Here is a 1,153,433-nt window from a genome sequence, read left to right as displayed (position 1 = left end):
TTGCATGTTGGAAAAAAGTTTGTGTTCTGTGGCAATGGGACAGCTAACACAGACCATGAGACAGTATGGGGTCAGTCTGCAGACCTTCCTCTGAAGGTGCATGTCATTTCTGCTCATTGAGGCCTGATTCTTTCCTTACATTTATGCTTCATTTTTTTACTGAAGATGAAAGCTCAATAGAAAAGATCAAGAGTGTCTTTAAATGATTTTGATGCTTTCCTGTCTGTTCTTTTCTCAATACTCCAGTTGATCAGAAAGGATTGTGCTAGCTAGAGTAGGGAAACCTACAGATCAAAAAGACAGTTCAGGTAATAGATCTAGAGATGCTACAGGATTTGACTTGGGCTTGACTGGTTCGAATGGGGTAGTAACATAAGAACAGATGAAGCTTTTGAAACTGAAATAAAAATTATCTTTTTCCATGTTATAAAATTGCTATCCATAATTAGCATGGGTTCATATTAGTAATACTGTTGATGTGAGCTTAGCTTCTAGTGTAAAACAGCTTGTCCAACTTGCTCTTGTACTACCTGAAATACCATAGAGATGTGCGTCTTGTAATCCCACCTCACAGACAAAGAGAATTGTTTTGGTATGCTTTGATGTTTTATTTTAATAAGTTATTTAAATATACAGTGCAAAGAGACAATGTGGAAGAATGAGTTTATAGCCTTGTAGTTAGTTATTTCAGACAGAATCTGGGCATTCCTCCAATTAATATTTGATTTATTTTCTGCAAAGCAGAAGCTTTTAGCAGAAAAGTGTGAAAGAGACCTTCTCTATAGATCAATTAGGGGTTAAAGTCAAATGAAATGACTAGATAGAAATCCTAACTCAGACAAAGGAAGAGAAATTTCAACATGAATATTTTTCATCCTGGATATCATGACTACTGAAAGACTAGCAAGGTCAGAGGGGTTCCATCAATGTCTTCATTTTTCTTCCACCAAAAATAAAATAAAATAAAATAAAATAAAATAAAATAAAATAAAATAAAATAAAATAAAATAAAATAAAATAAAATAAAATAAAATAAAATAAAATAAAAATAAAAATAAAAATAAAGGGAAGGGAAGGGAAGGGAAGGGAAGGGAAGGGAAGGGAAGGGAAGGGAAGGGAAGGGAAGGGAAGGGAAGGGAAGGGAAGGGAAGGGAAGGGAAGGGAAGGGAAGGGAAGGGAAGGGAAGGGAAGGGAAGGGAAGGGAAGGGAAGGGAAGGGAAGGGAAGGGAAGGGAAGGGAAGGGAAGGGAAGGGAAGAGGGAAGGGAAGGGAAGGGAAGGGAAGGGAAGGGAAGGGAAGGGAAGGGAAGGGAAGGGAAGGGAAGGGAAGGGAAGGGAAGGGAAGGGAAGGGAAGGGAAGGGAAGGGAAGGGAAGGGAAGGGAAGGGAAGGGAAGGGAAGGGAAGGGAAGGGAAGGGAAGGGAAGGGAAGGGAAGGGAAGGGAAGGGAAGGGAAGGGAAGGGAAGGGAAGGGAAGGGAAGGGAAGGGAAGGGAAGGGAAGGGAAGGGAAGGGAAAGGAGAAGGGAAGGGAAAGGAGAAGGGAAGGGAAAGGAGAAGGGAAGGGAAGGGAAAGGAGAAGGGAGGAGAAGAGAAGAGAAGAGAAGAGAAGAGAAGAGAAGAGAAGAGAAGAGAAGAGAAGAGAAGAGAAGAGAAGAGAAGAGAAGAGAAGAGAAGAGAAGAGAAGAGAAGAGAAGAGAAGAGAAGAGAAGAGAAGAGAAGAGAAGAGAAGAGAAGAGAAGAGAAGAGAAGAGAAGAGAAGAGAAGAGAAGAGAAGAGAAGAGAAGAGAAGAGAAGAGAAGAGAAGAGAAGGGAAGAGAAAAAAAGGAAAGGAAAGGAAAGGAAAGGAAAGGAAAAAAAGAAAAGAAAAGAAAAGAAAAGAAAAGAAAAGAAAAGAAAAGAAAAGAAAAGAAAAGAAAAGAAAAGAAAAGAAAAGAAAAGAAAAGAAAAGAAAAGAAAAGAAAAGAAAAGAAAAGAAAAGAAAAGAAAAGAAAAGAAAAGAAAGGAAAAGAAAGGAAAAGAAAGGAAAAGAAAAGAAAAGAAAAGAAAAGAAAAGAAAAGAAAAGAAAAGAAAAGAAAAGAAAAGAAAAGAAAAGAAAAGAAAAGAAAAGAAAAGAAAAGAAAAGAAAAGAAAAGAAAAGAAGGCCACACTGAATTATGCACAATTCTGGGCAAAAACAAATCTATGAATATATGAAGTTGCACTCAGTTGTAGCCCAAGTGTTCTGCATTTCCTATTGGCTACCCTAGGAAGTTGTTTCATATGTTTTAGTTGTTTCACTATGCATTTTGTGATTCAAGCTCTCAGGGGGTTTGCTTGTAACATGCTCTGTGTATCAAGGAATGTTTAATTCCACTAGGTAACAGGGCATTTAGGAATTAGTCATTTTAATATCAAAATCCTTTTGTGAGTTTAGCCCAAAGGATTATTCATATATTTAAGAGCTGCAGTCATGAAAGGCAGATTCAGCTGAATATCTTAAGAGATTTAAATAACTACTGTTTATAAAAGTGGGCAAAATGAATTCAAATTGCATCAATTTCTGCAACTTCTGAATGTGCCAAGGCAGTATATTTTTGTGATATGCAAATGTCAAAGCCAAGATCTTTTTATGGAATCTGTGTTTGCTTACAGCTTTATATAGCACACAAGAAGCAATGCTGTGATGAGGCACTTTATGGCAGGGGAAAGGGAAGATGTACATTTTTAGCAGAATACTTACAGATAGCATGATATTTCTAGTAAGGGTATACACAAAAAGGAGGTAACTGTGATGAATTTCAATCTCAGTAAGATTAATTCAGTAATCTTTTCTCTAATATTTGATAGCTTTAGACCTTATACCTACAAACAGCCTAAACTCTTTACTACCACAATTTGAGCATACTATTTACTTATTAATGTTCTCTTTCTATCTTTTTCTAGCTACCCTTTTTCAGTCCTGGAAAATATTCCTACATTCTGACTTCCTTCCAGACTGAAAGCTGTCATTTCTCTTCTTCAAAAAAACTATTTTAATATGCATGGTATCATTCACCCAGTGATACCAGTAACGTCTTTGGGAGATAACAGCACATGCTTACAATTATAGTTTAACATTACACTGTTTTAGACCTATGGAAAGTGAATATTCTCTGTTTGCAAGTTTATAACCTTCAATTTCATCTCTGTTCAATAAAATAGAACTATGTAGGCTGGAGATAGATTATATAAGCATGCATATGTATATGTATATATATGAAAAGTGTGTATACGTATATATTATGCATATTGTAACTTTTTCAGCTATTTTTGCTCTTTTCTTATCCTATAGGTAAATATTTTATTATAGGATGAACAGAAGTTGAGTTTTCTTTATTTGGCTGTAAGCGGTAGCTTCAAGTTTAAGTACACAACTGTGTAGAACAGTTCTAAACAGACTACAGGGTTCAGAACTTTTATGGTCTCTCTGGGAAATAAGTAATAATGGTGAGAGAAAAAAGGACAAATACAACTAACCATTTGATAATTTATCCAGAAAGATGGGATATCTTGAGCAATTATACAATTAGATTGCACACCATATATACATATTGGTTAATAAAAATTACTTAATAATAATCAAAGCAGATGAAAGTGACAGATATTTTATGATTACACCTCATTAGTCTTATTTTTTCTCTTGCAACTAGTAAAGTTGTAAAAACTGAATTCAGTTGTAAAACTGAATTCTGAATATAAAGTATTGATTGCCTCAATATAAGACAAACGTGGCTGACATTAAATGAATACATAACTTAAATTCAGTTTTTATAAATGATTCATCACATCTTGGTAATTCTCCATAAAATCCTTGGTGCCACTATCCTAGCACACAATGGAGAGAAAATCTGTCTTTCACTAGTAATAACTACAAACCAAAAGAGTGATGTACATCTTTGGGGGTTGGAATTAAGTGATCTTTAAGGTCCTTTCCAACACAAAACATTCTGTGTAATATGTAACAAACTAAATATGTTCTAACCTAAAATGTCTTTTTGGCACAAGTAGGAAGGTCACATTAAAGGAATCATAATGTTCTGATAGTTACTGCCAGGCCAAGTCTCACTCAGTGTGCTTGTAGATTAATCTGGATGTCTTTTAAGTCATTGAGGAAAGGCCATACCTTTCTGCCTTGACAATTGTATCTGACAGGGGACCTTTGCTTTGTTATACCTTAAAGAGCAACATGAAACACAGGGGCAGAATTCACTGCAGATGCATCAACTGAGAGTTAATCTCTATTATGACTATCTGCCTGCACAGAGAATCAGAATTCAGTCCATTCAATAAAAATGTAATATAATTTCCTGATGTGTTCTGGTCCTTGATCTTCCCACTTACTTCCTTCCTTTTCTAAAAATAAAAAAAAATAAAAATAAAAATAAAAAATAGTAATAATAATAAAAAAATAAAAATAATAAAAAAAATAAAATAGGAATAATAATAAAATAAGTGATCTGTGAAAAGAACTGTCCATTCCAGAGCTATATAGAAAGAAGGGTTTTGGATGATCTATTTTCTGTCTTCTAGTCTTCACTGTGTGAAGAACACATTCTCCCATGGTTTGATCATGAAAAGCTTGCAAAGCAGCACCTCTGTAAATACTTCAAAGAGACAGAATCTGTGTGGCCCTTTTCTACTTTTCCTCACTTTACTGGCTGTGGATTTGATGTGGATTTGATTCTTGCACTACCAGCAAGAATTTGGCCTCAAATCTAAAGCACTGCTTTAGTGTTTAACCTGTACATTGGCACAGGATTGTGAGTGTTAATGTGCCAGCAACAGGGAAGAACACTTCTAGGTCCTCAGGAGTACTTATTCAGAGACCTCTTGCTTCTGTGGATTTGAGCATGAATTAGTATATTTTCAAAATGAAAAGGAAAAAAAAATGAAAGAGCAACAAAAATTAAATCCTTCCTTATCTGAACTTAGCAGGAAACAAGGCATGAAGAAGGGCTCGAACAAAAGTATTATCATAGCTTTGTATATTTACACATGAAAAAATCATCGCACAGCAAGTCAGAAATTTTACTTGTTAATTCAGATGAAACCTGACAGCTCAGTGAAAACCTGAAGATTAATAAATACTCCAAGATCAATACCTAAATCCATTACAGAGAGTTCACAGTACTGCAGCTCAGCAGAAAGCTTTCTGTGTTCCCACTCCTGCACAGCTTCTCATCTCATGGATCATGCCAGCATCAAGATTGACTGCCTGTTCCTCTTCAGGAAACACCTTCTTTTCCACTAAAATACATTGTAGGAATACTGCAAAGTCTAACATCCAGCTGCTGCAAAAAGAAGAAGGCTGTCCTCTTAAAACAACTGCTGTCTTCACCACAAATCACAGAGTTCTTCAGATACTCTGGGTAGCACAAGAAAAAATTCTGTTTACGTGCAAGTTGTAGCAAACTTCTACAGCAAATCAAATGCAATAACTGGAGGAAGCTTATATACGGAAGGCTTTCACAAAAGTCATGAGGAGATGTCTATAGACATCTATATGGTGGAGGGAAATGCATTTATTCTGTTTGTACTTAGATGCATTTATTCTGCTTGTACCAGTCACAACAATAACTATGCTATACAGCACTGGAGAATGTGCTGCTCTGCCTTGTGGTAACGGAGGGAAAAAAAAAAAAAAAAAAAGAAATTCTTGAGAGACTCAAAGGTAAATCTGTATCTTTGCCTGGTGCTTGAAGTAACCTGACTCTCACAAGACTCATGCTCAGTGTCATCTTCGCGATCTTACAAGAACCTGCATCACAGAAAGTGAGGGGACTCCTGGTGTGCAACAGATCTGTGTCAGTTAAATTTCCTATCTGTGGAAGTATGTCCTGAACTTCCACCCAAAAACGATTCATCTTAAAAGCCCTTTCAGGTAACACTGCATCTGGCAAAAACAAACGCTTCCAGCACTTTGGGAAAGTTTTAGTTTCGATCCAGAACTTAGGTCCTGAAGCAGAACATTTGTACCATTTTTCAACAGCTTCAGGTGATCAAATCAGTGTTTCTTCTGATCCAGAAGTGTAAACCCATGTTTGTGGTTCAAATCTACTGGATGTGGAACTTGCATGAAAACAAACCCTACTTAAATATTGATTCCTCAAAAACTCAAACTTTTTGGAATTTGGAAACAAACCAGTTTCATAATACAAGGGAAAAAAAATAAATAAAGAAAGAAAGAAATAAACTAGTTAATACTTTGTTGTTCTAAAAACATAGTTTAAGCATATTAGAAAGTAAATAGCACACCTAAGTTTCACAGCCAGCACAACAGAGGAAATGTAAGCAATGACCCACATTGCAATGGGTAAATGTCACAGCTGCACAAGAAATCCAAAAGGAAACCAGTCTGTTAGTAACCTAAAAACCACAAAATATACTTCTCACAACTGAAAGTCACTTCTTTACTACAAATAAATAATAATAACAATAATAATAATAATAATAATAATAATAATAATAATAATAATAATAATAATAATAATAATAATAAAGTCCCTCTTTATGTTCTGAAGAGTTGAATAGCAAACTGAAAATTCTGCTGTTTTTTTTTTCATCAACTACATTCATAATTACAGAAAATTATTATATGATATAATGCAAGTAGGTGGTTTGAATCTTAGGATTTATATACTAAGCTATGGCTGGTATTTTGTTTTGCAGGTAGAAGCTGGACTCAGTTATTTACAAACCGTATTGCATTCCAGTGATGGAAAACAGTGTGTTAGAAATATGTAAACTTGATAATAAAAGTGGACTTTGTTCTTAGGGATGCTTACTGGATGTAGAGTTCTTATACTCCCCATAATGTTGTTCTGGACCTACCATAGCCTCAAAACAGACCTCAGACATATTGGCAAATGAACAGGAGAATGGGAAAACCCTATGCCATGATATCTGTGTATACGTTTCTAAGAACTCTAAACCATCAAATAGATACACAACAAAAAAATAGCAAATATCCACATACACATTTAGCCATATGGTGAATGTCTGAAATAATGGGAGACATAACCCTAAATCCTATCTTTTGCCATTTGGAGTCTGGTCAGCTTGCCAGGAGCACAGGAACTTCTGAGGCTGTTTCCCTTCACAGACACTTTGTGTCCTGTGGCATCAGTAGAAGTAGCCCATAAACCTTAGCATATGCATAAATTTAAGACGACTGGGTCCTGGGACCATATCTCTAGGCTTTATCTTGATATGCTGTGATAACATTGCCACCTGGCTGCTTTCCAGCTAGACTGACTGCTTTTGCAATGAATGCACCAGTTGGCAAGACATGTATGCAAGCTAATCAAAGCACATTCAGCAGCCACCTGTATGAAGGTGATTGGTTCTTTGGAATAACAAAGGTAGCAGTGTTAATTGGGGCTAGGAATAGAACATGAATAAAGAGTTTGGTAATATTATTTATACATATATTATTTATACATTTTCATTTTGTGTAAGAATTTGCTATTCTTTCATTACACTCTGAATTCAGTCTCTGGGAGAAAGGCAAGAATGTTAAAACTGCATAGATCCGCCTAACTCAGTAGTTACATTATTTTTCATATTCCTGGAACACAAAGATGCAGTTCCAATCTTTTTTCTTTTTTTTTTTTTTTTTTTCCTAACTTCTATGAGAATAGAAATAAGATCCAGGGTCATGGCTTCCTTGTTGACTTTTCCTCATTTTTTGCATTTGAACTCAATTGAGATAAACTTTGCCTTCTGGGGAAGCTATTGCAGATAAAATAAAATCAACATAAATTTAAAAATGATCATATTTACAATGTCATTCATCTGTGAATCATGCTTCCCATGTGAAATGTGGTTTGTTTGGATTTTTTTTTTCCTGCTTAGTTTTGAAAGGGCCACTGCTTTGTATTTGTTTATGTGTATAAATAGAAATACTGATACATCAAACAATCATTTTTCTTTGTAGAGTGATTTGTTTTCTTTTTGTTTGGTTGGTTGCTTTTTTAAATATCTGTACAGTCCTGGTAATGCATAACCTAAATCAGGACATAAGTTTTCTTGGCACACAATTTCCCACAGTCTTAGGATCCATTAGTGAAAAGTCATTATATGCATCTTGGGGTTGGTTGGCTTGATTGTCTGATATTTTTTTTTTTGTTTGTTTATTTGCTTGCTTGTTTTGTTTTTGTTTTTTAAAGAAAGTAGAAAGTAATTTCTATACCAGTAATTATGTTTATGCTTTGGAACAAATCTGCAATGCAAGACAAAAGGAAAAAAGCACACATTTCAAAATTATCTTTTCATGATCTGAATACATTAACCCTTGAAACAAATAAACAGATCTTTACATGGATGAAATGATTTTTCCTAAAGTGGGCAAAATATATTAATACATATGTGTGTGTGTGTGTGTGTGTGGCAGAAGCGCTTTATTTTACTTTACTTTTAAAAGATATGTTTACACATGCTTGACAAACTGGGACAGTGAACATGGGAAATCAATGAACAGTAGAAAGTAGATATAGAAGAGACCTGAAGGTCATTTTTAGCTATCCCAAATGCTCTTGCATCATTCCCAATTCACGAGTATGTTCGTAAGAGTTTGGTCCAGTCTGATTTTAAATGAGTCATCTGATACCATTTTTACACCCTCTCCAAGGACACTATTCCACTGTCAGATAAGTATGCTTCTGAGTCTCAGACACAGAAGTTATTTAGACATTATAATTAATATTAGAGTCAAAGGAAAAATAAACTGAATAAACTATTATATATAGTTTTGGTTTGCTAACCAGTTTCAATTAGAGTTAACAAAACATAATGAATGTGCAGGCAAGCTCTCAGCTGGAGGCCTGAGACCTGGTAAGACCTAATTGAGGATTCAGAGGAAAGAGTGAAGGAAAATAGTCTGTCAAAGAGTAAAGGTTTTGAAAAGATGTGGATTTATACTCAGACATTTATTTTCCTTTTCATATATTTAGATGTCTCTTGCCCCAAAAGAGAAAGAATATTTATGTCTGCAGCTCATTTCTCCTACAGAAGTCCAGAGATATTTGTGGGTTTTTTTTTTGTTTGTTTTGTTTTGTTTCACTAGAAAAATAAAGGTATGCCTTTCCCTTGGGTTCGGTAACATGTAATCATTATTACATGAAGTCAAATGATAATTAAAGTTAATTGGTTGGTAGCTTTAACATAAATTTATTGTGTACAGTAAAATTCAATCTTTCCTACTAGTTCTCAGCCATACATTTCTGTACTTATGCATGAAAGCTACAAACATTTTTTTTCTGGTGTTTTACCTAAGTTCCCACATGAGACTTTTATATTTTTTTGTAGTGATTTGAATACAGAATTTGCTGGCCTGGGAGCACAAACAGTAATAGCTGATTGCCTACTTCATTTCTTACACCAGCATGGGTCGGTACGGTGCTTCAGTGTTCCCACTTGCCCTCTACATACTTTGACTATGGAGGCACATGAATATCTTGATCACTGCAGACGTTACACTTGGAGGGAGTGAAAGAATGACACAGCCAAGAATTCACAAGCAAGATTGTGGATAAACACACCACACACCTGACTCCAAAGGAGCAGAGGTCTGGTCAGAACACCCTTGTGGAGTTGGAACTCATCAAGCTACCTACACTGACTGCTTACGTGTGTACTGGGTCTGGCTGGAATGTTAACTTTCCCGGCAGCAGCCCATACAGTGCCGTACTCTGTACTTATAGCTGGAACAGCAGTGTTATCACACCAGTGTTGTGTCTACTGCTGAGCAGCAGTGGCACAGCATTGGGCCTTTCTCTAACCCTCCTAGGGGGTGGGCAAAAAGTGAGGAGAGAAACATCACTAGGGCAGCTGACCTAAACCAATCAAAGGGATATTCCATACCATGTGATGTCACACTCAACAATAAAAGATGGAAACAGGAAGAAGAGAGGAGGGGTGGGCTCTCGTTGAGAAAACGTTGGTCCTCCTCTCGAACACTGGCCGCGTGTGTTGAGGCCTTGCTTCAAGGACGTGGTCAATCATCGCTCATTTGTGGGAAGTCGAGAGTAATTTCTTTCCTCTGCACTTCCACACAGCCTTCATTTATTTTGTTTGTTTGTTTTCCTCCCTTCTTTTTATTTTTCCTTTTCCCCTCCCTTTTCCCCTTTCCCTTTTTATTTCCCCTTAGTTAAATTGTTTAGTTCATGGTAGTCTTTATTTAATTATTATAATTATTTCCCTTTAATTAAATTATCCTTATCTCAACCCGTGAGTTGTTCTTTGCTTTACTTCTCCCCCTCCTCATCTAAAGGAGGGGGAGTGAGAGAGCGGTTGTGGGGTTTAGCTGCCCAGCACGGTAAAACCACCACAACGTGGAGAACATGCAGGAGGTTTAAGGCTTTAAGGCTTCACATAGGTTGCATGCCCTGAATACTTGTCAGCTGGAAGTCCCACACTAACAAACTGCAAAAGAAAGAGCCAAAGGAGGGAGAGGAGAGGCCAGAGGTAGTTCCCTCCACCAGGGCACAGCCTCAGCAATGCTCTCCCATAAGCATGGACAAGTGCAAATCCCTCAGCTTAGAAGAGTTCCAAAAAGAAAGATCAGGAAGCCTCTGCTAGAATTCTCCCAGCTTTTTCTCAAAACCCTCCCAGGCCATCCAGGACTTCTAATATTTCTTTTTCTTACCATGGGTTGGCCATGAGCAGCCAGCTAAAATCCCTGTTTGCTGTGATCCTCCCCTCACTACAACTTCCTCTCACACTGGTAACTAACCAAGAGGTTACAGACCAAAATATGGCATCTCAGAACTGTTTTCTCCCATTTCAGAGGAATCTTCCACCAGCTACATAGGACAATATAAAAATTGTTTGCAAGTGCAGTAGTAAGGATGAAAATCTGGCCCAAAATATCAGTTTATTTTGTCTTTAACATGTTTCTAATTTGTCAGCACAGACTGGTCTTTCTCACAAGGGGGAAAAAGCTATTTTTGTGCTGTTGCCAAGATACTACTGGCACTAGCAGACTGATCGGATAGCAGCTGTCAATAGCTGTGACAAACTAACACGATGATTCAAAGAATGGAATTTAAATGATGTCTAACTAACTGTGATACACAGCCTGCCTGACATATTTTCCCCGTGCAAAATTTCTGTTCCTGTCTAGAAAGTTGTGTTAGTCAGTCCCCTTCCGTAACAACACTCTCCATAGCACTAAACATCAGGAGAGGTGGCTGGTGCTGGGAAAAATCTAGGCTTAATGTTCACAATACCGCTCACAGAACCTGTACTTCATATCTTGCATAGTACAAAATAACTTGAAGGCTACTACATAGATGGATTTGAGGAGCAGTAGAATGCACCAATTTTGTACAATTGCCTATTTTGTAATTGTACAAAAAAGCTAGGCTTTGAGGGTGTAAATGAATGCAGAAATACAGAAGGAATAGTCATACCTAAAAACAATCTAAATGTTTTTAGGGAAAGGTTAAAAAATATTTTCTCACAAAAGCAAGATTCTTTACTTTTATTGCTAACTCTTCAACAGTAAAAACAAGTAATGCCTTATGCTTTCTTCAGAATTTATTCCAGAATAGAAGGGGAAGGAGTCTGGATTGTTTGACCTTTGCACCAAAGGAAAACAAAACAACAAAAAAAAAGTATAAGCATTAGCAAAAATTAATGCAATTTGCATTCAGTAATGAAAATGTTTTTAATAGAATGTGTACATATTTTGCATTTATATTTTTGTAGCTTGGCATATATAGCATAAAAAATAATTTACCAATTATACTAGCTGTTACATTAGGGATCCTGTTCCCACATAAAAATGTAAAATGTATCCCTGATTATGATCTGTATGCACTTAAAAAGTAAAATCTCTGTCCAATAAAAGTGTTTCAAAGTCACCTTACAAAATAGAATATAAGAAATATCACTAAATGTTACATGAATGCATTTTTAACATAAAAACTTTTAATTTAGATATAATTAATGTAGTATTTTTAAACATTACCACAAAATGTACTTTTTTTCTCTGTAAGTGTATAGACATGTCCGTGTGTGTATGATATGTACATGTATGTGTGTAGGAACTAGGAGTCTTGTTGGACACAAAGTTGAACATGGTTCAGCAATGTGTCCTTGATGCTAAGAAGGCTAACAGTATTATTGGCTTCATCAGGCAAGGTATCACCATCAGGTCAAGAGAGGTGATTCTTCCCCTCTAATCAACACTGTTGAGACTGAATCTAGAGTACTGTCTCCAGTTTGGGGCCCTTCAGTACCAGAGAGACATGGACATACTGGAAAAAAAGTCCAACAGAGGGCTACCAAGATGTTCAAAGGACTGAAGCATCTTCCTGTGAGGAGAGGTTGAGAGAACTAGGACTGCTCAGCCTGGAGAAGAAGAGGCTTGGGGTGGATCTTGTTAATATCTGCAAATATCTGAAGGGAGGGTGCTAAAAGGACAGAGCTATGATCTTTTCAGTGCCAGGACAAGAGGCAGTGGGCACAAACTGCAACACAAGACATTCCATCTTTACCTCAGGAAGCACTTCTTTACTGTGCAGGTGATGGAGCACTGGCACAGATTGCCCAGAGAAGTTGTAGAGTCTCTATCTTTGGAGATCTTCAAAAGCCACCTAGAAATGTTCCTGTGCAACTGGCTCTAGCTGTTCCTACATGAGCAGGGGGATGGATCAGATAACTTCCAATCACAGCTAGTCTGTGATTCATTGAATCTCTATGCACATATACACAGACACAGAAATATGTATTCTATATTATAATATATAGAATATATAGAATAATATAGACAACTTTTGGATCAGTATGATACTATTTCTGAAATTTGTATGTTTCCCCTTCCTGTGCAGCTATAAGACAACAGTAAACTACATATAATTCCAGTACTTTTTACCTATCAGCATCAAAGGAAACACTAAAATATAAGTAAAGAAGAACATGTAGCATTTTGCTGAGAGCATCACTGTGAAATCCTGTCACATGACTTGGATATAGTAGCACAGTAGGAAGACACTTTTCCACTAAACAGTTTCCCTTAGGTTAGGTTAGATTTAGAAGGTTTAAAAGTTACCAAGGAGTTCAAAACTTCTGCAAAATTTAATTTCTCAAAAATCATAACTTTTGCCTTTTTTCCCCCATCTGTCCTAAAGACAGGCCAGAATTCTCAGGCAATAACATTAAATGTTTAAACAGTGCAGAGTTTTCCTTAAGTATGAATTTTCAATTATATCATCCTTTCTAGCTGCTTTAACAGATAGAAAAAAAAATATATATATATATATATATTAAATTCACCAAAATTTCACAAAATCACCAAAATTTCAAAATATTAGGACAAAATTTGTACCAGTTCTAGACTTAAAGTGCAACAACAAACACCTAATGAATATATGGTTCCTGTAGAATTTTGCTTTGTTTTGTTTTGTTGCTTTACTGCTCCACATTAATGCCTAAATTAGAAAAGCCAAATGTTATAAAGGAATCCTTGTTGAAATCAACATCTAATATGATGGAAACTTATACACTTGGATTAATTCCTAAGCAAATAGGAAACTTCTGATGATGCATCCTCACCAAGTTTATCAAAGAGACAGGAAGAAAAAAAGAAAAAAAAAAAAAAAAAAAAAAAAAAAAGATAATTTAGACAACCTTTGGAACAGAAGTGACAGATTTGCTTTTCTAACACTCATCCTGCAAAACAGTTATTTTTGTGTTTATTTTTAAACATGATAAATGTCCTGTGTGATCACTTATCATCTTAAGTTAATAATAAGCCTGGTATTATAAACCTATGTAAGCACCAACCAAGAATGCACACTAGTTCTTGATAGCTCATTAGTTCTTGTTGGCAGGTATCAAGAATAAAAATTGGCAAAATAAATCTAAAGCATCATGGAACAAGAACAAGGAAAAAAAAAAAAAAAAAAGTTATTTCTTAAAATCAGAAGGCATATAAAGAAAATCAGAAATCCTTATTTGTGTTATCACAAATTGTGTTGGTTATTTTTAAGTTCATTTTCTTTTTTAAAATATACATTACTTCAGCATAGGGTGTTTGTTAAGAAATAACGACCAGCCAAAGGACTCTAAACTGGCCATTAACGTCCAAGAAGTTCTTTGTTTCATTCTTTGGTCATAACCGTGCCAGCATAGAATTTTCTTTTGGAAGAAAATTGGGAGAAAACAGAAGACATTCAGAATAAAGTCATAAAATTGAACTGATCAAAAGGCCTTCTTTTTTACGTAAAACTTTCTAACATGACATTCCAAAAATCTGTTTCAGCCTCATGTGTTTCAGGTGCAGCAGAAATCACCCTTACCTGAGGTTCCTTCTGGGGAAAGAGAAGAGTATTTACTTGTCTCACATGACTGTCACAAGAAAATGCCACGTATTAAGTGTCAAGAATTGAGACAAATGCCATGTTTTTCGACTTCTGATATTGGCCCACAGAGAGACCCATGGCTCAGATAGACCAAGAGTTTTAGAAGCTTAAGTGACATTGAAAGAAATAAGACTTTGTGTCCTAAACAACTTTGTGGAGGGAATTGAAAACAAAAGTAAAATTGTAACATAAGTATATAATGAAAGTATCTCTAGATTCATAGAAAAGTGTACTTCTGGCTAGAAGGAAGAAGCTCATTTAGGAAGCATTGTAAAGAACCAGTGCCACTCTCCAGAAAGATCAATGGCCTGTGGCTAGGTCATGAACCTGTGATGTAGGCAACTTAGAGGAAAGTAGCTTCTCTGCCTTGTCTGATGCAAGAACCTGCAGTTGGACTCCTCGTATCTGGGACTCCCCACTAGCTTGCTGTTCTGTAATCCCCTTTCCCATTGCGTAGTCTGATTTTGAGCTGACAACTTGAGACCCTCAGAGACACATCTGAACAGCTTTTGTCATGATAAACTAAACTTTTTATGATCATGGAAAAATCTTGCTAATATTGTGTATATCAGGGAACAAGGTATCTGCTCAACTAGTTATGTAATTCCCCGACCTTTCCTTTGAGATTATGTTCTTCCTATTCTGCTGTTTCCTCTGCTTGTTCTAACTCTCCATTGTGCCATATCTATCATTGGAGCTAAAATCCTCTGTACACATAATATGTCTTTCTACAAGCCCTGCATATTTTGGGTGATGGCACAATATATGCTGTACATAAATAGTGATAATATCTTTACCATATCTGTATTGTAAACTTTTGCAAGTTGATGTTTATGTGGTGACACTTGGCTGAATCACATTAGTTGAACTCCCTGCTTTCACAAGCACAGATAGTTAGTGTTCTTGCCAAAATTTCTTAGCCTTTGATGCTGCTGTAAAATTCTCTAAACTTGTTCTTGTATCACACCCTATAAAGTCATCTTGTTTTGAAGGGCAGAGGTTTATTTCCACTCAAACAAGCTATCCTCTGACATCAATACACTGAAGTTCGGGATAACAAAAAAGAAATTGACTAATGGTGGCAGGAGAAAAATAGAGAGAGAGAGAGAGATACTTATGCATGACATCTTCCTACAGAAGAGGAAAAGATAAAGACCTGAAATAATAATAACCAGATGACTATCCATTAACTGTCCTGTCAGCAGTTTAAGACTTTCCAAGTCTTTCTATCAACAGATGGACAATTACACTGGTTGTTTTCCTCCCTACATACTTTGAAGTACTGTTTAACTCCTTGTGCGTACTTTAATGCACAGCATACTAGGTGCTTTTAGCTGTTAAGCAAGAGAGCTTTTATCCCTCAGACCTTCCACTGAGGGATCAGTCATATAAACTTCTTTTCCTGAAAATAATGTGTTTGTGTTTTAACAACTTATGCCATAGCCACAGCTGGCCGATGTTATTGTACCCATTGGATGACTGTGTTCCCCCAGTAGTGGAGAGTATACATGATGGCATGGATGGAGACAGACACTCAAAGTCTAATAGTAGCTGAGAAGATGTTTGGAAGCGTTTTAGAGGAAATGTAAAAATTTTCACTATAACTTTCAAAGAAACATAATCTCTCTGACATTTCCATTGCTACATACACCTTTGCCTTTGGTACCTCATAGAGATGATCACCTACCTCTGCTCTCCCTGCTTCTTATAGAGCAAGTTTAGCAAGCTTCATATTGATACAAGCTCGATTCTTGAATTAGTAAAATAAATGTTCACAAATATATGCTCTATTCAGGAGAACAACCAGTCATATTTCCACAGATATTTAGCCATTAGCTTTTTTAATTAATGAAAATTAAACATACCATTAAAAATGACCTTCTATTGAGAAGTAAAAAGCTAAGGATACTATATTTTGAAGTGCGGATTTTTTTAACCTGAATTAATAACAATAATAAATATAATATTTTAAGATCACATATATATAATCATAATTTTAAAAACAAGCAAACCTGTAAGTGTATTTACTCACACTTACAACTTTTTCAGCTCCAGAAGAGAGCACATATTATAAATATACAAATCAGTAACCCTTGTATTCACCAGGCTATACTGTGGAATTATGTGTGAGGGATGTTGAGGGAGGAAATTGTTTTCTTGCTATCCTGAAAGAATTATCAATACAGTCAATTAGAAAATTTGTTATCATTCATAGGTTTTTAACTGATCCATGGAAAGGCAGTTATTTAATTAAGAGAGTGGTAGTTTTTAATGTTAGACCCTTAGAAAATATTACATGCTCACATGCTTACAGTCTCACCAGTTGGGGGGAAATATCTTTATTGGGTTTTAACTGTTGGGCGGGGGGTGTTTGTGTTTTTGTTTTAATTTTTATCTTCAGCTTTGATGCATATAAACCATAATATAAAGAACTACAAGGAAACTGTTTAGAGGACTTAGTCTTACTTACTTAGCAGAGAAAATCATTTATCATCTACTCTATAAACTCTTAGCTATCTCAGTTATAAGAGCTATGAAAACCATAATGGTAATCATGAACCACCCATAGGTCTGTGTAAAGACATAAAAGACACAGATAATATTCATGCTACCACAAGTCCCACTTCTAGATTCAAAGTCAAAAGAGATTATGAGCAGAGTGGAAAGTGAGGCCCAGCAGAAGATCCATCATACACATTGAATTCTTCAATTCCAAAGTATCAAAGAAATGGAAAAGGAAGAATTATTTTTCTCTAAATCCAAAAAGTCTTTAGGAAAAAAAAAAAAAAAATATATATATATATATATATATGGATAGATCTAGTCCTTGTCTTAGGCTATATGTATTGGACTTACATGACAAGGGTTTGGTAGCAGAAGGGCTGCATGGGCCGCTTCTGTGAGAAGAGTTCAGAAGCTGATCCATGTCAGATAAGAGAGAGTGTCAGCTGTCTCCAAAAGGGACACACCACACTGGCCAATGTTAAGCCACTGAACAATGCTGGTTTTGCCTCTGGAAGAGCAGATTTAAGACAGGGAAAAAATGGTGTGCTACAGCAGCTGGGAAAGAGAAATAAGGAAATGTGAGAGAAACAGACCTGCAGATACCTAGATCAGTGAAGAAAGAGGAGGATGTTGTGCTCAAGGCACTGAAGCAGTTCTCCTGCAGGCTGTGGAGAGGAGTATTTATACATATATTTATATATATAAACAGGAATTTTAGCTGTTCTAATATTTGGGGTCAATTTTCCCATTCCCAACATTTGTTTAATGTCTAACACTCCCCGCACATATTTATACGTAGAGTTGTTCCTCCCCAGGTGCAGAACAGTGCAGTACAGTACTTCCTATTGAAGAACTTCACAAAGTTCTTGTCAGTCCATTTCTCCAGCTTGTTGAGATGCTTTTGAATAGCAGCACATCTACCCACACCAAGTCCATGCAATCATTTGGGCAAAAATATGAAGTTTCCCATCTTATGATACAAAGCCACCATTTTCAAAAAGCTTCAGGAAAAGCTGTTACCAAAATTTCTAGTCAATAAGCTAAGTAGCAATCTAGTTCATCCAAGATTCTTTTTCATGTTAATGAATGGTATTTTCTCTGAACTCTTATTATCAATCAAGAAAAGCACCAATGTTTCACAGTAAGCAGATTATAATAAGAATTTATGAATGTTGGGAAGTGGAAAATTAGAGTAGATATTGCTGTGTACAGCCTGAGTAGTTACACTGCCAGATTCATATGACTATATTAATTATGGATATTTTACTTTTTTAACATATGTTTTCATGCCTTTAAGCAACATAAACATGGAGTAATGGATTAAATGCAGCCTTGAAACCACAACTGTATAGATTCACATCTTGCATTTTTACAGAATAAGGATGACATCCATGAAAAGACTTTAACTGAATGAAAAGGCCTCTCTTAACATGGGAGGTTAATTTGGAAGTTATGATTGATTTCTTGTGTAGATGACCATATTCTCAATTCTGAAGTGCGTAATTTGGAATAAAGACGTATTAGAGTAAGAGGATGTGAGTCATCTCATTTAGCTTCAGACATCTACAGCTGAGATGTTTATAATCGAACGAGTCATCTTTATAGTCAAATAGAAAGACAGAGATGCCCAGAATGTGTGATCTATATGCCCTATTTTAGATTTTTACATTTAGAATAAGATGAATCATGCTAGAAATAAATTTGATTATTAAAGGAAGCCTAAATAAGTGATTCAGGTCTGAATATCTAAAGTTTAGTGGGATTAACTTGCTGAGTATGTCAAAAGCAGTTAATTTTCAATCACTTTTTGTATCCTACTTTAGCCTGAATTAATTTTCTATGTAGATCAGACTCGAATGAATCAGTGTCATCTGCTGTGTTGCTGCTTCTACTTTCTATAACATTTGTTTCTCAGAAAATTTCCCTTATAAGTGCTGACAAAACTTAACCCTATCAAACATCCGATGAGATCATTATCTTCCGTGATACAGTTGCAAAATCTTCTCATACTATATGTAGACTTCTGCTCACAAATTATTTCAGACTATTCTGATTTCTTACATAGATCTTACTGTTGTAGCCTTTGATGACCATTTTTTTCTAAGTATAGGGTTCCTTTCCTATTTCAGCTAACCTAGAGGAAAACTGGTCATTTAAAAAATAAATTAATTAATTAATTAAAATAAAATAAAATCTTTAAAACATCTATTCTCAAAAATCATACCTTGATGCAGAACCTGATTCCATCATTTTCCATCACTTTTTATCTTATAGCTTGTCCCACTGATATTATATTGAACCCTAAAGTTGATAATATCTAGCTGCACCTCATGTTTTTTTTCTTAAGTGTAAACACAATTTTCGGTAAGGTACTTTACTGAATAGTAAAAAGGAAGCTTATCACAAAGCTCCTTGCACACAGATACCCAAGAACTGTTTTATGTAGACTGAAAGGAAGATAAAAAGTCCAGACTACTGTAAAACAGAACTACCTATTTCAGGTAATTCAGCAAGCTTGAAACTCACATCAGGAATGCAACTTTTCAGGCACCAATCAGATTTCAGTTGTGGGCACATGTTTGAAGGTTAAGAGAGATACAGCTGAACAGTGTGAATATCCAGTGTTATTTGCCTGGGGACCTTATGGAGAACTGCTCCAGAATTTGTCAGGACATGATCACATTCCAGAAGGAAGATTTTTAGATTCAGTGGTAGTTTCGGGATAGACTTACCCCAATAAATAAGTCCCTAATAAATCTGTATCTTTGGTTTGGTCGTTTGGTCGAAGGGGTAGAGGGGAGTGCGAAGGGGAGTGTTGTACTTTTGTTTGTGAAACATGAAGCCATGCACATAACTGTGAAGCATTGCCTTAGGGATGGAGGATAGAGTCCTAAGAGGTCAGGGAGCTAACACCTCACTCACAGAGCCTCCTGGTTTCTGAAGAAATCCCCATATGAAAAAGCATCACAGATCTCTAAATCACTAAAATCACTCTCTCTCTAAAATCACTATCAGCCTACCAGGTTTCATTGGTGAAATTTAACACTGAAGTTAAATTGGACAAGCCTTGGTGATGTTCTATCAGTGTTCCATTAGTTAGTACATTTGCAGTTTAAAGTACTGAGAAGATTTTTTACAGCTTTTCTCCAGTCAGCATACATAAAGGGCAGCTTTTAGCTCATTATATGCTTGTGTTCTCAGTACTGAAAACTACAGAATTATACATTTACTTACAAAAAATGAATAAGAAATCATTCTTAGCTCCACAGCTTCACTTTTCTACTGAAATCTAAACAGAAGTTTCAAAGGATTATGTTCCATTCAGGCTTCTGAAAATTTTACTTTAAGCCATTCCTAGACTCTTCTTGGCTGTTTTTCTGCTAAAGCAGCAATTATGTGTAACTACATATTACCACACATGGGAAAATAATAATAATAATAATAATAATAATAAATTTTACAGAGGCAGGTTTTACAAGGGGCTAAGCACATGAAATACTAAGTTGCTTTGAAAATCTAACTTTATTATTCTGTAAAGTTTTAGAGAATGCTGCCAAAATGTCACCAAAATTTCAATTTAGATTGAACGGTTGTGATTTTTCTCATCCTGACTTTCACAGAAAAGTTTGTTTACCCCTTGTCTTCTTCTGTATAGGACTGGTGATGAGACTATACATCTAAAACACTTGCCCATGCCTAGTGCAAGGTTTCAGGGTCTGGTTAAAATAGGTGTGGCAAATCATTCCACATGGGTGCTACCATATGTATATTAATTCTGTTAAATAGAAAGTAAGTCCAGCCTATTGCATCTTTTACCTAACAAAGATCAGGTGGAGTTCAATAGTGTTTCATTTTTGAAAAACCACTTTTTCTTCTACACAATTCAAATTTGGTCTACAAATTTTGGTCAAGATCTTGTTAATGATGGTGATGAGATGGTGGTGATGGGTGGCTGAGATAGATTTAAATGTATATATATATTCACTTTATTTAATGTGATAGATTTATAGAAATTCAGAGACAATAAAATAAATGTTTGCAATATTGCACTATAAATTTTAATGTTAAAATGGCCTTCAAGCAATTATTCTTTGTTTGAATTGGCACCCACTATCATCTAAAAATATGTCAATGTAAATTATTATTTTTTAATTTAAAAGTTTAATCTTGTATTAAATTATTGGAAATTAGAATTATATGTTTATGGAACTAGATTATAATTGATTTGTCTAGGGTATGCATCTGTTCAGCTAAATGCCTATGTATCTTCTCATATTCCCATGCATTCAGGTACTGGTTTCTGTTCTCAGTGAACCATGGGTGTCAGCCAGCACAGTAATTCCCTCCAGAAAGACCAACCCTTAACTGTACCTGTTATTTAACAGCCAGTGCTTGTGATTTCAGTATGAATCACACATCGTATACTATGGGCTTTTTTTCTTAAAACCTGGTTTCTGAAGCTCAGAAATTGCCTGAAAATCCCAGGCAGACAGCTAAGGGGTCTGTAATGTTAGAGTAAAGAGGTTTTTTAACTTGTAGGTTTTCTACCTCTGCAGTACACAAAGTAGTTTATTAAAAGTCATGGTTTGAAGACTTTACTGGTAATAAGCACCTTGGTTTTCTATTTTGTTGTTGTTGTTGTTTTGGAGAATGCAGAATTGGAGAATTTTGGAGAATATATTTTTTTATTTGTCTATTGGTCTGCCTGTTTTTGTTTGTTTGCTTGTTTGTGAGCTCTCTATTAATTCTGAAGGGTCTCTGGCTCCCCATTCAATAAACACTTAGATCTTTTGACTGCCAGAGAGTTGAGGGTGAATCTCCTTGGCTGACTGCTTTTTGGATCATTTGCTTGCTGAGCACTTCACCCTGCTTTAGTGGCAAGTCTTGAACCTAGACAGGCAGAGAAGGAGCTGATGCTATTAAAATCAAGAGAAGAAGCATTTGCACAGGTCTAGTTCTAAAATTCCCTGCCAGAGAATGGCGCCATAAGGTGACGAAAACCATCAGGCAAGTTGACCGAAAGCCACGGTACTTTTCCCCATCAGAAATCTGATGAGTTTTGTCAAATGTTTTCTTGATATCCACATGTTTCAATTCAGTAAATCTGAGCCTCTTGACTTAAAAAGAACACATCCAATCATTTCAGGAAGGAAAGTAATAATTTAACTAGTTAATAAAATTTAAGCTTTGTGGATTTAAATCTAAAACTAGTCCATTCTGCTATAAATTAAAAGTAAAAATAAAAATAAAAATAAAAATAAATTATATCTGACCTGTAACTGCTGGTTAAGTTCTCAAGGAAAGATAGCAGAACTCAGTAATGCTCTTTTAATTCACTGCTTGGCGGCACTGTGAATTCCCCTTAACAAAAAATGTCTCTTTAAAATGCATTCCCATGTAAGATTTTCTTATCCATTGGAGAACCATGAAATAGTTTCCTATATATATGTCTTTCATCATTTATCAAGGCTTCTGCTTTTCCAGTTTTTAGGTGTTGTTATTTGTTGTGTTTTTTGTTTGTTTGTTTGTATTTGTTTTGTTTTGTTTGGGGAGGGGAGGAGGTTGATTGGGAGGGAGGTTAGGGTTAGTTTTATTTTGTCTGGTTTGCTTTGTCATTGTGTAGTTTATTTGTAGAAACAATGCCTGCAGAAGTTCATTTAAATTTGTAAAAGGGATTTTTGAAGGAAAAAAAACTTTCCTAGAGAAAAAAGAGAGACCCTTTTGGAGCATCTTATATATATATATGTTATTTACTTATAAAGGAGAAGACAAAAAAGAACTTTACCAACAGCTTTCACACTGTTGCCACACATTTTTTCACACCGGGACTTAAAGTTAGTGTCCAGTTCAGGCTGTGGTATTTTCAGATCACAAAAGCTAAGTAGGATCAGCTCTACCCACTGTTAAGCTGAAAGAAGTCCCAGGAAAAACCCAGGTAGTAGAGAGTAGAACAGAGAAGGTAGCTTTCCCTCTGATTCAGAGTGGAGGTAGTCTAGCACCAGAGGCAGCATGTATTGCCAACACTGGGCCAAATCCTGTGCAATTAAGCCATGATCAATGTCAAAGCAGAATATCTATGATGGAAGCATTCCTAGATGAATCTGTATAAACAGCCTGTTCTTCCAATTGGTCTTGTTATTTCATTTATCTGCTTTTCTACCTTCTGTAAAGCTAGTCTCACATGCTTGGTCCAAATCTGCTATGATCTATGCATATCCTCTGTTTTCTATTGGGATATTTTTATAATTACATTTGCCAGTGTCTAAGGTGAGAATATTCTTTTGAATTCTTTGCACAGTCATTCCACTGTCTCCATGGTTTTCAGTTCCTTTCTCTGCTACTCAATGCAGAGAAATCTGATATGACCCCTCAGGTTTTAGTACAATCCAAATTAAGCTTGATCATATCTCACAAGCTCTTCATTATTCTTGAAGAAATCTCTCACGTACCAATACAGCAGATCTTTTAATCATGTTTTAAACCCTTCTATGGTTGTTGTTATAAATCCTGGTATTTTCTCCTGGCTATGCTGCTGACAGCCACTGACCTCTGTGCATATGAGTGGCTTGAGACACTAGTTATATTGGACATTAACTTCATTGTTTATTAGTTTTACCTACTGATCAGTCAAAACAATTGCCCTTATCAGGAACTTTTATGTTTTTTATATGGTCCAGTATGAAGTGAAACTCATTGAAATGGCAACTCAGTTACTTGAAGTTACACATAGTTCTTTATTCTGAGGATGTTATTTCAAGTTAATATGATTTTACCACAGCTTTTTTTGAGCCATGATGAAAATCAATTCTGATGTCATATTGTGATTAGGAAAAAGACAATTCCACTGTCTCAGGATCCATTTTTCTTTCTACTCACTGCCAGAAGGGTATAGAAATAGTATAGAAGAACAAAGAATAGGTATATTCCATTAATACTTCAGGAATTTTTGAGGTAAACTGGAATGAAACTAGCTCCAACTTAAACAAAACAAACATTCAAAAAAAAATGTAATGTACAAAGTCCAAATAATATATCATCAGACCTCTTGCCATTAAGTTGTATCTTTCTTCTTGTCTTTAAAGGTTGATTAAGTCACTAATATAATTCCTGCAATAAGTGTTTTTCTTCACTTTAGTACTGAGGCTTTGCCATGGATCAGATTTATTTAAAAAACTCATTCCAGCAACAGAGTAGTGTTCCAGATCCATCGTAATCATATGCTTAGTAAAAAGTACCTAGCCCATGTCTCACAAGAGCCACTTTCAACAGCTACTAATCAAGACTCTTAGTTTGTCCAGTGTAGTTTCCCTATTAATTAAATCCACCACCAGTGGCTCTTACCTTTAGGCTGAAAATATTATCTGGTCTAGGAGCTACTTAAGAGCAAGTATAATGCATCTGTCAAAGCCATCAGAAAATAAATTAAAGCATTTTTTCCAATTTTTAGCACTTTTCACAGCTGCATCAGTGGCTCAGTACTGTGAAATCATCTTTTTTTTTCTATGTTTGCAAATTCATCATAAAAATATTTTTATTGGTACCAGGATGTTTGACAATGTTCTTTTTGTGCTGTAAATTCTTTCTATTACTCCATTCTTCAAGGACATACTCTGTATTAGTTGTTCATGATACCTCAGATCATGGTACCTCAGTATCATGGACAAATTTCATTTTCACTGTCCCATGAATTAAGATATTTGAGAATATTTAGAAATCTGAATATTAAATATTTAGAATATTAAGATATTTGAGAATACTGGTCTATTTCACTCTGGAAGAATGCCTTGAATTCAAAACTTCACCAAAGTCTTCGAGAAGCCTTATCTAACTGAACTAGTCAAGTTTGAACCAGATGATGCCAGGGATCCTTTTTAGTCTCCGTTATATATTTCTAAGTATCTTTGTCTGAATTGGCAAGAACTTTTATATTTCTTGTTTCATAATGATGATAATATTAATAATTATAATTTAAAAAGTAATTGAATACACCAATAGGGTAGGTGAACATGAGCTTTTTTGCTTAAAAAGCTGAGATATTGTGCCATATTTGTTCACTTCTATGTCTAGCTTAAAAACCATAACAGGCATCCTGATATACTTGTGGTCAGGCAGCATGCCTGTGATTTATTTTTTTTTTACTGTTTTAACCTCCATTGCACCCCATAGATTAAGATTGAGATAAATATTTATTTTTTTGTTTTTTTTTTTGTTTCTGCTTTTCTTTTTTTTATGGTGTTAAATTGAAAACTAAAGAAGTTGCCTACATAACAAAGTAAAACACATTATTCCCCATCATATGTGGGCTTAATAGTCATTCGTTTTTCTTAGTTTTATCTTCTTTCATCTTACTTTCTTAGTTTTGTCTTCTTTCATCTTACTTTGTGTTGCCTTTTTTTTGAAATAAAATATTTTGTTTTGTTGTTACGTTACGTTACGTTACGTTACGTTACGTTACGTTACGTTACGTTACGTTACGTTACGTTACGTTACGTTACGTTACGTTACGTTACGTTACGTTACGTTAGTTTGGATTTGTAGTCTTTGAGATTTTAGTTCTTGTTACCTTTTCAGTCTCCTAAGCTAAAAATCTCTTTAATATCTGGCATTTTCTTGATGGAAAGATAGCAGTAGACAAGACACATAAATCATGTTCATTTTCTTCTATTCATTTATACATGTTAATTATTTTCCACTGTTTTCAGGCATATTTTTTTCCAAATTATATCTACACTCTATGCATTTTTCAAAATCATTTTAAATAGGGACATAAGAGATAAATGCAGTATCTGGTTGATCAATGATGTATTCAAACGTCTGTAGAAGTGTAATTGTTTGGTCAAATGCTACAAGGCTTATTTTTGAAGGGTACCATCACCGATGCTCTGTTTCTCAACCTCAATTTTACAGCAGTACCACTTGCCCTTCAACAGATTTACAAATTCCTGCATGTTTCTATTTTTCATCATATAAATGAGGGGTATGTCAAGTGAGATTCAAACAGATCTCTCATGAAAGGATAACTACTTAATAAGACAAGGTAAAATTAATTTTGAAAGTACATTCCTCACATACTGTAGGTTGACTGGCCTATTGAACAATTATCTTTTCAGTGGTTTCTCTTAGGACAGTAATTTCAGTCCTAAGTACTGAAAAGGATGGGCTATGCCAATAAGCTTCAATACAAGAGGGAATTTTCCCTGCCTCAGGTTCAGATCGGAATGCAAGATATATTCACAGTGACAGCTATACATTTACCAAACATGTTTCAAACTAGTTGCTGAAAGTGGAGCAACCGGTTTTGTCCACCCTTTGTAAGCCTTTTGGCTTACTGATATAGCTTCTGTTTGAAAGTAATCTTTCGTAATAAATGCATCTGTACATGTACTACAATCAACATTTCCTTAAACCTGGGAAAACTTAAAACTGTACTGGGATACTAGCCCTTTTATCTTTATCTTAATTTAATATTAATTTTTTTTTTGTGTCACTTCAGTCTTGAGTTTTCTTGCAGTTATTCATTACATCATTACTCATCGATATCATGGGTATTATTCTCCCTTGATAAATATGAGTTATTCTCCAGCCTTTTTAGACTTTCTTCATATAAATTCTCTAGTCATTTAGAAACAGGTCTGTATATAGTTCCGATAGTTTCTGTGCTCTGAAATGCTAGATTAAAAAAATAAATAAATAAAAAACTTTTACTAAAAGAGGATCTTTCAATCTAATTATTATCCATTTCATTCTTCTTGACAGTTATACACTGGACTGTCATTAAGCCAATTCTGTAACACAAAGACTTATAGGTCTTTGTAGTCTAACATCCACAAATAATTTTGGTATATGCATATGTTTTAGAACTACATTGTTGTAAGGATAATTTTTTTCATCTAAGATACTGTTTTACAATTGAATTTCATCTTTTAGGGCTTCCTCTCATAAGCAAAATTTTGCAATAGTTTCACTCGGTAAAAAGGCACAGTTCCATTAACAATATATAATATTGTTATGACAATAACAATAATTAGAAGGCCTCTGACAGAATTGGCCAGATTGGTAATATGTGGGGTTGATATGCCAAAAATTCACTGGCTAATTGGGCAGAAAATTCACTGGATCATAAGGCTCTAGAGCTTGTGATCACTGATGAAACTTCCAGCAGGTTGTTGATTACTAGTGGCAACTTTCAGAGATCAATACTAGAGACGATTCTGTCAAAGATCTTTACTAATAATCTGGACCATGGAATGGACTATACACTCAGTATGTTCTCAAAGGATGCCAAACTGGGGAAGCTGTTCTCCAGGGGTGAATTGCTCTTCCAGCTATCAGCAGTTTTAACAGGCAATGGACCAAAAGAAACTTCAACAAAGGCAAATGTAAAATCCTGCACATGGGGTGGAAAAACACCATACAACAGAAAAGGCTGGAGGCAGACTGGCTGGAGAGCAGCTTTGTAACAAAGGTCCTGGGGGTTCTGTTAAGCAATGGGTCAACAGTGCATCTCTGCAGCAAAGAAAACCAACAGCATCCTTAGCTGCATTTCATGAACGTAGCCAGGAGGTTGAGGAGAATTATTCTATCCCTCTATCTGACACTTGTAAACCCATATTGGGAGCATGCTTTTCAGTTTTCGGCTCCCCAGCAGAAGAAGGATATTATCAGATCTCAGCAAATCCAGTAGTATGCTACCAAGCTGGTTGAAGGCTGAAGCACATGGCAAACAAGGAAAGGCTGACAGGAGACTTGATCAGCCTAGAGAAGGAAACATAATGGGAATGTTATTGCTATCTACAGTTACCTAATGGGACAACAGAGAAGACAGAATCAGACTCAAAGGGGCAAGGAGGACAGGAGGTAATAGACCCAAGCTGAAGTATAGGAAATGCCAGTTAGATACCACAGAAATTTTTTTAACTATGAGAATGGTCAAACATTGGATCAATATGCCAAAAAAGATTGTGGATTTCCTGTCCTTGGACATATTCATAACTTAATTGTACAGTCTGTGAGCCATCTGTGCTGATTGGACCTGCTTCTACCAGAAGTTGGATTCAGCCTCCAGAATTCCCTTCTTGCCTAAATTATTCAATGATTTTATGATTCTATTAAATGTTCAGCTATTTCTACTTGCTAATATAAATTATTATTTCTACTTACTAGTTAGTTGTTTCTTCTTGCTAGTCTAGTGAGCAACTTCCTTTTGGAAGCATTGATTTTCTACTGACTCTTAAAGAAATATGTATAAAAGAGACCAGAGTTCTTTAAAAATATGTTCTGAACACAGTTTATGTGGAAGTCAAGTCTAGTGGAATGTCTTGAGGAATTCACAAATGATGACAAAGATGTCATTGTACCTCATTAAAGTGAAGTGTTGCATATATGTTTTCATCAATAATTGCATATATTTAAACTATCGGAACACATTTGAGAATTTCTATAGTAAACTGCTTAAATGTATGTAAAACTCTTCACATAAAATAGGTTCTTAACAATTACTTTCTTTGTCATTGCAGATATCAGAAATACTTTCCAGTTGACTTTCTTTTCCGGACACAGATAGATGTTTTACTGATAAGATTGACCTTCAGGCTCTCTTAATGCAGCTAGATGGTGAAAAACAATTTGATTCTTCACCTTGCAGGGCAAAGCTTAATCTGATAAAAATCTCTAGAATTACAGAATTCATCAGAAATAAAATCTACACAATAATTCAGCAACAGATTGTACATACATCAGTAAACTACTTGACCCCACAAAGTTATTTATTTAAAAGCCTTCTTTCTTGAATAATATTTAGCATTCTAGCCTATTTGGTTTTGAGATATATCCTGAAGTATTTGGATTTCTACTCTGCAGATATGTAATCACAGAATGGCTTGGTTTGGAAGGCACTTTAAAAATCACAGGATCACAGAATAAACTAGGTTGGAAAAGACCTCCAAGGTCACCTAGTCCAACCTCTGACCTAACACTAACCAGTCCTCCACTAAACCATATCACTAAGCTCTACATCTAAACATCTTTGAAAGACCTCCAGGGATGGTGACTCTACCACTTCCCTGGGCAGCCCATTCCAATGCCTAACAACCCTCTCAGTAAAGAAGTTTTTCCTAATATCCAACGTAAACCCCTCGTGGCACAACTTTAGCCCATTCCCCCTCCTCCTGTCACCAGGCAGGTGGGAGAATAGACCAATCCCCACCTCCCTACAGCCTCCTTTAATGTACTTATAAAGAGCGATAAGGTCGCCCCTGAGCCTCCTTTTCTCCAGGCTCAACAAACCCAGCTCCCTTAGCCACTCCTCGTAGGACTTGCTCTCCAGACCCCTCACCAGCTTCATCACCCTTTTCTGGACTCTCTCGAGCACCTCCATGTCCTGCTTGTAGTGAGGGGCCCAAAACTGAACACAGTACTCGAGGTGTAGCCTCACCAGAGCCTAGTACAGGGGGACAATCACTTCCCTAGACCTGCTGGCCACACTGCTTCTTATACAAGCCAGGATGCCGTTGGCTTTCTTGGCCACCTGAGCACACTGCTGGCTCAAAATCAGCCGACTATCAACCAATACTCCCAGGTCCTTCTCCACCAGGGGGCTTTCCAACCACTCATCTCCCAGCCTGTAACTCTTCTTGGGGTTGTTGTGCCTCGGGTGCAGGACCCGGCACTTGGCCTTGTTAAAATTCATAGAGTTGACCTCAGCCCATCGGTCCAGCCTATCCAGATCCTCCTGCAGAGCCTTCCTACCCTCAAGCAGATCGACACACGCACCTAACTTGGTGTCATCTGCAAACTTACTGAGGGTGCACTCCATCCCTTCATCCAGATCATCAATAAAGATATTAAAGAGGACTGGCCCCAGTCCTGTGCCCTGGGGGACTCCACTAGTGACCGGCCTTCAGCTGGATTTGACTCCATTCACCACAACTCTTTGGGCCCAGCTATCCAGCCAGTTTTTAACCCAACGAAGCGTACACCAGTCCAAGCCATGAGCAGCCAGTTTCTTGAGGAGAATGTTCTGGGGAACGGTGTCAAAGGCCTTACTGAAGTCAAGGTAGACCACATCCACAGCCTTTCCCTCATCCACCCAGCGGGTCACTATATCACAGAAGGAGATCAGTTTCATCAGGCGGGACCTGCCTTTCATAAACCCATGCTGACTGGGCCTGATTGCCTGGTTGCCCTGCAACTGCTGCATGATGACACTCAAGATAATCTGCTTCATGAGTTTCCCTGGTACTGAGGTCAAACTCACAGGCTTATAGTTTCCCAGATCTACCCTCCTGCCATTCCTGTAGATGGGCATCACGTTTGGTTACCATTTGAATCTAGTCAAATAACAGATCTTTCTGTTACATGGCCATGTATGGCAGATATAAATTGCAATATTGGCAGCATTTCTATTTAGCATCCTGAGGTTAAAAATTAGTTAGTAATAAATCATGATTAAACTACAATGCAAGAATTTAAGAACATTTAATAAATGTTCTCAAAAGGGTATGTTTTACAAATTTTGTTCATACTGTAATCTGCTCAGAGCTGTTAAAGTATGGATAATTTTGTTCAATTTTCCAGTAGGTTTCTGCCTTGAATAAGTAAATAGTGGGTAATGGTTTGTGTCAAAGTCCTTGTAACACTCCATTAAACATAAAGCATGACAATCTGATCAGATGTCTCTTTTATAGTAAGAAACTGACTTGTGACTTTGGGAGTTGCTCAGCTGCATCAGGTCACATCAGAAGTCTAGTCTTTTCATCTTCTAAAAATCCCTTATGGTTTTACATCTGACAAATTTTGAATCATAGCATCATGACCTCACTTTTCAAACTGCATTTGATATAGTCCAAGTACTGTTACTGAATGGAAAGTAGAACGCTCATCTGCTGGGGACTGAATTAAAAGAAACCTCTTCTTTTTTTTTTTTTTCTTTTTAACTTTTTTTCTTTTTTTCTTTTTTACTTTTTTTCTTTTTTTCTTTTTTACTTTTTTTCTTTTTTGATGCTTTAGATTTAAATCATCTTCATAAGCTTCAAGTATTTCATTTACATGAAAAGAAAGTGCACTTTAATATTGTCAAGGGTCTAGCTTAAAATACACTCAAAACCAAGGGAATCCAGAGTTAAAAGAGAGTCATTTCTCCTTTCAAACATTAGGGTTCCATGAAGATAACATTTAAAAACAAATAAAACCTCATTTAAATTACTTAAATTAGAGATTCCAGAAAAATAGAAAAACAGAGATTCTATTTGTTGTGGACTGCTCTCAGAAGAGTCTGTCCATGTAAAGTCTTTGTAATGCTGAACAGTTAATGCAATATTCAAAATGTTTACCATTGCAACACCTGAAACAGTTATATTTCAGCAACTATTAGTCTATTCCTTTCTTTCCTCTACTCATTTGTCTGAAGTCCCACAGAAAAGGAAAAGTTAAGACATGGTAAGCAAGTAAACAAGACTCAAAAGATAGAAGAAGGGAACATCAAGGAAAGGTGGAGACAATACACCTTGTTCCGACTGAGCAGGTGATAAGTGGAACTTCTTTAATAGCCATGAACCAGTCTTCAGGGAATTGTGAAAAGAACCATTGACAAAGACAGGTACAATAAAACACAAACTTTACCTTCTAATTCATGGCATTTACCTTTGGCATGATGAAGTTTAACAGCTGGTAGCCAAAGCTTTGCTTTTTCCTTGGGACAGGGAGGAACTTAAACTGTGCTATTTTTGTGGCCAATTATTATAGAACACGTGATCTATTATTCTTTTGCAGTATGTCCCAAACCTTGTTACTGTGCAGGAAAATTATGAGTTCTATAACCTTTGGAGCTGGTGTGCCTCAATAAAGATTGAAAATCTATTATTAAAATCTGATTAATGACTTCCTAATTATAAATACTGCATGGGTTTGAGAACCTAAGAATCTATTGGTTCATAAGCAGAATTTCATGCCAGCCTTGACTGACTAAAGATTCAGTCACTTGTTGAAATCAGGAATTACTTAAATTACAGTAACTGTGAATGACAATCTCCTATTAAAACACTGATTTTTAGCTGTCTGTAATCTCTGCAGAATCTTCCAAGATTCAAACTTTATCTGCGATCAATGTCATTAGGAGTACATTAAGACAATTTTTAAAAAGATCTTTTGAGATACATGGCTTTAAAAATATTTATCATTCCTGATTGCACAGGGCCACAAGTTACCACCTGTTAAATTAGTGCAATAACTTGCAATGTCTTGTGTGTTTCAGTCTACCTAGTCACATGATCTGCTATCACAGTATAAATGGAAAGCAATATCAGAGAGTCTCTCTGTTCTCTTCTGTCAGCTTAAATAAAAATGCAAATTTGAAAACATACACATGCGCTACTATTACACCTGGTTGTTTGAAATCACTTCAGCATTTGCTGATTTCAAATCAATTCAGCATTCTAGGTACTCTGTGAGGAATATTGGAACTATGATAACAATTTAATGGTATGATAAGCAGCATTTCTATAAAGTTTAGATGTTTAATTTAATACAACAATGTATGACTGCAGTTTGTCATCTCATCTAATTAAGCACATCATTGCTCACTCCAAGTCATTCCTCCTCACATTCTTAGAAACACTGTACAGCTACAAAAACAGCAAATGAAGAATGTAGAAAACAGGTGATGTCTAGGTAGTGGGATCATCTTACGGTGTATTAAATGACAGTCTGTCCATAATGAAAGATTCTGATTGTAGTATGTTTTATACAGAGGATTCCCTGTATGGACTTGCTAGTAAAATCCCACATCCTTTCTTACAACTCTAAGCGGACAGTGGATATAATTCCTAAATTAGAGTTAATAATTCCAAACTGGATATAATTCCTAAGTATTCCTTAATTCATTAAATTGACACATCATTATTGAAGCAACATTCTCAAGAGTGTTTGTTTCCATAGTAAGATCATTTTAGTCTTGCCACTGCTACCTTCTGCAATAGCAAGTACAGAGCATATTTCTTTATTGCATTTAATTTGAAACTATAATTTACAAGTGGTTTCCAAGTTAATCTCTTTTATTTCATCACAGCTCTATTTCTAGGACATTCATTTACAGGGGCATGTTTGCCTTACCTCTGATTTGTGCATCTGGGAGTGCCATGCAGAATAGAGCAACAGTGTAGACAGTGTAGATAAGAACAACATTTAATCAATGAGAAAGAATAATAATACTCCCAGATAATCCAAATCATCTTCTTAAATCCCTTCTACAGAATAAGAACCATTAATAATATTAAACTTTATTAAAGAAAACGTTAGCTTATTTTTTCTTTGTGAAGTGGGAAAATTTACTTAAAACATGGTTCATGTTCCTGAATAAAGGCTCTGATATAAACTAAAAATAAAATAAAATTAAAGGAAGTTTAGTCCAAATTAGAGCCTTTCAAAACATCCACAAGATAGTAACCTATTTTTCTCATGAGATTTCAAACTCTTATGCCAAATATCCAATAGACTGCAAAACCACGTTCTAGACCAAATATTTGGTGTAACTTGAGTTTTGTCAAATATCTTCTTGCTGACTTTAAAAAAATAATAAATAAATAAATAAATAAATAAATAATAAAAAGATTTGATGTAATTGTAGCCTTGAGAAAAACAGTTTATTGAAAAGCACAAAGACATCAAAGACAGGTGCAAAAGAGCTTCTACATGTATTACAAACAAACATCCTTAAACTGAGTCTTGTAACCTTTTTAGGACTATCCTGTCATAAAATAGATACCAAAACACTGAGCTATGTGGTATATTTAATAGTCATTGAATTGTTCTAATGAGCACAAAGAGATTTTCTATAAATCTCAACAGACTGCTTGTTAGTAAATCCATTAGGAATGTATAGAGAAACGAAACAAAATGAAAAATAAGATTCTAAAGTACAGAAATACTTATTAATCTTTTGTGACACAATTGTTATATGAAGTAGCACAATTAACTGTTAGGCAATATGTTTTCTTGTTGCCATCATACTGTGAGGGGAGTTGTCTTAGAAGGTTTATTTACATTTTGCTTAGCAGAGGAAGAAATGTGTGCATATATAAATTCCCCAGAAATCAACATACTTCTTGGATTAAATGAATGGAGAAAAAAATGTTAAAAAGGAAGATTCTAAACATTTCAGGGATTTAATACTTATTTCATACGAAGAATAATCTTTGACCCTTCTCCAGAAATGAGCACAATAGCTTCCCATAGCATAAAGTTTATTACATTCCATGATGGCTCACTTGCTCTGGAATCAATTTCATCCTTTATACCTTGAAATCAAGGAATTTCACAAGACAAGCACTCTACTTATCTTAACCTTCAGTCATCATCATGGTATGAAGACAAAATATGTGCTATTCCACAATAAACCTTGCATTAGTCAAACTGACAACGAAAATTATCAACTAAATTTCATTATTAACAACTTATTAGCAGTTAATTTTCTTTCTATTGTCAGCTTTTCTTCCTTTAAAATGAACTTACTTTTTCCGACATGGCCCTACCACTTGTTCAGAATATTCTTCTAACCCTCCTTCTTTATTTGAATGCATTTACTACAGGACATAATTATATTTAGGTTTAGAAAAACTGAAAATAAAAGATAAAAAATTTTATGGGAACTGTATTACAATCAAGCATAGAATCTGGTTCCAACTCCCCTGCCATGTGCAGGGACACCTCCCATGTAATCAGATTAATCCGGTCTCCCTCTAACCTGGCCTTGAACACTTCCAGGGAAGGAGCATCCACAACTTCTATGGGCAACATATTCCAGTGCCTCACCACACTCTGAGTAAAGAATTTTCTCTCTATATCTAATGTAAACTTACCCTTTTTCATTGTAAAACTATTACCCCTTGCCCTACCACTTCCTAACAAAGAGTCCCTTCCCAGCTTTTCTGTAGGCCCCCTTTAGGTAATGAAAAGCTGCTATAAGGTCTCCCCAGAGCGTTCTCTTTTCCAGGTTGAACAACCCTAACTGTCTCAGCCTGTCTTCATAGGAGAGGTGTTCCAGCCCTATGATCATCCTCGTGGCCCTCCTCTGGACTCACCCTAATATTTCTATGTCGTTGTGGTGGAGGCCCTAAACCTGGACGCAGCACTCCAGTTGGGGCTTCACAAGGGCAGAGTAGAGGGCGACAATCACCTCCCTTGACCTGCTGGTCATGATTCTTTTAATGCAGCCCAGGATACGTTTGGCTTTCTGGGCTGCAAGCACACATTGCTGTCTCACATCAAGCTTCTTATCAGCCAACACTCCCAGGTCTTTCTCCTTAGGGGTGATTTCAATCCATTCTCCTCCCAGCCTGTGTTTGTCCTTGGAATTGCCCTGACCTTGCACTTGGTCCTGTTGAACCTCATGAAGTTCATACAGGCCTGCCTCTCAAGCCTGTCCAGGTCCCTCTGGATGACATCCCTTCCCTCCAGTGCATTGACTGCACCACAGTTTGGTGTCTTTGGCAAATTTGTTGAGGGTTAACTCAGTTTCAAAGTCCATGTCAACAACAATGATGTTAAATAGTGCTGGCCCCAATTCAGACCCCTGAGGAACACCACTCATTATTGATCTACACTTGGACATCGGTCTGTTGACCACAATTTTTTGAGTGCAACCAGCCAGATGCCTTACCCACCAAGTGGGCCATCCATTAAATCCATGTCTTTCCAATTTAGAGATATTGTAGGGGACAGTGTCAAATGCTTTGCATAAGCTGAGGTAGATGGTATCAGATGCTCTTCCCATATCCACCAATGTTGTAACCTCAAAGTAGAAGGCAACCAGATACATCAAGTATAATCTGCCCTTAGTGAAGCCGTGTTGGCTGTCACCAATCACCTCCTTATTTTCTATGTGCCTTAGCATAAATTCCAGGACTACCTAAAATTCATTGATAACTAGTAGAAACTGAGCAATTGCTAATCACATTAGTTTTTCACGTAAGTGCTAAATACATAACTGTCATGATCAACACACAGAGCCCTAGCAAAACTCTTTTTGAATAAAATTTATGTATGCTATAGAGAAAAGGACAAAACTGAGCCAAACAGAGGTGTTTTTGTTTTTGTTTTTGTTTTTTATTATTATTATTTTTTTCCTGTGATTTAAAAATCAATTGAATAATTTCATGAAGGTCATGCTTCTCTGTAATCTACTGATTTCCAGGTTTTCAGAGCACTACTTTAAAACCCATTATTCTAGGATATCCAATTGCAGGGTTAAAGCAGATACATATTTCAACTTTTATATTTATTTGAAGACAGAATGGTATTTTTAAAATCATACCCCAGCTTAACAGCTTAATAATTCACTGAATTTGGTGTAGCAATGTGTTTCTAGGTATATAGACTTGTATAGCTGCTAAATCTGGATGATCTGTCCTTTTTTTTTTTTTTTTTTTTAATAGTAGCATTCTCTGTGTCCTTTGCTGAAGGGGAAAAGTTCTGACCTACAAGATTCAACTCTCAAGTTAATATCATTCATTAATACATGTAAGGCTGTCTCAGTCATGCTTTGCTTATAAGCTTCTTCAACTACCTTAAAATACAGAGGCAGAAGAAGTAATACTAAAGTGACCTGAAATGGTGGAGTTATAGATAGGAATAAGCCATACTCATAAGTACATGTTATGAGCATCTCAAATTTTTGGGGAAAAAAAAAAAAAAAAAACAATAATTTGTGTGCACCTCAGTCACTCATCCAGCAGAAAACGTGTTTATCAGTTGAATATCAAATCATTTATTATAGTATATTGCTGAATTTCTCTTCAGTAATTGTTTACTGAGATATATTTGGCATAGTAATTTAGTCATTAGTTAGGCTTACTGTCTATTTGCTTCAATATTTATTTCATTTAGTATAATAATCAAAAGAACAAAGCTGGTGCCTAAGACCCTGTCTCCATGTCAGTAGCATGCAAAATTGCCTACTAAATGAAAATAAGCAACAAGAACTGTCAAGATCCATAGTGTCATTTCAAATTAATCTCTGTAAGAAAAGCTAAATCTTTATATTTATAATCACAGTAGCTACAATACGTAATTTTCCTTTTCTATTTCCTTAGCAAACTGAAAAAGAGACTGCACATGATCTGAAAATCCAGTTAATATAAACAGCAGAAAATATATTTTGAGAGAAAGATAAAACAGCTTTCCGTTGCTTATTTGTGGTGCACTGTAAGAGCAATGCAGTAGTTAATGTACATACCTATCTAAGACAGAAATGTATGCTCAGTAGCAGGAAATCCCTGCCCAACTGATAAGAAAGGGGTAACTACTACACTATTCAAAAAACTCATTAGTGAGGTTAAAATTGGATTATTATTCAGCCTGCAGTAGTTTTGAAAAGTCTATTTTATTTTTAACCCTTAGAGAAGTAATTCCAAACAGCTTTTAGAATGACATGACTTTTAGAATGACAAACTTTTTCTATATTTTAAGGAACAGTGACCTGTTTAAAACTTTATTTTTGGAAGAGAAGACAGTACATTTATTTGCTTCATCTGGATCATCTATTTCTGAACTGTTAAAGATACTTCTGAACAGAGTTATTTTCAGAAAGAAAAAAAAAATTAAAAAAATATTTATATTAATACTCTGGAAACAAATAGAACAAGTCAGTAAATTTAATAAAATCAGATCAATGATAAGTTCATATTAATGGGCTTTTGGGTTTAGGGTATATTTCATTTAATGAAATTGCCACTATGATTGTCAGTAGTAAATGAATTATAAATAAAAGATATATTCCCTATGTGGCCTGGTGGTTGGAATTCAGCTCCAGGGATCAGATCAAATTAATTCAATTCTGTTATTTCAATACCAAGCAATGCTCTATATCACAAAATCACCACACACAAAGTGTGTAGAACCTGCGCTATGTGCTAAAGAATCCAGCAATTAGAAAGATAAAGGGCAGATTCATTTGCTGTCTTCAGTAAAGTTAGAGAAATGACTGAAGTCATTACAAATAAAACCTCAAAACAGTTTATGGGCTGAAAAAAAATCAAAGTTGGAGTGTGAGTGTAAATCCCACATCAAATTCTTGGTTGAATTAATGAAATAGGGCAATTGCTTTTTTTGCTTACAACTTCTAGGGTTCCCCATTTTGCAGTTTATACTGGTTTAGAATCCACAAACAATGTTAGAATGTGAGAAAGTTACTCTATAGTGTTGATTCTGAGTGCAAAATTGTCCAAGAATAGTGAAATGACATCAGGTGTACTTAATGACTTTTTGGAAAGAATGTGTCAAGAAGAGAAGAGAAGAGAAGAGAAGAGAAGAGAAGAGAAGAGAAGAGAAGAGAAGAGAAGAGAAGAGAAGAGAAGAGAAGAGAAGAGAAGAGAAGAGAAGAGAAGAGAAGAGAAGAGAAGAGAAGAGAAGAGAAGAGAAGAGAAGAGAAGAGAAGAGAAGAGAAGAGAAGAGAAGAGAAGAGAAGAGAAGAGAAGAGAAGAGAAGAGAAGAGAAGAGAAATATACAGCTTGGGTTTGTTGTGTTTTGTTTTGTTTTTGTTCTTGTTTTGGTTGTGGCTTTGGTTTTTTGTGCTTTTTATCATTATTTTTTAAGTGTACAGGTGATAAAATATATAGTTTCTCCTACTTGTAGAATGTCATCATCACAGAATTTTTATAGTGGTCTGTAATCTAATCAGACAGATAAACAGAGCAAATGTTAAATTATCAGTTTGCTCCTCACTTATACACCCACTTTTAAAATATTACTTGCTTTTGAAATCACATCTACACCTACATGTACTACTATTAATTCTTAAGCTATATGGAGCATTACGAAGGGCTCAAGCATGACTGTCATAGGAAAATCTCATGTTAATGGCCACAAGGCTGTTCATCTTAATAATTAGTAATATGAGACTCTGTGGTCAGAGACATCAGATCAGCAGCGACTTCTAAGATTAATATCATTAATCTTAGATCAGATTAATATCACTAATCTGGAATCCACCTACCCACCTATTCATCTGTCCATCCTAGACTGAAAGAATGGGAGCCTTTAGGGAAATGTTATCTATGCTTATTTCTGTGTTGCTTCTAGATCAGTTTTTTGCTTCCACTCACTAAAATACTTATCAAGTGCCTTTAATCTTATAAAAATTCTGATGTGTAACACAGGCTTAACAAGATTACTCATACCTGATCTAGTGGTCCTAACCAAGTACCAGTGCTAAATTTCAAAGTGGTTACATGAAAAGTCTTTCTCTTGTTAGTTTTGTTATTGTTTTGTTTTTGTTGGCTGTGGGTGGTTTTTTGTTTGTTTGTTTGTTTTGTTGATTTTTGTTTGGTTGGTTGGTTGGTTGTTTTTTTTGTGGGGGGTTGTTTGGAGGCGGGGGGAGCATGACTGGATTAGAAGTTCATTTCAGTGAAGGTTCCTACCTTAGCACCTTTAAAAATCCAGTGCCTATAACCCAAAATCACTGACAAAGAACAATGGATGCAAACACTATATTTAGTATGAAAAACTGCATTCATACTATGCTTCCTGTTCAGGCTTTATAAATACCAGCAGAGGTGATTTTGAGGAGAAATGCTGGACAATAATCCAATTCAATGTGCCAACTTTACCTTAGATAGACCCAAGATCCATTAAGTACTTCACTAGATTTGTGCTGTCTTCACAAAACGCTATTTAAAAAAGTCTTCTCCATGTAACAGCTTCATGGGTTTCGGGGAGTTTTGGCCTTAAGGATCACACCCAAGAGCCAGTATGTTCTGTGATCCCAGTAATGAGGAAATTTCCATAAGATTTTGGGATCTTTTTTTTTGCTCATCTATTTTTACACAGCATTTTTACATAGGACAACTAATTCTGAGTTTCCATCTTTATCTGCCAATACATTTGGAATAGTTTCTATATTTTAAACAGTGCATAAGCCTTGTGCCTTGCTCCAACTGAGAATAAAAGCAAGCACTGAAGAATTTCTTAGAACCCTGAATCAACTTGTATACATATGGACAAGTTTCCAGGACACCAGGGAACTGTGCAGTCTTCATTTGCACCTTTATACTTGAGTTACAGCAACAAGGTATAAATATAGTTTTATCATATGCAGGAACATATTCAAGAAGTTTGGCTCATGATAGCTACAACATGTAATGTTCTCCAGGTTTATTTATGAAAAGCAGAGATCTAGCAACAGTTAAATGAGAAGGAATCTGGGGGAGCTGGAAGCATAGATGAGCCACTGCTTGTTGATGAACCAACAGTGAGATTTTTGCCTCTGAAAAGTAATATAAGAAGGCAGCAAAGATATAATAGGTATGAAATATCTGAGCTCTTATGTCTGTTATCACTGATCTTGCTAGAGAATCCTGTGTACGACCTAGCTGGCACTTAAATGTGTACCTGAGTCTTGTCCTTGCCTGCCCAAACTACATTCAGTGCAGTCCAGGCTCCTTCCAATGAAGCCACGTATCACTTGACTCCCACCTCAGCTGTTCCCACCAGGGGAACTTACTCCTGTTACAGGGCAAGTTGTGTTATCCATTCTTTTGCAATTTGTCTTGCACACCATGCTCAAGTCAAAAGACTTGAATTATTTCTTATAAGAGAGAAAAAAAAATGGTTGATGATATTTGAACTAGACTTTTGCATTGTAGTTTTCCAATATCTGCTACACAGTCACAGCTCTTACAGAGGACCCTGCCAAAACTTGTCTCTGGCCCTTCATTAATTAAACTAATCCCAAAACAGGTTCTTTAAAATTAGTTCTTTTTATATTCAGCCAAATACAAACAATACGCACAGAACATGGTTAAAATAACAAGTGGTTTTCTCTAAATGTATTCTTCATTTGCAAGCATGTATAAGCTTCTCTTTGCCCAGATGAACTCACATCAGTGTAGCAGCAGACAAAAAGAGCTGTCACTGTCTCAATGTTAGACCGGGGAACTGCCAGACAACCCAGTGAGCATACTGTAGAGACCAGCAATAAAGTAGGGACAGGAATGGACTAAGATAAAATCATAGAATGGAATCACATAGTGGCTCAGGTTGGAAGGAACCTTAAAAGTCATCTGGTTCTAATCCCCCTGCAATAGGCAGGGACACCACACACTAGATCAGTTTGCCCAGGGCCTCAGCTAACCTGGTCATGAACACCTCCAGGGATTGGGCATCCACAGCTTCTCTGGCCAACCTGTTCCTGTGCCTCACCACCCTTTGAGTGAAGAATTTCCTCCTAATCTCTAGTCTAAATCTATCCATTTTTTGTTTAAAACCATTCTTCTTGTCCTGTCATTATCTGATTGAGCAGAGTCACTCTCCATCTTTTTTATGTCTCCTTCAAGTACTGAAAGGCTGCAATGTGGTCTCCCCAGAGCCTTCTCTTCTCCATGCTGAACAGTCCCAGCTTACTCAGCCTTTCTTAGTAGGAGAGGTGCTCCAGCCCTCTGCTCAGCTTTGTAGCCCTCCTCTGGACCCATTCTAACATATCAACATCCTTCTTGTGCTGGGGGCTCCAGACATACACTCAGACATGGAAGTGGGATCTCACAGTGGAAGAGTAGAGGAGGACAATCACCTTTACAATCAAGTTCCCACCCCTATCTACATGTATAAATACATGCCAACTGTTTAGCTCAGTGTCGTGGTTTAACCCGGCTGGCAGCCGTTAACGGCACCACGCAGCCGTTCGCTCACCCTCCCCCCTCCCTCTCTGGGACGGGGGAGAGAAATGGAAAGTGAAGCCCGTGAGTTGAGATAAAGACAGTTTAATAAGACAGGAAAATAATAATAATAATAATAATAATACAATGATGATAATAGTACTACTAATAATAATATGTACAAACAAGTGATGCACAATGCAATTGCTCACCACCCGCTGACCGATGCCCAGCTTAACCCCGAGCAGTCCGGCCCCCTCCCCCCGGCTAGCCACCCCTATATATTGTTTAGCATGACGTCAGATGGTATGGAATACCCCTTTGGCTAGTTCGGGTCACCTGTCCTGGGTCTGTCCCCTCCCAGCTCTTACTGCACCCCCAGCCTGCCTGTTGGCAGGACAGAGCGAAAGTCTGAGGTGTCCTTGGCTTGGTATAAGCACTGCTCTGCAACAATTAAAACATCGGGGTGTTATCAGCACTCTTCTCATCCTAAGCCAAAACACAGCATTCCACCAGCTACTAGGAAGAAAATTAATTCTGTTCTAACTGAAACCAGGACACTCAGCTTCATTTTGTTTCTACCACCTGCTCTAGAAAAAATATTAATCTGTGAGGTGCCTCTTCCATCCTAAATTCTATTCCTGGGACCACTGCTTTAGAAAATATGTAATTAACTTAATTACAGTAGATCTGATATCATTACCCAAAAGCATTTATATACATCTCTCTGAAGGATTTTTGGTATGCTTTTTGGAAAAAATAGCTGTCATTCTTCTTTCTGTGATCTTTGTTAATTGTTTCATTTCCTTTATTTTTTCCCTATGGAAGTCTCTTTTGATTCAACTCCACACCGCCTGCATAATAAATTGAAATAGATACATTAGTGAATATATTACATTTAAGGTACTGATAGTATCCCTTGTTTTTCACACCTCCTGCACCTTAGTGAAATAGCTGAGCAGATATATGTTGTAACTATCCTGGTGAAGTTTGATTACAAACATTTTTTTGGATGGTACATTTATTACATCTTGCAGTAAAATATTTCTCTTGGAGTACCTTCTTATCAACAATGCATTTGTCATAAAATGACAGATATCATCTTAAAAATGTCAGTTTCCCAGATCAAAGTTTCATATTCCATCCTGTGACCTCATTGACAAAAATGTTGTTTTCTTTTAAATGAACCCATGTTTCATTCCAAATATATCTCATTGTAACTCAATACCTCCTCGTAAAATAAGCCCACAAAATTTGTTGTCACTCTCTTTACTTCTTCATTCTTTTCCAAGAATTTTCTGTCAAGGGTCACATATTTGACAGTACTGCTTTACAAATAGGTGGATGGGTATTTAGTTTTTGAACTGCTTCTGTTTGATTCTATTTCCCCAAATTCAAGTACTTTACAATACAGAACACCTAGTCCTTAGTTTCCCACTGATAATATACAACAGGTTATCCTCCACAGTCACTTAGCACTTATTCTAAGTTAGCCAATGTACTTGACACTTTCTCTGTGGAAATGGGTGGAAGTACTGCTCACTGTGAATCATATCAGCTTATAGGCACTGTAATTGTGGCCTGAGGATAAGGGCCCTTACTTTTGTCTGTAATGGAGGGAGAGGATGTTGACCTTCCCTCCCCTTATGTTTCCCTATCACCTCATGTATTTTCACTGTTACTCTCAGCTGCATTCCTGCAGCCAGCTGTCTGTGCTTTTAGTGAGGACCGGACAGGATTTCTGGCTCACACATATAAAGTGACTTCCAAGCAAAATATCAAAAGGTATGTCCTTTGATATCTTCACTGACAGTGTTCCTGACCTTTACTGGGTGTGTGCAGAAACGTGCTCTTTAGGCAGTGAACATTGCTTCACATTTGGAACTTTCAGCAGTATTTTCTATCCTCTCAGCACCTGATACTTTATGTCCCCATATGAGATCACACCAGATTTTCAGCAGTCCCTGTGTCTACTTCCCCATAAATGTCTCTCCCATACACATAGCTTCACCATCCCCTAACTGACAAGGTGTTTCAAAACCCCCTAAGTGAAACAATAAAATAAGTATTTGTAGTTTTTTTGTTGAGAAGACTCACCTATCAGAAAATGATAGGTCTCATAAGAAATAGCAGTGGACCTTTCTGTCAGAAGATATATCACATGGTTAACTACATTAATTTGAAACCCAAAGGCTATTCTGGCAGGAAATACCATGGGTCACTTACCTGGTACTCAGAACATGCTTCTAAACATTAATTGGCAAAGGTAACCTGCTCAGTTCTTCCCAAATAAAACTTCATATGATTATTTCTGCAAGTACTCTTCCCTTTTTGTCCTTGTCCATGATTATGGAATAATTCACGAGTGTTTTCTGTCATAACCTTATTCTGTTCTCCTTCCTTGGGAACTTATGTTTCTCCTTTTCAAACTAAATCAATATCCCACCAACCAACATCCAACATGCTCTTTATGACAGGACTCTTTGAGGTGAGCTTTACAAAGAAGAATCTTATACTTTATTTTAATTGGTTTCTAAATGTTTAATTATCAGAGAGTAACCCATTAAAAAAAAAAAAATCCATCCATTAGATTCAATTCTTCTTTGTCTTCTCATATTTTTCAACCTAAATTTACTTAAGCATATGAAATTCTGCTACTGGTCCCACCATCTTACCTGACCTGAACATCTGACTCTAAATTTCTTCCCACAGAAATCTGTAACTCACAGATGAGATTTCTTTGTATCCAGAACCCCATGATATTTAGTGTAATGTGCTCTGAGTGTCCCTAACACTAAAACCAGAAAGTTGAGTACCAAATACAGAATATACATTCATTTTCTTTAAACATATTTCTTGTGATACAGCCTCAGAGTTGAAGCACTCACCCAGGAACCAGAAGTGAATTCATCAAACAGTTTCACATCCTGTATTCAGTGACCCCTACAGAGACCATAAAAATGTCTAGGTTGAGGCCAGATTCAACAGTTCCTGCAAAAGCCATAACACTTCAATTCAAGCTTGCAGAAGTCTTCCTTTCTTTCAGCTCTGCCAATGCAACACATAGTGTCAATACTAGACCTACCCATTTGACATTATTCATTCATGTAGCTTTTTGTCCTTCAGCTTTTGTACCAATTACTGTTCGTTCTGTGTCTGTTTTGCTTGGTTGACAGTCCTCAGATATTCCAGCTCTTCCTTGTCTCTAATTACTTTCTTTAAAGTTTCCAGCTCACCTGAATATGTTCTTAAAAAGGGACCCTTCTGAAGTGAATAATATTTATTCTGATATTCTTCATGGTGGTATAAACTTCATACCAAAAATAAACACATGTCCATAAGATACATATAACGTTCTCAACAGAGCTGAGGAAGTCTTGAATGTTGGTCACATGCAGGTCCTGTCATTTCCATGAAACACCATAATCCAGTAAAGAACAGAATTAGACTGGGCAAGGCCACTGATGGGTAGACTAACAGTAATACTTTTGCCTTCTTCCTGCTGGCCTTTTACCAGCCCAGTACTGCCACTGGTCATATGCAGAATCTTGGCATGGATTCACTCCTGAACTGTTCAGGAGCTTCAGGGTTTGGCTGGCTTGTAAAGTAACATCTTGATTTGTCTACCACTTGTAACTCGTGATAGGGAACTAAATTTACCCTTGTGAATCTTCTTTCAGAAGTATGACATATAGTTCTACTCCTTATCAACTGAATATAGCACAAAGGCATGAACATCTTGTTCAACATCTTTAGGATCAACCATATTTTTGGATCTTTATCAACTGGGTAATTTTAGAGATATGTTTATAATCACTTTTATTGCTTCTACTCCACTTTTCCCCAGAAACATGACAACCTTTCCCCTAGCTTTCTATTTTCTATTTCTTTATTTTTTTAATAGGCATTATTTTCACTGTTATTGTAAATCATCACAAAATATCTTTGTCAGAATCCCACTACTGCCACTAACAGCCGCAGGTGTAGTCAGCTGTATTTTAAACACATTGACATATGGATCTTAGTTGATGAATCTTCTTCATCACTCTCAAAGGTGAAATACTGCCAGAGGCACGTATAAGAAAAGGGTCAATATCAAATAACAAATCAGCATAAAAGAGGGAGGAAGAGGGGAGGGGAGGGGAGGGGAGGAGAGGTGAGGGGAGGGGAGGGGAGAACTTAATACTGAAACACATAGAACTGAGAAACCTCTCTTGTTGCCCCTTTGTTGACATATCATTTTAGGTAAAGAAAAGGAAGGCAAGATGTGTACATGAAAGTGTAGACCTTCATGGAAGGAGTTCTAAGAAGAATCAAGGGGCCATCTTTAATCTTTTGAAAACAAGACTTTCACATCCAGCAGCATAAAGACTTAATGTGAATATCAAACTTTCTTATTACATAATACACAGGAAAGGGCTAAGGCAGCATAAAGTGAAAACAATGATGCAGTGGATATCATCAGAAATTAATACAATACCATTTCGAAAAGATTTATGCCAGTTGTATACCTTTTTGGTGGATAAATAAAAGACTGTTTTGCAAAAAACTGGCTGTCACCTCTAGTAACTGGAAACACATGCATTTTCATTCCATGGCATGTAGCAGAGGTATTTTGCCCTGAAGTTTAAAAAGCACACCCAATACATCAGTAAAGAACCTGCATCAAATGCTGCATGTAGATCTGTAACAGGTGTGGAAGCTTCTTTGGAATCATATAGGTATGTGAACACATTCTATTTCAGCTGTAACCTCAAATTTTATGGAGTCACTTAACTCAAGTTATTCATGACAAACTCTCTCCTAATTTTCTCTGTCCATGACTCACAATTGTGAATATTATCTCCAAACTCTTACCCACCTCCCTATCCCCACCCCTCAGCCTCACCAGTCTCCCCCCATATGGTGCAACAGAGAGTACAAAGAAATAAAACTACTGAAAAGACCAAGATATTGAAAGGAAAAATAATTGACACTGAATATAAGGACTAACCTCTGCTTAGTACAGTAAACAGCTGTAATCAGTAGAAAGTAAACAGCTGTAAACAAGCAGTTAGTCTTGCCTTTGACTCAAGTGAGATGTTTATTAATAACACTGGGCAAGTGACAAATCTCCCAACCATCTTACTTGACAGTCTGGGTGTCTTCACTTCCTTCACTGTCCTGAGCTCCTAAAGCAGGAAGAAAGATGGACATACTCATTTCATTAGTTACCAGTAGCCCACAATGTTTTTTTGTTTTGTTTTGATTTTTTCCAAAGTTTTGATTTAGTTTTATTTTTTTTCTTAACTTTTTTTTTCTTTTTCCCCAGGGGTGGTATCTGTTTAGAATCACAAGATATATTTTGTTGCCTATTACTGCAATGGCTGTACCAGATCTATTAAGGTTTGATACAAAACCTCTTAGATAAAGAGGACAATCACTATCATTAAATTTTTTACAATCTAAAAGTTGTAAATGTTCAAGCAAAATTCCTTTAACATGAAATGCATAAAAACTGTGCTTTGATTTACTTCTTTACATATTGTTGAAGACATCTCTTTGAAAGCTTTGAAGCATGGTTATTTCACAACAGCAGGGTATACAAAGCCTAATTGAAACAATTAAGGTGACATCCAACAGCTTCAGTTACATTTTGAGGATATCAGTTTGCATTAATACATTTTCATATGCACAGCATTAAAATACATGTCAGTCTGTCACCCTTTGGATAAATTATAATCTTAAAGATAAATATTAAAATTGCCTTTCAGAATCAAAGTTCAGACATGGGTAGGAGAAAAGGGCTGCCTGTGCCTATATTCACTAAATAACTGGTGCCACATCCCTCAAATGAAACACAGTTATCTGGGACATGAAATGTGGCTTCTTGGTTGTATATCATTTCTGATGGCAACTATCTGTTATAATGGAAAAGGCATCAGTGATGCATCAGGATCTATCTGGCAAAGCTCTATGAGGTTCTCAATCACTCGATCTCTGCAAAGTGACAGCTGTTGCAGTTCATGATTTTTTCTCTGAAGAAACTTCAATGCATTGAAAATGTCAGGTTACAGAAGCGGCAAGATCTCCATCTGTTTATTCAAAACAGAATAAAAGACAAAAGTCACAGCACAGAACTTGATACATTACATGTGTTTCTCTTATTCTGAAAAGCTATCGGTGCCTTTACTTGTTTTTTAAGCAATACAGTGGCATTTCAATCAACATCAGAATTGCTCTGTGTGTGTCTCACAAACCTGTGCCAACCTGAAGAGTTTCAATCATGAATCAACCTGTATCACCTCCCTCTTTGGCTACAGCCAGTGCAGATTTTCTCCCACGTGGTGTGATTCAGTTACACCCACCTTCCAGTTCTGTCCAGCCCTTCTGTCCTCGGTGCCTGTCCCTTTCTTCCTCTGGGCTTCAGATATATGTTAAGACATGATTAGCAAAAGGATGAGGAGAACAATGGGAATAAATAAATTAAATAAATAAATAAATAAATAAATAAATAAATAAAGAGGTCTGTGGTTCTTCAGGACAGGAAACACTGATACTATGATTATTCTGGTCACTGTTATCTGATTTTAAGACATTTTATGTTTTAGAAATAGCAACATACACAGAAACTTATTTTCAATTCATCATGACAAATATAGAAACAAGAGAGTAGGCAGGGAGGACTAGCGTTCACTACATCATGCAGTGTACTTGTGCCTTCTACTTTTTTCCAGTGACACCCCCCTGATAATTATGCATTGAAAATGCGAACCTTCTATGTTTTCCTTTCAAGTGGTCCACTGTTACTTATGGAAGGCTTTTTGCTTTGCTTTTCATTAACTGGCTGGTATTGCTTTTCCTTTTTCTTCAGAAAGCAATTATAATGGCCTTTTAAAACAAGAGGTTTATCTTCTCCCCCAGATTAATAATACTTTGCAGTGCCTTCATTTAGGGGCCTGAACCATTTTTATATAACCTCAAGGAGAGGAAGGAAAAAGTAAATCAACATTAATGATTCATTAGTAGCCATCACTTGGTATATGAGCTTATATTCTATTGGTGAATTTTTTCTTTAAAATAACACATTTAAAGCCACAGACCCTATAGTGTTCATTTTATTCACATATTCTGGATTCATCTAATTCCCAGATTTGACCCTCAAAAAAGAACTACTCAGCATACTGATGTTTTGCATTGTTTGTGTTAGCTGGCCAAGAAGTATATATATATATATATATATATATATATATATATATATTAGTAATTTAAATCCAGAGCATTATATTTACAAAGAACAGCTCTTAAACATTTTCAGCTTCTTTCTTAGGTTTTCTGAGCAGAGAGGAAGAGGGTGATTGGTAGTGCCAGCATTATACAATCCTTCAGGACCTGTGCTTATCAAAACTCCAATCAAAAGAGAACAGCATGTTGCTGACAGTAAGCCACCCCAAACAGGATCAGAAAGGTGTGGGATATGTCAGAAACACACACAGTGAATTCATCCATTTCCCCCCTTTGTGTAGCCCCGATGGATCAGGCTACAACTACTGCATACCCTTAGAGGCAGCATCAATTAATTTCTTGACTGTGCCTTGATAAGGATGCTGCCTGACATGCACAGCTTCAGTCAAAATATTACACTGGCAATTATAATATCAAATGTTGCTTTCCACATTCCCTGTTATTACTACAGGATACTCCTCTTTCCAAATGGTTTAGGATGTGCTACAACATTGTATGAAATAACTGTGACTTAAATAATCCATTTTAATGAGTGCTATGCAGGAATAGGATGGGCCTAATTCAAAGTGGAGAATTCCACAAAGAATGAGTTAAAATAATTTGTTTTTAATAAAAGAACAAAATATGAATTAATTTGTAATAAAATACTGTAGAACACTTTGAAGAACATTTATTATTAACCAGAAAGAGAATTAAAGGAAGTTCCCTAACATTTTTTCTCAAATACTGCAGTTGAAAATATTTGATTCTAAAGGTTTCTATGGTGTATTGCTTCCACAAAACTTACTGCATTTGAAAACACCTAACACTTTAATATTATAGTTCAGTTTTCTTTCAGATAGGAAAATTATTTCTGAAAATTCTCTTTTAAAAACTATGTTTCCAGAGATTTTAGATGTGTTTCACTTATTTAAAACCTTATTTTTTGACAGCAAAGATTACCTGTAGTTTACTACATTGCAAATTATTTAAAAGTTGTTTACAAAGTATCTTTAAAGTCTTCCTTTCTTAAATAGAGGAAGGGGTGTCATCTGAAAAAGAAATAATAGCAGATTAAAACATAGTCCTCATATTGAAAATAAATGTAGTGTCAAAATTTATGTAATAGACATTTTCAACAATATTAAATATAATGGACTTTAACAGATAATTCCAGACTTTTACACTTTTTTTAAATCGTAGGGAGATCTTTCATATACATGTTCCTGTGTTTATAGAGAGAAAAACATCAGCAATTTTGTATTTTTAAAATACTAGCTAATAGGTTTTTCACATGAATTACTCTAGAATTTTAATCCATTTATAAAATGCCAAAAGTAGTTCTAGAGGAAGCATTAAGGATCACCGTCTAATTCTGACGCTGCATGAATTTTCATACAATTTGCAAAGGTGCGAGTCAATATAAAATGTTGTGAATGACTTCAGTGAATCGCACAGTACATCTCCTCAGAGAAAATGATGAGATGAAGTGTTTGGTACAAGGAGCAATAGGAAAATCCACTGAATATTCAGTTCTTCAGTGAGTCTTATGGTTTCTTTTGAATCTAAGTAACCAGGGATAGATTGAGCATCCTTGTAATGTTTATTTAGTAAAATACAATGCTGCAGTAATAAAAAGAATTAAAAAAAAAAATAATAAATGAGGATGTTCATTTTCAAAAACCTGAATCCACTAAATTACCCATACAATATAGAGCTGTAAGCAGGAGAAATAAGCATAATTAGACACTTGTAAGGTAGGATTTGAGCATATACCAACATATGCAAAAGGATTATGTTTTGGACACAAGCACCCAGATCTTTTTTCTGTATTGAACAGGAGCTTCTTAGACAGGTCCAGGTAGACTAGATCAGACCAGGAAAAGCTTCCAGATGGTTTTATTTTATTTACTTGTTTGGACTCCTTGGACTCTTTCCTACAGTTTGAAAGAAAAACATGCACAGTTATAGTGTTTGATTAAATATCGTGCCCCCGGTCATTCATTATAGGGCAGAACAGTTTCTCCCACTGCCAAACTCCCAGAGACAGCTCCAGTTCACAGCAGCAGACAGGTGTCTAGGTCACTTAACATTTGTGCTCCCTTTTATAAGCCCTGGACAGTTGAGAGCAGAGCTCAAGCTTTCCAGGTGAGGTACTGGTATTGCATTTTGTCTCACATGGGCATAAAAAGAAATCCTGGATGAATTGTAACCTGAGTAACCTTTTCACATACAAATCACACACAGTAGCCAAGCTTCTGTTAAAAACTGATAAAACCCCATGCCATTCCAGCATCCCATCAGCTACTTTGCTGACTGACCAAAATTTCTACCAGAGTTTTTAAAGAATTCAGATGACTCCTTGCAGTCTGTCTATTTTAGCAAAGGGAAGAACTGAAAGTGTAGAAGGAAACCTAAGCAACAATGAAATCTGGAGCCAAAGGTGTGATCCTGTTGAGCATAATGTCTAGGGAAAAGGATGGGCTACACAGTGTAAGAGCAGCGCAAGTTTTCTGCAAGCTGTTTGTAACACACCACCAGCCAGACATGGATTGGTGAGATGGTCCATACCAGCTGAACCCAGAATTGGAGTTAAGTGTCCTTAAAAAAAAAAAAAAAAAAAAAAGAGAGAGAAAAAAAAGCACTCCCCATGCTCTCCAGAAGTATTACACGTCTGTACATCTGTACCTTAGCCACTAAATTCTGTCCCATGTTTTGAAGTAACTTTTTAAAGTGTTTGGTTTTCCTAAGAAATTCTTATTTTTATGTATTTTGTGAATATTTGAACACTGTTTTAAAAGACTATTGGAAGGCCTTTGTGGATATTTACTGTCCACGGAAATTGTACTTTCTTTTCAGAGAGACAGTTAAGAAAATACATTTCTGAGGTTTTTTTTTGGTGATGGTGGTTTTGTTTGTTTTTCCTTATTAAGGAAGGCTGTTGATCTTATACAACTTATTAATTTGAGCAGTTGATTCAAAAATACTCATCACAGGACTGTGATTCCACCAGGAGATTTACTAATGCCATGAACATATGCTACATCACTTGAATAAACCACAATCTTGTTGCTAAAAAAAAAAAAAAAGGCTTTTGAAATAGGTTTTGAAAACAGATTTTAATAAAGATGAGGACTACATTCCCTTTATTTCCAGCTTTGAAGATGAAGCACATTGGAGAGCAAGGGTTCAGAGCCAAAGCTGCAGCTTCAAGACCATTCATGCAGAGAGACTTTTTTTTTCTCCTGTTAAATATGGTATAGCAAACCCAAGACTCCATGTGTTCGAGCCCTGTACACATACTCCTGTGCCATCTGTAACACCCACACACATCCTGTGCTATCTTCCTTATATTGTACATAATCCATCTCCTAGAGAAATCATACCCAGCAAGGCAGACACTCACCTTTAGGGAGACTGGGCTGATCCAGTAACAGCACTGTGAGTCATAACTTTTTCAGTACCTGAATCATTTGAAGAGCTGCAGCAATCAGAGACCAATACAGTTCCTTTAGAATAGGTGGGTTCCTGCTATTCCTGCAGCTTTGTGTTTTTCACTGTGCATATCACTTAGAAAGGCATACAGGAAAGGACAGATTGGCTCAGCACACAAATGTGTCTCAGGTATTTGTTTTTTCTCAAAGAAGCAATATCCCATGAGCGTGGAAAGGTCCAACTCTTACTCTCCTTCTTTTATTATACCAGCTGGCTGAAGCTAGGTTAAAAAAGGATGGAATTAACAACCCAAGTGGCTTTTTAAAACAATGTAGTAAGCCAGATCTGTCTTGCCAAGTAAAAGCAATGTCCCTGGTCCTGACAGAACATTGTACATTTCATACTGGAAGTACTGGCCAGTCACCATAGAAAGAGAAGCTGGAACACTGAAACAACATACAAAATTATCTTAGGTCTGATTGTCCTCCAGTTTAATGAACCAATATGTTTTGGCAACCTGTGATTATTCAAGGGACTCCCTGGCACCTTTTGTCACCTATACAACATTTCAACAGCTCCAGGGTGTCAGTAAGTAGGATGCTTTTGAAACATACCAGTTGCAAGTTACGAGGGAGCACCAAGGACATACTGTCTAGCAGTTTCGGTGGCTTAGATATGACATACTAAGGTGTCTGACAACAAGCTATCATTTTCAATGGGATGTTTTCTTCTTAGGATCATCCACTGTACAATATATACATGCATATACAAAAAGTTCACACATTTTTATGTATTATATATATACATATCCACAGATATGAAATAGATACACACACGTATATACTGAAGGACTGCTCCCTCTTTTCCAATACACAAAACAACAAATATAGGTGCAAGCCTTTTCATTTGTAAAGAGCATTAGTCAAAATCCATGTTGAAGAATCCCAAAGCAAATCCCCCTCCAAGCCAAGCTGGCATTGCTATATAGCCACCAGAGTCATCTGCACTGGGCAAGAGCAAGAGGGGAGCAGGGTCTTCTCAGTTTCTTTTCCTGAGTAAAAAAGAATCAAACATAACAGATCTCAGGAAAACGTGGAGCACAGGCAGCAGAGGAAAGGTTCATTGCATTCAAAATTTTTAGCTACTTCATAGTGGAGTATTACTCAACAACAGCATAGTAGAGTTTCCACTGCATTCTTAGAAGCAACTAGAAGCAACAGATCTTGAAGACTGTGGCATTGGCATTTACAGATATTTATACGATGTAAACACAGTTGTAACAACAGAGCTACCAAAATATGCTCGGCCCTTCAGTGAAAATAGTTTCAGGGTTCACTCAAGGTTTCTCAGCAATGTAAACAATACCAAGTGTTGTCATCCTTTATCAACAAAATAACTTATGGTAAATTTAGTTGTGAAAGTCATAGGGAAGCTCCCACAGGCACTAGCCACCACTCAGCAAGCTTCCCTGTCTGGTTCACTCACGCTGAGCAATGCTGCCCCTTTTCCCATCAAGCAAACACAGTGCTGCCATAGGATTAGTAAAAAGAGGGGGGGCTGGCTCCCTCCTTCTTGTTTGGTCCCTCAAAGATGGAACTACTGACCACTAGGGTGGAAGCATGCAGAGCAGAGGTAAAATTTCAAGTGCTGGTGTTACTTAGGTTCTGCAGCTGGGCTCATCCTGCTGGAAGAGCAGCTCAGGTGGTATTGGGCAGTCACAGTCCACTATCACCAATATGAGACTTCCCAGACATCCTTTCCAGCTGGTGATGAACTTGCAACCCCTCCTCCAACATGCTGTCCCAGGCTACCATTTGTTTTGCCTGTGCATAAAGTTGGTCCTACATAATCTTATGTAGGAATTAGTGGGATTCATTCCTTTGCTAAACTACTGCCTAATACCAGATAGCTTAGTGTGGGATCCTGCATGTGCATCCATGTTACTTCAGTGGTGATGTGTAACGCTTCTAAATTCAGCATCAAAAAATAACTGGGAGACTACTTGTGCAGTATAACAGGAATAAATCACACTGTATGCCCTGTTCTTTCAGCATGTTTTATAACTAAGCTCCACTGGCTGTAGCCAGCAGACAAAATACCAGGCTTCTCAAAAGGAGAAAAAGAACATTCTTATGCCTTCCAACTCAAGTGGTTCAATTTCCCCTAAAGTAATGAAAGATTAACTGAACCAACAAGACAACAAATTCATTAGTCTGTATCTTCGTGGCTAGAAATGAGATGGGAGTCCTGGAGTTACTTAATATACTGCAAAAGGTTCACTTTATAGAGTTTTTTGAGAGTCTTTACCAAAAGACTATTTCATACAATTGGAGATGGAAGAAAACTTTCCCTTTCCTGAGACCCCCCCTGTCTCCCTATGGTCTACTTTAAGAGATGGACAGCATCCTTTGTGGGATACCTCATTACTCTTAAGCCATACACTATGGTACCCTTTCTAGAAACTTAAAAAATGTTTGGTATAAATGAGCTTTGCATTATCCAAGTCCCCTTGTCTGGGTACATGTCATTTGCTTCTTCAAAAAGACATAGCACGATTTAGTAAAAATAAATAAATAAATAAAAAGCATTTTCTTCTTCACAATCAAAAAAAAAAAAAGTCTAAAATCCATTTCAATTAATAAGAAAGTATAAAACTGTTAACATTGTCATTGCTTAACAATTGCTACAAAGCAGAGAGCAAAGAGGTGTGTTCTTTTTTCAAACTGTGGTATGGAGCCCAGTAGCCATATAATAATACTTTAAATGTAAGATAATCGATAATCACAGTAGACTGTAACCCCAGGATAATTATGCACTTCTCTATATCTTTAAAACAAAGCCTTATCCTCACATCTAAAAAGTGGAAGTTACATGGTAATTATTCTTTGAATTACTTTGTAACTGGTAGTATAATTATCAAGTAATCTGCATGAAAATAATTAGGTATTTACATAGTCTTTGCAACATAATTACAGAGTAGTTGGCTGATTATACAGTGTATGCCTTGTTAGAGAAAGTGATACCAAAAAGACAAAAAACTCTATAAAAATACTTGTCATTTAGACTAAAATGAATTAAACCTGTAAAAGAGTTGTGTGTGTATGCAAAACTAACAAACAATAGAAAGTTAAATGGAGACAGAAGAGTATACAAATCTTGGCAGCAGTTACTCAGTTTCCTGAGTAGAAGAAACATGTAGAGGCAAGTCATAAACTTATCTTGGAAGACAATAAGAATTTCTTCAATAATTCACAGTCACATTCACCTCATCATCTCATAAGCCCATCTGCATTCAGAGATGCTTAATAAATTGGTGGAAACAATATGAGGATCAGTGATTGTTTAAAAAACAATTACTCTGGCTAACTTTTACTCTGATTAAGTGTAATCTGAAAAAACGAATTCTTGATATACTTTTCTTTTAACTTTAAAGACATTTAAAATTATTTATTTATTTTATGAAAAAAAAAATGCAATAGCAACAGTTCTCTTTTGTTGTGAGTGAGGCAGCCCAGTAATTGATTTTGATCCCTGTTACATATCCACACCTTCTTCTCTGGCTGCACAGTTGTAGTCATACTTAATTATCAAATGCAAATCCTACAACAATGGAGATTATTTCTTAAGTAGAAAATCATTATTTAGCCATCATTTGCACTAAAATAGCAATACAGAGTAAACTAGTAAATGCTCAATATATACATATATATATATATAGTCACAAAATAGATTATAAATGGAGAGAGCAAGAACATTCTCTGAATATTACAGACAACAAAGACCACCAACAGAAAAATCTGTGTATCATTTCATTTTTGTGGCTTCCTCAACAAATAATCATTATTTTTACATTCCTTCATTATAAAATTGTTTTATCTTAGGTGGATTTACCTTGTGATTTTCTAGACTTACTCCATCTATACCCATGAATATTATGAAATCAATAAGAATTTTATTTTTTTCCCCACATTTTAAGGTCACATACCACATTACAGAAACCAAATCATCCTTGAATCATGTCCAAACTGATGTGTCAGAGAGCTTTTAGCATTTGCTATCCCTCTTTTCATTTGTTTGCTTTGTCTTTTTTCAGGGATTTCCTAATTTTCTTAAAATGAAATATTAAATAGAAAATTGAATAACCATTTCTATCCTCATGTTGTGTTTGTTTGTTTGTTTTTGTTTAAAAAAAAAAAAAAAAAAAAAAACAGCTATAATATAATCTGGTGGGAACTATACAAGCTAGTTTTTATAACGAGTATAGAAACATCTCACTCATTCATTATTTTGAATGTCTGAGTTATCCCTAAAGAAATACTCCAGCAAAAAATACATGGTTAAAGGTTCACTGAACAGCAATCCCATGTTTGATACACCTCAGATGTTTGGAATGAACTTTTTTCTGCTGACACAAGTGTATATTTCAAGCTGGCTAAATCTGAGAGTTCATGTTTACCTTCAGTGTTCAGCTTAGATTCAGAGAGGTTAAAGGTAGCTAATAGGACTGACACTGAGGTCTTTTCTTATAGATTATAACACGGAATTTGAGTGTGACAGGATTCATCTATCTTTTCCAAAACTTAATTTGCATCTGAACAGTGGTCCTTACAAGAGTAAGAATCTCATCTACCAGCTTTTTTTTTTTTTAATTTATTAAAAAAAAAAAGAACAAAGGTCCAGATCTACTTACTTTTTAGTGTGCCCATTAAATTGATTAATTTAACAGGAGAAAGTCACCTAAGTAGCTTGAAACCTGTAACTCTGATCAAATGCCTTCTTTTATCAACAGAATAACTTGGATGACAAGCATAATTAGCAGGCTTTTATTTCCTGTTTCAGTTGAACAATAAAAGAAAGCAAACCTAGGCATTTTAAGAAACAAACTTTATTACAGATGTATGAAATGGATCTGAACAAGGTTACCTGTCTGTATCATTTAAAAAACTAAAGGTCACAGCAAATACTGTAGTATTATAAGTGAAAAAATAGAGGTCCCATTCAGAAAGACAGAATAAGTTAAAAAAGGAGGAGACAGAGAACATAGGTCAAATTTAGCTGAAGCACCTATAAAGGGACTAAGGGACTGAATTCTGTACTGAGTTTGAAGCATGGTAGGTGACAGCATGGGACAGACTCCTTTGCTTCTACAAAAATTCAATTTCTCGTAACTAAGTTAAGTGACTGTGATTAGAGTTTGCCCAAAAATGTAGAGAGGCTTTTTGTTTGTTTGTTGTGGTTTTTTTTTTTGACATTCCAGAGTGTCACTATAACAAAACCTCCAGAGAATAAGCACCAACATAGGATATAACTTTTTATATAAATGTTAGTCAGAAGCTGTGGAAACCTGAAAATAAACAAAACCCTGACTGTGTGAGTTAGGTTAACTATTGACACCAAAGAGTTAACAAAATCAACAAGAAAAGGAAAATCTAACGCGTAGTACAATCAGTATTTTAAGCTCCAAACAGCCCTGAAATATGTTTGTACAAGTTTGAGCCATCATGTTCCATTTCTGCTACACAAGATTTTTTTTTAAGACCTATTTCCACTTGATTCAATTGATTTACATGATAAACAGTGTCTGAGCCACTGTCTTTCTCCAGCCTACACTAGAGATCCCAAGCCCTCCATACGCATTTTTATTCTTTTGTATTCCATTTTTTTATTTACATTTCTCTGATAATTTCTGAATTACCATGGTTAGTTAGAAACCAGAGCTATCAGCGTGTAGCAGTTTACATAAAGCAAGCTCTTGCATGCTGCATGGCAGTTTAAATTGGCCTCTTACTCTCCACTACAAGCCTGAATGGAGACTCCACAGGAGCACAATTGGAGTTAAGAGCTCTGAATGCTCTTGTGTGGCAAATAGCAGCAGTGTGACCCCTCAGGTCTTGTTCTCTCTTGCAGCAAAGTGAGATAAAACAAATGCTTCCCTGATTAGAGGAATTAATGCCACCTTGTCTCCTATGTGTCTGTGCCTCAGTCTCATGAGCTAAATACTCTTGAGTCAGGTGCAGACATACTGTGCATTGGGAGAGTAGCCTAGCAGACTCTTCTCTCTCACCACCACTACCCCCACCTTACATAGTTCAAAAGCTCCCAAGTTATACAACAGCAGTTGTTGCCCAGTTGTGTAGCTTACCTGCTATTTAGAAGGTGGTTGCACTGTCCTTTGAGGACATTGCATCCAGATGACAGTGAGCAAAGGAACTGCTTCAGCTTGACAAGTAGGCAAGGCAGGCAGCTGCAATCTTTCGCATTCTGTATTTCAAAGCGATGCCTTGAGTGCTGAGAAAGTTTTCATCACCAGAAATCTCTAAGAAGCTGTGAACTCACCTGGAAGCCCTTTCTTCAGTCAAATCACCTAGAATGTCTCCCTCTTCCATCAGTCACTACTTTCATGGCATCTTTTAAACATGATTACCTCTGAGATTTTATCTTTCCACCCAATCAGACAACAGGCTGGAAAATTTCCATAGCAAATCTGCCTAAAGAGCATTAGAGTTGACTAGATGTGTATTGGATGTAACTGAGTAAATATGGTTCAAGTGGCCTTGAGAATGTTAGATCCTCCTCTGAATCAAGGCAAGGTAACTGACAGCTCATCAGCAATCATTAATACTGGATTGGGTTTCATAACTAAACAGATCATCATTTTTCACGCTGAGTTTACATATATTTATGCTACACCTATTCTGAAGCTCATCTAAAGCAAGATAGTAAAGCTAGGTGAGTATTCTTTTTTTTTTTAAGACAATTTGTCTATACACCCTAAAGATATATATTTTCAAATGTTGCCTAATTAGTATACAACATATTACAATCAGCATTCAGTCTTGCTGTAAAATAAGGGCAACTCCACAAAAGCTCCATCTACTTGAGACAAGAATTTCAGTACTATCTAGTGTCTGAAAATTCTACGTGAAGGGGCAATCTGAAACACCTAATTTAAATTTCAGTTAAGACTTTCACTTTCCCCAAAATCCAGATAGCACAGGTAAGTGCATGTAGTTATCCATTTTGGATTCTATTCCACCCACCCCAACTCCCATCCATCTCATGTTGCTAATTAGAGCCACAGTGTCCTATAACAGATCCATATACTCACAGCCTTCTTACTATCCCCAGCCTTGGACAGTAAGAAGAGAATCTCAGGGAGCTTATCACACTCAGAAGCCATGATCAACATGACATGCAAGCTGTGCCTCAAAATTAACAGATGAGAAAACAGCCAGAACATTCACCCACTACTAGAAAATTGTATTTTAGCTAAGTTTTATTTTGCTTTTGTAAAATAAATTCAACAAACATGGGGCATTTTTGACAAATAAAGTTGAATTACACCTCCCAGTTAGGGTGTAACTAAGAGCTACAAACTTTTTTCAGACACCTATTTAATCTTCAGGAAATGCCATACACCTTACCTATCATAGTATAATTAAAATCATTCGCTGAAGAGCATTGGGTCAAGAGGAGAGTTGAGCAAGTATATCCAAGGTACAGAAACTGTAGAGCTGAACATGCACAAAAAATAACAACTAGGAGTGAATAAGGAGAAAAAAAAATAAAAAAAGCTAATGAGTTAATGTTCCATCTGGGACAGGGTGCGATGCTTAAAACAAACAGAAGTTCCACCTTTGAATTCCTGCCTGCATGCATTTCCAATAGCTGACTGCAGATACTTGCTGTTTTTGTAAGTGATGGCTTTTTGAATTCACTGATAACACAAAGTTAGTAATTTTGCAGAGGGGCGAGGTACAGGCATTTCCAGTTGTATCCTTCAGATGACAGATTTATGCAGATATTGCATTTTATTGCAAACTTATGTTTATAATTTAGCCATAAAACGTGAACTGCTTTTATTGCCGTTTAATAGACTGGCAGCTTTTCTGTAAACTTGCCCTGCTAACAGGTGTTGATCCTTCCGGGAGATGCAGTGATGACTCACTGCAGCAGATGGGGCTCCTGAAATCTACCCTACTTGCACCAGAGATAGGAGAGCCTCTCTGGAAGACAGGTTTGTACTGGGCTTTTCTCAGGAAAATACATCTCATCCAGGCCAATCTGTGGAGAAGGACTGACCAAGTAGTTGTTGTTTTTTTGTTGTTTGTTGTTTTTTTTTTTTTTTCTTGTTTGTCTTGTTGTGTGTTTTTTGTTTTTTGTTTTTGTTTTTAATTCTGGTAATAAGCATTGAGAATAAAGCAGTTCACAAATGTCAGATGAAAAAATGAACATAGACAAGCCCCTCCAAGGCAGACTTGAAAAGTTAATTGTTCATATGTTATATTTTGTGTTCTTTTCTACATGCTGTCACTTCCTCAGAGGTCATGAACATCAGGAACAGATGTACCTAGCAACTGGTATAAAGTCACTATCTTTTTTTTCAGTCATTGCTTGCTGTTGTTTATCTTTCAATATTCCATCTTTTCTTACTCTAACAATTGCAGGATAACTGCTAACATTAGTTTAATTGAAGAATGCATTAGAATTTGTTTTATTGCAGTAAGATATTGTGATTAGAATAGCACACTTCAAACACATCACGCACATGCCCTTTGTATTTTTCTGCAATGGATTATTGCTATGATACAACTACCTCCAACAGTGAAATATTTCAATGTATATTTTTGATTTTTATGTATGTATACACATAGACCCAAATTTGTTGACAAAACATAGTTGTACAAAACTACTTGTAATTCAGAGAGAGTGACATGTGCTAAACTGCTGTGAGACTGCCCACTCAAAATTCATGATCATGAATGGACTCAAGATCACAAGTCGGTTCTGACTACGTTTATAAAAAATTTTTGATCCTTTTTTAAAGGCCACAAGCTCTTCTGACAACATGACTGAACCAGTCACTATAATCTGCCCCATGTTCACCAACATTGTATTATTTTTCCTCACTTCTTTAATGGGTCTGTGTTTTCTCCAAAATTATCTCTTTCTTCACTTTAATAAAATGATTCAATTAAACACAAGAAACCTTGCAAAAAGGTGAAGAGAAACAAAACTGTGATAAAAGTAACAATAATTACAAAGCATAAATCCCCATACATACATACTGAAGAGGTTATGCTGCTGTCTTCATTAAGTAGAAGTCTAATTTTAATATTATTACCTTGTTTTTTGCTTTTTCTCTCCTTATTCTTCTGTGTCTTTGCACACTCATGATAACTAGTAGCATCATCAAATATTGCTTGTAGGTTGCTCACAGAAAGGAAAAAAAAATCAATTCCAAATTCGTCTTTGACAGGCAGAAGCAATATGTTAGAAATTTAACAAGAACATCCTAAGCTACACGGAAGAGTCCAGACATTGCCAGGAGATCTGACTGACTCTTTGAAGCAGTCTAGCTTCTACATGTATGCATCACTAAGCTTAGTCATACATCTCTTGTGGACTACACTAACTTTTTAAGGGCCTCTCGTGTAGCCTAGGAACAGTCTGCATTTTGTACTGCATTTTCTTAAATTCATAAAAAATGGAGAGCCCTTACAAGAAAAAAATAAATAAAATAAACCACTGTTCATGAAAACATAAGAATATTTCATGTTTCATAAGAAAAAGATAGATAGATAGATATATTCTAATTAGTTTTTCCTAAGCATTGCAAATAATTGAAAAATCTCTGCATGTGTAGAACTAGCTGAAAAAGTGAATTCTGGTTTGTATTTGATTCCTGATGATGATGAAAAGCAGAAAAAAAAAATCAGTGAAATTTTTGTGTGAAATTTAAGATTTTAAAAGTTTCAGATACCTTAGACAGCAGATCACTGTGTATCTTTAAGCTGCAAACTCCAGTAACAATTCTGCTTGTGCAAACGTACAGCACAGGCACAAGATAAAACAACATCACTGAGTAGTAAGCCTACACAAATGTATTAATTTATTTGCCAGTATTCTTGTGACATGAAGGCAGAATGAAGCACTAGAATTTGTACCAACAGCATTATATAACAACTCTGTTTCTGTGAAAAGCAACATTATTTCTAAGGAGTGATGGTGGCCCTTCTTGTGAGGGTTTATAAGAGAAAGCAGGGTATAAAACAAAATGCAGGACTTTTATCTCCTCATTTTCCAGTGCATGGACTGGGGACAGTGTTGTTGTATCTTAGTTTTCATTTGAACCAAAGCAGAAAATGTAAAGTTAATAAATCACAAGCTTCTCCATTTATTTTTTTTTCAGATGGGTTAGTTTTACTAGGAAGGAGAACATACACAGAAGACAATCCAGAAAACAGTGAAGATTTTTCTGTGTGCACTCTTCATTCTGTCACTGCCCAATTGCTCTCACCACAGTGCTAGACTCATCCTTTATTGCACCAGTATTCTGAAGAAGATACTGTATTGTTCTGTCAATACAGCATGTTCCTTCAAGCTCAGTGTATCTTTTTGGTAAATAATAAAGCCTCAGCCCTTTTCCATTTGTGCTCTTACTGATTTTTTATTGATTCCTCAGAATTTTCAATAGTTCTTCATCACAATCTCAACTTACAAGGCACAGTTAGAGATTTAAAAAAATGTAAAATTGAAATAAATACATAAAAATCTTGAATAACCATCTTGTCACCTACAAATTAATTAAAACATCTTTAAGTTTTGCTATACACAAGTCCTATGAGGAGCAACTGAGGAAACAGAGGAAGACCTCCTACCTGAAAGGAGCACGTGGGGAGGTGGGGGTTGGCCTCTTCTCACAGGTAACTAGCAATAGAACTAGAGGGAATGGCCCCAGGTTGTGCCACAGGAGGTTCAGGTTGGAAATGAGGAGACATTTCTCCTCAGAAAGAGCAGTCAGGCAGAACAGGTTGCCCAGGGAAGTGGTGGAGTCACCATCCTTGGGGGTGTTTACAGAAAGATGCCTAGGGACATGGTTTAGTAAGTGACATTGGTAGCAGGGTGACCAGATGATCTTGAAGGTCTTTTCCAACTCTAATGATTCTATAATTCTATATTACATTAAGACAAAACAGACTATGTAATATGCAAGTGTGATACTTTGCTAGAGTCTTTAGAGTAAAACCCTGAGTTTTTTTGTATTAAGATAGAAATAATAATAATTACAATTTAATAATAATAATAATTCAAAACTTATTCATACATAATTATTCATGCAAATTCTTCGCACTTTACTAAAGAAAAGAAAAAAAAAGGGGGGGGGGGGGAAGGGGAAGGTGATGATAAATTATGCCACTGCCAGATAAAAAATACTTGCAACTCTGCAGTTTTTGTAAGAATTCAGTTTATACAAATATTCTGGTTTTATGATTGTTTGTTTGTTTTTCAGACTTGCTACCCATCAGATTGGTTTAAGCTCTGCAAGAACAAAAGACTTTCCACTTAGGGAAGAACTAGAAGTCAAAAGATTTCACAGGACAAAACTTAAATATTTGTAAAGTCTTAAGGTGGAAAAAAATGTTGAAGGTAAAGATGGTAATACTTAAAATACTTAAAAACTGAACAGAGAAGCAGACTTTAAACAGACTTTTATGGGCAATATATAACACTCTGAAGACACAGAAAATGTTGGTCAAAACTGACCACAAAATGTCTTCTTACATGTGGGAGACAAGAAAACCTCCTAGTCATAGACAATATTACCACAGTCATCCTTTGGTTTGATGGACAGCTGCAGTTATCAGATGGAGAACCCATTTGCAGCCTCCATTTGCAGCCTGGTGGAGGCTTTTGCCTAGACAGAGAGACTGGGTGTTTGACTTAAGGAATGGCTGCAGGGACCAAAAAAAAAAAAAAAAAATTTCTTGTTACAAGTAAAACAAACAAAACTACAGAGGTGGTAATGAGATCAAAAGGTCTAAACAGAAGTACAAGATGAGACAAGAACAGATGTCTGGAGAGCAGCCACATTTCTGTGAAACATTTTTTAGCAGTCGGCAGAAACTCTACCCAGATTTTATGATGAAGTCAGTGTCATAGCTACAGAATAAATGGGGGGTGGAAAGCTAGGGTGTGGGAGGCATGGAGATGAAGAGATTGCACCATGTAGTGTAATACAGTTGTAGGCAGCCAGATGTACAATCCATTCAGTTCAGGCAAGGGCTGCAGGCATCTGTCAAAGCAACACCTCCCCCATGAAGCTCCCTCTTATCTGGCTGATGGATGGCTTCAGAGTTGCCAAGCCTATTTGGTCACCAGTAGGACAGCACCAAAAGCTTATTACCCTCCTCAAACAATTCAATCAAAACCCATTTCGAAAAGTATGGTGTAGGATAATCAAGACCCCAAATAATTTTTCTTCCCAGATACCCCATATTGTTTTTACCCATTACTTTAGCAGCAGAGCAACAGACTCCCTAACTAAATCTGTAATACCCTGAGGGAAAAAATAAAAATCAAATTCTGAGGCATATGAGAAAAAATATTTTAATTTCTCAAAACATCAGCAGAAATGTGTCATGTGAAGCTTTCTTTAATGTTAGAGAAGGCAATGGAACAGGCATCTTCTTTCCTGATTTACAAGGGAATATTTCATCCTCCAGTCTATTACAATTTCTCTGTGGCTGTTACCATGGAGAATTAAGAGAATCATTTCACAGGATGATTCCCACACTGATTCCCAGAGTCAAAAAGATAATGAACAAAAACTCTTGTCTGACAAATCATACTGTTTACCAGATATATCTTACATTAGACCTACACTTGGACTGCCTCTGTATATTTGACCTTTCTATTCAAAAATAAAATAAAACAAAATCACTAAAACAGCACATTTTAAGGTGGTCACGATAAGAAATCCAAAACATTTGTATGCTGGGTATCAAGTTAAAGAGGGTGTATAATCCACCAGACTATTTGATTACTTTCTTTTTTCATTATTGTAAGGACAAAAAAAGATAATTCCTACTTGTTCATTCTGAAAATAAAAAGACAAAATAAAGGTTTGACTCTAGGAATATATCCCAAGAGGCATTTGGAGCAATTTTCCTTAAAAAGGACAATCATTCAAGGGATTATAGTTCATCGGCTTCCCTAAGTCCTCCCACAGAGGCAATATTCTCTCAGCAACCTCACATGTTCCTGATCATTCATATTTGAAGCTTTAGTACCATTGACTGCTCTCACTTTTTCAGGGATTAACCTGATTTCAATGAGTTGCTCTGCATGCTTAAAGCACAAAACCCAAAATTTATTTCAGAACCAGTATAATTTCATTCCAAAACTACACAACATTGAAGTGACATAGCATTTTGTTTCACTGTGACTTCCACAGAGAACAAGTTTTGAAAATAAGCATCACTAGGCAATGGGTCAAAAGTATGTTTATATCCCTGAATTTTTCAAGCTCTCCAAACAAGTGATACTGATAACTTGGATTTCTGAATAAGGCTTATCCTCCTTGGAAGCTCAGCTATGAAAGCCTATCAACATGGGGTACATTTTCAAAGAGTTGTATAGGGATTTAGCTGAGTGCTTATCATGTGCTATTTCAGAATGAAGGCCTGCCTCTATACGTTCAATTGAGGAGCATCTGGGTAAAAGCGAGAAGTAAACATGCATATATGTATGCATACCTATATACATGTATATACAATCCTTTTTGTTTGTGTGTTTGTTTTGTTATATATTTGTGTCAGATTTTTTTCAGTTTGAGTCATTCATATCCATTGGCTGAAGAAGAAGGAACTCTTGCTCGAGGAAAGGATCCAATTTGTGTAGGTAATGTCTTGGGGGCATTCCCTACCCACTCTTTGATAATTTTGCAAGTAAGCTATAATTAAAATGAATGTTTTGAAGGTATCTAACAACACATTACCACATATGCATGTCACATTGTCAGAGATGCATATCAGGGACCACATATTCTGTGATTTTAGATAGACTACTTTGGCAAACACTTTAATAATTATTAAATGAGGCTTTGTATGACTTTTTTTTTTAAACCTTTAGTTTTAACCTTTAGTTAGAAAAGGACTACTGTAAAATACAAATGAGAGTGACTTCTACAACAGCAAAATTTTTGTGTCAGTAAACTTAATCACCTAATTTATCTTTCTTTTTCCTCAGCTTAGGTTACTGAAAATGCTCATTTAATACTTGATAAATAAAAATCTATTTTTACCCAACCTTTAAAAACCAAATCTCAAAGCTGGCACTTACTTCAAGATTTGGAAGCCTTGTTAAATGAGTTGTTTATATAGAAAAGCTTTCTGTACTCTTACACAGTAAACTTCTGGATGCTCTGTAACCTTTTTTATTAGAAGTGTACATTGTTTATGTGGGAGATCAAAAGCCTTTCAAAAACGTGTTCTAGTGTTTATGCATATGATTAGTCCTCCTTATTCCAGCAGAGAATTAGAGTTTAGTTATAGTTTGCAGCCAGCCTTTAGGAATTTACATTTGGTCTAAAACTCTTAGCCAAAGCATTCCATAACTGCAATCACTAAATTTATTCTTTGGATAAGAATCTCCAGATCAAGTTTTCCATTCTGGCTTTCCTTTAATGGATTCAGGTTTCTAAACCATAGTTGCATATGTTTTAGACCCATACTTGTAACAACAACAGCAACAAATAATTAGAAAAAAAAAAAAGAAAAAAGAAAAAAAAAATCCCAATTGCATATTTGACTGACTATTCAGTCAGATCAATCATATATATATTAAAAGTAAAATAAAATAAAATAAAATAAAATAAAATAAAATAAAATAAAATAAAATAAAATAAAATAAAATAAAATAAAATAAAATAAAATAAAAAGTAAATCACGGTGAAATATTTAAATATATATATATATTTACAAAGTAATGAATAACACTAGTGAAGATATGTTCTTTACACCAAATGATGGGGCACTGATGTGCATTCTTATGAAGACTATTGAGAAGAGTAACTTCAAACAGATTTGAGAGAAATCATAATCTATCCCATAATATTTTAGTGTTTACCACAACGTCAGATGTTCCTACTCATGATCAGGCAGATTTGCAGAGTAAGCTTTGAGTTACATCCAAGTTTGGGCCAGAAGGAATGCAATGGGGTACATGTTGTTAGCCCACCCTCTAACCCGCAACTTCCTCAGAAAAAAAAATATTTAAAAAGATCAACATTACAGTTAAAATAAAAAGACATGTATGAATGTGTATCAATAAATACATTCCCCATTTGTTGTGTTCATCTGTTGCATTGCTTCACCATTTTTGTATTAATTGAAACTCTGGTAAGCAGAAAAGACTGTTTCTCAGTTTCTTAATTCCAGAATAAGACTATCTAGAAATAAAAACCTGTGAGAGCTGTTATTACCCGTGTTCAGTTAAGCATTAAGGTATAGCTTGAAAGGCTGGCTTTTTTGTGCTAAAAATAAGGGTTCAAATGATACCACTGTGGTTCAGAAAGGCTTCTGAGCTTAAGTTCAGCTGTAGTAACAATATTTGTGTATTCTTTATCTACTGCAAATGTATGGTGATTTTGACTTAGCTTATCCTAAGAGAGTTAAGCTAAGTTAAATTACCATGCCTTTTTCTCAGTCCAGTGTGTGCTCTTAAAAACTCCATGTACAGTAACTCAGTTATGTTTTTGAGACCTAAGAACACTCTCAAGGACTCCAATAACATTGAGTCCTGCAAAACAATTACTGTGGAATAAATTAAAGAGGTAAACTCTTCTTGATATGCAAAACAAAATTTCAAAAACATGTTAACAAGATATAAGGCAACAAATATGAGTGGTGTATATGAGTTAGTTACATTTAAAATGCCAAACGGTCCTTATATGCAAGGGTGTTATACACCCTGACAGTTAATTAAACTTATGATCCATATAGGAATAACATCACGTCACAGCCTAATTAGTTTACCAGCCAGCAAGTCAGAATAACAGATCCTATAATAATCCCTTGCATGATTTCCTTCGTAAGCAAAAGACATCAAACATGATCTGTTTTCTGTAAAATGTATGAACAGGTCTCATGCAATAAAAATGAACATAATCACATGAATCGAATATACTAACTCTGAATAGGCATCAGCATCCAGTTATTTTAGATGCTGCTTACACATAAATTAAAGCCCATTCCTAAATTAAATTGCATAGACTCTATAGACCTTTCACAATTGCAAAACATGTGTGCTTAAACTAAGCGGAGGACCAGTAACTGTACACCAAAGATAAAACACTCAAGACCTATAGTACGGTTTGTAATCATATACACATTTATATTATTTCCTGACAGCTTTGTTTCATAGCTCCCTTTCAACTGATTAATTCACCTTTAGTCAAAACTGGAGTCTTGGCTCCACCACACTGTGGAAAAGAAACCGCTCATTTTACAACTGCTGAGAAAAATTAAAATGCTTAGAGCGAGGGTATGAAATTAACAGCTTTCAGTGTCAGTTATTAATGAACTCTTGCCCTGAAGAAAGCTATCAACTCTGTACCTGTTTAACATGGGATAATAAAATCCGTAGTATACTTAACCTCCTGAAGTTAGTTTAACTGAGATTATAATTTGAATCTGTAAAGACTGAAGTAGTCAAAAGAAATCGCTATAGACTATTATTCACTTTATATGCTAAGTACACTTTGGAAAAACTCTTCACTATATGATTATATGTACCAAAATATAAATATTATAGATGATGTTTCCATATGTCTCTATAATTATATTTATTCTATTATCAAGCTTTCAAGTAGAGTTACATACTGTCCTCAAAATGAGGTTTTCTAGAGTTTAAAAAATAACTCCATGTGAACTTGTTAGAGATGCCCTCATCCTTTGCTTATGCTAGTGCACACCTTCATAAAAACTTTTTATGAATGTTTAATTTATTTGATTTTGAGGGGATTAGAAGGACAAAACCCCAAATGTCTAAATTCAGTCACATTCCACAGTTGCCACCTAAATACTGCTCTTTCCAACAAAACAACCTCGTATTTTGGGAATGGCTGATACAGTCAGAACACCTCTGATTTGTGGTTATTTAAAAATAATGATGAACATATGAGGTTTTTCAAGCTAACTAGCTTCTAAAGAAGGAAAAAGTTGTACACCAAACCACCACTGAATCTTGATGACTAGTAAATACTTAACTTTAAAACTCATCCTAACTAGAGAGAAAAATGTCTGTGAATTATTACACACCAGTACACATTAGTCTGCACATATTTTGAGAACAGGAGCAAAGAGGGAAAGCATGTTTATGGGATAGAAGTGAGGGAAACAAAAAGGGACAGAGCTGTACATCATAAATCATGTTTTGTGGCACAAAGTAGGTTTCTTAGAGAAACCAGCTCTTACTACTGCATCCAGCTTCTTTTATCCACATCAGCCACAATCTACAAGCTGCTAGCTCAAAGGAAAGATGTGCTTCCAAGAGACAAGGAGCAGTTTTTAGTCTAGTTCCCTAAAGTGCCGTGTCCTCCCTGTCCTCCTACTCAATTCCCCCAGTCCTCCCTTCTTAAAAGAATAACAATATTTTCTCTTTTACTCCTTGTTTATTTTATTTGCTTAAGGACAAGGATTAACTTTTCATCACAAAATCAAGTGAAAAAGATCCTCATTAGTAGAATTGGACACAAAACAAGCAGAATATTGGGGAATGGGGAAGTTGCACAGATGTGTGTTTTGTGTTTTTAAGATGACATTATTATGACAATGACTTAACTTCTTGCCATGGGTTAGTATGAAAACCAAAGGTATAGATATGTTCAAAAAGACATTCAATAAATTCATGAAGAATAAAGTGAGCCAGTTCAAGAAGCACTTAACTATTTAATTACTGGAAGATGACCGGGTATTTCTAGGGAAAGATGGGATTATATTCAGTCTTCCTTTTTTTATTTTCTCTGGGCTCCTGCTAATTGATTAGATGAACTTTTGGTCATCTCCAATGCTGCATTTCATCTAGTCTCTAGTTTGGACTTCTGAGTGCTAACTAAAATTGACATATATGTATATGTGCATATTTGTATATGCATGCATACATTATACAGTATGTCCATGTTAATGTCTCATTATGCATGTATGCATTATATATACATATGCATATGGATAAAGCTTATACAGCTGTACAGCTGTATGTCCTTCACAAAGCTGCATCTCTTTGAAGTGAAAATTATTGTTGTATTACTAATATTTTGCGCTGTTATTATTATATTATTTTCTAGCGTTACTGTGTCTTCTTCTCTGTATTACTCTCTACTTTTTTTTTTTTTTTTTTTGAACAAATGTTCTACTACAGAATTTGTCAATGACAAAGGAGAGAAAAAAAGGGAAAAGAAGCATGTGGTACCTGGAAGACATCACCAGACACATGGAGAGCAGAGCTGAGCTGGCTTTTCTACACAACATCCATTTAAGTTGGCAGCTGAGGGCCTTAAGTGGCTTTGTCTTGAAAGGCCTTAGGAGGCCAGCCAGAAGAAGATGGATGCCAGTGCATTCAGGTTGGTGGCATGCAATACAATGAAAACAGATTTCTGCCTTGAAATTGATGCTGTTCAAAGGGCATTGAAATAGCATTGCCTTGTTTCCTAACAAGATTACCCAGAAAAACTCCTGCTGCCAGCCGCTCCAGAACACCAGCCACATTTGTATACACAGGTAGGTGCTGTCTTTGTTTTATATTTCTCATCAAAGAGGTGAAATGGCCATGTGTAAGGGTCTTACTTGTAGCACCAACATTGTTTAAGGGGTAGGACCGGATGTGGGGGGTTGGACCCGACAATCTCTTGAGGTCCCTTCCAACCCCTACAATTCTGTGATTCTGTGATTGTTGGCTTATGTATAACCATGCAAATAAGGTTAAAAAGCTACAATTATTTGGCATTCACAAATTTTGTTATTTGTTTTAATTGCCAGATTTCCTTGGAATGAGTTAGAACTTAATGAACTTACTGAAGTTACTGTAGACTTACTGAAAGAACTACCAATTATTTCTGGATACTGGACTGCAAAGTGCTATGTCAACCATCAGGAAAAGAGCAGCATGAGATGACTGCAGTAAAGTCTGCATGAATTTTTCTTTCTTTCCTTCTGTGCATAGGCAGAGCTTAATATTCTAAAAGATGTCATGAAGCCTGTTCCTTCATTGATAGTTGCACCCACACAGGTTCACATTACAAAAGTGTATGTGTGCAGACATCATTGGTATAAAGGCAAGAAAAAATGAAATTCTAAATTGCGAATTTTTAGCCTCCCAATGCTATTTGTATGGCTAGTATTTACAGGCTTCACTATGTATTACTCATAAATTGATCAAATAGTTGTTGTTTGCCTCTAATTATAACACTATATGAAACATTTTTAAAACTAGAAAATGCAATTTAGCTTTGTAATTAAAATGAATCTTAGTTCTTTACTTGAAAATATGTGCTTCCTCTGCAGCCTGTTTGTCTTACTCAGAATTAAAAATTATTTTGCATTACTTAAGCATTTTAATAGGAAAAAAAAAAAAAAAGGTAACTTACTGCCTTGAGCAAAATTCTTAACATATCTTAATAAGCTAATTGGAAAACTCAAGGACTTTTGGGAGAGAGAAGAAACACAATAAACTCTTTCTTTCTTACATTCCTGCTCCACTGCCCCAGATCCCTTTTCCTCTTCTGCCAACAACGGATGACAAACACAAAGCATTGTAGTACCTACAGCAAAAAAAATCTGATTTCCAGAATATTAGTTCATCTCTGGCTATTTGTGTTGCTGCTAGAACTTTGCCATTTAGCTAGCTAAATTAACTCTGTAACTTTAACATACCTGGATGTGCCATAGTGCACAGTGTTTTGATTGAGAATGTTCTATTTCTGCATTCCTGATGCTTGAAGTTGTCAGAGGAGAAACTTAACTCTGCCACTAAACAAAGACCTTTTGATATTTTTTCTAAGCTGTTGTTGAATGATTTTTACATGATACCATTAAGTAAAACTGCAGGAACCATATCAGCATTGTAAAGCTTCATGGTATTACACCATGTAATGATGGGGGAGGAAGAATTACAAGAATACAACTATTTTCTCACCATTTCAGTCATCTCACTTGCATATTGATTGAACAACACACACACAATATATATTTCAGTACATATATTCAACCATATATTCAGTAGATATTCATACTTCCTCCTATTTTTTCTGGTCATGTTTTTCTTCATGAAGTCATCACGTTTTGGTAGCATGAGATGGAGTTACCAATAAATGTTAAGTGAATATGTCATTTGAAGTGGGAGAAAAAATTGCTTATTTTTATGTCATGATAACAAATTGAGTAAATTGATCATTAAAAAAAAAAAAAAAAAAAAAACTTTTATAACTCAGAAAATTTCATTTAAAGGAAAAAAAAAGTTCTTGATATCCAAAAATAATCCCTTCCCTTCCCTTCCCTTCCCTTCCCTTCCCTTCCCTTCCCTTCCCTTCCCTTCCCTTCCCTTCCCTTCCCTTCCCTTCCCTTCCCTTCCCTTCCCTTCCCTTCCCTTCCCTTCCCTTCCCTTCCCTTCCCTTCCCTTCCCTTCCCCTTTCCCTTTCCCTTCCTTTCCTTTCCTTTCCTTTCCTTTCCTTTCCTTTCCTTTCCTTTCCTTTCCTTTCCTTTCCTTTCCTTTCCTTTCCTTTCCTGTCTTGCCTTTCCTGCCTTGCCTTTTCTTGCCTTGCCTTGCCTTGCCTTTTCCTTCCTTTGCCCTGCCTTGCCTTGCCTTTTTCTTCCCTTGTCCTGCCTTGCCTTGCCTCTCCTTGTCTTTCCTCATCTTTTTTTTTTTTTTTTCTCCAGCTGGTCCTTGATGACTATACCAGTATTCCAAATCTTTATTCAGTTTCAGGCCTTCTACTTTCCCACACCTTCACAATTGTTATAATGTTTTTATTACCATAGTGGGTATCAGTGACCTACTTCATAGCTTAGGGTTAGTTTAGCTTAAGCATGGACACTTACTTTTAAATCAGACTTCATTGCCTAGTCCAGGAGTGAGACTCTCAAATTGAAGTTCTATGAATCCTACCCTATTTAGACACCTCAGGTAGATCATTTCCATTGGCAAATTTAAACTTCTCACTGCTGGAGTTCAAATATTCAGAGCTCTTGCTGCTCTTTACTTGGAGCCAAACTGAATCCATTCTGTAATTCTGTAGGTCAGTTTCCAGCTGAAACAATGTTTCCAATTTTTAGTGTTCCTGAAGATTTGACTCACTAATGATTATTTATTTATTTATTTTTCCACAAAAGCAGCCTTTTCTACTAATACACTGTATAGACCAGAATGTTTTAATTCCAGTCAACAAATAAAGACCTTCCCCTCTTTTTTTGCATTAATATGGAACACAGACAGGCACTGTGTTTCATAAGAAAGAAACATTTCAGACAAAAAAAAAAAAAAAAAAAAAAAACCTCTCATAGTAAATACAGTTTGAAATTCTAACAAAGAAATCGTAGTTCATGCCTAGCATTTCAGTCCCACACTGAGAGTGATTACTGTTAACAGCTTCATTTTTCATAAAATGGAGGTAATTACCTCCTTGCTTTACAAAGTACAAAAATGAAAGGCATAGTCTGAAGGCCTTATTCTCTATTTCATTTTCAGTTGATACCCAAGATGGCACTTAAACATTAATATATAGCTTAAGCAGAAATTAAATGTCTAAATTTGGGTAGAAGTTAAGACAGATAAAAAGAAAAATCATCTGTCTTGTGTATTACTAAAGCTTTGTAATTTTGTAGCAAAATCTTTGGTTAAGACACTGACATGCTGAGAGGTCCAGTCTGCCTTTGCCCTATGCAAACAATGACCTTCTGCCAACTCCTGAGCAGAAGTATCACCACACCCCTGGTCATCCATCCTAGCCTGCATTACGATTTAAAGATGAGACAGCCAGCTTGCTGGAGGTGAAATTCCCTATCTTGATCATATAGGGATTTTTAGACATGCATTTTAGGGACATTAGGGAAAGTGTGGAGTCAACCTGGAGCAACTAGATCAAAATCATAATGAACACTGTCTTCTGAAGAGGAATAAAAAGGGTGACAGAGGACAGACTGTAAAGGAAATAATCTTTTGCATGTCATATTCTTGTTATATAGATGTACACAAAATAAAGCTCTTGTAGCAGACTGTAAGAAATTTCTTAGTAATTAAACAAACAGTTCAGTTAAAAAAAAAAAATGTGTAGTTTTCTACAAAATCTAAGGTCATTTATGGACAAATTTAACAAATTCTCTTTGTCTGTATTCATCCTGTCAAGGATGATATGCTTTATACTTAGTAATAGAGAGTGAAACATATTTCAAAGAGTAAAAATATTATGCAAAATAATATTTTTGCATAAAAATATTATTTTATTTTTAAATTTATATTTAAATTTATATTTAAATATAAAAATATAATAATATTTTTGCATGAAGTGCAAAAATATTAATCTTCAACCTGTCTTAGCAATGAGAGGCTGTTTTGTTTCATTTATTCTGACCTTTAGGAATCTTTGCAAGTCTGCTCTTGCTTACAGCCCTGAGTTTGTTATTTTCTGCTTCCTTCTTTCTCCTTACTTCCCAAAACTCTGCCTATATGTCTCCCTTAAACTGTTCTTTTCTGGGCTTTGAGAGTTTTATTGATACCACTTCACCTTCTGGTGAAATTCTAGATTCTCAAAGGTCAGTAGCAAACCACATCAGCTTCAGCAGGGATTGCATCCCAGCTGTGTCCATCTTTTCATATGTTGAATAATGTCCTGGCTCTTCATGAAATCTCTTTTCAAAAACACAGTTCTTAAGTTGAATTGTTTCCAAAAAGAGAAGAGGGGGGAAAAAGTGCATTTCTTTAACACCAGTAACACAATGTGACAACCCCAAGAGAGAAAAATCTGCACAAGTAATACAGATAAATTGGGAATCAAAATATAATTCCTCTGCCTTTCTTTGTTACTGGCTCTATTTGTTATCTTCAAGAAATCATTAAGTTTTTACATGCCTCAGTTTCCTCTTTTGCAATATGGTAATTATTTTCCCATTAAGAAGTCTTAACATTTGGTCCAGTAAAAACAAACAGTATGTGATTGGTATTGTAACATGCCACCAGGCATCCACAGGATCTGATTGTTTCATGCAAGGGTGTCCTTATATTGCATCAGGGCTGAGATAAACCAGGAATTGCTATAGAATCATAGAATCATAGAATATCCTGAGTTGGAAGGGACCCTTAAGGATCATCAAGTCCAACTCTTGACACCGCACAGGTCTACCCAAAAGTTCAGACCATGTGCCTAAGTGCACAGTCCAATCTCTTTTTGAATTCAGACAGGCTCGGTGCAGTGACCACTTCCCTGGGGAGCCTGTTCCAGTGTGCAACCACCCTCTCTGCGAAGAACCCCCTCCTGATGTCAAGCCTAAATTTCCCCTGCCTCAGCTTAACCCCGTTCCCGCGGGTCCTGTCACTGGTGTTAATGGAGAAAAGGTCTCCTGCCTCTCGACACCCCCTTACGAGGAAGTTTAGACTGTGATGAGGTCTCCCCTCAGCCTCCTCTTCTCCAGGCTGAACAGGCCCAGTGACCTCAGCCGTTCTTCGTACTTCTTCCCCTCCAGGCCTTTCACCATCTTCGTAGCCCTCCTCTGGACACTCTCCAACAGTTTCATGTCCTTTTTATACTGTGGTGCCCAGAACTGCACACAGTACTCGAGGTGAGGCTGCACCAGCGCAGAGTAGAGCAGGACAATCACCTCCCTTGACCTACTAGCGATGCCGTGCTTGATGCACCCCAGGACACGGTTGGCCCTCCTGGCTGCCAGGGCACACTGCTGGCTCATATTCAACTTGCTGTCTGCCACAACCCCCAGTTCCCTCTCTTCTAGGCTGCTCTCCAGTTTCTCATCGCCCAGTCTGTACGTGCAGCCAGGGTTTCCCCGTCCCAGGTGCAGGACCCGGCACTTGCTCTTATTGAACTTCATGCGGTTGGTGATCGCCCAGCTCTCCAACCTATCCAGATCCCTCTGCAAGGCCTTTCCACCCTCATTCGAGTCCACAACTCCTCCAAGTTTGGTGTCATCAGCAAACTTGCTCAAAATACCTTCTATTCCTACATCCAGATCGTTTATAAAAATATTGAAAAGTACCGGCCCTAAAATGGAGCCTTGAGGGACCCCACTGGTGACCGCCCGCCAGCCTGACGCAGCCCCATTTACCATAACCCTTTGGGCCCTGCCCGTTAGCCAATTGCTCACCCATCGTATGATGTTTTTATTTAGCTGTATGGTGGACATTTTGTCCAGTAGGATCCTATGGGAAACCATGTCAAAAGCCTTGCTGAAGTCCAAAAAAATCACATCAGCTGGTTTCCCTTGGTCCACCATACGGGTGATCTTATCATAAAAGGAAATCAGGTTAGTTAGGCAGGACCTACCCTTCACAAACCCATGCTGGCTGGGACCAATGAACGCTTTGTCCCCCAGGTGCACCTCAATAAGTTCGAGAACCATCTTCTCCATGATTTTACCAGGCACTGACGTGAGACTGACAGGCCTGTAATTGCTAGGGTCTTCTTTCTGACCCTTCTTGAAAATCGGCACAACATTTGCCAGCTTCCAGTCTACCGGGACCTCTCCAAATTCCCAGGATCTTTGAAAAATAATTGAGAGAGGTTCCGCGATGACGTCCGCCAGCTCTTTCAGCACTCGGGGATGAATCCCATCCAGACCCATGGACTTGTAGGGATCCAGGTGGAGTTGCAAATCCCACACACGTTCAGGGTCGGTTGGGAGTTTGTCATCCCCACCGTCCCGGTCCTCCAGCTCAGGGCACCCTGGGTCCCGAAGCCCATCATCGGCATTGAAGACAGAGGCAAAGAAGGCATTAAGCGTCTCTGCTTTGCCTATGTCATTGTCTGTGAGGAGACCTTCCCTATCAAGGAGCGGCCCTATGTATTCTTTAGTTCTCCTTTTTCCATTCACATATCTAAAAAAACCCTTTTTATTTTCTCTCACAGACACAGCCAGCTTCAACTCTAGGTGTGCTTTGGCCACACGAATTTTCTCCCTACAAACACGAACAGCATCCCTGTATTCTTTCCATGACACCTGGCCCTCCTTCCAGTAGCGAAACACTCTCTGTTTCTGCCTAATCTCCATTAGAATGTTCCTGGTCAGCCACGCCGGCCTCCTGCCCCGCCTGCCTGACTTGCGATATTTAGGAATTGCCTGATCTTGTGCTTCTAGGAGGCATCGCTTAAAGAATGACCAGCACTGGTGGACATCGAGGCCTTCAAGAGCAGTTTCCCAGGGGACCTTGCTGACTAGTTCCCTGAGCAGCCTGAAGTCCGCTTTCCCCATATCTAGGGATGAGGTTTCGGTGGCACTTTTCCTTCTGTCACCGTAAATTTTGAACTCAACCACTTCATGGTCGCTAAGACCAAGGTGGCCACCAATCACCACATCTCCCACCAGACCCTCTCTGTTTTCTAGCAACAGGTCTAGGAGGGCACCTTTCCTAGTTGGCTCCGTTAGCACCTGCACCAAGAAGTTATCATCTAGGTGCTTCATGAACCTCCTGGACTTGCTCGTGTCAGCCGTGTGGCACTCCCAGTTAACGTCTGGCAAGTTGAAGTCCCCCATAAGGACAAGGGGAGTTAATCTCGAGGCATCTCTTAGTTCTGTAAAGAATAATTTATCGGCGCTATCGTCCTGGCCAGGCGGTCTGTAATAGACTCCCACAACGACATCCCCTTTATTCGTTTGTCCCTTGATCCTTACCCAGAGGCTCTCAACTTTGCCATTGCCGACCTGAAGTTGCACACAGTCCAGCCCCTGCTTCACATACATCGCCACCCCACCACCTCGCCTACCCTGCCTGTCCCTCCTGAAGAGCCTGTAACCATCTATCGCAACACCCCAGTCACAGGACTCATCCCACCAGGTTTCGCTTATGCCGATGATGTCGTAGTTGCAGTACTGGGCCAGGACTTCTAGCTCATCCATTTTATTCTTCATACTGTGTGCGTTCGTGTAGAAGCACTTCAGGTGCGTCTCCTTACACTCAGCACCTTGTGGATCTGACCGAAGGACCTCACTGGCACACAGCCCCTCTGAGTCTAGCGTACCATCCCTTAGGTCTTCACCGGCGTGCCTGGTTTTAGCCCCTTCCCCCTTCGACTCTAGTTTAAAGCCCTATCTATCAGCCCTGCCAACTCCTGACCAAAGATCCTTACCCCTCTCCGAGAGAGGCGCATCCCATCCGGTGCCATCAGGCCCGGTGTAGCATAGACCTTCCAGTGATCAAAGAACCCAAAGTTCTGCCGGTCACACCAGTCTCGAAGCCACGAGTTTATGTGAACAGCACACCTTTCAGCTTCGATCCCCCTATCGGAAGGACAGAGGCAAACACAACCTGTGCCCCTGATCCTCTAAGTAGTCGCCCCAAATCCCTAAAGTCTCTTTTGATCACCTTTGGACTTCTCGTTGCTACTTCATCGCTACCAGCCTGAAAGACCAGTAGCGGGTAGTAGTCAGTGGGCCGTACCAGGCGCTTGACTTTCTTGGCAAAGTCTCTCACCCGAGCCCCAGGGAGGCAACAGACTTCTCTGCGGGTTGGGTCCGGTCGGCATATCGGTCCCTCTGTCCCTTTCAGAAGGGAGCCCCCCATAACAATAGCCCTTCTTTCTTTTTTGAAGGGTGATGTGGCAATGCGATGTGTAGGTCGCCTTGTCTTAGGCGCCCCCTCCAACTGGGACGGGTTTTTATTTTGTCATTCAGATTGTCTTGTTCTAGTCCTTCATATCGATTATTTAAGGGTAGATGAGAAGGTGAGGTGGGCAGAGAGAGGGCTCGCCTACCACCCCGAATAGGCACCTGCCTCCATTTCTCCCCTTGATCTAGGTCTCCTCCCGCTGCCTGGCAGAAGGAGGGAACCTCCATCTTCTGCATAACAGGAGACGCCTGTGCTGTGGCAGGCTCGTGAGCCTGCCTCAGAGAGGGTAGAGTGCACCTCCACCGGTCAATTTCCATCTCTGATTCCCTGATGCTCCTGAGCCTGTTCACCTCCTCCTGGAGCTCCGCTACCTGGCTGAGCAGTTCTTCAACCTGGGCACACCTCCCACAGGCATACCCACCACTGCTGTCGGAGACCGACAGAAGGCTGGGGCACTCTCTGCAGCCCAAGACCTGGACGGCTGCGTGTTTCCCCGAGCCCTCCGTCTGAGTAGCCACACTGGTGACCGTGGCTGGAGATGCCGCACGAGATGCAGAGGCCACGGTTTTCTGCCTGGTTGATACCATGGTCAGGTTCTACGCAAGCGGGTTACAAGCACCGAAGGGAGAGGCAGCTGCAACAGAGCGACGATGGGCCCCCCGCGCAAACTGCCGCGCAAACTGCCGTGCCACGCCCTGTTTGCCCGTCCTGGTCGCCGCGCTCCTGGTCGCTCGCGCTCCCTAGGGGCAACTTTTAAACAGCCTGGGAGGGGGCACTGCTGGCTCCGCCCACGCCTCGTCAGCCGCCCTCGCGAGGACTGCCAGGTCCCGGCGGCTTCCCCGAGTGGCCTCGATGCCGGACAAAAAGCCCTGCCCGCCTCGGTCCCCTGCTCCACTGCAGAACACGTCTGCCCCGGAGCCGATCGCCTCAGCTATGAAGCACTGCAATCATTTTTTTTTTCTCTAGATGATCCTACATTTACTCTTTTGTTGTTGTTGTTGTTTTCCATAAATATGCAATCTTTTTTTATTATTATTGTTATTGTTATTATTGCTATTATTGTTTATATTTATATTCTCATTAAAGACAATGAAATTAATATATTAATTATAATGCCACCAAAATAACAGAGGTAAATAACATCTTTAATATATGTATATATATATAGTTGTAATAACAACTTAGGGTATTAATTAATATGAAGTTCTTAACTGTAAGATTAGTTTTTGGTTTTTATTTGTTTGATTGCATGTTTGTTTACTGTTTTGTTTTAAATAATCATTCTAGGATATCTCTGTCTACTGTGGTAGAGATTATGACTTTGAATCACTAGAATAAAGATTAAAATACACCGCTATAACTGTATAACTCCAGAACTGACCTGTAGTCCGATTGTTTAGTACCTGGTTACCAACAGCTAATGTTTCTCCTTCAAATCAAAACATACATAAAACTAGTAACTAGTCAGATCCTAAGTACTGAGTTTGGTCCCATAGCTTGCTAGTTAATTTGCATACATTTTGGCAAAAGAAATCTGATGAGAAATTAAATAAATGATTATGCTCTCATAATATATAAATCAATTCCATTCTTTATTAGAAACCTTACAAAGAGTATTAGATAATTAAGCTGTTATATAGTAACTCATGCATATCAAATATCTCAGCCAAGAAGGTTAATTGAAGCTCCCTCTCTATCATTGTAAATGTCTTCAAACTGCTTTGACTGGGTCAAGTTGAAAGTAGAAAAGTAGACTAATAAAAGATCTGAACAAATTAATAGCTGGGGAAAAAAAATGATGGGAATAATATAATTCTTTGCATATTTATGATTTTTAAGAGAGTATTGCACTGCTAAATGTTTTTTCAACTTGACTTCTAATACCAAGTGCGACATCCTTATAGAAATGTAGAAAAAAATCTGATTGTCTCAATAAGTACCATTATTAAGTCAGAACTTCATATTACACACTAAATATTGAACTTTGTACATACACCATTTTCTTCTCCAAAAATAATTAAGATAGCTACAGATTCATCAGTATTGATTATTTTCTTATATTTGTCTCACCCTATAATACAACATATTGACAAAATACTTGTATAAACTGAGTGCAGTTTAAAAATTAGCTCATTTGAGACAGATTCTGGTGTTTGTATAAGCTACTATCTCACCAGTCCGCCAAATTCAACTACATTACAAAAATGTGGTAACAGAAATTGAAGACAAGACTCTTAATTAACATTACTATTACTAGATGGTAACAGATGTTAAACATGGCTTCTACAACATCCACTGGATATCGATGTTACTTGCTTTACTTCCCTTTACTAGTGGTAGGTAGAATAGGCAGAAGGATTATAGGTTTTGGTTTTGTTTAGTTTTGTTGTGTATTTTTTGATAGGGGGAAGAGGGGGATGTGCTTTTTAGTTTTCATTTAATTTACATTATTTACTTACTATCTGTTAATTTTAAATATATATATCTGACAGAATTCACTCCCATTAACTTCAGATCTCCAATTTAGCTGCTTTATTTCACAGGTTCTGGTCCCTGTTCTTGGGAGAAAAAAGAAAAAAAAGAAAAAAAGAACTCTATTCTTTTTTACATAGTGGTGTAAAAGAATCCCTAACTACTGAACCATGATACAGTCTTTCACTGCAACCAGTTTCTGAGGGAGAAAGCTCTAAATAATTACAAAAGTATAATGAACATTGCTACTAAATGCTAACTAAATGCCTCATTGGAAAATTTGAAAGGCATTAATTCAGACAACAGTTTCTCTTTATCTCCTATATTTCCTGGTTCTAATTCCTCCTTTTTTTTTTTTTTTTTATTTATTAGTATAGTAATTTGCATGAAAGAAGCATCATTGTTTCTTTAATATTCATTTCCTTTTTCTCATTTAGGGTATCATTCTGCTTCGTTGAAAACAATGACAGTCTTACTGGTTGACTTCAGGAAAGCAGGACTGACGATGAGAAATGTTGGATATCTTCAAGCCCTACTGAAGTCAGCCATCCAGTGACAGCCCTCAGAGTGCTTTCAGATCAGAATTCCTAAAGTACAACTTCCTTTGTGCAACTTAACAATTTGCTATTACATAAATGCTGATTACGTCATAAAGGATTATGACTTTATGCAGTAAGTAAGAGTATGCAACAAGGGTAGATGGATTTCTAAGTCTACTCTTTCCCCAATCCTCTCTTTTCATGCAAATAGCTCTGATTATAGCAAACAGCAAGAGAAAGCAGAAAATGCATGTCACAGAAAAGCAAGGTACCAAGAAACATTTTCTGTGCAATACCAGGAGTCAAAATTTGAACCAGCAAAATTTGTCTATCCATCATTAACTGCTCCAGAATAACCAGAACCATCACATCCTCATGGCAGCACCTTTTGCATTAGAATTAGAATACCAGGAGATAAATATCCTAATTGCCAATGAAATATTTTTGATGTGATGTTAAAAAGTGTTCTGAGCAAACAGATTTCCATCATGTTGTAGACTCATTACATTTACAAAACAATCATTTCCAAGAGGGTTATCTACTGTATTTATTTGTGAGGATGTGGTTTGTGCATCAGACTTTGTGCACAATGTCATGCACATGTCTGTAAATTAATCCACTAGGGGCAGAAAATGGAATTTTGATTGGAAGTTCCTGTCAAAGTCTTTTTGAGTGATGGGTGTGCTTTTCATCAGTGTAATCTGTAATCCCATTTCCATTGGTTAGATATAATTCATTATCATACACACAGCATCCTCTTTTTCCTGGCACATCCAGCAAAATAAGATTCTCAAAAATCCATTTACATTCTGTTACACTTGATATATAGACTGATGCTCACAAATTATCTAGTCAGAACCTTTCTTAGAAACACCTGTATTTTGTAGTATAGCTCAGAATTTACTGCTTGTCAGAGGAGCATATGACCTACTATACTGTGTCAATCATGGCCTAAAACCTTTTACTTAGAACCTTCAAGCTGTTTTTTCACACTGTTAGAGGAAGTCTGACATCTCATAAAATTTAAAAATGAACTTTCACTGTAGGAAGAGAAGAGAGGAGACTGAAAATACTGCTAATTAAGAAAAAGATAATATATTGCATGTCAGGTCCAGACATGAATGAAAGTATTTACAGAATGTTTAAGGGAAAGCAACATGTCAGCAGCTGATAAGAGCTACGTGTTCTCTATTCTTTCTACTGCAAATATCCACTCTCCTCTTCCCTCATTTAAAGATTGAAATATTACATCTGAAGTATGTGTTTCATTAGATGTAAAATTTTTAATATAAAACTTTATTTTCTTTTCTAATTTCTATTTTTAAAAAAAAAAGTAAAAAAAAAAAAAAAAAAAAAAAAAAAGCTAAAAGAATACCAAAACATCTGGCGCTTCTAGTGCTCCTAGAATGTACGTGGGTGCCACATTCATATGTAAGAATAGTGGGCACCTAATTGAACTGTATTTACATTTATAAGTCCAAGATACCAAATAGCCACACAACTGTCTGGGCAGATCTTATTTTGTTATTGTCTTAAAGCAAATTTCTATGTTACCTTTAAAATAAGCAATAGCTTGCAGCCATCTAATAATCTTGTTTAAGATGTAACTACATTCAAGAAGATTGTGCCTCAGAAAGACATTTGCATTAACTGAACTCTGCAGCATCATGCTATCTCCTTCCCACAGTTCCTCAAAAATGTGCTGGACTCCACTCCCTGAAGCAGGGTTGAACATTCAGGGAAGTACTGATGACATCTTCCTCCCTGCTGGGAAGGTCCTACCACAGTTTGGGAAATCTTAAAATTATGAAGCAGAAAGTAAACATATAAATAACACATAGATGTTTGTATAAATTATTTGAAGTTTAAGCAACATGATCTCTAAACAACAAGAGAATAGAACAAGCAAATCCACTTCAATGTCATTACCTTGCTCCTGCTCCGCTGGGAGGTATTTTTAATTGTAGTACACATACTGTAATGTGGTGCCTGCAGTGTTTTGACATGTTCAGGAAAAGTCTGCAGGTGAATACTGGCCATGTGACAAAGGAGTTTTTCCTGCATGACAAGATGTATTTCTACAGGTCAGTCCACACATCATAACAGATTGCACAGTTAAAAATCAAAGTGCATAGCTGACATTGCTGTGATTCATTCAGTCAGGTCATTTGTTACTGATACTTGGACAAATATAGACAAAAACAAAGGCACATCCAGCTTGTCATAAATTTTAATATAGATAGATAGATAGTCCATAGATCTATTTTAAAATATTAACATTCTTCTATTACTTGAATTAACCCATTAAACAATGTCAGAATTATCCCATTTATATATTCAATAATTCAATAATATTCAAAAATAGAGTGAATTTTACATGAAAAAAAAATAGTAACTTAAAAATTAAGTATGGTGTAAAAGTTATCTAAAATTCTGATTTCTAGCAATTGTAATAAAGAATAGAGCAAATTAATTTTAAATAATATCTATAATTAACAACTGAACTATGTCTACCTTTGTCGTAAAGTTTTTAACGTCTTTGTTTCCATGTTTTTTCCATCTCAACAATAATGTAAAACTGTGTATTAGGAAGAGAAAATGTAAAATATACTGTGTGTACATTTCCTAGAAAAGAAGAAATGGATGAAGAAACTACCAGAAAAGGACTTCAGATCATCCATCCCAACTATCCCACATTTTGTTGCAGAATGTTTTATATGCATTGTAAAAGTTTGATTTTTTTTTTGTTTGTTTGTTTTGTTTTGTTTTGTTTTTGCTTTGTTTTGTTTTTTGAGAAGAAAAAATCTCTCCTGTCATTCTAAGTCAAAACAAAGCATTAAGGAGATAATGAGATCCATTTAATGTTCTTGGATAGGTTATGTTTCCTGTGTGTCATATTCAGAAGGATTCATTAAAGAGAAAAAGACTCCAGGATCATGGCAGAGATGTCATGGATGAAGAGACCAATTCCTTAGGTAAGGAATGCCTTTAACTGACACAGTGAAGTGCAGGAGTGAAAAATTAGGTGTGGTCTGATCCCCAACCTGTGCACTCAAGATTCACTGAGAACTTTTCTACTGCTTTATGATCAATAGTTATCTGCCTCTTTCAGGACTAATGCAGTCTTCCCCTCCGTAACTTATTTGGTTTTCTTCACATAAGATATTTCTGGCACTTCTCTTTTAATTTTCTAACCATGTAAGAATGGAAGCATGCTCCATTTAAGAAACAGATGATCAGAGGATTCATTTCTTATTTAACTTTTCTGGTGGCAGAAGTTACAGAGAAGCTCAAGCCTGCTCAAGTGAATAGCAGTAGAATACTGAAAGGGGAGAGTGTTTTTTTTTCCTCTGGAAAAAGAGAGACAGACAGCTCAGAATCATCTCTCTGCCATTGCCAGGTCAAAGTTAAAGTTCTCAAATGTTTATGATAGAGTACCTTTTGTCAAATCCATACTTAGACAGGTAACTCCCAAAGTAAGTGAAAATCAGTGGGAGCTATGGGTGGGAGTTAAGTAACAACAGAACCTTTGAAAGCTAAGCCATTAACTGCTGATCTGTAGCAATGGAAATGTAAAAATAAATAATAATAATTAACAAAAAAAAATTGTCTTCTCTTCTTAGGATATACCTACTCATTCACTTTATTAAAATAGACCAGAAATAACTTTTTGCAAGCTTCATTTTTGGAACTAAAATTCACACATCACAATTACCAAAACCCCTCGTCAGGGGTTTTGTTTCTTAATATTAAAAAAAAAAAAAAAAAAGTTCAAAATTTGGTTGTAATTCCTATGGTTGTAATTCCTATGGTTCATTTTAATCTCAACTACAAGAGCAACCTGTGGCTCAAAACAAACAAATAAATAAATAAATAAATAATCTGTTGCATTACAGATTTAGTCTTCTTTCTTCTGGGAAAAGGATTTATACACCATTTAGACTTAAGTTCCGTAAAGATGAACAGCTTTTAAGTGTAATTTCAACTTTAATTTCAACTTCATCTGATTCAGTGTGACCTCAGAAATATTTAACATAGACAAAATAAAAAAGAAGGCATATTTGTTTTCTTAAGAACATATTTCATTCAATATGCTTCTGTAATTCTCTGCAAGAGTCATAACATGTATTTTATTAAATTGGGTTCAAATGCTGTAATCAGAAATCACATGACCCAAAAATACTAACTTTCTGATTTTATATTTTTAATGATCTTTTGGGCCTAATCATCTCTTCCTAGTACTTTATAACTTGCAGCATTATTTTTTGCTCCTGTCCACATACCTAGGAAAGTACACATAACATAAAGCATAGAGGAGTGTGCTAAGTTTGCACTCTGACGTGCCTCCTCTCTATTTGAATATCTTCCATGCCTTTACGTATTTTTTGTTCTTCAGTAGAAAATATTCTTTGTCTTTATAAAAATATTTTTTCTTATATATATGGTATTATTGATATTTCTGCAAACTTTCTGCAGAAAAAATTGTCTGCAACAACTGCTTTTTCTCCTTTCAACCTGACTGTCATTTACTTATGTGGAAACAAATCTTTAATTGTTATAAACTTTCAAGGATTACAACTCCTGTTCTGCTTTTTAACAGAACAAGAACTGAAAAACACCAGTTACCAGTATTTGTGCCTTTTGAGAAGTAAACATTAAGTACTATAAACAGAGAGCTATCCAACCAATTTCTTTTCCAGAGTACAATGTAAGAAAGTATCATGGGACAAAAAGCATGTTGTAGTTACTCATCAATATTAAGTTTTCAATGCTGTATTAACTTATATAGAGATTAGTTGGCTTTTAAAAATAAGATAATGTTCTTCAGCTATTGTTCTACATGAAGTATTGACCAAATTTTTTTTTTTTTTTTGGATACTTGATAGCCAGAATTTTAGTGCGTATTGAATTAAAAGTTGTATGTTTGCCTTAAGATTTTATGTACATTTTTAGATTCTTAAGAGAAAATAATAAATTTTCATCACTTAGATTGCTGTACAAACCTATGATAAAAAAAAAAAAAATGTTTTCAAAGTTGGGGGGGAGCAACGTATAAATAACATCTAATATAAGTAATAATAAACATATGTCTTTATAGATACATATATACATGTATATACACATATAATCAGAGACTGACTGTATGGGACCAGAAAAAGAGAAAGAAAAAATACATTTTCAACAATCAAATAATCTGAATTTGTACTGAAAGACTATTTTAAGGCTTTATAAGGACAGAACAAGTTTTTAAAACAAGCTAACTTCATCCTCAAGAACCTCAGCTCTATGGTCTATGGAGACAGATGTAAATCCCTAGAAAGAGACTCTAGACGTGGCCCTGACGGAGGAGCCAACAGTTTCCTTGGAGCACTCTCTATGCACGCTCTCTGTAGAGTGGAAATAAAAAGACTGGCTTTATAAGACAAATCTTCCACTCAAAGAGTATGGCCTCTTCCACTCAAGAGGCCAATCATATTCTTTACTGCCATTTTTAATATTCTTTGGCTGAAGACATTGATTACATAGGCAAGATTACATTGCAGGCAAGCAATGTTGTCATTGTTACACATGAAAATGTACAGAAAGTATATGAAATAGCCTCTTTTAGATTAAGGACTATAGGAGATGACCCATTTGAACTCTACAGAATTCTGTTAAGATATTACCTTTTCATAAAAATAATTTTAAAAATATATATATTATTTAACCACATGGATCTCTGTAGTCAGATTAATGATATAGGACATAAAATGACAATGGTGATGCTCATCTCTATGTTAGTACTAAAAACTCTTTATTTTTTATTTTCCTGGGTGTTTGTGTGGGGGTCGTTCTTTTTTGTTTTTGTTTTTTGGGGGGTGTGGAGGGGAGAGGGAGAGAGGGAGATACTGTTCATTGAGATGAAAACTACAGTAGCACTATTTAGAGATCAGGGTATTACCTTACTAAACACTACACAAACTCAAAGGATTTTCTGCTCAGAGGGTCTTGTATCCTAAAAGTATTCTCCTGAAGGGCCTTACTCGGTTCTGATTTTCTCTTAAATAAAATGTCATCACGTGACACAGACCATGTTTGCTTTGCTATAATGCAACAGCAATAAGCAAGTTCTGAGTCCAGCTCCTTCTACAGGCACCTTATTTTTCTGACCACAGAGGAGTGACTACAAATTCAAACATGCATGCAGCAGCACAAACAGCAAGCTTTCTTTGCTCACATTTCTCTGCAATCATTCTGCTTCCAATCACTGAATAGTACTCCTGTGTTAGATATTGCTAAGTTAGGTATAACATATTTCTGCTGGAAATGAATTAACCTGCACTGATTTATTCTCTAGTGGTGCCAGTCTTACATAAGGTTGGTTCACAGAAGCAACTTTTTATTTAGGATCCTGGGTACTTTTTTCAGCTAAGAAAGAAAGAGCTGTATTGGTTTGAGAGCACATTTTCAAATCTGCCATTAAATCAATTCATTTTGCTTGTCTTGTCCTAGATCTTTGTCTTGCAAAAGTATGCCTCAGAACCAACAACTATTTGAGACTCCAAAAGAATAGTGAGATATTTAAAAAGAGAATTAGAATGCAAAGGAATATGCCTGATACTGAAATGTATATTAGAGAGTTTAATCCTGTGCAGCAGGGCAGGAAATCCAGCACAGAAGACAGGGAAATGGCCTACCATAGCCAGACTGCTGAGAACAGCCACTAGATCGAGAAGGCTGTATAAAGAATTATGTCCTGTGTCTTGCAAGGATAGCATACAGTCCATTCTCTTTCTTATTGTTTCTACATCCCAAAAGAAAACAAAAGAGCTTCCCTTAGGACAGACAGATAAGTGTTGCTATGTGACACTATACCCTAACATTCTGCACTGACCTAGGCATCATGATTCAGGGATGTAGAGCATCCTTGTTCCTTCCCTATAAAATTTTAATTATTCCCTCATTATTATTATTATTATTATTATTTATTATTATTATTATTATTATTATTATTATTATTATTATTATTATTATTATTATTATTATTATTATTATTATATGATATATAAAATTAATTAATATAATAATATATAATTAATATAGTAATAATATTGATATTGATATTGATGATAATAATAATAATAATAATAATAATAATAATAATAATAATAATAATAATAATAATAATAATGTTTTCTTTACTTGAGTATTTTAGAAATCACCACTGAATAACCTCCCCCCAAAAAAATCCTTTCTCTTTCAGGCATTACTTTTAAATTGATACGTGATTCTACAAATGTGCTGTTTTCCATGCCCTATTACTTAAATAGTTGCTTTAGTGTGTCTCACCCTTAGCAATATTTCTGGTAATTGTATTCCATACTTCATGGAAGACCAAATAGATTTATTTTTATAACAGACTGACATGTACATACTCTACCTCTGCTGTCCTTTTACACAAAATTCTCTAGAGCATGCATTTGCAAAGTGACTTCTCTTCCAGATTAGTATTCAATTTAGAAATCATACATATGTAGTTAAAATAAATAAAGCTCTTCAACATTACTGTGTTCTTTACCTGACAATTCCAGTAACTGGGTTATGTTCACTTACACTGAATTCCTATTAAAAAAGACACTGTCTTTTATCCCAGTGGACCAAGACCAAAGCATCTTTCTTCATCTGAGCATATTGACAAACAGTTTTAGTGATAGCTCATTAAGAGGAAGAATTCTCATGTTTCTCCTTTTTCCACAAGATCTCAAAGAACTGTATCAGGCCTTCTCTTACATATGTCAATCAACAGCTTATTCTTTTATTCTCTGTCTATTTCAGAAATGAGACCTTTAGTTTCTTATACTCTTTATTAAGATAATTTTATGTGTTAAGACACCTTTCCACTCTCAGATTGCTAGCAGCAAAACTAGGCATACATTATCATCCATGGTTCACTATTCCTAAAACATCTTTGCTGCCACTCTTGTGTTTCAGAACAAATGTATTTGAGACAGCTCTCATACAAAGGTTTATCTCTAGTCTTTGCTATGCCTACTTCTCCCCTGAAAGAGAGAAAATCTATTGCACAGATTTATTTATTTTTTATTTATTATTATTTTATTTTCATTCCTATATCCTTGGTCTACACGCTGCATGTTTCCAAAGTTCCTTATTCTTTCTCATACTTTCAGATCTTTTCCCTTCTATTAAAACATCATACTTAATAGCTATTTTGATACCAAAATTTCTTACAAAATATTTTGGTGCAAAAACATTGCTAGCAATCAAGCTTAGTGAAATATTTTGAATCAATCAACATTAACAGAGTATTTTCTCCAATTGTAGGTAGTGAAAAATATTATCTGCTCATACAATTGTTTAGTTCTTTCACACCTCTATATATGCAAAATGCATCCACTTAGTACCATGACTAACAAGTATGCATACTTGATCCTATTTCCACTGAACATTATGAGCTTTCCTTAGCCTCTATCTTCAGGTGAATGGAGTTCTCTACTGACATGAACCATGGACTATTAGAGTTCTTTTAGCTCTGTTCTGGAGTTTATTGAGAATTTCCTTACCCTTAGTGAATTGCTTAAATTCACTTTCATGTCTTTTCTTGAGAATGAAAGCTTGACATCTTTTTAAAGCTATCATACGTAGCTTCTGAATCAACATGTTATTTTGTAATCATACTGTTTCAAACAGTTCATTTTCCAGATCGCTATTTATACGTACAGTTAATTCACACACCAAGTCAGTTTAGCTCACAACCAAACCCTAGGTTTTACCAAGTACATTCCCTTGCCTTATAGGTAAATATTTCAGGCTTAAAATAAGCTTTTTTTGAGTGTTTTGGTTTTGTTTGTTTGCTTTTGTTGTGTTTTGTTTTTTCATCACTTATATTCTGTTGAATAAAAATGTATTTTGAATAGTGTGTGCCCTTTCTACTTCCCCTAGCTTCACAGTCAGCTTTCTGTCTGAGATGACATATAGTGATCCTAAGCCAGAAATATAACTGTCTGCAGACTCTCTGCCACACTAGTTTGCAGGTAGTCAGTGACTTTTATCCTTCTCTAGTTGTACTCCAGAGGTTCTGTCAGCTTCTTAGAGTATGTACTCGTTTCACTTTAGTTTGAATCATGTACACTTTTAAGATATTGGTTTATTTCTCTATTTCCCCAAATTCTGATCAATTGGTACTCTGCAGTGGCAGCATCTGTCATCTGGCAGCATCCTATACTAAGGACCATGTTAATCTTGCACTATTTCTTAAATACTGAACTATAGTGGGGAAAAAAAAATAAAAATCTACATCCTTTTTGTCCATGTAATTTGACTTTAGAAATTGAGGAATTACTTCAGTTGTCCTTAAAACAGCTGACAAAATAAATCCTCTTTTGTCTGTTTTCTCTGTGGAAGTAATACATACAAAATACTTCTCTGATATTACAAAAAAAATATGGTAGAGATTCATGTAAGTTTAATTTCATAATTTTTAAATGAATAGGGCTCTGTTTCTTATTGTCCTAGGGAAATCCACAGCTATCAATTCCATGTTTCAGACAACTCTTTTCACACATTACCCACAAATGAAAACCTCCATATATCACCTATTCTTTCTTCACGTGGTTTAACCCAGCTGACAGCTAAGTGCCATACAGCCATTCATTCGCTGTCTGCCCACATCAAACACAATGCGATTGGGAAAACAGTCAGGAGAAAAAATGTAAAACTCAAGGGATGAGATAAAGATGGTTTAACAGGAAAGATAAGGGGGGAGGGAAAACAAAACACAGACACACATACACACACACACACAAAAAGTGATTCATGACATAATTGCTCTCCACCAGCTGACCAATGCTCAGACAGTTCCTGAGAAAGGACAGCCCCCCCCCCAGCCAACTTCCCCCAGTTTTATTGTTCAGCACGATGCCGTACAGTACAGAATATCTCTTTGGCAAGTTTGGTTCACCTGTCCTGGTTCTGTTCCCTTCCAGCTTGCAGTGTACCCCCAGCCTCCTCGTTGGTTGCAAGAGAAACTGAAAAGTCCTTAGCTCTGTGACAGCAGTGCTCTGCAACAACTAAAATGTCAGTATGTTATCAGAATTATTTTAATCCTAAATGCAAAACAGCACCATACTAGCCACTATGAAGAAAATTAACTCTATCCCAGATGAAACTAGGACACTTCATTTTCTATTTTCATTCTGAATTTAAGTCAAAAATACTGAAGCCAAACGTTTTTTTCTTGGATTGTTTTATTTTTGTGTTGTATAAACTCAACATTAACCTAAGAAAGGTTTTACAATAACAGAATAAGAGAATCACAGAATGGAAGGAACCTCTCAAGATCATCTAGTCCAACACCACTGCACAAGCAAGGTCCCCTAGAGCAGGTAGTCCAGGGCCATGTCCAGCTGGGTTTGAAATAGCTCCAAGAATGAAGATTCTGCAACATCTCTGGAATCCTTTTCTAGCATTCAACCATCTCCACCAAAAAAAAAAATAAATGTAGAGTCTGTCTCCATGTTCTTTACACCCTTCCTTCAGGTATATCATGCATCATGCACCCTCCTGAGCCTTCTTGTCTCTAGGCTGGACAGTCTCAGTTCTTGTAGCCTTTCTGCACAGCAGATATGCTCCAATCCTTTAATCATCTTCATGGTGTTTCACTCTCCAGGATGTCCAGTATGTCTCTCTCGTACTGGGGGACCCAGAACTAGACACAGTACACCAAGTGTGGCCTCACGAGTGCTGAGTAGAGGGGAAGGACCACCTCTACTTATTCAACATGCTGGCAACTCTTCCTCATGCAGCCCAGGATGCTGCTGACTTTCTTTGTGACAAGGCACATGGCTGGCTTACCTTCAACTCGGTGTTCTCCAGGACCTCCTGATCCTTCTCTGAAGAGCTGTTTTCCAGACACAAACTCATGCTGATGCCTGGGATTGGTTATTCCTTCCCAGATGAAGGTCTTTGGCTTTTCCTTTTGTTGAATTCCATAAGGTGCCATTCTGCCCAAAAGTACAGCCTGTTAAAATACCAACCCAACCATCAGCCCAAACATCTGATCAGCCACCCCTCCCAGTTTTGTACCATCTACAAACACAACAAAAGGGTCAATCTAACTAGAAAAGAGCAGCTGGGACAAACAGGAGTTTAAGAAAATAAAGTGCTTTGGCAATGAGGTAGAGGAGACAGCCTTGAACAATGACAGCTGCCTGGCACAGGACACAGGGCTGTGCTATATACCTTTAGCTGCCTTAAGCTTTTCCTGAAATAGGAAAAGGGTACCCTGGGATGAAACAGCTTTCCTCATGTAGCCTCTCTGGCCTAGCATTCTCAGACATGCCTCCCAACATTCTTAAGGATGCTAATGTTCTCCCCCAGATAAATTCAGGGTCTTCTGTTAGTCTGTTTCTTTCTGTGACACTTTATTCAGCTGCTTTAAAGACCCCTCTAACCATCCTTCCAAAAAAAAAAAAAAAAAAAAAAACACAGAGCTCTACATCATTCTCTGCTGATTTTCTTCCTCTTGAGCATGCTGTCTTTCTTGAAATATTTGTCAAAAACAAAAATTGAAACATCTTCCTGCAAGGTGGAACAGCATGTGTGCATCACAATAGGTTAATGATTTCTTTATAGCTAGCTGAGCAACAGATCAGTTAACAGATTCTGTTTTTTTGCTGTTGATGTTTCTCATAGAAAGAGGATTATTTTACATACAGGTAGAGATAAGGATAGCACATGTGTGCGTGTGCTTTGTTTCACAGTTCATCTGATTCTAAAATGTCTGTAGCATTTGTGTCTATATTTAGTGTTTTTCTGTTTCCTTATTTATTTTTGTGACAGGATGTTTTGCATGAAGGATAATTACATGGTAGCAGCATCCAAAGCTTTAGGATCAGCAAAACAGAAGATGCTCAGTATATTAAATTCTGAAGGGCAATTAAATGAATATCTGGTAAGAGCAGATTTCAAAGAATCTTGTGGTTTGGGGCATTTGTGTGAAAGAACCATTTTTCAGTAAGCAACATTAGCTGAGAGAATTGCTTGGCATGTGTGTAGGTAGGTAGCAGAAACATAGTGATTGCCGAGGGTCTGGCTGACTGTAACCCATGCAGAGAGAATAACTTCTTTAAATATTTTTGTAACATCTGGCACATATTGAAACAAATTCTTTGCTACAGAAACAGAGTAATATTCTATTGATAGCACTGGGCAATTTTCTTAAAGAAGGAATTTGACCTATAGTGTTTTCTAACATTGACTTTAAGCTGGCTTTTTTGGTCTCTGTTATGAGATTTGAATGACAGGGCTCCCTGCATCTTCAAAACCCATGAGACAGCTTTGAAAAAAATCTCACTCTAAATGTCAGAAAAGTTAAATTTCTCCATATTTTAAAATGTGATTTCCCATATGAATAAACTATCTATCTTTATATAATTTTAGAAAACAAACCAACTGAACAATGATAATCACAAGTGGGATCTAAACTCACATGCCATATAACAATTGCATTTCATAGTTGTAGCTTTTTAAGCTTATTACTATGAAATGTATTTATTACTTTTTATTACTCTAAGTTTTAGACACCTAACATTTGTAAGTTTGGGTATGTTAGCTATCACATTCTTTCTTCATCTTAATTAAAAGTGAGACAATAACTATCTGAAAACTAGGAAAGGGTACGACATTTGCATTATTGACAAAACCTCCAAAAACAAGCTTTCCTTTTGTAAGAAATACATTTTTTTCAACAAGTAGTTGAAGTCAATGAGGTCATTTGATTGCTCGGGGTTTGGAAGAGGAATATGTATCAAACCAATTATTTTGTTGGTTTAGTTTCTCTTCCAGAAAGGCAGTCTCACTCTCTTCCATTATATGATGTTAGGTAGAAAGAGCCTTCGTAGTAACACTGCTCTTGCCCAAGCTGACAAAAATGCCTGACTAAGTACTACAGTATTTTTATCACGGAGCCCTTATCATGTTTCTTAATGGCCTAAAAGTCTTCCAGAAGTACACATAGTGGATGAAAATCAAACCAATAGAAAGAGCTAAGTTAAGCTTGCACAACATTCAGATCCCATCTAAGCAATAAGACAGTACAAAGAGTGTTTGAATTAATGTGTGGGTGGACTGATTTACTGCACACACTGCTCTGTTGAATTCAGCTTCTCTTTCTTCTGTTTTCCTGGAAATCATTGCACCAGAGTATTTTGTCATCCCAGATTTATTAAGAGGTAACAAATCTCTTGAGGTAACAAATCTCTTGAGTCTTCTACTCACAATGAGATTCACCAAGTATTTTCCTCTAACAACACTCGCCTCTTTCCATCAGCACTTCCTACTAAATTTTACCTAAGACACTTCCTTAGGCCCAGTCACTCATCTTCCTCCCACAGAACAGCAAAGCCTGCTTATTTTGTGTCTTTTCCCCATAAGTCATGAGAGCTCCCAATGTTTCCTGTAGGCAGCTGAGATATTTTCTGGCCACAAAAGTTAACATTTTAGTAACAGTACAGAAGTGGTGTCTTAGCAAGTTGTCACACCATCTTTATTGCCTTCCTCTGCTAAAAGTAGAGTAAGGGGTTTTGGAACCTGTCCCTTGGAATTGAATATATAGATTCATCACTGTGGCTGTTAAAGGCTGTCAGGCAATTTTCAGTGATTAATTGGGAAATGATTGTAGACTCAGAACACTGAGGTTAAAGAATTTGAAGATGATATATTAAAGTGAAGCTAAGTAATTATGCCCACAAAATGTGATGTTTTATATGAAAAGTGCATATAAGAGCTTTAAATTCATACAGCTACAAGATTAAGAAAGTGCTGCCTACTCTTACCTGCCCATTTCCAGTTTGTCTCTGTCCTAAGCTTTCTGTTGTTGGATTACAAGACTCAATATCTTCTTTCAACAGAAACAAACTTGACCCATTTGTATTCTTTCAAATTGTGTTTTGTTTTGTTTTGTTTTGTTTTCCTGGTAATTTATTCCATATGCTTATTACTAAGTATGTGAAGGACAGAAGTCCTTATTGTGTTCCCCTCTATACAGCATGTAACTCCAGTAAGCACTGAAAATAGTGAATTACAGAACCGAATTCCCCCATGAAAAAGTAGAGTGCCAAGATGATGCATGCTAGACAATGCATTTAAGCCCCCTAAAGTGGTACAGTAAGTAATGGTTTCAAATAAAGAGTGTCATTTTCTTTTCCCTTTAGAATCAAGCTGTTTTTCAGATCTCATGGACTCCTCTTAATAACTGTAATAAAAAGCATCCAATATGCTAGGGTTCAAATGTATTATGTATAGATCATGTCATGTTTTTATAGCTGGATTTGATTGCCTGTTTATGCTTCTCTGCAGTCTGCATTCAAAGTTCAGATACTCTGTTTCATTTTGAGTGCTTCCTATAGGGAAGGACATTGCAAGCAGGGTAGCTGTAATCTTCACAGTGTTAGTGTCTGCTTTAGGGGACAGCAGAACTCCTCAGACAGCCTGACAGCACAGCTGGTTTTCTACTCCCACAATTCCCCTTTCTTTCCATTGTGAGTTACTGAAGGTATTTAATTCTTTTTTTTTTTTTCTAAGAATGTCCTTCAACCTGTAACTACTCACACAGTCTTTTCAGACTACAATCATTTATTTATATCAAAACTATGAAAATTGAAACAAAACCAGTTGTAATAAAACCCATGTTAGAAGCTAAGGTTATAGATGATGCTTTAACCAGAAAACCTTTTATAGGGCCTAAGAAAAAACATTGCAAGGAAAGAAGGAAAGTACAAGGTGGAAGGAAAGAGAGAATAAGATAAGGAGAGTAATGTTACGAAAGCCAAAAGAGAAAGGGGAAGAAGTGGAGCTGACAATCAACAGGAAAGGAAAGAGGAAAACACTGTGTGCACAAAAAGGAAAGTGAAAGACCAAGAAAGAACAAACGAGAGAAGCCAGTAGCAATTCCCCCACAAAACTCCATAAGAGTATGGTAAGAAAAAGGTAAATAAGATGATCATCTTAAAGACAGTTCATTTCATACCTGTAGGTCCCACAGGGGGACTTAGGGACAGAGATGTGCTGCTCTCATCCCAGCCAGGAAGAGAGTGGGTGCAGGCTGGGGGCTGGACAGAGAGGGTTGGGGACCATGGAGCCCCCAGATCACTCCATCCCTCCTTACACTACCCACCACATCTGAGCTGACAAATATGGATATTCACTGCTGATGTCTGTGAAAACAGCCATTGCAATGTTTTTTTCTGTGGAATTCATCACCCAGCATGAGAAGAGGATTTTAGTGTGTCTCCCCCTTGCTCCAGCCTGTCTAATAACTGTAACCAAGAAGAGCAGAAATGTGACTCTTGTGACAATAAATTCCTGGAGAAAAGCCAGAGCTCTGTATTACTTATGTATTAATTTAAGATATACAGGGTCTAGGTCTAGTGCTGGCCTTCCTATGGTTAGAATAATTTAACTTATACCAAACATATAAGCAAAACTTTATATCTCTCTTAGTTCTGCAGTTGGAAAACTGAATCCAGAGTCCCAACCCTGTGAATCAATGGGCAGATGGACTAATTTATTCTATGTCAGTCACTTTAAAAGCCCATTTCTTTCTGAGGTTATTTCACTAACATTTCTGATTTTTGGGGAGGCACCGGGAAGAGGTCCTTCCCTATTAGACAATCGCATTTCTTTCCCACAGATAGGAGCAATGTTTTTCTTAGTAAGACAATAAAAACATTATTTATTTTTTTTTTGCTTTAATAATGTTACATTCTATATAAATTTCATCTTTTTCATCACTCTATTAAAGAAGCTAAAATGTCTTACAGGAGAAAAGCAAGAACATACTAAGTTATTCATTTTCCCTCCAGAGAAAAAGGTTTTCCATGCTACAGTATTTGCATTTTTCTGGTTTTATACAACTTAACAACACTTCTAACAGTATCAGCATGTTCACTGCAAACTCTGATGATGCTGGAGTTCTGTGATGTACCAGGTCAATTACTTTTACTTTTCTGTGAGCAGCAACAGAAATAAAATTAAAATAAATAAATAAATAAATAATATATTAAAAAAAAAAAAACTTTTTTCTCTCCATTTTTCATTCAAAAATATTCTAAAAGACCAGTTCACACCAAATTACAGAACTACTTGTACATATTTTGGTATTTTTGCAAGCCATACAATGACTGGGCTTCCTTAGATGGTGAATTTAACATTATGCAAGGAGGAAGCATTCTCATGCTAATAGACAAATCTAAGCCATTAACAAAAGAAATATTCCTGAACAGTGTAGAAGTTGAGTTGCTAATGGTTTGAGGGAGAAGAGAAAAATAATTTAAAACTAGTTTTGCTGTGCTAAAGGTTTATGAGGTTCTGTCTTGATTTTACCTTCTTTTTAAGTATTTTCTTTTATACTACAAGATACTAAATGTCAGTTTACACAAGAAGCCAACTTGTGGTAAATATGATAAAGTAAATATGATCATATGGTAAATATGATAAGTATAAATGTTTGGAGATAATTTCTTGAGTCTTGAGACAGCATGAAATCATCTTTCATTGTGTCTCATTTAACATTATGGTTCTTTTTGACTGCATTTGTGAATCATATTTTGACTTTATGGAGAAAAAGGTTATTTGTTTTTTTAATCAACAGGACTAGAAATAATTATAAAGTTTTATAACAATAAATCAGAATGCTGCAGAAGGGACTTTGGGATCCAGACTGGGTTTAGTATGAGAACCCACCATAACATGCTGTTCACTATCGTAATAACTTTTGTTACTAGGATTTCAATACAGAAGTTCCAAAACACGAGAGAAATAAATAATGCATTTATCTTAAAACAGTGAAAAGAAAGAAAGAAAGAAAGAAAGAAAGAAAGAAAGAAAGAAAGAAAGAAAGAAAGAAAGAAAGAAAGAAAGAAAGAAAGAAAGAAAGAAAGAAAAATAATTTTCTTTTGCAACTAACAAAATGATAAAGTTAACAAAAAACTGCAGAAAAACATGGGAAGAAAGAGTAAATCAGATGAAGGTTCATCCTTACAGCAATTCATCATATACACTAGTCCAACAAAAGACCTCTGCATCACTTCCTTCCCACCTAAAGCCTAATCTGAAGGATTATTTGTAGTTCTTAGACATTGTGTTGTCCTTCTGTACATGGCAAATTTCAAGCCTTGGTACTAATTGGGGAAATAAAAGATTCCTGATGCAGGGTCAGATCAACTTTAAATTCATGGTTCATGGAAAAATTCCGAATGACTAGAATAAGCCCTGGATCAGGTCCATATTAAGGTTCCCTTAATATCATCAGGCCACAGCCTTATTTCATTCACTTCACTTCAATCACTCATGGCTCATGAAGTTGCAAATTAAAAAATGCTTAACTTCTAAGACAAAATATTATATTGTATAGCATAACTTTCTCCTTATATTCTCTCCCATGTTTCATCTGAAATAAATGTGACTGTTCAGTTGCAGCAAAATCACTGACACATATGCACTAGAAACTTGGCTCTTCAAGAATGACTTCATGCTCAAGTCATCAAATTAAATTATGTGCCAAACAATGTTCCATTTGAGATGAGTGACAAGAGTTTATCTGAAACAAATGACAGCAGATTCACAACATACATCTTTCACAAAACCTTTAAATGCAACAAAGACAACAATGGTGCCTAATCTTTTACAATATATTTTTGTAATTTTTAAAGTTGGAAAGGTGAGGAAGTGACAATAACAATTGCTGTACAGACAACACACACTATTCCTGCTCTGATTATAAAATTTATAAATTGATTATAAATAAAATAAATAAATTGATTATAAATAAAATAAATATGGCATCTGTGTATCTTATACAACATACACTACACATTTACATAGTCAAATCTAGTTCACTCTCCTGATGCAAGTAGTCCCACAGAAGTTAATAACATTAATAATGTAAAGATGAGAGCAATTTCATGCTACATATATATAAAAGGTATAAAAGCTTAGAACTTTTTTGACATTTATCCGTGGCAAGGAGGAATGGGGAGGAAAGATATTTCTTATCAGACCAGGGCAAGACGTTAATTCCTGAAGAGACACCCCATGAAATCCATCAAGAATTTAATTTATTTGGGCCTAATTGACACTGGAGTTGCTGTAATTCATAACCAGCATAGCAGAAAAAACTAAATTCAATAAAGTTCATGTTTCTCTGTAGAGCTCTTCAGTTACTTTACAGACAAAGTCTGAAAGATTCAAGACCACAGGCATCATGAGGGCTAACACTCTACCTGAATCTGCTCCAAAGTCTTGGGATCCAACATATTGTAAAGTACTGATAAATCTTGAATTATTGAACCTGTTTATCCAAGTAATCAAAATGTAACATTAAGCACCCCTCAAATGTTTAAAAACAGAACTAAGGAATCTCTTTACTGCTTGGCTAGAGGAGAACATGGCTCAATAGTGGAGCAGTGTATGGGTAGTACATGTTTGGTACGGGAGAGAATTTTATATGTGAATTTTATATGTGAAAGACCTGAGTGTGTTGGCAAAAGCAGATACATGGCAAGGGGATTGGAATTAGATGATCTTTAAGTTTCCTTCCAATCCAAACCATTCTATGATTCTATGATTCTATATTGTATTTTATTTTCTGCATTAACATACACTACTTCTTTGTAGAAATATGATGGGAAAATTATTAAAACAGGTTTGTTTATTGATTTTTATTTTATTTTTTCTTTTGTTTTGAAGAGAAGATGTCTAGTATTTTTGAATATGTTGTGACTAGCTTGTAAATAATCTATTTATTCACATACATATCCATACACACACACCAAGGTTTTTGTTGGTGATGGTGTTTTTTTTGTCGTCTTGAAGGACTGTATAAATGAACAATCTCCAAGTGAAGCATCTAGGTCACAGATCTACTCAGACTGCAGTACATGTATTTCATGGATGTAATATATGAACCTTGGATGAACAGTTATATGTCTTCTCCTGCTCCTTTACACACATGGGAGCAATTGCTTTTGACACTACTATTTCTATATCATGAAGTCTGCAAACTTCTGACCTAAATTACACACTATCTTGAACTAATGTCAGACATTTAAACATTCTCTTTAACCAGTTCCATGTTCATGGCATCCCAATGTTTATGCCAGCCCAAGCATATTAAGTGGACTTAAAAAAAAAAAAAAAAAAAAAAAAAAGTGAAAACTTGAAAGGTTTTGTTTATTTTTTGCAGGGGGTGGGGAGAGGAGATACAGGAGTGGAGGAATGGATTGAGAGTGAAATCTTGGCTGTGTTCAATTAACAACAAGTTTCACGGTGGTATCAATGATGCCAGAACACAACCATATAAGGAGTATTCCTCTTTGTACACAGTTAACATTCAGAAGAAAGCTAGTATAGTTGAATGTTAAAATAGACTAGAATAGAAGCTATTTTGAAAATATTTTTGCTCACAGGCTCAGAACCCCAGTACAGTCAACTAGAAAGAGGAAAGAATAGGCTGTCCACAGACAGAATGAACTGAGACCTGAGCTATTTTATTACATATGAGAAGCATAACTTAGTCTGTTCCATAAGTAACCCCTGACTCTCTGATCTTAAAAAAAAAATAATAATAAAAATAAAATAAAATAAAATAAAATAAAATAAAATAAAATAAAATAAAATAAAATAAAATAAAATAAAATAAAATAAAATAAAATAAAATAAATAAAGGCAGCATACCCTGGTAAGATAAATATTGATTTACTGTTATAAGCAAAGCTGCTTACTGGCAGTATAATTTTCAATTGTAGTAAAGATTTTCTTTTTATCACTACTTTTGGCAATGTTAGGCAAATATTTAACATCAGTGCTGAAGTATGCACCTTCTGATTATTTCCTAAGCCATATGGAAGACAAGAATACTTTTGGTTAGGCTTCCATACCCAGAGATATGGACACTGAGGAAGAGGCCTGTAACCTGATAGAAATCTGGTAACAGCACAGTATGCTTACTCTTAAGCACAGAGTTATGGTGAATTTCTAAGTAGTCACTTGAGTACTGCTACTGTCTGTGGGTCCACTTCGAGAGGGGACAATGCCACCTCCAGTATTGGAATTATATGAGCAATGAGACCCTTTTTTTATTTTAAAGCAAGCAATGATTTATCACTATAATTCTACTTGAGTTTCACATGTAGCTACTTGGTTTTGAGATGAGAACTGGCTCATACCTTTCTAGTTTACAAAAAAACAACAGATGAAAGTAGATTGTAGCTGAACACATAAATATGCCCTGGGTGGGTTTCCAGTATCCTTCCTAAGGCTTTTTTTTTTTTTTTTTTTTTAAGGAAAATGAGAATTCTTTTGAAGTAGTCCTGATTTTGCAAAAAATAAAGGCTGCAGGCTGGAAAGCTAGGAAGCCAACAGCAGTACAACCACCCAACTAGTTAAACTGGTTTTCTACAACAAAAACATAATATAGATTTGATGGAAAGGGATAATTGAATGACTAGGAATGAGAAATTTCTTTGCTACTGTGGCGCTGCTCAATTAAGAAAGCATATGTAGACCATTCCAAGGGGGAAGCTTCATAGGACTCTTTTTTTCTTTTTTTTCCCTCAAAGACACCAACTATAGTTTTTGCTGTCCTAATTATTATGATTTAATAAAAACTGTCAAACTGCTCAGCAAGACACAAAACCCAGATGGAACATGCACATTGTCCTAAAAACCCTGAGATCTGAATGACATGAGCAATGCAGTCCAGACTGATGGATGTACTAGATCACCACCAAAATACACTGAGGTCAAAAATTACTTTGGCTTTTGTCTGTTTGTTTTTAAAACAACATTTATGGGGTTGATTAGCACTAAAAAGTAGTTGCCCTGTTGCTAATATGATCTGTGCATCTCATACATAATGTACAAAGAAGGTACAAAATGCTTCAAATAGAAATGTATTGTAGTAAGCAACAGAATACATCGTTATTTTTAACCATATACCACAATAAGGATTCATTTCCCAAATGTAAGGCTTCACATCTATACTGTTTTTAACCTATATTTTACAAATATAGAAAGCACAAATATTATCAGGGAAAATAAAAATATAAATAGTATACACACAAAAAAATATATTCTAGTTATTGGGATATTTATTCTTTTTTGTCTTTTTCCCCCATGATTATTCTTTTGGTGTGAGATTTTGTTTAGCTATATTTATTTCAAAGTAAATATCTACACATTTTTGATCAATTCTGCATACATTTCACAGTAAGCCCTGAAAATAACACAAACATAGCAAAAACTGTGGGATAAGCATGTGTAACTGTAACAGTAAAGCTCAAGGATGCTAACCTCCCTTACATGATAACGCAAGTTTGAGGTCTGCTTTGATCCATGAGAGAGATGAGTTGTAAAAAGCACTTCTGTTCCCTTGCTTAAGAATGAAAGATTCCTTTTGCTGCATTATGCATAACATCATTACAGACAAGGTACAAGTCAAGAGCAAGTGGTTCAGATATCCTACTAGCATACTAAAATAGCAGTGGGACTATAAAATGATTTAGGTACTATATAACACAGCTCATCTTTAAATACCACTTATGCCGTCACATTTGCCAGGAATCTTTCCCTTTTAAGTGTACTAAATGCATAGTTTCTGGTATCTGTTCCCTAGAGGCAACTTCAACTAGAATAGGCAGGTTGGTACAGCAGATGACTATCGATTTCTTACAAACTATGCCTGATGTACTTTGTAGTGATAGAAAGCCCCTTATCAGCTTGGATTCCAACCTACAGGCAACTGCTGTCCAGATCTTACAGTGAAAGATAATGTGGTGTAATTAAAGCTCATGACCTACAGATACAGAGCGCCAAACATTGCTTGCTTTAGTCAGGACTGGAAATTTTGGCTATAAATTTCTTGTGAAGATTTTTCTAATCTGTAAGAAGACATCCTGCTTAAGCCTTTCCCTTGAATATTCACAGACTCACTGTCTTGCTTTCTCTTTTTCTCTTCGCTTCTCATATACACTAACAAGCCTAATTTAAAACATCTCATGAACACCGTCTATTCAGCATTTGTGCATTTTGTGTCCATTTGCAAAGTTTCCCAAATTTATTTTAAGCACTTGAAAAATGACAGTTCAAACAATCAAAGATTTGCTCAATTTTAGCAATAAAATTTAAAATCTAAATTACACTTAGTCTGCCAAAGCCTCAAACAATTTTTATGTGAAATTGAACTTTGTGAAAAGGTAAATTAAACTGTGTTTGAGAATGTTCTCAGACTTTGGGACACAGTTGTAGGTATATCTGCGGTAACATCATAGTTAAGATCAGGATGCATTTTTGAAGTAAATCCCCCAGTAGTTCCTACTTCCCGCTCTTTGGTTCAGATCAAGTTTGGAATGTGCAAAATGAATTCCTTTTAGATAAAAATAAACCTGCAGAAGCAGTCTCAGAGGGCGTCTAATGCACTTTGATTGCTAATGGACGCAGGAGCAAAGTAGAGTTGAACAGTAAAATAACAGTAAAACCCTCTGAAATACACAGTGTGAAGGTCAGTTTGGATGCAATCCTTAGCACCAGACGCTTTCTTCCACAGATCTGCTCTTATTCGGCTCTTTTCCTAATAGAGGCATTCCCAAAACTGTCAGAGCATGTCCTGGCACACTTTTGGACAATGCCATCTAACACTCTTTCCAAAGCCAGCTTGGGAGTTCAAATATTCCTGGGATGATTTCCAACAGGCACATTTTCAGGCAGCCACCTAGTTTCAGAGACTGAGGGAATTTATAAGCAAAAATGTGGTCTGTTCCCTGGTCCAGCAGCCAGAGCCTGGGAATGTTTTCAGGCACTTTTAGTACATGGGTATTTGGGGCCCACACCTCCAGTGCAGCTGGTGCTCTCCTGTTCAGTCACCAAACAGTGAAGAGACTTTCATCTGCATCTTTTCTCAGGACCTCAAGGTAAGGGTAAAGGTGGTTGCTGCAACAAAGGAAAAAAAATATACATATACATATATATACATATGTATATATGTCTGGAATCTACAGGTCACATGGACAAAATCACCACCTGTCTCAAGCAGAGAGGGTACAAGAGCCAAGCTGGCAGAGAGAAAAACGGAAAGTTAGAGGGGAAAAAAAATCTTAATAATAATGCTGCAGAGAGAAATTAGGAAATTAGGAACATCTGTTGAGGAGGGGAAAAAAAAAAAAAAAAAAAAAAAGGAATATCTAAGGGATCTAAGGGAGGCAGACATGCAGACATTGGTACTGTACAAGTACTGTACAAGAAAAAGACTGAAACAGACCTGGAAAGTAAACTAAGATTGATTTAGAAAGTAATTAAGAAGAATAAGAGAGAGGATGAACAGTCCTACAAGTAGTTAAGGTGAGAGAAAGACCAGGAGCTGAGATGTAGTGAGACAGAAAAGACTGAGAATATCTAGAGATATGGGATGGATGACTAGGACTGCAATAGGTGAAAGTCCTAAAATAGTAGAAAGTATGAAGTGGTGATAATGTAACAAAAAGATAGCTGAGAAACCAGGCAGCACCACAGAAACCATAGGTACAGCACCTTGTGGTATACACAGACCTATTTTCTGTGTTTCTATTACACTATTTCATATCCATACAAGGGCTTAAAATCTTATACATGTTAGTCACTTTATTATTTACAGACAAAATGAAAAAACACCAGCAAGGTGCCACATTCAAGAGCTCTTGGATTTTCAAATCAGATTTTATCTGTGCTCTGAGAGTCCTGTATGGGCTTGACTTATCATACAGTTTATGTTTCAGAAACAGTACCAAGTATTCCATATACAGTGTTGCAAGATTAGCAAAGATGTACTTAGTCTTAATGGTCTTTCCATTGCAATCATAAACATGAAAGCTTCCCATTTACACAGGCCTTCTTTGAAAGGTCAGTTACACGGCTTTGTTATCTAACAGCCCAAACTGGCACAACTCATCTATATTAGTGCTTCAAGATAGTCTCCCTAATGCCAATGTCTGCCCCTATTATGGCTCCGCTGGAACCATCATGTACCGCACCCATCCCACAGTCATTCGCGGTACCCTGTTTAGGACTTCCTCAGCCTTCAACTACAACATGCAATGTCTGCCCCATTTCAACTTTGTCACACTCCTCCACGTAACCCACAACAGCTTTCTGTCATCCACCCTAATATCACCATTATAGCAGTCTCTTTCTGGATTTGGGCTAAGTACCTTAGATATGACGTGTTTGAGGTTGTATTGCAAACCTACACTTGTTTTGACAGGCATTTAAGATGGACAGGGGTAGAGCTGGAGCATGTACAATCAATCATGAATGTATGAGACTGTTATTTAATTTTGTAGCTTTAAATAACTGGCAGGGCTCTTGGAGTAGGGTGGGTTTTGTTCATAAATAAAATCTGTGAGCTTGACTTAGGGGGACAGTCTCATCAACGCCTGAGGGACTTGGGAGCACACGTTCCACTGGCTTAATTAACAAAACACGTTAAGAAAATCATGAAGGTGTTCTTTTCCAAACATTTAAACCCAGGTTGGAACATGGTTAGTTTTCTTTTCATTATATAGCTGACATTTGCTCATCCTGCAAAAGATAATGTCAACACTTCACTATCTGCTAGCTGTTTTTATAACTCTCTTAATAAATGATCTAGTCCTGTCTTTTTCCTTTAGCTATACTACTGCAGTATTTAAAAAAAAAAAAAAAAAAAAAAAGTTTGTCATACAGGCAGATTTTTTTTTGGTACAAAATACCTGATTTAGTAGTAGCAGCAATAGTTATTTATTAATTTATATAGTTATTTATTAATTTATTTTTCTCTATGTCCTGGCTGCTTCTTGCTCTTTCTGTTTTGATGCTGCTGCAAGGAAACCTTCAAACCTTCATGTACTGAGACTGTGAGGACCTATATATGTATACAGCCAGAAGAATATGACCCATAAGCAGGCTGTCTCTATTCAGTGCCTCATCTTTTATGAAGGAATTTGTTAAATTTCAAAAGAAAATAGGAAAACAAACTGGCTTCCCCAGAACAGTACAATTACAAGAATTTTATGTCAAGATAAACATAAAAAGTAATCACCTCAAATAGTAAAAATCATACTGCAGATTACAGGAAATGATAGCCTCTGTATTGTATACCTATTCACCTGTGCATTTCATGGACTTCATAGAGATCAGGGCATGAGGCAGAAATTTGATGTGAAAGTTGTCATACCTGATTACAGTGTTGGTATTATCTATTTATATATATAGTGAAACAAAATTACCTAAAACTATTCAAATCAATATTACAGGTTAACAAAATGGAGGATGATGAGAACACCTATCTTCAAACATGTTATATGAATACCTATGTTGAAGCATAGGTCTCCTTGGGGTCCTTGTATAGTCATGAGAGAGGTTTCTTTAGAGGGTATAGGTCCAACCAAAACTATGTCCAGTTGAAGAAACTGAGAGCATTTCTTACTTCCTAGAAGGCCCAGATACATCTATCTTGGGAAAAATAAATAAATAAATAAATGGGTAATGTTCTCCCTTCCCTGCCTCTCCTCTTCCTATGGAAAGGATGCTGCAGTACATTTGCTGGTAGAGTGCAAAGTTCACTCTAGCCAGATCTGGACACCCCCAGGACTAGGTTCCAGCAATGCTTGACCTCACACTGTTGTTGAGTGGTCTAGATGAAGCATTAGGTGCTTTGGTGGAGCCTCAGCCTTGCTGCTGGCAGTGCAGAGGAGACACATCCAACCTCACAGAGGTTCAACTCTCAGTTGAGAGCAGCAAGAGGCATGAATTTATGTAAGGGGTAAAAGGTTAGCAATGCTAGCACAAGGTGGCACCATGTGGAGCATCTGTGAGGCCACTTAGCTCTCCCGCCTGCCTCCACAACTTATGGCCAGGCCTGAAGCAAGCACAGTGAGGAGGACCTAAACCAACAGGCAGACTGTCAACAGAGGCCCATGAGTCTGGGCCTGCTGCATATTACACTCACAGACTTCTGTGTTGTGTTTGCTGTTGCAGCCAAGCTTAGATAGAGCATAATCATCCTAAACAATGTTGTTTCCATTCCCTTGCTCCAAAGATGCAACCACCATGTTCTGGATTTTCATACAGAACTGTGCAACAGGAAATTAGGAAGAGACTTTAGATCACAGAACAATGCAGAGCATATACAGCTATTTTGTATCTTTTATGCTCAATTACGGACTGCAAGATCTCAGGGGAGCTAAAAAAAAAAGACTGAGCTGTATCCAGACCTGTCAGAAACTCGGTAGTTTCCATCCTTAGAATTGTAGGAAAGATTCCTTGGTTTCAGTTTCCAAGGGGTTGTATCTCATGAAACTCAGTTTCAGTTCCAGGCTCAGAGAAGCAAAATAACTCTAAGTGTAAGACGGCAAGGAAAAAAGCTGAACTTTGGCTTGTCAAATACATGTAACCATAAATCAATCAAGATACACAAAATTAGCCATAGGTTTACTTGAAAGGTTCACAAGTTTAGTTAACCTTTTGGTAAACCTGACAGTGCTTTCAGAATGTGTGGGTGCAGGTTTTATAAAGCAAATTTTCATAGCTCAAGTCATCACCTGCACTCTGCACTCTATACATGCATTACAAAACAAGTTCTATGCTCCTTTATGCTGAGATAAATCAGATACAGTTCCCTGGAGTTGAGTTACATCCTGAAGAATGTTTCTGCTCAGAGCCTTTAAATGTCTTCTTAAAAGAATATCTTGAATTCACAAAGAAATTAGTTTAATTAATTCACAAAGATCATAATTTTGGGGAACAGAGTAAGCATTTGGACTTTTTTTGTTTTCATTTTTGTGTGTGGGGGGGGGTTTTTTAATTATTTATGTAAATATGCCAACTCTAGGAAAAGACGATAAAAATGTTTAAAACAAAAACTGGTATCAGAGATTCAATTATATACATATATATACTGTTAGATAGAAAGTAAACTTTATAAAAGCATGATGATTTTAGTTAAGTCCTTACTTTCACTTTCATGTTCTTTTTTTATTATTTTTTTTCCTAGAGAAAATGATTTCATTTTCAGGCTGAACTTGCTTTTGCAGCTTCTTTATGCCTGCAGCTTTGTGTAATCTGGAGTTCCATTTATTGAAGACGGATGTTCTCCTGAGAATGGTCTCTCTCAGTTCTACGCAACACCCACTTGACATTTGCTGAGGACAAGAAATAAGGCAAAGGACATAATATGGTTAAAAGTCAAAAGCTATAAATACTTTCAGCCTTTGAAATATTCAGCATCTTAATATAATCACATACAAAGTTCAAGTAAAAAGCACTCCAGGTTCATTTTGATGTTGTTTCTAGTTTGTACTCAAAAGTAATATAGAATTCAGAGTTTGATTCAGTAACGATTTAATGCATTTTTGAATAGAGATCAACACTGAAAAGTGAAGTCAGATTAGTGCCCACGCAGTAATGTTAGAATTCTTGGAGCATTTGAAGTATTTTCTCATTTTGCTCCAAAATACTCTCATAATTTTTTATTTTTTCTCCCAATATGAGTTAGTTGCTACCCACTCACCAACACACAGATCAACAACATAAACATCCAGCTCTTAAGTTTATAATTCCTACTAAAAAAAAAGGAAAGGAAATTAAAGGAAATTAAGTAACTGAATTTGCTAGTACCTTAATATTTTTCTAAAAGTAAATTCTCAGTTACTGCATAAAGTTATGAAAAATAATGTGTGTGAGGTTGCTGGAGCAAAGTGTCAAGGGAGAATCAAGGAAAAATGTAAGAAAGTCATGGAGCACTAAAGCATTGGCTTACGTTATCATTGTTTGCATTAGAATAATTCTCCTCGCACACATGCACACACATGTACACACACATACTAGCAATATACAAAAAACACATGAATAGTGAGCAACACCATCTATTAACATAGCTCCCAATTTGATACCAATTATCCACAGTGAAAGAACGTAGACTAGAATCTTAGTGACTAACGTCAGATTCTTTAAGGCAGAGCTGGCTACACAGGGTAAATATCAGGGAAATTCTCTAGGGCCTTGAGGGAAGAAAAGAATAGCTCTCATCTAAATTAGGTAGTGGTGCAAGTCATCCAGCAGGTGGGTGTGAGGAGGGAGAGGCTTATGCCTAAATCTCTTCTCTGCCTAAAAGACTACCCAGCTGCCTAGTGCCAAGGCATTTAGGTGCCTACCACCCTTTTCAAGAAATTCAGTTCAGTGTCTTAGTATCTAGGTACCCACCTAAACTTTGGGGGTCATGAATATCTTTCAATATAAAGCTCAATAAATAAATAAATAAATAAATAAATAAATATAGTTCAATAAATAAATAAAATAACTATCTTTCAAAATAAAGCTCATATTCTCTCTTTCTGCTGGAAAAAAAAAAAATATAAATAATAATAATTTTAAAATCTCGTTTTCTCCCATATGTTGTCAAAATTAATTAATGAGTTCTGGTACAATGCTGTAAAAAGTGATAGGCATTATTTTAGGGGCAAATAGAAGCATTATATTCTTTGTGATGTTAAACAAGTTGTGTAACTTTGTTGGATATGTGCCAGAGCTAAGCCCCAGTAGTTTATGAAGAAGGTGTTAGTTCTTGTAATGATAAATCAGACTAAATGAAGGAAGCATTCCTGTTTCTGGCAGGTACATTCCAATACTGGCTGCAATTAAATGAAATCAGCTACCTCTGTGCAGCCTCACCTTTGTTGTATCTGAAAAAATACCTTTTTTGTCATCTACTGTACATGTCTTTTCCTTAAATGAGGGTCTCTCAAAGATTCTTAGTATGTCTGGTCATGAACTGACAGCCCAAAGCTACTTAATCCCACTGTTTTCCTATTGAAGATTACATATGCCATTTTAAATACTAATGTTAAGTCTCTCAGTGATAATCTCTCAGTTAAACTGTGGCCATCATACTCAAGAGTCAAGCATTTAGCCACATAATTTGTCTGGAGTCTTTGGCAGCAACACTGCTCTTGGAAAGAGATTTTTGACAGATATTTTGGCCATCGTTTTTATTATGAAAAGGAAAAAGGCAAGTGTCTATCTCACTGAAAGCTGTGCAAAAAGGAAAAGGGGATGAAGGGGGAGAAAAAGTAAAGGAGAAGTTGAAAGTAATATTCATCCAGAGGATAGCTGAGTAGCATAGATGCAGATGGTTAAATCGCAGAACAGCTCTTTTAGGAAGCAAAGAATTCCTGTCTTTTTTTTTTTCTAATTGTAACTCAGTTCCAGTTGCTGTAAGCATAGGGAGCCCTACTTGAGCTCTGTCAGTGTTGTAAATTCATAGTATATGTCTGTGCTCACAGCAAGTTAAATTGACATAACATTAAAACATCGGTCACTCATCTGTGCTAACTCCTGGTGCTATTGACACTTGCTGAGCTGACCTGGTGCTTTGCATACCAGCAAGTGACACATTTTTAGAATAAATCTCCAATATAGAAGAGCTTTGTATGGAAAAAAAATAAAAAATAAAAGGAGGGGGGGGGGGGGGGGGGGGGGGGGGGGAGGGGGGGGGGGGGGGGGGGGGGGGGGGGCGGGGGGCGTGACACGACACTAATTTGTTACAAAAGCAGAGCAGTAGGAGGAATAGAATTCATTGTTTCTCTGAGACCACAAAAGTGCCTAAGGTTTCTTGTTTGTTTGTTTTTAATGTATCTATATTGAAGCATTTTTTTTCTCAGTCTGGGTATGTGCAGCCTAAACATTTCTCTACATAATAATTTTATCCTGTTGGAGGCAGCATCACCTGGGGGAGGGGTAAAGAAGTGTAGGAAAAAACTATCAGTTTTCTAGGTCCATTTTTTCCACTTAAAAACATGGCAGTGCCCTTTTTCATTAGACTTTGTTTATTTGTTTGCTTTTAATTTCAAAGGGCTTTTTAGTAGATTTGGACAGGAAAGTTAAAACAGCAAGGGTTTTGATAATTGTAATCTTTTGCAATCAAATTTATGACATTTATAAATATAGATGGATGGATTAAAAATTCCTAGACAACGGAAATATTGTTATTGGCCAACATCCTAGGCTACATACCTGGTATGCTGAGGTATAATCAAGCATTGGGTAGGGTTTTATGTGCGAAAGCAATGCTTGACTGGATTTAAATGGTTTTGATTGGAGCCATATGATGCATAGTTGGACATAATGTTCATAATTGCCTATTTTTCTTGGCAAACAACAAGGTGCTTGATGACTGCTTTCTGAAATGTTCACATCTATTTCTTTGTGAAGTGTACCACAATTTAATGTAATTCTAAACAAGCTTGTGTTGTAGTCCACTGGCTTTGAGAGAACACGTTCTTTATTGACTTAATTTCCTCATTATAGCAGAATTGCAGTATCTCCTTTGTCAAGGTTGAATCTTGGTCGGGTTTTAATGACAATTCCCACAAATACGTTTGTTCGTCCTCCTCTTTCTCTCTTCCTTTTCCTAAACACATCCTAATAACATCATCAAAATTCAGTCAAATCCGTAAACAGTCTCATATGTTTTACTCAGACAGACTAATTTTATGTTGTTGTGTTTTTGTTTTTTTTTTAATTATTGTTGTTGTTGTTTTTTCATTTCTAATTGACACAATCCTGAAGAGGTATTTTGAGATAGGCATTACAAAGCTATAATGATTCAAGCCACCTTGACACAAACATGCACACACATTTTTCCTTCCCAAGGCAAAGCTCAGTCTCCAAAGGGCATATGTTCACTATCTTCCTTGCATAACATCTTTCAGGGTTTAATGAATGAACATTTTCCAGACTGGAATAAACAGGAAGGACAGTTCCAGTCCTCCTCAAGCAGAGCTTCTACCATTGCCATGACCATTGCCATGCCATGGAAGGCCTTTTCCAAATGCTGGGGCATTCAGGAAGCTTTGCCTGTTCATTTTTATTTTGTTTCTCTTGCAAAATGATCTGAGGTCTTTACTGTGTTTATCTACTGTTTCCTTCTGGGATGTTCCTCAGCATACTCTGGTAAGATGATTCCTCAGTCATACAAATCTTGAACCTGAGAGATTGTGTAATGACTGCAGACATTACAAGCTCAGGTATTCCACTCCACCACAACCCTCAGTCTTTTCTGCTGGCATTTTGCTCCATCCTTCTCTATTACACCTATATCTGTGTCCTTACCACATGCCAAACTATTTTCTTAATCTCTTTTTCCTGCTTCTTCCAGGACTGAAACAGTGTAGGAATTGATTCACCCAGATCAGTACAAATTTTCCCTGTATTTTGGACAAATCACAGGAGTTTTGAAATGAGAGTAAACGTTTCATATTCTTACATAGAACTCTGAGTGGCTTCTGCACATAACCATCTCAGTCAATATTTGTTATAAATACCAGAGATTTAATTGACATGTAGGGTAGAAAGGTTTCAATGCTGAAAGGGAACTGTGCATGTGCAAAGTGGCTTGAAGATGTGGAAAAGTTCCACTCCAGATTTGGTGGGCACTGAAAATCAGATGATACACAAAGATTCAGCATCTCTCCCTATCTTCATAGTTTAGAAGTTGTCAACTCTGGACAGTGCATCAGAGGGAAATTATTATTTTCTCATGTTTGATACAAGAGAAAAGCTACATGGGGATATATTTAAAATTGCCATTTGAGCTGAAGTAAAGACATGCCCATCTGGCAAACCAAGTTTCTTGTTCTAATGACAGAGCATGAGCAATCTCCAAAGTCCAACATTTTAATCGGACAGATGATCTGTTCATTGCAGCAAGCCAAGCATTCCTCCAGAAAATAAATATATAAATAATACCATTTAAGCCCTATTGTTCTAATGTGAAGAATTCCTGGAGTCTGTGCCTAATGCAGGGGAAGAAGGCAGACCTCAAATGTACAGCATAAAAAAGACTCAGCTTAAGCTGATGAGAGAGGGACCAACAGGTCCTGAAAAGATGGCATCCAAAACTGAGTGTTTATCATGGACCATTGCCCACTCATGAAGAGACCTGAGGTAACTGGCTGGGTTTGTGTGAGAAATAGACTGAGTGTCCCTCTGTATTTCCCAACAAACAAAATCATTTCCACAGAGCCTGGAAGGAGGAGCTGCCAGAGGGGATCCCAACTTGTCTTTTGCACCTCCACAATGTTTCTCTTTTCTTTCTTTATAATTAGGGCCATCTGTAAGGCAAGGGCAGAAAGTTCCTCTTCAGTAGGGGTAACTGCTTCTCCAGCTAGCAGTATGCTGGTGTCCCAGACACCATCCACAGTACTCAGAGCAGGCACTTAGCTTTGACAGACTTGCTGTATTTTTGATAGTTTCTCCAGGAGAGCTAGGGGAAAAAAGAAAAAAAGAAAAAAGAAAAAAAAAAAAAAGTTCCTTAAAACCATCTCATAATGTCATTTCTAATCATACATCCAGAGAAACTTCATGAAATATACTTACTTATGGAAAAGCCAAAATTCAGAGTATCATCTAATATTCAGTAAATTTACCATTTAAAAGACACAGACTTCACAGTCTTTCACTGTAGCTTGGGATTTGAGTGATCTGAGACAGCTCTGCCCCAGCAGGCCCTACAAGCATAAACAGACATTCCCCAGCTCATTTGTCAGATTTTTTAGTGCATGATGAATTAAAGCACTGAGAAAAGAAGCCAGAGTCTGCTGATTCTCTGTAGGTGTTGGAGTGCTCGACATTTGCTGATGATTTTGAACCTGCTGTATTAAAGAGGAATAAGAGGCAGTGCAGATACATTTATTTCAGTTTGGTAAAGTCAGTTGCAAATCAGTTGGTTCAAAGCTAAATAAGAGTATCTACATGAGTTTAGCACTGATTTAAGTGAATTAGTTTTAATGAAAAGGTACAGGTTTGCATAAAGATGAGGTTTCACCTTTTTGCTCCCTGACAGCTGTGCTCTATTCTGTTTTATGTGAAGAGGCAAAGGAGGAGAAGGGGAGAAATGTCTTTGAGATAATCTCATTGGAAAGAAAGAAAACAAATATGTGCCCTGCCTACTCCAGCTGCTCTCTACCCCAGGACTAACAGTTTGAAGTGAGCTTATGTATAAACAATAAACAAGATATTCTTGGAGCATTTGCTTTGAGCTAGGATTGGGTATAAGGTATTAGGTTTGGATGTTCTGTCAAAGTATCTACTTTATTAAATTAGACTTTGCATCTCAGGTTCATTAAGATAGCCTTAAGCAAAAGTCTTTTATTCAACCTCTCTTTTAAGGTATGAAGTGTGAATTTGATGAGTAAAAATAACTTGAGTGAGGAATGTCTAAAAATGGAGGAATTAACCACAGTGATATTTATGCAGCCTAGAGATGGATTTCAAGACACCTCTTTAACTCCTTTCTTCCTGCTGTAATCTTTCTCGTCCTGTTTGCATACTCTGTTCAAGAGCTTAAAACTAATGCTTCAAAAATGGGAAAAGGATAAAATGTGAGCTCTAGTGCTCGTGTACATCTCTAGAGGATCTTTTGGCAATTTGTCATGCCATTTTTTCTTCACAGAGAAGAAAAATCTACCATCTTGTACAGAGTTTGAGAAGCATATTTGAGAAGATTTTATTTTCTCTTCCTTTTTCCAAGTAATCTTAAAATCAATCACTTGGACAAGATGCAAATTACTAATCTTGGGTCAGGCTTGTAAGAAATACTATCCCTGTAGCGTGTGCATGTGTGTGTGTGGTAATAGCAAATCATACTGTTCCTGAGAGCAATTGACATTATTAACTGAGATTTTCATGGATAGTTATGAACAAGTGTTGTCTGTATACAATTCAACAGAAACCTCAGGGGAGAAAAAGGAAAAAAAAAAAAAAAAAAAAAAAAAAAAAAAAAAAAAAAAAAAAAAAGAGAGCATAAGCCTTAAAGCAACAAAAGCAGAATAAGTACTTCAGTGAGTTTCTTGAAGCATTAATAACTTGACAGCATCTACTCATTCACAACAAAGCCAGGGCAAGCTCAGTGTTTTCTACTGCTGCACTAAATAAAAAATTGATGTTAAATCTCAATACTTAAGAACAAATGACAACCATTTAGAAAGTACTGTAGCCCTAAAATGTCCCCCAAAAATTGAAAGTGATTTTCAAATCACATTGTATAGTGTTTTCTTTAGGGAACATGATCCCTGGTGCCTTTAATAAAAGCTGGATAACAATTCCTCTTTAATTCCCTGTGATTTCACCCTTGAAATGACGGCTCTACTTCACTCACCTGCCATTACTTCTAACCACAAACACATTAAGTTATAAAAATGGTACAAATCAAGTAGACAAATAATTTTAAAACATTTCTAGTAGGTAAGAAAAAAATAAATGAAGAGAGAAGTATTCAGTTTTGAAGTATCTACCTCTTCCTTTTATATCTCAATTTTAAATTCTGTATTCCAATACTGATTTCATGAAATAGCACTCACTGTATTGGTGACCTTATTGTAAAAAGCATAGCTGTCAATATAAGTACAACTGTTCAAAATGGGCAGAATCGAGCTACAGCATTTCCAATATTGTCTTTAGCATCTCTTTCAGACAATCAAGTAATTTCAGGTAACCATCATTTGATGTGTCTTCTGTGCTATTTGCTCTCTTAATCAAAGAGCAGAATATATTGGCATTCTACAGGTCAAAGAAAAGGTTCTTAAATGAATCGTCCTATTTAATAAAATGTCCCCTTGCAAACACTGTTGTCCTTGATAAGTGCATGAACAAATAAAGAATGGAAAAGGGTAATTGTTTGGTTGAGATGTAAGGGCACACAGAGTGGTTAGCTCTAAATAACCTGGTCAGCAGTCCAACTAATCTACTGTGGTTTGTTTTCACAGCTTTGCTCTGAACATCAGTGCTGATGGCCTGATACTCCCTGCAGAGCCTGGGAGAGAATGGTAAGTCAAGATACCAGCCACACAATGCTTCACCTGAGAGGCCAGAGATTTGGAGGAGGGAGAATAACAGTTTGTAAAAACACTCATAAACTTCACTGGATTTTTCTCTTCTTTCCTTTTTTTTTTTTTTTTTTTTTTTTTCCCAGCAGACTTCCTGACAAAGCTGCCAAATACATTGTGAGGTCATTCAATTAAGTGGAACATTTTCTTTCTTTCTTTCTTTCTTTCTTTCTTTCTTTCTTTCTTTCTTTCTTATTTTATATCAAACATGATTTTTTATATTTATTTATTTATTTTCAAACCTGGTATGATAAAGTGACAGATGAATGGAATCCAATTTCTCTCTAGGGGACTACGCACCACAGTAGATTCCTGAAGGGTCTGTGTTAACCATTCCAAAACCTTCTTGTGCAATTCTGCCACTACAGACAACATTCCCCTTGTAAGGTCCAGGAAAATCAGTGTGATCAAGCTTCAGATTCAAGGCTGAGCTTGCTTTCTGAGCCTCATGATACAAGAATGAACTCTGAAGAACCCTACCCCACGAGCTGATCCTGCCTTTTGTCCTCTCTTTGCTGCTTGGGGACTTAAAAGCAAACAAATTGCCTAAGTGAGATTTCACAACCTATTCAAAGCAAAAGATTATTTGATAAGACCTTCCTACTTCACTATGTTTTGAGGCATGACCCTGCATGGTGTTGTTTCCTGCTAAGGTCCATCATCTTCCACTGAAACCAGCACCGCATACACATTTAGGGACCTTTGCTGCCAATAAGGCCCAACGGGAGTTTTGCCGCTGTGACAGACTTGTCCTCAACTTGTCCTAGTATGTCTAATTTAGGTGGCTTCCTACTCAGCATGTGAGCTGTTAAGAGTTAAAAAAAGCAGACCTGACTGTGCCCTTTCTTGTCTATAATAACCTTTGCCTATAATAACCTAAGAACAGCTTCAAAAGTCAAATATAAAACTACTGCAGTATCACAATTCAGCAGTGGCCAACAACAGGTGCATATGCAACAAAGACTAGTATTTAGTAATAGGTCCCTTATTTATGTTCTTACCCTCCATGAATTTGCAACAGAAAGCCTTCCTGAGCCAGACTTAGAAATAATCACAATCAGGCAAGCCTACTGATCTAAGTACTTACTGAGTGCCTATTTTCCTGGGAAATATATGAGGATGGTTACTTCCCTTGGGAATTATTTAACTCAGGGGGTAAATCAGAATGATTAGTGAGGAGAATATAGATACTACTGCAGATTCCTAATTGTTTTCAAATGCTAAGGAGGGTTTTCTCTTGTATAGCTATCCCCCTGTCTTTAACTAATCTCACCATAAGTATCTCAGTTCATGGATCTGAATTCAAAACTGAGGACTGGACAAAATAAAACAGACTGAAATTTATTTAGATATCTACTTCATCACCAGAAGTATCTATAACTATTTTGTTATTTAATGGTAGTGAATAAAGACCTTAAATGAAGTAAGAATATAACAACTTGAAACCCAAACCCCAAACCTAGTGTTGTCAACTAGGCTTTCTAAAAAGCGCACAAATATGGCTGACAACCATAGCATGACTTTCTTGAAATGAGTCCCTGATCATTCCACAGGAATGAAATTCTCCTTTTCTATCCAGGACTCAATTGTTGCAACTTGAACAGCTGTGAAAGGAAAAGGAAAAGAAAAACAAACCAGAAATATTTGACATTAGGTTTTGGAAATAATTACTTTTGTGTTATAAAAGATAGGGTGATTTATGACAATGTGATCATATCTCATTCAAGCAGTGTCAGACTCAGATTTTTAAATATACTAAGTGCATACATTCATTTTTAACATGAAGTAGGTTTCAGTTCTATAAGGCTGGAAAAGATAATGCTAATAAAGAATAGTAATTTGGAGGTTGATAGAAGATGAGCATTCATTTTTTTTTCTATTGTTAGTGTTCCTATATGATCTCCTGAATTTCCTAATACACTGTAGTGGATTATCTAGCTCTCAGATATGTTTTGTGACAGTTTAATAAGAGAGAGGAAGAAGCCATTTCTTAGTACAGTATTTCAGGAATAAGTTCACTCATGCAATGCCTTGAGCAGGGGTGAAAAAAGGATAATCTGTGTAAAAGGAGATCAGACATCCAGTGCTCATCCTGAAACTATTCCCTTTTTATTGAAAGCATGTAAGTGCTGATTTAATGAGCTCTGGGTAAAGGTGTTGGTTTGAACAAAGTGTTAGAGCACAAAGGCTGCAAACAGGATGCCATTAGCTGCACTTTCATGAGAGAGGCTGTTTGAAAAGTAAATAAAAAAAAATATTCTAACGTGAGAGATTCAGCATATGTGATGAAAAGATGTGAGTTTGACACTACATACTTGAAGTGAGACTTCAGTAATAAGAATATTCACTACTTGAAGATTTCTGGTGGGTTCTGTCTCCATCATGTATGAAAAATAATTATAAAATTCAAATATTTATAAATTACATATACCACACCACAGTCTTCAGTATAATTTTTAGAGAAAATGAAATATCTTAATGCTAAAGTGCTCCTAGCCTGCTGTTCAGAGAAAATGGAATAAGAAATTCCTACGGTGCCAGATGATTTCTGCTTTGTTGAACAATATTGAAATCAGCTTGATTTCCCATTGATGTTTTGTTTTTCTAATTGTGTTTAAAAGAATAAGTGCTGACTACGCAAATGTTGTGCTTATGGATACGAGGACTGAATATACTGAATTACAAAAAGTGCTGTCTTCATACAGAGAATGGTTTGTTTAGGTTTCTTTGTTATTTTGTAGGGGGGTATTTCTGAATTTTGACTAGAAAATTAGCTTATGGATAAGAAACATTGGGGTCTCATGAGTGTAATTCTGGCAACCAGTAACTAAGCTATAAATAACCAGGCATTGAAATATATATGTCTCAGCCAGGATACTGTCACTATTCAGATAATTTAGATGCTGTTGTTCATTATGTTTTATCAAAGAAAATGGGGAACAGAGTGCCTTCCTATTTCAAAACTCTTTTGGTTTAATACAGGTTTTCAGAAAGAAGAAAAAAAAAAGTCTTCTGGTTTCAAACAAGTTGTGGGGAGCAAGAAGACTGATAAAAACCAAACCTTAGTTATGTTTTGTTTTTCATAGAAGGGAAGAGTGAAAGTGACAAGAGATATATTTACCACATATCTACTATCACCTTTGAAAGCAAAAGTAAAAATTCTCAACACATAAGAAAAAATATTTCAATATTAAAGAAATTTAATACACTCATTGACTGAAGCAAATTACACATACACAAAAACATACCCTTTTTAAGATTCAGAATTATGTCTCGTGCATAACTAAGAAACATTGTTAGCTAACAGGAATCTTTAAAGGGGTAGGTAAAGACAGAAGTTCCCGCCTCAGCCCAAAAAGTTCATGTGTCTAAGAATAATTTCCATCTGCCAAAAGAAAAATCATTGGTTTCATACTTACAAGTTACAATATTAAATTGCTCTTACTGAGTACAGTAGCCTAGGATCAGTCCCTAAATGTCAACCATTGTATAAAACTGTTGCAGTAAAGCAATTTTTCCATCTTTCAATTAAGTGCACTGTATAATTTTATTGGCTTTGGTGTGCATGCACGGTTCATGCACAACTGTTTTTAAACAATGACAGGACCAGCCTGGAATGAGGAAGAGACTACAGGGAGGATCCAGCCTGACAAGGAAGCCAACAAAGCAAAGGTAAAAGAGGCTTAATGGCTGACAGACACACATGAATTTTAATTATCCTTTCCCACGTGCAGGTTGTTGCAACCTCAATCTCACCCCCACACCTCTCTGTTTCTCTGTCTTGTCTTCACTGCATGTCTGTTCTCCTCTCTCCTCTCCATATCTTGAAACATCCTTGCCTTTCTCTCCATGCCTTTGCTTTGTCCTGATCTCCACCTACCCAAACCTCTATCAAACAAAAATAAGAATGTTTGGAACTCACAGGGTGTTTCCTGACAGTCCATTGCTCATTCCTCTCCTGTGACTCAACCTTCTCAGCCTGACTACTCCTGTGTGGTAAGCCTACATTTCCATGTACACACCCTCACCATGTATTTTCAGCTGGTAAACTCTTCAAGGTGAAGACTGTCTTTTTCCTTCAGTGTTCAATCAGACCTTGCATGCATTCATGTGTGTTCAATGTAAACATAAATAGCATGCATTTTTAGAATTATCAAGGCTAATTAACCATAGTAGTAATGAACTATGGTATTTTTAGCAAACCTTAACTGCAGGTACATACCTGTAATGAACAGCAAACTCTGGAAAACAAATGTCTCAAGCTGTAGTGGATTTTTCCTAACATCACTCACATCTATGCATTCTGGTATTCCAAACAGTAATAAATCTGGAAATATGTCAAAAGAAAGAAGGCAAAGAGAACTGTAGGTGGCCGTAGGTAGTATTTACAAAAGTAATAAGTAATAGACTTGTTCTTTATCTCCTATCTCAGATGTTTTTCATCAGTTCATCCTACTTTTATGTATTCATAATGTTAAAAAGTAAAAAAAAAAAAAAAAAAAAAAAAAAAAAAAAAAAAAGAGTGAAAGGTCGGAAGGGAGAGAGAAACCTTTAAAAATATGCTGGGACAATCACAGTGATGGTGCAAGTTTGTGGGCAGGATGGCAGGTACACTAGAAGCACAAATACATTTCAGGTTTACTCAGCTACAACTCACTCAGTATTGGGCACAATAAATACAGTGCAAAGTATAATGATTTTTTTATTCCTAACTGACACAGAAGAAAAAGACTCTTTCAGAGCACATTATTGCACTCTAAAGTGGTCTCTTTTATGATAGTCATTACCTAAATATTTCACACAAGAGATCTATTCTATTAAGAAACTCTGAAATTTACCGTAAAAATTAATTATACTTTACTTAAGGTTTTGGATCCAATTAATTAAAATATGCTTGGATTGCAATAATTTTTGCTCTTAATTATTCAAATACAGGCTTTTAATTCTTTCATTTATGTCTGTTACTTCCTCTGTATTATATGTACATATTATACCAATGTGAATAAAGAAAAAATATCAACTGTAGCAGATCAAACTAATAGACACATGTGATATATGTAATCTCATATTAAAATATTTCATATGTTGCATGCTGCATACAGATTTTAAGATCCTCCCAGGTGATAGTCATTACGTTACATAATGTGCTAATCTTACTAGTGCTCCTCTCTTTCCTCCTTTCAGGCTCTGCAAACTTTCTCACATGCTGAAAGATAACTTCACACATACATGCAGGCTTCCAGAATCAAGTGCTAAAGTTTAATTGCTCGAACAGATGCATATAAACTAAGCACCTACGGTCTATTCTAGGCACCCAACTTCACAGTTGTGTACAGTGTGGCACTTGAGTTTAGGAGCATGATCAGTGATTCAGATCTTGTGTGGTTCAGATTGCTGAGAACTTGCCTCCCCAAGATGTCAAATGAAAAATGTAGTCACAGGATTTAGTCTGAACATTGTGTAGATGGAAAACATATCCAAAGGGGAATATAACAAATTAGCTTGATTCTCCCCGGACATGTTTATCCGATAGAAGATGCAGTATGTTCTGTAATTAATAGCAAACAGCAGTTGTTGAAATCCACATGTTGAGGTGGAAAAGAATCCCAAACATTTTCTTAATAACAATAGGAATAAAAAAGATCACCTTGATAATAAGATCTTTTTTATCTGATAATTTTTTGACAGTTCCATTCTTGAAACATCTAGCTAGAAGTGTTCTCTATGAACACTGCACAATGTTCTAACATAATTTAAAAAATAATAATCTCACCAAGTACTGTGCACTCCATTGCAATATTGTAAGCAATCACATAACCCAAAATCAAGGTTTACTGCATAATTTCATGTTGTTGATGTTTTAAAGGAAACAGACAATATAAATCCTGAACTTCAGTGGGTCAGAGAGAACAAATTCTTTACTGTAATGCAGTCTGAAGGCTGTGATGGTAATTTCTATGAGTAGAATTTCTAGTAAAGGGGTTTCCTAGTTTGGATTTACTTCTCAGAGGTGCAAACAGTAAATTTAAAGGTGAAGAGAGAAAAAAAAAAAAAAAAAAAGAAAAGAAAAAAAACACTAGAGAAGAGAAGCAGAAGTCTCAGAGAGGAGAAACAAAACAACAACAAAAATCTTCAAAATAAAAATCCAGAAACCAAACCAGATCACTCTGGGAGCACGCAGTTAACACTTAAAAGTTTTGTTTTTGTTTTCCTACAGTTATTTGTTTAGGGAAATAGCAGTAAGACACTGTGTTTTTAGGGAAGAACAAACAGCTGTAACTAATGGTTCCCATGGAAGACTCCTGTAGGCTGTAAAAGAGTGTGAAGAGCAGAGTTTTTGTCCATATGTGCAATTTTGTTCAATCAGTCCTTAAAAAAATACCTCTTTCCCTAAAAAAAAAAATTTCCCATAGGAATTACTAATACATTTAAGGCACAGGAGAATTCAAACAGTAAGATCAAGATTGACATTATGAGAGAGAAAAAGAAAGACGAAAAGTCTACTTCTGCAAGGTAGTCATTTACCTACAGTTCAGAATAGATTTTCATGAGAAGAATATCACAAGAAAAGGCCAGATAATAATCTATGTTCCTGACACTGGTGAACTGTGAGGTATTGTGACTTATCAGTAAAATACTTGTTGTTTGGCAGTGACTAGACAAGCTGAATGGCTGTTTTAAATGATGTACAAATCATATCAGTCAACTGTACTGCTACTGAATTTTGGGAAATAATTTGGACTGAGTTAAAAGAACTGTGTTTCAAGAAGCTGTGACAAAGAAAGCAATTAAACTTGGCACAACTTTTTTACAATCTGCACAAAGATAAATAAATAATAATAAATAAATAATAATAATTAAAAAGCTACATCTGACACAGGAAGTTCTAAGCCACAAAACACTGGAAACTAAAGAACTACATAAAATATCACTCTATGTTCAGTGTATAAGATAAGTCTCTGGTTTGATCTAGCACACCTTTTTATATAAAGCACATCTTTTAACAATGATGAGAGAGAAGCAGCACTAGTCAGTGAAGCCTTGTACCCAGCAGAACTGATTTTTTACTTACTGCATCCAACTGTGCATGTCAGAATCTAAATGTATTTCATTTGGGAAAGCACTGGAGCTGTTATACTCTGTCTGAGCCAAATTCTGCCCTTGGCTTCGGGCACACAGCTCCCATTGACTCCAGTGGAAGTTATTCAGAAGGAGATAGATTGTGTAAATTAGGCATGCTCTTTAGATAGTGAAGGAAGGGAGATTCACTGCTGAACCCCAGAGTGGGAGATCATCAAAGGCCAGTGAAGTCAATCTTCAGCCATTCCTTCTCAACTCATGAGAGCAATGGCCTACCAGATTCATAAAATAAATAGCTCATACACACTGCTTGAAAAACAAAAATATTTTCTCGGCCTTTTAGACAGGGATTCCCTTCACTCATTACCTTAGAATCAGCCAATCCTCAAAGGATTTTGATGCTATACTGTAATTGGTGAAATGTGCTGATTTGTTTTTTCTTCCCTCAGAACTGCATTCCCCTAGATTTGACTGAGATCTTTTCTTACCTACACTGTTATAACTCCCATCAGAGTTATACAGCTACCTCCCTGTTTTTTCCCCTATTCTGGCACTGGTTGTTCCCATTTACTTTGTTTGCTGTTTGTCTGCTTTTGATTTCTTTCACTTAAAGAATCACAGGATTTATCTCTAATTTTCTCATAGGTTTAGATTGATATGTTTTTTGTCATGCAAGGTTTAGCAGATGGGTGCTTTATCATGGACCTAATAGTTTAACCTCAGTGAAAACTGAGGAAAACCAAACATTATGGAAATGAGCTTAGCTTACTGCAGTTCTCAAACACCCATCTTCTTAAGCAAAGAATGCACATCTGTTCTGAAAAGTCCCAAAAGTTCTGGAGACTATATTAAGCTTGTATTGAAATTAATGTCAGAAACAGATCAATGATGACAATTCCAGGTTGTTTTTTTTTTACATATCTTTAATATGTAGATTAAAAAACATCTCTTTGTATTATACTTTCAAACCTAATTACAACAACAACAACAACAATAATAATAATAATGCATATCAGATTCTGTTTTGTTACTCACATCCCCACATTTTGCTTGTGTTGTAGATAAAATCATGTATTTGGAATGTGGTTAAGTTGCATCTTAAATTGGGAAGGTGGGGGTCCTCTTTAGTATGTCTCTTTAGAGAGCTGAGGTTGTTCAGCCTAAAGAAGGGAAGGCTCTGGGGTGACCTTATTGCAGCTTTTAAATACTTAATATTGCAGCTTTTAAATACTTAAAGGGTACTTATAAAAGAGTTGGAGAGCAACCTTTTGCTCAGTCATATAATCACAGATTCACAAAATGATGATTAGGGGACCAGAGCATCTCTTATACAACGAGAGACAGAGAGCTGGGACTGTTTAGCTAGGAGAAGAGTAAGAGGAGCATCTTATCAATGTATACAAATATCTGAAGGGAGGGTGTCAAGAGGGCTGGACTCTTTTCAGTGGTGCCCAGAGATAGCACAAGAGGCAATGGGCACAAACAGAAACACAGGAAGTTACACCTGACTATGAGGAAAAACTTCATTACTGTGAGGGTGACTGAGCACTGGAACAGGTTGCCCAAAGAGGTTATGGAGCCTCCTTCTGTGGACAAATTCAAAACCTGCCTGCACATGATCCTGTGCAGTGTGTGCTAAGTGACCCTGTTTGGCAGGGGGCTGGACCAGATAATCTCCAGAAGTCCCTTCCAACCTCTGTCATTCTGTAGATCTGTGTGATTAAACAGAAACACATGTGATGGAAGAAGTGAATAAATAATGACTGAAGCATGTAAGCTTTGTCTGTTACCAGATAGAATTGTATTTTTCCAGTTGTTTTGATCAGTTAGCATCAGTTTGTTTTGGGTTTCCTGCCTCCAACCTACAGCAGAGCCTCTGCCATTTTCAAGCAGGAGGAGAGAGGAAGAGAGTGAAAGATTCAATTGTCTCACAGTGACTGTTCTGGTCTCCAGGGAAAAAAAAAAAAAAAGTTTCTTTCTGTTGTCTGGAAGCACCGCATTATCTCAAGTCTTATACACTTGGTGACTTTATAATGTTAGTGCCTGCCCTGTTATAGAAAGTGCTTTAAATATATAATCCTAGCAAATACACAACTCTCTGGAAGCAAAGTGAGAGGTCAGCCTTCTCTTGTTTCTTCCCTGTCTGAGAAATACAACCCTCAGTGAAGTATTCTAGGATCCAGTCATTTTCTTTATCTGAGAAAAATCTTTGAAAGATCTTGAAACATATTTAAGCTCTGTAAAATCATTGTCTGTCTTGTTAGTGACATATGGATACACCATCATTTTCTCTACTTCTCTTTGGATTGCTGTTAATAAGATACTTTAAAATATTCAGCCATTAATTACAAAGTTCCATGAATTGTCTTTTGTTTTCACGTGCACACACATAATCTGCTACTGATGAGTTCTCTAAGCAACTCCAGAGATATTTTTGTCACTGGATTTGTCAACAAATTGCTGAAAGGCAGATCTGCATGAAATTGATAGTAGTCCTTTGTCCAAATGAAATGAGGACACGGTCACTTTTTTATGTCTTTCATACTGAAAATCCCCTATCTATAAATCAGATATCTCAAAACCAAAATTTCTTACTAATGACATCTTATAAAGCCTCCTTATCATCACTGGGGGGTTCAAATGAGTGAAGAGATGACTGCCAGCCCTGTTTGATGAAGTATTTTCTTGAATTATCAGCTATCAAGGATATCCTTGGTACTCCAAACCCTCCCAACTGGCTTGTCATCTTTTAAAATCTCTCAATCCATCTCTCCAAAAACTAAACAAACAAAATCCTTCCTTGATCTTTGCAAATAGCCAGGGTAGGTTGATAGGTTGATATAAGGCTTTAACATTTTTGTTGTTGTTGTTAGCTCACTTAGATACTATTAGACACCATAAAAGATCAGCAAGTGTGTTATAGACACAGAGCTCAGCAGGAAGAGGAAGAGATTCCTTTAATCCGAGGCATTAAAACCCCCAACATTTATCACATTATGTTCCACAAATATGAAAAAAAAATGGACCTGAGAAATCATTTCCCATTCTTTTTCTTCTTTCCAATTCTCTTTGAGCATAAGTTGTTTAGAACTTAAGCAAAAGAAAGGCACATATATTAAGATATATATACATGTATATGTATCACTTGTTTGATCAACTTCTATATAATTTAAATAATTATATAGAAGAATATAACAAGAATAACAAGTTCATCACTGTTTTTACTTACTTCTATTTTGTACTATAAATGTATACAATCTCTGTACTAAGTTACCAAAAGCACATGAGTTGTTTTTAAGTTACTAAACTTCACAAACAATAAATTTCCTTTGCAGGCTTTTCAAAGTAAGATATTACATACAGCAAGTGTGCTAATTGAAGGTGAATTCTTCAGATAGTATAAATCAGCCTAGTTCTATGGATCTCAGTACAAGATACCAGATAATAGATTACAATTACTGTTTGTCAGATGACAGTTATACCAAACCCTAAGGGCCTGAGTAGTTAGATAGAGCAATTAATCCCAACAACCTACTTTTTATCAATATGTTTCTTTTATCAATTTTACAAAAAACAGAATAGAACAGGCTTGCTAAGGCTAATTCAGATGAATAATACAATCAAATAGAGACTATATCTAATGAAGTGATATCATTATAAGATTTTCAGTCCCAAAACAAGATAATGAGCTAAGATATTCTTCATTTTTGAATATTACTGTTCTTGTAAGGCTTGGGTTTGTTTTGTTTTGTTTTTTCACAATATTTCTTTAGTGCTTCCCTTCAAAACATACTTCTTTCCTTGTTGATATGGCTGTATTAAGCATCAGCAATCCTACTGGTGACCTTTTCTGCTGGTAAGTGCTAGAACCCTGTTGAAGTTCACCTAATTGATTGTAGCTTAATTCCCCACTGCTGATGATTTCAGTGGGAGCAATTCTTTAATGGGGTATGGCAATAGAGACCCAGGAAGATGTTCATGGCAGACAGGCTAATAAAGGAACTTTATACCCAATTTTTTGTCAGAATGTTTTTGTGCTTTATTTTTTTGTTTATTTTATAGCAATGAAGGGCAGCATTCACAAAGCTAATAGGTATAGCACTATGAACATCAGCCTGTTCACAGAAATTTACTTCTCTAAGGTCTTTTCCACCTCACTGTTACTGATTTTTTTTTATTTTTTTTTTTGCTTCCATTGTGCATACCATATGATTTCTAACATTCAGTCACAGTTGAGGTCAAACCCTGAGAACTGCAATTCAGTTGAAGTAATGATTTTGTAGTCACTCAGTATTAATCTTGGAGCCTTCTGTGACTAAAAGAAACTTGCTCTCTCTGAACGAAATAAACTTCTTAGACCTCCTCTTATGGTAGAAATGTTTGAATTTTTAATAACCATCACAGAACTTTACAGAATTTCTATCAGGTACATTCAGATATGAATAAATAAAAAAAGACCAGTTATTGGTTGTTTGTTTGTTTACCAGTGTACACTATTTTCAGAAGAGAGACACATGATTAGTTTTTCAGTGAAGTAAAAATATCTGTGATGGAAACACATCGATCAAGCTAATAAAGGAATGTAAAATCAGCATCGTTAAAGAAACAAGGGTTATTGATTCAGTTAAGCATTATTTGAAGGATTTTGTGCTTTGGCTTAGAATTAAAGTATGTCACATATAAAAATGTGACCTACTGAAAAGCTTATAAAAAGACTTGAATACCTAGAGAAACCTATCTGTAGGTAGATAACTGTGTATTACAATCCAGTATACACATTGGTGTAATAAAGGAAATAGAGCACATTGCATAAAAACTGCCAATAGCAGCATACTCTGCACTCATTTGCGTTTTTCTATGATTCATAGAGGAAGTTAGCACATATGCCTACCATTTCATTTACAACTTACACTGAAAAGCAACCCAAACCACGCTAAGGATAGAAACAACCTTGTAACAAGACAGCTTGGTATTTCTAGTAGTAGGAAGCCTGGGACTAGAGAGGCCCAGACAATTAACAGATCCAGTTCATCTGTGACCAGTTAACAATTAATGGAAACTACGTGGCTTCTGCTATAAATGGCAAGAGAATAACAGAAAAAGATGCTCTTGAAAAGCAGTGAAAAACAGGAAGGAGGAAAAAAAAAAAAAAAAAAAGAGAGGAAGGGTTTGGGGGATTAAACTTAGCAGCCAGTGTTCCTGTGAAAGCACTAGAGCACTCAAAAAGATTGTGTATAAGCAAATAGCATGATTTTTAGGACGTATGTTTTGAATGCTTTTCCAGGAAGCAATATTAGCTATGTCTACTGTCACATTCCCTAATCATGTTATAATTTGAGGTGCCCTCAGCTTGCTGTGTCATAAACACTTTTGTAGAACAGAATCTTTTACCAGCTTTTAGAATCAAGCACTGCTATTTGCAGCAAGAAGGAAAAATAGAAAAGAAAAAAAAAAAAGAAAAAAAAAGAAAAGGAGAGAGAGAAAAGAAACAGACCTCAGCAGCTCTGTAACCACAGTGTGCATTAGGTGTTACAGCACTGCCACCAAATTTGAAAAGGCCAGGTAGTATCTGCACAGGCTGAGGTGCAATGCGAATGAATTCCTCTGCCAGCTGACATGTCCAATATGCTGCATTGGCACCTTCCTCTCCTGTGAGTCAGTATTCCAGGTTACAGCTAGCTCCATGTTTTCTCATGTTTTCTAGGATTCTGGAACTCCTTTTTTTTTTTTTTTTTTTTTTTTTTTTTTCCCAGAGCAGCAGGGCCTGGAATTTGTCTATGGAGTCCCTTAGAAAAGACCCAGACCTGGTCAGCTACTCACCACAAACATTTCCCAGTAAGTTTAATCTTCCTTTTCACTTGATACTCTCTTCTTGTCCCCAGCTCCACCTCCCTCACCCTCCACCCCCGGGCTTTTTACTATTTCTGGCACCCTTCTCTTTTCTTTACATTCTTTACTGCAGACGAAGAAGACAGGTACTTTCTAGCTGAAGTGCTGCAAGTGCACTAGGGATTCTAATACCTAGGTCTTGCTGGCTTGGGGCCATCTGGCCTTAGAAGAACAACCTTTTCCTTTCTAGTCCATCTTCCCTAGAAGACTCACATTCACCACAGGTCTCCTAGTTAGCATGAATCAACATGTACACCACAATCAGCAAATATTGCACTATTTTTTCCTCCTGTTCCAGGAAAGTATTAAACCCCTGTGGCCCCAAGGCTCTATATAGATGAAAATTTGGCAACACTGTCCAAAGTGGTCCTTCTGTCTGTCTCCTGTGCTCATTGAAGGTATCCCAAAATATTATCTGATTATATTAATTTGTTATATTAAAGATAAAGGAAGACTCTATAAATAAAGTCTGATACACATCTATGATATGGTCTGTACACACTTTTTCTTGGTCTGTAAGTTGCTTTCCATTTCCCTCTTCTAAATAATACACAATTGTGTGGCAGCACGTAAGGCAGTTCCACCACCTACACTGTGACAAATTCTAAGTTTGAATGTAGTTTCAGAGGAGACAGGTGGAAAAAAGAAGGTGAGAAAACACTTTCAAAAAAAAATTTCTAGGGGAACTATTAACCATCTTTTACAAGTGCTTAAAGAAGATAAGTCTCAAAGATCATCATTCCATATTAAATCTCTGCACTGAACTCATCTACAATCTCTACAAGGAAAACTGCCATTGCTTTCATCTCCAAGCAAAGCTGCTGTGAACCTTCACACAGGTACTTTTTTGATGAGGGAAGTTGAAATCCAGACAGGTCCAGCCATACAGAGGGGTATGTGACACAAATTCAGGCAGGAAGATGGGCTGACTCTTCAATGCTCACTTTCAGAGTCCCTGAGGAAGACCATGGGTTAGATCCTTCCATATATTCTTTCACTGGTTCAGACCCTGTTTAAATCTCCCCTCAAGCTGAGATGGCAGAGCAAGACTGCAAAAAACAAGATCTAATCCAACATCAAGTCACTTTAGTCTAGTTCTTCTAATGCAGTAAAGGGAAGAGGCTACATGGACATAAGGCAACTGTTTACCAGTAATATTACTTACAAGTATTTCTTGGAAAAATATATTTCATGACAGTACTAACCAAAATGACTCAGCCATTTCAAATGCTGTATTCCAGCTCAATGTCTTTACTTTGTTGTTGTTTGCTCTTTTTATGAAAACCAGCCTTTTCGACTGAGCTCTGCATAAGTTCATTTATCTAGTAATCATTTGGTCTCCAATACACTGCAGTGCTGAACAAAAGAAAATAAATTGAATGAACCTGTAGAAAGATGAACCCTCCATAAAATGAAAGATGAACCCTCGATAAGTAGTATCATATTTTTTTTACATTAATCCCCGAACTACCAAAACAATACAAATATTTCCATATGGTTTCCAAATAAATCTCCTATATCCTGTATACCATAAATTGTTCCCTCAGGAGATACAAGCTAAATAAGGTTAGTCATCTATTCCAGCTCTCCTGGGGACACCAGGCCTGATTTTCCACTTGGGTGCAAAAGCTTTGTGCTTAGGCAGCTCCGCTCAAGTTAGCAACTCCCAGAAAATAAGTCATGGGGTTGGCGTGAGAACAGAGAATCAAGTCTATCGTCTTTCACCAACAACCTGTAGCTGTAACCAGATTTTTCTCCTTCTGACATGTTCAAATTACTTAAATTAAGATTAAGTAAGCATGCTCTGTCAATTGCCAGCCAGCTTGTAGATGGTGCCTCTTGCATACTGGCATAGGCTCCCAGGGCTGTGGCTCAAAGTCCCTTCATAGACTGTTTCTCATAACCCATCTGCACTGGGATAGTGGGATGTAAAGCCTAAAAAAATAAAAATAAAAATCTTTCTGGCTGTGATTTCAGGCTTTCTTACATATTCTGTGGGACTGTTTGTGAAGTTTGTTTTTGAATGATGAATATTTCACCAGAGTTTCTTAATGCTTTGGCACAGAAATGATGAATGTAAACAAGAAACTCTTACAAATCTTTGGCTTGAGTAGCATAAAACATTATCTTGTACCCAGTCTCCCCACAGACAACAGTTTCTGCTTTAAATAGTCTAACTACAACTCCCTGAGTATAATATAAAAGGAAAAAACATTATAAAAGTACTGAATACTCAGACTTGCAGGATGACTAGAATAACTGAGTAAAGTATCAGTTCCTTGCAGTCACACTTCTTGTTATAATTCATTGTAATAATGGATCATTTAAAGATATATTCCTGTAACTCAGGGAAAAGTTTCATAATAGAACTGAAAGTCCCTTTGCAGCTCCTGATGTGTAGGAGGTGAGGTTCAGCAACCTTATGTGTAATCTGATTGTTTTACTCAACAAAACATGAGCATCCATAGAGATCTGCACATAGGATTAATATGTCTTCCTGACTTTCCACTTTTTTTTTTTTTTTTTTTTTTCCTGAAATCACCAGAAATACTTCAGGAAGGGGAAACTAATTTGGCTTGATTTCAAACTCAAAGGTTTTTTTTGTTTTGTTTTGTTTTCTCCCAGAAGAACAAGATTTAAAATAAGTGCTGGGGAAATGGTTCTTTGCAAATCTGAGCATGAATACAGATTGTGGCTTTGTATTTCCTGATCAGGATGGAAACAGAAACATGGACCCTTCAGATCTAAACCCTAAAATTAACTCAGAGAGCACCATTCAAAAGCACTTCCTCAAGTCAGCAGGGGAGAAAGGCAATGAAAAGCTTGATGAGAGTTTGGTGAATGAAGAGGAAATAAGGGAGGGATGTGGGGAAATGACAGTGGACCCTCAACCCCATACAAACTCTTTTTTTTAATTCTTCTTCTTATGCATACATTGTAGTTATTAGCATGACCAATTTTAAAAGAAGGATTTGGTTAGCTCAAATGTGGACATATCTTTTGCATAACTCTTTAGACTCTTTAGGCTCATGCATTGGAGAACGAGCCATAAGCATGCTCAGGTTTTGATTGAAATATAATTGTACAGGCAATGGTGATAACAGTAGTACTTCAGTCAGCTCTATAAATGACACCTATCACTACAGGACTCTATTGGAGACATTACACTTCTTTCAACATAAAGAATGTTTCTATTTACAAATTATTTATGAATATTTTTGTTACTTAAATTGTCTGGGGTTAGGCCTATTGTGAATAAATTGTAAGGTCAAAGGGCAAGTTGTTTATATTGGTGAAGAGACAGGATTATTACACTGAGAAATGGTGAGCACATCCTGTTATTGCTGTTACCAGTAAAAACATTGCATGAAAAGAACTAGACAGACTAGTTGCTTGAGTTCTCAAAAGGTTTTATTTTTAGCCTAATGACAAAAATGTCTGTGTTTGCACAGGAAACCATAAGATTGATACAAGGGAGTGGAAATAAAGTTCTTCATGTCATTTTTAGTGATACATTAAAGACTTGATCCCCTGAGTGTCAGAGAAATGTTTAGTGAACCTTAGAAAGATGACTTTTTTGCCAGCCCCCCACCATTCCCTACTTCTCTGGTCATGGAAGCTCCTGCATACAAATCAATTCCTTGTGCAAGTTAGAGAATTTTCAGAACCATTCTTAGCTGTGCCAGCAAATAATGATGCTACAGGAAAACAGCTCACATAGCCAGAATAGCCTGTCCTTCCCCCAAGGCATTTCAAGTTGGCCGTCTGGGAATGGAGGCAGAAAGCGGATAGGTGTCTTGCTGTTCCCCAGTGGAGTCTTTTGCTGTTGCTGTAAATTACTTTAAGCTCTCTTTGCTACAGTGGTGCAGAAGGTACTTATTTGGGGTTAAGAACATGGATCAAAATGTAATCATCATGGACCAAATCATCAATACTCACTTTCCATGGACCTCAGTAAAGTTTCCAGACATATTAGGGCCAGCTTCCAACTACTAACAACAGTTCTAACTTCTAAATTATTTTTGCCCAAGCTAGACTAACATTTGAAAACATGCTGTACTAAGAACAATAGTTAAAGGCCTGCCTATGCTGGCATCAACAGTAGTTTTGCTATTAATGTAGTACCAGCAAAGCCAATAATTCACTGAGTGCAGTTAAAATAAAATATCTCATTTAATTTCATTTATTGAAATGAACATTATGCTTCAGTTCTGTCTGTTCAGAGAATGTTCCTTGTTGTTAATTAACTTACTTATTAGTGTTTCAGAAATGCCCTAAGGTTCCAGTCGGGATCAATGCCCAGTTTTGTTGTAAGGTAGATGAAATGAAGTGGAAAGGGCTGTTTTGAAAGAGCTTACTTACCAGGGCTTGCTTCTACACCCCAAATCTCCTTAAGATCATAAATCAGAGTGCAGGATCAAGACTGTTCTTTGAGAAGAGTTACTCACTTCAGGTGTATTTCCAGTGAAGGAACTAGAATGTTCTAGTTTGCACAGAACTGAATGCTGGGGATTTCTGAATTCCTTTAGCAAAAATCTTCCATAACATGATGGTTACTTAACTGAAAGCTGACCTGCAGTTTTCAATTAATTTAGTACTTAGGGATTTTCTGTAGTTGTCATCTAGATATTTTTTTTAATGTAAAATAGTGCAACTTGGTCATTAACTACAGCTGTGACTGTTTCTTGTGCATGTTTATTGTCTTTAGAAGGGGAATACAATTCACCCTGAGTGAAAAGGCCCCATTTGCTTCACAAGAGTCACGTTATTGTAGAAATGCTGATGCTGAGGGAGGAGAGATTTCCTTCAGCCTGAAATATTTCACCTGACTAGAATTTTGAGTGTTCAAAAGGGACAGATACAGATCCTTACTCAAGCTGCCAGAAGTACAGAGGAAGTATACAGAGTCTGGAAGTTGTGGAAAGGCAGCTCAGAACCATTCTCCTTAAGTGCTGAAAGGGTTTTACAGTGACTACGTACAGCCTTGTCCATTAAGTAGCCAAAAAAGCTTGCACATGAATTTACATGAACATTTACAGAAAATACAGGAACAGTCTTCAGTGAGGCACTTCCATCCTGCTTTTTTGCTCTGCAGTTCTGTGAGTTCACAGGAGGCAGGCATAAATGACATGTACAATATATGTTCCACTGTGTTGGAACAAACTTTGTTAAGAAGCCATGATAAATCTTCAAAAAATCCCAAATGAACAGATTACCAGCCTTCTTTTCCAAGCCTTACCAAGTCCTAGCTGAAGCAGGGTTGCTACAGAGGGACACCTGAGTACATGAGATTTGGCCCTTTTGTTTGTTCATCAGTGCCCTAGAAAGACAAGAAAGGAAGGAGATAAAAGTATAAGAGATTCGTTATTTAATAACATCTGCTCTTGCTAAAGTCTTCAAACAGTCTTGTTCACAATAAAAGTGAGGAAGGGGAGGTATTAAGCCTTTCTTCGGAGCTCAAGAAGAGATGGCCAACAATAAGATCAGATTATTTGTTTTTTTATAGCCATACTTTTCTGTTTGTCAAAAAGGAACCTTAAATTCAAACTTAATTTCCAAGTTATGCCCTTTGATGTTTCATGGTGATGTTTCAGGACAATTGAGTGATCAGATCATGGACTGTGTAAGAAAGCAAGTCATGAGGGACTTCTAGGGACAACATCACTAGGTCCCAGCAACATAACACCATGCAAAGGGTATAGAATTCCTTTTTTTTTTTTTTTCTTTTCCATTGGATAGCTACTGGAATATTTTCCTCTGTCTCTCTTAGTTATGTGGTGTCTGTATTGCAGCTAATTCACAGTTATGTGAAGATTCTGGTAGATAGCTTGTAAAGTTAGGAAAATCTTCCACCTCAGTTATTGTGTGTTTTTGTTGTTGTTGTTGTTGTTGTTTGTTTGTTTTTTGTTTTATGGTTTTTTTCACCTTGCTTAGACAGGTCATTCTGTCATAAGAATTACTTCCATAAGACACATAAGTTTTCTCTGGTTTAAACTCAGAATGCATATTGATCAAAGATAGATATCAATGCCAATAATAATAATAATAATAATAATAATAAATTTAAAATTCCAGATACAGAGCATAGTCCTATCTTGAATAAGCTCTATTTGTTGTATTCCTATAAAAAACATGGAGGTCTTGATTCACCAGGGCTTTAATACAGTGCCTATACATTGTTATGCCAAGATCACCTCCTGGAATTCAACTGTTTTGATTTGACTTTTCTCGATGCCCAGAGAACAGTGTGGAAATATCACAGAGATAGATACAACAACAAGGTATGAAGAGGAGGCACAATAAAGAGGAATGAAAAAGCAGAGTGATGAAAGACAAGGTGCTAGTACAGAACTGCAAAGTGCCTTGAAAACACATCTGCAGAGACATAAGAAGCCACATGATAAGATAAAGTGAACAATGTAGGGTAAAGAAATAATAGTAATTAAAGAAGCTGAGATAGAAAGAGGATAATTTTGAAAATTAATTAAGTATCATAGGGGTTAGGCTGTAGGAGGGTGGAAAAAAAAAAAAAAAAAAAAGAGGTAAATAGCAGCTGCGGAAAGGGCTGGGAGTAGTGATGATTAGGCAGGCAATGCCTGCTTTTTCATTTTGTGCCAGGCTCTATAAATCTTCCCTGTTACCCTGAACCTAAAGGTGTGGAAGTTTGAGTATAAATTCAGAAGTTTGGTTACTTTTCCAGATCTTACCTAAATCATATAAACCTCCTTATATATAGTATAACTTAGCCAGAAATAACTTAAGAACTCACTTTTTGTCAAGCTACTTAGTGCAGCTGACTGGATTATTCATCCTCAATAATACTCACAGCATATACATCTTTTCTTTTCTGTTTGAGAATCATTTATGAATAAGCTTTGAGACTTTTCTCCAAAATGTGAAATGCCTCTTGATCCTGTTGATTATTCTGAGCATTTACATTTTTTTATATATTTTTTTTAAATCATAGAATCATAGAATATCCCAAGTTGGAAGGGACCTGCAAGGATTATTGAGTCCAACTCAAAATTGGCACCACATAGATCTACCCAAAAATTCAGACCATATGACTAAGTGCACAGTCCAAACACTTCTTAAATTCCAACAGGCTTGGTGCCATCACTACATCCCTGGGGAGCCTGTTCCAGTGCACGACCACCCTCTCAGTGAAGAACCTCTTCCTGATATCCAGCCTGAACATCCCCCATCACAGCTTGACACCATTCCTGCGGGTCCTATCACTGGGCAATAAATAGAATAGATCAGTACCTGCCCCTGCACTCCCCCTCATGAGGAACCTGTAGGCCGTGATGAGGTCTCCCCTCAGCCTCCTCTTTTCCAGGCTGAACAGGCAAAGAGACCTCAGCTGCTCCTTGTACATCCTCCCCTCTAGGCCCTTCACCATCTTTGTAGCCCTTCTCTAGACACTCTCCAGTAGTTTCATGTCCTTTTTTTACTGTGGTATTTAGAACTGCACACAGCACTCAAGGTGAGGCTGCACCAGCACAGAGAAGAGCAGAACAATCTCTTCCCTCAACCGACTAGCATGAGTATTGTCTGAAATTAGTGTTCTCTACATTAGTTAAGTAGACTCTAATTTTCTCAGCATCATCAAATGTGGACTAGTTTGACTATGAGCAGAGCATAAGGAAGTATGTAGATATACAGTCTCAGCCTTCCAGCTGCTCTCTCATCTCAGTTGTCTCTCCTCTTTTCTTTCATAGTCTGTACAGTAAATATTGCTAGTGTGATACCTGCCTGAGTCTTCAGAAACCTGAAGCAGTGGTTCTGTGATGGCACTCTTATTTTTCAAGAGGATTTCACTCAGTTGTTTAAAACATCAACAGTAAGTTTCTTTCTACACTGTTCAAAGCATTTCTTGGAAGGAGAGGATGTATCTGAACATGCAGATCCACATAAACTTCTCTGAGTGTTTGTTCATTTTGGTATGCTTTTGATAACACATGGAAGGGGTGAAGAGTGCAGATGTTCTCATTTTCCTAAAAGGAGAGTGTTCAGCTTTCAAAGGTTTGGGAAATGCCAACTTGGGGGGTTCAGATACTGTGCAGTTTAACTATTCCCTGCCTGCTATTTGGAGAATGTCATTGGTTAGCTAAGTCACAGGATATTCTTCCAGCTCTCTAATTGGGTTAGTGTATCCTATTAAACAGAGGAATAATGAACGCTCTTGTTTGTCAAGGAATAGCCTCGTTCGCATGCAAATACGAGTATTCACACAAATCAGCCATTCCTCCCACCTCCTCGGGAACAAAAACCTTTCTGTCTTAAACCACAGGAGCAGCAGATAACAAGGAGCCTTGATATGGATAGATCAAACAGACATTTAAAATTCCTGCAAATGAATACTGTTGTGCAATGTTCACCCAGTCCTGTCTTCTTCTGCATCATGGAAAAGATAACAAAAAGTTAAAATAGGATGTAAAGAAATGAGGAGTATGAAATAGTTCTGCTTTCCAAAATAGTTCATCTATTCTGTTGTAGTGCTTTTCAGATTGTTACCTTCTTTATGAAAGACAAATAATTATAAAAAAAAATAAATAAATGTGAAAACACTTTTGGAGTTTCTCTGTTTTTTCAAATTGGACATAGCTCAAACCCAAACAGCAGGTCCAATAAACTTGAGACAATTCATAATTTCAGATGCCTGAAAATTCAAGATACACAGTATCTAAGCAGACAAGAAATAAAACTTGCCATTTGAAGATTTACCAGAAATTCTTCAGTGATTCTCCAAGACTACTCAAAGAATGAGTTATGTCCTCATCTGGCTATAAAAATAGCTGTTTAGCCATAAAGTATTATACAAAAGTAAGTGAAAAGAAAAGAGCCTTACAAAGAGTGACAGCTCCAAGGGTAACTTGGCTCCCTTTCCTCACTGTGTTTTTATAGCTGTAGGAACTCCTTATTACTTTTTCTCAAGCTGTCATCAGAGCAACAGAAACCGCTGTTATTTTGGTTTCTCTTCTCTTTAGATGGAAAGAAAAGGATATAATAAAGGCAGGTCATGAGCAATAGGTTGTAATCTATCCACAAAATGACTCCACCTTGCCATTTATTCCCTTGTATTGTGGTGGAACAGACTCCCAGTAAACATGTCTGCTTCATGTTGATCATCATTGATAGTAGCATCCCTAATAGTGGCTCCATCTTGACAGAAAAATGGTAAGTGCCATTGTGCTCTGATGCTTTTGTCTCTTTCTACAGCCACTGAAAAACAGAGCTGTTAATTTATCTGATGAAAGACATGATGGTGAATGTTATGTACAACCCAGATGTTTCCCCACTGATTTCATAAATAGGAGCACATAATTGTGATGATTGGGAACCCATTAATTCAAACTACTTGTAAGCAAAATAAAAAGCGGACCTCAGCTTACACTTTCACTGTGACAAGCATCTTTGCATGAGATGTCTATCTTTTTGCTCAGTGTTTATAAACCTAACCAGTCAAACAATTTCTTCAGTTCTTCTCCATCTGTTTTCTCACAACAGTGTTAATGTTCACTTAAATAAGCATAGCAGCATTAACCTTTTGAACTTCTTGTCTCTTGACTCTGCTTAGATCAGATTTGTGGTCTAGAAAATTGACTCTTCCCTCAACTTTGACAGATTTTCTTATTATCCCCTTCTGACCTGCAGAGAATTGCACTGGCTCAATTCCTGAGGCACCTACAAGTTTCAGATGGACTCAGCCTCCCTATCTGATTGCCTGTCACAGGAAGCATCAGTGGTATGCTTTTTATTTTGGTTTATTCCCTTCCTCTCTATAGATATAACGAATTCTCTTGCACTTTTGTGCTCTTCTTTTCAGCAGGCCTTGCATATCACATCTTCATCTTTAACACAAAAAGTATGTCAGAAAATTTGTGTCTCAGAAAAAAAAAAAAAAAAAAAAAAAGACAAAAAAAGACAACACACATAATAAGTGCATCAATAAGTGCTTTATACAGTTCTGATATTCCAGGTATTGTCCACAGTAAATTGTATATAAGTTGCATAAGCTGTTATCATTGTGATTTAATCTTTCTACTTGCATAAATACTATTAGTTCTGATAACTATATAAATTAGGCTTAGAGCAAACTGTCAATGAAGATGGATACGCTTCATGCATGAAAACTGTGGGAAGGAATTATGACTCTATTTAGAGCAAAACTGGTGCTTTGGAAAGTGTCATTAAACACTGAGTTTTCTATGTAGCTCCCAAGCATAAGCATGTTAACAAACTAGTTTGGATAAAAAGTTATATTCATTGTTGAATCCCCAGTTACTGCCCATATATTTTTGTACTCCTACAGCAAATACGACTTAGGTTAGCCACTTTTCACTGACAGAGGTTGATTAGGGCCACAGAGGTGATCAGAGGGATGGAGCACCTGTCCTATGAAGAAAGGTGGAGAGAGCTGAGGCTATTCAGTGTAAAGAGAAGGCTCTGAGGTGACCTCATTGCAGCCTTTCACTACTTAAAGGGAGCCTATAAAAAAGATGGAGAGCAACGTTTTGCTCAGTCAGATAATGACAGGACAAAGGGAAATGGTTTTAAACTAAAAGAAGGGAGATTTAGATTGGATGTTAGGAAGAAATTCTTTACTCAGTGTGGTGAAGCACAGGCACAGGTTGTCCAGAGAAGCTGTGGATGCCCCATCCCTGGAGGTGTTCAAGGTCAGGTTGAATGAGGCCCTGGCCAACCTGATCTAGTGGGTGGCATCCTGGCCAATGGCAGGGGGATTGGAACTAAATGATCTTTAAGGTCCCTTCCAACCTGAGCCATTCTATGACTCTACGATTCTATTTCTCCTCTCTCCTCCTCAACTGACAGCTGAACTAGTTTAAGTTACGTCACATTAGCTACAAGAGCTAACACAAAGAAGTCAGCCTGCAGTAGGTTGAGATGAACTCCAAACTCTACATCAAGAAAGTTTTTTAGATAGGCTGGGTTTTGCAGGTTGAGTTATGCTCCGGCTGAAATGGAAATACACTTATAAAGCTATGGTCAAACAGCTAGGGTATGACCTTGGGAGAGTGTTTTGAGAGGAGTATAATTTGAAAGAATGCTTAGAGTATGGAACAAGAAAGCTGCTGCCTGCTTGATTTTGATCCTATTTGGTAAACAGACCTTTGGTATACTTTAACAAATGAATAGAAATATGAATTTGTCCTTTGTTACCTGAGAACAATGGCCAAAATAAGGGCTAGCCTAAAAATGAGGATCCAGAGAGAGTGGTAAAATAGGTAATCAGAGTAGAAGCAGAACATTAATAATAATAATAATAATAATAATAATAATAATAATAATAATAATAATAATAATAATAATAATAATAATATAAAACAACAGTAGGATCTCTACATTTTTAGTGAAATTATCCCATTTTAGCAGTTTCTATGTTTTCTGTGGTCTAGACTTTATGCTGTAGTCTTCCTGTAGCCCTTGCGGCTAGCTTTTCCCTGCCCCAGCCTGAGCTTTTTCTGCTGAGAAAGATCTGTGAGAATAACTGTACAGAGACAAGAACACCAACATTATAGACAGAAGTGTGATTGTTTAGGGTAACTAGTAACTCAAGGATTCAGGAAGGAAAACACCAGCATGGGAAGATGTGAGGCCTCAAAGGGTAAATCTATGCGTGCAGGGGCTTAGGATGCTGAGGTCACAACCAGCTGTCCCATGTTAAGTTTTCAGTGTCATGGGTGGATATGGAGGCTGGTGGCAGCTTCCCAGTGCTATGGGACCCATGGAGGAGCCACTGGTGCTGGCCCTACTCCTTCCTTGAAAATGCTGGTCCAAGCAGCAGCAGATCTTCAGGTACCTCATCCATTGTGGTGGTGAGCATGCAAGTACCTAACACTTGTTGATTTCTAGCTATCTTGTTTGTGCTAGCTGGTGCATAACTGTTTTCCAGTTTCATTTCTTATATCCTTCTTGCAGAATCTCTCTGCATTTGTCTTAAGATTTCTGAACAAGCCAAACCAAGTGAGAGGCCATAAGGAAGACAAGGAGCAGAGAATGAACAGTGCCATGACTTCACTGTTAACCCAGTATTTGCAAAATTTCATGCAACAGAGTGGCAGGGCTGACAAACTGCTGGAGCACCAGCCTCAACACTTTCTACTCCCTGCTCAAACATCAGCACTTACAGACCCATGGCATTTCATGTGGCCCAAGAAGTCCTGTTGTAGGCCATGCTGATTTAATACCACTTGCACAGACCAGCAACACAAATGCTGCAATTTAGCCCCTAGAGTGCAGAGTACAACCCTCCCCTATTATGCATAGCTGCTAAGATTCAAGTCAGTAAGCGATTCCTCAAGGAGAAGCAAGACAGCTTGCTGACTGCCATACAACTTTCTGTTGGAGCAACTGACAGGAAAAATCAGACACCAGTCAACTGAGGCACTGATCCAAAGCCCCTTTAAACACCTTGGTGACTCTTGAAAATAAGATGTAGGAGCTTTTCAAGAGATTACCCTTAATCTGTCACAGCATGCAAAACAACTTAATACATTTACCATTTTCTTTTCAGCTAGAGAATTCAAATCCCTCTCTGACAAATCAACTAGTAAGTCAAACTTCTCCTACTTAACAAGCACATATCCTAAAATTGCAAAGGGTGGGTCCATTTGTCACTGAATTGTCCTGAACACACCAGGCCTCCTACCAGTTAGAACTTTGCTATTGAATCAAATGGCCATAGTACTGGGAGACCACTTCTCTGTGTGCCTTTGAAATCTTGTTTTATGCTATCATGTTTGATCTAGTCACTTCACAAGCACCAGTTCAGGTCAACAGACATAAGCTTTCTTGTTAACCTGGACCTATGCACCACAAATTACTTTTATCTACCTAGCACCTTCTCTTCCCACATTATGGTAAATGCTGATCTCAGAAAAGCAAATAAGCTGTCTTTTCCCTTTTTCATAATGACTGTCAGCTTGCACTTTAACCAACAACTCAAGCCTCTGTCTGGCTTGTAAGAATCCTTGAGATACAGTGAAATAAAAATATGCTTTGTCTTTCATTTTATATCCTGTTTCCCAGAAAGTATGAATATTTGCTTTTCAGCCATATCGTTTGAGTATTAAGGTATTTCCTTCACCATCCTCAAAAGCTGATTATTCTAATACAGCTCAGGAAAAGCAGTATTTGGCTTCTTTCAGGTCAGAAATACATGGAGTTTTATTTTTAAAAATTCTGTTAGATCATTCAGCATTAGATATATTCAAACTAAAGTCACCTTAATACTAAAAATCAAATTCTCGGATATCAAATGTTCTGGCTAGTGGCTGTTAAAGAGCAATAGTTGCTTCCAAGTAAGTGCATCTTTCATAGAATCATAGAATGGCTTGGGTTGGAAGGGACCTTTAAAGATCATTTAGTTCCAACCCCTCTGCCATAGGCAGGGATGCCACCCACTAGATCAGGTTGTCCAGGGCCTCATCCAACCTAACCCATCCACAGCTTCTCTGGACAACCTGCTCCTGTGCCTCCCCACCCTTTGAGTAAAGAATTTTCTCCTAAATCTTAATCTAAATCTCCCCTCTTTTAGTTTAAAACCAGTCCTCCTAATTCTGTCACTATCTGCCCATGTTAAAAGTTGCCCTCCATCTGACTAAAAGGCCAACATGAGGTCAGCCCAGAGTGTTTTCTTCCTTACACTGAACAGCCTCAGCTCTCTCAGCCTTTCTCCATAGGAGAGGTACTCCAGCCCTCTGATCATCTTTGTGGCCCTCCTCTGGACTCACTAACAGGTCCACCTCTTTCTTGTGCTGGGGCACCCTGACCTGTATGCAGGACTCCAAGAGCAACCTCACAAGGGCAGAGCAGCAGGGGACAATCACCTCCCTCAGCCAGCTGGCCACTCTTCTGTTGATGCAGCCCAGGATGCAGTTGACCTTCTGGGCTGCAAGTGTGCACTGCTGGCTCGTGTCAAGCTTTTCAGCCACCAGAACCCCCAAGTCATTTTCTGTAGGGCTACTCTCAGTGAGTTCTTCTCCCAGGCTGTACCATACTCTGGGATTGCCCAGGTGCAGCACCTTGCACTTGTCGAATCTCATGAGGTTTACATGGGCCCACTTCTCAAGGTTGTCCATGTCCCTTTGGATGGTATCCCTTCCTTCTGTTGTGTCAACCACACCACCATGCAGCTTAGTGTCATCTGCAAACTTACTGTGCATTTGATCCCACTGTCTACACTGTTGATGAAGATATTAAACAGTATGGGTCCCAGGACAGACCCCTGAGGGACACCACTTGTCCTTGGCCTCCATCTGGATATAGAGCCATTGATCACCACTCTCTGGGTGCAGCAGTCAAGATAATTCTATATTCATTGCATGGTCCAACCTTCAAATCCATGGTCTACCCTTTCATATCTCTCGAATTTGGAGATCAGGACCTCCTGTGGGACTGTGTCAAAGACCTTACAGAAGTCCAGGCATATGACATCTGTCAGTCTTCTCTTGTCAGCTGATGCAATCACTCCATCACAGAAAGCCACCAGATTGGTCAGGCATTATTTGCCCTTTGTGAAGCCATAATGGCTGTCTCAGATCACCTCCTTGTCTTGCATGTGCCTTAACGTAGTGTCAAGGAGCATCTTTTCCATGATTTTCCCAGGCACAGAGGCGAGGCTCATTGATCTGTAGTTCCCTGGGTCTTCCTTTCTATTCTTTCAAAAAAACAGTAGGGATGTTTCCCTTTTTTCCAGTCACCAGGGACATGATTTTTCAAATATGATGGAGAGTGGCTTGGCAACTACATCTCAGTGACCAGATATAATTTCGAAGTACTTGTTATCCAACTGAGCATGGAATTTTTAAATACCTTGTTCTATTATATCCATCCTATTACAACCATTCTTTCCGCAATTTCTTTGTAAAATTAGATTTCTGCTAGTTTTCTCTCCCTTAAAACAGTGAATCAGTGAACTACAGAAATCTCTATTGCCTCTCACATCATATTTTACTTTATTCATGTATTAGATACAGATTAGCATCTTGTCTTAGAGAAGCTTATGTTTAGTAGAATACGGCAGAGTTTCAGTTAAACAAAAAATGAATATATCCTTCATACTTTAAAATAGCAGGGACTTAGTTTTAAGTGTTCATTCTCATAGGCACAATTCTCAAGCTTTTCTCTCTCTCTCTTTTTTTTTTTTTTCCAAGTGTGATTAGGCTAATGGTACTATTGTGATCAGTATTTTTTCAGTGTAATGAAACCTCACTGAACAAAATATCTTTTTTTCAGCCATATAAATCACTATTTGTGACCTACTAAAATGTGACAATACAAAACTTTTTTTCCATTCTAACTGATCTCCATGGACTTAAAATTTTTATTTCAAGTTTAAGAACACAATCTTCAAAACAGAGAGGATTTAATTCTAGAAAACTTCGCACACCGTTATGTTTCCTACTTTTTAAAAAAAAAAAAAAAAAAAAGAGGCCTGAAAGAAACATAAAAACATAAAAGCTATGTAATTTCATCAGATAATCAGCTGGGCTCCCCTGGGTTTTCTGAGCAGCAATATTGTCTAAATGCAGATGCACTGTGCTTCAGTCCAGATGGACACAACAACCTGTGATGAAGCCACAGGAATTAGACAAAGCCATTATCTTCAGGACCACTGCAAATGTGATAGGAATGTAAGGCTGTCTTGAAGTACACCAATGAAGTACAACACTGAAGCTTCTTAGAGAAATAATGGCTGGGTACAGCCATAGGCATTCCGATCCTGTGATTCTTTCAGTAGTAGGTCAGATCTCTTGGGGGAGAACTGGTGCTAGGGGGACACCACTCTTCCTCATACAGCAGCCCCCTCCTTGGCTTGTTTCAGCTTCTCCTTCATAGCAGCTGCTGCTGCTCCATATGCAAGGTTTCTGTGCTACAGTGCAGGAAGAGAGGGAAGAGGGTGCTGAGGAGAGAGGAGTGGCATAACAGGACCACCCAGGTATTTTTCCAAGTGAGGAGTGAGGGGAAGAACAGTCTGTTTGCCCCAGGACCCAAAACAGCTCTTGGTGTGGGCTCTAATAGCACTGCTGGAACAACCAGACCTACAAAACATGGGCAAATACAAAGGTTTATTTTTCTTTTTTTTTTTCTTTTTTCCCTTCTTTACTTATTTTCTCTTTTATTCCCTTCCCCTCTTTTACCTTCTTCCTTTCTTTCCTTCATTTTTTCATTTTCTTTTGCTTTGCTCTCATTTTCTTTTTTTCTCTCAAGCTATTTATTTCTCTTTCTCCCTCTCTTTCTCTCTTTCTTGCATTCTCTCTCTCTCTCACCCCCTCACCACACAACACGTCATTTCTTCAGAGAACACCACTCCATAATTTAATGGCAAAGCATCAAGGACTCTCAATAGCATCAAAAACAGTACTGTGGCTCCACCAGTTTGATTTAGAGATCCTCGCCATAGATAAGCTGCTATTTTTAAAGCATAGTTACATTGCAAAATAAGCCAGAGCATGCATTTATAATTTCATGTTTTTTGACAGGAATTGTCTGAAAACAGCCTTTTTAACCATTGATGATAAACAGAAAGAAACAGATAATGGTGAGGATGATTGAAGTAAACCACTTTTCTTTTTGCTTAAGGGAAGGTTGCATGCACAAACAGTTTCTTTAGAGTAATTTCAGTATAAACCCACATCCTCAGAGAAATATTCATAAAATCAAATTGTTTAACATGCTTGCTTGATCCTGGAGGGAACATTACCTTCATTTACTGGTAGGTTTAAAAATCTTATTTTCATGATCATAGTGGTACAAGGTAGGCACTAACCTATACATAAAGATACACCCATTTTGGTGGACATGTTTATGATAACATAAATTATTTCAGAAACAGAAAAAGCATATAGAGGGTAAAAAAGAAAACAAATCTAATAAGTACTTTTTTAGTAGAAATTTCTCAATTGTTTTATAGCAAAATATCTGGCCAAAATCTTTCATGAAGTTTAAAGAAAAAAAATCATTAAAATAAAGTCTTCTATGTTTTTGTTTTTGTTTTTGTTTTTTACAGAAAATGTGTCATAATGACATCCTTTAAAATATTTTTACCAAAGCTGTGAAAAAACTTGGAAATGCAGGCCAAAAAATAATTTTTACTACAGCAATGTAACTTATCCAAGATGTAAATTTAAAACAATCACAAAAAACAATCAGTTTTACACAATATTATACAATATTCAGAATCAACAATAAAAATGAATAAATCCAGAGTTGTTTGTAACACTGTTCCATACCACTCCTAAAGTAGCAGAGGCATTTAAGTCTACTCTAGTTTAATGGGTAAAGGTTGCTTTGAGGTCCTTTCCATAACTGTGCGATACCTGCATGTGAATATGGAGCTTGGGCTGATGAAATACTAATGGGAAGTAAATAATTACATCCCCTTTCACATATACAATACTCCAATCAGTATATTCCTGAACAGGACTTCCTTTCTTCTTTTGCAGCAGCAGCACAATGCATGCTTCAAGATTCTGTATTTGATGAGTGCTTGCTGTAGGATACGACAGGATCCTGCTGTCATCATTTTTCAGAAAGCAGTGTGCCACAAACACATTTTCTGTGGATAGAGACAGGGCTCTTGGGGTGTTGTTGCTCACATGCATGTGGGTCCTGTTCTAATCTGAATTTGCAGGTGCCTGGCACATATGCAAGAGCACAAGAAATTTCTCCTGACTCCAGTAATTAAGGTACGATAGATATTATCCAAGGTAACCTCCTGCCTCTTTTCTGTCAAAAAAATCATCAGCTTTTTTTTTTTTTTTTTTTTTTTTTTCCCTTGGCATAGCACTTCATACTTATCTATATTGGCTTTACTTTGCAAAATTTCTTTTCACAGTTTATCATGACCATCTCGAATTCTACTTCTGTCCTCTACAGAGTTTGCACATTTCTTAGTTTAGGTCAATATCAAATTTCCTCTTAAATTCAAATCCTTAACTAAACCATGAAACTGAGCCAAGTCCGGGATAGAGAAGTTATTATTGTTTAACTAGATAAGATCCATTATTTGCAGATATGAAAGCATAAAAGAATGATTAGCATGACAGTTCAGGTCATCGAAGAGAAGATAATGGTCATTGACCATGGTTGTTTGGAAGAATTATGTTTGTACCAATTAAAAAGTCAACAGCCACCAAGTAAGGAAAAGCATGAGGAAAGATGAAAGCCACTACAAGAAGATTGCTTCAACCCCTGAGGGGAAAAAAAAAATGCAGGAAGAAAATGTAGTGAAATAATAGCAAGAAAATGGTAGAAGGAATTAGAGAAAAGACATCCTTAACTGCTGTGCCTCATGTGCCTCATGTGTTTCAAGTTGTTTCTATGGTCACAGAATAAGAAGGTCAAATCAGATCAAATAAAGCAGGATAGAACTGAACAGTACAATTAGGCCATAGTCAAAAAGTAATTACTTTTCCATCCAGTAGAGATTGCATGTTACTTCTTGGAACTGTACATTATTATCTAAATAATAGATAGCAGCCAGCGAAGCAACTGGGAATGAATTGGGAAAAATCAGCTAAAAAGCCACTTAGCTAAATATTATAACATTACAATTTATATTAAAGCTCAGATAAACTTGAAAGTCGGACATTGGTGAGTTTTAACCTATTTATGCTCATTCATCAAGAGACTAGAGGAATAAAAGATGCAGAACAGAACTAAAACACGGTAGTACTGAAATAATTTTTAAACTACTGAACTAAAACAACATTCCCTTTGCTCTATACTCTTTGCATTTTAATTTTTTGATATTATGGTTATGATTAAGACATATAAACCATATCAACTATCCTGCCGATGGTATACGTTAGATAACTTTAACTCTCTCTGGAGTCTTATTTTTACTTCAGCTTCCCTTATCTCAGTCATGCATTCTTCCTATTTTCTCCACAGGGCATGAGATGCACTTCACAATGCATACAATCTTCACATTTTTGTCAGTCATATATCTCTCTAAAGTAGCTTCCTAAATAAGTCATTTGTTTTACACTGCTGAAGTCGATTCTTGGCTGAACTAAATGGGATGGCTTTGTGGATGTTAGTAGGGCTTCCTAATTTATCTTTCACAAAGGTAAGACTCTTTGAAAAGGTTTACCTGTCCTCATTGATTCTCTTCACCTTTAGTAAAATATCTTCACTCAGCACGGCCAGAATCAGCTGCCAGCACGTAAAAATCATTAGAATTGCTCCACAAGTGATGCAAATAAAATCTAGTGTAGTCTAAGTCAGCCTCCCTAGTCAACAGCCATCTTTCCACATAAGCCTAAATTACCCTGTGTTGTCTGCAATGCATCAGTGGCTACCAGATATGAAGAAAATGTAGTAAGTCATTCCCATGTCTGGAAGGAACTATGATCACACCACCTGAGTTATCATCATCCCAATCCAGACACATTTCTGCTCTTCACTATCACTACTTCAGAGAACCACTCCTAATCAAAAGTAATTCCTTCAGCTCCATCTGCCAGCCCTGGAATCCAGAGGGTTAACGAAGCTGTAATTTATTTCTACCAAGTGAATAGAAAATTAGGATCTCTCACTTTCTCTCTTTCTCATGCATCTCTAAGAAAAAAAAAAAATATATTTCACTGGAAATTATGATTTCATCAGTTGAACTGAAAATCAAGAAATAGACTACTTTAAATATTCACACCATCTTGATTAAAGCAGGTGTCTCCAAGCCCTATTATTGCAAAGTGATTGTCAGAATTTCCATTGTAAATCTCTTCCCTCCTTTTCAGTGGTTTTATACTTGAGCCTTGGCTATAAGAGCACATTCCAGCCTGGAATTTAGGCTGGCTGATTATTAAAAGAGGAGAATTTTCCTTTACAAATGATATTAAAACAAAATCTAGAAGTAATAATTTTTTTTTTTTTTTTTCAGAAAGGGAGAAAGGCAGGGAATGTTTTTATATATTACACATATTGACCCAAAACTAGCCACAATCTGGTAAAGAAAAGCAGAGCCGGAAAAATGTCGTGTTTCCCCAGATGACAAAGTTGGCAGCCCATTATCCTCCCTCGTTCTGCTTCATTCTCAGTAACTCTTGGAATAGAAAAAAATATATATATTAAAAATTATATGGGACACAGAAGGATGAAGTTATTTTCTCTAATTACAGAAATCACAAGCCTCATTATCATATCATTCCTAGTCTTTACTGTGTTTGGTCTCTTGACACATTGTGAAGTGCAGAAATACTTTTGCTCATTTTGTAGATGTAAAATAAACACAAGATTTTCACCTAATAAACTTTAGATGGAACATCAAGGTACCAGCCAGTTCTTTTCTCGTGCTCAGTGTTTAGGCTATGTTCACACTAATAAATTCAATTGTCCCAAGAGATATACCAACAGACATACCTAGGCACTTAAAATCTACTGTAAACGCTTCTAAGTGAGTATCACTGTCACAACAGCCTGTGACATGGTTTCAGCCTATGCCAATTAGTACCCTCCCAAGCAACTCTTGGGCATGGTTCAGGAATTAGCAGTGGCCAGAGATCATTCTTAGCAGGAGAGAAAGAGAGTTTAATAGTATTGGCATTAGTTGTTCCCTGTCAGCTGGCCAGAAAACAGTCCCAGACGTGTTTAATTTACTACTACAGAAGATACCAAAATGGTCAGAACCAGCTAGTGTAGTGTGTGGAAGCCACATCTTTGTGCTGAGTTATGCCAATGCTAGCAGAAGCCTTTCTCAGCATAATGTATAAGAATGCCCTCTCTAGCCATCATACTCTGCAGTACTTCATCATGGCTCAGAGTGTGGTCGTTTTTGTTCTCCTTTCCGTCTATATTAAGGTTATATACTCATCATCAGTATAGCAGCAGTTTTCAGTGCAACTCTGCTGAGAGAAAAAATCATTTCTATTGATACTTTCACAGAGTAAGAATATGACTGTTTAAAGGAATTGGCAATAATATGCAAACTGCTTTTTCCATGCATACTCTGTAACAACATTTCATAAGTATTTTATTCTTCTTTAGTAAAGAGTCAGTGTTACAGGTCCATAAAATGAAAACATTTTCGCCTTAATATGCATTCAAAGTGAAAATCACTTTACTCACATAAAGCCTAATAATTGAATGTTATGTGGGGAAACTGAGAAAAGAAATGAAGTTTCCCGTGAAGTGGCACTAAAGATGTTGCACAATCCTGACACCAGCCACAGAAATGTCTAAGTCATTATCCTGCACTGGCTTGAATAAACTCTTCATTTTTTACATCTGCATGCAAAAACTGCAAACCTACTTGTGACTGAAATAAGAAAGAAGTTGTAAGTAGTGTAATGATCTATTGTTAAAAAAGCCATTGTTCACTTATTCATTTGAAAATTATTCTCAAGCACCGTTTTTTGTTATTTAACTTGCATGTGATTAAATGGCATTGGTGACATTGACTTAAATATTTGAACTCTGTTGAACCCTTTTTGAATGTCCAAAGCCACAGAAGAGGCTTCTGTTTCCTAAAATCCCAGACTCCAACTGAGGAATTCTCATCCTCTCACACATTAAAGAAACTGAGAGCTGGATTTTCTTATTTAATGCTGGACACAACTCAAGGAAGGAAATTGTGTTTTAAGTCTGGATTCTCTATACACCTTGGTTATATACCCTTCATTTTACATCATTAGTCTTTAGAATTCCAACCTACAGTCCCATCAATACTGATGGGAGGCTTTTATCATTCTAAGGAGGCTGACTCAGAAACAGTTTCCAAAAGGAACAGAATGAAAGTGATGTCAAATTCAAGACCACAATCAGCTTCAGAAGACTGTCTTAAGACTGTCTTTTTTTTTTTTTTTCCCTTTCTAAGGAGATCTAAAATCTAAGTAGTACTAAAAGTGTCTTAATGTATAAAACACAGGTTTGTTTCAAACTGCAGCTTTGAAAGTAGGGGGCTGCAGATTCTATAATGTTACTGAATCCTTTTTATGATACTACTGTGGAAATATTGAGGCAGCAATAACTCTCTATAGGAATACATCCTGGCAAGCAGCAAAGCAAAATGCTTGTAGTGATCCCACTGTGTGTTAATCACATGCTTAATTTGCTAAATTTGCATTTCATTTGTTTCTGTAGCTTGGCACAAATTTTATTGATAAAGGCTTTTTTTTTTTTTTTTAATTGTTTTGTTTTGGTTTTGCTGTTTTTTTTTTCCATTGTCTTCCACAAGATTCTTCATTGATCAATCTGCTTTCTGTCCACGACTCCATCATAATTAGTGACTGAGTATGTAGCTGAGTAAGAAAAGTTAATAATAGGGCATAGTCTTTTGTGAAGTGTCTTGTTGTGTAATTGTTGCTTTTCTGGGTTCATAGGTTGCATGCAATTTGCTTTGGTTTTGATCTTATTTTCTTGTGAAATTGTTTTAAGATAAGCCTCTCTCAGTGATTTTTTTTCAAGGTCTTTCTTCTTTGTTTGATTAATTTTCATCCTTTTGATTTCCTTATTTTCTTTTATCAGAAATGATTGGGGTGGGTACTCTAATATGGGGTCACGAGGAGAATCTAGCTCTCTTGCTCCCCCCAGCTGCTAAAGAAAAATAGCAACAGCAATGTCATAAACCCAGAAATGAGTCCATCATTTTTCTGCCCAGACAACCTCACCAAAATAAAATGAATTGCTTTTTAAAAATAAAAATAAATAAATAAACAAAGAATAATTAAAAATATATGCATTGGGTCCTAGACACTAAGCAATAAAAATTTCCCTCCATAGCAATAACATTATCCCCATTGCTAATTCCATCGATCCATAGGAGAATCTAAAGATAAAGCAAGCATTTCTTAGCCTCTTGCAACTCACTGCAGCCAAGTATTAGTATATGCTCGGCTGGATCACAGTCAATCTAAAATGTAGTATGTTGTAAATCCCTTGGAGTAACAGAAGAACTGATAGATGAAATAGCTAGGATACAAATCAGCTAGGATTTTAGGCATCATAGACAATATCATGAAACATCCTTTAAAGAAAGTAGACAACTAGTCCTTGGTTATGCATATGGATTCCACTAGAAGTTTGCATTTCTTATTACCCATTTTCTGATTTAAAGGATCAGTACTGTGTTTTGCACTGCCTGAAAACTGCAGCTGCTTTTCAAAGATAGCTCCAAAGGACAGAGAACCATATAATGAATTATTCCTCAGGTATGGATAAAAACCACACTGGTTTTGATTGGGGTAGGGTCTTGGGCCAAACATTGAGCAGAAGGGGGGAAAGGAAATCCAAGTTGCAGTAGCAGACCTAGTGTCTCCAGGTCTCATAGAGACTTTTGATTTCTCTCTTTCTCTTTTATTTATCTATTTCTTTTTAATCTGCAGGAGCAATCATATACCCCTGAACTTTTTTTCAGACAAAGAGGTGTCATTTACATCCCTGATTCATTATGACTGAAGAAATCTTCTTTGGATAAATACAGGGTTTTACCTTTCAGTTGTTCCAGCTTTCTCTCGCAATTAGCTTCAGTACTTCACTTATTGACATTCCTTCTGACACTCATGTTTCACTAATGGATCAGCAAGTTCACTTTCCATAGGCTGAACTATATTCCCAACCAAACATTTTTTACACAGAGGAAACCTTCAGAACTCAACACTCACTACAGTGAGTGTTGAACCGAAGTCCCCACTCAAAGCCACGGCACCTCTTACCCAAGGGTGTGGAAAATGGGGAAACTACTTCCTTCAGAGAGGAAGGAACAGAAGAAGACGTTCATCTCTGCATGTATGGCATTCCTTTGTTCTCTGGTATGACATTTGCCTTCAGGAGATTTTCTCTGCTACAAGAAATCCTTCAAGGGGATCCTTCAAGAATGATCTCAAAGGAGAATTAAATACACTACAAAGGTCTGACAGAGCCCTTGCAAGGGGATAGTGAACTGAGAAAAGTGAAGGAAGGGGTTCACTGATCCTGTCTTTTCCTGTCTTTCTGGGAAGTAGGTAAATGATTTGGGCTTTGTACTTTCCTTTAGAGAATATCATCCACTGTGAACCACCTGGGTTTTGCTTTGGAGGCCTGTGAAGGTTTCTAAGGCCACAGTATCTTTTCCAATAACATACTTTCCAAAGCAAACACGGTTAGAAAATGGAAGTGTTCAGTGGGCAGAGCAGAACTTCCAAAGCTTTTTTTCACTTTCTCAGAGAGAAACAAGAAATGTCTACTAAAAGTCATTGCAACAGCAACAGCAGGGTCTGGATTGTAAGGTGGTAAGGAACACAAACCATATCTGACAATATGGAGTAATAAAATCAGCTTCTGTGTTCAGTGCTAACATGGGTTCAGGCTACTTTTTAGCATCAAAGCCGATCAAAGTCAACCTCAAATTGTAAAAGATGAGTATTTGAAAATCTGATGCCACTTTTTACAGCAATCTTTAAAGAGTGTTTGCAACGTCCGTGGTGTTTCACCCACTTTAGCTACATCCAGATTGGACCCAGGAATAAAGTCCTTTCTAATTTTGTTTGCGACAAAGATCTTTGTCCAAATACATAGAAAAATATTCTGAATCAAAGATTTCAAATTCAGAACTAATCATTGATCTCTCAGTCTGTCTAGAACTTAAGCAGATAGAAGAACTCAGGAGCACTCCACCCAGTCAAACAAATGATTAAAGAAACACCAATACAAACTTTTACATTCAGATATGACCAAAAAAACCCAGCCTGACTATCAGTCCAGTTCCAGAGTATTATATAAAAGAGTCCCAAAGTGTTTCCTTCAGGATTCTTGGTTTGTGAATGCAAAAGATAGACAAATAAATAAATAAATAACAGAACATCAGTTTTTAGTTGTGCTGCCCCAAAAGAAATAAAACCTTATTTATTTAATCTCGTGTCACCATCAGACCTGTCCTCAAAAAATACAGAAATAAATATAAAAACAAGACAAGAAGCACACTGCTCATGTTCATAGAAAAGCTGATCAAGGAAAGGGTTAAAAAAAATAAAGTGGGAAAGATGTCACATTTTAGTCTCTGTTGGAAAACATCTTACAATCTCAATAGTGGATCCATTACTCTAATCACTCTGTAATGAAGGACTTGCTAAACAGATATATTAAGAGAAAAATAGTGAGTCCAGTAGTGTCCGCTCTTTGTGAACTCATATATGTACTACATAGAAGAGAATGCCCTAAAGAAAACTCTTAAAGAGTGGTTAATTAACATATAAACCACAAATGTCAGAGTATCATAAATATTCAAGTAGTGATGGATAGTGGGATAAACCCTGAGTGCATGCCGTAAGTTTTTTTATCTCCATAGCTATCTTGAGTTGGATATTTACAGTAAATTACAGCTGCACATGCTTTACTCCAGAGCCATATGTTTTATTATTCAACCAGATGTAAGCCATAAAACTGTTTTATCTATTTTGTGGTTCAGCCTAGTACTAATAAAATAAACTACAAATACCTGACTTATAGCTTTGCTAGCATTTTTGCACTCCAGTGAAGTGCAGTACCAATGACTTGTACAGTGAAAGTGACCTAAGAAAATCATATGTTCTTCCCATTTCTTAAGCTTTCATAAGGACCTTAAAAATTTGAATGAACAGTTTTGGGCTATAACTTGTTCTTTTATTGTTTTTCATCACATGGACTATCACCATCACTGATAGTTCATGTTTTTTCCTGCAGATTGGAAAGGACATTGTAAGGGGTCTGCACTCTGTCTTGGCATCTACATTACTGATATTCCTTAAGTGTTCCTTAAGTGTAGCACCAAATTACTAAAATAATCCTCTAACCTAGGAAGTATGCATTTATTTATATATACATATATATATATATATATATATATATATATAAAGTTGCTATTAACAGGACATTCCTCTGACTTTTTAATCTATTACATTAAATCTTGAAAACAAGAATCAAAATGCATGTATTTGTCTTGCCACTATTTTGGGATCAAGATTCTTTTAAGCACCTGTGAAAGCTGTCCTAAGTGCACACACAAATGTTTTCCATTTATGTCAAGTGTGGTGGAAGACAAATTCAGCTTTCATATTTTTTTTTATTCTTTTTTTGCCAAAAAGAATTCTCAGAGGTCATATAATCCTATTTTTGGTGTGGAATGTGACCATAAGCAACACGGCATATCGTGGGGGTAGAGAAGACATAAAGAATTTAGTGAAAAGATCACAAAATACAGCCAGTTTTCTGAACATTTTTACATACACTGCTAGCCTTGGAGTAACATGTTCAGTCTCGAGGTTGTCATGGCCATCTGTTAATAAGTCTTCCTAGACAAACATTCATTTGACTCTCAAAATGCATAACCCTAGCAGACTAATGAGGAACTGAATGCTGAATCAAAGGAGACTCTCTTCCATTCCATCCACCTCTTGCATACCTTCAAAGAATTAATCTATTTTAACAAGGGACCCTCTCCCTATTCTATGGCCTCAATTCAATCTCAAAAACAGGGGATTAAATCCAATTTTCTGCAAGTTGAAATTAAAGTGGTTTTAGTTGTTGTTTTTCAAGCTACTCTGAGTGTTAATTGGGGTAAAATCTGCAGCTCCTGGATTACCATTCACATTTCACTTAGCAGAGAAGGAAAACTTTGCCAGAACTACCACAAGGACTAAGGAAAATGAAGTCCATTAACCCTTTCTCAGCATAATAAGCAGATATCACTTAGAGGAACACAGGCAATTTAAAATGTTTTCATTACTCTGCATTCAGTAATAAAGTTGAAGGAAAAAAAAAGTACTGTGTCATTTTTCACTCCTCAAAATACTTCAGATTTCATTATGACTGATTAAAAATAATTGAGTAGATGTAACAGGCAGGAATGCTTTTAAATCCTTTGTGCTTAGATTTAAATCTGAAATAATGCAGATAAAGGAAGTGTGAAAGATTTCATACCATGGTCCCACAAGTATTCGTAAAATGTAAGTGCTGTTTAGATACTTTCTTATGCCCGGTACTTTATCATTTTTATGCTGCTGCTGAAAGGATAAGGTCTCAAGTGTGAGTTCCTGTGATAAACACATTTTCTTTTGGCTCATGAGTCACAGACAATGTAAAAAAGTCATTTTCCTCTCAAAACGACAATATTTTGAACATCTGGTTGATACCCTTCTTAACAAAATTTGTTCCACTGCTCTATTACATATAAACATCTGTCATTTATATCAAGCAGTTGACAAATGCTCTATCGTGAATTCTAAGAACCAGCATACTAGATCATTAAGTATTATTTTTATACAAAATGAAAACTGCTTGTTTGTGATAAGGATTGAATCAAAGTGACTTCTTTATCAAAGGAGAAAAATGGGTTAAATTTATATCAACAAACTTCAATTTTCTTTCTCCCAGCAACTGTATTTAATTACTCTAAAACCTTTTTCACATAAAAGACAATGATGTGCTACTGAGTGACACTACATGAGTACTGCTTAGTGAGTGAGTTTATCTATCCGAAAGACTGAAAGTTCTAAGAAGCTCCAGACCCTCTGAGTTTTCTAGATATGTATGCCTTGAGAAGTAATTTGTTAAAAAATAAGTTTTCCACGGGTGTTCAGAGCTCATGGATTGCTTCGTTTTTGTTTGCTTTGTTTGAAAGGGACAGCTACAGCTACACATACAAACAATATGTCCCAGTAAACACTGTTCCTTGAAAGAGGTGTGAAATCATTTCTGCCTCTCCTTTTTGATACCTAGAGGACTACGAAAGCAAAATCAGGTGCACCTATCACTGATTTTTACAGTGTCCCAACTACCATTCAAGCAAGAGGTGATCAGCTGAGTTTTCTGAGGCCAAATGTGGTCTATTCTGTATTGAGGAAAGAAAGACCTCTTCCAAGGCAGGATAGAACAAACTCCCAGGAAGCTTCAGCCAGAATTTCCACAGGATTCTGCCTCCCTAAATTTTTAAAGTTGGAACTGAAACCCAAATAGGAAGGGCTTTCTGTAGTTTTGTGATTCATGACTCAAAGAAAATCTATGTGTGACCTCCAAAACCAGCTGTATTGGGTAGAGTCCACTATTAAGAGCAAGTCAAGATGTGTAAATGAGGTGTCTCCTTCTTTCCGTTGACTGTATAGACTAAACAGAGAGTCACCTGGCAACAATTAATAGAAAAATGGATTGCATTTCCTAAATGAGGTGCATAAAGTGGGCAGCCTGCACCTGGCCGTATGAGCTTTAAATTTGCCATCCTTATTCACATTGTATGAAACATTTTTCATAGCTTTTCAGGAGACGCATTGCACAAGACATTTGTAACTAGCTGAAAACAAAGAAACCCTGTGATTCACTGAGAAAAAGGATATTTAGTTAGATGCATGGCAGAGCCAGAGGCAACTTTAGAGCTGCAAATGCAATTACTGCTGGCCAAAGGCATTTGCTTTCCACTGGGAAAAAAAAAAAAAAAAAAAAAGTCTGCTCTGATTTGTCTGATTTCTGTCCAGTGAAGAACAGCATAAAACATGCTCAACCTTAGGCAATTGGAAGATCCTCTGTAAGAAGAGAAAAGATTTGGAAAAGGAACCTTTACTGACATGTGTGACATGAAGGAAGATAATTTTATCATCCTCTACCTTCTCCCCACTGTTATTAAAATAGTCTGAACATTGCTTTCTTTATAGCAGTATGGGCAAAATGTATGGACCAATTTGATGTGCAGCCTATAGTAATGATGAGAAAGCCAAATCTAATGTCTTAATGAAATCTATTGCAATATAAAAAAAATGCATTTATTAATAAGGCAGAACATTATTTGATTTTCTTATTGAGATAGACCATTTCAAGGCCACTTAGGGCAGGGAGAGAGAGCAATGCCTTTACAGTACATTCTTTGTTTCCTTAACACTGATCACCTGTCATACTTGATTCCCACAGTGGACTTTTTATAGCAATTTGCTATTCTGACCTTTGCATACATTTTTTGCAAGCTTTACTCAGGGACTGTTTAAGTTGGGATGGGTGGGCATATGCTGAGTACGGCAGCAAAGAAGTAGGGAAGGATTACATTTCAGTTGTGAACTGGCTGCATCTCTTAAACCATTCATTACCAGATTCCCTAACGTTTGGGTTTTCAAAAGGTGATGAATTTTTGTATAGAAAAGGGTATTTTGTTGGCTGGACTCCACTGAAGCATACTTTCAACATTAACTCCCAATTGGCAGCAGTTTCTGCTTATGATTTGTTTTAATGAACACCAGTTTAAACTGGGCTGATCATAACGTCTGCTGGAGTAAGGTTAAACCCCAGTATATTTTATGAGCCAGACCCAAGCAGAGCTCATGTGCTGCAGATGGTAGCTACTCAAAAGGACATTTTTTAGTGTAGGAGTTAAATCTATACAGGATATAGTAGAATACATGGGGGAAATAACATTTTTCCATTTCTTTTTTCTTCCTGTTACCTCAACCCCTCATCTCCCTAATCACTGCATGCACCCACCACCGTCTGTCTCTCTGATCTCGTCCATGTTTCCCCTTAGCTTGCAATCTCTTCTACTCCTACATCCCCCAATGACCTCAGCTCCCTCATGCACAGTTTACATTCTCTCAGTGCCCTGATGTAACTATTCTTCATCCCTTAGTCATACATTTCCTCAGCCTCATCACACATTTCTGTGGTTTCCTAAATCCTCCCTCTCACATCTCAGGCCAAACAGCTGTAAACAGGAAACAGTTTCTAATTAAAAGCCTCCAATTGTGAATATCATATATTTCATAACTGCTCAGTAAACCTTACAGAAATGCCCTTAATAAACTTCCCTTGAAAACACTGAAAGGCCTTCCCTACCAGAGCCCATAGAACAGAGCCAAAGAAAAGTTATGTTTATTACTGATGTCACAAACTCAAGAAGCATTCTTCATTAAAACTAAACCATAACCAAATATCATGGCAAAAATAATATTAATTTGAACTGTAATATGAGCAATATTATTTTTAATCTAGCTCTTAAGAATTAAATGTAAAATTTAAAAAAAAAAAATACAAAAAATGTGTTTCTCATGAAGCTTCAGAATCAGCAGGCCATCAGCTTTAGAACAAGACATCAGCTTAACCCCCATTGATAGAGTGCCCATATCATTCTGCATCTGTATTGCATCAGTGTTTCTAATCAGTTCTTCCTTATCTCTTTGTCACTACTGGTCTATGACTGATAAGGATGATTTTTTTTTCTTTGGAGATATCTATGAGTGCTTCATATATTTTGGTTAAAAGTAGGTTAAAATAAGCATAGATTACATTAGAATGGTGAAATTCTCTTTGGGAATAGTAACCATTATAAATTGAGCACAAAACTGAATTGGATAAGCATCAAATAAAAAGGGAAAGATCCTCAGATAACATAAATTGTTATTGTTATTCCACTGATGTCATTACAGACACATTGATCCAGCCCTGCCAAGAATATTCTGAAAAGTAGTACCACAAACCACCGGCAAAAGGAACACCGAAAAAGCTATACCTGCCTCTTATCACAATACACTTTGCTTACAATTGAAAGTTATTTCTTTGTAAATTTTATCCTTGTGAATATTTCCTTCTGAGTTACCTTCAACTCCCTTGGAGCCTTTTCCCTTTGAAATGCAAGGGACTCAGTGTTTCATTATTGCAAGGAACGATAACCATATGCAATTTACATGTACAACTAAGCACTTGGATTTCAAACCTCAAGAGTATGGAACAGTAAAAGTTCCTTCTTTTACTGAACCAATTTCAATTACACCTATAGTGAATCCATTTAGTTAAGGAAATAAAGCAACACTTATTTTATTTGCTAGTGTGCTATTTATTCTGCCTCCTTCTTCTTCCTACTGCAAACATCTCTCTATATACTTCTCTGTTTAGTAACATTAACAGAGCCTGAAGAGGCTAGAAATCCTGCCTCAGGGGTAGTAAAAATAATAATAATAATAATAATAATTAAAAAAAAAAATAAAAAGGCTATAAAGAACTCAAAAGAAGCTGCAAATATGGAGACCAGAGGTGAGATTTCTAATGCATCAGGCATGTAATTGCATTAATTCAATACAATGATTAAAGAGCTTTGAAGCAATGCTACTGCCTCATCCAGACAGATTCTGATTAAGTAACAGAGGTGTGAGAAATCATTATGGATCAAAGACTGATAAGACATGGGCTGGAAAGATCTAGAAAATATATTTAGTGGCCCTGAGGAAACAGGAAATGTTAAAATATAAACGATACAATATACTATTACATAGTATTACAAGTTTGTCATTATATGAATACATTAAGGAATACAGTGATAATGAGGAATTTAAAGATTTTATTTAAAATTATCTTAAGGAAAAGAAAATAGATGGTTCAGTTGTAGTTCAAACATTACTCTCTCACACTTCCAACTTAAATATCTAAATTTAAACACTGGTGAAATAACTCAGCTTCTGAAAATCTAAAATAAGTAGTGGAGTTAAGAAATCGCAGGATCTGTAACAGACTTCCCCATTAACACCACAAACCCAGGGTTCACTCTAGGCAGACATATCACCCCAACTTGATTTTCAGAGATGCAGAGGAAATTCCTTGAAATTAGATTGCTTCCTGACTAAAGTGGCTCCTTCAAAATCATAAAAAGCAAGGCACTACATTAATCCAACTTACTAGTATTACTAGTCCTGAAAATCAACAGCCAAGCACAGGAGCCTTATTTCTTATTCTATTTCTTTGTTGCTTGTGTTCAGATTAGTGCTTTGTTTTGAGAAGATGCAGCCCAGAAATAGAGAAAAAGTAGGTCCCCCAGGTAGCCAAGATATGGCTGATTTCTGGTATGCAAAAGTCCTGGTAATGAAATGCCATGGTGACTAGTATACTAGCAAATGCACTTTTCATTTCTTTTTTTTCTTTTTCTTTTTTTTTTTTTTTTTTTTTTGAGTGTGTGTGTGGATAAAAGTTCACTGGGCTGTGAATTAATATGAAAGCTCCATAAACCTTCTGAGCAGCAAATTGCCTATATTTGTATTAAAAAAAAAAAAAAAAAAAAAAAAAAAAAAAAAAAAAAAAAAAGTATTTTAAGGATTCGGCTGGAGGTGTCTACCACAGCAGGAAGAAGTATGCTAAACCATGGCAAGGGTTTATGAGCAGCCACTGACAGAAGGAAATTTTTGTACTAGCAGCTGTTACAGGTGAACATTTGTACTCCAGAAGCAGTAGCTTCACACCATAAAGCTTCTTCAAGAGTTTTCCAATGGACAGTCCTTTTGGTGTATATATATATATTTATTGTGATATATGACTAAAAAAAAAAAATACCTAGAATCATCTTTCTTCTATTTATTTTATAAATTTCCAGTTGCTTCAGATCTTTTAAGGATACACTCTTCTATAAATGTAGTGGACACAAACAATGTTTTCGGGTTGGTTTTATATTTTGTGTGTTTGTTTGTTTTGAGAGCTATGTATTAGCAAGACATGATCTAGTTACTATTGCAGAATCTTCAGATGGTGTTAAATTCTGTATCTTCCCTATAAAAGATGAAGAGAATGAAAAATAGCACAATGAAAATGAAAATGATAGTACACAGAAAGCCCAAAAATAAGCTCCATTTGAAACTTTTTACGTACCTTTTTGTATGTAAATGGAAGATCTATGCTCATTTTAAATCCTTGTTTTAAGCCAAATACCAGTGATGCCTTTCTCGACACCCTACAGCAATCTGAATAAGATGGTTAATTTTGGCCGTGCTATACCAAACACTAGAAATGCGAAACAGTAGTTAAATATTTCTCTGTGTCCCTTCTGTGGTTGTCTAGAGAAAGAAAGTCTAGTTTTGACTCTTGGATAACTTTAGTACTCTCGGGACCTTTCCATATTGAATCCATTTTCAATAATTTAAGGAGCTTCCCCAACAGCCTGTGTTTGCAGTGGGACAGTAGGACTGTCATTTCAGTCTCCTTTCTCTTTGGGGAATTCCACCACGTAACACCACATTCATTTCCCCTTTGGTCATTTTTTGTTGCAAAATTAGTGCCACATTGCATCTCAACAAAAACATAACTCTAATCAATTCCCATATGCCAATGCTGATTGAAAGGACAGACTATGGCTTATTGAAGCAGTTCTGTTGCTTTCTACACAGGTATTTTCTGTCCCATTTTAACATCTCTTCCAATTAGAAGTCATGCTCCTATAGATCTAGGTCACAGACCATGTTTGTTTGTTTGTTTGTTTTAAATTTTGTTTGTTTGTTTTTTCCTGGCATCTTAACGGAGTACATCAGAAAATGGCATGGCTGCAGAGCCTTAGTCTTTGCATGGTGTAGGGGGATGGGGGATTGCTGGAGTTCTTAATATTATATTTATCCCTGGAAATTGCTTATATTTGGAGCTTTCTTGTGTTTAGCCCTTTTAATCCCGCTGCATGTAAAGCTGTATACAGGAATACTCGCTTTGCATATAATTATTTTCTTCAGCAAGTTGCCCTGTGATAGTTGCAATATTGAGTCTTTGATTCTCTACATAGCGTTTTTATTAATAGTTGCACAAGTACCTCTGGAAACACTGTGAAATATCTCTTTGTGTGTTGCCTATCCTTCTGGTCAGTCAAGGCCTACCTTCAATCACCAATAATTTTACATCTTACCACTACATATCAAACAAATTTATTTATTTATTGGACTTTTGAACTGGGCAGAGAGTAGATTGAACATGTGACAGAACCCCTGGTGTAAGGAGGAAGAGAATGAAAACTATCTAGTTAGCTGTATTGGTCCGTATGTTTCCATTAAATGGATGTATCTGTCTTGCCATCATTCACTATAATTGCAGCGTCTGGTAAGTTGACTTTCCCTCAAGACTAATCTATTTTACGTTCAATGGATCACGGGGAAGCTTTTGAAAGACTTGTGTAGAGTCTACACACTTGACTTCTTAATTCCAAGCAAAGACAACGTTGTGAGCAATATGTACTTCTTAACCAATAACTTATTGGAATATTAATTTGAGATAATTTGTCCATGGGAATTTCTAGTCAAAAACACTTATAGTGGAGTACCACACATAGACAAATATATAGATGCAAGTTGTTTTCAGAAAATGCATTTAGATATATTTAGCTATTACATTTAGAATCATAATATTTCTATGGGACTATATTTCTCCTGATTCATCATCAGCTCTCGTGGAACTATCAAAACAGTCAAAAGTTGCTGCAGAGAGAGTCAGATGCTCTGAATTAGAGTATATTTTACTTTAAGACATTGTTTTGTATTTTATCCAAATACATCTGGTATAATTAAGACTATTAGACCTTTAGCCCATCTCAAGATAAAATTCTTTCACTGAAATAACTTGGAAAGACTTGTAGAAGCCCTAAACTCATTCCAAAGAGGATATGCATTAAGCTATGTACTATCTAGTGGACAAAATGTCATCCTTTTTGCCTAGACTTTCAAAGTATAAGGACCTCACCAAACACGCTAACCAAACAGCAATGAGAGAAGTGGCCTTCCAAAATCTCATTTCTGTGGCTAGTGTAATCTCTCTTCAAATCTCAATTTCAATCCACGATTCATACAATAAATCAGTGGCTTACTTACACCTTACTTTCTTCTCTAATATGACATAGCGTAAGATAAGAGCACTACATTATCTGCTTGGCCAATGGCAATAGAAAGAAATCAGTAGTTAAAAAAATTAGTGGTTTAATTTCTTTTATCAAATGCCAAGAGTGACCAACTTTGTGGCTTCCACTGAAAAAAAATAAATGTCATGCCACAGGGTATGTATCATTCTTGGCCCACAACATTGCCTCTGCAAGTTCCCTCTTGAAGCAAAGGGAGAACAACCACAAATAACAATTGTTATTCATGTTGATTAATACAGGGTTAGAAGGTGCATATTTGGACTGTAAAGAGTACCCTGTAAAAACACAACAATATTTGCTTTCAGCATTCATATTGTCACATGCTCAGACCTTTCAGGTTCCATCTTTCTTACTTTCTTGGGGACTTCCTGTGTTGAAGCCAATTGCACCTCAACTGAAAATGAAATATTAACAGCGTATGAGGGTATTAGAGCCACTTCAGAAGTTGTTAGTACAGAAGCACAACTCCTCTTGGCCCCACAGCCACCTATGTTACATTGGATGTTCAAAGGGAAAATTCCCACTACACAGCATGCAACCGACGCTACGTGGAGTAAATGGGTAGCGTTAATTACACAGCAGGGTCAAATGGGGAAACGTAACTGCCCAGGAATCCTGGAAGAGATTATGGACTGGCCAGAGGGCAGGGATTTCAGAGCACCGACAGAAGTAACTCGTGCTGAAGAGGCACCACCATACAATGAGTTGCCAGAAGACAGAAAGCAGTATGCGTTGTTCACTGACGGATCCTGCCGTGTGGTAGGGAGCCATCGGAAGTGGAAAGCTGCTGTGTGGAGTCCCACACAACAAGTTGTGGAGGCCATGGAAGGGGAAGGTGGGTCGAGTCAGTATGCAGAAGTGAAAGCTATACAACTGGCCCTAGAAATTGCTGAAAGATAAAAATGGCCGGTACTGTATCTCTACACTGACTCATGGATGGTGGCAAATGCGCTGTGGGGGTGGCTGCAACAATGGAAACAAAACAACTGGCAGCACAGAGGTAAACCTATCTGGGCTGCTACCCTGTGGCAAGATATTGTTGCCCAGGTAGAAAACCTGGCTGTAAAGGTACGTCATGTAGATGCCCATATGCCTAATAATCATGCCACTGAAGAACATCAGAACAACGAAGAAGTGGATCGAGCTTCTAAAATTGAAGTAGTTCAGGTGGACCTGGACTGGGGACATAAGGGTGAGCTGTTTGTAGTTCAATGGGCCCATGAAACATCAGGACATCTAGGGAGGGATGCCACTTACAGATGGGCTCATGATCGAGGGGTGGACCTGACCATTGAGGCCATTACACAGGTTACCCATCAGTGTGAGACCTGTGCTGCAATCAAACGAGCCATGAGGGTAAAGTCTCCCTGGAATAGGGGGAGATGGCTTGGATTTTGATATGGAAAGGCCTTGCAGATTGACTACATCAGACCACTCCCACAAACCCGCCAAGGAAAACGTTACATTCTCACCATTGTAGAAACAACTACTGGGTGGCTGGAAACATATCCAGTAAACCATGCCATGGCCCGAAACGCTATCTTGGGGCTGGAAAGACAAGTGCTGTGGCAACATGGTACACCAGAAAGAATTGAGTCCGACAATGGGAGTCACTTCCGAAACAATTTAGTCACTTCCTGGGCCAAGAGACATGGCATTGAGTGGGTGTATCAAATCCCTTATCACCCACAAGCCTTTGGGAAGGTTGAGAGGTACAATGGACTGTTAAAAACTATGCTACGAGCATTGGGTGCTGGGACGTGGAAACACTGGGATATAAATCTACCAGAGGCCACTCGGCTAGTTAACAACAGGGGGTCTGACAGCCGTCCTGGTCTTGCTGAAACAAAACCCCTACACACTGTGGGAGAAGTTAAAGTCCCTGTAGTGCATGTGGGAAAAGGATGGGGAAGGCCGTGTGGGTTGCCCCTGCCATGGGAAAAGGCAAACCCACTCGTGGGATTGTCTTTGCCCAAGGACCAGGGTATACCTGGTGGGTAATGCAGAAAGATGGGGATATCAAGTGTGTGCCTCAAGGAGATTTAACACTGGGAGAAAATTAATCTGTCATTCGAGTTATCTGTTGTAGGAGGACACTGCAGAACCAACAACAGGTCAGCTTCGCAAGGAACTGGGCAAGTGCAACAGTGATGTGAGCTAAGCTGGTGCTGGCGTCAAGAAAACCAACTTCGCCTGCCCTGAGTGACCACTTTGACAGATGAAGCTGAAACCATCAATAGTTTTTATGAACATTTTGGGAAAAGACCGATGGAATAAAAGGAAGTGCAGACATATAAATACTTCAATGGACAGAGAACAATGGTGATGAGAACATCTATATACTAAACTGTACCTGATTGTGACACAAATGTTATGGAATAAGGGGTGGAAGTTGTGTTGGGTCTGTCTGGGATGGAGTCACCTTTTCCCTGCAGCAGCCCACACAGTACTGTGCTCTGCACTCGTAGCTGGAACAGCACTGATGTCACTCAAGTGTTGTGTCTATTGCTGCATAGTGCTGGCACAGCATCAGGACTTCTTCCAAGCCCCCAGGAGCCAGCAGGCTGGGGGTGGGTAAGTGATATAAGGGGACATTGCCAGGGCAGCTGACCTAAACCAACCAAAGGGATATTCCATAACACCTGATGTCACACTCAGCAATAAAAGGGGGGCTCTCATGGGGGAGGGGGCTGTTCCTCCTGAACAACCACTACGCGTTTTGAGGCCCTGCTTCCCAGGACGTGGCCGAACATTGCTCATTGATGGGAAGTAGAGAATAATTTTTTTCCTCTCTCTGTGCTTCTGTGTGGACTTACTGTTTCTTTTGTTTCTTTTTTCCTCCCCATTCCCTTTCCCTTTAATTAAACCTTTCTCATCTCAAACCTCGAGTTCTCTGTGTTGTATTTTCTCCCCCTTCCTCTTTTAGGAGAGGGGGAGTGGGAGAGCGGTTGTGGTGGAGCTCGGCTGCCCACCTGAGTAAAACCACCACACTTCCTACAATGTCTATATAACAAGAAGTCTAAGGTATATTAAGTAATCCTGGTGTTAACTAGATGCATAAATAGGCTGTGTATTGCATTCCAGGTTATAAGCTTTGAAATGTGCCTGGTCTTTTTCTAAACATCTGTATTCAGAAATTAGGGACACTGGAGATCTGGGCTTCTTTCACTAGCACCTCAGGTTAAATTTAGCACATTTTGGAAAGAAAGAGAACATTATTCCACTTAAAGACTGATATTAAAATCTGGTCATCAGATCTCTCTTAAAGAGAACCTAATATTCTGTCTCGCCCACTCTTAGAAAGCACCCATCCTTAGGCCTGCATAAAGAAAGTCAGAGCTTTCCCTTCTTAGGGCACCCAAAGGCACAATACAACCTTACCCCAGTGGTATTGGAGAATGCTGTATATCCTATTAGAAGCCCACCTTACGCTCAGCCTGGAAAGGGCTGCAAGAGCATACCCAGCAATGCCTGAGCAAGCCTAGCAACCCACCAGCTCTGCAGTGCCTTTGGCTGCTCCACAGGCTGAACTTGCAAAAGGGACAGCAACTGAATCTAATTGTGAGGTCACTATATGGGCATTTTTTGTGGCCAATATCATCAGCATAGACTTTGCTAATGGTCCACCATGACAAGCAACATCAGGAAAGAGAAGCATGCTTACTATATCAGCCTTGGACAGTGGTAGCAGACTCCTGTTGTATGACTGACCATTAAACGTGAAATCCACATCTGAGCCTCAGACTCATTATATGATACAGTATCAGGCCTTTCTGCTGTCAAAACCATTGCAAGACCATACTTGTGTTTGTGGTTTACAAGAGATAAGAAGTTTCCCTCATATTCCTACTTGGGTAGACACAGATTAGACAAATTTGCTCAGCCTGTGCTTGTGTTCCCACCAACACACAGCTCTTATACCAATATTTCTCTTAAGGCATTTTTATATTATGTTATCATTATTAAACATCTTTGAGATCAGTCTTTCTTCCTCTTCTCTTAAGATTGTTCTGCTGTAAATTCAAGAGGTTTTTCCATATCCAGCTGCATGAATGAGAGACTTTGAAGACTTTGCTGATTCAAGGAACTGAAGTGATTGACTGGAACAACAGTACAGTAATAAGGGGAATCACTGGGGGTATGTTGGAGCAGACAGCTGTTATATTATTTCGGACAGGCAGTTTTCCTTATAAATATTTACTGTATTGAAAAACAGACAGCTATTGTAGTAGTGATCTGGAAAAAATTTTGAAAAATGACTGGGATTTTCCCTATGAGACCAACATCAAAAGTTGTAACTGAATACACTTATGGTCCAATATTGCACAAAATTCGGGCTCAACCTGTACTTAGGCAAAACTTCCAGTGAAATACTGTATTTTCAATGTAACTTTTGCTTGAACGGACATTTCAGGACTCACACCTATTGCTCACAAATCTCACCCAGTCTCAGACGTGCCTGACAGAAATGGCCAAATGTTTCTCTGAAATAAAGAGGCCTTCACAGCCCTCACTGCACCTGGCTTGATTTACACTAGTGCAACATTTGATCCAAAAGCAGGGATCAGTAAATTTATTAAGAAATCATTTAAAAGCATCCAAAATACATTTTCTGAGAAGCTGCTGCTGGTTTTAGCATCAAAATCTGAACATCTGAAACTGAAAAAAACATGTCTAATATCCTTACCAAAAAAAAAAAGATTACTTGAAAAAAAAATCACACTATGAAATAACTTAAATATTTGAGAGACATAATTTAGTTGCAGTTGCTGTTGCTGTTGTTTAATTGGCTCTTTCGTTATGTAAAATGCTGTACCTATGAGATAATTGACTTTTCCCTGTAATTAAACCTGCAATTAAAAAATTGTTATCATCACTTAAATAACTTCTCGGGAAACAATTCAGTGAAAAGAAGAGCTGAAATCGAACGAATGGTCTTTTCTCAGAGTGTGAATAACAACGAGGTTTCATAGTCTGTCAGTCACAGTACCAGCAAGCTTGTCTTTGAAAACGTTTCCATTTTTCAAGCTGTTAGAGGGATTGCTATAGATCCTGGGGGCATAAGCCTGAAAGAAAGATCATAATTCAGCAATAGGAGGTCTGCTTATCTCACTCAACAGTGAGCTGGCAGAGGATGGGGACCCATGCTTTGTTTAAAGAGTGAATAAACAGCATACCTGCTTTGTGCCTGAACTGGCTTTATACCCTGATGGTACAGAGGTGGTGCATGGAGGAAAGAGTGAAACAGAGACAGTGAGGAAAAACCTGTGTGCCTGAGTGTGTAGGTGTGTGTTTAGCGGGATTATTCACATCTTCAAAATAGAAAAAGAAATCTGCCTTGTCCTTACAGTATCCCTTGATCTCTTTGTTAAACGGTATTTTTAGGTTTCTATTGAAATGTCACTCAGGAAATACCAGTTGACTTCCCTCAACAAAGAAAAAGAGAGGATGGTATTGTGACCTGTATGATGAAAGAAAAGCTGTGACTAAATTTTATATTATTTCTAATTAAACAAAGATAATTACCAAAATGTGGAGAAAAGAAAAAGAAAAAAAAAAAAGTAGCAGCAGCAGAAGACATTAGAACATATTTATAACAGACATTTCACAGGGCTAAATTCTGCTATGCTAATTTATCATGAATGGCTCTCCTACCTTGGATAACCTCATTGATTCCACTGGATGGGTCTATGGGTCTACTTGCAAAGCATTCCACTTAAAAAAAAAAGGGGGGGGGGGGGGGAAGAGAAGGGACAAGAGAGGTTAAACTGATTATAACAGCGATGTGCTAATTTGTCTAGTAAGAACCGGTCATTTTATCAATTTTATCCTTTTAGAAGAAATGTATTTAAAATCTAATTACAATGGTGAGTTTTAATTTGAAGATACAGGTGACACTCGCCACATAGAAAGATAAGTAATTACCTTAGCTGGCTGCTGTAAAGTCAAGAAAACCAAACAACCAAAAAAAAAAAAAAAAAAGTCTTGACTGAAAACAAAATGTAGTAGAAGAATTTAGGCTTATGCTAAAACTATTTTACTGTTTTATCAAACAGCTTTGACTTCTGATTTTTTCTGTGCATTTCTAAACAGATTCGTCTTTGGATATTGCATGAAAATAGACTCAGAAGACAAACATGCAAACACATGCTTATTTTAAGCACATCACCTTTAAGAATGATCATTTACAAGACAAAAATTAGTATTTATATTCTACCTACAGTCCAAAAGTTAATGTGACTTGACCACATATTTAAAGGTCTTTAAAAATTGAAGAAAGTAAATATTTACATTTTCCTTCACTTTTTTTTTTTTTTTTTTTTTTTTTTACTGCAGGAAGGCTAAATGAATAAAAACAGTTTTAACTGTTCTAAGTAATCAGTTTGACTGTCTCAGTTCTTCATGAAAAATAATGAGGTGTATTTGATCAGAAGGTTCATTAAAAATGATTATATGAAAAAAGGAAAGTCATTCTAAATAGGATTGTTAATTGGAAAAAATGAACTAACGTATGACTGAAGTTTGGATCCAAGATCAGAGTCAAAGAAAATGTGTAACAATTTGTTTTCCCATGTGCATTAGTTTGTGTGATGTTATGACACTAACAACTCCCTCAGTTATATCAACTTTAATTTCTCTGTGTGATGTTGAAATAATTTACATTTTTCAAAATTACATTTGAGTTTCTGAATACGAACTGCTGTAGGATGTAATTGACTGTTTAGGAATCAATGTTACTAATAACCAAACAAGTGTTGAATCACTACGTTTTCCAGTGTCAGTCATATTCTTCATAAGACTTCTGAATTAAGCCTGTCACTTCACTGATATCTCATCTCTTTTAAACTGTATTAGAGTGAAAATGGTAACCAGAGAAAACAATTTTTTTTCATGTTTCATTTGCTTAGCTAATATAACCAGAGTAAAAAATAGTATACGTTCTTTAACTTACATGTGCAAATATTGCTTGAATAGCCCTATAGTCCTCACAGAAACTACCCCTCTGATTAAGATTTACAGAATTGACTGTCATGGACAATCATTCATTAGCTTTTCAGACAAAATCAAGCCTTATCTTTTCAGACATAACAAAAAGCATTTCTGTAATAAGAGCTTAACAGTTAAGATACCAGTTAGTTTAACAGTTAAGATACCTAAAGTAATCAGGTATAGGAGACGCAAGGGAGAAAGCAGAACGCATAGAACTAATCAAAAGAAAGAGATTTCCACTGAAATCTGCAGCAAGATTTCAGCCTAATATGTAATGAGCATATGCTCAATAAAATTTTCTTCCTCAGGAAAATAAAGCAGAAAGTGCTTTTGAGAACAGGTGGGCAATAGGACTGTGACTTCCTCTATGAAACCTATGGATCTGTCATGGTTTTGCCTGGGACAGAGTTAATTTTCTTCAGAGAGGCTCATACAGTGGTTTGGATTTCTGTTTAAAATAGTGGTGATAACACACCAATGTTTTTAGTTGTTGCAGAGGAGTGTTTACATGGATCCAAAGACATTTCAGCTTCTTGTAGTGCCCTGCCAGTGAAGAGGCTGGGGGTGCATCAGGAGCTGTGAGGGGACACAGCCAGGACAGCTGGCCCAGACTGGCCAAAGGGATATGCCATAGTGTATGGCATCATGTGGAACAATAAAAACTGGGAAAAAGATCTCCATCTTTTCATGGGGGGGGGAACAATTTTTGAAAACAGTCAAAGCTTTCATCTTGATCAGACAATGGTGTGAAAGTACAACTTTTTAATCAAAATATGTGCTAGACTACTTTAAAAATATATTACATTTAAATATATATATATATATATTGCAAAATATACCACTATGCCTCTTTGTTAAATGGATATAGGTGTAGGTTTCACAGGACTAATCAAGGCTAATTTATAAAGTAAATTTGTAAAGTAATGAACTGTTTTAGAAAGAAATGTTATTCACTTCTGTGTCTTTAAGAGATGGAAATGTATTCTCTATCAAGGACCCTAATCAAGAAACAACAAAGAAAAATGTTGTGAACACAATGTTTGTTCTATCTTTTCCAAAAGGTTGTTCTGTCTTATATAGTTGCAACTGATACTGTGTACTAAGCAGGAAATTAGGTCACTCTTACTATTTGTTAAATTAATTTCTATGGGAAATAAATTCAATTATACTTAATTTAAGTACCCGGAACTCAATTGTTCATTGCCTTGGCCTTGAGTATAAGTTGTTTTTTTTTTTTGAATCCAGTTTGTATAATGTAGTGACAATGCAAGGTACAAGACTGTAAGTAGTACAGTCATTGTGTCTTAAAGCCTCAAATTTGAAAAAGTCTCTCTATAAGCAAGCTTCTCTCCTAAAAAATGCAGAGGGCATAAATACTGTTAAACAGTCATTAGGCTGATTAATAACTTACAGATAGAAATTGTACTGCTGCTACTTACTTGAGGAAAGCAGCCCTCACCCCCCCTCCAAAAAAAAAAAAAAAAAAAAAAAAAAAAAGTTGATGGAATTTATCAGTTGATGTTAGTTATATCACCAAGTTGTAGATTATATTTTTACTACTGAAACAGTTAAAAACTGTTGGGATCCAGGGAATCATTAAACATCCCAGGACCTTTGTTCTATGAAGAGCTGCTTCTTATTACACTTGTCTGAAAATATATTCTGCAGAGAAACTTCTAGACAGTGCACCATTGTAGGCTGCAGATCCTCTGAAAAGGCATGGTGCACTGAATATTAACACCATTTCACACATTCCCAAGATGTATGCAATTACCTCAGGGAGAGGAGCTGGGAATGTGAGGTCTCAAGGGCTTAGATAATGACATAAAATAAATTGCAACGATTACCCATGTATTTTTCCAAGAGACATATTATTTAAACCTGTCTAGGCTTTCGAGAATGAAAGACAGAGGAATGTCCACTTTATGAAATTGCTATTAATGTGTGACCTGGAGTTGAAGACAAGGTTAATTATGGGTTTTTAACAGAAGTATCATTCTGGTTTAATATCAGTACCCAGGCCTTAAATATTGAAGTAAGTCACATTTTCCAGGAACAATTGCCTTTGAATGAAGAATGGCGGGGCTCTGATCTTTGCTGACCCTTATGACTCCCACTGTGCAAGCCATAGCAACAGCATTGCTACAGCAACTGAGGAACACGTCGTAAAATAGGATAAAACCATGAAATCTGATGTCATACTTTCATGAGATACAACATTGCAAATAACCTCCTAAAGCAGATTTATTAAATGTTTGATATGTTGTATACAAATTATATGGGATTGATCTGAATTGAACTGAGGTGGGTAATATTACCAAAATAACTAGTCAATCTTCCAGGACACATAAATGTCCTGGTCAAATGTTTGGCTCTTAAGACTATTAAGACTATTTCCTCAACGTTTTCATTCTCTGGAGCTTATATCTCTGATCCAGATGTAGAAAGGGATCAGGTACGCTTGCATTAACCTATATAGTTATTTCTAAATTAAATATAGAAGAATATGATTATAGAATATGATCGTAGAATATGACTGTAGAAAGTGTTATGTGAATGAGAGGGAGTTATCCAAGATATTATGTACAGTTTCATTTTGCCATGTCTACAAGCTGAATATTCCTTGGGTCAATATAAATCACAGAATCAGAATCACAGAATTTCTAGGTTGGAAGAGACCTCAAGATCATCAAGTCCAACCTCTGACCTAACACTAACAAGTCCTCCACTAAACCATATCACTAAGCTCTAAATCCATCCAATAAACAAGTTACATAGATGTTCACAAATACAGCAGGTTACTTGATAACACTACATTATACTTTCTGACAAAGAAAAAAAAAGATCACAGTATGCTTTAGAACAGAAGCATGGCATAAATGTTATAAATGGCATAAATGTTATAGTTTTTAACCATAAATATCAAAAAAAGTAAAATACACTAACACACAGTTTGACCTAACAACAATTTTTAAAAAGCAATCAAGAACACAACAAAACAATCTCAGAACAAAAGTCCTATTTATTAGAAAAAGTTCTTGCTGCTGAACACTTACATTTGCTATTAATATAACTTTTCAGTAAGATCACTGAATGGGTGGATTGTGTTATATGTATTTTAATAGGCTTAATAAGCTACATAGTACAAGAAAAAAATTTGGAAGGATCAGTCAGAAGGACTTACACTAATCAATTTCATACAGTTTGTTTTTTTTTTCCTTTTTCCTTGTGTTTCGCAATAGTCAAAGTGGGATACTTCAGAAAAAGACGTAAATCTCTTATGTTGTATCCAGCCATAGATTTCTGTACCACACAGGTATAGAAAAGCAGATGGTGTTACATGCCTACATCCCCAAGTACAAGCTTTGGTAGCTCCTGTAATTTGATTCATTAGTATGGTTAGTCAATGAATGTGTTTCTATGAAAGTTTTGCCTGTATATTAATAGCTTGTGATGCTATGCTCTACCTCATATATTATACTGTAGACATTTTGCCTTCTTAGGAGACTCTAAAAGAATGTTGGTCCAAAAATTAACGTTACTAATATCCTCCTCTCCAAAAATAACTTTTTTGATACAGAAAGGTCTAGACAACACTCACACAAATCACAAAGTCAGGCAACAGTGAACTTGTTGAACAAGGTCATGGGGGATCAAAGGATGGGTTGGTATATATTCTCTAAATGCCAATATAAATGAACACTGCAAACCAAGAATGCTGTTTTTCAATTTCTTGTTTGAATATTTTAAGGCTCTTACATGACAAACTATTTATTTTCTCTAAAATTACTCTTACATTAAATATATGATAATTGATCATGCGTATTTAGAAGAAACTTTGCTTTTAATCAACTAATGTACATAACTACGGTTACTGACAACAAAATAATGTATTTTCTTTTTCAATTAAAAGCTAAACCAAAAATCAACAGTATTTTATAAAAATAATTATTACTACTCAACCAGCTCTAACATTCCTTTAGTTATCTGCCATAGAATTTTCATTGAAAACACAAGCTTATCCTTGTAAACTAATTGCAATGTCAGTAAAAGAATTGGATTTTATGGCTGAAATTCTAATAATGACATCAGAGTTAAACTGCTTGTGAAATCTGGCTGCAAACTCAGGGACACAGAATTGAATATATATATCTGTGTAATAACTAAGTCTCTTATTGGAAAAAAAAAAAAATATATATATATATATATATATATATTCACAGCCTTAGTCTCCCTACTGAATTCTACCATTTTGTCCACTAGCTAGTAATACAAGAAAATCATCTGTGAGATTTGTTTACAGAAATAAATAAATAATTAATTAATAATAATAGTCCATTACCTGTAATTACAATAATTCTTTTAGCAGGGTTGGTTTCAGAGTTAAAATAAAAACTCCCTCAACAAACCCCTCACCCCCTCACCTCAGCTCTACATTTCTGTAGGATCTGCAGTCCTCTTAGCTAGGTATCGTAACAAACTGAATTTATGACATTAGAAAAGCAGGAACATTCTTTTAGATTTCAGTTGGGTGTTTTGTATTTCTATAACAGAGCTTCATTTCTAAGCATCCCTTTCTGGTTTTGCAGTAGAAAGAACAGTGAATTAGTGCTGCATTTGTGAAGGACCTCACTGAGGAAACTGTTTATGTGCATAGCACTCAATAATGGCTGTTCTGGGCTGTGGGGCAGGTGCAATCCAAGTTGTGATCCCTAATCCCAGGTTGTCAGGTGGCTACAAACCTCAAACTACAGTACTCTCTATGATGTACTCCACAGAACGGTTCCCCTGAATAACCAAAATGGGAGACCTATGGGCATGAGTGTCAGCACCTTTTCTGCTCATGTGCTGGGGTTTCCTTCAAAAGAAACAACACCTAAAACTAAGGCATAGATACAACCAAGGTGATTTAAATACTTGCCTAGATCCTTTTATGAATGGACTTCCAGTTCAAGGGAGCACTTAGCTTTCGTGTTTCCTGAACTCAGATGAGGTGATACAGTCCTGAACAAAAAGCCTTCATTTCTCTTGTGGTGGTTTTACTCAGGTGGGCGGCCGAGCTCCACCACTCCCCCTCCTCAAAAGGAAAGGGGGAGAAAATACATGTATGATGCAAAGGGCTCAAGGTTTAAGATAAGGATGATTTAATTAGAATGAAAATGAAGAGGGGAAAAGAAACAGCAAAGGCTGCGCAGAAGCACAGAGAGAGAAAAGCACTTACTCTCTACTTCCCATCAACAAGTGATGTTCGGCCAGGTCCTGGGAAGCAGGACCTCAAAGCAGTTGTTTTTGGGGGTCAGATGTTTTCACAATGAGAGACCCCTCCCCCCCCTCCCCTCCCCCCCCTTCCCTTTTCCCACCCTTTATTGCTGAGTGTGACATCATATGGCATGGAATATCCCTTTGGTTAGGTTAGGTCAGCTGCCCTGGTGATGTCACCTCCCCACCTCTTGCCCCCCCCCAGCCTGCTGGCGCTGGGAGGGTGGGAGGGAGACCTGGTGCTGTGCCAGTATCACTCAGCAGCAGAAACAACATTGGTGTGATACCAATGCTGTTCTAGCTACAAGTGCAGAGCACAGCACTGCATGGGCTGCTGCAGGGAAAGTTAACTCCATCTCAGCCAGACCCAGTACACCCTACACAGTGTACAAGATTGGGATTTTGGTCTTCCAAACTCAGCTGTCTGCCATTTATTTCAAATGCCTCTCCATACTTAAGATTTTCCTGCCAATCTGATGGGAACTACTCATCTGTTTTGCTTTCTCATATCTCTGGATGCACATGTGTACACACACACATGCACTCATGCAGGAGGTCTAATACAATCTCTCTTACTGGGGATTCACAAGCAGCAGGAACACCTAAATTAAGATACACATCCCACCTCCACTCCTTCCAAATACAGGAGAGAGTCTGAAAATATACCACTTCATGCTAATGATTTGTATTTTCGGCAACCTGTGACTCAAAAACTTTGTTCTCTTTCCCTGAAATAAAATTAGTCACAATACGTCCCATGAGGTTTAAACTACTTTTGGTGTATAGTTTATTTTATAGATAACTTTTTTTTTTTTTCTATACAAGTTTCATCATTTTCAGAGGTCCCCTTCCTTATTGTGAGTGTTACTCGGTGTGAAAAGTGAACAATACTAACTAAAACTAAGGCTATGTCTATTCCACTTATGTTTCCTGTGCAACTGGCATCAGTAGGAATTTTAACATTAAGCTCAGAGGATGTTGGATCCAGCCCTAAACAGGCTCTTGTACTGCAGGAACATCATTTCCTCTTGTTTTCAATGGCATACCTTGTTCTTTCTGATAGTGACCATCCAACGCATTAAAGATTGATCAAGTCAAGGCAGGTTACAGCTAAAAAGAACATAATTCTCACCAACAAAGTTTAAGGCTGACGCTATGACCTATTTTAGCTAATAAACAAAATGGGCTTCACAGGTGTCAGAATTCCACTACAATCAACCATTAATCCTTGTTTTGCAAGAGTGAAATAACAACAAAAGCAATTTATCTGTAAAATGACAAGTCAACTCTTACCAGGTTCATGTTAAAACAGGAGAATTCTGTAGGTATTTTTAAATATATTTTAATCATGAACTTTAAAATCTTTATTTCTTCACATATGTGTTGTAGAGAGGGAATATTTATATGACTTGATTATTTTTTTAGTCTACTTTCCAGGCACAATTATTTTATCAGCTGAAAAGCTGGAAAATGTACTTATGACTAAATGACTTTTTTTTTTTAGCTAGTCCCCATGATACCACTCTAATTACGATAAAATTGAAAGAAAGAGCTGCAAACTTTCATGTTGTTATCTAATAATTCTATTCATTCAAAGACAATGTCAAATATATAAACCAATTGCCAATAAACTGGCATGATAAACATACTTCACATTGCACAGTCCTCATGTGTGCAGATAAATTGTGATTTTTTTTATGTTATAAATTTTCATAGATTTATATATAGCTTAGTTTTGTACTTACACATTGGTTCTGGGAAGAAAAAATCTTAAAAAAAAAATAAAAATCTGATTCCTATTAAATTGTAAAATCTTCAGAGCAGACATTTTTGTTTGAATCTGTGAGGGAAGATGCACAAAAACACCATGCTGGCACCAAGAATAAATAATGATCATCTCTAGTTTCTTTGCATTTTTCCTATTTTGTAACCTATTGTTATCAAATGGACTTACAGGATAAGAGCAAGTCTTTATCTTGCAGGTTCTGTAGGTAAGTTTGGTTTTTTTTGCAAGCAATTTTTGTTGCAATTAAATCTTGATGATCTGTCAGACATCTGCACTGAGTAACGTAATTGGCTCTAATTTAAAAAATAACTTTGCTGTACAAGTAGCCAAAGGAAACAAAGAAAGGGGACAAAGGGTTAAAATCTAAGCCAACTGCCTTTCCTCAGGAAAAGCCTGTAGTTGAGACAAGGGGAAATCATATATGAGAATCATTTTCCTACACTATATATAAACAAAGAGAAACTTTACTGTGAAAATATTAGCCATGAGGTTGTTTCTGACAGATGTCTTTACATCTTGATTCCATCACAGTCCAATGTAATGTTTTTGAATTCTACCTCATTTCAATATAGATTTACTCAGAGAAGGGAAAATGACAAGAAAGTGTTATATTCAGAGTTTTATTATAATTTTAGAGGGTAGAATATGCAGATAGCCATCATCCATATCATTATCCAACAGTGCTGGGAAAGTAGCAATCACAACATTTAATATGTGCACAAATGGTTCCCATTAAAATCTGAGAGACTGTATGGTACCTCCCACTAAAAGGGAAAGGAGGGAAAATAAAAAAGAACAGTAAAAAATAGTAAAAAAAGAATAATAAAAGTTGTGGAGAGGGCTATAAATTGTTATGCCTTTGTTTGCTCCTGAGTACCAATGTGTATTTGTAGGAATTCTGGCTCTCCTCAAGAGGCTGCTATGTCCTGTGAGTGTGCAGCAGAAGATATAGTCAGTGATCCCATGCGAGGAGGCTGGATTTTTTTCATCCAGGTTTCTTTGTTCTGCGTGGCTTCATTTGAGGTATAGCACCCTGAAGCAGGTATAACGAAGCATTTTGTTCACAGTATGTACAGTATGTTGTACACATTCTATATGACCTTCTTTACTTCTTAGCTTAGTATCCCTCACGTGCTAGTTTCAAGTGGATAAACCTTGATAGGGTTTATTTATTCCTGTTGGAGTTTGAAAAAGATGTGCTTCAGTGAGCACACATCTACATGACTTCTGCAACATTTTACCACATGCCTCACTTCAAAAAATCAAGAATGCTTCACATCTGCCTTTCACTTGTGGCGCTCTTGGCCAGAGCTGTTGTTCTGTGTCTCTTGCAACAGAAGCACCTCACAGGCAATCCCTACTTGCTGTGGCTTGAGGGAATACCTAAACAGCAGCCAGTCCTGCTAACCTTTTTCATCGTCTCCATCTTTACAACACCTTACAGTGGAGATTTGACAAAAAGTTACTGCAAAAAGAGGGTTTCTGATATTTCCTATTGAAGCCTTACCTTCACCAGGAAGAAACCTTTTCACCACACTGCAAAGGTACCAGGATGTAACCTCCTCAGCTTCTACAAAGCCTATGATAGTATTCCCCATCTTTTCATACCTGCTGCTCCTTTAATGGCAGAGTACAGATGAAAGCCCTTAAATGTGTGCTTTCAAAATAGTCTGAGTAGATCTTCCCCAGTTATTTTCTTCTTTTTTTTTCTTAATAAAGGTAAAAACTATGACAATGTGTGACATTTAATAAATAAATAATCCTGTTATGAGGAAAAAGAAGGGAAAAAAAAAAAAAAAGTATATTATTGTTTGTTCCAGAAAGATCTTGTGGAAAGGAACAACAGGAACAACTTCACCTAGCAGTGTCAAAGTCCGGTTATTTATTTAATAAGTAAGTAAATAAATAAATAAATAAATAAATTAGTCTGGTTCACAGTCGGCTCCATATGCTGTTTATGAAAATCCTGTCTCCCTCACCAGAAACTTGTAGTTTAATAGCTTAAGAGAACTTAAAGAAACATCACTGTTTAATATGATACAGGCTGATGCAACAATCTCCATTTCCTTTAAGTGTTCACTGGTCATTATTTCAGATATTCAGTAGGGGTCTACATGAGAGAAAATCAAGAGTTGCTGAAGATCCAGATTTGTATCACTAGGGATTCCTTCGACACCCTGTTAAGCTTTCCGAGATGCAAAGAAAGGGAAAAGATTTTTTTTTTCAGCCCTCTCAAGTACAATAACCAGAAAGGGATCTCTTGACCAGAAGGTCAGAATGAAGTTACTACTGAGGTTTGGTTACCCAAAGGGATTTGCAAGGCATCCAAGAAGATAGAAATGTTTTTGTCATCTTCACAATGAAGTCAGAAAAGACACTGCTAATTGGGTGGTGATGTAATTCCAAGCATGCTCTTCAGAACACCTATACTACCACTATGTTCAACAGGAATATATGATTTTGATTGCCCTATCTTCATGCAGCCAACCTGAGTTAAGAAGGTTTGATTTTTAGAGGACGTACCTTAGGCATTTTGACCACTAAGTCAAAAATCACAATTTTCTAATATATACAGCAATACCTTAAAGAAAGTGAACTTCTGCCATCAGTTACCTTTAGGCTGCTTCCTAATTATCTCTTTTTCTAGGATATGGCTGCTCAGAATTGGGTTCCCTGTAGCACAGACTTACCTGGACTAACTCAACCTAGTGAGCTCTGACATCATTACCAATCCAGTGGCAACAGTCCGAGCTAATTTCTCCTCCTCAACAGAGCAAATTGCTTTAACTTCAGCAGGGATAGTCTTAGAATAAGAAATTACCAGTTTTCATACAACCTCTTCTTAAAGTTAGCTTTTAATGTGGGCACAGTAAATCATCATTAGCATGTGTACAATACATTGGGGATTTTTGAAGTGGTGACAGATTTTCAGCCATGTAATAAAACTTTTTTTTTTTTTTTTTTTTTTTCACAAAGGGATGAAATGGTGAAGCAAAAATGAACATTTACAAATGTTATCATTCATGGTACTGAAAGATCAAGTAGCAGAACTAAAGAGACAAGCAGATGCACTTAGAAAAAAATCAATGCATATGAGATATTTCTTTGATGACACATGCCTGGTTTTAGACTCCAAAGAGGTGACAGCAGAGGGAGGCCAGCTGCAGGGATGGAAAAGATGAGTGAAATAGAGATAAGGCACAAGAGAAACAGGATAATAGGAAAGATAATGACGGAGTAAATGTGAAGAAAGATATTAAGAGAGGAAAGAAGCCTGACAAAAACAGTGAATGCAGTAACACTGTCTAGTATATCAAATACTGGATATCATACATGGTCAATCAGAAGTTCAAATATAACACTGGTAACAAGTAAGAAAAGAAGTGATAAAACAATATAATTCAGGTGAGAATATTTTGCATTAGTGGCAAAATCAAAGCACAGAAGGGAATATTGTGAAAGAGGCATTTTGATTGCCTTCACTTCTTCACAGGAAAAAAAAAAAACACTGTGAAAAAAAATATTTTGATTAAAATTCACCTTCATTCTCTTGTCTCAATCATCAATAGTGGGTGATTATTACTGAATTTTATTTTTCTTACTGTAATACTTTTGTTGCTGTTTTTGCAAAGCTGTGCTCAGTTAATAGCTGCTTTTGTTTTGCAGATGTAAGGTTGCTAGAAAGCATTTCATAAAAGCTACCTTTGTTAGCAGATGCCTTCAGTACCAAATCTATCCTTCAGGTATTGGCTTCCTGTAGGTGTGTAGGTCTGCACAACCTCAGCCAAGGAGAAGTCTAACCAGGTAAACACTCCACTGTGTAACCTACAATTCCCATTAAGACACCAAGACATGGCACACCTGCATGATGAAGTTATGCCCCTACAAGTGACAGGAGAGGTGCTCAAGAGGAGTACATATTAGCCACGTCATGCAGGAGGGCCTGTTCCATAAAGCTGTAGCAAGTGAATATGTCTTCTAGCAGGACTCCTTTTCACATGAAGCCTGATGAGAAAGCATCTTCCATCTGTATTTGCAACCAACACTACTAACCCTCAATACCTCCAGGACCACAACACAACTGCTGTGATATCACTGAAACAGCTACAAAGATTTTTGAACCAGCTACAAGATGCACCAAGATTTTTCCCCCCATTATCCCTCTCAGTGCACTTCCAAGAATGAAAAACAGTATGATTGCTATGTATGTGACAGGCCTTGCACTGGGGGAAAGGAGGATAGCCCACAAGTTCTACTTTCTGTTAAAGATCTAACACAAAGTCTTATCTGTCACAGATCCTGATTTTATCATTATTCAAAGAGCTGTAATTAACTGGATCAGAAATCATGCTCACAATATTGAATTAAATAGAAAATACCATTTTGTCCATGAATCAATCTTGCTGAATTTCAAACTGAAATATGGAACAGAAAATGTTAAAATGTGCTATGAGAATGCTTTATTTTTGAAAAGATAATTTGATTGTTGGTTAAAAGTTAAAGAAAAAGGCTAGATTTATGGAGTTTTTTTTTTTTTTTCATTTTCTTTCACCTCTGAAGTGAAAAAAAAAAGAAACAATTTTTGAAAGATCTGAATTTTCTTGTTAATTCAAATTAGATCTATCATGGAGTTATTTGTCTACCATTCATCTTCTTTTTCATATCTTTATTGTAATCACTTTGTTAGTAGCTGCTTCCCACCGTTAATTCAGTAGTACATCATATCAAACATGCAATGGACAAATTTATTTTTCTAAAATTTCTAAACTCTTTCATTGCACATGGCAAAACTAGAGGATAAATTGGTTCCACACACCATTTTTAAGCTTTGTAACAACAATTGTTTGTCTGCCATATAAATGAAGCTGAAGCATCACATTGCCATAGGATTAACTCACCACAAGTTGCATTTCTAGTAAAGGAGACTGCAAGTTTAAATTGTTTGAAAGTATAGTCAAAGCTGCAATTTTTCCAGCTGAAGAGAACTTTATCTTAATAGCTGAAACTCACACCTGTTCAGAGGACCATGCCAGGAACTTAAAATGAATTTAAACCCTCATAATATTGCTATAAATTTAAGCAATAACTTATCACATGAGCCTTGATCTGGCTCTAGACCGAGGAATGAATTTCACCTGTGGTGAGTGTTGAGTGAAGGGAAAAAATGTACAAGAAAGATTCTGCAGAATTAAGCAAACTGATAAGTTAAACAAGGGGATTGGCAAAGAGCCTGCTATGATTGGTGATATTGGCTAAACAATGTGAGAAAAGTAATCTGAGATATTTTAAAAGCCGTTCTAAACCCTTACCTAGAAACAAAAGAGAGATACGCTACACTTTCTTTGTGTTAGACAAGAAAAGTTAGGCTGAGGAAGTAGTTGTTCCATTCATGCCTTTGTTGAGGCTCTGAATTTTCAAACACTGAATTAAACTCAGAGGACAATCTGAACTTTATAGATACAGAAGAAACTGGTGATAAAGGAGAAGACTGTATCATAGGATAAATGCTATTTTCCACCAATTAATATCATAACAGATACAGCTCTAACAGGATTATAAAAGTATATCTTGACATAGTATCTCGTGGAGTACAAAATAAAGGGGCTTTGGCTGAAGAAAGTCAAAAATGTCAGTTTGCATGACCCAACAAAAATGCAGTAAAAATCTAGTAGCAGATAAGTAAAACTACCTTTAAAAGGCTTTGTTGATGTAGTATTGGAGCTGCAAGTCTGCTATTTCACACCTTGTCTGCGTTGCCAACTACTTGTAGGGATTTATCTGTTTGCACAACATGAGGACTTCTGTTTTTATGCCCCAGCCACACAAACTACATGTCCAAATGGAAGCTGAACATTCATCTTCAAGCTTTAACATGTGATTTTGATAACAAAAAAGGTCAAAAGAATTATCTTATTTATCTGGGCCTCTGAACAGTTACCAAGCTTTCCACAGGCTAGCACTGTGCTTAGAAATACATACTTCAAAGTAAAAGGTTAAGGGTTTCATATATAAAAATCAAGTAATCAACTAATTCATTTGCTAAATCTGATGATAAAGACACTTTCACCTTAAAAGTCAGGACAGAGGTAATGTGGTTTGTAAAATCCTTTAGGAAACTCTGGAATGTTGAGGGTTTTCTCTAAAACTTCATCTGTCAGTGGGAAATGCAATTTAACTTCATAAGGCAATAAATATGCTTTTGAATGACTTCCCTTTTGTTTTACAGTGACATCAGATATTCTGACATAAGACTAGAGCCAAGTAGAATAGAAAGCAGATGGGAACTCTTGGTAGGACTGCAGCAGATTATGGAACTTAGATTCATGTTTGCAGGTACTCAAATATGGATTTCACTTCATGAAACCCAGAAAACGTTACTCCAGTATGGGAACTGTATTTCATTCTCTTATTATGTATGATTTCTGAAACTAGTTTCAAATTCGTGCTCTAGAAATGGCTTCATTCCAAGTCGCTGTATGTTGGATATTACTAAATGTAATAAAGTCCATTTACTGATGAATATGAAATAGCTTTTATTCATGTATCTGCTATGATAGTGACAAGCCTGTGGTTAACCAAATACAAACTTGTGATGTAAGTGTGTGATGTAAGAAAAACCTAATCTAATTAATTATCTAATTAATTATCTATATTATCTGCAGGAATAACAAAATGTCTTTATTCACACATGTAGAGACTCCATCTTATTGTTTAAACTTAAAACAATATTTTGAGGGCATAATTATAGTAGTGTTCATTAGGTAGAACTAGAGTTGTCCTTCATCCTTCTGTACCTGAGCAAAGCTTGTAAAAATGAGCTCTAACTAGAAAAGGTGTTGCAACCTGTCATAGACTAATTGTACAGACCTTCTGTAAGTGTGAATGCATAAAAATGAAAAATATAGATATATAATAAGCTACCTGTTTTCTACATATTTCTTAAATATTTTGCATGCTTTTTATAAATGGCTGTTCTGAAAAGGGACAGTTATGACAATTTGTCCTCCTTTCTTTCCCAGGTATTAATTTAATGAGTTTTAATTTAAAAACATGCGAAGATTACATGAGTGTGGACTTGGAAGAACATACTGAGCCACACACAAGTGTACACAGTATTTGTAGGTGAGGCTTAGTACACCTGCATCTGAATGATAACGTCTAATTTGAGGGCTATAATTTCCATCTAATTTGAAGCTAAAGCAATAAAGAAATGAAATATAAACTGAGGTAAAATTAAGTGCATGCTTCCTTTTCCTCTCCAAAAATCCATAATGCTCCACAGGGATAACAGTAGCTAACTCTTCTGGCCATGTGCAATGGATAAAAATGGCTGAATGAATATTTCTGGATGTTAGTGTTTAACTTGATTGCACCATATGCCACAGGAGCTCACTGGATTTAATTATCACTTTGCCCCAGAAAAAAATCAAGACTTTAATTTTTCCTAGCAAAACTTTTAGAGTTCTCTTAAGAGGATCTCATTGTCATTATTACTATTTTTTGACAGGCCTACTGTGTGAAGCAGACTTATAATCTCATTACTAGAAGATATTAAGTCACTCAGTGGACTGAGTTCATTCCTTTCGCAGTATGTTGAGTCAGGCAGCTTCTATGCAGGGTTTGCAAAATTCCTGTGTATCAGGTAACATTTGTGATCTACCTCAATGACTGACTGGCACCTTTGCTGTCTGGGTTAGGATACCTTCAGGCTTCCACTTTGAGGAGCTTTTGTAAACTGTTCTTTTAGAAGCCTAACAAGGCCTTGAAAGTTATGAAGTAATCCAGGAACCTCTTCTGCCTTTCTATGTTCTTGCACAAAATGTTGGCACCAATGTGCCCAAATGAACTCTATCACATAAAGAGATAAAGAATACAGTCATAGTGTTTAAGCTGACCTGTGATTATCTGAATTGAATCTGACATGCTTGTACTCCATGCTAAAAGCTGCACTGGCCACTGGCAGATTACTAAACCCTGGCAACTCAACAAAAAATCTCATTTTAGTTGTATCAGAATGATGATCCTGTTCAAATCTTCCCATTTTCATCATCTGGGTTGGAAACATCGGCTGATAATGTTGTCAGTCAAATCAGCTGTCCTAGCAACAAAACTGATAGCCCTGGGCAATCATAGAATCATAGAATCATAGAATATCCTGAGTTGGAAGGGACCCTTAAGGATCATCAAGTCCAACTCTTGACACCGCACAGGTCTACCCAAAAGTTCAGACCATGTGCCTAAGTGCACAGTCCAATCTCTTCTTAAATTCAGATAGGCTCAGTTCAGTGACCACTTCCCTGGGGAGCCTGTTCCAGTGTGCAACCACCCTCTCTGTGAAGAACCCCCTCCTGACGTCCAGCCTAAATTTCCCCTGCCTCAGCTTAACCCCGTTCCCGCGGGTCCTGTCACTAGTGTTAATGGAGAAAAGGTCTCCTGCCTCTCGACACCCCCTTACGAGGAAGTTGTAGACTGTGATGAGGCTTCTTTCAATTAACACTTTGTCTTGCAAAGTTGGCCCATGAGTAAATTGGTGCAAACATTCAGTGAGCTAAATCAGATGAGACTGAACAGCCAAATATGGAAGAAAAGGTGGTATTTATCCTGACCAACATGCAAAACCAAACTGAATTAATTTGTAGGAACTATTTATTTAGTAAAACTGCAGTATAACAATTTGCCTAGTAATTCTGCCTCAGGGAATAGAGTATATGTACAAAAGTGTGGACTTGATTAATTTGGACCTGATTTTTTGAAATAAATGTTCAAATACAAACCTATAGAGGAAAAAATCATACACTATCATCTAATTTTTGGCTAGGCATGAAAGATACAAATTTAAAGTAAGAGACATATGTGCTTATTTTTCAATCCATTCTTTCATTTATATCTTTCTGAGGTCACACAATATTCTACAGAGTGAGCACTCCTAAAAATGAAGAGAAAGGAAAGTTAGAGGTTCATTGCCTGTCCATAATAGTTGCATATCATCTTAAGAAAAGTAACAGATATGGCACAAATAATTTAACAAAAGCCAGCAGTCACAATCTTCCTGTAAGAGCAAGGTAACGTAAAGCTACAGTCAGAAAGCACTGAAGGGCTTTTGAATCACATGATTAGTCTTACGGTAATGTATATATGTTTTCTTAAAACAAAGCAGTACTAATATAAACTACTAAGACATTATTGGTACCAGAACAAGAAAATATATCTGGAAAATATATATATAATGCAACAAAATATAAATATAATGCAACAATGTAATAAAATAACAAACCCAAAACCAAACAAAAACATTGATCTGTTCTATATCAGGTTCATATGCTACTACAAAATGACTAAGGAAACAAATAGAGCCAACAGGCTAGGATTGCCTTCCACCTTCCTACACACTAAATCATAGTGTCCAAAGGGTGTAGGAAATTTCTGATTAGCCAAGACCAGTTTTTAATATCTCCATGACACACTCTGTGAGCAGCCCTTCTGATTTCAAGCTGCCTGTACAAGGAATAAGGCCCTAAGAGGACAAAAGGCAGATTTCCACATAATATAGTTCCCTGCACACCAGTGTCCACCTCTGCATTTGTCCTCCTTGACCTTTATAGTGTTGCCCTCATTTACTGAATCCACACCATCCTGTATGACAGCCCATCCTTCTTCAGGAATACCTCCCAATGAGAAGAATAACTTTGCACTCCTAGCTCGTCAAACTCCTAATCTCCTGATTAAACTGTTCCTTCCTAGAGCATTGCACTGTGATAAGTGATGAAATAGTTGTCAGTTTACAGTTTTTCTGGATTCCATTTCCTCTCCTGAGGCCAGTGTTGGAGGAAAAATCAAGCTGATTATCAGGATATTTCTTATTGCCTATAAATAAAACTTTTTCAGGGCTAAGATTAATCAAAAGATATATTTTATATATGATTTCACTGTTAAAGAGGTGTTTTGTTTTGTTTTGTTTCCAAACAACCAGAAAAAGAGCACTTAGAACATGAATGCCTTCCTCACCTACTCAGGAGCATCTGGGGATGGTATTTCTAAGACACATTTACACTTAAAATGGTACGTTGATTTTCATTATTTTTTATTAGTCATGATATCTCTGGCATTTTCCTTCTGAACTTTCTTTTCTAAGTTTCCTCAAAGTTAGCCAAGTATGCAAGTTCCCTTTTATTTCTTAATTCCAAAGGGGAATATGGAAAGTGCCTGCTCTGCGTTTTTATTAATGCATAGTTTGCAGTGGAGATAATCCACATGATCCAAGGAACAAAAACACCCACTTCATGCAGGTGTGTGGGCATGGCTGAGTTTCACTCTGCTGCCAGAAATCTTACACAGGCCTTAAGCTTTATACTCACTGGATAAATACGCAATCCCTCAAATAATTTTGCATCCAATACATCACAAGTAAATTATAAAAAGAAGTAAGTTAGCAGGGAACTGGCACTTGCCACTATGTACGGTCTTTGAAAAGCCTTGGTACAATAATGATTTATCTTGCTTAACAAGGGGGAAATGATGCCTAGTATTCAGTTGTTAGCACTTCTTATAAGCCTCTTAAGCAATCTTTTTTTGCCCAGTGATAAAAGAATTCTTTACAGGTTTTTACACAAAATCTCTAAGCAGCTATCCAAAATCTGCAGGATTTTTCTTCCAGGGTTCTTCCACCTTCTGCTTGCTATTATATTTGTCTCTGTTCTTATGTATTAATATGAGATGCCATTCTAAAATGAATAGAAATTTAATAGAAAGCATACAAATTTGCTGATGTGATGTTATATCAGACGCAATGACTGCTAGTGCAAACTTTAAAGAAAACCGACAACATTCTGTAATATCTCAAGCATAGGCTGGAAGTTTCATTACTGCATCTCAGAATCAAAATAATTTCCCAACATAACAAGAGAAATAAAATTAAGTATATGTGTATGTGTATGTATATGTATACATATACACGTATGTATGCATATATGTATATGTATATAACTTGAGCTATAACTATATGTATATAACTTGAGCTTGTCTCCTGACCTGACCTAGTTCCTGGAGGGTACTGTCTCTCCATTAGCTCCTGGGCACCTGCTGCATTATTTGCTCAGGTGCAGCAGCATGTGAGCACAAGGAGCCAGCACAGGCCACAGGGTACTGTGGCTTTCTTTCACCTGGACCCGTGCCCTACCTAGTGAGCCCTCTTATAACTTGAATTATTAAAGTGCTTGGATATTAACCTTGGGTAAAGGTTATTGAAATGAAGCTTTGTTGTTTCTGGACCTATATTGGCTCTATATTCATATCTATATTCATACCACATGCTACCTGATCTGAGAAGTATAGTCAGATCTGTGTTGCTCTGTGGAATCATACATTCTGGTTGTACTGCACCTACTGAGGTCTCAAGCCAAGGTTTCCTTTCACCCCACTAGATCCACCCTGTGTGTGAGTGGTACATGGGAGGAAAGAGAGAATGGTGATTGCTAGTATTTGGTATAGTTAATGGAAACCTCATCTCTTCATTTACAGAGCAGTGTGGTAGTCTTTTGACACTTCTCTCTCTCATCTTCAAATGAAAGTGTTGGAAAGAGAACTTTTACCCATTCACTTTAATGCATTTTAATATAATGCTTTCCTTATTTAAGCTTACTCCACAAGTCCTCCCACTGATGTTATTAAAATGTCAGCATGCAGTGATCAGGCTACTTTGAAGATCATTCTTGAAAAATAAAATAAATAATAAAAAGAGGAGGAGAAATTGCGTCTTAATGAATTTTATCAGCTCATACAGACATAATGCTTCTCCAAATAAATGTCCAGTAGAATGGGTATCATAATAAATTATGTAAGTAGATAATTCTGTTAATTTATTGTTATTATTGCCTTTTCCTATTCCATTACATCTTAAGACAGACAAATATTTTCTCCCCTTAAACAAATATCAGATAATATTCACATTCACAGGTTTCTAAAATAAAGTTTCTCACCATACAATAAGCATTGCAAACACTGCATGACACAATGTTTTGGTTGACAAGTGAAATGAGTATCTGAGTGTCACAGGGAATGCCTGCAAGACAGAAGGCCTTGGTAGGGTGCGGAGCAATGTGTGGGAACACAGAAGATTACTTGGGAAAGGTTTTTTATATATGTGTGTAGTGGTACATAAGTGCAGGATGCTTTTGAAAACTCTGTTCCATCTTCTATTGCTTGCATTTCTTCATTGCCATATCACATTTCTCACCGGACTGCAATACTTCTGAGACAGGGCTTGTGTCTAGCTGAGCCATCCCTAAGGCACCTAAGATGCTATGGGAGTGTCATAAGTACATATTTTTAATCTTTGCTTCTCCCTAGTCATATTCTCATCTCTGATTATTAACTGCCACTCTTTAGAAATACTGGTTTTGAAGATTTTCCACTTCCCTATTTCTCTGTGGTGTTATATGCTGCCTTCAATTCAAGTAACTAAATTAAGTCAATGGCACCCAGCTTCTCTCTCTAGGTTTTCACCTGCTGCTTCAAGGCAAAAAAAAAAAAAAAAGAAGCAGTTCTCCCCAGTCTGCAGCTGTAGGCTAATTATTTCTCTGGTCTGTCAGCAGAAAATTTAAAGAAATACACACTTCTGCTCTTTTTATTCTTTTTTTTTTTTTTTTTTCTTTCAATTAAACCACAGGCCAAGTGGTCTCCATTTAATTTTCAATTTTCCCCACTAACTTCAGAGCCTGCATATAATAGCTGAATTTAGCTGGGCAGATTATGATTCAGCCCATGCTCCCCAGGCGCTACATGGGGAATTCAGGCACCACATTTGGGTCTCTGAATTCCACTATAGAGGTCAAACGCCTAAAATGTATGTTTGAGCATTATCATACCTACAACTCTCTCCACATACGGGTCATGAAGACCTACATCAGGTGTGCCTAAGGCTGCTTTTCTCCCACACCCTTTCAGCTGTGGTTTCCCACCTTGCCTTAGTAAATACATGAATGAAAGGTACTAAGGACACAGACTCTCTCTTTCAGACTACAAATGCTTAAACTGGTACCTGAGTTTTTCGGGGGAAAAAAAGTCTGTTTTGTTTATTGAGGTATAGAGCTTTTCGGAAAGCGGGAGTGTGATAAGAACTCTAGATATATCAGCAAGTTAAAATTTTAGTATTTCTCTTCACATCAGCAGGAAGGAATTAAAAAACAATTAGTTCAATATGTGATAGCTTCCTTTAATGACCTACTTATATATGAAATAAGGTGACCCAAAATTTACACCTGTAGTGTTTGAACACTACTACAAACAGCATATGGAGCAATGTTGAATTCTCTGTTGACCTAACAGCAATTTTATTCATGTTGCCATGGGGAATACATTGCTCATTAATTAGTTTACTCGTCCTTAATATTTTTTGCATTAGCTTGTAAACAGACTTTTCTAGGCTAAATCAATCATTTGTCAAGTATCTGATGGGTTGGTCGTGTTCTTTTAGGAAAAAAATGGTTAACACTGCATTAAGCAACTAAAAATTGTCATCTCTGCTAATGGAAGAGAGGAACCTGTCTAAATCTCCTGGAATTAATTTTAAAATAACAAGACAAATCAGAGAGATTTTCATACATTTCTTTTCCACTTTGTAGTGGAGAACTGAAAGCAGTTGCAGATACCTAAGGAACTGAAGCCCATAGAAAAGACATATGGCATTGGATACATCACGTGGTTGTCTGAATGCAAGATACTGAAGACATCTGAAAATGTCATCTGTGACTCTTGACTGTTGGTGGGAACATCTCTCACCCAGAGCTAATCTTTTTGAAGTGCAAGGCCTCAGCTGTTTCCTCAGCACTTCCTGCTGACATCTTTGTCTTTGATGCCAGCACTGTCTCTGCCACTTTTAGCTTAATGTACGTGTCTTTAACATGAAGCTAGACTTTATTCTGTGAACCTTAAACAGCATTTTTCTCTGCTCTGATTTTCCAACTGTATGTAGATGTCATTTGGTTTAATAAATTCCAGGTTGAGACTGTTAGAAAATAAAATCCCCAAAATGCTACAGTGGGAGGGCATTTTTTTTTCACTTATTGTGTACTTTGCAAAACTGTCACTGCTGCCAGACCATTCATTATAAATGAGCTAGTTCTGGCTCTTAGTAGTAGAAAATGCACAAGTAAGTTGAAGTCATAAGATACGTTGAGAGAAATCTTCCATTCTGCCTTTCCTCTCATTGAAAAAATGAAGGCTATTGATTTCTTATTATTCATTTTCCACTCTTGTAAGTTTAAGCCCTTTATATGAACATCAGGGGATCTAAAGCCAAGGTGCTGAAGGGGTTAAGCAGGTTTTAAGCAAAGAAAATGTGTGTCCAGATTTGCAGAAGCTTTCAAAATGCCATCTAAAAATCAGTGCATAGTAGTCAGCAAAGGCTCAGCCACTGAGCATAGAAAGCAATACTTTGAAAATAGCTCTTTATTGTTCAAGTACTTTAAAAGTGTATTTTTAAACATCTGGAGCTGTGAAATTGCACGGATGAGATTGTTCGTTACAGGAGGAGGCAGTGGATGGCAAGCAGCTGTGGGATCAACAACATAACACCTGGTTTCTGACCTAAAGTGACTAAGAAACTGGAGATCTCATCACTGGCAGCCACAGTCCTGCAACATGATCTATCCTCTGGTATATTTGTCTAATGCTTTTTTTAGGCCTCCTGTAGGCTCTAGCTTCAGAAAACAATCCCTCTGAGTTCTTTCTTTCCTTGCAGAAATTGGCAAAGATATAAGAAACAAAGTATGAAAGATAGCAAATGGATCTTGGGGGAATGTGATGGAGGGGGAGCCTCTCTTCACTTATAATGAGCAGACTGTTGCTCCAGTGCAAAAATTCAAGTTTTGTCTTTCAAATCACCAGGTGTCTCCTAGACCTCATGGATTCCCTATTTTTTCCTCGGTTTCTACTTATAGCATTCACACTTCCTGCTACAGGAGACTAACTGCAGCAAAATGTTTTCAGTCTGCCAGAAGGATCGCTTATAAGGTCTGTATGTTTGTTTCAGTCCTACGCAAGTCTATACATTTTTTGGTGCAGACGTGTACTAAGTCAGTGGGAATTATGCTTGCATATGCCAGAGCTGAATATGGCCCTAGATTTACTGTGTCATCAAGTATTCGTAACACAATAGCATTTGTCAAAATGCCAGCGTGAAGTGCAAGTGGGTTTCAAACAGCTGTAGTACTGCCATATGCTGCCCTTTGGTTAAGCCATGACTTAAAGTTCAGCTTCTCATTTAGAGAGAAAACTGACAGATTCATCTTTTCCAGATCTTCAGAAGCAGTCAGGCTCTCAGCTGTGCCTCTACTCATCTAAACCCTTCAGATGGGCACTACTGACACCTACCACTGCCACTGAACCCAGTGGGTGCCTTGACTGATGAAAAAACTCCTAATGGAATTCACTGTCCACCATGAATGAAGTGATTGGGGTTGCAGCTCAACCCAGAAGACCTTGCAAATAGGCACCCTGCCAGTAAGACCCGATCTCCCACTTATGACATGTACTGAATCAGGATAAGTTAAAGGTCAGAGCCCTCAGACACAATTTGGACTGCTTAGGTGTGTTTGCAACCTCTGTTGTGACGTGAGCTTTGCCCTCTGTATTAAAGGGGATTTCCCTAAATGTCAGGTTTGGGGTTGATCTCTCTTACTGAATAGCAACAGGATAATGCCACTGCATTTAAGTGGTGAGGCTTGATGAGCAGGGTATAAACCTGACTCCCTAGACCACTGGTTCATAAACTGTAGTATGTTGGAGACTCTGTGCCCTACTAACTGTTCAGCTATCAAAAATGAGGAAACTAACACAAAATGAGGAAACTCAAAATACTTGGTAGGGCACTGACATGAAATCCTATACTCATATCCCTGCTCTGAATCATGCTGGCCATATTTAGTAAGCCTCGGACTCCTACTCCCCTAGTGAATAATCCAAACTGGAAGACAAATGCGTGTTTTTAGAAGTGGAGATGGAGACATTCTGGCTGCTAGCAGGGACCCTTAATACCTGGGAAAGGACTCAACCTTTGCTTCAAGCATGGTCCGTCTACAAAAGATGGATTAGTAAGGCAAACTGTTAGTATGTGGATGATTCATTTGGTTTATGAGAAAGAAAATGGATTAAAGGAGATCTTTGAAAAATAAGTTTTGTGCATCAGGTTGGACTATGCAACAAAAGATTATTGAGAAAAATATTTCTCACCAATGTATTGTTAAGGAAACATTGTGATTTCATAGGTAGAAACCATTTAATCTTTTTGACTGCAGCCAAAAATATAATCCTCCCTGGATAAGATGCTTAAGAGGTGCTGAGCAGTTTCAAATCCTACAACTATTAAGGCAAGCTGAAAGTGCTTATCACCACTCAAGATACAGATGTTTTACAGGAGCAGTCTGCCACAATTCTGTGAACATAGTAATTGGCCATGATGGCATCCAAACTGTTTCATATGCAGTTCCTTCTCACTCTTTTTAAGATTACTCTATTGAAAAAAGCCACACAGTCTCTACTAGAAAATTGTATATATTCCTGGTCTCTTTGCTTTGTAAGGTTATAGCAGAAGTAAGAAAGAGTTCAAAGTACAGAAAAAAAAATGTTTAGGGCATGGGAAATTCTGTAAATGGGAATAGATTGCAGAGCAAGGGTACCATAAGAATGAGAATGAGATGAATGAAAATTTACAAAAAAAAAAAAAAAAATATATATATATATATATGTACTAAGAAGTTATAGAATTTAGGAGTTGATTTCTCTGTCTCAAAAGACACAAATAGAGGGAACTTAAACACATTAAAGCTGGAAAGCTAAAAACTGATCAAAGAAATCACTCTTTCATATGATGTGTCACTGAACTACAAAACTCACCTCCACAGAAAACCACGGTAGCCTAGAATGGAGCAAGATTAAAAAAAAAGAACTTGCTACACTCAACAATTACGTTTATCTTAAAATAGCTTGTAACATGCAGGATTTTTACAAGAGTCATATTTGTAAGAGACTTGAAGATGTTACTAGATCAGTCTTATATTTTACAATGATCTAATTGCCACCCAATTCATGGCAGTTGATGGATTAATAAACATGGGCCAAACTCTTCATGGCACTGAAATCAGCCAATCTCATCAGTGAGAAATTCTGCTTCAGCTTTAAGAAATCACTTCTACATCAAACAGGAGCCAGTGGAAATGTTGAGTGGTTTCTGCACACAGTGAACAGGGAATATAAGCCCTACCAGACCTCCCTCTGTAACCCAAAAGAAGCCTGTCCTGAGAAGCTGGTGCCTACCTCCAGGTCTGCAGAAGGCCCTGCCATGACACTTGCAGCTGCTTCTTCCTGCCTCCATGGTTTTCACCATGCAGGCTGGTTCCACCATTTCAGTTAAGCAAGATCCTCCTCCTTATTGATCATTTCTGGCAAAATGCTGCTGGTATAGTGGTACAGAGGGACAAGTCAGATAAATTATGGCATGCTGAAAGCCCTGTATTGGCTCCCACCTGCACTCCTCAGATGATCGGCTGCTTCTGAGAAATCCGTTGATTTCCAAGTAGTTGCTCTGTCACAACTGTCTGCCGAAAGCTGAGCTGTGGAGCACCATTGCTAGGCCCTGTGTTTATCATGTGCTTAGTGCAACCATGATGGCTGTGAGAAACTCCAGTCTTGTGCAATGCAGAGCAGCTCTTTGCTTTGCGAAAGAATGATCAAAGCACTCAGCACTGAGGCCTCTCCACCTCCTATCCGCCTCCCTACAAAAGCCTAGGCAACCCAGTGCAATTCCTCCGAGCTGGTGAGTGAAAGAGAGAAAATAAAATCAGTCCTTACAGCTTCTGCAAGCAGGGACAAGGCATTCCTGAACCAAGGTGCTTCAATCTGTCAGTGTTGTGGCACAAGTGAAACACGACAGTAAGATATTCCTCAAATCCTTGATATAAAATTGACACAAAAATATGTTCTCCTGAGGCTCATCTACATATTTGTAGGCACTGCTTTATTAATGAATGGTGCCTTCAGTGAAGAGACTCTGTGGAAACTTTGCAATCATCAGCCAGATACATAAAAAGACAGAAGTGTTGTATAACTTGACAAATATAGTTCTGATCCTATCTTTGAAATATTTAGCCTGGGGAAAAATATATAAAGGAAAAATGACTGCTGTTTTAAAACACAACATTGGAAAGGATGGAGGGGGGGAGCCAGCAAAAGGGATTTATATTTCTCCTGCAGGAAAAATGCTTTGGTATAAATCCTTTGTATTGTGTGTGATCACATAGGTTACACCTACCAGTGGCCAAAGCATCCAGACTTCGGTTTCATCACCACTCATCATAAGAGACTGAAAAGAGAAAGCTACATAAACAAGCCCCAAGCTGGCTGGTACACAGACAATAAAACCAACAGCACTTTCTGCTTCTCAGTGTTAAGCTAATTTAAGCAAACAAATAAAACCAAATATTGGTTATTGCCAAAAGTCATTCTGTCTTTCAAATATGTTCACTCAGTTTTGAGCATCACACCAACCACTGTTCTTAAATGAATTCTTCTTAAATGACGGCTTCTGAAGTGAACTGATCACTCTTTTCTGAAAAGAGATCTTAAAAGATCTAACATTTTATCTAAAATCACAATAAATGACCTCAGATATTTTTAGCTTATTATACTGATGAATAGGGATGTAAGAACAACTGGATAGAAATGAGCTATATTTAAATTGTATTTAGGAATTTCGCTGTACGCTATTTTCTTTAAGTTGCAATTGAGTAAATACAAAAGGAAGATATAAAGCCATGTAAAAATACACACCAAAGCTCATTAGAAAAAAAAAAAGGGGGGGGGGGGGGGGGGGCTTAGCAGAAAACATGCTTTTGGAACAAGAACACAGTTTCTGGAACTGTTCCTGTGTTCCATCAAAATGTTTTCTTCATGAAAAAGTTGTCACCACCTCAAATCCAGACCCAGTCACATAAAAAAAGGAAAGTCTAGGGTAACATTTATAAAAGAGTCTTTCATGGTGAGCAACAAAAGCTTTGTCCAGAAGTGAAACCTTATATTGGAAGATAAAGGCCTTTGGGACTGACAGGGCTGGTGTACTGTGCAGGTGATCAGGGCATGGCATCAGGGGTTGAAGGAATGCAGCCACCATTTTCTCAATATTGGAAAGTCAGTAGAAAGCCTCCAGAATTATGAATCTTTACAGCTTGTACCCTGTTTTGAGGTCTAGAAAGCTCACATTTGCTTTGTTGGTTATATACAAAAAGAATATATAGCATGAAGGAGAGAATATGAAGCAAAGGCAGCACATGCAATTATTTTAACTTGTGCATCATCACTTGGGTTTCCCCAAATCTTGAGATTTTTTCCAGCATGACATATGAAGAGTTCTTTTGCATCATATTCTGGGTCCTGAGCTTTCTGGCTTCACATCCTCTGCTATGCTTCACAGTGATGAAGGATAAAATGCTATTTATTCTGAATAATTACTGAATTGCTCATGTGATCATGTACTTCCAACAGCTGAGTTTAAAGAAAGCCAACATTCGGTATTTTGATCTAATTATGATATTTGGAAATACTACGATAGCAGCCTGTGGGGATGAATGGAAAACAGGAACAGCAGACAGCTGACCTGCCATTTACACATTTGGAATAGAGTTGAATAGAAAGGAATGAGTTTAAGTATTACAAGAAATGACAAAGACACATTAAAATGTGAAATATTTTTTATTATACATTTGCTAGTAATGCAATCTAGTTTTAATGAACGGATACAGCAAATTGCTGAAGATGTTCAGTACTGTACAAATTACAATTGTTATGGCATTTAATAGCAGTCTCTTATAAAAGCATGTCATTGTTGGTATGTTTTTGAGTGCAGTCTTTATAATATTCAGGACTACACTCTTATAAAGCACTTTCTCATAGCATAAGAGGTATAATAAAATCTGTATCAATATTGCTTATGCATGTGCAATTCTCAATTGTGGTAAGTAGGATCATATACCAAACGAAGCTACACTAATTTATATCTGTTGAAGGTCTGATCTAGAAACAATTACCACCACCACCACCCCCAATGGATTCCTTGTGTTAGTAAATTAATTGCACTTCTTCAGCACCCTAAGCATATGAGGTTCTATTCATGTACTTAACGAAAACACAGATTTTTTCCATAGGTTTCAAGAGCTATGCACAAAGTTCTATGCTGTTTAGACTTTTGATAGTCCTACATTTACTCACTTTTTTGCAGACCTTTGATCCCTTTTTCACAGGATCCACACTTGCAGAAAGCACTGAATTTTGGTCTCCATTCTCCATCCAATGTAGCCTCTTTTTCCTCTCAATGTCTAGCAGAACAACCTGGGCTGGTCTCCTCACATTTTCATAACAAGAGCCAACAGTATTGAATCACTATTTTTATTTCCCTTTTCTCTGTCAACATTTTTCTTCTACTTGCTGTTACCTGTTTTCCACTGAAGCCTTTACCTGTGTGTCCCTCTAACTCCCTCCACAGCTGGGCTTGTCTTCTCAATCTGATTTTTGCCCAGGACATCATTACAGATTTCCCCAAGCCTCCTCCATGGGCAGTCACTGCCCTGTCACTGGCCTTCCCCCTCCTTTCCTCCTCCCTCTTCTCCACATGAAGCCTTTCTCCAGGAAGAACCACCTGTAGCTTCTATTCTGCATCCTCACCTGGAGAGGTGTGGGCAGACTCCTGCCCATATTTTATAAGGCTTGCCAGTCCCGCTTTGCCAGCACCTCACCTCTTATTGCCAGATCCAAGCATAAGCAAGGATCTCATCTGCACACTACATTTCCAATTGTAACTCCAGTTCTACCGTCAGCCCCATGATTTTATCTTTAGGGTGATTCCTATGGATTGCATTATGCCTTAATTAAGCATCAAAGTATTTCTGTGAGTCATATGAAAGAGAGATATTGTTTTTTTAAGAGATTATGGCTCAGTCAGCTGAATCCAGCATTCATAATATGGATTATGAATGGCACAACTATGAATACACTGTGGTATATTCTCCAACCTTCTTCTTTTTCCAAAACAAATATTACTTGATTTCTGATCCGATGCTTCATGTGATGACATGCCAACTGTATAATGAGTATATTTGGTGTTTTTTAAGCCCTGTGCTTTTTCCCACTAAAATTTCTATTATGGCTACAAAGATGGAGAACATCTCTTCCAAAGACTAAGTTTCATTTTCTTTTATTTTGCTAACTACTACACAATTTTAAACTTTTCTGCAAAAAGGGAATTTACAGTGCCTACAGAACAAAATGAGCATGCTGCTGAGTGAGTAAGCATTTGATCAATGCATCACAGAAAAGCTAAAGAAAGAGGTACAACGTTTTAAATATAGGTAGTAGCATTGTTATGCTTACTCTGTGAGGCACTATTTTATGTAATAGATTCTTATTCCAATCTAGGTGGATAACAACTGTGAATTATAATTTTATTTTCCACTTAGCAGAGCCTATTGACTTGGACTAGTTCTTACCAGGGAACCAGTTTCACAATAAAGGCAGTAAATTCTGATTTTGTGCTTGTTTGATAATTAATAGTGCAGTGTCAGCAGCAGTGCAAAATGCAAGTATGATTTTTTTTCCTCTGCAAGTTATAAAAGATGGGTTATAAGTTAACAGCTTGATGCCGAGTGTCTAAGGCACATATTATTTACTAGGATGAGTTTAACAGACTCTGTGAAGGTTCAGTTATGTGTGTGAATGAGTGTGCAAGGCCCTCCCATTAATCTAGCATCCTTTTCCCCAAACGCACCTATACAGTTACACCACCAACCATTCTTTTCCCCACACCCCCCCATGGAGACACCATTTATAGCAACACTGCTTTGCCTTATTGCTTAAACTGTGACAAAAATTGGTATGTGGTGGCTGTCTGTAAACATGCCATCTATAAATATAATAATTATATAATAATGTTTATCATGGATGGGCAAAAGAGGCACAGAAATGAAAATGCCACATAAGCTTGACTCTGTCAAATTACTTTTATCTCTATTCTCCGGTGTTTACCACAGCCTAAAATAAAGCAATAAATTAAAGCCTTAACAAAGCTAAAGAGCCACAATTCTAACAGGCAGCTGCATCAGAAAAGCTTTTAGAGCAGACCACAGTGTTAATGAGCACCTCACAGACATTAACAGTGTGGCGGCCCTCATCACAACCCACCAAGACAAGCAAGTGAAATCCCACATGTGCAAGTCACAGAGCAGGGAGTAAAGTCTCAATCCAGCCAAGTGTGTATGTGCCTCTGAGTGCGCAGGAGTACTTCCTTTGAAGCAACTCAGAGCAGTAAATGCAGGATTAGGGCCAAGTGAGTTACTCAGGCAGTCGGTGTATGCTCACACGCTCCACCTTGGGCACCCACATGTTCTGCTGGACCACTGAACTGTCCCAAGGATATCTGTAGCAGAGGCAAGAGGGAAACCTGAGTGAACTGCCTTCTAAGGCCAACCCCCACAGCTGATTCTGTAAGCTGCGCTGATTAAATGAGCTCCACCAGCAAGAAGCCATGCTAGCTCAATGGTTCGATAGTCTAAGGTTTCTTTAAATAAATCCACCTTCACAATACCTGTACCACAGCAACACATACAGTATCTCAAAGTTTACCTTCACCTGTCACTCATTTTTGCCTTGACTAGTCATAAAAACAAAACAAAAATCCCTCTTGACAAATGGGAATTGCATGACCAATACTATAATAAACTAGCTGCCTTTCTTCGGTGAAAACTGTGACAAATTGGCATCAGTTATTACAGTGATGAATGCATCTTTCCCCTTTGTAGACCTTTCCCACCTGCTAGTCCGTGGATGACCCTGACGTTTATGCACTGCTAACAGGCTGATAGATGCTTTGCTTTCAAGGTGGCTGGACTTTCTCAAAAATGAAAGTATTTGTTAAATGTGAGAATCAGTTAACCAAGTGAAAATCAAAGCGACACAAGCACAGACCTTGTTACTGCTTGTGTCACCTGCACACATTGGCACTGGTCTTCTTTAACATGGCTTTCACAACAGGTGATTTCAGAGTGCCTTATTCATAGCAGTAAAGCCAGGACAGGACATTGCATGGCCTCACTGAAAAGAGGCATGCTGAGATGCTTTGACATGGTGGTCCTTCAAATGCTTTACCATTCTTCAGTTTCTTTCATCTCCTGCCCCTTCTTGCTCAGCCCTGCTGCCCCAAGCTTGCTCCTCCTCCTCAGAAGCAGCAGCAACAGCAACAGTGCCCAAAAGGCTTCAGGTATAATTTTTTCTCTGGCTCTACTCAGTACAAAAATCACCCCATAATTGCTGGGAATTATCCACGTGGTTAAAATCTCACCTCCTAGATGATCCAGGCAACTTGCAGCTGCTACAACTCACTGACCTCCAAGGGCGTAAGATACCCACTTTATTTTATTTTTTTTTCTCCCCGAATCTGCTGATGTGCCCTATCTGTATGATTTCCTCTCTGGGAAATTAGGTTAACAGAAGTCAGTGTGTTACAAGGAGCTTGCGTTGCTTATGAACCAGAAGCAATCTGGGTGGAGAGATAGGGGGAGACATGGGAACAGGGAGACAGAAAGGGAAGGAGGGAGGGGCAGATAGAGGCAGACTTGGTGGCTTTCTTATTTATTATTTCTTTTAAAAAATAAAAAGAAAAAAATGACAAAAAAAAAAAAAAAAAAAAAAAAAGAAAATACTTAGAAGGCAAGGTTTCCATAGGAAAAAAATATTTTATTTTTTTAAGAACAAATTCAGTTTGAAACAGACGTGGAATGTGATTTTCATAATTTTCATTTTCTGGGAGCTAATTGCAATGTGGAACTAAAGCAGATTTCAAACTTATTACCGGCTAGTTTAAAAACAGAACAAAACAAACAAACAAAACAAAACAAAACAAAACAAAAAAGAAATTATTTATAACTCAAGCATAATACTGTGTTACAAACTGGACAAAGAAATTCTTAAATAAATATTCATGGTACACAATTTCAGCACAAATATGCGGCAATTTGGCAACCTTTATACCATTTTTTCCTTAATACAGTGCAAAGGGGAATGACACTGCCTTTAAACAAGCTGTAGCTAAATACATTGCAAAATTCAAATTTTATACAAAACATCTTGCTCGGACTTTATAAAAAACCAACATTGCTCTATATACACAATCTGGTTAAGAAAAGCCATTTTTGTCTTGTTTTCACATGTTTTTTTTTTTTTTTTTTTTTTTTTTTTTTTTTTTTTTACTTAAAAAGGTGAATAAGGCTACTGTAACACCCCAAATCCATATACAGTAAATCTGAACCTATTTACAGCATCTTCACTTAGACATGATGGTGCAAATTCCAAGTCAGGTGACTAGGGATGATCATACAAGCAAGGCATTTACAGTAACTTTTCAAAGCTGAACCAACGTCAAATAAAGGAACAGTTGGTAGATTGTCATAATTCTGCACCAGACACAAAACAGACGCACAGTACATTTTATTTTATTTTTCTGATTGGTTGCAGGTTGCTCTTAAGTAATTCATCTGATTTTTTTCACAGTTTAGTACATAACTAGAATGTAGCCAAGTGATGAAGCATAGGTTTGATTTGATAAAAATCAGGATCAGCAAACCCATCTTTTCCCTTCCTTCCCCTCCCCCAAAATAAAATCTTAATGACTTACAAGAGAACCTTGTATGGATGGATTCACAGAAAGGAAGGGTTGTTGAAAAGAATTACATATGTACTGTAGTTAGTCACCATGGTAACCTTCCACAGAACCATGGGTTGGGATTTTTTGTTTTGTTTCTCTCATTTGGACCAACATCCCAATGTCATTTTCAGGTTCAGGAAACAGAGAGAGTGATAATTTCTGTGACAGATTTTTTTTTTCCTTTTCTTGCAGGTACTCACTGGAGGTCTGAGAACCCCAAAATGCTGTTGCTACATTTTCCTTCCAAATCAGAAAGGAAAGTGTTACCATAGTAACATGACTATGTTAGAAATGTCTATTTGCATAGCACATATAAAAGTAGAGTTTTCTTATTTCCTCTCCAGGGTGGGAGCTTCAGGGGAATAGCCACGCTAAAGAGAAAACTTTAACCTGAACCCCCTCTCTAAAGATCTCCATGAAATCTACAGAACACTTCAGCTCGTAAGGCAAGGGAAAATACAACACAGAAAATAAATGCCGGCACACCTTGTCATTGTTAAATATGTGATGCAGTAACATCGATTTCCTGATTCTTTGGGCTTATTTCCTCATTTTCTCTGATGAGATACTTTTAAAGGGATTTGGATTCTGTTTGTATATGCTCTCATTACCATTATTTTTGGATGGTTGTTGTTTTTCCCAGAAGCAGTTTCTGCATTTCTTAATGTATGCATATATATGCATACATAAATACATATATATGTGTACACACACACACACATATATATGTAGAACGATGACAAGTTAAGACTATTTAATTGCCGCAAATGAATTTCACATCTTCTGGTGTAGATTCTGTGCAATCTCAAAATATATATTAGTAAAAAACAAAACAAAAACAACAAAACAAAAAAGAAAGAAAGAAAAAGAAAAGCTATCATTTTATATCCCTTGTGTTCTATACACCTATTATAAATAAGACATATCTTCCTTCTCCATCTCAGTGTCATAATTTATTTTATTCTTATGGACTGCAGGTTTGCCGTATGTGCTTTAACTTTGCAACAGAGCACCAATGAACTGCTGTGCCCATTACAGTACTTTCATGTACTGTGCAGGTACAGCACTAAGATAAACCAAAGCGTCAAAAGGCTCAGTCAGAAAAAAATTCTGTTTTACTTGTAGAGATGAGAAAGGCTTTTTTTCTTTCCTTTTTTTTTTTTCTTTTTAATTTTTTTTTTCCAACTTTACCAGTGATAGAATTACAGCTCATTTGACCTGTTGGCTTATAATCATCTTGGTCAGATTTGGCTCTCCGCTATTTTCTTAAATGCTTTCCCTGTGTTTAGTATAATGTGACAGTATAGCAGCTGAGTCTGCTTAAAAGTCTTCCGAAGCAGACTGCGTTTTTGCTACAGCTTCAAAGCTGTACATTTTATTGCCAGTACCGCAATAGCCCTGCCCTAATATATCCTCAGCGGCCTGCTATTGTCTTGTCCGCTCCAAGCTTGTTCACTTCCTGACAATACCCCTTTGTTCTACTGTATTGAAGGTACTATTTTTTCTGCACACTGGTATTTGATAACCGTGAATTCCTTCAAATGCAGCCCTAAGCCACTGCACTTGTTATTGTGTCTCCTATTTGCCTCTTAAACTTAGCATACCAAAGTGCTGTGCTACCTAAATGTTTTTTTCTTCCCAGCTTCTATTTTTGAGGCAGCAGTATTTAATTTCAACTGCAGCCAGCCCTTCCCTCCACCACCCAGTCCTGCTCTTGACTTGTTGACAGCCTAACTTTTTGGCTGGAAGGCTCCTTACTATCAAACACAATTTCTATAAATGCATTACCCATTCGAGTGAGGCTGCTGTAGCAGATGGATGGAGCACAGATCTCCAAACATTAATGTTCCATTAGTGATTCAGGAGGTGGAGTGAAAGGAAATCTTATGTGAAGGATGGCAGAGCCCTGGATAACAGAAATAAATGGAACAGTGACGGACTAAAGCAAGAGAACTTTAACAAGTCTTAGACATCAAGGTCTGTGTGACAAATCCAGTATGCACTGAGAGAGACACACAAAAGTCAGAAGATTGCATTTCAAGCTTGATATCCTAGAGCACCTTCCCAGGATGCCTAGAGCTATTAACATCCACGGATCACTCCATCTTCCCTTGGCTTTTGTACATGCCTGAACGCCTGCAGCACATGGCTTTGAGGATGATGAATGTAACAAGAGTACAGCAATCAGAATGGGCATCTTCTACATAAAAGTCTTCCAGCTTTTAGTGAATACTGATTCACCGAGAGAGGAATTCTACAGACTAGGTAAGCTGTCCAGCTCGAGTCGGCTCTCGGAGAAAGAGCTGTCGCCTTCTCTCCCCTGTGCTTGAGTCAATCCTAGCGCACAAGGCGTCATCACAAACCCCAACAGAAAGCATTTGACCAGTGAGTGTCCTCTACGCCTCAACTGTACCATAGAATTGGTTGTGTGTTTCTCAAACCTTGTAGTAAATGTTTGCTGGACTCTGAGGAGGCATCTCTTGAACTATGTACACCGGATGTCCATAGTCGCCGCTGACCTTTTCATAGTGGGGGCAAAAGACACTGTCTGCAGTCCTTAGAGGAATGATAATGTCACTGGGCTCGGAACCATTGTTGTTGCCACTGCGTTTTGGGGTGGCTAATGTACTAAGTGAGAGAGTTGTAGTGTGTTGCGGGGAATGCTTCCTGTGTCTTCTCCGGTACTTCAATAATAGAACCACCAAAGTGATGATGATGACGATGAAAATGATGCACCCTGATGCAATCCCTGCAAATAAGGCCACCTCTGAACCCAGTATACTGGAATGCCCAGCCTTACTGCCATCTGTGCTAGATCCTGGAAAGAATGGAAATACAACAGACAAAAGTTATTGCCGTCCTGTGACCCGTTTACACTGCTTAAAAATGTGTAGAGTAAGCAAGACTGGAAGAATTAACTGACAGCTAAACTTTGACAAACCAATTACCCTGTTAGATAGCTAAATGCAAACAGCCGAAGTCAGCAATCAATATTAAACAAGACTTTGTGTCTGTTGGTCTCACTTTTGTGCTGCTCCCAAATCACCCTGTTTCATACATCATCATCCATCAGCAGCAAGGACTGGCACTGACAAGGCAGCCTTTGATGCACACTGCATCTTTTAACAGATGCTGACCAGCTCAGAGCAGCAGAGAGGGGTGGGATAGGACTGCACGGGGAAAATAACACAGGGAAATGACAATTCTCAGAACAACTGGTACTATTTAATGTCACATAGTTCTTCTTCTATTTTATCCATCAGATATTGATTTAAGTGAAACTGTCCTTAGTGTCTCTTTATGTGGACTCCTCATGCTTACGAATGAAACAAAAGAGCTTGAGGCAGTGTGGGAGATGGGCAAAATGATTATGGAGTGTATCTGTTTGCATTATATAACTGTCACTTATTTAAAAGAAAACAACTACACATATCAGGTAGTCATAGAAAGCTCACATGCTGAATAGCCTGTTGAATATTGTCACATTATTTGTCACAAAAATTAAATTAATGTTCACTTGACACTTTTCTCATTTCAGAATTTGAGCTGACTTCCCTCTCTTGATGCTCCCTTACATGCAGAACAATGCTTCAGATGTTACGTCCACATAACTGTGAACTACTGGAACCTTAGCAGGAAATGGCTGAAGCCTGCCCTGTGACTGTCATATTGAAGGTACCAAATTACACAACTAGCACAGAAAATGTGCAGCCATTTTTGGGAACCTCAACATCAACAGTCAGCAAGCTTTGCTTTGTTACACTCCCACTTTATTGAGTTTTCCTCCAGAGAACTTGTGTTTTAGAAGTTAACTTTTTTCTTGCTTACTGTGTTTGAAATGCATCCTCAAGATTTTTGTTTGGAACCATCAGATCTCTTCATCTTATTTAGATAAATATTTTTTAAACAAATTTAAATTTAGTAAAAGACCAGCCAATCATGTATAGACTTCGCATGGTCAGTTAAAAGATCAGGACATTAATTATAGATGCCTTGAAATGAACTTTATAAATGGCTGTCGAGAACCACTTGATAATGTATTATACGGGAAGAGAAAGACAGAAAGACTCGTTCATCTGCCAGAGTACTAAATGTAAGGAGCATTTACCACCGTAAAGCTGCTTACAGAATGTTCTATCCAAAAACTTTCCTGTAAATGAGTGATATTCTTACAAGATGTAATTAACTTCTACTGCAATGTAAAAGAGGGGAAAGAGCAGCTGTTGCCAAAACTCAGAGCTCCAAAATCCTATCCAATGGAGCATCAGAACTGGCTTTTGCATCATCTCAGTATGAAAACATTTGATTTTCTGACGCTTTAATGCTAAAATAGAAATGTGTCTGGGGACAAAGGATGGTCTGCCAGAGCCCTTCACTTCTCACGTGAAACTCCATAATACCTACCTGAGTGGTCCTTCACAAAGGGACTGGTGGTGGAGCTCTTCCCGTTGGTACCAGCTTCCTGCTCAGGGCGCTTGGTCGGGTCTGTGCTCCGAGGTAACCCTGCAGAATTGGGATCTGTGGAAGAGAAAAATGACTCACTGTAGCTTAGGCATCTGATGATATTAAGCCTTATAGGCCGGCTATAGGTATCTTGTGAAACACGGATAGCTTTGAACAGAAGAATCTTTATGCAAAGGACTAGGAGATACAAGACTGTAATTTTCCTTTTAAAGCAAAATGGTTATATTAGTTATTTCAGAGGTTTAAATTGTGAGGCCATCTGCAGAAACTATAGGGACTCCTGTAATTGGCAAGAAAAGCTTTGCAGATGACATTTCAGTTTAACTGAGGAAGTTGATTGACTACTAAACCAACTTCTACTTAGAAGAATAATTCTTTCTTTCTGCACAATAGGTTATCTATATATGAAAAGAGACAATGAACAAAAACCTCTCTGTAACCACAATTCATAACAAGTAAACTATAGAAATATTAGCTTCCCTCCTTTCATGTATTTAAAATAATTTTGAACAATGTAGTTGTGGCTTTTGTTTTTAAAATGAAAATAAAAATGACTGAAACACGTAACTCCCAGGTGACCTTTCGTTCTAGGGAGCTCTCCAATGAAGAGATCTTATTACACCAACCCTCCTCCTGGAGAAATCTGTCAGTAGCTGAGGAGCAGAAAACAGGCTTTACTTTCAGACTGTTAGGGAGGAACAACCACACTAGATTCGGCTGGCTCTCTGCGCTATGCTAGCAAAAGAAGCCTGAAAACTAAAAGGACACTGAGACTGATCAAAGTGATTTCATGAAACAGCAGATGGTCTTTACCTTGTCCAACTTTCATGAGGATCTTCATGGTTTTTGTCTGGCACACCCCTCCCTCCTGGTTATCCAGGCCCTCCAAAGACCCATTTGATGTTGCTGATTAAAAAAAAAATAAAATAAATAAAAATAAAAATAAAATCAGGAAATCAACAGGCAAAGTGATGTGACATGAGTGTCTGAAAGCAGAAATCTTTCATCTACCAGGACCTGTCCTTGTTGCTCAGGCTGACCTATGGAAAGTTGTGAAATGTTGAAAGCCAAAGGAATGAATACATCGGTAAGCTGTACAATACATACAAATGGAGGAATGTGTTATCAAGGTTTCAAATTTACCCAGCAGCTTTTTTTCTACACACAATTGACTGACTGACTGACTGGGACGAAAACACGGCACCTTGCTAAAAGGTGATGGAGTCAGCTGAAAGGGAAGCCTCAAAGGAGCAAAGCACTGGAAATTTACCTTTTTTTTTTTTTTTTTTTTTTTTCCCAACAATATCTTTATAATCACCACATTACATCTGCTTCCTCTATTACAAATCTCCTGCTGGAAGAAGCAAAGGCATACAAAAGACCCAGGTGAAAACTGAGATTCTGCACTGATTGGAAAACCATTTAATATTTGAAAGTACAATCTCACTTTTCTCAGCATTGAGGAGCCTCTGCGGGGGCGGGCTGGTGGGGGGGACATGCTCTCTTCTCACAGAAACCTTCCAGCTCATGCAAACAAACGGGTGCTTTCCCCTGTGTTTATATTGTTCTCGCTTATCTCTCCACGCTTGCTGGGACTGCACACCCCCGCAAAATCCCGCCACCACAAGTCAACGTGTGTGTGTGAAGCACAGCTCCAGGGGAAGAGTCCAAAAGCCTTGAGTCACCTCCACAAGGGCTACACACCCCGACGGCTGCTGGTAAAAACCCTTCGGCTGCTCTTGGGCGTGGGACACCTCTGCCACCCTGTGCACCACACCGGGCCCTGGCCGTGGCGCAGCAGGTCCTGGAGCCATGGCTTCCCAAAGACCAGGCCCAGTCACACAACTGGGACACTGCAAATGAAACAGGCAGGGGAACGCTGCCTCGGTAGCCCCCACCAATGCACGTGGTCTCGCACCCTGGGTGTTTATTGGGTCTATGTATCCAAGGCCCCAAAAGCACAGACAAGCAGATGCATGCTTAAGCGCTGATACCGGGCCATTGACTAGAGAAAACAAACAGAAAATGAGGCAGTGCAGAGCTTGCCGCGGTTCTGGCAAACTGCTTAAGCAGCACTTTTCTACGTGTGCCTCCCCCTTTTCAGGCTAGGGATCTCATTCAACAAGGGCTTCACACTGCTCAGATCTTTGTTTTTAATTCTCACTCCTTCTCTTTCTGCTTCCTTGGGGATTTTCTTTCAAATGCGAGCAATGTATATTTCCTTATTCCTTCACAATGTCTTCCTAGCCCCATGGCAGTATTTTTCTTGCTCTAATCTTCTCTCTAGCTGTAAAGATATAAACCCCATACCGCTGAACCCTGCTTCCTAGCCTTTGATCTACTTCTTGTTTTTGTTCCACTCCTGCCTCTTTTGTGACTAACTCAAATTGCAGCCACCGTACGAACTTCCCAAACTGTGCTTTCTTTTCCTAAAATTCCCGTTTCCCTGTACACAGGCCCTCCCAGTTCCTCCTCTTGTTCTCTCCCCGCTGTAAAAACATGGCAATGGAAGTATGTGAAACTACTGCTTTTTTCGGACTTGCGAAAAGACTTTTTAAAATATAAAAGAGCACAATGAGTAATTTAAGATAAAAGCAGATCTGAAATGTGCCACTGCATTGCCAGGCTCAGAAAATAATGGAGACATATAGTTTTTTTTTTTTTTTTTTTTTTCCAGAGGGGAAAAAAATCAATACTAAGAACCAGTTCTGGACATAAATCAAATGTGTCTTTGCTGAAAGTGTTTTTTATGACCTATTTGCCAATGTACCAGAGCACAAGGACAAGGGAAAAAAGCAGTAAATAGAAATACCAAAGCTGAGCATCAACTGAAAGTGCAACTAATAAACACTGACTTTGTCTTGCTTTTTTGTTATTCTTCCTTTGCTTTTTAATCTAGGCTATGGGGGTTCACAGCTCTTTAAGCACCTTCTACTTAATTTTAATTGAATAGTGTTGCTTCTTCTGAACATCAATGCCTTTTTATTCTTTAAAGGCCTATCCATTTAACCTACAGAGCAGGAGACCTCAATAAGATGCAGAGGATGCAGTCTGACCTCAGTACAGAATAAGAAAGTAAGATGGCAAAAAGAATGTAAAATTACTTCAAATACAGTCTCCAAATGAGGGGGACCAAACGTACAATGAGTCTGGTTGTGTGCCTGTGCGAGTTCAATCTGCCTCGCTTGCTTGCTAAAAGAATGCTTTCATAGCTTTGATGTCAGATGAATGAATTTGCAGAAGTATTCACTTTTTCCACAGTTCTTCAAGGGTTTTCTGAAAGCCTACGTTATATAGCTCAGAGTAGAGTGCTACATCCTGAGGAACGGAGAATTTTCAAAGAGGAGCATTTCTGTGACAAAGCAAAGTTTCAATTTCAGCTTCTCTCTGTAATTAAACCGACAATTACCCAAGGCCATTGGAGGAAATTATTTCTCAAAATTCATTAAGACTATCGAAATATAACCTCACATATCCCCAGCGTACCAGGGAGAAAGTACGAAGTTTAAACACATAGTTTTAAGCTTTGAAAATCAGCACAGAGAGAGAGAAGTAATCTGGGACATCAGAGAAAACAGTTTCATACAGCTAATACCCCTTGACGGTTTAGTGTGCAGAAGTCAAACAAGGGAGTAAATACAAAATATTCCTCAAACACTCACTGCTGTCTTTTTATATTGATCTCCAACTGAAAATTATACCCAGTATAATCCATCCAAGCTCCTCCATTACACTGACATTTCTGCAGAAAAGTAACCCTGGACCTGGACCTGTGCTTATATTGATGTGATATTAAAAAAAAAAAAAAAAAAAAGTATCTGTAATATGGCTTTGGGTATAAACAGAGAAACATAACACAAATTCCTTGTGCTATGGAAAGGGAAACACTACTCTCTGGTTGTTTATATGGTCATATTTTAGAACCTCCATTTAGTTTATTTTATATACATATATATATTTATATATAAGAGCATTCTTTTACATTTTAGGTCTAAATATGGATATACTTGAGAGGAATTTACTCACACATAAACTATCATATATGACCCTGCGCTAAGACTAGAAACTACTTAAATATTAACATTTATTAATATTAATAAATGTAACTAATGATAACTATAAAGTTTCTCAGAAGTATTAAATGTTCTCAGGATCTCACACTTTATGTTAATACAGCAACCCATAGGAAACTAAAAGTATAATGCTGCTAAACAGCTAAGGAAATGCTTTTAAATTCTTTGATGGATAGATGCCTCTGATTTTCTGAGATCTGTCCTGTTCCACTGGTGAAAAGTAACATTTACAAAAATGAAACTTACAGTCAAAAGCAGATTAGATTATTCAGCTTAGAGTTTATCCACACCTACAAATAAATGCATATAATTAACCTAAAATCTCTATTAATTTTAAGACTTTCGGACAAAATCATAATAATTTATAGCCAAAGTTTGTCAGCAGTAAGTCAAAACTGCTGCTTGAGCTCTATATAAGCATCATGTGCCTGCATTCCTTGAATGCAACAGCAGCTGTCATTTTATAAGGAGTACAAGTTTGGATTTTTAACTTTCACTAAAAATGAATTCTTAAGAAATTATGGTTAAAAGTCTGCTGATACATCCTTACTTTGGAGAAGATAGTATACATTTTCAGTTTCATGAAACACTCTCTTAACATACCATCTCATTTACACAAGCAAAAATTAAATTATTCAGACCAAAGAATTTCATGCTAGCTCTTGCCTTCCCTTCTTTAAGATACATATATGGAATTGGTTGGTTGGTTGGTTTTTCCTAGGAAAAAAAAAAAAAAAAGGAACTAAATCAATGTATGATGCTTTACATTTATTTGCTTTTAAAACTTCACAAGATCTGTTTATTGTACAAAATGCATTAGTCATAAATGCAGAGGCAGGGAATCAGTGAACGAAACAGAATCAGCTGACAAGAATAGTTTCTGGCTATGATTCTTATACAGTCCCCATGGAGAGGAAGTAATATTACATTTTAATATGTCTTCATTTGATTGTTATTACCCTGCCTCCCAGGAGGCTAAGCCACTGCATGGATCTTGGCTGTTTTCAACCTATCAGGTTGGTAACACTGCTCTAATCAGAAAGAGAATTAAGCTGCTGGATTTGTGCCTGTATATAGCTTTTCATTCACAAAGAGATTAGAAATGAAGGCACAGTCACAAAAATTCAGCTTCCCTCACTCTTAAAAATACATATTACAAAATTAAAAAACACCATCACAATTACTTAAAAGGAAACACAAGTAGACTAAAATCTCAACCTCTTAATTCTGTTGCAATTATTACCCATACGTTTATGTTTAGAGATTTTGAGAAACATTACCTACTTGCCAAATTAAATGTCACATCCTTTGAACTAACATAATTTTATTACACATGCATTTCTGGACCCTGAATATGAAATGGACTACATGCCTGAAGAGGGAAATTATGAACATAATTCTTGGTTTTCCTCTGAAAACTATACAGACTTTAAGATGCAGATTACAAGAATGAGTGAGTGATCTCAACTAATGGGCGAGGGCAAAATTGGCTTTGCATGTGTGGACAATCAAAGAATTACACACAAGACACATCAAGAATTAATTGCTGCTGGTGTGGATCCATTAAGAAGGAAGAAGAGAACTACAGGTTTCTTTGGGGCAGATCAGTACTGTCCAAGAGTAGTGAAGTTCAACATCTTTTTTTCTTAAACACTCCTTGAAGTCAGCATCAGAAAACAGGTTGCTCAAAAGCAGAGCTAAATAAAATCAAATAACCCTATCCATCTCTACTTTTCCACAGCTGTGCTGTTTCTGTGCTTAGAAACAGAATGGAAAAGCCTACACAATGCAGCAGCAAAAATCCACAAAAGCTTTAGATCCAACAGTAGTAAGTTATTCTTAATACAAAGCTGCTCTTGATCTAATATGCAGTCAAGGATTAGTAAGCACATGTAAAGCTTTTGAGTTTTTTTTTTTTTTTTGAATTTTATTAAGTAACAGTACACTATTTTGGCCAGGCATCATGTGTTTATGCTCTGACTGCTTTCATCTGCTTTTGGTCTTTTTAATGACTTTCTTAGTAAAGCACCAAATAAAAAATTCTTCTTTCCCATAAATTATCTAAATTTATGTGACAGGTTTAAGAACACCAGAAATCACACACTGAGAAACCACAAATCACAGATCACAACATGGTGGTTGTTTCTAGACCAGCCAGGATGAAGAACAAGGCAGCTGAGGTAATAGGAAGAGTGTTTTAATTAAATGCAATTAAATTCCCCCTCCTCAACCTCCCCCCTCAACTTACTAGCAATGCTAGATCTGCATGGAGATCTGAAACAACCAAAAAAAATTGCTCAGGCCACTCACCAAAGAGCAGGTAGCTTGGCAAACACTTGGTGTTGGGTGAGCTGCAGAAAGTTTTGAGAGAAGACAAAGATACAAATTTCAACTACTAATAACTAACCATTTATGCTTGTTTGTAGTTACAAAAATTCAGATTGATACCAAAACCTTCATTATTTTATTTTAGCATGAAACTGTCTTCAAAAATGTAACTCAGCAGTCCCAAACCTGGACTGCAGGTGCTAATACTTAAATGCATTATGAATAGTTGCACCGAGTACAGTCGACATGTTGTTTTTGTTCCTGTCTGAAGGCTGGAGATTTCCTCTCCAATTTGTGCTTGAACAATATAATCCCATCCTACCTTTTCTACTGATCTTATAGAAACAAAGAAAAACAGTCATTAAACATGTATAAACAAAACACGCTTTACCAATCATTTTGTATTTTTCTAACGTTTTGTTTGTTTGTCCTATTTGCAAAGTCAAGGTGGCAGCAGAATTAATGTCTTGAGCTCCATGAACTGAAAACCATTCAGAAACTCCTGCTGACTCAATCTTATTTCATAATTTATTCAAATTAACATAGAACTTCTCTTAAACTGAAGTTTATAGTATTTTTAAATACTCTTATAGCCAGCTTTTTTTTTTTTTTCCTGTATCCATACAAGGGGAACTCCTATGCGACTGAAGGAAAGGACAAAAAGACTCCATTCTTTTTCAGTTCTCATCCTTGTAATTTCTTAAATTATATCCTATGCTATATGTCTCAGGATTTATATCTAAACAGGATCCACAAATTATATTCTGCACAGCAAGTAAGCAGCAATGCCCTCCCCAGTCAAGCTAAAACCAGAACAAATTGAAGTAAAATAAAAAGCAGGCCTCTGGAAGAAGGCAAAGGCTCTGCAGTGGAATTTTGTGATTCACTTTTTTAACCACTACTCTGAAATGTGTACTCTTGTCCAAATGTGAATGGTGTGACTTGTGGTACTTAAAACAGACTTATGGTAATAGGGGTCTTTATAAAATTCCCTATAAAATTCTCTACTTATATTCGTATGTCAAAAGAGGGACATTTTTTTCTACTGTTTAATTTCTGGAGGAGTGCAACATGGAGGACACAACCAAGACAGAGCCAATCAGTTCCGTACTGTAAAATGCCTTGGTATATACCTTGCAAATATCAACTTTTTAATTCCAGGGATACCTCTGGAAATCCATAGATTCTCCTTCCTGTGTCTCATATCACCTGGCCAAAGAAGGATCACCAAAGCGTTAAGCACAAAATAGGGAGAGAGTACTTGTAGAGTTTTCCCCTTTTTGTATATTCAGAATGATTCTATTAATTCCAAGGAGACATGACATCACACAACAAGAGTAAATGTGGTAAAATACATGCCCTTTATTTATTTTATTTTTTAAACAAAAGACTTTCAATTAAGGTAAAGAGACACAGTAAGCAACATGGAGCTGGGATGTACCAAACAGGCTGTGAGTTCGAACTGGTTTCTTCTGCCTATCATTTTAAAAACAGCACCACTTTATCTCTTGGTTAAGGAATGCCACAGCTTAAGTGTACTAAACAGTACATTATTTGCTGCATTATTATCCAAAACATAAGGTCATAATATCCACCTACTGTGTCAAAAGCCTACTTGCTTCACTGTTACTGTGTCCCTTTTCTAAAATTCTTTTAGAAAGATTTAGAGATGATAAAAAAAAACAACCACATCTCAATGTTGCACCACTGTGAATGACAATTTATCTCTTTCATTACAGTTAAGCTTTTCTAAAAGTATTTCAGTTCTGTATTTCACATACTCTGAGAAATGTTTTCAGATAATGATCTACTGCACACATGGTTGCTTCTAGTTTACATAAACAAATTATATATTTGTGAGTGCTGAAGTAACTGTGGCAGATGTAAGCCCACTAATTATGATGTATTCAGTGTATATCAGAATGTATGCATCTAAAACAGATTACTAGCTAGTTAATTTCACCAGCCATAAGCAGATATTTTACATAGTTTATCCTTTCTCATGGCATACTACTGGCAAAAGCCTCTCATGGATGAGAAGAAATAACTTCCTCCTACAACAGTGAGCTTTGCTTAACAGTTCAGCTGAACAGAACTAATACAATTAGTTAGCATTCAAGTTACACTGATTGTCGCTAATGACAAGTGGCCTTGCTGGAAACAAAAGCAGAAGCTTTAACATTAAATGAATGAGGACCTGTATCACAGGAACTCAACATCACTTTTCAAAGATATTCATCTGTCTTGAAAATCTCTCTGGTTTCTGTCTGTAGCACTTGGAAAATAAAGGGTTATAGTGAAAGTTCATATTAAATAAATAACAAACCTCTTGCTCATTCTACTGTCACTAATTGCATGCAATGATATTAATGACCCAGTAATTGCTATACGAGTAGCACTGAAGTGGAAAACATCATTCTGAGGCAGAGTTCATCTCTAGGTGGTAGGACTTCACTACTGACTGAGTTAATGCCGAGTGACAGTTCAGAATATAACACTGTAGATGAGAAAATGTGCCAGTCTGTTGGTTATAACAGTTTAGATGGACATGACATTATTTGCTTTGACCACAGAGAGTCCAGGAGTAACCCCAATAAACTGCCACAGTCACAGTTTGCCCTATAGATGAACCTCATTCCTTTCAGGGGAGATGCTCTGTACTATAACAATCTAGAGCAATTTTCCACATGTTTGCCTCAATAAAAGAATACCTTCATCTCCTGCTTTTACATCAAGCACAACAAAAGTGTGCTTTATTGCAAAACACAAAAGCTATTTACATCATTTAACTATCCTTCAGCAACACAGAGTTTGGCACCTTAGTTCTAAGATCAGTTATGATGCTATTGGATGACTATGCACTTGCCGAAGATAATCAGAAGTTAAGCACTGTTTTGATTTCTGCATGCTTATGTTTGTGTTTAGAACTTTAAAATGCCCACAGAGTAAAAACTTAATGAGGAAACACTGCTAAAAGAAAGCAATCTGAATTTCCAAGGTGTTACAGGACCTTTAGTCCTACTACTTGACATAAGAAATTAAGGGATTCAACTTCTTTGGAAGTTATCACATAAGCCTATCTTGGTTCATCTGAAGAAACTCAAATGGGATGCGTACGTTAATCCTCCAGCATTTAGAATGTTGAAAAGTCGTAACTAGACGGGAGAATGGATACTTTTACTTCTAATAATGGTGTTCATAGAGATTTTAATATTTCAGAACTATCGTAATAGGATAACATTATAAAGCAGAGATATTTGTTTGACAACACAAATTATTTAATAGTATCATGATTCTGCTACGAAACCTGCTATGGCAGACTCTGGAACGCAGGTGGAATCAGAATTGCAGCACAGGCTGAGGCAACTGCCTGGAAAGCATCTTTGCAGAAAAGGCTGTGGGGGTCCTGGTGGACCCCAAGTTGACCACAAGCCAGCGATGGGTTGAGGGAGGTGATCCCTCTCCACCACTCAGCACTGGTGAGACACATCTGGAGAGCTGTGTCCAGGTCTGGGCTCCCCACTGTGAAAGAGATTGGACATACCAGAGCAAACCCAGCAAATGCCCATGAAGATGATGAAGTCTCCATAGTTGGAGAAACTCAAAACCTGGCTGGACATGGTCCTGGACAGTTAACCCGCTGTAGCCGATCCTGTTTGAGCATGGGACTAGGCCAGCTCCAGAGGTGCAATCCAAATGGCTGAGTAACCTTCCTGTGATTCTGTGAACAGCTACACTATTGTGGTCTAATACATTTATGTGCTAATGTGTAATACTCGAAGAACAATTCCTTCTCAGCTTCCCTGGCAGGGTTTGGATTCAGAGTTGTTTCTCTCACAGAAGCTCTCTGAGCATATGAGAAAAAGTCTGCTGTTGCAGTTTAGTTATTTTTGCTGTCTTCATCTACAGAATAAAAAATCAACAAATCATGCTAACAAAGGCCTGAACATGCTTTTTAAAACCAGCCTTATCAGCTTAGCAGGAACTCTTCTCTGAGAACTACTATAACTACCTTAAGCCTAATCCTGCTTTTACTCACAAAAATATTTCTGTGATTTCCTTGGAACTGCAAAAAAGCAACTGGATATTGCCATTAGGGCTTAGTCTTATAGTTAGATTTATCAGAAAAAAATTGTGAAATATTCTTCCTCCAAAGTTTCCAGGATTGACTAAAATCAGGAAATAACGTATAAACTGACATTTAACCCTGTTTTCCAGACATTTCAATCCTGTGCTTTAGCTAACTAATGCAGTTCTTAGACAAAAGTACATTTCCCACCAATTCAACTATGTAAAGACTTTAATGTGAAAAACAATTTCAAATATTCAAAAACAGTTTCATTAAAGCTTTTATAAATGCTTATACAGTTCTTGGTCTTTTATTTCAGGAATTAAAATGCTATAATATATAGCAGATATAAGCAACTGCATAAAATAAAGACCAGTCATCACACTTTGACAGGTATATGCTCATCATCAAACTTATGTACAAAATGAAAGTTAAATGTGTTTCAACATGCTGGTGTCATTCTAAGTTTTAGTTCAGACTACTTTCCTCATATAGTGTAATGCATCTCCCCAGTATAAACCTCCTCTATTTAAAGTTACTCATAACCCATGTATAAAGCATAAAAAGTACTTGCTCAACCCAACCCTCTTCTGCACGTAGTCCTATTAAAAATGTGTATATGTAAATGCAGGAATATATACAACTTGCAGAAGATCAAGACAAACTGTTTTTTGCAAAGTACTTGATATGTGTAATACATATATATATAAAAAGACTTTTAAATGAGAATACTGTATTCTCCTTTGTGAATGTACTGTATTTTCAGTATATATAAATTAAGAACTAATAAAAATAACAAAGTGAGAGAAGTGACTAAAAATATTAAACAGTCTCCTATGAAATTTTAAATCCTGTTTAATTCCTGAGCATTTCCTAAATAATTCTAAGTGAACAATTTGACTTCATTTTCACCTGATTCCATATCTATTTGGAATATGTGGGGAGTGTGAGGGAGGGTAAATGTGTTTTTTTCACAAGATGCCATCAATTAACAATCTGAGCATTCCTATCTTTCATTTCCTTCCCTTAGGAATTGAGAAATAATAACAGATTTCCTGCTGAACTATCTCTGTCTGCTTTAAAGGAGATAAACGGTCAGTATTGCCTAGGTAATGGCACTGAATATGAACAAAGTCCATCAATCTAAAGTAGCCTTACAAGACCTGTGTGGTCTGGGACAAAACCCCAAAGGACGATGACTCCATTAATCCTGTAGGTCTTAGACTCTGTTAGAAATCTGAAGCTGCACAGACACTGATTTTTTTTTTCTCCAATAATATTATTTGTATGAGCAGTATTTATATTTAATTCAACAAGAGCTAAGTGGTATTGCTGATATATCCCTTAAAAGACTCTCAGCAATGTCAAAGATTGACCTCTGGGTATCATTTTACACTAAGAAGAAATCGTTTAATTTTCTGAAGGAGGAGGAGGAGAAAGGAAAGAAAAAAATAGGATCTTTGTGCAAGAGGAATCAGGGTGGCTATTATCACATAGGCTTTCATTAACACCACCAAAAATAAATAACACTAGATTGCTGAGCTGTGCAGTCTTTATTAAAAAGCATCAATAATATCTATGTTGCAAAGAAATGGCACTGAAATTTTGATACAGTTTTCTCCTGGTTTTGGCTAGTTCAGAATTAACCTCAAAACAAAGAAAAATCTAGTTTTCTTTTGGGTGCGCTTGCTAGGTGTTTGCAGGGTACTGCAGACTGAATCCTGTGTCAAAGATGTGTCAGAATGTCCAGCCAGGCAGATTAGCTAGTGTTTGGTCAGAATACTAAAATAGCATTTTAATGTAAATCTATTTGGCCAAGCAAATAAATTTATTCTTCCCAATTGGGCCGTATTTCAGGGCACAATCTATATTGTCCTTTAATGTGTTCTTCCTCAGACAGTTATTGCCCTTTAATTGTAGCAGGATGACAAAGTGAAAACATAAAAGCCTTGGGATTTTTTTTTTAAACCCAGCTAATGCTAAAGTTTCAGAACAACTGTTTCCATTTTAAAAGCCACCAGACTATTACTAGCATTTATCTAAAATGCAGCACTGCTAGCCAGTATAACCCTTTAAATCAGACAGAGATTAAATACATACATTTTTTAATTTAAGCCAGAGGCCAATTATGTATGTGGGTCACTTGAAAAAAGTTGACAAAAAACGTTTAAGGAAAGCTGCATATTGCATTTTGCCAATGTCAAAGCCAATGAGCATCATTAGGCAAGCTTGCTCAGCTAATGAGGTCACAGGCAGAGAAAGCACTTTAGAGGAACCTTTTCCAGGACCATTCTGCAGCCCCTCCCCAAGTCCGAAGTATTTTTCACTTGAAAAAAAAAAAAAAGGCAAAAAAACACACACCCACAAAACAAAACAAAAACCATATAAATATTATTTACACATTTCAAGCAGGTAAAATTTCATCGTAGGTGATGTATTCTTTTACACTGATGATGTCTGTGTATAAGCCTCTTTTTTATGCAAAAGAAGAGATGAAGCGAGCAGAGTATGGATTTACTTAGCCAAACTATCTCAGGAGTGTGATGGTGGTTTGAAAACTAGCAGCACTGCTCCCTTCCCTCTGGCAAGGTAGCTTCCTACTGGCTTCCCTTAGGCACTCCTTCAGTGCAAACTCAATGTACTCCAGTACTCTCTATGCCCTGTGACTAAAGGCCAAGTTTGCTGGGAAGGGTTCAGGACAACTCCCATTCACCAAAAGTAAACATTTTTAGCATAGTATATATGCCTATACTATACTACCACGTCTCCCTCCTGTACAAGAAATGCTGCATCTGAGAGAGATACTGAAGCTACAGAAGCTACAAGATACATGATAACCCAAGCACTTGCAGATCTTTCTCTTACAGTCAAGGAGATTCCCATTCATTCTAAGCCATCCACAACAGCAGAAAATTATACTTCATTCCCAAAGCACGCAAAGACATAAAAGGACTTTTTGATGCAAACATTAGAGTTGCAAATTTACACACCCTTCTTCTCCTTAACTTTGCCCTTCACACAGGTATTTATGTTGTTGGGCATGATGTATCTTCATGCATTTGATTAAGGATTTCCTTAGAGACTTATGATATGTTAGCTAAATGGTTGCATATTTTAGGATAATTTAACCTTAATATGTCTGTGATCTCAAGTACATTTGACCTTCCCCAGTTCTGCTGAAAAGAAATCAGGTAGCTATAGGAAATGAATCTATTAGTTTTCGAGGAACCAAAAATTGATGATGGCCAAGAACAGAAAAGCAAGGACATTGTTACATCATTTATTCACTTTCATGACACCATTCAGTATCATCTTTCCAAGTACTGCCCTTCACAGAATTGAATCCTGATACTTGTACATTGAGGAATATCTTGTGCTGCTGTTTTTCCAAAAAATGGATTAGATTTAGATTATTGTTGGATTATAGTACCATTAAATATGAAAGGGGGTATATCAGAAACTCCTCAACATTTCTACTTTAAAAAAAAAAAGTGAATTAAGAAATGGGAAAAGTTATGTTTTTATCTGCTTATAGCCAGGGAAGGAGTGAATAGAAAAGATCTGCTGTATCTATCATGAATACATCTGAATGATATAAAAATTATGGCTTGAAGAATTCATGTACAATCACATTTCCTAAAGGTACACAGGGCTCAGGAAGCTTCTTCATCCTGTGTTATAACTCCTCAACTAACTCTATTACTCAAAGGCTCCTAAAATGACTAACCCCCAAATGTAAATAAAGATTTTACTGTTTAATACAGCTCCACAAACCACATATTATTACCTTAGAAAAACATATGATGTTTTCAAATAATGGCAAGACAATAAGGGTACATGACGATACAGAAAACATTGTTAAGGGCTGACAGCAACCTGTCTGAATAAGCAGCACGAGCTTAGTCTGTAGATCCAGCCACAGACAGCACTGCAGAAACGCTGGGCTCAGTGAACTCTTGTCTCAGGTTGTTTGATGCCCCTCACTCGAGGGAATATATCGCAAATTTAAAATATCTCAAATTTAAAAGCTGACATATAAAGTACGTGGGTACATTCACTTCAAAGCACACACACACGACTCAAAAAACACCACCACCACCACCAAAAAAAACACACACATTTCCCAAGCAAACTGAAAGGAAAGAAAGAAAAAAGGAGCAATGTTTGCGTGTCTGAGACAGTGGGAGAGAGACCCAGTATACTCATTCAGGCCTCAGCACACCTGTTAAATTACAGGCCTAGGAACAGGGATTTATGCAAATGACTTATGGTCCAATTTGCGTACATGATTAAGATGTATTGTATTACATTCAGAAATGACAGTAAACATCCTGACTACCAGAACTTGTGTCTGACAAGGCTGCATGACGTCTTATGCTTTTGAACGCAAACTGTTAAAATGCTATCTAGCTCCAGTGTCTCTGTAAAATGGTGTCCTAGCTGAGCCTTGGCCTAGTTTCCTGCCCCTCTTGGTGTTTCTGAGGCCAGCATCACTGACTGCATTGTCTTCTTCATGAATGACACAAAAACGAGCGTTTTAGCTTCAGGATGGCCGGGTTATCAGGGTGTTTTTTTTGTCCAGCCTATTAAAATATATAAGCTGCTGCAGCTGGGTTAATACGCTAGCAATACAGTGATAAATCAGCCATTTGTTCATGCAAGAACGAGCATGGAAAGTAATATCCGTGCACTCCAGTATTACTGCAAGGCCAGTGTCATTTTTGAGGCATTAGGCTGAAGGCTGAGCAAGTTCTATCAATGAAACTACCCTGTAATCTTCCAGGAAATGCAACATCTGTTATGTCTTATTGTTGTAATGAAATAATTATACAAAACTAATGAAAATGAGCTGGACTTAAAAATTCTCCAGGTAAATCCATGACGTGGATACGACAGAACTGACAGCGTATCAGTAAGCTCCATTTGTGCCCATGTTTTTCAAGTAATAGTAACAATGCCATTTGCTCCATTATAGCTGCTCTGCTGTTGATTTTTTTTTTTTTTTAAGCAGCACTAAATAATGAATGTCATTAAAGCCAACTATTTGAGCATGGTTGTTTTTATGTTCTACATCCTCCTTGTTGTTACAGACAACTATCTCTCAGCATCTAACCTTGCAGCTTTCACCCCAGTAAATCTCACCGTATTTCAGTGGGAACTCTGACAAAGTTAAATGTTCTGTGAGTGGGATCAGGTTTTTATATACTCACTGACTGAAGTGAGAAAGTACTTGTACTAAGTGATGTTTTTGTCAGACTTTAAAAACAATAAATAGTGTTTTATGTCTTCTCAGACTGTTATTTAGAAAAATATGTCATTTCTATATATATTTATTACTGCTAATTCTTACTTAATTTCTGTGATATACAATCTGTTTTATACATAACGATACAGTGTGTACCGTTATGGTTATAACTGGGTAGTGATCATTAATTCATATTAAATGTAATTTCTGTTCCCATTTTAAAAGTACTTGCTTAGAGAACATGTAAAATTAGCAATATTTTAAACTAAGAAATTAAGAAATATTTACTGTGGCAGACATTACATAGTTACCAGGCCCTTTGAACACTGTAATTTCAAGGAGATGGGAGAAATAAGACACACCAGTATGTAACTTCATTGTAACTGCAGATAAACCAATGCATAGACTTTGTCTAGCTCCTACTAAAAGGTGATCATTGCTCAAGACTTCAGAAATCCCCATGGGGCTAAATGAGATCTGCAGGCCACAGTATTAAAATGACAAAACCTAAACTAATGCAAATTGTTGTTGCACTGCTGAAATCTCAGCTTATGCTAACCCCTGATGTACAACATTAACTTTACAAATCATAAGTAATTTGAATCACGAAACTCAGGTTACCTCCAGATTAGCTTTCAGGTATAGATTCCTGATCAGCCTGAAGCTCACAGAGCTTAAATTGCTGGACACAGGCCCTGTGTCATGCACATCCATTCAGCAAGTCCAAGACCATGAAAAACTCAAGATCATGCTGCATCTGGGATTTGCCCAAGAACATGTTTCCTGAAAGAACCCCTGGATCACTTGGAACAAAGGCCAACCAACAGGTTACCTCAGCTGGACCACTCTAGCCCTACTCCTGGCGTTAAGGGTACCCATGGGCAAGGCCAACAGCATGGTGCATTAGCAGAGCTGCAAGCAGGAAACACACCATGCTTTAGCTGTGCACAGCCTTTCAATATGAATATAGAACAAAAAATCGTGCACAAAAGGAGAAGCTCCGTGCAGGCACAGTAGTACAATCTATTTTGGTGTACATGAATCAAGGAAAAAAAGATACAAAGGCCCTACAGAAATCAGCAATAATGTCAAAAATGTGCTGTTGAGAAAATATTGTTGGAGGAAAAAGAAATACAAACCCATTCAGAGTCTTCTTGGTTTGCTTATCATGTATGACACAAAATACAAAGAAACAAACAACTATATTTAAAAGAATGAACAACTGTTATTTTGCACTTACATATGACGTAATAATCTTTGTTCTTCTGAAATTCCAGGCCCCAGAGATTAGGGCTGAACTCTTGAAACTTGATGGTAAACTTAACATCTTGATCTGGCTTGGCACAGTTGAGTAGAGGTGTATTGTCCTTTCTAATAGCACAGCTATCTGCTTGGTCTTTATCAACCATGTAGACCTTATAATATTCATACTGGCCAACAGTTTTAGAGTCCACCTTTGGGCATATAATATCCAGTTTGTCTCCTATCTGTGGATATAGTACCAATCCTTGTCCAGGAAGGAATCTAAAAAGAAAGAAAAAAAAAAAAAAAAAAAGGTAAATGTGAAACACTTGATAAAATCTCATTCAGAAAAGTAGCAATTGCAATGGACAGAAAGGAAAAAACACACGGTTTCCAAAACCAAAATGACAGAGTGAACAAACCAGATCTTAATAGTTTAGGCCTGACTCAATTTAATATCAACAAGATGTTTATTTAGATCTTGGAAATTACAGATGGATTGAGTTTTACAGTCTTCATCCCAGTTTTGGGAACTCTGGAACGTTTTATGTCTTTGGCAGGAACTGCGGTTTGTTCCACATTTGGCCATTCACAGGAGCCAGTGCAACGTATGAGGGGCTACAATACTGTTTTTACATGTTGGTAATATTTCTACTATTCTTGCACATATTTTGCTAATTTTGGACATGGGAGAATGACAAGAATGATTGTTCATTTGGAGCACAAATGTGGGAAAGGAAACAACTTAGACTTTCAGACTTAACAACATATTGCGACGTTGATTAATGTTACTAGTATAGCACAAAGGAACATCAGTCACTCGTCAGGATGATGCTTACAGACCTAGGATCAACTGGAGATCTACTCAACCCAAGGATGCACATGCTTCTGATAAAACACTCTTCCAAGACACGATGATTACCACACCACAGTGATTTCTTTGTAAACTCCAATATTACATCGTTATTTTATCTTCCCCCCCCCCCCCCCCCCCCCCCCCGGTGCTACAAATGAAACACAGGTGTGCTTTTGTCTTTGTATAGATGGAGATAGATGGGAGACTTCTTAGACTGGCAGTGAGCTTTAGTGTTTGGGGTCAGACTTAATCTTATTGTATCATTCCCGTTGGTATTAATTACCAGTCAAACATCAGCACTTCTTCATGAAAGGAAAATATAAATAATTACTTAGAGCATTGATTTATCCACAAAATGAGGAGCCTTATTCTTACAAGGACAAAAGCTACAGCAGGTTTGTTTGTTTGTTTCCATTCTCCTTAAGATATATTTGTTTCATTTAAAGCTAAGAGTGCAGTTTTAGAACTACAGCCAACGATACAATGTCGTCTAATGCACCAACCTAAAAGCCCGACTTTCTTTCCTCTTTCTCCTGCCTGCCAGCCTTTTCGAAAGAGCTTCTTTAATGGAGAATCGGCCTGAAAAACTGACTGAAACAATTGCTGCCTAATGAACACCCTTCTGCAAGCGCTAGTGCTAAACAGCACATGTAGTAAATCTAGCTTATTCACAGGCAGCCTTCCTGGAAGCTTATTAGAATATTAAGGCCCAGGAACAAAGCTGTAGGCGTAGATCACCCCCAGCCTTTTCCTTTGCTAAAGGAGCCCACCAGCCAGGAGCAGAACTGGATGAGAACTTAAGGAATGGGGAAAAAAAAAGGAAGATGTGATGCCCCAAATTTTGAATCCATCATTTGCAACTGCTCCTGCACAATGCAAGTTTATGATCTGTGCTAATTGAGTGGGATTATTTTCACTCACAAAGCCTGTGTAAGAATTATATTTGTTGTGAAGCAGCACGTAGCAGGACAAAGACATGTAATTACAGATTTAGGGAAAAAGAACAATGAAATGTTGTGGCAAGAAAAGCGACTGTTGATGCATAAATCACTGCGCTCCTTTGTGTCACGCAGTGTAATTTCTAGACTATAGAAACTAGGCTTGGCCACGGCTGTGCAAATAGAGGTGCACTGGAGACGGGGCGAAGCTGCGCCTCCTCCTCCAGTTCTCAGACACACCATAGGAATGCAGTGACTACCGCGTCCATGAAGCCAGAACGGTAATCCAAGTGCAAAGGTGGAAATACATACTCCTTGGAGCTGCCAGCCTCGTGAGAAGCTACCTAGGGAGTGGCCAACCCTGCAAGAGTGCATAGGAAATGCGGAAAGAAATACCGCAGCCAGCATATGTTTCCAAGAGAACAGCACGGATCCTGACTCAGCCCCTCCTCTGGGAAAAATTCTGACCAGACAAACGCAAAGGCAAAGTGACAGCATCTCTGGGCCAACCCAGGTCACTTGCAACTAACTGTATCGTCTTGTCTGGCCATAGCCCCAGCCTGCATTGCTTCTGTGCAGCAGCGTTGTATCAGGAGATGAATGTTACTCGTGTCCCAGGACAAAGGCCATGATCCTGCTGCTGCAGCTCTTCTTCACATCATGGGAATGTGTAAGAAGACACAGGACTTCCCTCAGGAGAGGATCTTTGTTTTCAAATTTAGATCATTTAGATCAATTTAAGTGTGCATGCTTAATAAAATCAAAATTCATAATATTAGAAACATGCACCTGTTATTATCAATTGTACAACCCTAAAGCTAGCCTGAAAAAAAAAAAAAACACTGAATCTAACTTTGGATTTCATGTATACATGTGTGTAATTAAGTAGGAGTGGTATATGTTTCTCCATGCAAATTCTGAGTACAAACAAGACAGGTTCAGGGACAGCCGGCTGTTTCTCGGAAACAGTGACCAGACAGAAAGCATATTTGTGTGCCTTGATTAAGCAGCCAGGAATTGTCCCATAAAAAGCAAAGGACAGAACCACCCCCAACAGACAGCTAAAGCACATTTTACAAGAGCTTTAACCCAGGCACTCGTTAGGCTTTATGGCAGGGGAATACTCTTGCTCTGTGTCTGCAGTCTGTACAGTTTGAGCATTAAACTCGGTAAATCTGCTTCCACTTCAGTTTCTGAACTTTTAGGATCTAATGCTGATGGGATTAGGAAAGAAAAAAGGATGAAAGGATTAATCTGAGAACTAGATTGTATTGATTTCTTTTTTCTGTGACCTTTGCAAGAAAGATATTTTTGCAGTTTACTTTCCTTATTTTCTTACAACTATAAAGCATAAATATGGATGGAGAGAATACAAAAGTTTCAGTTCCACTCATGCATTTCAGTTCAACCACAATAACTTAGTGACCCAGAACTAGGCAGGATCTTTATTCTCCCATTTGTGTAATATTTCTGCTACTGCATTTTCACAGAGACTTTAAATAAATCACTTGCTGGGCAATAAGTACTTTCTGAAACTATTTAATGTCAATGAAGGGGATTAAGACTATTGTTTTATGACCTTATTTCTGCAAACTTTAGATCTAAAAAAAAAAAATACTTGGTAGAGGCTAACAAAAATTTCAGCACGGCTGAATGTATCTTGAATCTTTATTTCTGCAAGTGCTTATGTAGTTTTAAGCATTTTGGGATAGCAGCAAAACTTATGAAACGTTTGTAAGATTGCATCTGTAAAAAAGAAGCCAATAACCTGGTTTTAAGCCTGAAGGGAATGTGCCTTTAATTAATTGAAAACTTTTTTTTCCCCCCAAACAGAAATACAATAAGGATAGATCAAGAGGTTTCAAGAGTCCTATGCATGATATTGAGGGAGGCTGTGTTACATCAATGGTTGTTTAGGATACTAACCCGGCTCTTTGAGAAGTCGGGGCAGTGACAGGACTGGAGCCATTGCTTTACATAAAAAAGCTGACTTCCTAATTTTATGCTTTTCAGATATAAATGTTCTTTACTGAGAAACTTACGTAACAATATAGGTCCCTGTAACCGAACATAGGAGAAAAGCTTAGCCAGTTTCCTGACTCATTTCTTCCAGAACTCCGATAAAGTGAGACAAGGGCATTTGAAGAATTTTACCCATAATTAATAATCACAGTGTTTTCTGTGAGAAAGCACAGAAAGGTACATGAAGTGTAGTACAAGCTGTACGATGAAATGAAACCACTTTAGGATACAGAGGGCATTTTTGCTGGCAGCCCCAAATTGGTGTGTTGTGGGTGACATTTGACATCTGTGCAAAGCCCATGGATGTGAATCCCTCCCACACGTCTAACTAGCCATGCAGCTTAGAGCAAGTAACAGCAACATGCAGAGTTCCCAAAGTTTTTTATTTTTTAAAACAGTTTTAAATTAGATCAAAAATTCACGTCACAGGAATAGAAAAAAAAAATCTCTTCCCCACTCCCACCAATGTTACAGTAATTTTCAGTACTACACTTATTCTGAGGTCCCACAGTTCCAGGTTTTAATGTACACTAACTTGTCAAAATCCTAGAGAATTTAAATTTGATTTTGCCATTAATACCTATCTATCTACATACAATTCCGAAGTAATTTCTTAAGAATATAACTTTTGTTTTACAGAAACTTAGCACATTCACACATACTAAATTATAAAGGAGTTTTCGTTAATGATGACCACTCAAACTTACCTAACTGCACAATATTAAATTCACACAAAAAAAAAAAAACAAATCAAAGCTTTATATACCAGCAGATTTTTTCATGAAGAGTATTCTACTATTCCTAATATTCTACTATTGCACACAGCCATTTCTTAAACTGTAAAAATATCAACAGAAAAAAATCTTAGGGAAATAAATTCTTGAAAAGATTTTATTAATCAACACTGATGTAAAAAACATGTTGTCACACTCCTACCAACTTGCAAAACTCACTCACTCTCTCTATATATGCACACAAACACTAACCTTTTAACTATACCCTAGTAATTATAAAATAAATGCAATTTTAGAGCATGTTACTACTTGTTGAGAATCTTATATATTTAACTGGGGAAACAGTGCCAAATTTCTGTGCTTTAATACCTTACCTGAACTAATTGGTGTAGGCACTTAGTTTTAAATTAATGTAACAAAAATAACCCTAAAAATGCGAACAATCAAGATGTTTCTTAAAATACAGCCTGAAACCTTCTGTTGGGGAATCCTACCCACTTAACTTTATGAAGTTTAACTACCAGCCTGACTATAAAGTTATTCATTGAAAAAGTTTTATTAAGGAACTGTCATGAATACTAATAACACAGTACGTTAGCCCGTTACTTGCACAAATGCAAACAGAATACAGAACAGCATGCCACACACAACTCCTTCTTGTTTAAAAAGAATGGTTATTAAATAGTATATGTATTCATCAACTGGCTTTTTAGGAAAAGAAACAATATTTTGAGTATTATTTTGTCCTTAGTAGAAATATTTAAGCAAGGCAAAAGTCCTAATACCCTGATGCAAAGCTCATAAAAGTTACAGGCAAAGGTCCTACTGATTTCACTGAAGTAGCAGGGGCCTAATCATAGCCTGCTGAATGAGATGAAAATCAGTTTACTGACTCCCAAAGACTTTGAACTGAAAAAAAAATTAAAAAATCCAGAAACATAGACTAAAACTCTCTATAAAAAGAGTCCTTTGCTCCTTATAGAGCTTTTACATTAGTTTCTGTCATATTCAATATCACACACAAAGATATGCTATGTGGATATGAGGTATACACATAGCTCTAAACCCCAAATGCTTTTTTCCAAAAGCAGTGATTGTATAGGACTGATCTCACGCCAGTTTAAATGGATTAAGTGAACAGGAATTCAATGAAAACAGGATCAGTAACTGCTATGGAACACACAGAAAAACAAGCTTCATCAAAAAAGATTAATGTGGAGTCTCTGTCTCCAAATGAGTAAGGAATTTGGTTAAAAAGAAAGGCAGTACTCTTACATGAGCTTTCTGCAAGAAAAATTACCATAGTTTTGACACAGCAAGATGACAGAACTGGCATTATGCACAGACTACCAAATGAAACTTTGAAAACAACAGAGGCTCAGCATTTAATGTTATTAACATTCTTTTAAGCGAGTTTTGGAAGCTACTTTTCTTTGCCAGCATGGTATTATTAAATTATTTTAATACTATAACAAGGTTTTACAAAATATGTTAAACAGGTATCTTTTTGAATTTCAATAAAATTTAAGAAGTTTAATCTGCTAACCTTTATTTATATGTAACATTTTTCCAGGCAGTTAATGAAATTATTCATGTAAGCAATGGGTACTTGCTTTTATAGGAATTGCAGAATGGAAACTAAATGGAATTCAAAGAAATACATAAGCAAATATATTCTCATTCACATCCTTCAGGATCTTTAATGGTAAGCACCACATTATACAAACACAGATCATTAAATGCCATAACAGAGGTTTCTAAAGCTACAGCTCTCGTGTTTCTCACTTCCATTGGAAGAGAAGAACATCCTCATTGGAGGGCTTGGGCTCTCCTATAATAAAACCTGCAGAAGGCCCATAAATGCATCGAAACAGTCCCCTGAAACCATAACCCATCTCCACCCTTGGTTTTGTGGTACCTCCTTGTCCTCCCCCTCTTTCTTACCTTCCCAGAAAGTCATCATCTTTTGGACTGCTGGAGGGAAAAAGCTCACAATGCACTCAAAATGGCAATGGTCAAGGGTTTATTTTGTTTTTTATCACTACGCTGGCCACAAATAGGGCAAAAAGTGCCACCATTTTATATGTCTCAAGTAGCCATGCAAATGAACCCCATTCTTGGTACCTCTTCCTGAGCCTATCCTTACCGAAATCAGTTGCGAAACTTCCTGAAGGCACAGAGCATGCAGTGTGTGGAGGGACACCCTCAGACACCAGGGCTCTTCAAACACATCAAGAAGTGCCCTGTCCAGCCTCCTAGAAAGATTTGTCATAAGTTTCCTTCACCAAACAACTCTTATGACTAGTGCTGTTGCAGAGATATGTACACTCACTTCTTTCCATTCCGTTGAAGATGGCTGCAAGCCTCAAGCAGCCCTGCATTGAGAGAGCCCCAAACATGTAGCTGTGGCATGATGTTTGGTGAGAACCGTACCCCTTTAACCCTTTGTGTATATGGAAGGAGGTCACCTGGAATCAGATACATTTTGTTGGAGACACTCTCTTCAAAATAAAATCCGGTCCCTTAAAAACTGTCACGAGATTCCAGACCTCGTTCCAGGGAAAATGTGGGTAAGTCAAAGGAGATGTAGCATACCCCTGAGGGGCCACCCCAATTCTGGGCTTGGGCAGAGGCAGCTGACTACATAGCTCCTGCCCTCAGGGTGACCAGAGGCATGGGACCCTGCTCCCACCTTACCCCACTGAGCAGCAGCAGCGCCGGCCTTTGGGCTGCTGGACCACAGCTGCCATAGGGGCTTTGCTGTATGACAGAGTGGCTGTTTCAACTGGGTGCCATTCCTCCTTCCCAGAGATGCGTTCACTTTGCTGGAAAGCTGCCCTTCCCTCACTGCTTGGTTCTTGTTCACAAAATAAAGCAGAGAAAAAAAAAAAAAAAAGAGAGAAAAACACAACCTACCACCCAGTTATATAACTAAAATCTTCAGACTAAGTTGTGCTTTACCCCTCAGCCCTCAACATGAATCCAGGGTGTGAAATGAATGTGCAGTTTTCCTCCCGTAAAAGGAAAGCACATTTTCTTCTGCCTTAAAAATTCCCCTGAGAGCAAACACCTATCTTTTTTTTCCTTTTTTCTGTAGGATGGGAAACAAGCTCTGAGTGTTTTGCACAAGGCAGTGTAGCCTGGCTTAAAATATTTACTGCACAGATAAGGCTCAAAATGCTGAAAATACGTATGATTTTTTTTTTTTTTAACAAGGATAGCAAAGGATTATTTTCAAAAACAATTTTAGATTTGATATTTGGTTTTTATACATGACCTCCACATAAAGCATTATTATCAGCAATTAACTTTTTGTTTTATTGTGCAGAAAGCAATTACTGCTTTGCAAGAAGCACACAGAGCACTAGACAATTCTGATCCACTTACTAAATCAATGCTGGTTACCACAAAAGAACCACTAATGTGCTTAGGATGGTCCGCTAACTAAGAAAAAAGGATGGATATGACCAACATTCTATTTTAAGTGTATTGTATTATAATTTCATCAGCATTTACAGAAATATGAACCATCACAACAGGGCTGGACTTACTTAGTTTTAACAATGAGGGAATTACTCCTCCAATCATCACTTGCTATCTCTCACACACAAGCCTGCGAGCACACATAAGCACGCTCTCTTTTTTACTGCATTTCAACAGAAACATGCTTTCTACCTAGAGTTTAAAAACTGCAAGTGGCTGCAGTGGAAAGCAGAAGCCAATCTGTATAAATAGCTTATTCTGGGGAATTTCTGAAAGAGAAAACACTCAGTAGGTACATTGTAATTAGTTGCTCTTTCTACTTACCTCTTGACAAATGATGCATGCGGGTCTGGATGAGAGCCCAACTCTTGACCCATGCCACCACTACACACTTCAGTACTTCAAGCAGAACCCCCTAACCTCAGCACTCTTTTAATTTAATTTTCTTTTTCCAGAAAGGCAGCATTGGTAATGCACAAAATGAGAACTAGACATGATTAGCAACATTGGAATTCTTTCGGAAATGCTTCATATAGCTGTGCCCTAAATATATCTGAGGACAGCTTTCCGCCTTCAATTCATTCCAAATATGTAGCATGTTTCAGGACTAGGTTAAAGGAGAGAACATGGAAACTCACTCTCAGCACTGTTCCCACAATGCTTAAAGATACACATTTACAACATTTGCAAGCCTTTCAAACATAAGACATTCATGTGATCACTATTTTAAATACAAGAGATAGAGAAATACAAGTTTTACCACCAAAAAAAATAACCTTAAAAATAAACATTTTTTTGGATAGCACTTTACTGCCCCCTTTTGCACTTTAACATTAGAACAGGTTTCAACATGAGTATACTTCTGTGAAACACTGCTAAGAAATGGGCTAAAAAGACAGAACATTGAGTTTACACACTAAGAAACTACCAGGCACTGCTCTGGAGACATATTCCACTTACCTAAGCTGTAAACAAATGAAACATCTAGCTTTCATTGCCCTTAATTTTCCATGGAAGAGATCAGCAATGGATGGTTTAAATGACCATTTTCCATTTTAATCTGCATGTATATGGGCAATGGAGAAAGAAAGGGGTACTGCTCATTAACGCTAGTTGTCTATCACAATTTTCTAAAGCAAAGATCATCTGCAACTTGAATTTGGTTTTATTCAACAGGAAGAAAAGAATGACAAAGGGCTTTCCAGTCTGAGGCCATTCATGTGTTAGCAATCTCCTAACTGAAAGGATGGGTGTAGCCTTCAGAAGAAAACTTCACAAACTGGCAGGCAAGGATATTTTCATGAAAGGTGAAGACAAGAAGCCTAGACATTCAAATACCCTGCAAGCCTACAGGCATAAACCCGTTCTGCAACTCCGCATTGCAATTACAGTCAGTGCAGAATTCATGTGTGTCTGTGTGTGTCCATATATATCTACAAAAGGTAATAAATCTACAGTCTAGTGGCCAGTTATTTACAAAATACTAATTCATTATGACAGAGCCAGAGGGGGACTCGTCCTGCCCCTGCCCTCAGCTTCCATTTGACAAAGTCCATGTGCTGCTGTGTACACTTATATTTAAACTTAATCCATTTTCCTCTGTCATCCTACAATTACAATACAAGTCACAATAATATTAAATTTCACAGCCTACAGCATTGCACAATTGAACCATTACTGTAATGAAAACTGACTCCCTTTGATATTAACACTGGTGTTTTCTCTCATTTGCTACCCATGAAATACAGGAAGAGACCAATGTTGTTTTAATTAAAGAATTGTTGTTCAAAATATGCTACTGGGAATATTAAAGTAGTTCTTTGCTCTCGCAGCAAAGATAATCAGGTATTTATATGGTTTGGGTTTTTGAAAAAATAAAGAAAGTCTGTGCCATGGATTCAGTGAAACACAAAACCACCACTCTACTTGCGCTCGCAGAGGCAGGGTGTGCCAAAACCAAGAAACATGGCGCTTTGTTGAAAAGATGCAGAGCAGTAGTTAGCATGGAACGGAAAGTCAAACCAAACCATGTGTGCTTCTTACACAAGTCACTGAAGTCTTTGCTGTTAGAAAGCTAACAGAGACCAGCTGTCATTTGCAAAAGAACTACTTTTCAAAAAGGGCACTGTAAATCACAAGCTATGGATGGAAGAAAGAAACAATGAAAACAGATTGTTCTATTGCTGTGCTGTTCCGTGCTCTTCTCCATTTCTATTACAGAAACAAATCTCATGTCAGCCACAACGCAAGGATACAAACCAAAGTTTTCAGTCTTCCTTAACTACAATTTGTTCACACCTGTACAGTCTTGTTCCAAGACATGCTCCAAGCAAAGTCTATAAAAGAGGGCGGGGTCTGTCTTCTTACTCAATGAGACATTAATAATCAGTGATGATATCTCAAATTCAAAGAAAAAAATTCAGCTGCTTTGCAGTTGTTAGAAAAGATATTACTGCATACCATTTGCCTGCATAAGGAAACATTTGGAAGCTGAACAAGTTGTTAACTCACAACTTTCAGGAAAAGTTATGCCAAATCAACTATGATGGTGTCATCATAAGACAAACCAAACGTATTTTGGCAAACCTTTGTTATGCAAAGATTTTCAGAATCCAGCTGCAACTCACTTTCACTCCTACCTATACTGCATCCTTTTTCTCTTTATATAAAAAGGACAGTTTTCAGATGGAAAAGGGAAAAAAACAAAAACCAAAAACAACAAATGAGCAAAAACCCAGATGAGACACCTACAATTGGTCTGCAGTTGCATCTCACATTAAACCCAAGATGCAGCCACTGGTAAGCGTGGAGATCCTATGTTAATTACCAACTTTTCCAAAGTCTGACTGACTTGCAGAAGCAGAATCAAGCATGACCGCCTCTGCTACCTCCAAGACAGCAGTAATATCTGAACTACCAAAAAACAGCTCTTGCCCTACTGCAGTGCTGAGCCTCTCGAATTAAGATAAGCTGCCAGTGGAGTAGTTTAAAAATGCCCAGAGGTGTACTCATCACTAGATTGGACATCCCTACCCAGGTGGAAAAGTCCATCAGAAGGTTTCACCAAGAGGCTGGAGACCGCAGGAGCCTCAGCCACTCCATTTTGATCTGCTTGCTGCCCTGTGCCTGTGTCTCAGCCTCTACCACAGGGAGGCTCAGCATGGTCAGTTAGTCACAAACCAGATTATCCTTCAGGGGTTAACCTGATCTGCTCTGGGGATCAACTGAACTGCTCATATCAACCAGTCATCTGTGGAAATGCATTGGCATCACACTGAACTGCAAACAAAAGCACAGAAAATTGGGTACAGGCAGAGCTACCAGTGCAGACAGAAGTCTAGGAACAAAGGTGATGGACCTGCTCGAACTGTCCCAGCCAGCATGAGGGATCACCACCAGCACGGCTGTGCTGGTAGCTGGCAAGCTAAGTGGAAATTAAGACTCACTCCAAGTGCAGACAGGGCTGTAGCTTCTGACATCATTTTCTGATAGAAAGAAATGTAATGAAGCTTCAGAGAGACGTGTATTTGTCCAACCCCAAAAAACCTTTTCACTCTGGCCTTGGTTCAAGACAGCTCATGCTTAAATTCGTCCCGCTTCAGCAAAAATATTCAGCATTCAGCACATGCTCAACATAAGCAGAAGAGCTCAACATGAGCTCTTCTGAATGAGGATAGTTTCCTGAGTCAGGCTCGCGGAGCAGAGTTCAGTCGTGCTCATCTTGCTGTCACACACTGATCCACAGAACTGAAAAGATTACAATAAGAAATACATTTATGAAAATTTAGCTTTTCTCTTCAAAAACTGTCTAAAATGTCCAATAAAATTAGAAGGAACAACAATTACCACCAAAAATCATGGATTTTAGAATATTTATCACACAGACCAGTAATCTTGCCTGCCAGTGTGACCTTCCTTGTTCAGCTAATCCATGTAGCCTGGAAATACCTTGGAAAAAAAGAAAAAAGAAAAAAAGAACCAAAAAAAATAAAGGTCAAGTGTTGTGCAGTGATTAAGCTAGACTGCTTCTGAACTAAACAGAAATTAATTAAACATGAAGAAAGCAACTGAAGTGTGGACAGTGAATGCTATGGGACTGCAAAACCTCAAAAGGAGTCAAGATATGCCTAACTCCAAACTTGCACTTTCATCCTGTCAGGTATAGAAACCAACTGCTGCTCAGAAGGTAAGTAAGCAGATGGCAAGCACCAAAAAAATGAAAATGCAAAGTGATGCACCACTTGAAGAGTTAGAACTGTAGTTATGTGTGCTTTCACCAGTGCTCACTGCATAGGTTCCTTAAACAAACTGCTTCAAACTTGCAGAACATCAAAAGCCAGATGGGCCTTCCTGAATGAATCCACAGGCAAGGAGCCAGGATTCCCGTTTGCTGCAGAAATAGGCCTGGACTTGATTTGAGTCTTCTCAGCTCTGACAGGCTGGAGTCTGGCAGACCTCCCAATCCAAAATAAAATAGCATTCAATTGCAACTAGGCTTTAACTAATAATAATAATAATAAATTTTAAATCCCTCTTATTAGCTTTAACATGCACTTCCCTTTACAGCGCATTGTTCACCTTTCCCACCACTGTTCTTTGGTTTGGGTACCTAAGCAAATACACTATTCAAATAAACACTAACAAAACAGTCAGAAGCAATTGACAGCATCACAGATTTTTCAGGCTAATGTATCATTACAGCATTTAGCCTATCCTCCTGTGCATTCTTTATCCTTTGAAGTGTACACAGTTCCAAATGCTACTAAATAAAGTTTTGCAAATTCTATTTTAGCCATTAATCACAAGACATTTAAAAAGAATGCTGTAGGTTGAAAAACCATCTTATAGTTATGTATATGCTATGCATCAGGAATGATTCACCTAGCAACATAATCCTCTACCAGCCTTTATCTTTTTTGGCCTGGGACCTGCTTTTAAAACCAGAAGAAAGCATAGACTATTACATCAAAGTTTAAATCAGCTGCATTATAATTATCGTGCTGATACCGCAATAAACACTGGGTGTTGGCTGGCCAGGATTGCCAAAAAAGATAGAGGTCCTGCCCTTATTCACTGTCTTTGACAGTGTATATAATCACATCAAAGGAAAGTTCTCTCCATCACAGTTAGCAGAAAAAAAAGATCTGGATGTTCTCTTTCCTTGAGTAAATGATAGATTTTTGTTCATTACAATAAAAGTTTTGCCTATAAGGAGAAAAACAATTACAATGTAGAGCCCTTGAAGGCTAATGTAATACTCACTAAAGGCACTGGAAGTATTTTCATGGAGTTGAACAGGACCTAGATGGAAGCCTTAAACATGTTTACCTACTTGCAGCTGAAAATACAAAATACTTAAGGACATTTTCAAATATGGAATTTAAAATTATATATTTGCAAACCTGTACTTAAGACTTCTTGAAGACTTCTGAAAATCTGGCTAACCTTAAACATTAATTTATAAGCACAAAAAATAACAAAACTAACAACTAATTCAGAACGACACTGAAGACACTACAAGTCTAAGCACCAGTTTAAGGAATGTCTGTGTGTGCTTTGTCATTTCATTTTTGAAGATGGAGCTGTCCTCGAGGGCAGAGGAGCAACGGCAGAACTGTTTTTCGTTCTGCCATTTTGTTTTCATACTTGGCGTTCAGAAACAGACTCACTGAAAATGTGCTTGTTTTCTTAAATCGTGCCCCCTCGCTCTCCCCCTTTAGGGAAACTCAGTGCAGACTGCACAAGCCCCGTGTTAAGTCCATCTCTGAATCAACCTCTGCGAATAAATACTATTTCAGAGAAGTGGCACCTGCAAATGATTTTGTGTGGGAGCACGCAGCCCTGGCACCCGCAGCACAGGGAGCCCCCTCCATACAGCAGCACCACCTATTCCTTTCTGTGCCTTGCCAAACGCACCGAGTCTTATCTCGCACATTTCTGAAATGTGACATGACAGGCAGGTTCGAAAGCTAAATGTTGGATAATGGTTGGCAAACAAAGGACATCGGTTTTTGCATTATTTCTTTAATTACTTTAACCCTTGTTCGAACAGAAAGCATAAGGCCAGAGTAATTCAGCTTCTCCCTTTGTCATTTGCCTGCCATAAATATGCACCAGTCTGCATTTGAAAAGCTGAAGGAGGCCGCAAGCTTGCTGGACATTTATCATGCTCTGTTCCCTGTTAACAAGCAAATACTTTAGTTGAATGGCCCATTAGCAATCATTGTCAAATGCAGAATGCAAGGTGCTTGGATGTGACCGGCCTGTAAATTAGATGAGGGTGCCCCTGTGCTTTGGAGAATTTCAGCAAATGAATTGGATCTTTTGAATATAGATTTCTGAAGGTTAAGCTGCAAGAGAGGAAACATATCTGAGTACTTCAGACTTTCACCAATCTGTTCGGCTCCCTATATGCACTTGTTTATTTTTCGTTTGTTAAATCGCATCAGCAGCTTGACAGTTTGGGTTCTGGAGTTGCCTTTTCAGTCAGATTGTGAAGCTTTCCAGCCTACTATGGGGTAGGATAAGAATGATAAATTTAAGCATGTAATTAACATCTTCATAAAAAAATAGAAAAGGGGGGGGGGGGGGAAAGAACCTTAAAAAGTGTCCAAGCCACTGCCAAAAAAACAGCATGAATCCCATTTTGCCGAGCTCATCCGAGGCTCGTTCCCACTAAAGAAAGACACAACTGTTATTGTAGACTTCGGTGGTTTTTTTCCCTTATGTCTAGACTCTGCCTAACAAATGCAGAATGCTTTCTTTTTCCCTCAGCAGTCAAATGAGCAGGCAATAAAGTAAATATTTCTCATTTGAATGGTACCCCGATTTGCAACGTAATGCTGACTTTAAGCTCTGGGTGTTTATGGTTGTCATTTGGGTAGAAAAGCAAGCCGTAACTACTTGGAAAGCTCTTTAAGAGAAAAGGCAGGGGAAAAAAAAACAGGCAGCTGCACTGGGAGAGGTATTTTACTACCTTTACAGCTGCAGATCGCTTAAAATAAATGACACAGCAATGGCTACAATCTCGGCTGGCTGAACGCAAGAGGCTGACAGCAAACTCATCCCAATGATGGGGTGGGGGGGAAGAGGCAGATGCTTATCTCGTTCATTTCTAGATTTCAGCCAGCCACTCAGAAATAAATACCACCTAGAGACTAAGCCAATCAATTTGATTATCTGCAGTTTTACTGGCAAATAGGAATTAATGCTGGTTTGGGTTGTTGTTGTTGTTTTTCCCCTTCTTTTATATTTCTGCAGAGTGGGAAACAAGAAACGCTGAAACACCTGGCTGGGGTGCGGACAATGCAGTATGTTTGTCAGTGCTGCTCCCGTGGAGTGAGGGATCGAGACCTTGGCCCGAAACAGAACCAAAATCTGTTCTCCTGGTCCCTGTTCTACTTCCACCCAACCCCAGCCTCACCTGTCCCCCCCTGCCCCCCGTGAAAGACAGCCAGGCCTGCAAGCAGCCCACCCAACAGCACAGCTGCTGCAGGGCCAGGCCTGGACAAGGAGAGCCATCCCTGCCTCACCACAGCCTCAAGCTTCAGCCGGCCCTTGCTCCAGACGGAGCAGCAAATGAAATCTATCTTTACCATATTATACACCACCAATGAGCAAGAACTGAGCAGCTTTTCTTCGCTGCTTTAACCAGCCTGAGCCACAAGTAGGCCTTTCATACAGCCTAATCCCGGCCCCGAGTTTTGTGCAGCTCTCACATAATGCCTTGCAGCCCGGAGCAAGGCCCTTAGTCTCCAGCACCCCTTTCAGAGACGTGTCATTTCTAACATCAAGCTAATCTATATGTTGCCATGGCATCACCCTTTATCTGCCTTTACATCTTATGAACTGCATGGATTTACCACATTATTTTTATCTGAAAGACAGAAAATGGTGGTTTTATTGCCATACAATCAGATTACTGCTGCTAGTTTCTCTATGCCTTTTTACCATACTTCAATCAAAAGGGATCAGTTTCTTTATACTCTGCCCTTGATTTACATTACATCTGTAAAGACCTAGTCTGGGTTGTAATCCCCTTATTAACTATGACCAGGGTTGATTTGCCTAAAAATAAAAGCAAATTGTGTCAGACCTTTTCACTTTGTTTTTGATTCGGAACTACAAAATGGATTACTAAAGAAATCTTCAGAGTTCACACGGCTGGTATAGTACTGAATTTAAAATGAGAATTAAACAAGTTAAACATGGGAGCTGTGTCAACGGTTTACATTTTCCATCATGGGAGAAAGGCTGAACTGCATTTGTCTTTGTGTTCTCCAGCTTTAAAGAGACAATGAAGCCACAGGAGTTTTTCCAAGCTCTTCTAACACTGTCTATTTGCCATCCTCCCTTCCTCTGCTTTTCAGGCAACTCCCTCCCAAACTCTTCTCCCTTGCCGCTCCCTTCCCCCTCCACCCTAGAAAAAGCCTCACTCGAGAGAAGAGTGCTCTGGTTAAAAGTTTATAGTTCTATGGCACTGCATATTTTAATCAAAATATTTCAAGCAGTGTAACATTCCTATTTAAGTTTCCACAACGCCTCACAAAGAATGAGCTCATAAGCAAATCCATGTAGATGTATGATAAATGACCTGAAAAACAGGTTTCTTTATGTCAGCAGTCAAGGAAGGCAGACATTAGGCACACATGAATAACATTTTAATCACTACTTTTTTCTCAGAAGAACACTTTCTTCTCATTTGCAACAAGCAATTTCTAGTACCGCAGGTTGCACGACACATGAAGACCAGATCCTCAAAAAGGCCTTGGTTCTGGCTGCTGTGCAAGTCTCCAAGGCCTGTCCTGGCCGGCATGCCACTGCAGTCACCTCAGGCCCTTTGCTGCCTTTCCATTACAAGAACCTTCACCAAATTTGCAACAATCTTAATTGTCACACCTCAAGCAATGCAATTGCCTTACAACAAAACAGGAAAAAGGAAGAAAAAAAGAGAGGGAGGGAGGAATTCTTGTGTGTGGAAAGAGGGGGGGGACATACTGATTTTAGCTTGACTTTTAGTCACTGCTTTTCTAAAAGCAATTACTTCGTTAAACAAAGTGAAACAACATGGCACAGCTTACAGATAACATGCTTTATGATAATTACGATAAATAATATATCAGTTATACTCCCCCTGTAAAAGGCTAGGGGAAAATAACCAACTGAAAAATCTGGACATTACTTCATTCTGAATTCATTTTGCTAATTCACTTGTGTTAAGACCTGGCTATAAACACCAGAGATGTTTGGAAATGGACTGGAAGACACCACTCACTTCTTGTATAAGCATGCCAAGTGTCAACAGCTATGTTTTGGGTACAATTTAGAAGCATGTGTTTAAATCATTTTAACCTTCCACTCCTGTTTCTTCAGCTTGAAGCTGCAATTGTTGAGGTTAGAAAGTGCGCTCCCATGACACCGGACTCCTATATAAATTCTTGTCTAGCAAGAGGCTACCAAACATGTTGTGAGGTATCGTTTTAGCAAGCTCTTTGTGCTTCGGCAGGCTCACTTGTCCTGTGAAACAAGGACTGTCCATTACCTACAGTTTATCATCCTGACAAAATGTGAGGAATGTGGATGTGAAAGCACTAACAATTCCACCCCTGGTGCTTTCCCCTTTTTTCTCTCTATATTAAAACCGACAAGATTAACCCAAATGCAAACTGCAGAGCATAGTTCAAGGGGCTATTCAATCGGTAGTGAATGTGCATTTGTTTACCTACAAAAATAAGAATTTCAGAAATAATGAGAAGCAGACTAGTCTATATGCCACTGAATAGCCCATTTAACAGGGTCATCAATTGTAGTTTATTTTATCAGTTTCTGACATGTGAGCATTCATTCAGAGATGGGCTGTGAAATATCCCATATATAATTGGTTATAAGAGATAGAGAGAAACAGCTATGTAATCTAACTTAATCAGTGTCAAATGCAGCAGTTTTGAGGATACGCTTCCACATGTTACCAAGGAGAACTGCCTTGCTCACCAGCCTATAGCACGCAAGGCATAGAGATGCTCAGACAGAAACAATGGGTTTTGAATGAGATTTTGCGAAGGTTTGACTGAAATGCACTCCACGACACTATGCTCTGTCATACATTTCAGAGGCAGTGTTGAGTGCTTGGGAGGTGAAACTGAGGTAATCCATGATATCTATATATATTGTTTATCTTGGCAGAAACAGCACAGGCAGAAAGTCCCTGATTAAAAAGCGTCAACAGGAGTTAAGTCTACAGAATAATTTCTCACTGCATTTTCAAGATCATGATAACTAACTTTCTTCAAATAAGAAGTCTGTAACATCTACAAAAACATCTGCAATGATGACATTTAACCTCCCAAGCTATAAAGTCAGAGGTATAATTATCTTATGTCACTTAAAATACACCTCTTGTGACTCGGTGGAGGCAATGAAAGTAGAGCTCAAGGAAGGGAGAAAGGAGCTGAGCAGGGCAGAGAAGTCTGTGTTCAGACAGCTACTGTGTACTCTCAATCCCAGCCACCTGCTAAAAATTACAACCTCTAAACTTCAGTGCAAAACCAATTCAGTTTATATGTTCACCTTAACCTAAAATTTATTATTTCTTACTTTATATTAACCTGACTAATAACTTCTCCCAGCATTTAATTGCCTACCTGTTCAGCAGATTTATGTGTTGAGGCTTTCAATGGAGTTAAATGAATAGCTTCCCTGAATAAATTAACCAGTACCAAAGATAGTTATTATTTCAAACCTAGAAAGGAGCTTTATTATACTACGCTGAGATCCTTTCAGCAGCTTACTTCTCAAGCGTGTTGAATCCCAAGCGAGGACAACCTTGTCTAAGGAGAAATTATTCAGTATCCTTTGGGCAAACAATTGTGACAAGAATTAGTAAGAAATCCTGCTCCGAGAAGTGGAGCTGTCTCACCAACAGCAATATTGGTAATGCATTTGTAAGCTTCCTCAAAGTATGGGCCTCCAAGTGGCCTATAAATCACTATCCCCAGCAATTGAAAAGACTAATTTTAATAGTGTACTTCTTCACTGTGGTGATTAAGCCCCAATGAATCACTCAAGAAAACTCAATTACATCAACAGCAGAACCTATTTTTAAGCATGCATTTAAGTTGAAAAAGTAATTAGATATTATCATTAGATCTACCATTAACAACATTGAAACCTTTTTTTTTGTAATCAAATAGTTTAGAATTACCCAAATGGAAACAACTTGTATTTGATAAAGGCAGCATATCCCCAGGCACTATAAGATGGGTTGAATTCTGCTGCTTGGATACTTTAATTTCACTGATGGCTAATAAAAGCTACAAGGTAAGTTTAAAAAAAAAAAAAAAAAAAAAAAAAGCAAAACAGGTTGGAACTGAAGGAGCAGCAGAGGAGAGGCCAGAGCAGCAAGCTGTTCTGCATTGGAAGAGTGACCTCTGTAGGAAAACGCTGAGCATAGGGCTGGCGATGCAAACCTCCAGGGCTGAGCCAAGCCTGTTTTCCACACGCACAGTAGGCCCACTAATGCAATGCAGCCCCACCTCGCAGCCTGTGACTTTTAAGAACTCACACAGCACCGCAAAGCCCACTTTATTATCACCTACTTCTCTTTATTCTCAGGTGTCATGCCATACCACCTTTCTTAAACCAAAGAAAGGGCTTTAAACTGCACACATCATAGAAGTGTGGAGCCAGAGACTGGAGCTAAACTTTGTTATCCTAACTGGCTTCCCACCTAGTGTATGTGTAAATAAAATGAATATTTGCCGCAATATTAAGAATAAAAACACAGAAATGGCTATTCCACGGCCTTCCTATCAGTTTTCATTTTTTAAAATTAAAGATTAGGAAACTTCTCTGTAAAGAAGTCACACAGAGATACAGCAAATAGTTTCGTTATTGAAAACTGCTGGCATAAAACCTGCAAGTTTTTCCTCAGCAGGAACAATGGTAGGGAAAATGGTAGGGAATGATGACAGTAAGACAAGACTTGATAAACTTGAGTTGCCACTTTTAATTCAAATTTTTAAGCCTTCCCCAATTTTTTGGAGATCCTGCCACCCGCACAGAATTAAGCCCCAGTCCAGGAAATACTCCATTCTTCTAATTTCATTGCAACCTAACATTTCCTCTAAAAAGTCCCCTGGGAAAACGAGACAGATACTCCCTGGATTTAATTGGAAATTTTAAATTCAATTAATACAATGCATACAGTTTGCTTTTAAATATATATTAAAGATGTAATATAAGTTCGAATAAATTATTTTAATCCATTTCTGGTTTAAAACTTCCTTAACTTATTACAGACTATCCCTTCCTAGCCAAGGAAAAAAAAATTGCTACGGTGTTTTTAATCACAAAAGTTCAAAGGGTTTCACAGCCGGACGAAGCCAACTTTTATTTTGCATATATCAAAAAAAAAAAAAAAATGAAAGGGACAGAAAAGTTTTCCTCAGATAGACTTTTATTTGGAAAGACGGCCCACTTTCCGAAGTACTCTTCTTTCCCAAAGTACAAGTTCCTTCTGTTTAAGTTTTTAAAGAATATGCTATTTAAGTTTTTAAAGGATGTGCTATTTTAAGACGTGGCTTTGATAGCGAAGCCCTGGGAGCCCATGCAGTTTTTTGCCGGGGTTTGCTAATGAAGAATGACACTAAATGGTTGCGTGATGGGTAGCGCTCACTTCATTACTCACTGACATGTGCCTTGATACCATCAACTCCACCACCAAATTTAGCCCTGCTCTACGCAGATGCAACCCCGCCGGAGTCAAGCGGGATGAGTTTGCATCTGCGGGCGGAGAAGTTGAGGAGCACCCACACACCCACACAGCCCCTTCCCGGCAGCGCCGCCCGGTGCCTCCGGCCCCGCGGCCTCCGCCGCTCCCACCGCGGGATGGCGGCGGCTCCCCCGCGGGGCCCTGCACCCCTCCCGCAGCCTCCAGCCCGGTGCTACCGCCCCTCCCCGGCCCGGCCCGACTCCCCCCGGTCCCGCTCCGTCCCGGTGGGGGCAATCAGCGGGGTGCCACCGCCACACGGCCCCGAGAGGGCCGGATCCTGCCGGGACCCCCCCCTCCCCACTCCGCCCTGTCCCGTCTCCTGAGGGCCGCGGCAGCGTCCCCCCGCGGAGGGAGGAGGAGGAGGTAGAGGAGGGTGGCGGTGGCGACGACTTACTTGGGGTTGGAGGAATTCCAATAGATGGGGTCTAAAACGATGGACCTGGCCAGTGCAGTTCTGCATAAAACCATCGCGACTCCCCAGCAGTACTTCCAAGCGGAGCCGTCGCGCCTCCGCGCTGCCATGGTCGCGGGCGGCACCGAGCCCGTGCCCGGCGCCTCGCCAACTCCGCCGCACCTGGGCGGGCGCCCGGTATCCCCAAGGCCGGGACGGGTGGGAAAAAAAAAAATAGAATACAATAATAACAAAATAATTTTTAAAAAAGATATCACACGAGGCGGCGGCGGGTCGACGATGCACTTGGCGAGAGCCGCGACAGATCTACTGAGTCATGTATGCCAGCCGCACGTAGGGCATCGATTCTCCTGCGAGGTAAGATCCCAGCCACCTCCGAAGTAACGACGGCGATAAGGAGAAAAAAAAAAAAAGCAAACGCCTCAGTCCTTCCTCTCACTCGGGGTCTGCCGGCTGCCTTGGAGGATGCCACTCAAACTGCCAACTCCCATTTGGATCCAGTGCGCCATACACATTCACAGTGTCTAAGGCTCGCGTGAAAAGGAGTAGAAAAAAAAAAAAAAAAAAAAAACACAGCAAACGGTGGTGGGAGAAATAAAAAGGGCTGGGCAAAGGGGGCACAGCCCCGGCAGGAGGCTCCTGCTACGTGTCTCTCAGCGCTGCCCGCAGTTTGCAATCCACACAGGCACCAGCCCGGGCTGTTTCGGGGAGCTCGGGCGCAACCGCGAGTCAATAAATCCACTCCGAGAGTCACCTCCCCTGGTCCCAGGGAGGCGCATCCGCAGGGCTCCGGCTCCCCCGGGGGGCACCGCCGCTGTCCTTGCCGCCGGCGCAGGGCGAGAAATAAAATTAATTAAAAATAAAGCAGAGAGCGGAGGGGGGGGGTCGCAGCGTCAAAACCTCTCCCTTACGAGATCCGCAGTGCGCGCCGCGGCGGCAGGAGGAGGAGAGCGCCGGGCGCGGGGCTCAACGCGGAGCAGACGCGGCTCCAGCCGCCGCCACCGCCGTTCCCCCGCCGCCTTCCTTCACCCGAGCCCCCGCTGCTGCCGTCACCGCTCCGCTACCACCACCACCACCGCTGCCGCCGCCGCGAGTCCCCGGCGCAGGAGCGCGGCCGGCGGCAGCGCGCCGCCGTAGCCATATAAGCGCGGCCCCGCCGCCCCGCCGCCGCCGCTCATAGGGCCGCCGCCGGGCCGCCGCGCTGGTTGGGCGCCGCGCGTGTCACTTACCGCTGCCGCCGCGGCGGGCGGGGCCGAGCCGAGCCGTGCTGAGCGGTGCCGGGCCGGGCCGAGCCGGCAGGTAACACCCCCCGGCTGTAACACCCACCCCGGCTGAGCCACCCCCCCCCCGGCCCCGTAACATACACACACACACACACACACACCCCTCCCCGGTCCGGGGGCGGCAGGCGGAGAGAGGGAGAAGCCCGCGCGCTTCGTGTCGCTTTTTAGCTGCGTGGGGCGAGAATGAGGAAAACGAGAGACTGGGGAGGAAAAAAAAAAAAAGAAAAAAGCAAAGTCTTTGCTAAAATTGAGCACGCTTCCGTCTAAGGGCCAGGCGCTCCGTGGGGAGCGGGGCTGCGGGTCTCACCCTGCCGTGCCCCTCCGGTGCCCCGCCGGCCCTGCCCCCGCCGTCTGCGGGTCCGCAAAGTTTGGCCGTGCGGGGCGATCGGCCCCAGGCCGCCCCGGAGCCCGCAGGACTTGGCCCCGGCTCAGCCTCCCGGCTCGGCACCGGCTTCCCTCCCGTCCCCCGGCCGCCGCTCAGCGCCGCTTTCCTCCCCGCCACGCTTACGGGGGACGGAATTTTAGGATCCGGCTTCTTTTCACACCTCCCCGGAACCTGGACCTTTTACTTCTCGCCGGCATCATTTTTTATTTCAGTATTATTTTATTTGTTCTTAGTCCCGGACAGCGCTGGAGGTGCTCCCCCGGAGGTCCCAAGGGGGGTGCGGAGGGAGCCGGGGAGGGGGCGCCGCGCCCCCGCCGCCGCCGCGCTCGGTGCCCGGCGCCCTGCGGCTCCCGCGGCACTTCCACGGGGCCACAGCTCCCACTAGCGGCCGGTGGCAGCCCTCGGAGGGGGCCGGGGGGTCCCCTCGGCCGGCCCCCGCCCGCAGAGCCCTCGCGTCCCGTCCTCAGCCGGCGCCCCCGCGGTCCCCTTCATGCCCCCCCCAAAAAAAAAATTGCCCGGTAATTGGGGATAAAGGATGCACAACGCTGCCCCGGGCTGTGGGACTGGGGAACGGTCCGCGCCCAGAGCCGTACCCCGGGTAAATCCTGGGTGTGTAATGTCACGGCCGCTCCCGTAAAAACGGAGGGGCTTAGCGAATTTCTTCCAGCAGGGATTTCTTGCCAAAACAGTATCTGCAGAAAGGATTAAAAGTTAAATCCCAGGAAATTACGGCGCTCTTTCGGTCATTTCCCAGCCTTTTATTTCAAGCAGGCAAAGAACGTGCAGCAAAAGACTCTAATAAAGAGCCAATTTGGTCTAATTTAATTCCCGGAGTACCACTGGCATTTATTTAAAAACCGGGTTAGCGGCGGTGCTCCTCCGGCATTGGGGCGAACGTGAAGCAGACCGTAGGAGGGAAACGGCTGCCCAAATCCTTTCTTTCCCCGATCAATTTGGAAGAAAACGATCGCTCCCCACTTTCTATTCCCCAAAGCACCGCTGGCAGGAACCGCTCCCCTCGCCCGCAACAGAAGGAAAAGGGTTTTCTGAGGCGCGCTCGATGCCCCATAGCTTTTGTACTAATTGCGTTTGGTGGCTCCCTAATGCAATCTACCACTCAAGCAAACAAGGCAAGCAGTTTCCTTTTCGCGCAAAACATCGAATACGTTTTAAGCAAACTGCCTAATTCAATTTAATTTGCGGCGGGGAAGGAATTGCAGATCCGGCGACGCAATTTGGTGGAAAAGGATCTGATTCCCAGGCGGGAGACTTAGCACTCATGTGGGAGACAGGGCTTGCGTATCTATGCACATCGAGGGGCATCAAAGGATACCTTCGTCAGCGAGGGAGAGAGAGAAGAACTTAATTCAACTTTTAAACAAACGGGTGGTGTGCGGCCAGGCGGGAGCCAAGGCAAACAGGGAGCCTGATAAACGCTTCTAGCAACAGAGAGGTGTAAAACAGCTTTACTTTTTTTTTTTTTTTTTTTTTTTTGGTAACGCTGCTGCTTCTGTTTGTTTTGAAGTGAAAGATTACGGGCGGTGTTTTGTAAAAGCTGTGAGTAAACTGTGACCTCTAACTCGCCGTATCCTTGCTTTAAGTAAACCAGAGGAAATGAAGAGCCCTGGTATTGTCTGAAAATATCCTCCCGGGGCTAAATATATCCCCTGACTTCTATTGTCCAGCGGCTAATCATTTTACGTAAATACAGCTGTTGTAATCTACTCTTCAGCATCCCCACGATGCTCGCTATAAAAACCCGCGTGAATAAAATCACCGCGAAGTAGGGAAGCGGAGCAAAAGTTATTCCTGAGCTGACCCCAGAAGCAGCTAAGAAACCCAGAGAAAGAGCCGTTGCTCTTCTTGGGTCCCCCCTTTTGCCAGAGGGGGTCGAGGGAGCCGTGCCCAGCCGCCGAGCATCTCGCAGGAGCGGGGCGCAGACAAGGAGGGATGGAGAGACTGCGGGCTGGGGCGGGAGGGGGAATGAGATGAAATAATCCGTGAAAAAAAAAAAAAAAAAGGCAAATCACGAAGTTAGCAGTAGAGCTGCGGCCGCAGAGGCGGCTTCTGCGGGGGCTGTTTGACGGGGAAGGTGCACGGCGAGGGATTTCGGGATTCGCGGGGAAGGTTTGCTGCCAGACCGAGTGGCGAGGGCCGGGCTGCAGGGGGGAACAAATCCCGCTGGCGCCGTGGGGAGCGACCCCGAGGTCCCCCTGCGCCCGGCCTGCCCTTGCCGGCGGGAGCGGTCCGCGGACAAGGATGGATGGACGGACGGACGGAGCTGCCGGGTGAGCGTTACCTTCAAGGGGAAGAAAAATAAATCAGGACTCTGCCACTTGCACTCCGCAAACCTTTATTTCCTTTACTTCCGCTAGCCTTACGGCAAAAAGTCGGGTTTATCCCGGGATAATTCGTTTTGGCTTCTTTCCGGCAGCGATGCGGGCACTACTAAATACACGTATTTGCCCTGATCCTAAGAAATTCGCGACAAAAAGACAGCTAATTGGAACGGGAGCGGGACTGGGGTCGCGATCCTCGATTCTTTTTTAAACATCAGTCTAAGCGTCGGGGATGAGGATACGTGGACAGGTTCTTATAAGTGTAAATTTTTAAGAGGAAAATCCCACCTTCATTCGTCATTACGTGAAAATTCACCAATGTCAAAGTGGAAAAGATATAACTTAATAGCATTGCTAAATCTAATGACAAAAGTGGGTTATTGACACTTTTAAAAAGTGATTTAAATAGAGTTTTTATTGTCTGTACAAAAGGCCAAACATGCTAGATACTTGAATAAGCTCCTAAAATATCATTAACACCATTACAATGTATCTTCTGTATTTGCGGTAGAATTAATGTGTATCTAGATGTGTTTTCTCTTCTTAGTGTCTGTTTTATAACCACAATTTTGGTTAACCATAGCTTTTTAGAAAATGAGCCTGGCTGCTCCTAAATATAGCCATAGAATTCAAACACCCTTGAAATAAAAGTCAGAGAACTTGGTACATCCTAAAAGTGCATTTCAGTCCTGTTTAATGCATTTTTATACTGATTCTTGCTAACGTTCAGTGACAACAAAAGTTCTTATTTATTTGCAGTCTGGAGTGAGATGTATATGGTAGGAAACAAGACCAGGGACCACACTTCTGCTACCTTATCAGTCTTTTTATAAAAGGTTTGTTTCTTTCTACATTGCTGACCACTGAGCCAGCATAGCCCTTGGTTCTACATGTCTGTCTGGGAAAGGTGATATCAAAAATAAGCTTGTTTTGTATGGAAATGTCAACATAGACTGAGCCCTCCTCAGCCGGCACTGGAAGAAGTGGATAACCCTGACATGCATGCATTTGGTGGTACTAGCATGAAAATGAAACAGAGATGCATGAAAAAGTCATGGTTCTGTTCCACTCGGCCAGGACTGTTAGTCCCAAACTGTTTGAGCCTGGGCACTTCTACTCTTTCCCTTACTGGAAAGAGCCTTAGGCACACAGACAACTTTACAATTCTCCTTCTGAAATAAATCACCTCTGCAGTGCAAACTGAAACGTATTCATCAACTTGAATTTCATCTGAACTTGCACTTGAGACCTTACAAGAGCACAGCTAATCATTTTCCTTCCACTTGCCAAAGTACACATCCCAAATACTCTGAAAACGTTTAACACAACATTTCATGCCGTTAAAAGCAAATCACAAACAATTCTAAGAGACTCTCCATGGTTGGGGTACACTTTTAGAACAGCAGAGAAACACTCAAATATCTTAAGAGGGTGCGTTAATAGCATCAGGAAGATGGGTTTATGATTCTCAAGCCAGTAAGGGCAACAGAAAGGTCAAGGTTCATGAGCTAGCACAAAGATTAAGAGAAAAGGAGAGATGATGAAGACATACACTTTTAGAAAGCAAGATGATAAATTAAGTATTGATACTTTAGTAAGTTAATACTGGAATCTTTTTCTATATGTAGGTGTGCCACTGCTTGGCAGCTTAAGACATCTCACCAACCAAAATGCTTTGAGCAGCGTCAAGGACACCAACTCTCCAATATATTTCACAGCAGTCAGCCTTCCACATGTACTTGGAAAAATAACAGTGATAACGCACATGGGAAGTTCAATCTCCAAAGTAACTTTCCATTATGAAATACAGATATGCTAGGATAATGCTGTCATGTCTTCTACTTTTTCCTGCATCTGCCGGATGGCAGCATTGTCTGGTATTAAAATAATTCTCCAGGACATTTATGAACAGGGTTAAGAAAAACTAAGCTCTCCTCTGTTATCAGGTACGGAAACTGACTACTGCTCAAGGCAGGTGGCAACAAAAAAGCGCTTACTGTGGAGAGTGGGAAAAAAAAATTAAAAAAATGGTACAACAAACCTGCTAGAGTAACCAACAATTGTAAATTTAAAGTTCAAACTGTAAGATAAAACAAATTATATAAAAACCAAGCACCTGACACATACTGTAACAGCAGTTTTAGTATGTTTTCTGGGTAAACTAATATCTTCACAGAAACTGACACACACACACACAAGCTTACACTGTTTAATCATTACGTAAATACACGTCCACATTCTAACATACTTTGCATTAGATGAGTATCAGGGGAAAACAAGAACATCTGAAGTTCTTACCATCAAATGTCAGTTTACCCTCCTTCCAAAGTGTGAGTTATTTCCCTAGAAATCAACAATATCCCTGAGGTCCCAGAGTAATTTAAAAAAGAAAGAAAACCCCGGAACAATGCAAATACAAGATCCACCCATTCCAGGTCTGTAAAATGCTAACAACTAAAGAGTGTTTTAAGACATTAAAGACAGTGGTTTTTACTGACATATTTCTGCCCACCTCCCCCACACCAAAAAAAAAAATGTAGCTGTTTTTATTTTTTGAGAGAAGGGAGAACGAATCACAGGTAAGAAGCTGTGGAATTGTGGAAGGGGCTAATTCTGACTGTGGACTTTGTCCATGGAGTAGTCCTAGAAGTGTGAACAGAAATAAAATTGTGACTTAAGCTTGGAGAGGTTAAGTATAAAGAACAACTACTACTATTTGACAGCAAGTTGGTGACGTAGGACATAAAGGCCTAATACCCCAGCTGCATGTATGAGAATGTAGCTTCTCAATTTTAGAAGAGGAGAGGAAACAAAAAATGCGTAGATCTGTTTGAGTATTGACTTTTAATAGCTTGTTTCTCTTAAGGGAACAGGGGTTGTTTTCTGTTTTAGAAATACAGGTATCAGTTGAGCTTTAAATACAACCTGCTCCTACCAACAGGTCATGTACACAATTTATTTGGCTTCATTTTTTGTTTTTATGCATTAAGCAACCTTCAACCTTCTCTTGAAATACAATATATAGAAACAAATTTAAATACAGTAATAGTGTAGGTATTTTACTGTCTTTGCATTTTTTTCTTGACATACTGGACAAAGAGATACACATCAATCTGCCCCGAAGCCCAGGTTTCACACAAAGCATGTTGAATATACTGCTGTCAGTGACACACTCAACTTGCTCTCACATTTAATTTGCCAAATCTACAGAAACAGATCTGTAGGGAATATCAGGAATTATTTCCATCTTTGTCCAGCAACATTCCAATGCTCAGGCAACTACTGATATTTTTCATCCTATGTTTACTACAGATGTTCCATACCAACAGGAAAAAAAGTTTTTAAACTGGACAAGACATACCATTCCAGGTTTTGGTAAAACTGTAAACATAAAGGGGATTTTATATATAGTTTTCAATCTGTAGTTTAATTTTTCAAAATAAAACCTGTACATACAAGCGAATAACATTCAAGACCTTGTATATGCATTACAGTTGCTTTCTGGCTAAAACAATACATTTAAACAAAGTCTTACTTCCTGCTTTCATTTGGGGGGGGGAATTTAATTTTTAAATCCTTTAGGATCCATCAGATTCATTATATGGTAATGATCTTCACTTATAACAATATACTATATTATGAGGCAAACTGAAGGGGATTAGATACTGAAGTATTGGTGTGGGTGCAGTAAGCCATACAGCTGTTTAAACATGATACTACAGCTGAAATAAGTCTCTGTCAGAAGAAAAAAACAACATTCATGAAAACAGCAGCAGCCATTAAAAACATTCACAACTGCAGGGATTTTTTACTGTGTGTAATTTTGCATTTTAAGTAGGAGAAGCCACAATAGTTTAAAGCAAAATTAAAAAAATACCACTATAGTCTTGAATTTAATAATGTGAATTGTCACTTACAGCTGTTTATAGAAGTGTACTAAAAAAAATTTACTTAAACATATGAATTTAAGACTTTCACTTTATTCAGCAAATTGGTTTATTTACACAATGGGGAACGCTGGTTGAACGCTGTCAATGTAATAAAAACAAATCTAACAGAGACAATACTGAACTCTCTCTATGTATTCATAGCAGAAATGACAAACTATTTCCTTACCTGTATCAGGAACATCAAGCGCAACAATGGGACAGTATCATAGGACACTGATTTAACAATAAGCCACAGAGGTCCAGTAATACCATGGCAATTTACTCATGTATTTACTGACTTAAAAAAAAGAAAAAAAAGAGTCAGCAATACCCAGTATAAAGTTCTGTCAATTATCAGAGTCAAACTCTGATGAGTAGGTCAATTAAAACCTTATCAGATCATCCACAATTCATAGTGACCTGATCTTTCAGACCACTAATACAGAAACAAAACATGTGAGAACAGATTTCCCTCTAAAAGGCAACAATGATCTGATAAGGGTTTAACTTAATGGAATTTAAAAAAAAAAAAAAAAAAAAATTAAGAATTGCAGAGCACAGCCCCTATTAGAACAAGCTAACTTTCCAGACTTTCAAAAAAAGACAAAAAAAAAAATTGAGAGAAAAAAAAAACACTTCAACATGAAGCTACCATACAAAGTTTTTGTTGTTGTTGTTTTTTGTTTCCTTTTTTTTTTTTTTTCCTTGTAAGAGTTCAGAGTTACAATTTAATCCTGGCTCTTTAGTGAGAAGGACAGTTTTGGCCTAGACTTTCCTTTGCCCAAGATAATTTTTTGCTCTTCCTTTTGCTGACGTTGCCTCTCTTGTTCTAGTTTCATCCTCTCCTCATGAATCTTTCTTTGTTCTTCAACAATTTTCAATTGTTCTTCAGCCTACATATGAAAATGGTAGAATTTAGGCCAACATATTTTGTAGTCATAACAGCAATTTACAAGTCTGTATCCAATATCCAATCCTGCATACTGCAAGCATATTTGAGCTAGATGCCATAGCTGGTTCAATGGAACTATTTATAAAATGGTGACAAAGTGAGTTTAGAAGAAACACTCAAAGTTTTAACATTCATAGCTAACATTATCAAAATCTTGAATGCTTATTTACAATGTTTTTCAGCATTGCTATGCAAACAATGCATTACATTTGAAATATGAAAATCAGTGTATAAATAGAGAAATCTTCCTGACACCTGTCATGTCAGATGAAGTCATAATATAACAAAGTAACAGACCTTCAAACAAAGGTCTCCACCTCCAAGATCTATCTGTAAGACCCTCCTAATTCAAAGCAATTTCTATTTGATTTATAACACGGTCAGTCTTTATACTGACTTAAGATTCTTAGAGCTATTCCAATGGTCTTCTGATTCTTACTTTGTTAATTACACCATTTAACAGATTTCCTTATTATCCTGTTTCCCCCATATAAGGTTGGGAAAAGGATAAAGCACAAACACCAGTGGAGAGTGTGATCTGAACGAGACATAGCTCAAGCAGTTTTAAGAAACATCATATTTACTCAAGAAGGTTATAAACACTTCAGCAATTCACACTGATAACATTCAAACAGGATAAAAAAGCTTAGTTTGGTTTATTTGATTAATGTTTGATTAATTTGATTAATGAGTTTGGTTTAATTGATTAGAATCAGCTAAATGATACTGAATATCTGCATGAAGAAGCAACCTGCTTAAATAATTTTGGAGATCAACATAAAACGGACTTCTGTAACTTAGAAGTTTTAAGCACACATTGAAATTCTCTTTCAGCACTTTGCATTATCAACATACTAGTCTCAAATCCAGTTTATACTTGTCCCGCTCAACAAGGTAGAGTAAGTTACTTCTGTTCTAGAAGCTGAGTAAGTTTGCAAACTTATTTCACCCTTCCCCATGAAATACAGTTAAAAACATATTTTTTAAATACTGAAGGCAGCAATCTTCCTCCAAATTAATAAACGGCTAGAAGTATTTTTTCAATTAATGTTATTCTAAGTGTCTGGTTTCTTATTCTCAAGGGAAACAGCAATGCTACTAGCATAACCGGCAACAGAGAAGTTAAACTCTAGAAAGCTTTGATTTGCTTATTTTAATTACGTTGCAAATCAGGCAGAGAGACCTGTATTCCTCTATAAAACTGTTAACTATGTCTTTACATACCAGTTTAGCTTGTGCTTCTGCAATTTTTCGATTATTCTCTTCTAGTATTCGTTCTAGTTCCTCACGCTTTGCACGCTCTTCTTCCTAAACGGGAGGACAGGGCAAGATGTTAGTAAAGTATAACATTCAACTCCGTTTGTTCACTAATCTTTCTCAGAATTCTTTCGTGAACTGACTTAAAGTGGCAGCTTTACAGCCACCAATCTCGTCTCACAACGGTACATTGTGCAGCCACTAAAACTGGTCTCATCTCTCATACTAAATTTAAATCATCCCCGCCCAGTCCAAACAGCAACCAACTAAACCCTCCCTAAGCACAGAATCCTGACAGTTTATTACTACAATTTTAATATCACACAAATCAACAAGGACAACTACAAAAACTCGATAGTATTTACCAAATTAAAAAGTAATATATAAAATATAAATAAGTGAATAGTTTGTCTCACCATTAAGTATACCTACGTATTCTTTACCTATACTCCTTTAATCAGCATTAAAAGTTGAATATTTACTGTCTTGTCCAGTGTCCTGCAGAGTGTGCTCCTCGGCTGCCATACGCGCCAGCTTCCTCTTTAAAATGATTTGTACTGTTAGCTTGGCAATACCTGCATCAGCAGCTCAAACCATTTATAAGAAACAACATACAAGGAAGGCTGAGCTGAGGAATGCAGATGTTTATGATAGGAAGGAACAAAAATATGTAAATCATTCCTAAGGCAAACAATTAATAAGAAAAATACATTTACTGTTAGTGAAAAATACAAATGGTAATCCATACTTCATGGAGCTATGGGCTTCCTTCATGGGGAGAATGGACTTAACATTCAATATTTTGACAATTTTAAGACAGATGAAACTGTCATTTGCAGTCTGAAACTTGGAATTCTGGAATCCAGGAAAGGCAAGATCAGGAAATAACGCCTTGTAATTGTTGTTTTCTTGGTGAATTTTATGGAACTCTTTTATGCAACCCATAAATATGAAGACTGCGTGAAAGATTTTGAGGTGTTTCAGTTCACATAATATATATCCAAATTATTTGAATATTTGGAAGATTTAAAGTTAGCCAGAGGTTTGTGTCTGTGTAAGAAAAAAAAGTTAATATGAACAAAGCAAGCAAACGAAGAGAAAACTTCTTACTATGACTAGTAACCAGCTACTAGCTAGCACACTTCACTCCAGGCATGGAAGTTTATTCTGCATTGCAAAGAACTGATGGGGCGTCTCCACATCATATTGACTATAGCAAAAACACTTAAAAAAAAAAAATCAATCTGATAAAACAAAAACCTGTATATATAAAGCATTTGCTGAATATACACATCTAAATATCTAAATTCAACTTCAATTCTTTTATAGTCAAGGTCTGAACTTAAAAAAACAGATGTTATTTAATATCCCTAATATTTGTTGTAATTTTTTTTTTTTTAATTTCAAAGACTCTGTGACAGACAGGTCACATTTAGTATGAAGGGCAAAACTTCATTGCTACTCTCTCTCCTTTTGTAAGCCAATCAATATATTCATTTAAAATAAACTGTACATGAAGTGCAGAGTAAAAAAAGTGCTTGACACATGACTGTTTACTGCTAATTTTCTTCACACAATTTAAAGTTTGTCTTGACATTTCTGGATCCTGGAATGACTGGTGCAGGCAGGCAGGCAAAGCCTTTAGTAGCAAATTACTGTCTCACAGAAAGACATTTTCAGCTTCTGCTCCAGCTGCTGATTAAAAAAAAACACAACCCAAGTCACATGTTCAGCTTGACTTCAGACATGGGCAACCTGCTCTTTTATAACTTCTAGGGAAAAAAGGAATTGTTAGTAGATATTAAAAATGGAAATAATGATTTGGACATAGATCCTTCGTGAAGACGTGGATGGGCTTATGCTCGAAGTCCCAGAATTAGTCCAATGTATGCTCAAGGAAAATGTTTGTTTTGAATGGAGAGTAAGAAACCTATTTGTTAAAGACAGGTACTGCAGCTCAGTGCTGGACCCTGCTCTTTGCCTGACTGAAGGCAAAAGCCTCTTACAGTCTAGGGTAAACAAAATGAAACAAATGAAGGATACATAATTACAGATTTTTAATACCCTTCCCCAAAAAAGAAAGGACCGTTGATAAATCCTGCAGCCATGGCAAAAGTTTCAAACAATTCTGAAATATGTAGGTCAGTTCCATTAAAAATCAAGTATCCTTGTTCAGGTTTTAGGAGAGTAACTGTTTAAGTATCAGTGAGCTCCTCTGAATAGGCTAAAAATTAAGTTTCGCAGCAATGCAAGTTTGTACGAGAAGGGAATTAGATTTGCAGTATTCCATCTCTTTCTGAACCGAACAGGAGGCACAAACCGACACTGAAAGTTTTGCCATGGACTGTCTCTACTTTCCAAACGACCGAGCGTTACCTCTCTGGCTTTTTGTGCTGCAAGTTCAGCTTGTCGCTGTCGCTCGAGTTCTTCGAGCAACTGTTTTTCCATGATGCGCTTAGCCTCTTCCACCCTGCGGAGAACCTCTCGCTCAATCTCATCCTTCCGTTTCTCCAACTCTTCTTCTACGCGTTTAGCCACAAGCTCTTCCACTCTTCGAGCAGTTTCTTCCTCTATTAGTTTCTCTTCAATTTCTTGTTGACGGCTAGAAAATGCAAACATGAAGATTACCTTTTTAATCAATAAAAAGGGTTGCAGTAAAATGAACTCCTGCAAATGCAAAGCACCAACCACACTACTGAATCAACTTCTAATGGTTTTATCTCACATACGTTGGATATTTCAATGTTTTTCCCTACACTGAAGAACATATTGTAGTGAACGTTCAGGCAACCTGTGTTTCAACCACAGGGACCATTAAGATCATACCATATTTAGCATCTCTCCTTATCTCTAGACTGTTAAGCTTAAGAAGACAGCTTATCATACTACTTCTTGAGACGAAAACCCATAGTTTTTAGGGAAAGAACACCTCTCCACCAAGTTTGGTCATCCTTCACCCTTTAGGAATTTAAATGGTTTCAAATGTAGTCATAATATATTGCAAAATCTTGTCTTAAAACAAACATCTCAGTGGCACCAAGCTAATCGGAAGTGATACATTTTGTAATTTGAGTATTTATTAAGAATTCTAGGTGTTGTTTCTGCAATCTACTTATCCAATATCTCATCAAATTTCAAATACTTCAGCTCTCCTCTAACTTGTCTACTGCAGCACTCTGTTTCCACTGTAATTATCCAAAACACAATATACCAACACCAAGCACTAAAAAAATACTTGCAACCTTTACGGTCTTTCATGTCCTGAAATTTTGAAGCATTTTTAAATGTCAACTTTACTTTACATATGTTTAGCAACAACATTATTACTTAGTTTGATCACTGTTTAAGTTTTCATTAAAAAGGATACAGAATGATTAGGTCAATTCCCAGGTTTATTATGAAATGAAGAAAGAATATCTTCCAGGTAGTAATCACTAGTACAGTACGGCAATTAGATATCCAAATATTAACTATGTTCTTTTTACAGAGTGAATACTGTATATGTATGTTTCAGATGGCACTATTCATTTAGGATTATTACAGGCTTTGGGGGAGAATGCTGCTCTTTTTAAACCTTGAAACTGAACCTTCATTTTAAATATTCTATAAAATACAAAACAATCTTATAAACCTATCTTGTGGCCTGTCAGCACCAGAAAGCCACAATTTAGAATGACATCAATCATTGTTAGTATCCTAATATCCTGTAATTTTCATAATTCTTGCATATTTCTATTTATACCGAGACACGTAAAAAGAACTTTATGTATAGGAGATTATGAAGTATAGACTGCAAATCTAGATAGTCAGCTGAAATACCAAGGTGAAAGGCTCAGAAATTGTTCACACATCTTTTCAACCAAACGCATAGTCCCTCTCCTTTATTGAAAAGTTTTGGAAATCCCAACTTAGACATTCAACCCCAGAAGACTAAATTTATTCTTCCATTTCTCAGTAGATAGCAAATTTTTCCAATGACACATTGGGCCAGCGCTCACTTTTTCTAAAGTGACAAAGTATCCTGAGGTAATTTTCTGAAGGGAAAAAAGGTCCCCATCAGTATCCAGAAAAATACATCAGACATGTCTTTGCCAAGTCAGTAACTTGTAGGCCTTTTTTGGATGGAAGTTGGATAACGGTCAAAAGTTTTTTTTATTATATACACACATATATATATCGGTTAATACCCTTTATATACCAAATAACTTTCTTTTTTAGAAAAAAATATTCCCTCTTAGCATTATTTATTCAGTCACAAGTACTTTTACAGTCCCTGAAACGATACAAAGTCTTTTCTAGAAATCTGTTTTTCAGAAAGCTCACAATCAAATGTTTATTCAATTATTTTAGCTTCCTTTAATATTAAGAAAATGAGAATAAAAGTTAGCTAATTGAATAACGATAGTACAAAGTTATAAAAAACCCTAACGCTCAGCGCTAAAGTAACTTTTCAAATATCCTCAGCAATCAATGATGCATTCAAATCAAGCACTGTGCGTTGCACAAATTTCATTCTTCTCGCCTCCACAAATTCCATTTGTATTCCACTAAACTGAGCAAATACACCTTTTCGCAAGCATAGGCAATGACAGTTTTATAAATATAAACTGTTCAATATACAGGACTACATTTCTTGGAGCACTGGAAACAAAAAGAAGTGAAACAGAAGTAAGATCAAATCTATTCACAAAATTCATTTATAATGAATAATGTTTATGGATAATGACAATATACTTCTAACCATTTACTGGTGTCTCAAGAAAATCAAGTTACAAACAAAGATACATATCTCATCAGTGATTTAATAGTTGATATCAACTATATTTTTTTTTAATCACTTATAGTACATTATACACAGATTTAAGTTTATCACCCTGACTTACTGAGCAATAACCCCAGAGAAACAGAGAGGCCATTAACGTAAAAATATTTTAGTATGCTCCATTTAATTCCTAAAACTAATTTTAGAAAATTTGAAAAAAAAGCAAATGCTTAGCAGTTGGCAGATTTCTGAGGAAAACAACAACAACAACGCTTATTTATCATTTTTATGAAAACTTTGCTATAGAAAACTATAATTTACAAATAAAATCAGGAGTTAGGTCTGTGTGTTAAGATTTGACAGACACAAGAAGAAAGTCACTTTCGATATATAATTGTCTGCTAGTTAATTTAGTCAGCAAGAAATTACTTATTTTATTTCCTGAGTATATGTAACACAATTTATAAATGAGTTCAGATATCACACTTGTATGCTGCATTAAGATTTATTGTTTGATACTGGTTTTGAAATTTGAAGTACATTTTGGAAACATCAAAATTCTATGTCTAACCTTTTCCAATGTTGTTTCTCACTCAATAGTTTACTATTCTGTTGCCAATATCAACCAAACACTCGTGCTGCAGAGACTTCATGAGTATAATTTCAAAGTTTTCTGACTTGCATAGAAAACACCGCAGAAAATAGACTTGAAATGTATGTTGCTACATCAAATTCATTGAATGAACAGGCTACTTTCAATCAAAGCACTCCACTGAAGCAAAACAGATCAAATATTTTAAACATATTGTTAAGCACATTCCGAAGGTGCGTGGATTTTTTTTTTTTTTTTAATTTTGGTTCTGAAAAAAAATGTAAACTGCAAAATTAGGGCTAATGATTCAAAAAGCATGTGATGTTTTTGTGTACATTTGTATTGCTACATTAAGTTTCTATGACATCACTGTCAAATTCTGAAGTTAGGAAAGGAAATTATCCAAAAAAAAAAAAAGTGACAATTCAGGGTGATCAGACCTTCTGAACTACAAAATAGTATTTCATTAGAGTAGCACAACTGAAATAAAACTCCAACCTCCACCGAAAAATTAACAGAACTAGTTGACTTCACACATACAAGTGCTATCTCTAGACTTGGTGCTCTAAGGAGCGAGGGCTGCATCAAAGAAGAATTACTTTAGCACAACTCGTGCAGCTGTTGTTACCGTCTGTTGAAGGTCTCTTTCTAACTGTCCGTTCTTAAGGACATTGCTAGACATCTTTAATGTACAGCAACAATCACTTTAAAACGTACACCCAACATTAAACATGATTTACGTATCTTTATGGACTTCAGAAACTTATTATATTCCCCACAATGAAAAACTGAAAAAGGAAAAGCTTTATTATAAAACAAATCTCTGGATCTCACTGTCCCATTTAAAGAGGAACGAAAAAAGTAAAGTAAAACGCAAGGTTACAACAATGGTTGCTTAGCACTTCTTGAAACCCTAAGATGGGCAACTCCAAATGCCTTTGCTCGACGCATAATAAGTACCACGCACAGAAGGGGAGGGGCAGAAAGTGTGGCAGTGCAGCACAAAAGCTGCGGTGGCGCGAGGCCTCAGAGGCAGAAAGAAGTTTAAGAGCAGCGCAGGGAGAGCGACAGATAGGAAGTGAGCAGCGCGTCTGGGTGACAGGGAGGCGACGTGCAGCAGCTCTCGCTCTGAGTGGGCGGCTTTAGCACTCTTGAGCCTTTAGGAAGGGGAGGATGGCGGGAAAACAGCAGAAGCTAGGCCTCAGCGACGGCCACTAGGCGCCTTCTCCCCACGAGCAAACGACTCCAGCCTGGGGGAGGGAGGCGAGGCGAGAGACAGGCCCTGCGGCACAGCGCACCCCCTTCCTCGCCCAACCCCCCCGGGATGCCCCACCCAGGCCCAGCACTCACATTTTTCCGCTGCCGCTCGAACTCGGCTTTTTCTCCTCTCCTCCCCTTCTGCTTCTCGTCCAGGCTGCTGCGCTTGCGCACCGTGCGCCCGAAGATGTCGATGCGGTCGGGCGGGGACGAGGCGCGCTCGCGCTCGCGCTCCACGGTCGCGGCGGGAGGAGGGGGCCGTGTTGAGCGGGACCGGGACCCGCGACTCCCTGCGCCGTTTGCGTTGCTCTCCCGGGACTTGGAGCGCTTCCGCGCCCGCTCCTTCTCCCGCGAGCGGGACCGCGAGCGGCTCCGGTTCTTCTTGTTGTGCTTGGAGCTCTTGGTGTGCTTGGAGCGGGACGAGCTGCGGCTGCGGGACCGGCCCATCCCGGCCGAGGAGAGGAAAAGGCCGCGCCGGCGGCCGCCCGACTACCCCCGCCCCCTTCGCTAGCAGCGCCCGTGGAAGGCACGGGGAAGCTCCGGGCGCATCAGCGCCGCCCGGCCGGGCGCCTCGTCCCCTCTCTGTCCCCTCGCTCCGCGCGGCGAGGGCGAGGACGAGGAGCGGGCCCCGAGAGCGGCAGCAAGTCCGGGCGCAGACAAGATGGCGGCCCTTAGCAGAGCGGTGACTCTCCGCCCGCCCCACAATGCACCGCGCCGCAGCTCGAGCCGTTTGCTCCCCCTCCCCGCCACCCCCGCCTCCGGCGGCTTTCCGGAGGTGCACGAAGCCGCTCGGCAGCCTTCGGTAGCCAATGAGAGGCGGCGCTGTGGGAGTGAGAGCCCGGCAGGCAGCGTTTCGCTCTGCGCATGCGCGGGGCTGCCGGCCGTTGCGCAGCCCTCGCCACCAGTTTCGGGGGCGGTTGTGTGGGGCCGGCGCCCTGTGGGGCCGTGTGTCGGGGGGCAGGGGGATAAGGGGGGCGGTCGGCCTCACGGAGGGCCGCCGGGCCCTGGGCCCCGGGCGTCGTCCTGGGTGCCGACCGCAGGCGGGAAGCGTGGCAGAGCCGCCCTCAGGTGTTCCCCCCCGCCCCCTTCTCCAGGGGGTTGGGATTTACTTCAGCAACCACCGCGTCCTGTGGCGAGGTGCTGCGCAGCGGAGTTACTGCGCTTGTGTTACCAGAAACTTTAACAGGCCCTGATTGTTCTTTAATTAACTTACGTTGTGTCATATAGGAGGTACTGTTCCCTGCAGATTATAGAAGTTACAAAAAAAAAAAAAACCTTAACCCTCCCCCCCCCCCCCCCCCCCCAATAAATTTTGAAAATTATTTTTGTCATTTCTCTGGTGAACTGCATACTTACTAGGATTTGTTTTACTGCAGCTAATCTCCAGCTTGGCACCAGTGGATGTCTGGTTTGATACCTGCTTGGGGGTGACTACATGTATATATTGCTGTCTTTTGTTAATTAGTTACATTGACAAAAGCCAGTTCAAGTCAGGTGGAAAGTATGAACTAGTGGTTCAGTGAGCATCCATGTATGAGTTTTAACCTTGTTCTGCCGTGAAGTCATTAATGTTTTCTGTCATAACAAAATTTGCATCTGATACTGTCCTTTATTTCTGATGAAATTGGTGAATTTTCAACAAGTGTAATTACAGAAACTTTCTAAATTTCTTATCTTCAGTATTGGATGTGCTGGGCCTGGCTTGGAATATAGGGGGGAAAAAATGGGACCCAGTAATTACTTTAGTATCAGTTATGGGTCATAAATATGTTTTAAAAGTAAGCACTGTAAGCATAGTTTTATCCTTGTTAGGGCAGAGTATTTAACTTTTTGAAGAAATATTAATTAGCACTGCAGAATTCTATTCCTTTTTAAAATCACTGATTTTTCCTTCAGAAGCATACAGATGCAGTATACAATATCAGAACAATTTATGGTCAGCTTGTGTAGTAGAATTAAATGATAAAATGAAATAATTGCTCTAAATCATTATTATATTGCTCCATCTCTGCTTGTTTAAACTTCTGAATTAATAGGAGCACAATTTAAGTACCTGTACAAGGATAACGACAGGCCTCTTACCAGAATCCAGTCTTTGTAAGTGAGAAAGTACCCCTGGAAAAGAACTCTTATTAAAAAGCCCTGAGAGCTATGCAATGCTGATAAATTTTTTAGAGGAATATTCCATCTTGTGATTTCTGTAATTTCTTAGAAGTTTGGATTTTTTTTCTTCATCCTGTCATCTTATTTTGCATAGCTTAATAAAAATAAAATACATTTCTTTTTACTTTTTTTTTTTTTTTTTTTTTCTTTCTTTTTAGGTATTGCTACAATGGATATGCAATAACAAAAGGGAAGTGTTTATGAATTCTAAATTTAAGAACTTAATGTCATTAAGTATCTTTATTTCCTATATTAATTTAAAAGGAAGAAGGTCATTTCCCTGGTTAGTTCCCTTTTGAAATGTTCAATATTTTAATAAAATATTAGGATTTTATTCTGGTTTATATTGTTAGAATTCTTGAGTTTTTCATCAAATGTAAACACCTTTATTCATGGCTGGTTAGACATACTTAATTTTTATGAACTCCTGTGGTTTTGCATTATTTTTCTGCATTTTAATATGTTTGGTATATTAAAATGCATAATTTGCTTCTGAAAATAGTTGCCTTGGCATTGGAAAGCACCTTATTTGATAGCCAAATAGTGGCATAATTAAAGCACCTCACCCCTCTGTAATATGGCTACTATCATATGAAATCTCCCAACCTGTAGGTATTTGGTGGTAGCCCTGCAGTTAGATTCTGTATCCTGATAATCTGCAGGTCATGCCTGCTCTCCTGCCATCACTTCTGTTAGTAGCTGGGTCAAGGGAATCTTTGGAGATTGAAGGTGGATTACTTTGATTTGTGTTGAGTGTAGCACAGCTGGATATTTCTGTAATAGGTCTAGAAGGGAAGGATTCTGAAGAGTAAGAGAGAAAGTAACAGCACAGTTAGGTAAAGTGATCAGTATGTAATTTGCATATGTGGCTCTGCCAGGTCATAGTAGTAGTAAGAGGACAGACAGAAGAAGCACAGAAGATCTAGTTCTTGGAAGGGGAAATGGTTTAAACTGTCAATTCTTTCAAAGTAGCTATTTCAGCATGAATTTATTACAAGGTCAGGAGCTGGGTATGCATGGTTTGTTTTTTTATGTGCGAGTCAGCACTGAGATTCATGCCACATTGTGGATTACAAAAGTTATGCAGGTGTAGAGATTGTATTACTTAATCACTTTTTCACACCTGATGCCAAAGTTGCTTATTTTACTTAGGCATTTTCTGTCAGCTGCTTTGTTTCTCCTTCAGTAGCACTATGGAGTTCTGAGCTGCTAAAATACAGAGGTAGAGAGATGAAGCATCAGGGAGAGCAGCAAAACAGTTGTGAGGCAGGAGTTTCACATTGTACCTGTATAGAAATGCTGTGTGGATCATCTGTGTAAACATAGTTAATAGTTACACTTTCAGAAAAGAGAATTTTAGGTGGTAATCATATCCTTAGAAAGAAAACTGCAGGACTCTGTTGAAAGTATTTTATAATTTGGTTATGGGGGAAAAAAAGGCACAGCTTGAGCAATCTGAACTAGTGCGTGGAGGTATGATATAACATAACATCTACTTTCATTTCCAACTAGATTTAGTTTTAGAAAAGAAAATTACCAAATCATGATCAGCATGGTAATTTGATACAGTTAATGATTTTTTAAGTATACTTATCACTTATTAATAAAATTAGGCTATTTCTCACCGCATGGAGGAAAGGGAAAGGGATGTCCATTTGCTTGCTTTGGTCACATTACTTAGTTCACTTACTGACTGAATAAAAGCTCTTGAACACTGTTAGAAGTGGTAAACATAAGTTTTGATCACAACTTGAGGCACTGATCTGCAGGATGTATATCCATATTCAGTTTTTCTCAGTGAATATTTTTAAAGACCAATGTTACATAGAATATGCAGATTTAATATTGTGCAGAAGTATTTATATCTGGACCTAAGACTTGGTTTACTGACGACTGATGGTAGTAAAAATCCAACCAGCCTTGTCCAGCAGCTGCATAACTGTGGAGATACTTCAGCACTGTAGGCATATTCTGATTTACCTGAAAGATTTCATAGCATTTGATGTGTTTGACTAGGGACTTAACCAGAAATGAGTTTGGGTTCCCTTTAAGTCTCATGAGAGACTGATCCAATAGGAATACATGGATAGTATTTTTTATTTTTTTTTTAACAGAGTAGAAACAGACACTTATTCAAAAACAGGTTGCTCGTGATCCACTGGTTAGCATAGTAGTTAGACTAGATGGGCAGGTGTGAAGATTGAATTCAGGTGTGTTCTTAGTCATATCAACATCACTTCCCTCCCATGACAGTATGTTAATCAACAGGCCCCTGTCTAGGCTGGAGGAAGGTGAAAAGGGGATTAGGTGCAAAGTCCCTTCTTAGTTGAAGCCAAGTAGATTTTACAAAATATGGAATATGCAGGTTAAAAGGCAGGAGGCAATATTGCTGTAATGTAATGACTGTAGTGCTCTGGAAGGGGGAAGTGAGTCACCCTGGATTTTGGTCCTTACTCACAAGACTGTTTCTGAATTTTATTAAATAGTCATGGGAAGAAAGACTAATCTTGAGAGCTGGAACGCAGAACTTGGCAAGTGCTGCAAACACTCGGATATTACATAACACTACTCCTACGGCAGCTGTATTTTAAAGAGGGTGAGCCATGCTCAGTTCTTCAAAGGTTTGTAGGCACTGCCCTCAGGAGAGGACTCCCAAGTTTTGGCTCTTAAATAGATGAAGATGCCACCCTTGCGGTGCTGACTCAGACACCTTAGCTTTAACAGAGACAGCCACACCTCCTTGCACAGTGTTTCCGCTTGGCTTGGTGATTCCTAATTAGTGTATGTATTTTGTGAGTTCATAATTCTTCTTCAGTTTTGAAAAGCTATTTGGATAAAGTCCAGGCAATGGAAATTTTATTTGTTACCAGATTTTTCCTGTTTTTTTTTTTTTTTTTTTTTTTGTACTACTTTTTAACACTAATCTGCACAGCAGTACTACTTGTTCTGTGTGAATATGAAAATGATTGGAAGTGATGACTTTTTTTTGAAAAGTAGATAAGAAGTAACTTGTTTCTTATAAAAAATAAAAGTTTGGATAAAAAAAAAAATAGTCAATGTTTAAAAATTGAGTCAATGCTACAGCAATTAATGGGAATGGACCCTGAAGCATTTTTGAATGTTCAACCCTCAGCCATGCTGTTAAAATTCTATCAAAAAAGGTTAGATTAAAACCTTTCTTTTTTTTCTGAACATTAATTCATCACTTTGCCTAAAATTTGCATGCATTAATGGGCAGAAAATTTGAGTTAATACTTTCTTTTTTTTTTTTTTTGTTAAAAAATATAAGATACATATACTGTATTATATGGACAAGCCAGTTTAGCAGGAAGTCTTCTGAGTGCCAGGTTCTCTCTTCTGTATTCCGAAATGTAGTTCTCCATTTTGCAAGTTGATTCATTAATTCATTTGCCTGGCTAAATAGGCTAAAGGTTGTATGAATAAAGCATTGAGGCAGAATGCAATTTTAGTTAGCTTAGTTTTAACAGAAGCTTTTAAATTTGCTTTGTGCAAATATCATTAAAATAGCAAAAGCTGAGAGACTGTACTCGTAGAGGTCTTTCTTAACGATCTGAAGAAAACCAGAATACCAGAGAGAAAATAGGCATCTTGAAGTCCATCCTTCTGGGAGTTTTCCGGAAAGAACAGTTTTTTAATGAAGACATCAACAATGGTATGGTATGTGTCGTTTGGTTCTATCGTTGTTCTTCGTGTCCTTTATTCCAAAATTGCATCAGTAGTACACATCTGTAGATGGTTTGATATTTTTTAAACCACAAAGATAGCAATTGTGCAGGTTTAATTGAACTGCGTTTTGATGAGGGATCTGGTTAACTTTGTCCCCTCACAGTCTGCCAGAGAGCCATAACCGTGACTTTAGCAATACTAGACAGGATTGTCTTGAATTCATGCAAAGCTCTGAACACTCGGCACCCTCAGCATACGTGGCATCTAGCTCACTGCTTATGTAGTGTAGTCACCTGTATTTACCTATACACACTGTAGAATCTGTGCATAGTGCATGTAATCTGCCATCAGACCCTGTGCATTGATTTCCCAGTGGGCTCGGGGCCTATTTAATTTGGATCCGTGTCTAAGATGGCAGTGTGTTAGAGCAGAATAGGTTTCCAAAAGCATGTATCTAGTGTCTACATGTTCTTCTGTAGAGATGTAGCTGACATCAATGCGTATGTGGTTAGTGTTCGTTGATAGTGTTTTGTGTTGGCATACAAATTTGATAAAGTTGTGTTCAAGTTTCTATCACAGATGCTAATGACAAATTTATGAATTCTTGGGGTGTAATCTCAGTAGTGTGGGAAGCAATGTATATGCGGAAAGGAAACCTTTCTTTTATTTGCATTATTAAAAAAAGGTTTGAATGAATGAAGCATGTCCATTTATGGTTTAAATAACAGCAAAGCATAGTGTGGTGGTATCTTTGTTTGGACAGTTCTATATTTCTGGTGCTCTGTTTTTGGAGATGAGGAAAAAAAGTGAAGCAAGCTAAAACTTTTAAAGAAATATGATATTAAACACAATTTTTAAAGTCAGGTACTGCTGATGTTTGCAGAACATGGTTATAGTAGAACCACCAATCTATGGATCAACACTAGCATTTTAGCTTAGAATAAAGAGCGGTATTTTTACTGTTGAGACAAATCTGTTGAACAACAATTTGAATTGTGGAGTAATCTCAGAGTAGGCAAACTGAATTCTTTTTGGGAAAAAAAAATAAACCAAACTGAAACACAGGAGTTAGAACATAAGTGAAGAAATGCTTCCTTTCTGTGAAGGTGACTGAGCACTGGCACAGTTTGTCCAGAGAGCTTGTGGAGTCTCCATCCTTGGAGAAGTCCAGAAGCCATTTGGACACAGTCCTGGGCAACTGGCTTTAGGTGACCCAGCTTGAGCCAGGGGGTTGGATCAGATGACTTCCAGAGGTTGCTGCCAGCCTTAACCATTCTGTTGTGTTTCTGTAAAATCAGATGGTGTACTGTAGATCTCTATCTGCTGTTGAAGTTACAGTGTGCAGGACTCTGTAGACTGTAGTCTAGAGCTAGTCTGAAATAAAGCACTTCCTAAAAGTATATAGTGTGGGCATCTGATTCCCAGCAGCCATTATCTTAGTTCACATACTTCTTATTGCAGTGTTACTTGCTGATGCAGACATAGCCCCTAAAGTCACATACAGCTGAGTTAGCAGGTCCTTCAGTGTTGACTTCTTTGCTCAGGAGCATACAGGTATTGCAGAAAGACTAGACCAGAAGTTGACACAATTTCTTTGTGTATTGGATATATACTGACATAGCCCCTTAAGCCATTTTTTTCCCCTGCAGGATAGAAGACTGGTATTTGACTGCCAGCATCTGATAGATAGGCACCAAGCCAATCTGAGTATATAGCATTGGAATATCAAGTCAATCTGAATTTGTAGAGTTTCCTGCTAGTTGGTTGATGAGTTAGCACTCTCTAGTCTCTCTTCATTTGCTAAAATGGGCAATTATGTATTCTTTCCTGCCAAAGGAAGGTAGAAGAAATGAGTGGGGGAAGGTAATACTGAAGTTGAATGACACAGGGGGCATGGGAAGAGATGAATGCATTGCGCTACGTGGTGGCGGAGGATGTATGTAGCTTAGGGTTGGTATGTTGAAGGTTCCTCTGCATGCTTGAGTCTGGAGTTCCTGCTGTATATATTAAGTAATGAAATAATGCACTGACATGCTCTGACTGTTCAGAACAGGACTCACAGGGCAAGATGCCATCCATGCTAACTCACCCTGTTGGATAGCATTGTTTGCAATTTTTCTCAAGCTGTTTCTACAGGTATTTGATCTTGATGGTGCAGAGGGATCTGGAATTCTCTAAAATAAGCTGTACTTCAGGAAGATGTGACTTTGCATCTATATAAAGGTGCTGCTGCAAAAAGCAAATGCAAAAAAAAAAAAAACTCCTGAGCTTCCCTCAAGCATGAAGCCAAGATTCAGCTGATTGTGAGACATCTGTCATCGGCAGGAGTTGCCAGTAGTGGAACTGGGGGCTACAAATTAGACTAGCAGAAGTACACAGTGACCTAGTGAAAGAGAAGTGTGTTTTTTTTTTTTTTTTTTTTTTTTTTTCCTAGGGCAGAATGTAGCAGTTCATGATTAGAAGACAAAATAAACTAGGCACCTGAAAGAGAAGGGTTGAGTACGGTGGGGGGGGGATGGGTAATTAGAGGGCAAAAACACACCAAGACAAACTGTGGATGAGAAAGGGACAGATAGTAAAATGCATGAATTGCAGAGAAAGGAGAGAACATGGTGAGAAGACAGAAAGTGAACAGAAAAGCAAAGAAATGAAAGATACAAAACCCTCAGAAAGTACTCACTGCATTAAGGAAAGGAAATCCACTAAAAATGTATTTTTTGATACTACTTTTCTGTATAGTCTGTTGCTAATGTTGTCAGAATGAGTGTTAAACAGTTTAAATGAAATGGTGTCTGAGATGAATTCTCTTGAACAGTACATCTCTTAGACAAATGCGTGAGAACTGCTGATTGGTTCATCTTGTTCAAACCACATGAATGTGAACACAGGAGAGCATCGACTTGGTGTCCACATCTACAAATGCGGTGGGGGTGGGGAGGAGGGAGGAAAAAAAGTCTCCCCTGGGAAGAAAGGGAGGGATCCCATTATAAATGAGAGTCATACAACATCCCTTCTGGAGGCATGTTGAAATTTCCCATGGGAGGAAGAAGAATAAACAAAGGTCGGTATTACTAATAAAAGAAAAATAGTTGGCAACCAAGGAAACAATAATTATTTGATTGCAATGTCCTGAAAAGCTAGCAACAGAAACAATGCGAGTTAAAAGCAACAGGCCAAATGCATCTCACTTGCAACCCTACCTGTCATTACACCAAGAATGTGTTTGCATTACTGCTCTGAGAGCAGTGCTTTGCCAGCAAAATAAATATGCCCTAACTTTTTGACTTTGCTACTTTACTCTTATGACCACATTGTTCCTGAGGGTTTATTGTGTTTAACTTCACAACACTATTGTGAAGCAAGGAGTTGCTATTACCTCTACTTCACAACTGAGGTACAGAGCCTGAAGGAGAGCTGTGCTTAACATCCATGCAGACAGCTTATGGCAGGAGAGGGACTTTCCAAAACACAGACCAGGAGCTATTTCTTGCTCACTTTCTGAGGTAGCAGAAATTGTAATGGACTATTAATGCTAGGAAGGCATATATGATTTTTTTTTTTCACTTGAACAGTGAAGTTTATCTGCCAGGAGAAACTTGAGCAAAGCTATTTATTGGAAGAAAACAAACAAAAAAACCTGCTGTTCCCAAAAATTCAATTATGACTTCAAGAATTTCTAGAGATCCATGTAGTTTTGGAAAAAAAAAAAAAAAAAAGTAAAACATTCATAAAGTAACAAGGTTATTTAAAACTAGCTGCATTTCATTTTAAATTCAAGCTGATAAAGGCTTCTAAGGCCAGATTGTAGCAGGCATTATTATTTCAAATGGAGAGGTGTGTGGTGAGCCAGACAGAAGGAAGCTCTGCAGTGCTGTGGTCGTGTTTCCAGTCTGCATGACATTGCAATCACGGTTCCAACCCTGCACTTCCTCGTTGAAGGGCACCATCTAGCTTAGCTTTGTCATAGTGACAACAGCTGTTCTACATTCCCAGTGATGGTATCTTTACTAACAGAGTATGAGTGAGTTGAGGGATGATTTGTTTCTAGTGCACTACGAGTTACCTTCTTTGTTGTATGCATGCAGTGTGGTATGTGTGCAGAATGGAGGCCTGGATTTGCTGGGAAGGCTAAAACATGGGTGAGTGTTTCCTGCCTTTCCCTACGTGACAATTCATGTTTCTCCAGGAGAATGCAGCAGCTTCTTACCAAATGTTTAAATCATACAGCAGAGAGAAGACAATGTGCTATGGCAAGCATCATTTTCTCAAGCCTCAGACTATGTTGAAAGTGATGGAGAGGCAGCACTCCATCATAAGAGGCCATCCTAATCCTGTTGGGAAGGACTAGGTTGAGTAATGTGAGCTCAGTCCTCCTTTGGCTAGAGAAAGAAAGGGAATGTAATGTTCCCCACAATGCAATAAATAACCACCCATCTGTATGGGCTGTAGTACACTGCTTTTCATCTGAAGGAAGACAATGCCATTTGACTAGATTTTTCCTGATTATTCATTTTTTCTTTGTTTCAGCGATGTCTGTTTTTTACATTAGCTATTAACATTTGGGCAGGTCTTCAACAGCTTAAAAGTCTTCCTGTTTTCTCCATTTGCATCTTCTTTGCTCTTTTTACTGCAACTTTGCATTTTTCTTCTATCTCCTTTGTATCTACACTGGGCATCAGTACGCCATAAATGATTGTTGTCTTTTAGAATTGCTACTTCCTGTTAGAGTAGTTACACTGGAGAACAGAAGAGAATGAAAAACATCCCTCTGAGTTCTTGAGCGCTTTATTTATTTTTTTTTTTTTTTAATAAGAAGCAGCATCTTAGTTGTAGCATAGGAGCAAAAACCACAGACCACATAAGTTATTTCTGCTACTACTGTTTTTTATTGTGTCTTTAGCTTCCTAGGTATTTTAATAGTAAATATTTTCCTAATTGAAAGAAAGATGGACCTGAAGCTAAGTTTATCAACTTAGTTTGATAGACCGATAGTCTTAGCTGAAGACTGATAGTGATAATTGTACAGTGACTCTTTCATGTGGTCGTGTATGAAGCTGTGTGCTTCATTTTCTAGTGAAGACTGTGTTAATTTATGACAGGAATTTATGCTATGAATGAAGTTAAATGCTCTTTTTCTGCCATAACTCTGAGAAGTCGCATAGTGTCAGCAGTATTTTCCAATGAGTTTAGAAATGTATCTTCCATTAGACTTTTGCATGCAGCTATTTAAAAATATCAGCCTCTTGAATTAATCTGAAAGCAATCAGTTCACATACACTATCTGTTTTAAATAGCGACCTGAAAAACAGCATGCAAAAGTGATATTTTCTGAAATATTTTCTTTCTCTTTTCAGTGACTGTCTTGTGAGTAAGGAAAAAAAAGCCACATTTCAGTTTCTTCTGATTTCCCTCTGTGGAAAATGAGGATAACAATGCTTTTCAGTCTTTTTACAATTCTTAAAGATCTGTAGAAGGAAAATGCAATCAAATAATTCAAATATTTTGTGTTATACATAGTTTATTTTCCTTTGTCCATAAAGTGTGCTTGAAAATCTATTTTCTTGCCTCTTTCAAGATGGAATAAAGAGTTTTACCTCTGCCTAGGTACTTTGGTGAACATTTTTGCATTGAAAATACCATTTTCAGGTCTCCAGATACACTCATGGAGGTTGGCAAAAGGATTTGCACTCACGCCTGTGGATGTTGGATGCTGGTCTGTCTGTGTCAAAGATGAATGCCAACATGATTGTATAAATATTACATTAGTATGCCCTCCTGAAAACAGTCTGCGAGCCACCCTTGGATTGCACTACTCTAGAATTCATAAGTGAGTATGACTAAAGTAGGAATAGCCTGGATAAGCATGTATTTACATGTGTGCTCAGACTTCTTACTTTGTACACACGGAGACAGATGCGTGAATGGCTAGTGAACTGGTTAGGATGCCAGTAGGTGGCACTCAAGAATTCATTCCCCAGTTCTACAGTTCCAGTTTTGTAGGGTGGGTAACCATGTTGTGGTTGTTGAGACTGTTTTCTGTCCGAAGTTATCTGCATGGTATTCTTAATGAAAGTTAAATTTGTTCTAATTGCACAGCTAAAAGCTGGACTACAGAATCACAGAATTTTCTAGGTTGGAAGAGACCTCAAGGTCATCGAGTCCAACCTCCAACCTAACGCTAACAGCCCTCCACTAAACCATATCCCTAAGCTCTATATCTAAGCGTCTTTTGAAGACTTCCAGGGATGGTGACTCCACCACTTCCCTGGGCAGCCTGTTCCAGTGCCTCACAACCCTTTCAGTGAAGAAGTTCTTCCTAACATCTAACCTAAAACTCCCCTGGCTCATCTTAAATCCATTCCCCCTCGTCCTGTCACCAGGCACGTGGGAGAACAGGCCAACCCCCACCTCGCTACAGCCTCCCTTGAGGTACCTAAAAAGAGCGATAAGGTCACCCCTGAGCCTCCTCTTCTCCAGACTGAACAAGCCCAGCTCCCTCAGCCGCTCCTCGTAGGACTTGTTCTCCAGGCCCCTCACCAGCTTCGTCGCCCTTCTCTACGTTGCTTGTATTTGGAAACTGCTACCCTCTAAATATGAATTGTACATTTTTTTCTACTGAAGGTCACCAGCTTCATTACAGTTCTCAACACTTGTTTTTCTTGTACAATTTTTAGAAAGCATGGGTGATTTTAAATGAATGTGTTCATTTGAATGTATAAAAGGCTGCAATGAGAGGATTTAGAATGTTACAATTAAAGGAACCCTGCTTCCCATTCTGAACAAAAACAGTGTAGACAATAATCTACAGGAGCAGGTCAACCTTTGTTGAACAACATTCAATTTCCTGTTTTATGGGCACCACACTAAATGCAGTCCTTTGCCTTTGATTGAAATAAACGAGCTGTTTGTCAGACCCAGTGGAAGCAGAATTCTTGAATGAGCCTAAAGTTCCTTTTTAAATGAAAGCAAATAAGTAAGAAAACTCCTCAGTGACTAGTCTGAATTCTATTATTACTGGTTTATCAAAGCCTCCACCCATTCCATGTGGATAATGGACTCGCTTTGTCCTTAACATAATTATTAGTCTAGACTGGAGACATGTCAGGTTAATATTGCCACAGAGAGGGTTTTTCCCCTTTAAAACCTGATGATGTCTTGAATCATGGGACTAAATCTGGAAAGCACTCCTCATAAGACCATGTTTTGGTCCCATTGGCAAAGATTATACTGGGAACCTCTCCCAGAAAGGGAAGAAAAATGTGAACCAGAAGTAAGCTGGTCAATTCCCTGTGGAAAGGATTTAGTGAAAAAGAACAGAGTAGACTAAAGGTATTTTACAGTAGCCATGAGTTTTTTTGTCATATTTGGGTTTATCCTAGTACTGTATAGAAATTACTATAGCCAAATATATGATTCATTTTTGGTAATGTCAGATAGTATTTTTTGCTAAACTGTAATAAAAACCGTGCATGATTTGATTAGGTTGATATTTTTCAAGCTTGTGTCAGATAGATAATGTGAAACATGCCTTCAGTTTGCCCTGAAAAAAGAAAATAACTTTGCAAAGAGATTTCGGCTGTGGAGACCTCTCCAAAGTACAGTCTCAAAAAAAAAAAAAAAAAAAAAAAAAAAAAAAGTAACTCATGTCTCATTAACACTTCTCATAATACATCTTCACTTATGACTTACAATAATTCCTGCTTCCAAGCTATTCTGGTAAGTCAGGAGATTTGCGAGATAGTGATTTCTGTGCTTACATCTGTACTGAATTGAAAAGCCAGGAAAGGCTGTCATTCACTTTTTATATACTAAAGCAGAGTTTGTCAAAGTAAGCTTCAGATTTTCACAGAGTGTCTGTGAGCATTTGTATGTCTAGCTAGCATTGGTGAAGTTAAAAGTCCATCAGCATTTCCATTATGAACATTCATTTTCAGTGTTTTGTAATAGTAACAGTACCTAAAATTTCTTTCCAAGTGGAAACTTGGCCTGTAAATTCTCAGTCCAATTATTTCTCTATAAATGCTGAGACAAATCAGTTTGTCCATTCTTAAGTTTTATGGGAGATCATAAATTTTTTTGGCTTCGGATGCTTTATTACATTCTCGTAACAGTACAGGAATTCATTAAAAGGAGTTCTTCATTGAAAAGAGTTTGCAATAACACATACAGTTAAACAGAGCTTTTTGTGTTTTTGTATTTTGTATTATTATTATTATTATTTAAATCAGAAGGTAGCTACTGTGTGCATTATTTTATTTAGCATATGATATTGTTTCACAGAAACATCTGCTGATTGTGGGGTGCTTGGCAGTCTCCTGTCAGCGATCTGTAATAAAGGACTATATTAAGTGTTAAGTGCCTGAGAATAAGTCTTCAATTAGGCCTGTGCTAGGAAATGTAGACAGGCCAGGCCAAGGCCAGATGACCATTGTGGTATTGTCTAGCATAGACCCCTTTCCTAGCTAAAATCCAAAACATCTTTATTTTTTATTTTTATCCTCTTGATTTAGCTATCTGGCATCCATTTGAAGTTCCCATCACAATTAAACTTGCATATTTAAGCTAAGCTAAAGAGTATTAACTTGCATCTTCATGAGGGGAAAAAAGTGAGGTTAGGTCATGTGTGAGCTGACTCAGAACTAGTCTTGAATATTTTTCTCATTCTAGATAAACCCTTCCTTGTAATTCAAAGTGATAGAACATCATAGAATTTGCTTTCATATCTCTAAATTTCTTGAACTCTCTGTTGTTGGTATGTTTTTATGGTCATTTTCTATCATTCAAAACTGGTGTAATATCAGATGCTCTTCAGTAGAAAATACCATGCTTGCATATACTTGAATATGTCTGCTTTATACTTGATCATAGTTGAATACAAAACATTTTAAAACATTAATGAGGTTAAAAAAACATATTATATTGAAAACCTATAAATTAAAAAATAAAATGGAATATTATCCTACTTGCTGGCCAAGGTGCTTTATGTGATAAAACTACTCTTGAGCAATACCTCCTCAGCATTAACATTAGAGAAGAACAACCAGAAAGTTAACAATTCACAGAAATAAGCACCTTTCCCTTTATTGTCCACACATTTGAATCCATGACTCTCTGAAAAGTATATTAACTTCCTTGATGGAGAAATAACTTCTTAATTAGGATAAAGTCATTCTTATTTATAGATAAAAATATATTTGTAATGGCAGACAAGTCTGTGGATATCAGTCAGTAGACTTTTTTCTTGATCAGAGTGTTTTTGTTGCCCATCTGATTTCTGTACTTCATTTTCGTAAGAACAATTATAATGATAGCAATAATGGCAATGAAAACAATAGTGGGTTATAATAGAAATACAATATCTTGCTTTACAAAAACATTTGAACTCAAGTGCATTCAGAAAACCGATGCAGCCTGATACTCTGTTTTATAGTATATCTTTTAAATATGCCCAAATCCTTGTACGGTTGGTGAGCGTCAACACAGCATAGGCCTCAGAAAGACAGGTATGACTGACTGAGAGCCTGACTTCATAGCTGATTTTAATTGGTTCTGTAGCTATCAAGACCTATGAGAGCATTATTTTGAATGCTCCGCTTAGCAGATTCTTACAGTTTACCAAAGTTTACCATCTATCTGAAATGATTCTGCTCTCATCTAATGTCAGGGAAACACTGTGTTATGTTTAATGATGACTCCAGCATTACTCCTTAAGATGTTAGGTTGAATGTTCCTGTAGAAATGCAAATGTATTTTTACTGTTATCATCATCATTATGAAGAGTTCAAAATCAGGCCTCAGACTGGGTAATGCTGTACAGTTCAGAGAAGGTGTTGCTTGTGTATGTCTTACATTCTGTGTCTGTCAATGTTTCCTTCTCTGAACCTCCAGTATATGCAATTAGGTTAGGCTGCCATAGTATGAAGGAAGCCAAGTGAATATTTTGGATTTAGGAAATTCAGAGGCTGTTTTCCCTAATTCAGACACAGAAACTGTGTTTTATATAGTATCAATGAGATGCACCACTCATCCTAGAAGCCCGTCACTTTGATCTTTAGTAAAGCATAGTAAAACTTCTTTTAAGTGAAATGTTTGGTTTTGTTGTACTTGATCTCAGTAGCATCTTTGTAAAATCATCTGAGCCCTAAATGAGCATCATTTAAGCAGGACCTCTTCCGGCTTCATGATAACTATGATTCCTGCCTTGACCATTGCAGCCTTACTGCAAATGAAAGGGTAAGACTCTTCACTGTGATTGACATTAGGAAGCGATCATCTCCCTGGGGCAGTGCCTGTGGGTGACTCACTGTTATCCTTCCCTGCTGGACTGCAAATACATGTAATAATAGAGCTCTGTGAGGGAAGAGACTTTCTGGCAAAGTGTTACTTGTGTCAAGCCACAGGGGTTTCAGATTTTCTTACGTAATCTTACAGTAGTGCCTCAGTACTGGCAAACCCTGGTGGAAACAGAATTATTCAAGGGTATCAATTACCTCAATTGTAAAAAATAAAACATTCTAGGAATACAGTGTGTCTGGAGAGATTCAGTATTTTATGTAATGGTTTCCTTTAATAATAATCATAGTGTAAACCATGTAACTTTAAAAAAAGTCTGTATCAGAGAGCCATGCTAATTTCATCTGAAGTTGTGTAAGAAGAGGACCATACAAAACATCACAGAGTAGGCAAGTTCATTACACAGAACTTTGTTCTTAGCAGTAATATCTATTAAGAGAGTTTGTAATTTCTAACGATGCCATTTTAGAAATGTTTATTGCAATATGATAGCTGCACAAGATATTAGACCTTTCTTTGACTTGCCTCAGTAGCTATTATTGGATAGCAGGCGGCAGAAAGATGATGATTAAGCATTTCTCCTGAAATAATTTTGATTTTGAAATAATACAAAATTACAGTGATTTCATAGTCCTGTATTAGAATTAAAGATCAATTAATTGTCATAGAATCATTAAGGTTGGTAAAGACTTCCAAGATCATCTGGTCCAGCTGTCTCCCTACCAATGTCACCCACTAAACCATGTCCCTAAGCACCATGTCCAAACTTTCCTTAAACACCCCAAGGGACGGTGACTCCACCACCTCCCTGGGCAACCTGTTCCAATGCCTGACTGCTCTTTCTGAGAAGAAATGTCTCCTCATTTCCAACCTAAAACACCCCTGGCAAAACTTGAGGCCATTCCCTCTAGTCCCATCACTAGTTACCTGTGAGAAGAGGCTGATCTCCAGCTCCCCACACCTTCCTTTCAGGTAGTTGTAGAGAGCAAGAAGGTCTCCCCTGAACCTTCTCTTCTCCAGACTAAACAACCCCAGTTCCCTCAGCTGCTCGTTGTAGGACTTGTGTTCCAGCAATTGTGTTCACCATCTTTGTAGCCCTTCTCTGGACACGTTCCAGGGCCTTAATGTCCTTGTAGTTGTCATGGTTCAGCTCGAGTGGGCAGCCGAGTTCCACCACAGCCGCTCTCTCACTCCCCCTCCTCAAAGAGGAACAGGGAGAAAATATGATGAAAAGGGCTCCAAGGTTGAGATAAGGACAAGAAGATCACGCAGTAATTATTGTAACAGGCAAAACAGACTCGGCATAGGGAGATAGTGAGATTTATTGCTTATTACTAGCAAGCTAGAGAAGTGAGAAACAAAGGAAAGAAACCAAAAGCACCTTCCCCCCCCATCCACCCTCTTCCACCTCCTCCCCCCAAGTGGTACGGGGCAATGGGGGTTATGGTCAGTCTACAGCGCTTCTTCTCTGCTGCTCCTTCTCGGTCACTCTCATCCCCTGTGCTGTGGGGTCCCACCCACGGGATACAGTCTTTGATGAACTGATCCAGCGTGGGCTTCCCACAGGCAGCAGCTCTTCCAGAACTGCTCCAGATATGGGTCCGTACCACGGGGTCCATCCCTCAGGAGAAAACTGCTCCAACCTGGCTCCCCTACAGGCAGCAGCTCCTGCCAGGTCACCTGCTCCTGCGTGGTCTCCTCTCCATGGGCTACAGGTCCGGCCCGGAATCTGCTCCGGCAGGGGTCTTCCACAGGCGGCAGCCTCTGTCGGTGCAGGGCCACCTGCTCCACCGTGGTACTCCATGGGCTGCAGGGGGACATCCTGCTTCACCATGGTCCTCACCACAGGCTGCAGGGGACTTCTGCTCCGGTGCCTGGAGCACCTCTCCCCCTCCTTCTTCACTGACCTTGGCACCTGCAAGACTGTTCCTCACTCCTCTCACTCTCCCAGCTGCTGTGTGTTGCAGCATTTTTTTTCCCTGTCTTAAATATGCTCTCACAGAGGTGCAAAACAACATCACTTATTGGCTCAGCTCTGGAAAATAATGGGGCCCTTACCAAACATGGGGCAGCTTCTAGATCCTTCTCACACAAGCCACCCTTATGGCCCCCTGCTACCAAAACATTGCCACGTAAACCCACTACAGTAGTGAGGGACCCAAAGCTGAACACAGTACTTGAGGTGCGGCCTCACCAGAGCAGAATACAGGGGGATGATCAGCTCCCTGGTCCTGCTGGGTACACTATTCCCGATACAAGCCAGGATGCCGTTGGCCTTCTTGGCCACCTGGGCACACTGCCAGCTCATGTGCAGGTGAGCATCAACCAGTACCCCCAGGTTCTTTTTCTCTGCACAACTTTCCAGACACTTTCCCCCAAGCCTGTAGCACTGCATGGGGTTGTTGTGACCAAAGTGCAGGACCCGGCACTTAGCCATGTTGAACCTCATCCCATTGGCCTCTGCCCATTGACCCATCCTGTCCAGGTCCCTCTGCAGCGCCTTCCTACCCTCTGGCAGATTGATACTTCTGCCCAACCTGGTGTTTGCAAACAGTGAGGGTGCACTTAATTGCCTCATCCAAATCATCAATAAAGACATTAAAAAAAAATGGGCCCCAACACTGACCCCTGGGGAACACCACTTGTAACAGGACACCAGCTGGGCTTAACTTCATTAACCACTACTCTCTGGGCCATCTCAGGGGAGACCTTATTGCTCTCCAAAACTACCTGAAAGGAAGTTGTGGGGAGCTGGAGGTCAGCCTCTTCTTGCAGATAACTAGCGATACAACTAGAGGGAATGGCCTCCTGTCTGTCCAGCCAGTTTTTAACCCAGCAAAGAGTGTACCTGTCTAAGCCATAGCCTGCCAGCTTCTCCAGAAGAGTACTGTGGGAGACAGTGTCAAAGGCCTTGCTGAAGTCTAGGTAGGCTACATCATCCGCCTTTACCTCATCCACCAGGTGGGTCATCCAGTCATAGAAGGAGATGAGGTTGGTCAGGCAGGACTTGCCTTTCATGAACTGGGCCTGATCCCCCAGTTGTGTTAGGCATTTTTTTTTTTTATTGGAATATATCCTAATGTATATATTCATAAAGAGAAGCGCACTATAACTTAAAATGTTCTTTAAAATTCAAATATTTCTGAAGAGAAAATTTGTTTGTTTCTATTTATTTTTAATTCTTAATTTAGAACTTGGTGTGTAGGACTTCTCGTCTAACTTTAGCTATCTCTAGGGGTCAATTAAGTCCCTAAAATAGAAGAGATAGGAACATGCTGAGGTCCTGTCCCACGAGATGTGGTAGTGTATGTGGGAACAATTGTCCCTGGCATATGCTTGTCTTTCTTTTGCCTGGGGTGGGTTCTCTTCATGACTGCCTTGGGCAAGACCCACAGTTGAGGGGTGAATCCCTCTTTAATTTTACAGAAATCAGGGACTTTTAAACTGGTTTAAAAAGTGTAGATTAAAAACAAACAAATAAATAGTATTTGTCTCTGGTTATTTGTTTCTGAATGCATAGAACTCATTTTTGAAATGATTCTCAGAAGTTTTGTAAAATAGAAGCTTTATAAAATGAAAACAGGATAATAATGCAAATACTGGGAGCTAAGATTCGCTTGTTTTTTGATTGTTCTAAATGTATTAAATAATCCCATGAATAACGATGAAATTGTGAAGATTTTCAATACTGGAAGGTAGGGACAGCTTTATGATTGACCATGTAACTGTGACATGCTATTTCTTTTCTCACTGGCATAATTCTTACTGATTCTTGTGGTGTTCTTATTACTAATAATCAGGTCCACAATGATGTGTTACTAAGTTCAAGGACACTTAGACTTTTCTTTATTTGTGACTGATTCTGCAAGAAAAGGTCTCCTGTTATGAATATATATATATATATATATTAGGATTTTGATTGTTATTTGGTTTGAGATTCGATTTGTTTTGTTTTGGGGGGAGGGAGCAGAAATCATCTATTTTGCAAGCTTTAACAGATTGGCTGAACTGTGATGATACCAGTTAAGTGAACATTTTTCAGTTTTGCTGCATAAGGATTGTTGCCTGTTGCAACCTCTTGTCGATGATAACAGAATCTCAAGAGATTTATGCAATAAATAAGGACATTTGCAGCATTGGATGCAAACCTTTTAAAGTGAAACTGCTTTGGTAGGGGGGTTGGACCCAATTTTCTCAAGGTCTCTTCCAATCCCTACAATTCTGTGATTCTGATTCACTTCGAAAGTATGGAGAACATGAAATTCATGACATAGTATGCCTCTGCATCCTTTTTCTGCCATCACACTCAGAAACAAACAAAAGACATTTTTTTCCCTTCACATCCATTTTTTTCTTGTAATTTTACATTGGCAGATTTTTTCATTGGGCTTCTGTGCTCCCAAGGTTGAAATTTGTTGTTCCACTGAAGGAAAACAGTTTTCCTTCATTTGTTGTTGCAGAAAATGAATAAAGGGGGGATGTTAAATAGGAACACATGTAATTTTGACTCTTATTTATTAACTTTAAGACATGAGTTCATGGTCTGCTGTTAATTAAGAATTTGGCTATTAAATGTAAATCATTTCTTCCCATTAGGTGTTTGTATTTTTTTTTTTAATTTGTACCAAGTCTCTATAGCATTATAAACAAGTGACAAGAAAGGAAAACAAACAAACCAAAAAACCTTTATAAATAATGAGATCTACTTTTATAGAGTGCAATCTTCAAATAACTTGAAAATTTGTCTGTTAGCTGAACAGTGTAAATTGTGTATGAGGAGCATGCATCATTGCTGAGGAGCTACAGAAATATAGTTTAAATCACCTTTGCACTTCAGTAGAAATAATTAAATCATTCTAGGCAAACCAATTCCTTAGGAGAAAGCTACATAAAAAAAGAACTGCAAAACCACAGTCCCTACACTATTGTGGTGTGACTGGCAATGTCAGAACCATTTTGCACCACCACAGATCTTTCTACATGGTGAGAAACTGCTCAGAAGCCACTGTCATATTTAGAGCATATTTTATTCTTTATTCTGGGAAGATGTTTGACTGAGACCAAACATCTGTGATAGCTTCATTTGTGACAGCTGTCTAGTATGGCTGCTACTGAACATTGCTGCAGTCATGTAAGATGAAAGTGAAGAATACCTTTCTGGAAGTGTTCAGGCTTTCACCCAGCTAATGTGGAAGCTACACCATTGCTACCCACTAAACTCTGGTGATAGTGCAGTAGAGGTCAGCATAGCTGTCTTTTTTTTTTTTTTTTTTTTTTTTTAAGGATGTTACGGGAGAGTCAAAGGAGCTCAGGAAATCAGTCTAAAACATAGACTAGAGTTACCATGGGACAGTCTGGTGGACTGTGCTGGGACATTCTGAATCAGAAAGTTGAGCGGTACAAATAGCTTGCCTTTCCTATGGCACAGACATTAAATAAAATATATGCATTTGTTTGCATACATGCTGTATTTATGTCCAATATGTGCTATTGTCCAAGTTGTAGCTTGGTGCTGCTTGACTCGTGATTCTTAAGAAAAGCCTTCTTTGGATTTCTATCTGTGCATTTCTCTTAGGTAGAAGCTCTTTTTATTATTTATTTATTTATTTATTTTTCCCTTTACCCCAGTAATATATTTTCATTGTGCATTTCAAACAGTGGTGAACAATAGCTCTGATTACTCCACACAGACTGTGTCCCTTCAGAATGTATTATCTCAACAGGGACTCAGAATGAAAAGAAAGCTATTTCCTTGCTTTCTAGCAATAAGTCAATGGACTCTTAAGAGGACAAGCTTTGCCACAGATGCAATTCTTAGGCTATGAGCAAGCAGAAGATAAAAGAGATCAAAAGCTTCAAATTCTGGTGAGGGGGGAAAAGCTGCTGTTAGCAAGGGGCCAAAAGCTATAGCAACACAACTATTCTCTAAGAAGTGAAAACTTAAAAGGAACTTTTAAATGTGTATCAAACAAAATCTAGTGTATGTTCTCTGTGGACAAAGGAGCATATGCAGGCTCACCACTTTCTATCTCTCAGTGAAAGGTAAACAAAAATCGTGTTTGATTGCTCTCTTTTGTATTTGCCTAGTTACATAGAAGACAGTGGGGGAAGGAGCAGCTGAAGGAGAAGCCAGGACTGTGCTCAGCAAATCTGATTTTATTGTTCAGGGAGCTGAGTTTTAACTGCTGGGTTGAATTAGTATATAAAATACAGCTTTGAAACAACTTATGTTTTATTAAAGAATTATATTTCATTTGTTCATGGTTCTTTTTTTAAGGATCCACAAGTTTAGCTGACCTAAACAACAGCCGAAGCAGAGGGATACCACTAAATTATCTCTGATACTAAAGCAGCATTCAGGCTGTCATTTGAAGTATCTCGTATTTCTTTCTTGCTGTACATAAAAGCATTTACTGCAGAGGACTTCAAGGTTTGCTATATTAGCAAACACATTAAGTTCTGAAGATGAAATCTATCTTCCTAAAAACATAAAAGTAATTATGTAATTCATTTACATTTAGATATGCAATCATATATAATTTGTGAGTTCATATAGGCTTCCATACCTTTTGCACAAAAGCAGGTCATCATTGCATATGCCCAGGAGATGCATTTCTCATCAGTGGAATATATGCTGGAATTTAGAGATACCACTTCTCACACTGTGCTTGTTCGTAGCATTAGGAATAAAATCTTTGTGCTGCAATGACAACACAGAAGAACAGAAGAATTATATAGTTGTGACATTTTGTTCTCCCAGATTTTTTTTTTTTTTCTTTCTAGGAGCAATGTTGCTAGGTAATTTTCCATTGTGGACAAGGAAACTGGAAACTGCTCTGTCTCTGAGGTCCTAAATTTGGAGGAAAAATTATTCCTAATTAATTGCCTTTTGCCATTAAGGGAAGATGCTTCCCAGTTCATTGCAGAGCTTAGACAAAAGTAGCTGCTTGTGGAAAGAGAGAAACTCTCTAAGTTGAGTATGTTACCAGAGGTGTCACAAGAACTTCTGCATGTTGCACAGAGTGAGAGAGAGAGAGGGCTTTAAAATATTTCTTAGGACTCTAAATCCATTTTGCTCCTTTTATTTTTAATTTTCTCCATTTTAATCGGATTAAGTTCAATGCAAATCTTTTACATCTTTTTCCTCTTGCTAACACAAAATACTTTACAGCTATCTATCTTCTGAAACACCTGTGCATGTACAGGTAAATCAGGAGCCTGAGCAGGATTTAGTATATACATACAAGAATACAGGTGTTCATCTTAACCAGATGGCATTATTCTATGAGAATGAGTATTTCTGTCTCAGGTCACAATATACTTTGTTGGTGAGAGGTTCAGCATTAATTGAATGAAAAAAAACAAATTCACAGAAAGCTGCTTTTTGTTTGTTTTTCTTTCATTGCACTCAGATGGCACTGGTTAAATTAGACTTCTGCTTGAGGTCCTTTTTTGTTACTTCAGATTTGGTGTAATTCACTTTGTACTACCACTAACCCAAACTGTTCCTTAAGCCTTCATGAAAATAACCTTTCATAAATCCTTAGCAAAGTCTCTCACATAATCAGCAGGGAAAATAATCTCTTCTTCCTGTTCTGATATCTGTATGCTATCTATGGCAATAATCCCTGCATTTAATAAAGATAAGAACACAATAGCTAGGTTAAGTAACACAGAACAAATAACATTCCTGGTTTATCCTTCTGTTTAGCTTTATTGATCTAATTACAGTTTAATTATCCACATGGGTGCACTGGTCTTCTATACAGTATATAGATCCATTCAAATGTCTCTGCAGATCTGCATTCCTTTAAAACATTTTCAAAAAAAAAAAAAAAAATAAAGTGCTTATGAGTCAAATGTCTCACTGGCATTCATGGTCCAGAAATTCTTAAGTTCATTAATTACCTTTGCTGAACTTCCTGTGTGGAGCAATTTCATTATGGTGATCAGCAAACAGTGCCCTTTATTACAACTGCTTTAGCCAAATTAACTAACTTGGGAATCAGTCTTAGACTTTGCAACCCATAGCTTAAGAGAGACTTTAGAGTGTACAATAGGCAACATTGATGTGTAGGATTTACAGTGTCCTGTGCTAGATTTGACATCATCTGGATAAATATAGACAATGGAACCAGTGTAAGAGAAGGTCTGCTTTATTTTAAATGTAAATGGCCTAACCTTTATTTCAGTCTCTCTTGTATTTTGGGCACTCCCCAGCCATTAATAATTAACAGTTTGATTACAAAACTACATTTATATAGCTAATGTCTCTTTTAAATGTCTCTCAAAAAAGATCTTAATAGCATTAGTATGAGGCTTGGTTATTCATTTAATTTTAGTCCATTTTCTTTTGATTTAATAGGGAGAACATATCCTGTGGCTTTAATTAGGATGTAAGATTGTTTTATGGGGTATACAGTGTTCAGCAGCACTTTCTTTTGAGTCTCTTCAGTCTCTTCCACGGGCAAATTGCCCATTGTTGAATTGTCTTTGAAACAAAGCTTTTCCCCAGCATGTCATAGAATCATAGAATCACTATGGTTGGAAAAGACCTCCAAGATCATCTGGTCCAACTGTCCCCCTACCACCAACATTACCCACTCAACCATGTCCCTAAGCACCATGTCCAACCTTTCCTTGAACACCCCCAGTGATGGTGACTTACCTGGGCAACCCGTTCCAATGCCTGACTACTCTTTTTGAGAAGAAATGTCTCCTCATTTCCAACCTAAACCTCCCCTGGCACAACGTGAGGCCATTCCCTCCAGCTCCCCACACTTTCTTTTCAGGTAGTTGGTACCTTTCAGATAGAGCAATAAGGTCTCCCCTAAGCCTTCTCTTCTCCAGACTAAACAACCCCAGTTCTCTCAGCTGCTCCTTGTAAGACTTGCGTTCTAGGCCTTTCACCATCTTTGTAGCCCTTCTCTGGATGCATTCCAGGGCCCTGATGTCCCTCTTGTAGTGAGGGGCCCAAAACTAAACATAGTACTTGAGGTGCGGCCTCACCAGAGCAGAATACAAGAGGACGATCAGCTCCCTGGTCCTGCTGGGTACACTATTCCTGATACAAGCCAGGATGCCGTTGGCCTTCTTGGCCACCTGGGCACACTGCCAGCTCATGTGCAGGTGAGCATCAACCAGTACCCCCAGGTTCTTTTTCTCTGCACAACTTTCCAGACACTTTCCCCCAAGCCTGTAGCACTGCATGGGGTTGTTGTGACCAAAGTGCAGGACCCAGCACTTAGCCATGTTGAACCTCTGACATTTTGAATCAGGTTCTTCAAATTTGAGTACGACAAAATGCTACCATTTAAAATTGCTGTTTTGAAATAATATTTGCACATATATATATATATATTACTTTTTGATGGAAAAAAATAATTTACTAAAGATCTGACATGCATTTTTTGAATTTTTGACCCATTTTGCTTTTCTGAGCAGTCACTGGAGTAAGCTATATTCTGAGTAGCACTACAAACTATATGTTTTTGAGGTATAGTACTGGAGATGACAAATTTTAAAACTTAAAAACATAGCCAGGGACCAAAATAATAGTTAAGTAACATATGTAATCGTATCTAATGCCTGGGCTTCCTCCTCAGTTCTCTTTTATTTAGCACTATACCTCCATTCCTTGAAGAATTTACAGTATGATAGATGTCTTTCTAAAAGATCCGTTACAGTTGAGACAGAAGATATGAATTTGCTGAAAAGATACCCATTAAGAAACAGCAGAATAATTTATGCATGAAAGTAATCTAAATAAATGCCGCAATCCTTCATAGTGTTAATATGTGTGAGCATATGTGCCATGGCTGGGTTCTCAGCAGAGTATTCTCAATAATAAGGATATTTTATATTTCTCTCTGAAGATTATAACCCCTACATTTCACATTTTTTTGTCAAGTTGGAATAATAATGATAGTAATAATAATAATAATAAAACCTGTTTTGCGCTCTTCCATATATATCTATAAGATTAATATTTTGTCTCTGTAGGGTTATAGAATTGCATATCATTATTATATATTGGTTTCTGCATGCTTTCCTGCTGTGTTGTACTACCTCTAGATGCATTCAGTTTTAACTGCTGTAGGTATATAGACTACAGCTAAAGAAACAGGGTTATTTTTCCTCTGTTTCCTCTAGTAGTTCAGTATTGCAGATGTTCTTCCTTTTCACGCTTTTTGTTCAAGTCTTCAATTCACCACTGTTTTCATCAGCTGTGTAGTTTGTTAGCCTATTCTATGTCTTATCTTTAAAGTCCAAAGGCATTGTTTAACATTTGGTACAGTTCCTGGGGTGTTACAATGCTGCTGTTTGTATTTTCCAGGCTGCAGAGGTTCGTATCTGTGGTTTAAATCATGTAATGACTTATACGTGCCTTTTATATAGTAGAAAAAATTCTTGTGATTTCAGTGGGAACAGTTAGAGAGTATCAATTTGGCATGACAAAATGTTGGTAAAAATTTACCAATAAGCATCAGTTTTGAAAATAAGACAGGACCTTTCTGGAGAGCTGTAGCTTCAAGTAGTAGAGGCATTTATCCCCTGTTTTGTTTTGTTTTGTTTCTCTTTTTTTTTTTTCCCCCTCTGTCTCAAATTGTATATTTTTAATCAGATATACCAGTACTCTTTTGAATACTCTTTTGCTATTGTTTCTGAAACAATGTAATGGGTCTCTAATGAGATAGGCAGGTAGTAGGCCTAACCAGATCGAAGTTCATTGTTTTGACATGGACTTCAGGAGGGCCAGGACTGATCCCCAGAACCTTAGTGACACAGTGAAATGTTGCATACCTCTACCCTTTGCTTTTCATGAGCTGTACATGCCTTACAGTCCTCTGCTGTGAACCAAGTACCCAGGGTGTGGCTTAGTGGCCAATATAATTATTGCCACAAAAACTGGCAGTCCCAATCCTTTCTCCTTACTCATTTGTAACCCTGCACCTATTTCTAGCCATATGGTTCCACCTCTTCCTTTGAGCCAGCTTTTGCAGTATGACAATTCGTTTTACTAGTCTGGCAGGAAGTTAGTCAGGTTTTCTTCTGCCAGATAAGTAAAATGAATTGGCTTGCCAAGGGATCTGATGACAGCTTACTTTCCATACTGACAACTGTCTGAGAAAAGAACTTTGCAGACAAACCATACACCATCTCTGAAGCAAGCTTCCTCACAGCCAAGTTCTCCCAAACACCCCATGAGCTCAGTTTTGTGGAACACATGCTGTGTGTAAGTACAGGCCGAACACTGATCTGCAAGGCCCATGGTTTGGGAGTGTTATTTTCCCACTGGAATTTCACATGTAGAATGAAATCACATAGGACAGATGGATAATTGGCAAAAGAGGCCTCAGTCTTGATTTGAAGGTCAGCCCCTAGGGCACATATGTTATGTCTTTCTTTTGTGCAGTTCTCTGCTGGTTAGAGCCAAGGATTTTAAGTACTACACCATTAATTTAAAGAATATTTTGGAAGGTCGTTACAGAGGAGGCTTTTTGTGATGTTGCCTGTCTTTCCTGGAATCGGCTGTAGGCAAAGCAACTTATGCCTGACTGCAGGTGGGCGTAGTTTTAGACTAGAGGTTGCTTGGAGAAAGAGAATATCCTATCTGCTGATACTGAATGATTTCAGGATGACTAGGGACATTGAGGTGTAGTTCAGGTGCTGGCTGTGAATGCTTGTTCTCTAATGGTAACAAGAATAAGGAGATAAATTCTTTGCCTCAGAAAAACAAACAAACAAACAAACAAACAAAACAAGACACCCCTCCCCATATATATATGTGTGTGTGTGTGTGTATATATTTTAAGGGAATAATGTATTTTATGTTATATTCATCTTCTAATAGACACCCTCAGAGAACTAGAATTCTCTAGTTCTCATGAACTCAAATTTTCCGTCTCCAAAATATATACAGGCCATGCAAACCTTTACTCCCTCCAGAGCTCTGTTTCTGTATGCGGATGTGATATATTCATACTGATCCAGTGGAGGGTCCAGCTAGGAATGTCCAGCTAGGAGGGTCCCAAGACACATGCCTGAGAAATAATGGACAAGGTAAAGGGCATAGGACCATCCTATGGTCCTATTTTCCTTCAGGCAAGCAATGTTTCAGCAAGCTATATTTGCTAGTGGACCAAAACTGTAGGTTGTCTCCTTGCTGTCTGCTCCTATGTTGGCATGTGAACAAATAAGCCTTATGAATACAGAGTCTAGACCATGGCCTAAGTTTCCTCCTTTTGTTAGGAAGTGCTGGCAGTTACTGACATGAGTCAGACTGGGCATTTTGTGTAGGTCATAGGCATGCCAGATTGTTGGCACTGTGATGGAGTCATGGGGGTGGAACCAGCATAGGAAAGTCTTGCTGGGTAAGAACTAGTGGATAAGTATTGCTTCTTGGGATGTACCAGTCTAGGTCCACTCTGTCTGTAGTGGTCTGAAGGTGCTCCAAGATTCTGTATGGGGAATAATCTGCTCCTTTGTGATGCCATGACCAAGATCTTTTTCAGGAATAAATCCACAGTGGAAATGGCCAAAAGGGAACTAAAAGGACAATCTTGAATGAGGAAATGTGTAGCTTCAAGGGAAACTGCTTCTTAGAAATTTTTGTGTAAGATATCATATTGTACTCTACAGGCAGTGCGGACTGAGTGAAGGTTGCTTAGTGGTTAAGTTTCAGGCAACAAATTCTAGAGTTTCAGAATATTTCACATGCCTGACCAAGAAATTGACCACCCAAGTTTAATTCCTGGGAGCTTTAAACAGAAACACTTATTTTGCCTTTTCTGAGAGGTGGATACTCTCCTAAATACTGAGATAGTATTCTAGTTTGCTGGTCTTGGTGAAATCAGACCCTTATAAAGTAAAATTAATAGCGATTTAATTTGAAAATGATGTGAATACCTTGCAAGTCATGGATAAGTGCCTGCCTCATTGTCTTGATTGTAATCACCAGTTTTCATAATAGTGAGATTTCAATTTTTAAAAATTTTAAGTGACTTCAGCTTTTGGAATAAAACTTGTACAGAAAAAAAAAAAAAAGATTTATTGTTTTACAGCAATGCAGCCTTTATGCTTTCTTTTGTTGGTTTATCAGCAAAGTATTGTTTTTTGTTGTTAGTTTTTTTTTTTTTTTTTTTTTTTTTCCGATGATAAATTACACTTTCTTATGGAGTGCCGAGTCATAGTAATTTCCTTGTTCCAATTTCATTAACTTCCTGGTAGTATTGTCTGGAGCAACCAGATGCTGATGTGTAATCCAACTGTTTCCCTGCTATGTGGGAAGCAGTAAACTGTTTGTTTATGTCATAAACAGTTCTGGCTATATATCTTTGGCTGTTTCTTTCCCATGGCTAGATTAAGATTGGCATAAACCGTATTCTTATTGGCAATGTGTAGTACCTAGAAACAGGGACAAAAACATCCTAGACCTCAGTCATTAGTTGGGTTCACAGAACTTATGAGTTGTTTTATTTTGTTTTAAACTCCAGCTGGGTCATGTAATTTTTATATACAATTTAGACATTAATAGTCTCTAAGAAACTGGAACTTGATCATAACATTCAATACTTTTTTTTTCTAAAACCATACCCAAAATCTTCTGAATAAGTGTAGTTTAATTAGCATTTAAAACTGGTGGAAAAGTATTGAGCGAGATATAGCAGAGAGACTTTTCCTTAAATCTCACAAAATATAGCAATTTCTGTGCCAAAAATAACAAGCTAATCATTCTAAATGAGTGCTGAAAAAATAGGCATTTACATATATTTTATTGTTGTTATTTATTATTATTATTATTATTATTATTATTTTACTTTTAGAAAAGTGATTTTGCTAAGCATCAACCTGTATTTGGGTACATCTGTGTATTTTGCATTGAATCTGTATAAGATTAACATTTTGAACATTTGAAAAAAGAAGGGTTTTCAGGCTAGTCTCAAAAGTGTTTAGAGTCTTTAATCACTGTTTCTAATGGTGTAGACAACAATAACAGAGATGTAATCAATCACCTATGCATCCTATTCATAAGCTGCTTGAACATTTGGGGATGAAATATCTCCTCTCCTCTCCTCTCCTCTCCTCTCCTCTCCTCTCCTCTCCTCTCCTCTCCTCTCCTCTCCTCTCCTCTCCTCTCCTCTCCTCTCCTCTCCTCTCCTCTCCTCTCCTCTCCTCTCCTCTCCTCTCCTCTCCTCTCCTCTCCTCTCCTCTCCTCTTAATTTTTTTTTCTTTTTCCTTTTGGAAATCAGATCAGAACAATTTGGAATTTAAGCTCTGGAATTGTATTTGCAGGACTGGTGTTATCTTATTTTGTGTTTGTAGAGAGCCCATTGCTGTATTGTAATTGGTTTGGAAATAGGCATTCAGGCTGATTTTTACACAGTGTGGCACATTTATAGCATTTTGTTTAAATAAAGTGAGACTGTGAAGTTGGCTGCAACTATATATAACTTTGTATATGATATAAATGCTTGTAGGTCTAGGTTCAGTACTTAAGCAAATATAGATTAGGCACTAAAGTTATTCCATTTTGTGTGCCCAGATAACTTAGTAGGCCAAAACTGAACAACTAGGATTATTATATAAAGCACAGAGTGACATAGGTGCCTTAAGAAGATAACTATGCTTATGCAGTAAGATGTGTATTACTGGCAATTAGGAAATTGGAGCTGGAGGGTAGAGGGATCTCTACCCTTATCTGTACCTCATCTACATGAAAGCTCACCTTGGAGAGTGTAATGGAGCTTGGTACTTGGGAGTACTTCTCAATTTAGTTGTTTAGGCAGTCTATGATAACCTGCATGGCTTTGCAGAGGACTTCCAGAACTAGCAATTAGAAAATACTGAGTACAGTTATGTATCTAACATTCTTTCTTTTCTATCGCATGTCCCTGGGTTGTAGGTAGCCACAAGATCCATCAGCTTGGTATCCAGAGTTCAGAAGCTACTGCTAAAAAGACCTTGTCTACATCTGACTGCTGAAATAGTAGAAAATAAATTAAACCATATTTTCTTAAGTTTATAGGTTTTCAGTGACTTTTCATTTTTTTCCAATGACTAGAGGGTACCTTGGAGACTCCCTGAGGCACTGATTGAGAAGCAGAACTCCTGTGTCCCACTCAAGTGCTTTCATTCTAAGATACGGACCACTGTTTCTTAGCTCTCTTTCTGATACACTGAAATTCAGGATTTTTACTGCAAAATAGGCTAAGTTTCTGTAAAGAAACTTAAGTGTGCTTTTTCTTGACCAGATAAATTTAACTATCCTGAAGGTGAAGTGGCAGCTCAACATGAAATTGCTATTATGTACACAGGCCTTGTATTGGCATATATTTTGCTTTAGATGCCTGTGTCCTTGATTGTATCTCATTCTTAGTTTTGTCTACATAGTGCAGTAAATTGGCCTACAGAAATACTGGAACTGTTTTCTCAGAAGGATAAATTAGTCTGGCTGGAGTATCTCCATAATGCAACTATACTAACACTGATAATTTGGATCTTTTACTTACAGTTTTCTGGTTCTAGATGGAGCTAGTCCATGAAGTATAGAAGTATTGCATTCTATACAGAATTTTTGAGATTGAAATCTACTATAGTTCTAATAGAGCAACTAGAATAATGCCAAATTTTACTGCTTGCAAAGTAGTTATTAGTTTGGTTCATAAACTGCCAAAATGAGCATAGCATGTGGACATTTTGTTATCACTTCTTTTTATTCCAACAATGAATAGTGACCAAAGATATCAGATTTAATGTTTTAATAATGTCTTGGGTTGAATTTTTCATTTAAAATATTTATAGGTAAAAAACACTTCTGTGTCTTGTAAAAGTAGTAGTCACAAACACCAGTTACACGAACCAATATTTTTGTTCAGCTCCAACTTTTTTTTTTTTTTTTTAATCAGTGTTATTTACACTTATTTGCAGTGCATTTAGTGAAAAATGTCAGGTATTGCTTAAAAAGAATACCAATAGGGATGAAAATATTTTAATTCTGATAGTAAACATTTTACTTGAAGAAAAGTTTTATATTAACAAAAAATAATTTCTATGTTAGATGTAGATCTTTCAGTTTTACTTCTAGAAGATAAAATTAGGAAACTCACAGACTGTAACGTATAATTTGTTATTTATATTTTTTCATGGATTGGTTTTAAAATTGACTGAATCAGACCTTGTTCTAGTCAGATTAGAATTGTTGGTATTTTTAAAAATACAATTGTATTATGTAAATAATAACTGAAGATAATAAATGTTCATTATTTTTTTCATGGTGCTTAACACTCCTGTAGGAATTTATTTAAAAACACACACTCTTCATTTAAAGATGCTCCACAAAATGGATCTGATTAAAGCCAAAGGAATTGTAATTCTGAGCATTTTAGAAGTGTTTGTATGTACAAAAGTCATACCTACATCTCTTCCAATGCTTACTTCTTGTGAGCATGGAGGGAAATAAGGTGTTTGGAGACTGGTCGTTGTGAGGAAACAGAGTGTGGGGAAGCTGAAAGAGAAGGTGAAAACAATACTGGATCGAATGTGTAAATCCGCTGAAAGACTTAATGCATATAATATAAAGGCTTTATTTATTTATTTATTTATTTTTCCCTGTCAGTTTCTTGTTTGTTCATTTGTTTTGTTGTTTGTTAAATGGAAAGTTGTTTTCCATGCAAGAGGGGATCAGTTTAGAAGATCATCACAAAACTGAGGAAAGGAACTCAGAAAAGGTTTCTTGCTGAAGTGCAGTATTGTTAATTGCCTCTCCCACTATAAAATTCTGGTGTCTGAAAAAAGCTGAAGGAGCTACAAGTAGTGTTTTAATCTGTCTTCAAGCAGTGAGTGCCAGCAAGGATAGAAGACAGCCAGCAGTATGTTTCTTGTTTTTAGACTTTTTTTCTGACACCAGCTGGCACTGAAGCACTTGATGTGTTTAACAGGCAGGAAGGATAGCTATGAAATGGTTTAAAATAAGTTTGCGGAGTACTGAAATCTGTGTTAAAACTAAACATATGAAAGATGTTTCTAAATTTGATAGGAACTGTAGATGAAAAGCAGAGCATTTCTAAGTGTTTAGAGGTTGAACATCCTCAATTTTGAGAGGCTGAATCCCAGGTGATAGGCCAGATTTAACTTCAATCTGGAACAAAAATCTCTAGAAAATGTGCTGCTGAGATACCCAAAATTAACCCTGTGCAAAGCAAGCACAGTTGTATTCCTCATGGCTCTGGGGACGCAGTTCTAACTTCTAGATCTGCGTTGCTATTTTTTATTTTTATTTTTATTTTTATTTTTATTTTTATTTTTATTTTTATTTTTATTTTTATTTTTAAAAATTGTTGCTCACTGCCATTATACAAATATGAAATTTATTCATTAAATTTGTAGGTAGGTAAATTTTCTTGCCTTGTTTTGATGTTTTCAAATATTGTGGAAATTCTGTGTAAATTCACACATAGAGAAGAACCATTTTGTTTAACAGTTTTGGGTACTCGAACACTTTGCTCTGCTGTTACTCTGCATTTCCATTTTGGAAAATAAGTGTGAGAAGGTAGTTCTATAAATAAAATTTGTCTCAAGTAGATAGTACATCTTGGATGTATTCTAGTCTGATGTTGAGATTATTTTGGTCTTTAACATAATTATCTGCAAACTTTGACCCTTCCACATATGCTAGCACTCTCAGCTTCTGATATGAGGGAAAATTCAAATTTTCCTTTGAGTAATTTTCATATGAACTGCAAGTGTGCAGGGCACTTATAACACAGCTTCAGGATTGTTTTTTTTGGCAGTTCTGTACAGCATATTTATAAACTGAGGTATACATTTGTGCCAAAATAAGGAAGTCTTATGATATGCCCATGGTTCATATCAAGGGTATGTCCAGATTTCTAGCTACACTGGCAGATTTACCTCAGATTTTTCTAGAAATCCTGTCATCAAATGTAGAACTGTCTCTCCACTTTTTGAATGAAAACCTGATTTTTTTGAAATACAAAGCACAATAAATTTTCATACAGTCTGTAACCAAAATAAAGAGAATTGTGTAAATGTCAGATAGACCTGAAATGTGTGGAGATTTCACGATGGGTTATACTGAGAAAGAAATCCAACATATTTTGAGAAACATTGGCAATAATAAAAATATTAATGTTTGACTGACTTTTTTGTTTTTGTTTTGCAGTACCTTAAAGCACTGTATCTAACATGCTAATTTGTATAAGCAGTATGTATGAATGCACATCAGCAGGTGCTCGGGTATATATAACTTCTATATGTTATATGTATACAGAGTATATGGAGGAAAAGTTATTTGGTAGTGATGGGCAATTCTATATTGTCAGCTCATGAGCAAGAGATTTGAAATGTCATATTTCTCACAAAATTCAAAATTAGCATTAACAAACTAAGGAGAATATGAACGATTTTATAATTATGTAGAATAAACTACTTAAAGGCTAATAATGGCAATTAAGATAATCAGTTGTCAGAATTTATGAGGATTGGTTTTCAAAAGGAAACAATGGGATAGAGTAGTAACAAATGTATTTTTAAAGTGCTTTTGTTGATACTTGATTTTTTTTTTCCTCATTCTTCTTCTAAGTGTGATCTAATTCAAGCTACAGAAAAGACATTTAGACAAAAGACCTTGAAATATCAAGTTAAGGGTAAAGTTCTATGAGATTGCACTGATCTCAATCTCCTTTGGTGGTAGCATTATGGCATCCCATAAAAACATGACAGTGATTTTGGAAGAAGAATGTTGAAGAGACAATAGGAGAGTTGAAACAATACATTTATTAACAGAGGGAAAGAAAGAGAATATGCTGGGCATAAAAACATGAAGATAGAAAACTTGACAAATAGAGGGCATCCATATGAAGCTTTAAGTATTAGCATTTGGCATAATCATTTTCAGACCTTCAAAGGAAACACTTACAAAAACAGAAGTATCACTTTTGTCAAGGAGGGGAATTTAGACTTTGAATTAACACTGAACTAAACAAGGGTAATAGGTGTGAATTGAAACTAATTGGTGTTTCAGATCATTGAGTTGCTTGAAAATAACTGTGGTGAGAACTGTAGAAATTCAGTCTCTCTTAAATGCCTAATTAAGCACAGTTTTGTCGTGCATGGGAGAGACAAAAATGTTATGTCACTTGCTGCTTTGTACTAAACTGACTGATTTAAATGGACGGTCAGTCAAAAGATTTAGCTTCTGCGTGGTAAAGTTCTCTTTCTGATTAGTTTGGTCTACTGGTCCAGGAAGGGGTAGTGCTCTGAGGCATAGCTATAGGCATACAGATGGGCATACGTATTATCAAAGTTGTTCAGAAAACATTGCATAAATCAGAACAAGCAGGTGGTTGGCACAACTGATGAGCATTTTCAAGTGAGCAATTAATCTGCACGCAAAAGTCCTGTAGCTGAGTATCTAAATCTGCTCACACTCTGTGGTCTGATTTAAGCACACATATGTGAGTTAGGTTATGACAAGGACAGCAAATATGAATTTTCCAGTGGAGAAGTTATCCATGAAAAAGCATGAAAGAACCTCCATTCTACTCCAACCAAACAGGACTAATAATTAAACTTATGTAAAGCAAATTGGAAAATTTGACAGGTAAGGTCTTCTAATTTCCAACTAGTTGTTGAGTTCACTGGCCAAAATCCAACAGGAAAAAAAAAAAAAAGTGTAGAATAAATACTGTCTATAGCAGGTGGAGGTAATGCCTTACTATACACAAATGCTGTTTTGTGTTGTGTAACCTGGGAACAATTTAACAGACAATTTAATACTTAGAAAAATCATGGCTTATGCAGAAAAGAACCACGGATAATGAATTGTCTACATCTGAAAATACCACACTAGATCTGAAACACATGTCTTACCACGTTGTCTTATGAATTCAAAAGCAGAGGAAGGAAGAGAGATTATTAAATTTAATTTCACTCCCTCATATCACTTTAAAGCAGATGTTTAAAACAAACAAAAAAAAATAAATCTCTTATTTCCAGTATTTATTTTTAAGTATTTTAGTAAAGATATTTTGTCACTCACCACCAAACATAAAAAGAGTGGTTCTTATTCATTTTTTAAGAAAGAAAGCTATTGTAATTCTGTGCATGTAAACCTCTGTTTATTTGTAAAAAAAAATAAATTAAATGCAAACAAAATGAAGTTCTGTGAGAAGTATGGGTTATGTGTATGTGTGCATGCGTGGCTGCTTGGTTTCAGGGGATGTGGATCTCTGAGGCATCCTTTCCCCAATAGTCTTTTACACTCAATCCCACACAATCAAGTGCTGGTATTTTCATGGGAATAAGTCTTAGCTGAGATGTGAGTTAAACATTTAAGAAGCTGGGAGTCATCTGATGTATTTTTTCAAGAGCAGGGAATACAGATTCATTTCTGACACAGTTTAGCTGGTTATAAGTAAAAGGGAAACTTATTAAAGCTTTGAGACTGCTAACATTTTCTACAAATGAATCAGTTGTCTTCACATTTGTACAAAACTGGTAAGGCAAAATTATGTGAATATTCATGTAGGAGCATGCGGTCCAACAGACTTGACTGGAGTACTAGACCCTGAATCACAACATCACTAATACATTACTGCAGTTCAGTGTTTCCAACTTTAAGATATAAAAGAAGAGGGCCAAGAAACAACAAGTTTCCTATGCAGCATGTTTTGCTGAGTTCATCCAATTTCATAATTATCAGTAATAGCACTTTTTCTTCCAAGTGATTTATAAATACTGACTAATTTATTCTCACAATTGTCACAACAATCTGGATTTTACTCTCCCAGACTAAAAAATATCATTGAAGATAAGGAAACAGAGTCTGTCATAAATATTAATCAAAGGCTTAATTTCCTCTGTGAAGTCAATCTCAAAGGTTAGACCAGATCTGGGCAGTTTTTATCCAGTAGACAACTAGTCACTAGGCACTTGTTCACTTGCTTTTCTGTGAAGCTGGTTTCTCTAGAACCTTGTTGCCAGCGGACAGGAAATATAAAAATAATTTATATCTATATATCTATATATCTATATCTATCTATATATATAAAGAGAGTGAGAGAGAGAGAAAGGTTTCAATTGGAAATTGAGCTGGTTTTGTAAGTTTACCTCAGCTTTGTTCCCATCTTTTCAGGTTAATGCTTTGCTCTGCATCTATTCTGGTGGATGTGTTTAAAGGAAATTAAAATTCATGTCATCCTCTGAAGTGTGACATATGTAAATGTTATCCACAGCTTCCCATTCAGGCAAGTGCAAAATAGGTATGCTTTCATTCTCTCCAGTATCACGGAAAAGAAAGATGAAGGGAGTGAATGACATGATGGAGCCATGCTTAGCCCAAGCCCTTGATGCTAATCAGAGGACAGGCAAAGCTGTCCAAGGTGGCTTGGCTTGGAAGGGACCTTAAAGATCACCTGGTTCCAACCCCCCTGCCATGGGCAGAGATGCTAGTAGATCAGGTCCCCCAAAGCTCCATCCAGCCTGGCTTTGAACACCTCCAGAGATTGGGCATCCACAACTTGTCTGGGTAACCTGTTCCAGTGTCTCATCACCCTCTGAGCAAATAATTTCTTCCTAATAAATCTCTCCTCGTTTAGTTTAGAACCATTCCCTCTTGTCCTATCACTATCTGCCCATGTAAAAAGCTGATCTTCATCTGACTGAAAGTCTGCAATGAGGTCTCCCCAGTGCTCTCAGCCTTTCTTCATAGGAGAGGCGCTTCAGCCCTCTGATCATATTTGTAGCCCTCCTCTGGACCCACTCCAACAGGTCCACATCCTGTGCTGGGGGCCCCAGACCTGGATGCAGCACTCCAGGTGGGGCCTCAAAAGGGCAGAGCAGAGGGGGACAATCACCTCCCTTGACCTTCTGGCTACTCCTCTGTTGATGCAGACAGGATGCAGTTGACTTTTTGGGCTGCAAGTGCACACTGCTGGCTCGTGTCAAGTTTTTTGGCCACCAGAACTGCAAGTCCTTTTCTGCAGGGCTGCTCTCAATGAATTCTTCTCCCAGTCTGTACTAATGTCTGAGGTTGCCCCAGCCTGGGTGTAGCACCTTGCACGTGGACTTGATGAAACTCATGAGGTACACATGGGCCCATTTCTCAAACTTGTCCAGATCTCATTGGATGGCAGATGGCATCCCTTCCTTCTCTTGTATCAACTGCACCACTCAGCTTGGTGTCATCTGCAGACTTGTTGAGAGTGCACTTAATCCCATTGTCTATGTCATTGATGAAGATATTAAATGTCACACATCCCAGGACACACCCCTGAAAGATACCACACATTACTGGCCTCCACCTGGACACAGAGCCATGGATAACCTCTCTGTGTCTGTGGCCATCCACTGATCCATCCTTCAGATCCACATCTCTCCAGTTTATGGATAATGATGTCATGTAGGACCATGTTAAAGGCCTTACAGAAGTCCAAGCAGATGACATCAATTGGTCTTCCCTCGTCAACTGATGCAGCCACTCAGACATGATTTGCCCATTGTGAAACCATACTGGCTGTCAGATCACGTCGTTTTGCCTTAACTTTGCTTCCAGAAGGATCTGTTCCATGATGTTCCCAGGAACAGAGGTGAGGTTCACTGCTCTGTAGTTCCCTTGGTCTTTCTATCCTTTCTAAAAATGGAAGTGATATTCCCCTTTTTCTGTTCACTGTGGACCTGACTGCCATGACTTTTAAAATATGATGGAGAGAGGCTTGGTAACTCCATCAGCCAGTTCCCTCAGGACCTTGGGATGCATGTTGTCGGGCCCCATAGGCTGGTACCTGTTCAGTTTCATCAGGTGGTCTTGAACCTGCTCCATGCTTACAGTGGGAGGGACTGTGATCCCACAGCCCTTGTCTACAAGTTCAGGGACTCAAGAGATGTGGGAAGCCTGACTGGCAGTGAATACTGAGGCAAAGAACTTGCTGAATACCTCAGCTGTCTCTATGTCTGTTGTTACCTTTGTATCTGTTGTGTCCTTACCTGTTGTGTCCTTTCTCATTTATCACAGGGGATACACTCTCATTGGCCTTTCTTTTCTGAGCAATGTACCTGTAGAATTCCTCCTTATTATTCTTTCATCCCTAGCCAAGCTCAGTTATATTTGTGCCATGGCTTTCCTGATCCCATCCCTGCACATCTGGACAGCATCCCTGTACTCTTCCCAGGCCACATGCTTCCATTGCCTGTGCATTTCCTTGTGCCACAGTTTGACCAGTAGATCCTTGCTCAGACATGCTGGTTTCCTGCCTTTCCTGCTTGATTTCTTACACATGAGGATGGAGAGCTCTTGTACTCTAAGTACCCTTGAAGAGACTCTAGCTCAGATCAGCTCCTCTGTCCCTAAGGACTCTGCTCCAGTGATTCTCATCCACTAATTCTATAAACAGCTCACAGTTCTCCTAAAATTCAGGGTACTGACTTTGCTCTTCTCCAGGCTCGTATTCCTCAAGATCACAAACTCAACCAGAGTGTGGTCCCTGTATCCCAGAATGCCTCTAATCTTAACCACTTTAATGAGTTCATCTGCACTGGTGAGCACCAGGCCCAGTGATGCTTCTCCTTCTGGTTGGTTTGTCTAATACCTGGACCAGGAAGATATCCTCAACACACTCCAGGAGTCTTCTGGATTGCTTACAGCCTGTGTGTAGTTTTCCAGCAGATATATGGGTGGCTGAAATCCTCCATCAGGATGAGAGCCTGAGAGTGTGATGCTTCTTGAAGCTGAAGCAAGAAGACAATGTTATGTTCTCACTTCTCTGAGGCAATTTTTTTTTTCTATTGCCCTCTCCTGCAAGGACATGACTTATACCTGTTCCAGTTATGGCTAGCTATCACAATTTAGCCTGTTGATTCGAGTGGGACTACTCAAGGAGAAGACAGTATTTGTAAGCACGGTTGATGATAGTGGATATGAAATGAGTAGCATTCCTCAAAGATTTTACCTTTTGGTACCAGATCAGCCTAACACTATTTGGTTGGTGAAATGTCATAGAAATCATAGAACTATAGAATCATTAAGGTTGGAAAAGACCTCCAAGATCATCCGGTCCAACCATCCCCCAACACCATGAAGAGGGTTTCAAACAAAAATAAGCATTTAAAAGCTTTTTTGCTTTGCAAATATTTCCCCAAATATGCCATTGCCTGTATACATACCCACATGAATGCAATGGGATTTTTAGCAATCCAATTTCTATTTTGCTTTAATGTTCCTTTAATAATCACAAGAACTTTACCTTTTAAACATTTGACATTTTGCTTAAATTCAAATATTAAATATTAGTGAGATTTTAATCTGAAAAATATGAGTAGTTCTTCTTTAATTTGGTTCCAACCTTGTGTTCACCTTGCAACTATCACATAGAGAAGCTTGAAACACTATTAGCTGTAATTTGTGACAAGCTTATCTCTGAAGAACATTACATGAAGTCCAAAAATGTGACTTCCTATTGTTCACAGGACAAAGAGTTATACCCATTCACTAGGGCAAGAGATGGGGATGGGTATTAAATAGCAATGTTTCAAGGTTTTATAAAGATACTGTAAAAGATTCAAAGCAGCTAAAAATTTGAATGTTTATGGAATTTCTTCAGAATTTTAAAATGGAAGGAGCAATTTAATTGATGGCATGCTAATAAAAATTAGCAGTTTTTAACCTTTCTTCCTGAAAAATGAGATATTTTTAAATAATTGACTGAATTCTCCAGTACCTGCCACCTCTGAGACATTGTAGGTTATTGTCAAAAGATGACTGGAATACAGAACCACTAAATATTTCATCTTAATGATAATGTATGCTCCAAAAGGTTTGAACTTTATATTGAGCTTTGAATTGACTTTTGATAAAAGACATACTGGATTCTCTCTCTTTCTCTTTCTCTCTCTCTCCCTCTCTTTTCGATTAACTTTGTGCTGGAAGCAGGGGTCAAAACTAGCATTTAAATTCAGACTTTTCTCTGTTTATTACTTGTGAAATTGGGGTATTGGTGGCTTTATTTATTTTTACTATTGTAATTTTTAAAATTTGTCTGGATGGATGAAGTTCAACTAATTAGGTGTGTTTTTAAAGAGATGAATGGAATAAAAGTCAGAAGTGTTCTGAGTCAGTTAAGTGAAATATGTCCATATTTGACTGAAGTCAAATGTAGGCATATCATCCCTAACATTGAAAATTTTGTGCTGTACTCAGCTGTGCACCCAGCTGAATACAGCTATGTGCTACATGCATGTATTAGTAAGACAATCTGCATTACACAGTAGTGACACAAGAGCCAAATGTCTATCATGGTAAAATGGACCGTAGTTCAAGACAGTTTAAAATGTATTTCCTAATTTTCATGATTGGCTACAACACAAAATGAGGTATTTCCTGCATGTCTAGAGTTGTTCCTTCTTTTCTTTATTTTTTAAAGGGATCTCAGAAAAAAAAAAAAAAAAAGTTGTTAACAGTGTCAAGTCTCACCAAGTTCTCTTTTAAAAACATTTTATAATCACAGTTCTATTGCCCATAGTTTCTTCCATATATGAAACAACAATTAGTATATCTGCATTAAAAAAAAAAAAAGTAACAGAAAAAAAAAGACAAAAAAACAACAAACAAACAAACAAAACAACCCTGGAGGTAATCTTCAGGGCTGCAGGTATATTTCCTGATAATTTTATTATTTCTCCTTTACACTTATGCTTTTTATTGTTGAATTTAAGTCTTAAAAAAATACATAGAGTGCTTTACATACTTTGATACATTTTTCAATTTATGAGAAAAAATAATCAAAACCAAAACAAAACAAAACACCAGCTCTTCAATAGTCTTGCAATGCAGCAAAAATAGCTTACTGTTCAGATAGTTCTATCATTTGGAAGAATTTCCAAGAATGTACTTCTACTGTTTCTAAATAAGGGTATCAACACTGTTTTATGGAATTAAGCACTGCATTTTTCCCAAATGAACCTGTTTATTATCAGTATTCAAAAAAAACACCACTATCTTCATGCATTTAACAAGTGACTATCCTGTCACTATCCAGTGACTGATTTATAATTTAGCAGAATTTAAAAACTACAGTCTTTTGCTATATAATCACAAGATTTAAGTGTTAACAAATAATTTTTTCCTTCTTGAGCTGGCCATTTGAAATCTCCTTTTAAGAATGGTCCTGTTCAGAGAAGCAAAATGAGTACAGAGTTTGAAAATAATGGCAGCCAAACCATTTGTATGTTCCACGTTATATCTGCTTTTTTATGGAATCAAAACATGCTTTATGACTGCTGCTTTCTTCAGTTACTTGTATTGTTTTGCAGCAGTAAAATAGAGTAAGATGGTTCCAGTGCATTTTGTGCCTTAACTACAGTTGCAAGCCGTGGTACCACCGCTTGCACTCAAGGTCTCTGAAAAGTCAATTGACAAACAGTATCAATGAGAGGCAAATGCATTCAACTACTCATAGGCATGAAACTTGTGAAACAAATAAAACTTGGGATTTACTCCCGCCATCATTAAAGTTGATGTCAAAGTTCTTGCTGTCTGGAGTGGTACAGGACAGCACAGAAAGAGGAAGCTTGAGATCGAAGGATGATGGTCTGTAGGAGGTAAACAGGAAAAGTCATGTAAAGAGAAATGGGGAAAAAAATGCAGAAAGCACAAAATGTTGTTTGCTTTGCAATACCTGAATGAAGCTTGGAAGCTACAAATTCTCTTGATCAAGGCAGAGGAAAAAAGAATGGAGAGGATGTCAAAACACATAAACTGCAGCGTATTAGTGAATGTGCAGCTGCTGCAATTAAGCTCTTTAAAGGGCATATGTTAATCTGGAAGTTTGAAGTCGTCATAAACTTTTTTTTTTTTTTTTTTCCTTCTTGTATTCACAGTGCTGGGCTATGAACATATATAGCACTATGCAAGCAAGTGCATTTTCTCTGTTTGTCCCAGTCACTGGAATGAGTGCTGTGGAGTGGTGAATTCCTGCGTTGCCTGTTGTGGGAATAGGGAGCAAGCGTCCTGCCTGTTCTCTGTGTGATGGAAGCAGAGCATATCTTGCTGTCACCAGCACAGTGGGAGCTTGGTTCTTTTCCATATGTCTTAAGAGAAAGAATTTCTTACCACTTCTTTCTGTCTATGCCACATACAATTGCAGAGCAAAGTATGGTATTGCAATAATCACAGTATATTGGTTGGGATATACATGTATGCATGTTACATTCTAATTACCTTGATAACTTTAACCAAGTCCCTAATTAATGTAAAACATTCAAGAATGCAGTTAAAGCATTACTTTATGATTTTTGTTCAAGTGCACGTGGTAGAAAGGAGATTGGGGAGGAAAACAACTTCAACATTAAATGCTTTAAAAGAATAACTCCTGATCTTCCAAATATTCCTCAGATGTTTTATTACAACTGTTGACAATAGTCTCACTACTTTTCTTGGGGTCATTTGTAAATTTGAAAGTACAACAATGAAGCATAAAGCATCAGGATGAAAAGTAGAAGAAATAAAAATAGTGACCCCTTCTTTCAGCCGTCTGGCAAATACATATTTGCTGTTGGATATATGGAGCACAGCACAAAAGTCTCTCATGAGAACTTTGTGCAAGGAAATGCACCGTGTCTGTCACTAAAGGGAAAAAAGAAACATGTCATCACTCCAAGTGGTATTGATTAAAACAATAAGGATTTCCTGGTGCCAACAGTTGAAACAACTGTGTGAAAAGTAGTGAAGAGGTATTACCTTATTGTTGCAGCTTTCTCAGGAAAATTCCAAATAAACTGAAGGATTCCTGTCAATATTTGTACAAGGAAACATGCTGCGGCCTGATTCTGAGGCACTTCACACACATGCACACACATGCATGTGCACGCACCCCCCCATGTGCAAAATTCTTGAAAAACTTTATTACAGCCAGATTTAAAAAAAAAAAAAGACACACTCAGAGTTTGGTGCACTCTTTCTCATGCTAATATTTCCTACATTGATCTCTTATTGTTGGTATTTGATCTACATTTCTCCCAGCTCAAGTCAATGGAAGGCACAGCTGCTGAAACCATGTATTTTGTGGGCAGCATGCCTTTGTGCTCTGCAGCTGTGGAGTTCTCATGTCCACAATAGCAAGCCTGAGCACACTAAATTAGGAAAGATTATTGTTTCATTTATTGACTACACAAGTTTAAAACAGCAAGTATATCATTTGTTTCATGTTGTATTTGTTAGGGTCATTTTCACCAAAAGCTGGACACATGGTCACAAATATAGGGCAGCTGTACTTCCAGCCACCCCAGCAGGAAGAAAATTACAAACATTATTGAAATGAAATTGAATGGTTGGTTGCTTTCAGGAGGCTCAGCCTCCCACCTGCCCTCTCCCAGCCATCCATTCGTGAAGACTTGCTGCAAGATTTCCTTCATCTTTCTGCCTCCCAGTTCCTTCCCAATAAAGCATTTATCCTACTGTACAATTCATTTTAAGCAAATCTAGTTTCACAGTGGAAGAGAAGACAAGCAAGTTCAATTTTTGACCTCAGTTCTCTTAAAGCTTCTTCATGGAATGATCTACAGAAAAAGGAAGGCAGTAATTTTAGCTGGAAGCAAATACCATATTGGAGTAACAAAAAAAGGAGGGGAAAAGAGAGACAAAAATCTATTTAACACTTTAGGATATAATGGTATTTGAATAATATATTTTTCTGCCATTTATTCAGTTATGAAGGAACTCAGTGAATAATAATAGCTGCTGTCAAAGATATTTATATTTAAGAAGGTCTTTATGTAAAATCATTTTTTTTTTATCAGGAATGATTTTTCTCCAGGAGAATTCTGCCATCTCCTAGCAACCGATATGGCTATCTTTTTTAACAGACGCTGCAGTAACAATGGGCGCCTAACCTTTATATGGAAGCATTTGCACATGTACAATCAGAACACTTATGAATTCAAACCCAGTTGTTAAAGTGCTCCAAGGGAGACACTAGTTACCACTTTATCTACTATGCATCTCATCTACCCAAGATTTTATAATGGCAGCCATTTGAGTTGTAGCTGAGTACCTCCCAATGAGCTTCCAAACTAGATCTGCAAATGACTCACATCTTAACTTTCCTCTCTGTTCTCTCTCAGGAAATGAGTGGAATCATTTAGCTGCTTAGGTTTTATTCCCTTCTCTTTCATTCTGGTTGTGTCACTCCACTTGCAAAGCAGTAGTATCACTTAAGTGTATCACTTAAGTTTGTCAGCTAAAGGTTTCTTTAGATTTATAAGCATGAACAAAGACCTGTATCTGCAAATGGATAATTACTTTTTGAGGTATGTAACTAAATTAAGTACCTCTGGCTATGGGTAGGCTCTTTCACTTTCTCTGCTTGGATGTTTAGACATTTTGAACCACACATATTCAGAAGATTTTGAAGAGGGGAAAAATCATACTAACTATAGCATACTCGTCTGCTTTGGTGATTCAGACTTGCATGCCTGAGGACTTGCTGTGGATCATGAACACCACATACCACCAGGAATGAGTTCTGTGATAAAAAAGCGGGCAACCATGCAAAAAAACTCTTGTGTGTGATACCCCAGGAATTGTGGAAACTAGCTTGCAGTAGCTCAGAGCTTCCCAGGATGTCTCAGCTACTGCCCAAAGGCTGTTTTGAAACATGTTTCAGTGAAGGGCCCTCCAAATTTCTTCTGCTTCATAGAAAGACTTCGAAACAACCATTGGCCTAGAAAGAAAGAAAGAAAGAAAGAAAGAAAGAAAGAAAGAAAGAAAGAAAGAAAGAAAGAAAGAAAGAAAGAAAGAAAGAAAGAAAGAAAGAAAGAAAGAAAGAAAGAAAGAAAGAAAGAAAGAAAGAAAGAAAGAAAGAATCTTTGGAACATGTACCTGATACATGGCCTCTGTTCCTGATCCTGTGGCTGATATTGTATACTTTCTTTAAACAAAATACAGGAAGAGTGTGAACAGCAAACACATTGCTGATGATAGGAGAAAATGAAACAAAAAGTCATGTCATTCCTTTCAACAGCATCATTATAGTGGTAATTTCTTGTCTGTCTACCCCAGTGGGTAAAGTGGATCCAAATCAGAAAGAAAATGAAGAACAATAGAATAAAATCTTCCCTTAAAAACTCTTCTATCAATTAAGTACAGCTAAGCATTGAACTAGAAAAAAACAAACCAAACCAACCAAACAACAAAAATCAAAACCTGTAGCTCAGTTTTCCTATTTAGCAAATATGTAGGAAGCTATGACAAATCTACAGGTGTGATGACAGACTCTATTAATCTTCAACATTCATCTCTGATCCCAGTTTATCCTCCTCAATTCTGCTATTGTTTCAATTCAAAAGTGATCTTTCAAATAGCCTGAAAAAAAATACTTTTTTTTTTCTTCCTTCTCTTTTGTGGTTGAGCAAAAAGTTGATTGAAAACAAAGTCATCTTATATATGCATTTTTTGGTCAAACTGCAAAAAAATGAAAACTGCAAAATCTTGATGCCATGGAATTTATTAAACATTCCCTGATAGTCTGATGCATGTCCTTGGAGTGGTTAACTACAAATCCTTAATTTTGTTCTACTAAGAGAATTAATCAATATTAGATGAATTCCATTCACTACATGAGTTATTGAATAATTTGTGGTGGATAATTTACTTCGAAAAAGCATTTGACAAATTTAGTTTCTTTTTCTGTTTAATGGAATATCAGTGATAATAGACCTCTGTTTTATAAGGGCATGAGATAAGAAGGGATGTCCTGGGTAATGGGGAACAGCTAGGGAGCATCTAGAACTTCCTGGGTACCAGCTGCCTGCTGTTGCTGACAGCCACATTGTATAATTCCTTTCAGAAACTTATAAAGTTATATCTTAGAAGTAGTTAAGCTGCTATCTTGTATCTCTAGCAATTAGAACCCTTCTTCAATTTTCCAGTGTAATCTTACACAAGACTATTTTTTGATCATTCTTGGATGAACTTTGTTTATTTCAACTGTGCTAGTTCTTTGTCTTCCCTAGTGTATACTTGTTTCCTAGCATCTGGTTTGGTTTGCAAGCCTCATCTAAATCTTGCTTCTATTCCCTGGACCATCCTAGGAACTATTTTTTTTTTTTTTTGTATCTATACAGATTTCTTATTTTTATTATTATTGGACCTAATTCAGTTGTTTTTTCTAATTTCAGAAACCAGTCTTGAGCAGTTTGTAAGAATTAAATAATCAACATTCAGTGTTGATTGGTCTAAAGTATTGTTTTTACTCATAATCTTACTCTAAAATTACTTTTTTTTTTTTTTTTTTTTAATTGTAGCTCACTTAATCTGAATCAAACTCATAATAAAAGGATAGAAAATGTCACTTCGTTTTCACTTTTGAAGGTTTCTTTCAGAGTTACTTGCCGAATCACCAGACAAATAAAATTAGGTTATTTTACAACCATTTAAAGTGTTTTCCTGGGCCATACATAGCTTGCCTAGGGATATTACACTAGAAATCATCCTGTTTACTAGAAATTTATTATGGGTGATGATTCAAAATATTTACAGTCTACCTTCCTATGTCTAGCCTGCTCTATGTCTATTAATCCATCCTTCCTTTCAATCTTTCTGCATGGTCCTCTTCTTACCTCTTCTGACCTGCTATGAAATTGCCAGATGACAATGGCTGGATGAATCATTCCTGACTGATTTCATTTTTTTTTTTCTTCTTATAAAGTTAACCTCATTTCCCTGTTACTTGTATGTGTAGCAAGTCTCTAATTAGCTGTTTCCTATTCAGACATCCCACGTGTCTCTACTTGATTTCAATTTCAGTGAGTAAAGCATCTTGCAATAAATCAGGAAAGATCTGTGAAGAGGAAATTTGTTTTCTAGTGGGTATGTTGTCATTGGCAGATCACAAACTAAGGTATGCATTGAACATATACGGTCGAAGGGGATAAGGTTGCCTGCTGAGCTGCAAATATGAAGTAAAGACCTAACTAATTAAGACAGAAAGCGAGGCAGAAATCAGTTGTACAACACTTCTTGGATGTCTGACTTGGTATAGATGTTGTCTGTGTTCTTTCTCTAGATGTTTGCTATAGTTGCTTGCTGAACCAAGTTAGATTTTGTGTATTTTATCAAAAAGGCAAAAGTGAGGAGATAATTAGCTCAGCTTTTCTTTTGTAATGTAACAACGTCCTACATATTACCAGTGAGCAGGAAAGCTTTGGATGAAGTAAAAGATGCAATTTTATGAAAAATATTTTGCCATTAAGTGTGAGAGGTTAGACTCTAAACGTGAGAAAATTGTTCCCTTTTTCCTGCTGAAAGCAAAACAAGAGCTGATCCACCTTTCCCTAGCTTGGAAAACTGCTGCGCTGGAGCTTGCTTTCGTTGTTGGCTGATGTACTGAGAGCTCCCCCTCCTGTTTCATCTTACTTTTAAGTGCATGCAGAAATCACACTTCAAAATCACAATTTTCTGATGTCATCCATTTTTTTTTTTTCTGCACTATGATATACCAGCATAGGGAATACTTTTTACTGCCAAGTAAGTATATTTCCACAATCTTAAATATAAGTGTAACTTCTAACAGAATGGAGAGAAGAAGATCCTGCCCAAAACTTTTACATACAGTCCCATTTTCCCAACCCCTGATTTTGGGATTTTAATTTTTCTCAGTTTTATACCTGTAAGGTGAGGACCATAATATTTCCTACGCTAAGCAATTTACAAAAAAGTTGGGAATTTTATTTGTACAATTTCTCATGTATTTTCAGATTAAAAAAAAATAATAAAAAATCTTGGATAATCAGATTTAAGAAATATCACCAGCTTAGATTCAAGATGGGACACAATGGAACCCAAGGAAAAGTAATTACGACATAGCATTAGTGGTTCATTGCTCTCAGGCAAGAGGAGCTGAAGGCAGGTGAGGAGGAGCAGGTTATAACTATGAGTGAGAAGGGTATGAAAAGGGGTTGTATCCAAGCACTTTTCACTTATTACTACATCTGTAGTACAGAAATTGAGTGATATCTTCTGGGGGCTGGCAGTAGATTTGCAGTTCCACCATTTACCAGCCACTCATGTCTGAGCAGAAATGACCATGGAGCAATTTTGAGCCTACAGACTGCCTGTTGTCCAGAGGAGGGCCACAAAGATGATCAGAGGGCTGGAGAACCTCTCCTATGAAGAAAGGCTGAGAGATCTGGGGATGTTTAGCTTGGAGAAGAGAAGTCTCTGGGGAGACCACATTGCAGCCTTTCACTACTTAAAGAGGGCTTATGAAAAAAACAGAGTGACTTTTTACTTGTGCAGACAATGACAGGACAAGGGGGAATGGTTTTAAACTAAAAGAAGGAAAATTTAGATTGGATGTTAGGAGGAAATTCTTCACTTAGTGGATGGTGAGGCACTGGAACAGGCTGCCTGGAGAAGCTGTGGATGCCTCATCCCTGGAGATGTTCAAGACCAGACTGGACAAGGCTGTGGGCAACCTGGCCTGGTGGGAGGCATGCCAGCCCATAGCAGGGGGTTTGGAACTAGTTGATCTTTAAGGTTCCTTCCAACACAAACCAACACTATGATTCTTTGACATTTTCATGAAGTTTGCTATCGGTATCACATAGGCTTCTAATTCAGAAAGAACCATAGGTGATGGTGTGCATCATCTTTAATGATTTGATTTCAATTAATGAACGACTTCAAGGAGCCTCAAAGGTTGCCAATGGAGAAGAATTCCTAGCAATGATATAATTAATTTTTATTTTCCTTCAAGCAAAAGAGACTAGAGGACAGAAGATTCTAGAAACAACCTGCTGGTAAAGTTAAGTGATCAAAGAAACAGATGCTTGCTTTTGTGGAACATTGCTCACTTTTGTGTAAGAAATCAGGGTTACATAGTTTGAATGTCAATATATGGAAAATCATGATTATATATCTGTCTGCAGACATACGTAACATTCACATTACTTGTGCTAAGATAGCATAGGAGTTTACAAAAACTTAAAGTGTTTTATCCAATGGAGAAGAATATTATATCTCTTTGTGATGTATAAAAAGCTTGCAAAATGAAAAGCAGTGACTTCTGAGGTACCAGTGCTTATGACAGTTACATTTTGGTTATACAGACAAAATAAAGCTCCAACCATGAGTTAATGCAACATTTAGAAATTATCTTTTAAAGTTAGGTTGTTATAAAAAAATATATATATCTATCTACCATTTGATATGGCATTTCACCATTTCTCCTTTCTTGCTTTTTGTATTTTTTTTTGAGCGTGTTATTCATAAAGCTCCCTTTCTCTCTGCTTTTCACTTTCCTCTACACCCTCCCTCCAGATTTGTCTTCTGAATCAAATACTTCTCTTCTGTTTTCTCACAGTAAACACATTTATCCAAAGAAAATGGAACAGAGGCAGGAGGGAAGATGCTATAGTCACAAAATCTTCCCTTTGTGTAAGGTGTTGAAGAAAATGCATAAGAAGGAATTTCCAATAAATGTGACTGAGGTTGTTTTGGACTGTCTTATGTCTTATTTTTCGATGGTCCTTGCAATTCTTTTTTCACTGATGAAGTTCTTCTGGAAAAGTACACAATTAGTTCCTCATCATGTGTGAGAAGAACTGTTTTTGTAAGATTCCTCCTCTCCTCCCCCACTGAATTTATGAGAAAGACAAGGAAATAAGAAAATTTTTCATTATGTCTGAGGATTTTAGACATAAGTAAACATTTTAAAGAAATCTATATGAACAAGAAGTCTTCCCATCTGAGGGATGGCCTTCCATAATCTTCTTTGCATTTATGAATTCATGTAGAGCAAAGGAGTCAAGAGCTTCTTCCTTTTCAAAGGAAGGCTTCTTCCTTCCAAAATCCTTCTTCCTTTTTTTTTTTTTTTTTTTTTTTTCCTTTTTCTATTTTCCTTTTTTATTTTTTCCTTTTTCCTTCCCTCCCCATCCCCCCCCCCACCCCCCCCCCCCTTTTTTTTTTCCTTTTTTCTTTTCTTTACAGGCTCTAATTTTCCTGTTTAACCCTGCTTTACTCTCTTTTGTAGTCCTGCAAGTGATAGAGACAGCCTTTGGAAAGTTCTGGGAACTAGAGGCTTGCAAAAAAAAAAAAGTTTTGGTGACATGAGAACTCAGCAAGTCAGAGTCTGAGAACTGAGACCAGGCGCCTGAGAAAGAAACATCGATGTCTGGAAGGAAGCAGGGCCTCAGGAAGGATACAGTGAGTCTGGGACTTGCAAAGTGCATTGTGTCTTAGAACTGCTGGTGAGGTATTTCATTGCTTTAGAACTTTGTTTCAGTTTTGTCTACAGAAAGGAAGATCATACTTTGTTTGCTTTAGGTCTCACACATCAGGCTTGATATTCCATGTGAGCTTTTTTGGAGTTAAGACCTGAAGATGCCAGTGCATCCCTGGTGCTGGGGACCTTAAAGACTCAGATGCTTAAAAGTGAATGGGTCTGCTTTGAAACAACCCTACTTAACGATAATTTCAGTAGTGAATCACATAGAAAAAGGTGTTTACATCCTCTGGATTGCCTTGCTTTTGGGTATGTTTCCCAGAGGTGCTTGCACATTAAATACTACTCTCCTTCTGTTACATAAATCACCTTTTCCTACAACTCCAGCCTACCCACAAGCACTGCAGGTTCACACATAAAACAGTGTTTCTGGAGCCCACTGCTGTAAGATTGCATAATCACTCATGCAGTTTATTCATCAGAGAGAGGAGAATGAGGCTACTTTGCTGCTGTTGTGTGTAGAATATGCAGAAAAGCAATGGTTAAATAACAGCAGTAGCAGCCAATGAAGCACCTGTATTTGGCTAGCTACACAAATGGACAAAAAGGAGGATTTTCTTCCTACTTCTTCATTAACATAAGTGATTATGTGTTGTCTCTGCTGATCACTACATACAGATTATAGATAAATCAGGGCAGAAAAGTGTGAGAAGAAGGTAAGAGACTGTGTGAAACAGATGGAGAAATACATTGGAAGGTAGCTTTGGGACGATGAGAAAGAGGAAAGGGAAAGAGTGAGATCATTGCCCTGGAGATTAAAGAGCAATTCAAGACCTCTTCCTATCGGTGAGGATTAGGATGGCAGGGGAATGCTCTTATAGGTTGCTATTTATTTGTCTGGATTTTTGTTTGTTTGTTTGTTTGTTTGAATATATAATAGTCAATAAACTTTTGTAGAGAATAGGCAATAAACATCTATGGCTTTAAAAGCCAGAACACAGGTGAACTAACACTGACTTTTTTTTTCACCTTTGTGATTTTTTTAAAGACAAATCACTAGAAATGTTGACCCTGACTGTGCTGATTCACAGCTTCTGACTGCATGATTATTGATAGGAATTCCAGTATGATGGACCAGCCACAGCTGTATTACACAGGGTATGGTAGCAGTACTCACTGACTCAATAATTTATTTAATCAACCGTGTCATTTATTTCATAAAAATATAATATTTGTAACATGTATTTGCACAAATTTTACAAGATATACTTTATTCTTAGTCTTACAGTTAGTTACTGCAAAAGTACATTTAGTTATTTCAAAAGCATCTCAAGCCACTTTCAGCAATCTCAAGACAAAATGGATTGCAAAACAAACTCCATGTGTTACTCAGGCTGAAACTTGGTATCTGAGTGTAATGAATAAGCGTATTAAGGTAGTTCAGTTAATATTTGACTACTCTCTCTGCTGTTTTACCATAACTATTTTTGTTGTCACGTTGCTGTACATCTGGGTAGACATGTATTATTGTAAAAATAAAAGCTACACTTTAAAATCTCTAAAATAAGCATCTAAAATAGAAAATGTTAAGCACTTCTTATGTACTGCATTTTCAATTCTTAATGCATTTCCTAGTGAAATTAAAAGATTGAACAGCTTTATAAATATATTTCATGGCATTCTCGTATTATGGAAACAATATATTCTTAAGCACTCCCTGCATCTAAAATTTGCCTCGATGTGGCCCATTTATTTTAATTTAGGTCTGTCAGTGAAAAAAAAAAAGAAGTAATTAAACTTGTAACTAGCATGGAGAAACGTTTTGCGTTCTAACACTAGCTTGATACCCAGTAGTTTCTTTATATTTCTTTCAGTTGTCAGATCAAAGTCTCTCAAGTACTATAACTCAGCCATGCTTTGATTAATTACTTCACACAATGAATTTGCAAATTATATTTCTGAAGTGATTTATGTACTTTTTAGCTTCAATCAACCCTCTTTCCCCCATTTTTTTTTCCTTCCCTTCTCCAATTTTTATTCACTAATGTAGTCAATCCACACCTTGGAAAAATATTTTTGAAAAATAACTGATGTTATTTTATGCTTAACAAACTGGTATAAACAGAGGTTCCCAGTAGAGAGCAAAGTCTTACTTGAAGAGTGCCATTGAACAGAACTATAAGTATCACTTACTCCGCTGTTACCCACCAGCAGTCCTAGTCAGGTCCTGAGCCTCACTGCTTTGCACAAATACATGAAGTCCCTCTCTAAAAATTCCCAGCTACAGGTTTTATCTAGGCTGAGGTTTTGTTCCAGATAGGGCTACTGGAATACCTGGGCTAAGGCAACATTAAAGATGCATGTTCAAAACAAATATATGGTTACTGTAGTTAGACATTGGTAAATAGTATACAGGGAAGTAATAACATGTCTGCAGCAGTGATGTGCTTGTTTGGGCAAATTTTAGTGTTTACATTTGTGGTTTCATTCTGCAGTTTCACATAACATACTGTTAGTCATGCTTGATCCCTCTGCATTACACAGTGGTATCTAATATCCATTTAGAGATATAGCGCTTATAGATATAAATTTCCATTCTGTCCATACAATTTGATCTGACAAGACTCTGAAGGAGTGTTATGAGTTTTCTTTTTTTTCTCTCTACCTCTGTATGATCTCATTAGCTATGAGTGTTTGAACAGAGCACCCATTCACACTCTTTAGAAATCATTTTGATTTTTTTTTTTCTTTTTAATTTAGAGATGAACTGGACAAGGACATGTGAGTGGAGGTAAAGGACCTGTATTGGCGTCTGGTTTAGAGACGTGACTAGAATACTGTCCCAAATCTTCTTGTTCCTTCTCACATCTACAATTTGCTTTGCCCATCTGTATGAGGAACCATATAGAGTGCATCTTCACTGTTAAATGGGCTGAGGTCTTGAACTATGAATTCACTCCCTGGCTTCCTTTTGAAATACACTAACAGCTCTCTGTGGGACAAAACCCAGCTATGGTTCTGGGGGATCGCACATTCTGAAGGCTCCTCATGACAGGAAAAATAAATGAGGTTTCAGTAAATTTGGTTCTTTGGCACTTGTGGCAAGGTTTTTGCTCTAGAATAACCCCAATGCCTTCACATCATGTCCCAGAATGTGCAATGACTTCCTTAGTATGTGACATATAACTGCTCTGCTAGTGTACTTCAGTGGTGATCTCACGTTTTGTACACATTGAACTAGGAAAAACAAACAAACAAACAAAACCACAATAACCCATAAAAATTTGCACATTAAAAAATGGAGGCACCTGACATGCAGGGTGGATGAAGCCACTCTCTGCTCTCTGCTCTAAACAGGGGCAGCCAAGTAATGGATATGAAAGCACTCTGCAGCGACTGACACAGAAGTGAATGATCATTCCCTAGGACAAATGCATTGAGCCATACAGATATAACACAGTCAGATAAAGATATGTAGACGTACTCACATCTCCAGTAACAGATGGTAGTGGAGGCTTGAGGTAACAGGTATGCATTTTAATTAAATTTAGAATGATACCTGTATACCTTTCCTATCCTAGCTTGATTGCTTTCTACCTTCAATTTTAAAAAATCTCATTAGTTCTGGACCTGATCCTGGATGTTGGTAGACACAGATCTATTTCTATTTGCCAGGAAATATTTTTCAGATAAATTTTCCTGGTCTTTCTGAAACTGTTCTCTTGCAAAATTTTTTGTAAGAGTTTCAGCAGACTTTATGTCTCCTCTACAAAATTGTTTCTTATAATGTTCACACTTTTGCTACTGAAATGCTAATTTCACCTAAACAAACAAACAAACAAACAAACAAGCTTGGAATTAATTAATGTGAGCAGTACTTGTATACAAATTCACTTTACAGACTGCTTAATTTGGTCACTAAAACTTAGGCAGGGGAATTGTAGTTTCTTTAGTTTGTCTTGCCATTGCCAAAGCAGTGTTCATGGAATTTTTCAAACTTTATTTAGATATTAAAATGAGCACAGACTGTGTGCAGTTGTAAAATGTCATTGTAAGCTGGGGCATAGTGTTGCCTCTACCTTTTAAAAACCAAGTTCAGCTGATTCAGACTGAATGTCCATGGTCATAAAAAGGAGTCTACCAGTGCAGTATGTTTTCCCGTGACTCTCTCTAAGGATACAAAAAGTATGGATCAAAGTCATAAGGTTGTTTCCTACTGCTAGGCTCCAAATCAACAAGCAAGAATGTCAACAAGCTGAGTGCCAGCTTTGCATGAAATAACAGTCATGGGAGGGATCCTAATGATATGGATAGGTTAATTTTTATTGAGGGTGCAGGGATATCAATGTCTCTTTTGTATTGAAGCAGGAAACTCAAGTGTAATGTTCTTTAGCCATGTAACAAATATACAAAAAGATTACTGTTATTGTAGAATAAATCAAAATAAATAATACATTCCTGCAAGGACCTTACACTTCTTAAACTAGGATTTATTCTACTTGAGTTTGTTTTTCACCATGTTCATATGTATCTGCAATGATCTTTGTAAAGGATCTGTTAGGACACATGATATGTACTTCCTTCTAAATATAAATGAAAAAGTTCAAAAGTAATTATTTCTTTGTACCTATTATTACCTGTGTGTATGGATTCAGATTTTCCCCTGTTGCTTGTTAAATATTGTCAAATCTACCTAAACTTATTTTATTTTACCATTGTAGTATTTCTATTAGCCTGGTAAACATTTTGCAGATGTTTTTAGTTCAGCATTTCATTTAATTTATGCTGTTGTCCCCTTTCAGTTTTCAAGTTGTTTTTTTAATAAAGGAAATTAACAAGTTAAAAAGTAAAGAAAGTACTAAAACAAAAACAATGCACTAGCCTCCTGAAATCTGTGTATGTAATACCTAGTGATATTTGATCTAGAAAAATAAATGAATAGTGACAGAAAAAAAAAAACACAAAACAAAACATTGATAGGGCCTATCACATTATAGAGTAAAGAATTATTGTAGTATGTATTGACATTGGAAATGATATTAAGACCTGGATTCCAAGAATATCCATGTCCTCAGTTTTACCAGTTACAGTCCTTTTCCTGCAACTGAAGTGTTAGGTCAGCTTTTACACATCTTTGTATGACTCGTGACCATAGCACGTAACATTAAATAATTGATTCCTTGATGGTAAGGATGTCTTTTAATAATTTTCAACATGCAAAATTAAGCTCTTGCATAAATCTTCTCCAAATTTCAGTGTGTTAAACCCAAATTAGAGCTAGCCATCTCTAACATATAAAAATCTGTTGAATTAATAGATTTTTGTCCTGCTCAATGAAATCGAATTTCTTATCTTCCCATCAGAAGAAAGTCAAATAGGATGTTTATTTTCCTAGATTTCTTTCTCTCTCTCTCTCTTTTTTTTTTTTTTTCTCCTTTGTTTTTCTTTTTAAATAAAAGTAGGTATTATGTCTTTTGAAACATCACCTAAAATAGTTGTGAGGGAGAGACAAGTTAAAACAGTTTCTTTTTTTTGGTGTGGCCTTCTTTCTTTCCCTGTCATTTTCCCTGCACTCTTTTCCTCAGGTATCACTACCTGATTGTCTGTAGAAGCAAATCATCAGGCTGGGGAAAGAAGAGTAGTTCCTTTATTACAATAGGAAGATCCAAACAAGAAGTGCTTTCCACACAGTACCAGCACAACTATGAAATCTGATGTGTGTGGGAACTCATCCATTTTTACACACAAGGACTGTCAACTGCTTTAAATTAGTACAGTGCTGCTGAATGGTTCTGTGCTGATTTAGACAAGCTAAGGATTTGGTCATCTTTACTTGAAAGAAAAAAATGATTTCAAATGCAAAATATGAGCAGACACTAATTTGTGCTGAACATGTTTTTCATAAGGAGTTTCCAAAATCATGGAGAAAGGTTTGTTGGCTGTTCCCACACTCCTAAGTGCACTTGAATGCCAGCAGAAAAAAAAATCTCAAGCTGTGTCTGAGGAAGCAACTTACTGACAAAGCAACTCTTCTCTGAAGGACCAGAAAAAATAACCCTGAAACATCTGGTTTCCGTTTCTACCGGAAACCCAGAAAAGTTGCCTTCCATGTAATTTCAGCATTTAGGACATGCAAGCATATATTTTCGTCTAGTTTCCAAAAGGAAAGCTCCTGTCACCATGTTGCATGTCACTGTGTCCACTCTTATTTTTCTCTTTTTAATAACTTTGGAACCTATTGGCCAATTTCTGAATCAGACAGAGAGGTAGATATATGAAAGACACAAACTTTTCATATGGTTTGTGAAAACAGCAGCCAAATAGAGAATCTAATTAATACCCTCAGTGAGGATAAAGGATAATTTATGAGCTAAGGCAGAGATAAGAGACCAGAACCTCCAGGACAAATCTGTTATGAATGGTTTAAACTTTTTTGGGGGGTGGGGGTCGGGGGAAGGGAGCAAAACAAACCCAAATCTTTCTAGTTATTGTTTGTAATTTTTTTTTATTGATTAAGAAACCTACACATTATATTACTCACAGCTGGCAAATTGGTCCTCTGATGTCTAGTAAGTCATAAACAGTGATTCAAGTTTTTACCACTTATATTGTTCTTTCTGCTGCATGGATGACCTAGCATGATAAAAATCATGATAAAGATCAGCATGATAAAAATCTGCTGGAAACTAGGGTTTTTAGTTTACAGGCTCACATTAGATCAAATTGTAGGTATGGGTCAAGACTGGACAGCTTCTATCTGTTTGGTGTCTGCAGTAATGCTCATTTCAACTGCTCTGCACCCAACACTGATTTCTTCATTTCTTTATGCTTGCTAATTTAACTGCTTAGCCATATTCAATTCACTTCCTAAAGCATTTTCTACATGTTGTCTTTTAACATTTAACCCATAATACGAAATGAATGAGATATACATATTAATAGTGTATTTCAAAGTGTATTGACTTTGATTGAACTTTTGCAGACTTCTGTCTAAGCATCTCCTTGCATATGATGAGGGATATTAGGCCAAAACGCATTATCTTCCCATTTTTGCCAGGTACTACAGAGGACTCTGGACAAGAACTATATGATTAGATTGAGACTTCACAGACTCTGTGGAGAGAGGCTGAATAACATTAGACTGGAAAAAAAACAACCCTCTCTTATTGTATAATTAGTCCTTTCCCAAGTCCTGGATGTTTTTCACTGAAGTTAATACAACTCACAAACCTAGTTCATGTTTACTAGCCCTGCAATTGTTACCTCTTAAACCCTATGCCCTGGCACTTTTTTGGCATGCTTAGTTAAAGCTGAGGCATTGATATAAGATGTCTCTAAGGACTGGAACCAAGGGAGAACATTCCCTCACATGCAGTAGCAGATTTACTTCTTGAAAATGGCAAGAAGCTTTGGGCAATTTGTCCACCCCTCTGCTTCACCACTAGGACTTGCTTTTTCCTAACATGGTGCAGGGCTCTCTGCTTTCTGCACTGAATAGAGATAAGGCAGAAAAAGTGTACCTCAAAGCATTCACAATCCCTCATCTTGGGTTTGCTCTATTTTGTGATCTAGTATAAGGTAGATAATCTTGCTGATTGATGATCTGGTGCAGAATGAGGCTTGGCTTCTATTTCCTCATTTGCATTAGGATATTATATTTGTAAAGAAAACTTAAATCCTGGGTAAATCTGGGTAAAATAAAGGACAAATTTATCTTTTCTTTCTTTTTGAATCCTGTATCCCTGGACATTTTTTCTGCAGTTTTGAAGGCATAAATAGCCCTTACCTTGCCATCCCTGCCTTCTTGTTCCACCTGTGCACTGTTCCCTGTGTTGCACAGCTGCTGTTGTTTATGAGACAGAGTATGCGCCAGGCTAGGATAAAGGAAAAATATCTTTTTTTTTTTTTTTTTCCTTGACCTAGGTTGTTTTCTGTGCTGACTCAGTGTGCCCAGCTGAAGGAATAGAATGGAGGAAGCTTTATGTTGGGTAAGTAAGGAGACATTTAAGTCAGCCCTGCCTCTGAGACAGATGTAGCCACAGTATTAGAGGAAGACACCCAGCACTGTGTGCCTGCACTGGTGGAATTTACCAAGAAATTTAGACTGTGGTGGACAGTTATAATCTGGCTTGATTGAAGAAGTGCTTCAGATTGGAAAAATATTTATAAAACACTGAGAAAACTGTGATAACTGTGATTGCTCAGAAGAAAATTGCAATTATTTCCTCCATTATTTATTAATCCTTAAGCTCCTCCAAGATATCTATATGTTCATTAATAAAATAAGATGGTAGGGATGAATGAAACTTCCTGTGTTTGGATAATAAATACCTGTTCTGAAGACCTTTATATTCAGATCCTGTCCCTTCCACAAAACACTCCCCAAGATAAACCAATAAAGAGAAAAATGGTATTCCATGCACGTGTGAGCTAATAACAACTGGCATGCAGAACATAAACACCACAGTGGGTCACACTAAGGCAAACTGGCAAGCTGCTGTGCCAGCTTAGTTTCCAAATGCCTGAATATAATTGCTCCAGTATATCCATGCAAAACTTACAAAGAAAAAAATAAGATTATCCCAAGCATGAAACTAGCTGGAAAATTACTCAGCAGTGTTATTGAAAACTCATTTTACCTGCTGTGATATTTAGCTAATATGATTAGTGGCATTAAGAAGGAGACTTCTGCTATAGTTTGGAAATAGATTCCAACCTACCTATCACAGTGGGAAATATTTTTTTGTTCTGCAACAGATCAGGATTTCCTGCCTGCATGAAATCTCTTAAGCATCCACCTCTACTTTCTTATCTCACTAATGTCAAATTCAAAACTGATTCATGTACAATATATAGTTCAGGAACTTCACACTCAGTGGGAATGCTAAGAACAGTAAGAGAATTATTGTTTCAATAATTAATTACATAGAGCAAAGGTGAAAATCCTTTAAAAATGATTTACAATAGATTTGCATGTGCAAAATACTATCTTCATGCTGAGCTCATTTTCAGGTTTTTGCATGGGGGAGACTACTCAACTTGTAAGGGGAAAAAGAAGTTGAAATACTAATCTCTGTTTTTTATAAAATATAAAAACAGCTTTCCCTTTCCTTAAACTATTTTCTTTTACTTCATTCCTCACTGACTGTGCCATCTTCCTGCTTAATTTGGTAATTACACTTCCCTCTTTCTTGCAAAGTCTATAATATCAGTGATTCTAATAAAATAATATCACGTAACTGTAGCACCTGGGGCCTGCAGCCATAACAAAGACCTCATCTGGAGAGGTCTTTAAAAAAAGCACAGAACTGGAAATTAGTTTTCCCTTTCACTGTTTCTCAAGAGAATATATTGTAAGACAAGAGATAACATAATACACACTTATGGGGAGACTGTAAGAGAACAATGATATCAAATAAGGCATGTGTGTGTAAAGATCAGGCTCTTTAAATGAGATAATTTCCACTTGGATCATTTGAATACTATAGCATCAAACTTGAGGACTGAGGGATAAAGCCTTTCTGTAAAATTTATTAGAAATTGACCATATAGAAGATAGAAGTCCGTGGATTTTCATGAAAAGGAGAAACTTTTCAAGACTGTTGGTATATTTGTAGGAAGTCTGAAATGTGCTAGGGCACAGTTCAGTAAAGGCATCCATATGCTTAGATGGGAAAGACGTATCCAGTCGTTTTATACAAAGACATGGAGGAAATTATGCATCTCAGAATAGAGGGAGGAAACTACCTGAGGTGAGTAAATGGGTGTAATTCTGCCTAAATCTAACCTGCTGGTAGACTGGGGATATGTTTCAAATCCCACTCAAAAGCAAATCCTGCTTTTCTCACCCACAGTTTCTAGAGATACTCCTTTTCACGTGTAATCTGCAGCCCAGAATTCAAGCTCTTTTTAGGAGGCAGAAACATATGGCATTTTAAAAAGGAGTGGCCCATTTTTGTCTACTGTTTTTAACAGAGCATTAACACCTCCCTCTGAGAGTGTATGTGTGTGTGTGTGTTTGTGTGCATGTGTGTGTGCCTTTATATATATGCATATGTGTAGACATTTGGCTTTGGAGACCTGAATTCAGTTTTTTTTTTTTTTTTTCAAACTACATGCTCCAGCTATGAGGTCGCAGCTATCATTCACTTTTTGTTCTTTCTTTTCATAAAATCATAGAGCCATACAGCTGAACATGGAAGGACTTCCATGGGCTGCAGCATGGAGAAGTGCTCTACCATGGGACCCATGGGCTGCAGGGCGACAGCCTGCTCCACCAGGGGCCTCTCCACAGGCCGCAGGGGAACTGCTGCTGCATGCCTGGAGCACCTCCTGCCCTCCTTCTGCACTCACCTTGGGGGCTGCAGGGCTGGTTCTCACTCCTCTCTTCCAGCTGCTGTTGTATAGTAAGTTTTTTTCCCTTTCTTTGATCCTCTCTCCCAGAGGCATGACCAGTATCTCTCACTGGCTTGGCTCTGGCCAGCTCCTTTTGGAGCCGGCTGGAACTGGCTATGTTTGCTCTGACAGTGCTTACTGGATCATGACATTTAAATAGGTACAGGGGCATGTGATACTTTTATTCTGATCTGTTTTAGGTAAGGGGAATGTGTTTATTGAATTAGTCCTGTGAAAGCTGAAAGACTTCTGTGCATTCTGGACTACCAGAACTCTGGAATTACTAAAGGAGTTAAGGTAGCTCCAGGATAAAACAGCAGCTGGAAAAAGGCTTTGAAGAATACTAAACCTCAGTTTTATGTGTCTATATTTTGCATAAATACAGTGCTTGAGCTATCTGTTATTACCTTCAACTTGTGCCATCCTTATGGATACCTCAAAGCACAGCTCATGCACAGGCTTTCAAAAAATAAAATAAAATAAAATAAAATAAAATAAAAAATGTGTGACTTAAGCTAATAGTCGATGCATGCGTAGGGACAGATAACAAAGATATAGTGTTTTCTGTGCCTTGAGGATTCCCAATATTTCAGGTCACTAGGTAACATCTTTTCCAAGCATTTCTGGATAGTAAGACTAAGTAATCTCCCTGTCACCTTCTGTACATATTTATTCCCACACTCAGTCTGTTTCTGGCTGGATCTCTCCTTTTGCAAAAGCAGCATATATACTTCTGCCCACTGAAGCAATGAGCTATTGCCAATGAGATGTAAGAGGAATGAAGGTGAGCTGGAGCTGATGTCCATCTTAAAAATACCTGTTTTGCAAACCCCTCCTTTAGAATCGGGATGGTCTGCTAGTAGCATGTGCAGAGCGAAAGGCACTGTTCCTCGGGCTGGCGTTGGGACTGGCACTGTTCAACATCTTTGTTGGCAACATGGACAGTGGGATTGAGTGCACCCTCAGCAAGTCTACTGATGATACCAAGCTGTGTGGCGTGGTCACAATGGTGGAGGTAAGGGATGTCATCCAGGGGGACCTGAATGGGCTGGAGAGGTGAGCCTGTGCAAACTTCATGAAGTTAAACAAACCCAAGTGCAAGGTCCTGCACCAGGGCTGGGACAAACCCAAGCACAAATACAGGCTGGGCAGAGAAAGGTTTGAAAGCAGCTCTGAGGAGGATTTGGAGGTGTTTGTTGATGAGAAACTCAACATGAGCCAGCAATGTGTGCTTGCAGCTCAGAAAGAACAACTGTACTGGCTGCATTAAAAGTGTGGCCAGCAGGTCAAGGGAGGTGATTCTCTCCCTCTGCTCTCGTGAGACCCCACCCAGAGTACTGCATTCAGCTTTGCGGCCCCCAGCAAAACAAGGACATGGATGTATAGAATGAGTCCAGAGCAGGGCCACCAAGGTGATCAGGGCCTGGAGCACCTCTCGTACAGGCTGAGGGAGTTGGGGTTGTTCAGCCTGGAGCAGAGAAGGCTCTGGGGAGACTTTATAGTGGCCTTCTGTTACCTAAAGGGGGCCTACAGGAAAGCTGGGGAGGTACTCCTTGACAGTGAGTGCAGTGATAGGACAAGGAGTAATGGCTTTAAGATAAAAAAGGGTAGATTTAAATTATTTATTAGGAAGAAATTCTTTATATGTGGTGAAGCAGTGGAACAGGTTGCCCAGAGAGGTTGTGGATGCCCCATCTCCAGAAGTGTTTAAGGCCAGGTTGCACAGGGCTTGGAGCAACCTGTTCTAGTGGGAGGTGTTCTTGCCCATGATAGAGGGGTTGGCATTAGATGATGATCTTTAAGGTCCCTTCCAACCCATGACATTTGATGATTCTATGAAAAGTGAGTCTAGTGGTGGTCATTGCTGTTGTCAAGCTGAACCTTTCCCAGAGGGGGTGCTTTAGATGGGGTACTGTGTCAAGGGCTCTGAGCTAGCTTAGGCTGCCCACACAGTTCTGACAACTGATGTGAAATCAAATAACCTCTTTCAGAACAGACAAGCATTTTTATGGTTCCACAATCTTTCTCTCAGTCAAGGTATCCCACAGGTATGGTTGATTTTCCTTTTGAATAAAACAGGATTGACTTTAATAACACATTTTTAATTTAACTAAAACTTGTCAGCACTATCAGTTGAATCTTAAAACAAATGTGTGCTTTTGTATGAAATTGTGGACAACAGTATATGAGACTCCAGCTGATTATTGGCTGCATTTGTCTGTTACTCTCTGAGAAGATTTGAAGGGTGGACCTCCTCTTGTCCCTCTGCTTCAGCTACTGACAGGAAAGTGCTTAAGCAGTAAGTCACGTTTCTCTTGTTTACTCCCATCAAGACCTTTCTGTTGTGTAATTCTTTTGTTTTCCACTGTTGTAATCTCTGATGCACATGGATTTTGGACAATGTAGATGACCCGTGTGGGATGCATGAGGTTCTCTGTCAAGATATTGTTGTCCCTCACTGGCTGGAATCCAGGTTTAGTACTAAGCATAAAAAATAATAATAATTAAAAAAGAGAACAATGGAGATATATATAGATCCTGTTGGGAAAAAGAGTCCAGCACACTGTCCATCCCAGCCCTTTGATGCAACGCCCACAATGCAGTTTCCTTTGACTTTCTCAGGGATTCCCAGATATTCATGGTAACTTATGCAAGCAAAGCAGACACCACCTGACTAACATTTGGCTAACCCTTTGCAATCTCTTTCCCAATGCAAGCTACAGGAAAAACAAACAAACAGAAAAAAAAAACAAAACAAAACAACTTAGCACTAATACTTAGGGTCTCACAGTGTGCACACTGAACAGTACTGGAAACAACTGAAGTATTGATATTGGTACCAGGGGTAAGTCAGACCCCTAGTTGCAGGGCATTACAGTGCACTCCAAGCAACAATGCCTGAAGCTAATTTTGCAAGTCCAAGATCCTCTGCTGAGTCTCAAATTTCTGTTAATAGCTCCTTCAAAATACTGTTAATCATTGACTTTGGATAACTATTTATTATTTTGATTAATAGTTTAGTAATCCAACTCACTTTCAAAGCCTCCATCAAGGTTTTATTAGTGAAACTGATCACTAAGTCCAGGTCTATAATACTAGCATTTCTATATAGACCTGATATTTAATTATTTAAAAGGAGAAGGGTATGGTGCTTGCACTAAGCTTCTTTATTAAAATACTGAAGGCTTGGCAGTGAGGCAGGGGTTGCTCCCCTCCATGCTTAGTGTTTTATGTTTTTCTCAAATGGCTCCTTTTCAGAGGGCTCTTTCCCTTTTGAAGATAATCTGTTACTGCTGAAACTTTCTTTCAGAAAGCAGAGTCTGTGTAATATGTTATTTTGAAGCCCATTTTGTAATTGGGCATATATTATTGGCATTTTAAGTAATGGAAATGCACATTCCTTTTCATTGTGTGATTATAAATGCCAAATCCAGAGTAATGTAGTTTCATAGAATAGTAGTGTAGAATCATAGAATATTGCAAGTTGGAAGGGACCCACAAGGATCATCTAGTGTAACTTCTGACAACACACAGGACCACCTAAAAATCAGACCATATGTCTAAGAGTGTTGTCCAAATGCTTCTTGAACTCCAGCAGGCTTGGTGCCATGACCACTTCCCTGGAGAGGCTGTTCCAGTGCCTGACCACCCTCTCGGTGAAGAATCTTTATACATAAGTAAAGTTATACATAAAAATTATATTAAGTACCTTGATTTACCGGTTAAAGAAAAAAAAAAAAAAAGAAAGAAAAGTTCAGTTTGTCATTCAGACACTCAAATCACTGCACAAAAGTGTAGCCAGGAAAATTAGAGTGGTATAGGACTATTTTTCCTGCCATAGCCACTAGTATATTGACTTTAGATACTGGCAGACCGCACATCTTAATAGGTAATCTACAGGTAATTTCATTTAAAAAAAAAAAAAAAAAGAAATTGTTTTAAAAAATTTAAGCATAATTTGCATTTACTCAGCAGTTCTCATCCAAGAGGATGCCATGACAATTTTGATCTGCTGACTTGAAGTAACCCAAAGTAAAGCTTGCCAATGCAGCTCAAGACTTTTTTTTTTTTTTTTTTCAAAGTTGTAAAATGTTGGTTTTGGCCACTTCTTTTGAAATTTTGCCTCATTAGTTAAATTGCTTTGTGCTAAAATAATAACATTTTTTAAACATGACAACATTTATGTTAACATGAGGTAATTGAAATGCATTTTCATTTCAAAATTATATTTTTATATACAGTTCATTTAAAACACTTTAAAAATTAAAGCATTTTATATCCTGTTAAAAAGTATATAATTCAGCTGCAAATTATTTTCATTTTTATTTGAATTTTGTTCACATGTGTATAAAAATTAATTCTAAGTATGTCCCAAATTTTCTTTCTGATATAATGAGAAACTGAAAAAAAACATTAAAAAATTACTCTTGCCTATCCCATCATAATTTCTTCTTTAATACATGTTTTCTCAATGGGCCTCTTTGGGATGAAATTTGCATTATAGGATTTAGTCCACAAATAATTTGGGATTTGAAGGCTGATAATATTTTTTGTTTTCTCTCTTTTTGTCATCAAACCATGTCACAAAAAAGTTTAATCATTTAATCGAAAAATGTTGGGGTGGAGAGTTACAATGAGGAGCTTGAATAGTATCCCACTTAGAAAGTGAAAGAATAGCTATCACAAGGGCTTTAGCTTGAGTTCCAAACTGGCAAGCTATTTCAACGCACAACAATTTTTAAGGATTTGAAAAGTACCATGAGACCCATTAAAATGATTTGATACATAATTTGGTGAAATTTGAAATCTTTTCCTCTTCTGAAGTTTTGCTTATTTCTCTATAATATCTCTTTGACCTTAACCTTTGTAAGTAGGTATTATGTTCTTCTAATCAGAGTGTATGTGGATGTTGTTGTCATTTGTTTTTAACTTGAAGGTCTCCATTTAATATAAAACTACACCTTTAAAATTATCAGACTTTATTAATCCACTTAAAGGCTTGACCATCTGTAAAAATGTACTATGCAAATTGGACTTTTTCCCTTCTTCAGTCATCATAGCCAAGCAGATAAAGCTTGGGGAAATTTATGCATTCTGACCATCTCTAAATCGTTAGAGGCCAAACCAATTTAAATAGCAATCAGTGACCAAGAACACCCTTTGCTCTCTGAAGGTTTTTCCTTGCTATTCTAATTATTTAATTCAAGTTTGTTACATTCAGCTCTGCTGGATGCTCTGCAGACTGAATTCATTCTGCCTTGTTTAATTTGCCTTTTTCTTCTGCCATTAGATTGTTAGCTCTCAAGATGAGCACAGAGCACTAACTCACCACTACACAGTATGAGCAGAGGCCCTTTCTTAAATTGCTAAAAAAGATAGGATGATCCTTTGACATTTGGGACAGAGTTTTTTCCTCTACTTTAATTGCTTTCCTGGCTTGTATCATTATGCCTAAGTTTTCCTACTTCTGGAAGACTGGACCGATCCCATTTTGTAAAGTGTTTAGAAGTCTTTCATGCTCCTTCCCCCAAACAAACAAATAAACCAAACCAAACCAAACCGAAATGAAAAATAAGTAAAAAAAAAAGTAAAAAAAAAAAAACAAACAACCCACACACAAAAAAATAGATGTAAAGAACTGTTATATGAATTTGTCACTGATTTCAGTAGAGTCAGAGTTTACCTCTCAGTTCTATGCAGCCCATGAGATCTCTGGATGTAACCACAGTACAAGTGAGAAAATACTGCAAAAATTTTAAAGGGTTTCTGAAGTAACATCTCAGAGTGGGGCTGGAGTTACTCTTAAAAGTGGTAACAAATCCAGATCATCGAAAGAAAGCATTTTCCTTGTCATTAATTGTCTGCTGGTTTAGAAATCATATAAGTTTGAAACTCATGGTAAAGTTTATTCTGTTGGAAAAGTCAACACAGGTATTTAACTCTGGTGTCACTTTTACTATCAAATGTTTCATACCTTGTGCAAGATTTGGTCTCTGAAGTCATTAGTGGGAATAGGTGGAAGAATCTACTACTAGACAGATTTTTATGTTTGTGTCCCTCATGAGGTATGTGATGTTACAGCTTCTATATGCAAATGATGCATCTTCTATAGAAAGATACCTTTTCTGATGTCTTGAAGTGTGCTGAACTCATTACAGCTTTTGACTTGTTCCAGCCTTCAGATTAAAATGGTTCAGGTTACATCATTTTAAACTGCACAAAGGGTCAAGAGACCATATCATTTTCAATGAGGCCACAGTTCATTTGCTTTGGCTGAGGAGAGCTAGAGGGTGAAATAAATATTAATAGTCACAGTTTGAAAGAAGGATTGAAGCTTCAGTATTACAATGAAGCAAAACGTTTAATACATGATGCAGCAAAACAGTCACTGTATTTTTTCCAGTTTGAAGGAGATAGAGAGGGAGAGAGAATGAACAAAAATATAATTAAAAATGCATCTGGTACATTTTTTTAAAAAACTTTTCATTATGGAGAGAAGCAATATTTGCTTTTTGCTTCATGGAGTTGAAATCAGTCCATTAAGAGGGTGGGAGAAAAGATTAATAGGTAAATTCAGCGTGCTGACTCCTTCATGTAGTTAATGTGTTTAATCTTACCTAGGTGATGAGCTGCATTTACACTGACAATGAGTGCAGAGAGAGAAAGAGAGGTTAAATATGTGGTTAGGGGAACAAAGTTAATGAAAGCATATTACAGGATTTTACAAAAAACATATATTACTGTTCATTTAAATTAGTCCTTGGGACAACTACATCCCCGGTGTAATCTCATTAAGCTAATGAGATCACATCAGGGATGAATTTGGCTCTTGTATTTGAAGTTTTAAAATGGTGATGTTATCGTAATTTTATTCGTTGCTTAGAATGTGAATGAGCTTTGGAAGCCTGAGAAAAGAGTATTTTTAAGGATGACAGAGACCAGTGCGATAGGGAGGATGCAGAGTAGAATACTGAGCTAGTTCCTTTTTAATTCTCTTTGTCCTTGTCCAGACCATTATTTGGAGTCTGTATATTTGCACTTCTGTATGTGGAGAAACTACCGTCACCTGAAATCCAGTCTTGAAGATGTAAGGCACCTACCTCTCCATAAAAAGCACCCAGCTTCACCTTTAGGCATGACAGATATCCTCCAAGTCATACTCATCTGCATTGATCAGCCTGAATACATAGTCAATGCTTGAGTGTTTAAGTGTGTACAGCTTTGATGGTGTCTTAGAAAGCCACTGAGCATCTGACAGTAGGTTTCCTAACTGAAGCAAAAAATCCCTAGCTTCCAAAACAGTTTCTCAAACAAAACATTTTTCTTTTTCTGTCCCCTGTGATCTTGGTCTTTTAGGTGTGTTCAGACTGTACATAAAACATACAAAACATAGTCTTCTATTCTTTTTTGCTTTATGAACTTGAAAATAGCATGCCCAAGTTGACTCTGTGAAGCTTCATCCATGTCCTTTCTTTTGATGACAGGACTTCAACTTTGTGAGAACTCCATCTGTCAAACTGTTGGGTTACCTGGAGTTTTAATTCATGTAAATGATGAGATAGTCATTGGCTTGGAACTTGCACCAGCAAGTGTGTGTGTCTTCAGCACTGGCACAGCAACTGTTTCCTTCTGTGGCATGGTGAGCAAAATGGAGTTTTTCTAACTGTGAGAATGATACAAACCAGTAACATATTATTCAGTAACTAATTGCTAAGGATAATTTCTTGTAAAGTTTGCTGCCTCCATGAAGCTAAAAGAAAAATCATTTAGAATCTAGTCCCTTACAGCACAGGTGAATGACTCAAGAAAACATCTACTTCGTGCTTTCTTTGATTTTTTATGTTATTTTATTGGACATTGGGAGAACTAGACGTAAATGTCCTTAGAGTAAATTTATACCTGACAATCTGTCTCATAGCAAATATAGGCCTGGTGCTTCACATGGTTCATGACAATGTGACAGGGGTGTAAGCACTGACTGAATATTATTCTTTGTTAAATTGTGTACAATCCTGCTTAGCTAGTTTTTGACATATTTGACTATCCCCATCATTAAGACTTAAAGCAACAGATAAAAAAAGAAACACAACACATGGCTGCAGTGCAGCAATTCTCCAATTATTCCTGTTTGCCAGAACCAACAAGCAATCCAGAAGCTTTGAGTTATGCCAGCAAATCAAATCTGCCATATTTCATTGGTGTTAGCTCAGTAAGGTTCCATATAAAATAAATTACGCTTCCATGAAAGTTATCCTAAAACCTATGCAGCAATAATGCTTCAGCATTTTAGAGTTGCCCTATATTGCTCTAATTTCTTAATAAATCTGAGAATAGTTAAAAAATCCCTGTAATGTTTTTTTTTTTTTTTTTTTTTTTTTTTTTTTTTTTTTTTTTTCCTGATATTTTCCCTTAAATATTACAGGAATTTTCCAGCTGAGATATAATAGCATTATTTCCTTCCAGCCTACCTTCTTGTTCTAGTCCAGCAGGCTCACAATGAACATGTTCCCAGAATGCACACCCAGCTGCACTTTCCTTTTATTACTTATGACAAAATTCAGAGTGCACAGGAGACATTTTTTTTTTCTCAGACCTTATCCTTTTTCTGTCATGACAGTGACACAATGCTTAAGATCTTAATGATCTTATACAATTTTATTTTTGCTCTCAATAATAGTTCAGACACATATGCAATCCCCTCTCTCCTTGCTTCCATCACTAATGTGTTTTTAAATTTTTAAACAAGATGTGTAAACATGTCATTTTTCTAATAATTTTGCATATTTTACCTAGTGTTATTATTATGTGATATTCATTCCTGTTTTCAGCCTGCTGCCTCTTTGCTATGGTAGTGAAGGTAACGAAGTTTTAAAACTTCATTCTTCTGTTCAGCTGCATTTTGTTCTTAAGCAAAGTTGGCTAGCCTTTGGAATGTATATTATTTTGGAAATTCTGAGATTAAATATCTTATATTTAATTCTAAAACAGACTGAAAATGTGACCAAATAATGGCATATTGATGGATATGTTCTGTTTACAGAGCACTGAAACTTTGTACTTTGATTCTGACCTGATTTTTTTTCCCCACTTTTGATTCAAAAATGACTAAAAATGAAATACAGCTTTGACACTGTCAACATTTGCTATCAAAATGTTTCAAACAAAACAGTCCCTGAGTCAGGATATTTCCTCTTGCGTTCTTCCTGTAAGCAAAGCAATGGTTTTCAACATAAGGACATTATTGTTGGAAAGTTCTCACTCTACAGCAAAACTGACAACATTTTAAGGTGTAGAATTCTGCTGGAATTAAAAAGGAGCCTAATCCCTTCTGGTCCCAGGGAAGATCTGGGGGAAAGAGGAAGGAAGCCTTCCTGTTGTGCTGCAAGAAGGCTCCTGCCCAAGGACAACTCTTCCTGAGACCAGAGTGCAGTCTTGCCTGCCCTTCTTTCCTGGTCACAGTATCAGGTTTAAGGTTCTTAAGTAAACCAAACACACAGAAAAGAGGTAAAATGGCATTCTTGGTGCTCAAATGGTGATGAAAAGGGGAAAAACATGCTATTACAAGCCTGAGGGAGACATATAACTACTCAAAGGTGAAGGTAAAAAAAAAGGGTGAGTGAAATTTGTGTCACTTACAGGTTGACAGGTTGTGTTTGAAATGCACTTTTTTTTTTTTTTTTTTTTTTTTCCTTCAACATAATAGGGTGGGAGGTGAGGGTGGGAGTTCAGAGAGCAGGAACATTTTGTTTTGTGCTACTGCATTCAGGAGCCTTTGTGGGTTTCATTTCTTAGTGTGATAGATGCTTCATTTTGAATGCTTCAACATCTATGAGCCTCCCAGTGTAGATGAATGAACTCCGCTGTTATACCAAACACATCATTTTATATCTTCTTGCTGGATGGTTACAGTTATTAACAGCAGCATTTAAAATTCACTTTCTTCTTTGAAGGAAGCCCCGGCTATAAGAAAGAACAAATTACAAGTACTATGTGTAGTGCAGTAGTGTTAAAGCTGCTGTCAGCATCCCAACGTGGCCATATGTCTGACATAAAGTACACAAAAGAAAGTGTTGAGGATTGAAGCACAGTCTGATGATAAGTAGGCCTTTTAAACAGTAAGCCTCTCAAGTGAGCAATATACATTCTGGTCTGTTTTTCTTACTTTGTGCTGCTTTAAATCAAAGTCCATGGGTCTGCTATTGCTGGGAGGTTGGACATGTTGTCTGCAAATAAATAGGCCCTCTGCCAAGTAACTAGAGCTCACTCTTGGTAAAGGAAGAACATTGTTCACTAAAATAGTTTGTCTTTTGATGCCAAAGGAAATCAAATTGTAATCAAGGGCTGAGAACGGACTGAAGTCATAAAAGCTGGCTTGCCTCAGACTTTGGCAGCCTTGCTTGTTCCCAGGCATATTAAATATAATTTACGTTTGCAGAGGGGAGAGGCTTTATTGCACTGGAAATTTGTTTTAAATAACACTTAAGTGAAACACTGTTGGGGGCAGCCAGGGATACACTTCTGCTGTCATTCAGGCTGGTGAAAATCCAGAATATGTTCATGGACTTTAACAGATTAATTCTGAATTTTTACCTGTGTAAGTGGATATTTATGGTCAATGTTGATTAAAACAATCACATTTCCTGGGTCATCCATTCCAAGTGGAAAGTTCAAGATGAAAGGCATGCCTCAATTACAAAAGGTGTCAATATGTTTTTCTTCCATTTTAATCACATTAACTATAAATGATCATCTTTGGGTGAAAAATCCTGAACATTTTATGAAATGAGTTAAATTGATTCTGTCCTTGATCTGCACTGTGTGAGGTGGAATTAATTTTACTGACAATTTCTGCGTACAAAGTTGAAGTTTAAAATATATACTTCAAGTTTTCAGAAAATGAGCTTAATAACACTGCACAATTATTATTTTCTGATTGTTACTTTTTCAATATATATATATATTTAGAATGGCAAAGCTTTTTTTTTTTTTTTTTTTTTTTCACCATAGAATTAGAAAATAACTTAAAAATAACTTCCAACAAGTGATAATTCTACTTTTCAGCATCTTGCTCATAAGAAGCCAGCTGAGAGAAAATATTGTTTTAATTGTTTGCACACTTTTGGATAAGATATTTTTCTTCTAACCTGACACCATGAAGTAGGTTACATCTGAAACTTGTTTTACAAATTTGCACTGAGTTAAAGCAATGGAATCTGTTGACCAAAAAAACCCCACAAAACAAAACAAAACAAAACAAAAAAGCTTCCATGAATATCTACTTTAAGATCACATTAACTCCTTTATTTTGCAGCTATGTCACCTTACGTGTAGCATTTGTCAGCAAATCCATTTTTGTCAGTGAATTCCTACTGTGTAAGAGGAAATTTGATCTTAGGGAGAATCATAAGGAATAATTAAAATACTAAAGCAATGTTTGGATACCTGTTGTCTTTAAAAAAAGATTTTTTTTTGGTCTAAATTTTTCTGTTGGAAATAATATTGAAACAGCACACTTCCACCTTAAAACACTGATATTGGGAGTGTTTTGCACAGCTCACCACTCTGACATTTGAAGCGACTTAATTCTTTTACAAGACTAGGACAGAGTTTAGACCTTGCCAACTAATTTGGAGGTCTAACACAAGCGTTTAAGAACCTTAAGAATACATTTTCTGTTTCTTAGTGTTTCAGGGACCAAAATGGGTAGGCATCTGTCTGAGATATTTCTTAAAGCCCTGCCCCTGTCTGTGCATGTATTTACCTAATAATGACACCTGATGACACCTTAAATCTAAATGACTGGTTTAAGGCCTAAACTCTTGTCACCTCAGAGTAACTTGTGGCCTCATGACTAAAGCTGAAGGCTCCTTTGAAATGATGTGTTGTTCATGTACTGCTAATTCTACGTTCAGTTGACTCAGGGTGGTGGGTCTTAATAAGAGGTGAGGTGTCTGGAAGATATGACCTGCATTTCTCCATGTTGCCTTGTGAGAGTCTGGCTGAAGGCTAGATGAATCTTTTCCTGGAGCTAAAACCCTCTTTTTTTTTTTTTTTTTTTTCTTACTCCAGGAGAGTAAATGCATTATTTTCTGAACAAAATTATTTAAATCGTACTATTAATATTCAAAAATTTTAAGGCAAAAAGCACCATATTACCACACACACAAAACCATCAGGTTTTGTTATGACAAACAATAAGCAAATGTCAAAAATTCCAGAAGTTTTCCAAATACCCTAATTTATAATATCAATGACTATTCTGAGGGGAAAATGACAGGGGAAAATGACAAACTTTTTGACACCACAGCATAAAATACCAAGAGTATTAGTAGTAATTTATGGCTGCCCTTTTTTTCCAGCTGTAGTATATATTTGTAAGATATATGGTGAGGGCTAAGACACTACAAAAGACAGAAGAGTGACTGAAGAGGTAAATGCTGTGACTCTCAGACATGAACTAAACATCCTGGCACCTATGACAGCCACAGGCACTCAAGGGATTTGACAAATAGGTAGTCACTTTAAAATAGTCCTTGTCAATGAATAATGCCATATGATCATAGAGCATGGGCTTTTGAGACTAATAAAAGCTGGGCACTGCTAAAAATACAGACTGGGAACACATTCCAAAAAGTAACTGGAGAGACCTCAGGACAGATGTTCCCTTAAGTGCATGCAGGGATTAAGCTACTATGTGAGTTTGCATACTGTGGTTCCTGTGAAGACCCAGAGCTCATATATGCTCTGAAGTTAGGGAGATGCTTTGAGGCATCCCCACACACTCAGAAGAAATCCACACAAAGAGCCTTTCACAAGATGACTTCAGGATCCAAGCCTGTCTTCAGTATTCCCTTCTCCAGATCCGCACCATCCTGTAAATCCTGTATTACACATTTCAAGTGCTGTCAAACTTTTTGTTGCTTTTTTTCTCCTCCTCTTTCAGACAAACAATGCAATACAGTGTATTCAGATGTTAATAGGACTGTCTGTGTATTTCTTAAAATAGGAACAAACTGACAGCTTGAAAAGTCTTTACTTTTATATATAGATAGGCATATAGAGATATTTATACCTTTGTTATGTTTTTCCCTTCCTTTTGTTTTGTCTTGTAAACATGTTATGATCATGATCCTTCGTTTCTGAAAACAATAGGAGCTGAATGCTGACTTCAGTGGAAGCAAATGAAAGACCCATCTCTCTATTGTTGCAGTTTTCTTCAAACAAAATATAAAGAACAAAATAAAAAGAACAAACAAACAAAAGTTAGAGCATTCAAAAACATTCTTTGAAATAAATATGCGTGTTAAAAAAAAAGGAGCAGAATTTCAATGCCCAAACTGTAACTGCTATTCCATACACTCATAGTCGGGGCAGTCAGGAAGCAGGGAAGCAGATATAAAAGAAAACCCATCTGAGTGTGGAAACAGAAAGATGTGAGAGATTCAAAGCTTGTAACCTGACCCTACCCCCACCTCACCATTATCTTGTCTGTAGATGCTCCTTGGCAAATCAGCTGGCACTATGCCACTGTGTGTTTGGGCACTGAATGGCTCACAGGTTTTCTGAAGTAGGAAATTGGTCCTCATGCTACAGAGACTGGGCAAACTATTTCTGTCAGTTTACCACTTTATTTTTTTATTTTTATTTTTATTTTTATTTTTATTTTTTTTTGTGACCCCAAACCAGTCAGTTCAAAGCTAAGAGCTGTTCAAATTGTCATACACTTTTAGAGGAGACATGAAAATGAATGTGTGCCAGAATTTTGGTTGATGAGTTTAACTCATTTTGACAAAGAGATCCTCCCCCTAAACTTCTTTTACATGCTCAGACTTTGTAATATGGGAAAAACACAGCTGATGGGGGTAGAATTATTAGTCTATCATCTTAACTACGGACTTTTGAAAATGTGTGCTTGTCTGCAGGAAAGGGATTCTCTCGCATGAGATTTTGTCTCAGAAAATGTACAAAAGTCTGTTATAACAGAGCAGTATATAAACAATAATATTTTGAGATGTGTAATATAGATATTACTTATACAATATTGTTAAATCATCATTCTGAAGTAAAGAAAATAATTTTCAACAGACAAGCAATCAGGTTACAGAAAGAGATGGGTGCTATAGTGATGTCTTATGCCAAATCAGCTGTACTGCAAATGCCCAGTTTGTATGACATGTAGAGGCCAAAACCATGCAAACTTTGGTTTCATCTGGTGAAAATCCAATGCCACAAAACAGTAAAAAAGATCAGCCTTGCTGTGATGGGACAAAGAAAACAGTGAGCTTACTGTTACAGTCCCACCATACAAATAACTGAATGATTTCAGCCAAAATAATTTAAACAAACAACCCAAGATCAAAACTCTCACTCTAGAACAGGTAGTTATTACAAGGTATATCAGAAACATGTCAGGTAAAGCATAGAAAAACAAGGGATTTTTTTTATTAATGCTTTCATAAGCAGATATATCTGTTAACTTTAATGAATTATAATACCATCTATTCTTTTTTTTTTGTTTGTTCAATTTTGATGCTCCTACAACAACTCCCCCAAACACAATACAAATAGCTTTAAAAATTATATTGCATTCATCTAAGCATTTTGCCTGTATATTTGCACTTTTAAACAGTACCATTTGCTTTCTAGAAAACTTAACTGCTATGAGTCTATGTGACAATTAAAAAAAAAAGGCAAAAAAGACTCTATGACAAAATGATCCACTTTTCCGTTAAAAAGTTAAAAAAAAAGAAAAAGATTTTTAGTAACCTCTAATAATGAAGTCTCAGTGACACAAATATTAATGAACAATGAACAATATAATTTTTATAATGAGTGAAATTATTTAAGAATACTTATAGATATTTTTGCATTTTTCTACAATAATATCAACTCTTCAATACTTTCTTACTGCATAGATGAGATTTATAATTTGTCCTGTACTTTGCAGTTCCAAAAGAAGACACAAGGCAAAACAAACTCAAAAAGAAAAAAAAAAAAAAAGAAAAAAAAAAAGAGAAAGCATGTTTTCTTTACTGTATCAAGAAAGGATGAATAACTGTTGTGTACCTAATATGCAGACATCCTAGTATAACAAGACACAGCTTAACTCCTAGAGTCCTTGTTATTTAATCCATTTAGTTCTGCCCAGGGATCACATGAATTTATGGAAACCCCCTGCTACCCTCTTTGTTGACTTCCAACCCTGCTGGGAGATCCCCATCTGCTGGGAAGTGGAACTCTGTCCTGAACTTTACCTCATTTAACAGAGTGCCACATGTAAATCCAACTTCTTCATTTATTACTTTGACAGAGCAGATGGCAATGGGCTTTTAAAAGACTGTAATGTTGCTTAAAACCAGCTATATTTGTAAGATATAATAGTTTTAGCTGCTTGGATTCTAGTGTCTGATTTTTAGGAAAAGGCTCTGACACAGGCAATTAAATTTTTGAGCCATCAGTACTTAGTGATGCATCATAATTTAGCTGTTTTCAGAAAATCATATTGTGACCAAATAATCATTCATTAAGACAGAAAATACTTTTTTAAATGGAAATTTGAGACTCATGTTTGGTGGCTGATATGAGTGACTAGTTTTCTAATAGCCTTAATCACTGGAGTATTTCTTTACTTGTTCATTTAAGCCCATTAATGAAAACGTATGATGTTAAGCCTAATATCTGCTAACCCTTGATGACTGTTTTGACTTCCAGCATTGTCCTATCAATAACTGTGAATGATATGCACTGAAAATCAAAGAGTGTTATTTCATTGTGATTAAAGAGAACAGGTTTACCCGAGGTTTTCTTTTTATCCAGTAAGACCAAGAGAAATTCTTTGTTAGCTTGAGTCAGATGTAATATACTTCAAAATGTCTCATCTTTAGATGTTACCCTAAATGCATAATGCAGTTTTAAAGTATAACCTGAAAATTCAAATTCAGCCAGTGAGTTTGCTTATGGAAGGCACATCATGGGATAGGGAACATCATGCACAATCACAACATCCTGGGTTTGAAGACTACAAACACTGTAAACTGCTTGTCCTCAAGATCCAGTCTAATGGCTTCTTTGTTTGTATGTTTGTTTGGATTCAGTGACGTCCAAAAGGATTTTTAGCCCTGAAGAAGGAAAGTAAACCTTCCATTGCCAGTGCTGACCGTGCTTTTACAATTGAAGTATCAGCTAATATGATGCTCAGTAAAATTCAAAGAGCTTATGTTTAACTGATATAACTGGGATCTTTGCTTATGTACATCTTGACCATGAACCTTCTGATCATATTATAAGTATTATGGCCAAAGGGCACTGGTTCTTGGCATGGCACTTTGGTGCTCTGTCATGCAATCATGTCATCTTGTATGGCAGCTTCAGGGTGAGACCTCATATGAAGTAGACAATCTGTGTTCTCTGGTTAAGTAAATACCTCTAATGTGCATTTTCATAGTTTAAATCAGGCATTTTAAGGTATTTCAATCCTATGCATATGCATACACTAATGGCAGATACTGTGTTTCATAATATGTCTTTGCCTCTTTGATGATAAATAACACCATGTTTAGAAACAGGGACATCTGTACCCAAAGGGCTTTTGTTATGAATTGTGCAGGTTTCCTCTGTAACTTCACAGGTAAAAATTATATGACACCATACCCTCATTTCATTGATCATATGGATAACATTATACCAATAGGGTTTTATCTCTCAGGGTAATTTCTTGTATTATGCATTGTATTATATTTTAAATTTTAATTTTAAAAATTTTATTATTATTTTTTTAAATTTAATTTTAATTTTTAAAAATTTTAGTGCATATATTAGAACTTCTAAGATTTAACCTCAGGCTGATTTTCCTAGATTGTTTTCAGATAATTTTTAAGATTCTTGAATTAAATGTTAAAACCTAAGGGCCAACTCCTGCATGAAAGCTATAGCAAGATAATCCTGTTGGTAAATTCCTTTGCAAAAATTTCTTGCAATATGACATGCAGAAAAGTGATGCACCCTCCCTGCAGAATGAAATCCAGAGAGCCTCTGTTCTTATCTAATAAATTCCCAAAGGAAAATGAAATGAAGATCCTAATCTGACTTGGCTGTTCCTATGACTATAACCTCAACAACACACCTCGCCCTTACCAATGATGAAATGGCACCAGCGATTTTCTCCTGTCCTACTGTTGCTGACCTACAGAGGTGATAGGAAATCAATGGATAATTAGTGAGCATGTATAACATGATCCTGTGGAGAGGCAGCTGAGTCCTGTTGGTGCAAGGTGTGTTGGTTTCCCAATATGTGTGTACGGTCTAACCTTCAGTCTAACCCTGGGTGTTCTATGACATAACAAGAGTTTTATTTTATTTTATTTTATTTTATTTATTTTATTTTATTTTATTTTATTTTATTTTATTTTATTTTATTTTATTTATTTTTTATTTGAGAGCCTACAATTACATTTTAGTAGGGGAAAGGTTATTACCAAGCATGAAGAAAAGTGTTAGAGTCAGGATGTTAATATTACTATTCTAAGATGTCTATGATTAGAATTGTATTTTTCTTTGTAATTTAAACTTAAAACAAATGTAAAAAATGCAGTTTATGCTATCTTAGCACAGAAAGAAAGGTAATTGCTAATTAAATTTAATACCACACAGAATTTAAAGAAAAAGAAAACAAAAAAACAAAAATAAAAACAAAAACTAATGTGATTGCAGAAGATTTAAAAAAAAATCCCCACAAATGTAAACTGGTCACTTCCTTTTTTTTTTTTTTTTCAATAGTTGTGTGTAGGCAGTTTATGGTATTTTGGTAATTATGACCTTTCTTTAACTACATGGCTGTATGCCAATAAACTGAGAAGTTCAAACAAGCAAAGTGATCATTCTGTGCATAGCTAATTAAAATTCATGGCTCGCAAGGAACAGATTGCCATAGGAAAACCTTCAGCCTGTCCATCCACTGGTACCATACCACCAGCAGAGCTCCTTTTATTCAAGATTCTCCCTGTAGGTTGCCTCTAATTCTTTTGCAAAATCTTCCTTTCCGCCGTCACAAATTTATAGCCCATTGACTACTTTCTGTGGGTGGCTGGAAACATCTGGGTAGCAATCCTTCAGTGTATGTCCTGCACCCTGCTTGGAAACAATGGCAACAAAGGCCAAGAAGAGCTCAGCAGTGCCCAAATGCAAAACTAGGAAAGAAGAATGGAGCTGTTTAACATGTATATTCATTACTCACACTCAATTAAAGGGTGAGTGAAGGTAGAGGAGCTCAAGGCCCTACTTTGTCAGCCTTGGAAAAAAAATTCTTGTGATTGTTACATCATGTTTCATTAGACTAATTCAGTTTAGGCAATGCCAGTTTGTCCTTGATGTCAGCCCTATCACTATCAGCTGCCACTTTTACAGGAAGTTTTGCAGTAGAACTTGTCTAAACTAAAGCCCGAGCTAGTTGAGCTCACATATCCCAGGGCCTTCACAATGACAGAGGAAATGTCTTGAAAGAGTACATAGAATTCATTTACAGGAATCTTAAATTTAAATTAGTGTAATGGATTTTAATAGCAGATGACAACTTTCCCCCAGAGCTTTAAAAACATTAGATAGTTGAGATAAAATTCTATAATGAAATCTAAACTTAAATATTTTGAACTAAATGTCTATGCGTTTAGAGATCTATCTGAAAATCTATTTCTTTAATAGAGACTATTTTAGGATAACCAGGCAACATGAAAGAAGAAAGGGTGGAAGAAACCTTTTTCCTGATTTTTCTGCATAGCATACATGTAATTATACTAGGAGATTAAATTAGGAGGTTTACACATGTGATAAATAGTCTCCTCCCTCCCTTCCCCTTTCCTCCTTACTGATATATGCACATCTGAGAGTGTTTAGTGAAAGGCGGGGGAAGAGATAGCATACTCTTCCTTTGAATTTGTTCTTCAGTGTGTAACAGTGCTCTTAAATGACAAGAGCTAAGTCAGTTGCTCAGTTATCTTCACTGAGATCTGTCAGACCAGACTGTTACTTGTTTAGCTCTCTTCTTGTTGTACCAACCAAGAACTGATGTTATGTTTCATCACTGGAACTGAATGCAGGAGGCATCACAACTAACAGATCCTCATAAATTCTGGGCAAAATTTTGCTCCAGTCTAGACTGAACCTCCCATTTTAGTATCTCAGAATTAGGTACTTAAACTCCATAAATTAGGTTGCTTTTCTTGTCATTATGTTCTGTTATACAGCTGTACCATTATTTTTTACTACTATGGGCAAAGATAAAGAGGAAAAGCAAAAAGCAGCACCTCCCACTGTAACCCAGACTGTATCATCTTTTGCTGAACTTACTTCCCAGTTTATATCACATCTGCATCAAGTAACCTGCTTCACGCTGTTTTTCTGGGACAGCAGATCTGTGGTCTCAAAGGATGTGCTTCAAATCCACCCAAGTGGCCAAGCAGCTGTAAGATGACATGGCAGTCTATTGTTACCTGCTGAACAGTAAAAATGCCAGGCAATGAGGCCAATTCAAAATTGGTATTGATGGGACACGAACCTGTGCAATAACAGACAAACATGACTGGCCTGTTAAGCTCTAACTGTGTTTCTTCAGCATGTGCTGAAGAACAGTGATGGCTATCAGTTTGTTTTTACAGAGAGAGGACTACTGGCAGGTGCTGTAAGCTCCAGAGAGCTTTGGTACAAAAATGATTAACTGCCTGAGACAGGACTTGGAGCACACACACAATGACTCTGTGTGATAGTAGAAAAGACAGTGTATGTAATATTAGGTGGTGTGGGAAACTGCTTGCATATCAGGTATCAGATACCTAGAACAAATCATAAAGACTCAGTCCACAGTACAGGAAGATGTTTCTTAGAGTTCTTTTTGTCTGTCTCTAAAGAAAGTGTACATATACAACTGCTAAGCCATGCATTACTTATTGGAGAAGGGGATGAGACTATCATTGAAGAAAACATAATTCATATTTCAAAACATGATAGAAATTCTGACTTTAAAAATACTTCTTGTGGAAATGTATTTTCATACTTTGATACTCTTATTATTTAAAAAAAAAAGAAGTCAGGAATCTAAACTAGGATAATATTTTTTTTTTTTTTTAAGCCAGAACAACCCTTGTGAAAAACATACTAGCTACATATTGTATTATATTTTTAGTTTACTTATATTTTAGTATATTTTAACAGTATATTTTTTAACTAATGTAATATTTTTCAATGAAATTAATTTGTTTAACAATATCCATGACTTACATATGAATGGATTCATGTCTGAGGAGAAAGCAAAGGTGTGTATTTTAGTCACTTATTGAAACCCTTCAATAAATTCCTGCAGGCTATATATTCCATTGATTGGCATCTGTATACACTTAAAACAAAGGGAAAAGAATTCCCACTGGCACAACCCCTGGGGACTGGGGAATTTCTTTCTTTTATCTATTGTGGGTGTAAACACTTCATCTCACCCTTCTAAACCAAAGCTTTTGCTCCTGAAATTAGATATACTTCGCGCTTCTTGTCACATCCCAGCTCTCTGTGCAGAGAGGTCCTCTAAGTAGCATCTGCTTATCTTGTTTTACTTTGAAACCTGTTCAAAGGAAAGAAAGTTCCCACTTAGCCTAGTTAGCCTGAGACTAGATCATTTGGTTTGCTTATGGAAAGGCTTCCCTTTAAAGATAAGAGCCCTTAGAATGTATCAGATAATTTGAGCTAAATTTTTGGGTTGTATGTCTTACTGTTGGTTTAAGTACTTCCGCAGCTGTCTGCTCTAGCATGTGAGCACATCACATCACATTACAGCATCCCAGTGAGATAAGAAAATGTCTTTATTTTTTGCCTGGGGAGCTGAATCACAGGGTAGGTGAAGAATCTTGCATGAAGTTAAATGCAAACTGTGGGAAGCTCTGTGGTTGATCCAAGGTACTCAGACTAGATCTCATGCCCCAGAGCAGTGCCATGTCCACAAAAGCAACTTTTCTTCTACTTTTGTCATCTGTGATAACAGCTAGCAAATGCTTCTTGTTGTGAATCTTTTCCAAATCATGCACAGAGCTGAATTGGTGGCAGTGCTGCTTAAGTAGATGTACAGCATTTTAAGATACTGTTCACACCATGCACAGATACATTTTTGTAGGATGTTGAATGCTGTGCATTCTTTCCTGATATAAACAAACATTAAGGACTTAGCCATATAAATAGATTTTTGTGGCTCCCATGGCAAAATAAACGAATGTGTTCAAACGCACTTTAAAGTTCAGAGAAAATAATTAAGTGAACTTGTTTTTAGCAGATTTTTAGGATAAGAATACATAATGACTTACTATGATTCAGCTGATTCATCTATTCCAAATTGCAATATTAAGACCATTTTTATCACCAAATTTGCACTGTTATAATACAGACATTCTGTGACCAAAGTGAAACCATGTCCTTCAGTGATGATCCTCCTCTGCCCTCAAAAGTGTGCATTAACATGATTCTGGATTAACTTTTCCTGTACGTTTAGCAAGAGGTAGTTAGAAATAGGATTGATTATTAAATCCTTTTTTTTTTTTCTTTTTTTTTTTTTTCTTTTTTTTTTTTCTTCTTTTTTTTTTTTTTTTCCAGATTAAATAGGACTTAGCTATCATTATCTAAGTCAATTTATGAAATCAGTTAAGGAAAGGTGTCTGAAACAAGTTATTTTGTCTTCTTGTGGGCTGTATCTACCAGTAACAATGAAAAAGGGAATGATGGAACTTGGACTGAGGTGGATTAGACAGCACAGCATCATCTAGTGCAGAAACTCATCCCTGTGTAGTGTTTGCCTCACAGTCACTGTGTCTCTGTGAGTGACACGGGGAAGGGAAAGGTGTATCTTCAAGCTGCACCTATAGCAGTTACTAATGTCTCTGGTATTCAGTGATTGCTTATGACTGCTGCTGCTATCTATGCATGTAACAATATTTTCACTGAAAGTCTGTATGGTGGAATACAGAAAGTGCTACCAAAAAGTGCAGACACCCCCATAAAAGTGTCATGACATTGGAGGAGACACTTAGAAGCAAAATTAAGTATTGGCATATTTCTGTTCCAGGTTAAGTAAGAGTTTGAAATCTCCACCATCTATACTAGTTGTGCAAGTTCATATGAATAGTAGTAAGTGTAGAGATACTAGCTGAAGTATGCTTATATTTTGATATTCATGTACATACACACTTATATATATATCTATAAATATACATATATGTGTAACTGAACATTTGTTTTTTTCTTGGACTGTTCTTCCACTCTTAGAAAGATAGATGTCAAATTGATAGAAAATCGCATTCTCCTGGACTGCCTTTGGAATCTCACTTATTCAGGTAGTTTGGTTAAAAGTTGTTTTAATGTAAGTGAAGTATCACACGCCATCTTCTCTTTCTTTTATTACTTTTTTTTTTTTCTGTCATAAGCACCTTGTTTTGTGCTACTAGATGTTTCACTGCTTCTAATATTCAACTTTTGGCAATCATTAGCTCTTAAGCCAAAAACGACAAAAACATTGTAAATTTTTATTCAATGAAAGATAATTTTATCTGCCTAATATTAGACACTGGGCTGAGTGGTGAAGTTGTATGGTTTCTATCGTTGCCTGACTGCCTGGCAAATGTGTTGGTTTTAGGATTTCGGTGCCCACTGTTTTCTGCCTCTTCCATAATGGCTCTTGTTCACTTCCATAATCTTTCTGGGATGGTTTAGATGACACATACTGATTTTATTAACATGATTCTTGGATTGGACTTGGCCTTGGACTAACCATAATCTTGTAAGCAATCCAGATACTGCATGTGCAAAGCAGAAATGTTATGACTGTTGCCTCAATGAACTTTAACTTTTGATATTGCTATATTTTCCTTCATAGTATCACTCAGAGCCTTCAAAAGCACTGCTGGCTTCAGAAGTTTGTAGTTGCATCATCATTTTTCATAATACAATGCTTCCCAGGTGAATGAACTTATCCAGTATAGATGGTGAACGCTAGTAACTGACTTAGTAAAATCAAATACTTTGTAAGTATTACAGCAGTAAGATAATGCAATAGTTCTGTGCATCCTCAGGTCTCAGTTTTCAATTACAGTATATATTTTTTTCAGGTTACATATTGAGACTTGTTGGCTGCCCGATTTTTGGCAGTGTGGAGAAATTTATGGTGATGTTGGTGAACAGAGATGATTCTTATAATCTTTAAATAGGAGATATTTGTGTTAGGCTTCAAGTTTGTAGAACTACTCTCATGGCCTTTTTCTTCTACCTCCCTACAGTCAAAATAGATACTGGACTGTATTTTCTATTCTGGCATGATAAATTACACATGAAAATGTGATTAAAATATGTTAATTTTACATATGTTAAGGATCTGATTCAGCAAATAAAGTAGAAAAGATAATCTAGAGGTAATACCCAGAATGATATCACTCTGCAGAGATCTTTTCAACTGGATTTATTTAGCCTATATTTTGCATGTAGACTTGTCATACAGATTCAAAATCAGGGAAGCGGAAGAGAGGAATCAGAAGGGATGTTTACCTAGCATAAAAACAAAATGCCACAAGAATTCCTCCTGCTCAACCATTAGATACCAGAACCTGTCATGCAGTAGTTTATCATGGGAAATAAAAAGAAAGGTTGTGTGTGTAAATGAGGGTGTTAGCAGAGTTGTGACTCAACTTCAAAGACTTAACACTTCTTTTCCTCTATTTTACTTTTTTTTTTTTTTCTATGGCTTCTTTTTGCAATGAAAATTGCCTTCATCTGTATGTTACTCAAGGTCTGCCTTCCTGGGTATTTAAAACACCTCTCATTATAGCAGGGATTTTGACCTTTTGCATTAGAGTCTTTGTAACTATCAAAGTGCTTCTTGGGAATGTTATAGATGCTCTGCAGCAGTGGCCTGAGAAGTACTGAACTGCTTTCAGAGGACAAGCTTCTTGTTTCTCTGAAACAACCAAGGGTATCCATTAAAAATAACTACCAACGAAAACCAAACAAAAAACACTCTCCTCCCCTCCCCCAAACAACAACAACAAAAACAAGAACAAATACTTAAAGAACAGACCAAATAAATAGCATATTTTCATGTGGTCCCTGATACTCTACTGTCTTTACCTTTGCAGATGGACTTGGCAGGATGCCTGAGTAGTAATTATCAATAAGATTTTCTAAAACTTCTTAAGTTAAATGAGCCAACTACTGAGATAAATTTGTTCACTTGTTATAGAACAGCACTAGAATATTAAAGTGGGTAATATCATAATAAACAAATACTTAATGATTTTTTATTTCTTTACCTCTTAAACTTCAGTGACTTCAAGGTTAGCCTACGGTTTTCCTCTACTGGAAGAGAGAGGAAGACAGAAGGCCCTCTGGAGATGGATGAGTGTTTTCTGTCTTTTACCAGTGATTTTTAGCAAAGGACAAACTAATGAGTGTGTAAGTATGCAACCATGACAACAGCGCAGGAAGAAAGAGCTTCATTACCCACAAAATTGCTGAAATTACTGTTCTCATAGGTTTTCAATGAAGAGATGCTGTTTTCCCTAGAATTCTTTTCTGATATTTGTTCAGACTGTGAACTTTTTTTTTATAAGTTTTTGTAAACTTGTCATCTCTCTAATAAAGTCTTGGCCAAACAGTTATGCCCATCTTGAAATCCAAAAATGTGATTGCAAGATGTAGAAACATAACCATGAAACAACCCTATGTGCTTGCTAACTTGGGTGTCAGCAGCATCTGCAAACTTTTCCAGGACCCTACACAACTTGGGATCCATGTGACGTTGGTCCATATTTATTACTTGTCAGTCTAGCTTGTTTGGATTGCAGGTAAGCCTGCCTGAACTGTGACATCATTTTTGAGTTCCAGTATAATATATATTCATGAATAATAAATATATTTAAATATATAAATATTACATAATATAATATAATAAATATAATATAATAAATATAATATAATATAATAAATATAAATTTTGCCTGTTTACTTACCACTTCCTTTTGGTACATATTTGGTGCTCAATACTGACTGTAGATACCAAAAATTTTATAAAAGTCTATGATTTAGGTTGCTATCTGCATATCTGAAGATATGCATCCTTGCATACTAAAGAAACCAAAGCAACTTTTCATTTGCTTTTGCAAGGTAAAGGAGAGTTATGGTTGATCTTTTATCTGTGCACTTTTACATTCAGTCAAAACTTTTGCAAAGCAGTTGTTGTTTTAGTGTGCTAGAGAGGCGTGCATGGAGTGGGCTTTCTAAAGGCCCTAATTTTGTTGATCCTGTTTTGTCCCTCCCTATGACAGAATATATTGATTTAATTAATGTGGCTCCTAAATGGGGACAGAATCATAACGATATTGAAGGGACACTGGACCGTTAAAATGAAATGACTTGTTCAGAACAACACAACCAGGAAGAAGCCACAGATGAGACAAAACAGAGAATATTGGCTCTTCATTTTCCTGTTACCTTTTCTGTTTTCTGTCACTTTTTTCTTACTTTTATTTATTTATTTATTTATTTTTAATACCATTCTAGTCTAATAGTTCTCAATCTGACTGTGTGTTACATATGTGAGCTGAATTAAGCATGTCACCTTCCAGATCATAATTTAAAACCTTAAGTGATACTCAGTATAATAGTGATTCCTGCAGTAAACCACTGGCCGGCTCTCTACAAGTTATTGGACTGTCACCACTAGGTTTTGTTTACACTACTTGCTTGCTCTTCACTTCTACTATAAAAATCCTATAGTTCAGGCACTGAACTGTCAGTAATGAGTTAAGACTGGACTCATTACTGGTCAGCTCAGTGCCTTCATGTCCTTCCTGGAAATGGTTTTCAAAAGAAAAGGTTAAGAGTTACACAGTAATAAGGTCATAAGATATAGCAGGACAGCAATACAACGGGGAGGAGAACAAAGGCAAGGACAGCTGGGAGAACTGAAATAGTAAAAGTTTGCTTGAGAGAATAACATCAAGAGGAAGTAGAAACAGTTAAGAGAAGAGAAAAAGCATATCATTAGAAGAGAAATAAAGTGTTGAGTATAGAAAGAATCCAGTATCATGTTCAATTAAACCTGTATTAAACATCTAGTCATGACACCCATTCAGAGATTAAAAAGAGAAGAAAATTGATTGACCATTTAATAACTGACTTTTTATTTCAGTTAAAATAAGAACCAAAAAGAAGGATGCAGAAAATCTCTTGTATTGCTTATTTGCCTTATAAATTCTGAATTACCAAGGTTTCAAGTGGAACAATATTTCTGTATTTTACCACACGTCTGAACTGGGGATATGATTGCTTAATATAGATAATCTAATATTATGAACTGCTTTAAAGATATTGTGGAGTAGTCATTTAAGGAGAAGTTTGTGTAATATCATTAGTTACTGTATTCTGCACTATTAAAGAAGAGGCTTATTTTGGATTATTATGCTATAGTTCTCTCTTAGGATGTAAATCAACTGAAGTATCAGTTCAAGGAAATCTTCTTCAAAACTTCTAAGGTCTTTTCTCTTCCTCCCATGTGCCTCCCAATTAAATTGCGTTCTTGACTACCCTCCAAAATCCATTCGTTAATGCTGATTGTTAAATATCCACTCCCCATTTTCACTAACTACATAATTATCAGACTTAACACAGCAAGAGCATTCATCCTGTCCTTTACTGTGCTCTCATATTAACATCCCTATCCTTTCCTCTGACCACTGACCTTCACCTTCTCCATTGACTCCACTGTCTTTTCTACTGTCAAAGCTCCTTCCCTCTATTTCTACCTGATCTAATTTTGAATGGATTTTGCTAAACGTTTGATGGGTCTCAGGTAATGAACAGTGAGCCTGATAGTGAATCATCAAAAGTTTTTTCATCCTTCTGAAGTGTATTTTAAGGTGGGGATATAGTTTCAAAACAGAAAACAAACAAACAAACAAACAAAAAAACTTGTATCTTTGCTTTTAATATGCTTTGCAGATTATTTTAACATCATTTGGAACATGAATTATTAAGAGGGAAAAAAGTAAAAATGTCATGGGAAAATGTGTTAAACATTTTGAAGTTAAGAAGAGAAAGAAGAAGGCCTTTAATTTAGTTGAACACATTTATTAGTTTTCTCTTATTTTTCTACCTTATCTTCTTTCTCCATCTTCTCTCAATCTCCCACACATTTTTTTTTTCCCCTGTCACTGAAAAATGAAGTGATATATCACTGTAGGTTATAAGGTTGGCAGAATCCAGATCATGTCTGGTTGCAACTGCATTGAGCTGAACTGAAAAATAAAGTTCTTCCAGAACTGAAAGTTCTGCCAGAACTGAAAAATAAAGTTCTTCCTACCATAAAATTACAGTAAAGGTGTTTTTTTTTTTTTTTGACGTCTCTGTGGGATGTGATGATCAACTTTCTTTTCCAAATAACTATATGAAGGATCCTAATTCTTGAAACTTTAAGGATGGTTTTGTTTAAGAACAAAAATTTAGAACAGATTTTTTTTTTCTTGCTTTTATTTGTCTCTGAACAGGAAGCAGAAGGAACAAATTTCACTCCACACAGGGCTTCACAGAATCACTATGAACCTCTAACATGACAGGATGTATTGCAGACCTGTCTGAAGGAGCAGGGTGTTGCCTTCTATGGCTTTCAGGGCTGGAGTGGGGAGTGGGATGGTACAGGAATGCAGGGGAAGTGTTGTGTGCCACCCCTCATAATAAAAATGGAAAAGGAAAAACTTTTCTCAGTCCTTTCACCTTGATAGGAACTAGCAGCAGTTTTGCTTTGTATTTTTAGATGCTTGCCAATGCATGAGAGTCCCTTTGCTTCCCTGCTCTGTTTAAATCAAAAAGCCAGACAAAGGTTACTGGTTTTATGAACTGTGTCATGTGGAGGGGGCAGGCCTCTTAGGTGGGAAAAAATGATTGAAAATGAACAGGTGAATATAATCAAGATTTAAATCCCCTCTTGACATGATAAATTCTGTGGGTCAAGTTATCACGGCAGTGAAACAGGCAGGCACGGAAGCTCACATTTCCCCAGGGTGTGACTAACGCAGCTCTAAAACAACATACGTAATCCCAAAGTATTAAAGCATTCATAAAAGAACACTTCTTTAAGTCCAATGAATATTGTGTGAAGTGTGTGTCTGCTTTATATGATGTTGTTCCTTAGTCACACTGCCTCAGTGTAGGATATCCTGGTGCACCTCTCTCTTTCTCTTCCTCTGTTTTATAGTGGAAACTTACCAATATTAACTGAGTATCCACTAGCATTTCTAGATATACAGGATTTTTTTTTCCTAGGCAATAGTAGAAAGGTTATCGGACGCTCCCTGTCTGAGGCTGTCTAGGTGCTTATGCATTAGCTATGTACTACACAATATAAAAGTTTGTGATGGGAGCCTATGGTACTTTTTTTTCTGTTTCTAGATAGGTAGTCATTATTTAATTGCTATGTTATTTCACAAAATTTTGTAATTACCAGCCAGATTTGCTTCTGATCCATGCACCGATGTTCCAGTTTTTTCTTGCAGGTACACTGGAGTGGTGTCTTTAAATTAAACAGGGTTGGCAGTGTGTGCATTATAAACAAACAGTCCTTCATGTTTGAACATCTCAGAGAGAGCATAGGTTGGTGGGAATTTTATGTATAAAAAACAAAACAAAACAAGCAAACAAAACAACAAAACAAAACAAAACAAACAAACACATCAGAGCCTGGCCTTTCTGTATAAAATTCTACATCAAAAAGAAAACTCAGAAAGTGAGTAGTTTGTTACAATCAAGCGGAAAGTTGACAGAGACTCAAACTTTTCCTGTTTTTGTTGTGTCTAATATACAGCAATTGGTTAAGACTAATAGCCAGTTTCTCAGGGTTACATTAATACTTCAAAGAATTTGCCCAGGCCATGATTGAAAAATGGTTCTTCCTTTTCAAAATGTTGATGGTAGGTTTGATTAAAATCTTTTATCCCCATAAACAACTCGTGCAGTTAAATAATCTTTTTATTGTAGGCTTGTTTAATTTATTAAAGTTTCATCTCATCTGTTTGCTTAGTAAAACCATTTCTTTGTGAAGATTGACAAATAGGGAGTCTGAGACTCCTAAGTGCAAATAAATATCTGTAGCATGAAAGCTTCTACATCTATTTGAGACCAAATTACTATTTTGAGCAGAATGCTTACAAGATGTTTAAAGAAAAGAGAGGATTCCTCTGTCCCAGTCTATAACATATCAGTGGAATTGCTGGAACTGGAGATTAATCTCACATAATGAATGAAAAGGGGTTTACTACTCTTAGCATAATGTCTTCTCTGGGGAAGACTGGGATTTTTAGCCCTGCCTTTGGACTTCCTTATTCATACTTTAGCTCCTAACTGCTTTCGTATGAGAATACGAGACCACAATATTCATACACACATTAAGGTTTTTCTTCAGACAGGTTTTAACAGCTGAAATGTAGACTGTGATGAAAATAATTTTGAAAAATCCTTGTAAAGTTGAATACGACAGTACTAAATCATTCTATTTCTTGTAATTTGCACTATTCCAGAAGCACAGGGGTGAAGAAAACCACTTAATCGTCTTCATAGAGAATTTCCAGGTTTCCAGCGAACACTGAGCTTGTCTCTAATCAATGGCTTATCTCCAAATCAGTAGGTTTCATGTTGGATGAGTCATCTGTTGGCACCGTGCAAATAGGATTGCCCTGCATTCATGAAAGAAGTTGGCTCTGCACTCCCCAGCTGCTCATCCACACCTCTACACTCTCCTTTATTTAATGAAGAGCATTAGGAAGGAAGGAAGGAAGGAAGGAAGGAAGGAAGGAAGGAAGGAAGGAAGGAAGGAAGGAAGGAAGGAAGAAAGAAAGAAAAGAAAGAAAAGAAAGAAAGAAAGAAAGAAAGAAAGAAAGAAAGAAAGAAAGAAAGAAAGAAAGAAAGAAAGAAAGAAAGAAAGAAAGAAAGAAAAGAAAATGAAAGAGAGAGAAGGAAAGGCTAACCTTGGGATCTATGGCACTGGGAGTTTGAATAAACACGGTGTCACCATAAGGAAGAAAACAATGTGGGAGTGAGAAGTGGCAGCTGTGGTGATGTGAAGGCAGGACTACATTATTTTGGGGAAATGTTAGCTAACAGAAATAGCTGAGCTACAATGAAGCTTTATGCTGGTTTGAATATTGTCTGTCCTTCCACAATCATTGTAAATCTGGTATAGTAAAACTACCTATCAACATATGTTAACTAATTTAACAGAACTGTGGTCATATAGCCACTCCCGATCTAGGCAAATTTAAACAGTATGTGACCTGGCAATGCACAGGGCTGATACAGGTGATTTTGCAGCCTGTCTCATTTTGTAGCCAGCTTGCTCAGAGATCAGGAGCTACAACCATCCATCCAGCAGTGTTCTCCTTCCCACTGCATGAAATCAGCATTGGCAGAGCTAGGCATCCAGCCTGCAGTTGTCTATGCAAGTCAAGCTGTTACTATACAGCCCTTACAACACAGATATTGTGTTAATGACATCTGCTTTGTAGATTCAGTACAGAACATAGATATTCAAAAGTGGCCATATGAAATTTCAGTTTGCATATGCAAATGTTGGTCAAAAAGTCATTCCTCAGACAAATCATTTGGATTTTGTTCCTAAAGCATAATAACAAAACATGTTCGTACTGAAATAGTATATAGTTGTGTTAATTTCAAATGTTAATTCCTTCTTTAAGATCTTGTCAAAGTAGTCATTTGAGTAATTTACAGTGTGTAAAGAAAAAATATAAAATCAAATATGAACATCCTATAATAACAGAGACGACAGAATTAGTTTATGAAGTCAAGCATTCATCCTGACCTTCCTAGACACACCATTGACTCTGCCTAAAATTTTCTTTCTCCTTGTGCCAATACACAGTTTCTGCAATGTTGGCAAAAAAAGCCAATTTTATTGAAAAGCAAGCACTTTAGATTTCTCATACCTTATGAAATGGATGTAAATGTATGTCCAGTGGCCAACAGCTTTGGGGTATTTAAATCACATTTGCTGCTTGAATTTAAATACATTCTAGTGATCTAGCACTCTGCTGACCTCTGGATAGAAAATAACTCTGCCTGAATATGTATTATTCTCAATACTGTGAACAATCACTTAGCTGTTTCTTGCAAATTTTCTTTCACCATGTTTCTCTACTTTGATTTCCACCTATTTTTCATCCTGACATACACACACACTAATGGTTGTTAATATCCTTTCTAGAAACTGAGTCCTGGTTACATTGCTCTTCAGGTAATAGCTAGGGCTAGGCAGGCAAGGGACCATAAAAATACAATCTTTAATCTTAAGGACTTCCTGTTCAGGAAGGAGTAAGTGCAGACCAAATGGCACCAAGTGAACAATGTGACCTGTGCTGACTTTTAATGTGAATAAACATGTCTGATTAAGAGTTATTCACTGCTAGATAGTCTCAGCAATTCTTAAAGAAAAATAGTAGCTCTGATGAAACTGAAATTTTGGTTGTTTCTACCACTGTTGAATTGGCGTGTTGGATTTCCTTTCCTCAGTTAAAGAAACAAATACGTTCACACTCCACAATACCTGCGCCTCATGATCTCTTTCTGTCACAGCTACAGACATGCAATCAGCAACATGTTCCTTTCTATTTCTGTTATTAACTATACTCATAGAAGTTGAGCACTGCAGTAGCTACCTTTGGAGGACCCTCCTTTGTAAGATTCTCTTCCATGGTTCACATTTGAAGAATGGAATTTACTGGCTTAAAGCTTTTGAATTCCTGAGCTTTACTGCATATAATGCTAGCCTTTTTGCTTGGAAACTGGCTGAAGTCAAGCTAGCTCTGGTTCCCTGTGTTCTATTGAGATGATGGGCACCAAGCTTTAGGCATATCTGAGTGGCAGGAAGAGAAATCTCCATTTTTTTCCTGCATACATAAATGTACACTTTTTTTTTTTTTTTTTTGGTAAACCACTGATTAAAACATTTGTTTGCTCAGTGTTAAGTGTGCTGAATTAAAACATCCAGATATATTTTCGTTATTCACATTGTCTGTTATGTGGAATTTCATGTTTGTTTTATTCATCTCTTTTTAGCTAGTGTCTCCTGACAACTTGGCATATTACAGAAGGATGATGTATATTTTTAGTTCTTTTTAATACAGATTGATCAGATTCCCACTCTTTTCCCCTTTCTCTCTCTCTCTCTCTCTTTTTTTTTTTTTTTTTTTTTTTTTTTTTTTTCTCTCTTTATTTTTAGTTACAGTGTTTACCAGTGCAAAGCTTGGAGCAAAGAATTTCTGAGGTTTGCCTATGCTAGTAAACTCTATGTACTCTAGTATTAGTAGCAATAAATGCTGTACAAGACTTCAGTAAAATCTGTGACTGCATTTCACAGGTTTTAAATATTCCCAGGCTTACTAGATACTTTCAGATCCAGTTAATATCTCAGTGAGACACAATAACGTTACAGAAGAAAAAGATGAGAAATGTTTAGTGTAGCTTTCAAAATTAGGCTGCCACCACAATTATTTAAGCTATTTTTTTTCTGTGTGTTTAATCTGTCCTTGACTGTCCTTGTTCAAGTGTCCCTTGATACAGTGAAAGCAGCTTCCTTTCAATTTGGGAAAGCCAAATCTACACTTATCAGAAAAAGTAAGGTTTGTGTTTTCCTGCTTTTTTTTTTTTCTTTTTTTTTTTCTTTATATAGATTGCTTGTTGCTGACAAGAGGTAACTGTAATACTTCTGATTTAGTAACAGGTATTCACAGGGCAGGAAATATTTGTTTAAGTTTAACAGGATGCACAGTAGTTTTAAAACTTTGAAATGAACTTAGTGGGTGAGTTTTATTTTTTGTAACCAGAAGAAAACTCATGAAAAACACTGTCCTGATACTTTAGAGAACCAGGAAACAATTTTCACAGCTCATTCACACACTCAATGAAATGTGAAATAGGTTCCATGGTTAGGTGAGACTGTAGGATGTTCTCTGTATCTCTGGTTAAAGTAATCCTTTTTCCAGAACATAAGGGTAAGGAGATAAACACAGAGCAAAAAAAATATTTTTTAAGACCAATGAATAATAGAGGGAAGATGAAGCCCAATGCTTTATATTCTTGTTTATATCCAAGAGACATTACTGAACATTTGAACTGATGAAGAAAATAGGTGTCATCTAGACTGGAAAAGTTTAATGTAAAATCAATGGATAAGGATATAGCAAATCAGATTGTAACAGGTATCGCCTTCTCTATAGGTTGTCAAGGATGTCAGGAGACTTCATGCAAAAGCAGAGATAGCTGTCAGTGCTGCTACAGTAAGAGAAAAAAGGAGTTCGGGTAGAAAGATGCATTTCTCCTCCTCTGCAGAATTTCATTGACTTAAATGAGGCAAACTGAACCACGCAAATACATAGAAGGATCACAGGACGAAAGCCAATTAAATTTTTAAAATAGTCCCCCCCACCCCTCCGCCCTTATAGTCAACTTGGTTGACACTTAATAGTTAATGCCAGTCCATTTGTTTCTTAAGAGTGAAGTTCCCACAGAAAAAAAAAAATACAGCACAATAGTCTGTGCTGGAGTCTTGCGGGCAAGTGCAGCAAGCATGGAGAAGCTCTGATGAGTCTATTGAAAAAGCAGCTGTTTCTGCCTTCACTTCTGACCTGGTAGTGCACTCCTGTATAACTGTGTTCAAAATCCTTTCACTCTTTACTCAGTGCCGCTTGCATTCAGTGGGACAGAAGCAAGATCTTTACATTGGTTTTAAACTACTTCAAGAAGCAGATGCTGCAATTACCTTTAAAAGCAATAGCTAGATGGACGCTGAATGGTGGCCTGTTTTTATTATTGCTGTCTGTCCAGGGAGCACTTTTATTGCTAGCAATCAATGTTAGATATTCAATAGCAGTTGATCATTTTTGCTTCAGGCTTTTGTGTGTCCATATGTCTGTGCCTGGAGAATGCAAAGAACGAACTTTACTACTAGATTAGCAGTTCTTGTCTTGCTTTTTAATTTCACATTATCTTCCATTGTGTGCATACTACAAAATGAGGGAGCAAACGATTAAGCCATAAAAGATAGTCAAAGTGAAGGAATGTATGTCTCAATCAAAAAACACATCTCTGGGCTCAAAAATTAATAACATGGTAATTATAGAAGGTGTACAGAATTACTGACACAGATGGTTTGGGAAATAATGCATACTTAGCAAAGTATAAAATGTTCCCCAGAAGTTAGCCTGAGGGTGGTACTGATTTCTTCATGTGATAAATTTGTAATATACAATTGGTAGAGTTCAGAATGATAGGGTTGGTATATATAACAGGTATTAATAAAGGCACAACCTTTTTCTTTGAGCAATATAACTATTGCACATTTTTGTGTTGTCAAGTATTCTCTAACAATATAACACATTCATCTTAAGTGACTATTTATTTTCAAAGACTTCCTGGATAAATTTGCCATGCCCATGGCCCATAGCATCTCAGACTCAAACACAGACATTTTATCTGTTTGCTAGTTTTGAAAGTGACATTGAGCAACTAAAGACTGAAAGATTCAGTCATAACTGATATTAAAGACTGAATAAATTCTGCATTAATTGAGATCCATGTAATTTCATTAATTATTGTAGGATTTCTTTAATTTATATAGGATTTCATTAGTTTATGTAGGATTTCTTAGACATACCAAAGACTATAGATGTGCTATACTATAATTAACTCTGTTAATTTTTATTATCAAGAACCTTGATAAATCTTTTTATTTTAACAGGAAAGGTTAGTAGCATTTTATAGACTTTTAATGTAAAAGACAGTCATTTTTTGTTGGGGTATTATGCAAGATTTTATCTGCTAAAGTAATTTGATCAGTCTATTTATAATCAAAGCTAACTTCTCTTTTTAATTCCTCTGGAATTCCAGAAAAAAATAATAATTAAAAAACAACAACAACAACTACAACAAAAAATACCTTTTATTCTAGACTTCTATTTTGTGACTGATCTCACAAACCACAACTCATAAAACACCTGCTCTGAAGAACCAATATTATCATCATCTAAATTTTATTGCTTTCCTCGTTTGCTCTCAGCTGCAAGTGACCTGTGCTACAGCAGCACAGATAAATAAGGAGTAACCAGAATTCTGTAATAGCTTATTTATCAGTGTTGAAACAATAATGTCAAATGGTTATTTGTGGAAATATATTGCATTGCAGTTATTCAAACTGACCATAGTCATCTTGAGTTACCTGTGACTATGGATGAAGTCAATCTGTAAACAGAAAAAAAAAATCTTTCAGGAAATAGCAGTTTGGGGAATTAACTTCTCAGAGAATAGCTTACTGAGGAACAGATGGGATCACAAGAGTTACATAAAATAACTTTATATATACACTACGAATTGCAGATAACTATACCCCTTCAGAACTGCTGCTATTTGTATTGAAATCTTCAGGTCACCCTACTCAGCTGAAACAGTGACATGAAAAGTTACTGGGAGCCAGCTTTGAAGATTCAGAGTCTGCAAAACTGTTGGAGGAAAATAAACTTGTGGGGTAAATTTCTCCACGCGGAAGTGTAACATGCACTTGTGGCTGAATCAAGGTATCTTTACAAATTACCCACAGTTTCCAAATGCTAATATACAGTAGCTGATTTTGCAGTAAGGAGAGGGACACATAATTTGATAGTGGTCCATGTTCTGCAAGTATTTAAAGAAAACAAACCAGAGACACCAGCCTGTATTCTCTCTCAGTGTTCTACAAATTCAAGATGGATTTTAAGATTTAAAACTAATGTCTGCTCTTTTAGTCACCTTTGAATTACATGTGTCACAGAGGTCTTGAGTCCATGGGACTAGGCTACTCTGAAAGAAATCCCCCAGGTATACAGATACGCCTCAGCAACAACAGGTTCAATCTACTTATTTCATCAAATTACTTACTAATAGGCATACTTTTAATCATCATTAAATCAACATTATATTTGCTGCACTAATATTTGATGTAGTACAATCACTGTAAGAATATGTGGAGAGTGAAGGAATATTATCTAGGGTTTTAATAGTTTAGTGATGAAGTATTGTCTTTGAGTTTGTGACAGTTGGATTTCCAAATATTTTCACCTGTAAATTGCAGCCAGTTTCTAAGATTTTGAATTTTTTTTTATGAGCAAATGCCAAGCCGTAAGCTTTCACCAGTTTATTTGTTTTGATGAGTACATTTCTCAATTTTGTAGTGAAAGATTACACTTGGGCTCTCTATCTAAATAACTGTTTGGGAAGGAGAGGAGTTTGAAAGTTGATACAAACTTTTCTCAAAATTTACGTTTAAAAAAAAACAAGAAAAAAAAAAAGAGGAAGCAATTGTGGATAAAGCCATGATTTTCAGTGTTTTGAAAATCTGTTTTGCCAGATAAAACAGTTGCTGAGATGGTAGAAATAAGTGAGGATACACTGTTTTTAATTAAGCTATATTTGTTCAATCAGCTAAAAATCTGGTCTGTGTTTTTTTTTTTTTTTTTTTTTTTTTTTTATATATATATTGCAGTAATGTAGTGCAGTTGTGTGAGAACAAAAAAATAATTGTTTATATAATGTTTCTGTCTTAAAAATCTGTACATCTAGATAAACAGAGAAAGATTTAAAAAATATAAAAAGTGAGCATCTGGATTTTACACCTAATAGAGAGCTGGTTGTGGCTTTGCTAAGAAAATGAAATTTCCATCATAAAAAGGTAATATCTGAAACTAATAAATAAGATTATTTTATATATATATATATATATATATATATATTTATAAGAAGTTACTCTCAATGGCATATTAATTTCTCCGTAACATGTGGCTCCACTTCTTTCCTCCTAGAAATGGCAGGTACAAGATGACCCTTTCCTTTCCTGCAGAGTTTGACTGACAGGGTGCTGCCAAGGAGGGAAAATGATTTTCAACGTCTGACCTAAGAAACACCATTTCTTGTGCACTCACTGGACTTTTGTTGCTTCAGGTGTTACAGGAAAAACAAATCTCTTGACTGCTCTGGTTCTTAATAAGAGTATTATTAAGTTCCCCAAGCATAGCTGATACTACTCTTCCGAACAGACCGAGGAACTCCATTCATTTATTGATGCACTCTCCATGAAGGGATTATGTTTCACTTTGTTTGAAGGACCTGAGAGCCCTTATTATTTTTGTTTGCAGAAACACTGTGGTGCACATGAAAGACACAGAGAAAAAAAAGCTTTATTTTTGGTCGGGGAGAATGGCTGGCAGTTGATTGCCTTTTTTTTTTTTTTTTTTTTTTTACTCTTCCATTTGAAAAAGCTTCTTGGATGATTGATTTCTGATTTAGATTACCACATCCTCCCTGTTGTTCACTGTTTTGTTTACTGAAATTTTTAGCTGCCATGTTCAGCTGACTTTCAGAATATTGGTAAAGTTAAAGATAATGACCAAGTTGCTTTAGATGCCAGGTCTACCTTACCTTCATGGCTACCTTTTCACAAATACTTTCTTCACAGCCTTCCAGTAAAGTCAAAGATTTGTCTGGGATTAAAAATAACAAAAACAACAACAACAACAAAACAAACAGGAAAAAAAAAAGAAAAAAAGAGGCAAGAAAAAGAAAAACTGTCATTTAGATTCTATCTTAAATTATACAACAGTACTCATCATGGTGGAATGACCACGGGTGTTCATGAAGTGTCCTGTTCATGGGGCAGAGAACCCACAAGCCAACCATCAGCTATGTCTCTGCTAGCAGACTTGTAGCTCCTGGGAGGTGGCAAATTCGGGCAGCCACTGTACTTAGGCTGTGTGACTCTGTCAGGTCCACAACCCTGTTGGCATCCAAATACCATATGAAAGCCACTGGAAAAGGGTGAGGAAAGGTTGTAGTATGGGATCTGGGAGATCACAGTATATCTCCAGATTAGACCCACTCCACTTTCAGCAAGCCTGGTTAAATTATTAAGCCTGAAAAACTGTCTTTAGCATATCTTTATAAATATGCCATATTTCTTTGTTTCACCCCCATTTGGAACATAACCAAATGGAATGTTTATGGCCTAACCCCATTTCTGAACTTAAGTCTTGAAAAATCCCATTTGGCAACTCCATTTATTTGGGACTGTCAGAAACCATTATAATAAGGAGGATGTTTCCATACTAGTACTTTGCTGGTATGGAAAAAATATAAAGTATAAAAGTATATATATAAACAAGTATATATAAAGTATGAAGTACTAGTACTATTTACTGGTACTGCTGAAGTGGAGTAGTTTGACTTGTCTTTCTCATAACTAGATTAAATCATAATTGCTCTTGCATTTTCACTTATCATGCTTTCCTTATCAGTGTGAGTCAGCCTTGGACAAACAGTCAATGAGAGCCAAGCAGGATTTAATGTAACTGGTGGACAGCATGTATAGCACAAGAAATTACATCCCTTCTGCTCTTCCACCTTTGTGTCTAGCAAAAAGGGAGCTTTGCATTATTTATTTATTTATTTATTTATTTGTTTTTCTGCTTGCCAGTAAGTGCAATGGCTACTGACAACTGTGGAAGTCCAGGATGCTCCTGCATCCAGATTGTATGTCCTCTTCAGATGTCTCCATAATCTACATCCACTTGTGGATAGTTCTGTGGGTACCTCCATGCTTATTTTGTGCGTTGGTAGTGAATGGTGTAATTTACTTCTGCATGAAAAACACTTTGCAAAGTTGTTACACATTTGCATAGTAAAGCAGATACTGACAATTTGATAAGTAAAGGAGACATTCATTTTTTCATTTGTACTAGATCCCCTACTGGAAATATGGAATGTGTAAAACTTGCAGTCTCTGTCACATAATTCTAGTGACAAATTAAAACAACAAGTAATAGATTTTCTTTTCCCTAACAGATGAAAATAACTTGACACACTTTCTAAGACTTTAGTGAAAAAAAAAAAAAAAAAGTACACATCATTTTATTAATATTTTTTCACTTATATATTGCATGTTTTAACAGACATAGTTTCATAGATTTTGACAGATTTCTCCTGGATTTCCAGGGTGTAATACACGGCCATGCCTTTTACTGTAAAGAGTGCATTTGCATTTAAAGGAAGTCCTTACAGAGGATTATTAAGCTAAAGGTTAGAGAAAGAAGTACAAACTTCTGTTTAAGCTATAATAGGACTACAGCAAAGTGGAAGAGGAAATATATTTTTAGGCTGTGAACTGCTGGCTTTTTTCCTGTGTTGTAATTCCTGCTGTTCAGACCTGATGTTTTAGACTGACAAGTTTTTGTTTTTTGTTTTTTGTTTTTTTTTTAACTTCTAGTTTTAAACTTTTCTGCAAGATAAAGTCAACTTATTCCTGCAGTTATCTATTTTGATAGCAATGTAAAGAAAACCAGTAAGATATAAGATAGCATCATAACCTCACTGAAATTTCTGAGGATTCTCATAAACAAAAACAGTGGAATTTGTTCTTTGTGCTTCATACTTGTTACGATGATAAACCCAAATCCACACTGTGCTGCCATTGCCAGTTTGGAAAGAGAGGAGGTATATCTGGTGTCTTCAGAAAGATAATAAAAATAAATATAAAAATAATAAAAATAATAAACTCAACAAAATACTCAACAGAGAGACAAAGTTTATGCACTTCAGTTCAGGTTCTGCAGGGCATATTTTGCCTCAGAAAATGTTTAAAGTTTCCAAATTCATATCATCTAGAAATGGAGTTTAAGGTGCTCAGGAAAGCTCTGTCCTTTACATCTTCAAAGGTGATTGTAAAGTGGAACTGATTTGAAAGTGCTAAAGTGCTAACTTTCTACTCAAGGTCTTTATTCTCAATGGTAGCTATAATCTCAGGGAGATTCAGGGAAAATTACAAAAAATAAAAAGAAAAAAAAGTGGAATTTATATAAAAATTTTGATGAAAAATATCAACCTTCTTAGGTAGATATGTGGCTCAATCTCATTTTTAAAGCTGTAAAAATAATCTTAGATTTTCTTATATCAATAGTATGAGGCTGATATACACCAGCTGAGAACCTCTCATGGAATATATGTATATAAACTGTAAAATTAAATTTTCCATAGAACAAAGTTTAAAAGCCTATTGTTTAATGATAAAACACTGTGTGTGAATCATATTCTGACTTTTGATAGATAATATGCTGTGCAAATTAACTTCCATATTGATTAGCACTTAAAAGAAAATTTTCATTACTTGGACAAAAACGAATCCTTTTTTGATTTCTCTCTCTATTTTCCCAAGGCCTGTTGTGTTCAAACTTTATTTTGCAGAAATAATTCATTTGATTTGGTTGTGTCGTGGTTTAACCCGGCTGGCAGCTAAACACCACGCAGCCGTTCGCTCACCCTCCCCCCTCCCTCTCTGGGACGGGGGAGAGAAATGGAAAGTGAAGCCTGTGAGTTGAGATAAAGACAGTTTAATAAGACAGGGAAATAATAATAACAAAAATAATAATAACAATAATAATAATAATACAATGGTGATAATAGGAAAGTAATAAAAATATGTACAAACAAGTGATGCACAATGCAATTGCTCACCACCCGCTGACCGATGCCCAGCCTAACCCCGAGCAGTCCGGCCCCCTCCCCCTCGCTAGCCACCCCTATATATTGTTTAGCATGATGTCAGATGGTATGGAATACCCCTTTGGCTAGTTTGGGTCACCTGTCCTGGGTCTGTCCCCTCCCAGCTCTTACTGCACCCCCAGCCTGCCTGTTGGCAGGACAGAGCAAAAGGCTGAGACGTCCTTGGCTTGGTATAAGCACTGCTCTGCAACAATTAAAACATCGGTGTGTTATCAGCACTCTTCTCATCCTAAGCCAAAACACCGCATTCCACCAGCTACTAGGAAGAAAATTAATTCTGTTCTAACTGAAACCAGGACAGGTTGGTATACCATACAGCAGAATTTAACATAGCTATAATTAAAGAAAAAGAATTGAATTTTGGGCCCCTACGTAACAAACTACTTGCCATCTAAATGTTCCAACTGGTGTAGTTATCAATGGTTTTGTGTTCACCCAGTATTGATCATTCATTGCATGAAGTTTAACTCCCATGGCTTTAGTTTAGTTTAGTTTTATTTTACTTAGCCATAACAGAAAGAAATAATTCACTATGAACTCACAAAATAAAAGGTATAATAAGCATATATAGCTTATTATCAATTATGTAAACCATATATTCACTATAATAATAAATATAGTAATACAATAAATAATGCTAATATTTTAATAAATAAATAAAATATTTTAAAAAGAAGCCATGATTTCTCATACAGTTAATGAAGATATTTTGAATAGAAATATTTATAGGTATATTGCAGGTAATAATGGAGATAACATTGTAAGGAATTATTCTGCCTTAGCAACAAATGGATCTAGATATTGAAAATGATGGAGACATCCATTCATGAAAGGATATATGGCACATTGCCTTCAGTGGTTACAAACTGTTTCTGTGGCTGTCACCTCTTTTCTTTTGAAATAGTATTAGACCAGCTGATTAAAGTTCTACTGCAATTGTGTCTTCATATAGAGAATTCTGTTTATTATTATCCTGTTTCATGATAAACATGTATAACTACTTTTATGTGTTTCACCTCAAACCCTCTCAAGCAGTTAATCATAGAATCCACTTGGTTGGAAAAGACCGTCAGATTATCAAGTCCAGCAATTACTTATACAAGGTATCTGTGTCCTTCTACTTCTTCATTATTCTCTCTCATTCTTCCCTTCTCTGCCCTGTTTCCCATACTGACCAGTTTTTCCTTCTTCTTCCTCCAGAACCGCTGCATTCCTGTGCCCGTGACAGGCAGCATGCTGAATGGCAGATGTGCACAGCAGCCAACTGCTCTGTCAGGAATGGTCCACACAGACTGACACTGCAAAATGTCAGTTTCCTTTGTGCCTCATAACAAGCAAAGAGATGAGAAAATCTTAGCTGAACCCTCTGGACAGGAGGACTGATTGCTTTCTCTACTTTTGGTCATTAAACTGCCCTTTCCCACCACTTTTCCTCTTGCAAATCCTAGGACAGCAGATTTGTAAATTCAACCAGTTTTTAATGCCTAACCATTAAATTGCTTTGGGGTCTCACTTTCTGGGATGGAAGAGCCCTTCTCTGGAGGGAAGATAACACTCACAGAAATCATTTCATTAAGTTGTAAAGATTAGAAACATGCCCCTAGTCTATTTGGTATGGAGTTGAAGAAAGGGTCTTGTAACTGCTGTCTCAGGACCAGCAAGTTAAATTTGCATTGCACATGGTGTTGACAGGATTGCCCCCTGGTGTGGCTCTGCTCTGTGTTATGTGCTGTGCCCACTAACTTTGAGAGCCTCTTAAAGAGCAAAATAGTACTAAAGACAACTTTTGTAATGAAAACTATTGTAATGAGCAAAAAATCTAGCACTATTATTTGTAGTATTTTCATTTAAAATACAACTGCTCTTTTCTGTGTAAACCCTGTAAACAGGCATGATTTTAGATAATGTTTATCTTAGATGGGCAGTCAGAATATTAGTCTCCTGCAGAGGGTTAGTCCTCTTAGGAAGAAAGTCTGATAACTTTTCACATCAGAAAACAAAACAAAACAAAACATAAAAATAACTCTCATGATTCTTGTTTGGGACTGGGATGCATCTTAACAAGAAGTCAGGGGCCAGTATTGGTGCAGTGGTGGTGCAGAAAGCAAGGAACACAGTCAGAGGAGATTCCTCTCTTTATACGTCAAAGTAAGGCTGCAAAAGGAAAACAGTCCTCTTCCTTTCATGCAGCAAACAGTTTCTAAATCAGCTGTGGTCATTGTATTTTCACCCTCTTTGCTGCAATTCTTTTCCTTAGCTGCACGTAGGAAAACCAGTCTGGAGGCTTCCTAAATTAGATAGAACATAGTCTGACCCCATGCATAGAAGACGTGACAGCACAACATAAACTAACAGCAAAGTAATGGATAAGACTCAGAAACAATAAGTCCCCTCACATTTTGCATTTACAACCAGTACAACACACTGTCAGAAACAAATAACTGTGTTAAACAGATCAATGGTTTGATTCAGAATCTTCCCAGTAACTTGCAATCTGACTCTAAAATAATAATATTGTAACATCTGCTCTGGTTAAATTCACCTGTTATTGGCATGGCATAAAACCTGCATTTCCTTCCAAATTACTTCCATTATTATGGCTTTAAATAAGATTGATAACTGGCATGAATCATAAAATAATAAACACTGATTCTAGAAAGTATTTTCCAAATATTTATCCTATGTATCTTATATAGATCTGATGAGTATTTCTGTAGGGATCGGAGAACCTGAAGGCATGGGGAAAAACAAACAAACAGACAAATAAATAAACAAAATACCACAACAGCAAAAACACTGTAATGCAGAAACTGGGAGAATTTGGATGACTTTGGTCAGAAACTTGGACGGGACCAGGTCAACCAGGGCCTAGTGCTTGGAGGATGTTATCACTCTAGATTAGAAGACTAAAATTGTGTGTGATGTGGTGGCAAAATAAGAAAATTCTTTAGAGGTGTACAAAATCTGAGTAATTCTCCCCAAAATTATGAAAAAAAATTTACATCAAAAAATGTTTTTCTTTCCTAACAACTTTATGTCTGTTCTTTTCTCTCTAGCCATTCAGGGGGAAAGCTAGAGCAGGATGAAGGTGAAACTAAACATTTAAAAATTACAATCTCTGTGTTTTTGACTCACAGTGCTTATTACATTTCTATATTTTTCCCTGATATGTCTACCCAGAGGAGAAACAGTAATCTGCCTGCTTCATGACAACTGCACTCTAAACATTGCAATGGACCATTTCATTACCAATTGTGTGCACATGGAAGGAAGAGTTCTTTTATGATGGATCTGAATCTACAGCCTGTCCCTCTCCAGATGAATCTGTGATGGGAGGTAGTAAGTGCTGCAGAGTGTGCCTTTGCTGGCAAACACAGGCACAAATAACACAAGCACTCCCTCAGCCACCCACCCGGCCAACTTAAACGTCTTCTAGCAGAAAATGTCTGATGAAAGTATTTCTGTGGGGAAAAGAAAAACACACACATACACAAACAGAACAAACCCTGTCAATAGAACTGAGATGAATTTGCTTCCTTTTGGTAGAGTATATAGAAGAAATCCACTCTTGTCCAAATGCAAGTAAAAAATGACTTCTCTCAAAGAGTTTATCTATTCATTTGATTGTCTCTTCTAAGTGAGCTGTAATTAGAGCTAGTCCTCTTCTAACCCTTGTGCTAATGAGGCTTTGCTCACTTCTATTAGTGACAGCAGATTGTATTTTAATAAGGATCCCCTGGTCTGGCATGGCAGGACCTCCAGATAAGGGGAAGGAAAGCAAAAGGAAATGTAAAGAAGTGGAATCGGCAGGGGGTCCCCTTCTTGCTACAGGGCTCTACAGGAAGGCACTGGCTAACTTTGTCTTAGAACTGTCATTTGTATTAACTTCTAACCCATCACCTTCCCCGGTAGGCTAGCTTTACTCAATGAAGCGGGATAGATCCTTGGCTTGGCCTCTCTATCCCCTATTTCAGTAAACTGAATACAACACAAAAAGTTCACAGGGAAGCATTTAGTGAGATGGTGTTAAGGATAGGGTCAAAAAGAGCTTTTAACTCATCTTAACATTACTGTCCTTTTACATTTCAACTCTGCCCATCATGGCTTTTGGTTTACTCAGTCATCCGTTTCTAAAACAAAACAAAACAAAACAAAACAAAAAACACAAAAATGAAACAAAACAAAACACAAAAAGCCAAAAGCCTACAAATGGAAATTGTATGCGTTTTGTGAATCCACTAATTTGCTCTATACCTGCACACTTTTTTTTTTTTTTTTTTTTTTTTTCTGCTGTTTGAATCTTGGTTGGATGAGAAGCCTTTGGCTGATTCAGCCTTAGTATATGCTGATGCAAATTGGGGGTAATTTCTCTGCCATTCAGTAGAGTTAGCAGGGAAAAGAGAATCAAGCTTTTTGTATCTTTTGTGTAACACTCTTATATCTCAGCCAGAAAACCTCTTTATGATGAAATCTAGTCTTAGAGATAGTGGAGGCTGTGACAGATAAACAGCTTCCTGTATACCAGAAGGTATAAAAGCATTTTTTTTTTAAAGTTCCTATCACTGACTTCCTGAAAGCCATAAGCAAAATATATTTTATACTGTTAGTACTTTCACAGACTACATTGGGATCTTTCAGACCTCTAGGGACATGATTCTGCTCTGCCTCAAATTGCACAGGATTGTTTATTTGTCAGTGAAGTGAACGCAAAACTTTTTCACTCAGTTTGCTATCTACCTCTCCTTCTATGCATATCTGTAAATATCTTTACCAAAATGTCATGCATTGAGGAATCAAGCCAACAGCTTTGCATGAAATACTGAAACATATTTAAAGGTGTTATTTTCCCCTTTGAGTACCATGGTATACTTGGTCAGCTTCTTTTCTAGGAGGTCATATGTTACTGGATATCTTCCTGGAGGAGATGTTTGGTGACAAAGGTGTTCAAAAGACAGTATGGCAACTGTTCAGTCCATTATTGATACTGTAGACAATTAGGATTCATAGGGGTATGAGTTTGTTTGTGTTAGCTCATACTCTAGTTCACACTCAGATAATTGGCTGTCCATATTGCCTGCATACTGGCAAGCACATGAGTACAATTTTGATGAAAATTAACTGTCTCCTCTGCTAAGAGAAACTCATTTTGGGAGGGAGAGGAAAGAGAGCTCCTATTAAAGTTTTGGCTCTGCCTAGTGTGGACCCAAGATGGATAAGACTTCTTTTCAGGTGACATGATCACATGTTTCTAGGTATTCTAGTAGGCTTCATGAATTCTATAAAATTATACCTGTTTTATCTGTCCTGTCTTTGACTGTCTCACTACAGAAACATGTATTCACTTTAGAAACTAGCATGTTTCTTTATGAATGATTCTTCTAGACATGATTTCAAATGGCTGGGACAAAGCTGCCTGAGACACCAAGTAATTGGATGATCTTTCTAAATATCACCTGTCTGCTGGGATCAAAGTCTGTTGCAAATTGTGTTCTTTACCATCAGCATGTGTTCTTAATCCTGGATGCTTTTCTGCCCTCAGTTGCCTAGCAGATCCACCATCACCCAGCCCTACTGTCCACTGCTGTCCCAGCATAGTGTTCTGTCTTGGGCACCAGCAGAAACCTTCTAAGAGTAGTAGAAGTCCTAGGGTCATGAGACAAGATAGACAATCTTAAACTAGAAGTTTTCCAGGGCCAAAAAATATATCTTTTATTGGCAAATAAGAACATATTAAATTACACATTCTGGAGCTTGTGAACTTTTCCTGTTGTCTGTAGCTAGTTCACATGCAGTCTTTTCCTTTTCCTTGGCTTTGCTGGTTACCTGTTGTGCCTATTACCTCAAAATGGTGCTATGTGTTCTCTCACTTGGTCTGGCTGCAGGATTGTAAGTCTCATATCAGCACTGTTAGCATGTACCATAGACATGATGCTGCTACACACAGTTCTTCTGTCCCTTCTGATACCTCATTCTCTCTCACTTCATTCTTCAGATCCATTTCTCTAGACATCACTGACTCTATCCTGGAAGACAACCAATCACACCTCTGACTCTACCATGGCCATTCTCTCCATACACAGTTTCTAGAAATAGTAGTTACAAAAGTTACTGTATAGATGGCAAAATCATGAACAGCTGGAGAAGAAGATAGCAAAAAAGAGAAAAAAAGGGAAAACTGCCCATACAACAATCTACATTTTACCCATGGTTGCTATTGAAAATTCCTTTCATGTTTCTGGCATGTGAACAAATTTCATGTGTGAGGTTTTGTTTGTTTGTTTTGTTTTATCTATTTGTCTTTCTGTTGCTTCCACTACTGTATGGACACTGGAGTTACAAGTAATCTGATGCAGTGAAATAACATGGTCATACATAAATAACATAAATAATACGGAAATAGCAGTGAATTTATGACAATGTTGCAGCCTTCAATAAGAGCTCTGAATGTCTCAATATTTTCTACATCCTTACCCCTACAGATTTTTATTTTTATTTCTTTAACATTGTCTTCATCTTACAGTTGAGGAACAGACAAGGATTTCCGAAGTGATTTAGATGTTGGTCTAATGGCAGAACAAAGTTTAACATCTCATAACTGCCTAGTGGAATTACTAGACATCACTTATCTGGTCAAGTTGGTCACATGAGCATATGTCTATCAAGTAAAACCACCTAAGAAAAGGTTAAAATTAGCAATCTGAGCACAGAGTTAAATGGAGGACATAATCAACACTGAAGCAGTCAATCAGCTATTGATTCAAAAGGTAATTTAATACATTTACTTCAGTCACGTGCGAGAAAAATGATCTGATGCAATTGCAGATACAGTGACACCTTGTCTTTTGTTGAAAATTTGTTAGATTAATGAGTTAAAAAGCATATATATATATATATACACATACATATAATTATACAGCTTTAGCAACTGATCTTCTCAACAGGCTAGTAATATGTTCCTACTTCCCTTCCCCCACTCCATTCTACAGGGCTCTTGAACTATGAACTTACTGCTGAAGCTGAAGACATATCAGCCATTTGTCTCTTTGTTATCTGCCTTACAGCATATCTTTTTACTCTGGTGAGTTATTTAAAGAGTTTGATATAGTTCAGTTTGCTACCTTTGTGTTTAGAGATCATATCAATGTTAATGTCCATGCCTGGTGTCTCATGGGCTGAAAGCACAGTTCAGGCAATTTATTCAGCTCTTCCAGAAAAAGGGAATTTCTATCACTATGAGAAATAGTACAGTCATATACAGGCTATAGTCCTAACTCATTATCGTCTGTCCTGGTCCCAAAGATGAGGATTCATGAGCTGAGGGGATGAAGACTACCTGCATCATTGGTATATGGGTGTCATAAGAAGGTGTAACTCCTTGCTGTATTAAAGAAATTCCTGCCAGTGAGTGTGATTCACTTTTTTGCATAAAGAGAGTGATGTATTTTGTATTCAGTTATACAGATAACCAAGAAGATTACTGTTGTTGAGTTGAAAATTTGACAAGCAAACCACGAAGTCCTTACCATCAAAAACTTCTTGCCCTTAGGTCAAAGTTGTGTGCTTTCTTAAGTATGCTTTTTGTAACACTTGTTCTTTTCCAGAAAGAAAAAAAAAAGGTAACAATGAAGATCTTTGAAAAATCATTTATCAGGCTACAAGACCCCTGGTGTGTTGAACAAGGAAGAAATCACGGAGGTAACTTCTGCCCCAATGGATCCCAGATCGAAAATCTTCTTTGTAAACATAGGCTTTAATTTACTACAACTGGATCATAAAGTGACAAGTTTTCCCCTAGAATTTAGCCTAAAGCCTCTTCTGATCAGATTAACTTTGTTGTATTCAGTGGCAGACCTGGATTAACCCCTAAGAAACATTGTATTGTTTCTCTTCATTGCATATATCCCCATGTCTCCTATTATCTCCTCTTTACTTCAGACAAAGTGATACAAAGTTTAATCCATGATAAGCTTTTTTTTTTTTTCTTTCTTTTTTTTTCTTTTTTTTTTTTTGTATCTGTTAAGAAGACTTCTTTGACAGTTGTTTCCCCTTTTAATGCAAACAGCCCATCCAAATAGAAAACCTTGTCAATAGAAATTGTTTATCTGAAACACTAAAGGGACAGCAGGAGAAGTGCTATTATTTTATGGGTTGCAGGGACAAAACTGCCAATGCTAAATCCATTGTCCATTTTTGTAAGCAAATAATGTAACCAAATTGAAAACATTCATGTATGTATCAAATGCATAGTTCTTGTGATAGACCTACTACTATATTGTATTTTGCAGTGAAAGTGTTTACTGTGAAGTTTTTACAACACAAAATAACTTCTTTAAATATTTATTTATTTATTTATTTATTCAGGAAAAGCTTTTCTAAAGCTTTTTCTTTAAAAAAATGTTGTGTCAGCAATTATTTCTGATACAAGTGACAGGAAACCTAAAGAATGCAATTATAAAAGTTGATACTGGAAGGGAAGGGAATGGCATTACTTATATACCTGCCTAATTACCTACTTGCTAGAAATAATTGACTTAGAAATAATATAACATGGGGCACATTTATGGTTTGGATAACACAGCTGTATTTGGTCAGTGATGATATATATGAAAATAATATAGCACTTGTTCCATCATCACTACCAATAAATGTTGATGTAATATAAGTTAATAGCAAGCCCAGCTCTTTTTCAGCAAACACCTAAGATCCGAGGAAGCTTCACTGGCCTCATCACATGAGTTTCGCAAAGGTCTCTTCAAAGAAGTGTTCTTCGTGGGGTAGAGTTAGGGCTAAACAGAGATAATCCTGTCAAGACTTTAAGATGTTTTCAGAAACTCAAATCAGGACACAGTACAGCAGATTATCCCCTGGCCTTTCACCTCCAGGGCAAGCACACGTGGTATTGAGAGATGAGACATAGCTTTTAAAATGTGTACATTAGAAGTTTCTGAACTGACTGGTATTAACTATATTCCCACAAATGTTTTCTGCAGCCTTTGGATGGCAGTGTTATACACCTGGCACAGATTGACTGAATTTCCACAGTCTTTCTGATGCCCTCATGTAACTTCATAAAAGAGAGACTTATTTTTTCTGTTTAGATTTATTTTTTTTTTCTAATAAAAAGTCTTCATATTTTCCTTTAAAACAACAACAACCAAACAGAAACTTATTGTTGCTTTCAGGTTTAATTTCTAGAACTGAAAATAAAATGTTTGGGAGCATGGTGAGGCTGTAATTTCTGTTTTTTCAAAACTTTATTTTTGACAAAAAATATTTTGTCAGAGTTTTTTATACTACCAGTAACTCTTAGTCTGAGTATATTAACAGACTTTAGAAAGAGTATCTCTGGAGATCTAGTACAGGAAAATTCTTCTGAAGCTCAAAATGCAAGATAGCAATGTCTCTTGTTCGTATCATTTTAAGATCTTTATTGTCACTTGATCACTCCTACTATTTCTATACTACTTACAAAAATTCTGGAAGTAGATGATGCAGATGTTTGATTACACAGCTTACACAGGGAGGGATGGGTAAAATTGGAACAAAATACATATTTTGTATCAGAATTGTGAATTCTGTCGTGATTCATCCTCCAGGATAGTGCACTCCCTCAACCAATTCTGTTCAGGGACATCAGAAGACTTTTGGGCCTTCGGTAAGTGTTTGAACATGGAGAACTCTATCTGTGAAACGCATTTCTGCCTGAACTTTGGGAGGTCATCTTTCCTGAAGAACAATGAATGTAGACTGGACTTATTCAGAAAACAGGGTTGAAGCAAGATGAGGTTGTTATCACTGGCAGAGTGGTGGAGAAGATGAAAGTAGATAAGCATGAAGAAGTAAAATTGTACAAACTTCCGATATTATAGTGAAACTGTGTCAGTACAATGTAGTGAAAAGAAGAAAAACACATCACACTTCCAGGGTGGTGGATGTGCTGATTAGCTGATAAACGGATGTCAGTTTGCAGGGACTGAGTAGAGAAACAACTACCCTTGGGTAATGGTGCTTTAAACATCAAGGTGTGACCTAGAAATTCTGTGATTCTGTGATTCTGTGATTCTGTGGTAATGATGGGTTGGACTGCAAGTGGTGAAGTGAAAGATATCTTTGCAGGGATGCTGAGAAAAAGGTTGGGAACTGGATTTGGATACTATATGTAATCCTTTCAGGTGTGACCTTCTCATTACAAAATGTGTGAAAGTCCTCTCCTTCACTGAAAGATTTTTTTCTGTTTGTTTAGCAACCAACCCTTCTGCCTCTTTCATATTAGCTACAAAGGAATTAAATAACCATGAAAATTTATGAAGATGCCTCAAAGGAATGTCTCTATACTGCAGCTTGTATCTCCACGCAGAAATTATAGTACTTCTGTACTTAGCTTTTCTTCAAGGGTCATGCTATTCAGCTTGTTAATAAGGTCTTCCTGAATTGTGGTGTTGTTAATATCAGTTCACGTGTCAAAAGAGAACACATAAAAATTAATAAAAATAGATTTATGAAAAAACTCCGTAAAAGACTACTATATAGAAGGCTAACTTATAGAAAGGCTAAAAGGCTAACTTATAGAAACCCTGCTGCATAAAATTCCTAACTACTAACTACTTACTAGAAATTAAGATGGAATATAAGAGTAAATAATGTATTGTCCTAAACACTGTATTATCTATTAGTGGCCATTATGTTAGCTTAGGCCATTGATTTGATCCAGTCTGGCTTTTCTTATTTTCTTAGTCAAAAAGCACATCATTGAATATATAATCCATCCAGCTGGTGTAGTCACTTAGAGAAGTATAGGTATTGACTGAATTTATTTTGTGATAGGTCTCTTTTTTCTACAGTCTCTTACTCCTGCTATTGATCACTGTATTTGTAGAATGATTATGCGGAGCTGTAAAATTAACACTGATTTACTACTACTTGCTACTCAGTTATTAAATTTATTTTCCAATGTGCCCAGCACTCTTGACCTGATATGTGTTGATTAGTGCTTAACATGGAACATTTACACATTACATTGTTTTTACATAATACAGATTTTCAAGATCTTCAAGTTCTTTGGGGACTTATTTTACTGGACCAGCAGCCTAGATTTTCTGTTTGGAAATTAAATTATGTTGTTATTGTTAAGAATTTTGTTGGTTTAGGGGCCAGAATGCACCTATTTTACTGTATCAGTCTTTCAGTTGCCACAGTAAGTATGGTATACAAACTTTCAAAAACAGCTGTCTGAAAGATATCAGTATTCCTAAGCTTGTTACTGACACCACCAAATATCCACATCTTTCTGAATTTCAACATTCTGAAACATACATCTGGAACAACATGCAAAAATATCCCCTGGGGATAAAAATACTGTCACATGAATTGAATGTTCCTATCAGTAAGTCAGTCTACCTAAAATTGGAAGTCTTGTATATGTGAGTTGGAGAGAAGTTATGAAAAAGTGTTGGAAATGTATATTCATCCTCCACAGTGAATTAATGTTTCTGAGCCACTGAGAATACTGAGTTCCCATTGTAGGTTTTGAAGGAGGAACAACTTTAACAAACATTGAATGAAATCATATTTGAAATGTGGAGGCCTTTGAAGATCCTGTGTAAAAGTACGAAAAACAGTCATAACAGTTACATAGTAAAACGTCATATAGAGGTACCAATGACTTTTCTCATTAATCTTATTAAAATATGAAACATATTGCTGATATTGATAGACCTTACCAGTGCAGGTACTTTTTTTATGAGAAGTTTCTTTTAATGGTATTCAAAACTATACAGTTTCCAAAATGATACTCCTCTAAGCAGTTAAGAAGTCTATAAAGTGGAAATTTGCTCCCAATCCAATTGCATTTTTTTTCTCATTTGTATTCCTATTTATGTATAGCTTTCTTTAGCCCTTTGTAAATTTCCTAATTAATTACATGCAAAAAAAAAATAACAGAAACAATATACTTAGCCTTATCTGCTGTTCGTCTTGCCTTTCACCCTCCTCTTTCCCTTTCACCCAGAAATGTGACTTCAGAAGGAAAGCTACTGTTGACTTTATACCATCATTAACTATACTTCTAATCAGATGAAAAATAATGTACTTCAGGAAGAAGTGTAGATATTTCCACCCAAGCAACAAATCACTCTCGTGACCTATAAAAGACTGAAGAGCATATTTCCATTAGATCTCATCATTTACTAGTTCAATAGTCATTAGTAGGGAGCTGTCCTGCTGGACGCATTCTACCCAGGCAGTGAAAATTACTCTGTAGAATGCACTCCTGATCTTTACAGTAGTTGCTACTTCATAGATTTATGGTAAATAGACACAAAATAAACGTGAAAGACTTCTTATTCAGTTTAATGATGGACATTAAAGGCACAAGACTTTGACATATCACATCCATCTGGTAACAGAAGATAAATGCTAAGATCAGTGAGAGAATAACAAATTTGAATTATTTTAGTTTTACAGAAAGACAGAAAGTCTGTCACAATCTCTGAATTGGTAGTTTGAAATACTTAAAACTCATTCAAAAAATCTCACAATAATTGAGAAAAACACACTCTTTTTGATAGTAGAAATGATTCACACAGAGGATATTACTCTTAATTATAAAAATTATACAGCAACATCTTCCTTATCTGTAAATCAGTATAGAAGTGTAAAATCATATGAACATTGAAACATCATACTGTTATCCTACATTGCAGTGAAATCAGTCACATACACATGGGATTTCCAGAGGCATTCACTGATGTGCAGTCTGTGTATCTGTAGCTAGGTGGGTTCAGGAAGGGAATCAGGAAATATCCATATTTATGGAAATCATATATCAATGCATTCTACACATTAGTAAAAGTGTACAGTTTCTAAAACAATACATTACAGCGATAAAAGTTTTCTGTTAAGCAAAATGATGAGCTTTGATTTTACAGCTTTATCTGAGATGAAATTTGCTTTAATTGCAGGAAGATACACATAAATTTTATACTAGTATTATTACTGGGGATATGACTTTGTGTTGCTATGACTGTAGCAATACAAATGTGATTATAATGTATGTGCATATATTTGTCTTCACCATTCTACAGAGGAAACTTTTTGGTGTCCAGACTAGTTGGCTCTTTTGGTTCCCTGTGCATGGTCCAGTGTTAAGTCAGAGTTGAAGAGAAACTTAATCATGCAGCAGTCAATTTTGTGGGACAATGTAGAAGTGTATCACAGGCTGTTGTTATCAGGATAAATATTTTTATATCAAAAATATTTTATATTTTTATATAGATTGATGAATGAAATATCTTCTTTCTTTCCTTCCCTCCCCAGGCCCTCTTCCCCTCCCCCGTCCAAAAAGAAAAATAACTTGTAAGAGGCAGACTTATTCCATTCTGGGGATGACCTAAATTAAGATGGCTCACTCATGGATTACAACCTGTTGTTTGCTGAACAAAGTGAAAGAAAAAATGCACTTATAGAGGGAAATATTTCTTGAAAGGCATTTTGTTTTGTCCTTTAATCTGATATAGCAATGCTCCACATTCAGGATTCATCTCATAGTGAGTTTGTTTTTTCTTCCTTTTTCTTTGTCCAAAAGACTAAACCTATATATTTGCCTTCCCAAAGGGAGTGCTATTACATATCTTATGTGCAGTCTAGTTATCACCTCCAACTCAGCCTTATTTTCAGAACACATCCCAGCATGTAAGATTATTATATAATTTTCTACTATCCCATTCCTTCTGCTTTTGAGTAACTTTGGTCTAGGTGGAAGTTTAGCATTTTTTAAAAGTAATTCAAAGCATGAATTTACACCTTTAATACATGAGTGTTTCCTTGGGAGTGATGCTTATCACCATATGTATAAGCTCTGACCACATGCTACAGAGATAGTAGAGAGTGTTGATGAATGTATAGAAGGACAGGGGTGGTTGGGAAAGTGAAGAACTCAGGTTTCACAGGCAGAGCCTGAAAGACTGGAAGGGGAGAATAAACCATTCAGGAAATAAAAAAAAAGAGAGAAAGAAAAGAGAGAGAGAGAGAGAGAGAGAAAGAGAGAAAGAGAGAAAGAAAGAGAGAAAGAGAGAAAGAGAGAAAGAGAGAAAGAGAGAAAGAGAGAAAGAGAGAAAGAGAGAAAGAGAGAAAGGAAGGAAGGAAGGAAGGAAGGAAGGAAGGAAGGAAGGAAGGAAGGAAGGAAGGAAGGAAGGAAGGAAGGAAGAAAAAGAAAGAAAGAAAAAGAAAGAAAGAAAGAAAGAAAGAAAGAAAGAAAGAAAGAAAGAAAGAAAGAAAGAAAGAAAGAAAGAAAGAAAGAAAGAAAGAAAGAAAGAAAGAAAGAAATTGGGGGAATGGAAAATGAGAAGATGGAAAAAAAGTCAGTCTGTCTCTGCCCAGTCTCTTTCCAGCTCTGAGCAAATCTCCCTTGAGCCTTGAGCCTCTGGATAAAACCTGACAGATCTGTATATCTGCCAAGACAGATGGAAATTATTGGATGCATAATTAAAAAAATAAAAAGTAAAAACAATGTAAGTAAAATGCAAAAATAAGCACAGACAAGCATGAATGCTACTACTTTGGGCCCTATGTCTGAAAAGAATGTTGTATTTTTGTATCTATGCACACCATGAATAGACCCTTTGACGTTTATGGAACTAATATCAAGCATTCAGATCCCTTGCTTGCAGGGTCATGGTCTTACATTGCACATAGAGTAGAGATCAATCTTGCAAAACCATAAGCTGGTCTGGATTCTATTTTAATTTCAGTGGAACATCCAAAATATGAGTGATTTTACAGACAATTCAGCTTCAGCGTTTCTTTGGTATGATGACACAAAACTGAGAAGCAATTTTTAGGTACAGCTGAACATGTTAGGTGTGTATTTGAATGAAGGTGTTTGATCTACTACTGTATGAGATGGGAATTAGGAATGCTTTAGGTGGGCTTACTACTGTCCTCTATGTCATCAGGAGTTTCTGGTGGCAAACAGATGAATAGATCCCTGCTTCCTGAAAACGGTTAAATAATTCCTGGTATGATACATTCTTCGATGATATGTATGTTCTAATTAAGTTAGGATTGTTTAAAAAACAAACAAACAAACAAACACAAACAAACAACAACAAAAAAAATCACATCCAGAAGTATTTTTTTGTAGTCATGAACATTGGCTGAACATGAGTTGTAGAGAAAGGTAATACATGTACAATCTATTACATAAAATGATATAGTTGGAAAAATTAGGTGAGATTTCAGGTAAAAACACTACTTCAGGTCTAAACAACTTCAAAAAGCAAAACTACAAAGCTAGGAACAGAATTCTATTAATCTTATCTCCCCTGTATGTTATTGCACTTACTATATTTATAATTTAGCTCCACTCATATACTTTGTCCTGCCTGAAGGGAGAAGAATCAGTCAAATTTAGGTCAGTTTTATTCACCACTGAAACATTAGTTAAATGAGAGGAAGTGCACCAACATGGTTAGTAATGTAAAGCTGATCTATTATTAGAGGAGAAAATTTCAGGGTAAAGTGCCAGCAATCCTAACGTGAGTACTTATTAAGCTGTGGTTTAGCAAAGCACTAATAACATATGCAGACTTTCTAAATGCTACCTTGGCTGTAACATCCACTTCTTTTGTGATTTAAACATAAGTTTGTGCACGCATGAGTCTAGCAATATTCTGCAATGTTCAAATTACTTAGATGTGTTTGGGTGGAGTAAAGGTGTTGGTGGCTTCATTTAATCATACCAGTTATTAAGGTTAGGGATTTTAGATTATTAGTTGTCTTGCATAGCCATACCATAAAACCTGAACAATAGAATCAGGCAGAAATGGATGACGTCACTCTGTTCTTTCACTATCCCAAGAGCTTCCTAAATTTATTTCCATATGTCATAGATGGGTCTATCCTATTTTGAAATATATTGTATACACCAATTTTGAAAAGTCCATCAGTTTCTTTTGGCCAGCAAACCCAAAAATTAAATTAAGTAGAGTTATGAATGTATATTTCATTTAAAATATCTTGATGTAACAATTAAGGAATCCACTTTTTTTTTTTTTTTTTTTCCCCTCATAAATCCCTATGTTTTCATGGAGATTTCTTTCTTTATTCAGTAGTGTATTGAAAGGAATAAAACTAGGCCATAAAGTTTAGTTAGAAGTTTATGTATATATTGTTTATATAGTTATATATATAAATTATATATATTTTTTAATAATTATATACATAATTATACATAATTATAAACATAAAGTTTACTTAGATATATACCTAGACTATATTTAACATGTTCTGATAAAAGAATCAGAGCCACTCTCAAATTATTGAGCTAAACTTAACTAGTCCTTTAGAGGCATCAAATCTGGTATGTAAGCTTCTACAGACTGAGATAGGTCTGAACCTTCTTGTCCTGGTTTTGGCTAGGATGAAGTTAATTTTCCTCCTAGTAGCTGGTATGGTGCTGTGTTTGGGATTTAAGATGAGAATACTGTTGGTACCATGCTGATGTTTTAGCTGTTGCAGAGCAGTGCTTACACTAAGCCAAGGACTTTTCAGCTTCTTGTTTTGCCCTGCCAGCAGGCAGGCTGGGGGTGCAGCAGGAGCTGGGAGGGGACAGACCCAGGACAACTGACCCTAACTGGCCAAAGGGGTATTCCATACCATTTGATGTCATGCTGAACAATTAATATGGGGGGGCTAGCTGTGGTGGGGGAACTGGCTGCTCAGGAATAGGCTGGGCATCTGTCAGTGGGTTGTGAGTGGGTAAGTTAAACCACGACTCTTCTTGACTGGATCAAGCCCTTTCCCATATGGACAAGGGACTTATTTTCACATTGGGGCGCTATAATAAATCATGTGACTTCTACAGCTGTTGAATCTATGAACCCCCCCCCACTGATTTCAATGGTTCAGTCACTTCAAATCCCAACCTAAAGACTAGAGAAGTTAAAGCTTTCCATTAATTTCAGAAAGATTTGGCTCATCCTCAAATAGCACAAAACTAACCACTTGAAACTGAGTGCTGTAGCCTGGAAATATTATCTTTTTATATTAACAAACTTTTGAAATTAACTGTTGAAATGAAGATGAAGATCCTTTCTGAAAGAAACAGAAACCTTTAATCCCCATTAGCCTTCTGACTAGATTATCTCATTCTTTATATTTTAACTATCACTCTTTCATTTTCACTTTATTCTTCCAGGGACTTTTATTATCTATTTTGCAGATTAATATTATTTCTTCCTCTCATGCCCATCTGTCCATCCATCTGCTTATTTTAGCTACATTTCCTTTCACCCTGCTGGCTCTTGTATGTCTACACCACACCCCAGGCATGTATCCTTCAACAAAATTTATAACGTGAATCATTTTTAATACTTTCAAAATAGTGGTATAAGAAAACTGGATTCCTACCTTTTGGTGAGTAAATATAAAATTATTTATAAGGTTAAAAATGAATGTTGTTGACTTAAGGAAGATTTTAGGCTTCAGGTAAGATTTCATAGAATAAAACCACAAATACTGATTATATCTAGAAGCTTAAGGACCAGCAAAGTTGTTGTGTCTCCTCTTCCTTGGCTGGTGGAAGAAAGGGAGCCTGTACATTGGGGCCAGATGGGTCCTGTGGGCACCATGATACACACCTGAAAGTGTGACCATAACCTGGGGGCATGCCTGGATATCATCCACTGGGTAAGTGAAAGCACATTTACAAGTGCAGCAAATTTCTATGTGGACTGTATTAACAGACTCTGTAAGTTGATTCTCAGGGGGAAAAAATCAAAGAGCATTTTCCAACTGAATAATCTTACTGAATATGCACAGTAGTGGAGGTCAGTATAAATACTAGGGAAGCATTAGAATGGAAGAGAATACAATCTGACCTTTGTCTCCTCCCTTACATTAATTTTATCTTTGTTTGTGTTAACTTAGCAGAACAGTGAGGGACAGCCATAATAATATTTTGCTGTTTGCCTGTTGCTTAGCTTAGAGAACTGCTGGAGGAATGGCATTTGGCTTGGCACCTGTCTTAGGAAATACCACGTAGGTGGAAGACTGCACCAGCTGAGAGAGGGCTGCACTCCTAAGTTCCCCATGCTCCTATTTGGCATGGTTTAGTTAGTTTGAACTTTTTTGACAGCGTCACTTGGACAATAACATCCAATTGGCTGATGCTGAGGAGCCTCTTGTGGTCCCTTCTTCCAGAGCTCAGAAGAGCAGCTGAGGTGCCACTGTGCCACATGCTCAGGGAGGGCTGGTCAGCATGGAAGCATGGCACAAAGCCAGGCAAAGAGCAATCTCCAGATGCTGAAGGAGGAGGAAAAGTCACGCTGAAGCTCCAGATTATGAGATTTTTACTACATACACCTGGTACTCTCTTCCCAGTGCACATTTGCATGATGTGTAGCACTGTCTGCTGGGTTTGCAACAAAAGATGCTGGGGGAAGGTCTCCAGGCTTCTCTTGGAGGCAGTGGGCTCCATCCCATACATCTAGCATGTGGTAGTAACTGGCTGCCACTGTTTCTACTTTCAAGCTTCATACAACAGTCTATTCTTTTGTACCATCAGCTGTTTTCATAAAGTGTTGATGTTATGAGTGTATGGAAAGTTAATTATACTGGAAATACAGATCTTCTGTGATCTCTATATGTGAATTTTTCTCTTTGCCCAAGAAAGAAGCATATTAATTTTGTTATATAGCAAGATAGCTGTCTTTATTTCTCTACAAGCGCTGATAAAGCTTTGTTCATTTACATATATAAATTGCTTTTAAAATATATGATTTAATTAATTTTTTTTAATTATAGTATTGATCTGTATCAGTAAGAAACAAGTAATCATATCTCCTTGTGGTAAAAAGAAAGAAATCTTAGCTTTGTTTTGTTAGCAGACTGTCTGCTAACATTTTTTTTTAGACAAAATTTTTCAGAAAAAGCATGTCTAAATGCTTTGAGTAGACTCTAGAATTGAAAAGCAAAACTCCAAAAAATTGAATGACGACACATCTATTTTATGTGCTGAGGAAAATGGAAATTAACTTAAAACAGCTGAAATCTCTTCTAACAAGGAATTGTTGATAACTATTTAAGCAGTAAGAGTTGTTTGTATAACAGTATGTGATGTAACTGACTTGTATTTTAAAAACTACTATTGCTTTCACAAAGATGATTTTGTTTCCTCCCTTTAGTAAAAATTTTATTTTATTAAAGTTTATTGACCTGACTCATGTTAAATCACCACAATCTCCCTAGACTCAGTCATAGTCTCATTTAGCAACATTACGTTCTTTTTTTCACACAATTGAAAGTGCCTATAACCTATTTTGGAACAGGCTTCAGTCCAGAAATATGTTTTACTTTATTATTTTCTCTTCTCTCTGGGGATGCCTTCACAAAATGGTAAAGCCCAAAGACTTCCTGAAGGCTAATCCCTTTCTGGGTCATATGATTCTTTTCAGATTCCATCTTGAGAGAGTTTTCTTATAACAATAGGTTCTGCTGTCTGTGAACTGGAGAAAATCCTGTTGCTTTAGTGTTAACAATGAGTGGAATTTTAGCACAGGAGGAGTGTTTGTTTAATACAATAGAAGTTGGTACAGGCTGGACTCACAAGTGTCAAGTAAACAGTGTGGGAAAATCTATACTGCAACTGAGTCAACAAGGTGTCGAATGCCTAAATGTGACTTAACTGTAACTGCAATAACTATCTGGTTGACTTCATCCCTTCCCTCCAGGATAGGACTTGACACATACCTTATTGAGAAGGGGTTAAACAAGAAAACAGGCTGCTAACAGGGAAAAGATGAACAAAGCAAGTATTCAGTCATGCATTAGAAACTCCATACAAAGTGCAATCAGAGCAACTTTTTCAGGATCTGAGACGACTGACTTAATAAGCAAATATGATAGAAGATGACATTTTAGCCTCTGTCATAATTACATAAATTCACCCAGATATGTTAAGCAAATGTGTCTAACTCACAAAAGTGTAGCTAATTGATTTTCAAATATGTATATATATATATATTTTAAATAGTAACACTTCTCAGACTGATAACAATTCAGATAAGCCTGGAAAATTTGAGTTCACTTGGCAGTAACAAGAGCTATCCTATTCAAGTTTGGACTGAGAACACAAACTGACTGAACCCTTACCAGAGGCAAGACAAATGAGGCAATAGACACTTATATTCAATAAAGCAATTAGAAAAAGTAATATAAATTTATCAGTCAGAAGCCACCATTCAATTTTAGTTTTCAATGCAAAAATATTTTTTGTATAGTTTTAGTTGAGATTTAAAAAAAAAAATAGTCTTATATACTTGTCTCTTCAAGAGTAGGAGGTTTTAAAAGTATTTTGTCCATAATTTTCCTTTATGATTTATATTTATCTACAATGGCTTGCAGCCTCATTTTTTTTTTTTTTTTTTGAAAAAACAAACATGTTTATTCAGGTGATGCCTATAATTTCCACTTATGCCTAAGACTCCATTCAGCTGGCATTGTCATGAAATTCCTATTGTAAGATAAAGATAAAAGAAACAAAACAAAACAAACAAACAAACAAATAAGAAACAAAGGTCAATTGCTGTCTTTCAAACTTCTTCATGTTAAGTATGAAGCTAGAGATATGTGACATAGTGCCTACCTACCTAGCCTACAAATGTACCTGTATGAGAAGCACTCCTTGGAATGCTACAACTTCACTCTGCTTGAATCAGTGGTGAGATGCTTCAGCATTACCAGTGTGGATTTAACCACTAAAACCAGAACTTTTATGAGAACTAGGTTTCTGATCCATATAAAAATGTCTGTAGATTACAGTGCTTCCATAAGTAATGGTGAGCATCCATACACAATTAGTGCAGGAGTGGAAAACTGCAGCTGGCTCATGAGAGCTACGCCTAGGTTAGGAGTTCCTATGACTCATATTCAGCTCAGCCTAGGAAAATCATGCAATAAAGTCACTGCCCTCTTTCTCACACCCAAGCTAGTATCCCTGCACAGCTTCACTTACCAACACTATGCTGTGTGCCAGCCTTGCTGGTATATATGTACATCGTGGTGTTTTGTCCCATGCATACCTGCAGAACCGATTCAATTTTCTGTAACTGATACATATACATGTGTAGAATTCTATTTTTTTTTGAAAAAAAAAAAAATCATGATCTCTAGACACATGCACATGTACACCCATCTATCTACATCTATATCTGCATCTACATTAGCATGTATATCTTCATCTACATCTCTATATAATCTCTGTATCTCATTTCTCTATATCATATATTTCTATATTTATATATAGAGAGAGCTATATATATAATAATATATTTATAGACAGATATATGTACACACACATGCAACAACACAATATGAAATATTTTCATTAATGAAACTATTCCTCTTATTGCATGATGCAAGGAGAAGAAGGGAGAAAGAAAGTGAAAGAGAGGCTCTTATTTTTATTTTGGAATATTTAGGAAACAGTCAGGGGCAGAGTAGATGAAGGTAAGTGGTACCTTGCAGCACCAGAAGTGTTAGTTATTTTTGTGCAGATTTGTGAGTCAGTGGATATAGGCTTGGGATTCTCTTACTTTTAGGCATGATTCTAGACATGTCTACAGTTCATGAAGCTTATTGTTTGATGTTTCCTGAGAAAATGTCAAGAATATAAAAAAGGGAAAGACCATAGCATTCAACAAATATTCTGTGGGGCACATGATGCTGCCTCCTTACTTTGTAAGAAGATACATGACTGCTGTTTCTCAATGAACCAGCCTTCCTTGAGCTCTTCAGAGTCCAAGGCAACATGCATGCTACTCTGCTCTTTGCATCTGGCAAGCTGAGAGGATAATGCTGTGGTCCATTCTCCTTCCCAGTGCTCCTTGTCTAGCTCAAAATGAATTAAAGTCCTTAGGTTATGTAGCTGGTGGAGGTGAAACAATGTGTGGACCTAAGCACAGAGGAATTGTTTTCCTGTCTTGTTTGCTCCTTAGAGCCAGTTATATATACAAGAAAGAATCACAGATAAACTTGTTTTTAAGAAATTAAAGGCCACTGATGGTAAATGAATGTGTTTAGAGCAGCAGGCTTTTTCTGTAAATCTCATTATAGACTCTCCTCTGCCCTTTCTTCTTAGAATGATTTGTAAACAACTGAACAGCCCTATGCTTGATAAAGCTTAAGAGTAATATATAGAGGATGCTTTCTATATATCCTATAGGGCTTCAGTGACCTTGAAGGGGATTGTAAACCAAATCATTTTATTCTGATATTACAAATCATAGGAGTTTGGTTATTGGCCAATTCAGGCATCTGCCAATGTGCCATAAGTATTTTTAAGTGCCATCATAGGAGTAGAATTAAGTCTCACAAATCTAGATTACTGCAGGAGACATGTCAATACTTTCATTATACAATAGTAACAGTTTTCACTTCTTTCTGGGTGCAAAAATGAAACACTCTTTCTGAGATGTGCTGAGGCAAATTGGTTTCTCTCTCTCTTTTCTTTTTCTTTAATATAGGTATATTATATACACATGTAAAGAGAGAGAAGGGGGAATTTCTGGTATGCAAAGGTATAAGCATGTAACTATACTTAAAGAAACCTTCCCATACATTAGAAGAAGTAAGATAGCAGACAGAAAATTATGGAAGATCATGTAGATTAAAATAAACAGCAAATAGCTCTTTATTTTTAGCTCAAGAGAATCCGAATAAATTTATTTCTCCTGCTCAAGTGCCCTCCTCTACCCTCCAGAATTGGCTAGTAGAACATATTTTATTAAAAACATTTTTATTTGTTTGTGTTCTCCTAAGTCTCCTAAGTTTGCCAGACAACCAACTGAAAATTAAAAACCTAATATTTTCTGTTTGTGTCAAGGACCAAGCAGAAAGGAAATAAATAAATAAATAAATAAATAAATTTATCAAACTTCAGATGGCACAACCCTTCATTTTGCAGAAAATATTGACATACTTTTGTGTAAATGAATGGAGAATTTGGCACTATAGCCTTTCCTTGTTTGCCAGGAGCTTAAGATATTTCAGAGATTTTTCTGTAAAATATGCTTTGAAACATATTCCAATCAAAAAAAAAAAATATTTTCTAATGTTGAGAGCTTTGCTATTCACATTTAATATTACCAGTAGTATTCATATTTTACACTGCCTGGTCTCATAGGTTTCATAAAACATTTTACAAAATAACATCCTATTTGCATTAGTCTCTATAAGGACACACCATAACGAGTAACAATTCTGTCTCTTTTAAGCCATTGCATTTTGATATCTGCACTACAGCTTGTTTCATGAATAGGTGAGTTGCCACATCCCATCAAATATTATTCTGTATGCTCTATGCAGATGCAGGAACACAGTTTTGTCACAGGAGTATAGCATCAGTGCAACCATGTTGCACTCCTGTTCCCTTTACTATAACATTCAGGTGAAAACTGGGTATAAGATTTCTTTGCAGTTAGAACAGAACAGCAATTTTGAATCATTTTCTCTTTGAAAGTCTACTCTGTCCTCAGACCTCTAATTCTGTTATTTGAAAAGAACATCAAAAGGACTATCACTGTCTTGTGGTAAACATTTCAAACTTTTAGAAATGGTTTCTAATATAACTTGTTTTGAGAATGCCATAATTTTATTTAGTTTGAATACAATCATACTCAAATATATTTCTCTCTTTGAATTCCCCATCTTTCACCTCAATTATAAGGATAACATGTGGTGAACTTCACCCACCTAAATGATTTAAATCTCATCTCTGACAGGGTGGTACACGTTTGTCTCCTACAGGTTTATTCGCTTATTCTGTTATTCTTCCCTTCTTCATCTCTGTGCATTTGCTGGTAGGAAGACAATTGATCAACGAGTTTGCATTTGTTTTAGCTTTCAGGGCAAGGATGGTAGTAACAATTATGAAATAAAATGAAGATTTGGAAAGGGAGAGAAAAGGCTTGAAATGATAAAGGAGTAACTGTGTAGTTGTATTTTAATAAGGAGTTAAGTCATGAAAATGAAAGTTTAAGCAAAGATCTTTGCTTTCCTTATCAAGAAGGGTTAAAAGAATGACTAATTAGATTATGCAAATCAAGAGATAGTCCAATTACACTTGATATTCCAGATGTAATCCAGGGGACAGTTCCACCTGGAGGAAATAGGGAACGGTTGCTTGATCAGCAAACAAGTGTAACAAGCTGAATACCTCTGTGCCTGCCAAGGGGTGGAAGGAGATGTTATTTCAGCTCCAGGAAGATGAGCAGGTCAAGACTGGGAGGCAGGTATTCTCCACAGTCTGTCCACTCCCAGAAAGAGCCCATTTGATGGACTGGAAGGCCCTGGCCAAAGTCAGGATATCACTTAGACATGAGGGGGACCCAGCTGGTGCCTTATGTCATAATGTAGTACTGTTCTTTATTCTGTGTTTTGGGAAACTTCCTTATTATTTAACCATAATCATAGGCCTGCATTGTAAAGCCTGGGAAAAGAGCCTGATGTCAAATTTTGAGTTTAGGGCCTGGCCATGTTCTGATGTTGTGTTAGGGTGACATGTACAGGCTAAAATACAGCACTTAATATCCAACATCTTGTTGACTTTGCTAAGACATAGCAAATATATATTCATATATATATATTCATAGCAGACAGCCATGACCCAGAAATTATGTGCTTGTCTAAGAGCTTTATTTATTTTATTTTATTTTATTTTATTTTATTTTATTTTATTTTATTTTATTTTATTTTATTTTATTTTATTTTATTTTATTTTATTTCTTTATAAAGGAGGAAAGATTTTGGAAACTCTACTATTTCAATAAAGATTTTCATGATTTTTGATTTCTTTAACAGTTTAAAGAACTCTGCATAAATCTGAGTTTTAATTTTCTTCAAACTCAGTTATGCTGATTTTATAAATACAAAACTCTTCCCACTTTGTGAACCTGTGTAGGAACTCATGCATCAGCTCATGTTAAAATTTAGCATTTATCTAAAAAAGTAACTCAGAGTTTCTGCAGACTGGAGATGAGTTCATGTATCACAGTGTGGTTACAGTTACTCTGTCTTTCTTTCCAAAAGAAAAAAGAAAGAAGTGAAAAAGGCTATCATATTGGTATATAGCATGTGCTTAAGACAAAGAAGCTTAATAGTTGTGTTTTTTTTTTTTTTTTTTTTTTTTCAGTATAAATGTATTACTTTTAAACATGTTTTAGAAGCTCCTTTATTTTATCATGATGATGATGATGATAAATCATTATTATGATTTTATTTTTTTAGATTGCACCGAGTATTATACTTCATGTGTTTATGACTCATCCTCAATGAGTATAATGCTTGTGGAATAAGCAGGCTCAACCATATGTTTCGTTTGCATATGCTAGTTTGGAGAACTCATTCCCTCTCTTTCTCATCTTCTTTCTCCCTACCAGATTTTCTTCTCTTCTCTCTCTCTCTCTCTCTCTTTTTTTTTTTTTTTTCTTTTTGATTTAAAGAAGGAAATTTTAGCAAACTGCCAGAGCTGGTAAGATGGAAGGCAAGAGATGTGTCTGTGTAAATGTGAACCTTACAATACAATTCATCTTTTTTTTTGTCAACAAGTTATGTTCTTCCATGGCTTAATCTAGTAACAGTCACAGTGACCGTTTTTCCAGTCACAGTCTGAAAATATACCTCTGCTGTTTTGTTAACATGATTAATCATTGTGTTGTGAGAAAGTCCTACTTTTATAAAATAATTAATTCTGTTCGTGTTATTTTATTTTTTTTTCCCCTTAGGAACAAAACAGAGTATTCTTTTGTTTATTTTTGTTTTTGTCTGCCACATATATCAACATGTACAACATGAAGCTAATAAACTGTGGAGAGGAAGAATGATACAATATTCAAACTCTGAAAGAGTGGAGAGCAGAGGGAAAAAAAACAACAAAACACAACAGGTGTTACTGATACGTAACATACAGATAGCCTAAACTGAAGATGGCTAATTTGCTAAAAGCTGTGTGCCATAGAGACACTGTGTTTTACAGTGCCTCAGATATCACACAATCTCTTTCAGCTGGCAGTCTTACAGGGGTAACAGCTTCAAAAGAATGCCTGCTCTTGACTCTTTTTCTTAGTTTTGGCACAAAAGTAGCTTCTGTCAGCAGTCAACATGCCTGGTATTTTCCTCCCACCATCATTATTTCTTGGAAATTCACATTCCTTGCACCAACACACAGAAACCCACATTCTCCAGCTGTGTTTGAATTCCCTTTTCTTAAGCTTGTGTCAGACCCTGACAGTTATGGTCCATGACCCACACCTGGGCTGAGAACGATAATCCTTAGAAGACTCAAAGCTCAGTGAGTATTCATGTGACCAGTTACACATAACTATGCTGCTTCTTCCTTCTTTGGAAGGAAGTTAAGGTACCTAGATGTGTCCAGGGACTTTGGTGGTAGAGAGTTATGACACCACCATTTGAGGGTTTATAAAAATTAAGGAAAGTGGAGGATGTATTTCTAAATCAGACTGTAATAAACTCATGAGTGGAGAGAAGGTAGATGCTTCCATACTTTTGCTATGCAAGTTAATGCCTACAGAACCAGAAATGTTGTAATTATAATATGTTATTCATAAATTCTTCATACATAAATAGTTCAATTTACTTCAATAGTTAATCATATGCAGCAGAGCAAAGACACTTTTGCTATGGATAGTCAACTAAGTAGTCCTGGTGATAGAGCAGAAAAGCGCTAATTTTTGATATAATTTGCCTCATGCAATAGCAGCTGTTTGAAAAATACTAGTTCATGAATTTAATACATCTACAATGTCTATCTGAACAAAAATATTGCTATACATAAATGATCTGATAATTAACTAAAGTTGAAATTCTTCCTGAGGAAAGGGTACTTGATTTGTGTGAAATTTATCCTATAAGTATAAATGTCCTATATAAGAGCACTTAAAACAAACAAACACACACAAAAACAAAACAAAACAAAACAAAAAACACTAAATGGAAGCAACCTGAGAAGCTACATATATTTGTATTTTAGAGATTCTGAAACAATTCTTGTCCTCTGAATGACAGTTGTCTCTATCCAGATAAAATTCAATTTAGATATAAAATCTAATCCAAAATTCCATTCCAAGTTTGAGTTGAACCTATATTTAACCTTTTAATTTATCATGACTTAAACTTCTTATTGACACTTAATAGGGATTATTTTCACTTCCAAGCTACAAGCAGTGCTGAAAAAAGATAAATATAAATTTATCTGGAAAGGTAGTTTTCAGAAGTATTTTGATTCAATCACAAGAAATAAATGAAGTCAGGTCTTACAGGTATTTTGATTAATGAGTTCAAGAGGTTCAGATAAAACTGATATGTATCCTACTGAATGAATCTTTTCACTATTATTCATATTTAATACTTGTATTTGGATGGAATCCAGAGTCTTTGAACTCCATGGTGCTAATGAATGTAGAGATCAGACCTTATCCATTAATTCTCCAGTATTCTTCTATTATTGCATTGCAGCATTTCACTTTTAAAATGGTTCTGACTAATTTGAGTTTCTTTGTTTAAAATCCTAGTAGCAATAAGAGTTTGATCATTGTTAGCTAAGGTTAATGTTATGTTTCTGGCATAGGACTTATTATCCTTCACAAGGCTAGCTCAAACTAATGACTGTAGTGTCAAGCTCCATTTTTTTGCCAGCAAGGACATAGTTATAGAAGATCTTCCCCTTATTCATGCTCCATTGTCAGCAAAGAGAAATTAAAATGGACTACCTCATAAGTGTGAAAAAAAAAAAGCACCTGCTTCGTAGTATATTCAAACTGTAATGGAAATATTCATGAAATGTTTGTAGTTCTTATCATGGAAAGATAATAATTAGAGCTGGAAAGGGATAACCTATAATTATTTTTGAAGAATACTGTTTATATTTTGTTTTTTCAGGTTTTTCTCCGTGTTACAGAGATTTTTATTTTCAGTTGTGTTCCTTAATTTTGTTTCAGAATTAAAATAAATAAATAAATGACTCTTTCTTGGATAGAATGATTATAATACATTGTTTTCTATTTCAATTAAACATGTAAATAATGAGTAATGTAAATAGCTGAAAATGCAGTCAAGTTTGACATATTGTGCAATATCCTGACAGTAGAGCACTGTGACTAGTTACTCATTTGTTTTTTCAGCTGATGGGAATGTGTGCTTAGTAGTGTTAGAAGCATATTTAACACTTTATAATAAAAGTTGAGAGATGACAAAATGGAAGAGACATTTAAAAAGATGTTTGAGCTGTGAAAGTACAAACAGTGTCCAATGAAAATGCATGAGATCCTACAGTACTGTGTTTGAAACAGCTTTGTGACTGGAGGCTAACTTCTAATATGTAGTGCATATTACAACAAGAATTGGTCCTGCTTGATGTCATTATAAGTACCATAAGAAATGTGGTAAATTTAAATTGGTAAATGATAAATAAGCTTAAAGAAAATGTCATTATTTTTATAGGCACCTGTGGGTCTTATAATTAAAGGGAAAAAAATCTCTTCAAACATCAATGTCTGTTCAAGCTTTAACCAGTAAATATTTGCAGAACTCTGAGGAGCTTTGCTTTAAAAAAAAAAGAGTCTAAAAATAATCCTCAGAAGACTCTGATGTGTTATGAGGCAGGATCTCCCTGAGGTTTCAGAATATCTGTAAGAATTTACACCTTTATTGAGAACAGAAGAAAGTATAATTTCAGCCTTCAAGTTGTGCACAGATTAACTCTTAATTACAGAATTCAACATAGCTAGAGGCTAAGGAAAGTTCAACTTGATCTTTTGTGGCATCAAACAAAATAGGATCATGTTCCTAACACCTAGTAGCAGCAGCAGCTTTCAGTTAGTGTGAAAACAGAAATAAAGAAGCAAATCAAGGCTTAACACTACATTTGCATGCAGTTAACCATTTGTTTTTACCACACTATAGATACCTCATAGTCTTTGAACTGTCTTTGTCATTCTTGTAAAAGTAAAAGGGAATTAAAGATATTTTATTTCCTGTGTTTAATACAGGAGAGATGATAAAATTTTCCCACTGCCCTAGATTCTTCAGTTTATTCCCTCCATCACCGTTTCCCTAGGCTGAAGGTTTCCTGTTAGGGGAAAAGAAATACAGAGCTTAAAATGCCTTACCCTGTCCCTTTGACTTAACTGCTTTGAGAGTTATACCCTGTTAGCATGTTAATTGAATGATAGAGAATGTGCAAACAGTTATTATTATTATATTTTTTAGATGCTTCCTACCTCCTTCCTTTTAAGAAAATCATGGTGGCCTGCTTCATTATTAAAAAAAAACAAAAAAAAACAAAAAAAAACATTGGCTTTCATAGACATTCTTCATTATGTTGTATATAACATATTTGGGTTTGCATCCTTTGATTATAAGGTAGTAGTATTTCTCTGAAGGGAAGAACTTTGCAGTTGCAATTACAGATAATAGGGTTGTTTTCTAAACCCCTGTGTGGTGTGAACATCAAAGTACTTTGGATTATAATAATCCAAACAAATAACCTTCTGTAAACTCATAAGAAAGAAGAAGCTGGATGTTTTCATTAAGAGAAGGCAATTCATTTAACAGTCAGTTGTTGCATGTTTCTGTGTGGCGAAAAGCCTGTTAATTTGCATAAGAACATAACTACCAAAGAAATATAATGATTGAACTAGGATCTCATTAGCAAAACCTCTTTAGCTACCTGAAGGACCTACCTTTGCTGGCAGTAGATCGAGTTTCAAGTACCTTCTTACCTTTTAAAACACAATTATCCTCAGGCATTTCTTTCGGTTAAGGCAGAGGGAAGGGAAGGGAACACTGTAGTGTTCCGCTGTTCTTGGCAACAGATCTTGTAATTTAATTAAAAGATTCTCCAAAATAGGCATTTGAAGGATTTCAAATAGGCATTTGAAGGATTTCTCTTTTTTGACGTTTATCGAATATGTATCCTTTAAATAACTACCTGTAAAACACACGTATTTTTCACTGTGGCAAGGTAAGATTATGTAATTTTCTGGGAAAACAGCAACAAATTCCAACCAAAATGTTCTAATTTGGATGAAGAGGTAGATGATTGTGTAAGTTTTTCAGTCACTAACATGGCAAAAATGTCTGTATAGGGGGAAAAAAAAATGTTTGCTAAGTTATTTAAGTGGGTGAAGAGGAAATGATTTTTCCACAGTGATGCTGCTGAGAGACACAGGACCTTAATTCTCATAACGTATAAAATAAAAAATATGAATATCTTGAAGTAAATTGTTTCAGTTCTACTGGAGCCAGATGTACACCCACAGGTGTCAAATGACGATAGGGTTCACAACCCAGTACACGTAGTCTATAGGTGTTTTACAAATGTACAGTTGCTACAAGTCAGATACTTCAGAGGATAAACAAAGTGACACTTTGCCCCTGGAGTCCTGAGTTTAGCTGACACCGGTCAGGTTACAGGCAGTGGGACTTTATTGAGCTCAGCTTGTCTGCTAATGGAAGTTTTGGTTTACAAGAGTCTTTCATTTCTGACTTCTGTCTCCTGTCTCAGGCAAGAGTTTTATAGGGGCTTGGAAGACAAGCTGAAAATATGACAGGGATAGATTTTTGGGCAAAGGTGTTCTGCCAGATTAATAAATACTTCCAGGATCATTGACTACAGCACAATTGTGAGGCCATAAACAAGGATTTACCTGACTGAGCATGAGCAGGTGGGGAAAAGGAGGGGCCTTACTTTGAGTGTGGTGTGTTAATGATAAGACTGTATAGCTTTCTAAAAAGTCTCTACTTAGCAAAGTGAATTTTCTCCTACATCAAGCTAAATTTCTTCTGAAACCTTTACATGAGTTTAAGGTTGAGGTCCCTCATCCTTTTTTGTCTGCTGCTGGTCATCTTGAAGATATTACCCTCCTCTTCATTGCCTTTCACCATTTCCTCATATTATGCAACTTCCCAGTAAGCTCAGATAATTCTGTTCATGTCACTGGCTCATGCCTCAGTGCAGTCAAGATAACCTGAATTATGAAAAGCAAAATAATAATAATAATAAAAAAATACCAACAACAAAACTGCATTTCAAAACATGAGAACACACGTTGCTTTTACAGAATGAGTAAGAGAAGTGAGCTGTGTTATGGAAATTATGTAACTAGAGAACAAAATACAGGTGTTGTCACAGGGTGAACTAGCACCACACTGCATCATCTGTTCTGCAGTAACTCTACATGTTCAAGTTTTTCTCAATCATACAATTTCACTGAGGGGCAAAGTGCAGGAAGACAGACAGAAAGATAGGTACAAACTCAATATACTGTGTGGTCACACCCTTGCTTACCCTGTGGTAACTTTTTCCTTTGCTACCGATAATTTTCTAGGCCAGTATTGTTAATTTGTTATCAAACACATACAAATAAACCTTTCATTAAGCAAGATATCTTGTGGCAGATAGTGACTGTGAGTAGATAATGAAGATGAAGAACCTGTGAAGATGTCTGTCGGGCAAGGGAGTCTCTGTACGTCAAACAATAATGTTTGTTTCAATGAAAATGTAATTACAAACTAGAGCCTTTACTACAAACTAACTACAAAATTACTAGGAGTAAAGAAAGATCTCTCTGCCATGCTTTGTTATGATCACCAGTGTCCATTTCAGTTCCGTATAAATATTCTCTTTCAGACTATTTGCCCACAAGTTAGAATTATTGGGGTGCAGTTTTGGAGCTTTTTTTTTTTCTTTTTTTTTTTTTTTTCTTTTTTTTTTTTCACACCACATTCAGCCTTCTGTTCCCAAAACACACATAAGTCTTCCCTTTGACCTCAGTTATATGAAACTCTTGGATATTTCATTCTTTATCTACAGAATAATGATGCAGAAGTCATTAAGCAGATAGTGCTTCAGAGCATTGTACTGAAGTAGAATATACTTGGAAGATACCAAAGTGAAACTGGGTATTTCAGTGTCAGCTCAGCTGCATCTGTTGTTACCCATTCATCAGTGGAATTTTAATCTTCTGTAAAATTATAAATGAGTCCTGTGAAGATAAAGAGTTATTTTTAGAAGTTTATCACTTCTGAAAGAAATATCAGTACATAATAGGTCAAAAACATTGTAACAGAGACTAGACATAAAATGGAACTTTGGTCAAAGACCAAAATAATGTTTGAAAGCAAAATATTACTATTATTTAGAGGCACTTGCATTAAATATGGTGAAAATGAACTGTTTATAGAAGATGCTGGATTCACTCCAAGCAGACTTTGGCTGCAGCAGTTCAGTCTCTGTTTTTCAGAGATGAGGAATTTCTTTTCTAGCAGTCATAAATAAAAGGGACCCATAATGAAAAATGTAGTCCAAGGCAGGGGCTCTGATGGCTGCTACCCAGATTACTGAGTGGTTTAATGGCTGAGGATGAGGTCTGGGAGGAGAGGTTATGTTTTGCCAGCAGATGGGCATGCAGAATTAAACAATGCAACTGTCTGTATGCACTGGTCAGCATCCTCCTACATGTCATTTGTGCATTCCAGCATCGCACTACAGCAACACACCAGGCTGGGAGGGAGAATGTGGGACAGCTATCTGTCTCTTCTGGAAAACCAGGCATATGTGTGCTCTGAGTAGTGGGGGAAGGCATATTTAAAAAATGCCTTTACTGTCCATACACAACTTTCAATATTCTTCCAATACGTCACTCCAGTTCTTCAGTACAACCCACACTTCAGGGGAAGGTGGAGTTAATATTCTGCCAGTTTAGCTCTTTGATCCAGCTCACCACGAGCTCAGATAAATGCCAGAGCCTATTCAAGATCAAGAAGTGAATGGGCTGAGAAAGGGAGGCTTCCCTCCCTTTAGCAGCATCTGGCAAGAACTAGCGCAGCTGTATTGCTCATCCTCACCTTCAGATTCCCCACTGAGCACTGAACCCCTCTTCTGATCACACTAGTGCGTCTTTAGGGATTTCATGACTTGACTCCAGATATTACCCTCAACTAAATCAGAGAGCAACACCTGTTCCTCTTTACAGGTTTTACTGCTGACTTTAAAATCCATGTAAACTTTTAATGTTCCAAGTTGCTCTTTCATTTTCAGTATGTTGCCTGTCATTCCCCCCCATTCTTCCCCTCTGATTTCAAGCCTCATATAATCTAAAAGACTTCAATAAGTTCATTTAGCAAGTCAATATCTTGCCATTACTCTTAATTTACTTGAAATTTCTTCCTGTTCCTCCTTGTAAGTCTAGAAAGAAAGAGAAAAAAAATAGTTTTAACATGTGGCCTTAAATACTTCCCAGCTGAAAAAATACAGTTAACCAGCATGAGGCTAATGGGCTGATGTACAAACTGATGATCCACACCAGTTCCCCTGCAGCCAAATAACATCCTCTGGCCTGTATACACAGCAGCCGATTTCACCCTGAATGCTCTAGTTTCTCTTTTCCCTGCATTTCCGATCTCTCAGTACAGAGCTCTAATGTTAGTTCTGACTCTCTCAGCCCATTAACTGAATGATGCAGCATCAGGCTCCCTGGCTTGTGGGATCCTGCTTTTTTATTTCTCTGCAGCAAGTCATTATTTACCTTGCCCTTTCCTTAATGACGTGCTTGTCTGTGAACATCATTCAAAACACAATATAATGATATAAACTACTTCTGTAGGTTAAGTAGTTTGTACTTTTGTTGTTGTTGCTACTTTTATCTAAATAACCATTTTAATCAAAATGTGTTTGAAATTATATCTTTTGAAAGATCTTTAACTCAGAAAGTCTGCTTAAAAATGACAGCTAATAGCTCGTATTATCTGTACACCACCATTAATATGATATTGGCTGTGTCTTCTATTGGTATTGTTTTCATCTTATGTTTTCGGTTTGTTTTTCTGCTTCACATTCATATTCAAAATGTCCATATTTTTCCATTAAATGTAAGAAAGAGAAGAAAAGCAAGTGCGTGTTTTTAAAGTACAAATGGTCCAACTCTACTCTCATATTAAAACTAACTAACATCAATATCATTTAACCAACATAAAAGTAGGAGGAAAAGATAATTCCTCGGTGAATGTAAAGGTTTAAGTCAATACAGGATTGTAAGATAATAACCAATACAGGATAGTCTTTCCATATATATTTTTATAGCTATGTGGAGTACAAAACCCCCTTGGATATGTAAGGCAGTTCAAAAAGTCTGTGAAAAGTAACTCAGAGAAGCAAACATATTTCAGTAGCCTAAATTCATAGGGATCTACACACCTAAAAGGGTTGAAAATCATCATGAAGTGTTAGCAGTACTATTTTCCACTTCTACCTATCAACAACAGAAAGCTTCCAGCTTCCCCCTTAGCTGAACTGCTCAATTTCAAGTCAGAGCTATGTACTGAATCTTAATCAACTTGAGAAGTAGAATACTTAAGAGGAAATCATTTTAACCTAGAGCTGAATCTCCTAGGGTTTTTTCAAGGCTTCTCCTTTTGCGGTGATGCCCTAACTGTCAGAGTTTAAATGCTCTAGAGGCTCAATATCTGTGATATTTATTAACCAAGTTGTTATGATCAGAACTTTGTCACTCAAACTTGCTTAGTATCAGCTGACATATGGTATCATGTTTGAAATACCGGTCAGTAAATCGCTGATAATGTCAGTATAATTGCCAAAAACTAACACAGGATATAATTCTTTTCCCATTGAAGTTGATGGCAAAAGTTCTACTGATGGCAGTGGTGTAGGGTAGAATTTACTAACCAGAAAAGTATTTTATTTTTCCTAATTGCACAGAAAGGTTTAATAATCTAAAAAAATCAGCCCTTGAAAAAATGCTTACATTTACAAATGGTGGCATGTTAACAATTTCACAAATTCTTCTTTTTTATTTTATTTATTTTATTATTTTTTTGTTAGATAGTGCTCCTATGACTATTTCAATATGTTTTATTTGTGAGTCAGATGCTAATATATTCATAAGTAGATGAATATATAAATGTAAGAGATCTGCATATATCTCTGTTCCATCTGTTATTTCTTTTTGCCCTAAATTTAAATACTCTGTGTTCAGTGCTAACATTGGTATTAACATTTCATCAATTTTGCCAAATATTAATTAGGTGGTATCCATGGAATAGTTTTATTCTGCCTTTTGGGATTTAATTTTTAACTGGTCATTTTCTCATCTAAAAATGCTAGATTACCAAAGAGAAAACTGTCTGGTAAAAATACTTCCCACCTTCCTCTCCAGAATTTCAATGACAAGGATTTCCTATATTCTGGGCTGATTGTTTGTTGGAATGACACTGCTACCATCAAGAAGTGAGAGATTCGGAGTCATATCTCTGCTCTCTACAAGAGACTTAAATCTGGTCCTCCCACATCCAGGAAAAGCATCCTTAAGTCGTGGGCTGCAGATTCAGGCTCTCTCTCTGTCCTAACATGTGATGAGTCTGTTTGTTCAGTGATCAGCTATTTTTGCAAGTCTGTCTGATATGTGGTTGCCTAGAAGGCCCTATATCATTCCACTGCTGGGCAAATTTGAAATCCCAAGAGTTCAGTGAAACAAGAACAATCACTTTAATTATAATGTATTTGCAGCCTCTGTAAACAGGGGTTAACTGTGAGTTGAAGATTTTGCAGGTATGCTTCAGAACTACCATTTTCATTACTGCTCACCATATTTGGATTTCTTAATAAGGTTTGGATTTCTTATTATGCAGCATTTAAATTTGAATTTTACAAACTGATTTATCTGAAATATTTTTGTATATGAGAGCTAGTTTAAAAATTTCAGATATTTTCATGCACCTTCATAAAATTAATGCTTGCCTACTACACTCAGTCCAGAATAAGTACCAACATTTTTGACAAGTATGAAAACAAATTTCCTCTGAAAAAGATTTTATAAGCTGAGTAGACAGTGCACAGATAAAGTATAGAGAAAGTGGAGGGGTAACCTGCAAAATAATGGTATGGTTTGATTGCATCAAATATCTTGTCTTGTTTTGTCCATTCCATGGTTTCTTTTGCAGATTGATTATTTATCTATCTATTTATCTATTTATTTACTTATTTATTTCAACTTTTCTTACTTTTCTTACTCTGATACAGTAAATATATATATATATTTATATTTTAAGACAAATGGCTGCATTAGGACGGAATTCTGTCAGCAAAAGTATTGTCAGTTAAAAAGCAAGAATTTATCCTTTACACTGTCATTTCAGTCAAAGGTTAGTGCAAACAGCTCTGCAGATAAGCTATAGATATCCTTTGGAGTTTTATTTTTCATTTTCTCTGAAGGCTATCCAGATAACATGTATATGGAGTTGTTTGTAGCAGGGTTATTACTACATTTCCCTGCTACTTTTGAACTTCCATGTGGTATTTGACACTTTTGACCATCAGCTATAACTGTACTCTTCTTCTTACCTTGTAAAATTTTTTTGCTTTGATCTCCTGTGTCTTTGGTGTCACCTGTTGTCCCTCAGGGACATCTTCTGGGATCTGTAGTATTACTTTGTTTTATGTATCTTGGTTGGAATTACTTGTGTTCGCAGTACAAACTGTCAGACAAATAGCTCTTGTCTGTATTTATCACTCCTTGAAGACCTTGTAATGCATCTACCAGTGCTGTATGATTGTTTTTCCATTGTCAGGATGGTGCTAATTTTCTTAAGTGTAATGCTGAAAGGATGGTATGTAAGTTGAATAATTTCAGCTGGAAGTGGAGCCTCTTAGGGGTCTTTTATCTTCCTTGGGTTTTAACTTTTCCTCTTTCCAGACTTTGCAGTCTCATTTTCATGAGAGTGTCTCAGCTTTGGCAAAGATTCAAGGCCATTTTGAACAGCTGATGTTATCTAAAGGAAAAGGACACCTGGCTTAAATTTCCAGCCGAGTGTTCATTCCTCTAAAGCAGTGATAGAGAATGGGTATTTCCTACTCTGAATCATTCTCTTCTGAATCCTCAGACTCTTTTCCTTGTGATCCCAAGTTCAGGATCCTAAGATCTGTAACATCTAGATAGTGTCCACAGGATCCTGACCCTTAATGGTAAACAACCATCAGAAAAAAAAATTAGTAATCATTAAAACTCAGAGAAAGGCATATTTTGGAGAAGAAGGGGAAGGAAGTGTCTGTAATCCTCAACCCTTTCTTTAGCTAAATACTAGCTCAAACAAAAATTTTTGAAAGTATTATGAAGGTCTCCACATCATCTGCTCAAACACCCACAGGATGAACAGAACTCCTCTTTTCTTCAGGTAGTGACTGGGTAGATAGTCTAGATCTAGCTTTACTCACAGGCAGTGGCTGAAATGGGCAGCTGTGCTGTGCTTGAGGCAATTCCTTGAGGTCTGAAGGGTGGAGGGAGGCTAGCTCACTCCTGGTGTAAATGGAGCACCATACCATAGCAGGTTTACCATCTTGTTTGAGGAACATCTTCATACCCATGGTGACTATGTACACTGTCCCTGGCATCTCTCCACATGAACTCTACATTTCTTCAATATGGACTTTTACTCTGAAAACCAGTGGCTCCGATATTACTTGGATCAACAGATTTTTGCTAGTTGTGAACACTTCACAAAAACTGATCTGTAGTCTTTTAAGCAAACTTTTAATTGTCAGTGCTGCGCATTTATTATTTAACAAGGTTCTACAGATTAACTAAATGTTCCACAAGAGAATTTGGGTCACTGCAGAGCAGTGCTGTAAGAGGAAAGTGGGTGGAAGAGTGTGTGTAGCTGTCCATGCCTTACAAAAATAAATATACCTAATAAATCACATAGTGCCTCATATTACATTTCCATGATTTTTTTTTTTTAAATTGTTTGTTTTGTTTTGTTTTGTCTTGTTTGTTTGGAAAAGAGATGGTATTCTTTGCACTGTGTTTTGAAATGTGGTTCTGGTTCATGCCAAAGCCTTCTAGTTTAGGTATTACTGAAAATAATATATATATTTTTTCTGCCTGTTTCTATGGCTTCTGAGAATAACTAAATTCACAGAAAATAAGTGGTCAATTTGAGATCACTTTCATATTGTAATGCTTGGAAATCTTTATGTTAAGCACTTTCAGAGTATGTTTGTGCATGTATGTGTGTAGAACATAACACAACAATAGAATAATGGTGTTTAAGATACAGGGCTCCAAAGTTTAGTTTTAAAAAAGTGCTGTCTTAAATCCTTTTTTTTTTTTTTTTTTTTTTTTTTAAACTTAGATTTTAGGAGGCAAAGAAAAATATTATAAATGGAACGCTGCAAATGACTGATTACCAGCCAAATGGAGTGGGAAGAAAAGAGTTGAAGGCCATAGGACACAGACTGTGTTCTGAGCCAAAAGCATTACAGATGATAAAACAAAAGGTAGGCAGAAATCAGGCCCAGACAGTCAAAGGAAATATATACAAAATGAGATGGCAGAAGGATACAGCCACTGAAATAAGGTTTTAATCCAGTTCCAAGGGAGGAAATTTTCCAGCTTCTGTGTCTTCAGTCTGTGAAAAGACTTGAAGGAACAGAAGGCAGGATGACATAAAACAATTACAACTGCTCTAGACCGTCTTCAAATAAACATAGTTTTAAATTCATTTCTGCTTTTTTTTTTTTTTTTTTTTTTTTTTTTTTTTTTTACATTTCATATTTTACCCCAGTCAATCCTGCCTAAGATACAGTTAACTAAAGCTTAATATCAGGAAGAGGGTAAGGGGGATAGAACGGAAGTTGAATTGAGAAGCTATAAAGTATGTGCTGCAATCCTCAAAGTGTAAACATAAGCTGCAATGTGAGGTGAGGTCATCTTGAAAATAAATAATTAAATAAAAAACTAGCACAAGATGACCATGATAGAGGCATAGGGAGATGCTTAGATGCTTTGACAAAGGGCTGGTAACAGCTTCCTGTGGTTTCAAATTTACTGAGCATCCCAAGAAAGAAAAATCAGCATGCATTGAGTCTTAAAAATTTATCTCTCCACCTCTTATAGAATCATGATTATTTATTTATTTATTATTATTATTAATTAATTTATTTATTTATTTTCTGGACCGTTTCGTTCTGGAGTTATTCCTAGTCTATGCTGCCCTCTACTGCTCTCTCTCATAGCCACAGTGATACGCTTGTATTTGGTACTGCAAATGTACGGTATTGTTTTTGTGTAGTATAATTTAAAATAGGAAGCATATAGACATATGAACTGCTTATGATAATGATTAATATTAACGTGTTATGCAACTCAGAAGATTTTCAGAATGGTCGTTGGACTATTAACATGCCCCTTCCATAACAGATTTTTATAGGTAGTGGAAATTGTTTATGCTAAAAGAAAGAAATCTCAGAAACATTTTATTAAGTTAATTTCTTTACTTTTCATAAGGTAAAAGATAAGTGATGTATATTATTTATTCTGATGTTTAGCTGCATTGAGAGAGATAGAAATACTAACACATCTAGATGATCAAGCTGTGGTTACAAAATGACTATTATATAGTTACTATCATTTTGTCTATTCTAACTTTGAATGTGCTTGCTGACAGGATTTCTATCATTTCTTGTCCAGACATTAATAGAACTTTCTAAAAGGACACTTCAGTATCTTGTAGTTTATCTGGTTATTCCCCTTGTTGCTAAGTTTTCTCTTTCTTTGTTGTTCAAATATTTAGGGGTTGCTATTGTGTTCTACTGCCTTTGCCAAGCTTAGACATGCTTTACTATCTGCTATTTTTTTATTAATTCTTTGCATGTTCTTAACTTTTTTAATACTTCTTTTAGAATACTCTGCAGGTATCAGTGATGAGATACCCAGATCTGAATATAACATTTCAAATAAGTTTCTAGATTGAAGAGTTTCTTTGCAGTGACAAGAACCATGCAATTACTTTCCCCTCGTATTGAAGGCTGCCTCTTTCTGTGAAACCAATCTTTATCCATCCTCTTACATTATTTCTTGCCACGTTTTCTTATAATTTTTTATTTTCCTTGACATAATGAGAATTTCCCCTTCTAGTCATTAATTAAAATGGCCACAGTGTTGAATCCTGGAGTGCTTTTTCACAAGAATCTACTCTGCAGCCCCGTAATTGCCACATAACATTACTTTCTATGGGTTAATTAGCCAGTTTCCATTAACTCTGAAAGTTTTCCTACCTAGAATAAATGAAAATAATTCTTCATTATATACTGTAAAAGGTAGAGCCTCAACTACTATACTAAGACCTGAGCCTAACACTTTTTCTTGTATTCTCTTCAACATTTTATTCTGGAACTCTAGAAAACAAACAATCAAGTTCATATTGCAAAATATGTATTCTATGTACCTCATTACTCCTGGTCTTCTATTGTGTAATTCAACCAAAAATAGTTAAAATGAACTAACTCAAGAACAACAGGAGTGTGTTTGTAGGTTCCTGCTTTATTATTTTTATTTTTTTATTTTGTTTTTAATTTATACTGAAAGAATAATTTTTTGCTCCCTTTAAAAATCTATGGTCGGATCCTTGGATCTTGCATTGCTGAAGAGTAGAATTGCTAAATTCCGCTGCTCTATTCCAGATAGGTGTTCCCTAGCTGGAAATGTTATGAAAATGTTATGAAAATGCTGGACTTGCATTTTCATAACATTTTCATAAGCTCTTTTTGGAGCCTGGATATCAAAGGGAGACAAAAAAAAAAAAAAAAAAACACAAAAAAAAACAACTTGCAAGGTGTTTTAGTGTCTTCTTTGAGAAGACCTTTTAGTCCCACTTATTTCAACTCAAAATGCTCGCTCCTTTGAATTTAATTAGATAGCATAAACACACAAGATTAACAGTACTTAATTTTGTGAGTATTCCAGGTCTTCTTCACTGGACAGCAGGTTGCTTCCAAGCATGTTGCCTCTGTTTTTGTTATATTTTTAATTTTTTCTGAAATGAGGTATGCTCATGTTTCAGATGTTTAGCACAGGCTGAATAGCAGACATGAATAGATGATGCATTGGGGTTGCCAGAAGGTGGCTGTTTGTTCAGACTGTGTTGCAGTTTTCAAGGCCAAGCAAAGGAATAACTCCAGAGTTTTGTGCAGCTTTCTAAATCACCTCTCCAGCATTCAAAATCTCAGCCAAAGTCCTTCAACAGTGTTTATTTTTTACATGTACCTAGTTAACAGAAAAGGAGCCTTTCAGTGCAGATAAAACTGCCCATTCTTTCAAAACCCAATGCTTTTTGTTATATTTATTCATTTATCAATGCTGTGAATGTTTCATGTGCTCCAGCCATTGATTTCAGGAGCCAATGCTATTTTTCCTGTTTATTATAATTTATTGTCTCATTGTTGCTGGTAGTTTGCACTTAGTTGAATTTCCCACACAATATACAGGAAACATCTCTATAGCATCAGGCTTCCTCAGATTGATTCTCATAGAGGCTGGGAGGGACAAGCTACTCCTGTATTGTTTGTAATGTGGTTGCAGAGAATCATGTTAAGCCACCATTTAGAGACTTCCTTCCTTACACCTACAGTAGCACACGTTAGTCAAATCATGTCTGCTCCTGCTGCACACTCTCACATACAACCTTTCAGAAATTTTTACCTATGTGTTTGTTTTCACAATTGTATCGCTGTCTTTTCTTGTGTTTAACACATTTATTACCAGTCTCCAATGACAATGTGTGTCGCTATTTGTATTATAGCAAAGCTAATGAAATTCTTAAGTTAGGGTATTTCATTTCAATTTATCTTTCTTCACTGTTGATTAAATGATGACTTGTAAATGTTGACTGATGTATTAAGTTGTCTAGGTAGAGGTGCTGTGAGTAGTAAAGAGGGCCAGTATACTTACGCTCCTTTGAAAACTACTTAAATAATATGTGCAAGAGTCTCCTGGGAAAGCTGTGAAGTTAAATGAGCATTGTCTTCCTCATGAGCAATACTTTCCTACTAACAAAAAAAGAGTTCAGAGGTTTAGAACAGACAACTTTATTGGAGTGGGGGAGGAGTGGAGAGAAAGGTGAATATGGAATTAACTTCACAAAGTCAGTGATTCATAAATCAAATCTATTAAATGATGTCATCACCCTTTCCTGTTGCATTCCCTCTTCATTCCCTTCTACAGCTCACCCTCAACTCTCCTCTTCTGTGCCACCTCCTCACCCTCCCGGATGTGCTGCACAATACTTGAGAGCCTGTCCTCTTCCCTTGGTCCTGGGTAGATAATGAGGTATTTAGTTACTGCTGTACCTCACAACACATTGCTCATGGTTTCTTGTTTTTTATTTTAATTCAAGGATGACTGAATCAGATTTTAGCTTGTTTCAGTTCTTGACCTTAAAAGGTCGTACTGACTCTGAAGGCTTTGCCACTTCCCAAGTGTGCTGAGTCTAACTCAGACACTGGCAAATATGCCATTGGTAGCCCACCTTGAGTACCCTAAGCTTTGCTTAATATGCTGAAGTTGTTCTGACGCTTTCTTAGGTTTCTCAGGTTTTGGTGAGGAGTACTGTAAGCACATGGTGTACACTGGCCCACAAGAAACTTGATTTAAAATAGGAAAACACTTTATTTATTTATTTATTTTTATTTTTAATTTGTTAGTTTGTTTTTTAACCACAAAGGTGGCAAGGTGGCAAGGGTTGCCCAGAGAGATTGTGGAATCTCCATCCATGGAGACATTTGAAACATGATTGGGCATGGCCTTGAGCAACTATGAGCAGGTGGGTTAGACTAGATCTCCAGAGGTGGTTTTCCACTTCAGTTTTGCTGTGACTCTGTGAAAAGTATGGTGCTTTCAGTTCCCTGACAAGATACCTGAAATAGCAGTTTCAGAGCAACAAATGTTATTTCATACAAGTCAGGTAAATAAAAAAAAAAATCAGTAACAGATCTCTTGACTGCTCAATACAAATACTTTCTAAAATAAAGTTAACTAAACTCTTGCATTAGCTAATTATTCCCTGCAGCCAAAATCAAACCGAGTACATCTTTCCATTTTCTCCTTTCTGCTTCTTTAGAAGTTAGACTATTGTTTTATCTAATATATGACTCCCATAATGGGAACACCACAATACTTAGGTTTCCCTAAATTAAAAGCCAGCTGTACAGATAGGCTCTGGTCAGCCTGAAGAATACATTGTTTTCTAAGTTCTCACTGTAAAACACAGAAAAGACTTGCTGGTTTCAGGCTGCCTTATGTGCCATTATTCATATTAATTGACCACTTGAGAAAGAAATCAAATTGACAAAATATTTTTTATTTTAAAACAAAATAAATTCAGTTAATTCTTTGTTTAGAAACCTTTATGAATGGTTGCATTCCTTTTCTGTCAAGTAATGTGAAAAATTATGTTATGAGAAGGTTACAATCTCAAGATATAGAAAGCTGGATAATTTTTTTTTTCCTCCTGGAACCTTCTATAGATTTACAAATATATTGACAAAGTTTCTTGGTGCTCTATCATTACTTTCTGTCTTGGCATCCCGTTTGCTTATTTTATCTACTGGTAATTGTCTCCTGCTCAGAGATGCTGTTAAGCATCTCTGAGGAATCCATTTATTTTTCTGATCGTATTCCTCCTTCTTCTTCTGTTGATCTTTTTTTCCTTTCTTTCCCTTCATCCTCTCTTTCAATATTTTAATATTAGAAATTAATATTCAGTGTTGAGGCCCATCCTCTTTAATATCTTTACTGATGTTTTGGATGAGGGAATTATGTGCACCCTCAGTAAATTTGCAGATGACACCAAGTTGGGGGGAAGTGTCAATCTGCTGGAGGGTAGGAAGGCCCTGCAGAGTGACCTGGACAGGATGGGTCGATGGGGAGAGGTCAATAGTATGAGGTTCGACATAGCTAAGTGCCAGGTCCTGCACTTTGGCCACAGCAACTCCATGCAACGGTACAGGGTTGGGGGAAAGTGGATGTGTAGAGGACAAAGGATCTGGGGGTGTTGTTTGAAGCTTGCTTGAATATGAACAGGCAGTGTGCTCAGGTGCCCTTTCCCCCTTCTTCTTCTTTCCCCCTTCTTCTTCTTTCCCCCTTCTTCTTCTTTCCCCCCTCCCCCCCCCTTTCACTTTTCCTTTTTTTTTTTTTTTTTTTTTTTTTTTTTTTTTTATCTATGAGTTCTATTAAGTTCACACAATATTTTTCTGTACTTTACAGAACAGAGGTTAGGGGATGAAATTGCTCAGATGCCTTAAGGCAACAGACTGAGTTGACTTCAATGATGATGATTATTCAAATGAGAATTATCCAAATGACCTAGATTTGTTCCTTGCTGCATCTTGACAAATTGCTAGGTAGTGACACCTGTACTATCTGCATTTCTGTTGGCATACACATTTGGTTGCGTGCACAAGCAAGCTGCACAGATTCAACAAAGTCAATAAGACAGAAAAAAAGTTAGGTGTCCAAACTACAGCATCTTCAGTGTAGTTTTCAAGATTAACAGAATTACTCTAACCATGTTTTCTTTCTTTTTTTTTTTTCTTTCTTTTGTACTTCATTGTCTTTATGTTACAAATTCATCTTTGTATTGTGAAAATCAAAATATGCATTTTTGTTGCAGTTAGCCATTACCTGAATTATTGTTTTTTATTCTGAAGTGTTTGTCATGTACAGATCAGGCTCACAGTAATAGTTTGTTTAGCATGTAGTTGTAGGTTTATCGTTCAGTTGGGATAAAATAAAATCTATACCAGAAACCTCCCCAGTGTTATTCCTCTACTTAAGATCTCCTTGATATAGGAAACTTTCCATCTAGGTTGGAATTTTGTGTTTTATGGTGACTTCTGCTAAAAATATTAAATCTCAAAACTAGCAGTACTATACCAAATAAAATGATAAATGCTAGAGTTCTTTTATATATATGTATATATATAAATATAAATATTTCCAGATCTCAGTATGTTTAGCCTGTTTTTATTTTCTGTGTTTTGCACACCATTGTCTAGAAATCCTTTGGTCTTGCTTGGAATATTTTTCCTTTTTCCTTTCTCTTTTTTTCTCTTTCTTTTTTCTGCTCCCCTCCCCTCCCCTCCCCACCCCTCCCTTCCCTTCTCCTCTCCTTATTAGGAGACACTGTTAAACACTAAAAGAAATAAGCTCCAATATAAACAAGCAAGACCTGGCCTTTCTTTTAATATCTGAAAAAAGAACAGCTTAGGCTGACGTCTGCAAAAATCTGAAGCTTTCAAGAGGAGCATATCAGTGAGCGCCCAGCTTTCTAAGTTGGTAGAGTATGGGTTGCAGAATACATTCCAGCCCTTATGGAATTTTGATGAAGCATCAGTTTGCACCAGATATTGTTAACACATTTTTATCCCAGCTGATGTACTCAGAATGAAGTGCTATAGACATAAGGAGCATGTACATAATTAGTTATTCAAGTCTGCAATTCATTCTGATTTTTATTCTCCACCTTTGTGGCTCTAAAACTCTTGTTTATCTCAAGCAGTTAAATAACATAAGAAAATTTGAAAGTCTGGGTGGGTCATATACTTCTCAGAATGAATAACAGTTTGATAATTTGACCAAAATACTGTGTTTCCCAAAGTTTTGAAACTGGATCCGTTTAGGAGAAGAAGCAGTGAGAACTGCTATCTCTGTAAAAACCCATAGACTGCTTGGAGTGAATTCCACGATTTGGACTCCTGTGTTGCTTATCATTCTATATGCCAGCTGTCTCTAAAAATAATACATTACGAGATTTTACACTCTTATGAAGATTAGATGAGAAATGAATACATGAAAAACTATATACAAGCTTTAGTTCATATTAGGATATGAATAAGAAATAAATATGAGATGAAGAAGTAGGACACAGAGGCTCTGTACCAGGTAGCTGTGATACAGTGCTTCTGCAGGGTACTAAACACCTGCAGATGTCCTGACAACTGCAGAACCTGTCATTGGTGGTTACTTTGGCTTGAACCCTAAGATTGTATGTCTTTGTATCTGTGTATCACAGATGGGAGGGCAGAAATCCTGAAACACAATTTAAAATATGACATAAGATACTCTGAAATAAATGTTAAAGATATTTCCATGTGAACCACTGTTGTGGTTTAACCTGGATGGCAGCTAAGCACCACACAGCTGTTCGTTCACTCTCTTCCCTCCCTCTCTGGGATGGAGAAGAAAATTAGAAAGAAACGAAAGCCTGTGGGTTGAGATAGAGACTGATTATTAGGACAGAAATGAAAGGAAAATAATAATAATAATGATAATAGTACTACTAGTAATAATGTGTACAAAACATGTGATGCACAATGCAATTGCTCACCACCCTTTGACCAATGACCTATCCCCAAGCAGCTGGTCCCCCCACTGCAGCCCCATATTAATTGTTCAGCATGATGCCATATGGTATGGAATATCCCTTTGGCCAGCTTGAGTGGGTCTGTCCCCTCCCATCTCCTGCTGCACTCCATCCTGCCCTCTGGCAGGACAGTGTGAGAAGCTGAAAAGTCCTTGGCTTAGTGTAAGCACTTAGTGTAAACACTGCTCTGCAACAATTAAAACATCAGTGTGGTATCAACATTATTCTCATCCTAAATCCAAAACACAGCACCCTACTTGCTACTAGGAGGAAAATTATCCTAGCCAAAACCAGGACAACCACTGAACTGATTTGGATAATACATTGTCTGTAAGACAGCATACTTCCTACCACTCCCCTGCCAATGCATGTATTAACATTGGAATTTCGGGAAACATTAAAATGAAAGACATCTTTATCTCTAAATGATACATTCATAAAATAAAAGATGTGTCAGAAGCATCAGAAATGAAATGGTTGTAGTCACAGAATCTGACTGCAAAGTATCCAGTATGCTACATAAATGACAATATTGGTTTCGGAATCATTGTCTAATAGTCTATAACTTTCACCATCCGTATTTCTGTTTATTTTCTATACAGTAATGTACCTTTCATAATAACTTAGTATGTCTATTATTGCAAAAAGAACTCTTCACTCCCAATATTCAAATTAGAGCTATATTTTTTGTTCATATATTTTTTAGCTTACAATTACAAAAACTTTGTCCTATACACAGAAAATTACTTTCTTCCTTTAGTTCAGTGGTAGATAAACTTTTTGCTGGAATTTCTGAAGAGAAAGAAGTCTCCAAAGAGTATGTAAAATCAGTAATCACCTCAAGAAAACTAACTGGCATATAGCAAGTAAAAATAACATCTCATACTGACATATCTGCCTTAAAACAGATGCTGCACAGATGCTGGCATTTGATTCAGTGGAACAGGAGTACTTGAAGGCTGTTGTTAGGAAGTAGTTTCTGGGTTTAGTAGTTAAATGGAAAAGTTAAAAACCCTCTTCCAGCATTAGCTAGCTGTGTGATGTAGGTCAGATTAAGAAAAAGAGAAAAATACTTAGTTCAATAAGTGGGACTTGTAGTTCCTTAGATAAGGGCAACAAAGAGGCTAATCAGGTCTCTTATTAGGCACATTGTGTTATGCCTATCTTGGAAGATACTCTTTCCCATCAACATACTAATTGCTAGTCATTCTCCTGGTACAGGCAGTGTAGGTATGCAAGAGGAATGATGAGATACAGGAGAACAAATAGATCTGTGAAAATGGAGCTATATGATAGAAGAATGGGTGAGGACCTTGGGACTGAAGTAGTCTTTAGATCTTCAAACTTGGGATTGGTTTGGGGTGTCATGAAGAGGAGCTCCATGAATTACCCTTGCATTTAAAGTGATTAAGAACTTTGTCTCTAAATACTTCTAGTGTCCTTACTTTCTTCAGGGAAGTGTATACATTACTTTTCCCATCATAAATATGGGAGATTTGCTGAAAATTGAATGCTGTAGATGAAACATCCCAGGTACCTGTTGAAAACTCCTCTTCACAAGGAACAGATGGTTGTATGAGAGAATCTGTATTTGTGCCAACAAAGAGTCATTCCAAACACCCACATCGTGAAGGTCAGCAAGTGCAGAATTCACACAGACACCATCTTCGTGATGACTGTTGCCAAGTCCTAGCTGCACCTGGCTGAAACTGAAACATAATCATCCTGGGGTGAGTCATGTTTGGTAACTGTATCCCAAGTAAACCAACCAAACACATATCAAGCTGAAATAAAACATTATTGGTTCATTAAATTACTTTTAAAACGCAATTTAAAATCTCTGGATCAGTGAATCTCTGGATCAGAGACAAAGACAGGATTCCTGGAATGAACCTGTATGTTGAAATACAATGTTTAAGTCTTAGGTTCCTTGCCAACTAGCAGAATCACTTATATGAGAAGCTACAAAAAGCAGCTCACTTTTAGCAAGAAGCCATAAATACAAGAAAATACTTGGTGGAAAACAATTGAAAGAATGCTACTTGGAGAATAGAAGCATTGTTGAAAACAAATTTACTGGGAATTTGGAACTCTAGAATTTAGTGAAAAAAACAAACAATTTTAATTAAAATATTTAAAAATAAGTTGTGTTCTACCAATGGTCATATACTTCTCCAGCTATCACATACTTCATGTTACCTTAGAGAAATGTTCCACATTTCATGCTTTGAGATTTAACATCACTGTGCCTTGGAGTGGGCACTTAGAGCAGAAGTCACAATTTTTTTCCATCACCCTTGGACATGTAAGGGTTTATTCTGACTTAGACAAGCCTCTCTTAATTTTGGGATAGGACTTTTTACATAAACCTTCATAATTTTGTTTTGTTTTTAAACTTGTGGATGGATTTTCCAGATTTATTTATTTATTTATCTTTTTTTTTTTTTTTTTTTTTTTTTTTAAGTGAAGCCCATATTAGCAGTTTCCAGAAGTAGAATCATAGAATGGTTCAGGTTGCTCAAAGATGAATCTATACTCCATTAATGCTTTTATCATGGTAAGAGTAAAGCTTCAGGAACTTGAATTCACAAGAGGATGAACCTTTGTTAAGCTTCTTTGTATACCCATATCAAAGAAACATACAGATACTGAACAGATCTTTTTGTACACATTCCCTTTCACTTTGTGGTTCTGACCATGATATATTTTGACTGCTTTGATTTTCATATAATTTTCATCTCCATGCTGCAGATTTGCCTGCTTTAGTGTTGAGTTTTTGTCTTTTTCTTTGTGAGCAATGCTTACTTGGACATATTTAATTATTTCCCTGTTTTATGACATTAGATCTTTTACATGGTTCTGTGTAGTCTGTTTCCTGCTAATTTTATTCTCACAGCTTCCCGGTCTTGCCAAATAATTCCTTTGTTCTTCACTTGCAGATGGAGATTCTGTCTTACTCAGGTGTATTTTTCTGCTTATTTTCCTATTGCTTAACTCTGTAACTGATGACTTACATCCCTACACTTTTCTTTTCTTTTCTTTTCTTTTCTTTTCTTTTCTTTTATTTTATTTTATTTTATTTTATTTTATTTTATTTTATTATTTTATTTTAATTTTATTTTATTTTTCATGTAGCACAATTTGTTTTACTGTAGTCAGTATTATTGTTATGACTTTCTCTGGCAAGCTTCACTGATGCCATCATCTGCAAAGAAGGAAAACAAGTGTGAAGGACATTTATGTCCAAAAAAGGTTTTGCTTTGGGCCTAATCTGCATGTGCATTCCAGCCAAAGTAGCATTTGTGTGTTAAAAATAAAGCTGGTAGAGAATATACAAGTTGCAGCTGGATAGCCTAGAATGCTCTTGTCCTCCATGCCACAATAATCATTATTATAATCCCTCTTTATTTATTAAATAGCCCAACAAAGAGCTATTTAGTTCCTGACATCCCCAAAATGAGCTTTGCTCTGCTGTACATGCTGCTCTAGTCATCTTGAGAGAGTCTGAAGTCCTCACAAGAGATGAAATAATAAACATTGTTCTCATACTCCAGGAATTTTATGCTATACTTAAATCATTAAATTAAGATAATGATGTAATTTAATCATAAAATAAATACATAAAGAAAGCCACATTTCAGAGATTCCTGAAAGTCTTGGTCTCCATAGAAGTAATGTTTAGCAGAAATGATCTGGACCATTTTGCTTAACTGTCTCTCCAGCTCTTTAACTTCAGTTGCATTTTCTTTGTTAAATGAAGTCCTGGTAGTGAAAGGTGCTCAGTACTTGAGGTGCAGTAACCTCTATTTCCATTTGAAGTCAATGGGAAAGTATGATGCTTTTGTGCTACTAATTCTTCCTGTGAAAGTACAGTCAAAGGTCTGTAATATTGGTCTTTCGGATTATTGAATGTCATCCTCATCAAATTGAAATTCAGGCTCTCTTGACCTCTGACTAATGTTGTTGACTTCATTTAACATCTATCTTGGGAAAAAAAATAAAAATAGTTCAATGCTGTCTACTTATGCCAAATGACTTTCTTTTGATAATTTTTTTTTTTTTTTCTAGAAGATTCTCATCTTTGTTCTGTCTACTATATTGCCAGTGTTAAAGTTCACTCCTAATTCTGACACAGACTTGAAACAAGGAAACCAGGAGTATATATTCCATGAGTGCTACTGAAACCACAACTCTTTTCTTTGATATTTGCCATACTTATAACAGCTAGATATGAAATAGAGAGAATATTAAGGTTTTCAGATTAAATTTAAAGAGGAAGTGAAATAACAATGATTAGGGGCAATTTCAGGTATAATGGAAACACAGAGAAGAAAGTAATACCCACAGTTCCCATGGTTTTAAGAATATATCACTGAGGACAAGTTGCTCCCCACTAATTTGACTTCTCTGGTAGTGAAATGTGTAAATTTCTCTCTATTCAATGGACAGAAATATGCATCTCTGGAAGACAATTCACTCCACTTATTTTAAACACTTATTCTAGACTACACAGGGAACATAGACAACAAACTTAGACTGAACACAGAGAGAACAACTCAGGTATCTAAACACAGGTGTGTGGTGCCAGTTTAGTACTCCAAGGAGTTTTCTCTGCAATAGGTCTTTCAGAGATGCTGTATCATATCTGTCAATCCTTGTTACTCTTCTAAGGAGCCAAAATACTACAGTGTAGGAAATACTACCTAAATAAGATGTCTAAAACTTTTGAGTTTAGTCCAGCTGCAAGGATATAAATTGGTGGAGCAAATTAGGGGCAGTGAACTAAGTGGTATGTAATGAGGCAGAAAAGCAGAAGCTTTCTAGAGTACTCAACATCTAGAGAAGACTATTAGTACTTTAAAGATATGGGTTAGAAAGGGAATGTGGATATGTTATTTTCACATGCTGCTATGAACTAGTCTGGGTTCAAAAGTCAACACCTAAATGGGATAACAAATTGAGGAAATTATAAATAATGAAACTGGAAAACTGAAAGGAAATTAAGACAAAATGTACAAGAGTAGTAAAGTAAAAGTAAAGCTAAATCCATCTTATTATTTATAGCTACAAAGAAGATCAACAAACAAGAAAAATTTGTGATGGAGTGGTTATTTGTGAAAAAATTATTTTAATAAATTTAAAATTTGTGAAAGGTGGTTATTAAAGATCATTATGTGCTTTAGGAGTATGACAAGTTCTTAAATGAGGAGAGTAATAGAGTTTGAAAATAAAAAGCCATGTTCTGCAAGAAGTGTATTTTTATGAAAAAAAAAATACACTTGCATGGAGTTATTTAGCAGAAATTCAACCAAAACTGATCTGATGATATCAACAAAACACAAGCAGAAATATGGTGTCTTAAGGGATGTTTCAAAAGTCTGAGACAGCAGATAGGACAAATGTGAGTTTTTGTTTTATTTTATTGTTTTGTCCTAAGCAAAGACAAAAGTTGGATGATAAAATGCATCCATGTGTGCAGAACGACAATAGGAATTGCAGATGACAAAGGCAAGTTTGAAAGAAGATTCACAGAACAGAAGTTTCTCACAGGGAAGTAATGACCATTCGAGGCACCATGTTAAAAAGATAACATAAAGAACTGAGAAATAGAGAAGAATCATTTTAAAAAAAATAAAATAACTGCTTTGAAACTGTGACAAATTAATTGCAATACCCTGATGACAGTGTGTGTATTGCAATACCCTGATGACAGGAGAGTGTGGTTATTTCAGACAGCTTGACTTCAAAGACAGCTGTACTGGCAACAACTGAATTGTTTCTGGGTCAGTCACATGTGTGTATGGAGGTTGTTTCAGCGTGAGTGTTCTCTCAGTTCCCTGTTTCCCTTAAGCAAGTGTTCACCAGTATGCATACTTTTATCCTGATAGATATGAATAATATTTTATTTAATGAAAGCACTATGAAAATTATGAAAACTCTGCAAAACAATTTTGTGTGTGTGCCTAAAATAAAGTTGTAAATGTTATGCACATGTTGTGTAAAAATGTATTCTGATTTTTAGAAGAAAACATTCATTCTGTCAGTTACATTGAGCTATATCTCAGGTTTATTGAAGGAAATGCACTGAAAGTATTTTTTAATGTTATGGCATTTTTACTGTGTTGTATCAATACACAAATGCTACTCTGAAATTCTTCGCCTAAGAACAAGAATGTTGAAATATAGATATCATTTCAGAATCATAGAAAATGGAAAGGGAGGACTTAATGGTCAATGCGCTGCCCTCTGAAATGAATTGTATTTTTTATGACACTATCCTAGGTTTATATGGAAGTCTATGTATTTTAATTTTCCACACTGTACACTGTGAAGAAACAGAAAGTAACCTAGGGAAATCATTTGGTGAAGATCTGATAATCCCTGTATTTAACCTGTGCTCAAGTTCATAAGGAGGCAGGCAGTCACATTCTGCAAATTCTAGAAAGCCTAAGAAGAGCCAATCTTTAGTCCACCCCTTTGTGATTAAGAGCCTTGCCACCCTGTGCTGGGTCAGAGACCACATCTTGTGTTTGGAGGGCGTGTAGAGATAATTAGATGTGATTCAGGAATGATTAGTGAGTGTGCCACCCTGAGATCTATAAAGGATGTTCTTATTCTGTATGATTTTGAGTATGAATATTTTGTTTACTGATATTTCTAAGCAAATAAATACTTCACAAATCAGCAAGATTTGTGCAATTAAATATTCTACCATACTTTCCAACATACTTTCCAACATACTTAGGAGCTTTAATATATTAGTCATTTTTCGCCACATTTAAGATATGGGCAGACCAAAATTTGTGAAAATTTTAGGGTGATTAAGAAAGGTCATTACACATTCTCATAAGAAAAAAATGAAGATTTTTTTTTCTATTGATATAGTGCCAAGAAACATAAAAATTAACACTGTGGCAAGAGTTCATATTTCTACTGTTTCTGACATGATGTTTCTCAATTAAATATTAATTGAGATTAATGTTTATGGATGCTTTTTTCCTATTCCTATTTAGTTCTTTCAAATCGTAAAACCAGAGCTCAGCTTTTAAAAAATTGTACCACAAAGATAAATGATTTTGTAATATGACATTGTACTAGGTTATGCTTTCTGATTTGATATTTCACATGTTAATAATCATTATTTATATTCGTTTGTATAAAAACTCTATTCTAGTCATTATTTCAAACTTTGTCCTATGCACCCATTTTTTTTTTCTTTGTCTTGGATGATTGTAGGGTAGGGAACAATTTGTTTAGAAGTCTAAAAAAGGAATGGATTTTGGATAAAGAAATTTAACTTACAAACATTAGTGACTAACTGGTATGCAGAATCCATGGAAATCAAGTCACCATGAAATTAAATTTCTACTTTTTGGCTTTTGAAATAATAATAAAAATGAACTCTGCTTTCAACTTAAGTGAGAAAAAACACATTTTTTTTTTTTTTAATATAAAAATTTTATATTTAATCCATCTGACTTCTAAAGCCATTAGAAGTTATTTAGTGCTCTATAAGATTTGGTACTCAAATTAATGTTAAAAAGTAATTCATAATTTATCAGCACTGAAAAAAATATGAACTCTGACTCATAACTGTATACATGTCACTTATAGTATTGAATCATTTTGTGTAACAAATTGATAACACAACTTTGGATTTGCTTTTGCTGATCATATTGCCTTACAAGAATTTTTGTGTCTAACAGGAAGTCCATGCATTTTAAGGATGGCTTAAAGTTTAAAATCACTATCTTTACATTAATAGAAGAGATGTTGTCATTGTGGCCCATAGGCCATGTAAGATCACATGGGTAAGGGTATTGGGAAGAGGCAATATATTTTATTAGACCTACTTTTTTTTTTTTTTTTTTTTTTTTTTTTTTTTAATGCAAAACCCTTCCCCATCAAAAAGAAACCCAGAACAACAACAACAAAAAAACAACTTTCAGCTCGTGTTATCTAGATTCTTATTGTATTGATGCTATTTTTCATGCATGACAAAGTGGATAATTTTAAACTCAAATCCAATTTTTAAAATAATCATAACTCCTTTGGTATTCATTCAGTGAATAACTGTGTTTGGAACAATGGATATATGACATGGCTTGAACTGAGGGTGACCTGGCAGTGCCAATCTGCAGAGAGTGTTTAGTTATATAATTTAATGGCCTTCACATTTTTCTATCTAGGTGTCTGAGGCAGGTTTCCTCTTTCATACAAATCTTGTGGTAACCTTTGCTCCCTGATGGTTTAAATCACATTCTTAAGGGATTAAACTGTTATGACAAAAGAGGAATGTTTAGATATTCTGCTTTGCAGCTAAAAATTTGTCAGATTAGAAATTGTGTATTTTATAATCTCAAGATCAAAGAAGCTTTCCATCAAAGCTTTGTGTCCACTATAATATTTTCCCAACCTTTGTTGAACCTGAATTGTTTTGGATTATCTCACACTGGGTTCACTGAGTATGCCTAGCCAAATGTGGGAAAAAGCTTCCTGCCAAACATTTTAAACATTTCACATGTGTAGGGCAGAGGCGGTAAGCCACAGGTATTAGTTTACTGCAGTGGAGAAGCTTGCTTTAACAGTCTTTTTAACTTTACTTTTATACAAGTTGCTGTTTGAGATTAGTATGACAGATAAAACCCCACAGGGCAACCGTTTATCTTCCATTAGGAATACCATTCACTTTCTTTAACCTGGTGACCTTAGTGCTCCTGTAGAGTCTCTTTTATAGTGTTTTTACATCTCGATGGATTAAGTATCATTTCTCTGCTGAAGAAAAAAAAACACAAACACAAAAAACAAAACAAAACAAAAAAAAAAACACAACTCGATTTATTTAGAAGAATGGTTTGTCAGAGGAGAATAGTTTTTGTCTTTATCCATCTTTAAATCCAGCAGTCGCGTTCCCCAAACAGTCAAGAAACTGTGATTATTCAAAGTTCAAATTGTCAGTTAATTTAAAATCCAATCACTGAATCTCTTTATTACAGTTTCACTGTGTATTCAGCAAAGCAAATAGGATACTAAGGGGTCAGAGGACAGAGGGCTTAGCAATTCTCTGTGCTGTGTAATACCTTGACAGTCTTCAATATCTGGCACAACCTTTTTGAAAAATGCATATTTACAGTGATATACTTTTTCTGCTGAAATTATGTTATTTATAGGTATAGATATCTATATATAAAATCATGCATAATCAAAATAAATCTGAACTATCTCTATAAAGAAATAATCAAAACATATATTTAGATAGATCCAACTGAAAGCTTAGAATTTAGCATGCAAAGAGATGTTCATTCCCTAGGCTGAAATTAGGACATTTTGGGGAAAGTGGATAGTTGTTTGTTTTTTTTTTTAAATGGATATAAAAAAATATGTGACAAAAATATTAACAATCTAAATATGAAAATATTTAAAAATAAAGTATAATATTAAAATATTAAAATATACACTTTTGACAAGCTGCACTGTACACACATTAGACTGAGGTTCAGGAAAAATTTATTTTTGGAGACAATTGTGTGAAATACTTTTTTTTCCCTGTCTTTAAAATCTTGGATATAAATTATCTTCTCCCAATCGTTTCTGAATTATTCTTGTCTAACTAATGTACTATAACTGGCTATTCTTTTTTTTTTTCTCCAGCATGTCCTTCCCCTCCCCCTCCCCTTCTCCCTCCTCCTTCCCTTGTCCACTCAGTGACCTGTTTTCTTAATTGATATAGGTACCATGCATATATTTGCAATAGTTAGATTTCCTACTCCACCTGCACTATTTTAGGACCTAATATTTTCAATTGCATCATAAAATGGCATGGTTTCTTCAGTGGAGTTCTGCAAGGAGGTGTAACTTATACATTACAACTTGAGGTGCATTCCTGTTTCTATCCATGCTCAGGGTTTTCAACTTTGATTTAATCAGGGAGCTATAAAAAGCAGTGGATGTAGCCTATATTCCTTTTTTTTTTTTTTTTTGTCTTTTTCTTTTTTTTTTTCCTTAAACTCTTTATTATTTAATAGCATGTTCATTGATGTACTTGAAACACGTTATGGTTGTTATCACCTATGGAGAAAGTCCACTCAAATTACAGTATTAGCATATGCGTCATAGGGTGTGCAGATATCACTAAAAGAAGCAGAACACACATGACTTAAGGTATTCAAGTTTATACAGGTAAGCTTGTAGCATCTGTGTATTCTTTTAACAAAATGTATGAAAAGTATTGTGACTGAGACAAATGACTAGACTTTTTTTGTATTCATATTAGATGGCAATTAAAAGATAGATTCACTCTGTATATGTTATCACATCAGATTTTGAAGAATTCTTTGCTTTCTCATCCCTATTTGAATCCAGTACAGCACTCCTTTTCCTAATCTACTTCTGTCATAATCAATGACTGTGAATCGCTGACATATTTGTGCTTAGATTTTAATGGGACTGGTTTATTTATTGTTCGATCTAAGAGTGAAACTGTACACTTTAGTTTTGAATTTGGATCTAAGCCTACTGTTTATGGGTCACCTATATATATCATCCCCCAATATCTACAAGATATCAGGTGCTGATATATTCTTCTGTCCTTTGGAGTCAAAATAAGATACAGGGTGCAGCAACAGCTTCATCTCTGTGTGCGTCTTCATTTACTGGGCCTATTAATTATTAGACATAGTGTTAACATTAACTAGCTTATTTATTTCTGAGTGCTGGAATCTTGTGATTTTGTGATATATGACAAATCATTTGATCATGATGTGGAAAAGTATACTGCAAGTTTCTGCAAATGCTTACTGATTAGTAGAAAAACTGGCAATAGTCTAAGAAAAGCTAATTGTGCTCAAAAGATGCCATTGTCTAAGAATGATCTTCCTATACTTGTTTAACTACTGCAGTTCTTGGCACATCATTCCCTGTTGTGCTTTCTTCATATGTGATTTGACTAAAATTAAAAGAGGAGTTTTCAGATTAAAGATATCATATAAATGAATGTCTTACAGGGATGCTAGAATACTTTACAGGGATGTTAGAATATTAATGGAATCATGATTTAGTAGATGGATATAAAAACTGGAACCTTGAACACATGAAAAAAAAAAAAAAGAATTTAGAGAACAAAACACAATTTATGCCTTCTGGAATACTTCATCAAACTGTTTTAAAACTGAGAAATGAGATTGTACTTGCCCATGGTCAAGGGATTTCTGAAGTAGAATATTAAAGGTTTGTTAGAATTAGGTTTCAAACAATGTTGGGCATTTCATGCTTGAATGACAAAAAGACAATTATTTCCCAGTGTCTTTGCTGCCCCTGGGCATGATTAAATAATGGAATTGTATTCTCAGAAAGATGTGGTGTATTACTTTTAGCAGCTTTTCAAGCTGAAGTCTTTATAAATAAAAAGAGCTATAATTAAAAAAAAAAAAAAAAAAAAAGGTAAAAACTCCGTGCCATTTCATCTCCTTAAAACATGGAAAAGAAAGAAATGTGTACAGTAATATCTATAACCCTTAGCATGTAGGTTTCCTGAAAAATTCATTCTTGAGGGAAAGAAAATGTGGCACTCCCAGGGCTGAGCAGCTCTACTCATGCATTCTTTATTGTTTTATGTTTCTTGCAGCAATGGCATATTAAAAAAAAAAAAAAAAAAAAAAAAAAAAAAAAAGTTAACTGGTTAACTGTTAGTTAACTGTTTGGAGTTTTTAAAATTTTGATGGTACTTCCACAGGTGTAACAGACCTTTTTTTTAGAAGTATTCAAAGACTTTATCTAGTTTTGTCATTTTTGAATTACTCCAGACCAGACTGCAGTGTGTAGAAAGACCACCACTGTTCAGCAGGGCCAGTACTGAAATATAAAATGTATCCTGTGCCTGTAATCTTGTATTCCGTAAATCTGTAATCAGGTCATTGTCAGATAGCATTTCTGGCTACAGAAATCTTGGGTGCTAGGCTCTCTGGCAGCATTATGACTTGAGGTTTATCCCACAGAGGAAGTGTTACAAGCTTCTCTGTCCCTGAACAGGTTCTGGCAGGCTGGCTTATCTCACACACAAAATCTGCTGTGCTGTAGGTGCATTAAGAACCACAGATGAGAGCATCCACAAGAAATCAGTGGCTTTCAACCTACTAAAACTGGAATTACCATTTGACTTCTGCAGTGAAGGTGAAGACTTACATATGAAAAACTAGTAAAACTAAGATTGCTTTTTTAATTACTTTATTACTACTCTAAGTTCACACTAATTTAAATTAGGATTTGAAATGAGATTGTTCTGCCAATGGTTGTTCACCAATGTTTGTTCCTATCACCTCTCTAGTGGCAGACCTAGTTTCTATGCCAATAAAACTATACCGATCTTCTCTGAGAATAAGCTTCCTGCTTCCTTGCACCTCCCCAGTAATAATTTGGCTGGATCAGTTCCTTCTTTGAACTACTGTGAATCTCTACAAACTCCGGAGGTAGAAAAAGTGGAGGGCAAAAAGTAGCTGAGAAGAGGGAAGAGAGAATCACTTTGGTGGATGGATTTGTGCATGATTCAAGCTGTACAGAGATATTAAGAATTACAATGACTGTTCTGTTCTGTTGCTTTACTGCATTGTCTGTATAACCACGAGATATTATTGCTCCATTTGCTATAGCATATCTTAAATATTCCCCATGTTTTACATTATTAGGATTTTTAAACCTATTTCAACAGGCCACAAAACTTTCTTCATAGACTACCAGCTTTCCTTTTCAGTAAGCAAGGTTAAGCTTTGCAGCTCAAAAAGCAATACTTGTGTATCCACTCTCTGACACATCATTATTCTGTGATATGTATCAAAGTTCCTCTCTTTTTATCAGATTGCAGAATTGTCCATTTGTATAATTGTTCAAAGTAAATAAATAATCCAGACAATACTAGGTGCAAAGGCAGTTGAAACTTTTCATCATTTGGTCTTACATCAAGGAGAAAACCTGTCAAAGAACTTGTCCAACCAGAGGAAGGTGCCAAAATCCCTAGATCTAGCCTTGGCATACGGTATTGAACAGATGTACTGGATATGAAAAATCGCAGCTGCCAGCTAGCTGATAGCTACCTAAGAATCAGGCAGTGCTAATTTGGTATTTCTATGCTAGATAAGATCTATGTGGTGTGTCTGTGGGTAACTCAAGCTCTGTTTACATTAGGTTGATAAGAATAGATACCATACAGGGTGTCTTAGGAAAGATGTATCCATTTGTGACTGCAATCCACATGACAGATAATTATTTAAAATTAACACTGTTATTACTGCATCAGAAAAGTTGATCTATAAAGGCAGGACAGAAGTGGCATCTTCATGAAATCCTCTGACCATTACGAAGAAGAAATTGTACTTGGACTCTGAATCTTATTTTACTAAGGCCCTTAACTCTGCTGTGCTAATGATCTTTAAAGTGAGTTAAGTTGGTCAGGGTAACAAAGACTTCTATTGAAATTGAAAATAGGGCCCACAATGCCTAGTTAAATTAGGAAAATCCCTGGTCAAATTTCTGTTAGCTACATATTTTCCTATTGCTTCACTTTCTTCTTTTGATGAATTTGCTCATCTGTAATCAGGGGCAGAATTCATCCCATCTATCGTATTACAAAAACATTAACTCTACTTCTGAAATGATACCAGTAAATGTTTCTTTCATTGTGGCCAAAAAAAATCTCTTGCTTTTAGCACCTTCAAATGAAAGTAATACTGCCTTATCAGCTGCTAAAAATAAAAAGGAAAGAAAAAAAAAAAAAAAGACAAAAAAGACAAAAAAGACAAAAATGAGAGAATAATCAACTTCTAAACATAATGATTTTGAGTTCAGTAGGCCTGATATCTTCCTCAGACCTTTTATCTATTCATTTGAAATATTTTATTTAATCTCTTTCCTATCTTACACATGAAAACAAAAGAAAACAAAACAGCATTAGGCATATATCTTGGAAAAAGGGAAGAAAGTCAGTATTCCTTTTTAAACCAATGTCCTCTCTAATGTCTACATTAATTAAATAAATGCATTTTTAATTGAAATGCACATAGCTTTAAAGTCAAACTAAGTTCATGTCCTCAGGCACCCTATTAATGGAATTTTGGAGTGACAATGCATGCCAACCAGTGGGTCAGGGCCATATTAATGCATCATGAGTTTTTTTCTCTGATGGCACAAGTTATTGGAGATTCATTCTCGAAGCAAAGGTCCATTCCTTTACAGTTCTTGCAGAAATTACATCTTGTGATGTCTCAACAGATTCCATGAGCAGTTTAAAAAAATATTTGAAACAGGTTAGTCCTTTTCAAATGTTTTAGTCAATGAGACTTTGACTGCAGTTAAAGGTGTTCATTAAGAAGACTTTTCTTCCTTTTGAGGACAGAGAAGAAGAAGACTTTTCTTCCTTTTTGAGGTCCATTTATTCTTATTTGACTTCCAAGTGAATTATGTGCACAGAGCAATACTTTCTGGTACTATGAGGAGCCAGGAGTTGGAATTGATGATCCTTGTGTGTCCCTTCCAACTGAGAATATTCTATGATTCTATGTGTAGTCTATGATTCATTGATGTTATTCTTTCCAAAATGTTTTCTTTCTTTATAAAAAGGAATAAGAAGAAAACAAGACAAGTAAACCTGAATAGACATACACCACAAGGGTGTATGCAAATATGCAAATATGAAGCACAGTCACCATCAACAATGTGCATACCAGGAAAAAAACAAACAACAACAACAACAACAACAAAATCAGAAAGCCAAGGGCTGGTTAATTCTCTTGCATTGCTCACGAATGGAGCCTTCCAAGTTATATGTATACTGCAGCTGCGTGTCCTTTGTGTTCTTTGTATGGCTGGGAATTGTAGAGCATGCTCTGTGCCTTGTCTGTGTGAGATCTCCTAGAGTTCCTGGGGGAATTCTGCTAAGAGTTTTGGCCAGTTTCCCAGGATCCGCCTACACCAGTAAACAAACAAACAAAAAGACCAGTGAGTCTTGGACCAGAGGCCAATTGGTGCAGGCTTGTACCTGTCTGTCCATGCTGTTTCTTTCCTCAAACTAGAATGGCTAAAACCTCACATTGTCCTTAGGAAGCTTCCTGTGATATCCTGTGATATCCTGTGGTATCCTGAATTTTAACTTGTATTGTTTGAGAGAGTTATTTGATGTGGGTCAGAATTGTATCAGGGAATGTATATTCAACTAGATTTGCAAGAGATCCTTGACCATTGGGCAAACTTAGTCCAATATTTTATTTAGAAGTATCAACATAGTCTATGAGTGTACTCTCACTGTAGGCATTGCCGTGGCAGAAAAATATTTAGGGGAAAGATTACATCCACAGTATTAGAAGACCTGCAGATCTGAGTGAAAGCTCAGAAGAGAAAGCTTGCTTAAAATATAAATATATCCAGAAAAAATATAAGGAATATGCAAGACTCATAAGCAAAGCTATACCATTTTACTGAGGAGGAAAAAAAAAGCACAACACAACAAAAACAACATCAACAACAAAAACAACATCAAAAACAACAAAACACAACAAAATCAAAAACAAACAAACAAACAAAAAACTTGAACTTGAAACTGGAACTGGATATATTGATAATGAGAATGAGTCCAGAGGAGGGCCATGAAGATCAAAGAGCAGAAACACCTCTCCTATGAAGACAGGCTGAAGGAGTTAGGGTTGTTCAGCTTGGAGAAGAAAAGGCCCCAGGGGGACCTTACATCAGCCTTCCAATACCAAAAGGCACCCTACAAGACAGATGGTGAGGGACTCTGTCGGGTGATAGAGTGATAGGACAAGAAGTAATGGCCTTAAACTAAAAGACAGATTAGGTTAGATGTTCAGAAAAAATTCTTTACTCAGAAGGTGGTGAGGCAATGGAACATGTTGTCCAGAAAAGCTGTGGACTGTCTCTGGAAGTATTTAAGGCCAGGTTGGATGGGACTTTTATCAACCTGGTCTAGTGGAAAGTGTCCTTGCTGGCAGGGGAGTTGGCAGGGGTTTAGAATTAGATGATCTTTAGGGTCCTTTCAAGTCCAAACCATTCTATCATTTTATGATTCTATGATTCTAAAGGGGTACAGTTTCTAAATCATTCTTTATCTTAATTTGGAAGTAATATTTTAAATCTGGTCATTCCTCCATAGTATGGTCTGTTTTGAAGGCAACAACATCAACCTTGCCTAGTGACTGAATGAATACAGAAATATCTAGTGGTATAATCCCAGTGCAGTTTCAGACTTGAGAGCTCATACTGTCCTCCAACAGTCTGGCTTTCTGAATATATCAGGTAACAGAGAAAAAAAAAATCTTTACATATGCTGTGAAATAATTATTTGCTTGGGAAAATATAGGTCTATATTTCATGCCAAGTAAGAAGGTACATTTCTTAAATGTTGGTCATGTGAGGGGAAAGGGAGTGTATTAATTGCAGTTTAATAATAATAATACTTATAATTATTATTATAAATAAATAAATAATACAAGAAACACAGTGGGCTTTGGCACCACTAGAAGTGTTTTGCCCATGACCCTCAAATTAAAGATGTTTTATTTCTAAGGTAATGGATCCTTTTGGAAAAGTATGCAGTACAGTTCCATTGTCCTCTGTTGATATGACTGCCCCTTCCCTACTTAGCTTGCTCATCTTTCTGAATTCTTGTTTTCAGCTTCCATTTTGTGTCACAGAGGAGCAAGTGTTGAACTGTGAATTCCTATAAAAGGCTTATTGTCTCTTCAAAACATTCCTCCCATGTATTTCATAATAATCTGTTGAGATACAAAAACCTTTATTAATAACTCTTCTGAGTATAAATATTTGCTTCCTTGCTAGAGAATTGCTTTGGTTGTTCATGACACAAATGAAAGAGCAGCCATACAATTCAGAACAAAGATCTGTCTAGATCAGCATCATTGGCCTTTCATTGAATGCTTAGGAGAAGGAGGAAAAAAGCCAAGGACATGACATATTTCTTCCTGTTTGCTTTCTTAATTTCAGCTCAAGAACCTCCCTCATTTTCTGTGATTTGTCTGTTTACAGGCCTTGCATGAATCTGTCCTTCCAGTAGCTTCTTGCTATCCACCAGGACCTTTGGCAAGGAGTTCCAAAGATAGACCGTTGCAAGGCAAACTACCTTATTCACTTTGCTTTGAATCACTTCTACTAGCTTCTTTTGCTAGCAAAATGTTCTTCATTTCATAGTTTTCCATATTGATAGACTTTAGATATTTTGTTATCTAATTATTCAGTCCTGTTAGTCTGAAATTCCTCATACTCAGTTTTTGCTATTGAATAATGTTGTCAGGTTATTTCACACTTTTTGTTCAAATGACTTGAAATAATTAATATACTTTAAAAAATCTGTCTAGTTGTAAAAATTTACAAATAATTAATAAAGAGGTGTATTTCATTAAAATTGATAGCCACGAAATTATGTGTTTCTAGATATTAAAAAAGATTACAGTGAATTTTTATTTAAGCCCCATAAACAAAAATGAAAAATATGCAGAAAACTTTGTATTTGACTTTGGTGCCAGCAACCAAGGATTTTTGTTTATCTTTCCTTTTAAAAACTAAGTTCCCTGGAAGAGGTAGATTTTCTTATGGCAGTTTTGTTGTTGATGAACATAATTAATAGAATCATGGAATCACAGAATCACCACAGCAAAAACTTTCCTTAACACACTGTTTAAATGAAGAGCTTTCACATGGAGAAAATTGCTGTCAGGGATACTGTAGCCACCAAGGCTGAACTTAGGCTCTCTACTGTAAGCATAGATCAGTCAGTTATGTCTCCCTCCCTCTCCAACTACTCCTCTTTCTCCTTACCTCCCTTGACCTCTTGCTTTGTATGACAGCTGTGGAAAATCAAATCATCCTGCAAACCTGCTTTCTGCTGGCCAGCTGGCAGCATGGGCCAGGAACAAAAGTGCCAGAACCTTACAGCTGTATGGGTATTGCTGTCTATCCATCTGTAGCATATGCCATATGCCTGTCCCTGAAGTAAGCTGAAAGGAGGATCCATTAGAAATGAAACTCCTTCATCAGAACAAAAAAGGTTTCCTTCCCATTCTCTTGCCTTACTCTTCTGATCTTCTCTGCTAGTCATTCATTCTCTTCTTTGCTCAGTGCTCTAGGGATCATATACACAAAGAATTCATTCAAGTTTGTGGCCCACTGATACATTTTGTTAGAGAGTACAAAAGAATTTAACGTCACCTTTTTGAGACGAAGGTGTGGCAAGTCCCACTTCTCTCAAATAAATAATGCTAAAGTAGAATTTTCTGTTCATGAGTTCAGACAAATCTGTTCAGACAATTTACAGTCATTTTATTTTCCATGAGGTCAAAACAGTGCAGATGAGCAGTATACAAGGGACAATAATTTAATTCAAAGATATGGTCACTTCTGGTTTAGTAAAATAAGCATGTCCATATATGAACACATTCATATTCTAGCCTAAGTTTTTAAAAATAATATTAATAAAAAAAGTTATTTCTCTAGTTCTCAGATTTTGAATATGTTAAAATAGAGGTGGCAAGAAGCCAACATGCTTAGTAATGTACAGTGGCACTCCAAAGGCAAACATGAACAATAAAGATATCCTTCTACACTGACAGGGCTGATCACATTTGACTGGAATGTGGATCATTATTTATTAAAAGACGAAGCATTCTGAATTTCAAAAGTTCAACTCTCACCATAAGCAGAAGGAAATTGTATGCACAGAGAATTCATGGCAGACGTACTTTTTAATTTAAATTTATTTTTTTATTCTAGACATTCAGAAAAAGATTGTGACGGTGGAGTATAGTTCTTAGAGCCCCCTTACTCTGACCTGTACAAATACATCTCATCATTTAGCTTTTTCACACCAATGAAAAGAAATCAAGATTTTTGAGTAAAGTAATATAATAATTTAAAATATAATAAAATAAGTAATAAAGCCATTCTTCTAAATAGACCCAAAATTACTTTATGAGAAAAACAAACAAACAAAAAGCCCCTGTTACTTTTAATATGCTCATTTCCTGTCTTTCTGAGTGATGCTTAATTAGAAGCAAAAAAATAACAGAAATAAACCAAAAAAAACAACAAAACAACTTTATAGCAGTGCTCTTCTGGAATTCTTGATATGATTCTTCCATTAACTGTTGCCTGTTGAGTTTATCTGGAGAGTTAATTGTATTTTGAATATTTAACTTACAAATTACGGGGTTACTTGTAGTGCTTAACTTCAAATACATAGCTTGAAAGCTCAAAATGCCTTCTCACCATGTCTCAACATTCCTATTTCTTTTCATTCATCCAGAAGTATCTGTATATTATGAAATATCATAGGCTCAGGTGCTTTATAGACCAATAATTTAACAGTGTTCATAGACATTCTTTTCCTCTTGGTGCCAAGCTAAAACTTAAGAGATTCAAATTTGACCCTTCACTAAGTAAGAATTATCCTCCTCTTTTCCATTTCCTTCAAATATTTATGTTGAATAAACCAAATTTGTTTGCATAACTCTGAAAAGCTGCCATCTGGCAATGTGCTGTCTCGATTCATGGCAGTGTTTTGTTCCTGCCAATTTCAAGCTTTTGTTTTAAAATCTGTGCAGAAAACAACCCAATCTTCCTTCCCCTGAAGTCAATGGCAGAACTCCCACAAGTTTCTGAAGGAGAAGGATCAAGCCCAAACAATAATGGAAGGTAATTTAATTTTTTTTTTTCAAAGTATCATCAAAGGAATTGTACTCCTAATTCTATTTGTTGCTGCTTTGAAAACAATGGCAATAATGGCAATATTTTGAATATATACAATATATACAATATATGCATATATATATATATTATATATATATATATAAAATATATATTTTATATATATATATATGCAATAGCTGTAGGTGACTTGAAACTGTCTGATTATACACACACACACTCATATATATGTGTATATATATATATAAATCCCCATGGGAAAATAAAGGAGAACATTTGAAACACTGCATACCAAAGAGTGTTTTCTTTTCTGAAAGCTAAAAAGAAGCTTCTAAAACGATTTTATTATTCATCACTTGATGAGCAGAAGTTTTCTGGAGCAGTTTGAATTATAGGATATAAGATCATATTCATACATAGTCATTTTAACATAGGCTAAAATCCCATCAGATCTCATAGCTAAAATGAAGATGCCTTGAGTCCCAAGGATAAAGCAGGGTGTTTAACAAATTCCATATGTTCTAACTCTTAATCTTTCAACTCATTTTGGGGGATCTGGATCACTTTTTCCTAATGTTTTCTTAAGTGTCAAGTCTGAACTATGCCACATTAGTAGGCTGCTTCAGCTAGGTGAAAAGCTGAAGCCTTGATAAGCTGTGAATACAGAAATCTGCACATTCACCCTTCTGTAGGGTGGGAAGCTACCGCCTGTGTTCTGGCTCATTTCCAGATGAATTTCACCTTCCTGGAATTGCCTTGTAGCCATGCATAAATATATGTTTCACTTTCTTTGTTTGAAATCGTTATGTTGTGTTACTGCTGCAAAATGGGTGTACTATTATGATCTAAGATAGCTGTATGTCACTAAGAAGGAAAGTGATACCTATTGAGTTCCCTGGGCTTGTAAGTAGCTGTTATTACTAGAAATGGTGCTGACCTTTCCTTCCCTTTTTCAGACTACCAGTTTCAGCCTAACCTAAATCATACAAAAACAAAAAAAAAGTATACATACAGACATTATAGGAAAGTAAATTCACAGCAGATGTCCAGAAACACTTGGTACCAGCAATCAAGATTCATAGAACAGTGAGTTAAGCAGGACATGATCTACATAGAAGAAGAAGAACAAAAACACAGATGGAGATGAGAAGTGGGAAAGTAACCTGTTCCAAGATGTGTACAGGTTTTAAAGTAGAATCATAGAATCATAGAATGGTTGGGGTTGGAAGAGACCTTAAAGTTCATCTAACTCAACCACCACCCCACCATGGGCAGGGACACCTTCCACTAGACCAGGTTGCTCAAAGCTTCATCCAGCCTGGCCTTAAACACTTCAAGAGATTGGGAATACACAGCTTCTCTGGATAACTTGTTCCATTGCCTCACCACCCTCTGAGTAAAGATTTTATTATAAATATCTAACCTAAATCCACCTTCTCTCAGTTTAAAAACATTGCCCCTTGTCTGATTGTTACATTCCCTTCTAAAAATGTCCTCTGTAGCTTTCTTGTACTGGAAGGCCACTGTAAGGTCTCCCCAGAGCCTTCTCTTCATCAGACTGAATGATCCCAACTCCCTCAGCCTGTCTTCATGGGGAAGGTGCTCCAGCCCTCTGATCATCTTTGATGATAATCTCTGATCATCCTCCTCTAGTTGTGCTCCAACAGGTCCATGTCCTTTTTATGCTGGGGGCCCCAGAGCTGAACACACTACTCCTGGTGAAGGAGAGAGAAGGAGGGAGAGAATCACCTCCCTTGACCTGCTGGTCAGAGTTCTTTTGATGCAGCCCATGATATGGTTGGCTTTCTGGGCTGCAAATACGCATGCTGTCAGATCATGACCCTTCATGAGGGTCACACAGACCCATTTCTCAAGCCCATCCAGGTCCCTCTGGATGGCATCCCTTCCCTTCAGCATGTTGGTCCAGCCAATTCCTTACCCACCGAGTGGTCCATTCATCAAACCACATATTTTCAATTTAGAGACAAGGATATACAGGACAGTGTCAAATGCTTTGCACAAGTCCAGGCTGATGTTGTCAGTTGCTCTTTCCCTATCCACCAATGCTGTAACTGTGTTGTAGAAGGCCACCAGATTTGTCAGGTACAATCTGCCCATAGTGAAGCAATGTTGGCGGTCATTAATCACTTCTGGGTTTTCCATGTGCCTTAGCATATTTTCTAGGAGGATTTATTTGCTCCATGATTTTTCTGAGCACAGAGGTGAGACTGATTGGCCTGTAGTTATCCAGGTTTTCCTTCTTTCCTTTTTTAAAAAATGGGGGTTATATTTCCCCTTTTCCAGTCAGTGAGAACTTTACCAGACTGCCATGATTTCTCAAAAAGATATGGTTAATGCATGAGCCTTTTCTTCCTTGCTGTGCCTATAGGAGATAAGAGGTTCTGGCATAGCTCTATTTGGCACATTTTTAGCTAATGGACTTGTTCTGTGTTTAAGTGATGAACTGACAGCTATAGTGATTCCCCACAGGTATCAGAGTATTGGTCCTACTTATATATCAGAAAAATGTCTAGAGTCATTGTGTATAGGGCAAAGAAAATTAGGACATGAGGCTGTAAGTGGGTTTTTTGAAAAGAAAAAGTCTAAACATTTGATATCAGTTTTAATTACAATTTAAATTTTGTTCTCTGTATTTGCACATACAAATTTTTGTCTTGTTTTGTTTCATTTTAAGTACATGTATACATTCCATACAGAAATGCACCATACAGATCCTACCATTTTAGTCAGGTAGTTAGTTACTTCTACCTTATTTGTTGTCCTTGGCTCTAGGAGCCTTGCCCTAGGAGATAATTGCATGCTATGCACCCCAAACTTTCCGTGTGAAAGCTGTTTAGCAAATGCACATTATACCTGTCTCCAGACTTTTTTTTTTTTTTTTTTTTTTTTTTCTTCTGGTGAAATCTGTGTAGAATTACACTGAAATTTATAGAGTTACACACGTGAAACTGGACTTGCTGTCTCTGGCCCAGAAAGTTAGCTGTGGACTGGTGGACTGTGCACTAAGATTCGCTGTGATTCTTACAAACACAAGAATCTGTTCTCTTAACAAGAAAATGAAATGTCTCAAACTGTAATGTTTGCGAAAAAAACAAACACTAAAACAAGACTGCTAAACTTAATCTGTTCAAATTAAAAGACAAAGTCTGCAAACCTCAAAGCTGGGATCTGACTTCTGGTATAAAGCTGCATGTATGTGAGCATGGGTTTGTATTAGTTTCCATCTTTTCTTAGGACTTACGGATATCATGAAGTATAAAAATTGAAGTAATGTTATTAATGTAACACTAAAAAAAGTGTAGTCCCCCTCCAGCCCTAACTCCCCAACGTACACAAACTTTTAACAGCAGCTTGAATGTAAACTTTAATTTCCTGTCCACTAGGAAATATATACTTTCAGTGGGGATCAACAGGCAGAATTATTCAAGGTGTGCTTTGGTGTGCTTCAGTAGTTACAGCAGGGAACTAGAAAAGGTCTTGGCCTAGTTTCAGCATGTTTCTGGGTCATTCATTCACTCAGTGACCTTTGATGACTTACTTGACCTCAATCAAACCAGCTGCAAAGGCAGGTAAAGGAGGCCTGCTCTGCAAGGGAGATACTGCATCTAAATTGAGTCTCCCTGGGGAAACAAATATAATATTCTGAACTGGCAAAGTTTGAGCTTTATGGATGTAAGAAATGTTGCAAGGTAAATCTCCTCTAGTATCTGATTATGAAACAGGGACAATATATTCTCCTTCATGGATCATTTCAAAGCCCATTTGACAGCATTAGGTATTGTGTCCTTAAAGTGTATGAATTTAAAACTGCCTAAATGATGATGAGTTATCTAATAAAGATAACAAGTATTTAAGGAAGATAAATTCTCTTCCAGCTGAACTCTGATAGTCAACAAACACAGTGCTTACAGCGTTTTAATACAGCTTTGCTTAAGCCAGGTGATATGATAGACCATGCACAGTGAAGGATTATTGGGCCTCTAGTGGACAGAAGGTGCAGTGCGCCAAGTGTGTCCTCCTACCTGAGAAGAGGCCACATCCACCAAAAGGGTGTGCTCAGGAGTGTTCTATGGCAAATTACACATCTGAAGTCACCGCTAGCAGGAATGATCATGACTATTTGGACATTAACGCTGCTTTGCAGTCACTTACCCCAAAGAGATTTTTTCCCCATCATTTGGTTTTATTCAGTAAAATTATCTGATTTATTTAGAGTCAAATATTCAATGAATATTATTTTTTTATTAAAAGAGATCCATATTTTAGATCCATATTTTCCTGCCTATGTTCTATGAAGCACAACTGGAAATTGTCAATTTAAGAATGATATGAGTGAAATATTCAGAAAGAATTGCAAATTGACCTCAAGTGAGCCTTACTTGAATACCATAACAGCTGTCATTGCAACTGACACAGTGTCGATAGGTGTATTGAGTTTACATGGCAAGGTTTTGGTATTGGGGGGCCTCTGTGAGAAAAGTCCAGAAGCTGCCCCATGTTAGATAAGAGCCAGCTTCAGCTGGCTTCAAAAAGGACCTACTGCTGGCCAGAGATGAGCTAATAAACACCTCTGTGAGAGTAGATTTAAGAAAGAGAAAAAAACTGCAGCTGTGAGAGTGAGGGAGGACCAGTCCTGCAGACATCAAGGTCACTCAAGAAAGAGGGGGAGGAGGTGCTCCCCACTCTGGAGCTGAAGTTTCCCTGAGGCCTGTGGAGAGGTCCCTGGTGGAGCAGGCTGTCCCCCTGCAACCCATGGTTACTACAGTGAGCAGATTTCAATGCTGCAGCTCATGGAGGAGCCCACAGTGGAGCAGGTGGATCCAACCTGAAGGAGGCTGTGTCCTATGGAGAGCCCCCACCAGAGCAGACTCCAGGCTAGAGCTATAAGAAAAGGGGTTGAGTAATGCTTGTCTGGGCTCTAACATAAACTCCCAGTGATAGCATAGATCAGCTCCAGTAAGATTTAATATTCAAATTATATTTTCAAAATGTAGTGTCAAAATGTAGTGTCACTCCATACTTAGTTCAAGCATACTGTCACAGAGTGTCATGATGTTTGCTTGGGACTTTTTTTTTTTTTTAAAGGGACTTTCCAATATCCCTTCCCCTTTAGCTTTCCCTTTCCCTTCCCTTTCGCTTTCTTCTTTCCACTTCCCATTTCCAAAAATATCTTCCTTTTCCCTTTTGTCTCCACTTTCTCATCCCCTTACACCCTTCCTATCCCCTTCCCCCTTTGCCTCCTTCCCATTTTCTTTGCCTCTCTCTTGTTCTCCCACTCTGGCTTCCACTCCCATCACATTTCCTATTTATTTATTTATTTATTTATTTATTTATTTATTTTGTCTTTCAGTGAGGCAGGCAAGGTGGTGCAGGAGTTATTTAAGCAAATCTGATTCTCTTGTTTTTCTTTGTTTTCTTAGGCAGGTTTCTTCTTTCTGGATCAGACTTCAGTCTGGTGTAAATCTAAATGGAACAACATATGGTCAGAGATCATACCACGGATCATTGGTTCTAGCATGAAAGAATCCTGCAAAGTCAAGTTACAAACACATATTTGGGCTGGAGAGAGGAAAGTTCAAATTGTGAGAAATCTACAGAGATTTAATTTGTTCTGTGTTATTTTTATATTTTACAATTTAAAAGCAACTCTTAAACAACTGGGAATCTTCAGACTTGATTTCTGCACTAATAAATTGTGTATTAGATTTTAATCCCATGTGTTAGACTTTTGTTGTTTATCTATTCTTTAAAATTATATCTGCAAACACTAACTCCTCAGTGTTTTATACTGTGAAAATCTTATGTTTGTGTATTGTTCCTTGTGTATTAATTTACTGAATTAAATTTCCTGTTCATTTTATGAGAACTATTAATAGAACTAGACCTTAACCTTTTTGTTGTTGTTGTTTTGTTTTGTTGGCTTTGATTTTTGTTTTCTTTTTTCCTTTTTTTTTTTTTTTTTTTTTTCTGACAGCAAATGATGAGCTGATTGATGGAATTTATTTGCCATGAAGTCAGACCATGGTTTAATCCAGGAGGGAAAACCTGTGATATTTTATTACACATTTTAGTTCAATCATATATTTATCATATATCAAAATATGTCCGTGGTTGATGTGTTGATTTACAAATCACATACATATAAACTACTTCAGAGAAGCTGCTCCAAAATAATGGAGAATTTACACTGTGTCTTTGTGACACTTTTTTTGTTACGTACGAATCCACTGGAGGAGGTGTGCATGCACTGGAAAAATCAAATCTGGCAAGCCAGACATAAATATACATTCAAATACACATAAGTACATTTATACAAATAATTTTCTCAGGTAACCTACATTTGCTGTACTTAGCATAAAATAAATGCCTATATATGCCAGGTGCATTCAAGCGTGAAAGTCACGGTCAATAGTTATAGTTGTTGTTAAGGCTAGATGTGGAAAAACAGGAGTACAAGAACTAGACAAAATCCCTTGTTATTTTGTTCAGGCTACTTATAGAAGTCTTTGATATGACCTTTTAACCCAGCAGCAGTGCAAACAACTTGTTGTTGTAAAGTAAAATATTGACTGTTAGTGATCTAGCCAAGACAAAAGTTTTCATGATACAGAAGAGGAATGTGTCTCTTCAATGCATACTGCTTCAACAAGGCATCATGAAATGCAGCTTCTAGGAGTCAGGAAAATTAAGAAGTACAGAAAATATGTTCTCAACATGAAGAGTTACAGCCTTCACACCTTCTGAATATACGGTGTACCTAGAGAAAGAGACTAAAACTGTTTATTAGATTTAGCATCAAATATAGAATAAAATGCACCCATTTGATTTAATAAGAACTGTTATTCTCCCCCCCTCCCCACCTTATTTATTTATTTATTTATATTTTCTTCTTTATGCCATACATTATCTAATAGGATGTTTATAGAAATGTGTTTTAATATGACTAAGCATATTAATTTTTTTCATGCTTGGGGTGAACTTTTGCTCTCTCATGTGGGAACAAACTACTAGGGATGTGTATTGCCACTTAATACCTTTTACTTTTGTGAAAATGTGAAAGACAATTAATTTCAAAATTTGCAGTGAAGTTGTGATTTTGCTGTTTGAGGTAAATATAATTTTAATGACATTTTTTCTGGACGATAAAGGTCTTTTTAAGGAGGAAGCATGCCCTAAGGTATGTAAGGGTAATGTATCATATTAACTGATACAGTTATTTAAAAAAGACACATTTTCAGTTACCAGAAATCTTCTTAAGTCACAAGGTAGAAGACCTAAGGAAAGTCTATGAGAAATATTACTTTTCTTACACAGTAAGTAAAATGTTTCTTGCTTTCTTTTGTTAATATGCATATATATACATGTAATACAGAGAAGCACATAATCACTAACGTTGAAAAAGACCTCCAAGATCATCTGGTTCAACCATACCAATACCACCAATATCACCCACTAAACCATGTCCCTAAGCACTAGGTCTAACCTTTCCTTGAACACCCTCAGGGATGGTGACTCCACTACTTCTGTGGGCAACATGTTCCAATGCCTGACTGCTTTTTCTGAGAAGAAATGTCACCTCAATTCCAAGCTAAACCTCCCTTAGTGCAACTTGAGGCCATTCCCTCTAGTACTATCATTAGTTAGTGAGAAGAGGACTAGATTAGTTAGTTAGTGAGATAGGACTAGATTCCCTCTAGTCCTATAATTATCATTAGTGAGAAGAGGTTGACACCCAGCTCCCCACCGCTTCCTTTCAGGTAGTTGTAGAGAGCAATATGGTCTCCCCTGAGCCTCCTCTTCTTCAGACTAGTATGTATATATATACACTATGTATATATATTATACATAGTATATATATAGTAGATAGTATATATATATATATATAAAATGTATGTAACATATATAATAATATAATAATAATATTAATATAATTATATATTATACATTATATATTATATATTATATATATACATTATATACTATATAGTATACGGTATAATAGTATATATACAATATACTAATATAATAATAATATATATATTCATACTAATATATATAGCATATATAAAATACATATATAATGTAGTAATGTAATATATAAATGTATATGTTATACATATATAATATAATATAATAGATATATACATATAATTGCTTCATAATGCAGTGTTTAGTAACTTTTGGCATGTATGTAAAGAGAAACAGGAAATACCAAACCTAATTCAAATAAATATTACCTTAAAAGTTGTAATTATTCTGTGATTTTTTCATTAAGAATTTTGAGAGGCATAAAATTTTCTAAAATCTCTTAAAACATTTTTTTTTTTTTTCTGGAGCAAGGACACAGATAATAATTAAAAGTTTGTTAAGTAATAATCATCCAGACATATTGGTAATATCTGACGTGAATCATGAAAAAGTTCAGATTTTACGTGTTCTGGTTTCATTAGAAACAGGTTTATTGCTTAGGTTAAAAAAGCTATGTACTAACCCCAGGCAGAACTGAGCAAGATATTTCTGCATACTTTTGTTTCTAATTTTAATCAGTTCTTGAGTTGTGAGGAGCTGTGTACAGGCTGTATGGCTTGTGTCTGCAGTTCAGTGCAATTTGCTGTACAATGGTTGTTGCAGTTAGGGAGGGCAGTAGTCCACAGCAGCCCAGTGTTGAGTCTAGCTCAAAGGATGTGTGTATGCCAAATGAAAAAAATGATTCAGAATCTACCATTTTGTCTACTTTGTACATGAGACATGTTTCACTAAAAGACATAGAACATGTACTAGTTGATGTATGGATTTTGTTCACGGACAGGATTTGCCTGCAAAAGTGATTTTCCAGTGCTCCCTGGATGCCTGTATCCCTGATATCTTATCTTGTCTCATCATCTCATTTTACCTGACCTCATCTTAATTTATGCCTTTCAAATGAGAAACTTGTTTTCTAATCCTTGCAGCTGATTAAAAAAAAGTAAAAAATAATGAAAATATCAAAAATGTTTTTAATAATAAAATGATTTTTTTGGCTTGCTATAACAACATTTTTACATGAAAAGTAATTTACTAAAAAATGTAATTTTGATTAAAATTAGGTTTTATCAGAAACTGCAAGGGGTAATTTCCTGATGGCACAAGGACTTCTTTTTTTTTTTTTTTTAAGTGTTTGCCAAACATACATCTTACTTTTTGTTTAACCTTTTCTGCTCTTTTCAAATCTTTTGTTCTCAGTGGAGAACACATACATCACCAGGATGTGAGATATGAGATACACTACTTACCAGCCAGACATCCAACAAATACATTGTAGTCTTTTTGAGGGTTACAGACTATAACTCCTTATGGTAAACACTAAGGAGATACTTAAAGAAGAATAATTTCCTATTCAAATCATAAAATTTGTAGATTTTTTGTAAGGTTACGTATGTGTGTGTTATCAAATTTTGCCAAGAAAAACATATGAACGCCCCCCCCCCATCATTTTAGAACCCATCTTGAGGAAAAGACTAGCTATTTAGCTATTCTGTTTAATTTTCAACCTAGTTGCTTGCTCTAAATTAGCAAATCCAAATGTGTTTAAGATAATTTACTGTGCTTAATGTCCCTTTCAATAGCTACTAGTTGTCAGCTTTCTAAGGGAAAGTTTATTCTAAAATCAGTAATTGTAAGTGGGGGAAAGCAGAGAAAATTATTTGTGATTTGGAAAAATGTACTCATCTAGTTAATGAAAGTTTGATTTAACTCCTAATAGGATTTAGTAACAACTATTTTCAATAATTAATTAAGCAGTTATTAGATTAATCGAAATACCTGACTTATCATCAAAAAATACATTTAATCAGCTGTTGTTTTATTTGTCCTTCTAAAAATAGTTTATATTTTCAAATGAAATCAAGAATTTGAGCATATATAAAAAGTGCAGATATTCAAAAAGACATATTTTAAAGTGTTATTCATATAAAGTCCTTATAGCTATCTGTGAAAGCACAACTTCAGGAAATGGGGAAGTGTTATTCTGGATCTAAAATTAAGTTTAATTGGTTGTCCAAGCCAAATACAATGTATTCATGGCTGACTTACACCTTTATTATATGGGGTTTATTTCTCAGAGATGTTATTATTATTAAATTAAATCCACTTTCATATTGAATGGTGTTTTGTAATAGTAAACCTAGTGTTGCAAAAACACTGAAGAAGGTTTTAAAGTAAGCCACAATAATTTCCAGCTATGTGTAACTGTGAGATCACATTTGCTTTAATTTTTTCAACTCCAGAGTTATTTTATTTTTATGCAATGAACACATATAATGGAACATAATACACTCTTCCACCTAGCAGTTAAGCAGTTAAATTTCATGACTGTTAATGAAAATGGTTGTTGACCGACAGAAGAAAATGGCATAGATGTACAGTCTTTAATATTCTTGCAATAAGGCAGTTACAGACTGCTGATTACATTTTGAAGGGTTTTGACAGAGAATGCCAGAAACAGGAACTGGCTTGGAACTTCTTAATGAGACATTTCCTTAATCAGAATCTCTATGAGTTTTGAGGACTAGAAGCTTTCTGCTTGTAGGCTTTCTTAGGTAAAGGGAAGAATTTATGGTGACAAGAAACAGTAATTACAGTGTAGCCAAAAGCCTAAGGTGCTCCCTTGGGACGTTCACTCCCTACTTTGCCTCTGTTGCAATATGTTTCATTGGAGAATATTAACCATACATCCATAGGCTATTACAATCTCTCAAAAACATTCACTGGTGATTTTTTATAAAAGGGTAAACACATGGTAACCCAGACAGAACCTACTTGTTTAAGTGGGTAGTTTATGTTGGAAGTGAAGACATGAGGTAATTTCACATTTCAAGTTGTTATCCTAGTCACAAGGCCTCTGATTTTATTTAGGAGTCTCTTTCTTGCTTATGTTTGGGATTGCACGTAGAAACTAATTAAAATTCAAAATTGCAAAATCAAATAATATATTTGTGGCCAGTCCTAATAGGAACTTTCTTTTGCACATAACTTTTGAAAACATTAGCACACAAGGGAAACTAACATGATCAGCAGGAAACACTCAGCTACTTGAAATGTGTTCATTTTGTAACTATACAGATTTCCAGCTGGAATGTCCCTGATAATAATTAATTTCCCCCTACAGCGCTGTTTTCATTCCCTTGTGGGGAAGAGCACTACAAAGCCTGGCTCTGCTATATCATCTGGGAACAGAGACAAGACAACAAGACACTCCTACTTCTTGCTATCTCTCAGTCAAAACTAAACTCAGGTGGAAATATCATTCCTTGTGTATTGCTTTGATTAGTGGGACGATATTGGGTCCAGGGCTAAATGCTTAAATAATTAAATAATATATATTTTTTAAAGCATTGGATTTACTGGAACTCTTTTCTCCTCACTATTAATATGGGTATAATGGTCCTGATTATTTTGTCACATCTATGCTACACAACCAGAGCCTACATTTGAACTGGGGCTCACTTTAATTATTGAATTAACACAATTTCATGGTTGATATGTTTCTTTCTCACCTCTGGGCTTTATATTTACTGGTCTGCTGTGATCTTTTTCCCTATTGGTGCAAGAAGAAATTAATGCGTTTTCTTGTTCATGCGTTACTATCCAGAACAATTACAAATTAAATTTTACCTAAATAAATATAGTCCTGGATCAGAACTTTTTCTTACAGCTCCTCACATTTAAAAATAAATTAGATACCTTTCATTAAACAGTTACAGACATACATTTCCATTACACATTTCTCATGTTTGAACTGCCTATTACATATTTCAGTTTTATGTTCATTTCTTGAAACCTGTGGCCCATATTACTATGTGGCAAATGTGAACCTGGGCCCTCATCTGTCCCTGAACATCACTCTGCTGTAGCTTGTTCAAACAGAGCAACTGCCAAAGTTCAGACTTGAGAATATTAAGGTGTTCAGAATATTTAGAATATACATTATTCATTATACATTATACAGAATATTTAGATACACAGAATACTTAAGCCTGCATGTAATGAAGATTCTTTATTGTTAAGCCTACAAGGAATTCTATTCAGCAAAATTCTATTCTGTGCAGCATTAAAAAAGTCATCATCTGCAGTAAAAGAACTGGAGAAGAAGGTTGTTTATTTCTTTTGAAATGATGTCCACTGAGTGGTCACAGTGTGGCATGCAGAGAAACTTGTGCCAGATTTGTGAAGAATCATCACAATCCTTGAACTCTTTCAGTTTTAAGCTGTCTGAAGTAATCTCCTATCTGGCTAAAGAGGCAATACACTGCACAACGATAAAGTCAGAAGTATGGAAAACCATAAATGTGTGATTATGACAGTATACAAATTAGCCTTAATAAATACAGCATTGTATCAAAAGCTTGTTCCTAGCTTGTGGCTCTCCCTTTGTTCTCACATTCTTTCTTTTCCCCTGTTGAATTGTAATTGTTGCTTTCTCATTTCATTCTCATCATTGCCCCCTCACTTCCCCACCCCTCTCCAAGGCAAGGAGGAGTGATGATCACTGCTTTGTCAGCCCACATGAAAGAACATATAAATAACATAGCGATTTACCTATGGAGAAAAGAAGAATTATTCAATAACATTGATATGAGAGAAGTGAGATACAGCCCTTTCAGTATATGATTCACTTAATATGTCAGTATTTTGTAGAAAGATAATCATCAATGAGATCTTTAGCTATCTATGTCTTGCGTTAATCTGTCACTAGTAGGCCATGTGGGTTGGTAGGTGTAGTGAAGACGTAGCCTTCCTCCAGTACCCTCTCATATTTTGCTGATAAATATACTTTTCCTCTTTGAAATGTTGAGTAAAGTATGATACCATATTGTTAATAACCTTAGTGAAAATGCAAATAATTGTTTTAGCAAGAGAACTATTTGTTCTATGAATACGTTTATGTTCATCTGAAACTTGAAGGAAATAAGAGAGCTATTTATTATGACAGTCTCACACATAGAAAGTTAATTTCTCCAAAATCCTTTATTCTTCAAAATACCAAATTCAGACAGATTTTGTTGTGATTTTGTGAGCTTTATGCTCATTTACTTACTAATGAAATTATTTTGCAGGTGGAAGTATTGAGGCTACATGGCCCCTGTACAGTATTTACTCAGGGGAATATTTATTTTCTACAGAAATTATCCTTTTCAGTTTTATGTCATTGAACTTCCTCCAGGAAAAAGGATTGCACACTTGAGTAGAGGTGGCCAAGTTTGATTCTGTGTTTATCTTGTACTTGTTGATCTTAAAATGAAGGCGTCTCACTACACTGTGTCAGTACAACTGAACTTTAGGTAGCCTTGTCGAAGCAGGAAATCCACATTTTGTATGTTCTTTCTTTCAGAGTATGTGTTGAAAGTACACTTTTATAAAAGGATATTGTATAATAGGAGCTGCTTTCAGAGCTGACAAAGACCTTGGGAAAGTTAATGTTTTGCTATTATTAACTAATCAAGAAGCTGTACTCCCAGTTCATTTTTCTATGCAATGAGCCATAATTCTCTTGTTGTTGGGTAGTCTTTAATTTGTAAGGAACATTAACAGATCCTGAATTAAAAGGAACTTGAATGAATGATCAGACAGCATCTGCATATATAGTATTTTAAGATTTTTAATTGCAATTATTTATTAAACTTTTCAGACTTTTATATTGTAGCAAACCAATCATGTTCTAGACTCTTATAGGATAAGGACAAATACTAAAAATGATAAAAGGCTGTAATATTATATAGTGATTTTATATCAACCTAATAACAGATGAATTTCCAACATATGTATTTTTATGATAGATATCAATGCAACTAAGTAAATAAAACAAAACAAAACAAAATAAAACAAAATTCAGAGAGAAAAGGTTACAGCAGGGATGTGAAAAGAGAAAACATTTATGGTAAAAAACTATTACACCTATTGCCTCTTTTTCGACTAAGAAAGCAAGGGTCCCATTTAGAACTTTTCAGTTGATTGATTTAATGAAACTTCTTCAAATAAACCATTTTTATTTTTTTTTTCTACATTGTCATCTACTGCAGTTTGTTCTTTTTAGCCAGGCCTAGTAAAACATGCTATCAAAACAGCTATTAAAGTCCCGTGTATATAATATAAAATTGTAAAGTCTATCTGAATAGTGGGCTGCATTAGGAAGAGCCAGCAGGTTAAGGGAAGTGCTAATTAACTTCTGATTAGCATGTCTGTAATAATATGTCCAGTTCTGGGACAGGACTCCACATCAACAGAATGGAGAGTCTGTTGAAGGGCCACTGATGTTGAGGTGGCCAGAGCAAAACAACATACAGGAGAGGCTGAAGGAATTAGATTTGTCTATCCTGGAGTACACAAACTTTTTGTTGGAAAGGTCAAATTGCAGTCTTCCACTAGGTCCACTAGAGGAAGATTATAGATAAGAAACCAGATTCTTTGTAGTGGTCCACAGAGAAAGGCAAAAGGCAAGAGTCACAAATTGCAGCAAGAGAAATTTTGATCATGTATAGCTGCTGCCCAGAAACCCTCTTCCAGACATAAATCTCCAAGGAAAGGAAATGTATCCTTTTATCATCTTTTTCTTTGCAACTCTTTTTTATTTTTTAAATATTTTATTATTTATTTATATATATTTATAATATTATAAATATATATATAATATATAAAAATATATATACAAATATTATAATATAATATTAATAATATTTATATTTATTATTTTATTATTTAAATTTTTAAATTTTTTATTTAATAGGAAAACACCTATTCCTCTATAGCAAATTAGAGCACAGATGACTTCTATTGCCTCCTCACTTTCTAAGGAGAGTTAGGCAGTGTCTTTTAACTTTCCTTTCGCAAATGTAAACAAAATCTTAAATTTGCCATCTTAAGGTGATTTAATATTCCATGTGTCATTTAAAAACAATTCATCTCAAACTTAAAGTTCTTGTTAATTTTGGCTTTCCATAGTAACAAGGAAAATTATAGATTGCATTGATTAGAATCATAGAATCATAGAATCATTAAGGCTGGAAGAGACCTTCAAGATCATCTGGCCCAGCCATCACCCTACCACCAATGTCACCCACTAAACCATGTCCCTAAGCACCAGGTCCAAACTTTCCTTAAACACCCCAAGGGACGGTGACTCCACCACCTCCCTGGGCAACCTGTTCCAATGCCTGAACACTCTTTCTGAGAAGAAATGTCTCCTAATTTCTAAACCAAAACTCCCCTGGTGCAACTTGAGGCCATTCCCTCTACTCCTATCATTAATCTGTGAGAAGAGGTTGACACCCAGCTCCCCACCGCTTCCTTTCAGGTAGTTGTAGAGAGCAATGTGGTCCCCCTGAGCTTCCTCTTCTTCAGACTAGACAAAACACACCTTCTATTCTCTCCCCATGAGCATTCAGGCTCACCTCCACATCTACATCCTTTGTCAGATTCTGATGCCACAATTTCACATCTCAGAATCCCCTCCCCTCCTTTTTTTTTTTTTTTGAGTTTCTGGCTGGAGCATACTTTTTTGTTTGTTTATTTGTTTCTGTCTTTCTGAATCACTTTCAAGATTGACAGAAAACTTGTTTTCTACTTGAAAAATAAGAATATGTTTGTAACATTTTCATCTAAAAACCAGGAACTGGAAAGATGAAATGTTAAAGAGGATGTAGAAACTGATTCAGTTTGGTAACCTGTGAAATATTAACACATCTGAATCCAAATTTATGATCCCTGTGCCTCAGTTTTCGTGCTGTCTGGTCTCACTAGATAAGCATCTTTGGACCTTTAATCTTCTAGACACATGCAATCTTGTACTTGAGCCTATAGAGAAAACTTCAGTTCAAATATCCTGTTGACTAAGCTTAGTCAAGATCCGGAAGCTGTTTCTCTGTCTAAATCCCCTGATTCATTTTTCATGCTCTGAGCATGACCACAGAGACAGGTTATTCACAGGATAGATCTTGTATTCCTTTTAACTTTTCCATAACTGCACCACGCACTGACCTAGGTAATAGGTAACCTGGCTTCAACTCCTTACAGTGTCAATGAATTCTAACCCATCATTGCTTCTCTTCAGCAAAATCCCCCTAACTCTATGGATTTTACCTGGAAGGTAAAAAAATAAATAAATAAATAAAAAAGAAGGTAAATGGTTCTCTACTTTTGAAATTACATTGTAATCCTCAACAGAAATTGTATAAAATCTAAAACCAGTCTAATTGTAAATTTAAAAAGAAATATAAAATAATAGATTTTTTCCTTAAATAGAAAAATTGAGGACCTAAAGATATTTTCTTATCCGTGGACTATTTCTCTATTTCATCCAGTGGTATATTCATTTTAGGTGCTCATGTAAACTAGTCACTTTGGATTATCTTCTAATGTTGTAAGGGAGCCTGCACACCTGACGCCAACATCAAGTTTCCTATCTAGTGAACTTGGAAATTAAAAAGATATTGAAATCCATGTGCATTAAAGAGCCCAACTCTGACTTTTACCCTCGAACTAGGAAAGCAGGTGAAGGATCAGAATGCTGGGAGTTTCTGGGAACTCCCTCTTCCTTTATATTTACCACTTTTAAAATGGCGATGTAATGACCCTTAGGCACGTGCTGTTCCTGAACCTAGGAAGCAACCTCATGTTAGTGGTAGTAGACAAAGATCTATGTCTTTTTCAAGTTTTTCTACAATCATATGTTCCAGTATTATAGATATCAATCAGGTTCTTTTGGAAAAAGAGTACCTTCACAAAAAACAATTTTCTGTAATATTCTATATTGCACTAGATATAGCTGAAGATATTGGTGTCTGAATAGGATAATTCTCCCTCATTTCTCTGTATCTCAGCTTGATTGTGTGAGGAATTCAAAATGCTTTATTTATGACTTCACAATCCTAGCCAATAGCATAAATTCAGAGCTGTGGCTTTACTTAAGACAAAAAAAAAAAAAAAAAATGTACAGCATACAAGGACTGTAGATAAAGGTTGTTATTTCAGTGGAGCTTATTTGAAAAAGAGAAATGAATATGTGAAATGATAACAAAAAGCCATTCCAAACACTGGGATGTTATTTAAGCCTTTTTTTAAGAAACAAACAAAACAAACAAACAAGCAAACAAACAAACAAAAAAAAAACACACACAAAAAAACACTGTTGGGACACTATTTAAAACTTTCTTTTTCATTAACCCATAAACAAATACATATTTAATTTGAATTAATTTGTGGTAACAATAAATTAGGGTTTATTTATTTAATTGAAATTTTGACAACATTTCAAAGCATAGGTTATGATATTTTTCTGTTTAAATAGGGAGAAGAAAAGGTATGTTGTAAGGTGGAGGGAAAGCAAATCCTTGTATAAGACTTTATCATCTGGCCCAACTCTCAGCTCTGTGTGCAGTTCATTAGCTTTAGAGCATATGGTGATGCAACTACTTCTGGTCCACCTGCCCTGAAGGAAATGAGAAATCGAGCTACAAAGAAACTACAAAGATGAGAGAGAAAAATGAGGCAGTTGTCTAGCCATTTTTTATTTGTTTGTTTGTTTGTTTGTTTTGTTTTAATAGATCTAGATGTCCACCAGAAAAAGCCTGGCTGAAGTTATCTTCTGTTTCCCACTACTGACTGTGAAAGAGAGTCTGAGCTCCTTTAGAGCTATAGCTAAAAATTTCCATCTGCAACAAAACTTCTCTAATGGGAATGGGAGTATTTCCACTTCTCTGAATGAAGCTTGAACTAAGACTAGTTACTATGGAGTCACTACATGCTGTGCTGGTGAATTTGCCAGCATTTGCATTACATCTTGTTTGATCTGTACTCAAATTTCCTTATACACTGTCTGAAGAAGTTACTCAAAACTGGTCCAAACTTAACAGCTGCAGTGGCTGACTCCCAATATTGTGATCCAATGGGCTGCAGCTGTCTGTACATGACTGCAGCTACACTGCAGTAGCCTGTAAAGGCATTAGCCTCAGCAGGAAATATTTTCTCTGCCTTTTTTTTTTTTTTTTTTTTTTTTTTCCTGCCAGAAGTGTTGGATGTGGCAACAAACTGGGATGGGAATGCTGCTTACAGGTCCTTCCTCCAGTACCCTTGCCTTCCACCAGCTATACCCCGCAGCAAAAGTGTCCCTTCTTTCCCAAGAGCATCCATAAGCATTCAGGCAGGCAGTTTCTGAGAAATATGACAGCAGAATGATGTTGCCAAACAATACGCATGCAGGGTACATCTCCCTCATCCCCCTTTACATATTTTGAGGGCCAAGAGTTCACTTTACCTTTGAGGAGGTCCTGAGAAACAGGAGGTCCTCAGCAGGAAGAGGTAATTAGTAATCTATTGGTAACTTGAGACAGATGTAAGGATCTTAAGACCACCTTTTTCATAAACTGTACTCTGAACAACAATAGTATAGATATTTTCAGAAAATATTATTAATGTATAAAGTATTTTTAGTACATACCTTCAGCCATACTCAAAATTATGAACTTGGAAATTTTCATACATTTGAACATCTAAAGGAAGAGCTTGTATTTGAACAAGATTTATTTCAAAGCTAATTATGACTTTTAAATCTTTGTGCACAAATGATTTTTCTGGGAGGATTTGGTCAAAAAGCTTGTTACACCTACAGTTACACATAATCTTATTATCATCAAGTGCTAATAGAATATTTCAAACTAAAGTAACTAATTGTAATTCACATAAAACTGAATAGTCCTTGTTTAGGTCATTATTAGGAGAGTATCTAAGTCCTCAAAACTCTGTTGATTCCACTTGGATGATGTTTGTGATTACTGTCTTGCTGTAAAAGCTGCCTGTAGCCTGTATGCTTTTGATATTATAAACACTGTATAATATTCACAATTTTGTGACAAATCTCACTAATATGAATTAGCACCAAACGATTCATAAAGGTTTATTGTTGCCAGAAACTGATCTCAGGTATGGTAGGAAAATAAAGCTTTATTTTCTCTTTAAGCAACACTTCTTTCTTTTCCCTTCATATGTGATTATTCATTGTGTAAATAAAAGTTTATGAAGTGATGTATAAAGTACATTATACTTGTTAAATCTTAAGCCACATTAATACATCCTTAAAGCACAGCAGCATAGACTAAAAGATACTCCAACAACTCATTATTCATGGTTCATTGACATGATAGACCCTAATGACTCCCTCAAAGACATTACAGTGTACTCTATAAATGTGAACCCTTTATCCATGGATCATTGGCATGATAGAATGCAACATTCTTTCAAAATCCTTGCAGTCTATCAAGAGAATGCATACTATTAGAGATTCTTAATTTGTGGGTTATTGCCACAATAGATCATTACACTTCCTTTGGGGTTTCTATGGTCTATCCCATTAATGTATATTCAGTGAGTGCTAATCTATAGATTGATACAAGCTCTTAATCTTTTTTTTGTCAAAAGAACTTGCACGTGTGAGGTATTTCCCTTTTAAAAGAACTGAAAGAACTGATTTTCATTCTTCTATTCAGTTAGTTATCTATTTGCTTCTTTCTTTTGCTGCATTATCAATTGTTTATGAAAACAAGCTCTTGTGTTAAAATGACTTCTTATATTCATCCTACTAAACTGGAATTTCAGCTTTCACTTCTATTGTTTGTGAGATTGCATACAAAATGACATGGGAAGAAATGTGTTCTGGTTTAAAAATTGTGTGGAGATACTTCATGAAATGTATGTGGAAAAAAAAAACCACTATTAAACACTATTGAACTTCTATGCATACCAGTAATAAGTGCTTTTAAATGGAGTTTCTCACACAATTTCCTCTATTAAAATTCCTAAAGTTATCAACCCATACCCTATGGATTTGTAGTCTTGAGATTAACCTTTTATTGTTTAACTATTAGAAAAGTTCTTATTGTAATGCAGTGGCATTCAGCTATTTCTGGTCTGTAAGTCATAAAATGGCTAAATCTCACCTCATAAACTCCCATAGCTTACATTCTTGCCTGTTCCTGGTAGTGTTGTATTGATAGGTGGTAGGAGTGGGAAACTGATTGGAGAGGAGCTCAGAGCCCTCTCAGAACACCATATCTCCCAGGACTGAATCCAAGGTTCTTACATTGCTCAGATTCTCAGCTGGGACACAGCTGCAGGGAGCTGGCTGTTTACCTCCCAATTTCAACAAACCATCATTAAAAAAACAACCAACCAACCAACAAACAAAAACAACAACAACAAAACACCAAAACCTGCTTTGCTAGAAAGTTCCTCATCATGTATTTTTCCTCTTACTTAGTTACCCTCAGCCATGGGGTACTCTCAGCCAAGGGATAGACCCTTGGATGGGGTCAATACATGTCAAAAGGCATATATTTAATAACGATACAGAGAATGCTGAATTTCCATTTTCATTAAAAATGTATATATTTTAGCCTCAGTGGTTGCAAAAACTTGAAATGTGAACCGAGTGTAGCAGCTTTACTTGCAGCTGCTTGGAGACCAAAAAAAAAAAAAAAAAAAGAGCAAAAAGAGCAATACATGGTGAAGAAGCAGCACTTACTAAATCTCAAAGCCAGTAAGGAAGCCACTTGTTCCCCACACCTGCAGAAATAAGCATGGTTCTTATTTTCTTGTGTGGGGTGAACAGCTGGTTAAGAGGAGAAACATGTCTGGGTAATGGAGATAAGGAGTGAGCAGAGATAGCTATGGCAACAACAAAACAGAATAAGATCAAAAGGAAAGTTTACTTGTCCTTCCCTGCCTTGTCAACTGTCTCAGAGACTCAGATATTGGCTGCTATCAGCCAGGGTATGTAGTTTCCTATCTGAAAAGTTCTTACCTAGTTTAAAACTGCTGATCTTGTTTTTATTTATTTATTTATTAGGAGATAACTTCCATTGTAACTAAGATGTTTGACTTTGTAAAGCTTGCATCTTTTCACAATGAACTATGAACAACTGCCAGATATTTGAATTCCTTTATCCGTTTTATGGGATGAAATAGAGGGGATGATATCCCCTTCTGTGAATGAAAAGATAACATAATCAGGTTTAAAACAGATAAGTCCAATATGTGGAGAAAGAGGGGAGTGGGGAGGGGGGAGGGCAGAGAGAGTAACTCAGCTGAAACCATATGTGTTTTTCCACCTAAGAGCATGTATTTTCAGAAACCGTGACAGACTCTCAGTGGGACAGCAGTAGGTAGTTTAGGCTCCAGATCTGACTTCTGTTAAAATGATCAAAATCTCACAGTGATAACCTCAGCAAGTTATTCTGTTTTCCCCCCTCTGTGCTTTTGGAAGAGAAAATATTAATTTTCCATTGATTTTAGGGAATGTAAACAAACTGTTTTAACTAACGAGCTACTATTTGCCTCACAGTAGTGCTCAGTGTAAGTCCACAAATTTACTTTCCTGAGTACAGTTTCTCCTTAGAATTGCTCTGAAGGAAAATCTGTAGTGAGAGGTTCCCACCACAGTCTTTTCCTTACTTCGGGTTGCTACTCTCTCAAAGGCATTGTTCAACTATTTGCATGTCTGTGCTCTACAGTAGACTGGTGAAATGACTTTCAGTGTGCACAGGAATTGTTTTTTGAACCCAGCTGTTTTCACTGGTCCCATTTATAGAACAGACCATGTGGTGCTTTATATAATGTATAGCAGGAGATAAGCTTGCCTGTGTGATGGTAGGACCAGAACCTCTAAAATGGTTTTATTGAGAGAAAGTTCATAATACTGGATATTATATGTAGATTATACTCATATCAATGATATTATAATCAAGCATTTCAACATCGTATATATCCTTGCTGACATATTTTTTGGCATATGTCTGAACTGCAAACATGAAAAATGCTCTCCTTACTTTTTAAGAAACAGAAACACACATAGAAAGGCTGTCAAAAAAGACAACATTTGTTTTCTTTCTTCCAAATGATACCTTTTTTGGCCTTTAGGAGATTTATGTGAATGAAAATATAATAAAAATTGATATTTAAAAACAGCCTAGAATTTCCCTTTAAATTATGGCAATGTTGCTGGCTGTTGCTATGTTAACTGCTATCATGAAGTTGCTTAATGACATCTTGTTAGTGATGGAAGATAATGAGATGATAAGGGCAAAATTCATTGACCTTTCAAATCTTTTGATTCACTAAATGACACTGTTAGATAAGCTAATTAGATTTTGCTTCTTCTGCTGGAATGATGGCTTGGTTCTGATCTTATTTGATTAAGAGGAAGAATCACTGGCTGCTTTATGTTATCATTCTGATTTATTACTATAACTATTGAAAGGTGCCTTAAGGCTCAAGAACTGATTTATTTCTTTTTATTTAGTACTAAATTATCTCTGAGATATTTGTGATAAAGCCTAAATCACTTACATGGTATTTGACAATACCATTTGTACAACAGTCCTGTAATATCCCTGGCTTAATATGCTTACTTCCAAAATCACTATAATGGGAGCATTTGAAAAGATAAACTTGAAATAGTGATAAAAGACTAACTTAATCTCAGTTTCCCAGGAGACTTGTCAAGGGGGAAGAGATATTCAATTAACAGCAAGGCTGTAGCAAATTATCAGAGAATAACACAATTAGTCAGAATATTTTACTCATGGCATTCATATACAAATGTTCCAAGATAAAATATGCAACTCCTCAGTACTGCAAAAACCCTACTCATGCATTTATCTCCAGGCATTTGAATAGTTTTATATCCTTTAAACTACCATTAGGAATCCAGTTGGGTTGATGAGACTAGTCCTGCTCTTTAACTCGACATATTTTTCTGAACCAGATCCATGGTTCACAAGTTGAAAAGTGATTATATATGGGTAAAGTTACTGAAGAAAATAGTGAAAAACATGAAGTCTGATATTGGGCACATGTACAAGATAAAACATTCCTGATTTTGTAAGTTTTAATTGTTGCTGTCTACTTTATGATAACTATTAGTTAGACAACTTACATATCACTATTTTAGTCAGGTTTTTGTATGAAATATAATATCTCAGAGTATATAAAATATTTTACCAAACTAAGTAGATTATATCCTTTCATTTGGCTTAATGTCTCAAACTCACTAAAGACTGATACCAGAACTTGCAGTTTGTTTTTCCTAAAATTATGTTGACATCTATTATTACGATATTTTAATTTGTATCAGTTAGTTTTATATACACATATATATATATATCTATCTTAATATTGCTTGAACTGGAATCCAGCCGTAATGACTGAGCTGTAATCAGTCAGGTAATTCCAAGGATATGGGTGCTGCATTAGTATTCTTCTAGTCACCTGGAATTACCTTGGTTTATTATTAAAAATGAAGCACCATAAACCAGGAGGGTTTCTGGAAGCCAAGAGCCCCACTTTCAGTGAGAAGTCCCAGCATTTCCAGACTTTCTGCTGCAGAGTTAGGACTCACAGCCTGGAAGTCTTGCAGTAGCTTTTGGGGCTCCTCAGCTGTACTCAGGCCTACTGCGATAGTACTGCGATTCTGAGGCAGACTCTGAAGGAGTCTACCTCGCTAACTTGCCCAGACCTGGGGATGATGTGGCATCAGCTAAGGTCCTTGGGTCTGTGATAATCAGTACAGGACCTTTTTTTAATTTGTCTTGGATTTAATTGAAAAGATTTTTCTGGAAAGTATGTTTTCATAACAAACGGAATTATGTTTCATCAGAAGATTGAACATTATTACTAATGGAAATTGGTTTTTCATAGTGAGACAGCTAAGATCTCTACAAATAAAGTTTGTCTGAAAAGTTGCAAAAGAATAAAGCTACCAAAATCCAAAGGAGACACAACAATCTATGAGAGGGATATAAACAGTGAAATGCACACAGGGGCACACAGTAGCATTTTGCAGTAGATCAGCAGACTTCTGTGACAAAGGTAGGAAAGTGATATGTAAGATCAAAGAAAAAACACTGAAGTAGAAATGTGTTATGGAAGTAAAAAAAAATGGAGTCTCATGATTCTTTCCAGAAGGTAGGGCTTCCTCAGCCCCATAGACTGCCCTTCAGAAGGACATGCAGATTCAGTTTTTGATCTTGCTTGTGTACTTCATAGTATTGTAATCAAAGAATAGTATTGTACTGAGTATTTAAGTACCAGAAAGAGTGTTTCTGGTACTCCATGTAGTAGCTCCATGATTTCTGTGAATTAAGTTAATTCGTATTTACTATTTTCTGTATGCTTATTGCACTGAGTTTTGTCTATATTATTGAGATAGTGTCAGTTAACATTTGCAGACTCTGGAATTAGGGTGTCTGTGTAGTTAATTTTTTTGATTGATCTTTGGCATTGTTGATCATGCCAATCTGTATTCTCCAAAAGAAATCTCCGGCAAGTGTGGACTCCTGTTTTTGGAGAGCAAGTCGTTTAACAGAATGCTTACAGCTACTCTGCTCTGCTTGGTCTCATCATGAAGCTGGAGTTCCAGCTATACTCAATTTAGTAGCTTAGGCATAGCCATGTGGAAAGAGGGTTGGTGAACATTAAAACTTAAATCTAGTGTATTTTCTACATAATACACAAGACCTTAATCCAGATTTTGTGTATGACTTGTAAGATGCCTTTGTGCTTATTATAATGTAGCATAGTGTAATGTTTCAAAGTATAGCTTCCAAAACAGGTCTGGGGGCTGCTAGAGCTATCTGTTCCTCTTTCACGTGTTTAAGAATGTGGATGTCACGCTATGCAGTACTAAATGGCACTGCTACTGAAATAAATACAATACAGGTCTACTCAGACAAAAAATGTTACAAGCCTGCAGGGTAAGAGGAAATATTACTTTACAGTTCAACTGGCTATAAACTACACAACTTAAAGATAGAACAGTAGTTTTGAAGGATTTGAACAAACTAAAGTATAATGCTGCAAACTCTCTGTGCCCAGAATTCCTATTGGCTTCCCAGAGAGACCAGTATGTGGCAGATTTATAGAAACAGATCTTAGGCAGTTTGATCATGCAGTAGGCAAAACTGTGTAAGGCACATTTTTTTTTTGTATAAAGTCATGTCTGTTTTATTCTCCAAACTTTTTTTTTTTTTTTTTTCCCCATTTCCAATTTCACTTCCCAGTCATGCAGAACAATGTGGTATAACCCAAAAAGGAGACTGAGTAAAATGAAAAAGGGTACCACACACTGTAGCATGCAAACTGCAGCCTGCCAGTAGCGCTGAATGCTAATGAGTAATTATTTGGTCTCACCCTAATCAGTCTTGATCAGATAATTAATTCAAGGGCTGACCATATGATCTAAACTTCTGAAAGAAATTGCTGTATATTTTTTTTTCAATGTGTGAACAGGTGGTTCACAAAATGCATTAATTTTTAACAAAATAAATTTGCTTCACCTCCGTATTTCAAAAACTTAACAGAATAATGTGCACTTACAAAAATCTATAAATGTAGGTTAATAATACTTTGGACCCAATCATCCTTTCTTTAAGATCAATGCCTGTGTAGAGGTCTGATTCATTAGTTTATTTAACACTGTAGAGTTAACAGATTGCTTTTTAGAACCTCTAGTTTATTTTCAATTCCCACCACAAAACATTTATTAATTAAATAAATAAAATTAAACACAATTACATTCAAATACAAAAGAAATTAGAAATGCAACTTCACCTTGGATGACTTTCATAATGCAGATTCTTCCTACGTGCTGAAAATTAAATGAGTATTGGACTGTTCATTACTGTAAGTATTACAATTTGTGCTTTTCTGCTGTTCCCCACCTCCTGTCGTGTTCTGCCCCCACCCCCCAAAATTTTATTTAAGCTCTTGTGTGACAATAAACAATAAAAGATAGAGGAGAGAGAGGACATAGTTTGTTTCATTTGAAACAAACCTAAGGATTTTCATTAATAACCGAAAGATTTTCATTAATATAGACAAATGTGGAATATAAGCAAATGTAGTCTCTAAGGAAATCACTTTCTTCTCTGAGAAAATGACACAGGCATGCCACCTGAAGAGCTGAACGAGTCAGTGCTTCCTTGAAGAAAGAAAGATAATGTGTGATGATACCTGCAAAACTTAATATTTACAGTCTAACCTTCAGGATTCTGGTTTAAGCTATCAACAAGCTCAAGATCTCATTTCCTACTGCTTCTCACATAGCTACAGATTCAGGAAGCAAGCTGAAAAAAACAAAACACTTCCAGTGAACAACCTTGATGTGAACAAATTAATACTTATATGGAATATTTAGACCAAGTTCTGGAATTGAGTATATGGATCTTGTTCCTGTGGTGCCTTCATTGTGGGGGAGGGTGTCTACTCTGAATAAGGAAATAAATCTGGAAAGTAGAGAAAGAAGGAGAGAGTGAAAGATTTTACAAAGGCTCTTTAGCTGAAAGCTCCAAATATCAGAAGATTCCTAGAAGTTTTAATTAGACCAAAGATTTTAATTAGAAATTAGAAGTTTTAATTAGACCAAAGATACCTCAGTTTGAATGAGAAAGGCCTTATCTTTAGAGGGAGGACTGACTATAATCAGTAAGACAGGGTTGGGAATGGATTAGTTAAAATAAGAGGGAAATGGGAAATTATGATGCTCCAGATCAGGTAATGACAACTCCTGATCATGAGCATTCAGGAATCTAATGTTTCAAAATCAAAATAAAATTGGAAAGTAATTGAAAGGAAATATGTGAACATTGGCAATGATAGTTGACATGGATGAGCAGTCATCAGCATGACAGACATGGGAAAAAAAGGAAAAAGGACATCTTTGGACAACTCTGGAATCATAACAATGGAAGTTAAGTGGCAAGATGTTAAATTGAGGCTCTAATGTACCAATCCAAAAGTCCATCAGAGCCAGCATCATATCTCAAATACTTTCCATTTTCACAAGCTGAAATAAAAATGGAAGAAGAGGTGTAGAGCAATTATTCTGCCCTTAAAACTCTCTCAGCTTTCTGGAACTTGCTGAGGCATATTGTATTTCTTACATTGTGTGTAACAGCTACTAATGAACCTAAGGTCCGTACCTTTTCTTAATCCTCTCTTCAAATCTACTTACATTTAGTTGTTGTGACCAACATCACAACCCAATATTTGTATGTTGAATTTTTGGCATATTCTAATTTCAGAAGGAAGTTTTTTTTTTTTTTTTTTTTTTTTTTTTTTTTTACATTTTTGAGTGAATCAGGCTGTTGATTATTTTAGATAGGAGCTATTTATGTGGTGTCCACCTATGGACTTTGCTAACACTAGTTTGAGTCAAGCAAAAATACCAGGAGGGAAGATAAGATTTTGGATTGGCATAATTTGATGTATATATACATTTTCTCTCTAAGATAGCTAGAAAAATCAAAGATGTATTTTAAATATATGAAAGAACTCAGAAGTATTTCAGATCCCAAATGGATGGAATGGATGTTGACAAAGTAAGATGTGTTTTATTTTTAATGTGTACTTTTGCAGGATACATGTATGCATCTGCTTATTAACATTTCCAGATTGTGGTTGTTAGACAGACATATATATGGTAACTTTGAAACTAGTGGACACAGTCATCCTAAGGAAAGCGGTTACAACTGGATTTGTAAAAGACAGTAGACAGCAGAATAACCTCCTCTAATGTATAAAGAAACTGAATACAGAAATGTGCACATTATAGAAACTGGTAGGATAGAGAGGCAAAGCATACTGAAATAGCATACAAAAAAACTGCTGACATGCTGCATGTAGTTCAAGAGTATTGCAGCAAACATTTTCAAGGACAAACTATTCTTTGTTTCTAGCAGAGACAATTTTCAATGAATGTTTCAAGTTTTCTCATTTTAGTGGTTAAACATGAAATGGATGGACTTGCAATTGACAGCAAGAATGGTGTTAATTAAAACATTTGTTACCACTTGCTTTTTTGTAACACAAAGAAAATTGTTACTTACCTTGATGACTATTTTTCAGATGTTTGGAGACAATGAGTTTAATATGTAAGTGGTCAGCAGATACTTTATAGAATGGATTTAAGAATGTCCAGTAGCCTTCTTCAATTTGCTTGACTGAAAGTATGGAGCAACACTTCATTTTCCCAGTCACTGAGGAACATCAAGGTTTTTCCAATGATGGAAGTGGATTGGGATAGGTTTTCAGGATGTGTTTTTATTTGCCTGTATTCTGACTCTTGTAATTATTATTTTAAAACTTCTATTCAGAAAATAAAAAGTACTTGAGCTGAAATGCAAACTTCTTGGGCTTAGAAAATCTCAGTTAGTTTAATCTAGAACTGAGGCATACACACGAGTGTATGCATCTTTCACAGGACTGTCCCTTCAAAGATATTCATAACTGAAAAGGATAGCACATGACTATGTAACATAGGTTTGATTGTCCATTGTTGCAAATGGTATTGCTTATCATCTGGATCAGAGTATGACATTTGTTGAAGTCTAGAAATGATACTTGCTGTCCTGAAAATGATGACTCTGTCAGTGAAGTTCCTAACTGACCTTGCAAAAAACACAAGCCTATGTCTATTCCTGCCAAAGCTAATCAACCATGTTGTAAAATGAGAAGTTAAGGGAGGAGAATGGGATGAAGTTGATTCCTTCCTGGAAATAGGCTGGAGACAGAAACATTTCCATGGGTCAGAGATAGATGGTTGCTTAAAAAATGGACCCAGATATTAGTATTTTACACTGAGATGCCTTTTTTTGTTGGCTGAAACCATGTAACAGTTTCTGGCTGATCACTGTCTTCATACACCTGTAATTAACTCAGCTTCTTCATCTTTGCCTTGAACCTTTTACAGATTCTACTGATGCTCAAGGAGCACCATGTTTCAGAAACATTTTGAGAACAATTGCAATACAGAACCCTTTCCATGGACTCTTTTGAGAATCTAATAAGACTCATGTATTACTGGTAGAATGAGGTTTAAATGGCATGTTGTATCCAAGCATCTTTGGCTAACAAAGCACAAAATATAAAATCACATAAAACTGGGGTATTAATGACTGAAAAGTGTCATACGTAGTGTGACCTCACTCAGACATTACAGGTTATGTAGTATGATTGACAGTGGTAAGTTTCAATAATGGGATGTGAAGCTATATCAACTTTGTATAGCTTATCTTCAAGGCCTTTGCACCTTTCTCTCCAACCAGTATCAAAAGTCAGAGGTCATAGTACTGCAGAGGGCCTATGTTCTTGGCTTGCTGCTGGAGGTTTTTTGGCCAGCTTGTGTGACCACTTGAACATAACGACAAACATGATGAATAGCAGGTCTGTTCAGGCCCTGCTGGTGTGTGTGTGTGTGTTCAGGCCCTGGTTAAATTGCCAGCTTTTATTTTTGAGTTAGAGAGCTTCTACAAAACTACCTTCTATTTGAAATATCTCAACAAGTTATTTGTTTAGGATACCTAGGGAGAAGCAATCTGAGCCATGGAAAGAAGGACCTTCAGGAGGAAGTCAACGGTGTCTGAATGCAGAGAGCAGTCAGAATGAATCACTCAGATTTTGTATTCTCAAAATCTTTCTGCTGGTGTTATTTAGACTCTTTCATGGAATTGATTAAGTAATAGTAATGATAAATTAATGCTCAGCTTTTAAACCATAAGATGTGCAGTCCAGTTCCTGGGCTCTTTGAAACGATTCCAGTCATGGATGTTCTTGCTTTGTCTCTTTAATACAACAGTTGGCATAGCTTTGTCTCCACCACCATTCTACCTGTGTAGTTTTCATATGACCACTCAATCATATTACTTGATTTGTTTTCTCTGTTTGCCATACTAGAATTACTGTAATGAAGATTTGAATACTGCAATCAGTGAATCAGTGTAATTTGTAAACCTGGTTTTATTGGTATCTATTTCTATTGTGAAAGTCAGTGCTTTCAGTTCAAAGACATTAAACATGACTAGAGAAAATATTTTCAGTTATGTACATCTTCTTTTGATATAGAATATAGAATCACAACCAATTTTTTTTTTTTTTATTATTATTTTTTTTGATAACATTCATGCAGTGAAATTTCTTGTTCTAGTTTGAAGGCTGGACAATAAATAAAAGGCTAATAAGATGAACTTCCATAATTTTGATGATTCAAAATATGTGGTTTCTTATGATAAAGACTTTGAAGTCTTAAATTCACAATACTAGCAGCGATCCCAGCTGATCATAGCCCTTTTCAAGATGCTAGTATAGGAATGAAGAAGAATGTTATTACTAAATCTTCTTGGAAAAAAAAAAATATATTTATATATATAGTTTGTTGAAACTGAAAATTCTTGGGTATTAAAATGTTGAGAATTTCCTCATGTCCAGCTGGAGCTTTATCAACACCTGCAACATCCACTGCCTTAAAGTAGTAACAGTGCATAAGCAAGAGTACTTTTCTAAGATGCAATGAATACAGATTTAAGTAATTTCTGATTTAAATAAAGCTTGATTAATTTCTGTTCCCACTTCCACTTTTTGTGAGTGTCCCAAATAATGGACTGTGATTTAAGTTCTGACTTAAGAAATCAACTAATTCACACTTCTAATATTTACACAATGTTTTCTGTGGAAGAGTCTGGCTGTTATAATGTGTCTTTACAATGTAACAGAATGAAACCTGATTGCCCCTTCCATAGTGCCCCATAGTGTTAGAAGATATACACATCTAGATTTCCACCATCTTGAATGAATTGTTCTCCAACTTACTACACCAAGAGATTTTTCTCTTTCTCTCCATTCCTCTGGAATATATCTTAATCCTTTCCTGGACAAGACAACCATTATTCTCTCACTAGCATAGCGGTAGCTATCCTACAGCTATATTGTGTTCGGTAGCATGTACTGAAACTGAAAAACCTTTTATTAACTATATACATAAAGTAATGGAATAACTGTAAAACTCCTTGATAAGTTGCTCAGGGTTTTTATTTCTTAATGTTATTTGCTTTATTTTCTCTTTTGGAACAATGTCTTGGAATAACTCCCAACTACTATAGTGTATAGCAGACCAGGCCATAAATAAGCACAATAAAGAACATATATATATATTTAATTTTCTTTTTTTTTTTTTTTTTTTCTTTCTTCAAATTTTATAAATATTATCACTTGTGGAATACTAATGTAAAGAAAGAGTCCTGTGATACCACAAGCTTCTAAATAAAGTTACAACCTAACGTTGCTAATAATCTTAAGTAAATATTATAATCACAAGCTATAAAATAAAAAAAATAAACCTGTCTCACATTTTAACCATTAAAACCAAAAATGTTAATAATAGACCAGAAGAAGCAGTGCAATGCCTCTAAAAAGGCTGGAGAAGGCACTGATGAAGAGACAGCATGTCACTGACATTAGAGCACAGGTATCTATCAAAATTATCTATCTATTCACTAAAATGTTATGTCTACAACATGAAAAAGTCTTGCCTTTGAGATCTTCTGCCTAAGGGATCCTCCAGACTAGGAGACCTGTTAAATGTGCTGTTTCCTTCTCTGAGGCAAGAAAGTAAGGAGGGAATTGTCCAAGGTACCACACACAGGAAGGACAAGCACAGCTTCAAAGACTGTTTTGATGAATCAGTGAAGAAATGACATCTGTTTTATCCAGAACTTTCCTACCATTTTATGTGCTTTACATACCACTCTTTGTCCAAAGCAACCTGCAGGGTGACATGGGAGTGCAAATATTCACAGCAGCATCTCCTGTGCCTCTCTACACATACCTCCTCATTAAGAAGAGTGTAGTCAGGAAAAAGGAGGTGTTGCCATTGACCCTCTGACCTCTGTGAATTGAAAATGGTAGAATTATAGAATTATTTAGCTTGGAAAAGGCCATTAAGATTATCAAGAAGAACTTGTTCAGAGAGCTATCAACAAGTGCACTTACTATACAATAGTCTACTCTATATACAGTTTACATATTCTCAGTATACTGGTCTGTGATAGTATACATAAAGATGTAAAGTTGATTTGAACCATTCTGGGAAGGAAGGAATAAAACCCTATGGAATTCTTTAGGAAAATTTCATTAGATGATTAGTTCTTTGTGGTGTCCCCAAACACAGCTGTCAGACATCAGTTTACACTGTGAATATGTCTATGGCCACATAATTGAAGTAAAAATAAAAGCAATAATAAACAATAAGTAATAAAAAACCCTAATCTTTGCTGATAGGGCATGAGATTTTTTTTTCCTTTTCTTTTTGTTTGAAAGCTAGAAGAGAAAGAAAACTCAAAGCTATTGCATTCTGGAAATGTACACACACAAAAGTAATATAAGCCGGTACAAGTTGTTTGTTTGTTTTTGATTTCTGGATACTTAAAAATATACTTAAAGACTAGTGTCTTTGTAAGGTTTGACCAGAATTTCCCTGCTCAAGCAGGGTCAGGGTACCAGGTTGCCCAGAATCACATCCAGTCAGGATTTGAAGATCTCCAAGGACAGTGGCTCCCTAACCTCTCTGTGTAACTTGTTCCTGTGTTTGACCTCCCACACAGTGAAAGTGTTATCTTGTGTTCAGATTGAATTCCATTTTAATTTATTTTTATTTTTTCCCCTCTTGTCCTGCCACACGACACTACGGAGAAGAGGCTAACTCCTTCATCTTCATTCGTTCCCATCAAGTGAGTGTGCTCCTACTTCTCCCCATTCCAGAATCCCAGAAACACTCAAACTGGCTTTACAAAGGGTGGCTATACTGTACTACTGTATACTGTATGCAAGCATACTTGGAAAAAAGCTAGCTAGATTTGAATGGGGCTGTACTGATAAGTCTTGTAAGACTCAAAGCAAATTTGCATTGACTACATCCATTGTTGTTCTGATACATGATATTGATAAACCATCTATAGATAACTGAAATGTATATTCATATTTACAAGCATTAGCAAGAAGTGTAGCTATTGGCAGAGCTTTGTTTTAATCACCATTTAGTGTTGTATGTCACAATAAATGTAAGCTCAGAAGCCAGTGTTGAATCATTTTGATCCATTGCCTTATGTAGCTTAACAATGTGACATGTTGAAATGACAAAACACCAAATCTCTATTGAAGATGTGAAGCGTTTACAATTAATTTTAATTCAGAAGGAACATATCATTTTAGAGGAGGACTTGTGAAACAGAAATAGCATGATGAAAGATAAAACAAATTTCTTTGAAGGTCGTCGATTACAAATGTCAGCAAATTCAAACACAATCTCCAGAAGCAGGAACTTTTACAACACAAATACTAGAGATTTTTCTCAGAATCTGAATGGCATAACTCAGAAAGAAAACTTTTCTGACTAAATGTTTCGCTTAAAGCTTTTCGTTCATATTATGATATATCCTGTTTCAAAGTGTTTAAATTAAACAAACCAGCTTAATAGGTTACCTGAGACAGAAACCTGTTTTTCAAAACTTTTTTTTTTTTTTTTAAACTCTAATTTACATCAGTAATCTACTACTTTACAAAGACAAGACTTATTTATTTATTTATTTATTTATTTATTTATTTATTTATTTTCAAGTTATATCGTATTTCTTTTTTCTCCATGTTTGCCCAAATTTTTAATCTTTAATGGCATTTCAAGGAGGATTGTGAAAATATATGGTTTCATTATATTATGCCTTTTGTTATATAGATAAATAGCAAAATAGGGATCTATTTTATCTGAGATGGTATATGCTGACTTTACAATTAGTTTATAAAGTTCACAACACTATCAGTTAAAAACAAGATGCACACTTCAATGCAATAATTTTCTATCAGTGACCTAGCTGTACTTTCCTTGTACTGAGTATCTCAACAAGCATCTCCATTTAAGTGCTCATACCACATCCTCCAGCGTGGTTTTCCACTAATTTTAACAAAAATTATCACTTCAGCACAACTTCCACTCCAAGACATTACAAGCAGAAGAAACTATTGTGGAGGTTCCAATGGGAAAAAGAGTGAAGTCCAGATCCAGGAAAGACTATTCCTAATGAATCCTCTAATTCCCTTGGACAGGCTTGATGCAATTTATATGATTTGTGTAAACTGTAACAAAACTGTAAAAAGTAGGGAAAAATATTAACAAGTTTGTTAACAGGCATTTTGCAGTTTTCATTGACTTTCCATCCATGAAAGACGAGTGACAAGTCCTGCAGATATTTCTGAACTTCTAAATCCTTTCTGGATTAGGCTGCATCAGGGCTATGTAGTCAATAAGAACCGAGTGCTGACACATTAGTTTGAGAATTCAAGTAAAGAAAGGCACCAGATAATTTCTACAGCAAGGCCTAGACTATTGAATTAACTGCCACAGGAATGAATTAGCCCACAATGTGCCTGAACAAAAATACAATATACACTTTTTTTTAGAATATACATATATAAAGTATATATATATATATATATATATATACTATATTTAGTATATATATATATAGTGTATATATATATATAAGGTACATATATATATATATAAAGTATTAGATATAGGAGCAGAAAGGAAAAGGAAAGTCCTGCATATTTATGATGCTTAGTAATAACTAAGTGCTTGGTACCTGACTGCTATTTTGATGGGAAAATCAGATAATGACATAAAAATAAAGGATTAACATGCAGTATGACCTAAAACAAACAAACAAAAAAATATGGACATAGTAGTCATACTTTATGTTAGTCCAAAATACTTTCTACTTGAGATTACATCTAGGTTTTGTTCTTTTCTAAAGAGTTCTACTGATTCTATGATTATCCACTTTTCCTAGTTAGTTTCCCTTACATCCTCCAGGGATGTATTCAGGGATACCTTTTATTAAGGAATCAAATCTCTGCCAGATTCTTCTAATCAACCTCTAAAAGAATAATGACTCCATGTTAGTTTACCTGCTAAAGATACAGCAGGGAAAAAAAAGCTCTGTCTGCTAATCAAAATTTTTGATTTTACCTTCAAGGTGACTATGCCAGAATAACTTTAAGGTCATTGAGAGTGAAACAACTGATGGATGAGAATTATAACACGGACAAAGTTTAGTTTCAAATATCAGAATAACTCAAAATGTCCACACTTTAATTACTTTTGTCAAAACACATATTTTAGAAGCAATCACCTAACTCCAGTATTATGAAATATCATGAAAAATTGAAACTCAAATATGTTTTTTTTTTCTTAAATTATAAAACACTATTTCATTTTTGAACGCTATACTTCTAAGGTGGTTGCTGAAAATTTGTATTAAGAGTTCCTTAGTACAATTTATTTTTTTGTGGTTTATTCAACATATTTGTTCGTCTGAGAAAAAATAAAAAAATAAAAAAAATGAAAACTTCACTTACTAAAAAGAAATAAGTAAAATAAAGCTGCAAAGGTGGTAAAAATCTCGTTAGTATTAGGACATATGGTTTAATCTAAAATATTACTTTCCATATACACACTTTGTAATTTCTGTAAAGTTGAAATTTATCAATACAACTTAAATAAATCGCTTTCCATAATTATCAGAGAGATAGGCTTAGATCTGGTAGTAAAGCATTCAGTAGTTTGTCAGTTTGGAACAATGGAGGAGAACTGGGGGAAACAGATAAAAGAACTTAACAAACAAGCTAACTTTAGATTTAAATACAGTTTAAATAATTGCATAGAGTGTGAGTGATCAATGTTAATTTTTATTTTTTTCCAAATTGAGCTATCCATATAGATCCATAACTAGATCATTAACAGAGACAGAGAAGCACTTCCAGATGAAAGGTTTATCTCATACAATGATATTGCATTAATTTGTACTGTTTTGTTTGCTCTTCAGCATGGCAAAAGAATTCTGTTCTTTTAAACTGCCATTTTAACTGAGGCAATTTTTCACTGTAGAATTTCCCTTTAAAGGTTATCTCAACACACTTATCAACATCTAATAGACAGTTACACAAGTGCAATTTTGTAATTGGAAATCATTTTCTCACACTCCTGTGTTGCTGTAACATTCTGTTAAATGATTTTATTTGTTAAAACATCTGTAATGAAAAATACAGTATTCCTATCCAAAAACAACAACAACAACAACAACAACAAAAAACCTGGATTCATTAGTATGTTGTTAAACACTGTGGTTTTGAAGAATGGATAAGAAGCTGCGAGAACAAAGTACATTCCCAGTTCTTTGCTTCATTAAACAGTCTGAAGGACTTCTCCAAAGGGCACAGCCTTGAATGCACAGGTTATCTCAACTAAACCTCCGCACTGAAGAACCTGTTTCATTGGGAGAGACCCCTCAGTGCCTGTATGTGAATGATAAAAAAGAACAAAAGACTCAGCTCATTCAGACTCTAGGCATTCATTGAATCTAGGTTCTGTGTGGAAGCAGAGTTTAGGATGATTGAAACACAACGGAACAGTGAGGAAATAATTTACTCTAGTGTTACTAAGTTGGAGAATGAAAGCTTTCCCAAGTGAGAGAGGATTGCTTTGAAAGCAGGTGAATCTAATTAATTAGTAGTGTATATATCAGGGATCATGAAATGGGTCTTCAGGATTTAAAGGTATCAGCCTAATACCTACAAACATGCAGAATGTATTTAACATTTTTTTCTGCTATAATATCTTAAATGAAATGAGACGAAACGAAACGAAACGAAACGAAACGAAACGAAACGAAATGAAATGAAATGAAATGGGGATGTAACTGATTGACAACATAATAAACTCTAAGAATAAATCCTTATACAGAAGTCTTTTACTTTAATTACTGTGGTTATGTATCTATTTATTTATATTCAAAATGGTGACAAGCTTTCTGCAAGTAAGAAATGCAAGAAAATCAGAAGTATGTAGTCAATCTTTGCAAATAGCATGCTTGAAAAATTTGTAGCAAGGTAATGCAGCTAACAAAGACCTTTGATCTCATCAGCATTGGAGGAGAACAAATAAAAAATGAGCATAATTTAGTTATAAATATTACAGATGTGAATAGATCTGTACTTCCTTGAGTGTGCCTCTCATCATCCTGCAATGTATATGATTCCAGCCCAAAAGACTGTATGGTAGGGATTGATATTAGAAATTAGGTATTTCATTCAAATTAGAAATTAGCATCGATATGTTTTCAGTGAGTACAAACAACTCTAAAGATTCCCCTTCAACTGTTAATATACATTTTGGTCACAGGATTTCATAGTGAATTATAAAACAACTTTTTATTAGTAATGTTCCTTGTCTGATTTCCTATGAAAATGAGGTTTATGGCCATGTTTAGGTGCCTGTGTGAAAGCTTTTTGCTCCTTGGCCTGACAACTTTTAAAACCAACTCTTTTCAGTAAAATTTAACAAAGGAATAAAAGTCTCAAACACTCATTCTTTTAAGTTTTCTGCAAATGCAACTTCCTCAGCTAAGGAAACAGCAGATACCTAAGAGTCTGCATCAGATCAGGAAGTAGAAAAGAGACCTTATAAATGCCCTGACAAAGGGAAAAGTTTTAATCAGAGCTAACACCTTTTAATCGTCAGTCAACCATGAGCCAGGAATCAGGCTTTACTGGTTCCAGTGCTTACACTCTTCTAGCATGGATTTGTCAGGAAACAAAAAATTTTCTTCAGAAAGATTCCCTTGATTCTTTTTTTTTTTTTTGATTCCTTTCCCCTTTTATGTCCTAATTTTCGTCGGTAGATCTTACTACAGTTTAGTAGGAAAAGGTCTTCACCACATATATATGGTGGTATTTTTGAAGAATAATCACAGTTTAGGTAAAATTACAATGTTCATAATGGAATATACCTTGTAGGAAAAATTTTGAATTGTTCCCAGAAGACAAGAAAATAAACACTTCCTAAAAATTGTATATATATATATATTTTTAATTTCATTTGAAAACTAATTAAGAAACACTTATTATACCTCACAGATCTGTAGTTCATGCCTGGAAATCAACTCTTTCAAAACATAGCTTGAACAAAAAAGATCCTGTTTCATCATAAGGAATGAAGATTTTTTCTGGAAAGAAAAGCATGCAGCTCTGAGCTATTAGCCTTGTGAATCTATAAGAAGACATTTCAAAACCAAGAGTTTGGTTTGCAGATAGACATTTTCTATTTTTAAATTTGCATCAAAGAATTAGACATTTTCACAGAGAAAAAAATTCTGTTACAGTGCATGTAAACATCAACATTTTTCAGATATCACAATCTTTAGATGCAACTAAGCAGAAGCTACACAACATCCACAAACATCTTGGTTAGTTGTAGTAGGACCTGGAGCTACACAGTTTCCAGAGGTAAATCTCACTGTGAAGTTTTATGTGTGTTTTGAACAGACCATTGGGTCAGTGTGCTTCCTCAAATGCATATCTGAATGAGTTGTTGATTTTGGTGCAGTTATATTCCTAACAGAGTGAAATTTTCACCTCTACATCATGACCAGAAATAAAAATTCACTTTTAACGTCATATAATTTGTATATTATTAATATAGAATACTCATATGTAATATATATATAATGTATATAATATATATGCTGTATATAATATGTATATATGATATGTATATATATCATTAAACCTTGTTATAAAATATTATTTCCTGAAAGTGAGCAGAAGCCCTGAAACTACTCAAAATCACTCCCTCATTTTGTCAAACAAATACAGTATGTTCTTTCCTTATATTTGTGACAATAATCACCAAACAACAAAAAGCATCAAGGCTTGGAACATAAAATAGTAAACAGAAAGAAGAAAATAATTTAAAGCACAAATTTGGTTAATATCAAGACATTACTTTAGCCAAAGAATACATTGGACAGCAACAAGACTGGGCACACAAAGTTGATTGAAAACATTTTGCTTATTGGGTGAAGTATGGTGTTTCACGAAATTTGCCATCTGATATATGATGTTTAGACTCACCACTGAGCATTTCATCCAGCCCACAAACATGATTTATACTGTGCTTTCATCACCATTTGTTAGACTAATGCTTGCCATATCTCTCAGGTCTTTCACCTTTGGAATGATTTTTCACAGGTGAATGGTGAAACTAATGGTTTAGTTCAGGTGAACTAATATAACTTCCTGTGTCTAGAAAATAGTACTGTAATAAACTACAGACCTTACAGCATATTGTGTAAAGAAAAGATAAGGTTATATACAGGTAAGTATTGGAATAATCACCACCAGATAAACTAATATAGTGAAAAAGGTACACCCTTCTTCTCACCTTACTTTGAAACTGATTCAGTTTAGGAATAACCCTATGTTTGAACTGAAAGATAGTAATTACTACAGAGAATTCAGTACTAGAAGATCATGAAGGAGTTACTACCAAAGTAGGCATCAGTGATATTTATTAGTGTAATAACTGAGCATGTAATGTTCACATCTATACTAAGAAAATTAAGTGGGGTTTGCTTCTGCTTCTTCATTCTTGAACTTCTTCCTGAGTCAGCATTTGTATGTATGTGGTCAACCAGATAAAACAATAGATCCAGATGAAAATAAACTCCAGCAAACATATCTGTCAACCTGTGTGTGTGTGTGTGTGTGTGTGTGTGTGTGCATAGAACTTTTCCACTGGATCAAACCCCTGTTCAGCTAACAGTGTAGTCTCATGAGTGCTAGTAGTAGTATATGAAACAAGGTGTGAAGACACAACCAAGGGCAGGAAGGTGAGATTGCTTGCTCTTAAGCTGACTTAAATCAAATCTGGAATTGCATCTCCCATATAGGCCTTCACTGGCTGAATGAAGTTCATTTTGAGAGATGGACTTTTATTCCATAAAGTCTGAAAAACAAAAAGTCAAGTAGTGCAAGATGTGGAATATTTATATTTTCTGCATCAGTCATATAGATTGTGAAGAAAGTTCTTAGCTCTTTTATAGTATTATGTTTTAAAGGTATTAAAAAGTTAAAGTCTATCAAGAAATCACGAACCATATTATATAAAGCCACAGAAACCTTCCCTCTACAAAAAGAAAGAAAGAAAGAAAGAAAGAAAGAAAGAAAGAAAGAAACAAACAAACAAACAAACAAACAAACAAACAGTAAAGGTAATTATTGCATTTCTGTGAGTAGAAGCTGTACTCAGAGTCATGAGAAAATCACGGGATCATGGGTAGAATAAAATAATGAATTCTGTGCATTTCATAACATCATTCCTCAATTTTCTGCTACTTGGCAATAATATCTGTTTTGAAGCCTCACTGGAGTGCAGCTGTTTGTAAAGTGCTAAAGTTGGAAGAAAAGTGAAAGCACAATGGAAAGACATGTGAAGGGTGTCCTTTACAAACTGCAAAGAAAGAAATGTGAAACTGGAAGAGGATTGCTTTAAGAAAGTCAAAGGAAGAAAAAGGATTAAAAGGAAAATGAAACCGGAACTTTAAAACTAGAGGATAAAGTGGTAATATTCTTCACAGTATTTAATAGCTCTGTCTAAACTCCTGTATTCACACACACTTTGCCATGTCCTTTGTGCACAGGTATTTTCCATTTAAGGGTGAAATATTTTCTGACCATTCTTCTCCCCAACAACCTCCAGGTCCTGATTGTGATAGAGGAGAAATCTGAAGTACTTTAGTGGGAAGGGAGCTTTACTACACTTGCTAATCCCATTACCTGAGTTGCAATTATCACTTTTAAGAGAGCATTCACACCCTCTTCATATTCAGTAATTACATTCAATAACTATGCAACCTGCTCATTCATGTGAAAGGTTTAAGCTTTACACAACTATAAAAATGAAGTACAAATATCAAAATAACTGATTTCTTAAGACTTTGTGAAAGTGTCTTTCTTTTTAGTGAAGCTAAAAATTCAAAGGAAATTTGCTTCGTGATTATATTTCTGAATTTATTTTTTTGACCTGTATTAGAAATTCACAGTCTAGAATGAGCACAATCTCTAAGAAACCTTCTTCTACAAATTTTTGAGATGATGTCATTTTTTTTTTGTTTTTATTAATTTAAATACTTGATAAATTATACTGATAAAGTACACTGTTTACTGGCTCTAGTTCAGATGAAAGAACTTCAGTTTCTGGGATGGATTTCATGCCTCTGAATTTTGTCCATCCAAGAGCTTCTAAACTGAGATGATATATTGGCTTCCTCTCTAGCTAATGGAGAAAAATAAGTGCTTCCAGAAAATTCATCCTGCTTAGCTTAGAATGAAATTAATTGCATTTCTGGAGGGGCTTACTTACCTTTCACCACTGATTGTGGAAACTAAATGCCAACAACTTAGCCAGCTAATGTTAGATGTAGTGAGTCTGACCTTTAAAATTTGACTCAATCAATGATCTCCACATCAAAATCGAGTCTGTACATCTTGCAAAATCTGTCTCATCTTCTAATTAATTTTAGATGTAGTTTACTTTTTACATTAAAATACTCAAAGCAGGAAACTACTGTATCTGTATTTGTAACCATTGCTTAAGACAGGTACTAAGAAACAAGATACCATTCTGTCTGAGTACCCCATGGTCTTCTCTGGGAATTCTGTATGAGTGTGAGACTGAGCTGCTTGCAGCATGTGTTTGCGTTTGCCACAGTTTTTCAAAACATCACCAGAAAGTGTTGTTTTGGTAATAGTAGTCACCTGGGAATTAGGAAAAAGGTGGTCTCAAGCCATGAAATTTCCATACTTCAGGAAATTGCTCTAGGTGCAGGTAGAGGAGGATTTTTTTTGTTTTTTTCTTTCTATCACTTCTATAATCTTTTCATGATTTTCTATTAGATGTACAAATAATTCACTAACAGTATCTTTAATTTATGCAGAGTAACAAGGTGGTGTCCTGAGAAACATCACTAGAACACATTTAGACTTATTTGTAGGAATAATTCCAAAATGGAATGTGAGAAAATTAATGTACAGCTTCTTGTTCAATAAACCCAACTGCAGAGGAAATATCTGTATCCAGGATCTCTTGATCCCAAACAAACCAGTCTCTATGGTCTCTTACTATATGGGAATGAAAATGATGAGGTGTTCTTTACTTTTTTTTTTTTTCACTTGTCAAAATGTTGACAGATTGAGTCAACTAATTCTTATTCAAACAATCCTTAGGAAGAAAAGCTCTGTTACAGGTTTCCCTTTTCTGTTCAGCAACCAAAACACTCTTATCACTATTTTACATTGTGATGAAAACAGAGAAACCAAGGAACTCCAAATGCTACACTTCACAAACATACACAGAAACAGAAGCAAAACAGTCTGCTTTACGTTTGATAAAAAAAAAAATAAAAAATGAAACCCATCAAATGTAGATGTTACAGTTGCTGCAGTCCTCCTCCCATCAGGTCCTAGCAACAAAAACTTGTAAAAACATTCCTCTTCCAAATCATTAGCAGTGGAGATAATTGCAGAGACATGAGTCTGAATTCCTTGTGGTGAATGGCAGTCTTAGAACTGCTGGTCTGTTTACTTTCTTGGCTGTGGGGTTAATGATATCGACAGCTGAACAATTGGAAGGGAATTGAACTGTATATTGCAAGGTTTTTCTCAAATGCCAGGAGGATAGATGACCCTGCTGTGCTTTCATTTTCTATCTACCCAAAACTATTTTTCCTTAAAAACTCCCACAAATCCTATACTTGTGATAGCTTAAACTTTCACTTTTTTTTTTTTCTTTTTTTTTTCTTTTTTTTTGGGGGGGGGAGGTGGTGGTGGTCATCTTTTGAGGAGTTATTTCCCATCCAATTTAGGATACACTATTAATTTTATTTTGTGAAGGCTTGTATCACAACTTCTTTCAAAATAATTAAAAAAATTATAAAATGGAAAGGACATCCAAAATGTAAGATTTTTTTTTTTTTCTTACCTCCTAACACTAGAACAGACTTACATATTTAGGAAGTCATAACAGAAAATAACAGAATAACAGAAAAACCTGATACTCAAGTGTTTACAGAAACTTTCCTTCTGAACAGCCTTTTTAATTCCCTGCTATATTTCATGGCTCAAAGGACATGATGCACCAGAGCAGAGAGAAAAAATGCACTTTACACAGACATTCCAAGGCAGAAATGTTGTGCATATGGGTCCCTTCAGGGAAAAAATATGTACAGTATGATTTTTCCATTATTTTGTATATACCTACTACTACATCAGAAACTTCACTCCTTCAGACTCTTTCAAAATCCTCCATCTTCTTCCAAAAGGTCAGGAAAGACCTCAGAAGTAAATGTAATAGTTTTTATCCACTTCTTGTAATAGACAGGGATTAAATATCTCTCTGTGACCCTGAATCTATAAAAAGTCTATCAGGTAGACTATACAAATTGCTTGGCAACCTAACCCAAACAAAGATCATGTCTAAATAAGAGCAGATAATAAATGTCTGGGGAACCAAGCATATGTACACTGATATAGTAAGAGGGGAAAAATAAAAAAGAGAAAGAATAAAGAATAAAGAATAAAGAATAAAGAATAAAGGAAAAGGAAAAGGAAAAGGAAACAGAAAAGGAAAAAAAGGAAAAGGAAAAGGAGAAAAAGAAATAAAAAAAAGAGAAAAAGAAAAAGAAATAATGCCCACTAACTTCTTTTCTTGGAAGCCAATCTGAGATCCCGAATGATTACAGTTTAAACTCATTTAAAGTGCAAAATCTGTATCATGACTGATGTTGGAGGCAATGCCATACTGAAGAGACATGGGTTTGCATCCATTGGTGTACCTTATGGTTGTATCTTCAAAAAATTACTCTGTCAATATATAGATAAAACATCAAAAAATCGTATTTCATCACTGAAACTATAGACATGTTGTACAAAGTATGAACAGGTCAAAATTTTCAAGTTTTTCCTCATTTCACTTTTGGCTACAAAACCAGCTGCAGTCAGAGAAACAGAGCATAATCATTAAAAATGTTGTAATTCTTAACTGTTGGTTGTAACTTTTCTTAGATATCACTTTACTTATAAATCTTTTAGATTTAATATTATGTTTATTAGAAATATTATAATGCATGATTTAACTGATATCCATGCCATCACTTCTGAATTATTATTATTATTGTTGTTGTTATTATTATTATTATTGTTATTATTATTATTAAGCATGGTACACCTACTTTTCCTAACCTCTGCCAATATGCTTTCTCAATTACCTATATCATTTTTAGTCTACCTGTAACTATCTAAGTGAAAGATACAAGAATTGCATGCATTATTCATTGATGGGGACTTACAGATTTATACAGTAACATAAAGATAAAAACACTTGCTTTTTTAGTTCCTTCCTTAACGTTTATGTTCTGTCATTTTTCCTGACTACTGGGTTGATATTTTGGGGACTGATATATTGTTATGTGTGATGCTGTTTTGCTTTTCTGAGTAGTAATAATAAATTTGGAAATTGTAATTACACAAATGTTTTTATGGCTATAAGAGGCACTTTCTTTTGACTGACATTGAGTTTCAAGTATTTTTTTTTTTTGCCAGTTACTTCCCCATATGGTGAAGTACTCTTGGATTTTTTATTGTAAATTTTCTAGTCAAAGATGGGAATGATTTTTTGTCACCTGCAAATTTTACAACACTGTTATTTTGTCCAGATCATTGATGACTATTTTAGGCAGGAGATACAATGTGTCAGATTTGGGGTAAAGCTACTCATATCTGCCATCATTGTGGAAATTTTTTGCTTATTCTAGGTTGCATCAAAAGAAGTGTGGCCAGCAGGCCAAGGGAGGTGATTCTGCCCCTCTACTCTGCTCGTGAGAACGCACCTGGAGTACTGTGTTCATCTCTGGGGCCCCCAGCACAAGAAGGACATGAAAGTATTAGAACGAGTCCAGAGGAGGGCCACAAAAATGACCAAGGAGCTGGAGTACCTCTCCTACAAAGACAGGCTGAGAGAGCTAGTGTTATTCAGCCTGGAGAAGAGAAGGTTCTGGGGAGACCTTACAGTGTCTTTCCAATACCTAAAAGGGGCCTACAGAAGAGCTGTGACTCTGTCAGGGACTATAGTGATAGGACAAAGAGTAATAGCTTAAACTAAGAAAGTGTAGATTTAGATTAGAAAATAGGAAGAAATTCCTTATTGTGAGGGTGGTGAGGCACTGGAACAGGTTGCCCAGAAAAGTTGTGAATACCCCATCCCTGGGAGTGTTCAAGGATGGATTGGATGGGGCTTTGAGAAATCTGGTTTAGTGGAAGGTGTCTCTGCTCATGGCAGACGGGTTGGAAATTAGACCGTCTTTAAGGTCCTTTCCAACCCAAACCATTTTATGATCCTTTTTTGTTTGTTTGTTTGTTTATTTGCTTGTTTCTTTTTTTTTTTTTTTTCTTCTTTTCTAGTTATAGATCACTTGCCAGTCTGTAGAAGCATTTTTTATCCTATATTTTTCTTTTCTGAAAAAGCCTTTGATGAAAATTTTCCCAGAAAGTTAACAGTAATATACTAGAGCATTTGTGAGGCTTTCTAGTTGAGGATTTGTATTTTTTATCCTTATTAGATTTATATAATATTTTATGACAGTGATCATTCTTACTTCCTCCATTATTAAAAAATTTATTTGAGCTATTGGTATTTAAATCAATAGAACACCAAGACTTTGTTTTGTGTTGGTTTTAATTAGAAGGCCAAGATTTCAAAAAAAAAAAAAAGCTGGTAATTTTTGAGCTTTAACTGCATGACTGCAAACACAGGGTATTTCAGAGACTACTTCAACACATAGTCATAACTCATTTCATCCAAAATTACAAATCCTGGAACAAGTCAGATGAGTCAATAACTAAAAGTCCCCCCCCCTTTCCCTCCCCCCCCCCTCCCATTTTTTTTGATGACTTTGGATGTAGAAGCCTACAGATGTAGGGGTATACAGATATATTCTGCTTTATCTAGACATAGTTTTCATGAGTAGATATAGGTTTGGGTCATACCTAATGTCATAGCTATCAGCTTTTGTTTTGTTTCTTAGAATGAATATATAAATAGGAAAATAAAAGAAAAAAAAAAGGAAAGAAAGCATATGAAATTTGTCTAGCGTTAACTAAAATAGTCTGGAAGTTCACAGTCCTCTTGAGTATGTGAGAAGAACAGTAGAACAACAAAAATTCAGGCTCATTTTACAGTGATCTGCTTTTAAAACTGTTAGTAATCTGTGTGTGTGACATTACCACTTCTGGATAAATGTATTATTTTAAAAGAGAAGGACTGTTTTTGTTGTTAGTTTGTTTTATTTGTTTGTTTGTTTGTTTGTTTTATAGGGGCAGGGAGAGGTATTTCTGTTCTTCAACTCCAGAAATATTGTTTTAAAGTTTCTTAAGGCTAGCATAGGCATGGAAAAGCAAATGCATCACCTTCCATAGACTGCTAAATACAGACTATATTGTAAACAGCACTCTAGGGAGAGGTTTCAGAAGTGCATTTAATTGCATTTTCCACTTCTTGTAACAGCAAGGGATTAAATTGAGACAAAATGTAATGGAACCAGCTTTTTCCTAACAGCTTAAAGAAAGATGGGAAGCTAACTAAAAATTGTGTTTATTAACTTGCTAGGGGGGAAAAAAAGCCTATCCAAAATTAATGAATTTATAAGCTTATTGCTTTTCATGACTGATGGAGAATTCTTCAGCTGCAATCTAAGTGAGGTTAAGAAATGAGAATTGGAACCCACTACGTTTATTTACAAGTGTTTAATTCTTACAACCTGATTAAACTAACTACGGACATTGCCGCATCCTTCTGAAATAAGAAACAATGTCCAATTAGATATTGTACATCAATCAAAGATACATACAACAGGCTGTATGTGTTACTTAATATTCGTAAGAATACTTAATATTCATAAGAAATACTTTTTTTTTTTTTTTTTTTTTTTTTTTTTCTCCATTGTTCTAATACTTGCCCAATATCTTTACACTTGTCAGAATGCAAATTCTGGAAGTTTTATTCTACAGATTATAGTACTGCAAAATTTATATTCATGCTGCTACTTTCTTTTTCTGAAAGAATTATTTGCTGGGATAAACAGCAGAGGAATAAAATATGCTTTTTCAGGTATACTGTGACAATGATTGAATCCCTACCTTCAATGTGGATCAGTGGATACCTTCATGCTTTGAGATAACAAAACCTAATTGTTAAGCAGTGACATTCTCCACTGTAAAGGGAAAGACATAAAAAAAAAAGAAAAAAAAAAGAGAGAAATAGAAAGAGAGAAAGAGTGAAAGAAAGAGTGAAAGAGAGCAAAAGAGCAAAAGAAAGAGAGAGAGAGAGAGAGAGAAAGAAAGAAAGAAAGGAAGAAAGAAAAGGAAAAGGAAAAGGAAAAGGAAAAGGAAAAGGAAAAGGAAAAGGAAAAGGAAAAGGAAAAGGAAAAGGAAAAGGAAAAAAGGAAAAGGAAAAGGAATTTCCAAGACAGATGGTTCTTCATAGATGATTTTTTTTTTTTTTTGAGGTCTGTGTGCAATATGATGTTAAGACATTTCCTGTTGCCTGGAAGAGTATTGCAGGAAATTAAGAAGTTGCATCTTTCCTTGCATGGTTGCAGTACACCTGTTAGGTGCATAATAAAAAAGTGGAGGAAAAACATGCTTTCCTATACATCTGTGTAGATGCCAGTACTTCGATACATTTGTTCTTGCACAAAATTTTCCTTTCTACCTTACTCCACACAAGAAAACACTGTGCTACTGGCTTTGGGTTAAGTAGCCTTTGCAACAACACTGCTTAATGTGTACCCTTGTTTGCTTCATAACTCTGTTGCATAGTAGAATCAGGCTTTATACTTTTAGAAGGCATTTATATACTCGAATACACTTAAGTGGAGCTCATTTCCCCCACTTTTAAACTGTCAGGCTTCTTTTAGGTGCAAATGCTTTAACTCCTCTTCCTGAAAGACTGAAGGCTCAGAGCTTGGCAGGATAGGATAGCTAATTTTATTGTTAGGTACCTGTTCTTCATCACTCCTTGCTCTCTGTAATCAGTTGCTTCCATTTCACCATTTAGGTGATGAAGTCCTGTGCCTGACTTAGCCACCAAACTGAACCTGACCTACAGTGAGGATTTTGTGTAATGTGCATGGTAATTGACTGTCTCTGCCTAAATGTGGTTGTTCGGATGGGCATGGCTTTTAACCTTATTATAATATAATGCTGAGTTGTTTTGTCTGCTAGTTGTATTCAGACTTGCAACTTACTAATTTTATTTTATTTTATTTTATTTTATTTTATTTTATTTTATTTTATTTTATTTTATTTTATTTTATTTTATTTTATTTTATTTTATTATTTTATTTCTTATTTAAGTCCATAAAGCCCTAAGGTTCAAATCCTGAAATCAGTTGTTACTAGCAATGTAAAAGATTTTAAAGATCTCACTTTGATTTTTAGTCCTGAGAGAGTTTTATTAGACTTGTCAAAGGCAATGGATTTTATTATTTTTTTTCTCGAATATTCTACATGTATATTTTCTTTTCTATATGGGAATAAATCCTTTTGTTCCATGATATATTTTTTTTTCTTCTGAATTACCTCTCTGATGACTCTGTCTTCTTCATGTACGTAAAGCCTTATTTCTCTCATCCTGCCATCTTGCCAGTTGTACTTTATCTTGACAAGCACAACTGGGAGCTACTTAGTGTTTGAAGTGGAAGAATGGAAAAATAAAGGTAGCTTTTAAACTTCTACGTTCTGCCTACCATGCACTCTCTCCCACAGCTCTTTTGTTGTTTACTTTCATTTTGCATTAAAAAATACAATCAAGTGAACAAAGGAGCACCCAATTGGATTTCTATTTATTTATTTATGTATTTATTTTTTCACTGCTAAATTAAATTACTCAGGGAGTAATTTAATGAAGGGAGGAAGGCTCAACCTTTCGATCAGGTAGATAAAGATAGGACAAGGAGGAATAAAGGCTGTGGAAGTGGTCTACCTTGACTTCAGCAAGGCTTTTGACACCGTTTCCCACAACATTCTCCTCAAGAAACTGGCTGCTCTTGGCTTGGACTGGCATATGCTTCACTGGGTTAAAAACTGGCTGGCCCAAAGAGTTGTGGTGAATGGGGTCAAACCCAGTTGGAGGCCAATCACTCATGGTGTCCCCCAGGGCTCAGTACTGGGGCCAGTCCTCTTTAATATCTTTATTGATGATCTGGATGAGGGGATCAAGTGCACCCTCAGTAGGTTTGCAGATGACAACAAGTCAGATGCATGTGTTGATCTGCTTGAGGGTAGGAAGGCTTTGCAGGAGGATCTGGACAGGCTGCACCAATGGGCTGAGGTCAACTGCATGAAGTTCAACAAGGCCAAGTGCCGGGTCCTGCACCTGGGGCACAACAACCCCAAGCAGAGCTACAGGCTGGGAGATGAGTGGTTGGAGAGCTGCCAGGCAGAGAAGGACCTGGGAGTATTGGTGGATAGTTGGCTGAATATGAGCCAGAAGTGTGCTCAGGTGGCCAAGAAGGCCAACATCATCCTGGCTTGTATAAGTAGCAGTGTGGCCAACAGGTCTAGGGAAGTGATTGTCCCCCTGTACTTGGCTCTGGTGAGGCCGCACCTTGAATACTGTGTTCAGTTTTGGGCCCCTCGCTACAAGAAGGACATGGAGGTGCTCAAGCGAGTCCGGAGAAGGGCGATGAAGCTGGTGAGGGGTTTGGAGAACAAGTCTTAAGAGGAGTAGATGAGGGAGCTGGGTTTGTTGAGCCTGGAGAAGAGGAGGCTCAGGGGCGACCTTATCACTCTCTATAAGTACATTAAAGGAGGCTGTAGTGAGGTGGGGATTGGTCTATTCCTATTCCGTGCCTGGCAACAGGATGAGGGGGAACGGGCTAAAGTTGTGCCAGGGGAGTTTTAGGTTGGATCTTAGGAAGAACTTCTTTACCAAAAGGGTTGTTGGCATTGGAATGGTCTGCCTAGGAAAGTGGTGGAGTCACTGGAGGTCTTTAAAAATGTTTAGATGTTGAACTTAGTGATATGGTTTAGTGGAGGACTTGTTAGTGTTAGGTCAGAGGTTGGAGTAGATGATCTTGGAAGTCTCTTCCAACCTAGACAATTCTGTGATTCTGTGATATATCTTTGCAAAAGATTCATAGTAGCCTTACAGGAGAGTAACTAGTAAAGGAAAACTCACATAACTAACATAAAAGAATATTATGAAATTAGTTGACTTTGAATAATTAAAATTTAAAATATATTTTCCACTTTGTTATTCTGCCTTTCAAATGTTCATTGTTAAATTAAAATAATAATAATAATAATAATAATAAAGTTAATTAAAAGTTATATTTTCCCATTTAAAATGATAGATGAAATGCATGAATTGAACAAAAAAAAAAGTAAGAAAAAGCATAAATAAAAAATATCTAACAGTCACTGCAAATTTAGCACTGGAGTTTCAAGATGTTTGATGGCATTGCAATAATTAGGTCTTTAGAATCATAGAATCATAGAGTCAAGGAATCATAGAATGGCTTGGGTTGGAAAGGGCCTTAAAGATTATCTAACTCCAAACCCCCTGCCATAGGCAGGGATGCTGCCCACTTATATGGAACCCTTCTTTATTTGTTGGATTACTTTAGAGAAAATGTATGACCTACATACACATCTGATCTAAGCATATGACTATCATGACTATCATATTATTTACGTGGATGTAGCTTTCTGTGCTTTGAGTGATGATTGTCCATTAATTTTTTATTTTTATTTTTTTCTTTTGTCCTGGTTTCAGTTAGGACAGTTAATTTTCCTCCTAGTAGCTGTTAGGGTGTAGGGCATTTTGGATTTGGATGAGAATTGTGCTGATAACATGCTGATGTTTTAATTGTTGCAGAGCAGTGCTTATACCAAGCCAAGGACTTTTCAGCTTCTCACTCTGTCCTGCCAGCAGGCAGGCTGGGGGTGCAGCAGGAGCTGGGAGGGGACAGACCCAGGACAGCTCACCCAAACTAGCCAAAGGGGTATTCCATACCATCTGACATCATGCTGAACAATATATAGGGGTGGCTAGCCGGGGGGGGGGGGGGGAGCTGCTCAAGGTTAGGCTGGGCATTGGTCAGTGGGTGGTGAGCAATTGCATTGTGCTTTGCTTGTTTCATACACATTATTATTAGTAGTAGTATTGTCATCATTATTGCTGTTATTATTATTGTTATTATTATTTTCCTGTCCTAATAAACTGTCTTTATCTCAACTCACAGGCTTCACTTTCCCGTTTCTCTCCCCCATCCCAGAGAGGGAGGAGGGAGGGTGAGCAAATGGCTGTGTGGTGTTTAGCTGCTGGCCGGGTTAAACCACAACATCTTTCCACTGCTTTTTATCATGAAACCAAAATATATTACCATACACTTTCTCTCTGCCCACACAACTTCATGTGCACTATTGTATGAACAGATCAGAAGGTTTTACAAGAAATATCATTAATTATAGTCTCTCCAGTCCTATATAACTAGAGAGAAAAAGATTAATTCTGAATTCTGTATGTGTGGAAATAAATAAAATTTTAAATGCCTATTTTTCAGTATGAATTTTCTTTTTCTTTTTTAATTAGTATAATTTAATTAATTATTTGTATGTATTCTGAAATGAATTATATCTAGTTATGTCTTTTTATTTTCACTTTCAAATACAGATTTGTGGTAACTGCATCTAGAATCACAGAATCATATAGAAAGGTCATTTGAAATATCTGCAAGAATCTATGTGGATGTGTGAGATAGAGTGGGAGCTCTAATAACCTCCTGACCTGGCCACCAAGACACTCTTCAGATGTAATATCTCTCTAGTGATGAAAACATCACTAAACATCACTAGAAACACTAAACATCACTACATCATCACTAAAACATCACTAGAGATGTGAACAGTGTGAACTTACTGTTTCCATTTTTTCTCCCTGTTGGCTGAGGCTTCCATGGTCAGTTAAAAGATGTTTACCCTAATTAAATATAAATGTTTTAGATTATTCTTTCCTGGACAGCTTTGAATAAGATAACAAAAAGCTTTGAACTGAAACTTGACTTACAATGGGATCAAGTGCAGAACTGATTTTGTGAAATAATATGTTCATGGACATTATGGACATTATGTTACCAGCTTTCATTAAAGAGGTTCAGTTGAGATAAAAGAAGTAAATACAAATATTACGTTTGAGGGGTTCAGATATAACCAGCAATTCCTTCTAATAACTTGAATGAAATGCTTTTGGATGAGAGAGAGGTCTTTATTGTCCATATAAGGACTACAGACGGGGGCATGTTTTATCAACTTTACTTCTCCCAAAGGTAGATGTCCAGGGAGATGGAAGAAGATTTGAAGAATTACTGAAGATTTGTTTATAGGCAGTGAAGAGGAATATGAATTCTTAGACTAACTTTGTCTGACCTCTTTATACATTCGGCCTTTTGAATATTAGGGTGAAGTGTGTCATTCAAGAAGATTTTACATCTCTCTATAGGAAACTTCAGATAAATTGGAGGCTGTGATATCTACCTTTAATATTCCAGAGTACGATCCTTCACAGTGATCAGTCATAGATATACCATTGTTGCTTGTGTTCACTAATTTGCTTTCTTGAGAGTTTCATGCATGATGATCTACATGTATTTGCCTCTGAGACATAGGGAGGATGTGGGAGCTGACAGAATATGTAGTAATGTGAACATTGATATAATAATTGCTTATGAGCAATTGCTAAGGCAGAGAATAGATGTTATCTGCATGTTGCAGATTGACTAGGTAAAATTTGTCATGTATATCACAAATGTACAGTATAGCAAAATATCAAGCTGTGCTTCTGGAAGATATTTTTCATCTAAAGAGTGGCAAAATATCAACATAATTGTCTCTGAGTTCAAATAAAGTGAATACACTCACAGGATTTCATTGCAAATGAGTTTCTGAGGCATTAATGCAAAGAAGAGAAAAGAATGGTTATGGTGTCTTTGGTGTGTTTGTATATCTGTCTTGGGCTGAATTTATGACAGCTGTCTGGAAACCTTCCACTGGGAAATGCACAGTCAATGACATTTCAAATGTTCCACCAAAACATGTCAAATTCTTCTGATTTCCCATTTGGATCCAGGAAGGTTTCTCAGGAAAAATCTGTTAGAATAACAGCTGGTTTTCTGCTTCTGTGGCACCCCCCATCACAAACTTCTGCAACACTGGTAAACCAGGGAAGACGTGGGACCTTGCCTCCAGTGGAAGCTTCCAGGTTCCCTATTGTGCATCACAGCCATGGGGAGTCCTGAGAACCTCAGCTTGTCTTGCAGCAATGAGCACTCCCAGATTGCGAAAAACATGGCAAAAATTCTGGCATTAGGTCAGTTTAGATTTGAAGAAGACTGGAAAGTTGAAATGGAAAAAAAATGAAGCAAACTATCTTTTTTTTCCTAAAAGAATTGCACCCAGAAATTACCTAGCAAGGAGAAATATCACTACGCTGTTCAGATGACATTTTGAAGTGGTAAGAGTGGGCAACTACTTAGCAGTATGATTCAGGATGGTTAAAAGCTTTCTGAACAAAGACTGTGTCCTTTACCAAGAGGGAAAAGCTGAGTATTGGCACCCTTATTCTGTAAGTTTAGTTTATGATCATGGTCTGATTAAGGAAGAGTTGCATGCTTAGTAGGTTAATCAGTTTAAACTAATTAGTAATTAACTGCAGATTTGGCTTATTTTGAATGAAACATTTGGATGAACTTTTCAGCTGATGTGTTGGAAATAAAACTAGATGGTGTCTTGGGTTTAAGGATCTGCTGCAAACAGTAGCAACTTGCTCATAGTACTGTAGCTGGAAGAAAATGCAGGGTCATGACCAACATAAGGTCTTTGTTACCAGTACCATTGCACCAATGCTTTAGAGGGTGATATTGCAGTCCTTTAGCCAAAGTCACATAAAGTGATAAAATTGAATGTATTCATGGGCACTTAGAAAGTTCAGGTAAATTCTGTGAAGAATCAGCAGAAGTTTGATTAAAGAAACACTCCTGGAGAGTCAGTACATCAATCAGTAGTGAGCATAGCTGAAAAATTTCAGGGAAGTGCACCAGGCAGAATGTGGAAGATTGGTTAAATAAAATGCTAAGCAAAAGATAACAATTCTTTTTTTTGAAAGGTCAGGAAGCTAAGAATAATTTGGGGGTGTTGCAAGGAGGAAAACAGAGCTAGGAAAATTGGTGTAAAGAAAAGAGGATGAAGGGCTAAGAAAGTACATGCCATTCCACTGTTTCTTCAGAAATAGTATTTTATATTGTATGCACATCATAGACCTACTTGAAATGGTTCCCTGGAGGCTGGGCTGAAAATGAAGATATATGTTCAAGGCAAAATGAATATGAAATTTCATTACTTTGTAAATGAATGCAAACATATTAAATAGATTCCAAATAGTCTTAAGAAAAAAAAAAAAAAAAAAGGAAAATAAACATTCTGTGTGTGTGTGACATATACGTAAAATATAGGTATAATAATCCAATTACAAAAATTTTCATATTATCGGGCTGTGTTAATGAAAAAGAATACATAATTTTCACAGTATAAAGGAGTGTTGTCACTGTGGTCTTCATCATTTTACATTAATATCTCCTGTGTAATGAAAGACAAATATCGAAAGACGGCACTAGCACTGCTGAAACATACAATATGGGTGTCTAACATAATTATAATTAACAGTTTCCATTCATTTGCTTGATATACCCTGATGGCATTGCTCAAGAGAGGGGGAGCATTAGTGGTAATTATGCTTTGACTTTGTAATGTTGGATTGAAATGATGGTTTCTGACAAAACCAGAAATAAAGGAATAGTTGCTTTCAATAGTGTAACAACACTGCCATCTACTTGTTCCTACAGAAAATCACAAGATATCAGAACAAAATAGATTCCTGAAGTATCTTACCTTATATTTTTTTTATGGTGACTGCATAAAGACAGTCTATATTGATTTAAATTGGAAATTGCCTGATTTTGCTTTTCCAATATTGAAATTTTGTACTTGTTCTGAATTTCTTTGTAAGCAGTGAAATTTACTTTGTCTTTGAATGCAAGAGGAGAAATTAAAACTGTAATGGAAATGTGTATTTAACTTGGGAAATTTGGTTTTGTCTAGGAAAAAAATACAAGATAGTGTTTAGGATGAAGGCAGTGAAAAGCTGCATGAAACAACAGACTATATGATCACAGGAGTTTCTGCATCAAATAATATAATTGTGATATAAGTTTGCTCCTTTGTATCTAACTATGCTCCAGAAGGCTGCTGAAGCACATTTACAATGGAAAAGTGTTAATAACTACCTCACAGAAGGTGTCAGTCTTCAAGTTTTTCTGTGATTTTGTACTACCTGATGTAGACTGGGATGATCTTATTTTTATTATTTTTTCATGTCCCATTAGCATTGTTTCTGAAAGTGATTTTCACTAGCAAAGAGGACTGTGAGTACAGAATTGTCACTCTAATCCTGATGCCCTTCAAGCCTACTGGTGGTGGTTTTTTTTTTTTATATTCCCATTTTAAGGGCTTCAAACAATATTTATCTAGTATCATTATCATTATCATTATTATTATTATTATTATCTTTTTTTTGTTTGTTTGTTTGTTTTGCATGAGTCCCCTTATTATTTTCAATTATTAAGCTTTTCTTTTTCTTGTCTCTACTTATTTCCGTCATCTGTTTTTATCTTTTTGCTTTCCTTCTTGTGTACATACTTGAATATGTGTGGCATAGTCACACAAAGCTAAGACTTTGTAAGGTAAGACTAGAAGATCTATAGGAAAAGATCTAAATGCAGTTGACCTAGAAAGAAAAAAAAAAAAAAGAGAGATGAAGTTCTCTTTTGATCTAAAGAGTGTCTCCTCCTAAAAGTTAGTGGTGTTTTAAGATCTTAAAACACATAAAAACAAAAGCATTTTTTTTAATCTCAGAAAGAATGCTCATAAGAAACACATATATGGACCAATGTTTTCTGTCCTTAACTTCAGAATGCTATGGTGATAACAGCTGAGCTGCTGTTGAAGAGCTCTTAGGCCTTTAAAAGTCAAATTACATGAGAGAGAAAGTACAGAACCTCTGTCTCTGCCTGCCATAGCTTTTGCAATGTCCTACTTGAAGCCCAGATAGAAGACAGATTAAAAAAAAAAAAAAATACTCTCAGCAAAATTCTTATTAAATGGGATATTTTACTTGGGTAGAAAGGGCAATTTAAAAATCCTTATATATATATATTTTTAGGAATGTTCACTATGATCACTGTCCATAAGGCTGAAAATACCACATGGCTAATAAGCTCTTTGTGAGACAAAATACATCTTTCAGCAGAACACATTTTTTTTCAGGGTTATCTGCTCAGGACTTAATCAGATGAAATATGTAATTTAGAAGCATGAATAAGATTTCGTCTAGTTTTACCCATGACAAAAAACATAGTATACTAGTTACCATGGAAATATATCCTTATTTATGCTTACAGCATATTCTCACCTTTCAGTAGCTGCTTCAGAAGAGTTCATGGAGCAAGCTAAGTTTATGATTGCCACCTGGTGGTTACTAAAGAAAGTAATTTATTTTCAGAAGCTGTTAAAAAACAGAAGTACTGGAAGTGCTTTCATAAAAATAAATAAATAAAATAAAATAATAAAATAAAATAAAGCATTTTCTAAGATTCAGGTTGCAACCTGTGGAAAAACCTGTTGAAATTATAAAGAGAAAAGTGGGCAAAATTCTCATGCATTGCATGAGGATATTGCAATTTTTAAAAGAATCTTTAGATATCTAAAGAGGAATCAATACATTGAATGAATTAGCTGTGATCCAATGAGTACATCAGTCATGACTGGCTCCCTAAACTATCTTTCATCAACATACATGGACATCTGAATTGAGTGTGGTCATGACTTGAAGCTGAGCAAACTAGCCCATTCTATAATACAGAAAAAGCTCACATGTTGTTTGTATTCAGTCTGGTAGCACATTCATGTTTTAATTATTTCTCAGAATAAGACAGTGGAGGATTGATAATCTTCCATTGTCTTCCCCACTCCCCAGAATCCACTTTGAAACCTGAATCTCAAAAATCTTAGTTACCTTAAAACCAGAATTTAAATTCTGTTCCTCCACATTCAAAGTTCAGATAATTCTTTTGTTACTTATGAACAGAGCCATGTCCTAAAAAGACACCCTAATGCTCATGATTTGTACATGTAAAATCAACCTTGGAAGCCAACTTTATATGGATGACTCCAGTGACAGTCTTTGCATTTTGTTTCTAGATGTGTTCTGGAGCTTGACTCATAATTTTCAGTGTTTATGTAAGAACAGGCAAAAGAGAATGGTAACAGAGGAGGTAAGAGAAAAGATGTTAGTCCTGCTGCACTCCACTCCTACAGACAATGTGCAGGGAACAAGGTATTGGAGCTGTATAGGAAAGATTTTTCTAGCACATCAACGCAGAAGGGAAAAAAAAATATTTTACTGAGCACTTGCAAATTGACAACTCACATGGATGACGGGTGAAAGTATTTTCATATAACACTAGCTCATACAGTTTGAACCAATGTCTGATAACAATTCTGCAGAATTCCATTGTTTTTACCCGAAAGACCTGGCTTTTGTAAAATGCTTGTATATAATTGATTTTTTCAACTTCTAAAGGAGTCGATATAGATGAAGAAGAGAGTAGTGTTTATAATACTTCTTGGTACATACCACATCATAGAATCATAGAGTCATAAAATCATAGAATCATAGAATGGTTCAGGTTGGAAGACATCTTAAAGATCAGATAGTTCCAACCGCCTGCCATGGACAGAGATGCAACCCACTAGTTCAGGCTCACCATGGCCTCATCCTACCTGGTCGTGAACTCCAGGGATGGGGCATACACTACTTTTCTGGGTAGTCTGTTCCAGTGCCTCACCACCCTCTGAGTAAAAAATTTCCTCCTAACATCTAATCTAAACTTCCTCTCTTTTAGTTTAAAACCATTCACAGAATCACAGAATTGTCTAGGTTGGAAGAGACTTCCAAGATCATCTACTCCAACCTCTGACCTAACACTAACAAGTCCTCCACTAAACCATATCACTAAGTTCAACATCTAAACATTTTTAAAGACCTCCAGTGACTCCACCACTTTCCTAGGCAGACCATTCCAATGCCAACAACCCTTTTGGTAAAGAAGTTCTTCCTAAGATCCAACCTAAAACTCCCCTGGCACAACTTTAGCCCGTTCCCCCTCATCCTGTTGCCAGGCACGGAATAGGAATAGACCAATCCCCACCTCACTACAGCCTCCTTTAATGTACTTATAGAGAGTGATAAGGTCGCCCCTGAGCCTCCTCTTCTCCAGGCTCAACAAACCCAGCTCCCTCATCTACTCCTCTTAAGACTTGTTCTCCAAACCCCTCACCAGCTTCATCGCCCTTCTCCGGACTCGCTTGAGCACCTCCATGTCCTTCTTGTAGCGAGGGGCCCAAAACTGAACACAGTATTCAAGGTGCGGCCTCACCAGAGCCAAGTACAGGGGGACAATCACTTCCCTAGACCTGTTGGCCACACTGCTACTTATACAAGCCAGGATGATGTTGGCCTTCTTGGCCACCTGAGCACACTTCTGGCTCATATTCAGCCAACTATCCACCAATACTCCCAGGTCCTTCTCTGCCTGGCAGCTCTCCAACCACTCATCTCCCAGCCTGTAGCTCTGCTTGGGGTTGTTGTGCCCCAGGTGCAGGACCCGGCACTTGGCCTTGTTGAACTTCATGCAGTTGACCTCAGCCCATTGGTGCAGCCTGTCCAGATCCTCCTGCAAAGCCTTCCTACCCTCAAGCAGATCAACACATGCATCTGACTTGTTGTCATCTGCAAACCTACTGAGGGTGCACTTGATCCCCTCATCCAGATCATCAATAAAGATATTAAAGAGGACTGGCCCCAGTACTGAGCCCTGGGGGACACCATGAGTGATTGGCCTCCAACTGGGTTTGACCCCATTCACCACAACTCTTTGGGCCAGCCAGTTTTTAACCCAGTGAAGCATATGCCAGTCCAAGCCAAGAGCAGCCAGTTTCTTGAGGAGAATGTTGTGGGAAACGGTGTCAAAAGCCTTGCTGAAGTCAAGGTAGACCACTTCCACAGCCTTTATTCCTCCTTGTCCTATCTTTATCTACCTGATCGAAAGGTTGATCCCCATCTTTTTTATAAGGTTCCTTTAAGTACTTACTTTAAGTACCGAAAAGCCGTAATGAGGTTACCCTGGAGTAATCTCTTCTTCAGGAAGCTCATCACCAGCTCTCTCAGCCTTTCTTTATAGGACAGGTGCACCAACCTGATCATCTTTGTCACCCTCTCCTGGACCCACCTGAACAGATCCACATCCTTCTTGTCCTGGGGGCCCCAAATCTGGATGCAGTATTCCAGGTGGTGCCTCACAAGGGCAGAGCAAAAGTAGTCAGTCACTTCCCTTGACCTGCTGGCCACTCCTCTGTTGATACATAGCAGAATGCAGTAGGCCTTATGATTTGCAAGCATACACTTCTGGCTCTTATTGAGCTTTTTGTTCTAGTGGACTAGAACCCCCAAGTTGGTCTTGGTGGATCTGCTCTCAATGAGTTCTACTCCCAGTCTGTACTTCTGTTGAGGATAGCTCCAACCCCAGTAGAGCACCTTGCACTTTTTGAACCTCATTAGCCTATGTCATTGATGAAGACATTAGCCCCATTGCCTATGTCATTGATGAAGACATTGAAAAGCACCAGTGCCAAGCCAGACCCCCTGAGGGAAGCCCATCATCACCAGCCTACATAGACATACAACCTTTGACCACCACACTCTGGGTATGGCTTTCAACAAAGGTGCGATAAGATTTCTGGACTGAAAGGAAATAGAATACTGTTAATCATTTGCAGTCCACTGAAGTTCCCACTGCCAAGAAAGTGCAGCCGTGCCAGCCAGTAACTCAGTTTCATCAGGGGCACAACTTAAGTGTCTCTATGCTGACTCATGCAACATAGGAAATATAAACAAGAGGAGTTAGAGATGTATGTACACCTGCAGGGCTATGACCTCATTGGCATTACGGAGATGTGGTGGGATGACTCCCATGACTGGAGTGTTGGAATAGAAGGATGTAGGCACTATGGGATAAAGCCCTGAAGGTGAAGAAAGCTGGTTAATATTCAAGGATCATCTCCTCCAAGCTCAGGAGTGATAAATCCCAACAAAGAGGAAGTCAGACAAAAGTGCCAGGAGGCCTGCATGGATGAACAGGCTTGGCAACTGGGCCTGTGTGAACCTCATGAAATTCAATAAGGTCAAATGCAAGGTCCTGCACCTGGGCCAGGGCAATCCCAAGCACAAATCCAGGCTGGGTGAAGAATGAATTGAGAGCAGCTCTGAGGAGAAGGACCTGGGGGTGTTGGTTGATGAGAAGCTCAACATGAGCCACCAATGTGCACCTGCAGCCCACAAAGCCAACCATATCATGGGCTGCATCCAGACAAGCATGGTCAGCAGGTCAAGGGAGGTGATTCTCCCGCTCTGTTCTGTTTTCATGAGACACCGCCTGGAGTGATGTATTCATCTCTGAGCCCCCACCACAAGAAGGACATGGACCTAGTAGAGTGAGTCCATGGGAGAGCCAAGAGGATGGTCAGAGTGCTGGAACACCTCTTCTGTGAAGAGAGGCTGATGGAGTTGGGGTTGTTCAGCCTGCAGAAAAGAAGGTTCTGGAGAGACCTTATAGCAGTACTCATATGGTATTTATAGGTAACCAAGACCTCTCCTTTTTTATACAGTTAGTATATAGTTATTTAGAAATGTGTATTCTTGGTATACATTACATTGGACAAACAGCCTGAGAGCCAATATCAGAGCTTTGTATGTCACTTCAAACAGCCAGTTAAAAAAACAAAAACAAAAACAAAAACAAAACACTGCTAACAATTTATTTAGAAAGTGTTTTCATCTACAGTATTCCAGTACATATTCTTGAATTCACTTTTATGTGGGAGATACTGTAACATTTGAATGTTTATTGAAACTGATTTAAATATTATTTGGAAAGACTGTATTTTTAGATTGTCACTATGTTTATGCATACCTTTGCTTTCTCCTTTGTTTTTGTGTCATAAGATTGTATACCTGTTCATGTCTAAATCTTTCTTTTTGACATTAAAACTATTAAGAGCTTTCATGAATCTACATACTTACAGCTGATTCTGGAGAAGGAAGTGATTTGGCAGGCTAAAGAAGCACTTTGTCTGAGCAATCATTTGTCTCAATGTATGGATTGGGCAATTCCTTTCTGAACTGTTGGAATTTCTTTGGAATGAAACATTTATTAACAGTAACACTACTCAAAGTACACAAAGTTCATTTCTTGCATTTGTTGCTTGCTCTACATTTACAATTAGATTCTAGGGGAACATAGTATTTCCATTACTACGGAAATAATAATCAGAGCAAGCAATGAGCATATGTTGTCAAGAATTTGAACACTAGATTACAAATCTCCCTTCTGGTTTATAACAAGCCATTGGCTTTTCATAGAATCATAGAATATCCCAAGTTGGAAGGGACCCACAAGAATTGTTGAGTCCAACTCCTGGCTCCACACAGGTCTACCCCAAAATTGAGACCATATGACTAAGAGCATAGTCCAAATGCTTCTTAAACTCTGACAGGCTTGGTGCCATGACTACATCATTGTGAAGCCTGTTCCAGTGCATGACCACCCTCTTGGTGAAGAACCTTTTCCTGATATCCAACCTGAACCTCCTCTGTCACAGCTTATCTCCACTCCATTGGGTCCTATCACTGGTCACCAGAGAGAATAAATCGACATCTGCCCTTTTGCTACCCCTCATGAAGAAGCTGTAGACCACAATGATGTGTCCGCTCAGCCTTCTCTTTTCCAGGCTGAACAGACCAAGTGACTTCAGCCACTCCTCATATGTCTTTCCCTCTATGTTCTTCACCATCTTAGTAGCCCTTCTCTGGACAGTCTCCAACAGTTTCATGTCTTTTTTGTACTGTGGTGCCCAGAACTCTGCACAGTACTCAAGGTGAGGCTGCACCAGCGCAGAGTAGAGTGGGACAATCCCTTCCCTCGACCGACTAGCAATGCCGTGCTTGATTCATCCCAGGATAATGTTGGCCCTCTTGGATGCCAGGGCACACTGCTGGCTCATATTCAACTTACTATCAACTACAATCCCCAGATCCCTCTCTGAGGGGCTGCTCTCCAGTGTCTTGTCACCCAGTCTGTATGTATAGCTAGGGTTGCCCTGTCCCAAGTGCAGGACCCAGCACTTGCTCTTGTTAAACTTCACAAAATCACAGAATCACAGAATTTCTAGGTTGGAAGAGACCTCCAAGTTCATCTACTCCAACCTCTGACATAACAGTTCCCACTAAACCATATCCCTAAGCTCTACATCTAAACGTCTTTTAAAGACTTCCAGAGATGGTGACTCCACCACTTCCCTGGGGCAGCCTGTTCCAATGTCTAACAACCCTTTTGGTAAAGAAGTTCTTCCTAAGATCCAACCTAAAACTCCCCTGTTGCTACTTAAGCCCATTCCCCCTCGTCCTGTCACCAGGCACATGGGAGAACAGATCAACCCCCACCTCGCTACAGCCTCCTTTAAGGTACCTGTAGAGAGCAATAAGGTCGCCCCTGAGCCTCCTCTTCTCCAGGCTCAACAAACCCAGCTCCCTCAGCCGCTCCTCATAGGACTTGTTCTCCAGGCCCCTCACCAGCTTCATCGCCCTTCTCTGGACCCGCTCAAGCACCTCGATGCCCTTCTTGTAGCGAGGGGTCCAAAACTGAACACAGTACTCGAGGTGCGGAATCATCAGAGCCGAGTACAGGGGGACGATAACCTCCCAAGCCCTGCTGGTCACACTGTTTCTTATGCAAGCCAGGATGCCGTTGGCCTTCTTGGCCACCTGAGCACACTGTTGGCTCATATTCAGCCGACTATCAACCATCACTCCCAGATCCTTCTCTGCCTGGCAGCTCTCCAACCACTCATCTCCCAGCCTGTAGCTCTGCTTGGGGTTATTGAACCCCAGGTGGAGGACCCGGCACTTGGCCTTGTTGAACTTCATGCAGTTGACCTCAGCCCATTGGTGCAGCCTATCCAGATCCTCCTGCAGAGCCTTCCTACCCTCAAGCAGATCAACACACGCACCTAGCTTGGTGTCATCTGCAAACTTACTGAGGGTGCACTCAATGCCCTCATCCAGATCATCAATGATGATATTAAAGAGGACCGACCCCAGCACCGAGCCATGGGGAACGCCACTAGTGACTGGCCTCCAACTGGACTTGACTCCATTTACCACGACTCTTTGGGCCCGGCTATCCAGCCAGTTTCTAACCCAACGAAACGTACACCAGTTCAAGCCACGAGCAGCCAGTTTCTTGAGGAGAATGCTGTGGGAGACGGTGTCAAAAGCCTTGCTGAAGTCAAGGTAGACCACATCCACAGCCTTTCCCTCATCCACCCAGCACATCACTTTGTCATAGAAGGAGATCAGGTTCCTCAAGCAGGACCTGCCTTTCATAAACCCATGCTGACTGGGCCTGATAGCCTGCTTGCCCTGCAAGTGCCGCGTCATGACTCTCAAGAGGATCTGCTCCATGAGCTTCCCTTGCACTGAGGTCAGAAAACTTCAAGCAGTTGGTGATTGCCCAGCTCTCCAGTCTGTCCAGATCCCTCTGCAAGGGCTTTCCACCTTCGACAAAGTCCACAACTCCTCCCAGTTTAGGATCATCAACTAATTTACTCAAGACATCTTCGAGTCCTACATCCAAATCATTTATGAAAACATTGAAAAGAACTGGCCCTAAAACGGAGCCCTGATTGAAATCTTAAGGACAAGGGCAGTTGACCTTGAGGTATCTCTTAGTTCCTCAAAGAATAATTCATCAGTGTCATCATCCTGGCCAGGTGGTCTGTAATAAACTCCCATGATGACATCCCCTTTATTTGTTTGTCCCTTAATCTTTACTCAGAGGCTCTCAGCTTTGCCTTCACCAACTTCAGACTCCATACAGTCCAGCCTCTCCTCCACATACAGAGCCACCCCACAGCTTCACCTACCCTTCCTGTCCCTTCTGAGGAGTCTGTAAATGTCTATTGCAACACACCAGTAACAGGACTCATCCCACCAGGTTTTTCTTATGATATTTACCTCTGGGACTGGGCCAACACTTCCAGCTCCTCTAATTTATCCTTCATGCTGCATGTATTGGTGTAGAAGCACTTCAAGTGCTCCTCATTGTACTTTAACACCTTGTGGAGCAGACCAAAGGACCTCACTAAGGCACAGTCCCTCTGATTTTGGCATGCCATCCCATAGCTTCTCACCAGCAGGCTTGGTTTATCCCTTTCCCCCTTTGACTCTTGTTCAAAGCCCTATCTATCAGCCCTGTTAACTCCAGGGCAAAAATCCTTTTCCCCTTCTGAGAGAGGTGCATCCCATCTGGTGCCAGCAGGCCTGGTGTGTAGACCTTCCCGTGATCAACAAAACCAAAGTTCTGCCAGTTGCACCAGTCCGGAAGCCACATATCGATGAGTCGAGTCTGCCTGTCAACACTGATCCCTCCTTTTGGAAGGACAGAGGCAAACATGACCTGTACCCCTGATGGTTTAACCAGTTAACCCAAAGCCCTAAAGTCCCTTTTGATTGCCCTTGGACTTCTCCTTGCTTCTCCAGACTTACAATTATGGAAAACTAAAGGATATTGCATTATCAAATTACCAGGAAAATGTCCAACTCTTTCAAATAACAGGCTAATTGTACTTTAAATAACAGAAAATTAAATTAATTGCATTTGAAAATAGCTAGAACTGCTTAGATATGTACACATAGTTAATTATTATTTTAATGATGAAAAGTTGTGAATGCAAAGCAAAAATTTGGGGTTTGGAAATCCTGGGTCTCGTGGTGGATGGTAGGCCTGACTCTTCCTTTTCTTTTCTGGGACAGGTGCCCTCAGTAGGTGCGTCCCTGGAGAAGATCCTTTTGAAATGAAGAGGTAATGAGTCATGAAGTCTCTGGATGTGATGGATGGATGGATGATGTGAAATGTATCACAGCAAGGAGATGAGTCTTGGAGGAGAATAAGGATATGAAGCAACCAAATTTATCTTCCCTCTTGATCAGTCTTGACTATAAGGAGAGGAAATACATTTGTTATTTTTGCTTATAAAAAGAAGACATACTTGATGTGAGTTTGACACTGTTTTCCCCATGTGACTGCAATAGCATGAATAATAAAGTTCATTTTAACAATAGATATTTATTTTCTATCTTATATAATTTGGATCATACAAAAATAAGTTTTTTATGATTCCGTGATAATGGTTAAACCCAGTTCATACAGTAGCACTAAAGTATCTTTGCTGAATTCATTTAATGTATTTTTTTTCTTTTTTTTTTTTTTTCTTTTTTTTTTTTTTTCTTCCAAATATGAATTTATTTCTGTCTTATAAAATAAGGGTAATACACTAGTAGCTTTGCTAATTTCCTGTAAAGATGTAATGAATTATACTTTCTTAAGCTAATATGCAGATTCTTTAATTTTTAATTATTATTTTTAATAAGGAATATAATGTCAGAGCAGTTTATTATCCAGGACAAAAGGATTGGTCACTTTACAAAGTAAAGTTATTTTCCAAAGCATTCATGGCAGAACATGTTTATAAAATGGTGGGGGATTTATAAAATGGTGGATTAAAAATAAATCAATCAAAAATATAAATATTTTTAATATATATATATTTTAACTGGCTTTTAATTCATTCAGATTTGTTCTTACATACTGAACTATCACTTGCTAATAAGCCACACTTACATGTAAGTTCTCACTTGCCTTTTCATTGCTACATAAATTGCATAATTAAATTACAGAACTGTGTGTCTATGCCTAGTAGTTCTTCTAGTGTCTCAGAATACATCTCTGTACTTCATTCAGCTGTAGCTCCAGTTTTAAATATTTTAAATTATTAGTCTAGTTATATTTAGTGTATTATTTATTTTTATTTTTATTTATGTTTATTTTTATTTATGTTTATTATTATTATTATTTTTTAATTAATTGCTTTAAATTATTTCTGAAATCAATTATTTTCTTCTGAATTTATTTTTTCTTAGAGGACCTGATTTATGTACTGGGTATGAAAGCTTCCACTGAAAAATAAAAACAAAAACAAAAACAAAAACAAAACAAAAACCCCACAGCCAATCCAGAGAAGACTATGTGGACTACAGCTTTGTTCCTGGTAAATTTTACAAAATTTTATAAGAAAACCATGGCCTCTCTGAAGAAAGCTTAAGTTAAATGGCTAATTGTGAATATTATTCAAATTTAATGGTCTCTGTGACAAAACTTTCCTGATAATCTTTATTAAATCATTCTTAGATTAAATTGATGGTATGCAAATATCTATACATCTGACATGAAGATATGTACTCTCAGTCTGAAAACAAAGATTTCTAAGAGTACAAATGCTCAGGAGATATTAAGCAGGAGGCAGCAGAAAGCATGGATGAGGACTGGATAAACTAAGCAGATAGAAGTGTGGTTGAAAAGGTCTTTACCTGATAGGCCTGGTAAATGCATTTACTTTTAGACTACAGTATAAACTAGTGTAGTCTCATGAAGCTTATTAAGGGAAGTGGAAAAACTGAGCTCTAAACTAAGATGGAAAATATATTAAAAACAAAAAGTAACCAACCAACCATGCAAAACAAAACAAAAGAAAACAAACAAACAAAACAACAACCAACCAACCAACTAACCAACCAACCAAAGCAGAGTTCTTGAGATAACCTTATATGTATATCAAGAGCTGAAAGAGTTTTGGTTTTGCTTACACATTCTCTATTTCTTCCTTCTCATCCCCATATGAATAATGAGCAGTCAGAGAAAGTATTTATTTTTATGTTCCAAAAGGTTGTCTTATAATAGCAGGTACACTTAACTGGCATTCATTTTTACCTGATGAAACACACATAAAATGAAACTTGGCTCTTGTTGCAGCCAGGGAGAATTTGAGCAGAGGTTGGAAATAAAGTCAAGGCCTCACCTCTCCTTAGAAGTAGGCAGACACTGCTGGTCCACAGATTTTAATCTAGTGAGAAGGTGAAATTACTCTCATTCACACCATCCAAAGCTATTAATGGCAGGAAAAGTCTGACCTCAGAGCATTTTTACATGAAAAAGCAGTTTGTAATAAAACTGTGTTGAAATAAATAAATGTGGTAGATATCATTTATGCATTGCATGCATCTACCTGTGTGAGCAAGTGGTTAGGTCAAAAACACGAGTGGCTGTGAAGAGATCTCATATCTATGGGTACCAGACTGTGGGGAAACTGTGAGGCTTCCGGCTTATTTCTGCATGATATTTATGGCTTGGATTGCTACAAATAAGTTTCAGTTTTTATCTGTTGTTTTTCATCTGTTGTTTGATACAACAACTTAAGACTACTTTACTGTATTTTGGCTCATCTTATCTGGAGTGCTGATGTCCACAGATATGTTGCCATCATTTGCTGTCATCCAAAATTATTCCTGAAACATTTGAAATCTGACTTGCAAATGTCTCTGCACTTACCTCCTTGACCTGTTGTTCTGTTATCCGTTCATCCTTTCTGAGAATAACAAATCCTGTGTGAGCAGACAGACAAATATCTAACACAATTTTTTAATTTAGATCTTGGTTGTAAACTGTTGAATATATCAAAGGTAATAAAAACATATATTTTTCACATTTCACATATACATGATATAAAAATAAAATTTGTTTCTTTTGTGGGCATCATTTTCCATTTCTTCTAGTGTTATTCCTTCTTAAGCAATCTGAGATGAACAGCTGCTACATTACACAGTACAGATATTATGAGGATATATGAGGATATTACCTCAATCTTTATATTTTGTCAGAAGTATTTTATGAAACACGTAGCTGTAGTTAAGGTCATAACACAAAAAAGAAAGTTGTTTAAGTGTGATCATTATTTAATATCACTGTCCCCCCCCCAACACCTTGGGTTTCAGTTTATTCAGAAGTCCTTAGTACCCAAAGAGTCAGACTCACTGTTTGCATCTTTAAATTTATTCTCAGTAGAGCATTATTTTTAGTATTTTTTTTCACAATCTTTAACAGTTTCTCCTGTCATTTTGAAAACATTTTTTTTTTCTGTGAGTCATCGTAATAAATTATTTCATCAAAGTTCTCTGTAAAAAATTAAAGATAGTATTACTTGTTTAACTAAAGTTGCTATAATAATACAATATTTAATATATTATTACAATTTACATATATATATATATATATATTTTTTTTTTTTCTGTCAGGACCACTTAGCCCTCTTTTCAATGCTAAGAATCATAGGACATTCCATATAGTTAAAAAACACTGATGCCATTTTAGCCCGTTTGAAATAAAATCCAGTCCTTAATTTTGAAGAAGGAAAAAAAAAAAAAAAAAGAAAACAAGGTAAAACACAGTTGATTAAACTTGCTTTTAACATGAGCTTTCTGTTCATACAGCTTGGGAATAACAAAAGAGTAGAATAATTTTAATTGCAAATCTGTTTACATAAGCATGTAATTTGTAGCTGCATAGTTCAATATGAATTTTTAAAAGGCCAAAAATCTGTTTTTAAACCAATAAATAAATAAATAAATAAATAAACCCAAGCAGCTTCTGTAGAACTACATAAATAAATTACCATTAAGGGCTAATTATTAAAAAATGCAATTACATATTTTAAATTTAATTTTCATTTGTAGGAGTTAAAATATTTTCTTTTTTCTTTTCTTTTCTTTTCTTTTCTTTTCTTTTCTTTTCTTTTCTTTTCTTTTCTTTTCTTTTTTTTTTTTTTTTTTTTTTTTTTTTTTTTTTTTTATATTTCTACTTATATTTATAATCCTGTGTAAGTTTTTGCATATTCAAACCCTGAATGAAGCTTGTTAGATTTAAGAAAAAGAAAGGTCTATTAAATCAAAGCTCAAAGCTTTGGCTCAACATGACTTTTGCATAGAGCTGCAGCTAATTGTTTGACTAACCACTTGGACAAACCTTTGGAACATTTCAATCTTTCAGCTGTTCACATGCTTAGTTATCTTATCCATGTGAGTTTATAAGTGTTCAAAGGGACTTTGGGCTTTCCAAAACCTCCTTGATGTCAGTGGGAAAACTTGCACTGAAATTGGCAGGCTTTCTTCCATGGCATTAATCCTAGTTCCATCTAAATGAAAAACAAGAGTCCCAATGAGCTCAGTGGATCTGTGGACTAGTGATGGATAGAAAACTGGTGGGACAACAACATCTCTCTGTTAATGGAAAAAAAATAATATTCTGCACATATAGCAAATTTTAATTGTAAAAGAGCTTTGCACCTTATCAAATGCATTTTATTTTTTTCAGAGAGCTTCTCTTCTAGTGCTAAAATATGTCCTAGGTCAGACTAGTGACTCTGATGCTCCATCAGAGAAACAAAAAGGTGGAGGGAGGGAAGTGATAAAGAAAAGACAATATTATTTCTTTGCTCTTACTGTCTTCTCCAAAACCTACAAGATCTTTTTCCCATTGTTCACTGGCTTGAGATCTTCCAATGGATACAGTTGCTCTGCTTTCATTTCAGTAGTTTTCCTAGCAAGCTGATTAGTACCCGACAATACTTAAGTACCAATACTACATAGGAGCCTGTAATATATTATCCAATAAGGTGCTAAGTGCTCATCACCATCAAATAAAATGATTAGAACTGAGTATACTTGGTTGAAATCCTGTATTCCCACTGCAAATTATAATCAATGATGTAAAAATTATGTAATGTTACTAGGTTATTGCATGCTTAATTTATAATCTGTCAAAATTCCTCAGAAGAGGAAAAATAAGAGTATCTCTCTCCCACATGAGTGAAGTAACCAGACCTTGCATATGTTTGCTGGGCCAATTAATAGTTCATGAATTTGAGTCTACTAGAGAAACATCATAAAATAAACAGATAAAATTATATTTTTTTTCTCTCTTCCTTTCATTAAAGGGTAACCAGATGATTAGAGCACTGATGTTCATCCAGGTAAAACTCATTCACTGCTTTTCAGCTGTCATGGTGTTATCATTTCATCCTCCATCTGTATGTTGTGCTAAAGAGTTGGTATAAAAGCCCAAATACAGAAAAAGAAAACAAAACCCATAAACATCTCAGAAATGTGAATTCCTCTTGAAGATAGGTGCTTCCTTGATATTAGAGAACAGTCGTGCAAAGGCAGGACTAAGGTAAAACTGTTCTAAGACCACTAGCTTAGGTGAGACATTCCTCAGTAGCTTCCCCTTCCTAAATTACCAACTCTTATTGTGTATCACACTTCTTCCAGCTTGCTTAATTTAGAAATTTAGATTCACTGGTTATAAGATACAAGAGTTTCATGCTGTGATGCTCAGTATTGTCTGACATAAGAGATATTTAAATAAATATTGCAGCAGTGTTTTAAGACATCATTTCTCTCTGCCAGGTGGCTTTATCCCCCTGACAAGAAAGTACCCTTTTTGTTTCTTCAGTTTTATGGTTACAGTCTCAACAGAAAGGTATGTATGCCTGTGTGACAAATGTCCCTGTTGGCAATCTTGTCTTCACAAGTGCTCCTCATTTTGCACTTGGGACATCATGTCTTCCCTTCTTCAAAACAATAAATCCTACTTCAAAACAATAAACCCTGGCAAAAGCACATAGATGGGCAGCAGGGAGCAGAACCATCTGAATTGCTGCAGTTCAACAGTGATTTGTTGTCAAATTGCTGTCCCTTCTGGTGAGCTAATACTTGGTGAGAGAATAGTGAAAGGTTTTACTGGTGGTAAAATCTTCATCCTTACCTGGAGGGCTGGTTGCAAAGCCTGCATATTGTTTTAATCTTATTTCAATTGTCTGTGGAGTTCAACACACATTTCTCTCAAAGTACACTAGCAGATCCACTGATCTTTTTTATGGGGTCCTGGCAGAGATTGAAGATATGAGTAGGGAAAGTGCAGTCCCTCCAAAGTGCAAATTGTGTCATTGTGCATTTGTCCCAGAAATGAATGTAGGAATGTAGTATTAGGAGAAAGAATCTAGTGGCTCAAATTGAAGCAAAATCATCACTTTGAATGGAGATGTCTGAACCATAGCCAAGGCCTCCTGTGCTACTGACACCCTGCTGGAGAACTTTTCACAAAAGTCAAGGTTTTGAATGAAAAGTTCAGAAGAATAATGACTAATATAGTAGGAGGCAGGATGATGGAATGAATAACCAAATATACCCCTTCCTCCCCCATCCCCCCATTTTTTTTTTTTTTAATTTTCTTATTACAAAATGTTTTTCTGTTGCTGGAATTCTACCTGGAAATTTGTAGTCTATGGTAGAATGCAGTAATTTTGCCCTATTTCTTTTACAGGTCTTATCCTTTGTTTTTTTTACTCTACAGTATGCTGTAGTACTCATAATAATTGTGGTGAAGATTTACTTCTGTGTACCTGTCTCTTAAAAGTGAACTATTTCTGTATAGATATACACCTACGTATGATTCTTTTTTACATCTCTATTTTGAAGAAATATATTTTTCAAGTTGGCTCAAATCTTTTATTTATTTATTTAATTATTTTTATTTCCTCACCCACAGTAGTTCCTCCTTTCCTGTGATCCCTACAGGGACAGATAGAGCTTGTTAACAATTGAAAAAAAAATCTGGAAAATTTAGAAGTGTTCAGCACTTTTTCTCAGAGTTGTTGCAGAATATGTATTAAATATATATGCAAATTAAATCCTTCAGTTGAGATGATATGTGTTCTAGTCCTATTTGCCATCCAAAAATCTAATTTTTATGAAAACTATCATAGTCAGAGATGAACATATCATTTTTCCAAACTTTTCTAACATAATGCTGTTTCTTGAAAGCTACTGTCAGACAACAGAGCCTCTCTTTACCACAGAAAGGCTATTTAATTTCATCTCAGCACTGATAAGATTTCTGCTAGCTTGTCCTTTGTGCTCCTAGCAAAATTTTGAATCCCTCTTCCTCCAAACTAATAATAATGTAGACAACAATAATAAACCAGAACCATTCACAATGTATCATGGCCAGTCTCTAGTCAAGACTAATTTTACTAAGGTTGAACCCAGTGATCCTTTGTTGGTGCGCTATGCCCACGAGCAATTCCTGAGTAAAGACTATGGGACACCAAATGTAGACCTATATGCTACAGTGAACTTTTTGTAGTTGCATGCTTGTACCTGTAGCAAGGCCCACTGAAGCCAGCATAGTTGAGCCTAGCTCTAAGCCTGCCTGCGCAGAGCTCATTGCAGGGTCATAGTACTAATGAGATGTACAGTGAAAGCTGCAGTAAGGACCAGGCCCCCTCAGAGTTATCTTCCTTAGGCGGCTCTTCACCTAAGGAAGGAATTTCACAATCTTGAAATTTCCTAAGGTATATTGGTTTCACTTTCCTTTAAGCTACCTCTGCTTGGCAGATGAGATTTGTTTGTTCTTCAGGCAGTCACTTAAGACAGGTTTCACTCTAAGCTTGTTTGCATGTACGTAAGCTGTCTTCAGCTCTTATGATGAGCAGATATCTTCTGTGCAGGGAGGCAACATCCACAAAAAGGACATTATCATAACAAACACAAAGAGAGCAGAAGACAATGTCCTTGTCCCCCACTTTTTAATAAAATAGTATAACTATATAAGCTAAGAGTCACATGATGTACCAGATGAAACCTGTCAGCTCAGCTATTTGATATCCAGCTCTCATTCTTTCTCTTTTAATAATTTAGAATAAGATTATTTTTAACCCTCAAGAAGGAATTTATTGAAAGCTTGTGTTTGGTTTGTATATATTGTTCCATATATTCTTTGGCAGCGGATGGCTTGGTTTCATCATTTATAGAAATAATACTTCATTCTAACTTCTTGTTTGTTTTTGTCATTAAATTATGGTGTGCAGAACCTCCTTCACCTGCCATAATTAATAATAATAATAATAATAAAAAAAAAACAAAAACAAAAACCTGTCTCTTTAATGAAAGAAAAATATCAATATAATGCATTACCAAATGCAAATGCAATAAGGAATAACATAGCTCTGTTTATGTTATATGACATTTGGCTTAGAAGTATTAACATATTGCACAAAATCTGGATTCTCCCTATTGCAGAAGATAAGACAACAGAAGACATGGGAAATATCTCTTCTTCCATATGTTTATAAAATAAATATTATTCTTTTTTTTTTTTTTTTTTTTTTTTTTTTCTCATCAGTAATTTGCAGAAATATTCTAGTATTACTTGCTTGTTAAGCCAGTTCTTTATCATGTATGTATTAGGCATACAGTACAAGGAGAAATGGAACAAGATGGCAGTTATAGCAGTGGCAAGATGCAAATTTATTCTGGCAAAAAAGTAATATGTGCACAATATCGAGCATGCTTAAGTTTGTGCCAGGAAAACTATTACGAATGAGGAATGGATGGAATGAAATTTTGCATCATACATGATTACATGTTGCTTAACTTCATAGAAGAGTCCTGGTCTACTCCTGATATCCCAGATGCCACCAAGAGAAGCTGTATACCACACTGCTGGAGGCAACATATACCCCAGCAGCAGTCATCTCTACAACATGACTCTTTGTTTTAAGAATTAAAGAAACAAACCTCAAAAAAGATGACAGAGAAAAATTACAGATAATTGAATTGCAGGCACTGACTCCAGATGAGAAGGGGAGGAATTTACTTCATCTTTTGAGTAATAATTGAAAATCTGCAATTGCTTCCTGCTTCTTTTTGCCCAACATTAATTTGGCTACTTTATTCATGTAATGATGTTGTCACTGTTTTTCCTCGTATCTCTCATATTCTATGACACATGACTGAGTGTAGCCAAGCAGTCATGTTTTTCACTGACACCACTTGAAAACATTTTAATAGAAAAATAAGGATGAAGGATGAAGAAGAGCAGGAGAGAGGAAAGTAAATGCCTTAAAATATCTCTCTACATTAATTCACCATGAGGCAAAACAGAAATAATAACTCTTCTTCATGTGCCAATTCACTTGGGATGAATCCGACTTGCTAGTGTATTGGTACAGTATAAAAACAGATGATAGTGATTAATGGTGTGAACAAAAATCTATGAGGAACATCACAGAAATGGATGTTGGATGGCCTTTGCACAGCAGAGGTAGATAAAGGTTATAACAAACTGTTTACTGACCATGTACACTTGAATTAAGAGGTCAGTTGAACAAGAGCTCACCTAGTAAGAGCTTTCTCAGTAGTGTGACTCAGCTGTTTTACAGTACCAGAGCACTGCCCAGTTATTGCTCCATCACTTTTCAATAATATCTCTATCCTTTCAAAAGTCTATATTCTACCATTAGTTAAGGCTTTTTCGTTTACATTTCTGCATTTTTCCCACTTTTTGCATCAATTCAATATAATTAATACGTGTCTCTAACAGAAAATAAAATAACTGAAAAGCACCATGTTTTATTGAACAAAATATACCATATGGAAGGAAGGAAGAGGAGAAATTATAGAAACAAACCAGTGCTGACGAATTTTGCATTAGCTGGTGCTTTTTGTTGTTGTATTTGCACAGATCATTTTAGGCTCCTCAGTCTGGGTTATAGTACAACACTACTAGAACAAATACTTTTGCAAAATATTTGAGCTTTTGCAGTTTAACGTGCATCTTGAACCGCTTAAGCAGCATGGTTATCATATCCTGTTTTTTGTTTTGTTTTGTTTTGTTTTGTTTTGTTTTGTTTTGTTTGTTTGTTTGTTTGTTTGTTTTTCTTCCCCCTCCAGAATTTAACAGACCATAAAGTGTATACAAAAACACATATTATGCACCAGTGATTAAATGTTCTTACAACATTAATATTTATCAAGGGGTATTTCATAGCTAGAAAGTAGATAACTATATTTGATTTCCTAAGAGAACATTTCCTATAGTTTTCCTTCATCTCCCAGCTACACAGCAAACATCTCTAAAGTGCACTTCCCAAGTGTAGTTAGAGAATAGGAAGGAATGTATAGTTTTTAAAAACAGCCCTTATTAACTTTTCCTTCCATTGATTCTACTGTAAACTCTAAAAAGCCTTTTTAAAAAGCAAACTCTCATACACTCAGCAGGTGAAATGTTCCCACAAAAATAAAAATAAAAAAAATTAAAAGCCACCCCAAACAATGAAAAAGCAGAAGATTACAATCTTTTCTCTTGACTACTCATATCCTAGTATATCTTTATGGTTTTATTGCACATTTATGAAAATGGTTGTCCTACATATATAAAACAAAATAGTTTATTTATCTGTGCTAACACATTCTTGTGCACCCTTAGTAACTAGAGTAACTTTCAACCACATGTAGATTTTAGAAAAACAATGGAATTAAAACCAAAAATTACTGTGTTGTAGATGCCAAAAGGCTTCTAGTGTAATTTTGAGACAAAAACACTTGGATTTTGGAAGCTCTTTGCTCCCATTCCTTATGGAAAACTTCTGGTTATGTGACAGCAGGAAAACTCAAAATGTAATTCACAATGAATGCCAATCCTTCACCTCCAATATGAAGGCTTCCCAACTACTCAACTTGCTGAGCTTAACTGGTTATACGTAGCATGTCTAAAAGAGGCTGCTCCTGTTCAACTGACCAGTGAGAAAGGACTGGACTTCTTCAAAATGGGTATTGGAGCAACAGTTTGTTATATTTTTTTTACATTTTTAACTGTCCGATCCCACCTTGTAAGGAGAGCACTTATTTGTTCAGCTAAAAGGAACCCCCTTCATGCTCCTTTTGGGTTTGCTCAGTCAACTGGTTTGTGCAACAGTGGCAGAGGCACACTGGAATTGTGTACCCGTTCATTGTGATTACACAAACAGAAGCAAGTGTATGTTGTCTGTAAGAGGAGATGGGGAGGGAAAAGGAGATGAATGGTTCCCATGGGTAAGAGGACATTTAAGTTTTTTGTTTGTTTGTTTGTTTTTGTCCTTTTTTTTCTTTTTCCTTTCTTTCTTTCTTTCTTTCTTTCTTTCTTTCTTTCTTTCTTTCTTTCTTTCTTTCTTTCTTTCTTTCTTTCTTTCTTTCTTTTTCTTTCTTTCTTTCTTTTTTTTGATTTTTTTTCATTGCTCTTTTTGTGTTTTTTTTTTTTTTCTTTTTTTTTTCTCTTTTTTTTTTTTTAATTTTATTATTATTATTATTATTTTGTTGCTATGTCATGGAACCATAGCAGTCATTCCTCTAATAGAAACTGACAGGACATAAAAGACAGAACTATCAGATGAACACACACAATGACTAGAAATATATCGACAGAGAAAAGACTTAATTTAGCTTTGAGAAACCGTCCCAAAAATAAAATCCTGTATTAACAAGTGCAAAAAACAAACCGAAAAGAAACTCCAAACATTAAAACACAGTGTATAAAATGGTGTGAGAAATTTAAGTCACCATACAGCCTTTTAGTCAATAAAAAGCTGTGATCTTGTGTCCTTGTTGTTTGGGCAGTGGCCCATTCTTTTCTTTTTACCCAAATGGTCATTCAAGAAGAGATCTGAAGGTAAAGCACTCAGTCATTGCTATTTCTGACTGTAGTCAATAGGGCCTCTTGAGTTTCTATGATATAAGATGAATCCATTTTTCTGTTGTTTTTATTCCTCATTGGTTGAATTATCTTCCAAAGTTGTTATGCCTCCAAAGCCCAGTCCCGTTGAGTTCTGTGCTGCTGAGACTGTAAGTACTGTATGTAAGAGAATTAATACAAGAACACACAGTTTAAGTCTGCTGTTACACAGTCTTGATGCTGATGAAACTGTGAGTGATGTCCTGTGACATATTGTTGAGCCACTTGTTTTTGTAGTCCCTTTGGATTGATGATCTGATAATAGTCCCCATCTGACATCACAGCATTCTGGTTCTGCATTGGTTGGATAGTTTTCATAGAGCCCTGTAGGTTAAACACAATGAAAAATAAGCATCAGACACATAAAAAAAGATGTCAGAAGTTGGCAGGTCAAAGGAACATTCGATAGCTTAGATACCTTAGCCTAAGCTATTGAATCCAGATATTTCAGTTAGCTTCAGGCTCTCAAAATCTACTCTCTTCAGCTTCTCTATCAAAAAGCTTGCCATTTTGCGTAATTAGGGATATGCATAGTTTAGGAAGCAACATCACATAATCACAGGAAGCAGTTTAGGAAGCAGCATCACATGATCACAGTTGAATGATAATTCAACAGTGAGCACGGTTGTAGGAAGAAATGAAGCTAAAAAACAGTCATTGAGTTCCTCAACAAAATATGACATTTGAATTCTTCCTTTTTGAGTGAATGAAGTAACAACTAATCAAAACAGACATTTTCACAAAAATTACTGAAATTATTGCTCCATCTGTGAGAACATACCAATAATATGGAATCAATCTATGAAAAGGTAGACATAAGAAATATTGGTATACTGACAACACTGACAGTGTTGACTGTCAAACCACTACAGATCCGACAGTTTCAGAGGAATTTTCCAATCAGAGCTTGCTTACCCTTCCTCAGCTGAGTTCTTCTAGTGGGGAGGATCTCTTCAGTGTATCCCAGAGGTGAAAAAAAGCTTTTACTACAGTGCATTAATTGGATCTCCTGATATTTCTTACTGTAGAAGTAGGTAATTTCCGTCTTTGGAACTTTACTGAATTACTTAGCCTGATCTCATTACACATTTTTATAATGTTAGAGGAATTCTGTCTTTTCCAGATGACACAACTGTCTTTTTGAAAATTGTCAATGTTGTATATATTACTGTAAAGGACAGTAGCAAAACCAGAGTGTTCTGTTTACTTCTCATATATCTTTAGTGATAAACTAAAAGAACCTAATTTAACCCATACAAGAATGTCTAAGATAATGGACAAACAACTTTTCTCCATTTAAACTGATGTTGGAATAGATTTTGTAGTAGCTACTTACTCTCAGATATTGTGAGGTTTTACTAAAAAATAACTTGTGCTGAAATTTTGGGATTAAGATTTTGAACGCAGTTTCTTAACTGCTATAATTTATAAACTACTTTTTGTAGTAAGAATTACATTTTGTATAAAGCATCACAACAATCACATTATTTAAAAAAAAAAAAAAAAGCCAACAAGCTTAGGCATAATTTTCTTAGATCCATACTGCTTGAATTATGTGAATACCTTATAAAGAAAACCAACACATCTTAAAATAAAATTGAACTCTTTCATTTCTACTTCCATAATATGGATCTTAAATTAGAAAAACAAACAAACAAACAAACAAACAAAAGCATTAGGTATGCTGAGCATGTTAAAATGCAGATTAAACCTAGACTGGCAGTTTTATTCCATAACGGAATAATCCCCCAAAATGTCATATATGAGTCCATATGAAGTTTATTTTATTTTTGGCTTCAATTAAGTTTATGAAGACATAGGAATGAGAACAGTTCATTTGATGTCATATAAAGTCTGGGTTTACTCTGTAGGTGACCTAGTGTTCACCAGCGCAGAAGAGCTCATTAAAAAGATCAAGACTGGAGGAATCCTAGATTGCAGTGACCACACCCCAGTCGAGTTCGTGATCTTGAGGGATATGGGCCTGGCTAAGAGCAGTCAGGACCCTGAAATTTAGCAAAATGAACTTCCAGCTGTTCAAAGAATTAGTGGATGAGATCCCATGGCATACTGTCCTTAGGGACAGAGGATCTGATCAGAACTGGCAACTCTTTAAGGATATTTTTCTTAGAGCAGAGGAGCTCTCTATTCCCATAAGTAACAAATCAAGCAGAGAAAGTAGGAAACCAGCATGGCTTAAAAAGGAACAGCTGGTCAAACTTAGGCAAAAGAAGGAAATGTACAGACAGTGGAAGCAGTGTCATGTGTCCTGGGAGGAGTGCAGAAATGCTGTCCAGAAGTGCAGGGATGGGATCAGGAAAGCCAAGGCACTGTCAGAACTAAATTTGGTGAGGGATGCAAAGAATGACAAGAACAGGTTCTACAGGTACATTGGCCACAAAAGAAAGACTAAGGAGAGCTTACCACCTCTGACAAATGAAGAGGGAGAACTGGTAACAACAGACATGGAGAAGGCAGAGGTACTTAACAACTACTTTGCCTTGGTCTTCACTGGCGGTTAGGTTTCCCACATCTCTCGTGTCCCCAGACCTCTATGTGGGTGCTGGAAGAGCAGAGTCCTTCCTACAGTAAAAAGCAAGTTTGGGATTTTCTGACACAACAGCTACAGATCTATGGGGCCTGATGACATGGATCCCAGGGTCCTGAGGGAATTGGCTGATGTAGTTGCCAAGCCACTCTTCACCATATTTGAAAAATCATGGCAGTCAGGCAAAGTCCCTGGTGACTGGAAAAAAGGAAACATCGCTCCCACTTTAAAAAATGGTAGAAAGGAAGATATGGCGAACTACAGAGCAGTGAGCCTCACCTCTGTGCCTGGGAACATCATGTAATGGATCCTCCTGGGGGAAAAGCTAAGGTACATGCAAGACACGGTACATGCAAGATCCAAGACAGCCAGCATGGTTTCACCAAGGGTAAATCCTGACCAACCTGGTGGCCTTCTTTGAGGGAATGACTGCATCAGTTAACGAGCGAAGATCGACAGATATCATCTCCTTGGAATTCTGTAAGGGTTTATCATGGTCCCACAGGATGTTCTAATCTTTAAATTTGAAAGATACGGATTTGAAGGGTGGACCATCCAGTGGGACCTTCCAGTGGATAAGGAATTGGCTTGATGGCTGCACCCAGACAGTAGTGCTCAAAAGTTCTATGTCCAGATGGATGCTGTGGTGACAAGTGAAGTCCCTCAGGGGTCTGTCTTGGGACCAGTGCTTTTTAGTATCTTAATCAGTGACATAGATGATGGGATTGAGTGCACCCTCAGCAAGTTTGCAGATGAAACCAAACCGAGTGGTGCAGTTGATACCAAAGGAAGAAGAGATACTGTTCAAAGGGACCTGGACAGGCTGGAGAAGTGGGATCATGTGAACCTAATGAGGTTCAACAAGTCCAAATGCACTTGGGCCAGGACAATCCTGGACAGGAGTACAGACTGGGAGAAGAACTCATTGAGAGCAGCCTTGCAGAGAAAGACTTGGGGGTTCTGGTGGATGAAAGGCTCAACATGAGCCAGCAGTGTGTGCTTACAGCCCATAACGCCAACTGCAGCCTGGTCTGCATCAACAAAAGGGTAACCAGCACGTCAAGAAAGGTGATTGTTCCCCTTAGCTCTGTCTTTGTGAGGCTCCACCAGGAGTATTGCATTCAGGTTTGGGGCCCCCAGGACAAGAAGGATGTGGACCTGTTGGAGCAAGTCCAGAGGGGAGCCACAAAGATGATCAGAGGGCTGGAGCACCTATGAAGAAAGGCCGGGAGAGCTGGAGATGTTCAGCCTGGAGAAGAGAAAGCTCTGGGGTGACCTCATTACAGCCTTTCAGTACTTAAAGGAAGCTTTAAAAAAGAATGGAGAGGGACTCTTTACTCAAGTAGATCGTGATAGGACAAGGAGAATGGTCTTAAACTAAAAGAAAATTAGATTAAATATTAGGAGGAAATTATTTGCTCAGAAAATGGTAAGGCACTGGAACAGGTTGCCCAGAGAGGTTGTGGATGCCCCATTCCTGGAGGTGTCCAGGTTGGATAGGGCCTTGGTCAGCCTGATTGACTGGGTGGCATCCCTGCCCATGGCAGGGGATTGGAACTAGTTGATCTTTAAGGTTTTTTCTAACCTGAACCATTCTATGATTTTATGAATCTTTGATTCTATGATTCCCTGATTATAAGATTCTATGAAATAATGCTATTTTTTTCCACAAATTTGCAGTCAGACACACAAAACAGGTTACCAGACCTCAAAAATTATTAATTTTATTATTAACACAACAATTAACTTGTTTCATATTTTTAAAGAAATTATCTTATAATTTGGAATTTGTCATCATTTATTGCAAATATCATAAAGCAATCTTATTGCTAGTGTCATATTTTCTGAGACCCATCTTTTGTTTTTTGTGTGCACAAGTTTGTTAACGTGGTAATGTACTGGAAGTAGCTTGCAAAGTAAGTCATAATGTGATCTGTTACGTTACTGCAGTAGCTCAAACTATTAGCAGTAATTGAAGAGACAGAGGATGCTTAATGCTTTGATCCCACTGAGGCTTGCTAACTGTTCCAACTTTATTTCCTGCCTTTCTTTTTACAGGAAAATTCAGACTTCCTTTGGTATCAAAGATTATATATACAAGTTGACAATCAAAAAGTATTTAAATAGTTCTTCTGCACTTACTGAATTACAAATAAATTGAAGGCAACTCCACAGTCAAAACTGCATACAACTTGTTCCTTAATGTAATATTAAATTTCCTCTTTATTTCAATTCAGCAATTGTATTTAGGCTTTGACTTTACAGTTACATATTTAATAATCAATTAACTGTAGAACCACTGTTCATGACAGTTGCTGAACATTTAGATAAATTCAGTCAGAGCTTTGGCACTGAAATAAAAAAGCTTCATTATTGTGCTACTCCACATAGTCTATTGTAGCCATTGTATCTATGTTGGTCTCTTGGAACTAACCACTCACTCTGATTAGTGAGAAGGTTACAAACCTTACCAGAAACCCTGGAAAGCTAGTAATTTTAACCTTGGAAGGTTACAGAAAAAAAGACCATTTTGTTCTTTTATGTGGATACAGAATTCATGAAAAGAAATTTAAAAGACACCTTTATCCAACAAACCACCAAGACTCACCTTCTCCTCTTCTGCCTTTGTAGTTCAATTTGCAGGCATCGTTCCTCTGTATTACTTGAATATTTGGTAATTATATTTCTGAGGTTCACCTTTCATTACTGGCTCAAAGCTTGCTTTAATTTTCACTTTTCACTTAACATTCTCAGCTCTGTATCTCCATTCTCCAAGTTTTCCCTGCACTTTCCTATATTCCACTAGCAGAAACCTTAGTCCATACATATCTTGGATTTTTCTTTATTTTGGTATCAGAGCATCTTCCATACAGACATGCTGTCACTCATGAAGGTCATATAAAAGCAATCTCTTTGCTTTGTAACAAGATACTTTTACTCATGTGCATATAATTTTAATGATCAGCATGCAGTGATATCTGTAGGAAGTGTGTGTTATTAATTTTGATGCAAGGCTTAAGGCTACTCATTTGGCTGAGATTATGTTAATGGAGACATAACTATAGACAAATCCTATGTATCCTGCTCAGATGAATCATACTGAAAGAAAAAGGAATGACAGCACAAGCATCATTCATTTTGTGCTGAAACAGTTTTGGTGGAAAAAAAAGGAAAGTTCAAGCATGTTCTTATACTGGAATTGAAGTCAAAAAGACTCTATCTATATAAGCATGGTTTGTTATGCTAGATCACCAGCTAACTCAGAGAATGCTGTGGTTTCTGCATGAGTACTTGCATTTCTGTAGCACAGCAACCAGCATGTAGATTTACATGTAGATTTCTGTTTTATTTTGAAAGATATACCAAGCTGGTGCCTGAAGAAAAGAACATGAGCTAGAAGAATAAATCAGAGAGTTCACCAGAAGTTTTAAATGCTCCAATTTGCACAAAGTAAATAGCGCCTGCCAAGAAGAATCCAGCCAGCAGTGACATCATTGCATCAGAGAATTCCAATATACTGCATGACATTTCTCCTTCTGAGGAATTATTTCTGAGATTTCAATATTAGCATTTTCCAACTACAAAAGGAAAGAAAACTCATTAGACATTTTTGACTAGATTTAATTGCTTGCTTAGATCTGATCTGGAAGCTAGATCGCTTTGATCTTATCCAGATGGTCCTCTCAATTTCCAAATTTCTGTGTCTGTGACACATTATGATGCTTCTGTTCAGATATATATTTAAAAACCCTTCATATTATAAAAAGCAATACATTTAAATGTAAAGCATAGCTTAAAGATAAGTAAGTTATACTTTAGTCAAACAGAATATAAACCCACCCTCTTTTAGTTTAAATCCATTACTCCTTGTCCTGTTACTACACTCCCTGATAAAAAGTCCCTCTCCAGCTTTCCTGTAGAACTCCTTTAGGTACTGGAAGACTGCTATAAGGTCTCTCCAGAACCTTCTTTTCTGCAGGCTGAACAACCCCAACTCCATCAGCCTCTCTTCACAGAAGAGGTGTTCCAGCACTCTGACCATCCTCTTGGCTCTCCCATGGACTCACTCTACTAGGTCCATGTCCTTCTTGTGGTGGGGGCTCAGAGATGAATACATCACTCCAGGCGGTGTCTCATGAAAACAGAACAGAGCGGGAGAATCACCTCCCTTGACCTGCTGACCATGCTTGTCTGGATGCAGCCCATGATATGGTTGGCTTTGTGGGCTGCAGGTGCACATTGGTGGCTCATGTTGAGCTTCTCATCAACCAACACCCCCAGGTCCTTCTCCTCAGAGCTGCTCTCAATTCATTCTTCACCCAGCCTGGATTTGTGCTTGGGATTGCCCTGGCCCAGGTGCAGGACCTTGCATTTGACCTTATTGAATTTCATGAGGTTCACACAGGCCCAGTTCTCAAGCTTGTTTGTGTCCCTTTGGATAGCACCCCTTCCCTCCACCATGTCAACCACACCACTCAGCTTGGTGTCATTGGTAAATCTGCTGAGGGTGCACTGCATCCCACTGTCCATGTCACCGACAAAGATGTTAAACAACACCTGTCCTAGTACCAACCCGTGAGGAATTCCACTTGTTACTGATCTCCACTTGGACATTGAGCCATTGACTGCAACTTTTTGAGTGCAACCATCCAGCCAATTCCTGACCCACTGAGGTGTCCATACTTCAAATCCTCATCTTTCCAATTTAGAGACAAGTATATTCAGGGCAGTGTCAAAAGCTTTGCACAGGTCCAGTCTGATGATGTCAGTTGCTCTTCTCCTATCCAACAGTGCTGTAACCACATTGTTACATCAGATTAACCAGATTAATCTGATGTAACCAGATTGTTACATCAGAAGGCCATCAGATTTGTCAGGCACAGTTCATTCTTAATAAAGCCTTGTTGGCTGTCAGCAATCACTTTTTTCCATGTGCCTTAGTATGGTTTCCAGGAGGATCTACTCTTGCTGGGCACAGAGGTGAGACTCACTGGCCTGTAGTTCTCTAAGCCTTATTTTTTTCCCTTTTAAAAATGGGCTTGATGTTTCTCCTCTTCCTGAACTGCCACGACTGCACAAATATGATGGACAGTGGCTTAGCAACTTCACCAAAGAATTCCCTCAAGACCCATTGATGCATCTTATTAGGTCCCATGGACTTTTGTATCTCCAGGTTCCTTAGATGTTTTCATAGCTGCCCTTCCCCTACTGTTCTTCACTCCCACAGTCTCTGCTTTTGCCTTCTGGTGCTTGGTCTGAAGCTCTTGCTGGTGAAGACTGAAGCAAAATAGTTATAGAGTAACTAAACCTTCTCCATATCCCAGGTAACTAGGTCTCCCATTTTCTTCTGGAGAGGGACCACAATTTCCCCAGTTTTCCTTTCATCACTGACGTACCTATAGAAGCCTTTCTTGCTCTTGATGTCCCTGGAAAAATTTAATTCAATTAGGCTTTAGCTTTCTAACCTGATCCCTGGCTGCTTTGCAAATTTCTCTGTATTCTTCTCAGGCTCTCTATCCTTGCTTCTGCCCTCTGTAGGTCTCCTTTCTCTGTCTGAGTTTGGCCAGGAGCTCCTTGTTCATCCATGCAGGTCTTCTGGATTTTTTGTCTGGCTCCCTCTTTGTTGGGATTTATCACTCCTGAGCTTGGAGGAGATGATCCTTGAATATTAACCAGCTTTCTTCACCTTCAGGGCTTTATCCCATAGTGCCTACATCCTTCTATTCCAACACTCCAGTCATGGGAGTCATCCCACCACATCTCCGTAATGCCAATGAGGTCATAGCCCTGCAGGTGTACATACATCTCTAACTCCTCTTGTTTATATTTCCTATGTTGCATGAGTCAGCATAGAGACGCTTAAGTTGTGCCCCTGATGAAACTGAGTTACTGGCTGGCATGGCTGGACTTCCTTTCTGCTGCTCTTCAGGTGCTTTCCTGCTGACTCTCCTCCAGACTTTGAATACCTTTCACTGACTCTGGTGTCAAACTGGGAGGAGCGGGATGGACTGAAGTTCCCCTCCCCTGGCAACACTAGTTTAAAGCCCTCATCACTAGCTTGGCAATTCTATGACTGAAGATGCTGTTCTGATTCTCCGATAGGTGGACCCTATCAGTCTCCAGTAGACCAGGTTGGAGTTGGACTCAATGATACTTATGGGTCCCTTCCAACTTGGTATATTCTATGATTCTATGATTCTACATATGGGAGAACATTCACACCATGCCTTCTAAGCAACTAAAATGTTATTCTGAACACACAAAATTAGCAGTCTGAATTAATATGGACTTAATGGAAAGATGATGGAGCAGCTCATCCTGGAGGTCATCTCCAAGCATGTGGAAGATAAGAAGGTGATCAGGAATAGTCAGCATGGATTCAACAAGGGGAAATCATGCTTAATCAATCTGATAGCCTTCTATGATGGGATGACTAGCTGGATGGATAAGAGGAGGGGAGTTGAAGTGGTCTACCTTGACTTCAGCAAGGCTTTTGATACTGTCTCCCATAATATCCTCATAAGCAAGCTCAGGAAGTGTGGCGTAGATGAGTGGATAGTGAAGTGGATTGATAATTGGCTGGATGGCAGGCCTCACAGTATTGTGCTCAGCAGCACTGAGTCTGGTTGGAGGCCTGTAGCTAGGGGTGTCCCCCAGGGTTCAGTACTGGATTCAGTATTATTGAGCTTATTCATCAATGACCTGGATGATGAAACAGAGGGCACCCTCAGCAAGTTTTCTGATGACACAAAGCTGGGAGGAGTGGATGATACCCCAGAAGACTGTGTTTCCATTCAGAGGGACCTTGACAGGCTGGAGAGATGGGCTGAGAGGAACCTCGTGAAGTTCAACAAGGGTAAGTGCAGGGTCCTGCACCCTGGGAGGAATAACCCCAAGCACGGGTACAGGCTGAGGGCTGATCTGCTGGACAAGGTCAAAGGAGGTGATACTCTCCCTCTACTCAGCATTGGTGAGGACACATCTGGAGTATTGTGTCTAATTCTGGGATCCCCAGTAGAAGAGGGACATGGGACTATTGGAACGAGTCCAGAGGAGGGCTGCTAAAATGATTAGTGGACTGGAGCACCTGTTGTATGAGGACAGGCTGAGAGCTGGGCCTATTTAGCTCGGAAAACAGAAGACTGAGGAGAGATCTCATCAATGAATATCTAAAGGAAGGGTGTCAAGACGATGGAACCAGGCTCTTTTCAGTTGTGACCAGTGACAGGACAAGAAACAACGTGCACAAACTGAAGCACAGAAAGTTCTATCTGTATATTAGAGACTACGTCTTTACTGCAAGGGTGATAGAACACTGGAACGGGTTGCCCAGAGGTTGTGGAATCTCCTTCTCTGGAGATATTCAAAACCTGCCTGGATGCCATTCTGCACAATGTGCTCTAGGTGATTCTGCTTGGCAGGGAGTTGGACTGGATGATCTTCAGAGGCCCCTTCCAACCTCAGTCATTCTATGAATCTGTGAAAAATTAGAGTGATTGAAAGCACATCATTTATATGTCCCCTCCCTCTTCTGACTCCTTTCTTTCTTCTTCTGCATTAAAAAGAGTTCTGTTCTGGACAGTAAACAAGACAAAATTAATTCTTCTCCTGGTGACAATAGACCTTTTCCGATGTCACTGTTCTTAGGAAATATTAGAGGGTGGCATGCTGGTGTTGGAAGAAACTAATGCAACAAATCTCTGCCATATTGCTGCTTACCATATTCCCATCCTGTCCATAAAGGAACTTAAGTGTTCCATGAAATCCTATTGCATTTATTACACAGTAAGAAGTGTGAGGATGTGGCTGGTATTTTCTGCCTGGTATTTTCTATTGGGTGATGGTCCAGTAGACCATCAAACCATGCCACAAAGCACAGAGAGGCCATAAGTCTTGGTCAAGACAAAGAAAGCCCTTAGCAACATATATCTATTTCGTCATGATAAAGTGCTCCAGACTTGTCACATAGATGACAGTTTTGGGACTGTTTGCCCTGAAGCTAGGGTAAGGTATGTCTGTATTACCAAGTAGTTTTGGGCAAGAGAAGATGCATATAATGAATAAGCTGGTGTTGAGTATTTCGTGTCGACACTGAATGCACCAGAAAGCTTTATACCTCACTGTAACTCTAGTGGATTCTGAAGTTCAAATGCCCATTAGTAGCACGGAGTGTGAAAGTTATGGTGCTGTAGCATGTCTCCTAGCTTAATTTAATACAAAGGAACCCAGTTTACATCCTCGAAGATGCCTCCTCATTTCAAGCAAAACAGAAAGGAGTATAAACAACAGATTTGCTTCAAAAGTGTACTCCTGAATTACATTGCTAATGTGGATGCAGCTGCAGTGCTGGTGTTGACAGCACATTGTGGATGCTTTAGGAAGGGCCTCATAGATGGAGGAGGTAATATGCTCTCTCTCTGGACATCTCTATTAGTAATTTGGTGGAGATTGATATCTCAGTTTTCCTGTGTTGGAGAAACTGCAGGCTTGAAAGGATGATGTTTGCTGTAAAGAAAACATTTATGGCCTCTGTGTGCTTTCCCTGTCTCCAATGGGAGATGGCATCAAACCAGACAGAAACAATTCTCAGGTTAGACCAGTTCCCAGGCCATCTGCTGGAGTGCACTGTCCTGAAAGGTATAGGAAAAGCAGGAGTTGTGAAGTATTACTACAGTGCTCTGTACCTAGACTAAAACATTTTACAACTTTTTTTTTTTTTTTTTTTTTTTTTTTCACACACAAAGAGCATGTGTGAAAGAAATCTTCCACATCTTCCATTTGCACTTAGAAAAAAGAAAAGATGACTACATATATGAAGGAAAAGATAGACAAGAAAACAGTCGGACTGTTTTCTTTCATACCAGTGACAACACACTGGTTTCATAGGAGTCAAAATTAAAAACTTGACCTGAAACATTGCATAGGATTCATTCATTGTCTGTTACGTGTTCATATATTTGGCTAAACTCTACTGCCATTTCCCTTAAACAAGATTCTCTTTTGCATTAGCAAAAATTCTAGATGCCAGAGCTGCACAAAGAAACATTACATGAAACCACTAAAATTTTTAATCTTATGGATATAAACTCCAAAGATCTAAAATGAGAACAAATATATTTAATTGCAATGTATATGAAAAACTGTATGACATAACGTTGCCTAATGGAAAGACTGATTTCTTTACTCCTATTCACTAGAAAAAAAGTAGGGGGTGGGGATGGGGACAAGGCAAGGACACGAATGGTTTTCTCATGGAAATGGTTTTCTAACCCCATGTTTCTATAATCAGAACCACATCGTGTTTCTGATTGTTTTGGTTACTCTTCCTCCTGATGTACTCTCCTTCTTTTGCACTTCAGCTATCCTATATCCTCACATGTATATCTATGAAATACAAATTCCAGTGACACACAAATAATGGAGCATTTCCTGGCCTGTTCCCAATATCATTTTCATTGGAGATACACCAGTAAGATCTTCTCATACTAGAATACTTCTTACTCATTTTAGTAGTACTTTAGAAATTTCCAAGTCATTAGTAATCTATATTGAAAACTACATCTCCCCTTCCCCTTCCCCATTCCCTTTCCCATTCCATTTCCTTCCTTCCTTCCTTCCTTCCTTCCTTCCTTCCTTCCTTCCTTCCTTCCTTCCTTCCTTCCTTCCTTCCTTCCTTCCTTCCTTCCTTCCTTCCTCCCTCCCTCCCTCCCTCCCTCCCTCCCTCCCTTCCTCCCTTCCTCCCTTCCTCCCTTCCTCCCTTCCACCCTTCCACCCTTCCTTCCACCCTTCCACCCTTCCACCCTTCCTTCCTCGCACCCTTTCCATCCTTCCACCCTTCCACGCTTCCTTCCTTCAACCCTTCCATCCTTCCTTCTACCTTGTAAAATTTCTTGGGGACAAATCACCAGTCCTATGTTGTTTTCTCATCACATGGACCTTCCAAGGTAAGATAAAAGCTCTGCTTTTTTTTTTTTTTTTTTACAATCTCCGGTGTACTTTTATTTATTTATTTTTTTACAGTTTCCAACATCAAGAAATACCCTGTCCAGAAAGAAAACAAACAAACGGACAAACAAACAACATACGTGAGTTCTCTGTCCTACTTTTTTGCTATTTTTGTCTAGCCGGCCTGACATTTATTGCTTTCAAACAGATGCGCTCGGATTTGCCAAGAGCCGCTTTGTTCCCCCGCCTCCACTAGGTGCTGCTCGCCGCGGCGGCAGGGGCGGGAAGCCGGCAGCTCGCAGCCGCAGCGCACGGCCACGGAAAGCAGCCCCAACCTCCTACACGGCGGAGGTCGGGTACCGGCGCGTAACCCTTAGATGTACATCACCCTCGGCGTTGTTTTCGACATCAGATAAAGCCAGCCATCGCCAGCATACATTTTCTCGTGACTAGCTTTCCATGGTTTATAGAAATGCTTTGTAGAAATCAGACCTCTGTCTTTCCAGTAACCTAAATCTCTTCTGGACGTTAGAGGAAATAATCTGTTACCATGGAGAAGAGAAAAAGAAGGCCTTACTATTATTTCTGTGACCTTATTATTATTATAAAACATTATTAAATAATAGGAGAATCCACAATTTTTTCTTGTGTTTTCAGTGACAAATCATTCTATAAGCAGAGGGTTTTGTCTCTTTCTTTCTCTTTCTTTCTTTCTTTCTTTCTTTCTTTCTTTCTTTCTTTCTTTCTTTCTTTCTTTCTTTCTTTCTTTCTTTCTTTCTTTCTTTCTTTCTTTCTTTCTTTTCTTTCTTTTCTTTCTTTCTCCAGACAACATTTTATAATTAAGTGTTTCCTTTAACTAGCCAAAAAGTCCTGAATTAATTTCATGAAAAAAAAAAAAAATAAAATCTGCCATAACCAAATTCATTTCCTGTTAGATTTCTCTGGGGAAAAAAAAAAAAAAAAAAAAAGAGAGAGAGAGAGAGAGAGAGAGAATTTGAAAAAGCATCTGTATCTGAGGGATACCGTCACTGTCAGGAGCAGCAGAGATATTCAAGACTGATTTAAATGAATGTGGGTTTGTGGCAAAATACTGTTCATGAGGAATCCCTGAATATAAAGTTTGCTTCTGCTGTGTTTCCTGTAACAGAGCTCAAAATTGAATAGCTTCACAGTGAACTTAGGAAGAAGGGAGCATCTAAATATCAAATAGAAATACTTTCAACATGACCCTCATATTTATTTATTTATTTTGCCAATGAGTTTCACCCATCCCAGGAAAAGCAGAACCAGTAATGAAATTCCCAGAACATCTGCCAGAAAGGAATTCACAAAAAATGCAGTAAAAGGTGTCCCTCAAGACATGTGGGACCTACTTTTGGTTGCTTTTCTGCAAAAGGAGTTCAAGTTAGCTGTCAAGCCACAAACTATTCAGAGGTATTTTTTCTACTGTTGAATGGGCTGCACTTTGCATGAAATAATTCTGTTTATGTTAAGTTGCAAATAAATGTAATTCCTTAGTCCCATAGCAGATATTAGTATAGTTTCTCATTGTTCAGTGGAAAGATGTGACCTTACACTGAACTGCTGATCAATAAGAGGGTGCCAATGGGCATGTATTCCAGAGAAAGTTTGAACTGCATCCTCATCATCTTTTCATGCACACAGCTATATAATGTCAACATGCTGACTTTTATGAGTCCATGGATATGAGCTTTGAAATCCTGATGTTAAGGGAGCTGATTTGAGAGGACAAAAATTCCAACCAAGTATTAGTTAGTGTACTGTGATTTGAGAATCACATTTATAATTACATGTATATCATAATTATATTTTAAATGCTTGCAATAATACCTTGGTTCCTTCGACATTCCATGCACTAAGTAACTCTCAGCTCTGTTGATTACATACATCAGATCTTCATTGACTACATTGAGATCTACATTAGATCTACACTGACTACTGAGAGCTTGTTCATAGAGTTTAAGCATAGATACCTACACTATTAAAATCTGCAGTAAAATGAGATTAATACTTCCCTGAATCTGCTTTTCATCCCAAACCCAGAGATATTGACTGTTAGTAATCTTTGCAAGGTCATCTTTTACTATATGTTTTATGAATGAATTTGGACTTGGAGATGTACTAGGAAAATAAGAGGTGGATATGTATTTCTGAAGACATTTTCTATGATAATGATGTCTTTGCTCACTGTTTGTTCTTTTCCTTTGTGTATGTGTGCCAGTGTGCACATGTGTGAATACATGGGCATACACATATATATGTATACAAGATGTCGATAAAAAGGTCTTGTCTCTCACTTAATCTGTATTGTCCTATTTAAACTGGAAATTAATTTTTATTTGCTTCCTCTGTATGTATATTGGATGGCTGTTAATATTTATGAAATGCACTGAAGAGAAGTGCTAAGCACCATTACCCTATTGATGACTACCAAATTGCAACTCAGCTTACATTTCATTACATTGTATGGGTATTGCTGGATTGTGTGCATTAGGCTTAATCTTCAAGAAGGAATATAGTAAACATCTTGCTACCAAAATCTCCCTAAATCCAAACACAGGGTACACAGTGAAGTGAGTTTCCATAAACATTATGCTTGCTTATGAGGTGTCATAGAACATTATTGATAAAATATAAAAATATTTTATTCTATTTTTAACTAGCTCACCTGGGCAACTCATTTATAATAAGTAGAAGTAGAAGTAGAAGTAGAAGTAGAAGTAGAAGTAGAAGTAGAAGTAGAAGTAGAAGTAGAAGTAGAAGTAGAAGTAGAAGTAGAAGTAGAAGTAGAAGTAGAAGTAGAAGTAGAGCAGGACAGGACAGGACAGGACAGGATAGGATAGGATAGGATAGAACAGGATAGAATACAACAGGTTAGAATAGAACAGGTTAGAACAGGTCAGAATAGAACAGGTTAGAACAGGTTAGAACAGGTTAGAATGGAACGGAACGGAACGGAACGGAACAGAACAGAACAGAACAGAACAGAATAGAATAGAATAGAATAGAATAGAACAGAATAGTTCAGTGGGAAGGAACCTTCAAAGATCATTAGGTCCAACTGCCTGACAACTTCAGGGCTGGCCAAAAGTAAAAGCATATTACTGAGGGAATTATCTAAATGTCTCTTGAACACTGACGTGGACAGGGCATCAATCACCTCTCTAGGAAGCCTGTTCCAGGTTTTGACCACCCTCATAATAAAGACATTTTTCCTAATGTCCAGTCTGAACCTCCCCCGGCTCAGCTTTGTGCTCTTCCCATGTGTCCCCAAGGAGCAGAAACTGGCACCTCCCTTTCTATTTCCTCTCCTCAGGAAGTCACAGAGAACAATGAGGCTACCTCTAAGCCTCCTCTTCTCCAGACTAGACAATCCAAGAGTCCTCAGCCTCTCCTCACATGACACGCCTTCCAGTTCTTTTACTAGCCTTGTTGCCCTTCTCTGGATGCTCTGAAGAACCTTAACAACCTTTTTATATTGTGGAGCTCAGAATTGCATAAGGTGAGGCTGCATCACTGATAATGCAGAGGGAGAATTGCCTCTTTTGATTCGCTGGATATGTTACGTTTAATATACCCCAAAATGCATATCAAGCTTTCTAGTGCAGCCCTATCTTAAGGTTGATTCTGTCTAATTGCAAGTATTTAGACCAGACTGTCAAATAATACAATTGTTGAAATGTCTTTTGACTGATTTAGTTGGAATAGGGTGCCTAAATATTTTCAAGATTCTCAGTTGATACTATAGGCACCAGAAATATGTAGGTAACATTGATATAAACTGAAATTTTGTATCAATGAATCCCAGTCAGTCCTAACAATAAATAAATACATGAAATTTGAAGTACATATGATATACTAAAGATATTTCTTACCTAATGCCCTCTGTGGATGGATCATTCTGGGATGTTTGAAACAGAATGGAATGTCAAAGGAACCAAACCATTTTATTAATCAATGCACAGATCTATATAAATGATATATTTTAAAATTAAAAATCCTTCCAGAATCTAATAGAGTCCAGAAGACACCAAAAGATCAGTGCTTCACAGCCAAACATCTGATTTTTTCAATTCTTGATGAGTGAAAGTCCTTTCCTTAAACGTTTGCTATCCAAGAACTGCTGCAGCCGCACACTTCTGAATGCTACACCTCAGATTCTTTGTTTATCTGACATAAGAATCTAGATTAACAATGTTGAGTATACTAAAAATTGATTTTACATCTCCCTCTCTCTCTCTCTGAATACTGGATAGCACAGAGCTGCTTTTCTCAGAGTTTTACACAACACAGAGCTATAAAAATTTTCCACCAAATTACAAAGCATAAAAAATAACCAGAAAAAAAAAATCTTCTAGCAATTTTGTTTTGTAAAGTTAATGACTGGTGCAAGCTGTAGTTTAAATGTGCATACTAAATCTGGGCTCAAATCCTAACACCTCTGAGAAATCTTTATGATGAGGAATACCTCCAGGCTCTCATAGTTAATAGAAGAAGCATATCCACATTCTCCTTCACAGTTAGACTTAAGAAAACAAGTGAATTAGTTTTTGTATACTATACCTGTACAGATGAAACTTGATAGTCCTCCATAGATGACATCATCATTATCTGGTAATATAAAGGGACACCTCGTCTGAACCTCCAAACAGTATTGCTTGCAAGGAATTCTGTTTCTGCAGTGAAACTGTGTGACTTCAAAATACTGGGAACAGAGCCAGGCTTTGTAGACAGTCTGGAAAAAGAGAAGAACCAGAAGTATAGATGGATGACAATAGCACTGTCATTATTAGAACATACTGTACTGTACACCTACATTAATACTGCTTCTGAAAGCAAATTTTAAGACTCTCATTTGGTTAAAACACACTCAACATTTGACGATCCTCCCACTACAAAAATAAAAAATTCAGCCAAGTCATTTAAAAGCAACAGTCACTCAGGACTAGGCTAATGACAGTATTTTACACCAGTGTGTAAATAGGTATCTGTCTTAGATGCATATTTTTATTACATAAACATGCAGCACACTCCTGTCCCTATACTTTATCATATACAAACCATAATCTGAACCTCCTTTGGGAAAACCTTACAAAAACAAATGCAATAAATAGTTTCAAACTGGCCTCAAGCCAGCTCTATTCTTTATATTTTCTGGTGCTAAGCTTTCAGGTTGCAATAGATGGTGCTGCTTCCCTTCAAATAAAACCCTATCCAGTCTACAGCATTACAGTTCGTGAACATGAACAGCTGTAGACTAGGAGCTAAATCTGTAACATTGAGGTCCAATGTCTACTTCTGGGAGCAAAGAGAAACACAATAAAGATGTTGTCACCTGAAGCTGTGTAACCATGGCTGCATAGTTGTAGTGATAACACTATTATTACTATTGGTATTTATAAATAAAAGCAAACTAAACGTTGATTTTAGTTTCTTGTGTCTTTAAGCAATGATCTTAGAAGAATTAAACAGCCTTTTTGACACAGAAAAGCTTCACAAGTGATCATATAAAAACAGATTGGATAGAAGCTTATGGAGCTGGTGAAACACCTCTATGACTGAGTACAAGAGAGGTTTGTCTGTTTCTGATTCTTTTATTTTCTATTTATCATTTTTTGAAGTGTATTATTTATTGGTTATATAGTTGCTATTTGTGCTGTTACATAATTAAAATTTACTTTCTGTATTCATTCCAAATATCCCAAAAGCTTACTAACAGCTTTATCATGGGCTCAAATAAAACATAAAGGTAGCTGGTTATTTTCTTTCTTTCTATACACGTTCATAAGAAAAAACAAAACAAAACAAACAACCGCCACCACCAACAACAAAAACTTAGATTAAGTCTTCAAGCATCAAAAATTTAAATTCAAAAACTGACACCTGAAAGGAGCAAAAAGGAGCAATCTAGCAGAGGGTTTTGGTAGGTTTCAGCACATTTCCTTTCATCCATTACAATTTTTACTAGTGTCAGTAGTGGTTTAATGTGTATAATTAATTTGAATGTAGTAGTCCCAGAATCACAAAACTTTTATCTTACTTGTTTGCAGTGGTGGCAGGTGTGGGTAAGGTTGCTAGGTAATAAAGTAAAGCCTTTATCACTAATCTATGGTTTATGATTATTTCTTCATAGTAGCTTTTGCCTACTGCACTCTATAGAACAAGATTTTTTCATTACAAATTAAATTTTAATTGCTTACAGAGCGTCCTTATCCACAATAAATGATTAATTAGAAGGAGAATTAAATGGTGTGTGTATTTATTTTTCTTAAATAAACTCAATTCTCAACAGCAAGTGGTTTTCCCAGTATTGGCTATATCTCCCCCCACGCTTTTAATGCTTCAATTGTTATATTGATTGAATAAAATAAATAGTGTTTTTTTTTTGCTTGTTTGTTTCTTTCTTTTTTCTTCTTCTTCTTTTTTTAATATTTAATTTCTAATTGAGCAAAATCTATTGGTTGGAGACAGGAAAACTCTGTCTTGGATAACAGATAACAGATAAATATTCACAGATGTACCTTCTTGATCTCAGACCTGCCTAGAACAGTCTAGACCTGCCTAGAACAGTCTAGACCTGCCTATTTTGGATCTACCTAACATAGATAACAAGGTGATATATGAAACATATTTAATTAAGAAATTATTTCTTTTTATTAAAATATTAAATATTCCTGCTTTTTTTTTTTTTTTTTTTTTTCCATGTCAATACCTCACACTTGCAACCTAGCAAACAATACATCCTCAACTCAAGCATTAACAAAATATTCTCTTTCTTACATACTTTATGGCATGTTGAGACAGATAAATAACTTATTTCAGGAGTATGTCTCTATAATACTGTTTAACTGGCACGTATGGGAAGTCTTTAAAATTACTTCAGCAAATTTGGGGTCATTGACAAAAGGTACAGAAGATCTTATTTGAGGACATAGGGACAATAAAACTTTTGTCTTTCTGAGTTGGCATAATCTCTTTCAAAATATAGACTTCCTTTTTAAAGTCCTATAGCACCAAATCAAAGTAAGTTAAAAAATAGTATAAAAAAAAAAAAAAAAAAAAAAGCAACCCCAAAATCTAGAATTATAACATCTCTTGTAGCCTGTTAGAAACCACTTATCACACAAAAATGCACTATCTAAGCACTGACAGGTGTGTGTATGTGTGTGGTCATACAGGAAAAGGTTGGTCTGCCTTATAAAGTCCAGGAAAATGTTCACCAATAAAAGAAGTGTCTTGTTACTAAGCTTCCAAGACCTGATTTTTTTTTTTTTTTCCTAAAGTCTAAAGCTAAAAAATACTGTATTTCAAATTATAGTTGACAGGACTTGTTCTGAACAAGAAAATGTAGCAAAATTAGGAGCCAATGAAAAGTTCATAAATGCACATTTTTATTCTCTGTTTACCTCCCATATGTTTTATATTTTCTACTTCAGGGTGATATACATTGATTTTGATTCTGATTGATATTATGGTGTCATATTCAGTCTTCTTTCATTTTGCTATCTGCACTTTTATTGTCTTTTACTGAAGAGAGAAAGGATGGAAGGGTGGGGAGGAGAGAAGACCATGCATCAAATAGCCAGAGACAGGGAAAGTCCTCCAGACTTCATATTAAGTTTTCTGGAGCAAAATTATTGGCCTTCCAAACCCACACATTATGAAGATTCAAGTCAATAAAATATGTCTTGGATTACATTTGAAGGGTCAAAGAGGGGTTGAGGCAGCAACAGACAGGATGGTCACTTTATGATATCCTCAGTTAAAACAAAACATACAAACAAAACCAAAATTGAACTCCCAACAAGAACTGAAATAAACTGAGTTAGAAGATTGGGAAAGATATACAAACTATAGAGAAAATATATGAACACACATTTATCGTTTTTTACAAGAAACAAGAGAAAATCTTTAGCAATTTTCACACAAAATCAGAACTGCAGAAGATAAAAGCATAATTTTTATTACTAGATATTTTGTGAATTCAGGACATGGCACTCTAAACAAACAGAAAAATAATACACTACATAGCTTTTGTATTTCTTAATTTTGTAATTTTGGCTACATCTTATGATCTTGTATATATTTTGCAAGCATATAACAGAATAATAATTGAGATTGGCTTGTATTTACAGTAGTTTTGAAAACCTTTGAAAAATCATAGTTGCTAATAGAAATCTGTCAGACTGATCTCAAAGGACAGAAAAATAATGTGTTCTTTTTTATTATTATTTATTTTTATTTTTGTAGCAAGGAAAAGAAAATAAAGGGAAAATACTCAGATAAATTGGATTATTGAAGCATCGGGGCAACCACATACACATTAAATAACTGCATAAATCTAAATACATGTATGTATTCTTTTTCACTATTAACAGAATTCTATATTTGATAGAGGTACAGTCCTGGCTATTAGACAAGATATAATGCAAAAAAAAAATGCATGACAGAATAATTAGGTCATCTTTCATATACAAAAATATAACTACCAAATTTCAGGAGGGTTTAATGGTAATTTTTCCCACCTAAATAAACCCAATCTATTTTTTTTCCTATAGGCATATACTGAATATTACACTTTTGGAAAAGTGCATGAGTGAACACTGGCTTTATGTATCTGTATTCATATGCATGGGTGCCTACTCAGAAATATCATAACCAAAATCTTTTTGGCATTTTTAAGTAGTGAATAATAATATGATAAAATAAATATATTATTAATTATTAATTATTAATGATTAATTAGCCAGAGTAATTCACTATTTGACATTCATTTTATTTCCACTTTACAGATGTCAAGCCAAAGTCTGGAAACAGAAAACAATACCAACCACCCATCACAAATAACAAATTTTAGCAAGAAAAGAAATTAGCACTTCACAAATAAACAGGCAGTACAATGCATTTGCTTGTCAAATCATTATAGATAATAAATGGATTTTGGGTTAAGAGGAAGAAGGCAAGGTTGTTTGTGGGAAATTTTGAGATTTCTGTGCTCTTTTAGGAGCACAGCATGTGCTTTTTCTCTCAGGACATCAGGAAGAACACGGTTATTTTTGTCTCTGCAAGGGGAATAGCAGTCCAGATATTTTGTGTCTCTTATCATACATGGGGGTAGACTGTTTCTTGGGGTAATTCTTTCTGGTCTTAAAAAACCATTGGACAGAACTTTTAGGTAAACTGTCGAATTATTTGCCTACTGAGGAGCCAACAACTGCCATTCCCAGAGTGTGCAGTATAGCTAGGTAGAGCATTATGCTGGGTGATCATACCCCAGTCACTATACTAGCTGTGCAACCAGGCAAAATTAATTTTAATCATGTGATTATGATTTACTGAGAATACAAAAATGATGGGGAGATAACAGTGTATTTGCTATTCATATATGCTCACAGTATTTCTCCCTTTCATTCCCACTCATGTGCATGTATATGCACATTCTAAATAACCAAATTTCTGTCCAAACAGATTGAGTATATAGACTGAAATATCTGAGTCACACTGCATGAGAGATATCAGCAAAGGAGAATGGAAAAGCTCAATCAGTTTCCTTCTCTATGGCTGACAATTCTTCTCACTTTTCAGGAGATTAATTGAGCTCTCTTCTGCCCCTTCCCCCCTCGTTCCTGACTGCTGTTACCTAAATGAACAGTGTGAGATTTCTGTGAAATGTCTGTTTAGCTATTTTCCATGAAAATTACTTAAAAAAAAAAAAATGATGTTACTAGCTAGATTGTCAAAATAATAATACAAAAAGGAATCTAGATATCACCAAAGAACTCCTAGTGTGTATATGTGGAGGATGGTGGGAGGGAAAGAAAGTAGGAAGAGAGAAGTCAACAGAAACTGTCTCTCACAATAGTAAATTCTATGAATTTAATATATTTTAACTGCTTTGTGTTGATGTGTTGCTACCATATTTATTCCTCAGTAGGAAAATGAAGTCTTCAAACACAGAACAACTTAATAATTTCACATGCCTGTTTAAAAGGAAAAGGCCCCTCATGAACTTCAGAGGCATTCTGTTCATTGCCATTTTCAAACACATCAGGAAACTGTACCTTACTGAGATAAAGAAAGTTACAATATTGCCTTAAGAGAGCGTGATACGAGTCCAGGTCAACTACTACCAAAGCTTGTGAGTATTTTGGGCTAAATTCTGTAGTCTTTATGTATACTGAGGTGTACGTCAGGCTGAGACTGACTAATCAATTGATTTTTTCAAGAATGTCCATGTAATAATTAAGTAACTTGGGGTTTTTCAGCAGAACTGGACCAAGAAACACACTTTCTCTTTCACTCCAGTAGTTCCCAGCCCAGGCTGACTCACTGACAACACCAGTAAATAATCAGTGTGCTGAGAAAAATCTCTTTTTCTCTTCACGTCAGCCTCAGTTTTAGCACATGTAGTGGGTTTATGTGTCAAGGTTTTAGTAGCAGGGGGCTACAGGGGTGGCCTCTGCGAGAAGAATCCAGAAGCTGCCCCATGTTAGGTAAGGGGCAGTTTCAGCTGACTCCAAATGGACCCACTGTTGTCAGTGCATTGCAACGCTTTTTGCACCTCTGTGAAAGCAGATTTAAGAAAAGGGACAAAAAACTGTCGCACAACAGCAGCTGGGACAGTGAGAAGTGAGGAACAGCCCTGAAGACCCCAAAGTCAGTGAAGAAGGAGGTGGAGGAGGTGCTTAAGGCACCAGAGCAGAAATTCTCCTGCAGCCTGTGGAGAGGCCCCTGGTGAAGCAGGCTGGTCCCCTGCAGCCCATGGGTCCCAAGGCAAAGCAGATCTCTCTACACTGCAGCCTGTGGAGAAACCCACAGTGGAGCTGGTGAGTCTGACCTGAAAGAGGTTGCTGCCTGTGGAGCAGACTGCCCCAGTGGAGCAGACTCCAGGCCAGAGCTATAGCCCATAGAGAGAAGCCCATGCAGGAGCAGGTGACATGGCTGGAGCTGCAGCCTGTGGGGGACCCAGGCTGGAGCAGTTTGCTCCTGAGGGATGAACCCCGTGGTACGGAGCCATATCTGGAGCAGTTGTTGAAGAGCTGATGCCTGTGGGAAGCTCATGCAGGATCATTTCAGGAAGGACTGTGTCCTGTGTGAGGGACCCCGTGTTGGAGCAAGGGAAGAGGGTGACCATGAAGGAGCGGTGGTGGTGAAGTGCTGAAGTGCTGTAGATTGACTGCAACCACCATTCACCCATTCACCTGCTCCAATCTGGGGGAGAAGGTGGAAGAGGGTGAGTGGGGGTAAGGTGGTTTTAGTTTGTTTTCATTTTTTCTCACTTCTCTAGCTTGTTAGTAATCAGTAATTTTTTTTTTTAATTTATTTTTTATTTTTTTTTAATCGCCCTATGCAGTCTGTTTTGCCTGTTGCAATAATTGTTGAGCGATCTCCCTGTCTTTATCTCAACCCCTGAGCCCTTTTCATCGTATTTTTCCCCTTTCCCTTTAAGGAGGAGAAGCGAGAGAATGGCTGTGGTGGAGCTCAGCTGCCCAGTTGGGTAAAACAACCACAGCATATGATTTTCTGCCATTAAAAGATTTTCATATGCAACATGTTGCCTATATGCAATGGGTGGTACCTTCTCTGCATGCCAAATCTCTAAATATCTGCCTAATTCACAGAGCTATGAAAGTATGAACTATTTAAAAGCATTATATTTGCATTTCAAGTTAGGTCACATGCTTAAATTCCTTGCTGGTGTTGTTGTTGATGTTGTTGTTTTATATATATATATATATATATATTTTTTTTTAACTCAGTGAATTGTCTATTCTGTGATATTACCACAGTTGATAATGTTGTCTTTTCTGGTTTCCATCTCAATCTTTCTATGATATTTTTTTTTTTTTTTTAAATAATATTTGTTAGTAGTAGCCTTAATTAGTGAAAAATGATCAGTGGTTAGTAGCAGTCTGGAAAACCTTCTAAGACTTTACTTGCCCAAATACTTGCCCACTTGTCCACTCAGAACACATCCCAAACGTTGGCCAAACAAAGATGAATATATCAGTTTATACAGGAAATAAGGTGATTAGATCTTAGCGTAACTGTGGATTTCATGACAACAACGAGAAACCTCAGAAGAGTGCACACATTTCTTTTTGTGAAGAAGCCTTTGCTGTAAATTTCACTTTAAATCTTATGCATACTGTACATCAGGGAAGTAATAGCTACTGTCACCTACCAACTAATCTACTGTCTGTTCAGTGCAGTTTCTGAAAAGCTTTTTACATTTGGATCACCAGGGTATTATGTGTTAGTTTGAGTGACAGTGTCTCTTTAGGAAACACATGGGTCAACCTCAGAGCCTACTTTGGGCATCAGGACCTGAGATGTCATGTTTTACAGAGATGTCATTTAGACAGTTTATGAGTGCATTTTACGGACTAAACAACCAAAATACAGATGGCTAACTGGTACAAGATCTGATTAAATCTGACATGGGTAGTGTTATGAAAGTGAGCTCCCCCAGGAATTTTGTCAGTTTTGAGAAGTAAGGACTGTCTGACTTCAGGAAAACCACATTTTGTATGTGCACTATGTATTTTGTATGTATACCCTTCTGTCCATGAGAGCTGTGGGACTGCTGGTGACATTTCTCTTCTACCAACCTTCATTCTCAGTTCTGCTCTGAATAGGACTGGCTAAGCACACAAGTAGTGCAGAGATAATGAACTGATGTGATAACGAGATGAAGATCAAACCTTGCAGGATGGTTTCACCAATGAGAGTCAGTGGTGCAGTCAGGTGATTAAGTATTACTTGAAAGCATATAACAAAACAGAGGTTTTGGAATATGTGGATGGTTGAGAGTAAGATGATACTTGATATACTATATAATAATTCCTGAATAGTTTCAATGGACAAAAATAGCAATGTAAAAATGGTTATCATTTTCACTTTATTGCAACATTATCAAATCAAACAATTTTGATTGGTGTAATCTTAATTTTCAGTAAGGTTCAAACATTTATTTCTACAGAAACTATTGTCATTCTGCTTATACAGACAAGTATTGTTCATTAAACATTTGTTTAAATACAGGTCATGCTCTTTTGTATTTCATTACATTAGTATTGATGCAAAACCATTCTGCTTTGTGGAATAGTTGGTTTGTAAATGCACACAAACACACACACACACACACACTATGTATATATTCTTTTTTTTTCTTTTTCTTTCTTTCTATTTATCTGATCCCGAATGAAAATAGATTAACAATCTGAGCTTCCTGTAGAACAGACATTATATTTTCCAGATATTCCATTCTATGTGCATTTTTTTAATTCCTCGTGTTAAAACACTGCAGTAGGAAATGAGAATGTCTGTTTCATATTATGGAAACTTATGCCTGAAATTTACAGTAATTTGGGAACAAACACAGCTGTCTGGTGGGTATTTTGACCTTTGTTCTTATTTATGTTTTATTATAATTAATGCCTTCTGTATCTGCATGTTTGGAATATCATAAGATAAATATAATAATGTCTGTCTAGGAGATCTTTATGCCAGTGAATGAAAAATATTATATTAAGAGACAAAACCTTTTAGTGTTTCAAAACAATGGTAAATTAAATAGCTAAACTTGTTTATTTCCTTTATTTTTAAAATGTACAAACCAGGAGATGTGATTATAATAAAACAAATTATTAATCCTTAAAGTGTCTGATCAGCTCCTCTGGAAGATCTAAGGATCTTAGGACCACTGACTTTAAGTCAGTTTGCAATGGGCAGGGGCCTGTTTTAATGTTATATTCAAAAAATATATCTGCATTCATGGACAAAATAACTTGTCAAGGTGAAAAGTCTTTGTGTTCATCTTTGTTCTCCACCATTATTAAGGTGATGATACTCTATATTAATCAGCTCAACATGATGCTATTCAGAAAATTGATACTGCTGGCTAGCAGTGTATGCAGGAGGCTGAGATAATCTCTCTTTTCATATCCCTTGCTTCCTTAAATTAAAAACTTGACTTTTTCTGCCCACAAACATCTAGTGTTGTTCAGAAGAGACAACCCTTATGGGCCCAGAGGACCTCTGACCAACTTGCAACAGCTAACAGCTGCTAAAGATTTCTGGCAGATGAGCGGAGTTGTCAAATGCTCATATGCAGAGAAATAGCTTCCTATGCCTTGAATTTCTCTTTCCATTTGGAACTATACCCTTTTTAGGCATAAGACTTATTCAGCTTTGGTGTTGAATTTTCATCGTGATTGTGCAGACAGAATTCTGTCTAAATCACATAAATTTATTTTAATGTTCATTTGAAACTAAGAATATTATTGTTCTGCAAATTACCTAGAGACTAAACAGGTTGGTCTTTCTCTTTTTTTTCTTGTTTTTGAACTGAGGAACTATTCTGGAGATGCCACTGCACTATTGCCACTCTCAGTGTTCTTAAGTTGTCACACATTTTTCCTTTGCTTTTAATATATATTTTGTCATAAAGCCTTCAGATTTACATGCTGTTGTTCTGACCTGAATGTAAGACATCCAAACAGGGTGAGTGTCTGAGCCTAAAAGCAGTTGATAGCAGGTTCTCCTTTTTTGCTTACACATCCCTAATTTGAAGTCACACAGATGCATGAAAAACTGGCTTTAACCCAGCTAGAACCTTGCCTGGGAGGGGGCATATATTGGGGGTTATCTATGGGAAGGAGGTGAAGACATTTTAGTCAGATCCGTGACATCAGCTTTTGATCATGCACATCATGAAGTTGATAAATCATACTTTCTGTGAGAGCACAATAAGCACTGCAGGGGCTCTTTACTATGGGTTGTTCAAGGCCATCACCAGCAGTAGCTGATGAGCGTAAGCTAATCCCATCATTCCAAAGCTCTTGAGGCTGATCTACTACCAAGTCTCAAATCTCATGATCTAAGACTAAGGCTTTCTCAAGGTGGTACCTCCCTTATACTATCCTGGGGACAGCCTGATGGATCCCCTCTTCCACTCTGCATCAGACATGACTGGCTGGTCTGGCACACAAAATCAGGTAGATGTCATAGATCTATCTTGTCTTCAGAGGAATAACTGTTCAATATCCCATCTTTATATTTGTTTGTTCTAACTGACCAAGAATCAAGATTAATTGGCTTAAAGAAGTAAAGATTCATTGCAAGTTTGGAACATATAAAAGACGTATTAGATTTTAAATAGAAAAAAAAAAATAATAAAAAAGGTAAGTCTAGATGTCTAGATAATCAACCAAGCATTTATAGTGTTAATAGTGCTCGAGAAATTCTACTTCTGTAAAGTAGAACAGAAAACATCTATTTTGCTTACGTGGAGCATGTTTGCCTCACTCAAGTGGGCAAGATGCGAATAATACACAGTTCTGTTAACTTTCTATATGCTTCCTTCCTTTTTTCTTCCCTTCCTTTTTCTTCTGTTGCATTTCAGAAATACAAATGTTTACTTTTCCCAATCTGTTTAAATGTTACCAGTGGACTAACATGTTCTCACAAATGGGGACTTGGCAGACCTTGGAAAGGAAAAAAATAAATGTATCCAAATGTTGTAATTCAAGAGAAGACCTAGGAATTTCTCTGTGACTACTTCTGAAAAGTGGCCATATTTCAGTGTTAGCATATGCTTCTGCAAAAGGAATAGCTGATTTTAATAGTATATACAATGTATATGTCACTTTATCTTCAAAGGGTCTGTCTAATACTGGGATTAATTCTGTATACTTAATCCAGGGACAAAGCTTTTGGTTTATATCAGTCTCATAGGGATATCTGAGGTGAAAATCACAGACAGATCACACTAGGTTTCATTTTCAGCCCACAAAAATATACTTATCCAGTTGCATGATGAGCGTGACACTAGACCGTGAGTGGCTGTACTAGTTTCTGTCTCCATTAAGAGAAGTAGCCCTAGCCCTTGTTTTTCCTCTGCCAGATTCCCATAATATTTAGTAATCTAAAATATACATTTTTATCTGATATATCAACATGCTTTCACTGTTCAATATAATATCATGGGAAACTGAATAAAACACTGCACTGTAATGTGCGGTCCTTGCTACAAAGTTCCTTCTATTTGATCTCATTTGATTATATGATGCTATCTCAATTTCAAATGTTTTGTCTAAACTTCTATACTGTTATTATTATACTATTATATACTATTATTGTTATACTATATTATATACTCTTCTTATACTAATATGTTAGACAATAATATCAATTTCATTGCATTATAACTAAAACATGCCTGCAGAGATACTCTGTTAAATACATGTATAGTGTCATCTCAGGGAGAATCATAGGATTTTGGACTGACTGTTTTTCACATTTCGTTTGTATTCCTTTGCTGATTGGTATGCAATAATGACAACCAAAAAGATACTCTCTCTTCCCCAGTGATATTGCAGAAGTGTTACATGCAACTGAAACAAGATGAGCTTGTAATTTATGCACTAAATCACTATCAGATTACTTTTATGGAGTTGTATTTATTTAACTTTGCCATCACAATAGCTTGTTTGTATCCTTTTTCTTTTCATAAAGGTTTGCCAGAATTACGCAACAATGATATTTCAGCAAGCTGTTTTAAAGGGAACTTTTCATCTTTGAACAAAGGTGTTGTTTGTTCCCAGATTTTCAAATATTTACTTATTTGCAGTTTCACTTAGATGATTTTATATGCTACATGGGGTCAAGTCTATCTGCAACTATATGCTGACACATCTAACAATTTGCATAGGTCACTAACATCAGGGAAAAACTGAGATGCAGAGATTTGCCCTTCACATTTATTTTCATTTGTTTTTGCTACAGTTTGTCCAGCAAATAAAATATAATGTTGGAATATTAACATAGGGTTTAAGAATGAAACAACATAATAGTCAGTTATACAGTCTGTCATAGATTGTAATAATGCATAATACATTAGATGATTTGAGAGTAGAAAATATTCTAGCTTATATTTCAGAATGATTCCCTGAGTCATCCAGAGGCTCTGTCAAGTAAGCTACAGACATATTTAAAAGCTAATAAATTGGTTATGGCAATAATTAAAAATGGAATAATAAAACAAACTGAAAGTAGTCATATGAGGAAGGCTGATGTGACTGATTTCTGCAAAGGTAAATTCTCTCTCTAATGAATCCAAATTATTCCTGAATATAAAAATGAAAACGTGATCCTGGTGACAATTTATTTAGCCCTTCAAAAATCTATTAATGAGGTCTATAAAAAAGGTAGGTAATAAATAGATTATTATTGCTTGTGAGTCACACAGTATACAGTCACATTTACAACCTGAGTAAGGGGAAAGAAGGAGAGGAAAAAAAAGAATCAAATTTCATCAGTACAAAAGGTTAAGAGCAGGGTGTCATGTATGTTGATAAAAATATATGACACACAATATATAAACATAACACGTTTTGTTATATAAACAAAGCAATATATGTTGTTTTGTTTAACAATGCATTAATAAATTAGAAACAGGGCTAGACAATTAGGAATCAAGTGTGAAGAAAGAATAAAAAAAAGTTAATCAAGTGAAAAAGAAGGACATTCTAAACTTCATCTGAGCTGACAATTTGCTGAATGGAGAGTGAAATTTGGTGCTGAAGAATTTAAAGAAATAAACCTTTCAAAAGCAAATTTGAACTCCTTATACCAAGATGGATTTTACATCCAATATATGATATCCCAGGGGAAAAAAAAAAAAAAAAAAAAAAGAAAGAATAAAAGAAAAAAAGAAAAAAGGGGGGGGGAGTGTTGCTGTCCTTTGATTTCTTTATGGTTATGTCTGAAAAAGACAACAGATGGATGCACAAATGTTGGGAAATGACATAGAAATGTCTTCTGCATAGCCAAAGCTACACACTCAACTGGAATAGTCTACCCAGAAACAAGCAATCCCACCTCAAAATAGAAGCATAAAATCAGAAAAAAAAATAAAAAAATTCTAACAGGAGTCTCATGACAGGAGCCTCTGAAGAAAGATTGAAAGATAAGTTAATGAAACTTCAGAGGGGCAGGGAAACTTCAGTGGCAGGATCTATGAAATTATGAGTGTGATAATGGATGATTTCCTTATCTTTGTTATATGTCCTAGAATGATGGGGGATTTAAAATAAATAAATAAATACACCCCCACACACGCCCATTACCCTTTTCCATGTAATGCTTAGTTTGCCACTCATTACAACATTTTCATGAGAAAAAGAAAGATTCAAAGGGTGCTCTTTCTAAAGTAAGTCCATATTTTCCCTTGTATATGTAACATAAATACATATATAGAGCAAAAAAGATTTTTGTTGTCCTTCGTAAAGCAAACCTGTGAACACGGTAGATACTTTGTATATGTGGACTAGCTTTGAAGACACTGCAGACATTTTTCACTTTTGAATACATATAAAGGCATTTATACTTTAGGAGAGATACTGCACTAGATACTTAAAATACAGGTGTTTACAAGGTGGCTTGGGTACCCATTAGTGCTAACAGAAAGAGTATTAGTATAAACAAACTCTTTAAGAAAATCTTTCAGATTTAAAGATTAGGAAACATCTGTGCTGTTTCTTATTCTGAACTTTCTGGCTTCTTCCTATGCAGGATCTGTTGCTAGCTACTTTGGAAAGAAGACTCTGTGGATTGTATGACTTACTGATAAAGTCCAGTATGGGATAGACTGTTGTCCTGTGGACAGTGGCCTTTTAGGGAATTGCTTCTAATTTCATCTCATAAACAGAGTGAATACATCATGTGTCATTTTCACTGGTGTTTTTCCTGAAGCACACAACAGATTCAGAAAGTTTTGTTAGCCTCTAAGCCTTGTTGACTATGCACTAGACACACATATTCTCCAAAGCCAGGGAAAACCATATAAAAGCACTGGAAATGCATAGTCCAATTTGCTTATTTGTTTAATAAAATGAGGAAAGGCAAGAAGAGATGTGTTTACATATATTATATTGTAAAAGGAGAATTAAAATATTTAATAATAATAAAAAAAAAAAATCTGAAGGATAAATTAAAAAGGAAAATAGCTGGAACTTCACACATCTTTGTGCTAGGTGCACATTCCTTCTACCACCCTTGTACAGACTTTATTAGTGCCTATGTTAAGGCAACCAGGTCTTCTTTACTGACTTAATTTTCAGTTGAGTAAGACCTGTGATCCATCCCTGTGAAATGAAAACCTGGGAGGAAAAAAAGTTTAAATGAGAAATGAAGGAACTCTTGTCTTTTTGTGTATTTTTGTGTCTTTCTGTGCATTTGCAGATTTAAAGTGTCTAGTAACCACTGCCTTATGAGCAGCTAGAGCACCAGAAGCGCAGAGCATGTTTCCTGTGTTATATCTCCACTGCAATGATAGAAGAAGAAAAGAATGCATAAAAACATCAAAAAGTTAATCAAAATGATTTAATAGCTACAGCCTTTTTTTTTTTTTTTTTTTTTTTTTTTTATTCACCAGAGGCATTAACATCTCTTTAGTTGAAATTAGGCCACTTGTTATTTTTGACATTTAAGTCTCTGTTTGGAAGTTTAGATACTTTAAAACTTTTGAACATATTTCTATTTTTAAGTTTTCACTGTCATTTTGTGATGATTTTTTCCTTTATTAAGCCCTGTTACGTCTGCAATGACTGTCACAATGCATCTTTCCTAAATGCACTCAATACAGTAATTGCAGGTCTTTTTTTGCTACGCTGTGACCTAGTTAATTATCCTTTTATGAAGCTGTATTTCTTCTCATATTGACAGGTTTTATTCTTTTTTAAATGAAGATGGCATCTTTATGAATATCAAAGACATCTTGGAGAGAGTACTGGCATTTTACTCTGTCAGCCTGCTCTGTGTATAGTGGTATTTTGTGCAATATATGTATAGGAAAAGAGCACAGAGCCAAAGTGTTTTCTGTTGTTGTTTTTGTTGTTGTTATTTTTTTTTTTTTTTTTCCTGTGGACATCTGCTCTTCATGCTGGGAATCTTACCCTTTCTAATAACAATCCTTACATCGGCAAGCCTGCATGTCTTCTTAAAAACTTCTTGTTAGCAGAATTAAAAAATAAGACATTAAGCCCCTGTGCTCCTTTGCCTTTAAAGTTCTAAATTCCTTCAGAGTTTGTTAATCTCAGAAACCAGACTAAGACATCTTTTTTTTTTTTTTTTTTTTTTTTTTTTTGGGGGGGGGGGAGTGATTACAGTTCTACTGATTGACATACAGAATCCTTCATCTAGACTGTGATCTAACTGTGTGACATGATAATTCCTGAAGATCCACTCTCATGAATGCTAACAAGCTACTTGGAAACTTCATAAATTTCATGTCTACATTTTTTCCTCTTAATGACTTATTTATGCTAAATTAGTTCCCAAATACCATGCTGTGTTAGCTGTATTCTCCCTCTCCTCTCCTCTCCTCTCCTCTCCTCTCCTCTCCTCTCCTCTCCTCTCCTCTCCTCTCCTCTCCTCTCCTCTCCTCTCCTCTCCTCTCCTCTCCTCTCCTCTCCTCTCCTCTCCTCTCCTCTCCTCTCCTCTCCTCTCCTCTCCTCTCCTCTCCTCTCCTCTCCTCTCCTCTCCTCTCCTCTCCTCTCCTCTCCTCTCCCTTTCCTTATTCATTTATTTGTTTGTTTATTTATTTTTACAAAATCAGGTTCCAGTAATAATTCTTAGCGATTAACTGAAATGGGCAAAATCGAACACTAAAGCAGATTACTGACAAGTTGAGGGGTGAATTTTTGAAAATAAAGTATCTTTTCATTCATCTAATCTTGGCAGGTGTCAAAATGGCATGAGCTTGTTGAATGCAACTGAATCAATGATTCATACTTTCTCAGAGAGAAAGCAATCTTTACGTATTTAAAATGACACAGGTAAACTGAAATCAAGAGTAGAAACTCCAGAGATACTTAATTCCCACAAGTTTGTAAAATTAGACCACTGAATACAGTAAAGAAATACTACTGAGAGAGAAGTAAAAACACAATTCTTACTAAACAACAAAGATGCCACCAAAGATAATGGTAAACACAGCTCTGTGGCTCAGCCTCATTTTGGAAGATCATTATAGTCTATTCTGAGAATATTTCTCAGTAAATCATTCTGTTGGGGTCTACCTGAGTAGTAACTATACTCTGTCCTGATACTAGAATAAAGACACTTGTGCACTATTTTCTCATGTCCTTTTTAGAGCAATTTTGTCTTGTTTTGTATTGCCATGTTATTTGGACCACCAATGGCAGTAACACTATTTAAGAACATTATTTATGCACTGACCTTCACAAAAACCTTATTTTGTTGTTGTTGTTGTTTGTTTGTTTGGATTTATTTATTTATCTATTTATTTTTATAATATCAAAAGGTGACACTTGGTCAGAGGAGCAATATATTTTTGAGGAAGAGAAAAAGCTCAGAACATAATAAGAGTGGAGGTCTTGGTTCAAATCATGGTCATGAGGGTCAAGAGTCATGGTTCAAATCATCTCAAAGAGCTGGGCATATGTCTCCATGGGAGACTTCAAACTTGCAAGGAAGAGGTGGATCATAGGACCTGATCAGAGAGTCAATCAAAGTTAAAGGCTCCCTACATCCCTCCATATGGCTTTCCATCTAGTCTGAACACTGAAACACTATAACTTTGCTGCATGGAATGGTATGAGATGGAGAGTGCTGAAACTTATCACCAGTATATCAGCTTACCTGTCCAGGTGTACATTTATGATCCCAGGATTCACTTCAAAAAGGAAACTTGCTAACCTCACTGTTCTGATCATGACCACTGTTATATGTCACTAAAACAGTCTCTGGTGTCAGGAGTTTGCATGAGCTATTGCACACTGAATAGAATTTGCAAGTCTTGTAGGGGATGGTTTGTGAAAGGTTGTTCATAAACTGTATCCAAACATGCAGTTGCCAAGGGCAGGAAGTTGTGTTTTGTTTATTTATTTATTTATTTATTTTAAAGTGTATTCTCATAGCAGAATTAGACAGAAGAATACATATGGGAAGGAGAAAGAAAAGGCTGAGGAGACCTAAGAAATACAGCACAATATGTGATAACCTTACCCTCTGTTCCTGCAGCTATATTCAATTCTTTGCAGGCATAATTTCCTACCTCTATTCCACTCCATTTGAAGTCACCTCACTTCTGTTCATCTAAGATAACTCCAACCAGAAGGATACTCCAACCGGAAACAGAGAATGGCAAATCAGATTTTTCTCTTTTGGTATGACAATTTAAAGCTTTAGTTATTTAAGTCTCTACATTATTTATTTATTTATTCATTTTTATTCTTTCATTTTGTATCTGCTATGTCAAATGTGCTTTTTAATTTATTTTGTTTAAAAGCAAAATAAATAAATTGGTGAATCACTTTTGATATGTTTTGTAGAAAATCAGTCTCAAACACCTATCAAAATCAAATATGCTAGGATGTGGCTAAAGCAAACAGAAGTGTAAGTGGAACTCATGCCTATAGTTTATAAAAGAAAGTCTTACTCTTAAACAAAGCTGTATTTGCATGGTGTAGATGAAGATTATATCTGTTTGGATGTAAATGGAACATTACTAACTGGGTATTTCAGGTGCCAGATTCCTATTTGTTTTCCTTTTCCTTTTGTTATTGTTTTTCCATGTATAATGGAGACACATTGGCTCCTACTATCAATCACTTGCTCCAAAAGCCTTCCTGTCTCTGCTGTTGCAGAGAGTATCCTCCCCTACTCTAAACTCCTATATTAGGGGATATAAGTAATTCACATTTTATTGATAAACTGCTACTAATTATAAAGATAAAAAATAGACCTGAATAAGTAAAGAAAGTTTATTAACATTGATTTTAGTGGGGATAATTGCCTTACATCCACACACCATGGAGTGAATGAATCACAGAACACACTGAGATGTCTGTATTTGGGAAATGTGGCTTTTATTCTCCCTATATTTCTCTTCCTATGAAAGGAAAAAATAGCCGTTTTGAAACTTGTACTATTTGAAAATATGATTATTCTGTTAAAGAGTATGCATGCAAATAGTAAATAGACTTTGTCAAGACTTTGTCAAAGCAATTTTTTCTTTGTCTCTGTCAATTTAGATATGGACACAGGGATATGCATAGTTTTTGCCCATAACTTTAACCTTCCAATAAGTAGCTCAAAAACATGTTAGAAATCAGCCAACACAGTACCATTAGTTGTAAACCTTAATTCCAAAAAGTGCTGTAGCCACAAAATCAAGAACATGTTGGCAGCAAATTCTTCTCTTGGATTAAACATGACTGTTAAAAGACAGGCCAAGGACTTTGTGACAAACTGTGCAAAGTAATTTTTTGCTAAATTTTCCTGTATAATTTCCCACATCAGGAAGTCCTCTTTGTTAGATGCAGAAATAATTCTACTGTCCATCTTTCTCCTGTACAATGAAATGCTGGAACTAGAAAAAAGTGGCAGATGCTTAAAATTAAAGATTAAATAATTACACTGATTTATGCACAAAAAGAATGCTGAGGATAATGTATTCAGTCTGCATCAGCCAATGACACACATCACAGCATACAGTATGCTGTCACATTCTAGTGCTGTATATAAATGTCAACCCTGCTATTTATTTTCAATTTAAAATGCATTAATATTAGCTTTATCATGCTGACAAATCTTATAATGAAGACAGTTGATTAATTTATTCTTTTTTTTTTTTTTTTTTTTTTTTTTTTTTTTTTTTTTTTCCCTGAAGGACAGGCAAAGACAAGTGTGAATTTCAATGCAATGATGAACATGTCTTTTAGTTTTTATTGGTAAAACCATTCACTCATCTTGTCCGTATTCATGGTGAAATAGCCTATAAGCAAAGACACAAGGAAAAAGAGATGGGAACAAATTGGATATGAAAAAATGCTAAGAAATATTAAAGAAAAAAGAATATATGTATATACCTGAAATATATGTTGATACCTATGATTAATTGCTTTTCACTATGATTAGTTGCTTTACATATATTCATCAGATTCTTTCTAATTTTAATTTGTTCTACATTTCTCAAAGGTTCTACAGACATTATTATTTAATCTGTGTTACTGAACCACAGAACAAATCACTGACTTCATTTTCTTTATTTTTTTTTTCTTATTTCCTTTGGTTAACATAAGTTGATACAAACACATAATCATGTGTTTTTAAGTGTGTTAAAGTTTCCTCTAATACCATGTGTTGACTTTACTTATTCTAAACTTTCAAAAAAGAATATCTGAGACTCACAATACACAAAACTAGATGAATTATCATTTAATCTAATAAAACAATATATGAAGGATTCATCTTCATACAATGAGTAATCAAATTAGGGATCTGATTTCAACAGGAAATTTTTGGAGCAAAAAGTCAGTTACTGAATTAAAAGATGTTTTCATTGAAGAAATAGTCTCTAAAGGCTATATGATATAGAATCATAGAATCATTTATGTTGGAAGAGACCTCTAAGATTACTTGGTCCAACCTTTAACCTAACATTACCAAGTCTAGCATTAAACCATGTCACTAAGCTCTACTTCTACACGTCTTTTGAAGACCTGCAGGGATGGTGTCTCAACTGCTTCCATAGGCAGCCTGTTCCAATACTTAACACCCTCAGTGAAGATGTTTTTCCTAATATCTAACCTAAATCTCAAGTTGGCACAAGTTGGAGGCCATTTCCTTGTCTTATCACTTGGCGCTTGGAAGAAAAGCCCAATCCCCACATCCCTATAGCCTCCTTTTTAGAGGACGATGTTGAGGCATGACCAGAGAATTGCATTTTGCAAATTTTGGTAGAAATTTTCAGATATGGCAACTGCCTCAAGATATTCTAGACTTAAATGATCTTTCCCAAAAGGTGTTCCTCTTCTGTTTCTGCAGAAAAGATGAAAGAAAAGTTTTAAAGTTGGAAAAGTTTCTAAAGAGCAGAGAAACCAGTAGCAGCAAAAGACAAGCAAAGATAAAGACTTTTATACTAACTTTGATACTATCATGAGTTGTATAGCACTGCTACTTTAAAGCATAACTCTACAGCATACATTAAAGATAACTGTAAATGGATAATAATTTGAAGCACGGTACAGCTCTGCATAGATACTTTACAATTCTAAATTCATGGTTCTTAACGGTGCTGTCAACACTGGGTAAACCTCATCACCCACAGGGAGAGACAAAAAATGTTTGACAAATACATAAACAGTAGTAGAGAGCAAAAGGTCAGCAAACGTAGATATGGGAGCCTAATATTAATCCATTAAAGTAATACATATACATGAAAGAAAGGGCCCATTTCTGTTTCACTCACAGTGGCTGAACTGCTCCATATCTGCTCACAAGGGCTTTACCATAATTAAGCATACAAGATTTAAGGCAAATTTTTAAAGAAGAACCTTTTCCTATTGTATTCTAGTCAAAGAGAAAAGTGCAGAGAGTACAAAATGTAGTTAATTAAACACAAGGTGAATGAAAGCATATTTAGAGAAAGTCTTTAAACCCTTTTCAAGCTTAGATCAATAATGTATTTTTATGATTATTACTTGCAAATTAGTATTGTGGTAAAATATGTGTTCAGTTTAAATGAAGAATGAGATGAGCCAGGAAATAATAAAGTGTTAGTGTGCTGCTTTTAGTGCCATGTTGTGTTCAGGCCACTATCCAATCGTGGAACTGCAACACAAAAAAAATCAAAGTACTGATCAATATTTTCTCATTGAACAGACCTGGATTAAAGGCAACAATTCTCATTTTTTTAGAGGATATTTTATACTTCTATAAGGAATGCAGAGTATTCTCATTTTGTAATACATTCAAATTATTTTTCAGACTGTGTAAAAGGATCTTTCTGTAAATGCATTCAGTAAACATGTTCACTCACTAACTGTTTTGCTTTGTCCCCTATGCTGTTGCCATTCTGAAGGTCATGTTCTTTTTTTCTCCTGAAGTAGCCTGTATGTTGGCTTATTGCAACCTTAAAGGATCATTGAGAAGGCTGAGAGTTAAATCTCCTTTTGTAGTACAGCTTCAAAGTATACAACAGGAACTGGGGAAACAAAGACTGGAGCTAATCTGTGTTATATATGCCATCTACACCAAATCTGTTTTCACATTGGTTTCTTAATTTGACCTCAGTGGAATCCTTTCAAATTCTCAGTACTCTTAGGGTGCTTTAAAACACTTTTTTTTTTTTTTTTTAATTATTTTCTATTATTATTATTATTATTATTATTTTTAATCTCTGTAGAGTTCTTCTGTTTGCATTGCATCTTTTTCCTTCCTTCCTTCCTTCCTTCCTTCCTTCCTTCCTTCCTTCCTTCCTTCCTTCCTTCCTTCCTTCCCTCCTTCCTCCCTCCCTCCCTCCCTCCCTCCCTCCCTCCCTTTCTCCCTTCCTCCACCCCTCCCTCCCTTCCTCCCTCCCTCCCTCCCTTCCTTCCTTCCTTCCTTCCTTCCTTCCTTCCTTCCTTCCTTCCTTCCTTCCTTCCTTCCTTCCTTCCTTCCTTCCTTCCTTCCTTCCTTCCTTCCTTCTTTCCTTCCTTCCTTCCTTCCTTCCTTCCTTCCTTCCTTCCTTCCTTCCTTCCTTCCTTCCTTCCTTCCTTCCTTCTTCCTCTTCTTCAACTTTTTTTTTTTTCCAACTTTTCAGTTTTCTTTTTTACTTTCAACTACATTTTCTGTGCAAATGCATTTTATACATTCACATGAACTCTGGTCAGTCAGAATCCTACATATTTTTTATTTCTTTATTTTCTGTTCTTTCAAGTACAGCTGAATACCTCATGTCATTTCAGAGTTAGCTATAATATATATAAGCACTATAGATATATCAGAAAGTGGAGGGATATCACTATTCATCCAGATTCATCAGCTCTATATTTTCTAAATAGGCCAAAAGGAATGATCTTGCCAGCCCAGACAATGTGAGCCTGGAGGTGTTCCATTGTGTCTGGTTTCTGGCAAGGGTAAGATATTAGGAGAAGAAAAATGTTGAATCTCTCTGCCTGAGAATAACATCCTTGCAAGTTTTCCCACTCCCACCCCAGCTGCTGGTGATATCAGAGGCCTGCCAGACCCACTTCTTTGTTAGCTGGTGGTACTGCCCCACCAGAACCCCTATCCTCCACACCAAGGAGAAATTGTATGCCCCCAGGCAGCTCAGGCAGCTCAGAATGAGCTCCCCTAAATGAGCTGCCCCCAGGCAGCTCAGAACCCTAATTCCCATTCTTTTCATAATCCAGTAATTTTGCCTGAGTTCTCCCCTAAATCCAGCTTCATCTAACTTCTGATTAAACTGAAGGATTATCAGAGAGAAATTGCAATGGGCCACATGAACATCCCCTCACAGGCATGTGGCCTACACACTGCCAGTCTTCTGGCTTTTCCTCTTGAAACATCACCACTTCACAGGTGGAGCAGGCCACATATTTCTGTCAAAAATAGCTCTGCCGTTTCAAAATATGTGTCTATATTCAGCCACATGGGGATTTGTATTATGGCCTCTGATCTGCAATATGTCCTCTGATCTGTATTACTAGCAGTGCTGCTTTCATCGCTGTTTCACAATACATCTATTAGTAATCTGTTTTCCCCCGATTAAAGAGGAACTTGTTGAAATTCGAGGATATTGCAGTATAACCCAGAAAAATTCCTACATCATTCAGCATCCATGTGTAAAGCAACCCCATTCTCACTTTTTCTAGCCTGTGTGAGTGTACATTTCTTGTCCATCCTTAGGCCTTAACTCAGTTTCCTACATGTCAATCATTTGGGCATAGCACAGACAGGTTTCTCAAACAAGAGTTATAAACCTGAAGAGTAGCTACTTGCTATTTATGTCATAAAGTGCTTTTACAGCTCTGAGGAGTTGAAATATGACCTGGTTGTTTCACTGCAGTGCACAACAGCACACATGAGAAATCAACCAAGAGAAACTTAAAAGGAAATATTGAGCTGCTCTCCGTCTTTTTAAGCATTCTAATCTTTTAATAAGAGTTGGCAGGTGCTAACAGTTTTGCACCAATCTCCCTCTCCCCCTCTTTAGCTCTTCCTCCACCCTGCCTTCCTCCTTTTCCTCCCCCTCTCCCTCCTTCCCTCCACCTCCCAGGCTCATTTCCTGGGTTCAATAAGTATTCTTTCACCTGCCTTGAAATGGAACTGAGGAGGGCCCTCTGTTAAATAAATTAAAAAGTTATCTAATTTCACTGTTACTTCTACATGTATCTGTTTTCTTTGACCTCCATGGTTCACAATAAATGTTCCTATTCCTCCCACAAATAAATAAATAAATAAATAAATAAATAAATAAATATATATATAGGGTGGGAAGGAAAGGCTTTACCTTAGTTCTTCAGCAAATAATTGCAAAGCACTGTGAAATAAAAGAGCTCTTTCCTATGTTGATTTCAACAGGTCTCAGTGAAAATTACAGTTCCAATTACAGTTCCATTTAACCCTACACTAATTCCATTATTGGAGATTTGTCTGGTGTAATTTCTCCCAGTTATTAATAAGACCACCTTATGTATGTAAGCACAAAGAAAAAGTAGCAGGATGCCCCTATGCCTTTACAATATACTCACAAAGCCATAATTGAGGCAAACACCAGACAAGTGAAAAGATGTGGTAAAATGCAAGTCTCTAACTTGAACTTTAACATGCTCTGGGTGGTTTAAATGTTGGATGCAAAGAACATGTGAACAGATCAGAGGACCACTGATAAATAAAACACTTAAGGAAAAAAGCTAGCTATTAGGATAGGTATTTATTAAGGAGGACACAAAGGGTGTAGCATTTCATGCCTGACAGCACGAGCTCCATGAAGCATAGTGGGAAAGAAGCAATACTGTTGCGTCAGCCTCTTTATGTGGAACAGAGTTCTGAAGTATATGGCTGGGGATGTGATTTTCCTATGACATGAATTGCTCCTGGGAGATCCCACTCAGGTACACAGGGCAGCCTCTCGGAGATAACAGGTCATTAGCAATCCAAACAGCAACCCCTATGAGACACTGTGTACCATCAAGAAATGCATGCTGCACCATGATGCTGTTGCAGATCTGAGACAGAAATGACTGCTAATCTTTCAGTATACAATGCTCTTTTTTCCTAGCATGCCTCTTTCAGATGCACTGAAAAAATATTTTACCAAATAACAGCCACAGACATTAAACACATATAAATATATTGACTTCAAAGGGATTAAAGTTAAGTGTTCATCTGAGGACTTTTCTAAATCAAGGCTTAAAAATGCACTGTGAATGGAAATAGCATTTTTCAAAACCTTGTTCTTACTTTGAATAAAATAATCTTATTCCCTTTAGTTTTGCAGATTTTTTTTTTCTTTCTTTTTTTTTTTTTTTTTCATTCATCATCTAAAAGGACAGGAAAAGAGAGTGAGCCTGATGACAATATAAACAATACAAATATTGAAAAGGATAGCCTCTGTTTTGATAAGTAAAAGACCAAGACCAAATGACACCAACTAACTCACATCCATGCTGTTCAGAGCTAATTCATCTGTTATTTAAGAATTTGCAGCAATATAAAGGGAGAGCTGAGAAGCCAGCTAACCATTAAGCCGTGTGAGTAATTAGAATCCATCACTTTCTCTCTGACTCTTTTTCTCCTCTGGCTTTCTATTTTTTTTTTTTTTTCAAAGTAGGCATCAGATATTCTGCACATTTCTTTTAATCTTATGGAACTCATGTGACCACTGTGTTTTTCAGGGGTCACATTCTCAGTCTGGGCATAACATGATAGAATCATAGAACCATTAAGGTTGGAAAAGACCTCCAAGATCATCTGTCTAAGATCAACTGTCCCCCTACCACCAATGTTACCCACTAAACCATGTTCCTAAGCACCATGTCCAACCTTTCCTTAAATCTCCCCAGGGACATTGATTCCATCTTTCTCAGAGACTGCTCTTCTGAGAAGACGTCTCCTAATTTCCAACCTAAACCTCCCCTGGCACAACTTGAGGCCATTGCCTCTAATCCTATCACTAGTTACCTGTGAGAAGAGGCCAACCCCCAGCTCCCCACAACTTCCTTTCATGTAGTTGTAGAGAGCAATAAGGTCTCCCCTGAACCGCCTCATCTCCAGACTAAACAGCCCCAGCTCTGTCAGCCGCTCCTCAAAGGACTTGTGTTTCAGGCCCTTCACCATCTTTGTAGCCCTTCTCAGGACATGTTCAAGGGTCTCGATGTCCTTCTTGTTGTGAGGGGCCCAAAACTGAACACAGTACTTGAAATGCAGCCTCAAGCAGAGCAGAATACAAGGGGATGATCAGCTTCCTGGCCCTGCTGGCTACACCATTTCTGATACAAGCCAGGATGCCATTGGATTTCTTGGTCACCTGGGCACACTGCCAGCTCATCTTCAGGATAGCATGCATATAACCAGTATGTGAGACATTTCATGAAATGTGCTGAAAGGCAAAAGCACTCTAGATTCATCTCTGGAGCAAAACACAGTAGTCTTTGGCTTCTGCAGTACTCAGTGAGTTAAAATATGAGACACTTGGGGAAACAACAGAAATAAAGGGTATCTTCTTATAATGTTGCAGAAGCTCAGGAAAATATAAACATTAGAGCACTTGATAGCATTAAGAGCAAGTACACAAATATAAATATATATTCATAAAATGACTTTTATAAAAAAAGAAAAAATAAAACTGAAAAATAATGTCACAGTAGGAAAAGAATAAAAAAGAGTTGTTACAAATTCAGAGACATTCATGGGACTGTCACTTGTTGATGTCATGTATGTAATCAAAGCCTATTATAATGTCAGCAAAGAATTTGCACAAATATTTTTTTACCACAACATTGCTTTATACAACATGAAGGAAAAAATATTAAGATCATGAAATACTCAGATCTACAAGGACAAAGACAATGATAATTACAATAGAACATGTGATTCTTTCTTTCTTTATTTATTTATTGTGAATTTGAAATAATTTGAAATAATGATTTCTAGTTATTCTGTAAATTCTGTGTTTTTATTTTTACAATAGCAGATATTTCTTTTTTCACATTTATTTTAGTTAAATTGTATGCAATGATTAGAGTCAACATTTGACTTGTGGGAACTTAAGAAGGAGATAAAATATTAGATCTTCCCTCCTCCATACTTGCATATTTGTCAGTACTACCCTGCATAGGCTTGAGGCACTCTGAAGAAGAAACTGGGATAATTACCTGTTCTCTTCAAGCCCCAAACCAGCTCTATGTTTACACATGAAACATGATGATAATTTTACTACCTAAATAAGTTACTGCTTTGAGAGAAAAATAAAACAGGAAAAATGGAAATAATTTTGGACTTGAATATCTATTCTATAAGTAAGCATTTGACAGTACTGCTCTATTATCATTTTATGGAAATTTTATGTGTAGTGAAAAATAAAGATGGGAAAAGACAACCACTCTCCCACTATGACCAACAGGTTAACTAAACCAATCATAAATGGAAAATATGACTTCTAGAGTTTTGTGAAAGCTAGCAATTTTTGTAATCCTAGAAAAGCAATGTTCTCTTTTCCAAATGTGTGATTAAAAGAAATTTTATTGAATATTCCATTGAGAGGAGGATAACCATGAGGAAATTGCTTTCTAATTATTTTGAGTGTTTCTGGGCACCCTGGGACACCCACTGTCTTTTATTAATATATTAATATTAATATATTTTATTAATATGTATTAACAAATACAAAATATATATTTGCTCATCAGCTGAAGTTGTGGAACTATAAATCAGTGAAGCCTCTGGTATTCTAAGCTGTCTGGGCCCTTTAAACAAAGCTTTGTTGATGTCACCTACATATTTCAGACACAGCTGAAAATAAAATATAATTCAGACCAGAAAAGACATTTCTATGAGAACTGGACTACAAAAGCAAAGACGTTTCAAGAAGATACTGCCTCTGTGGTATGGTCTAGCACACAAATGATCCAGGTCCAGGCTCTTGCTGAATAATTAAGTACTCAAGGCACAGACCACTTAGCCTATGCTAGGGCTTCTAAGACACAGCAAGAAAGTGAGTTGTTCACATATTTCCTCAAGTTTTATTTTTTGCTTTAACACTGACATAATTAGTAGTAACAATGTAGCCCTGAACAACCAGATTACTTGGATACTAGTTTAGAGTTATTAAAAACATATAATTTTTATAGGAACGTCATCTGCTGTAATGCCGTTCATGATGACATCACACCTTGATATTATTTTTCTATTTCTTCTTAAGTCACTGTTATCTGGTTAAGTCTAAGGGCTGAGATATTGTTGCTCATCTTGTTGTGTGAGTCCTAGTTAAATGAAATTAACAATATAAAAGCATGAGAAAAATTTGAAGTATAGGGTGTAGTCAATTCATTTGTTGAAACTATATATAAGTTATGACGTCAATCTGTCAATAAATGTGCAGAATCAGGTGAGAATCAGGTCATTTCATTTCATGTGAGATGTGCAAGAGAAGAAGATGAGAAAGCAGTCATGAAAAAACACTGTGCATGGATGGGTACTAGAATAGAAGAAACATTTAAGTACCATTAAAAAATGACCAAAGAAGCCAAGAATTTCACATTTGAGTCTACAAACTGACTTGTACAGAAATATTACTAAAGGAAAAAATGGAACAAAAAAATTAAATCTAAAATTTCCAATTCAATGTAATTATCTTGAAGCAGTATCCCAATGAAGTGTTATCCTAAATAAGTCAGATGAAATCAGATGAAATCTGATATGCTTTGAAACTTGAAAAATATAACAAGAGGAACTCTGATCTGTATATAACATCATATAACTGAAGGAAAACAAAGTGAATAATTTATGCTTCAAAAAAACAGGTGACACTGATATGATGTTACAACAAAGCTAAAAAGATAGAAATTAAATTTACCCAGGAAATCTCAGCAAATTGATATTGATAAAAATTCTAGTACTAGGCAAACAAATTATTTTCTTATTTAGTATATGTTTCTCCATAGATAATAGGAAGAAAAGTAGCTTGGGTGAATACCAGCAAAAGTTTAAGGTTTAATGCTTCCAGGCTACATCCTAAATCACCATTCCCCTGTCAATGCAGATACCAATATATAAACAGGTCGTTCTGGGCTTCCCTTTACAATCACTGAAATGAAACAGATATCTGAGAACAATGATTAATTTCATATTACATAATTATAAAAGAAGTAATATACAATCAGAAAACCATAGAACCATTCAGGTTGGAAAAGACCCTTAAGATCATCAAGTCCAGATCATCAGCTAACACTTACCAAGTCCACCATTAAAACATATCCCTAAGCAATATATCTACATCTCTTAAATCCTCCAGGGGTGGCAAATACACCACTTCCTTAGGCAGCCTGTTACAATGCCCTACTACATTTTCCATGAAGAATTCTTGGAATACGTGAGGAAAATAAGTGTAGAAATATGTGAAGTGGTCGTTTTCTTGCTCCTTCTTAGAAATATCTAAACTAAACCCACCCTGGCACATCTTGAGTTAATTTTCTCATATTCTATCACTTGTCACATCAGAAAACAGACTAACACCCACCATGCTACAACCTCCTTTCAGGTAGTTGTAGAGTGATGAGGTCAGTCTCCTTTTCTCCGGACTAACAACTCCAGTTCCAACAAACACTCTTCATAAGTCTTGTTTCTAGTCCTGTCACCATTTCTATTGTTCTTTTCTGAAACCATTCCAGCAGATAGGTATCTTTCTTGTAGAGAGGGGTCCCCCCAGACGGAACACACTGCTTGAGGTGTTGTCTCACCAGTGTTGAAAACAGAGGAACAATCACTTCTCTTGTCCTGCTGGCCACACTATTCCTGATACAAGCCAGGATGCTATCAGCCTTCTTGGCCACCTGGGCACACTGCTGACTCATTTCAGCCAGCTGTTGACCAGCACCCACAAGTTCTTTTCTGCCAGACAGTTTTCTAGCCACTCTTTCCCACTCCTGTACCCCTTCATGGACTTGTTATGACCCAAGCACAGGACCTGGCATTTACCTTTGTGGAATGCCATACAGTGGACGCAGCCAATGGATCTAGCCTATGCAGATCCCTCTACAAAGCCTTCCTACACTTAAGCAGATCAACACTCTTGATCCTCTCATCAAGATCACTGATAAAAATGTTAAACAAAACAAACCCCAATACTGAGACCTGGTGAACACCACCTGTGACTGGCTGCCAACTGGATTTAACTCTAGTCACAAAAACTCTTTGGGCCTGGCTATCCAACCAGTTTTTAGCCCACTGAGCAATACATCCATCCAAGTCATGAACATCTAGCTTCTTCAGGAGAATGCTGTGGGAAAAAGTATCAAATGCTTTGCTAAAGTCCGTTATCCATAGTCTTCTCCTTGTCCACTAAGCAGGTCATCTTATCATTGAAGGAGATCAAGTTAGTCCAGTAGTGCCTGCCATAAACCCATGCTGACTGGGTTTGATGACTTGGTTGTCCTGTACATGCCATTTGATGGCACTCAAGGTGATCTGCTCCATTACCTTCTCTGGCAGCAAAGTCATACTGATAATCCTGTAATTCCCCAGATCCTTCTTCCTGCTCTTCTTGTAGATTGATGCCACATTCACTAACCTCCAGTCAGCTGGGACCTCCCTGATTAGCTATGACCGCTGGCAAATTATTGAAAGTGGCTTGGTGAGCACTTCTACCTGTTACTTCAGTAATCTTGGGTGGATTCCATCCAGCCCCACATCTTCGTAATCTTCCTGAGTTGTCTGTCTCTTCTTTCACAGGTCTTAAACCCTGTTTTTCTTCCTGAGTTCCAGAAGAAGCACTCTGTTGTCTTCTTCCCCACTGCTTTTTGATACACAGGGATGGCTTGCTCCTGTGCCTTCAAAGATTTCATTCTTGAAGAATGTACATCCTTCCTGGACTCCTTTGCTCTTTAGAACTGCCTCCCACAGGGCCCCGTGAATCAGGCCCCTAAATAGGCCAAAATCTGCCCTCCAAAAATCCAAAATGACATTTCTGCTGACTATCCTCCTTGCTTCTCCAAGAATTGAGAACTCTGTCACCTGATGATTGCCCTGCCCAAGATAGATTCCAACCAACACATCACCCATGAGACCTTCCCTGTTAACAAATGACAGATTAAGTAGAGAACCTGCTCTAATCACTTCCTTTACCATCTGTGTCAGGAAAGTCATAGACTCATAGAACGGCTTGGGTTGGAATGGACTTTAAAGATTATCCAGTTCCAACCCCCCTGCCATGGGCAAGGACACCTTCCATGAGACCTGGCTGACCAGATCCTCATCCAACCTGATCTTGAACACCTCTAGGGATGGGGCATTACTTCTCTGAGCAACCTGTTCCAGTGCCTCACCACTCTCTGAGTGAAGGATTTCCTTCTAACTTGTAATCTAAATCTCCCCTCCCAGTTTAAAACCATCCCTCCCCACCCCACCCCACCCCACCCCCCCCTTGTCCTATGATTATCTGCCTGAGCAAAAAGTTGCTTCCCTTCTTCTGTAGGCTAAACATACCCAGCTCTTTCAGACTTTCTTCATAGGAGAGGTGTTCCAGCCCTCTGATCATCTTCACGACACTCCCCTGGATCCACTTTAACAGATCCACATCTTTCTTGTGCTGGGGGCACAAAACCTGGATGCAGTACTCCCAGGGGGACCCCACAAGAGCAGAGCAGAGGGCCACATCCCTTGACCTGCTGGCCTTCTGTTGATGCAGACCGGGATGTAGTTGGCCTTCTGGTCTGCAAGTGTGCACTGCTGGCTCATGTCGAGCTTTTCTTCCACCAGAACCACTGGGTCATTCTCTGTAGGGCTGCTCTCAATTTGTTCTCTGTCCTCCAGTTTGGTATTGCCCTAACCCAGTACAGCACCTTGCACTGAGACTTGTTGAACCTCATTAGATTCATATAGGCCCACTCTACAACATAAGCAATTCCTAAAACTCTTCCCTCAGTGTTTTGCACTCATAGTTTAAGATTGCATATGTCCAAAACTCAGTCATCACAGCAAACTCCAACAATTAGTTTCTCTGTATAGATGTCTGACTTATGACCCTCTTAAGGTCATAAGACCTTATGGTCTTAAATTCCTGCTGATATATTAAGATGTTCAATTTGGTAGAATTAATTTTGAAATTACAATTCTTTATAAGATTTTCTTCAATAAACCAAGGACCAATTTTAAATATATAACACATATGGGGATTTAATAAAGGAAAATTAATTATAAAATGAAATCTTACATTTCTGGAAAAAAAAAAAAAAAGAAACAACAAACTTTGTAAAAGAGATCATTTCAAAAGCTCTATTAAGAAGTCTGATGTGTAGGAAATTGTTTGTCTTTCAGAATTCTTTAATTTAGGCTTAGAACTGTAATTTTCACTTTTGTTCATGAAAATAGACGTATTTAAAAAATCATCTAGATATCATCTATGGGAAGAAACTCTTTTTAAAGATCTCTACCAACAGAGTGCAGTATGTTATCACATATGTAGCCTACTGTATGTTCAACTAAAACCAAATTAAAATAACTGCCACTACTGGGCAGAAATATTTTCTGCTGATGACAACAGAAGTTCTGGAAAGACATACATGTAAGTATAACTCAAAGTATTCAAAATGCACACTGTTACCAACTTTACTTATTATTTTCTTTCAATACAGCTGATTTTACTTATTTATTTATTTGTTTTGTGAAGTAGATTTAACTATATGGAAATTTAGAAGGGATAGTAATGATCTATTTCTATATTCTAGATTTTTTAAACAAAAACTATAATTTATATATATTTATTACATTATAATTTATAATAAGTTATTATAAATTATAAATTATAAAGTAAACAAAGAAATTTTAACAAAAAGCAATATTTCTAATGAGCATTTTAAAAATGTATAATCAGAAAATTAAAAAAATAAATAAAAGCAAAACAAACATTCACATTTTTTGAGCTCTGAAAGAAAGCTTGCAACAGTGTGAACTTTTACAAAGGACAAAAAATTTAAAGTCAGACTAAGCCCAAAAGGCTGAAAGAGGGTTTTATAGAGAAGGATGTCAGTAATTATAGATCCAGGGAGGTCATTCATTCTGTAGTGTTATAAGGCACACTATTTCCAGTAGACTTTTGTTGAAGTCAGCACGATCCATCAGTGACATGGATGAGCTTGATTTGTTGTTTTTATTTATGCTGTTAAAAATAAAAAATGTAGCAAATTTGCTTTCCATGTCACACTTCACAGTCAAATAAATTGATTAGATTATTTATTAATTAAAAACATTACACCTTGCATACTTATGTTTCCAGTTTCTGTGCAAAGCTATCCCCAAAATATACTTTGTTTCTTTTTTTTTTTTTTTTTTTAAATTTAATTTTCTGTCATTTGATTATATAACCTTTTGTTGTTATTGTTGTAGTTATTTTATAATAATGGATGTGTTTTTTTTGTTTTGTTTTGTTTTGTTTTTGAAGCAAAAGTTTTCAATCATTTCAAAGCACTTTCCAAGATGTTCACATTAAAATTGGGTGTTTTTTTATCATTTTTAATCAGTTAAGTATATTTACAGGCAATTACTTTTTTTTTTTTTTTTTTTTTTTTTTTTTTTTTTTTACTGGAATATAAGAATATAAATAAACTCTCATATATATTAAGCATGTTATGCCTTTTTGATCTTCAGTGAGATCTTAGGAGCTGGTGGGAGACACCTAACACTTTTCAATAGCTTTTTATTCTTTCTTCATCTGTTTGTGCTTTAGTCCTCATCTGAACACAATTAAATCATGAATGGTACCATAAAAATACCTGGTCTTCAAATTAGGTTAGGAATTTTTCTAGGCTGGGAGGACCATTAATGACAAGGTACTGAATAAACCATTACCTGCTTAATCTTTCCTGAAGCAGATAAATGGCATCTGAATGAGTCTGCCATGTCCACAACTCACTTCTAAACAGAAAGAAGAGGTATTACAATTTGGTAGTGTGGAACAGCAGGAAATTGTCAACATAGTGGAGTGTAGATCATGGAACTATCATAGTGAATGAAATGTTTCCCATGGCTACTTCACATGCATTTCAGCTTTTTATAGCCTTTCTCACATTCCTTCTTGGGTGTTGTCTATCAACTCCTTCTTCTACAGCTTCCTTTCCTACCCTTCCTACTCCAGAAGATAATAAAAAAAAGATTATCTAAAAATTATACCCCTACATTCATGTAAATCTTTTTTTTTTTTTTTTTCACAAACACACAGAATAAACAACAAAAATAACAACATCAAAAGCGAAATAAAGAAAACATGGACCATATAGAGTATTAAGCATATCTCTTTCAAAAATGTTTTCTTTTGTGCTTCAACAAATAGTTCTACAGCTTGAAGTGCTACATGGGTTTGCAAAGAAGTTGAGGGTTTTCAACTTTTTTTTTTTTTTCTTTTTTTTTTTTTGTATGTGTGAGTGTGATTTTAGGTCTAGGAGTTAAAACTGTTGTAATAGCTGTTAAATAACTTAGAGCATGAAAATATCACTATACCCATCTTTCAAAGTTATTCCAAGTAGAATCTATTATTTATCTATTATTTTATAAGCTCTAACTCTAATACTTCACTAAACTCACAGTCTTTAAAAGGGTACAAAAAAAAAAAATTATAAGAAAACTTATTGCTTCAAAAAGTCATCTAAAATTAGAGTAAAAGAAAAACAACAAAACAAAACAAAAAACCAGGACACTAGGGAAATATCTTAAAAATTTAATAATTGAACTTAAGACTGCAAGGGATTGCTGGAGTTAATTAGTAAGAAAGAGTGCTTGTAATCTACAGCCAGGCTGAGAGGAACATAAATAAAATGAAGCAAAGATCTATGTCCTAAAGATATATTATATATAATCACAGAGGTCATATATTGTACCAGCACAATGGCACAAAGATTAATTATCGCTAGAAACTATTTCAATATATTCCATCCATTACAAAACATTTTAATACAATTTTTTTTCAATACATATCTGATGTTCCTTCAGGGAGGAAGACAAAATAATCACTAGTGTATAGGTTGCTTGTATAAACATAGAAGTAGAATAATACAGAAGTTATCTTAGATATAAATTACAAGATGATTCATGCATGAGCTATATTTTCACAGCTTGTTCTGAGTCATTAAAAAAAAAAAAAAAACGAACAACATCTGAAAGTAATGCTAGTTAAATGATAGCCCCTTTCATCAGGGCATCAGGCTGTTTTTTTTTTTTTTGTTGTTGTTGTTGTTTTGTTTTGTTTTGTTTTGTTTTTCTTTTCCAAGCTTGTGATTCCTAGAGTTGTCTGTGGAGTATGGCTGCATTTTTTCTTTGTTTATTAGTTTGTTTATTGTATGAAGCCTTAGACTTTATCATATAATATTTCCCATTTTGGAGATAATTGAAATCAAATAGCAGATCATTGTGCTTAAATCTCTGTGATGGGAATCAACTTCAACAGAGCTGTTCTGAACACAAATATCAGTATTAGTATAAACACAGACAAGACTAGATATGCTATAGAAGTGCTAGTGCTATTTCTGTTTGAACCTTTGCTCCATTTTATAAGAGGACCTGAAATGTCTATGCATTTATGCCTGTTTTACTTATTTATTAATTTGTTTATTTTTCTGAAAGATTGATCTGTAATTTACAAAGATTTTTTTTTTTTGCATTGCTTCTTTCTTATATTTAAAAGAATTCATTTTTTTTTTTTTAAAAAAAAGGACTTTGTCCTCATGAAAATCCTATCATCCAATAAATGTTTAAAGTGAAAATTGGTTCTTAGAGCACACAAGGCATTTTTTCTCAATAGATCTCAATAACTCTTGTTAACTCTCAGCTCTGCCTTGATCCTATGCCTCATGAAGACACAGAAACTTTGGGATGCTTAATCCCATCTTTCTAGGAAATTAAAGACCAAATCTTCACATCTTATGGGAACACCTCAGCCTCCTGTTACATAGCTGCCAGACAAATGTCCTCAAGAAAAATCATGAGCTAATCAGGTTAGTTAGCTTTTTTTTTTTAAAATATTCTGTCTCCCTCTAGATATACTTGATTCTTTTCTATCTACATAGCCATATGCATATTATGTGACTAAATGAATTAATTTATAGTATGGTATAATGTATAGTTGTGTATGTACAGTTGCAACAGGTCTATGCCTGATACAGATCTGCTGCATAAGCAGAACTCACAGCATTGTGATTTCATGATGAACAGTCTGCCACCCAGCCTAGTTTCTCAAATGCATTTTTTAACATAAATTCATGTCTGATATTACAGCTAAACTAATCTATTGACTAGGTACTCCCAACCTATTGCAATGACTGGGAAGTTTGCCTGGAAGACCATCAATGGTCTGTTCCAAACACATTTTCTGTTGCTACTGTCAAAAAAGAGATTTTCTGCCCCTTCTGTCTTCAGTGAGATAGTTCAGGTGTTTAAACTAGGACAAAATTAACAGTGACCAACAAACAACCAAGCAAACTGAGTAACAACAAAAAGCTTTTATGTCATTTAGCTCTCTGAACTGCTTCACCAACTATTCAGGCAAGGTTCTGTTCAGCTACAAAGTATATAGGACGGGGGAAAATGTGTAACCAGTATGGAGAGTGGACAGACAACTGTCATTTTCTGTTGCAGCCTTTAGGTTGCACAGCTGCACCACCAAATCACCTGCCAAAGTTTTGAACTTGCACCAATTCATAAAAAAAATAATGGGAAAATTTCCACTGATGTGCTACAGCAGGTAAAAATCCTGGGTTTGATCAAATGTCAGCACTATTCTGTCAACAATTCAGAAAAACAAACAAACAAACAAAAAATATCTCCTACTGACTGTTAAATGTCATAAAACTGTCACACTATTGTTTTTCCTGAACTGCTTAATTTAAGTAAAAAAGAATAACAACACAAATTATTAGGCCAATTTTTTAGAGATGGTTTGTATATTTCAGTGAGAATGAAAACTTCCATTAAAAACACTTGATGAAGCTTAAAAGCAAAGTTAGACCACATAGGCAAAGAGCACTTTTTGTTTGTCTGTTTTTCAGATGCTAATCCTTTTTTTTTTTTTTTTTCTCTAACTATCAATATTCTGATTTAGTTCCAGGAGCACTTCTAATTGAAGTCTTGTTCAATTTGTTTAGCATGGGAGAAGAATATCAGAAGACATCATCTTTGAAATGTGAACTAAGTTTAGCGATAATATGGATTTATTTAAATCTCCTTAATATTTAATAGGTGTAGTACCTGATACAATGTTAAATTTTATAAGGATATTGCTTGTAACTACTTTAAGAAAAAAAAGATAGTTAAAAATTTCAAGACAGCTAAAATCATAATAAATAAAAGTATAAATATTCATAGAATGGCTTGAGTTGGAAGGCACATTAAAGATCACCTAGTTCCAACCTCCCTGCCATGGGTAGGGATGCCACCCACTAGATCAGGTTTCCCATGGCCTCGTCCAATCTGGCCTTGAACACCTCCAGGGATAGGGCATCCACAGCTTCTCTGGGCAACCTGTTCCAGGCAATCTTGTGCCTCACAATCCAGATTGAATAATTTACTCCTAACTTCTAATCTAAATTTTCTTTTTTTTACTTTAAAACTATTCTCCCTTGTCTTGTCATTTTCTGCCCAAATAAAAAGTCACTCTCCATCTTTTTCAGAACCATCTTTTTCACTTTTAAGTAGTGAAAGACTGCAATGTGTTCATTCATAAAATTTGTGTTAATTCTTGTCAAACTGAATTTAAGAAGTGTCAGATATAATATATTCAGACATAATATTGTTGTCAAGAAACAAATAGCTTAGGGTTATTAAAATGCTTCTGAGACATGTACAGAGACATGATTTTTTTAACCCAAACCAGTAAAGGCAGTTGCCAGATTCAACAATAGGTAAACTTTTATCTACTTAAACGATTTTCTTAAATCTGAAAGACATCAGAAGTTTAAAAAACAACAGCCCCGACTCCTTTGACTGAAGGAGTACAAAGGTAGCTAGTATCTTTGTGTCTTTCTTTCTTTGCAACAATTCACTCCAGGTACTATACAGAAAGACAAAAACTTGAAACAATATTTGTAATTTGCATTCTCACTTGTAAGAAACAAGTAGTAAGCATGGGATAGAAACCAGGTCAAGAGTTTAATTTGCTGAGACCTCAGAAGCTTCAGTTAACCTCAGAAGACGCTACTAGAGACTCGGTATTTTAGAAAAGTTATTTAAATAAGAAAACTTATTTAACCAAGTGCTTAGTAAAAATATAATTTTGTTTGTCTATTTTATTTATTTATTTATTTATTTGTGTTTGTTTGTTTCCAGTGCTAAGGAAGTGGCAACCAACTTTCTGAACCTCAGTAACACTACTCAGTCAAAAATTAAGTGCAAAATTTTACAAGTCCACTTCTGAACTAATTTTGCTGTATCAACTACCAACCACTCCAGAGTTAAGAGAATATTAGATTGAAAACCAAAAACACTCTGCTGTTGTATACCTCTTGTATACCTCTTATTACTTAGACTGATGAATGCAGGAAAAACAAAAACATAATACAACCAAACAAATAAAAAACAACACCCCCACTGCCACCCCCAATTTAGAAATAAGAAACAGATAGTAAAGAACAATAAAAATCTCAATATATGTATTGCCATTCTCCATTCTCTGTTGTTTCCTTACCTTGAGTGCACTTTCTATGTAATTGCATATCTATTGTATACAATATTTAAGATCCTTTAGTTAATACCAGGATTACACAGGACTGTAATGTTAAATATGTCTGCATTAAACACATCTAACTATCTAGATTTTTTTTCTTGTGCAGTCCAGTATTTCTTTCCTCTTACTACAAAACTAAAAGTAGCAGAAAAGCCACAAACCCAACAACTAACCAACCAAAAACAAACAAACAAAAAAAACCCACACTAAAATAATAATAACAACAACAAAAACATCTTTATATGTATATATGTCTGAACCTTCTTTGTTGGGCCTCAGTCTGAGACTGTCTCTGAGACTTCAGTATTAATGCATTTAACCCACCCATCAACCTTTGTTGGAGTTTCATGTGTCATTTCTAAAAACATTTTAACTTTTCTGTTCTGTGTATATGCATGCCAAAGTCTTTTGTCAATATAACCATGAATTTCTAAACTGGCATGACAATGTTCTTACTTATTTTATCCTTTATTCCTCATTTCAAATAGAGCCAAGTGAAAAATATATCAATATTGTATCACTAGGGATAAATCTTACAAGAAACAACCTGTTCCTCAGAAGAGTGAAAACAGAGACTTCCAATGTTGTTTGGATGTAACTTTGAAGTTCAGGGATTAATATCCATATATGTTCAATTACCTAAGTGCCAAAATTTTAAGTGTAATCTTTATTTTCCCATAGACAGAAAGGGACTGTAAGAGCTAGCAAAACAAAACTCATAAATTAGATCTGCTGCTCCACCTGGACTGTCACAAGCCCATGGGGCCAGATGGGATCCACCTGAGGGTGCAGAGGGAGATAGATGTGATCGCTGGGCCACTTTCCATCATCTATCACTGGTCTTGGTCATCCAGAAAGGTTCCAGATGACTGGAGAATTGCTAATGTGATGCCAATCTATAAGAAGTGTTTGTTGTACGGAGGATGCGGGGAACTAGAGGCCTGTCAGCCTGACCTCAGTGCCAGGAAAGGTGATGGAACAGGTCATCTTGAATGCAATCACACAGCATGTGCAGGGCAACCAGGGGATCAGGCCCAGTCAGCATGTGTTCATGAAAGGCAAGTTCTGCCTGACCAGCCTCATCTCCTTCTACGACTGGGTGACCTACCTGGCGGATGAGGGAAAGCCTATTGATGTAGTCTACCTAGACTTCAGCAAAGCCTTTGACATGGTCTCCCATAGTGTTCTGGCAGCCCATGGCTTGGACAGTTACACTCTTTGCTGGGTTAAAAACTGTATGTACATGTATGTCCGAGCCTAGAGAGTGGTGGTGAATGCAGGTAAATCCTGCTGGCAACCAGGCATGAGTGGTGTTCCCCAGAACTCGGTGTATGGGCCCATTCTCTTTAATATCTTTATTGACGATTTGGATTAGGGAATTGAGTGCACCCTCAGTAAGTTTGCAGATGACACCAAGCTGGAGGAAGTGTCAATATGCCAGAGGGTAGGAAGGCCCTGCAGAGGGACCTGGACAGGATGGATCTATGGACAGAGGCCAATGGGATGAGTCTCAACACGGCTAAACACTGGGTCCTGTACTTTGGCCACAACAACTCCATGCAATGCTACAGGTCTGGGGCAGAGTGACTGGAAAGCTGTGCATAGGAAAAGGATCTGGGAGTATTGATTGTTGTCCACCTGAACAGTGTGCCCGGTGACCAAGAAATCCAACTGGCTTGTATCAGGAATAGTGTAGCCAGCAGTGCCAGGAAGCTGATCATCCCCCTGTATTCTGCTTGAGGCTGCACCTCAAGTACTGTGTTCAGTTTTGAGCCCCTCACTACAAGAAGGACATTGAGGCCCTGGACTTTGAGCCCTTCCAGAGAAGGGCTACGAGGACGGTGAAGGGTCTAAAACACAAGTCTTGTGAGGAATGGCTGAGGGAACTTGGGTTGTTTAGTCTGTGGAAGAGGAGGTTCAGGGAAGACCTTATTGATCTCTGCAACTACCTGAAAGGAAGGTGTGGGGAGCTGGAGGTCGGCCTCTTCTCATGGGTGATAGGATTAGAGGCAATGGCCTCAAGTTGCGCCAGGGGAAGTTTAGGTTAGAAATTAGAAGACACGTCTTCTCAGAAAGAGCAGTCTCTGAGAAAGATGGAATCAATGTCCCTGGGGATATTTAAGGAAAGGTTGGACATGGTGCTTAGGAACATGGTTTAGTGGGTGACATTGGTGGTAGGGGGACAGTTGGACTAGATGATGTTGGAGGTCTTTTCCAAGCTTAATGATTCTATGATTAGGATTTTCCTCTGCAGTGTTATGGCTCTCTTCTTTCTCTTATGAAGTGTGTGAAACTAAATTCTTAACCTGGAAACTAGTAATTTACCTAAAATGAGGTGGTCTGACTCCCACCATAAATATATTTTCAGATCTTTTCAGCCTAGATACGGCACCATGCCTACATATGGCATGGTGTTTCATAAAATCAGTTGACTGTTTTACTGTTTCTAAAATTTTTAGTGTTAACAGAACACTTATTTCATCCATACCTATTAGTCTGTTTCCTGTCACATTCCCTTACATATGTAAAACCTATGTTTTATAATATCTTCCTGTGTTGGGTCATACTTTCACAGTGATGTGCAATACATCATGGTTTCTACGCCTGGAACTAAAACTAGAAGTTATTCTCACTTTCAGATAATTAATAAAGACTAAATATTATTGTTATTATATTTTCTTGACTATAATTTACTGACATTATGTAGCATAATATCATATTAGAAATACTTCTATAGGATAACAAAGGGAAGTGTCTGATATAAAGTGTCCTTATTCAGTTTGTTTCTATGCTACATGGGTGGAAAATTACTTGGAAGAATTCTGACAAACTATAGAAGGACTTAAATGTTGCAATATCTTTGCCTTTCTGTGCTCACTTTTCAGGAATATCAACTACTCCTGTAAGAGCCTGATGAATATCAAGTTATTTCAAGCTTGTTTTGTGACAAATACAATTATTTACAGATGGAAATGAAACTGCTTTCCTTTTTCATTTTGTTGCTTTGTCATTCAAAAACTCACCAATATCTTATACCAGGCATAGTGACAGATCATGGTGATAAAGCCACACTGACAGAACTTTTATTATAAGACTCCTTCCTCAGGTTTTTATGGAACTTAAACACATCCTTGTCAGTCCCTGGCCTCTCTTCACTGCTAGCATTCTTATTCTTCATAGGCTTATAATAACACTAAGCCGTAGAAGCAGTCTGTCACAGAACAAAGGTCAATTTACACACCAGATGGGGGGAGAGACCTGTTGACATGTTCTCCAGATTCTTGGCCAAAGCCCAGACACAGAGGTTATTATAAGGTCCATCCAGAGTTGCAGCTGACACTGGACTCACAAGAGCTACAGCAAAAAATGAATATACATAGGGTCAATAGCTGCACTGGGATACATGACATATTATTACACAACATGTTATTGTGCAGGAGTTAGAGCAGGCAGGTGGACTAGAGGATGCCTGGCTGCCCCTTCCAAGAATCATTCATATGATTTGCATGATTAAATGAACTTGCCCTCTGCTGTCATTTTCTGTTGGTATGCATGATGCAATTATTGTTAGGTTCATCCTTTCTGAGACTATTAAAATAGCTTAAGCTGCCCTGCCGGAGAAAAGTAGGTGTTTATATAATTTTTCATTATTGCTTTATTGTAAGATTTAAGGATGTGAAGCTTCTTGTTTTCCCTCCATTCATGAATACATTTCACCACAAAAAGAATGTTATCTGAGAACTGTAAATTAATGTGCTATGAACTAAGTGCTAATTAAAAGATATCAGAGTTTAACTGAATATAGTGCAGATCCCTTGTTCTCTGTTACATGTAACTGCAGGGTAGAACTTTCAAAGTATCTGTGCCAAGAAGCTGCCACCACCCAGGTTTTTGTGAAGGGGTTTATGTCAGTCACTTGTAAAATGACTGGCTGAGGTCTCTAGGCTAACCTGGTCATCTAAGATCCCTCAGAAATCAAGAGAGTCAGAAAAGTACCTTCCAAGAAATATTCACCCTTCCTGTTGCAGACACATATGATTATATGCGAAGAAAAACCCTGATTACCTACTGCTTTCAATTTACTAGAGACGGCACTATACACTGTAGAATAGATAATTTTAGGTTCATCAAGGCAAAGCAAATGATCAGAGAATATTGTTACCATGTAAAACAAGGCATCATAGTTGATCTTCTAGTGCCAGCTATATGAGGACCATATGCATAAGCATTTTGTCTGAAGAATGGTTCATTAAGCACCAATAATTTTAGATGTATGCTAGACAGCCTGGACTCTGTATTTAAAATTTTATCTGTTAATGTATCACTAGGCTCCCAGAAGGGGCCTACAAAAAACCTGGAGAGGATCTCCTTGTCAGAGAGTGTAGTGATAGGACAAGGGGTAATGGTTTTAAATTAAGAGGCTAAATTTTGATTTTGATATTAGGAAGGAATTATTTATTACGAGTGGTGAGACACTGGAATGGGCTGCCCAGAGAAGCTATTGAACCCCATCAGTGGAAGTGTTTAAGGCCAGGTTGGATGGGGCTTTGAACAACCTGGTCTAGTGGAATAGTGGAAGGTGTCCCTGTCTAGAGCTGGGGGGGGGGGGGGGGTGTTAATTAGAGTTAATTAATCTTTAAGGTTCTTTCCAACCTAAACTATTCTATAATTAATAGGAGTTAAATAACATTTATTTGTTTATTTGTTTGTTTGTTGAAGGGAGGGCAGTTTAATGCTTCACAGAGGAATAATCTTTAAGTGAAAAATACCTTAGAAAATATATAGACTTCTGTCAAAATGCAAAAAGTTATCAAACCTACTCTAAAGATTTAAACTGATTTTAAATAGAATTGTATTATAGCTTCTTTATTCTGTTTTGTCTCTAACTACAGTGGAGAACTTTTCCTTTTTTTTTTGATAATTAAAAAATAATCTATACTTGAGATGCAACTCGTTGCCTTAGTGGAAGCAAAGAAACTGAGAGAAAAGAAAGAGAAAAGAAGACAATATTTTTAAAGGAAAATTCAAATCAAGAAAATATGTCATTTGAAATGTTTGTTCCAAATAACTTCAAAGAAATTATTATGTGTGACAAAGCCAGGTATTGTAACAACCTCCAACACGTTCATTTTCAGCATCAGTGTAGTGCATAAGCTCCACACCCTACTTTTAATGTTTTTGCAAATCATGTATTACATTTTCCTTAAATCTATTTCTATTCAGCTAAAAGTAAACTGAAATAAACCTTTTAAAACATAAAAATGCATTTGATGCATTGAATCTTACATTGACAGTGAGTAGAAAAGCCAGGAGACTTTACAGCAGTAAGTCTAACCCACCCTTTCTCCCTCCCTCCCTTTCTCCCTTCTTCCCTCCCTCCATTTCTCCCTTCCTCCCTTCCTCCTTTCTTCCCTTCCTCCCTTCTTTCCACCCTTCCTTTCAAGCAGGATATTTGTCCACTACACTTTTGCTTTCCATTTGTAATCACTTTATTAAAAGGACAATTAGAAATATATATATTTTCAGAACTTAGTGAATTAGAGCTGTATCCTAAACAAATATCAAATAATCAATGCTTTTTCATTCTGTGTATTATTTTGAAAGAGGATTTCTCTCTCCCTTCCTTCTATCCCCAATTTTTGCTGGTTGCACTACAAAACGTAAAAATTAGCAGTAAAGTATGAGTGAAGCCTCCTGATTTTTGAATTCTGTTATGAAATTATGGATGCATATCACTACTAAAATCTATACAGCTTTGCAGTACTTGATTGGCTTGCTTATTTCCCCCCTGTGAGGTTTCCATCAGGTTAGACATACTAAAATCATTTAACTGGAAATTTCAACAAATGTAATTCAAATGAAATTACACTTGTTTAACTGCTGGTTATTCCCCATTTTGTGTGACAGAAGCTTTGGTAGTGTTTATTATAACATCTGACCTGCCTTTTTCCTACTCTGTTTTTATATATACATACACATATTTAGAGTTTAGAAATACAACTTATATATACTTTTGGCTACATTCCGTGGCACCTACTAGCAGGGGAAGATGTAGGAGAAATCTTGATTTATTAGTACATTAATTAGTACATTAGGTACAAAAGGTCACTGTCCTTTGAGTTGCCATAACCCTTTTACATTTCTCTCTAGTATTCCTTTATCTTATTGTTTACACATTTTTCATATGTCAAAAATAACAAGAATAGTTTATTTTGAAGAGACATTTCATTTTTTTTTCAAACACAAAAACAAAGCACAGTTTATTTTATAACTTGGTTTGCCCATTTGTATTGGGCACCACATTTAAAGTTCAATTTATTCATGTCCATTAACTATCACTTGCAAAGACTCCCTCAAAGGCATTTGGATCTACACAGAGTTTTGATAATATGCTTGTCATAAAACAAATAAACAAACAGAACTTAATTCACATTTGAGAGAAATAATTGTATTTGAAATTTAAGTTCTTTTTAATGTTACTTAAACATCACAATCTGACAAATTTGAAACTTTCTATTGTTTAATGGTACAGCTCCTTTGTTCATATTATTTGTACTGTATCTTTGATAGACAATATGAAAGCCAGAAAATTGCTGAAAATTTAATATTTCAATTGCAGTCTTTTTTCATGTTTTTTCAAATAGTTTTGAGGTTGGTTCCAGACAAAAACTTGTCCCATCTGTATACTTTTAGATTTTTTCATTCATTTTCATTGCAGACATATTTTATTTCATGTTACCATTTCTCTGCCTTTAATTTCAGTTATTTCACACAATGGACAGGCTCTGGAGTTCTGCACAGAAGATATATTTCAAGTGTTAAATGACACTGGTGTTCTTATCATCTCCCACTGCTATCATTAGATGTGTTTCCTATGTAATCTAGAACAAAAATAACAAGAATAGCCCTCAGCAACCATCTCCCAGCCCTCCCATTACTATTCCAGAAACTTTCTGAGCTAAAAATAATAGGAAAGCATATTCTGAGTGGTAGCAAGAATTATTGTTCTTTTCCCCCTTTGCTGACTTCTCCCTTTTCTTATTTTTTTCTTGGGCATGTGCACATGTGCACATGTGCATGAACACTTCTCAGTACATGGATCTTTGATTTCACCTTTGATTTCACCCTGCCATTCTTTACTTTCCTATGCACTACTAAAACATGTTTATTGCCTTTCAGTGTCAACAGAAGATGATATATATCAGTTAGAAAAGTGTCAGGATTGCACTATAAAACATGACATGGGTCACTAATGAATATATCAGATTCAAAACTCCGAAAGCATATCCTTATTGGCCACCAGAGAATCAATCAATCAATCAAACAAACAAACAAACAAAACCCACACAACTCTAAAGAGGCTTATATAAGTGCTGTATCACACTGAATGGAGTGTGATTTAAGTAGCTCCCAGACTGCTGTCCAGAATGCCAAATGGTTCTCTGCAGACAGAAGCTTGACAACACCAACTCCACAGAGCTGGAGGGTAACTTAATTGGTCAGTGTGCTTACTTTCTGATTATATACTTCATTTTCTCTCAAACATCTGTGGTTATTAAGACTTGGGTCCTGTTTTTCTGAATCATTCAGCTCAGGAATGAAGCAGAGGAGGTTGATTGGTATAAATGAGACAGTCTAGGCTCATTTCAACTGTGAATTAAGATATAACAAGACTGAGGCAGTGACAGTTCATTTTTTACTATTTCATAACATTATGTAACTTACTAAAATTATCTCCTCCCACCCCAATACCACTTTACAGACAGAAAATCCTTAAATAGCTTCATCTATACTACCTGTCTGACAGCTTTGCATGGGAAAGTGTATGAGTTTCTGGATAAGCCAGACTAGATTAGTTTGTTTCTGCCATCATCAAAAAGTGACAATCAAATCAAGTATTCAACATATTGCAGCCTAGAGGCATAAAATAAGAACAAACTGTTATGTAGCAGAGTATTTGATATCCAATAGGCAGCTAAGGAAGATTATAGCTAATAATGCAGGTTACTAGGCAGGAACTGTTCTTTCCACTCCTCCCTGCTTCTTTGGTCTCTGTCAGAAGAATGGATCTCTAAAATTGCTTTTGAAAATGATATGCCTAAATGATCAACCTGCTTTATGCTAGGGTACCGAACCTGCTATTTTTACAGCTCTCTAGTCTTAAGGACCTATTATCAGCACCTAAAACTAGATGTCTACTGTGAAGTTCCCCTTTGAATTCCATTGATAATGTCTTCAAAACATCTAAAAAATAGCTTCATCTCTTACTGTCAGTAGAAGTAGAACTGAATTACTTTAGGATTAACAGAGCATTTTTCCCCTTTCGCCCTGTTGTTATGTGCAAGAAATGAGGAACAAACTAGATTTTAGACACGGAATTAGAAGCTGTTATTCACTTCCTTTAAATGTCATGCAGAGAAACTGTTCTAAATATCTTTGCTTCCAATGCTGACATATAGTAGCCACATTTTTTTGGACTACTTGTTAGGCTACTTGTATAACCTGTTTCTGCTGTGTTTTAGTTAAAGTTGTACAGATTAAGTTCTTTCTGTAACCAAATTCATTTTTTACTTGAAGTGATCACACAAGTGGTGTGCTTTAACTGCTTGAGAGAGCCCTGTGCAGAGCCACAAGGATGATCAAGGGAGTGGAGCATCTCCCTTATGAGGAAAGGCTGAGGGAGCTGAGTCTTTTTAGCTTGGAGAAGAAGAGACTGAGGGGTGACCTTATTAATGTTTATAAATATGTAAAGTGAGTGTCAGGAGGATGGAGCCAGACCCTTCTCATTGACACCCAATGATAGGATAAGGGGCAATGGGTGTAAACTTGAACTTAGGAGGTTCCACTTAAATATGAGACAAAACTTTTTTATGGTGAGGGTGACAGAGCACTGGAACAGGCTGCCCAGGGGGGTTGTGAAGTCTCCTTTTCTGGAGACTTTCAAAACCAGCCTGGACACATTCCTGTGTGACATGATTTAGGTGTTCCTGCTCCGGCTGGGGGATTGGACTAGATGATCTTTCAAGATCCTTTCCAACCCCTAATGTTCTGTGATTCTGTGATCCTGTGATTCTGTGTGTACATAGCTGAAAAGGTGGATAAAACACTTTAGTGGATGCTAGTGTTTGGGGTAACAGATAAGAGAGACCAAAGAGGAAGCATGCTCTGGTCTAACCATTAATAAATAAATAAATAAATAAATACAATTAAAGATTTATGACTGCTTGCAATATCTGTCATAAATTATATAGGTAGTTGCACTACAGTCTGAAATGAATTATTTACCCAGAATTCCTCTGGAATTCAGCAGAAAGCAACCATGAATGATCCAGTTTATATGCTGACATATTAACTGGCTTTGGAGTAGGTTATCCACTCTGGAGGTTCTCACATTCCTTGATAACGGAAGGAAATGAGTGTTTATAAACCAGGATATGAAGTTAGAGAACTCTAGGTAACAATACTGACTTCCAGAAATCAAAACGTCTGGGTTCTAGCTCACTTTCAGTCTCAGAAATTGAGATCCTTTTTTTTTTGTGCGCGTGTGTGTATGTTCATGTGTTTTCATTATCTTGTTTTGTAACATCAAACAGAAAAAAAGTGGAGAGAAAGAGACTACAGATTCAAATATCTTTGGGTGGTATGAAAACCACCCAAAATACATAAAATACATAAATAACTTGGCCATATTGGCATTTGTTATTTACAGGTAAATGCATGTCTGAGAGAACGGTAGACTCCCACAGAGAAAAGGTGTTCCCTTCAGCTGCAGGTCAGAATTGAAAGCAGTCTAAAACTAAGAGTTTAACCTCCTCAGTTAACCTCCTTCACTACCAACATCAGTCACAAGGTTTTCCAGACAACAGTTTGGAATTTTCAAAGACATAAACGTATAAAAGCATTTATTAAAAGCTCTTAAGAAAGGAAAAGAATAAGAGAAAATCTAAGCCACACAAATAGTTCTGAAATGTTCTGAGTGGTTTTCTTCCAGTAAAGATTTATTCTAAGAAAAAGTGTAGTGGGCCACTGCAGAAGACATTGTAATGACAAGACAGTGATTTCAAGCAGAATTTGGGCAGAGTTTAACTGGAGGCCTTGGCTGAGTTTATTAGTGCGAGGGACTTCTAGGTAACCTGAACATATACTGTGACCACGTGCTGCCCTTAACAATACCACCTGTATTTATATCCGTGAGAATTATTCCTATGGAGATGTGTGGGAGCATAGCACTCAGTGAACCTTGGTTTACCATCTTGAAGGTTCATTATCGTAAAGGTAAAAGACTGATAGTAGTTCTGTTCACTTGGTAAAATGCTTTGAAGACTTGAAGAACATTGAGGCTGGAAGACCTCACAGCAGATAGGATCCAAGATTGATGAAGAGGGGCTTGTCTGATGCAGCAACAGTCAGGGTTCCCAGAAGCAGAAGGGAAGTCAGATTGCAGTTACTTTTTTTTTTTTTTTTTTAATATACATGTATAATTTCTATCCTTTACTCAGTAAAACACTTAACTACATCTGGATGTTTGGGCCTTTCTTGTAGAGATCCCCACCTGCTGCAAAACACAATGTCAACAGCCCACAGATAGGTCTGCAATAAAACTGGGCATAGATAGTCCTGATCTGGAAAAAAAAAGGTCAGTGAGTTAAAAGTAACTGAAGCTGGTAACAAACTCACTAAACAAACTGATCATTTTCATTTTTAATATTCAAACTTAGACTTGTTGTGAGATAAACAAATTAAACTGGTGTCTTATTCTGGTTATGTTGTTTAAATGATAATGTATATACAAAGTCTTGAGGCTAGACTTTAGGCTTTAAGTTATGTTAACCTTAACCTTCCTTCATACTGACTGGTTATGTAGTAAAGTGCTAGAATAAATAAAAAGTGTCAGGACCATCTGTCTCTTTAGCCAATGAAAACTATATAATTTTAGAATGAAAGCTATAATAAATGTTGGGGAAAAAAGTCCTAACTGCTTCTTATGTGGATGTGGAAAAATGTTCCCCTTCCTCAGCAGAGAACAGAATAAAACTTTTTTTTGTTTGTTTTTGTTTTCCAAGATTATAGATTGCTATTGAGTCTCAGCTAGTTGGGTTTCTCTGTTCTCTCTTGTTGAAAAAACAACAACCACAAAAAACACCTTCTGTTCTGAATGAAATGATATTCATCATTTTCTTCTAAGAAAAATGATTAAAAAAAAAAAAAAAAAACTACCTCATTTGGTATAGGAATCTAAAGCATGTTTTTCTTAAGAAATAAAAGTGACCAAACAGTTACTCAGAAAAATTTCCCCATTCTGTACTCAGTTTTAGTAAATGACTGTGTTGACATTAAAGGTATAAACATTGTAAGATAATCATTATTAGACAGTCATGTTTGTAAATCTGTAGACCTTCAGAAAGAAGGGAAAAGTGGAAAGCCAAACACTTTCCTGTTTCCAAACAAATAAATCATGCTTTTCTCTACTGTAGCTATGGAAGTATTAGCAAAAATGTCATTCATTCAGCCGAATCTTCAGACAGGCCAATGGTCCACTGTCACTGCTAGCTTAGCCTGGCCTGTTTCCTTAAGATGGCTTTATTTATCAATGCTGTGATGTTAGCTAAATGAAGGACCTATACCACAGTTTCTTTTGATAAACCAAATATTGAAAATAATAACACAAAACAAGCAAACAAAGGAGAACAAACAAACAGAAAACAACAAAACATTCAGGCAAAGGTGCTTAAATGTAATTACTCCTTTTCAGGATTTTATGAAAAAGCATTTAAAATTTTAATCATTGTCTTTTGTCTACAGAAAAGTGTTTCTGAAATTAAAAAAAAAAAACATCCCTAATAATTTGTAAAATATTTTTAATATAATACTTTATATACTTCTCTGTTTTTAGTCTGTTGAATTTTTAAAAAGTGTTTTACACTCTTGATGAAAGTACTGTTTGTGTTAATCACATGAGCTATATTTCTACACTACACCTGCTAGAATGGGTCAGCATTGGTTCAAAAATCTTACAGTGTCCTTCCAGTTATTCATCATCCATTAGTATGAATTTATCAAAGAAATAACCACATTAGGTTTGCTTTATTTTGTTTTCCAAGTTATATACTTAAATCAAATATATCTGTTATGCTTGAAATTAAACATATTTATTTTTGTCAGTATTTCTGTATAACTACTCACCTCATATGAGATTCATAGAAATACAACATAATCTAAACTGGAAAATTTCAGCCAACTATATTTGACACCAACCTTTAATCCTTTCAGCATTTCATGCTGGAAATGCTTTGGAAAGCACAGAAAAGTATTGTGAATAAATTAAGTTGCACTTTTTCTAACTGATGTCAAATAATGAAATGTTTTTTTTTTTTTTTTTTTATGAATTACAGAGACTTAATGCACAACAGTTGAATATATGTTAATTTAATGGACGTCATCATCTATACCTCTCTCTCTCTCTGTATATATATATATATATATATATACACCTCTATATACCATCTATTGCCTGTACACCAATGCATGGACCATGGAAAATAAACAGGATGGGCTCAAGATCTGTGTTCGATCACAGGGTCACAAGCTCTTTGTGATCACTGAGACGTGATGGGACAGCTTGCATGACTGGAACGCTGTCATTGAGGGCTATGTCCTCTTCAGGAAAGACAGGCTGGGGGAGCAAAGGGGGTGGGGTTGCCCTTTATGTGAGGGAGCAATTAGAGTGTACCCAGCTCCAGCTGGGGGAGGGTGAAGGACAAGTGGAGAGCTTGTGGGTAAGAATTAAGGGGTGGGCTGGTATGGGAGACATGGTGGTGGGGGTCTACTACAGGTCTCCAGATCAGGAGGAGGAAGTTGATGAGGCTTTCTACGAGCAGCTGCTAGTAGCCTCATGATTACGAGTGCTGGTCCTCATGGGGGACTTCAATTACCCAGACATCTGCTGGGTAAGCAACTTGGCCAGGCACGAGCAGTCCAAATGTTTCCTACAATGTGTTGAGGACAATTTTCTGATGCAGGTGGTAGAGGAGCCGACAAGGTGGAGGGTGCTCATGGACCTTGTTCTTACCAACAGAGATGGCCTTGTTAGGGATGTGAAGGTTGGGGACAGCTTGGGATGCAGCGACCATGAGATGGTGGAGTTCCACATGGAACTAGGCAAAGGAAGTAAGGCTAAAAGCAAGATTGCTACCCTGGACTTTTGAAGAGCCAACTTCTACCTCTTCCAGGACCTGCTTGGGAGTATCTCATGGGATAGGTTGCTAGAAGGCAAGGGTGCTTGTGAGAGCTGGGCTACATTCAAGCAGCAGTTCCATGCTCAGGATCAGTGCATCCCGAAGAATACGAAATCGGGGAAGGGGGGCAGGAAACCCGCATGGATGAGCAAGGAGCTCATCAATAAGATAAAAAGGAAGAGGAAGGTCTGTCAAATGTGGAAAAAGGGCCTGTCCTTTTGGGAGGAGTATGTTGTCAGGGCCTGCAGGGACACGACGAGGAAGGCTAAAGCCCACCTAGAGATGAGGCTTACGAAAGAGATAAAGGATAATAAGAAGGGTTTTTTCAAGTATGTAAACTGCAAGAGGAAGACTAGGGATAATGTGGGTCCCTTGCTGAATGAGGGGGGTGTCCTGGTCACAGGAGACGTTGAGAAGGCAGAGATACTGAATGCTTTCTTTGCTTCAGCCTTTGCTTCAAGGACACTCCCCCGGGACTCCTCACCTCTGGCAATAGGACAAAAGATCTGAGAAATGGAGGGCTCCCCCCTGGTGCACGTGAGAGTGGTTCAGGAGTGTCTGAGTGGGCTCAACACACACAAATCCATGGGTTCCGATGGGATGCATCTGCGTGTGCTAAGGGAGCTGGCAGAGGTGATTGCCGAACTGCTCTCTATCATCTTTGAAAGGTCCTGGAGAATGGGGGAGGTGCCTGAAGACTGGAGGATAGCCAGTGTCACTCCGGTCTTCAAGAAGGGCAGGAAGGAGGATCCAGGAAACTACAGGCCAGTCAGTCTCACCTCTGTCCTTGGAAAGGTGTTGGAACAGCTTGTTCTGGATGCCATCTCCAAGCAATTGGAAGAGAAGAAGGTTATGAGGAGTAATCAGCATGGGGGAGTCGTGCTTGACCAACCTCGTTGCCTTCTATGATGGCATCACCAGATAGGTAGATGCAGGGAGAGCAGTGGATGTCATCTACCTTGACTTTAGCAAGGCTTTCGATACTGTTTCCCATGACATCCTGATAGCAAATCTGAGAAAGTGTGGGATAGAGGAGTGGACGGCAAGGTGGGTTGAGAACTGGCTGACTGGCCGAGCTCAGAGGGTGGTGATCGGTGGAGCAGAGTCTGTCTGGAGGCCTGTGACTAGCGGTGTTCCCCAGGGCTCAGTTCTGGGTCTGCTCTTGTTCAACATCTTCATCGATGACCTTGATGAGGGAATAGTGTCTACTCTCAGCAAGTACGCTGATGACACAAAGCTGGGAGGAGTGGCTGACATGCCAGAAGGCTGTGCTGCCATTCAGCGAGACCTGGGCCAGCTGGAGAGATGGGCAGGAAGAAACCAAATGAGGTTTAACTTTAGCAAGTGTAGAGTCCTGCACCTGGGAAGGAACAACCACACATATCAGTACAGGCTGGGGGATGACCTTCTCTGATGAAAAGGACCTGGGTGTCCTGGTGGACAACAGGTTGACTATGAGCCAGCACTGTGCCCTTGTGGCCAAGAGGGCTAATGGGATCCTGGCATACATTAAAAGGAGCATGGCCAGCAGGTCAAGGGAGGTGATCCTCCCCCTCTGCTCTGCCCTGGTCAGGCCTCACCTGGAGTACTGTGTCCAGTTCTGGGCTCCCCGGTACAAGAAAGACAGGGATCTCCTGGAAAGAGTCCAGCGGAAGGCCACAAAGATGATACAGGGCCTGGAGCATCTTCCCTATGAAGAAAGGCTGAGAGACTTGGGTCTGTTCATCCTGGAGAAGAGAAGACTGAGAGGGGATCTCCTCAGTGTATATAAATATCTGAGGGGTGGCAGGCAGAAGGATGTAGCCAACCTCTTCTCAGTGGTTTGTGGGGATAGGACAAGGGGCAATGGCTGCAAGTTAGAGCACAGGAAGTTCCGCACTGACATGCGAAAGAACTTCTTCACGGTGAGGGTGACAGAGCATTGGAACAGGCTGCCTAGGGAGGTTGTGGAGTCTCCTTCTCTGGAGATATTCAAGGCCTGTTTGGACACCTACCTGGGCAGCCTGCTCTGAGGAACCTGCTTTGACAGGGGGGTTGGACCTGATGATCTTTCGAGGTCCCTTACAACCCCTACAGTTCTGTGTGATTCTGTGTGTGATCTATGACCGGAATAAATCAGTAGCAAACTTGTTGAAATACTAGGAAGAATTAAATGACAATATATTTGTGAGAGGATGTTTAGTGACAAAAAGATTAAGAGAAGCAGATATTTTCACATTTTCCTTTGTCTTTCTGTTTAATTTCTTTCCTCAGGAATACTTTATTAGCACACTACAAAACAGGTGTACACCTCTCAGATAAAATCTGTATCTCTTTTCTATGACTTTTTTCTTAAAATATCAGTTCAAGATGGCAATATGTAAAATTAGTTCCACTAGAACTGAGACAGTTCTGTTATTTTCTTATACCATATGATTAATAATTATATATATATATATTAATCTCGTATTACCCATACTCTTCAAAAATACTTTGTTTCACCACCAAAACCTTAATTTTTCTGGGAGTGAGAGTAACAATGCACAAAACTGGTGTACTTTGTAGTACACTGAAAGAACACTTTTTCATATTCAAGTTCTGATGCAAACCTCAGAAGACAAACCATTCTGCTTATTCAGTGTTGACTAATACATTATCATTGTTTACCATAACGTACCTTTGCTTTTCATGCAAACTAGCACAAATTATCTAGCTTTCCAAAGCCTGTATTTTGATTTTATATTGAGCTTGTTATCAACCACAATCAAATATGCAAAACCATATTCTAAATGTGTACCTTTTTTTCCTCAATGACTGTTATTTTCCTATTAGTCATATTGGTATAATCAAGAATTTGTCAAATTATGTTTTGATTAATGATTTTTTTTTTCTGCTACACTTAATAAGAACACAATGACAATCATCACTGAGAAAAACCTTCTACCATCTGGGTTTTCCTATTATAAAGAATTAATTAGTATGGCTACAATTTTCCTTAGGAACAAAATGATATTAAGAACTACAGTCTGAAAGTATGTATAATGACTGTTTGCATGTTTAAAGGCAAGTGTGTATTTCACATCATCATTTTATGATTGTTAGCATAACCCTGAAAACCCTTCCGGCAGTTGCTGAACATATGTCTGAGGAATTGGAAGCAATACTGGTGTTTCTTGAAAAAGTTCTTTTAAAAAAGAACAAGTTCAATTTTAAAGATATCTGGTCCTATCTAGCATATTTGCAGGAGATAAAATGGGAGTGGAAAATGCAATGAGAAATTTTTTTCAGACCCTTCTTAATTTCTTTTGCTTAGCAAAGAAGAAAATATGAGCTAACACAGTAAATAATAGAAGCAAGAAATGTAGGAGTATTTACAAAACAGAACAGCTAAATTTCCACTAAAGATATTAGAAGTGGAAAGAGAAGGTATCTGGAGAATTTTTACATAAATTTTAAAGTAAAAATTAAGTCTAAATCCAGACTAGAATGCAAGATTACAGAAAATGAAAGATTTCTTGATGACAACCAGAACACTATAGAAACTAATAATAAGATTTTAATGAGGACTATGATCAAGATAAAATGATATTTTGTTACCTAAAATGAAGATAAGAAAGAGGTGCTTAAGCTACAGAAATATTTAATGCCAAATAAAACTGATTCCTGGCTGGAAACTGCAAGCCATGCTCTTGTCCTACACAGCTAAACTGTTGGATTAATGTTTCGTTCAGTTCCATTTGAAAGAAGTTCCATATTCAATGGCAGAATAAACACAGAAACATTCAGTAGTGACAAGGATATCACAAATGTATAGGACGTGTAATAGAAACAAATGGTAAAAGAGATGAGTCATATGAAACTTTGGACAGAAATATTTCCTTCTTTTGCCTAGAGCATACTACACACAGCAAGTGTTGTGGCTCTAAGTCTTACTGACCAATTTGATTGCCACATAAACAATTGTGGTTTTGGTATAAAATACTTCTCCCCCCCTATCTCTTTCTTCTATTAATGATCAATTATTTTAACATTTCTGATCTACAAGTCATTATGAAAGCATTCAGCAGTGTCATAATGGCAGATTTTCTTCTTGTTAATGAGATTCTCTTTTTAACCAGACTTCAGGCATCAATATGTAAGTAATCAAAACATTTTCGCCCATCTGTTCAGTTCATTGACATCAAAAGGTGAATGTTTTGCCTTTGTAGCCACTGTCTACTAAGATATTGGAGCTTTCACCTGAAGACACTTGTGTAATTAAGGTATTTCAACCCTCCAACATTTCTCTCCTGAGCAGAATTCCCTTTATCCTGAGTCTTATTTCTGTCTGAAGAATAGTTTTGTAATCTAATGGCAGAGTTGCATTGTCTATTCTTTCCCAACTCCTTTGCTGAGACTGTGACCCTTTCATCCAGATGCAATCTGTGCTAGAGATGTAAGCCTTACCAAAAATGAATGTGGGTATCAGCTATGTTTATGCAACTACTTTATTCCTTTAAAGATCTGTACTGTCACTGAGACAAATGAACCATAGTTCCTGCTCTTTCTATTTTGCTGCCACCTCTGCTTCTGTACACACACAAGAGACTCAGACAAGGGAACTAATGTGTCTAAAGAGTTACCAAACGAAAGTTTTTTATTTTTTTTGTATGTTTTTCTCATCTGCCTGTTGATGCCTTGATGAGGAAATGAACACATCAGTTCAAGGGAGGAGGAAGATCAAACAGCTAAAGGGATAAGAATACAGAAAAGGCATTTCTTTCTAGGAGGCATTGGATTTAGAAGGACACTGAGCTAAAATTGCTGTGTGACCACAATTTTGCTGTTTTGAATTGCTTTCCCATTTTCAAAAAATTCTACTTATTCAGTGTTGACTAATACATTTTCATTTAGCATAATATACCTTTGATTTTCATGCAGACCAACACAAATTATCTAGCTTTTCAAATCCTGTATTTTGATTTTATATTGAACATGTTATTAACCACAATCAAATATGTAAAGTATATATATATACTTTGTATATATATATATAAATATATATATATATTTGTATATATATATATTTATATATATATACAAAGTATATGTATATATATATATACACACATATATACTTTGTATATATATATATGTAAAGTATATATATATATAATAAATATATATTCTAAATATGTACCTTTTTCCCTCAAATATCCAAAATCATATATTGCAGAAATATTATTACTATTAGCAGAATAAATTAATAAATAACATAGAAGGACTAGATGGAATTTGAGTGAAAAAAAAAAAGAAAAAATTAAAATCCAAATACTCAAAAGTTATGAATTACAAGATCTGAAGTTGATTAGACAACCTTATTATGAGGTTAAAGGTGATATCTTGTCCTACTTTCCCAAGGAATGTGAATTTCTTTCAGTCCATCAGATGGGTAATTCAAGATTTTTTGTTCAGATTCTTATCTGCAATACTTCTGCTCATTGCATTACTTGTTAGAATGTCAAATTTCTAGAAAAACAGGAAGTACCAAATGAAATGCATTAAGAACAGATTTTGACATCACAAAGGAGTAAGTCACCTATAATATCAGATATTCTTAGGTAATAGATATAGTCAGGACTGAAAGGCCATCTGTTGTCAAGCAACCAGTCTGTCTCATTATTTTCAACTGCAGCTTCCATATTTACTCAATTCCAGGGTGCTTTTATAAACCTGATTGCCCTGGTAATATACTATTAATACTAACAAGTAGCAAAACATTCTCAAAGAAACAAGTAAAATATGATGTTCAGTGTTATAAAAAACAGGTCCCACTGGGAAGAGTAACTTTGAAATAAGAGAGTTGATATAGAGACTAAATTATTAGTGCTTTTGTCCTTAGTGAAAGAATTCTCCCTCTCTCAGAAAAACAAACAAACAAAAAAAAGGCATAAAAGAAAAAAAGATTTCACTGTTCAGTGTACTATATGCTGATGATCACAAAGACAATGTTTGAAAGGGAAGACCAGAGAACTATGTCCCCCAAAATATTGTGAATTACTGAAGTTTTGCAACTGTACTGACAGTAACTAACCATTTCCCTTTTAACAGTTCACTGAAATTATTACTTCATCTTTACAGAATTCTGCTATAATGGATGACAGTCATCATAGTCACAAGGCTACAGACCTATCTTGCTTATTGTGGCACACTAACTTCAGATTTCCCTTATTGTAAATTTCAGAACTATCATGACTATATTTTCATTCAAAACCAAAATGTAGAAAGATCTTTAGGCAGGATTTCCAATAAAAACACATTGCAATTATATACAAAAACATAAAATATTTCAAAAAAGTTACGTTCAGACCAATGGAAGTGTACTTTTTTTCTCATCATTACTACATATTCCCACTGTATCCATTTTAAGGTTTAATTTCTTAATTTAATCTAAGTAGAAAAAACAATAATAACATGTAAAAGAGGAGGAAATAAATTTCACCCAACTAAATGAAGATATGTTTCATGTAAACTGGGGAACAGAGTGAATTATAGAAAGATATGACCTTGTATTCCCATTTTCAAAGAAGTGTTTTATTTAGATAGGGAATTCAAACATCTGCTTAAGCATATTCTACTGTTAGTCTGTCTACCTGAATGCAGAATTCATGAGCAGCTTTACAAGAACTTAAAATATTGAGTCTTTTCTGCACAGTCAGTTCTTGTTGATTAAAAAAAAAAAAAAAAAAAAAAAGAACTACATAATCACATAAAGTTAGGCTGAAAGAGATTTAAAGAGTTTATTTAATCAATTTCTTTTTCCCATGACAGGATCAACTCTTCCTAATGTATTCTTAGAAGATGTTTGTTTTAGCCATTCTTAAAATCTCTAAGGATTCTGGCATTCTGGCTAGGCAAACCATTCAAATTCTTAATCATCCTTAAAATTAGCAAATTTTCTTCTGTGTCTAATTTAAACATTCTTTATTACATTTTAAAGACATTGATTCTCTTATATGAGGAGATATAGAAAAGAGTTTCCATTTACTTTTGTATCCAGTTTCCCTGTGTATCAAAGCCCTATTATGCCTCTCTTGGTCTTATTTTTTTTTTTTATAAATCTTTGATTCTTTCTGAACATCGAAGCTTTGGTCCTTTCTTTCCTAGTCCTTTTCAGTCTTAAGACAGGCCCAACTGCCCTCAAACTGTAACCTTACTTCTCAGCATTTCATCCCCATTTTACAAGATTTGCCACAATACTGCTCACAGTATAAAAATAAATAAATAATAATAATAAAAAATAATCTCAACCTTTGGTCACTGACTGAAAACAATGCTACATAAAACTGATACTTTCTCTCAACTGATTGACATTAATTTGCATCTGATTAGAAAAGCTCTATTTCACTGAGGGAGGGAAAAGGAGCTAGGGACCAGGTTTTAATTTAAGTAGCTATAATCTGAAAATCTGAGTATCTGAATGACTTTTCAAATCATCATTGATTGTTAGTCAATGGGATTCTTTCCATTAACTCCAGTAAGGATTTGAATCAGATTCTTAGAATTATAAAACCCCAAAGTACATAATCCTCATTGTGTCAATGGGCGACACAATGCTTAGCATCTGTGTGTTTCTGAAAAAAAAAAAAAAAAACACACACAAAACTTTAGTACTTATTAATTCAAAGAACAGTGATGAAAAACATCGTCCCTTCCTATCAAAAGTGGGATTAATGCTCCAGTTGCACAACTTTTTAAAAGCATAGCATATAATACACGTATAATTAACTATTTTTTTTTTCAGTAGAAGCAGCAAAAGTAACAGTCTGCTGCACACACTAGTTTCTACCAACGTATCAGAGCATACATTGATTTCTATTGTTTGACATTTCATGCCATTTAGAAAGCATGACATCTGGATGAACAGCACTTTCCAGACATTTGACATACTCTAGTAACCAATCTGTGCTCTTGGTCTTAGCTGGTGTGCACAGGACATATATACCAGCCACCTTAATGAAGTGCTGTAAATTCTAGCTTAGTATATGCAGAATAAATGAGTTTGTTCAGAAGCAGCCTAACTTACAGGTCACCACATTGATAATTGCGTTGTGCTGTCCAATTCTATATGGTCTGTGTCTATAAATCACCCTCTTTACAGATCAACCATCTCTCCTATGTTATTCACAAAAATTACATACTTCTAAATTAGACATCTAATAATCTAGACTTGCCCAAGAAAGGCATAGGTGCTGGGTTGATGACACATGCTCAAGCTCATCCTGCAGCAGAACACTTCCTTTGCTCTCTGGGTTAATAAGACCAAAGGCAGCTTCAGCTGCTCTCATAAGGCATTTTCCATTTATCTTCTGTGAAAGATGTAATTTTTACCATATTGAGCTTGAGGGGAGGAAGGCTCACAAAGGCAGAGGAGATGGGGACAATCACCTCCCTTAACCTGCTGGCCACTCTTTTGATGCAGCTGGCCTTCTGGGCTGCAAGCACAACTTATTTATTTTTGTTTTGTTGGTAAAGATATAAACTCTTCTGATTTCCAAATGCAAGAATATCTGATAAAAATGAAGTTTTATGGTTGATGACTTTTTTCCTGATCATCCTGATCATCAAGGATATAAATAGAAAGTACATCTCCATGCTGTGTTTTATAATTCTGTGTTAAAAAGAGGCAGTTCATATTTGAGCAAGTGAAGGAACCCAGTGTTCCTTCAGAGAAGGGCAAAAGTATATTATTAGATGAACCTTAATACACATACATCTGAAGCACATTATGCATTTAGCAAGCAGCCTTCATTCCCTCTTCTGGAAATGTTATAATTGTAATTAATATAAGTCTGAGACAATCAAACTTATTTTTTTTTTTTTCTCTTTACCTCTCTGTGAAAGACAGGTGGGGATAGAAAGCTTTGTTAGACTGAAATCAGTAATGATAACTCTCAAACGAAGGAGGACAGGGTAAAACCTGTCAGTTTCAGAGAATTAAAATGAGCAGATGATTGCGATCTTCAAGTTTCAAGGTTTATTTGAACCTTTAAATGAAGACAGCAAAATTCATGTCATTTCCTCATCTTTTTTTACAAGTTGGCTAAGTGCTTTTTATATGCTTCTAATTTCTTTGACCTGAGGACCATGAACCTCTATCAGATGTTACCCAAAACAATTATTTTGATCTAGAACAAAGGTTATTGACTCATGAGTTATTAAAGCAAAAGAACATGCTGATCACCACATCAAACTAGTCTGCAGTCAAAGTGCGCTTTTAAGGTTGCAGTGTCAGATCTTATAAGATAACTCTTTATTGGGGCACCTCTCCTATGAGGAAAGGCTGAGAGAGCTGGAAAAGTTGTTCAATGACTGAAAAAGAGAAGGCTGCAGCTTTTCAATACTTAAAGGGGGCTTATAAAAAATATGGAGGGCAGATAATCATAGGACAAAGAGGCATGTTTTTAAAGTAAAAGCAGGGAGATTTAGATTAGAGATTAGGAGAAAGTTATTCACTCAGAGGGTGGTGAGGCACTGGAACAGACTGCCCAGTAATGTAGTATGTGCTCCATCCTTGGAGGAGTGCAAGTCCAAGTTGGATGAGGCCATGGTGAGCCTGAACAAGTGGGTTGCATCCCTGCCCATGGCAGGAGGGTTGGAACTAGGTGACCTTTATGATCCCTTCCAACCCAAGTCATTCTGTGATTCTGTAATTCTATGATACTTAATAGTTACTTATTAATTTGGACTTTTAGAATACAGCAGGTAGAATGAAGAGCTTCCTTGCTTATCAGGGTGCATTAACTGATTGCCAAATAACAGAGCAATGACATTTCTCATATTAAGCAACACCAAGAATACTAGAAGAGTAGTTCCTGGTTCTGTTGGTATAGGAAAGAGATATTCACATAATAAACAGATTAAACCCATTAACACATCTGTGCCCATTAGTTGTCAGTACAGTCCCTGGCATATATCTAGTTTATGTCAACATGAACTCTTTCATGCAAAGCCTAGGGGAATTGAATGATGAAAGACTGTCCCTAGTATGCTATATTGACAAGTCCACTCTGGATAGTGACGGTAGTCAGCTACATGAATGCTACCCAAGCTGTGCCATTTGTCCTCAGAAAAAGAAACAGATGTTTGACCTATGTTATCTACTTGTTTAAATGCAACTCTAAGACCACAGTGAATGGTTGTAAAAATTTAAGTGAGATAAATGGGTGCATAAATGTGGAAGGTTTTATGTTATTTATAAAACAAATTTATGATTTAAAGTTATTTTAAATGACCATTCCTTTCTGTTTCCAGACAGAAGTACACCTATCCAAAATGTAGGATACACAATGACAGTGAAAAATACCTGGATTAATTCAATGGGTTTATAAGATTACTTGTCTCCAAAGGCTAACTTAGATCAGCTTAGATGAGTTTAGTCACCCTTTGTGTGTACCACCATTCTTCCAGGCATTTACTCAGTTACTGAGACAAGTAAGCCCTAAGAATTTATTATTTGCTTTGTATTTGATTTATTTTTTTGTGAAAATTTATTTAAGTCACACTAATTAGAATGCTTGTTTTCTGTTCACCTTCCTAGTAGCCCTAAGATATTCCTCCCACAGCAGAAATCTAGCACCCAAACATCCTTTTCTATGTTATACCAGTAACCAACCTTTATTTTTAAATACCATTGAAAAAATACAAAATAGTTTATTAATAGCTGTGCTAAAGTTTTCATGTTTGTGGTCTCAATACAGGCCATCTACCTCTAATACATGTCTGAAAAACAGAATACAGAAACAACATCTCTGGGTTCTTTCAAGTGTGAATGATGGAGAGAGGCTTCAGAGATAAACTGAATCAGTGTCTGAGATAGCTGTTGCTTTGTATTCACTGATTTTACAAGGAGTTGAGTTTACTAATTTTCTTTAATTAGACACTACCTAAAATGAGTAAATACTTGATTACTAAGTACCAAACAATTTGATATTTCTAACTTGTGCAAAAATATTCTAGAAATACAAAATACTTTATATATGTATTCATCCATATTTATATAAATAGAGATGTATCATTAACTACTGAATATTTTTTCTTTTTCTCTAACCTAAGTAGTTATATGCTGTATAAAAGAAATTTTAAAATTCTCTACTGTACAGCTGTGCTACTTTGATTTTTTGCACTATTGCTGAATACAGTTTTTTTGTTTGTTTGTTTGTTTGTTATTAACTTTGTTACTTACACATAAGAGTACCTTCCTTTACAAAAACAACAAAAAAATTCTTCTTCTTGTCCTCCTCCTCCTCCTCCTCCTCCTCCTCCTCCTCCTCTCCTCCTCCTCCTCCTCCTCCTCCTCCTTCTCCTCCTCCTTCTCCTTCTTCTCCTCTTCTTCTTCTTCTTCTTATTCTTCTTCCTCCTCTTCCTCTTCTTCCTCCTCCTCCTCCTTCTCCTTCTCCTTCTCCTTCTTCTCTTCTTCTTCTTCTTCTTCTTCATTAAATGTTATTATTATTTTAAGTATAACTGTTACTGGGGAAAATATAGGGAAATAACCTTTTAACCTGAAATAATGAAGAGTGGTACTTTTGTGTTTGGCTGTGTGCTTTAATAGAGTACTTTCTAAGAGCTTAGTAAACTTCTAGTTCATAACATAGATATGGGATTGATATGGGAGGAATGTTTGGTGGAATACATATCCACCGATTCGATGGCAGCCCAACACAGATTCACAAAATCCGTAATACCAGCAAACATTTTTACAACCTCTGCTGCTCAGGTGAGGTGACATTTAAGTGAATCAGCATTGGGAAGGAAACAAAAGAATAAAAAAAAAAAAAAAAAAGAGAGAGAAAAAGAAAAAAGGACAGACATCAATTATTCAGAGAACTAATACAGAAAATTTGAGTAAACCTTTTCCAGTACAGATTACTCAGTTCTGCTTATACAGAAGAAAAAAAAAAAAAAAGAAAAAAAAAAGATAAAAATGTCATAGGCATTTTTCAATTGTACATAAAAAAGCAAGGTATGAGAAACGGAAGAATATTCTAATTTTCCTCTAACATCTTTCCTTTCAAGCAGGTTTCAATTGCAATTCAAAGTACTATATCTAAAATAAATTTTAAAAAGCACCCAAATTAAATGGGAATTAAACTCTAGCTTTAACGTAGGTATATTTTTAAATGCCCAGTATGTTAGAATTTTTTTAGACCAAATAAAGCTATAGAACAGTAATTAATGTAATCATTTGTTCAGAAGGATAAAATAGATCATGCCAAGCAAGAAGGAATCCAAAATGAAAATGACTTTAAAAAAAATATTGGTTAATTGTAGAGATAAGTGACAATAAGATTAGCAATGGACAGAAATGAGTAAGAAACATGCTGCAGTGCTACCCTACAAAGCACTTACAGAGGAATCAAAATTATTACAGATATTTAAGATATGTTAACATACTAGTACAGAGGATTTATTTTAGTTTTTTAATTTACTTTTAAAAGACAACATAATGTAAAATGGCCAAGCAAAAATATAAAAAAGGGAAATTGGAATAAATTTGCAATAGATAACTCAGTGTGTGTGTATACATGGTTGCTTTTATGCAAACAGGAACATGCATTTTACATCAAATAGTAAAAACAAACAAACAAACAAAAAATCATGCAATAAAGAACTGAAGAAAAATATTGGTCAAATAAGATAAGTAACTTTCATGTGATTTTTTTAAGGTAAGATTAATCCTAACTGACTTTAGAACTGAAAACAAATTTCTTATTCTGATTGTGTGGTCAGTCCAGAAAGATTAAAGGATCAGCTATTCAGCTTAATATGGTTTTCATTATTTGCTTAATTGCATATATTTGGATTTCATTTATAGGTTCTAATGTCAAGTTTTATAACTCAATCCTTTTTTTTTTTTTTTTTCTTTTATAGTGAAAATACAGGGAAATTTCTGATGTGATTCTTAGTTATCCGTAATTTCACTGAGGTGTGTGAGTATATGAGCCAGGATCAACTATCACTGCTGCTATTTGTGTGTGGATAATGCTTCTGTGGAGTGAAAATTTTCTTCCTACAATTTATCCATTCATGTTTTCACAATAGTGTTGCCAAATATATGTGCATATTTTGCATAAATATATATGCACATTTTGTCTATAAGTCTTAAATGGTAGACTTGGTTAAAAATCCACAAATCCACAAATAACAGAATCTGCAACAGTCTCTTGTCTTTAACTGTATCAGATACTGATGTGAAACATAAAGTCAAAGTAGGAATTTTGCTCACTTCTGCATAGAAATTTACCACACAGGATCATATGCTGCAAGCCCATCAGTTTGCTCCTCTTTATTTTGTCTTACTGGAGCACCTCCTCCTCCTTCTCCTTCTTCTTCACTTATCTTGGTGTCTTCAGGGTTGCTTCTCACTCCTTTCTTCCAGCTACTGTTGCACAGCAGGTTTTTTTTTTTTTTTCTTTCCCCTTTTCTTAAACCTACTCCCCCAAAGGCCTGACCAGAGTCTCTAATGGCTTGGCTCTGGCCAGCGATGGGTCCCTTTTGAAGCCAGCTAGAGCTGGCTCATGAGGCAGCTGCTGGGTTCTGCCAACAGCCCCCTGCAGCCCACCCTGCTAACCCCACTTGCCATGTAAACCCAATACACCCAATACATTGTACTTCATCTGTTGCAGTGGATGGTGAGAAGTAAGAACATGATGAACTCACTTTGTAACGTCAGACATTTTTCAATCTTGAATTGCACAGTGAATCCACACTTTTTTTTTTTTTTTTTTTTTTTTCTAATTTTTCAACATTTTTCTCTCTGCTAATGTGGAAAGTGACTTTGTTTGTTTGTTTGGGTTTTGTTATTCCATGTTAATTGTATTACTGAGTTGTATAATATGACCTCACCATCCAAGCAATTAAGTAGTGAAATCAGGAGACCTTGGTGCATCTTTTCTATAGCAAATAAAATAAAACTTTTCTATTGATGCTAACTATATTGGAAATATTTACAATTTCAGAGGTTAATGGAGACTTCCCTACATCTTCTACTGTGTAAACAGCTTTGTATAATGACAATCATATTCTGTCCATCTGTTTCTATATGTTATTGTTATTTTAAATAAAGACCTCCAGTCCACAGCAAGGCTGTATTCTGGTCCCAAAATATTTTTTATTATTATTATTTTATTATATACATTTATTTATTTATTTATTTTTGCAGTGAAGTAAGAGTCTTATATTTGTGGAAACATGGATTTAAGCCAGGTTTTCTAGAACAGGAAAATGTTGTTGGCTTATTTCAGACTTTCTTTTTAATGGAAAGAAAGGAATACTGGGATAAACCTATATTTTGTTCTTTGGCATAAATAAGCATGATGGTTGTGCTAAAGATGCAAGATGAAACAACCTGAACACTCAAAAGTGCTAACTTACTTATTTCTACATTACACTATAATTTAGGTGCATGTAAAACACTAATTGTCATTGAAAAGGAAAGCGCATATTAGATGTGGCTAGTTCATTCCAGCAACCATATCCCAAGTACTGGCATCCTCAGCAGTCCCTCCTGCCAAATAAGCTGTACAAGGTTCTGGCTAAGACGGTGGCCAAAATGAAGCTCTTTCCTGGAGATTGCTATCATAGTCTAATCATGCACCTAGATGACCTTGCACTTCTGATGATATCTGCATTTAAACTCAGACTTGTTTTAGAGCACACCCAGATTTATTTATTTATTTATTATTTATTTATTTATTTTGGCTGATTATTTGGCATTAAACTCGGTGTTATGTGAAAAAACTCACTGCCTTTTCTTGCTATGTCTGTTTTCCTAAGGCTAGAGGAAGGTCAGTGACATTTTCTGTCACCTTTTAGCCCATCCATAGCATTGTGCACCTGACCTCATCTTTTGCCTATCACACTAATCAACAATGGCTTGCTGGGGCATGAGTACTACTGCTCCACAACAGCAAGCTGATCAGAATGAGAAAAAAAAAAAGTACTCAAGCAGATGCTTAGTTTTCCTTCATCTACAAAACATGCCATTTTTTTCCATGATTTCATTCTTTTATAGCTTCTCAGAAAGTACTACTGTGAATTGAAAATGAGAAAGCTGAGAGAGGTTTGAAGAGTAATTTAAAAATTTTCTTTAAGAAAAACATCTAAGTGCAAGGAGTACAAATAGGATTGTATTAGATCAGTGTCAGGAAACAATGGCATAAAACACATGAAGAGACAAAACGGTAGAGGAGGAAATTTTCAGAATTACAAAAAAAAAAAAAAAGAAAAAAGAAAAAAACTCACATCAGTCATATCAATTAACCCTATCTGCTATTAAACTTCATATAACTTTTACCTTAAAAGTTGGATTTTACCTTAATAAATGGATGTGCATTGCACTTACAAGTTGGTCTAGAATTCAGTCTTAATTTCAGAACTAAAATCTTCCTTAATAAAAAAAAAAAACTTTGAAATGTATGACTGATATTTTCATCTGAGGATCCCATGGTCACCTAGTACATTCCCAATACATATCTAATATACATGTACACTGTTAAGATAAGGCTTATTGAAGAATACAGCCGTAGTAATTTCTTTTAAGATGTGAAGATTAGATATGTGTTTCGTGTTAAGTGGTGATTGTACAAAGTGTTAAAATGTTAAGGTGTTAAAATGTAACATTATCAGCCTCATAAGTTTCAAGAGGTCACCACAGCTTCAATGGTACCCAATAAGTGGATTTGTACACCATAGACTGTCTGGTATTCTAGACATTTTCCTGGGATGTGAAAAACCTGTTACCCATAGCTTAAAAGGGAACTAAGAAGTCACTGAGTTCATGAACATGTTATTAATTACCTAGAACTGTTCTATGCTAAAGTATATCCAAATGGTAATCACTGCCAATCTGAGTCCCATACATATCCATCTCCGCTACAATGCTGGTGACTAATCCTGTGACTAAGTTTTAATCTGAACATCACCCATATCACTTTATTAGGGGCCTTGTGTGTAAAATGGGAGCAGCAGTACACAACCTTGGTTAAATTACACTTTCAGTATACTTTCTTTGTTAAAGAAAAAGAATGAATTGCACCTAGTTATCTTGCATTTCTATGTGCACAGCAGACATGTTTAACACATGGACATGGGAGATTTTGGACATCTGTATCTCCAGTCTTTTCCACTGCCAGCCTGATCATGGCATTGGCCACCTTGAGTCTTTTCTGAAGAACAGATGTCAAGGTGTGCAGCAGAGAAAGCCTCGGTGTATAACAGATCATTTTGTTCCTGCATCAAAGGCTGACTAACTCCTAGATCCCTACTTCTTTACTGGAACGATATTCACAACACAAAGAAATTACTCCTTCTCTCTGCTACTTTCTTAACAGTTCACTGGCCTAGGTTTTTCTTTCTGTCCAAGCACAAAGCCTTGTTACCAAACTTTTTGTTCTTTTTCCCAAGGAATACCAAAATGTATATTTTAGAAGTTAACTTGGAAACAAATTTGAGTCCAGCAATGCATAGCTTACATATCTTGTCAAGTATCACAACACTGGTATGAAGATGCTATGCAAAAGTTATGTTCTACAGGATAAACATGGTTTGCACTGCTGGGGAGGTGCTGGGGAGGACAAACGGATTGCATAACTCACTGCTTTACTTTCCTTGACTGGAACAGAGTTTGTAAAAGACTTTAAAAGCCGCCTCCCCCCCCCCACCAAAAAAAAAAAAAGAAAAAAAGTAGAAATTCTGTTTCATAGACAACATTTAAAACAGACACTATAAATAATTGTCTTTCTTTATCACTGTGCACAGCATCAAGCTTATTTATTCTATTACTGATCAAATAAAGTCTCATTTCCAATATGTCACTTTGAAGGGAAAGAAAAAGTCAGAATGATATAAAATTTCTGAGCTATCTTGTCTTTTCCTTAGGCTACTGGTATACTTCAATTAATGATAAAATGACATATATCCTTGTTTACTGTTTAGATAATGGTAACTAAATGTTCAGAAAGAGTAATACTGTTTCTTATGCTAACACTCTACATGTCAGATCTCATGTCAGATCTTCACCACAAATTAGCAGCTGTGTCCTTTATTACTACATAAATTATTATTTTTTTAATATATAAACAAAAGCAAGGAATACCCTATCTGTTGACAGATACTTTTGCAGATTTAGTCCTGTGCTTTACAACTTCTTCCATTCTGGAGATTTTGGATCTCACAGTTGACATAGCATAGCTGTAAGCACAATCTATAACGTTATATCATAAGAAAGTTTAGCTTAAGGGTGAACACAATTTAAGTCAAATTGTTTTAGGAACAAGAGAAGCTCCCTTAATAATGTAGTGTTTGGAATGCAGAGATAGCAATTGAACAGGTGGAGAGACTACTTATTTACCTCACTTTAGCCTGCTTGGCAAAATTATGTTTGTGTAAACTGTATATCTTAATCCTTGCCTTATACAATAAAGCAGGAATATTTTAGAATGTTCTGCTCTGTAGAATTTCATCTTAGCTGAACAATAGGTATTTTAAAAGTTATTGTTATGAAAAAGTCACATTTACATAATCAGTTTTCTTCTATGGAAAGGCAATAATTGAATTTTTATATGGGAAAATATATGCAGAAAAATACATCAAAAGCTGTTAAATATGAGGATATATTTTCCAGCTCTGGAAACCTATAGCTATAAATAGAGATGTAAATAGAGATATATAAATAGAAATGTCTGGAGATATATTCTATAGTATTCTATAAACGTGACCTGTTCTTAGACTCCCCCTGCTGTGAACTTCCACAGTTGACTGTTGAAAAAAGGAGGTTGGACTACATGTACTTATTTTGTCTGAAGCTAGAACAAGTTCTTGAAGGCCATTATTTCAGTGAACTCTGACAAAAACTGATCCTAACTTTCATGTAGTCATTGTCACTTTACAGAAAGACAACAAAGTCCTTTAATTGAAGACAAAGTACAGATGTTAATTGTCTGTGTATATATAACCAGAACGTACTACTATTCTTACTATCCTCATTGACGTCAAGAGAATTCTCCTTCAGATAGTACTAACAATACTCTGCCTTTCTAAACTTCAACATTATACATGTTAAATGAAATGGTCTCATGTAACGTTTGAGAATTATTCAGACAAGCATTAGAAAAAAATTGTTAAATGAGAGGTTGAAGAAATGTTGCTTTTAAAGAAAACGCTACAAAGTTTTTAGTGTGCACCCAAAAACGTTAGTTAGGGTTTCAGATTTATTTTCTTTAAACAGATTAAATTGGCTGTCTGAAATTCTTAGTCCTTCTTCCAGGTAATTACACAGTTTGGAATATTGTATCTTCTTTGGAAATAAGAAAGAGCCAGAAGGCAAAGTCATTTGTCATTATGTACTAGCTGGAAACAACTTTATTTTATCACAGCTTGTTGATTAGTAATGCCTGCATTTTGTATACTTAAATTTAGAAATACGTGTATGGCTTACACTTTTTAAGGTTAGAAGCCTGTGCTTGCTCTACTTCTGTGTCTTATTGCTCACAACAGTTGTACATATATTCTTTTTCTGCTAGCTGAGAAGCAGCTTTAACACAGGAATATTTGACTTAATCCTCTTTGTTTCTAACCATAAGATTTTTTCAAAGCTTGAATCCCTGGAAGTTCAAAATGGTAAACCAATGTTCACTCCTTTGTCAGATGAAGCCAACAAATGGTACCATCACTGTAAACGGGAAGGTCTAATTTACACAAAAGAGAAGTGCAAGTCCTACAAAATGCAATATTGTTTTCCAGGATTATTGTATTTAATTTCTGGATTCACTATAATAAATGTTTATTCATAACAGTTTTACCTTAAAGAAAAACAATGGTATCGAGTTTTTTAAAAGAATTCTATAAAAGATCTATCTGTCATAGTTAAGTGACATTTGCAATGTCTGCTCTCCATCACAGAAATTTGCCATTGCAAAGAATCATACAGTACTAAAAGTTGTTTCATTTTTAAAAAACATATTTTAAACATTTTCTTTTTGTTACAAGTATTTAAAAAATATTCACCAGCTTTGAGTAAGAGCAATCACAATTCTCATCCACATGTTTCTAAATGTAAGCTTATTCTTCCTTTCGGGGGGGTGGGGGGTGGAGGGGGAGGGAAGCAGGATTTTTATTAAGGAAAAAAAATGTTAATTTTACAAACCCAAACAAATTATTTCATTCTTCCTATGTGTCTTCTACAGTGTCCTGTAGATACGGAGGAGTTTCCAGGAATATCCTGCATCTAGCAGCAGTTGGTGATACTCAGACAGGCACATGCCTCTCTCATTATTGAGTCTTCATGTGCCTACATTTGTTAATGGAATCTTAAAACTATTTTTTCCTCATATCACATACGTAAGACATTAAATTATTTCTACTTTAAGCTTTTTTTTTTTTTTTATTTTTTTTTTTTTTTTTTTTAAAGGGAGTTTCTAATTTCTTGGAAGAGCTTCTAATCAAGAAGAGCTTCTAACCTCTTGGGGAAAGAAAAAAAAAGTAAAAAGTCAACCAAAAATATAACTTCGTATACGAGAATATTTTTCTTATTGTTTTTTGTTTGTGCATAGAAGTATTTCCATATAATGATTTTGAAATATATCTACTTGAGACATGTGACACAGCTGAAAGTAAACTTTTCCTCAGACCTATTTATTTGCCATGGAAAAAGTAAGTATTCTGAAAAATTTTCTAGAAAAAGTTTTCTACAATAATAGCTAAAAAGGTTGAATGCCTCCTAAGACAAAGCACAGCTCTTCACTGAATCTACATAAGTGTATATTTAGATCATGAATTGATCAATATTGATATTTGTATACCTTGAGGAACTCAGCAATCATTTTTCTTAATTCATTTTTCTGGGTTATTTTCCTTTTTATAATTTTTCAGGCTTATTTTCCTTTCAGAAATGTTCTTACTAATAACTCCTCTTAAATTATGAAGGCACTTATCTGAAATCTCTGTAACTTATTTAGTTGATTCACTACATAGAGCAATGAAAATCCTTCCAAACCAATTAAAGAAAAAACAGATTTTAAAAGAGAAACAACTACATACAATGAATGCTGTTTATGGGAAAACACACACACAAACAAAACCAACAAACTTGTTTTGATTATAATTTGTTTATAATAAGTATAAAGTAAGAGCTCCATTTTACTTTTTAGGATATGTCCACATTCTGCTCATCCCCCTATGCAGACAATTGCTACTTTGCTACTTTTGTTCTACATAATGATGAAGAAAATACAGCAACACTTATTTATCTATTTACTTTACTGGTAATGTTGATGCCTTTTTAAAGAAATAGGACAAAAGAACCAAGACTAAGAAATAATAATAAAAAAAAAAAAAAAGAAAAAAAAAAGAGAGAGATGTATATGAAAGCTCTATGTTTTCTTGTATTTTTGAAATACAGAAAAAAAAAAAAAAAAAAAAACAAAAAAACACCAAGTCTTAAGCATGTTTTAGTAAAAAAAAAAAAATATCTAACTATTGTAAATCCAAAAATAGAACACAAGAAAAAATAGCAAAATGTAATATGGATATAGGTGCAATTGCATCATTCTTTTTATGTCTTTTTGATTTCTTAACTGAAGAAAAATATTCAATAAAGTAAGTGAATCTAACTAATTTCATTTTTGCTGTTTTTTCAATCTAGCCTTCTCTAAAGATATTATTTATCAACAGAAAAGCAAACAAACACAAGCCTGCAAATGTAAAATATAAGCTATCTCTACTATCAATACTGTAATGTTTAATTTATAGAACTGAGTATTTATGCACAACAACCTTATCCTACAGAACAAGCAGAAAGTAGAATATAAAATTCTTCTCCTATTAACTTTCATTTGTCTCTTTCTTTAAGGGAAAATAAATAAATAAAAGCACAATCCTAAAGAAATATTTATTGATGGCAAGTGACACAACTGTGATAGATTAAATCAATATCAAACAGTTTAACAGTAAACAAGGCACTTCAGAATTCCCCTTCACAGCTCCTCATATTCTCCACAGAAAGTTCATTGTATGGTGAGCATCAAGAAGAAACAAATCTCTAGGACATAAGACAATCAAAATTTCCTTCAAAATTATTGATAAAGTCTCATTGATTTCAGAAGAAATAGGATTCAGCCCTAAAACTTTTTATGATATATAATTCTAGATGGAATATCTTTATCAAATTAATCAATTAAATTATTTTATTAAAGCATTTTACTAGTTGCTATGGACAGAATACAAGAATTCATTTTTGCAAACTTCAGATTTCTGATCAGACAAGTTATATTATACTATTTCCATTCCCTGGATGCATATATAATTATATCCCACATTTTTATATTTTAAGCTTTAGATATCACAACTTGTGAAAATCTGTGCCATTTAAACTATCATATAAATAGACAACTAATTCAAAAGGCCAGCTGACACAGTCAAAGCATAGGCTGATTCATGATTGTGAAGTTTGTCGTAGTCTATTTGTAGTTTGGTTACTTTTGAGCATAGTATGTTCTATCAAAACAGTAGAACTGTCAACTATTTTCTGTGTATTATAAGTGAATGCTGCTGAATAGAGCATTATAACATATTAAATAGCCAGTTTCCTGTATTTTGTCCCATAAATCTCAGCATTTGTACTCCATTTTTTCTACCTCATGAGGAAACACTATACCCACCATACAGATAAAAACACAGGAATCCACAAGATTAATCTTACAGAAAACATAAGTCCCATATTATTATTTTTTCTGTGATAAAGTGTTCCTTGCCTTTGGAGCACTTAGGGAGTCCACAACATAACTATAGTGGTTGTTGCTCTGATTATGGGAACAAAATTAACAAGAAAAAAAGCCTTGATAGCTGGATTGTGAAAATCCTGAAATCTGGATTGATTTGAACTAACATGGGCCTTTAAAACAGACATCTAAGTAACATTCCTTAGGAAAAGGGAGAGGAAGAAACTGGTTCAGCCCACTTCACATATGTATGGATCTGAAGACAGGAGAGATTTGTGACTAAGTACCCTGAGGAAACATTTATTTACTGTAAGGGTGACAGAACACTGGAACAGGTTGCCCAGAGAGGTTGTGGAATCTCCTTCTTTGGAGATATTCAAAGCCCACCTGGATGCGATCCTGTACTATGTGTCGTAGGTGACCTTGCTTTGCAGGGGAGTTGGACCAGGTGATCTTCAGATTTCTCTTCCAACCTCAGCCATTCTGTGGTTCTGTGAGATAAACAATCCATAAATCTCACTACACTTGCTATTATAAGGAGCCAATTGACACTTACGTCACATAGTTTTGCTGGACCAAATCCTGAATTTTTATCCTATTTGTAGTACATTTTTCCCAAATACACATCTTTTGAAGTTAGTGAGAGGTTGCCCAAGTAAAAAATATGAGTTAGAAGAATAATGTCTACAGGGTTTGTATCACTGATCTAAGTTCGGTGTCTTGAAATAAATCTGGACCAATTAATGTTTTGGTAAAATCACTAGTCAAGTATTCATGTTCTATTGCAGATAGATTTCCTCAGAAGAGGAAAGTATACATCAGAGAAATACAGTGTGCTCTTAAAAAATATACAGCAAAATATGTGTCTATTACCTTATTGAACAAGTATGATAGTCAAAGTATGATACTTAAAGCTAATTTAATTGCCTAAGAGTAAAAGTGGAATATTTCTCTCTTGATCCATTCAGTACTGAAAGTCAGAGATACACTTGGCAATGTCCAAAATTAAAATACTTTGTCCTGTAGTTCTGCTTTTATAGTTTAACTAAACAGTGGTTCCAGTTTTGCTATCACTCTTTGTTACTTTCACTTTCATGGGTATGTGTATGGATTACATTGTTATATTAAAGCAAACAGATTTCTGCTATGTAATGGGTCTTTGTGTTTCAACAATACTATAGATAAAAAACAATGTTTTTGTGTTTCCTATGGCTGACAAAATAGAAGATAGATTCATATTTTAGATCATGTAATCTTCATGGTTGTTGAAAAATAGAACAAAACACATTGATTTTCTTTTCACCTGAATATTTAATAATGTGCTGAATTATTACATGACACTGCTTCAATTGAACATGTTAACTTCACTGTAACAGTTAAATGGTATAATTTAACTATACATTTAAAAGTAGAAAATATCTGAATCCTTAGTAAAATTTCCCACTATTGTTTACCGTATATGAAGAGTAAAGCAAAACATATTTTCAAGTTGATATTTTTCCCTCAGTTAGTTTCAGTTTTTGTTACTTTTCAGTTGGAACATCACAGTGTGTCTAAATAGTTCAAATCCATACATTGAAGATATATATTGAATAATTTTTGAGGTGCTGGAAGTGAAATATCATGAAGAAATGGGGCAAGCAGAGAATCATTTCCAAGAGCTGAGCATCCTAATTGAGCATCTCCTAATTGGATTACACTTTTCAGGGCAGATATCTAAATAAACAGACAAATGATCCAGTGCTCATCTTCATTTAAATATATACGTACATATTTATGCACAGTTTCAATAAAACAACCAACCAATGAAACAAAAACCTTAATAACTGTTATTGTCACTCTGCAACTTCATATCAAGACTCTGTCTTGAAAATTCAAGATAAGGCAGAAGCCTTAAGTAGAGAAATTTTGAATCTACTTAAAATACATTTAATTCATATTAGAAATCTGGTTAGATATAAAGAGACTAATATCCAAAAGTTTGTGAAAGATACAGAATTTTCTCAAAAGATTAGTCCAACCAATTTTTTTTTAAACTGTCTATTTAAAATAGTTTATTTAAAATAGGCTACTTGTATAGCAAAAGGAAGATCACAATTAGTACCTAACATAGGCACCTGGTGTCATCTGGCATCATCTAGGATGTGTTTGAGATATTCTCATAGGTCCTACAGGACACTCATGACTACTGTGAGGAAGGAAGCTATCAGTCAGCTGGTTTTATTTGGACAAATTTACCCTTTTCACAAATGTCTAAAATGACACTACCCACACAAGTAAGTTAGTGGAATCCCACATATTTTATTTTTCCATCTGTAAAATGAGACTAGTAGTGTTATTTGGTGACCTGTCACTCACAGTCACTGACAGAAAACTCTTAGAGGAAGCATATATGAAAATCATTGATCAGTTGATCAACTGATCAGGATCAAAACATTGATCCTGAATATAGAATCTTCAACGATTAATGTAATATGGATTTATACAAGACTAAATATCTTTCTATACTACCTTATTTGCATCTTCCCACTTCCAGCTGCGAGGTTCTGCAAACTAGCATTGAACATCTTGCTATCACATTGATCTGAAGCACAAGAAAATAAATAGTGACCCCAAACATATAGCATGTTCTATACTAAAACAGAACTTTGTCCTTGAGAATCATTGAAAATGAACTCTTGTGAAGGCCAAAAACTATCTGAGTAACCAGAACACCACCATACATATGAAAATTAGACCACAATTCAATTAGCACATTTAAAGTAAGTATTGATGCTTTTGAAATCTCTTAAAACTTCATCATCCACTCAAAATTATCAAACAATCTATGGGATAATCATAAATACCTGAGAAGGATTCTTTTTTTCTGCCTGAGTGATTCTTCATATTTTCACTTACGTATAGGGATTATCAGTAACTATAGTAACAATAACATTTGAGAATGAATTTGCTTTCAGAATAACTGCTGGGTTCAGTACACAAACTGCTGAACTGCGTCTTTCAGACTGAATATAAGACTGTTCTGAATTCAGATCCTGTGACAAGGAAAAAATATAATGCTCAAAACAAGAGAAAAGAATGAAGATTTATGTTAACATAATTCTAAATACACAAAGACTTTTCTAGGAAAAGCTCTCTCTTTTGTGTCATCTGTTCATCATTTTGCCTCTCCACTGAATGAGGTTGCAACTACAATTTTCATTTCAATCTGTTTTCTGATTCCATAGGAAATGATTAAAGGGCCATACTGTTTATGAAGAGAGACTAACTACAGATAAGCACTTTGATAATTTAGAAAGAAATATGCTTTTTTATAATTGCAAGATCAGAATTATTTATGCTCTTTTGAGCAATAGCATTATGAAATACAGTTTATCAAATATGAAACTTTTGCTAGAACCTCTAATAGAATTCAGTGATAGAACTTGGCAACTAGCTGATAAAATCAAAGTATTTGTAGTCTATCTTTTCAGTTAATTTGGCTAATACTGGGAGAAAAAAAAAAAAGAGTTTTAAGAGTTTTAAGCTGAATTCTGTGTTAGTATTTGCTAGAAGACAATAGAAAAGTTCTAGTGTTGTTTACTTAATCCTGTTTGTATTTTAAAAGACAGTGTTTCAAACTCCTACAGACAAATCCAGTAAAGTACTGAAAAATAATTTTAAGTTCAGCTATGGAGACAAATCTTTCCTAGAGTAACTGTAAGACAATTTAATATTGTCTTACATGTACCGATATGTACCCATATCTAAGGTATCTTAAGTAAAGCAAGCTCTCTTAAGCCCCTGTTCTGCAACAGAATCCACTTTAAACGTTCATTTTTCAGTCATTGCTTCAATCATATTGCTGGTCTCAGAGTACTGTAATTCATAAACTAATACATATCTAGAGCTACATCTACTTTATTGCAAAGACTACTGTGTCTCATGTCCTACTCACTCAACTTTTTCTGAACTTACTAAATACAAAAAAATTATAAAACAGAACAATAATGATTTCATATATCATCAGTGCCAATTCTAAAACTGAGGAACAAAGCACTTAACCATTATGAGCCTGCAGTGGAGAAACTCTTTTTCAGATATTTCTGTGGGACAAGTACTAAGATAAAGTTACACGTGGAATGGAAAATAGTACATTGATTGTCTCCAAAATAAAAACTACTTTTATTATCTGACAGTTTCTTGTTTGAATGCACAGATGGTGTCAACATGCTTCAGTAGCCATCTTTCAGCAGCTGAGAACAGAATGAGACTGCAAAGCAGTGGAATAGACCACATATCGTGGGTAGAGTTCTGCAGTTGTGATGAACAAAATGAGTTTTACTTAATTAAGATCAGCTAAAAAAAAAAAAAAAAAAAAGTCAGATTCTTTCTTTTGTTTATTCTAGTATAGGAAAGTTTTTTTAAAAAAAGTATTATTCTGACATATCAAAAGGTTTCAACTTTCCAACTGTTTTTGGGCAAATAAAAATACTCAAGGCCTCAGTTTAAAAATATTTTTTCTATCCCTGAAACTATTTTCAGCTTTCAGGTTATTCTATTGTAATTATTCATCCTATCGAATCCTCCTTCCCTCTCAGCACTGGGATGGTAAATTTATTTCTAACGAAGCCTGTATAACAGAGAAAGAACAGACATTGTAGCTGCATATAATGGAACCTGGCATGGCTCTTGAGAATAGAGGAGTTCAGTCTCAACAGAGTTTAGAGATCTCAATAATCTTTTTCTTTTAAGTTATGTCTTAATGTGGCATCCTGTAGCAGCACAGTGCTATGGAGGTCTAAAACAAGTCATACAAAACAAGAACTTTGTAACCTATTCATTTCCATGATAACATTAACACAACAAAAATGATTAATTGCTGTAAGCTGAAAAAAAAAAAGAAAAAAGAAAAAAAAAAAAGACATCTTGCAAAGAACATTATTATTTTATCCTATTTGCCCTTTTTCATGAAATCACCATTGAAGGTTAATGACCATGCTTATTTTCATTTATCTCCTATGCAGTATTTTGTCCAGACTAGTGCAAAAGTGAACAGAAAAGCACATTTTTTTGTATTGGTCACCTCCTCCACCTGCAGACCTGTGTTTTTGAAGTACAAAAAATTGTCCCAGTGCAGTAGCCCTCAGTGATGATTCCTCTTTGATATAACAGCTGGGCAGGAACAGGGGCACAAGACAAAGTTAAAAGGTCCTTACAAATTGACAGGCATTTTGTCTCTCTTTCAGTACGTAACAACTAAATATTTTTATCTTTTTAGTTTTTTGTTAAAAAATATAAATCTATACCATTCTTTTCTATAATACTGTACCTTTTTTTTTTTTTTTTTTCATATATTGATGTATGTGTGCAGATATGTGAACACACACACACACACAACAAACAAAACTACTAACAATTTCCTATTAACATCTCTACTATACCACTAAAAAACACTGCAGCCATCACTGGACAGACTACCCTACCAAACTCTCTCCAACACACCTACTATGATGTGTAAAAAGGCATTTAATCTTGAACATTCATATTTGCATCCCAAAACCAAATATTCAGTCATAAACTCCTGTGCTCACCCTGCAAGACTTTCTCTTCCAAAAAGTCCATGTCAATGGACTTTATTTGCATGACTCCTTTGCAGAACTGTATCTATTACCAACACTTCCATATGTCCTGTAATAAGAGTTTGTTGAAAAGCTCACACAATAATATCACAAAACTTCTCCTCAAGGTAAGGAAAATACATAACTATTACTTTCATGCCCTACTTCTGTAGCTGACCTTAAGATGCTTGTGCATGTAGGACTTTCAGAGAGCCCACTCTGAAGACTGCCTATTGACTCAGGATACTGAATTAAGCTAGGATGTATAAGATCTCTAAGTAGAATTTGTTCATGGTCCTGAGTTCTTCCTAACTGAAAGGCCCTAAAAGTTGTCTCCAGTCACAGAAAAAATAAATTAATTAATTAATAAATAGATAGATTGCAGTGTTTGAAAACTGTACAAACAAAGGAAAAATATGTTTATTTTTATTTTTTTCAGAAACAAAATCAAAAGAAACAGAACAACATGGGGAAAAACAAAACAGAACAAAACAAAACAAAAAACAAACAAACGAAAAAAAAAAACACAGACAATAAACACACCCTTACTTCTCTCTCCCATTACCATCTACTACTCTTTTCCTTCACCTGTTGTGGCAGATTGCATTCTTCAAAGCAACAAAGCAACAGAATAATAAAAAAGGCCTTTTTTGTTGCTGAAGCATACTTTGTCTAGAATATGAATGATGATGCTGTCATTCATGGTAGCATCACACCAGTGACAAAAGTAAAGGATGAATGAGAATGTCTCCAGAAATTTGGCAACTGAAATATATTAAAAATACTACTCATGGATTTTTTTTTCCCTGTTGTGGAGGTAGATTAAAAAAGTGCAGCACTGTAACAATGAACTCAAGAAACAATACACAGATGAGATACACATGGACTTAAAACAACATCATAAGAATTACAAATACACAAGCCCTTCATAGGGACAAACTTATTTCCTTTCACAGACCTGAGGCCACAGTACTTTTACCACATGCAGAGGTAAATTTTGATGCAGTCATCAAAACTTTTCTCCAAAAGCTTTCTGAACTAAATTCTTCTTTTGCCTTTACATTGTACCACCTAGTGTCTTCTCAGAGACACTGAGCTTTTTCAAAAGTATAACAAATGATATTTCTCCTTAATTTTTATGTTGGTAAGAACAAGGCATTTCTTCTTTTAATTGAGAAGAAATAAAGTTTGTGTGCATATAAGGAAACTGAAATATATAGCTGTAGAGGAAAAAAGTTGGTGTATTTTAGAAAAGAACAGGAAATTGTTCAAGTTACAATATAAGAGATTTTGGTCAGGTAGAAAATGGAAAACATTATAACTTTACAATGTCAGGGAAGTTGTAGATATTCTTTCACAGGAAGTGTTAGAAAAAAAAAAAAAAGTAGACACATATATGTAGAGATGTCAGATGTAATTAATTCTGGCCATTTATTCTCTCAAATGACCTTTTTTTCATATGAATTATTAAAAATACAATAAAAAAGGTAACTTATCTCTCATGAATAGAGTTCAAAACATTCCCTAAGACTGAAAAGACTGCAGAGAAGCAGCCTTTGAAATGCAACATAATAAAATATATGTTATTTAATAAATGAATCAAATCATTATCTGTGTAGGAACTGATTTAGCAAAAATTCTTGATCTTTTGAATAATTTTGACCATATTGTGTACTTAGGTTCATGCTTAGCTCAATCCCGAGGATTTTATTTAACATTGTTTTAAAAAAGTACTAAAAGATAGAAGAGATTGTGTTCTTGGTTGTAGGGTGACAGGAAGAAAAGTTTGAAAGCAGAAGTTAAAGGGCTTCATACAGAGTTAATTTTCTTCACTGGGTATATTTTTATAGTTAAAGTTAAGCAGAGGTTTGTACATAGTATTTCAGTAATAAAATATCAAAAAATCAATGCTAGTGCACTAATTAATATACAATCAACAAAGGAAAACACCTACATGGTTAAAATTAATGATAAATTTACAGTATACCTAAAATTGCCTTTATATATATATATATATATATATATATATATATATATATATAAAGTCAATGAAGTAGCCTTTATTTTTCTCTGTATTTTTTTCCTTGGGTTTCATTGTTGATTCTTTTTGACAAAATAAACCAAAAAAAAAAAGACAAACCAATTCTTGTGAGTTGTGAGATCCACTGCCTGACTCCTTTGTGCCACCTCTTTTGAACATAAAGTACATTAAAGACTATTTTTTTTATTATTATTATTATTTTTATTATTTTTTTCCCCACAGCACAAGCAGATTCATAGATTTAATTGGTGTCTGACTTTTTCCATACCAGTATGTAGAATCTCAGTTTAACATATTGCTAGCCTCCAGTTTGTTAGGACAATACATGTTCCTCCCCTGGTTAAAGTCTAGACATGTACAGGGTGCTCCTTGTGAGAATTGCTGCCTTAACCCTTCAAAATCTCAAGCATATTCTTAGTACAAAACAAAACAAACAAACAAACAAAAAAACAACAAAGCACCAACCAACAATTTAAAAGCACCATAAGAACATTGTACTGTGCTTCAGTACAGGGTTTCTGATCACTGCTGCTTATTGCTTAGTAAGTTAAGGAACATCTAGCAGGATGAGAAATATGAATTGAATAACTTCTGTATTCAATTTATGTCTCTATTTCCTACCCTTCTGAGCAGTGTCCAGCCTGCATCATGGGCCATCTCAAGTAGTGTAATGCTTTTTGTAATTTGTGTCTTTTTTTCCTGATTTGTGGCATCTCTCTACCGTATCTGTTTTCTGAACTTGGATGCTTAGTTAGACCAGGCTATTTCCAACCTTTCCCTAAGCTGTTGTTCTCAACAGTACTTTTCCTCAACAGTACTTTTCCTCTTAAAGATTCTTATTTGTTTTTCCGCCCTACTTTTTCCCCTTTTTTTTTTTTTTTTTTTTTTTTTTGAGGCTTCCAGTAGTATACAAAACCCAGAGGAACACGAGAAACACAGACACTTCTTTATTCTGGTTTGGGTAACTTTCCATTGTTTCAGAATAAACTCTTCCCCCACAGACATGGAAGAGAACACCAGCTCTCCTGGGTTTCTGCTAACCCATCATCCCAACTTGCTTTTAACTACCGCGTCTGGTCTGAAGGGACACAGTGTAATCCTTGCCAGCAATACCTTTAATATGGAAGATTTAAATTAAAAAAAAAAAAAAAAAGGGGGGGGGGGAGGGGGAGTATTTTGTAATAATAACTCTACATCATGAAACAATGAAATAATTCTACATCATATGTAAATTGCATATAAGTAATTATTCATCACAGCTGGTGAACGTATTTGATACATTTTTCTTTTCCCAGTAGAACTATTGAGCTCACTGGCAGGAAGTGTACTTCTGGGACAGAAAATTATATGATATCCAGATGATCTGTTTGAAAAAATCTCTAGGCACTTTCATCTCTCTAAGCTACTTTCATATGACGAGCTAAAATGACTGTGGCACACCATGCTGACAAAACACTCAGGGACTTTCACCCTCCACTCTTCTTTTGTCCCAGATAGTGGAAGAGAGAATGAAAATAATGCTGTGCATTTTCCCATTTGTGAAAGGGACTATGTGTAGCTATTATTTGTAATATACAATGTTACTGAGATTTAAAAGTTCATAGACCTGCATTTTCTTAGCATTTTTCATAATTATTACAAGAGGTTTACTGCTCAGAATTTAGATGAACTATTTTATTTTTCTATTGCTATGGATGAGAGATCCATAACAAAACAGATAAAACCAGGAAACAAATAAAACATCATTGGGCCTTCAATTTAACTTTAATGAAGCAAGTTTTAAGCGACTGAAAGGTTAGTTTTCACAGCAACCTTTAATAGGACTTAATATAGTAATGTTACTTTGTTTGAGATGGAGCCTTCCTTGAATTATTAAGTTTTCATTTCATATGGTACCATAGTATTGTGCCCTTGAAACTCACCAATGGTGTGCAGACTTAATAATGAATTTTAGTTAAATAATAAATATCAGTAAAATAGAACTAGATCGCTACTTCCATTTTGAACAGACCATGGGTTAAAAATAATAATAATAATAATAAAAATATCCTTCTCCATGATTTTTTTTTCTTCATTTTTCTGGGAAACAAAGAATGTCTTGGTCTATGTTGTAGGTTTATGTGGCAAGGTTTTGGTAGCAGGAGGCCATAGAGGTGACTTCTGTGAGAAGATTCTAGAAGCTGCCCCATGTTAGGTACGGGCCCCGCTGCTGACCAGATACAAGCCAATAAGTGATGTTTTGTGCCTCTGTGAGAGAATAAGAAAGGGAAAGAGAGAGGAGAGAGAGACAGCCTTACAGGTGCCAACGTCAATGAAGAAGGAGAGGGAGAGGTGCTCCAGGCGCTGGAGCAGAAGTTCCCCAGTGGCCTGTGGTGAGGACCATGGTGAAGCAGGATGTCCCCTTGCAGCCCATGGAGTACCATGGTGGAGCAGGGTTCCACGCTACAGGCCATGGAGGAGACCACGGTGTAGCAGATAGACCTACACTGATGGAGGTTGCAGCCTATGCAGGACCCCTGCAGGAGGAGATTCCAGGCTGGAGCTGCAGCTTGTGGAGAAGAGCCCACGCAGGAGCAGGAGACCTGGCAGGAGCTGCCACACATGGGAGACCCAGGTTGGAGCAGTTTGCTCCTGATGTATGGACCCCTTTGTACAGACCCGTATCTGGAGCAGTTCTTGAAGAGCTGCTGCCTGTGGGAAGCCCATTCTGGATCAGTTTGGGAAGGATGGCATCCTGTGGTAGGGACCAAATGTTGGAGAAGGGGAAGAGAGTGACCATGAAGGAGTGGCAGAGATAAGACTGACCACAGCCCCTGTTCCCTGTTCCCCTGCGCTGCTCAGGGGGAGAAGGTGGATGAGGGTGGATGGGGGGAAGGTGTTTTTGGTTTCTTTCCTTTGTTTCTTACTTCTCTAGCTTGTTAGTAATAGGCAATAAATCTTACTGTCTCCCTACTCTGAGTCTGTTTTGCCTGTCACAATAATTGTTGAGTGATCCGCCTGTCCTTATCTCTATCATTGAGCCCTTTGCATCATATTTTCTCCCCCTTCCCCTTTGAGGAGGGGGAGTGAGAGAACAGCCATGGTGGAACTTGTCTGCCCACCTGAGTAAAACCACCACAGTCTTGCTTTCTAAAAAGTAAATAGCTATTCTGTTAAACCTCTTTATCATACAGAAGGAACTTTGGGATCCTGCAGATTTCTGCCAAATAGCTTTGCTTCAGTACAACAATAAGGCCAAATGAATGCACCATAGCTAGCACCAAACTCAGCAGGAGTGAGCAGAGCGAGGACACTGAATGGCAAGCAATGACAAATCTTGCGACAGCCCCCAGCTGGCAACTCTGCCCTTCTGACAGAGGTCAACAGCAGAGTCAGCAGAGATAATGCAGGCATACTTGTCAGCTGCTTCAGCACAAAGTCTTTTGCTGGCACCATAAACTGAGACTTCAAGCTTCACATTTACATCTGTGAACTATTAAAACCAAACTAGTAGCTCACTTCCAGTAAAATTGGCTGTCCTTTTCTCCCCTGTGCTCACATCCTAGATGCACGCTCCCTCCCTTTCTCCTCTACTGACCGTGGCACTCATCTGACCTCAAAATCTGACAGTCCAGCTTGCTTAGCCAACAGAAAACTAACAATATTGACATAGGAATAGATTCCTAATAGTTTAGGTGAGTCAAAGGAGGAAACAAAACTGCTCATGAGCTAAGCAGGACTGCTTCCCTTGGTGCAAAATGTTTTTAGATTGGCTCACTTTCATTGCAGAGCTTCATCCTGTGAACTGGAGAGAAATTTGAGAACTTGGCTCACATGGCAGCTGGAGTAGGAAGTTGATTTCACAGAAGGGAAAGAACAAATAGTTGTGGATTGTAAGGAAGACACAGCACAGAATTTGCATGCTGGTGCTCTGGGGTCTTCCAACATTCACATACATTAGTTAGCCATTAAAGTAGTAAATTGTCAGTTATCCACTGCTATGATCTAACTTGGTGAATCATTATTGTGCTACTTTCTAAAGCTGTCAGCACTTGAATTCCAATTGTTACCACAAACAAGCCAGGTAGGATGAAAATAAAGCTTCACTTAGGTTTGTGTTTGCTGTAATTATGAAATACAATCACAACATGTGCAGGATACTGAATTAGCTTACATCTAGCTATTGCATGTGCTGAGAGCAGTGAAACTGAAATAGTATGGCTTCTGCAGGAGGTATGTCAGACTGGCTAGACTGGCTTGGACCCTTACTTGGTGTCTTATGAGTACTTGCAGAACTCGGAGCACTTGAAGCTTCCTTTGTGATTACCAAAGTTTAGTAGTAGCCTAGGCATGCAGAAATCAGACCCCAAATGCAATGCAGATACAGTTTTCATTGGAACTTTTCCAAAACTGGTCGGGAACTATTGTTCCTCATGATCTAGCAAAACCCCCAGCAATTCCCAGGTTTATGTTTTCCAAGGAGAACTTTGAAAGACCTGCCTTGATTTTCTTCAGCAAACTAAAAACGTTTTAAAGAAATGTGCCAATTGAAACTGGCCAGGATCATTGGACAAATTATTTCAGATTAATTTAATTTCTCAGATCATTTATGTTTGCTTAATTGTCATTTGGGCTTTGCTTAGGAGAATAACTGAATTATCCTCTTAAGTACAACTTCCTAACTGGAGGAATTGCTTTGCAACATGTTTCTTCTGGATGGTGCAGATGCAGTTCTGGAAATGAAAACAAAACAAAACCTGCATCCTAGGATACAAAAATATTGCTATGGAAAAGCATAACAAAAAACTGGAAACATTATTAAAGTTGAGTAGCTCTTATTTTTGTTTAACTGGCAACAAACCCAATTATTTCAAAAATTTACAACTGTGCTTAGGATTGTAACCATGCAATTGAAGCATTATTTGCAAGCAGGAGGAGAAAAAGAGAGAATGCAGGCAAGTTTGCTCTAAACCTGTTCAGCTTCTTGAACTTAAAACATTTCTCTTCTGATAAATTCATGTCATTCACTCGCTGTCAATGTCAAATACTGCCACAAATAAGAGCAGATCATCTTCCTTTCGCAGATCTCAGCCTAACCAAATGAAGGACCAAACCCATGCCAAAGCTTCATGTCACTTTTGCTTGTGCAACTTCAAGAAGTTGCATGCGCTTCTAATTGAATGTCTCCTGATCTGTCAGGAAGAGCAGTTTTTTGGTCTAACATAGGTATACATAGTCTGGGTGGAATCTGCTTCTAAAAGAATACGACTCAGTGAAGTGTCCAGAAGATCCTGCTAATAAATAGAAAACATTAAGAGGTAACAGCATGGTGCAGTCTAACAGTCTCCAGTTAAATATCTGCACTTACATCTCAGTGAATTATAAAGGAAGAAAATAGGTGTACTGTGTTACCCTCTTCATTTTTCTACTAACCTATGCTACATGGAAAATAAAGATGCAGGATGCATTAACATTATTTTTTTTCAGGCATTTCATACCTACTTTATAGAAGGGCATGATTTGTGTCTCCTTCCTATAACTATTATATATGAAAAGAAAACAAACTATAGCAGAAGCACATTTAAAACCAAAACAAATTCATATGACTAAGAACAAATCCTCCTATAAAACTGGTTCTTTTCTTCCAGAAATCTGACTGTTTTGAATTGCCTACAAAGGAATATATTTTCTTCCTTCCATGTTAAATGGAATAAAGTCTACATTTGGGGCTTAGCTTGAAAATGATTGTCAGATTGTCACCCCAATCTATACAAGTTAAACTACTAGCACTGGAAAATAAAAAAGAATAATAATAAAAAAAATTAAGATATGTGGTATGCTTGTATAATAGGTGCCATGAAACATTAAAAAAAAAAATAATAAAAATTCTGTTTTCTGTGCAAGCTGAGTAATTTGTTTTATCCCTGTAAAGAACAAGGCACAAACATTGAGTACAGTACAAATATTAATTACAATTTTAATTAACAAAGGAAAGTAACCAATAAATAGCCAAGCTATTTACATTACTGACAATCTCTTGCTTAAGAGATTTACATTTTAGAGTCCAAATCAGTATTGTTAATGAACATCCTATATGGTAACTCCATGAAGATTTTTGTTTCTATACTATTTCAAGAGAATGTAACAGGAAGTGGATACAACAGGAGATGTCATGGAGAAGTGCTGGGATAGCCCCCTTGACTGGAGCATTGCAGTGGAAGGATACAAGCTCTTTATGAAGGACAGGCTGGAAAGATAAGGAGTGGAAGTTGCCCTTTGTGGAAGAGAGAGACTTCAATGCATGGAGCTCTGCCTGTGAACCATAAAGAACCATGAGAGATTCTGGAGAGCACCGATGACAGAAGAGTCAATGAGGAGAGGTGCCCTGCTGGACCTGATTCTCACCAACAAGGAGGTTAGGAGTGTGAAGGCTTGTTAGAAGTGCAAAGTTCAGAGGCAACCTTGGCTGCAGTAACCATGAGACGGTGAAGTTCAAGATCTTTAGAGCAATGAGGAGGTCACACTGCAAGCTCACAGCCTTCGAAATCAGGAGATCAGACTTCAGTCTCTTCAAGGGTCTACTTGAACATCAAATATTCCCACAGAAACATATGACTTTCTTATCTGCCATTACACTTTCTTTTATACTTTAATATTTTCATATTTATTTCATGTTTCTCCTCTGTCACATTTTCACATCCAGATATCCATCAAAAATTCCTTTTTTTTCTAATAGCTGACTCATCTATAGAAGTAAAGAAATAGTTTAATGATTTCATTTAATTTTTTGGTTAGATGACAATGAGAGCTAAAAGTGTTAATCACAGACTTTCAGAGCCCTTATAAAGTTAAATATTAGCTAATAATGATAAAACAGATCAAAGAATTAGCATAAAAGCTCACAATTCACTTAATACTAACCTTCAACAGTCTAAATAATAATATAAAAATGAAGTTATAATGAGTGTAACATGTTAATTGATGGAATACTTTATTGCTGGAACAATTTACAAAAATGTGTGGTAGATTCTACTTGGTTTGAAGTCTTTATTATTGATCTACAGATATGCAGAGAAAAAATCAGGGTCAAAGCCCTGATTTCTGAGTGGCTTCTCAACATGGCCACTATGGTTAAAGACAATAAAAAATGTTTTAATAAATATATTAATGGCAAAAGGAGTGTCAAGGAGTATCTCCATTCTTTACTGGACGTAGAGGGGAACATGACTACCGAGGATAAGGAAAAGGCTGAGGTTCTTAATGACTTGTATACATCTGTCTGTACTAACCAGACAACTTATCCTCGAGGCACTCAGCCTCCCAGCCTGGAAGTCTGGGACGGTGAGCAGAAGAAACCCCCTACAGTTTAGGTGGAAACAGTTACAGACTTGCTGCTCCACCTGGACTGTCACAAGTCCATGGGGCCAGATGGAATACATCTGGGTGCTAAGGGAGTTGGTGGATGTGATTGCTGGGCCGCGTTTGGCGGGAAGGCCAATAAGGCAGGCATTCTGGTGGGGGTCTGTTACAGACTGCCAAACCAGGATGAGGAGACGGATGAGAAATTCTACAGGCAACTGGCAAAAGTTGCGAAATCATCTGCTCTTGTCCTCATGGGGGACTTCAGCTTCCCAGACATATCCTGGACATGCAATACAGCTCAGAGGAAGCAGTTTAGGAGGTTTCTGGAGAGCACAGAAGCGTTTCCTGATGGAGCTGGTTAGTGAGTCTACCAGAGGAGGTACCCCGCTGGACCTTCTGTTCACAAACAGAGAAGGACTGGTGGGAGATGTGGTGGTCGGGAGCTGTCTTGGGCAGAGTGACCACTAAATGGTAGAGTTCTCTATTTGTGGCGAAGTCAAGAGGGGGACCAGTAGAACTGCTGTCTTGGACTTCTGGAGGGCAGACTTTGAGCTGTTCAGGACACTGGTTGGCAGAGTCCCTTGGGAGGCAGTTCTGAAGGGCAGAGGAGTCCAGGAAGGCTGGGCACTCCTCAAGAAGGAAATCTTAAAGGCTCAGGAGCGGTCTCTCCCAACATGCCCAAAGATGAGCCGTCGTGGAAGAAGACTGGCCTGGCTGAACAGAAAGCTATGGCTAGAGCTTACGAAAAAAAGGAGGGTTTATGATCTTTGGAAAAGAGGGCAGGCCACTCAGAAGGATTATAAGGATATTGTAAGGATGTGTAAGGACAAAATCAGAGAGGCCAAAGCTCATCTGGAGCTCAATCTGGCTACTGCTGTTAAAGACAACAGAAAATGTTTTTTTATAAATACATAATATATTATAAATACATATAAATACATACAAGATGCTCGACCGAGTCCAGAGAAGGGCAACAACACTGATGAGGGGTCTGGGGTCTGGAGAACAAATCTTACGAGGAGTGGCTGAGGGAGCTGGGGTTGTTCAGCCTGGAGAAGAGGAGGCTCAGGGGTGACCTTATTGCTCTCTATAGGTACCCTAAATCAGGCTGTACCAAGGTGGGGGTTGGTCTGTTCTCCCACATGCCTGGTGAGAGGATGAGGGGCAATGGGCTAAAGTTACACCAGGGAAGGTTTAGGTTGGATATTCGGAAGAAATTCTTTACTGAAGGGGTTGTTAGGCATTGGAATGGGCTGCCCAGGGAAGTGGTTGAGTCACCATCCCTGGAGGTCTTTTTTTTTTTTTTCCTGGAGAAGCTGGAAGTCCATGTCTTGGCCAATTACACTTTTTACTGGTGTAAAAACTGGCTAGACAGCTGGGCCCAAACAGGAGTGGTGAATGGAGTGAAATCCAGTTACCAATGGTGTTCCTGAGGGGTCAGTGCTGGGGCCCATCCTCTTTAATATCTTTGTTGATGATTTGGATGAGGGAATTGAGTGCACCCTCAGTAAGTTTGCAAATGACACCAAGCTAGAGGGCAGTGTCAATCTGCCAGAGGGTAGGAAGGCCCTGCAGAGGGACCTGGACAGGATGGATCGATGGGCAGAGGCCAAGGGGATGAAGCACAACACAGCTAAACACTGGGTCCTGCACTTTGGCCACAACAACCCCATGCAACACTACAGGCTTGGTTGGGGCAGAGTGGCTCAAAAGCTGTGCAGAAGAAAAGGATCAGGGGGTGCTGACTAATGCTCACCTGAACACAAGCTGGCAGTGTAACCAAGTGGCCAAGAAGGCCAATGACTTGTATCAGGAATAGTGTAGCCAGCAGGAGCAGGGAGGTGATCATCCCCTTGTACTCTGCTCAAGTTCTGTGTTCAGTTTTGGGCCCCTCAGTACAAGAAGGACATCAAGGCCCTAGAATATATCCAGAGAAGGGCTATGAAGCTGGTGAAATGTAAAATTACAAATACCATGCAGAGAAACAGTATCTCTTCTCATGTTCCTTCACAGCCCCAAGGGAGAAAATACAAATTAGTTCAGGGAAGGTATAGTGAACAGTACTTAGAGAAGAGGTTGATAGAAAAAGGGAGATGTCACACTGGCAGCACAGGTGTTCTCCTGTTTCTTGGAATACCTGCCAACCTCCACATAGTTCTATTATGGCTTTGTATTAAACAAGTAGACCGAGAGCAGCCTAAATTACAGCTGTCAGAGACGGTCCCAGTCCTTCCTGTCACTGCAGGGCCTTTTGGAGAGTGATGCTGCATTAAATCTCTGCTGTTTTCTTGCAAAGAGCTTACGTCTTTAAACAACATGCATACTACTAAGGGGAAAAATAAAATATATAGGTAAAATGGTAACAGTTGTTTTTAGATAATACAGTATTTGCCAGCTATACATATAGATTCATTCACACATAAAATTATGCAACATATTTTTGTGAAGTCTTCTCCTTGATTTTATTTAAAATTTAGAATTATCTTTAAATCTTGGCAAAAGTCATCTCTCTGAGGGCATAACAAACATTTTCTTGCTTAGTGACTCACCCACCACTACAATATGAATTGCTCTTAAAGTTCAGAGTTTCTGTTAGATACAAACAAGTAATATGAATTTATCCCTCACCAAAAGTTTAACAGCAGAGGCTTCCCTTTGTCTCTGAAATTCACTAATATAGCAGAGATCTTACATAAGTAGGCTTACTTAGCCATCAGCTAGTGAGTTTTTAAGCAGCTCACAAGTAGTTTGCTTGCAGCTCCCTTGAGTTGCTCTTCTGCTGATGTGGTGACACACAGTCAACGACAGGGCTGAGTTGGTACAGACATTTTCATATAATTTGAATATTTGGCTCTTTCTTTCTTGCTAATCAAATATTTCCACATTCCACACTGTCTCAGCTATGGTACAAGGCCTTAACACAGAGTTTTTGACACCTAGATCAGGAAGATCAGTCACCTTTGCATTCGAATGTTTTTAAAAATGCCTCTCAAAATATCCATGTTACTCTTTCTACATATTAACATATTATATACTTTCCTTGTTGGAAGTGCCCTTTATTTTATATATCCCTGGTCTTGAAATGGAAGCTGTTTTGGAAGTGAAATAAAATTCTCTAACTTTGTAGAAGAATTGGCCTTTTATACTAACACCTTTCTCTAAAAGGTGGTAGCAAAGTGGTTCAGGGACTCTGCTACACCTTCTGCTGGATTTATGAAAAAAGTGGTCCTGGCTGACCCACATAGTATTTCAGATTGTTGAATAAAATATGACTGCACCAGACAGTACCTATAACACTCCAACACATAATATTGATTACATGCACTCTCATGTCAGACCGATCTACTAGTACATCCTATAATTTATGGATCTTTTATTCCTGCAAGTGTTCATGGGAAAACAGTGTTCTCTAGAAGAGGATGTCTCATCACCGCATTGAGGGCATCTCAGGTACAGTCTCCCACTTGGCTTTCAGTGGAATCATCAGCTTTTGGCTCACATACCAGTTCCCTGGGACAGCCTCAGAAATCTGGGGTGAAATCTTTTGTAAAAACACAGTTATTAAAGAGAAATTATCAGGAAGTATTGTAGGCAACATGTTCATTCCTCGTGAACTTGAGTGTGGGCCTCTGAATAAGGGAGCCATGCTTTTTCTCCAGAAAGTTCCTGAAGACAACAAATGCAGAAGTAGACAGATGTCCCAGTGACATACAAATAGACACAGTGATCCTTTTTGTTCATTATTAGAAAGCTTCTTGATCACAAAAATCCCCCAATTCACTTTGAGGTTTGTAGATCTATATTTAGCTGCTGTCTCACTTTTCTTCCTTTTCTTTCTTCCTTCCTTTCCCTCTTTCTCTCTCTTTCAAATTCTTTCTTTCTTCCTTGTTTCTAAAGAAGTCCCTGTCATCAAGTTTGACTATGTTCTGCAGACTTCAGTAGCTTTTGTAAAGCAGAAGGTTGCACTTCCTGTGGCTAGAGCAAAACCTCCCTTCAGAAAAATCATCTGTTTTTAGTACGAACAGAAGCTCTGAATTGACTTTCAGACTCAAACACAGATTCCTCCAAATCAGGGTCATATTTGACTGCAGGGTAGCTGAACTTCTTTGCTATTGTGTAAGGAGGGAGTACCCAGAGATAAGCTTATTTAAAAGTAATAATATTCTATTTTCTAGAATGATATTCAGTCCTCTTTTTTTTTTTTTTTTTTTTCCCCCCAAAGAATTCTAATTGCTTGATTGAAATGTTGCCCATTTAGCTGAGTAAATATGCAATACATGCAGCAGTTAAATGTTGTTGGAAATTTTTAATTTAATTCCTTTTTTCCCTATGAAATTTTCCCTATGATGTTTCTGTAAATGGTCTAATTGTTTAGTTTAAATGTTAGATGCTGTGTTAATTTAAAACTAATGCTTTGGTTAAAATTATCAAAATTCTATGGCTTCAATGTCAAAAGTTAATGGCCCAAATGAGGGGCACATGTAAGGGAAATACTGTAAGAAGGTTAAAATAGTTTGGAGTTTGTGTAACAGCCCCTATAATTTTTGTTTCATGAATCACTATGACAAGCATACAAAATACATAGTATTGAAAATTATATTTTTTGTAAGATACCAGTAAAAAGAGATAGTGTTTAAAAGATGTTGTATGGCTCTTTATCCTTAAATAGTATTGTCTTATCTAAATATATCAATATCAAAAAAAAAGTTAGAGCCAACTACAACACCTTGTTTCAATCACCCTGTTGTTAAAAAGGTGATATTAGCTTTATCTTGGGGGCAGAGGAATATTCATTCAAGACAATATTGCACTTTGATCAAGAACTGTACTTTGAACTTCTTTTGCAAAATAAAAATTATATGAGTGAAACTTTTTCAAAGTAAGCTGTCGACTCTTTCCTATTAACACACTTTTGATATATTTTTGCAAAAATCTAATGAGCTATAAGCAATGTATTTGTTTGGAGCAAGAATGCTGCAAACCCTGCTTGAAATTAAGCTATGTCCCCCATAGAGAAGAATATGCACCTGAAACATTGGTTTAATTTCAACAGTTAAACTGAGGAATCCCTGAGACTGGATTTCCATCTAACCAAGTGCTTTTCACCACACAGTGGTAGACAAATTCTAGCAGAAAACAATTAGTTGTTATTCATGCCACTCTCAGTGCCACTCAATTTGCTTCCAAATAGTTCAAATTCACTTTTAATTGCTTTCCAGGAGTTCACAGAACTTCCCTACAGTGGTGTGCTTTACTACAAAACAATAAAAGTGGTTACAGTTGTTTTTTAAATAACTCTTGTCCAAGACCTTGCCCTTGAAGAGTACCCAGACATCAACCAAATAATCTTGACAGAAATATATCACAGTGACCAGTTTTTTGCTAGTTTGTTTGTTCTGTTTTGTTTTCCTTGGTTTTACACAGAAAGAGAAAACACTTTTAAATGATTCTGAGCTGCATTTTCGTTCTCTCTGACTCATAAATCACAGACCAAATCAGCATATGACAAATGGTGACATTATTAAGCCACTTTCTTCATAAAGTAAGGAAAAGAGAGATGTTGAACAGAGGGACTCAAGGCTCATTTGACCCAGAGCAGCAGTGTCTTTGGCAGTGATTTGGATCAAGGTCGCTTTTTACATCTTCAGACTAAGGAAAAATGGTGAGATGTCCTCCAGGAAGATTTTCTGCAGGAAGGAGGCATTAACAATACTGTAGCCTGTACAGAAGTTGTAGGGCAGGACAAGAATGAGACCTGCAGCATGAGAAAAATTATATAGTTGTGTTTAGGGATTCTTTCATTGAATTTAATGCTAAAAATGCTTGTTGTTTGTTTGTTTAACCAAATCACAGTTGAAATAATTTTAATTATGCTATAATTGATCCAGAAACTGAAAATGAAACATCCAAGAAAAAAATCTGAAATCTTAATCCTGAAACATTTCCCAACATATTTTGTTTTAACTTTCTGAGATACAGCTTTTTGGGGGATGATGTTTTCAATAATTGTTTGGAGTAATTTCTCATATCAGCCAGAAAAAATACATAACCTTGAAACCCTGATCTGTTTACTGCTTTCATTTAAGGTTCAACTCAACTTTATACAGATCCTGAGATTTAGGAGGTCAACAAGTGTCAATGAAAATTCTTTCCATCCACCCCTCAGCTCCAAGAAAGGATCATGTTTAGCAAGTGATATATCGTGATATATTCAGGACTAGTAGCATTTACAATCACTCCCCAGACTTTCTAAGACCAAGGTAGATAGATGTGATCTAGACCTTTAACGTTATGAACTAGTATATTTCACAATCCTATTCACAAACATAGCAAAGCACTTTAGTCCTCATTATTTGAGCTAGAAGGTTGTTATCCTCCCCATCCCTGAACTTTTTTATCACAGTGATTAGAGACCTTTAGATTTCTAGCTTAGATTTATTCATGATCCAGATGTACTTATGTAATTTTTTTAAATTTTTTATTTTCTTTTACCAATACTCTCTGTTGTGTAAGTGGTTCTTCTCCCTCACAAGTGTTTTACACAATATGTCCAAGGTATATTGTGTCTCACTCCTATTTAGACCTTACATTCCCACTGAAACCAATTACTTCAATGGGCACAACGCTATTCAGTAAGAAAGCAGGGTCTAAAGTGCTGTGAAAGTCTGAACTGAAGCACTTTTGCTTTTCTTTCTTTATCTTTCTTGAACACTGAAAACATAGCACCAAAGATATAATCTTCTCTGTGCCTTATAAAAAGTTTTTAATATTCTCTGAAGACTTTAAGTTAACTTTGCATTTATCTTAGGTTAACTTTGAAAGGCTGAATCATAACTGAGGTACTGTCTGTATCCAAATGGTGTAATCAAGCTTTTTTACATTTAGTCATTACCAATAAATTATCTTATATGAAAATTATTGTTTGCAAGTCTTTACTTGTCAAGCTGTAACTGTTAAATTTTATTCGAGTTCAGTTACACCACTTGAGGGAATTCATTTCATTCTACATAATATTTGATCCACTTCTGATTATCCACTCCTTCTAGCTTAACGTTTCCACAGCTTGATGTCATCAGTGGAATAACTGTATATCTGAATTCTGATCTTGGAGTAACTCCACTAGCAGAATTTCTCCATTCTTCCGGTTCATGCCTCCACACAATTTACTAGTGTTTATTCCGTGGTGTTCAGTTGTGATGTGGAGCAGGATTGGGGAGACAGGAAAATAGAGGGCTGCATAGCTGAAACTTTGCTTGCTCATACTTTGGTCATTGTTCTGTATTCTTGTGGTAATGCTCTGCTTTCTCAGCTCAGTTAGTGGTTGTCCATGTCAATGCTTTACTGAAATCTCTGCAGACTAGACAACCACTTCTTTGGAAGATCAGCTATCAAAGATAAGTACAAGGTTAATCTAACATGTTTTACCTTTGGTTTGGTTTCATTTCATTTCCTGTTTACTTCAATTAGTTTAAATGTTCTGAAAATCTGATCCATTTGATCTAAAAAGTAAGTGATCTCCTGAATAGGTGATCTATTTATATTTTATTCCCCAGGATGTTGACTCCAAATTTAGAGCAATTTTTCTATCTCACCAAATGTCACCTTGAAGGTGCAGCTCTCCCAACTGCTCCATGCACCTGTAGATCACACAGAGATGCACAACTGTGTTGCTATCTGAAACCACCAGCCAGAGTCAAGCTCATAGATGCTCCATTTTATTACAGCAAACAAGATATTAGAGATATTAGAGTCTGTCAAGCAAATACATTAAAGAATGACTGTAGTCTTTATAAAAGGTTAGAAATGTTGTCACACCATTAAAAATGCAATTATTAACTGCACTTAAACAATGACCAAGTTGTTATTTTGATTAAACTTAATTACTAGTCACAGTAATTAGTCAACACTGTTCATGCATTAACCAAATGCATACATGTACATTGGAATGTTAAAGGCATGACATTCTGTTCTTGTTTATATGTTCACCACACCAAAAAGGAAAATATTTGTGTACTGGTTCAAATAAGTTTCCAAACAGCATCTTAAGTTCCTACCTGAATAAACTCTGCAGAAGATTTTGCCAATGTATTTAACATTAAAAACATCTGGTGATCCGTCCTAATATTTGGCAGTCAAAAATCTCTGGTACTTACAGCCTCTCCCTGCAACTTCCCCAATTAAGTCAAAGCATTAAATCAAAGGAGCTAGATGTTTTTCATGTACTGAAACTATCCTTTCTTAGAGGAATGTGGACAATACTTTTAGTTCTATTTTACAAAACAAACAGAAAAAACTAAAACACACACACAAAAAAGATTTTTCTCCCATTATGAAGGATTAAGTTATCTTGATCTTATTTTTATTGCACCATTGTGACATGAAAAGCATTATAAAATTGCTTTGCCTTTCAGATGAATAAATGTATTGCTTTTGATATGCAATATCACTGCATATCAAAATATTTTGATATGCAGTCATATGCAATGATATGCAGTTATAAAATGATGAAATACTGGTTTTCTCAGTGTTTGGTCATACCTGTAACTTCCCATGTTTTTACAGAGCTTCTCCTGGAGGTAGATTAGCATGTAGCAATTTAGGAAGATTTCAGAACTAGGAAACAGACAACTCCACTTGTTCAGTAGAGCAAGGGTAGGAACATTAATGCAAAGTCAACAGGGAATCCTGCAACAACTTTCACAAACAGTATTGTAAGGCACATACTGGTTATCACTGGATGGAGTCAAAAAATTTCCCTTTTCCTCATAGTTTAATAAAATTCCTATTAATATCTGCAGTAAATTTTATTAAGGAAATAAAATTGACAATAATTAAAGCACTGGGATTACTTTAATTACAGTAGGAAGCATTTCCTAAACAAAAATGGTTGTAAGTTATGGAATCTGGGGAATTATCAGCCTATAATTTATTGTAAACAAAAGCAGAAAAATATTGTCATAATTAATGTTATAAATTTAATAAATAAACATAATATTTTATGCAGGAATTAATGTGACAGTAGGGACTGACCTTAATTTGAAATAAGAAATGTAATGATTCAATTTATATGCAATGTTTATAACAAATTCTTTGGACTGTATTTGAGGAAAAAGAAAAACACGTTAGTCAGCCGACTGACTGCCTTCCTTTGTTATTACTGTTATATCTCATGAGTAATTAATTTTAAATTTTGTTCATGTAACCTCTAGAACTTGTTCTAATAATCTTGAAATTGGCCTTAACTGAATAGATTTTAGATGCTTAAATAATAAGGACAAAATAGACTAGAAAGTTATTTGCAAGTGACTTTATGACTGTTGCAACTCCATAATGAAAAATATATTAAATATCTTCAAGCTCAAATCAAAAGAAAATTAACTTGCTAAGGTATAAGCCTTTTTTTTTTTTTTTTAAAAACTTGTCTCCATAATTAATGAAAAGGCTTCCCGTTTTAGTGTTTTAAGCTGGCTTCTAATATTGTGGATAATTAAAGTATATTGCAATCACTAAGTCCTACATGAATTTTAACACAAGTAATCTAGCAGATTTGCAGGTTTTTTTTTCTGCCTCTCCCCTTTTTCCCCCCTTCCCCTGCATTCCTTTCCCACTCAGATAGCCTTTAATGAGCTCTCACCATCTGATGACTGCAGGAAAATGGTATCTCTTTAATAAAATATTTTAACCACCTTTGTAAGGAAGGCAGAGTAGATTACATGAGAAATATTTGCAAAGCTCTTTCTTGGACAACCATTGGTTTTGAATAAACACATTTAGATTTACAACAAGAGTAGCAGGAGTAAACTATGCAGCTACCTCTTATGATAATTTGCTCATTTGCACTTTAATGAATAAATTATTATGCTGTATCAGTTCTATTCTGCTGTCATGATAAAAATTGCATTTATATAACCTTTAATCAGTTTCATTATAAGCAAAAGGGAAAATTTGATTTTGAGATGACAAACAGCTTTTTTAAATATACTGCTTGTTTCTGAGAATTTATAAATGGTTTGTAGAAACATGCAAAAGGAAAAGTGTTATTAGAGGTGTGACTACAGTAGTTAACATTGTGCTGAGCACTAGAATGCTTAGAATAAGTAGGCTGTGCCATTCATATTTTCACATGTTTGAACTACAGAATCACAAAATCATAGAATCATAGAATTGTAAAATCATAGAATACCCTGAGTTGGAAGGGACCCACAAGGATCATTGAGTCCAACTGTTGGCTTCATACAGGACCACCCAAAACTGAAACCATGTGTGTGAGAATATTGTCCAAATGCTCCTTGAACTCCAGCAGGCTTAGTGGCATGACCACTGTGCTGCGGAGCCTGTTCCAGTGCCTGACCACCCTCTCGGTGAAGAACCTTTTCTTAACATTCAACCTGAAACTCCCATGTCACAGCTTCATGCTGTTCTCTTGGGTCCAGTTACTGTCACCAGAGAGAAGAGATCAGCACCTGCCCCTCTGCTCCCCTCATGAAGAAGCTGTTGGTGACAATGAGTCCTCCCCTGCTCTGCTCTGGGCTGAGCAAACCAAGGGTCTCTGGCTGCTCCTCATATGCCTTGCCTTCTAGACCATTCACCATCTTTGTAGTCCTCCTCTCTAATAGTTTTATGTCCTTCTTATATTATGGCACTCCAAACTGTACATAGTACTCGAGGTGAGGCCACACCAGCACTGAGTAGGACAAGCCCTTCCCTCAACTGGCTAACAATGATGTGCCTGCTGCACCCCAGTGTATGGTTGGCCCTTTTGGCTGCCAGAGCACACTTTTGACTCATATTCAACTTGCCATCAACCAAAACCCCCAGATCCCTTTCTGCAGTACTGCTTTCCAGACTCTCATCTCCTAGTTTGTACACACAGCCAGGTCTGCCTCTTCCCAGGTGCAAAATTTGGCACTTGCTCTTGTTAAACTTCATATGGTTGGTGATTGCCTAGCTCTCGTTTGTCAAGATGTCGCTGCAAGACCTCTCTAAACCTCAACAGGGTCAACCGCTCCTTCTGTTTTAGTGTCATCCACAAACTTACTCAGTATACCTTCAATTCCTCTATCCAACTCATTTATGAAAACATTAAAGAGAACTGGTCCTAAAATGTAGCCCTAGGGAACTGCACTAGTGACTGGCAACCAGCCTGATATAATCCCATTTACTATAACCCTTTGAGCCTGCCCTGTCAACCAATCATTAACCCAACATTTTAGATTTTCATCATATATTTTTATCATTTAATTACAACAACTGGCTTCCCTTGGTCAACTAGATGTGTGACCATATAATAAAAAGAAAATAAGTTTCTTAAATCAGACATTTCCCTCATGAACCCATATTGGCTATAGCACTTACAGAATTTCCTTCTTGTGATTTACTTTGCTGCTACTCCAACTTCTGTGTCTGAATGTGTTCCACGGTAAACCTGGGAAGCAGGTAAACACTACACAGGCACTTCCTGCTCTGCCCAGTGGGACTGTGTAAGAGAAAAAGAGTAAAGGCAAGAAAACTTGTGGGTCAAGATAAATATTGATAAGTAAGCAAAAGACTTAAAAAAAAAAAAAAAAAAAAAAAAAAGTGGAAGAAGAGAGGAAAACAAAACAAATGAAGCAAAGGCAATCACTCGCCAACTCCCTTGGGTAGACTGATGCCCAGATAGTTCCCAAGCAAAAGAGGTCTAACCTCCCTGAACTCTCTCCTCTCCCTTCTTATTACTGAACATGATGTTTTACAGCATGTAATATCTCCTTGGTTAGTTTGGGTCATCTGCCTGGCTGTGTCCCTGCCCAACCTCTAGCACACCTGTGATCTATTCACTGGATGAGGGCAGAACGAGAAACGAAGACCTTAAAGCTGTGCAAACACTGTTCAGCAACAGCTGAAATATTAGTGTGTTATCAACACTGTTTTGGTCACAAATTTACAAGCTAGCTCCAAAACAGATGCTATGAAAAAAAAAATTAACTCCATCCCAGACAGGTCCAATACAGAAGGGGGGAAAAAAAGCCTTGTGTGTGTATACCTTACTATGTCCATGGATTGGACATGAGACCAGTTAACTCCAGCAGTACTGAAATCTATTGCTGAACAGTGCACATGCATTTTTATTATATAAGTGTCACTCTCTCTGTTCTTAATTTTTTGGTATCTATAAATCAGGACATTAAATGTCATTGCTTCCCATTCCTGGGAATCTAAGTTCTAATATTCATATCCTCCATAAAAGTGTAAAAATATATTAAATTTCACTTTATTTCCCCCTTTGTAGAACACTTTTGTTTTCTACCTTTTTCTATTGTCATTTGACTTACTCAAAGCTGTTCATAAATTTGAAGGGTAATCTAAATTCACAGACTGCTCTGTTGCACATCAAAATACTCAACCTGGTATGAGATACACAAAATTCAGGGTTGGAAGGGACCTTAAAGCCCACCCAGTTCCAATCCCTGCCATGGGCAGGGACTCCTCCCACTAGGTCAGGTTGCTCAAAGCCCCATCCAAACTGGCCTTGAACGCTTCCAGGAATGGGGCATCCACAACTTCTCTGGGCAACCTGGTCTAGTGCCTCACCGTTCTCTAAGAATTTCTTCCTTAATTCTTCCTAATATCTAATAACTTCCTTATATATATATGAGATCTTCTAATATATATATATATTTTTTATTTTATAATTTTAAACTCTTTTAAACTTTAAATAAACATTACTCTTTCTCCTACCACTGCACCCCCTGACAAAGATTCCCTTCTGAGCTTTCCTCTAGGCCCCCTTTAGGTATTGGAAGGCCCCTATAAGGTTTGCTTGGAACCTTCTCTTCTCCAGGCTGAACATCCCCAATTCCCTCAGCCTGTCTTCATAGAAGTGCTCCAGCCTGTTGATCATCTTCAAGGCCCTCCTCTGGACTTGTTCTAATTGATCCACATTCTTGTGCTGTGGGCCCCAGAGCTAAATGTAGTATTCCAGGTGGAGTCTCATGAGAGCAGACCTGAGGGCAAGAATCACCTCCCTTGACCATGCTTCTTTTGATACATCCCAGGCTTTCTGTTCTACAAGTACACATTGCTGACTCCTGTTGAGCTTCTCATTAACCAACACCTCCTCGTCCTTCTCCTCAGGGCTGCTCTCAGTCCATTCTTTGCCCAGACTGCATTTTTGCTTAGGATTGCCCTGGCCCAGATGCCTTAAACTTAGCCTTGTTGAACTTCTTGAGATGCACACTGGCCCACCTCTCAAGCTTGTCAAGGTCTCTCAAATGGTTGTTTGATTCAAAATACATTCTACCTTTCAGCTGGAACCTGAAACTAGAACCTTTTCCTTCCAGGTAAAGATCAAATCATAAATTTGATATAGAATATATCATCCTTACCATGAGGAATCAGGAATATCTACCCATTTATCCTCTATCAGAAGGTGGAAAATGGATTAGTGGATTAGACACTGGCTCCTGCCTTTCAGGGGCTGAATCCATGTCAGTAGGTGCAAAATGTGATGATATGAGACTGCCACATAAGCCTGAAAGAGAGATTTGGGGATTTATGTTTTGAACCACAACATGAAGTGGAAGATAGGGCAAGAATGTAAAACTTGAGTCATTTCACAAATGTAGCCCTCAGTGTTTTAAAAATGTCATGGTTTTATCTTTACTACATTCCCATGAGGTAGCAAAACTGCCAGTCTTTATAATAATCACAGGCAGATGAGCCTTTGTCTCACCTACAACAAGGGATTTTTAGGAGAAAATAAAAAGGTGGAAATAAACTACATACATGCTACTCATAGTCAGGAAAACATAGCTCATGATAAATGCAATTTATGAAGGATTTTTTTTTGCCTGGTTGAGACTGTGTACTACTGTAAGTAGCTTGAAATATTTCCTGCATTTTATTTTCAATAAGGAGTTGAATAACTCCATTTCCTTATTTACCCTTATCCCATGAGCAGACTTTCCTAACATCCTGCTGATAATGAGAGCTGGTAAATTTACATAAATAATAGTGTTGTTTTGTTTAGTTGTGTTTAGTTTCCTGTTCGTTCAATAGTATCCAAGTAGAATATTTATTTTACTTTCCATGAGTTTCATTAATATCATTTGATTCTCTGCCTTGGCTCTTTTTTCTCTCCCCCCCCCTCCCCTTTTTTATTTTTATTTTTTATTTTTTGGTTTTTTTGTTGCTTTGTTTCTTCCTTTCTTTTTTCTTTTCTGTTCAGAAAAGTTTGATTAACTCAGTTTTGAATACGAATTAGTAAATGCAGTGTCAGTTCATGGTAATAGAGAGACCCAACAAAGATTCACAGTTCAGGCAGTGAATCCACATCATGAAATAAACATTCTTTACTTAAATTCTGTTTTCACAGCTAGTGACATTTCAATGATTCAAATCATGTTGACTGCTGCTGCAGTGTCCCTCTTGAGAGGAGAGGGGCACAATAAAGGTTTTCAATATTTTTACACTGGCTTAGCTTAGTGGAAACATCAAGTGAAGCTCTCACATTTATAATGAATATGATTAAAGAATATATTTGTAAAATTGCATACTTGAAATATGAAAACAAGATTAGAAACAATGTTAAGAGCATTGAAGCATATTTATGAGGAGGGCTGTACATTTTACTAAGATCTGCAGGGCATTTCTTATACTCACGTCTCTCAAGTATTTTAATAATTTATTTGTTCTGTGTTACATTGATTAACAACTGGCAGACACATTCATGTTTGTTTCTAGACAAGGCATATGTTGTCTTGAGTGAGTGATCTTTGCTTTTGTGGTTCAGTTATTTCAAAGAATAGCTTTTGAGGACCAGGAAAAGAACAGTGGTGTCAGGAGGAACTAAATTGGTTTGAGGATTTGCCAACTTAGTTGATCTTAGAAATTCAAAAGAGCAAATATGTGAAGTAGCATCTTATCATATGTCTTCTCTTGAAATCTAAAATTAGAAGGTGATATGAGACCATAACATAATGATTTTAACATGTAAGGACACAGTGTCAATGTGTAAAGCACAAGATAGTTCCTTCTTTTGTTGAGTACTTCATTAACCATACCTCAGTTTTGTTAAAGAGTAGTGGCAAAGCATAGGAAATGATGGATCATTTGAATTCATTATTTACATAAGCAGAGTATTTGGTTGGCATTGACACAGTTCTGTCTTTAGCCACACATATATTAGGAGCTCTGGGAATTCTTCCCACCTGCTTGGAACACATTTTTGAGGCTTTCTCACCACCTCAGCCTGTCAGCATCAACACTGAAGCTGAATATGGAAGCACAGTAATATCAGAGGTCTAAAAGCATTAACATAAAGAGTAGTTAGGAGACTGAACAACGATGATCAGAAAATCATATAAAAAGTATTCAGAGAACCAATGGATTTGGGTTACTTCTTTGTCTCTTCAGTAAAAATAACAGAAGACATTTGGAAACTCAAAACACAGCTTTTACTTATAATATTTGTTCTAGAAATTACTCCAAATGTTTAATTCAAAATATCACCATTGCAAAAAATCTATAAATTTAGTAGTGAGAAAATGAGAAACATATTCGGCTACAACACTCAGCCTTTCTCTTTTCCTCCCACTCTAAAGTCTAGCAGAGGATATGTCTAAATTTGATGGAATGGTACAATTTGTGAGATCAAGAAAGGACTAGAATACTGGAGATTTTCCTTAGTTATATTTAATTTCTTTTTTTTTTTTTTTTCTTTTTTCTGGGCAAGTCAGTACTTTCATTTAAATCATCAACTACTATGTCCTTTCCTTTCCTTTCCTTTCCTTTCCTTTCCTTTCCTTTCCTTTCCTTTCCTTTCCTTTCCTTTCCTTTCCTTTCCTTTCCTTTCCTTTCCTTTCCTTTCCTTTCCTTTCCTTTCCTTTCCTTTCCTTTCCTTTCCTTTCCTTTCCTTTCCTTTCCTTTCCTTTCCTTTCCTTTCCTTTCCTTTCCTTTCCTTTTCCAATTACTTTAATCTCTTGGATGCATAATTCCACTTAGAACTTCAGACAAGAAAGTAACATTGATTACACTACAGAGTCATTACTTCACAGCAACCTTAATCTATTTGCCCCCAAATTCAGGCAAATATATGACCCTCTACTCTTTGAAGATTTGTATCACAACCCACATCTCTGGACACGCTCTATCTCAACAAAATTCTCTTCTCTTCTGTTCTATGTCAAATTCTCCTCATTTTCCTATTTAAAAATGCTGTTTATTTTTTAACTATATTTCACTACATCATACACTTTTCAAGCATATATTGTGTACCCAATTTGTCTACAAATACACTAATCTTCTAACAAATTTAAATTCTGCAAAATTAAACGGTATCCAGTCATAGAATATCCATACAAAATGTTCTTGCATTTATAAAAAGTGCACACATATTTCAGTGTGAATGATACATATATATATAGAGAGAGAAAGATATATTTATATATAAAGATATATATATATGCATACCAACATATAGAGGTGTGAGTGGTTGTACACATAAACACATGTTCACTCATCCAAAATTTTCCATTTCCTACTAAAATAGTGAGTGACAAAACCAAATAAGATTTCTTTTTCAAAACAAACACTGAAATCACAGTGAAGTATTGCTAGCATCACAACCTTACTTGTATTCCAATTTAGCTTTCTATGAATTAAAATAAAGACATATAAATGATGCTTTCTGATTAAATGAAGGAATCTTATCCACTTATTTCAAAGACATTACTGTCTTTCCCTCCCCCTCAACTTCCTTTCATCTTTTGTAATGAGCTCCTTGTTGGAGATTTTTAGACACACAAAAATGCTTTAGTAAGACAGACATTACTTAATCTTCATGAGTTAATACAGTACAATAAAAGCCAAGCCAAACCCTGGGCTGCATTTTTCTTTCATACTTTCTTTCTATGAAAACAAATTAAAAAAAAATAATAAAGTCACTATTCACTAAATATCTTCCTTGGTACAGCATAAGCATAGATTTACTGCAGTGCTGTAATCTTTCCATAGATTGGACCACAGATTTTGGTCCCCAGCTTCCACAGGCTACCCTTTAATTTCCATCTTCCCTTCCTGTGGTCATTCACATTCTTTACCTTCTGAGGTCCTTCCAGCCTCCAGACAAGTCTCCTAGAAAATCTGGCAAATACTACCCTCTCCCTCAAAGAGATCTTTACCACATGTCCTTTCCCACATATCCCCTCCCCTTTGGAGTCTTTCAAAGTAAAGAGCTTTGCAAAGCTAAATTCTACTCAGGAGCCATATTCATAGACAGAACTTCACTCTGCATATAGAGATATATAGGTATATTTTTATATTCCTCTGCTTGTAGGAATGTCAGTTCTTCTTACCACATTTGCAGACCCATATTACTATTTTAATTTTACCGCCATCCATTAAGAAGGGAATAATCATTTCAGATGTTTATCTATCTTTAAATAAAAATGTGTATCTTTGTTCTCTCCAAATCTCCAATTTCCAAACCCTTTAAAAGGGAAGACAGTATTCCAAGTACCATTTTTTTTTCAAACAAAGATTTCAACTTCTCCTGCAAGAGATTGAAATCTTTTTACTACAAGGTTAGGTTTTTTATTGGATCTGGCTGGGATGTTAACTTTCCCTGTAGCAGCCCATACGGTGCTGTGCTCTGCACTTCTAGCTAGAACAGCACTGGTATCACATCAGTGTTGTGTCTGCTGCTGAGCAGTGCTGGCACAGCATCAGGACTCTCTCTAAGCCTCTCAGAGTCAGCAGGCTGAGGGTGGGCAAAAAGTGAGAAAGGAGCATCACCAGGGCAGCTGACCTAAACCAACCAAAGGAATATTCCATACCATATAATGTCAGACTCAGCAATAAAAGGAAGGAAAAAGAAAGAAGAGGGGGGCTCTCATTGTGAAAGCATCTGTCTTCCCAAAAAACAGCTACGTGCGTTGAGGCCCTGCTTCAAGGACGTAGTCAAATATCTCTCATTTGTGGGAAGTAGAGAGTAATTTCTTTCCTCTGCACTTCCACACAGCCTTTACTTTTTTTACCCCTCCCTTTTCCCCTTTCCCTTTTCTCCCTTTAGTTAAATTGTTTAATTAATAATATTTTTTTTTCCTGAATATTTTTCCCTTTAATTAAATTATCCTTATCTGAACCCGTGAGTTGTTCTTTCCTTTACTTCTTCCTCTCCTCTCTGAGGAGGGGGAGTGAGAGAGCAGTTGTGGTGGAGTTCAGCTGCCTAGCAAGGTAAAACTCCCACAGGGTTAACCTAAATTACATTAAGACAGAATTAAATTAAAATTAAGATTATGAACAAGATATTTGGGTGATACATAACAATCTACAATTGCAATTGTCTCATAATGTAGATTAGCTGGCAGACAAAAGAGTATATTTTAACATAATGGAACTTTTCTGTCTAGGTTGCAGGAAATGTTCTAAAGATTTCTAAAACAGTACTGATGGGTGCTAGCACATCAAATATTCAATAGTTTCATTTGCTACATCTGAAGTATGTGGATCTCATTGTAGTTGATACCAAAGAAAAATCTAAGGTTCTTGTCTGTTTAAAAGTACTCTTGATTTATTTTCTTTCCCCTACATTGTTCTAATTTTTAAATAAAAGACTTTTTTTTTTTTAAATTGGAAGGCAAACTGATAGCTTTATGTTTGTCTTCTGGATTTTCAAAATTTGTATTCATTTGCATTCATTGCTTTTATCCAATGTAAATACATCAGTATTAGAAAAGCTTCTTGCTAGTTTTTGTTTGTTTGTTTGTTTGTTTGTTTTGTTTTAATAAGGGCAGATAGATAATAATGCCTGTCAAATGGAAGTGACTTCTGGATGATGAAAATCATTCAAACACAAGCATATTTGCTGCATGATACTTTCTGCTGGCAGGTAAAATAAATAAGTAGATATATAAAATATGTATATATATATGAAGGGAAGGTGAGGGGGGAGGGGAGGGGAGAAATTTTACATGGGGAAAAATGACTTGAATGAATAAAAAAATGAATAATATATTTTTTCATATATTATTGATATAATTTGTCAAATATTAATAATAAAAAAATTACTAAGTGAAGGAGAAACACTTTAATGTATATTGCCTAACCTAAAACAGTATGAAATCTAGTATTTGGTTACAGGTTTTATGATTACCATATCAGCAGTGGCATCTCTTGGGCAACTCTGAGGTCTGTGTTTACATGAACAAGCTACACCCCTGTTCCAAGAGCTGTTACACAGCTCATTGTTCATTACATATCAGAGATATTTAAACTTACTGACAGAAGCAATGCTGCACTAAACTAAACACTTTTGCTACAGAGAAGATTCTTCTACAGAAATAATAATAATAAAATCAAAGCAAAACCCCTAACTTTCCACTTCAGTCTTTTCAATCAATTATATTTTCCAAGTTAGCAATGCTAATTACTCTCTGTTCCTTAATGTTTTAGATCATTTTGAATTGGATATGCAAAAGTTTCTAATAGCAAAGTTGGAAACTGTCATGTCTCTGCAAAATGTTCAGAAAACCTGTAAACAGAAAGATTCCTGTGTCCCCAGTCATCCTGAGCTTACACATACTCAATGAAAATAACTGACAATTTGTTCCCTGACAAGGAACTAACTTATGGATCTGTTCACAGTGAGTAAACATAACCTTTGCATTTCTCTACTTTGAACACTAGGTGAGGACATATCTGAAGTTACATGAAATCAACAAATCAGAAGAAATCAGAAGCAGCTGGAAGTAAGTTTGTGAATCTAGGTGAAGCAGGTATAAGAAGCAGGTTGGTGCTTTGGTATTTAGCACGTTTTTATACCATATGAGCTTTCAAGATTTTTCTTTTGTTTTAATGAATACAGTGTGAGCAAGAGACTGACATGGTCAGAACTTGAATGAAAACTTCATACTTTTATGAAAACTAGTTCTCAGTGCTGGCACAGTAGTTACAGTGGGTCAAGACAGAAAATGTAGCTCATATTTTCAGGAAACCAGAGTTTGAGAAAGCTGTATATAACCTATATAACCAATATTCACAAAAGATGGATGTGACACTTAGGCAGATGGCTTAAAAAAAAAAAAAAAAAAAAAAAAAAAAAAAAAGTTTCTAACCCTAGAACCTTTTATTACTTCAGATCTCAGTTATAGAATTTCATTTCTTCATAACTTTATGTCATTAAATAAACCCTTAGAATTCAATAATACCACTTACAGTTGGAAGTATTGTCCTACTGAGATCAGGAAGCACATAATAGTCCAATGCACTGTTATATGCTTTAGCTATTTATTTATTTAATCTGTGCATGAGTGAAGACATATATATGAATATACAATTTCTTTGAATGCTGTGACAAAAGCAAATCTTACTGTATGTCATAAAGTAAATCTGCTAACCAGAAAATAACCATAATAATCTCTGTGGCAGTGACAGTATTGGTCATATAAGAAAATGAATTAAAACAAATAATAGCTTCAAAATTCCTAACAAAATCTACAATGCAGTTGTAGATTTCCTCAAAATTACTTGAAGTTTCTAAATAGAATGCAGTGAAAAAGTAGAAAAGGAACAGAATGAATTATTTTGCTTCATTGTAGCTCTCTTTTCCACTGTGCTGGGCAGTGTAACATTATAGAGCATGCACTTTTGCTGATTCCTTCATTCTCTTTTTGTCCTTTGTTTTATTATAGCCTCTCTGCACAGTTAGAGAAAAGACTGCATTTAGAATAACTAGTAGAAACTTCAGGAAAACAAACAGAGACTTCTGGAGATACAGGAGAATGAGGGCAAACAAGTCTTTAAACTTGAAAAAAAATTTCTATGGGGTTGAAAAAAATACAGTGGGGAACCTTAGTTTTCTTGTCATTATGCATTGGATCATTCATAAAAAGCAAGTCTAGATATACCTGTATAAGTGTCTGAAGAGCCTAATAGATGCTAGAAAGTAAAAATGCTATTATGTCACAGCACTTACATACTATTTACATATTATGCTCTTAACTTTTAAAAAAATGGGAAAAAGTGTCAAAGTGTTGGAATTAGATTTGTGAGAAGCTGTTCAGGATCTTTCAAAATTTGGTCATATGAAACAAGCTAAAAAAGATTTTTTGATTTTTATAAACTGGGTAAGTAGGAAATGTAAGATGTGATGTTACACTCTCCCTGTTCTGCATATATTCTGTATTGCTTGGGCAAGTTTTTAAGCCTAAGTCTCAGCTCCATCTCTGTAAAAATATACCTAGTAGTGCTTCCTTTACACTGGCCTTGTCTCTCTTGCCTACTTAGAACCTAGGCTTTTCAAACCAGGGAACATAGTGCAGTGTATCTTTTGATCTCTTCAAAGGTTTCTAGAGCACTGATACCAAATGCATGTCAACCGTTCTACCAAATGGGAAACAAAAAGATGCATATAGCAAATGACTGTAAACACACAGAACATAGATATTTTGTTAATACCATTTGAGAAAACATTCTTGAAGAAGAGATGTCTGTAAGGTATAAAGGAAAGAATAAATACAGAAAAATGTTCTGAGGAAGCCCAGAAAGGTTTAATGTTCAGTTAATATGAACAATTCAGAGCACCTTTTTAATCCGCAAATCAGTCTGTGCAGAACGGATGAGCACAAAATTAGAAGAAAAAGAAGGTGAGATGTGATTAATGTTTCTTAGTATCAGCCTTCATATTCTGACTGCTACACTATTAGAGGATAAAACTGCTATGTGACCTATATGTTGCCTTGCAAGTAGATTAGTAGCATGCTGAAGATGCATAGTTATTTCTAAATGTGTATATCCACATACTTAGTCACACTGTTTTCAAGAGACACACAAAAGCTGAAGAAAACATTATGTAACAGTCTCAATTCAAAACAAAGCAAAAACAGAGAAACAAACAAATATACAAAATAATAATAAAAAACAACAAAAAAAACCCCACACACAAAAATCACCAATCCCCACAAAAATGCAATTGAATCAATTCCTGCTGTTTAAACACTGTAATATATAATTCATAATGAATGAATAGAAACAGTGAAGCACAAGAAAACACCAAGACATTTGCAAATACTCATTTTATAGAGAATTTGTATACATGTACACAGTACATCTATACAACAGTTTCAAACCTGTTCTCTGTTTATACCCTGTAAAATGTTCAAGCAGGCCTTGCAGCATTGGCCATGACCAAGATCAAAACCTCTTCTTTTTCTTGTTGTGCATTAACTGCCAAATTACAGAAACATTTCCTCTTTGTCTGAATCAGTGAATCTGGGTAATTACTGTTACTATGTATAGCTTTTATTAGTCGTAGTGGAACAAAGAGTAGTGAACATTCAATAAATGTGTGCACATCCCCTGGTCCAGCTAAATGCAAAGGGCTAGGACATTGATTTAAGAAAAGTGGAAGGGAATAACCTCACTAGTAGGAAGATATACAATTCATTTATCCCAAATACTGGATTAGCACAATAATAGCAGGGTTATTGGATAAACTCCAATAGAAGTGCTTTATCTTAAAGCAGAAGTAAAATGAATATGGTAATTTCTACTAACCCTTGTACAGTACATACTCACATCGTGGTTTATGAAGGATAACCTGAACACACCAATTATGTTATATCTCCCTGGATACATGAGAAATGAGAATGCACATCTACTCTGATGATCTTAAAACAAAGGTTAGAACAGAACGTACTACTTTGCTCAGTGATTTCTGGATAGATATTCTGTACAGGAAGAAACGACCCTTAAGCATATGGTGAATTTGGCAATAAAATCTTAGGCAACTTGAAGCTAGGTAGACATTTTAAGATTATAGTTTTGGACTAAGATGAATTTGAGAGTACCAGTTAAGTGACTTTATAAATCTGCATCTTTTGCAATGCAAGTGCATTTCTGTTAACATGGTGTCTCTGAGATTCCCTCTGGTGACAAATCCATTTACTTTACATGTCAACCCCCTGGTGCAGCATTGGTTCACTGCACCATTTGATACAGGTACTCCCTCTGAAAACAAGATCTGCATCTGCTGTTTTTCAGTTATTTGAAATTACACAATGCCACAAGTGTCTTGTTCTTTGGAGAATAAAATCTTCACTTTTTTTTTTTTTTTTTTTTTTTTTTTCTTGTTTGTTTGCTTGTTTAATATTTTTTTAAAGAAAGTTCTGAAGAAGAAGTATTCTTTTATGACACATTGTTATATGAAGAGGACTATATTACCAGACCAAAAAGTACTGGGAATAAGACTATCACAGACAAGTCCTTTTTCTATAACTAGCTCTAGTAAATATGATGTCTCTCCACATAAATGATTAAAACATGAAAGTGTCCACTTAAGCTGATTTTCAGCAGTGAGTGGAAAAATCTCTTCACACTACTGCAGAGGCAGGTAACTGATTTAAAATTATCTGCAAATTGAGTTTATATATTATTTTCACATACCACTTTCAAGGTTTTCAGAATAAAATTTATATTTTATATTTTCCCTTATAAGCTCTATTGCTTCTAAAATATTTTCATCATTTGCATATTTTAATTGATGAAACAAGATACCAGATCCACAACATTTGCAAAGGACAAGCTGATACAGAAGTTAAAGAATTATGATTAGTCTGAAAATTTCATTACTTTCTAAGTATATATATGTATATATATATATATATACATATTTTTTTAGTATAATCACAGAATTGAAGGTGTTGGAATGAACCTCGAAAGATCATCAGGTCCAACCCCACTGCCAAAGCAGGTTCCTTAGAGCAGGCTGCCCAGGTAGGCATCCAGACGGTCCTTGAATATCTCCAGAGAAGGAGACTCCACAACCTCCCCGGGCAGCCTGTTCCAGTGCACCATCAACCTCACCATGAAGAAGTTCATTGCATGTTGGTGCGGAACTTCCTGTGCTCCATTTTGTGGCCGTTGCCACTTGATTTGTCCCCTCAAACAACTGGAAAGAGGTTGGCCAAATTGCTGTCTTCCACACTTCAGGTATTTATAAACATTGATAAGATCCCCTCTCAATTTTATTTTCTCAGTGCTGAACAGACCCAGGTATGTCAGCCTTTCTTCATAGGAAAGATGCTTCAGGCCTCATATCACCTTCATTGCCCTCCACTGGACTCTTTCCAGGAGATCCCTGTCTTTTTGCTACCAGGAGCCCAGAACTGAACACAATGCTCTAGGTGAGGCCTGACCAGGGCAGAGCAGAGGGGGAGGATCACCTCCCTTGACCTGCTGGCCACACTCCTTTTAATGCACGCCAGGAGCCCATTGGCCCTCTTGGCCACAAGGGCACAGTGCTGGCTCACGGTCAACCTGTCGTCCACCAGGACCCCCAGGTCCTTCTCCTCAGAACTCCTCTCCAGCAGGTCATCCCCCAGCCTGTACTGATATGTGTGGTTGTTCCTTCCCAGGTGCAGGACTCTACACTTGCTCTTGTTAAACCTCATTTGGTTTCTTCCTGCCCATCTCTCCATCTGGTCCAGGTCTTGCTGAATGGCAGCACAGCCTTCTGGCGTGTCAGCCACTCAGAATCACTGAATCACAGAATTTCTAGGTTGGAAGAGACCTCCAAGTTCATCTACTCCAACCTCTGACCTAACACTAACAAGTCCTCCACTAAACCATATCGCTAAGTTGTACATCTAAACGTCTTTTAAAGACTTCCAGGGATAGTGACTCCACCACTTCCCTGGGTAGCCCGTTCCAATGTCTAACAACCCTTTCGGTAAAGAAGCTCTTCCTAACATCCAACCTAAAACTCCCCTGATGCAACTTTAGCCCATTCCCCCTCGTCCTGTCACCAGGCACGTGGGAGAACAGACCAACCCCCACCTCACTACAGCCTCCTTTAATGTACTTATAAAGAACGATAAGGTCGCCCCTGAGCCTCCTCTTCTCCAGGCTCAACAAACCCAGCTCCCTCAGCCGCTCCTCATAAGACTTGTTCTCCAGACCCTTCACCAGCTTGGTCGCCCTTATCTGGACTCGCTCGAGCATCTCTATGTCCTTCTTGTAGTGAGGGGCCCAAAACTGAACACAGTACTCAAGGTGCAGCATCACCAGAGCTGAGTACAGGGGGACAATCACTTCCCTAGCCCTGCTGGCCACACTGCTGCTTATACAAGCCAGGATGCTGCTGGCCTTCTTGGCCACCTGAGCACACTGCTGGCTCATGTTCAGCCGACTATCCACCAATACTCCCAGGTCCTTCTCCGCCTGGCAGCTTTCCAACAAATCCTCTCCCAGCCTGTATCTCTGCTTGGGGTTGTTGTGCCCCAGATGTAAGACCCAGCACTTGGCCTTGCTGCACTTCATACAGTTAGCCTCAGCCCATTGGTCCAGCCTATCCAGATCCTCCTGCAGAGCCTTCCTGCCATCGAGCAGATCAACACATGCACCTAACTTGGTGTCATCTGCAAAATTACTGAGAGTGTACTCGATCCCCTCATCCAGATCATCAATAAAGATATTAAAGAGGACTGGCCCCAGTACTTAGCCCTGGGGAATGCAACGAGTGACCGGCCTCCAACTGGATTTGACTCCATTTACCACGACTCTTTGGGCCCGACTATCCAGCCAGATTCTAACCCAACAAAGCGTACACCAGTCCAAGCCACGAGCAGCCAGTTTCTTGAGGAGAATGCTGTGAGAAATGGTGTCAAAAGCCTTACTGAAGTCAAGGTAGACCACATCACAGCCTTTTCCTCATCCACCAAGCATGTCACTTTGTCATAGAAGGAGATCAGGTTCGTCAAGCAGGACCTGTCTTTCATAAACCCATGCTGACTGGGCCTGATTGCTTGCTTGCCCTGCAAGTGCCGTGTGATGACTCTCAAGATAATCTGCTCCATGAGTTTCCCTGGCACTGAGGTCAAACTGACAGGCCTATAGTTCCCCGGGTCTGCCCTCTGGCCCTTCTTGTAGATGGGCGTCACATTTGCTAGCCGCCAGTCAACTGGGACCTCCCCCGATAGCCAGAACTGCTGATAAATGATGGTAAGCGGCTTGGCCAGCTCCTCTGCCAGTTCTCTCAGTATCCTCGGGTGGATCCCATCCGGCCCCATTGACTTGCACACATCCAAGTGCCGTAGCAGGTCGCCAACCATTTCCTCGTGGATAGTGAGGGCCACATTCTGCTCCCCATCCCCTTCCACCACCTTAGGGTACTGGGTATCCAGAGAGCAACCGGTATTGCCGCTGAAGACTGAGGCAAAGAAGGCATTAAGCACCTCAGCCTTTTCCTCATCTTTTGTAACTAGGTTTCCCCCCACATCCAGTAAAGAATGGAGATTCTCCTTAGTCCTCCATTTTGTGTTGATGTATTTGTAAAAGGATTTTTTGTTGTCTTTAACGACAGTAGCCAGATTGAGCTCCAAATGACCTTTTGCCTTTCTAATTTTGTCCCTGCACAGCCTCGCAACATCCTTATAGTCCTCCTCAGTGGCCCGCCCCTTTTTCCAAAGATTATAAACCGTCTTTTTTCTCCTAAGCTCAAGCTGCAACTCTCTGTTGAGCCAGGCCAGTCTTCACTCCTCCCAGCTTTGTATCATTGGCAAGCTTGCTAAGGGTGGACACTATTCCCTCATCACAGTCAGAAGATGTTGAACAAGACCAGACCCAGCACCGACCCCAGGGGAACACCGCTAGTCACAGGCCTCCAGCCGGATTCTGTGCCACCGATCACCACCCTCTGAGCTCAGTCAGTCAGCCAGTTCTCAACCCACCTTTCCATCCACTCCTCTATCCCACACTTTCTCAGCTTTGCTAGTAGGATGTCATGGGAGACAGTATCAAAAGCCTTGCTAAAGTCAAGGTAGATGACATCCATTGCTATCCCTGCATCTACCCAGCTGGCGATGCCGTCATAGAAGGCAATGAGGTTGGTTGAGCACAACTTCCCATTGGTGAATCCATGCTGATTACTCCTCATAACCTTCTTCTCTTCCAATTGCTTGGAGATGGCATCCAGAACAAGCTGTTCCAACACCTTTCCAAGGACAGAGGTGAGACTGACTGGCCTGTAGTTTCCTGGATCCTCCTTCTTGCCCTTCTGGAAGACCGGAGTGACACTGGCTATCCTCCAATCTTCAGGCACCTCTCCTGTTCTCCAGGAACTTTCAAAGATGATAGAGAGTAGTTTGACAATCACCTCTGCCAACTACCTTAGTACACGTGGATGCATACCATTGGGACCCATGGATTTATGTGCATTGAGCCCACTCAGATGCTCCCGAACCACTCCTTTGTCAACAAGGGAGATCTCCACTTCCCAGACTCTTTCTCCTTCCAGCGTCCAGGAGTCCCGGGTGGGAGTTCTTGAAGAAAAGACTGAAGCAAACAAAGCATTCAGTATCTCCGTCTTCTTGGCATCTCTCGTTACCAGGACACCCCCCTTGTTAGCAGGGGACCCACATTATCTATAGTCTTCCTTTTACTGTTTACATATTTAAGAAAACCCTTCTTATTATCCGTTATCTCTTTTTCAAGCCTCATCTCTAGGCAGGCTTTTGCCTTCCTTATTTCCATCTTGATGAATTGAAAGCAACTGACAGTCTGATTTCAACTGAGCTGTTTGCAAAAGTTTATAAATTTCTCAAATACTTATTACAATATTTTGCACAATAGATAGTCTCTTAAGGTAATTGTGGGAGGAGAACAAATCTCAAATCAACTCTGTAGTAGTTTTTACTGGACATAAACATCAGAATTAAATTCACTTGCACAACAGAGATGATATATATGTTTAGCAAAAATAAACTCTGTTTACCTATAATGAACTCTAGTATGTAACTGATCATTTCTGGAGTTAAGAAATTTTCTGGAACATCTTCAGTACCTGAACACATAATAAATCCAATGCTATAAAAATATAATATATAAATAAATATAGATCAATAATATATAAATATATATATATATATGAAGTGTGTGTGTGTGTGTATTAGTGACTATAATATAGTCATTAAGTTCAGTCTCAGTTTATTGGTAATTTCCTATTTCATTTCCCTCATGTCTCCCAGATGACAGAAAAACCAAGCTGTTACAGAAGCAGAGCACAATACCAAAACCTGCTGAAGGTTTTGCATATGATCAAGCATATGCACGCTAAAAGAAGAGTTTCGTATTGTCTAACTTTAAGTTAGGTTATGTGCTCAAGCTGGAAAGCTTGTCTGCCAATAGCCTCTGCAGGAAGGGATTCATTGGAAGAGATTTATTCATCAAGAACTTAATGCAGTGAACTGAAATATAACATCCTTCTCTGATCACCTTCTAAAGAACCGTCTTTCCAGTATGTATGAAAGAAATGTATCAAGACAAATATATAACTGAGACATGAATAATATGTTTCAAATTAGCCAGTATGGGCAACTCCTCCATCATTCCTAGTACAGATGGAAGAACACTAGGAGGACACTGGCAATTTCATAAGCCTAAGATTGTTAAAGTCATTCTTATATCATGGACACAAAACCAAAATGCAGTCCAGGAAGCAGAACAAAATCTCTAATTTGTTTCATTTAGAAGCCCCACGTATCTGCAGGCACAGGAAAAAGGCATGCAGAAATGTAAACCAAGGAACCAGAAAGGGTTTGTTTGGATTTTGGCAAGATGAAAGCAAAGATGTGAATGCTTCATATTGGTGATATACTTTAGATAATAAATAAATTTAGATGGGTCTAAAAATATTTTGATTAGACAAGGAAAGTCAGTGATATAGTTAAAAAAGGAGGTAGGTATGCAAGTCCACTCTAGCATATGTCCACAAACATTAGTTCTCCTTTAATTGGAAAACACTAAATCTTCTGTTGAAAAACACTAAATTGCTCTTAAACAATGAGTCCAATCTGTGGTCTTACAGTAGTGCTAATTATGGTGAATGAGAGTATAGTGAATTTAAATGAGAATAAATTACATATTCTTTCTACACATTCTTTCTGCTGGTGGACAGAGTAAGTAATGTTATTTTTATCAGATATACATTTTGACTAAACTGGTTTCTTGTGATTTACATCCTAAGATTATTTTTTTTACATCCTTAAGATTTACATCCTAAGATTTTGATGCTATATTGCTAATTCTGATAAATTGTCTTGTCAAGTTGCTGATCACTAATAATGACAGTTCACTAATGAAATTCTGACCACCTCCATTGAAATCCTATAGAAATAAATGAATTTTGAAGCATATGTGAAAAAAAATAAAAAACAGGCTCATTTTAGCTTTGAATTCAGGGACATGTTGGTCTTCTATCCCCAGAAATTATTTTTACAACATAAAAATGGCAGTGTGTGGCTAGCTTCTATAATCAGTAAAGTGAATGATATACTCATTTTATAATGAGAAAAGGTGAATTTGAAGAGAGTAATTTTAGACAACAGACGCTTTATCAGAAGGTGAGCTAGATGATCATGCAAAGCTTTTTGCATTTCTACCTCATAATTTTACATCTTATAAGGTAGGCTATCTTATACTGCAAAACTCCAAATAATAACTTTACAATTCAAATGGTGACCATTGTGGTAATAGCGGCAGTTCACATTGCAGGGTGTTACCCTCTGCTTGCTTGTTCTGTAACTGAAAATAATAGTCTTGAGAAATGTTTGGACTACTTTGTTAAATACGAACATTGCAGTAAATAAATAGTAATAATATCTGGAGATCTTCTTGTAACAATATTAAACTGAATAACCTAAAACCAAACCAAAAACAACAACAATAAAACAAGCAAACAAACAAAGCGTATGTTTTCAGTAAATAATCTAACTTCTTGCAAAAATTGCATTTTTTTTCTTTCTGCGTAGAGTCAAGAAAAAAGACTGGTTTCTTCCTACCTTAACTGAAACCATTGGGATTCTCTCTGATGTTGATGTAACAGGATTAAGATTTTAGTTTTATCAAGTAAGTAATGATAAAAAGAGATTGTAAAAAGTGTTTGCAAGTAAAGAGGTTGATTCTGAGCCCAGCTCTTATGCAAACAGGTAGCAAACATCTCTATATGTTTATTCAGAAGATGGCCATCTAACACAGATTTCCAGCCATTAAGCCTTTTTATTCATGTTGTTGTTATTTATCCAGTGGCAAACAACCCAAATTCAGAACAAATAAATAAATAAATACATTGTTTCCCTCGCTTCATTTTTTTCAATAGATACAAACAGACCAAGGGCACATTCTGCAAATATATATATATATATATTTAAATCATCTTTTAAATGATGCAAATACTGGCCCTATTTAATAACTACCACAGATGTTGTGATAAATTAAGGTTTTAAATCAGCTTGGACATTCAACGATAAGACAGGAAGATGGGATTCTTGTATATACAATCTGGGTGAGCTAATCAGTGTTTTTCACTTTCCTTACCCTGCTGAGATTGATGTCAAGTGTTTTATTCTGAACTATTCTCTGACTATATGCCTTTTGCTGGTTCCAGGCAACCAGCATCACAGATAAGGATAAATATGTGTACCAACTATTATCCTCATCAATGCTTTGTTTCAGAATATCTCAAAGCATCTTCAGAAGTTCACAAGTTTGATTTCCCAACCTGCAGCCCCTGAGGAATGGCTTCCCATTCCCAAGTTCAAGTAAGAAAAGTGGAAGTAGCTTCTTTCAGCAAATATAATTCTCTGAAAATGTTATTGAAGGAAAATACAAACCTAAGTCTAGAATTTTGAGTTACCTTCCACCCCCCCCTTTTTTTTTTTCTTAAAACAAACAAACAAACAAACAAACAAACAAAAACTTAGATATCCATTGCTTATTTAGACCTCTTAAGAAAATTGAAGTAGCACAACTGAAGTGTATGTAAAGATTTAATCTTTTTTTTCTAACAAATGTAAATTATTTACTTGTATTGATAGAGGTTTTCTTGTTTTGCAGAGGTTGGGAGGGGGGGAAGACTGAAGAGTAGCATGAGTATGGGGTTATTAAGGAATATAAAAATAGAGATAGTCTGAGGTAATTAGTTGAATCTATCATGGTACTGACAGACAGCTTTTTGGGTAAAGAATGAAAGCATAAATAAAGCACTACACAGTTTAATAACTCTCTAATACTATTTTCTTTAAATCCATTGGTATGTGCTGAATGCATGATTGTAGAGTTTGGTGGACTTGAAAAGGTCTGTATGTAGGGATAATGGCTCCCACTATGAAACCTCGTAATTTTATTTACTGTGTACTTCTGATGGGAAGTACATTACAAGTACATTATGATAATTAACACAAAAGTTGTCAGGACTCCAGATTCAAAAAGTTTACATGGTAAGTTTACACTTGCCAAGGCGATTGGCTCCTGCGCAGATGCGTTCTGCAGCAGAGCGGGGGATCAGGACAGGCAGGGCTATTTTTTCCAGCATCGAGCCTACCTGAGGGAGCCGCCAGGACCCAGCAGCCCTCGTGAGGGAGGCTGACGAGGCACAGGTGGAGCCAGCAGTGCCCCCTCCTCCCGGCCATTCAAAAGCTGCCCCTAGGGAGCATGGTGAACAGGGTGTGGCACATCAGAAGGGAGTGGTGCGGCAGTTCGCGCAGGCAGGAAGGTTAGAGCGTTCCCCCCCCCACCCATGTGAACAACTCCTCTAACGGCAGTCTCCCGTTAGCTAGGCTGCAATGGTCTCCACCAGGCACAGCGCTCTCTCCAGGAAGCCAGTACACACCCAGACAGACTGCCCGTCCAAAAATGCAGCAGTTCAGGTCATTGGATGCAGGGAGTGTCTGAGCCTGTTGTTGCCATCGGGAGGCAGAGAGACTGTGTGCGTGAGGTGCGAGCAGGTAGACGACCTGGTCTGCATGGTGGCAGAACTCAAGGAAGAGGTGGAGAGGTTGAGGGCTATCAGGGAGTATGAGCGGGAGAGAGACTGGTGGAGCAACTCCCTGCAGGGCCTCAAGGAGAGGTATGGGGGTGAGACACCCCAAATGGGGGTGGACCCCCTGCCCTGTCGCCATCAGGCAGAAGGAGGGGACCTGGGAGTTGAGGAGGAATGGAGACAAGTCCCTGCTTGACCTCGCAGGCAATGCCCTCCCCATCCAGCACCGCCTTCCCAGGTGCCCTTATACAACAGATTTGAGGCCCTGGAGCTTGAGAGACCCATGGGTGAGAATGAGGTAGGAAGCCTACCCAGGAGGATGCCTAGGGCGAGGAAGTCAACTACATGCCTCAGGACTGCCTCCACTAAGAAAGAAAGAATGGTGATTGTTGCAGGCTACTCCCCTTCTCAGGGTAACAGAGGGCCCTATTTGTTGGCCTGACTCTACCCATAGGGAAGTCTGCTGCCTCCCTGGGGCCAGGGTCAGGGACATTGCAAGGAAGCTTCCCAACCTGGTTCACCCTCTGACTATTATCCTCTTTTGGTAGTCCAGGCTGGCAGTGGCGACATTAAAGAGAGAAGCCTCAAGGCTATCAAACAGGACTTTAGAGGGGGCTGGGATGATTAGTGGAGGGAGCGGGAGTACAGGTGGTGTTTTTGTCTATCCCTACGGTGGCAGGGAGGGGTACAGAGAGGACATGGAAAGCCCACCTGATAAACACGTGGCTCAGAGGCTGGTGCCAGCATAGAAATTTTGGGTTTTTTGACCATGGGGCACTTTACTTGGCATGCGGCCTGATGGTTGCAGACGGGTCCCTATCTCTAAGGCGAAAACGGATCCTAGCCCAAGAGCTGGTGGGGCTCATTGAGAGGGCTTTAAACTAGGTAAGAAGGGGGATGGGGCTGAAACAAGGCTTGTTCGAGCTGTGCCAGGGGTAACAATGGCAAGGCCAGGGGATAAGGCAATGGCCCAGCTGAAGTGCATCTACACTAATGCACGCAGCATGGGTAACAAACAGGAGGAGCTGGAAGCCATTGTGCAGCAGGCAGGCTATGACTTGGTTGCCATCACGGAGATGTGGTGGGACCACTCATGACTAGAGTGCTGCAATGACTGGCTATAAGCTCTTCAGAAGGGACAGGCAGCACAGAAGGGGTGGTGGTGGTGTGGCTCTCTATATTAGAGAATCTTTTGATGTTGTGGAACTCAAGGCTGGGAATGATAAGGTTGAGTCCCTGTGGTTAGGATCAGCGGGAAGGCCAACAAGGCTATCATCCTGGTTGGGGTCTGTTGTAGAATGCTGAGCCAGGATGAGGAGATGGATGAGGAGTTCTACAGGCAGCTGACAGAAGTTGCAAAATCATTGGCGCTTGTTCTTGTGGGGGACTTCAACTCCCAGACTTATCCTGGAAACACAACAAAGCCCAGAGAAAGCAATCTAGGGAGGTTTCGGAGAGCGTGGAAGATAGCTTCCTGATGGAGCTGGTTAGTGAGCCTATCAGGGGTGGTGCCCCGCTAGACCTTCTCTTCACAAACAGAGAAGTACTGGTGGGAGATGCGGTTGTCAGAAGCTGTCATGGGCAGAGTGACCACAAAAATGGTAGAGTTCTCTATTCTTGGCGACACCAGGAAGGGAACCAGTAATACTGCCATATTGGAATTCTGGAGGGCTGACTTTGAGCTGCTCAGGACACTGGTTGGCTGAGCCTTTGGGAGGCAGTTCTGAAGGGCAGAGGAGTCCAGGAAGGCTGGGCGCTCTTCAAGAAGGAAATCAAAATGGCACAGGAGTGGTCCGTCCCACGGTGTCCAAAGATGAATGGTCGTGGAAAAAGACTGACCTGGCTAAACAGAGAGTTGCAGCTTGAGCTTAGGAGAAAAAAGACGGTTTATAATCTTTGGAAAAAGGGCGGGCCACTGAGGAGGACTATAAGGATGTTGCGAGGCTGTGCAGGGACAAAATTAGAAAGGCAAAAGGTCATTTGGAGCTCAATCTGGCTACTGTCGTTAAAGACACAAAAAATCCTTTTACAAATACATCAACACAAAATGGAGGACTAAGGAGAATCTCCATTCTTTACTGGATGTGGGGGAAACCTAGTTACAAAAGATGAGGAAAAGGCTGAGGTGCTTAATGCCTTCTTTGCCTCAGTCTTCAGCGGCAATACCGGTTGCTCTCTGGATACCCGTACCCTAAGGTGGTGGAAGGGGATGGGGAGCAGAATGTGGCCCTCACTATCCACGAGGAAATGGTTGGCGACCTGCTACGGCACTTGGATGTGTGCAAGTCAATGGGGCCGGATGGGATCCACCGAGGATACTGAGAGAACTGGCAGAGGAGCTGGCCAAGCCGCTTACCATCATTTATCAGCAGTTCTGGCTATCGGGGGAGGTCCCAGTTGACTGGCGGCTAGCAAATGTGACGCCCATCTACAAGAAGGGCCAGAGGGCAGACCCGGGGAACTATAGGCCTGTCAGTTTGACCTCAGTGCCAGGGAAACTCATGGAGCAGATTATCTTGAGAGTCATCACACGGCACTTGCAGGGCAAGCAAGCAATCAGGCCCAGTCAGCATGGGTTTATGAAAGACAGGTCCTGCTTGACGAACCTGATCTCCTTCTATGACAAAGTGACATGCTTGGTGGATGAGGAAAAGGCTGTGATGTGGTCTACCTTGACTTCAGTAAGGCTTTTGACACCATTTCTCACAGCATTCTCCTCAAGAAACTGGCTGCTCGTGGCTTGGACTGGTGTACGCTTTGTTGGGTTAGAATCTGGCTGGATAGTCGGGCCCAAAGAGTCGTGGTAAATGGAGTCAAATCCAGTTGGAGGCCGGTCACTCGTTGCATTCCCCCAGGGCTAAGTACTGGGGCCAGTCCTCTTTAATATCTTTATTGATGATCTGGATGAGGGGATCGAGTACACTCTCAGTAATTTTGCAGATGACACCAAGTTAGGTGCATGTGTTGATCTGCTCGATGGCAGGAAGGCTCTGCAGGAGGATCTGGATAGGCTGGACCAATGGGCTGAGGCTAACTGTATGAAGTGCAGCAAGGCCAAGTGCTGGGTCTTACATCTGGGGCACAACAACCCCAAGCAGAGATACAGGTCTGGGAGAGGATTTGTTGGGAAAGCTGCCAGGCGGAGAAGGAACCTGGGGAGTATTGGTGGGATAGTCGGCTGAACATGAGCCAGCAGTGTGCTCAGGTGGCCAAGAAGGCCAGCAGCATCCTGGCTTGTATAAGCAGCAGTTGTGGCCAGCAGGGCTAGGGAAGTGATTGTCCCCTGTACTCAGCTCTGGTGATGCTGCACCTTGAGTACTGTGTTCAGTTTTGGGCCCCTCACTACAAGAAGGACATAGAGATGCTCGAGCGAGTCCAGATAAGGGCGACCAAGCTGGTGAAGGGTCTGGAGAACAAGTCTTATGAGGAGCGGCTGAGGGAGCTGGGTTTGTTGAGCCTGGAGAAGAGGAGGCTCAGGGGCGACCTTATCGTTCTTTGTAAGTACATTAAAGGAGGCTGTAGAGAGGTGGGCATTGGTCTGTTCTCCCACGTGCCTGGTGACAGGACGAGGGGGAATGGGCTAAAGTTGCATCAGGGGAGTTTTAGGTTGGATGTTAGGAAGAGCTTCTTTACCGAAAGGGTTGTTAGACATTGGAACGGGCTACCCAGGGAAGTGGTGGAGTCACTATCCCTGGAAGTCTTTAAAAGACGTTTAGATGTACAACTTAGCGATATGGTTTAGTGGAAGACTTGTTAGTGTTAGGTCAGAGGTTGGAGTAGATGAACTTGGAGGTCTCTTCCAACCTAGAAATTCTGTTATTCTGTGATTCAGTGATTCTGTAAATAACCCAAAGTATATATAGACAGGCAGAGAAACACATAAAAAGAGGTACATATAAAAAAGAAAAAAATTTTTGTGTGACAACTTGCCAATATACTTTTGTATTTTTATGATGCAGTGTTTTTTATAAAATTTCGAAACAGATTTAGATAAACCATAGTCCTTTTGAAATAAAACTGCTGATAGATATGTTAATGATTAATTTTTGATATATGTATATGTTCAGGTCCTTTCTTTTCTAAAGATACAAGGGTAAATTACAACTTCTAGCTGTGTAAGTGTGGTCTGTTTATCATCTTAAATTAGGGAGAAAAGTATTTTCATGGAATATTTACATTACGAACTAATCTCTTACCTAGCTGTAATTGTTATTTCTATTACATTGATATCTTGGTTTAATTTTCTTTCTTTCTTTCCTTCTTTCTTTCTTTAACTACTCTTTAAATTCCACAACCTTCGGTGACACATTGGAGCTTGACTTTGCGAATTGCTTCATAGACAGGACAGTGTATATTTTAACAGTGATTACACAGCATGAAGATCAGACACAATATCCATATATTCATTTACCTGAGGACAGTTCCCAAGTTCCCACAAGTCAGACTTGGAAAAGTTCTTATAAATATAAATATAAAATGAACATAGCTTAGCTTTGAAGTTTTTTTTTTGTTGTTGTTTTTTTAAATTAATAATATACTACATTTGAAATCTTTAAGAAATCTGTGTATACAACAGTCTTTCATCAATTTAGTTGTCCCCGTATAACCAGAAATGATGCAACAAGGTCTTTTATTTTGCCTGAACATGTTCTCTGTGATGTTTTTGAAGATGAGCCTGATAATGGGACATCTTATTTTTGTTGCTAGTGCCATCAACACTTTTATCAGCCAAGATGAAGAAGCAGTATGCAAATTTAGGCAAGCTAAATTTGGTATGAGTAATGAAGAGACATTCACATGCTGACATTTTTTATGCAGGCAATTACTTGTTGAAACTGGCCCTTGGCCTACCAAAAACTCCGCATTTTTTAGCTTTTTTGCCCTTTAGTGGTGCAGACCACCACTATCACCCATTTTCAGGAAGGTCTGAGTAATGAAAAGGTCCAGCATATTTGTATTTTCCACTGTTTTTGTTTGTTTGCTTGTTTTCCAAGGTATCTGACACATGCCATCTGTGTTTACAAAGCATACAGGAGGAAATAAATGGAATCTGGGATTGCTCAAAAGAGAAATTGCTTCTTTTTTTTCTTTGCTAATTACTTTCAGACTGTACTGGAAAAGAAGAATGATCCTCTTCTTCACCATGAATACAAAATAATTAAATATTCCAGGAAAAAACAAAAACAAAACAAAATATTTAAAAAGTAACTTTAATTGGCCTATCTGAGCCTGAAGGTGGTCTAATATTGATGTATTTTTAATTCTAATGATATTGAGAATTTTATGTAACAAAAATCCATTGTTTCACCAGTATAAAAAGGCTTTGAAGGTTTAATAACAATAGTAATACAGTATCTTAAGAGAAGGTTAATTTGACTGACCTCATATTGTCCCTCAAACCTCCACAGGTAATTTATTAGTACTGAACAGTATGGCTTGGCTTAGAATGAAATAAAATGTCTGTGTACTGGAATGTCACATTCTTCTTTCACCTTAGTGTGAAAGAAATTGTATTCTTCACTTTGAATTAGAAGATTGTAATATATATCACCCATTCCTTAGTCTTGATAAGTGTCAGTAGTAGACATTGCATCACCATTTTGCTAAAAGTGAAGATGCATATGAAGATATGTGTATACTGCACAAAACCTACAGCTTCAAAAACATAAATGCTGCATAGTTTGCTTTGTTTCATGCTTGTGAGCTGAGAAAGACAGTTAAAAGTTCACAATCAAAAATGCATTTCAAAGTATTTGTTGTAGATTATTTTTTATTATTATTTTTATGGAAAAATATTTTTACATGCAGAATGCATACATTAACTAGAACAATTTGCTGCCACCATTTAGAGTTTATATTTATTAAAAGCTTTACTTTTTCTTAAACAACCAAACAACAATGTCTATCTTCTAAATAGAATGAATAATCCAATTAATAAGGTTATTATTTCAGCAATATAAGTAATGTTATATTACTAATATAGAAAAACATGCAAAACATGCCATACCAGTCTAGCATGCACAGCTCACTTTTCATCTGTAAACAAGTTTATTTCATTGAGTAGCTAAAAATCAAGACAATTCCTTTTGTAACAATGCTTTGCATGACTTAATAAGGTGGCAACATACTATTGCTTTACTTGTAACATATCAACTTATATATAAATAAAAATCCTATGGCTTTCAAATGAGGGATGAAAGAGATTTACTAGGTATAGTAAATCTCGTTACTAGTATATATAGTACATACATATATATATACACATATATATATGTAGTATATATAGAGTTTACTAGTTAGTAAAAACATAAAAATATCCTTTTTACCCTTACTTTGGAAATATTGCCTCTGATCAGTATTGGGGGGTAACTATTTTATAGCAGTTTGCAGAAGAACATTACAAAGCATAAAAGACATAAGGAAAAAAAAGATTCAAACATTTGAGGTAGAGTATGTGAACTGTTTCTATTTCTGCAGCTAACTTGTAAAGTTGGTGTATCTCTCATGGGAAGTTGACATCCATTTTCATTATTAATCAACAATGCTTCCAAATCCTGGTACTTATTCCCTTGAACAATTCTTTGTCAAAAACATAAGCGTTCTGTCTTATTCTTTTATTGGAGTTTTTATTCATGTTTTTGCAAAAAAGTATCTAGAACATTTCTAATTTTACTATGTCTTTTACAAGACTTTAATATATTTTAAAATATATTTTCTAGATATTTTCTCTTAGAATCAAGCATTTATTAAGTCTGGACAGATTGGAGAGCTGGGCAATCACCAACCACATGAAGTTTAAGAAAGGCAAGTGCCAGGTCCCTGCACCTGGGACAGGGCAATCCTAGCTTTACGTACAGACTGGGTGACGAGACAGTGGAAAGCAGCCCCCGCAGAGAGGCATCTGGGGGTTGTGGTCGACTGCAAGTTGAATATGAGCCAGCAGTGTGCCCTGGCAGCCAGGAAGGCCAACCATACCCTGGGTGCATCAAGCACAGCATTGCTAGTTGGTCGAGGGAGGTGATTGTCCCGCTCTACTCTGAGCTGGTCTGGCCTCACCTTGAGTACTGTGTGCAGTTCTGGGCACCACAGTACAAGAAGGACGTTAAACTGTTGGAGAGTGTCCAGAGAGTGTCCAGAGGAGGGCGACAAAGATGGTGAAGGGCCTAGAGGGGAAGACGTATGAGGAGCGGCTGAGGGCACTGGGCCTGTTCAGCCTGGAGAAGAGGAGGCTGAGGGGGGACCTCATTGCAGCCTACAACTTCCTCGCGAGGGGGAGTGGAGAGGCAGGTGACCTATTCTCTGTAAACACTAGTGATAGGACCCACGGGAATGGTGTTAAGCTGAGGCAGGGGAAGTTTAGGCTGGACATCAGGAAGAGGTTCTTCACCGAGAGGGTGGTCACACACTGGAACAGGCTCCCCAGGGATGTAGTCACTGCACCAAGCCTGTCTGAATTTAAAAAGCAATTGGATTGCGCACTTAGTCACATGGTCTAAACTTTTGGGCAGACCTGTGCGGTGCCAGGAGTTGGACTTGATGATCCTTGTGGGTCCCTTCCAACTCAGGATATTCTGTGATTCTATGATTCTAAGTTAATTCCAAAAGAGCTACTTTTATTGAAGTGTTCTATGTGCAGAAGTGATACTGAATTTTATTTAGAAGTGAGGTAAATTATACCCTGCTAAATGCTGCAAAGCTAAGCCTAGAACTATTTCAGGTTATTTTTAATATGAAACCTCAAAACCTGTCAGAATTTTGTAATTTGAGAAAGCAAATCTCCCCATGCTTATTTCCTGTCTCTTGCAGGAGATAAATTAGCTCACTCTGAAGATACATTATATTGCAAAGCTGTAAATATGCTTTCTTGCAACAACTGAACATATTGTATAATGGACTTTGAAATGATTTAGAAACAAACCATGGCCCAACTTCCCTGATTTTGCTTCATGCTAATTGTTGGAAAAGAGTGAAAAAAAAACTCCAGGTCTGTCATTTCTGAAAGCGATGACCAGACTCAATAGCAAATAAGAAAAGCAAATACAGTAATTAATAAGTCCAGGCCTAAGCCCATTATTATTATTATTATTATTATTATTATTATTATTATTATTATTATTATTATTATTATTATTATTATTATTATTATTATTATTTTATTTTATTATTATTTTATTACTTTATTATTATAGATATATAGGTTATATATATCTATAAAAATATCTCCATTGCTAATTTAACTGTATAGTCCATTGGCATGGCAGTTCAATGGCAGTGACAGAAACAGCACTTAACTAACTTGGCCCTCAGCCCACACCAAACTACTAACTCAGTGAAACAGCTGCTTTAAGAACATACATTTTTACACTATCAAAAAATAAATACTGAGCAGATATCAAAATAATAATTTTCAAAGTCTGGGAAAGGTAAAGGCTTTCTTCACTACTGTTTTGTTGTTGTTTGTTTGTTTTAAATTCAACTTGACTTCCAATTCAATGATATTAGTCTATGCAAGAATATTATGTTCATTTGAACCCTCTGTAGCTCTGTAGCTGTATCAGGAGGTAAACATGCTGTCTGTAACTACTTACATGCAGATTAGAGAATTCAAATTCGTGGTGATGGACTGTTATTAAATCTGAATTAAACTCAACTAAACCATTTTGTCTGAACTCAGTAGTAATTAAGAACCAGACCGCATCAGAGAGAAATGGTTGTTGCATCCTGGATCCCTGTGCATCAGCCACACACTATTCTAGGTGAACAAATGCCTTTCAGATGAGAGAACCCACCACACAAACTACATGTGGTCAGAAACTTAAATACATTTGGGTAATTTAAAAAACAGTTACTTGTCAAAATATACTTAGAAATCTAAGCCTCCTTCCACACCTCGTCCCTGATGACTATTGCAGAGATTCATAACATATAATGTATTCCTTTCATTCTTCTGAATTACCAAGTGACTTTACCAATGCAAATGCCCAAAATCTGTGAACTGACAATGTCACAAATCATGCATAACTCGTGTGTACAGGGTCTCTTCAATTGAAGGCATGCTTCCAAAATATACCTCTATGACTCTAACTTATTAAAATCTTTATTTTCCTGTTTCAAAGAAACAGTGCTTAACTGCCAGAAGCTTAAGGCTTCTGGCCTTTAATGCTTTTCCCAAGGAAAATGCCCAAGGCAGCAACATAAAAAAGCCACTAATTACAGACTTTATTTTCTTAAAAAGAAAAAAAAAAAAAGATCCATGGATCCTAAAGGATGTTAAAGATAGCAGTTGAAAACTGTATTAGAGATGTTTTTTAAATAATGTAACAAAGGCTTCTCCCTGAACCCTCAGACTATTACATTCAGTAAAGATGAATGAATATTCCTTTTTCCTCCAAGCCAGAGTCATCTTCATAAGGTTCTTTTTAGTGGCCAGCTACATTTATCTTCATCACATTAATGACGAATGACACTTCTTACTGCAGTGTGTGAATTACAAGTTCTCCCATTCTTGATATATAGCAGGCATTTCAGGGCTCTTCTGTTGGCTTTGGGCAATAAAAGAGAAACAGAAAGAGTAAATAGAGGATAGAGATAATTCACAACATTTTGGAACATGTAATGTGTGAATTTTTAATTTGAACAAGTGGGAATGATTTGATATAGTATTTCTATCAGCATAACTGAGAGGAAAAAAAGAAAAAAGGAAAAAACAAAAAAAAGAAGAGTGTATCAGTCTGTCTAGTAAACCATTGCCTTGAAAATAGTCAGATGTTTTCTTTATGAAACTATTTGTATTCCTGTTGTGTTCTGGTTCTTGTATTCCTCGTATACTTTGTATTCTGGTCCCACTTTTCTGATTAAAATAGTTTTTTTAATTTTTTTTTTTTAAATAATGCCTATCACTGAAAGCTAAAATTAGAGATACTTCAGTAACCTAACTTACTAACTTACTAACTTACGTGAGTCCAAAATATTTCTAGTGGAATAAGGAGTTACAGAAATAAAGTTTTTGGAAGGAAACACTGCAAATAATGAAAAGATATGTTCATTTTCCTATTATTTCATTGTATGCCTTTCATGGGAAAACTTACATTGAAAATGTTGCTAGAACATAATAAGATTTGAATCTTTTTTTACAGTCAGTAAAGCAGTGCAAGCTGTGTTGGAAACCTCAACTGGAACATCTATAATCCTAGGTGCATCCTGTAAGTGAAACAATAAGCTTACACATGACTCAGTTTTCTGTGCTTACAGAGGAAATATCTTTCTAGAGAAGACAAGATAATCTTATCACCTGTTCTTTAGCCACATCTGTTTTATAATGTCACTGAATTTAAGAGGCATTGGGTAAAGACTTGGATTTATGCTTTTCCTCTTTAATTTCACTCATTCTTTTCATCATCTGAATTGATCTCTGAATTGGTATTTTCCATTAAGCTTCCAAACAAGTCTCATTATCCAGGAGGAACTGGACTGTGCTTTAGCAGACCAACATAAGGAAATCTGCAGTTTCAAGGTAAGGAATTCATGTGATTTTAATGATGCTTTAAGAAACATCAAACACTGAAAATGAGATTTACAGAACCCAGAAAGCTGCATGTGAAGTTAACAATGAGTACTGGGAAAAGAGTTTGACTGACAGTCTAACTGATGACTGATCATCAATAATGATTTAGAAGATAATGTCTATTTCAATTAAAAATTCACAGCCATCAATTACATCCTTTGTCATCAAGCATGAAAAGAAAAAAAATAATCATGCAGAAATGGGGAAAAAAGATGTCTGCTTTCTATGCAGTAAGTCAACATTCAGAGCTGTGGGAAAATCCTGGTTCAGATTTGCATTCCTCTGATATTTGCAGTAGGTAGTAACATCCAGGTATTTAACCCATCTCTGACTTGACATACTCAAGGTTAGGGAGCTGTTCTTTTTCAGTCTTACATTACAGTATTTGTGTCATTCAGACCAGGGACATCAATGCTTCTTCATGCAAGGCATTTAATGCTTCTTCATGTTAGGTAAAAAACAAACAAACAGACAAACATTTTTTTTTTTCCAAAAAGGAGCACAAACTAAAACAAAAAAAAAGTTTTGGTAGACAAGCTCCGAAAATGTCCACCAGGTAGCTGACAGGGTCCCTGATTAGGAAAATGGTACAGGAGAAGGGTGTTAAATTGCTCAGCACCATGAAGCTTGAGTGGCTGTAGGCATACCTATCAGTAAAAACTTAAAGTACCTTCGAGAAGTTGAACATTTCTAGTACAAGGAAACCTACTCTTGGACTTTGATTTTTAGCACAAAATTTAGGTAACCAAAGCTGTTTGCAGATCTCCTGCTCTGTTATTCATTCTGGTTTACAGTGGCTGAATTTACAACAAAGTACAGATTAATCTAGGAACCATTGAAGGTCTATATTTACAAGATTAGAAAGAAAATAAGCAGTTATAGGTTGGCTACTCTTTGTTCTTCTTATGAATAATCATAATTGACATAACATACGTATGGCCACTGGAAGTAAAGTTAGGTGACATGGGAGAACTACAGGGATGCTGTTGTCCATTACAGGGAGAAAATCTGTGTGGCCCAGGCTCAATTAGAGTTGAAGCTGGCCAGTATTGTAGTATATATAATAATTAATATCATATCATATAGATGTAATATATTGTATGGATTATGTTATATTAAATACAAAATATGTTAACAGCAAAAGGAGGACCACATTAAACATTGGTGAGAATGGTCACAAACAGGGTCATAGACAAGCAGAGGCATTTAATGCCTTCTTTGCTTCTGTTTTCAATACCGATGATGGGCTTGGGGACCTCAGGTGCCCTGACTTGGAGGACCATGTCTGTGGTAACAATATATTACCAGCCAACCCCAAACTTGTGCAGGACTTGCTGCTCCAACTGGATGCATATGAGTCTATAGGGCCTGATGTTATTCATCCCATTGAGAGAGACCTCTCAATTATTTTCCAAAGGTCTTGGGAATCTGGAGGAGTCCCAGTTGACTGGAAGCTGGCAAATGTTCCAATCTTCAAGAAGGGCAAGAAAGAAGACCCTGGTAATTAAAGGCCTGTCAATCCACTTCACTGCCTCATAAAATTATGGAGAAAATTATCCTGTGAGTTATTTAAACACCTGAAGGACAGTCATTGGTCATAGCCAACATAGGTTCATGAGGGGAAGGTCCTGCTTAACAAACTTAATTTCTTTTTATGACAAGGTCACCCATCTAGTTGACCAAGGGCAGCCAGCTGATGTAGTCTTTTGGGTTTTCAGTAGAGTTTTCAATACCGCTTCTCTAGTATCCTTCCAGACAAAACGTCCAGCATACAGCTAGATAAAAACATAATATGATGGGTGAACAATTGGCTGACAGAATGGGCTCAAAGGGTATAAATGGGATTATATCAGGCTGGTGGCCAGTCACTAGTGCAGTTCCCTAGGGCTACATTTTAGGACCAGTTCTCTTTAATGTTTCATAAATGAGTTGGATAGAGGAATTGAAGGTATACTGAGTAAGTTTGTGGATGACACTAAAACAGGAGGAGCAGTTGACCCTGTTGAGGTTTAGAGAGGTCTTGCAGCGACATCTTGACAAACGAGAGCTAGGCAATCACCAAGAAGTTTAACAAGAGCGAGTGCCAGATTTTGCACCTGGGAAGAGGCAGACTTGGCTGTGTGTACAAACTAGGAGATGAGAGTCTGGAAAGCAGTACTGCAGAAAGGGATCTGGGGGTTTTGGTTGATGGCAAGTTGAATATGAGTCAAAAGTGTGCTCTGGCAGCCAAAAGGGCCAACCATACACTGGGGTGCAGCAGGCACAGCACTGCTCGCCAGTTGAGGGAGGGATTTTCCTGCTCTACTTTCCACTCGTGCAGCCTCACCTTGAGTACTGTGTGCAGTTTTGGATGGATAGGCAAGCACTGATCTCTAGTGACAGGTACAGGACCTGAGGGAACACAATGGAATTGCAACAGAAGAGGTTCAGGCTGGATGTTACAAAAAGGTTCTTCACAAGAAGGTGGTCAGGCACTGAACAGCCTCCATAGAGGAGTGGCTACACCACTAAGACTGCTGGAGTTCAAGCAGCATTTGTACAACATTCTCACACACACGGTCTGATTTTTTGTGTGGTCCTCTATGCAGCCAACAGCTGCACTTAATGATCCCTGTGGGTCTCTTCCAACTCAGGATATTCTATGATTCTACGATATAATCTCTTGAGAATTACAGGACAATTTACAAGCAAATCACTGTTTTTAAACAGGTGTGAATGCAGTTGCAATGCTCAGATAGCAAAACTTTTATACACTTTGATTTTTTTTAAGCATTGAGTATGAGCAGATTTGACATATATATTTTTTTCATAGTACCATGCAATGCAATTTATATTCAAAGATTATATAAAACACAGCCTTGTCAGAGTGGCTATACCCTGTAAACAACACCTAAGCAACTTTCCTCCATTACCCTCTCCCTCCCCCCCCTTTTTTTTTTTCCCTTAGGTTTCAAGCAGGAGAGGCAGTAGGACATCTTGACTCTGGAACAAGATGTCAATCTAAAGTTACCTAAGTGAGTAATTGCCTCTCAGTATGACCTTAATCTAGATCTGGGATCTAGACACTGGGGTAAACTTTTCTCACATATTTGCTGCAACCTCTTTTGCTATAGGTGCCACTGTCATCCTTTAAGAAAGAAGACCCCCTATATCTCCTATTGAAACCAACCTGTATTTTTACTTTGCAGTTAAGGCTATGCTCCTCTTGCAATTCCTACACAACCTTTCTACCTAAAACCTGATTATAACATTTTCTTACGAACAGTGACAGAAAGATCCAGTCATGACCCGCTTCCATTATGAGACTCATGGTGGATTTTTTACTGTTGCAAAAAAATATTGCATTGAAAAAACTTCCTACTCAAGACTGGATTTTGCCAAACATAGCAGTTTTTCATGTTCAAAACAGAAGACACAATGTCATGTTTTTGTGGAGAGAGATTTGTTTCATAAACTTCAGTAAATACTAACTGCATAAATCTCTGGTAAGCAAATATAAAATAAGCTTATCTGCCAGCTTATAGAAGAGGAGCTTAATATCCACTTATTTCAGATAAGTACCTCTGGAACTGTATTGGGTAAACATTTCAAAAGCAATTGAAAAAGTAATCCTTGATTTTTGATATGAAACACTTGAAATCCAGTGATCTGTGTGCATATTAAAATAGTTACATGTTCAAAATGGGTTTTTAATTGAAGAGAGTATGTTGTGTATAACACATGCAAATAAGAAACATAAACAAACATAAATAAAATAACAAAAAGTAAAAACCTTTATGCGACTTTCACAGAGGTGAAACTTTCTATTCTGTCAGTTGCAGCATAAGCAATATCACTTTCTTTTGCAAACATAAAAACAACCTTAAAACAGGCCCACACACCCATGGGAAGTGAGAACTTGACATGAAATCAGCATCTGCATTTACATAACAATCAATGGTAACAGGCTCTAATTTTCTAAGGAAGACGTAATCAGAGCCAGGAAAACAAGGACTACTTTGTCCAATCACTGGGGTTATTTTTTATTACACTTGGACTAACCAATATAAGAATATAAATTTTATGACACAGTCCTTAACTGTATTACACATGGCAGAAAGAAGTAAAAAACAAAAAACATACAACAACAACAAAACAGGCAAAAGGTGGTGTGTTTTTTGTTTTGTTTTGTTTGTTTTGTTTTTTCCACTTGTAGCTTTTTGAAACCACCAAAAGGGGGAAAATATTCTGTGAAAGGCATCATATGGATGGATAAACAGGTACTGCTGTTCAGCAAAGAAAATGAAGATGTGCAGAAACTTATACTGTATTTGGTGGAACTAGAATAATTTTTAGAGCAAACATAGCAATATCTGATTGAGATAAATATCTGATGATAATTGGTAAAAATTGGCTTAACTGGGGAATACGAGCATTTTTCATTATTGTTCCTTTATTCAGCCTCTGATTCCAATCCTTTAGCTGCTGCTTTCTTTTTTATTTTACATATTTCTTTTCTCCCTAGACAAGTCTAACCCTTCATATGTATTATGCAGTTCAAGCACTAACATAAATAAAATAATAAAATAAAATACAAACTAATTAACTAAACTAAACCAAAATGAAACAAAATATCATGGTCTTTCATGTTTCTCTGTTTTTCTGAAGACTTAGATGGAATTAAATACATGTTTATAAGCTGTGTGTATTCCTGTATACATCTTATACCAAGATGTATTAGCTTCAGGTGTCCTGAAGCTGGGAGCAATCTTAATCACAAGATAGGTACCTGAATCCTCAAAAAATCTTGCTCCTGGAAAAATGCAAATATATGCAAATTTAAATTTAATTAGAGGTTTGTTCCAATGGACGAACAAAAAAAGTTAAAAAGTGGGAGTGAACAGCCCTCACAGCTCTAAGGCAAGCATATCTAAAAGTTAGAAGTCTGTTCAGGATCCCATGAGGATGGTTAGTCCTAATAGCTGTTCCAGATCTTACCATCTATTTCTATGCAATATGTATTACATCAAAGCCATCCTGTGATTACATGGGAATTGTCTGAGAACTGATAGTGTTCTATGTTTTCAAATGTAGACTTTCTCTGCTTTGGAAAGACTTCTCCCTTTCTCCTTTCTTCTTCCCTCATGACTATATTTAGGAGTTGACTATTTGTTCTCTATTACATGAACATGAAACAGAATTTTAAATGAACATTCCTTGTGATGCCTCCCATTGCCTCTGTAAACATTTTCTAATCAGACTTTTAATTTCTGTTAGAGTGGAAGTATTCACAGTATCACAGTATCTGTGAATTTACACACTCACAGTATCTTGATCAGTGAGGCACTTCATCTACTTTTACAACTGGAATTGTTTTGGGCATTTCCCAATAACGTGAGAGCTGCAAAAGCATAAGACAGCCAAATTCTTTTGGCCACTCAAGGAAAATAGTTATCTTGAAAACAGCTGCATCAATACTGTGAAGTTTAACTCAAGCAGCCATTAAGTCTTTACTTTGCAAACTGTGGACTATCATTGGCAAGAATAGAAGTCATTGTGAAAGTCTCATTTATCTCCTAAATTCTGCAGTCATTTCCTAAGGGTGATTTTTCATTGCATACCGTATCATGTGATGCTACATACATTGCTTTTATGGTAAAGTTGAACATGTGTCAACATTTTCTTTTCTCACAGTGTTTTCTCTTGGTTCTCTCCCTCCACATTTTAGCTTAACAATAAAGTACTTATATAGACTCTTTGTCACACTCCAAAGCAAGTTGATGAACATGCCTCAGTCATTTTGCAGTCTCTGAACTTTCATTATATCTTTTATCAGATGGACTATACCCAAAGCAATCACCATAAAAATCCATATTGTTAAGACTACTTGAATTTTGATACCTTCATAAACTCAAATCATGGTTGTGGCCACCCAGAAAGTTTGGCATACTTCAACAAAAGGTGGAACAAGAAAAATAGAAAGGGAAACACTTCAAGCTCCTAAATCAAATAAAGACACTGAGCAACTTCATATCTGGGGGGGAGGGGGGACGGGAGGAGAGAGGAGGTGGTAGAGATGTTATAGTACTTGATTTATGGTTCAGTTGTGATTTAACAATAAGACCAACCAGCGGTGAAAAGAAAACACACTGCTGAACCCATCTTAGATTTTCCATTTTTCATGTTTTAAACACTCAGTCCATTGAATATTGCTGTATCAAATGATCAATGCCACTGTGGGGATGCATATGGGAGAGAAAGGGAAATCTGCCTCCACTCTTATGTCTGTTGGCAAAGTATGTACAGTATTGTGAACAGAAGGGAATATTAAAATTACAGCTACTATAAGCCGTCAGTAGATTATCAGTATTAGAAGTAGGAAAGGGGAAGAAAAAAAAAATTACTATTCAAAGACTTATCTAAGTTATTGTATTTTATACATTTGTATTTAGCTTTTCATTCCCAAAGGAAAAATTCTGACTTCAACAGTTTTTCAATGACACACGATATGATAATAAATTTAGATATTGTGATATCATGTGATAGCAGCAGTGAGTTCTTGTACTACTTGGTAATACTTGAAAAGAAGAAATTTCAGAACTCAAGGGATAAATTTCAGTCACAGACGCCCTTGTGATCTCATAAGATAGATCAGTCACCTAAAAAATCTCTCTCCCCCCACCCCCAATTTAATTTCAGTGGAATTACTTAGTACTAATATTTCATGCAAAGACTTTGATACAGATATTAGTTGACATCATGTTTATACATTCAGGAAAAAAGGAAAAAAAAAAAAAAAAAGGTAGTAGGTCTACTCTTTCAGTCTCCACAAATGAAAAGATAACACAAAAGTAATATCTTTTTCTAATTAAACTAAAACAGAAATTTATGCATAGTAAGGAAGATGATGTTACTCTGTACAGACAAAAAATGTCTTCTTTTTGATCAGTTTGTACAGAGACTTTGGATTTACTACAGGGGACTAGCAATATTTAGACACAGAATAACAGATGAAACCAACATCAATTGTAGTTCATTGTCGTTCAGCAAGATTAGTGGAATGCATGATGCAGGATTGAACATTATATCTGCCTTCCATTAGAAATAAAAGCTTTAGACAGCTATTTTCTTTAAGACTTTATAGAAGAAAAGGTTTCTAAGGAGAGATCTAAGCAAGAAAAGAGTAGTCTTTTATGTGTTTTATGTAAACAAACAAACAAAAAAAATATTTAATAGCAACAAATGCCAGTGCATTTTTTTTCTCATTAACAAAGTATTTTGCTGTGTATCAGTGAAAACTTAAAATTTCTAACTATTCTATTCCTGAGAAACAACAAAGAAATAATTATAGTTTACAATCAAATAGTTAGTTTCCCCTAACACTTATTTTGTCTGAGAAATTTCTCATAAGCCATAACATTCAGTATTGGCTTGGAGCAAAAGCTAAGGCTGAAAGATGATCAGCTGATCACAAGAAATACAAAATACTACTAACTACATGACAAGTGCAATCCATTTTCTCCTACACTGCCTGGTCCAGCTTCCTCCCTCCCTTTCAAACATAAATAAATAAATAAATAGATAAATCAGAGATTATGAATGATTAAACAATGAACGCAAGTAAGCATGTGTTAAGATAAAGGAAAATGATGATTTAAAGGCTATAATATAAAGTCTTATTAATTCCTTCTTCCCCAGCATTATGGTGCATCAATGACAAAAGGGAAGAAAACACTTAAGTATCAAACTGTGAAAGGAAAATTTATACAAGACAGATGAATGTCTTGGGCTCTCAGATGTGGAAAAGTGATTGAGATAATGGTTCACAATGATGTCCAAAATCCTTAGAGATACTAAGATACTTAGAATCTACAACTACTATATCTGAAAACAGATGAAAAGCCTGTAATAATCATCTCTAACATGACCAGATGTGTTCCTCCCATCCAAGGAGGAAGAAGAAATCATAAGGGGGGAAAAAAATCTCAAAATTCTCTTCCAGGATGGCATGATAGGAGTGGTGCCTAGATAAATTTAAAATGGTGAGATTTCATAAAGAAGTTGTGAGAAGTTAAATTTGATCTGATGTACCCAGTGATTGATAAGATTTTTCGAATCTGAACAGTATACTCACCATCACTACCATGGAGGCCACTGAGAGGCATCTATAAGAAAAAGAAGCAGAAAACAGTGCAGGATAAACCACCATCAAGACATTAAATGCTTTTTTTTTTGTGTGTTTTCATTCACTGCTGGCAAAGGCCTTGTTCTAAGATTTGGTTTTAGCATATATTGTGTTGTTTTTTCTCACAGCTTCTTCTGGCTAAAGACCATTGTCTTCACAGTAGTACTTTTTGGCCCAAAAGAACCTTTTTCAACTTTGTCAATATGTTCTTCTTCACCACCACTAGTCACACATCTGAATGGACCTCAAGTATTCATTTCTGTCTGCATACGTATTATATTGCCAGTCATTTTTGGCAAATATTTCCAGAGATTAACGCGGCTTTGCATTTTGCTTGATGGCTACTAAAAATTCAGGGATTACTTACTTATTTAAATATGTTCTATATGCATTTAATGTGAGAAATTAGAATTGACTGCTGGATGATGGAGAAATTATCAGCAACAAGGAATACAGCAATGGGGAAAATGAAGAGTAATTATGTGTTTCTTCTTAAAGGGTACAATTGCATTTCAAATGATAAAGAAGGGATGTACTTGATAAATTTGGTAAGAGACATAAAGTTAAATAAAACAGTTTTTTTGTTGTTTTTGTATTCCAGTATACAATCACAAACATTCAAAATATTTAATAATTAATGCTGAATATAAGATATTTTAAAATAATAAAATCATTAAAGTAACCAGATGTATTTGTTATTAAAACTTAACATGTTCCCAAACTTATTAAAATCTTATTACAAGATAGATATTCTGTAGTATTTTATGATGGAAGTTGCTTAACTGCTTGCTGATGCTAAATTGTACCACGCTACCTGAGTAAGCATCACAAAATTATTTTTTAGTTTAGTACAAGGAAGCTCATTTTGTACTTAAGAATGAAAACAATGAGGACAGACAAAATAATTCCATAAATGTTTGCCAGTTTCCTTCTGAGTCTCTTGAGAATTTTTAATCTTCCAAGTACATTTCTGACAAAATATGAATGCATATCTGCAATTACAACCTTGCAATATACAGAGGTTGGGAACATATACCTGTATGAAACTCACAGCTCTCATACAGAATTGAACAGCTTGTAACAGCATCCCTAGTTAGAACCACACTGATACTGAGATATTTGGTAAAATGATGGTGAATTGTAGGAACAGGACTGATAAAAAATAAATAAATTCAAAACTGAAATATCTACAAGAATGTCATTGAACTCTTTTTAACAGATCATGACAGAAACAAGCACTGAACAAGGGATAATGTTTGAATTAAGTTAAACACTGCTGTGTTCTTAAAATTTAGACCCATTTGTAGCACCATAGAACTCCTAAAATCAAGTGCTTCCAATCTTGTATCTGTCCCAAACAATTATTAGAAAAAAATAGTTACAATAATATCTTTATAATTCCTTATATCTTTTTAAGTGTTGACCTCTTGAAATAGTCTTTCTTAGGAGAGAAAGAACAGGTCCTCCTGTTAGAGGAGAGGAGAGGAGAGGAGAGGAGAGGAGAGGAGAGGAGAGGAGAGGAGAGGAGACGAGACGAGACGAGACGAGACGAGACGAGACGAGACGAGACGACATATTTTTCTACTACTTTATATATATATTGTAAAAAAAACTGTATAAATATATATTTAAAGCTAAGATTATTGCACTCTTTCACTCTAAACTGAGTGAAAGACAAAAAAGTTTGAGAAACCCCAACCCATCTTCTATCTTTTAAACCATTTTATTAGAATCCATGAAATGTATCTCTTATTTAAGGTTCTCCCTTTGACCTCAGAAGTGCATTTAGGTGAGCCAATGTGACTTTGAACTCTTTTGACTGGCACTTTGGCTTTTTGAGAAAAAAAAAAAACAAAAACAAAAGCAATATATTTTTTTTGTTCTTTTCTTTTCAGGTAAGCTATTCAGTATCATTTTAACAAAATTCTGGTTCCAGGGGCTTTTTTTCATAAGTTATCCCAAATGCTGTCAAGCACATATTTAAATGGAGACATCTTTAAGTGCCTGTGCTGTGAGTAGGAACTCTCATTGTAGCTACTGAAAAGTGATAGACTGAGAGAATAGTTTAAGGTAGGATATCATTTTTCTATCCGTTAATGATAGATTCCTAGCTTACACGCTCATTTAAGTATCTAAGGCAGAATGGGGGAGGCCTGGTCTTCACATGTACGACACTTTGTGAGAATAGAGAGCACATATTAGGAAAACAAGAAGCAGAAATTTTCACTGACTGTACTAAATAACCCTCACTTGCAGCATTCAGGGATTTGAAAATCAGACCTTGGCATTTCTGTTGATGATGAATGATGAGGGATTCAGTAACTTTCAAATAAAGGGACAAGTAATGCTACTTTTATTAGTGTTCCACAGTGCCACATTCTATGAAATCACAGTTCACAAAGCTCAACAGATGCATTTCATCTTGACTTTATCTTTGAACTGAGAAATTACATGCATTGGAAAGTAACACTATATAGGACTTGAGGAGAAAAAAAAACAAAAAACAAAAACAAACAAACACAAAACAAACAAACAAACAAAAAAACACGAGTAATGTTTGTAATTTGTATGTAGTTCCTATAAATGAAGGGAGTCAACATTTTTACTCATAGACTCCACAGGTTGATTACAATCTCCATCATCAGACCAGCAAGAGGGAAAGTAGGAAAGAGTATTCTTCATACTTGTTGGACAAAGAACAGTTTGCACATTGCTAATTATGTGAATTCCCCAACAGTGGGATTAACTATATCTATTATCCTTATTAGGCCATTTGACTTTGAACATATTAGTTGGTAAGTCCAGTTTGTATAGTTTAGCCCTAGCATGACCAGACATTATCCTAAAATTAGTGTCCACGTTCAACTTTATCAGGTAACTGGAAATAAAAGAGAAAATACCTATTCTCCTTTCTAGAAATAACAGTTTAGAGTGGAGTTAGTGGAAAATACTGCCTGGATGGTAAAATGTGCTGTATCATCTTCCAGGGCAGATGAAAAATCTTAGATTTGCAGACCAGTACATTTTGTTGACATTATATAGGTGCTCTCTTTTCAATATAGATTATGTTATTGTGGACTTATCAGCTCAGGATACATAATATCTCAAAGGCAGCAGCACTTTAATGTACCTATTTCACTCTTCTCTACATAGAGATATGTACTAGGGAAGAACGACAAGTCTGGGCTGCCCAGGGCAGTTGTGAAGGCTTTATGCTTGGAGGTATTCAACTGGACAAACCCCTAAACACTAATTAGCCTGGTCTGATTTCACAGTTGGCCCTGCTTTGAGTAAGGGCATGCACTAGACACCCCATGAGGTTCCATCCAACCTGAACAGCTGTATGACAAAATCTCTGTGCATATAATGAGACATTATTATTCCTTGCCATGTAGTATGTCATGGTGTACTTTATAGAATGTAATAACAAAATGTTATTGAAATAGGAAGAAATGTTAAGGGAACAGGAAATATTATATATATAAACTTTTGTTTTGTTTTGTTTTGTTTTCACAGAAATATGTGTACATTTGTTTCAACTTCATATGGTAGTTTATGCAATGGATACTGTGGAACCTGAATTTTAAATTTTGCATATACATGCGTGAATGGAAACCTAATCCTGCTTCTGTAGGCAAAGAACACTTAGTCCTGTCCTTATTGCTATAGCTTAACTATTAATACTTTTCAAATAAGTGAAAAAATCATATGCCTTATCTCCTGCCAACTACTTATTCACATCATCTGTTCTGGTTTTGGCTGGATAGAGTTAATTTTCTTCATAGTGGCTGGTATGTGCTGCTTTTCGAATTTAGGAGAAAAACAGTCCTGATACACCCTGATGTTTTGTTGTTGCTGGGGGGTGCTTCCACAGAGTTAAGGACTCTTCAGTTTTTCATGCTGCCTTGACTGTGAGAAGGCTCTGAGTGCACAAGAAGCTACAAGAAGCTACAAGAAACTAAAAGAAGCATGTCTGCTGGAAAAGGCACAAAGCAGGGTGCAAGCGAGCCAGGAGTCTCCTGGTGTGTGTTGAGGATAACTTCCTGGTCCAGGTATTAGGCAAACCAAGCAGAGGAGACGTGTTACTGGACCAGGTGCTCACCAATGCTTATGAACTCATTAAGGAGTTGAGATCAGAAGCAGTCTGGGCTGCAGTGACCATGCCCTGGGTTGTGTTGGTGACTTTGAGGAATGTGAGCCTGGCAAGGAGCAAAGTCAGGACCCTGAACTTCTGAAGAGCAAACTTTGAGCTATTTAAAGACCTCATGGATGAGATCCCTTGGAACACCATCCTTAGGGCAGAGCAGCTGAGCAGAACTGACAACTCTTTAAGGATATTTTTCCCTAGAGCACAAGAACTCTCCATCTCCATGTGTAAGAGAACAGGCAGTGAGCGCAAAAAAAAAAAGGGGGGGGATTAGCTGAGCAAGGACCTGTTGGTCAACTGAGGTGTAAGAAGGAAATGCACAGGTAGCGGAAGCTGGGACATGTGGCCAGGGAAGAGTACAGGGATGCCAACTGGATGCACAGAGGTGGGATCAGGAAAGAAAGCCAAGGCACAGATGGAACTGAGCTTGGCAAGGGATGCAAATAACAAGAAGGGATTCTATAGGTACGTTGGCCAGAAAAGTAAGGTCAAGGAGAGTGTACCCCCTTGGATAGATGAGAAGGGAGAACTGGTAACAACAAGCCTGGAGAAGGCTGAGGTACTCAGCTACTTCTTTGCTTCAGTCTTTACTGCCAGTCAGGCTTCCCAAGTCTCTCATTTCCCTGAACCTGCAGGTGAAGGCTGAGGGAGCACAGTTCCTCCGCAGTAAGCAAAGACCAGGTTCAAGACCACCTGATGAAACTGAACAGTCACATGTCTATGGGGCCTGATGACATGCACCTCAGAGTCCTGAGGCAACTGGCTGATGGAGTTGCCAAACCTGTTTCTCTCACCTTTGAAAAGTCATGGCAGTCGGGTGAAGTCCCTGGTGACTGGAAAAAGTGAAACATCACTCCATTTTTAAAAAGGTAGAAAGGAAAACCCGGGAACTACAGATAGGGATAAAAAGAATGGCTAAATTTGTCAGATGAATTATTCATTGTGAGTTATTATGGACACTAATCATTATTAGTTATTATTTCCATTGTTCCTATGCCACAATTTTCACGTCTGGGTGTCAGGTCAGTGTGGTACACTGATTAAAGAAATAATTAATTTCCTGTTCCTGAAAGAATCTTCCCATTCCCTAAAAATCATTACTTTCATCAAGTCATGTTAGAAGGACTGAGACTGCTGATAATACTCTATCAAAGAAGACAGAAAGGGAAAAAAAAAAAAAAAAAAAGTAAAAAAAAAAAAGTTGTTTCCTTACATACTGAGTAGTGTAAGATATAATAAGTTTCTGTATGTTGTATTCGGGAGAAAATACAATTTTAAGGAATACAGAAAAGCAGGGCAGTGTCTATCCATGATGACAGCTAGAAAATGTTAACAGTTCATTAGTTCTGTTACCAACACAGGATTCTTGGAAATTTCACTGTAATCTTTGGTCTTATTTTTGCACAAACTTACTTGAGTTTGAAAACATTAGCAGTTTTCTACCAGTAGAAAGCAATATGTTGGATTCGTTGTAGATGTTTCAGTAATCTCACAGTATTGTTTAGGCAGGATATAATGTTAGATAGACACTTAGGTCAAAACATCATAATATTGTTTTACCAGAAAAGGAGCAGAACACTAATGAACAGCATTGAAATTTCTTGGTGAGATATTTCTGTACCACCTGCAAACCAATGTAGACGGTTATTTCATCATATAAAAATTTTAATTTTTTATATGGACTGACTGTTTTATAGGAAACATATCTGTTCCCTTATTCTTGTCTTCTTTTCTGAAGTTCACTCAAAACTGGACTCTATTACTCTAATTTAATCACAGAATCACAGAATTGTCTGGCTGGAAGAGACCTCAAGATCATTGAGTCCAACCTCTAACCTAACACTAACAAGTCCTCCACTAAACCATATCCCTAAGCTCTACATCTAAACATCTTTAAAGACTTCCAGGGATGGTGACTCCACCACTTCCCTGGGCAGCCCATTCCAATGCCAACAACGCTTTTGGTAAAGAAGTTCTTCCTAACATCCAACCTAAAACTCCTCTGGTGCAACTTTAGCCCGTTCCCCCTCGTCCTGTCACCAGGCAGGTGGTAGAATAGACCAAACCCCACCTCACTACAACCTCCTTTAATGTACTTATAAAGAGCGATTAAGTCGCCCCTGAGCCTCCTTTTCTCCAGGCTCAACAAACCCAGCTCCCTCAGCCGCTCCTCTTAAGACTTGTTCTCCAGACCCCTCACCAGCTTCATCGCCCTTCTCTGGACTCGCTCGAGCACCTCCATGTCCTTTGGGTCCTCCATGGGGCCCAAAACTGAACACAGTATTCAAGGTGCGGCCTCACCAGAGCCAAGTACAGGGGGACAATCACTTCCCTAGACCAGTTGGCCACACTGCTTCTTATACAAGCCAGGATTCTGTTGGCCTTCTTGGCCACCTGAGCACACTGCTGGCTCGTATTCAGCTGACTATCAACCATCACTCCCAGGTCCTTCTCTGCCTGGCAGCTTTCCAACCACTCATCTCCCAGCCTGTATCTCTGCTTGGGGTTGTTTCGCCCCAGGTGCAGGACCCGACACTTGGCCTTGTTGAACTTCATACAGTTGGCCTCAGCCCATCGGTCCAGCCTGTCCAGATCCTCCTGCAGAGCTTTCCTACCCTCGAGCAGGATTGACACATGCATCTAACTTGGTGTCATCTGCAAAATTACTGAGAGTGTACTCGATCCCCTCATCCAGATCATCAATGAAGATATTAAGAGGACTGGCCCCAGTACTTATCCCTGGGGGACGCCGCTAGTGACCGGCCTCCAACTGGATTTGACTCCATTCACCACTTGACTCCATTCACCACAATTTAGTTACTTCCAGTATGCTAATTTTGTTGACTTGGGTGATTCGACAGTTTTTAAAAGCATATTTCCACCATGTAGCAGCCTTAGTCACCCAAGGTTTGTTCAGTGTATGGATATAACCTCAAAATATTTTCTGATAAATACCATGGAATTTCTGTGGAAGTTGTCAAGCTACATGACAAAAAGGGTTCCTCTCCATTCACACAAAGGAGCACTGACACATGAGAGCAGATTGGAGAACCCAATAATTGGGTCAGAGGCACAAGCACCTCTCCCAGGGGAGAGAAGGGGGACACCCAGGATGAGTCTATGGATAATGTTCTTACCAGATCAGCTTTTGGACTGAAAGGATTCACTCGTAGAACTTGTTCTCCAGGCCCCCTCACCAGCTTCGTTGCCCTCTCTGGACCCGAAATTCAAATATGTATGGCAAATATGTATGTGTGTATATATATATAACATATAAAAATATTTAATGTTTCTGTTTCTGTGTTTGTTATACTAAACAAGAATGGGAACAAGAAGATTAAGTTTTGCTACATATTAGTCCATTTTCACTTAAGGATTTCATCATTTATGCTCATATATAGCATATATAGTTTGCTGTTTTCAAATATAATAAATAGATATTGCGTTATAAAACCTGTCGATAAGGTTGCTAGTGAAGTATCTGTTTTGTTTGTTTGTGTGTTTTGTTTTGTTTTGTTTCCAATTTACATACTAATGGGCTACTGGTTAGTGTAGAGTGACACCTAAAATTAAATACTGTAGCCATTCTATCACTGCTAGTTAGAGACTTCAGAAAAAATGACAAAAGAGCACAGGATAAAGAGGGTTTTGTGGTGAAATGTGTGAATCAACACCACAATGTACAGATAAGTGGGAATCTGTGCAGATTCTGAGACTGCTGAATCAAAAGCCACAAAACAGGGAGAGACATATGCATACGCAGGTCAACGGGCAGAGCTTGAAGCATGTGAAAATTTACTATTCTTGAGATAGTTAAGAAGTCCAATTAACAATATTTCAGCTGCAGGGCAGTGAAAAGACGGAATACAATAATCACTGATAGGAAAGCTCAGGGAAAAGAAATCAGAGAATGAGAAGTTAGATGACCCACTTAGGTGACAGTGTTTTAGACAGCTCCTTTAAGTAATGGAACAGGAGTAATAAGCCATCATTATTACCTCCTTGTTTGTCATGTGAATCGTGGATGTAAAGTTCTCTGAATATCTCCTTCATAATTTCATTAGGACATGAAGTTTGATTAGTCATGCATGGAATTATTATTATTTTGTTTTGATTTGTTTCAACTCACAGAATATCCTTTGCTGTATCAATGCTGTGATTGAAAAAATCTTCAGTGCATAAATCATATTGCTTAAACCTGCTCATGCTATAATTACCACATAATGGTTACAGGTATAATTTATCAAATGGAGCTTTGTGTGATAGTCACATCAGCTCTCTAGAGTGCATGGGAATTTCTACCTTTGTTCCCTTTCATGAAAAATGTTAATTCATGGAAACGAAATAATTCTATGTAAACTCGACAGGTTTAAATAAAGTTATTAAAATATGTTTTTTAGCTCCTTGGTATAACGTCCTGATATTATTTTCACCCAGCTAATAAAAGGATAAACAAAAGACCCATACCTAAGTCATTCCTCTAGGTCTTTCTGAAGATGGACATGAGAGGTTGTTCTATAACCCATTTAAGTCCTAAGTGTTTTTGCTTTCACATCTTGAAAGTTTTGTATATCACCTTGATGTAGAGCAAGATTGACTGATTGATTGATTTAGTATGGAAGTTTCATGGATGGGAAAAGGATTCTTCATTCACTTCCAAATCAAGTGCATATTGACATTTGCTACAAGTGAAAGGTAAAACAATACGACGATTTGAGATACCTGGACAGGCTTGAGAGGCAGGCCTGTGTGAACCTTAGCCTTATTCTTACCCTCAGTAGTCATGTCTCCCCTGAGTTCAGTAAAGAATGGAGATTCTCCTTGGCCCTCCTCTTGCTGTTAATATATACCTATAAAAACATATTATTTTTTTTTTTTTGTTATCTTTAACCAGAGTGGCTAAGTTAAGCTTATGCTGGGCTTTGGCCTTTGTGATTTTTTTCTCTGCATATGCTGGCAACTTCCTTGTACTCTCCCCAAGCTGCCTGCTCCTTCTCTCACTGGACATAAACTCACTTTTTCTCCTGGACACTCAGCACGCTGATCTTCTTCCCTGCCCACTCATCTTACGGCACGTGAGGACAGCCTGCTCTTGTGCCTTTAAGACTTCCTTCTTGAGGAGCATCCAGCCTTCCTGGACCTCTCTGCCCTTCAGGACAGACTCCCAAGGGACCCTCCCTACCAGTGTCCTGAACAGCTCAAAGTCTGCCCTCTGGCAGTCCAAGGTAGCAGTTTTACTGACCCCCCGCCTTACTTCACCAATAATAGAGAACTTTACTATTTCATGGTCACGCTGCCCAAGAAAATTCCCTGCCATCACATCTCCCACCAGTTTCTCTCTGTTTGTGAACAGCAGGTCTAGCGGGGCACCCCTCTGGTAGGCTCACTAACCAGCTGAGAAAGGAAGCTGTCTTCCATGCACATGGAACCTTCCATGAATCTCCTAGACTGCTTTCTCAGGGCTGTATTGTATTTCCAACATATGTCTGTGAAATTGAAGTCCCCCAGGAGAACAAGCACTGGTGATCAAGTGACTTCCACCAGCTACTTATTGAACTCCTCATCCATCTCTTCATACTGGATTGGAGGCCTATAACAGACCCCTACCAGAATGCCTGCCTTGTTGCCAACCCTTTGATCCTTATTCACAGGGATTCTACCTTATTATTCCCATCCCCTAGCTCAACAGCATCAAAATACTCTCTAATGTAGAGAGCCATGCCACCTACCCCTTCCTTAGTTGCAAGACCAAGTGCAAGGTCCGGCATCTGGGCCAGGGAAATCCAGCAAAAACATAGTATGGGTGAAGAATGGACTGAGAGCAGCCCTGAGGAGAAGGACCCAGAGGTGTTTGTTAATGAGAAGCTCAGCATGGACCTGCAATGTGGCTTGCAGCCCAGAAAGCCATTCTTATCCTGGGCTGGCATCAAAGTAACGTGACCAGCAGGTCAAGGGAGGTGATTCTTGCCCTCGAGGTCTGCTCTAATGAGACTCCACCTGGAGTACTACATTTAGCTCTGGGGCACCCAGCACAAGAAGTACATGGACCAAGAAGAAGATAGTCCAGAGGAGGGCCTGAAGATGATCAACAGGCTGGAGCACTTCTCCTGTGAAGACAGGCTGAGGGAGTTGAGTATGTTCACTGGGGATGAGAGGCTTGGATGTTCAGTTTGGGGATGAGAAGGCTGTGGGAAAGACCTTATAGTGGCCTTCCAATACTTAAAGGGGCCCAACAGAAAAGCTGGGGAGGATTATTTGTCATGAGTACAGTGATAGGAGAAGGAGTAATGGTTTTAAACTAAACTAAACATATATATATATAAATACACATATATAGATAGATCAGATATAAGGAAGCAAATTTTTACTAGGAGGGTGCTGAGGCACTGAACATGTTGCCCAGAGAAACTGTGGGAGGCCCTATCCAAGTTGTTCAAAGGCCAGTTTGATGGGGCTTTGAGCAAACTAGTTCTAGTGGAGTGTCCCTGCACATGGCAGAGATGAGAGGGTTGGGTTTGATCTTTAAAGTCCCTTCCAACCCAAACATTCTATGATTCTATGGGAGAGGAAAACACAGGAAGAGGACAGATGTATGCATACAGTATCGTCAAATTCAGATTTTAAACTGCAGAGAAATAGGCATAATATGCATATATATGAAAGCAAGAACATTTAGCTTAGTTGATTGGGAAATGCAATTTCTAAAGATTTTCTTTGATTCTTAATACGTTGCAGGTGAAGTGGTTCTTTAAAAGGTTATATACCTACAAGAGAAATAAGTACATACAAATTCTTTAACTGTTCAGTATTTTCATGGCACAAACAGAGTCCTACTAGACAGCATATACACACTAAACTAATCCTTCCTTCCTTGCCTTCCTTCCTTCCTTCCTTCCTTCCTTCCTTCCTTCCTTCCTTCCTTCCTTCCTGTCCTTCCACTATTGCTTAAGACATGTATATGTCTGAATATGTAATTGGTCCATACTGGATTCCTTCAACAGAAACAGCTTGCTTACATCTCTGTTTTTTTTCTCAGAGCGTATAGAATATTTTTCCTAGCTTCTTTTCACTGGAGTAAGCAAGAGCCACAGGGGAAAAGTAAAGTGAAAAAAAACATAGTGTTAATACTTTCTGGATTATAAATGGATTGTCCAGTCAAGAGACTAAGCCAGGGAAAGATATTTGCTATTTATCTTCAAGGTGTTCTTAGTATGTCTCTCTCTAAGAAATGCAAACATGATTTTACATCAAAGAGATCCATTCTGATTAAGTAGAATTGTCCTGAAATAATTTAACAGGGAAGCTCTAAGATCTCAAAATAATAATTTTCTTTGGTGGTGTTTGTTTGTTTGTTTTTCACATGTAATCTGCTTTTTATCTGGTTTCTTTTTCAGAAATTAACTTATCTACATCAATTAAATCCAAATCATGTTGTTCAATTAGATTTAGTAAAGATGGTTTATTAGCTTTTGATTCCAATGAAAGAAAAAGTAATGAAAAACCGTGACAAGAAAAGACTAAAGTTAATATATACAATGATATTACTCCAATGAAGGAATGGGAAAATAATTACTTGTTTGAATAACACCTGCAGAATATAGCAACCACTGGAAAATTCTCATAGTTAATTTTTGCAATGATATAAGCACTAATATTTAGGATGTAGTTATTCTTATAGTGATAAGAATTATTATATTTATATATTCTTATTATGTATGTTTCATTTGAAACACAATAAGAACTCATAAAAACTCATCGTAGCCTTCCAATATTTAAAGGGGCCCCAAAAAAAAGTGGGGAGGGATTCTTCATCAGGAGTGTAGTGACAGCACAAGGGATAATGATTTTAAACTAAAAAAAAAAGTGGGTTTAGATTAGATATTCGGAAGAAATTTGTTACTGTGAGGGTGGTGAGACACTGACCAGATTACCCAGAGAAGTTGTGCAAGTGTTTCAGGGCCAGGTTGGATGAGGCTTTGTATAACCTAATCTAGTGAAGGTATCCCTGTCTGTGAATGGGGGAGTGGATTTCATGGTCTTTAAGGTTCCTTCCATCTAAAACACTCTATGATTCCTTGATGTCCTTTTTGCTGACTAAAAATAAATCCCTAGAATGAGCTTAACTGTTAAATCTCACTTTGGGCAGCTAATAGAATTTTAAAATTACTTTTGGTAGGTGTTATACAACAGTTTAAATCATGGAACATCTTAATATTATGTAGACATCAATCTATAAAGAGTTGTGTGATGTTCCTTCAAGACGCATAGCAACAGACTGATTGCTGCCTTCAAGAAGGATAGCCAAAGTCCTAGGAAGCAGTAAAAAGGAGATAAAGGAGATACTTTGAAATAAATAGTACTTCTTCAAAATCAGAGTAACAGGCTAGAAAAAGGAGAAAAAATATGTATGTTCATCTTGTTGGAACTAGTGAAGGAAAAAGGAAGTGTTTGAACAACTATTTTATAAGAGTAAGTCTAAGAAGAAAGAGGCAATGCACCCTTCAAGCAGTCTTTATTCATTTGTTTTGTTTTTCTAGCTGGACATTTTCCTGAAAATACTGTAAAAATGTTTTATTTCCTTAACCTGTACACACTTTCTTTCCATTATCAGAAAATCCTGAAGTCCCTACACAACTTGTAAACATAGAAGGCTACAAGATTGTATCTCTGGGAAAGTTTGTAATTAAGCTACAATGAAACCAAAGGATGAATTTATGAGAACGCAGGAGGATTAAAACTAAAGCCCAGATTAAGTCCATAGGGAAAAGTCCTTGACAAACCATGAAAGACAGCATGCTGAGATGAGAGGGCCTAGTGCAATAAGAAGCAATAGTGTAGAAAAAAATATCTTTATAGAGTGAGAAATATTTGCTTGTTAAGGAAGTATCTTGATTATCTTATCTTGATTATATTGACTACCAGGTTATCTTGAGTGTCATCATGCGGCACTTGCAGGGCAACCAGGCGATCAGGCCCAGTCAGCATGGGTCAAGACAGGTCCTGCTTGACGAACCTGATCTCCTTCTATGACAAAGTGACGTGCTTGGTGGATGAGGGAAAAATTGTAGATGTTGGTCTACCTTGACTTCAGTAAGGCTTTAGACACCAGTTCTCACCGCATTCTCCTCGAGAAACTAAGCTGCTCTTGCTTGGACTGGCATACACATTTTTGGTTAGAAACTGGCTGGGTATCCAGGCCCAAAGGGTCAGGTGAATGGTTAAATCCAGTTGGAGGCTCGTCATTATTGAGTGCCCCAGGGCTCAGTACTAGGGCCATTTCTCTTTAGTATCTTTATCAATGATCTGGATGAGAGGGTCGAGTGCACCCTCAGTAAGTTTGCAGGACACACCAAGTTAGGTGTGTGTGTTGATCTGCCTCAAGGGTAGGAGTCTCTGCAGGAGGATCTGGATAGCTGTAAAATGAAGATTACAAGGATGTGAAGAAAACCTGGTAAGGTAATTTATGTGGGAAAAATGTTGGAAGTGATACACTGTCTAAAAAAATAAGGTTATAGTCATAACTGCTTTATAAAATGAAAGAAAACATTCCTATAAGAGATGCTACCAATGCACCAGTAACATTTAAAAAAGCTGTTTCACTATTGTTGTGCATATAACATGTGAAATAATGTGTCCTTAAACTAACGCTGGTTTGGTCTAAGTCATGTGCTCATGATACTTTTTATATCAGGATGGAATTAATATTAATGGATATTTTATTCAATTTGTAATAAGCAATTAGAAGGACATAACTTTTATGAAAACACTCAGAATCATAGAATGGTTTGGGTTGAAAGGAACCCTAAAGACATCTAATTCCAGCCCCCCACCTTTGGCAGGGACACCTTCCACTAGACCAGGTTGCTCAAAGCCCCATCCAACCTGTCCGTGAACACTTCCAGGGATGGGGCATCCACAACTGCTCTGGGCAACCTGTTCCAGTGCCTCACCACCCTAAGAGTAAAGAATTTCTTCCTTATATCTAATCTAAATCTACCATCTTTTAATTTAAAGCTGTTACTCCTTCTCCCATCACTACCGCTCCCTGATAATGTGTAACTCCCCAGCCATCTTGTAGGGCCCCTTTAAATGTTGAAGGAGTATCCTGAAAGACTGTATGGGGAAAAAAAATATATGTAAAAAAGATTCACTCTCTTCTACCACAGATATCTGCTCTTTAAAATTAATATTTTACTAGCTACTACTGAGTTAATTAAAAATGGTGATCAGGAGAGTCTGATATTTCTTGGATTTTCCAATCCTACACAATTATATGTCTTCATACTAGTAGGTATGCTGACAAGAATATTCCTAATCATGAAGGAATATAGTATTTTCCTTAAACTATTGGAAAGGAAAATCATTTATTCTTCATTTCTTAATCTCAGAAGAAAAAATGGTTATAATTTCCAAGGTAGTAACTTTGCAGGTCTGTGGGGAAAAAAAAAATAAAAAAAAGTTGACTGGGGACTCAAGCAAGATCACAGATCTGATTTTTTTAGTATGCTAGATATTTTTTCCTAATGATTGGATCAACATAACTGACCAAATATTTAGTTGGTTGCAGTTTAAACATGCTGAGCTGTTTCAAAGTGATTTCTTCCTCTCTTAAACTACATACAATCCTCTGTTAAGTATGTCAATTTCAATTTTATTTGCATTAAAGAAAAACAATTATTTGATATAATTACTGGTGTGTTATTGACAGTTTGTCTTTTGATTCATCCATATTTAATATTTTCAAGAGCAACTGTTGTGGTATTTTTAATACCTTTGTATAGCATTAAACAGTCTCTCTTTCTCTTTCTCTTTCTCTTTCTCTTCTCTTTCTCTTTCTCTTTCTCTTTCTCTTTCTCTTCTCTTCTCTTTCTCTTTCTCTTCTCTTTCTCTTTCTCTTTCTCTTTCTCTTTCTCTCCTTCTCCTTCTCCTTCTCCTTCTCTTCTCTTCTCCTTCCTTCTCCTTCTCCTTCTCCTTCTCCTTCTCCTTCTCCTTCTCCTTCTCCTTCCTTCCTCTCTCCCTCCCTCTCTTTTCCTTTCCTTTTCCTTTTCCTTTTTTTTCCTTTTCCTTTTCCTTTTCCTTTTCCTTTTCCTTTTCCTTTTCCTTTTCCTTTTCCTTTTCCTTTTCCTTTTCCTTTTCCTTTCCTTTCCTTTCCTTTTCCTTTTTCTTTTATTTTTTTTCTTTCTTTTTCTTCTCTCTCCTCTCCTCTCCTCTCCTCTCCTCTCCTCTCCTCTCCTCTCCTCTCCTCTCCTCTCCTCTCCTCTCCTCCTCTCCTTCTCTCTCCTCTCCTCTCCTCTCCTCTCCTCTCCTCTCCTCTCCTCTCCTCTCTCTCTCCTTCCTCTCCTCTCCTCTCCCTCCTCTCCTCTCTCCTCCTCCTCTCCTCTCCTCTCCTCTCCTCTCCTCTCCTCCCTTTTTTTTCATCTTCCCCCCTTTCCCTCTCCTTCTCCCTCTCTCTCTCTCTCCCTTTCCCTCTCCCTCTTCCTTGTCCATCTCTTTTTCCTTTCCTTTCCATCTCCTTTTCCTTTTCCCTCTCCCTTTCTACCTCTCCTCGTAACCTTTTCCTTCTTTTTCTATTTTTTTTCTCATATGATGGATGTTTCAGAATTCTGTGCATTCATTAGTGACTTCTTCATTAATCCTAGCACTACTACAGAAAAGTTACACATTAAAACATAAAAAAGAAGAAACTAACTGCAAAACAAGCTATATCCAAATTTAATTTAGCAGTGGCAATTGTAATTGGTTTCAACAGTTGAAACACTTCCAAGCTTTTACACATAAAGCTCAGATGAAAATGGCAGATCTGCAATTCAAGCTGCTAAATTGACTGCTATGGTGTAGTTTAGACTGCAACAAAGAAGCATCTGCTCTTATTCCCTGAATTCTTTTTAAATATGAGAATTTAAATGTTTCCACAACTTAAACGGTAAATAGTATGTTTTCACTGTGCCTGTATGTTCTTTTTCTCAAAATTCTATTTTTATTCTATACTAATGCTGATTTAACAATTCACAGATTTTGACTGAACTGGTAACTAAGCTCTTCAACAGCCAGTATAATCATTACTAAGACAAGGGAAACACTTCAAGGAAGAGCTAAATACCCCATGGAGTTTTGCCACAGAACTGTTTTCAGTACTTTCCTAATGAAGTGTTGCCAATAACAACTATACTCTAGGTGATATTTTACCATTAATAGCCATTTAACATTACAAATTAGTATGAAATACAAATATGATCCTGAAAGCTGTTGGACAACCTCAGGTGCTGTTACATTAAATGGGACTCAAGAGCTTGAAGTATTTAATAGAACATGCTTAGAATATCTATTCAGACCCACTATAATTTTAAATTCAAAATTCATTCAAAATGTAATGTGGCAGTATACCAGCAGATGTAATTTTCTGTAAGTACACATCTTTCTGAGAAAAACAGGGTGCTAATAAAAAGGTACCATGGTGATCTTCAAGCACTAGAAATTTCCATTAAGCACAACAAAAAGCTTCACGTTTAAAATTCTGAAGGAATCTGTGAAACCAGGTTAGCCATGTCTTGATTTTTCCTTGTTAGTGAATGCATTGTTATTCTGCATTTTTAAGTCCTCCAGCATAAAGTATTAGGTATCACTATTGCAGTATTAAAGTTATGTACACATATTATTAAAAGACATTATTTTAAACTTTCATGTTGTGCAGGAAAAGTGGAAAAAAAATAAAACCCATCAATATTTCTGAAGAAAACTTCTCTAACTTTTTATTAACATGAACTAAAAGAACTTTCTGCCTTTAACAAAATAAATACACGAACAATACATGTTCAAAACAATAATTTGAACAATACATGTTCAAAGATCAATTTATTTCATCACTCTTTTCAAGTATAAATTTGAACTGTATCCATATGAAGTCTAACTGAGTTAAATTATCAAACTGCATCTCTGTGTAGTAGACAATATAATTTAAAGCAGTCTTGAATTTCTAGACTGTTTCAGTCATATATTCTTATTAGTATTTCCTGTGCAAAGTAGAAAACATCATTTAAGAAGAAATGAATTGTTTATAGGATTTTGTTTTAAACTGTCACTATTCTTCTGCTCTGTAGAAAAAGATGTTTCAGCCAGCTTTTTCTTATTAACTGTATCCTTTATACCTGTCCTTTTCCTCAGACACATGTAAATTCTAAGTGTACTTAGGCATGACGGAGCAGACAAGAAAGCATAATTTGCACTTTTTGTATCTATTCCTCCAAAAGCATTCATTCAAAGGTATTCCCTGTGTGCAAACAGCCTACATAGAAACCCAAGAAGTTGGAAGGGCTTCTGAAAGACCTGATTTTTAAGTTTTCAGCTAAATTTTGGTGATTTGCTTTCTGTTGTACCTTGCCTTTTTGCACAGGAAATTATCATTTCTGCCATAAAAAGTAGTACCTCTGGAGAGGAAATACTTAACTTCTAATAAACTAGATTACACCAAATTATATAGTGCTCAGAAAAGGATGTCTAAAAACCCTTGCAAAACTTGTATTAACCAGCATATTTTCTTGCCTTGCCTTGAAAATGTAAAATGTGTCTGGCTGAATATATGTATATATATATATATATAGATAAATATTTTATGGAAAAAACCAAGTATTTATTTTATTTTATTTTATTTTATTTTATTTTATTTATTTTATTTTATTTTATTTATTTTATTTTATTTTATTTTATATTTTATTTTATTTTATTTTATTTTATTTTATTTTATTTTATTTTATTTTATTTTATTTTATTTTATTTTATTCCCATTCCATATTGTGATGAAACAGACAATTTCAGACTGAAGACATCAGTACCAGCTGTCAGGCTATTCAGATGGCATATAACAAATCCACTCCTATTTTTATTTATATATAAGATTGAACAAGAAGAGGAATCCAGACTGACATTTCCTGACAGTTTGTCTTGCCTGTTATCTATTTGCTGGTTTAGAAATAGGAGTGAGTAGAGGAGAAATTTTGTTATGGTCAAAACTTTCATTCAGGACAATGTAAAGAATTATTTCCTCAAAAAGTTCTGCTCCCAGTAAAAGACTATTTTTAAACTGAATGTGACAGGTAGAAAAATTGCACATCAGCACTATGCTAATGCTAATAGTATAGTTCACACAAAATAAATAAATAAGATAAGGAAGCCACACAGAAAAATGTTCGTGTTGTTTCTGTTTTTTTTAACTTAGTTACAGTTCAAAATGATGTATTTTCCTTAAGAAAAATAAGAACAAAAAACTTCTAAAATGTTTTCACTCTACTGTTACCAGCAATTTAAAACACAGAACTTCTTCAACACTCAGGAGAACGTTTAAAGGTGAGATAACTGATGAAAGCTTATGTTGTATATTTCCTACTGAAAAATAAGCGTTGTGGGCCTGTCTTCAAACACCAGCTTCCATTGCAGGCTCTTTTCTTCTACAAAAAGCATTCCCTCTCAGCATCTGTCTTCTGTGACTAGTTTCTGATGTTCACTAATTCCTGTAGTAATGGACATTTTATCCAGTTACAAGAAATATTCTAGGTTTCAAAATCTTGCAGTTTTTAGTATTACTCCATCTTTATCTTCTACTCATCTATTTTATTTATTACACCTACTTTATCCTTCTGACCTACTCCCTCTCTGAACTCATTGATATGTGGGACAGTAGCTACTACATGAAGGCCACAGCGAGAAGGCACACACTTGCCTTCTTAATTTAACAGAAGAAATCATAGTTTACAAAGGACAAGGTTTATAGGACAGAGGAAAGCAGGAAAGACAGTAAGACCCTTAGGGGATAAGTTATCATTCCTGATATTCTTCTTGCAGAAAGAATCAGGGATACAGCTGAGGAGATTTAATCTCAGAGTATCACATGGAGTGCTTGAATTCAGTAACTGAGTGAAAGAGATGTATTACTCTAGTTATACCATTTCATATGGTGTACAAACCTGGAAATACCTTTTTTTTTTTGTTGAAATCTTTTTTTTTTTTTTTTTTGTATTACAATAGTGTTTTTTTTTCTTGTTATATATTTTCTATTTTTAGAGGTGTTTGTGAATCTAAAGAATTTTGTGACAGTTCTTTCAACTCTTCAGATTATATTATGAAGAAAAAGATTCTTCAATCTGTCCAGCCTGAAAATATCAGTCTAAAAAGAAAGAACTAAAAGCTGCTTTCTAGAAAATACTTTTTCAAGCCTCTGAGTGCACAGAAAATATATATTGACAAAAGATGTTGGCAGCATAACTTCGCAGTGTCATCCATCCATCCAGATGGAAGGAATGAAACAAAAACCTGACACCCATCCACGGTGAGATGTGACCTAATATTAAATCTTTTTTTGTGATACCATGCTTCTGACCCAGTTCAGGCTACTTTATTGTGGAAGAACTTCTACTTCTAAACTGATTACTTCAACAGAAAAGGTATGTTTTAATATACAGAAACATCAGACACATCTCTCTCTATCTGAAATCTCTTGAAATCTTTTATTTTAATCCTTTCAGGAGGCTCATTCTCATGAATTAAAATTCATTATTCAGTTAAATTGACTGTACTTTCTCCTTACTATTTCTTTTCTTTGGTTTCTCTGGAATTATTTTTATCAACCAGCATTTGAGGTATCTTGTATGAGCTTATCGGGGGCTAAAGCAGTAATCTGTGAAACAGAAAAACCTGAAGTAAGACAAATCTTTGACTAAACTTAACTAGAAAGGTTACAGTAAAATTGGGAGACAGGAACAGAAAGTGAATTACACTGGATTGATCAAGTCAACTAGGGGGCTGTTAGCAAATACCATAACTATTTGGAGCAGAAAGCAGAATTTCCATAGCACCAAAGAAAATGAATTGGAGTACTGTCCTGGTTCTGGCTAGGATAAAGTTAATTTACCTCCTAGTAGCCCGTATGGTGCTGTGTTTCGGATTTAAGATGAGAATAATGGTGATACCATGCTGATGTTTTAGTTGATGCAGAGCAATGCTTACACGAAGCCAAAGACTTTTCAGCTTCTCGCTCTCGCCTGCCAGTGGGCAGGCTGGGGTTCAGCAGGAGCTGGGAGGGGACAAAATCAGGACAGCTGACCCGAACTGGACAAAGGGATATTCCATATCATATTGCGTCATGCTGACAATTAATATGGGGGCTTAGTGGGGTGGGGGGCACCAGTGGAGGATAGGCTGGGCATTGGTCAAAGGGTGGCAAGCAATTGCATTGTGCATCACTTGTTTTGTACACATTATTAGTAGTAGTACTATTATTATTATTATTGTTATTATTATTATTTCCTTTCTTTTCTGTCCTAATAAACTATCTTTATCTCAATCCACAGGTTTTCATTTCTTTCTGACTCCCTCCCCCATCCCAGAGAGGGAGGGGATAGGGTGAGCGAACGGCTGTGTGGTGCCTAGCTGCCATCCTGCTTAAACCACAAATACTTATTTATATCCTCCTCACTGAACTCCACACATCAGGCTCTTTCCACTAAATTGAGTTAATTGGTAGTAGTCAACAGGATGTCACAAGTCTTTTATTCCTCACAGCATGTCTCCTTACTCTGCTTATTAACAGGGAATCACTGTTCTTAACCTGTCATCATTTATTTGTAAATATTTGATATACATCTACCATACAAAAAAAATAGCAGACCATTGTTCATATTGAACGTGTTACATTTTTATGAATATTAATGCTCAATCTGCTGACTAGTCAAGATATGTAATTAGTGTGTAAACCTCATCTGTAATGGCTGACAGTATTGGAATCTATAACAAGCATGTAGCATTACAAATTAGCATTTATTTTGTGGAGCTTATTGGGTTACAAACTAGAAGAAGGAGAAAATTAAATATAGCATTCATAATCAGTTTTATATAACTAAATCTACCTTTTCTAACTTTGCTTATCTTCTTTCTTATCTTATTATCTTATTTCTTATCTTATTATCTATAAAAGATAATATCTTATCTTTCTTATGAGATGGTGCTGGTATGGTTTCAGTAGTTCTTTTTCTCTGTAATATTACTATAGCCACATTTACAGAAGATATACAGTTCAGGATAGCCATATTTTTCACTGTTTAAAAAACAACAAACAAACCCACTATTTTTTAAATTCTAGCTTAATAAACATCCATACTATATAACTGTTGATAATTTTTTTTATAGATGTTTTCAAGGCTACACACTAGATTTGAGGTGGGTAGCACACTTATAAAGTTTTTCTGGTATTATCAAGAAGTGGTATAGATTAATAAAATCCATTTTTCCTGTGCATTAATTAGAAACTTTCACTAGAGAAACTGCTCTAATGTGGAAACAGACACCAGACTTGCAACAACAAAATTGAAAAGAAAAAAAAAAAAGTAATCTGATCTGAAATTTTGACAGAGCATATTGGTAAACTCATGTTGCCAGGTGAGATACTCTGGCAATGAACTGTGAATGATAGCATGAAGTAATTTTAAAATATCTGAAAGTGTGGCAAAACACCATCTGCACATGTTGTCATTGCTTTATTAACTGCAGTCACCACCATCAAGAAAAATTGACATGCCTGCTTATCTTGCAGCAAAGCTCCTTTGAAACCCTATTACCACAAAAGCATAAGCCAGTCACATTACTGACATCATACAAGGCTTTGGCTTTGCTAATATAAAGCAAAAGTCATTAGTAAAAATGACTAGAATTTTCCAGAATGTGAATGCTCATCATTGCCATTAATTTAAATAGAACTCAATGATTCTGCAGAATTTCTGGAAACTAGATTTTTTGTACATACATAAAGGTTAGAGGCCTTTTTGAATAATTCAGGTTTGAATAAATTGCAATGAAGAACCTGCTTCTGCTCTACTGATCACTAAGTACAGTTTTTAAGACTATTTCAGAAGGTTAAACTGGAGAAACTAGCATGTTCTGTGACAGTAAGAAAAAATATATCTCAGAGACTGTTGGACATAATAAAATCTTCATAAGGACATCATTGTACTATGGCTTTGAAGAAATGTTTATGCATTTGCCATATATTCTATATTAATAATGTTACACAAAATGTTAGAATCATAAATCTGGATTGTATTTCTTATTCATGATGTATCTGTCATGGATTACTGTATTTGCATTAGTCCACATCAAAAAACAAACAAACAAAAATAATACACAGTCCCAACCCAATAACAAAAAATCACTCCTGTAAAGTACATTAAGAATTTATATCTTTCAATGTTAATTCTCCTATACACACCTAAAAATAAGCTGCTTCATCTTGTACCAGGTTTGATTTATAGCATTCAAAGTCAATACAAGAATAAAAGACATGAATACTTGTTATCTCCTGGTAAATTATAGGCTTTCACAAGCATGTATTTTATAGCCTAATGTTAAGGATTATAAATATAAGACACTAAAAGCTTTGTCACTGATCACCCAGAGGACTTAAGAAAGACTATTCCTAGCAACTATTGGGTCTTTAACTAAAGGTCAAAAAAAATTATATTGAAATCCATAGGAAGACCTTCAAGTTGTCATGTACCAGATTACTTTTTGGAGATTTTTCTGTTTACAGTAACAGAATGGCATGAATGTCAATACAGATATTGCTATGTAAGATGATATCAAAAGGATCTTGTGAAAACACAAGTCAATAGGAAGCATAAGGAGAAGAATCTCATGGAAATTCTTTAATATCCTTAATGTAAATTTGTTTGTTTTTTTGTTTGCTTGTCTTCCTCAGGAAGCTGAGAAAAATATTTTCAGAGATTTGATAGCCTTTACCAGGCTCTTATCTCCATTCTGAATGAAAATCATGAAGAGAATCCTACAGATTAAATGGGAAAAAACTACAAATGATCAGATGGGAAAAGAGACAGCAGCTCATGGCGATGAGGGCCTCTCTGGATAGCCCTTCAAGGGAAAGCTGGTTGTGATTCTTCTAGTATTTTTTTCCCACAATATCTGTGTTGGCTAAAATGTATATATGTAAGGGTTTTGACAAGCATGGGATTTCCAGGGAAAAAAAAAAAATCAGAGAAGAAAATTCATTCCTGGACAGTGAATAGATTAGACACTCAGAAATTCTTTGGCCTTTAGGAGATCAAATTTGAAATTCATGGCAACACACACTATAAAACTGAACCTCATTCTCTTCTACTTCAATGAAATACCCTGTTAATTAATTGGCAGAAAATGTTTAACTTTGATAAAACTATTTTACTAAGCATGGAAATCACTCAGAGGAGCCCAAGTTTGAATTTTAACATTCACAGAATCACAAAATTGTTGAGATTGGAAGACACCTCTGGAGATCATCTTGTTGAATCTCTCTAGTCAGAGCAGGGTTAGCTACAGGGGCCTTTACAGCTGGGTTTTGAGTATCTTCAAGAAAGGAGAATGCACAACCTCTCTGGGAAACCTGTTCCTGTTTTCAAATACCCTTACAATTTTATTTTTTTTTCCCTTAGGTTTAAGCAGAATTTCTTGCATGTCAATTTATGCCTATTGACTCTTGTTTTTTGTTGGCATCACTAGGACTCTGGTTTATCTTCCTTACCTACTCCATCACACATTATACACAGTGATAATAACTTAGAAAGCCTTCTCTTCTCCATGCTGAACAGTGCCATCTCCCTCAGCTTTCCCTTGTATGACAGATACTCCAATCCCTTAATCATATTTGTTGTCCTGTGCTGGACTTGCTCAAGTAAGTTTATGTCTCTCTTGTACTGATGAGTCTGTGAGTGGACCAAGCATTCCTGGTGTGTCTCATCAGTCCTGAGCAGAGGGAAAAGGCCAGCTCATTTAATCAGTTGGCAACACTCTACCTAAACGAATTCCTTTTTGATGAAGAATGTGAAGAAATTCTAAATCAAAATATTTTCCTTGGATGGATAAATCTTCCCATAAAAATATTCAAATTAAGAATGTAGGATGACAGAGAATAAAAAAGAGGAGAGAGGAACCAAATTAATTCCTTTTGAACACCTAGATTCAGTTGGAGATCTGAATCTTTAAATATTATATGGTTTTCAGGTATTACGGATCAAATATAAATTAATACCAGGCAGTACAGCAGTAATGTATTTATGTAATTTGCTGAATTTTTGACTTACTCTCCCTGCCACAGAGACAAATGTGGGACCTACTGCTGTTATAGTAGGCCAAACAAAGCCTTTGGAAAAATGCATCATTTATGAGCCTTCGGGATTTTCCTTTTTTTTTTTTTTTTTTTTTTTTTAACCTGTTATTTTTTAATTACCTTTGAGAATACTTGTGCATGAAAGGAAGTACACTGTTTTGGGTGTGTGCACACTATAAGCTTCTATATATCTGGCAGCATTGCTGTTTTCTAATTCAATGTCCCTACTCTATCAAGATCTGGGCTCCTGTTGAGCAGAATCTCTCACTTGTCACATATTTGAGGTGATCATGTGATGCACATAACTTGTGACTTTCAGAAAGCTTCCAAAATGTCACCTTGTTGAATTTGTGTCTTCAGACTAAGCTAGCTTTTATTATTATTATTTTCCTGAAATGCTTAACCAATTGTATTCATAAAAGCTATTGTTTCTCCATGTGCTTGGTCCATTGTGGAACTGATATAAAAAATACTTTGCAATGCAAAACCTACTTGGCAGTGCTGGAGTCCAGTCTTCATCTTCTGAAGTGTTGACCAGAGTTATTTTCTCTAATTTTCTAAAATAGTATGGGAACATTATTGTGGATTACCATAGTATGTCTAATAAGAAAAGTAATTTTAAAGTAATATGACCTGGGCTGAGACAGGAAGTAAAACAAATGTTGACAGTAGCTATGAACATAACCCATACTGCTACTGTATAGTCTAAATATGGATAGCTTCTTGCTCAGTATAGTCAGTTATATCTTTACTAACTGAGCAGATCTGGCTTATTTTAAGTGTAAAGAGCATTCCACTTGCACTCTTAGAGCAACTATTTTCACCCATTTGCAATGTGATTGAGAATCCATAGACTCTGCAAAGGAGTTGATCCTGTTAGTTTCATAACCTGTGGGTTGTTGGCTTATACAGGATTTGCAAAAGGTACAACAACTGGTTCAGGAGGAAGGAAATCAGTCTCCCTTGTGGTGGCTCCTGAATTATTGAACACTGGACAGCCATGAACCCACAGCTAGTTATGATATAATTTATCCATTTTGTAACAGAGCCTAGAGACATTAGAGGAGATTGGGAATACTTTATGTAAGGTATCATACAACACAAAATAAAGACAATAGCTTCTCTTATTTCAAAAGACTGGGAAAAGCATTAAGTTCCATTTTAGTGATGAAAAATTGTAGTTCAGACTTGCTACAAACAATGAAGATCTTAAGAGATCTGGAAACTGAATTTAGACTTCAACTAAATTTTGGACTTTGAATTCAGCACAGTTTAAGTCAAGTCCCACAGAAACTAGCCTGAAATACAAGACAGCACAGGGCATGGATTACAAAATTGAACTTCAAAAGTTCTTCAGTCAGCTACTGAGCTCCCTAGCAATATTCAAAATAACTGTTATACATTTTTTTTTTTTTTCTCTCTCTCAAGAGTTACTTGGACATCACTTTTATTTATTCATTTATTTATTTATTTTTACGGCAACTCTCATTCATTTTCTAATTTTAGTCTTTTCATCAACTCTTAACAAAGTATAGATTTTTTTTGCATATAATTAACTTCCCTAATATATTTGATTCTATATCCAAAATAGAAAAAAAAATCTTTTGATAATTCTATTTTTTCTTTTAAATTCAGTTCTAAAGTTATAACTGAAGCGCTTAACATAAAAATATGTGAAACTGGGATAATTACATTCATAAATGTATTTTGAACCCTTAAGCACTAGTCTGCAGTTTTTATTTGATTTGCATCCTTGCAACCTTTTAAAAGGTTATTGCAGCACTGTAACACAGCTTTGTTGCTTTTTTCTCCCCCCTCCCCTCCTGACCCCCACGAAATCTGAAACATAAGATGACCTCCCTTCATTAACCATGCAGAACATGTTAACTAACATGCAGGATAATATATCAGGTTGGGCTTGTGTTTAAGAATGTATTTTTGTATGCATAAGTAAGGGAATCTGTGAAAACATGTTGATGAATGCTCTGTGAGAAGTCTTGCTGGAGTCATGTTCTGCTTGAACTGTATGAAGCTGAAATTGCACATAAACCTTCATAAGATCAGATATGAAAAAAATAAGTAATGCCTTATTTTTCAGGCTTTGAAGGACAGCAGCACATAAGTTGAGGCAGTACTGCCACATGTGGCAGTACTTCTGTTTATTTCCTGACATTATTGCTTTTGTCACCACCTCTGCCTCCCTCACTGCTGCTCTGATTGCTGGCATTTATGTTGGTGACAGGAGCAGTGGCAACAGACACAGCAGCAGGCAGCATCAATCTGTGAGATGTATCTTCATTGTAGATGTCCTTTAGAAAGAGATTGTCTTCCAGAGTGGAAAATGAAGAGTTACATGGGATGTTTAATACAGAAAAAGAGCAATCAATATGTCAAAATTCCTTAAAAAACAGATGAGAGAAATGTAGGTTATGTTTGATATTCATGTTCTTCTAACAATTTTTAATATGTTAGCATATACTATATAAAACCATTATAAAATTGCCTTTGCCATCTTCATCATTATTTGAACATCTTATTCCCAAGGAAGAAAGTACCAAAGGGAAAAAATTATTTATTTTCTCTAAAACCATTTATGAACTCTCCAACAGAAAGATAAAGGAAGATAAAGGTAACATAAAGATAAAGATAAAGATAAAGATAAAGATAAAGATAAAGATGATAAAGATAAAGATGATAAAGATAAAGATAAAGATAAAGATAAAGATAAAGATAAAGATAAAGATAAAGATAAAGGAAGAATCAACTGTGCTGCAAATGCCCCAAAATAATTTCATAATTTCATATATTTTTCTGCTATTAGAAATAAAATAAAATAAAATAAAATAAAATAAAATAAAATAAAATAAAATAAAATAAAATAAAATAAAATAAAATAAAATAAAATAAAATAAAATAAAATAAAATAAAATAAAATAAAATAAAATAAAATAAGACAGTCATTCTTTTCCTCTAAGTAATACTTTAAGGAATACTTTTATTTTTTTCTGATTTATTATTTCCCCACACTTAAAACAATGCAAAGGCTAAATGGTCCTATTTGTCCTATATAAATGCTAAAAGGTCCTATTTGAATTGAGTAAAAGCTCTGAAGTTGGAGCTTCATACAATATTGTAGCCCCATCTGAATCAAACAGGTGACATTTTCTGGCTTAGTACAATGGTTTTCTTTGTCATATTTATGTGTTCATGGGTGACTGGCATTTATAGCCCCTTATGTCCTCATGGCCACTGCAACAAACTATTTTTAGGCTACATTCTGCTCAAAATCAATTAACCAAAACTATATACATGTACAGCAGTGCAAAGGAAAAAAAAAAAGTTGAGCAGGTTTATGGAACACTATAAATTTTAAGGTTAAAATTTCTTTAAAAAACATCACTAAAGCCAGCAAATTTCACAAAGTAATTGTAGTTCTGCACTATTTCCTTTTGCAAATTCCTATGGAAAGAAGAAATATTTCTCAGAACTCTGCCCAAGTATTACAGAGAGCCACAAATTGCTTACACAGACCAGAGAATGATTAGCTACCCTTATCCTTGGCATCAGTCCACTTCCTTTAGTCTGAGGAATGAGAGCTTATACTTCCATCTAGTAGTTATAGAAAGGTTTTCCTCCTCTACTTTAAAGCAGTCACACTGTTGTTAACAATCAAAGACAGTTGCTACCTGGCTTGTATAAGAACTAGTGCTGGTAATTATAGCACTTTCTTTCTCCTTTCCTTCCAGGAACCTAAGTATTCTGTAGCCTAGGAAGGAGAAGAAAGAATTATCTACAGAAATGATGGCAGATAGGGAGTCCCAGGAGGGAGAGATGAAAACAAATGACACTTGTGATTTCTAAGAGTTTGAGACAACAAATTTAAATCAAAACTAGACATTTTTCTAAATACTTGAAACAGATAAGGTTGTGTTTCCACAGTCTGTAATTACTGTACCTGTTAAATAGAACACCTGAAACCAAGAGAAGGGGGACCAAGGTGCCTGAAGTGCTGGAACCCACACTGTAAACCATTACCTCCGTTTAGAATGACTGTGGTTAACAGTATGGCAATTCACAACTAGTAGAATTGAAAATACTATTTTGATAAGTAAGAGACCCCTCCCTTTAATGATTAAAAAAAAAAAATAAAAATCTACTACTAGCTACACCTTCAGTCTTACTTAATTGTCTTACTTAATTTTGGAAGTACCATTCAGAAGCAATATTTCTAAAGTTTAACAGATGTAAATAAATTATAAAGTCATTCATTATAGGGTGATTCTTATATATATATATATATATATATATATATATATATACATAAAACAAAACAAACAAACAAACAACTCCCTTGGAAAAAGTAATAATAACCTAGACTGCCCTTGACATTATACTTCAATATGTGTAGCTTCACTATTACATGTGCAAGGCCACATACAAAATGCAAGTGAGCAAAGCTTGTAAGTTGAAGGAAAATCTTTTTTTAGGTCAAAGTAGTATAGATAGGAAAAATGCTTTGGGGAAAATATGTCTTTCTTGAGGTCTGAAGCAGAGGAACAGCTAAAATTCTGGATCAGAATTTGTCAGAGTTTAGCAAATAATGTGCTAATAAAATGTCCTCTGAAAGAAAAGGTAATTGGTACCAGTAGAATAACAGGGATGTTGAAAGGAAAAGTATCAAAATATTGTGTCTGCCTCTTAAGACCTTAATTAATCAGAATTTTTAGAAATGTTTTAGAATTGACCTTGCTCTATACTAATTAATGGTCCCAAATGCACACAAAGTGTATTCTCAGGTGCATTTCTTGGTTGTCATTAAAATTTTTTCTTTATCTGAAACCTAAAGGAGGTCATTGATTTTTATCACAGATGTCAATCATGATTCCTACAAATTCTTGGATAAAAGAAAGGAAGCACCTCAAACAATAAAACATTTCTTCTAGACACATTTTTGTGTATATGTTCTGTGGTTGGCAAAGAAAGCCAGGAATTATCCCCCCTTTAGTGTGATAAACCTCAGGTTTATTATGATAAATAATTATGATATGCCTCTGAAAAACAACCATGGAAAGGTTGATAGCTTGTGGGTGTAAGTTAAGGACCACACCAATAACGGACACCTTGTGGTCAGCCCACCTGATCAAAAGGAGCCTGTTGATAAGGCCTTCTTGCTTCAACTACAAGAAACTTCACACTTGCATGCTCTCATCCTGATGGGGGACTTCAACAACCTGCATGTCTGCTGGAAAAGGCACAAAGCAGGGTGCAAGCGATCCAGGAGTCTCCTGGTGTGTGTTGAGGATAACTTCCTGGTCCAGGTATTAGGCAAACCAAGCAGAGGAGACGTGTTACTGGACCAGGTGCTCACCAATGCTTATGAACTCATTAAAGGAGTTGAGATCAGAAGCAGTCTGGGCTGCAGTGACCATGCCCTGGTTGTGTTGGTGACTTTGAGGAATGTGAGCCTGGCAAGGAGCAAAGTCAGGACCCTGAACTTCTGAAGAGCAAACTTTGAGCTATTTAAAGACCTCATGGATGAGATCCCTTGGAACACCATCCTTAGGGCAGAGCAGCTGAGCAGAACTGACAACTCTTTAAGGATATTTTCCCTAGAGCACAAGAACTCTCCATCTCCATGTGTAAGAGAACAGGCAGTGAGCGCAAAAAAACAAAAAGGGGGGGGATTAGCTGAGCAAGGACCTGTTGGTCAAACTGAGGTGTAAGAAGGAAATGCACAGGTAGCGGAAGCTGGGACATGTGGCCAGGGAAGAGTACAGGGATGCCAACTGGATGCACAGAGGTGGGATCAGGAAAGAAAGCCAAGGCACAGATGGAACTGAGCTTGGCAAGGGATGCAAATAACAAGAAGGGATTCTATAGGTACGTTGGCCAGAAAAGTAAGGTCAAGGAGAGTGTACCCCCTTGGATAGATGAGAAGGGAGAACTGGTAACAACAAGCCTGGAGAAGGCTGAGGTACTCAGCTACTTCTTTGCTTCAGTCTTTACTGCCAGTCAGGCTTCCCAAGTCTCTCATTTCCCTGAACTTGCAGGTGAAGGCTGAGGGAGCACAGTTCCTCCCGCAGTAAGCAAAGACCAGGTTCAAGACCACCTGATGAAACTGAACAGTCACATGTCTATGGGGCCTGATGACATGCACCTCAGAGTCCTGAGGCAACTGGCTGATGGAGTTGCCAAACCTGTTTCTCTCACCTTTGAAAAGTCATGGCAGTCGGGTGAAGTCCCTGGTGACTGGAAAAAGTGAAACATCACTCCCATTTTTAAAAAAGGTAGAAAGGAAAACCTGGGGAACTACAAACTGGTGAGCCTCACCTCTGCACCTGGAAAGATCATGGAAATGATCCTAATGCAAGCAATGGTAAAGCACATGCAAGACAAAGAGGTGACCTGAGACAGCCCACATGGCTTCTCCAAGGCTGTTGTTCCTAACCAATCTGGTGACCTTCTATGATGGAGTGACTGCCTCATTCAACAAGGGAAGACTGGTCAATTTCATCTACCTGGGCTTCTGTAAGGCCTTGGATACAGTCCCACGTGACATCCTGATCTCCAAGTTGGAGAGAGTTGGATTTGATGGGTGGATAAGGAATTGGAATGAAGGTTGCACCCAGAGAGTGGTGGTCAATGGCTCTATGTCCAGGCAGATGCCAGGGACAAGTGGTGTCCTTCAGGGGTCTATCCTGGGACCAATACTATTTAATATCTTCATCAATGACATACACAGTGGGATCAAGTACACCCTAAGCAAGTTTGCAGATGACACCAAGCTGAATGGTGCAGTTGATACCAAAGACAGAGGAGATATCATTCAAATGGACCTGGACAGGCCAGAGAAGTGGGCCTATATGAACCAAATGAGGTTCAACAATTCCAAGTGCAAGGTGCTGCACCTGGGTGAGGGCATTGCCAGACATGAGCACAGACTGGGATAAGAACTCATTGAAAGCAGCCCTGCAGAGAGATACCCAAGAGTTCTACTGGATGAAAAGCTTGACATGAACCAGCAGTGTGCACTTACAGCCCAGAAGGTGAACTGCATGGTGGGCCGCATCAAAAGGGATCTGACCAGCAGACTGAGGGAGTTGACCCTTTACTCTGCCCTTTTTAGGCCTTACATTGAGTACTGCGTTCAGGTCTGTGACCCCCTGAACAAGGAGATGTGGATCTCTGGGTCCAGAGGTGGGTCTCAAAGCTGATCAGAGGGCTGGAGTACCTCTCCTATGAAGAAAGGCTGAGAGCTGGGTCTGTTCAGCCTAAAGAAGTGAAGGCTCCTTGACCGTATTGCAACTTTTCAATACTTAAAGGAAGCTTATAAAAAAGGTGGAGAGAGATTTTGCTCAATCAGATAATGATGGGATGAGGGAGAATGGTTTTAAACTGAAAGAGGAGAGATTTAGATTGGAGGTTAGAAGGAAATTCTTCAGTCTGAGGGTGGTGAGGCACTGGAACAGGTTGCCCTAGAGAAGTTGTGGATGACCCATACCTGGAGGTGTTCAAGGCCAGGTTGGATTAGGCCCTGAGCAACTTGATCTAGTGGTTGACATCCCTGCCCATGGAAGGGGAGTTGGAACTAGGTAATCTTTAAGGTTCCTTCCAAACTGAGCCATTCTGTGACATTATTCTATGATAATGTCTACACTCTTTTGCTTCACTTTTTTTTTTTTTTTTTTCTGATAGTGTTTAGTGTTTTGCTCACACATTAACATCCTTTATGTGATTAGTTTCAAGTTTTTTAATGAGCTCATACATATTGCAGTAATTGGTATATTTTATATCTGTCTGTTACCATGTTCATTTTGTTACATATATATATATATATATTATTATATGTTTTTTATTAAAGAAATTATCTTCTAAGACTCTGATTAATTTTACTGTAAGCCCTGTTGCTCAAATCATTTTGGGTGAAGAGGAAAGTGTCGTTCTTCTCATGTCCTGACTGCTGCCCGTACATTTGAGGTCATGCTAAAAACAGGGATGGGATCAAAATTATGTCTCCTCCCATTTGAAACACTATAATTGTCCTCCGCTCAATGATTGTTTAAGATAAATTCATTTTTCCTTCATAATTTATGATGTCAAATGCAGATATCTAGAGTACTATGAAATAAACTACATTTCAGATGTGTCCTTGTGGATTAAAAAGGAAACAAGAGTGGTTAGTGCAGATGCGTATTTCCATGCATTTTCATATGGTCGGTTGGATTCTATCTCTGATTTCCAGGCCAACATTGATCCCAGAATTTTGAGGAAACCTTAAAAAACACAAAATTACACCCTTAAAGTATTGCGTGCAAACTATACCTGGAGCTTCAGATTTTACCTGTTGTGATGGTCTTAGAAGTCCACATTACTATGTTAAATACATATATATGATATAAAATTTTATGAAATATGCATAGTGACTTTTTGATAATTTTGTAATACACATTTCAACTATAAATTTTTGAGATATACTGACATACAATTTTTATTGCTTATTCCCACAAATATTCTCTTTGTTATGAAACAAGATATAACGTTTTCATTTTACAAGTCTTTAATTTGCAATCAGACTTGCACAGTATTCCAGAGATATTTTTCCTGAAGTTTCCATTTATATGGTTTAAAAAATATGAAGTAAATTTTCTTTGATTTCTGGGATTAATTAATATTTAATTTTTACAGTTTTGTTAGAATATAATCCCGTTCTACTAAGAACAAGCACAAAAGTACAGTATTTAATTTTACTATGTATCATTATTTGCACGTACATGAATAAAACTACCACTTCAGTGTGCTTGAGAAGAAGTTAAGTGGAATTCACATAAATTCCTTGCAACTGGGAAAAAAAGTTTTCTATAAAATCAGGCTATCAGAAGTTATATCAGGGAATACTGTATGCAGTAAATGTGTTCAGGTGACCAAGTATTTACCTAAATTAAAAGAAAAATATATGTTTTCAGATATAAACCATGTAGTGAATGTTTGGGGAATAATGTTTTAAATAATTAGGGTAGACTAATAATTCCCAGTATTCCTTTTAACAATGTGAACATGCAGCACCCAGTAAGATGCAATAATTGTTCTTAGAAGCAGCGTTTCCAGGGAGAAAATCATATTTATCTAAAGGAAATGGCTGTTATTAGGAATTCAGGCAATTATTGAATTAAGATTACCTGGATTAGTTGCTGTGCAATAATTTCTGGATCCAAAGCACTTAGAAAAGAACCTATGTGAGCTGTGAATCTGCCAGCCATGCACACTTTCCCTTAGTAGGAAAATACTGAAATATAAAGAAATTACTTTAATATGCCATAATTTTAATATCAAGTCTGTCTGAGAGAATTCCACTCTCTATTTTATTTTTTTCTAGTAGAAAACTAGAGTGAAACTTTTTTTTTTCACATAAATAGAAACAGTGACACGTATCAAGTGACACTGTCAAGTATCATATCAAACCTTCTGTGCAAAGCAGATGCTGAGTTCCCAATGAACACCCGCCACAACCCCCAATCAACCACCCTGCCTTCCCACCCTACCCCCCCATTAAAGTTGGAGACACCTCAGATAGCTTTGTCAGCTGCATTATCATTATTATTATTATTTTCCATTAGTACTTCCATTTCTTTATATCACTGATTACCTAAGAAAATCACCAGTAAGGGTATAAATTACAATTAAAATTTATGCACAATAAGTTTATATTTAAAAATAAATTATTCATAATTATATTCAGTCATGCTGCATTAGTTGATTAAATACATTCAAAACAAAAACTTTTCTTTCTGTACTTCTCTCTTATTGCACTATTTTGTCTACAGTGAAATTAGGAATTCATTCATGGTTTCTTTCTAGTTCTAAATTCTAAAACAGACTTCAGAATTCCTATACAGACAAAGTGTACTGGATTTAAATTGTCTCTGAAATATTGTCTTATTTTTTCTTCTTTCAGACTTAATTGATGAGATATCCAGAGAAAAAAAATCATTAACTGTCTATATTAAACAAACAAACAAAAAACTATGGCACTCCTAAAAGCATTTCATTCACATAGCTTTTTTATTTTTTTTATTAAAAAAAATTAAAAAAACAGCTTTATTAGTTATTGACTTTTTTTTTAAGCCTTCTCTGAGTCAAAAATATAAACCAAATTTCTGAAATCATTTTTAAACAATATGGGAAGCAGCTGAGACTGAAAACAAAGGATTTTCCAACAGCTAGGTATATTGGCGAGTAAATATGATCTAGAAAGCTGTGCAGGCCCAAAGAGGGATATGATCAACATCAAAACTTCCCTGTAAAATGTTTCAGAAAAAAATAGGAGTTTATTCTTCAAAATAAAGCCTGTTTTGTTTCCCCCATGTTCTCATCATAGGAAACTTTTATATCTGAAAAACTGTGTTGTTGTTTTTTTTGTTTGTATTTATGTTATTTTTTAGTCTTCTGTTAAAATGAATAAATAAATGATCTAGGTCCTTAATTCTTTAACTCAGAAGTTCAGCATTCTTGGCCTTACACTACAGAGGCCATGTTTACTTACTTCATGCTTACTTTTCAATGCATGAAGGAAAGATTATACAATATACCTGCTATACTGTGCAATGGCTTCCTATTGAGACACACCCAAAATTAACAGCAAACTTTATTCAGTTCTGCTTTCCAGCAACTCATGGCCATTATAATGAAAATGATACTGAGAACTGGAAGAATACACCAAACAGGAAGCTGGACACTGTGAGTGCAACCCACTGTTCCAGACTGGAGGACAGAACAGGGAAATCGTGACATTCTACAAAAAGAGCAAGCTTGAGGCATTCTCTCAAGAAAGAGAATGGGGATGACTAGGTAGCAAAGTGAACAATATCATTTTATCGCTCTTTTTAGGTACCTCAAGGGAGGCTGTAGCGAGGTGGGGGTTGGCCTGTTCTCCCACGTGCCTGGTGACAGGACGAGGGGGAATAGGCTTAAGTTGAGCCAGGGGAGTTTTAGGTTAGATGTTAGGAAGAACTTCTTCACTGAAAGGGTTGTGAGGCACTGGAACAGGCTGCCCAGGGAAGTGGTGGAGTCACCATCCCTGGAAGTCTTCAAAAGACGTTTAGATGTAGAGCTTAGTGATATGGTTTAGTGGAGGGCTGTTAGCGTTAGGTTGGAGGTTGGACTCGATGACCTTGAGGTCTCTTCCAACCTAGGAAATTCTGTGATTCTGTGATTCTGTGATTTGAAAAGCAAACTGATAATAAAAACAGCTTTTCAAACACAACTTTATCCTTCTTAACATACTGCTGGGTTTTTAAAAAAATAGCTTTCCACTTAAAAAAGCTCCTAAAGTCTTGAAAGGATCCTATAGATTATTTTTTGTAGGATCCTAAAAGTTACGCAGGTGGTAAGATTCCAAAGCATATACTGAAGCACACACTCTTCACACAGGGCAGGGTCTCAGAGAGGCTTAAATCAGTCCATTTTACTGTTACTGACTGTGTCACAGTAAAAAGAAGTAATGTTAGAAATGGGAATGAAATGGGAATGCAAGATAAGGATGGTAGGATGCTAAGGACATATACACATGCATCTGAAATGCAGTGGTTAAAGGAAGCACTAAAAGATGACAGAGACTGATTCTTACACCTGAAAATAATATATTATTTACACCTACTTCAGCTTCTGGCATGTATGGATCCCAATCTGAAGCAATTTGCTTTTCCTTTGCCTTATACAGAAAAGCTATTTTATTAATCAGACTGTGAATTGCATTGGGAAGCTAGGTTTAACAACATGCATCACTGTTGTGGTTTCCCAGACAGGTCTTGGCATGAGAACGTTGCACTATGAGAAGATAGTTTGACCCTGTAGGAACCAAAGCTTTGGACAGGAGCTGGGGATGGATATACTCCCAGATCTAGCCTGAACATTGCGTTGTGAGATAGACAAGAGTATAGCAGTCCCTGGAAGATGAAAAAGCCTTTCACAATCTTGCAGCCACGTTGACAGAAGTCAAATTTCTGAGAAACCAAACTTCAGTATCACATCTTCATGTTAGTAAAATGAAGGTACTGCTATTTCCCTTGCATTGACCCTCTTTTTGTCTGTTTATAATTCAAGACGAGAAATAATACATAATGGTAAACCATCACCAAGACTAGCTTAAAGATATTTTAAATGTATCAGAGTTTGTTTCTAAAAACACAGCTTCTCAATGATAAGCTTAACTTTCCAACAGCTGATTTAGGAAGCAGATGCACCACCATATAACTGACACTTATTCAAGATGTTTACCCTTTGTTTCAAGTGTGTTCTTTTACAAGAAACTGAAATCATCTTTTTTTTTTTTTTTTTTTTTTTAATTCTGTTAGATTTTCAAAGTAATTTTCTTCTTTTTTCCTTGTGTCTCTTCTTCCGTTGATACCACATACTCACTTTAGCAGATGTTTTTTTTCTTACAACTTCCTAATGATTTCTATTCCCTAGCTGCTTGTTGTGGTGTTCCAGCTAATGACTTTCTTGAAGGAAGGTGGCCAGAACCTTGAAAAAATATTGAGATCTGCCATAATAAAAAAAAATCAATTTAGAAAAATACTTTAAAATTAAATTCCAAAGCTCATACTAATTCAAAATCCAGTCTCAGCTTAGATTCTTGTACATTTAACTCCTCTGTAAAATACTAGCAAAAATGCAATATCAGTGATATGGATGTCCATATCATTGTTTGAGTGCAGTGTATTAATGTTTCAGTATCAATGAGTATCAATGTTTGAGGGCAGTGTATTCATATGGCTCATTGAGAAATGCACAGCATTAGTATCCCATATATCTCATCATATATCTCATATCTCATCTCATATATCTCTTTATAAAGCTAAATAGAAGGAATATAGAAAGAAATAGAAAGAATAGAAATGCATAAATCATTGGGGGTAAGGGATTAACCAGAAGGTAAAATAATAATAATACAAAAGTTATATATAGCTGAAAATACATTGTAAAGTTCTTCCTATAAAACTTGCAACTAGTTAGAAAAGACTGAATTTGAGCACTGTTCTTGAATTTCATTGGCTCACATACTGCCTATCTCCATTTGTAGCACTTTGTACAAATGGAACCTCACTGAGATACAGTGCTGTTGGACCAGTCTAAACTAAAAATTTTTTCACAAACATACAAAACATGGAATCATAGAATATCCCGAGTTGGAAGGGACCCACAAGGATCATCGAGTCCAAGTCTACCACACAGGTCTACTCAAAAATTCAGACCATATGACTAAGAGCATAGTCCAGATGCTTCTTAAACTCTGACAGGCTTGGTGCCCTGACAACGTTCCTGGGCAGCCAGTTCCAGTGCGGGACAACAGAGACTATGAAGGTCACAATAAGAAAATAAATCATACATATATGAAATTCTTGTCAGTTATATCAATATTTGGACAAGGAAGCAGTTAATCAATAGCTTCTCTGCTAAGAATAAATTATGATAATAAAAAAAGTGTATGACAATGTAAGTATTATTATCTTACATCTTAGGATTTAGATACTGAGAATGAATATCTGAGAAATGAGGCCTTATTTAAGATTATTTCAAAAAAAAAAAAAAAAGTGATATGTCTATTGGCTTCAGGTTCTGTGAAATACGTTGACTTCCTTTACTGGATCATTATATTTGCTTCATACTGTTCTTAAAAGTTATCATTATGACTATGAAAGCAGTACTTAGCAGTTAAATCACCTTTTTTTTTTTTTTTTTTTTTTTAAATCTTTGAAGATTAGTAATCTAATTTTCTTAGAACAACATGACAAAACACACCACTTCATGTAAAAGATAGGTGTCTATGTCTACTTTATAGTTGCATGTATTTACCATGATTAAACAATGTAATTTCAATTTAATTAGCAGACAGTAAATAGTAACCTACGGATAGAAACAATACACTAATCATTCCAGTATAAGACTTCTTAATAGCAACAAATTCTTTCTTCTTAAGAATATTATGAACTAGCATTTTATATGGAAATTATGTATTATTGCATAGACCATTTTACTTAGCAGTGAGTTTTAAGGTCAGATTTTTCATATGCATGTTTTTAAAATACAAAAAGGCCAGGCCTTAGGATTGATAATGACATAGGATGGATTATTTTCCTTCTCATCTGTGATTTGAGGAAAGACAGATTATTAGTGACCAGAAGATGTCCTGTTATCATATAGCTTTGATGTCATATGTAAAAGAAGTGAAGGTTTACAGGCAAATTGCTAAGTAATATATATTTTGACATGGGATTTTTAAATCTAAAATATCAGATAATGAACCAAGGCAGTCACAGAAAAGAAAAATGTTTTTGTCTAGCTAAGAAGAAAAATATTAACTATCAAACTTTTATTCAGCCTTTACAAAAAGGAAAGAAATGTGAGCACAGTAGGATGCAAAGATGGGTGTACCAGCTGCCATGAGGTATTGTGTCTATAAGTCATGGGCCCTTCCAATATGATTGGAGTCTCTAGATATTCTTTAGATATTGCCAAAATAAAAATAAATAATAATGTTTATTACAATTTATTACAACTCATAAACTACTAACAAGACAATGAAAAATATTGTTTATTTCATGCAGACAAACAGAAGCACACAATATTACAAGCGCAGTTTGTTTTTTATATAATTTTGAATAAAATCTTCAAGGTTCCCCCCCCCCCCCCTTCTTCTCCTTCTCCTTCCCTGAGACATTATATTCAGCTTTATAGGCTGTGGCAATTCAGCTACTTGCCCTTTGGTGAAACAAAATTATCACATTATAGCCAATTTCCAGACAGACCAAACACCAGCTGCTACATCTATCTGCTTTTTGGCCAAAAAGCCTAGGGTGTGAACGCAATCCACTCAGTGTTTTAAGAAACATTCATTGACTGTGCATATCTCTTTATTACAATGGTGACTGGTTCTTTTAAGAAATTTAAGCTGAAATATAAACTCTCCTAAATATTCTGACTCAGACTGGTTTTAGAGTGAGTTACTGCTAGCGATTGAAAGAATCTGACAAACTTCACAAACTCTTCTCTCTAATATTTGAATGCCTATATTAAAAAACTCACTGTTATAAACTTCATACTAGTAATTACAGAAGAACATGATATTGGCCTCAAAGGTTCTGCAGTGACTGCAGCAACAATTAGACTAGGGGACCTACTATGAGGTTTGCAACAGCCTCTTATTTGAGATCAATCCTTCAGAACTGTACCTTTGCAAATTTGGAATTACATATATATCTATCATTACCGGTGATGATGAGAGCAAAATAGTGCTAAAATCAATAAGAGCTATTACATTTATTCTGGGTATATTGGGATAACGCTTCACACAGATTTCTGTCTTCCATAGAGAACATAGTCTACCATAAGTGATTTATTTGCTTAATTTTCCATTTTCTAGTTGCTATAAGTGAGCAAAATGCAAAATAATTAAATAATAAAGATAATTATATTAAGTTATTAAGTATTATTGAATTCAATACTACTTCAATAGCATTAAAATGCTAAAATATTATTTTTTTCTAACTTTTTAAAGTGAGTTTATGTCCATGGATTAAAATGAATAGACTCAGTTCTACTAGTACTCAGTACTGGAATTGTGTATGAAGGCCAAAGTTAAAGCTACTTAAACCACTAGATTTTTGTCATTTTATAGGAAAGTTCAATATTGATATATATATATTCTTTCCCCGCCCCCCTCTTTTCCACTGTGATATGGAACTAAAGTTGCTTCAGTCTGTTCCATATACAAATTTTGCCATTAGCTGAAGAAATTCCTTTCTGTGGTAATGCTAACTGCCACATTAAATGATAGAACAGGATCTGGAGATGCGTATGGGAAATGATGATTGCCATCATGCAATACTACTTACTGAACTAGCACCCTAGCAGTCCCAAGGAACAACTTGTACCTGAAGGTTCAAGAGAATTTATCCTTGCACAAGGTAGTATCAGGGCTTTTATTTTCTGCTAAAAATAGTAATATTTCCATCACTTTTATATAGTCCTCCAAAACAAACACCAATAGATAAACACAGAAGAAACTTTTACGTATTTGTTCATTATTCTTTTTTCTTTAGGGGAATTTTTACTTACGTGAAACATGAGATAGCAACAAAGAGAGTTTCACTCTGCAAAATGAACCATATTTGAAAATCAGAGGGAATGCTGCTGAATTTGGCCTGGGATAATAATGTCAGTTTAGAGAAATACGTTTGAATAGCTTAATTTGGGGATACTGAACATTCAAGTTAATTATAGAACTCCTACACTGAAGAAAGTATTGGAAAATTATTTCTGAATATGATTTCAATTATATTTTTTCTTCAATTATGAAGCTTCCTTCAGTTTTGGTCTGGACTATTATTTCATCCAACTAGTACCCTATCAAGAAGTCTGGCTCAATGAATACAACCAATTGCTAGAGTTTATACAGACATAATAGACATTCTATTGGAATTTATAGAAGTTTTCACCGAAGAGATATTTTAGTAAAATTACTGTACAATTTTGAGTGCCTGTGTTTACAGAGTTGAATAAATTACTTTTTAGCATTCAAAAAAATAGATTGACACTAAAGATTCATTATTGTTTGTATGAACTAACTTGACAGCTGTTGATTTGACCACTCAAAGCAATCTCTGAGCATTTATAGTCCCCATTTAAAATGGGAATTCTTCATAAAAAGTACATTACTAACCACAAAATTATCTGATTTGGTAGAACACACCTGAAATCTGTTTGAAGTGAACAAGGAGACAGAGATTATTGTTAAGAAATGTTCACTAAAACAAATGTATCTGTACAACCCATTACTGTCTTACACTGCATTGTGCATTTAATTATACTTAGACTGAATAATTCAAATCAGAATCTGACTGATATCTAGGTGCAAATCACATTCCACACAAGCCATTCTTTAATAAATAAATAAGTTCCAAAAATAATGATCAAAAAGCAGCTTTCAATATTTATGATTTCAATCAGTTTGGAAATCAGCTAAAACAGTATTTAAATCCCGAGTTTCAAAGACTCGGATTTCCAAATCGAAGACATGTTGAAAAGATACTGATGCTTCTTATAAATGAAGAAGTTCATTTCTATCATTGTACGTGTAGCAATTTGAAATGGAAGATGAACCAAATTTTGAAGACTGCAAGTTTACTTTAGTTAGATCAATCCCACTAAGCATTAGGATTATGAAGAATCCACATAGTGGATAATTGAGAAGTAGGTACTCCATCTACAATTTTTCTTCCTATTTGATATGAACATCTAGCACTGACTACTGTTTAAGGTAGATTATATGGTTCATTGATTCACCTAATGCAGTTATTACTAATATCCCAAAAAGCAAGGATACAACATTTTGAAATGAAATATAAAGATCTATAAACATGACATGTTAATTGTTATTATACTTAGTGATTTTTTGCCTTATGATAACATATTAACAGTATTTGTAGTTTTATTTACTATATTTTTCAGAAAATTCTGATCTCAACATATGAAAATAGATATAGCTTTTTGATTGATCAAAAAATTAGGCAATCACAAATGAAAACATTAAGTTCTCAAATAGTATAAGCAGTGTACTTCTTTTTATTTGTGCACATGCTGAAAGCCACAACCAGACAGCATTTTTATTGAAAGACTGTATAATTAAATATGAAAATATCTTCATGAATCTTATATCAAAAATCTCAGGACTATTAAAGAGAAATCAGTAAGTGACTGCTTCAGATCAAGTTATTATAACAGATAATATTATAGCAAGAATCTCCCTATTTTTTCATGCTTATAATTTGTGTTACATTTAAAATTAATCTGTTGCAAGATTATTCCTGAAGGTTGTTTTATTGCATCTGTTTGTTTCAATCTTAAGTCACAGAATCACAGAATTTCTAGGTTGGAAGAGACCTCAAGATCATTGAGTCCAACCTCTGACCTAACACTAACAAGTCTTCCACTAAACCATATCACTAAGCTCTACATCTAAACGCAAGGCACTATGGATCTATAGAAATCTATTCTCTAACTTGAAGGACTAGTTACAACATCTTTTTAGTTTGTTTGGTTTTGGTGAATCGTTTCTCTTTGTTTATCAGTTTCTCTCTGCAAATCAGTTTAACCGACAGACATCGCCCACACCCTCTTCTAAAGCTCTGCAAGATAGACTGTACAATTTTTGCCTTCCTACTGCAAAGAAAATCTGGAGGGGAAAACAAACAAACAAACAGAAAAAAAAACAAACAAACAAACAAACCAAAAAAAAACACATACCTATTCTGCACAAGTATACTTTGCCCTGAAGGAAAATTTGTGAACGTATTTAATGATTCTGTTTATCACATTTCCTAATATGCATGAAAAACAATGTGATTTCTCTTAAAAGGTTCTTTTCCACTTTTTTTTTTTTTTTTTCCCCTGCTACAAATTGGTAAAATGTTGTTTACTGAGAAATAGGAACACTTCTGAATTTGAAAATGAAGAACTGAATGAAAGAATATCTGGAACACAGTAGTGAAGATTAATGCTCAAAAGTAGTCATGTTTTGCTCCTTTGGAGCCAGTCACGTAAAAAAGTGGCAAATCATCATTTTAAAAATACAGGTGCATAAGTACATGAATTTAATAATTGCAAGACAATTTGTAACGCAACGAAGTTAATTCACCCAAATTCTAATTTTCTCATGATCCTGTGACCGACTACTTTTAAAATATTTTTTCATATTAACTGAGTTTTTCACTTGCAGTATCACATTTAAAGGTATAATATTAAATATAGTTTTTCTTTTGTATGTAGCTACCTGTTTTTGTCTTTAACTAAAAATTGTATTTGTATGATGTTATGTACAACATTTGCTCAAAAACGCTGTAGAGAACAAAAGACTATTCACCACATTAAGCATTTGATCATAGATTAAACAAATACCAGAAATAACCTTATACACAGACTTCGCATAAATTCCATCAGCATGAAATATGTCACCACAGTAAGCTCACAGATCACATATATTGCTATAAACTGTTAGCAACAAAATTTTCTCCTGATGTAACAAAGAAGTGGAGAAATAAGAGTCATGCACTGATCACAGGGCATGAAAACACAAGGCAGCTTAATCTACAGCTGACAGGGAAATTGCTGTTGTTTAAAGCAACAGCTGAGGTAGGCAAAAAAGAACATACATTTGTAATAGAAAAAAAAAAAATCTAAAACCAGAACAAGCCAGAATCAGATTGGACAACAAGAACGATGAGTGGTCAGCTGCCAAAATAATACACTGTACAAAATCAGATTAATGATAGTCATTGGGAATTCAAAACATTAGATAATTCTACAGCAAGCATAAATGACGATTCCTAGAGGTAGAATATATGGATAGGAATATTTATTTTGTTTGCAAATATGTTTACTGTATTTGCCCAGGATAATCTTTGAAGTTCTGCTTATACAAATTTAAATCTAAATATTCAGTTGCTATAACAACATAATACATTAGTTCTCTAGTTTTCTTTTTTAACTACATGTTATTATCCTTGTGACTTGAGTCTTCAGTATTTCTCAATATTACTTAAGATTCTTCATACCTACTTAATCTAGAGGATTATTTCTTTTCCTTAAAGAACAAAGAAAAGTTCAAAGAATTTGATACTTACATAGCAACACTAGAAAAATATTGAACTCTTTATTTATAGAATCATAGAAAACTTCTGAAAATAAAACTAGATACGTATATTCTGTTATTCTATGCTTTTACACACAGTATTAGTTTACAACATCATATGTCTTCTAAAAAAAAAAAAAAAAGCTGTTGAATTAAACTACCTATTAAAAAGCCATGTTGTTAAATACTGCACTTATGTATAGTATTACCCATATTATTTTGCAAATAACCACACTTACTTATATGTAATGCTGTGTCTCTGAAGACTCAATTTAAATTCCTGGTTTCACAAGGTGAAACAGAAATTATGTTACCAAATTAAAATAAAATAAAAGACTCTGACAATCTAGATAATCTTTGCCAGGTGGAGGATATATCTTTTCAATCTGTCTACCCCCAGGTGAAAACCCTAAAGGATACTCATGCATCCTTGTTCATGCTTTCTAATGAAAGCTGTAGCAGGACTCCAAGGAAGTTTTGAGTGAGTGAAATCTTCTACATATGTGTGGCTAAACTCCCATTATTATGTCTGCAGCAACAGGAATTGGGACTGCATTCAAATGTTAATGTCAAAGCTGATCAATGGCTGTTACAAGTAACTTGAATGCCAGCACCTTGCAGACTATTCATTAATACATTAGCATATATATATGACTGGAAGACTGTTCATTTTAGCTAGAAGTCTTAACTTTTTACTGATGCATCAAGTACCTGCTGAAGATCAATAAATAATGTAAAATTCTTACACAGTCATACGTTTACACTCAAACAGAAGTATACTTGGCATTCTTTAACATAATTCATGTTCTCTCCAATGCTTTTTATTTCTCCCAAGCACACTTACCTATCTATAAATGATGTGCAAATATGGTTTCCTATCGTCATCCATAATGGTTACATGGCAAAATAAAGCACATACAAGTAGACATAGTCAAAAGAAGAGGGCAGACAAAACGGCAGCCAAAGTGTTGCTTTTAACAAGAAGAACTAGACAATGCAAAAGCACAGTCAATGAAAGGATTGAGGGAAGAAATGAAGAGAAAAAGAAGGAGAGAGAGAGGAAGAGAAAATGAGAGAGAAAGGAAGAAAGCTCAGCATTTGGAGAAGTTAGTTATTGTCATTTGCCATTTTTTTTTATCTTTCAATTTTACATTTTGACCTGTTACATTTTCTTGTTAACTATTCTGCACAATGAAAGCATTCTTATCTCTTGTTCTTAAGCTATAATAAAATGGTAAAAATATACGGTCTCTTATCAGCAGAAAAACTTGACCATCTCAATTGTCAAGTTCATCTCTAATTGTCAATAAAAGAGTTCTCCTAGTTCTGACATTCAGCAAGCAATTAAAAATGAAGAAAACGATTACATGGTGAATCAGATATAAGCTAATCTACACGATAAAAGGCATTACATAAGTCTACAGTGAGAAATGGTGTGGATACGACGTATGAGCTAATACCAAGTGCTGCTAGTGTATTCACATGGTTTAGCTCTGTGCCTCCTAAACAGGACTGTATCAAATCTTGCAAGCAATATAACCTCATTAGTACAGCTAAAGGACTTAGTCCTTTAATAAATTGTTAACAGTTCTGCAGATTATTATATTGTATTCAATGTGTGCATTATGTGAAACAGATGTGCCTTAAAATGTGTAAAGATAATGAATATTAAATGATAAAGAATGACAACTTCTGTATTTTTATCTGGATGGAAATTCTTCCAAGCTAGCTTAAAAAGATCCTAAAAAGATGTTAATTTTTTAAGTGAATTTCCAGGACATGGTTTTCAAGTAAACATGAGGGAAAAATAATTTAACATATTGACTTTTTTTTTAAATCATCCGTAAGCTCTTTCAGACTAACTTTATACATTATGTAAAAGGATAGTAAAAATTTGCAAGCTTAAGATAGGATTGTGGTATAATAGGGAAGGGAAGAGAAGGGAAGGGGAGCGGAGGGACTATTTCTGTAAAACAGAGCTTTGTATCCCATTTTTAATAGCAGTGGTAGTGCAAATGAAACTGTCATGAGTCTATGAAATACAATAAAAACTTCACTGTAAGTGTCAGTTTCATCTGTGAGGAACTTGGGTAATTTGATGATTACGCTGTGAAAAACTACAAATAAATTAGAAATTAATATGTTTTGAGAATGTGTTTAAAGAAGAAAAGTAATGGAGTCATATATAATCTAAGGAAAGGGTTTTGTGATTACATAGGGTAATAGTGGAACCATGAGTGAAGTGCAAGGGCAAGCAAGTAGAACATGGAAAGGTACAATGTAGAGTGATATCACTGACTAAGGAGTGGAAGGAAATGGCAACTGAGTTCAGAACTGAGCTCAGCTCAGAACCTGAGGTGGGAGAAAGAAGATATTTTGTTCTTATCTTCAAACCTGAAGAGAATTCCAAGAAACTTTGAGATAGTGATTAAAGAACTAGGTTTTATTTATTTTTATTTAAATGTAAGATATCTTTAGCTGTCAGGTTCATTGCAGCTCTGAAATAACACTGCCTCTGAAAGCGGTAAACTGAACAAAGCCGTTTGTGATGGCATCAGAAATAATTGCAATCATGTTCCCCTGCCAATGTCCCTGCAGAGTGAATACAAATATGTGCGAAATGTCGTCATGTCATTGTCTGAATTTTGTAAAGCTTTCTATTACTTTAATTTAGTAGAATGCTTGAGAACTGATGACAGTAAGGCAACCCTGAGCAAGAAAATTTCTGCAGTACAGGTGATACAATAGTAAAGCACTCTCCACTATAGAGTAGTAAAGAATTGTTTCTTTGTTTCTTTAGGGGAAATAGTAATACTACTACTACTACTACTAATAATAATAATAATAATTCCAATATCCCTTCCATTATTATTATTATTATTATTATTTATTATTATATAAAAGGCTAAAGCTATTCAGCGTAACACTAACAGCTAAAATTAGACGTGTTAATAAATTACTACCTTCAAATCCACCATTAAATAAGAAAAGGGAAAAAAAAAAATAAACCATTTAATTACAATTGCTTGGATCTTTGGTTTCAAAGTTTCCTATTCTGTTCAATTAAAACACCTAGAGAGGATTTTTTTTTTTTTTAGTAGTCATTGGTTTAAGGACAAGATCTGGGACTGGAAACAGAAAGCCATGAAAGCCATTTCATTATTGCTGAGAACTCTGTCTTAGAATATACAGAACAGTGTATTTTATTTATTTATTTATTTATTTATTTATTTATTTGTATTTCAAAACACCATGCTGTGACTAGTTGCCAGAGTCACAGATTAGCCTTCTCTGATGAAATGAAGTGTCTGAACTCTTCAAGTTAAGAAAATAGGAACTAAGTTAAGGAAGCTAGATCCCCTATTGGTTAGAAAAACATCTTACTAATTTTACCAGAGGTTGATAGTTGCACTTCTCATCTCCATTTTATAATCAAGGAGTAATTCCTATTCCTACCTTTCAAGCATACTTAGAAGCAGCAACCCATACAAATAGGAGGATCTCAAGAGCACCTCCCTCCTAACAACCTTAGCTAAGATATGTACAAGCAAGGAGAGGACAGGAGTTCTGTGTTATCACTCTTGTTTATGTCAGTTGACTAACTTCATGCATCTACCTTCTCAGTGCAAGAGTTTTTTTTGTTTGTTTGTTTTTGTTTTTGTTTTTGAATAACCTTCTGAGACTGCACTAGACAGCAGGGAATACAAGAGATTGCAGCATTGAAGACCAAAATTTTTCAGATATTTCCATTTCAGACTTTCAATTTTACTTGGAACTTGAAAGTTCTGCTTCAAAACATTCATCAAATTGCTTTACTTCTGGAATAACTAGGTGAATTGCTTCCATTTTCACCTCAAACCCCAAACAGAAAACATAAATTCTTAAAAGCAGGTTTTCTGATTTCTTGATTTGTCAAGTTTGTCTTAATTTAACATGCTTCTCCACATTCATCATCCTTACTGAACTCTGAACCATATTGGCACTCCTCAAATTTCAGCTGGAACTTTATTTTACTTTACTTTACTTTACTTTACTTTACTTTACTTTACTTTACTTTATTTATTTTATTTTTCAGTGAGGTCCTAGCTAGTTCTTGCAAAATTCTGACAGGACAGGTGAAATTTGTCTTCTTTCTAAAGATTTAAACTTACACTTCTTCCTTTCTCTGCTTCATTCATTCCTATCAAGTGTCCTAACACAACTAGGGAATGACATCAATGGTAAAGAAATGTCACATTTGATCTCTTCTATTCTGTGATAACATGCGAATAGTTTGAAAGAATTTGAGATTCACTATACTAAGACAGAAAAAGAAATATGATAACAAATGTAGGATACTGATTATCACATATTCCTGGAAACTCTGGGTTCTGACCTAGTCAGATCTCTCAGAAAATACAGAAAAAGATCACAAATCAAGGATCAAAAGCAGTCCCCCATCACTTTCCCATGTTATTAATGGTTGCCCAAGCAAATACTGAAGTAGTATGCAATGAACTTCTCAGCTGTGTTTTGTAACCATGAAACCACATTTCTTTTGTCTGTGGGCACTGGTCATCATTTATTTATGCTCATTAAACTTAAATAAAATAATGAGTTCTGTCATCCTGATGGTTATCATTAGTCACATTTTATGTCCCGAAGAACTTTCCTGGTTAGAACTGCTGTTATGCATCCCTCTTCTCATGCAGCCCAGAAGTCACCACTTCACCTTCATACAAATTAAGCAGTGATCTCATAACCACACTCGCAATTTCCTCTGTGCTAAAGACAGGGAGACCTGAAATACACTTTCCTCTGAAGAATACCTTGCAACCTCTGATATATTTCAACTTTCATTACAGAAGAAACATCACAAAAACTAGCAGATGTTAATTACAGAATCATGTAGGTTGGAAGAGACCTCTGAACAGTCCATTAGGATAACCTCACAAGACCATTACAGCTTCCCTCACTGGCCTATGCCTCTTTTCCTACATGGACTTGTCTAGACATAGATTAGTCCCCTCCCCTCACCCCCCCCCCAAAAAAAAAAAAAAAAAAAAAGCAGTGAAATGCAGAAAAACAAAAGTGAAAATCAAAAACATTTGAGAAGCAGCAGTGGACTTGTAAACTCCATAACTTTCACTCTTCCTAACTTTGCTTAGCAGCTGTTGTGGAGGTAGGTGGTACTCAGGTTGGAATATCTCCTTCCTAATGTACTACATGTTTTAATACACCATAAGCACTGGTCTGCCATGTATCTGTATGTCTGTATCCATTTTCTTTTATATCCCTGCTGCTCTGCAACAGTAGTAGTGGTCTTTATCCATTTTCATACTATCAGAATAGATTGTTTAACTTTAAAAATATGATTTCCACAAGCAATAACTGGATGGATCTGTCCCTTAGCATTACTTATTTAACAAGCCATTATTCATTCCTGACTCTAAACAACAATCCATTGTAAGAATTTGACTAATGATTTAACTAAAATCATTATTTAACTAAAAGACTGTTAGCTATCTTTTCCTCAGAGCATTCAGATGAAGTACTCAAGGGCTCCTATAATGATATTCTGTAGTTGTGAAAGGCAAGCAACTACCCAACTCCAAAACTTTAGCAAGGCTTAGGTGAATTTAAAAACACGGTTTGATTTGTCCATTATATTTCAAGTCTGCATGCTGTAGGTTCTATTCTTTAGGAAATTATGCATTAGGTTTGTTGTTTTTGTTTTTGTTTTGTTTTTTTCCTCTCTCTCCATCTTTTTTTTTTTTTTTTTTTTTTTTTTTTTCTGTAGTGCTTGTATCCAAAATCTTAGGCACTTTCTCAAGTACTGTATTTACCCAACCTATAGTGTGCTGCCCTACTTTAAAATGTAATACTTATTCTTGTGATACTAATATATTTAGTTACAGTGCCTTATAAGAGTCAGAATGTGTTTTATTATTTAAACCATAAACAATTTTCAGCATTTCAGAGATGGTTTTATCCTACAACTGAAAATTTGCCTGCCTTAACTAACTTGACATTAGTGTTAAAAACAAAACCAAAACAAAACAAAAACAAATAAGCACATTTTCTTTTCTCACTCTGAAATTAAACAGATCAGCATTCAGAAGTTAACAGCAATTAGGTTTAGCTTTGCTTAGATGAATGCTTCCTGATTGAAGAGGTGATTCTAAAATTCGTATTTTTACAAATGTAGAAAGCCACTTCATTTTCTCTTGTGGAATTTGATTATGTGGACAATTCAGAGGACATTTAGTTTGTGTGGAATCCATGGTGTTTCAAGGCAATCTGAAATTCACGAAGAGTTATTTTATTGACTAAGTTTCATTTTTGTCAAAGGAGTGAAATTTAAGTATGTTCATTTAATGACAATGTTGAAAAGAAAAATACAGCTATGAGTGAGAAGATAAATGAAAAAGTGCAAGGATGGATGCCACCTAGGATTATCATCCTTTATCTTTATTTTTTATATCTTTATTAATTATATCTTTTCCCAGACCATGCAGCTATAGATCTTTTTTTCAAGCATACCTCTAAACATTTGGTCACTCGGATTTGAAGGCAAACCACTCATGGTTACTTTGGCTGTCAACTTTAAAAAACAACCAGGTCCCTACACCTTTTCTGTTTAGCATATGTTTCAGCAACAAAGACATCACACTGCTACAAAATGTTAAGCTGTAGCAATGGGTGTAATGACTTTTATAGCATGTCACATCCTGCAGAAAGTTATGTGCAGTGATGTATGAGATTTTGTTTTCCTCTCTGACCATACAACTCTCCACTGAAACATTTTTTACAATTGAATAGATTGCCTGGGAAATTGGATTCAAGTTTACAAGCAGTTTTTCACTGCTTAAAAAAAAAAAAAAAAAAAAGCGCTGCAAAAGCATTTGAAATTATACATTATGTGCTGCACAGTACCACAGTACCTTGTACATTTCTGGAAGTGTTAAGCACTATGCTGCCTATATTACTATTGACATCTGTTATGCAAGGTATTGCACTCCAGACTATTACGTGCACTATTATTATATAGCAGCACATCCTTTTGCTCATGTATTTTACCACTAGTTTTGTCTGGTAGAGTATGTTCGTTTGGGATTGTAATTTTCCAGGAAGACTTTAGACAGAGTGGGGAATAAAACAGAGAAACACCAATTTACTACAAAAATTCCAATTGAATTCAGTCAAATGGAATGATTGATACAGATAGATATAGTGGTTAATCAAGTATTAGATATGCAGGTATGCATAATTTGTTTTCCTTTTTTTTTTTTTTTTTCCCTTTCCCCCCCCCCCCTTTTTTTTTAATAAAAAAATAAATTTATTCACACTGAACCACCAGGAATTTTCTTCAGGTAGACCAGAAACTATGTTTAATATTATCACATTTTTTACAGTGAGCTAGTGAATGTAAGGAAATTTCATGTTATGTAGAACAAACTGTGCATAAATTACATGTTAATACATATTTTTTGATATTTCCAGAATTGCCCAAACTGAGGAAAGATTTTGTTCAACTTAATATACTCAATGGAATAGACAAATGTTGGACAAGAATAAACCATCTGTTTAAATATTTAAGAGATCCAGGAAGAACACAAATTAAAGGAAGCATTGGTTTGATGTCCTTTGATGATTTGAGACAATTATTTGTTTTGATAGATCATTAAAGTCTGTTAACAGATCTTGTGTCGTCAGCTCCTTTTCCTAGTTAGTACTAGAGCATGGATGTGAATGGACATGATCAGTCTGACCTGTGCATTGCTAGGAGCAGGAGACACAAGTGCATTGCTAGGAGCAGGAGACACAAGAAAGCTCCTTCTGTTCCTAAATCTATACTGCCACAGCAGAAAGGAAGATTTCTGGTACAGTTTTCTAGCATTTTGTTAGCTTCTTTAAAAAAAAAATTATATTCTGATATTCTGCACTGTTAACAGCCTTGCTGTAAACAGTGAGTTTTTAGGTGTACAAAATTTTAGCTGCACTGAATGTTTTTAATACACTAGTTAAAAAAAATAATAATAATAAATAATTAAAAAAAAAAAAAAAGAAAAAGAAGTGAAATGGCTAGAAATTGACAGTCTATTTTAGTTCCCCAAATAACACTGTCCCCTCAATACGAACCCTATGTGCTATCTTCTGTTCCCCTCTTGGCAAGACCATGCTCTTAGAGAAAAATAATAAAAATACTGGGAACTTTTGAAATTCTCCACGAATAGTCATTCTGATTCTTTTTTCCCCCCATTAATGCAATAGTAACATAATAATCAGGTACTGTTGAGTTAAATACGGGATTTCCATCTTTGCTCTAACTAAAGATATTCAGTTGAACTTTCAATTCTGCTTCCCACGTTTTCACCAGGTCAAATACACTAGTTGCACAGCCTAAAGGTAACTAACTTATTTTAACAAGATATTCCACCCAGGCACAAGAAATCTCTCCTATGATGTGCTCCTATTAAAAGTTTCTTTTTCAAGTAGCTGGCATTTTCCTTCTTCCCCAGCTCTAATTATCTTCTAAATATTTCTCTGTGATTGGGCATTTGATTTTCTTATATTAAACTGATATCATCTTAAAAGGAATGAAAAATTTATTTTATAGGACTTATTCTTTCATTCCCTGTGACATATCAAAACTAACTGAAGCAAGTGTGACAATATTTATTCTAGTTTCTTCAGAGCTTGCTGAGAAGTATTTCATCCAAACCTGTGACAATTTATTCATCTTTTCTTTCTCATTTCTGTTTCAAATGCCACTTTTAAATTTTTTTCTTTGAGTATTAGATTACAGATCTATTAGATCTCTAAATTGAGAAATAGCCTTAATCAGGACATTTCCTAAGGAATGGAATTAAACCTAATGATACTTATCAGCAAGAACTGCTGCTTAATTGGAAGAGTAATTCACTTAACTGGGATGCCTGTAGGTTGTTCTCTATAATCAGATAAGGACATCTGATCCTTATTTTGCTAAGAAGGATATCAGAAGTGCTAGTTCAAGAAAGATGTTTTAATTATATCAACGTAGCATTTCAAGTGTGATCCCTCATTTAAGTTGATGTTTACCATGAGGCAGCACTGTGCTCATACTCACAGGATAGGCTATAACATGATTAACATCCTTTCAGACATAGAGGACAGAAGAGGTGATATTCTGAACTTTCCCTAACCCTTAAGTCAGGGTAAAAAGGAAAGCAACTTATGGAATGAATGAACCTCAAACTTGAAGCCATCAAATGAAACCTCAAATGAAGCCATCTGATTTCATGATCTGCTTTAACAGCAAAATCACATAACCAACATTGGACTAATGGATTAGTCTAATAATGACTAAAGGATGACTAATATCAGCTAATGCATCATTCTTAGAAGGTCCCTGATGATGCATGTATGCAACAAGAACTTTGGTAATGTTTCAATGAGCTGCAGTCATTTTATAACTGCAATGAGGACTGTCTTCTCTGAGATATTTAGGAGAAGATGCTCTCTGGAATGGTGGTATTAAGAGTGTTTAGGAAAATGTTTCAATATTCTACTTTAATTCACTGTATTTTAGCTCACTTGGTCAAACATAAGTTGAGCTGCTGACAGAAGATTATTATTTTCAGCTCCTTAATGAGACAATAGTTTTGAGATAAGTAGGACAACACTCAAAATAGTGCTTTGTTAATTATACTCCCTCACAGCATTATGCAGATGAAAGTATTCAGCCTCTAAGTAGTAGATATAACAGAACCAATCATGCAAAACATCAACTGTCAAGATAGAAGTTGTTGCAATTAGGACTAAAACAAATGAAAAACAAAACTTTATTATTATTATTATTATTATTATTATTTAAAATATATATTTTATTATCATCCTTTTTACTGCAGGTAGAGTGCACCAGTGTTTTGGAACATATAACTAACAAGCAATCCATTCTTGATTTTTCTCATTCTGAAAAGTCACTGTTACTCTTTTTATTCAGTGGAATGTCTTGTTTCTCTTGGAGGTCAGAAATTTGCTACCTCCAAGCCTGGTACTCAGGGTCCCTGGGAATGAAAAGAATGAAGAATGACTGATTCCATTAGTACAGATAATTCAACCCGGCATTTGCAAGCATGTAAGAATGACAACAAACATAAAAATGATACTTTATAACACGCAAAGTTACTGACCGTCAGCCTAATTTCAAAGATCTTAGAAAGCAATTACTCTTTTGATTTTCATTCTGCAATGGACATTTTTGTTTCATTATGTCAGACTGGGATGAGAACCATTTGCAGACAGTCTGAAATTTTAATGAAAAAATAAATTAATAAAATCTGAATATTACCATAATGCAGACCTACATTTCTTTCTCTCTCTCTTTATTTCCCTCCAGCTACTGATGTAAGATTGATAACTGTTCATTGGATTAACATGGATTCACAACAATTTGCATGAAGAGCACTGGGGAAAAGATAATATTAGCTTATAAGAGTGATCTGATGGCCATTTGTGCCTCATGTGCTTAGGTTATGCTTTCTACTCAGCAATCTTGACCCAACAATAACCAACAGAGTCCAAATGTCTTCATTACAGGACCTCCCAAATAAACATAAAACAGACACGAAGGTGCAAAACTATGCAGAATTTGAAGAAGTATCTGTACACCGAATCATATAGTTATTCTTTTTGGTCCTAGTACTACTGACATCACCTGACATAGCATTCTCCACCTGACTCATTCACCCAAAGAAAAAAAAATTATTTCTCTTTAACAGTTCAATTTCACTGATACATTTTGGCATACTTTTATAGGACAACTGAATAAAGGAAACCCATTATTCAACCCTATTTTGAGGTTTATCTTTTCTATCTTTTACAGGTTGATCAGGCTTTTGAAATGACTATGTATTATAACAGGGGAGATGTTTTGCTACCCAGGCTCCCTCTAGCAGCTTCCAATATTGTACAGCTTCCTAGACATCAAACTTCTGGCTGACATATTTTAAAAAAAAAAAAAAAAAAAAAAAAAAAAAAGGATGTGTGATGTGTGAAGTCCTGGCAGCTCTTTCTTCCAGGGAACTAGGGGACTAGACCTGCTTCTGGCTCCTTCCCCATTTAAATTCCACTATTGTGTTCTTTATAAAATATCTAATACAAATGGAGCAAAGCTCCTTGATCTTACTGTCAGATATGTGTATCAAATCAAGCACGTGGGAGGTCTCTAAAGTCTCCAAAAAATGATAATTCTTTGTGGCATATGGATATACCATTCAGTTCTTTTTGAGCATGAGCATACCTATATTTTTTTCTCACCTTTGAACTCTCTGTGGGAGCATTTGAACCACAGACACGTGACAGGACAGAGGTTGGATACTTCTTGCTCTCTATTTCAATCATCCTTATCAAGCAGCAATATGCTAGTCATGGTAATCTATTTAGGGTGTTTAAGATTGGTGCTGTCCTCTCAGAAAGTCATGTGAACATTAAATACACTGTTCATTAAACCGTGGATTCCTATTACTCAGGAACACATCGCTATTGTATTGGAGATATATCTCAAGTGCTTACAATACAATGCTGAAGATTTTGTTTTAATTTCAGAGGAAATACAAAGTGAAATGCTCTATGACAGAAGATGAAAGTGTATTTTAAGTGGTTTTATTTTGATAAAAGTTTCATTGTAAGGTGATAATGTCAGGCAGAAAAAGATATTTAATTTGTGTAAAAGGTAGTCTGCCTGATTGCTATAGAAGGAATGCCATTCCTACAGTAAATCATATCTCTCAGATAGTAATTCAGATCACACTGAGAAGGCAAGCCTCACTTAAATCACAGAATCACGGAATTGTCTAGGTTGGAAGAGACCTCAAGATCGTCGAGTCCAACCTCTGACCTAACACTAACAAGTCCTCCACTAAATCATTACTGATGATCCAAATACAAGTACAGATGCAGTTATTTATTAATCATTATTATTTAATAATAGTAATATCTTAATTATCATTTTTCAAAGTTATTTTTCTGGTGAGTTTCACAGAACCTTGTCAAGTTGGGGGAATGGGAGAGTAATCTTTTAGACAATATATACTTTTTTGCATTAAACCTAAAACTGTTCTGAAGAGTATAGCTTCATCCACTACAATAGTGCTGTAATTGTATTGTAAGTGCACTGTTAATTTGGAAAGGTGTTTTTTATTCTTTTCTGTGGATCAAATGGGACAAAAATGGTAGCTTTATTCCTTTCCCAGAGTTATGATATCATTGGTATTAATGATACTCAGTAACATGAATCACACAACTGGAGTGAGTGCCGAGTGCTGTGATGGAGATCTATTGGCTGTTCAAGACAGATAAGCAAGGTGGAGGTGTTGCGTGGTATGTAAGGGAAAGATTAGACTGTTCAGCCTTTGCTACTAGGGATGACACTGTAGAAAGCCTCTGGGTGAGGATTAAGAGGGTGGACAGCAAAACAGGTGTTGTTATGGGTGTCTACTATTGACCACTCACCCAGGACAATAGCATTGCTGAGCTATTCTACAGACAATTGGGAGAAATCTCTGGATAAATTGCCCTCATCCTTAAGAGAGATTTCAACTTCCTAGATATAAACTGGGAATATCATACTTTTGCAACAAACAAGTCTGGGAAATTCCTAAAGCATGTTGAAAATAACTTCATATCACAAGTGAGCCCTGTAGGAAAGGTGACCTCCTAGATTTATTGTTTGAGGATACAGAATATCTTGTGGAAGGGGTGATGATAGATGGCTGTCTTGGCCACAGCAATCAATGAAATAGTCAGTTCAAAATTTTAGGTAAAAAGGTCAGCAGAGTTACTACCCTGGACTTGAAAGGAGCAAACTTTTAGCTACTCAGGGAGTTAGAGAGAAGATTATGCTGGGGAGTATTGAAAGTCATTTAAAGAACAAAGCTATTATCAGGCATGGTTAACATGAGTTAATGAAGAGAAAGTTCTGACCAATTTGATCTCAATCAGAGAATCACAGAATTGTAGAGGTTGGAAGGGGCCTCAAGAAATCATTGCGTCCAACCCCCCTGCCAAAGCAGGTTCCTTAGAACAGGTTGCCCAGGTAGGTGTCAAGATGGGCCTTAAATATCTCCAGAAAAGGAGACTCCACAACCTCCCTGGGCAGCCTGTTCCAGTGCACCATCACCCTCACCATGAAGAAGTTCATTGCATGTTGGTGCGGAACTTCCTGTGCTCCATTTTGTGGCCATTGCCACTTGTTCTGTCCCCTCAAACAACTGGAAAGAGGTTGGCCAAATTGCTCTGTCTCCCACACTTCAGGTATTTATAAACATTGATAATATCCCCTCCCAATTTTCTTTTCTCAGTGCTGAACAGACCCAGGTATGTCATCCTTTCTTCATAGGAAAGATGCTCCAGGCCTCATACCACCTTCATTGCCCTCCGCTGGACTCTTTCCAGGAAATCCCTGTCTTTCTTGTACCGGGGAGGCCAGAACTGGACACAGTACTCCAGGTGAGGCCTGACCAGGGCAGAGCAGAGGGGGAGGATCACCTCCCTTGACCTGCTGGCCACACTCCTTTTAATGCATGCCAGGATCCCATTGGCCCTCGTGGCCATGAGTGTATACTGCTGGCTCACGGTCAACCTGTCGTCCACCAGGACCCCCAGGTCCTTCTCCTCAGAACTCCTCTCCAGCAAGTCATCCCCCAGCCTGTACTGATATGTGTGGTTGTTCCTTCCCAGGTGCAGGACTCTACACTTGCTCTTGTTAAACCTCATTTGGTTACTTCCTGCCCATCTCTCCAGCCTGTCCAGGTCTTGTTGAGTGGCAGCACAGCCTTCTGGTGTGTTGGCCACTCCTCCCAGCTTTGTATCATTGGCGTACTTGCTAAGGGTGGACACTATTCCTTCACCAAGGTCATCGATGAAGATGTTGAACAAGAGCAGACCCAGAACTGACCCCTGGGGAACACCGCTAGTCACAGGCCTCCAGACAGACTCTGCTCCACCGATCACCACCCTCTGAGCTCGGCCAGTCAGCCAGTTCTCAACCCACCTTTCCATCCACTCCTCTATCCCACACTTTCTCAGCTTTGCTATCAGGATGTCATGGGAGACAGTATCGAAAGCCTTGCTAAAGTCAAGGTAGATGACATCCACTGCTCTCCCTGCATCTACCTAGCTGGTGATGCCATCATAGAAGGCAACGAGGTTGGTCAAGCACGACTCCCCCATGCTGATTACTCCTCATAACCTTCTTCTCTTCCAATTGCTTGGAGATGGCATCCAGAACAAGCTGTTCCAACACCTTTCCAAGGACAGAGGTGAGACTGACTGGCCTGTAGTTTCCTGGATTCTCCTTGACCTTCTTGAAGACCGGAGTGACATTGGCTATCCTCCAATCTTCAGGCACCTCTCCTGTTCTCCAGGACCTTTCAAAGATGATAAAGAGTAGTTTGGCAATCACCTCTGCCAGCTCCCTTAGCACACGTGGATGCATACCATTGGGACCCATGGATTTGTGTCCGTTGAGCCCACTCAGATGATCCCGAACCACTCCTTTGTCAACAAGGGAGGAGATCTCCACTTCCCAGACTCTTTCTCCTCACTCCAGGGTCCAGGAGTCCCGGGTGGGAGTCCCTGAGGCAAAGACTGAAGCAAAGAAAGCATTCAGTATCTCCACCTTCTCGGCATCTCCCGTTACCAGGACACCCCCCTTGTTCAGCAGGGGACCCTCATTATCTCTAGTCTTTCTTTTACTGTTTACATACTTAGAAAAAAATAATTATCCTTTATCTCTTTTGTAAGTTAAGTGTCTCCTTCTACAATAAGATCACCCACTTAGTAGATGAGGGAAAGGTGGTGGTTGTAATCTTTCTGGATTTTAGTAAGGCCTTATTACCATCCCTCACAGCACCCTTCTGGATAAATTGTCTAGCTGTGAGTTGAACAGGTTCATGCTATGCTGGGTGATTGAATGGCTGAATGGTAGAGCTGAAAGTGTAGTAGTGAATAGGGCTACATCTGTCTGCCAGATGGTCATTAGCAGTGTTCCCAAGGGCTGAATTCTAAGGCCAATTGTGTTTGACATTCTTATTAATGTTCTGGTTATACAAGTGAAATGCATCCTTAGCAAGTTTGCTGATGATACTAAACTGGGGGGTGTTATTGACTCTCTGGAAGGACAAAGGCTTTATAGAGGAATCTGGATAGATTGGAGCATTAGACAATCAGCAATGGCATGAATGTTAACATAGGTAAAAGCCAGTTTTTGCACCTAGGCCAGACTAATGTTGTAGCTGGAGATGAGTGGCTAGAGAGCAGCTCAGCAGAAATGGATCTGGAGGTGCTGGTCAACAGTAGGCTCAACATGAGTTAGCAATGTGCCCTGGCAGCCAAGAGTGCAAAACACATTTTGAGATGTATTAAACAGCATATCTAGCCAAAAGAGGTGATTCTTCCATTGTATTTAGCATTGGTTCAGCCTTACCTTGAATATTGTGTGCAGTTCTGGGCTCCACAATATAAAAATATTAGGATGTTTGAAAGTGTCCAGAGGAAGGCAGCAAAGTAAGTAAAACAGCTTAAAGGCATGTCATGTGAGGGGAAGCTAAGGACACCTGGCTTGTCTAGTCTGGAGAAAAGAAGGCTAAGAGGCAAGATTGCTCTTTATAATTTCTTGAAGAAGGGAAGTGGAAAAGAAGGTGCCAGTCTCTTCTCTTTGGTAACAAATGACAGCATGTGGGGGAACACAGAGAAGGTTCAGGCTGGATATTGGGAAAAAAATATTTACCATGATAGAGGTCAAACAATAGAACAGACTTCTTAACAAGGTGGTTGATGCCCCATGCCTGTCAGAGTTCAAGAATCATTTGGATAATACCCTCAACAATACACTGTAACTTTTGGTTAGCCTGAAATGGTCAGGCAGTTAGAGCAGTTGATCTCTGAAGGTCTCTTCCAACTTCTATTCTATTCTGTTCTGTTCTGTTCTTTTCTGTTCTGTTCTATACTCATTTATCTATCTGTGCTTGCATTGGATTGTAATTTCTAGCTGGAGTGCCTTAAGTGATCTTACACCAAACTAACACCTTGACACTACTAAATATTGAGGTCAAAAATATGCTTTTTTTTTGACCACATAGAGAAAAATTTGAAAGGTGCCAGTAAAAACATTTTATCAGTTACTTTTAAGACATTCTGGCACATCCATTACCGTCTGATTGCCTCCTAAAATCCCGATAAGTATAATTAGTATTCTAATATATTTGTATTGCATATTTATACTTCAGTCTTTGTGCTCAAAATGCCAATGTAATCAAAACCTGGCCATTCATTGTTTAAATGAATGTATTTCATGACTTCACTTCTTTTATGAATGAAATATTCCAAGCCTAGACATTCTACTAAATAAAATCTTAACTTGAACTGATTTCCCAGCAGTAATTCACTTTTCAAGCCACACTTCTGAAATAATATAGGCATGTAAACTCTTCTAGCTCTTCTGGTAAAACAAACAAGCACTAAACAAGAAAAGCAAAATATATGATACTTATCCTTTCTATCTATTAAGTAAACTTTCCCATGTAATGGTACAAAGTGAAAGATAAAAAATACATTCCCTATTCCCTCAGAGACTGAAAAACACTATATCACTTTTATTTTTATATTCCTGGTTTCATGTGCAGGACACTTCTATGCTGATTACATAGTAAATGACATAGGAAGCACTTGAAAGCTTGTCTTTGATTTGTTATTAAAAAAAAAATTTCTATAAGCAGACCCATAGAAAGGACCTGGACTGTTATTGTACTTCTGGCTTTTTTTTTTTTTTTTTTTTTAAGTTGCTTATAGGTCAGGAGTCTCCTGAGGAAACAGAAAGATTTAAATGTTCAAATTGTTAGTGACCTAAAATTCAGTTAAACATTAAGTAATTCAAGTGAAATGGTCCTCTTCCAAATTAAAGCTTATGTAATCAACATACTTGATCCTTTTAGAAGACAAAAGTTTAAACTGTGGTCCTGTTGCATTTACATGGTTATACCCACTCTAGAATTTCTTTTAATTCAGTACTTTGTTAGCTTATAGGTAGAGCAAATTTTTTTGGAAAACACTTTGTATAGTAAAACCATTTTTGAATTACCCAGAATACACATGGAAATCTAACATAAAGTGATATATACATGAAAGTGAATAGCTCCAGAAATGTTCAAGCTATATCTGTACATTTCAACTTAGCAATGTGAATGCATGAGCTTGAGTCTAGACTTCATAATGTAGAAGTGATGACATGGTCTCTGGTATGGGGCTTTGGCCTGTGCAGCTACTCCCAAATGGTTCTTTAACACAGGCTAGGAATAGGTCCAAACAGGTAATGTGAACAGGGCCACCCCTTATAAAGAGCGAGTTTGAACCAGGTGGATGTGAGCCTTGCAATGACAACTGTCTTCAGTGGGCCATTACTACCTTTGTGGTCATGCTTTTTTCTACTGATCATAGAATCATAGAATCATTAAGGTTGGAAAAGACCTTCAGAATCATCTGGTCCAACCATCACCCTGCTAACCAATGTCACTCACTAAACCATGTCCCTAGGTACCACATACAACCTTTCCTTAAACACCCCAGGAACAGTGACTCCACCACTTCCCTGGGCAACCTGTTCCAATGCCTGGCTATTCTTTCTGAGAAGAAATTTCTCATAATTTCTAACCTAATCCTGCCCTGGTGCAACTTGAGGACATTCCTTCTAGTCCTATTACTAGTGACCTGCAAGAAGAGGCCAACCCCCAGCTCCCCACAACTTCTTTTCAGGTAGTTGTAGAGAGCAATAAGGTCTCCCCTGAGCCTCCTCTTCTCCTACAGTTCTATACAACCCCAGTTTCCTCAGCTGCTCCCCATAGGAGCCCTTCACCAGCTTCATAGACTTTCTCTGGACGCACTCCAGGGCCCTGATGTCCTTCTTGTAGTGAGGGGCCCAAAGCCGAACACAGCATTTGATCTGCAGCCCCACCAGAGCAGGGTACATGGGTACAATCAGCTCCCTGGTCCTGCTGGCTACACTATTCCTGATACAAGCCAGGATGCCATTGTCCTTCTTGGCCACCTGGGCACACTGCTGGCTCATGTTCAGGTGAGCATCAGTCAACACCCCCAGAGTGCTCCTATTCCTCTGCACAGCTTTCCAGCCACTATCCCCCAAGCCTGTAGCACTGCATGGGGTTGTTGTGGCCAAAGTGCCAGACCTGGTGTTTAGCCATGTTGAGCCTCATCCCATGGGTCTCTGCCCATTGGCCTCTGCCCATTGACCTATCCTGTCCCTCTGTGGAGCCTTCCTACCCTCCGGCAGATTGACACTTCCCTCCAATTTGGCGTCATCTGCAAAATTATTGAGGGCGCACTTAATTCCCTCATCCAAGACATCAGTAAAAATATTAAAGAGAATGGGCCTCAACACTGACCTCTGGGGAACACCACTCATGACCGATTGCCAGCAGGATTTAACTCCGTTCACCACCACTTTTTAGGCATGGCCATCCAGTTTTTAACACAGCAAAAAGTGTACCTGTCCAAGCCATGGACTGCCAGCTTCTCCAGGAGAATATTATGGGAGACCGTGTCAAAGGCCTTGTTGAAGTCTAGGTAGACTACATCAACAGGCTTTCCCTCAGCCACCAGGCGGGTCACCTTGTCATAGAAGGAGATGAGGTTAGTCAGGGAGGACTTGCCTTTCATGAACCCATGCTACTGGGACCTGATCCCCCAGTTGTCCCACATATATTGCGTGATTGCATTCAAGATGACCTGTTCCATCACCTTTCTATCACTGAAGTCAGACTGACAGGGCTCTAATTCCCTGGGTCCTTCTTATGACCCTTCTTATAAATGGGCATCACATTAGCAAATCTCCAGTCATCCGGGACCTATCTGGATGACCATGACCAGTGATAGATGATGGAAAGAGGCCCCACAATCACATTCACCAACTGCCTTCGCACCCTCAGGTGGATCCCATCTGGCCCCATGGACAGTCCAGGTGGAGCAGTAGGTCTCTAACTATTTCCACCTGAACTGTGGGGGGGTTTCTTCTGCTTATTTTTCCAGACTTCCAGGTCAGGATGCTGAGTGCCCCGAGGATAAGCAGTCTCGCTAGTAAAGGCAGGTGTAAAGAAGACATTAAGAACCTCAGCCTTTTCCTTATCCTCAGTAGTCATGTTCTCCCCTGAGTCCGGTAAAGAATGGAGATTCTCCTTGGCCCACCTCTTGCTGTTAATATGTATATATATATATAAACATTTTTTTGTTATTCTTAAATATAGTGGCCAGGTTGAGCTTGTGCTGGCCTTTGTGATTTTTTTCTCTGCATATGCTGGCAACTTTCTTGTAGTCTCCCCGAGCTGCCTGCCCCTTCTTCCACTGGACATAAACTTGCTTTTTCTCTTGGACACTCAGCAAAAGCTTCCTGTTCAGTAATGCTGGTCTTCCCTGCTGGCTCATCTGACGGTATGCGGGGACAGCCTGCTCTTGTGCCTTTAAGACTTCCTTCTTGAGGAGCATCCAGCCTTCCTTCCTGGACCCCTCTGCCCTTCAGGACTGACTCCCAAGGGACCCTTCCTACTAGTGTCCAAAATCTCTCAGACTTAAGTCAGAACATTTATGTGTGTTGGCAAAGAAATTAAACACAATGATTCTAGGAAGAAGAGTAGGAGCGACATTCAGGTGGCTTTTGAAGATCTCCAAGGAAGGAGAATCCACAACCTCTCTGAACAACCTGTGCCAGTGATTAGTCATCCACGTATCAAAAAAGTTTCCTGATGTTTAGACGGAACCTCCTCTATTTCAGTCTGTGCTCATTGCCTCTTGTCTTGTCACTGGGCACCAGTGAGAAGAGCCATAGACCCTCTCTGTAGTTCAGCAGTAGTTACTTCAACTCAGCCTTGCAAAAGTATAATTGCAGAACAGTTACTGTGATTATGTAGATATATCTGGATTGGTCCCAGACTTAGCTAGCTAAGGTAGCAGAGGCTACGGTGTTTAATGCTTTTCTCTACATTCTCACTGTTTCTTAGCCAGGTTTTGGCCAGAGATAATGCACTCTTTTGGCCAGAGATAATGCATCTTACCTCATGCTTCATGCCATTTAAATAATCATTGATTATGAAATATGCATGGAAGTCCAGAGAAGGGGAAGAAAAGAAACATGTAAGGAAGATTAGCCTGTTGTACCATGTTAGCCCTGGTCAACCACCATTATAATCAAGCAGTAGAGAAGACTGTAAAAGATGTTCACTGATTTCTATATATGTATATAAATATACACATATATATGTATATACAATATACACATAAAAGTATATAAACATATATACATATATAGAAATAAGTGTATATATATATGATTTAAATGGATATATATTAACAAATATTGTTTATTGTTTTAAACACAGTTATTGTTCTAAACAGTGAGATGATTAACAAGTTTAACATGTACCATAATTCATTTTATTTTGTAGCCAGTTGGTACTTATATATATATGTATGTATGTGTATGTGCATATTGCAATGCACATACATTTGCATATACATACATATACACAGATTTTTATCAAAAAGTGCTTGCGGTTAAGTGAAACTATACATTTGAATCATAGAGAATATTTCACCAAGGTCTTTTTCTACTGATTAAGGTTCTCCCCAGTATCTAAACCTGTTTTATGAAAATGCATTTTCTCAGCATTAATATTGTGTTTATTCTATAAGTTTACCCTGGCTTTTGATTTCTCTTGAACACAAAGATGTAAACTGATGAAAACAATTTTAATGACTTCTCACTTACATTAAATTCCCTTCCCACACGTATACAAATTTCTCTATCACTCATAAGGCAAATATGTGATCATTAGCCCTTAGAACAAATGTTTTCCAGTAAAATGACAAATGAATAAATAACAATTTTTTAAAAAGTGAAATGCATATTCATTTTTCTGACTAAAACTAGGCAGCGGCTTTGGATTCAGGACACACTGATCATTTTCAAAGCCTACGAAGGAAAAAAAAGAGCTCTAGTAAGAAAAGATCTGAATAGCAAAATCAATGGAGGATAGGTCCTTCAGAATATGAACAAATCAATTCCAAAGTATCAATTCTTAAGATATATCATTACAGTGTTATTACTTCAGATTTATAGAAGAACAGTCACTGTTTGTTGTTGTTGTTTGATTGTTTGTTTCCCTGACTAGCAGGAACAGAACAGCGTAGCAATAGTTTTTCTTGAGATAGGCAAATTCAGCCTCAAGCTATTCCAGCCCACAACTCCTGACAATGTGAAGAACTCACTGCTAGTCAGGGCTTCAAGTCAATGAGTCAAAGTCTGTTCACGTTAGAACAGAAAGTGCATGACACCTTGCACTGTCCATAGACAGGCAATGAAAGCACATAGGAAAAGTAAAATTTCTATAGAGCTTGTAAATCATTTCTGCCTGGAATATTCCACCACAATATGATGTGGTTTTAGAGAACAGGCATGAATGTAAGAAAGAAGAATATAAATATAAAATATTTTCAGCTTTATAATGAACGTATCATAAGAATTACGAGTAAAAAAATGCAGATTAGGCTTTAGTTCATATATTACCTGGCATTAGGATATTGTCTGCTCAAGTAATTGTTAACGTATGCATGATACTGTTAATATTATGTTTTCTGCAAGAGTTAACCCAATGTTCACCTATAATATTAGTAGCTTTTTTAAATACAGTCTCATGGATAATTGCCATCCATACAAAATTAAAACTTCATCAATTGCTTTGTGGCTGGTTGCCTTTCTAGAAGCATCAAAAATAGTGTACTTCAGCACTCCTAGTGACTGTAAATTAGTAAAAAGTAATTAGACATTTTAATAACACTTTGGCTACATTATCAGCAAGCCCAGTAACCAGATCTTATTTGTTCATGTTTGGCAGTATGTTGTACACACCCACACAGACACCCACTCAAAACAAAATATACATCAAACTCAACAAACTTGACACAGCCCTAGCATTGTTGTTTAGTTGGTTGGTTTTGTTTATTTTATTTGTTGTTGTTGTTGATTGTTTTTCTTAGAACAAAGACATTCTAAAGAAGAAATAAAAGGCAAGCTTAAGTAAGACCCCTCAACAGGTTTAACCAATTCCAGATCTTAATTTTCTTACACCATCAAGAAACTCTTCTAATATCTTCATATTTCAGATATCATTTGGAAATATTTGTGAACTGTGGTGAGTTATGTCTTGTTGAGCTTAGTAATGCATTTTTCACAAAGATAATGATTTTTACAGGAGAATTTTCTCCTCTAGTGAAGTGTGCACACTACATTTGCTTCATCTTGTGATTGAAATAATTGTTGTTTTAGCTGCCTACAAAGATTAATACCATCCACAAATAAGAAATTCCTTTGATTAGTAAGTGCCTGGAGATTTGTGTCCCAATCAATAAAAGATAAAAGAGAGACATAAAACATTCATTTAGAAATGTTGTGGGTTGTAGAATCCAAATAAAAAAATAGCTTGTAAATAAAAAATAAAAATGGAACAATATGCTTGACATGTCACCTCTAAAACAAGCCCTAGTAGAAAAATATTTTATGTTTTCTGATATAAACCTCATGCCTGTTAAGTACGCAGATCAAAACCAATTATTGAGGTACAAATGTCTGCCTTTTATGTACAGTGTTTATCAAAAGCTCCTTAATCACATCCCTCTTTATAAAGAAATGTTAGTGTAAAATGCAAAAACAATGCTGAATGTAAATTTACCCTTAGACTTTACTGACTAGACAGGTCCAAAAGTGCTGAGACATATCTAGGCTTCCCTTTGTCAGGATTGACCTATGATACTAAGACTATTAAGATACTGCTGAATATTAATATATATATATTTAAATTATTCAGATATAAATGTTAAGAAATTAATATTAAATAAAATGTCTCCAAATATACCCAAAGTATAGTAAATCAGCTAATGCATAGACTATTATATATTAAACTCCGTGATTGATATCATCAATCACAAAATGATACATAGTATAATGTAATTTTCAAACACACTAATTCTGTCTAATAAACTTGTCATTCAAAAGCATTTAAGAGATGAATGTGAAATTTCCAAAAAGAAATTTCCCACTGATTTTGGACTAGGCACCCTGCAAGTTCAGGGGGTGCTGTTAATAAGATGCCCATCAGAAAGGGCCTGGAGAACAAGTCCTATGAGGAGCGGCTGAGGGAGCTGGGCTTGTTCAGCCTGGAGAAAAGGAGGCTCAGGGGCGACCTTATCTCTCTACAGATACCTCAAAGGAGGCTGTAGTGAGGTGGGGGTTGGTCTATTCTCCCACGTGCCTGGTGACAGGACGAGGCTTAAGTTGTGCCAGGGGAGTTTTAGGTTGGATCTTAGGAAGAACCGCTTTACCGAAAGGGTTGTTAGACATTGGAACAGGCTGCCCAGGGAAGTGGTGGAGTCACCATCCCTGGAAGTCTTTAAAAGACGTTTAGATGTAGAGCTTAGGGATATGGTTTAGTGGGGACTGTTAGTGTTAGGTCAGAGGTTGGACTCGATGATCTTGAGGTCTCTTCCAACCTAGAAATTCTGTGATTCTGTGATTCTGTGAATAAGAATGAGAAATAGTAACTTTAGTAAGATTTTCAGAACCAAGCTTTCTGTAAAAGAAAATCTGTTCCTTCTTCAAGTCATAGGAAAGTTGCTGAGTGAACTGACTTCCATTGCTTTCCCTTTTAAAAGTTTTATCCCACCTTCTTCCCACTTCTGATTTCACTTGCCTACCATGGGTACAAGTTTAGCACCATGACTAAGACATTTCTGGTTTCAACATGTTTTCATATTATTATATACAGAACTTGACATTGCAACAGCACTAACATTGCAAAATCATGTTCTCAAAAGATTTTTAATTCCAGATTTTTTCAGGACTGCTCCACTACTTGAAAAGGCAGGTAAGGATATATGGACAAGTCTAAAAAAGGGTCTCAAGGATTTAAGTGATGACTGAAAACTCAGATTTATTTATTCTATCCCTAGAAACACCTCAATTTTCCAAATTCAATCTGTTAGTTCTAAAAATATCTGATACATAACACCATCACTGTAAATAATGCATCAGCTGATCAGTAGAACACAGCTATCAGCTCTCACAAAAGTATTTTCCTCTCACACTTCCTTTTGTAAATCAATTAATGCAACTAATGTTTGGGAGAGTAGGTAGGAAGTGAATAGGGTCAACCTCACCTCTCCTCTTCTAGGTTATTAAATTATTCTAGGACAGGAGTAAAAGAAGCTTTGCATGTCTCCTTTTGCTGTCCCTCCACTGTATAAAGGATAATCATAATTCATCGTTGTTGTTTTTTTTTTTTTTCAAGACAAAAACAAGGGGCCCTATATGCGAACAGCTGCCTTCCTTCATATTAATAAGTAGAAAAGAAACATCACTAGGCTTCCTGCCTGTTCCAAAATGATCATGGAAGTTTCATACTGCTGGCATAATCCTTTAAGGCTTAATCTTGTCTACCCACTGCATCAATTAATGTGTCTCAGGATCAGTTGTGACTTTAGCATGGTTTTTAAACAAGCAGATGTATTCTGTCTATGCTGTGACCATGTCTCCATATTTACACAATTCATAGAAACAACTCTTGTTCTTGTCTATGCAAGTCTTCACCCTTGTCCATAAGAGGTACATGAAGAGAAAAGAGAGCTCTCTACCTTGAGCCTAAATCTTAGGAAAAATGTCCTAGAAAAAGTCCTTCCCCTGAAAGAGACTTTCTAGGTAAAAGGATGTAAATTGAAATGGGTTTTCCTTAAACTTAATTCTTGGGGTCTGATTGCTCTTACATGCTGAGATAAGCAGGTCTCTGTTGACTGTATTTGGAGCTGAGGGAGATAAGCATGTGCTAGCATATAAGGCCCAGAAGCAAAATGAGTGCCTAAAGACTATTGAATTCATAGAGCCTATGCCCCTAAACTGCTTCGTAAGTCTGAGCAGATCCCTACAACTTAATGTTTGTCCTGTCTTATTTAATGGAGAATGCAATTAAGAAGAGAAAATTCTGCGTAATTCCGTGGAAAAGTACCCCATATCATGGGAAGTGACTGTCTGGACAGATGGAGTTTTAGGGCTCCGGATCTGTAGTGCAAGATTGTTCAATTACACGTACCATCATGCTAACTTTTATAAAAAGCAAGGCACAGCAAAAAATGCACTCCAGTATAATTTTAATATTTTTTTTTCCATGCTAATTTCAATATATAAGACTAATTTATGATCATTTTACCACTCAGGGGCAATCTGAACTAATGTGATAATGTCCTAGTTTTGGACCTCAGATCCTACTACCTCAGCATGTCACATCAGGTGTTGACCTGCCAAATGCTGACCTCAAATTCTAGCTAAAGTTCACAGAATCACAGATTCATCTAGGTTGGAAGAAACCTCCAAGATCACCTAGTCCAACCTCTGACCTAACACTAACAAGTCCTACACTAAACCATACCACTAAGCTCTACATCTAAATGTCTTTTAAAGGCTTCCAGGGATAGTGATTCAACCACTTCCCTGGGCAGCCCATTCCAATGCCTAACAACCCTTTTGGTAAAGAAGTTTTTCCTAATATCCAACCTAAACCTCCCATGGAGCAACTTTAGCCTGTTCCCCCTCGTCCTATCACTGGGCACGTGGGAGAATAGACCAATCTCCACCTTGCTACAGCCTCCTTTAAAGTACCTGTAGAGGGCGATAAGGTCTTCCCTGAGCCTCCTCTTCTCCAGGCTGAACAATCCCAGCTCCCTCAGCCGCTCCTCATAAGACTTGTTCTCCAGACCCCTCACCAGCTTTGTTGTCCTTCTCTGGACTTGCTTGAGCACCTCAATGTCCTTCTTGTAGCAAGGGGCCCAAAACTGAACACAGTACTTGATGTGCAGCCTCACCAGAGCCGAGTATAGGGGGACAATCACTTCCCTAGACCTGCTGGCCACACTCTTTCTTATACAAGCTGGGATAGGTGGCCTTTGTGGCCACTTGAGCACAGTGCTGGCTCATATTCAGCCGACTATCAACAAATACTCCCAGGTCTTTCTCTGCCAGGCAGCTTTCTAACCACTCACCTCTTCACAGTAGAGAGAAGCACAGCCTTGAGAGGAGACACAGAGAACTTCTGCCATAGTGGCACATGCTCACTGACTAAGAAGCCCTCCAGAGACGTGAGAATTCAGTTCGAGTTACTTCAAAATAAAAGTGCATATTTAAGTTTGTTTACAACACCCCAAACCATGATTTAATTAATTATTGCTTAAAAAGAACAACATCTTTTCCTCTACATGAACATTCACATTCAAGTGAAGGGTAAGGGGCTGTAAACTCTAGTTACTGTCTCCTGGCACTGCACCTTGAACAGTCTGGGCCAGGAAAACAGAGCACAATGTCTAATTCAGAGTCAAGTAGAGAAAACAGGATTAACTCCCACTGCTGAAGCTGCCAACCTTTTTCCACAGGCTACTTTGATTTGTCTGATGCATCAGGTATTATTAATTGAGCAAGGAAAGTAGATAAGTTATTGTAGTATCACGGTCGTTCTTTGCAGACACTGAGAATTGGGGTTGCTTAATTCCAAACATGATAAAGACTTTAAAAGTTAATGTGTATCTTGTACTGAATAATAACAGGAAAATATTATAATGAATAGTTAATCATCACTTAATTAAATTTTCAGGATACAAGGGCTACTAAGCAATTAAGTAAATATGCTGTACTTAAGGGCATAATTAAAGGGCTTTCCTGCTTCCTGCATATAACATCATTTTAAAAACTTTAAATTTCTCATGATCATTTCTGCGGGAAATACCTGTGAGGCAGAAAGCAGATTATGCAGCAAAATTTTATTGTTTCCTCAAAGCCATCACACAGTTGAAAATAATGTCTTAAATGATTTGCAGAATAATCAGTCACAGAAGAATTTTTTCATTAAGTTTAGCATATTAAGGGTCAATGCTATACAACTAAATCTGATGAAATAATAGAATATTCTCTTTTCAACATTTCGGTACCTGTGACTGATTCATCACACCCTTCCATCTTTAGTTAATAAAGTCTGGCTGACACATTACTTTTAAGCCTTAGTTAGAGTCTGCTGCATAGTTCTACTTGTAGTACCCTAAACAAACCAGTTCAATAGGATGCTGACAGTGTTATTGACTACTCTTGTATGCCTTATGATTCCTTTTGATTCCAATGGTCTCCTTACAATACCATTTATTCCATTTATCTTGACACAAATTATTAATAGAAGAGAAACCTGGGTAGTTGTATTGCTATCCATTCAACATTGTGTACATTTCCTGAAATGTGTACATACTGTTTATGTTTATGAAATATGTACATACTACAGGTCTGTTATCAGGAATTAATGTAACATTGTTAAGCTCCTTTTTAATGTGCTGCCTTTAAAAGAATGGTTAAACTATATTATGTTATGAAAAAACAACCAATTAAGAAAATGCAAACATCAAGACAACTGAATTTTGAGAGTTGTTTTGTTCTATTTGTGGCTGATATTTTGATGCATGTTTCCTTGGGTTTCCTTGGGAGACAGATAGGCTATATTTATTCTAATTTCAGCATTCAAGGTGCAAAATGAAAAGACATAAAAATAATAATAATAAAAAAAAAGTTCTTCACAATTCCTTCTCAGAAAGCTTATGAACTGAGTGAGTCATGAGATTTCTTGCTGTTTATCCTACTAGAACCATATATTTGGATGTCAGGAAAATCACAACCCTATCCCAGTCTACACTTTCCTAAAATATAAGTGGTGGCACTGTTCTCTCCTCCTACTCACATTCTACTACAAGACAAGAAAACAACAACAACAACAAAAACTCAATGAAAGCAACATTTTAAATCTGCCAGTGTTTTCCTCAGTCTCTCACATTCCCTCTTACTTAAGAGGTTAAACACTCATGTCATCACTAACGTACATCATCTCATCCCTTCATGAAGACAGCTGCCAAGATCTAAGCTGCTGAGACTGCAGAGACTTCGCAAAATAAACCAGTCAAAAGAAAATATAAATAAGTTACATCTTTTTGACAATTTCCATTGCAAAGTTTACTTGCACTAGAATTCCTTCTTAAGAAGATAATTTAGCAGCAGCTGAAGCTATAAACAATTGTTATACATTGATTTTATGATGAATCTTTCTTAGAATCTTCTACAGTCCACATTTGAATTTAGCAGTCTACCATTGTTTTTATGATCAGAATGGTAATTTGACAGCACACCTACTTCCACTCCTTCACATTTCTCTACATAAGAATTCTGAAAATGCAGAATACCTTTTATAGTAAAGCGGCATTTGAAAATCACTGAGTTCTACTTTGAAACCGTGGTTTATAAAACAAATGTCTTGATCACATAAAATAAGCACAAGCATATTGATTTCATGCAGATGCTTTTCATTAGTCTCCTGTAAGTCTGTCTAAATAATACTTTCAATGGGACATTTTCTGAGGAATTCTTGTTTCTTTGGATAACACCTCTTTGGTGTTATCCAAGTGATCCAGGGAAAGGAACTTACCGCATTCTATAGAAGTTAACTAGAAACTTGAGAGATCAGTAGGCTGAAGACACTGCATGTCTTTTAGTAAAATATTATTTGAGTCTCACCTCATTAACTTCTCTGTCAAGTCAGCTACTTCCCACTTCCCCTTACCCTTTATCTTTCTTTCTCTAGGATATGAGCCTGTAAACTCTGAAACTGTCTGCCTTCCAGGGGACTGGGTGCTTTGGGAATCCTGTTTACTGGAAAACAAAACAAAACAAAACAAAACAAAACAAAACAAAATAAAATAAAATAAAAATAAGAATTGGGAAACAAATAGGCTGTAAATCTTGCGTCAACCCTTTTAAGCCCAGCATGGAGGGTGCCATATTGTTGAGGCCTGCAGAAAGCTATCAAAGTGATCTACGTGACTCCAGGATCAATTAAGACTTTCAGAAAATTGGTTTCTGCCTATGAGAACTCCATTCTAAATTACTGAAATAAAAGCAGAAAGAAATATTCATACTACTTATCTAGAGAGACCTAATTTAGTCAATAAAACTTTCTCAGTTCCTTTTATAATCCACTGAGGGGAAAAAAAGGAAGAGGAGGAAAGTACTACAAACTGTCCTTTAGTTACTGCTCTCTGTTTCACTCTTTTCTGACAACAGAGACAGACAGACCTCTGTGGGAAATATTAGGACAAAACAAGAACAACAACAACAACAACAACAACAAAACAATAACACCAACAAAACATTTATATGAATATTGCTCCAAAACAATCCCAAAAGATTCAGGTTAGTGGACTTCTATTTTGACAGAGCATTTTGAAATCCAAGCATATTATTGTTTATACTTGAATGAAAATAAATCCTGAAACCTTGACATTCTTCATAAACTTTTCATTTGTTTACTCAGGCTTAGATGTTCATGCATTCTCCATTACCTGAAGTTCATATAGTCATAGAATCATAGAATAGCTTGGGTTGGAAGCGACCTTAAAGATCATCTAGTTCCAACCCCCCTGCTTTGAAAGCTTGCAGGGACACCTGCAAGGAGTCATTTCTGAAGTCGTTTCTAACCACAGCTTCCACTAAAATGAATCATATTTCAAGCAAGCAGATGAACAGAAATGGAATTAAATGCAAGTTGTTAACTGTAAGTGTAAAAGAGAAGACAACTTTGTAGGAATGCCAAAACATTCCTTCCTTACTCAATAAAGTATCCCTGAAGGCTAGCTAGAGTTATTGTCACTAATTAATAGAAGAAATGTATCAGGGTTAAGTACCTGAATAATAATAGTGAAGAGAAAGAAAGAATGAGCTTGGTTAGTTTCTTCTTTGTTAAGTTTCTTTTCCCTTGATTTTGTATATCAGTTTATTATAACATAAACATTCATTTTATTTTATTATTCTTTTTTTTTTATTCAGTGACTTTATAATAAGGACAGTCTGAGCTTTTGAAACTTGCAATAGTACCAAGAGAATCCTGCTCACTTAATTCCATTTGTGCTTGTAGATTTCTGCTTTTGGTCTCAGAAATATAATTTGGAGAATTTGAAATATGAACATGAGGAGCAGCAGTAGTATACTCAAAATGCAAACTCCCTGGGGATCATTAAAAAAAAAAAAAAAAAAAAAGTTAATTATAAAACATATTATTACTAGTAGTCATATTACATTGAGTTCCCTTCTGATGTTTGTTATGCTGTAGGCAAAACCAAAATACATTCAGAGTATGTTTGAGTTATTCCTCTAAACCATTTCTTTTCCAGTTATATGATTCTGTTATTGTATTTCTCTCTTTTTCCTCCTTTGTGCAATCCTGAATTTCCTTCCAAGATGTTTACTAAATAGTGCCAGTGAACTTTAGATTAAAGAGAGACTGATATGTGTAGATTTAATGCCTAGTCTTGTCTTCTAGTTTTCTGGAGTAAATGCTGAAGGAATATGTTTATGTAATACAAGTTTTCATTCTGACATACAGAATTAAGGAAATATTTGTTACCCTGACTATAATTTATCAAATAGAATTTAAAATGGAAGACAGCTTTGTCTATAGTACTTATATCAAAATCACTGTTATGTTTTGAAAGCTTCTGATAACATAAAACTGTGGAAAAAATATTTTTAATGGAAAACCGTGAAAAGCTGGATACAAACAAGACAGAAGAAGCCCCTTGTAATCTAGGGTAGTTAAATCATTAGTTTAAGATTCTGAAAAAGGTTAATATAATTTATGCCAGACAACGTAGGATAGTGAAAAATATAGCTTGCTCAGCTTCTTTGATACTTTATTTTTCTTTCTAATGAGATAACAAAATTGACTGATTAGTAAAGTCAACTAGCATATGAATTTGTATGGATTTCTTTTTTCTAGCTCATATTTGTCTAAATCTACCTTTCAGATACTTGATTTAATTCCATATTATATATAGTAATGAGGGTAATCAATGGAATACGGATTCTAGTGTGGCACTATTACCAAAAAAGACTGTCACAGTCTCTGGACATCTGAACAAAGGAAATATTTATTAGGCATGGATCAGTTGTTTTATCCATTTATTTAGCAGTAGTACCAAGAACACTTTGCAAGCAGTTTAAAAAGAGTAATGAAAACCTATTGGAGGCAGCTCAGAAACAAGTAACCAGAATAATGAATGGACTGTAAAACATGTCATTAATGTCCACTTAACAACATTCTTCCCCCAAATCTATGTCAGTTATCACACTGAAATTAAAAGAATTAATTAATCACATTTGCTTGACAAGTTACTATAACTAGACACAATACTTGAAAGTTAAAATTGGGTAGATTCTTACAGAGAAATGAAAATTTTTTTTTTTTTTGAGTCATAATAAACTGTAATCAAAATTTTTATCTGTTCTTTAACCTTTTTGTTAAAAATGATCAGTGAGATATTTTTTTTTTATTCCACCTGGAGTACTACATTCAGCTCTAGGGTTCCCAGCACAAGAAAGACATGGACCTGTTCAAGTGGGTCCAGAGGAGGGCCACAAAAATGTTCAGAGGTGTGGTGTGCCTCTCCTGGGCTGAGAGAGATGAGGTTGTTTAGCCTGAGAAGACCTTATTGTTGCCGTTCAGTACTTAAAAAGGGCTTATAAGATGGAGAGAGACATTTTATAAGGGAATGTAGTGATAGGGCAAAGGGTAAGGATTTGAAATTGAAAAATCTAATTTAGATTAGGTATTAGGAAGAAATTCTTTACTCAGGGGGTGGTGAGGCAATGGAGCAGGTTGCCCAGAAAAGCTGTGCATGCTCCATCCCTGGGAGTGTTTAAGGCCACACTGGATGGGGCTTTGGGCAACCTGATTTAGTGGAAGGTGTCTTTACCCACGGCAGGTAGGTTGGAAGTAGGTGTTCTTTAGAGGTCCCCGTGGTGGTTTCACATCGATAACAGCTGAGCTCCAGCACACCTCTCTCTCACTCACACTCCTTAAAAGAACAGTGGGAGAAAATATGATCAAAAAGGCTCATGGATTGAGGTAAGAAACAGTTTAATTAAAAGTAAAACAAAACAAAACAAAAAAACTTTTCATGGAAGCAAAAGGAGAAAAATGAGAAATTTATTCTCTACTTCCAATCACTAAAGCAGTGGTCAGCTACACCTAGGGCTTCAGTATTGGTTACTTTGGAAGACTGATGTTTTCATAATGGAAGTCTACCCCTTCTCCTTCCTCTTTGTCAGCTTTTATTTGTTCAGCTTATCATGACATCATATGGTATGAGATAACCTTTGTTCAGTTTAGGTCAACTGCCCTGGTGATGTTCCCTCCTCACCTCTTGCCCACCCTCAGCCTACCGGCTTACATGGGTTTGAGTGAGTCTAGATGCTGTGCCAGCAATGCTCAGCAATATCCAAAACGTTGATGAAGTATCTGTGCCATTTTAACTACAAGAGCAAAGCACAGCAATATAGGGGCTGCTGTGGGGAAAGTCAACTTCATCCTAGCCAGACATAGTAGTCTTTCCAACCCAAATCATTCTATGGTTCTATGATTTTTGAATTGATGGTAACTTTTTCCTTCAATTTTGTTTCTAAATGCACACTAGCTCTGACAGTAATAAATTGAGTGAAGCCCTATTACATAAATTAAGGAGCTGTGTTTGCATACATGGCCACACTAGTCATCTGGATTTCTACTTTGTGACTCTACAGAAAGTGTGTAAAATTAGTTAGTTCCCAGAGATGCAGCTTTGAAACATTATTGATGTCAATAGAAAACTAAATTTTCAGCTTTCTAGTACTAAGTGCTCCCCTTTTCACATACACACTCTCTATTTGAAAATGTCTGGTTTACTGTTTGAAAATATGTCTCATTTACATTGCTAATTTTAGTTTTACTTGTGTATACCACATTTTTGCTGTGTCAGGAAGAGTGAAACTGACCTTGTATAACCAAATATGCTTGTTACACAACTTGTACTGTTAATCTAAACAGGGCAGGGTCTTGGTAATCTCTTACACTCTTTTATCTATAACCAATAAAAATAAATAAAAAATTTATTGAATCTTATTGCACTGGATGATAGCTGCTTCTTTTATTTACTGGCTTGGGAAAATTTTCAATGCTATCTTAATAAACGCAATTATGATCCCTTTCTATATTAATCTGAAGTTAACATCTATGATTGATTGTTATTGGAAGGAGAGAAAAGCATAAAATAAGCTTTCAGAGAGTATTTGTCTTATGTGCAGGACAAAGAGAACAATACATATTTTTAAGTACATTTAATAATACAAGAACAACTAAAAAATTTAGGGGCCCAGCTCTGAAGTATCAAAATGTATTTTTTTTTTTTTTTAATTACTATTATTTTTTAGAAAAATAAAGCACAAGGAAGATTGGGAACCCTGTATTTTATTTAGCACTGAATAAAAATGGTTCCCAGGCAGAGTTTTTCCAGGGATGAAAATAACTGTCAAATGAAACCAGAAACTGGTGTGCAAATTAAGAACTATAGCATATAATAATTAACTGAAAGAATGGCCAGGCTTGGACTTGATAACATTAGTGATCAAAAGTAACCTCAGAAGTTTTGAGACTCTTTTTCATTTTGAAATCCTGATGATAATTTCCTTGAAACTACTTTTTTTTTTTTTTTCTGTATTTTTTTTTTTGCTATCGTATTAAATAATTCCTACATTATTTGCAAATCCCTTTATTGCCATAAAAGGTAAAACTGTGCATTATGTCAAACAGCCTCAAATTATGTCAAACACCCTAAAATATCTCCTATATCCTTTTTTTATATATATATATATGTATCTTTTTTTTTTTTCTCTCTCTCTTTTTGTTCCCATAAATTCATATACATATACAGATAAAATGATCTAAATTAGCTATCATATTAAATATATTATTTTGGGAATTTACTTTCTCTCTTTCTGCCTCCTTTGTCATCTGTAAACAAGAAATTGCATGGACATGTTAATTTTTGTTTTGGAGCAAAAGGATTCTGCTGTTGTGTAGGTGTTCGTGTGTATTGGTTTTGGAAAAAAAAAAAGACATTAAAAAGGGAAGAATTTCTCTCTACAAAACCAAAAATGTTGAAATCAATGGCTATCATCTGCTTCAGGGTTTGCTGAGTATCAGGAAGCTCAGTCCAAGGCACCCTTAGTGGCCACTGCCAGGGTGCCTTAGCTGTGAAAGCACTGAGTTCTGGAACTCTGGAAAGCAGATCAGTGCTGGATTTCCCACTGAAAAACTTGCAGTGAGCTCCTTCAGTCTTTTTTCTCTTTCCAGACACTGCAGAAGTCTGTCCTCAGCCACTTCACACCTTATACTAGGGGTAATCAAACCATGTACACAGGCACAGAAAATTTTTCTTCTGCATGCCAAGCAGAAAAGTACATCATATAAGCAGACATGCAGACTCTGTTAGAACTTCCTCAGTTTGCAATATTTCAGTATTCAAAAGATACTTAGAATCATAGAATCACAGAACATCCTGAGTTGGAAAGGTCATCATAAGGATCATTGTGTCCAACTCCTGGCTCCACACAAGTCTACACTTGATTATACCAAAGCTTACTTCTTCCAGAAGACTCCGTTGTCCACTTTTCCCTTTCATAAACTAGGAACATAGTAGACACTGAACCCAGGGTAAATATTGCTGCAGGGAATGCTGAGAGACAAAATCTAGCAAGTAGAGATAGAGCTTGCTTTTAACAGCAACCTTTCTGGCTATGTTTATATTGACTGCTGGAAGTAAAAATAAAGAACCAATTCAAATATCTTATAGGTAAAATGGCACAAATAACTCACCAGTTTTGCCCACTGCAGAAATGAGGTTTTTCAGTACTAAATGGGAAACCAGAATTAGCTTGTTGTCAAGCCTGTAGCCTCTGTATAAGATCTTTAGAAGGGGTGAGAAGAGCAAACCCAGGGCTGAAGCAGAAACATCTGACAGGCTACCAGGTTGGAGGTGTACAGCACTCAGAAGGTTCAATGACAAAAATAAATAAATAAACAAATAAATAAATTCTCCAGCACAACCTTAGTTACAAGCAAAATTTCAGCAATATTGATATAACAATGCAGACAAATCTGAGTGGTGCACATATACTTCATCTTATGTACACAAATTAACAATTTGTTTAGCATCAATTGCCTGTTTTCTGCATCAGGAACTGGAGCCATGAGAGCAGTCAGCTGATTTCAATTTCCAAACATGGAAATCTTAACAAAGCAGGTAATACGATATTATTTTTCTTGAACCCTATGTCTCTCAAAGACAATTATTTATCTCTTAAACTACTCAAACAGCACTCTGTCTAATCCCTTAGGCATGCACATAGATTTGGTATCTCGGATTTGGGGGGGATGGGGAATCAATTGAGCAAAATAGTTGGAAGTCAACATTCCTTCTAATAGCAATATTCAAACCAAGATTTTATTCGTCCAAGATTTCTACTCTAAAAATTCCTTGCTTCTAGTCCAAATTCTAAAAAATATCTGAAACATAACCTTATTTCTTTTATGTCCCTGCTGATATTCTAGAGTTCATGAAACTTTGATATCATGAAAAGAGATGGACAGAATAAATGTCTCATGTACAAAATAAATGTGTACATTTGTGTTAGTTGCTGATAATTCTTTTGCAGACAGTAAGAGAGAAAACAAAACAAAACAAAACAAAACAAACAAACAAAAAAAACATATTATCCTAAGAGGCAAGTGAGTTGAACCCAAGCATTCTCTACATCTCTGAGTTGACTGTGAAGTGTTTCTATAGAACCCTTAGCTTAGAACCATCTTAGCTATAGATTAGATGCAACCATGTACAAGAAAGGCATCTAAGACTTCTCATTATAATCCATTATATGTGTCACACTGTTTGTCAGGACAAATGTATAAAGTGGGGCATACCATGTAGGAAACACAAAAAGAAAAATATTTCTCAAATATCTACAATCCCTCTCCTGTGAAATGTCCCTGTGGAGGAGGCATTCATCTCTGAAATTTAGCTACAAATTAATACGCATGTTTCCTTTTCATTTTATCTCCAATTGTTTGACAGATTCCACAGCCAAGAGATAGGTGTTATGGCAGAAAACAAGCTGCGTGGGCTGCAGTATTTTGCTACTGAAGTACTGCAACTTCTCACATAGATGCAGTCATATCAGAGTTTTCTAAACCTTCTTCAATGTAACTGGTGGTATGTAGGAACAGATTTTGATTTGCAGGATTTGGTGGAGAAGTAATGGGCAGAAGAGGAGGATATGTTTCGGAAAGAAGCCCAACAGATCTGCTTGATTTATCTTTCTAGTCAGACTGAGCCTGCAATATTATCTTTAAATAGCCTTTTGTTTCATTCTTCATTTTCCCTCATGCTAATATTCCCCAATTTCCTTTGACATCAATGATGTTCAAATTTGAAATGAATGAATGCAAATTGGGCACAATGTATAATATCTACTTGTTTCACAGCAGAATAAGCATTTTCTTGTCCCTTAAAAATATCTCAGTTCAACTTGTATGTTGGACAAATATGAGCAAAGTTTGTTTTGTAAGATAAGCAAAAATTACATATATAGAGAGATAGATAGATTGGTACTAATTGAGTTTTCAAATATGTGAGTTCTCTTAATAACAGAAAAACTTAATAGACTTATAAGTGTTCCATACGCATTCATCTCCTAGAAACACTAGGAGTTTTGCATACATTTCTTGATATATTCTAATTGCAGGTTTATTTCCTTCTCTGCTATATTTCATTTTCAGATGGACTCCAGGGAACCTCAACTTCTTAATTTGATACTTACATGGCAAAATTTTGATATCTTTCATACTAAGCTACAATTTTATTAAGAATTTTGTTTAAGGAATTCACATATGTTACAAAAAAGTGACTAAACAAACAACAAAAAAAAAAAAGGAAAGGAAAGGAAAGGAAAGGAAAGGAAAGGAAAGGAAAGGAAAGGAAAGGAAAGGAAAGGAAAGGAAAGGAAAGGAAAGGAAAGGAAAGGAAAGGAAAGGAAAGGAAAGGAAAGGAAAGGAAAGGAAAGGAAAGGAAAGGAAAGGAAAGGAAAGGAAAGGAAAGGAAAGGAAAGGAAAGGAAAGGAAAGGAAAGGAAAGAAAAGAAAAGAAAAGAAAAGAAAAGAAAAGAAAAGAAAAGAAAAGAAAAGAAAAGAAAAGAAAAGAAAAGAAAAGAAAAGAAAAGAAAAAGCTGCTTTTTAGCAAGCAGATCTACTATCCTCAGCTTTGTATCTTCCTTTTACAGCAAAAAACAAGCAGTGTTAAATAATTAATTTATTTATTTATTTCTGGTACTTGTACAGAAATGAGATTGAAGGATTTTCCTTATCACACCAATTAGTAGTACTGTTAATTGATTTGATCCTTATCTATGTTATATTTCTCTATTGAAATTTATCAGTATTACATAACTCAATTTAGCAATATTAGTCAGGAAACACCTGCAAATTAAGAATTATATCTTTCTTTGATCTTAGTTTACAACATTATGATTAAATGTCAGCATCATTAGTAAATGAATATTCTCACTGTTACATTTATTACAGCAGCAGTGAAGAACAATAGGGGAATTAGATTCCTGTAGATGACAGCTTCATCTTATCTGTACAAAACACATAAAAAAAATAAATCAGCCACTCTGGCATATATGAATAAAATTAAAATAATTATTATTGATTGTTAAAAGGAAAAATAAATAACCAAGGTGACTTTCTGATTCCCAGGCTGAGTTTGCATGTATGTCAACAGAAAAAAAATATATGTATGTGCATTGTTTATCTTACAAACACTTTCTATTTGGGAAATCATTGAGATGTGAAGAATCAGAGACGTAAAGATGAAATAACTTTTTCACAGGAACAGCACAGTCACTCCCATATCGCCATGAGAGAAAGGTGCTTGTAACATATTTGCCACTGGATGAGCAATTGCTATGCAGTGACTGCAGCTTATGAAACAAATCACAATCACCTGTCATCCATTTTTCATTGAGTCCATAGATTACAAGTACTCTGGGACAGGAACAGTCTCTTCTGTACACAATATGGAACAGACTCTCATTGTTGAACTGAGGCACAACTGAAACACCAGTAAATCTGTAACTAAATCATTTAATTAGTACTCTTGTAATCAGATTTAACATTATTTTAAAAGTGGTTCAATTGAATCTAAATTTAATCTAACCCCTGAATTTGAAAGTTATTTGCTGTTGTCTTCCTTTGTTATTAAAAAAAAAAAAAAAAAAGTATCAGAGTTTTATCCTAGCTAAACACTTAAGAAAAATGAAGAGGTTATTACTGTGATAGAGTTAAAAGTTATTATGTATAGAGCTTTGAAAGATTATTTTTTAAATTTAAATAAATACATAATAGTTCTTTTTTTTTCATTTGATTTGTGGATTCAATATTTTCATGGACTGTTCATCAAATGAATTTTAAATTTGCTTCTGAGGTCATGCATACTTATTTTTCCCTGATTCAAAGCTATTGTTTGTTACTCCAGCAGTTCCCTCAAGATACAATTGAAGATTTTCAAGTTTAGTAGGTTTATCAAATTTATATGTGAGGAAATAATCATACTGAAAATCATCCATTTTCTCTCAGTTATTTAAATGCTAAATCCATTTCATAGTTATTAAAGGTTTTATTTTCAGAGATTGAATGTTGTTTGTTTGTTTGTTTGTTTTTTCCTTGTCTCAGTGACATCGTGGCATTTCATTATTCTCTTCTCACTCTCACGAGACAAGTTTTATTCAGAATGGAATAGGAAGTGGTTGAAGCATGCTGAACTTGAAAAAAATCTAATGAGGTATCTTTTTCTTGGAAATTTTTAAGCTGATTAATTTACTTTGAGAAGGATAGGTGCATTCAAACTTTGGACACACAGCAAGACTGCAAGACAAAATGATATTTTGGGGCATATTTGGTAGAACATAGAATATAAAGAATTGGATGGGATATCTGAAAGTGACTCTAATTTATCATCTTGGTGATCAAATGAAACATTTTATTTAAAGACTGAATAGGCTTGAATAGGCTATATGGAGGTAAGAAGCTGCCTTCATATTTATTTCCATTTCAATGAAGGAAGTACTTTCTTTTATTTCCACAATGAAATGACAAAAAAGATATCATGGGAAGGAGAAAAAGTTAAGGCAGCAAAGGAGAACATATTTCCAAAATTCTCGATTTTAGCCTTCATAAAAGGAATAACACAACTCAGTGTTCTTTGTGGCACAGAGGATAAAAAATTATACAAAACATCTCAAGACATTTTATAAAGATGAAGAGATATTAATTAGCTGCTTTTAGATGAAATGTTCTTTTATTCTTCTGCATCAAATGGCCTCAAGTTGCACCAGGAGAGGTTCAGGTTGGAAATTAGGAGAAGTTTCTTCTCAGAAAAAGAGGTTTGGCATTGGAACAGGAAGGTAGTGGAGTCACCATCCCTGGAGGTCTTTAAGGAAAGGTCAGCGTGATACTTAGGGACATGGTTTAGTGGGTAATAGTGGGGGATGGTTGGACTAGATGATCTTGGAGGTCTTTTCCAGCCTTACTGATTCTATGATTCTATGATCATACACCTACATTTTAATAGGTTTAAGATTTGTTAAGAGTTTTGGTCTGGATATGTATTCTCTGATTTTTAGGATAAAAATTACTTGGCATACGGAATCCTGAAAATAGGATTTTAAAGTAGTATTTACTGTTTAAGTCTTACTTTTTCTCTAAGTTAACTTCTTCTGTCTTCCTCAGAGGAACACAACTCTTCCAAGAGTAACAAGGATGCAGGTATTCAAGGCTTCGTCATAACTATTTCGTGATGTACCATCCCTGTTATTCAGTGGTTCTTTAGCTCAGTGGTTCTGTTTCAAAGAAGTGGTGGACTCCAATTGCAGGGAGTCAGATCTGTGTTAGCATTTCATGATCAAATTTCATGTCTGTGTTAGAAAGAGCATCTGACTGCATTTTGCCTGGGGAAAAAATGAATGAATGAATGAATGAATGAATGAATGAATAAATGAATGAATGAAATCCTCTGAGCTCACTTGGAAAAAAAATAATAAAAATCATGGTGTGACAGAGAGATGGTTTGATGACGTTATCCTTAATTTCTACAAAACTGTGATGAAAAAGAAGCCTAAAGGTAACAAAAATTATGAAACATCGCCCTGTTTACTACCTAAAAGGAGAACATTGGCATATACAGATTGTTTGTGATAGTGAAATTAAACATCAAATGATACTGACAGTGAAATTAAACAGCAAACACTTACACTACCATAAAAGAGAATACCCATCAGAGCAGATGATGGCATACATTTATGTGGTGAAAGCCTATATATACCCAAGCAATAAAAAATAAAGAGGTCTATAAAAATAGATGATAAAACTCTAGATTTCTACATTCCTTTTGCAAAACACTTGAAAGTTACTTCCTGTAGAGCTAAACTACTGCAGAAACATTCAATACACCACAAAGGTAGTGAACCAGAAAAAGAAAATACAAGTTGGTCATATCCAGGTTCCATATTAATGGTGTCCCACTGCATCACATTACATCAGACTCTGGTGTCTTGATCTGAATGAAGTAGTTTAAACTAGAAATACTTATTCATTCGCATTGTTTGAATCTACATTAAATCCTGGAGTTACATTGCTACAATTTGATGGATTAAGTGACTCTAAATCATTACTACATGTGCCTATATTGATACTCAAATATGAAATTGTTTATTTGCTTCTCATAATGGGCTTTCCTTTCCTGCAGTTCACAATGCTGAATTGATGCTGTGTTAATGAGAAGACACAGAAGTGCCACATATTTTCACATTTCATGTAGCAGAATATAATCTCCTGTATTACTTTGCCAGCTCATATGCAGCAAGGATTCCTTTTTTTGGCTTGGCTCATACATAATAGATAGAGGGACAGGAAATCACTGAATAGTTCAGCTGAAGTTTGTGTCATAGGGTACACTGAAAACAGTTGCAGGATGTAGAGCACTAAATGATGACAGGCTTTTTGTAAAAAATGTCCAATATAGCAAATGAAGACAATACATTTTCCTGTCACACTATAATTTGAGTTCTATTTCAGATGGGTATTATAGAGAAAATTTACAAAACATTCCTTATCATATTTTAAGACTACAGAACAACAGTTTTAACTTGTCATGCAGTGCCCTCCACTTGCAATGGCTACCATATCAGGCCTCAAGCAGAACTGAATGAAGTGAATCTATTTATTCATTTTTTTTGATGTCTTCAGATATATAAGCAGAATAATACATTAACTAACCCTAGCTGAATTTTAGCTAATAGTATCTCTTAATAAATACAGTTAAGCATTTGGTCCTCAAACCTTAACTTTTATTAGCCTGTCCATTCTGTAGACAACAAAAGCATTCATCAAACATAATTCAAGCAAAGGGGGACCTGTTTCTAAGTGTGATGTGTCAGTGGAAACCATAGCGGTCTATTACACTACATATATATTTGTTTTCTGTTCATAGGAACTAATAAAAAATTGTTTTTCTTCAGATTTATGTCCAACATCTTTTATGTTGCATCACCAAGAGCTCCATGCTCTTCTCCACCCAACTAGCTATTACACCACAGTTCTTTTATATATCTTTGATGCTTCCAGTTTCCTCCATAACCCCTAAAACACACTACAGTGCACTCACTTCCCTCTGTTATCCCCTAATGAATGACAGACCATCAGCAGTGTGGTAGTAGCATCTGCTGACTAGTTTGAGTCCAGGGAAAAGGTGAGCTTGCTAGCTTGCTTTCAGTCTTTCCATCAGTTCATCAGGAATGCTCTCTTCTCTCTACCAACTTCCATTACACTTTCAAGGAAGGAACATACTATTTCTGAGACAAAGTTTTATCAGATGTGGCTACAATGGACAGTAGGTTCTGTACTGGGTTTATGTGGTAGCAGGGGGCTGCAGGGGTGCCCTCTGTGAGATGAGTCCAGCAGCTGCCCCGTGTCAGATTAGAGACAGCTCTAGACAGTTCCATAGATTCCCACCACAGAGCCAAGTCAGTGAGTGATGTTGTTTGCACCTTTGGGAGAGCAGATTTAAGAAGTGGATAAAAAAAACTGAAGCTGGGAGAGAGAGGAGTGAGACCCAGCCCTGCAGACCCCAAGGTCTGAGCAGCAGGAGGACTGCAGCCTGTGGAGAGGCCCCTGGTGGAGCAGGCTGTCCCCTGGAACCCCTTGGGTCCCACATGGAGCAGATCTCCATGCTGCAGCCCATGGAGGATCCCACTGTGGAGCAGGTGGATGTGGCCTGGAGGAGGCTGCGGCCCATGGAGAGCCCCCGCAGGAGCAGGCCACAGGCTGGAGCTGCAGCCCGTGGAGAGGAGCTCACGCAGAAGCAGGGTGTCTGGGGAGAGCTGCCGCCCAGCCGTGGGGGACCCGTGCTGGAGCAGTTTGCTCCTGGGGGATGGATGGACCCCATGGTATGAAGCCATGTGGGAGCAGTTCTTGAAGAGCTGCTGCCTGTGGGTAGCCCCCACAGGTTTAGTTCGGGAAGGACGGCATCCTGTGGGAGGGACCCCACATGGAGCAGGGGCAGAGAGGGACCATGAGGGAGTGGTGGAGACAAAGTGCAGCCCCCATTGCCTGTTCCCCTGCACCGCTTGGGGGGAGGAAGTAGAAGAGTTTGGGCAGGGGAAGGTGTTTTCTTTGTTTCTCTCTTCTCTAGCCTGTTAGTAATAGGTAATAAATTCCTCTAATCTCCCTGTGCTGAGTCTGTTTCGCCCATGACAGCAATTGTTGAGTGATCTCCCTGTCCTTATCTCAACTCTCGAACCTTCTTCATCATATTTTCTCCCCTTTTCCCTTTGAGGTGGGGGAGTGAGAGAGAGGTTGTGGTGGAGCTCAGCTGCCCAACTGGGTAAAACCACCATAGGTTCTAAAACGTAAGGGAAGGAAATCCAGAGGTAACAAAAGCAAGTTTGCACAAGCCTAATTTCCACAAGAATCTTGGTAAGATTTGATTCACCTAAACATGTCTGAGTCTTAACAAAATACTTCAAAAAATATAGGTATGTTGGATATTTAGTAAAGGATTATGAAAATGTCTAAGCTTATCATATTAAAGTTCTTTAAAAGCTGCTGTGGATGAAAATACATGCAAAACAAAACAAAACAAAACAAAACAAAAAACAAAAAAACAAAACAAAACAAAACAAAAAAAACGACAACAACAAAAAATCCTTCTAAGACCATTGCAAGCTCATAGTGCATACCGAATACTCTATTTTTCCACTGACTGCACTTTAAGAGTTTCATTTAGAAGTATATCCTCAAGTACTGTGTTTGCATGTAATCAAAAATCTATTTGAAAGGCAATTATTTGCATAATACTCTCTGTCCATGTTGAAGCTGCTTTTGATACAACCTGTACTAGACAGAATACAGAATGCTGTAATAATTGCTTTAGTAGTCAGAAACCAGAGTTCCTTATGATCAGAAATATTAATTGAGATTGTTTCCCATTAATCTTAAAATTATATTCACAGCTTTGTTGTTGTTGTTGTTGTGGCGTGGGGGTGGGGTGGGGGGGGAGGGAATGTACTCAACAGCTTCTCAATGATCAATGTTCAAAATTAAATTCCTGGTTAAAACCAGACAGGGAAAGAAACCAGTTCCAAACCACATCTGAATAGCCAGCAACTCAATAGTTAGGGTATGCATTAAAGAAAGAGAAGAAACAAGATGAAACCCCTGCTTTACTAATTCAGGCTCTTTATTTTCACAGATAGAAACCCTAACTTGGAATTTCTGACATCTGTAAGAGGTGAGTAGTAAATGCTGTATAATCAGAAGGGTAGTATTTTATGTCTGTTTTAACCTGCTTTGCCTTGGTACAAGTATTTTATAAAGTTTAAAGTAGTAGGGATTGCACAGACTTTTAGCTTTGGTGGTCAGACCACCTTTCTATCCGTAGAAGAGGCAGTCTATAAAGATATTTAATAAGATTGAATGAAAATTTACTTCCTGGATTGCTCTGTAATGCTACTGTGGTTTGTTAAGTGGCTGTCACATCCCTGTGTGGGCTGAGAAGATTTGTACACTGGGCATGTTTACAATGTGCTTCATAAGGAAAGGAGTACCAGCAGCAAGTAGTGCAAACATAGCGAGCATCCTCCAAAAGCTGGCTTGCAGTGTCAGGCAGGTGGCACACTATTCATTACCCTGTTTGTTACAGCCTGGAAATACATTTAGGAGATGGTGATGGACTTGTTCTGCTAGTTCATTAGTTCACATTCAATAATAGAAACTCTATTGCCTATGGCAAAGAAAAAAGTAAATGTTGCATTATAGGGGATCTATAGCTGTGTAACCAGCTTGATTGTATGAACTCTTACTACCCTGAAGCAAGTAAACTCAGTGTGCTGTACTGCATTACTGGAAGCAAGATTTGCTGTCCAGAAATCTGCACAGTCTTCCTGTAATTTCTTTGAGTCTTTGCTTTCTTGACAATTTGCAACTTCTGTACTGTACTGCTAGTATTCATTTTCTGCCCCCTTCTCAGTTTTTGATGGAGGATATGTTGGGGAAAGACATAGTAGGTAAAAACATTACAGTGTTATGCTTTCAAGCAGTAGAAAGGCAGTTTCTTAACACTAACACTTTTTCTTATTGTGACTAAACTTTAACTCTGTCTACAGCAGCCTGTCTCATTTGTTGAACTAATACTGAACTTTTCTAATTGCCAAATTCTCTAAAAAATGTAACTTAATGTATTCAATATGCCTTTTCTGCTGGAGTAGCACCAGCATTACCTCCTGAAGGACTTTTTTTTTTTTTTTTTTAGCTAGTCATTTTGCAAAGCCTTTACTTTGCAGTGATACAACAGCAGATATAATTTCATGCAGAGACAGAATTTGACTAATTTTGAAAGAGTAATGTTTGAAAGAAGGAGCTGTACCTAAAGAGAAGTTAGTCACGTTCAAATCATCTGAAGTGTAAACAGAATGGAGGAGGGGAAGACTGTGAATCTTATGATTTTATTTATTTTTTTATCTCCATTTTGCTCTTTCATTACTTATTTCTAATTTTTATTCTTTTGCTTGAAAATCAAGATCACTCTTGTATTCCTGAGAGCAAATGGTTTCTACTCTCTTTATTAACCAATTTGTAGTGATATACAAGGAAGACATTCACTGACATGTCAAAAATTGTTGAGTATGGTAATATGCATATCTTAATCCAGAAGATGGAAAATGCAACTGTCTGTGATAGGATGTCTCAGATAACACCATGTGATATGTATTATGGACTGTTTAGATCACTTTTTTTTTTTTTTTTTTTTTTTTTTCCCTGTGTTGTTTATTATGTGGAAACTTCAAAAAAATCCTTTTAGAAAATGAGAAAAATCTAATCTAACATTTCTCTAGTGGACAGGTGACAAAACATCTAGTAGTTTTCTTGAATACATATATTGATAGTCTGTGCAGATTCTTTATTGTTGTTGCTCTGGTTCTGTGTTTAAATGTTAAGTTTATATAAATACAATGCATTGCAGAATATGTTACCCAGTCAATGAATTGATAGAACTGACCAGCTATAGTCTAATGAACTGCTGTGAAAAAGATATTGCTACTGCCTGAGAAAATGTTTAACACTCTAATGAGCCAAGTAAGAAAACAAAATGTATATTGTGGTAACTGTGGCATTGCTGCAGGTATGGTATCCAAAAAGCAATTTTCATTTCCAAGAGAAATATATGTAACAGAGATGCCCATAGTACAGATAGACATGTTGTTCTTAAGGACCTTGGTTGCTTTAGTATTTCTTCTGGGATTCTCCACAAACTCTTCTTCTTTACATATATTCATTTTTAATTAACTATATCAGTATTTTCCCACAAATTCTGAAATATCTCTTACATCTCTTTCTTGTATGTTTTTGTTTTGTTTTGTTTTGCTTTTTAAACAGATGGCACACACACTCACATGTCAAGGCAAACCTCTTTAGGAACTTTAACAAAAACTGTGAAACAGCATAAAAATAGCAATGCTACTGAGGAGACTACTACAAATATTAAAATTCATAACATTTAATTTTACTGTTTGAGCTACAGCATTTTATTAAGCCAGCCCCAGGGAACTCCAGTTGTGTTATAAATGGGGAGTATTTTTTATTTTCTGAAGTGAAAGAAGTCTTTTTTCCTAGTGATTAAATTGTAAAAATGGTCCATAGAGAATGAAATATCAGATTCATACCAAAACAGCACTTTCAAAATCAGGTATTAGAAAAAAATACAGAAAAATAAAAAACTATCTAAAGAGGCCGGGAAAGCACTTTTTTCTTGGAATTTATAAATGAAATTTATATGACTCACAGTTTTAGCTGTAATTTGCTGATAAGAAATATATACACTTTCTTGAAAGATAGAACCACCACTGCATGGGATACCTTTCCATCCGTTACCTGCTTCACCATCAAAATAACAATTTGTTTTCTTTTCTCTTTTTCCATAATCGTTTACTAGTGTAAAGGTTTACATTAACCTAGCTCACTCATCAGTCTGAAACAGCACTGCTGTTTTTTTAATAGGTCAGATGTAGACCCTGGGGAAAAATGATCACTTCATGCACTCTAAATCAAATAATTATCATATATATATATATATGTATATATATGTATATATATATATATATATATAATATTATATATATTATCATGTATATATATATTGATTTACTAATGACATATAATTAAACAGAATACTTACAAAGTATTACTACATACCTTCGAATTTTTAAATATGATTTATAACTCATCCCAGAAAGTCCCCCCCACAACTAACCCCCAGTGACATCCCCCCAACCTGTAAGGGTCACGAGCTCACTCTCCACCCCAGGCAGACCACCTTGTGCGCACTCCTCCTTGTGGGGCAAGTGTGTCATTCCCCATGCTGCTTCTTTCCTGCACACACTGATCCATGCACTAGTGAGAAAGTCCCCATGAGGCCCATCTGCACCCAGGTAGGACAGGCTGACCATTGACCTGCTCTAGCAAGGTGATGGCTGCTGAGTCAATAATCTCTTTGTAATCCTCTGGTTGCTCTTTACTTTCAATGATGGTTGCCTTCTACTTTCGCATAATCAGTGAAGGGTAAAGGCACTTTCAGACAGTTTTGGGTGCCTCCCCCTATGACGCTCACAGGGCCTATTTTCCCATTGTATAAGCTGTGGTTACAGAGGTGTTTCTGCCAAGGACCAACAATGTGAGCACCCTCATAATGTTTAAGTTAGTCTAAGAGACAGTGCATTTCCAGCTAGAGCTGAGAAAATAAAAGCAGACTTAAAAAAAATAACATCCCAACATTCATTCAGTGAAAATAATATTTTAACTGCATGCTGCTTGTATGTTTATACTGATGTCTCACAAGGCATCTAAGAAAAGGTTTTAAGAAGGAAGAGAAATTTACTTGTACAGATTTTAACATCAAGCTGTACAACTCAATTGTAAGTCCTGGCTATGCCTAAAACAAGTCTGAGGAATAACTGTGATAGCATAAAGGAAAGAGATGGCAGAACAAAATTCTATACTGATTATCTTTCAAATGCCTACCACCTGAAGTGACTCCTGAGTTCTTGGAGAGGTGAGCAAGAGATTCACAGGCTTTGCAGGGGAAGAGTAGAGGCATTCCAATATGATACTGTAGATCATAGCATAAATCTGGCATTGCCATACTTTAGAACAGGATCTGTTCTAAGTCTGATGATCCAGCTAATGAGAAAATACTCAGTTAAAAAGTGAATGATAAGGTAGAAGAAAGAATAGTCATGGCCAAATTGCAATAGAAGCAACAAATCTCTGGAAGGGTTGAAATTACTGAAGTTCACAAAAAATAAGGGAGAGAATTATTCTATGTCGTAGTGTGTGCCTTGGGCAGTGGTAGATCAAGATGATGATAGAAGTGTTTTTGTAATAAGTATACATTAGACAAGAAATGTTTTCCAAGATAAATGTAGAGATGATGCAAGGTTTATTCAACCATTAAAGGCATCCCTCCCTTACTGCTTCTCTCTCTGCTTCCCTCCCTTTTTTATTCTCTCCCACTCTTCTTTCCTTTTCAACAGCATAGCTATCCTATTACCTTAAAATTTAAAAGTTTAGTTTATAAAGACTTGGCAATTTATATCGGTCAAAGAAGGCAATCTTTGGACAACTACTGTAACATAATACACACAGAGCTTACCTCAAGATAAACTAAGCTAGAACATCTTAAAATTGATAAACGAGGCCAAAAATAATTAACCAAAATATTTTTTTCATTTCTTGCAGGAATGAAACATTGAAGGAACAAAATATGCCATTTTGTTTGTCTGATTAATCAAAAAAAAATAAATAAATAAAAAATAAAAGCAACTCTGTGAATATTTTCTGTTAAATACGATGTGACTGATGTGAACGGTACTTACCCATATTATTGTATGTACTTATGTAGTATCTATGGGTTCATCTAAATTAAATTAAAGCTGCTAAGAGTTGAGGAAATTACCTTAGAAAATCAGATCCTTGCAGTTTAAACTAACCTTACGTTTAAATCTTCACTAAAATTGTAGTTTTCCAGTTTTGAAAATACTAAAGGTTGCAACATAGAAATAATAGAATTTTATTGAGAACACTCTAGAAAATAACAAATAAAGTCTTCTATTAGTCAGAAAATACTTCTAAAGCAGTTGCTTCCAGTAAATACATAGACCAGCTTAGTAGACAGTTATTTCTTAAAATAGGAATTAGTGTTGCCTAACCTACTTTAAGACCAGAACTTATCCCAACTTTCATCTCCTCAGGGACCTACGTGAGCCCAAAAATATCACAAAAATTTGCCTGATTTTTTTTTTCTGATATTCTCTTGTTAATTCATATTATGTAACAACTTAAACATTTAGTAATAAGAAAAATAATAATATAAACATAAAGAATAAGTTTTATTTTATTGTAATTTTATTATTATTTTTATCCTTCATTTCAAAAGTGTTGAAGAAGACTGAGAATTTTGAAATACTGAAATGGGAAAACTTTAAAGAGAGACTTGATATTTAAGTGAAACTGCTCATAGCTATAAATCTAGTGGTCTTATGCTTTATACAACAATTGCAGGTACCCACTAGCACTGTGATACTTGAGGGTCCATAAGCACTTCAACTGTAATTTTCAATTATTTCTCTTCAATTATTTTTTACAATTTTCAGTTGAGGAGAAAGTAACTAAAAATATCAAGCTCTTTAATGCTAATTAATTTTGCATGTGCCTAAAACAAAACCATCATCCCAATGTGCTATAATAGCTGTTTGTTTAACACTCGTTTTTATTTCAGAAGTGTCACTTTGAATTTCTTGTTGTTCCATGAACTGATGCAGAAAACACCTAATATGAGCTTTGTACTTTCAGAATTGCTGTCCTGATTGAATCAGTGAAGAATCCAAAAGTCAGTATCACAAACAATCACCTTGCTTGTAGTAATAATAGGAGGATTAGCAAAATTTATTCTTTTTCCACATTTAATGCAATATAGATCAGCCAAGGAATTAATATCTGAGACACAGATCTACTGCAAAAACATTAACTATTGTAGACAGCAAAAATGTCTGATTAGGAAACCCATAAAGGTCTTTAGTATTCACTTTACAAAGCAATTCCAAGATAGACTTCTAAGGGATTTCTTCATTGGACATCCCTTTCAATAAACCAAATGATAAGGAGGACATATACACCCTCCTTCAAAAGCTGCAATTAATTGTTCACCTGAGAAAGACAGAATAGAGAAAGATCTACATTCCCATGTAGGGAGTATCCCATTTGTGACTGCAAAGGGAAAATTCTGTCTTGTGTTGCTGCTATTATTCTCTGTTCTAGCAGAGGCTACTGAAGTTATGATGCTGCATAATCATATTTCTCTCCTCTCCTAACAGTGCTCTTTCACTTCTCAGCATCCTGGCAAGACTGTCTCCTCACTTTTCCCTCCTCCTTGTTCTGTCTCTTTTCCGGAGGAGTTCCCTCACAGTTCCCAAAATATTATTTTAATTAAGGATGCTTTCAGGGAGGAAAGTCACAGCTCTGATCAAATCAAAGATATCAGAGCAATCAGGCAGCCTGGGAATCCCTGATAATTATAGAAATGAATTAAAACCTGTGCTTACAAACATAAAGTCACGAACTCTTTGCTATGCACTATAAAGATATGTACTATTTTGACTGCTCTGAAGTTATATAGAATCATAGAATGGTTTTCACTGGAAGGGACCTTAAAGATATCTGGTTCCAACATCCACTACATGGACAGGGGCACCTTCCACTATCAGGTTTCTCAAAGACTCATGCAGCATGGCCTTAAATACTTCCAGGGATGAAACATCCACAGCTTCTCTGGGCAACTCACCACCCTTATAGTAAAGAATTACCTCTCCATATCTAATCTAAATCTACTCTCTTTTAGTTTAAAGCCATTACCACTTGTCCTATCACTACACGCCCTGACAGAGTCCCTCCTTTCCTGTAGCCCCCTTTAGGTACTGAAAGGCCACTATAAGGTCTCCCCAGAGCCTTCTCATCTCCAGGATGAACAACCCTGATTCCCTCAGCTTCTATTCATAGGAGAGGTGTTCCAGCCCTTTGGAGGCCCTCCTCTGTATTTGTAATAGATCCATGTCCTCTTTGTGGTGGGGTCCCCAGAGCTGAACACAATACACCAGGTGGTGTCACAAGAGAAGAGTAGAAGGGGAGAATCACCTCCCTCAGCCTGCTGGCCACACTTCTTTTGATGCAGCCCAGGATACAGTTGGCTTTCTGGGCTGCAAGCGCAATACCCCTTAGGTCCTTCTCCTCAGGGCTGCTCTCCTCCCACCCTGAATTTGTGCTTGGGATTGCCTTGGCTCAGATGCAGGTCATTGCACTTGGCCTTGTTGAATCTCATGAGATTTGCAGAGGCCCACTTCTCAAGTCTGTCCAGGTCCCTCTGGATGGCATCCCTTTCCTCCAACATTCCAACACACCACCCAGCTTGGTGTCATCGCCAAACTTGCTGAGGGTGCACTCAATCCCACCATCCATGTTACCATCAAAGATGTTAAACAGTGCCAGTCCCAATACTGACCCCTGATGATTGTTACTAATCTCCACCTGGACATTGACTGCAACTCTTTGAGTGCGACCAGCCAGCCAATTCCTTACCCACCAAGTGTCCCACCCATCAAATCCATGACTTTCCAATTTAGAGACAAGGATATCATGAAGGACAGTTTCAGATGCTGTGCACAAGTTGAGGTAGGTAATGTCAGTTGCTCTTATCTTATGCATCAATGCTGTTTGATTCTTAGTTTCTTGAAAACAAACAAACACACAAACACACAAATTGCAGAAGAAAAGCAAACTATGCACTTTGCAGTCAAACATCTACACACAGGTGACAACCTCAAGCTAACTCGACAGTGTTTGACATGCCAAAACCACAGTAGGTATTCCTGAAGCAGCTTGGTACTTCTTGTCCTACCTCCAATGGTTATAAACAGCAGTTCTCCCCTCTGAAGATAATCTTCTTTTAACTTGACATACTTATTATGAAGTAGAGAGTTAAAGCAATATATCTAATAGGAGTGGCGGAAATGACTATATGTGCTCCATTTGTCCACTATGCTAAAGAATTTTGCACATTCTAGATAATAAAGTCAGCGTATGCACAACTGTTAGCAACAATCAATATTCTAGCCATTACTGTTCTTTGCTGTGGCAAATGTAAAAGTAAAGCTGAGATTTCAGTTGCTGCTGTGGGAAAATGCTATATATTCTAACAGTGACTGCTATTGTTCCAGTAATTCTTTGTAAACAGGTAATCATGACCTTTATGATATCAAGAATCATACTAGAGAACACATTTTGAAAAATGATACATAATCAGAAAAGAGGGCAACCAACTAAATTTAGAGCATAATTAGGGAGCTTTTCTATTTTGTAAAAGCTCATTTTGGCATTCAGCAGTGGAAATCATTGCTAGAATGTTGCTTGAACAGTATTTTAAAACAGAATTTAATAGGGATATGTACTTCCTTGTTCCTGAGTCCCTTTTTTAATTCGAAAGAAAAACATTCTGAAGCATGGACAACAACATAACAAAAGTGACTCCCTAGTTTTTAGAGGTCAATTTGCTTTGCAATCTGTTGGTAACGATTAAAAGAAAGAATAATGCAATAGCAATGTGGCATTAAATTAGGCCATTTGTCCAAACAAGGACATTCCACTGATTATCAGATACCTAACTACTTTATATAAATTTGTCTAGCAGATGTTAGAAGGCAGTGTTAAAAACTGGAAATAAATAAATAAATAAAATGGTGAAAATACTACAAAGTTTTCTTCTGCCTTTAGATTTTGTGATGAACAATATTTTCATAAAACAAAAAGGAAGACACTTACAACCACTATTTGATTAATATTTTTGTTGCTGAGTACCCAGCTGCTTGCTGGATTTCACAAGAATGGTCATCCATTCCCTCCTGCTTCTACGGTCTTGTTCTGTGAAACAATTCCATTTTGCAAAGATCCCAGCTTTTGCAACAAAAAGCATTTGGACACACATAGTTAGTACATGGGATATTGATTAAGGCTGCTGCTAGATAAAGAACAGTCTTGAGGACAGGCTCTAGGCTAAATTTATAGGTCTTTTACAGGCTGCACAACAGATTAATGTCTTGGTGAACAATATTCACACTTGTATGGAAAAACACTTTTTGGGTTGGTCATGGTGTTGCATCACTTTTTTCTGGGCGACAACACAGAAATGTCCCATCTATCTATTGGTGATGCCAATGGCAGAGCTAGGATACTACCTGCTGCAAAACAGATGTTTTTGTGGGAAACTTGATCTCAGTCATCTGCAAGAGCTAAATGAATCTCCTAACACATCTCAGAAATGTACCAGACCTTGTAACAGCATGCTTTAAACATGTTGATTATTTACATTTAAACAAAATGAAAGCATTAAGCTCTCATGAAAGCTAAGCAATACCCTGTTTGCTGAGCCACTACTCAAAAGGTTTTGAATATAAACAAAATTAATCTTGAAACCACCCTGTTTTCACAATCTTCCCCCCCCTAGCCCAACCCCACCCCAAGTTGTGTATGAAGCCCATTTCCAAAAGACTGATTTGTTTTCTTATGCATTTCTCTTGTAACTTAATCTTTGGATGACAGGTGAAATGATTCAAAGCAGGATTCTCTATCAATTTTACATTATCTTAGTCCTATGTGCAGTACAAATATTTTGAAACAAGCCATCATAATGTTATAGACTAATAATAATTCCATCTTCTGTGAGAAACTATTCATCATTCTGTACATCCTGCTTAAAGAAAAATACATAATTTCTGTGTATGTCACAAGAAAAACAAACACAAAAAGTGTTGCAAGAAAAATGTATTTTTAAGTCCAGCTACAACAGCAGAACAACTGTATTCCTGTGCTGAGAAAATTGTTTCTAATATCCCCTGTCTCAGTCTTTTTGCACTCATAATTGTTAGACAAAAGAGAGGAAATGAATTAGGTAAAGCATGGAGATCAACAGTCAGTGAGAATATTCCAAGACAGCCAGCACAGCTTCTCCAAGGCCAAATTGTGCCTGACCAATCTGGTGATCTTCTATGATGGAGTGACTGCCTCAGTCAACAAGGGAAGACTGATCAATTTCATCTACCTGGACTTCTGTAAGGCCTTGGACACAGTCCCACGTGACATCCTGATCTCCAAGTCGGAGAGGCATGGATTTGAAGGGTGGATAAGGAATTGGATTGAAGGTTGCACCCAGAGAGTGGTGGTCAATGTCTCTATGTCCAGGTGGAGTCTGGGGACAAGTGGTGTCCCTCAGGGGTCTATCCTGGGACCAGTACTATTTAATATCTTCATCAATGACATATACAGTGGGATCAAGTACACCCTCAGCAAGTTTTCAGGTAATACCAAGTTGAGTGGTGCAATTCATACCAAAGAAGGAAGAGATGATATTCAAAGGGATCTGGACAGAGAAGTGGCCCCATGTGAACCAAATGAGGTTCAATAATTCCAAGTGCAAGGTGCTGCACCTGGGTCAAGGCAATCCCAGACAGGATTACAGACTGGATGAAGAACTCATTGAAACCAGCCCTGCAGAGAGAGACTTGGGAGTTCTGTTAAATAAAAAGCTTGACATGAACCAGCAGTGCATGCTTCCAGCCCTGAAGGCCAACTGTGTCCTGGGCTGCATCAAAAGAGTCAGTGGAGATGATAGTCCCCCTCTACTGTGCAGTCATGAAGTCCCACCTGGAGAACTGCATCCAGGTTTGGTGTCCCCAGCGTTACAAAGATGTGGACCTGTTGGAGCAAGTCCAGATGTGGGCTACAAAGCTGATCAGAGGTCTGGAGCACCTTGTCTATGAAGAATGGCTGAGAGAGCTGGGTCTGTTCAGCCTGGAGAAGAGAAGGCTCCTGGGAGACCTCCTTGCAGCTTTTCAATACTTGAAAGGGTCTTATAAAAAGGATGGAGAGGGACTCTCTACTCAGGTGGATGATGATAGGCCCATAGGACAATAGTCTTAAACTAAACATTTAGATTAGACATTAGGAAGAAATTCTTCACTGTGAGGGTGGTGAGGCACTAGAACAGGTTGCCCAGAGAAGCTGTGGCAGCCCCACCCCTGGAGGTGTTCAAGGTCAGGTTGGATGAGGCCTTGGCCAACCTGATCTAATAGGTGGCATCCCTGCCTATGGCAGAGGGGCTAGATTTAGATGATCTTTAAGGTCCCTTCCAACCCAAGCCATTCTGTCATTCTAGGATTCTATGTTCTTCACCATGTTATGATGGTTTTCCTTTGTGCTTGGTGAAAAAGTCAAAATATGTATGACCCACATAAATAACATTGCATTAATCTGATGGAACATGATCACAGTAGCAGTAACATAGCAATTCACATACAATGCAAGTCAACATCTTTATAAGGAAATACATTCCGTTAGGCTACTCAGTCATCTTCTGTGTCCTTTTAATGATCATAGCATAGTGTTGTTAACTGCTATACTCATTTACAGGTCAATACTAGTGCCTTTAAAACAGTTTTTCAAACTTACAACAGAGCCACTGTAGTTTGGGTTCTGTAGTAGTCTGGGTAGTTAGTCTACAATAATCACATCACAACACAATGACTACTTGGACAATGTGAGTGTCCTTGCAGCCTTATTTATATGTGGATTTATAAATGTAATGAGTTACTCAGTTTACCAAGTTTGCTTTCTAATCTAGGCAGACATGTACATGTTCTTTCTGTGAAATACCTTTTTTGCTTATGTATTCTGCACTCATCAAAATTTCTAATTTTAAGAACATTATGAAACCTTTATGAAAATTCAAGTTATATGGGAAGACGGTCTTCATTAATGACCTAGAATACATATTTAGCATGTCCTGAGGACCAAATTTCAATATATGTAAATATTCAAGTCAGTAGGAACATATGGATATTACAAGAATATCTTCTGTTGCTTTCAAGGGGAGTGAATTTAGCAGAGATTTAAAGCACATGCTAAGATTGTTTACCGAGAAGGGGTCATCTGGTGAGTCAGAGCTGAAAACAGGAGGAAACATTAAGGTAGCTTTAATAGCTATATGAGATTGCTTTTAATCATAATCAAAATCCATAAATATCCACACACTATAGTATTATAGTTCACAGGCTCATACATTCTTCTAATAAACTAGCCCATAAGGTCAGGAGTATTTTGGATCAATCTCAAGCTCTGTAAGATTTGTATGTAACTAATATTGCATTTCACTTTTAGTAAAGTACAAGGTTCCTTTTATACTTATGTCCCTTATGGGGTGATTATTTCACAGTCTGGCTGCCAGCTGGCTTTGCTGTGGCTTTCTCTCAATAATGGAACTGCTTCCCAGGCAGAGAAGAGTTGAAGGGAAATTCATCATCCTACAATTGTAGTACAATTGATGTATTGAAATAAACCCATACAAACTATATCCAATTTAAATAATTCAAGTACCTAAGTATTCAAGTATTAGCTAATTGTGTGTGTGAAAACTGTGTGCTTTTTGCTAATCAAAACATTAAGTAAATTCTAATCAGTTTTGAGTTTGCAGTTGCTATTATCTAATTCTAATTATGAAATCCTTAGACCTTTCTAATGAGAATTCATTGATACCAGATTTTTAGGCACTTGTAAATATGGAGAAAAACTAAAGTTTATTTACAATATGAGTTGTGACTTTGAAAAATTATTTTTATATTTTGTCGTCTCCAGATTCTTGTTTTGAAGTATCATCTTTCAAACTTGTTCCTCTAGGAATTCCATATTTATTTTATTCATTTGTCTTCAAAAATATTTTCCTGGCCTTTTTAATTTGCTCATTTATTTCCGAGAAATGATTCTTTCAAGATGAAATTAATTAAACTTTCTATTCTTTGTTCTCATCTCAAAAATGAGTTTTGTTTGTTAAATGTGAGAAAACTCTGTCAAATGTAATGAATTGGGACCTAATTTGAAAAGCATGTTTGTTTGTTTGTTTGGTTAGTTGTTTTTTGTTTGTTTGTTTTCTGTAAAATAAGGAACTAGAATATTCTGTGAAACTAGAATATTAACGGGTATACTTCTTTAGTTACATAAATAGCTTGAACTGTTCTGACAATCTGCTAAGTGATATTAAGTTTTGGAAATTAAGTGGAATAATAACAAGTAGTGGAAAATTTATTTTGTAGCCACCAAAGGATGTCATGATCACTAAGTTTCAGAGTAATTACAGTCTGTAATTAAGCCTCTGTTCCCTTTCCCAGATCTTCTAACGAATAAAGAAAATTGTTAGAAAAGGATGGACCAATATCCATGACTTATAGAAGCCTATAAGTCATCATTCCCCAGTGCTAAAGGAATGGCTCAGATCCATACAGTTATCAGGCTGAATCCTTCTACTTTTGAAGAGCTATTTTATTTTATTTTTTTTTTAAACTACAGTTAATTAGCTTCAGTTATTTTGTTCTTGATTACAGGAGCTTCATGTTCAGGACATTGCTCAACAGTTAGCATTTCCATCACTGTCTCTTCCTTTTCATAATCTAAATGAGAGTCAGCCAAGTGCAGAGGAAAATATATAACTCCAGCTTTTCAACCTGTATATAGTTCTGAAGTTTCAGAATTATATTCACTTCAGTGAATATAAGCTGATCTGGTACTGAATGCATCATCATCAGAAGCTCCTTAGCTTTGGAGCACTAACACTGTCATTTAGCATTTGACATATATTTTAACTTCAATACAGTGAATGTAGAATTCCATGGATATATAATTTATTTTAATATAAAATTCAATATTGCTGTAAATATGTATATATCAGATATAAGTAGAACTTTGTTTCCCAACAAGAGGCTCATTTACTTAAAAGACCCATTAGGGCAAACAATGTATTTTCTTCATAGAAATTAAAATATGTTTTGAAAATGATCCTACAAAAAAAAAAAAAAAAAAAAAAAACAGTTAAACAATTTTCATCATTAGAGATACTCTGCATAACTCCTGTTCACTCTCTTTTCCTTCCACTTGCTGATGTTCAGGTCACTCCCAGATTCCCAGGGAGGCAAAGAATATTTGACCTTAAGACCCAGTGCTTCCCAAGGCTGTTGTCAAATTAATGGCGCTTGGCAGAAGGATTTACAGAGGCATTAACTGAAACACTGGACAGCCTTTCATAAGATCAAATACTGTAGAGGACACATTTTAATTAAACTTCTTCTACAGGAAGGTGTCCTCAGGCAACAGAGTGTGGGCTCCCCTCTGCCTCTCTGGTCCTGATGATAAACTGCTGAATCTTGTGTGTACAAAAGGCAACTGAGTCCTGTATGTACACCCTGCAAAAAATAACTCTTATGCCCTTTTTTCAGGCACTTTTACTCCACCACACCTGATATTTTCTCCAAGTTTGTTCTTAGTTTTAAAGCCATGCCCCTCAGATTTGCTTAGCAGACATAAAACTGTATGGAATTTGGTGCTGGAGTGGGACAGACAGGGGTGAAAGAAAAACATACACTTGTCTCCTTAGTGACAAATTCATCTCCTTAGTGACATTATTGGCGTGAGAGAAAAGATGCATTCACTTAACCCTCCACTCACAAAATCTGTCTGTTATACTGCTTGGTGATGCATACTGAGTTGTTTCCTTTAACACAGGCAATGTCTAATTCAGACCTCATTTTGTAAATGCAGACATATTTCATCTTTGAATAGGAACATGATATTGACAGTATTGCAATAATCCATAATATCTATAAAGGAAGAGTAAAAATATGTTTAAACATTTTTTTAGCACAGTAATTGCTGTCATATTGCAATTGCAGGAAAAGCTGCTGTCAGAATATTAACATTTTTATTTTTATGTACCCAATTTCTCATAAATGTTAATGGCTAAACCCTGGAAATTCTGGTCTAGTACACAGTCAGCTATATGTACAGCAGCAGAAAATATAATCTGCATTTGAAATTATCTATTAAATATGAATTATTAACCAGATATTGTATCAGGCTTTCCTTTTGAGGCATATATAAACTAAATCCTGTAAATCCTTATAGACATATTGGTTTTGTGGATAAAACCATCATAAGTGTTTTCAATGAGAATTTCCTTGCTTAAAATCAAAGGGAGTTAGGTGTTGCAGGATCAAAAGCATATTCTTTAAGTAGTCTTTCTCATTTCATTAAGACAGTTTGAAAAGTAAGGTGCTAGTCAGGCTAGGAATGCAAAGTCTGTCCCACCATTTAAGCTGTATAGACAGCTTAAAATTTAGGAGACAGTAGGACCATATAAGCTGGCTTTTAACCTCCACAAAACTAGTAAGAACACTTTACTTGATATTAAAGTTGAAACATATTTAAATATTATATTGGAATTCTAAGCACAGCAACCTCCTTAGGACATCAAAATTAAATCTGAGTTTGGGACATTTTACTGAGAACAAGCAAGAAATATTTGCAGAAACTGACTGCATTGAAGTGTGAAAAATCAATTAAAACTTCCAACCTTCCTTGAACATAAATGTTTTCCATAAAATATATTTCTAAAAAAAAATCTTGTTATGATGACACCCTTAAAAAGAATCTTTTTTTTTTTTTGTATATATATATATACATATATATATATATTTTTCATATATTATATATACATATATATATATATGAAAAATCTAAATTGAATAGACACAGAAGATTATAATTGCATTTTAAGTGGGTTTAATTGTGTCTTTAAGGATCAAATAGTATTTTGGCATACATTTTCTGCTTTATACATATCCCTCCACATATAGCCAATGTACTGGAACCTGCCAAGGCAACCTTTGATAAGTGATTACTGCATTTGATCTATGAAGCCAAAGTCCTCTAATTGCTGCCATGTAATCAAAGTGTCTGAACGTCACTGGATCTCCTGTTTTACTCTGCAGCTTTGTACATAAAGCCTCAATATGCTTTCACCAGTTCTACCCTCCTACCTTCCCTGTGTTTTGCACTCATTCCAACATCTTCCTTACAGCTATATCTCATGCTCTGCCACTTCATTGCTGAATCTCATTTTGGAGCCTTCTGTACTGACAGGAAAGGAGTCCAAGAGAATTCCTCAGTAAATCTACAGTTTAGCACATCATCTTCTGGCAAAGAGCAGTGGTCCCGGGAATGTAATAATGGGGCAAAGGGCTATCTGACTGCTCCAGTAATTAAACTGGGAGAAACTCCCCGAGGAAATCAGTCAAAATGAAGGGAGGTTATTTGCAACTCCAACTAATAACAGCTGGATAATTGACAATGAGTAATTCCCAAAACTCTGGGAGAATTTTAGCTTTATTTTAACAGGGTAAAACTTGTTAAAACAATCATTCAAACAAACAAAGAAACAAACAGGCTAAATTAATTTTCCTTTACTGGAGTAGTTTCTCAGAGTAGTACTTTTATACTGACAGACCTGCAAAGAGGCCTACCACTCTTTCCTCAAAGCAGATGAGAACAGAAAAATCACCTTCTCTCTGGATTGAACCAACAGGATAAGGGAATTTAGTATCCTGTCACTGAAAATATGTACAGACTACAGCTGGGAGGGAACACTTACTGTGCTTGTGGAAGTACTAAAAGTAAATGTGATCTGTTTAGTTTTAGAAAAAAATGCTTAAAAATGTTTCAAAATCAGATAATCACAGAATGGTTTGAGTTGGAAGGGACCTTAAAGATCATCTAATTCCAACCCTTACTCCATGGGTAGGGACACCTCCCACTACACTGGGTTGCTCAAAGCCCCATCCATCCTGGCCTTAAACACTTCCAGAAATGGAACATACACAGCTTCTCTGGCAACCTGTTCCATTGTTTTATCACGTTCTGAATAAAGAATTTCTTTCTAATGTTTAATTTAAATGTACCTGCATTTAGTTTAAAGCCCTCTATTTTTCATTTTTTTTTTATTATTTTTTTTTAGGCCCTCTTTAAGCACTGGAAGGCCACTATAAGGTCTCCCCAGAGCTTTGACTTCTCTAGGCTGAACAACCCCAATTCTGTTAGCCTGTCTTCATAGGAGAGGTGCTCCATCTCTGTGACTATGTTTGTGGCTCTCTGGATTCATTCTAACCCTTCCATGTCCTTATTGTGCTGGGAACACCAGAGCAGAATGCAGGGCTCCAGGTGGGGTCACACAAGAGGGGGAGAATCACCTCCCTCGACCTGCAGGCCACACTGCTTTTGGTGCAGCCCAGGATACGGTTGGCTTTCTGGGCTGCAAACACACATCGCTGCTTCTGGTCTACCAACATCCCCAGGTCCTTCTTCTCAGGGCTGCTCTCAATCCACCCTCTGTCCAGTCTGTATTTGTGCTTGGGATTGCCTCAACCCAGATGCAGGACCTTGCACTAGGCCTTGTTGAACATCATGAAGTTTGCACAGGCCCACCTCTCAAGCCTGTCAAGGTCTCTCTGGGTGGCATCCCTTTCCTCCAGCATTTTGATACACCACCCCGCTTGGTGTCATCAGTAAAATTTCTGAGGGTGCACTCAATCCCACCGTCCATGTTACTGACAAAGATGCTAAACAGGGTTTATACAACCCTGTCAGCAACTGTGAATACTAGTCTACAGTGAGTAACATACTGCTGTGACTTCTTTGCAACTGATTTAATTGCCTTTTCTTTTTATTTTTTTTTTGTGTGTGTTATTTTATTTATTTATTTTTGTTGTAGTTTGTTTGTTTTTGCTTTTTCTTTTTTAATTTTTGATGTTAGATGGTTTACAAAGAAAGTTAGTATGCTCACTACTGTTTTCATAAAACTCTCAATTATGGTGGAAATCATGGCATTTGAAAGGGAGGCATAAAAAATTTATCAGCATGGCAATATTTGAATCGCACACATTAAAAAATTCTCCAAAACCTTAACAGTAAAAAAAAAAAAAAAACAAAACAAAACAAAAGGAAGACAGTTTAATACACTTCTAAAGGTCTTTTTTATCCTGCCTTTGGTATAACAGTTATGGACAATAAAATATATTTAATTGATTGAGATAAAGCCAGAAACTTGTAAATAATGACCTCTGGGGTTATTGCTAATTTCGTATGGATATATATTTTTTAAATTGCTCATAAAGAGAGGAAAATAAGCAGCACACTTGGGAATATGCAGGCTTGTAGATTAGTAGGAATGCCTGATGATCAGTCATGTAAATTACTGATTTCTGTAATCAGCTTTGTTATTTGGTAACCCAAACTCATAATGTTTTAACCTGACAGCCATGTACAATAAAATATTGGTTTTCTGTAAGCAAAGAAGAAAGAATTTTCATGACTATTTCAAGCAAGCAACAGCAAGTGAAAAACTAAAGAGAAAGCTGAAGAATAACATTCTACAGCTGAATTTATCCTGTCACAGCTAGAAAACTCATACAAATTTAGTTCAGGCATTTCTATGTAGATGATTCTCATACTTTAAATTGATGTACTTTTTCTTGAGATCTATGCCCCAGTGAACAATCTGCTGCTACACACAAGGAGCACAGAATCACAGAATCACAGAATCATTTAGGCTGGAGGAGACCTCCAAGATCACCAAGTCCAACCTCTGACCTAACACTAACAAGTCCTCCACTAAACCATATCACTAAATCTAAACATCTTTTAAAGACCTCCAGGGATGGTGTCATATGCCAGCCTCTGCTGTAACCAACTGTCCCTGTTTATCTCTTGTCAGTCTGTGCCTGTTAACTTTGCTGCCACCAAGAGAAACATTTTCTCCAAGCAAGAGAGACATGGAGAAATGGAAGGGAAAGTCAAAAACTGCAGAGCTTTTGCTGAATCTTCATACTCCATCCCCATTCACTATATCTGCTTTCTTCTTCTTCTCATGGGCCCAACGTGGCTCAACTTGAAACTAGATCATCTAATCTATACAACAGACCCCAAATGGGAGAGCTAAGAGCCAGAATAAGAACTAGGGCACAAAGGTTGGCATGTAGGAAACAGCAGTGAGAAGTCAGTGCTGTTCTTTGCCAGAAGCCATGAACAGGTGCAGTCATGAGGAGGGCTTTTCATGGGTCATTTTCTTTTCCAGCACTCAACTTTCAGGAGCAACAGAAGCAGTCAAAGCAGTTTGGTGCTTGTGACAGGTTTATATGAGACAAAGCCTAGCACTAACAGCATCTGACAGACTCTAACAGAGTCTTATAGGAACACAGCTTAGGAACTTCTTGTCTTTGAAGTTGAGGGAAACAGAGATAAAAAAAAAAAAAAAAAAAAAAAAAAAAGACTGCTCTCATTATATATATGTAGACATAGTAAGTGCTTATTGACTTTATACACCTCACACTTACACTCACTGTAGCATTTCATTTTTCCATAGTGGTAACTGTTGACCCAGTGGGTGAAACTGCTCTGTAGTCTAGGGAATGTAATGGTTTCTGGTGCTTAACATTGTGTCTTCCCTGTCTTAAATAACTACATACCAATGCTTCTTATTTTCAAATTGGTAATCACATGCTACACATTACAAACCATCAGATCTCAGCTGCTAGCAAGCTGTTCCATGTTGCCAGCTATCTTTGCTATTTGATCATCTGATAGTTGCTTGGTGGTTGCTAAGGCACAGCCTGGCTTAGTCTCATTCATACAGAATAGGATTTATTCACTGCTTCAGTTTCCAAGCTACCTGTCTTCCAAAATGAGATTCACAATGGAGTTGATGACACATAAAAAACCTACATCCTTTCTCAGAAAGAAATCCTTCTTATTTCAATGTTCACGGAAGTTGATTGTGACAAACTTCAGACAGAAATATGCCTCATAAACTTGAATCTGAACCTTGCATACTATCTGTGCAGTGCTGTTTTTTGGCTCTTCAGCCTTATCAGATAAACTACTTTCCTATTTCTAAAAGCACTTCTAATCTGATTATATCAAACTATATATTAATTAGCAGAATCCATATTTTCCTAGTACAGGAGATAGTTTCTAATTCAGACGGTGGTTTTGCTAAGGAAAATCTAAGCTTTAATTTAGTATACTGCAACCAGAAACATGGCATTGCAGTCCTTATTTCATTCATGCTCTGCTGAGTGATATCAGCAACAAGGAAAAGCCACTTTGTGTGCCAGAGCTCATCTGTTTTTAATACACCATTTAATCTTGTGATCACTTTCACATTGTCTGTTCTGCTTTAGCAAAACACTACCATGCCTGTGCTTTCATACCTACAAATTCCAATATTAAAATCAAATAGAGTTAGATTTAACGTTTTCCTTCCAAATTATTTAATTATTACTGTAAGGCAAATGGACACGTATATATTTTTGTACATTGATAGATTTTTAATAGCTTCATTTTCAGATGACATATACATGTGGTACCAAAAGCTGGCCAGATTTTTGGCTTTTAGTTTGTTTATTTGTTTATTTGAATGATGAAGTTGGAAGAAGCCTGTGTTTACAGATGCCAAATTATCCAAAGTATGACTTTCCCAAAATATGTCATCATATTTTGATCACCATCGTTGATGGTGAGGGGCCTAGAGGGGAAGACACATGAGGAGTGGCTGAGGTCACTTGGCCTGTTCAGCTTGGAAAAGAGGAGGCTGAAGGGACACCGCATCATGGTCTACAGCTTCCTCATGAGGGGGAGTGGAGTGGAAGGTGCCGATCTATTCTCTTTTGTCACCCACCCATAGGATCTACAGGAATGGAGTCAAGCTGCGACAGGGGAGGTTCAGGTTGGATATCAGGAAAAGGTTCTTCACTGAGAGGATGGTTGTACTCTCCAGGGACGTAGTCATGTCGGTCAGGCTCCCCAGGCACGTAGTCACAGCACCAAGCCTGTTGGAGTTTAAGAAACATTTGGACTATGCCCATAGTCATATGGTCTGAATGTTTAGGTAGACCTGTGTGGAGCCAGGAGCTGGACTCGAGGATCCTCGTGGGTTCCTTCCAACTCAGGGTATTCTATGATTCTATGATCACAAAATTGTCTATGCACTTACCAAAAATTGTTATATAGTTTCATCTGGGAAAAAAAAAAAAAATGATCAGACATGGCTAGGTTGAGAGAGCAGGAGAAGGAAGAAGAGAAAGAGGAAAGACCCCTTCATTTGGAACGTCAAGGATTAAAGCCATTTACAATACCTGTGAAAAATCAGTTTTGCATAGGAAATCACCTACTTTGTCTCAAAAATTATTGTTTAACTAAAAAAAAAATGTTTCATGCAAAATGTAACAGCTCCATCAAAAAGGGTCATTAACTCTATGGGGTCTTGGATTCATGCCTCCTAAGAACAGAGGAGAGAACTGAAATGTTATTTTCTGTTGTTTTTTGATGAATTTTGTAATGATAAAATACCCAAATTCAAGGGAACTATGATATTCTCCAGAAGTTCAGGAAAAAATGTTTGAAATTAGTATGCCTTTTGTTAACCAGAATATGGGGTTCTCCCACAGATTTAGAAGAATCAGTAACTTTTCCACATAGTAAAAGTACAACAAATAAGTCAACCTTTAGGATACGGAAATCAAACAAAGAAATGCATTTGTGATTTTCTGTAAAACTAGCTATCCTGTTAGTTAATCTGGCAGTTAATTTTATTCTCGTTGAATTTTATATTATGCTGCTTATTTCTCCAATGTGAAGTTTTAATAACAAGTGTCTGAAATTGTTATCTGATCAAAAAAATTAAGTTAGACTCCTAAAGATGGAAAATGATCTCCATTACAAAATGTTGTCAAGACATACAGAAATTTCATAGAACCATAGAATGGTTTGGGTCAGAAGGGATCTTAAAGATCATCTAATTCCAACACCCACTCCATGGACAGGGACACCTTCCACTATATCAGATTTCTCAAAGACCCATGCAACGTGGCCTTAAACACTTCCAGGGATGGAACATCCACAGCTTCTCTGGGCAACTCACCACCCTCATAGTAAAGATTTTCCTCTCTATATCTAATCTAAATCTCTTTTAGTTTAAAGCCATTACCACTTATAACTATAACTACACTCCCTGACAAAGAGTCCCTCTCCAGCTTTCCTGTATCTCCTTTTTCCTGAAGAAAAAAAGAAAAAGAAAAAGAGAAAAAGAAAGAGAAAGAGAAAGAGAAAGAGAAAGAGAAAGAGAAAGAGAAAGAGAAAGAGAAAAAGAAAAAGGAAAAGGAAAAGGAAAAGGAAAAGGAAAAGGAAAAGAAAAAAGAAAAAGAAAAAGAAAAAGAAAAAGAAAAAGAAAAAGAAAAAGAAAAAGAAAAAGAAAAAGAAAAAGAAAAAGAAAAAGAAAAAGAAAAAGAAAAAAAAAGAAAAAAAAAAAGAAAAAGAAAAAGAAAAAGGAAAAGAAAAAGGAAAAGAAAAAGGAAAAGGAAAAGAAAAAGAAAAAGAAAAAGAAAAAAAAGAAAAAGAAAAAGAAAAAGAAAAAGAAAAAGAAAAAGAAAAAGAAAAAGAAAAAGAAAAAGAAAAAGAAAAAGAAAAAGAAAAAGAAAAGGTAATGCAAACTCAATTAGGAACAAATATCCATTTACGTTTATTATCATGGTCACAACCACTGTGCCATCCCACACATCTATTGATTGCTTGTGGCTTGCTTTTTGCTAAGCCACTTTCTTTCGATACAACAGAAACAAAAGCCAGTAACTGTGAAGAGTACAATTAGAATGAATTTACCTATTTATTAATACAGCAGATTGAAAAAGCACTGAATTTAGGTTTTGATGTGTAGTCTACTTTTAAAACCAGTATGTATCAGCATATGAAAGCAGGAATCTCTATCAATAGGTACACAAAGCACAATTTTAGTACAGGGAGCAGACAGGAGAAGCTAGAAGAGCAATTGAAAGAAATCATTTCTTCCTTTGGGTTTAGTATGTTTGTTTATGAGTGACTTGAAGTTAGAGTTCAGTATGGTTCAGCATAACAGAACAGAAAGACTACAGAAGATCTTGTAAACACAGATAAGAAAAAGGAGTTACTGTGAAATGGAATTGCTGACAAAAATAAATTAAAAAATAGAGCTATACTAGAAAAATGAATGTAATCAGTGGAAGTTGTGGTATGCTATAAAATCCTGAAGGTGAAACAGGAGGTTTTACTAGGGCTTAAAAAAAAAAAAAAAAAAAAAAAAAAAATTTTACATGACAGTTTTAGAAACCTATAGGGAGCTGAGGGGGCAGTCTCTGTGAGCAGAGTCCAGTAGCTGCCCCATGCCAGATCAGAGCCAGATGCAGCCTGCTCTCATTGCTCAAAAGGGACCTGCTGCTGGCCAGAGCCAAGCCAGTGAGCGACACTGGTTGGGCTCCCAGGAGAGCAGATTTAAGGAAGGGAAGAAACTGATGAGCAACAGCAGCTGGGAGAGTGAAGTGTGAGAAAATGAAGAGACAAACAGCCCTGCAGACAACATGGTCAGCGCAGAAGGAGGGCAGGAGGTGCCCCAGGCACCACAGCAGCAGTTCCCCTGTGGCCTGTGGAGAGGCCCCTCGTGGAGCAGGCTGTCCCCCTGCAGGCCATGGGTCCCACGTGGAGCAGATCTCCACACTGCAGCCTACGGAGCGCCCCCGCAGGAGCAGGCCCCGGGCCGGAGCTGCAGCCCGTGGAGAGGAGCCCACACAGAAGCAGGGGGTCTGGGAGGAACTGCCACCCACCCATGGGGGACCCATGCTGGAGCAGTTTGCTCCTGGGGGATGGATGGACCCTGTGGTATGGAGCCATGTGGGAGCAGTTCTTGAAGAGCTGCTGCCTGTGGGCAGCTCCTGTGGGCTCAGTTCGGGAAGGACGGCATCCCATGTGAAGGACCCCACGTGAAGCAGGGGCAGAGAGGGACCATGAGGGAGCAGCACCAACAAAGCATTAGGGACTGACCACAGCCCCCGTTCCCCATTCCTCTGCATTTCTCGTGGGGAGGATGTGGAAGACGGTGTATGGGTGGAAGGTGTTTTCAGTTTGTTTTTAGTTTCTCACTCTCCAGTCTGCTATTAGGCAATAAATTATATTAATCTCCTGATGTTGAGTCTGTTTTGCCTCTCACGATACTTGTTGAGTGATCTCCCTGTCCTTATCTCAACCTTTGAGCCCTTTTTCATCATATTTTCTCCCCCTCTTCCTCTGAGGAGGGGGTGTGAGATAGTGGTGTGTTGGAGTTTAGCTGTCAGAATGAAACCACCGTAGGATGATGCCAATGGAAGAGTTCTTGTACAAACAGGCAGTAGAAATGCAATTTTTGAGAACTTTAAATCTTTGTTGTTGTTGTTGTTCCACAAGAACTTCTTTTGTCTTCTGAATGATTTCCTTTTCTCAAGTTCTTCTTTTTAGATATACAAAATGAAGGCTTTTTCATATCTAGTGGAAATAGTAACTCAAAATCACTTGGCTTTTGACTCAAATGTTTATGTTTTTTTTTTTTGTTTTTTTTTTTTTTGTTTTTTTTTTTTTCACTTTAAAAGCCTTGCTTGCAGCAGCAGATGTGCAAGCCTGTGATATCTCCCCAGGTGTAAGTGGCTAAGTGTCTTTACCTTTCAATTTCCTTGAGAGCAGGCTAACAAGATAGCCATACCCACTGGATGTGGTTATTAAAACAGGAAAGAAAAGCTTTACAGCATTCTAGCATTTTCAAAAGTAATCTAGCTAATGGAAACTTCTTGAAAACGCTTGCTTTTGTCTTTGCAGTTGCAAGTTCAGCTGTACCTAGTCTCTTGTTTGCAGTTAGACAAAAGCCAGGACAAATTACATATTTGTGTATACCTATTCAAAGAAAAGGAACAAAGGTTTCAGAATCAGCTGTTAAAAATTGAGATGTTTTTCTAGATGCTGACAAATATTTAAATTGTTGGTATTTGATACACAAGAATAGCAGGCCCAGCTGAAACTGCCATTTCCAAATAAATCCCCAAAAATGTTTTTTAAAAATATGAGATTTATTTTAATTCTTCATCTAAATTTTTTCAAGACTAGTTAAGAAGAAGAATTTTATGTTTAAATAAGAAAACATTAATTTAAAATGTTACAGTTTGGATTTTGTTTATATATTTACTCATTTTTCTGATGAACTAATGCAGAAAGTGGGCAAATCCATATGAATATTTCTTTTATTTGGGAAGCATTTGTTTAATTAATTATAAGGTACATTTGGTCCTAAGAAATATCATACTCTATAAATTTATATACTTCTAAACTGAATGTTTGATTTTTGCTAGAAATTTTTTACCACTGGTTCAGCTGCATATTTTTATATTTATCCCTTACTTTTGACAGTACATCCATCCATGTTGTTTTTTTCAACGTCTTATGTGTTTTGTAACGTACTAAGACCAAAAGACGCACACTTGACTGTAACACATAGAACTATGGTGATGAATTAATGTCTTTCAGGAAAGGCTAGTCATTCAAGTGCTTTAACATATTTTACTAATGCATAATTTGCACTGTTTTGAAAAACTCTGTAGATTTTTTTTTTTTTTTTTAGTTGGGAGGTGGCATATGGTATGCCATACTGCTATGAATCCTGCTACTAGTACGTATTTTTCAATTAACTTTTGAAATGGAGTTGTAATATAGCATGCACAGTCTTTGGTAGTTATACCCCAGTCATGACTGTTGCCCACTATTGTGGTTCTTCTGTTTGTATGCAATGTTCAAGGATGAAAAATATTGTAATTTGTGGAGTAAAATAAAATGCATTTGCAATGTAAAATCTGGCAGCTGCAGGCCAGAATTAAAATTTACTTACATAACTTTGTGTGGAATACCTGAGCAGGAATTCAGATACAATATTAAGATGGAAGGCCAAGTATCTGTCTTGGAGCACTGGAAACAATGAATTATATTAATTAGGCATGGATATGTATATTTAGAACAAACACTTGAACTGCTTCTATCATAGGATAAACATAATCAACAGGGCTTTGTTTTAATAATGCGTGTAGGGAAAGATTGGGAATGGGCTGAGAACAATAATTTTATTTTAAAAAATTACCATGTTGTAATTATCCCATTTGTCAGTAACTAGGCAAATCAATCCATCGTTTTGTTGATTGCATAATTATTTAATTATTCAGTCCTTTCAAGACCCAGTGCTACAACAGCAGAACATTACCTGTTCTGTAAAGAGTGAGCATTCAATTTTGCATAGCCAAAGAGATAATATCAATCCATTTAACACAACTTATTACAGGAAAATGAGAGTTGGATTTTTTTCTGGGAAAAAAAAAAAAAAAAGTCTTCAGGAAATTGACATCTTGGTCTAGAGAGTGTCATGAATATTTGAAAGCACATATGGAATTGAATTTACATATTTGTTTGAGGTCAGTCAAGTCAGTCTTGTGCTTCTGTAGATATTTCCACAACATACGGATATGTGTGCATATAGACAAGACAGTTAGACAGTTTAGTGTTAGAATTCCTTAGACTTTTCTGCCTATATTGTACTAGTTGATCCCAAAAGTTGTGCCATGAAGTTTAGGATATATAATATGAATGTACATAGTATAATTCCTTTATTAAAGAAAAAAAAAAAAATCTGATCTGGGATTAGTCTGGGACTAGGGTCTTCCTGCAGGAAAACAACAGAAAAGTATCTTTGGTGACTGGATAGAACAACAGAATAAAAAATGGGTCTTTAACCCTTGTTCTAATTAACTCAAAAGTTCAGTATTCAATAGAAAATCATTTTTGTATCTCGTCTGAAATTATCAGGTCACTTTTTTCAGACCATTTGGGAACAGAAATGGATTCTTTAAATCTTAGCTTTGGACACACTGGATTTGTCACAGCAATTGGTCCACAGCAAGTGGACCAATTTGATACTCTTTTATGTTTTATTAGTTGCATATACACTGAAGTTTTCCATGAAAAAATCTAAATGATTAGGAAGACTATTCAGCCTAAAGAACACTTGGTCTTCTGTGATGCACATGCTCTGAAAGTTCTAGATTACTTGCTGTGCACTCTTCACAAAGATTGACATGAAGTTAAACTGTCATAAAAATCCCTACTCTGTACTGTTAAGCAGAAAAGATATTTAGGCTAAGAGAGACTGAATTACCTTGTCCTAGCTGCATTCCATAGCTACAAGTACTTCTGTCCTCTGCTAGAATAAAGAACTGTCAATTTTCATAACTCAAAATCAAAACAGTTTCATCTGGGAAGATGCCATTTCATTTACGTGCCACTGGATCTTGATGAAACCTATTTACAACCCTTGCAAATTTGTTTTGATAACATGACTTGTCCATTCCCAGATATTCTTTTTTTATATATATATATGTAATGAGCACTTTGATTAAAGCAAATCCTGTTGACAAGATAATTTTTATAATTTTCCTTCTCTTTTTATTTTTTTTTCTTTCTATAAATTCAATCAAAAAGAAATTATATGGTAACTAAATATTTAATCTCGATGTAAATGAGACAAACTATAAAGAGTTAAGCAGACCAAAGGAGGAGCCATTAGGATCACTTCTGTAAGCTGTGTTAAATGTACTAAATTATTCCTTCAACTGGAACAAGAGAGTTCTTACCTGAAAGAGAAAAAATTATTTGGCTAATAACCTGAAGCTTGCTGAAGAGAAGAAAGAGTGTGCTCAAAGCAATGAGCTGGGCCCTCACTCTGTACCCATTTATGGTACACATTATTATGTGCATACCCATTTGTTTTCACTGTGCTAAACCATCCTGTTCTTGGTATGAAAACAATATGCTAACCAAATCTGCCTATAAAAGGTGCTTATATGTATGTTGAAAAACAATCTATTTAGAGTGTGAGAGAGGAAAAATATAAGCTTTCTCCATACCTATTACACTATTTCACTAATGGATTTTCTGTGATACTGAGCATTTTTAGCTACCATTAGCTGTAACTGAAGTTCTAAGAACACTTTGCAGGTTTGACAATTGTTTTTCATTACCTGAACCTACAAACCTATAAATCTTTACTTACTATATACTGGCTTGTTTTCCACAGGCAGAGTGACAAAAGAAATTCCTAAAGTTATGGAGGAGGCAAGAATCAATATTGGGAATGCTAACAGCATCACACAGAAATTTGCCTTCAAGTAATTGCTCCAGTAATTATCTCTGCCATTTATCTCCACAAAAACTGTATTTTATTTACAATAACTGTATTTAATCGATAAATTAATTTCTAATGAACTTCATCTAGAACATGTTTATTGGAGTCTCCAATGAACCTTAGGTTCATCAAATGTTACTTCTGATTGCTTAAAAAAAATATATATATATATAAAAAAAAAATCCCAGTGGATTTATTTATTTATTTTTATTTGTGATGTATGGCACATTTCGTTACCCTTGGTATAGAAATCTGTAGGCACTGAGTTACCTTTTCTCAAGCATCTTCCAGAAACTAGCACAGGCCTATCTCTTTCTTCTGTATTAAAGCTAAGAAAGTCAACAGCTTCAGCAATGGTCAGGACACAGCCCCGCCTGATGTTTGCTAGCTATTGTGTAATAAATATCTCTATGGGCAAGAGTGAGACTTGTGATTCTAAGGTTTGTATTGTTCACTGTTTTGTCATTCAAGTCCTAATGCATAAGTGGCTCGAAGTCTCACATCAGTGTTCTCCATGGATCTCACTGTATCTCAGGGAACTAAGTACACAAATGAGGAAGGCAAAAGACAGCATGAATATTAATGTCCTGGCTGTGATTCTTTCATCTGACAGGGCTCTTTTACCTGGTCAGCTGCCAGGTGTGATCATTTTCAATATGAAGATACTTTAGGAGAAAGGTACAACATAAATCAAAAATCCTCTGGAAAGCAAAAAGCTATTCTTTGTTTTTGACAAAACCATGCATTTATTTTTGGTTACATGCACCAAGATGTCTGCTAGACTCTTAAGCCCAAAGATGAATAAAATTACACAAACAGAAATTATAGAAATGGTAGTAGGTGAAAATAAATAAACCACAGAACTAACACATTTGTTTTCTCTCTCAGAGGAAACAGTGAAAAAAAAAAATAGTAATATGTTTAATGGATACTTGAGTATTAATTGTTGATTATTTCTTTCATTCTTTCCCTTCTTTCTAGGTTGCTTTATGTATGTAAGGAAAAAACAAGGCTTTCTGCAGACTGGCAGTGCTTAACTCCAGCTCTTTTCTGTATATTTCTGAAGCTGAACACCTCACATTACCAGTTGCTCTGACACATGTAATATCATTAGACAGGGAATAAACAACTTCAAAACCATCCACAGAGCCCAACATCTAATTAGTCAAACAAGCAGGCTGGGAAATCTGAAACACCAGAGCCAACTCTATCTTACAGTGTGCTGTGGAAAAAAACTTATGCCAACTGTATGTTTCAGGGCAGAGTTGTAATGATTCATCTACAAATAATCATGATCTGATGAAACTCAGAAAATACCATTAAAAGAAACAATAGATTTTTATATACTATCACTGTGTAGTAGAAGGGAGAGTGAGAAATAAAAATAAGGTCTTCAGAGGTGGCTGAAGCAATATCAACTGAAATAACGGTCAGTAGGTGATTTCAGGACATTTTGGAAGGAAAGTCTAAGATTTTCTTCTTGGAAAATCAGTAAGATGATTATAAGATATCCTACAGAAATAAAATTCTGACTGCATTGGAGATGGTAAAGAAGTATCATTTTCACACTGACAGGGACACCTTCATCTAGGATCATACTGTCCCTTGCCCAGAAGAGCTACAAAATTTGCCTACACCCTCGCAAAACCTGTGAATTTGTAAAGCACTAACATCCACCACAGATAGTGAGGTTATAAAGAAGACAGAACTGGCTAAACAGAAAAACAAGAACTAGCAAGTTCTGACTGGATAAAAGAAAAAAAACAATTCCTGGCATAAGTTCTTAATCATCTGAATGTATTATGTAGAGGGGTTGTGGAATCTCTGTCCTTGGAGATTTTCAGAACTGAACTAAAAAAATCTGAGCAACCTGATCTGCTTTGAAGTTAGACCTGCCCTGAGAAGATAGCTGGGCTAGATGAATACCAGAGGCATCTGACAACTTGAGTTATCTTATAATTCTGTGATATCCTACCATGTTTCAGGAGTGGACTCGTTGAACTTTCAGCCAGGACTGTTTGTCAGGGTTTGGGTTTATATTTGGGGGGATTTTGTTGTGACACAAGGAATGAAAACTTTATTTTTTTTAAAGGTGAAACAGTTTTTAATGTGTTTGTAAATTTGATCTCATTGTAAAATATATTATTTTTTTTTGTTCTCCATACATGTTGTAGCTTAAACCAGCTGTAGCACTTCAATTAGTTTTCTCTACCTGGACACTTCTCAGGCTGCTTTTGAACTGCATGAGTCAGAAACACTGTCTTCCATTGCCTTTGTTCCTTAGAGGACTGTAGGACTCTTCAGGGTTATTATTTACACAGCCACTTTACCATATGCTTTAGACGAACAGCTGTGAATGCCATCTGTATCTCTTCCTTATATCTCAATAGCAACTCAACAGTCCCCTAGCCCCCACAAAACAAAACAAAACAAAACAAAACAAAACAAAACAAACAACAACAACAAAAAGGAAGGGGACAGAAAAGAAGAGGGGAGAAGCAAGAGAAAAGTCCCTAAATAATAAAATATTTTTATTATAAATAATATATTTATATATGATATGATTGATAAGATATTATTAATAATATGATTTATTTTATTATTTTGCTACAGCAATTTCTGACATGGCAGGATTATAAAGGATTCAAAGTTATTTTTTGGAATGAACACAAAATTTTTAGTCTTTTCAGGTGTGCTGTAATGTTAATTTTCTTGTTTGTTTGTTTTATGTAGGACCACAGAGCAAAGAGGAGCAGACAGAGAATTTACCTGTTGCTCTGATCTCTATCTTAACACTTAAATTCTTGAGCAAAGTTACTCTCAGAAGTCTATGTCTTGGTGTTTTAGATGAGCTATAAATTTATTCTGTTCAATTCTGTCCATTCTAGACTGAATATATATATATATATATATATAAAGAATATATATATAATATATAATATATATATAATATATAATATATAATATATAATATATATATAATATATAATATAACATATTATATATATATATATTATATATATATATATATATATAAAATATATATATATAAAGAAAACACATTCCTCTTAAAATGTATATGGACTCAATCCTCCCTCCTCCACTGTGAAATTGACATTGTGCTCATGTATCACTATCATAAAATCATAGAAGGACTTGGGCTGGAAGGGATCATGTAGTTCCAACAAAGATCATGTAGTTCCAACTGCTATAGGAAAGGACACCATCCACTAGATCAGGTTTCTTAGGGCCTCATCTAAACTGGTCTTGAACACTTTCAGGGATGAGGCATCTACAACCTCTCTCTGAGCAACCTGTTCCTCATCACCCTCTGAGTGAAGAATTTCCTCCTAACATCTAATCTAAATCTCCACTCTTTTACTTTAAGACCATTCCCTCATGTCCTGTCATTATCTGTTTGATAATGAGCCACCTTTTTTATAAGTCTTCCTTAAGTACTCAAAAGCTGTATTACTACTCAGAAGTGAGGGAACATAGTACTCAGGAACTTTGTGAAACTTTAAGTTAGTGCTAAACAAAACAATGAAAATGATGATTGATTTCTGACTTTTCACTGGAAGTTGATCCGTAGATTTGATAGACATTTAAAGGAAAAAAAAAAAAAGTGAAGTTGGTTTTCTTACTACGCATTTCTCCCAACTCTAATGAGAGCAGGAAATTCCTTTGGTGGCAGTGGCTCAAGGTGACTGAACTAAACTTTTAAAAAGTTGCCTAAGGTATGTCTTGCTTGAAAGCCAAGAAGATCCTAGTACATGTTATTAGTATTAATATGTTTGAAGTATGAATATAGGAATTGCAAAGACTTTCTCCAACAAAAGCCAGTCCTGTCCATAGGCTGAAAAACCAATGGAGTAAAAAGGAAAATAAAATAAAATAAAATAAAATAAAATAAAATAAAATAAAATAAAATAAAATAAAATAAAATAAAATAAAATCCTGATATATATAGTAAGTATCAACAGGTAGTGGTAAATTAACTCTGTTTCTGAAATGAATTCCACTGATTTTGAGCTTACAAGTATTTTGTACTCCCTTAGCAATTTCATTTACAAAGTTTCTTTTATATAAAAGCTTGCAGGCATAAGCTTTCTCTTTCATTCTGCGTTCCATAAATATTTGCTAGCATGTAGGTCCCTATTTTATCAAATTTTTGTTGCAGTGTTCCATAGTACTTGTGATATTCTTTGCTTGTTTGGAAAATATTCTACTTTTTTTTTTTTTTTTTTTTTTTTTATTGAATAGGACTCATTTTCAGGTTTGTTCATAACTTTACTGCCCTCACTGTCTAGCAATTTTAACTATATAAATATGCTGAAATACATGCATAAAATGTAACTCTGACTAAATTACCTTATTTCTGGTTTTCAGATAAAATTTTTAGTTTTTCACAAATTGATGCTATAATAAGCCAAGTGTTTATTTCATTAGGGTGTGAGTGATTGCTTGTCATTCCAGTGATCCAAAATCAATCAATCAAATAAACAAACAAAAAACAAAGCAATTCAGGCTTTTATACTTAGTGTACAAAGAAGACATTTCCAGGTGGAAATGAAAGAACATAAATTATCTTACCACTTCCATATTTACATGTGTCACCTGTGTCTCTTTTATTTTTCTTCTCACTACACAACCCATTGAAGACAATGCTATTAAATAACTGTTACTGATACATGAGAGAGAGAAAACATTATTACTAGTGATCACTAGTGATAACAGCTGTTACATGATTTTGATATAAAGCTATTTACTACTGCTAGAGGGCTTGAAATAACATTTACTTGTATAATTGTAATTCAATTTATTTTATCCGTCTTGATATAAATAAAAAGCATAAATTAATCCACAATGAATATTTTGTGGAAATAACCTTTAGAAAAAAAAATATTTTTACTAATATTTGACTTGTTATTACAAATTAGGTAGTGGTGGAAATCATATCTCAAACAACCAAGGCTATAAAAACTTCAAATATCACCTTGCTCTCCTCATAGGACTAATTTTCATCCCACTACCTTTTGTCAGTTGGTTAATTATGTGTAATATTATTAATACATATATAGCAAAACATACATGGGTCATCTTCTTTAGCTTTATGCACAGTACTACATGTGTTATCTCCATGTGGAATTAAGAGATGCAGTCTCTAGAAGCCAAAAAGCACTACCCAATAGGAAGCATCTTAAGACAGGTATGCTCTTATGAGTATTTTTCCCATCAGAGGTGACTGACTACCTTAAGCTGTCTGTGCTGCTTTTCTGTGTCTATATCTATTAGAAGTGATGAATCCTTCCTGAAATGTAGGAGTTGACTTTGTTGAATTATCTGATTAAAATCTAATCTTAACAAAAACACAGAAACTGTGAATGTCTAAGACTACCTGATGAGAGTGGTTTGACCATAGTCCATAGTGTGAAGGTCACCAAAATGAGTCACGGAAAGAATCTTTTTCCCTGTAATGGCACATAATTAAATGGTCTTGCTGCCTCAATAGGCATGGGACTTAACACAGGCAAATATTTGGAAGACTGCAAAAAACTTATTAAACATTGTTTTCATGGTACGGCAGGATGTGAAAAAAATATATATATATATAAAAATATATTTAGGAGATGGGTCAAAGGTAAGGAAAGGAATGGATCAAGGTATATAAGGAAAAAAAAAATGTGAGGGAAAAGTGACAGTGTGGGGCAGCTAACTGAGAACAAATTGTGTGAATACCAGTGAACTTTAAAATTGAAGACTAGTTAGCAAGTCTGGTAATAAATAGATCTGAAGACCAACAGCTAGAATAAAAGTCCATGAACTCAAAGGTATTAAAGGCCCATGTCCTGGCAACTCAAGGAGACTGGTCTATGGACCTATTATGGGGTGGACTGAGCATGTAAATCTAGCTACAGAAGAGACCTGAGCATGGCATGTATATGTATATTCCACTAGTGGAATTCAACCCTGACAAACTGTCCGTGGCTGCTTGCATTTGTTTGACAACTGTTCTGAAAAAGGCACGCTTTTCTGTTTGTGCCAGTCTGTGCAGCCAACCATGTTAATAATGTGCATATGCATCTGCTGGCAGTATCTCTGCTCAGCCTCACAAGGGGCTGGACAGATGATAAGGAGAGGTCCCCAGGTACCATAGACCCCTAGGTTTGACTGCATGAGGCACAGACTTGTTCTGCCAATGTTCTGAATGGCAGAATCTGAGAAAAGAAAGGAAAGGAAAGGAAAGGAAAGGAAAGGAAAGGAAAGGAAAGGAAAGGAAAGGAAAGGAAAGGAAAGGAAAGGAAAGGAAAGGAAAGGAAAGGAAAGGAAAGGAAAGGAAAGGAAAGGAAAGGAAAGGAAAGGAAAGGAAAGGAAAGGAAAGGAAAGGAAAGGAAAGGAAAGGAAAGGAAAAGAATCTTATACACAAATTAAGATTCAAAAAGCTCTCACCTCAAGAACTTTGTCTTGATCTCAATGCATTGTTCACAATAAGTTTCAGTTTGAGAGACAAAAATGGAAATGGAAACTTGAATCACACTTTAATCCGTGATTGTATCTGAATATATCTCATCCCTGAATATTTGTTTTTTAGCTTTCTGTAGCAAGATTTACCAGACTACAGTGAAACAAGAGCTCAGAGGCCAGAAATGAATAAATAAATAGAAATCCTGAAGGAAAATCATGCTACTGCCCCTTAATTCTTATTTCTTCTCCTTCTATACTTGTACCATACTGAGTAGTCCAAATACCTGTCCTAGGCTTCTTATCCAAGAATGAGGTGTTTGTGCTCCACTAAATATAAATAATATATAATAAAAGCATTGCAGAGTGTTGGGTTATAGCCTATAACCATTATGAATATAACAGAAAACCAAACAGGATCATAACTTTTAAATTATATTGATCTAATTTTAGAACACTCTTTTAAAATTCATCTTTCAAAAGATCAGTTGTCAGTAACAGACAATCAGTTAATGTTTGGGAACAAAAGGAAATTACAGGGAAAGAGAATATATTAAAGGAGGATAAGAAGTAGAAAAAGACAAGAAAAAAAAAGATCTGAAAGAAAGACAATAATCTTTCTATGAGATATACAAGAAAAAAATAACTACATGAAGACAGAAAAAACTGCAAGAAAGAACTGCTTAGAAAACTTTTTTTTTTTTTTAAAGAAAAAAGAAAAAAAGAAGGCAATCAAGAAATTAAAGGAAAAGATTTAAATATATATATATATTTTAATATTTATTTTTGTGTATTTGTACTTAATGTAAAGGAGGGTAGATGGAAAAAGACTAAAAAATTATGAAGGGAAATATGTTGAGATATTACCAAAGGAAAACAAAACAAAACAAAAACACAAAACGAAGGTGAAGAGCAAAGAAATAGAATATTATATAGCTTGTACTTCATGTGTCAACATTTTAAATTTATTAGTGTTTTATAACATATTTTATGTTCTCTTCATTCCCATTTATTACAATCTATATTCATTATTAATCTAGTCTTGAGAGCCATGTCCTGGAAATTAAGTTACTAAAATGGATGAAAATCCATCTGCCATCTTAAATGAATATAGAAAAATTGTAGAAATATATAACATAGAAATATAGAAATATAGAACATTGTTTCTAAATATTTCCCATTATAAAGCAGATGCTTTGTTTTGGTTTAAAATTGGTGGCTTTATTTCATCATACGTTTGCTTTTCAAGATTTTCACTGATACAGACTGCAAAGATAATTGATAATTGATAATTGATGATTTTTCTATACACTTTAAAATTAGATAGGTCCATTGCATTAGTAAAAGCATCTTCATACCACAAGTGATGCTATATAAAGAAATAAAGATGTGTTAGCTGGTCATGTAAGTAAAACCAATTATTCATTGTTGAAATCAAACTGATTTACTAACTTCCACAAAAGTTAGAAACAAAAAGAGAACATGTTGAAAAAAGAGAAAACATCAGAAACATTGCCTACCAAACTCCCTTTCTGTTTTATGTATATGACCAGCATCACTGGAACAATGAAGGCAGGAGTACTAGGACTGAGGTGCAGACTCAGGAAATTTTCTTTCTGACACGTTTTTTTCCCAGCTGGGACAAGAACACCCGAGCCCTGCATCCTGTTTACAGTACCTGTGGATTTTCACTACTGAAACAGTGGTGAGCAGCTGAAACAGAGTTGGACAATAGTAGCAGAACATTTTAAATTGTTTCTCTTATTTAAAGATGCAGGGAGGGTATTAGCTGTCTTGTATAGGGCTATATCATAATCTGTGAGCCTAAAAAATATATACTTTGCCTCCTGCAGTAGAATTCCTCCTTGAGTAGTGTAATTATGCCATTTCCATTTTAGATTTGGTCTAGAAAAGCTTTTAACTCCAAATGAAAAAAAAAAAATTAAAAAAAAAAAAAATTTTAAGGTTGAAAAATTATACTCAATTATTCAATGAAATAACTTAGTTTTCAGCTGCCAAATCAGACAGCTGATCACTTTTTTTTCTCCTTCCTTTTCTGCCAGCAACTCACAACTACTTGTAGGTCTGCAGGAAGTTCCTGCATAACTTCCAAAATCCAATTTTTTATTTATTTTTTTGGGGGAGGTTATACAAACCTCACTGCGAAAATGATGCATTTGTATACAACAGAAACAAACAAACAAAAAAAAAAAAAGTTTTTTTAGATGCAATATTATCTTTGCATTCATAATTATATACGGTCAATGTGTTTATACGCTCTTAAACAGTATCAAAAAAATCACTGTAAGGGTTACAGTACCTTGGGATGCTGGAAAATACAGGTACAGAGTTCTGGAATCTTCTGTTCTCCAACTTATCCAACTCTCTATAAATGACTGTTCACTGTTCTAAAGTTCACTTTTTAACCTAGTTCTTGCGTTTGTTTTTTTTTGTTGTATACAATATGTGTTCAGAGTGATCATAGAAACACCTCCTATCTTGCGATCTATGTTCAAAACAGATTTTTGAAGACTGAAGATATTCATTGTTATTGCATTCCACCAGATGAAATGTTAGAAAAAGCCAAAACAACAACAACAACAACAACAAAAACACCTACAATATTATGTCTTCTTCCTTTGTAACATATGTATGTACATAAGTATGTATATAAGAATGTAAACAGCAAGAGGAAGACTAGGGATAATGTGGGTCCCTTGCTGAATGAGGGGGGTGTCCTGGTCATGGGAGACACTGAGAAGGCAGAGATACTGAATGCTTTCTTTGCTTCAGTCTTTGCTTCAAGGACACTCCCCCGGGACTCCTCGCCCCTGGCAATAGGACAAAAGATCTGGGAAATGGAGGGCTACCCCCTGGTGGATGTGGGAGTGGTTCGGTAGTGTCTGAGTGGGCTCAATGCACACAGATCCATGGGTCCCGATGGGATGCATCTGCGTGTGCTAAGGGAACTGGCAGATGTGATCGCCGAACTGCTCTCTATCATCTTTGAAAAGTCCTGGAGAACAGGAGAGGTGCCTGAAGACTGCCAATGTCACTCCGTCCTTCAAGAAAGGCAAGAAGGAGGATCTGGGAAACTACAGGCCAGTCAGTCTCACCTCTGTCCTTGGAAAGGTATTGGAGCAGCTTGTTCCAGATGTCATCTCCAAGCAATTGGAAGAGAAGAAGGTTATGAGGAGTATTCAGCATGGATTCACCAAGGGGAAGTTGTGCTTGACCAACCTCGTTGCCTTCTATGGCATCACCATCTGGGTGGATGCGGGGATAGTAATGGATGCCATCTACCTTGACTTTAGCAAGTCTTTCGATACTGTGTCCCATGACATCCTGATAGCAAAGCTGAGAAAGTGTGGGATAGAGGAGTGGACAGTAAGGTGGGTTGAGAACTGGCTGACTGGCCGAGCTCAGAGGGTGGTGGTCAGCGGAGCAGAGTCTGGTTGGAGGCCTGTGACTAGTGGTGTTCCCCAGGGGCTGGTGCTGGGTCCGATCTTGTTCAACATATTCATTGACGACCTTGATGAGAGAATAGTGTCTGCCCTCAGCAAGTACACTGATGACATAAAGCTGGGAGGAGTGGCTGACATGCCAGAAGGCTGTGCTGCCATTCAGCGAGACCTGGACCAGCTGGAGAGATGGGCAGGAAGAAACCAAATGAAATTTAATAAGAGCAAGTGTAGAGTCCTGCACCTGGGAAGGAACAACCGCACATATCAGTACAGGCTGGGAGATGACTTGCTGGAGAGGAGCTCTGAGGAGAAGGACCTGGGGGTCCTGGTGGACGACAGGTTGACTATGAGCCAGCACTGTGCCCTTGTGGCCAAGAGGGCTATAAGGCGTGCATTAAAAGGAGTGTGGCCAGCAGGTCAAGGGAGGTGATCCTCCCCCTCTGCTCTGCCCTGGTCAGGCCTCACCTGGAGTACTGTGTCCAGTTCTGGGCTCCCCGGTACAAGAAAGACAGGGATCTCTTGGAAAGAGTCTAGCGGAAGGCCACAAAGATGATACGGGGCCTGGAGCATCTTCCCCATGAAGAAAGGCTGACAGACCTGGGTCTGTTCAGCCTGGAGAAGAGAAGACTGAGAGGGGATCTCCTCAGTGTGTATAAATATCTGAGGGGTGGCAGACAGAAGGATGTAGCCAACCTCTTCTCAGTGGTTTGTGGGGATAGGACAAGGGGCAATGGCTGCAAGTTAGAGCACAGGAAGTTCCGCACTGACATGCGAAAGAACTTCTTCACGGTGAGGGTGACGGAGCATTGGAACAGGCTGCCTAGGGAGGTTGTGGAGTCTCCTTCTCTGGAGATATTCGAGGCCCATCTGGACACCTACCTGGGCAGCCTGCTCTGAGGAACCTGCTTTGGCAGAGAATTGGACCCGATGATCTTTCAAGGTCCCTTCCAACCCCTACTGTTCTGTGATTCTGTGGTTCTGTGATATTTTGAAATAAAAATAAATAAAAAAAAAAAAGTGGAAAAAAAAGTGGTAACACTGCATTTAAGGGATGCAGGACAAAAATCTTGCAATTTTAAATGTTCTTAAAGTTCACTTTCAGTGCACTGTAAAGGCCCATTCAAATCAAATATTTTTAATCTTGCGTTCTGCATATGCAGAAGCCGTACCCAGGTATTCTTACTTTCAATGCTTATATTACTTAATGACTCCAAGCATTAAATTCAGGGTTTGAAAGGACCTCATCAGCCAGCAAATCCAGTCTCTCACAGTTGTGGAAAACAATGAAATAGGGATTGAACTCAAAAACATTCTCAAGATCATCTACCCTATTATCTTGTGTGCAATCAAGCCAAGAAATACCTCTATAATAAGACACATTTAAGACCAATATCCAAAGGACCACAAGCCTCAATGAGTCAGAAAAAGAGCAGGAAACAATAAGGTTGCCACTAATGCATTAAATCTCTGAAGTGTAGGGAATTTGTTATCTAAAAGAAGTGAATGCTGTTGCTTCCCTAATGATCTTCGCCCATCTGCCCTTAGGAAAATTGTTTCCTACTTCATGACATAAAATATCGGGAAATTAGCTTAATCATAAATATGGGAGCAAATAACACTAACCAACAACCTAGACGTTTTGAAAATACCTCCCTATGTGGAAAAAAACAATCATATTCATTCTTAATTCTGAGCACTATGAGCTTAGAAACTGTGTAGTCATTGCTAGAGTAAACCCATTCCTTTCTGGGAGTCAGATTTATTGCCTATATATGTTGTACATATTAAATAGATAATTAGATTCCAACAACTGTCTGTGAAGACCAATAAACTCAGGTCAAGGGTTGAGAGAAGAGAGGGAATCACAAACTGTACTGAATTCCTTTACTGTTGAATTATTAACACAGATTTCAACACACCAGTGACAACTATTTGAATGGCCTCTTTAGAAATTAAAGTATGGATATTTGTAGTGAGCACATATATCTAGCTTATCTTACCTTAGCAGTCATAATATGATCAAATGAAATATTGGAAGAAAAGAGTGACAGAACCTCATGACCAAATCAGAAAGAAGAATTCTTTCCTCCAAACTTGCTTTTTGTGATCAAAGAAAACTTCAGCTATAACAATCCTTTTCTTAACTATGCAGTCAGGGAATACAACGTTCAACTAAATAAACAGGGAGACCCAATCAATTGATGAATACATGTTGATTTGCAAGGTGGAGTGGGTGTGAAAGAGACAGAACCTTGGATAGGCAACGAAAGTCAGTAGTGTTGATTAGAATTTTTATGAAGATAAGAAATATTCTGGAAGTAAGAAAGGGACTAAACCAAGACTCCTACAAAATAATGTGTAATTGAATTCAGTCAAAGAATTCTAATCCTTAGCTTCACCTTGTAAATGTTTTTATTTTTTTCTTTCTAATCCCAAAATCTTTCTGAAATATTTGATTTCAGAAATATTCCTTCAGAAGAGGAAACAGATCGTAACCTTCATGGTGGTAAAGCAAAAATTGATTATAGGGAGTTTTCTAATATGATGTACGTATGTTATCAACTAAACCAGAATAAATAACATGACATTGAAGAAACAGAAAGTATATAGATTTAAAATTATACTTTGTTTCCCAGACCAGCTCCCTGAAAGAATCAGACTGACAGAATTATAACTTTTTACTCAAAATGCTAAACTTCTGGCCATATTTGATAGAATATGAAATATGATATTATTATTATATTATTATGTTCTCCAAGCATATTTGATAGAATATGCTTGGAGAACAGCAACCCTTCCTTCCCCAGACTACAAATGTTCTTCAGAAGGTCCAAGAATCGTAGAATCATTCAGGTTGGAAAAGACCTCTAATAGTATGTAGTCCAACCTTTAACCTAGTACTAAAGTCCACAACTAAACCTTCCCTGGTGCAACTGGAAATCAAAACATAAATAGAAATATGATAAAAACATAAAAAATATGTTATATTTCTTATTAATCATAGAATCACAGAGTGGTTTGGATTGATATGGGCCATAAAGGTCATCCAATTCCAAGAACGCTGCCACAGGCAGGGATACCTCCCACTAGACCAGGTTGCTCAAAGCCCCATTCAAACTGGCCTTGAACACTTCCAGGGATGGGGCATTCAAAACTTCTCTTGGCATCCTGTTCCATTGCCTCATCATACCCTGACAAAAGAATACCTTCCTGATGTCTAATCTAAATGCACCCTCTTAGTTTAAAGCCATTCCTCTGTATCCTATCACTACACTCCCTGATGAAGAGTCTCTCCCCCAGCTTTCTTGCAGGCCTTCTTTAAGTGCCAGAAGTCCAGTATAAGGTCTCCCCAGAGCCTTATCTTCTCCAGGCTGAACAACCCCAGCTCGCTCAACATGACTTCATAAGTGAGGTGCTCCAGCCCTCTGACAGTATTTGTGGCCCTCCTCTGAACTCACTCCAACAGGTCCATATCCTTCTTATATTGGGGGTTCCAGAACTGTAATCAACACTCCAACTGGAGTCTCAAGAGAGCAGAGTAGAGGGAGAGAATCACCTTCCTTGATCTTCTGGTCACCCTTCTTTTGATGCAGCCTAGAATATGGTTGGTTTTCTGGGCTGCAAGCACACATCACAGACTCATGATGAGTTTTTCATCAACCAGCACCCTGAGGTCTTTCTCTTCAGGGCTGCTCTGAAATTATTCTCTGCCCAGCCTATATTTGTGCTTATGATTGCCCCAACCTAGGGGCAGGACCTTGCATTAAGCAATCCATTTGCAGGACCCTACACTTGGTCCTGCAGTAAAGCGCAAGCCGCTGGTTACTTTTAGCTACTTTTAGCAACCTTCAGCTAGTTTTGCAGAGGTATGTCAATAAAAAGGAACAACAGTTGCCTGTATAGTCAAAGATATAACTGGAAGAAAAAAATGCCAGTAATATTCCATGCTTTAGAGAAAAACAACATTAAAATTAAAAAAAAAAAAAAAAAAAGATTTTTCAAATTTTATTTTACCTCAATCTCTATTCACTTTCCCAAAGCCTTCTATACTGCCCTTCCACTGTGGGAAAAGAGCCATCATTTATTATAGCCTGCTCCTTTCTTGTAGAGCCCTGCCATCTCTTCTTGGGTAACCATGAAGGACAGCTGGTATCTCTGAACAACAAAGCCTCACCTTTATTAGTCTCATTTTCCCCAGTTTTTCCTTACTCAAGATAGAAAAAAAAAAAAAAAAATAGGAAAAAGTTATTTGTTTACAAATGTCTTTTTTTTTTTTTTTTTTTTTTTTTTTTTTTTTATTTTATACAGTATGAAAATAATCAGAATGGTATATTAGGATATTATTGGAATGGCATATTTCTGTCAAGTTGGACATATTCAAGTTTTCATTTATCATTAAGTATCTTGGAAGACTTTCCAAAAAGCATATAATTTCAACAGGCAACTATAGGATTAGGAAATATTGAGCCTTCAGAATTTCCCACGGACTTGTTGCTCAAGGAATTGTTCCTCAATATTTTCCAACACCATCCTATTGTTTGTATCTATCTGCTTATGTAGTCCCTACTTTCTGATAATTTCAAATGGTCAGCATGACAGTGCACATGGCTCCTCATAACATAACTCTTTCATGCTATCAGTTCTCCAGATTTACCACATGCTACAGGTGGTTTTGGGCTGCCACCCAAAGACACCACAGGACCTTTTCTCTAAGCACTATTCTAACACTACCTTGCTGCCCAAGATTCTACTTTAAAAAGAAGAATAGAGAGTATAAACACTCATCATGTGACTCTTTATTATGGGGTTCACTTATGCATATGCTCACTGTCCCGTGGACTTTACAACACATGTAGTCATAGGCATAATACAGCCAAGCACATCACAAGTCAAATGCACAGAGTGAGTTTTGATAGACTCATTAAGTGAACCAAAATCTCATTATCAACAGAAATTTTAAAAAATACTTCCCACTCAAGACTACTTCCTGTCTCAGTTTGCACTTTCTACCCCCAGCTGCTTTATTACTTCACTTACTAAAAAAATACTTCAAAAGTTAGGTATATAGCGCAAATAGTCTTCTCATTTTTAGTAGCAGACATACTTTTGTTCATAGCTTCCAAGGAGGACCAATGAATCAGAAAGTGCCTGTGGAAAAATTTAGCCCAAATATTAACATTTTAAGTAATACTGAGTTAATGAGAGTAGAACTAGATTAGAAATGCTGCTAAAATTTAACTGTAAGTGGTTATCAGACAAAATATATGAGTGGATGCATCTAACAGCTTTACATAGGGATAAACTACAATGGTGAGGGAATCATGGGGTAAGACAGTTTTCTAATATAATGCCTTGTTTCTTAAAAAGAAATTGTGTATAATACATTTGAGAATGTTGTGTTAATATCATTGGACAATATTGAAAGGATCAGAGAGAGGAGCAGAGAAGTGTATGTCTTATTGTTGTTTCATACCTAACAGGATGTTTGCTGCTTTCTCTAATATGTATTCCTTGTCAAGCTGTGGAGTTGTTGATAAAAGCATTCACTGTAAACTTTTCCTATCCTCTCTCACAAAACACTGATGAAAACAGAAAAGGAAATGCAATATGGAAATATGTACATGCAAAATATCAAATCAAGCTAATTTTATTTTTTTTAAAGTAAATGCCTTGCTTTTCCATTAAAAAAAAAAAGTGTTGAAAGGGATTTTTTATAAAATAATCCTATTCAAAAGAAGTTTTACCTGAGAGAATTTTTGTAACAATAGTCTTTGAGCCATCATTCACCACCTGAAAATGTAATACATGTATGCATATAGAAACATTTAAGACACAATACAAAAAAGAGAAATTAAACAAATCCATGCGGGATCAAGAATGGATCTCTCCTCACTCGATGCATATAGTAGTTACTGAAATTTGGTAACAGCTTTGAATAATAAGCTGGCAATTATTTTATTTAGAAATTATCTGCGTAAAAACATTAAAAAAATGCAGCCTGTGCAGCTGAAAACTAATCCAAAAAAAAAAAAAGACCAAAAAATGCCTTCCTAATGATAAAATTGAAAACATGATATTATAATGAACTGTCTGCATTTGCCTTGGATTATTGTCTCTTCCACAAATACTGATTGCTACTTTGCACCAAAAAATGCATGCTCTTTGATAAAATCTTTATGTCTATACTGAGTAGGGACACAACACACAGCAAAACTAAAATCTTCACAACAGAAGTAAAATCTTCTATATTGCTTTCTGTTTTCTTCATATTTAAGTGTCTCAGGGAGGTCCTTTCTTGTGAAGCCCACTGACAGAACCATATGAAAGTATGAACCATATAATTTATACATAAATTGTGTTCACAGCTTAATAAACTATTTTTCCCCAAGTAAATGCTGAAGTTTCTTGATGCCCCTAGTAAATATACATCAAATCCAGAATCAAATAGGAAAGAGCAGTGCAAGGACTCCTGAGCTGCAGATGGAGAAAAGGAAGAGCCATTGGAATCTGTTTCCAATCTATCTGCAGAGAAGCAACCTGTAACAATGCTGAAATGTCATCAAAGCTATATATGACAGCTATATTCATAGGAGGGTACAGATGCTACTTTTGACATTTTATATTTTGTAACTGATGATTTTTCCAATTTCTTAACTCTTTCCTTTGGCTGAGTAAAGGTATTTAACTCTTCTTTCAAAGCCTGTCTAGTATGAAGTATGATTTCTCTCAGTTTTTTTCACCCCCCAACCTGGGATTATCTCTTATTTTATACACAATATGGAATTCTTGAGAGTTGAGAAATGTGCTTACCAGTTTTTCATTTTTCCTTCTCAAGGAAAGGTTTGAGGTCAGGTAATATTACTGAATAGCACACATCTGCTAAAAGAAATCTATTTTCTAGCCAATTCTTCTTTGTTAAGTAAGAGCTTACAGCTCTGAGAGTATTCTTTTTTTTTTTTTTTTTTTTTTTTCTTTTAAGCAAACTAGTATTTCTGTATCTATGAGTGCATTTCACAAATAAAAATATTGAAACAAATAGAAAATGTAACTTACTTAACATTTTGCTGTACATTCATGACATACAACAATCTCTCCTATACAAATTTGACTTTTTGGGTTACTAGATTCCTTACTTCACAGAACTAAGATAACTTTTAACTCTTACTTTATTTTGTAACAAATTCAGTGAAAATCTCTCTATTGATTTTCACATGAAGTTTAAAAAAAAAAAAGAAAATTTCTTTTATAACACATGCTTTTCTAACATGTTTTAAGTTCTAAAGACCCAGATGAAAATGTCATGTCACAGAAAGTAGAAGACATTGCTCTGGAAAAAATTGTATTTATTTATTTATTTATTTATTTATTTATGTTTTATTATTTTCCTTTGGTCATCATTTTGTGAAACATTGTGTCCGCCAAGTTTTGACAAATGTGTCATCAATGACAATGCTGAGCAAAAGAAATTAACACAGACAGACATTTCTTGAACTATTTGGAGTGGAGGTTTTGGAATTAAATTAATTCCTGGACTGTAGACTCATAGAGCTTGACTGTAGTCGTGAAGAGCTTTTCCCTTTGAATGTCTCTTTCTCTTGAATTGTACATATTTGGCACTATTGAAGCAGCATTCTGTTTGGGTAACAATCTAATAAATCACTTTTCTCAGGAGAAGAAAAAATGTTCTGCATTTCTACACTATGCAGCTGACAGCACCAAGTGACTTATAAAGAAACTATGGAATTGCAACTGTGCAAAAATATGATTCTGGGTAGGGACCTATTCACCAGTCACACAAATGTGCCAAGCACTGGTAGCATAACACTGTTTTGATATAGATTAAACATTTTAACAAGCTGAAAATGATCAGCTTAACCAAAGGTTAGAGCAAGGTACTGATAGAAGTGATTTGACTCTAGTCCAGTTTAATTTAAATGCTGGCAAGGAAACCTGAGGCTGTAAATGACAAACCGGTCACTGCCAAGATATTTTGGACCTCCTTTTTACAATATGAAATTGTTTGTTTCTGTGTTTGTTTGTTTGTTTGTTTGTTTTTCCTGCCCCTATGCAATGTTTACACTGTTACCAATGTAAGCAAGTGTGATTTCTGTCCAAAACCCAGACTTTTGGCATAAAGTCTATGTTTTCAAAGCATTTTATGATAAAAGTCCTGCTGTGAGTTATGAAAGAATAACTACAAAAGTACCCACCCAAAAGAATTCCTGATTTGCATCCTCAAACTGTCAGTCAGCCCTTTCTGTTTGTATTTTACTATTTCTGCTTTTAAGAACAGCTGATTTAATCCCTCTGTCCTGTATTACTCAAAAAATTTCTTGATAAAAATCTTCACTTCTGTCATTTCACCATGAACGTTATGATCTTGTAATAGGCTGACATAGTGATCCATACCCACAGCTGAACCAAGGTCAGTTATTGTGGCAAGCCACAAAGTTGCAACTGTACAGACAAACTACCTTTTTGTAAAGAATGCAATATTGCTATGGCCAAAATTCATTTATAATGTGTAAAGCAGCCTTTCAAATCAGAGCTAGTGAGCTGTAAAGGAATTGCATCCCAAAGAATCTCCTTGTACTTCCATTTTAATGCATAGCATCATTATAGATCTCACATCACATAAAATCTGACTTCAGTGAGAACAAATGAGGGCAGTAAATCTTTTAACTTCCACTGACAAGGCTGCAACCGTAAATCATCTTCAGAGTTGCACAGAAGTCACAGAACTATAGGAAATAAATAAATAAATAAATAAATAAATAAATAAATAAATAATAATTTTTGTGTTGTCTCTCTATTATGGACAGATGAAAAACTGTATGCAGGGCTAATGCCTGAACCCTGCAAACAGTTACAAGTGTAACTTTTATGCGTATCAGTAGACCCAAATTCAACCAGAAAGCAAATCTGGTGGGACAACACCCGTTCATATGCATTTCTAGGTTCAAAGCATTAGATTACCTTAAGGTGCTGGATGTAACCACTCTCTTTTATTTCCACAATCCATTTGGGCATTATAAACTGCAAATATCATGTAGAATTTTAAAATTTTATCCAGGAGATAGTCCAGTATCTTATCCTCCAGAAAATTTCCATGTCAGTGAAGGCGAAACCTCCAAGACACCAGTGAAAAGTTTATCAGCTCTGCAAGGATCTGACAGTCTTCTCAGCAGTCTGTGAAAGTGTCTACTGATGCTCTACTGTGTGGATGGAAGGTGTTTAAATTTTCAACAACAAACACAAAAACAGCCATTGGCAAAAGAAGTGCTAGTTACAAACTCAGTACAGCAAAAATACTGATGCTCTAGTTTAGGCATCAACAGCGCATTCCCTGATGACACAGCTAAATGGCTTCTACTAATTCCCATATCTTCTACTGAGTATGAGAAGACTGTTCCATCTGTCAGCAGCGGAGAGGAGGGGGGTAGGAAGGAAGACACTTATGCCAATTTGCTAAGAAATAATATCTATCTTACAGCAGCAACAACAGCATAGCAATAACATGCCAATATGCCATTAGCAGAGCTAGAGCCCATGTTTCATTGGTTTCTTGGCTGCGATAAAAAGATATGTAATGAATCTTTGTACAGAAGTCAGTCCCACTGTTAACTCTAATTGTTGGCAATAAGAAAGTTACAAATGCTAAATTTGCAAACACTGGCAAGGCCTAAGGCACTCTGCTTTGAGCTGTGGGGAGTGAAGAATTATGCTGCCTCCAGGGAGGACTTCTTGTCTAAAGACAATGTTTCACAGGTATAGCAAGAATGAAGTGGTTATTACAAATGTGGTAGAAAAATTGCTCCAGGATATGGGCAATAAACCTAACAATATGGAAGAAAGTTATGGCAAACAGTCACAGTTGACTAAATATCTACTTGTTTTATTCACTATCTGTACTAAAAGTTCTCCAGTAGTGTGCAGGAGTGAGGAATGCTCAGCTGCCACTGCTATACTACGTTCTATGCAGTGCAAAACCCCCTCATGTCCTAGTCCTTGTGTGTATTTAAGTAGGAAATGGCAAAAAAGCTTTACCCTAATTATTATGTTTCCTCTTGTGGACCATGAAGGAAACAAGTCCCATGCCATCCTTCAGATAAGGCAGTGCAAATACACATTAATTTTGTGTGAATGAGATAAGGTTCTCACATTTTTTGTTTCACATAATTCATTTGGTCAGAACCTGTTCAAGAGAGCACAGAGAATGATTCAGGTGTTCTTGTTTTATCAGAATGCCTCCACATATTTTCTTTCTACAGGACTTGTTAAGTAATAACTGAATTTACATTTTTAGTGTTGTTAATTCTAAATATTCTAAATATTCTAAAGAACATGTGCCAAACCATCATCTACAGAGTAACCCCACATAAGCAAAAGTAGTGAAGCACAGCATAACACTTACTTCTTCCATTCTAGGATGAACTCTGAAGTGTTATCATCAAACTTCGTGAGTACAACTTGACTATCATTAAGTAAGCAAAACCAAAGTTTCCTCTATATATTACTGAGAAAAACTAAACAAAGCTGTCTTTCCATTTCATAGAAAATCCCACTTCAACCATCTTTCTTGTGTTTGCATGTCCACCATTTCCAGGTGTTATTTATTATCTGCTTTCTATACTCTTTTCATTACTGTACTTCTCATTCAGAATAATTGAACCTTACAGATGGTAGGATTAAAGACTCTAAATATATGAGAATTTAAAGAGTGGAAGCACATATCATGTCCTTAAAATTTGCTGCTATCACAGTCATAATACTTTAATAAAGACTTCTATACTGTGATTTATATTGTTTTACTAGTATTTTGCTAGGGTGAATTAAGACAGTTCAGCAAATCATTAGTGGAAAAACATGCAGACCATGATCCTGTACCCAATAAAAGTGACTGAGTCATATTAGAGAATGTGACTTCAGTGAGGAAGCCACACAGGTTATGTGTCACTCTTAATTTGTACAGCTGTTATATATGGAAAACAATTCAATAAAGCTAATTCCTTAAGGAAAAACATCAACTAAGCCACAGGAAGTATTCCTTCTCCATATTTCACAGATTATGGGTGATTTATTAAAGGTGCAATAAATTTGCTTATGGAAAATAAGGAGGTGACTAGTGATAGACAACATGGCTTCACTAAGGGTAGATTATGCCTGACAAATCTGGTCTCCTTTTACAATGGGGTATCAGCACTGGTGGATAGGGGAAGAACAACTAACCTCATCTACCTGGACTTTTGCAAAGCATTTGACACTTCCCCGTGATATTCCCCAATGTGCTCTTGCAGTCAACAAAGCCAACTGTATCCCGGGCTGCATCAAAAGAAGGGTGACCAGCAGGTCAGGGATGTGATTGCCACCTTTACTCTACTGTTGTGAGACACCACCTGGAGCACTGCATATAGTTCTGGGGCCCCCAGTACAAGAAGGACATCCTATTAGGATGAGTCCAGAGGAGGACCATGAAGATGATCAAGGGACTGGAGGTGATCAAGGGACTGTCTTATAAGGACAGGCTGAAGGTGTTGGGGTTGTTCAGCCTGGAGAAGAGAAGGCTCTGAGGAGACCTTACAATACCTCAAGGGGAAATACCTATGGGAAAGATGGGGAAGGACTCCTTGTCAGGAAGTGTAGTGATAGGAACAAGGAGGAATGGCTTTAAACTTAAACAGAGCATTAAACATTAGGAAAAAGTTCTTTACTTGGAAGGGTGGTGAGGCACCGGAACAGGTTGCCCAGAGAAGTTGTGGATGCCCCATCCCTGGAAATATTCAAGGCCAGGTTGGATGGGGCTTTGAGAAGCCAGGTCTAGTGAAAAGTGTTGCAACTAGAGGAGTTGGAACTAGATGATAAATGGAACTTTAAGGCTCTTTCCAATCCAAACTATTCTATAATTCTGTGATACTCATATTTGATTAGTTATGTTGGAAAGCCATTCCTGAAAAAAGCAGCTAGAAGAAAGAAGTTTATTCTAGCTTATAAGCATTTAAATGTTATTCTTAGGATGTCTTTAACTGTGAAGAAATTTATGTTACCTGGAAAAAAAAATAGCAGCTGGCTTCCTGAAACAATAAGAATGAAATACAAAGGTGTTATAATAAGAATACATTATAATCCAATAATGGTGGAGAAAAGAAAAAAAAAATCTCTGTGAAATATTTATCCAAATTACTTAACTCTTCATTTTTCAAAACTGGATGTCCTGGTTTCAGTTGGGACAGAGTTAATTTTCCTCCTAGTAGCTGGTAGGGTACTGTGTTTTCGATTAGGATGAGAAGAGTGTTGATAACATGCTGATGTTTTAATTGTTGCAGAGCAGCATTTACAACAATCCAAGGACGTTTCAGCTTCTCACTCTGTCCTACCAGCAGGCAGGCTGGGGGTGCAGCAAGATCTGGGAGGGGACAGACCCAGGACAGCTGGCCCAAACTAGCCAAAAGGGTATTTCATACCATCTGACGTCATGCTGAACAATATATAGGAGTGGCTACCTGGGGTGGGGGGGCTGGACTGCTAGGGGTTAGGCTGGGCATCGGTCATCGGGTGGTGAGCAATTGCATTGTGCATCACTTGTTTCGTACACATTATTAGTAGTAGTACTGTTAGCATCGTTATTGTTATTATTGTTATTATTTTTCTGTCTTAATAAACTGTCTTTATCTCAACTCACAGCCCTGGCATCAAACACCTCCAAAGATGAGGCATCCACAGCTTCTCCAGGCAACCTGTTCCAGCACCTCACCACCCTCTGAATGAAGGTGCATTCTGCAGCCAAATTTAAACATGTATTGATACAGAGAGATATAGATATAGATGGTATATAGATATAGATATAGATATAGATAGATAGATATGATATAGATGTAGATGTAGATGTGAATGTAGATGTAGATATAGATATAGATTATATAGATAGATATAGATATAGATATAGATAGATTATAGATATGGATATAGATACATACAGATATAGGTATAGGTAGAGATAGAGATAGATAGAGAGAGAATAGATAGATAGATAGATAGGATAGATAGATAGATATAGGTGATATAGGACAGTCAGTCTCACCTGACTGCATGGCAAAATCATGAAGCAGATCCTCTTGAAAACTATGCTAAGTCACATGAAACATAAGGAGGTGACTGGTGATAGCCAATGTGGCTTCACTAAGGGCAGATTATGCCTGACAAATCTGGTCGCCTTCCATGATGGGGTTAAAACATTGGTGGATAGAGGAAGAGCAACTGTCATCATCTACCTCAACTGGTACAAAGCATTTGACACTGCATTTGACATGATACCCTTGTTTCTAAATTGGAGAGACATGGATTAGATGGATGGACAACTTGATGGATAAGGAATTGGCTGGATTGTCACACTCAAAGAAAGAGTTGTGGTCAATGGCTCAATATCCAATGGGAGATCAGTAAAGAGTGGTGTTCCTCAGGGGTCAGTATAGGAGCTGGCACAGTTTAACATCTTTGTCAGTAACATGGACAGTGGGATTGAGTGAACTCTAAGCAAGTTTGCTGATGACACCAGGCTGTGTGGTATGGCTGACAAGCTGGAGGGAAGGGATGCCATCCAGAGGGACCTTGACAGGCTTGAGAGGTGGGCCTATGCATACCCTGTGAAGTTCAACATGGCCAAGTGCAAGGCCTCTCTCATGACACCCTATCTAGAATACTGCTTACAGTTCTGAGGCTTCCAACATTAGAAGAACATGGACCTGTTGTAGTCAGTCCAGAAGAGAGCCATGAAGCCAATCAAAGGGCTGGAGCACCTCTCCTATGAAGAGAGGCTGAAGGAACGGGGCTTGTTCAGTCTGGAGAATAGAAGGCTCCAAGGAGACCTTATAGCTGCCTTCTAGTACCTAAAGGAGGCCTATAGGGAAGCTGGAGAGGGACTCATTGTCAGGGATTGTAGGGATAGGACAAGGAGGAATGACTTTAAACTTAAAGAAGGTACATTTAAATTAGACATTAGGAAGAAGTTCTTTACTCAGAGAGTGGTGAAGCACTGGCCTAGAGAAATTGCGTATACCTCATCCCTGGAAGTGCTCAAGGCCAAATTAGATGGGGCTTTGAGCAACCTGGTCTAATGGGAGGTGTCCATGGCAGAGGGCTTGGAGCTAGATGATCTTTAAGATCCTTTCCAACCCAAACTATTGTATGATTCTATGATTCTATCTAGATAGATACAGACATAGATATAGATATAGATATAGAAAGATATATAGATATATAGATAGAGATATAGGTATATAGATAGAGATATAGATGACAGAGATAGAGATATAGATATAGATGGATAGAGAGATGCAAGCCTCCACAATTAGTCATGCATGCACTCTTAATTATTTTTATTTCCTGCTCCTCCAGCTCTGTGTAGAAGTGCAAGAACACAAAGAGAAGGGAAGGAAATTTGGTGAACGCATCAGACAATAATCAATGCACTTGTAAGGAACAAACAAAAATTCAAATATCAGCCACAAATCTCTTACAGAGCTAGAAGAGTCAACCTAGCTGTTTTCCAGCTTTCACAGGTGTTTCCTACCTACAATATAGATGCCAGCAGCCACATTCAGGTGATAGATTTCCACCACACTGCACTGTATCACATTCCAGATGATGAAGCATCTTAGCATTGATTGACTAGTAGTAAATCATCTTTATTAAAAGCACCCATGAAAGTCACCAATCCCTTTTCAGTCCTTCCTCCTCCATTTCAAAAGGGCAGTTCATGAACTGGGGTTGAGTAATGGTGTGGCTATTGGAACAATTTACAAAGTGGAGACCATATCTTAGAGGGTAAGCAGTTTGTATAATAGTTTCACCTTAATTATTGTGAGAAAATCTTCCTATTCAAAAAGGCTTTCTTACTAGTTAGTAGCTTTTTATTACACATTAGTCTTTCAAACATACTCGAGACTTCCATCTTTCATACTAGAGACTCAAAGGGGGGAAAAAGAGAAAAAGGATATAAAAGGTAAAGAGTTAAAATGTGAAAATGTGAAAGTGAGAAAAGCTGGGAAAGGAAAAAAAAATAAAAAAAGATATTAGACTTATGTCAAGGAAAATAACTTTGACAGCAGAGAAGAAAGCCACAAAGCAGTCTCAAAAACATGAATAGCTGAAAACTGTGGACACAAAAAGGCATTATAGAGAAGAGAAGGAAATACATAGGACCATGAAGAAACATGCATCAAGATAAAATGGAATAAATAGAAGGGTTACACAGAGATGACAATAATAGGAAAGAAGAAATAATAAGAGGCTGGGAAGCTCGGGGAGAGTGGAGAGAGGAATGAGATGCAGTTACTTCTCATTATGAGAATTTTATGAAAGAGGATAGTATAGGGACCATCACGTATTATAAGAACTTCAATTGGCAGATTTACTTTTTGGAGTGATTTATATAAGGCACTTCCCTCTCTCTCTCCTTCTCTCTCTCTCTCTCTTTCATTTGTTCTGGTCTGCTTTTTAAAATGATACTGTAACTGATTTTCAGATAAAACACACATCTCTAGGAAATAAGTTTTCCTATGTTATAGTTCTTATGAAAGCTCATTCTTTCAATACATTATTTTTGTCCTATAACACACAAATGCTACCTTGGGGCACACTTTCAGAGAATTCTTGCTTTTCTTAGGTACATAAGGTCAATATGAAGTAGCTTTAGCCTCAAGCTACTGGAAACACATACTAACAGAGAGATTCTGTTATTGCACTGACAATTGTTTAATTATATCCAAATACAGGTGCCTGATATGGACATATTTATATCTGGTGGAATGCTACCTCCCATCCAAAGGCTATCTTAAAAAGTACTTTTAAATTTTCCCCGTAATGGAAGGTCCAGCTTTCAGAATGCCTATGTGATAAAATGTTTTTCATGGTTGTTTTTGCTTTGAGACTGAAAATCTCAATCTCACTACAGCTGTATTTTATTAATGTTTACAAGATGAAAATGGCACAAAATGAAAGATGGCAAACCTGTTTAGCAACACAATGCACACCCTTATTTAGTCCACTGTTTCTTTTAGAAGAATTATTTCAAATTCATTGGCTACGATGCAGTATATAAATCTGGTGTGGTAGAATATTAATGTATGGGTTTCCTTACAGTGCAAATGACACAATACTCAAACTAATTAGCACATATATATCACTTTGTATCCAGTAAGATCCATACAAATTTTAACAAATCAATTCTCACATTACCCCTGCAAGGAAATTAAGTAATTATCCTGATCCCCATCTAACACATGGAGAAGCTGAAAGACAGAGGTTAAAGTGTTATTCTAGTCAGAAAACTTACACTATGAATTGGTGTAAGCTTTATGCTTGATATGTCTCATTGATTCTGATATCAGCTCTGCTAAGGAAACAGCATTTCTTTTCAAGAGCCAGGACTGCAAACTCAAGTTTTGTGCTGGCAGACTAGAATGGAGTTTGACTGGGGAGGGTTGCACCATTATGCCTTCACCTGGGTCACCATCCTACAATACTAGCGACATGGGTACAGAGGAGACACCCTGCTCCTTGTCCTTCTTCCCAAATGTTTTCCTTCATGAAGTCTTTTCCTTCAGTCCCATTATGTCCTAAACATTGTGTGTGTATTTGTGTGGTTCAAATGAGGCCACCCAGTGGCCTCGCTTTGCACAGTCAAAGTGACACTTGTAAAGCACTTTCTATGGGTCTCCTCAAGGAAGAATAGTAGACAAGCCTTTCCTACTTGTCTCTTAGATAAAGAAGTAAAATTATTTCTGACATTAACATAAATAGACTTGCTTTTTATACATATAAGGAACAGATCTGTTATGGGAGAAGAGGCAATGGTTATACAGTTCATTTTTGGAAGGAAAACTGTTTTAAAATACTTTACTTCAGTGGAAGCCAGTTCCTGCTTGACCTTTGGAATACAAAACTAAAATCTGCCCTGTTATATACAAGTAAACTAATAATAATTCATATAATCTACTTTCTATCTCCCAAATTAATTTTGTGAACACATCATACAAAGGGAAAATGTGCAATTCAAATTGACCAGCCCTTGTGTTGAGATAACAAGGTGATGATTACAAGGAATACTCCCAGAAGAAAATATATCTAGGTCAATGATAGGTCAGGACTATATATCATTTTTTTCTAGGGAGTTGCAGCGCTATTTTATAATTTAACCTTTCACAGTTATGCAATACTGCTCATATACAGTGCATACTACACATTTTGGAGGACAACCCATTGTGTGGGACACTACCTTCAAGAATTTATAAGTTCAAAAATACACAGCAAGAAATAAAAGACAACCATGAGAACAGAATAATTTGTCTAAAGTCATCCAAAAAACAGGTAGAATATTGTCTCCCTCTTTCCTAAGCCTGTGCCATAATGGCTTTGAAACTGCAAACATACCTCTGTCATGGCTGTATTCTTATCTGTAAAGTATGGATGGTCCAATAATTAGACACCACTTTTTACACTCCAATAAATTAACTCACTCCAAAAAATTAATTAGAATTGAAAATTTGAATGTATTACAATTTTCTATACTTAGAAAACAAAGATAGACAATATATATAATATAGACATATAGATAAAATAATCACAAAGGATAAAAGAGTAAATTTTTTTCAAACTTTGATTTGCCTGTGGATTTTCTGAAGAAACAACAACCCATGCACTGTTTTACTTTAGACTTCTAATAATACTTCTTGTTCAGTTTAATTTTTAAATACTAGCTCTTACAGAAAAGCAGGCTATCTCTGACAGATATAATATCTGCACATAGTGCTCACCAGGTTAAACATATTCAGGAAAAAAAGTCAGGTTTTACTCTGGATCAGAATAAAGCAATTAGGTAATTCACCTAATTAAGTAAAGAAAAATTATTTTGGACTGTTGGTATATCAAAAGAGGTACTTACTGGTAATTAATCATCTGTCATAATTTCCAGGATTTCAATTGTCAACCACAATTATGCATACATTTTTGTCATTAACAGAGACCTAATCAATCAAATCCAACTTCAGATATTATTATGTCAGGGCCATCAAATGATACAACTAAATAGAAGCACCTCACAAGTAAACAAATGAACCACAGTAATCCCCCCTTAAAAGAAAACCAAAGGGATGGGGGGTGGGGAAGGGGGTAGGGAGTGGGTGGTGGTGGTGTCGAGATCTCTCAATTGTTCCTTCACATTATGTTTTTAATATCTATTTTTTTATGAAAGATAATTGATGAAAACTTTGGGCAGGGATTCACATAATAACCTTGGAACAACTTCGTGTTGCTCCAAAACTTGTCTTGCCATAAGACACTGCTTGGGGAAATATGGCTTCTTTGGAACACATGAATTTTCCAGGCATTTTTATGCTTCCAGAATAGCTACTTCAGACTGATTCATTGTTTCTTTGTATTGGAGCCAGATCTAGTGTCATAATGAGCCAACGCCATTTCTGACTCCATATATGTATCACTTCAAATTCACATTTTTTTCACTGACTACAAAGTGTAACTGTCTGTGCTTAGAAATGTACTACACCAGGGTACCTTGTAGCTATATCCTTTGATCTGGTTGGTAAAATACATGAAGTTACATTCCCCACATAAATAAATAAATAAGTAGCATTCTGCAACAAAATTTTACCTGTCCCATGGGACCACACATTAAAAAGAAAAAATGTCTAAATGAATTATTCTAAACATGTATAAAAAAAAAGTTTATTTCAAATCTCTGATTAAAATGAGGATTACATTTAAGGATGAAGGGTGTCTATAAAACTGCCATTAGGGCAAATGTGTTTTAGGTTCATACACTCTTTAATAAAATGCCAAATTATCAGAAAAGAAATTAACAGAAAGAACCAGGAGCTGCCATACCCAGTTTTCACAATGTTTTATCAGTGAGGTTTTCAGTTATGGAGTATTGATATTTATTTGAACCTTTTAAATACAGAAAATACTATAAAACTTTATGTAGTTTACAGAACTTAGAATTTGCATTCTTTTTAGTATTCTACATATTATTGATGCATATTTTGAGTCCCTATTTCTAAATGTGTCTAACATAAACGTATATACATAAGAATTTTAGTAATTAACTAATTAACGCATGGCTTAGTTATTTCCACAGATGGCTTTGCTTTTATCCTACTTACTACAATTGTATTTTGACATTTAAACCAATAGGTGGCACCAGGAATTTCTGGAAAATAACTATAAATTTAACACATTTTTGACTGCAAATTAGATGCCAGGTGATCAGTAGCCAAACTAACAGCTAGATAAAATTAATAATTATATAGCAGTAATTGGAATATGAGGGAGGCATACAAGAAAGAAAGGAAAGGAAAGGAAAGGAAAGGAAAGGAAAGGAAAGGAAAGGAAAGGAAAGGAAAGGAAAGGAAAGGAAAGGAAAGGAAAGGAAAGGAAAGGAAAGGAAAGGAAAGGAAAGGAAAGGAAAGGAAAGGAAAGGAAAGGAAAGGAAAGGAAAGGAAAGGAAAGAAAAGAAAAGAAAAGAAAAGAAAAGAAAAGAAAAGAAAAGAAAAGAAAAGAAAAGAAAAGAAAAGAAAAGAAAAGAAAAGAAAAGAAAAGAAAAGAAAAGAAAAGAAAAGAAAAGAAAAGAAAAGAAAAGAAAAGAAACTAACGAGTTATGGAATTCAAAAAATGGATGGAATCGGAAATCACAATGTAATCTGAGACTGTCAGTGTAGATTTACAAGAACTGCTCCTGCCAGCAACTGTATGATAGCATCCAAAATGATACAAATCAGAAAGGTGCGAATTGGTGCACAACTTATGGTGATATTATTTCTCTTCAGTTCAGAAAATAAGATCCCTATAACATGTCTTAAGCTAGACATCAAAACTTAAAGCACCTCAAAAAGTTCTTGGTAAAAAGCATTGAATAACTGAACATTTGATGAGTACACAAAATTTTAAATCATGCCAAATCCAACAGTGTCAAAGATGACAATTCAGAAAATGTGAAAGACACCCAAATACAGGTAAAGTGCACCTGTGGTCAAGGGAAGGGTACACAAACACAAGTGATACAATGTCCTGACCCATGAAGGCATGCCACAATTTGTGCAAAATAAGTAAGCAAGAGACAAAGTGCTGCTATGTCAGAAATCATTAGAAGGAGAAAAGGATATTGGGCTTTTCTAATAAAAACTGAAATAATAGCCAAAGTAATTTACTGCTAAATGGATCTCTCCAAATCAAAACTCTTGGAAACTCTTTGGCAAGGCATGCCTGGCTAGACTTAATAAAGAAAAAAAAAAAAAAGCAAAACAAAACAAAATAAAGCTTCTCACTTTTCTTTTGCAGACTCCAGAGAAAGAGAAAAACAGAGCTTTGCTGTCCACTGTCCTCTAGATTGTGCAAATTAATTTCTCACTTCACTAAACAAACTATAGAGTAGAAGTAACAAAGAAAAAGAAGCAGGAAGCTAAAACAATATTTGAGGTCAGATGTTCTGCCCTGGACATTTCTTTACCAAAGTGGGGGAAAAATAAAATAAAATAAAATAAAATAAAATAAAATAAAATAAAATAAAATAAAATAAAATAAAAAAATAATAAAGAGAGAGACATCTTTAATCTAAATTTTGTAATAAACAATGAACGCAAAGAAAACTTTTTTTTTTTTTTGAAATAAAAATATCTGTTTTGTATCACAATGACAAAAGAAGGTATTTCAAAATTTCTTTCTTCTTTACTATTTAGGAAAAGGAAAGTCTAGCTAATGAATAAAACGTTCTTTAGTGTATAACAGAATAAAGCCATGTTACTAAAGAAGTTTATGTAAAATCACACTAAGAACACATACACGTGGCATACACCAATACCAGTCTCTAAACAGTCTGAAACTGTGTCTGTCTTAATATATTGGGGGTTTGTAGCAAGGTTTTGGCAGTAGAGGGCCTTCAGTGGTCTACCTTTGTGAGAAGAGCTCAGCAGCTGCCCCATGTCAGATCAGAGCCAGCTCCAGCTGCTCCAAAAGGGACCTGCTGCTGGTCACAGCCAAGACAGAGGTGTTTGGGCTTCTGAGAGAGCAGATTGAAGAAAGGGAAAGAACTGCTGCACAAGAGCAGCTGGGAGAGAGGAGGGAGAACAAGCCCTGAAGACCCCCAGGTCAGTGCAGAAGGAGGGTACGAGGTGCTCCAGGCACCATAGCAGCAGTTCCCCTGTGGCCTGTGGAGAGGCCCCTGGTGGAGCAGGTGGATGTTGCTTGGAGGAGGCTGTGGCCCATGGAGAGTTCCTGCAGCAGCAGGCCCCAGGCCAGAGCTGCAGCCTGTGGAGAGCAGCCCACTCAGGAGGGTCTGGCAGGAGTGGGGCTACCCATCTGTAGCAGTCCATTCCTGAAAGATCTACCCTGTGGTATACAGACCCATACTGGAACAGTTCTTGAAGAACTGCACCCTGTGGGAATCCCACAGACGATCAGTTCAGGAAGGCCTGCAATCCCATAGAAGGGATGCCATGGTAGAGCAGGGGAAAAGAATGAGGATAAAGTAGTAGCAGAGAGGGAGCATTTGGAAGCAAGCTGCCAAAAGCCAGTTTCTACTGGTGAGAGACTGCCTGCCACTTTCATCAAATGGGAAGGAGATTTCTATCCCATGCAAGGAAAGCATTGCAGAAACCCATTTTTAATTCATCTGAAATGTCATGTCTACACCTCATAGAAGAAACTCAGGATTTAAAAGATAATATAGATACATATTCATGATATAACACCTTACATCTTGTTTCTCCACAGAACTAATGAGAATTCAGTGATGATTGTTCTCATGGACTCAAATACTTTTTTAAGCTAATAGTTTATAATATACTGCCAGTTAAGATAACTAGTTGTTGGTCTAAAATTCTTTCTGAAGTAATTACATCCATGCCTACATGTACCTGGATATTTGGACTGTATTTGAACCTTCATTGTATGTATTAAAACCTGCATAACTGGCAAAGTTTATCTTGTTGAGGCCACTCTCAGTAATTCTTCTGAAGTATTCAACAGTAACAACAGGTCATGGCTTACTTTTGCAGACTATTTGATCGTCACATAGCAGGTCAGATCCACACATGGAACAACAATAACAATAACAGCAACAAACAAACATGTTTTCCAAATCTAAGTGATGTTTGCTGCTCAGATTTCCTTCCGCACATTGCTTCCAGCATGGACTGGAACAGTGCAAGAGCCTTGCTTTGTTCAGCTTTAAAGAACATTAGCTTAAACAACTTTGCAGGCTAAAACTGACAGCTTCTAATAATCCTAGTAGGTAGATTTTGTGGAGTTAATCCACATGAACATGGATATCACCATTTCAACACAAGTAAACTTTTAGCTCTCTTCGGTTTTACTTACCATTTAAAAGCTAACACAATTTCCCACTTTTTTTTTTTTTTTTTTTTTTTTTCCTGGACATCAGAAATACTTTTCCCTATCCCAAATGAACTGTACAAAAAGAACTGATCTTTTGAGATCGAACTGATTTGAACTAGATATTTTTCCATTGCCTAACTTTTCTTTGGGGATCAGAGGGTGGGTTGCTTTTTTTGGGTTGCTTTGTTGTTTCAAGGGTTCAATACCCAAAAGTGAAGGAAGTTGTCTGGGTTGAACCTGTTAGAAAAAAAATGTTGGTTACCATCTGCAAATAATATTAGACATAAAGTAAAATTAGATATAGCAAGCCTGCCATGTCTAAGGAAATAATCCAAGTATATGTGTGTATATATATATATATAAATCAGGTATCCTTGGTGGTAAGTTTTAAGCAACATTCTGTGTATATAAAATAGGAACTTTATGGATCAGATAACAGAGCAACACAAATAGAACTGTCTCCATACCAAGTACCTCTCTTGGCACATTGCATCAAAGCACAAAGCTTGGGACCCAAAAGTATGCTTCCATACTGCTACACCATCTGCCTTTTATCAGGACTAGTTTATTTTGCTTCTCTGCTATATCACACAGCTAAACAGCTTCCATTGCAAAACAAGCAACAACATTTCATATTCCAAAAGACTTCCCTAGTGGAGGAAGATATTTTTCTTCTTTAATAGCTGTGCTTTTGTAGCATAAACTAAGTTAAAACAAGGCAATGAATTTCTATTTATATACATTTTTTTTCTGATGAGTTTTTTGTTTGTTTACCAGTTAAGGGCCTAATGTAGTCTGCTTGTGCCATTATAATAGCTTGAAGATTAGAAAGTTTTCATAAAGATTCACCTTATCCTCAAGTCATTCCAGCTCCTCTTGCTGAAACCTTTCTTCCTGATGCTGACTTTACAAACAATATCTTCATTAGTAATTAACGTAGTGTAGAAGAAATGGATCTGTAGTGCAGAATAGTTGCTGAAGATGACCTAATCATTCACCTGATTCAGGGAAGTAGCTCTGGTGTGGTCCAGTAATTGGAGCACCCATTAGCAGTTGGAGTGCCTTAGAGGTGTTTCTCGGTTGTATGTTGCCGTTTATTTCTACTTGAAAAGAGTCCACAGTACAGCTACAATACCAACCAGGAAGTACTGGGAGATTATTTTGAAAGTGCATGTCTGACCTGAAATAAAATGTTAATGTAGGCAGACCAGAGAGTATCCCTTGCAGTCTATTCTCTAATAAGAGCAGGCTGTGCACAACATAGTATTTCACAGGCTGAGAGGACAAATTCAAGTGCTAAGAGCCCTTTCAGGAGAACATGGGAGGAACAAGAACATCACCTTGTTCAGCTTAAGTATTACTCTAGAATGAGCAGATACTGTATCAGTTATGTTGAAAAATGAATGAAGAATACTTTGCTCTATAGATCATAAAATTTAGCTCTAACTACTGCACTCTATACAAAGAAAATGAAATCAAGCTACTAATATGCCCAGATACAGTGAACATACCCACCATCAGCTCAAACAGGAATATAGATTTGTCCTACTGAAGTCTGCTTGCCTTCTTATTCCAGCCCTCAGCTGCTGAAAGATATAGAGATGCTCTTGAAATACAACAGGGGAAAAAGAAATAGCCCTCGTCTCTTTTTTTGGTGCAACAGCCACTGTTTTTCTAGTTAAATAAAATTATGACAACAAAATGATTACTTTGCTCTTCTTTGTAGGGCTTTTTGCTAGCCTGGTTATATGAGGCTGGAGTAGGTTATTTTGTTCTGCTTCTACTTTGGGATTCCTTCATTATGATCTTAAATAAGTTCTAGAAGTCTGTTAGAAAAATTTGATTTTCATAGCTTAATTTTATATTTTCTAATTATACTTGGTGCACACTGATTATAATTACTGTTTACCATTCTTATAAAAAATGTTCCTATACATAATAGAACATATCTTTTCAATCATGAATAACTCCTAAATTCACCAAAAAAAAAATATCACTTTTACATTTTTGCTTAACTTTAAAGTTCACAGTGTACTTTTGAAGTTTCACCCACCTTAACTCAAACAGAGAATTAACAAATCTAGGTTTATCATAGTAACTTGCGATATTTATGATTATTGATATTTATGTGTTATTATTATTATTATTATTATTTATTACATTAAGATGAATGATTCCTCCAGTTGCTTTAATTTTCTAGAGAAATTTTGGACAATTGATTATGTTCAAAAATGGCATAACTCAAAGATTTAAAGCTCCTAATTTTTCTATAGTTTTAGAAACAAGAAAGTTCTTCAAAGAGTGGGAAAAAAAAATCAACAGAGACAACAGCACTGCTTTAAAACCTAATTGCCCAGAGGCTCAGCTGCTTAGAACAGATAGGATTCCACCGGGTTCAGCATGTCTACTAGCTCACACACTGTTATAAGATGCAGCCAGAATCTTCAGGATGCCTCATCTTCCCTCCTCTCTTCTGTGTTACGCCCTTGCTACTTGAAAATGAGCTGCTAGAAATGATTTGCTTTCCAATGTCTATTTAATGAGAGTTGATCTCTTTTAACAAACTTTTCAAACAATGCTTCTGGATCCCTCTATTTTTATTTTTAATAAGGCTATGTAAAAAGCAAGTATAAATAAAGTCTTAGTATAATAGTACTACATAAACACGTGTTTTGCCTAGAACAAGAACTCTGGATAAATAATTAACTGAAATTGCAGGGGTTTTGTCCAAATACTCTGCAGTTACTGACAATTTCCCAACTTTTAACTACCTTATAATTATAAATGGTCTATATGCCAGACCATTTTGTAATTTTTCTATTGGCTAGTAAGAAATAAAACCTCAATCTGTAGCTTGCCTTCTCTCATTTTTCTGTTGTTCCATTTCCATGGTTGCTGTCAGAAGTGAGAGGAAGGATAGCTGTAACCTTGAAGTCCCTTCAGTCAAAATGTTGCCAATTTATGAATCCCTTTGACAGAGTCAATAATAGCAAGGAAGGCTTAACTGAATTAGCATGTCTTAATATAATATACAAATTCCTTTTACTTCGCAGCCATTATATTCACATCTAAATATCCATTCATAATCACAGTGAGACTTTTTTATATTAGTGATTATTTTTTGCCAAACAAATTCATTATAACTTTACAAAGGTTTAACTCATGTTCAAAATATAATATTTTCTTTACCTGGTTCCTGACCACCATTGCTATGTCATTGCTATCCTCAGAACATGGTCTATAGTGTCTGCTCATAGAGGCTGATGGTCTATTGAAGTAACAAGTAATTTTTTCCTTCTATTTTGCTATTACATTATTTATTATTATTACTTATTACTGTTGTTTATTTTTGTTATTTATTTGTTTATTATTATTTATTTATTTATTATTATTAATTATTATTGTTTATTATTGATACTAATATTGATATAATTGAAATCTTATTTGGTCAAGTTAAAGTAGTGTGGTAGTTATTAGTCTCGAACACAGGAGAATTATTTATCTTGATGGTAAGTAATGATGGACTTCTTGTTTTAAGGTTTTGGATTTGTTCATTGAGATGTTTTTCTTGTGTTGAGTTTTGCTTTGTGGTAGTGATCTAATTCATCTGAGCAGATACTAAGATTCATCTGCATTAAATGTGTAGTCAATACTACATCAGCGTGAATGGCCAGAAAAATGTTTTATTTTTGAGGAAGTCATCATGTTTCCATAACGGCAACATAAGAATTAAATAACTATCAGTGAACATCAAAAGAAAAAGCAAAGCCATCTGATATGAACGTGAGTATTATTTCTTCTTTCATTTTGAATTTTTCACCTTTTTTTTTTTTTTGATTAAATATTATGTAAAACCTCTAGAGATGACAACTTTCTATCACTTCTATCCGTTTCTGCAGTAGTAAAGACAATCATTCTAGTGAAAAGACTGATCTATGAAGGCAGGATGACTTTAATAATGGTGAACTCCCAGTGTGTTGTGAGACTATGTAAATCATATATATGTATGTATGTAGCAGTCATTTGTGGAGACTGATTTTATATTGCCTTTGCTGGGTTCTCTTTTACTTAACCCAGACCACCAATGAAAACATGATTTGGAATTGTTTTACACAGCGCTGATTTTGAAAATTTTTGAAAAATCAACACTGCTCACATTCCAAGTGTCTTGATCAGATGCCAAATAGCCAGACAAATGCCAAACTTGTTTCTGAAAAAATCCTAAAATGTCACTTTTAAAATGTAATAGTAAATCAACAGCAAATTGCTTTCTTCTGTCAAATAATTACCTAAATACATTGCCTTACATTGAAAGAAACGGGGCATGAGAAGGGATATTTTAAGGACTGTTCCTTATTTATTTTTCTATTGGTACAAGGAATGTCCAGAAAATCATTTTTTTCTTGTAGCAAATGGAACCACTTTTATTGAAGCCTACCTCTAGGCTTATGCATGAACACATATTCATAAATGACTTACATATTTATGCAATATAATTAAAGTGCATACCAATGTAACATAGTTGTATTGGAAAAAAAATAAAAAAATAAAAAAATCCCACTTCTATTTTAAATTCAGACAGATCTAAAGACTGAAAAAGTAGCCTAGCATCTATCTGGAAAGGTTACTTTGATATGAATGACAAAAATCTTGCTGACATGAGTGGATCCACCAGCCTATTCTAAACAATCCCATTTCCTTTAAGTAGATTTTGGCTTTGTTTTCGTGGTTTTTGAAAGCATGTTTGCCATTTTAAATTATACTATATGTAATTAATCACCTCTCAGTTGAGTAGTCGTCACTCTGGAATACCCATCAATATGAGTAAAGATTATTATATCAGACTGCAATTAATGGCCATAGGAATGTTTTTAAGCCATAAATTATGCTTGATATGATAAATTATCATAATAATGACTATGGGCATTAAACTTTGGAAAATATTTTGAACTCAGTCCAAGCTTATTTCAACACCAGAGATTAAAAAAAAAAAAAAAAAAAAGGTTTAATCTTCTCATAAGGTATGTGGCATTAGTGCATTAGTGAGGTACTATTTATTTGTTCAAATGATATGCTCATCCTATGTTTATACAATTTAAAATAATTTATTTTATGCCACTTTCTATGCTTGCTATTAAGACAATCGACAGAAAAAAAAATCTCTGGGATAAGTGAAATTGCTATGGATAAGAATTGCTATGGATAAGAAATACAGAAATTTTCCCTAACATTGATGAGAATAAATGAAATAAGCCAACATTATGCTATTAACTTTGTCATATGAACAGGCAGTCCCAGTTTGCCCAAGAAAAAGACTGGGTTGAGCTGACATTGCTACTTGCAGGTAAGGAATGTAAGAGACTTAACACTGAGTATAAGATCTTCTGGTGCTAGTCAGATGTAAGGAGAGTAATTAACTTTTGCTCTTGCTCCCAGTTTCCTTTCCAGTGAAAGCTATGGCATTAACAAGCTCTAGAAAAACAATGGAAAGCTAGAGATCCTCCTCATATGCTTCTGAACATGGGAAAAGAAAGGCAAAAGATTAATGAAGTAAAACACTGCCCCCGGTCAGTCATGCTACTTCAAGAGAATTAATATGGGAGTCCTATTAACTGCAGTGAGGTCATCCCCTCCCCAGATTTTGAAGATATCTAATATAATAAACTGTTATTAAAAGCAGAAATACTGAAAAAAAGCAAAAAGAGGGAATAAAAGGTGTGGAAGGAGGAATAAGTCAACTTTCAAAAAGCTCAGAGGGAGGGATAACAGGGAGCTCAGTCTCTGGAATCCTTTTAGTCACTAGTATCTTTTAGCTGATTAAGATGAAATGATTGGTATGTTTGACTTTGTGTCAGAAGAGGTGGGAGAAGTTATATGCTCTTTTCCTGTTAGGACTGGAGGAAAAAGGTACAATAATGAAAATAAATGAACAAGAGGAAAAGAACAGAAAGCTCCAGAATGTAATAAACTCACAAAAAGTGCAAGGGGAGGGTAGATTCCTTCCTAAAATAAGGGAATGAAGAGGTTTGAAACTTGTTTTGCATATATATAGATGCAAACCTCCTTAGGAAAGTAGGATGTATAACCTTATATATAACCTCCTTAGGGGTTATAAACAGGGCTAAATCTTGTTGGGTTAGATAGGATGGTGTGATCCTCAAAGTTACTGTCACTGGGTCTGAACTTGTTTCAGAGTTTGGCAAGAAAATTTGAAATAACCATCTACTTCAGACTATGTATGCATGATTATCAGTGGTCTCAAAGCTCCACTTCCATGGAATTTTTTCCTTGATACCTTGGTACAAACATTGAGCAACATGCCATATGCAGAACTGCTCCCTTGGTCTCTATCCCCTTGTTTACCTTAATTGTGTGTTTAGATTTCTTTACTTCCTCCTCTTGGGAAAGGAAACAAAACAAAACAAAACAAAACAAACAAACAAACAAAAAACTGTAGTAGCTGAAACTGACTGTAGTGAAACCTACTGAGAAAAGAACTGACCTGCTGCTGAACTCAGATAACAAGCAACTTGTGCCTACAGCAGACAGCTCATGCCCTTTAGAGAGGAGATAGACAGAGAAAGTTGCACTGGCAATCTCCCTGGCTATTCTTTCATCTTCTCTTCAAGAAATAAACACATATACCAGTTTGAAATCCAACCAGAGGCATCAGGAATATGCGGTATGATATTTAGGTCTCAAAAAACAGTGAGGCAGACAAGAAAATAAGTTTTTGATTCACCATGTCATATTTATATGGACTATGCTGTCCTTTTTTCTTCAACATTTTTTTTTTCCACTGACATTTCATACTTTGTCAAAATCATCTGAAGTAAATGCAGACATCTGACCTGGATGCATCTGAGCCTGCTCTCGTTTCTCTTGGTGTAAAGAAAAAAGACATGTCTGCTAGTGGATGAGAAGGCAGTACAGTCAATGTGCCCTAAGTATAATGAGCAATAAAAAACATCCTCCAGATATATTTTCAGAAACATCCTTGTCTAAAATAATACTTTCACTTACATATCCAGGAACTGTCTGATTTTTATAAAACATACATGGCAGTATTAAGTATCACGCTAAATCTGATTTCCTGGAACAAGAAATATATAAGATATTTCATCTAAGAGTAGAGGTGAAACCAAATATCATTCTATATATTCTATATAGAATTTTTTTATAAGATTTTACAGAAAAAGTCAATGATATAAATTGTTTGTGGCATAGTATAATTTCAATGAATGATTTTAGCAAAGGTTGTTGTGAAGTTGAAGGGGCTTTGCAGAGTGAGTTTTGGACAGGGTAAACACTCATGATCAGAACAGATGTCTTCAGTATGAGTTCTGTGCTTTAGAAACTATTTTTTAATGTGGGATGAATTAAAGAAAAATATTTTTAACAGTGATTCACAATAATATTAGCAAAAGATTCAGATCCATAAAATCAGGAAACAGAAGAATCTCTGAATATGTTAAAACTATTTCATATTAACATACTTCAAAATTAAATGTTTAGTTTCATTACCATGGAATGTTTGATTCTGAAGACTAAGTAAAACTTGGAATATCAAAGCTAATAATGCAGTTCCACAGTCAGAACTTATGATGGTATTGAATTAATGATTTAGGCCTGTCATGGTGATGAATATTAATGTTTATTCTATATATTCAATATATTCAATCGATATAACTTTTATAGTTCAGCTTATTTATTTTGGGGGATGCCTGCCTATGAAGTTCTAATTTTAAATCAAAGGATTTTGGTTAGTCATTTTACATTTACTCATGTCATTTTCTTCATCTGTCTTCTAAAACCCTGTAATTTAGAACACAACCAAATTTATGTTTAGCTCTTAAAAACTCAGAAAGAACCTTCTCTACTGTCATAGTGAAGCCCCTGGGCACAAAGTCCAGTCTGGCTTTAGTACCTATGTCAGAAGATGGATCTTTAGCAGGAGAAGCTGTTGGAGCATGTTGGTGGATGTAGCAAACAATCATGATCAATATTACAAAAATAAGAATCAGGAGAGAAAATGTGTGTGTATATATATATATACACGTATATATACACACACACACATATATAATATATAATATAAAATATGTGATATGTAATATGCAATATGTAATATATAATATATAACACACAGTGTATAGTATATAATATATATGATGATGTAATATATATATATATTATATATATATATATTATAATACACACATATATATGAACTTTAAAATATCAAACTAATAGGTGCCTTCAAATCCACATGTGCCTTCTACCTCCATTGTACTCCAAAACTAAAGCAAGGAAGATTTAGATCCTTGAAGCACAATACTATGGTGGACAAAAAAAATATACAAAGGTATTTATAAGCAGATTTATTAAGCTGTGACCTGCTGCTGTTCAATTTCTCCCTGTGTCAGTCACAGTGCCTTGTGGTGGAGCTGGTGGCAGAGATCCCATACTTCCCTCTTTGATATGAAACTTCCCCAAGACCCATTGAGACAGAAAGGCTCAACATCCACTCTGAATATGAAGTTAAAAATGGGGAGCACAGATGAGGCCACATAGTATTTAAGCATGTTCAGATACTGCTGAAGCAGAGTTTCTTTTGAGGAAGAGTGCGAACAGAGAGAAGCAGGTTAATGGAGAGCTGTGAACATTGTTCTGTTCTGCTGAGGTTCTAATAATAGTGTTCTATTTGTCTAAATTTTGATATTCTTTTTATCTACCTTGCCCAAGGAAGGAATAGGAATCATGCTATGAAGGGAAAAAATAAAAATAAATCATCATTAACAACTACAAATACACACACACACACTTCTTTTTAATGAATGGATCTTCTCATCATTAAAACATGCTAATCACCCAATAACCAGGGACAGTATTTAGATAATTATTGTAGACTTATGGAACAGAGGTTATTGAAAATGAACACAGCCACTAAAATTAATGCCACAGCATTTATGCCTCCCGCATTAACAAAATGTATGTCTTGTATTTGGGTTTTAGTATGCATTTAGAGATATGAAGTGAGGCCATTCATGATTTATTTATATTCAATTAAGTACGTGCTAAGAGAGGAGATGACTGCCAAATAGGAGTTTATAAGGAGAAAAGGAAAGGAAAGGAAAGGAAAGGAAAGGAAAGGAAAGGAAAGGAAAGGAAAGGAAAGGAAAGGAAAGGAAAGGAAAGGAAAGGAAAGGAAAGGAAAGGAAAGGAAAGGAAAGGAAAGGAAAGGAAAGGAAAAAGGAAAGGAAAAAGGAAAGGAAAGGAAAGGAAAAAGGAAAGGAAAAAGGAAAGGAAAGGAAAGGAAAGGAAAGGAAAGGAAAGGAAAGGAAAGGAAAGGAAAGGAAAGGAAAGGAAAGGAAAGGAAAGGAAAGGAAAGGAAAGGAAAGGAAAGGAAAGGAAAGGAAAGAAAAGAAAAGAAAAGAAAAGAAAAGAAAAGAAAAGAAAAGAAAAGAAAAGAAAAGAAACCTATACATCTATGTAGCCTAGACCTAAAATATTTTGCCTACAAAACCAGGGGCATAATTCAAGATAATCTGCCTAAGGTTATCAACCTCATGGTGCAAAAGCTAGTTTGTATTCAGCACATATGTATCAACCTAGGGATTTATTCCAATCTTAGCACCAAGATACATAAATATGTTTTAGACTGGACAAGAAACAAAGTTCTCAAACAAAAGATGGCAATGTATCCCCCTTATTCTGCATCAAAGAAGCCCAGACAACTTAAATATCAATAAAACATAGAAAATGGACAGTTTGTGAAAGAATGCCACTAAACAGTAAAAGAGTAATAATATGGCTGGTAGAAAGAGCAGGAATACTAAGTACAAGACAGTATTTTTCAGACTAAAGGAAAAAATCTTCTGACCATAAGGAATTTACAAACTACAGAAAAGTGGTTGAATAAAGATATATCAAGCCTTTAAAAAAATTGTCATATTTTACATTTAGAGCCAAATAGTTTATGTGAAGAATTGAGATTGGTAAAGAGAATGAAAAAAAAATCAAAACAAAACTCTGTTTTGGGAGTATTTTTCAAACTTACTGGTCACTCTCTGCCTCAGCACAGTACCAAAATATTTTCCAAAGAAAAGCGCTTTATTGGTTTCAGAAAAAATCTAGGTCTGCAAGGCCTTGGCAACACAGTGGACTACAAATTCTGCTTTTAAAGGGTCCAGCTTTGTCTGGGTCACTGGTAAGAATTATTGAATATAAATATACATTTTTTCATTACACAAATTATGTCTTGCTTTTAGCTTTTTAAACCACTTATTGCTAGTGTAAGCACAGATGTTAAATGTCTGTGTAGGAAGATAGCTAGCTTCATATGAGAAAAAAAGAAAAAAAAAAAAAAAGGAAATTCTACAGAATTAGATTTATGCTAACTTTAAGCTATGATTATCACTACATGTCCTACATAAATGCCATCTATTTCTTTCCCCTCCCATAACTTTTAACAGGTAGTATAATAAGTATATTTGTGATTTAAAGAACATGTGGGTATTCTTTTGTTTGTTTTGTTTTGTTGTTGTTTCTTCCCCTCCTTGTGGACTGGCTAACTGAGATCAATATCTCAGTTAGACAGAGAAAACAGTCCCCCTATTTGAATACTAAATGCTCTGCTTTATTATCTGACACTAATATAGCCATTTATCTGGATACAAAGGAACAGGTTGAAACAGATACTGGAAACACTGGATTATAAGCAACAGACCAGACATACACTAGGAGATACTCATTCCTGTTTCCTCACAAGCCAACTATTTCTAGATTTCTACTGATTCTGCGTGTAGCTTACTAGCAATATAATTCAAAACCAGATGTCTTCACTCAGTTAACAAAAAAAAAATGTTTACTTTTATCTATACCATGAATACTCATATAACTAAGAAGTGCAAAGGAGAATCTTAGTCTTCTACACTGTGCTCGTGTGTTAGAACACATATGATTCTGAAAGGCGATATGGCTCTCTAAAGGAAAACTACACACACTGATCTTTGCAATGTCCAACATCTGGAAATTGCTCAGAGACACCAGCTCTCCCTATGTTCATCTGATTTTTACAGAGTCACTTGTCAATAGAACTAAACTCACTCATCTGCAACATGACAAAGACATGACAGAAAGCTCTCTTGATTTCTTTGTATGACTTCCAAGGTCTTCCAAAAATGACCATAAAGACATCTACAAGATTTTTAGTTTTTAATAGGTCAATAAACATAAAGAAGTGACCACCACATATTTTCACCTCTAAGGTTTTTGGTTTGGTTTGGTTTTATGATGCTATCAAAAAAAAAAAAAAAAAAAAAAAAAAAAAAGCAGATGTTTTATAAAGAGAATAACAATAATAGAATACAGAGGAAAATGAAAATTAATAAAATCTACTAAAGAACCTTTAGAGCTTCACAGCACTTATTCTTTTTGCATGCACATATGTGTTTTTTTCCCCACTTTTATGTGAGCATTTGCATAGGGTCTTCAATTTTCAAAGCATATTGGACTGTTTCAGTAAAACTCAGGACACACATAAAACAACCAAAACAGCACAGAAGAAATATCCTTTGCTAAGCTAATTGTTATGCTTTATACAAACAGATTAGACTTTATTTATTTAGCTATTTATTTACATAGAGAATATATGAATATTTCCTCTGGCAAGTGGAATTTAAGGAGTGAGCTTGAAAGGATATGAAGGGAAATGAGCACCTTGTGAGATTAAGTATGACACCATTTTGATTCCATTAAAATAATTGGTGCTGTCTGATTGAAATGAAGCACAATACTCAAGCTCCTCTTTATTTTATTTTTTTGTTGTTATTATGATACTTATTATGACACTTATAAGAAGAAAAAAAAAAAAAAAAAAGAAAGTTCAGGACTTTGTTTGATGACTTACTCATTTTCAAATTAATTAACTGTTTTTTTCCCACTTTTTCAGAGTTTAGCAGGAGTCCATTCAGAATGCCTTAGTCAGTAAGTACTGTATTTTTGCTATATGAAGCCAGAAACAATTTTGTGTAAAAAGCAAACCTATTTCTTGAAGTTTTTTGTGAGAGCTTAAAACTATGAAAATGTGGAGAAAGGAAAAAACAACAAAAACAACAACAACCAAACACTTGTTCAAAAAAAAGTAAGGGAAGAAAGTGTTGCGATGTATACTTGATGTATACTTGTATTCTAATATCTACAGAGTGGTGTATAGAGTTGCATGGTTTTCTCTAGTTATTCAGCAGTTCTCACCTACCAAGTCTCAAGCAACCCATGGGGTAGGAGGCTCTTGGTATACATGGCAAGTAAAAATAGAGCCAAACTGTTTCAGTCCTTGCAAATCATGGTCAAAATTAATCATGCTATTTCCTGACAACTGCTGTTCTTAATGGTTTCTAATGCTTCCATTACATCCACAGGGCAAAACAAAACAGGCATCATGTTTTTCTTTTTCTATCATCTTTCTCTCTCCCACCAATAAAGATAATTGCCTGCCAGAAAGAAATTTTAAAATATTTATTTATACTGTAGCAAACTGTATGTGCACACACACTGGGACACGAAAATGGTTATATCTTCTGAGGTCTGGTGAAAGTATTCTCAATGTTTTTGCTCTTCCTGCACGAAAAGATTAATTAGACCTCCAATACGTTCTGTTATAATAAGCAGAATGATAGAGAAATTGTTCACATTCTTCATTGTCTCCTGTGTAGGAGGGCCTCATGAGTCTAGAATGACTAGGTTTTCCAAAGTTAACGGAAGTGTGAAAGAATAGGGGAAGAGAAAGACAAAACTGGCCATGCATCTATATAGACCAAAACATGTCTCACCTATTCTTACCTTACAGAAATGTTTCACTCCTCAACCTTAGTTCATGTTATGAAACATTATTGTCTGCCACCTTGCATGGCAGCTGAACACGTCATATGCCTTTATAGCTAAGATTCTGTAACAGAGACTCTTTATAGCTTGAGGTACTCACACTGTTAGTATATTTCTTAGTGGAAAAAGCTGGACTTAAAAAAAAGTCAAGAGATAACATCTCCGTATAGATTTCTTACACGCTTAAAAATAGTTCTAAAGGAAAATTTGTATTTCAAAAATATTTAAAGAGGCATTGCTCTTTGTTTTGGGGAAATGGGGAAAAGGTCCCGTGACAACTGCTTTCCAACCAGAGACTGGTTATTTTTCATATAAAAGTAATGGAAGCCTATTAAGAGTCTAATAGAAACCTAGCACCTTTTCTAACACAAGCTCTCATTTCAAAGAAGAGTAGAAAAGAAAAAAGACCAGGATACATGTACAGGTCAATTTCTTAATAAATTGTTTGATGTTTTAAATCACTTAATTTGCACTTCTATTGCTTGTTTTGCAGGATTCAAGGCAACTTAAACTCTAAACTGTATTTCACTCTACTATTCTCACTAAGGTATGTATGTGACAGTGCAGTAGTAGGGATGGGAGGGTGGTTGGGTGTAAATGGCTTTCCCCGTTTCCAAGACAGTCACTGATCTGTGGAAGGTCTATAATCCTCAATTATAAACTTAGGCCACTAATGATTTGTTAAGCATTTTTGTTCTAGGCAGAATGGTCTTTTATCTATCTTGTTTTGTATTTGAAAAGACTGTGCATTGTTTTATGGTTGTAATCTTCCATAAAATATGTTCACAATATTAAATATGTATTAATAAAATGTGCTTGTATGACTATGGCAAATTGTATAGAAAATGAGCTAAAATAAATTTGCAGAAGTATTTTACATATCAAAAAATTAATATGGTTTTACAGTTGCTTCAGGTAATTTTGTTTGTTCTTTCAAACGTGAGACTTTTTAAAGCATTTTAAAATCTTCATGCTTGGGCATCCCAAAAATATCTTTTAAACAACTTCATTTAATATCCTCATTATCCCATCAAGGTAATATATTTAGGAAATGACCATTATCCAAAATTTTATTGTCAATTTGCAAAATTTTCTAAAGCATGCAGACCAAGCAGTGACTAAAATACCCAAAGCTTTTGTGTGCATCTACGAAGGTGTGCATATAATTTTCTATATAAAATCCTTAAAATGATTTCTGTAGTATTTTTTTTTGTTGTTAAAAAACACAAGTTAAAAGCATAGCCCACTTTCCATGACATATGCAGCAGGTCTTCAAAGAGCTTCACTGATCCACACAATATAAAAGTCAATAAACATTGTATTACTTTTGTGATGGTAATTTGTGTTGACAAGCATTGCTTTTTTTCCTGTCAACCAACACCATACAATTATTCTTTTCTAAATCTCTGTATTTAACCCAGACAGACAAAGCCATGCTATAGTTTCATCATATATATTATGCAGGGCTTTACATGTGTTTATGTATTTACTTATTTTAAATGAAATCACAATTTAATGACCACTGTCTTGAAAATATACATTTGACAAAATGTTATCATTGCATATTCTTTCTCTTCCATCCCAGTACTACAGCCTCAGTGTAGGTTTATCACATACCATTTTCATCCTCGGCTCTTTTGAGAAATTTGCAGGTTAATCAGCCAGGCAAAGCTATATAAACCCCACATGAAGGGCTTTTTTTTTAAGTCAGTGCCACTTTGTGTGACCATTGCTTAATGTCACAGTTTTCTCTGCTAGATACCATGTTACCAAATTCTTTTAGGGTTCACAAGAGCTGAACCATGGAACAAAAATTCTTTTTCTGGTCAACATCTGATCTTTTCAGAATTATCTTTTATTCATATTGAAATGGATGCAGGGTACAGACAATTCTCCATAAAATAAAACAGTGTCGGAAAACGATGTTCTCCTAAGCATCCTGGCTATTTGGCATGGCTCTGTGAAAGACACAAGTTCAGGTCCATTAACTACCTGATTCACAGTAGAATTGTTCATTTCAGATCAACAGAAGAAAGCTTTCAAGTACTTGTCATCTCTCTAAGTCACAATTTAGCCATCTAATTAAAGCCAGAATCTTCTTTGCTCTCATACATTCTTCAGAAGTTTGGCAGAGCTACTGACACACAAAGGAGAACATGATTGAAAATTGTCCAGATGGATTTGCTAGAGATAAATCACACATGAACTACCTGATTGCCTTATGTGTTAAACTGTGCTACAATGGCTAGATCTGTGATCAAAGGGAGAGCACTGGATGACTTTTATCTATACTTTAGCCAGGCTTTTGACACTGAGTGCCCTAGGTGCCTACCCTAGGTGCAGTCCCTGGCAGCAGAGATAGCAGCAGCACCTGAGGCTGAGTCAGCAGGAGTACCACCAGGGTCAGGGCTTTCTCCACTGCCTAGGACTTGTCACCAGACCACAAGCCACAGTCAGCTCCCCAGGCTCAAGTAGAGGCTGGGCCAGTGGGGCTCATCTGACCAGTGCAGGGCAGCCTGGGGGGCACCTCACAGCCTCCCCTGCCTAGGGAGATGGGCCAGGAGCAGCCAGGCCCTGCAGTGCCAAACATGGGAAAACACAAGGCTGGACAGGTGTGGGCTGGAAGCACAGGGGCTCAGGCCAAGTGTGAGGAGGCCTCCGGCAGTGTGAGGCCACCAGGCAGAAGGACGAGCTGCCCAGGAGTCTGGGCAGGATCTGTCCTTGGGGTGTCCAAGAGGAAAGACCTGAGCAGCCAGGTCTGGTCTCACAGCTCCTGAGGTCCCTTCCTACCTGAATGATCCAACGAAATGTGCATGATTTTTCAGCAAAATATAATTTTCCAGAGAAAGTATTCTGGTCAACTTTCCTTTATAGGCCTTCTTAAGAGAAACCTCATTTGATGTTCATGCTCCTACAAGCTGAAAGGGACATTTTGATGTTCTAGAGTACTGCTCTCAACCCCTTGGCTATTCTGCAAATGAATTCCAGTAATTTCTTGATTAAAATGTCATCAGGACAAATTCAGAGGATACTCTGACATATGAAATATTCAGTATATGATAATTTGATCACTTAATATTATTTGAGTCAAAATCCTAAGTATAAGAAATTCAAGTTAATAAGGTTGATTTCATATTGAAAATAATTTTATGTAATGTGATGTAATTTATTACATATTTATATGTGTAAGAAAAGAGATTTTTTAAATAGGAAATATGAGATCAGAAATGTAACAATTGTTAAGAACTACAGTATGGCTGAAAAGCAAATATACACCCCACAATTCATTTTAACACAACTACCTGAAAGGAAATTATGGAGAGCTGGGGTTGGCCTCTTCTCACTTGTAACTAGTGATAGAACTAGAGGCAATGGCATCAAGTAGCACCAGGGAAGGTTTAGGTTAGAAATTAGGAGACATTTCTTCTTAGTAAGAGCAGTTCTGGAGAATGGGTTGCCCCAGAAACTGGTGGCATCGCTGCCCCTGGGGGTGTTGGATGTGATTCTTAGGGACATAGTTTAGTTGGTTACATTGGTGGTAGGGTGACAGTTGGACCAGATGATCTTAGAGGTCTTTTGATCTTAAAGATTCTATGAAAACATTGTTTGCAGTGTTGGAAATAGTACTGTTATTCCTGAAGACCATTTGCACTCTTTCTGTAGGGCATGCACTATGCAAAGTCTGCTTTTGCCTTTGCCATCTTCCGAGAATTGTACCAGTCCTTTCTGGAATGAAAAGAAAAGAAAGGAAAAAGGTGGAAAAAAAAAAAAAAGAGAGAAAGAGGAGAGGAGAGGAGAGGAGAGGAGAGGAGAGGAGAGGAGAGGAGAGGAGAGGAGAGGAGAGGAGAGGAGAGGAGAGGAGAGGAGAGGAGAGGAGAGGAGAGGAGAGGAGAGGAGAGGAGAGGAGAGGAGAGGAGAGGAGAGGAGAGGAGAGGAGAGGAGAGGAGAGGAGAGGAGAGGGAAGAGAAGAGAAGAGAAGAGAAAAGAGAAGAGAAGAGAAGAGAAGAGAAGAGAAGAGAAGAGAAGAGAAGAGAAGAGAAGAGAAGAGAAGAGAAGAGAAGAGAAGAGAAGAGAAGAGAAGAGAAGAGAAGAGAAGAGAAGAGAAGAGAAGAGAAGAGAAGAGAAGAGAAGAGAAGAGAAGAGAAGAGAAGAAGGGAATGAAAGAAAAAACAACAGTAGGACACCCATGACTTTCTTATGTTGTTACATTGCCACAGGTTGTTAATCTTGCTTCATTCCCCATCATTTTGAAAACACGGACACCACAGAAATTAACTGAGCCTTTTCATCAGTTCTAGTTTGCAAGACTTCAGTGAATACTGACAAGATGCTTTCTTTTCTATTCCCTAAAACTTTTCCCACGCTGCTAAACAGTAATACAGAAGTGTGGCACTTATTCCCTGCATATGTTTGATCATGTAGTTGTACCTGGAAGCTTCCTCATGTTCTGTGTAATATGCTGTGTTCTTATCAGTACAGGTGAATAAATGTGCTTCCCTTAAACAAGCCCGAGGGAAAGTCGGCTGAGGTGGGGTGGGGGGGGAGGGGGTTGGATGGGGAGTGGCCTGATGGAAGGAGGGAGAGAGAGGGAGGGAGAGAGTATTTCAGGCCAAAATAACTTAAAGGACGTTCTCAAATGTGAACAGGAAAGAAGAGCAGAGACTCTGTGAAGAAGTCATAGAAACAATTCAAGAGCTTCCACCAAACCTGTAGTCTTCCAATTAAGTTTCCTACATTTATTCTCACAGGCTGTAGATTGCCTAACTTTCAGTTTCTTTATTAATTTTGAAATAGTGAAGGATCCAGAAACTTGGCTGAAGCTAATCATGAACTTCATCTAATCGATGTCTAGCTTACCTGGATCCAAACAGAAACATCAGACATCCTCTTTTGTAATCACATTAAAACTTAAGCTGCATAGAGGAAATGGAAGATAAAACCTTTTTCTCAGGAAACAGAAGAGGAGTTTATATTCTAACAGGCAGCCTTTATCTATAAAAAAAAAAGGAACATATTGAAAAATGATCACTGGTTGCAGGTTACTCAATTTCTGTTTTAAAAAGCCAAATCCTGAATGAAGGAGTCAGAAAAGAAGGGAAACAACAGATTTCACAAGAGCAAGAATGGTTTGAGCAGAGCAGAGCCCAGCAGCAGGGATGTGAGCAAAGCCAACACAGCTGCCCAGGACAAGAGGTTCACTCAAAACTGGTCATTTTGGAGCTTGGAAACAGACATAGAATAAAGAGCTGAAGTGCCTTCCAGAGGCTTGCATTCCCAAATGGAGTCAAGAAAAAGCAAACAAATGTATACATGGTAGCTGCTTGGAAAAACTCATAGACTTACAACCAGTTTGAATGTTGCATAATCTTGCCAAACTACTAGGAGGCAAGATAGCTTCTAGATTATGTTATTTCTCAACACAGCTTCAGTGACAAATAAAAGAAGGTAAATCACCTTGCTTACCACATGCTCAAGGCAAAGGTCCATCTAAAATATTCCAAAGCTAATAAAACCTGAGTGAGCAGAGTAAAATGTGGAATTTAACCTCAATGGGAAAAAAGGTCTGATTCTTTCACACGTAAGTGACTGTGATTAGCTCAAGGGCTCCAGGCACACAACACCGTCTTTTTCTTAATTGCTGAATTTTGATTTTGCCTAATTCTACTTCTAGCTTACTCCTCTGAAAACACCAAGAAAATGTTCAGACTTTAAAATAAAACACATTTTTAACTATTATTTAGACAACAGATATACATATATGTCATACATATAGGAAAATTAATCAGAATTTTGAAATTAGTAAATTGATTTTCCATTCATGTATTATATGGATGAGGGATGGGGGGAGGGCAGGGGGAGAGAGAGAGAGAGAGAGAAAGAGAAAGAGAGAGAGAAAGAAGGAGAGAGAGGGAGATTTTCCACATTGACAAGGTAACAAAAACAATTATTTCTGGTAGATTTAATCTGAGCATTTGCAATGATGACAGAATATACAAGACTGAGAATTTGGACCTAGCCATTTTATTATACAAAACCTCTGTAGGCACATATTTTGAAACTAAACATTCACCAAGTACACATAACTCTTAATACGGAGAGAGTACAAAAAACTCATAAGGCAACTGAGGAAAGCCCTGCCCAAATACATATCAAGAAAGTCTTTTATTACTTATGACACTAGAAATGTACTTAAATTCAGACTCTAGTAATTTGTAGACCTATAATACATTTTATATTTTCAAGATCACTTTAATTTTCTCCATTAAGTTTATTCCATTTTTATTCTATTCATGATTTCATAGAATCATAAAGGTTGGAAAAGACCTCCAAGATCACCTGGTCCAACCATCACCCTGCTACCAATGTCACCCACTAAATCATGTCCCCTGAACACCATGTCCAAACCTTCCTTGAACACCTCCAGGGATGGTGACTCCACCACCTCCCTGGGCAACCAGTTCCAATGCCTGACTACTCTTTCTGAGAATAAATGTCTCCTGATTTCCAACCTAAACCTCCCCTCTGCACAGCTTTCCAGCCACTATCCCCCAAGCCTGTAGCACTGCATGGGGTTGTTGTGGCCAAAGTGCCAGACCTGGTCTTTAGTCATGTTTAGTCTCATCCCATTGGCCTCTGCCCATAGACCCATCCTGTCCAGGTCCCTCTGCAGGACCTTCCTACCATCTGGCAGACCAACATTTCCCCCCAACTTGGTGTTGTCTGCAAACTTACTGAGGGTGCACTCAATCATCCAAAATCATCAATAAAGATATTAAAGAGGGTGGGCTCCAATGCCATTCCCTGGGAAACACCACTTGTTACCAGTTGCAAGCTGGATTTCATTCCATTCACCACCACTCTCTGGGCACAGCCATCCAGACAGTTTTTAACCCAGCAAAGAGTGTACCTGTCCAAGCTGGGCTGCCAGCTTCTCCAGGAGAACACTATGGGAGACCATGTCAAAGGTTTTGCTGAAGTCTAGGTACACTACATCAACAGGCTTTCCCTCATCCACCAGGGTAGGTTACCTGGTTATAGAAGGAAATATGGATGGTCAGGCAGGACTTGCCTTTCATGAACCCATGCTGACTGGGCCTGATCCCCCAGCTGTCCTGCACATGCTGCATGATTGCATTCATGATGACTTGTTCCATCACCTTTCCTGGCATCGAGGTCAGGCTGATAGGCTTGTAGTTCCCTGGCTCCTCCTTACAACCCTTCTTATAGATGGGCATCACATTAACAAGTCTCCAGTCATCTGGGACCTCTCTGGATGACCATGACCACCGATAGATGATGGAAAACAGCCTAGCAATCACATCCACCAACTCCCTTAGCACCCTTGGGTAGAGCCCATCTGGCCCCATGGACTTGTGATAGTCCAGGTGGAGCAGCAGGTCTCAAACTGTTTCCACCTGAATTGTGGGGGGTTTCTTCTGTTCCTTGTCCCAGATTTCCAAATTGGGAGGCCAACTACTCTGAGGATAAGTGGTCTGGCTGGTAAAGACAGATGTAAAAGAGTCATTAAGAACCTCAGCCTTTTGCTTATCCTCAGGTGTCACTTCAGTTGGCCCTCATATGTAAACACTGCAATATTATTGCTACAAGAACAAGACATGCAGTGAAAATAAACTCTGTACAAGCACTACTCATCTGTTTAACTCATCCAAGTTTCTACTGAACTTCCTCGCATTAATAAGGAATTTGCAATTCTACAACAGTCAAAAGTAAATGATTCATTAAAAGAAGCCAATATTCTTCTGTATTGTGCAAAAATATTTTAGAATGTATGGGGTGATTAAGATAGATTCCATCTCGGAAATATGTGGATCATATCAGTATATCAGGATAAGTATGTTTAATTTCACCCCACCTCCATATTATCATAAATAAGCAAATGTATCTAATTTGACAAGTTAACTTTTAATGCTTAAAAAAGACAAAAGCCTCATTTAGCTCCAGAGAATATTTATTTCTATAAAATATTAGTTACAAGGAAAAACAGTTTTGGAGCAAATATTGTTTGTTTGTTTGTTTTTTGTTTGTTTGTTTTTTTGTTTTTTTTTTTTTTTATTTTGCATTACTTTCAAGACTAATGATCCTATAAGAGCCATTGATATGTAACAAGTATTGATGCCTTCATAAGATCTTTCCCAAACAAACACCTTGGGTGCAATCCCTCCTCTTCTTTTATTAAAAACAGCTCCATTTACTTAAAGCAGGTTACTTGTTTTAGGAAAACCAGCTGTGCTTAACCATAAATGCACTGGTCTTCCACACGTGAAACATGAATAATTTTAAGTCTGTCAAATCTGGTAGAAAACAGATGTAAAACAAGGAAATGTGTTTGCCTGATGTTTAAATATTATTACGCATTTTCTATATAGTACACTATTTCCCTTAGGAATTTGACAATATTTGGATTCACCATTCACCACTTAAGCAGCTCTATTTATAGAATATTTTGGTTTATTCAACATTCTTTATACATGCAGAAGCCATATAAAAACAGATGTGTTGTTGAAAAGATAGGGATTTCGTGCATGTATTAGATCAGGTAAATCTATTCTCCACAACAAAACAGAAAAACACCATCACCAACAAAATGTTTTCTCCACAGCATTTTTTACTTTCCTTGCAGTATTCTTTCTTCTTCCTAGTTTAACATAACACCTCCTGATGCAACATTCACAGCAACAGAACTATTGTTGTCCAAACAAAAATGAACCTACACTGAAATATGAAAAATTCACAGGGAAATTCAATAAATTTTATTGAATAACACGCTACCTTGAAAAAGGCTAAGGAACTCAGTAATTCAGTGTCACTGTTTACAAAAATGACGTTAAGAAATTTTAGGAATATTTTTAAGTAGGAAATTGCTCTCATACTTGGGTTCTTTGTGTTTTAGCAACATCATTTTTAGCAAATTGTGCATGCCAAGATAAATGAATGTCTGTGGTAAAAGTCCCCATAAAAACATTTTTCTTTCCTTTGTTGTTTTGGCTAAGGGAGAAATCAGGGCATTTGTTTATCAGATATTTTCTGGCAAGTATTTACAACTAAAAATTATCCATAGGAGCAGAAGGTGTCATTTCTGTTATTCCTTAAACTAGCTAGTTTTAATCAGACTTCCTCTCCATTAAAGACAAATTTCTATTACGGGCTGTGAATGACTTTTTGTACAGTTAATTTATGAAAGGATATGGGAAATCTCTGCCCTTTTTAACAGTATATAATACTATATTCTACTGATAACCAGAATGTGAGGTCTAAAGAGCACAATTATCTAAAAAGAAGCAAATTGTGGAAGTAGAAACTTACTCATATTTTGCTAGGGTAAGAAAGAAAAAACTAGAAGAAAATAACCCACCTTAAAACCTGAGCTTGTAGTATTCGTGATATGGTGATTGTTAAAAAATAAATAAAATAAATAAATAAATAAAAATAGAAAAAAAAAAAGAAGGGTTAAGAATGTTTGCCTCTGCAATAAAGAAGCAACTTTTTCTTAAACCAGAGAAAACAAGATGATTTTCCAGATATGGTATATAAATGCTTTCATTCCCATTAAATAATGCAGTATTAGGTTATGGCTCACAAATAAATCATGAAACAAATGTTTATTTTGAATGAAAGCCTTCAGCTGAGAGTGTGAACAATTAGCTGTAACTCCCAAGTGCACTAGGAACAGACAAAGCATGTTTACTAGACCACACAGTTGAAGTAAAGGAATGGCTGGCCCTAAACCAGGCTGACAAGACCTCTGCAAAAACACATGGAGACACTTTTACAGGAAACTGCAGTTGGCTTAGTCTCATTTAAAATTAATTCACACCAAATCTTGTGCTAGTCACAGATTGTAATCAGGTCCTACATGTCAGAGGGTCAGATAAAAAGTAGCTAGCTTAAAGAAAAATGTCACCCAAACTTTTAGCTAACAAACATAAACCTAATCCAAGACATTTTTTCCTTAATTCTAAAGATTGTAAGCATTATTTGATTACTTTTGATATTAGCATGAAAGTAGATTCCTATGTTCTCTAACATGAGAAGAAAACCAAAACAAATTTAAAACAAAACAAAATAAAACACACACACAAACAAAAAGGAAAACCCGACCTCAGGGCACAAAAATATTATCTATTTCCTCTATGTGAATCTCCTGTCATGCAACACAAAATTTGAGACTGACTGAATCAAACAGCAGTATTATGGTTTTTCAGATCCCAGTAAGGAGCTTGCAAGTGGACTTCCACTATGTAACCTTTTTGATTATCAAGCTTTATTACTAGGCTAAAAGTATGAACATTAGGTCAGAGTATAATTGTAATACTGAAAAATCCTCCTGAATCTTCTTTTCTGCTTATTCCTTCCTCAACTGTTCAACATGCAGAAGTTCTTCCTGTCTCTCCATATATGTATGTTTACATGTATATTTCCTGTGCAGTTATTTAACTCCACAACAATATGTCCTCCCTCTCCCCACTGCAATAGATTCATAATGGTTTAGCCTGAGATCAGGGGGTTTTGTGTACTATTTGACATTTATTGTGGTTTAAACACAGAGGTTAAAGGTGGAAAGTATAACATGACACAAGAGCAACAAAGTGAAAAAATTGAATTAGTGAAAGGATGGAAAATGGTATTTTATCTGATCATGTTTTGTCAATAGAAAAAAAAACTCTTAGAAGTCATAATTAAAAGAAAAATTTTATTTTGCTTTTTGAAATAACATTACAAAAAGAGTATCAGAATAAAATGTGCAAAATTACATGAATCATGATCATGAGTTGCTCATTACATCATTTTTCTGTCAAGGAATCAACTGCTTTCAGCAGTCCTCTTAGGATTTGACCAACAGAGATGATAGCTCCCTTTTGAACATGCAAGATAAAAAAATGGCCTTTGTTTTCAAGTTTTTCCAAGCTAGCTAAAATCGCTGACCCCACCCCCCAATTCATAGTTTCAAAACATGAAGTTAACTGGAAAGATAACTCATTGTGTTTGACTGTTTCTTCACTGACCTTAGATTTTCATCCGAGAGCTTCATCTTGTTGCCATTCTCACCAATATTCTTTCAGCATTTCCTTGCAGAGATTATTTTTGTTAACAAGATGTGAGTATAATATTGAAGAAAGTCACATACTTGCTCCAGGGCCCAGAGCTGGCTTTTCTTCTATTCTGCAAGTTGAACTTTTGTGCCCTTTTCTTATCAGTTCAAGTCCATTATGGCAGACAGGGAATGTTCTCCTTTGTGTACATCCTCTAAGCATCTATGTGTAATACCTGCTTGTCTCAAACAACTGGAAGTAACATACACCTCTGCTCGAGATAAAATGAGTGGATGCTGAAGCGGGAAAATAACTTGAGATCAGATAGAGGTTTCTGCTTCAAGGCTGTCTGTGCTTTACTGAACTTTACAAAGAACAGCTGTTGCCTCATGCTTTTTCTTTCAAACTGCTCAAGCAGCATTAGTGTCCAGCGACTTTCTAGTGACAGCACGTGACTCTGTGGCTTACAGGAGAATGTCTGCTGACAGATACAGAATCGGCAGATGATGAGCCCTGTAAATTAAAACAAATAACAATTTTTTTAGACAATAAAATCCAATAGCTTTTTAAATGTATTTTATTTATTTGTCATTTACAAAGATATATAAAAGATGCCGCTTGCTGGATACAGACTGAACTTACTTCTGAAGCCAGGAGAAGTCTTCACCAGTAAGGAGCAGGATCGTGCACTCTGCCTGGCTACTTCAGAGAAAAGGGAAGGGGAAAGAGCATCTCCAAGATAGATGCTGAAGATGGCTTTAGAGATAAATCTGATGACTAATAACTGTCCTTTTTAAGAACTTTCAAGGAACACCAAGAGACTTGCGGTAAATACTCATTATGTATTTACTAACAATACCCTGTTCTTTCAGGAGATAGAACAACAAAATACTGATTGACTTAAAAGCCTGCCTCTTGGGGTAGGCTTTTATTATATATTCTGAGTTTGTATACTTTTGTTAACATTTACCACTTGTAATGCAGTCAACAGCTGCTCACTGAAACCATTCTTCCTAATGCTTTCTTCTATACGATACAGTGTCCTTTTCCTCTCATTCTTGTAGAGAGAGAGAGCAAGAGACTTTGCCCTAAGACCTGAATAATAGCAAGAGTATTTTTTGAGATAGCATTCCTGTGATGTAACATCACTTACTGAAAATAGGTGAAACCACCACTGCCAACAGACGACTCATACAGCTGGATGTATTATCACAAAAATAGTACTTGTTTCCTTTGCTCCAAGACCACTTAGGTTCTGTTTTCTACAGCTAATGGTTTTCTTGTTCAAAAGGCCCTCAGATCTTCTAGGAAAAATTCTATATATTGATTGTTTCAGTGAAACAATGTTACGAGCTCTCCTCAATATTTCTTTAGAAAGGAGTTTCCTAAAGCTGTTTGTATTCCCTAAATCCTCTTGTCCTTGTCAGATTAGCTGATGTCATTCAAGCACATTAACACTGAAAACCCCAACCCAAGTGCTTCAAATCAACAGAGGTGAGCTGGATGAAATCTACTGCCTTAAAGGTGAACTCAGGACCTTCTGAATTAACTGGTTTAGTTCAGTCAGTAAAAATACCATACTTTTTGACCTTCTTAGCATGCATTAGATTCTTACTTTCTACTCTGTACAAAAAAAATGTCAAAGTAAAAAGATTGCTAGAGCAGCAGGGATTTTGTGCATGGATTTGGGGGAAAAATCACAATATTGTGTTCTGCTCTCTTTTCTCTCTATCTCATATTTTAATATTATCAGTGATGGTATACGCTCATTATAAGGCAATATTATCTCAGCTGTCTATGAGTGAACTTCATAATAGAGCAATGGCTTCTAGCAACATGGCTTGAAATCAGTCTCATGAGAAATCAAAGCAAGCAGCCTCTCTCATGGTCATAAAAGCAATATGCCAGATAAAACTAAGGATGAGAAGGTGTTTAAGATGAGACATGTTGTGAAATAATTCAATAATAATAATAATAATAATAACACGTTTCTTTTATGATTCTGACATGCAATACTTAATTACACAAATATCCTGTGTGAATAATATAATTTAGCTGAAATATATATGAACAAGTAGTTCTAAATTGAGTTAGTTCTCATGACTTAGGGAAAACAAATCATGTGCCCCATAATTTTTTGAATTTGTCTACCTGAATTTTTCAAATTAAAATGTATCTGGCTTTTTAAAAATACTACTGTACAAAACAATTGCAAAATGTTCATTTCACCAATGACTTTTACACATTATATACCTTGTGAAAATTACATTACACATCTAAAATTAAAATATGGTCCTTCAGGTCAACCTAGGTGTTAACCAATTAACACAAGGAACCAATATGTGTATAATAAGGTCAAGTCATTCAATTCTTTATAGTAGAACACTATTGCATATGTCTAAAAGGAGAATGAATGAATGAATGAATGAATGAATGAATAAATAAATAAATAGATAGATAAATGTCTTTAATTTTCATGTCCAGTTTCAGACAGCAGCAAAGACTATACAGCCCAAGGAAAGACGTGAAAAACTTTATAAATCTACAATCTTGAGAGAATATGAATATGAATATTTCTTCCCAATCCTAATCCTTCCTAATATCAATTAATTCCTAATTAATTATTTATTAAACTCTTAAACTGTTAACACTTATTATATATGGATTAACTACTCTTGTTATTTTAGCCAGCTAAAGAAACTGTAGAAACTACTGAAGAGGGTACATGGCAGACTAGATTCCAAAATATATATATATAATAATTTTGTATATTTGAAGAATAAATTGATATAAATAATCTGATTTCATTATGATAAATATAATTTCATTGACCTGTAACAGAATTTTTATTATCTGTTTCCTAAGAAATTAATCCTATTGTTGACAGTTTTCCTTGTATGAAGTTAAATAACTTTGAGCTATTAAGACAAGAAGCCTATGTTCCTTGATGGATAAACTTTTTCTTAAAATAGGAAGTTGTCCAAAAAAGCTATTAATATACATTTTGTTTGTTTATTTCCAAATTCCAACAATTTTGATTTTATGTCTTATAACAACTCTTGTTTCTGTGTTTTTTTTTTTTCTTCTCAAATTTAAGAGCCTTGACTCTTAATACGTTATAATACGTATTTTTTATTTTTTAAAGGATAAATGGATTAATTTCATAGTTTGATTTTTTTTCCATTACTTTTCAAGAAGAAAAAAGGTATTAAAAAAAAAAATCTTTTAAGTTTTCAGCCTATAAACAGGAAAATTTTCTTTTATACAAACCTAGTAAGAAATTTAATTAAGGAAAAAATGTTCTTGTAATTTTGGCACTATGTGCCTGCTATTTCCACTCACGTATTGCACATGTATATTCCAGAAATCTACACGTTCTTCTGTTGCTTTGAATTTCTGTAATATTTCACTTCATTCCCTCCTCAGATGAAGGGTTATGTGTGAGCCAACATTGATTCATTCTGCTACAGGTCATAAAGTTGATTTGAAACAAATTCTTGACTTGAAACATGCTAATGAATATGAAACATTTTGTCTTCTTTATTAGTCAAGAAGTTTTTTTAATTTTGCCCATTGTAGCAATTAAACATTTTTAAAATTTATTTAAAATTGATTTTGATTTCATAAGAGTAGCAGTTTGTTGTCATAATCCTGCTGTTGAAATATAATAAGCACCAGAGAGTAAATTTTTACTACACAGGTAGTAAAAATTAAAAAGAATTTTTTTTGAGACTCAAGAAAAGAAGGAAAGAGCTCCTTGAAAAGGACGAGGAAAAAAATCATAAAGCACCTTAAAAAGAAACTTGATGCTGAAACAAAATATTAAAGACAGCCATATCCTATCAACCAAGACTTTAAGTCAAATGAGAATAAAATATTTGGTTACTGTTTTACAGACCTTTTTCAGTAGATTTTGAAGGTCTTGAACAGAGTTTTTATAATAAGGAATTCCTGAGTCTTTCTCCTTTTTACCATTATGACTGACTTCATCACTATCCTATTTGTCACATTTTCTCATGCAGATAGGACAGTTTTTAGAAGATTAAGTGTAACACTATGTGAACCTGTGTAATCAGCACTCTTCGAAACATTATTATTCTTTAAAGCTGCAACATTATTTTTCTGTTAAGGTCACTCTCTCCCCTAAAGTATGAGCCAATATTCATCTTATTTTTTCTTACAAGTTATAGGGGAGATGACAATTAATTTTTTATCTCATCAATTGCTTACAAAATTCCTTTTTTTTCAGCAACTTCAGTCTATTGTCACTTCATGACCATGTGGTGCCAAATGCAGAGACCCTAAAAATGAAGCGTACACTTTACTTCCTACAGTTTCTATCAAAAGAGAAGAAGAAACACTCAGTAATGTGAGGAATCAGAATGTGGAGGGAAAAAAAAAAAAAAAAAAAAAAAAATGGATTTGAATAATCATTCTAACCTGCTTCTTTTCTTTCCTTCTGAAAGAAGCTTAACTAGTTTTTTGTCATCTTTGCTTCTGTCATTGTGAATCTTATTTTTTTTTTATTATTATTTTTTTTTTTTAGGTTTGCTCATTTTTCACTTTCTTTAGCAGGTCGGAAACTCATATCCCAACCATTCCTTCCTGAAGATCTCCCCCAGTGTACTTCCTTTCAACTCTCTGGTGCCCACGGCACACTTTATGCCACAACAAAATAAGAACAAAATGTTACTGGTCTGTGTTTTTACAGCCAATTTGCTATAATCACTTTCCTTTGTATTATATAACACAAAGTACAGTATATCATCTTCAGGAACAGGAAGGCTTCTTCTCAACTATTTTTAACAGATTTCTGTTTGTACTCTCTTTCCAAGTTCTTTCTGAAACTCCCCTGCTATCTTTCTCACACTCCATGGTGCCCATTTTGAAAATAAGCAGAGAATTTTTGTCTCATGCAGTCAAAATTAATCAAAGCATCAAAGTGTATTTTGAAAACCCATTTCCTGAATCTGTAAATGTAGGTCTTTTTTTGTTGTTGTTGTTTTGTTTTCATATTTGTTACTAATTAAAAACTATGTGTAACTTGGCACACAGTGTGTAATACATAAACTACTGGAGTTACTTTAAGTTTACATATTTGATTTTTCACTGAATTATATCCTTAAGATTTACTCTTTTTAGCTGTCTTGATAATGTCACACTTTTACACTTTTAAAAAATTTACTGAATATTCAGTAAATTATATGTGTGTATATATATAAATATATATAAAAAACATTTTTTCTGCCATTTGGTTAACATTGATAATTGATAAATGTAAACAGCATGGATTCTGAATGTAAAAAAAAAATGTTTCAGGACAGAAAAGTATATGCAAAAACTATCTGAGAGGAAGCCTCCAAGATGGCCTACTTTCTTGACAAAAGCATCACCTTCTTTTGAGGAATCTTTATCTCTTTCCTTTATACATGCATACTGATGAGATTATTGAGTACATTTTTCCCTCCTCTCATCTTTGTTTTTGATATTGCTTTAGTGATTTATTGTCACTCAACACTGAGCCTAACTATTTTCTAATTTTAGGTATCAGTCATTTCATTTTTTGCCGTGTCTTCATCAATGTCAACTCACATTTTTAAACTGGTAAGGTGTCACGGAATCTGTTAGCTGTTAGCTTCACAGAAAACTTACCCTGGAAGTTTATCTTATGAGGCAATCTTATGTGAAGGGTTTTTTTGGATTTTTTTTTTTCTGCTTTGCTTTTGTCTAGGAAATTGACTCGTTCAGTTTATTTCCTTCAGTGGTTTCTCATGAACTAAAGAAATAATGACTCCTATCCCAGGTTTTTAGGAAAGGGCAAGGAACTTTTCTTTATGAGATAGCTATGACCACATTTTATTACTGGATGTAAATGATCAATAATGCTTGAATTAGAGTGGTCACATGCAGTTAGGAAATTAGCAACTGTTTCTATAAGACTGAAAAACCTAAATGACAGGCAGCAATTAGGCAGTGCCTGTACTTAATTTTTATCTCAAACCTTATGACATTGGAAAAATGGAAGAATTTCTTTTCTACTATGGTATTTTTATTGCTGTTATTTTCCATTCTTTATGCTGTCCTCACACCTACCAAGCCAACCAACAATGAGCAAAACAAGAGGTGGGGGAGTGTTTTTTGTTGTTGTTGTTGTTTGTTGTTGTTGTTGTTTTTGTTTTGTTTTTATTTTTGTTTTGTAAAACAAAGCTATTAGATGTCTTACTGAGTACATTCTCATGACTTACTGAGTGCATTCATACATGAACATGTGCAAGGTGTTCACTGCAGATGGACTGCTGCTTTGAAGAGCAACAATAATATCATGGAGACTACTGAGAGCATCCTCACATGCTTGAGAGACAACACATAAAAAGCATGTGGAATTTATATGTGGTGACAACTAGTGCTTAGTATTTTAGAAGCACTGGAAGATAAACAAGTACAGTAATTTAAGACTATAGATGTAACATGGGGTTAAGAAAATTTAAACAATAAATAATTTAACAAGCACATTCTGTTTTCTACCTGACACCCACATATAACTTCAGCCAGAGGTACCATAGACCAAAAATATTTCCTGTTAGTTCTACTAAGTTAGAAATAACAAAAGTAATAACAAAAGTCCTGTATTGCATTTTGCGAGCTCCTTCTTGCTTTTGCAGTCACATCACTTTATGAAATTCCACTGATACTGTATGGGAGGAAAGATGGTTGAGATAGGGATTGGTTTGATAACTCTGGTATACAGAGTCCAGAAAAGCTGAATTACTGCAAGGAGAAAATCACATTTGGGTTACCAGAAGACATTAGCAGTGTTTGGAAAAATAGATCTGAAGGTCATTTGGATGTGGATACGTTTCACTGATCTTGAGATATCTGTAATGTAGACATGTATGCTGGGAAGTGTTGAATTACTCCTTCTAAATGTTTGCTCCTCTGAAATGAGCATAAGGAGAGTCTAGCTGACTACATGGTACTTCTCTAAAATTAGAGAAGTCCTAGTCCTAGTCTTGGGTTCATTTTCACTGGATTTTTTAGCTTTTTAGAAAGCACATCTATGCAACAACAGTAGCTTTAATTGTGTCCACTGCCATTGGGTTTTAGTCTATTCAATGTTTTTTGTTGTTGTTTGGAAAGTCAACTTGTACTTGAGACTGTTTACATGCAGCTTCAGTAAAGCCATATTTTCCCCTTCTGGAGGCAAATAATATACTTTCAGAATGTGCTAATTACTGTTAGAGTGTTGTTGAAAATATGACTGTCTATATTTATACTCAAATACCATGTTTACAGTTTGACTTTTTTTTTTTTTTTAATTTTATATTCTTAGAACTAAAAGCATCCTCCCCTTTTCCTCCTCCCCCACACACATTGGGCCAGAACTAATGAGAAATGAATCAGCTTCCTGAAATGCAATATAAACTTCTGAACACTTTATATCCTATTCTTTCAGCTGTTGCCAAGACAAGACTAGAGCATGTAGCTTTAATATATAATCAACTGGAAGAGGTTTACAGCAAATGTTACACAAAATGACTGTTAAATTTACTAGATACTAAACTTCCCGTGGCATTCATCTATACACCTCACTTGTGCATTGCTGTGGCTTACAAATTTATGATCAAGAGCAGTTGCAGTTCCAGAATGGGACTGGTGTAGTGCTGGTATATATACACACTCCATTGAGCTAAGTCCTGCTTTTAGAGATTAAATGGAGCATGTAGGAAAAACAAAGGTTTTATGTTATTGCTCCTGGCACATGATATAATAAGATACAATATGGCAATATTGCAGCATTGGAATGTGCTCATGTATTAGAATAGATAAAGAAAGAGCAAATAATAATAATAAAAAATAACAATATTTCAATATAATTGTTCTTACATGATATATCTAAAATGCCATTCTTACAATTAACTCAAAGCAATGATATGGTAACTACTATTTTCCTAGGATAAATCAGTACCTGTACTTACGCAGGTTTGTTTCTGGTTTGCACTGGCATTGCCATAACCTAAATTTGCACAACCATAAACTGACCAAATTCTGACACAGTGTAGCGTCCTCTTAGTTAAAACAGTCTTGGAGAGTGTATTATATTGGACTTCAGAAAAGTACAGGTACACAGATTACGGCTATAAAGCACAGTTTGAATATTTATTTAGTTATCCTAGAAATTATCAATAGAATGATGAAATGGGAAATGATGCCGGCTTCCTGCTAGGTGTCCTATTTGCCTGAAAGTATCACGACAAAACCTTGCCTAAATGGTCTTCCATAAATTACTATGGTCAGAGAAGAGAGTTTAGAAAAACAATTGCTATTCTTTTTAAGTTGTGCTCACAACAACTGAGCTTGGATAATCAATTTTCCATGCTAAGAATATAGGCTTTTTATTAGATATCAGTGGACAGTGCCTCAGCTGATTAAGGGGGTAGCAATTCAAAACATCATCAATTGTCCTGGTTTCAGTTAGGACAGAGTTAATTTTCCTCCTAGTAGCTGGTAGGGTGCTATGTTTTCGATTAGGATGAGAAGAGTGTTGATAACATGCTGATGTTTTAATTGTTGCAGAGCAGTGCTTACACCAAGCCAAGGACGTCTCAGCTTCTCACTCTGTCCTGCCAGCGGGCAGGCAGGGGGTGCAGCAAGATCCGGGAGGGGACAGACCCAGGACAGCTCACCCAAACTAGCCAAAGGGGTATTCCATACCATCTGACGTCATGCTAAACCATATATAGGGGTGGCTAGCCAGGGGAGAGGAGGGCTGGACTGCTCAGGGTTAGGCTGGGCATCGGTCAGTGGTGACCATTGTCATCATTGCATTGTGCACCACTTGTTTTGTACACATTAGTAGTAACAGTACTATTATCATCATTATTGTTATTATTATATTGTTATTATTATTCTCCTCTCTTAATAAACTGTCTTTATCTCAACTCACAGGCTTCCCTTTCCCATTTCTCTCCCCCATCCCAGAGAGGGAGGGGGGAGGGTGAGCAAACGGCTGTGTGGTGTTTAGCTGCCGACCAGGTTAAACCACAACATCAATACATTGAACGTTAATTTCAATAAGGATGCAAGTCAAACTTCAGCAAAAAATGCCTGTCAGAAAAACAGTGACATTCTATGAAAGACCTGTCCAGCTCGTATACCAACACTGTGTAATGGCATATGGTGTGCTAATGAATGCTGACTGAGGTCTAGCCTATGCAAAACAACATGTGCAACTGAGAGAGAGGAGCTGACTAGAGGAACTGCTGTCTGTAACTCTAGTGATGGCCTTACCAGACCCCTGGAAAGCTAACATGATTTCTTCTACTTCTGCCAAAATGCTGAAGAGTGTATATTAAAGGTTATTCTTAACCAGTAAACCATGGTTCACACCGTCTTCCCACAATAATTAGCAAGACTTTCTCTCTCTCAGCTGCACCTTTCAGCTGATTCTCTTTCCCTCTCCCAGGAATATCTCTGATATTCTCACATGACTATCACAGAGGAAATAGACTCTTGCTTATTATAATCGCATATTTAAAAGCTGTTTATGCAGTATATGTATAAATGGAGTAAAGATTACTATTCCTGTATCAAAGTGTTATTTTTGCTCCATTTATACATGTTTTTTTAAAGTTTATGGCCAATGTGTAAAGAAAATGAAAACAATTCCACACTCTTCTCCTATCTTGTTCATGCAAAACTCTAAATTAATTCAAATAGACTTTCTGCAGTAGCTAGATGATTCAGCTTGTGCCTTCTGCACTTGCTGTATCCATACCGCAAAAAAAAAAAAAAAATAAAAATCTGCAACATCAGATTTCACTGTGAACAAAACAAAATACTACAAAATTTTCAAAGCTACCATTGTTATGATAAGCTTAAATTGTTATACAACATCATGAATAGTCCTGTAAGGAAATAAAAAATATGCTTTGCTAACATGGATTATTTTTTTTTTTGTCATGTAAGTTTTATTTATTAACTTTTTTTTTTTTTTTTCTCATCACAAATGGTGTGAAAATTAGTGTCCACAGATTTCAGCAAGGGAATGGATAAATGAATGCTACAATTTTCTGGAGAAGAGAATGGAAAGAGAGATAATATTTACTAATGGATCTTAACCAGTCAAAAAAAATTTTGAAAAGCATAATTTTCTGTTCAAGAAGAGATATGTAAGATAAAAAGAGTGGAAATAAATGACTGAAATGATGGTAGCAATCACAAAAGAGAAAAGTATTTTCAAAAAAGAGATTTGTGGTCGAAGGGGGTAGAAAGGCAGGGCGGAGAGGCTCAAAGTGAGAGGCTGAGAGGCTGAGGGACAGGGGTTTTAAGCCATTATTATTAAAAACAAACAAACAAACAAACAAAAAAAACAGCCTAAAACGATGGTGTTGGGTTTACATTTATATTATGGATAGAAGTCAGGTGTGGAAAAGCATTATATTTCTCCTCTGTCCACCTGTCTTAAACTGAGTCAACCAAGTTCACTGTTAAGTTACGTTTGAGATAAGATGAACACAAAAACAATTGAGGTAGCTATTTTTTTCAGGTTTTGGGTTGATTTCTTCCTAAACTACTGCCCTAGATTTACTGTTTCCAGTCACCTATGTTCAGACTGCAACAAAGGAAGAAGGAAGGAAGATCATTAAGATCATTATTTTTTTCCTGATGAAGATGTGCCTTTTGGGTTGCTGAACATGAACAGGAGGAAAAAATGTGTGAAGAATATGAGAAGACATTGATGCATCTAGGTTATACTGGGAGAAAATTAGAAGGGTCAAAAGCCAGCTAGAACTTGGCCACTGCAGTAAAAGACAATAAATGTTGCTATATACACATAAGCAACAAAAGAAGGACTAAGGAGAATCCCCATCCTTTATTGGATGAGGAGGAAAACATAGTAACAAGATCTGAAGTAAAGGCTGAGGTATTTAATGCCTTCTTTGCTTCAGTTTTTATTAGTAAGACTAATTGTTCACAGAGTACCCAACCTGCTGAGCCAACAGAAACAGAAACAACCAACAGAAACAGGGAGCAGAATAAAACCCGTATAATCCAAGGGGAAATGGTTAGTGACCTCCTACACCACTTGGACACTCACAAATCTGTGTGGTAGGAATCCCCCCAAGGGTGCTGAAGCAGATGACAGAAGACAAGACACTAAGCCCCTTTCGATTATTTACCAGCAGTCATGGCTAACTGAGGAGGTCACTGTTGACTGAAGGATGCTGAATGAGAAAGCAATCTACAAAAAAGGAAGGAATGAGGACCCAGGGACCCAGACTGACCCCTGTCAGTACCAGGTACTAGGTACCAGGGAAGGTTATGGAACAGCTCATCTTGATTGCCATCACATGGAATGTACAGGACAATCAGGTCATCAAACCCAGTCAGTATGGGTTTATGAAAAGCAGGTCATGCTTGACTAACCTGAGCTCCTTCTATGACAAGATGGCACACTTAGTAGATGAGGGAAAAGCTGTGGTCTAGTTTATTTGGACTTTAGCAAGGGATTTGTTACTGTTTCCCACAGCATTCTCCCAGAGAAACTATCTGTTCATGGCTTGAACAGATGTACTGTTTACTAGGTCAAAAACTGGCTAAATGGTTGAGTTTAGGAAGTCTCTGCAGAAGGATCTGGATAGGCTAGAGCCATTGGCCATGCCCACTGTATGGCATTCCACAAGGGTATATTCCACAAGGGTCCACATAGGTATATTCCACAGGGTTGCACATGTGTCATAACAACCCAAGCAGAGGTAGAGTGGCTTGAGGTAGAGTGGCTGGCAAGTTGCCCAGCAGAGAAGGACCCATGGGTGCTGGTCAACAGCTCACTAAAATGAGTGAGCAGTGTGCCCAGGTGGCCGAGAAGGCTGATACTGTCATGGTCTGCATCTGAAATGGTGTGGCCAGTAGGACTGGGAAAAGGTTTTTTCCTCCGTACTCAACTCTGATGAGTCTGCGTCTTGAGCAGTGTGTTCTGTTTGAGGCCCCTCACTACAAGAAAGAGCTACTGGAATGTGTTCAGAAAAGAGCAATGAAGCTGGTGAAGGGACTAGAATACAAGACTTATGAAGAGCAATTGAGGGAACTGGAGTTATTTAGTCTGGAGAAAAGGACACTGAGGGGAGACCTCATCACTCTCTACAATTATCTGAAAGGAGGTTGTATTATAGTGGGAGTCGATCTCTTTCATCTGGTAACAAGTGAAAGGACATGAGAAAATCACCTCAAATTGTGCCAGGGGAGGTTTAGATTGTACACCAGGAAATAATTCTTCATGGAAAGGGTGGTAAAACATTGGAATAAGATGCCCAGGGTGGTAGTATTTTAAGAGACGTGTATGAAGTGCTTATAGATATGATTTACTGGTGGACTTGATAGTTTTATGAAATGATTGGACTTCATGATCTTAATGGTCTGATCCAACCTTAGAGATCCTATGATTCTATGAAATAATGGCAGCATTCTTTAAAATATTGAAGAAACAGATTAAAAAATGTATATCTTATTCAGACCTGGGTCTTACCTGAAAATGGTAGATACCTAGTGTTTAGAAAGTCTACAAGTGTGTTTTTAAGAAGGGTGTGAAAATGCTTCATTGATGAGCAACAGTACAAAACCATATCATAGAATAGTTTTTAGTGAGTGTGGCAAAAGGTCTGTGTAGTATAAAAATTTAATTTTTAAATGACACTCAAAAGAAGGGTTGAATTGATTTCAATGCTGCCTCTCAAATTTTTATGTCCATACATACCCTCCAAACTTCATTAAGAAACCCACTCTGTAAACAGTTGTATCACATCTCATTAAAAAATAAAATAAAATAAAATAAAATAAAATAAAATAAAATAAAATAAAATAAAATAAAATAAAATAAAATAAAATAAAATAAAATAAAATAAAATAAAAGTGGTATAAGTGGTAAAGTCTATTCCTTATACATGGGAAGTAATAAAATGGAATCCATCTGAAAGTTAATGCTGACCAGAAAACAGCTTTTTAGTACAGCAGCAGTGTAGCCTCAAACTACATATCTGTTTTAACAAAACCTCCAAGACATTACTAGTTTTTCCTAGCTCTTAAATATGTTGTTAGCTAACAGCTTGATCCCAGCGTAACAAAATGCAGTTCATGACCTGGTAAATGGGATGTTAGACACATTCTCAGCTAATTGCTGTAAAATTATTGATGTTGCATCAGTGTGTCATGTGAAAAAGGAAAGAACAAGAAAAAATCATAGCCTGCTTGTATGAATGGGCTAGTACATTTACTCCTGCATTATTACTACTGTAAAATTACTATCACCAATATAGAACCAAAAGATTATAAACTTATTTTCTGATAAGAGAAGAAAATAAAACTGGAATAACCTGGCACTGGAAGAAAATAAAACTGGAATAACCTGGCACTGGACTACGTCTTCTAAAGCATTTTAAAAATGTAACCACATGAAAAAGAAATCATCTCCAAGTTCATATTAGAAATATATATATATATTTTAATTCAATTATACTGGTCAACTTGGAAAATTAAGTATCTCTGCTTTTCAAATGTTATCTTGCATTTTTAAACTTATTATATTTTTATCCTTTTGTATCCTAATGTAATATTGCATTCGGTATGAGATTAAACAAATACTAATATGACACAAAAATAATCATAGAATAATTCAGTATTTCATAGCCAATATAACACGTTTCCTTAATTCATCCCATATCCCAAAGAATCAGCTGCTCTCTTGCCTTTATTTATTTATTTTCCATTTGTTTAAGATTAAACTCCTTGGAGCCTTTCATTGGGACTCTTGAGACAGTCCTGATCTCACACATCCAGCTTCTAGGTAGGGGCTACTTCTGTTCATATTAATAATGTGTGAAGTGATACCAATATTGACTTCTTCTACTTATAATAGTTGCAAAGTGTTGCAACAGTAGTATTATCTTTAATCTTTATTATCTACCCCCAAACAAACCCTGGTGGTGTGTATTACAGTGAAGATATTCATCAAGCACACATTGCTAATGAGTTCTCTAATAGCCATGCTTGGGCCTCCTTGAGATAAAATGTTTCAGATTTCCTGATATGGTTTAGCCAATTTAATAAATAAAACATTACAATTACTCCTCCTGTGTTATTTGTTTATATAAAAGCAGAGGTGGTGCACAATGTACTTCTACTTTTTATTCTCTTGAAGAAAGAAAGAGAGAGGAAGAAAGCAGAGGCTTGTAGAGAAGAAAGCAGCATTCATAGTTTATGAGGCATTCATGAAAGAAGGTAATAGATTTAGAACACATAAAACTGGTTGAAAGCAACCTGGAAGAAGGATTTAAGGTCTGAACTACCAATGTCCCTTGAAACTCAGCTGATTTTGTTGCAGTGTCAGGGAACTGTGACATATATTGGCTCCAGATCTGCCAACTCTTCCAGCTTTCCTGTCATGTTGAGTAAGACCACTCGTGTGCAAGGTCTTGTAGAATCAGATTCAGGAGGTAAAAGGTGATGCAGAAGAAATGTGTCATGAAGGAGCATGTATTAGCAGGGCCAGACTTACGTCATATTTTCACTTCAGCCAATGATTTAAAACATATTTCTCTTTGCTCCATCTGACATACTTAGCCTTCCACTTAAAACTTGGATTCAGAAAAAGATGTAACTCTAAGTATGATGTCACTTGCAATAGCTGTGTGTAAAAGAATAAACTACTTTTCTGTTGTTCAGAGTCATTCTTATCACCTTTCTAAAACTCAGAACTTAAAGGAGTTATTTATCTGAAAACAGATAGATGTAAAGTTGTGTTGGATAGGAACTGTCAGGTCAGCTCAGTCTTTCCCCAGTGATCTGTGTGTTACAGTAATACTTGTACAGAATATCAGTAGAACCATGAGACATTTTGTCATAGTTTTCAAATGTTTTATTTTGAAAAACTAGTGTTACATATTACAGTTTTCATTCAGCAAAACCATTCTTCTTTAAACATTGTAGCATTCCGTAAACATTGATCTTCAATTATTTTAACAGAACTGCAAAAAGGAAGAGGTATTTTAAGGTAAAGTGGTTTTTGTTGCTGTTGTTTCCTGAGAAATAAAGTTAATAGCATGCTTATAGCTTTGGGGCTTTTTCTTAAAAAAAAAAATAATAATAATAAAATAAAATAAAATTATATGTTTAAGACTCTACAATCTTGGAAATACATAGGAATTCTAATTTCTTAGCAGGAACTGAAAAAAGGGGGAAAAAGAATCAGGTGAAATTCCAGTATCATGAGCTTTCATTTCACTTGCCTAACATTTCACCTGGTTTATCCCTTTTCAGCTGCAAGAGTATTGCACAGAACATCTATGGTATTTATGAAAGGCAGAAGATGTACATAAAAACTATATAGTTTGTACTAAAATGAATGTCTTCTGTTTTACCAACTGAAGCTGTTCATTTTTAAACAAAATCTAATGCTGTAGATATTTTAAAAAGAAACTTTTATAGTTTAGCATCTGTTATTTAAAAGACTTATGTTTCTGCATTTCACATAATAATAAATTACTTGGTTCAGCTTTAAATTTGACCTCTTTAAGAAACTTTCATTTTTATTTTTTTTTTTTTATTGTTGTTGTTTTTTCTTCTTGTTTGTTTGTTTGGTTGGTTGGTTTGTTTTCCATAAAAGAATTTGGACAATATCACCATGTTCAATCTTTTCTCTTCTAAGCAGTCTCTGACCAAAGCTGAATCTCTGATTAATTTCATGAAGTTTTTGTGACTAATGGTTTTGCAGTGGTGTTTTCTTTGAAGAAAATAAAATTGGCTATGCAGCATTTTGGTGCATCACAAGACTAAAATCATTGTAATCAGGAAGAAACATGACTGCAGCACAGCAGGCGGGAAGAAATTATATTTCACATCATTTACTGTGCCAGATATTGCTAGAAAATAGAAAATGTATATTTCCTTAAAAAAAAAAAAAATGTTTATATCAAAAGGTTTCAGTTTGACACAGAAAACACTTTCTGCTATAGAAAAAAAAAAAAAAAAAGAGTAACCAAACATTCCTAAACAGCTGTAGTAAGTACATCAAAATGTTTGGGGCTTGCATTGAAAAGCTATTAATGTTTCCTCATTAACCCATAACACAACCTTAGAACAAAACAGAGCTCTGAAAGACCATATCCCAGACATTCAATATGGTGGAGTATATAAGAAGTTATCTTAAAGCTAGTATGCATCAAAATGAATAATTTTCAAAGTTGAAGTAATACGTACCTGGGAAGCAGCTGTAAAACAGGCTTTGAAATCTATTGTTATGACTGACCGGGGAGATTACTTCAAGTGTATGAATCAAAACTCTTCCTATTTAATGGCAAAAAAATGTAGCCCCTTATCCTATTTTGAAACTTGATTTCCAATAAAAAATAATAAGAATTTGTGCAAATAAAATGGGGACATTATCTTGCGTGTGTGTTTGTGTGAAAAATGTGAAAAATCACATTCTGTTATTTGATGAAACAGTATTCCAATGTACATTTTTTTCAGAGAAAGAATATCCTTGTTAAATATATCACTGTTCACATTTTAGCCTTATAAAAGAACCAATATTTTTCTGAGTTTCTGTGCTTTGATACAGTTGCTTCAAAAATATTTTTATCTGAACATCTTTTTTTTTTTTTTTTTATTTACTCCACTTCCCATAGCTCTTCTACCCAAAGAAATTTCTATTGCCTATTTAACAGCAGCATCATAAGCATTGGGAATGTGAGTAGGAAAAAGGGGTTTTAATTCTAGTGCCACGTAGATGAATTTCTCACTAACAGTGATGTGCAAACACACCTATGTACAGGTCACTACTGAACAGGATGCCACAAATACTTATATATACAGATATAACTTATATTTACAGATATATACAGATATAACTGCATATTCCCAGTGAGGAAATATTTAAGCTATTCTCATAGGGTATTTCAACAATTTTTAGACATAGAAAGAGAACATCTAATACTCTTTAAGGGAAGGAATTTTGTCTTGTCTATATTAGAGAACGTGCATACACACATACCTATGTACAAATACACATATATACACATTCATATAGAAACATCTGTGTGATGAACCACATCACCACAGCTAAGTATCCAGACGCAATTTCCATGGTCAGTAACCAAATACAAATATCTATGTCACTGTGTCACTGTAAAATATCAAAGAACCCATGGCTCTTTATTTAGCCCATTTTTATGGGCTAAATAAATGATTACTGGTATTTGAGACCAACGTGTTCTACCCATTTCAATCCAGATGGGTTTCAATCCAGACTGGGAAAGAGATAACCCAGTCTGGAGCTGTAGGAAGGCCTCTCAGTAGCTTCTGCTTTCCACATTTAGCTGAGTTGCACATTGAAATAGAACACAACTGCATTGAACATCAAAACTGTTCATGTTCTGACCAGTAGGCTAATCAAATGGATAAAGGTTAATCAAATGCCAAAAAAAAAAAAAAAAAAAAAAAGTCAGCATTCTAAAAACACCAGTCACTTCAGAATATTAAAAAAAAAGTAAATTAATTAAGGCAAGCAGTATTTTAAGAAAACCAGAAACATCACAATTTAAATATATATTTAGTGTGTGATAATCCACTGAGAAAAGTTAGTTTTGATGTCTTATTATCCACTTATCACAAGTTAGAACCAAAACCTTGTTGAAAACTGAATCATATTAAGATTTCATGTCTGATTTCTCCTTTAATATCACAATTTAAAAAAACTTCTAACCTTGCTTCTAAACAAAAATAAATGGAAAAAAGTAGTCTGAAGAGACATGATTTAGTGGCATCATTCATTATTATAGATATAAATGAAATGCGAGAAGAACGTGAAAAAGTGATTTTCATTTCAGAATTAAAATTTATTTTTGTTAGTTTTTTTTTTTCTTTATCCCCCACCTCCCCATAGGGATTAATGATTCAGTCTTCTTTATTTCTGTGCAGCATTTTGTTTTATGGTTTAAAACACCTCTTATTCACTGGAACAATCCCAATGCTTACATAAAGGGATCAAGGAACTATTTTCTTCCGAATATGAGCGAAGCGTCATTGTCAAAAAATCCCTGCTTTCTTTTCCTGAGTGTTCTCCGTATGACTTTGCAATCCTGAAACATTTACATCTTGACAAAGCCTGTGATATAATTCCAGAAATTTTACAAGCGGTTCTCTCCAAAATTTTCCACTTCAGTTGACAAGACATATGATATTCCCTGAGCATAACAGCTTTCCTGCCAAAAAATAAAATATGTTTCTACTTACTGCCAACCCACCTGACTCTACCGAAGTAAATTAGTTGCCAAGTCCATCAACCTTTCCACCCAGAACCCTAAATCCATTCATTCTTTCTCAAATGAATATGCATTCCCTTACCTGCCAAATGAAACACCATTTGATCGACTTCTCTCTCAAAAGTAAGGTGGAGGGAGTTAATTCTCTGAATGATGGCCTTGTCACATGATGCATGGGTTCTAAATTCACAAAACGAGATCTCATCTGTTTTTGCATGGATTTCCTCTGCTAGTGATCTGTGCAGAAGACAGACTCTGGCATAAAAGGGTCAATACAATTAGGAACACTCTCCAAGAGATGACAAAGAAACACAGCCAATAGCTGCCAAACAGACATTTTGAACTACAACCTCTACTAAATTCAAAGACCAGTTCTTCTCAACAGGTATATTGGGAAAATTTCTAGCTAAAGATCACCTTTATACTTGTTTAGTATATTCTAAGAACTTAGAATTAAAGAAGCTTTGGTGATGAAGCTAAATGAAGCAAATTAATTTTTCTCTTCAGCTCCCTCCCAACCACTAAAATTATAGCCTCTAAACAGGCAAAAAAGATTCAAAATCTCTTTTGCTTTTCATCGCTGTTTAGCTCAAAATCACGGCCACAGTCAGGGGATCAGTACTATCAGGTGGGAAGCCAGAAGAGCTACAAATGGTAGAAAAATAAACTCAGGAGAGCAAGATCTCTTTATATTATATATTATATATAACTCTGTCTATTAAAAAAAAATAATAATGGTTATTAGCAGGAAAAAATCTTGCAGAATCAATCAAAATGCAATCCTGATTGCATTAATCAACTGTGTTACTTTGTGTGGCTTGTAACCTTACCTCCTAGCTGAAAGTGTTAACACAAGAGGAACTGTCAGTCCAAAGGGTGAAGGAAGGGAGCAAAAGAAAAATGATACCACACACACACACAAATAAACAAACAAACAAACAAATAAATAAAAGGCTAAAGAAATGGAAAAGGGAGAGAATTTTATAAAGGAAATTTTATAAAGGAAAATAACCTAACCTAACCACAGCCCAACCCCTTATAAAAGTAAGCATTTAGTTAACTTAGCATTTAGTAGCCTTAAGTAGTTAAATAGTTTGTGAGCTCCCTATACAGTCATAAAAAGGTAGCAGATGCCTTCAAAGCAGTGTGTAAGTATAAAGCAGCTGTATATAGGCCAGGTCTGATGCTGTGAAACTCCCTCTTGAAACATGTGACTAAACCTAGAACTGCAGGTGTAGAACTTCATTCTCTTGTAGAGAGATCTCCATCTCATGAGAGTGTAGGCCTACTCATGCAGGTGTGCAGTGGGACATTTCCTCTTGTTTATTGTGAAAAGAAACACAGAATAAACCTTAAAAGTAAAACTTAGATTTCACTTTGGAAAGTTTCCAAACAATCTGATTTTATCAATGACTTAACATCATAGCATGCAGAATACATAATAGTTTTTAAAATTTACTGTTATTAGAGAAAAGCCATTCTATCCTCTCCTCAAGTCTTTCAAGCAATCTTTTCTGTTTGTTTGTTTGTTTTTCTCCAAATTCAGACATCATTCTATTTCTAAAAGGTAACATCCCAGTACAATTAGGTTCTTATTTGCTAATTTCTCAGAGAGAATGTTTTAGCTTCTTTTCCAATCATGGTAATCCAGATAGATAATCATGTACAACAATTTACAACTAACATTTATCCAGATATATACATATATACATACATACTAGCCCTGTTGTATTTTGTCTGATTCACAACACTCCTACTTATGTTTCAGGTAATTATAACCTTAATTTCCTTTCATGTCTTCACTGGATGTGAACAATTTGGCTGCATGGAATTAATCTCTTTTTTGTAGTAATGACAGATAAGAAGAAATGACCTATTTTTATGTTTTGTGTGTATATACATATTTGCTGGAATTCATTTTTATTGCTTTCTAAACTCCCCTGGTATCAAGTGTTTTTCTCATTTCTTAAATCTTAATGTTCCAGTCTTCCATTTCCTGTATAAAATAGCTATAAGTGGATTAAGAGGCAAGCATTAAAGATACAGTGCATATTGGATAATCAGATGATGAAATGCTAGCAAAGTACAGGGCTGATGCTCTTAGGTGCAATTCATCTCTTCGCAAACAAATTTTATCCTTCCCAGAGATACCTAAACATAACATTTAAATGGAAATTGTAGACGTCCTTAAGAAATTTTGTAGCTTGGAAAAAAGCTGCGTTTTCAGAAGAGTTTTCTTTATGAAGTCTGAAGGAAAATAACATGCAAACAGATAATTTTCAAGGAAAAATGATTTTCAGCTCAATATACATTTTTAGTAATCCAGAAATTAAGATAATAAATCAGTATCTTTGATTTTGTATTTCAGTGTTGACCAAAATCAAATATGAGATATTCAAATATGATGTGAATGTTCAGATATTCACATTTTAAAAATATCATAGGTCAATATAGAATAATCCCTTCTTCTATGTTAACCTTCCTTGAATACATAAACAATGGAGATTGGAAGTCTTGATCATGTTTTTAAAACGTTTAATGAATTTAGTTATACCTAGATATTTCCAAGCATATTTTAAAACTCTCATTGTGTATGTTCACATACTTTTATCTATACTAGTAGACACTTGCAATCTATTTTTAATGTAGTGTCATGCATTGCATTAAATTAGAGGAAATATAATATGATATTAAAGGCTATACTTTATACTGTACTACAGACCTGAAAACTACATTAAATTTTATTAAAGTTAAAAGTCATACTCCATAGAGCCAGGAAAGGGTAATATTAAATGTGCACTCTTGTACATGCATATTATGACCGCTTATAAATTTTTCTAGAATATAGACTCTAGTATATTCAATGCATACTTTGCTCATTAAATGACTACCCAGTACTTTCTTTTTCTTAACTTGCTTAATATAGGTCTTTATTTATTGCATTTAATTCAGACCTACTTTGAAGGCACAATTAGTCATTCATTGCATGATTTTAGAATGATTATCTCTACAGCACAGAAGTTTTCAAAAAATTTTTTATATATTTCCTCTGCACCCATTTAATGAGGTTAGGATTTGATGCATTTCCAACAAGGCAAAAGCCTTTTTTCCAAAATTGGGTAACCAGTTCAAGATGCATAACATTTATTTTTTCAAAGTATTTCAGCTTTCAGAGATGTGTTCCACACTGCTTTGCTTAGCTGAACAATCCTCAGATCAGAGGACAGACTAACAAATCATATTTTAGATGATTAGGTCAGTCTCATGGAAGATATTCAGCTACTCAAAGAAATTTCGATGAGTATTTGCAAACCAGGAATTTGGCCACTTTGCTAAACCAGGATGGATTTTTACAAAAACAGAAAAGGATTCTTAACACACACGTCTCCCAATATCCCATAATGTTCATTATCTTGTTCCAAATATGTGATGTTCTAGAGTTTTAAAATATTTATGATCCAAGCCTCTTTCTTGAAATTAAATGAGCCAAACCAATATAAAATCAAGCTAAATAAACTATCAATCTTTAATATTTCAGATTTCACAGTCAGAATATTAAATGACTGACATGACTCAGGTGACTTCAGAAAGTCACCTGTTGCTAGTCCCACCATTAATGTTCTATTTTTCTGAGGTTATTCTATACTAATAGAAGAATAACGGCAACATTTTTTTAATGCAAATCATGTCTGCCAATCTCATAATCACTCATTAATTTGTCTGTTTCCGCAGAAGTGAAAATACCTTTCTTAAGTACATGCTGCTCTTCATCTTACATATACAAATCAACATAAGATCTACTTATAGATCTCCATTTCTAACTAATATTAACTAAAACGAAATATAAATGCACAAATAAGTTCTCAGCTTTATTAATTAAATTGTTTTTGCAAAAATTCTCTCAAAACTCTTCTGGTCAGTGACCACCAAACTTCTGAAACTACGTAATTGCTTCAAACATAACTAAAAATACCTTGAGAAATTAAGGTGTACATTTCTTTTACTTGTACTACAGAAATGATGCAATAGAACAGCTTAATGGGAAAAACAAGCTATCAATCAATTCTTCTATAAACAGGGTCAGTATTTAGGTTCAGTTGGGCTACATCTTACATGTGCCTGGTATTCTTAACCTTGAAAACTCAATAATCTACCTTCCAGGAGTTGGACTCAATGATCTTTATAGGTCCTTTCCAACTCAAAATATTCTATGATTCTATGATTCTATGATCTCCTACAGTCCACCAATGACATGTACATATATTATGTACTAAGTACTTTGAACGCCAAATTCTCTAAGAAATAGAACCTTAAACTCTGCAAGTTTAAATGTGGCCTCATACTGATCACATTAAAGTAGGACTCACTTTAAAACAACAAAATCAAGAGAAAAGACTGTGATTTGCTGCAACTAATCAGTGATCAATGAGCTGATTAGGCAGCTACATGAAGATTTCTTTGTTCAAAATCAGTAGCAATCTGAAGGGAAATAAATAATCTGAGGTGATGTTCTACCAAAGAATACAGTCAAGTAGTGGAACACCATATTGGAACAAGAAGCTAATTACTCTACTTTATTTAGTCTTCTAAATCACAAATCTGAGTTAAGTAGGAACTTTCATAGTAACTTTCATAGAACTGTCATAGTAACTTTCAATCCAATTAAGATCTGAATATCGTTTCTACAAACTAGCTAAGAAATTGTCTTTGGGGGTCTTCCTCTTTTATCATTAAATATTTCTGGAGTTCACCTTTTCTATTCTTTTAGTGGCGGATGACCAAAATTCTAAGGGCTAGGCTATCTACTTCTGATCAGACGCCTTGAATTAAAAAATTTAAAAAACAAACAAACAAACAAACAAACAAAAAAACTGTAGAGATGCTACATATAACGAATGACACCCTATAAAATAAGACAAATATTTTTGATTCAATTCTGCTCAGTATCTTCTCTGGCACATCACTTCATTTGGCAACTCAGTAGATGGAACAACCACTTAAGTTTTACTTCAAGAAAGTATTGCATTCATATAGAGGCAAAGACACATCACCTTCTCATGATGTCTCATGGCAAACTGCACACACTTCAAACAATGTATATCAACAAATACATGGTTTAGTTTCACAGTGTACATTACAGGGAAAATCTTCCCTGACAGCCTATTTGTCAGTGCATGAGATTCAGCACTGTAAAACCAGACCGTCTGGAGGTTTCAGTGAAAAAACACAGGGCAAAATTCCTCCTTTGGCTACTAATTGCTGAAAGGGTTCAATAATGGACCTTCTCTGCAGTTTGTCATCAAAAACTTAGGCTCAAAAGATACAGATTCAAAAGAAAAACAGCAAATAATAGACTGTGCTACTACAAATATTAGACTGTGCTACTTTTATTTGTATTCATTGAAAAAATTTTCTATGCTGTAGCAATAAAAGCAGGAGATCAGAAATTAAGATTGAGTCATGACAAAACACTGCTGAGATTTACTCCTCCATTTCTGCAAGGGGAGGAATGTGTATTTCATATACATGCATTTGCAGTCTTCAAATGTCATAGCACAGAAGTCATCAGACGACTCAGATTCAAACAGCAATTTTCATCAGATTTCATGATGAAGCCATGCACACTACTGAATTATTTTGACTCTTGCATCTAATGACCCCTGGTCACTGATGAGTTATGAACTTTCAAAGCTCAAGATAAAATTCACTAACATGTTTATCATGTTAATTGGACATGTGGAGTTTTAATAGCAATGCTGTCTTACAACAAAACATATTTTTTATAATTGGAAAGTGTGAACTCTGATAAACTCTAAGTCTGTCAGATAGACACAATGAAAGAAAAGAGTTCTCACAGTTTTACAGTGATTTTAATCACATTTAATACTACTCTTTGGGAGAAGTAGTTATTGGTACTATAGAAAGTTATTCAATTTATGCCTAGATACATGCTCAAAATGAAATACCAGTAAAAATGAAAAATATTCAGACATGGTTGGATTACATTTAACAACGTCTTCAGGGAGAAAAAAAAAATCAGGATTGGAAAATATATCTGTGAAGTAATGAAACAACAGTCCCACAGTAGTCATGCCATACTTAGTTTAGAAACAAAACACTGATCCATTCAGGCTTGCTCACATTTGCTGTTAGATCCGTTATAATTGAGGAATACCAAATGCTGTGCTTTAGTCTGATTTGCTGCTGATTAACAGTAGAAGAAGCCAAACTTAGAGCTTTTTAAGAACAGATGGTGCTTCTTTCTTCATCTTGCTGGTCAAAAAATTCAGAGAAAACAAGGATGAAGACGGATGTAGATAGAGAAGAGAAGCAACTGAAAGAGAAAAAAAGTTTGGCGGATTCCATGAGCAGCTATAGAAACAAATTATACCCATTTTCCACTGTGGATGTGCAAGTTTGAGGATTCACAGATGGCTTGGAATTTGGCTCCTCATCAGAGTGGAATCTGTATCCAAGACAATCTGAAAAAGGGGTGCCTAGTAACAGAAAACATTTATTTTCTCTTTTACTACTTGATAGTTTTTCATCTTTCCTTCCTTTATCTCCAGGTTGATATATCTTGAAGTAAAAATGAAAGTTCAATGAGGTACTGCGAAAAAATGGACAGTGCAAGTATATGCTCAGATCAGATGACTGAATGTTGTTTTCAGCTGTGGGTTTCCTAAAGCCTAAGGGGATTTGAGGAATTCTCATATCCTCCCACCTACTCCTTATAAAAAAACCCCTGACTCACTTTTTAAAATTTGTTATCAAGTGAGTCATACTTTGCACAATCATCCTGTAACACCTTAAAATTGTGGTCTTCTTTCCTTTATCATGTGGACAGAAACATTTGAAAATTCTAGGAAATACAACCTAATGTAAAAAAAAGGTGCTCTGCTTTCTGAGAATCAGCTATACATACAAAGAAATCCAATCTCAAATATACTGAATAAGTCTTCAGTTACTAATTAGATGCTAGAAATAGGAATACAGTGCCAGAAACAGACTTACTCCTATTCATAAGACATTGACCATTTTCACTCCAAAGCACAAAAAGGCCAGTATTCCCACTATATACTGACTCTAGTCTTATCTTAAAAGTCCACCAACCTGGCAATGCATCTTTTATATCTGAAGATGCCTTATTTGCTATTCAATTGCAGCAGGCTCTGCCTGTTAGGACTGACATTAGTTGCAAGTTCTCTAAATTGAAACAAATGAAGCAGCACATCCTCCTAGCACATCTTCTTATTGATCAATTTATGACATAAATGAGAAACTTTTTTTGGTCTCTGTCCATCTCACCAGTGGGGCCTCTTGTACACATACTTAGTGTATGATTTTCATTCTGTATGGTGACCCACTTGAAATTTCATTAATACAACCATGGTAGTCAATCTATCAGTGAAAGCCACCTACAGTAGCCTTGCTGAGCCCTTATTAACTTCTCCCACAGAGCTCATGGATTCTCAGGAATGGGAAATAAAAGACCACACATGCCATTCTCAGAACAGGTAAATTCCCCATATCTCATCAGATGGAGGCATTTAATCTTTTTGTAAAGAACTCTAACCATGTGGTTTAACTCTGTTTCTCACCAAAATTATATAGAATACTATACATGTAGGAATATACATTTTGCCTAATTCTGCTTAGAAAATGGATGGGTATTTCATAACAAGACAAAGACCTAAAATGCTTCTAAAGCTAAGACAGACCCAAGGAAGGTTTCTCCACAGTCTGTCAAGTTTCCAGTGGAGTTCTCCTGGGGTACAAAAGACCTTCTGTTTTTTTAGGTCTGACCCAGTGATGTTAGCAACATGTAAATATTTTGAAGTGTCAGTCACTGAAAAAAGGACTGCTAACTGGAATCTTACTAATGTTCATAGAGTAAACTACCAATAAATAAGTAATGCCTAATAGTTTCACAAACAAACACCTGAAAACATCAAATTAAAAGTTAGAATTCATAATAGTGGGTAGTTTCCGTCTACATGTGTTGGTGTTTGAATTACAAAGAACTATAATTTCCAGAAACCTTTACTTCACTAAATTTACCCTGAACATGAAACAAGACAGAAGCATTTTTTCTCCTTCATTGTTCTTAATGAACTGGTGAGAAATAAGTTAAGCTGAGGAGAGGGTTAAACTGAGGTTTTCATTTTCTGAAATGAAACTGTTATGTTACCAATTATTCTCTCCTTATACATGCTATCATGTATCTCAGAACGCTTGATAATGTCATGCAGCAATTAAGCAATTATTTACCTATGGAATGTCAGCAAAATGTGGTGTCTGAGCCTTTATTCCCCTCTATTTACCAATATTGTCTTATAAAGTCCATCTTCCATCATATTTTTCCAAATTAATCTACATAGTACTTCAGTTATCTTATGATGTCAAAACCATTTTACGGTTAATGTTTATGTATTAAAGACAGCATTCTCCACAAAACACTAAAGAAAATGCAGAAGATTACTCTGAGGTCTGTGATTTTGGAGTTTACTTTCCACAACTCACTGCAAATATCTTTCTGGACCTATCATGCCCGTGAATAACTAGAAGGTAATAAAATATCCCAGTCATAAATGGAAGCAGTGAGCATATTCCTTGCATGAGATGTGACATATCTTAAATATTAATTAAATCATCATCACATAAAAGTTCTGTGAAAACTGAATTACCTTCCATCTCACAGTTGGAGATAACATCCTGTCATGTTTAATCACAAGGAAAAAAACATAGATGACACAGGACAGTTCACATTTACTTAATTATGTTTAACTATATATTAAGAACTGTCAAGTAGTTGTTGTTTTTTTTTTTTTTTTTTTTTTTTTTTTTTTTTTTTTTACAACACTAATATGTTCCTGTATTTTAAGAGCAATCCTTGAACTTCATGAATCTTCAGAAAGGTTGAGTGTGTTATCTAGTAGCTGAGGGGATAGACTATAATTTGTAATGTATTTACTGTTGTTGTTTTTTCAGTTCTTTGAATTTACATCTCAAATGACTGAATACATCTGTAGGGAGGCTGTATAAAAACCTGAAAAATCTGAAAATCTCCAGAAGGTGCATGAAACAGAAGAGCTATAAAAGTAACAGCTTAAATTATCACTAATATGGCTTCTTATTTGCTTGCATTTATTGCAATATGATACACCAGAAAAGCAAACTGTACTTTTCCTACTCACTGTAAAGTTATTGTCACAAGTAGAAAGATTGTGGGTGGGCTTCATTTCAGGGTTAAATCACCTACAATAGATATCCATAAGAGAGCTTGGAGACTAACAGCTTAACACAGTTAATGAAACAGAAAACAATTCAATAACTAACCACTGTGTGTCTTCTTCAGATGAGTTGAACTAGTTTTCAGACTCCACTGATTACATGGGGGATGTAAATTCCCCAGCTCTCCTGCAGAAGCCTGCATTCAGATAGCATATTCTGGTACTGAGTCTTAGCAGAACTTCAAGAAAACAGTAATTGAGTTTTGTATACACAGGCCTATGAGATACTAGAATAAGCTCAACATATTTTTCTTATTTATGGGCAAACACAGAGCTTCATATTTTAACAGAAATTCAGACAAGTTAAAATCTTTATACTACAAGTCTCAAATTCTTATTTTTATTTATGTATTTGTTTGTTTGTTTGTTTGTTTTCCTGAACTAGGGCTACTTTTCTTTTCAGGCCCCCAAACCATTTCTCTAAGACCTTTAAATTAATCTCAGTAGTTAATTCAGATATTTCTATTACATGTGTTTAAAAAAATATATAATCTCTTGACTGCTTCACATTTTGTCCATCTTAGAGCTGTTCTGCAATGACATGGGAGTGGGGTGAGAGGGACACACAATACACAAGCAGACTGTAGCTTCAGTGTAGGTTGGCTTTAAAATCAGTAGGATTCAGCTGCTTCCCAAAATATTTCCACTCTCCTTTCATTTCTCACGTTTTTGTTGTTGTTGTTTGTTTGTTTGTTTTATGTTTTTTATTTATTTACTTTTTGTGCTGCAGTTGTATACATCCTTGGATATGACCATAGGTGGAGGGCAGAGGAGTGGATCAAGGTGGGGATGCTCTTAACTTCCTACACTAAGCAAATGTAACCTGCTTCCCCATGTGTATCTCAACTGCTTTTCCACTTAATTGCTGAGTCCACCTCTTTATTTCATCATCCAGTAATACTGGACCAGATTTCCCCTGCATGGTGTGGCACTCTGCCAGACTTAAAAAGGAGCCTGGCCAGGCCAGGACTGCACTGTTGGACTTTGTTTGACTTTGACTCTTTCAAATTTTGAGTTTGACTCTTTTGTAATATTTGTTTCAGGAGACAGCTGTCATCTGCATATGCGTAAATCCAGGGCTCAAGGTTCCTTTGCCTCTGACCTCTCAGTAGAAAACCTGGATGTGTCTGTATGTGGTTGTGGTAGCCTCCCAGTCTTTCAGCAGATCTGCTTGTGTGGTTCAGTCTGTTTCAGTCACCTGTGTTTTCAGGCATGCCCAGCTGTATATTATAACAGCTACTTTTTATATGTTGCCTTAGGTTTCTTACAAGTAAATTATTGTCCTTTTTGTTGCCTTAATGTAATTTGAAATGGTATCTTAACATGACAAAACTGTGTTTAAAATTATTTCAAAGATTTAATACTCAGAAAAGCAAAATAAAGGCAGAGTTGCATTTTTATTATATATATATATGTGTGTGTGTTAAAAATGTGTTATGGGGAAAATTGAGATAACGTAACTTTTGAAGGAATGGAAATAAGATAGAATACCATAAATTAATCAATGACTTTAATGAGGCATGTGAAATCACAATTATGCAATTGTGCCTGTGGGTACAATCTTTGCTTATGACTTATTACATTGAGCAGGTAGCAGTGCAGATGTGTTTTGCAAATCTCTGATAGTGAAGTACAGAAATATAGCTGATTCCTGTGAGAAACATTTTGTCTGAGTACCATGATGACTATTATTTATTCCCAGTGCACATTGCATTTAAAAATGTTATCAATATGATTTAGTGTTTTAAAATATTTTACATCAGGTCAGATGCACAGAAAGGACACTCTGTTGGGTTAGAAACTGGCTGGTTGGATGGGCCCAAAGAGTCATGGTGAATGGAGTAAGATCCAGCTGGAGGCCGGTCAGTAGTGGAGTCCCCTGGGGCTCAGTACTAGGGCCAGTTCTCTTTAATATCTTTATCATCAGTGATCTGGATGAGGGGATTGAGTGCACCCTCAGTAAGTTTGCAGACGACACCAAATTAGCTGTGTGTGTCAATCTGCTCAAGGGTAGGAAGGCTCTGCAGGATGACCATGACCTGGATAGGCTGGACCGATGGGCTGAGGCCAACTGTATGAAGTTCAACAAGGCCAAGGGCCGGGTCCTGCACCTGGGGCACAACAACCGCAAGCAGCGCTACAGGCTGGGAGATGAGTGGTTAGAAAGCTGCCTGGCAGAGAAGGACCTGGGAGTATTGGTTGATAATCAGCTGAATATGAGCCAGCAGTGTGCTCAGGTGGCCAAGAAGGCCAACAGCACCCTCGCTTGTACAAGAAACAGTGTGGCCAGCAGGCCTAGGGAAGTGATTGTCCGCCTGTACTCAGCTCTGGTGAGGCCTCACCTTGAGTACTGTGTTCAGCTTTGGGCCCCTCTCTACAAGAAGGACATCGAAGTGCTCGAGTGAGTCCAGAGAAGGGCATGTTAGGCATTGGAATGGGCTGCCCAGAGAAGTGGTTGAGTCACCATCCTTGGAGGTCTTTAAAAGGTTGGACTCTGTGATCTTGGAGGTCTCTTCCAATCTAAATGATTCTGTGATTCTGTAATAGAATGAGTACAGAGGAGGGCCACAAAAATGAGTAAGGGACTGGAGCACCTTTCCTATGAAGACAGGCTGAGAGAGCTAAGGATGTTCAGAGTGGAGAAGAGACCTCAGTGGTTCTGGGGAGACCTCACGGATGCCCTTCAGTACTTACAGGGGGCTTATGAAAAAAAAAGAAAAGAAATGGAGAGCAACTTTTTATGTGCGGAGGCAATGGTAGAATACCAGTGAATGGTTTTAAACTAAAAAAGGGGAGATTTAGATTAGAGATTAGGAGGAAATTCTTTACACTGAGAGTGATGAGGCACTGGAACATGTTGTCTAGAGAGGTTGTGGATGCTCCATCACTGGATGTGCTGAAGGCCCGGTTGGATGGGGCTTTGAGAAACCTGATCTAGTGAGGAGCATCTCTGTCCATGGTGGGGGGTTCGGAACTAGATGATCTTTAAGATGTCTTCCAACCCAAGCCATTCTATGATTCTATGATGAAGATAACCACACAATGAAGACAATTTCTGAGCATGACATGAAGAACGCCATAAATCTTAAATCTGCAACTCCACTATAATCAGAAGTATCAGCAGCAGTTTTGGAGCCTTCAATACTGTGTTGCATAACTTGAAATAATTAAACTTCAGTAAATGTAATAAGCAGCAACAAATGCATTGTCCTAAGATGATTTATCTTTTTTTTTTTTTCCTATTATCTACAAATATTATAATAGATTAATAAACAAATAAACTATTAATAGACTAACAACTAAAACCAACCAAATAAATAAACAAACAAAAAACATGAAACCTCTACGAGTCCTCTATGTTAAATAGAAAGGTAATGTTTTCAGAATAAGTTTCTAAATCAGATTGGCTTTAAAAAGGGCTTTCATAAGTACAATCTCTTTGCTTAGTTTAGCAATCAGATCTGTTGTCCCAACCAATATGTTAACAAAAATGTGAAAAGATCTTTTTTTTTTTTTTTTTCTGAAAGCCTCATCAAATGTTCAATTAAAAAGGGTCAGCTCTATAGTTGGATTAAAAAAAATAATAATAAAAAAAATGTAAAAATAATTAAGCTTCAGAAATATTTCAATCAAATCAACTTTGTAGTAGCAAATACGTTGTATTTAACTTACTGCTGGGCTGACAGAAACAAAAACAAGAACAAACAAACAAAAAAGTTCCCTAATTTCACACTGTAAAAGATAATTTTTCAAATTATCTCTAAGTATTTGAATACCTATAAATTTCCTATGGCATGATTGTGGTCAAGGGTCAATTGACTTTGCAGGGTACAAAATTGAACTGTTTCACTGTAAAGAAGCCATTTGTATTAACTTTTCTGGATCAGAATTCAGGTTGCAAGTTTCCTGAGGAAATCACTTCCTCAGGAAGTATCATGAAGACCTCACTTCCTTCAGTCCTCTGTCCCAACTTCCACCTTATTTTAGGGGGAGTCATTTGCTTTAATTTCTCACAGCTTTTTTCATGCTTCATTAAATCAAACAATTTATTTGTATGATCAGATCAACAAAACAGAGAATAAAGAGCTCAGATTTAAAATCCAGAATCTGCAACCTGTTTTTCATAGATATTAAACAGCTTTATCTCTTTCACTGACCATAGTCTATATGTTCGGTTGAAAATAGATGGCTGAAAGCCTCATATTCGCAGAAAGTTGAAGATTTTATTAGGCTGCCAAGAGCAACAGAATAAACCTTTGGTCCAAATTCTGTTATCCCCGATTGAAGTTCTGATTCCTCCAAGTACTTAAGGTGCTTATTTATCTTTGAAATCAGTGGCATGTTGATAGCTGAAATACTGCTTTGAATTTGAACAAGTTACACAAGTTTCTGCCATCTGGATTTAATGGTAGCCGAAGTGCTGAAGGTTTACTATATAATACTTCAGGAGTTTTTTCTTTATTTGCACTAAGGTAAAGAGAATGACAGGGCATTTTCTAGCTTTTATTTTACCAATACATAGCTACATTAATGTTTTACTAAAAAAAAAAATAATTATTATTATAGTTTGCATGTATAAAATCTATCTATCTAGATATATATGTATTTATATATATATATATATATATATATATTTTTTTTTTTTTTTTCTGGATAGGATTTCCAGACACCTTAATTTTAATTATCAAATACTTGTACAGAAAAAAAAAAAAAAAAGTGGTTCTTTAAGTTTATTTTTTATCCAAGTACCACTACTGAAAAATAGAACAACAAAAACAGTTTCTTATGGTAAAATCAGCCTAAAAACTCAGACTAGACTAGAAAGAAATGAAATCACTATTTCCTCCCTAGATGAATCATAGAAGCAAAGAATGGCTTGGGTTGGAAGGGACCATACACATAATGTAGTTCCAACTCTCCTGCAATGGGTAGGGACACCTTCCACTAGACTAGGTTGCTCAAAGCCCCATCCAACCTAGCCTTCAACATCTCCAGGAATGGGGCATCCACAACCTCTCTGGGCAACTTGTTCCAGTGCCTCACTACCCTCTCAGTAAAGAATTTCTTTCTTATATCTGATCTATCTGATCTGATCTTATATCTGATCTGATCTAAATCTACCCTTTTTTAGTTTAAAGCCATTATTCCTTATTCTATTCTATCACTACACTTCCTGACAAAGAGTCCCTCCCATTTTTTTCTGTAAGCACCTTTTAAGTACTAGCCTAGAGCAATTTCTTTTCCATGTTGAACAACCCCAAACCCCTCAGCCTGTCTTCACAGAAGAGGTGTTCCAGCCCTTTGATCACATTCCTGGCCTTCCTCTGAACTTCTAATAAGTCTATGTCCTTCTTCTGCTGGGGACCGCAGAGCTGAACGCAGTATTCCGGATGGGGCCTCATAGGAGCAGACAAGAGGGGAAGAATCACCTCCCTCAACTTGCTGGCCATACTTTTTTGGGTACAGTCCAGGATACAGTCAGCATTCTCGTCTACAAGTGCACGCTGCAGTCTCATGTCGAGCTTCTTGTCCACCAGCAACCCCAAGTCCTTCTCCTCAGAACTGATGTCAATCCACTCTCCACTCATCCTGTATTTGCACTTGGGATTGCCCCAGCCCAAATACAGGACCTTGCACTTGGTCTATAACCTCATGAGGTTTGCACACACTCATCTCTCAAGCCTGTCAAGATCTGTCTGGATGGCATCCCTTCCCTCCAATGTGTCATACACATTGGGGGAGTGTCAAATGATTTGCACAAGGCCAAGTAGATGATGACAGTTGCTCTTCCCCTATCCACCAGTGCTGTAACCCCAATGTAGAAGGCCACCTTGTTATGCACAAGTGAATTATGTCCAGCAATAAAATAACAAAGGCAGAAAACATGACTATAAATATTGTTTCATTTTTTATTTTTTTAGGAATTTTTTATTTTTTAATTTTTATATATATTTTTTTCTATATAGATTCTTTACATTTTATCTTGTTTATGAATTTAACAACGTGGGCACAAGTTTGTCTGCATACAAGTTAACAGTCCTGAGAGTTGACAGTCATGTAATCCTACTTCTGAAAAAAAAAAAAAAAAAAAAAAGTGGGGGGAGGAGAGGAGGAGGACAGGAAGAAGAGAATTGTAACTAAGGTTCCAGACATCGAGATATTTAATTATTTGCAAGCATCATATGCATTTCTCTGCCCTGAAACTTCTTGGGAATTTGAGGTGAGAATATTATTTTTTCAGAATAAGGCCATCTCCTTTAGTGGGCTTTACATTCATCACTTATTCAAAAGGACATTACATGTGTTTTTTTGCCAACATTGTTCTGCAGCAAAAATCTTCCCCAGGTAGCAAGAATTATATGCAATAAGGCTGAAAGGCAGAAGACAGGTTATGTTGAGAACAGCTCAGAAACATAAATAAATCAGCAGAAAGCTAAGTAACATTTACATTAGGCTTCTAGAAGAAGTTCAGCCATGTATTGGATTACTAGCTAAATGTGTCAACTAGATTATAACCTCTCTTCTACCCTCCACCTTCCTCATCCCACATCCTGCTTCCTTTTTCCATGTTCAGAAACTGTTTTCTTTCACTGTTTGACATTGCAATCTGCTAGTCTGTGCTTTCACAAACTCTCTAAAACCTTTGCTGATATTCATACTTGAAGTGACATGCAAAGGCTAGAAGAAAACAATTATATTTTGGAAGTGCAGTGTTCTGAACAGTAACCCCATATAAGCCTTGGCACTTCCAAACTGTATATTCTGCCTTGGTGGTGAAGAATTGAAATGGGCACTTGTAAAGGCCTTTCCATTTTGAGCTTTATGAATATTAACATTCCTGCAGGGAAACATTTGGACCTAACAACTAAAAATAACAAAGCAGAAATTGACAGTTCCTTGAAAATAGGTAAATATTATTACCCACATTCTGCAAACAAAAATTGAAGGTGTCAGAACATTAAGAAAAATGTTGAAACTAAAATACTTAGAGTTTTTCTTTCTTAACAGCTGTCCTTTGATGCCAGACACATCATTTGATTACCAGGGATGTCAAACATCGACTAATCTTATTGACTTCATACTAACCAACAGGGTCAAACAGCTTCGTATGGATCTGCCATCACTGTCAACAGAAACACAGAAGCTTATTGTGGAACAAGGATGGCCCAGTTTACCACTTGGTAATCTGGTACAACAGCAGAAGTCATCTCTGCAGTTGGCTCAGTCCAGCACTCAGAGTCAGAGAAGTAAATATTTTGGAAATGGTGAGCATTTTTTGAAATATAGGAACAGAATCATTACCTCTGTCATTTCTTCATAAATCTCTAAATCTTGTTTCATTTGGTTCTAAGATTTTACCAGCTCCTTTCCTCTTTACCAAAACCATATTTTTTCTTGCTTCAGCAGTGTTTACATAGCACTCATCAAAAGCACCCACAATACTTTTATCTTCATTATTTTCATTACAACTGTGTTTCTTGTCTGTCTACATCCATCTTCTGACTTCTGATATCTTTCTGTATCAAGTACCAGAAGTTCATCATGGCCTGAACAATGACAGGAAACCTGAGGAAGACTCAGTGGAGATGACAGATAAGAAAGGTGTAAATCAAGAGAAAAACAAAACAAAACAAAAACCAACCAAACAAACAACAAAAACAAACAAACAAAAAACTTATTTTTCTTTGCATCACTTTTGACGGATAAGCAGCTTAGGAAACTTCCAAAACTGGAATTTTAATGTAAGGGGAAGAAGAACTTACCTAACTGATATATTTGTAGGAAGAAAACTTTGGAAGAGAAAAACAAACAAACATAATTAGTAAAAATCTACCACTATCTGAATACATCACTCATAATTTCTATATGAATTTTAACAGGAAAGCACTGAGCTATCTTTCAAAACAGCCTCAACATGAGAAGGCAAATGTCATTTCCTGGAAACACTCCAGTTTACCTGATTTATAGTCACATATGTTGATAATGTAACACAATAAAATTATTGTACACATAGCAAATATGGTGAAGATTCTGCACTGTTTTTGTAATCATGCTTCACAAAATTACTAGAGCTCATTTCAATAAATTTGATGATCATTGGAGAAAACCGAAATGGATGAAACCAGGAACTGGAACTCAAAAGAGCTCTTTGAAATGTCCACCAATTAAAGCCTAAAACTTCAAAAACCCAAAGTTAATGATCAGGATTCACAATTTTTAACTTTACACTAATCAAAACTATTAAAGATGGTTGTAAAGAGATAGTGAAGGAAAACTTGTTTTCAAGGAATTGAAATTCACTTTTCATTTTATTGAAAAAAAAAAAAAAAAACCTTATGTGAAGTAAAATACAAGGAAAAAAAAGTTTGTATATGATGTATTAAATCAGCTGTTGTCCCACATTGAAGAGATGGTGTGAATACAGTTGATACTCATCTGAATATATTAGTGGTTCTCAGTAACAATCAGAAAGTCAAACTGAATTGTAGGAACTGTTAAGAGAGACTGCAGAAAGAAGGGAAAAGCCTCTGTATCAGCCAGTGATTTGCAATTCAGGCTGCTCTATTTCAGAAAGAATAAAGCAAATTTAGAAAAAGAATGATCAGAGTTAAGGAATGACATCCATCAAAATTAAAGAGAAATATACTACGAGGATGGCTTTGTTTTGAAATCTGAAAGAGGTAGAGATGTATAAAATAAAATTTAAAAAAAAAAAAAAGGAAAGGAAAGGAAGAATAGGGAAGATTTTTGTCTTTTTGGAATGCAAGTAATAGTGGACAGTCAAAAACTTGATAAGCTTGATAAAAAAACTTGATAAAACTTGACTTAAAAGAAAGCATTAGGATGTCGTTTTTTTCTTTTAACAAGCATTCAAATTAAGAAATTTATTACCACAGGATCAACACAGGATGAGATAGAAGTCAATGTATAAACAGTATCAAAAACTGTTTTTCAAAGAAAAAAAATATATTTCAGAATCTCAAAACTTCAGAAAGATTTACTTCATCAAAATATTATGAAAGATTTACCCCTGGACTGATGTTTCAATTTAATCTGAACTCTGTGGTCCTTAAACCACTGATTTCTAGACATTCCAGAACAAGACATTCTCTATCCTTTCTTGTTTCTTAACTTCTTTCCTAAAAAATCTTCTTTTGAACAGTAAAACTTAGGCTATTAGGTAACATGGCCCATTGCAGTTACTGCTATATTTTCTTCTCAAGTTCTAACAATTTTTTAAGCTCTGCCAGTGCTTCTGTTTGTAACATCTACTCTTCTATAGTATTATGCCCTAAACTTCTAATGGTACAGTGAAATTTTTATTTCTCCCACACATGATTTGATGTTGTAAAGATTCTGTTAAGTTACTGATCCTCTGCCTATCACATAGCCCACTACAATTCTCATCCTTCAGCCTTCAACTCCCCTCTTTCTCTCAGCCTACAAATATTAATTTATGCTTATAGGTTCTTCTCCAATTTCATTTCCTCAAATTATGTTCTCTTGTCTTTCTACTGTTTAATTTTTGATATGACCTCTCAATGATCATTGTCACTCTTGGCTACCTGATGTATTATATCTATGTAAATTCCTGTCTTTCTGGGTTTCCCTTAACTTACTTGCCTGGAAAGGTAACTGCACTGATTGTGCTGCCCATATTATACATATTGTTGAAAGTACTAATAACTATCATGTGTATTATTGAGTAGATCACATTTTCAATCCCCAGACAAACTGCAAAACCAATATAGGAGATACTTCTTTCTCTCTTTTGTACAACCAATCCTGTAGCTGATACTTTAGCCTGCTTATCATAGGATATGATATACAGCCTCACACTATTAGAATCTAGGGTATAAGGAGTGGTACTACAGCTCCTGTTTGCAGGATTCAAGGCATTTTATTCAATTATTCAGTCCTACTGCAACAGTGCCTGTAGGTCCGTGACACAGATTAAATTCTAGGAAGCAGAGCAGTAGCAGGTTTATCAGACAATGTTCACTCAGTGATACAGACTACTTAAATGTACCTGTAGGAGACACATTACCCAGTGAAGAGGCCAGAAGAATCAGGCAGAAGCCAGGGAGTGCAGAGAGAGGTTCAGCATAAGAAAAGAGGCAGCAAACAGAGGAATATGACCTGTCAGCTGACTGTTAAGAAAGGAGAAGTCTTAAGAAAAAGAGAAATCATAACTTGATTTCCCAATTTCTGAAGGCATAAACATGGAGGTTACAGTAAATGGAAAATAAAATAGAAAGTGCTTAAGTAGCCAAGTGTCACAGTACACTAGAATTCCTACAATGAGGAAAAATAGGAGCTTTGTCTGAATATATAGATAGAGAGAGATCACAGAATGCATTGCTTCTTCTTTTAATAGAAACCTTATTAAAATCTGACTGCTAATGCCCCACATTTTGAAATCTTTCATAAACATTTTGGGACATTTTTGAAATGATTGAATTCACTTCTGGAAGTAACATTCCTTGAAAGTAGATGAATGATTTTACAAACAACAATATATTAATTAGAAAGAGCCATCAAACTATTATTGGTAGCTCAGTGATGAAAGCTGAATAGTGTTAAAAATGTGATTCCTTCAACATGCACTTGAAAACATTTCACTATGATACTAAACAAGAGCAAAAGATCTTTGGAATTGAATGTAATAAAATAAGATAAGCTGTATCTGCAGAGAAAAATGTATGGCATTGTTTATTCATGTCATTGTTAACACATAGGAATGTGAAAAAACTGCAAGCAGCTTTGTCCATTCTTGGGCCAAGAAACTTCACCTGTTTTGCTAAATAAAAAGGGGAAGACCTCTCACCCCAAGAGACCAAGAAGTGAGGAGAGCTTGTGTTCATATAGCCGAACTCTTTCACACCCCAAAGTGGGTGGTCTCATCTATGTTGCTTATTGGGAATAGGTCTTGATCACAGTCTCTCTGAAGCAATTATGGGCACTGTTTGCAAATCTTCAATTCATAGAATCATATAGGTTGGAAAAGACCTTCAAGGTCATTAAGTCTAACCATTAACCTGACCTACTGAGTCCCATCACTAAAACATGACCCTTAGTGCCACATCCACACATCTTTTAAATACCTCCAGGGATGTGGGCTCCTGGGCAACCCATTTGAATTCTTGATCACCCTCTATTCCTAACATACAATCTAAACTTTCACTGGTGCAACTTGAGGCCATTAAATGTGTTAGTACAGCCAAAAGGTCTGTCAGGAATAGTGTTAATAAACTTTGAGGATGATCATATGACCAGTACTCAAGCCCGAGTCCTGACTGTAATGAGTTTACTCATGCAAACCTAACTAGAGGAACCACCTCCTTTTCATTTCTGTGCTTGGCCCTTTTCAAAATATAATTCTGTATTAGCAAAACAAAGAGCAAACAACTTAATATTTCTTTCTCTGTGCCAGTGCAGATACTCCTCTTCAAAACAAGAGTTGAGGCTTTACTTGTCACACTTCTTTCCCCAATTCTTCAGCAAAAGTAGTTGCGTAGTACCACTACATACAAGTTACACAGTACTACCAGCTTTCTTTCTTCCCAGCTTTTTCTCTCCTCCTGCTAAACCTGTTTCTATGCTGTGATGGGAAGGTTAACACTTTGTTCCCTGCAGCTGGCTTTGTCTAGGTAAAAGTCTAGCCCTGAGTAAATACTCAAATAATGGCTCTGAAAAGCATTGTGGTTCAAAGCGTTTAAAATTAGTTGGCCGTACTTAGTGTTCATTTGAATTCTGGCAATTACGCATTGATTTAATTATGTCTATTAGTGGAATTTCTAGGAAATTTATTATTATTTGGAGACCAAAAGCCATTGTAAGTTAAAATTATATTGAAATTATATTGGATTCAGTACAAAAAAAAAAAAAAAGTCATATTCTCTCTTAGTAAAATTTTTATAGTATTATTTTTACCAGCAGCTTTTTTTTTTTCTTCTTTTTTTTTTTTTTTTCCTTTGAATGTAAATTCTTGGTGTTTAGAATCAGCAATTTACAGAACTTGCTTCTTCATGTAACTACAATGAAGACACTAAAATTACAGCAGGGCTGTAGGCTCCTATTATATTTATTTGATATGTATAGACTTTAATGGACACTGAGAGTTCTTTCTCTTTTATTAATTTCTGTTTAATTGCAAACACTTTCTGCTTAGTTTTAATCCTAGCTGAAAGACCTGTGCCTGAATTGTCTATTAAACTTAAACTATTTAAGCCAAATTTAGGTTAGTTTTCATTAGTAATTGCACAGCCTGAATTGTGAAGTATTCTTTTAACAAACTTCTAAGTATTTTTTAATGAGATAAAACTCAAGTGATAGCATTTGTCTAAATAAGGAGCCCTTGAATGTATTTCATACTGCTTTTGCATTTAAATAGCATTTAGTGTAACATTTCCCTTTTAACTGTTCTTCACCCAGTCCATAAGCAGTCTACAATAAAAATAAAAATAATAATAATAAAAAAAAGGCTGACCAGCAGTCAAGTCTCCATTATTCCAGAAGAGTGCCCTAACCAGTCATACACAGAAATTTACATCCTTTTCCTTCCTCTTTCCTGAATAAACCTGAATTTTCTGAAAAAAATAATTAAACAACTTTGCATGCTAAATCCTGCCTCCTCTCTCCAGGATTGCTGGGTGATTAAGAGACTCTTCAAGTAGAAGATGTGTCTGAATATTCTAATCAGAGAAAGGAGCTGAATTTGGGTCTTCTAAACCATCAGTGATTGTCTTAATCACAGAAATTCTGAAAAGAAAGAGAAGAAAACCGCAGTATTTCTACTTTTTGAAGACTGAATCCTGCTTTGGTTCAGAATAAAAGAAAAGACAGCAACGGATTGAGTTGTCAAGCCATAGGGAATCATGCCATTTGGATACCCCAGTGTATTTAGCATGTCTCTAGCTGCTGCTTCAGAGGGGTGCAGCTGTCCCGCAAATCCTGCCCTACACCTACATGCTAAGTGCAGGTATCTCAAGCACTCTGAAGAAATTAGAATGGAACTAGACACAAAACACATCAGAATTGGCTTCTTAGAAATGAGCAGTGAAAATTGTTTCCTTTTTAGTTAGGCCTGGACAGCTACATGCTAATTAATCTAGTTCTTGTGGTTTCTATTCTGATGTAGCCAAGTCTTTCAAACCATTTCATCAGGAGCTTCAGCACCTAACTAAATATCTTGCATCTCATTTTCATAGCCTCAGAACTGAGCGCTGCATGACTAAGAAGACCCACATCCCTTTCTGAGCTACACCTTCATGTTTTAAGAATATACTCTCAGCCAAAAATTCCAGCAGATTTTCATTTTATTTTTATTTGAAAGTTCAAGTTGAGATAAATTAAATCATTTCCTACTGAACAAAAATCATTATTCAACTGCACTAACTTTAATGAATAATTTTTGACCTTATTAGCATATATACTTAACGACTGTTTCCTTATAGTTCTGTTCTCACAAAACTGATTTTTCCCAGATGCAACAAGAACTTTTATTCAACTAAAGTACACTATAAGTACTACAGTATAATAATATATATAATATAATACAGTATAATTAAAGTATACTGTAAGTGTTATAAAGTATACTGTAAGTATACTATACACTACCTAAGTAGTATATGTTAACTGTATATGTCAGTAATAACAAAACAAAATGAATACTTTCAATCTTGAAAATTTTATTATTTCAAAACAAACCATCTGATTCTGGCACAATCAATGAATGCTGCAAATAGTGTGTAATATGTAGCAACATCCCATGACTTCAAAAGAAATATAACTTTTAGAAAAAGAAGTTGGAAATGTTAGGGGAAGAAAGTTTGTCTTGAAGCTGAGACAGAGAGGGAGGATCCAAAACTCTTGGACCTCTGTGACACTATAGGAATATCTTGTTTCATTTGTCAAAAAGTGCAGTTCTCTTTCAAAATGAGACACCAACTGCTTGTGGACAATGGCAGATGGGGGCAGAGCTCACAAAAGTGAATCTAGATAGACAATTAGGTGCTTAGAATTTGACAATTTGTCCTACTTGTTTCTGATAGTACTTATGATGACCTAAAACTGTTCAAAAATTAGACTGGTAGGTTAAAATATTGGTAATGATGTGATTTCTATATTGCCCTATACAGACAAATACAAATGTACACATACATATTTCATAGGTGCAGCTTAAGGGAGTCTTATGTCTAAAATTTCCAAAAGTTCTGTACAAATCTTTAGGAAGTCTAATTCAGAGCTAATACAAATAAGAAATTGATTTGCATCTGCTGCATCCTAAACCTGTCTTCTGTGTTTAACCTGTCCCCATTTGCCCAGCAGTGGAAGTTCAAAGAAAATCAAAACCCTTTCTTTGTCTTGAGATTTCTGCAAATCTCACTGTACAGCTAGTTCTCCCAGCTCTTCTTTCAGAGCATTCAGCTGTATTCATAGATCTCCCACAGAGACTGAGCATAACTATACCTGTCACAGTCCACTGCACTATCAATATCCCTGACACCACAGCTTCTTTTACAGATTGCTATTTGACTTTCAGCATTCTTGACCTCTCTTTCCTCCTTCACTTGATTCACTTGGGTTTGCATGAAACTTCATTACAAAAATAATCTTGTATTCAACGGTATCTTTAATAGTGTGATTCTAAACTAACACAGTACACAGCAGAATTCCCCAAGTCACTTATCATGAGCACCTCCAACATGTATAAAACTAAATCACAAAGGGAAAAATAAAAATTTTCCCTTTCTGAATACAGAATAACATCCAATAATAAAGCACAGGCAACTCTAGGGAAAAAGTATGTCATTGGCAATGTTTTCAAATTCTATATTACCTATCAACCTCAGTGGCATGATGGTAATGAAAATACTAATGCTTTGAGGAAAATTTGGGTTTACCAGAACAACCAAGCACACACAGAGAGGGTCAAATAGTTATAAAAAATGTTTTCTGAAATTTTATGCATTTTTTATATAAAAACTCAGATTAATATTATTTTGGTAGCCTTAGCACTGCTTTGAATACCTGTAATGCACTGTAGTTCACATATGGCACAAGACATAGTTATGACAATAAATGTGGCTGCTAGATAGCTACCAGATGGGTACAAGATCCTGGTTTATACTCTGTTCTGGATTTGTATCTTAACAGTTGTTTTTAATTGCAGCAATGTATGAGTTCAGAATACATTGAAATTTAAAATTGTTAATCAGTCTGAGAAACCTGGAAAAATTATGCACCTCTGTGTTACTATTATTTATTTATTTATTTATTTATTTTTCTGTTTATGTGCAAAGGCTGTAGGGCATCCTCCTGACACAAGATAACAGTGTAGCCCAGGAGTGGAAGAACTATGGCACCTCTAAGCCATAGATTCACTAGTGTAAATTTGACTGATCCTATGCCAGTTTAGAGAGTCCTCTAAAACATGAACCGATTTGAATATGATTTAAGATAGATTTATCAGATATAAGATAGATTTGAACATTCAGTGCATCTGGTGGGTAGGGGAGAAACACTGAACTGAGCTCTCCTTCATGGTAACTTTTCAAGCTGCTCTGGGCAGCAAGCAGGTACAGAAGTTCAGCTCAGGAGTATCAGGGACATCAGCAAAGATCACTAACAAAGTGGGTTGTCCTCTTCCTGCAGCAAAATCATTCATAAACAATTCTGTTGACTTAGTAGAACGGCAGAGAGGATGCAAAAAGCCTAAATTTCCTGCTTAATCCAGTATGATTTATCACCACTGGGAATTCTCATGAAACACAACTCCATCTTATTTTCTTCTGTCATTCATTAGAAGCAATGCATATGAATAACTGTTATTTCCTTGATTTTTTTTTAATTATTATTCACATTAATGTGAATGACTTCTTATGTTTCAGTTGGAAGTCAGTCATTTACTGCTTTATTTTTCTTGTTAAAAGAAAAAAAAAAAAAAAAAGACAAATTATTTGGACTTTTTTCACCTCAAGATTCTCAAGAGTTGGACGTTATGCCATAGGTGGTTTGCTCTGAACAAGTGAGGCATTAATTAAACTGATGAGACAGAAGATGGGTATAAAGTAGTTTTTTGGACGGACTGCCTTGAGATATGACAAAAGTTGTCTGAAAAACTGATGTTGGCAAAAATCTGAGAAATATAGCACTAAAAATACAACCCAGATACACATGCTGACTTCTCTGGACCCATAAGGGAGGGAGGGAAAAGGAGACAAATTGATATTTATTGATGCTAGGAAAGAAAAAGGAGTGCAGATTGCTTTCTATGCTTACATGAAGAACAGCTATGTATTTCCTTCCCTTTGAAGCCACTGTAATTTTTCATATTTCAAAGTAAACATAAAGGAGACTGCTGTCTTCATAGACAGTAGTTAAGTTTCTGTGCACCACAATGGCATATACATGGGGACACTGAACAAGGCAAACACCTCACAGAGTCCCATTTGACTATCTTCTACATAGCTTAATTATTTTTTTAATGCTTTTAATTAGATAATAACTGTGAAGTTTGGTAGCAAGCAACCTGGCAAAGAGAAGAGTATTCAAAGCAGCATTAAATTTGCACACTTAGTCTAAAGTGACCATAATTGTTTTTAATACCCTAGTATTAATTGTTTTTAATAACCTAGTTAATTGTTTTTAATAACCTAGTTAATAATGGTAATAACAGAATTTGGAGCATCTACTCTTAATTTTATTTTACCAAAAATTATACTATGATAAAATGGGAAAGAATTCTTAACTTAATAGGGAAATCATTTCCAAAAAAATTATTAATTGTTCCCTCTGTTTCAAAACTGGTAACCTCAGTCTGACTTTTGTTCCTTCTTGCCCTGTCCTTCTTTCTTCCCTGTCCACTTAACAAGTCAAAAAAGTTCAATTTCATGTTCTCCATTAATAAATCCAAAATAAAGTTTTACATAAATGCATTTTGGAGCAAACTCTGTTTTTCACTGTAAAGATTTTCTAGTACAGTTAAATGATTAAATAGACAATAAGCCCTATCTACATTTCTTTTTTTTTTTTTTTTTTCCCAGAAATTATGCAAGAACTTTAAAGATACAAAACATATCTACCACGTTTTGTTTTTTTTTTTTGTTTGTTTGTTTGTTTATTTTTAATATTTGTCTTTCTCTCTCAGTGTTATCAAGTTTCTAAAATGAAAAACAACTGCTGTCAAGATAGTAAAAGCCCTACAACTTATTATTCAGCTAGAAAATTTGTCTCCCTACGAATTCACATAGAGATAATAACAAAGAGCAGTCTTTTAGGCTGAATCCAGGAAAATGTTGTGTGCTAGCCCAAGATGCCCAAAAGATGTTTTGTTTTGCTGCAGTTCTCCAATATATCCTGTAGCTACTCCAATTTTGTGGTGGGGTTTAGAGATCAAATCCCATAACAAAAATAGTCCATTATTGTTTTCATGCTATTTTAAAGTTAAAATAGCCATAAACATTAATGCATATTCTCCAGAAAGATTTCGAAATTCTTGTTAACTTATAAGTTAATGTAAAAGTTTTTAAAAACATTACTAAAGGAAAGAAAAAAAAAATGTAGTTTATATACAGTGATTGGTAAATAAAAGCAAAAGAAGCATCAGTAAAAACTGCAGTTAAGAAATAATACAGAATAAATAAATTAATTAATAAATAAATTAATTATTTGCACTGGTTTAACATGTAAAAAGCCCAGGCATTTCAATACTGTATTTTAAGTCACAGGCAAAGATGTTGCCATTTCGATTCTGCATGCGTAATAATAGTGAAATTAGATAATTATCTAACTGAGAAATAGGCAAGTTTTCAAATGTCCAGATGGTTCTACCACCCACCTCATTTAGTAAAACTTCCTTTATTCACACTGCTCTAACATGCTGCCTATTTCCTCAGTTTGTACCCAATTAGCTGACAGAAAAGGGCTGAGCTCAGGAAATCAACAGAGCTCTGACAGGATACCAAGTTCTCAGGGGCCATCTTTAAAAAAAAAAAAAAAAAAAAAAAAAAGGATTTTTTAACCAATGTTGCCCAGGAGACAACTGTAGCAACTAAGTCACTATCTGAAGCAATATTAGTGAAGAAGGTAAAAGGATTTACAGTACAAAGACCTCAATATTCTTGGTAAGCTGTAAAGAATGATCTTTAGCTCACAAAAGGGTAAGCATTTGGGCTCAGTATTGTTCTGACAAAACTTATTTCCATTCCCTAGTAAATAAAACTTTAATGTTCCACTAAAGGATCCAACTACAAAATGGACTTTCTATGATGTGGCAGATCTATGGGACAAGGTCATACTTATGGTGGAAGAAATCTTGGTGCCTCTGTAAACCTTTGAGAAGCACCAAAGCTTTGATGGTTGTAGGGAATGGTTACCACATCACTGTATCTGCAGCTGTGTCATGGCAAGGGTCACATTTCTAAAATATACAGCCTTGTAATAGAAAAGGCATAATCTGCCTTAAAAGTATGGACAGCTAGGAATCTGGGGGAAAAAAAAAAATGTCATTTGACAGATGTAGTCTTCCAAAATACCAAGAGTTGTTAAATTCAAATTATCTTTATATTTATGGATGTTACATCAGGGCACACCAAATTCAGTCTGTTTTCACTAACACTTCCCTGATTAACCTGGCTGCCCTGAAAAATATTCTGAAACTTCTTTGCTTTAGCCACCTTAAAAACATGAATCTTCATTATGGCAGAATGGTGAAGTGATCACTTTATTTAATTTGCAATATGTGGGTAACAAAGAATAAATAAAATGTTTGGAGTTTTGTTTTGTTAAAGTGAAAGCAATCAGCAAGCAATAAAAGCTTCATTTCAAGGTCTTTAATGGTAACTGCTTCAGAGAGAAATGTAATTCACCTGACACAGAACAACAAAGCTGAGATGTTGTGATGACTATATCTGTTACACTGCCTGGGAAACATATTAGATAATTATCTGTGGGCAATAATGATTCTCTGACAATGCCTAAATTAAAATGGAGTTTCTACCAAGAGTACATATTTAGTAGTTTGAGGTAAATTACAAAGCAGGCACTTTATAATTACACTTAAATTTTGCATTTTAATCTAAGACATTTCAGAGTGAAGGTTAAAAGAAGGCCATGTATATTCTGATGAAGAAATCCCAGCGAGGGGACCAAATTACCTTTTTTCAGTACTGTTAAGGATTCTACTATTTTAGTGACTATTCTAATCTATTTCTATTTCCAATGAAGTAGATTTTGCACTGAAATCTAGTGCCTACATGCCATCTGATAGCAAAATTTCATTTTTGCTTATAAGTGGATGTATCAAGCTATCCAGCTTTTCTAATACAACATAAATAGCGGACACTTTGGAACTGACAAAGTATCAGCTAGTACTAGCTGGAAAGTGATCAAATCTTTAATAACTATGAAACTGAAATCTTAATCTAAAATCTTTAATAACAAATAATCTAAAATCTCCTAATAACAAAATTATCATTGGGCACCATTTAATGAAGAAAGACACATCTCTGAAGAAGAAAAAGAAGAAAGATACACAGAAAGATTAATATTTACAAGACTTAAGAGTATCAGAGAAGGTTGAATTAACCTACAAAATATAGCCATTGTAGAGTACTGAGTTGATGGATGCTTTCAGTTACTTCTACCTTCTGCAGCAGGGTGAGGGAAAGCCAGTAAGAAATCAACAATATATATGCAATACCCTTAGGGAGGTTAAGGAAAATGAGTAAGAGAAATCAATAGACTAAACCTCATAATGGAAAGAGTATGGTGTTTGAGGCAGCCCAATTTACCTGCATGAATTATCAGTTATCTATTTAGAAATAGTGGTGTATAAATACCATCATCCCTTTTGTTCTTCAGCCATGTCTATTATCTTAGGTATGAGAAATGTGAGGACTCATAAATCCCCTTCAAAGACAATAATATTTTTCTTTGATTGGCTTAATAATTGACTGCTCTTAAAATATCACGCTTTATAAATGACTACTTTACATAGATATTCATATATAACTCTTAGAGAAATACAATACATACATTAAGATGAACTGTCATCACTCTTTCTCATACAGAGGAATTTGAAAAATTTTAATAGTGATCTCACACATATTTAAGAGTAAATATCTCCCAGAAAGTCAAAAGAAAAAAGAGGCAAACAAAAGCAGCGTAATATTTGTATTTTTTGTTGTTGTTTGCTTGAATAGACTGAGAGGAGGGTCCCAATCAAGTTTTATTTGAATTATATGAATTTATTTCAATTCATATTCATAGGAATTATTACCATTTACAACTCTGTAATTTCCAAAGCAATTACGACATCTTTGGATTTCATTATATTCTTTAAATTCTTCCCTTCATGAATTAGAAATTTAATCAAGGAACTGAAGTTTAACTTACTTTCCTGGTAAGTAATAGAGAAGACAATACAATTCCACTCATTGGGTCCTCACAGTTGCCAAATACACTGAGCTTGTCTTCCCCAGCTATAATGGCAGCTTCATTTTTCCTCTGTAATTAGTGAAACATCAGGATGGAAGAAGCACAGATCAAATTGTGATATGTTTGCAGTGGTAAGTATTATCTAACACTGAAGTACACCTATCAGAAACCTGATGAATTGTGCATTTTTGATGAAGAGTTCTACTCAGCTTTAATCTGTATGGTTTTCTCAGTCGCCCTAACTCAGTAATATTAGTAGTGAAATGGCCTGGGCCCAATAAAAAAGTTTATTTTTTACAGCTAACAAAAATTATTCTTTATTGTTTGCTGTCATTATTTAACTTCTCCATGCTGAGGAAATATCCTTTTTTCTTTTCTGAGGATTTCAAAATTTATCAGCTAAAACAGTGCAAAATGTTCAGCTGTTAAAATAGTTATTAATTTCATTTTAGCTGTCAGTTTCTTTGGAAAAGAAACTTGTAGCAGACTGGGTAACTCCTTCTTCATATAATTCCTAACTGTCAGCTACTAGGCACTTGGTTTGGTAAATACTCCATTAATATACAAAAATCATGCTTTTACAAACATTGAATTCACTTCCTATTTTGTACCTTTTGTACCAGGTTAGTCTGGCTGTCAGGAGGCTGCTTTTTCCAAATTAATTAAGCAAATAAAACTTCAAATTTTATTTTAACAACCACACATTAAATTGTTTCTTACCAAATGAAACATATTTCTACTTAGTAACAAAATAAGCTGTTATAAGCACATTTTCTTTGTCACATTAATATATATAATGATATGCTTTTTACACTGTGCAACATATTAGCTATATTACTGGTAGGAAAACTGCGTAGAGAAACTTCTAGAAAGCACTGATTTTAGTGAAATGATGATGTGCGTTGTGACCAACAAAAGCAAGAAGGTGTAAGTAAATATGACTTTTTTTTTGTAAAGGCATAGCAATAAATCACACATTTTCCCTAAAAACTGAAATACACCACTTCGAAAAATGTTGTGCTTAAGTTCTTGGTGTAGAAGGAATCTCTGAGTCTGTATCTGCCTCATGCAGCCTGCAGTTTTCCCAGGATATGCTCTGCAGATGCATTCTGATTTTTGCAGTGTGAAACATCCTCACAAGCGTGTCTCTTCCCATTGTCTGGTTTTCACAGAAAGGGCAACCCTGTGTGTTCCTCTAGAAAGAACCGCAGTGTACTTTGAAAGTTATCTAGCTCTAAAATGTGCTGTATCATATGCCAGCACACAAATGCAGATGGTCTAAAAAGGTTATATAGACTCAAAAGTAATGTATGTGTCTGTCTGTCTCGGCATTCTTGTGCATGTTTCCAAAAAATGAAGATGGTTGTCCAGAATATACAACAATAATAACTTCCATCTATTTATCTGTTCGTATGTTTGGGCACACATTCATTTATTCATGACCAAATCAATAACCACATTTTCCACTTCCACCCAAGCTGAAGAGCTCTTTGTTCACAACTTGAAGGAGAAATCCAAGGACAACGGGTTAATGCAGTTAGAAGGGGAGGATAGAGAAGGGCTGATCTAGCTACACAGAAACGTACTGGAGTGATTTCCGAGTAAATCACTGACAATAAAAACTAGATGACTATATACCCACAACAAGGTAAGGAGAGCTGTTCCATTATTCTCTTCTTTGCCTCACTTTCCCTTGAAGGACGGTAGTGGCTAAAACAAATATCTGACATTTATGAAAATCCTGTTATTTTCAAGCTTTCCACACATAGGAAACTTCACTGAACAAGCAGAGAGTTGCAAAATATTAAAATGCTGTTAAATTTGATAGGTAGTTACAGAGAAGTCTGGATTGGGATAGAGAACAATGAAGCATGCACTTCATTTTTCAAACAAATTATTGTTATCAGAAATATTTAATGTGTTATTAAGACATACACAATCTAAAGGATATTTCTCAATATAATATGCAAGGTTGTTATAGCCCAGTTCACATCACCTTTAGTAGACATTAAGCTAATGCACCCTATCAAAATACTGCACAATCTCTTTAAATCAAAACCCATTTAAATGCACTCCAAAGGACAGTACCCTATTCAGCCTTCATAGGCTTTGTTTGCTTTCTGAGGCTGAAGCAAAACTGAATAATATTTAAAAGATACAACAATATATAAAGACGTATACTTTAACTAATTAACTATATAAATAAATAAATAAATTGTTTTCTTGTAAAGTTTGAAGTTATCACAATTAAGCAGGAAAATGTAGTGAGAAAAAATCACAACACTGCGCCAGAAGGAAGATTAGGAGGAATGGAAGGAATTATAAATGCTTTTAATGCTCAGGACCATGTATTTAAGAATATAGGCTGTTACTGGGACAAAGTGAAGGAACTAGATGTTGACTTTTCAGGCAAGGGTAGCAGCAGGAACCCAATAACACCATCCTGAATGCAAAATAAACAGATGCCTTAAATCCAGAATCTGTTGTTTTTACATAATTATTTATTTATTTTCTCCCAGCAAATGGTTATATTTGAGTAGAGGATTTGCAGCAGTGGGAGAAGAATTGGCTAGTTTCTGTTACAGTCAATACATACTGTGGCCATTAGCAACAGCAACAGTAAAAAGAGCTCTGAATAGTGGTACAGTAGTGGCTTAATATGCTGAAGAAGCAATCAGAGGTTAACAGCACTATTTAACCTCTGAGAAACCATACCTACAAAGAATGCCTGGCAAACCTGGTAATGTTCTGATTACAAGGACTGTACTCCTGCTCAGGAAACTGTAAATTGAAATTCCTTGGCACTTTTAAGATGCAGTCTTCCACAGCAATGAAAATGCACATATATTATTCCCTGCCTGAGAAAGGAACTTTTCTCAGTCAAAAGAAACTCAGAGAACTTTTACAATTTTTCATATATATATATAAATATATATACATATATATATATATATTTTTTTTTTTTCTACAGTAGACAGTCTGCAAAAACACTTGACCCTGGAGCTTATCAAGACTGGCAGGTTTGGATGAACTTTTTTTCCACTGGTTCACTAAACCCGATCTATCTGAGCACAGAGAGCTCCTGAGCTGTTCAGCTTTGTCTAGCCTGTCTTTGTTAGCCATCTCCTGACAAGCGTTCTGTTAGAGTTTTGTGGCATCTAGCTGGTCAGGAGCAATTCACATTAAATCAGACCATCACATTAAAAGCTAGCCTCCCACACAAAAAATTGACAGCAAAAGCAGGTTTCAAAGAAACAACAGCAGGTTCTTGCACATATGCAATTTCTCTGTTAACATTTCATTAGAATGTAGGCTGATACAATGGAATGAATGAGACGCACTGAGGAGCAAAACCCTGAGCTCAAATCAGTGTTCACATTCTTATTCTTTCTGCATTCTCAGTGATGACTGGAAATGCTGCTTGGCCTTGGTTCTTTTATTTTATTTATTTTTTTAATTTGTCACACTCACAGGAAAATTATTTGAAAAGTTGAATATTATCTCTAAGTATTCCAAATAATTTTTCAAGAAGTTTGGATTTAATTAAGACGTGTGTTGAACCTCTGGTTAAAAAGAGGGAGAAAAAAGTGTGTTTTCATTACATCTTCTATTAGTAAACATATTTGATTTCATTTCAACTTACTGCATTTTAATCATTTATGTATTTAAGAAGTGGATCCTAAAGTAGTGGATATAAAGGGATATTTCAGATACCATCCTTCATCTAAAGCTATATGATTATATTATTATACCATATTGTTATTATTATTATTTTATTATTATACATTATATTATTATAGTATATTATATTATTATTGTTATTGTATTATATTGTATTATTACATTGTTGTTGTTTTTTTATTATATTATACTACACCACTTAAGAATCCAGCCCTTTGTTGTTGCTACAGGTAGTGGTAGCACTTTTAAAAAAAAAAGACTACTCAGGCTTTTGCAGTTTAGCAAAACAGTAAGAAGATGAAGTAAAGTCTGCTGGTGCTGCTTCCTGACTTATGACTCTGTGGACAGCTCTGGCAGTCAAAATGGTGTGTAAAAATCAGCTCTGATAGACATTATGTGAATAATCCCACTAGCTCAATATTTGTAAATGCTCGCCCCCACTTTTCTACAAGTTTCTTATGTTGCAGCAAATACGTCAGAAGATGATGTGCCAACAAGTTACTCCAGTTCAGAGAAGGATAGCAGTGAAGAGTCTGTTATCACCCTAGGGTGTCTGACAGCACTTCTTGCTACCTTTTGTGGTTGGTTGTAATCATGCATATAGCAGAGTTGGTAATAAGTCTTTTTGGTTTGGTTTGGTTTTCCTGTATAGGGTGCCAAAAATATGTGAGACAACCCTGTCTTTAGTCAGAGAAATTCAGGGAGTGATATCATGTGTCTTAATTTTTGAATTTTCAAAATATTTCAGCATTGTGGAATCATTTATTTCAGTATCCATTTCAATAACGTAAAACATTTTATTTTGCCAGTATTATACGTATGGTTATAGTGTTTCTGTCAATGTCATAATTTTACCATTTTTCTGTTCAACTTGCATGTCATTTCATGTTATACTTGTTATATACAGTATAGTTCCAGGATTGTACTGCACAACAAATTAAAAATAAATAAATAAAAATAGTCAATGTTGTCAAAGAAACATCATATCTTATACAAAACTATACATTGGATGCTATCTAAATTAATTTAAACCTAAATTAAAGCTGAATTTAAATTTTCTTTGATTTTTTTTTTCTGTGTTTGTGTTCATATATACAAACACTATACTAAATATTTTATACCAACTTTTTTTTTTTTTTTTTTCATCTAAACTGGTGACAGGACAAGTGGGAATCGGCTAAAGTAGTTGCACCAGGGGAGGTTTAGGTTGGATATTAGGAAGAACTTTACTGTTAGGCATTACTGTTAGGTTGTTAGGCATTGGAATAGGCTGTCCAGGGAAGTGGCTGAGACTTCCGTGGAGGTCTTTAAAAGATGTTTAGCTTAGTGATATGGTTTATTGAAGGACTTGTTAGTGTTAGGTCAGAGGTTGGACTCAGTGATCTTGGAGTTCTATTCCAACCTAGATGATTCTGAGATTCTGTAAAAACTATTGTCAACATTTTCTTCACAGATAAATTCACAATACTAGCAACGGAAGTTTGGAAAGAAAACTGCTGAGCCTTTTGGACCTCTTACCTGTCTTTACAAAACAGGACAAACCTTCTACATAAAAATAACATTGCTGTCTGTGTTTTATTATGGGAGCCATGGTGGAATCCTATGTAAAAATGTGTAAACTCTCTACATGGAGAAAACTGCATCTTCTGGTAGAGACAAAAGAAGAATGACTATACTGGGAAAAAAAGAAAAAAAAAAGAAAAAAAAAAAAAAAGGCTGCTGAAGAATCAGATCAGTGATTTGTAAACTTTATGAGAAGTTAGACATTTTTGGTTTTGTGCAGATCTAAGTGCAGAGATTCAATCTTTGGTCTTTTGTTGGTGTAATAACGTAGGCATTAACTTCTGAAATTTAAAAATAAAAAAAAAAATAAAGCTATGACATTACTTAACTGTGTCTCTCAGTTTCATTGTTCACTGAGTCATTGAGAAATGTTTGTATTATTAGATCTTACATTTGCAAGGAGGTTTTAATTGCACTTGTGTCCTGTGCTTGCTCTTGTAAATTTTGAATGACTTGCACTTATTAACAACACAAAAATGCATTTGCATGCCATAGAATTTATCTTACAGTGCTGACAGCTACCTATGTTTTGGTAGTTTGGTAATCTATGCTATCTCGAAATAAGAAAAGTCTAAAGTGCAAATACATTCCTGGAAACCAGATGGCAACCTTATCCCCATAACTCAAATTCTTATTCTTTCTTCTTGCTAGAAAAGAACGGTGGATGACCATTTTATGTGCCTGCTAAATCAGTCCCTGTGCTTCCAATTGAACAAACGTTTTCAAAGGTACTGAAAATGACTAAGTATCTGATTATTCTTCTGCATTTGTGCAAGTATGTTCGGAATCAGAGACTGCAGGTCTGATTCAACAAAATATTTGTGCAATATTTTTAAAGATTCCTTTGGTTTTGTTTGATTGTTTTTGTTTGTTTGTTTGTTTGTTTGTTTGTTTTGGTTTCGTTTGTTTGTTTTCATTTGTTTCTTTCTTTAAGAAAGTCACCTAATGTGGAATTCCTGCAAATAGTTTCTCCTGCGTATTATTCTTGGATATTCATAAGAAGCAGAAATTAGACACAATGTTGGTTCTTCACTGATGTCCTACCTGTGGTCAAAAAAAACTCTCACAACATCCAAAACACTTTTTTGTTTGTTTGTTTGTTTTTTCCTGGTTTATTCTTGTTCATCCCACCAGTCAGCTTACAGCTGGAATGGTGGTACAATGTTGAAAGACCTAACATAAAAAGTGTTGAAAAATGGATGCAATTCTTTTCCACAAGACTAACTTGCCCGCTATTTTTAGTAAGTCAAATGCCATGGCACAAAAATTGTGGTTATGTTACTATGGTTTAATAAGCATTTAACCCTTTAATAGTGTTTGTTTGCTTGTTTCCTTACTTTACATGTAAAAATGTCTGGGAAATGTTTTCTTTGTTTCCGATGTCACTCCAAAAGTATTTCCAAATCTTTACATAAATAAGTTTCAAAACTTCTTGAACTTTAATACTTCCATTGCTGATCTAGAATATCATTGCAAACAGTGTGCAGTGCACTTAGTACAAAACCTGCTTCAAAAAATGAAGAGTACAGGAAACATTCAGACATATGGTTTCATTATGATGCCGACAAGAAGGCCTGAATCAACTGCAGTGTTAAATGGACATGTCTTGGAAACTAAACAAAAAAATATTATCTCTCTTGTGTGGAGCATTCTGTAAGAAACACTTTTAGATACATTAATTTATTTTAAACATCATAAGCCAGTATTTTTATTTATTTATTTATTTATTTATTATTTAAAGGCCACACGACTTTGTTAGTGAACTTTATGGCAGTGAACAATATTCCTATCTATTGTGCAGAATTTCCCAAGAGAAAACATAAAACACAGTGAAATGGGGCAACAAATGCCGCTGTTCCCACCAAAATTAAAAGATGCAGGTAAATCAACAGAATTAACGTATAATTGTGACAAAACTGTCCAAGCTGGCCACTTGAAAATCCACTGAGGTTAAGTCATATTCCTGAGCTAATTTAATATATTGTAAAATTTCTGTTGATGCTGGAGATTGGATTTATTTTTTTTTCCTCCTTCTGGCATTTGCCCAGGAGGCAGGTAGTCTGTCCATTTCTTCTTTACAAAATAAATTAGTAAGCTCTATGAAGCAGTTCTGATACTTAGCACTCTGCAATGAATAGCAGAATAGCATAACACAGTTTCAACCTTGAGTATTCTGGATTTCAAACTGACCTCTTCAGCAATATGTGGAAACTGAAGCAAATAGACAGGGAAGTGCAACAAGGCCACTGACACTCATTCCTACCTCACTTAATTGCGATATGGAAATATCGATTAACGTAATGTGTTCCCAGAGATTTTCAACATTTCATAGTCCCAGAATGTAGTCCTCTATAGCACTGAAGACATATCTCCAAAATTGTGTGAAATCTCAGTGCTTCTATTTTATTCAGATTTAGAATTTTTATATTTATTTTATATCATGATATATATTTTATATCAAATTTATATTAATTTTATATTTAGGAAGAAGACGACCTACGTGCCTAAGATACAAGTTTTCTTAAAAGGAGACTTCTATCAGGTTTATTTAATTCCTCATTAATAAAAAACACTGTTATTTAAATGTAAAAATCTAGTTTGCTTTATAGCGTAGCCATCCATTTATTCATAAGATCTCTGTCTCACTGAATGAAAAATTGTATTTAATGACATTCCATTATGATCTCTGTGACAGGTGCAATATTTTTTCATGTCACTTCCTATTGACTTTGCAGCAAAATACAGATACACAAAACAGAAGTGAAGGCAACCAAACCTTAAATTTAGAATATATTTTTTGTCTGACAGATACATGTAGCAATTCCCCAACATCAAACAGAACAAATAACATGGACTCTTCACATCATAACAACCAATTAAGTTCTGATTCTTCCTGCATAGATTTCCTAAGTCAAGTGTTCTTTTTGTGTCCTACATCTGCCTTTATATTTTGAGCATGAAGAACATACTTTAGAATATGCATTTGACTTAGGAATCTGACTAATTACCACACTGGAATGAGCTATGAAGCCTGTTTTTGGTCAACAAGGGACTGTTTTTTTGCACAGGGCTTTTACCTGCATTTCACCTATGCAGGAAACTTCAGGTATTAACTCTCTTTGACAGGATTTCCATTTTCTTGGGTCCTCACTTTTACTTTCTGTTTTTATTTCTAGACACATCAAAGACTTGCCCATGCAAATGATTTTACAAATTTCTGAAATGTGTTCCGTTGTAGTATACTTAACATAAATGCAAAATTCAATGTCAGTATTTAGAGAAGAAAGGAGACTTCCATGGTAGGATCCTGTAGCACAGCGATTTTACATCTTCTAGAAATAGTCTCACACAAATCACATAAAATAGATGAATCTTATTCATCTGTGTTCTTTTAAAGAGTACTGGGTATCAGGGACACAGCAAAGTGGAATTCTGAAAACAGCAGTTGATGGATGCATGAAAGGCTAATGTTGAAGAAATAATATCAGAGTTCTTATATAAGGAGATTCAATACATCTCAATACATCACATAAAATCCACAAGACTGAAGGCAAGGATACTCCCTCTTAGGGCATCTATTCATTGTAGTTCACATTAGCTGTGGTAGCAACTTGGAAGAGAAAGGGCAAACAAAATATATGTTTCCCTTTTCTGAAAAAAATGCTCAATATCCATACAAATATAAACTTCAAAAAATGTAAATATATATATAATTAAATAAAAATGTATGAAACTCAATTAAGTCATACAGACTATAATAAATTGTTATTACTTTTCTAGTCACAGCACAAGATAGAACTTGATACTTAAATTCCAACTAAGCTCAAGGTAAAAGAGAAGAACTGCTGCACTAAGTCTTGTTTAATAGTCTGTACATTAACTTGTGAGAAGCTTTGTATTTGAAAATGTCCTTATTTTTTAATCCTAGGTATTAGCCAAACTCTATGCTTATTCTTTCATTCCAGGTACAGGAAGTATAACAGTAAAGTAGTTACTAGAGTGTCTTGGTGATTATCTTGCAGATCATGTTTATCTTACACCTTATAGGCTAATATCAAAGCAAAATTTTTCATTCTCTCCAAGCCTAAAGCCAGCAGTTTAATCAAGAAGTGTACCTTGCAGTCAGTTTTCAAAGTACAACTTTACAAGCAACAACAACATTTTGGTATGAGTGGCTTCTCACTTTGATACGAAACAATCCCTGGGAACCATGACAATTCTCAACTGTTGCTTCATGGTTATTGTGCTAAACACTTAATTGTGAGTTCTCCAAATGATCAGTTTTGTACTTCTAAATATTCAATAATGATATGCAGAAAGTACATTTTTTTCTATTCCTCTCTACACTATTGTAGTTTACACAGTCTTTACCTGAATACATTATACTATGCAAACGTATTACCTGCCACATTCATTATTCATTATACAAATCTCTCTCTCTTAGATTATTGAAACTGCCATACGAATAAGAAAAAAAACTAAACCTTAACAACTGTAAAATATTTGGAAAACTTAGACTATAGGGGCAATATATCTAAAGTGTAAATCCAGCTACTCTGGTTTCAGTTGTCAAAGATAAGAATGTTTGAGAAAACGTATAATGTACCGTATATTACCTATTATCTGCATATGCATGATCCTTGAACTAACCATATTTAACTCCTTTTGTTGCATATAATGTATTGAAAATTTTAAAAATACAAAAAGGTAAAATCTATCTCCTGCTGTGTGCTTTAAGCCTGCTTCAAACTAGTTGAGTGACAGCTGATTTTACTACCAACAGTACATTATCAAGCTTTTTTTTCACATAGCAAAAGATTTTGCAAGATACATGGTAACCAAAAAAGTTTAATTTTTACTCTATCAGCACTTGCTAAAAAATATTTAAAACCCAATAATTGTCTATTATGTCTTTCTTCATAATAGAAGTAATTGACAGTAATGGAAAGCAAGCTTGAATTTAACTTTTCCACTCTTTTATTTTTAATACAGAAAAAAAGTAAAAAATAGTATCAGCAAAGAGAATTTCTCCCTCTCATCTGCCAAAGTAGGTAAAAGCCACAATTCAGATCATTTCATTTAGGCCTTAATCTTTTCCCATTTTCTACATTTTCTATTCCTGTGAAATAGCTAATGTTTTTCAACTCCATCATTTTATACCAACAAAACACTATAATTTCCCATACTTCTCTCTCTTTCCCCCACACCCATCCATATTAATTTTGAATAGACTGTGTGAAATTCACCCATCTGCTACTTCTGTTTAACTTGTATGCTGCTGATTTTATATAGTGGTTGCTGATACTCATTTGAAAAACAAAGACAAGAGGCTGGAAGCCTGAGTTTATCTATGCACTAACGTACTGTCTGTGAAATCATTAGCTTATACAGATTTTAACACAGAGTGAGGAATAGAGTACCCCTGACAGGATTCTCCAGCTCTGTTAAAAGGGATTTATTTATTTATTTTTTAGTATTTCTCAAACTGAAGGAATTAGGAATAAGAAAATATTTTTTAATCATTATGAGTTGGCAACAAAAATATGATGTTATTAATGGTTATATTATCATTTTGTGCATATTAATGAAAATAAAAAAAATGATCAAGATTATTTAACATTATTTTGTTTTAGAATATCAGATGGTTTTGGTAACATGGATACCAGATTAAATTAGATGTATAAAATAACTGTTTAGATAGAAATTATATTTTTTAATCCAGAGTGCAGTGACTCTGAAGATGAACAATACAGAAAAAAAAAAAAAAAAAAAAAACCAACACACTCTAAAAAGTCAGATTGTAAATATCATGTAGGGCTTAAAAATCAAGACATCCATATATACAGCATGTTTATATAGATATTAACATTAATTAAATTAATAAATATTAATTTTCTCTCTTTTTTTTAAGATGCATTTTTATCTGCCTCCATGAGTGTACTATGGTGAAATTTTACTTGCTCTCCAACTGGTTGTCCAGCTGGCCCAACTCATAATCATGCTTTGAACTGTGTATCTTTGCTTCCTATAGCCAGAGAAATCTCCACATCAAAATCATATTATATACAAAATGAATTAGATTAGACCAAAAAAAGATCCATTACAGTTAATTAAGAGATTCTAGCTCATTCATTTCTGCTAACAGTAACAGTGATTCATATCCAAATAAAAAAGTTATTTGCCAATAAAATAAAAAATGAATGTTGTATAGAGACAAGTAGCTTCCCTCTTTATGAAAGGTTTTATTGTTCCTAATCATAAAACCATAATATTTTTTACCTAAATAAATGTTCTGTGGAGCTGAATCTTGCCCAAACTACAGCAAGAATGCCTTAACGCATTAGAAAATCATGCAGTGATAAATATATATATATATAAAAATATATATATATATGCACATGAAGACTATGAATACTTTGATGAAGGCAAAACTTAAGTTTTAGCATTTGGAACCGAAGTAATTTCAGCTAAAGCAGTCTGTATGACAGATGTGATAGTTAACAAGCATTCTGACTGAGAAAAAAGTTCGTGCTGTGCAGACCCACTTACCAGTACAAAAGGACTTGGAAAAATCATTTAATATTTTTCTTCTCCTAAGGTTTAGGTTAGCTGTATAACAACCATATTGTGTTTTGTCTTTTATTTTTTTTTTTTGGGTGAAATATTAATTAATTAAGTAATTAAAAATTAATTAATTTTGCTTCTTTCTTAAAATCACATTGATCGCACTCATGTTACTGCTTCATGCCCTATAACAGGCTGTATTCACTATCTAAACTTTTGCAGGTTTGGAAATATTTTTCTGTTAACAGATTGACTTGAAAAATAAGATAAGAGCATCTCAGAACAACTGTATTAAAGAACTGTTCAAATGTTTTGCTGACTATCAAAGAGAACAAAAAAGACATTCTGAAGTTACTTCTCACTTTTTCTGGATACTCTAGTTTGTGTAAGAATTAATGTAGTCCTCAAAAATACTGCTATTTTGCAATTTTTATGGTTAATCATTTGTTCATCATTTAAAGCATACTTCCATTGCATTTATTTGTAAATTTTTGTTTTGTTTTGTTTTGTTTTGTTTTGTTTTGTTTTCTGCTATGTGTCATTACACACAATAAGAGACTGACTTTGTGCATTTTAGCTGCTGTTTGGAGCTCATTTGAACTCTCTATGCAATCAACCATCCAGGACATTAACAAAGTATTACATTTAAATGTGTTATGTATTTAGGAATGGTGATAGATGTACTGCACCAAAATGTCAGTGAGGTAGAAACAAAGAGTAAGTAGGAATCATAGAATCATTAAGATTGGAAAAGACCTCCAAGATCATCTGGTCCAACCATGACCCTACTACCAATGTCATCCACTGAACCATGTCCCTAAGAACCATGTCCAAACTTTCCTTAAAGACCCCCAGGGACAGTGACTCCACCATCTCCCTGGGCAGCCCGTTCCAATGACTCTTTCTTAGAAGAAAATTCTCCTAATTTCCAACCTGAACCTCCCCTGACGCAACTTGAGGCTGTTCGCTCTAGTCCTATTGCTAGTTATCTGTGAGAAGAGGATGACCCCCAGCACCCCACAACTTCCTTTCAGGTATCTGTAGAGAGCAATAAGATCTCCCCTGAGCCTCCTCTTCTCCAGACTAAACAATCCCAGTTCCCTCAGCCGCTCCTCACAAGACATTGTATCAAGACATTTCTCCAGCTTTATTGCTTTTCTTTGGACATGCTTCAGGGCCTCAATGTCTTTCTTGTAGTGAGGGGCCCAAAACTGAACACAATACTCGAGGTGTTTTCTCACCAGAGAAGAAACAATCTCTGCTGCCAAGACTCCCCTAAAATATCCTTCCCTATAGCAGGGTTTTCCTCAAGCAGGTTACAGTGGCAGAAAACACCTGTGGCAGAGAGGTGCCTGCAGTGCCTGCTCAGGGGGACTTCATCACCGATGGCACAAAGTTGATCCAATCCACTCCAAACATGGGCCAGCCAGCTGGTAGCCATCCTGACATAACCTTGCCCCCCTGGGCAGTGTCTCTCAAGTCAGGACAACCTTAGCCATTAGCAAGTGACATCCTTCACTGGTAGTTCTGTACCTGTGCCAGCCACTCAAGTGGGAAGGGGAAAACACCAGGTTATATGAGGAATCATTTCTAGACAACTGTAATTCTCTGAAACATTTTTAAGATTTCTTTTCCCAGTTTTTCAAAAGCGAGTTCATTACAAATAAAAGCCTCCTCAATGAAAAAGCATCTTCTTCATTTCTATTTATTTCAATTTGTACATGAAAATAGCAGCAATGCAAAAATGTTCCCAGATTGCTGTCAGAGCAGATAGCTATCTGAAGTAAAAAAAGTATATCTTTTTAAAATATTCTTTACTCGGGAAGTGGATATACCTGAAGTCACTGCATCACTCTGGGAGAATATAATTAATTAAACATGAGTCTAACATAAAAGTGAAATTTCTGCCTCTACCACAAACTGCCACAATTGCTTCCCTATTTTTGATAACTCAAAATGAAAATTGGTTCAAAAATATTAACAAAACTGTTCTGTATAACTATTAATCACACTTGAAGAAATACTTTAAAATTAATAAATACTAAAAATTTCCAAGTATAATGCATTAAGTAGAATTAGACATTCCCACCTAACAGGACTTTACTAGAAGAATCATTTTCTTAAATTATTATAAAATCAACTACATTTTGGTCTTTTATTTCCTTATATACACCACCAATTTAAAATGTTTGGTGAATTTACTTACAGTGAGAAGAGTTAGTCAAAATTGAAAACTACACTATGAATTTTAAAAATTGTGTATAGAATTGAAAGTTATTTTTCTTTTTATGTAGAATTTGAAGTCCTGCTCAGAATTAAACTCATTTACCACATCTTTTTCATCTTATTTAATCATTCTTTTGAAGTAGAGTGGAATTTGTTTGATGAGTTGAAATTAAATACCTAACTTTCAGACAACTGACACTGATTTTCCAGTTTGCAACCCATCCTCAGACTACGTTTTGCTGCATTTTTAATCCATAAATTCGGGTTGTAAAACTAATCTCCATTGCAGCCTGAAGTGTGACTGTAGTTTACTCTTAGCTTTAAATCAGTTTAGGAATTGCTTGCAGCATAGCTGCTATACTGTCACGTATGCTGCTGCAACATACCCTCAGAAAGTTCAGTATTTAGGACTTGAAGCCTGCACTGAGTTAAGTGCCTCCACCTTGAACTACAAGTGGAACTGAACTGAACTACAAGTGAATTCAAAAGTTTCGTTGAACAGATTATCTTCGTTCAGCCACATGTTGAAATATCATTTTAGAACCCGGTCTAGAGGAACTAGAGGGTTTTCTAAGGAATAGCTACCACGTGAACAGATGAAGCCCTAGTGAAAAATGATGGCCTTGGGTCTGTCGGCACTAGGCATATGGTTTCTAACCTGCAACTTGCTGCTTGCTTTTTGAAGAACACATAGCTGAAGATCTGCCATTGACAAAGGGTGGAGTCAAAAAGCTATCTTGAAAAACAGAATTTCTCTCCAAAGGAAAATTTCCTTGGGGACAGGGTACAGAGAAACAATTTGCAGTGGGACAAGAGTCCCACTGTGTAAAATTAAACATCAATATTTTCCTGAAAGGAAAACCAAGGCTGTCCAAACATGGAAATGAAACCAAAGGGTTTCATTTCTTTGGAGAGTTGAGCCTGTAACCTTGTACATACCAGTCCTAGTCAAGACAATGAAAATGCTGGCATCTGAGCAGACATTGCCTGAAAACCCTCACTAGCCTGTGGAACAGAACAATGCAAAATTAAACAAATGTGATTGAAATATTTCATAAAAGGAAAATTCTCTCTAATATAGTGTATACAGTGCTGATGGATATGAAGAAAAGAGAGTTAGAGAAGAAACACCTTTGATACTAAATATTTATTTGCTATTAGCATATATGGTTTATAGAGCATCAAGAATGCTGTCACTGCATGGAAGATTTCTAACCAACAGCTCTGAGCTCAAACATCAGTGAATAAGGTATCCCAGAGTGTCTTGGAGTATCTGGAATGTAACTCTTTAACTTCTACCAAACTCTCCCTGGTAGCAGAAGTAAAAATGAAGCAGCCAAGTAGCTTATCTCTACTCAAAGCGCCCAGCAGGATAAATCCAACTGACCAAAAGAGTCACACAATCAGTGTGTAAAACCTAGCTATACAATAGAATTAAAGAAGAGAGATGAAAAGAAGACTGTACTGTTTTCTTAAATATTTACAGAAGCAGTACACATGATGCATGAAGGTTGTTCGGGAATATGAAAGCAAATCCAGCCTCCCTAATAGTTTAGCTAGTTCACTTTACAGTTAGCACAGACTTCTAACAAATAACAATCAGTATTATTGTACTTGGTTCTTCAGCCAGGAAAGTATGCTGTCTGCTATGGAGAGATCAAAACCCACCCAGATATGTGGTTTCAGGGTGTGAGGAAAGCTCCTTCCATCACCATGTATATAGCATAGTTATCCTCTATATCCATAGCTCTTCATGCACATGAGCTCTGGGAAGGGACAAAACCCACAGGAAGGAGGTAGGGGTAGAGGGGACAAAAGAAAGGGAAGTGAGACAGGATTATCTCACATTAACTTGCTCTCTACGAAGTAGGTATTGAGGACTGAATTAGTCATGTATCCTTCCTATGTCTCCTCAAGAGCCACCGGTTTTAAGGACCAGCTCTCGTAAGGACATTTACTGTGGCCAGACAAACACCAGCACTTGTTTCAGGATCTCAGTTAGGGAATACAAGGAATGGCATTCAGATCTGCCAGACAACTGGTCATACCCAGGACATCAGTCACCTGGGAAGATTTAAAGTTATTCTTTGAGGCACAGATGGGAACAAAGGGCTTCAAAGGTAGGGCAGCTCTGAAGAAGAGCTGCCCTGAGGCAGGTAGGCACTTCTGAAAACCTCACTCTTAACTAAATCTTAGCTGAAGATTTCCTAGCAAGCATTTACTATTGTGGAGGATACTTTAAATAACACTGATTAGGATTGTTCATGTGTTTGTCTTGCTGTTTGCTTCTTCTGAATATAACAAAGTTATCAGGTTAGTGGTTTTATGCTTTACATTTCATTTGTTTGTTTGTATTTTCATTGAATATTCACTGTAAGAAGAAAGCTTAGGCTAGATATTTATGACTTTCTGCTCAGACAGGCTGTCAAACTGGGAAAATGCATGTGGTATCCTTGTAGCGTAATTGGAAAAAAAAAAAAAAAAAGTGCCAGTCCATAATAACCCAGTAGTATGGATCTATGGCTGACTAATCTGGTCTTAGCAGTAACTGAGTATATAACCAGTGAAATATGGTCCACAGCATCCAGATTGATCACTATGAGACCAGAGTCATTTGGAAATGTAGCTAATCAGCTCAGGATTACACAGGACCTGAGGATGCACAAATAAATTTGCACAAATAGATGAAGAAGTTCACAAAGGAAAATGTAACTGTACTGCACTGTAATATTTTAAGTCACATACATAACAAAATCTTAACAATTCTTCCTTATGAAGGGAATAGGTCTCTCATATTAGGTCTGATTTAGCACTCTTTAATCTCAGCTAAAAATCTGCACCAAGACAAAACAGCTGTATCGTTGCTTTTCCCATTTTGTAGTTTTTAATATCCAAACTGTAAATAATACACACAAGGTGAATGGTGAAGTAGAATTGAGTACAGAAATCATGTATAGTGATAGAGAACTGCTGGATAAGTAAAAATTTAGAAGCAGAAAAAAAGAGATTATCATTGATCTGCCAGATGGTTGCCAATAAAGCACACTGAATTTCAAACACTGAAAAATGTGTTTGTCATCCATGCCAGACAAGAAACATTATTTCTTGTTTCCAGAAACTTAAAGCAGACATGAGAAAATCATAATTATTGAAACAAATAAATACATTATATGATTTATTTTTAAAGACATAAGCTATTAACTAATATGTAATTGTTCATCCATATGATATAGTAAAAGTCATATCTAAGTCCCCAGGTGAAACAATCTGACCATGAAATACTTTACCTACTTCACTAACATTGACTTAGATGGAGTCAGATCAAATTCCATAAGAGAAACACTTTTCCTAATTTTGTTCATAGAATAGAATCATAGAATGGCTTGAATTGGAAGGTACCCTAAAGATCCTTTAGTTCCAACCCCCCTCCACAGGCATGGACACCTTCCACTAGACGAGGTTGCTTAAAGCCTTATCCAGCCTGGCCTTGAACACCTCCAGGGATGTGGCATCTACGGCATCTCTGGGCAACCTGTTCAAATGCCTCACCACTTCTCTGAGTGAAGAATTTCCTCCTAACCTCTAATCTAAATTAGTTTATCTGTTAGTTTAAAACTGTTCCCCTTTGTGTGATTGAGCAAAGAGTCATTCTCCATCTTTTTCATAAGTCCCTTTTAAGTACTTTGTTCATCAGTCCTATTTATCTTGGCTATTTTTTCTTTCTTTAGTATATACACTTTAATTATATTACAGGTTTCACAGTTCTGGCCTTCTTGGCCAATATATATACATATAAATATTATAGCACAAAATATAATTTTTACTCTGTATTATGAATTTTCAGCAAGCAATTCTTTTTTGTTTTTGGAAATGTTATTTCTGGCTACACAGTCTGTTATGCAACCATTTTCTTCTTCAACAAAGTCCAATGACAGTCCAATTACCCTCTGGGAAATGCCGGTAGATCAGCAAATGAAGAAAAGAATATAAATATGAAGGTATTTTCACTTCATGAGAATTAATTATGCTGCCCATGAATAAATATTTGTATAGCATTAATACAATGCAATAAGAGCTCTCTGGTGGCAAAAAATTATCATTTCATTGCATCTTATTCTTTTACATGCAATAAAGGAATTTTGACCTGCAGATTTCTTTTCCCACTTCATTTGAAAATATAAGCAAATTGTGTTTAAAACGTTTTTTAAAAAACTTTTTATTTCCCTGTAAAGAATGTTATTTTAATAGTTTATACATTTCTAAGGAAATTCTACGTCTATATTCGATTCTTTGCAGAGCAGTGATTTCTTTCCAGGACCTATCTCAAAACAACTGTTCTGAAATTTTTATTAATCTTTTCATGTGTTCCTAATGGCCACAATTTACATTTCACTGTTTCCTGTCAATTTAATTTTTGCTGATTTTTAGTGGAAACAAAAAAGATAAACTTCACAGTGTACAACAGAATGTTTTCTAACACAATGCATGAAAATGTATGAAAAAGTTCCGATGATTGTTTTCTGACAGAAGCTGACAAAAGTCCAGTTTTTGAACTGATAGTTTACAATGCAGGTAGGACATTAATGCAAAACTGTGCGTACAATGTGAAACAAATTACAATATATTCAATAATACAGCACAATACAATAAAATAACTACTGCCCCAGTGTGCTAGCCATGAACATATGTATTTCTATGTCAATAGCTTAGTTCAGAGACAGTTTGTCTGACAGAAACATCTAACATGTTCCTAAGTTTTACATCTATGATGCAACAGTTCACCCAAAGTAATTCACTGCATTCCCTAGATGTAAGAATGTCACAAGCAGACAGAATTATTTGTGAAAATATTGGAGGAAGATCCTGCCTGCCTAATTAATAGGCATAAAATTTCAAGCAGTGTATTCTTTCAGAACCTCAGAGATATGTGCACTGATGACAAAGTGATTAAGACAAGAGTGGTGAAACCTAGGAGGGCCACTTTTAAGCTTGTTAATATATATATAAGGACTCAATGCACAATTAATGTTTTTCATTTAGATTTTGTAATTTTTTTCTGATTTATGTTCCATGCAACAAGCATGATTCATAATATCACTACCAGAAGCCTGCAGAACAGCGGCCACAGACCACATTTGTTGGTCTGCCTGAACCCCATGCTGGGAACCTTACAACACCTAGAAACTGATCCAGATCAAGAAAAGAGAGGATTTTCTGTCGTGAATTAGCACAATTTTGAAGCAGTCTCTAGGAGGATAGTTCTTGAAGCATAGTACACCTTATATAAGCTACAAAAATTTCTTAAGGTACATCAGATTTCATTCACCTTTTTTGCATTTTTCTTGTTTATGTGTTTATATGTTGTTTTTTTTGTTTGTTTGTTTGTTTTTTGTTTTTGTTTGTTTGTTTGTTTGTTTGTTTTGTATTGCATCTGGCATTTCTTAGAAAAAATGCTGCAACCTATTGAAAAAGAACCTGTAAAAATGTAAATGACATGAACAGTTCTCCAGGCCAATGGCTGCTGATTTTTGTCAATAACAAAAAGCTTACATATGTTGATCAAATTACTTCCTAGCAAAACTCTTAACGATGGAGGTCTTTAATGCATGCTCTTAAGAGAATGCAGAAACTCAACTCAGCTAGTACAGACTGAATGTATACCTGTAATGTAGAACTTCCTTCAAAAACACACGGTTTGTTTCCTGCAAGACACAGCAGTGTTAGCATATGAATCACAGAAGCACAAAATGGCTGAGGTTGGAAGGGACCTCTGAAGATCATCTAGTCCAGCCCCTCTGCCAAGCAGGATCACCTAGAACACATTGCACAGGATAGGATCCAGGCAGGTCTTGAGTATCTCCAGAGAAGGAGACTTCACAACCTTTCTGGGTAATCGGTTCCAGTCTTCTGTCACCCTCATAGTAAAGAAGCACCCTGTCATATTCAGATGGAACTTCCTATGCTTCCGTTTGTGCCTATTGCCTCTCATCCTCTCGCTGGGCACAACTGAAAAGAGACTGGCTCCATCCTCCCGATATCCTCCTCTCAGATATACAGATTTATACAGATATATATAGATTTATACATATAAAGAGATATATACCCATTGATGAGGTCTCCCCTCAGTCTTCTCAGTTCTCTCAGCCTATCCTCACATGACAGGTCCTCCAGTCCTCTAATCATCTTCATAACCCTTCTCTAGACTTGCTCCAGTAGTTCTATGTCCCTCTTGTACTGGGGAGCCCAGAACTGGACACAATACTCCAGGTGTGGCCTCACAAGAGCTGAGTAGAGGGGGAGGTTCACCTCCATTGACCTGCAGGCCACACTCTTCCAAATGTGGCCCAGGACACCATTAGCCTTCCTGGCCACAAGGGCCCATTGCTGGCTCATGGTCAGCCTGATGTCCACCAGTACTCCCAGTTCTCTCCCTGCAGAGCTGCTCTCCAGCAGGTCAGCCCCCAGCCTGTACTGGTACTTGGGGTTATTCCTCCCTAGGTGCAGGAGCCTGCACCTGCCCTTGTTGAACTTCATGAGGTTCCTCTCAGCCCAACCCTCCAGCCTGTTGAGGTCCCTCTGAATGGCAGCACAGCCCTCTAGGATATCAGTCACTCCTCTCAGCTTTGTGTCATCAGCAGACTTGCTGAAGGTGCACTCCGTTCCATCATCCAGGTCGCTGATGAATAGGTTGAACAACGCATATGAAGATAATGATCTGGATAGGCTGGACCGATGGGCTGAGGTCAACTGTATAAAGTTCAACAAGGCCAAGTGCCGGGTCCTGCACCTGGGGTGCAATAACCCCAAGCAGAGATACAGACTGGGAGAGGAGTAGTTGGAAAGCTGCCTGGTGGAGAAGGACCTGGGAGTATTGGTGGATAGTCGGCTGAATATGAGCCAGCAGTGTGCTCAGGTGGCCAAGAAGGCCAACAGCATCCTGGCTTGTATAAGAAGCAGTGTGGCCAGCAGGGCTAGGGAAGTGATTGTCCCCCTGTACTCGGCTCTGGTGAGGCCACACCTTGAGTACTGTGTTCAGTTTTGGGCCCCTCGCTACAAGAAGGACATGGAGGTGCTCGAATGAGTCCAGAGAAGGGCAACGAAGCTGGTGAGGGGTCTGGAGAACAAGTCCTACGAGGAGCAGCTGAAGGAGCTGGGCTTGTTCAGCCTGGAGAAAAGGAGACTCAGGTGCAACCTTATCGCTCTTTATAAGTACATTAAAGGAGGCTGTAGCGAGGTGGGAGTTGGTCTATTCTCCCACATGCCTGGTGACAGGATGAGGGGGAATGGGCCAGTTGCGCCAGGGGTGTTTTTGATTGGATGTTAGGAAGAACTTCCTTACTGAGAAGTGAATGTTAAGCATTGGAATGGGCTGCCCAGGGAAGTGGTAGAGTCACCATCCCTGGAGGTCTTTAAAAGACATTAAGATGTTGAACTTAGCGATATGGTTTAGTGGAGGACTGGTTAGTGCTAGGTCAGAGGTTGGACTTGATGATCTTGAGGTCTCTTCCAACCTAGACGATTCTGTGATAAAAACTACATTTGCAAGTATACAGTACTATCAACAAACTTGCTATACCCAAATAACAAAAATAAATAAATAAAATAAAATTTAATTTAATTCAATTTAAAGAAAAAAAAAAAAAAACAAGTGGAACCCATAGTTTCCCCTTGAAAGTAACTAGAGGATAGTCCAAATCTTGCAAAGAAATAAAAAATATAAATAATAATAAAAAAAAAGCCTTCTATATTATCTCTTTGTATAGCTTTATATCTCCCATTCATACATTTTCCAAGCTTTCTCTACGTTTCAGTATCTAGAACTGAACAAAAAAGAAGAGTGATAAGTATTAAAAAATATCTTTTACTGCAGTTAGTGAAACATCTGTCCTGGCTATGAACTGAAAAACAAAGAGAAGTAGCATTGGAGCTAGCCACTTTCACGTAGATTTCAAAGACATACATGTATGCTCCCAGAAGTTTCTAAAAGTCCTAAATTCTTCTCATAATCCAAAATTCTATCCATCCACTTCCTTTCAGCACGCACTTACACTGTGAGTTGATTCCTTCTATAAACCATAATGTTCTCTCTAATGATGCCTTCCATTTGCATCATCATTATTACCATTAAATGTGTCAACAGAAACATGAATAATGGAGAGTCAAATGTGTTAGAAGTCCAGGGGGAAAAAATGAAACAAACATCAACAACAACAAAAAAAATAGTTTTTGTATTACTGAGTTTATAGACTATGCATGAGATTAAAAAATCAAACCAAGACATCTTACCTTTTTCACTGTTTGTTTTGTTTAATCAGCATGAAAGCCACTTTGACAACCTAATTACTCACTTCAATTTCAGAATAATGTTAATTGGAATTCATACATTGAAGAACATTTTTCCCTATATAAATAGTTAAAGTACATTCTGTTACTGTTTGCTAGTGGATGGAAAGCTCACAAAATGTGAAAAATGTGTTCCTTCTCTTCTATAGAAGGGTGGAGATATGTCAGACAGTTCAGGTGGATGCTTTTTGACTTCATCACCTCCAAATGGCATAATAAAACTTGATTTTAGGAAATGCGGTAAGATTTCTTTTTGTCTGAATTTGAATTTGAAGAAAGGAACAGGAAGAATAACCATGGCACTCAATAAATTATTGATGGGAATCAGCTCAAAATTTGTACCCGATGTCAACTTTTCCTGCAGAAGCCTACGCAGTGTCTCTGTCCTCCACATGAATTTCCACTATCACTCACCAAGCATATGCTGCTCACTTACCTCTCCAGTATATATATAGCTAGTTCTGAGTGTGTATACTGGTACACAGAATTTAGTGTGAAATTACAAAACATTAAAACAATGAACAAGACTGAAAACAAACTTCTAGGAATGGAGGAAGCCCTGCAACTTGGATACCAAATATGAAGATGCATACCCAGTTAGCAGCATCATTCACAGCAAACTCCATGCATTACTTACTAAACACAGTAAAATTAAAATAAAGATCAGTCTATTGCTAATTTAAGACAGGGAATATGACAGTTAGTCTTTTAATGATGTTGTTGTTACTTGTGTTTTGTTTATTATTATTATTATTATTATTATTATTATTATTATTATTATTATTATTATTATTATTATTATTATTATTTGTTTGTGTTTGTGTTTGTGTTTGTTTTCCAAAGGACTATAAAGCATGTTTCTAAATCCACACTGACGTTTCAAGGAAACTTAACACAACATTTAGTTATTGTTGATTTGTTTTTCTGTATACAATCAACAACACATTTCTTATGTTTTTGTCTCATAACATGCTTGTCTCATAAAATGAAAATCATGCTTGGAATATTAATATGCGAGAAGGGAAATTGTCACCAAAGATAAGGACCTAGAACACTACTCATTAATCTAATAATTTTTCAATAAAGAAGTCATGCAAAACAACCACAAGCATACTGAGATGCATTATTTTTTCTATAAATTAGTTAACTTATAAGATTAAAAAGAAAAAAAATATATATAGAAAAAAATAACAAAGGAAATTCTGAGTTCTCTTAGCTGAAATCTAAATATCAGTTTGGAATGAGCTAAAGTTAGATGTGGGGAAGAGCAGGGTCTTGTTAGCAATGTGGCAAACATATGATGTCACTCATTCAAAAAAGTCTTAATTCACAATCATAATACTTTAAAACAAAACAAAACAAAAAATCATCACAAAAGTGTGGCCAGCAGATCAAGGGAGGTGATTATTCTTCTCTACTCAGCTCTTGTGAGACCTGGAGTACTGCATCCAGGTCTGGGGATTGCAGCACAAGAAGGAAATGGATTTATTAGAACAAGTCCATAGGGGGGGCACGAGGATGATCAAGGGGCTGGAGCAGCTCCCCTGTGAAGACAGGCTGAGGCAGTTGGTGTTGATCAGCCTGGAGAAGAAAAGGCTCTGGGAAGACCTTCTCTTACAACCAAGCCTTTAAGGGGGCATGCGGGAAAGCTGGGGAGAGACTCTTTGTCAGGGACTGTAGTGATCCAAGGAGGATCAGCTTTAAACTAAAAGACAGCAGATTTAGTTTAGGTATAAGGAAGAAATTCTTCCCTATGAGGGTGATGCAGAGAAGCTGAGAATGCCCCATCCCTGGTTCAAGGCCATGTTGTTTGGGGCTTTGAGAAACCTGATCTAGTGAGAAATGTCCCTGCCTATGGCAAGGGGGGTGGAATTAGGTGATCTTTAAGTTCCCTTCTAACACAAACCATTCTATGATTCTATGAATCTATGAGCTTTCCCTTATCTGTGAACGGATGGAAAATCAAAATACTGTAAGCAGAAAACACTGGTTTAAGAATGAGGGTTCCTTCTTACTGCAACTTAGGTGAGGTCATAAGATATTCAACAAGTTGTTGGGTTTTATTTATTTATTTATTTATTTATTTATAATATGGAATTTTGACAAATTTGCATGAACATACGATCTGGAGCTTTCTATTAAATTATCTGTTAGGATATAAAAATTGCAACAATTGACAGCAAAACTACTAAAAGAGACAATTCCATTAGGAAGTGAAGGTTAAATGGAAAAGAAACACTTTTTGTGTGTGTGTATTTACTACAGTCTCGGAAAGAAATAATTTTGAAACTATTCCTTTTATATAGAAAATTATAAAACGTTAATACGTGATCATTACAGTTTAAATATTGACACTGGAAAAAGTACATATTCACGGCTGCTTTCTAGAACTTATGTATGTAAATGTATAACTCCTTGAATAGTTAATTCTCTAGTCTGAAATTAGAGCATCTGTTTTTTAGCATGACACTGGGAATTTTATTCTGAGCCAAGATGCATGTCATTCTGTGTTTGCATCTGTACAATACACATTAACAGGTATCAAATATATTGCAAGAAGTTGCAAAGTCCATATTAAGATTTAAGTTCTTAAGTATGTGTAAATGCATTTTTCAATCATACATGTTTTACAACTGATAATTACTATTTAGCTGTAATTTTGTTATGTCCAAACTCTATGATGAACATATTGAAATTTACATTATGTAAGTAAATTATTATAGAATAATAGAATCATAGAATATCCTGAGTTGGAAGGGACCCTTAAGGATCATCAAGTCCAACTCTTGACACCACACAGGTCTACCCAAAAGTTCAGACCATGTGACTAAGTGCACAGTCCAATCTCTTCTTAAATATTTTATTTAAACTCCAGGACAAAGTTATCAATTTCTTAAAGATGTTGAATTCAAGTACTATGTTGGCTATTTAAAATTTTTAATCTTTATTATTTGTTAAATCTGTTGCAGACTTTACCTGTTACAACATTTTCTGCACTAAATTGTTCTATTAAAAGCAAAACCAACAGAATGAATTAATAGCATTACAACCTCTGGGATACCTGCACTTCCATCTAGCTAATTTTGTTACATCATAGGAACCTGTCTAATCATAATGGCTTCATACTGTGAACTAAAGGATAGTTTTATACATAAAAAGTATATATTTATATATATTTTTACATAAAAAATATAAATTTGCATATACTCACAATTTGAACACCTGAAAGCCTACATCATCTTTTTTTTAAAACATGGATTAGAGTACAAAAAATTCAGTGGTCATTAAGTGAGAAAAAGAAACACCCGTGATAATGGCCTTATATGTAAAGAGTGATTATGTTTTGGTTTTGTTTGTTTGTTTGTTTTTCTGTTGGCTGGAAAGGGTTTTTCTTTGTGTTTGTTTTGTTTTGTTTGTTAGCTTTTTCATAGAATCATGGAATGGTTTGGGTTGGAAAATCATCTAGTTCCAACTCACCTGCCGCAGGCAGGGATGCCTCCCATTAGATCAGTTTGCTCAAAGTCCCATCCAGCGTGGCCTTTAACACTTCCAAGGGGTCATCCACAATTTCTCTGGGCAACCTGTACTAGTGCTTTGCCACCCTCACAAGGAAAAATTTATTCCCTATATCTAATATAAATCTACCCTATTCTAGTTTAAAGCCATTATCCCTTGTCCTATGATAACATGCCCTTGTAAAAAGTATCTCTCCAGCTTTCTTGTAGGCTCCATTTAGGTACTGTAATGTCACCTATTTTCAAAAGTACAGAAGATGTTATTCATTGTAGATGTACTGATTTTATATTAGACATTTACCTTAGAGATATCAAGAATAACAGAATTTACGTAACAAAGTGAGTGTACACAGTGTTTTGCAATACAGTAAAATTATTACTATATTCAAAGATGGTCTCAAAATGCATCTAACGTTAAGCTAGATTAAAACTTTTGTATAGTCTTGCACTGTTTTTTATTTTGAATTATTTATCACCACAGATTTTTAGCTTTTGTCTTAATATTTTGTAGATTATTTTTTCATTACTAGACTGGACATGGATTCTTTATCAGTGAGTGAAGTTGCATAGGGACTCTTTATCAGGGAGTGTAGTGATCATACAAAGGAAGATGGCTTTAATCTAAGGCAGGGTAAATTTACATTTAATATTTGGAAGAAATTCTTTACTATGAGGGTGGTGAGGCACTGGAACAGGTTACCCAGAGAGGTTGTGGTGCCCCATCCCTGGAATTGTTCCAAGGCCAGACTGGATAGGGCTTTAAGCAACCTTGTCTAGTGGAAGGCATCCCTGCCTATGACAGGGGTGTTGGAACTAGGTGATCTTTAAGGTACCTTCCAACCCAAACCATTCTATGATTCTATGATTCGTTGAAAAGTACGGGATCCATAGTCAAATCTTTTATCCTTTCTTCTATCATATCAACCAGTTTATTGTAGAAAAATTAACATTCATTTGTGAGTTTTTATATTTTTCAAAACAAATGGTACATAATTTATAGCTTCTGGGGAGAAGAAATAATGGTAACTACACTGTGTTACAGTTATCAGAATGATAACTGAAAGCATCTCCAGATAGCACGGGGCACAGGACCTAGCTCATCTGCAATTAGGTGAGATGATTCCACCCTTTGCACTCTCACATTTGGGCTGCTTCAGGGTAATGGAGGTTATAACTAGTCTTGAAATTATGTCTAGATAAAGCCATCTCATAATACCAAACAGCATTATGAAGAATTTCTGTAATGCTTCATTCCACCTTCATTGTATGTCTCTGTTCATACATTTTCTGTAGACTACTAAGATTAAGGAATTTCTTGGAAAACACCTCTTCTACATTCCATATAATGTGCATATGGATGCCTCATAACATAAAACAAAATTATATACACCTTTGCCCAAAAATTTACCCTGAATCTGACCAGTAAAATTATCATTTAAGACAATATCATAAGAGAAGGGCAGATTGTTTTACTGTTTGTTTTCATTTTACTGTTTATTTTCTAACTTCTTAATTACCTCTTTCTAAAATGCTACCAGAACAGGATTGCCACATATTATATCACATCACATGAATTTTAAGTTTTCTTTTTTCTTCCCAAAAATCATGTCTGTATGCATGCTAGACAAATACCTAGATATGTGTGAGTAATGCCCACACAGGATACTAAACGTATTCATAGAAATAGCTGCTCAGATCAGACAACAGATGTAAGTGTGCGTGCAGTTTGTTCACAGTTATATAAAGAGTGGCTAAATTAATAGTATATATATATATATAATATGTATAATACATAATATATATAATATAATGGGTTATTAATAATATTAATGGGTGATAACCCATTAAATGGGTTAATATTATTTGTTAGTTCAGTAATAAATAATATTTTGGAATATTATTGATTTGTTTTGTCAAACAGAAATCCTGGCTGGGAGCAAGACTCCATCTCCATAATCATTAAGATTACCTGTTAGGTCAACTGTTGAGCAAACATGGAGCAGAAAGAAAGGACATGCTTTAGGGACCACAATTCCTCTAGTCACTGTACCAAAAGATTTTCATTACATTTTCTGACAAATGTAAATACTTACGATCAAATGATCAAAATGATGAAGTATTGAAGACCACAGACCAACATGGATACCTACAAAAGATTTTCTGTTTGATGGTGTTTTTTCCCTTTCTAAGCTGAAATTGATTTCTAAATTCAAAACAAACTTATAAACTCTAAGGACAATTTTATACACATGGATCTACTTAATTATCAACATTAATGCAAAGACTTAGCAAAGCAAAGCAATTTGTCATTCAGAAAGATATTTACTGCCCTTAAGGAAAATGTTTCTAACCATTAATTTCTGTTGTTTTTGTAAAATTTTTTAAAAAAAAAAAAAAAAAAAAAAAAAAAAAAAAGAATAAAAAAGAATAGACCAACCTGCAACTGCCTACCTAAGAGCTGAACAGTAATGGGAATAAATTGCTACAGCATTGGCTGTATCTCTGATAACACTACCTACAATGCCTCATAAAATTACGAACACTGAAAATGAATCCCTGAAAAATGAACACCCAAGTTTAAAAAAAAAAGAAAAAAGAAACAACTCTCCTTCCAAGGAAGAACAACATGCAACACCAGAAGATTACCAGAAGATTTTTGAGCATTTAAAACCTGTGTTTACTTTTCAGTTCTTTTAAAAAATAGCTTAAACTTTCTTTTGACAAATATAGTCATCAAAGCTACATTAAAATAATGACTATAAAACAACCTGACATGAGCATCTGGGTAAAAAGCTGATAGGTAGCAAGCCCAATTTAGGCAGTAGCTTGACTGAGCAATAAAACATACCTGAAAAGTATTAATTTTTGTGATCCACATGAGTCAGCTTATTGTGTTTTTAAAAAGTCCAAATCACTAATTCTGTCTTCTGTCATCAGAAAACCCACTCCAGCTGTACAATTTTAAGAATCTTCTTTCTCTTGTTTAATTATAAAATAATCTGTTGGACATAACGGTTTCATTGATTTTGTAAGGAGAAAAGCAATAAATTAAGGCAGGCTTTTCCCCTGGTTTATCTGAAAAAAATCATATATATGTGGATATCTGCATGCAAAACGACGTTAAATATTGCATCAATATTTCTAATAGTTAAGGCCATTTTTATGCCTTGAGTAAATAAATTTCCCTTCCTGACAGGCTTTATATCACTTTTTTTTTTTTTTTTTTTTTAGTGAAGCTATTTCCTCTCTTGTATATATTTCCATATAGAACCTCTACATGATTTAAGAAAAAGTGCACTACATAAAAACATTGGTTCTGTCAAGAAGTATTAATATCTACCTCGCTGACATCACAGATCTTCAATATGAGACAATTCTTGCAGCAACCAAGAAGTCCTCTCCTTTCTTTTGTCAGTGTGCTGAATTTGTGCTTCTCATACAGGAAAAAGCAGAAGGTTCAAGAAGAAAATGTAAGGAAGAATTACCTAGATACAGTAGCCCGATTCAAGTAGATAGGTGACCTAACTTCCTTATACTGTCTATGGGAAGAGAGAAGATCCTTTAGAGGAGACTGACAGACTAACTTAGTAATTCAAGATTTTAAATCAAGAATCATGAATACATATTTCTGACTATAATAGTTGCTTCTGAGGCAAGATGTTCTCTGTATCTCCACTGGAGATCGTTAATCGTACTTTTTATTCAAATAAATTGTTTTTCAACAAGACAAAATAAGCACTCTAAGTTTTAAACAGATATGTTTCCTGCATGTCTACACCTCCTCACTTCACTAATCCAAATACCTCCCCTGATGTTTTGCGCCATTTTCCACAGCCACATTCCTCCTGTTTCTTTGCTGTCCCTGGGTGCCCTATCCAGAAACTTCACAAGTCGCAGTACAGCACATTGAATGGATGCCAAGGCAGAATGTGTGGGCATATGCCAGGCACCTGTGAAGCATGAATGTCAGCCATACCCATAGTCTTCCTCCTCTGTGTAGGAACCATTGCTCAGAATCACACAGAAATTTCATATCTTTGAGACCTCTGCTTGTCACGGATGGCTGAAATTTGCCAAAAAATGGTTCAAACATGACTTAAAGGTGGAGGGAAGAGCAGGCAGACATGTAGCATGATTACTAAGGCTTTGTGAAACTTAGCAAAAAAAAAAAAAAAAAAAAAAAAAAAGGGAAATCATGATAATTATCTGAGCTCCACCGAGCTGAGTTCCAAAGTCAGTATATGTTCTCCTCCAAATGTGAGTCCTACCTAACTGCTGAGTGCACTTCTTTCTTTCCTTTTTCTTATGGTATGAAAACTTGCTGATACTAAATATTAAATATAGGTATATGATTGGATTGAAAATATATTTTTAAGTAATCGCTCATTTAGATCACTTTCTACAGACCTGTTATTAATTTAGTTGTACTAACTATATTGTAACTACATAGTTGTGTGCATGTATGTTTTTCCTCCAAGCAGATGACAATACATAAAGAACCATAAAATAAATTAAAATAAGCTTTCTCTGTTAATTTTCGGGACAGACTACCTGGATCACTGAAGTACCTGGCAGAATTAACTGTTGTTACACTAAGGAACTAAGATGCCAACCTGATGCTTAGGGGATCTGTTTCCATTTCATCTAAGCCACCAGATGAATCACAGAATCACAGAATAGTTGAGGTTGGGTGAGACCTCTGGAGGCCATCTGGCCCAGCTCCCCTACCTCAAGCATGGACACCTAGAAAAGTTTTCCCAGGTTTAACGTGGGACTTAAAGCAAATAGATTCAACTTATTGTCTCATTTACAGATTTCTCACTGTCCACACTTACAAAACAGAGACAAGACATAGAAATGTTTCAAGACTTATAGATGAAATATACTAAAACAAAACAAAACAAAAACAAAACAAACAAACAAAAAAGACATAACTGTCATGTAATGGACTACCTTCCAAGTGCCGTCCATTCCAAATAAAATCATAGGAGCTGAAATTCTCTGCAAAGTCGTTTTCCTGGGCCATTAATTCTGAATTGCCATTTACAGAATAATTGCACTTTTGTTTCCCTGGGGATCTTGATGGTGTTCTTGAACCTGTACTATCCTTCTTAACCCTCACATCAAAATACATACAGCTGAAATGGAAGTCATGAGCTTATAGGTCATTAATGCAGAGCAGGGCCTAAGGGTATCTTTAATAGTTCTGTTGAGGACATCCTTACAATGACTGCATTTTTAGGGGAGTGGAAAGATTTTGTACAGAAGGACACAGCTGGATCTATTCTGAGAAAGGTTAGCTGGGACAGCAGAATGTCCCTGAGGAGATAATAAATTGCATTGGCCAATTTGGTAGAGCTGACTCTGAACTGGAGGAAATCCAAACAAAAGCCTTTTGAATGGTAAATAATTCCCCCATTAATTGCTGAAAATACAGGTAGGCTTGAGGGAGTTTCAGTTTTACTCTTTTTTTTTTTTTTTTTGGTAACTTGCAGATAAAAATGTACTGTGCTTGAAAATGACTCTCATGACTTTGATGAGGCACAGGTTCAGAAGCATTCCTCTTCCCTTCCATTTAGAAACCACCAAGGGAGGAGCAAGGCTAACAAAGTTAATGACTTGATGTCAGAAGTCAGAAGCAATGGATCTGAGGCAGGAAGGAAGCATGCCTGCCTCCTGTTATTGTGCAGAGCAACTATGAAGGCGCTGCATTAGCAAGCGTTTCGGCCTGGCCACACTTTTGTGAGGCTCTGAATAGAAGGTCACTGTCTCCCTCAGTTTTCCCTTCCAATCAATATTTAGCCTGCTCAGCACCTGCCTGAGCTGGCTGCCTCTGAACTTCATTGCTCTAAGTTACTGAGAAACTGTCTTATTATGACAACTCAGATCTCCCATCAGATCTGACCTGCAGCGGCTGCCCTGTCTCTTTCAATCTACTCTAAAATACAGCACACAGAATTACTGTACAAACCACAGCAGAGAAGCTCCTGATCAACAGGAACAGTAACAGACAATGAAGGGATTTGGTGCCAAATATGTTACATAGGACAAAAAGTAAATCTAATAAGGTCAAGGAAACTAGTCGTTAAAAAAATATATAGCTATCAGGCTTTTTGGTTGAAAACACAAAAGCTTTATTTCCTCATCTTTTACCAAGCAAAGTTGCAGAACAAATCAATGCATGTAATGTCAAAAGCGAGCCAGTAAGGTGTGGTTTTTGTTTGTTTGTTTGTTTTTGAGAGGGAGATCTTAGATAAACAGAGAGTAGCAGAGTAAATCTAGTTAAAGTTATCATACAGACTCAGAGTTTTACAGATTCAGATGATTGCTAAGAGTACATGTATATGCAGCTCTTCATCCCTTGGTATCCCTTTGTTTGATGGTAGCAAGAGTATAAAACCATCATGGCAGCAGCTTTAGGAGATTCTATGAGATGAGTGAAAAAGGAAAAAATACTCTTGCCATGCTTTCATGTTGGTAACCCAAAAAAAGTCATCCCTTCCAGACTATTAGCTTTATAGTGCATCCATCAGTACATTTGACAAAATTAAAATATTTATATTCATTTAACCATATCTGATTTATGCATGAAAGCAGAAACTGGGAAATAATGTTCTGCTTTTATCAAAAGTAATATTTCAATCTCAAACCTCAGATTATCTGTTTGAAAACCAGATTATTGCTTTAATAAAACACAGCAGACTTTCATCCACTTCAAATGAACCTTCAGCCTCAATCTGAATACATGCATTCTGCCCAGTTATTCCCTGGTCATGAAATTGTTTCATGAATTACATCCTCTGCTGAAAAACAGTATGATACCATTCCAACATCCTGTTCTCTTTTACTTCAGTTTAAAACTGATGAAAACTTTTTACTCCACAAATCAGAATTGCTTTTACAGAAAAGACAATGATTTTTATTTTTATTTTTTTTATTTTTACTATAGCAATCTATTTTGAATTCCTTTGGCTTTCAAGAGACCAACTGTAAATCTGGCTATACATTTTCAGTTGGATAAAAATGGGTTTGGATGGCAACTATTTAAACTCTGTTTGAAGCAAGATAGTAGCAATGGTACAGAAATAACAAGAATGAGGCTAACCCTTTGACCAAAGCTAATGAACGATTATGAAAATGATAGTAATAATATAGCCATGTAAGTACAATCCTCAGAACAGTAACAACAGAAAGAACAACAAAAACCACCAAGACCAATGTAGCCCTTTTTATTTGGTTCAGGTAGAAATTTCAAAATACTCTTAAAAAACATTTCTAAACTACCTCACTTACTTAGTAAGTACTTAGGAGCACAGATACTCCTAAACTAAACTTTACAAGGTTTGCCAACTACTTGTCGAAGAGCTTTGATTCAGCAAGAACTTTGTTGTGTCTGCCTTTGCATAGGTGTCTCAGGGGGAGGGAAGTGATACATTAGTTAAGGCACAATTTTTGAGGCAGGATTTGTTCCAAGGTCTGTCCCGAGTTCCTCTATGACCTTGGGAAAAAAAAAAAAAAAAAAAAAAAAAACTAATTCCTCTATATTTCAGTTCAATTTCTATATAATGAGGACAAGGAAATAATGCTATCTCAAGAATCTCAAGAGCCCTGTGAAAAGAAATTAATTAGCAGTTGTGAAGCACTCATATACTGTGACCATGGCAATCTGCAGCCTGACAAAAATGGGGCACTGCGTATTAAGGGTTTTCTCTGTTCTGTACACCTACAAAAGTCAGTGTTATGAGCTTGATTCTTGAGCGCTTGGCATTCATAGCCTGTTTCCACCCTATTTTCATCTGAAGGAGGACAGCTATATCAAAAATGGATTTTAAAGCAGCATGCTCGTTATACAAATGTATTTTTTTATTTGTTTGCCAATCCTAAAGCTAAAAGAAAATAATTGTTAAAATTGTTATTCCTCTAAAAAAAACAAAAACAAAAAAAAAACTTCTTTTTTTTTTTTTTCCTTATAAATAAAATGTTTTATAAACCCAAAGTCAAGTACTATATTTTGGGGAACACTGAAGAAAAAATAATTGAGCATCATATTCAGAAAACACCCACCAAAGGAGATTCCCTTTTACCTACTATTTTAGTAGCTGGCATGCTCTGCAAAATATGCACAGTGATCTCTCCTATGGGAGACATGGCTTTAAATCTCATGGCTACCTCACACCTCCCACGTTCCACATTTCTCACCTATTCCCATTATTTCCATTTGAAACCTTCCTACAAATTTATCACAGATTCATAAATAGTTTGGGGATGACTTAAACTGGGGGTGGGATTGGCATATTTAGTTTTCATGCAACATTTTTAGAGAATTTGAAGACAAAAACAACATTTTTAAAAAGTATTGGCAACTGTTGAGTGACACCACTCATATATGTAGAACTTTTTTTAATATATTTATACATTACCTATCTGTGTTACTAGAAAGTTAATCATTCAGGTAAATGCTTTAGTCTATTTTGAAATTTCAAATAGTTAATTTTCTGTATTACAAATATTCACACATTAAGAATATTCGGTACCACTGGAGACGTTACACAAGTCTAACTCATTCCTGTGGGTTGCGTACTATGAATATAAATTTGACAAACAGAACATGGATCAGTTGCTGTCTGAAAGGAAAACAGGGGAAAAAAGACACAAACAGAAGAAAATTTTAACCCTTAGGCAATTTTAGCATTGTTCTCTGGGAATGTATACTAGATCTTCTTAAAAATAATTGTTCATTTCAAACACTCATATTTCTAGAATTGAATTTAAGAGTACACTTTGAATAATATTTTTGATAATTTGAATACATTTTGATATAATATAGTTTCAAATTTGTTCACTGGGAAACATTTTTGCCCTGCCAATCACAGATGTTAAATGCTAATGATGAAAGCCTCAATTTCACAGAGAAGATCCTATTGTTAAAGATTTCCTTGATGCTTCAAAAATGTAAAGAACTGTTAATGACTGTTTCAGGCACTCACAGTTTGAAATGCTCAGAAAACATACGGATTTATATTTGAATTACTATTATATGTACATGTATGTACATATGTTCACCAAATACTCTTCATTCAGGAAGTTATCTATACATTTCCATAACTTACGGCATTCCCATGGCATAACATTATCACATGATATATATAATCAACAACTAGAACACTTTCTGACTAATCCCACAGAGAGAGCTGCAACAAAGATGATGGAGAACAGTAAAAAATATATTTACACCAGAAAGTGTTGACTGAACTACAGAAGTTATAGACTGAATATGTAAACTGAAGAATGCTTAAGTGTGTTCAATACTATTCCCTTCCTGACACTTAATCAACACCCCTGTGTCTTTTTTGTTTTATTTTGTTTTGTTTTGTTTTGTTTTTCCCTGAGAAAGAAAGTCTCTCTAAACTTTTCTGCAGGAATTTCAGATATTGACAGCCTGGCAGTATAGACACTTGCTACAAAAGGAAGACTTTATAAATGAGATTTTGAAAGACAGCATAGAAAAGTTAGCACTCTAGATTTAACATAATTTAATATACATGCATACCTGGATTTTGGAGGAAAAAAAATGCTACCTTCACTGCCTTTAGAAATTGTCTGATGTTTTTGGCTGAGATAAAAAACAAAACAAAACAAAACAAAAAAACACCTCCAGGTTATTACTGTTTAGCATACATTGTCAGGGCTTTCAGTAGCTGCTGCATAATGGACAGGATTACAAATATTTCAGGCTTCTGTTGTACCATTATAAAAATATGCTTCTTGTTTTTTACCCTTGGTAATGACAATTTTAGACATTTATCTCACTTCTCCCTAATTCTGATGATAAAAAAAATGCATCAGACGCATCTCAAAGCTTTGAAAGGTCAGACTTTTATATATATATATATATATATTAGAACTAGACATAAATTCCATCATTATTCTGCAGTAATGTGTGAGATTTAAATTTCAGTTAACACCAATAAACACTGAGGAGTTGTCCTTCCTATATAATGACGCCAGCTGTGCAGTGTATGGTCTGTTATATATTATATATTGCTCATCATCCAAGGGCTGTGCAAATCTACAGAACAAGAACTTCCCACTCCACCACCACCAACCCCCCCCCCCAAAAAAAAAAAAAAAGCCCACATAATTGATTTTAGATATATATAAACAAAATGAAATACAAGCATGTCAATTATCCTTCTGCAACATAAGCCCATCCATGGACTTAACAGGCTCCTTAACAGATAAGAGGTTATCCTATCTGTTCTGCCTCTACAGCCTTAGATCTCCATTTGTATTAGAGGAAGGAACAAGTCCTGATAGTTCTGTGAACAGCATGTGAATCTGTTGCAGATGTAAGCCACACTCTTCTCATGAGTGTGTGGTCTTTCGGAACACAGTGTATTACAAGACCAGAACCAAATTCCCAGGTTCCCATGGTTGGTTTGTTTATTTTCAGCAGAACTTGTTTATGTATTGGAAACAACCTGAGTTCCCACGGAGACAGAATACCTATGTTTATTTGGTGTCCCATTACACATTTCTGGTGGTTGCAATAATTCAAAACTGTATTTAACAAATGAGAGTATAAAACAACAAGAAAAGCGTTTAAAACCATGCATATTACCCTACCCTACGAAGATCAACAAAAATAACTTGTTTGTTTTTATATTTACTTTGTTGTGCAAGTTGATATAAAGGTGCTGAATTCTCTTGCCAAAATCACAGTACCATGAAATCAGAAAGGAAACTCTTAGAAGTATGGTTAAATTTGCCTAATTCATAGTTGTTATTTTAGTGAAAAATACTGGCAGGCACTATTAAGTTGAAGAGCTATTGGAGGACTGTAAGAGAACCAGTAGGGGATCCATGTAGCACAAAATATTTATCATATCTTCTGCATCAGGAAAACAGGCAGTGACAGATGGTGCAGAATGAGAAGTTCACAGCAAATGCTCCTACTTTAGATTATGGACATTTTTGTGGAACAGAATATACATATCTTAGTACAAAAATCCAGCCTTAAATTTGAAATCCAAATGAATATTCAAGTTCCATCTTCCCTGGCCACTCTGTATGCTGCTCAAGACAGGCAAGCTGGCTGAAAAAACATAAGAAAAGACCAAGCTTCCACCAAATGCAATTTTGATTTTCAGGTAAAAATATTTTCAATTATTGTTTGAATTATGTACATACTTCAAATTCCTCTTTGCCTGTATGCTTACTTAGAATAAGACCTTTGAAGTATTGCATTGTAACTCAAATGAGCTCAGGAAAATACTGTAATTTCAATAGAAAATGGGAAAAGCTTTGTGTAATTCTATTCTTTTACATGTTTACTTCTACGACAAATCATGCAATATAATCACACTGCTAAAAATTATTGCATTATTAATATTAGCATAGTCTATACAATTATGATATAGCCGTAGTTCATCCTTATTTTGATTACTCTTCCCAAGGAATGATCTAAATAAGAGAAATAGATTTAAATATACTGTTACATGGACTTGAAGGCCTAGTAATTCAGGTGTTTTTGGACACTGCATGTAAACACACAAATCTTGAGTGACTTCTGTCACCAACCTGATGTGAGTTGCATTGCACAGTGTTATCTACTCACTATATCCTGTGAATGTCATTCAGTAGTAATGACACATATGATTTTAACACACATGGATTGTCCTTTGTGATTTAAGAAAATGATGCTGATAGTATCATCTGTCATAAGTAATCTAAAGAGAAGTATAGCACTGGTTATGCCCATAGTGGAAAGAAACTGGAATTAATACATTTGATTCAGATGAACACCTGCTTTACCTTGCCTCTGAAATTTAGCTACTTCTATTCCAACTGTTAAGCAGCACTCTACTATCAGTATTCCAGCTGCTAATAACAATTTCACAAGTGTCTTTGCATTTATTTTCCTGAACAACATACTCATTCTTTCATACAACAAGCTACGTTGGCTTTTCAGTGTCTTCCAGCCCCCAAAAAGCTTCACAATTGCAAGGAACAAGTTCAAGATATCAATACATCAAGACATCAATTGCCCTTGGGCAATAAAACTTTCACACTCATAGCTTGGTCTATCCACGGTGTTGGGTGCTTTTGTGACCATGTTGCCTACATTTATTTTTGCTTCTGACAGGATGCCCAATAGCACTTCATGGGCACATCACTGGTTCCAAAGTCACCAGCATGTGTGTCAGACCCAACACAGTAAATGATGTAGCATGGAAAGTAAAGCAAACCAAGACTGTAAACAAGAACACTACACAGTAACTGCTGCAGTCTAATTTTACCTTTTCCTCTTTCAGATGGTGAGGATGATGACATTTTGACATCCTGTGATATTTCTTGTCTTTATATATGAAAGAATTCTTCATATATAAATGGAAAGGTCATCATTTCCTCTACACTCCATCCAGTCCTAGACTGTAAGCAATCGTCATGATGCCTAGCAACTTTTGAGATGAACCTGTGCCTGTCAATGCATTATTGGTATCCTTATAACAACACTTACAATTTTTAATTAAGTGCTGGGAAGATCACTTAATTTATTCACTGTTCCTTAAACAATTCAGTTTTAAAAGTCTTCTTCTTCTCGTCCTTCCCTTCCCTATCCACCTTCTGTTCTACTGCAGTGAGCTCATATTTCTTTTCTTCTTAAAGAATCATTTTGTGCCTCTCATCTCCTTTGTAAATGTTCACTCTCTGTTCCAAGACTGGATGACAGTTTCATCACTTCTGCATGACTAAATACAAATGAAGCTCTAAGACATTTTGGGAAAGCCCTTCTATCAAGAAATGACATTCCTATTCCTTGAAAGCAACTTTAAAAATGAAATGCTTCAAATACATGTATTTAAAGTTATTTAAACACTACAAGAGATTCTTTTCCGTTTTTCTCTACAAATAGTATAATACAGGTGTGTTCAGGTGTTCTACCTTAGTTGAAATGAAGAATGCTTGTTAGAATTGTAAAGTCTTTCACTAGCTACCAAACAGCATTTTACAACAAAATAATAATAACATCACTGAAATAGAATCTCAAGTGTGTTTACTGTATTTTCCCATCTTTCCCATTTAAAGCACTGTGTGCTTGTTAAGGTAAAAAACAACATTCTCAATGTAAACTTTTAATTGAATTTTGTGTTTTCAGTCTAATATTCCACAAGGGCCATCATATTAGAAAGTCTGTTATTTTTCATTTCAAATCAATAGGAAATTTTTCATTGAGTTCAGTGGGGAAAAGTCAAGTCTTGAAGAGAATATCATCAATTCAGTACAAGCCCAAAACTTTATGCGAGCATTTAAACTGCACATACTTTTTAACAGTGTTTTCATCCAGACTCAGATGATAGGATTTGCATCTATTGGAAAGATATCTTTGCAGACTTCTTTATAGAAAGTGGTTTTAAAAAGTGACTCTCAGATGTGTGTTCTTTTTTTTTTTTTTTTTGTCTTATGTCTTACCACATGATACAATTGAGGTAATAAGCAATGTGAATGCAATCTAAACACACTGTCAGCTGTCTCAGACAGCTCACACCAGGCTATTAAAGACTCTTTCTGTCTCATTTTTAATGACATTGCAACAGACATGTTCTGGACTGTTTTTATTTTCTTCCGTTTTAGGAATGTGTTCTTTGTACTTCAAGGAAACACCAAATAAGGTGTTAATTATCATCTTCTCCCTAGATAATTAAAGAACTTTCCTCAGAAATATCATGCTGTTGTTCAAGCTTTTACACAATGATTACCAGCAGATATCAAGTATTTACACTGAATATGATGCAAATTAACCTATTGGGAACCTCATTTCTGCTATGTACTTACATGGTTATGAATTAACATATGTACCCATCTAAATTTGAAGGTGGAAATTGTTTAGCCTGCTGCAACTGGAAAGGTATTGCTACATCTCATAAAAGACACAGACTCCCTTCTGGTCTACCATAAACAAGTTGCTAAAATCAAAATAGTTGTCATAAAATACAGGTAAATCACTCAGCTTCTCTATATCATATTTGTCTTATTTTCTCCCTTTTCTTTCTTTTCTCTACCTTTTCTTTCACCACACCCATGGGCCCATTTTTTCTGCTTAACAACATGTACTTGTTTTCCATATTCTTCATCTTCTGTGACTAATAACCTATTTAACATCCGTTCTGTAGCTTAATTTAACACATTTTACTTTGAAATTCTCAGATGTACAGACCTATGAACCTCAAAGTTTATCATATTTAATATAATCATATTTAAAATACATTTGAAAAGTCCAATAATGTAATATAATTTTTATGCTTTATGCAGTTTTAAAAGTTTGCTAGATATTATACACAACTACAAAATAGGATATTGATGTCTAAATATCAATAGGATATTGAATTATATATAAAAAAGAATGTAATTTGATAATTTACTTTTGAAAGGATTACAATGGTTGTACTGCTCCAAGTAAAACAGGTAGCTTGACTAGTACTCTGAGTTTGATTTTGAGAAACAATACTGAATAGAGAAGTAACAGTATATAACAGTCGTGTGGTTTCCAAATCTAGGAAGAGGGTCATTGAATACCTATGGCTAGTAAGAGATTCAGCAAGTGACAATAACACAAATTGCTCAAATCAGTCAGGTTTCAGAAATGCAGTGATGTGGGAGAAGAAGTACTGAGCCCTAAAATGCTTTTGAAGAATCAGTGAGAATTTTTTCCTCAAGTAGCAGGTAATGTGGCTTGCCCAACATTATAGCCAGAAACATGCATTATTTTTTGTTGTTGTTTTTGTGTTTATTTGTTTTAAGAGAGGAAGTTCTCCAAACAGAGGCAATCTACCCACAGAATCTTAGACCAAGAATTTCCAAAAAAAGGGTTTCAAGGTCAGATGTGCCTTTGCTTCTCTCAGTGGTGCACATAGTGAGCAAGTAATATAATGCCTTTAACAGCTTATTTTCATGGATACAGCCTCTATTGATTTAACAAGTTGCTCAAGCTCTTCAGTGTACTCAGGAGGAAACCTTGGGTACCCATGCACACTGATGCAAAGTGGTCTCTTAATGGATATTCACTTCTTGGAAATACATACAAATGGCTCTCTAATGCGCCAATGCATATGAATACCAAACAAATGGATGTGAAGTGATCCAGAAATTACAGAGATTATAAAATCTTATGGTGACAATCCTGTGTCTGTCCTAAATACTGGCAATATTTCACATACAATGCTATAAAGTTCAATGACAAAGAGCCTATATTTAGGATTAAAAAAATAATAATAATAAACCCTTGAGTACTGCCCTCAACTGCTACTCAGTGATGCTGACTGTAATGTTGAAAAATTAGTTCTCAGAACTGCTACAGAATTCTGAAAAACAAATTGCAACAGCCAAGATGCATTCCCCTAACTTTCAGCTAAATCAGGTCATTTGCCTGCTCACCAGCCTGTACTTTAGATTGTGTGTAGTATTCTCAGAGGAAAAACTGCCCTTTCAGGTAGTGAATTAACCTGGCATGAGATTGGCTCAAACAGTTGAATATATGAGCACATTTTAAATTATTTGCTTATACATTTCACTTGTGTCTAAAAATGTTGTGAAAACACCTCAGAAAGGAATAAGGCAGTAATAAACATACCAGTTTACATTTCCTCTGGATAGCTTGTATTATTTCTTCTTATTTGCATTTAAGTCAGGCAGTTTTTCATCCCCCAAAATTACCTAATTATAAAATACCTAATTAAATTACCTAATTAAAAATACCTAAAGGTAGCCATGAGAACAAAAAGTAGAAATAAGTAATCCTTGATAATTTTTCTCAGCTATCCCAGCTAGGAGACAGCAGTATAGAGTCATTCTATAGTCATTTATGTGTGATTTGCAGTTGTTTCCTAGAAAAGACTAAGAGCAACATTTTGTGTAGATAGTTCTGCCCAGCCTCTTGTCAGCTTTTACATCTGCCACATCCTGATTTGGAGGCTGATTTGGACACTGCCCGGGCTGTTAATGGGACTGAGGATGACTTTGTGGTATGAGCTCATTCAAAATCAATTTTGATTTTGCAGCAGCTGAAGAAAGGGTAATTCTGAGAAATAGACAAGTCTGTTGGAAAGAAAGGTACATGAGAAGAGGTCAACCAAAAGCTTCATAGAGCCCCTGCAGTTTCTGGGGTTGGACTATCCCCTATTATCTAGCAGATACCTGCTTTAAGAGTACATGTTGCATTCTCTCCTTAAGGATGTCTGCTCACACAATATCCTGGAGCTAGAAGTGAACTGCTATCTCTCCAATACAGAAGTAAGAATGTTCCATGTACTTGATCATAGAAAATAAGAAAAGATGTCTGTTAGGGTTCTAACAGTCCTTAGATCAAATCCTATTAAATGTTACTGAAAATATTAAACCAGCTATATCTAAGCCATCTTATTTAGTCTCATCAATATCACTGCAATCAATAAGTATATCTAGTCTTCAAATTATGTTAGAATTTGATGAAACTGACTACAATATCCTTTTTAAAATGTATTAATAATATTTCTATTTTGACAGGTAATTAAGAAACATTTTTCCAGATGTTCAAGACATCAAGAGAGTCAGTGGACACTATGAAATAATTAGGATTGTCTACAGTCAAGGCACTTATTAAAGTGATTTCCTAATGAATTAAAGCTAATTTAAGGTACCTAAATTTTGCCAAGATTCTGCTGAAGAACACCCCAGAAGAAGTGCTTTTCTTCTGTTCTAGCATGCTGCCTATAAGCAGTTTTCAATGTGGCTAACACATATTAGTTTCCAGGCAAATCTAGTGATCAACAAAAACCTCTAAGTTTATGTGGTGAATCATTCTTCAAAACATTAGCAGCAGCATGCCCAAAGAGGGATCTAAAAGAAGGAGCCTAACTAATCAAACTCATGTAAAATGGAGGGTTGAGTATTTTGCTTGTTGATTTGTTTGGATTCTGTTGTCTTAGTTTCATGGAGGCTTCAGGTAATTGGGCTTTCATTCAGTTCTAACTCACTTCTCAGTTCATCCTCCTTGGCATTCATAACATTTACATATGGACAAGAAGAACAGAGCAATCGGAAAAATCTGCAAACATGGAAAACCTGTCATTTTTACCACACTAACATTTGCTGTATGGATACAAACCTAAAATCCAAACTTCAGATCAGTTATGCAAGTATTTTCTCACACTTTAACACTGAATAATATTGTAGCAGGCGTACTAGACCTTTTCTGGTAATGCTGCCAACATGACATAAAAATAGTCTACAGTCCATTTTAAGATCAACTCAATATGCCAATCAGTAATTTACAGGAAACTCACAAGCTGAGAAGACAGAAATAAACAAGAGTTCTATTCTCAAATCTTTTGTCTTTTTTTTTCCTGTTGTGTTAATTGGAATTTGCAGATGTGTACCATATCACAAAACTTAGGCACTCCTGAAATACCACTGAAAAAAACCCACACTTTTAAAAAAATAGTCACAAAGGAGATTTCTTCAGTCATGTAGTATTCTCCTGCAAATCATTTTTGCAGTTCCAAAGTACTTGTGATCAAGGTGCTTGTGGTCAAGGTACTAGTTATGCAGAGGATATATATTTAACTATACAGAAAGGCAAAACAACCACTGTGAACAAATGCGGCAAACCACTGTAAATAGCACGCCATTCCAGTAATGTAGTGGAGTTTAATGCACCAATGCAAACACAGTTCTGCTCATTTAGTTTCTGAAGTTACTTATTTCAAGGACCTGTGTTTTATAAATGAAAAATAAATGTGAGCAGGAATGTTACATTATTTTGTTAATAAGAAAGGATATCTTTCCTCTTCACCTCTAAGCAGGGTGATCAGTGTCTTCACTGCGTTGCTTACAAGTGAAATGGAACTTGTTCTGAAATAGTGTTTTGGTTTATTTGGTTCAACAAGCCTAATAAATACAAGTTACAAAGCAAATGCAGTGTAGAAGTATTTGTGAAGGACTAAAATAATTAGAAACTGCTTAAAATTAAGCCTACTTAAATATATTGGAGAAGCACTGTGCATGACAAATTATTTACCTTAGCTTCCAGCCAAACAACTGGTTTAGATTCTCATCATTATCACATATATATTGGCACATTACCACATGGCAGTACAGGAACCTATACAGCAACTTCATTATCAGCTCTTTTGACAATGCAATTTTTGCTCTGTCATTACGGATATAATTGAATCTGTGATACTATACATGTGAATATACCTTTGAATTTAACTTCTTTTTAACTCAGGAAATAAAGGACATAAGAAAAAGAACATGTCAGGACCAGTGTGTTAGCTTGAGACAGCTTTCTGTAAATGCTTTAACTCTGTTAAATAGTGGTAAAGTAAACCAAATATGGAAAGTAATAAAAAAATAAAAAAAATAAAAAAAAATAAAATAAAATAAAATAAAATAAAATAAAATAAAATAAAATAAAATAAAATAAAATAAAATAAAATAAAATAAAATGATGACAGAAACTATATGACACAGAGATTTTGTAAAAGGCTTTGTGAAAATTTCTGCCAAAAATTGTGCTTGCTTAAGAGGAAAGAAATAGACTGATCAGAAAAATAAGCTTCATTAGAATACTTCCTTTACATTCACCCTAATTTTGTACTGTACATGCTCAGCTACTTAAGTTTTTCATATTAACATCAGCTTCAGTTCTTTTCTCCTTTTCTTAGCAGTTCCTGATGTGTCTCCAGAACACAACTCTCATGGGCTGTAGCAGAAATGATGTCCCAGCCAGAGACATCATCCAGGAAAAGACCATCAGACCGCAAACCAATGTAGGTCCTGAATAGTAATAAAATTATACCAAGGTATAACAGGGAGGAATTTTGCAAAGTCATTTATTACTTTCCCTGTGGAGAATTATATTTTACTTTTTTTTTTTTTTTTTTTTTTAAATCACATTCTTGTTCCAAACTACTCCCAAGCATCTTGGCTAGTAGCAACTGTCTGAAGTGAACAATGCAAAAAAGGTGATTGGGAAAATCCTTACAGTATATCCCTTTGCACTGCTAGAATTACTTCTACATTTCTATATGTCACCATAGAGCTAAGGTGGGGGCAGTATTTAAAGAAAACTATGTTGTTGTGGTGATTTCACACTGATGGGCGGCTAAGATGCAGCACTCTCACTCATCCTCACTGAAAGAACAGGGGAAGAAAATACAATGAAAAAAGGCTCATGGGTTGAGATAAGTACAGGGAGATCCCTCACTAATTACTATCACAGGCAAAACAGACCAACATAATGGAGATTAATGCAATTTATTGCCTATTAATATCAGACTAGAGCAGTGAGAAACTCAAAACAAACTAAAAACACCTTTGCCCCATTCACCCTCTTATACCTCCTCCCCCCAAGTGACACAGAGGAACAGGGAATGGGGGCCGCGGTCAGTCCCTAACACTTCACCTCCACTACTCCCTCATGCTGACTCTCTGCCCCTGCTCCACGTAGGGTCCCTCCCACAGGATACCGTCCTTCCTGAACCTTCTTGAGTGGTCAAGAGGTCAAGGGAGATGTATGTCCGCCACTACTGTGCTGTTGTGAGGCCCCACTTGGAGTTTTGCATCCAGGTCTGGGGACCCCAGCACAAGGATGTGTATCTGTCAGAGCAGGTCTAGAAGAGGGCTGCAAAGATGATCAGAGGGCTGGAACATCTCCCCTGCAAAGACAGGCTGAGAGAGCTAGAGCTGTTCAGCCTGGGGAAGAGAAGGCTTCAGGGAGATATTATTGGGGCCTTTCAATACTTAAAGGGGGCTTATAAGAAAGCTGGAGAGAGACTTTTTACAAGGGCATATAATGATAGGACATGTGGTAATGATTTTGAACTAAAAGAGGGTAATTTTAGATTAGATATAAAGAAGAGATTCTTCACTCAGAGGGTGTTGAGGCACTGGAACAGGTTCCCCAGAGAAGTTGTGGATGCCCCATCTCTGGAGGTGTTCAAGATCAGGTTGGACAAGTCCCTGGGCAACCTGATCTATTGTGTGGCATCCCTGTCCGTGGCAAGGAGGTTGGAACTAGGTGATCTCTAAGGTCCCTTCCAACCCAAGCCATTCTATGATTCTGTGATCCTATGTGGGCTTCTCACAGAACTCTTCAAGAACTTCTTTACATTGGAGTCCATCCTTCAGAAGCAAAGTGCTCCGTAAAGGATCCCTTACATGCTGCAGCTCCCACCAGACCTCTTGCTCCACCATGGGTCCCTCTCCACTGGCTGCTGCTCTGGCCCAGATTCTTCTGCTATGGGGGCTCTCTGTGGGCTACAGCCTCCTTCAGGCCACATTCACCATGGGCTCCTCCATGTATGCCAATGGGCTGCTAGAGGACAGCCTACATCACCATGGTCCTCTTCATGGGCTGCAGGGGAGCTTCTGCTCTGGCTCCTGGAGCACCTCCTGCCCTCCTTCCTCACTGACCTTGGTGTCTGTAGGGTTGTTTCTTTCTCAGTCCTCTCTCTCCCAGCTTCTGTTGTGCAGTTTTTTCATTTCCTAAATCTGCTCTCACAGAGGCACAACCAGTGTTGCTCCTTGTCTCAGCTTTAGCCAGTAGCAGGTCTCTTTTGGAACCAACTGGAACTGGCTCTTATCAACTGGACTATTCTCACAAAAGCTACCCCTGCACCCCACCAGACGTTGCCATGTAATCAATACATTTGTATTCACAAAATAAACAAAAAATGAATAAATTCTAAGATTTCTCTGACTTGAAAATTAGGTTTAGACCCCAGGCATATGTATTTGTCAAAAACACTGTGAGGTTACACAGTGCTGCACTAGGATTATAGACACGGGTATCCTGGTTGCCCATCTACCCCCTGCACTCCAAAGGCAATGAAGCCATTTACTGTCACCACCTCCCTTTGTTTTTCCTTCCTTCTCCACAGACACAAACTGAATGTGTGGCCTGTACTTCTCTGCTCCTGATTCAAAGTGTGAATGGAGATGGCACAGATTGCTTGTCCTACACCTTTTGCAAGAAGCTATAACAGAAGAAGAATTATGTGCCCCTGCCTGCACTTTTATTTGTTGCATGGCAGTTAAAAATGAATTTCATTAATAACCAAGCTGTAAAAATTTTGTTTTTATAAATGTGTTTTCCCTTTCATTATGACTATTATTCAGTTAAGCATTTCAGTACATACCGTTTTATTTTCTTGTTAATATTTTCCATTTTTCATTTGTATTAACACTCTACATTCTCATTGTTTTTGACATTTGTTCATCCCTCTTGTCTTCCTGCTTTCTTTGTCAATTATCACTTATACACATTATGAATCACTTTAACGTCTGCTCAGTCTTTCAAAGCATTAATCATTAACTTTTTTGATAAACAAATATTTTTAAAGAGATGCATATAATGGATTATTTAAGACCAGTGTATAAGATTTCCACCAGAAATTCCAGTTTTACCCTTCTATAGCAGTGTATAGGACTACAAAAGCCCTGAATTGTGGGGAATGTCAAGGCTCTTGTGTAGGTGGGGCAGAACCATCTGTTTCTGGAGTAATGCAGTAATTGTTGCAATACCACTTACCCCATAGGAAGGGGATGAGGAAAGTTTTGTCCCGTCTCTTTTTGTCTGTCCTACTATTGGGATAATGGAATCCATCTTTGTTACATCACTAGTTTATGAAATCACAAATAAATGACCTCAAGCCTCTAATTAAAAATGTGTTTGACTCAGAGTTATAAAGGCAATTCAGTCCTAACTGGGTAAAGGTTAGGCATTTACACTTTGTAGTGAGTCCTTATGCTTTTAGAAGTAACAAAGCCAAATCCACCCTGACACTAAAACATTTTGTTTTGTTTTGGGGGTGTTTCTTGTGCTTTTTGGTAGATATTTCTAATGAACTATTGTTTAGGGTTTGTTGAGATTGCTAGTTCTGCTTACATAAACAGCCTGACTGCTGAATGCATATCCATGGTAACTGATTTAATACAGAATGCAGTGGTGTTAAGTTCATGTCGTTAATGTCAGTGGCAGATCTCCTGCTGATTTCAGTGCTGCCAGTAATATTCCTGCTCTCATAAATTGTGCACAGAAGCCTAACTACAGTCAGTGTTATTCAGATATTGAGCATATTTAGAAATATATGCTTATCAAGGCTTCCATATCAATTACCTGTTATCACTCGCATGTTAACATCTCTAAGATTCTCTATCTGAAATACATTGAAACTTCCTGTACAACTTGAGCTGGAATCTGATGCTACATTCTCCTCAATTTTGCTTCCAAGCAAAATTAGATCCATCTTTGACATTTCTTTCATCTTTGAGACTGTTTCTGCACATCTTTGAACTATAAAATTAGTATCTCAGGTTCTGGTGCCTCAAGTGATTTTCATCTGACAGTCATTTACTGAATGCATTATTTAAGATGTCATTGATTGTATGCTATAGCATTAATGCTCATTATTCTTCCCAGATACTTTCCCTCTAATCCAGTCAATGAAGAGAAGTCTTGCCTTAATTTCAGTAATATATGAACTCTGTGAGGTTGTTCTAGATGACCAATGAATTACACAACTTAGTATCAGTCTCAAGGCCCTCTTTGGAGGCATTACAGCAAAAATCCATATTGTCCTGTTACAGCCTTGGATGATATCTGTTATAGGATGTTAGGATGTCAGCTGTCTTTCACTACACGTTACTATATGCTGCTTAAAGACTCTTAAAATTATTTTTCTAGTGACTTAGTGAACATATTGTTTCTCCTAAAAAAAAAATCTTTAAATTTACCACAGTGTCATACCTTAGTTCACTAATTTTCCATTATATCTGCCCAAGTTCCTACTTTCTCCTGATAGACAAATTTAAGTGCTTATAAGATTTATTTTCAGTGACCTCACTGTTAAGCCTAAGTACAACTCAAATTTTGTTACTATAATTACTTGTTAATTTATGGCCTCTCAAACAACATGAGTATTCCATGTCAATGATTTAAATATAAAGGCATTGTTTTGGGTAGGAAAAAGGAAAAAAAATAAAAAAGATTGGTTTTAAGAAATTAAATGAGGATGTTGCAGTATTCTTGAGGGACTTCTGCATAGCATAAAGCAGTATTTGGCATTCACGTTTGCCCAAAATAGTCCCAAAGAATAGAAGCAATAGGAATACCATCAATAAAATAATCTTAATTAAAAAGTAACAATTGTGTCCCCATTGTTGCAGAACTCCAAGAATTATAAAACAAGCATACTAAATTCATTTGATTTGTAGTATCAAGAATTCTTTGTGTCTGTAGATCTTGGAAGCTTCCAAAATAGTATTAAAGGTCTTCGTATTAATCAGCATGAGTTATATGTATCTGACTGTATATTCAAAATGAAATCTGCTACCCACTGTAATATTTTCATGACTAGAAATGAACTTAATGTTTATGATGTTTATGAAACATAAGAAAACTACCCATATGAGAATGGATATTGTCTCATATTTACAAAAACTTTTTGTGGGGATAAAAGCCTAAAGTCAAGTTAGGGCTGGAGATAACTCTTGAGGAATTCCAGGCTAGAGAATCTACTCTTACACAACCACACACCACAGATGAAGCACACGTACACTTTTTTTGATAGACTTGATTTGGGCTGTTCCAAATTCATTCCTGTGGGTCCCACTTGTTTCTGGAATTAAATCACATAATTTTAAAGTCTTCTATGAAAGGCTATGACATTGACTGCCAGAGAGTAATGATTGATAGGATTTATGGGCCGCCTTAGCCCGCTAAAGAACTGTGCAGATAGCAGCAGCTGGGCTGCCATTTTCACAGAGGGCAAGCAAGGACAGATCAGGGAGCACTCTTGTCAGTAAGGAGACAGTGCTGGTGATTACACTAATTAAACTCATTTTCTGTGCCTAGTTACAGAAGATGAAGAAAAGAATTTCCTTTCCTGCCTCAAAACATATAAAAATTTCCTCTCATTCCTCAAAAAACAAACAAACAAAAACAAACATACAAACAAACAAAAAAACACTTTACCTTTCTGGAACCAATAGCATCTTATGTCATGAGGCTTTATTTTAAGTATGTGTGTGTGTGTGCACATGCATACATGCAGCCCTCTCTTTATAAGGAATCTTAAAAGAGAATATTGTAAGCAATTTTTCACAGGTCCATATGAAATTCAGAGTAAAACACCATTTTCTTAGACATCAGTTTGGTGTGACTTAAGTTTGATAATTCCAAGCATGCTGCTTTGGCTAAGCTAACATCTAAAAAAGGATAGTTTGCCAGGAGCTATAAAAAGTGAAATAAGTCATTTCTATCAATACTAATTATGTGACTGAAGCAAGGGTAAATTAGTTGACTCTGTAGTCAATATTCTCAGAGTAGGCTGTTTTTTAAGTCTTTATTACTGTATATTCTTTCATAGAATGAAAAGTTTCAGTGCTGTGTTATAGCTATTTCTTACGCTTTTTCCCTCAACTTCTTTTAAAGTTTTTCCTGATAGCAAGGTATCTGAATCACATATAATTAATCTCAATCAATTTGTACTGGAGCTATAGCTCAATTCACTTGTGTCTAAGGAAATATCATGAAGATAATTATACGAATTTTTGAAACAATTTTCTAAAATGGATGTTTTCACGATCTAAGTCCCATTTCCAGTGGGGCAATTAAGAAAAAGGTTGTAGATTTAAGGTACATTTGCGTATAAAATGATTTCTTCAAGGTTTTTTTTAAAGCAGATGTTGCTATCTGATATCATTGCTACAAAAGGTAAAAGCTGAATAGTTATGAGAATTCAACTATTAAACTCTAAAATCTTTGTATCATTTTAATAGCTCGGTTCAAGAAAAACAGAGGGCTATTTTATATAAAGAAGACACAATCAAAGAAAACAGATATAAGAAGAAAAATCTTCCAAAAAAAAAAAAAAATAATCAAACCCCATTGTAAATATCTAAAAATCTGCTTTTTTCACATATCTCACAATATTGTTTAAACATACCACCACTCAACAATCAAAGGATACTTTCTTTATTTTAATGAATCATAAAAAACTCCTGATGAAAAGCAGGTGATATTTACAGTAATTAAGAAAAGTTACATAAAGCTGTTGAAAATGATAGAAGTAAACAACAACACAATGGCTGCCAAAACCACACTGACAGAGGAGTAGTTAGGAAGAAGAATAAAACACAAGGTACAAAAATCCCATTTCAGTTTTGAACATAATACACAAAATATTCAGCTTATCCCCATGACATTTTTGTGCATATTTGAGTTAGGACAAGCAACGGTAATAAATACATCTGTTTCTAAGTCTATATACAGTAGACTGATAACTCTCATTTCCAGAAATTAAACAGTGGTTTGTAAATTTTCTATTGATTCTTTTAACAGCATGACAAAGATATATTCTGAGCAGTGTATATTTTGTGTAAGATGAAAGGAATAAATTAACAATACGATTGTATTACTATGTGATACGCCATTTTGTTTTCAGAAACCCTTCAAATTTTCTCAGTGTTCACCTTACTTCAGGAGGTGAAATGGAAGAAAATGACAGTAGTCCCAAAATACAGCACATTTCCTTCACTATTTTCTTGGGCCTTGTAAAAAGAAAGTTTTTAACCACATGGAAAACAAAATTAGCAATAAATGCAATATGAATCTTCCTGATGGGCTGAGAAAACAAACAAACAAACAAAAACAACAATGCAATGAAGAATAATTTTCTTTTTTTTTACAGCCCTGACAGGATCCCATTAACTTAGAAGAAAAAACTACAAAGCAGATCATACTAGGCTTTTATTGTCAGGGTATGAAACAGAGCATGGAAATATTAAATTTTCAAATTGCATTCACTTACAAATACAGATTTCATGGAAAATACTTTTTTATAATAGTGGTTCTCCTTAGCTGTCAAAACAGTGCTTACTTGCTGTCCGGAAAAATTATCATTCATATCCATTTGTCAGTACTTATCCCACTCTTTACTGTTAGGAAAAGAGAGAATGTTCTAATTCAAGTTAACGTCATTGTTGTCAATGGTATTTCTTGCTCCTCAATACCACTATGCAGGGAAACCTTAAATTCTTCATGGTGTTTGCATGTGTTGTAATTTGTATTTCATACTAATCATTTATAATTTCCATGGAAAGTGTTATATCTGTGAGAGGAATGAGATGCTCTCTAATAAAGGAGACAATATGTGTCTTTTGATCTTTCAGTTTAATGATATACATTATTTTCTTGGCATGCTATTACATCAAAGAAAACTATGTTACAAAAACCTGACCATCACATCTCTGAGAACTTGCTTTGCATAATGTATCTCCATTAGTGTTTCTATACAAGTCATCAGTATGACAGCTAAATGTCTTCATGCATTTCTATCACTTCATGTAATAAAATGTCAAGCTCTCTATTCACTCTAAAGGCAAGAATATATGATATGTAATGTAAAATCAAGACATGCACAGTTAGAGCATTAAAATATTCTATAAGCAGGGGTAGTTGGTATCAGACTGAAATCTAGAAACTGCAGTCTCTTAGGTATAATGGTTTCATTAAAATGTTCAAACAGTGTCTCCAAAGCTAATTTTCTTTTCAAAGTACCCATGCATAGAAAGTACAGCAATAAGACATCCCCCTGCTATGCCTTTCTGAATAGCAGATTAACTGCAGAACTAGAATGATGTCAATTTGTTTCAAAATATTGCAGCAAAGCTTTTGAATGGATGAGCAATTACTAACAGAGGGTGCAATTATAACGGAGTCACAGGGAATGCTTTAATATGGTTCTTCTCCTATGTACAAGGAATAACAAGAAAATGTAATGAAAGAGGAATAATGAGACAGCTGGGTTTGACAGCACCTTGGCAGCTGTCACTAAGAAAGTAAGTGCATTAGTGCAGTGGAGTCCATTCTTCAAGAGATCTCCTAAAGACGGAGAAAAATCAGCACCCTATCAGAGGCTAGCTGAAAGCATAACCAACAGTGACTGCAGAATATTCACTTGAATCAAAACAAAATTCAATTTTTATGCCAATTAACACTTAAAAGACAGTAACTTGGTCAGCTTTAACTAGAAAATCTTTGCACTTTCCCTTTTCTTATGCCAGTTCCCCAAATTGTTTTTTGTTAGCTGTTAGCTGTTTGGAGAGGATATAAAAGCCTACTGACTTGTGACCTCTCTTCCTCACAAGCTCACTCAACTAACTATTAACCCTTTTTTTTTTTCTGAATGAAATTTTTACAAAGTGCTTTTTGCCATTTGTCACATTAAGGTGGCTTAATACTATTTCTTCACTTAAATAGGACCTTCCTGGAGCCAGCTGGTCTGCCTAGACAGGTTCAGGAGGAAGAAAATTAAGTTTCTGAAGCAATGGACCAAATTTTCCTTTCAATTATCCATTGTAACCTCATTACATGCAAAACCAATGATACAGTGTGCTCCTGTGTTTTGCTAGTAGAATCAATATAATTGTCTTTTATGGTATTCAAATGCTACAAATATGGCAAATGTTTTTATTAAAGATAAACAACAACAATAAAACCTCCAAACAGATATTTTGAGCAATTTTTATGAAATATCTAAAATCTGCATGAAACAAAACTATGAGTTCCAATATCCATATACTTTTTATAAAACTCTGGAAAACAGGCAGGAAAAAACAGATATACATTAGCACAAGCTGTTTCTTCTACACACTCCTTCTATACCTACAAAGTAACAAATATTCTTTGGAGTCCTTGTTTAAATAACTCAACAAAGGAAAGGAAAGTATCAGCACACCTAATCCATGATGTTTATGATCACTTACAGCTTCAACTTTATAAATATGAAAAACATTTTACATGTATTAATGTGGCTGAAATCTGCAGGCAGAATTAAAGCACAAGAGTATTTCCTTCCATATCCCATCACTAACCACACACATTTGTCCATTGTTATACTACACACATTACACAGCAATCCAAACAGGAAATTAGGTCTTCTGGCTTTCTCCACCATTTTTCAAAAGAATTTCTGTATGAGAAGATACTCTACTTCCTAGGCTATATTAACACGATAATTACATTTTCAAAGCAAAAAGGAGCACATGTCCTTTTAGTCTTTGATGGTAACTTTAAATTGCACTCATTGCTTTATAGCAAGTATCTCACTCTAATGAAAAATAAAGTTATAATACTGAATAATTGTTCACTGCCTCCAACTTCAAAGTGGTTTGTAAATATGACCTAATTCATCACAGTTTTCAGTACCCAAGAGAATTGAGTACACAGCAACAGAGACAGGAAAAGCAAGGCAGAAAGGGCTAATGGTCAAATTCCATAATCTTTGCTCAGGCATGTCCTTGCTCAGTATTTTCCTCAAAGTAAAACTGAATCTATGAAAGAAGGCAACATTTTTCAAAGCCAAAAATAGCAGCTAAATGTGCAGGTTTGGGATCTGGCAACAGTATTTCAGAAATCTCCCTCCATACAAAAAGAATAAGTATATTGTGCCAGGCCTTCGCAATCTACATGTAGCAGACAAAAATTCTTCCTTCCACACCATAAAGCAAGTGAGCTACTAAAGATTTCTACTACCAGTTTTGGTTTGTTTTCATCTTCCTATAAGAAAATTTGCCTAGCAAGATCATTTTCCATATGGGCCCCTTACTGACTGATTCACATTTCGCCCCCAAAGCTTCCTATTCTGCAAGTAGAGAGCTGTTCTTCCTTGCCATCACACAGGACCACAGTGGATCAGTGGATCATCTGTCTAAATAGTACAATATAATTCCTGAGGATTTATTTAACCATACTATGTAGGAAACATTGCAGTCATCTGCCCAACTCTATCTATAGCTTTATTTGATAACCATGAATGAAAATAAGAAATCTTTCAGTAGGTAAATTCTGGAGTCAGATATGGCATTGGCAATATTTCTGATTCTCTTTTTCTGAACCCTGGTCAATAAACAATAACAAATACATGGTTTAAAGTTGTTTTTAGTAGTAGAAGGATACAGTCAATTAATATATATTTTTTCAATATAGATATAATATATTTATATTTAGTTATATTTAAAATTGTATATTTAAATGGTATATTTATTTTTTTTTTAGGAAGGATTCCTACCACAGCAAAAAGGAAGGAAAAAGGAAGGAAGGAAGGAAGGAAGGAAGGAAGGAAGGAAGGAAGGAAGGAAGGAAGGAAGGAAGGAAGGAAGGAAGGAAGGAAGGAAGGAAGGAAGGAAGGAAGGAATCACAATAAATGAATGACTGGTGAGTTAATTTAAATGAATTACACAACATATGACATTGGGCAACATGGACCCAACAGGAGAAAGCCTCAGCTGTCAGTAGCTGGTGAGTATGCCACAGAAGCATCCACACTGGATAGAGAAAGAGCAAGAACCTCCACCCCAGGCCCCACAAGCCACCTCAAAATAAGTTCTTCCTCTCTAGGACGCCCTGGGTTAGCTACCAGTTGGTTGGATGGAAGAGAGATGTGAGAGTTCTACAGGGATCTCACTCTGCTTGGCTGCATGGACAGGTTGCCACCTAGCTCTGATAAGGGTGCCACTGCTACCACCATACAAAACGTACATGTATTTCAGAGTGAGTCTTACAGGCAGGGATGAGTGACAGGGGAACCACCACTTGATTCCCACAGGGCTTGAGGCAAATTACACTATTCCTTTCCATAGGCAGAAGCTTTCTTGAAAGAAACGACTAGCTAATTAGCAGTCACATGTTTATTAGTAACAGAACTGGAAAACGAGACAGGAAAACCTAAAAGTTTACTCTATCAAGCTTAGAACAAGCAAACAAACAAACAAACAAACCCACACATAATTGAGTCTTGCAGTTTGTTCCTGGTGGTTTGGGTTTTGCTGGAGGTAACATGTGCTTGTTTTTTATTTAATGTACAGACTTATCTCAGCTGTAATGTTGCTGTGATGTTTTTTTAGAGTGGAAATAAGTTGAAACAGTTTGCTTATTTGGTCTTATTGTTCCTGCAGAAATGAAAATCCAAACATGCCTGTTTTGTGCTAATATGTGTAAACCACAAAACTGCACTGGCTGAGGATAACAGCTCAACAGACAGCAGGTTACTTGCATTATCCTCTCTGACTGAAACTAGAATATTGTCAGACAAGAGTAAGAAATTAAAAGTAAATTAGAATCCAATTCTATAACTTATTCTATAAATTTCTGTGAGCAACTTGCTAGTCTTCACATACATACTACAAAAAAATACAAAATACTTTCACAAATAAGGGATTTCAGGATCAAAGCAAGATTTCAAACAGCATTAATAAAAAAGGTTCTATTAGTAATAACATTTATTTATAGTGCATCTAATTATTGCTGTCTTGATTAGGTCTATTAAAATATTACTACTGTTTAGGTTGTTGTGTTTTTTGACTTTTTTCAGTGTTTTTCATGAAAACATGTTGAATACAAATGAATGTATTTTACATAGAATATTTACATTGAATATAAATTTTAGGCAAAACACAGTCAAGATTCTAATATGCACTACGTCAAGAATATGGTGAATTTAATTTACTTGTTCCTGGATCAAAGCTTGTCATCAGAAAGTTTAGAAGGATGGTTATTAATAGAAAAATCTATCCAATATCATTCAATCTTTTGTTCAATCACACAGCTGGGAACAAATTTGCACTATTTGGCTCATGGTAAGATTTGCTTAAATCATACTGATTGCAAGAAGCCTAACCACATGCTCAGTGGTGAGCCCACGCTTACAAACGCCGATGAACAAATCTCTAGAGACAGAAGACTGAATCAGGCCATAAGTGTTTCCTACTCCTATTCCTACTTTTAATTCCTTCCACCAAAAGACAAAATTGTTGCCAAAATTTTTGTTGCCTAAATGATAATGAAGCAAATCCAGCTTTGAAAGACTTTAACAGATCAAAATAAATAAATAAATAAATCACAAATTCCTGACATAAACATTGACAGTGTTCAAACGCAAGTTGCTGGTTCAAATATATTCAAAGGTGTTTTGGTTTTGCTTTTGTTTTTGGTTTGGTTTTGTTTGACAAGTTAGTTTTACACTAACAAGTTTGAGGTCTGCTCTGATATTGTCTGTCCACCTGCTGCCTGTCTAAAACCAGCATGATAGTGTGAGTCCAACATAAACTCTGTGTATGTACTGTGGTTAATTTGTCTGAAATGAAAATTGTGTGTCCATTCCTCATTCAGATGAAACTATCACTCCTGGGCCATCCAATAGCACACAGATCAGGTATTAACAACTGTGGAATGAAAGCCTAATTACATTCACTGTAAAATAGGTATATTAATAGTTCTCAGCACAGCCAGAATATAGAGAGGATTAATTTAAATCCCTGTAAATCCCAAAGGCCCTTTATCTCATTCTATTGTGGAAAAATTAGCAAAGTAGTAATAATTCAGAACTTAACTTTTTCTACTTTGAAATTGTCCTGACAGAAATATATATCAATATTATTGTTCACATTACATAAGCAAAAGATAACAGTAGAAACTAGGCTACACAAACCCTAAATAACATACCTCATTCTGATATCTCCATTACCCAAACTACAATTCAAAATATTTTTTTATCCAAATGACTTATTAGAGATAAGGTCAAATTCTCACTGACTTCAGTGGAAAGATTGCCCCAGTGAGAACAAAAGCTGATCTACTGGGTATTCCCTGAAACACCTGAAACTTTAGTTAATTTGGTCTGTGAACTGACCAGAAAACAGTAAATAAATTATCACCATAAATTAAAATGATGCACATATATAGTCAAAAAAAAAAAAAAAAAAAAAGACTTTCTGTCAATATTTGGAAGATTAATAAATTGACAGCAGCTATTACACTTTTTGGATAGTCATCTTTGCACTAGTATGAGGTCCTCTAACCAACTTCAGAAGGCAAAAACTGCTGCCTCATTGCAACTGCTATTTTCCCATTTCCCTTTCAAACCATTACATGAAACTGCCTTGGTTTCTATCATCTTAGCTAGACTCCATCTTCTTTTAAATGCAATAAGGCATAATCTTTACAAGAATTGCCTTCCTTTTCTGCATCATAATAACTGCAAGATCAAAGCTCCACCTTTAATTTCGAGTGTATAGCTGCTTGATGTCAAGCCTCCATTTGTTTCCAAGGTAACAAAGAGAAACTAAAGTCTGTTTCTGGATTTAAAAGTAAACATTAACAGACAGATAGGTATACATGTCTTACTTTCACTGAATATTTGTCAAAAGTTAATAATAATAACAAGTTAAATGAATAAATTGAAATTATTTCAAAGAAAGGCAACTTTTTAAATAAATGATATCAATAAAAGGTTTTAAATGCTAAGATACATTTAAACCCACTGCCCTACTTCTGGAAAGAGAGCACATAATTTAATGAGCCAATTTAGGAATTACATTGTTTTATTTTACAGCATCCATTTAGGATAAACATGAGTTTCAATCTAACAGTTCATGGGTAACATAAAAAGGTTGGACATGCTGGCAAACGGGTCATCTCAAAATGCCTTCCTATACATTGTTCAGGGTTAAAGCTGGGAAACATAGGTCACTGCCGAGTGATTATTCTATATTTAAAAGTCTTTTTTTTTTCACTGTAGGGTATATTGCAACATACAGACAAATGTATGATTTCAATTTGGAGAGAAGCAATAAACTAACCAGTGCCAGAATAGGAGCAGGAACCTTTTTGTAACCCTGGGGACAGAAGCCTTTTCTATGGAACTGACAATTGCAAGTTTCAGCCTAGGCAAATTGCCATGTACCCACAGACAGAAATCAGGGTAATAAACATGACTGCAATTTTTTGTCACTATCCTAATTCTGAGCTCCATCTTTAACCTCTCCTACCCATTGCTACCTACCATTTTCCATTAACAGATTTATTTATAACTTTAGTCAGGTAGTGGCAGTCCAAACTTAATACCTGACCTATAGTAACTTTCCAGGTTAGTGCAATTGTGATGCTACCTATATTTTGAAAACAACTCTCTGTATACAATCACTAGGTCACATGCTCAAAATCCAGCTCAGTGTCTTCTCCCATCTAGACTCAAGGAATCCATGTTAAAGGATTTTGAGCAGCAGCAAACAACAACAATACAAAGTGGTATTCTAATTAACAAAAATTAAAAAAAAAAAAAAAAGTGATTTGAAAGGACTGATTTTTGTTTCTTTTTGAGAGAACACATAAAGAAATGCAAACCTCCAAGATGCTTTCAATATTCCTCCAATTCACAGTGCCGGAGTAATTACTTCTGTTCTTGAACTTTTGCTGCCTACATTCATATTTTTTGTCTGAACTACTTCAGCCAAGTGGAAAACTGAAGGAACTAAAAGTTTTAATCAAAGTAATCTGATTATTCATGACTTGGATAAATCCAGGCAAGCAACTTATCTGTGTATGCAAATCATGTGCCTACTTGTGTGTGAATTGAGCAGTACAGATCCACTCATATTTGAAGACACCTACAGAGAAAATGATCTAAGTAGGCACTGACCAGAAAAATAAGAGATATAGATGCCAAGCTGAAACATGTAGAATGGGTTTTTGAAGAGGTACATCAGCAAAAAATCCAGTTGAATATTCAACTGCAACTCTCAAATCTTGAATTACATTAATTATTTCATTTCATTTCCTGAGAATATAAAGGACTATTAATGATCTTACAGTTGAGGATTTTTTTGTAAAACTGGTGGAATCAATGTTTGACAGAACTCTGTTCAAAGAAAACACCCTGAAAATCAACATTGGAAGACTATGCTTAAGCTGTAGCCAGAAGAATATTGTCATTCAGATGTTTCCTGCCTCCTAAGTAAATGTTGGATAACGAAAGAAGCTTAACCAAAGTCTCCAAAACAGAAAAAAAAAAAATTGTCTGCTATGATAGCTTAGCCAAAGAAGCCTTTCTAATATATCCTTTAGTGCAGTTTCATTTGTCCAAAAGATAATGAGCTATCTCAAGATATACCAGATATTTTGTTTAAAAATCTGTTGCAAGTAGAGAAATAGAACTTTCTGGTAGTCCATAGGCTATAGAGTGAAAACAAAATAAAAAAGGAAGGAAGGAAGGAAGGAAGGAAGGAAGGAAGGAAGGAAGGAAGGAAGGAAGGAAGGAAGGAAGGCAGGCTTTGGATGAGGTACAGGGAGCTTTTAAAGATAGATGCAGAAGGCTGAATGGTGTTTTAAGCATGTTGAATTAGGGGAGCTTGCCAGATAACATTGAGATTCAAGTGTCCCCATTATTTGCCTTAGGCAGAGTCAGACATGTTGGAAAAGGTTATATTGTGGTCAATGAGGAATTCCTGGGTGCATACTGAGGAAAATGTTTATTGATGTAGTAGTGGCATAATAAGCTATTGCTGTATGTCTCATGGAAAAGAATATGGGACTGATCCTTCACCTTGAAACCAGGTTGCTCATGTGGATTCTGCTTTAAGCTAGACACTTCTCAATATCTGTACAGGAAAAGCCAGATGTGGTTGTCCTAAACAAAGCCATGAACTGAGCTAACAATAATCTGTTAAACAGTATACCATCATGTGTCCTTGTTGTTGTTGTTTTTTTTTTTTAATTTGTGTACATATTCAGCAGTATAAACATTTCTACAAATTTCCAAGCAGGATCGTGATCAGATGGGATTAAGCTATCTTGAAGCAGTGTATGTTAAACACTTAAGCTTTTAGGAGAATGTGTACTCTTGTAAGAACGTGTAAGACCTGTAATGTGGTTGTGCGAGGTGACAGAACTGAACAGGTTGGTGTTAGCACATTTGGAAGTTCCACCCCAGCTTGACTTCAAATGGACTAAGCTAAAAGAATACTGTGCCTAAGTGCAGTCCTTCTTAATTTATCAAGAATTAAACTGTTTCTGTGGACTTTATAGTTCTTGCAAACTAAGGCCACAATAAAATGAAAAATGAGGAAGATCCAAGTATCATCATGCTTGGGGAACCTGTTAATTCTTTGGGGGTCCAGTGGGCTCTGAATTCTGATATAATAAAATTCGGTTTGAGTCAAAATCCAGGGTGAGAAGAAGAGGTCAACTCAGTCCATCTAAGATCTGAAATGACAGAGACTAATACCCAAAGAAACAACCTTCAAAAGCATATACTTTTCCTGACTATCTACAGGTCCCAGGATAATAAGCAAAACCTTTTGATATCCCTAGGTGAATATTGCACTATTATTTAACTGCTTTCATTCATGGAAATCAAGAAGACTTTCTCGAAAGTGATATATATAATATGCAGAGAGAGGGTAGAAATAACATATGTGTTTTTAAATATTGTACAAATAATGTTCCCCTTCTGTCTCATTTCATACATCATTTTCTCCCCTTCTCATCTTCAACTGAACAGCAGATGGAACAAAAAAGAGGGAAATGTTGGTCTACTGATCAAGAAAATCACTCTCTATTGGCATAGGTGTCTCATATGTATTGTTTTTTATTTTTTGTTTGTTTGTTTTCCTGTGTGAGGCAGTAAAAAAACAGCGATTTTACAGCTGGGGATTTCAAATATATTTTTGTTTGCCTATAATTCCTGAGATGATTTATCTTTCTCCTTTCTATTTTGAACTGATTGTATCTCTGGATCTTCCACAGCTGATACAGTTTCACAGTATTTCCACTTAGTGAAAAAGGTTGTTTAAATGTATTTTGCAAGCATACTTAATATACAACTTCAGCTGTGGGGGAGAAAAATATATATATACACATATATATATATCAGAATTTTATTACATTATTTTTTTCAAACAGTTCTAGGAGAAACAACTGAAATTCTAACATATAAAACAGCATCTCTGACAGAAAATAAGATTTCTTTTCAATATTACGGAAATAATGAGCACAGTTTTAGAGGAAATTCTGAGTTAAAATTTGTAACTTGGAATGGGAATTGAAGCATTTTAGTCACAGTATGCCTCCATAAGTTAGAGAATTTAATCCCTCAGAATGGTATAAATTTTATATCAGATAAAAATATTCCTCCATTTTAGTTACTAATAAAACTGATTTTTTAAATGTTGTTCAAAATAGCATCTGGGTATATTTAAAAATGGTCAATTCAGCCATAGTTTCCATCTGAAAAATTCATCAGTAAGATGACTTGTCATCAAGCACCGGGTGATTTTCTTTGAAATAGTACATAGCTTAATATATAAATATTGAATTTGTGTGAAACTGATAAGTGATCAGAGCTAATCTTGAGTCCTCTATAACATATATATATACTCCTTTTATAACTGGTAGACTATTTGGGGCTGGTATTAATATGTCATATTCTTCATATTACATGAACTTGCAATCTGCGTTTTTTTCTAAGAAATACCATTTGGAGTGTGCAAATTATGAACAATAATGTCATATCATTTATACTGTACAGCCCAAGTATTAATCAAGCCTGCTCTGCATAAGCAGTGATGAGAATCACGGCTTCCAGTACTCAAACTAACTCTACCTAGCACTGCATTATCCACAAGCTACTTGTACATCTCAAGTGGGAAATAAAGGAAATATAAGCAAACACCTGTTTCAGCATATGGATTTGCTTACAGGAGGAGAACTTTAGTTATATCAGAAAGTTAATAGGTTTTGTAATGCTCACTGATATTAATTGTATGAGCAGTTCAGTGTTCATTATATTACTAGGATTGTGGTCTGCTGTCCTGATTTAAGAAAACACCTAGAATCTTAAGTCATCAGCTTCAAATTCCCTCCATAAACCGTATTTTTCAAGGTGTTTTACATTAGAATTCTAGTAGAGATAAAAGCTCACCTGAAACTGACTTGGCAGGTGTGAGGGCATGGGTAGAGAGAGGTGCACAGGAGAAATGAGAAGACAGAAGGCTGCAGTCTGGTAATGGGAGGAAAGACCAGGTGGGAGAAGGAAGTTTTCCACACTTCCATAAGTTAAAGATGTTTAGCTAAAGGTGCATTCTTCCACAGATTAGTCTTTCTGCTATGGAGACAAAAAACAAAGCTCTCTCATAATGCTTGCACTATCTCCCATGTCTCCTTCTCCTTGCTCACAGACACAAATTCTTCCTAGTTTAGCCCAACATTCATTTCCTAGCTATCTCGTCTCCAAAATTAAAGAAAGGTTTACACAAGGCAACTTGTTTCTTTGCCCTGGACCATGAAAATCTTCAAGTGATCTGAGCTCAAGGCAGAGCATGGGATGTTTGTAGTGCATGCAGCACATTGCTCTGCCTGAAACCTGAAACATATCTTCAGTGCTCTTAACTGAAATAGATAAGTGGTCTTTAAAGGGATCAGGATCAGGCAGAGTAGGTGGCTTTGCTTTTAAACATGAAATCCTGAACAAATACGTAAACGCAAAAATAATTGCATGCAGGAACAATTAAGAATATGTAATAGACAAATTTCATGACTGCTGTTTTTTATTAGTTTTCTACAACCTTTGTAATTAAAAGAAAAAATTATATAGGAAAAAGATTTCAGAACAAAAAAGTAATCAACATGATGGATGAGACAGTTTAAACTGGTGAAATAGTGCTTCTAGTTTTTCCTTGTCTTCAATACTACAAAGCCATAAAGCTGAGCTTAATATATATATATTTAATTGCATTTTAAAATCTAAGGCTTAGCACTACTCAAAAGAGAATTACTAGTTTCTTGGAAAAAAAAAAAAAAACATATCATAAGCCTGGCTTAATCAAAACCCAAAATCTGGAAACAAAATGTCATTGTGAAGTGTTTGCTTTATATGCTGCTGGGAAAAGGTTTGCAATGCTAATATTTCAAAATGAATAATTTTGTAGACTTTCTCAATGATTAATAAGCTTACCATTTTTAATTTAAAACATGAAGCACACATTTGTATTCCTAATAACAAGTAGTTGGAAGATTCTAAGTGGTTCAAGAAAATAAGTTATATTATGTTTTTAATGAAATGTGCTCTGATACCATGAACATCACAGTCAAGAATGACAATGCAGAATCTGCCATATCACATGAGAAAAACAAACTAAATACTTCTGTTTTGACCATGATATATCCTAGCTTATTCAAAGAGTGTGTTTCAATTTTTAGTTTTATCTCGCCTTATCTTTTTCCCCTCAGGTATTTCGGTTCCTGATAACTGCTTACATTCCTTAGCAAGGGATATTGTGACATTTTTTATTATCAGAATATTCCTCTGGCCAAAAACTGTCTGATAATCTGCTGAGGTTTTCATTCTAAACCTATCTCCACAGCATTTTTGTACCCACCACCATACCACAGCTCAGAGCTAGAAGTGTCAAGTAATGTGAGGAAGGGGGAAACACAAAGTCTGTTTCCAGATGCTTCTCTCTCCTGCTCTGGCAGAAGAAGCAAGCAGGACTGGCTTGCCAAGCATGGGCAAAACGCCGCTCCTAGCTCAAGTGAAATCTTGGCTTTGCTGAAACCAGTGGCGCAATTCCCGTCCTCTTCAACAGAATCAGGCTTCTGGCTCTGCAGCGGTGATGGAGAAGGACATGGCAGCCTGACAAAGCAGGGAGGGCACTGGGCAAGGGAAGGAAGGAAGGAAGCTGAGCAAGGGAAGCATACCATGCACGTGGGTAAGCAGAGGCTGTGGAGAAAATCAGGTAGAGACAGATCTTAGGTCTTTGGTTTTCCTTGATGTCGTATATAAATATGGATGATATTCACAACATTACTGAAATTATTTATTGACCAGAGTAGGCAAAACAACATGCTCAGCTTTCTATTTTTCTTTATTATTTTATGCAATTTATTCTTATGCCCAACATGAGCCCAGTAACATTTCATCACTGTGTTCTTTGTCCCTTTTTACCCCAGCATCTTTCTGATTACATGTCATCGTCATTCTTCATGACATACATATTTAAAATTTAGACTATAAGATGTTCTTTAACAAAGCTATCTCTTCCTTAAGCCCCTGAGGAGAGCCTGAAGCACATCCTTCTTTGCATGCAAAATAATAAAATCAATGCAATTTTATTTTCATTGTTGCCTTCCTATAGCAGATAACAGATTTTTTTCCCCCAAAATTGACTTTTTTTCAAGATATCATTTTAATTTCTATACTTGAACCCTCCATATTATGCAGTATTCCCTTCATTTTTAGATTTCATATCTTTAAGAGAGCAACTGAGGCAAACTACTTGAAGGATCTTTCCCTGAAAATACGCTTTATTATTTCACAAACCAGAATACTGCTATCAACTCTTCCTTGGTGAGAGACTACAGAGGTGCTTGCATGCTGTCAGCTATCCAATATCTTCAGCCCTTGAACAGTTCCTTTTTTGTTCTTTTTAGTTTTAATCCATGGCATGTCTCTCAACATTGCAAACTTTTCAAAACACCAAACACCCCACTTTGTCAAACTCCTTCATTTCCATGATGTCATCAGGATTCACAGCCTCAAAAAAATATATGGTGGTATCAGAGTTATCTGGCCAACAAACCTGTCTAAAAGCAGGAGTAACTGTACCTACACTAATTCTTCTCTCTTCAGTAGTGGTCATGGAGAACTGGATACTTCTTTTTTTCTGTGGCAACCTTTTACATACTTGAAGACTGATATTGTACATCTTAGCTTGTCATCACTAGATCTACTCACCTCTGATTACTTTGCTACCAGGCATGTCATTTCTGGTCATTTCTATGTCCTTTCCTTGATTTCTTTCAAAAGTACTTTGTTCTGTACTGTTGCATCATGTTGAATACTTCAGTGAAGACTCACTAGAGCAGAGACCAGCAGCCCACCTAGAAGAGTTTGCTAAACTGCAGGTTTCCTTTTCAAACCAACATTATGTTTATAGCCAGTGACCTTAATGGTATCATTGTAAATGTGTTTGCCCGAGGAGCCTGGTTCCTGCTTATTTGGACCTCATGAAGAGCTAAGAGCTGCACATTTCCCAAGCTGTCTTCCTTGGGCAGAGCTCCTGACCCCAAAACTACAGCATGGCATCCATAATCTTTCCCTTTTCCATGTTATAGTTAGTGACTAAATCACAAGCAGACTTCTACTTATTCCCACCACAACTGCCCTAGGATTTTAAAAAATGAGAAAAAAGGAAGCTTGAAAGCCACAGCAGACCATCAAACTCAGTATGCATAGTTATAACATTTTAACACATTCATTCACACATGGGCATTCTAGAATCCTTAAAAAAAAAAAAAAACATCAGCATTTGAAAATAAGCTCACAGAAAACTAGGACTATGATGTTTTCAACACCCTTAGACCCCTAGTATTAAAGGCCAAGGCAAAGTCTGACAGTTATCAGGCTGGATAACAAAGACTGCAGAAGACATTAACACAGTAAATGAAATGTTATAGGATAGCCCAGAAAAAGATACTATAGGCAGAATGGATTTGGGCAAAGTTTTCTTCTTATTTCTTTAGTGTTAGCCCCTACTGAATTGCAAGGATGGCAGGAAATTTACAGATAACCTTGGTCATGTGAGTTTGTCACTACATCTAGAAAAACATCTCTCTCCTACTAATTTGGTATATCAATCAACATAAATTTGATTCTAGTTCTCAGTTTCACAGGTGAACAGAAACTAAAATAAAATATTATTTAAATGAATAGAAAGGATCAGTTAAAGTGTTCTGAGAATACCGTAATAATCTACATCAACTATTGTTGTCTAGAGTTGCTGATTTTATAGGAAATTATTTTGAAATGGAAGCTAGTCTAACTGCAAAGAGAAACTTCTTATTTTCAAAATTGCAGGTTTATAAATTTCATGGATGATATTAGTTCTGCAAATTTCAGCCATGAGACTATGGCTTATCTTCCCTTTCTCATTCTTTCCTATATGTGTTTTGCCAGGCATTCCAGATGGAAGCATTAAACCTCTTCCCTACCATACTATCAACTGCAACATTACTTTTCCAAGAGAGAACTTCTTTAAAGCTCTGGTGTTTGATATAAATAAATGCTATGATTTACTGCAATAAATTTACTGGATAGGTTTTAAAATAAATCATAGAAGGAACAACTTTTATTCACAAAATTTTTGGGACTTTAATTGATCTTTCCACTCTGCATTGGATGAGAAATCAGATATTTTCATACATCCAATACATACATAAATAAATAAAGTTAAGCAAAATACTTTAATCATTTATCCAACTTAAATTTTTCTTCTTTTTCTTCTATTTTAGACTTGTGATATGAAAAAATGTGTTGTGTTTAAAAAAAAAAAAAAAACTCTTAACATGCAAAATATCAATATTTCATGTTAAAATCTTTTAATGAAGCATGATGAATATCAGTTACCATTTGCACCAAAATTATTGAAATAAGTATATTCTCTGAACTTTCTGCCTCTGTATGAATGCTTTAAATATAAGAACAAAGCAAAACTAAATACCAAAAGAAATGCATTTCATTAAAAAAAAAAATATGTCTGTCTGTAGTTGTTTTGTTTGTTTGTTTGTTTGTTTTTAAAGTCAATAATTAAAAGAATTATCCTGGGAACATAGTACAAAATGAGGGCAGAAAGGGCAGAAGACAGTGAGAAAATGAAAAGAAAAAAAAAGAAAACAGAATCCAGAGCCTCTTGGGAAGAGGCAGCACCTGAAATTTTAAAAAATGTATTCTGACCTCATTGAGTCAGGATAGCACTAAATATCAAAGGTTAATTCTTTTTTTTTTTTTCTGGGAATCTTTCCCACATCATGCTGATGTATTTACATTTTACACAAATTAATATGACTGATAGACTAGATGGCTAATAGAATACATGTTTAACAATGTGAAAACTCAGAATCACTTAAGTGTTAAATAAGGTACCATCACCTCCCCTGCCAAACATGCTGCCAGTGTCAGAAACAACACACTTTCCAAATGAGTTGACTAGGAAACAAGTGTCTCACTTTAGAAGAAGATTCCCAGAAAAGAGGCTATCTCATTCAGTCCTATCCTCCGCATTTCACAGAAGTGGTGCTAGACAGTTACCTTGTGCAAAGGACTGCACGGGAACAGAGTAATACATCACTCACAGCTCCTGTGTCCTTATAAACTCAGCAAGCTCATCCAAGAAGAGACACTTGTAGCACTTGCCAGTGGAATCAATAGACTGAAATTTATCATCTGCTGACTGAGCTCAATAGGAGCCAATGTGTGCCAGAGTAAGGGAAAACACAAGGCAGTCACACTTTTATCTTTCCTAGGATTGTTTTTGACAATCTCATAGTCAACAGTATTTTTCAATTATGCAAAGCTCAAGCCACCATTTTTAGATGTTTGCATAAGAAAAGGGCTACCAGCAGATACCTTCTTTTCCATTTCCCTGAGTGTGTAGGGAAAGGAGGATAGTCTGGTATGTCCACTGTCCCACTTGGGGACACTTACTATTCCAAGAAAAGCATGAAGGGTCTGGCAGAAAGACAAGGGAAACCCGGGTCTGGTTTGATCACAGTCTTCTTGCCTGATCTGGAGTCAAGCTTTGGACCTAGTGACTCACTTTACCATCTGTTCAACATCATAAGAGTACTGTGAGGATAAATACATTATGAGTAGGAGGTATCAAGCTACTACAGTGATGGAAGCAATACAGTATGTCAGCATACCAAAATGAAGGTGTAACTGTAGCTTATGCTACATTCTTCTGCAACACCAGTAGAAAAAAAAAAAAAAAAAAAGCAGCATAGGAAGTAGTGCATGGTAGTAGTCACAAAACTTATTTTCCAAAGAAACTGAGAAGCTATAAGACAGAGAAGAAATACAGATTTTAATTAGTGAAAAATTTACTCACCTTGGAATAGATTCAGGCTCAATTTCCTGCACAAGTAGCTGTTTATGCATATAAACTGGAACAGCTTCAACAATGGAAATCTAACATAATCCACAGTCAGTCCTGAAAGCACCAGCTAGGTATTCAGCTGGGTTATGCTGTACTTGGTTGCAAGATATTCTTCTGAATAAGATGAAATAAGAAATTGAATCTGTCTTCTGTGTTTCATGACAACTACTTTTTCAGTTACAGTAATTTTAAGAAATGCCATTTTGACTTCTTTCCCAAAAAAATATTTCCTTTTGAAATTATGCCTTTGTGTTGCTTATGTCCTGATGAGCTCAGATGAGAGCTTTTATTTCTTCTGTTATAAAGAGGACAGCAAAGGCAACTTTTAATCTGAGACACAAGTACCCCTTTGTACCCTCAAGAGCTTTTTAGTTTCTTATGTACATTTTTCATTTCAGTCTGTTACGGAGAGTTGCTGAGGTATCTTGGTTGCTGAGGTATTTTTCCATGGTAAATACCAACAGTTGTTTCTTAACATGCACCCATTTTTTAAATTCCATGGGTGTCATCATATATAAAAAGGGTGAAAGAAGGAACTGTTAAATTCTTCTGATGATTTTCTGTGACAAAGAAACTTACAACAATACATGCTTCAATATATTTACTAGTAATACCAATTAGAATATCTGCCTATATCCTCAGGATTAGCTTAATCCTAAACATTATTTGTAAAGAGTTCAAAATTCCTAAAATTAGACATATTCTACAAAAAAATGAAAAATGTTTCCTTTAATCCTTCAGTTTTATTTTAGGTGTTTCTTTCCTTTGTTGTTTATTAAGAATAGCAGCAAGATTATTATTGGAAACTAATGAACAATTGAAATATGCATCCATTTTATGCATTTTTTTTTATTTTATTTTTTTACATGGACCTCTTTAGAGAATTTCCAAACATTCACCATTGGAATAAGATGGAATTTTATTTCTTGTCAACCCACAGACAAGTTGCTGGATCGAATGGTAAGTAATCCTTGCTGCTACCCTCGGATGATCACTAATTGCTGTAGCGAGGTGGGGGTTGGCCTGTTCTCCCATGTGCCTGGTGACAGGACGAGGGGGAATGGGCTTAAGTTGAGCCAGGGGAGTTTTAGGTTAGATGTTAGGAAGAACTTCTTCACTGAAAGGGTTGTGAGGCACTGGAACAGGCTGCCCAGGGAAGTGGTGGAGTCACCATCCCTGGAAGTCTTCAAAAGACGTTTAGATGTAGAGCTTAGGGAAATGGTTTAGTGGGGACTGTTAGCGTTAGGTCAGAGGTTGGACTCGATGATCTTGAGGTCTCTTCCAACCTAGAAAATTCTGTGATTCTAATTGACTAAAAAAACATGGTAAATCCAACCTGGTCATGATCAAAGGAACTATTCCAATGTCTCAACATTTATTCCTTGAACTTAATGTGTCAGACTGCCACCATGGGAGTGCTACTTTGGCCTAGTTTAATTGAATTACAAAGAGATTTATTTAGTGCCTTTTTCTTTTTTTTCTTTTTTCTTTTTTTTTTTTTTCTGCACTCTGTCGTCTATATACATTCTTCAAAAGAACAATTTTAAGAGAGGGCCATTTCCACAGGATAACAATTTCTGCTAATTTTCAAAAATATAAATGCATATATCTTCTTTGTGAGATAAGGCTCCTAAATAACATTACTTTCTTCAGAGTATTGACTAGTACAATACTTCTTCAATGTTTTGTATTTGTAGGAAGCTTATAATTTTCAGGAAGGATTAGGTTAAAAAAATAAACCTAGGAACATCAAAGATAAAAAGATCTTTTTTAAAATCAAAATTTCAAGCCCGCATTTTCATTTGAAAAACAGTTCAGCCCATAGCATCAGGAAACACTCAGTCCTTCAGCACAAATCTAGGTAGCAGTATGAAGCCTGCCACTCCAAAGTTTATTCCTATTTTTCAGGCACTTGGCAGGTGTCTTAAAGAACTAAAATCTTAAAACAGCTGAGTAAACAAAAAAGGGTATTTAAATTACCATTTCATGTCATCTCTCATGTGGGCAATTTTCTGTTTAATCTAAAAACATTGAAAATACTTTAAAAACAGGATTTTTTCTAGTGTGTGGTATTTTTGTTTGTTTGTTTGTTTGTTTGTTTTTGGGGGGAGGGGGAGTGGGTTTGTGTTTTCAGTAATTACAACTAACATGCCCTTATCCCATTTTGCAATCCAGGTTGCAGGTATCCATCTATGGGCAAATACGATCAAAGCAGGGATCTTTATTATTAGCAACAATTTCGTATGTATCCTTTCTGCTCTACACAGAACTGGTAAATACTTGGGAGTTATAAATATTCGTTGACCAACGCAACATCTAGGTTTCCCTTCTAAGCACTATACCAGGGAAAACAGGACTGCAGATGCAGTGATCAAATACAATCAGACTATATTGGATTCAGAGTCTGGGGTATGTTCATGTGAACTAAACCAAAATTCATTTTAGCATGGTGGTTATCAATGGCTACCCAAAGTAAATCTTGACCCACTGTTGCAGTTATTTATCTTTCTACCAGTGCGTAACAGGATCTGGGACAGACACATGCAGAAAAATACTGAAACTGTTTATGCAGAAATACAAGAGTATGCAGAAATTCTTGACTAAACTTCCTAAACTTCTCTGTTTGCTTGTTCCGTTCTTATGCATATACTATGCTTCGTAAGACACACAGGTTTTGCAAGTACCAGGCTTTTGGCCTCCCCTACCCCCTCAAAAAAAAAAAAAAAAAAAAAAAAAAAAAAAAAACAAAAAAAAAAAAAATTTTTCATTTTAATGGAAGTTTATAAATAGCAAAAATTTATATATAACATTTATATATATTCCAAAAACATTATTGCATTTAACAATTTAAAAGAATAAAATCAAAATTTAGAGAGATATATCTCAGATTAATCCTTCCAGAATATTAAAAATAATGGGACGAAAGAGAATAAAAAACATACGTTTTGAATTATATTGCTTTTCCCAAGGGAATTATGGACTCACAGACAACTGAAGAATAAAGAGTCATACTAATATTTACCTCATTTAGCAATTTCTTTGTACAAACAAAGCCTTTTCGTTTCCAATGATATCTTTGTAGCACTTTCCTAGTCTTTAATACTTTCCTGGCTTCAGTAATAGACAAATCTATGCTCTGCCTTCAGCAGAGCCTCTTGTATCTAAGGTATATTCCATCCCGTACATTGTATGTTTTGTAGTAAAAGAATTAATGGTCAAGATTCATTAACTTCATGAAATGTCCTCCTAAAGATGATGACTGGAGCTACAGCTATTACAGTGGTGATGTGGAAATTATTAACACAGTGAAATCTTCTTTATGAATTAGTATCACGTGTAAGATGATGCTAATAATTAAGTCAAAAAGTTTTTGGCTTTTATAATTAAGACCATTTCACAACAGCACAGTAAAATACAGCAGAATATGACTAATTAATGGATTAATAGCACTGTTTTAAGCAAATTTATTAAAAAGAAAAAAAAGTCGTTATATATACTAAATTATACAGAAGATATGTTATATAAAGGACCCAAACTACACATCTCTCATAGTGAAAGGCTGAGCTACAGCTGAATTCTTTAAACAGTGTCTAGAAAATGTAGATAAAAGCTTTATATCCACAAATTAAAATCATGCATTTCTTATTTATGTTGTATACAACATAAAAATATTCAGTGTTTTAGAGACTGAACTTTTTGTTAGAGCTATATTTCTGCTTTTAAATCGAGTTTTATTAACAATAATGTCTCTGAAATGATTTCCAGTTGGTAGAAGATAGGCAACAGCATATATTTCCAGGTATTTGAAAATATGCTTTAATAGTATTCTACAAACCATATAACATGTCTGTTTATACTTGCAGGTCTTATAGAATGTTACTATTGAGATTTGTAATGTATTGGTTATCACATGTTCATATGTGTTCATGAATACATATGATACCAGACAGATGCATCAAAATGGTGTTATGTAGGATCTCTCTTCAACTTGAATCATCCATCAAGGATATCTCCCAGTGGAATACCAAGAACTCTCCAGATTTTCAAGTTTGGGTCCAGAAGGACATCTGATATCAGATCAGTTATCTTTATGGAAGGAAAGCTGCCACTGGTCTGAAACTAAATGTCATCTGGAAGGCAGGTGTGGTTTGCATAGGAAATCTGTAATCTTAGGACAGAAAAATCAAAAACACTTATCTTAAAATGGCTTTAAAAATAACCCATTAAAATCAGAACTCTAAGGGATAGAGCTCTGCAATTTTTGACCATACGATTTGCCTTATGCTCACAAATGCAAACCCATAATGATATGGCAGCATATTAATTTATTTTATGATATAATAGGCCCATTTCAGCCAGTAAATTAATTACAAACATAATAACAAGATTTTTTTTCAGCATTCATGTATAATTTTCTGAACCACTAATTAGTTTTTAAAAGTGAACAACAGAGTGATCTGTGATTAAAAAAAAACCTTAATCTATGTAAATTTTATTGCCCAGCAGCTCTAGCTTACATGGGAAGGGTGCTCCTTTAACTCATGTCTTTTGTATGGCATCAAATAAATGCCCAGCACTAATTAACCATATCACCTCACTACATCTACGTACTATCAACTGTGAAATTATGTGTTTAACTGCAAATTGTAAGATTTTATCTGTATACATTTTAACATATCACAGTATATATACATAAATGTACATAATTTTTATTTGTAAGCAATACAGTTTTTACATTTTATTGGATATAAAATCCACCTCATTATTTCAAAAATGCTATCCAGCTTAGTCTCAACTGTAATGAGGCACCATTAAACTTTTCTTTTTGGGGGAGTGTCAGCACAGAGGATTTTTCTAACACAGGGTTTTCTACAAAGAGACTTTCTTAGCATGTTTTTCATTCATGGGTATAATATCCAGGAACTAATTCCAGATTAAAAGGACCAGGAATTTGGTTTTCCATAGGTTACTCACAGTATTTCAGAGCAACTATTTTACAAAGTAAATTTAAAATCACATGGCATCACAAACAGGGAATTATAGTGTATATTAGGGGTGGGGAGAACAATGAAACATGATATTTTAATCTAATATAGTTTGACCACAAGGAGCTCACAGTAGCAAAGCAAGCATTGGCCTTTCCAGTGGTTAAGTGTACATGGAACTGCACATTAATGTGGTTTCCTTACAAATTAAATATGGAAGAGAAACAAATAAGAGGGAATAATTATTATACATTAATATATGACCAATAGTTTTGAATTAGACATGTTTAGCTCACTTTTCATTATATACATTTAATAGTACTTGAATAAAAGATGTCTACACTATAGTCTCATGGAAAGTAGTGACAGAGATAATTTTGAAAGATTTAGAACGTATGAGATTATTTTAAAAGAAGAATTCGTGGCCATCAACAGGTGGAACAAATGGCATTCAATTTCTTATATATGGTATCATACAATATAGATAATATGATATTGTTTATCTTAATACATCATGTGTCATATTTTTTAATAGCTCTGTATCTCAGGCTTTTTGGAATTTGATTTACATTTTACCAGCCACATGTATTTCTGTACACAGGGCTGTAAAAGCAACAATAAAGCAACACATCTAGATAAACTACAGATAGTAAAAAGCAAGCCAGGTCAAACAAATAGTTTTTCTTTGTGTCTGACCTGGTTGCAGAAACCATGGTATTTGAAGTCTCAAACTCCTGTCAGTCAGTGCAAGTGAACCTATTGATAACAAGATCAAAAGCAGAGCTTTAACATCCCCAACTAATTCCTGACATTGCACTGGAGACTATATTCTGACAGAATATACATTTTGGTGCATTGTGTGCTACTGAAATAAAGGCTGGTAGCAAAAGTTACAGCTGATACAATGACATTTTCTGCATCTGATGCAAATGTCTGGTTTGTCACTTAAAAAGACTCTAAAACAATCAGATTTGCAAAATGAAATTACTACATATAATGCTTCTGTGCCCAGATTAGCCATGACCTTTCTTCATCCGATAACTTTCTAAACATGATGGACACTGATCTGCAGCACAAAATTGAAGAGAAGGCATCTAGGATTTGAAAATATAAATTAGGCTAATTCAGATATGGTGCTAAAGTAAGGTGTGCAATTTAATTTTGATAATTCTGTCAAAACATTATTCAGTTGTAACTGTACCTTCCTAAATGTGGGATGATAATTTCCTTTACAGGAAATCACTCAGAAGGGTTTCTAAGGAAACCAGGCAAGCACACCAAACTAATATCAGGTTTTATATGACAGTGAATGCCACACATGGAGAGTTGGAAGAGAATTTTTAAGGGAAAATGATGAAATGATGTAAATGTGAAAAAAAAAAAGATAAATCTGAATTTAAACCGTGACTCCTTTGGAGAATTCTCTGCTTCTTACTTGAGGTATCTCACTACATTAAGCAAAAAGATATATCCAGTGCATCAACACGAACAGCACCATGTGGGAGAGAAATTATTTGGAGAAATCCAAATGTAATAGAAGGAAGGTGAGAAAAGGAAAGTGGAGATTATTTTAATGGCAAACACTTTTAGAATAGGCAAAGTAAATTAAATGTGAGGGAACTCAACACTGCAATAATGAAAGATGCTTTTGTGGCTTGACTACAGTCAACATATAATGTGACCAACTGAATGTATGGAAACTGGAGTTTATTTTTTTGGTGTGTGTGTCTAGCTTGAATGTTGTTAAATATGGGGTTCTCAAATAGAGAAAAGACCACACAAGGAGAGATGATATGTCTGAAATTTTTATTTTTCAATCAGGATTATTTGAGTGCTTCTACCATATCCTCAAGTGTCTTTAGTTAAACATTCCTCTGCTGAGGCTGCTCCTTGCCTTCCTAAGATGGTTTCCCGGTGAAGCTAATTGGCAAGAGCTTGTGGTGTAATTGCCTGAAGTAACTAGGAAAATAAAACTTAAAGAAAATGTACAGCATTGAAGAGGCTTTCAGGGTAGGGCATAGCTGCATTACCTGAGCGTTCCCTAGGCTTCCAACCTTAGATGCTATCGCGCTGGGGAAACCTGGTGTGCTACCTCAAAGGAACAGTATGGAGCATAGAGTGGAGTGGAGACACCATGGCTAGGCTCTCTAACCAGGTGGGGACTCTATTGTTCTTGTGCACACCGAGACCGATAAGCTGCACTTTTTGCTACCCTGAGCCAAGGACCTGTCATGTTTTGACAAATGCTGTACCCTAGTGTACTTTTTGCTCATTATAATATCATTATAATACCAAAACACACCTCCATCCCAAAAGCTACTCGCCTCCAAGGTACAACCACCCCTCACCAAGCATGCGCTCTGAGTTTCTAGGCTCAGAGCCTATTACTTTAAACGGAGACAGAACTTTTCACCAGTCATAACTAAGATATGCTTGACTAGAGTCACTCAAGCTCCACCTAAAAGATAGAAAATAATATAAATTGGCCTAAGAGAGAGGGGATGTTAGGGAAGATACCACCATCAGGGGAGATACCATCCCAAGGGAATACAACATCCTTAGGACCTCCTGACTCCTGGGATCAGTCGATGGGCTGAGCCTCTCTTCCCCCCCCATTGGGACGTCTTTGGGTGAGATTTGAACACTTGGTTATAAATCTCTCTAGAGTCTTTGATCCTTTTAACGTGTTTATTTCTAGGCTGCGCACCTGTAACACCTCTAACACCTGTAACATCTGTAACACCTGTGTATTTCATGCATGCTAGCTGGCTTTTGCAGACAGTCACTGTCACCGGCAATCCAAAGAACTGGTGTACCTGTTGCTGTAATAAATCACACTTGATTGCATTGTTATAGCTCTCATTAAGTGCAACTAGGGTAAGGGTGGTTATACGTTATTGGTGAATCCGTGACCGTGATAGTTCAGTGTTCTGAATCCAACCAGACCCCAGACAGTTAACGTGTTATTGGTGAATATCCGACCGGACCCCAGACGGTTAATGCATTATTGGTGAAATCTGTAATTGTGATAGTTCAGTAACCTGAATCCAACCGGGCCCATAACGGTTAATCAGCTACACCCCTTAACACGACAGAGCTGAATCCCAGAGCCTGGGGAGTTCAGAAGGATGGTTGTCAGAGACCACAATGGGTTCAAGTAGTGGGGTTTCCTAACCAGGATGTAAGGTGACATGGGATTACAGCATCTTAAAAATAAATAACTAAACAATCATACAAACAAACAAAAAAAAAGGTTGATTGTTTTTAGTTCTCCCCACACACACGCACATCAGATGAAGGCAGGGAAGAGGTGCAAGCACAGTGTTTTTTGCTGGGAACTGGGAGCAAATCAGGTGATGATCACAGTGCTATTATAAGCAGGTGCTAACAGCAAATAATAAACAGGTTTGTGCTAGAAACTGAGAATCTGTTAAAAAGGCAAAAAGAGAACAACTAATGTAGATATTTATCTTTACATGAGAAGTGAGCTTTCCAGGGAGAATTAGTGCCTTCTAATAGATATATACCATCCAAATGTGTAGGGATGGGATAAGGAAAGCCAAGGCACAGAAATTGGCAAAGAATGCAAAAAATACCAAGAAGGGATTCCATAGGTACATTGCTCAGAACAGAAAGGCCAAGGAGAGTGTACCCCCTCTAATGGTTGAGAAGGGTGAACTGGTAATGTCAGATATGGAGAAGACCAAGGTACTCAGTAACTTCTCTGCCTCAGTCTTCACTGTCAGTCAGGCATCTCACATCTGTCAAGTCCCTGAACTTCTAGGTAGGGGCTGGGGGAACAAACTCGTCCTTGCTCCCCCCCCCCACACACACACTATACGTGAAGAGGAGGTTCAAGACCTTCTGATGAAACTGAACAAGTCTATGGAGCCCAATGGCATGCAACCCAGGGTCCTGAGGGAACTGGCTGATAGAGTTACCAAGCCTCTCTCCAACATATTTGGAAAGTCCTTGCAGTCAGGCAAAGTCCACAGTAACTGGAAAAAGGGAAACATCACTCCCACCTTTAAAAAGAGTAGAAAGGAGCACCCAGGGAACTACAGACCAATGAGCCTCACCTCTGTGCCTGGCAAGCTTATGGAACAGATCCTTCTGGAAGCAATGTTAAGGTATATTCAAGACAATAAGGTAATCCAAGACAGACAGTGTGGCTTCTCCAAGGGCAAATTGTGCCTGACCAATCTGGTAGCTTCCTATGATGGAGCAACTGCCTCAGTCAACAACAGAAGACCAACTGATGTCAGCTACCTGGACTTCTGTAAGGCTTTTGACATGGTCCCATGTGACATCCTGGTCTCTAAATTGAAGAGATATGAATTTGAAGGGTGGATCATTCAGTGGATAATGAATTGGCTGGATGGCTATACTCAGAGAGTGATGGTCGATAGCTCTATGAGCTGACAGTTGACACAACAGAAGGAAAGGATGTCATCCAAAGGGACCTGGACAAGCTGGAGAATTGGGCCCACATGAACCTAATGAGGTTTAAAAAGTGCAAGGTGCTGCACCTGGGTCAGGGCAATCCCACACAGGAGTACAGACTGGTAGAAAAACTCAAGGAGAGTAGCCCTGTGGAGAGAGACTTGGGGGTTCTGATGGACAAAAAGCTCAACATGAACCAGCAGTGTGTGCTTGCAGCCCAGAAGGCAAACTGCATCCCAAGCTGCAAAATAGAGGAGTGGCCCACAGGTCGATGGAGGTGATTGTGTCCATCTACTCTGCCCTCATGAGGCCCCACTTGGAGTACTACATCCAGCTCTGGGGTCCCCACCAAAAGAAAGATGTGGATCTTCAGAGCAGGACCAGAGGAGGGCTACAAAGATAATCAGAGGGCTGAAGCACCTCTCCTAGAAAGAAAGTCTAGAGTTTGTTCAGCCTGGAGAAGAGAAGGCTCCAGGGGGATCTTACAGTACCCTTTGAATACTTAGAAGGGGCTTATAAAAAAGAGGAAGAGTGAATTTTCACTCACTCAGATAGTGACAGGACAAGAGGAACAGTTTTAAATTAAAAGAGGGGATTTAGCTTAGAAGTTAGGAGGAAATTCTTTGCTATGAGGGTAGTGAGGTGCTGGAACAGATTGCCCAGAGAAGTTGTAGATGCCCCATCCCTGGAAGTGTTCAAGGTCAGTTTGGATGGGGCTTTGAGCAACCTGGCCTAGTGGGAGGTGTCCTTGCCCATGGCAGGTGGGTTGGAACTATGTGATCATTAAGGTCCCTTCCAACCCAAGCCATATGATTCTATGATCTTCTCATTTTTATGGGAAAAGTAACACTTCTGGTGAGTACAAACATTTCCCTGGGCATCTATGGCTGCATCCAGATTAGAACCCAGACAGGACATTGCCTGCAGTGCAAGGCACCTTACTTTCTGTTCACCTCCTGGACTTTCCTCCAGCTGAAACCAAGGTGCAAGAATGGGGAGGAATGTGGTGGTACATATTGTACTTTCAAATAAAATAACCCCTTGATATGGCTTATGGATCTTTGTAGCTAGGAAGACCTCTCTGGTCCCATAGATATAACCTAGACTGTGATTATGTAGATGTCATAGTATATCTTATACAGATATCACATGATATTATATATTCTTCCAGATTTACATTTTGCAAAGGTATTTCAGAGCCTATGCTCCTATTATAGGATTTAGGTAACCAAATATCAAGTTTTAAGTTCTCTGTTTATCCAGGGTATGTTCTTTCATTTTCTTTTCAATAAACTTTCTCATGATTAATAAAAATATGTTGCTTTTTATATAACTGGGGTCTTTCTTCTGCCGGGATACTAAGCAAACAGTTTCATTTCAAGTTCTATATCAGTAAGCTTTGGTCCCAGCATTCTTTCTATTTTTAATATCTTTTTCCTTAGCTGTACATCTTTCAACCAGTATGATGCAACAAAAATCGCTCTTGATATCATTACTAGCATCTTAAGAGCACACACATCTTTGATTTGCAATATTAGGTAATTCTTCTCTCATGATAGATTATATACATTATTTTATTTACCACTGCTTGTATATCTTTATCACATTGTAAGCCACTGGGATATAATATATAATTTGCAGCTTCAGGTACATGTCAATTGGATTACTCTCTTATGCAGAGTAGAGATAAATCCAAAAGTAAAGGGACTACATATTGAACATGTTATTTCATTTATAAAACACAAACCATAAATGCAAATGGAACAAAATAATATGGTTGCTTCACTACATTTCCTGAAAATATTCACTTATTAATCACATGGACAGCTTTTTTCCTTCTTTATCCAATGTTTGCTTAGCAACCTACTATTTTTGAGATTTTAAGATCCAAGTTGATTTGGAAGTAAAATTCTTTTTCAAACAAAAATATCATGATATACTTCATTATACTTAGGAGATGTTCACCCAGGAATCTCTCTATGCAGGTAGCAAAAGACTAAATGCTTCAGGTACAAATACTTGCAGCATCTTAAATATGCCTTAATTTTCCTGCCAAAAAATCAAGCCTTCATGATTCATATTTTAAAGAAAAAGGTACATCCTTATTTAAACACATTTTAACATATATTTCTCTTTTTGAAAGCCTTGTTTTTTTCTCTCTTTAATGAAAATATATACACATGATTATTCATATGTAGGCACTTGGTGATTTAATATCACGTGGGCACAGGAAAGGAGAAATTAATGTAAATCATGAAGTACTATGCTCCCTCCCTAGGGGGAAAAGGAAAGAGAGGGGTAGAGGGTGAAGGGAAGGGAAGGGAAGGGAAGGGAAGGGAAGGGAAGGGAAGGGAAGGGAAGGGAAGGGAAGGGAAGGGAAGGGAAGGGAAGGGAAGGGAAGGGAAGGGAAGGGAAGGGAAGGGAAGGGAAGGGAAGGGAAGGGAAGGGAAGGGAAGGGAAGGGAAGGGAAGGGAAGGGAAGGGAAGGGAAGGGAAGGGAAGGGAAGGGAAGGGAAGGGAAGGGAAGGGAAGGGAAGGGAAGGGAAGGGAAGGGAAGGGAAGGGAAGGGAAGGGAAGACCTTTAGGCAAAAACAATCAACAAATAACTAGAAGGCAGATGATACAGATTTAGCTATTTTCCGTCTTTCCATCAGTGCCAGAATAATTCTGTAGATATAAGGAGCAGACCACTAAGCCAGATCCTGCTGTTCAAGAAATATGTTTCACAGCCAGGTAATTGCTTTTCTCAGAATGTTTTACTAGAAGATGGAGAAAGGGAAGAAAACAACTGTGATGCAATAGACTGCTTTAAAAGGGTCTTGTCAGGAAATGTGTTGGGTAGCATTATTTTATTTTATTTATTATCGGTGTAACTGCATATTATCTGCAATAAAAATGTAAACTTTCAAAATAAACATACAACAGCATTAGACCATAAGCAATATTGCAGATTACAATGTACCATAAAGTTCAATAATGTCACTCAGAAATGAAAGAATGCTGTGAAAATATAATCAAGTTATTGTATATACACACATTAAAGATAAATGTATGCACAGTATACATATATATATATATATATATAAACTTAATTCTTAGCTTATATTCATTCTCTTTCATTCTTTTCTTTCTTTCTTCCTTTTACAGTTTACTGTCTAAGAGGGTTCCTTTTAATAATATTATTATCTCACTATAGGACACTTCTAAATGTTTTCATTTAATGTTTTAAATAAAAACATTATATAAATTATATAATTATATAACATCTTATAAAGCCTAGATGCTGATGTTAAAAAGGAACAGAGAAAACATACAAAAATATTTCATAAAACAGGCAAAACTAATGTATTTTCTCTGCCCCTCAGAAGTTCACCACATCTCAGCAGGCAGAACTGCAATATCACTTGAGAAAACAAGTTGCAACTGGGCATTGCGTTCCGCAAAACCTGATTTTAACAGTACAACTGTTAGCAATTGGACTTTGCAGGAACAGATCTCCATCAGCCTCCTCTGTTAGTAAACTTATGGGTACTCTATCTGCCTATGTATTTGGTGTTCTTTAAAATTATAGGTCAAATCTTGTACATTGTCATGTCATCTCGCCATGCAACATAATGGTCAAATGCAGTTTTTCTGTCCTGAAAAACAGAATAACTTTGATTTTTTGTAGATTTCACAACACTGCCATTTTCTTTCTTGTTTATGCAAAAGAATGGGATTTTATTGTGGGTAGCTTTTTCCTTTTCTTTTTTTTTTCTTTTTTTTTTCTTTTCTTTTCTTTTCTTTTCTTTTCTTTTCTTTTCTTTTCTTTTCTTTTCTTTTCTTTTCTTTTCTTTTCTTTTCTTTTCTTTTCTTTTCTTTTCTTTTCTTTTGAGTGTTGTTATTTTGCTTGCTTGTGGCTGTTGTCAAGTAAATTGGAGGTCAATTGTAAAGTAAATTGTCAAGTAAATTGGAGTATATTGTAAAGGGGTACACAGGGTAGAGTCCACTCTGTCTTTAGTGGGCACATGTCTGAAGGATTCAGTACAACATGTTATTATATACATGTTATATATTATATATAGAATAGAATAGAATAGAATAGAATAGAATAGAATATAGTATTATATTATATACATGTTATTTATATTATATTTGTTATACATGTTATATATATTATATATATTATATATTATATATTATATATTATATACATGTTATTTATTATATTTGTGGCCTGTGGAGGAATGAAAAGAGCCATTTTCTTGGATGGTAGTTTCTTAGATTTGAAAAATTAGGAAAGAAGCTTTAGTAGCATTTAAGTGCTGCAGATGACGTACGAAGAACGGCTGAGGTCACTGGGCCTGTTCAGCCTGGAGAAGAGGAGGCTGAGGGGAGACCTCATCACAGTCTACAACTTCCTCGTAAGGGGGTGTCGAGAGGCAGGAGACCTTTTCTCCATTAACACCAGTGACAGGACCCGCGGGAACGGGGTTAAGCTGAGGCAGGGGAAATTTAGGCTTGACATCAGGAGGGGGTTCTTCACTGAGAGGGTGGTTGCACACTGGAACAGGCTCCCCAGGGAAGTGGTCACTGCACCGAGCCTGTCTGAATTTAAGAAGAGATTGGACTGTGCACTTAGTCACATGGTCTGAACTTTTGGGTAGACCTGTGCGGTGTCAAGAGTTGGACTTGATGATCCTTAAGGGTCCCTTCCAACTCAGGATATTCTATGATTCTATGATTCTATGAGATGTTAATTCAAGAACAAAATGTGATGCAGACATCACAATAAGTCAGTAAGTCAGGAACCTATCACAGACTTTGTCACATACAACATCTGTACATCTCCTTCACACATTAGAAACTTGCACTCTTGGGTATCTGTTTGAATAAGTGCACAATGGCATATTTGCAGGCAGATCTGCAGTGCATTGAAAACAGTAAAATAGTTGCTTATTTTATTATCTAAATAGTTGCTCTAAACAGAAGCCAAACTTCTCATTCTTTTTACAAACTTCAGAGGAACCACATCAGTTTACAACAGAAAAGAAATTGGCCTATTAAAGAAAAAGATGGATAATCCTGAAAAATGAGTAACGTTGAAAAAATGAATAACGTCCCTTTGACTCTAATTTAGACATGGCTAAACCAATTTAATCTAAAATTCATTTTCCAGACTCCCCCAGGTTGAAATCCCTTTCTAACAATTTTGTTGTTACAATAAAGCCTTGAAAAATCACAACTTATAAAGGAAGCTGTGATAGACCATTAACTATAGAGGATGGTGCAATAAAATAGCAGGGAAGCTATCAGTGGGAATACAACTTTCAAGGGATTTACTTTTGTAGTTACATAAGAGTATTAAATAAGGGTAATATAACACAAGAAACCCTACTGCATTAATTTTGTCAAGTTTCACTACATCTATCCCTTTTCTCATTTCTTCATCATTATTCTTCTCAATAGGTAAAAATTCTTCAAACAAATGTAGCTAACTGGACCATTAGACAAAGATCAAGTCAAACCTGAGAATTCAAAGAGTTCTGGTACATCCCATGTATGTTACATCCCAAATATTACCTGGTACATCCCAAATGCATGTGTTGTCTTGCTGTTTGGATGTAACTGACAGGATATTTCCAACAGCTCACCGGTGTTACAAAGAATGCAGTTGGGATGGAAATAGAAGCTTCCTACATCCTTCCTTCATTAGTTCCTCTGGAGGAGAAAGGAATCTGACTGTTCCTCATGTTAATAGTCATTCATTGTGCCATAGAAGTTATGCCCACTGTTCCACTCTTTACGGTATGAAATATGCTGCTAAGATGCTGTGGCTTCTCAGTCTTTCTCTAGTTCAAAATTAATATACTCTCTAGCATGAATGTTTTGTGTGTTTGTTTGGGGGTTTCTTCCATTTATTTATTTATTTATTTGTGCAAGAATAGATCCGAACTAAAATACAGTGCAGGCATAATCACACACATATATATTGCACCAAGCAGACTATGTTTTCCAAATCAGAGAAGAAAGCACAGCATAAAGAAATTAAGCTAAATTAAGGAAATATATAGCTTGGTGTCTTGTTAAATTTTACCCTGTATGCTCCACATTTTTGCAGCCTGTGGTTGGAAAAATAAATAAATAAATAGGTAGATAAATAAATAAATGGTGGATTGTCATTGCAAACATGCCTGAGTCACCAGAGATCTCCAGAGGAAATGAGTTTACATGTAACAAAATCTGCTGGGTTTGTTTGGCTATGGAAAATATCTGTAGGTGGCTGCAACCCAGACACCAGGCAGAGATTGTTCTAATCAGGACAAGATTCATATGCCAGTGTTGAGGGCAGTTCTCAACTGACTTCAGTGTATGAAAAGTACAGTTATCACAACCCTATAACCTTGATGGCCAATTTTTTTTTACTGCAAGTCCATTAAACAAGTTCAAAACCCAAGTGGGCTTTGAGAGACTTAAGTTGTGTTCTGCTAAATTATTTATGTTCTCTGTTTCTGTATTTAATTTCCTTTATGTCCTGATCAATAACTGACATTCTTTTACACAGAATGGCTGGAAAAATTGTAGTTCAAAATGTGATGCCACCCACTTTAAATTATATGTATGTTACATATTTCTCATAAGTTTAATTGATGGAAATCAACCTCTGAAATTATATTTGCACTGCTTTAACTCTAATGCTGTTTTAACGAGAGGATCAGCCTCCATACGTTTCTTATGAGGCGGATTTAACTGATACTTTTAACTTTGCTTTGGAAAAATATTGATATTAATTACTAACATACTGACCAAATCTTCAGAGAGAAGTGTTGAGAGGTTTTGGTTTTGGTTTTGTTGGGGGGGGAGCAGCTCAAATTTTAGAAACTTTGGGTTTTGTTTAAAATTTCCATAAAAAAGCATATTGGGCATGTATTATCAGCTTTTAAAAATAAAATATACTCATATTTTTTTGTATTACTTTGTTGTTTTTTTTTTTTGCCAGCTCAGGGTCTCTTCTTTTTGGTATTCAGCTTTGATTCAGCTTTGTGATGTCATAACATAATAAAAATTGCTAAGATTACTTTTTCCTTGGCATATTACCATCATCGCTCTTTGCCTTAATAGCCCACTATCAGCACTGTCTGTACTGTCAACAAGTGGTCTTTCTGGCTTTCTCTACAGTTAGTAGTGCATCTCAATATGTGTGAAATTGTGGATTGAAACAAGTGGTGCTGAGGACTTGGTACACACCATATATGTTTTGGGGAATAAGGATTTCACAGTAGTTCTATCCTTGTTGCACAGACTGTATCTGTATTAGCAGTGGAAGCACATATTCCCATTGAATTTCATGCCAAAGAAATCCAGATGACATGCTCTGAGGCTACTCAGTAATATAAAACAAAGCTCACAGACAAGGTCAGTGAGGAGATTCACTTCCAAAGAGTAATCCCAGTCACAACTAAAATACCAATGTAAATACACCCTGTAAAAGCTAAGTCCAATGTCTATTGAAGTAAATTTAAAAAATAAATAAATAAATAAAAACATATTTTTTGAGAGAGGTTCCTCTAGTTTATTCTTAGGTGTCAATAACTGATGTCTACAATAAAACCAGATGTTAGGCTATCTTCATAGTAGGGAAGTGATTGTCCCCCTGTACTTGGCTCTGGTGAGGCCGCGCCTCGAGTACTGTGTTCAGTTCTGGGCCCCTTGCTACAAGAAGGACATCAAAGTGCTCGAGCGAGTCCAGAGAAGGGCAATGAAGCTGATGAGGGGTCTGGAGAACAAGTCCTACGAGGAGTGGCTGAAGGAGCTGGGTTTGTTCAGCCTGGAGAAAAGGAGGCTCAGGGGCGACCTTACCGCTCTTTATAAGTACATTAAAGGAGGCTGTAGAGAGGTGGGGGTTGGCCTGTTCTCCCACATGCCTGGTGACAGGATGAGGGGGAATGGGCTAAAGTTGCGCCAGGGGTGTTTTCAGTTGGATATTAGGAAGAACTTCTTTACTGAGAGGGTTGTTAAGCATTGGAACGGGCTGCCCATTCCAGTGGTGGAGTCACCATCCCTGGAGGTCTTTAAAAGACGTTTAGATGTTGAACTTAGCGATATGGTTTAGTGGAGGGCTTGTTAGTGTTAGGTCAGAGGTTGGACTCGATGATCTTGATGTCTCTTCTAACCTAGACAGTACCGTGTGATTGTGTGATAAACAATTTAAGAAAAAAGGACCTATAGAAAGTTCCAATTTAAATATCTACCATACATCAAATAAATCCCACTTTCTTGCTCCTGTTTCTCCCCATCGACTTTAAAGTTCAGATCACACACTAATATAAGAAATGTCTGCACAGGCCAGTGGAACCCCAGGCCACATTTCCTCAGTCAGTTATCTCATTGCCTGTATTAACAACTAAAAAATTATTGGTACTCATGCTAAGTTTTGTTCTTCCAATAAAATGTTTTCTATTTTAAATTATTATTAAACTTATAGAGAGCATATAGAGATTTGCTTTCATTCTTACACTAAGATATGCCCTAAAATTTCATAATTTATGAATGGTAAATTAAGATCACCTTTTCTCCTTTCATAAATTGAAAATACAAATTTTTTTTGAGATATCTGACAAGTGAATTCTCACTAATCCATATAATTTACATGAAAACAAAAACTAATTAGAGATATTTGATCAGGCCTTTAAGTCAACTAGTTTTTGTATTCACTGAAGTCCTGAAAAAATCCTTACTGTTGTTACCTACTGAAAAGGATGACTTCTTTACATTCACAAAATTTTAATTTAAATAAAACTCCAGAAGCACCTTACTCAAGTTGTTTTGATTAAGAGTAAATTTAGAAAAGCAAGGTATTTAAAAATGGTCAACTCTAAACATCATAGTAATTCATATAACCAATATTTTTAACCACTCACAACATATTTTTTACTGGAAAAGCTAATCCAGGCTACAAGTCTCATGCAACTCAGAATTTTGTGTTCAGGAAACTAATTCAAGAATGCCTTCTTAGGTGTGAGAGGTTCAGAAACTGCAGTTTTCAGTAAAATTTCTTCACTTGTCTAAAGATGTGCTATTACAAACATTCAGTAAATGTTCTCTCTTCCTGAAAACAGGCACCGTTCCAAGTACTCTAAACAACTATTTTTGTTAGTTTAGCTCATACAAAATAAATCAGTACAACTGTACAGAGCTAAACTGAAAGATACTATGGTCCTACTATGCCTTTATTGCACAATAGCCTTCTGGATATCAGATTTGATGAGGAAATGGAGACTGGTGCTTAACCTCATTGAATTTGGAGGGAGTACTATGGTCATTACTTTTCAGGATAGTGCCAATAAATATACTACAGAACACAGTACAGTCATAAAAAGAAACTCCATGAGACCAGAGGAAGGCCCAGATGGGAATCTGAACAAAATGCAGACTTCAGGGTAAAGTATCTCTTGACTCATTGTCGTGTGGGTGCACTAATTTTTCACTTCTCTTCGCACTGTAGTCTAGACCTAACATGGGGGCTAAGAAATACTCATCCATAGAAGTCCTTACCTTAGTTGTAGGCAAAGATCACTCAGGGTGAAATAAGCCTGGAACTATGGCCGTCTGCTTCCTGAATTACCACTTACCACAGACTTACCACTGAAGAAATAAGTGGTAATTTATGCCATAAAATTCTGGGCACAGCTTTTGGGTTCAGAATCCTTTTTTTTTTGACAGAAATTGATTGTCCTGAAAGATACCAGAGAGAGTTTCAACCATACCTCACTCCATCTTTCTTCTTGTCTGATTTCAGCACACCAGAATGAATCACTGGTGCAAACTAGTTTGGTTAGCTAATACTCTTCTACACCAACATGTTTAACTCTGTCTTTTGTGGTAGTTTTTTGATTTGCTACACAGAGTCTTTCTAACTTTTTCCCGGTTTAGGGATGAGAGCTGATATGTTGTTGCCTCTGCTTTCCTGGTCTTCACAGACTAAACATTTATCACTATAGGTTCTAATACAGAATCTGACCCTCTGATATTTTATTTTCTTCCAATATAAAATGTGGCACTGGGTGGACACATTCTTCAACTGAATAGTCCATGAAGGAGCAAAACACTTTGCACAGACTCAGTATTACAATTGCATCATGATTTTGGAAAGCACATGTCATATAAGGCAGTACTTATGTGGACTGAGGGTCTTCAGCATTTTAAGTATCCTGAATAAAGACATTCTTGAGCCAAACAGAAAGATGATATAGTTCTATCTTGACATGCCAAGTAATAAGTAGAAATCTGATTGAAAGACCAGTTCATTAATGTAAAATACTGTCATTACTCATGAGACACAGCTGGGTTTAAAACAGTTATAAATGTGATATTGTCAATTAATCTTCCTAAACACTATTTCTCCATTTCTTAATTCTCTGCCCAATTAGTTGTAACATGGACTACCTGTGCAAAAGTAATGCATTCTTAATGACATGAGTTTTACTATTCACTGATCTAATAAATGATAGCTCTTTTTTCTTTCTCTGCATCATTTCTTTTGTTGGCTTGAGCTTCATTCATATGCATATTTAACGTAAGTTTATTAGATCTGGTTTTAAATGCTAAACAACTTTGACTAGAGTTACAAGACACACAAGGCAAGCAGATTATTAAAGGTGACAGAAACAAATATTTTGGGTGTTTTCATGAAAGAAGTTGAAGTAGATAAAATTGATCAACCAAGCAAATAAAATCACTTCAAGAATAATCTGATTATCTCAATAATTAGAATAGGTTGAAAATTATTTTTTTTTTCCTAGCAAATTCTTCTTGTTTACAAGTCTGCATCTTGTATCTTAAAACCTGTATTACAGATTTCATTTCAAGTTTCAGTGAAATCAGAAGTCAGACTGTATAATCTATTCAGACACAATTCTGAGAGAGAAAAATCCAAACAATTACTGAATTCATTTAAATATTGAATGTAGCAGTTCCCTTGAAAATTACTTTTTCACATTTATTTTCCCTTTTATTTGTCAGAAACCTTTATGAAATGTTGAGCCTTTTAATAAAGATAATCATAATACAATAATTACATGAATTGTGCTTTGATTTAAAGAAATCTAGCAACTGCTCAGAATTTGACTGTGGAATGAAAGTAAGTGGCTTAATATTTCTCTCCACTATTCATTTATTTCACTCTAGCTTCTGCATACTGAACATCTTCTCTGTCTTGTCAGAGCCCTCTCCCCAAATGCCTCATGGTAGGAAAGTTCTTTCCCATTTGCCACATGATAAGCCTGCTTATTCCAGTAAGTATCTCAGCCAAGTGTTATTCAGCTGAAAAAGATATCTCCATAGTATTTTTTTCTGGTGCCACATAGATTCTCATCCATGCCTCTTTCAACTGTGACTAAGAGCTTGCAACTTCAGCTAGGCACTGGAAGCAGCCTCACTGGGAACATTTGGTGCCCTGACTCATGGGTGCTGGAATGAGCAAATAGGAAAAAGCTGATACATCCGGAAGAGCCTGAGGCTGAATTCTCAAATTAAATTTCCATTCCTTTGGACTTCTAGAAAGATAAATTGAGTGATACAAAATCTCTAAAGACTCCAAAAAGACATCTAGGATTTTCTGTTTTTGTTTTTTTTTTTTTTTTTTTTTTTTTTTTTTTTTCAGAGCAATCTACTCACTATTGGTTATTGGTAAAATATTTGGCTATTGGTAAAAATATTCATGGAAAAGGCCTGATAAACATTTTTTTTTTTTTTTTAATATTCTTCCATAAAAGGTATACAAAAGACCAAGTTCAACCAACATTCTGTCTTGGAATCTTTTCAGTCAGTCTCTCAGAGAACAGACATTTATCAAAGTAGCATAAAATTGATCAGTATCAATTACAGTGAAGCCAAAGTATTTTTCAACATGGCGTGAAATTTTCTCTACACCACAAAATCCTGTGCTTAGAGAATATTTCATATTGTTTATAGAGCTCAACCTTTAAAAAACAGACTGCTTCTAAAGGTGCCATAGAGTACAACAAAAAGGGATGGGGGCAACAATAAGGTTCCCAAAGCCACACTTACAGCTTTGGAGATGGAGGCTTATACATATTGTAGCACTGACTGGTTTCTGAACCATTTTGAAATCTGTGTGACCCTCCCCTCCCTTCCCAGATACCTTTGAGACCAAGCCTTTGGGAAAATCTGTTTCTGCTTTTCTTTGTGAATTATACTGAAGTGACAAAGCTCAAAATGAAGACAGAATTACCTAATTTCAAATGCTCTTTCAGGTTTTAGACACTAACTTTGGCTCCTAGATACATAGTTTTCCGCATTTTTGACTAACATAACAATTGCCTGAATCACACGGAAAGTTTATATCTTCTGATCGAAGGAAGTCAACAATATGTGCTTTTCCTTTTGTTTCCTTTTGGCCAATTTCCTGGGAAACAGATTTGTAGCACTAACTAACCCATTTTTCAACAGCATGAATCCTCACTGCCCTGATTATTATGTACTCATTTACACTAATTCAATGTCAGTTCACAAAACTAACACAATCTAATTTGATAACAATATCCATCTACCTATAAACTGAAATAAATTATTAGGCCAAGGTTTAACTGTGTAAAAAGACAGATTCCTAAATTTATTTCCCTGTCTAAGAAAACTGATTTCTTTTATTTTAGAGAAATCCTTCTAAGATGAATGGTTAGGCTACAATTGCCAAAAAATGGTGTCTCACATTTTCTGGAAAAAAAATGGCCTCTGTGGCCTAGTTTTGCTCCCAAAGATATAAAAGCTAATATTCTTATTGATTTCAATTGAGAAAAATCCAATTCTAAAATAAACTGTATCTTTCTAATGTATTTCTAATGCAATGTTGTTAAAGTTTATCCAATGAAATATAAAAACAATATTATATACAACATAACTAGTTGATAAAAGACATGAAATATTAATTTTTCAAGCTGTATGACACAAGAGACTTTTTAAACAAATAAAACTTCAATAGCTCAGCTTCCCATAAGCAAATTAATGTGATTCCTGCTCTGTAGCCCCAAAGACATGATGTCCTAAGAAAAAAGACACATTCTTAACAGTCAACAGTCTCTGTTGTATTACCTCAGCAATGCCAAAAATCCTTGCTAAGAAATGCCCCTAATGCTATTCTGCTATCACTTGCACTACAGCTAATGTCAGCTGCAATTGTCATACACGGTAAGAAAAGTGGTATTCCAAATGATATGTGTTATGCTGTGCATAACTTTTCTTTTTAAATCCTACCCTCAACCACAAAAGCTGTTCCAGTGCAATTGCCAGAAGATCAGTGCTTCCTTTAACTAACTCCATCAAACAAGCTGAACGTTGAATCAGCTGAAGTATTTGAGTGCCAAACTTTCAATTATCATTATGGTTTAAAAAAAGCTGATGCTATTTTGAGTGCAGTTACAATAGCAGGCCACCTGTGAATAGCTGGTTGGAATGCCACGTCGACAAGTACCTCATTGGCTTATATGAACTAAATTTGCACCCTCCAGCAATAACCTAAACTGCTCAGGTATTAAACTTGCTTGTCCTTCACTGTTCTTTAAATCTGTACCTATACCTAGATATTTTTTCAAGCATTTTTTCAAACATTTTCTCAAACATTTTCTCATGAAATTAGATGTATTAAAGAAATGTATATGTGTACAGACAGACAGATTAACTTATAGCATTCTCAGGTGAAAGTGATTATCGTGACCTGTACCAACTTGGTGGGACTAAATGTAGTAAGTGGTATGAGGATTAGAGTTTAACATCACTTTGACAAGCAGGGCATCTTATTGCCACCATTATCCTATGTCTAGATAAGTGAACGTATGCTGACAGATATGAATATTTTACTGACATATGATATGGGCAGATATGCATTCGAGGTTCTAGTTCAGTGCTACTTTAAATTCAGGATTCTGTCTTGCAAAGACATATGCACTGCATTGGTTTATCTTTCCAGGAGGTACTCACTGTGCATAAAATTAAATGCTTATCACAGCCCTAGTAGATGTTTCCAGATGAACATTTACCAGGCTGGTATATTTTACTCTAGCATAGGTCCATCTCTTCTTAAGCGTCCCTTCATTTCCATGGCTTCACTGGAAGACTTCTACAACACAGGGAAATCCTTTCCCAGGAACCACATGGTGTCTCTGACCAGCGCTGTACCACTGACACTTCCACGTTAGATTTTGTTTGCCTTTTCCCCAAATTCAGACCCATGGGTTTACTGTTTCCTTCTTCAGGAATGGAGAGTAAAGTAAGTGAACAGACACAAAGGCTGCATGTGTTCTTAATGATGGATATTTTCAATTTAAACTAATACAGTCTACACAGAAAAATTCACTACTTCACTGTTTCTCTACTTCAGTTTGACTATAATTCATAGACATCTGGGCAGTTTAAGATGTCCTTTCTTCCAGCTTCTGAAGTGTTGTTTCTCTCTCCTTTTCTCCATACCTAGCATATTCCTTAATTTAACCTCATCTCTCTGTTATACAATCATACCTTTCCTGCCTATGCTTTCCCTGACCTTGTGAAGAGAAGAACTTAGAAGTTGTCTTTTCCAAGTTGCTCTTCATCACACCTTTTCTCTCTTCTTCTTGTCTTGGGGGAGGGCAGAGGAAGAAGGTAGTCTGTTTTTAAGACAGTGAACTATTACCTACATCTGTTTTCCATGCTCCATGCTATGTTGCTTATAGATGAGAAGAAGAAAATTACTTCACGTTGCTGCCATCCTGGTAGCCTGATATGCTTTAATTCCAACTGGATCAATCCAGGCTTAATGACTATCCAGTGTCCTTCTTCTGAGAGGTATTCCCTGATAGCAGACGACGACTTCAACATACGTGTATTCAGGCTATTCAATGATATTGCAGAATACATCCAGTTGCACACACAGAATAGACTATCACAATATAGCTAAGTCAATTGAAGGTAGTGACCTACCCATTAAAAGGTTCTTCCTTCAGATAAGGTAAATTGATGTATTCAAGCATCTTACGGTGTTGTACCTCGTGGAAACCAGAAGCTAAATTTATTGACAATGCCCATGGCTTATGTAGCATTCTTAGCATGATTCTGTACCATAACTACTGCTTCTGCCATACATGTAGCTTTAGATACAGTCTGAAGCAGGCTTTGTTTGCCTGCAATTGAATTACAAAATCTGACATTCCTTTTGGCTTTCTATACTGCAGTCATATATTATCTAGACTTACAGATAGTCAAAATAAAGTATAGACTTTCTACAGTGTATTGATTTTTTGATTGTGAATGATATAGTGGGTTGGCATGTTCTTTTTTTAATCTGTTCCATTCACAAAATATGTGCATATTCTGCTCTTGACACAAGTGAAATGAAAGCTAATGTCAAGACATAACGCCTCAGAAATACAACTGAAACCTGCAGGCCTTAAATCTGCCCTTGTCAGTCTACCTGTCTAGTTGTATAGCATCACTGAGAGCAAAGGGCCCATAGGCATAAAAAGATGGAGTAATATCATAGCAATTTTTGCCTTGTTTCTCTATCTTGCTCAGTGAGTAATAGTTGTGTGTCTGTCTGCCTCTAAGATATGGAACAGGAGATAAGGGAACTTGAGTTCAGGTGCCTGCTTGCATCTGAGAGGTCAGTTTAAGGGGTTTTTTAATGTTCTGTTTGACCAAGATATTAGGCTGCTCCTGTTACAAATGATCGTGGTTATGCTATTTGAACATACAGTTAGGTTTCAGTTACTAAAAAAAAAGAGTTGTATACTTGTTCTTATTATGCTAGTTAATCACTTTATATTATGTGTTCACAGCCTTCAAAATAACAACATTTGCTTATAGCTGTTTTGTATTCATGCTTATCTTCAAAACCTGAGTGTAGATTTCTCTTTACTTATTTATTTATTTCAAATAAGTCTTACACAGAACATATTTCTGAACAGGCTGTATTCTGCAATATTTTCCCATAATCAAATAAATAAACATGGCTAAAGATCTTACTCCTCTGAACTCAAGAGCAGATGTCTTGTTTCTGCTAAAAGGTCAGTGTATAACTAAAGGGGTAACATATAAATTAAGATTTAAGCATATTGAATTTAAGCTTTTCCTTCATTTTTAATACCACTCAATATTTCTGCTCAAGACTCACTCCAGTTTCTCTTTAAACTGTGAAATTCATTCTCTGTGCTCCATACAACCTAAGTGCTTCTATTACTAATTATTTCAGTCAACTGTATAGAGTTGTACTAAAGGTTTCATAGGGCATTTATAACTTCATGTTTTTATAACAGTTATCATATTTATACTGCTTCTTTACTTTTTAAAAGTAAAATGACTACAACATTATGCTGTTTCAAGTGTTTCATTAGCTCTGCGTAAACAGAGGTTCACCTATTTTCTTATTAAATTTGTTTTCCTGGATAAATTTGCTAATAGGTAGTATAAAACTCACACCTGACTTTCAGATTGCCACTGGGAGAGATGAAAACTGCCTTCAACTTCTTTTAGCTTGTTAATACATAAAAAGTTCCTTAAATATTTCCCAGATTTCCTTCTTCCTTTTCCTTTCTGTTTATCATCCTTCATCACACCTGTCCACGCCAAAAGCATACTCAAAAATATCAAAGCCACTAGAATAAATGTGTCAATATGAACATAACCCTATTCCTTGGTTCATTAGCTTTTTTGTAAGAACCATAATATCACTCCTCTAAACCTACACTGCATGCTACTTCTCCATATGAGATATTTTCATGAAAGTCATTTCTCCTTCTTTGTCTTCTAATATGTCAGTTCTTCTCATTCACTATTTATTTCACCTTGAGTATGTAGAAACAGTGATTGCATTCCAGTGATCTCTACTGTAATTCCCCATTATGCTACTATTATGTCCAATTATACGTTATTATTTCCCCTACCATAAGCTAAAGTTTAAAATCTCTTTGATGGAACAAGAGATGATGTAAGTTTCAGTCAGGGACAGGTCATCATTCAGGCAAAAGTCAGATAGTCCAAATGGTAAGCCAAGAAGCTGGAGATTATTAACAGACGTGGATCATTAGGTGAAGAACAATGAACATATAAACAACAAACAAAGAACAACGAACAGGTGAACATATGTCAAAGAAATACAGAAACCACCTGCCCCAAGAAGTTTTATTTATAAATATTCCATCCATAATATTTAGAAATTGAAATCTCATGTCACTTCAACATAATAAAGAAGAAATTTTCCTGTCTGTCAAACAAAGAGCTCTATGCAGTTCTCAGCCTGATCTCCCTGCTGCCTGCATTTAGCATGCTTATCAGGTATGTATCTTATGTTTATCATGTTTATCACCCTTAGCAACCTTAGCAACCAGGGTACAAACAAAGGAAGGAAATCTAATATGCACATGCTTCATTGAAGCTCCCCTGAAAAAAAATAAATAAAATAAAATAAAATAAATAAATAAATAATGCTTAGTAATATCAACCACAGTGAAATTGTGTTAACTATTAGCATTGTATTTTTCTAGACACTCTGTTCCTTACTTGCTTTGGGTTATAACTAGAATAGTCCCAAGAGGTGCTCATGGGAGAAGATGTATGTAAACTGAAAACAGTATGATCAAGTCCAGTACTGAATAAAGCTATTGTATAAAGCCCATAATATATGCCTTTATGATACCAGGATAATTTTAAGGATAAGCTACTTATTACAGTTTCATCAGCGAGAAGAGGTAGATATATAGATGGAAGATGTTAAATTCACTGTTACAGCTCTTCCTTGTATTTGGGTTTCACCATTGCAGTGTTACCATTCAACTTGTACTGTCTCTGTTAATTGGCTGAGGACATTTAAAACAGCATTTGCTTTCTCTTTGTGTACCCAATGTTTTTCCATGGGCAACTCTGTGGGGTAAAACAAAATTAAAAATAATAATAATAATAAAATAAAAAAGGAAAGAACGACCTCTTAATATATCTTCCAGCACCTCCATGTTTGCTTAATAATATTGACAATACAAGTAGAATAAGTAATACTGAATGACAGTCAAATTTGTCAGAATATAAGCACATGCGCACAAGCAATTACAGTATAGTAGCTGGCACTCTGCAAATCTGCACTCTGCTTGACATTGAAATAATTTACTCATGAAGCCAAAGCCTAGAGAAATAGGCTTGCAAGCAAACAAGGCTGCAATGACTCACTGATTGTTAATGGTTGGGGATTCCTCCCCCCTCTCAAAAAAAAAAAAAAAAATAAAAATCCACAGTTGTGCTAAAGATAAGCTTGTTTTTGTATGTGAGTACAAGCAAATCACCAGGTGGTAGAGAGGAACAAAGAATATTATGAAGAACAACATCATTTGCTAATAAGGGGAACCATGTACATCTTGAGTGATCCAGTTCATTAGATCCCCTAATCCTTGTTTTTGCATGGAAAATAATTTGAAGCTACATCCCTTGGCAGTTAGGAAATGCTGTATTTTCTTTTACAAATTCTTGTAAATAACAGCCCCACTTCCTGTAGACATCTAATCCTGTAGACTGTGGAAAGCCTCCAAAGGCACAGTATTCAAGAGCCTCCACTGTGCAGAAGGCTCTGATGCAGAGACATCCTGCAGAGGCACTTCACTTCTCAAACACACTCTGAAGTGCCACATTGCTTTGCCCACAACACACAAAATCAGGAGAAAAGGCAGTCGGAGATCACTAGCACATCTATAACGCGATGGATTTGTAGCCCCACTCTCCTTGGTGAGCAGAAGCACCTGCTCTGCAATTACTGTGGCTAACTTGCTGTCCAAGTAACCAGGGAGAATTTCATCTCATTTAATTTTAGCTGTCTAGTCTAACCTGTCATCTTTGTTAGATGTCTGTCACCCTAGGCTCCCTTCATAGATTCATTTGCCCTGCCATAAATGCCTATGTTAGAAGAAGATGGATCACTATTTGGAAATGCTATTTTCCCAACCTGATACGCTGAGTTTAACTAAGACTTTGAAATCTAACTTTCAGACACTAATGTTAGAACTGATGAATCTCTCGCTAATTAATAGAGAGAGTGCAGAAACTCCAGAGAGTAATTCAACCCATCTATTTTAAGCATTTATTTAGAGTAGAGAGGAAACCGCTTTCTCCCCATTAACTACGTAGGTAGCCAAGTTAACTTGCTTAACTAGACACTTGGCTTTTGGACAGTTAAAGTTGCTAAAATGAATTATATCCTAAGTGTTCTGCAGCACATAAGGGATTTTTTCAATCCCTTCAAATCCTGGAAAAAAAAAAACCTTCTTAAAGCTTGTTTATTAAGACTTTACAGAGAGGTTATGATTTAGCTCTCTGTCAGTGAGTCAAACAATATGGGCATGCCTGGTAATGCTTTTCATTCCCCCCCCCCCCCCCCCCTTTTTTTTTTCTTTGAGAAAAACAAGTAAGAACAGCTCCAAGCTGAATATCACTTCTAATATACCAGCTCTTCTTCAACTTCTGGATCAATACAATACAATTGTGAAATTCAGCTTGGAAAAATCACACTTCATAAAGAAAAAAAAATCAGGATGGAAAAACGCTAACTTATAAATCTCTTATTAAAGGCCACTACTTCAAACCACCCTCATGTTAGCAAATCTAATTACTCTATGAGTGATCAACATCTCCTAGGGTAAAGTGTTAAGTGCTGAAAGGAATGCATGATTTGCTTGCAAATCCTGTCCATAAGTGGAATTAAAAAATTATTCAATCGGCAACACCTGTATTCTTGTCTTATAGCACACAGATCTTTCAAAAAGACACTGTCCTATTTCTCTTTTACGTTAAGAAAAAATATGGTTCCTCAAACATGATGTTTCTTTGTAAGCAAACTCTTAAGTCTTTTTGGATAAAATTAGTCTGAGAAATAAATTCCTAGGGATTAATGGAAACCTAAAATATAAAAGATCCTCACCAACTCTTATAAGGGCTGAAATAAACAGCCTTGATCCACTAGATTTGAGACAGTCTGAGAAACTGTATTTAATCCTAGAATTATAGAGACAGGCTTCTCTATATACCCTGCATATCTTTTTGATATTATTATTTAGTAAAGATCTCCGGGTTTTTATTTAGAATCTTATTGGAAGCTCCATTTCACAAATAGAATATTACAGATACTACAGACAGGAAGTATCAAATAGTAGTTGGTCTAAATTTATTGTAATGGTCTGTCAAGTTTTCAGTTTAGAAATATTTGAGAGCTTCGCAAGATTGATATTTTATTTTGCCTTGGATTTAACTTTTTATGCAGATGCTCAATCAAGAAATAGTTTTAATGTCCTCAAGTATAACAAATAAAAAATAATACAAAAAAAAATCTAGTAAAAATGGGCAGTAAAAATAGTAAAAATATCCCTTCTGGACACTGGGATCTTATCTTACTCTTTTAATGCTAATTGTGTTAATTCAGTGGAAAGCAACTTAGAAAAGTAGATATTATTTACATAAGACAGTTATTCTGCTTAAAAACTGAGTGAACTCTTTTCTCCAACCCTCATTTAAAATGCTTTTGGAGCTTGATCTTAGTCCCAGTCACTAGCAAAATATGAGCTGCTTCTGTTTAATTCCTGTTGCCAATGATCTCAAGGAACTGCTTCAGCTGTTAGTGATTGCCAGCACACAGGAACATCCTGTACATGGAAACATCTCACAGCCAGGCTGGACAGGGGGAAATACAGCAGTTGTTGTGGTGGGAAGCCACAAGGGATTATTTAAACCAATCAACTGCATTTCCTGAGGAATAATGCAGAGTGTATGCCCTGTAGTCTGCAATGCTCCAGAGGACCTCACCTGTAACGATGCTACTGCCATGGACTGCTGCATACAAGGTTGGATTTAGCACTGCATCTTTTTCAAAAGCCATCAATATATAAAGTATGGCAGCTCTGTATATATGGCATAGAATCTTAGAATCATAAAGGTTGGAAAAGACCTCAAAGTTCATCTGGTTCAACCATCATCGCCCTACCACTACCATCACCCACTAAACCATGTCCCTAAGCACCACATTCCTAAGCACCACGTCCAACCTTTTCTTAAACACCCCCAGGAATGGTGACTCCACCACCTTCCTGGACAACCCCTTCCAATGCCTAACTATTCTTTCTGAGAAGAAATTTCTCCTGATTACCAACCTGAACCTTCCTGGCACAACTTGATATACTTATTCAGTCCTTGAATGGTGAAATTCTGCTAGAGGAGAGTAGTAACAGCATTTGTGGATGCATTTTGAGGCAGAAAGCCTCTGACAAACAGCAGGTCTTTGAAAAGTAATGCGTAAGGAAGGATTTCTCCCAATGGGAATACTCCCATTGTTTCCAAATAGTAACAATTTCTCTATTGTCACTATTTTAGATAGTGAGCTAAAGAGCTTTTTTTTTTTTTTTAATATGTCATTTAACCAGGAAGGCAAATCAAAGGAAATAAACTTGATATTATAATGTCCTGTAGATGCTCAACTGTTGACTTTCGCTATCTACACTGAATTTATCACAAAATCCCCAGCCCCTGTATCAAACTGATCAAATCCAGACAGAATGCAAAACTTGGTATGATGTCATCTCGAAGTGAGTTGTTTACAAGCACAGAATTACAGCTGCTGCCAACCAGGAGTCAGCTAAGCAGCTCAGGTTCATGGCAAATGGATCTGCAGGCCATGCTGGCTGGATTACTCTTCCATCTAGAGACCTCACCTTCTGCCAGTCTATAAAGAGCATGTTCTTTATCACATAAAGAGAGGGGAGCACTGCATCTGGCTGGGAATATTAGTTTGAGCAAAATTAGTGTATGAGCAAAATATTCATATTGCCATTTGTAGTAAAGACAATGATTATCCTGTAGGCTATCTATCTGTGTTGTATATAGGAAAAAAAAAAATCCTAATATGGACTATTTATATGGACTAATATGGACTCTTTAGCGCACAGTACTAAGAATATTATACAGAAGTATCCACGATTATCAATGAAAATCATCAAAAATACTAAATAAATATTTCTCATTCTGCTTTATTTTAATTATCTGTATTCAGAAAGGACTACATTGTTTCCTACTAAGTGCACTGTTCTGTCTTTTGAGCACTAAAATAACAATTCTTTTAGTCTTTTTTTTTTTTCACGAGATAGAAATTAGATTATGAATTTTATCTTGACTCAGGACAAGAGTGCTTAGCTGCTCTAAAAGCCAGGTCATTTTTCTTATTTTCCTTACATGCTGTTTCCTGAGAGTATTCTCCTAAATACTTCCTACTTGAATGCTCCTGAAAGTGGAACAGAAAAGGAATACTATTTCAATCCCTGTGAAAACATCCCTAAAGGGATGTGATGTACCCTGCACCCACAGACCATATTTTGAAGTAACAGGCACTTGTGTATGCTAGAAGACCCAGAAGAAGCTATTAACTGAGGCAAAATTTCCACCCTGTCTTATGCTGCATGTGTGTAACCTTGGTAAAGTTTCAAACCTTGTAAACTTTAATGGTTTAATACATTCTCTGGAGTGCATACCTTGAGGTAGATATGCTCAGATGAGAATTACCTATAACAGGCTAGCTGTTCCACTATTGTTCTGTCCAAAGCCTCAACTCATTAATAGGGTAGCTAGAACAGTTTAAGCAGTTACTTCACACTTGTAACTTATGAACTTCTTTCTTTGCTCAGAGGGTGAGTGTTCTTGCGCAGCAGCAGAAGTGTTTTGTATAAGGCAAAAGAGCTATAAGAGACATACATGATCAACAATAATTCAGCAAATGTGATTGGAGATTTTGTATCAAAACACTTTGAGGATTATTAATAGTACTAGTAGCTATAAAAATATTTCCCAGCAAACACTGGGTAAAAAATGGAAATTTGGAAATGAGAGAGAAAGAGAGAGAGAGTTGATTTGAAAAAAGAGCAACACATATCTAAAGAATTCTCATCTAAAACCTAGCAATTACCATTTGTTGCTATTATTACAGCTTCACTATATTCAAGTTTCTGAGTATCCTCAGGCTCTGGAAGGTACTGCAAGTTATTCAGTTCTGTACCTACTAGGCAATTACAAAATTGGTGGGGAATAGCAGCTCCCCAGTCTGGTGGTTTTGTTGTTTGTTGTGCTTTTTCTTTTGTTGCTTGGTTTTGTTTTGGTTTGTTTTTCTGGGGGGGGTGGGTGGAAGATAGGTTGTTTAAAAAAATAATGCCATTTGCTTCTCTTTAGACACGGGTGCAGAAACTATGCATGCTACAGTAAAATGCAGCACCTCAGTTAATGAGGTATGTGCCTGCATAGCTGCTGCAACACATCCAGGCAGGAAGAGACTCGGAGAAAAAGGCAACTTGAAAACCATACCTCAGTGAAATTTTCCACAATTCTTTCTTTTTTTTTCTGGATTTCTTATCAACATGTACATTTGTCCTTCTCTTTCGAGCTATGATCCTGTCAACGAACCTGTTTTAAGCTTCACACACACAGAAAAGAAAAAGAAGATTAAGGTACAAAAAAAAAAAAAAAAAAAAAAAAAAAAAAGTCACTGGTTCTTAAGTCAAACCCTGATATTTCCTCCAAAATCATACTTCTCATAAGGGAACCTTGAACCCTGGGGTATCAAATACCACATGTGACGGTAGGGGAGTGGAAGGGAGGAATTTTTGTTGGGTGACCCACAACACCTGGCTATACACCTGTACTTTTTCTTTGAGAAAAACTTTCTGCCCTCACTTCCAGGTGGTACACAAAAGCAGCTTACCTTTATGTACCATCAACACATGTACACTGCTCAGTGTATGATCTTCCCCGTAAAGATAACAAAAAAAAAAAAAAAAAAAAACTTGCAGCAACAACAGAAAATGCTATTCACCTGTCCCCAACAGACAGTAGGACAACCCACTGGCAGCATCCCAATGTGGAGAGATCTTACCTCAGGAAGAGGCTTTTGGGTTTTGGTTTTGAAGTCTCTGCTGAGAGCCCTGAACTAAGACTCCTTACTCCAAAAAGAGCACTGTGATCATCGTTTCTCCACTTCACGTCTTGTTTTGGCTTTAGGCACATCCTCACTTAGCATGTTAGTTCTGACTTGCCTTTCTGAGGCATCTCGTCTGTGCGTTGGCCAAAGAGATCAGGCATCCAGACTCAGGGAGGGACAGGGCAAATATTACATTCATGCTGCAGAAGCCTTTGCTGCAGATAGCCACTGAGCTGCAGTTCATCCAAGACAAAGATTAATTTAGTACAACCTAGTTTAGTCAGAGATTAAAAAATGAATAAAATTAGCCTTCCATCCAGTCTGCTTTGTTCAAATGAGAAATATCCCTGTTACTTTTGGGAGTGCAACATCTAAATTGCATGTGTTGAATATAAGTTGAATATGTGGATTTGCCTGGCTTGGGATGCTTATAGTCTTCAAGATTCACAAATGGTGACAGACACATCTTAATAGGGAAGGGGAGTGACTAAATTAGAAGATATTCAGTAAACAGGTATACAAAATATGACTCTTGAAAGAGAGATCATGATGACCCTCACAAGAAGTTAAAGGAAAAACTAGACAAGATAAGAATATAGCAGAGAAAACAAATAGTCTTTTACAGCGCTTTTTGTCTCATAGAGTGCTAAGGAGATACTAACCTGTTCAAGTAAAGATAAGGAGCTTTCAGCAATTCAGATATCATAAGAGGAACTGCTGGAACAAATCAATAAATAAAAAAAAATAAATAAAAAAATCAACATATCCCAAGAATAAGATGATATTTATTCAGGGTCCAAAAGCAATTTAAGACTAACAAAGAACACAATTATGCAGTTTCACATTGAAATCAGCTTTTATACTGAACCATGCAAGACAGCAGTCGTCTTTATGTAACTCCAGAGAGAAACCAGGGAAGGATTCTAACAGCTCCAAACTACATGTATTACTGCAGTGATAAATGCACTAGCTGAGGTACTGATTAAAATAAAATTATTAAATATCTGTATTAAAGTTGTGCCTCTTTAACCTATTAGAATCTTTTTCTAATGTTAATAGATAGCAGATAAAAAAGAGCTGGTTGATACAACTTCTCTGGACTTTAAAGAGCCTTTGAGAATGCTTCACACAAATAGCTATTAGAGAAACTAAGTAACCACAGGGTGAAAAGTAAAGTATTGTCATTGATTAGAAACCAACTATAAAAGGCAGAATACAAAAGCAGAATACGTTTATTAATGGTCACTGCTCCATGTGGCTAAAGGTTAACAGCAGGGTGACCCCAGGTTCTCTACTAAGGAGAGTATTTAATCTATCTATTAATCATCTGGAATTGGGGCTAACAATAAAATGGAAATTTTTACAAGTGACATAACAAGTCTTAAATTCTTAGAATTAAGGCCAAAGCAGGCCAAGGAGCTTCTGGGTCACTTAAAAGATCTAAATGAAAGGGGAAACAATAACAGATGGAACCTAGCACTGCCAAGAATAATAGATGGATACAAGAAAGCACCATATGAAATACTTTGTCTAGAATTAAAAACCGGAAATGAACACTGAAGGTAGGAGAAATCACTTGTGATATGCATGGTACAATACACAACCAAAATCCTTGTCTGTCATGCAAGAAATTTCTCTTAAATGCCTTTGTTAGCAAGTAGCCACTAATACAGTCCAAGAACTGTATGTGCAAGAGGCATATAAGGAGTAAATCCCTCTATCAGTATTTCAACATATTCAGAATTATAGTTTTTCTATTTTTGGTTTTGTTTGCTATGCCACTGTAATATAATTTACATAAATATAATCCTTTTCTTCTACTCTAGTCTCCACTCACATCCAATAATCTGCCACTAGATATCAGAAAAAGAAAAAAAAAAGACATATAGGAGCTATACAAAAATTCAGTAAGAATCATATGAACACAAATCCTACCTTCATTTTTACAAAGAACAAGAAGGACTGATATATGAAACATAGTGAGAGCCAAATTTTAATTGAATGTTTGTGGATCTGCCACACATTTACAAAACAAAACAAAACAAAACAAAACAAAACAAAACAAAGAATTTTTGAGACAGTTCTGGGTGTCATTAAAATATGACTTTGTCTCTAACAATTAGATAACCCTTCATGTATGAAATTATACTAATAGAAAACTATAGAAATATTTTTTCTTGTATCATAAATAATCTAATCTTGTATCATAAACCATCTAATGCCTAATATGAATTAGGATGAAACTGCATACTAGCAAAGGATTTTTTGGTGTACTATTCTGTCTGGTGTAGTATTAATTTTGCCTCCCAAGTGCTGCTTATTCCCAAAGACAGGACACAACTCTCAGCAGACCACTAAGCAATGCAGTATGTCACTTCCTGTTTATGGAAAATATGCTTGAAAGCTCTCCAGTTTTCCAGTTCTTCAGTATCAGCTCCTTCAGGCTCAAGATAAAACATTTTAAGTATAATCTGAGATATGTCACATGTAAATATATTGTCTATCTGCTCTTACAATGACCCAAGTTATTAAACACCTGTATTTTTACCTGTCTGCCATTCTGATTACCTCCAGCTGGCAAAATAACACCTGAACTCTACTAGTCAGTTTGACTAGCAGTTCCTCTTCAGTTCAGCAACATCTGCTGGTGAAGTAAGTGCTTCACCTGCAAGTTTTCCCACAAGGTTTCAATCAATCAAACACACTGATTTCAGTAAGAGAATTGTTTTTCCATTTTTCACTAGGCCACTAGCATTTTTCTTGCCTCTTTTTAGCCATACCACAGTCTAACATTGGGAAAACATTAAGGAAGCTTTCCTGTAGTTAACAAAAAGCTAAAAACATTAAGGCTCATAGATGTTCAGGAATGTAGTTACCACTGGAAATAAACTTGATCGTTACCTTTAGAAGAACACTGCTAACTAATTTTCTTCCAGGAAGTGCAGTAAGCTTACTTTAAAACAACTCAATACATGCCATGAATTTTCAGGATTCAAAAGCAATGATCACCTGCAATTACTGTAGGGTAGTTTTGTTTTGTTTTTATTTTGTTTTGTTGTTGTTGTTTGTTTGTTTGTTTCTGAAATGAAAATGCCTAAAGAAAAGTAAAAAAAAAAAAGAAAGAAAAAAAAAAAAAAGGAAAGGTAGTAGTTCACTGCACTAACAAAAAATATTCTATCAATAAAGCAGTTTTGTTCTAGTTGTAAAACTTTCTAAAGAACTATACTGTACATTTTTAATCTTCCTAAGAAAGAAGCTTTACTCTATGAAGAGAAATTATATTAATCTATACCCATGGGTACAGTATTGTCCTCGTTGCTGAAAAATCCATAGACAATTAAGCCTTCTAGGTATATAAAAAATAAAATAATTGGGGGAAAAAAAAAAAAGAAAGAAAAAAAAAGAAAAAAAAAAAACAGTTACTCAGGCTTTTCTGAGTATCTGGTTATCAGTTCAGTTGTTATCTAAAATCCAAACAAACTGAACACTACCCCATAATTTTTTCTTCTAGGAGGAAACAAGAAAATAAATACAAAGAGAGGAAGGGCAGTGTTTTATGAAGGAAGGTCAGACCTGTTCTGTGTCTGCTGATTTCCTTCCCTCTCCACACAAATTTCTCATTTTCATGATTGCTTAGATGTTTTTTCACCATTCTGAAAATTAAAAAACCCAAACTTCCCACAATGAGGCACTGAAAACTCATGTTTAGTATGGTTTCCATGTACTGTGAAAGTCCTGGGAATTTCACAGCAAGGACAGAGGCAGTCCAGAGAGCCTGAAATGCAGCAGAGATGCAGTAGTTCTGCTGCACAGAGGCTTGGCAGCTGCAGGGAAGGCATATAGCAAAAATTTACACCATGCTGTGCATCAGATCTGTAGACATGCCAACAGAAGAATGGGGGAAGAAGGTGCACTAGAAAAACATTGCCTTGTTGATGGAATATTTCGTAGTGTGATAGTGTGGTTAACTATTACCTTTCCTTTCATTTATTTGTTTGTTTGTTTGTTTATTATTTATTTAGGCTTTTTATTTCAAAACTCCCTGTAATTATTGCTTTTGAACCCTAAAAAGTCATTGGATGTATCGAATTGTTTATAAGTAAATGTATTATGCTTCTGTGAAGATTAGTTACCAGTGTTCTTCTGACACTGTAGTCCTAAAGAAATTGCAGAAATACTTTGGGAATTATTTCCGTGTGAGGGATGAATTTCTGTCTCTTTAACTAAGGCTATGTGACTATTAGCAAGTAACATGGTGATGTAGACTGAAAGAGTGCTGGGAGCCTGGCATCCACATTATACGTTTCAGTGCTTTCACTTCAAGCTAACTCCAGTCCTACAGACAGTGCACCCCTTAGTGACCTACAGACAGTGTGCCCTTTAGTCTGCGGTTCATTAGACGCACCTCTGGAACACTTCTCCTTCAATGGAAAACGACCCAGGCTGTGTGCTCTTGGATTGCTCTGTAACGTGAATCAAAATGCAAGAAGAGTGGGAGTGGGAGTGGGAGTGGGAGTGGGAGTGGGAGTGGGAGTGGGAGTGGGAGTGGGAGTGGGAGTGGGAGTGGGTGGGAGATTTGTTTCAAAAGCACAGTCCAGACCTGAACTGAAATGCTGATATAGACATAGCCTCAGCGCAACTGCCTGTACGCAGTTCAACCACTTGAGATTTGTGACCAGTGTACCCAAGTGTGTACAGACTCTGCAAGAAATAAATTGTTGTGTTTTAACTCTATTAAGACACAAAGTGAAGAAAAGAATTTGAAGCAGGAACAGTCCTTTGAGGAATATAACAGATGCACATCGCTATTCACTTCATGTTATGGGGACCCTAAATTGCTGAATTATGGTAATATTTCAGTTCCCCAATAGCACCATTAGTTGAAAAAATAAATAAATAAATAAATAAGGAGGAGAAAAACAAAACAAAACACTTTCAGATCTCAGAGCTTTTGCTTCGCTTTAGAATATCAGTAAATGATTTCAGATGTCTCTTTATTCATGTGTACTTTAAGCTGTTTTCTGTCCTGTACACAGAAAAGTAAACATATATTTAAAGTAAACCAAAAAAAAAAAGGTGAATTAAATTCACAGACCTCTTATTCCTCCATGTGAGCCTACTGATCTTTCATGTCAGTCATAATTTTGGTAAAATTAAGAGATGTAAATATTTCCTGAAAGCTGCAAAACATATAATCTCTTCCTCTTGTAAATGTAAACTATAAAAGAAGAATAAAACCTTTCATCCCAAATATCATCTCTCTTCAAATTAAGCCTATCTTAAAAGCTATGAAAAAAGATCATACTATAAATACTTAAGTTCACAGCAAAATTTAAGGAGGAATATTTTTCCAGTGATGGAAAAGAAACAGATGCAAGTAAAAAAAAAAAAAAAAAAAAAAGGTTGGAAAGCTGCCTGGCGGAGAAGGACCTGGGAGTATCGGTGGATAGTCGGCTGAATATGAGCCAGCAGTGTGCTCAGGTGGCCAAGAAGGCCAACGGCATCCTGGCTTGTATAAGAAGCAGTGTGGCCAGCAGGGCTAGGGAAGCTAGGAACAAGCTGCCGAAGACCTCCAAGGTCTTAAGACCCCACAACCAAGACCCCACAACCTCTTTGGGCAAACTGTGCCAGTGCTTGCAGTGACATCAGTAACAAAACAAAAAAAAGTGATCGTTCAAATAATCACAGCAATCAGAAGGTCCTGGTCTTAAAATAAATAAGTAAATAAATAATACATAAACAAGCAAAAACCAACCAAACAAAAAAGCTTTTATGAAATGTGCAAGTATAGAAAAATAAATAAATATATAATCTAAAATATTCTGATTGCATAAATAGAATATTTAAGATAGTTTTCCCATAATCTATTAAATTAACAGAGGAATATGGAATTTTAGGTGGTTTTGTTCCAAACAGTGATCCAAATCTCAGTCCAAACACATAGAAAGTTTCTACAAAGGAGTTGTGAAAAACAATATAAATCAGTGTTAGTGTGTATTCTTGCTGTGACATTTGTAATTGATGGTTTTTCAGGGACTGAAAAAAAAATGAAAAGATCATATAGAAATAATTGTTGCCTTTTATTGTTCTGTATTTCCGGAACTACTTTTTAATTTTAAAGTATTCAGGACATCTTGAAGACTTTCATAGGACTGTACTACAGGATTGTCTTAGCAGCTCCAAAATGCTTGATCCTGCTTTAGTGATTTCCTTGTTGTACTACCTGTTAGACACACAGACATATATATATCACATATATACATGCATATGCTTGTATATAATACCTATAATTTTTACTTAAGATGAGTCATTGTTAAAATTACTACCTGTTTTGTGAGCATTGAAATTTACCACAGAGGAAAACGTCTGTTACCCAATCAACTCTTCATCATACACTGAAACACTTTCTAGCTGTATTTACACCAACATAAATACAGAATGTGTCTACAGCAATCAAAGCAGCTTCTCTGGATTTAAACTTGCAATATTGCTGATCCGCATCTCTCCTTTTAACCCTGATGGAAGACCTACACTCACTATTGGCTAGAAAAGGCAAATGAATTTTGCTCTGAAAATTTAAGAATTTGTCATCCCTAGATAACTGAACAAGTTAAGCTCAGAATATTTTCTATAGTGTGCCTGAAAAATCAATAAAACAAGATAATAGGATCGAGATCAAGTACAACAAAGGACAGGGAAAAAATTAATCTAACAACAATAACAAATTAATAATGTCAGTCAAAGACAAGAAAAGGAATAATTAAAGCACTCTGCATATTCCTTTCTGGAACAATGTTCATAAAGCAAATCAGAGTCAAATCCACCACTTTGACTTCATACATTTTAGTTTTCATCTATATCACGTGCCTCCTTCTGCTCTCAAGACAGTATTACATTTAAGTAAAGTCTTTGACTTACATGGAGCACGTCACAATTTATGTTGTTTGTAGATCCCTGACTAAAGGAAAATTGGTCTATATTTACAAAGGAAAATAAAGCAGTATTTTAAATTCCCAACTGTTGTACAGATTGTGATACATTTACACAGGTCACATCCCAGGAATCAATCTCAGTCACTAAATGTTGGAAAGCTATTTGAAAAGCAATGCAGCAAAGATTTAATTTTATTAATACAGTGAGGTTGCAAAAATGTATATTTATAAGATTGAGCTTTAATGTTTATAAGATTTAAATAAAGACAAAAGAAACTATAATGCACTTCTAACTGAATTGGGATATAAACCAGCAAGCCTCGTTTCCTGAACTACAGTGACACACTCTATCTTGTTAGCTAACCATAGCTTATAATAGGGGTCATTTCCCCAGGGACTGTTATATGAGAAAGCGTAAAAAAAAAAAAAATAAAAAAAATAATTGCATGAAGGTTTTAAAAAAAATATCCCTCAGGACCTTGGCTATGTTCTTGTTTTCCTTCTTTTTTTAGGTGCAGTACCTCAAGCCAGTAGAATCTAGTCCACTTATATCCCCTGCCTTGGCACTACTCCATCCATGTAGCCAAATGGACAAGGTCTTCATGTTCCTGGCAGTACATGCTGGGGTGTCCCCATGAGCAGGATGCTTTGAGCTCAGAATTCATGTTCCCCTCTGTAAAAACCTGTCTTATTATCTAAACTGTCTAGTGTCAGTTTAAAGCACAGTACTGCTATATAGACAGCTTGAACATAGTGTAAAAGCAAAACATTAGTGGATGTTTTTGTATTTATATAGGTATGCAATTTGCAATACTCCAAAAATGATCAATTGTAGTACTTTGTTTAGTAATAAAGTCAGTGAATTAGGATCTGAAGAAAAAGCTCTTTCTCCATGGATCACACTAGGATTTTAGACTACTGCATGACTTTTGCAAAGCAGGGATCAGTTCCACTAGAAAACCATCCACACATTTCACTAGAAAACAATCAGAAATTTACTTAAGGATACTAATTATCAGTATTCTAAATAGATATTGCAGTAATCACTTCTCTTGAAATTTTCCAAAAATTTTTGTCTTAACAAAAGCATAGATTTTGGATTATTTGTAGCTGTTCTATATAAGAGAGATGATGACTGGCATGCATAATTTTATTCTTATCACTTTTGGAATTGTGCATTGCAACTCACAGATGTAATTTTCTCATAATTTAAAAGAATGTTACATTTAAAGTATGCTACATTTAAAGTGAGATTTCCTATACCAGACTTAACCACGAAGTGATTCCTTTTTAAAAATCAGTTATGTCTTTGAATACACAAGCATTTTTACTTGCAGCAGTGAATAATAAAGTATCTTTATTATTCTAAAGCTCTTTTTCACAGAAATCTAGTTTCAACAAATATCATATGAGACGGCAATATAAAGAGTACTCAATAGAAAAATTGTGTGTAATTGTAAATTACATTTAAAATTTTCCATATTTGTGATAACTAAAAAAAAAAAAAAAAGTTATTTATTTGGCATTTTAATCTTCAACAACTAAACTCTATTTTAAAGAACAACTGTTTTTCATTCTGTTCTACAAGTATAAAAATAATTTACCTTTGAAAACATAACTTTACATATAACAACAATAAAAATCCCCCTCCAAACGATGAAGTTATACTAATACAAACTATATTTTTTTCTCTAATCATGAGCACAGTAAATCAATTATCATCTAATATGAGTTAAGAAAAAACTTTCTATACTATCAAAGGATTTCAGTATGGTCTACTGCTCCTCCTGAAGAACATGTATACTACCAAATGAATAAATTTTGATATTTATGATCTTATGTTTAGTTGTCTACTGCTACACACAGAAATCTGCAAGATATATAATTGATTTTAATACAAAATTTAAAGCATTCTAAGGTGGATGAAATTCTTCCTTACTGGAACTTTAAATCCAATTATTTATCTAAAGAAATAGGGCTCATACACAGTTAGGGTTTTTTAGTTTGTTTTGTTTTGTTTTCTGAGAAGAAGCCAGAATTGTAACCCCTGAAATATGGAGAACAAGCTAACTAATATGTAGAGCAATAATCAGCAAATCAGTAATCAACAGACTGTGGAAAATCTCTCATCCTCCTAAAAAATTGATGAATAAAATGAGAAAAACTATTTTTCTAAATAGCATAGACAATCCATCTTTTACTCTTCCATTTAATAAAGAATGTCCTCTGATTCTGGATTGCTAATTTCTTAAAAATGCAATAAAGATACTTCATTGTGATGTTTTACAGAGACAAAGTGTGTTGACATGCCACCATCTATGTAAATGTTCAAGCAAATTGAAGACAACATCTGATCTAACATGCTGAGGAACAGCAGGGTTTAAACATGCATTTAAAAAAACATTTTAGATAACTCATTTTCTCCCTGGAAAATTGTCTCCTCAGAACTGGGTATTCTAAAATACAAAAATATTTTTCCAATTTTTAATTGATAAATTTGAAATTTTAATGACCTTACTAAAAAATTTGCCTAAATTTTTGCATTTTTAAAAAATCATAAAAATGCCACTATCATAGCCAAAAAAATGAAAATAGTCTTTTTGTTGTTGCTGTTTGTAACGTCTCAGGCAGTTTCCCCCCATTTCATTGGAATCTATTAAAACATCCAGAAAGGCTTCCAAACTGATGCAAAATTTCTGAAAAGCTGTACGCACACATATTTCTTGTTCAGTTCAGATGAACTTTGCTACTGTTTTTATCCAGATTTTTTTCTGCTAATGATGAAATCAGAAGTCATAAAAGCTTTTTGACTATGTTACTTCAAATTTATCTTTCAAGACATTTCCATCAGTTTGAATGAAAGACAAGAGATGAAGGGTGGGAGAATATTAAGTGTTGACCAACTTCACTTCAAACTTGCTTACATCATGGAATATTCTCTTTACCATTATGGAATGGGAACTTGTTGGATATAGCTCTTCAATGTTCTAAAGAAATAATATATTTATTTCGTATATCTGCCCTGTGTACAAACAAGATTAGATCATAAATCTAATAGAGTAAAACTGGTATCTTTTTCTTTTTAACATATCTTCAAATTAATGAAAAACTCTCTTCAGACCAGGATGTTTCTAGTACTTAATACTAAATTGGTATTCCTCCATCTAATTGAAGTTATAAACGAACTTTACCAAACTGCCACACACTCTCACTTAGTGATGTTTGCTCTGCAGTTCTGACAAGAGACAAGTACAGTGAAATGTACAGTGAAAAGTACAGGTTACTTTAGTAAATTGGCATGAAAGTCTAGGAACATATGCCTCTTGAATTAGAGAACTTCACTCTGATTTGATCTAAGGGAAGAAACACAGTGTAATATATAGTAATTCTCACACACACAGACATATAACACACACCTCAAAACACCCTCCTCCTAAAAAGACAAGGGAGAATAAGGGAAATAATCTGTAGCAAATATACCTGCAAAAATTGCTAATAAGAGCAATTGTTGTTGTATGGTTTCTCAGTAGAAATAACTGAAAAGGTCTATGTAGAAGCTCTTAGCCTTCCCTCTCTCTCTCTCTCTCTCTTTCAAGAAAAAAAAAAAAAAAAAAAAGTGATAAAATTATAGTTATATAAGGCCCTTCCTTTCCTATTCCCGTTTCTATGAAGCAGATTGTATGGCTCACACATTGTTCAGTGACAGATTATAGTCATCAGGAAAGTGAAAGAGACTTGTGATTTCACTAGGTCGTGGGACAGCACAAGTAGCAGACTTCTACAGACTTCCTCATGGTTAAATTTTACATATGAACACAATTTCATCCAAACTTAAATGCACTCTATACACAATGAACAGAAAAGAGGTACTTCTAGGGCATAATCCTTCTGACCTATTTTAAATGTCCATAGTAAATGTCCACTTTACTGTAAACTCACTCACTCTGGAACTACCTATGCAACACCACTGACTACAAAGACAACCTGAACTATTCTATACAGTGTGGATATCCATACTGTAGACATCTAATTATTTTCAGATTAATTCCTTGATTTTTCTATCTCTTGGAGTGATAACAAGTAATATTTGAGAATTTGGTTTCTAAGTTGCATTTTCTCCCTTTAAGGTAATTCATAGATCTAAATATATTATGGATCCTAGTGCAAGACTGAAGTAATAAATTACTAAGTATAGACAAAATGATTTTTAGGCAGGATAAGTGATAGAACTGTAATTTGCATTTTGATTACTTTTCCTAGAAGAACATGAAATAAAGAAGCAAGACTGCTGCATTCTCTGCAAAGTACATGTGAGCTGTACAACTTGATGCAGAGAACCAAGGAACAAAATAAAATTGAGGGCAGAGCCATGACATCTCTAGCCATGTGACTCTAACACCCTGAGGTGATGCGATGGCAGCTGAATTAGGATAGAATCCACTTCAACTAGTCTGTGCCAGTCATCTGCAGTCTTTTTTTTTTTTTTTTTCCTTCCTAAAGAAGGGATGAGGTACCCATTGGCTTTATGAATAAGATGAATATCTGGATGATTAAGTATATGCAAACTTCTGAAGTGATAAAGTTAGGTGGGCTGAACTCTCTTCTGCAAAGAACACATTGGAAATTTTGTTAAAAAGTGACAACCCTGATCCAACAAACCATTTAAGCAATTGAATGACTATAAGCATGTGCATAGTCTTCAGTGATATTCATAAGCAGATTGCTGAATCAGGATTTTAGGCCAAAATAAAAATGTCTAATGCGTGTACTAATGTACAATGTCCATTAATACTTAGTAAGTGTTGCTCCTTATATTACAAGAGCACTATTATAAGAGCAGATACATCAAATTCACCCACATCTTTATCTTAAATTATCTGAAAAATATTTTTTTAAATTCAACTAAACAAAGAACATGTGTAAACATAAATTTATATAGTCACATCAGCTTCACAGAATTTTAAGCAAAACTTTTAAAAATATATGTATTTAAGTATCACGGCTTGTTAGTAAAGCATATTTGTTTTTTAAAAGAGCTTTAAAATAAATATTTAAATTTCAGGGCATTTTAAGAAGGCATCAGTTCACTAATTAATGTTTATTGTTTCCAATTCATATCAAACACTGGCCTTCAATGCAGATTTCTTAAGGTTTAATTTGTAAGAGATTCTTCTGATTAGCTTAGGTATCACTCTTGAATACAATATAAATATTGTGTGATTAAGATGTGTAATTGAAATGTCTAACTTAGAGGCAGATGCTGGTCTGTGTGACCTTTTGTAACAGAAGGGTTCATCACTTGAGCTTTTGGTTTCATATTTCTCATCTGCTCTTTTCTGCCAGCTTAACTGAGAATTTAAATCAAAATCTAATTAGACTACATATGCTGTTTAGGAAAAAGTTCTTGGAAAAGTCATGATTCATATAGGCTTTGATATTTCCAGATAAATAAGAACAAATGTGATTTTAATTGTTTTAAATTACTTTCAGTCATCCTCTTACTCAAATAAAAGGGTTGAATACAGCTCTCTGATTAAAAAAATAAAATAAAAATAAATCTGATAACAACTGTACAGTCTATGTTTAATGATGAAACCCTTTACCGATACGTGCGCTTTTCAACTGAGTAGTATTTAAACTCAGCAATTTTGTACCATATTTCTGATACCAATATCAAAACCTCAAATTAGAAGTTGTTAAATGATATTTAATTCCTGGGGGGGGGACTAGGGGGGAGGGCGGAAATGCTGTGCATACATGGTGAGCACTTAGGACGTGAGAAAATGTTTACTTTTTAGAAATGTTGATATAAAAAAAAGTTGGTATATATTTCATTTTTCTCTTTTGATATTCTAGTAGGATAACAATGTTATTTTATGTTATTTGAACTACAATGTACTTACCTGAATTAAATCTTGCAATATTTTAACTGGCACTAAGGTAGACCCCATTTTAAACACTCTCAACTTTCACTGAATTAAATAAAGCTGTGTCAGCAAATTATAACTGATATTTTGTTCAAATACTATCAATATTAATAAACACTGCTGAAAATAAAGCCTTGGCCTCAGATACTTTGCACAAAAACATAAGTTCTATCTCTAAATAAATAAATAAAAGTGAAACCCTGTACATTTATATGTCCTACTTAATTATTTGACCCACTTGTTAATCAGAAGTAGCCAGAATTTTCTTTTATTCCAGACAGGGATTGCCTGCTGTCTTAAGAATATGAATTTGATCATTCCCCTGATAGACAGCTGACAAGACATTATCAGGAACCGTGTCTTCCAACATCAAGTCAATACTATTCTTTATTAATTATTTGAATATAGTCCTGTATCACATTGCATATAAAAATGATATTCTGGAAACCTGCATTATGGCAATTGATATTGCCAAGAATGATTTCTGTAAACATAACCATTGGTTTTAAATGTGCAAAAGCAACATTTTATAAACTTAAAAATAAATAATTAAATTTAAAGCAGGAAAACAGATATGTAGATTCAAATTCTCCATCAATTCATTATGTTAGTGACTCAATAAAGCTGAAGCAAGTTATTTATGTCACCTGGTTAGGTATGTAATACTTTCATATATCTATCTTACTTATATTTATTGCTTTGACATTGATTATCAAGACAAAAAATATATAAAGACATCAGACTTCAGAAATATTTGTACAGAATAAATGGATGGATTTACTGTGAGACAACACTGATACCCAGAACTTGTAAACAACATACAAAATCTACTGACATCCTAACAATATAAAATGTGTATGGGTGTTCATTGATACTATCAAAAATACTGATTTTCAAAATATTTTAAAATTTAAAATTCTCAGCATTTTCTGTAAAATTTTCAAAAAACCCAATGCACCTCAAATTTAATAGCAAGACCTTGGTTACAGAAAGGCATTTTTAAATGAGCAAGTATACTTATATATTAAAACAAAACACAAAAAATCACCATATAAAATAGCTAAAAATGAACTGATAACCCAAATAACTCCTGACTGCAAATAAATGTCTGCAATCAAAATGCTTTATTTAAAATATTCTTCAGAGACTCGAAGACATGTAGTAGAACATAGTTTGTTTTAAAAGTAAAAAGTTTTTCTTCTGGTTTCAGGTAAAAGAATGAAAATATAGACTTGAAGCTTTAGGCACAATACATCAAAAGTATTTTCATATGCACTGTTTTCTATAAACAAGAGAACTTTCTTAAATGGCGTAACTTGCTGGACTCTACTTTGAGAACTGATGGTGTTGAAGGTGGAGGGTGATGGGGAAAGGGGAAATAATACCCAATTACAAGTTTCAGGTTGACTGATATCCAGTGTAAATGTTATTGATTTTGTCATCAGCTATAACCAGTCAACTGGATGAAAAGCTGTGTTCTGTGAATGAAGCATCCCTCCCAGAATACTAACGATCTCTTAAATATAAATAGATTATTTAACAAGCCTTTTATTGTACTAAGCCAGTGCTTACATACATGATAACGGAGTAAAGACAGTATTTTTTGAATTTTGTTTAATAGAAAATAAAAAGCAGCTCACCACATAAACTAATCAAATGGTGTGTACCTAAAACACATAGATATATGTCAAGTTATTTTCTAGTCATACGTTAAATGCTAATTCTTAAGCTAGAAAGGATCTAGATGTCCAATGCTCAAAAAATCAGTATTTAGGTACACAAAAAGAAGCTATTTCCTGATGGAGTGTAATAAGTGTAATATGCATAAAACACCAAGAAGTCCAGCAAAACATTGCAATTCCCATTCTATTGCACACAAGCTACTCAGCACAAGTTTCTGGTTTCACCTGCACACCCTTCAGAGCAGATCACGTACAAGCACATCAATAATACCCACGGCTATTACACCTCTGGACCTCTCAAATGCTCAGCTTCGCCACCGACCAGAGCAAACCAAAAGTCTCCGTGGGACCCAGAAGCGCCAAAAGCCAGGGAGCACGTGGAACGGAGACCGGCTCCTCCGCAGCGTGCCGGGCTCCGGCAAGATGCGCTTCCCGTGCAGCACCTCGGACAGCAGCCTCAGCGGGAGGCGCAGCCTGCACCGCGCAGCCCCGCGCACCGAGCGCGCCCCCCGCTGCGCCCAGCTCCCCTGCCTGCGTCGCTCGGCGCCTTCTCCCACGAGAGCACAAACCACTGAGTTGCACCCATGTGCTTTTTGTACACACACGTACACATATAAACACCCTTTTTTTTTTTTTTTTTTTTCCTGCTGGAAAATATCACACAGACTGGTTGGCCAAATTCTCCCAAATTCTCAAAACAATGTGCAACACTGTCACTTGACTGGCCTGCCATTCAGAACTGAAGAACTGGCACTGGCGTTGCATTAGCTTAGTTTGTTTATATAGTTCATGCAACCATTTTCATTTCAGCAACTTCTTCCCCGTCATTAAAAAATTAATTCTCCTTATTCAGTCCCTGAAGGGCAATTAATAGCATAATGTACATTTGCTATTGTGTGTATTTTCAACTCCTGTTGCATCTTCATATATTGTAGACCAAATGCACACTTTGTGGTAAAGTTCAGTCAAACTGAAGAGCTACCAAAAAAAAAAAATTTTTTTTTAAATCAATTTAAGCCCGTAGATGTTGATCGTTTGGCAGCACAGAACAGTAGGTCAATTTCTAGGTTAAGGAGTTACCAAAATGGCAAAGATGCCCTCACAGCAGTAGACACCTATTTATATTTGACACACTTTTTATTTATCAAATTTGTGCTTTTGACTTATGTGATTCACTCTGGAAATAAGAAATATTTACATTATCTGCAACTGAGTGCATGAAATACTTGTGGTGAGCATAAACTGTGGCGTGCACAGTTTATATCCTAGAAACAGTGCAGTCAAAATTACTGGTGAAACCACTTTAGTCAGGTTTAACAAGGGAAAAAAAAAAAAAAGATAACTTTCCCACTTTATCCAATGAGATAACAGGATATTTCAGCTTCTGGAGGGATGAGGATTGATTTTTTCAGGCAAAGATTTGTGTAAAGTACAGTAGCTTACTGGGGAATGGAATGCTTTACAGATATGCTGTTACCATGAAATGATTTCAGAAGGCCCTACTGAAGTTACAAAGCACTGAAATACTGCTAGGCCTTCTGTTCAGCATGGTGATTTGTATGCACTGTTGTGTTCCACTGCTAAAGCCGGATTTGGTTCAGATTGGTTAATGTAGTGCTACAGTAGTCAAGTTAATCGAGTTCAGGGCAGAAACCATTCACCTGGCCTGGCTCTCGGTAAGTATGCAAAGAGGGACGCAATTAGTCATTTTAGGTGCCAAAGAGCGCTGTCTTTTCTGCCTTTTCCTGTCTTGAGAGCTAGGCCAACTAATCTTGTGCATAAGTACAACAACTACAACGAGCCAAGGTGGAACCCTGCCTTCTAGCAAAGGAAAACCAAAACCTCTTTGGATCTCTCCGAACGGTCACCAGTGGCACCAAAGACAACCGCCAAGACCCAGCGAAACACCGTCAACACCACTTCCCAGCCAAAATCCACCGCACTGCCCTCTCCCATTCACCATCGTCCTCCAGCTCCACACATTTTGGCCAAGCACCCGGAGCCGGGGTCCCACTCTCGCAGCCGCCGGCCTGCGCCCCCTCCTTCAGGCACAGCCACGGAGCCCCGACGCCCCCGCGACCGACCCCCGGCCCCTCCGCACCCCTCGCCAGCCTGGCCCCGGTCCCATCCCCGGTCCCGGCCCCGGGGCCCGCGGGCAAGGCAGCGCCGTCCTGGCCCCGCTCATTGGCATGCAGCCCCCGTCGCTGCCCGCCGTCAAGCCGCATCTCAGCCCGCTGGAAGCCGGCAGCCGAGCCGGTGCCAATCGCATATTCATGAGGAGGGGGAAATCCAGCTCTGCACTCCCAGAGGGCCAAGGCTCACTTTTTTCTTTTTTCTTTTCTTTTTTTTTTTTTTTTTTTTTTTTTTGCTAACCTTCCCCCGCCGCCTGCCTCCCTCCCGGCAGCGCTCGCCCGGGGGCTCCCCGCCGATGCGCGCAGCACCCGCAGCCCGGCGCCAGGCGCGCAGCCCGGAGCAGCCAAAACACGGAGCGCGGCAGGCACAACAGGCGCGGATGGCACGCCAAGCCCGCCGGCCAGGGACAGGAAACACAGCAGGGGCTCCTACCTTACAATCCTCAGGACACGATTTCACCGAGTACTCATCCGACTGTAAATATTTCTGGAGCATAACCTCAAACTCTTCGTATTTCTCCTGAGCGTGCTGGTCGTAGCGCTGGTAAGCCTGGACGCACTGGCTGCAGGAGCCTCCCCCCCTCAGCACCACATCCAGACTGCAGTTCAAAGTGTCCGGATTGGACAACCCGGCGAACAACTCCCAAAGTGTGTAGGAATTACAAAAGGAAAGGTAAAAATCCGTCAGGTCCCAGCCGGGCGCCGGGCTCTGCCCCGCGCCCTGCGGCCGCCCCGGCCCCCCCCGCCGCCGGCACACCGCCTCCGCGTCCCCTACGCTGAAGCACTGCCCGGACGAGGAGCTCGGGGGGGGGCAAGTCTCGGGGGGCCCGGCGGTGGAGTTCCCCAGGAAAGCAGCCTTGCCGTGCCGGGGCTCGGTGCCATTGGCGTGGCCGCTGCCGCCGCCGCCGCCGCCGCCGCCGCTGGGGGAGGGCGGGAGGGAGGGCGAGGGGGGGGCGAGGAGCCGGGGCGCGGGGGGCGCCGGTTCCCCCATGGCCGCCAGCAGCTCCGGCTCGGCGGGCTCCGGTTTGTCGGGCGGCGGCTGCTCCTTCTCTCCGGTCCCCGTGAATTTGGCCTCGGCGCAGAACCACAAGTGATCAGAGAGCAGGACCGTGAAAAACAAGAGCGATGCCAGGGACAGTCGCCATTTCTGAGCCCTCTCTGAATCCGTGAAGGGTTTCTCGTTCTCCCGGGGTGCAAAGCAGATTTTTAAGCCGTCATCGTACTGCCGACTGCACATCCAAGCACCCCTGGTCATATTTTGGGAACGCACAGCCCTGGCCGACTCCACCGTGAGGGCTCCTTTGCCGCTGTCACCACAATATGCATTGACTTAAAAGATTGGGGGGATTTTCTTGCCTGCCTTCCCTTCCCTTCCCTTCTCTCGCTCGCTCGTCGCTCGCTCCCTCTTCCACTCTCCCCCTCTCTCTTTCTCCCTCTTCTTTCTTCTTCTTCTTCCTCTGAGATACCGTTGGCCGTCGCCGGCGGCTCTGCCTTGGTCTCAGCACACGAAGCAGCCCCAGTCCATCCAACGCGGAGTGCCGTGGAGAAGATAAGAGCAATAACGCAGAGAGAAGAGGAGGGAGAGGAGATGGTGGTGGTAGTGGTGATAGTTGGCGGTGGCGGGGCTGCGCGGCTGGTCCTTTCCCCCTCTCACCCGGGCATGGTCAGATCGCAGCTCCCCATCTCCCTCCCGAGAAAAGCCCGCTGCCCCTGGACAGCTGCATGCCGCGTCCCCCGCTGCCGACGGACGGCTCCAGGAGGGCTGCTCGCCTCCTCTTCCTCCCTGCCGCCGCCGCTGCTCCTCGTCCTCAGCCCCGAGCCGCGGCACAGATGCCTGCACCGCTGTCTCCGTCTCCTCTTTCCCCTCTCCCCCCTCCGCTCTAACTGGAGAGACGCTGCTGCAGGGCTCCCGGAGCGCTGCCGAGGATGCTGAAGAGGAGGAGGAGGAAGAGGAAGAGGAGGAGGAGGCTGCCGGGGCCGCCGCCGCTGCTGGTGACAATGGGCTGCGGCTGCCGCCGCTGCTGCCGCCGGGCGCGGTGTCCCCGGGCGCACGGGGCGGAACTGCCTGGCTGGGGGCCCCCGATGGCCACAGGCATCTTGGGCCCTTGGGCTAAGTTGCCGCCATCTTCGTCCTGGAGAAACACTTTTTTGGGGGGAGCTCTGCCTTTTGCGTCATCTCCTCCCGCGCCGAGATCTCTCTATCCTGGCGCATTGGCAGCAGCAGCAACTCTGTCTCCTCCTGCATGAGGAGGAGGAGGAGGAGGAAGAGGAGGTGGGAGAGGTACTGGGGACCACATGGCCCCTCCAAAGGGCCTCCTCGGTGCAACTCTTTCCGCTTGTCTCCCTGCTTTCCCTCACCGATGAACCACTCTCCAGCCCCCTTTCCTTCAGGGTCTCCTTCCCTTTGCAGCCCCAAAACACCATGTCCGCAGAGAGTGGCGGCTGGAGAGCTCTGTTGCCGTCCTTGTCATAGCAAATCACAAATGGCATCTGCAACTCCAGGTCCTGGATCCCAGCAGGTTTTGGCCCCACAGTAAAATGCCTGAAAACAGTTGCCTGCCTTTCAGTCAGTGAGCTGGAAAGCAAATTGCCCATAAGCCCCAAGCTGTTCCCCCAAGAGAAGTTGTGCAAAACCCTGGTCCAGTGCTCCTGAGCCGGGTAAATGCAGCCAGTCTTTGTGTTTTGCCTTTTAGATGTCACTGCCTGGAGAGAGAGACAGAGGCAGCAGAGTTAGCTGTCCTACTAGACTGATGAAAGCCAGATCACTTATAATCTCCACTCAGACCCACAGCAGAGATCCCACTACCTTCTGTACCATACCAGCAGAATCTCTTGCTTAAATAAACGTACTGTTTGGTCACTCCTAAATTGCCTTCATCTTGCTTGCTGATACATCTTAATGTAACAGCAAGAGACGTAGCTGGATCACTCACAAGACAAAACTGCCAGCTAAAAGTCGAACATTATCAAATGAAGACCTCTACCAGCTTGGAGTTAGTTACAAGGTCTTATTCTCAAGACATCAGGTATGCTTCCAGTCATAACACAACCAAGGTGTATGTTTTTGTTTCTCCACTGGATGGGAGAATGGTTTGGAAACCATTCCTAATCTTCTTGCAGAGGTTTTCTCCATCCTGGGAGGAAGGACCATTTGGAACTAGTAATGGCCCTTAATGAAGATGCATGTTGTACCACCAAGCTTTACCCCATTATTTAGTTAAAGAATGCTTTATTCCTTAACAAACATGGTCATGGTCTGCAAACTGATACCATTTCTGACAGCTGAGGGTTCTGTAATTCTGTGGGATTAAATCTGAAACTAAACTGTATCAGAGGAGGAAAAAGCTTGTAACTTTTCCAACTGCAGCTGTCGTTAACTGAGGGGTGAGTTTACCAAGGAATGTGCTGGAATTTCCATCACTTTGAGCAATAAAACAAGGCTGGATATCTTTCAAAAGGAAATGGTATACCTCAAAACAGAAGATGCAAACCCAAGGGAGGAATTGCTGAGAGGTTCTATGCCCTGTGTTATGCTGGAGGTCAAGGCACATTATCATAATGGTCTCATCTGGCCTTAAAAGATCTATGAGTCAAATTGTACACTGAGCAGAAGTCATCTGTGGATTTTATTTTGATAGGCTATTTAAAGATGCAGAAATAAGTGCTAATATTATAAGAAAAAATTCTACAGTACTCAATCAGAATGCTGTTTGCAATTCTCAGTCAATCAGCTCACCATCTGCTAATGCTACATTATTAATTTTGGTCTTGGAGCTTTGATTCCAATGATGTGACATACTGGGCCCTGTAGTGTATCTGCATTTTTGCAATGTTTTCCATTCTGGGAGATGACCGTAACTGAACTTTTAATGATAACAATGTAACTTCTCTAACATATAATGTCATTAATTTAATTATATTTTAATTGTTTTTGTGTTTATACAGTTTGCAGTGGACGGGTGGGACTAAAACAGAAAAAGAGGCCAAAAGGAAAAAAAAAAAAAAAAAAAAAGTGGCAACAGGTTTTGATATCAGGAAGTCTGAGATTTTCAGAATGTGCTGTATTAAGATATGTGGCACTGGGATAATTATTCTCTATTTGGCAGTCAAACAGGGTGAAGGAAGTCAGTTTTGAAGTCCTCACCTGGCAAACAGGCTTTATTTATTTATTTATTTATTTATTTATTTATTTATTCTGGATGTTGCTTTCCTGTAGCCTTGTTTGGAAAACGAGAAAGTAATAGGCATTTTTGCCATCAACAGGGAAATTACAAATGTTCTTTATCTTAATGGTGGAATTTTTAGAATTGGTAATAAAAAATGCTGATATCCAGACCTCATACAAAACTTAATATAAGAATGAATTCATAAGCCTGTGCACCTCTGTTTACACTGGACTAAATACACTCACAGTCAGTCTGCTAGGATTTTAAAGATAAATTGGGCTTCTCTGAAAAATCCATTTTCATGACATACAATATATTCACACATTTCCCAACTTTTGTGTGGAAAAAACAGAGTGAGAATTCTTTCTCAGCACCTAGCGATAAACCATAATGAAGAGACATTCAGCATTCTGTAAATGTGTGCATCCTTGCTCTTCCAGTTGCAGTTTTCTGTAACAGAGGATGTGTCATGCAGAACTGTTGTTTCGTCTGTTATGTTTCCCCCAAAGCCCCATTCCCTCTCCACCTAGCTCAGTGAGTAACTTATGGTGTTAGTTGCAGCAGCTGGTTCCTGATGGATTTGAACAGATGCAGTTCAGTTCTCTGGTGCCCCTTAGTGTTAGGTCTTGGAGCTCAAGGGAACAAAATAAGGCTATAAAACAGCATCTGAAATTCAAGGAGCTAATTGCATGTGGAAGGGGAAAGAATCTGAAGTATGTACTGTAGCTGCTTTCTCTCAAAGCTCCTTCAATATTTTTATATTATAAATCTTATCTAAACAACACAATTTTATTTAAAGTAGGTTAATTCATTATATGAATGTGAAGACAAGGGACAAACTTTCCTCAAAGATGAGTGTCTCCATGTTCATCATTCATCCTGAATAAGTAGTGGCACAAAGTACTAGCGTCACTTGGAAATGACACTTTTTTACTGGGAATGTTTATTATTCATGTTCCAGAGCTTGGCAAGTGTAAAGAATTCATGGAAGTCCATCTCCTGTGCTGGCAGGTCACCAGGTGTTCTGCAGACCTGTCTCCTTAAAATAGTGTCACTTAGTGCTGCCATACCATGCTTCAGTCTATACATCAGAACTAGTATTCTTTAGTTCTTTGGCTCTTAACATGTAAGATAATAGATAACTGATCAACCGCTGAGGACAAAGCTTGACAGAATGATCATGCATGACATTTAAGGGACTTGAAGCAGTTGCTTAACCTAAATGCCACGTGTTTTCTTCATGAAAGTATTTTAGCTTAACAATCATAAATAATTATTGACAAAACATGTTAATGGCTAATAAAAACTCATCAGAATAGAAGGCTCTAATATTTCAAATTAAATGTTCTTAACATTTCACCTAACCTCACATGTACAGTAATCCACAATTTTCTGTATTAGTCTCTTAATTTTCTTTGATTTTTTTAATACAACGTTGCAAGGGCTGGTGAAGTGTAAATAGGTCTTTCAGATGCTTTGTAACAAGCTTTAAAACAGTGTCTTGCTTTTGTAATGTATTGTGATTGTATTGTTTATGTAGGAAAAATGTGTTTTCTAATTGCCAAACACTTCCTTGTGCAAAATCTTGCAGCAAGCCATTTTAAAAATAGTAGATTTTGTTTTAGTTTTGAGTTGATTAGTTCTAGTGGTAGGAGCAACTGTTACAGCAATTATCAATACAAACTCAGTTAAACCTTTGCATTAGAGTGTCATCAAGAACTTTTGATATCAAGCAGACATTATTAGGATCTTTCCCAGTTCCTCTTACTTATTTTTTTACTTTTTTTTTTTTTTTTTGGCAAAATAAGAGCCCAACTATATATTTTAACATTCTCAAAGTCGTATCATTTTTATTTTGACTTCTACCATCATGAGTAGTTGTTATTTTACCCATTGTCTGTGAAGAGAGTCATAGATTTAATTATCTGCATCTACATACATACTATCTGCATACATACTAACAAGAATACTAGCGTCCACTCTAGTTGTAAGATGCAAGCAACATTGATGAATTTATTTTATTCTTCATCATGTTCATGAAGTTTTACTTTCCCATTCAGTACTTTTTGGAAATCTGAATTATTGTAAGAAAACTCCAAGCATTGGGGCCTGATTGCCCAAAGCAGTGGAAAATTTATATTAATGTTAGTAGACACTGAAACTATTAATTCCTGTTCATGCAGCTCTAATTCTTGCACTTCCTTTTATTTCTGCTTTCCATGTTACCTTCAGTTTTGTCTCTTGGCTTGAATTTTTTAAAGTTTTCTCACAAAATTAGAGGATTAACTATCAGACAGTAAAAGTGTGTCAGACTGGAGTTTAAAAGGCTACACAGTACAAATTTGGATGATGTTAATGTCGTTAAGTTGATTGAATTATCTTGCAGATGTTTGCTTTGTATCCTATGAGACTTCTTGCTAGAGAATGAGAACATATTTTTGTTTGTTGACTTTTTCAGCCATGGAACAGTGAACAGATAATATGGAATCTAGAAGTCCAGTATTTTCTCCCCCAAAATTGTAGGTCATCTTTATTATGACATCTTTAGACTGAGAGATCAGTCATAATATTACATCCAGCTGGTATGTTTGGGCATGAGCTGAAATGAGCAGAGGCTGTTCTTCATTAACTGAAGCCATCAAAAAAGTGAAGTATAACTTTTGCACATGACTGCAGCAGGAAGAAGATAATATAAATGTCTCACTCAAATTAGTCTATGCCTATTAGAGTAAGGGCTGATCCAAAGCATGCTGAGATCAGAGGAAAGATTACAATAGGTTTTTAAATCAGGCTTGCAGAAAGGAAATAGACAGAAGAATAAAGATCCCCCCTTATGGGGATGGAAGAAAAAGGATTGAGAGAACACGCAAAAGGTAGATTACAGCTTTTAAAATATTCTTACATTCTTTCCTTCTTTTACTAATTTTATAAATTTGCTGTCTTCTAACAGCAATCTAATATTATAGCTTGATTACATCTTTACAGACACTAAAGATATTTTTTTCTCTTTTCAGCTTGGTTGCCACATAGCCCAGACATTCCTTGTGTTAAAATGAGCATCATATCAAGGAGATAATATCTGTGGTGTTTTTTGTAGTTGTTGTTGTTTGTTTGTTTGATTGTTTTTTCTCAGAAATATTCTTTTGTAATATTTTCCTTAAATAAAATTAGAAATGTGAGCACTAGACAGAAAGTCTTAAGTTTTAGTTGATCAGCCTAATAGCCTCATTTTCACTCTCTCACCCTCACTCAAATAATTAAAAAAAAAAGTGTTTGTTTGTTTGTTTGTTTGTTTGTTTGTTTGTTTTTACTGTTTAATTCATAATCTATTATAGAATATTTTTGATCAGCTTAAATTACAGTGCTTAAATTAGAAAGCCAGGCAGGTTTTCATTGTGATGTTGTGATACAGTGATGTTTCTAGCCCTGTTTCCATCCATATCTGTGGTATGAAGAATGTGGAAAAGGGAGATTTTAGAAAGAATGTGTGTTAGTAACCTAAGTAAACTTCTCCTTTCTTATTACCCCACATTTTATTCCACTGTCCTGGAAAATATGCCATCCCCCAAAAAACTATTTTCAGACTAATCATATGAAAGTTTGGGAATGGTTTTACATTTTGAGTTGTCATGTCTGCAGTGTGAGTTTAAAATGCATATTATAACATGGGCATGCAGGAGAGAGATCTATCAGATTCTGCCCTGAAGTTGCTATATTTCTTTTGACCAATAGAAATACCTCTACTACTAAAACATATGCAATTATGCATAATACTGTTACATACCTTGACCATAGTTTGAATACGTAAAAAGTTTGAAATAGTGTTTGAATACTTAAAGCTACATTTGGAAACGTAGCTTTAGCTATCTAGACTTAGGCATCTAAGTCTAAGCTTTTTCTTTCAGCACCTTGCTAATAAAAAGACACATATACTTCAAAAGCACAATTTATTTCATCTTAAACCATGTCTAAAACAAGCATACTTGCATAGCAGATCATTCTCTGCCATCTCTTTCCATGAGAAAGAAATGGAAGAAATCTATGAAAATCTTCTACTATCTATGGAAATCTTCTACTATGGAAGAAATCTTCCCGATTAACTTTAAATTGTTGCCTAACTTAGTCTTAGATCCCTAAAAGTTAGACAGTAATTTTAGGTTAATCAGACAAATTCCTGTCTTTGTGTCCTACAAAAGATTCTTCTCAGGAAAAATAAATAAATAATAATAAATAAATAAATAAATAAGCAAGCTGTGGGGAAAAAAAAAAAAGAAAAAAAGTGTGGAAGTACATATTTGAGGCTTTTCTTTTATTTTTCCTTTCCTTTCCTTTCCTTTCCTTTCCTTTCCTTTCCTTTCCTTTCCTTTCCTTTCCTTTCCTTTCCTTTCCTTTCCTTTCCTTTCCTTTCCTTTCCTTTCCTTTCCTTTCCTTTCCTTTCCTTTCCTTTCCTTTCCTTTCCTTTCCTTTTTTTTTTTTTTTTTTTTTTTTTTCCCTTCATACAACTGTATTCAGTTGTTTACTAGAAAAGCAGATTGAATGACCTACACATAGATATTACTTATTTTTTGACCCAGGATGTATCTTTTTCCACACAATTCTAATATCCTGCTTTCTGCCAAGTGGCTACAATGCCATCTTGCCAGTGAGGGAGAGAGTATTTTTTATTTTTTATTTTTTATTTTTATCTCTGCCTCCCTGCCTTCCAGGGTATTCCTGTGAAGAAAGCATGTGACTCAAGTTGTACTGATGACTCAAGCTCTTGTGGTCTTCTTGGAGTCGTCCCACAATCAATTTAATCTGTCTGACCTGAAGGCAAATGTCTCCTTTTGTCTGTGACAACACCAACAGTTCTCTAAACGCTCTGACTTTGGTTGCATGTGTGTTGCAAGACACTCAGAGGACTGAGTGCAGACTGACAGTAAAGAGCTCCTGTGATTTTTTTTCTTCTTCCACTCTTTAGATGGGGAATGGTTCTGAAAAACCTTTCATTCACTTTTCCTCAGCATCTTTATTTATAAACAGGGGAAGCTGGGAGAATTAGCAAAATATGCAAAGTGATGCTTTAAATAATAAAAACAATGAATTAACCTCTTGAAGGGCAACTATATAGATCAGCATATTGTGTTATTTCTTCTCATTTAGCTCCTAAGAACTGGATATTTATTATTATTTCAAATCAGGTTGCTCTTCTTTTCTAAATGGCATATACACTTCTGTGAAGAAAGGATCTCATTAAGATCATTCTAAATCTTAGAATAAATGAACAGTATTGCTTTTCTAATTTTCCAGTAAAATGCATTATATGATATTTGGTGATATATTACATTTTCATTACATTATATTGCTGGGAAAGAACTTATTTTCATGCTTTTTACTTGGGGGATGTCAGAGAAAGAGAAAGCAAATGCAATCATAGTGGTTCTTTTAGTGTCCTAATTAGCTTCACTGGATCTTAAATTTAACTCTTGCACTCTGTTGAAATTCATTTTTCTTCTCTTTCATTTAATATTATTCACTTTTTGCTTCTGGAGACAGTCTCTGATGGCTGGCTGCGGCTGTGTAGGACTCATTTCCTCCCATAACACAAAAGCAAATACAGCTTTCAGCCTGTTACCTAGCATATTCAGAGTCTTCCTAGGGGTAAGCAGACAGACTCTGCATCTAAGTGCCACTATTATGGCTATAATTTTCTTGAAGCTGCAAATATAGCTGGCCCATGGCCAATGAAGCGCACTGTGTGTTGCTGAGGTGACAGTGGCCTCTCACAGTTCACAGACCATCATTTCATACAGTGTTGGCTGGCTCAACTTCAGATGGGCTTTTTGAAACATTAAGAGAGAACACTTCAGAGGAGCAATCATCTTCAGCTTCTTTCCAATATTTCTGTAAAAAAAATATAGTGCAATTTCATCATGTCATTGCTTTTTACTTTCTTCATAATTACTTACAAGAGAGAAGTCCTTGAAAGCCTGAATTGTACACCAGAATCCCTTTTAGTACACAAAGAAAAATACAAAATGAAGGGGGAGCCACCGCTGTACTTTAGATACCTAACTTAATGACAGAGAGGCAATTCTTTCAAGTAAGCTAGTTAATCTCCCTGAAGTCCTTCTTTAGTCAGTGGAGAGAGATATGCTCCTTTGTAGAGACATGCAGAATAATTTTAATTAGACTCTTTTTGCATCACCCTGTAGAAGAACCTCTCTTCTTTGTCCACTGAACCTGAGGGGGGAGCTGCTTAAGTTTGGTGTATAAAGCATGGCTTAATATAAATCTCAAGAGACACCGGTGTTCAAGGTACGTCGGTAATGATCATGAGAAGTTTTAATAGGTGGTTAATAAACATACAGGATCAAGAAGGGTGAGAAAAAATGGAAGAATATTGTTTTTCTTTTTTGATTTTTTTTTTCTTTTAATTTTGTTTTTGTTTGGTTTCCTTATTTATCAACTGCTGTGAAAGATGGATTTTTTTTTCTGTCTGAACTTTCTACTGTGATTAGCTTGAATAAACAGGAAAGATTTGGAGGTTCAAAACAGTGAAAATTGTGTTGCTCATCATTCTAAAAGGTGGCAGGACAAGACAAATTAAATGATGATTTGGCTTTCAGGTTTTAAGTTTACCAACAGACCAAATATACTTCTGTCTTTATGTGTTTTAAAAACAAAAACAACATACCAACAACATATCTCCAGTGCCAAAATAATTTTGGATACGGCAGTTAAAATTCTAGTTTCACAGATGTGTTTGAGAATGCTGCTTCTAGTTTAATGTACAAATTTGTGAGCCAACATTTTTTCCACTGCAAACAACAATAGGATGAAAAGTTATTTTTTTATACATTACCTGTGTCTATTAGTAATTTTGCATTCTGAAGAATTATATATGTTCATTGTAAGCACAACAGACAACCTTGGGAACAAACAGGAGAAGTAATCTCCTGACTATGAATAAAGGTCATAGTTTATACCACTCACCTCTCTGTATTTACTGTTACCATGAATCACAACACTTCTGAGCCACTGAAAAACAAAAGGCACAGATTTAAGGTGCCTTTTGATCTCCATAAGGTGTCTTACTGATCTCCTTCATTTAAAGGTCTCCTTCCTACATATATAAACATTCCAAGTGACTTTCACATCAGAGGAGCTAGATTTGACCATCTACTGCCTTGAGTGTTGGACGAACAAGCTAAAATATTTCCATAGATGCTATGCACATATTGTCCAAATATACTCAATTTTAGCCAACAGGATGAGTAAGGGAACCCTAGGGTTCACAGTAGATTTTCTCATATACAGTAAAGCTTCCTTAGTAGTTCCTAGTTTAGTAGCTTAGTAGTTCTTCAAATCCTAAATTAATCAATCATCCACATATGAACAACACCAAAAAAAAAAAAACTTCTATAATTATTCAAATGTTTCAACAAACATACATGCAAAAAATATACTTTTAACACACAGACACACACACACACACACATATATATACATATATATACAGGAGAAGTAAGGTATCATAGATGTGAGCTTAGATGCTTTATTACTAGATCATTTCCCTCAGTGGAGCTATAGGAATTTCCTAGGTACTCTTGCTATTCTCATTCCAAACATGGAAGAGTTATTCATAACAGATAGCATACAGACAGTTTGAGCCTTATTAATAATTCAAACAATTGTATTTTCAATTATGTTGTTCTTAGTTACAAAACAAACTAAACAACATTAATTTCTAAAAGACTGCATAATTCTTGGATGTATTTCTGCACAAATATCTCAATGAGACATCTGCCCAGATAAATATTTCTCAAAGCTTTCCCTTAAATTTAAGCTGGCAAGGTGTAAGCTGTAAGCAAGGTGTAAGCTGGCAAGAGTATAAGCTTTGAAATTAATTAAAACTATCTGCATTCATTTAGAAAAAGCTAATTCCTCTGTCTGTATAAAGCTGGAATTTCTTGTTATGTTTTCTATTCCCTTTAATGAGCTAACTATATTTCTGCCTTTTTATGTTTAACCTATTATTCTTCTGGAAAATACAAGTATTTAGAATAATTAATCAGAATTGTGCTGAAGTTCCTATTATATTACAAAGACCTATACCTCAGTGAAATCATTGTTGGCATACATCCTGTGTAATTTTATCTGCAGATTCCTATCATCTGAGTATCAGACTCAAGGCTAAAACTATTGATGGATATTTTTCAGAAAGCTGTAAATATGGGGGAAAAAGGTACAGAGCAAGGCTTTTTTTTTTTTTTTTTTTTTTTTTTTTTCATAAGTCCACTTGTCTTTTGCTCTTTGGGCACAGACAAAATGGTTGGCTCTGAAACTTACAAGATAGATCTGGTGAAATTAATGCTGAAGATTACAAAAATACACTGTAAAAATAGAGAAGGTTCACTAAAATATTTCTATTCTTATGTTTTTGTCTCACAATAGTATAAGGAAGTGTGATAAGTATGAAGTGGGATGAAAACAGCTTTTATAGAGACTACAGCTTTCATTGGAGTATCTTCAAAACTACTGTCACCATTAAAAATAATACTAATAAAAACAAAAGATTTCATGTTGGGCTTTCCTTGATGACAATATTTGTTGAATATTAACCCCTTCATTTCTTTCTCCAGGTTCTTTTTCCTGCCCAATCACTTGGTACATTGTTCTGCTTCTTTGACAGCCACTATTCCATAAACAGGACTAGCGAAATGATCAGAGTGACCCAAATAATTTCAGTAAAGCAGTTTACTGTCTCAAACAGTTGGTGCAACTGAGTGCAATACAAGGCAAACTACAACATAATGTGAGTAACTTATTTAAAAAGCTTTTCTACTAAGGAATTGTTTTTCAGACTTACCCTGGATGAGAGAGAGTTTCCTTGTGGAAAAAAGAATACAAGTTTGTTTAAAATATTATTTAATAAATATGCATGAAGCAACCTCTATTATATAATAAATATGCATGAAGGACTTCAACTGTAAAACCTAATAACATGCAGTTAAATAACTTTTTTTTTTTTTAATGAAGATCTGAGAACTTGCAATTACTGTGAAAGTGAAAGCCTATTTCAAGTAGGAGAACATAAGGTAGGGTGCAAAACTAAATTCCTTAATTCATTTTTTTTTTTTTTTTTTTTTTTTCATCTTGAAAAATTTGGGCCATGATTCTGGATTCTTTGGCATGCTTCCAAACAATTATTTTTAAGCATTTTTTTTATTTTGTAGAAATGATATCTTGGTTTATAGTTCCAGGAAGTAGAGTGATTCACTGCACTGGACTTTATTCATTTGTTTTCCCTCCCTATCTTTATTTTGCTTACCCTATCTTTATTGATTTGGCCAATATTCTGTTATATCTAAATAAATATAGATTGCAAAACAAAGCTATTTATTATTTGGATTTCTTACCTTACTGTTTTCTATGACTTCATGCACCCTTCCTAGAGATTTTTAACTGACTTAGTTTCTAGCACAAGAAGTAAATGATAAAATAGGAAATATAGAGGAACATTAGTTGGAAGGGCTTTCTAATCCAGGAATAAAAGCTGCCTCATGTGTCTTGTCTGAGCAAACATGTTTTGACAATATAAAATTTCTGAATAAACTATCAAATGTGGAAAGTGGTTGTTAAATAAATATGAACAACAAACACTTTGGGAGCCCATGATCAGTTCAAAAATCTCTCTCAGGCATGAAAAACAAATCGAGTAAATAGAGTTTTATTATTCATGCAGACCTAATTATACATTAGCACTTTGTTAAGTATTTTCCAGATGTCCTGTCTATTTTCAGTACTTTTGTTCAAATTTACCTTTTTCCTCCTTGCTGGTGCAAACAAATGTCTTGCATAACCATCAGCCCCTTAGCTGCCTGCATTCTCTTTTTAAAGACACACTATAAGAGCATTGTTGCTTCCATAACAGGGCACTTTTATCATGTGCTCATAAAGATGGCTTGCCCAACTTTTTTTTTTTTTATTTAACATTTTTTTTTTTTTGAGTAGAGACATGTAAGTGTTCTGTAAAGATTCTAAGTAGAAGAACAATTCTAAGTAAAGAACAATTCTAAGAACACCTTGCAGTACTCTGATTTAAGCAGTACAAATTACTGAGCAAAGTCCACATCAATCAAGAGTAGTTGCAGTCATTATATTAACAATTCCTTTTGTTCGCTTCTCTTAGCCAAGAATCATCATAAGAGATTACCTACTTCAGAAAACAGCTTGATTCATGCACTCTACTCACTCCTTTGAAGAATTCACTAGCCATATTACTTTATTAGTTTTAGCTTGATCTATAAGTACTAACTATGCAATATACACATTTCATTCACTAATTCTGCACAAAGAAATTAAATTGAAAGTTTGTTCTCTATTTCTATTTACATTTCTATTATAGTCATAGTTCTCCCTCTAAAAAAGGATCCTTGTCCCACCACTACTCAGCTGTCACAGTCTCTGTTATCTCACAAAACATATTCCAGAAGACTTCCACATTGACACAGCACAAAAAAAATACCCACATGTAACAGAGAATACACTTGTTACCTTGCACACAACCTCTGTCCCAGAATGGATATTTGGCATGTGTTATAGAGCAGCAGCCAGGTTCATCAGTAGCAGATACAGTACACCAACATGCCACATTCATTCTTTGCTGGGAGTTCTGGCCATCCTCAAAGTCCATCCCAGTAGAAAAATGAGTTGCCATCACCTTCTGAACCTTTGCTACCTCTGACTCTCCTAGGTCTCCCTGGAAGTTACTTCAGCCACCACTCTGTTATGGCAATCAATACAGAGACCCCAGAGTCCAATTCTGCTCTCCACAGGTGAGGTAAAAGGGCAAGATGTGGTTGAAGATATCAGCCTGGGTGTGGTCCATATTCCAGCTTCACCATAGCAGAAGTTACGTACTCATTACAGCTGAGAGCTCAGAAGCCACTTTCAGGACAACCTCTGTTCACTTCTGTCCTTTTAGGTCTTGGAGGAATATGCATTCAGATACTGGACTCTGGAAAAGTTACTTTTGAGAGACAGGGTGGACAACATGGTCCTTAATGCTAACTGGATTATCAACTCTTGCTCTACCTTATGCCCAAGGATGCTTAGAAGCCACTCTGACAAGAGGCAGTACATCTCAACCTTCAGATGCTTCAGGGCTGAAGGACCTAGTCCACTGCTGTCATACCAAGAGTGAATGACAGTGAGATGGAAAAGTACATATAGCCATCTGAGCAGGCTACAGCTTCGCCATAGGCCTCAAGAATCAATGCAATGAGGCCTTTCAGTCTTCCTCCATCAGCTGTCAAAAACTGCATCTGATTCCTCTTCTTTCTCCTACACTTCTTGAACTGGCAATCACTGCTTGTTACCAATTTCTCTGCTGCTCTTTGCATGGCATTTTCTTCAGAGAGCCTTCTTGCCAACATCCTTCCCAATCCCTCCCCTAGGAGCTAAAGACACAATACATGCTTTCCTCTGTTCCCTTGATCATTGCTCTCTATCCACAATGTTTCTTTCTCTTCGCTTGGCTCTGCATTTTATACAGACAGAAATAACGGTGTCTATCTTTCACCTGCTACTGATACATAACATGCAGACCGCAGTTATCACCAAGACTCTTGGTTATTCTCTCCTTTCTGCTCCTGTCAATAAGTCTATATCTTTGAACTCTGTATCTATATCACATCTGCCAGGACACTTGCACATAGCAACAGACAGCAACTTCAGCTTTTGTTGTGGTGTTTTTGTTTGTTTGTTTGTTTTTAAAGATTTAACATAAATATGAACTATGAATAAAGTTTGCTTTAAATATATTTATATAAAAACAACAATATTAAGGATGAAAAAAGCATGCAAGAAAGACATTCAGACTTTGGAAAATAAATAATTCATCCACTCCATTTGCTGCCATGATCACCTTCCTAAAGAAGAAGACATTCCAAAACATCCAGTGGTTCACTTCATAAAGACTTCAGTTCTCACATTTAACTGTTTGCCTGGAACAATTTCTCCTCTAGCTGCAGCCAGAGGAAGGTCCATTTCTTCTGGCACTTACAGACCAGCATCTAGGATAACCTGCCATTGTACTTAGACTGTAAGATAGGGTCAAACAAAATATGTGAGGGAAGAGGGTAGACACAGAAAACATGCTATGGCAGCAGCCATGTTCTCAAGGTGATACTTTATGTGTTCAGGAAAGACTGGTTCTTCTAACTGTACTTTGTGCTTCTAGGAGTGCATGAAAGAAATGTTCTGCTATGTAGTTGTGATACACAGTGTCATTTTTAAAGGTGGTACCATGTCCTCAACCAGGTGGAACAGTCAGTAGAACTGGTTGCTGCAATGCTTGGGTGCTGCCAAGGCCAGTCTTACTCAGGAGACCTGTGCACAGGGAAACTACATTAGCAGTTCTCTCAGCACGCATGGTCTGGGTGGTGATGTAGGGTGTAGCTTCTGAGATGCAGATTAACTAACTGGCAGCTGCTGTTTTCTTGACTTCAGTTTGCCTGGCAGGTCATCAGTTAAGGTAATTGCCCTCTCTCTTTAAGGCACAGTGTCTGTCATTTTTTGTTGCCTGGTATAATCAGATATTATACTTGTCTCCTGAGCTGAACCCAGAAAACTGTCCCCTCTCTTCCACTCCTTTCTGATAAGTATAGAAAACAATGATCACATCCCACTACTTCTCTTGGACTCATATTGAGGTCAGGTGGAGGTTAATTATGGCAACCATACCTAACTGCATCAGTTCAATGTTTAGAATGGTGGGTCCTGACACATGCAAGTTTTAGGTTTTGGAACTACCTTTCCAATCAAGACCAATGTTTTGCAGCTTATCTCCATCTAGGAATTGATGGAGGATATTTATTTTTCTTCTCACCCTTCTCAGCTTTCTTGCTACTTTTCTTTTGGCACTGATTAGACTAGTAAAAGCCAGTGTAGTCTGGATGAAGTTGCAACCCTAACTTGTATCAAGAAATTAGAATTTTCTCTGCCTTATTCATTGTTTCTTTGGTTATGCAACCTGTCATCTTGATTATTTTTGACCAAAGATGCACAGTGAGCTGTCTACACTGATAAGCTGATACACTTCTTATTTTGATGCACTTAAGGTTTCGATCCTGCAAAGAATTTGAGTCATTTAATTACTTTTCACATCTAAGCTGCATTATTTTGCAGTTGAGTTACATTTAATACTGCTAATTACTGCTAATTAAACAATATACATTTACGGCTTTGTTCAAGTAGGTAATTTATGTCCCCAGTATTCCTTGTGATTTTCTTTAGTTGTGACTATCCTATACAACTTTATAATTTAACACTTCTGACAAGCATAATGAAATAATGTGATAAATAATGAAGCATAATGTGATTCCTATTGTAAAATTTGTGTTGGTGAAAATAAATGAGAGTGTTTTAATGGTTGCTACAGCTGGCCTTGCACGCAAAGAAAATTGATCACTTTTTGAGATTTAAAATGCATGAACAAGTAGTTATGACCACTTAGAAACCAAGACTGAAGAAGCAATAACTCCTGAAGAAGCAGGTATGTTTATTAACATTTCTTCATCTCAGGTCATAGGAACCTGATAGTAAATCATAGAATCACATAATGCTTAAACTTAGACTCATAGAATATTGAATTGCTTTCAATTAATTTACAGTTTCCTAGTCATCTTGGAGAATTCTCTTATATCCTTCACAACATAGACATTTTGGGAGGAGAAAATTAGCAAACACGCAGAATGTTAAAAAAATATATATATGTGGAAACATACATGTATAAAACACTTACACATACATGTATAAAACACTTATTAAATAGCTTCCATATGACTCAGACAAGTTTATGCTCCAAAACTATTTAATTTAATTCCAGAATCTTTTCATCCAAAACACGCAAAAAGACACATTATCCCTTTATATTTTTCTGGACTTTCAGAACAGTTACTTCTTCTATCAACTCTTCATTTCTGAATGCTGTTTAGAAGGTGGGATGGAAAAACAATTTACAAATACAAGGAAGGAAGAAAGGTTACTTCTATGAAGGGTTTTACCTCTGCACAATCCTCATAGAGTGTAAGTCTCTATTCTTTCTATAGAATCTGAACTTCCACACCTTTTCCTTCCCTTCCCTTCCCTTCCCTTCCCTTCCCTTCCCTTCCCTTCCCTTCCCTTCCCTTCCCTTCCCTTCCCTTCCCTTCCCTTCCCTTCCCTTCCCTTCCCTTCCCTTCCCTTCCCTTCCCTTCCCTTCCCTTCCCTTCCCTTCCCTTCCCTTCCCTTCCCTTCCCTTCCCTTCCCTTCCCTTCCCTTCCCTTCCCTTCCCTTCCCTTCCCTTTCCCTTCCCTTCCCCTTCTTTTTCCTTTCCTTTCCTTTTCACATCAACAAATACAACTTCCTTGGGATTTTATAATGTACCTTTCATTAATTTTTTTCATCTTTATCACAGAAAATATTTTTTAAACGTCACTATTAGCTGAAATTCATAATCCTTTCATAACATGTTCTCCCCCAAACACCCTACAACTTTTATTTCACCTATATATTTCATCTAGCTAGGCCATTATCTTGATTGATTTATGCCTTTCTTTCTTTTTTTTTTTTCTGTACACATTATTTTGAGCATGTACAGCATCTCTACTTGTCAAGTATTAGCTCTCATTTTGGTTTCATCTAACTTCTGCAACTCCTCTAATAATACCTTCAAATGTCTTCAATCATGTTCAAAAGCTTTCTATTTTTGCTGGTTCTTTCACTGAAATTAAAATTTTACATAGGTGAAAAATCTCTACAGTTTTTACAGATGGGTGACTTTTTGAGGGAAGAAGTAGTAAAGGAAATTAGCTGTTCAGAATTATGCCATTTGTGAGAGTCAGCTTTCAATCTGACAAAAATTCCAAGACTTAAAAAATAGTAATCCCAGAAGATTGCATTGTTCTTATGAAGCTAAAATAAATATGTATTAAACAAAAGAAAACAAGAACAAAATATACTACGAACTAGCAACACTAGTTCTTAATATATTCTATAGTTAGAATTATTCTATATTTTAGAGTTCTACTTAGAATTCTATTTTAGAATTCTATTCTATATTTTAGTTAGAATTATTCTATATTAAGAATTATATCTAGTTATATCTATCTATAGTCTATATATACTAGTTTAAAATATATTAATAACTATCAACACTCTTTTCATAGTAAATGAAGACCTTGCAAACAGTTTAACCAAAAAAGGATTCTAGAACTTTATAGTACAAAAATAAGTTGGAATTAAAATCATGTCATAAATTATATGGCTATATTTGTTTTTGTTAGTTAACTGAGAGATCTGTTCATGAATTTGGTGGATGATGCACAGTTGTTGAAAGGAATTGGATGATTTAGGTGTAGCAAAGAATCATGTTTGACAAAATTCTATTGAATTTCCTAAGTGCATTTTAAATTTTTGAGTTGGTAGTTAACATGGATAAATAAAGTTATTGTTGCAAAAATGTATGGTTTTAAGTGGCATTTAAACTAAGTACCTACTATGGGTAAAGATATACCTAAGATTCTTATTTATTCTTGCTTTTCATAAAAGAAATAGGTATATGTATGTGGTGGTTTTACCGTGCTGGGCAGCTAAACCCCACAACCGCTCTCTCACTCCCCCTCTTTTAGATGAGGAGGGGGAGAAGTAAAGCAAAGAACAACTCACGGGTTGAGATAAGGATAATTTAATTAAAGGGAAATAATAATAATAGTTAAATAAAGATTATTATGAACTAAACAATTTAACTAAAGGGAAATAAAAGGGGAAGGGGAAAAAGGGAGAGGGAAAGGGAAAAATAAAAAGAAGGAAGGAAAACAAACAAATAAAATAAATGAAGGCTATATGGAAGTCCAGAGGAAAGAATTTACTCTCTACTTCCCACAAATGAGAGATGATTGACCACGTCCTTGAAGCAGGGCCTCAACGCACGCAGCCAATGTTCAAGAGGAGGACCGACGTTTTCCCAACAAGAGCCCACCCCTCCCCTCTTCTTCCTGTTTCCACCTTTTATTGCTGAGTGTGACATCACATGGTATGGAATATCCCTTTGATTGGTTTAGGTCAGCTGCCCTAGTGATGTTTCTCTCCTCACTTTTTGCCCACCCCCTAGGAGGGTTAGAGAAAGGCCCAATGCTGTGCCACTGCTGCTCAGCAGTAGACACAACACTGGTGTGATAACACTGCTGTTCCAGCTACAAGTACAGAGTACTGCACTGTATGGGCTGCTGCCGGGAAAGTTAACATTCCAGCCAGACCCAGTACAATGTATATCTTTCTTACTTTGTTATTACATATACATAGAAATCGAAGCAAGAGTAACATCATTAAAACCAAACGATACTAAATAGAGGCTGCTATTTTAAATTATTAAAAAGTAACTATGATTTTATTTTATTTATTTATTTATTTATTTTGTCAAAACAGACAGACAACAAGATGGTTTTCTGCCTAGACATGTAACATTTAAATTTGAGCTGACTGGCTCCTGGTTCATCTGATCAAATGCAGACTACCTTGCATATACCTTGCATTCTATATCTGAATGGGTCAGCTTCTGGTTTCTCTATAGTCACTACAGAGAAATAGGCACTTCTAATGTAAAATTTACCTTATCCTGACCAGCTCAGCTCAGACAAATCACCCTTTGTCAGTGTTTATTTCTCCCCGTTGACTATAAGTTAGTTTTCAATGACTTGAATGTATGCAGATGTTCTACACTGATGTTTATTTTATTATTAATATTAATGATAATAATAGTAATAACAAAATAGTCAATTTGTGGATTCCTCTACACAATCATTATAGCTTATTTTAGCCAATGTTATCAATAAAAGTGGAGGATACTTATAAGGGTTATTTCTGTAGTCTTCAATACAGAAAAAATTCAGGTAATGTTCAAATTAATTTTATTTAATTAAGCAATTCATAACCTCACTATACAAATGTTTTATTATAGCATAGAGGTAAGCTTATAACAATACCATTGAACCAGGAGAGAACAGTGACTTCTTTACAGAACAAATCACCAACTAAAAACATGTTCTGTCCACATTTCACCATCTGCAGAACATTTGTGTGTGTTATGCTTTGTGTAATTTTAAAGAAAACTGTGGCCAAAAGTAGTCATGTAAAAGTAATAAACAAGGAATCAACTCCCTTGTACAATGTAATGCCTTTTTCGTTAGGTATATTGCTTTATCAACATTTTTTTTACATTAAATATGAAGATATTTCCATATACAAAAGTCTGTATGTAAGTCAATATGGTGCATACAAATGAAAATCTTGACTAAATGGTATGAAGGAGAACATGTTACAAAATTAAATTTGGAAAATGAAGTTATAGGGAAATCTTGTGTATTTTCATTTGGTTAAAATAGTCTTACTTTACAAGATCCAAATTCTTAATTTCTGTGAATTTATTTCTTCAGTATATAACATGTCTGGTTTGCAGACATTCTGATTAACTGGACAAGATTTAACATTGGTTTTAATCTCTTAAAAATATCAAGATTAAAAATGGCCTGACATCTTTTTACTTTAGTCTGGGGCAATGGTGAAGCAAAGATTTCTGAGAGAAAACTGATTACTCCTTCAGATCCCTCATAAGTTGCCATGATGAGTCAGACCAATTATTTGTTCTGGAGTAAAATTTCCAGAATGCCTCAGTAAATTGTGAGCTTTAGTCTCATTTTCCAATTTATTTTCAGGATTAAGATTTAAATATTTGTGAAAATTTTATGTTAGAAAAAAAAAAAAGGAAAAAAAAAAAAAAGGAAAATCTTGATTTTCAATGATGTGGTAATAACTAGGTTTTCAGCTTTAATTTTCTTTTTGCTTCTCCAGATTTGTCTGTCTCCAGCAGATTCCAGAAGACTTCCCAATAATTCTCTTTAGACAGCATAGATTATTCTGTTCATTATATGTAGAAACTAGTTTTACAGAAGACAGGAAGAATTAGACAGGCTGACAGGGTATGATAGACAAAATAAAATGATATTTACTCAAAATATTTCATGGCTTTTTTCTCAAAATTCATCTGCAGTTTTTCAATCTTTTATTCAGTCAATGTCAAATAAAATGCCAGCAACATGGTAATTTCCAATCTTCTGTTTCCAAAAGAAGTAGTGATAAGACAAAAACTTTAAAAGTTCTTGAAAAACAACAACAAAATGTAATATTTCTATTTCATATGTTAAAATCTTATCTGGTTTTAGTGATCTGGTTCTCTCCAAATTTGGTTTAAATTAAAATCAATTAGAAGCATAGAATGATATGAGAAGCCACAATGCAGCTGCCTTACATTGAAGTATGTCTCTTGTAACAATCAGTCCTAATTTGGGGATCTGAATAATAGAGATGGATTTTTTCTTCAATTATTTCATAATAATGGATTTGCAGGCAGATTAAAGTCTGGAGACCTGAAAAGACTCAGGGAAAATTTTGTCATGTATAAATAAGCATGTTCTAAAGTGTCTGGAAGAATGGAACCCAACTTGTCAGTAGTGTGTTATCCATTATAAACTCAGGGGCAGGAAAATAATGACTACATACTGAACATACATCAGTACCCAGATTTCTGCTGGTAAAGTCCCTTCAGTATCAGTCTTTCTTTTTACGGGAAGATACATTACATCTTCAATCCTGTCACCATAGCTCAGGCTCTACCTCAAGCCAATATCCCATCCTGGTTCAAAACACAGGTATTACTCTGCCTATATTTCCAGAGTGTCTAAAATGAATGCTATGTTTAGAAAGTTCCTATCTATTTGAAATACACATGGAAAAATAGAAGAAGCAGAGTCAAGAGGAAAAGTTTAATTTTATATACAAAAAAAATAAATATTTCCCTTGGGGGAAAAAAAAAATCAGAAGGGATTTGCAATATTTTAAAACTAATTATCAAGTAGGATAATCCAACTCTCCTAGAAGAATGATTTTCAGCATAAATTGCTTGTGAAAGGGACCAGAGGCTTTGTTTCTTGGGTTGATATGTCACAGAGAGGATTTTCAAAGCTTTGCAGCTGCCATCTGTATGTGATAGCATATCATGTCATATCATATATCATATCATATGCCTAACTGCTGTTAGTGATTTTGAAATCCCCCCATCTTCATTTGCACCTTTTATAGATATTAACATTTTAAACGTATACAATAGGGACACATTTAAAAGAATAATCATACTAATCAAAACACTATGATGAATGAAAAACTTTAGTAAAAAGTGAATTATTCTTTCTAATGTTATGATTTGTGAAGATGGCTTGGTGGAAAGAGTTATTTCCTATCTCTAGTAGGAATCCAAAATTAAGTTTCAAGCCCCTGGAGAAATAACTAATTTCCTGAATTCTGAAAGTCTTGACATTTTCAACAAGATACCTCTTCTACACAGGCTTTAGACTTCCATTTTAATCTTCACCAAGCAAATCTTTCTTAATCCAAAAGACAGCTGCTAACCAGCAGTTGTGATAAGCTTAATACACCCCTCAGAGTAAAGCCCATCCCTGAAGGACAGAGTCTTAGACATTCTAGTCCTGGTTATTAGCCAATAAGCCTTTATATAATGACCTATATGTAGCTCCTATGCTTTTTTTTTTTTTTTTTTTTTTTCTTTTTTTTCCCTCCTATACAGCAAGACCTCACACAAAAGCTAACAAGTTATTCTCTTTGGATCAGCCTGGTCGCTTTATTTCTGTAGCTTCAGCACAATGAAAACAACTTGCATGAGCTGTCAAGCCTTATCATTCAAATAACTCCTAAACACTTCACCACAGAAAGTAAAACATGGTGATTAATACCGTAACATCTGTTGCACATTGTCATGTATCCTGCAATTGCCTACCAGCTAAAACAGCATCATATTTTAGAGCCAGATGTGTCAAGTTTCATCTGCTTCTTCACTAGAATTCTAGCTGATCTGAGCCCCTGCATCCCTTATATTCTAAAAGATAAGACTAAGAATCAAAAATCTTCTCTCCAAACAAGATTTGGCATGTGCTTTGTCAAGTGTAAAGAGTTCATGTCCTGCTTTAGGCTTATCTTATCTAATTGAAGATTCAGTTTTAGAAATATTTAGTCACAATAGATAGTTGAGGGGAATGCCTCAAGACATTTCTGTTTTGATGGATTATAAAGTAGATGGAGAAAGATCAAATATCAGCCATTATATTTGTTTGGTCTGATGAAATCAGTTTCCTTGAAGGATTTCTACTGTTAATATGTGATTTTGAAAAAAAACAAAGAAAGCAGCAAATGTTTGATGAACTTAACTGATTTTTTAGGAATAAAATCACAGCTCACTTTTCATTCTGAGTCTGATTCTTTATGCTTGAGGTTTGTACATATTAACTCTTGCCAAGAGAGGCTTTGTATGGTAATTTCAAAGCAAACCAGCTAAGTCCGACTGTCTTGCTGTCCTACGTCTTGTTTGACATACCAGAACAAATGAGACAATTTCTGAAAGATCAGCTGCAGTTTAAATAATTTGTTAGACTCAATTAATGTCTTATTGACATTGTTCTCACATCATCAGAGAGTTTATAGAATTCTTCAGGTGTCCAAGCTTAGAGGCATTTACAAAATACCATAATTAATAAGATACATAAGGTACAGTCCAGCAGTATGTATGAAACGATTTAATGATTTGTCTGTTTACAACAGTTCCATAAACCCTAGGATGTATATATCTAAATATTGTAGTTTAAATTTATTGGTATTTTCTATTCCATAAATGTTCGTAATGAAGTTGAATTTTCATACAGATTCTGAAAAGCCACACATTAAAGCCTCTTCCTGTCATGAGATATTGTGCATAACATTTCATAAGAAATCCTCCAGCTTCCTTTTACTTTACAGAATCATCCTTTCTGATTGCCTCTTTGGAAGTATATATAATTCAAAAAATTGCAAATGACTGTAGGATTCTAATTTTAGTCATCTAAAAAAAATAAGTTATTTTGAACTTTGGCCATTTTATTTTTTTATATTTTTTTATATTTTTATATTCATATATTTATATTATTTTATATTTTATTTTATATTATTTAATATATAATGTATTTATAATTTTTATATTTTTATTTATTTATATATAGATATACATATATATATATATAATCTTTTCTTCAAATGACTGGCAAATTGCTCTGGCAAAATATTTTATTTTAAATTCTTAAATTCTTAAATTCTTAGATAAAATAATTTATACTAGGATCCCATCAGATCTTACAAACTGTGTAGAATCAGAACACATTCATACTTGGAACAAACACCTCCTAGGAATATCCAGGTCACTTAGAAAACCTAAATCAATATACAGCACAGTGCTAGACTGTAATGTACTGCTAAAAAAAAAAAAATGTCGTCTTGTATATACATTAAACAACTGAAGTCTTGACACATGCAAAATCTTGTGCCTGAAATAGTATTGATTTATAATGTTTCAGTTTTTGGTATTGGATTAAGAATCTTAATATTTTCAATAGTTGGGTGGCCAAAATACATTTTTTCAGTTACTGGAAAACTAGGCCATCTTAGTTGGACCAAACTACGGGGTCTGTTATAGACCGCCAAACCAGGATGAGGAGATGGATGAGGAGTTCTACAGGCAGCTGACAGAAGTTGCGAAATCTTCAGCGCTTGTTCTCATGGGGGACTTCAACTTCCCTGACATATCCTGGAAGCACAACACAGCCCATATAAAGCAGTCTAGGAGGTTTCTGGAGAGCGTGGAAGATAGCTTCCTGACCCAGCTGGTTAGTGAGCCTACCAGGGGTGGCGCCCCGCTAGACCTTCTCTTCACAAACAGAGAAGGACTGGTGGAGGATGTGATTGTCGGGAGCTGTCTTGGGCAAAGTGACCACAAAATGGTGAAGTTCACTATTCTTGGCGAGGCCAGGAAGGGGACCAGTGAAACCACTGTATTGGACTTCCGGAGGGCTGACTTTGTCTGCTGAGGACACTGGTTGGTAGAGTCCCTTGGGAGGCGGTTCTGAAGGGCAGAGGAGTCCAGGAAGGCTGGGCGCAAGAGGGAAATCTTAATGGCGCAGGAACGGTCTGTCCCCATGTGCCCAAAGACGAGCTGGCGGGGAAGAAGACCAGCCTGGCTCAACAGAGAATTGTGGCTTGATCTTAGGAGAAAAAAGAGGGTTTATAATCTTTGGAAAAGTGGGCAGGCCACTAGGGAGGACTATAAGGATGTTGAGAGGCTGTGCAGGGACAAAATTAGAAAGGCCAAAGCTCATCTGGAGCTCAATCAGGCTACTGTCATTAAAGATAACAAAAAATGTTTTTATAAATACATCAACACAAAAAGGAGGACTAAGGAGAATCTCCATTCTTTACTGGATGCGGAGGGAAACTTAGTTACAAGAGATGAGGAAAAGGCGGGGGTGCTTAATGCCTTCTTCGCCTCAGTCTTTAGCGGCAATACCGGTTGCTCTCTGGATACCCAGTACCCCGAGCTGGTGGAAGGGGATGGGGAGCAGGATGTGGCCCTCACTATCCACGAAGGACTGGTTGGTGACCTGGTACGGCACTTGGATGTGCACAAGTCGATGGGGCCGGATGGGATCCACCCCAGGGTACTGAGAGAACTGGCAGAGGAGCTGGCCAAGCCGCTTACCATCATTTATCAACAGTCCTGGCTATCGGGGGAGGTCCCAGTTGACTGGCGGCTAGCAAACATGACGCCCATCTACAAGAAGGGCCAGAGGACTGACCTGGGAAACTACAGGCCTGTCAGTTTGACCTCAGTACCAGGGAAGCTCATGGAGCAGATCCTCTTGAGAGTCATCACGCAGCACTTGCAGGGCAAGCAGGCGATCAGGCCCAGTCAGCATGGGTTTATGAAAGGCAGGTCCTGCTTGACGAACCTGATCTCCTTCTATGACCAAGTGACGCGCTGGGTGGATGAGGGAAAGGCTGTGGATGTGGTCTACCTTGACTTCAGCAAGGCTTTTGACACCGTCTCCCACAGCATTCTCCTCAAGAAACTGGCTGCTCTTGGCTTGGACTGGCGCACGCTTCGTTAGGTTAGAAACTGGCTGGATAGCTGGGCCCAAAGAGTCATGGTAAATGGAGTCAAGTCCAGTTGGAGGCCAGTCACTAGTGACGTTCCCCATGGCTCGGTGCTGGGGCCAGTCCTCTTTAATATCTTCATTGATGATCTGGATGAGGGCATTGAGTGCACCCTCAGAAAGTTTGCAGATGACACCAAGCTAGGTGCGTGTGTCGATCTGCTTGAGGGTAGAAAGGCTCTGCAGAAGGATCTGGACAGGCTGCACCGATGGGCTGAGGTCAACTGCGTGAAGTTTAACAAGGCCAAGTGCCGGGTCCTGCACCTGGGGCGCAATAACCCCAAGCAGAGCTACAGGCTGGGAGATGAGTGGTTGGAGAGCTGCCTGGCAGAGAAGGACCTGGGAGTGATGGTTGATAGTCGGCTGAATATGAGCCAGCAGTGTGCTCAGGTGGCCAAGAAGGCCAACGGCATCCTGGCTTGTATAAGAAACAGTGTGGCCAGCAGGGCTAGGGAGGTGATCGTCCCCCTGTACTCAGCTCTGGTGAGGCCGCACCTCGAGTACTGTGTTCAGTTTTGGGCCCCTCGCTACAAGAAGGACATCGAGGTGCTTGAGCGGGTCCAGAGAAGGGCAACGAAGCTGGTGAGGGGCCTGGAGAACAAGTCCTACAAGGAGCAGCTGAGGGAGCTGGGCTTGTTCAGCCTGGAGAAGAGGAGGCTCAGGGGAGACCTTATTGATCTCTACAGGTACCTTAAAGGAGGCTGTAGCGAGGTGGGGGTTGGTCTGTTCTCCCACGTGCCTGGTGACAGGACAAGGGGGAATGGGCTTAAGCTGCGCCAGGGGAGTTTTAGGTTGTATCTTAGGAAGAACTTCTTTACCGAAAGGGTTGTTAGACATTGGAACAGGCTGCCTAGGGAAGTGGTGGAGTCACCATCACTGGAAGTCTTCAAAAGACGTTTAGATGTAGAGCTTAGAAATATGTTTTAGTGGGGACTGTTAGCGTTAGGTCAGAGGTTGGACTCGATGATCTTGAGGTCTCTTCCAACCTAGAAATTCTGTGATTCTGTGATTCTGTGACTTGTAAAAATGGAGGCTCCTAAGATAACTTTTCTGAAATTTTTGGCCACCATCTACTGGAAACCTCTCCTCCGAAGTCTAATAAGACTTTTAAGTACATCTGGGATTTTCTTTGATGATAAACTCAAAATTACAGACTCCATTTTAACCTAAGACAGAAAATCCCTCTTCTGTTTTCATTGATTACTGCTGATCCTGGTTGCAGAGAGCATAAACTGATTTGACACATGGAAGATCCCTATTTACATCATGAACACAGACTGTGGCTCAAGTTACAACTTTATTTTTCTTTTTTCTTTTTCTTTTTTTCTTTTTTTTTTTTTTTTTTTTTTATGCATGACAAAAGCCTCTAAAATCAGATTCCTTTTCAAAGTAACATTTATATCTCCTGTGTAGGCATATACATGATAAACACATCTTCCCCCCTCCTCTTTTTTTTTTTTTTTTTTTTTCTGGCACAACAGTGCGTACTGAGCAGAAGTATGGATTCAATGAGCGAACTAATGCATGTTAAAGAGGAATAAGACAACAGAAACTGAGATACTTAAGCTGAGATACACCAGAATCTATCTAACATTAACTTAAATTTCAAATTAAGCAATTAGCCAAAAAATACAGCATAAAAATTAGGCAGTGGGTGAGATTCATAGAGGTCATCTACCAGAGCTGTCCCAGTCTGCATGTTATAGGCTCCTTCTTCCTCTAAACTCTCATCATGAGAATGATTATTCTCGTGGGAAAAATATATATCAAAATTTTGTATCAAATGACTGAGTGCAGGCACAGGTTGCCCAGAGAGACTGTGGAGTCTCCCTGCTTGGACATCATCAAAAGCCATCTGGACCATCCTGGTCATCCTGTTGTATATTGCCCTTCTGAAGCAGGAAGGTTGGATGAGATGGCCTCCCAAGGTCCTTTCCAAACTAAGCTATTCAGTAATTCTGTGACAGTGAGTCTTTTAAATACTACGTGGTTGTTCAGCCCTAGGAAAGGGAAAACTGAAGAAAAGTAGGCTAGAATATTTCATCTTGTATTTTATGCAAAGTCTAATCTTGAGTCATCTTTCAACAATGATAATGGATGCAGTATTTCTAGATGACATAGGGTGAATTTCAATGGATCTTGCAAATTGCATGAGTGTGAAGTAGTTCAGTGCTGCCTAGAGTGCAAACATGGAAGAAAGCAAGCAAAGACATTCAAGCTTTCTCAAACAGTGCAGGAATCATATGTTAATGAAGTTAACATTTCACTTAGCTTTATACATACAGCTTCTCAACTGTGGTAACTAGATCATTCATAGTACAGTGCCCCAGTGCTACTGGAAATTGAATGAGTACTTGTAACGCAAACTCCAATGTATTGCCATAGTATTCTATTGTGCCCTACTGATATACCTGTCAATAGTGAAACATATAATGCAGGTAGTTACTTTTAAACTGTATGTTCAACCCACGGTATGGACCTCAGTTATAAGTATATCAAAGTGTTGGGAAGAGTACCTCTTGGGAGGGTTTATTGCTTTCTCTTGAACTTAGACATAAGGTTTAAACAATAACTAAGACTGATCATATAGCAGTGTGTTTTGAGGAGTATAAATGGCAATACTTTCATTCTTAACCAATTTTCTCATTGAACCATAAGTCTATCAGAACAGCAGATCTGTCTTCTAATATATCAACTGTTCCCTCACAGTTTGGTATCACCTGCAAACTTTCTGAGAGTACCTTCTGCAATTATACATTAATGATATTGTCCATATCATTAATAGAAAAGTTAAACGCTATATGGACCCCTGAGGGACAGCACTATTAACGAGCTTCCACCTGGATTTTGGATTATTTATTTATTTTTGTTTTTTCCCTTTGAGTCCAGCTGTCCAACCATTTTTTCATTCATTTATTGTTCACATCTCCAGTCTATATTCACTAATTTGCTTCCTAGGAGTAAGAGGTATTCTTTAGGATAGTTGTCAGAATAGGGATGTTGTCAGAAACAATGTTGAAAGTCACCCTAATGTCAACATTCACTACTCTTCCCTTATCTGCTTAGTCATCTCATCATAGAAAACTACCAGTCTGGTCTAACACGATTTGCCTTTAGAGAAATCATTGCTGGCTGTTAACAATTACTTTCTTGTTCTTATTTGGCCTGAAAATGTCCTTGTGGAGGATTTACTCTAGATCTGCACCAGGAGTGATGGAAGTCTAACTTGCCTGTAATCTCTGGATCTTCTTCTTGGAGATGGGTGTGTTTTTTGTCCTTTTTGCAGTCATTAAGAACCTTCCAGAGCTGACTCCACTAGCACTCTGCCTGGCCTCATGCACTTGGATATGCCCAATCAATTTAAGAGCTCCCATCTCCTCTAGTTTAGTCCACCTTCCTCTGGTATGGTTAATGTTTCACTTTGCATTAAGTGAAGATCTTGCAGCCTAATATCTGGCCTTCAATCTATAAAGCTTGCTTGTCAATGAAGCTTCTGTAACAATGTTTTCTCCCCTTTGTTCACTCTTTCTTCTTCATGACCAAGAGATGTATTTTAAGGTTAACTGGTTTAGTATCTACCCCTCTGCTAGCACGGTCCAGAACATCAGGTACTCTGAGACAAAAGTGGAGAGGAAAGCAAAGTGCTACAGAGGTACCATACCCATACCTAAACTATACCAAGAATTATTCATGAAAATAAGAATATTTGATACATTCAATCCTTAACTTATTTTAATTTTACTTTTTAAAAGAAACTTTTATTGTTATTTTTGCTGTTTTAGGCACCCATAGATCATGGGTAGTGTATATGTGAAACAAGGGGGAGTCATGAAAATTATGACACAGTGAATCACTGTTTATTCTATCTCTAGAAATGCCTGGAGACACATAATTTGACATTTGCTGTGCTCTACAGTGATTATAGCCCTATTACTCATCTATTCTGCATAATGGTAACAATTGTTTTAATGAAAAGAATACAAGAGTTATCTGAAACACCTAGATTAATTTTAGCTTGATTCTAGCTGAGAAGAAACATGTATCCCAAAGAGTTTCTGTTTACATGAATAGAGCAAGAAGAATAATTTCTCAAGTCAGTACTCACTGAGCTTTACTGGAAGACTGTATCTCCTCAGATTTTTTTTTTTATTATTATTTTTTTTCCCTTAAGCATAAAAGATACTAATATCATCTAGATTGTAATGAAAACATGCCAATGAAGGAAACACATTTTGCTTGTGTAGCTTATTTTTTATAGATGAAAAAAATAAGGATTAATTTTTAGATGTAGATATTATTCCAATTTGTGAGCTTATTTGGCTTGATTTTTCTTTTGAGATTTTATTTTAGAGCCTCCAGGATAGAATCATTATTAACAGATAACTTCGAGTGTTCTTCATGTTCAGCAGCTCAGTGGTTTGGTTTAGATGTGATAGGATACATCTGTCAAGAGAAATTGTTTCCTATCTCTAAGCATAAGAAACTGCCAGGAAATATATTTAAAAATCTGGAAAAGAGTGCAATCTTTATATTCAGACCATCTAGACCTTGCCTCCAGCATCGTTTCTACAATATTTGGTTATAATGAGATATATAGAGATAAGTGCAGTGATCAGTTGTTATGTCTTGTCTTCAGATTTAAAGAAAGTTTTGCATTCAGAAGATGACTTCATGGCCTTCTGTGGCTCATATCCCTGCCCTTGGCAAGAAGATTTGGAGTTTCCCTTGTCTGTTTAAGACGGTATAAATCCAAGGTTAGATTTGGCTAGGAACCGTTTTGCTTTGCCATCCCTTAATCTCACACTTAAATACATAAAACTCAAACTAATATTTTTCTTTTACTTGAAAAATTATCTTGATACTTTTAGCCTCCAAAAAAAAAAAAAAAAAAAAAGCTTAAAACTAAGCAGGTAAAAGTAGTCATTTCTATGAAATTGTTTTCACTTTCAGAAAACTTAAAAATTAGTGACACCAAATCTTGCATTAAATATAAAACAATATTCTTTTTTAAACATAATATAAATAGCTTTTTTTCCCTCTGTTACAGATCTAAGTTACTGTAACTGAGTAACAATATGTATAGAACCTGCCACAAATTAAAAACTCCTTTCTCGTTCATTAATTTATCATCAGTTCTTACGTGAGTGTTGGAGTTTCCAATTATTTAATATATGTATTATTTAATATGTATGTATATTCTCACAATCATAATCTAAAATTCTTTCCACAAACTTCCATAAAAACAAAATTTCATCCCACTCTAAAGATTATACATTTCCACTATTAAGCATATAAGTAATATATTGGGAGAGAATATACTGCTCTTCCTCCAATGAGATATTGATTTAGTATCCGTAATCTACAGGATCATCATCTCTAAATTAAACCTAATAGATTAGCTAGTTTCTTACAACTCTTAAGGGACTCCAAGTCAATAACAATAATATTTGACATTTGTATAGTACAAGATTCTGAGATATCTTACAGATGCTAATTATATTTCACAATAACCTTTGCAACAAGTAATAAATGAGGCATTATATCTACTACACGAAAGTCAACATCTTTTTTTCTGGTACCTAAGTTATCTTAAAATATGTTTGATTTGCTAGTCATACTGGCATAAGTATTTTATGGGGAAAGTGACCACCACATAAAGTTTCTTGAGCACCTGATAAGAGCTCTCTATATACCACAAATATAAACAACTCAGTAACATCTGTTTTAATAACAGTTGGGTTAAACTCTAAGGTCCAGCTGGTGTGAGCACTGGCAATTTTCCTGTCTCAGTTGGGCAGTCTCTGTAGCCTACCTTCTGCCCAGAGGTCACAGCCGAGCATGCCCAAACAGCACATAGGCACCCTCACCCTCTAAATTACCAATGCAACATTTTAAAATAAGTAAAAATAAAATAGAAAACTGTTTAACTTAAAATGTCTGCAAACTACAGTAATTTAACAAGGAGTCAGTAACTGCCTCACTCCAATGTCCAGGTAGGAAGGGCAGCTGCAAAATGATGGCTCATCGACTGTCCCCAGTGCAGCTGTCGTCCCTACCAGCCAAAAATCCAAACACTGCAGTGTTTCCAAGATGAAAGCCAGAGGATATGTTAACCAGCATAAAATTACACCTAACATTTCCCAATATTTTTGGTTGTCTACAAAATTATTCCTGGCTCCTTTCATTGGTGTAGGTATATAAGCTGTATTCCTAGAGAAATTATTTCTCAAAGGGAAAAAAAAAATGTTTTGTGGAAATTTGTAAGCTTCCCAAATCATGTTTTCTTCACATAAATTAGTATATTTGTTTAACGATTTTCTTCTTCCATGTATCTTCTTTAAAAACTAAAAAAAAATAACTAAAATATAAATTTTAAAAAGAAAAAAAGGAAAGGAAAGGAAAGGAAAGGAAAGGAAAGGAAAGGAAAGGAAAGGAAAGGAAAGGAAAGGAAAGGAAAGGAAAGGAAAGGAAAGGAAAGGAAAGGAAAGGAAAGGAAAGGAAAGGAAAGGAAAGGAAAGGAAAGGAAAGGAAAAGAGAAGAGAAGAGAAGAGAAGAGAAGAGAAGAGAAGAGAAGAGAAGAGAAGAGAAGAGAAGAGAAGAGAAGAGAAGAGAAGAGAAGAGAAGAGAAGAGAAGAGAAGAGAAGAGAAGAGAAGAGAAGAGAAGAGAAGAGAAGAGAAGAGAAGAGAAGAGAAGAAAGGAAAAGAAAAGAAAAGAAAAGAAAAGAAAAGAAAAGAAAAGAAAAGAAAAGAAAAGAAAAGAAAAGAAAAGAAAAGAAAAGAAAAGAAAAGAAAAGAAAAGAAAAGAAAAGAAAAGAAAAGAAAAGAAAGGAAAGGAAAGGAAAGGAAAAGAAAGGAAAAGAAAAGGAAAGAAAAGAAGAAAAGAAAAAAGAAAAGAAAAGAAAAGAAAAGAAAAGAAAAGAAAAGAAAAGAAAAGAAAAGAAAAGAAAAGAAAAGAAAAGAAAAGAAAAGAAAAGAAAAGAAAAGAAAAGAAAAGAAAAGAAAAGAAAAGAAAAGAAAAAAGAAAAAAGAACTAGCAGAGGAGAAAAAAGGGAGGACAGAAAATTAATGGAATATATTATCTTAAATGCAGATGAGTACTTTCGTGTCTCTCATATGGAAAATTGTGACGTTTTAAAGGCGTTTTAAAATGGTTTTGGGAAATTATAAAATATAAATATTTGTAAAACTTTTTGTTTGTTTGTTTGTTGTTGTTATTGTTGTTGTTTCTGGCTAACATTACATATGATGTTCTTTTATACACTAATGCATTACATTAATGTTACCTTAACGAAAAGACAGTGAACTCAGCCTTTCAACTTTGCACAAGGACAAAGAAGAGGAGGCACTTCTGAGATTGCCAAAAGAGGCCACTGCCTCCTGAAGATCATTCCCCTCATTACAGGGACTATCTGCCTATCTGCAGTGCCTTTCTTTTTTTCCCTAACTGTCTCACTCAGTAACAACTGACAGTACTAAAGCAGGAGTAGAATCCAGGAGTTTTAATTTCCTATTGTCTTGTACCACTGGACTATTCTATTCCACAGGTTAGTGTGTTTTTTTTTTCAATCCCAAAAAAAAAAAAAAAAAAGAGTGAGGAATTAATTTATTTTGAGATAGGTGTGTATGGCCTTTTCCTTTGTTGTCCCATGAAGTCTGAGGTAGAATGATCTTTATTTATTAAGCAGACAGTGTTATAAAACACAGTATTGCCAGTTTCCCTTTGCATTAGCATTCATTTCATGATTTTTATTTTTTTCCTTGACTGGAAGAACTGCCTACACCCCTGCTCACCATGGCAACTGAAGAATCTAGCAGCAGACTCAAGGCAGGAAAAACATAAGGAAAAAAAAAAAAAAAAAAAGAAAAAAAAAGCTTGAAAATATCCCCTGATACTAAAATTGGTTTTGTTTTCACAGCAACACACTATGCAATTGAAAGAGAAAGAGAGCTATCTACCTATATTTCAGTTGGAATCACCCAGCATGGGAGGAGTACAAAAAGAGTGTGGATGTTTGCATGTTACTCTGGAGTATGTTAAGGGTAGGTGGCACTTATTTTCAAAGCATATTTTGACTACTGAGGGAGGATGAGTTATTGACAATGATATGTTAGTGGATGTTTATGTGGAAGAGAAGGCATTCATATATACTGGATGGAAGTCACAGCAATTTTGTTCAAAAAGTTTTCCTTCTGTTCCTGAGTTGGTGCAATAAATATAACTGTTGACAAACATTTATCAGCATGTTTAAACATATGGAAGGAATGAACCAAACTTTTTCAACCACTGTAAGAAAGTTATGTTAAACATTACCTGAACACAAATTAGAAATTAGGAATACTTAAAACGATAGTAAAGTACACTTTTTCTTTTCCAGGCAGAATGCCACATATATTAGAAATGAGAAAGAACTGGTGGGGACACACACATACTGACTCACCTTACTGAAAAGAAATGAGTCAATATCAAAATTTACATGTTAAAAAAAAAAGTGTATTAAAAATTCTTCTCCATTTCTGTGGGAAAGCCTTTTGCCTAAGGAAAACAGTCTGTCATGCATTAACCTAAGGAAAACAGTCTGTCATGCATTAACCTAATCACAGCAGACAAGTTCATTGGAAGTTTTCTTTCATAAAACTAGTTAAATGATTTAATAGTCTTAATGAGAAGACAACATGTAAAATAACTTTCCATGTTTGCCACCAGTTGCATATGATGGCAACTTGGTCACAAGAAAAAATAAAAATTGACTTCCAACATCATTTTCCACCACATTTTAAAGGCAATTTTTTCTATATAATATAAAGATCACTGGTAAAATAGACACTGTTATCTAGAGGACAGAGCTCACAAACTTCTTGTGTATCTATTATCCTCTGTAATGTTGCATTTTCCTCCAAGCATACTTTATACATTCTTCATGTGGAAGGAAGGCTGTGGTTACATGGTGGATAAAGGAGAGGAATGGATGGGAGGTGTAGCTGGATTCAGGAACCAAACCTGTGTCTACAGGGCAAATGGCAGGCATTGTCAAAAGACTAATGGTCTTGTTTTTTTCCATGAAAGAAATCTGAATAGGTGGTTATCAAGTTTGATAAGCCAGATACTAATAGGCATGTATTGAGAAATACTGTATGAAATTTATTTTATTTTATTTTTGTGAACATTTTTCTCACTGCATTTTAATTTCATAAATTAGTTATCTGTTGCAATTTATTCATTAATTATCTGACTTTTTCTCTCTCAGTGAATGTGAGTTGCAAGAGAATAAAAGACAGAACAAAAAAAAAAAAAAAAGAGAAAGCAAATACAGTACTACAAGAAATGTAGCTTAAGACAATCAAAGGCTAGTGTGAATAAAACAAATGAGTGGAAAACTATGTATTGATCAGGAAAAGTAATAGTAAAAATGCTGAGATAGTGTTGTATATCGATTATATGCTACATTGCTTTTAAAAAATATATGTTACTGGAAAAAAAATAGGTTAAAACCACTTGAGGAATGGCAAAAACTAACTAACTAACTAAATAAAAATCTTGAGGCAGGTTTAAAACAATGCCTCCATGCAAATTCTGCTGTAGATAGAAGTTGAAGGGCAAAGGTAATTGCTAGCTCTCCAGTGTAGAACTATCTCTGAATAGTAAGCTAAAGGCATTAAACTAGCTTGAGTTTGCATTTCAAGCAATGGGGAAAAATGTAGAAATGCTCCAGGGACAGTGCATGAAAATCACCCAAAGATAGATATTATGAGTAAGTCAAGGGACAAGGAGAATTGTAAAAAGGACTCATCAGGAAAGAGTAAGAATAAAATCAGATATGCCAGAAGATGAATGATAAAATGATTTTTATTTATACAAATAAGAAGAGAATAAGATGTAGGTGCAAATAGTTTCATCTTTACTGTTAAAACAAAAGTAACCTTTTTCCTCTGTGTTCAAGAAGCAATGTTGTATTAAAGGCATAATCAGGGATACTGAAATTATGAAATTTTAATGAAATATCGTTGCTTGAAGTAGCAGGGGTTGGAACTGCATGATTTACTCCTATGTATGTCTGATATAGCTTTTTATTTCATCTTTTAACTTAATATTTACAGTTTCTTTTAATGATATTTTAGTCATAAGATGACTAATCTGGACATCTTCTCAAATTAGTTTTGTAAAAACTAAAGAAGCACTTACTTGGAAGTACCCTATAGCTTCCAAAGGTACTGCTGAATAGTCAGATGGTATCTGTAAGGTTCATATCTGCCTAGAAAGAACTGGACTTTTATTTTCTAATTTTTCTTATTAGTTTCAAATTAAATGTATTTCTTAATATTCAGTCATGTCTTCTTTGTACCATGTCAAAAATAAACAATTAAATTTCTTGTTATTACCAGACACTTCTTAGCAGTGTAGCATTTAGTAATTTGGGTAAAGTTTCCAGTTTTGCTTTCTAAGATGAGTAATGAGAAATGTGAAAATTTTATATTCTCTACCTCCATTTATCTGCAGATATTTTAAATGACCTTAACTATTTTATTTTCATTCACCTTTATTTATTAAATTCTTTGGATCAAGATCTTGAATAAACCTTTTAAAATAAAGAAAAAAACAATCATGGGATCTTAGCATCATTTAGGTTGGAAATGACCTCTAAGCCCAGCCATCCACCTACCATCAATACTGCCCACTAAACCATGTCCCTAAGTACCACATCTGCCCTTTCCTTAAACACCATCATAGAAGGTGACTCCACCACTTCCCTGGACAACCTGTTCCAATGCCTAACCACTCTTTCTGAAAATAAATTTTTCCTAATATCCAACCTGAACTTCCCCTGGTGCAACTTGAAGTCATTCCCTCTCGTCTTATTTCTTTATATATATATATATAAAGAATTATAACAAAAATTCCAGAATTTGCTTTGAAAACATTTCATGAGAATTTACCTCTAAAAGAAAGAAAAATGTTTGCTGGAAATTTGTATTCATGTTAGTCCATTTTCATTATACAAAATGACATCTCCAAATGCCTCAGGCAGGCATTCCTAATAGAAACCAAAGGAAGAAAAAGTGATAAAGAAATTAAAATCTAATAACATATTATGGTAGAATATTTACAAGTGATCAGTAATGTATTAAGCTGTAAAGAATACTCTTCACAGTCACTCTGACTGGTTATATTCTCTCCTACACAACTACCTAACCTAAGGCTAGATTACTTTGAAATTTGAAAGCAGGTTTCTGAGCATTAGACAGTGCAGCTATTATCATAAACAACTTTAGCATGTGAACATGCATATATACTAAACTAAGCAAGGTGCTATCTGCAAGGTTTCTTATTTATAGATACACTTTTCTTCTAGGGTTTATTTAAATTGTTTTTAAATTAATGATACTGAGGAAGCAGATGTGCAAATCAACAGAGTGCAAGTCAGTCCTTATTGGGTATGAATTAAGAGTAACTGCAGAACATCTTTATACCACCTGGGATCTACTCAAAAACATCGAAATTTGTCTTCATAACAAATATCCCAAAACCATCATCCCAAGCCCAATACCTAAAATCCTTAATTCCAGCCCTTTGATAATAATATTCTTTGCATCACGGTAAAATCATATTTCATTGAGAGATTGATTCCAAAGAGTACTTTCACTTTTCTTACAGAAGTAAAGCAGAACACCAATTCTAGTTTCAAAAACACCAAAAACAAAACAAAACAAAACAAAACAAAACAAACAAACAAACAAACAAACAAAAAAGACAGCTGACATTATGCTAAACAAAATTTGGCTTTGGTCAAAGTCTACATGTAGAATTCTTGTGTTTTAAAATGAATGTTCTAAAAGTTCAGAAGGGAGAAAGCAAGCTTGGGGTGCTGATTGCTTTGTTTTTATTTTTACATTACGGTGGATTTTGGGTGGAGGATTTTTCACCATTCACAGCTATGGCCCATAAATTAAGGACTTTTTAAAAAGTACCATGTTGTTTCTTTTGAAGTTTTTTGGATTCCTTTTCATAGTCCAAATTACTTAACATTCAACAACAGATTTGCAGAAAGTGTTATACTTAGGCTTGGAGTGCCTACTGTAAGATATTAAATATCAATTTTATTATCACAAGTATGTCCTGTGCCACATGAAGCTACTGTTCATCAAGAAGCCTTGGGCACAATAAACCTAGTTTAGCTGGGAATGTCCAGAAATAACATACAATAGCTATCTGACTGCACACCAGGAATGACAGAAATGGATATCCTCAGCAACCATCAGGCATTAGTGAGAACAGTATCTTGCCTGACCTTTGGAAATATTCAACAAACTTAATGGGTATTCTGAAAAAAAATATATATATATAATAATAATAATAACATGGTCTGGAGTTTTTCAGGAAGCTTGATGTGGTACTGGCATATGGGCAGCATTTGATGAAGATCATCATTACTTTAAGGAAATCTGAAGTACATTTTGAAGTAGAGTATTAGCAGATATTCTTGATATGGAAGAGATCACTCTGAAAAGCAACAAAGACTCAGTGAAAGTATGAATTAAACTACTGTTTCTCTTTACTCTGAACATGACTAATATCCAATTTTCTATTTGTCTTTCACCTAAATTATTTTTTTATCATCCTGAAACTGGTAGTTCTAGCAGGATGACTTGCTCAGTTATCCTCAGTTAATAGGCAAAGAGCCTGTATTGAGGGGAAAACACTAATGAATGAAGAAGTATTTGAGAAGACTTTGTTGTGGAGGGAGTCCTGCATGATTTCTTAAGCCAAATGAAATATGAAATTAAAGACTATTAATATGATGTCTAGGGAAAAAGGAAGCTCACAAGGTATGATTATAACATTCCATGTCCCTGAAGGTACCAAGGGACTAATATGACCCTACTCAGCCCCCACCAGTGCCTTCCACAACTTTATTCATATCCCAGAACACCATTTCAGTCCATCCAGCTCCATTTCAGCTCCAGTGATGTTATAAATGTGTCATTCTCCAGTTCTGTCACTACAGTCCCAATTTACTCACTGGGCTTCCCAGGCTGACCTTGGACTTGACTTAATATTTCAACTTGTCTGTCTGAGGAACTTCTCGTCACATCAGCCCCAACCCTTTGCAAGGTAGCAGAACTTGCTACTCTTGCTTCTACCTTGCAAAAAAAAAGCATGCAGGAAAAGCATGCAAGTAAGAGAAAAATCCATTTTTTTCCATAGCTTCTCTGCTTCTCTCCACTGTTACTAATATTGTTTTGAGGCTGAAGGGCTTCAGAGGTATTTCATCCACAATTACTGGGTGGTTTGTAATTGTTCTTCTTAGGGGAGTGTTGAATCAAGTAACCATTTTGCAAACTAAAAATATTCCTTAAGTAAAATCACAGGTATATAAAACAAAGGTGGGAACTAAACTAAAGGGAAAGAAGAGCTTGAAGAAGCAGACTGTGGTTTGAGGATTCTGGGCTACTTTTTCTGACCAATAAAGAACCAAAGAAGTTCATGTGCATGAACACATGTGCTGAACATAATATACACTATTACCCTAGAGAACAGTAAAATCTGAAAAGTCTGAGAATGAGACATAATTCTGCTTCTGCATATAGCGGAGTTGCATCAATGTAACATGTTTAAAATTATTCACAATAATATTCTTATTTCCACTGAGAAGAAACAAAAACAAAAACAAAACAAACAAACAAACAAACAAACAAAAAACACTTGCATTAGTTTGCATTACTTTTTCTTCTCAGCCAAAGCCATACCAAGCATACCAAGACAGCACTGCTTTCTCAGGGTATGTGACATAAGAACATGGCTTGCGCCAGGAGCAATCGACTTTCTTCTGTGAGACTGATGTCACAGAAGAGTCAGTCTAATCAATCACTTCACATTGTCATCCAGTCCATCTCCTTCTCCAGCTCTTCTTGAGCACAAGTCACAGACATTTCAAAGTGAATGGAGACAGACATGGCTTAGCATCATTTTGAGTGTCTGTGAAACACTAGGACTTCCATTTTGTCTTGTATGACCACAGAAGATTTTTTATAGAATTTTCTTGGAGTTTTGGTTTATTTTTATTAGGTTGTTTTTTTTCTGTTAGTTTGTTCGTTTGTTTGCTTTTGATGGTCAGGACTGTCTACAGAGAGTGATCTTCATTAGGACCCAGCATTCATGAGGATACATCATGCAGAAATTAGCAGACAGTTGTCATTGCAATGAAAAAAATAGCATCCCCCACTGGTATTTAGAAAAACTGTGATGCAGGTATTTTAAATATGTCACTCACAATTGTCTTCTAAACTCTCAAAGTAAACTGAAATTATCCACATCTCAATTTTTCCCTTTGTTTGTTTGTATTTGAAACTAAAGTTACTTTGTTTGAAAGTTTGAGGCTCTTGATAGTGATTGATTTTCCCCTTAAAACAGGGAAGTAAGACATACAAAACAAAAGAAATGGTAAATCTGAATATTTTTGTGGAGTTTTTCTCTAATTTCTTACCCAGTTGATGATATCACTGTTTCAAGTTCTACCTCAGCCACTAATTTTTCATAGTTTCAGCTGGAGTGTCATGAAAGAGAAGTAGAATCTCCACAGTCCTAGGCAAAGCTTATAGTTTGATTTAAATATCTATAAAAAATATTAAGGTCTGGCATTTGTCTTTTTTTTTAATTTATTTTTAACTCATCTTCGTATGATTTCATAAAGTTGTTGCATCATAAGAGATAAAAATGAAAACTTTTTATGCCTAAAATTTAAAAATAAATCAAATAAATAGAAATAATTTTCAGTAAAGGTAAGGTTTTTTAGACTTCAAAAAGGAGAATCAAAGGGCACACCTTCCATTCTTCTAGACATTTCTGTGATTCACCTTTCATGAAGACAATTCTTCAGGGCTTCAGTGATTCTGTTCAGCTGAAAAACGCCATGTCCAGAGTCAACATCAACATTTATTTGCTATGTAGTTTTGGATATTAAAACATTTTGCTATCCTTTTCACTTTTCATTATTTGGGAAAATTATTTCTAACAAATCTACATTTATATTTCCTTACATGCAGATAGATAGTCTTTCTATAAATAGTGGTACATATTCATAGTGATGAATGCACACATACACCTACATATGTATTACTTTATTTTTTTTCTCTGTTTTCTGTAATAAAGCAGATTAAGTATCACCATGAATTTGCCATATACAGCACAGCCCAAGATACCTTTTTTCTTTGGGTTTTATTCATTTTCTCTATAGACCTTATATTTTCAGCAAGAGCCATATGGACATAACAGTTCCTGGTAAAATTTTGGATAACAATTAACGTAAGCACAGCAGGAGATTCCAACTGTTGACCCCTAAAAGGTAGTTAATCAACAGCATATGGGTTTATTTATCCCAGCAAGGCCTTTTAATTAACAGTTCTGGAAAGTGTATTTTTAATGAACACTTTGTTATAATATATTGGAAAAAATCTGAATAGTGTAAATGAAACTCCAGCTTGAAACATAATAACATTGTTTATTAGGAAAAAAAATCCATCAAGGATTCAGCCCATGAGAAACATTAATACTAACCTCAAAAAATGCTAAAGTAGCAATGTTCATGTCTGGAATCAGATCTGAATTTAAAAGAAAATCCCTAAACTGCAGAAAGTTTGGTTTTAGGCTTCAAATTCACTTAAAAAAAAAAAAAAAAGTACATTGTAAAGTTCATGTTTAGAATAAAAAATATCAGTAGGACAAAGAAGGTCTCCAATCCTGTGTTTTGGTTTGAGCCCACCCTCTGAACAAAGCTGTGACATTTACTTTCAAGCTGACAGTAGATGATACTTCATAATTAGGATAGGTTGAAAGGAGGAGAGGGTACAAAAATACACAGTGCTATCAAACTACAAAACAGAAACAAACACAAACAAGCACACGAATGACACAGAAAAAGCAAACAGAAGAAAAACAACAAACATCCAAAGTTCTATTTAATAATACATCTTTATTAATGCATTAAAAATTATTTAAAGAGAATCTAAATAAATAACTAACTAAAATGTTTAAGATACATTATTTAAGGAAAACAATAAAGCAAATTTTCAGTTGGTGTAAATCAAGGTAACTACTGGCAGAAAACTGATTTACATGGATCTTCAAAATATAGTATCTAGTTCTTCATACCAAAGAATTTCTGACAACAAACTGAAGAGCCTCTTCTTTACCTTTGATCAACTAAAAAAGAAAAATATTTTTGATAACCATAGAATAACAAAGGTTGGAAAAGACCTACAGGATCATCTGGTCCAACCATCACACTACTAACCAATATCACCCACTAAACCATGTCCCTAAGCACCACATCCAACCTTTCCTTAAACACCCCCAGGGACGGTGATTCCACCACCTCCCTGGGCAACCCATTCCAATGTCTAGCTACTCTTTCCGAGAAGTAATAATTTCCAACCTTCAAGTTGCTCCTTCCCTGGTTGCAACTTAAGGCCATTCCCTCTAGTCCTATCACTAGTTATCTGCAAGAAGAGGCCTATTCCATAAGCTTCTTTGTAAGCCTCCTGTAAATTATGTCTTTAAAGTAAATTCATTGTGAGCTCTTAAGGTTTTCAAACACCTCTAATTAGAAAGCTATACAAAACTGAAATAGTTGCAGAACACTTTGGAATATATTCACACTCCACTCTCAACAAAGAAATCTATCCCTGGTTAACAGCAACTACTCCACCACAAAGATTCTTTTATATAACCGTATTCAGCAGCAGAATCAGGCCTGTCCTACAGTGTAGAAACATTGAATTATTTTACTCTTTTACGTGATATTGTGCCAGATGAGAGGCATTTTTGCTCTTCGAAAATAATTTCCTGGTATCACGAGTACTAGAGTCACCTTAGTTGAGATCTTTGATTGCCTTACAGCAAAATAGAAGATTATCTTAGAGAAGAATGCAGATTTGAAGTATAGTGAGTATCGAGGCAATTCCAAAATGTAGCTACAGATACCACATTCTAAAAATGTTTACCAAAATGTCTGTTAGCGAGCTGAGATTATGCTGCATGAAGTGTTACATTTGTCTTCAGAACAAAACAAAAAATGTTTCTGCTGTATCACCGGCTTGCTTTGTCACATGAAAAAGTAAGAGAAAACAAAATCAAATTAGTCACTCACCGTCTATCTTGCATTATGTACTAATGAAGAATGAGAAAGCAAGAATGAGTATATGAGGGGTCTACTCAAAGGACAAATTTTGGAGAAAGATCACTATGAACTGCTCATAAAGAATGTGATTAAACTGAATATGTTTTATAATTTCATTTCATTTAATTCATTTCTTTCATTTCAAGACATGAAAGTTTTCAGCAATGCAGATAGCAAAATGTAAGTATTTTTGTATCTACACAAGAGAAGAAAAGAAAGAAAAGAATAAATGTCCTGTCTAAACTACACCAGCTATCAACCTTCTGCATATTGAATATTAATTATTTAAAAAAAAAAAAAAAAAGTAGAAAATAAAGATTATTATAGAATGTTACCTAATTTCATAAAACTATACCCAGTATCTTATATAAACATACAGAAAAAAATGTATTTCATTATTATTAAGGTAATTGATTCATACTGAGCTGTTGGTTTGTTTTTTTTTTTAAACATAAAAGATTATTCAAATCTGTGTTCTTGGATTCTCTGGCATCACTAGTAAAATGTTTTATTTTGAAAAATAAAAATAAAAATGTTTTTACTCCAGTAAAAGATATTTCTGTGTTTATTTTTTAAAATGCCATTGAGTAATAAAAATATTCTTGCTAAAGTAGAATTATGCTCCACTTGGTGTATTTAGAAGATTTCAGCATTGTTTTTAATAACAGCAACAAATAGCAAATACATGCATGAAATTGCATCTAGTTTATATATAGAGACTACTATCTCAATAAAAAACATCTTGAGTCAGTTTTTCATCTATAATACCTGTACCTTATTTCATCTATAATACATGTACCTGTTTGGTACATGTTCAGTCCTGCCATGTTAACTATGTCTCTGTTAGTTTAGACCCCACGTTTTCTTTTTGATTGTTTCTAAGAAATGAAGAAACAGTTAAGAATTATTTTAGGTGTGGGCGCTGCTTCTCATTTGCATAAAGTGTTTCTTATTTATAGATCACAGAATCACAGAATCACAGAATCACAGAATCACAGAATTTTCTAGGTTGGAAGAGACCTCAAGGTCATCGAGTCCAACCTCCAACCTAACGCTAACAACCCTCCACTAAACCATATCCCTAAGCTCTACATCTAAACGTCTTTTGAAGACTTCCAGGGATGGTGACTCCACCACTTCCCTGGGCAGCCTGTTCCAGTGCCTCACAACCCTTTCAGTGAAGAAGTTCTTCCTAACATCTAGCCTAAAACTCCCCTGGCTCAACTTAAACCCATTCCCCCTCGTCCTGTCACCAGGCACGTGGGAGAACAGGCCAACCCCCACCTCGCTACAGCCTCCCTTGAGGTACCCATAGAGAGCGATAAGGTCGCCGCTGAGCCTCCTCTTCTCCAGGCTGAACAAGCCCAGCTCCCTCAGCCGCTCCTCGTAGCACTTGTTCTCCAGGCCCCTCACCAGCTTCGTCGCCCTTCTCTGCACCCGCTCAAGCACCTCGATGTCCTTCTTGTAGCGAGGGGCCCAAAACTGAACACAGTACTCGAGGTGCGGCCTCACCAGAGCTGAGTACAGGGGGACGATCACCTCCCTAGCCCTGCTGGTCACGCTGTTCCTAATACAAGCCAGGATGCCGTTGGCCTTCTTGGCCACCTGAGCACACTGCTGGCTCATATTCAGCCGACTGTCCACCATCACAGTCAGATGCAGCCAACCAGCCACACTAAGCAACCTGATATAAATGATTTAAAAGAATTGTCCAATTCTAGAGCAGCAAAAGTAAAAAACTCTGAGACGCTTTCAGTCCAGTTAACTCTAGAATGAGTTTACTCCCAAAACTGAAAACATAGATCTAAGAAACATATATTAAATGTCTTAATCCTGCAAAAACAGTAGAGCACTAAAGGGCTAGATCCCTTTTCAGCACAGACAAAAGAGCCTGGCCTAAGTCTTTCCTAATAATAGGAGCAGCCAGAACTAAGGATTTACAATTTCCACTTTAAGAAATTGATCCCATTTTATCCCTGTTAGAAATAAATTCCTGAGTTCAATGAGGAATAACAAAGAATAACCAAGAATATAACAAAGAATATAACCAAGCTGTTACCAAGCTGTCTTTTGTAATAATGCATCAAGATACAGGTAAAGTCTCCATAGTACAATTGCTATACTTTTCAGAAAGGTAGTAATTTGTCACTGATATAGTATTCATATAGTATGGTATATATATACTATAGTATACTATATATATCCCATATGGTATATATATACCATACTATATGAATACTATGCTATACGATATATATATGTATATATCATACATATATATATATCTATACGTATCTATACATATATATATGTATGATATATACATATGTATAGATATATATATGTATCTATATATATCTGTCCTGGTTTCAGTTAGAACAGAATTAATTTTCTTCCTAGTAGCTCAGGTGGATCTGGATTGGCAGCATAAAGGTGAATTATTTATAGCCCGATGGGCCCATGACACCTCAGGCCATCAAGGTAGAGATGCAACATACAGATGGGCTCGTGATCGAGGGGTGGACCTGACCATGGACGCTATAGCACAGGTTATTCATGACTGTGAAACATGTGCTGCAATCAAGCAAGCCAAACGGTCAAAGCCTCTTTGGTATGGAGGACGATGGCTGAAATATAAATATGGAGAGGCCTGGCAGATTGATTACATCACACTCCCTCAAACTCGCAATGGCAAGCGCCACGTACTTACAATGGTGGAAGCAACCACCGGATGTCTGGAAACATATCCTGTGCCTCATGCCACCGCCCGGAACACTATCCTGGGACTTGAAAAGCAAGTCCTGTGGCGACATGGTACCCCAGAAAGAATAGAGTCAGACAATGGAACTCATTTCCGAAACAACCTTATAGACACTTGGGCCAAAGAACATGGTATTGAGTGGGTGTATCACATCCCCTATCATGCACCAGCCTCCGGGAAAGTTGAACGATACAATGGACTGTTAAAGACTACATTGAAAGCAATGGGCGCTGGGACATTCAAAAACTGGGATACGCATTTGGCAAAGGCCACCTGGCTAGTCAATACTAGGGGATCTGCCAACCGAGCTGGACCCGCCCAATCAAACCTGTTACGTACTGTAGATGGGGATAAAGTTCCTGTAGTGCATGTAAAAAATATGCTGGGTAAAACAGTCTGGGCTACTCCTGCCTCAGGAAAAGGCAAACCCATTCGTGGAATTGTTTTTGCTCAGGGACCTGGATACACTTGGTGGGTGATGCAAAAGAACGGAGAGGTCCGGTGTGTACCTCAAGGAGATTTAATACTGGGTGAGAATAGCCCATGAACTGAATTGTACCATGTTAATTACTATATAATACTGTATGTTATCACTACCATGACTACTATAGGTGACTAATTAGAATGTATGGAAAAGAGTGTAACCTGAGCATGACATAAATGGTATGGAATAAGGGGTGGATAGATGTCCTGGTTTCAGTTAGAACAGAATTAATTTTCTTCCTAGTAGCTGGTGGAATGCTGTGTTTTGGCTTAGGATGAGAAGAGTGCTGATAACACACCGATGTTTTAATTGTTGCAGAGCAGTGCTTACACCAAGCCAAGGACACCTCAGACTTTTGCTCTGTCCTGCCAACAGGCAGGCTGGGGGTGCAGTAAGAGCTGGGAGGGGACAGACCCAGGACAGGTGACCCAAACTAGCCAAAGGGGTATTCCATACCATCTGACGTCATGCTAAACAATATATAGGGGTGGCTAGCCGGGGGGAGGGGGCCGGACTGCTCGGGGTTAAGCTGGGCATCGGTCAGCGGGTGTTGAGCAATTGCATTGTGCATCACTTGTTTGTACATATTATTAGTAGTAGTACTATTATCATCATTGTATTATTATTACTTTTGTTATTATTATTTTCCTGTCTTATTAAACTGTCTTTATCTCAACTCACGGGCTTCACTTTCCATTTCTCTCCCCCGTCCCAGAGAGGGAGGGGGGAGGGTGAGCGAACGGCTGCGTGGTGTTTAGCTGCCAGCCGGGTTAAACCACGACAATATCATAGAATCATAGAATATCCCGAGTTGGAAGGGACTCATAAGGATCGTCAAGTCCAACTCCTGGCACCGCACAGGTCTGCCCAAAAGTTTAGACCATGTGACTGAGTGCACAGTCCAATCACTTTTTAAATTCAGACAGGCTTGGTGCAGTGACTACATCCCTGGGGAGCCTGTTCCAGTGTGCAACCACCCTCTTGGTGAAAAACCTCTTCCTGATGTCCAGCCTAAACTTCCCCTGCCTCAGCTTAACACTGTTCCCACAGGTCCTATCACCGGTGTTTATAGAGAATAGGTCACCTGCCTTTCCACTCCCCCTCACGAGGAACTTGTAGACCGCAGTGAGGTCCCCCCTCAACTTCCTCTTCTCCAGGCTGAACTGGCCCAATACCCTCAGCTGCTCCTCGTAAGTCTGACCCTCTAGGCCGTTCACCATCTTCATCGCCCTCCTCTAGACACTCTCCAACAGTTTAATGTCCTTCTTGTACTGTGGTGCCCAGAAGTGCACACAGTACTTGCGGTGAGGCCGGACCAGTGCAGAGTAGAGCAGGACAATCACCTTCCTCGACTGACTAGCGATGCTGTGCTTGATGCATCCCAGGATATGGTTGTCCTTCCTAGCTGCCAGGGCACACTGCTGGCTCATATTCAACTTGCTGTCAACCACAACTCCCAGATTCCTCTCTGCGGGGCTGCTCTCCAGCGTCTCATCGCCCAGCCTGTATGTATAGCCAGGATTGCCCCGTCCCACGTGCAGGACCCAGCACTTGCCTTTGTTAAACTTCATGTGGTTGGTGATTGCCCAGCTCTCCAATCTGTCCAGATCTCTCTGCAAGGCCTTTCCACCCTCATCAGAGTCCACAACTCCTCCAAGTTTGGTGTCGTCAGCAAATTTGCTCAAAACACCTTCTAGTCCTACATACAAGTCATTTATAAAGACATTGGATGTATACCATATCATACTATATGATATAGTATTCTATGTATAGCTCTCTGATTTTTAAATCTTTCTTGAGTGGAAGATAGAAGAAGCATTTCCTTTGAAATTATGGAGTCTGGGAGTTAGCCAAGTGAAAATTAGTTAGCTTCCACTGTAACTAATTAAAGTTAGACATTGTTTTCATTAAACTCTCATCAACCTCACATTTTGTTTATTTTCAAGTGTAAGTTACAAGTGTTGCAGATGTGTTGGTTAGGTCTCAGAGAGGGAATATCAACTGTCACACTTGGTTCATTTGCTGTGTTCTGCTTGCTGCAGGACACCCTTTTCTTCTCTAATGCCTGGGAGGTTTTGGGGTTGCCTTTCATTATATAGTTATCATTCATTCATCTCACTTTGTGGTGGTTATAATCAATCTATTCTGAAGTGCTCTCATAATCTGAATCAAAATAGGCAAGCCTGTTAGTACCTCTTGTTTGCTATGACATGCTTTGTACAAATGCAGACTCCCACCACTGGTGGTTTGTTTTACTAGATTTTCTGCATTTACATATTTTCGGAATCTGACTAAACTATATAATACTTAACAATGATTTATTTAAAATAATATCTTATTTAAAATAAATTTAAATAAAAATAAATTAAAAAATAAATTTAAAATAATATTTTAAAGGAAAAATTGTTGTATACAAAAAAGATACCTTTCCAAAGATGAGGTGATTTATATTTGAGGAACTATTTAACTACCAAGACAAAATTTCTTTTTCATTCCAATATAACAATGATGTATATATGATGATATAGTGCTAGGAATATTTATCTTATTTTCCATATATGAACATTCATTTTGCTTGTCCAGACAAATACTTGGGAAGTATTCTTTTTATTACTATTTACTCTTGGTTATTCATCTTATTCTGATAATGAAGAAAAGAGAACAATCTGTATATGTGGAATGGACATGGCAGAAAGCAGGTAAAAAGAATAGTTGTCCAAACTGTGATGGACTGAGAAGCATGGTAAAGAACCAGGAGATAAAAAAAAAAAAAAAACTCAGCTGTCTATCTGAATGAATAAAAAGTTGTGCAGAAGAAAGAAGAAGCAAGCAGACCTTGATGGTTAAACAATGTCTCTTAGATAAAGACATTAATAATAATCTTTAATAATTTGAATATTAATGAATAATTATTCTAAATTCTTTTCAGTAATGCTGAGGATTAATTTACTTCCTTGTTTAAAATACATATAATTAATTTATGTCATTTAAAGGTATTTAATATATTTTGGTAAATATATTTGGTAAATGTCTGATTATATTTTTTTTACAGAAACTTTAGAGAAGTTGTAGTTCTCAATAGCAACTCCAGAAAAATAAATTTGCATCAGTACATGGCTTTCAGTAGGAAATTATTAGGAAAGTCAGAAACCAGTCTGAATGTATAACCATCCTGTTTTTAATCATGTTAAAATGTGTCCTCTTACTAACATACACTTATGTGAACTATACTTCTAACTTGTCTGAACTGCTTACAACTCCACATAACAAAACCAGAAAACTCTTTCACATTTCTGATATCTTTGGATAACCATAAGAATATCACCACACATTAAATAGCACAATAGCACACAAAATAGCTATTGCATAATATAATATATAATATATATATAATATAATATAATATAATATAATATAATATAATATAATATAATATAATATAATATGACCCATTTCATAAACTAATGGAGGACCATTCAAAAACAAGTTTAATTTTTTGCCTTCTTATTCCTAGTGGAAGATTTCTTCAGAAACTTCTTCCAAACATGGTGGGAAATTTGAAATATGAAGCTTGAGTCTAATACTTATGGAAACATAATCACTTTTTATGTTCACAATGTGAACATAAATTTAAAGAATGTGAATATAATTTAAAGAATGCTTTGCCCTGTCTCTCCTTACTTCCTGGATTTAACCACAAACATACCCAACCTCTGTTTTACTTGACAAAAATAAAAAATAAATAAAAATAAAAATAAAAATAAAAATAAAAATAAAAATAAAAATAAAAATAAAAATAAAAATAAAAATAAAAAAAATAAATAAAGGCAGACATATATTTCAAATTCACAGAATATAGACTCTCCTTGTAATCTGAATAACATGTTCTTAACTTATTCTAGTTATTGTTTGTTTATTTTTGTAACAGCTGAGTGACCAGAATATTTCTGTTTTCAGTTGAATATTGCAGAGATACTATTCTTTCCCTTAAATATATATCAGATGATAAATCTGATATATATATGTTTATATATGTGACATTTTCACAGTCACATTGACTAATGCTTGAGTGTCCTTTGTGAGTGAATAATTCCTTTGATTTTCTTCTTCCTGCATCATTCAGCCCAAATTGCTCTCTTATAAAGGAATTTACATGATCCCACAATGAATGTTTGATAAAAAGATTATTATGCTTGATAAGAAGATTTCATTACATTTTGTCTCTTTAAGGCATTTACATTATTCACATAATTTCAACTTTTTTTTTGATTGAAAAAACAGTTATTGGAACATTACTGTTCTCTGTGCTGTGGTCAGAAATTAAAATATTAAACAGCATTTACCTATTCCTCAAGTAATACCATTACTAAATTCCTTTCAATTAAATATTAATCATAACCCTTATACTTTTTAGATGTCCTATGTTTCTTAGATTATTTCATTATCTTTAGTTTTACCAGTAATGTTGTATGTTCTTTATCTAGAAAATAACATACCTTATCAAAGAAAATATCAGATGAGTGCAGCATGATGGACTTCCTGAATCTAAAATGCATGTATTTTTTGTTTCAGTATCCTACTTACTCAAATGGCTGATAACATTTTATTTTATTTTATTTTATTTTTTTAGAGGAGAACCTTTTCTGAAACATTTACATCATTGAGATAAGATTAACGGTGTTTGCTCTGCATTCTTAAGCATATGTGCCACATTTAATACTTTTCAACTGTATAGTAGGATTTAATTTAAAAAAACATAAAGTTAACTAAAAATCTTTGCCTTTGGACTACTTTCTAACAATAGAATTGAAGTGACAGCTTCTGTTGAGAAACTCTCACAGCTATCAGTACTCTGAAGCTTTCCCTTTTCTATCATGTTTTGGAGAAAAAAAATTAAAAGTGCATTTTCTTATTCAATAAAAAATTAACTGTCTCAGGGGCTTTGACTAATCACTGCAGCTCTCTTTTAACTGTAGAATTTTCACAGAATCTCCCAGTAACATGAGCATGCAGAAGTATCCTCACTGTGAGTGTAAAGAAAATTCTTGTGTTTATCAAGGTAGAGAATGTAGCTGCAGTCTGGTTGGAGTCTCAAACAGATGCACAACCACGCATGCATGAGATAGGGAGATGTGAATACGGTGTGTGGTAGGTAGTAGGGGTCACGGCAGATTTATCCTGCCAGTTAGACATTAAGTGGCAATAAGATGATATTAAGTTAATTAGACATATTCTTCATTTATATGTGCAAATGTACTCATAACTTCTCTTCCTTTATTTCAGGTTCAGTTTTTTCTTGTGTTAATGGACTGATTTGCTACTGATTTCAAAACAGATAGGCTCCACCATCTTACCAGCATTTATGGGCTATAGAAAATCTGATTGGTTTTCAGTTATGTCCATCCAAAACAGAATAAATATTTCATTAAGAAATACCAAATTATACAAATCAGCTTTGAATATTGTCTGCTATATGATGGCATTTCAAGTTAACCAGTTATTTAAATTAAACATATCAGAGAATGGCCGAGGTTGGAAGGAACCTCTGAAGATCATCTAGTCCAAACCCCCTGCCAAACCCCTAGAGCACATACATAAGTAATTAGTTGAATATTTGTAAGCTAAACATAAATCCAGAACTGTTGAGCTAATGATGGACTTTGACAGCAAGACCCAATATTCTACCTCTTATATTCAAAAGTCATATTTAAAATTTACAATATAATTTCCTCAGAATAATGTGCTTCATTTTACTTGTTTCCTGGAAGACCACCTAACAGATGTAACCATCAACATTGGTGCTAAAGTAATACTTTTCATGAATTAATTCTGTATTTTATATTTAGGTTATAGATTAAAATGTATTACTTAGGCTGAAATCCATCTGGGCTTATTAAAGCATGGTCCAAAGCCCAAAATATAGACGGGAAGGCAATAAATAAGTTAGCCAACTACAATGTGACCAACGCAATAACAATACAGCCAGCTGCAAGCTGAATGTAGTAGAAACTTCTCAGCAATTAAAAATCACTTATTCATGCACAGTTTCTCATCAACTATTTATAACTGCTTCCTTTATTTATATTAAAGATAGGGAAAATGTAATCATGTCCAGCAGCATTTTGTTTTAAAGAATATGAAATAATGTAATAGGTAAAATTACAAAAACCCAAGCAAGTGAATATAGATTTTTTAAAAATAAAATACCACTTATCAGAATAAAGTTGTCAAGACCTACTTCAAGTATGTAACAGAATTATATAAAGTCCAAAAAGTACTTTATGACACCCAAGGCAAAGCTGAGCATGCTTCAGCTCTCCTTAACGTGTTGTGCTTTACAGATATGCAGTGAAGAAAACTACGAAGGGGTTTGCAGCAAAGTAACACAAATGAATACCAGCAGATTTGGCAAGTGGGAAGGCTGTAACAAATGTCTGTATGTCAAATCAAGGTGGACAGGGAAAAATATGAATCATCCTGCAAGATGAACACCTGATGCATGACTTCTGAAAGAAGGAGCAGTATAGAAAGAGCAGGTGAGCTTTTTAAGTTGTTGACTTTACCAAGCTGTTTCAACACCTCCCTCTCATTAAACAATTCATTAAATGTATTCCAAAGTTTCATAAACTTTTAAGCCAGATATTAAGAAAAACTTTATTTGTTGAGGATAAAGTCCATGTTCTCCTGTGTTTTTCTCATTGAAGTGTCCTTCCTACTGAAATTTCTTCAAACAGAAATATATCACATATCATAATCCTTCTGGCATCCCTTAGATTTCTTTCTAAAGCTGAATGGAAGGAGTTACTCCAACCTTCCTTGTGTAACAAAGAGATGTTTGCAAAACAATCACTACCTTAGATGTCAGTAGACTTTGATGGGAATGTTTCAATTAATCATTTTTATTTATCCAATAAAAACTTCTGACCCTTACTTATAGTTTTAACCAAAAGTCTTTGAAAATAACTTGGAAAGTGTCATTGATATTAAACTGAAAGATTCAATTTTCTTCAGAGTTAATTTTAATTTTAAAAGTGTTAATTTATATTTTAAAATGGGAAAGTTCAAATTAAACAAAACTTACAAACTCAATCTCTTTTTCTTTCTTTGCTAATTTTCAAGTTGATTGAATTTGGATCCTAGAGAAATTCACCTCCAGTCATATTTTCAATTAAATTCTTAATATACAACAGCAGCATTTATGTTTGAGACTTCTGTCTCTATAACACAAGCCTGTATTGCTTGTTTTTATAAACTGGATTGGAAGGATCAGTCCCATGGTCAACCATGTCCTACATGAACTAGGTACAGATGTCCTAGTTCATCCTGTGGAGTACAGAGATTTATATTGAGTGTCTATGTTTAAATATATGTAAATATACATATAAATATATGTATATAATAAAATAAATATATAAATATATAAGTATAGAATATAAATATAAATATACATATATATAAGATATATATGTATATAATATAAATATATTATGTATATAATGCTTTAATAAAGGTTATACAAAATTGGAACTCACTGAAGCATTTTAGAAATCCATTATATTAATTCGGTATGTATTGCAGAATTTTGAAATGGCACAGCAGTGACTGTCAGCTAGCCAGACTGCCTAATGTGAAGAATTTCCCTTGTTAGGTACCTTATTAAAGTTCTCAGCAGGGTTTCTGATTCATCTCAACATCAAATGAATAGCACCAGTCTTTATTCAAGAAAGAGATAACTACAGCCTAACTGGATTATGCCAAATTCCAGAAAAGTGCTTTCACAGTTGCCAAAGATTTTTTTTTCCTTTTTTTTCTACTGTGCATATTTCCAAGGGACCTGTCAATATGGACCCTACTCATAGAAATATTTTGCCGGGTTAGCTGCACTACTGCCTGAATGACACCACCTAACTTTCACAAGGTGATTTAATCTAAGACAAATTGGTTTTTGATTTGGGAATATCTGTGCAATTTTCAGTCCTTTGGAAGTAGCTACTACAAAAAGTAAAATAATGAAAGTTCAAGGCAGCTTGTTCTGTTCCTGCCTCTTTTTTGAAGTTCCTCATGAATTAGTAGAAAATGTTGCTACTGAATGTAATTCTAAGTAACATTTACCAACTTTAGGAGGCTTTCTAGAGAAAAATGATGTGTAGAAGGATGGAGGGAACACATCAATCTTTTTAAAAAGAAAACCATCACAGCTGTATTTTCTGGGAGTTCCAGGTGCTGTCAGAGTAATTAGAGCATGACTGCAAGTGAGATTCTGTTTTGCCTAGATCCTAATGCAGGATCTGGTTATCCAGCTGCTCAGGACACAGACAGAGAGAGTTGGAAGCATATCAGCATCCTCACTCAAGTGTTTCAAGCTCCAATTACCGCTGAGCAAAGGAGAGCTGGTGAAATAACTATAAAGATATCCAGTAAACTGCCTCAGAAGTGTTTCCCATTTCTTCCTGAAAAGCATTATACAATTTTCAGTCCTTACTATTATGTACGTCTTAGAAGTTACTTGCCTGTATTTTGCAATGGACAACTAGTCAGGAATTTCTTGAATATCTTTGAAAGTATAATTTCATGATTTTGTCACCACATACAAGATTACTCTCAATGTTGGCACCTAAATACACACACACAAACATCAAGGGGGAGCCATTCCTCATTTATAGTTAATGATTTTTCTCATTATCTGTAAAAACATCTGATAAAGAAACAAAAAATAATAATATGCAAATAGGTTGCATGTCTTGCATACCTTTTTTACAGTCTAGGGCTGAACAGTGTTTTCCATGAAGGTCAATTGGGAAATTATGGATCAATTAATTTTTAATGTATCACATCATGATAACAGTGGAGAAATTGTCCCTTCTAAAGGATTTGAAAAGATTACTGAAGTTAGGGTGAAGCAGTACTTAAGAAGTACAAAGTACAGAAGAACAGTTTTAAACACACACATACACACATGAATGCTTTGCTTATAGAAATTTTTGTCATTGCAACACAACCTCACATTCAACTTTGACAATTTTAAATCATCATTATAAATCATAGCATATAGTCACTGAGAGTTAACGGTACTGAATAAGAGATTAATTTCTACAAAGTCAGTTATCACAGGCTATACTCTCATCTTTAACACTTCTTAAAAGCTTGCAGTTTAATTTACTTGGTGTTTTAACAAGGGGCTATTTCTGCAGGGTAATATAAACATTAGTCAGTGAGGTCATTAGGAGCTTCAGATTCCTCCTAAAGCCTTACTTTTGAGAGGTTAGTGGGAGGCAGATTGCTCAGACAATCAATTTCTCTTCTTTTAAATTAAATTTCTTTCATAACAGAGCAGCTTAGGTTACAGCAAGAGGGAACCGTAGAATAGTTGCAAAGTCTTAGGAAGAACTATTTTTAAAGTAATGGTGGGAACCAGTGTCTGGACTGTAGTGTCCCCACCCCCAAATCATCTGTTCTGTCCTGAACTTCTAATATAACCTACACGGTGAAGAATTTGCCTGTTAGGATTTAATTTTCAAAAGGATTTTAAAATTGCATGTTATAAATGTTGATGTAGTTTTCCATGTTGAGCTTGATCTGATGCTCAAATCTTACAAAAAAATTAAAAGAGAAGTTGGGTTATATAAATAAGCACCTCTCCCCACATCTGCCACCAACAGATGTTGTGTTCAGATGATAGACTGGATGAAGAAACAAAGTAACTGAATTAAGAGGTCTGGGAAGTGGGGATGGGGAATATCACAGCAACTGTCTGCAAAATTTTATGGGAAAAAAACAAAAAGTGTAGTTGTACTTTTCTGGAGGTTCAGGCAGAATGATTTTTAAAAGTTGGAACATAGTTCCAAAGAAAATGCACATAAGCTGTCAGATAAAAACAAAACTGGTTTAGATAATCAGTTTCTCACTTGGTTGAGCACATAAACACATAAAATTTTAAAAAAAAAAAAAAAAAAAAAAAAAAAGAATTAAAAATAACCTTTGTGGGGAAAATTTTCTTTAATTTGAACAAATTTAACCTTTGGAACACACTATCATTAATTATCTCTACATCTGTTTTCCTGGATTGAGTGAATTCACAATAATTTTTAGCATTTTTATTGATAAAATTATAAAGTGCAAATAAATATCATTTTTCAGAATAAATTAACCTGTATTTCTGCTGTTTCTGTTACTGTAAGGCACATTGTACCAAATACAAGAGGTAGAGAGAAATTATACTGGAGATCCAGTCTTGGAGACAAGGGATGTTTTCAGTGATACAGTTTGTGCAACTGGTAGTCGCCTGGCTCATTCAGAAACAAATATGACAGTTGTGAAAAGAAGCAACAATTTTCTGTTGTTGTGTAGAAAAGACAATATTGAATGGTCTGAGCACAAAAAGCGGTTCAGATATAGCCTGTACTACAGAGAAGACATCCAACATCTCATTTTCATTGTTTTTTTGTACTCAATATTCACTCAGCTGTGGAAAGATGTCTTTAGATGTCAGATAGTCAGAAGAAACACTGAGAAATTAATAACACTGATTCCATTAAAGAGAGCAATAAAATTCTTATTGGACTTCTATAGAAGACAACTTCAGACAATGCAGGTGACTTCTCATTATCTGTATATTCATATTTGTTCCTGCTATTTAAATATATTCCAAGAATCTAGATATTGAATTCCTTAAGCCAGATCCTGCAAAACCAAAAGTCCCACTGTTTTCCAAATTTAAAAATATGAAGAAAAGCTTTTGTATAAAAAACACAGATATAGTTATTTTGTAAACCAAAAGTTATACCAGCCCATGGAAATATAATATTCAAAACACAAAATAAAGATTATGTATTGTCCAAAGATCTCTGGCCCCTTGCTTAGACAATAGATTTATTGCTCATAGTCTGTTGCTAGAAGAAGGGTGTTTCTTGTTTAAATCTGGTTATGTATGTTATGGCAATTTTGGTTAAATAAGAAAAATAATTCATATATGATATGTGTATATATATAACGTATAGAAGAGAAAGAAAAAAAAATCATTTTCTTTTGGAGGAAAAGGCGGATGCATTCCCATAGTAACTGTTCATATCAGTAACTGTTGGAAAGCATAATGAAAAATATCTATTAATAAATTCAGCTGTAGAAAGTTCTCAAAGTCTTATTATCTGTTGAGAAATCAGAAAATTTCCTTTCAAGTTAAGAAATAAACACCATTTTTCTGAATCTGCAATTTCTGCCAATATAGGCAGCATACAAATGAATATTAACCTCTCTGACTGACTTTAATGTATAACATATGGTTACTGCTGCTGGGCTTGTTGAAGGAGTTGGGCTGAGGGTATGGGGGAAGGAGGGAAAAAGTAAAGAGTGATTCTGGTGAGCATTTGTTGTTTATACTCTAGCTGCAAAAACTGAAAGTGTTTTCAAGAAGTAAGAAAATTCAGCACTGCTGAAAACAAATGGCCTTACTTAAGGAAAACTGGAGGTGGTTAGGGATGGGAATTTCTTTACTGAAAACAAAATAGTCTCACTGTTGAAAGAAAAAAAAAAAAAATGAACACAATATCTCAAGACTGCTTAATACCAGCTGGGAATCTATTTCTCTCTGATTGGAAGAGAAAGGGCAGTAGGAGGGGTTGCCTCAAATTTCTCCCAAACTGAAGGATTGTGGAGGTGGACTGGAGGGGGCTGAAGACTATGTAACATCAGGAGACACATTTGTTCAGTCTGCACTGGCATTTCCAAGCTGAAGAATTTGTTTCTGAAAAAAAGGTTAAAAACTGTTCTGTGACTTAGATGAAATTAATTTCTTTGGCATGAAAAGATAGACTTTTACTTCTCTGTTTGGTGCTGAAATCAGAGCAATCTTACTTTGTTTCTGTTCACTGTTTTAGTTTGTCATCATTGTAAGGCTTTCTCTTGCCTGCATAGAAATCTTCTGTCATTAATTCTGATTTGTTTCCCCTGTTACACATCCTAATTCACATCTTTGTCCCCTGTTGGTACCTGTAGTCTTTCCCACTCTAAATGTGGGAAAATAAATTTTGATTAAAACTTGTTCAAAACTTGTTCAGGGCTTATTTAGTTCTCATTTACGTCTGCTGGAAAGAAAATAAAGCCTAGATTCAGGAAGGTAGAACTCTCTTAAGTTTCAACATCTGTTTTTTTTTTGTTTGTTTTTCCTTTTTATTCTTTGAGATGTTATTTTAAAATATCATATTACAGGAACTGCATTCTGTTATCTGAAACATAAAACTCAACTCAAAATGCATGTTTAAAACTATTTTCCCACATGAAATCACAACTGGATAAAATATAACCAAAATAAATCTATGCTCCAAAGAGTCCTCATAATTCTCTATGCATCCCACTTTTGCTATAGTTATATTCAATCCCTTGTAAAGTTTTGGTTTTTCAAGACCTCTAAAGGTGGAGAGTCTACAGTACTTCTAAGGATGGAAATTTGATACATTTATTGTGACAACATTTTCTGTTCTTATTTTCCCTCATGTCTTCCTAATCTCCAGCATTTTCTTGCTGAAATTCAGGACCGTTATTTCCTGTACTCTCACACAGACACAAGAAGTAGATTATTGCTTCATTAACAAGCTTTCATCTTCTCTGAAAACTGTCTCCTTTCTCTTCTGAGCAACCTTGATTCTCATCCTGATGAGACTCCCAAAAAGATCCATGGGTTTTCCCCTCATCTGCAACTTTTATAATACTAATGACATATATTCTTCATACCCACCATGATCATAGATCCAGTTACAAAGAACAATCAGAAAGTGATGAAATCCACAATGATAATGTAGAATGCATCTTCTGATACTTAGTTTCAGATGAAAGCAAAGAAGTTTTATTTTGTCTGTCCCTCCTTAATGTATGCTTTCCTGGCATTTTGAACTTTACTGTTGGTAAAGCAACAGTAAAACAAAGAATATGGTTATTTCCTGGTTTAGTTGCTTGGTATACATAACTTCATTAAATAAATAGGCTAAAAGATTCTGTCCTTTCCAGATATATTTTTTCTTTCATATGTAGCTGTTTCTTTTTAACCTTTCTTTTCTTTTCTCCTCTGTGTGGCACCAGATTTATCACTGTCCCTGCTTCTCAAGCACGATAATAACATAAGAGAGCAACCCAAATTAATCCACTGGGGAGTTCTGTAATGTTGCAACTGCCCCCAACTTTCCATCTAAATAGACATAGACTGATTTAATGGAACATTGTTTAAGGTCTTCTTGCTTGCAGCCCATGTTCATTTCATCACTTTTCATGCAGTTGGTAACTTCTATTTATTGCTATAATATTACTTATATTGCTCCGTGCAGTCATCATGACAAAGAATTACTCTTGAGAGGTACTCTAAAGCTTTCCAACTTTTCTGAATGTGACAGGATAGGATACTGGAAATGGTTGAAGTCATGGAATGAAAACATCATGGGAATATGACTCAGGACTAGTCATCACCACCTGGAAAGCTGTCATTAGGAAAAAAAAAAAAAATCACGTTAGAATTCAGCATATAGTTCTGAGTCTTGCAAAGTTGCTGGAAGGCATGTTGATAAACAAGAACCAGATTCTGGAGGTTTAAATCAGTGATATTTCTTCAGGGCTGAAGTTTTCACCAAAACAAAACAAAACAAAACAAAACAAAACAAACAAAAACAAACAAACAAACAAAAAAACAAACAAACAAAAAAAAAAAAACAGAGAGAGACCTAGAGTCAGACTTGACCTCCAGGATGTTTTTTTCAGAATGCTGTCAAACTACTTCAAACTGCCTCTGCACTATCTCACTTTCCTGTAAGTGGTGCAGGCTGTAGTAAAATGTGCAACAACATCTGATATTCCAGATTATTCAGGATAATTATGTTCCTAAAATGTTCCTAATAGCAAAGCAACTCTAATGTGTTTAAGGCCAGGTTGGATGGGGCTTTTAGCAACCTGTTCTAGTAGAAGGTGTTTCTGCCCATGGCAGAACTATGGTGATCTTCCAACCCAAAGCATTCTATGATTCTATGATTCTAATTACTGTGAGATCACTCTCAAGTCACTATGATCTTTTCTGTTGACCTTGGGACATACATAAAGAAACTAGCACTAGCTGTTCTCCCAGACTAGTTTCAAGGTTGGATCTTGTGCTCTGTTAGTGCATGAAGGATTCATGAGGATCTGTTCTAAAGTATTTAATTGCAGAATCTAGTTATGAATGCATCTTAGATTAGAGTAGTACTATTCTTATCACTTTTGTTTATGTTGAATCATACTTACTATTTTAACCTGATTCAGAATTTCATTTTATCTTTCAAGTAAATGGTTTCAACTCTATTTCACTTATTTTTTTTCTTTATTTTTCTCTTTTGCCTCTTCAACACTTCAGGATTCTCTTAGACCTATGGTTTTATTTTCCCCATTAACCATTATAGCGATAGAAGTCCAAAATGTCCTCTGAAGTCCAAAAACGTCCCGAAAGGAGAATTTTCAAGGTGAGGCTCTACTTAAGCTCAGTATTAAAACATAAATGAAAATATTGAATGTTCTGTGAATCTACATGAGAAGTGTTAGTTTTTTTTTTCATTAATCTACAATATTTACTGTACTTTATTCCTAATCCAGTCATAATTCTTTGTAAGAACTTAATTAAACTAAAACTAGAAGCATTAAAACTGCTGTGGATTTTAGTTATCTTTTTTTCTTTTATCTCCTTTAATTTCTAGCTGTCTCATCTGTATAATGGCTGTATTGGCAGACATTACAAGAATGAGATTATACAGTGATGAGGATGTTACTACTTCCATAGTGAAGTATTTAAACTAGGATGTGAGCTCCTCAGAAACTCAATGGCTGTAGTGGGAGTCAAGAATACTCAGCACCGGCTAAAAAATACACAGCTTTATGCAGAATTTGGCCTAATTCTTTAATTTCCAGTCTTCATTTCCAATTAAATTGGCTATATTTTTTATTATTTGCTTGATTTTTTTTTTTTTTCCAGAGGACCTCATATTTTACAATTGAAATGAGCAAAACGACATCATTTTGGCAGGGAAGACACTCAGCACATCATGAACTAAAGTGATTACAGTCTCCCATCTTGATAGAATTAGGGTGCTTCATAAATTTTAAAATATTTACTTTCACAGTCTGTGCTCAGTACCTTAAGTAATCTTCCCCTGAATATTCTGAAGCTGAATTACAGTTATCTTGTAACTTCTTGGCTTTACAGTAATTTCTGGCTGAAACTGTAAGTTGTACTTCAATTGTAAAGCATTTCATCTTTATTTATGCTGCTAAGACTAAAAAAATGTTTTATATATATATATGTATACATATATATATATATATATATATATATACGTATACTTATATTTAATCCTCTCTTGATTTATTTGCCCAGCCCATTGATTACTATTTTCTGGTTATGACATTATTAAATATAGTGCTGATGTTGTATTTTGTATGTATGTGTATATGTATTGTACAGCAACCAAGAAAAGAGATAGGAGCCATATACATGGGTTACATTCAATTCCTAAACGATATCACGCTATATGAAATATACTACCTCAGTGAATAATCTTCCTATTTTCACACATTAAATTAGTGTTGCACTGGAATGTGTAGAGCAGCAGGAAAAAAAAAAAAATATATATATATATATATAATCTGTGGCAATTATGAATAAGTCAACAGGAATCCCTAAACTGCTGGTTTCCAGAAGCCAGTAAGACATTTCAAGGAAGGATATTTAATATATTCCTCTTACACACTTTATTCAAGCATCTGCTGGCTGCCATTGTTACACCAGGGATGTTGAACCAGAAGGGCCCTTGAGCTAAAAAAAATGTGTCTGTTTCTATGAAAAGTCTCTTTATTTTAGAACCAATTATATTAATACAACAATGTATTCATTATGAGTGCCACAAACATCAAACATTACTGGAGATGACAATGCTTTACTATGATGAGAGTAAGAACATGTTTTTTTACGAAAATTGTGATAAGAGGATTGGAAATGAGCATAAGATTTCTCAACAAAAAAACTCTCATCAGAAAAGACTCTCAGCTTTGGAAATCTGTTTTCACAGTGCATGCCCTTCATCACTGACAGACACAGAAGTTTGTGAAGCAATCTCTAGGTTCCACTTCAGGAGATTCTGGATCTTCCGGGGACAAGGTCCAGCATCATTGTGGGGATTCCTGGAAATGTTCTGAGAGACTTGAGGGTGTCTACTGCCACCAGGGAAGGACAAGGGAAGGGGAGCCACATAGGTGTGGGCCTGAGGAAGCTCTACCAGTTTCTAAGAGCTCAATCTTAGAGCCCTTGACCCAGAAGTGCCTGAAGACTTTGTTGCAGCTGCCACCTGAATGCAGATAGTCAAGCACTATTTTATGTGGTGTTAGGAAGAGTGATGACCTACAGCACAGCTCAGAGGTGCAAGAGTTTGTTAGTGCAGAGAAAGCGTCCTCTTTTCACTTCAGACCAGCACAGAGATTCTCATATATGCTTGTGATGTGCCACAGTGCACATTTTCCAGCATGCTTTGGAGCTTTCCAGGGTGGAGGCTTTGATCCAGAAAGAGTTTTGGGTGGTGGATGCAGCCCTGCAAGACCCACACAACCCATTAATGCAAAATACTCAGAAAGAAGGCCTAAATAACTAGAATAAATTCAGCAAAATCATGGTGATGCATATCTGGTATAAGTTGTTGAATTTCCAACTTAGTAAAAAATCTATACACTATGTAACAAAAATAAATAAATTGCTAGATAGATAAAAAAGGAAAGAGATGGGATAGAATAATGGGATATTAAAATAAAGCTTTGGATAAGATAAGATTAGGTGTCTACAGTGTAAGTACAGGGAGGAAACATAAAAAAAAAAAAAAAAGCCAATATGTTTATAAAAATCATGCCATGGCTTAATCAAAAACAGAGGGAAAAAAAAAAAAAAAAAAGAATGGCTGAAATTAGTGTAGAAAGAGTTTTACTTACAAAAAGTAAAAAAAAAAAAAAAAAAAAAAAAAAAGGTTTACACAAGTGGATGTGCTATTTCCTTTTTTCTTCTGTTTCAGTATTTGTCGAACAATCTCTAACTTCTTATGATTTTTTGAAGCTTAGAAGGAATTGAAAGAAATATATTTTGAAAACATCTGGTTGAAAACAATTCAGAATAAAAGAGCTTTGATTTAACTGTAGGTATTTAATAAACAATTTCATTAAAAGGTGTGGGCTGAAACAATTTGTATGTGTGTGTGAATTACTAGATGAATTAAAAAACAATAATGCTAGTCTTTGCCACTCTGCTTTTGGACGAAAAATATAGCAGTACACGACTGAAAAAAAAAAAAAAAAAAGTTTGAAAAAATAGAAAAAAATAAGAGCAACTATTTTACAGTACATTTTGGAAAATAAATAAATAAATAAATAAATAAATAAATAAATAAATAAATAAATAAATAAATAAGGCAGTACCTTATAGTGTAGAAAATACACTGAAAACTAATCAGGTAAAGGTACCAATCAGGTGAAACTGATTGGTAAAACAAAATGTAATACAGTTTGTGGTTTTAAGGTAAAAAAAAAAAAAAAAAAAAAAAAGAACAGTTGAACAATAATTAAGGAAGGAAGGAAGGAAGGAAGGAAGGAAGGAAGGAAGGAAGGAAGGAAGGAAGGAAGGAAGAAAGGAAGGAAAAAGAAAGAAAGAAAGAAAGAAAGAAAGAAAGAAAGAAAGAAAGAAAGAAAGAAAGAAAGAAAGAAAGAAAGAAAGAAAGAAAGAAAGAAAGAAAAGAAAGAAAGAAAGAAAGAAAGAAAGAAAGAAAGAAAGGAAAGAAAGAAAGAAAGAAAGAAAGAAAGAAAGAAAGAAAGAAAGAAAGAAAGAAAGAAAGAAAGAAAGAAAGAAAGAAAGAAAGAAAGAAAGAAAGAAAGAAAAGAAAGAAAGAAAAGAAAGAAAGAAAGAAAGAAAGAAAGAAAGAAAGAAAGAAAGAAAGAAAGAAAGAAAGAAAGAAAGAAAGAAAAAGATGGAACAGATGTAAATTTCAGAACAGAAAATTGTTGGAACAGACCTTGGGTAGGGAAAAAAATGTTCAAAAAGAGCTTTAGTTTTGACAAATGTAATAATGTAATTATTAAGTCAAAAGAACAGTTTCAATACAGAGAAAGGATGGAAAATTACATTACTGATAAAAAATCTTCAAATTGAAAAGTATGCAACCTGTACCTTTTTCTAAGACCCAATCAGATAGAAAATGTGTACTATTACAGAGATATAAAACATAAAAACAGAAGAATTGAAGAAACAACACTTTGTAAGGGACACATAGTTAGGAAAACTTTTATATACAAGGTAGACAAACAACTAGATTATGGATTTTCTTACTGGGCAGCAAGCAATGCTGCAAGCAATGACTCAAAAAATTTTAATGCTCACTTTGCTAATTAAAAAAAATACCAGTTTGTCATTGTTATCTTATGGCAGCTAGTTATTTTGTATTGCTCCATGCTAGGTAAGCCTAAACTGGAACATTTTGTCCAGTTTTAGATAACACAGTAAGAAAGATGCCAACAAATTGGAACAAAATGAAAGAACAGCAGAGATACAAGGTTTTGAAAATGTATCCCAAAAGGAAAGAATTAAAAGTAAATTGAATTTTATCAGAGAAGACTAAAATGGTATGTAATAACGTACATATTCAATTATTGTAAAAAGATATGGATGATTAATTTACAGCAAGGGAGATTTAGGATAGACAATTGTACCCAGTATCTAATTTAAGGGTAGTAAACCAATGGAATGGTGGAGCTATGCAACCTGATCAACAATCAGGTCTGTTCATGAAAACAATCAATTTTAAAAATAAATCAGATAAATATTCCACAGCCATGTTGTAACTATATCTGGTTCCTTATCATTAATTAAACATTTGCTTATTCTTTCTGCTCTCCTGGATATTACCACACCATTAGGTTTGTTACTTAAAAGTCAATCCTTTTTCCATTTTTTTTTTTTTTTTATGTTTTATGGTATAGTTGGAGTATTTAAACTCCTCCTTTCTTTTCCTCATTCAATTGTTATTAATCTTGGATGGCCTGTATCAAGACCAATTTCAGTGTGAAAATTCTATACTTTTTTTTTACTGAAATGTTTTATGACCAAGTATTATGGAGTTGAATCAGTAACTTGATTCAAGACGTTATCTTCTGGCATCAACTCTTGCATTTCACATAGAACTGTGCACTCCTGTGTCTGTGCAGCAATGTTTACAAAGACAAATATAATCATTTTTAACTTTTAAAAATGAACACAAAAAATAAAACAAACTTCCAGGCCATGTGCTTTAATTTCATCTTTAATGAGTCCTCAAAATTAAATTCTACTCATTCCAGCTTCTGAGTTTTACAATGTAAACCAATAAGCTTAATTCAGTTTCAATTTAATTTATAGAATATAGAACTACAGTAAAAACAGAAGGATGGTTAGTATTTCTCAACTATATAATCTGCCTAACTTGCTGCAAGGGAGATTTAGTTTCGAAAATTGCACTCAGTATCTATTTATAAAGATAGTAAACCAAAGGAATAGTTAGGAAGGCTATGAAGCCTGATCAATAGTCAGGTCTGTCGGAATACGCTGGAATATTCAATATCAGCATTGTAATAATTTAACCATAATTATATTTAACATAATTTGCATGATCATAAAAATCAAAGATTAAATGGCAAATTAAATTATGTACAGTTGCAACTGTATGTAAAAACCTTACAACTTTTATGAGTTAAACTATTAATTTCACACAGTAACTTATAAATTAAGACATCTATCTCACAAATCAAATATTTTATTTTCCAGTAGCAATAAGACATTTTAATTTAATGGTTTCTTAACATTTTGGGCAACAAATGAAGCTGTCATTTACCTTTCTGGCAACAGTAATTGCTTGAAAGGAAGTCTTTCCAGACAGTTGCTGAGAAGTCTTAATCTTGGATCTCTGCTTTCACCTTAGCGGTCCCTGGTAAAAAGACCATGCAGTGTCTGTCAGTCAGTTATTGTTCTCCTATGTCCATCATTCTTCTTTATTGTCACACATTATCTGCACCATTATCGGCAACTAAATTCTCTTGCTGCTGCTCTGTTCAGCCTATTCTTTTCCATAACAGCAGCTTCTTTTCCTGTACTCCCATTAGCTGCTACATCTGACCAGCAGTCTCACACTGCTGTTAGCTTTGACAATCAACTTGCCCCAACTGCCCCTTTGCTCAAGCAAGTATGAAACTCAATCATTGCACCTTCCAAGTAATACTTTTATTTGTCTTAATCTGCAGGATTTTCTCCCAGCATAGTTTAATATAGTACAATTCAGAATGAAGATAATTTAATATCCATAAAGAAAGCTAACAACTATAGTGCTATAAACAGTTTGGAGGTGAAGCTAGAGGAATTCCAGAAACCAGTGAAATCTGCTTCCCCTGCCAAACCACATTCAGCTACACAGCCTTCAGAAACAACTACATAGGTGCTTTTTATTGACACAAAGAATTTATTAATGAAAAAATAACTCCTGTTAGACTGAAAAGAAAACTTAAATCTGCCGTGCCATGATGTTTTTGCCAGTTTGCCACTAAACTTGAAAGACTAACTGCTGCCACTTCATTTGAAGATAGGGCTTTTAGCGTGAATGTTATAGGTGGCGGTGTTTTTTTTTGTTTGTTTGTTTTTTGTTTTGTTGCTTTTCTTTTTTACTTCTTAGGCAAATTTAGTATGAGACTCATGCTGGGATCAGAATGACAATACATATTAAAAATATGCAAAACGCAAGGCCTAATCAACTGTAAACCAGTTGGAGCTTGGACTCTTCTTAAACACAAGATCTTGTAGTCATCAGTGGCAGATTTACAAAGTATGAAAGGAGATGCTACTCTACCCTGCAAATTTTACTCTAACTCTGCTCCAGGTCTGCTGAGGTCAGAGGGGCAATTTTTTATAAAGTTGTGTTCAGCAGAAAAGAGCATCCTGCCTCCAGCCCTGCTGGTCAGATAGGTTCAATACCCTGCCTCTGCAGCTGAAACAGCAGCAGAGACAGATGGTAGCTACTCCTGAAGAGTCCTAGACCACAGTGGAGACTGGTTGCTTTGAGAAGTCCCAGAAACATCACAGGAGAGTTTATTAAACTGAACTGTGTATGTCCCAAATGCAAATGTCTCCATGTGAACATCTTTCTAACCATTAATTATATGATGGGAGGAAGAATCCCTTTTTTGTTTGTTTGTTTTGATACAGTTCACCTGATATTTTTGCATTTTTAACTCAGGATAAGATGAGTTATACTTCATTCTCTGTATTACCTATAAATGAAAGCAAAATGTTTAATTCAGATGTAACTATCTATGCTGTAGAAGCTGAAAGTAATGCAAGACGAATCCCAATCTACTTGTTTTGAGAAAAGCTTGCTGACCGAGTTCAGCCTTTAATCCTCGATATTTGAGAAGATCAGCAATTGACTGTAAACAAATTTTAATTCTTCTTACAAAATATAAAAGTTTATAACTATATACAGCATTAGCTGTGGCAGAGTAATTTGATTTATAATTTAGGTGGATAGAATTTTACATTAGGTTTCCATTGTGCTACCTTTATAAATAAACTTTATAAATACTTATGGGTTATTTTTTACTATGACATTTCAGGATTTATTCAGAGGTTTATTCCACTTCCATAACTTTTTTACTCCTTTTTTTTCCCTTAGTTTTGTCCCAAAATCGGGGAGAGCTATTTTCTGGCTTTAGTAAAAACAATTACAGTATGTGATTCTGTGATTTTTTCAGAATGAAAGTTGTTTTTTCAGGATGACTTTAATTTCAAAAAATATCTTTAAAAAAAAAAAAAAAAAAAGAATTTGAAAATATTTCACATAATCCCAAAGTGAGATCAAGCACTTCAGGCTATCTGAAACACTTGAAGATGCTTCTTAAATTTTTCCTCCTCACCAAACAGTGAGGAACTCGTTTTATCAAAGAATTTTGAAAGACATTTATTTTTTCTCATCTCCTGCTTTCCATGCCTCTGTCTCACACACTCACATGCACTCACACTCACGCACCAACATGCACATGCACATGCACACATACTTCTAATAACAGATCTATCTCATAGGCAGTCTCCCAAGAGCAAATTATCTGCCCTTCATCCACAGCCAGTTTGAGAGCTCTTTGATCTGATTTGCTTTTTAATTAATTAATGCAGAGGAAGGACTGCCACACCATATACTCCAGCCCAGAGATTTGCTGAAAACTAACCAGAGTCCTCTTTATTACCTGTACATAAAAATAAATAAAGCAAATACATAAGGAGGCAAAGGAATAAACCTGATTGTCTGCACCCACTTAGGAATACATAACAGTAGGACAAAGAACAAAACAAAACAAGCTGGTATCTGGCACTTTGGATTTGGCAGAATATGCTGTCAGCCGTTAGGGGGGTTGTCAAAATCAAACTTTAAAAAAGAAAAATCTGTGGGTAAATGTTTGTGTCTTGTAATGTTTATAAGCACTTGGTTAATGACACAGGATCCTAGCAGTATCATGCATATAACATTGATAATATTATCTACTTCCTATTTTATATTGTTTCCAGTAGAGATGTGTGAATGTATTTGCTCTCATGCTGTTAGGTTAAAATGCCATGCTGTTTTTCACGGTAACTCACTAAAAGCACTACCAGCGTTGAGTGAGTCAAATTCTGCTCAGTGTGTGGCACTGAGTAAAGAATGACTGAAAAGCAAGATGAAGCTGCTAGACTAATGGTTAATGTACTTGGTGGAAAAGCAGTATAAAACTACTTCCCCCTGCAGAGAAGTATAAAACTATCTCCCCAAAACCTCATCTAATTTCTGACAGACTTGGCTTTTCTTGGAGGAACTGGACATTTATTTATTTATTTATTTATCTGTTGTATCCTCTTTCTGTTTTCCTACTAGTGAAAACAACAACAACAAGCCAAAGAACAGACAAACAAACTAAACCATATTATTTAGTTATCCAACCTGTTAAGTCTCTGCAGTGTTTCCAGGAAGACATCATCATATCTTTTCTTCTAGAAAAGTTTGATGTGGGGCAAGGAAAACATACAGTTAAATTCTGAGGACAGTGAAGTGTTTGAGAAGTCTCCTGTGGGGAATATTTCCTCTGGAACACCGGTATGGCCAAAGGCATGCCATGGAGGCAAGCTGTCAGCTGAAATCATCACAGTCACAAATATCATCTCAGGTAGTTCAGCAAATTACCTGTAAATATAACTTCTCTGTCCACAATTTCAAACAGATTTCCAGTATTTCTTTTCACCTATGTAATGGGTTTTCTTAATTTCTATCTTGAAGCAACTATTTTTTACTTTGATTGTGCCTGTTCAGTTCCCACGTTCACTGAGGTTTCATTAGAGAGTGTTCAGATTTGGAGATTTTTGGAATGGGACAGTTTTTTCCTCTGAGAAAGGAAAGAATATCTGCATATATTTACTCTTTTTTTTTTTTTTTTTTAATTTGTGTGTGAGTGTTTTTTTTTGTTTTGTTCTAAATCTTAAGATTTTTTAAAACTAACTACAGTCTTCTTAAAAATGTACATAATAAATAAATAAATAAATAAATAAATAAATAAATAAACAAACACTGTCAAGGGCTTTGTTTATATTTCAAATTTCACTCCAGCTCTCTTTTTATTTACATGTTTTTTAACTGTCCAGCTTCACCTCCTAAATTTTGCTTGTGTCACAAGCCAATAGAAAGCACTAATTCCAAATTCTGTAAACCTGCATTCCAAGCATTATATTCTTGTAAACATTGTAAATCACAATTTTGAATGATTATTTTAAGGTTTATGTAAAGTGGCTGAAATTCTACATTTTCCCTGTGTTTTTAATAAATGAATATGTCATCAGGAATGCACCAGCCTGGTTAAGCAGTCGTTTGGTGTCACAAATGCTAGTGCTCCACTTGTTTATTTTCATGACTTCCACATGCTCTACCTTGAGTCCTGCTGCTACCCTATTTAACTTGACAGGTTTCTGCTTATGCTAAGCAGGCTGGATCTTATTGCATCCATTTAGGAGCAGATGTTCCGTTCTATACCCTGCACTCCTGCATGTCACCTTTTTTCACAGCTCTCTGCTAACTGCCTGCAGGTAGTGCACTCTCACTTTTATGTCACCCTCTCCACAACAGCTCCTGGAAAGAGAAAGAAAGATGAGCTTTTAATGTTGTTATGAAACCATATGCACCCTGCTGCCACCATATCAGCGACTGTGTTTTCTCCCAGAGTGTTTAATACACCTCTTTTGACACCAAAGAAAATGAATTGTGAAGGATACTGCAGTTAGAAAAGTGTTGATTTTTGCCTGGGGAAAAGAAAATCAGAAGAGGTTATAAAGTTTACTGTTCAATATTAACTTAATCACAATACATATTTTAGCACTGTACAGCATGTTACTTTTAATGCACAGATACAGTTCCATGCCTATCTCTTTTTCTAGTCTAGCCTGCAGCTCTCACTGGCTGTGAAAGTTAAGATTTATAGTGATAATATTTGCTATCTGACAATGAGTTTTGAAGCTAACAGCTTTGTGGTGTTTTCCCTATCTTGTTGCATATGTTTTTTCACTTGCAACACCCATTAAGCTTTAATAGGAGAATTGTGCACATCATGAACATGAAAATGAGAATATAATTACCCCTCTGTTCTCAGATCACTAAAATCAATCTTATTTTGTTACAAAGTCTCAGTCTGACTGTAGTTGAAACTATTTTCTCAGAAATCCTCAGAAAACCTTCTAAGTGCAATGAATACTGTGCTACAAATCAGAATATTTCTTCTTATGTCTGAATTTCAAAATCTATTTAGTCTCTTCTCATAATATATTATCCAAAACTGAAGTGCACAAAATATCTAAATATGATGCTATTTGTCTGAAATGATTTCAAAGGAAATGCAAAAATAGTACTAGGAAAATTGCTAAGCAGTCTTAGACCACCTGCTAGACTGCTACACTTTTTATAAAGGACAAGGAGTTGTCTTTTCTTTAAGCAACTTTTTAAATCATGCATTTAACTGATATGAAATTCAGTTTTCAGGAAAAAAAAAAAAAAAAAAAAAGTATTCTGGTAACAGACACATTTAACTTGGAAATATGATTGCATAACACTCTTACATTACAATGGCAGTGAACTAGTGCTGAGCAAATAGGAAGAAACACTCTGAACCATAAGGCAGCCAGATGAGATTGGTAGGGCAATTCCAAGTAACTTGTCTGAACTCGGCTTTAAGTCAATAGTAAAAACATTACATCAAATAAGTGAAAAGCAGAACCAGTGGACCTGGAACCAGAGAGGCTCTCTGAACCATAGGTTTGACTAAGTGTGACTAAGGACTCCACACTTAACCTCCTTGTTGAACAAGCCAAGTCACTGAAGGTCAGGCAATTACAGAGCAAAACTCTCAGCTGACAATATGGTGAACAAAGTTTCATCACCTAAGCAATAGCTGCAATTCATTTTGCTAATAAGTCTTCTTTTCTTGAATGGAATTTGTCCCAGATAAAATCTACTCAAAAGCATTGCTCCGGTAAGCGGGACCTTGACCAGCCCTAACTGATTAGATGGTTCTGGTACGGGCTCAGAAAAATACAATGGGATGCCTGACCAAGAACACTGCTAAATGGGATATGGACAAATCTCTCCTGCTATGGTAGTTTAGGTATGTGCAGAAAAGAAACAAACACAAGTGACCTATTAACAGCTTGATATCTTTATCTTTGTGTTCAGGTTAGGAGGCTTGAAGGTGATGGTAACACAGGTCACAAATTGTAATTGCCTTTAGACATGGGGAAAATGACAGAGATTAGTTAACCTGGGGATATGTGCCTAGCAGGACCATTGGCGGCTTATTGTGACATTTTTTAAAAAGCACTAAAGAATGAAAACAGCTGCCCCTCATGGGACATTTCACACCTGGCTATTTGGCACTTTGTATCAGCCTGGGGTTAAGCTGACAGCTCAACAGCCAGGACTCAAGCATGTGGAGGGTTGGTATATGTGTCCTCTTTCTCCAGGCCCATGGTACAGGTCTGGGACTCAGGTTGGTGTGTTTATGTGTGTAGTGTGCCTGTGTCAAGAAGCAGAAATCTTGGAAGAGGAATCTGAGGAAGAGAAATCATTATTCCACCTTCTTTGTCAATAAACTTCAGATTTCATGCTGCTAAGAGGTACGGTCCTCTTGTGGTTACAGTAGTCTGAATTCCCCCATGACAATTACTGCAATAAATATTTAGTTCACTCACAGGCATCAGCTGTTTATCTTGGTGGTTAATTTCAAAGTCTCACATCAAATTTCCTGAAAACTAGGATTTCCCATGCACCAAGTAATATTTATTTTAGTTGAATTTCAAAACAAAATTCATCATGAAAATCTCACCATTATGGCAGAGTTTTATTTCTAAATGAGATAAATATCTGATTCCTTCCCTCCTGCTTTCTTCAAAACCATCTGTAAATTCTTTACTTTTGGCTAGTTGAAAGCAGAGAGAAAAGTGCATAAAATGTTTCATTAGTTTCTCCACAAGTGTTCAACTTCAAAGAGAATTCTTAATCACCATTTGCTCTTCATGCAAAATACAGTCTCAGAGAAAAATCTGAACTCAGAAAAAGCTTTTTAAAGAAGATTTTAAGAATGTATTTCATAAATAGTAGATCTTCATATGGTCTTTGCAAACACAACCATTTAAAACAAAATATCTCATGAAAGAAAGTTGTAAAAACATGATTAATCTGAGAATCTGTGGTACTGATATTCTGCAATGATAATTTATTCATTGTAAATAGTGATTATATGTATCACTATATTGTATAGATATCTTTATCTGGATTGGTCTCCTGAGTACATATAATTTAAGGAGGGAAAAAAAAAAAAAGTGAGAGATGATGTATTAGATTCTCAGGTGATCTTTCCAAACATAGAAACATAGAAACACAGAATATCCTGAGTTGGAAGGAACCCACAAGGATCCACAAGTCCAGCTCCTGGTTCCACACATTACCACCCCAAAACCAGACCCTATGTCTGAGAATATGGTCCAAACTCTTCTTGAACTCCAGCAGGCTTGAACTCCAGCTTCCCATTTCCCTGGGGAGCCTGTTCCAGTGAAATGTACCTCTATCGACTTTAAATGACCCTTTTCATAAGAACTAGTGAAAGAATTTAGCTACTAAACGAAAACCTATGTTAAAGAGTTTACAATTGTTCTATCGGGAATATTCTATTCAAACGATTGAACAACTCAATTTTCACCATATTCATTATCAATGCTCCTTTTATATATTAAATTACTGTAATTGCTTGCCTTTTGTTATTAGAGATGTTTATGAACAAGTTTCAACGTTTTAATCCAGTTGGTCTGAATTTTTAATCTGCTTGATTATCTGTTGCTTGTTATTGATGGTGTGCTGGTCTCCAAACAAGCTTAAGGTCTCTTAATATAGAAGGATTTTGAAGTATAGAGGAAACACATTTAACTATTTCTTTCACCATTAGCTCTCCAAAGCTATTTGACAAGCGTTACTAAGTGTCACTAAGTCTTTGACAGGGTGAATGCCCTCAAGTGACTGGAATTCTCAGTTCTGGTCTTTCCTTGCCTAGAACCCCTGAAGCGTGCAATTATTCTAAGGAGCAACATACACCAAAGGCAACAATTTGCTGTACATTGTAAAGATTACAGCAGTCTCTGTAATCTTTGTAAATGTAAAGATTACAGTCTCTGCTGTAATCTTTAGAAGACTGTGTCTGTTCTTTGAGAAAGCTTGTAAAAGTTTTCAAAACATTGACCAAAGAAAGGTTGTTTTATTTTAACTAAAATATTATTTGACATACTGACATTTTAAACACAGAACAAGTTGAACAAATTTTCTTTGGCAAAATTTACTAAAATTGTACAATCTTTCCAAGTATAAACACAAATTTGTAATAAGCATGTTTGGGAAAAGGATATACAGAATTCTCTCTGTGTATTTCTGTGTATAATTCAAAGTCTCTAATTAGAAGAGCTTTTTAATTCACATTCTCTTTTGTAAACAATGCTAAAACTATGAAGCATTTCTGACACCAAATGAATCAAATATTCATAAAAAATAATGCATTTCTTTTCTATCAGTATTTTAATAACTTCTTATAATAAGTAAAAATATCCTATGATGCAAATGGAATACATGGTGTTTTCTGTATATTATGTGTATTACCATAAGAACAGAAAAGAGGTCTTTATTAATGGATGTCCACTGTGCATTCTCCTTGCATAATTTAAATGCCTAACTGAATGGTAAATAATGTCATTTTTCTTTCCAATTTAGCAACTTAAATACTAATACTACTACTAATAATAATAGAAAAAAGAAAGAAGCTTTTAAGTAAATCTAGCTGTCTTAAAATTTAGATTAAATATTTTTGTTAATCAAAAGTTTGGGGGATAGAGAGTGATATATATATATTTTCTAAATGAAGAAAATTTGTCATCATGAAAACAGTGGCAGTGCAATGTCACCAGTATTGGTAATGTTAACTTTTTGCTTATATTATGAAGCATGAGGAATTTAACTTGTAAATATTAGTTCAGAAGAAAAGAGATGCCTAAGTACTCTGGGCCCTGTGCCAGTATTTCCCCCACTGCATCCTGAATCATGCACTATTACACTATTTTACAGAATATTACACTATTTTGAAGACAACCTGCATGCTTGAGCACTGCTTTGTATTGAGCACCTGCTGACAGAATGGTGCCTTGAAAGCTAGGGTACCTCATTAGGATCATCACCAGAAATGTACATGTAGGAGTCTTCCTATAAGAGCAAATATTTAAAGACACAAAAGCATAGATAGCCAGTTTGCAGGCTGTAGCTGAAAAAATGTTAGGGAAAGGAAGAATAAATAATAAAATATATTACACATATAAAATGTATATTAGAAGAACATTATTAAGGCAAAAAGCCAGGAACAAAAAAAAAAAAAAAAAAGCATGACTGCCACTTGTGCAATGCCACTAATTCATTTCCTTTCACATATTCACTAGGATTGGAGATAAATGGCTTTTTAAATTAATTATCTATTTCAGAAAAAGTAATTTTGTGTGACTAAAAATATTCATGCACTGATACCAAACTCTGTGAAGGATTTTCAAAGCAAAAAGTGAAAAAAAAAAAATCAATTATTGAACTAGTTCATTTGGACTTTCCTTAGCTGAAACATTATAGGACACTAAGTTCAAAAGGATCCATACCCAGAATTAGGGTAGAAAGATGATACCCTTTAGCTTTTTATGTTCTTAGTTGTATTTGGTACTCAAGATATATATCAACAAGATGGGAGAAAAATTCAAATACCTGCCATCAGTGAAAAGACAGAGTTTCATTCCAAAATTGTTTATTGATTAAAAAAAAAAAAAAAGATGAGGTCATTGTCTGATAACTTTAGATCTAACCTTCTAAAGAGCTAATCTCACATACTTTCCAACAAATGCAAGATGACAGTATAACTTCTATAAAGAGAGAGGTTGTGATGTGTGAGATCAGTCATCCTTGTCAAAGAGCCATGTTAATACAATACTGGTAACTTTCTATTTAGAAATTTACCCGTAGATACTACCACAAGACAGTAGACTAAAGTCTAAAGAGACTAGAGTTCCCCACTCATTGTGATGAACTCATTAGTTTCAAACTGTGATGGCTGGAGAAAAATGAATCTTGGTAATTACAATCACAATAAATGTGAAGTGTCTATCTAAGTTAACTCATAGGTACATTAGTCATCTTTCAAGCACAGACTTGCAAGTCACTTTCAAGTGCAGACTTTGTTCTTAATGTTTTCTAATGGCTGGATGGATGGTCTTCAGAGGCTCATGACTTTCTTTTTATTTAAATTAAAATCAAAACTATACATATATAGATATACATGTATATAAACATATAGAATAACTTCTAGAAGAAAAAGCAGGCAGTAGAAAACCTGCAAAACCATACAATAACAGGGTAATTAATGTAAGGGGATAAACAGTTGTAATCTCAGATAGTCAAACCAGCTACACTTATATCAGAATAGAAAGTATAAACAAAAATTGGAAAGTTTCAAGAAATAGTTAATCTAAAGGAATACACATATATATTCACTATATATATATTATATATATATATATATATATAAATTGCACATTAAATGAATTTCAGTATCTAACCACAATATGAAGTACATTGAATCTTCTAAGAATGGATGACCTACTAAAATTTTGTATGCCAAGTTTAATTTTAGCTAATCATGCAGAAAAAATTGTCCAGGCCTCTTTGCTTCCAAAATTGAACTTGTAGATTTGCACAATGCATACTAATCATTACATTACCTTTAACAGAAACTCCTCCTGCCATTCACCAATTGTCCACTTGTAATGCAAATTCCTAAATAACAATACCCCAGATTCTTCTGTTAAATCTGTGATTTATTTCAACCATATATTCTTTTAAAATGTAATACTGCAGAACACTAACTTAAATCCACTAACTAGTCACTTTATACAAAATACAAAGGTTTTATTCCAAGTCAACAATAGATTTATTAAGGGAAAGTCATACAAGAGAAAAAGCCACGGTAATCTTGAATTTTAAAATCAGGTCGGTATTCTGGAATCTGAACAGTAGCTTCACATTGAACTTCAGGCACTCAAATCTGAAAATATTTTCCTTTATGTCCTAGCCTGAGCAGAGATAATATATATATATATAATTACATTTAAAATAGATTTATAAATGCATTTAAATAATAAATTAATGCATTTAAATATATTTATATTATGTTGAATAGGGTTATACCACTTTCCTATGTTCTTTCTTTACTTATGCATCCCTAGCTTTTGTTTTATCTGTTTATCAGCTGTGCATTTACTTATATTGTAAAATCTTCAGAAGAGAAGTGCCTTCACTAACTGATAGGGCTCTGCTTAACATGGTGGCATTTGACCTTGTGGCATTTGGCCTTCAGACTTCATCATGATGCAAATAATATATATTTTTGCAAAGGTTGCTGGCAAAAGAAAAGAATCTATTGAAAATACTATTTCATACATGTATGTTTTTCATTAAACATTTCAGATTTTCTGAAATTTCATCAAACTTTTAAAGAGGGTCTTAATCAATGGTTGTGTTTACCATTCATGTAGAATAACCACACTGGGCTTCTTGACCACACTCTCTTACAAATCTAGAAGTGGTTTTGTGCTATTGTTTGAAATGAGGTGATAAGATGTGTATTTGAATTTCTTGGCATATTATTCTCTGATCCTAAGTATCTCTCACTTCATTATTAGGTGCTGTGTGACTTACTAGCAGCTGTAGCCTGATCTAACCACACTTGAACAATTTAAAGTGTGTCCTACAGCTGTGATCGAAGAAGAGATTTGTATGTTCCATGCTTTTCAGAAGTTAAAATATCTTTTAAGTATTCATTGCATTTCTTATTTAGTGACATAGTTAGTTAGTTGCAATTCCTCTCCTAAGATTTAATTTACATTTCCCTGAAGAGCTAAGACTGTATTTGTTGTGCCTTACTAGAAGTAATTGGTCCAGAGTTTGGCAATTTGCACTTTCCAAGAGCTGAATACCAAATGTCAGTGTTGATTACAAGATATTTTACATTTTCTAATTGTGGAAGCATGCTTGTAAATGTAGACACGCACATTCTCATGACAAATTTTAGCTCATGATTCTTCCACATATGTTGTGTGTGAAACACTTCAACCTATGCTATCATCTTTCAGTCAGCTGTGCAGAGCATATTCAATTCCTTAATACAATCAACAGGAGAGTATGTGTGTACACTGAACTAACATTCCAACCTCTAGCATGATAACACAAGAAGATTTAATGCTACCTGAGTGACTGTTCAATTAGCCTTATACAAAAGTTATCTGTCCACTCTAGTTGTCACAGAGATGCCAGCTGGCTACCCTGAGCCAAGCACCTCTGTTCTGCCCTTTGGTAATATTTCAAGGTGTTCCCATTGTTTTCCATCAGCCAGGTTTAGGTGGTGCACCTCTCAGTAGCTGGATTTCTGATCTCTTTGAATGTCACTTCCTCCCATGCCACAGACCTTGGATTTGGGATGTCAATATAGGAGCAAGTCATCTCCAAGTCAAGCATTGCTGTCAGATAGGTACATGCAGTTCTTCTTGGATTAAACTCCTCATTTGTGACTGAATATATTATAATCCCTATCCTATGATATTATATATCCCTATGTCTCTGTCAAGAAGACTCTAGTAATCCTAGAAATATTATTACCGTACATTGCTAAACATACTCTTGTTTTCCAAAGCCTTCATCAACATAAGGTCTCAGCTAGTCTCTGAAACTGTCAAATATTTGAATTGTATGAACACTAAAAATCTAGATTTCCAAGAAGGCATGAATTTCTAAGTACCTAATTTCTACTTTAAGTGTTTCTTATCAACCATTGAAATCATGCCAAAAGGAGATAAAACAGATGATTAAAGAGATGTAATTTTAGATTACATTATTTGTTTCACAGTATTCTAAAATACAATACAATACTTTTAATACTATGCTTTTTATCAGCAGATGGACTTTGATCTTAATGCAACTGAAAAACTGTTCTTTTTAAAAACTTATAGGTTTAGTATACCATCTATTTTTCTGGGTTATTTTAAATTGCTTGATAATTTTTTTCTTAATAGAGAATCCATTAAGGTAAAATGGTAATTTTAAAAGTAAAATAGCAGTTTTACTGAAATATATCCTATTAAATAATCCATTTGCATTTGAATATAGAACTACATTTAACAACAGAAACAATTTACAAGTGGCTATTCAGGCATTTTAAAAATACATTACCATAGTTTCCCCTAATGACGCTGTACATATCAAAAGGAATGATCAGAAAGCATTCAGAAATTCTATTAGAAATATTTTCAATAGCTGGAACATAAGAGCATACATGCAGTCTATATATCTTCAATGAAAGTGCTATCAGTTATTTTGCATTCAGAGCTGTTAGTTCAAAAATCAGCTAAAATAAAGAAAATTATATTAAAATGAACTAACGATACTTTAAACTTTTCTCCTTTCCCATTGCCTCTCAGTTCAGTAACTTCTATCTCAACAAATGATTTCTGCAATATTGCTTTAAATTGAATCTAATAATAGGGGTGTCTAGGCAGCATCCATTTTGCTGTCTGAATTCTTTTTTCCTATCTGTTCCAAAAAGCAGACTTTTAGTTCAAAGTCCAACACTGTATGAATTTATTTCTCTTCTGATACAAACTTTAGCACAACAGGAGCAGAAGTAGATCAAAGCAATTGGTGCTGAGATCTCTACATCTATAATAAATGTAATTTGGGGTTTTACTTCAAGCTAGTCAGTTCCCTGAACCTGGCACCCCACCACATGTGATTTGAATCTGCTGGAAGGAGTAATAGTTGCATTGAACCGTCATTTTCCCATTAGAGGACAGAGTGCATTTGGTGAGCACTCGAAGCACAGTTTCCAATGTCATTTTGCCTGAACAGAATCTCATTTTTGTGTACCAAACCCTCTCTGTGAACCAAACCACTGTTAGGGGCAATCAAGGGATTTGTCTCAGTATTGCATTTCAGACCCAAACTAAAATGCTAATGTAGATAGAGCCCTAATGCTCTGATTTTTATTACTTTGATTTGGCAGTTCTGCTGCACTTACCTCTCCCTGTGTTCTCTGGATGCTACTCTGTGATCCAGGCATTCCTCCTTTATCTGCATCTCTGAGGCAATGAATCTTTTATTGTGTTTTGCAAAATGGAAGAAGTTCAAAAAGAGGTCAAACCAGAACAGCTGGTGGCTAAAGAAACTCAAGAGTGAAATATACCTCCTTACGCAAAAGAAGGCACTGAACCCAGGCCTTCCTCCTCTACAAACTGGTCAACTCATCCTACTCAAATACCATTTGCAGGAACAGATTTTTTTATTTTTTATTTTTTTAAACAAAGATATGCCCTATCCCTCACTATTTTTAAGAGGAATTCTAGTGACTAGACTCTGTGCTCAGTGGCTTGGATTGGTACTTCCCAGCTGGTAGTGCCTGCCTCTCCCCATACGCTGCAGGGTTAGCCACCTAACATATAGCCATGCTAATTTATCCTAAAGACAAATAAATGTATCCTGTGCTAAGTCATAAAATATTAGAGGTTATAAGGAGGAAAACTTATACTTTAAGAAAAATATATTTCATGCATACAAGGAATATTTCAAGCCTGCAGGAGGTGAAGACCAAACCTTTATTTAATATAAACTTCCTTATTTTCAGACTTCCTTATTTTCAGGAGTACAAGCACAGAAAGTCACTACAGTAAAAAGAAAGCAAAGAAAGAAGAAGGGAGGAAGGAAGGAAGGGAGGAAGGGAGGAAGGAAGAAAAAGAAAAGGAGAAATAAAGGAAGGGAAGAAGGGAGGAAAGGAGGAAAGGAGGCTAAAAGAAAAAGATTAGCTGTGAAAAATGAATGGAACTTTAGTCCATTTGAAGTCACATTTTCTAACATGCAGAAAATACGTTTTCTCTTATCTGGTCCTAGAACTCTGCAATACTTTTGCTTTAATAATAGTTGTCACAGATTAGCTTTAGCTGTCTTCTGCTGCATAAATCAAAGGAAAACTAGGTCAAGCTATACTAACAAGAATATAATTGCCATTGTTATCTATAAAATAAACACACCTCTGTGACTTTACTTCAAGGAAGCTGCCAGGTTGGATCAGATTATTAGTCTGTTTTACTCAGTACACTGTCTTCCTGACAGTGTTTAGCACCAGAACATTTAGAAAGGACTAAGAAATTCCAGCACTGACAAATACAGAGTATGTTGCTTGTAAGATGTATTTCTTCATACCTTCTAGCATTTAATGACCAGTTTGTGCCTCAGAACATAAGCCTTAAATATCATACATACTAGGCAGCATAAAAATATATTTTTTTTCTAGCTGTGGATTACAATGTGAAATGATTTGCACAAGGAAACCTCAATATTCTGAAATGTGAATTTGGTCTGAAGCTGAGATGAAGCACTGCATACTGTTTTGCTTGCAAATTTCACTTTCGAAACCTTACATTCTGAGTTTTAATTGATGTTAATCTGTTTCCTAAGTAACAGTAACATTTTATGGAACATCCAGAAACTGATACTTTTTCATCTTGGTTTCTTATATTCTCAGACTGATTCCTGCAGTCTTAAAAACACAGTCTTTGGGGTATCATAGAGAAATATATTGGATGTCCAAGCTTGGTATGAATATTCAGAGTTCCAGCCAAAGAGATTACTACAGAAATGTGAACAGTTCTTTGTGTTAGAGAATTATATCTGTATATCATCATCAGCTTAACATAAAAAAAAAAAAAAAGGTTTGTAAACATAAGAAGAGAAAGAAAGACACACTTAATCTACGTCGTTATTCATTACTTTATGTCACTTCTACAGGGAATACCAGCTTTAACACTCACAGTCTGTCTCATTGTAGCCTGGTCCCTTTTCCAACTCTCATGCAATTTCTGTTGTCCTCCTCCTCCCAGGGTTCCAGTTCAAAAGCTGGTCCCCTGTTAAACTGAACTGGGAAGCTGATGTGGCTGGGGAAAAAAAGAATAAATAAAATAAAAGTAAGCTTTAAAAAGCAGGTTACTTTTTTCTTAGCTCAATCAGATCCTTAGCATGAAATTTTCCCAAACACAGAATACTAGATCTTCTCAAATTTGCAAGCAAACTTATTACATGGGGGTTATACTCCTACTTAATTTCAAACTATGGTTTTATGCCAAATAAAAATAACAAATAATTTTAGGTTTATCAAAATACAGGACTTTAAAGGAGTTATAGTTTAAGTACTCTGTGCTATCAGTTTTGTATTATGTCCAGACTTCCAATTCAAATTCATTCACTTAGGTCAAACTACAGCAAAAGAGTATTCTATGAGCAAGAAGTGTTTGCAAGATAAGTTTTCTTAGAAACTACAGGCTTCTTCTTGAAGGGGAAGGGTGCTTTCCTTCTCCAAGCCCATTCCCTCCTTGCCTAATAAAAGAATTGTGGTACCTTACTAGCTTCTTAAGCTTTGCTATTAGCTCTGAGATCTCGGTATTCTCACCAAAACAATGGGGGCTATGATCCAAGAGTCAAAACAGACCACTTAAAAGACTGGCAAAATCTCCCTTAAAAAGTATTGAACAGGCAAATTAATGTCAACTTAACCTGAAAGAAGTGGAAGATTTTTGTCTTGTGGTCCCATGGCCAGGCAGGGCAGGGCCATATGGAGCTGGAGCTCAGCCCTGCTAGGGCCTCAATGGGGCAGTGGCTGATGGCATCTGGTGATGTGGGGTTCTGGGCCTGGACAGGCTGTGGAGCCCCAGGGGTCAGCAAGGAAAGGGCACATCAGAGGTGTGGGAGTCCCAGTACAGAAAATACTTTGCACCTTGTGTCCAAACAAGGATTATCTGCCTAGTACCACTGCAAGAATATTTAATGTTAAAACTATTCAGAAAATTCAGACAAAATCTTTTCTTTCTGAGATTTTTTACTTCCTCAGAATGCAAATGTTTCACTAAAATAGTCCAATTGTTATGAAATCCCATTGGAAATCTGCCACCAGACAAGCTTTGAAACTTTTTTGGTGTCCTGCCAGCTCATCTCTATGGCTTCTCAATAAAGCACCTGCTGGGTACTACAACCATGAAATGTAGGTCTTCCAGGAGCCACAGGACAGACAGACAGGTGGACATTCCTCACGCCAAAACTCCATTCTGTCTCTCAGGAAATGTGAATATTCCTGGATTTTAATCCAAGTCAGTGTGAGAACAGTTTTCTAAACATCAAAATAAGCCACAAATAGGAAGAATGTATGTTTTTTTCCTTTTCAACTTTACTCCAATGTATTCAACAAATTAAAGAACGAAGGATTCTAGCAGAAGAAACATTAATTTTTATCAAAAACTCAGAAAGAAATGAACAGTTGTGTATTCTGGATTGCTGGGGTTGCATTGATATGCAATTCCTTGTTATTATTTGGACATTTGTTTAGACAAAATCATATTTATTGTTCAGATGAAGAGCTGTATACATTTTCAGATAAATGACAAACAATTGATCCCATATCTCTGGATTACTGTAAAACATCTGGTAGAATGTCATGTAAGAAATTTTACTCATACAGTGGAAGAGGGTAGGGTTTAATAAAATCCTGCTAGATGGGGAGGAAACTGACTTAGGGGGCAGACAAAATGGGTAGCTTTAAATATGAATTCTAACTAGGCACTGTTTACCAGCAGAGTTCCTGAGTAAGGTTTGAGGCCGCTTACAAATTTCTACTAAATGCCCCTGGCACAGGTGTGGTGGTTTTACTTGGGTGGGCGGCCGAGCTCCACCACAACTGCTCTCTCACTCCCCCTCCTCAAAGAGGAACAGGGAGAAAATACAATGAAAAGGGCTCAAGGGTCGAGATAAGGACAGGGAGATCACGCAGTAAGTGATGGGCAAAACAGACTCAGCATAGGGAGAAAGTAAGATTTATTACCTATTACTAATAAGCTAGATGTGGAGGAATGGTTAAGTGAAATAGGACACGTGGATGTTGGGCAGTTAGGAGGCAATGGGCTAGTAAAGTACCGTACTCAACTCACATGAGTCTGGCACATACGCAGCTGGCTGAGAGCAAATCAGGCTCAAGAAAACGATGCCCTTGAGCGATTGGGAAAGTCCCTAAGGCGGGACGGTGGCTAAAAGAAGGAGGAACTACCTGAAAAGAGCAGGAAATGTTAGCCAATCCTGAGCTTAGTTTTTGCAATATGTATGAGTTGATTATGTTCGAACTAGCTAAAAGGCGACTGAGCTATCCATTAAAGTTGAAGTTCATTGTTCACTCATATTGAGTGTCTGTGTCTTCCTTCCGTTGACAACAGCTAGAGAAGTGAGAAACAAAGGAAAGAAACCAAAAGCACCTTCCCCCTTCCCCCCCCCCCCCCCTTCCACCTCCTCCCCCCAAGTAGCACAGGGGAACAGGGGGAACAGGGGAACGGGGGAACAGGGTCAGTCTATAGTGCTTCTTCTCTGCCACTCCTTTTCGGTCACTCTCGTCCCCTGTGCTGTGGAGTCCCTCCCATGAGATGCAGTCCTTGCTGAACTGATCCGGCATGGGCTGCCCACAGGCAGCAGCTCTTCAAGAACTGCTCTGGATATGGGTCCACACCACGGGGTCCATCTCTCAGGAGCAAACTGCTCCAACCTGGGTCCCCCACGGGCAGCAGCTCCTGCCAGGTCACCTGCTGGTCTCCTCTCCATGGGCTACAGGCCCAGCCCAGAATCTGCTCCGGCAGGGGTCTTCCACAGGCGGCAGCCTCCGTTGGTGCAGGGCCACCTGCTCCACCGTGGTCTCCTCCACGGGCTGCAGCGTGGAACCCTGCTCCACCGTGGTACTCCATGGGCTGCAGGGGGACATCCTGCTTCACCATGGTCCTCACGACAAGCTGCAGGGGACTTCTGCTCCAGCGCCTGGAGCACCTCTCCCCCTCCTTCTTCACTGACCTTTGCGTCTGCAAGGCTGTGCCTCACTCCTCTCACTCTTCCAGCTGCTGTGTGATGCAGCATTTGTTTTTTTTTTGTTGTTTTTTTTTGTTTTTTTTTTTTTTTTGGTTTGTTTGTTTGTTTTCCCTGTCTTAAACATGTTCTCACAGAGGTGCAAAACAGCGTCACTTATTGACTCAGCTCTGGTCGGCAATGGGGCCATTACTTAACATGGGGCAGCTTCTAGATCCTTCTCACACAAGCCACCCTTATGGCCCCCTGCTACCGAAACTTTGCCACGTAAACCCACTACAACAGGGAATGGAAGCCTTCTGACGACATTTGCTGGTGAAGAAAAGCTGAATTTCAGTATTACAGAGATTAGAGGATTCAAAATAAGGGAAACACTGTTCCTCTTTGAGTCCCTGTTTTCTACAAATGTTATTTGAGAGAACAGGATACAAGGTCATGCAATGAATACTAAGAACTTCTGCTTTGAATTGGAATTCATCAGTTTGAAATAAGAAAATGATATTCTGAGGCATTAGGTAATCATGGAATAACTATGATCCAACAGCGTGGTGTAATGATAAAAATTGAGTCCAGAATGTATTGGTTGATATAGTGCTGTGGAGACAGAGAATTATTAATGTCATCGTACAAAGCTCATATAGAATTTTAAGTGCAATCCCTATCACCTATACTTGGAAAATATGACAGCATACTAGAAAAAAATAGAGTAAGCAGAACAAATGAATGGAGATACTATTGCACCAAGAGCAAATAATTTAGCTCCTTATCCTATTGAAAGAAAGTGTAGGAGAGACAGTACTGCTGTCTTTATATACAGCAGGAGGTAATCATTGCAGAGAGAAAACAATTATTTAACTAAAGAAAAATATCAGATCAAAAGTGAGGGAGAGTCAGGTAGCTATGTAACCAGAGAATATTTAAAACTACTCAAAGAAAAAGTACTAAACATCAATGTCAAACAGAATGCCAAAAGTAGCAGCAGATTTTTTTTCGTTTTGTTTTGTTTTAAATTTTAAAATTTAAAATTTAAAATTTTTAAATTTAAATTTTTAAATTTTTGATATTTTAATGTCAAGAAGTTTTTTGATAAATTTAGAAAACGGTACTTTAGGTTTTACTGCAGAAGCAGAAACTGTACTGAACACCAGAAAGTCACTTCCAGTTAAATTTAGGGTGACATTCAATTATATTTAAGGTCCCAATCTAACTGATGGGTAAAGAAAAAGAAGTAGACTACATGGAATTTTTATCATCTTCACTAAAAGCAAGAATGACATATCACTCGTAAATAAGCAGCCAGATTGCATTTAATTTACACAGAGTGGATCAAACTGCAGTAGCTTTACCTTTTGTACAAGATTAACAAAGGGAAAAATACCAATTCCCCCCCCCCCAAAAAAAAAAAAATAAAAATCATAGAATCATGGAATCATTAAGGTTGGAAAATACCTCTAAGATCATCTGGTCCAACCATCACCCTACCACCAATGTCACCCACTAAACCCTAAGCACCCTAAGCATCACGTCCAGCCTTTCCTTAAACACCCTCAGGGATGGTGACTCCATCACCCCCCTCGGCAACCCATTCCAATGCCTGACTACTCTTTCTGAGAAAAAATGTCTCCTAATCTCTAACCTATACCTCCCCTGGCACACCTTGAGGCCATTTCTTTTAGTCCCATCACTGGTTATCTGTGAGAAGAGGCTGACCCCCAGCTCCCCGCACCTTCCTTCCAGGTAGTTGTAGAGAGTAATAAGGTCTCCCCTGAGCCTCCTCTTCTCCAGACTAAACAACCCCAGTTCCCTAAGATGCTCCTCATAAGACCTATGTTCCAGACCCTTCACCATCTTCGTAGCCCTTCTCTGGACACGTTCCAGGGCCTTGATGTCCTTGTAATGAGGGACCTAAAACTGAACACAGCACTCAAGGTGTGGCCTCACCAGAGCAGAATACAAGGGGGCGATCACCTCCCTAGGCCGTGCTGGCTGCACTATTCCTGATACAAGCCAGAATGCCCTTGGCCTTCTGCATCACCTGGGCACATTGACAGCTCATGTTCAGGTGAGCATCAAGCAGCACCCCCAGATCCTTTTCCTCTGCACAGCTTTCCAGACACTCTGCCCCAAGCCTGTAGGGCTGCATGGGTTTGTTGTGGCCAAAGTGCAGGGCCTGGCAATAGCTATGTTGAGCCTCGTTCCATTGGTTTCTGTCCATATGTGTGTGTGTGTGTATGTGTGTGTGTGTGTGTGTGTGTTTGAAATGGCTGATAAGTAGGACAATAAAGGGAATGTATGGCTCATATCTGGTCATTCCCTAAAAGAAAGAAATGCATTAGTGTAAAAAAGAGGAAGTATTTTGCATTACTGTAACAAAGAATGTATAAACAGTTAAATAAAGAGTAAGACTACAGCCAATATCATTGTCAGCTTCATCATTCCAAATCAACATAACTCTCTAATAACAGAGGTAGAAAGAATTGAAAATAAGGGCCAAATAATTTTAATGATAGCAAAGGCCTTAATCAACAATTTGCTTCATTAAACACAGAATGTATCGCAGCCTGACAGAAATTCAGAGCTGATTAAAAACAGGCCAAGTGGTAATTTAAAAATGCTTGTCAAGGAAGAAATCAACTGAAAGTGCAATTCTCAGTCCTTTTATACACATCAGTAAGATACTAATACATTTGTGCAAAAGCCACTTGACTATGTTCAAGGTAAAGAAATTCAAATTGGGTAGAGAGAGACCACTACTAAGAAAAAATTTGAATTATGGGATAAAAGATGGAACAGAGGAGCCTCCAAATCTGTCCAATATTTTATTATCCATTATTTTGTCCAATAATGATAATATATGGCAAGTCAATAACTCACCTAGGTTCTTAAACCCCTGGGACAAATGTGGGCTAAAATTTCCTACAGTCATATCATAAAGATCCTCAGAAATTAAAATTGGTCAGTGGATAAGACCTTTCAAATATAAACATATTGTCATGAAGATCATAAAAATATTTTCCTACAGCTCTCTGGCAAATTGCAGAAGTCATGGCAGAACAGTTACATTTCCTGTATCCATCAGATATGCTGAGATGAGTTTTGGGAAAAAGGATTTAACTATTTCGTGGGAAGCCCTGGAACCGTAAATTGGGATATTTGTTTAATCATGTCATCCAAGACAAGTTTTTCTCAGTCATATAACAGAGGAATAGGAAATTTTGCTATCCACCTTTAAAGTGGTTCTTCTAGATTTCTCTTCCCTCAAAGATATTGCTAGGCTTGCTAGTTTTCAGTCCTGCTCTGCTTAGAAGCAAATCTTACTCTTAAAAGTTTCTTTGACAAGTGCTCCTGATGATTCGTGGTAATAATCAAATATCTGGCAGAAGCTCCACATTTCATTGCCAAATTTTTTCTTTATGTGGACAGTCTATTGATACTGAGCACTGAAATGCTTCTGTAATATTTCCCATCTTACCTCAGGGCAAGACAAATAGAATCTCATCTGATTAATTAAAACAGAGGCACGTAGAGCTTAACACTAAAATATACAAACTATGTTTATGTTCTCTACATTCTCATATTCTCCACATCATTTTGGTAAAGAAAAATACAATAGAAAGATCTCCAGTCAGCCATCTTACTCACAGAACATTCTTTTTGAATAGAAAACAAAATACTCCGCTTTCTCTTCTTGAGAATTGAAAGAGTGTTTCAACAATGGATGCAGTACAACTAATTGAAATAAAGGATCATAAGCTATAAACTTAAGTGCTTTGCAGAACATACAGTAAAACTCCTTCAATACTTCCCCAAGTACCACCTGGAGGGTGATGCTTTGAAGAAAGGGGGAGAGAAGGTATCAGGCATGTCAAAGGAGAGACATGCATTTTACCAGCTTCTCTCTTCCTGTTTGCCTGCAGTCCATGTTAAAATTTTTGCTGTAAGACTACAAGTAAAATAATATATACAGGAAAAGATATGGAAGAAAACCATTTATTCTTCTGAACAGCTGAGAAAAAATACTGAAAAAATAAGCATGTTTTTTTCCTAGCAGAAATGGCTGGGAAAAACAAACAAACAAACAAAAAACACTGATACCACAGTCATTACATGGGAGACAAGGTTCTACCTACCAAAAGTCTAGACTTCTTTCAGTATTTCAGTCTATGGAAAAACAATACCTACTGCCTGAACTTTTCTGCCTTCAAACAACTGGTGGTGGAAAGAACTCCACAAGGTTCTCATGCTGCCTTCAGAAGACTTCAATGAGTACTCCCACTCCACAATCCAAAATTGCACTTATATTAGCAGTGATACTGGAGCCATTTCTGGATATGGTAATTATAGTTTTTATCATGCTGGAACATGCACTGTAAGAGACTGTAGCCTCAAATGTTCAGGGGCACAAAGTCCAATGTCTCACATATCTTCAGCAATTTTACAAACAAAAAGCTTTAATATGAAGTATATTAAGAGTTGTTTTATTCCACAGAAATCACAAAACCTCACATTCCCAGTAGAGCTTCTTTTTTCCAACCTAATAATTTCCAGAAGGGCCAAGAAACTGTCCTTTTCTTTTGATTTTTCCAAACAGGTTACCTCAATAACAAATGAAAACCATTGTATCAGGCATGCAGGCAGACAGATAAGACACAGGGAGCATGACTTAGACCAAATTTTTATTAACTTTCTTCATCAAGAAGCCATCTACTAATAACTGGTACTGCATTGGTCATCACTCCTTCCTTACTTGTTTGCCCCTGTGGCTATCATCATCTTCAGATCCAGTCCCAGGCTATTCTGGATGCCATTGTCAGCCCTTTGCAAAAAATCTGAAGAGGCGAGTGAATTATTTCCTCTATCGTCCATACCAGACAGTGTCAGCTCCAGTGGGAGTCTTCATCTTTCTATTCTTTGATGAACTAAACCAGTAGTAAGGCTTCAATAAACTGCAGGAGAATGAACTAAATTCCTGAACCACATAACAGATTTCTGGTGATCATGGAGGGAAAATTTCACATGCCATTCTGCCCATATTGTAGTAGAGTGGACTTATGCCATTAGTAGAGTGTAGTAGAGTGGACTTATGGGGAAAAGTCTGTGGACATAAAGTGGACTTATGGGGAAAAGTCTCAAGCTTGTACAGGGAAATTTGAAGTAGATATCTTCAGTGTACTGGTAACAATATCCTGTTATGTATAACCAAGAAGCCAACAAAGACAGGTTCTCTGATGGATCTGATAGTCGTGAACAAGTACGAACTGGTCAGAGACATGAAAGTTGGAGGCAGGCTGAGCTGTAGTGACCATGAAATGGTGGATCCTGTCAGAAAGGAACAAGGCAAAAGGCAGGACCACAGACATGTTTTTTCAACATCTTTAAAGGTCTGCTTGGAAGAATTACATGAAATATAGCCCTGGAGAGAAGGGAGGTTCAAGAGAACCAACTGATATTCAAGGATCACCTTCTCCAAGCTCAAGAACAATCCATTCCAAATAGAATAAATTCAAGCAAAAACAGCTGGAGCAAACCTGTGAATATCAAGATGCTCCTAACTCAACTCAGACATAAAAAGGAGCCGGAAGCAGGGACAGGTGACCCAAGAGGTGTGTAGATTTGCTGTCAAATCTTGCAGGGATGGGGTTAAAAAGGACAATGCCAACTATGAGTTGAATCTGGCAAAGAACAGGAAAGGCAACAAGAAAGGATTCTACAAGTAGGCCAACAGCAAAAGGAAGTATAAGCAAAATCTGGGTTTGCTGATTGGGCAGGAGACCTGGGGATGAATGACGTGAAGGCCAAGGTGCTCAATGTTTTAATGCTTTAGCTTAGTCTTTACCATTAAAATCAGACTCCAGCCCATGAGACCAGAAGGAAGGTCTGGAACAAGGAAGACTTACCCCTGCTGGAAGAGGACCAAGTTAGTAAGCATTTAAATAAACTGGATGTACATAACTCCATGGGTCCTGACAGGTACTGAGGAAGCTGCCTGATGTCATTGTGAGGCCACTCTTAATTATGTTTAGACATCTGTGGTGAATAGGAGAGGTTCCAGAAGGGTGGAAGAGAGTAAACATCACTCCCATCTTCAGGAAGAACAAGAAGGAAATTCTGGGGAACCACAGGCTGGTCAGCCTCACCTTGATCCCTGGAAAGGTAATCAAACACCCTAAGGATAAGAAGGTGATCAGGAGTAGTCAGCATGGATTTACAAAAGAATAATCATGTTTGACAAACCTGATAGTCTTCTACAAGTAGATGGCTAGCTTGGTAGATGTGCGGAGAGCACTGGATGACTTTGTCATTAAAGTACTTTGACTTTAATAAAGCCCTTTACACTATCTCCCGTAACATCATAATAGACAAGCTGAAAAAAAATAGGTAAGTAGAAAATGAAAATGGATTAAGAACTAGCTGAATGACTAGGATTCAGCCAGATTTTGATCAACTGTGTGAAATCCATCTAGAGACAAGTCACTAACTTTGTACCCCAAATGTCAATACTGGGGCTAATATTGTTCAACATCTTTGTTTATTATCTGTAAAATGAGACAGAATGCATCTTCAGCAAGTTCACAGGTGAAACAAAGCTGGGAGGAGTGGCTGATATGCCAGAGTTATGCTGTCTGTTGTGGTTTAACCTGGCAGGCAGCTAAGCACCACACAGCTATTTACTTTTATCCCCCAGTGGAGAAAGAAATCCAAAATCCAAAATATCACACCATATCAGCTACTAGGAGGAAAATCAACTCTACCAACCAAAACCAGGACACTGCCATTCAGAAAGACTTTGATAGACTGGAGAACTGGGCAAGACAGGAATTTGATGAAGTTGAGAAGATTGACGTGCAAGTCCTGCATCTGGGGAGACATAACCCCAGGAACCACTACACACTGGAGCCAGACCTGCTGGTAAACAGCTGTGCAGAAAAAGACCTTAAGGTCTTGGTGGACAGCAAAGCTATGGGCTAGCAGTGCATCCTTGTTACAACAAAGGACAACAATATCCTGGGTTGAATTAAGAGGAGTGTTGCCAGCAGGTTGAGGGAGGTGATCCTTCCTCTTTACTCACTATTGATGAAGTATCACATTGAGTATTGTGCCCAGTTCTGGGCTCCCAAGTACAAGAAAGAAATGGATTTATTTGACTATTACAGCTCAGGGCCACAAAGATATTGAAGGGTCTGCAACATCTTTCTTATGAGGAGAGGCTGAGAAAGGTGGGGCTTTCCAGTCTGGAGAAGAGAATGATCATGTGGGTCATCCTGAGGTGTGTAGATACCTGATGGAATACAGTGAAGATGAGGGTGCTAGACTCTTCTCAGTTAACAGGGCAAGAGAAAATGAACACTAATTAAAACACAATAAATTCTATCTGAACACGATAGAATGTGTTTGTTTGTTTGTTTTTCTGTGAGAATGGTCAAACTCTGGAACAGGTTGCCCAGACAGGCTGTAGAGTCTCTGCCTTGGAGATATTCAAAACCTTGCTGGACATAGTCCTGGCCCATGATATCTATCTGACCCTGCTTGAGCAGTGGAATTGTACCTGTTGATCTCAAGAGATCCTTTACAACCTAAATGACTCCATGATTTTGTAAATACATGAAAATATTATTTTCTGTTTGTGTTAAAAATTGAACAAAATGAACAATTGTAACACATAGAATCATAGAATCATTAAGGTTGGAAAAGAGGGTGGTGAGGCACAGGAACAAGTTGCCCAAAAAAGCTGTGGATGCCCCATCTCTGAAAGTGTTCAAGGCCAGGTTGGATGGGGCTTTGGGTAACTTGATACAGTGAAAGACATCCCAGACATCCCTGCCCATGGCAGGGGTGATGGACTAGACTTTTAAAGGTCTCTTGCAACTCAAACCATTCTACAATTCTAACATTCTATAGCCACTGTTTTCCAGTCTGAAATTTATAATAAACCCTTCTACATGTAAAGTAAAAGCAATTTTTAATTTGTTCAATAATATCTACTTGTACAGTCATTGACACTGATTAATTAGTTCCTTCATGCAAACTAGATGTTTTGCTAATGGCATTCAAAACTTGGCAGTTTGTTTCTTGCTGATACTATGAATCAGAAGCTAAACTATATTACATAGGCACGATATTAGACACTTATTTTTCAAAAGCGTCAGTGAAAATGCATTGGACTTTGGTCAATTTTATTTGTGCATTTGGAACAGTAGATATAAGAACTTATGAACCTATGCCTTCAAAAAGAGAGAAAGGTGTGCAAACAGGGAAAGTACCTGGAGTTCTTTAGAACATAGTTATTTTGTGCAAAAGTTTCTTGTACAAACATGACAGTCCTTACTGGGATAATAAACTGATTCTCAGGCATAGATATTTACTAGGACTAGGTCACAAATTGCTGTTGTAGTGAAACAGCCACAGACAGACTAAAAGACATCAGGCTTTGCTTTAGAGACCCCAAATATGATAGCTAAGTGGGGGATTCTTTGGTTCCATCTAAGTTATGTTCTGTCTGGACCCTGGGGCCCATTGTTTTGGTGTTCCACACATGACCCTGAGCATCAAATTCACTAAGACTGAGACAGCGAAAGAAGAAAAATAAATAAATAAATAAATAGTAGTTTAAGCTAAGTGGTTACCTTGACTCCCCAGCAAGAGAATTCCCATGTACAAAGGCATGAGGAAAATCTAAAAGCTGGCAGAAAGTTAAATAAATTATTTTTATATTTGTGGCTGCACAGACCTTGACCCCAGAAGTGGAGGTTCTCAAGTATATGGTAGAAACCAGTAGTTTCTAAGCTTGTTTCCCTTGGAGGAAAGATTGTTTTTTGTGGGGCTACTAGAGGTTAAAAGCCCCATTCTCAATACTCACAACAAGGATTCCTGTTTCTTGATTTGAGCCAATATATCCGTGGACATTAATAATTAATAACACTAATAACCTACAATAACACGTAACATAAGAAGCAGAAGAGCTTACTTTGTCATATCTCAGGTATAACAAGAATATAATGTTCTAGCTCCCAAATTCCAACAATTTGTACATCAGGAATTTCCAGAGTGAAATATAGCATCTTTTCCTGGAGCAATGCATTACTGCCACTGAAAACTTTCAATAGTCAAGTTTCTCTCTTGAAGGATTCCCTTTGAAATAGAAAAAATATATGAAAATATTTTCCTTGCTTTCTATATTTCTGTAGTCCACACTTTGGTGATGATTCATTTTCTTCAACCATCTGATAGAACTGTTTGTATGTGAAGCTTGCTATTATTTGCTTTAGAGGGGAAAAAAGTTATTCAACCACACATAAGTCTTCTACTACTAGATGTTTAAGAAAAACAATAAACATATTGATACCCACAACAAAATCTGGAGATCAAGTAAACCTGACTGTTTGGCAGGTAATCTAGCAATGTAATTTTCACATTTTTGATCAGTGCTTAGGCAAAGACATGCTAGTTAAATACCTATTCATCAATATGTCTCTGTGCAATGTTATCTGATATTATCATGGTTGCAAAAATAGTAAAAAAATGTTTACTTGCTAAAGTTTACACAGCAATACCACATTCTACAGGCAGCAGTAAGATTCTGAAAGCTTAATATCATTTGATAAAATTATGGAGAATATTATTCTGGGAGTTATTGGAAAACACTTGAAGGACAGCGGAGTCACTGGTAACAGCCAACATGGGTTTACATGGGGACGATCCTGTTTAACAATCTTGATTTCATTTTACAACAAGATCATCCATCGTTCACAGATGATACCAAATTGGATGAAGTGGTTGACTCTGTTAAGGGTGCTGAGGCCTTGCAGAGAGATCCTGACAGATCAGAGAGCTGGACAATCACCAATAGGAAGTTTAGCAAGACCAAGAGCCAGATTCTGCACCTGGGAAGGGGCAACCCTGACTATATGTACAAAACTGGAGAACAAGATGTTGGAGAGCAGCCCTGTAGAAAGGGATCTAGGGGTTCTGATCGACAGCAAGCTGAACATGAGCCACCAGTGTGTCTTGGTAGCCAGGAGGGCCAACTGTATCCTGGGGTGCATCAAGCATGGCATTGCTAGCTGCTCAGTGGAAGTGATTGTCCTGCTTTACTGTACTGGTGCAACCTTACCTCAAGTACTGTGTGCAGTTTTGCATGCTACAGTATAAGAAAGACATAAGGTTGTTAGAAAGTGTCTAAAGGAGGGCTAAAAAGATGGTATAGGGTCTGGAGGGGAAGACGTATGAGGAGTGGCTGAAGTGACTTGATTTGTTCAGCCTGGAGAAGACTGAGGGGAGACCTCATTGTGGTCTACAGCTTCCTTGCAAGGGGGAGTAGAGAGACAGGCACTCTCTCTTCTCTCTGGTGAATAGTGATAGGACCCAAGCAAATGGCTTGAAGCTGCAGCAGAGAAGGTCCAGGCAGGATATCAGGAAAAGGCTCCTCAATGAGAGGGTAGTCAGGTACTGGAACAGGCTTCCCAGGGAAGTGGTCACAGCAGAAGTCTGCCAGAGTTTGAGGAGTGTTTGGACAACACTTTCAGACACACGGTCTGATTTTCTGGGTGGTCCTTTGAGGACCAAGGAGCTGGAGTTGATGATCCTTGTGGATCCCTTCCAACTCAGTTGTTCTATGATTCTAAGATTCTACAATTTCTTGACTTCTCTAAGAGAAGAATAGAATGAGAACTGAGAATATTTAGCTGAATGGCATACTTTCATGTTCATAGGAAGTAGGGCGTTTTCTTTCAATGTTAGTCCAGATCTTACCAAAAGTAGGAGTCTTACCATGACTCCTTGCCTGCTCTCATAAACTTGCATAATCAGAGAGGATGGGAGGTTTCCAGACAAGATTCACTGCCTGGTACAAGTTCAGACAAGTCACTCCTGAAGAATTGTTTTGGTTGAGAACAATATTGACATGGCCTTCTGCTCTGGAAGAATTAGAAGTAATATGGAATTTGTCACATTTTTCTCTATAAAGGTAATTCATGCAATAAAGGATTCATTTTCAAATCTTATAGCCAACCTTCGTATTTACCTTTCTTGTAAGTTTACTGAAACCTTTCAGAAACCAAGCACAAATAACATTTATATTAGTAGGAGTGCTCTCTAATGTGATGACCATGCTTAAATGGCATTTTCAAGGGTGATTGAGAGTAGAGTTTTGAACCGTTTTGCCATAGTTGTGCTAGTACCTCATATGAGGCCTCATGACACTATTACTAAACAATCTTGCTTTGCTATTTCTACCTGAGTGCAAAGGGCCAGTGACTGTCCAGCTTCTTGCTGCTAAAGAATTTGCCATACTGAATAGATGTTTCTTCATGGTGCCAACACAGAAGAAATGCACACACTGATTTAAACTGATAAAGGTCTTGAGCCACTGAGCACTAAGTCAATGATCCAACTGAATTGCCTCTTTCCTTCTGATGTGCTGTCACATTAATCTTCCAGTTTTCTGTTGCCTCTGTTGTTCATCTCCACTGATGATGTAATTGAGTTATGCCAGTGGGTGTATTATGCTCACTCCCTCTGCTCACCTTGCATCTTGCATGATGTCTCTCATCCTTGTAAGTTTTAAATTACAAGCCAATTTCCAAATAACAGACCTACTCCAGCTATGTAAAGACTCGGTGCACAGTGCTATCAGCTGAAATTCAGACACAAGATATAGCAGAGATCTGTCAAGCTACTTGGTTTTGAGTCATTTCTTAGCAGCTCACTAACTGCCTTTCTCAATTTTTTGTCTGCATGGGAAGCCATCAGAGTCCCTTGGGAGTAAGTGCAATACCACCACTGTTTCCTTTCTTCTTTCAACTGGACCTCAAGAGCAGATATTTTTTCACTCCATGTCCTGGTTTCAGCTACAATAGAGTTAATTTTCCTCCCAGTAGCTGGTAGGGTGTTTTGTTTTGGATTAGGAATGAGAACAACATTGATACCACACTGATGTTTTAATTGTTGCAGAGCAGTGCTTACACTAAGCCAAGGACTTTTCAGATTCTCACTCTGTCCTGCCAGCAGGCAGGCTGGGCGTGCAGCAGGAACTGGGAGGGGACAGACCCAGGACAGCTGACCCAAACGGGCCAAAGGGGTATTCCATACCATCTGACATCATGCTAAACAATATATAGGGGTGGCTAGCTGGGGTGGGGGGACCAGCTGCTCAGGGATAGGCTGGGCAACAGTCAGTGGGTGGTGAGCAATTTTAATGTGCATCATTTGCTTTGTGCACATTATTATTAGTAGTACTATTATTATATTTATTATTATTATTATTTTATTTTCCATCCTAATAAACTGTCTCTATCTCAGCACACAGGCTTCATTTTCCTGTTTCTCTCCCCTGTCCCAGAGAGGGATGGGGGAGGGTGAGTGTATGGTTGCGTGGTGCTTAGCTTCCAGCCAGGTTAACCCACAACACTCCATCATCTGCAGGCTTCCGCTTCTGGAAGTTTAGAGGGGATAAAAGTCTCTGCTCCAGTAGACTCAAATACACTCCTCAGATTCCACATAACATTACTGAAATACCCTCACATATGTATGGATCCAATGGGAGTTTTTCTGAAGCCAGAACGTCCAGCAAGATTCATCTATCTGACAGTCTTCCAAATATTTGTTGTGTTAGTCCAGCTATCTCCCAGACTTCACCTGTTATCACCTGATACAGGTGTTTTGAAAATGCAGTGTGGTAAAACAGTGCAACATAGCAAATAAATTTGGTCATATTTTACTTTGCATTTATCTCTATTGACATAATTTTGCCACTAGCGCTATTGTGCAATTTGGCTGCAGAAACACAGTGTTTAGAATAGGTTTAACCTCCCAATTACCCACCAGCTTCTGGATTTACAGAGCAAGCCTTTTGTTATCAACAATAGCTAACCAACACGTTGGCACAAAAGTGTATATGTGCAATGGTTGTTAGACCCAGCCCTTAGCCAAGCATAATGAATGCCTTAACTGAGAGTGTCCCTATTGACTCAATGAATGACTAAATTCATTAACAATTCTGAGAGGAAGAATTTTCTTTCCATTCATAAGGTAATGCTAAGAAAGTTAAAATATTGTTTTTGTATGCTAAATCTGTTTTATTTCTGGAGGAAAAATAAATCATTTATTTTATTAAATCGATAGGAGATACATTATAAAGTTGCAGCCTTTCAGAAAGGAACATAAAGCATCTGGTATTATGCCACCTACACTGTTCTTTTGCCCTACTGTTTGCTCTTAATAGATTAGGGCAGAACAGAGTAAAGTGCATTTGATTTCTGCATTTGTCTGTGTTCTGTAACCTGCTCTTGTTCTGTGGTATTGACTGCTGGAGACCAACAGTATGAAGACCCTATGTTTAAGATAATTTCTCAAGCAAGCACTTTACTTTCTCAACTTTTATTTAAAAACTAAACAAGGTATAGCTATAACCAACAGGTCTGTACTCTGCAGAGAATCCATAGTCAGATAAATTGAACAAAATGATAAATGGTATTTTTTTATTTTATTTTATTTTATTTTATTTGTGTGTGTGTGTGTGGTGTGTGTGTGTTTTTAACAGCATTTTTTTTAGCTATGTTGTGAGACACCACAAAGATTTCCTGCTTTTCTAGCCTGTTTGTTTTAAACACTTGAGTTCAAAAGAGGTCCTAGAAGTAGACATGTAGCAATTTTATTAGGTCTAGGAGGCAAAGGAATGGGTGAATACTCAAATGTACTCGGCAACTGCAGTTCTCAGAATCAAAAGGATACAGATAAGAATTAGGTAATATTAGACACAAAAGCCTTCCAATGTCAACCTGAAAGAGTTTTTTCCAGCTTTTTCCCATGCAGAGCTTATCTTGCCAAAGAAGCAGTGGGAAAATCTGACTGCAGCCTTGATGTTAAGTGATAGCTGAGAGTCTCTAGGAATGGTAATGCTACTAAAGTGGAAATGAAAATACATTTTTTTGTGCACGTTAGCTCTTAACACTAAGAAACCTTGATTTTAGACTGATGGCTGCAGGTTACTCAGATTGAGAGTGGAAAGTAAAAGAGTCTATACTGGATTCCATGTCCTGTAACAAGATGCCATAAAAAACTATCATCAGACCCTGTCGTGAATGGGCATGTGCTTGCAAAATGAGCCATGAATGTTACCTGTGCTGTATGGCAATCAATACTAATGAATCAGAGACACTTGTTACAATAACTTTTTAACTAGCAATAGGACAAAAAAGAATGGCCTCAAGTTGCAACAGGGGAGGTTCAGGTTGAAAATTAGGAGAAACTTCTTCCAGAAAGAGTGGTCAGGTATTGGAATGGGTTGCACAGGGAAGTGATGGAGTCACCATCCCTGGGAGTGTTCAAGGAAAGTTTGGATATGGTGCTTAGGGAATTGTTTTAGTGGGTGACATTTGTTAGTAGGGTGATGGTTGGACCAGATGATCTTGGAGGTCTTTTCCAACACTAATGCTTCCATGATTCTATGATTCTATAATGTCAAGAACCACAGCAGACCTGTCTTGAAATAACAGCATATGCAGCAAGACAAAATAATGTGTAAATGTTACATCTACAGTATTTTGTTTTCATTTTTCCAGACTGTACTTTTTTCATTGAATTTTTAGTGCTTAGAAACTGCTTGATTGGCACATGAAAAGAAGCTTTTTAATTAACAGTACAGGTTTCTGCAGGACTTTCAGTTTGAAGAAGGCAGCTATAGGGATTTGTACCTTGAGAACACTTTTCAGAATTCAGCGTTGCCCTGATAAAAGTCTGTTAAAGGGGTAGAAAGTTGTAAAAGAAGTTGTGCAAAGCTGTGAGGATGGAACAGAGGACCCTGTACATGCTGGGGGGCTGGACTTCTGCCCCCAAAAATGAGACAGGTTCACTAGCCCAATTGAATTGCACCTACACCAATTCGCATGGTATGGGCAAAAAACAGGAGGAGCTGCAAGCAAAACTGTGACATAGTTGTCATCACAGAAATATGGTGGGATGGCTCACATGACTGAGTCCTGCAATGGATGGCTATAAACTCTTTAGAAGGAATAGGCTGGGAAGGGGAGGCAGTGGAATAGCCCTATATGTTAGAGAGTATTTTGATTGTTAATTGCTTATATTTTATAAGCAGCTTGGAGAAGTTTTGCTATTGCTAGCCCTTGTTCTCCTGGGGTACTTCAACATACCAGATGTCTGCTGGAAATACAACACAGCAGAGAAGAAACAGTCTAGGAGATTTCTAGACTGCGTGGAAGATAATTTAAGAGAACTAAGAGAACTAAGGAGATTATCCATCCTCTATTGGATGGGGGGTGGGGGGGAGGAAGGAACAGAGTGACAAGAGATGAAGATCTTCTTTAACACTGATAGCTTTTTCTGCGCTTTCCTTTTAACTTAAGCAATATTTCCTCTTTTATCTTTTTGGCAGAGACACGTTAGAAAGAATAACAAAAATGCAGAAGGAGTCACCAAAAATTCACTTATTCTTGAAACTTGAAAAATATTCACTTTTATTTTCATGAAAAATGAGTGGTATATCCCACAAAATCAAGGGTTAGCATGAACCAGGTCATGGGGCTTGCTAGTAGCTTACAACACTTTCCCATGCTTTCTATTGCAGTAGGATAACTGCTGAGGCAACCCCTGTATTAAGTATGTTAATTTCAGCTTTGTGCAATCACTTTGACCTGCAGGAGGTGAATCATTCAGCCATTTATCTGCTAATCAATTCTGACATCTTCCAAGAACAGGCATAATTAATCACACCTCCCTTGGTTTTGTGTTTTCATAAACAACATTGTTCTGCTGTCAAGATCTCTTGGTTTGATGTAGTTGGGAGCATGCCACCTGTGATTCAAGACTGCTTTCTTTCATGACAAAGCATCATGTTGATAAAATAACCTTTTTATTCTAATTTAATTATAATATAGCTTTGTTTAAAGAGATACTTATTATGTCTTCCTTCGAAAAGTAATGAAATATACTAATCCTGTGGAAAGAAAAAACATCACAAATACTGGCTTATTCAGATACATCAATATAAGTCTTAAAATTCTGTCTTCATTTAACATGAGTTAAATTTTAAAGCTGAAGGCATCTGTTACCCTTTAAAGTGCATATATTGCTAATAACTGAAACTGCAAGATTATTAGGAAATTACATCTCAGTTTTGTTGTCCAGAGGTATTGATGTTATCTTTTAAAACATAAAAATGCTATAAATTGACTATTATGAGGAGAAAAAGCAACTACTACTGGACACAAAGTAGGTTTGGCCACACTAATTAATATTCTATTCATGTTTATTATTAGTTTGGATAACTGTGTCCACTAAACTGTTCCAGTGCTTCAATGCTATACAACATTGCTCTGGAAATGCTGATCTGTCTCAACTATATATTCTAACTCCTGGTTCAGGAAAATGCTACTCAAGATCTTCCATGTTCTTCCAGAAACAGAAAGATTTCAGATGGTTTTGGTGATTTTCCTAGCACTCTGTTTTTCTCCATATTTACTGTCATATCACATTGAATATATCCAGCTGCACTTTCAGAATATCACGTATTGTTTGATGCTGCATGAGGTATACATGCAGAGAAAGACAGATTTTGTCTTTTTCTCTCAGCATGGTTTTTGTTGTATTTCAATATCTCAGATCTGCCTGATCTTAAAAGGCTTATGTAAGTCCTCTCACAATGCACTACATGGTAGCAAATCCTGAACAGGAGTGAGGACTGTGAGAGACAATCAAACTGGCTCTCTCAAATGTCACTAATGGACTGTTTCAACTATCAAGCTGAATAGGTCTCAGGCTCTTAGCAACCAGTTTCCTATATTCCACTGAAACAGACCACTTATACAATCTCTACGGTGACAAAGTCCTCCATCAAAATTAATCTGGGTTAAAGATTACCTTACAACTTTCCATAAAAAAAAAAAAAAAATGTTTTAAAATGTTTTAAACCACTTCACATGGCATGGGGTAAAAATACACACATGTAGATAGGTGCTTTGCAACAGACAAAGCTATTTATACTCAGACTTACTTCAGAGTGACAAGTTCACATCTGCATATTGGGAAAAACTGAAGACTGATGTGCAAGTGGTGTATGTGCCTGTGAATTAAAATAAGTTTACAATGAACATCTGACCAACTTAATCAACTCACATTGAGATCTCAGTTTCCTAAGATGGTGGTCTTCTACATCTGATACCACAATGTATTTGAAAATAAAGTCTTACAAATTTTGAATTCTTCTTATTCTAGAGTCCAAGCTATTTCAGGATTTTCCTCTGCTTTTAAAAAGAGAAGGAATTCATTTAAGTTGTTAACTTACCAACTTTTTCCTGAAAAGCATGAACAGTTAAGAAAATACAAATTTTATATAAATTTCATTGAAAATGTACCAAAAACAATTGAGATAATAAGAAAGATCAAACAGACTAGACATCAAGCTAATTAGATGACTTCAATCTTTAGTTGTTTTTTGATGAATTAAAGAAATGAAAGTACAACTCCAAAATAAAGAAAGAAAGAAAGAAAGAAATGGTATGAACATCAACTGAAAAGTTAAGCTACTTCCTAACACCATGGAGCAACTGTAGCACAATGACACATCATTCAAATTGTAGAACATTTTGATTCATAAGTGAAAATACTTTCTTGTAGGTATAGCTAAGAAAAAAGATGTGTAATACATAGTAGAAACACATCTGTTTTGATAGTTTCAAAATTGCTTTAGGATACAAGGACTTCAGCCAATATTCACTTTTAAAATAAGGACAAAGAACAGTTCCCAAAATAAGAATATATTTTTCCTGTGCTTTAAACACCTGAGAACCAGATACTTGAACAGAACAAATACCAGATTTTAAAAACAAAACAAAACAAACAAACAAAAAGACAATCACAAGAGAACAAGCAGAGTGGTCTATCCTTCAAGAGTTGTCTAAATTCATAATAATCACCTTATCACCTATGACTTTTTTTTTTTTTTTATAAGCATCTACCACTGTATGACTCAATTTGCCACAATATTCTCTTTGAATTAGGCATTGAAATCAAAACTTCTATTCACAGAAAAGTTCCTTAATTGTTGAGCTAAATGGAGTGACACTTTCCACCCATCAACTGAAGCTGGTGACTCTGTCCTGAATCTGTGGAGTCTTGGGCTCTGAACCCCAAGACTGACAATTCCACTGACACATTGATCACTCATTACTCAGCTTGATATTTAGGTTCATTTCACTTCTCATCTTTTCTTCTTTCTCAGTCTGCTAAATTTCTTATTCTTTACTGCCCAGTTAAAATACTTTATTGGAAACCTTTGCAATAGCCTAAGCCTTGAAGAGTGTTTAGTGCTGGAAGATACAATTTGGAATCCTTATAATGCTGATGACATATTAAGTCTAGGTCTGAGGATAGATTAAATATACATCTCTCGTTTGCTGTTCAGGAGCTATAAACTTCAATAAGTACATTTAAAATAAATAAGGTGTCTAGTTTGTTCTCTAAATGCATAGTTTTACCATTTACCTTCAAGATTCAAGCTCTGGGGAAGAGAGAAACATATCTGCAGCCTAACCTTCATTGTCTGATAACCAGAGATGGAATTTCAGAAATACCTTAACATCAGACTTAACATTTCCCCTTTGCCTTGTTTCTAGCAGTGTCCTCACTCAGCAATTTATAACTGTCTTCTGAGGTATGCAACTCTCTTTAGGCATTGCATAAGAAGCTTAGGCACCAGTTCTAGATTTTGTATTCCTTTATGATACTCAAAGGGATCTAATTATGAAGCTTTTTTCATTTTATCACATATTGTACATCTGATGGGTATATGAATCAAAAGATAGAATGCTTCTCCACGTATAATATACACCATGTAAAGCCTGTTCTATGCAAATAGCAATGGTGTATGGTGTCCACACACAAAAAAAAAAAAAAGAAAAAAAAGAAAAAAAAAGTGTAGCTTGGCAATTTAAATATTGAACAGTTTATTTCCATTACATTATGGAGAGATCAGCTGTAGAAATAGATTATTCCTATGCCTTTAGCTTGTAAACAATCTTAAACTAAAAATCAACTGCTTCAGGAAGTATGGTACAAAGGAGACACAAATCCTGCAGAAATGCTTGAGAAAGCTATTCTTTTTCTTACATCCAGCCAATGAGTTCCCAAGTAATGGAGACGGACCAGCTACATCCATCACTTTGTGTTACGGGTCTCAGTGATGATGACTCATGATATCTGACAAAAGGTCACCACAAAAGAAAGCATTGATTGTAACTTTAGCAAAACAATTTTTGAGATTAAGATCAATATATGTAAAGACTTAAATGTGTGGTTACTGCTAGTAAACTGTCCTGAATTTAGCATAGTAAATGTGTGTCTAGATAGATGTATAGGGATTTGATTCCTAATTCAAGTTGTGTGTACAGTCTTCAAAAATTTCCTAGGTATTTAAAACCCCATGTAATTTTGAAGATCAATGCTGCAGTAAATACCTGTTTCTGACTTCTAGGTTGTTCTATTCAACATTGATTTAACATTTAATTTAGTGTATCTTTAGATCTGTTTCTACAGTGCTGTCAATAGCAGTTATGTCCTGACAGGAGCGTGTAATAAAGAAAAATCAACATTCCTCCTAAATACATGTCTCTACAAAAAAAATCTGAGGAGACTATTTCTAATTTATGTTTGAAATTCAAGCAACTTTCAGACCAGTGAGCTATGGAAAGAAGATATTTATGGTCATGTTGCTTGCAGGCATGTCCATAGGCATACCCTCCCTACTCTCCATTAACTTTTCAGTGTATTGATTGATTTCTGTGCTGATACAGAAGTAAAGATCTCACAAGAAAGACACTATGTGTTTTGTAAAATAGGAAAGTAGGTAGAGGAGTTTATTAATGCTTTTTCCTAAAAGAAAGGCTGAAACTTGACTTCTCAAACATGATTACATACCCTGCATCTGTATGCAATTTTTAAATTGCACATATAATATGAAAGAAACAGGCCCTAGCTGCTGATTGCACTTTTTTAGACATGAAAACAATCAAGCATGAAACAGAAATCCATGGAAAATCCAATAGTTTGAGTTATGTGAATGAGAACTTAAGATCTACTCCAATACAAAATTCATGCCTGATACTAATTTTTAAAGCAAAAATGTAAGTGAGCATGATGGTTCTACTCAAAATAGGTCTCCTATCAAGGGAATTCTATGTTACTCCTCTGAAAAATCAAGTTAGTGCTTACTGTCAATATTTATTTTGATGTCTCTTGTGCTACTAATGTGGAAATAGTGCCATGAAGATATTTCAAATGCAACCTTCAGACATGGATTGCATTATACATACTACAGTTACTTGCAATTTTTTATTTATGTGTGATAAGTACTCTGATATGTTTGGGGCACAGCTTTTATAAAGACCATATTCAAGTAAGAAGGGTGGTTATCAAAGCAATCATATTTCAGCCAGAATATTTTGTTAGTCCTGTGATGTTCACCATTTATGAATATTGGCATCTGACATTATGTCAAAGAGAGCATTTCCTCTGTATGTGATTTAATCAAACTGGGGAGACTTTTAAATTTATTTATCATTTTATTTCTTTTTCTCAGTATAAATGTCTGTCAGAACACAGTAACAGAGAAAACAAGTTTTCATCATGTAAATTCACCGTTTAACTCTGTATATTTGAATTGGTTTTATTGGTCTAATAATACATTTTAGAATAAATGATGGGGTAAAGACATAAAGGAATGGCCACAGCTATGTAAAGCTGTTCACCTTCTGAAACACATTGCGTGGAAATTTCTATTGCTTCATATTATGACAACACTTTTCACTCAGTATGTCAAAATATTCACCAGAGAATATCATGCAAAGCTAAAGAATGGAGGAAAATAGAGGAAAAAAAAAAATCCCTTTGTAGTTCTGCCACAGACTTCACAAAACTTCACAGATAATCCTAAATAGTTTATTTTCTCCCATTCACCTATCTGGGAAGGATCATAGAATCATAGAATATCCCAATTTGGAAGAGACTCATAAGGATCGTCAAGTTCAACTCCTGGCACCGCACAGGTCTGCCCAAAAGTTTAGACCATGTGACTGAGTGCACAGTCCAATCACTTTTTAAATTCAGACAGGCTTGGTGCTGTGACTACTTCACTGCAGAGCCTGTTCTGGTGTGCAACCACCCTCTCAGTGAAGAGCCTCTTCCTGATGTCCAGCCTAAACTTCCCCTGCCTCAGCTTAACACCATTCCTGCGGGTCCTATCACTGGTGTTTACAGAGAATAGGTCACCTGCCTCTCCACTCCCCCTCACGAGGAAGTTGTAGACCACAGTGAAGTCCCCCCTCAACTTCCTCTTCTCCAGGCTGAACAGGCTCAGTGCCCTCAGCCGCTCCTCATAAGTCTAACCCTCTAGGCCCTTCACCATCTTCGTCGTCCTCCTCTAGACACTCTCCAACAGTTTAATGTCCTTCTTGTACTGTGGTGCCCAGAAGTGCACACAGTACTTGCGGTGAGGCCGGACCAGTGCAGAGTAGAGTGGGACAATCACCTCCCTCGACCGACTAGCGATGCTGTGCTTGATGCATCCCAGGATATGGTTGGCCTTCCTGGCTGCCAGGGCACACTGCTGGCTCATATTCAACTTGCTGTCAACTACAACTCCCAGATTCCTCTCTGCGGGGCTGCTCTCCAGCGTCTCATCGCCCAGTCTGTATGTATAGCCAGGATTGCCCCGTCCCACGTGCAGGACCCAGCACTTGCCTTTGTTAAACTTCACATGGTTGGTGATTGCCCAGCTCTCCAATCTGTCCAGATCTCTCTGCAAGGCCTTTCCACCCTCATCAGAGTCCACAACTCCTCCAAGTTTGGTGTCATCGGCAAATTTGTGCAAAACACCTTCTAGTCCTACATACAAATCATTTATAAAGACATTGAAGAGGACTGGCCCTAAAATGGAGCCTTGAGGGATCCCACTAGTGACCATCCACCAGCCAGATGTGGCCCCATTAACCACAACCCTTTGAGCCCTCTCTGTCAGCCAATTGCTTACCCATTGTATGATGTTTTTGTTAAGTTGTATGCTGGGCATTTTGTCCAGTAGGATCCTATGGGAAACTGTATCAAAAGCCTTGCTGAAGTCCAAAAAGATCACATCAGCTGGTTTCCCTTGGTCAACTAGATGGGTGATCTTATCATAAAAGGAAATCAAATTTTTTAGGCAGGACCTACCCCTCATGAACCTATGTTGGCTGGGACCAATGACTGCATTGTCCCCCAGGTGTGCCTCAGTAACTTCAAGAATCATCTTCTCCATAATTTTACCAGGCACTGACGTGAGACTGAGAGGCCTGTAATTGCTAGGGTCTTCTTTCTTACCCTTCTTGAAAATTGGGACAACATTTGCCAGCTTCCAGTCTACTGGCACCTCTCCAGATTCCCAAGATCATTGAAAAATAATTGAGACGTGCTGCGATGACATCAGTGAGCTCTTTAAGCACCCTGGGATGGATTCCATCTGGACCCATGGACTTGTATGGATCCAGGTGGAGCAGCAAATCCCACACACGTTCAGGGTCGGTTGGGAGTTTGTCATTCCCACTGTCATGGCACTCCCACTCAGGGCACCCAGGGTCCCGAAGCCCATCATCAGCATTGAAGACAGAGGTGAAGAAGGCATTAAACTTCTCTGCTTTGCCTATGTCATTGTCTGTGAGGAGACCTTCCCCGTCAAGTAGTGGACCTATGTTTTCTTTGGTTCTCCTTTTACTGTTAACATATCTAAAAAAAAAACTTTTTTATTGCCTCTCACAGACACGACCAGTTTCAACTCTAGTTGGGCTTTGGCCCCACAAATTTTCTCCCTACAAACATGAACAGCATCCCTGTATTCCTTCCTCATCCTCCTTCCAGCAGCTGTACACTTTCTTTTTCCGTCTAAGCTCCAGTAGAAGATCCCTGGTCAGCCAGGCCGGCATTCTGCCCCGCCTGCCTTCCGATATTTTGGAATTGCCTGATCTTGTGCTTTTAGGTGGCAGTGCTTAAAGATTTACCAGTACTGATGGATGCCAATGCCAGGGGCAGCTTCCCAGGGGACCTTGCTGACTAGTTCCCTGAGCATCCTGAAGTCTGCTTTCCCCATATCCAGGGCTGAAGTTTTGGCGGCAGTTTTCCTTCTGTCACAATAAATTCTAAACTCAACCACTTCATAGTCACTATGACTGAGACGGCCAACAATTGCCATGTCTCCCACAAGACCCTCTCTGTTTTCCAGCAGCAGATCGAGGAGGGCACCTTTCCTAGTTGGCTCCCTTAGCACCTGCACCTGATATTGTTACGATAACAATAATATTCATTTATAATACAAGATGAATATTATTGTTATCATAAACGTTAGCATGGATGAAGATTAGTTTGCTTGTGTATGGACACTGCTTGTTATCTTTGGATGGAAAGGAAAGAGCAAGTGTTATAATATCATTACTGCATAATAGCAGAAAAATTGCTCATTGTTGTGTGAAACCTGATACTTCAAGGTCTACAACTATGTGGCAAATTCATGCCTGAAATGCAATTATGAAGTAAGGAGCCTCATTCTGACCTATCCTATTTTGGTTTTAATTAAGATAATTAGCTCTTGTCCCCAGAACCTGGGCCAAGCAACTCCGTGATGTTGGGGAGCATCTGGGAGATTAATGCACCCAAGCATGCTTGGACCATTACCTACATTATGAGAGCTGCTGAGCGCCCACTCGCAGGAAGTGGATGGGAGTGTAGTGGGTTTATGTGTCAAGGTTTGGGTAGCAGGGTGCCATGGGGGTGGCTTCTATGAGAAGAATCCAGAAGTTGTCCAATTTTAGATATGGCCCCACCACTAGCCAGAGCTGAGCCAATAAGCGATGTTGTTTGTGCCTCTGTGAGAGCATATTTAAGAAGGGAAAAAAACACTGCTGGGGAACAGCATCTGGGAGAGAGAGGAGTGAGAAACAGCCTCACAGACACCAAGGAAGAAGGAGGGGGAGGAAGTGCCCCAGGCCTGGAACAGAAGTTCCCCTGCAGCCAGACCCCTGGTGGAGCAGGCTTCCCCCTGCAGCCCATGGGTCCCACATGGAGCAGATCTCCATGCTGCAGCTCATGGAGGAGTTCCCGGTGGAGCAGATGGATGTGGCCTGGAGGGGGCTGCAGCCCACAGAGAGCCCCCGCAGGAGCAGGCCCCGGGCCGGAGCTGCAGCCCGTGGAGAGGAGCCCACGCAGGAGCAGGAGGTCTGGGGGGGGGAGCTGCCGCCTACCCATGGGGGACTCGTGCTGTAGCAGTTTGCTCCTGGAGGATGGACCCCGTGGTACGGAGCCATGTGGGAGCAGGTCTTGAAGAGCTGCTGCCTGTGGGAAGCAGCCTCAGTTTGGGAAGGACATCATCCCATGGGGGAGACCCCATGTGGAGCAGGGGCAGAGAGTGACCGTGAAGGAGCAGCTGAGACGAAGTGCTATAGACTGACCACAGCCCCTGTTCCCTGTGCCCCTGCACCACTCGGGGAGGAAGTGGAAGAGGGTAGATGAGGGGAAGGCGTTTTTGGTTTCTTTCCTTTGTTTCTCACTTCTCTAGCTTGTTAGTAATAGGCAGTAAATTTTACCATCTCCCTACTCTGAGTCTGTTTTGCCTGTCATGATAACTGTTGAGCCATTGTTATCTCACCCCTTGAACCTTTTTCAACATATTTTCTCCCCCCTTTCCCTTTGAGGAGGGGGAGTGAGAGAGTGGCTGTGGTGGAGTCTAGCTGCCCACCTGAGTAAAACCACCACAGGGAGAAACTGGAAAATGACAAAACTTTGAACCATAGCCACCTTGTCCTGATCTCCCTCTGAGAGTTAGTTTAGGCAAAACAGTTCTGTAGCATCCAGTTCTCTGTCTTTTCTAGTTAAATACAAATACAGGTGTTCTGTGGTTAGACTTTGAAAAGATTATTAATAGAAGCTGTTGTGCAACTTGTGCAGCAGTGCCTCAGATTCACATCAGAAGTGCATGGAATGTGCATGCATAATGAACAACTGCAACAATAATTTTACATCTGACCATGTATTTGATTTGTGTGTGCAACTGTGGTGGTTGTGATTTCAAATTAAGTATGTTAATGAAAAATGGGCTATGAAGTCATATATAAATTGTACATTAAAATTTCGTTCAGAAGGTAAGCGTACACATAAATACACCATTAAAAAAGCATTCTTAAAAAACATGGGTGACTGTTCTTTTGTAAGCATACATATATAAATTGTATGCTTTAAAATGTGTAGTGTGAGTAATCAGATTGTTCTTCTGGATGACTGTTGCATTATGAATTGATATTGCATTATCACTACTCCCACTCAATAACAAAAGTTGATGGTTTTTACAAGTGAAATGAATATTTAAATTCTTTCCATAGGTGGTTTGCCATACTTGGCACTACATATCCAACTTTACAAGTCTTAACACTATGAAAGTAGTCAAAAGACAAAAAGTATGTGCAAGCAGTTCATAAAAAGCTTGTCATATCTTGACTCATATAATGATGTGATTAAAAAAGAACACATTGAAAGAATGGTGGATCAATTCTCCCTGCTTACCTTGCAGTGATGGAATGATTCCGACGGTATATACAATAGAACACCTACTCTAATAAAAAGCAGTCATTAAAGCAGTCCCAAAGCAACATCAATTAATAATTCTGCATTACTCAAAAACAGATTTTTGACTAAATCATTCTCAAAGAAGTTCTCAGAAGGAAATTCCATGATCCCTAGCAAGCAATATATTCTATTGCTCAGAAAGGATTTTTTGCTGTTTGTTGCTAGACGTCTAAAACTAAAAGAGGACAGATTTAAACTAGACATTAGGAAGAAATTCTTCATTGTAAGGGAACAGGTTGCCAAGAGAAGCTGTGGATGCCCCATTCCTGGAGGTATGCAAGGCCAGGCTGGAAGGGTCCTTGGCCAACCTGATCCAGTGGGTGGCATCCTTGCCTATGGCAGGGGAGTTGGAGTTAGACGCTCTTTATGGTCCAACTTGACCCATTCTATGATTCTGTGATCTACTAGCATACAAGTAGATAATGTTTGACTATTTTGAGTCCCAACACATTTTCGGGGCACTTTTAATACATTTTCATATCTTATCCCTGGTGGATGTGGAGAACAAGCTACAAGCAAAAACATGTTTTAACATGCTTTAACTGTCTACAGATTTTGCAGGATAATACAATGAGAGATTTTGCCTGGTGACCTGTCACTACGGTGAAATTCTTGTTCCCAACTCAACAGTCCTCAGCAGTACTCATCCTTCCTCTAACCCTCATATCCTCCATATCCCACTGACTTCCAGATACTCAGGGAAATCAGCATGTTCAACATGTTGATGCTGAGATCTGGCTTCTTTCTTAGCTGTTTCCTTTTCTGTTTTAACTCAGAGCTCTGTGTCTGAAATACGTACCCTTCTGTCCCCCCTCACTGTGGATCTGTCTTGCCACAGTTTTCTTATCTGAAGATTAAAAAGCCCTAGTGTATATTTTCCCTTTGTTTTAGAAATCTGTTTCTCTCCACTGAGCTTCGTTTTTTCAGTCCACATCTTTCCTGTAATGTAATGCCTAAAACATTTCTGTTGAAGTTTGATACAGGAGAGTTAATATACATGTATTCATGTGTCTTAAAGCGTCAAGACATACTGCATCCTACCATAAAGTATATGTTTTTGCAGTAGCTTGATTTTTTTCTTTAATTTTTTTTTTTTGAGTCACAGTCAGTTTGAGACCCATTAAAACCATGCTTTTGCTGCGCTGAAATTTCATCTGTCATTCCCCATAGCATAAGGGCAGCAGCATGATCAATTGTAAAACAAAAGACTAGCAGCAACCTTATGGAAGATTGGCTTTTAGTAGGAAGTCCTGTCAGGAAATCACTTTTTATTTGATGTTCAAAAGTAACATATTAAGTATAAATAGGAAAATATTTTTAAAAAGTTATACTCTTTATTGAAGAGTTTGCTATTTCTGAAGACATCTATATAAGATTTAGAATAAAAATTACTGAGCTATACTAATAACCACATCTCCTCTTATTTATAAATGTTTTTATAATTTTAAATAAAGTCTAGAAAATTGTTTATTCAGCATAATTTTCCTTGTTGCTAAATTGCATCACTATTACATTTTAATGTCTGTTATAACATTTTCTGTAGTCCTTTACAATAAAGAAGAGAACATAAAAATTTCAGAAGACAGCACAAAGGCCAAGAGTCACTTCACTTCATAGCAAAGATAACATTTATCTAGAAAGCAAACTAAGTATTTCTAAGAGCTAATAGGCAACTTATACTCTTTAGCTAACATTACTAACATAATAAGTAAATTAAAAAATGAATAGCTGTGATACTGATAGGCTAGAACTGAACAGAAAAAAAAAAAAAAGTGTGTAATTGTCAATGAAAGTTAACTATAACAATAGCTTTGAAATAGCTGAATAACTTATGCAACCCCCATTCTTTTCAGCAGAGATACTATTTATTAAAAAATAACAAATTCCTAGTGTTAACTTAAATAAATCTTTTATAGCTTTTCTGCTTAAAGAGTTTTATCTGACTTACCAGAATCATTAAACTAAACAAATGAAATAAATATTAAAAAGAAAAAAAAAAAATCTACATTACAAATCTGATTTTTTATTATTATTATTATTATTTTTTAATATCTTGAATATTATAGCAGAAGTTCCCTTATAAACCACAGGGGAGGAAAAAAAAAAAAAAAAAAAAAAGTGATCTCATATTTACCAGAACAATTTGCAAGTGACTTCTTCTTGTCATAGTGAAGGCACAGTATTTGAAATAAACTGTTTCCAGTCTGATGCTCTGTCTTGGAACTAAGCCTAGCAGGCTTATTTATATCAGAACATTAGGGCTCTGCTTAGAGCCCCAATAATGGATTTGCCTCATGTTATTAATCACAACTTTTTTTTTTTTTCCAGCAAAAAGGTGCAATATGCCTAGTGAGACAGTTACCACTTAATGCAATTATATGAAACACCAATTTGTCACATTTCTATAGCCTGAGCAAAGTCACCGTATGAGTTTTGCATATATTCAAAATTCTGACGTTCTTCTGATACTATGAGATTTAGATATCTTCTCTACATCTTTCTAAATTCAAATCCACCATAAACAACTCCTTACACGTGTATTGAAATATATTAAACATCTTCACCAAGGCTTCAGGTGTTATTCTTCAGTTTTCCCTCAAAGTAACAGCATAGACCTCATCTAGTTTGTAACCTTTGCCAGTTTTAACATTTATTTTATGTGGTATCTTTCTTCAAACAGTGTCACTTAATATGGTCTAAAAAAATCATTGAAAGCAGGCCACAGCCACTATGAAGGCAGATTACAAATTCTGGAGGTGGTCACTATTCTGTACTGTAGAAGATGCACCCAAAGCAAATGCAGATTAAAGAGATTTGAGCCTCTGTAGCAAATCCTTAGCCTGTGTTAGAGCTGACTTGAGCCAAAAGAAAGATAAGAAAAACGTTGGAAGAGTGCATTGCGCAGGAGGAGATACAAAGAAAGCCCTGGCACAAATGCTGGATAGAGAGTGGCCAGGGAGGTAGTAGCTGTAATTTGTTGACCTGCTCTGAAGGGATCCTGATTTCTGTCCACATTTCCTCTTCCCCAGCAGGAGATATGTGGAAGCATGTCTATTATCTCTGCCAGCTTCTGCTCCCTGGCCCTCTCAGTGAACACAGCAATACAGGTTTCATCTATTTCTTCCCAGCATCATCTACCTTTCTGTCAATAAATTATCCTTATCTGTTAGAGCTCCTGTCGCCTCCTTTGCTGACCTTTTGTTCTCTATTTACTTGAAACATTTCTTATCATTTATCTTAACCTCTAGTGCAATCTTCCTGTCATTCTCTGCCTTTTCTTCCCTCTCCTTTATTTCACAGTGGCTTAACTTCATTTTGTAATATTTCCAGTCCTTTATAGTTTTTGGTTTTAGATCTTTTGAATGACCCTCTTGCATTGAGAACTTACAGTTGTTCTTTCTATATTGACCTATCTGGCCTTCTCACTCTCTTCTTTTTATAAGAGCCAGGAAAACAAAAGAGAAATTATTGCTATACTACCAACATTCTATTTACAGGTAGCAGTCAATTCGCAAAAGTGTAACTGTTGAGTGAACCTTTTTATTTTTTTCCCCTTTACAGCTTTTCTTCACTCCAGAACTCATGGAAAGGTGATGGTTATTACAACTGAAATCTCTAGATGATCGTATATAAAAATATGAACTTTCCTAAGTTAGAAACCATCAGTACAGCATTAGACCCCAATAGAAAATACTTCCAACATTTCAGGGGCAGTGCAAGAGTTTATCATCCTTTCACTCTTTTTGCTTCTTTCTCCTCTACTACTCTATTGATTAGATCCTTGCTAAGGTAGTCCAATACTTAATACTATGCTTAAAATATTTTTGATCTTGAACAATGGGAAAGAAATGTATTTATTTGATGTGAAATTTGAAAGAAGGGAGCTTTCCCCCTTACTTTCACTGTGCTGTTGGAAAGGAAATTTCCCTGAGATAGGTGAGTCTTGCTTGTAGAAGTTTTCAATTCAAGTCTTCAAACATTTTCACTCTACAAGAAATTCAAATTTTCAGCTATCACAAAACTGTCTTTCTTCACACACACACAAAAAATTAACACAGGAGCATAAGACAAATGTATACTCAGTATTCACAGGACAGATTCAGGATTCATTAAATAACATGTGACCTTAATATTTTTCAAATAAGATTCTTATTCTCACTGTCTTTTAAATTTTCATAAATACACATAGCTAGTGTAATCAGTTAAACTTTGAGCTTCATTTTTGAGGGTCCCTGGTTAATTTTACTTTAGCATCATAAAAAATAGAGACTTTTTTTTTCCTTGAGTCTTACAAAGAATAATATCAGTCGAAATGCAAAACTGATATGTTCAGTTTTATCAGTAAGGCCTTGTACAGTCTTGGGAGTCTTATTTGGTTGTTTTCGTATGTTTCTAACCTTCTTGAATACCCGTGTTTTCTTCTTTTTATTTAAAGTGTATAATCATTTTCAGTTGCAAATAGGCAAATCATTTTCTACAAAAAAAGTTTTTCATTTCAAAAACTGTTTCAGTGGATTTTTTGTTTCCCCCTTACTTAACAGGTACATAAACGTGTGACATGTAGGCATGAATACAGTATAAATCAAAACACGCTTTGTCATGTCCAAGCTACCATGCAGCCAGAGGCTCTTTAAAGGGCTGTCATTATTTGTTATGGTAGCACCTTGGTACTTGTAATAGCCCACGTTAATTCAGGGAAACATGTAAATACTGCATACAACACAAAATGAGCTGGCTTTTTACATAGTGTGTCCATAGCACAATCTGAAGCACTCTTTTTTTATGTACTGTTACAATGTTCATAGACCTTTTTGTTTAAGATATATCTGAAACAGAAGGAAAACCACCCCCTCAGAATCTGCATAATTACTGCTGTTCATCAGAACACAACTCTCTTCTTAATTGTCTTTTACTTCCCCTCAGGATTCAGACAAAAGCTTTCAAGCTATCTTGACTTTTTAACACCATTTTTAACTCTTGCTTGAGATGATGTCTGTATAAATATGCCAAGTCTACACAATGACCATAATTCCATGTTCTATACTGTTTTAAACTCTCTGCACATAAGCTTTTGTACTGCTTTCCTGTTCTACATTGCAGACTGCAAATGTCCTGGATTTCATGATACATGATTTTGTACCTTCTTTTACTATATTTTCTTGGAATATTCTTAATATTTTGGCCTCCCCCTATATTATACATCCAAGTTTTTTCTGCCTGTGACTGTTCTTGTTCCTCACTCCTTCATGGTCATCGCACAGACTGCTATAAGGAACTGCACCTGCTGAATTTCCAAAATGTTTTCGGCTTTTGTTCACTGACCAGATCCATATTTTGACTTTCCTTCTCCTTTTTTTTTTTTTTTTTTTTTTTTTTAAAAATGTGTCCCACTAAATTCAAAGATTTTTTTTCTATTTCTTTCATCATATTAATTCATAATTCTACTTTGTGGAAAGGCAGACAGTAGGATCCATTTATTAACTCTAGACTAATAGGTACATGGTTCAGTCCTACTCAGATCACTTGTTTCTCTAAACAGGAATTCAGTATCTGACAATTTGCATTATTACAGCTACTACAGAGCAGAAGCTGAGCAGAGAGATTTCCCGGATACTATTAAAAACAGGGGAAAGTTTAGAATTAATGGGTATGGAATAGTTTCCTTTCCAAACTATTGCGTACACAGACACTAACAGGACAGTGCTTCATATGCTGAAATGTGTGTTAATATTTGGAAACAAGAGAAACAACAGCATCTAAGTATGTAACATTTCAGGGATCACTTGTCCTGTGTTTAAAAACCTATAGTTTAGTTATAACACAGAATGGCATTTCATTTCCTTGGTATCAAAGCCTTAGGTATTAGTTCTGTAATTAAATGGTCCCCTTCTAATACATTATTAAATGATTGTGTGAATTGTTAAAGTTAGCTGCACAAATTGTCTCTTTTAAATCATAGAGAAGTTAACAATTGCATACTACAGCCTTTGTCTCATGTCAATGATTTATCAAAAATTATCTGAACCAGGAAAATTATCATATTTTGGGAAGGTCAGCTGAGAAAAAAAAAAAAAAAAAAAAGTTTTGTTCACAGCACAGTATGTATTTTTATGATGCTTTCCTTAATATTTGCTCTTGTAATGAACTTTTTAAAGTTCTAGTTTTTTACTCAGTTTTATTACATGCATGCATTTTAAGCTACCCTGAAGTTCTTTGTTTCCTGTCATATTACAGTCAATATTACAGCCAACGCCAGTTTTGCCTTTTGGATTTTAATAAAATAATGATAGCAATTTAGCTGCACAGAAAATGAAAGTCATAGAATAAAGAAAGAAACTCAATTGCTTTGCTTAGAAGAATCACTGTATTGTCATTTTAGGCATACTTTGTTTCTGAAGAAATACATAAAAGCAGTACTGATAATTCTAGGTGCTTACATCAAGATTCTGAGCACCTGTTTTTAGAAGGGTTTGTTAGAAGGTTCAGCAGAGCTGGCAAGACAAGAAGAAATGTCAGAAGAAACTAGAAACAGACCCTCCTGTACTTTTCCCAAGCATTTTGTTTTAGTTCAAACATAATGCTGCAAAACACTAATGACAGTTGCAATTATTACTGCACAATTTATGTTTATTTGTCCCAAACTCTTATTGGTACGTCATTCTAAATCCATCATGCCATATGGTCAGGCAAATGACCAGATCATTTATGTGTTTGCCAAGCTGTCACAAACCTCTATTTGTGCTTTATAAAGCAAGAACTGAAAAAGAGTGAGAACTCATTACTTTCTAAAAAGTCACTGGATAAGAATGCTAATATTTCCACCATGCTATGGCATGATGCAGTTGTATACATTAGCAGAAGTCAGTCTAATAAGAACCAACAAATACATGTTTTCTCATTACAGTGGCTCAATGGTCTATGTTTATTTAGTTTGATACCCAGCTGTCCCCTCAGCTCACAGTTCCTTTCAAGTTCTCCTAATTCCTATCAAGAATTAACTGCCTTTTCTCACAAAGTTCAGTTCTGAATGTTCTTCCAGAAAAAAAAAAAATGGTAGTTCCAATCCATATAATCTATCCTCTCTTTGGTGCCCTACTGTCCCCAAGACTATGTGAAACAACATTTTCTTTTTAACACAGGAACCAGTGCAAATGAAGATGTCTAATTTATCTTCAGTGTAGTTTCTGGGTATGAACATAACAACTGTTTCCCTCTCCTGGTTTATTACTTCTAAAGTCAAATACATGAAGAACACCAGAAAATAATTTTCAAAAATCATAGTGATTTTCCTTTAAGTAAAAACCCTGATTAAGGTTAGATAACATAAAAGGCATACCTATCAAATAATCATGGCTTGAGTTGGAAGGGACCTTAAAGATCATCTAGTTCCAGCCACCCTGATGTGGGCAGGGATGCTTCCCGCCAGATCAGGTTGCTCAAGGCCCCACCTAACATGACCTTGAACACCTCCAGGGATGGGGCATCCACAACCTCTCTGGGCAATATGTTCCAGCACCTCACCACCTTCTGACTGATGAATTTCCTTATAACCTCTAATCTAAACCTCCCCTCCTTCCGTTTAAAACCATTCCCCTTTAACCTGTCCTTATCTGACTAAGCAAAAGGTTTTTCTCCATCTTTTTTAAGCCCCTTTTAAGTACCGAAAAACTGCAATAAGGTTACCCCAGAGCCTTCTATTCTTTAGGCTGAACAGCCCCAGCTCTCTCACCTGTTCTTCATACCAGAGGTGTTCCAACCCTCTGATCAGGTTTATAGCCCTCCTCTGGACCCATTCTAACAGATTCACATCCTTCTTGTGTTGGGAGCCCCAGACCTTGATGCAGTACTCCTGGTGTGGCCTCATAAGGGCAGAGTAGAGGGGGACTATCACCTCCCTCAACCTGCTGGCCACTTCTTTTTTGATGCAGTCCAGGATGCAGTTGGCCTTCTGGGCTTCAAGCACACACAGCTGTCTCACGTTGAGCCTTTCATCCAGTAGAACTCACAAATCTCTCTCTGTAGGGCTGCTCTTAATGAGTTCTTCTCCCAGTCTGTGCTCCTGTCTGGGATTACCCCAACCCAGGTGCAGCACTTTACTCTTGGACTTGTTGAACCTCATTCGATTCACATGGGCCCACTTATCTAGCCTGTCCAGGTCCCTCTGGATGGCTTCCCTTCCTTCTGTTGTATCACTCATATGAAGAAGTAGGAAGGTAAGATAAACAGATAATAAAAAAATTACTGCTTAAAACCTAGAACCTCTGCTGGTGGCAAACCCTAATGTATGTTTTAGTGGAATCCAGGAAGACATCTTAGACATGAAGTTGGAGACTAAAATGTACAATGTTTCAGTCTGCTTGATTCATATCAGATTTCCTTCTCACAAAATAACATACTGGTACAACATACTGCTTTAATCTCTGTTCAAGGAATTTATTCAAGACATCAAACATTCAATAGTTGATACTCAAAATGTTGAAAGTCATCTCTGTAAATCAAATACAGTTCATCGCAGTTCAATAGGGTTTCAGAAAAAGGAAATTCTAATTCTCAGTTCCTGATGGGAATTAAGGGAACTAAGGGAACTAGAAGCTGTGAGCTGAGGGGACAGCTGAGAGGAGAAATATATAAAGTCATTGCACTTTTGCATCTGAGGAAAACAACTCTATACTCTATTATGTGTACTGTAGTCTGAAGATCAGGGAAATGGAGGCTTTAGAGTAAGTAAAAGTTAGAGTAAAAGTGGGAGACATTGACAGGATGGTAGATGATGAAGAAAGACAACTGAGAATAGTCTCAGTGAAAAGCAGGATGCTCAGCAAAAGAAGCTTCAACAAACTGAGGTGAAAACAAATTATTCTGAAGGAAGCAGTAGTACCTTTTAAAACAAACACCTCACAACTGGCCAGCATTGCCATTGTGAGTAATTCTGAGATTGCTCATATGTTCTTAGAAATATCTTTTAGTTCCTCATGGCCATGAGAGGAATTTTTACTCCATGACCCAGTGTTGGCAAAAGCAGTAGAAAGGGAATTTTTTGTGTCCAATAAAACATGTTAGTAATAGTAAAAAAGATTAAAAATAATAATATTTTTTAAAAAATAGCTCAGCAATACCCTCTACTACCTAAACATTGAATCCTTATGAACTCATGTAGGGAGTGTAAAAATTTGTTATTAAAATACTTGTTATTATTTATCCAAAACAATTTTCATTGCACAGGCTTAGGGACAATCCTGTAGCTCTACTGATCTTCCAGATACACCCTAATGCTTCTATGCTTTGAAGAGCTTTAGAGCTAGTTCATTCTGTTTGTTACCATGCAAACAAACACATCACATCTTGTGAGTCATCCCATACAAATAAAACTTTGATTGTAATGTAAACAGTTTTCTACATCCATTTATTTAGCCCAAATGGCTTTATTGCTGTGCCCAGAATACTGAAAGTCTTTTGTGCTATCAGTGTCCTTTGCTCTTAGCACGTGACATTGATTGTAATTTCTTCACAGTTCTTTCTAGCATAAAAGCAGATCTCACAACAGGATTTCCTGGATGACAGTTCTGCACATGAAATGAGCTTAAAGACAGCACAGCTAAAACAGTCTTCTGCTAATTTTAGATCTATCAACATAAAGGAAAGTGTAGGTGTTTTTCAAATCAAAAAGAAGCTGGGTAAACTAAATATTTATTTATTTTTTTAATTCTTAAGGAAACAACAACAGAAACAGAAACAAAAACAGAAAAAAGAAAGGATCTTAAAATCAGGAAATGAAAATATTTTACTAAGCTTTTTTAAAAACTTCAGAAAGATAAAAAATGATTTAATATTGACAGCGTGAACTAATGTTAAAAAATTGCTATGGCTAATGTTCTACTTAGATATGAGTAAGGTTGAGTATTTTTGTGAGGTGAAAAATTAAATTACTTCTTTATGATTTTAAGCATTAATAAAGTTGATCCTCCAGTCTAAGCAATTCTATCACATATTCACTTAATTGCTGTAACTGCTTAATATCGCCATGCATCATTTTGATTTTGTAGTCATGGAATAATTAGACTAAGTGGTACTATGAAACTGAATTGTGATGAAGCATTTTTTATGGGATCTGTCTACAAGATTTTTAAATATAGCATAAATCATAGCTGTAAATCCCTTTCTTGGATCTATAGAATGCCACAGGATTTTCCTTATTAGGAAAGCAGAGCTGCCTCTCAAACAAATCTGCACTTAGAAATCAAGTTAAGGCAAGACATTCTGCAAAGAACTCAATGGACAACATATTTGTTTAATAATCTCCAATAATACTATGCTTGTGGGCAGGATTATGAATTGTGAACGAAGAAAAAAAACAACAACAACAACAACAAAAAACACTACAACAACAACAACAAAAAACAGATGAGTTGGAAAGGAAGATAAAATATGACAACAATGGCACTGGCCTTTTCAATCCACTTCACTGAGATTTCTACATTTTCACAAAGATCCTTCTCTTAACGTATTCTTTTATGTTTGTATATACTTAATTTTATTATGATTCTCTTGACTGTGAGGCACAAGAAAATCCTTCAGAAAAAGGAGTTTTACTTTTGCAGTATATAATATTGTCATTTGAGGCCAATTTGGTTTTTATGTTTCTGCCTGTTTTGCCTACATTCTCTCAATAGCTGAATCTTTACTTTTAGCATAAATTTTCAGATGATAGTACATCAGCTATGAAACAATTGCATTGTATGTATTCACATCTTGAGTTTATGATCATTATAAAGATTTTATGATGATTATAAAATGTAGTGCAGTAGTAATAGATAATTATTAATAATAAGCCAACATCAGAGATCACTATTTGTTTTTCCAGATAAATATCTGCACTCTAAAGCAAAAATGGCAGTTTTTACAATATTTCATTATTGTTATAGAGAAATTGTACCTAATCTTTGGTCAGATTCTCTTGTAATGCAGAAGTCAGACTGTTCATCACCTCATGTCTCAGTGTAGTATGAGTACTTAAACACAAATTAAATCCTAAAACAGAAAGAAAGATACAGTAACTACATAAGAAATATAAGAAATTATATCTGGTCTGCTTCCAATTAAAACCTTTAAAAGCAGAATAATATTAGAGCAAATATTACCAAAATGGGGGTTGTTTTTAAATGTATTGTATGAATAGAAGTTTTGAATGCCATTTTCAACCATTCAAGATATCTCTTTTTTGTAATAAATATGTTTATTCTTATGTTTGCTTCTATTCCACATCTATTCCACTGAATTAAAAAAAAAAAAAAATCTTCAAGTCATCTGTATATTGCTGTCAAAATTTTGTCAAGTGTGTTAGAAACAATATGTATACAGAACTGTATAAATTACAAGAGGATATTTCATCCATCACTATTCATTCTTCTTATTTACTATTGGTGAACACTTGCATGAGTGGCTTTGGTGGCATGTTTTGGAAGTATCTGTGTGTTTAACAGTTAAATACATTTAATTCCTTAAAACAAGGGGTGAGTAGACCCAAAGTAGGAGATACACAAGTGTGATCAGTAAGACTTTCTTAACTAAGGACATATAAAGCTCTACAGCTGAAGGTAAAGCATGTTCCTGTCACCTTTTGGTCATGCTGGAAGCACTCTTTCTTGGTAAGAATCTGACTACAAATTAAAAGATAAAACCGTTTTATCAGATTTATTTCCCTGGAGTAACAAACCTAATTTGTAGAAGAGGCAATATGAGCTTCGTTCCACATCCTTGAGTGTGTTGCTATATTTTATATGTATGCACTTGGCACTCACATATTTTAAATGCTAATACACAAGCTTACATTTTAATGAAACAATCACGGAAGACACAGCAACAGGCAGGTTGGCTACCTTACTTCTCATGGCTCCATCAAGTGGCCCACATGCTCTATTACAGCCAGACGTGTTTACCTTTGAACTAGCACCTAAATTCTGTTCTAGCCAAGTAAATGAAACATCAGTGAAGTTGAACAGAAAAACATTGCTTAGTGCTACCAGCTGAATGTATTTGGGTCAGATAAGAATTATTTGGTAAAAATATTTTGTCTTTTTCTGTGTTCTAGAATAAGCAGCTTTTGCAGAGCATATTAGTTGTTATGAAAGCCCTTTCTTCCCCTTAATATATTCTAAGTACAAAAGAAAAGCTTACTCCTGCATAGCCCTTATACTTCTCCACTCATGAATAGCTTTGGAGACATATGATTATACAAGATTTTTTAAAATGAGTGTTGTCATCTCCAGTATTATGCATGTCTCCTAACTTTTAATGGTAACTACACAGACAGTTCTGCCATTTTATCTTTCAGCTCTAGCATAAGAGGAATAGTTACCTAAAAGTGCCTGTTTCTCTGCACTTATTGTGAAGAGGACCTAAAGGCAACTAGCTGAGATATATACATTCATACTGTGCAGAGGTACAGTTAGTCAGATAAATTGCACATCTTTTCTCCATCAAGGGGCTTGGAAATATTCCAGGGACATGATAATAGTGGCATATTCATAGCCTCCAGATTCAGAAAGCTATCTCTTTCAGACATCCTCAGACTGGTGTTTTGTTGAGGTATTAGATTCTTCTCTTCTAGGTCACCTACACTACAACTAGGGGAAGCAAGCAAATTTATTTATGAAAGAGGGATCATTTTAAAATCCTCTGAACACTTCTTTAAAACAAAGAAAAATAATTTCTTTGTTAAGGAGCTTAATTTAATTTAGCAAATAGGTTTTATGAAGAGTAACTTTTCAATAATGCCCATCAAAATTACTTCAGAGATTTAATCTTCATATCACGACTAGGAGTTTCCATATGCTGGAATAGCAAGTGAGTATGCTGGTCTAGGAATTGTAATCTACAAACCCACTTGATAGAATTATATTTTTAATTTTTATCTATCCCATCTTAACCTTCTAAATAATAACATTAAGAATTATAATTAGACCCAGAATCTCTGTCTCTCTCTTTAATGTATTATAATCCTGACCAGAAATCTGGCATATGTTTAAGACAGTACAGGGATCCTTGGAAGCCTTTACTCCATGTTGCTCATGGCCTTCTCAAGTTTTCAGAATCTCCAAGGATGAAAAGTCCACAGCCTCTCTCAACAACTTCTTCCAGTGTTTCATTATCCAGTGCAATTTATTATTTTTTTTAACATTTCCTATGTTTCCACTACTGCCCTTGAACACATCTAAGAAGAGCTTGGCTCTGTCTTCTCTATTGCCTCCTCTGAAGACAGACATCCTCCTTAGACTTTTCTTCCTAAGACTGAGTAAATCCAGCTCTCTCAGCCTCTCCTCATATTTCACTTCCTTTTAAACAACCTAATCATCTTACTGGACTTCTGCTGCACTCATTCCATTATGTCAATGTCTTTCTTCTACTGGGAAATTGAAAACTGGACATAGCACTCCAGATAAAACTGGCAAGTGTTGAATAGAGGGGAATAATAATTTCTGCCAACCTGCACTTCTGCTTATACAGCCTAGTATGCAGTTGTTTTTCTTTGGTGCAAGGGGATATTGTCTACTCATGTTCAGCTTGGTTTCTGCCAGAAACCCCAAGACCTTTTCCACAAAGCTGCTTTTTGGCTAGCCAGTCACAGGCCAAAGCTGGTGTATATTGCCATGGATTGCTCATGAATCCTGTCAGCTCATTTCTCCAGCCTGTTGAGATCTCTCTTAATAGCAGTGCTGCACTCCAGTATATTCACCATTTTCTTAACTACGTCTCCAAATTTGCAGGACGAACTCATAATTTGCATACCTGATTACATCAAGATGACTCCAGCTACCAGAGCTAGACAATTCTACTCCCAAAAGGGAGAATAAAGTGGCCCTGATGACTAAATAAAGTTTAGAGTAATGAAGCATCAGGAAACAACACATACACACACACACTGAAGAGATTTCTCTTGAATTTTTTCCTTCTAGAGTTTTAGATCAACAGTTGAATCATGATCCAGGATGAAGGATCTCTTAAGGCAAGCTCAAATCAAGCAGAAGTAATCTTTCCTAACAGACAACACAGATTGCCTTTTGCCAACAGCCTAATATACTAATATGCAGCCTAATACAGCCTTACAACACTGAGACTAGGAAAAAAAAAAAAAAAAAAAAAAAAGGGGGAAACACAGCTTTGAAACTCTTCTTCACCTGAGGGCTGTCCAATCCCTCATCTTCCAAGGTAGCCTCATAATCCTTAAATTTAAATCCACACTGGGGAGAACATACTCCTGACTGAATAAAGCCCCACTCAGTTGCTGAGAAAGGAAATATGTAGTAAGACAGAAGAAAAAAGTAATGTTAGTACAAGAAGAAGCTAAATAAAGCAGTTAGGTACTCACTTCAGTTTATGGTTTTACTCTCTGATCCCTGGACAGAGAGTAAACATACATCTTACAACAAACAGTAATTGGACAAAGGTGTGCAATTTAAATTTTCAAAGGAAATAGTAATTATGTTGACACCTAAGAAAATTGTTCATTAATAACTTTTTTAAAAATTATGTTAATTTATAGATTATCAGGCATATATCAATCTATTTAAATCTGTGATCAGTATATAGTATTGAGGTATAATTCTACATGTTATTTTAGTATGCACTCTGAAGCTAATTTAAATTTAGTTTAGATGCTTATTTAGATTTTGCACATTCCTCTTTCCAAAATAACTTAGGCTGCTGTGAAACATGAAGGAAGTCCTGCTGAATCAGAGTCTGATGTCCATATGTTTAAAAGATCATGTGTATTTTTAAACACTTCTGATTTTTGTTGAGTATGCTATGTTGTTTTGTCATGACATTAAAAATAATAAATACTATTATAAGGATGTCAAAAAATATATGGCATGGATTTTTCTGTCTTCTTCCAGTAACACGACTTTACTTACAAAATGATTTTTACCAAACATTACTTGCCAGAGAATTACTATAAGCTAAGCAATTTTTCAATTCTGAAGGTGGTCTGTTTGGAACAATATTAAGATTAATTAAATTTAGTGCTATTTTCTGTTTATTTAATCCAAAATTCAAACATTAGAAGCCAACTTGAATCCTGATGTAAATCAGTTGCAGAAGACCTGGGTCTGTTTCTTGTATAAATCAAGGCTAACTACAAAATGATTGCTAAAATATAACCAATAGCCTACCAATTGCCCAATAGTGGTTAGCAAGGCTTCCATTATTTAGTGTGTCAGAACAATCTATTCTAAACTGAATTTGGGTAATCCACTGAAAATATAAAAATAGAGCACAAAACTTTAAAATCAAGTCATAATATCTCAGTTTACCTGAAACTGCAAAGCTGATTGTGTGGGACTGTTTGTGATATCGCTCATGATAAAGCCATAAGCCTTTGCATTACTCTACCTTTTTCATCTCTTGAGTGGTGATTTCCCCAATCAATATTCTCCCTAGCAAACAGAACTCTCCTCTTTTAGGCTTTGTCTTCTTCTTTCCCTAGAATCTGAGAGAAATAAATAAATAAATAAATGTTTACAGTTAAAAGTCTACATTCCCCAAAAGATTTTAGTTTCTTAAGCAGCTCACTCTCCTACTTGTTTGTTCTCCTTGGTTTCAAGTACCTCTTACCCTCTGGTGCACAGTAACACAGATTTGACAGGTAGGAATCTACTTAGAAGTTTTTGCTATTTTATGTGAGAAAAACATGAACTGTAAGCATAATGTGAAATTTATTGATAGCAAACGACAACTGACTTAATGAGACACAAGTTTTGTCACAGCCTCTTTTTATGTCAGCGAAAAGCTTTACAGGACTTTGTTACAGCAAACTGCAACTATTACAAAGAACACAGTTTGTAGTGTTTATATGGTATTTCATTTTTTCTAATATATAGTCCAATGTTAATAAAGACAAATTGTTACAGGCACTAATGACAATTTCCTACTGATTTAAGACTTTCATCCTGCTGCCTTTCTTGCCACAATAAGCACAGCTACCTAACACCCACAGAGCAAGAGAGAGCACAGAATGTAGCAGTTTGAATCTAAATGCATGTTGACTGCCTCGCCAATATGTGTGTCTTGAAAAAGTGTTTATTCCACTAAACTGAATATAGAAAAGATGTATTAGGAAATTATCCTAAGACCCACAATATGATCAGATGCATTATACAAGTCTTTAGCAATTAAAATCTCCTAGGGTTAGAATGAATTTTTCCGTTACTTTTATTTCAACATAGGAATTGTTGAAACCTTCATTAGGAATTAAATACATCCTTCTAACACAAATATTTTACAGCTTTAATTTTAGTGGATAGGTCTACTTTACACATGAAGTACAAATCAAGCCACGGAAATGTCATAGGCTTGGGTAATTTTCCTTTCAAGCTTATGTGTATAATTATAGCTTGGTAACTCAGTAATTAACTGCTGTGAACTGCCTGAAACTTGAGATTTACATATTTTATATAGGTATAGAAATCAATTATATATCTGTAATTGAACAAAAATTATCAAATGACAATGCATATTTTGTACAATCATATAAAAATCTGTACACCTTAAGGTAAGTACTGCAGCAAGTTAACTAACAACAAGGAAAACTCTCAGGTGCAGTAGTGCTCTCCTGGGTAGTAGCTTTCTATAGCTTATGGGTCACAAACAGAAAAGCTGTTCTGTTGAATTGTGAGGACTTCTGGTGAAAGACAAGTCACATTCATAGTTTATCTTAGTAGGAGCTAGCCATCGATCCCTCAGTATCCAACAATGCAGCACAGCCTAACTGCACTGTATATAGCATCCTCCCAACTCATCTTCCTCTCCATGTGCTGCAGCATATGACAATGAAATTTTTCTCTTTGCTTCATGATGACTGCACAGCAATGTTGCTTTTTTTTGTTAATGCAGTTACCATCAGTAACACTGTCAACATTTGAACCATGGAGAGTAGACCATCCTTCAAAGTCACAAAGGCTGATCTTAGGGTTTCAGCTGTCTAGATTTTGATGTCAAATAAGGGCTTTGTTTTCCTTTTACCTCTACCCAGGTAACAATATAGTATGGTCATCCTGCTGACAAAGGAATGAAATTTTAAAAAGTTCATCAGCACAATAGCTAAGTTTGTATTGTCAATTCTGAATTGTCAGTAAGAGGTTCAGATCTACTCTATGCCTTTGCCCACTTCACATACCCAGAGTGGATCCATAATTGCTGGGCAGAGAACTGTGTGATCCTTTTAAGAAGTAGATCAAACACTTCACTTTTTTCCTCAAACCTAGGCTCAGAAGAACAGGACTTCTTTGTATAAAACAATAAGCATGTCCCAAAGCATGCCTGTCTTTTGCTGAAGGTAGAGCCAGGTGCTGATAACAGGGTGCATCAACAGCCCATAAAATGGTAAGTGATGAACCAGGTCCAGGGTCCATCTAGGTAGGACCATTTGGAACAAAAGGAGACCAGGCCAGAAAATGGACTGAAGGCAACAAGGTGAGTTCAGAATCTGCCAGGGAGGTTGGCCATGCCAGCCATATGAACCAAGGGGCCCATCCCACCCAAGAGGGCAGCAGACTACCTGCAGCATATATCTGAGGTCATTCTGGGAGGTAGAACCAGAGCCTGGCACACCTACGACACAGCTCAAGCAGGGACTTAAGGTCCAGGTCTGAGGTGAAACTGGCCCTGGGCCAATGGGCAGGAAGAGGTGGAAGGCCCCAGGGGAGACCAGACAAGGGTTGAAAGGCCCGCTTGTGCCTTCATGTCCCTGACAGCCTTCTATCCAAAAATCTTCCCTGTGAAAGAGAAGCAGACTATGCTGAGCTGCACTCAGAAGCACAGCTCATTTAAATGCATGCTGTTTTAAGATTAAGTGCTGTTTGCTGGTTTAATTGACTGAGCCTGCATCAGTCTTTTTCATCATACTGCTGCTGGGCAATTCTCCAGCTGCAGAGCTGTCTCTGAAAGAATGGTCCCTGCATGTATTGACAAGGGTCCTATTCTCCTCAGGACAAACAAGTCACTTCCCTCTGCAAATGGGTAATTTTGTACAGTTATGCACAAAAGTGAAACAGCTGCCTTGGAGCTGAGCAGATACATTTGCAGCAATCACCTGTAAATTGAGCAGGCATTGTAGATATCCTTGAAGGACTAAAGCTGAAGAGGTGGATGGTTTGCTGTTATCCTGTATCTACAATCAGGAGAGACTCTGCATCTAGGTGTGGGAGTCTGCTTTACCTCATATCTGCTCTTAAGTTTTCCTTCTTCATAACAGAGATCAAGAGAGACAGCTGACATGGAGTGTGGACAGAAGACAAGGTCAAAACCAGGGTGTCACGGTGTGACAAGAGGGGGCACCCACTGATAACTGATTCTAACTGGTGCAGATTTAAGAAACTGAGAAATCACTTTCAAAACTTGATGATCTTTTCATAGTATGGATCATTAATTTCCATTTCCACTTTCTTTTTAATGTTGTTCAGTTTCTATTTTATGAAATAAGAAACAGCTTGCTTTGATTTCCATGTACTATATATTACCTAAGACAAGTGAGACCTACAGGTATAGTTAGCTAAAACACTTCACTGAATGATAGGAGAAGACCAAAAGCCTTGGCCCTCCCTAACAGGTCATCCAACCTCTAGTGCATGCAATTTGCATCCTGGCAGTACATCCAGCTTTCCTCTTTCTGTCTGTACTCCCTTGATCAGGTAAGGAGCATCCATGAAAGAAGTAACAATGGCCTAACGGAAGTGATTCCTCCCTGCTCTCTTTCCTGGATGCTCCTGGTACATTATCAGTTAGCACTTGGGGTTGGTTCACAGGATTTCACTTAATTTTGCTGATTTCACTCAGCAAACATAATGGGAAGTTTTTATATTTCCGAGTGGCAGAAAGACAGGATAGTTTGGAAAGTAAAATTACTTTTGAGGAAGAATGCTGAAATAGAGTAATTTGCTCCCTGAGTCATGAAATAGAAACATGCTTCCTGGCTCCTAGACAGGAGCAAGAAAATACAGCGGAAGTAAAGCTCTGTGAACAGTAGAAATGCGTTGGTTTTGGAGTAAAACCCAACTGAGAAAATAGGCATGCCAGAAAAATGGTTGCTGCCAGCTGTCCAGGAAATGACAACAGCATGAAAAAGCTTAATATAGGTAGAGATGAATAGGTGACAAAATGAGAACAGGAAAGAGATACTGTCTTCATGAGGAGCTAAGTGGACTAATTGTTTTATTCATTACTGTCTTTCCTTGGTCTTTTAAAGGACGTTGTAGTATTACTTCTTTTGGTGTAAGGATCTATTATTCTCTATAGTTAGATATAGGCACTAAAGAAAGACTGAATGCAAAAAAGAAAAAAAAAAAAAAAAAAAAAGAGAGAGAGAGAGAGAAAAGGAACTGATGAAGTATGAAGAAAAAGACAGAATAAAAACAAGAAAGACCAGCTTGTTGATCTTTCTGAAGATTTTTATTCAGCTATTTAAGAAAAATAATTTCATGTGAACAGGTGCACATTGTAACAATTAAGGAGTAATCATAATTTTCATTTGATTATTCATACTTTGGCAGGCCTCTAGTTTCAGAATTTAATTGACAAAACATTGTATTACTATATATTCAAATCTGAAAGGAATCATCCTCATGATTTTATATAAAATATATAATTAAATTTTCAGGCACTCTTAAGTTCTTTCAGAGAAATTACAGTCCTCAAGGGAACCATTTCTAGAGATAGAGAATAGGTCAAGGACAATTTTACTATGGTATTTACATGAACATTTCACAGAAAACCTGTTTCACTGAAAAATCTGACATTTTTTATCAGGTACCTAAAAAACGTACGACAAGTAAGCTGAGATCATCTACTTAACACAGACTTGGGTCTGATGGAAGCAAATATTAACAAATGCAGCAAATGAAACCTCATTGTCCCATATCTAATTATGCAGTCACCTAATTACCATTGCTTAGCTAATTCATTCATGTTAGTATATACCCATTTTCTCTTTCTTTCATTCTGAAGTTGGTATGTACAGTCAATTATGCTTTTAATTACATCAATCATCCATTCAAATCTTTAACAGTGATATATAACTTATTAGCATTACTAACTACCCTAAAACCGATTTTTAAAAGGAAGATCTCTGAATTTCAGAGCAATTTAATTCCATACACTTCACAGAATATGTGATTTCCATAATGGATTAATCTAAAGAAAGGTCAGGGTAGCAGAATCAATCTGAACCAGAACATTTGTCATAAACTGGGGCTCCAAACTGAATGTACAAAATACCACCTAGCATGATCCAGTGTAGAGGGGCAGCTGTTGATAGCATCTTTACTGCCACTGTTTCTTCTGCCTCCCCCTCCCCCCCAACACACACACACACACACACACACAAAATGCAAGATTAATGCTACTAACTCTGGTTTGAATACTTCAAGGTGGCTTTCTAGATGTAACAGAGAAGAGCCTTCTACACCTGTATTACGGGTCAATGTCTGAGGCTGTGATGAATAGTTTGTTTTCTTTCCACAAGGTTTGAGGGCAGTTTGGGTGCTTTCCTGCAAAAGCAGTGCTCAGATCTCTACCTCACTCAGTTTTTGAGGACTTCATAGGCTCTAGTATATTATAAGACTGCATTTTCTTTGCTGTCACATTTATAGATTGTTTTTTAAAGCTTAAGTTCTGATTAGGGTAGGACTAAGTGAGCAGCCAGTAGTGAAGAGAATCATAAGAGATAATTCACTGAGATTCAAACTTGATCAATTTTAGCCTTTCTGTTTGTGTCCTTTTGTTCTTAGCTAAACAGATTTGCTTCATGAACGTCTGTTTAATTGTAGTGATGGGTGATAATGAACTTTCTCTCCTGCTATCTCACCCATGCAAGGCACAGGTTTGACAACACAGGCAATAAATGAAGCAGTTTAGAAAAGAAAAATCATTGTCACTTACCAAAAGATCATCATCTTGACATTTATCTAGTATTTACTGGGTTTCAGTATTGTTTTGATGTTACAGTGTACATTACACTCACATGTGCCTCTTTCTGTTAAATTTCAGCTTTTCTGCCATATAATATGAAAAATCAAACAGGTAATAGTGTTGCTTCTGTTACCTTTTTGCTGGTATGCTTCTCTATAGCATCGTACAATGGGCTTTACTTCACCTCATTTTACAGCAAGAGCCTAAGAGCTAAGTTATCAGTTTTTCCAAGCAATACAGCTTGCAAAATGTGCTTGCCCAGCCACTCCCAGAGGTAGGATCAATATCTCGTTTTTGAAAAGAGTGATTATGGTGCTCCTGTAGGGGAAAAAAGTAATGGCTGTGGCTTTTGTGCACAGCTGAAGCAGATGTACTGTAGAGAGGCTTTACGCTGGCTTCCCTTGACAACTCTGCCAGTATCTTTCAATTCATCTAACAAGCCCTATCCTGGTCTGAGCATCTTCAGCACAAGCTAAGAGCTATTTATGCATTGTACTTAATATGCATTTAAACATAAACTATGGCACAAGTCTTGATGACAAGAACTTCAGAGCTGCTCTTCTCTCCCTCCAGGCCGGAGGTTTCTGTGCTGGCCATCAGTAAATAGGTTCATGCTGGCTGCTTTTCTAGGGCACAATGAATCGTGAACATGCTACTGTCAAGTGGAATAACTCCAACCAGGTGTGTAAAAGGTATCCTCATCTCTTCTCTATTAACCTGGGGGCTTGAGAAAGCTACAGGGAAAGAGGATTTCAGTCCCATCCAAGGTAACCAATAAACAGACTGCTGAATGAGTGATTTTATATATAAGTTTATTTAAAAAAAAAAAAAAAAAAGCCACCACAGTTTTTATGGCACTAATGCTTTAAAAAGTGAGAGGTGATTTCTGTTTTCAGAAAAGAATTTTCACCCCAAGTGAAAAGTAGTCTCCCTGCAACCCTGAATAACCATCAAAGCTCTGGATGACACCACAAAGTGAGCATTTCCCATTGCCCATCTCTCTCACTCCTCTGCAGATGCCTTGGACAGGACTCTGATTTGCCCTCCAGGATCCAAACATCTGTAAATTACATGTATATACTGTAAGCCACAGCGTAGCCGCACCTATTTGTCTCTTTGGGTACAGCTTTATGAGCTGTATTTTCTACTATCTCAACATCCTGTCCAAAACAGACATAGTTCATGCAGCCCTACATATTTTTTCCTCTATTATAGAAATGGCTGCAGAGATTAAAAAAAAAAAAAAAAATCATTTCCTTCTCATTCTGAGAATATGTTACCAAGTATACTGTGACATTTTCACCTTTTTAGACACAGAAACTTCCATTAACATCATACAAGCATGTTGCCAAAGGACTTGCAAGCTTACAATAGATGTACATTAGAGATATAATGGCTCAGACACAATACACTCTCTTCCTCTTAGATGATAATAGCAGCACTAAGCACCTATAATTTTCCTTGGTTTGAAGAACTGGATACACTAAAAAGGGTCAAAGAAAGATAACTGAAGAATAAACCGGTGATTGTCAGAAGGCACTCATTTTCTTTATTGAAGCTCATATCTCACTCTATAGGAAAGTGTTTGAAAGCCCACAAATATGAAAAAAAATTGCCCCAGTGTAACACGTTATCCCATGAGGCATAGCACTAGTCTGTCACTGTCTTTGATGCTGTTAATGGTTGATACTTTTAGCAAGATCAATAAATAGAAAACATTATTTGTATCACTAACAAGCATTTTTAGTGTACATATGTGTGTATATATGTGCAAATGCCTTGCATGATATCTGGCATAAATTTACATTTATTTGTGGTTTTAAGTCAAAGACTGAGTATCTTAAAAATCAAAAAAAAAAAAAAAAATGATGACTGGAGTTCTGGAAGTCTATTAGTCCATCCTCTAGTTAGAAGCAGGATTATCATGAGTATCAGGTCAGCTGTGATGACTAAGAATTCCCAATATAACTACCTGAAAAAGAGCTTTATGAATCTGTTTCATATCAGTATAATACATTCACTTTTATAAATAGAAAATGGATTGCATGAAATTACTGCTTAATTCATTTGTGCAAATATGTTCTGAAAAAAATTAAAACATTTTACATATTTTTCTCAAGCTTATTGTGTTGACAAACTTCTTAGAAAATGAAAATTCAACTCAAAATTGCAAATACTTGTCACATTATTAATAAAAATAATTCATGTTCTTGATCTACTTTCTTCTTAAGATTTGTCAGTTATCATGAACAGCACATTCACTGTTTTATTCTAAGCATCATTTAATCCCCAAATATGTGTTTCCCTAAACTAATTTAAAAATGCTCCAGAAAACAGTGTTATAACTGAGCTAATAATTACCCTGAAGCCTAGCTTTTTCATAATGTCACATCATTGTTCTAAAATTCTGTTAGCATAATATACATTACAAAAGTGAAAGCAGAAAAGGCTACTTTTTTTTTTTTTTTAATGTGATGGAATAATACAATCAAAAATATTTTTTCATTGATTTTCATTGCAAGATAACAGCAAAATGAGAAAATTCCCACCAGACAGGCAATAGAGGATTATTCTCTGATGAAGAAGTACATAGCATTTCATTGGTTATGAAGCCACTGTTACATTGCACAAAAGTACTTCTTTCTCCATTGGTCAGTCTATATTCCTTACCTTGATTTGACTTTCCATAATTTGAATAGCATTTCATATCTTCAAAGCACTGTACATGCATTAACTAATTTCACATATTATAATTTGACACTGCTGTCTAACGATAAATTCCCAAATGCAGCAGGTTTGAAAACTTCCTGCTAAGTATGCTGTGATAAGCTTCTTCAAGTGTATAGTTATAAACTGTCTTTTGATGTTGTTTTGATCTGTAACCCTTCACTGGTTATATGTTGTCAGGTAAAAAGGAGTTATAATGGTTACTGTACTTCTAGACAAGGAAGCAGGGAAAGGTAGAAGGAAAGGAGGTAGAAGGAAATGGGAAGGGAGGCAGAAATTCCCTTTTTCAAGGGGAATTTTGCTACCTTGAGCAAGCATTGCTTCATGTCAGCGTTTCAAGTCTCCTTGATAATTTGACCACCAAAATGTATACACTACCTGATATAGATAAAAATGTCTAGATGTTGATGGTACTGTACTTTGAATGCTGCATGATAAACTTATTCTTACAACCCAAATGCATGAATGAAGGAGACTACACCATGGCACACATTTACTTCTTAGGCCAGAATATTAATAATGTCCTTAGTAGCAGCAACCAACAATACTCTATATTGAGTGCAGTAGTCCCAGGTCAGCTCTGTTTGACCTTTGCATTTATGTCACAGCTGGGACTACTCCTACATTTTTTTCACTTTTCAGGGGCAGATCTGAATGTTGTCAATCTATGGGAAAAAAATAAAAACAAAACAAAACAAAAACACAAAAAGCAACTGAAGAGTGATTGCAAGGAGGGGGTATCAGGGCCCTGTGTTCTTAATCGCACAAGGCCACTTTTCAGCCTGGATATGGCCTACGTTAATTCTGGAACTCAAGATAATTCCCAAGTTTTACAAAAGACAGAGATAACCTGTTTGCCAAAGATGGTTGACTGTGAGAGTAAGCCACAAGTCCCAATTGTTTTGCTCTTTTCCACTTTTAGGAAGACATCAGTAAAGCATCTGTTCAAGAGCATAATGGGCTGACAAGGGGTAGGCAGGAATGACCACGGTGAAAGACTTCAAAGATTCACACAGGGCATTTCAAATCTTTGAGTTTCCTTTTCCAAAGTGTGTTACATGGCCCATTAGAGGTAAGACCTCTTCAGCAACATCAAGGAATCTTCACTTTGCTTTCCAACACACTAACCTGAAAATCTTTAAAGGGCAAATCCCTCTTTAAAGCAGTAGCACCCACTGACCGTTGATAATATGATCTCACAGTTGCAACGTGACAGAGTGAGAGGCTAAGTAATCATTAGCAGTAAAGAGTAATGTAAATAATGAGTGAATCAGTAGAAATAAAACAGAGCACTGTTTAAATATAGAGATGAATTAGGACATTTTACTTCATGTATTAAAAGAATTTCCTTGCAGTACTTCAAACTCACTTGTTTTCGTACCTTCAGATGAGCCTGCTCCTCCCGAGGGTTGCTGTAGTCACTCTACCAAGCTCCTGTTATATAAACAGAGAAGTCATCTCTTTTACCCTGCCCTTTCCAGCTTGTCTCAGCATATGCCGCTAGCTCTCACAGTCGACAGACTCCCTGACAACTGGCAGTCTGTCTATCAAGAAGATCCTAAAAGGCGAAAGCGCTGAACAGAACGCTCAGCTCAGGATCATCTCAGTGGCTTCAGGAATGTGTTTGCAACCTAGATATTGTGTCAGGATGCTGAAAAAAATTACATACGTCATTTTTCTGTGAATGCAGGATCTACTTTAAAGTGATAATATTTAGTATTTGTGACTCTTATCACTAGAAAATCACATACTCTAAAAGTTAACCTCTCTCCTCCCCTCTCTGGGCCAGGCACAGCCCTGACAAAAGACAGCAAGCTGTGTCCCTTGCTGTGCAGCAAGAAGTGGGTGCTTTGCCTCAAGGTGACCCTCCTAGATTTACTACTTTCTCCCTGTCTCTTGTCCTGGACACTTCGCCAGGCTGCTGTCACCTTCTTGTTGCTTCTTCTCACCTTTTAGAACATTGTCTACTTTCCTTCTGCCCGGCTTATGTCAGGTGAGGAGCTGATCCAACGCTGTCACACCAGGCAACTGGCGCTGGGCCGAGCAATATTGTCCCTGTGCTGCTGGAAGCTGAGAGCACAAGGAGAGGAGGCAGTGACCTGCCTGGCAGCACTGACAGCAGGGGAGGGATGCCAGCGACACGGCTGGTATGGTGCCAGGAGCCATGCTGGGATGTCTCCAGCTCTGCATTGCTAGACCTCTGCAGGAACGGGGTAACTTTACTGATCTTTCTGACAAGCACTTAGATTTTATTCTCTCAAGTGTAGTCCTTGATGAAGTTTAGGAGCCGATGGAGGAAAGCATCTTTGTGCTGCTGTCACTGCTTCTAATTACCGGCTCTAATAAGGCTTCATCCTGATTCCTCCTCCCTGACTTTTAAAATGGTGTTATGACCTCCTGGCTGAGTGGATGAATCTTTAAGAGGAGCCAGAAGCAAGAGCAAATCTACAATGTCTATTTAATATCCATGAACCAAACTGGCTTGTAGTAAAATAGAAGTGCAGCATGTTAAGCAAAATATTCATCCCAGAAAAATTCCAACTTAATACAAAGAGGTGATGGGAATACTAACCAATCCTCCTCCTCATAAATGGTTTATTTAAGTCAATTAATTTCATGAATGCAACAAATTTTGATCACAAATAAATCGTGTTGTATACTACCTTCTATTTCAAGGCAACCTTTCTAAAGAAGAATACCTCTACTTACCACAGAATGGCTCAGGTTGGAAGGGACCTTAAAGATTATCTACTTCCAACTCCCTGCCATGGGCAGGGATACCACCAGGTATATATATATGTATACCACCAGGGATACACTCTATACCACTCAGTCAGGTCACCCAGGGCCTCATTCAACCAGGCCATGAACACATACCTCCAGGGCTGCAGCATCTACCACCTCTCTGGGCAACCTGCGCCAGTGCCTCACTACCCTCAGAGTACCTCCTCCTAACCTCTAATCTAAACCTCCCCTCTTTTAGTTTAAAACCATTAACCCTTGCCCTGTCATTATCTGACTAAGCAAAAAGTTGCTCTACATCTTTTTTATAAGCCCCTTTTAAGTACTAAAAGGCTGCATTGAGGTCTGCCTGAAGCCTTCTCTCCTTTAGGCTGAACAGCCCCAGATCTCTCAGCCTTTTTTCACTGGAGAGGTTCTACAGACAGAGCACCTTGGTGCCTAGGCAGACCATTTGCCGTTGACAGCAATCTGAAGGATTTTTGATGCAAGTCACCTTGTAAGGCTGCAAACTGACAATGTAATGCAACTCATCTGCAAGCTGTAGTGCACTTGTTTTCAGATAATTCTCCATTTTTTCACCCTTGTTTAGTCTCTGTGCTGTCAGATTTTGGGATTTTTTTCAAAATTTGTTTTCTTCTTTCTCTCTTTCTGAGTGAGTTGGTGCACCAAGTCACATAGTTCACCTCAGCATTTTATACGATAAATTGGAAAGATAATTTAAATTGGCACAGATCCTGTAAGATACGTCAATCAGTGCTAAGTGCCATCTGTCACAGTATGCTCAGAGTGGAGGAGAGAACAAAGCACCCACTGGTTCATCTCCCTGACGCTCCCCAGCAGGTGCCTGACTGCCCGTCAGCAGCCCTGCACCTTCCTGCTTCCTAAACCTTAACAGGACAACCAGTTGTCCTATTTAATCTTGGGGGGCTTCATAAAAACTCCATCCAAACCTAATGTTATACCCTTTCTTCTCAAAGGAGGAGTCAGAGCAGCAAAAATCCTGTTGTCCTACCAAATTGAGAGAGCAATTCTTCCTTTATCCCTCTTTTCCTTACAAATCTTAAAAAATCTTCTAAACAAATAAGACATACATGTATATCTATCTTACAGTTTATACGTGCACAGCTCCTTTGCAGCCTGAGAGTGCCCAAACTTCTCAGCTCCTGTTCACTCAGCTACACCAAAGATTCATTTACCTTTCTGCTTTGGTTTGCAACCCACAAGTACCTGAAGAATGTGGCCTGTGGTTTTCTCTCTCCACATTTAGTTTGGGTCTGCTGGGGTGGGAAGGAGGGACTTTTTATTTATTTATTTATTTATTTTAGTAGGGAAAAGTAGTGCATTGTGACAATAATGGTCTAAACACTGAAGTGCTTTACTTTTTTAACTCCGTTCTCTAGTCTGTACAGGTATCAACAGTAAGGGTGATATTTGTGCAATCAGCAGTGCCAAATGCACCAGGGGCAGACTGGCTGGCAGAGAACGTCACCCCCATCCCTCTCTATTCATAAACCAGACTGCATTGGATGGGCTACACTACAAAATCTTGTCTTCTTGTTTCTCCCTCTTTGCTGTTATTCACGGTCACAGAAGTGTGAAAGGTGCAGCCAGAATTCTTCAGACAAGAGGGGCTTTTCTTACATTTTCCAGATCTCTCCTTCTGGTTGCCTCTGATAGGTAAGTGGACCTTACCAGCAAGACTGTTGTAGTTTTTTGTTTGTTTGTTTGTTTTGTTTTTGTTTTGTTTTTAATTGTTCATTTGTTTTGTTTTGTTTTGTTTTTCTATTTCCTGACTGTCATTAAAGGAGAAACACCTTATGAAACACCTCCCATTTTTATCCCCAGCTTTCCTCAGACAGCTGTCTTTATTCAGTCTTTCAGTTTATTCCTTTCATTCCCTCATGAAATTAACAACTTGAAAATTTCCCCATTTTCTCTAAACCTTTGTCGAGCAGCAGCCAGGTTGCTGTGATTTTGACAATGGCTGAGAGCTCTGAAATGGCCTTTCTCTAATAGTGAGTACTACTCACAGGGTGAATTGCTCAAAATCTGTTTCCTGTGTGCTGGGTGATTATGTACTCTGCCTCTGAGAGCAGTTGTAGTGATTGGAAAATAAATTCTTACAAAAGTATTATTTATTTACTAGAAACAACATTATCGCAGCAGAGTCTTCAACTGAAGTCAGAGCTTCACTGTGCTAGAGAAGAGTAAGAATGAGATTTTGTCCTAAAAAATAAATAACACAAACAAATAAGAATGAGGAATGGTTAGGGAAAAAGATATTAGGCTTGTGGGAGTCTGAACACCCTTTCCTTTGAGTATTTATGAGGAAGACTTAGGAGTCTGGATATGTTGTGCCTGTCCTCAACTAGATACTGTTTTCAAATATAATTATAGATGATGGGTACACTGGAAATCAGGACAGCTACAGGTCATTAAACAACATATGTTGAGAATCACTGATGCCATGAAGCACCCACTTAGTGGATGATGTACAACATATAACCTAATTTTATATCTGCAAAGCAGAACGTATGCTAAGAGTGGGCAGGTGGACAACAGCCTATTTTTGAATAATAGTTGTTTTTCCCTAATCATATAATATCTGTCTTTGCTGGAGAAACAAAACATACAAACCTTAAAAATCATTTATAAAATGTAATTAGACAATTATGAAATATCTTATTATTTTAACCATATTAAATTAGAGGCATAAGTTTTTCTGCCTTATGAGCCTGTAGGTTCATTTAAAATCTATAGGCATTAGCCCACTCTTTATTAAATTCTGTGGGTCTCAAAATATTTGACCAGAACTAACACAGAACATTATTGCTGTCATTTCTTCTGGAGGACTGCTCAAGAAAAATGCCTCATGACTATACAGACAGTCAGGAGTACAGTTTGTAACTCTGCATGGAGATGATTTTCTTTATGACTTGTCCTCATCCCATATGCTAAACAAATTAACCTAAATTTCTTTCTTTCTTGGGATGAACCTCAGATGAAAGGATGGAATCCAAGTTGCTTGTTCTTGCCCTCTTGATTTCATTTTCCTTACACAAGCATAAAATTGCAACACTGTTTACCTTGTGGAGTGTTCATAATTTTCATTATTTTTGTAATGGGCACCCTCCCATTGCCGTTGATAAGGTGTCAACCTCCATCCTCTCCACCCCCTTTTGAGCCAGCCACCACTCTCTCTTCAGCAAAATGTTTCCTGCAGAAAGGAGCACCTATAAAAGCAATCCCCCTTCCCCTGAGTCAGCAGGTTCCTGCACTGTGTGGTGCTCATTCTCAGCAAGGAAATTGCTGGATCAACCACCTATAAATATTTGACAAATGGATTATGATCTCTTTTTAGGATATCCCTTCTTTCAGACACATCTTTTGTTCAATAGTTTAAAAAAAAAAAAAAAAAAAAAAATCTAAATGATCTTTTATTATACCATAACATCCCCTTACTTCTTCTACAGAGTTCCCTCAGAATGTCCAAGAGGTCTAAAGAGGCTAACATCTATCAGCTGCATGCAGACGATTAGGTTGACTGATGCCTGCCATGGCATTACATTAACAGCCAGCTTCCCCGCTCCAGGGCTGCACAGCAAGCTTCTCATCTCCAATCAACTCCAAAAGCTGCCTGTGCTCTTCCAGTGCTCAGAAACTCCACAAGCATGATGTAAAATATATTATCTGTAATCATGTAAATTTGTACAGTTAGAGTCGATTTTTATTTGCTTGGCAGGAGAATCCACAGGCTTGTAACACTCCAAAGCTTTAAAATTGCTAGGTACAACTGCTGTGACATTTCAATTCAGCTGTGCTCATCCCAAATGATAGAACGACCATCTCTGACCTTTCACATGCACATCTATGCATAAAGCTTGACAGTAAGTAAATGTTTGAAATCTCACTTGGAGTACTGAAAGCAGTTGCTACCCTGCATGTGTATCTGCAAGGATTTAGAAGATTTTCATTAATATTCTGCTAAAGTAAGCCTGTGAAATTTTATTGTTAGCAGTAACACTCAGCCTCAGAGAAATAATAGGTGAAAGACAATACGCGGCATGCACTCATATTAAACCTCAATAGAAAAGCAAAGCAGTATCTATGGCTACATTCCTCACAAAGGTTCATCTCCCTTACTCCCAAACAAAGCTTTCAGGTTGGCATGGAGCTGTCACCTGTGCCCACTCCTCAGCTGTGTTATGCCAGCTAATGTCAGACAGAGATCTGCATCCATACTGTGCCACTTCATTGCTGCTTTCTTCCTTTGGCCAGAGGGCCCAAAGTGCATTCCCCAGAAGAGGAAAGTTGTCAGAAAAAATTATTATTAAAGCATATGGGCATATAGTGTATGGGAAATGAGCTGATTTATATCGCTCCTTAGTAATCTCTTGCAAACACAGCCCCGCAGAGCTTCTGCCTGTTGATCAAAGCTTGTTCCACTACTAAATTGTGGCATCTAAAAAACTACTCATTTCCTCTTTCTGGCAGAAGATTGAAGGGAAGCTTTAAGAGCTGTATCTACTAATGTACATAAATTTTCTGCTTATACGCCCTCATGGGATGGGATATAGCAAAAAGTGACAAAAAAATGCTGCCATTCATTCTGCCCTCTATAGCAAGAATATATATATATATATTTTTTCTCAAATGCAGGGGACTGACTTCCTACTTGAAGAAAACAAATGACTGTATGACCCTTGTACTAGACGTGTCTGGTCCAAATCTCTTGGCAATATGCTAAGCTGAGTAACAAATTTGCAGCTTCCTCTGTCTGTGTGGAGACATGATCATTGGATTGTGAGGAGGACTATCACAGATCTCGTTGCACCTTATTAGAACCCAGTGAATTTCAGTAAAGACTATGTCAGTAAATATATTTGTGATTTATACCAGTGTTAATTGTCCTAGAACCCAGGTTTGTACATAAAGTGCCTTGCGTGCCAATGGATCTAGAGGGGAATACTGATTACGTGATATTTGCATAATCTGAGAAAAGAGCAAAACAGAAAATATCCCATAACCTGTGGTATAATGTCTCTTGAACACTGACAGGCATGGGGCATCAACCACCTCCCTAGGCAGCCTGTTCCAGTGCTTGACCACCCTCACAGTAAAGACATTTTTCCTAATGTCCAATCTGAACTTTCCCTGGCTCAGCTTTGTGTTGTTCCCATGTGTCATTGGTGACCAGGGACCAGAAACCAGCACCTTCTGCTGTGCTTCCCCTCCTCAGGAAGCTGCAGAGAGCAGGAAGGTCGCCTCTTCATCTCTTCTCTTCTCTTCTCTTCTCTTCTCTTCTCTTCTCTTCTCTTCTCTTCTCTTCTCTTCTCTTCTCTTCTCTTCTCTTCTCTTCTCTTCTCTTCTCTTCTCTTCTCTTCTCTTCTCTTCTCTTCTCTTCTCTTCTCTTCTCTTCTCTTCTCTTCTCTTCTCTTCTCTTCTCTTCTCTTCTCTTCTCTTCTCTTTTCTCTTCTCTTCTCTTCTCTTCTCTTCTCTTCTCTCTTCTTTTCTGCGGACTGGACAGAGCAGGTGTGCTCAGCCTTTCCTCACAGGACATGCCCTCCAGCCCTTCTACCACCTTTGTTGTGCTCCTCTGAATGCTTTTCAGTACCTAACATTTTGAAGAATCTTTCAAAAAATCTTTCCCATTCAACATTGACAAAAACCCTAAATGTCAAGGTTTTCACATGGTATACATGTACAAACCAGAGAAGAAAAAAAAAGATTTTTACCTAAAAATAAGTACTGGCTCAACAGTTAGGAAAAAAAAAAAAATACAAGAGATTTAGGACTGTTTACCCAGAACCTAGAGGTATCCAAGTCAATTAAATCATTGACTTTTTGGTTAGTAAATGCATTTCTGTCTCTGAATTTTGACTGTATCTTGTGGGGAAAAAATACAGCAAAATATGTTTTGTTTTTGAGGAATATTCAGTTTTCTGGCATAAAACCCCTTTTGAAACAAAACTTCTGATAAGATCCACCCAAACAGATCTTTAAAGCAATATGAATACAGAAAGTGAACTATCAACCAATAAATCTTTGGGCACCTCCATGATATTTTGCAAAAACACAGTGTAATTATCCAAGAAAATGTTATTTTTTGTCCATTTGTTGCCCCTTGATATGTGAAAAACATAAACTTTCCTCAAATCATTTTATAGAATTTAGTTGGTTTGTTTGTGGTTTTGTTTGCTTTTTTATCTTAGCTGTCATACTGAAAAATTACCTAACAGTTTGACTGCCAGAAAGAAGTACGAATGAAATGCAAAAATCTCACTTTAAAATGTGAAAAGACTCCGGGTTCACAATTCAGAAACTATTGGTGAGGTGAGGTCTCTTCCCTTCCACTCCTTCTTGCCAAGAAGCTCTTTTTTTGTTCATTGCAGTGGACTTCTAATGAAGGAGGAGTCTCATCAATAACAAGATATCAAAACAACTGCAAGGAACTGGGAAAGCTCTAGAGGGCATCAGAAATGTTGAAGAGACAAATCAGTGGAAATAAGCAGAAGGATTTCAAATGTTTCCTGAAGAGCTCTAAATCCAGAGAGCAGAATCCACCTTTCATTATCCTTTGAACAAAAGAGAGAGGTTGTCTTATTACTCTCCTTCAGCAGTAAAACTCAACAACTGCAAGCAGTATGAGAGAGAATAAATACTGTGTAGGTGTTAAGGCCATTTTGAATCCTGAGGAAAGGGAACCCACATTATTCTTAAAAAAAAAAAAAAAAAAAAAAAGAGGAAAAAGAGGTTTAGCATAAACCTTTTATTTTAACTCATGCACATTCAGCTAATAAATTAATTAAACCATTGACAGATACATACATAAGAAGACTAATAAATGCAGCATGTTAAGACATTCATTCTTTTAGATATAGTAACCCAATGCTGATGAAGGTGTTTCCAATCTCTCAATCCATTGAACTAATGGAATAAAGAACAAGAAATTGTAGTGCCCTTCTGAAGTAACATCTTCTATAAAACCAAAGAGAACCACCAAAAAAAAAAAAAAAAAAAAAAAAAAAAAGGCAAAACTAGACCTTCCAAAAAAAAAAAAAAAAGCAAAAATAAATTTAAGAAATTAGCTTTAAAGGTGGGAAAACAAATGGAAAAAGATAAAGTAAAAAGTGACTTGTTCCACGTGTTTTTTGAACCTCTGTATATCTTTATTATTACTGTGGGGATTTTGTTTGAAAACTGACTTACAGTTAATTATAGTTTTAGAAAAGATACATGCTTTTCATAATTGTTAGACAATTTTTATCAACAGTTGTTCATATGAGGCTTTGTATACTCTTTCTAGCTGCTGTGAGACTGCTACAGTGAGGTTTGGCCACTGTAAACCAAACTCCTTTTGCACCTGGACACAAGGTCTGTTTACATGAAGTTTCGAGAAAGAACATTATTGTGCTCTGCCTATTTGTTCCCATATTGAATAATCAAATATTAACATGTAACGAAGTGGCTAAGAAAGTTACTAGGACTGCAAGTCTCTCGGGAAGGTTTGTGGACACTTCAAGGAGGAAAACAATAATGACTAGTACAGAGGTCAGCACCTTGTCAAGTACTGTATGTGTTTCTTTCCTCAAATTAGAGCCTGAACAAGCTCTGAGGCATCTGAAACATGCCAGCAGTCATCTTACCGGCACCATCTTTCCTCCTCTGGAAAATCATGCTTCTGCTGAACTGAGAATAGACAGGACCTTAGAGTTGAGGGCTGCTGACGTTCTTAAATGCCTGAACATAAAATGTCAGACTCCAACTGTTAAAATTTGTCTGCTTCACACCATGGGCACCACAATTATGAATTACTGAGTCTGAATTAGTGCCTTTAAAATATCTGAAATTCTCTCTTGTTGACTTTGCCCTGTAAGAGCAGTTTAATTATGTATAGTGCTACTTCAGAACATGCTAGAAAGAATATGGGAACATAAACATTCCTATAAGGAAAAGAAAAGAAAATTTGTTTAGAAAATTTCACATCTTAAAGCATTACTCCCTGAGGATGTCTAAAAATTAGAGCTGAAAAGAAGCAAATGGCTGAAAAAAAGATATTGTAGGGCTGAACCCACACAGTAAAACTTTTTCATTATTTATAAAAGTAATAATATTAATAAATTAAGAATCTGCCTACTTTGAAATCTAATTTCTAGTTTCACATTTTTTAAATGATACATGCATCTTAATACAGCTTTTTAATTTTGCACACAATTAGGGCAAGTTATAATTATGATAAATATTCACATAATACTAACTGAAGCTAAAGGTGAATTTGATTTAATTGTGGGTGTGTGTTGTTATTCTATTTTTATTCATATTTACCTAAGTAGAAATATTACATATGTTACTTTTATCTTCACCTGAAGGGCATGCTATTCTTGAAATGGTTATTATATTTAAATGTTAAGCTGTCAAATAACTTTTATTTTAAAGGAAATGAAATAAGGTCAGAATCTTGCCATTAACTGGACAGTATGTACTCCTGGTTCCTATTCTTCAAAGCTTGTTCAAAATTATTGACTGTTATTCATTCTACTGAGATCACCACTAAGATAAGGTAGTCCTTTAAATGATGCTAAATTAATATGCTTGGCTAGCTAATTCTGAATTAAGCTAGTAAAATATCATATATCTATAAAAGATAACTTAATTTGACTTCTCTACTTGCCTTGAATACTACTGACTAATCTTACATAAATATTAACACATAGTACAAGGACAAGAGCTCAGCCTCCTTCACTGTCATACAGGCTGAGAACTAGATCAGTCTTTCAAGCATCCTTGATAAGCTATAAACAATTCTTCTTCACAATTGTCATTGCACCCAAAGGTGAAAGCTGAATTATTATTTCAGGGCAGGTATGGTGGCAAGATTTTTAAAGTGATGTTATGAACATTCTTCACTTGATTGGAAATGATTGAGAGATTGGCTGATTCAAATTGACTACCTGTGTTGAATTTTATGTGATGGATAGTTCTGTGACTGCTATAGGACAAAGTTGACAGAATAATAACTGCAGGCATTTCAATACATGTATAGTTCTATACAGCTAAATTGTGATCAATATATCTTGTTTATTTCTTGGCAAGAACACAGCTTTACTAGATGAGGCCCTGAGCAACCTGATCTAGTGGGTGGTATCTCTGCCTATGGCAGGGGGGTTGGAACTAGATGATCTTTGATCTTTTGATCCTTCCAACCCAAACCATTCTATGATACCTCCCACAACATAGTATACATACCAGAAACATTGGTAGCAAGTATGGGAGAATGTAAATTAATTAAGTAATTAACAAATAAATAAAAAGGCTGAGAACTTAACAACAAATGAAAACTTTATAAAATTTTAATATAAGCCTGAAAGAAAAACATGAAATGCAAGCATGAATGACTGACTAATATAAACATAGTAAAATAATATAAACATAGTAAAAACTAGGCTTCTTTATACAGGGATTCTAAAAAGTGCAGTTTTCTTATGGATTTTTTTTTCCATTTGTTGCTTTCTATACTTATTAAAAAACTGGTGATACTGTCACTCTAAAAACATCTTTGTTACTGATGTCACATAGCAAAGATTTCACATCTTCAAAAATATCAGGGTCCAATACTCTCTAGCCAGGTTATTTTAGGTACTCCACACAAGGAAGGTTTACTCTTACCATAAAATTTATTTGTAACTATTTGGCATTACAGTGGATTTTGATTTAGCAGAGCGATGCCACAATATACTGAAATCACATCACAAACATAACAAAATTGCAACATACAGTTGAGCCACAATACAAACATGATTCCCACTACTGGTCTCTGTATGTTTGCCATCGTTGGCTTGCCATCACTGGCTAGGTTGAAGCCAGATAGAGCTACATAGATAGATACAACAGATAGAGCTGCTGTTGCTCTCTTCACAGTTAATTTTGTTGGTTGCTCAGTTTTTATACTCTGTGTTAGGCTAAGTCACATATAAGTCCGTTTCTCCATGATGGTCTGGCTGGCTCAGGAAGATATTCCCACCTTTTTAATTAATTCAATGAAGGCAATTTATACAACCAGCAGATCCACTCAACTGACATAGCCATTTATCCAGACTTTAAAAGACAGATAAAAAAGTAGCATTGCTCGTATGTGAACTGCATAAATGGGCAACACTATTCCGATACTGAATCTTAAGAGGTTTGGACTGGGCTTGGAGGAAAGAATGTGCAAGTACCATTTCCTTGGGAGTGATCTATGTATGCCTTCCCAGTACAGGAGAGCAGCCTGCAAGACACCTGTGTTATCATCATTACCATCACTCAAGTTTGTCTTTGCTCTACTTCAACTTCTGAATCTAAAAGGCTCTTCAGTTCAAGTCTGGAGTGAAAATTCCTCTGTAAGTTGTGGTATTTCTGTGGCTCACTGTCTGTAAAACTACTGGCTACAGTGCATTTTGCTCAGCACCAGGATGCATCTAGGCTCAGTTCATCAGTAACTTTGCCCTATTCAAATATGTTTCAAATGGTTCCAATCTTAACACGCCCAGTCACTGGTGTTATTTTTACAAGACGGGTCTTATCATGGAAAACACACATCATAACAGCAAATCCAAACAAGTAGCTGTGATCTAGAGGTCCTAGATACATCTGCTTGTCTTTAACAGTTTTATGGGCTTAAGTCCTCAGAAGCAAAGGAAGCCTTCTTAATATGCCAAACAGATACTCTGAGATGGAAAACCAGCTTCTTAAATCAACCTTATTAATGTTCACGTGGAATATTGAGTACTGTATCCCATGGGAGCAAGTGAAAGCAATTCCACAGGATTTGTTGCTTATCACTTCCCAAATAGAGTTTAAGATTTGCAGTTGATTTATTAAGACACAACTGTAATGGGAGAACCTGTCCCAAGGCAAAGCTTTTCTATATACCTTATTGATAGAGCTGTGGTCAGCAAAGATATGTAAGCTGAAGCCCTCTGCTGAAAAAATAAATTATTCAGACCCCAGCAAGCTAATTTCCCTTCAGTTTAGTACTTACTTTATTATTATTATTATTATTATTATTATTATTATTTATTTATTTATTTATTTATTTATTTTAACAAACATATTGAATGAGTGGCACCCAGGACAGGCTGCACTTTACACTTATTAACTGCATTTTCTGGGGTAGAATGGACTGATAAGAATGGTTATTTGGTAGTTTGGTGTGGGATTTGGTATGCACTTCCATGATTATTTGTTTTTCAAGTTGAGGAGAAACTGCTATTGCATTTGTTATAAAATTAATTAAAGATCAAAAATGTGCTAAAACTTGTGGAGATCAGTTCCACCCCCAACTTGTTTTTCTTGTACTGTAGTGCTATATCTTCACCCACTTGATACCCACTGTTGGGAATGCCCTTTTGAAAGTGGGGATCTATTTTGAGTGAACAGCCATGGTTACAAAAGCAGACCCTAAATTTTGCATTCAGCACATCAACATGGTCTTACTTCAATAGAAGATATGCACAGTGACCCTTCTCCTGGAATACCACATAGTTTTGTGGATTAAATACTTTTGGGAGAAAAAAAAAAAAAAAATAAGAGAGAGAGAGGGAGAAAAAAAAAAAAAAAAGGACCATAGATATTCAAAAGCTGTCAAACTGAGGAGAGCCTGTATCTTACACTACTCATTTGCATATTCATGCTGCAACTGCATTAATTCTGCCAAAAAAAAGAGTTTTCCTCTCCCCATTTAGACAAAGATTCATCTTTATGAAAGGGGGGAGCTTACTGTGAATTTCTGTATCAGGGACCTAATGCTCAGTATAAGAATTACGGAACTATTTCACAGAAATGCTTGGGTCTTTACATAGTGAAGAAAAAGTGTCTTGCACAGACATCTGAATGCACTTCTCTCTCTCTACCCCAGCTTTGAAAGCCTAGACACATCACCTTGACTTAGCTTGTTTAAGCCCTATCCTTAGTATATTGTCACACCTATTTTGGGGGCCCAAAATAGATTCTGGTCATTAACATTTTTCTTTAGACTTTTTTTTTTTTTTCCCCAGGCAGAAAAAATAAATAAATGAATAAAAAGCAAGTTCTTGTCTCTGTTGGAGTTAAAATCTTCATTACCCATCTGAACTCCTACAATCTCTTTGAGTCTCTACAGGCTATTTTTTCCCCTTCTGCTTAATATCTCTAACATTTTCTTATACTCCCTGCTTTTAATTTTGAGGCACTTGGTGCTAAGAGATAAGTATGTGGCAAATGTAATTATCCAGCAGGGTATTAGTCACTTGTTACTGCCACCTACCTGCCTTTGTCATACCAGAGTGTTTTGGCTGGGAAAGGAGAGCTTGCAAAGCCTTTCACCTTCCTTACAATTTTATTTTTATTTTTTTCAGAATAAATAGCTGTGTGGAAGCTAGACAGAAAAATCAGAAGTTTAAACCTTAAACCTGAGATTCATCAGTCTTGTAAATCAACAGATCTGATTCTCAGAACCTAATCCATGCATTAGCTCTATTGCTGGCATCACTGTGTTGATTTTTTAAACTGAAAAGAACAAATATAATTGTCTATTTTGTTCTTAAGCTTCTACCATTTCCTTCAGGCGTAATAACCACCTGGAACTAGACACATCTGTCAGAAAGTCATCCAGTTTGATGTCAAAGCTTTAAAAAAAAAAAAAAAAAAGTATATTGGAATATAAGCTTATTTATGTTTGCTGTTTACTTTTAAAATATTTTTGCATGAATTTGCCTCACTTCAGTTTGCAGTCTTTGTAGTTCTTTAGTACACTTGTTATCATACTGTTATAGGTGAAACTCACTTTAAGTGAGCAGGAAATACATCTGAGGACAGCTAGCTCTCTCCACCCAGGATAAAGGAGTGGATTGGGACAGATGTGGAAGCAAGCGGGCAATCTAACCCAGGTGATAAGGATGTTAGGTAACACTGACCAGAGGTGTCCAAACAACTCTGTGAGGACTCAGTTCACAATAATGAGTGAATCATTGGCTCAACTTAAAATTACTCCCACAGAGGCTTCCTTGCATCAGGCTTCTGGTTCAACACAGGTTTGCTAGTTCAGATGCAACACTGGGTCTGTGTTGGCTACATCCATTTTATTCATTTTTCACTAGAAAATCATTTTACCAACACTGCAGGAAAGTGATTTTGAAGAATTTCCCTTGGATCTCTGTGACCCTATCCTCCCTCCTGCTGCCTCAGCCATGCTG

At 36.5% G+C, this 1,153,433-nt stretch overlaps 3 protein-coding genes across 4 annotated transcripts; all 3 read right to left on the bottom strand.

The window, feature by feature from the left end:
• Nucleotides 1-203,756: 203,756 nt before the first annotated feature.
• On the bottom strand, nt 203,757-246,248 carry EFNB2 (ephrin B2). 2 transcript variants are annotated; one of them, XM_032199007.1, is made up of 5 exons: nt 245,694-246,248; nt 224,496-224,779; nt 208,354-208,446; nt 207,481-207,594; nt 203,757-205,894 (listed from the first exon to the last, which is right to left on the bottom strand). In XM_032199007.1, the coding sequence occupies exons 1-5, from the start codon at nt 245,819-245,821 to the stop codon at nt 205,512-205,514; spliced, it is 1,002 nt and encodes a 333-aa protein (XP_032054898.1). In that variant the 5' UTR covers nt 245,822-246,248; the 3' UTR covers nt 203,757-205,511. The 2 variants fall into 2 exon arrangements, with proteins under 2 accessions (XP_032054898.1, XP_032054906.1); XM_032199015.1 differs by lacking the exon at nt 208,354-208,446.
• Nucleotides 246,249-254,330: 8,082 nt separating this feature from the next.
• Nucleotides 254,331-263,156, bottom strand: ARGLU1 (arginine and glutamate rich 1). The gene is made up of 4 exons (XM_032186778.1): nt 262,544-263,156; nt 258,233-258,458; nt 255,824-255,907; nt 254,331-254,540 (listed from the first exon to the last, which is right to left on the bottom strand). Exons 1-4 carry the CDS (start codon nt 262,912-262,914, stop codon nt 254,376-254,378), a joined length of 846 nt encoding a protein of 281 aa, XP_032042669.1. The 5' UTR covers nt 262,915-263,156; the 3' UTR covers nt 254,331-254,375.
• A 243,860-nt stretch (nt 263,157-507,016) lies between these two features.
• Nucleotides 507,017-1,003,252, bottom strand: FAM155A (family with sequence similarity 155 member A). The gene is made up of 3 exons (XM_032188181.1): nt 1,002,277-1,003,252; nt 524,523-524,694; nt 507,017-507,769 (listed from the first exon to the last, which is right to left on the bottom strand). Exons 1-3 carry the CDS (start codon nt 1,003,096-1,003,098, stop codon nt 507,474-507,476), a joined length of 1,290 nt encoding a protein of 429 aa, XP_032044072.1. The 5' UTR covers nt 1,003,099-1,003,252; the 3' UTR covers nt 507,017-507,473.
• Nucleotides 1,003,253-1,153,433: the final 150,181 nt, after the last annotated feature.

This window comes from Aythya fuligula, chromosome 1 (genome assembly GCF_009819795.1).
Source record: "Aythya fuligula isolate bAytFul2 chromosome 1, bAytFul2.pri, whole genome shotgun sequence".
Lineage (NCBI taxonomy): Eukaryota > Metazoa > Chordata > Aves > Anseriformes > Anatidae > Aythya > Aythya fuligula.
Note: the sequence above shows the minus strand (reverse complement) of the source record. Positions and strands in the feature narration are given on the sequence as shown.

What these genes read in the sequence shown, in the direction of transcription:
- ARGLU1 (XM_032186778.1), bottom strand. Translation starts at nt 262,914, where the DNA reads ATGGGCCGGTCCCGCAGCCGCAGCTCGTCCCGCTCCAAGCACACCAAG. An exon ending in AATGTGAGTGCTGGGCCTGG is followed by an intron (nt 258,459 to 262,543) that starts GTGGGGCATCCC and finishes TGCATTTTCTAG; the next exon opens with CCGTCAACAAGAAATTGAAG. An exon ending in CAGAAGCACAAGCTAAACTG is followed by an intron (nt 254,541 to 255,823) that starts GTATGTAAAGAC and finishes TTTCATATGTAG; the next exon opens with GCTGAAGAACAATTGAAAAT.
- FAM155A (XM_032188181.1), bottom strand. Translation starts at nt 1,003,098, where the DNA reads ATGACCAGGGGTGCTTGGATGTGCAGTCGGCAGTACGATGACGGCTTA. An exon ending in CGTGTCCTGAGGATTGTAAG is followed by an intron (nt 524,695 to 1,002,276) that starts GTAGGAGCCCCT and finishes CTCTTTTTCCAG; the next exon opens with ACTGTCTACAAAGCCTGGCT. An exon ending in ATCAAGTTTCATCTGTACAG is followed by an intron (nt 507,770 to 524,522) that starts GTATAGTATACA and finishes TTTAACCTACAG; the next exon opens with GGCTCTATGAAAACTATCCA.
- EFNB2 (XM_032199007.1), bottom strand. Translation starts at nt 245,821, where the DNA reads ATGGCAGCGCGGAGGCGCGACGGCTCCGCTTGGAAGTACTGCTGGGGA. An exon ending in TGGAATTCCTCCAACCCCAA is followed by an intron (nt 224,780 to 245,693) that starts GTAAGTCGTCGC and finishes CTTTCTTTTTAG; the next exon opens with ATTCCTTCCTGGACAAGGAT. An exon ending in CTTTGTGAAGGACCACTCAG is followed by an intron (nt 205,895 to 207,480) that starts GTAGGTATTATG and finishes CATTCTTTCCAG; the next exon opens with GATCTAGCACAGATGGCAGT.